This window comes from Lagopus muta, chromosome 4, assembly GCF_023343835.1.
Source record: "Lagopus muta isolate bLagMut1 chromosome 4, bLagMut1 primary, whole genome shotgun sequence".
In the NCBI taxonomy this organism is placed as follows: domain Eukaryota; kingdom Metazoa; phylum Chordata; class Aves; order Galliformes; family Phasianidae; genus Lagopus; species Lagopus muta.
Genome location: NC_064436.1, coordinates 12,252,936 through 13,300,000, shown reverse-complemented (window position 1 = coordinate 13,300,000; position 1,047,065 = coordinate 12,252,936). Strand labels below are relative to the sequence as shown.

Sequence of the window (1,047,065 nt, the reverse complement as noted above, 5' to 3'; positions counted from 1 at the left end):
TTTGGCCTGATTCAAGCCCAGAAAGGCAATTTGTCAAACAATGTATTCTCCTGCCTGGAAGTTTTTATTGGCAGCAAATTTGCATTTTTACGTAAATATTATAGACTTAGTTTGTTAATATATTTCGTGCAATACTACAGTTCTGTTGGAGCAGTTTCATCACCTTGTGTGCCTGAAAGGCAATGTACCTGATAAATCAAGAGAGGATACCATTTTTTTCTCTTTGCAATTGCTTTGTTAATCGCTATTCCAGTTGTCTTTTTCCTTAACAGCCTTTACTGCAGCCTATAGAGTTTCCCCCATTTTTGAGCACTTGATTATTCTTTCCAAGTTTAGTGCTTTGCACTTGTCTGTATTGAATTTTATCTTATTGATTCTGCTCTTTTCCCCAGTTTATCAAGATCATTTTGAGTTTCGGTGTTCTCCTGTGAAGTGCTCGTAATTGCTTCTAGTGTGGTGTCATCTACAAGCTTTATTAGTGTCTATTCTATTATCTTATTAGTTGTTAATGAAAATATTGAACAGAACCAAACTCAGGATAGACCTCTGAGATCTCACTTCATAATTAATCTCAGTTTTGACAGGTAAAAATTCAGCAATACTTTGAGTAGGGTATTTTGATCTTTAATAAGAAAAAGAATAAATTACCAGAAAATACGATATTAAAGATTAGGGAACTATTAGGAGGTTCAAAAATTCTTGCATGGAATAGTGGTATATGGAAGAGTAATTAATTGTTCATCATTTATTGCTAAAATTGCCTTTTACATGGTTTAAGCAAGTTTGTTCCCCCACGAAAACATGGGAAGATTTATCATAGCACTATCGTTGATCGAAAAGATATATATTAGATTTCAGATGTGCTTTGAACATTTTGCTGTCTGTTAGGAGAGGAGTCGTATAAACTGTCTTAACTATCACCCTTATTAAGATATAATATATTTATTATATAAATAGGTATTATAGTAATCATATTAGATTTTAGCATACGTATAGTAGAATTCATCTATAAATGTATGTGGATATGTATTATAGTATGCAGAATAAGCAAAAATAGATTTCTGTAGTGTATTTTGAAAAAGAGCAGAAGAGTTATATACAGTGAACAAGAATAATTTTTGGAGTAAATCTGAATAGTTGCTGCACCCTTCTCCAGTATCTTTTGACAAGGAAATGGATGTAATGAGTTCAAACTTCTCATTTAATAATTACGAAAGGAGAATAATCATAACATCCTGTTTAAGAATTAATATACAGAATGTGAGCTTCATTGTTTTTAGTTATTTTTATCCATACTATCAAAGCATAACAATTTTACTAACGCTTCTTTATTATATGTAAATCTACATCAGTACATTAGTTCAATTTCTTGGAGAAATAAAAGAGTTGATATTTTCTTATATAGGAAGAGTGATTTAAATTTGACCTGAATTGTTTAAAATTGTCTGAGAACAGATTCATGCTTCCATACTCGTCAAATAGTTGTATTTTCAAAGGAACATCTAATATTATTCCTTCATATAGAAACTCACGCACACTGGCTGTTAGGTCTAACCTGCAGGCACATGCGTAAAAATGCTGACCTCAGTATGATCCTTTTATGCTGTCATCTGCTTGCCATTTAATTTGTAATATTTTCTTCAATTTTTCTTTGTCTGTGAGACTAGCCTTTTTTTTCTGCCACTACATAGCTTATTTGAGTAACAACATTTTCTTATTAAAAATGCTCCATTTCATAGTCCTGTAAACCATTTTTGGCATTTACAACCATCTCAGGTTAGCTGGCATAATCCAGAGCAGTCATATCATTGAGATACCTATTCATTTATTTATTTTTCAAGAATAACTCTAGAAAACCACTCACTCTTCAAACTGAAGGCAAAAAAGAATTCTAAAGCTAAATGATTTTGTGTAGTATCATCCAATCAAACAACTTTGATGTCAAAAATTTATGTTGGTATGAGCCATTTCCATGAAGTTAGCGTCCATGTTAAACTTGTAAGTTTTTAAGAGTATACCCTTTTCAAATCTAGTTTTAAAATCACACATCTACAAAAATTGTAAGTAACAAGTTTTATATTTAGATAAATCCTGTTGCTAAAGGCATTCTGTGTTTAAATACTTATCAAGAGCTTTTCTTTATTTCCTATCAGTTCATAGTCTTTTGGCATTCTATTGTAATAACTCTCTATGATGTATTATTTTTCAGCCTAGAAGTTCAGTTTCAGTTCTTAGTTTCTTTTCACTAAATTATCTTCTGCATTCTGTTCAGTGGAAGAGTTAAATGCTTGTCTGTTTGTCATCTGTTACAGCTGCCTATCCAAAACTGACACAACATACTTTCTTTAACCATATGATTAGCTTAGATTTGCTTAACCGTGAGTTACCAATCTTCTACCAGCATATGATTTGTCTATTGATGTTTGTGTTTCTCCTAAAGGAAACAGATTTGGTTGTCAGTTTTAATGATAAGCAACTTTTACAACTCATTTGGCTTTCTGTGATCCCATTTTGATGTCATTTCTATTATTCTATCTGAATTTTAGTTTTAGTGTAGTCTTGCTAATGTTGTCTGTCACCCAGCAAGAAGTTATATTGTCTGCACTGGAGTCATCTGTCATTGTAGCCATCATCATTGCAAAAAAGCTGTAAAATATATTTTTTTTTCCTATGTTTGAAACCACATCTCTGGTGCTGAACACCTTAATGAACAGGTTGCTCTGAAAATAATGCCTTCTATTTATTTTCATGATAACTATGACACGTACGATGAACACTTTATGACAGTGAAAATTCTTAGGTACGAAACACATTTTTTTTTTTTTCTTCAACACAGTCACTACCAACAGTTATGCATTTTCACCAGAAATGAAGAAGAACCTACATGCTATGCTCATAAAAATCTGTACCAATGGGGGGGCCCGCTGTCACTGCTGCTGAAACACACCATACCATCAATGTCCAGTTTTTGATCTCCATAAACATTCAGCAAGCACCAGTGAATGTTAATGGATGCAATTTTTTCCTCCTGGAGGAATTCAGTGGTACATTCCACACACACTTGTATGTCAGAGGCCATTTTGCCAGACTGGTCCTCTACTGACATTTGTCACACAGCAACAAAAGGCAAAGGTCCAAAATGTCTCTCTACTATAATTCAAGACAACATCTATTAAACCTGTGGCATACTACCAAATACTTCGTGATACTCATTAACGGACTTCTTTTCTCTAGAAAAGGAAGTGAGTACTCTAAGGTAAAAAAGTGGATTTCTGCATTTCTCTCTTAATGTACACTTCAACTGAAACATAAGAATGAACAATTCTTTTCTCTAGGTTTTCTAGTTTCTTACCCAAGAGTGTGCAGTTAGCATGATATGCTGATTTAATATAGTAGTGGATAAAACATCTGTAGCTCTCTCTAAATATTTCAACTATTTTCTTTTAAATATACAAACAGGCCCTACCTGCTAGAATTTGATCTGGAGGTCAATGACATCAGTACTAATTCAAATTAAGCTTATCACTGAATAATTTGGCTTGGCTGTAGGTTCAGAGAAATATGGGTCTTCTCATTAAGTATTGGCATAATACTGTCACAGTGAGTTAAACATTTATGTGTGAGTAATTAAGAAAAACTTACGTCTGTTTTTAAAAAAAGTTCTCTATCAATCAGAGTAGATCTCTGTAAAGCTTAAGCTTGTGCTAGTAAAATAGATACAGTTGCCAAAGCTGCTTTTGTTGTTTTATATGTACTAAATATAACAAAAAATGGTTCAGGTTTAGAAAAAAGATTTAAGATTATTTTTTATGTTTTGGTGTGGGGGGAAAAAAAAGAGTGGCTTATTATGTAGTTTTGCTTTGTGTAAACTCCCCTTAAATTCTGTAGAAGAGAAATGCAGTGAATTCTCTGGAAAATGACATTTTGCATATATTTTACAGTTTCACTATTATTTCTAAGTCAAGAAAAAAGGTCCAGTATGTTGTGAAAAGGTACCTTGATAATTATTTTATTGGCAGTTTCAGAACTGCTTTCTTAGAAAGGATTAAGAAAAATCCTTTTGTAGAGGAAACAGTGAGAACAACTCTGTTGTCGTATGAATTTAACAGGCCTAACTGTGTCTTTTCTGTTAAGAAATCTTAACATTTGAAATGTTACCATCCAAATTCAGATTTCCATGTCCAAATGGAACATCTGTATACAGAAGAACTGGGATTTTCAAAAGCTCATAGATACATGTTTAGATTTTGTTTTGATACTCTTCGAAACTGTAGACAGGGTTGACTGGGGCTCTGCCTTTTATGAAACCAGTAGGAACAAAAATTCTTGTTACAGTACGTCTTTCTTTTGCTTGAATATGGAATAGTTCAAGCAGGATTTTGTGAGTAGTAAATGCAATTGCACATTTTCTGTTATTAAATACATTGTCAGTGATATCTTAATATAACAACTTATGACACATAATGGCCACAAATATAGAAATAACAAGGAAAGGGGAAGATCTAGAAAATGGAGATACCTGCCATAACTGGCTGAATATGAATATAAATCAACTTTTTGGTGCAAAAATTACAAAATTCAATTTGGAACAGTAAGAAATTATTCTTCTGAGTTCAGCTAGTACATAAGAAAAATTTCACAAGAAATACCACCCAAATGACATTTTGTGCAAGTAGTGAAAAACTTTATGCAGTAGCATATCAACTGCCATCTTTACAGATAGAGATTTCATTAAGTTTTCGAGGATCACCATTTGTAATCTTGCGCCTGCCAAATTCAGGCAGCTTCCTCACTCATGTTCACTCTTCATCCATGACCTAAAAAAAGCATTTTATTGTTTGACCTAAGTCTACAGATAGTAGTTATACATATACCCCAACTAGGAGATATTGAAACACACAATGGCTTTACTTTTTTTCGCTGGTGTAAATCTTCCATCCTTTTTGATGAATATACTGTTCAGGTGGATCTTATCTTAAATGTCCAGAAGAAGTAATGTGGCATGGTGTTTTGTTGACAACCTGAGATGGAATAACCTGTATAACAGGTTTCTCTTTGTTGCCTTTGGAAATGTATCTCATTTGTATTTTCCATTTAACCCTTCCTAATGCATGCCATGTCCTGAAAAGAATAAATTTTAGCTTGCACGTTTTTAAAAATGGTGTATAAAATATGTAGAATTGGCTCAATTACTGAAAAAAATTTCAGGCTATCAAAATGCCTTTTTTAGAGTATGATGAGTTTCGGATGCTTTTACAGAATGTGAAATAAAGAAACATATTTTAAAATATGAGACACAACCAAAAGCACTGGCAAAGATATCATTAATGGCCAAATTAAACTGTTAGATCGTTACAAAGAAGGATCAAAATAAACATCTGTGTGACTTCTGTGTTCCCCATCATCAAGATGTCCTCAGTGAATTTTTATCAACATGTGAGAATAGGTTAACTTACATGAGGTAACAGCTGAAACTTTGTGCTATCTTTTGTTGGTTTGTGTCACAGCCTGAGTGTTATTTAAATACCTTTTTCATTTTTTTCCCCCTCCGTGTTTAATACTGGATAATACTCCAGAGGCCTCTTTAAAACAGCTAATGTTCCCTTTGGCACTGAAATCCACTTACCTTAACTGACTTCTGTTATACTTCAACCTGACTCTCAGAGTCACAATGGTAATATTCATTTTAATGTCCCGATAGGCTCTTAGTATTCATCAAATATTTGATTTACATTTTCTAATAAGCTTTATGGAATGCAGAAACATGAAACCCATACTCTGCCATGATTCTAACTACCGTGTCTTTCATTAACACTGAACTATTTCTCCAAAATAATTAAAATCTGTAATTGAATATACTAGAATAATTTTGGAAAATTAGTTTAATTATTCCATTGCTTCTATTTGGAAAGATCATATCATTTAGAATAACATAAGCAAATATGAATTTACCCTCCTGGTGTCCTTTTGTTTATAACCATCTTTTGAGAAAGCATATATACTTGAAATGCATATATTTGTTAAGCACTAGTGTTACTATGTAGATTCTTTCTTCTATAGAATTTACTGAAAAAAAGAAATCATGTTTTCATCTCAAAATTATTTCAACAATTACTGTGTTTTGCCCTTCAGGGATCGGTGGCATTGTCTTTTTCTGTATGCTTACTGTAGGATAGAAAGTGTTCTCTAATTGAGCTACCTGTTGTATATTCAGTGACAGTAAGACTGAGTACACAAACGATGAGTGTATGCTATACAAGAGACTACTTACACACCAGGAATCCCTACCTTAGGGGTGTACAATCCCCAGAAGTACAACCAAAATAATCACAAGCTGAATTGAAAAGGTTAAAAATTTAAAGCCTCTCCACTGTTCTGGAAGTATACTACTGCAGTGTAGGCAAGTATAGTGGTTTGTCACTGGTTTCCTGTGCAAGAAACTAAAGAGGTTTGTGATTAATCAGAGGCATGTTTCAGAGGTCTGAAAACTGTCCATGAATCTCTGAACAGCACTTAGCAGCTGCTACTGGAACATATTGGGCTGTACGGCTGTGACACTGTGACCATTACAAATGTGGGTGTATTGTGTATTGAAGAGAGCAGAAAAAAGAAAGCTAAAAGAAAATCTGAACTGGATAACTTGTAGGAAAGAGAACTGGAGTGACAGAGAATGAAGGGGAGATCAGTACAAGAAGGTAAAGATAGAAACTTTTGAAACTTGGAAAAATAGAAAGAAATAACTCTTAAAAGTGTGGGCCTTCAACTGTCTCAAGGATCCCAATCAGTTCTTTGGCATACCATCAGAGGGTATCTGCTGATGGGGCTTGCTCTTCATGTGAATTATTGGGCTGATTTGGCACAGGTAAGCACAGGATACACTCAGTTATACCAATGCATTGCTCCTCTGTCTAATTCTAGTTGCATAGACGGTTTGTGGGTGAATGCTTTCCAGGTGGGCAATACTGCTGTGCTTAGAAACCAAAGCATCATAAACTGGTTCCTTATGGTGGTGATCCTTGCATGGCACGTTTCTCTTGTGACGTATCCAGCACCTCTCATTCACAACATGCACTTTTTTGTAATTTTTTTTAGAACAGTTTGTAGTGTTAATTGGAACCTGTAAGATTTTAAATGGCTAGTCTTTGTGTTACTTCAGGTGCAGCTTCTGCCCTGTGATGAGGACATAGGACTGCCTGTGCTAGCTCTTGATCCAAGACAGTATCACCATGTCAGTGCATGTGTAGATCCCAATTAGCCTTGCTGAGAGACGTGACTAATTAGTCCAGATATAGCACAGCTCTCACCGTACTTCTGGGAGCAGAGCTGGAATTGCTGCCTGGTACTTTGTCAGCAATCTCATATATGGGGGCCACTGAGTAGACTGGGTCATCAACTACAGCCCAACCTGCTCCTGCTTTGTGATCTTATGGCACAAGAGGCACTTGTGTTCTCATCAGGCTTAACCTCAGGGTATCATGTTAGACACCTTTGCCTGTTTCTTTATTCTAAAGTTTGTTTCTGTACTTAGCCTTGTTAACCTTTTATGTTCTTCAGTTCATGTCAGAGGCTTGCTTGTTCGCTTCAGCTTTCCATTCTTTTCATTCTCACTGGCCCCAACAGATGGATCTGCAATGGGAGAATCACCTTTCCAGTCCTGACAGGAGTACAGGCCCTGTGCAGGGATGTTATTCATCAGGGTTCCTGGCTTTCATGATTTGGCTTAGATGTCATGAAATGAGGGATGAGACACTGAGCAGAGCAGAGGGGCAACTGCTCATCAAGGGCCTTCCAGAGGATGTCCTTTGCAATGTTCTCCCCAGTATCAATAAAAGTGGGATTAGATTTTTTACTTTTTTAATTTTTTGTTTAAAACAATTATTTTCTGTGGTAGTTATGTGAGAGGAGATGGGCAGAATCTCTTTGACCCTTCCTTGTTTCAGTCCAGTTCAAATCACTGGTTGATATTTTATCACCTAACCTTGAATGGATTCATATCTGGCTGCAGCAGAGTATATGAAAATATTGCAGACTGCAGCACAGGGAGGACAAATAACAACTGTGTGGGGAGAATGCAGGGTATATAGTAGACTATTTCTCTGTGTTGTTTCCTCCAGGCTAACAATGTTAAATGGATGAATTGATTAGTGAATATTATTCTTTCCTTCTGACCTTATTCCATACAACTCAACAGAGTGAATAATGATTATTTTTAAGAAGTGAGATTTTAATAGATCTTATAAAAATAACGTTCCGTGCAAAGATTGCTGATTTAGTCCAAAAGGCTATTACAACAGCTGCATAAAACCACTTTTTTTTTTCCCCGAAAGAAGTACTAGAGTTCAGCTGGGATAGGCGTGTGTGCACGATGGGTCTTCTATTGTTGTCCTGTTATTTCAAGAGAGAAGACTATTGAGTAACCTAAGAATTCTTAGGAGTTGTTTTGCGCTTCCCTTGTTCGTGCCAGAGACAATCACACATTAACTGCTCACAAGCAGAATGCAACTTTATGGGTTTACTTGAATATTTTCCCTGAGATAATTTCCTTTACTACTGAAATCTTTGGCAGAACACCTCCTGTTGGTCTTAATGAGGAAGGATCAGACCTTTAATAAGCATCACAGTCACGTAAGCTTGGGGTTTAGTTTTTTAGCATCGTGCTTTTTAAGTGATTTTAGTTACTGCCTGCAGTGTATACAGCTGTGAACTTGGATAATAAATAAGGATTATTTCTATGAAGAAACCTTTGGCAGCAATTTTTACTTTGCTGAGGTAAGCTGTTAGTCATCTGCCACCAAAGGGTAATCAGCTAGATTTTAAATATTGCTGTGTCTTTCTACTTTTACTGTATTTTTGATTAGTCAATAAATACATGTTCAGTCTATTTCCAAAGCACAGCAATCAGTACAGAGGCAAGATGCATTGCTGAAAAGAAACAAACTAGCAGCAGCTAATTGTAAAGCCTTTGGTTGTTTTAAGAAAAGGTTGGCCTCTCATGGAAATTAGAGGAAGTTGGTAAAGCTTCATTATAAAAAAAAAAAAAAAATCACAGCCAAAATATGGTGTTGACAGGTGGTAAAGTGCATTCTTAAGACTGAGTAAACTTATTCCCTGGCGGTATAAAGGATGCCAGAGAAACTGTGCTCCCTGATATGAAGGGTGCATTTGAGCTTGAGAAACTGCAGGTAAATGCAGTTCAGATTCAAGAGCCTAAGTTTAGTCTACTAAATTGATATTTAGGAATCTGCCTGATTTTCCTATGTGCTTTATGCCCTGTCAAGGAGAGTGATTTGTGTAACTGTATAAATACAGAGATGAGAGAGGAAAAATAGTTCCCCGTTCTTGGTTGTTAATAAATAATTCAGAGCCAAAAATATTTACCATCCAACTCTCCCTTCTAAATCACACCTCAAAAAAGTGTTGATAAATGCTAGGTAATAACTAAATATATTGTATGAATGGAAATGTTTGATATGTTGAGGGAAAATAATGGAAATGGCCTGACTTGATTAAACACCAGTAGATAAATCCTAGCTTACAGGTTGAAAGTACAGAAATTAGCTGTTTAGTTTCTTACTCAGCCGAAAAGAGAGTTATAGATTGCATTGCAATAAAACCGAGCATGCCCTGTAATCAGTCGCTGGATGTGCCTCAACATGAAATTGAAATAAATGGTTTAAGCATATGTAAAGAAATCATTCTGATTGGTAAGGATCACAGTTGATCATCAAGTATTGTTCTGAAACCTGTGGTATTTTTTGTCTGTGAAATGGATGCAGACAAGGAAAACTGAGTAGCAACTTCAAGTATCCACTAATGTGAGTAACTCTGACACACAGCAGTAGTCTGAGGAAAACCTGAAGGACTTCCCAGTGCCATAAATTTACCATCTGTGATCTGATGTTACTACATCATAGTTGATCAGGTTTTTGGTTGTAATTCCCCTGCACAGTAGACCATTGTGTGATTGTACAATGCCTGGCACAACAAGGCTGAAATCTCCATGGGGGATTGAAGGTATAACTGTAATGTAAGTATCAATATTTTAATCATATGGCTTATTTCATCTGTAATCTCACAATTGTTTAGAGTAATTTGGTCATTTGTTTCTTGTGCACGTTTAAAATGATCCCATGGAGACTTCACTAGATTGAGCTTTAGGGATTATGAGGACCTGATTATTCAAATTCCCTGCATCTGTGGGGGTTTCTTTTGATACTGCATGTTTCAAACTGAATGTTCACTAAATACAATGAATTTAAAATATGGAAAAAATGGATTAAATGAAAACATTAGATCTGCATCTAAGTTTATAATCAGTATGATATGGGGGATGGAAATGAATGTGGAACCCAGCTGAAAAGTGTTTTGGCATAAGAACTCTTGACTTACAGCTGTTCCTTTGTTCTTTTTTGTTAGTTTTACAGCTTTTTTTTTTTTTTTTTTTTCAGAAAACCTTACTTTGCATGAACGACAAATTTGTGTAAGAAAATTGTTTAGCTTTGTGCATCATAATTTAAGCAGAGTGAATTGAAATCTGTTTAAGTTGCATAGTATTCTGATGGAGTGGGCAGTTCAGCCAAATAGGTCATTTCTGTGCAAGATTGATAAGTAATCTTTTACTAAAACAAACAAAAAAGCTCAAAACCTTGGAAAATACTCTTACGCTTTAGTAAGGCTAATGTGTCTTTAATACCAGGATTGCAGACGTAAAATAATAGAATAAAAATCTTTTATGACTATACATGGACATCACCTGTAAATGGTTTCTCAGCACAGTATGAAATAATCAGACTGATGGGTAAGGTTGAAAGACTCTGTTTGATAAGCATTCACAGTCTACTGCAAGATGGTGTCCTCATAAGGCGTTGCTTCAATTGCTGAATTTTCCAGAGTAGCTGATGAAGAAGGCTACTACCCCCTTTTCCTGTGGTTACACAGAATAATTCAAGTTGGAATGTACCTCAGGAGATCTCTGATTCCACCTTCTGCTGAAAGAAGGCTAAACTGTGAAATCAAAATTGGTTGCTCAGGATTAATTGAGTATAATCAACAAAATCTGAAAGAATGGAATCTACACAACCTTCTTGGGCAGGCTGTTCCTCTCTTTGACTGTCCTTCTGGTAAATATTTATTGAGTCAATATGCTTTTTTTTTTTTTTTCTTTTTTCTGATTATTTGAAGTTCTATTATTTTATCTAGCCTGAAAAAATTCAAATCCATGTTTCCGGTCTCAGATAAATCTTGGTTACTGTGATGTATGCTGGTTGAGTGGGTTGGACTGGACTGTATTACATGTTTAAATTGTTCTGATGGTCAGAAAGGGATCTACAAGTTGCTAGAAAAAAGATAGAGATCCAGGATGTACAGGAGTCCTATTTTGAGCTAAAGGAGTCAGGCTCTGGGAGGAAGAAGCATTTGGTTTCTGATCCATACTCTAATAATTGTTACCTTTTATTTTGCATTAAATAGTCATGGGGTAATGTACATAAACAGAATCAGAGCCCACGTTTCTTGCCACTCAGAAGGATATCCTATTTACTGCTTTAGAAAGTCATAGAATGGATCTGTGATTTTTTTGTTTGTTTGTTTTTTGTTTCTTTTTCTACAATTTTATCTTGTAGCTTGAATGTCGTTTATTAAAGTAGTCCGGATTAAACAGGAAAATTATCGTATCCTGTATAGCTAGGTGGTGAGAGATCTATTTAAACAGATGAACTTTAAGCCTCCTCCCCCTAGAGTGGCTTAGCCAGAGCTTTAGCATCAGTGCTTTCATCATTTACCTGTTATAGAACAGCAATCACGTTCACAAATTCCTCTTTAGGACATCTTAAGGGAAAGTGGCCATATTCACCACTCAGTGTTTAGCTCTTGCTGTAGATACCTGTCAGTCCACGTTCCCAGGACACTCACTGGTTCACTCCATCGTAGGGCGTGGTTGTTCCCTGCCAGGCTTGAGAATTTGGGCTAGGTTTCAACAAATGACAGCCTTCATTAGATTCAATGACAGTGGTGTTATATGAACAGTAGAAGTGTTTTTCCAACATCTTCCTCCAGGTTCTCCAATTTATAATGAAATTTGAAATCACAATAATAGAAAAATCCTTAATTTCTCAGATTCTAATCTCTTTTTTTTCTTCCCATCTCAGTAATGTGATTACATATTAATTTGTTGCAGAAATGGAAGTGTGCAAGGTATGAAACTAGAAGAGTGAAAGGGACTGTCTTATGGTTCAGGTGGCTGAATGCCACTGTGGGGATTAAATTCTTCTAATTTCAGCATCATTTTCAACTGGGATCCTCAGCAGATCTCTTCAGTGAGAGTTTTCGCAGACTTTTAAAAGATTAATATGTCCATAAACAAGAAATTAGTTCATAAGTAAACTACCTATAAACAGATGCACAAACAATGGCTTTCCACCACCTTGAATACTTAGTCATATCAAATCAGGCACATTTGTTAGTGAGTATTTAGCGATGTGGCCTTCATTTCCCTCTGCTTCAATTATATGATTTCTTAGAGGTGTTTTGAGGATAGATTAATTATAATGAGAGCTGAGAGCTCCACAAAAAAGCTGAGAAAACCAACAAAAAGCCCATGAAGAAATTAGTAATTTTGTATGCAGTGCAGGGTTTTGATGATGTGTGCTAAATAAGGCCTGGAATCAAACACAGAAGGATGAAGATGAAAAGAAAAACTGAATAGCTCTCCATTCAGTCAGTGTCCATTTTATACACTGAATAAGTTCCTGTAAGGGGAAAAAATACAACATTAGTTCTCATATTTTATAACTTTTGAGTTCTTTGAATCTCTGAATTTAATATTTGTGCAGCGTGAGATGAAAGAAATGAACAGCAGAAATGGCACAAAAGAGTGCTCTTCCATGAGGACATCCCATAGATTTCATTTAAGCAAGATATAAGAGTTTGTGTGAATTTTTGTGTACAAAGAGCTTTTGTTATTGTTGTTTTTAGTGCCGGAAATGAAGCTGCTTGTTATCAGTAAACTTCTCAGCAGCTGCCTAGCCAGCAGGCTGCCACGCTTCCTTGTACAGCTACACAGTGCTGTGCATGGTAGGCAAGTCTGGAAGTACAAATATGCTTGGAAGAGATCTAACATTCCTGACCAGATCTGATGAGCCTGCCTTTTTTGTGAAAAGGAATTGTAGTGTAGTGTTCAGATGCATGAGAGTGTAATTTTTAAGCTTTATGAGTAGAGGTACAGAATTTCACCGCCTTCACCAGTACTCTAATTCTCTTGTGTGAATCACAGTCCTCTCTGGAATCAAATGGCAAAGGAAGCTTCAGTTTTTAATTTCTGCCTGTCAGTCACTGGAGCTGAATTGATAACCCATCCACAGGGATTACGTAAACTACGCATTTCACAGGTAAAGGAAAACTCCCTTTTTGTTTGGTAGCTTCATGGCTGTAATTAACATTTCTGTTTAGGTCTAATTATGCTTTTTGTATCTTAGCCATTATGCTAATGGTGTTGTTCAGTAGTATGTGAGATTGCATTCATTATCACTGGTGAATTAAACCTTTATTAAAGAAAAATTCCCCCAGGCCTCATTGTGAAGTTAAGTAATTATTCATTTGGTTTTATCCTGGCAATTAGCTTATATACTGTAGCACTCACGATTGAGTTTCTATACCTCCCTAGATGAGATTAACCCACCATGGTAAATAAATGCCTAACAGCTCCCAGCATATTGTTTTAAGCACATTATCATATAGAGGGAAAAAATAAGACCCATCCAGTAAAAGAGATTTCTAGTTGCTAGCAGGCGATACAGTCAGAAAGAAATTGTGCTGGACATTCGGGGCTCTGTGCAGCAAAAGTAATAACAAACAAGTTTATGAAGCTCTGCAACATAGCAGTTAATTCTTCTTTCAACTGCAATGGTTTCCTAGGACAATATGCTTCCTAACGGATATACGCTTTGTACTCGGCTCACATAGTGAATCAAGCCTTCTGTGAGCTTTCACACATAAATAAATTGCCTGGAGTTGATAGCCTAGCTCCCCATCATGAGTGGGAAAAAATATTGAGGAAGTTCTTATTGGCCCACCTACATATTCATTGTTGTAGTCTCACACAATTGAATTCTACTATACTTTTATGCCTATTCTACTACTAGAACATGAAGAAGTTAGGTGATTTACTAACATTCATACGAGAAGTCATTAATAGCAACAAACTCTAAATATAGTTCTGTTGTGGATTAATCAGACATTTTACTTGTGTTAACAGTTTTTTTTTTTTCTTAATTTTCTTTCTAGCATAAGCTCAGTTTAGGAATCCCTTACAAAATAGAGGAAGTAAACCAAATTTTGTTATGATCCTCCATTAGTAGGCAGCCACTGGTCCTGTCTTTAATTACAGCTACAGCTACAGTTTTTAGAAATATTTTAACATGGAAGCACTGTAAAGACATTAAACAAATCAGCCAAGCGTCTCTGACCCCGTATAAGCCTTCAGTGATGGCTCATATATAATCATTGCGTAATATGAAATCTAACATACTACCACAGTCAGAACATTAATCAACTATCTGGGAGTCTTTCCTCTGTAAGTAATTTAGGATTTGACCTTGAATTTGAGTAGCTAGTACATGTGAAATGCAGACATTGCATTCTCTGTCTCTTTGCACAGACAGGTAGAATTAGCAAACGTTTATTTCTGATAAGCATCGTTTAATCAACTGCGTATTCTGGCACTATCTACTGTACACCCACAGGATCTAGGGACCACCTTAAACATCTCCACTTTCAATTCTAAATGCAAACTGCCTGTCACTAACCTTGTCTCAATATCAAACTTATGAAGCGCAGCAGACATAAATAAATGAAAAATAATTTTTAAATTGTCACATAATTTTTCCACTGGAGAAAAAGGAAGAGAATAAGAGGAACGGGAGTCACAGTGACATTCCTGTTTTTTAATACATTTCATGAAATCATTTCACTTCAGATTGTCAAATCATTTCTGCTTCACCTCATGGAGTTGTTTGTATTTGAGTATCCAGGCTTAAGCTCTCTGCAGCTGAAGTTAGGATAAGAGTTCAAATGGAATTGAAGGTCATTAGTAATTCCTATTAAATTATTAAATATAGGTTTAGTTACAGATTGCATAACAAACCAACATAATGTTATTTACAGTAGGCATTATTCTACTTCTTGGGAGACTTTTTAGTTGCATAGTAAATATTCATGAAGTGCTTAAAAATAGTAGTGATAAAGAAGTGCCATATATTTTTGTACTATACTAGACATTATTAGATAATGGATTGCAGTTATGTACTATAAGGTTTTCACACAAAGTCGTTTTCCAAATTGCGTTCTTCCAAATGTGGAGAGGGTGCAGAGGAGAGCCATGAAGATGATTAGGGGACTGGAGCACTTCCCCTACAAAGACACGCTGCGGGAGCAGGTCTTGTTCAGCCTGGAGAAAAGAAGACTGCGGGGTGACCTCATTGCAGCCTTTCAATACATAAAGGGAGCCTACAAACAGGAGGGGAGTCAACTCTCGGAAAGGGCAAATAACTGCAGGAAAAGGGGAAATGGGTTTAAGTTGAGGGAAGGAAGATTTAGGTTGGATGTCGGGGGAAATTCTTTACCATGAGAGTGGTGAAGTGCTGAAACAGGCTGCCCGGAGAGGTTGCGGATGCCCCATCCCTGGAGGTGTTCAAGGTCAGGTTGGATGGGGCCCTGGGAAGCCTGGACTAGTACTGAATGTGGAGGTTGGTGGCCCTGCCTGTGGCTGGGGGCTTGGAGATTCATGATCCTTGAGGTCTCTTCCAACCCTGGTCATTCTGTGATTCAGTAATGTGCTTTACCTTTTAGGTTCAGTGGCAGTGTAGCACAATGACTAGGAAGGTCCAATTTCTAGGCTTTGTTCTTAATAATTTGCTTTATGGAGTAGCAAACACATCTCCATGGAAAGAAAGCTTTCGGAGAGAAAAAGGTAGTGCATATGTGACCTATTGATCAATCCAAGATGAGTGTTAACTGCTGTCCAGGGGGAATGAAGGAGAAAATGTATTTCAGCTGAAAAATTATTTTGTCAAACTGCATTAAGAAAGCTTCTGTATTTAACAGTGTGTGACTTGTTTTGCAGTAAATCTCTTCATTTTAGGAAATCTATTTTTGATTTCCAAAGCTACAAAGGAAATGAGACTTGTCTTTTATCCTGCATTATTAGAAATTATGTTCTCATTGTAAGGAAAATCCTAAAGACCAAATTCTTCACTAGTATTTATTGAAGTGAAGTGCTGCCTGTGCCTTGACCATCCACTGTTGGGATAATAGTATGCAATGGTATGCCTTAGGGCATCTATTAGATTTATGCAATAAAAAGTAGGTTCCATCCATGTTAAAATTGACATGATTATTGCTTTTTCATTCATGGCTGCTAAGAGTTTTCCTAAAATGAAAGATAATGATTGCATAAGGAAAACTAAAATTCCAGAATTTTGCTAAAATTGGCTTTTGTTGAATCTTATTGTGGAATACGTTCATTTTTTTGAAACTGTACTTAAACAGGAAACGTTTGCATTTCAAATCAGACTATCATATAAAAGTAGATGATATTTTCGTAAGAGAATTTTTGAGAGATGTCAGTTTGAATACTCTACCCCTTTCATAATGGTACAGTGGAGAAGATGCTAGAAAGTTTTCAAGGTATTTGAAATCATTTTCATTATTGAGGAAGTATAAAAAATGCTGTTTTAAAGCCATAACAAATTGGAGAAGAAAGGATTTGTAAGGATGATCAAAGTGAACTGATTTATTTGATCAGCAAGCAGCAAATTTGTCTCCAAGCAGGTCACGTGTGCTCAAATGCTCAAATTTATCAGAATTACATTAGAATGGTATCTAAAGACTGTGAAAGAAGTGCAAGTCTAGGTTGATTGCGGCTTTGCATCATCATCTTCAGTGCTGATCATAGCAACAAACACATCACAATCACGAAAATAGTCTTTAAATTAGTGGAAACATTTTCTTGCTAAATGAATATATTGTTCATTTTCTTATGGTCCACAAATGCCTGAAGCTACTGCACAAATTGCACCATGATCGTATAGAGGCTGATTAGAAAAACACATCTTGCCTTGTATGGACAGTGCACAATGGTTGCCAATGCTGTTTTCTTAAGGAAATCTGGTCATCTTGGTGAAAGATTTCAAGTATTCCATAAAAATATGCAAAAATATATATTCATGATTGACTACTGGGGTTTCGTATTTCGTATGCCGTTGCCTCATTCATGTCTGAATCATGCTGATTCTCTGAAATGTTCAGAAAGGAACTGCTAGTCCATTTGCTATTTTCACACTTATATTTTCAAAATATGGAATTCCTAAAATTATGTATTGGTTGTTTCTTTGTTTGGCTACACTTTAGCTTTAATACATAGAAAAATTTTGAAGATAACTTAGAAAAAATTGTCCATTTCCAAGAAGAAGTATTCCAGGATACCAGGTATAAGCATCAGAACATTTTGTGCACATGAGCAGAAGGGAATTTTTTTTTTTTTTGGCTAATACCTGTTCTTTTCCAGATTCCCTTAAAAGGAACTGAAATGGGGTAGAAATAATACCATTTTTGAATCTTAACTGAAGCACTCTTAAATTCTACTGTAATAATGACCAAATTAAGCTTTCTCTATCTTCAAACTGGAAATGGAATTCCTGAAGGAACAGTTGAAATAGCTGGGAATTAGGAAAATCTTTTGTTTACCTTTTACATGTTCAGGTGAAATGAGACTTTAGAATATTCGGAATTAGGAATAGAGAAAACACGAATAGATTGGCCACCAGCAAATGATTAATAATGTTAAAATATTTTAAAAATATTTTTATTACACTGCTATAGTAGGTTGTAGGTCAAAATTAGAACATTCAATAGGTCAGAATATCAAAGCATATTTTTGAAATTACTTTTGACATATAAATGTTTTTACTGCACGCAGCACAGTCGTGGCTTGCTGCCAGTCAGACACATTTTCCTTGCTTTATTTACACATTGAGGTCAATGAGATTCCAAGGCAGGATTACTCATTTTTACCTAACAAATTTAGATTTGCCAATGAAATGACCTATGTTATGAGCAGGGTTGTCTTAAACCAAAGATCCTGAGTCTGTGCTATGTGAGTTGAAGGGATTACTAGTACGAATGGTGATAATAACATCTTTGGTGGACCTGTGCTCTTTAGTTTGTTTAAGAAGTACCAGTTAAATATTGCTAACAGGATGTAATGTTGTTGGCATTTTAATGATCTCTTTTCCATTTTTGGAACCCGGTCTCATGGTTATCAGTGGTCAAGCATCTTGCATTGCCTGCTTGCTGCCAAGCTGCAAGCTTGGAGTGGCTTTGCTGTTACTTGTTTGTTTGTCTTGTCCACATGGGCAATTTTTGTTCCAAGATTAGTCAACACACAATAGGAAATAGAAATTTTAGATTATACTTGTAATTCCCAGTCCCAGGGCTACTTCTTAAGAATTTGAAGTCCACAAGAACATGCATTTCATGCCTGTATAGCCTAAATGTTATATTTCTAAATGTTTTTATTATGTACTCACAGGATGTATATTGCTTCCCTTTCAATGCTGCGATGAAGTAAAATGTCTGTTAGCCTAGAAGGGAGTAATTATTTAATATAATTTAGTAGCTATGGTCTTTGTCATGTTCAGAGGTTTGTTATTTACTCATCCCAATTGTACAATCAATTGTTCCCATAATCCTCAGCATTAAAGAATAAGGTTTCCATGGTAATCTTAGATTTTGTAAATGCTTACCATTTCTCTAAATGGGTACTTGAAATAAATAAGTGATCAGCTATCTTGTAGCCAGAGTATACTTTATTGGTATAAAAAGCAGAAATATACCTCTGTTATAAAAATAGATTAGTTTCTTCAGACATAATAAGTTCACAATCTGCAGAATCATGACCCTACTGATAGTGTTAACAAAAGCTTGCTCCTTAATTATCTGCATTGCATTCAGCTGCTGTTTCCCTCCTAAACTCAATTATAATTCTAATAGCAGCTGTGCTACCATTGTTTGTTGCAATTCATTTTAAAGAAGTTTGATTGGATGTCATTGGTCTTTTTGACTAAATGTTCAAGGTTCAGAGTATCCACTGCTGCTAATAGCCCTCATCTCATCTCAAGATTATACTAATTATTTACGTAATTATACATTACACATTATAGAGCTATTATGTATTATTTCTAAATGATAGTTCACCATCAAAGATGTTGAACAAAAGAATATATATAGTTTCATTGTCCTTACACATATTTCAGTATTGGTGAAGATATACTTATTATGCTCTGTTTCTGTGTTAGCCAACAACTGAAGTATCCTTCCAGTACACTGGAAATTTATTAGAGCATTCAAGAGTCTGTATTACTTTCGACAATGACTCTTCTTTTTTTTTTTTTTTTTTTTTTTGTACATTTATGTCTGCAATGGGCGTGATAAGCAGATAGGAAGAAAAATGTCCTTTTATGTCCTTCAAGTTTTGTATAGCCCTTCTATGTGACAAATCTTAGTTTGATGATTTAATGTAGTAGAGCTACATTAGCTAGTAGAAATATACTTAATTACTATCACTTATAGAATTGTAGAAAACCAGCTAGCTCATGTCTGAGGTAATACAAGAATTTATATGATAGTTAGGGTGATCTTTTCTGGAGTAGACAAAAATAGACAATGGACTGAGTGTAAATATTGTATGTTAGATTGGGTTCCAGGTATGGAGGTAGTTCTATTGACTTTATATCACTACCACAAATATGACTTCATTTCAGAATAACTCATACATGCTGGAGAAAAGAAAGCAGAAAAAGAAATAAATAGATAATCATTGATTATCTTAAGAAGGCATTATCTGTTTAGAGAGAAAGTTGAATTTTGTTATTGTTTATGGGCAGTTTTATCCTTAAGACTGTGGGAGCCTTAAAATTGATTATGTCTGTCAAAAAGGTAAGGCCATGAATTCTAGCTTCTTGTAGCAATAATGATAATGGCCAGTTGCAAATTTTTGGGTTTTTTTCCCCCTCTCTTCTGTTTGTGCTCTCTAATATCTTAAATGTTATATATCTATTAGAAATTTTTTTTAAAAAAAAAAGCAACATAAAAAATAACTCCTCAAAACATTAGAAGAATCCTGTTGGAGTTGCAAAGACAAGTAATCTCTAACATGCATATCAGGTGCACTGCATTTGCAAATTGGCCTCTAGGTATATACATAATGTCTTTCTATTGCACTATCATGTACAAACTTGCACGAAATTGCTGCCCCATTCAATACACAAGAGATTCACAGTTGATGGTGAAGAAGGTCACTGTTAATACTCCTCCGTTTTTTTGCACAAGCTACAAAGTGTGTGGTTACATAGTTAAGGCATTCGAATTTAGCCCACAGCAGCTTCACGAGAGTTTCATTTTGCTGATGGTTCATTTATGTAAAAGTGTTTGCAGAGGTATTTGGTATTTTTGGTTGCCTGACTTGGGATCTTGATGACTGATTTGCAAAAATGCTGAGGATTCAGAACTTAGATTTCTGCTGCAGCTTAAAGCTTGTGTTTAAAACAAACAGAATGCAAAACGCTCTGAAAATGGGGTACGACATGTCTACTGTTAGAAGCCTGCAATTTGTGGATACTCTTCTCTATATTATGTTTTGGTCAGATTTTAAAATGTATTTGCATGGCTAGTGATGAGGATAGTCTTGTAAAAGAAATTTCAAAAGAGCTTCCCTGCTTGGAAATGTGGTGTTTTAGCATGTTAGGGAAAATGATTAGGCTTCTTCATGCATTTTTGGGTACCTACTTAGCTGATCCTATGTGTCTTAGCCTCTAAATAGTAAAAAGATCATGAATAAAACCTGTTCCTCCCTTGGTTTCTTACAAAAGTAGATTTGTTAGCATCTATGAACATTTGATTACTCTTGTGATGAGTCTCGTGGAAAAGCTCACAATGAAACCACTTACTCTATCTTTGGTTCAGAATGTGAGTACCGTATGGTAGTGAAGTCCTGGAATAATGCAGTGAAAAAGGTGAACACTGTGATCCTGATGCAGTGAAGCCAACAGGACTCATGTGGATCATGAAATTAAGGACCATATCATAGAACACGTGCAAAAGGGACCATAATGCTTAGCTACTTGACTTTGCAACCTTACTAATCACGTCTGAATGCAGTTGTTACATATATAATATTCTATAAAATTTTGAGAGTCATTTGAGAAAATACATATATCAAACTTACAAGTTTGCCACCTATTTTTAATATAGCAATCCTAAAATGAAGGCAATACAAGCTTTATTGGACCTCAGACTGTCATATATCTATATTAATGAGTAATGAATGCATTTCCTCTATTTTGAGAATTAGCTAGCCTCTGGAAAACAAATATGAATCTGGATAATGAGACAAGTCTGCAGTGTTGATGAAAATAAATGTAGAGTTTATTCTAACACAGTTTCGAAAGCACAATCCATTTAGAGTCATTTTGTATATCTGTTCCAACTATCTCATTGTATGGTATATGAAAATGTATTTTAGAGTTCTGCATGGCATTTCACATTGAATGAAAACTTAATCATTGTTTGAGATTTAAAGACTGAAAGCGTAATTTTGTAAGGAAAGAAGTCCACATTTTGAGCGTGAAGTCTAATACCTCCCACACCCCCCCTCTCTTTTCTTAAAAACATAAATTATTACAATTTGGTGCTGGACTACATGAATTCTGTGGATTCCTTGGATTTATGTTCCAGTCCAATCAAGAAACTGTTGGGTTTGGGCCCTTCATTCTGTGACTACTTCTAAAAACAAACAAACAAACAAACAAAACTGCTCCACAAGTAATGCCTCCAATTTTATTACGTTGTTGTGCCAAGACGTCAGAGGTGGGTGTTGGTGGTATGGAAGTAGAGGCTGAACCATCTCAGCAATATACCACGCCATTTTCCTGCTGTTGACAAATAGCAGTAGAGGAGCAGCCTGACAAAAGGGCGGCTGATGTGATGTGCGGTGTGAGGTACCAGGTACGGATTACATTCTTACCTCTGAAACCAACATCATGTAGAATAACTGCAGTTATTAGTGAAAAATAGCAATACCCTATATTGAATTGCAATCATAGTTCAAAAGATACAGGTGAATATTCAGAAATAAACCTAATTGTGTTAGGAAAAGAAAAAAGGATCACATTTCCTAGTATCAAAGATATAACATACTAAGCAAAACTAAAATATAAAGTGATAAAACTATGAAAGTAAAAGAAGCACATAACAATAGGTACAAATAATTCATTGCATTTTTCAAAAGGCATGCAGCCATAATGGTAGACAAACCAAGCATGTGTTCTTTTCTTTATTGTTTTTTTGGTCATTCTAATCAGCTTTAAACATTGTAGATTTTTATTTTCTCTCATGTTAAAAAGAATTATTATTATTATTCTCTAATATTAAAAGTAAGTCATAAGCATAAATGATCCCTACACTTTTCAGCTATTTTCCTTGAGTACCCAAGAGCTAACAAGTGATGTTTTCAAAATGAATCTTAACAACTTGGAAATTTCTGAATAGCAGTAAGGAAACATGTAAATAAAACATGCTGAATTGTGACTTTATAGGCATATTATACAAACCTGATTCCAGCAGTGAACATTGTTTTTGTTGCATAGAATTACAGTGAATGCTTTAGTTCTTACAAAGAGAATGCTCACTCACTCTTTGTAGTATGGACTAAAAGATGTCCAGTTAGCATCAGTGTAACGCTGTCTAATTGAATTTGCATTGATCAATAACTTACCTGTATCTGTGTTCCTTCTGGTTTGTGACCTTGCTCGTGCCTTGGTTGCTTTTAAGAAGTGCAGAAATGTTTCATCCTGCACTATGCAAAATTATATACTATATGCTTTCCCCATACTTTAGGTAATGTGTGTTTTTTTTGGTTGTTGTTTTTTTTTTTTCTGGAACCTAATGACGCATTCCCAAAAAGACTAACTCGTTTATTTATCAAAGTACTTCAGGGCTACATTGAGAAGGAAAATATTTTGTGTGTATCTTTCTTAATAACCTGGCCTGTTCTAGGAGTTTCTTAGTTTTTTGGTTTATAGTTTCTATGTCCTCTGGGGAAAAAAGAGGAATCTATTATTATCATGTGATTTTCAACATGAGAAACTTTCAGTAACTGGGAGGGAAATGATCTAAAACACTGCAAATCGAAACCTGGCAGTTGTTTCTTAAAATGTTTTTATAACTGATGAGTTTGTAGACTCAAATGTGATAGGCCTATGTTCCATCTCGTTATATGTTGTCTTTTTTAGTGTGCTTTGTATGTAATTTAAAGCTTACTATTTGACAAATTCAGTCTAATATTGAAAAATGAATGGTATGAAGGGGCATTGTAAAAATGAAGTTTTTCTGCCCAAGTATTGGGAAACAGTGAGAGGGTACAGGATTATTCGTATTGAAGTCTGATAAAATTTGACTATTGTTAATTGTTGGCACAAATGGAAGTGTCTATGGCAGAGTGGTACTACAATGGGGTTGAATGGTAGCATGGAACTAAGCAGGAGGCCTGTGTTCAACAATATTTATATTGTAGGTGTACATCTTTTCCAGTTCTTAATTATACTATTTATTACCCACGTTTCAGTATGCTTTTGCAACTATTTGGAATTTGGCCAACTGACTGGCTAACTAGGCAACCTGAATTTGAATTCGCTGTTTGGTAGTTCCCCATTAGGCTGGTGGGATTTTTTTTATCCCGTAAAGACAGGTAGTATGGTTTGTCATTTCCCACCTCTGGAACATTGGCTGTTCTCCATTAGTTCTGAAGAATAACAACCAGTGGATCCAATACTATTTCTGCAAGTTCCATTAGCTCGCTGGGATGAATTCCGTCTGATTTCTGTGAATTTTCTTTCATTGCAGTGACAGTGTTGCTCATTAAAAAGTCAGTTACCGTGTTGCTTAAGGAAGCCCTGATAAATCTATTCTATCAGATGTTTTAGACAGAAGGCTGAGAATGTGTGTATTGGCATCTGGATGGCAAGTGAGAGCCAGATTTATGATGGACAGCCGAACTGCTGTAGTGGTTCTAGGGGATAGAAATGTAAAACATCACAATACCAACAGGTGAATTGATGAGTTCATCTGACACGGATGAATTATCTTCATACATAAGAAACAAATAGTCTTACTTAAAACCGGAATAGTAACAGAAAATCTAGTTTTAGGATGCTGTTGTTTAAAAGGAAAGGTCTACTGGATTATAAACCTGAGCCTTCCCTAGTATATCTGCTTGATTAGTCCTGCAGCTTATGTTCAAGTAAAATTTTAATGAACTTTACTATCCTTTCTCCTTGTCTTGAGTTCTGGATGTTTAATTATGACACCATAGATCAATGATCCTTGCATTTATTTTTGTACACTGTATCACTCAATGACATAAGTCTGAAAAGCTTTTTTAGCAGTTTTGCCCTTCAACTGTAAACTGTGATTCTGTACTTCTTCATTAATGATCTTGGAGTGCTTACATAACTCCTTAAGAGAAAATATTAAATGTAAAATAGTTCCATTAATTTAAGAACAGGGACATTCTATTTAGAATCCCCTTTTCCTTGCTCAAGGAGTACAGCGTTTTTCATTTTGATAAATGATTTGCCTTGTTATAACTTTTTAAACTAATGGATATAGAAAAAAGGTGTTAAATAAAAATGGTATGACAAAAAAAATGTGACATTCACTTTATTTTACATGGAAACGAATGTAACACAACGTGATTTTATTGAACTGTAACAGGAAAACATGGAAAGTTCAGTGCTGAGTGGGCCTTGAAATTTATTGTAATATAGACCCCTTCACGTACAGATGGAGTTTCAGATGTGACCCAAATGGTTAATAACCAGGACTGTTAACAATACCATACTATAAGACTTTTGGCTTATTGCACTTTTCTGAAGGATATGAAAGGTACTCTAACTGTGAGTGTCAGTATCTGCATCCTGGAAAAAAGTTGCATTTGGTGTTAACCAGAAGGAAAAGTAACTTCTCCTCCATAGTCAAACAAGCTTCTAAAGAGACTATTCTAATTGCTGCTACAAAAACAAAAACAAAAAAAAAAAAATCAGAAATCTGCATTGTTTTAGCTGCTCCTGCAGCCAGGAACCAAGCTACAGTTTCCAAGAAAGTGAGCCCTCCATACATGAGCTCCTTTATCTCATGAGAACTCATATCTCCTGAATGCTTCTGAATGCAGTGTTCAGTATATGCACAAGACACTCTTGTAGAATTGAACCTTTTCAAGTCAGAATTGTTCCACTTTTTCAAATGTATGATGTTCAGCTGTTGTTGAGGATTCATGTCAAAAAAGAGATAAGAATCTCTGAAATCTTACTTCTTTCTGTTTTTTACTAGGGTACTGTTAGTAAGTATTGCTTTTTGCCATATAATTTTCTGGTCTAACTTAAGGTGTGCTACAGTTTGTGATTAATAAACATCTTCCATTAAGCTTTACATGCCTGTGAGAATTTTTGTTATGCTTATCACTGGGCTCTACTCAGAGCCATATTATTTAGTTAGTGTCATAGAATATATATCTGTGTATTAAACTAGTTGATGTATTAGAACAATAGTTAATTGTATTTTTCCAAACTGGCATCTTTTTCCTGGCTTGTAATCATATCCTGTAGCCAATAAATCTGTGTACATCTCAATCTTTTCGTCTTACGAAAGTCCACAGTTTCATGGTGGTATGTTCAAGGTAATAAAAAGAAATCTATTTATAGATGCTATTGTTGTGGGTGCTAATTGCATATAAGTATCAGGGAAAATATGTTGATCATTATCCTTTTTTCTGTTCTGCAGCTTCTGCTACTGCTGTAAGAAACATCAAAAAGCATCAGGCAGTTGAAATGGCTTTCACAATGTTTCCTCCTCTTGGTGCAAAAGTGAAGAATGTAATTACAGTGCCACTTCCATGGCTGCATCCTCTCATGGATGGAAGAGGTGGATCCAAGAAATCAGGTAAAAATTTCAGCCTCTCAGAAGGTTGTGAACGCAATGAAAGGCACAACAGTGTTGTATCTTCTGCATCACCAAGTAAAATCTCTGATTTTCAAGAGTTTGCAACACAAAATCTGCGAAGTAAGCAACTGGGCATAAGAATTTGTAACGTTTTTTCTGTGTATTAATGTTATAAAGAGAATGTTCTCTTGTTATGTTTTTGAAGGTTTAAATTCAGGCCAAAACTGATTTTCTGCTACTTGCCTTTGAAAGCAAACAAGGCAGGCAGACATTCACTAGAAAATGAATCTAGATGCACAGAAAGAATTTACGACACCTATGTAAATGATGGGAGATGAAAATATTAGAGTGTATCTCTTTGGGTGTGCTAGTGGTAAGGCTACAGTGCACTGAAAAGTCTAAAGAGATATACTTAGAGTGCCTCAGAGCATGATGCCACTGAGAAAGAAAGGGCCAATGAGGACAGCAAAAGTGGAAAAAAAAAAAAAAAAAAAACATACCTCACATTTAAAACCCCCACAGAACTAAGAGTTATATAGCAGGCTGTTTGGTTTTGGTTCTTTAATCTTGGAGTAAGGAGAGTTTGCTTCAAAACAAGCTTGGAGTCAGAGAAATCATCAGACTAAAGTTCCAAGTAGTAAATATACATGTTTCACACTTCTTCTGGCCTTTCCCCTTAGTTTTATTCGTAATAGAAGCCAAACTGTATGTTAGAAACTGAAGGCCTGGATCTTGTTGGTTCTTCCCGTGCATTCATGGGAATTTCCCATGGTATATTTAGATTCTGAACCCATTCCTAGACCCAAAGACAGCACTCTGTATGTTGCACAGATAAGTGGAATTTAAGAGCTCTGCAAGCACAGTTTATTTTCAAAATGTGTATGTAAATCAGAAGATGGATTGAGAGAAGAAATAAGTGCAGTAGGAGAAGAATGTGAGCCACCCCTTGCCCAAAGTTCTGTGTTCTTGCACTGGAAAAGGAGCAGTGGTTTGGAATTAAAGCAGTTATCCTTGATGTTTTAACAAGACAGTGTCTTTCTCCTGTCATTTATCATAAGGTTCTCTATGACAACTCTGTGAAACTGCTGTGAAAAAACTGTTATTCAGTACAAAGCAAACAAATTAAAAAAAACTTTTAGATTTTCAAACCTCAAGTGGTAGGACCAACTAAACTAACTGATTTTCTATCTGTATTTCTGTTTGTGTTTTCATAAGTAATAATTCATGATTCTAATAGCTGCAAGGCTTTGATTGAGAATGAAATACAGGAGGATTTTTTTTTTAATCTTTACAAGTATTTTTTAAGGCAAACCTACAAAAGCTTTTTCCCATTTCTGTTGTTTCATTAACACTTGAACTGGCATTGAAAAATGCTAATTATACTTTCTTCGAGCCCTATCCCTGTCTGCTATAAATGGTCATAAATTCATTGATTTTAATACAGAAAAGCAGGTTTAAACTTGGAGACAGATGCCGTTTGTGTGAGAGTTTCAAAGTCTGTCATGACCTGAAGTATTTAAATGTTCTCCTGTTAGTCAATATTCTAGATAATGGCTTCTCTTTTCAAGTGCTCATTGAGTTCCTTGGTAGCATATTGCTTTTTCAGATTTTGATTATAATGCAGATGAGAATAGTAGCAGAGGCAAAAATAGATCTTTGAATGAGATTATGATCTATATGGTAAGATCTACCTCTGCAGGGCTTTTTTACTCCATGACCAGAGTATTGCATCTTCTTGAGTTACCACAGTTATTAAACTAGTTGGCAAGAGAGATGCAGTAGTTGCCTTGAGAAGAGATTAGTTTATTGAGGGAAGACTTTCTGCATCTCAAAGACTCCTCTACCAATGAGTGCTTTAGTTCTGGATAGCACTGCAAATTTATTGGGTTTTACCATTAATGCTTATAAACACTGTAAGATTCATACACCCCTTTTAGTTACTGGGTCTGTTTCTGTGTCCTGAGATATGTCAAGCTCTTGGCAGGATACTGAGAAGCACTTCACCCACTTCCCAACTTATCTGTACGCAGGGCTTTTGCTCTCTGGATAAAATCTAATCTGAGAGAAATAATCCCTGAACTGTGATTGTATTAAATTCAAATAGAGAAGTTCCCATAGGCATATATTTATGCTATGTATGTAAATTGCAGATTCTAGTGCAGTGTACTGTGAACTTCTAATCTAAGTATAAAAATTCTACATATGCTTAAATAAGCAGAAATTAAGCTTTTTTAAACACTTTTTGAAATGCAATAGTTTTGTTCATGTCATTGACATAAAAGGCATGTTTTTGTAACACTTCTGCACTTATATCAACTACTATTGCTCCTACATTTCCAGTAAGTAGTGTGCTAACATCTCTTTTAAGGATGAGTAATCTTTACTGTATTTTTTTAAGTGGAAAATGGAAGATAATACTCATTTCCCCTTGGAAAAATAACTGTATAAAAATGCATCTTCCCACTCAATTTATTTGCCAGCTTTTGTATTCAGATTGCTTCACTGATTAAAAAGTCACGGCATCAAGGTTTAATTCAAATTCAATTTTATCACTGCAGTAAGTTTTTCAAGCATTTCAGCTTTCCATATATCCCAATTGCAATGTATGAGAATAGGGTAATATTTCAAACTCACTTTTCTGAATTGCTTTTAGGTGGAAAGAGGCTCCTTATTTAAATAACGGTATGGATGATTGAGCATTACTTTCATTTTGCTTTGTGAACAATTTGAACTAAATACTAAGCAGTGTAATACTGTTAATGGTGACTTAGCTTTTTTCCTTGAGGCCTCTGGTACATTTCCTTGAAAGGAAGGACCGTTTTTGTTTTTTTTTTTTTTACTTTATCTGTTACGGAAGTCTTATTCCTCTATGACACAAAGATGTCATGGTGTTTTTTGTTGTCGTTGCAATGTTTTTGTTTGTATGTTTGCTTGGTTGTTTATTTTTAGTGAAGTAAAATTTTTTTTCAATGTTTTATTGCAGTAAGGAAACAATACCATAAAAAATTAACACTACTGTTTTTTCCTGAATATAACTTCAAAATATCAACATTGATAGCATAACAGTGGGCTTAGTGTGGATGATTTCAGTGGCTCAGTAAGATTGTAAAGCGTTTTTGAAGAAAGCCTTTTCCTTGAAAAACTAATTTAGAAGCTTAGCGTTTACCACCACAGCCTCAAGGAGTCAATGGGACCCTTCAGTGGTAGTTCAGATCAGTCCATTCTATACCACATTCTGATGTATGCCCAGAGCATCTTGTTTAGTCATCACTAGCATCCTTACAAGTGTAAGGAATCTCTGCTAGAGCTGCTTTCCTGGCAATGCTCAGATTTGCCAATTCCTTTCACTGCTAGACAAAAATGTGATAAGAAAGACCTGAAAGTACCATATCCTAACAATTGGAAGCGCTATAATATTGTCTTCAGACTTATCCTGTAGTTCAGAAGAAGCTTTGCAAACTTGGACTCAGCAGTTCCATGGGACAGAAAGAAATGGGGAGGAAGGAAGGCAAAATGGAAGGCTGAAGCACTCAAGCTACACAGGGTAGAATGATTATTTTACTACCTGAGCAAGGGAGGATATGGCAGGTGTTTAAATGTCTGTATGTAGTGCATATTGGCTCTTTCTTTTAGCTTTGATGTGATTTTCCTAGTTTAATTTACATGGCATAGCTTCGAAAATAAAGAGAGATGATACTGCAAAGCTATCATGGCAGGCTTTCATATGGTGTCAGTTTGGGGTAAAGGAACAAAAAGTTCTATTAATATCTTTCTAGCATTAATCTCTGCAAGATGTCATGAAGAACAGAATTAGAGCAATATGTGGTCTTTGCCATCTTTGACTGTTGTGATTCAAAGACACTTTTGATCACTTTAAAAGAAAATTCAACATCTAAAAAGCACATGAACAAGTAGAATTTCCACAACAATCCAGTTCCTCATTTACATCCCAACAGGGTCAATTTTCAATACATTTCACATAAGAATGAATACACTGTTCTCACGATTGTTTGTGAGTATAGTTCCCCATATCCCATGCTGTAAACATTCCCCACAGTGTTAGATCCATGCTGTGACCAACAATATATGCCCAGTGGGCTAGGCTAGCAACGTCTACTATATGTTTATATTTCTTGCTTGCATTTCTGCAAAGCTTCTTCTTCCACTGCCTTAGTCTGGTGGTATGTGTGTTGCTATAGTTTGGGGGATTGTAAAGCTGTCTGTAAAAGCAATGTGGGAATTCAGCCCTTGGCCTTACAAAGGAAAGATCAAGCACTATACTGCAAGGCCTTTATTTTGCAAATACTTATAGGGTATGCATCAGGACAGGAAAGCTACTCATCAACATAACGGTTTGTAGAAGCTTTACATAATATGATTGTTTCTTATGTCTCATTCAAGGTGATAACTGTAGCTTTTTTGCTGCTTGGCATTTCACATTATAGCAGATTTTCTTTAGCTCTGTTAGTTATCAAAATAATCTGAAGTAGAATTCAGCCTAAAAAATCTTTAAAAATCCTGAAAATAACAGCTTGACTCCTCAGAAAAGAAAAATTTTATTTTATGACATGAAAAAAATAGATTATGTGAAATTTCTTTAGAAGAAGGTAAAAGAGAGATATCAGATCCTTTCCAGCCCATTCTATATATGAATCCATATTTTTCATGTGGCATTTGGGTTGTTGAATGTTTAATAATGATATACATCTAGTAACTTTAAAAAAGCTGACTCGAGTGTAGTTTTGTTTTTAAGAGGCTCTAGGAGTGGTTTCAGTTTTCAAAAGTGTAATCTATTGCATTTCAGAGTTTAGATTCTGTTTGACCTGTAGGCATGTTTGTGACTAACCAATTAAATCTCAAGGTTCTATTTCTGTTTCCTAATGTGATTAAGTAGACCCCCTGAAACACAAACAACAGCGTGTGACAACTACATATTGACTTTCAAATAGGCTTTGCATTATGGCCATCTGAAAGTCTGCTTAAAAGATACAGAGAGAAGCCCGAGATAGAATTACAGAAAAATGCCACGGAGTACTCAAATTATTCACAAAGTCAAGCTTGAACCATTTTGAAGTATGGTAGGATTATTCAGTATCCATGAAATGCAGATACAGGATAATTTCTAAACTGTTCTGCATCTACTGCATTAAACTGATATTTCACAAATGTAAGGCACAATTCACAGTAGATTCTAAGGACTAATTTTAGTACAGCACTTCTCTTTCAGGTTTTGAATACAAGTGCAATATAATGTGTTTGTTAAAAACAAGTATTACAAGTAATTTTATTATGTGAAGTAGAATTGAATACGTACACATATAAGCAAATACCATTGTAGACATATAACTATTAATGTTTATTTTATTGCACTGAACAATAGACAAAGAGCAGAAATGGATTTGGGAAACATTTTTATTTTAGTCATCCTTTCTTTCTGCATCTTCTGAGTGAAAGATTGTCAGTATTTTTCAGTGATTCTTGTTAGTCTCAAATTTCTTTCAATGTATTTGAAATATAAATTTCAAACCTTTCAAAATAGAAGAGAAAAAAATTTAATCACCCTGTCACTTTCATTGTGTATCAACATAAATTTTGAAAATATCTAAGACAGCAGCCAAAAATATTTGGTCTTATATTAAATACAATTCATTACTGGATTGTCATTAGCTGCTAATCATGACACAAGATATAATCCTTCCTAAGGAATTAAAATGAGGATAGTATCATAAAGAAATATTTCTTTGCAGTTATAGTATTACGTGGAGTTTGTCTTACTCATGTGTCCTAGTAGACTAAGAACATGAGTCTTAATTGCAATATAGAATCAAGTTACCCTTTGTTAGAGAATTTATAAACCCAAAGATGTCTTAAATAGCTGCAAGGATCTTATAAAGAGATCATAAATAATTCCAGTGTGAACCTAACCGGAATTCTACTCTTAAATTAGGAATTCAAATGTCTCGGAAAAATTGCTGATGATTTTGTGGCAGAACAATAAATTTAACTCTGCAAATGCTCTGGAGACATTTTGTGTCCCAACAGTTAGATGCAGAAATCTGTCCTATAAAAAATAAGAGAAAATAATTTTTGCTTGCAAGAAAAACAGGGTAGGTAGTTTCAGTTTCAGAAATATAGCATTAAGTTCATTTCTTGAACAGGATGGACGTCCCAATGCATTAGAAATACTTGAAAAATATGTATATTTTTTCATATATCTTACCTACACTTTGAGAGTCCGCTTGAATGAGGGTTTCATTACTCATATGAAATAATAGAATGAATGCAGTTCCTCATGAAGAATGAGTAGAATAGGAGATCATCTTATACTTTAGTCTCTGTGCTAAGAGAATACATGTGAAAGGAAATTTTAAGTCCAAATTTTGGTGTTTAATGGCATATGTATACAATTAATGATTTAACTGATTTGCTAACGTTTTTCCCTGCCCAAGGTAGATAGCAGAAGAAATTGTAAAAGGCATTTAGATTTGACTTCAGTGGTTGCAATAAAACTGTGACTTCAGAAGACCAAAATTGCCTCAAAGAGACAAGTGAACTGCATTACATGTACAGCAAATATACACAGACTTACAATTTCAGTAACTTAAAAGCTTTAGAATTCCACAGCAAAAAGCAAACAAACAAAAAAAACCCTGTAGTTCACATTCTTTTGGGAATTATGTAAGAACATAAAATCAAATCCATTTGAAAACAAAACTGTAATGTTATAGATGAAGACCACGATGTTTGGAATGGTGAATCTGAATAACAGATTTTTTTTTTTTAATTTGCAATTACTGTTTCCCATTTCCATATATATATAGGGAGATACCTTGTTGTTTTCCTGCAATTCTAACAAAGCGAATCTTGTATGATGTACCTGAGAGGCTTTTTGTTTTTTAAAACAGTCTTTTAATTAATTGATCACAAATACAGCTTTATGTATAAAGTCAAAGAAATTCAGTAGTCAAATCTGTGATTCATGCTTGCGGTCTTTAGAATGTGAAAACCATTGGCAGGATTTCTAACATCCTATAAGTCAGTTATATTTCATGAAACTAGAAATTCTTTAAATCTGACTTTCTTGGCTCTTGAAATACATTTACTGTTTATTATTACACATGTATATTCTTTTTGCCTGCTCTGTTTATTGTACCACTTTTCATAAATGTTTGTTGTTTTACTGTAATGTTTGATAATTGAGTTGTTTAAAGATATACAAAATATTCAGTTAATAACTTATATATGAAATAAGCGAAGACTACACACTGTAATCCTGCTAAAATATCCTGTTGTTTGCTTTTAAATCCTATAGGCAAAGCATTTCTTTTGTCTGTTTTACTTTATGCCAATGAAGATTTTGAACACAAAAGGAATTAGCTTGGTGAATATCTTCTACATCCCAGTTTCTAGCGTTTGTAGTTATTATCAGGCTTTCAATCACAAAAAGAAATGCTGAAGCTGTTGCTTAGCAAACTCCTTACTTAATTAACAGGAAGGACATTACAGAGGGTTTTATTCAAAACATGAATCTTGAACCAGTGATCTTAGTGTTGTGATTGGTGAGTTCCTGATGATCTCTCAGTAATATCTGGTGCATGTGACAAATTGTCCATAGAAAGATGGAAAGCTGCACACTTGTGGTTATTTTCATTGCTACATCGCCTAAGGCCAGGCCCTGGGATTAATAGGCGTATGGGTTAATAAGACACTGTCCATAGTATAAGAAAGTGCTAATCATTAGCAAGTTTCTAGTCAAAATATTAAGAAAATAGGATTTCATTTGTTTGAGGAATTTTTTCCCCTGGAGTCATTGCTGCGGGACTTATTCGTGTACTGCATTTGTTCCCTTGAATAGTCTCTAGCAAGTACCATATTTAATAAAAATATTAACTGGCTTGATTAACATGCTACAGTTAGTAATGTAGTGGCAAAGTTTTAATACTCACTAGGCTGTTTTCTTTTGGTTATTGTGAAAATGATGTCTGTAAGCGCTATTGGAAGCTCCAAGAACTATAGTGAACAGGTGAGGCGTTATCTTTCCAGGAAATACCAGCTTGATATCTGAAAGCAGTTATGGTTTTCCCCAACTCAGTTGGGTCCATCTTTTAACTTAACAGGACCTGTAAGTTGCCAACAGGTGGTGACGTAGCTGGAAAGCTCAAAGTGCATGTCAGCACTGCTGGCTAGTAAACAGGAAACTCTCTCTTCTGCATTGGTGGTCTTACAATGCTAACCTTTTAGAGCAAGAAAAAGCGTTAAAAGTTTCTGATTAGAAAATTAAATCATTCATCTTCATAGAAGTTTGCATACAGTTATGTGTACTGAAACACTGTTATGAAACAACTGATGTATTTGCTATCTGGTATTTGGAATGCTTCTCAGGGAAGAGATTATTTAAATCTCAATGTCATGTGCATCTTAAATGGAGAATACGTAAGTCTGCATGTATTTTGACCTTTGATGTTAGGTCCAGAGCAGGGATTGAGCCTTAATTGACGTATAATTATTTCCTTCCAGAGAATGATTTTTTTCACTCCTCACTCAAGCATGACTCCATGAATGCAGGATTTCAAGGGCTAAGAACTTTTTCTCCAGCTCTTGATACTCTTTCAGTTACTTTCACAGTGATATAAGTTATTTCAAACTTTCATTACTTAGTTCCTTGGAGAGAGGAGGAGGGGAAGGAAAAGGAGAAAAGGGAAGGAGTGTTCAGATATTAATTTTTTTTGCTTGCTCTAAGTCTTACTGTCTCCCTTCAGTCTTCCCTGATCTGAGAATGTACCATCTGTTCCTCTCACCTTCCAATTTTTCCAAGCAGTTGGTCCAGCTTTTATAAAGCAATAATTTTATTTTCAATATGATGATGTTTCCTCTGAAACTTGCATGGCTAAGGATTCTCAGCTAACACCCGAATTTCATTGTTGTTCTAGACAGTTTTTTTTTTTTTGTGTATGTTATTGCAAACTCTATACCATACAGCAAGTATTTTTTGTCATGCTGACTCCAGGTAACGTGCAACTCCTGTTTGGATTACATAACTTAGAAAGTAGAAAATAGCTTTTGTATTTACCATTACAGTGCATGGAAGAGAAAGAGTTTTAAATCCAAGGCAGCTGTTCTAGCACCATTAGTATGTAGGAGCAACAATAGAGTGATCAGATTTGTAAAAGTAAAAAGATCTTTGCTTTCCAATCACATGAAAGGCAGATGGGATGTTTGGGTTAGCTTAACTAAATCCTGTGGGAGTGTGGGAAGCTGAGCTATATTGTAGATGTGCTCATGTCTTTTGGGGGAATTAATCAGACATCTGCAATCACAGAGGATCCCCTGTCTTTGAGGCCAGTGCAATTCTAACTTGAAAAGAGGAGAATAGCATATTTAGGACTGTGGAGAGGGTGCACAGACCTGGTACAGTAAAAAGTTTGTTTTCTGTGGCTGCTTGCAAGAGCTTCCTCAAAAGAAAGATGATCTGTGAGAGATATTACTTGGGTCCTGCACTTCCTCCTGAAATGCTATGGTTTTCACTCAGCAAAAACGAGGAGACCAGTTTAACATAGACTTCCTTGGTCAAACATGTCAATCTCAACATAAAGATTTAGACCTCTGTACATATATCTTTAAGTTAAAAAAAAAAAAAAAAAAAAGTCCTCTGTCCTCTTAGCTCACGGCAACTTTGTTATATCTACCTATTCTGTGTGAGATCTTGTCCTGGAGATTTAGTACATGCAAAAAGCCACAAGCAGTCAGCAGCCACTATTTGAACCTTAGTCCTGCAAACCTGCAAATATTCAATGAGGTTATTTGTCGTAAGAACACTAAGTGAGTTTGACTAGATAAATTATTTGCCAAGCTCCCCACTTTTTTAAAAAGCAGTCATTTTGAGCTGTATGAAGTAATACTCTGGTATATCTCACTGAATTGATTATTATGCCAATCAGCAATATGTGCAGCCAGGAGTGTGGAAAGTGTGTGTAGATAACAGACAGATTGACTGATTGACTGACCATCCAGCCAATCAACTTTATTTGCCTCTGATTCAAGGAAGAAAAATTACTGGCAAGTTAAAAACTCCTGGATAACAAGGTTTAAAATAAAAAGGATGATACAACTTCCAACAATAGCATTGTGAATGGAGACACTGTCATTCTGAATGGAGATCTGCTTGACTCAAATTGAGTAACAACGCTGTTTTTCTTCATTAAGACCATTAAAATCTGTAAGGCTATGGGACCTGGATAGACATAAAGGTTTTAAAAAGCAATGAGGAGAGACTAATGCTCATTGCTGCATACTTACTTGAAGAGCCCAATTAAGTAAAAGTTTGTGCTAATTTGAGCTCTCCAAAAAATCTGAGCAGAACAGCTTCGTCTTTGCTGTTGCATTGGTTCAGAAAACAAAACCACATTTTTTTTTCTTAGTATCATCATATAAATATTAATTCTGTCTAGAGAGCAAAAATGATTTTTACTATTGTAGCTGGAGATAAATGTTACTTGTACATAACATCAGAGGATAAAAATTCACCAAGGTTCATTCTCTGTGCCTCACTGTGCTGTTTCAATGGAGCGTCTCTGGGAATATTGCAGTTTCCTATTGTTTTTTGGAAGTACTAATATTAGCATGAAATGTGGTAAGAATTATTTAAGAACCTAATTGCATGCTCTCTATCTGGCATTTGAATTTTGCATCTTCAGAATTAATCTTTTCAGAGTGCTTTATTTAGTTTCTGTTAATACCCTGTAATTTAATAATTGTAGTGGCAGGCTGAGAAGAATATGGAATAAGGAAAGATTTGCATATTTCTTTGATTCATTTGGTTGCTATAGGCTCTGACCTTTTTTTTTTTTTCCGGTTTGTTCTTAAATAGCAGTTTTGCTAAGGCTGGGGTGAACACCTCAGTGCATGGAGGGATTGGATAGGGACACTGGTCATCCTTTATTCCACTGATTTGTCATATGACTAAAGGAAGTCTGAATCAGTCAACCAAAGCTCCACAAAGCAGTAGTAACTACGTCTTTCTTGATTAAATTTTACTTTCAATGTAAAAATCAGCTTGAGAGAAAGAAAATTTAAACTAAGTCTTACCATGAAAGCAGAAAAGATGGCTTTTTCTGTTGCCCTATGACTACAGTGAAAACACATCTGAAAAAAATTGTGGCTGTGACTTCATGTTTGAGCTTTGCCTATTAAAACATATTCCTGCAGGCCTCTGTTTTTTGCCCTTGTAACCTAACTAAAAAAATGGCATACTAGAAAGAAATCTTCTGGAAAGATTGGCTAATGGCTATGTAAACAGCAAATGCTTGCTGCATATGGGCATTAGGAGGTTTTATTGCAAAGATTCAGTGACTACTGTGAGCAGGGTAGAGCTCTGAAATATGGCAGCAAGACAGCTCTTTTGGATGAGGCCTTGAAGTAGTTGGTCAAAGTCTTTGGGACTGTTGACTCAGGGCTTAAGCAGAGAAAGAGCTGCAACAGCTAAGAGACATAGCTGTGCTCCTTCAGTCTTCTGCAGGCATTTGATGTGATGTGAATGAGGGGAACCCCAAATTTGCCTGTAAGGAAGGGAGTGTCTACAAGGCACATTATGGAGACATAACACTTGGTGGAATTAGGTCAGAGAATGCTTAAGCAAACTGGACGTAAATCAGTTTGTGGTCTTGATGGAATCCATATTGACAGAAAATGGAAATGTTGTTTTTCCAGTATCCGTGCATTGATAAAGTAATAAGTCATTCCAGGACAAAAGATGTTTCTGTGGCTTGCAATATACTGGCTTTTGTCTGATGATAAATTTTGTACTCCTGGATATAAAAAAAATTATATCTAATTGAAAAATAATTGAAAAATAGGTGTTGGCAAAATGGAAAAAAATGCAAAGGGATTTATTTGAGTGGTATGCATTATTTCTAAAATTCTTGATTTATTGTCTTTATTTCAGCATTTCTGTTTCATCACCTGATTCCTCATCCACTTTCTCTGAAAGCAAATATTGATTTTTGAGATCATTATAAGCTTTGTTGAATGACTGGAGTTTGACTAAAGATTGAATAAGGATTATTTGCAGGATAGGGATATTAACATTAAGAACTTCCCAGATATGTAGGTATGTTTGCATGTTTCAGGTGTATTTTATAAGGATGTGATCTAATATTCTGTTGTCTAATTTTGTCGGTTTCTCATTCTTCAAGAAATGCCTGCTTCAACTGCTGCAGCAGAAAGAAATTGGTCTGCAGCAAAAATACTTGGACAGATTGCAGAAGTCTGTTAAATATTAATTCAATTAAGGCTGAATATTCAACTAAGATGAATAGCAATGTTATATAAAAATACTTTCATGAATTTATTTAAAATCAGATGTAATTGAATCTATCAAAACTTATAACTAATGTTTTAGATAATAAGTGAAGCTTAATTGTTTATTTGAGGATAATGTAGGTACAAACATGAAAAGATTATACATATGTTTGTATATATGTATGTGTGTGTATATATATGCAGATGTTTGCATATGTAGATATATATTAAAAAATATATATGCATATATATATATATATATCAAGATGACTGGGGAATTGGAAAATAAAGCAGAGAATAAACTGTTCTTGGGCAGCCAGCCTACAGTTTGTACTTGTCCATATGACTGGACTCCTGAATTCTTACATCCATGTGAACCAACTTGTTCACACCTCCATTCCCTGTTATGAGGGTTTTCATGGCACAGAATTATGACTGGGCATGTGCTGATACAGATAGATGCCTTATCTGGACAAGCTGGGAAGCTTGGTCCTGGAACATGGTGTAGCATGATAAATTAGCAAGGTGGTACAGGAGCAGCGGCTGTGTTCTTAACAAATATGATAGGAGAGGTAAAGAATTTAGAATATTAGGAAAGAATTGTGGTGTACTCTGTTTGCTGCCCTTTTTTTTTTTTTTTTTGGAAATCTTCTAAATTTATTTTTTTTCTCACTCAGTATTTCTCTCTATTTTTTATCATGTAGCCTATTGGCAATGTGTTTATTTTGCAGAAAGCGTAAAGACAGATATATGACTAGGAAGGGAGAAGGAACTCAGTATAACTAATTTTTCCTTTCATGCATGTCTTTTCTAGTGGTATATTTCCCTGCAAGAACATTCACACAGGGTGAAATCAACACAAGGGCAGCTGAAAATACGTAACAACGTACTGAATTATTCTTCTTCTCGTTAATGCAAAGCGGATAGCATTTGAATGTAAAATATCCCTCAATACCACCACAGAAAAATGGAAATACAAGATGAGCTATGCAGTATTTGTTTTGGTGATCTTGGAATGAGGTCCAGTGCACCACAAGGAGCTGTGGCTTAAGTGTTCGTAAGTCTCCTGTGTGACAGAGAGTTCAATAGGAAGGTCTGTGGGATGATGGCTTTTCCTAACTGGATAGGTGTGCAGTATATACCAGAAGGACACTCTAATCTCTGGTCGGAGACTTTTGCAACTGTAAACTCAGTGTGCATGTCCAGTTGGGATCAAAGTTTGGTAGGAGGTTAATAGGAATATGGATGCTCACCTGTCAGAGCATTTGTGAATGGAAGCCTTATTCATTTTACAGGCATTTGCCCTGTCCATGCAGTTTAAGACATCAGCAAGTGCATTCTGCTCTGCTGAGAGGCTGCCATGATCTACGTTGAGAGACAGCACCAAAATAGTTACTGGGTTCATACCCAATCCTCTCTCTGGTGCAGTTTGTGTTGGCATGCTGCTGTGCTGACAGGCAACAGGTCCTCACTGACAAGCTTCTATGAGCCTGGTTCTGTGGTTTTAAATGCTGAGGAAAGGCTCCACTATGTTCGGTGAGCTTATTAAAAACATCTGCTCTATTTCATGCTGGATTAGGTGTTTGTTATTTTTTTTCAAATAAAGGTTTGGGTGCCTTTATTCAGTCTAATCTCAGATGCTTTATTAAAGATTGGCTTTTTTTCCTGTTCTTCCTGTTCTTTTGTTGGGGAGGTCAGTTGCTATGAACAGAATTAATCAGCATTTCAAGACTCCCGATACACGTATGTAAAGACAAATCACTTTCTGGCCCATTTCTGTTGTTAAAATTATGTGATGGAAAGGAAAATGCACCCAAATGCCATTGCAAATGAACCGTTTACCCACCTAGCAAGAAAGGATCCAGGCTTAGATTCACAGGATGTAACTTGGCTTCGAGTCTATGTATGAGAAAGCTTACTGTAAGACCAAAAATTGAATTATCTCTATGTTCAGAAGTTAGTTACCCTTAAGTTCATCTCTCCAATGTCTAATTTCATTTTCAGATTTTTACGTAGTTTATCTTACATAATGAAGAATGTTGCCACAGCAGATTATGCTTCTCAGAGAGCAAATCATCTTTACTGGCTTTAAAATGGCTTTCTTCAGAATAGTTCTGGGCAGAATGACATGAGTAGAATAACAAAACAGAGTTTTAGCTTTAAGACCAAATTAGAAAGCTTTATGCTAGTATGAGTGTATCAGGATTACATTGTCAGAGAAGGGTAAAATGCTAACAGCATGAGAAAGACTTCAATTTCTGAATATTTAATTCATAATAAAAGATAGGCAGAATAAATAAAGAAGTCATTATTTTTCATCACTTTAGACTGCAAATTGTCAGTACGTCCAACCGCATTACAATATGGTTTACTCTTTAAGTATGAGCTACTTTGTATTGCAGCACAATTTCAGTGGCTTTGTTTCGGGCTTCTGCTTCAGGATAACCACATTAGGAATAACTACACCTTTCCATCACCTAGGTTCCCTAAATATGTCCAACATGCCAACTGGAATCCGCAAAGGTGGAGGTTTCTTCTAAATGGTGGTCATCCTCAGCAGGTATAAGTGCTTGCTACAGATGCTGTGCTTGATTCCACAAAACTTCAAAGCAGATAGAGTTCTGTAGTTGCACTTGTGGGAGCCAAAATGTTTTCCAGATTCTGCTGTCACTTCTTCCACTTGGGAGAAGCGGTTGCAAATGCCTCTCCTCCTTAGCACAGAGCGAGGGCCCAAAACGTTAGGGTCCCTCTGATTTTCTGTGCAGCCCACACTGTGATGCTCCTACCTTGAAGTGATCATCTTTGAAACTCAGGAACCTCCTAGCTGCCTCCTATTGAAATATTGGCTCTTCAGCAGTCTTGCGTTTTGGAACTTTACACTGAATGAATTTCTTCTTGGAGAAGGACCACTGAATTCAGAAATGCATACTCAGAGCTCACTCAGCATTCCCAGATGAGGTCAGCTATCTCTGACATACTAACTAGATGATTTAGAGGCAACAGAACAAATAATTTTATGCTGGAAACCATAGAGATGGATGATCTTCAGAGAAAAATCTGAGGAGTTTTACTTCAGTTTGTTTTCGAGGAATGGCTTGTTCAAGGAGAATATGTATTTGTATTCATTAAATTGCATATATCTTATATTACAAGGAATGTATTCCAATAGTAATGTATGTATGTAATTATGCATACACATATACAGCATTATACGGCAGAAAATGTGAGCAGTAGCACTTTCAGGATTCATAAGAAAAGCAAAGATTATGCCTGTCAATCCTTCTACCAACGTCCCACAGCAGTAAGACCACCCATTATTGGCAAGTGAAGCTATCTCACTTGGCATCTGAGAAGATTAAATACTAACCACTGCATTTTCTTCTCCCCTTAATATGCGGAGGATTACCCTTGTGAAGGACTACATAAATAGAAAACGTGATGGCTTTAGCTGCGCTAAGCTTGTCTTTTTTTCCTGGCACAGTATTAAGCATTACTGTTGCATCCATGTTATGTGTGAATTCCCTTGTGTAAATCCCATTAAGGTTAATAGAATTTTAGTTTTACTACTTAATAAATTTCAAAGGGGATTAACTTTTGAGAAATATTTAACCAACCGTAATGCACAGAACACAATCCCTTACCAGCATGAATATATGGTACCTAAAACAGAGAAGCTCTTATGGAGACATGATGCAGCAGTTTTTTGTTTTATATGTAGAGAAAAGTTTGTACCCTGGCTATATTTCAAAAACATTTGTGTCTTCTGCTGTTTGTTTCTTTTGTCGCTTCTACTCCTTTAGAAATGGCATTCTTTTGTCCTTCTAGATTTAAAATAATAACAAATGATTTGAGACACCAGCAGTTCCATGTTGCTGAATCATAATGCAATCTTGTTGTAAAGGAACCATTAGGCCCATTCAGGGAATTAGACAGTAAGAGAACTGCTATGCAACTGCATGTGTTTTAACAGGATCTTGTGATGTTACTTTAAACATTATACTGTCTGTATGTAGATCGTGAACTTTATAAGCCGCACTTTTCCTCTGGTTAACAAATTTAAATACTTACATTTTGTAAATTTCAAATGGGCTTATACTATTAAGTATAGATTTCCTTTAAAATGAGTTTGTCTGTCTCTCAAGAGCTTTCAGGGACTCAGTTACCTTCAGTTTCCTTTCTCCCAATGCTGTTACATTGCATTTTCCAATTTTAAAAGACGTGCTCAGATAGATAAACCTGTTTTGTTAGAGACAGGCACATTCCTGAACCTTTTGTCTTTGGTGCTGCCCTGAAGGCAAGGCAAGGATGCTTAACCATGGGCCAGCAGCCCTTCCTCTGACCTTTTGTAGAGAAATGGCATTCCTGGTGAGTGAGAGACAGCCTACTCTTCCCAGCCCTTCCTATAAAACTGCAAATATAGCCACCAAATGTAGAAAGAATGTCCAAGAAAGATGTAAAAAAAAAAAAAACAAAAAAAAAAAAACCAAAAAAAGCCTATTGTTTTTGTTATCGAAATAGTTATAGACTTAAGTCCATAGAGAGGTTGAAAAATTAAATACCATGTCTTCACAGCTCTTTTTAATTGCTATAACTTCTAATAACTCTCAACAGTAAACTGATGCAGTAGCATCCATCTGAACAGACAAGGTGACTTATGCATCTCTATCGTAATATCTTAAAACTGAAAAGTAATTTAGATATAGTTCATTCAAACTAAAAATAGTTTCCTAGGGCTAACAGGAGAGATGTCACTCTAGATTTCAGCCTGTAGCCTTATTTTCAAAGAAGGATGGAAACTGGCTCTTTTTCCTTTACTTTTCAGTGCACCAGGTCATGCTTGATTTTACCTTCAATTAGTTTTAGTAAGTTAATTTTAGTAGGTTTTAATGGCTGGCTTTACAAAATCTGAATATCTGTATTTGTGATATTACCTAAGTATGCTCTTTCTTCAGCATCATTTGATAGAAAAAACTTAAAAACTTAACCAAGGTAAGTTTACTAACGTATTTGCTAAGTGTGTTTGAAACATTTGTGAAAAGCAATGAACAGTTGCAGAGATGAACAAATCAAAAGCTCTTCAGCTAAATGATCTGTTTCAGGCTGGCCCACAGGAGCCAGTATCTCATCACAACATGTCATTAAGATGTTGTAAAGTGGCTTCTTTTGCTTTATAATATACTTGTACAGCAAGTTAGTTTTTGAATAGCATCAGATAACTACGGAGATGTGGGTTATGGCAGAGTTTCACTTCTCTGCTCTATAGGTATCTTGAAATGTCTTGAGGAGTAATTATATAATACTTTATATATATATGTATATATAATATATTATATAATATTTTCTATGGTCAGATTTTGTTGTAAACAAATTTAGCGCTCTGGTTTTGGGTTGTTTATTTTCTGGGATACTCCTAGTTTTATTTCATGTACTTCCACTACCCAGTCTCACTTCTGGTATTATCTCAACGCCGAGATTTTAAGAAACCCCATGTACTCTACCCAACAAGGAGAGTTTAGGTGAGACAGTCTTCTTCATATGAAAAAGATCAAAAGACCAATTGTATCACATGCAGATGAAGAGAAGTTTCAAAAACAATTTGGATTGACTCTTCCTATTTGGACTGTTCTCTGAGCAGTCAAATGTCCTTTTTTTTTCTTCACTTGAGCAGAGAAGCAAAGCTTAAATATGTGTATTATATAAATCTTTATTTGGTAATGGATTATTTTATACAATTACTCTATGGATATGGTCTATTTTCCACAGATCCTGCCAAGAGAGTTTCCATTCTGGGGCTTTCTGCTTATTTCTTCCAGCTGCTTCTCTTTTTTATCCCTTCTGTTGTTATTCTCCTCTTGTCTCCCTGTTTTCACTACTGATGGAGGAGAGGCTTGCTTAGACTTTGAAATCATAATATGTTCTTGGCAATTGTTGCTTTCTATACTCTTTGTAATTATTCTCCAGCAATTCCAATTGCATTTTCCAATTGAGGACTTGCATTGTTCAGTCTGAGTGCTGAAGGTACAAATAACCTTTTAACAGGGTTCATAAGGAACATGCTGGAGGTAGAGGCACAGCATGAGTAACATGCTGGCCAAAAACAGTGTTGGCTATTTTGACTGTAGCAATGCAGGAAAGAATCCTTTTTAAACAGATCTTCCTTTCCCACCTAGTCCATAGCCTACTTCACAATATATATCTCTTGATAATCACACCCTGCAAGATCACTGTCAGCAAAAGCGTGATTTGTGGGGCTGTCTTGTTGACATAATTTTTTACAGTCGTGTGGTTCTAGATAATGCACAAAAGTGGGGTATGTATCCATGCTTGTCTGCATGCATATTTTCAACCATCTGTGGTATTAATAATATATAGTTTTAAAAGAAAATAAATCGTTTTATGTCTGTGGAAGTCATTTGCCTACCTGTTACTGAGATGGCATTCACCCTAGTCTTGTCAGAAGTGAATTGGTCCTCCTCCCTGCAAAAATAACAGTGGGCATCAAGGCAGCAAAGTGCCGTTTCTTCACATGTGAAACTATTTGCAGAACAAAGTCCTTTGTTTGTTTGTTTGCCTGCATGTTTGTGTTTGTTTTCTCTACTTTTGGAACATATTAGAAAGCATCCTGCTCTTGTTATTTCTTTTGAATAGTCTATTTTCTGTAGAAAGTAATAGCCACATGGTAAACTCTCCTATTCATCAAAACTGTGCCAAATATGTGCCATTTTAAAGCTAAATATATGCTATTTCATTTTACTTTAAAGCAAGCCAAAACACATACCAAGAACACAGCTCTCAGGGTGCTGGTCCTATTTTCAAGTGAGTATTTACTGTGAAAGGCATTTCTCTGCAACAAGCAAAGTTGGTAAGGGTATGTTATACAAATGCAGTACAGATAACAGTATTTGTCCTCTCCTTATGATGAACTTACCTTTTAGTTGGAAAAACACGTGTTTTGCTATCACTGGCACGTCCTCTTTTGGGTAATGCAATCATTCCTGATTCTCTAGTGCTCCCTTTGATCTTGCATTTTAGGAGAATATCTCCAGGTTATATGAAAATGATCATAGAGTGTCTTGTTCTGAGGAATTAATGTGTCAGTACTTATGACTTTTTGTGTGAACTGTCCTTCTGTAGGTATCATTGTCTGGTGCGTTTTTGGTCCCATTTTTCTTTATGGATGGGTGCCAGGAACTCTAATTTTATTGTGTGCTGGTGATGTTTTTCTTTCTTGATCTGATCAGGATGAGGAACGCAGGTTGTCTGGGGCACTGAGCAACCTAATCTGGCGCCTGATTTAGTGTTTGACAACCCTGCTGTGGCAAGGGAGTTGGATCTAGATAATCATTGAGGTCCCTTCCAATGATGCTATGATGTCTTAAGCTATCACTCACAGTCCTCTTCTTCACAGCAAAACATGGCCCATTTCAGGGCATAAAAAATAATAGAGGAAGATTCCTGGAGTTATAGGATCATGCGGTAATTATCTTCCTTTTCCAGTATTTTCCTTCATAATATTTTCAACGTGGTTCTTTACCTTTTTGTGAGGTTTGCGTTTTAAATATCTGACACGACTTCTTGTTCAAAAAATGTAAAATGTTACTGAGAAACTGTGTTAGCAAATTTTGAAACTAGTTTAAAAACTTGTGTATTACACCAAGGCCAAATTAAGGACATGATATCGTGTTTGAATAAGAAAGATCCAGTAAGGAATTGAGAGTAATCTAAAACAGCAGTTACTTTAATCACATGGAAAACGGTTCTATATTGCCTGCAAACTTATTGTCTGAGGAGTTCCAGTGACTGAAAAATGAAAGTAGGAATAAATATAGTAATATTGTGTCTTTCTTGGACACTTGAACATTGAGTTTTGCTTGCAAATATGGCCTGAATCTATGAACAGGGGGAAGTCAAGTCACTTCAGCTAAATATTTGTTTATTTAGAATATGAGTTTGAACTCCGTGAAACAAGATGAAAACCTATTCTATCAAACTTCTAAGGGCTTTCTGTTGTTGTTTGTTTTTAATTGCAGTATTTTCTCATCGAAAGCCAAAAAAGCCTGATTTTCAAGTGTCAGCTGCATTAGTGACTTCTTCAATGAGAGGGCAGAAAGAAGCGTGCCTCTCTGATCAAAATCGATAGTGCCTCTGCTTGAAAAACTGGTGAAGTCTAAAGAAATCAAGTTCCAGAGTTGTCACATTTTCTCATAGGGAAAGAATATTGCATCTGGGCGCAAGCAGAACACCAAACTCCTTCATGTTGAAGACATCTTCAACTAGAACATAATAAATGTGAAAATCCATCATGTTACATCATTTTTGACCAAACAGTTTGCACTTGATAGGGTGAATCAGTGTGCAGTGTACACAGTGAATTCAAAGATTAAAACATCGTGACTTAGGCAACTGAAAAGTGTAAAATTGTACCAATCTTCACAGAGCAACGGATAAGCCAACATTGTTGCTTTTTTAATAGCATATTTGTCTTTCAAATTTGTAAGGGACAGGGCTTTATACTATCCATCTTTCAGTAAATGGAGAGGCAATTCATTCGCTAAAAAGTCAGTAAGTATTTCAGAATTTGGGGCCTAAAAAAAACAATTGCACTTCTGATTTTTCTCAGTGCATGCAGTATGACACCTGTTCTCATCACTGTCATAAATCTGTTGTTTAATGTGGAGAGAGGAATCGAGGAGAAAAGGTACTGCTTGTTTCTTTTGCACTGTAAGCACAGCCAACAACAGGTGCAATAAACTCATTGTTATTTTCACAGAGGTTTTTTTTTCCATTGCCTCACAGGCACACCAGCAGCTCGTTCAACATGCAGCCCACCTGGAGGTGAGAGGCATCGGGGATCCTCTAAAATAGATGTGCTGTACCAGGAGAAGTGTTTACCCGCTCTCAGCTGACTCTGTTTAGGAGTTTAGCTGTCCATCAGCAACTGTTTCTGCCCCTTCAGCCCAAACAAGGTGCTGAAACATCTGGCAGAAGGGAAGTAATCAATGATCATTTCTGGAATAGAAATGACCAACTAGGTTATCAGATAACTGTCCTCCTTTATGTAGTCTTAAGGCGTGGGCATGTTGCATATGCACAACTCTTGCTATAGCTTTGAGGGCAGTGAAAAACCTGGATGAGAGGAAATTCAGCACTTACTGATGCTGGTGTATGGATTCTGCCTGCTTTCTCTGAGTGGAAATAGTGCGGTTACTGGAAAGATTCCTTTTTTCTGCCTTTTTAGGTCTTAAACATAAATGTACAAGATAATATTTTGAGTAGATGCTACTGCAGGACATGCACTCTGGCTCTATCCACCTTCTATAAGGAAGGTACCTTTGTCTGCTTCTGGCTTTGAAAATATACATATATATATGTATATTTGCTTTTCTATTGTTTCTAGTTTTAGTTTCTATTATTAAATAGATTTTTCTATTATTTATATTATATTTCTATTATTTTCTCAAAATTTCTGTGCTTTGTTCTTGACTTTGTGGATAACTTTCCAATACTGAACACAGAAAGTAAAGTAACTGGTATTACCTGAGTGGTAATGTGCATCCTCTCTGAGCAGAGGATCCAAAATCTGTTACTATTGCTAAGTATATGGACGAGGGTCACCAATGGTTCCTCCATTCTTTCAATAACCCATATCACCCAAACATAATGTTGTATCAATAACTAAACTCCCTTTTGCATTTGCCTGAGCCAGCTGCATCCCACAGCAGCCCAATCACCTCTCTCTGCTGTGCCAATGTGTGTTTGTATCTGCTGTGATTACATCAGCATTTGGTACTAGGGTGACATCTGGGTTATGCTTGAATGCACTGCGTTCCTGCTCCTTCTCCCCTGGGGCTTTTAGCTTGACAGTGCAACTATTCATTCAGCAGCTTGAGAGAGCAGCAGTCCCATACCTCCAAGTGGCCCTGTGGCACCATGAGGTTCATGCCCCCTGGGAACTCGCATCTTACCCCACTGATTGTTTTGCAGAACAGTAACTCATACTACCAACGCGTATGAGAGGGTGTTTTTGCTATTAAACAACTTTCATAGTTGTTTTGCTATTTCTTAGTATTGACTTGCTTTATGTTTCTTTTTAGGGGAATGAACTTGTTCCAATATGTCTGCAAAAGACAGTGTAAGGTCAATGAGAAGAAGCCTTCACTTTCCGATAGTCAGTTTCTATATATAAATTGGCACTTGATGCTCATCAAAGAACAAGAAATATTGGATATGCTCTAAATGTCCATTGTACTTTTGAGCCAACTACCTGATGGAAGTCATCACTTATATGTAAATGAACTGTCAATGACTTGCCTCCGTTGGCAACCGCTGGACTGTGAAGGGTATGTCTTAATAAGAACCAAAGCTCTTCGCAGACTTTGATTTACTGGAAATAAAATAGAAAAGTCCTCTGAGACTGCAAAGGACACTTGTTTCAGATAAAATGTCTAGACAGTAGCAATATATTTGGGGCTTTTATTATAGCAAACCTGCAAATTAGAATAGAGTGCTGAGAAAGTTCCTATGACCCAGCTGAGTTCAAAAACACTGCTTCAGACTGATCCTTGAAACACACTCAAATTAAGTTCATGAGGCTTCAAAAAGGGAAAGAAAGGATGTGCAAGGTCAATGTTCAGGTCTGCTAGAACTCCAAAACTGACCAAACTTTACATTTTTTCTGACAAGGAGGGATTTGCAATGGAACTGTGATTAGAATCATTTAAAGAAAACAAAGATCATGTATTGTGTTTTGCAGCACTAGGTAACATTCTGCTTCACAGTACAGCTCTGGGTGATGGCTTCCTTTCTTTGATTACTGAAAATAAAATAAAAGTAAAAAGATTAATTCTGTGAATTGATACATTATAGGAAAGAAACAATCAAAATGAATCTGACAGCATGTTTTGGTAAAGATGACTGTTTTTAAGTATGGCAAGTTATAGAGTATTTCTGATAAAGATGTGTGAATTTCAGAAGATCGAGTTTTTTTGAAAATTAGTTTTAATTTTTATTATTGTCATAATTGGCAACATTTTACCATGCAGAATTTTTGGAAGATTATGGCTTACAAAACTGAAAAACTGATGGGGAGAAATGAATGACTTCTGTCACGATCTGTGTAACCTGGGTTGGTGTTCTTGTTCAAGAGAATTTACATATACACCAAATGCAAATATAGGATGTGAGAGCTTAGATATTTAAATTACGACTCTGGTCTGCTATTGGAGTATTCTCAATTCAATGCAATGAAGCATCAATTTTCAACTTTGAGCAGCTCTGAATCACCTTCAGTATGATTTATTCCAGCTTTCCAGGAATCATCCAGTACTCCTTGAGAACACTTCATTTTTCAGCTATGCAGAGATAGCATGAAGGCACATGTGTTACACAGTTTGTCCCCAGATGCCATCCTTTCTATTTGAATCTCTGGCTTTGTTATGAAATACTGAAGTTGCTAATTTTTAGATAATGCATTTGTTGCTGAGTTTTCACATAAATGAAACAATAAGTCTAGGAAGCGGTAAATGCCTGGGAACGTCTGGAAGACATTGCATCAGATTTTTATGAAGTCAACTTTGTTAGCTGTCAGTTTTTTTGTAGTTCAGGTTTAGGATCCTTGCAGGTGTATAACTCCTCTTTGGCCCTCTTGGGTCCCAAGGTAGGGACTTGGATGATGTTCTCACTCTCATGTGCTGGTCTTTCACTGGAAGAGTAAGGTTGTATTCAGACAGAAGACTGAATAGCTCCTGTTGACCTGAATGAGTTAATCTATTATCCACTTCCATCTGAATAGAAAATGAGAAATACTTCAGGAGGATTAGACTGAGTCTGCAAGCATTCTGAAATGTTGTCTCTGGCAGGTACAGAAGGCTCCTTCCAGTTCCACTGGCTGCTAAACCTGAAAGTTGAACAGTCTCAGCTGGGGTCCTTTTAAGTGCAGAGAAATCTAGATTCAATTTTATGCTTGTGTACCTAGGTAGTATACTAAATGACTGCAGTCTATGTTTTTAGTTCGGTGAAATTAATATTAGTCCTAAGGTTAAATGGTATACATTGCCAGTGTAGTGACTACATTAGCTGTAGTTGTAACAAAAATAAAATTGATTTGATAGTAACCCAAGCCCAAGAGATGAGTCATCAGATAATGTCCACAGAGATAAATTTTGTTTATACTTTCAGAAGATAAAAGTTTACCGTTTTCTGAGTTTAAATGTAACCATAATAAAAGATTAAATTAAATCTAAGAAATGTATCTGGATAATCAGAATATCTTCTGAGGATTCTTCCTGATTCAATATTTGATACCCTGATCCTAGCCATGACATACCATATTATCTTTTATCTTGTTCTGTGACTGTTAAATACCAATATAAATGCAGAATTAATAGACATAAGTATGCAGGTATAACTTGATACTGTTTAGATTGTTTATAGACTTCTCAAGATTTTGTACCCCTTCTATCCTGGCATGCCATCCTTTGAATATTTGACGTGTCTCTTTTGTGAGAGAATATAAAGCATGAGAAAATGACATTCAGTATTAGAAAACTGAGTCTAAAATGCATGAAGAAATCAGATGTTGAACATTGTCATTAAGTGAGCAAAGGGCAATATTCCTACCTATATTCCTATGTTCATTTCGATGAATGTGATTAAAATGTTGCCTGCCATTGCAGAAATTGTCAAAAGGGCTGTTGTCCCTGATGCTTTGACATTATACCTATGAGCAGTACGGTGTTGTAGTAGTTTCAGTGCCTGAAGTATTATCTGGAACATCTATTTTGTGTTCAAGTAAGTGCTATATTTAGATCTCCTTTTATTCTGCCTAAAGTATACAGTACACTAGACCTTAATGTAACCTCTAAGTGTACAGATGCAGCACTGAGGATGGGGGCTAAAAGTAGTTATTACTCTAGAAGCAATAATTTGTTTGAAAGCTGTTGCCTGAATTCCCAAGCAGTAGTGAGAGACTGGGACATGCATTCTTTCCCTGCTGGAGAGAAACCTCCTCAGCAGATCCCTTTCTACAGTTGGCAAATTTGAAATTTGTACAAAAGCAGTAACAGAAAAAAGTCAGGAAAATTTCAGCATGCCATTACCTCCTGCAGGAGCATGAAGTACTATTTGTGAAGTCCTCTCAGCAACAGTTACTTTTCAGTGCTTTATTTTCTCCATTGGGAATAAGGTTTCAGTATTATTATCACTATTATCAGTAGGAGTAGCAGTGAAGAGGAAAAATAAAATTGTTTATTATTGGGCCAATCAAGCCCAGCTAGATGAAGGCCAAATTATTTTTTGCTTGTCTGAGTTTGATTTTTAGTCAGTCTGGATGTGTTTTTTGTTTAGCAGAGAACTTCAGTGAGGAGTATGTTGTTTTATGACTGAGGCCAATAGAAAGTCATTGGCATAATAAAACTGCAGATTTTACAATTCAACGCAGCTGCTCTGTGACTTTTAAGCAACTGTGAAATCACATTGTTTAAACTGTGTTTGTAAGGACTGCTGTCTGGATCCATCTCTTCTCTTTCTCTCTCTTTTTTTTTTTTTTGGGGGGGGGGGGGGGGGGGCAGGGGGGTGGAGGAATTCACCAGAAATCCCTCAGATCAATGATTGGTATTGCAACCATCCATCTTAGTAGGTTTTCATAAACCTCCATTTAGAAGTAGTCACTTAATCACCCTATGTTACTTTCACTTATGAAAATGAAAAGGATGTTACCGTCATCACTGGTATCATCAGTATCGTCTATAAGCTTGCTAATACTACTTCACCTGTGAAAATCCATTTGTTTAATTACAAATATGTGTTTGGATGACATATTGATTAAGTACAATGCCCTGAACAAACTGGCATTTGGATTGCTTATATAACTCTTTTACAACTTCTTCGATTGCAGCACTTGGTAATATGTGGATATGTTTTCATATGGTGTTATACAAAGTACAGGCAACTCACTTATAAGCAATACTGTTTGCTGCTCATGGATCTAATTCTTTGCAGTGATGAGCTAGATTTTGGACATCCACTGCAGCCAGGGGTAATGCCTTACTCCCACGAACGAACACCTATGAAGGTGAGTATTAACCTAAGTAGTATCTAAGTTTTCCTGATGTCAAAAACCTTCATTAAACTTACTTTTTATTAAATTGGGCCTTAGGTTAGATTTTAGGTCTAAAACGAAAACTTCGTGTGACAAAGCTGAATCTTTTTTTCCCCACCCTTACTGGCTAATACAATAGGTGTCTGCGTGTGGCATCTTTCGATGGTGAGTCCTGGGGATTTGGACAGCTATGGTCAGCTGGACACGAGTGCAGGTGGTTTAAGTTGTGTATTTGGGATAAAAGGGGAGCTAGTGATGTGGTGAGGAGCAGCATGAAGTCAGCAGGTTTTGTGTGCTTGACAAGAGTAGTGACAAAGAGTAGCTTGCCTATAGTATCAACCTACAGGGTAGGAGCTAGTCCTTGTGGTGACTGACCCTTAAGATTGAGAAGACCAATAGGTCAAGAGTCCTGTAAAAACTGGAAATCTAGTTCAGAGGATTCTGTGTATTCTGTTTGGCTTTTGAACATTGTTGAGAGCCTCAAAAGATGAGTCCAACAGCTGCTGCCCTGAAAAAAAAATGAGATGAAGAGGAGTCTCTGGAGAGACAGGAAAAATGTGACAGAGCATTTGAATTGGAGGCAGCAAGGTTGTGATGTGTTCTGAAAAGGGCACAGACTTCAGAAAAACCTACAAAGTAGACCAAATACACCTTTATGGGTATTTTCTGGGATAAAAGAACTGAGAATACCATCAGGACGATATACACAGAGCATATGATCAGCACAGAGGGTGAAACTGGAAACTATGAGAGCTCAAATGGAAGGGATTGTATAACAATTGTTAAACTGTTTCTTATTACTTAAAAAGTAGTACAAAGGAAGAAGATTATCCTTTTATCTTTGGTAGATTAACTCTGTTTATTGTGTCTGATTCCAGGGGTCAAATCTTTTTATTTACATAAGTTCTAATCAAGAACAGCTTGTGGGTCTCAGTAGAGTTATTCTAACTCTAACTGTGGAAAGAAAAAGAAAAGTTTACCTCCAATACTTTTTTTCTTTTTTCTTTTTTTTTTTTTTTTGCCGCATGTTACAACCAATGGGTCATGAGACAGAAGTACAGTTCGATCTTAGGCAGGCAAGTAGCTACACCAAAATAAATGTGTGTTCCACAACCATCTCTCGGAGATACACCTACCCTAAAGCTGCCAAATCCAAAAGGTTTTTACATGCTTACCAGCCTCTTGCATGTAGGGGTCATACATAGCACTTGGTAGCCTAAAGCGCATGAGACAGATAGAACGGATGTACATTCCCACGTCATTATTACTTTGAAATGTAGGGTATTTCCAGAGCGTGGGTGCAAGAAAGCTTTTGGTACTCTAGAACAGTCCTTGACTTTTATTAACAAGAATTCCTCTCTGTGTAATTAATATGTTAATCAACAGCGGTTGTTTATTCCTGTACTTGGATTTGAACTATGTCTCTTGCACATTAAGGAGGAAAAAGAGAAACTTACTCTTTCCCCATGCTCCTTCACAACAAAGGAGACATCATATAGCCTGCAGTGCATAAAATGAGGGGGTTAATGCACAAAAATGTACTGCTGAGATAAAGCCTTGACTCAAGTCTGATATATTTTTTAATATGCTTACACAAACAATAACTCAGAGGTTCAGTTTCTATTTTCTTTTTGCATTGCACAAAGGAAACCAAAGTGCTATTAGTCTTTCTCACTCGTTTCTTCGCTTTCTCAAATTAAGATAAATTGTTTATTCTTGTCCCTTAAACAGTAATACTGCTCAGATATATAACTGGAATCTCCTTCTGACAAGTTTTAATTACAGAATGAGTCAAGCTGGCATTTACCTAGAAAGTTCACACATGCAAATACTCTAGCATCAGACTCCGTCTCTGCTGCATTAAAAAAAAAGAAAAACAGCAAGGTGAATTTAACAAAGGCATTAAAGATAAAATGGCTTTTAGACTGAATTTAGAACTCTAAGCACCAGTGAAAACCTTCCATATAAGCATATAAGGTTGCACTGCAAGGAAGGTGGGGGGGAAGACTGGATGTAACTGGTGCGTCGGGAGTGATTACCTGTGTCCATATGTAAGGGCAGGACAGGAGTGGAAAGACATGGGGAGGAGAAACCTGGTATATTCACAAGCTGGTAAATGCAAAGGACCCCACTATGCTCTCAGAAGAGAAGGTCTGTTTGAAGTGAGGGTTTTCCCAAAAGTTCCAACAGAATTGGGGAATCAGTTTACATATGTATGGTCCTAAGAACATGACTGCAGCTAACACTTAGCATGTTCCTGATTTGCAGGAGTGTATTGTTTCATAGCCCTGGAATGAACAGGTTGAACTTGATCCTGAGTATTTTCTGCTGAGGACAGAATTCACTTCTATTTGCTAATACATTCTTGTACGCAGCACAAAATAATAGTTAAAAAAAAAAAAAAAGATGCAATAAATCCAGCAAATCAAGGCTGCTGCTTTGCTCACAGCATAGTCATCAGGCAGCTTGAAAGGCAACTCCAGAGCTGGGATCTAGACAAAAGTGCAGAGGAGCTATGACGTACCCATCATATGTACTTGGAACGAGAGAAGAAGGAGCAGAGTAATGTATGAACTTTCTGGCCGTAATGAAAGACCTGTGTTTCTCTGATCTTCCTGCAGTTTCCAATGTCTTGTATGCCTAACATGATACTTGACCTGCTACTTATTTGTAAGCCTAAGAGCTTTGATACTGTGGTATTAATAACTGCAAGCAGTAATGGAGAGCTCTTGCAAAATTACAGGGGTACTGTTAGAGTTCACCCACTTAATGCTGTCCTGGCATACAGCCCAAATGGGTTTATCCCTTCTGTTCACATCAAGCCTACTGGCTGCAAGCGTACCCCAGATAAAACACCTTCAAATTGTAGTAGGTTCTTGTGAAGGTAGCAAAATCGGTTTTTAATTTTGAATTGGTGCCATGGAATGTAAAAATTCTTACAGTATTATTGTATTATGTAACTGACTGCACAGCATACAAAAAAACAAATGTTGAGTTCACGATGTTTGAGGAAATTATATTTTAGAGACCCAGAAAAATATGACCACAGTGAGTTAGAATGGGGCTGCACAGCCGGAACTCACTTCTAAATGATACAAGCACCTTTAGACCTAGCCACTAAAATGAGAATGGATTCATATTTCTTATCTTCCTGCTCTGCAGAAACAGAAAGAAATCAGTAAATAAAAATTCCTGAGATTACAAGGTTATAACCCGTCAGAGCTCTAACACTTCAGGAGTGAGGATACGGCAGCATTTGCAAGGCCTGCTCTGAAAGTTATGCCTCTCATTTTACTATATTGGCCCATGATGTTGGTGGTATGACTGTAGAGGCTGAACTTTGCCACCAGTATTCCATTACGTTTTGTTGGCATGAGGCAGATGGCAGTAGAGGAGCAGTCTGACAGAAAGGTGTCTGACTTGGAAGCCTGTATAAAACAAAGGTATGACACAGAATTCCTCTATGCAGAAAACATTGCATCCACTGATGTTTATCAACACCTGCTGAATGTTTATGGAGATCAAACAGTGGATGAGAGTGCAGTGAGGTGGTGGGTGTTGCGTTTCAGCAGTGGTGACAGCAACAGTGAGTCTCCTCTGGTGCAGATGTTTACGAGCTCAGTATGCAGGCTCTTGTTCGTGGCTGATGAAGATGCATAGCTCATGGTGTGACTAGGCTGAAGAATAGTGTTTTGTAGCTGAGAATGTAATCTATCAAACAGTGTTTTTGTGTTCTTATATCTGTTCTAATTTCCATGGACATAAATAGGAAGCATTACTTTTGGAACAACATATACTTTGCTTTGGTTTGCTGAATATGAAATGCATGCTGTTTTTCAGAAAAGTAAAGATAAGATGGTGTTTTATTAATGGGAATTGGTCTGCTTTTGCTTCTTTCCGTGTTCTCCATATGCTTTATTCTTTTTCAGAAACCTGTTGAGAAAACTGGAAGGAAGAACTTAAGGGATGTAACTACAAAATATACATTTCAGAAAACAAAGGTAAACATATACTAAAAAGGAGGGGAATGCTTGATAGCCTACAAATTCATAATTGCAAGAATTACTATTTCGTTCACTCAAAATTGTTCTAATTCCAAGACAAAATTTCTCTTGGATTCCAGGAACTAATAAATCCATCAATCGTCAACCAAGGGATAAATACAGCCAGAACTACCAATAGGAAATGAAAGATAATAGCAAAAGGCCTCTGCTGAAAGCAAATGTTTGTCAAATGTGAAAAGGTAAAATCAGCAGAGTCCAAAATCTCTCTTCTTTTGAGATTTGTCTATAAACAGTCACAGTATACCATTTAACAATGGATTTCTATGTTCTGATTGTTTTATGTAACAATCCCTTTAATGAAGTTGCAATGAGTCCATTTAAAAATAGCCAACAACAACAGTTTGGCTGAACTTTAATACTTGAACTAAAATTGATCTGATCTGATTTTGCAGCAGAATTATCTTTGAGTGGGTACAGTGCAGCTCTTTCATTGATATCACATCAGCCTTTGGAGCTGATCCAGGCATGATGGAAGTTTACATGCAAACCTGACTCACTGAGGGTCTTCCATTCACATCTGATCTGCTTCCAGATCTGATGTCAATGGAGGCAGTATACATCCTACGCTGCTGCTCTCCAGTTTGGCCTTCCTCCAGAAACTTAATGTTTTTCTTCAGTTGCATCCGTGCCTCTGAGGAAAAAGAGAATGACATCCGTATGTTTAAAATTAAAGCAGAGTCAACATTTTGAGTGAAAAAAACACACGTGTTTGTAGACTTACAGTAATACGGTGAAAGGGTAAATTTCTTGAAATAACAGTTCTGATCTCCAAGCTGCTGAGGCTATTGAGTTGGTTATATTCAGTTGAAAGAGATCAGCAGAAAGATGTATGTAGATTGCTAAGGTTTTCCTTTGGTAGCTAAATTTTGGTCCATATTCTTTACTGTATTTTTATTTTTTTTTAATCAAAGACGAGAATTTGGCGTGAGGTCAGTAAATTCATATTCAATATATGTGAAAAAGCAGTTAACCTGGAAAGCTAGTGAAGGCAATTCGAGACAGGAGACCAGGATTCTACCATCACCCTTTTTGTTGCGCTTGAACATAGCTCTAATGTGTTTTCTGAGGAGAAATTTGGATTATTGCAGTTGCATAATGGAACAAATGCAAATAAATTCCAAACAAAATTATTCCCTTGCATGCAGAATGAAGCCAGACTGAAGGAAATCGTTTATTGCAGAATCCTTCTAAGTCCAGAACAAAACTTCTCTAGTTTTGTTTAGCCCAGGAAAGAGGAAGCTGAGGGCAAGTCTCGTGGTAGCTTACAGCTCCTCACAAAGGGAGCAGAGGGGCAGTGATGAGCTCTCCTCTCTGGTGACACAGAAATTTTGTAATGAGAGCAAGATGAAATGTTTGGTCCTTACCATGTATCTTTATTTATTAAAGATTATTTTTGAAGCTCTTTTGGTATAATAACAAGTAAAGTGAGCTAAAATCTTGGATCTCTATGATATTAATACGATTTTGGATCAACTACTGTTGGTAGTAATACTTCACAAACAGATCTGAATGCCACCTAGTTAGATATACGTGGCCCTGGCCCTGACCTCTTGTCGACTGACATGTGTCATTTTACCATTTTACTAAATACAGTGGTTAGAAGTGCTTATTATTTTCCCTCAGTTAAGTGTGGGTGTGCTGACTTGTGCACCACAATGCCTGACAAAAAAGGGTTGAGAGTATGAAGAAAATGACAACCGTATCTGTATCTGCCTCTTCTTCTCTTTAGCAGAAAAGGAGAGAGCTGTGTTTCACTGAGCTGGAAAAGCGTGACAAAATGGCAGCTGCCACCAATGCTACAAGGCATTCCAGCCCCCCAGCCTGGCTGCAGGCATTTTCGAGTGCACTGCACTGATATTTTCATAGATTTTGAGAGCATTCATTCTCTTACGCCGCTGTGTAGAAAAGCCACACATGAGAAATCTTTTTCTTATTAAATCTAAACATAAAAAGAAAATTTCACAAATCTGTTGGTCTGGCTGTTTCCCAGTCATATGTCATCTGAATTACATTACCACAATATTCCAGACATTAAATTAAAGACAGTAGGAACAAGTATAGTTGACATCTGTGCAACATTTAAAACTAAGGAACTTCCAGTGGTTTCTTTAATCCCAGCCAAATTACGGCTTTTACCACACTCTTCCTTCTATAATGCCAATTTTTTTTTTTCCTCTCTTGCAAATGCATTCACAAGATCACAACTGTGCAGCTGCAGGGCGCCCGTTGCTGTTGCTGTGTGGGCTGGCCCTGCCCGCAGTCATACTGAGGAGAGGAGGGGATGTTGTCCTGCCTTCCCCATTTTGGAAGGTCTTAGCAGGGATCACTGGGAATGCGCAGTGCCAGGAAATGGCAAGTCCTGGTGCTCCAAGCAGAGTGGTCACCCCTTCTTTTGCTCAGTGTAGAGAAGAAATCAGTTAAGGGTCGACTGTCCTCACAAGTAGCATGTGTGACACTGGAACGTGGCAGCCAGAGAGACTGTGGAACCTACGTCCTTGGTAGTTTTCAAGACTCAGTGCTGCCAGCGGTGAGCTGGGCCATGGTGCCAACAATCCACTTATAAGAAAGGATAGAAGAAGATCACCTCCAGGGTTTCCTTCAGCTAAAGTTTAAACACTTGCTCCTGTGTTATGAGGGAAATATGGCAATAGCCTTCACAATAGCATTGGAGCAGTGGTTGCTTAATCCTAACTGTGACTTCTGATGATCTACCTGCAATGAGGTGAAGGTCTTTTTGTTTCTCTCCACTTCTTATGGTGAAAAACCTTAAAAGCATCTGGTTAACAGGCAAGTGCCTATCGAGCAGTCCATCGGTGCCCACTGTCGTCCCAGGGGCTCCTCACTGCAGCCCACCCACTGTGGCTGGCCTGCATGGGAGCGATGAGGGATGCCTTGCAACGCCCTACATCCCCTTGTTTTCCTCTGTGTTTGTTCAGCTGTGAGTATATTTGGAAATGCACTGGTGGTGGATGGGTTGTTTTGGCACAGCGGAAGGAAGACTGTGGTAGAAGCACTATGTTTTCCAGAGCAATTATCTGATTGATATCATTCTTCTTTCCTCTTAATAGAAACAATCCTCTATGGTTTTGAAATGAACTTAACCACACAGGCCAGAAAAATTATATTTTGGCTTAGTTTACTTGAACATAAATAGTATTTTCTGTGGAGTCAATCAGGCAAAGGTAAATATAATATTGTGAGATGTTACAAGAGAAACATTTCCTCTACCTTAATATTTCCATCACTAACTATTCTGGTGTGGAAAAGCCGTGATATCTACATGTTCATTTCCCAAGGGAAAGAAGAGTAAAATAACTTGATAAAGCATGGATGCTTTCTGTGACAATGAAATGCTTTGCATAGAAAAATATGTGAATGCTAGCAGAAATGAACTTTTCACTTTTTTGCTCTAAGTATCTGTTCAATATACTTTTTTCTTTGTTAAATTTGGAGATTGAGGCACAGAAAGGAAAGCTGGGAGTATACTTTTCTGTTTTTAAAATTTCCAGCCACATTCTGATATGTGGACTTTAGCAGATTGCTTACAAAGACTGCATGTTGTGATGAGAGCAAGAGGGAACCTGTCTTAATTTCATTTTACAGAGCACCAATGGTGCTTTGATGTATCCCTCTGTGTTGTCCCACTGAGCTCTATGTCGTTAAGGCTATGCAATCTGTTAAGCAGTGGATATCAGAGGGCAAGTGGGATCTTCTCATGTTTCTGGGCAGATTTGTTTTCTGTGGATTTTTTACCCTGAAAGAAGAAGCTTGAGAAGTGTGATTTTCATTGGGAGCACTCCTTCTCAAACTGCAAGGGGTAGATATTTGGGTACAGTCCCTGGGGTAGAGACACCCACATGTGGAAGTCAAGCAGACTGTGAGGAAGACCCTGGCATAGTGACTAAAGCACCACACTAGATTATTTTCCCTTAGGGCCCACGGGTTTTTGAGTGAAATAGGGAAGGGATGTTGGTACTCTGGCTACTGCCCACATTAGAGAGTGGTGTATTGCACTTCTATTTGCTAAATTATACCAGTCAACCCTCGCTCTTAGTTTGGGAAGGAAGGCATGAGACCTCCCCAGTTCTCTGAGATTCAGGTAACAAATGGAAATGAAAGAATGAATTTCCCTCTGCCGCCTCTTTTATTTTTCTTTCTTCCTTGTTTTTTTTTTTTTTTTTTTTTTTTTTTTTAAGTTCTGGTAGCCTGCTTATGACACTGACAGACAACTATTTAAAGCCATCCCTTATAACATCTTTTTCCTTATGTCCAGACCTAAACTTGAATATCTGCAACAAGTAAGCAAGCTTCAGTTTAGTATGTACACACTCCTAAAAGTAAGTATGTGCATGTTGTTCCCTCTGAGGGATCAGAGAGAAAGGAATGCTATTTGACATTTTATTTCTATTTTGTTGCTCTCTTTCATTTGCTTACTATTCAGTTATGATTTTTAAACAGCTACAAACAATGAGATTCAAATACAAAGTCCAACTGTTTTAACATCAGCCAGATATCTGATATCTTCCAGGAGATCTAGGGTCCAGAAATCAATGAATAAATTGCCATCATCCAGTGAATAAAACAGTCATCCAGTCATCTGAGTAAGTACAGCACAGATGTGCCCTTTCACTTCACTAACATATACTGTATGCAGAATACCTTAAACATGATGCAATTTCATGTTTCATACTATGTCCTTTTTTAAAACATCTTCATTTGCAAAAGGCACTGCTACAAATGCGATCGCTATTATTGTCTGTTGCAGTTGACTAGTCATTCTAGAAACTTTTTTTTCCCCAGCTGATAAAAGAGAACATTTTAATATAAATCAACTCAGTAAAAATATTTATTAAAACAACAGTCAATAATCTGCTTCTCCTACTATGCATCTTGTATTGTATTAGAGCAAGAGCACATATTATCATCTTACTATAAAGAAAACTACATTTCAAAAAAATTTATAAAACAGTAACAGTAAACAATCTGCTCAATTAGGCTTCTTAATTACTTAGGTGTGTAATTATAGAAGTGACATAATGTTTATGTGAGCATCTGAAGAATAACAATAAGTTGCAATGTGTTTTCTAGCAAGGAAGATTTATTTAAATGAACCAGCTCTGAGTCCAGCAGGGCTACTCACATGACAACAGAAGAGTGAACAGGGAGAGGCATTCCCTAAGGCACAGTCAAAAGGGCACAGAAGCAAGGCTGTGGAATATGAGATTTGATCAGTGTCTGAAAGGTTAGTGCTCGGTCTCATTTTTCTTCTGCTCTATTTCAAGTATTTGTGCAGAAGTGGTGGGCAGCATAAACAGAACTTAGATCGATGGTGCTCCCAGCTGTGCCAGGTGAGCAAGGAGTTGTAAAGCTGGGGAGATGCTTTCTTCCTTTTAGAGCTCATGTGTCTTGCACTGTCTCCTACTTTTTGTATCTCGTTTGCTCATTTGGTTAAAAAAGAAAACAAAACATCTAGTCTCTATGTCTTATTTCTAGACATCTCTCCTAATCACTCAGCTTACAGAGCAAATTCATTCTCATTACATCAAATTTTGCTCCGTATAGCCCTCTTTCATCTCTAATCTTCCCATTATGACAGGAAAACATGCCCTGCAGCCATGCCTTATGATGTCAGATTGAGGGGCTTCTGGCTGGATGAGCAAAAGACTATTTAACAGGGAATTTTAAATGTGTATGTTCTGACTGCATAGTCATCACTGGTTGCAAAAAAGAAAGGAAATGCCTCTGCTTAGCTTGACCTGTAGTTTCCTTTCTGCAGCAGTATAAGATAATTTCAAGTAGAAAATACAGCTGAGGGTTGGCCTTCTGCGTCCATCTGGTACAAGTGTTCCTGATAGCAGAGTGTCAAGGCCTAGAGTGTGGGGCCATTTGTGACCAGCCAGAGTGCTTGTTCTGTGGCATTTCAACAGACCTGAACCTGGCCACCTGCTTTAATATCGTAGTCAAAATAATTCATTTTTATTTTTGAGTCGTATTGGTAGCCTACTCCCGGTAGGCTGCCTGAAGTGTTGTCTGTAGTGTTTTCATAGCAGAAAAATGACTTTCAAGATAATGCCCCTCAGGGTGTACTGGAATTAGCACATCCTTCCCCTGCTTTGGCTGCAACTCATTCATGAATAACTCTCCTTATTGGTAGATAACACATCCATAGGGTGGCCTAAGACCTTGAGGAAGTGCTAGCAAACTGGATGTTGTTGCATCACAAGTGTGCAATGCTTTGAACCACTTTTTACATGAGCGTTAAAAAAAAGTGCAAGAAGTGGCTTATGGTCAGTGATTTGAAGTGAAAGTACTGAAGACCTCGGTTCAGTACAGCTTTTATGATACTACAATATGAACAATGAGCAACAGAAATTGCTGCTCTGAAGAATGAGATTTCTCTTCCTATGTTGCTACTTCATCCCTCTCAGATACTTCCCATGCCTTGTCCATGGTGTCCAGCTGTCTACACCCATACTGAAGTTTCATGGACAGGATTTTGCTTGTTCTTTTTCATCACATGATATGTGTTATATTAGATTAGGAGATACATAGGGATATTTATTGTAATGTCCTGAAGAATTTCCTGGCTGTAGTAGATCCTCTTACCCCTAAGGAACCTGGAAAGTAACTCTAGTTCAGAGAATGAGGATGGGAAGATTATTGGTGTTTAATACAGATTGTGAAAATTGAGATTGTCTTCGTGCTCACCCATGATAGTTAACCTTACATTGCTGCCTTTTCTCCTTAAGTAAATAAAGTACTGTTCACAGTTTTTGTAGCATTCCATACATTTCCCTAGAATTTCCAAAGGAGTTACTTAGTGTTTGCTTTAAGTTAAGCAAGGAAGTTAACGTGCTTTGAAGTTACTCAGACCTGATCACAGCTGCCAAGAATGACTGAAAATATTTTGAAGCCTTAGCAGATCAGGGTCACTGGTCTTCTTGGTGGGAACAGCCACACACTCTGCACACTGAACTTAGGAGGGAAAGGTGACTCCAAACCTGTATCAAGCAAAACGCGACTAGCACCATCTGCAAGTACAAGTCCACGTTGTGAGGAGCAACCAGCTAAGGGTGGCCACTGTTACAGTGATTTAACCAGTAAGGAATCCAGGCATTCCTATGTAGGGACAGAGTTTGATGTGCATCAAAAATTAACAAGATCTAGCAAATTAACAGCTTCTTTGAAACTCAGATAAACTTCCTCTGCTACCAAAGGTATTTCAGAGCATGTATCACACATAGAGATTTTTGGTTTGGGGACTGTGCATGTCACATCCTGATTGTACTGTTGTACTCTCTTCTATAGGCAGCTTGCTGTGATGCAATGGCTTTTTCCAAAGCAGGTTTTATTTGGATTGTTGTTCCCCAGGCTTTGACTAGTGGAGAAAAAAGCAGGCACTGGAGATGAGTGATACAGAGATCTGCATGAATCAAGCTGGGGCTGTCAGTGAGGCTTCCTGTGGTGTGACTCTGCAGTTCTAGCATGGCCATTTGGTGCCAGCTGTGAGCACCCATCCTGTGATGGTCAGGGAGCTCCCTGATCCTTGCCCTGCATGCAGACAAGTTGTGATTCCTTCTTCCCCAGTAAACTGTGGAAAAGTTAAATGGCTTTTGGGGCACTTAAGAAGACTATGGAAAAATGCTGGAGGGACATCAGCACTTCCATGATTTAGCCTAAAAACTCCTCTGAGCAGAGTGAATGTTCACAGTCAGAGGGGAAATCTCACCTGTAGCTGTGTACAAGCCAACTAACTTAGTCTGAAAGGACTAAATTAACCTTAGATAAGAAGTTTTTGTGCATGGTTGGTTAGTATATTAGAGATGTCTATATGAAAGCCCAAGCAAAGTGAAGAGAAGGAGGAGGCCTGGCCAGTCATCTGCCCAGCCTGGTCTGATCTCTTCCCACCCCCTGCATCAACCCTGGACCTGGCTTCCCTGTCTTGCCTGCCAGGGCTGCTGGCACTCAGCATGAAGTGCTGTCCCATGCTTTAACATTGGTTTACTGAGAGCTGTTAACTTGAGGTTTTTCCGGTTTTGTTTTTGATTTTCTTTTTCTTTTTTCTTTTTTTTTTTTTTAGAACCACCCACCTTCACTTGCCAAACAAATAGAGGGGACCCCCTGCTACTCCCTGGCTGCATTTAAAGAGGGATTTCAAGTTGAAGGAAAGGGATACTTAGTGTGGCAAGTGGATCTCACAGACAATGGTAAGTGCAGTGCAATCACTCTGTTGTGCTTTGTTTCAAATGTCATTGTATTTCAGAAAGTGACTACTATACATTACTTTTGGTAGTCAGAAAAACGTAATCCTTAATTGGATCTTTGTTTGACAGTCACTTATCCCATACTCAGGAATTGGCTGTCCACTTGACATGACAAAATCATTCTTCATCAAGCTGAGTATGAGCTTCATCTTGTTCAAAGCATCGATGCATCCCTCAGGCCCCAGCTCCAGCAGGAATGGCAATTCACATGCTTAAAGCATAGTAACCCTTTTGGGCATCACCTGCCTGCAGTGAGAAGTAGAACTAGTGTGGGTTGTCTATGGCCTGGGTTATACATTCCAGATTTACTGTGCTTGCTATGTGAAGAATGAAGTTGGCACTTGACAGATGGTGGCATTCTCAGAATGTATGGTGGCTGCTGCATCTCAGTTCTGTGCTGACGCAGGGTCAGGGGCTGCCTGGCAGGTTGAGATAAGACCATGCTTTGTCAAGAGGTTTCTAGGCTACAGAGGCTACAAAACCAAGAGCTGTCTAGAAACACATCACTGTTATCCTTTGGAAATCACCACACGCACAAAAAGGACAACAGCAGCATGCATATTAAGAGCAGGAGTTACATGCAAGACAACTGCTTTAAACCCTCCTTAAGACCCTAAAATAACCTTGAAGCTCCTCTGAACCCTGTCTTTCAGGATTCCTTGTGTGCACCTACAGAAAAGAGTCTGTATCTGAGTTGCTGTTCTACTACGCTCCCTCCTGAGGTGCTGGAATGGTCTCTTTGCAGTCAGTTGTACAGTAAAAGTCTCAAAATCCCTTTAAGTCGAAAATTGGGTCTAGCCTGCTGTGTAATGAGCAAAGATCAGGGAATCACAAAGATGTGTATGACCATTTTTTGATTCTCTGAATTAGACTGGAGACTAAATGGATTAGACCAGGATCTCCAGCCTGCCCTCATTATTATACTAAAAATATTTTACCGTAACTTTGCAGATGGCAAGCTTGATAAAATATATGAAGTTTGAGATTTAAGCTATGCAGTTGGTGAAACTGCCATACTGTAGAGCTAAAACAATACAAATATATTTATAGCAATTATTTTGATCTTACATATCAGGCAGCAGCATGAAGGGAATACAAATATATGTATGTATTTATGCTCCTTAACCAAAAGCTGGAGTTAATAATAACTGATGTTTGGAGTTAATTATAATTGAAGCTTGGGGTCTTCATTTGTATATGCAGGACAGTCCCCCAGAGGTGTCTGTGACCAGGTTTATAGCTAGAGACAAGAAATTTGCTCACCATTGGAAACATGCATACTCCTGTTGAGTCATTTTGGGAGGGAAAATTACTGTATTGAGGCAACATGTTCAGGTAAAGCCAAAGGTAGGATTAGGTTAGTCATGGAAGGTCTCATCTCCTGACCTCTAAATATTTGGAGGGAAAGAGCAAGTAACAGAAGTTGATGCAGTGTTGTTGCTTTCAAATATCTGTCCAGAGTCAGAGCTATCATCAGATGAACTTACTCATGGGAACTGGAATTGCACTAGCCTGGGCTTGAACTGGCTTGGAAACAGTTTTTCCATCCTGCAAAATGTAAGCTTTGTCTTCTTTGTCCTTTCTCAATCTGACATACATTTTTTCAGGAAAAAGGCAGTTCATTCCTAGTAGGTATGTAGTCAGAGAATCTTCCCAGTCTCAGGGAGCCTGGGCTGAAGGTGCTGTGCTGTCATTTTCTGCATTTCTGGTGGGAGAAGCTCCTATAGGGGGGCCTTTCTTCTCTTCTTTTGGCAGAAATTCTGCTCTGGACATGAGAAAGTGTTCAGTTCACTGGAAAATATTATTGCAGAGCATTTTGATTTTGATGAAAAAGCGTTTTCTTTTCCTTCGTGAATGGAAAATATGACCCTCACTCTGTATTAGCTGTGTTTTGCATGCAGGCAAACACAATTCTTCCCACAACAGTTCCATTTTACATGCAAGTATAAACACATTTCTCTTTGTTATTGGTTCTGGAGTACTTCGAATAGGAAATCATTCCCAGTACTGATAGTAAGTGCAGCTTACAGGCAGCTTGTTGGCCTCATACCTTACATGCCCCACTAGTCCATGGAATGCTTTGTTCTGCTGGGAAAAAGCGCCTCTTGGTTTCTTGCATGTTTTGTAGTTTCTTGTTGTGTGCAATAAGGACTGTGCACTATGTTCAGATTTGCATTTTAGACGGGCGTGGTCTCAGCTATCCCCTGTGATAAGAACAATTATTCTGACCTCTATCTATCTAGATCCTTGCCTCTTTAGCTGCCACACTTTTGGCATTTTGTTTCTTAGATAAAGGCTAAAAGCCAAGCATCGAAACTGAAATTATTACATTAATGTGTGTGAACACACAAATATCCTTCTGTAGCTCAGAAGCTCTTCGTTTCATTATTTCCCCTGCCAGAGATTTCTTGCGAGGAAAGATTGCACCGGAAGGAGAGACAAAGGTAGGTGAGTGGTAGGGTAGATAGGTAGGTAAGTAGACGCCTAAAGAAAGGGCAGAAGAGGCCAATGTGGAAAGCCTTTGTTTGAACTGCACTGAACATTGTTTCCTGGAGCCTTTCACAATAGCTGAAGGACTTTGTGTCTGGCAGGTAATTGTAGTCTGCCAAGGTTTGATGATGGAGAAGCAAACAAAACAAATTCATAAAACATGTCTGCAGTACATGCGCTACAATCAGCTGGGTCGGCTGGCTCTGTAGGAAGAGCCAGCATACAAGACCTGGGAAGTCCCAGCAGCTGTGCTCTAACCCCGAATGCTGTGTATTATTTATTCACTTCGTTCTGCCTAAGCTGGGACATGAGGACAGACATAAATGTGACTTGCCTTTTAGAGTACATTTGAACAGATGTAACAGGTGTCTGTCAGTGCATTTACCTTGTGTGAGGAATGCTTGCTGTAATTAACAAGGGGATGTGTGTCAGGGCAGGGCTTACAGTGTTTGCTAAATTCAGAGCCGTCCAAAGCTTGAGCTCACATGAAAGGGTGTGTAATTCAGGGTCCTACAGAGCACGGGGCCTATTGCAGCTGTGCTGTTCTTGCTTGCCTACAGCCATCCCTGAGGGTAAGTCCCCTGAAGCCAGGCTTGCTTGCTGTAATGCTGCCAGGAGGTAAACTTAAACACGAAACAGAATAACCTACATTAGTAATAGGATTTTCTTTCCCTGTTGACTCTCTGTAGTAAGATTTCCATCTTCATAAGGGTGTATTTTTTTCTTTTTCGTGCAGCCAGCCAATACTGTTTTTTCACAGGAAATCATGATTTCTTTCTGTCTGTTCTGCAAGTGACACGATGTGAGCCTGCTCTAAAGAAGAAAGCATGTAGCTGCAGTTAGCCTGGGAATAAATGTGCTTTGCAGTGTAATAGTCTGGGCTCTGCACCGACCACAGCAACATGGCTGCTGTTTTGGAGCTCTCTCACACCTGTCCAAAGAGAAACATAGGCAGCTACAGTTTGCTTCTGGAAAATAGCGTGGATACATACCCACACACATGCTGGCCAATCCTATAAGCACAGACAAATCCTATGAGAAATGAAAGGCAATGCACATCATCCTAGCTTTACCGTACTATGAAATTTAGGATTTAACTCTGCTATCTTGCTCAGGAATGGGAAGTCAGTGGTGAAAGATGGATATTAATGGTGCATTCAGAGTTGATTTCTCCTGTGTTGGTCAAACTGTTTAAAGAAGGAAAGAAATTCTAGTTGTAGTTGTGCATAGCTTTGTCTCAAAATAGACAGTCTTGGGTTGGATTCACAGGCTTTGAATAGAGTCACTTTTAGCTTATTGACACTTTTTTACTGAAAAAAATTACTTTGAAACCACTGACAGACTCACCAGTTGTATGGTAGACAGGTGACCCACGGAGTCTAAGGACACCTCCTGACAGTATGCAGCTTAACCAGCCATGCAAGGTATGTCTTCATAGCCACAATTAGCAGCAAAGCCTGGCACTGCTGAGGATCGATGACATAGTGACAGTTTCAGTGCAAGCTGTCTGACCCAATAGTCTGGCCTTTGCATCAGCCAAGAAGAACTTGTTTCATGATTCTTGCCTCAGCCTTACTTTCTTCTATTTGTGCTTGTTTCCATCTCTCTGTTGTTATGTGAGCTGTGGAAACAGAGACCATAGTCTGCAAGGGAGATTCTGCAAATATTTCAGCCTAAGTTACTGCCATTTTTATTGCTAAACTTCATTTTTTGTGCACATTTAACTCTATGTTGCTTTCCCCAATTAAGTAAATGATGATACTGAGCAATGTCTTTTCAATTTTGTCTGTGTATAAATGAATTCTAATTTTCTTTCTCAGTATGATGCTGACCCTGCATCTAGTTTTCTTATGATTTATATTTCATTCAGAGATATGAGCCTTCCTGAAGCCTATTGCCTAACAATTAATTAAGCTCATTTTAAGTCATTAATCTATTGTTCTGCATGATTTTTCCAGAACACATTTAAGATGTCTGATGCAATTTTTATTCTGAGTCCTTTTAATGCAAGTCTTTTCCATAACTGCCTGCCTTTATTTTCCATTTGCATCACCTGCAAGTGATTATCAATACAAGCCTAATGGATTTACAGTAACCCTTGAAAAATTAGATACTTGAGGTGAAGTCATTTCACTTTTATTTATTTTTTTTTATTTTTATTTTTTAACAAGTCTAGTATTCTTCTCAGCCACCACAGCAGTATGTTCAGAAAGCCATGTGATCTAAATGTTCCAGCATTAAGATAACCTAAACCCATTTGCTGTGGTATTGAAGACTAACACAGATGACCCAGGGTTTCAGTATTTGGAAATGACTTATAATTATTCTGTATTTTCCAACCCTAATGTGCACATCTCCCAACTCTTTGGTGGAGACTCTTTTGAGCTGTCTTTAACATTTATCAGGGGAAATTCTGAGATCTCTGTTGGAGCTCTCCAATTTGCAGCAGAGCAGCTGACCCATTTCTGTTTAGGGCAATGTGTCTTTGGTTATAAAATCATCATTCTTTATAAGGTTCTAGCAAGGGGACAAATGGATGTATTTTTTTTTACTCTGGGTGACATCTTTAAGCTGATAGACACTATTTGCCCAGTATTTTTTAATCTCCATTTCATGAAAAATGAAGGTCTTTGGCTTAGAATTTTAATTTGATTTATATTCACAATTTCTCTCAACAAGTTTCAGCCTACCTGATATCAAAACAAGAACATTAGCTTTGGTCAAAGGTTACCATGTGATTTAATAGTGAGAAAGGATGTTGATTTTTCTCATCATTTTTTAATTTCTCAGAAAATGAATTAAAAACTCACTAAGTTTAATCCCAAATCAGTTACGTTTAAAACTTGTGGGAAATGAGACTTTGAAAGACTTTTGACAATCCAAAAATGCTGCTTTGTACAAATGTTATAAGTTTGACCCCTTGAGGGGAGGTGGTCTTGTCCACCACAACAGCACATAATCTAGGGAGGCTCTTTGATACCTTTCAGACCCCATGGTGGCTGAATTTAAATTATCAAGGGCCTTAATGCTGAACATACATCTTACTAAAAAAACAATAATCCCCAAACATTTTACAGGTCATCAAGGCTGTACGTATCCTACTGCCAGCCTGAGGAATGTACTGGCAAAAGACCAGCCAAACCTAACCTCAGCTTCAAATTTTGCTCATGTTACAGAGACTACATTCTTATCTCGCCACCAGGACAATGTTTTCTCCAATAGTTTTTCCAATTTGATCAATGTAAACAGTCAAATATGCTTACTTTCAGGACAGAACTGGGAGCTCCAATTCCAACTCAGGATGCAGTGAGCTGAACTATCATCCAGTTTTCCACATTTTTACATCTGTTGTGTACAAGATTGATATTTGTTTCCCTCCAGCTTGTTCCCAGAGCAAGGTAAATGCAATATTTTCAGTATGCAGTTTTTACTTTACCCTTCAAGTTAATTTAATCCCTCTTATTCCTTATGTTTTGTGCCTTTAAGCATAGGTAACATGTATTGAGAGAGTTCTTTTCAACATATGACTTCTGCTGTTCGGGGAAATGGGACAGGGTTCAGTGTATAACACAAGAACATAAATTAATAATAATAAATCAGTTCATAGAAAGTGGGAATTAAGGAATATTGCAGGAGGAGATGTGTAAAAAAGAAAACCTATAAAGTAATTATGAGGCACAGACTCCATTTATTACTGCCAGCTTGCAAAGGAAATTTTTCTTCTTGGTAAATATCTGTGCATGCAGAGTTCCCTTTCTATCTATTCCCACAAAACCTTTTCAAGTGTATCTGTAGCTGCTTTATCAAAGTTAAGGAGTCCTAACTAGCAGTATGCATGTGTGGGAAATCTTTTGCTACTCTTTGAGCAGCCATAGTCTTTACCTGCTAAAAAACCTCCAGACAACTTCTGTGATTTCAATAAATACATTCAGTTTCAGAGCCACTGTTGGATAGGATGCAATGTAATGTTTGCTTGTGAACTGGCTATACACACGTATAATTTCATCAGTCAATCACTTTTAATCCCATCATATTGCTCAGCATTTCATAACCTGAAGATTTAGTTCTTAGTAAACAGGTCACGTGAGTCATGCAGTTCAGCTCAGCTGCTGGAAGGAGTTGTAAAGTTGTGTTAAAACTATGTTTATCACTACAGGGCAGATTTGTGGAGTCAATGAATTTGTATTACCCTGGTTACTGCTTTGACTTTTCAAATAGCTGATAATTTTCTCTTGCCTTGGTCACTACTTTCTGAATAAGCTGTGGAAATTCAATGGAGCTGTAGCAGTCATACCAGTCAAGGATGCCTCCTTGTATTTGCTCTTATAGTTCCTGAAGTACGTGTGATTCATATCCCATTGGGATTGCTTTTTCATCTTAGTAGTTGAAAATGTCCGTATTTTTAATTCCGGTTTGCTCAAAGCAGCATAAGAGCTGCAAGCTAATGTGTGCTGCAAAAATATATTTCAAAAAAAGTAGATTGTAACCATTCATTTGAATAACTTTGATTTGTTTCAGCTACAGTTCCAACATCTTTAATTGCATTTTCTAGTAATGTTCAAAGGAGCTTGTTTGCAAAGAAGTATGCTGGTATTGCAAACTGTCTTGTAAAATATTATTTTTTTTTTTTGCATATTCTTTCCCCCCCAAAAAAACAAACTTAAATGTTTTGAAGCAATAGCTATGGGACAGATGCAGCAGTATGTTAAGTCACACAGCAAAAATAATAAATTGTCATGGTGAACAGTCCCGCACAAATACAGCCTGAAATAAGATTGCTCTGAAAATCCTCTCCATCAGAAAGTGAACAAATCCATGAAAATATAGCTTGCAATCAGTTAAAGGTGAGGGTTTATATCTTTAAAAGACTCATTTGCTGTAATACAGAGGCAGCTGGAGTAGAGACACTTAATGGAGTAGAGCTCTGTTAAAATACCTTGTCTCCAAGTGGTTACAGAGCACCACATGGCACCAAGAACAAAAATAGTCTGAGTGGAGGAATAGAGAACTTAAAATCTCTGCCTGAGCCAAGACTATGGAAATGTGGAAGACAACAGGAGGAATTTCAGCAGGTACTTTGCTCTGTGTTTGTAAGAAAGCAATGCCAATAGAGAGTAAGACCTTCAGAAGGTAGCCTTATTATTGATAGTGGCTTGTTAAAAAAGCTTGTTATAGTTAATAGTTTTTTGTTAGGCAGAGTGGAGGCTGACTGTGAAGTGGTAGTACAGAAATGTGAGGAACCCTTAATTCCATGTAAAAATGAAGTGTATGTGTGAGATTGGCTCAGAGTGAGCAGAGTCTTGCAATTTCAGGGGACTGGGTTCCAGTGGGAGCTGTGAGGAAAATTCAGAGGAACTACTGGAAAACCCAGAATGAAGCTGAACAAAGCTGCTGGAAGGTGCTTGTTATGAATGTAAGTGCAGAAGAAAGTCACTCAGGACATCCTGCAGAGTGAAATCTACAGTTTTTGTGGGTTTTTTTTTGTGGCAGCAGGGCTCTTTTAGTACACAAAAATTTGCAAACAAAATCCATCAGCACCTGTACAGAGGGATGAAAAGCTTATGCTTGGAACAAACCAAGAACAACACTGCAACCTACATACTTTGGACAACCACCACCTAAAAGTGTGATAGCCAGAAAAAGAAATACAGATCAGATCTCAAAAGGCAGTGAGTTGCACCGTTTTCTAATTGATTGTGGAGGTCCCCAGAGTGCAACCGGTTCGGGCAAAGATGACAATTCTGCCTCTTGCCCAGATGAACTCCACATAGCAGCAACAAATACTCTGCCAAAATATGAAGACTGTTGACCTGCGAGTGAATATGATAGCAATTATTGCAAAGCTGCACACTGATTCATAAACCACTGTTCCCAGAAATTCTATTAAAAGATCTTAGAATAAGTCACAAAAACAGAATATAAACAGATAAAGAGCATTATTTAGTACAGTACAAAGTACTAGTACAGTACTCTAGTACACAGCTGAAAGACACACACACATTAAGAGTCAGCCCCAACATGGAAAACATGTTGTTCCTGCCTACAGCATGCTAATCGAGTATATGAAGGGAAAGTCTAAAATACCAGCATTTTGGGTGGAAAATAAGTGGTTTATTCTGTACCCTGTGGAGATACTTTCCATCCATTCAGTTTCATATCCTGAAACCTGAAAGCAGGCAGCTTGTACTCAAGAGATGAAGGGAAGCTCTTGTGTCTATGTGAAGATTACAGACAGTATAAGATCAGAGACAGCATCTCTTCATGTGTAATTGCCCTGTAGTCCAGGATTGACACAGGTGAGCAAAGAGCCATCTGCAAGCAGGCATGCACTGCTTCCCCAGAGAAGTGCTCAAACCACCAGTTTAAGTGCGGTAGACCAAACATGAACGTTTCATGGAGTCAAAGGGAATACCCTGCTGCCATCTCAGTACCTGAAGCTGGAAACTCCTGCGCTTCTCCCCTCCTTCTTCTTTAATTTTGATGAATCTTAAGATACTCAATACTGAGCAGACTGGCTTTGTATGGGTGCAGTGTCCCACCAAAATGAGCTTCTCTAAGATTAGCTGTGGTGCTTTTGCAAGGAGATGGTGTTGGGGCTTTGGTTTTTTCAGGCCATGGAGGGAGATACATCCTTTGCTCCTTCTGTGAACTCTGTAGACATCAATGGTCAGTGTGTCAGAGAAAGGCAGAAAAGCCATGCAGTTTTGACTGTTTTGGTGGTAGGTCCAACGTGGATGCTCTTTTCCACAGTAGAAAATTTGTCAGATGACATGGGGCAGAAAGGTTTAACTGTGAGTCTTTGCTGGGGCTTGAACCAGAGGAAGGAACTGTGGCAACAGTAGCATGTTCAAACAGAATGCTTGAGGAACCTTGAGCACATTTAAGCCAGAAGCCCAGGTTAGGGATTCACAGCATTAGATAGCAGCTGAGTAAGAATGTTCAGGACCCTGATTTTCAATTGCTGTTGGAATATACCCATGTCCCTTCCTTGTTTCAGGTCTTAATCTCGATTACTCAGTTTTGCCATCTGTTGGAGTGGAATAATAGTTCTTTCATATATAGGCTTTATATGAAGAGATTTATGGAAGTTAATTTGTAATCTTTGTGCTTCCTTTAATTGTTCAGAAGGAATTATATATACACAATATATGTTATTTCACATGTAAAATTAACAGTAGATGTTTCATTACAAACAAAGTAGTTACAAATATGTTGTCCTTCTTTTCATCAGTCAACATTTCCATTAATGCCAACCAACCAAACAAACAAAATCCCACCCTGTGTTTTTGAGTACACAAAATTCTGGATTCATAAAATATCTCCCGTGTTTATGGTTGAGTAGCTTTTTCTTTTCTGATTTTAAGATTTTTAACTAAAATAGTGTGGACTCGTTCTACAGAAATTTATATATACAAATAACTTTATGCACAGGTAATCTTCTTGAGCTGAAACAGAACTAGTATATTCATAATGGTTCCCTAGTGCATATTCAGGAGGAGTATATTTTCAGTTGTATATGGAACATTTGTTGTCCTTTCTTAAGAGAAAAAACGTGTACATATACAATTATGAAAAAAAAAAAGATAAGAAAAGGAAAAATATGCAAGCTGAAAAATCCCTGTTTGCCCTTCAGTTTACTAATATAATAATGTTTATTTAATACATGTTAAATGAAAAAAAACAAGCCATATTGCCTTACAGTTGGCTATTTTCCTAGCAAGCCTCACTTTGTCCAACTCTGCTTTTACTTGTTTGACAATCTGAAGAAGTGATCTTCAAAATTAGAATATATAATTTCAATGAGATAAATATTTTCTTTGTGTATTAAAGGAAAAAAATGCCTCCTATACAGAAGGCGTGATAAAAAGGACTGCTGGTAATTCTTTTCTTGGCTGCAGTCCCAGTAAATGAGTCACATTTAATCAAGATTTTGCCCTGTTATATACCTGGGGTCAGTATCCTGGAGATTCAGTAGTTACTAATGGTTACTCAGTCAGGGAAATGAAGAAGTAGGGGAGAAAAAAGTATACTTTTAAGATGGTTTTTTCGGAGTCCTTCTGTGAGAGTGAGAGCTGAAGACACTCCCTTCTCCTCTACCCCAAACATGCATTTTGGTGGGCTGCAAAATGGACTCCTGTTATGATCTCAAAAAGGAAAGTGATAGTAACCCCCTTTTGAGTAACCTGAAAACCTTTTAAAAAACCTATAACAACAACAACAACAACAAATCTTGGTTAGATCACCTTCTGTGAAACAATGGGCTGGGGAGAATTTACTGTAGGTTCTCCACACCTCAGTTCCTCGAAAATGGATGTACAACTTATGCTGAAAAAGAGGGCATTAGAGGATGTAGCTAATATGAAGATATGATGGCTGCTCTGAAAGTAATGTATCCTATTTTATTATGTTGGTCCATGAGCGTGGATAGTGATAGGACAAGGGGGAATGGTCTTAGACTGAGACAGGGGAGGTTTAGATTAGATATTAGGAGGAAGTTTTTCACACAGAGGGTGGTGACACACTGGAACAGGTTACCCAAGGAGGTTGCGGATGCCCCATCCTTGGATGCATTCAAGACCAGGCTGGATGTGGCTCTGGGCAGCCTGGTCTGCTGGTTGGTAACCCTGCACATAGCAGGGGGATTGAAACTAGATGATCATTGAGGTCCTTTTCAACCCTGGCCATTCTATGATTCTACGATTCTGTGATGTCAGAGGCAAATGTTGGCAGTACAGGGTGGAGACTGAACCTTCAAACAAATATTCCATTACATTTTGTTGCCACGTGACAGATAGAGCAGAGAGGTAGTTTAACAATACGGCATCTGACATGGAAGTGCATGTATGAAGCAAAGAGTTTTCACTGAATCCTTTTATGTGGAAGAAATGTCACCGATGGCTGAATGTTTATGGAAACCGAACAGTGGATTTGAGCCCAGTAAGACAATAGGTAGTGCATTTCAGCAGTGGTGACAACAACTATGGGTTGCCTCCTCTATTACAGATGATTATGAGCACAGCATTCAGACTCTTCTTCGTGGCTGGTGAAAATGCATAGCTCATGGTGTGACTGGGCTGAAGAACAGTGTTTTGTAGCTGAGAATGTAATCTATTGAATAATGTTATCATGCTCTTTTACCTGTTCTAGTTTCCATAAAAGTAAATGAGGCATTACTTTTGGAGCAATCTATGTAGATTTTAGATCTAGCTATATTCAACAATTATCCTAATCATATAAGATTAATGTTTTTTGTCATTCATGTAATTGCCTCTTTTCCAAAAGTCTGCTCGTGCATCTGTCTGGAATTGTTATCATATTGTCGTTTTGTCTCAATCTCATTTGATCTAATATCCGTAAGTTTTATTCACAGTTAAAGGCCTAAGTGAAATGGCCACTTAACCAAATGCCTACATTTCAGTAGCGTCATCAAATGACTGCTCTGACAGATTGACTCTGATGAGAATTAGAGTTAGCGCAACTCCCTTATTAATCACTGCTTGCTGGCTTTTAACAACAGCAGTATTGGAGTGAAGTTCAGGTGTGCAGGGGATTTGTGTGTCATGAGAGCTCAGAATGAAGTGGAGAGAAAGGAGGGAGAAGTGGAGAAGGTTATTCTTTGTTCTAGGAACATTTTCTCCTTTCAAGTCAATCACATACACCGTCATGCCGAAAGTATATGAAGCACATCACTGAGTCTTCAAGGATGGTATGCAACTAAATGCTGGGTCTTGCTATAAAAAGGACATGAATTGCCTCGACAAGGGCACTGAAATGAATAATTCCTGTTACTTAAAGAAAGTTGTGTGGGTGTAAACTAGTCCTTGGGTCTGCAATTCAGTTACCAGCTTAGCACTCTTCTGCATGGTTCTGTGGCTGATCAGGGCATACGCACACAAACAAAAGGGATTCCAGCTGCTCCATGCTTTCCCCAGGGAGAGATTTTATTGACTGCTTTTGCATATATATGCAGCAGCACCTCTTTCAAGCCATGTATGCAGCAGCTAGGCAGGTTATTTGTGGGTCTGTTTTGTTGGTGGGTTTCTGTTTTGTTTGAGGTTTTTGTTTGTGTATTTGTTTTTTCCTTTGTGTCCCAGAGGAAACAGCTGGGGAAAAGACTTTGGAGTAGGTCTGCAGGCCTCTTATGCTGGATTATTTGAGCTGTTTGTTATGTTTGATTTAATTTGTCCTGTGTTTAAAAAACATGAACTCCTAAGAATGTAGATGTGCATGAGAAACATCCAAAATAAATAAATATTCCAATAATACCACCCAAATTGTCCAAATGTTATAGCATAAAATAAATCAGTGTGGGTATTTTCAGTGTGATGAACTAACACTTGAGAACGTATTCCTAAAAGGAGCTAATTCAGCATTGCCTGTGACCAACTTTGTAACTTGAATACATTTGTCGGTAAGATACAATATAGTGTTCAGCACTGGAAGTTGAACCCACAGCACGGACAAAAACTCTGCACTGGTTGTGTTTAAGGTTGTATTTGCTGGGGGAAATAAGGAAATTTATGTATGTCTAACAATGTTAACAAAATGGCACAGTTTTTTGGGTTTTTTTTTTTTTTTCATTTTTGTTTTTGTTTTCTTTTTAAATAAGGAAAAGACCTTGAAAACAATTGTGTAAAATGTTTATTTTTAATATGGTTTTCATTTGTTTAATAGCTTCTTTCCCCATTGCAGTGTTGGAATTTGAGGTTTCAAAAATGTGCAAGAAGCACTTATTTTTCACACAATTAACAGACAAAAGCAGAAGACAGGCAAACTGACATCTTCTGTTCCTTTAGTATTCTTTAAATAATTACTCCATTTAATGTTAATATAAAATAGATTTCCTCAATTGTGTTACAGGAACATGATACATTCATGAAACCCAAACCTAAATATAGCTTTAAAAAAAAAAAAAAAAAAAAAAAAAAATCAAACCACTTTTTTGCTTGTTGTAGCTCATTAAAGCATTTCTTTACTCAATACCAATGAACTATCATCAAGAATTGTCACCTTTTTATTCTGGAAGTTATATTTCTCTATATTAATCCTTTGTTTCTCATCAACAGCAGGGGCATATTCTCAACTTGCATGAGATCATCGTGAACAAAACTGTCTGAGTGCTGAAAATCCAGACCTGCATTTTCAAGGCCTTATAAATGAGGTATTTTAAGATATAAATATAATTTACAGATTGTGCTTTAATTTTATTGTTAATTCTGCCACTGTAACTGCTGCTATCTTAATTACTCCCCCATACATACCTACTTACCGATTTTTAAAATTTGTTTTAATTTTTTCTTTTTTTCCCTTGGCTTGATCTTACTTTTTTATTGTATGCCAAAGCTTGGATTTAGAAGATTATCATGGACAAACTTCAAAACAGATTTTGCAAATAGTTCTTGTAAATCTTGTGACCAAAAGACTGTATTTATGCATTTCTTAGCAGGAGGAACTTTGCTTACTCTGTGCAAAGAATGGATCCTTTGCAAACATCAGGTGCCATTTATCTGAAGGCATTCCTAATAGACAGAAGCTGAGCCTTCATTTAAGTTTTTGTCATGGTTTCACTTACAGGTAGACTAAGATTCATTCACCTCAAATTCATTATGCCTGAAAAACCACTGCATGCTTTGCATGCATTGGGTCTGTTTATGTGTTTATATTAAGCATAACTTCAATGTTGATATAAGATATAGTGTTTGGTCTGTAGAGGAGACTGTGAAACCAAGAAAGGAACACAGAACAAAAGTTACTGCATGCTGTCAAGAGAGAATGTGCTCCTGGGTGAAGTGTGAGATGTGGGTATGCAAGAGGACATGCTTCCCCTCAGATGCCTTAGGTAAACTTCTCTAGCTTGTCACCTAGATACAGAGGAGTAGAGAGCAATCTTTTAAATTTAACCTTTGTGTAAATCCAACTTTATTTCATTTTTGTTCTCTGCTTTTTTTTTTAATCTGTACCATTGTAATTTGGTATTTTTTTTCTGAATCAGAGGAGGTTTAGATTAGACATAAGGAAGAACTATTTCTCTCAGAGAGTGGTCAGGCACTGGAATGGCCTGCCCAGAGAGGTGGTGGAGTCTCTGTCCCTGGCAGTGTTTAACAGGCATCTGGACGACGTGCTGTGTGACAGGTTTTGTAGCTTGTGGTGGCAATGGTGATGAGGAGACAGTTGGACTAGATGATCTTATACGTCATTTCCAACCTTGTGATTCTATGATTCTATGAATTTTGTAAGAGTAAGTAATCTGCTTTCAACTTCAACCCAACTTCACTGAAGCGTTATTTCCCAGTCATTATGTAGCACCAAAATGCACTGTGGCTGTCTTAGCCATCCTTACGTGTGCAGTATTGTACTTTTCTCCCTAACATGAGAAGGCCAGATGCCATGATTGAGGGTTAATAACACAGTGATTTAATGAGAAAAAAGAAAGTATTTCTGTTTCCCCCCAAAATGCTAGCATATGACAATGGAGAGCATGGCTGTACTTGCAGGATCCCAGAATATCTGGTAGCCACATTAAGCATGCATCAATGATACATCAATATTTTACATAGATCAGCAGCTTCAGAAGGCAAGCCTGTATACCTGCTAGTATCAGAACAGGCTGGAAATAAATACATGTGGAGAATCAGTAAAGTACTTTTCCTAATCATGGTTGCATCGCATAAATATGATAAGCCTTAGAAACAAAACCAGACTACAAAATCTAATGCTGTTGTTTTCTTCCCATTTCCCTTTCAATCCAGTCAGTTTCTTTTCTGGCAGGTGAGCACTTCGAAATGATCCTCCCACATAAGAAACTATGGGAGCTATGAAATATTACTGCAGTCCAGTTATCTCTGAAATGCTGACCTGCCTAGCTAACATGGAGACAAAATGCAGTTATTCCCTTTGACATGAAGTCACTTGTGAATTTACCAGATGAACTTCCCTCACAAATGGTTATCACCCACTCAATCCATCACTTCAGGGAGGCTGGGCTGCCCCATTCCTTTTCTTTACTGTGCTTTTAACTTTTGTTCTGCTTCTCAAAAATATTTAGGGGTAAAACTCAATCCAATATTTAAAAGTATGTGATTTAGGGCACCAAGTAACAAAGAGGTCTTTAAAAATTGCATATTATACAGCAATCATGTACTTAGAAATGCCTCCTTTTTAATATAGAAAATCAGCTAGAATTCTTCATTAATATTTTAATTGGTGTAAATGTTGAGTTCCCAACTATCCACATGGTAATTTACACTTATACTGTGGCTGGTGGGAGTTGGTTAATTTTCCTTTGTGCTATTCCAAGGATCTCACTTCTTGTGACAGAAAAGCTGCAGATGACAGTTGTACTGTATGCATAAAAGTAAAAAAAAAGGAAAGGTAAAATATGTATGAGAGGATTATTCTGAAACCCAGAAGAAAAAAATGTTAGCAAATTTACATAGTTGAAAAACTCCACTCTACCATAGCAAGTAGACTAAAGTAGGAAATAGCTATTTTGTGGATACACAGCTCTTAGTCTTGTTTTGTCTAGGCAGCAGATGATCTTCTCTGAAGAAATTCAAGACCCTCCATGATACTTTCCCGCTCAACTTAATGTAGGAAATATGCTTTAGTGTGGGGGTTGTCCCTCCCTACTCTGCTCTTGTGAGGCCCCACCTGGAGTACTGTGTCCAGGTCTGGAAACCCCAGTACAGGAAAGTATAGAGAGCTGTTGGAGAGGGTCCAGAGAAGGGCCACAAAGATGATAGGAGGCTCGATCACCTCCCCTATGAGGACAGGCAGAGGGAGCTGGGCTTGTTCAGCCTGGAGAAAAGAAAGCAGCGGGGTGACCTCATTGCAGCTTTTCGGTACCTAAAGGGAGCCTACAAAGAGGAGGGGAATCAACTCTTTGAAAGGGTAGATAACAGCAGGACAAGGGGAAATGGTTTTAAGTTGACAGAGGGAAGATTTAGGCTGGATGTAAGGGAGAAGTTCTTAACAGAGTGGTGAGGTGCTGGAACAGGCTGCCCAGAGAGGTTGTGGATGCCCCGTACCTGGAGGTGTTCAAGGCCAGCTTGGATGGGGCCCTGGGCAGCCTGGTCTGGTATTAAGTTTGGAGGTTGGTGGCCCTGCCTGTGGCAGGCAGGTTGGAGATTCTTAATCCTTGAAGTCCCTTCCAAACCTGGCCATTCTGTGATTCTTTGTGGTTGGACTTGATGATCTCCAGAGTGCCAAGCCCTATGATTCTATGCTTCCTATGACCTATGATTTTATGATTTCTTGATTCTGTGGAAAGCTACATATTGAGAAGACTAATAAGTATTTTTTTCTATTTAGAGTCAACTCTGAGAACCAGGAGGGAATGCTCAACAGAATGTCTTGGAATATTAGGTGGGAAAGTATTGCAAAACCCATGTAGCATGTGAAAGTAGCATGAACTACTTTCAGTGAACTCCAGGGGTATTAAAAGTAGAATCATAGAATCACCAAGGTTAGAAAAGACCCACAAGATCACCCAGTCCAACATTTCATGACAGCCATTATCCCCATGTCTTCTCCTGCTCGGCAGTGATACAGCGTAGAGTTGTGGATGAAGCAGGGGAGAAAAGAGGCTGCTACAGGGAAACCTGGTCTAGCAAAAGTCTTTTCTTTGTGGGCTTTGGTGCAAGGGAAAACATGGGTGTTTCCCCTTGCACTGATACACAGTCAGCTGAACATGAGCCAACAGTGTGACCAAGAAGGCTGATGACATCCCGGCTGGTATCAGAGATGATGTGGTGAGCAGGACTAGGGAAATAATCCTGCCCCTGTACTCAGCACTGGTGAGGTCCCACCTCAAGTACTGTGTTTGGCTTTGGGCACCTCAATACAGAAAGGACATTGAGGTGCTAGAGGTGCTAGAACAGATCTAAAGAGGGGCAACAAGGCTTGTGAAGGGCTTGGAGAACATGCCCTGAAGGAACTGAGGATGTTTAATTTAGGGAAGAGGAGGCTGAGAGGAGACCTTATTGCTCTCTTGAAATACCTGAAAGGTGCTTACAGCAAGAGTGGGGTTGGTCTCTTGTCACAGGTGACAGGACAAGGGGAAATGCCTTTAAGTTGTGCCCAGGGAAGGGGATTAGGTTGGATATCAAGAAAGAGCTCTTTAGAGAAAGGGTTGTTAAGCACTGGAATAGGCTACCCAGGGAGGTGGTTGAGTCACTATCCCTGGGTGTGTTTAAAAACCACTTGGATGTGGTGCTAGGGGACATGATTTAGTGGTGGGTTGTTAGAGTTTGGGTAGTATGGTTAGGTTGCGGTTGGACTTGATGAACTTTAAGTTCTTTTCTAACCTGAGCAATTCAATGATTCTATGATTCTGTGATTGTCTTCAGTATTGCTCAGTGGATGTTGGTATTCAGGTTTCAAAGACAAAGCTACATCTGATGTGAGCCTGGAAAGGAGCTACCACAGGAGGGGTGGGCTGCCAAAGTCCTTCTCTAAAGCACAATGCTGCCTGAAGCCTAGGCCTGACCAATTGCACTGGGCTGCTTTCACAGTTCCCCCTCCGTTGTTCTTCCTGGACACCCTTCAGCTTGTTGTGATAAAGGGGACGGAGGAGGTACTGCCCTTCACGTGGCTTTCGCTCTATTTCCTCAAATATTGTGGGGCCTGCTTTAGAAAGTGTGCTGTTTTTCTCATTGTGCTGTTTTGCTGATTTTGTCATTGCTGTTGTGTTCGTTTCTTAAGGGAATGAAACTAATAGGAGTGTAGGGCTTGACTGGATATCTGTGTCTGTTACTAAGTTTTGAGCCCAGTGGCAGGTTTCAGACAAATGTGACAGAAGGCTAAAGCTCTCTCAGATAATAAAGTAACAAACATCATGAAAAGGAGACAAATGGGTAGAGGAGACAGATGCTGTAAATGCCCTTATTGTGGGAAAAACTGCAGAGAGGTATCTCACGTCATCAGGCACTAGAACAGCCACATGGGAAAAAGACCCCCTATAAATGCTCCAAACATGGAGCAAGCTTCAGCTGGATTTGTCTTTCATGTGTGCCAGACTCAAGCACTCATAAGAATACGCTCAACAGAAAGTGGGCTTAAATTTCTTCTGAGTTCAAATAGCTGGTTTTCTGACTGGCAGCCCCCCAAAGTGTTCTTTTCGTTCAACTATTTATATTTTTGAGAAAGGTATTATCTGTCTGTAAGCAGGTAGATTGAATTGCATATGATCTAAACAGAAAGCAATGCCAGCTCCCTTATTGTGCTCAGAACCACTTTACCCGCAGTAAGTTCTGCACTTTGGTAACTTGGAAAAATGGTCACAGTGAAGAATACTTTGTGTGATGCCAAGTAATCCATAGCTATCAGGAGAATTGAGTCAACAGTGTCGCCATGATTGCATATGTTGTTGTGAGCAGAATTCAGGAATAAAGAGCAAAGCCCAGCTGAGAGAAATTAGGAGCACTGGCTCATACCATGCTATTAGCAGTGTCTTAGACATAACAGAGATGCAGCAGTTCCCACAGACAAAATGGATGAAGCTCACAAGGTCGAAAGCTCCACACACTGCTAGTTAACCATGTTGCTAAATATTTGGCTGTCATGGCATCCTGGAATAACGCTGGCAGAGATATAACGGGGACAAATCAGACAGGCAAGTCCTGCCATGGCTGAACATTCCAGCTGAGTGTGGCTGCATCTGGGGCACAGCTGGATACCAGAGACAGTCAGTCCTGGTCAGTTTCAGGAATACAGTAAATAGTTTTGGAAAAATTAGCTGAAAATTTAGAAAATGCCAGGAAGATCATTTGCAAATGATTTGTGAGTGTCCAATGCTAATCACCTACGTTTCTGCTACACTAAAAACTCCTCCTGGAGGTTTTAAAACACCTTGTGCACTGTCAAGAAAAAAGGTTAGAAAACAGACACCTCTTGGCTTTGTAGCCCATAATTTGGAGGGTGATTTAGATCTGTGGCTCAGCTCAAAGTTCAAGGGAGGGAGTAGAGTAAAACTTCCTTCTGTAGCCCAGCTCTATTTAAAGATACTTTTTAAAACAAAAGTGTTTTCTGGATAGCCTCTGCAGAATTTGTTACTAAACAGATGCTCAGATATCTTTATAGTATTGACCACATCTTTAATATTCTGTGCTATTTCTGATTATTCTGCCACCATCAAATGAGAGAGAAAAAGAAGAATTTTTCCTTTTAATTCTCTGTCTTAGTGCAGCACTGGTTTTTCCTCCACTGGGTGATTTCAGGTTACCTGCCATCTGTGGCATGACATGGAAACTGACTATGGGTAAAGCACCATAGTATTTTAGCACATGTTCAGTAGCAACAAGCCAGCATAAGTGAGTGAAGAAAACAGAAGTCTAATCATTACTCCATGTTCCTAGTGCATGAAGAGAGATACTGTCCACCCACACAGTCTGATCGATGCCAACTTTTCAGCAAACTTAGGGCTTTAGTTCAGCTTCTCTGATTTGCGCTCATACGATCTCTCAGCTCCCACCTCAGTGGTGAGCTGACTGGAAGTGACTCTGCCACGATGTACAAGAAGGGTCTGCTGGGAATGTATGCTGCTGAGGAAGGAAAGGTTAAAAACAAAGCCTCCTAGTGCCTTTGAGGGCTTAATGAGATAACACATTGACTTAGGCTTGACAGGATTTCACCAGACTCATTCACACAGAGCTGCCCACATAGCTCCTTGTTGCCTCTGTTCCCCTGATTTGCCCACCCTGCCCATGTTATAAAAGCAGCTGTCCTCTCTACATGGGTGCTCTGTAATCTCCTGAGCAGGGAATGGTGTATTTGGAACAAGCTCTGAAATACAACAATGGTGATGTCATTTAAAAAGGTGCCAATATGGAATGCTCAGGAAATTTGAGATCATTTATCTACTGTCCTTGTTAAAAATAGATGGCTCGCAATATTATATTGAGTTGTAATCAGGAGTGGACATTGCTTAGCTATGAGCAGAGGGTGGAGAAGTTTCTGAGAAAGATAATTCACCCACAGTAGACATATTGATTAAGGAAATGCCTTTCAGTTTACAAAAAGAGAAGAAATACAAAGCACTGTTGGGTGGAGGAAATATTAACAGGACAATTTTGAATCATAACACACATAAATTTTTAGAGAAATACTGCAGAGAAAGTCAGTGTAGATCAGTGTGTGTGAAGTGATACACCTAACATTTCTGGATTCCACCACTGCCCTCTCTCACAATTCTTACAGTTTTGGTTAAATTATAAACTATAGGATGGTACACTCCCTCAGAAGCTCAAAATGAGTAGAGAACTCATGTTTCAGTGAGAACTGGCTATGGAAGACAAAGATTCCATGCCAGACTCATCTTTTGGTACAACAGCTATTGATTTTACAGTGCTCAAACTAGAAAGTAGGAAGTTTGTAAAGAAGCAGTTATTAGTAAGACATTTTCCCATTTGCTTTTTTTTTTTTTCTGTTAAAAAAAAAAAAAAAAAAAAGAAGAAGAAGAAGAGGTTTTTGCTCTGGACATTAGAATCGAGAAAGAAAATGATAATTTAGAACGGCCTTACTGAAGGTTAACCTCTAGTGTGTTAGAGGACTAAAGAAGCCAGTCTGCTTCCTTATGAATATACACCAGCAATCAACATCATCAACAGGGACAAAGGGGATTCTTGGGTCAATATCCATTACTCACAGTTCAACTACCTTCCACAGTGTTTTGAGTGTGTGTATACAGGTGTGCATTTGATAAAACCTCAGTGCAATTTCAAAGTTTAATACGTGACACAATATTGTTTCTTAGAAAATAAGCACTATCAGCCATACAGAATTTTTATTTTTTTATTTTTTTCTCCTTTCTCCCTCTTAAGTTTCCTTCAAGGGGGAATATTTTCATTTTTCTACTAGACAAAGTCATATTTCTGTCTAAACACTGTGGGCCTTTATTGGTGCCAGGGTAAGTTTTGCCACTGATCTCACTGAAGACAGGAATAAGCTGAGAGAAAGAAAAAAGAAAGAGCCAGAGGGATGCAAGATAGTTATCTAAAAATATATTAAAAAAATAATAAAAAAGAGCTTGCTGAAATACTATTTATTACTATTTAAGTAATATGCATTGTTATTTTATAGACACTAAAAGAGATTATGAGGTCATGCTACAAATTGGAAAGCTCTGAGGTGACAAGTTTGGGCTGATGATAAAACAACAATCCATTACACTATTAATCACATTTAATGAGTATTCTGAATACCTGCTTTATTGCAGGGCTTGATCATCCTATGCACTGCAAAATACAGAGTCTTTTGTATTCAAACAAAGTAGGTGAATGCAGAAGCAGGAAAGTTATAACTCTGCTTATTGCTTAGCATCTTGGTAAAGAAGAAACTTAGGACTGTGCATTTCACAAGACTGTAAGAATTGTTTTGATGAACTAAATATAAAAATTTAATTTTCTCATTAATATTGCAGAAAGCATCCTTTTAAAATTGTCTGCATTGTTACATTAAATTAACTGCATTTTATAAGATTCTTAACACAGATTTTCTAAAAAATATATTAATATATGTATTTTAGCTTTTTAAAATCTATCCTGTACAGATTGCTTTTGACTGCTATAAATTCTTTAACATGATGTAATTTGTATTTAAGGTGTATCAATTATCTCTAGGCTCAGCACAGCTAAGTGGAAACAGCATGATGTAGCTCTCAAGGCTATGCTGGATAGCAATACTTTTCTGTAACCAAAACTCAAATTGGAGCAGGAGCCAGAGCTTCTCTCCACAAGAATGTATAAATGAACAAGAGTAATAGTCTGGTGATATTTCATCAGTCATTTCTTATCACTAGAGGTTAAACTCAAGACTAACATGGGGTCTGATCTGCAGACACTTACTGCAGCAGGGCTGCCTCCAGGAGTGGAGAAAATGTTCTGTAGTAAGTGCTGTGGAGAGATGTTGAGTTTACAGTGAGTAGCAAATATCAAAGTGCAAATTTACAAATAATTGCTTTCTATAATTAGTCCTATCTGCACACTCACTGTACTCTAAACAGGAAGGATGCCACCTGGGAGATTCTTATACTTTACTTTGGGACCTCTCTGTGCCATGGGAGCATTGCAAGAGTGTCTCCTCACTCATGAGTGTCTCTTCAGCATGAGGAAGTGCCACCAGAGGGTGATGTGAAGCCAAGCGAGCTCACCCTGAGCTCTCTCTCTGTCCCTGTCCTGGGAGACATCTGGAGGGACCCCAAGTGCACAGAGGTCAGCTCCTGGTGTGCAGATGGTTGGTGGTGCTGCACAGACCTGGCAGACCTTCACTCCCCCACTATTTAGCTACACAATTTGCAACCTTGAGTATTTTAAGACTGCTGTAAACTGTGCCAGAGCTTGTTCTGGCCAAAGGCCAGGCAAAAGCCAGAGTAATATGAGTGGGAAAATGCTTCCTACCAACATTTCCCTCAGCTGCCCTCAGCTGCTCCAGGCAAGGCCATGGAACAGCTGCAAGCCTGGTGAGATGATGGCCATGTGAAAAAAAAGAAAACATGCTGGGCTGCTTTGAGATGGTGATTTCATTTAAAAAAAAAAAAAAAAAGTATATGTATTTCAGTCAGGAATTTATGACTGAGGTTTAATTCCATGAGTGGAAAATTGTTTTTCACCTTGTTTGGTCATTTCTACACTGATGACTGGGTGTGAAGCTTTAGCACTTCCGTAAGTCTGATTTGTCAGCACTTTGTGCCAGCAAAGCTCAGAGAAGACAGGGGACCCATAGGGATTGAGAAATATGAAAACTGAGCCACTGCAGCCTCTTTTCTACAATGCAGACTCCAGAGACACTAAAAATCCTGCAGGGCTCTTGATTGGAGAAAGTGTTCTCTCCTAACAGCGGGAGCCAACAGGGCATTCAAAAGGTTGTTCAGGTCAAGTCAGCTGGAGCCTGAGATGCAATTGCCTTGAGTTAGTATTAACAAGAAAAGTCATTCATCGTAACATTGAATTGTCCAAACTGAGGTTGTGGGATTGTAGATATTTTTATTTTTATTGAGTGATAATGTTAATAACAGGGCAACTCGGATGGTGGGTATTTCACATAATGCATACTTTCAGTAATCGTGCTAGTTATTACAGAACATGAGGCTAGAAATAAGCCAAGCTGGGCCCTATTATGTAATATAAAGAGGGAAACTACTGAAGGAAGTAGTAGTGCTAGCACATTTAATTCTTTAGAAGACAAGCAATCTCCAGAACTGACTTCTAGTACCACTAGAGAACACAGTATTTTTCAGTGTTACTACCTCCCTCGATCACCTGTGAAGATGCCCAGCAATAGCAACACAGAAGTAGTGGAAGGAAAGTCAGAGAAATTCGAAAACCAGAGGAATAGCAGTGGGCAGAAAAAAATTTCATTTACTTTGGCTTTCCTACTCTGAGTCACAGGATCTAACAGAGAGTGCAAAAGTTTGCTGTAAACTGAACCAAGGCAATCATTATGGTCTGATATGCGAAATGGCTGCTCATGGAAGTTGAACTTGTAAAGTACCCAACATGATTTTAGAAACAGACTCTGCAAAGTATATCTTTTGCTGGTTTTTTTTTTTTTTTTTTTTTTTCCTGAGTTTAAAAGGATAGAGCAGGCTTAAATGTAAAAGTCTGGTTACTAAAATATAATTTTTACCAGAGAAATACAATGAAATAGAAGAATCTTGGACTGAATTCTTCACCTTCTGGAGTTACTGAAATAGGTTTATTCATTATGAAGAATGCCTTCTCCTACTGCTCCAAGGAGCCTGAGTCCAGAATGTACTCCCTTGATCCTGTTATTTGGCTAGCATGAAGAAGATGTAAATCTTTAAGTACCATTAAAGCGAAGATTTCAAAATCATAGGATAAGTCTAAGCCATATATAAGAGGCAAGAGATCGATTTTGAGCCTTCTTAAATCTCTAAGTCGTGTGACCAAGGAACCAGTGGACCAGCTGTGGGTGACAGAGTGCCAAGTGAGACTTCTGGACAGGATGGCGAGCAAAGAGAGCACTGATCTTCTCACCCAAGGAATTGCTGTAAACAGTGTTGAGTGGATGTGAAGATGAAAGTCCTAGCAGGAGACATGCCTTTTGTGCTCTTTTGGCTAAGCTTCTAACAGTGAGCCGTGAAGTTGTCATTCGGCCCTTGTCATTCGCAATATGTGAGCCACATGCAAGGCAGTTCCATACAGCTGAAAGGAGTGCTGCTAGATAGCAGAATTGGATTCATAGCCTGCCATCAGGACAGCCAAACGTGCACTACTGAGGTGTGAATTATGAAAGTTAGTTTCCAAATGGCCAAGGGGCAATAAACATAAATATAAACTACACATGGGCCCATGCCAAATAATCCCAACTCTCAGGGTGTTTGAATTGCAAGCATTTGATCAGGATCCAAGCTTTGCAGCTGGCCTTATCTCAGTAGTGGCCAAGCCAAAACCCCTGGGTTCACAGCCACATGGCACATTCTGTGATCCAAGGATGCAGTGTCTGATTACCTGCTCCTTTGCCACCTCCAGCAAATAGCCCATTTTATCTACAGTCCCTTGTGCTTTTTGTCTTGCTCTGGTATTCTTTCCCTGTCTTAGCATTTTTTATCTGTTATATTTGCCATGGAAGTTCTCTAAACAAGGGACGTGCTTAAAATCTGTTTTGAGCAATTTGGGCTGAATTATGCAGTATTGGGGAAAATCATCAACAGGAAGGAGGGACATGAGCATGAATTTTGCGCATTCCATGCAAGGCTGACAAAGGGCACTAAACTGCTGTGCTTGTGAAAGAGGGGAGAGTGGGCAACACATTTAATAAAAATACCAAATTCAGCTCGGAAGACCTTCTGATATTTTAAAAGATGTACTAGAACTGGTTAGCAGTAGGTAACTATAAAATCTAAGCCAGACATCTCCAGCCATTCCTAGGGTCAAAGACTGGACTCTAACCATCTGTGTTTATTCTTTCCACCTCAAATCCCTTTGACTAAGTGTTAAATGAAGATTGGCAGTCTGGAGATTGCAAGTGTTTTCATTCCCCAGGATGTAATGCAGAGAGAGCAGAATCACTTGGGTTTGCCAAAACACACTCCTCATTTCACCTCCAGCAGCAGCAGCTATGGAAAGAGTTGGGTGATCATCCTGTTCCCAGTGGACTCTTTTTCTTGCTGGACCTTGGTAAGAAGGGGCTGACCTGCAGGTTCTTTCAGAATTTCAATGAATTGAACAAAAATGCATGGCACAAAAAGTGCTTTTAGGGGAAAAAATATTTTCAGTCCCAGTTTCTAATAATTGCCTTTACCCTACATCAGCAGCATGCAAACAATTCACATTTAATAGTTCAGAAAAGTACCTAGGAACTCTTAATTCTTTACTTGGATGGAAAGCCATACAGATTTTAGTGGGACTGACCATGCCCCATTACACAGAGTGTATGAGCAGGTGCATCAAAAGAAAAGAGAGCTTCTCAAAAGTCTGGCACATTACAAGCTACAAGCTACAAGCTGAAAGATGTAATATAGAGGAAGAAAATGCCTTCCCTAATCTTTAAAGCCAGACCCGCATTGAAATTCTACAACTGCTGTCTTTGGTAACAGGAGTAACTAGATATGACATAAATATTGAAGAATGCTGATCTTTCATGATTTCTAAGAGGTTAATTAGCATGTAATTATCAGTAATTAATATATGCACATACAGACATGAGCAATTGAGACTTTTTTTTGTAGAAAATTTGTCTACTAGCTACACTTCACACTCATCAAATACAATGTTCCCAGAGCAGTAAGACTATTGATCTGCATTATGGATTCTGCTTGGGTAGTTACAATGTATGCTTAATATCCTCATCTTAAAACAGAGTTAGGGGGTGCTGAGCTGGCATCTGGAATTGTCTCCATTTCCTCTTCTGACTTAGTGACTAAAAAACATGAAATTTTATGATCTTTTCAATCCCTTGTTATAATTGTCTCCATTTTTAGTTGAACAAGTTTCCTGAGGCTACATTTCTGCCTACTGTAATTATATTCTTGACTCATGGTTGCACAAGGAAAAACTTTGTAGACTCCACGCTGATAAAAGATCTCCAGAGATCTCATCTGAACTTCTACGAAATCAAAGGTTAGTAGTACCACCTGAGATGGGTGGGTGAAATCTTTGGTTTCTGACATTTTGAGAAATAGTTCACTTCACTGATATTTAAACATAGTGCTGAGGCAAGTCTTCATGGATTTATGTCTGATCATTGTCTATCTTTTTCTTTGGTTATTCACCGTCTCCATTGATATAGGCACCATTCTGGATCAAGTTTTCAACACAGACTTTTTCATACAGAACTCCTGAATTGGGAATATGTCTTTCTTTAGCTGAAGGTTTTTATTAGCTAATAACAATTTTGAAACAGTGTAGGTCAGAGACTTCTAGAAAGTAGACGAAAATCTGTTCTGTTCAAAGCCTCCTACAGGAGCCTGCTAACATCGTCAAAACGCACTTCTTTAAAGTGCAGGTGTAGTTTTGAAAGTTACTCCACAAATACTAATGATCCTTTTCTCCACACAGAATATGTCTGGCAGTATCTTCATTTCTTTGGGCACAAATGCTTTGTTTTCTGCTTGGCTGGGGGGTTGGAATCTGTTATTTTTTCACTTCACCTTTTCAAATCCACCGATATCTTGTCATCATCTTTACCTAAGTTGCTTCAGGAACTAGATAATCTCCAGAGTTCCCTTCCAACCCATACAATTCTGTATAATTTGTTGAACCCTGGTTCTATTGCCTTTTCTTAAAGCTGTCTGCTTAGAGCTGACTATTTTTTTTTTAAAGTTAGTTAATTTATTTTTTGCTGGAGCAAGATTCAGATGTGATGGGCTTTGCAAGAGCTGCCCTGGCACACATGGTCCCTGATAATTTCACTGAGACTACTGGGGACAGAGGGAGATAGGAAGAAGGCAAATTTTGGTGCAAATCTGCTGTAATGCAGTTTCAAACAGGAACAGGCAGCTCCATGCTTTGCAGTGTCACCTACTGAGACCCCAGGAAAGGCTGGAAGGTCAAACTGTGAGCTATTTCACTTTCATCTATTTGTGAAGGCCACAAAATTCTTTGTAGACATTTTAACAAATAACATTTCAGAAATATATTTTCCCCTAATATCCTGTTCCTTTTTACTTCCCAAGTGTAAAAGCCAACAACAACTCAGCACGCATGTTTTAAGTTGAATAAAAAGATCTGGTAAGAATGCATGTTTCACCCTTCCAGAGGGGTCATTATAAAAGAAGCGAGGTTAAAAATAATGTTAAAATGATCTGTGAAAAAATGAACTCTTCATTTTTCTGCATCTTTTAAGACATTCTGAAATGTCTCTCCACGAACCCTTGTCTCATGTTCTTTCTTCTCCCTTTGCCCCCACATCCAGCCTCTCCACCTCAGAAAAGCAAAGTTTTTGGTGCCTCTGGCTGGAAATAAATGAAGGCATCCTCAGTGCTCTACCATCTTTCCCCCCAGGATGAAGTCAAAGTGTGCAATTCCTCTTCTCACTTTTCCCTTTTACCTCTGCCATGATGGTTACTGTGGTACAGGAAAGAAGAAAACATCCATTTGTAATGGTTCCAAGAATGTTACAGGAAGCACCTCTCTGCTGCTCTAATCTTCATGAACCAATATTAATGCAGATCCCCAGTGAACACCAGAGAATTTGCAGTATATTTCAAATGATGTTGCTGGTGCTCTACCGAAAAAGTTACGGAGTTTTTAAAGACATCCTTTTAGCAAAGCGTTAACAGCCATTCAAGATGATCCAGCATAAGACATCCTGAAATACTTGTAAATGTGTTCATCTTGTCCTTCTACTGTTGCTGTCATCTAATGGGCTGAGTTGTACAAAGTTCAAGATACGCTGAATATAGAGCTGCCTTCTTGTAGGAGGATGCTCAACATCACCTTAAAAAAAATTAATATCTCTTCAGGTATCTCAGACAAAGAGCAAGAAGTACAGTTCTTCGCAGTTGCTACTTCAGCAACCGCTTTGAAAACCTAGAAGTCTCTTAGTTTCATATTTTTAATTGCTGAATCCTAAATGCCTATAGAACTTGAGATTCAGAATTCCCCACCCTGAAATTTCAATGTGCAGTACAAATCACAGAATCATAGAATCACAGAATTGCAGGGGTTGGTAGGGACCTCAAGAAATCATCAAGTCCAACCCTGCTGCTAAAGCAGGCACCCTGCAATACGTTGCACAGGTAGGCATCCAGATGGGTCTTGAATATCTCTTGCAGAAGGAGACTCTCCAACCTCTCTGGGCAACCTGTTCCATTTTCTGTCACTTGTACTGTAAAGAAGTTCTTCTGCATGTTTACCAACAGAGTCAAGTTCTCTGGATTTAGAAACAGAAGCTCATACTTTGTGATGAACTGTTACCTGCTGGCCCTGATTGTGAGCAGAGATACATCAGTAGTTTAGTAGCAATCTCCTGGACAGTAAAGGTATGTCAGAGCTTTAGACACTAGAGAAATTGACTTGCGAATGAACTTATGGGTGTAGTTATTAACAGAATAGTAATAAGCTTACCATCACAATGATTAAGATAGTTATTAACATAGTAAATAATTTAATTAACAATGATACTTTTTAACATTTATTGGTGCAGTTACAAATTCTTTTATGTATTCTGTGAGGAGGTGTGCTCTGGTACTCATGGTGTCTTCTTGCTTTGTTCTTCCAGACTTTCTCGGTTCTTTTCTGCTTTGTTCTCCCATGCAGTCTTTCCCTCCACATGTTGAATCTTTATTGTCTGTTGCCCCAGAAGTCACTCTTTTTTCTGACTTTTCCCATTCCACAGCGAGTTACTGGTCTCCTGTTCTATAGGATTTGTCCCAGCTACACAGAATGCATATCATGAAAGTTGAAAATGTGCAGACGGTAGTGGATCCACTGCACATGTGGCACAATCGCCTTCACCCCAGGAACTGGGGTAGGAATCTCAGTTCTGGGACAGATTCATGTTCACTCTTAATCTCTTTTGCTAGAAGTCTGTGCAGAACAACATAAGTAAGAATGAAAGTGGAATAGTACTATCAAATGCAATTAAACAATATAACAAGTGTAATTTTATAACTGTTAATATTGAGAAAATAATTGTTCTGAAATTTAGGGTCTTTTCTGAAGAAAAAAAGTCACGTTCAAAGTGGTTATTGCCTTGCATACATTTTTGGCCATGCTGTGCATTAGCTGGACTTTGAAACTACTAATGGGATTTGCATTGGCTTCAAAGTATATTACAGCAGCTCATAAAGCTCCATGTGAGAGGAACAAGGTGCCTGCTCTTTTTAGTGCTTGCTGTTTCCGTTCTGTGATGGACTGCATATGTGGTAGAGGGGTATGGCATCTTCAAGCAGACTGAGACACATCCCTTTCCTTCTGCCACCCTCCGTCTGAATAGTAAGAAACTTTTATCTGCATAAAGAGTGGATACTGAGGCAGGGAATTCTGAGAGCACTTTTACCACTGGTTCAAAAGCGGCTGATAAATTACAAGCACAAATTACAGATTTCTGCAGAACTAAAACTACCCTTTGAAAATCAGACATCTTGTTTCCAAAGGGGCATACTTCTACATGCAGTTATTTCAGTTTATTACTGCTTCTAGCCCATCATGTTCAGGCTCAGATCTAACAGAGCAGCAATGTTTGGCACAGATACCTCAATCACCATTCACACTACGTGGTGTCATGTATGTGGGCTGACTAATGTAACTGCAGAGGACAGCTAGTAGTTCAGACATAGAGAAAGCAATGCACCTGATCCCAAGGTTACATCTCCCTTCTTTATGCACCTTTAATGCAGTCTTGTCAATAGACCAAAATGTATCAGGAAAGCTTTTCAAAATTATGTATATTTTTATAAATGCATATAAACTTATATGTGCATGTATCTTCACCTGGATACACAATGGCGAATATTTAAGTACAAAAACATGGCCTCATAAAATATGACCCTTAATATGCCACTGGATATTGGCTAAGTTAATTAAATTAGTGGTATATAAACAACTTTTTTTTTAGTTATTGAGTTTTGTTCTTATGCATGGTTAGAAGAAAAAAAAACATACAACAAACTCTAAAGCTGGCTTACAGCAGTGCCATCACCAATACTTTTGTATCTCTTATATGTTTAGAAATGAGGGGTCCTGTCAAGCCTGGCTGGTGTGTGAATAATCACAAAGAAGGGATGTGTAAACTCCACCTTCCCAGTCCTCACTTTTGCAGAGGATGCTGCTCTGACCATAACTGAGTCCTACCATCACTGAAAAGGGCAGGGAGGAAACATGTATCAGTGGGGCCTGGCTTCAGCAACTGTAGAAACTTGCCGTGCATTCGGTGCATCATTTTTTATAGCCCTGATCATGACATATGATAGAAGCCAGAAAATAGTCTCTTATCATCATTCTGCAGACAAGAGTCTCTCTTATAGTATGTGCCCTGGGCATAGTCCTGCCAATTTCACTGGCACAGATATGAAAAGCTGTGTTTGCTCTTTTCTGCAACCTATTTACAGGGATTTCTTCTGAATCCCCAGAATTTCCCCTGGAGTGGGGCAACCCTATGCTGTTCTCAGTTAGTGCTATACTATTTTCCAGCAAAAAAAAAACAACAAAACAAAACAGAAAAAAACAGTTATGTTAAGCCTGAAAGATTTCTGTCACAAAATATTTGCCAAATGCAGCGCAGGATTTTATTTGGGGAGTTTTGAGGCAGCTTGCTTCTGAGCTGGGGTGCTTGGGAATCCAAGGTTCTCCTTCTACTACAGGCTCAGTCTAATTAGGTAAATTCTTGGCTTATTAGGCAAAGAGATGTCCAAATAAAACAAATAGCTACGCTACTAGTCTCCCTTACGTCATGGGAGAAGTTGACAGCTTCACTAGTGTTATTGTAATTAGGATTTGAAAGCAGTATAATAAATAAATGTCATTGCTTTGTCAAAGAGATGTAAGACTTTTATATTAGCTGTATATTTGCCCTTTGGACTGCTGGAAAACAGTGGAAAGAAAGATGGCAAAAATAGAAACACTTAAAAAATAAGATGGAAGAGTAGGCAAATAACCAACATTGTTTTTACTTATAGCTAAGTATTTAAATTTCCATTTACCCTATCCAGTCATGAAATACTAGGGTAAACTTTGCAGTAGTTTTTATAAACACGATGGAAGAACCTCACTATTTCTCAGTCCCATACCTCTCAGATAGATGCAGTGTCATGTAATGCCCTCTTCATGTTACAAATGTTCTTATGGATCACAAGGACAGGAGCCACCAAAAAGGTTTACTTTGATGTGGGAAGTTCAGGATACAGTGCTGTCACCTGAAATGCTCAGCTGTTGCCATTGAGAAACAGGTGTATGAAGTGTTTCTGAGCATTAGAAAGCTGTAGCCTTTCCAAGGTTTCTCCTCCGTACAGTTTTAAATAACAAGAACATGAACCGTCTTCCTCTACAAAAAAACCAGGCTTATCTAGCTGTGAGAAAGGAAACAAGTTGCCCGTCTTCCAGAGAGCTGTCAGACTAAACTATTGCAAGTGGAGTGGAAACAAAGAATTTGTCTTGAGTGAAGATTTTTGTTCTAAATAAGACATACCCCATCTGCAGGTGCATTTCCATTTTCATGGAAATTGAATCCCAGAGTGGGGAAAAGCACAATGACCTAATGCAAAGGTAATTACAAAAAAAAAAAAAGACAATTTATGTGGGAATATGGGACCTAATGTCTTTCTCTGCATACAGCATTTTACTTAAATGCCAGTTTTCATGTTTTACTTTGCAGAACGTAGATGAGCAGATCAATTGCATAAGATGTGTGCTTCCTCCTTTTCCCAATTTCTAATAAATTTGGCTTGGATGAATTCCTTCAGAAATGAGCTTAACGGGGCACATGGTCAGGTGAGTTTCCTGATGGCACTCAGTAGTCCGACCAGTCAACTGGCTACTACAGTTGGCCCATAGTGGTAAACTAACTCCCACTTAGAGCTAGTGTCTTTTAATGGTTACAGAAATCCATCAGTCTCTAAAGAAAAATTTGATAGAATGACAGCCGTCAGGCTGGGCAGGCCAGTTACTCTGTTATGCAAGAAACTCGGCCTTCTCTGCACTGTCAAATTTTGCTTGCAATGTGTTTGGGCAAAGATCAACCATAAACTGAGACTGTGCACTCTTCAGATTTTGTCTGACCTGCCTGCGGTTTTCTCTGTTAAGTAGCTGCCTAATCTGGTCCACAGCTACATTTTCTTGCATTCTAGATTTTATCAATCTTTTATGTTTTACTTCCAGCATCTCTGTGAGAAAAAGACTTAAGTTTTTTTAAGAAGTGGACCTAGCAAAACAGGAGAAAGGTACTAAAACACGTAGCGTGAAATAATTGCTGAAAATGAAATTCATTGTGTGAATATTGATTTTGACTGGTAAGGAAAATGGAAGAAGGCTGTGAAAACATATCCTATCTGCCTTACTCAGAACTGTGACTGGTGAGATGAGCTTTGGTTGTGGCTGACACGTGCCATGGGAAAGCACTCAGGCCCATAAAGCTTTCAAGTTACAAGTGCAAAGATCTGAACCCTAGCCAAGGGGGAAGTCCCTTTAGTTAAGAGATGAATATGAACCATGCTGCTGAGTGCTCATCACTGCTTTACACTAAAAATTTGGCATATGGGCTTCGATAAATAGCTGAACACGTACCCCAAAGACTTCATCAGTTTAAAAATCCTGCTTTTTTCTCCGAACACATTGTGCATTTTATTACTGTAGTGAGCAACTTCCAGTGGAAAAAAAGAATAGAAGTATTGGTGCAGTGGCTAAAGAGATCCTCCTGTTTTTTCCCCTGTAAATCTGATTGTAGTATGTGAAGAGTCAATTCTTTATTTTGCTTACAGATTCCAGATATCTAGTCCTTGATTTGCATGGTTTTGATACACAATTAGAGAAAACAGAAACGAAAACAAAAACACATTTTTAAAACCAAACAAAAAGTAATCTTTTTGTCCCCCAAAATGGCTTTGGGGAGTTAGGATATAATCTACTATGATCATAGATCACTCTTTGAACTAGGGTGGATAGGGTGATCCTGTATCTTTAAAAAACAGATTAACAAAATTTTGCATAGCAACAATCTTTTCACTTTTCATCCCCAAATCATGAAAATTGTCTTCTTCCATGATGCTCTTAATAATGAGCAAATCAACATGTTTACCTTCCAAATGGCACGTGTAACTATGGAGAAATCCAACTGCCTTAAGTGCAGAAGATACAAAGTTCTTTGAAATCATAAAGTTAAATCCATCTTCAAACAAAATCACAGTGCACTGACCTTGGTCTGACTTCAGCCTCAGTTCTGCATATTTTGGGAAATACATCTTGGGCTAAAAAAGAGAGCGCTTACCTTACAAATGGTCCTCAGAAGGCCTTTTCCTCACCTCAGTCTTACTGAAATCTGGCATGTAAGTGGGACAGCCTTTGTGAATCAGCCCTGTGCCTGTCTTATGCATGGAGGTGAGTGTTATTCTGAAAGATGGGAGAAAAAAATGTGATTCAGACTGAGCTTTGCTAGACTTAAATACAGGTTTTAAATGTTCATAAGTCAGAATTCAACTGATTAAATTTGCAGCTGTCTAGTTGAAAGCAAGTGATTAGTTGACCTTAGTAGAAGATTTGGGACCAGAATCACCCATATGGGTATAGTCATTCTGACGTTAGAAAACATCTGTAAAACTACTTCCTTGACCAGAAAAAAAAAGTAGGCTCTATTGTTACTTTGTTTTTCCAACCATTTGATGAATGCAGTCCTTTGTCTCCAGAAGCATCTGAAAACCTAGATACTTATCTGCATTTCTCAGCTAAGTAAATTACGATGGGGATCTTGTGGTGATAGCCCATCACAAGCTTTTCAGCTTTTTGATGCTGAATAATTGGTTAGAGAACATTTGAATGGAAATGTGCCAAGAGGAGGTTTCATCTTTTATGAAGTCTCTTTATCAAAAAAAAAGGTCCTGCCATGGGAAAGTCACAGCCTAGGTAAAAACTGTCGAAGAATAGTTAGTAATCAGTTTAAACAGACAAAATAAGAAAAGTAACATGAGAAAAAAAAACTCTAAAGAGGAAGAATGACTGAGCACTTGCATTTGGTTCATTTTCATGTGTTAGTAGAGCTGCAGGGGGCTGTTTGTTTTTTATCTGCGCTACATTGATGGACTCAGTGGGAGGACTGGGGTTTAGAGATGTTATGAGACAAGTATTTTGAGAAGAGACTTAATAGAATAAGGGGTGGAGGCATGAAGGATTGGGTCAGGAAGGGAATTTCAGGCAGGGGGGCTCAATTGAAGAAGGCACCAGAGAAAGCTGGCAAAGCTGATGTATGCAACTTAAGCAAAGTAAAGTAGACAAGGGTGAAAGGATGAGAGCAGAGCTCTTCCAGCAGACTTCCTATGCTTCTCCTCCTATCATTTCAAGCCTAAAATGCATGGAAAGGGAGAATGGGGAGGTGTTGCTAGAGAAAGATTGTTGTGGCAGAAACTAGCTCAATCTCCCCAGCCTTCAAAAAAGATGTATTTACTGTTCCAAACTGAGAGCTTAGACACTGACAGGTACAGCATTTTAAAACTCTTTTTGTAGATTCCTTTGCAAGAAATCTGCTGTTTTCTTATTTTTTGAGACCATTTGCCCAGGTGTCATGCAGAGACTCTGGAAACTAGGAATGAAAGAGGTGTTTCATTGTTTGCTCCCTGACTCAGACTCTCTTTACTCTCTCATATGTCTCTGAAGGATATATTTCCAAATGTGCACTTTCTCAATCTTGTCTGAATGTTCTTTAGATTAAAGGTCAAAAATGCAATTCTTGCCATTGCGTAGATACCAAAGAGAATGGTAAAAATGGAGCAGTATCAGTTCTGTGGACTACATTTAAAATACCTGAAAGCAACAACTTTAGGACTAATTTTTAAAGCCATGCATATGTGTAAAATCTGGCAGCCCTGAGACACAATTTAACATTTTGGGCCATAATACATACTTTATAAAGATCAGTTAAAGTTGGCAGGAGATAAATCAACTTTTCCAATTATTTCAAAAGTATGTAAGCTAGGCATACCACAACTTTTGATTACAAGTACTTATGGAATTGCATATTCACCAAGTACAACTGTCAAGGTCATGCATGGATGTAGATCATAATGGCTCTCAGTTCGATCACGGTCTGAGAGATCTCTGTCCTTCCACTGACAGCAGTAAAACAAGTACAGTGATGGAGGAAACTGGTGGCTTTGGGGCCAGCAGGGCTTTGCATCCATTTTAAATAATTTTGTATCAATGAAATGGCAACACAATGACAAAAGAGACAAAATGAGTATCTGAAGGGCTTCGTAAGCCTGTTTCTCTATGACTTACCCAAAGAGGATCATTATAAAATTTAATCAGGTTGAAGTAAAATACTAGCTAATAAATGGAATACAGAAGGTAAAAAGCAATACACTATCATAAGAAAAGCCCAAGTGATAAATGTCAAGTGCAGTGTACAGTTCATAGGTTGCTATTGCTGCTATCTGCTTTGGAAGTATAGAGTACATATCTACTGGAGCAAAAAAACATCAGCTATTCATTTTGAGCAATGTAATAGCCAATGACATGGTGGCAGTAAAGTGAAAACTTTTGTGTCTTATTAAAAGTATTGCATATACCTTCATATAGAATACCATATTCTCCAGCTGATGAGAGCTAATATAAAATCAACATGCTTTGATAAATAGAGATACTTCTGGAAGGGTTATTCAGTGCTTAAGAGAGCACTTGTCACTTGCATAATTTTAATAGAATTAGCAGACAGTTTGATGGGATTGCTTCTTCTCATGATAATCCATCTTCTCTGTAATACTGGGAATTTCTAGTGACAAATGTGGCCACTAGCTTATATAGATTTTTTTTAAAACCTCATTTTTAATGTCAGTGTCATTGAGCATTGTTATTCTTAGATATGGACACTTGCCAAAACCCAGAGCTGTGCAGTCTCAGATCAGGAGTAATTTGGATTCATTATTTCTATTTTGAATCTACCGTTTCTTAACTATAATTAATTTTTTCTTTGTTGTTGTTGTGGTTTTTTTATTATTATTATTATTAATTATATGCAATTCAATCAAGAAGTATACAGAATCAAAGTACCCTGAAAAGTTTGTGAAATAGAGATGACATTAGAAGCACAGATGGAAATGTGGGCCAGGAGAAAGCAGGTAAACTTAATAGTAAACTGGAACAATAGAATGAACGCTGCTGGTAACATTTTTTGCCTTGTAGTGCAGTAAGATGCTTGACCAACTAGAATATACTTGAAGGCTCTTCCTAGATGTCTTATGGGTGGGATGTAAGAATGCAACTGGTAGGGAACAGAAAGAACCAGTGTGGATTGCTTTCTAGAATCTTTTGGAGGCTTAATTTCTCTATGCAACCAGATGATGGGGAAACGGCTCTTTTGCTAACCTTGGAAAAATAGCCACCATAGAGATTAGAACCAATTAAAATTCTGTTATGATTTATCATCTGCTGCTTATTTCAAGTCTGAAGTAGGAAGGGGAATGCAAGCATCCTTCACTGCCTGACTCTTTTCCAACTGCTATTTTTGCCCAGAGGAGTTCTTGTAAGCAGGCACAGAGCAGCTTCCAGTGTTACATGATGCACAGCTGAGCTAGAATAGGGAAGGACAAATGTGACCCTCACACTGTGCAGTCAAGGCTGAGACACTGATAAGCTATCTGGGAGGATGGAGTGTAACAATTGTACAGAAACAGTCTTAAAGGAGTATGAAAGTTATACATAAGGGATGAAATGGCCGCAGTAGTGTCGGTGGGGAGATAACAGAGCCTTTTGGTACTCAGAACTAATGCTTCCACAGCTACCTCCCTGTAGGAATCCAGTGTAGTCTTCTGCCAGAGCCAGTATCACTGTGAAGCTGGAGGGCACAAAGTAGTAAAGTTTCTTTTGGGGTCTTTCGTAACCCTAGCTTATTGGACAGTCCTCATTTGTAAGTCCTTTGAGTTTTGCATGCGATTTTCCCTCCCAGCTCAGATCATTTAGATCTCTCAGGGGACTCATTTCATCTGGAATAAAAAATGAATATCGGCCTTGGGTCTCCGGGCTGGTCTGAGGCAGAGGCAGTATTTAGCATTGAAGAGGGAGATCTCTTTAAACAATCTCAACATACAAACATACAAACCTTTCCAAAGTATTTGTGATTTACTGGAAATAGTTTCAAACACACATTTGATATTTCAAATATAAAAGCTCTGGCTTTGGTGAAAGCTGAATATGTTATGGAATGTCATATTCGTTCAAAATCTATATCAACTTGTATGTGTGCATACATAAATTATATTGTTTCTAGACCTGGGGGTAATATAAATAGTATAAGAAAGAGTAATTAAGAAAAAATGGTTTGAAAATACATAAGTAGCAATTAGCTCTCAGAATAGAGAAATCTCAGTTTTTGCAGCATGATTCTTGAAAAGTGTAGCCACAAAGTAAAAATACGTCCTTCATCACAGAAATATAATGTCTTATAATCTTATATATTCATTAGTATGATCTTTTTTTTTTTTTTTCTGTAGACAATCCAAATGTGCAAAGAGAAAAAGAAAGGATAAATTGAATGCTGAAGATGATTGCAGGTGAGATTCTGTGGAAAGTGTAAAGGCAAATGAAAGCAGCTGAAGGATTCCAGTTTTCATTATCATAGTTGGACTAGTGCACATTTCAGTTGCGTGTAGTGCACAGCATATAAATGAGCTATACATTGGTTGCACCAAAAGTAATGCCTCCTATTTGTTTCCACACAAATGGCAAAGAGCACGATATTGTTTGATAGAGCATATTCTCAGCTACAAGACTAATTTTCAACACACCGCCACTAGCTATGCATTTTCATCAGTGATGAACAGGATCCTACAAGCCACGCCTATAATGGAATGTAATAAAATAATGATGGGAAGGTTCAGCTCCTACAGTCTTACCACCAAAGCCTTCTGACCTTCTGCCTTCTGACATTCTGGATCAGTGTAATAAAATAGGAGACATTACTTTAGGAGCAGCCCTTATATTTGCTGTAGAACATAATGTAAGAAAAGCAAGAAAGCTCTTCTAACAAAGAAAAAGTGGGACTGTCTTATCTGTTTGGTATAAGCATGGCAGTTTTTCTAAAAGAAAAAAATCTGTACTATTAGAAATGAATTTGGATAAGCTGAAAAAAAGACTCCCAGGGATTTCTGCTTGAAATGTGGGTAGTTTTAAGGTCTATATAGCACTTAGAAATTTTTGTACAGGACTTTTCTGTGGATTCTCTGGAGTGTAACATCCTGGGTCCCTAAAAGATACTGCACTGGCAGATCCAGGGGTCTAAATCAGATTCAGCAGCAATTCCTGGTTCCATCAAAATCAGAAAAACCTCCTTTCAGACTTACTCTTGAAGTAGTTCTACTCAAAGGCCTGTGGTCAAGGTTCTGTGAAGTCCTACGCAGAGTGACTGGAGTAGTTTTGAAACCAGCAATATCCAGAATGAAAAAGGAAAAAAAAAAAAAGAAAAAAGGAGGAATAGAGTTATAAATGATTCCATGTAAATATAATGCAGTAAAGAGGAAGTCATTCAATGAATTGGAATAGGACAGGACTTGTTTGATGAGTTTATGTGGACATCATAGAAAATATGTACAATGGTGTGTGTCTTTTTGTATTTCTTATTGTATCTGAATATGCACAGACCACCATTAGGCTATTTCCTGGTTTACTCATAGCAAAAAGGGAGCCTGAAATGAGAGTTAAGTAGCTGCAGAAAATCATGCCAATATGCTTCCTAAGAGCATCTGGTGTTTGGCATCCTGACCCCGTAGACAGGAGGAGAGCTTCTGTGTGTCATATCTGCAAGATGAAGGGTACTTTTTTCTGAAATGTTGATTCTTAAAACTAGGAATAAATTATATCATTTAAATGAAATAACTTTGCTTTTCTGTATTTCTGAGTCAAAGGAAGTGCCCGTGGATGAGGGTCATAATGTTCTCCTGTCTGCTTACTTGTTATAATTATTTCATTTATTTGCAGTTTTTTCTTTTAATTTCGGAAGGAGTGCTAATTGTATGGCTTTCTAGAAGATTTGAGTTCTTGATGTGTTTGGTTCACAATGTAATATTTTTGTTGCCTTGCTGGAGGACTGCCTCCTCCAGGGCTTGACTCTTCCTTCTCTATTCAATGGTGAGAAAGAAGAGTCTATAAGGCTATCAGATTCTAAGACATGTTAGTTTTTCCTTCAGCTGTTTTGGAAACTTAATTTTCCTTTCAAATTGATTGTCTTTTCAATCGTTGTATGTTGTTGTGGACAGAACAACAAATATCAGTGAACATCACAACTCTTCAACAGGTGGTCAAGGCTCTGAAGAAAAGTGTTACTGTTTATGTTCATTCTCGTAACTTTTGAAAATTCTTTCTTATTTGAATTTGCATTTGCTTTAATTTGATATTGATAAGATCCAAATATTTAATTATAATTTTTTATTCGAGATATGTAGCTCTCTCTTATTCAGCTAGCTATTAGGTTGCAAAAAGTGGCAGTGAACAGTTCTTTTCCTTAGTTTGCAACATTTAATACGAGTGATATTTCAACATACATGCATAAGAGATTAAATGAATGTATGAACAATCCTTCCTGTGGCTAAATTTTTGTGTGGTAAATGTATCCTCATGTTAAGGACTTGATAGAATACATAAGGCACAGAACATGGTATGTATTACTTGAGCTTGGGTGGTCTAGTAGATGATTTCCACAGCTCGAAGCCTCTCGCCATTTAGTGAATATACAATACAGTATTCTTCCGTGACTATTTACATTCTCCGTTTTTTTTTGTAGTAACTTCAAAGGGATACATTAGGCATTTCTATCCCTTTGCCTCTTTTTTTTTTTTTTTTAATCTTCTTGAAGATGAATTTTACTACGGTGTCAAAATATAATACAGTCCACTTATTTGTTAGACACAGAGCTTATTTACAGAAGTATCATTATTTGTAATGAGAAAGAGCATAATCCTGAAGAACAGTCATGGAAGAAAAATCAAAAAACAAGACTAGGAAGCTCTAAGAAAAATAAAGCACTGCTTCTTTTATCCCATCAAAGCCTTTGTACAGTAGGAGAAATGATTAAGAAGGCACTGCAGAACAGAAAATCTGAGAAAAATTCATTTTTATTATTTTAGAGGTTTCTGAGCAGGCAAGTTCTGCAGTCCTCTTGAAGCTCAATTATAATTCAGTAGGAAAAGGCAAAGGAGAAAGATTTTAAATGCAAGTTAAAGAGGGACTGAATGTAAAGTGAAGATAATGAGATCTTTCTGTCCCAAATATAGGCAGGAATATATGCTACATGTAATTCTTAAATGACTACTCAGTTATACCATATTTTACAAAAAGTCCCCCAGATTTCTTATTTGTAAAACCACTCCAAATTTTCAAGGGGCAAATAAAAAATTGCTTGTTAAAAACGAAATTAAAGAAACCTAAGAAACTGTGACCATCATCGCAGTGAAACCTGTATGCTTCCATCCATAGAGACTTCCCTTTGAGGTGAGGATCTCAGAAAACTGCAGATGTGAATCAAACTTCACGATGACAATGGAAAATATTTTAGTTTTTTTCTAGAATAATCAGACCTATTTGAAGTCAGAAAATATTGTTTTGTCAAAATCAGAACAATGTATTTATTTGCTGGGCTTTGTAAAAGTTTGTCTTGATAACATCGACTGTGTTAGGCGCATGTTTTGACTATTCTAACTGTTATGTTCCCATACAGGACATTTAAGAATGATGGAAGTCCAACAGAGGGTCAGAAAAATTGTTTTGTCCCTACTAAGTGGAGATCTTTCATTTTTATAAATTTATTTTGACTTTTTGATAATGAAAATTCTCAGAAATTTTATTGTGTAGGAACTTAATGTTGTTGACCTTCTGTTAGAGTTCAGGATGAAAGAGTGATTTTTTGTAACTTTCCAGAGACTGAAAGATTTGAGATTTTCATGAGGATAATTCTATCAGATTTTCAGAGCTTTAAGCCTTGCTCTGTAAGCAGTACTGCATATGTTAAAATTTAAACAAAAAGTACCTAATCTAAAGTCTACACACTCATGATTTAACTGTGTATTTATCTACAGACCAAAAATTTTACAGAAATTTGAAAAACAGCAACCACTAAAATAATCAAATACAAATAAAAAAAGAAAAAAAAGCATCTCCATCTGAAATGGCATCAGTGTTTTTTGGCATGATATAACCATATACTCAACACGTTAACCCCTGTCCCTAAGCTTAGCACACAGAAACCTGAAAATAGACAAAGGACAAAGCAGATAAGATGGATATAAGTACTTTATTCATCATTAAAACTGGCTATTTCAGATAGGCTGAACTGAATTAAAATATTCGGGGAAATAATATGCAATTACTGAATACTGGCCAGTATTAATAATAGTAGTTTTTTTTAATACAAAGCATTGCTGTACCAAAAAATGTCCAATTTAAAATCTCACTCAAAATAAAACCAAATGAACTTTATATTTATGAATAATACATACAATTTCCGAACTATCCTGTGAACTAGCAATATTAGCAACATGCACCGTATACATTTTTGCATACACATCAGAAAGCAACAGGATATGCTCTTTTACTTCAAAGGCCGCCCCTGTATATATAAGATTAAACAAAAGTGTCTCTTATTGCTTACTCAAGGTTTTGAAACAGATGGGGCAGCAAGTAAATCTTGGAAATAATGAAGATGGATTCATGTAAAGCAGGAAACAACTCTGATCAGATATTTGAGAATGAAGGTATTAGAAAGAGATGTTTGTGGGTAAGGGAAGAAGAAAAGGCAGGCAGAGGAAAAAAAGAAAAGGGAACCATCATCACAATTTACTTTTACTTCAAGGCATATTGGTAGACAACATTAAATGAAAAAATCACTAATCTCCAAGATCAGCAAGTACACTGAAAAGAGTAAGTTATTTGCACTGAGGCAAAATTGGCTTAAACACTGAAGGTAGAGGGTCTTCTTCGATGAATTTCATAAAAAGGAATGCAACTAATGGCCCTCCACATGGGTAATCATTAAGGATGATTCTGCTCATTTTTTATACCTGTGACCTAGAAGAGGTAATGCAGCTCTCTGACAGAGAAGAAGCTGGATTGAAAGACCAGTTATCAAGTGAAAAGAAGTGTTTGAATTGAGTTAGACTAGAAATGATGTGATGTAGAGCAGAGATGAGACTGCTAGTGCCAAGCAGATGTGCAATAGAAAACTCTAATAAAGAGAAGGATCTCAATGATGTTCTCTAGAATGAAATTTTGTTTATTAGATTCTGAAGTTAAACAACTGAGAAAATTACCATAAATATAAGTTAAAATAATGTTTGCCTGAAGACAAATATTACTGAATATTCAAACAAATCTTTGAATGCATGTTACAGATAATGTATTTATGTAAATATATCCACACTAGAAAAACACTCTGATTATAAAGGTAACTATCAGCCGACCCAAAGCCTAAAAGAAAGATGAGCTTCTTTCATTCCCTTGTCAATAACTTAGCGATTGAATATGGTGTCGAGTACTTTCATGGTAGAAGCAAAGACTTAAAGAAAGGAAATGTCAGGGTTTTTTTTGTACTGGAACATCATCAACATGAACAAAACTTTTTTTTTTTTTTTTTTTTTTTTTGCTATTATGCATCAATATTTTCTTTCTGTTTCACATTTGGTGAAGCAGTTATAAATGCAAGTAAGGGACATATTTTCAAAAATTGAAGTTTTTTGAGCCATGCTTATACTGTATAGATATGTGTAAAAATAACATATTTTGATGCTGATCAGAGTCCATCTTAAGGCATTAATATGATGTCTCATTAATCTGGACTTATATAAACAAATGCAACATGTATAATTCACATTACATAATTACAGCATAAGAGAATATAAATTCTCTTATCCTGGAAGCTTCTAAATTATGATAGAATTTTCTGTACTGTAAACTGCTCCTGGCTAAAATCTTTTCCTTTCAAATACATAAGCTGAAAATTGTTTCACTCACTGACCTGTGAGCCAAGTTCCCCAAAGCCTGATGCAAATTAAAATGGCTGAGTTATAAATATCTCTGAAAGTAGGTTTATAATGGAAACACAACCAGATCTTTCACTACAGCAGTACTCTTGGGGGCTGTTAGGACAGTTTATAGAGCTATCAGCGCCAAACTATAAGTTAATGAGGAGGAGCAATCGGCTGTAATAAAGCACCCCTAAACAAGAAGAGAGCATTAAAAAATGCAGGCACTAAAAATTCCTGTTGGGCTTCCCATTAGCTATGTCCCTGTATAAAATTGCTTCTTTCATCATTCTGGAATATGTTGCCGTGACTTCTTACATTTTCATGTGCTGAATTCAGTAAGTACACTTTTATAGGCCTGGGGAAGAGGTGTATGTGAAACTTAAAAGTTAGAAGGCAGTTGTCAAAAAGCAATTTACTATTCTCCTCTCTTCTCAGCCTTACCTCTGTTCTCTATATTATTACGTGACTGGGAATGCACCATAGGATGACAGCAAGATAAAATTAGATATGGCTCCATTTGACTTTTGCACCTTTTCACATCAATCTGTTCTCGCAAGTTTTATTGTTAACATTTGAACGTAGCAGAGAGTACAGGTGTCTATGGCAGGCAATCAGTGCTTGAGAAAGCTGCACATAAAGACAAGGCTTAGTTAATGCTAGGCTATAGGGGGAACGTACATGAGGGAGACAATTGCTGTTATTCTAGGCATAAGAACACATCACTAAGTAAATGTAATGTATGTTATGACAGTCATTATAAAGACAGCATTCACTGCAGAAGAGATAACAGAAATATTCTTCTCATTTCAGGGATGACTGGTGATAATGTTGAGTGATCAGATTTTTTCTCGTTTCCAGCCAGAAGTCATTGTACTTGAAAAGGTACTTAAAAAATTGAGACTGATTATCAGTAACTAATACTGCTGAAGGTGGGCATGTACAGCTTTCAACTCACCTTGATTTTTTTTTTGCACTGGGACATATAAACTTCAGGAAACATTAAATAAATCCTTTGTGTTGGACTGAGATGTATCCATTAAGAACAAAACAAACGATGAACTAATCCCCCCAGTACATTTGTTTATTTTTCCTTCCTGTTGGCTACATGCAGTGTGAACTGAATGCATACACTTCTTAACGAGAGTAATAAAGAGATAATTTGGACAATATGTATACTATATAAAAAGACACATAGTATTCCTGTGCCTGGCTTAAATTAGTGAGTGGCTTAAGAATATAAAAGAATTCATTGTGTATAAATTCAACTCCCCCCAAAAACTGTTATTTAAAATGTAATAGCGTAATGAACCCTTTTAAACTTATGGTAAGCTGGAAGGTGAAGGGTAAAGCTAATGGAAGGGATGGCTATGATTTTTGGAGCTTTGCTCTATAATGAAACAGAACCCCAAATCTTCAGAGTGCAAGAACTGACATCCCCTTTGACAAAATGGAGTTGTGCTGAAATCCAGTTTCTCCAGTCTAGACCAAGACAGTTCACTGTGGCCTCCTTTCCTATGCATAGTGAATGGAAAGTGAAAATACAGAAATTAAGCAATCTCCGGTTCTCAGTTTTGTTTAATAGGATGCCGCCTTGTTCCTAAGAATGCGACCACAGCTTTTAATCTTAAGACCACAAACAGGAGAGCTTCAGAGGGCCTTGCCAAGCTATGTAGTACTCTATGTCTGCATTTATGGGAAACCCATTAACTTGGTCTTTCATCAGTGTGACTGCTCTCATTCTGCACTGCGCTGGAGAACTTCCTGACACAGCCAGAGATTGCTCTGCACCCATATGGCTGCAAAAGTGGAACACTGGTTTCTCTGGGAACAGGTATACCTTGCTCATGCTGCCTTCAATGCAACATGCCTGAGGTCCATCTTCCTCACCTTCATATGCATCTTTGTGGTGAGGGACCACAGCTGGCTAAGGGCTTAAAGCATTATTTTGGAAGAGCACAAAGGGCTGGAGGGAGGGGGCCTTGGGATGAAGGAGGACTCCTCCAGCATGCCCTGCTTCACCACTGTAGTTAAACAGGGATACTCATGCAGCAAGGCACTAGGGTCCTTGCAGTCTTGATGTGAGGTTGAGACTGTGCATGTTATAGCTCCAGTGGCCAAGCTGGTCATGTGCTACTGATACGTAGAGTGTTATGCTGGATGCAGCATGCAAATTCCCTAATACAAGGAGTTTGACTTAATTCAAGTACCATTTTTATCCTGTTGTGTCTATAGTAAGTCTAGCAGAGCAAGGCAGAATGCTTTTAAAATTTAATAGAGATTCTTTTGATTTTTAATCCTACAATTATTTGTATAATGGTGAAAAATAATCCTTCAGTATGTCTACTAGGCTCTTCAGGCACAGTGTGTTCATAGACTTGCTATATATACTTCATATCCTGCACAATTTCAGTGGAGGAAAAAAAGAAAAATTGCACATTCAAACTAAATTGAATTTAAAACCTCTAATATGTCAGGTCACAGAAGGCATGTACACATTTGAATAGGACTGCTGCTTTGGAAACCGAGCAGCTCTGAAGTACATCTACATGTTGGTTCCTGACTTCATGCAGCTCCATTAGGTAATGTTTTAAATATAAAGCCACTTAATGATGAATGTTCATAAATGAAAAATGCATATTACCCATAAAACGTTTATCAAACAGCAGTGCCCACATATTTTTAGCACACATAAAAAAAATCACATTAATCCATATTGTTGTGAAACTCCTGATCTGCCCTTGAGAGTCTGTTCTAGGATTTTAAATTATCGGTCTTAGAAGGGAACCTTCTTGCTTCATAAGTAAGTTCCTAATTTTTTTAATAGGCAGCGAACAAAGCAGAGGAGGAACTAATGTGGAATAGCTTAGGTTGGGGGTACTTTAATATCACCATAAAATTTCTTCATTTAGAGCTGTATGACTAACTGCTAAGAGTTCTTATTTTCTTTAAAGAAATTATGTGTTGAATCGACAGACATGCTGATTACAGAGCCAAAATTTCCACAGTGGCAGACCAGGCAGAAGGTATTCTCAGTGAGGGACCACTGTTATTAAATACACTGTCACAGAAAATTAGGCCAAAAGCAGATCACACTTAAAGAGCCTGCACAGCAAGGCACACCCTTTCAAATTAGTCTCTCCTTCTGCAATCCACAGAGTTTGTTCTGTGCTGGAGTTTAATTTAATTCAATGCAAATCTTGCTGTAGTCAACCTTTTGGCTTCCACCATCTTTTCTCCCATGTTTTGCATGTTATGAAGACTATTTTTAAAGTTAATTAGCTTATCCAAAATAAAGCAGAGAAAGATGCAAATTCCAAACTAATGTTTAAAGGTACTATAATATAAAAATTAACTATACAATCGTAGCTGTTAATTTTCTTCCATAGCAACTGCTTTTCTAAGAAAGAGAAAGAAAGGCATTCTCAAGAAAAATTATTTTGAATACATAAACCCCTTATAACTAATTTATTTGTCTCTTAAAATGAAGTAGTAAATATTGAAATTAAATATTAGACAATGGGAAAGGAAGCAGCTTGGATAGTGGAAACACCAGCACTGAGCAGAATGATTCTATAAAGAACAAATCTTGACCAACATCTGCCATCAGGATTGCAAGTGGTCCCCACCCTGTAGGCTTCCTGTTCCACATGGACAACCTTTGTGTTCACTAAACATAACGAAAATCTAGACAAGACAGGATTGCATGAGAAACATCTTCAGGAATGATATTGAATCCACGATGCACAATCCACTTAATAGGAGCTGGCAAAACATGAGGAAATGCACAATACTGTTAATGATCGTTGTTTCATTGTGCAAATAGAACCTACACATCTCAGCCAGAGTGGTGAACTCTGTGATGGGCACTGCATGACCACCCTGAAGTAGTCAGATGTGTCTTATCTCCACAGACATATGGTCTCATCATGCCAAATTGAACTAGGCCAGGACCCCTAATGCCATGATGAACATTCATTTTTTATTTTATTATCTGAGACCTTCTAGAGCTGATGTATGTGAGCAAGGGAAACATATGATAAAATTCTCCTTAAAAAAGCAGGAAATGAATGCTCTGGTTGAAGCTTCTGTGAAACAAAGGTGCCAATTTGAAAACTTCAGTCAACAAGCTGTTGTCCATGGTTTGTCATGAAATATATCAAGTCTTGTTCTGTGTAGATCTGTTCCTGCTTCTACTACTGAAGTCAGTTTTCATTTCCTGTTTGTATAACAAAATGCATTATTAAAGTTTCAGACAACATGAAAGAGAGTAAAAACGTTGCAGTATAGTAATAGGAATTAAAAAGTTCTTGTCAAATTATGTAAATGGTCTAAAATACAATACAAAGCATTTCAGTAAAGATGAGTGATAAGTATTTCACTTACATAGGCATAATCAACCCCAGACAATTACAGGGAGTAATGATGCGGTAGGCAGCAACTCTGAACGGATTGCAAACTCAGCTTAAGTAAAATAACCAATAGTTATATTTGAATAAAAACATTTTTCATGCTGAAACATGAAACCAGGTGTGCCACAGATAGAATGCCCTGAGTGCTTCCATCTTCTGCAGGGTGAAGTATCTTGCATGTCATTTTTGACCCTGTAAATGATGCTCTCCCCTGATACTTAATATTTAGCAGTTTGTTTTTTGTGTCACTTAACTGGTCTTTGAACTGGTCTTTGGAAGTCATAGTGGGCTAAATCTCTATCTGCTATATTGATTCACTCTATGCAACTAATGCACCCAAATCTTACCACTTACCAATAGTTCTGTATATTGTACAATGCTGGATTCTGTTGAGTTGCTTTATATCATCCGTTTTTATCCTGAGACTATTTTTGGAAGCTCAAAAAATATCAAGGGAAGATTGTTCACTTGCATTCAGGGGCAGGCTGTGTGTTAATCACATTAAAAACCATAAAAGTGACAACAACAAAACGCTTCTATATCTTACTAACTTCACCTGCCGTTTGCAGAGAAAAACCCAGATGTCCTAGAAAAAATCTGGCCAAGTGACAACCTACTACATCTTATACAACAGGATATATACACATTTCTTTAACTGTGTGCAATTTTCCATGGATTTCCTGGTGAATATTTGTACTATCCTCATTTCAAAACACCAAATGGCTCGCACCAGACAAAGAATAATGAGGTAAAAATGTTTTTCTTCTTGGGAAATATATCTTTTCAATCAAAAATTGGACTAGAAAAGAAACAAAAATGGAGATGCAATGTCCTTTTGTACTTTCTGTAAATCAAAATTTCATTATTTTTTATTTGCTTTTTTTTTAAAATATATTTAGTTTTAAGTAGAACACACACTTAGCAACTAAATTTAAGATACTGGGGACCTGACTTCTCAAAATGTTTAAACTTTTTTTTTAGGTAATTATATTCATATGATTAAGAAGATTAATTAACATCTGTCCTGTGGTTTTATGGAATAAACTGATAATTCAAAAAAATGAAAGTGAAGTTGTGATGTCAAGTAAACAGGAGTTCAATTTCATCATTGCACACTGGCGCAGCTGCTCTGTAGACAATAAAGGTAAGATCCATCTCCCTTAAATTTTCAACTTTTCAGATTTTTAAAAACCATCAGGTAAATATTCCATTTACTCAGTATCTGCTAACACAGAAATAACTGCCTGTAGCTGCAGTAAGTTGAGGAGTAACAGTAGATAATTCAATGTGCTACGCAAATATACGTGTTCTTCTATTATTCATACCATGACATTTGTTGGTTGTCTCAGGAATAATAAGTGAGGCTCCTATTGGTTCATGAACTGCTTGAATTATGCATGGTTATGGGTAGGCATTCACCATGTACAAACTGGTTTTGAATCATGCATTTCCTGGGGGCAATATTTCTCAAGGTAACTAGCAAACTTTTAAGGTATTTTAGCCAGCTGAATATTAGTAATTACTACCGTGGCAGTGATCCCAGCATGCATGCTTTCTTGTAAACGTGGGAGATAATGAATGTATTAATGTTGGGAGGTTGGAATCATCATTGTATTTATTCACACTCAAAGAGGTTTTCTACTTCAGCTGGAATATAAATTATGACATCAAACTGCTAAGCATCTATCTGCAGTTCAGTTATCACTATAAATAGCTGTCCACAAGAGGGAGGTGGCAGTAGATCATATGTTGTAAGTCCAGAACTGTACAATTGTATCCTAACTAACAGTCCTGCTACATTCTCGTTTTTAGGCTTTTGTATCTAAGTACCTCTTTAGTGTGTTTTTAGTTACTAATTTGTATGGACGATTCTGGCTATCTATAAGGGCATGAAAACCCATTAGTACACCATTCATTGCGTAAATACAGCACATCGGTTTTACCAAAGGACAAGTCCTTTCAGAAAAGGACAATATTTTCTTGTTAACAAATACTTTTTTACTCAAGAATTCATTTTTACTCAAGTAAAAGCCAAAAGGCGGCTCAAACATTGCAAATTTTCTTGTATTGCATGGAAAATTTCAGATCACTGAGCTACATAATCTCTATTTTTTAAATAAATCATATTTTAATTAATGTGTTTCTAAGATTGTGACACAGATAGCTTGTTTGATCCTTACTGTAGGAAATAGAGGACCTGCTTTGCCCTGCATTGGGCAGCAAAATAGCCACAACAGAGAATATTCTGTTTTCTTAGCTATAAAATTGCAAGCGTCCTCACATTAAGCACTAACTTGCCACTCAGGTCTAGAAGTTTCATCTGGAGCTCACTGAGCTGCCATTAAATGCCATTTTTTCCCACCGCCAAAAACATACTGAGATTAAACATGCTGAGAATTTAGGAATCAGTAAAATGCTGCAGATCTGTCTCCTTTTTAACCTTTGAAGAGAAATTTACTTATTACATCATATTTTCTACTGTTTTGTCCAAACCTAGTTTTGAAGCAGCAATACTTCTGCCTTCTGCCTTGGAAAATGAGCAGGATAAACATTGTGGTCAGAATATATCTCTTGAATTTTGGGTTAAATTTATCTTGTTTTTCATTTCATTACTTTTAACAACACAAAATTGATATCTGAAGCACTCGTGTGCTGCTTTAACCTTGGCTTTCCTAAGTGACAATGGCTGCTGCTGCAAAAGGGTTGGAATCCTGCTAGGAAAAAGACATTGTAAGGAGTTTTTTTTTTTTATCATATTGTTTCTTAAGACATAGAACTCCTTTAGAAACCTTTTTCCTTTTTTTTTTTTTTTTTTTTTTTTTTAATGCCTATAATGATACAGGAACATACCACAGCTCGTTGGCAGTAAGTATAGCAACTTGCTTTATTTGATAGGCACTGGGAAACCAATATCTGTTATAAAAATATTTTTCTAATCTATGTAAAATTAAATATCTTCTAAGACCACCTCAGAAAAAAAAAAGAAAAAAATAAGTCATATAGAAGCACAGCTCATAGACTTTCTGCACATTTTACTTGCAGGCTGTAAATTTTTATGGCCATAAACTCCGAAAGCATTTGGTATTTGTCCTTCCTATTTGTAGTTTGAACAGTTACACTCTGCGAGTCTTTCTTTACTTTTGTCCTACCCACAAAAAGTGGCTCATGCAGCTCAACAGGCCAAGCAGTGCTCCAGAGAGTGGCTCCTAATGACTCCAGTGCCCTGTTGTCCTCCATCCTAGCTGTTCCAATTTTGATTGCCAACTCTATATGCCCAATTGAGCCTTGCAACAGACCAAAACCAGAGCCTGAGAGTGCAGCTCAGGGCAGCAGAGCTTTAACAAAAACATGAGTATTGGAAGAAGGAACAGCGTGCAGGAGGTAACCCAGAGAAGTTGTGGATGCCCCGTTCCTAAAGGTGTTCGAGGTCAGGATGTATGGGGTCCTGGCAGCCTGATCTAGCAAGTGGCAACTCCACCCGAGGAGAGGGGTTGGAACAAAATGATCTTTGATGTCCCTTTCAACCCAAGCCATTCTGTGATTCTATGATTCTATGATTCCACGTGCCTGTGACTTCTTCCGCTCAAAATGGGCCCCTGCTCTGCACCTACTCCTTTCCCTGCAGTATCTGCCTTTAAATGTGCAATGACCTTTTGTCTAATTACAGTGCTAGGTACTAGGTGTTCTGAGTAAGCCCTGAACTGGTAGGCAGGGGACTGATTTTCAATATGCTACACCTCTACATCTCTTTGAAAACTTCTGGCTTTTTTTCATAGCTTAATCTGTGACTATGTGATACAGAAAGAAATTGTGATGTCTTCTGTTTGGATACTATTTTGGAAGTAAAGGAGTACATGACTAACACATGCCTAACTAGTTGTCAGCTTCGGTAGTGTTTGTAGTGAACAGGTTACAGTTGTAAACCTCATGGTTAATTTTATTCATCTTGAATACATCAGTGAATGCTTGTTAATCCTAAGCACTTAAGATGTTCTCCTGACTTTTTATGGTACTCATCTATGTAGTTTACAAAGGTGTTTCTTTGAGTGTATTTCACTGAGCTCTGTACTCAGTACTGTAACAGAAACATTCAGTGGCAAATGATAGAAACAATTGTGTAGTTTACTGGGGCTGCATCTGCTGTCTGGTTGCTATGGATATTTTGTATTGTGTTTATTTGTTATTTTTAACTTCAGGATTATATCTCATAATTATTTTTCTTTTTGGTTTTTATAACTTTAATAACATAGAGAGAAATCATTAGCACTACTTGTAATTCACCGGTGAAACTTTTTCAAATTCACTATGGACAAACACAAATTTTGTTACAGAATATTTTTCAAATTATGAAAGGGAAAAAAATTGTAGACAAGATGCATGCATGTGTTTGAGCAGGACTTTGAAAAAGAAAGGCCTAAGAGCAAGTGAAAATCAAACAGCTTCACTCCCAAAAAGACCTTACAGAACTGACTGTCACTTTCATGCTTCCCATCTGCAAGTTGGAAGTACTTTGTACGGGAAAATAAGGAAGATGTCTTCCAAAAGTAAAATCTGAATGCTTCTCTGTTATCATTAGCAGAAAATCACATTAATTTCTCTACTATTCATTGTGATAATGATATTAATCAAACTGCTCCCTGGATACTCATGTAGATGTAGTATATAATTCTATGGAAGCTCCATTATAATTTAGCTTGAATTAACATTCATTTGTTGCAAAGTGTTATGGGAAAAATATATTTGTGGACTTCATGGAGGATCCTATTCTTCTACTGTGAAAGAGGCCAAGCAGATAAAGCATGAGCCTGAATAGATGTTGGGTGAAATGAGTAGATGCAGTTGCATGTAGAGTGCACTTAACAATCTCACAGCTTAAAAATGCAAGGCACTCAGAGCTGTTATATTTTCAATGGCATCAAGAAAGTGTTGAGAGACTCTGATATTGTGGTTAGGATTAATGGAATCCCTCAGTATCCTCATTAAATTTAATAAACTTGTGTGATAGGAATAATAACACTTCACATCTATATTGCATTGCTCCTTTTGTCAAAGATCTCCAAGCACGTTATGAGCACTCCGGAGTGGAACATCGTCATCCACCTTGATAGAGATGCTCTCCTCTTCCTGTTGCTGATGACACCCCCTCCTGGGAGATATCTCAACACAGGGTCCTGCAGGAGCTCTGGGTGGGCAGGCTATACCCTTTCGTTTTTGTACCTTGAGGCATTTACTCTTATGAGGAGCAGCTGATGGAATTGGCATTGTTCAGCCTGGAGAAGAGAACGCTCAGGGTAGATTTTATTGCTCTCTACAACAACCTGAAAGGATGTTGTAGGGAGGTGGGAGTCAGCCTTGTCTCCCAGGTAACAGCTATAGGACTTCAGCTACACCAGGGGAGGTTCAGGTTGGATGCCAGGAAAAATGTATTCTCCAAAAGAATGGTTGGGCTCTGGAAAAGGCTGCCCTGGAAGGTGGTTGAGTCACTGCCCTTGGAGGTGTTCAAGAAATGTGGAGATGTAACACTGAGGTACATGGTCTAGTGGTATTGGTGGTATGGTGGTGATGAGTTGGTGGGTGGTCTAGATGATCTTAGTGGTCTTTCCACAAACCTAACAACTTTATGAATCTGTGACTATAGTTAGCAGTTGCCTAAGGTCTAGTGCTGTGTGTTAGGACTGTTTTTTGTTATTCCACTTTTATTTTTAAAAATTAATTACATGTATCTACTGCTTTCAGGTTTTTAGTACTTTTATCCTGATTCTTATTCCATGTTCTTAACTGTGTTTATACTGCTCGAATTCCACTTTGCTTCACTGGGACTGTTTGTTTCACATGCCATGCAACCTGTAGTCCTCAAATTTAGAAAAATGCTTCGTTGCATATTTTTAGTGGATCTTCAGTGGTCAAAGACCCCAGAGGGCTGTGGCCCATCTTGTCAGATCAGCTAATGATCAAATGCTTGGGATTTCTCAAAGTTTCTTCAGCTCTACTGCAGCAATAGTGAATTCTCCTTCTACGTAAAACCTAAGACATCCACAGCTCTAGGATTGTTTCACCTAGTGAAAACTGTTCACTAATTTTTAAAATATTCCTCAATTCCTACCTCTCTTTTTAAGAGTCCAGCTCTCTTCTGTTTGATCCATTTTTGCCTGAGATGTGAATGACGTTAAGCTGCTCAATTTTCTGCTCACTTAGGCTAGGAGAATGACCAGGTGCTTCTTTGCACCAGGAGACTGTGCTTAGCTGGAGTAAGACAGATCTGCTGGGGGATAAGTAATCTGTGTATCTGGTCTTTTGGCTGTTGCTGAAAAACTTCTGAAAAATGAATGGAAAGGAGGGGACTTAAGGATGTTTTTTCTTTCTCCTTGAACCTGTAGATTTCTGCCTTGCATTGGCTGATAAAGATCAATTAGAGTTGCATCCCCACCCTTATTCAGAAGGAAGAAAGGCTGACAATGTTTACTATTAGAGGGGACAGAACTTCTGAGCAGCTGCATACAAAGGATATCACACTCTCCAGCTTGAGGTGAAGCACTGTCCATGCTGCCTAATTTTTCGTAGGTGCTTTTAGCAGCATGGAAATTTTGTTCTGTTCCTTTTTTGCCTTGCTCATCTGATTCTTCCAGATTGCCACTTAAATGCACATGCTCCTGCTCTTTCTACCTCACACAAACAAGTTCTACTATTAATTATACTTGCCTTCCAGCCCCACTATTCACAATCCAGTAAACAGAGATATATCTAACGAAGAAGACAGGAAAGGGTGGGAAGCTGGGAGATCCATCTCCAAGTTTTGCTCCCAGGTCATATCTCTTTCCTTGCTTAATTATGCTCTGTAAAGTTTAAAAGAGCTGTGCTAGTATATGGTGTAGTTAATTATATTGCATTTGTAATCAGGCCATAAAAGAGAAACCCTTGAACCACAGCTATATTGTTCCAGGCACCGCAGTCTGTAGACTTCTCCCTTTGAATTTTGTTCCATGTGAGCCAGCGGTAATAGGTTCTTGCAGTTTCCAAAACTCCTGCAGTCTTTTTCAGTCTGCCTTGGCCAGCAGCCCATCAGCTGTTCCACAAACAAACATACATTTCTTTCTCTATTTGTTTCTTCTTTTTTATTCCACTGTACAAGCAATTAGCTATTGAATCCATAATAACCCAATCCAGTCCAACCCACATGATTATTTTGCTTCTCATCAATTTATTCAGCTCACGTAGAGGGTTTTATCATATTTACAATATCACAGCTATTTGTGTGGGAGTTATAAAAGGTAAGGAGTAATTTTAGGGAAAGAAAATCCAGTTGTAGGCTTTGGCTGTTTTTGTTGAGCTCCAGAATGCGGGGGTTCATTCCTCCGCTTGGGAGGGGAAATTCTGGATTCAGTCAGCAGAGTTCAGATCCACTGAGGGAAGAAAAGAAATGCGTAATTAAACAAACAGAAAATCACTTGGAAAAAAAAGGTTTTGCAAACTTCAGCTTTTGCAAACTCTCTTTTGCAGAATTATTTTCTTAAGTATTAACACACATCTCTAAACCTCGGAGATGGACTTCACCCTCATCTGTTATTACTTTAAAGTGAATTTGTTATCATCAGGGAGGGAAAAATGAATGGCCCGGTGACTCTGGTTAGAGAGGCTGGATATTTGTGCGAGGTGACTTTTAAACATTGCTGCTGCTGTAGCCCTGTGTCCCCACAAGGTGTGCACATGGTTTGGCCTCCACATTTCTAGGCCCCATGTTCCTCACTGTGTGCTTGGTGAATGCTTTTGGATCCAGGCAACCATCCAGCTCTACTTGAGATCTGACTGCAAATCAAACTAATAACTTCCTTGGCCTGCAGCAAAAAGAAAAGGATAATAATGCCTTCCCAACTGCTTCATTTTTTGCTATTATTAGGATTTATTGACATAACAGTTGTATTGGGAGGCCCAGCTGAGGCTCCCAGAATGAACTCCCTCAGTCCCCACCCTTCTCCCTGATACTTCTGCTTCATATACAATATGATTCTGACTTGAGCATGCAGTGCATTGTTATCCCCTTACATGGTGGCACTGTTCTCATTCTGCCATAAAAATAAAGCTTTTGCAGAAACAGCATGAAGACTACGTTTTCTATATGAATGGCAGTTCATGAAGTGATTCATTTCAGGTTGACTCATGAGAAACTTATGGGCTCCTTAGTCTCGTTAAGATGCTTGGTTTCATTTCAGATTGAAAAATTCTCCTTCTAGAGATAGGAGAGGAAAATACTTTCTCATAGTCACTTTTCTAATTCAAGCCTTCTTCCTCCAGAGATACACATGTACTTCAAGTTTCCAGAAGGATTGTCTACACTAATGCCAATGTTAAAACACTCATGGAAATTTTTGGTTGCTTTATAAACTTCAGTATATTTTGTTCTTCATCTAGATACTGGATACTCCAGAAGAGTAGAATGGATCAGTTCCAGCAAACAGCACAGATGAAAGCTATCTGCATGGGTTTAAATCAAATTCAAGTACAATCACTGTAGATTAAATCCAACTTTGAAAATGCAAAATTTATGGAATTTGCATTTTTTCAGGGTGGACTGTGTAAAATTGCATTATCTATTACTATAGCATTACGTACTTCTGCCAAAATAGTAGCATTGGACAACGCTTATTGTTCTCATTTCAGCATTGAAGCTCATTCAGTGCCATTAAGTGCCTTTCTTCTGGTATGGAGAATGAAATGCCATCTGTGTAGCACAACTTGACCATGGCTTTTAATGGGGTGATTCTTCCCAGCACTGCATTGCCCAGATCGAGCTTCTGAACAGTGGCCAGACTCCTCCCAGGGCTAATGTTGCTCTTAATCTTTCTCAGGGGCACATGGGAAGAAGATCCAAAACAATGGCCATCCATCTGTTTTTGCATTTCCTGACTGCTTGAATTTGCAATAGCCTAGCTAGTCAGTGCTGTCTCTCCTAAGGCACATTCTCTTGTAATTGAGTACCGTGCCATCTCAGCAGGCTTGTGAGCTCAATTTTTTGACGGAGTCAAGTTCAAGGGGAGGTCTAAGAGAGAGGCCAATACATGGCATCTATTTCTTTGTATCTGTGTATCTCCTCTGATAGAGATTAACACAAAATCTGCCATATGATCAAGTTTCCTTCCAATTTTTTACATGCTGTTCCTCATGCAGTTTCAATATATGTCTTTATTAATTAACAAGAGCTTATGAAAAGCAGAAAGAAAATCCAAGAACAGAGGAGATGAATGTGAAACTAAGGTACAGAGGCTTGAGAACTGCTAGAAGCAAAGAAAACAGCAAGGAAAGAAGAAAAGCAAGCTCTCAGTAGTGTTAAAGTGGGGGAGAAAGAAATAAGGTTTAGGGAGGACACCACTTCCAGCAAGCCAAGTTTTCTTGGCTGAAGAGGAGCTGTTCTTCATCTTCAGCTAAGCCCAGCTTGTATTTAACAACCTAATTATTCTTGCTTAACAACCACAGCTCTCCATCTCAGCCCTCAGACTTGTGTTGAATGCAGTCTGGTGCTCACTCTACAACACGTTTGCTGCAGCCTGAGGCTCTGCATTTTGACAACACTCCAATGAGACCTTTTGACCTTCCCAGCATCATTGCAGATGCTCAGACAATGGCTGTGCTGCACAAAAGAGAGCTGAGATGTAGGTAGGAAAGAGGTATACACGCTGGGGATTCTCTGCAAAGCTCTTGTTAAATTCAGCCCCATGGGGTGCAAGTACTTACCACTATGAGGCCAAGTCATCAGTAGAGTTTCTGAATTCTATAGTTAACCTGAAGAGAGGAGCCTATAAAAAATAAATTATAAGTCTTAATGAATGGCTGCTTTGAGTATGGATTATACACTGCTAGCAATATGCCAGTGTTTACAGCACATCATTAGCCTGTAAGAGCTGCAGCAATTGAACTTTTGTATTTGTTTCAAAAGTGCCACGGTACAACATTTTAGTCGTTCTGTTGCAGTAACCACTGGTTGTTACAAATCCCTTCATGAATGCATTATGGAAAACTGGGGCAGAGTTCTTCACTAGCTAGCCAAGTGCATGCCTGCTGGGGCTTTGTACTAGGAAACAGTGAATAATGCTTTTAAAGCCAAAGTACAGTAGAAGCCCATTTTACACATATAAGCATATTACACAAAACTAATTTTCATTGAAGTACCCTGCTGGTATGTGAAATTTATATTGTTCTACAATGCAGAATTTATTTTTCAGGTTTTCCTTCAAGTGGGCTCATTCTTGTATTGCATTTCACCTGTTAATGTCCTCAGAATAACTTACTTCACTAAGTCTATTATTTTGTTGAGTATTCATGTAAAAATGTCTCATTGTTCTTTTCGCTACGGTCTGGTGCACTGAAAATTTATTCTCAAAGGTTATACAGTACATATTTAATTCTACCCTGCTTTACCTATTGATATTATTACAGGGAGAAAAATCATCCTGTTTGACATCCTAAAATAAGGCTACTAGATGCAACACTACACAACATGTCACTGATGTTGCAACTTATCTAAGGCGATTAAGATCTCTGCTTTCAGATGGAGCTGGTATTTTAGAGAATAGTTATCCAAGACTTGCTGATCCACATGATTCATGTAAGATCTAATCCACATGAATATCCTAAATATTTATCTGTGTTTTAAATCAAGAGGAAACAATCTTGTGATGAACCTAACTGAGGTCACCGTGACATTAATTACAGTGCACAAAATAACTTCATGCTTTATTTATTTAGAGAAAGACAACTAGATATTAAAGCTTTTATTTCTAGATCTGGAGATGAAAGTTACGTTTCAACATTTACCACAAGTAATGTGTGCGCATATATATATATGTACATATATACACACACACACACACACACAAACACATAAACAACAAATAAGTAAACAAAAGATAATATATAACTAAACTTCCAGACAAAATATAACTAAACTTTCAGACAACCTAACACCACCTCTTCCCACTAATCACATTGAAAATGGTCATTTCCTGTCTAGGCAATGCTTTACTTTGAATTTTCTGTTTCAGCTTCTGACAGTAAGGTTCCTCCCTGGGATTCCTATCAAGTAAATTGCCTACAGGTGCTTGACTCTTTCTCTCTCCTTACCTTGTCTCAATGGAGAAGGGAGGGGGGCAGGGGAGTACAAGGGGCTCAGATTCAGGAGATTGGCATGGCACTCAACCAGGGGTATCTTGTACTGCGCCAGGATACGATGATACGTGACAGGCATGGATCATCTTGGAAATTCAAGTTACCTCAGCTGTGTTTTTATTGCAAGGCTTAATTACAGGTGAGGATGAAACATGCTGGACATTTCAATCAAGATAAAGATATAGATCTATGAGGGCTGCTCTTATTTTATTATGTTGGCCCACAGTATCAGGGGTGGATGTTGGTGGTAGGGCAGTTAAAGTTGAATCTTTCTACCAATATTCCATTACATTTTGTTGCTGTGTAACAGATGGCAGTAGAGGGGCAGTCTGACAAAATAGCGTTTGACATGGAAGTGTGGATGAAGCAGAGGTGTGCGACTGAATTCTTAATGTGGGACAGATTGCACCCATTCACTGACTCTTTATGAATCTTTATAGAGACCAAACGGTGAATGTGAGAACAGTGAGGTGGTGGGTGGTGCATTTCAGCAGTAATGGCAGTGACAGTGGATTACTTCCACTGGTGCAGGTTTTGATGCATGCAGCATGCAGGCTCTTGTTCATCACTGGCAAAAATGCATAGCTAATGGTGGTGACTTTGTTGAAAAATAGTTTTTTTTGTAGCTGAGAATGTGCTGTATCAAATAGTGTTATTGTGATCTTTGTATCTGTTTTCATTTCCATGGAAATAAATAGAATACATTACTTTTAGAGCAACATAAGTAGATGATATGGACATATTATAAGGGATATGTCAGATGCTCTTTATGGCCTTAAGCTCACATGCAGATGCACCCTGAGTTTTGTCCGCCTCCTTCTTACATTTTCTTAACCAGCTCTGGAGTAGTTAAAATCACTGCTGAAGCCAAGCAACTGATTTTGCAATATCCTCATTACTTTTCCAGCTCAGGAATCATGGATACATAAATACCATTTTTTACAATTAAAGATGCAGATGTTTGCTTCTGGTATTTCAATATTTTCTTTACAATTATGACACAAGAAATGAGGAGAAATTGGAAAAAAAAAATTAACGTGGAAGGAGAGGAATAAAGAAATTGAGAATTATCTTCATGTTGACAGGTAAGGACCATTTGGAAAATTTACGTGTAGGTGTAAAAATCTGGAACCCTAAATATCGTGTAATACAACACTTGACCTGAGACACTTCAAATGCTTGAATGAGCTGAAAAACAAATTCATTCATTCAGTGGTATACAGTTCTCTGCTAAGTTATTTTGAAATCTGTGCTATGCAGGTGCTGTAAGACATGTTAGTATCACAGGAGTGATACATGTCAATAACTTCTGCATTTTCCTCAAAGCCCCACATCTTTGCCACTGACCATAAGTGAGCATGTGGGACTCCTTTTCTAGCACTCCTGCTAAAGGCAGATTAGATTCAAGAGCAGAGAAGGAAGATGGTTGCAATGATTAAACTGTTTGGCCTGCCACCTAAGAGACTTGTAATATAAAATATTGCTTGAGCTTTTAAAACAAATAACTATAATTTTAATTTAATTGATTTTTGACCTTGCACTGCAATTATTCAATGGTAATTTACCTGAGCATAGAAGAGCAGCAGCTGCATATAAACTGTGAAGAAAAATGCTGTAAAAAAGATATGTGTAGCAGAGAAAGAATGCATTTATTACAGGTTAGTTTGCATTTGTGCAGTAGCCAGCTGAAGACCTTTTCCTTTTCCTGCAATGTAATTATCAGAGGCAACATAATTCACAAGGAAAACTTTGAGAAACGTATGGAAGTCTGAGCTATGTAAACAGTAAAAATGCTTGCTTGAAAACAGTTCTATTGCTTTCTTTTTAGGACTGTTTTTATTATTTATTACAAGACCCAGGAGTGTGCTTGGGATTTCAGAGAACAAAGAGGAATAGCAGGTCTCCATCCTGAGCAACGCATAGCCCAGGAGAATTAAGAAAACATTAATGCATAGGAGGCCAAATTTTGTTCTTTGTCCAAAATAGCCATGGTTTAAGAATGAGGTGATTCAAATTCTTTACTCAATATTTGATCTATGATTTTGGAACTAAGAAAAATTTCCTATTAACTGTTCATGTTTATCTCCATTTCTTGATGATCTGTATGTATCTTTTTAAGTTGAACACAGAGTATAATAGTAAGAACTACTGTTGCTCTTGATAATATCATAGAATTATAGAATTCTTTGAGTTGGAGAGGACTCATACAGGCCATCTGGTCCCACTCCTCCCAGTGAACAGGGGGTCCAACTCCTCCCAGGGACACCTACAGCTAGATCAGGTTGCTCAGAGCCCCCTCCAGTCTGTCCTTGAATGTCTGCAAGGATGGGGTACTCATCATCTCTTTGGGCAACCTGTTCCAGTGTCTCACTACCCTCACTGTAAGAATACTTATTCCTTATATCCAACCTAAACCTTTCTTCTTTTAGTTTGAGATCATTTCCCCTTGTCCTATCTCAACCGACCCCACTAAAGAGTCTGTCCCCTTCTATCTACAGTCACAGTAATCTCTATTGCAATGTTTCCCAAGGTTTCACACAAGTGAGGGTAGTTTTTAACTGTTATACTCGTACTGTTGTAAAACATGGAGAATTGCTCTTCACTAAGATGTAAAGGGAGATTGGCTTTTGCAGAATAAACGGGAGTAGAAGGAAGGAAAACCTGTGCAGTTCTAGCTTTGAGTTTCTGCTCTTCCAGGCACGGAACAGCAGTCAGTGCTAGTTAAGGAAAACATTATTTTCCTATCAGATAAATTGTAAATTGGCCCTCCAGGTCTTAAGCCATTCTGACTTCATTCTTACACTTTAGTCACTTTAGGAATATCCTAACATATCTTCACTGGAAATTGGAAAAAGAATTAAACACTTTACTGCGAAAGAGTAAAAAAAATCTTAAATTCAACTACATAAATCATGACCCTGACTTGAATGAACCTCTTGAAATTATCTGATAAAGGATTCAGTGATACTCTTGAAAGCAGCTGTCTGTTAAAAGCCCACAGTTTCTGTAGAGTGGAATAGAATTTGGAGGATGGGAATCGCAGGAGCAATTGATAATTGACCTTGATGCTTAGGCATTACCAATGTCCCATTTTCAGATGTGCTACCAACATGACAAGTATTGTCGTGTGTGTACTGGTGAGAAGAACTGTATGCAAGGTCTTTCATTCAACCTCACCTTTTCCCCTTCCCTCAGGAGATGAGCTGCACAAAAATTACCCATGGTTTATATTCCCATTACAAGTGGTGGCAGGATGTCTGAGGAGTCCTTGTGATTTGTGTCCTGTACTTATTCAAGGGGCCAAATGTGCCAATAACGCGCTGTTTAACTGCAGCTTCTCTGTATGGATACTGGACAACATTCCTTGCCGTCCTCATAGCATTCACATTTGAAGCATCTTGGTTAGAAGTTAGAAAGTTAGTTCCTGGCCACATGTCAGATATGAATTGTCCTAGCAATGACAGCAAAAGAAGGCAAGAGCAGACAAGATGGCACAAGAAAAATGAGCATGTGAGAAATATTAATTCCTCCTGCTTGGTTACATCCTGCCTCAAAAAAGCTTTCCATAAGCATGGCAGTGGTTGAGTATTCAACATTTGCAACTCCCACTATGTTTATACCAGAAGAGATAAAGCTGAGGAGTTCTGAGTTTGTGGTAAGGAAACTGATGAAATAAAATTGAAGAGTGAAGTCTGAGCACAAAGCAAAAAAAGAGAATATAGATAGATGTTGTTAGAAATGCTGATTTCTGAGAAGAGAGAAATTCCTGCAAAACCAGGGTTTACCCTGGCTCTTTAAAGAGCATAGGTCCCAAGAGAAGGGGAATCAGAGAACAGGACCAGATTGTAGTGTCTCTGCAACTTTCTCTTCAAGAATTCAAAAAATGCGTCCTGCTAACAATGATGTATAGAGCAGAAATAAAAGGTCTCTATGAAACATACATGTATATATATATATATATTTAGCACAGAGAAATACATAAGGTGTTAAAATTTTCGGGGCAAGTCAGGAAGATCAATAAATGGTCTTACAGCAAACATCCATCTAGGAAATTATTCATCAGTGATACACGGAGAATAATTACAACTAAGTTGGACAGCTAGCTCAAAAACAGAGCATAGAATGGACAAAATTAAGTCACAGAATACCAGTTGCCGATATACATGAGAAATGAATGTTGCCAAGAAATGGCAAATGGATGTGATCACAGAATCTTCCCAGACAAGACAGACGAGCAAAGTACAAGGCAGAGAAAAATGGTAGGTGCTCTCTTACTCCATCAGTCACTTGGTATCAGCAGCTGCTACTACTAATATGATGTTATCTGTGTTATATACAATCAAATTTTTATGTTTTCAGTTGGTTTTCAGCATAAGACAGAGCTTCTGTTTAAAAGAGAAATGTGCACTCATTAGGGTTGCTGGGACTGCGCTGTGGCAGAGCATTGTGCAGAGGTTGCTTCTGTGCTGCTGCCGTTGGAGCAGAGCATGGAATTGGTGAATTAATTCATGTTTTGAAAATATTCTCCACGGGATCACTCATAAAACATGGACCTTGTTTGCACAAAGAACAGAAATAGGCAGCAGTTGTCAGCTCTGGATCTCCATACTCTTCAGAAAACGAGGCAGATGCTGTTCTCTCTGCACTGTTGTTTGCTGTACGAGTAGTCAGAGTTTGTTGGTATAAACCCACATATGATTAATGAGAAATTTATGAGGAAAAGCACAGGAAGAAGTGTCAACTTGAGGGAATTCCAAATGGCCTTCAGTGGTTCAGAAAGTATTGGGTTTTTTTTTTCTCAGTTATACCAGTTAGTGAAATCAAGTACATTGCCTCTAAATAAATTACAGCTATTTTGCTTATCTTTGAGAAATAAAGGAAAAGAACAGGACTTCATATTTGGGCACTATTAATTATTTATGTGTACATAAGAATTTTTACACACATATGGAATCATAGTATATCTCACCTGCAAAGCTGCAATCAGATGGGTCCCAGCTGTACACTCTAGAAAGCTAATACAGAACTAGATATAGCCACTAAAAGAAAAATCCTGCAATCTCAATGGGAACATTAATGTGCCCAATTTACAAGCACATGAAGCATCCAGAACACATGTTCCCTTTGTTTCCTGCAAAGAGATAAAAATAAAACTACCTGTAGTTTATGAATGTCTGTAAAAGAGTTTCATGAAGTAATTCTGTGAATTCACATTCTTCTGAGCTGCTGCTTCTTCTGCTTAAAGGTTGTCAGTAATGAACGAGTGCAAGCGAACAGGTCAGGAAATATAGCTGTGAGGAAGTCTGGAGGTAAATATGCCTCGCTGCCCACCTGGATGTGATGTGAGGTGACTGAGTGACTGATTCAGTATGCCTGAGCATGAGTAAAAGAACATCCTGATTCAATATGATTGCAAAGATAAAAGATCATGTGTGTAAATGATTATCTCACTGGCTGTACAAGTAGAAGATGAGGTGAAAAGACAGGAGTAAATGAAGAAAAATGGGAAAAAATGAAATGCAAAATAAATGGTGGAGAAGAATGGTCTCAGATGGCCCATTTCTGATAATCAGTGGGAAATCTATATTAGCAATTAGCTTCTAAGTAGGAAGAACACCATTGCATTAATTTAATGTTACCTGCACGTAACTTATCCCCAGTTTCTCAAATCATAGAATCATAGAATCTTTCAGGTTGGAAGAGGCCAGCAAGGTCTGGTCCAACCTTCAACCCATTCCCACTATGCCCATTAACCATGTCCCTCAGTGACACATCTCCATGGTTCTTGAACACCTGCAGGGGCGGTGACTCCATCACCTCCCTGGGAATCCTGTGACAGTGACTCCTCACTCTTTTAGAAAAGATATATTTTTTCTAATGTGGAGAGTTTCCTGACTCTTCTAAATTGACTTTGCAAATAGGCATGCAGGACACTTGCAAAGGGGCTGGCTCTTCCAGAAATCTTTGCAATATGTCTTGTAAGTTTTGACAGGAACAAATTGAAGGAGAATGAGGGAAATATCGAAGGCAAGACACCTCCTTCTGCCAGGGAATTGCTAGATGTACAAGCTCATTGATTTAATAATATATATTCAATTTCAAGTTATCTACTTATTGTAAATTAGTATATTCTTTGCTGCATTTAGAACATCTGCTTGTGGGTGGAGGGCATTAAATAGAGTTATAAAATTCCACTTAATTCACCAGCCATTTTGCTTTCTGTTGTCATGAGGGAAATTGCAACACAAGGCAAAGCAGCAGCAAATAAAACACTCTGATACAGCTGATACATCTACCTAAGGGAAGTGTAAAGATAGTTCACAAGACAACTCATCTACCTGACAAATTTAACAGGAATAGAATAGCTGAAGTATCACAACATGTAGCAGGCAGTTACTCTGGATTAAACTAGAGCCCTGCTCCATATGTGAATGCATTGGCAGAGTTACCTTCAAATTGTTTCACCCTCCTTCTGTGGGATTTACGTGACTACAACAACAACAAAATGCATAGGTGTGTGTGTGTGTGTGTGTGTGTTTGTGTGTGTTTGTGCTTGTTCACCCCTCTATCTCAATGTAACAGAAAACAGATTTCATAAGTAAATAACTAAGATATTCCTGCTTGATTATTTGTTTTAATGCACTGAAAGAGACACTATCTTCAGCAGCTTCTTTGACATTCAGTTTGATGGGAATTAGATACTTTTCTTTGAAGCTATAACAAAGTTAAGTAAGATTATACTTATTTTCATCTAGATGTTTTTTTTTACCACACCAATTTTTAATATTCTGTAGAATACTATTTTTTTTTCAGGGTATTAAAATCTGTAATAATAATCTTTTCCTGGTTCAGAAAGGCTAAAAACCAGTCTTCTTTTAGATGCCATTAGATGTTCCAAAATTATGGAAATACTTTCATGGATACACATATAGTAGAACATCTAGTTTTCTCCCGTTGCCAGCTGAATGCGTGAGTGGATTGAGCTATATACAGGATGTGATTAGTACTTTAGATTATTGTTTTATAGAGCTGAACTAGAAGAAGAAAATCCTGCCTGACTCAGGGCATCGGCATGCTCTCTCAGTGAAAGATAGCAAGAGCAAGAGCAGTTGACGTTACATACAATAAACCTTCCTGTTACTGTCACAATTGACAGTCATGTTTTTTGGAGTGGGAACATTATCCTTATCTCTTGGGTAGAAATACTGTGTTTTTACTGATGATGTGCTTATGAAATTTGAAAAGATAAGCGATCATAAATTTAATATTGAAAGACTGTGTGTGAAATTAAATAAGAGGCAGCTGCTCCCTAAGTAGCTTCCAAAGTTACAAGTAGCAATGTCAGTAATATTCAGGAATAAATCCTGAAGTCACTGTATCATCTTCTTCTTTCCTAACTAACATTTGCATCATATATCTACTCAAGAAAATAATGCAAACAAACAAACAAAACCCCCCCTACTCTTCTCACTTATGAATAGTAGTAAAATTGGAAACAAGTATTTCATAGAATTATAGAATGGCTTGGTTTGGAAGGGATCTTAAGGAACATCAAGTTCCAATCCCCCCTGCCACAGGCAGGGCCACCAACCTCTGGATCTGGTTTAGACCAGACTGCCCATGGCCCCATACAACCTGGCACTGAACACCTCCAGGGATGGGGCATCTGCAGCCTCTTTGGGCAGCCTGTTCCAGCACCTCACCACTCTTTCTGTAAAGAACTTCCCCCTGACATGCAATCTAAACCTTCCCTCCTTGAGCTTGAAGTATTTTCAGTGTTTTTTCAATGGCACTGGTGTTCCTCTGGAAGGAAACATTCTGATGTGGCCCATTCCTTCTTCTGAGTAGGAAAGATGAGGTCTGAGCATTAGCCAAAGTGAACTTTGGAGAAGCAGAGAGCAGAAAGCGTAGATCCCCTCTGGCTGCTGTATGCTGCTTTGCACAGCCTCAGTAAAGGCCATGAGGATTGCTTACTTCATAGAACCGTGTTTTTCACTTTCTTTTGAGCCCAGGCACTCTTCAAAGGATACTTTGTAAAGCTTTGTGTTGGTGACATAATGACTCCTCTCCCTTCTGTCTCTTCTCTGTCACATCACAAAAATGAAATCAACAGGCAGTTAATGATCATCTGCTTAAAAATGCCTTCAGATATCTCTGAAAACTACCCAGAAAAGTGGATTAGAAGGAGTGGTTCAGGAATCAAACATTTTAGTTAACTTTTTTCTCATACTTGCTGAACGTCTCCTACTAATTCGTTCTGAAGGGGGGTGCAGATGGAATTATTCTGTTGTCACATTTGTCAGTCAGTGAAAGAGAAAGCAATGTAGGAACAATAAAATGTAAAGGGCCATGTGATTTCATAATTGGGTTTTTCCTTATAATTCTGGTTATCTGATGTTTAATGGCCAGGTTTCCTTTCCACTCAAGTTCACAGGGCTTTTCTGCTGATTTTGGTGTTACAGATTCTTGACTTGTTCTTTTCTTATATGATGATTTTGGATTTTAAATGTCTGTCAATTGGTGCTTCAGCAAATTCTTGGTGATCCATCAAAAAGGCCAATAGGCTTTTACCATCTTGTCAGCTGTTTTTTTAGCTTCCTTTATTTTAGAGTATTGAAGTTCACAGATAATAATTTTTCCTCTTCCTTTGTTGATAGTGGGAACTCTTGCACTAAGTTTTAAATCATGCCTGAGACTATGCGGCTCTATTAAAGCTCAATCTGCAGAGAAAGCAATTATGTCACCTTAAGTGGGACTTTTCCCTCTGTCTCTTGCACTCTCTGATGATCTTACAGAGAAAATAATTTATGAGACTTTAAAAGTCAAAACAAGCCCTCAGAGATGCAAAGGAGAACTGGGACTTGCAATTAGACATTACATTATGTGTGTGTAACTAATCACAGAGGTAGCTTTCCTCACTGGCAGTAAGACATGACCAGAATTGTTGAGGCTGTGGGTGTGCAGAGTAGGAAAGTCAGACACCTTGTGTGTCATTTGAAGTACCCATTGCTAAATTCCAGATTGAGAAGACAGAGAGGAATAGAGATGTTTTTCCAATTCTTAAGTAACAAGTCATAGACAGACAGACAGGAAGATGCAGGAGGCGCGGAGATGGTATTCCTGTGCCTGTGTTTAACAGCTTCTCATCTATCACCTTACATCCTGATCGGATCAGTTCTGACTAACAGTACAAGCCTTATGAATCGTTGGTGGTCTGCCTGAGAACTGCTGATTTAAGAGGCAGCAGTCCTTTGTCCCACCATGTTTCTTTTATGGATGTTAGCATCATCAGCCAAGAGGCTACGAAACCAGCTTTTGAACTTCCCCTTTACTATATTTAAGAGGACAGCAGGAGCAATTTCATACCGGCAAGCACTCTCTGTTTATGCCATAAGAAAACACTCTGACATTTTAGATTACATTTCATAAAAGTCGCTCCGCGCAAATGATATTGAAATACCATTTGGTTTCCTCTCTGCTGTGACTCAATGTTGCTTTGTCAGAAATAAACCCATTTTGAGAGCTTCTTATTCTTTGTGAATGTCCTGTGGCAGAGATGACAGTGGTGTTTTTCTGAAAAGCATACTTAGGGCTCCTTGTTTGTTTTTTAATAGCTATTTCTAGATTGTGAAGTCAGGAGACATCCAGTGAGGACCAAATCAAAGCCTAAGCCCACTAAGTCCGTTCATGAAGAGGCTTAGCAGAATAAGTACAGAACTGGAGACTTCTGTCCAAAGTACTTTCCCACTAATTGATGGGATGATGTTAAATAGCTTGCTGGAATGTTTTCCTCTTTTCCGTACTGGGATGGGAATACAAATTTTTATTTCCATTTGTTAATGTGATCGGAAATCGAAGTAGAGAAAAGACACGTTATAAGCAGTCAGTGCTTAAACAAAATGTAGTAGCAGTTGCAGAATTAGTGTCTATGAAACTACATGCTATGCAGACTGGATTTTTTGCAGCAAAGACACACATTCCTCCCAAAAGCCGATGTTGGAGGGCTCTGGTGGAGGCTGCTAGGGAGCAGACACCTCTCAGAATTCCAGACACAAAGCCAGCCTGGGCTCCTCTACTCCTTTCACTCTTTATTGAACAGTGGGAGCCACATCTAGGAGGCATGGCATGTAGATTAGTGTGGGTTTTCTCAAATTCTTTGAAGCTGTAAAGCATAACTTGCAATTTGAAGTGCATTTTGAGTGCTAATAAATATTTTTCCGTGCCGTTTTTGAAGTGGATTATCAAAACTTTTCTCCAGGCCTTTGGGATCTTTAAGAGCAGTCACTTAGAAATGGAAAAGATTGATGATACCTGTAGCAGTACTTCACTGAGGGAATAATTAGTAACATCCAGCTTGAAAAAATGGCATTCACCACTTCTTCCTTTGCCAGGAGCTAGAAGGTCATCCAGAGAAATCACCTCTGAGTGAGAGCACTGCTCAGGAGCAGAAAGCTTCATCCAAGGGGAGGGTGTCTCTCAGGAGCATCTGAGTCTTGCAGTACTCCAGTTTTCTCAGGGTGACCTTCCAGAGTTTGTAGACCATGGGGAAATCTCACCAATGGTGAAAGATTTATTCCAGCATTTTTCAGGGGGCTCTAAGGAGCATCCCCAGCAAGGAGGAACAGACCTGTGCCTGCTGTCCTTGCCTGGCACGCAGTGCCTGAGCTCTTCAACAAAACAGGAAAAGCACAGATAATTGCATGACAATGAGGGCAGCCTCTGGGCTCTGATGCTTCTGTAGTACCGATGGGGTTTTTTGAATGTACATCTGGAGCATGAGCTTCCCTGCATTGTTTTCCTGGCATAGGACCTGGTACTTGCCAAGGGGAAGAATTCCAAATGCCTCGGAGGCGTCAGCACAGGGCAGCAAAGCCTGACAGGACAGGTGTGACAGGGATGGGGAAGGTGTCTCCTCTTGTGCCATGCTATCACTGTGACAAAGCATAATGCAGGCTGACACCGTTCTGCAAAGGTTAAAAGAGGTCGTGGCTCTCCATGCAGATGCTGCTCAAACGTCTTTCCAATCGGCAACTTTTCTAAACAAAAACAAACGCTCACTATTTCATCTACTGCCAATGTGCATAGTATTTAATAAGGCACTTAATTAGGTGTATGTAAATGCATCCCCTATGAGTTAATCTTGGCTAACATATTTTACCTTAAATAGAGGAGTCATAAAGATTACACTTGCCTAGAACACAGCCCTAAGAGGGGCTGCACTTTGGGCAGGAGCACACTATTTGCCTGCATTCTGTGAGGTTTATGGAATCACACAGCAGGACCTGCCTCGCACCTCTCTGCTCCAGTCAGCGGCACGGCCCCAGTGTTTGGTGGCACTAAGGATGAGAGCAGTTTCCAAACCTACAATAAGCAAATCTGACTGCAAATCTGAAACTAAGTCATACGTAGCTTATCTCCCTAGGGATGTTTGCTATGCACAAACAACAATGCTTCCAGCTGAGAAAGCCATTCCCAGCATGCCTCTTTAATAGAAGGAAGTTAGCACTAAATACTTCAGAGTGTGCACCCATGTTCTGCTTAGCAAAGCTCCATTTTCCTGTTTTAAATTCAGAGCTTCAGCTCCCTTGATCCAGAAGGTTAAATACTTCAAATCACATCAGTGCCCTGAGATGGTGAAGGGCCAGCTCAACAATGATGACTGCAAGTTGAAACATTAAGAATGCAAATTATCAGCCAAGTGACAACTGTTAAGCTGTATTATAGAGCGTGCTGCTTCTTCTTAGCAGGAATGCAGATAGAAATGATGCTCCTGTGAATTATTTTTTAAGGCTGGGGGGGGAGGGAGGGGGAATGGCATAATTTAAAGTACAGGGAAAGCATTTGTTCTCTTGTCCATTCATTTGCTGTTTTGAAAACAAGCAAGAGTATCACCTCAGGAAATCTGCAGCGGAGATCCATCACTAGGCAATGTCCTTACTAATAAATACAGAATGATGAGGAGTAAAGAAAAATTAATAAAAAAGCTTTCGTTCAATAATCAATATGTTGTATAATATCATAATCAGTATGTTGCATAATATCATTTCTCCTTGTTAGACAGTCTAGTATTTTCTGTGAGTTGTAGATAGCATATTGTAGGATTTAAAGGTAATGGCCTATGGCTACTGACTGCTGATGTATCATAAATACACCATGCTGGTAGAGCTTGTTCAAGTACTTTTGTATGTGACATTGATTTCATCTCTTTCTTCTGCCAAGAAAATAACTTTCTAGAAATTCTGTGTTAGATGTCAGATGCAAAAGAGATTTTATATGAAGTCAACAGCCAGCATGGAAGTACCTCACATATGTCCCTTTACTTGTTTTTAAGTTCTGCATTTAAGCCTCCTGCCACAAATGTAGAAATCTGATGATGACCTCAAATCAAAATATAAAAACCAAAACACAATTGCTAGAATAAAATAATAACACCTCTCTCTCCTCCAAAAAAAACCCCACTAACTGAATGATTTTATATGACATATTACACAGATCACAGAGTAAATTATTCTTCATTACATGACACTTCACCACTGACTCCAACAAGAGTAAGATCAAACCTTGTCTTCTTCTAAATAATTAGGGTAGTCTTCTATATCTGCCAGTGTTTGTCATGCACTTGATGATCCAGTCTGCTAGGGCGAATCCCATGATCATGCTGCATTGGTATGTTTTTTGTAATTGTTGAGAAATGCATCATTTTTACAAAAGCTGACAAAGGTGTTACTGCCCGCCAGTGTGATTGCATTGTGTTACTGAAACCCATGGAGTTACTCTCACCATATAACGTCCAACACTTTTGTGACCTATATGTGTCTTATTCACTTATGAATACAACAGCTGCAGACAGCCTGCAAGCAGAAACTCAACTGAATGTAAATACAGGAACCATTTATAGAAAAATCATTGCTTTAAAATTCACAGATCCAAGTACCCACCTTGCACAACTCAGTCAGAGCCAATCAGGTTTTGTTAATGTCCTGAACTAATAATCATTGTCTCCAAACACAACAAGAGAGTATTTGTGCACTTGTATGGAAATTGGTGATACAGAACTACTTCTGATATCACACTACAACATCTGTATATTGCAACTTACCTTGCTGTTATTTTCCTCAAGTAAAAAATACGCATTCCTAATAGAATGATTCTCTGGTGAATTTTTTTCTAATGTGCTAACTATCTTGTAAAGTATGATGCTTTTTCTCTTGCTATAAGCAGTGCTGGTTTTTTGGGTTTTTTTTTTGTTTTGTTTTGTTGTTTTTTTTTGTTTGTTTGTTTGTTTTGTATAAAAACAATGTGAGGTTCTGGCATAGTCCATTATTTTTTGAGACATTTACTTTGGAGATGCCCCTGTAGACTGCCCTAACTAACAAATGTCTTTATTTGCTTTGCTTTTAGTACTTGAAAGTCATTTTTTCCTTGGCATTTTGAATAACAAGTTCTGTGAGATAAAACACAGTGAAGATCTTTTGGAGAAGCGTCTGGAATTCATCTGTGTAAAGAGTAAGTATAGACATGTAGAAGATAGTGCTTCTAAAATGATTACTCACCTTCTTGATTTAATAAAGTTTTATAGAATTCCAGATTCAAGTTAATGTGGCTCTGAAACAAGCAGTTGTATTTATAATATGAAGTAGCAACTAATCACAATTGCTCATTTACTGTACCTCAAAGTACTTTACAAAGGAGGTAAATATCATTGTGCTTAATTTATGAATGGCCCAACTGGCAAACAGAGAAGTATGACCAAGTACCTTCCAACTTTTTCATCAAGCTATTATAGACTTTCCAAAACTGAGATCACACATACCAGCCAAGAAATTTACATCAAACACAGTTCAATAGGAGGATGACAGATAACTATAATATGCAAACATCTCATACTTCAAAAGGAGTTAATAAGGTACAATATGTGACATAGGTTTGCTGTTCTGCATTACTCTTGGGGTTAGTCATCAGAAAGAGAGAGACCTCTGCTATTGTGGAAAATAGTTTCTAATTCTTGTCCAGAGTTGGACCACATGAAATAGATTTGAAGTAAGTTACAGCTGCTTAATGCTGTGGGAGTGCAGAAATGCTCATGCCTAAGGAGGCTGAAGGGACCCTTCTGAAATTTTAAGTAGCTTGTTCTGACAATAACAAATGTGTTACTGGAAGTTCCTTTAAGGAGTGATCATCTTCCTTCTTTGTGAATTGAATCTCCCCCTAGAAGCTTGAGTGTTTATTGGAACACCACCTTACACAATTCCTGACAATTCAGGTAACGCGACTTTGACTGTATAGACCATAGTGGTAATTTGGAGGAAGTCTGATAGGATTAAGGAAGTGTCTTTTCTGTCCCTAGCCCATGAGTTAGCACTGAAACAATGTGATAACTATATTTCCTGAAACAAATTAATAGAGATATTGGAATGATATCACCACCGTTTCCTACTGCAAAAACATTATGATTGTTTCACGTGTCCTAATGAAATCTTAATGTCAAGTACCGTTTATCAAACAATATTTTTAAATAATAAACTAAAAATGAAGTTTGAATTAATACAGAATTCTTCAGCATTGCTATACAACACTTTAAATTTCTGAGCATGATCGACTATTTTTATCAAGTCCTCCAGGTATACAGGGTGCGACAAGCTTTTTGAATTTCCCAAAACAATTTTGCCAGTGCACCTTCACCCTGATTTGTAACTTCCTTATTATTCTAGTCTCAGGCTTTTCTTGATGAGAAATGGCATGTTGTGCCAAATTGCACAGCAGTCTCTGCATTGGTAAGAGCACTGTAAAAATTAAGCACCTGTCATTTTCCAGTTGCAACAAATAATATAATTTCCCACAAAATCAAGGCTGAGATTCATTCACTGAAGGTAGTTCAGCATGGTCACAGCACAGCAAGAGAGCTGCCAGGTTGAGCCAGTGTTTGAACCTAAATTCTTCCAATACAGTTATGAATAGAAGAGCAGCCCTGGATTAGAAAAGGAGGCCTGAAAAACATACATATGAAGGAGTAATTGTTGTTTTTGTTGTGAAGAGCATAGGCCTGGAAACTGCATCCTGCGTCATTGTGTCCAGTCCCCTGCTGTCTTAGGCAACCACAACATACAATCCTTTTCATAAATTTATCAAGTTCCATCTTGAACCCAGTTAGGTTTCTTGCCCCCAATGGGAAGGCTGTTCCCAAGCCTCACTGTGCTGAGGGTTAGAAGTATTCTTCTAATTTCCAGCTCACATTTATTCATGGCCAATTCAGACCCATTTGTTCTTGTGCCAACATTGTTCTGTAGCTTAAATAGCTTTTCTCCCTCTCTTGTGTTTACCACCCCCGATGAACTTATAGAGAGCAGGCTGTCCCTTTGGCCTCTCACTGTCGTGCCATCCTGTTTGTACACGAGCTGCAATCCCCCTGAACAATGGATGAGCCATTGTTTTAGGGAAGCTCGCTGCAAATAAAAACAGTGCTGTCTTGCTGTCCGGGGATGGGCAACATCTATCATTGGGTGTCAAGCCCTCTGGAGCTCAAACACAGCTCAAAACAGAAGTGTAATGTCATGAACCAGTCACAACAGAGTGAACATAATGGGGATGCTTCAACACATTTCCCCAGTTAGCCCTTGCTACTTCTGAGCATGGAAGAGCAAAAATTGTCAATTAAGAGACAAAACTACTGGTCCACAATGGCTAGGAAGAGAAAATTACCATCAGTAACTGAGCTAAACAAATATTTCCAACAATGTAATTCTGTCTGTTGAAGGAGGAAAACATATGCGTGCTTTAAGACATAGTGGGAATAACTAGCTAGAGAGCCTAGCGTATGTGAGCTTTCTCTTATGAAGGTTCCTCTGTGTGTGCCTAGCTTTGCTTGGTTGCAGCTGTTAACATCCAGGAGGCAGTTTATAGAATTTTCTCGAGACCCCCCACAGTTTTGATACTGAAAGACTAATATCGTATTCCCTGACACACACTAGAGCAATTTAAAAAGGTTCTGCCCCCTTGTGTATCTTGTTTATGTGTTTTTCCCGTGCTTCCATAATTAGGAAATCTCAGTGTGTCGTAACATAAATATCATTTTCTCAGTGAGCAAGATTCAAAAGGCAGCATGTCTTATAAAGGGTGCAGGCCTATTCAGAGTTCTCTCCCCATGTTTTTATGTATTCTACCATGTATGTGCAGTGTAATATAAATATTATATCATATACTGTATAACATTACATTAGATCATATTATATGATGTGGTGTTTGCGGTAGGAGAATTAGGAATAGTGGAATCTTCTGGCAAGGCCTCATAGCCTGGAGACCAATGACCTTGTAATTCAGTCTTGCTATGACTACAGATGCTGTTTTATTCATAGGCATCTCGCTCTCTTTGAGCTTTACTAAAATATCAGTTTTTTAGTCATACCACAATATTCAGAGGGCTCTTTACTTTCCAATATACTCATAATGGTCAGAAAATCCATCCATATTTTATTTTCAAACCAAGAAATAGATTCTTGTGTGCTGCTCAGGAAAAAAAAAAAAGTTGGACTCCAAAAAATTCTGCATACTCTGAGCTGAACCCAAGAAAAAGTGGAAAGGGTAGATAAAGTTAAAAAAAAAAAGTGCCATAAATTAATTGAAACTAAGTGAATTCCAGCTGCAGTAATTCCTGCAGCTTCCATTCCTGCTCTAGTACTTTAAAAATGCTTTGTCCTGTCCTTAATAGCTTTTCCTTGGTTTCACATGCAAAGGTGAAGGGCTTCTGGCTTGTAATTTCCAGGAAGCTCTAGTTTGTAAATCACACATGTGATAGAGATTCTAGAGACAAAACAGAGAAATGGTCTTTCTGTGATAAAAGCTATCACAATGCTGTCTTTCTATGCAGAATGCTGGTGCATACTTTTGAGGAGATGATGTAGTGCACTGTTCTGAAGCGCCGCTTCAGCATCATTCTGGAAAGCATGCATCCGCAAGCATGTGCACGTGCTCACAGAGTCTACTTCCACAGCATTTGATGCCAGCACAGCCCCTAATGACAGAGCTGGAAAAACAGAGTTGTTCTCAACTTGTAGCCATCACCTCCTCATGTTTTGGAGGCAGACTGACGTGTACAGCTCCTTTTTCTCAATTTCTCTGCCATTTTGGTGAAGACATTAAGTCTGCCACAGAATCTAATACTGAAATAAAGGACCTGCTTTTGGTGTGAGTGCAGTGAAAGAGGGAAGATGGGCCTAACTCTACTCCCAGCCAATACTTCCTGATATTTCATGGCTTTGGCTGAAACAGATTTTCTGTTGTCCTTGACACATGATCAGACTCAACTTCAGCTCATGTATATCTCAGCAAGACAGATTTGGCAGTGGGAGTTGGTGTTGGTATTTGCAATAAAATTAAGCATTCTGGGTGCAATTGATGAGACTATTCCCTTGAATCATCTCACTGTGAATCTGACTTCCTTTCACTGTGAGTTGGATAGAGGCCAGTGGTTCATCAGGGTGCCTTGGGCCAGGAAGAACATTAGAAGAGAAAGAGATAGGAGATTTATCCACTCTGTTGGAAACTAGTCCCTTGGTGATCAATGCTGATTTGCTTCTTCTCTGGACATTCTTTCCTGTCTTCATGGATTAGATGCTGGTAGTATGGAGAATAGCAATAAAATTTTTCACTTGCTGCATCTGGTGCAGGGAAACTTTCCAGAGATTATTACTTTAAGCATTATAGAGAAACATAATAAAAGGGAGATCATTATTATAACGTGTGTGTTTTAGGGGATCCATTACTTCAGTGTCTTGGCATTATTACATAATTTAAAATAATAAAAACAATTATCCTTTGGAATAAAGAGGACTTTGAACACGCTGAGGTATATGTCACTGCTTATGAATTTGTTAGGCAGAGAGCATCTTGGCAAAGCCTTTAGAAATTAAATAAAATGTAAGCTCAAGTGATAAATTTTTGACAGGAAAAGGAAAGCCACAAGAGTTGGGTTCAGCGTTATCCACAAGAATATCAACTTCCTCATCTCCAAGCTTGGCATTAACATAGTTCAGATTCAGCTTGTTCTTCCCTTTGTGATTTTTGCCTCCCTTTATGACGCACAAAAATAAAGAGAAGGGGTGATTTTCATCCACAATGGATGTCATTTTTTCCCCTGGACATCCCATTAAGGATAAATCTTTGGATGTATTGGGATACAGAAATCAAATGGAAATCCCCAATATCGTTACCATGTCCCTAATTTTCAAGCTGGAAAAGATCTTCCACAAGTTACTCAAATGCTTTAGGACTTGATGTTTGTGATACCCGTAGCAGTTTTGAAATGGCAGCAGGAAAGCCCAAATGGAAATAAGTGGGATCTGTAAGCTATCTTGCTCTTGAAATATAATTATTTTGACACATGGCAATTGCCTGATGGATATGTGAGTGACTTGGATCTGGGCATGAGGGCTTTTTCCCTCACAGCTTTTCCTTCTGCATCATTGACTTGGTGAATGACTTGTATAATACCGGAGGTATTCAAAACTGCAAGGACTCAGAGATTTTGAATGTGAGACTGTTGTGTTTTGAGACTTCAGCACAGGTTCCGTTGTCTCACTTTAACCCTCCAACTTTGAAAATGACAGCTTTCATTTACTTGACTCAAAAAAGACTTGGGAAACCCAGTAAATTCAAATCAGTAATATGCCTACCAGACACTGCATAAAATGTGCTACTTAGATGCAAATTATTAGTGATTATGTATTATTTTGTCAGTATTAAAATACATCAACACTGAACATATTGTCATAGATGCTGGAGGATATGGTGGGGCTACACAGGCGATTTTTCTTTATAAAATACCATGTGTTTGGCATGAAAGTTAATTGAGGCAAATGTTCCGTTTCAATAGATGTCATACAGCCACCAGAGTATGGGGGGGATGACCCTCTCCCACATTAGCACAGCACTGAAGGACTGGCATTATGGAAAGTATCCTGGTTTCAAAATGCTGAACTGCTTTCATCTCGCTTGCTCACTGCAAATTCCTCTTGAAGTCAGTGGGTGGCTGGTCCTAAAAGAAATGCTGGACTGAGTGCTGTGTTTTTCTTAGATAAAAGTTACGCAGAGTTATTGCTCTCTCTGTCCCTTTCTCTGCTTTCCCCAAGAATCCACATCAGCAATTATTTGTATTGGCCACACCATTATGTTAAACAGAAGGGGCTGACTTACATACAGCCCACACATAATCACAATCACCACGTAGCACAAAGCTGATGTCACCTTTTGCTGCTAATCACATAATGGATTTTGTTTTCGGTCTGTGCACCAGTACAAAATTTACTAGGCTAAATAATTCCAAACGAAAGAAATTACTAAGTCCTTCAGACCTTCAGACCACCAAAATTCAGAGTGAAAAGAAAAATACAATGGCATCATATGAATGTTCTGATTTCTGATTTCCATGATCCATTTTTCTTTTCAATCTGTGGAACAACACCCTCCCAGGCTGAAATGTTGATGAATTCCAACCTTCTTTTCATTTTCCCCAAAACAATCACTTTATCACCAAGACACATATGAAAAATTTATTCCTGTCTCTGCTTGGCATCACTGCCACCTCATGGATTAATGAATTCCGTGTCCTCTAATTCCCCCACATTATGCACCTCTGTGTTATGTGAGTAGCCAAATGTATCAAGATTAATTTTAATGAATGTGAGTCACTACCCATATTCAGAAGGCAAGACTGTTGTGTTGTAAGTTAGCACACCATTAGCTGTGCTAAAAATAAACAAGCATTACCTGTATGAAAACCTACGTAGTCAAAGCACACACTGGGAAGTACCTAAAAAATGACAAAAAAACCCTAAAACAAAACAAAACAAAAACAACACATGAAGAAAAACATAGGCCAGGAATGGTGTTTATGCTGCATGCAAAGGGAATAGAATAGATTGTGAATGCTATCTACCCTGCTTTTAGATACACTGGAGTAAACATAGTGTAGGACCTGAAGATTGCTTTACCAGGAAATTCAAATTCAAGACATTCAGTGTCATTGTAGGTTTTATCAATTCTCTGCTGGGTTTAATTTAATTTAATTGCTAGTGTTGAAAGAAAGAAAAATAAATGAATGATTCTTTGTAATACCAATTTTCCTCTATGTTTTGGTTGGTGTAGAGCAACTATTTCTTCTGTGGCTAGCTGGAGATTTTAGAGTTTGAAGATCTAAACATTTCAAGGTCAGCCTGAATTTGCTTGAGCAGAAGGCATGCATGGCTTGGTGGTGTGGTATTTCTGTTCCACTATTTTCATGACTCTTAGTGTGGTGCAATGGGAAAATCTTTGGTTGAGTCTCAGAAACCAAGCCCGTAAATCAGTAAGTCAATCAACAAGTCTGGGGAACAATATGTTCTTCTATTTTAATTTCTTTGTGGGAAATGTGTAAATAGATACTGGCAATGAAACTGGAATATAATGGGTACTTATAAATTAAGGCATCCGATGATTTATTCTCTCTACGTGCAATGTGAAAAGAGGTTACGCTTTCTGATCTGTTAAAACCCTATTTTTAAAATAATAAGATTTCTTTAGTTTTCAAGGATGACAATTGCTGTCTTCTGACCAGTTTCCAAAAATGTGGGAAGTTAGCACGCTGAGAAGAAAATTTAGGGACTCTCAGCAGAACATTTCGACGTGTCCATGTTGGCACATTATCAGAGACCTACCCGTGGCACTTCACACACCACACAGCAGCAGGGCAGACCATCCCAGGCAGGGATGGCACTTGTCACTACAGACTCAATCCGTCCTTGTACTTCACCCAGCGCAAGACGTGTCTTCACCTAGGTGTTTCCCTCTGTAAAACTGTATGACAACACTGGGCTTACCTGTTTCACAGCAGTCTCTGGAGACTGATTAGTTAATATTTGCACAGAACTGATAAATGTAGCCATAAACTATACAATGTAAAGCATTTGCCAGAAGAAGGAGAAAAGGTTTGAATTGTTTTGTCCCTATCCCTTTGCAGATGAAGTGACACAAGCATTTGAACGATTGAGGAGTTGTCTGTACAACTGATCTAAAGCAGCTAATTTAAGCCCCACTTACTGAAATCCTTTCAAACAAAGCAAACAAAATGTATTATATGATGAGATTTCATTATGGAAAGCAACAGAAGTCATTAATAAAGTTACATCATCCATTCCAGGAAAATAATGCAGACGTTGTGATTTAGGAAGACCAATCCCGTATGAAAGAGTCTACTAAGTATTTACTACAAACAGCTGACGAATGGAATTTATAGCTCAAAAAATGTCTACAAAATCTCTTGCCAACCTATTTTAAATAATTCTGTTGCTTTTTTGTTGTTGTAAAATAAGGCTATATTTCTGGATGACTTATAAATGGGAGGGAAAAAAAATTACATTTGGGAAACCAATTGTTTGCAAATAGTAGTCTATCCTGCCCTAAGGACCTGACTTTTAAGGTGTATGTGGGCAGGCAGACCATAAATGGAATTTTCAAATGCTTCTAAACATCTAAATGAGGTTCCTATGAATTTTTAAAATCACATTTCTGCCTATCCAAATCTTGGCATGCATAAATGCCTTTAAAAGCTGATCCCATGTTTTTGCAACATGAAAGGCATTATCTGAAGGTCCATTTCCACCGCAAGAGGCAACTGCTATTACTGTATCACTGCAATGTCCCTCGGATGAGGTGAACCAGAGTAAGTCAACACAACTAAGGAGTACAGCAACAGAGAGGGTGTTGTGCTAATTCAGGCTATCTTCTACCTTATCACTAGAAGACCATTAGGTTGAGTGTTTTCCCATCTTCAACCTCTTCTTTTAAACTGTAAGCCAGCATAAACTTAAACACAGCCTCAGCTGTGCAGGAGAAAAGATCTGGAGAAGGATGACAAGGAGTGAAAAAGTTTCAATTGACACATATTAACAGCCACACTTCAAGGCATGATTTAGTACTTGAGTTTCAATTTAAGACACGGAGCTCATCCATCTACTTCTGTAAGGATATATGGTATTTCTAAAAATATAATTCCCGATGAAGCTAGCTGGAGAGTATGTCCTGAGTTCAGCCACAGATGTAAAGACTTAATATTGTTTTTTGAACATGACAGACGCCTTTTCTTTTTCAAAAATATGGTAACCAGATGTGGCAATAATCACTCCAAATCCAGTCATAGAAGTGCATAATTCAATCCTAATTTGAAGTCCAGCAAATTTATCTAAAAAACAAGCTATGAATCAATAAGTATACCAGTGGATTACAAGCTGTTTATTTGTATCTGTAAATTAAGTTACAGCTATAATAATTGGAGATGGATCCAAGAACTGGGCTAGAACCACTGGTGAAAGAAATGTTCTCTAGAAAACAAGACACTGTTCAGCTTCCCTTGGGAACAGTGATTAATTGAAATTCACAATAAAGGGATGTGAAAAAAGCTAACAACATATAAGCAAAAACCACCATAAACACCACCCTGTAAAGAAATCTGGCTAGCTCCAAACCCTGCTGCTGATAATTCAAAAAAAAATGTAGCCATTAATTTAAAACAAGTATCTTTGATGAGTTTTCTGAATTTTTCTTGTCAGTTTTCTAAATATTATTCTTAAAAATGCCTACTATTTAAAACATCATTAGGTTTAGAACAATCTTAATATATACATTTGTATTTTCATATGAAGAGCTTCAGAATTAAAAAACATAGAGAATCACGTTAGGAGGGTTCATATGGGGAGGGTAGCATTCATATCATCTAAACAGGTTGTTTTCCTTCTCAAAGTGGCCCATTCTGTTTATTGCAATGACTTAAAAACTCAGAATAAAGTCCCAGCAAAAAAAATCACTGCACTTAAATTTAAAATGATCTTTTTACCTAAAATTTAGTACTCCAGCAAAAGATTCTTTCACTTAATTCAGTTGATGAAATATTTCTATAATACAAACACAGACAGATGCCAAATCAGTTCATGCAGATTATGTTAAAAACATAACTGAATTATTAATATCACAGCATTTGATCAGCTACTTCATCACATTTTTCAGAGCAACAAAGTCTGCCCTTACACCTGCAGAAACAGGCAGCTGCACAAGGTGTCTCCTTGCACTGAAATTACTTTCCAGCTGCTTTGTCAACAAAGTGGCTCCCCCTAGGCAAGTCTTTCTTGCCCTTGAATAAGTTGAAAGATTTGTTCTGCTCCATAAATATGATCGATGTGTAGTGCGACAGATTTGCTGCATCTCAATCTTTTTCTAATCTCTTCCCACAGTATCATCAATACCCTCTGTTGCAAGAAATTTCTAGAACAATTGTATGAAACTGGGAACACTAAGGACTGCGCCTTTGCTCTCCAGCAACCTAGGGGATGCTCCTTGGCATCTTCAAGGAAGCTGTCTGGGGAATAAGCGCAGCAGGTGTCAGTGACTAGCCTAGGGATCTCTGCACAAGCTGCTCAGGAAGAGGCAACAACAGATGCCAACTTTATCAAGGCCTTCAGACAACACAGCAATAAGGACAGCTATGTAATTGTCAGGCACTGGGGGAGGACCTGGAAGGCAGAAAAAATCACAGAATTCCCACTGCCTTTCCTAGTCCTGTGCTTCCTGGATTAACTGAGCTTCCTCCATTGAAACCAGTGTTTGTCAGTGAATTCATTGCTTCTCATTCACAGCAGGAGCTGTTGCACTGTCTGGAATCAATCAGCATAAAAATGCTCTTTTTCCTATTGTGGATTCCTTGTTATAGTTACTGTTGTGATTGATACCTTTTGAAGGTCAACCAAAGCATATAAATGTGAGGGTATATTGGGTGCAGTTGAAATGCTCTAAGAAGCCTTTTAATTACTGCCATTAGAGTAGGACAGACAGTGAAAAATATCTAGTGTGAAACAGAGTTTTGAAGAGAATCTGAGGAGGATGTTGAAAACCAAATTATCCAACAGAAATCCAGCTACCTCAATACAATCAAACCTCAAAGATTTCCACATTGTGAATTATGTTGGAAGATATCATGCTGGATTGAACTACAGAACTTCATAGACAAATCCTTTTCTACTTCTTTCTTTTCTTTTCTTTTCTTTTCTTTTCTTTTCTTTTCTTTTCTTTTCTTTTCTTTTCTTTTCTTTTCTTTTCTTTTCTTTTCTTTTCTTTTCTTTTCTTTTCTTTTCTTTTCTTTTCTTTTCTTTTCTTTTCTTTTCTTTTCTTTTCTTTTCTTTTCTTATTTATTTATTTAAATTTCTTGGACCATTCCAAAGGATCTTCAGGTTCCAAAAGAAACAAATTTAAATTGCTACTTACTAACAAAACCAAGTAACTTTCAAAGGCACTTTTCAGAGAGTTTTTCTTCATACTCATCTTCGTGCAGGTGTTCTCTGTTGAGAAGGACATGTAACTGCTTGGCTAGAAATCAAAACAAGAACTCTGACACTGAAAGACATCCCTTTTGAATATTCTCTGTGTTCTATGCTCTACTGCAAGCAAACTAAACAATATCAAAATGTGTGTGTTCTTTTTAATATAACAGCCTGATCTATGTCAACTATGTCTAATTTTTAAGAAGGCCATGCTAATATAAGCATTGAAGTCAGAGAGGAGCTCTTAAAAGAAAAAGAAAATAAAAAGAAAGAAAAGGCTGGCACCTTTTCTGAACAGAGGTCATAAAATAATTATAGACTTCAAATGAAACCATTCATTTTTCAGTAGTAAATCAAAACAGATAGGTAGATATTTTCCCAGACAATTGTACAACAAGACTAATGAAGTCTGACAGGATGAATGGTAACCACGGCTCTATGTTTGGCAGTGCGGTGTTTGAGTTTACCCAGTCAGAAGCTGAGACAGGAGCAGTTCTGAAAAGGGACAGCCAGAATTCCAGACATATAAAACCTGACAGATCTAAGTTTCTAAATTAAAATGGAAGGGCAAGAGATTGTTTAATTTCCTTCAGCAGGCTGTGTCATATCTGTACTGAAGTAATGTGCAATACAAATTTCTGATTCTTTTTTTAGCTTATGTACGTAATGTCATTTACTAATAGATTATAATAGATTAATAACATATGGAAGAAAATCTTCTGGAAGAAACTTTGAAGGCCAACCTTCAGCTGTCAGCTGTTGTGCATGTTTTTCAGTCCTTAGATCTTGTTGGAAAGGAAACCTCTTCAATTTATTTCAAACTATGTCCCAAAAACAATAGCCACATCTCAGGAAGTGCCAAGCTCTTTGCTGGTGACCCTACACTGTTTTTTTATTCTCGTATACATTTCATTTTGACTGACAGACAAAGAGGAAAACCAGAGTATCTGTATGTAGTTCAGAAAGGAGAAACAAGTCTCCCATATGTTTGGATTTATGTGATCATAAACTGTCACTTTAGTTTGTTAGCTCTGAACACCAATTTTAGGTATTATTAGCAATGAGTTGACCAGCCTGATGATAATGACTTCTTCATTAAGTAGTGTGTCTTAGTACTGGTAATAATAATTATAACAACAATCATAGTAATGCAATTGTCAGAAAAATGGGTAATTTGTGAATTAATATCTTGGTAAACCTTGCTCTTTTGATTCTCCATTAGATGACAACTAATGGCCTTGAACTTATAATTGTACATTTGTTCTGAATCATTAACACCTGATCTCACTAGTCATAATGATTTTATTGACAGTATCCAAATCACAAAATCGATTTTGCTTCTATTAGGTAAAGAGTTCATTTAATTAAAGTCAGCATTTAATAAGAGGGAAACATTAACATATTATGTGTTAACACATAATGTGTTATCTGTTTTACAATTACAGCATACATTCATCTGTACTCTTTCCTGTGGCTTAAAAAAAAAATTACACGACCAGCACTGCAAGGTTTATATTTGTGCTTGCTTCACTTTGTCATTTGGATATTTGTATATATTAATAGAAAATAGCATTTGCGTGAGGAACAACTATAGATATAAATCACAAAGAGAATGCACCTCTGAGAACATAACAGAGTGATGAGGATTCAGCAAAGCATAGTTGTCTAATTGCTTCATTTACATAGACACAGATGTTCACAACGGAGCATCAATTGTACTGGAAACTCTAACTTCTCTGTGAATTCAGTTAGAGTTAGATGGAGGTGGGCTAAAAGTGTACTCTGGAAGCAGCTACCAAATGCAAATGAGCTACAAAGCAGTTTCTATATTGTCTCATGTACCTAAAAAAAAAAAGAGTAGCCCAACTAAGAAAAAGAGAGGACGGAGTCTGAATAAAACATGCTCTACAAGATTCTCATTAGAAATAAAATATCACTGAAGATGATTAAAATTCTGTTCAGTGAAAGAGCAGCTGCAGTTCCACCTAAAGCTGACAGCAATGCCCATGTCTGGTATCAGCCACTGGTTTCCCCACTGATTATAGCAATATCCCCTTGTAATGCTCCCTGGACTCATGCCACTCCCAGCTGCCACGTTTCTGGCCACGTGCCCCTCATCCCAGTAGCAGCTTCATCTGAAGCCTGGCATGTCATGGAGGTGTCCAGTGACTGCACTTCACTAAAGAAAAACAAGCCAGGAAATTAGAAGCTATAGATGGTATAGACAGTGGGGAAAAATGTATAGTAAAAGCAGTGATTTCCAGGGAAGTGCAGGAGGCTAAAAAGCAGCAGTCTGGGTGTATCTCCTCACCTGTTGCTGGGAGACGTAGGTCATGACCTGCTACAGAAACTTTTAAAAATGCTTCGGTTTATACATTTGTATTTTATCCCACTTAGAAACAGTAAACTGTCATGTAGCTTCTCCTCTACACTGTTTCTAAGGAGAGAGCAAATCAGACACTACACATGACAGGATTTGCAAGACACAATATATAAGAGATTTAGAGTCCCTGGAAAATGATAGGCATCTGGTGTTAAATCATCTGTCATTTTCCTCTCCACCTAGCCAAATGGCCTTCTTCAGAACAAGAGTAATCCCACCTATTACCCATCTTCTTCTGATGTGACCTGCGCCTCCGCATGCTGCCCAGTGATGCACTTGATGGCTCACTATGATGAGAATGAGTAGAAACTCCAATATGGTAAGTTCCGAGGATGAAAAACTCTTGCACGGTTGTCAGATCCTTAAAAAAGAAAAAGCAAAAAGTCTTGTTAATAGTTAAACTTGACTCACTCATATCTTGCCAATATCTTTAAATCCACTGCAATGACATGGTAATTCTGTTGTGATCCAGAAAAAAAAAAAAAAAAAAAAAAAAAAAAAAAATTGTAATGATCAGAGATTTCAGTTAAAGAAAATGGTATTTCAGAAAACAGTCCACTTCCACTTTGGTATCTGCATATAATGGCTGATATCCCTACTAAGTGATGTGAGATATGGGTAGAAAAATAACAGAGACAGTTATCTTAGATACCTGAGCTCCAGTAAGAGCACTGACCAGCCAGTATGGGGCTGCTCTTGATTGTGCATCAGATAGCACTGCCTAAATTTGTTATGGGTCTGACTGGCTCACTACTGATCTATGCAGACAACTTGCATAGATTTCTTTGTTCAGCTTTGGGTAGAAGGTACAGGTGCCACTATGCATTAATTGCCCACAGACTTCAAAACAAAAAGTTTTAAGATATGCTAACGTAGATTCTTAGTTCCTGCAAATGCAGCTCATGGGGGCTTTCAGCTGACAGGCAATACTTGTTCTACTGTTTTTTAATAAAACTGCAAGTGTGAAAGACACAATGTGCAAAAGGCTGTGCTAGGTCCAACACCCACCTACATTCTTCTGCTTTATCATATTGATCTTTGCCACTGTTTGTGGGAGTCAGCAGCGTCCATGCATCTTGTGCCTGGTTCTATGGGATAGAAATCGTCCCAGAGAACTTTTGCAAGACAGGAGCATGTGGGTACTGAATATGGCTAAATTACTTCCATACCACTGATCTTTCTAATAGTATCTTGAGCAAGAACTCTGGACTTCCTTGTCTGTTGGTAGACCAGACTGCAGTGTTAAATAAAAACCAAATTCTACTAAGCATCTGATCTCTTTTTAATTCCAGATTTGCAGTTCTAGGAATGGTCATCAAGAGAAAAACAAAACAAACAACAACAACAACAACAACAAAACCACAGGACTAAATAAGGAAAGAAAGCAAGAGGCAGAGGGTTAATATATCACGTATAAATAATGCAGAAGTAAATGTTGCATAATGATGGATTAAGATTGAATAGTGGCTATCTCTAAGTAAGAATAACATAGGTGCATCTAAGAAACACGTTTAATATAGTATGTTACTTACATACTATGCCATGAATGGGATACATACAATTCTTTTTTTGCAACCCTTGGCTTAATAATAGTAGTAGACAGGGATTTTGTGCATAGCATTTTACAATGAGATGTCATATAACTTAAAAGTAATGTGATTCCTTCTGAATTTTGTGCAATGAGCCTTGCTGTGAGAACAGTTGGGAAAACTGTTTCAGCACACAATGTTCACCATATATTATCCACAGCCTATGAAGTCAACTTGCACTTTTGCACACATCCTCTTAGCGTCATCTTAGACTGACCACCATAAAAAGTAAGTTTTTAAGGTGATAATCTCTCAGGCCTCAACAGACAACAGAACCTTTGTAGAGAGCTTTAGGCACCAGCCCCAGAACTGCAGTTAACTCAGAAAAACTGCAAGAAAAGAAAGGAAGACAAAGGCACGACAAGGAAATAAGCTGTGGATGTTGAATTCTACATCTGAATTGCAAAGTGAGTATAGATTCCACCAGATTACAACAAGAGTCTGGAGCACTTTGTTTTCCTTGAAATCTTCTGTAATATTCCGTCTAAGTATGTTATGATCCTTGCCAGCTGAAAACAAATGCACACAGTTCCCTCCAATTGCAGTTGTGTCACATGTAGGAGAATAAGGGAGACATAATGTATTCTATTACCTCAAAGACTATGACAGTTCCATTTAAAACAAATTGAAAGGCTCTCAGTGACTTCAGTCTTGACCAGCCTGATTCCAGAGTTCTTTCTCCTTTTGGTGCTGCATCTAGTGTCTCTCACTTGTGATTTCTACCACACCTCAACTAGGGGTGAGCAAGGGTGCATTTACCACTGTTTTTTCAATCACAGATTGGAAAGCAGCACAGCCTGTGAAATGCACACTCTGGAAAGCACAGAAAAAAATGTGACTGTTTACAGTGTATTTATCATTCCTTGTGGCCTAATGATAGCTTCACGTGTGCTCGACAAGCAGCAATGGAAGGGATGCCTAAAATGGTTTAGTGAGGAAAGTTTACTGAAGAAATATCCCTGTTACTCATCATCCACAAAAAAGGGACGCAGGTTGTATTTGATCCCTATTATTTGGTCTTAACAATATGAGATAGGTAAGTAAGAAACAAAACTTGGTCTGTCACAATGAGGTGTACTCTTTAAATACCAGTTGGCACATAGCATACGTCTGAATCGTTTCATAAGTGCACCATTCCAAATAGCCCAGATCTCAATGCATCCCTAGCCAAACTGTCATGACTTCCATCTGCTCTATGTGGCTGTTTTCCTTCCCCCCAAGAAATGAGGAACTGAGGAAGGGAGAAGTGTATGTATACAGATCTGACCCCCAAAATGATGGTGGCATTGGGCTACACAACTCAATCTGTGATCTTGGAAGTACTTCCAGGTGCTGCTTATTAAACATACCAAAGAGTACTCTGGCAGAAAGCCTAGATTTCATGGTATGGAAAAACTGTAATAAGCTGTTGACGATGCATATATGGAGATTGGATATACAAAATATTCTAAAACTTCTTTAACTCAGCTTCTTCCAGTGCATTGGACATCCCATGCATTTTTTCTTAATTGTTCCCTCAAAACAAATAATTGTCAAATCCATACATATTTTGCATGCATCCTCACAGGGGAGGAGTAGAACAAGCCCATACACAGCATTTTCAGGTTGAAAGGATCCGACAAGCATCAACTAATTATGCTACTTAGAATAAAAAGAAGAGAGACTCATCTGCATAGCTATAGAAGAGCTAGTCTCCCCTTTCAATTGAATGGCATATAGGCAATACAGACGAGAGTCTAGAGCACTATTCATCTCATCTCAAAGCAGCCACCTAAAGTAAATGAGATGCATGTAACCAAAAAAACACCATCTTCTCCCTGTTGGCTGCAAAGACAGTTTATTCTGTCTGCCTTAACCAAAGGAGAATACGGATAACCAAACCTGACTGGGCTAAACTACCTTCAGTAACATCACTGTATTCAGTTATATCAGTTCAATTATATCCAGCAATTAAAGCAATGGTTTCAAGATTTGAAGAAGGAATAGGAAAGAAGAAGGAATTTTCCTATGTAAGATAGGACACTTTAGTATTTGTAAGCTATATCCTTCTGTAGTTTTCCACAAATGGACTGAATATTTGCTGTTCCTAGTTTCTAGAAAAGATTGCTAGTTTCTAGAAAAAGAAAACCTATTTATTTAATTCTGCAAGGTTTCTAGTTCATGTTACAAATTTTAGCCCTAATCTCTTCAGACTGAAATGCTAGTAACACCAACTATTTTAACTGTCTGTAAAAGACAATCTATAAGACAGCATATAGAGTAAATACTAAGTCACAGCTTGAAACAGTGATGGAGCGCCTGGTGGGAAGGCAGGGCCAACCTAGGGAAGCTCAGGTGCACGCAATGTACCTAAGTGAGCAAAAGGGTGGAGCGAGGATCCATCATTCCAGATCTCAGTTATATTTGGCAGGGATATTTTGCTGGAGGTCCGTCCCTACTTGAGGTTTTCTAAAGGTAAGCAAATTTTCTTCCTTTGTTTTTATATCTATGGTTGCTGTATTTGGGTTTGTTCTTATTTGCTGCAGCCTAGAACTTTGTTGACCTGCTATTATTGCTGTACTTCTTATCACATTACAGCATTACACAGCAATATGATAGTTAAAACTGATTGTCCTTATATCCTTTCAAATTATGTTGTCTTAATTATTGTATTTTGTGCAATATCCTGCATGTTCACTTCTACAAACGATCATTTATTTGTTACAAAAAAAACCTACTTAAAGAGTCATGAAGAAAAAGCTAATGTATAAATTAGTCATACTTCCTTGTGGCCTGTCTCCTGACGACTACATGGCCAATTTGCTCATAAAAGTCACAGATGCATTTTTAATGCACTAGGCTTGTAGTTAAACTTTTGGTCTGTCTTTTCCATTCTTCTACGTAACAAATACAGTAGTCATGTTCAGCCAGAGCAGAATCAGATGTTTTTTTTTAATGGTGATAATGTGTAGGAAACAAAATTTCTAAGGATCACTGAAGAAATCTGTTATTTTTTTACTGTTACTTTTTAAGAGATAGTGTGTCCTAAGAAGATGAAGTAGCCCTATCTGCTTAGGAGCTCTGTACATGATGTACCATGGCTTCTTTCACGTTCTTCTTGATCTTCTTGATTCTTCTTTACTCTTCTAGTAACTTTATCTAGAAAGTTACAAGAAACAGAAAAATAAATAATTGCATATATTTGCCAGGTGTAGAAGATAGATGCATACAGTACATACATTGGGCTACTACTTCATCATGTTATGTTATGATGGAGAACTCCAATCACAATGATCAAAGTGCAGAAAGCATAACAGGAGAGTGAAAATGGAGAGGGGTACAGCAACAACAAAAGCCCTAAACAAACCGGAAAAAAAAGCCACAGCCAAGAGAAAGCCAATGCTCCATAACAATTCAGTTGCTGATGAGTCAGTGAAGGCTGTTTGAGCTAAGGTTGTAGTCAGTGACACAACAAGCAGCAGCATTAGCCATCTGGGAGCCTGAGGCTTGGCAAGATGGTTGCAAGTACAAACCCACCCCCTCATATGAGGGAAAAGGGCAGCAAAGCATCTCAGTTTCAAATCTCACCCAGTTCTGAAGACTATATTGATTTTTGTTCAGCCTTTGAGTTCTAGGGCAAATATTCACACAGTGAGACCTCTCCTCCCCAGGAGGATGGAAGAAAGAATGACTCATGAGTCAGGATGACAGTGCTTTGACTGTGGTAGAGGATCTCACAGCAAAGCACAGAGCTTTTCTATGGTCCTTTGATACAATTTAGGGCAACCACCAGCTGTCTTCAATTACATCAAGAAGGCATATGAAGTTGCAGTAAGTTAATCATGCTCTCTATACTGGAAATGTGAGGAGTTGTAAGTTTTCTTATTGTAAGCTATTACAAAATCCCTTCATTGAGATGATTAGCTGGGCTTAGCTTTCTGTTCTGTTATTGCATACGTATAGCCAAATGTAGATAGATTAACAGTATGGCAAATATTTTCTGTCATAAAGTATCTTTGTCGTTGCATGATAACTAGTTTTCGTGGCTTTTTCTAATACAGTTAAAATTGAAAAGAGAAAAAATAAGGGTGATTCTTTTCTTTCCCTTTTTCTGAGGTCTTATCTGAAAGCTTTGTTATGCCCAAAGCATTGTCTCATCCATGACACTTGTCAGTATCTGCCCTTACCTTGAAGCACAGCAAACCTTTTTAACTTAAATACTGGAAAGTAGAAAAGAGTTATGCTGGGGATAGGAGAGGAGGCTATATGTCAGGGCTACTATGGAAGTAATGCCTTCCATGTTGTTAAATTGACCCACAGTGTCAGCAGGCTGATGTTGTGGTATGATAGAGGCTGAACCTTCCCACCAATATTTCATTACATTTTGTTAGTGTGCAACAGTTGGCAGCAGTGGGGCAGTTTGACAAAATGACATCTGACAGAGAAGTGTGTATAGAATGAAGGTGCATCGCTGAATTCCTCCCTGCAAAAGAAATCACACCCGTTCACATTCACTGATGCTTGCTCTACACTGATGTAGACCAAACAGCAGAAGTGAGCAGTGTAGTTTCCATGGAAATAAATAGGAGGCACTACTTTTGGAGCAACCTATGTTGTATGTATATAGAAGAATAAGTTGAGGAAAATTCATAATAAATCTGTTCAATTTTGCAGAGAGGGGAAAAAAAGGAAAGAAAAAGAGAGAACACCTTTGTTTTCAATTCTGAATCTGACAAGCTCCAGTTAAAACAGCACCTCATTCCTTCCTGCCCATTATCACCTTTACCAAGGACCCAAAGTGTTAGATTATTTTTTTTCAGTTGTTTTTGAGCAGCTGTTTTCTTCAGAGTACACCCTCAGCAGACTCTGAACATTCCAGTTGCCATTTGTTGGTATGCACAGATGTGGTCAGCTGTCCTTTTGAGTGATAAGTATAGGGAGTTATCCTCAAGGTAGTGAACTGGGAGGAGTAGGGTGCAGCTCAGCCTCTTGGTCTGTGTTGCTCTTCAGGGTTGGTAAGTTTAAAGGTTAATAAAAATTCTTTTTAGCACCAATGGCAGCAGATGTAACTTTGAATGCAGATATAGCAGAAAAACTGGGGACAAAAGTGTCATTTTACTTTGTGACTTTTCAAAGCAGAGCTTTACCTTTCAAAGTCCCTTGTTTCCTATGCATGTGAATAGGTTTCTGCCTTCTCACTGTCCTGTTCTGCATAATAAATCCAGACTTCCTACTGTGGATTGTAAGTAAAAGGCAGCTTCCACAGAGACGAGTGATAAGAAAATTTTAGAAAACGGGCAGTGTTTCTAGGAAGTATTCTGAAAACTTAGTTTCAAAAAAAAATCTAGCATGCTATGCATCATTTTTCTTCCACTAGTTCTTGTGCTTACTATGCTTTGTTACCGTAATTAACGCTGCTTACTTTGCATTTCAGTGAGGTAAATGCAATGACATTTTCAAGTGGTTGGAATAAAATGGAAACTGCTATCTCTGTGATTAGAAGTCATCCTTATTTCAAAAATAAGGATGAACCTAGTTCAAAATCCAATCCTGTGGCTACCCATGCATATGAGATACGTGACAGAATATTTGGAAATGTTTTGAAGTAACTGACTGTTTTGTAAAGAAAAAGGATTTTATTAGCCACAAAGTACCACAGCACAAATGTATGTAAATAATACGAAAATCGTAAATGTGATTACTTACACAGCTATTTTACTTGTCCCATTGAGTTTAAAGAATCACATGACTCCCATGATCATTCACACAGAACAAATAAAAATCAGAACAATCATACCATGGTCAACAAGTGCACATTGACTTCTTGGTGAAAAATAACTATATTCGTAGAGAAGAGAATAACTCTAGCAGTGAAAAAAGGAAATGTATTTCATACTCTGAGCTATGGAATGAGTATCTACATGAGTTCAAATGTCAGGAGAAAATATGAAAAGAGAGAACGTGAGAGAGACCCAGATTCAGCCTTCAGGAATCATGTATGGAACGCCTATCACTAAATGCAGTCAGCTCAACTGGAGAAAATTTCATGTGATCTAATAATCACAAACAAGAATTTGTATCCATATCTGAAAGAGAACAACTTCCAAGATAGCAACATAACCTCATTTTGTTACTTATTCTGACAGCAGAAATTAATTAACAAAATGCAGATTTAAAGGTGGTAAAATACACATAGAGAGAGATCTGTTGATATATGAAAGGCACTCAGAAAAGAAAATACATTCATGCAGTACACCTAACCACTAGCAATAAAAGTCTCTTAGGAGGTGTGTGTAAATCTCCTTATTACTGGAAGTCTAAAATAAGAGGAAAGAGGGGGAGTGAATTACCTTGTTTTTTTCTCACACCCTTTCCCAGAACACCTGGCAATGCCCGTAGAGACTCAGAGATGAAAAGGCAGGTGGTCCAGAAGGTGAGAAACCCACGCGAATTTCAGCCTCAACTCTCAGTGGTGTCACGCAGCACTGTGGAAAATAACTGCTCCAAATCCCAGGGCAACAGTGCATAGAAAGGTCCAAGTATTTGCTAGAAAATTGACTGGGTCCCAGAGGATTGATTCTTGAATGTCTGTCTAATTGATAAATCCCTTATAGACCATAATCTCCCTGTACCTGCACAGCACAGCTAATATGCATGAAATTCAGTGTGCTTTAGGGGAGTAGTTCTCAGTGCGTGGCAAGCTAGTTTGTGTTTATAGGTGAAACTAGTCTTAGGGTCACAAATTCTCTTTTGGTTTCATTTCCAGTGACTGCTTTGGTCCTCCAGTGAACAGCATGCAAGCACTGCCTTTCTCGGGTAGATTGTTGGAGATGGACTTAATAATAAAATTCTTTCAATGTACATCAGCTTATCCCAAAAAGAAATTAGGAGATACTCTTTACTTTTAGTATAAAAGTGAGCATCACCCGTGCACAAGAAAGGTGAAAAGGATTGACTCAAATGTGTTTTACTGTACCCTGTAGTCAACAGAAGCACAAAACCACAGAATTGTAGTGACTCTCATCGCTGGATTTCAGCAGAAGTGTGGCACATCCCAGGATAAATTCCACCTCGGTGAAAGCACAGCCCTCAGGATTCCCTAAGGTTACTCTTGAACATGTGGAGATCAGGCTCCAGCTCTTCCTGTTAGGTAAGGTATTCTTAGCATTGAGCATTTGTTCATTTCTTGCTTGCACTTTCTTGATTCCAGATGCTTGTCCTTAAGAATCTATATGAGCCAGCGGTTACACATGCAGTATTCTTTGATCTTATGGTATGAGCTTCCTACGCAGCAGGAAACGGCTATTTTTTTCATGTCAAAATCGTGCCATATCTCAGAAGGAAACAAAAATAAGCTTTTTCTTCTGTGCCCCAGTTTTCATCACAAAACCTTTGGCCCCTGTTGCAAAAAGATCTTTGCTCGCTGTCTGCCACACGAACTGTGGGAAATCTTTCCCAAGTGCATTTAAGCCCTTCCCATCAATCCGTTCCAAAAGTTGCTTTACGTTCAATTCAAACACTCCCTTCTGCTCCTGTGGGTTTTAGCTCAGAAATATTAATATCACCTGAATTGCCTGGCCTTGAGAGGTCATCTTCAAAAGTGTTGTAACACTCTTCTTGACCATTACTCTGTGTTGGCAGAAGGGAAAGAAAATGAAACTGCAGACAGCTTTGTACCTGATTTCCTTACTTTTAAAAGAATTTCTTTATCGTTTCAATTTCTTGAAAATATTCAAAGAAACTTTATGACTTAGGTCACGGATAATATTAAGACATTGTATTAGTAAAGGTGTGAAAGGGTACAATAACTGTAGGGTTCCTTATGTGCTATATATTTTCAATTGTTGCATACTCCACCTGTAATAAGATTTCACTGCTCTGCTCTTCAAAGTTATAGACCTACTGCTTTGATACAGGACTGCCTTTTAGTTTGTGGATCATAAAGTCAGTCACAGTATATGCAAAGGAAGTTTTGAGGGATGAGAGTAAAAATGGGTATTGGGAAGGGAGTTCAGGCTTATTTCAGGAACTTTGCAGCTTGTGGCTGAACCAAAATTTGTGCAGGCATTGCTGGAAAAATGTGCCAAGCAGGCTGTTAAAGAAGCATAAATGCTTCTGTGATTGACTTACGGATGGTTACCTGAGGGGTCAGCGCTACACGACGCTTTATTATAGTCATTTTAATGCTTTACTCTGTCCGTTTATGCATTTGGTCCCATTCCCAGAATGACTGAGTCACCTTTATAAACTTATGGCAAAGAAACACAGTGACTGGGAAGGGAGCAGGACAATAATATCTGCTTAAAGTACATCCCCACCATTCCCAGAAATGCTGGAGAAAACTGTCTGATCTCTTTTATTTAGCACTGCCAGACACCCAGCAAATAGATCCATGCACAACCCTCCTGAACATAAATTCAGAATCTCTAAACTCTCCAAGGCCCCATGTTTCAGCTGCAGAAGATGTTTTGAATATGTGTGTAGGAATAAGCAAACAGCAGCATGACAGGCAGCACTCATGACTCAACCTTGATAATAGGCAAACCAAATAGTCAAATAATTCACTGTAATTCAGCCTAGCAATTTAAAATATCACACGGTTCTGATTCTCTGGCAAGCTACCTCAAGTAGGGTATGATATATTTTTTCAGCAGTTTCAAACTGCCAAAAATGTGGTATTATTTCTCAAACAGGAAACAAATTAATGAAGGATATGAGAGGTAAATGAAAACATGTCACAGAATGAAAACATAGTTCAGAAGCTCTTAATAAATTAAAAGTTACAAAAAGCAATTTACAGAGTGTTTTATGTATGTCACTACGATGAGGTTTTATTGGTGTGATATCATAATTTGGCCGTCTCTGGTCCCTTTCTCTTGGCAGCTCTAGCTCTAAAGACATTATGCGCTTGACATGCCAGCTCAGGAAGCTGAATGCCAGAGGTCTGCTTTTTTTGGGCAGTAATCAACAGGACTTGTAGGTTTACCTAAGGACTTCTACATCAATTCTCCACGTATTGCATCTTGGGGTCTTTCTTGTTTGACTTTAGTAATTGCTTTTTTGTGCAAAGAAACTGACTAAAGTCATCAGGATTCACTGTGGAAATTGCATGGTTTTCAGTTGTTTTCCAAATTTCCCACAGAATTATCTGTGTTTACAAATGTATCCAGATTTTACTTTGAACTTTATTCCTTTCTCCTGCCCTTAAAGATAAATGAATTCCTAAACATGTTTGTACGTGCAAATTCATAGATTTATACGCTTCATGCCACTTTAATCCCTATTAAACTAATCTGGAGTCATGTCAGGCCAACTATCCACAGTAAAATGGATTAGACAAGCCAGTTGATCAGAGATAGAAATGATTCTGGATTTTTTTTTCTATCTAGCCTCTGTGCCTTTAAAGAACTATTTTCATACAAATAATTTTGTTCTCTTAAATTCCTTTGTGATTAAGCTAATTCAAAAATAACATTGGTTCTTAGAGAATCATTAGTGTGAAGCAGAGCAGACAATGCTTTTAATTAGGGCTTTTTGTACCTCCTCTATCCATTTAGAAATAAAATTACTTCTGTATTAATTGATTAGCTATTTTAATTTACACAGCGATAAGTGCTTACATGCAGTGGCCACGGCTCAGCTTTGTTAAATAATTTTCCGAGTACAGCTGATATTTTTTTCCTGGAGAAGTGAAAGATGTTTTGTTTAAAAGCTTTGTGATGCATGTACTGTAGCTTCTGACAGTTCTTCTCAGCAGAGTGTAATAGACCTCTCACTGAATTTTAAGGAAGTTAATATGTACTATTTCAGCTTTATTTTTATTTCTAACAGAGACTCTTGTATTGCTAAAGGAATATGTAGGTTCAAATTACGTAAAAGACCTCTCTCTGTATAAAGGGAGTCTTAGGCTTGGAAAGAATGGTTATCTACTGAATTCTAAGAGGAGAACTGTGTTTTTTATTGTATTTATAATTCTTTTAATATTTGAAACAAAGAAACAAATTAACACGCTTTAGCTTATGAAAGGGAATAGTCATTAAAGCTGGTTGTTGGGAACCAAATTCTTCACAAATTTTTAAAAATGGAAGAAATTGCTGTTTTTAATAATGGATTAACATAATTAGATCACACACAATCTCTATTCAATTAGCCACATTAACAGAAATATATGATAAGAATATTTCTATAGTGCTGCTTTCCATGTTTTGTTTTGAGAACAATAGCTTGACTTCTCAGCTATTCTAAATTCTTCATACTGGAAGATGGAAATGCAATGAGGCTGTATGTTACTTAATTATAAATTACCTCACTCAAATGACCTTATACTGGTTGGTTGTCTTCACAAAATATCTGTGCAGATATTAATCATAACTGCTTTCTCTGCCTTTCTTCCACAGAAGGAAATTTCCTGGCCACCTCAACACATGCACATCACATTGCAGCACGGCAGCTGGCTGACCCATTCCTACCTACCCTCACCCATCCTATCCATTCTCAAACTCTTACTCCCCACTTAAGAATGAGACTTCCACTGTCATCCCACTCCCTCCATATTGTCGTGCCATGGTTGGAACAACAGCAGACAATGCTTTATCATTCTCCTCATCCGTTGAAAGGATTTGCGCATGGTATGGATGTACATAAAATTCTCTGATCCTTATATATGTGAGAACAGTGGAAAAGGAAAGAATTCAAGAGGTTTTTTTATACAATTGTTGGTATGCTCTTCAATGCAGTTTTTTCAGGCCATGACTCAGATAAAGAAGGGAACAGCTAAATGAAAGGGAAAATGAAAATGAACTCTCCTAATAGAAGTTTGAAGTGAAGCGTCTGATATCCAGAAAAGACCAATTTTGAGCACAGAGCTGCAGCTCATACTAAGCAGTTTTGCTGCACTTGCTCATTCCTGTTTAAATCAGCTGTCTTTTCTGAATCTTACAGCAACGCGCTCATAGAAGCAGCTAAGAAAAAGCAAGGGTTAGTAAAATAATCTCTAGTGATATCCTCCATTCTGCTCTGAAGCATGGGGGAAGGGGAGAATAGTGTTCAGAGGAAAGAATGATATTTACTATCAAACAACTTTTTTCTCTCCCTTACCTATGGTTGAAGCTTCAATCATTTAGAAACCTCTAAATGCAAATATATGTTTCTAGTTGAATTCATTCACTGTATTTGTTTATCAGGAAGAAGACAGAAGAAAAAGAAAATTTCCTTTACCCTATATTAAAAAAAAAAAATCACTGAGTATTGAGGCAATCATTTTAGTGTGTTCCAGCACTTTGCTGCAAAAAAATCATCAAATTGATGCATTCTGCTGATTGAATGAGGACCAAATCCTTTGGGAAGAAATAGGGAAAACAAAACAGGTAATCCTGTGGTCAGATACTGCATATTTGGGGTGTTTTGCAGTTCTAGAATATTTGACTTTTTTGTCAGGATTTATCAGTCTTTAAGATAGTTTTTACATGCTGTATTTATAACTCTGGCTTGTGCATGTTCTTTGTTTCTCCTACCTTGTGTCTGTCTTAGATGTTGCTTTACATCTACATTAAGACTGAAAGCTCTCAGGATATGAAAATTATCTTCCTTTAAGTATGAAAAGCAACTAGCATTTGACAATATCATAACTGTTGTAATAACAATAACCTGAGTTACCATTTTAAGTCACAAAAGGTCACTGCTTAAGGAGACAGGAGACATAAGAAGGTATGTTCTTAAGGAAAACTCTTTTGGTATTAAACATCTCAGCATTTATAAGGGTGTAAAACATTTTTCCCTGGATGTGTTTAAAAGCTGTTTGGATGTGGTACTCAGGGATATGATTTTGATGTGGGTTGTTAGAGTATGGCTAAGTTGCAATTGGACTTGCTGTTCTTCAAGGTTGTTTCCAACCTGAGCAGTTCTATGATTTCAAGAAGCTGATCTTACAGCTGAGTAATTGCTAGCTATTTTACAGATTGTCTGTATTTGGCAAGAGAAAATGTAGGAAATAAGTTCCTTCCACTTCGCTGGCTATTGCTGGTGTAACTTGTCCTACAGGAGTAGGCATGGTGACAGAAAGAAACTCAAAGGGAAGAATCTGATCAAACTTCTCTGGAGTATGTAAGTATTTCAAATCTATTGCATCTGAAAATACTGTGTTAGGCAGGCATCAAGCAATAAAACATCTGACAAAAGCTTTCTAATTACTGTAAAGGTGAGCTTCCCACTGAGCTTTCATCAAAGTTTTAACCCAAACAATGATAATCAACAGAGATGGTGACAAATGGAAAGGAAGTGAGGAAGAATAGTGACATTTGGTGCTGAACCATATGTGCGTGGTTTGAAAGACATGACTGAATTGTTTTTGGTGCTCTATTATTCTGACATTTAGAATGAGGCAAGTTTCCATTTCCATTAATGTACTGCCAACTCAAAGGGGAACTGTCGCAAATTTGAGACTAAAGAAAGCTGTTCCTCAAACTTCTCTTGAGCATAATCAGTGCCCTTGCTAGGCAACAGTGTAGTATCACAATGTATAATCTAAATGATTCTTACAGCTTCTGCTTCTTAAATACAAGAATGTGTTTTATACCCCACGATGATATGGCATCACTTTGATAAAAGATGGTGGGTTTATCTATGAATGAAGAGCAACCAGTGCAAAGGATCTCTGTTCATCAAGATTTTTTAGTACTAACCTCTCAAGTAAAGCCACTGAGGAAAGTGACCCGGGTAGAGGACATTCAGAGGAAAGAACCTGGAAGCTTGACATCTTCTTAAATTGTAACAAAACCCCCAAATTATGTGATAGAATAGTGGGACAAAAAAAAAAAAAAAAAAAAAAAAAAAAAAAAAAAAAAAAAAAAAAAAAGGAGAAAGAGAAGAGGTAGTGGGAGGAAGCAGAAGGTAGCATAAGGTGATTTGGCAATCAGGATCCTGCAAAGAAGCGCTGGACTCCGTCCTTCTCTGAAACAACTTCTGGATGCTAAAATCTCCATTAGCTGTTCAGCATCTTTACAAACAACTTGAATTTAAAGGATTCTTCTGACATAGTGCAACAATAGATGAGCAGTTGTGGGGATGACATTGAGTGAAAAAAGCTGAAGGGATGATTATTCAAAATCCAAGTCATCAGTGTGTGCTTTCTTAACTAATTAACATTTTCCCCATGTGACTGCTTCTCTCTAAAGGTTTGGTCATTGGCTCAACTTAGTTCTCCCAGCAAGCAGTGATTGTTTTTTAGTAACGGAAGAAATCATCCATACTGCATGATTTTGTTCTTTGTGCGTGTGTGTGGCTGGCAACAGTTTAAGAAAACTTTCAGGTAATAAACTCCATTTTTTTTGTTTTTTACTTAATTCCTTTTCCATAGCAGACTTGGAGCCCAAATTCCACCATTTCAACCTTGCTCGGTGGAAGAACAAACTCACCTAGTCTTCAGAATAGTTACGTGCTCCAAATCAGAGCTCTGAGCTGGTCCTGCTTTCCAGCTCTTCCTGATGCTCATTCCTGGAGCACTATAAAGACAGCTGGAAGTTTATTTCCTTGCACGATTCACAAAATCCTTTGAGACCAATACAGGACTTTGATGCCATCAGGCGCTTTTTTTTATTATTATTATTGTTTCTAGCAACTTCCTCATCCTTCATCAATGTGACTTTTGCACCCCTTTTTGTGGTGGTTGTCCATTCTGCTAGCAGAATGCATTGAGCAAATATGTACATGTCAGTGTACTACAGTTATAACTTGACTTCGTAGAAATGAATTTATTGCTAGAAAAGTTGGAAAGAATGGCAGTCGTGGCTTCAGAATCCCCTCATGGAGAAAGTGATACAAAGATTAAATATCCTGGAATAATGAAGTATATGCTACTTCAAAACATCCTTCCATTTGATCTCGAAAGTTGGACCTTTAGTGAGAATGCAAGCCATGAAATGAATGAAGGCAAAGAATAACCAGGAGAAATATCCAGGGAGAAAGGCACAATTTCAGTATAAATCAGAAGTTAGCTTGGAAAAGATGCAGGCACAATTCCTAGAAGTAGTGCAGAATTGTGGACTGAACATTGAATTCACCTTCCTTTTAACTCTGGGTGAATTGGGATTATGAGTAACACAGTGTCATGTGAGATGGGGAAATAAATGAAACCTGGAAAGCAGCCAAATGGGGAAGAAAAAAAAAAAATCTACTGCTCTGTTTGCAATAGCTGTGGACAAAAAAAACTGTGTTGGATAGTTACACCTTCAAAGGAAATAGTCATGACTCCTTGCTTCGATGCATGATGAGTGACTTCTTGGTTCTGTCTCTATTTGCTACAGACAGCTTCAGAAATATCCAGGATGTGAATTAGTACTTTTTGGTAGAATTGCTACAGCATCTTACGTTCAAAGTAACTGCCTTGGTGGGAAGGGACGGACAGCTTGGGTTATTCAGGCAAGACAGGACTGAGAGTAAATAGATTGGGGTGAGAAGGCTCAGCAATAACACAGGTAATCTATGTTCAATCCATTCCACACTATGGTGAAAATTTTTACCCTGTAGATGCTTGCTATCCTGGATTTACTTTATGTGTTTTTTTCATGTATTTGAGCTTATGAAGCACAGGAGAGTTGTACAAGATTAAGTTTATTTCAGCTCACAGCACAAAATTTGACTCTCTGACTCTGTAAAGTTTTATCAACACTGTAAGAAGAGACAGTTTTTTCTGTATGAAGGTCACAGTATCCAGTACTTCTATTATTAGCGCATCCCTGTAACAGTTTTCTTGTATCTGAATGGCAGTTATCATTATATTTGGTCCCTTTCTAGCAAGAGCATGTTGTTGTTGAATTCAGAGATACAAGATCAGAAGCACCACCAGAAAAAATGAAAAAACCTGTGTTTTTATTGCCATCATTCTTAGTTGCTAAAAGTTTCTTTATCAGATTCTAGTGGAGATATAAACATATATATTGTTTTAAAGAAAGATTTTTCTACCTGGGTTATCATCTGAGATAGTTTGAAGACCATGCTAACTTCAGTGTAGTTTGAGTGAATTCATGGCACTGAATATTCATACAGCGTATGATACAGACACTGAACCCAATTTAGTAAATGAATACTTGTAATTTCACCAAAGCCCCTCGGAGAGATTATTATGCAGATTTATGAAGGAATATTGCTGAAGCAATTCTTGGCTGTGTTTTCAGTCACAGAGGACTTTGAAGTATGTAAACCTAAAATAATTTCAGACTTATTTACTGTCACTACTTTCATCTTCTGAACTTTTCTGACATCATTTTTCTTACTGTTCTGTATCCAGCACCCCCTCCCTGTCCTTGCCCTTGATCAAAGAGCCAGCGTCACAACACCTACAAGTGTTGCCAAGCTACTCCCAACAATATCCTTGCTGCCATAATGCCAGCAATCTGTTCTAATCCTGCTACTGCAAAATTGCATTACAAGCACGGGAATGTGTGGACACAGGCCTGTGGGTATTATCACTCACCTGGAAATGCAGAGATTGACACACATCCAGATTTGAGCAGACTCTCACATCTCCTCTCTGTGATGAAGATTACCTCACTGTTTTGGGAGCGTCAGCCTCCTAAAAGAAGGAATTTTCAGGCAGAGGAACGAAGGAGATACCTGACAGTATATTGCTGTCATTTAAAATTCATCAGATGTGCTTTATGTTGTTTGCTGCATAAGTGATTTTATAGGCAGTGTATTTTTGAAAGTGTGACAGACCCACATGTTTTTGTAGCAATCTCCTGTATTCACTGCATCACCTTCAACTTCATCCCTCTGGATGGCCGAAAGAAAACTCGTTGACAATTGCTAAATGTCTCTTAAAATAACAGCCTATTCTCTGATATTGCTACCAATAAGATTAAGTTAAAAAATAGATAACTATCCCTCACTCCACTCAATTTTACTTCTTCTGCCCTGCTCATTAAGGAAATTAGTCACTGTTGGCCATTTCAGCTTGAAGGTGGGCACTAGACCAGAACCTGAATCTGAATTCATACTGTGCCATTCATTCTTCAGCAACAATAGTCTTACCTTGTGTCAGATGAAGTGGGCAGTCTTCATGGATGTGTCCCACAGGCTTTTGAGGGCCACAGCAATAGTTAAATTTTAGCATACTGTAAATACCAAGGTTCTTCTTGGTTACATTTCTTGGTGTACCGTGTTGCAACATATGCTACATGGAAGTGAATCTTAAAGGCCAACTTCTGCTCTTGGATCCAGATCTCCTTGACTTCAGTGAGAGTGCAGAGCAAGGGAGCCTGCTGACACCTGCAAGCAGTAAGTAACCATGGCAAAGTCTCCACGGGGGAGCTGCGGGAGAGATCAGCAGACATTTCCTGAAGGTCTCCTGTGCTTCATGTAAACTGTCACACTGCAGCTTGTTTTAACCATGCTTTGCACGGTGAGCATGCGCATATGCATCTTGAACTCCTTTTACAAATTTTTATTCAATAGAAAGGGGCAACTGAAGCCTATGGGTCAGGAAGCTGATCATCTGCAAGTCAGGGAGGCGTAGCAGTAGAAGAGATGGAGATTGACTACAATGGGGGGGAAAAAAAAGTTGGTAGAAAACAGCTCTTTCTTTTTTTATTATCCTTCTTTCCCCCTTCCTTCCCCTCTTTCCTTTCCCTTCCTCTCTTTCTTTGTGAACAATATTGTATTATCTCCTTTTTCCAGAAGTATTTGTTTCATCCTTCCCTTCATTTTCATTTCTTTCTTTCTTTCTTTTTTTCCTGGATTCCTTTTCTGTCTGCATACCCTGATCCTTCATTTTGTTCTCCCTTGTTACTTTACTCTTGATTGACTGTCAAGTTAGAGATGGGAAAAAGGAACTATCTTCGCAAATGTCAAAGAGTAGCTGCAAAAAGATACATATTTGCACAGTTTATGGGAAACATTTTCAACTCAACACAGAATCCAAGACACTGAGGTACAGAAAAGTAATTTAAGAAATCTTCCTCCTTTCCATTCTGCAATCACTGAACTATCACTTGCTCAAGTACAGCACAAGGAGATGACTGAAACTTAAGGATGGGTCCAACTGCTTGGCTCTGTGTGAGTGCAAATAATGAAAGCCAAGTTGCATATTTTGGAAGGTGAGTCATGGCTATAATTGACTCGACTAGACCAATAAATTGCACTTGGTCTAAGGAAGCTTTTCTCATTGTCAGGAAATTCCCCTTTACTTGTGGCACCCCTTCAGTAGGACCGCTAAGACTTGCAATGATTGGAGGGTTTGAGCTGGGTGTGTATCATCTTTCAGTCTGAATCAAGCAAAATATCATGAACTGCAGGTAAGAAGTACTATGGTTAGTATTTTGGTGCCAGGAAGTGACGGTATTGTTCCACGGATCATTACCCCACTCTTCTCTCAAGAGCTCTTTTTAACACCCATCTCAGATAAAAATACAAGGCTTGCAACATCCAAAGGTAGAACTGTTTGTGCCTGACTTGCAACCAGCTTGGCTTGAGGATCATTATTTTTGGGTGCTTTTAAGGAGAAGGTGGTTGTTCTTTCAGGTAGTCTGTTGCCAGGACTCCTCCAAGTCTGTAGGGACCAGGAACAGTTTCACAGCATTTGGAAATCGAGCATGGTAGGCAGCAACTATGAAGGCACTAACTTCTAGGAGGAGTTGTACACTCCATCTATGGTGATTCACTAAGGAATAAAGTGGAAAAAATGTTATGTTCTGAAAGTGAAAGGTGCATTTTTTGCTTGAGTATGTACACAATAGGAAGCAGTGAAGGAGGAAATTCCGGATACAGTACAATAAGCACAAAACAGCTGTGCCCCCAGCAATTCAATCAGCCCTCTGTAGCAAACCCCTTCAAGCTGTCACACAGAGGAAGTACCAAAATTAGAGCAAAAGAAAATGTAGGAGCATCCAGCATCTACTTTCCTTCTGACATTTGTTTCTGTGCAGTGATCATTTTATGATCTCCTTAATTCTAGAGTTCATTTATCCAGCAAAGCAGAACAAATCACTTGCTCTTCAGTCAAGGTCAGTCTTTTTACTTTGTAAATAAAGCTCTGCTCTGTTGTCTGACATAAAGTATTCTATCAGATAGACTGTACTTGAACTGTGTATTCTTTCAGCAAGGCAAACCCCAGAATATTAGCTGTAATTTTAATTTGAAGTACATATTCTGTAATAAGGGCAGGAGCACTTTTGTGCCTAACAAGTAGGTAGTTAAAAAAAGGAAGAAAGTAAACGTTCTCTGAGATTTAAAAACCTGGTCCAAGGCATCAAACAGACAAAAAATGTTACTATAAATTTCTTGGCAGAATCTGTAATATAAATTTAATTTTCCTTTTGTCCTAATGACAAAAAATGATTGTGTACAAGAATACTTGTAGATTCAGGATTCAGAGTCTTGTTTGGGTCATAAAATACCCACTGAAATCTGCTGTGATTGCTAACCAAGGTTCTTCAGAAACTTTTTCCTTCTCTTTGTACAAACTGTTTCTTGCACAAGTAGTATGCTTTCTAGTGGAAACTCATAAGGCTCTAGAGTTTGCAGGCTTAATGCTTGCTCCTATCCATGAAATCTTGAATATAAAAAAATCAGTTGCTCAAGAATTTATGAAAAATGGAAGAAGTGATGCAAGTACAGCTGCAGGAAATTCGTTTTATAATTTGAATGGCTGCTCGAGGAGATTTTTTAATAATAACCACCTAGTTTTCATGGGGACATTTTCATCGTTCTCATTCCTCATTCTGTATTTCTGAACATCCATCTGATACTCTGTTACAAGCACTTGCTATATCATTTAAATGAAGCAGAACCATTCATATTCCTTATTTCCACCTTAAGATTTGCCTATTTTGATTCTGAAAAGCTCATACACTTCTGCTAGTCGATCTTTTCAAAGCGTTGTGTGAAGATGTTCAGTAAATCCCAAATACGCCTTACTACTCTGCTAACACCATCCATCATCGTTTTCCCTCTGATATAAATCTTCTCTTGTCTCTGTTTGCACTTGGTACCAGAAGGAGCTTTGAGAAGGTGACCCGCGTGACTCTTATCTTAACTTATCTGCTGTGGTCCCAGAAGTGATTCATGATCATATCAAATCCATCTCCCTGGTGTTGTTTTGTCCTTAAGGCTTCGGCAATTGCAGAGATTGGCTAGAGACTCCAATCAACCATCTGGTGTCTGCCAACTGTACTGTCTAGCCAGGTTACACTGAACGCAGAGAGAAATGTGCTTTGTATTTGGATCCTTAATATGCATATTGTTTCCCATGGAACAAATAGAATATTAACGGGTTGCAACTCCACAGAACTGGAGTGGCAATAGAAGAAAACGCCTGATGTAAAGAGAATATATCAAGTCGGCTCTAAAACTTGTCTGAATGGAAATGCTAGTATAATATATGCTGCAGCTCTGTACTGGCAAGGGTTGGATTTAGTGAGTGATGTGAGTTTTTTCATCAGTTCTTCTTGCAATTTTAAGAGATGGTTTTAATTGTAATTTGCCTCTTATAAGCGATTAGAATGTTGTAAAGGCAGATTATTTTTTTTCTCTAAATTCTACTTGTCCTCTAAATAAAAAAAAAGGAAATATTAGGAGCATTGTATATATTTTGCCAACTATCTTTTTCTGAACAGACTGCATCAGTCAGTGCTTTGCTATAGATTGCTTTATTCTGTGTGTTCTGAGGTTAATCTTTTCTCCTAGATCTCTCTCCTTTTTTCCCTTCTCCTCTCCCAAGGATACCACCCAACTGGAAATACAGATACTTTTGCCATGTTTGGTTTTACCACTTCACTGCCATGTGAAAAGTCCTCTAAGTGATAAACCTTTAATAACAAGCTTCTTACTTGGCTGGTTTCTTTCTACCGTGGCAAGTTTTATCACAGGCTTACACGATCATAACAGCCAAGTACCTTAAGTGGATGTGTGGGAAATTTATTTTCATAGGTGGCAGCACTACCTGCCTCAGTCTGAAGTGCCTCTAGGCAGAGGGCACTACAAGCAGATCACCTCCAGCATGTCGGCACCTCAGTTTCCCATCACTGAACACCAGCAGCAGTCAGTGCATTCTTGAAACAATTTTAATGTTACTGCTTGCTCATGAGTGAACAGCACCAGCTATTCATGTTCAGATTTAATGGCTGACGTTGCACAGGGGCTTGAAAGCCAGTAAAATGGTGTGGAAATTTTGACATTGTCACTGACTGTAATGAAAGCAAAATCTTCCATTGTATGTACTCTTTCACTCTTATAACCTAGAGCAGCCAATCTGGGACAACCATCTTGCAGGAGACAAGAAGCTCTCCTACCTGTTTGTCTTAAGCCAAGTAAGAAAGCCAGACTGGTGCTGGTCAGGCTGTGCAAGTTGGTTTCAGGGGTACATCATCACCCTGTCCCCTGTCTTCTCCTTCTCCTGAGGATATCAGAATGGCTGGCTCTGGGGGATTTTCCAGCATAGCCACCCAAGTTCTGCACCCCTTGGGAAGCCAAAATAGCAAAAAAGGAGCAAGATTAAACAATTTCTCATGTAAGTATGGTGGGAAACTCAGAAACGTTTGCTTTTTCATTTGATATCATGCAACATTCCCTTTAGGATGTACAGACACAGACTGACACGGAAGTTTTGTATTGATTCTTGTTTTGCTTACTCAGTTTTCTTGCCTGTTTTAAGGAAAAATGCCTGCAGTGAAACCTAGCTAGAAAGCAAAAGTGAACTAAGATTTTTAACTGAGTACACAACACCTTAAGAAATCAAAATCTTAGCTCCTGAGTGCAGGATCCTAAACATCAAACTGTTGGGATTGCTTATCAGACCTTATCATTTACTACCTTTAAACAGGGCTGTCCATGTACCTTGTGCTTCCAGGGCACAAATTTGTTCAAAAGTAAAACCCTGAACAACCACAGCAGCAATGCTGCTAGGTCCTGGGGAGGCAGCTCAGGCTATATTTACTACACACCATCTGCACAGAGCCCTGGGAGACATCATGTTCCACGCTGCCTGCCTGTACTACAGACAGCTTTTCTGATATGTAAACCATCACTTATCTTGTCTTTGATTCCCTCCGTGTGACCTTTTGTGGATCATGGCAATATAACATCCTTGCTGTGGCAAGCTCCGAGACTGTCTGAGGACAGGCCTCATAAAGCCTGCCTTTAACATTAATCGATCACTTTATTATGGAAGTAAATCAAAGCACTTAAACTCAGGTCTTCTGGGAGTTGAAGGTCAAACCAGGAAAAACAAACTTTATTCTGGGATGGAAGCAGAAAACTCCTTTCTGACCTTTCCATCTGTTCCTTGCCTTAGGGACGTGCCAAAAACTCGTGCTATACTTACCTTTGGGGGAACAAGGGTGACATGGGTGTGCAAGAAGAGGCCATCCGAGCTGCTGCTCCTCAGCCTGCTCAGCCCCAGGAGATGCTGATGCTCAGGTGTGCCCCTTCCCCAGGTACTCTGTGTCCACAGGAAAAAAAACCTCTACTAGGCAGGCACGTGGGAAATTGCAAAGACGTGTCCCTTCCCCAGCTGGAAATGGGATGGGAGAGCAGGAATGGTGCACAGGAGAGATACTCCCTCAGCGAGCCAAGGGCACATGGAGCAGATTCTGAGTTATGTGCCTCAGTTTTTCCTAGCCAGAATAAGGAATACCACTTTTCCACTTTTTGAAATACTGCATTTTTTTCATGTTTTGTTTGCACTGCTTGCTTTAAAGAACAGAATCCTCAGCCCCAGCTTGCTTTTGGCCTTGCACCCATCAAGACCTACCGTTTGAGACTGAAGTGTCTCCTTGAACTGTTTTGCTTTACCTTGCCTTGGATTTTTCAGTGCTTCACAAACACAGAGGCACACCCACATGACATAGGAGGGTGTTGGTCAGTAATGAGCTTTCTAGTCAGGGGAACCTGCCAGTTTAATTTGTTTCTTTCTAAGTCAGCCATTTTTTAAACAGAAACTTGCTGACATAGTAAGTAACACGAGTGTAGGAGCTGCTTAACAACTATTTATAGTCTTTAGCATGCCAGTCGCTTTGTGGAGCACATGAAGATATTGTCCCTGTCATGAACTGTCTGAAATTTAAACTTAAACCTGAACTGACGTGAAGGAGTATTGCTGGGAGCAGGCAGGGTGAGGAGAGGCAAAGGTTACCAAGTAAGATGATGCCACTGATCAGCTATGGAATGTTCTTATCTTAGCATCTCAATTAAAAACAAAGTAACTAAGCTTGTTTTAATGGGATTAGTGCAATGGTTGACTCACAGAACCACTCAAGGAAAAGGTGTTCAAGAAGGAAGTGATTCCCAGCTCTGGGAAGCAAGAAACTGGAATTTATATAAAAAATGAGAAATAGGCTGCTGCACCCAAAACTGTGAATGGAGTGAGAAACATGGGGAAATTTATGATAGAGAAATGAGACAGAAAATCCGGCAGAGAAGAATAATACAGAATATATGTATCTATTGCATCTATTAATGGAAGACCGAGGAAGGAAAAAGAGCACTGTCAGCTTGAAATATAATCCATTTTGTGGAGTTATGTTTTCCTATTTTTAAGTGATTTCATCTCTTTTTCTTTTATGCAATGAATCATCTGAAAAGAGCAGAGAAAGCTGACTGCACTATTAATTAGAAAGAAATTGAATTATAAAGTGCTATCAAGTACACAGCACTAAACCCTAGAATAAGTATACATATTTCCACATCTCTGTCAATTACAGCAGTATTAACAGCATTACCAGTAGCTAACAAAAATCAGAAAAAAAGCATTTTCAGTATCGCAGTGACCCTGGGAAAGGGAGTTGACTCAAATGTGGCATGATGCAACCAGACAACACGAGAAAGGTCGTTTTTCTGAAGAACTCTCTGAAATGTTGCCAGATTGATTGAATAAGCATGCTGTGGGTTGCCAGGTTCAAGAGCAAGACTACATGAGTGTTCCCAGAGTGATAACTATCACTGCAGCTATGGGCACAAAAGAAAACTGTGGCTGTCCAATAAAGTACAAGTCCTTAGTTGGGGTTGCCACCAATGGAGCCATTCACAGCAGCAGAGATGGACTCCTATCCGACAGCTCAGCATAGGAAATGTGGAGTCCACTGAAAATAAAGCAGGGATCCAGCTCTGAGACAAGCACAGCAGAATGTTTTGGCTTCATTTTTCCCCTCAGTTATGGCAGGAGCATTAAACTGAACCCGCATGATGTGATTGGGCCCCATATCTCTTAAAAAGATTTCTGGTTTGGCTTGGACAGGCAGCATCCAGATCCTGAAAGATCTCAAACTCTGGAAACACACAATTAAATGGGAAATATTTATAGCAATATTTCCTGGTGCTTTCTAATACTTTATGGGTCAAGGAAAATGTGTGCTGAATATTTTAGTATTGCCATCCAACAAGCAACCACAAAGTCCAGGGTCCAAGTAAAAGACAAAAATTATGAAAGATTTTCCCTAAACTGTCTGAAGACTCAGCAAAAGGTCCTGATGAGTTTTGCATGTTTCGATCATTTTGAATGAAAACTTGACTTCTTGTTTCATCCCAGCAGATTTGTAGCAGTCAGTCAGTGTTGGATTGCTTCCCTGCATATTTGCATGTGTATGTAAATAATTCCAATAATTTCCCTGGACACTAATTCCAACTAATAGTTTATTTCTAACTATAATGTATCTCTCTCTGAACATCCCATACATGCTATTTCAGCATGTAAAATACGTATATTTTTTAATCTTCTCACAGACAGAATAAGAAGACATTTCAGTCAGGATTCCCATCTGGAACAATGCTCTCTACCTCCAGGATATAAATACATCTCTCTACCTGGCTGATCTGAAGCCTCACTCAGCATTCAATGCATGATTTGCTCCTAATGTGTCAGCTGTGCAAGATGCAGAGTACTTCTACCTTACCACTCATAGTCCCCAGATCTCGATTTCCCCCAAAGTACTTGAGACTAAAACCTGAATTTCCCAGTAAGTCTGCTGAAAGATCTTTTCCCCTGTGTTTGCATCAAAGTGTTCAACTGGGCTTGAGGCCAGCACTCCCAAGAATATTTACAAACTTTACAAAGCTGACCTGTGGCAAAAAATCCCTTCCAGGTGCTGAAGAATTCACTGACACACCTTTGCTTCATGCACACATTCATGTCAGACACCATATTGTCAGAATGCCCCTCTGCTGCCATCCATCACATGGCAACAACTTGTAGTGGAATATTGGTGGGAAGGTTCAAACCCTACTGCCGTACCACCAACACCTACCTCTGACACTGTGGGCCAACATAATGAAATAGGAGGCAGTACTTTCAAAACCGCTTCAATGCTAGCACTTTAAATTGGAAAAACTAAGCTTAAAGGTTGGCTTTCATATTGGCAGTGTGTAATGACGATGCTTGCAAATGGACCTGCTCGTACACCTATGTACTGTAGCTCCATTGGAATAAAATATAGCCAGGAGGGCTATTTTCATGATATACTGCATTCATAATCAATTTTTATATAATCTGTTTCTCTTCTTAAGAAAAAGAACCTTTCAGAAAACTTAAAATGCCATTGTTTAATGAAAAATATAGAATAACTAACTTGGCAAATGTTGTATGTAAAATTTCAACAGAAACCATAAATTATATTAAATGCCCAATAAAAATGTTCAATCAAAAGCTCATTTTAAGATACATTGTTAATGAACTGCATGAAATGATGCTTAATCAAAACCCGACACCTTGTAGAGGAGAAGGATTCCACAGGACCTCCGGAGCACTATTGTTCTGAACGAAAGATAATGAGAGAACACTGTAATTAATAATCTGTACTCCCCTGGCAATCTCCGGGGAATTCCAATTTCTAAATGAACTGCGCTGTTTTTCAAGAAAGCAGAAATTATGCTGCCTGATACCATTAATGCCTTGAATTTGATCAAACATTAAGACATCATTTGTCAGGCAGATTCTCTTTTCTCTGAAATTTCAATGGTTCCTCTGTTCAGTCACTGTGTGAAAAAGAGATTTTCCCTGTAAAAGTTGATTTTGCAAAAGCAACATGACATCTTATAGTTCTGTAATTCTCAAATTAGATAAAATAAGTTAAAGAAAACATCTGTGAAGAGTTCTTCACCATACCAGTATCTGTGAGAGGAATAGTGTGGGAATATTGGTTTCTTAGTTGGTCCCCTTTCAATTGTGCATATAATAGTCACCATATATAAATTTCTAAATTTTCATAGACCAAGATATGTCGTGTTGTGGTTGATGCCCTGTCCCTGGAGACTTCCAAGGCAAGGCTGGATAAGGCCTTGGGCAACATGATCTAGCTGTGGTGTCCCTGTTCATTGCAGGGGATTTGGACTAAATGGCCTTCAGAGGTCTCTTCCAACTCTAAGGATTCTATGATTCTGTGATTCTAAGATAGAAAACGTACTCTACCTAGAAGAGTAGGAGCCAGGGGAAAGTACTACTCTAAGATTCAACATGAGCCAGCAATGTGCGCTTGCAGCCCAGAAGGCCAACTGTATCCTGAGTTGAATCAAGAGAAGTGTGACCAGCAGGTCAAGGAAGGTGGTTCTGCCCATCTACTTTGCTCTTGTGAGTTCTGGGACTGGAGGAGGGTAGATTTATACTAGATACTAGGAAGAAATTATTTGCAGTCAGTGTAGTGAGACTCTGGAACAGGTTGCTCAGTGGATGCCTCCTCCCTGGAAGCATTCAAGGCCAGGATGGATGGGGCTGTGAGCAACCTGGTTTAGAGGAGGGCTTCCCTACCTATAGCAGAGGAGTTGTAACTAGATAATCTTACAGGTCCCATCCAACCCAAATCATTCTATGACTCTATGATTCTATGACTACAAGGTCAGTGTACAAAATTGCTTGAAAATTCCTGATTACAGTCAGCACTGATAGTTGTAAATACATAGTTTCAAATTCAGTTCTGAGTATATTATTTTCCCCTTAAATCTTCCTTCTTCTGAGAAACTTGGAAACATTCATTTTCTAGCATTGCAATTTTTCAAAACAGTCAAAAGCTGCTATTTTTATTAATCATGATATTCATTTTAGCATAAAGATGGGTTTACTGAATGGTAGAGGAAGATGTAGTCTCCTTCCTTTATCTTCAGTACTGCTCCCATCCCAAGCTGTACTCCCATTCACTCAGCCCAAGACACTTAGACTTAAAAGAATGCAAGCACCCCATCGCTAACAAGCATTTCCTAATAGGAAAATCAAGTTTTTACTTTTCGCTTGTGATGTCCTAAGAGCCATGAACTCCAGAAATAAGCTGGGGTTAGGTTTAGCAGCATGTTGGTGCTTTGGGTACCTCGCAGAAGCCTTTTGCTTTAGGGTCCTGGCATGTCCATGGTCACGTCCATGCTCCTGCTCCTTTATTACTGGCAGCACTCGATCCCCTCAGGCACATTGGAGGAGCAGTTCCACGTTCATGCCAGCTGATGGGGTGCGAGGTGGGAGAGCCCCATGGAACAGACATGCTGGAGACTTCCACGTCTGCCAGCATTATGAAAACGTGTGCAAAAAAAAAAAAAAAAAAAAAAAAAAAAAGATTTATATTAAAGACAGTTAGATGTGAAATGTTCCTACTATGAAAAGCTGCTTTTAATACAGTTTCTACTGGACTGGAGACAGATGTACTGAAATGAGCAAAACAGGCCGAGCAGAGAGGCTGCTCAGGGTATTGTATGGCTGCACAGGGCAGCCCTCTGCATGCAGGAGGATCTGTGCCTTGGTGTGGAGAAATAGTTTGGATTATAAAGGTTAGAGAAGGACAGTGGGATGTAGCTTTTGCTGACAGAGGCATTACTATGCCAACAATATGCAACATCTCATTCTCCTTGTTTCCAGTGGCAGGAACAGCACACAGGGCCCTGTTCCTGAGGATACCAGTATGGGGCTGATGCAGATGGAGGAGCTGCTTTCTCCTCTATTGCTGAAGCAATATGGGGCCAAGCCCAGCTCTCAGCCCCACAGGAAAATGTTGCTGGTTCCTCCGTGCTCCTGCCAGGGAATCATTCCTTCAGGTAACGGAGCACTTGTTTCACAGCGGAATGGGGGCTTGAGAAGTAAACACATGTGGAAATTCAGGAAATAGAGAAAAAGTCAAAGAATCAGCACACAGCTGATCTTTTTTGTTTTATGATAATGTGTTTTTTGTTTTTTGTTTCGCTTTGTTTATGTTGCTTATAAATGAGTATGTCCACACTGAGAAATGTGAAGAATTTAGACATGTATCCTACACGAGACACCAAAATATGCCTGTTGCTGGGAAGGAGAACACTAGATTGAATTATAGAATCATAGAATCCTTAAGGTTGGATAGACTACTAAGATCACCTAGTCCAACCATCAGCCTATGCATGTGACCATTCTAGACCAAGTATGTCCCCAGAGCCACATTTACGCTTTACTTGAACACCTCCAGCAATGACGATTCCACCATTCTCTCATACCTCAGAACTGTTCTTTGGCAAGAAGGCCAACTTTCTGCTCTGTTCAGCTGTGAGATTTTCAGGTCTTTCCTTCAGTTTCCCATATAGTAAATTGGTCCCATTGTTATCTTTATTCCTTAAATATCCAATATAATTACTCTTTATAGGCAAACAGTGTTCTTCCCAACTAATCATTTAAATGGATTTTCAATTTTTTATCCTTTACAGTAATGCACATCACTATACTTCTTTTTCAGTTTCAGATATGATCTGTGTTTCTCTTCTATTTTTAACATTTATTTGTGATTTTTTTTCCATACCTTGCAGCATCTTATAAAATATAAAATAAAAATTGTAATGAAACTTTCAGAGGTTTCTTTTCCTTGAGGATTTTAGGAGATGCAGCACTGTGCTGAACTTCCAGTCTGCATTTTATTTCTTCCAAGAAGGTGCAAAGAATAACAATAAGCAGCTGCCTGCCTTTGTAGGCTGGCAAATGTAACATGCTCAAAGGTCCTCTCACCTCAGTTTTGAGTCACAACTTGATTTCTCTGGGGCAGAGGTGTGGACATCATGGTATTTTGTCATTCTTCTTTGAATATGAACATTCTCTAAAAATTTATGTAAATACACGCTGCTCGTACAGACTGATCATTTAAGTGAACCAAAAGATCTTGCATTTTGACTGCAATGATTTGTTGTTGCCAACATAGCCCCACATTGCTGTGCTGTGTTTTTTTTTTTAGGAAAAATGTACTGCATTTTGGTGTTTGCGGTTGTCTGGGCCTCTGCAGTGATTTCATGACATGCTTTCTCATCTGTCTTTTTCCACTCCCTTTTTCCTGCCCATCAAGATCTTCATTACAACATTCTTTCTCTTAGTCATGTTCATTTCTTTTAGGTGACATGAGCTACTTACACCAACCAGGAAGCTTAACAAGATATGATCAGAAAATTCTGGTTCTAAGCAGTTCTGTGCCTCTTCCTCGATTGCACAGTATGGCTGCTTAGGGTTAACTGCTCCTTACAGGTACCAGCACAAACAAAGCAAAACCTAGCAGTGAGCACAGCTGTACAATCACCTGGCAGCATGTAGGGTACTGTCCTCCATGGAAGGAATGGCTCTACAAGTGAAGGATTTATGTCTTTCACTTGTCAAGTGAGTGGAATCAAGGGTAAAAAGGGAAATAGTACTGTCTGATCTCGGGTGAAGTACAGGAGGATATTTGGAAGCATATATTAGTTGAAGAGAAAAAATAGCTGATTACAGATTATTAATAGGTTGTTTTATTCTGGTATTACTATTAATAGACCTACTATTCTTGTCATCCCAAAGATAATCTTAGTTTTCAAAAGCAAACCAGTCTTTAAGAGTGTAACATCTGAATGTACTTACACAATGGTTTGGAAAAGAACTGATATTACTAGGTGAGCTTTGTGCTTTTACTGATACATGTGAAATGCTGGGCATGGGGGACACATTCCATGAAAGTTTATGAGTCAGTCATGTAAAAATTCCATTTGAATTTAATCGAGGTTCAAATGAAGTAGATTTAAATAAACCAGTTAAAACACACAGAATGGCACACAACTCCACTCCAAATATATGTCTAAACAGAAGAAAACACTTCACTGAGTCTTCATGTAGATTACAAAAAAAAAAAAATTTAATGCCAAAAGCTAACAGACAATGAAGCTGGGAGCAAAAGGAAGAAGCGCTAGAAAGTATGTGAAATGACAAAACACAGATGAATGCCTAAAAAGTCTGAGAAGATGTAAATCTGCAGATTTCGGAGAGTCAACATGATGGGCTCAGGGTCACAGTACAGAAGGAATGATGCAGTGGATGTATGATGCTGCATGAATAGAAATATTATTAGGTTCAGCTAAAATGCACACTGTGTTTACAAAAGTTACTAGGGAGAAATGACACTGGGATAAGTATTAGTTGATATTTAGTGCACATATTATTTTAATATCCATAAAAATATTTGTACAGGTGAAGCTATTCAAGCTTATCACAGTCATTGTCTGAAAGCTGGCCTCCTTTTGCAGCTTAGTCATGAATGTGCAAGATGTGCATGTGCATTAAAGAAGATAAAATATTTACAATTCTAAATTGCAGATACAAAGTTCCACTGCAGCTTGCTTTCAAACCATGCCTGAGTCTTAAATTGATCGTGTAGATATTAAGACCGGGAACCATCTGACTTCCAGAGCTACCAGCATGCATTAAGCCAGAAGATATAATGGAAGCATACAGATTCATTTCATAAAGCCCAGCAGTTTCCTGGGGGATATAAGATTAAAGTGAATCCTCCACTATGATCACTATGAAATACTCCTCTTGCACTAAGACAGATTGACTAGCTATACTGCTTGAGACTAAAAAACAGACAAAAGCTCCATGCTAAATATAGAAAAAGGAATGCACAAGAGAGCTGTAGCTACGTGTAAGTTCATGATATCTGAAAATGGTCCTTGAGCAAAAATATTATATGGCTGTATCAGATTGTATATACATTCATATATGCAGTGTAAGTTCTACTAAATATTGAAGTTGAAGCATCTAAGTATAGCTCTATTTTGATACTCAGTGTATTAAATTCTTAAATGTTATTGTTGGTCTACATTCTATTTTTTCTTTGCCTGAACTTTCCCAAGGACACCATGTCTTAGAGACATTCATGGCAATGCTGCCACTTATGCCAGACCCCAACACCATTGCTCTAGCTAGCTCACATTCCTTCATCAGGTGATAGCACCATTCAGTACTCCTATTTTTCCACAGATCCATACTTGTACACATTCACTGTTTTCCTTTATGATATTCTAATCAGACTGAGCTTTTAGATCTATCATATTATTTACAAGGCCAAGCTGAGCCCTATCGTACAGTACTAGTCATCATCACCTCCGTGAAGCTCCTGCAGAAGGATCATGCCTGTAAGTAAGTGAAATCCCGGACCAAAAGTACATGTTTATAAAAATACAGATTAATAGAGAATTCATTTACATAAGGGGAATGGACGGGACTCTAAGCAATCTGATCTAGCTGTAGGTGTCCCTGTTCATTGCAGGAGAGTTGGACTAGGTGACCTTTAAGGGTCCCTTCCAACTCAAATGATTCTGTGATTCTACAAAATGGGTCCAAGAGGGCAGTCAGCAATTGATATAAACAGACTTCTAATTCTCGTGAAAGCATGCTGTACGATAGAAGTATGCCAGGATATTTCTGCTGTCCTTTCATCAGTAAATTATGCCTGGATTTTAAATAAAATTTCATTAAATTTGGCAGAGTAATGTCCGGTCTCCTGAGAATGATGATATGTTTATGGAAATAGTGCAATGGAGATAACAGCAATGGAGAGAATCAAAGATTCAGGGACAGATATGCCAGCTGCTGGCACCTGAAACAGACTATGGAAGAGCATAATAATACAGAAGAAGCACTTGAGGTAGGCACTGAATTTAGTATAATAAAAGGTTATATTACATAATATAACTAAGGGTTTAATCTAAACCAGATCACGAGTTGTGACTTTCTAGATATTTTCTTCAGGTATGAATTAAAAAATTGTTTGTGTACATTGCATTTTCACATGGGACTGTTGTCTCAAATCTGTGCTGGTCCTAAACAGAGGAAGGATGGATAACAAATTTATCTGCACAGATGAAAGATTGGTTGGTTCTATGTTCACTTAACGATCATGGACGAGTACAAATCAGATTTAAATTACAAGTTCATTTGAATCCACCTGCTTCAGATTGTCTTTCACGAATCTTTGTCTTCAGATTAAAGAAGATTTGACTCAAAATTTTTTGTTTTCAATCCACAAGAGAAATGAAAAAGCAGAGGAAAGCTCTGTTATCACTTTGTGTTGCTTGTACTCTAAAGCCACCTGAAGGCTTGAATATATGAATATTTGCTCTGAAATTGACATTAGATGTTCCTGTTGAAAGGTAAAGTGTAGTATGGTGATATATTAACAGAGCACTGTCTAAAACCTGTCTTAACTGTAAATTCAAGAGGATCTGCTCTCTGAAGCCGACCCCGAGCTCCTGAAGCTGTGATAATTTGGACCCTCTGTTGGAAGTGGGGAGAAGAGAGGTCACAGGTAGGGGGAAGGTGCAGTGAAATCGCTACCAATGTTGTTACTGGCACCAGTGTAGCTCTGTCAGTTGCGCTTAGCTGAGTGTGAGCTGAGAAGCAGCTCCCTGCTGTGGGAGTTTTCCTTTTAGAAGTGTGCTGCTCCTTCCTTGTTTCTGCTAGTCAGACGGGCTGTCCTTCTGGACTGCTATGGAGAATGGAAATTGGGGAATGCAACGTATCGATTTTTTTATAAGACAGTGTTTATGGTGTTGATTTCAATAATAACAAATATCACATCAGAACACCACCATTTGCTTTTCATTCCTTTTATAAGACACAGAATCTTCTGTACCCTTTGCGACAAAGGCAGTGATTAGTCTTTCTACTTCTGCTGCGGCGTAACTGTGTGATGTTTGTATTATTCAGTCAAGAATTCCTTCCTTTACCAAACAGAGTACAAAAAATGTGCTATCAGGAAACAAGGTTTCTACCTCTGCATTACAAATACACTACACACTTTTTTTTAATGATTCTTGTTTTCCTATTCTTTAATGTTGTCCCAAAAGGTGTCTCCTTCACTGTTACCACGGAAATGCATGTGCTGCTCTTGAACTTCTCATTATGACCTTTCATACAAAGACCTTCAAGATTTTAAGAGAAAAGAATATAGAAGTCTGTTATTCAAAATAATCTCATTTCAGTGGGTCTTCTTCCTGTAGCCAGTCTGGGTGCAGTGAGTGTGTTTTGCAGGTGCATTCTTGCTGACCTTGAATATAGCAAATTGGTATAAATGACAGTCAGACCCTTCTGCTGCTGTCATTATGGGTTCTTTGTTATACTGCAGGAGTCACATTAGCATTACACTGAAGAGTACAGTATTGCAGGTGAAAGAGAAAACTGAACCTCATGGATATTACAGTGTAACAGCTTTGGCTGAGACTCCTGAGGCACTGAGCCAAGTGATAACAAAATGTATGTTAAATTAAATACACACACACACAAAAAAGAATCCTCCTACATTAGCATTAAGGACTTGACTTACACTCCTAAAGAAAAAATGTTCTTTAGGTATGTCTGCAGCTATCTGAGTTTGGAATTAAAGCAACACAGTGTACCTGATCTTTAAAAGAAATGACAGTGGCTTTGCTTTGTTTGGTGGTATTCAGTGGTTTTGTTTGGTTGGTTTTGTTTTTTCATTATTTTGGTTTTAATTTAGAAAGTTTGCAAACTTTCATACAGTAGATATGGTTTTAAACCATTTCAACATACAGTAGATTTTGGTTTTAAAGTTTCATTTTTTTTCGATTATAAGATCTTTTTTTCTTTTAGACAGGAAATATTAAGGGGCCAACTTATGATGATTGTTGTAACCCAATTCAGCAGATCTTGTAGCTGGTCCCATCAATCCAGGAACCTTAAGGAAGCTCAGTTTTTCCAGATACTTCCAAGGAGGACATGCTAGAAGACAACTTCCATAAAACCTTCTCACAGAGCTGTACAAGCTGCACTAATTTCCAGCACTGTACATATTCACTTCAGACTTTATTTTTACAGTAAGTACGACCATTTTCCAATTAATAGTGTCTTTCTTAGTCATATGATTAATCATTAAACCTTAACAATGAGTTTATGTTTTAAAAGTCACAGAGGTCAAGTTGTTAAGTGTAAACTAGTCCCCTAAAAAAAAAAAAAGACAGGACTTACATGAGCAAACCCCACAGGATCCAGGCTTCTTGCCACAAAACGGAATTGTTTATTAGGTCTTTTTTCCTTTTTAACCAGGCACATGTATACAGCATGAGTAATCTAGATAACAAGGTTTGACTTGCAGTTTAATAAAGGCTGCTGTGGATTTCTTCCTCTCCTACAAAAGGCAGAATGATGAAAATACTGAATGAATTGATATCAATTCATACTGCAGGTGATGGTGAAGGAGAGGGACTTTAAGTCATTTTTTACCCACAGGAATAGCAAAGAAAAAGCAAATGGAGTATGATCAAATTCTAAACATGATTTAAAAAATATATATATTCTTAACTTCTTTTTTATTAATTACCAGATCCTGTGAACCATTACATATGCCACAGAAACGAGTCAGGCAAGATGTTTGCTTGTAATTAAAATGATAAAGAAACATTGAAATAAAGACCTAGTTCAATAAAATGCATAAAAGTGAGAATGCAATACACATGTACAGACAGGAAAAAATGTGAACATGTTTGAAAGACATGAGGCATGAGTCAAAGGGGACACTAAGAAACCTGAATTCTGTTGATGACCTGGATGATGTGCGTGTACAAAAATGCTTACCTATTGACCTCGCTTACTGAAATTGTGCACTAACCTTATGGAAAATGATCCTAGCTATAACTGAAATTGTTACATACCCTGGGAGACATAGGTGCTCATGAGGCTTCCTTTGTTTATTTCTTATTAATTGAGTTCTAAGAAGAAATGTATACTACTACTAATAATAATAATAAACAAAGCAGCAAACAGATAGGAAGTAACATGAAGACAGATGAATTAAAAAAAAATAATCAAGTTATTGCCAATACTGATTCATAGATACAAAAAGAAAACCTCTCTCTCAGTATTTTCACTGTTTAACTTGCTTTTCATGATTGTTGCAAACTCTCAAAGGTGAAAGAAAGAAGTTCTTCCTAGCCAACAGTCTGTTTCTACAATTGATCTTTGCTCTCTTTCTTTTTTTTTTTAATTGGGAACAACCAGTAGACAATAAAATAAAAGTCAATAAACAGGTCAGCTTCTATCCACTCATGTGGACAATCCTGCTCTTGTTAAAAAAAAGTAAAAAAAAAAAAAAAAAAAAAAAAAAGACCTAAACCTCCAATAACAATAATAGAGCAAATTTTCTGTCCAACTAAAAAGTAATGATGACATGCTATAGAAAAAGTATGAAAAAGTGGCTAGAGAGCTTGAAAAATACTCTTTCCCCTTGAAATAGAAAATTTTAGATGGGCCATTCAGAAATGAAAAGGCAACAGGTCTTTTGCTTGCACCATGCACAGTGTGAAGCAGACCCAAGTGCCTGAACTGAAATCTGTTCTGGTGCTGTCTTGTACTCATCCTTGGCTAAAATCCCCATGCAAGGGAGAATCCGTGGTCAATCCACTGGGCTTGATCTGTCATTTATAAATGCCAGCCTTTTAACCTTCTGAGTGGATCAGAAGATCACTCTGGCATGATTACTCCAGCAGCATTTGGCCCAAATATATGCTGAAGGTAAAGCTGCATTGACATTTCATAATAATCAACGAAAGCTTCTTTATCCAGTGAACCGATTACGAGCCTGGGGGAGCTCATGTTTCTCAGCCTAACTAAAGATCTTTTGACATGTCCTGGGCCATGTTTCAGATGCCTTGCTGTGTTTGCTGTCCCTGTGTCATGGTGGCTGCTCTCCTTGTTCCTGCTGATCGGTGTGTGGAACAGCCCCATCTGCTCACTGAGAACTGAGTTACTGCATAAATCTGAGATTTTCTGCCTCTTGTCTTCTCCCAGTAAGGAGGCTGAAAATGCACTCCGTATCCTCGAAATTGGGATCTAAGACCTGAACAGGATGCCATGCAGCGCATACTCTTAGTACCGCAACACATGAGTCTGATGAGCATACATATCAGCCATTGTATGGGGGCTGCACTACAGAGCTCCGGGTAGAAGTATGCATCTTTGCACAGTCTAAAGTCTCTCCTTCCTCTTCCAGATGCATCTCCCAACAAATACATTCTAACTTTTCACATCTTACCATAGTTTTTTCTGAAGCCATTGCAAAAGCAATGAGTCCAGTCAAGTGCACGATGGGTCTGATGAATTAAAGAGTTAGTAACTAAGGCAACTAGGTACACTAGCATATTAATTTGGTATTCCATTTGTGTGTATTTCAATCAGTGCATCAGGAATTCAGCTCAATAACTTACTTTTAAGTTACATTTATATGTTATGGATCATTTAAAGTTGATGTAGAAGAACAGAGTATGAACCGTCTCTGTTCAAAGAGACAAAGACAATGGGGTTATGGCAGACGATCTAGATCTGCCATGTAAGTGGTCATAGCCTCACTGGAACATGCTAAAACAAAGGCAGCTTTAAAAATCCTGGACAAAGAGCCACAGACAGCGTTAGGTTTCATCCTCCAAACAATGAGACACTGTCATCCTCTCCTCACATCAGAAGAAGAGAGGAAAGAGGGGCTCTGGCTGCAGAGCAGCACTTATGTTTTCTTAGATACTCTTTGAACTGAGGTGAGAAAGTAGGTTTTTATATATTAATACTTTAATTTCTTCACCTTTCAAGAGGTGCTGCAAGTAGGAATGCCCCTATAGTAGTTTGTATGATTCTGCCTCAGCCCTAGCATCAACTCTTCTAAGCTGTCTAAGCAGCAAATATAACTGGGAACAAAAGCTAGCAGATATAGCTACTTAGGAAAATAAGTACCTTTAAAGGGATGGTGCAAGCCAGTTGTGTAGGCTGAGCCTGGTAAAGCATTAATAGTATTTATCTAGAATAGTCGTGGCTAATATCTGAATAACTATACCAGCCATAGACAATTTTAGCAAGCCAAGTCAAGCAGTACATCTGACCTGTGGCTTGAAAACAGAACAATAAAACTAATTGCAATGGCTACTGTGTGAAGTTACTTGTGGACCAAGTCTGTCTGTCTTTTAAGCTGTGCAATGGAAATCACTCATATGTAGAAGGTGCTTCCTCCCTGTCAGGATGGATTTAACACTGTATATCTGCAGAGGAACCAAGGGCTTATTTGCAGAGGAGGCCAGAGAAGACCTGTGATTTTTAACCCAAATGCAGAAAAACAGATCTTCAGTGTAGCCTAAAATGGACATAATGGGCTTCCTGCAAGACACAGTACCCCACTTGCACTGCTGTGGCCATCCACTCAGCTGGTCAACAGCCATTCTGTGTAAAGCATGCTGGAGCACACAAGCATACTTCTCCTTCAGTCTTACAGCTTGGTGTGCTGCTACATCTTATTGCATGGCTGACAACACCACAGATATTTTTCAACATCTGTTAGCTGTGCACGACTTCTCTGAGCTCCACAGTCATGTGTGGTGGGACCAACCAGCTGGGGAGCAGCCCACAGGATGATCATAGATTCATAGAATCATTTGAGTTGGAAAAAACCCTTACAGATCATCCTGCAATGAACAGAGACATCTTCAGCTAGATGTGCAGTGTCCAGTGTGGGAGGAGAAATGTCAGTTCTGCAGAACGGTCTAATAATACAACATCACTTATTTTCAGCACAGGTGGAGTTTGGGATGATGGCCTGACTGATTTGCTTTCCAAAAACCTCCTGCCCTTTTTTAGACCTGATGAGTGTTAAGCTGGTAGTTCAGCAAAGGTGAAGCTCACCCATGTGCAAGAGGATTGCACAAGGCTGTGCCTTACATGCCAAAATGCAGTTTCAGTGAGACTATGCGGTACGCTGGCCTTTTCCAAGCACTCTGCCTAGGCAGGAATTCCTCTCAAAATGAAGACAGTTCTTCAGTAAATAAAACCTTCCATTTTATGATGGATTTATCATGTGGTACATCATGTACTGTATTTGCCCCCTGGGTAAACTGCCTGAACAAAGACATACTTCTTTCCTCAAGATCTTTTGCCTCCTTGTATGGCTTGTATCACTTGTTCTTCAGCAATGCCCTCTGTGCTGGAGAGATACCGTGAAGCCTTGCTAAATTGTGCAACATCCTCAGGGTGATTTATGGTACAATATTTTGTTTTGGAAGGCTGCTCCTCCCATTTCTGCTTTAGCAAATAATTTACTCCAGCCAAGGTCATGTAAATTTCAGAAGTGAGGATACCTGACTGACAGTCTCCTGCAACGTCCCTCACAAGTGCATTGCCACTGTGTAAGAATACATGACAACAGTGTACTAAAACCATATTCAGCTTGCAGTTTTTTTATTCCAGGTTTGGCTGGGTTTGCATGCTATACAGACAAAACTTTGGTAGTTGCTTCAGGAAAAAAAAAAAAGAAAGAAGATAATTCAGAATAGAAGTATGAATCCGTATCAATCATTCACACAGGTTTATATACGCATAGCTGTGTGGGAAAACTGAAAGAACTCAGTCAAAACTGATGTGGAGAAGAAATGACTGGCTATATTGACAGCAAGGAATCATCACTATAGAGATACATGCCAGCAAGACTAATAAAAAAGATCCTCAGAACTAGTGACATAATTTGAATGAGAAATGTCTCAGGAAAACTTAAATGTCATTGCCATTCAGGTTGTCAGCCATAATTCTGTCATTTAAGTAAATGCTCCGTTACATACTTACTAGCCTTTAATAACTGCTCTTGCATTCAAAATATATTTCGTTCCCTGAAGCTGAACGGTAAAGTGACCCACTATTTATTAAGGGCACAGTGGCAGCACAATAGCATGCTAGCCCAAGAAAAAAAGTCTTAGTTATGGAGATATTTGTACTGAGGCAAGTTCATGTAGATAGCTCGGACTGCAGTGCACAACACTTCATTAACTGATCAGGTCTGGTGTTTGGTTCATTTTTCTATGCCTACCACACCTTTGAAGAAGTACGAATTGCAGCCTTACTTCATACGTACCGAGAAGATTTCTAAAGAATTTCTAAAGAATGTGAAGAACTGACAAAAAACAAACAAACAAACAAACGTCAACATGCAAGATGGACTCATAACAGGCTTCTAATAGACGTCCGAAAGATAGATTTTACGGAGGGGCAATAACACACTTTCCAAAAAGAGGCTTCATACCTTGAAAAGAGCACCTTAAAGAAAGATAACATCAGGTAGCTTTTAAGTCCTGGCTTCTGTAAGGAATTCGTGAGCCTATTTCACAGTTGACAGCTGAAATGTGAACTTTGTTTTTAGCACAGTGTGTGAGTCTATGCTCCCAAACTCCAAGACAATGTGGTGGACAAAAACTGGAAAAGGCAGTTATACCTCAGTCCCATCACCTGACTTGTCTGTTCTTGACCCCAGGTTCACATTCAACCTAACTAAAAAAAATGAAAGAGATACATAACAAGAGAAATGGGAGTGGGGATGAGGAACAATAATGGCCACATGCTGCATATAGGGAAGAACTGGAGCAAGGTAGTAAAGCACGAAAATCTCAATTCAAACTAGGAGTGAATGAAATGGACTGCAAAAACCACAGTATATCCAAGGTGTTTTCTGTGTGCTGGAGGAAAAGACGCCACCAAGCATTTGCAAGAGAGACAGGTATCACCGTTTACAAAAAAAGTTTCTATCAAACAAATAGCAAATATCACCCTCTGATTTAAATTTCTTACTCTGCAGTTTTTTTCCTGACCTGCTGTAATTTTGCAACGTACTCTGCAACTTTGTGGTTGGTCTGTTGCTTGAAACAAACTGACTCATCAAGTGGTGCACTTTTACTGCTCTGTTTACACTACTGTAACAGTCTTATTTACAGTACAATAGTTCACTTTAATGACTGAATATTAAAAAAAAAAAAAAAAAGGCTAGAAGCGTATTCTCACCTTAGGTGCCCACAGCTGAATTTGAATAGTGTACTAAGTCCTGGTGTACATTTTCCATCCAAAATGCTAAGTATCTCATCCTTGTTGGATTTACATATATGCACAGTTGTATGCGTTTCTGCCCTCAGGAAGCCTCAGTATGAAAAGCAAGATTTGAAGTGAAAAATGGAAGGATGTCAGGGAGGAAAGGATCTGAATTTGATCATAAAAGTTGCAAATACACAGAGGAAGAGGTAAAGCAGTAAGAGGAACTGTATAGAACATATAGAAACCACTGACATAAGGGTTGACTTAAAGAACTCGTTTAATGCTGTCCCCACATTTCATCCCCACCCATTAGATTGCCTTTTTCCCTCACCTTCAACAAGGTTCTTCATGCATCATAAATGCTTCCAACTTCTCTTATTTTGTTGCTTTAGAAAGGAAGAGGTTAACACCGCTAACAGGAACCAAGGAGTAGTTGTGGGTAAGTTTGTGCAAGCTTTTAAGTACACAGCTCTCCTACAGAACCTCTGCCTTACCAATAATAAAGCTCCTGCTAGTTTATGAGGTTGAAACTGTAAGTCAAGTAGAAGGAAGTAAAACCACAAGATGCTTTTGTGATGCAAAGAGATTTTCCTTGGAGATCCTGTTTCAGTCACAGCCAAAAGGTACCTAAGACTCTTTGAGCATAATTCCTGAGTGTTGTTCTGCCTTATGTATTTCAGGCTGTTTTCTTCAGTGTTCGGTACCAGGCAGTCACTTCAAATGGCCATGAGCAAGCATAGGAACAGGATTAAGTAGTTAATGGGAAGCACTTCTTGTTTCCTAATTGCATCAGATATATCAGTATTCAAGAAAGCAAATTATAAATATAACTGACAGTCATGAAAGTGTTCAAGGTTGAACACAGTCCTGAAGTCAAAGATTAAATAGCCTTTGCCAACCATGATTCATCGTTATGAACCTGCTGCTGTAATAACAGCCGAGGAGTTTTTAGCCAAGGAGAGAATTCATAATGTGTGATAACTCAGTGGATTTCTAGTTATTTTAAAAGTCTTTTTCTTTAAGTATAGATCATCTATATGAGTATCTACTCGTTGTTCCATAAGGGTCAATTATCAGTCTTTTGCAATTATTCTTCCAGCTTCTGGGGAACACAGTTCATAAGTATTAAAATACATAGAAACTGTAATGAATAACTGCATGAATTAATTTTGCATCCAGAGTTGACATAGGCTGCATGAAGAAAGCAAGCTTAAATACGCAGGGTTTTCACTTTGTGATAACAACATTCTACATAAATAGGACAGAGTATTACTTTTAATTTGACTATTAGGCTTTCATAGAAAATCAAAATCATTATTGATGTAAACATCAGGCTCAAATCCATTTATTCTTCAGAGAAATAAATGATTCATTGAGGTCACTGGCTCCTGAAAGCAATACTATAGTTGCTTGATTGCAAAACTCCTAAAAGGTAGCCATGAGTAACTATGCTACTACTTTCTCTAACTTGTTTATGGCAAATCAGCATGAAGCATTTTCAAAGCCAGCTATTTCTTAAAGCATGTTGCAGATACAGAACTTCTCTTAAAATAGCAAGATACTTAAGAAGAGAAAGAGAAATTACACTGGAGTAAAAAAAGAAACCAGACTTCATATAGAAAATGTCAAAAGTAAAACCTAGCAGAGTTTACACAAAGAATATAATATATTGCGTATTATTAGTAAGTCATTTTCATTATCACAAAGGAAAACCTAGTGCTGTTGGGCTGACATCACTAAAATCTGTAGAAAAGGATTAAAAAGAAAATATGCTGCAGTAAGTTATACTGGCATGAGAATTGAAACACCCAAACAGTGCTGAAGATACAAAAATATTATTACAATCTTTAGACTAAGTTCACTAATTTGTAGTTTCACCTTATGTTAAATATATGTTACTTGCATGAAAAATGATCATTTAAAAAAAAAGAATGCAAACTGTCAAGCCTATAGGGTTACTGCTATGTTGCAGTGGAACAAGACACTTTTATTAGTCCCTTTAAGCAGCGATAAGAGCACAAAACTTAGCGTAACTACCACAAATAACATGATGTAGCTGAGGCCAATTTCCTTCTCTTTTTCCAAATCAAAGAGATGATGACATGGACATGTTTTAAGTACCACTCAGTCTATCAGATGCTATGCCTGGGGCAACAAAGACTGAGCAAAGATGCCTCTAAGTCATTGGCAAAAAAATGTTATGGGGAAAAGGGAAGGGAAACAGGCTAGAGTCTTTTGCTTTGCAGCTCTCTGTCACCATCTAACACAACCCATGGGCTCAGCTTTCAGAAACAGCATGGGCATGAAATTATTCTCAGATGTACATACTGACTTTTGGAGGGACTGTTGTCTCCCTCTCTTCATATGACAGACTGAAAATATTGGCCTATACAGAACAAGTGGGCAATTATATAGTGTATTAAACAAATCCAGTACTGTTCTGGTAGACTTGCTTATTACATACTTGTGTGTTGTTATGCCATAAGTTCCCGGCACCCCAGGCAGTGTCTCCATTTATGCACTAAGTCACTTCAAAGAAAACTACTGTGTAAAAGCCTAATGAAAGCAGTAAAACTCATTTTGATGCTCTTGATGTGCTGTGGGCTCTGACTTAAGTTCTCACAATCATTCTTGCTTAAAGAAAAAAATCAGTCCCACATCTACTGTTTTGTTGCATACTAAAATTGAACAACCAAAAATATAATCAAAAACAGGAGCAATGATTGATTCTACTATGCTTCTCTGATGCTGATAGAAGAAGAGAGGCTACAGCTAGATATAACTAGTTACACCTGGAAAGGTGGAAAAAAAGTACAGAAATGTTCTTCTTGGTCATTCAGAGAGAATATCTTCTATAATATTCTAAAAAATAAGATAGGTAAGTGCCACTGCACAGACTGGAAAAATATCCACTTGATGCTTGCAGTGAATTCCATATAAACATCATGTTAAGTTTGTCATGATAAACAAAAGTATCAAAGTCCTGAGAAAGTAAAAATAAGTTCTCTTGCACTTTAAATTTATGAATTTTACTAAATCGTGTTAAAATATTCAACTTCAGTCCTTTTTCAAGTCAACAAACAAGACGGTGGCAGAAATTCCCTCTGACAGACATTTGTCCTCTAATACAAAATTAATTTTCATTTACCTTAATTTGTTCTGTTTGCTTAGAATGGCTGGATCTATTAAAGCTCAGGCTTGAATCTTAGGATCAAATTACTTTCACGTGAATTTACGTGAATCTCACATACACAAAGCTGCTCCTTGTAGCAGTGTCTCTAACTCCTGAAGCGGCAAACCGTATGTATTCTCTGTAAACAGATGTTATTTCTCTGTAGCACAGTTCATATAACCTTGCTGGCAGCTGGACCTCTCCAAGACTTTGAATAGGAAACAGATTATTTCTTTGTAAATTTTTTTAATTCATACACTAAAGAGGATATTTTTCTCTTTGGACTCCTTGGCAATGACAGACATTTGAAGAAGAGTTTTTAGTGTTTCCTGTCAGTTGGCCATTTCCAGGTCCTTCAGCAGAGGTGTGGTCAGCATTTATCTCCCCACCCTCCAGTTCTTTTGCATTTCTCCAGTTACATGTGAATTGATAAACATACACATGTGCCACACACAGTCCTGAACGTTTGAGGAATAACTGCTGAGAATTAAGTGAGCAGTAATAGATGAGGTGCAGGTCGTGTTTCTCAATTCGTTGATGCCCAAAAAAAAATGTAACATCTCACAACGGCTCAGAAGAAATGAAAAAAGTCCCAAGGATATATAGAGAGCTGCAGTATTGTTTCTTTTAAGGTAATTCACTTACATACGTTCTGCTTCTCATTTATACATAACAAACAATATTAGAAACATTTTTCAAAAGCAATAAAATGCATGGTTTTTCCTGAGACAGGAATTTTAGACATCCTGAAATGAGAGAGATTTGAGAGTTGTGTAAACAAAGAGTGGCTGCTAATAACCTTAGCCATTTTGTTTGCCTTAAATCATGTTTGGATGAACCTTTTACCATCACAGATGAAATACATTCCCTGCACAGGCTAAGAAAGCTGACAGAGCTGGTCAAAGACTCTGAATTAGGTAAGGTCACTTCTGCCATCAGACCAGGACATAGAAGCTCATGATGTATCCCCCTTTCAGCATAAAACAAGAAGGGAAACCCTAAACAGATTTTACACGCAAAAGACAGACTATTAGATAATCACTGGGGTAAAAAGCCCCACAGAGAAACACCAACTAATTCATAGGATCCTTATCAGTAACATCAAAAACAAGTCCCCTTAACGATATACGCATCAACATCAAACCACTCACACAAGATAACAGAAAAGTGAGGTTAAGCTCCTGAATTCCCAGACAGTAGAATCAAGAGAACATGATAAAACCAAGAAAGCACAAATCTGATCTCAAAATGAACATGAATAAAACTAGCATTACAAACAACTAGTATGTCAAATCAAAAGATTTTATTATTGCACTATGCCACTGGAGAAAACAGATGACTTTGCAATAGCTATGGGAACAGATAAGCATTAATGACAGCATGAGAAAGATGAAAGAGATTAACTGGCTATTCAGGCAATGTGTCCTTCCTGCCTTGACCTACAGTGCAATGTGATACAACTTATTTTTTACATAAAATACTTAACATGTCTCATAAAATACTTTATAGGGAGAGTCAAGAAGGGTAGAGGAAGACTACAAAGAAATACAACCCCCAGAAAAAGTCGTAAGTAGTTGTGTTAAAAGTCTGTACAATTTCCTTGTTCTCCCTTCTCTGTCCACACCTCTTGTAAAATCTGCAGATTTTTCTCCGTTTTCTGCATTTCCTATGCCTGCTTTTATATTTTAATTTCACAAAGCAATGTTAGATGCCTAACATTTATTGCTGCAATTTAATTATTTCACATAGCTTATTCTTCTGGATGCTGCAGAGTAGATTGTCTAGAAGAGAGGAAGTCACACCTGGCAATTTCGTACTTTTTATGTGATGACTCTGATTAATCCAATATTTAAAGATTCTTAAAAAAAAAGCAAGATATATCCACTACTCTGAAAACGTAAGCATTACAATTATTTTTCCTCTCTTCTTAGACTAAGCAAATAGATGTACCTCACCACTTTCAAGAAGCATTACCTATGAGTTTCCTATAAACCAGCTAGCACTGAAATACTCAAATCTACATTTCAAATACATAAAGTTGGGACCAGAGTCTGAAATTTTATTCCTTCTAGATGACGGCAACAGTTGTAGCATTTTGTTTCATTCTTCTTGCGAATACAAAATTAACAGATAAACATATTGGGCATATTTTCAGTTAGAAAAACAACTTACTTTTACCAGAGATAGACGTACATATGTAATGCAAAATTAAAACAACAACAAAAAAATATCTCTGCCACCACTTGAATACCTAGAATTTCTATTTCTGCTGACTCTTAATACTGAGCAGAGGAGAGAAGAAATTCGGGGGAGAGTGGAAGGAGGAAGAGTTCAGAGTCATTTCTTGCTGAAGGGAAAGTAGGTGAGATAAATAATACAGCACAGCTCAAACTGCCTCATCTTTTTGAGTCCTGGTGCTGAGACCATAGAGGATGGGAACAAATATGGTCCCATGATGAGAGCAGAAAACACCAAGAGAAATGGAAATCTTTAGCTAGAGTGGCAGTGGAGCCTGGTAGAAAACACTGAAGGAAATTCTCATGTTTCTTGAAACCAAGAAGACTTTTACATTTTGGATTTTGAGACCATGATGGTGGGTGAAACTGATAAAGGCAGTAATGAAGTCATCGGTTTGCACTGATACCTGCAATGCATCCGTGGTGCCAAGTCCATCCTGTTATTAGTGGCTCTGACTGATGTCAGTTGCATTGTGCTTGCAGATGCCTAGACTGAGTTGGGCCCACTTACACTTATCAAACATGCCAAGCTGCATCAGGTAAAATGGAAAAAAAAAAAAAAAAAGGAGGAAGCAATGACAGGAATTGCAATGAGCTACCATAAAATAAATAGCTGAGCAAGGAGTAATAGTTACAAATCAAGCAGTGTATTGAAACGAATAAGAGGGTAATGGGCCAGGGCAGGGCATGCGTCTACTCTTTGCTCATGGCAGTTGGATCTATTCACTGACTACACATATATCCTTAAAGAACAAAGTAATGGAATGCCTAAGATAGCATTACTGGCTGCTTCTTCTTCTTCTTCTTTTTTTCAAAAGAGATTTGGATACATCACAGATCTAGGTAATGACAGCAATGACATCATAAAATATAGCATAAAAATTAATGATAAACTGGTGATTTCTTTGTATTGATGGCTGGCAGAAGCACCATCTGACAGCAACTCAACAGTCAAACATGGACGGCAAAAGCACCACAATTTAAAGTTTTTGTTCGTATAACACCACAGATTGTGCTTTATTTTTTCATGAAAGAAACTCATACTGCTTGAGTTACGGAGGAGCTGAAAGTGCCATACCATCCTCTGAAACTTGGACACGCTGGTGCTAGAGGACTCTCTGTTTCTCAGCACAGATTAGACTACTGATAATGAATGATATCCCCTCTAGCTCAGCTCTGGCACTGCTCCCAAGACCTCTGGAATTAAAAAATAAGATATGCAATTACTTAAGCTGAATGTTTGAAATAAACCTCTAAATTTCTGTCCGTGAGATCCTGAAGAAAGGTCAGGATGGTGTTAGTCAGCATTCATAATTTTTTCTTGTAGAGTAAATGTCACCTCTGGTGGCTGACAGCAGGCAACCCAATACTGGCTGTGGGCTTCCATCAGTTCACCGCCCTGTACATCCTCAGTATGGCACCTTCCCCCTGCTCACAGTTATCTCTAAGAGATAGGCAAGCTTCCAGCAGATGGTGGGAAGTTTCACCAGGGCACAGAAAGTGTGCTGAAAGAGACTCTTATGATGTGTTTACATCCATGTTTATTAGCACTTAAACAAATCTTGATACTATGTTAAACAGTATATACTCAGGTATTTCTCAAGCAATTTGGATTTTGATATCACAAAGAAATAAATCTGATGTCAGCTAATGAGAGAGCTAATGATGTTGTCACAGATTGGTGACATGGTGGCAGAATGCAAGGAAGTAGTACACGCAGGTGGCATGTCTATTATCTCAAGACTGGGTAAAGCATAGCTCCTGGTGAAGTCTCCACCAGATCGTTACTGTAACTGGCACTGACATTTGTTTTCTTGTTAGAGTCTGTTGAATAACCCTTCAGTAGCCCTGGAATGTCAGATGTGTGCCTTTGTAAGGGCTACTCTACCCTTCAGAAGAGTCAAAGCGGATAGGCATCATCCTGACGTTGCTATTTGCCTTCACTTTTTCAAACAAATGCTGTTTTATTCTCTCCATTTCCTCACATCAAGGAGTTTTCTTAAAAGAAAGAAAAAAAGGAAGTGAATGTGGACATAATTTCACTTACATATATAACAAAGATTACCCAGGACCCCCCATTTTAGAGGTGGTAGCAACAAAGCCACTTCTCATTGTTTCCAGAGCTGTTCATGACTTTAATCTCATGAAAATGAATGGTCCTCACTACATTATCAGGCATGGTAAAATGAGGTGAGCTCTCATTATGTAATTAGTTGTGCACTCTTCTGAGGTAGTCAATGAACTTTTGATTATTCTAACATCCTGTCTAGGATTTCTTGAAGCAAACTTAACTTTCACTAAGAAAATTTTTTGATTTATTTTAGCAAAGAACTTGATTCCACTTACAACTGAAGGGAGATCCAGTTATTTTGACACAAATTCTGCTTCTGTAGGATTAAGTCCTCAATTTTCATTTAAGGCTCAGAACATTATCTAAGACAATAGAAATAACCTTTAACATCTATTCTCTCAAAGCTGTCACCAAAGTTCTATACCAAGTGAAATTCATGCAATATAAAATTATCATAAAATTCTTACCAAAAAAATGCTTATTACACTCACATGAATGCCAGTGTGGTTAATAATGATTACATTTTTGTGATGAAGAATGAAAACCTATTTATGATTTTCCATTAAGGCTGGAATGCTGTCATCTGGAGCTGACACATATATGACTAATAGAAAGAGAGGAGTGGCCATGCATAGCTGACAATAGGAGCAATGACAAGCACATGAGGAAGCTGTTACATCATGAGAAACTGAAAGCATTTTCTCCATTTTCTTCTATTGTGTTTTACACATTTTCTCAGACTATTTCAGTGATAAAGTTTTTGCAAAGTTTTTAAAGTACAGAAAAATGCTCATAAGGACTGCTCACAGGTTTTTGTTTTCTTTTGGTTTGGTTTGATTTCCAGGGGAGCATCATTCAGTTGTTCAGTTGGCAAGAAAGAAAATTTGAGCAGAAAAATATTTCCCTATCCTGCATGGGTCATGTCAGATGGATTCCCAGGTCATCCATTTTAAAACTGAATGCAGCTAGGAGATCATGTTCCATGTTTTGAACAGGTTTTCTCTTCTAGTTCCAGGTGATGGAAAATTTGTTTCCTAAAAGTACTCTGACCACTTTACCCATTAATTGTTGAGCTTTCCTCCATTCTTCATTTATTGGAATGGACATGCCAGCAGTGTCCTCCCTATGCTTCCTTATCCAGCTAATAATCTTTTGTGGTCCATTTCTGAAACTCACAAAAAAATAGCATTTCCAATTACTGAAAACTGGGCTCTTTCCTGATGTGTCTAAGTGGGAATTCTGAGCCCGAGATTTTTAAAATCCAAATTTAGGCTTAAAAATCTTCAACGCAGTATTATAATGTTTTAAACTGTAGTGCCTCTGAGTTACGGTGGCACTTTAAACAAATTTATGTTTCATCATGTCGATTATGAATGTAAATACTTAGTGAAAGACAGAATTCTGGATAGCTTGAATATACTTTGCAGGAACTTTGCAGTAGTTGCGGAAGCAAAAAGGCAGAAACCTTATAAATTAAGTCAATAGAGGCCAGAATAAATCCCTAAATAATCTAAATTGGTTTTGTTTCAACTCTTTCTTCCCCTCAGGATGTAAATTGTACTTTCTGGCACATTTCTGTGTTAAGTTTGAAGCTCACTTTTCGGTAGGAATTGTTTAAACCTACTGTGGTCAAGTGTTCAGTTCTGTGGACTCTTCGGGCAGCTGAGTGGCTCCCCATAACCATGACAGGTAGACAGTGCTGTAAACCTTATGTTTGCTGTGCCTGAAGATGTGGCAGAGAAGAGGAAGAATAAAGACAAATGCATACATGATACGTATGTTAAATTCCTCATCTAAGGAAGGGGAGGAAGCTTTCCATAGATCTTCATAGGTCTGTATATTGAAATTCATATTTCACATTAGCTTCTATTTTGGGGGACAAATGAGGTGCCATGATGTGCAGGTCTCTTGAATTAGTTTCAATCTGAGCCAAAGATACTCCTATAATTCAGAGCTGCATATTTTGCTGATCCAATCTACTCACTTTGCTCACAATGGGTGAGGCAGAGTAGCCTTCTGGGTGGGACAGGTTTTGTCCAAGAATTATAAACCTTGGCTAGTTGTTTAATTAGTCAGGGCATCAGTCATCCAATAGCTTTGACTTGAGGAAACTGACTCACAGCAGAACTTCCATGCTGCATGGCGGATCACTGGTTATTATCCTGTAAACAAGAATGGAGAACTACGTGAGTGATGAGTATCAGAGTATTAAATGCATTCCTCCACTTATGGCTCAGAGTTCTTTCAAGGATAGATTTCTGGAAAAGTTAAAAAAAAAAAAAAAAAAGGCAATATCTACTAGAGATAAGAACACTACATAATTTTGAGATTTCATGACTTCTGGGTCGTTTTATTGGAAAATAAAGCCTTTCTTCAGCCACTAATGAGAATAAAGTATTTATATTTAATAGAGTTTAAGTGGTAGGGGAGAAAAGCTGTATCTTAAAATGAGACTTCAGCTCCTAATTGGTCTTCTCAAACAGTATGAGAATGTTTATATGCTAAAGAAAGTCGTTGCAGTACCTAGCCATCTGTATAACCCTCCATCTCTATTTTGTTTGTGTGAATTATAATGGAGATTTACAGGAATTTGTGGTCTGCAGAATATCTTTGTTTAAAATATAATTGCTGTGTATCAGCAGGAGTTCTCTTCTGAAGAGGCCTGAACAGACGGTACAGATACATATTCTGGATGCCACTCTCTTTTCCACCTGGCAGGTTATCATCCTGCTTGGGTGCATGAAGCAGGACAGAGCAGGGCAGCCTGTGAGATTTTTGTGTAACAGCAGAAATTGGCTACCCAGTTTAGTTCTCTCATGTGTTAATTCTTTTGTGATTTATCTTTTTGGTGACAAGATATATGAGACAAGGAGAAATGGTTTCAAACTAAAAGAGGAAGCTTTAGATTGGATATAAGGAAGGGGTTTTTTACAGTAAGGACATTGAGGCACTGGAACAGGTTGCCCCAAGAGGTGGTGGATACCTCATCCCTGGAGTCATCCAAGGTCAGCCTGGACAGGGCTCTGAGCAACCTGATCTACGTGTAGGCATCCCTGTTCATTGCAGGGAAATTGGACTAGATGGCCTTCAAGGGTTCTTCCCAACTCAAACAATACTATGATTCTACAGTATATGTAAAGTGAGCTTTACACAAGGGTGCAGTTGTACAGTTTTGTAAGACCGATGGGAAACGACACAGAAAGGAAAGATGAAAAAAGGAGGTTTGATACAGGTGACATATTGCAGCAGTTGCATGTATTTCTCACTTCTTGTAGCATTTGAAAACTCGCTTAACCAATAAGATTTTGCAATCTGATTACTTTATTTCATCCTTTTTACTACTGGAATACAAATAGATAGTGCTCCTGCAAGTGCCTGAGAAGGAAAAAGTTTTTAAATGGCACATTTTCTCGTTAATATTCTGAATTCTCATACATTAATTTTTTCCTTTTTCCATGCAACTATCAGTTCTAGTACAGTGCTTTGGATAACCTTCTATTTAATAAGCATTCATCTTTTAACATAGGCCTGTTTAAAGCATCTAATTTTACTAATAAATTGCTTAATGGATGGAAGGTTGCACTGTGTTTCTTTATTACTTTTAGTCACGGGATATTTTACCGCAGCAACAAAGTAAAGTCAACTTGTATGAGAACTGCTGAGTCACGGCCTGAACCTCTGATTGACCACCTGAGGCAAGCAATGTGTTAGCCAGAGGAGCACAGGTGAAGGCAATTCACCTGGGCTGCCGGAAGAGGCTGCACCTCTCCTAGACCTACTTAAGAGCTGACTGCAACTGTGGAAGGTTCTTTTCTGGAGTTTTACTCTGCTGGAGTTTTGTAAGTGAGCCCAGGATACAGGTAAGCTTTCTATCTATTCTCTTTTTGTTGTCGTAATCTGTTTTGCCAAACTCTCTTGTTTATTTTGTAATTGTAGTATCTTAATATTCATTGATTATATGGAACTGAATCAAATGTGTAGTTTTAATTTTAGGGAGGGAATTTTTTTTTTTTTTTCAGGTTTACTATGCTGACTATCAGAGTTTTCACATCAACATTTTTGCAATGGCATCTGATCCTAGAGTTTAAAGACTTGTATCTTATAGCCCTGCTGTGCAAGAGACATATTCAACTTGAGCATTAAAATGCACTGGAGTCTGCTGATGAATAGATTGATATAGAGTTCCAAAGTAGCCTTCATAAACTCCTGCAAACCAGGAAGACTGTAGGACTTTAAAGCCTCCACTAAATCATACACAAATACAAGATGTTGAACACATTTTAGGGGTTAAATCATCATATTTGACACCCTTGAACAGAGTGTTTCAGCACCTTTAATAAAAGTTTGTAGTCAAGGTGTGACTCAGAAATTTAAAGTATTCCCTCTGTGATTTGGGGTGAAGCGTTGCAGTTGTGCCAAAAAAAATGTTAAGGCAGATCTACAACAAAGGGATGCTTATTATTGTTATGCTTACATGTCTTTAGTTTTGTGGCCATTTTTATGCTTTTGTCAGAGATAGCTAACATTCTGTCATCCTGATGATTAAGGATGCTAACTATTTGCTCTAAATGAGCATTATCTCTTTTACAAAAACTGATCTCAGAGAGCTAAAACATGGACCTGGGGTGGAAGGTAAATGCCCAAGTACATTTGTTTAGAGCTATTTGGAAATGTCCAGCAAGGTAATTTATGGAATGGGCCACCCTTGGGTCTTTTATGATGTCTGCCAGCTTTTAATAGATACTTCAAACACAGAATGTGTTGGAAATGACGGAAGATGATATTTCTAGGCTCCTGAGCAATTCTCCAGGTCACCTGAAAGGTCATTTCCCCTTTTTCTTTTTCTTTCTAAAGTGCGTATACGTGAATTTCCCTGTAAGAAATGTGGCAGAACTAATGAATGGTCTAGAATTAAGCAATAATTGTGAGGCTTGGGCACTAAAAAATTTAATGCATAGTAAGCTTCTCCCTCTTCAATATAGGAAATAAGATGATGATGTAATTTGGGTGAAAATTACCACACTTTTTCACATGGATAAATTATTAACTGAAATAACTTTGTGGAAGCAAAAATCTGGCTAAACAAATTGGGTGTATAAGCAATCCCACCATAGACAAATAGGACTTGTGCGTTCCAAGACAAGCATTCTTGAGTGCTACGTTAAGCTGAAGCCAAAGAAAATACATATAGAACAGAGACAAAAATACAAAAAACATTGAGATTGAGAGGGGAAATCAGAAGGTAAAAGTAAAGAAATTGGGCCAGTCTGTGGCAGTTAGACTGGCAAGTGAAAGAACCTGGAAATATTTGCTGGGAAAGAAAAATTGAAGTCTCTTTGGTTATTTGTCAGTGTTTACTGTTCTATGTGAGTTTTCCAGTGATGATAGTTATAAGAAAATTTGAAGACAGCGTTTGCTGAACACTAACTGTTTTAAATATTGTCAGGTTTTCTTTGAGGTGTCTTGTTGTATGTACTTCAACCAGTATGGTGCAATACCATGGGATATGTGGAGTCCAAAAAAACCCAAGATATTTCGAACTAGCTAAATAACCACTTTACCATAGAAATTTATATAGATTTATTAAGCAACATTTACCAACAAAGACTTTCTTCAGTTTATAGCTATTGCTACTGATACAGTTTCTCATGGGTTCTGCAGTAGAATTGGTATGCTCCTCTGAGTCAGAAGCAACAGTAAAAATTGCTGTCCCAGCCCCTTCATCATGCCATGTTGGGATGTACTCACATGAGCTTTAGTGGTAAAGTTACATTCAGAAATTCCTGGCTCTTCTTTGCGCTCATTTTCTCTCCATTCCTGACATTACCCACCTTTCTGTTATTGCAGGAAAGCTCCCTGTAAGGCTGCTTTCTAAACCAGACACACTACTTGGTACCATTAGCATCCACATGGTGCCTTTAGCATTCACAGAATAGCTAGAGGATGGGTAGCAAAGCAGGAGAGAAAGTACTGTGTGGAAAAGGAAATTCAGATGAAAATGCACCAGATAGTCATGGTATATCATTCTACCAGCTGGGCTAAATGTCAAAGTGACTGACACTTAACTCATGCAAAACTCCCACAGATTGGAATAGGAGTGTTGCATAAATAGTGACTTCAGGATCAAGTCTGTTCCCAGGAGGTGCTGAACACTCTTCATTTCTAGCCGTCCTGGAACAAAATAGGCAGCATCCAAGAATCTGCCCGAATCTTAGCTGTCTTCTGAACAGCACCAAAGACTGCAAAACATCTATTTTATTGTTTCATTGTTCTATAAAATGTATTTATAATTTATTGGTTTTAAGTGTAAGTTAGCCAATATAAGAGAACAGATACAAATCCCTTATGGCTTTCTGTAACTCAGGAAGAAAATACGCCATTTTTCTGGTCACCAAAAAGCTGAAATACTGTTGGCAAGAGATTGATTGCACTGCATGTAGACCTTCAATATCCCTAAATCTGCTTCTCTTCTGACTGATAAATGGAGTAAACAATAGAAGATGAGACTCTATAGGTTTTCATCCCTGACTACTCTCACCATATTTAGATCAGAATTGAAGTCTTCAGGACTGAGAAAAAGCCTCACATGAAAAACAAACAACAACAACAAAAAAAACCCAAACCATAATTAAAATGAACAAGCATTATTATTGTATTTAGAGCTTGCATCTTCTTTCGTTTTCAGGATAGATGGCAACAAATCTCAGCTCCTTCTGAGGTTGATTCTGTCACCTGCAGTACGAGTCATGTTGTGCCATGAAAAGTGAGGAAATACAGAAATGTAAGAGGAAGACTTTTTCTTCCTCTTTTCACCATTGCTCGCTCTGACATACACTTCTGCTATTTCATTGAGTAGGGGTCTGTGCTGACCCCAGAATAAACTGAATTACTGCGTACAAGTTAGAACAGAAGGTAATGGTTTCAGTTAAAGTCTTTCTCCTTAGCTTCTGTGAATGATAGATAAAGAAAAATTTCTCTTGTAAACCAAAGAATTACGCAGTTTCAGTATCGTGCCAATGCAACAGCATGTTCATCACTGCTGGCTTCAGTGAAGCACACAGCCTCAGTAGAGCAAAGCGTGGGACTCTGTTTAACAGGTAGCTATAATTCTCTGGTCCACTGCTTCAACAAATGAAGGCATGTTCATCGGTAGAAAAATAATCTGGATTTGTCAGAAATATCTATAGTCTGCCTTCTGTAAAACCTGCACCGTTATCACACAGCCCAGAGCTTTTCTCATTTAATAGATTCATCATTTTCTGTAACGTTTTTGAATATGACTTCCCTGCATGCATAGTGTCATCCAACTGCACATTTCTTCTTAGTATCTCAAAGTATAAGCAAACACTTTGGTTTGCTTATGAACCTGAATTATTTCTAAGGGGTGCAGTTCAAAAACTAGCTTCTCCTGTCCTTCGCAGCAGCTCATTATCTTGAGGCTCTTCATAAACACTTTGACAGTAAATCTCACTTCACACCCAGGCATTTCATGAGCAGCAACCTGCCAGCTCTCTTCTTCTTCAGTGGAATAAAAAAGTTACAGCTGGCTTTCCTGTCTCACGTAGAATTGCCCAAAAGTAGGTCCAACAGCCTTTGGATTTTGCCCCAGCTTGCACTGCTTCAATGTTATTTCTCCACTGATGCCCATTGCGGTTGCATCCCCAAACTCCATCCATGGCTCTGCTATGCCTGTAGCATTCAGTTAGATAGGAGCCCTTGTTTGTTGTGAATAATGACTAACTCAAAGAGACAATAAACTAGCATTTAGGAATGTTTACTGAAACCAGAAAAAAAAAGATACTACTTTCAGTGTTAGCATCTGTTTTCTTCAAAAACAAAGAATTGGAACTTCATGTAAAGAAGAAAATATTTTGTTTTAATTTGAATAAATATTTTCTTCTAACTATCTTCTTTTAAAAAAAAAATCATGGCTGTAATCAACATTTTCAGCTGTCAGTTCACTTTATGAAGATTTGGTGAACATGTGCAGAGATATTTGATCTACATACTGCAAGATCCAGAGATCAAGTAACTGCTTAGCATAGTGCAACACTTTCTCTGTTAGCTCTTGCAGCGTTCTCATTGCTCATTGCATTAATTGAGAGGAAATAAAAACAGGCGTTGTGGTTGAGACACAGAAATCTAGGCACAGAATTCAAGTACCTCAGACCTATTCTTGGCCCCACTGCATACTTCCTGTACAGTCTGAGGCAAATGATATCTCCTGTTTCCTCCTCTGTAAAGGTTGTACAGTAGTATAAATCATTACAGCTGGGGACAACCTGCTTGAGGCACCAAGCAATCAAATGTTCAGCTGCTTTGAGTTCAAAATGCCCTTTTAATTTTGGCAGAGACATGTGAGGAGTCATAGCGTAAACTGCTCTGCTCACCTCCTGTCAAACAAAAAAACTGGTAGCTTGATCAGCAGCTCAACCTCTTTGTCTGCTGTGCAGAGGATATGTAATTCCACCAAGCTGATGGCAGAAACTTGCATGTCAGAAAGCTGAGAATAATCAGTTTTTCACAATTGAGTCTTCTCTCAAAGATGAAAATGTGAAGCCTTGGAAATGTTACTGACATCCGAATGTGATGAACTGAATCAATTTATGACTTGCTATTAAAACATATCTACATAAGTATGAATGCATCATTTTATAGTGAAAGTATTTTCTCAGTATGAACTCGAACAGCTGAAAAACAGAGATGTTACATGCAGTACAAGGGAACTCAAGATGTGAAATTCTAAACTATGCATCACAAGTTGTTGAAAACTGAGAAAACACCCATTTCCTACCTTCTGAATTTAAAGAAAAAAATGTGCAGACCTAAATATTAAAATACAGTACTGAGAAAATTTGATTTCAAAAACAGAACAGAATATTGCAGGGTTATCCTTTTCTAATTTATTATTTCTTTACTAGGTTGATTTTCCAACTGAAGGAACTTTGGTAACGCACATAGCCATTAAGCAAAAACCCCAAGTTTTGGATGCTATGGCTGAGTTAATCTCAGTGTTGATCTGTGTTGGGTATTGTTACTTCCCAGGCACTTGCTTATCCTGAAGTGACCTGGAAAAGCGGCATCACAAAAATACATTGTAGATTTTATGAGGTCAGTTTCAATTATATCCAGTCTGTTACTTGTAACACACTTTCCTCTGAGCGCTGTATCTAGTATTTGAAAATGTTACTTTACTTCTGCTGTGATATCCTCCTGATTTTTAATAAAATTCCTTTGAAAATGCCTATTTATCAGAAACAGACACAAACCTGCTTTTGCCTTGGGAAATAGCAAACTTCCTGGAAGAATTACTTTATGTAGCTAGAAAGATTAAAAACATAATTTACTCTTCTACAAACATAAAGTATGACTTAAAAAAAAAAATACTTTTCTAGATGTATGGTTTGTTCTCTTGTCAAAATTAAAACAAAGAATGAAAATACTTAGCTAAAAGGTATACTTTTCATCTCCTAGTTGCTCTTTATAGCAAAAATTCACTTATCTTGGCTTTCTATATAAGATATTTTACATCATTTAAAATTATGGCCGGGTGTGTATAAAGGTTGTGTCAGCATTTCCATTATAAAACCATATTTTAGGGGGTTTATAACTCAACCATAAAAACTCACTCTATGCTGAAACTTGGCACATGAAATCCCAACCTGGAACAGATTTTTATCACCAACAGTTTAAAAAAAAAGTTTGGCTGTTTTTCAATTTTCTGAATGACTTATAAAATGGGAACAATTTTCGGTTGGAGCGAGGAGGAGAAGCTGTCTTCTGAAGATGCTGCTTGCTGGCACTAGAGGGATGGAGAATGGCAGAACCTCAGCACAAGCACTGGGCCTTGTCATTTAGGGATGCTCATGTCATGCAGGGATTAGCCTTACGTGCCACCACACCAGGTTGGCAATGCTCTCTATGTGTTTAAACTGCTCAAAGCAGGGAGATGAGCTCTGTTTCTCCAGAACCAAAGCTGCACATAAGGACAGGAGGCTGAGCAGAATCCATCTTCACAAAAGCCACCCATCTGATAGTAGGGGTGGCCATTCCAGGCTGCAGCTAAAATATGGGTACCGTTTTGTACCTAGCTAAGGAAAGATCCCCAGTATCCACACAACTCTCAGGCACAATATGTGTGTTTGGAGATGTTTGTCTGATCTCTTAGCGCAGAAGCAGCCTCTCCTGATTTAGGTCTTGAACAGTGCTCAGAGCCATGCTGAAGGTGAAGTGCCAAGATACACTCCAGTATCTGCAATGACCGCACTGAGTTCAAATTCAGCATTGTCACAGGAAGTGAGAAACACTCCCCAATCCAGTATCTCAGTATTACATACAGTAGTGAAAGTAGGTAGAAAGCGAAAGGAGCAGTGAAAAAAAGAGTGAAATGCCTGCAATCAGGAGATGTGCTTAACGATGGCACAGGATCTGTGTCTGCTGTCAACGTGACCACCTGCATGAAGGCTCGAAGTGAGTTTAGGAGGCAGAGGAAAGACGTAGGGAAAATGATTTCAGAAGCGACAAATCATGTCCAAAAAAGGAGAGGCACATAAATTCTGACAAGTTAAATGTTAAACCTCAGGAAGACATGTCAATTTATTGAGGAGCAACTTATTAAAGGAACTCATTAAAGGAATAAAAGTTAATAATAAAACCTTTCTCAAATGTTTCAGGAGTTGGAAGCCTGTCAGAAAGTCAGAGGGGTGAATCCCAGATCTGTGAGAAGCAAAGTTCTTGGTAACAATAAAATGGTAAAACAGTCTTGCAGATTACTGCTCCCTTTGTACTACTGACCCTCATAGCCTGAGGAACGTGGTCATTGCACTAAGAGTGAGGTTGCTGGGAAAGTGAATGTCACATCAAAATCAACCGGTGAGGAGGCAACTGCTTGCACAGTGATGCTTTTGGTTGAGAAGAGTCTGGATCCAAGATGGTCAGTGAGAAAAGGGATAATTCCATTAGTTAACATCCTTAATCCTTTTAAAGCAAATTCACCTCTGAAGTTGCCTGAGATCACCCAAGGCTGTGCTTCAAGCACTGTGAGTGCTTCCAAAGAAAGCTACCAGTATTGGAAGCAGCATTTATCCCACCTGCCCCAAATGCCTCCAGGTGCAGGAGCACCACAGCCTCCTGAGCTGCTCTGTCAGCCCCCAGTGCTTCTCCTGCCCTTCCACCACTTATTCCTCCTAGCAGAAATTCTTAGAAAGGCAGCTAACCACAGAACCGAACAGTTCAAAGTCCCAGTGCTAGGTGACTAGTTAGAAAAAGATCTTTTTTTAAAAAAAAAAGAAAAAAAAAACAACCAACCCGAGTGCTACAGTGATCTTTGACCTTGTTATTTAGCTTTCCTCAGCGTTGCTTTCAATTTCTACAGGCAACAGTTAGAGCGGTGGGAGCATCCTCCCACACAGCATTACAATGCAGCGTCACCTGTAGCGCCCTGCCCGCTAATTGCAGTCATTGTCACAGTCAGTCTGCTGGGAGCTCACGCAAGGCTCTGCTGCTTCTGCCACGTCCTGCAGAGGCAAGCAAACCTTGCCTGTTTTCTAATAGCGTTCCAGATTAGTATAAGTTCCAAAGTAATTTATGGTGAGCTTTGGTATTAGCGATGAATGTTATTGATGTTGTTTCTTAGTTACGCATCTGCTAAAACTTACTTCTATAGAGGGAACATGTGGGGAGCTCATGTATGGAGGCTGTATCTCAGCACTGGGCTGCATACCACTAATGCTAAAATTTAGGAGTCTTTTTTTTTTTTTTTTCCTCTTCTCTTCCCCCGTTCTTCCTTTGTGAAAGAGTTCATGTACCCCAGCAGTACAGAATTACTTTCCCAGATTTGTCTGATTGTTATCCCAACTACTTGGTAGTTGGTAGTGGTAGTATCGGTTGTACATTCAAGCATGAGAAAATACATACTTCATGTTGAAAGGAGAGAAACTGTTTGTTTCTCTATTACTCAATTCAGCTCTGAGGATAGCTGTGTGATATATTTCAGGCCAGATCAGTAAGAATCAACCACATATGTGAGAGGGCAGACAAGGAGTTAAAAACAGGTCTGAAATGCTGCACACATCTGAAAGCTTTAGTGGTGCATTTGATGTCTCAAAATACTATGTTTAATATTGTTAGTTTAGTGCTATCTGTCTTCTCTTGGCCTTCAAAGTGTGCTATGAGGACAGTGTTAGAACAGCATTTAAGTAAATACTGACACTGCAGAGATATCACTGGGGTTGTCTCCACCCTGTGCTTACCCCATTGCTGATGCTGCTTTCTTAGCAGTATCATAGTGAATTGGTGCTCAGATGTGCTGACAAACTCAAGGTACTTTTTCATTGCCTGTTATGGATGCTGCCATAGGAAAGCTTTATCCCTCCTTTCTCTGATAGTCCTAAAGCACTCAGTATGGGTTATGGCTTTGGGTAGGTTTTCATTCCAGGGGAGTTGGACTAGGTGACCTTTAATGATCCCTTCCAATTCAAACAATTCTATGATTCTATGTTGGTTTTGTTTTTTCTTTGTTTTTCTTGTTGTTTTTTTCCCAGTCACCATGCAGGCACAAATAACAACTCCTGTCCGTAATTATGCAGTGACCCCGTTATTGCTCAGCTGAGAGCCACTGAAGCTTGAGAGCTTTATGTAGAAATTCTGCCACTCCTGGGCCTCCTTTTAACCTTGGAGTGAGATGCTCCACCTCATTGCTGCTGTCTGGAGTCTTACTAGGTCTCAAGTCATCCCCTGCGCAGATCCTTAAAGAATTGTGCACCTAGATGACAAAGATGAAGGAATGACAAAGGTATTTGTGGTTGCCCTGGAAACAGAAACCAGTCCAGACTGCATTAGGAAATGAGCTGGACGTGGAGAGGTGAAGACTCAAGATCTGTGCAGGACACAGTTCAAGGGGCCTGGCCTGCAGAGACAGCTCCTCTGCAGCAGAACTCTGCAAAGGCAAACCTCTTCAAAGGGTTTTGTACTTAAGAAGTTCTCTCTTGGTACCTCTTTTGGTGAGGTGCTGGAGCGGACTGCCCAGGGAGGTGATGGAGTCATCCCTGGAGATACTCCAGAAATGTGCAGATGTGGCATTGAGGGACATGCGTTAGTGGGCAGGATGGGGACAGGCTGTTGGTTAGACCAGATGATCTTAGGGGTCTCTTCCAAACAAAATGACTGTTCTTACAGATGGTCTCTACTCAAGTGAACCTTCTCTTGGCTTATACTATTTAAATTGTAGTTCCCACAGTAGCACAGGGAGTACACACATTCCACTGTTTCATGATATTCAGTACTGAAATGTATAAATGGAATCCCCTTTATTTCAAAGAAGGAAAGAATTAACCAACATTGAAAGTCCTGTTGATTTTTCTGAATAGTGGATTTGTTTTCAGGGCTAGCATCCCATCGTGCAGCACCATTTTGAGCATAACATCAAAAGAAAATCAGTCTGGCCTTTTTTAATCTCAGTTTGTTGTTTTCTATATTTTGGCAGTGAACAAACTGCACAGCTTTCAGATCATAAAGCAGTTTCTTTCAACAAAAGAAAAAAAAATGATGCTTATAGTGTTGAGCAGTTTTAAGTCATAGATGATATTTGGGAAGAAAGAAAAAAACAATCTGAAATAAGGATTAGTTCAATTAGCTATTCACTTCATTATTTTTTTTTCCAGTCTGTCACAACAACTACTTGTTAACTTCTCATCTGGTTTCTTTTCTCTCCCAAGGCCAAGTCTAGGTGCTTATGACCATATGATACAAGATCAATATTTCTTGAAGTAGCAAAACTTTATCTTCCTGCCCACCCTGAACAAGGTAATCGCTTGTAGCTGAAATGCAGATTCTCTGTGACAAATACAATTGTGGTAGGGCTTTTACAGACACACGTATGTCAGTCAGTCACTCCTGTTACTATTACATGGAGTAAAACATCGGTAGTGTAGGCCTGGTTACATTTTTCCTTGTCAGTAGTTTCTTCACTACCAATCACAACAGTGTTAAGTAGGAAGGTCTTACAAAACTGGGTGAAAGGAAGCCAGAGAGGTACACTAACTTAAGGAAGACTCGGTCCTACTATGAGGTGATAGAAATACAGAATATTACTGGCCATAAGCAAGAATATTGATGCACATGTTAAACTGCAGCTCCAAATGTGCATCAAAAAAGGATTTCCATAGACAGAGAGAAGCTCCCCCCCCCCCCCAAGTGCTGTCAGTCTTAATTATACAAGGGGACTCAGCTGTATAAATCCAAATCAGATAGCAGTACTCCTGTCAGATAGGAACATGGGCAGCAATTAATTGATTAATTTCTATTCCAGCTCCTCCTTCCCTTCGAACATGTAGCAAAAGATTAAATAGTGTGATCTGCACAGTGAGGGAACAGTAAGTATTCTGTTTTTTTGTGATTAATGCATTTTCCATTTCGCTATCTCAGACATTTTCCACTACATCCCCTTCATACTATCAAATCAAGAAAGTGATTTTAATTATTGCTTCTGCTGTCTGGAGAGTATTAGCAATGTCATTAATGATCAGAACAGGAAATATAAAAGTCACACTGATTAGATTTGAACATTTATATAAATTTGTTTAACAAGATCAATAACTAAGTTTTTCACTAGGTTTCGACTTTTCCTGAAGGCGATTGTCTTTCTTGTAAAATATGTGGTGACATTAATTAAAAATGAAAGCTAAAGTAAAAAATTAATCAAAAAATGATTTATGTGCAAGAATGATTGTCCAAAGTCTGAATTAGATAACAATAGCAGATGTTTGCCAATGGAAACCAGTACAGCCTGACTGTAACACTGAATGCCAATCAACTCACATACCGAATACTGCAGTATGTTAAAAGAATACCTGTATTTTTATCACTATTATACACCTCAATTTATCTCATTTTAACTATGACCATTCTGCATTGTATCATTATGAGTATGTGCATATGTAAATTACATTCAGTCAAAAAAAAAAAGGAGGGCTAAAAGAAAAGAAAATTAGGATGAAGTTAAGGGAACATGATGGGCATATCATGGATTGCCAGAAAAACAACAAGGAAGAACAACATTGCTAGTGGACTCCCCTGCCTGGCCCCAAGCATTTTGGAAACTTTTACTTCTCAAAATACAAGCTTTGAGGTGTTGGAAAAAAGAATATGGAGGTTGCTAGCAGCAGCGAGATTGATCATAGAAAGCATCTTCTTTCTCTATCCTAAAACAAAGACATCCTGACAGTGGAACTCACCACTGATGGAAATGCAAGATTTAGGTGTACTTAAAAGGGATATAGGTTGCCTTGGTTTTAACTATAGTCCTTACCTTGCCTTTTAGTAACCAACTTTTTTCATTCTCAAGGAAAATCTTTAAATCACTGCTGTAAAAATTCCCAGGAAAAGAGGCTAACAAAAGTCGTATCTCATTTGACTTATGATGTTGGTTCTCTTGATAAACCAGGGATGGCAAATTTCTTCAGCTGTGAAGCTATGAGTTCAGATCAGAAATAGGTGTAAAAGGTTTCATCTATAATTTGATGTGTTCAGGATTGCTGAAAAAATTTAAAATGTATTGGCTCCTACTTATGACAGTTGAACTGGAAGAAGTTGTAGGTCTTCACTACGTAACCAGGATACTATTTCTACATAAATTTCATGTGTGCATTTGTAATGGAAATGCTAACTCACAGCCTGAACTAAAACAGTGATTGAAAACCTGGTGGGAAGGCAGGGCCACCCCCAGGGGTATTCAGGTGCATGCAATTTACCTGAGAGACAGGAAGGGGTGAAGCCAGAGTCCACCCCTTCCCAGACCTCATTTAAGGGTTGGCAGTAGTTACAAGTGTTTCTTGTTGGAGATCCCTACTTATTTACTGGATTTCTTCCAAAGGTAAGCAGATTTTTTTTCTTTGTCGTTTTGGTGCTACGTTTGGGTTTGTTTTCAGTTGCTGCATCTGGGATTGTGCTACCCCACTACTATAACTGTGCTTTCCTTCACGTTACAGCATTACAACATCAAAGTATATATAGGTGTTGTGCTCAGAAAATTGTTCTGGTTTATTTCAGCAGGTAGCTAAGCACTGCATAGTTCTCTCTTATTGGGCCTTATGTCAGGCAACTAAATGTAAATTATTTGAGTGACTAATAAAAATGCAGTCTTCTTGGTCAGCATTTCCATGTAAGTAATACATCGAATATGAAGTCTATTTCATAAGGATGTGGCTGACTTCAGCAGCAGTGGGATGTTGTATGCAGTCCTTGTGGCTCTGAAAAGGCTGTGTGGGGTCCTGCCCCAGGAGCAGTTCCAGCAGCCTGCTCTGCAGCCAAGGAGAATACAGGGATGCGTGCACGCCAGGTTAACCATGTCCAGCCAACCTTAAAACATTCTGCAAATGATAATTAGCTTTAAAAATAATATGCAAGAAACTAAAACCTAATCACTCTAAGATATGGAAACAAGACACAGGCTGCTCTTAACTCTCAGGCGATGCTCGTGACTCAGACAACTGCTACTGCCCATCTAACTTTAATTTTATCCCCCCAGATTTGCAGAAGTACATATAAAGGTCAAAGTAAACAACCAGGAGATATAAAATCCCATTTCCTTTTCAGTTGAACTGTCTCCAAAGTATTAAAACATGAACATATGCTGCAGTATTACTCACTACATAAAAATACATATGTTAGTAGATATACAGTATAGTTAAAACACAAGATTATACTATCTACATATACTTGTATAAACCTGCAACAACATAATCTATCAACACAACCAATCAAATCCTATATATAAAAATATTTTCTTATTTTTTACCCGACACCAGACAAAAAGATACAGAACTTTCAGCTACATCCTTCTTGAAAATTTCATTACATTCATAAATAGAAGGCTTTTTCAAATCGAAGTCTATGGTGTTGCCAACTCCCAGGATTTCATTGAGGTCTCTCAATTTGCTGTTTTCTGAAGTTTCTACTCCTGAAATTCCAACTTCAGCTTTTTAAAAATAGGAGGAATTTGTCCTCGTATTACAGAGGAAGAGTTGGTATCAGTATTAACACCTAAGAATTCAGTTACCAGAGACAAATAAAAAGAACTTCACTCAGTGTTTAGAAAATATTATTTATTTCTCTAGCAAGAGAGGTTATCATTAATCCACCCAAATCTGCTAATACATTGTTAGGCACATTGTCTTCCAAATTACTGCGGTTTGAAATAAAATCTGAAAAACATCAGGGTATTTTGGCTGATTTTAAATTATTTATTAGAAAAGAAAGTCAGTTTTCTAAACCTACCTTTTCCTAGCTGAAAGTTCCTTTAATTTTTAAAAAGCAGAGGAGACTTGATGGCTCAAGCTTGGTATATTTATTGATTTTTTTTTAAACCCTGAAAATAAAATGGAAAAAAAAAAAAGTGTTTTGTTATTGCTCCAACCACAGGTGAAATACTTTATTTTATCTGCAAATCATGCACCTTCTTCAGTGACAGTGAGGTCAGAGATCACAGTACAAGCAAAATGCTTGCAAAAGACTGCCATCTTTTATGCAGTGTGTTAAGAAGATATCACAGTTAATAATGATGGACGCTCATGCCCCTTCAAATCTTAACAGTGTCCAACCTAAAAATGGTTTCTTGCAAGCCCTTTGATATTCCTTATCCCTCTACTAACTGTTGGCTTTAATTACTTTCATTTATTCAGAATACGGAGACTGAGTATAGTGGTCACTGGCAATCAAAGTGAGCTGTATGACACTGACATGGCAACAGATTTTTTAGTTGTGCTTTGTCAAAATATTTTTTCCTGTTTCACCAGCTAGGAACTTTCCATCATGCTATATGTGCAGTTCTCCCTGCGAGAAGTAATGTCAAAAACAGTGCCTGTGTGCAAAAATCGGCTCTTAAACTCCATACTAAAATCAGAGAGATAAATTTTCAAAAAGGTTTTAAAAGTCTGTAAAAAGTTAGATTTGCTGTCAGGCAGTGGAACAAAACCAATACTCTGTGCGTGTTTTTGAGCTGACCCTGTACCAAGAAATTAATTTCAGACAAAGTTGTGTGAATAGATCTTGGCAGCTGCTTGCAAAGTAGCTCAGACTCTGATCCTAAGGGATACAGAATGCGGGTGAAACCTTTAAAAAGGAGCATATGCAAGTTCTTTTGTATTTTTGGTGATCTATCTGAGGTTTTGCAAACACAGGCTGGTTACTTAATCAGTATCAAAGTGTAACACTGATTATGATTTCTGAAATAAAGACTTAGTGTGATCACACAGGATCACAAAATCAGTAATTCAAGTTTCAAGAGAGCCTCTGACTTTGAAAAGGATTCAAAGAATCAAAAAAAAATTTTTACTTCTCCCGGTTAAATTTGCATTTAATACCTGCTTTCTTTAGCTAAGGAATTTGATTGAAAACTAAATAAATAAATAAACTAAAAACTCACCATGTCCATGCGTCTAAGATTACAGACCCTAATTCATGGCTGATGGGTAAGTTGTCTGAGCACTCTCACATCTCATTTGTGTTGCACTGAGCAATGTTTGGCACTTCTCTGAAATAGGACACTTCTATTTTTGTGTCCAAATATTACTGCAGAAACCCAAATGAGGCAGTCAGTTTGTAAATACTGCCAGTTCTATCTTTCAGGCTCTTCATTCATTTATTATTTTGTTGCCACTGACGTTCTTGGACAGTTATTAGATACTTGACAGATTTTTCTACAGTCTTTACAGAGAAACTTCAGAAAACTGTAATTCTGTTTCTAGGCCTTTTGAAATAAATAAACCTTCAGAGCTATTAAAATAAATAAGAAAAAAAAATAAGAAGGGGAATATATAGAATGCCTTTTTTCCAATGTCTGTAGCATTTTTTTCTTTCTTTTTATTAGCTTAGGCAGGATTATTACTTAGTTAATTCTTGATTACTTTTTTTTTTTTTTTTTTTTTTTTTTTTTTTTTTACAGTGGAGCAGGATTTAATAAGTAAACACTCACCTTTTCCTGACCCTCTAAAGCCTGCAGTTTACTATTCATAATGATGAGAAATAGCTTGGGTATTCGTTGCTGCACAGATCTATATCTTCTTGGACACCACAAACAATGTGGATCTTTTCCATTTATAAGCCTGATCATTTTTCCAATGTACTGAAGTGTTTGAATTTCCAAGGTCAGAAAATGATTAATCTTATTAAATGTTTGACACAATAAACTAAGCAAAACATCTTTTGATATTACAAAGAGAAGATAAAAGAACGAATTCTTATCTTTGTAATGCTTTAGCTGCATGACTTCAGGTTCTTAGGCTATCATAATATAACGCTTATTAAAAGCCAAAACAAGGATCTCTTTCTTAAAGAAATATCAGAATGTAATACAGAGAGCAATCTGATAGATACACCCTATTTAAATAAAAAGTACTGTGCTTGCAAAATGCTAGTAATGCTACACAGAAAGAAGTATACAAACATTTAAATGAGGAATTCCTTTCTGGGCAAGACACAAGCACACTAACAAAACAGATTTTTCACTGGAATGTATAACAAATCTGGGAGACTTTTATTGAAAAATGGCAATGGGCAGCCATACTTCGGTTTTGGCTAAGCCTCAATCATCATGTTTTGATTTAGAAGGAGAAAACCCAAACCACCTGTGGTTTTCATTTTTAATTCATGGCCCATAGGAATAGAGACTTAACACTTTGCAATTTTTCCTACCCATATGTAGACTCTTAATCAGAAAAAAAATAATATTTTAAAGCTATTCCTACCCATGTGTAGAATTTAAAAGAGAATGAACGGAAAATATACAAAAGCCATCATGAGCATTGTCCATGAGCACAAAGGAATAATCTTGAAAAATCCAAATCCCCAACATGGGTATCGCTGATTGCCCTTTCAAGAGCACATCTGCTGCAGTTCCAGCACTGTCCAACTGAAGTTTATATGTTGCTTACTTAACGAACAACAATGGAGATGGGCGGAATAGTAGGTATAATGCAGCTAGGAGATAGAAAATTAGCATTATCTTTAAGGACACCCAGTGGTCTTGGAAATATGAGGGAGAACAAACACCCTTACTCACTGAGAATCTAGATAGTAAGAGGCAGGGTACAGGATGCTGCCCTGGAAAAGGAAGAGCACAACAAAGGAAAGATTGTTGGCAGATGGAGATTGTGCTTGAAACAAGACTGAGTAGTCTGAAACGTGGTAGCTCTGATGAGGTTCTGTCAATTCACAGTTGTGCCTTCTATGAATACACTTACAAAGAGAGACAGAACCAGGAAGATCAAATCCCATTTGAAGGGAAAAGTACTTTTTCTGTGATAATCTACCACAGCAGACTTTCAAAGCCTCTATCCTTTGTCATACAATGAAATGCTGACATGCATTTCTTTTGTCTTAACCCACATCTAACTGGATCTCCAGCTGGCAGATGTTACTGGCAGCTCTCTTTGAGAAAATACACCGGGTGATATCCAGATCCCTTTGAAGACAGTGGGAGCCTTTCCATGGCCTTCAGTAGGGCAGTAATTTATGCACTTCCATTTGATAAGGGTAGCAAATTATTAACAATAACTGTTATTTAAAGTCTCTGTCAAAATGAAGGTGTTTTCTTTCTTAACTAGAGCTAGCTTTGACTTTCTTTGCTATTTCACTCCTTTTGCAGGCAACTAGCTTTCTATTATTTCAATGTATTTATAAACAGACATGTATGTAAATATAAAATATGCAAAAATAATGTGTGTGCTAAATATATTTCACATCTTAACTACATTTAACAGAAATCTAGGCATGTGGGCATAGCCTTTCCATTTATGGTTGAACTATTTTTTTTTTTTTTATAAAAGGGATTTTTTTTTTTCCCACAGCAGTTAAGGATAAATTAGTTAAAAAGTGAGGACGTGTATTTTTTACAATGTTTGTACATAAATAGTAGTGGGAATTCCTGATGTCTCTGACTTTCTCTAACATATAAACATAAGTATGTGTATGATAGTAAAATAGAAAAAAAAAAAAATCACTGAGTACCGCAACTTCTTTGGAGAAGTTCTAATGAAGCAAGGAGAGACCACAATGGCAATCGATAGCTTTAGGAACTGTTCTGTGGTCACAGGCTCATACATACAAACCAGTCATGACAAAAATTATAGCTTAAGGCCCTGGTAAAAGCACCATAAATTCCAGAGAGACTCATCACGTTAGTGAAATGAGTAATATTCATGTTTGTAGGTGGAGATCTTTTGTTATAATGAATTACCATAGCCTTCTGCAAAGCCTTCATGACCTACCTTTCAATGATATTTTTTGACCATGTTCCCAGAAGCAAATGAGAGAAGCAACCCTTTATTTAATCTGTAGGTTGCTCCAGAATTGATGTCTCCCATTTATCTCCGTGGAAGTTACACAGACACAAAGAACACAATAACGCTAATTTGATAGAGCCAATTTTTCACTATGAAACACTATTTTTCCACATAGTCACCATCATTAGCTATGCATTTTCCCCAGCAATGGACAAGAGCCTGCATGCCATACCACTAACATCCACCTTTGATGTTGTGGGCCAAAATAATGAAAAGGAGGCATTACTTTCAGAGCAGCTCTTGTGTTTAGCTGTTTTGCTACTTTTACTGTATTACTCCTTTGATCTTTAAACAGGCATATGTTTACTTGATTTTAATAGGGATTTTTGCATCAGGATGGGGTCTCTTGTAGTTACTGTTTTATTTATGCCTTAGCGATTTGCCATTTTCAAGACGCTGCATAATGTGTTCAACTGACAAAGAAACATAGCAAATCTTTTCACAGAAGTGACTGAGAAATATTAGATGACTGAGCCCAGCGATTTTATGAAAAGGATAAATATTATCCAAGTCCTGTAAATGAGGAAGCTGAGGAAAGAAATGCTTGACAAGTGAAGTACTTGACAAGAATACCCAACAATGTCATGATAGAACTGGAACTAGGTCTAACTTCTCAATCTTTCAAGGAGGAAATGGCATAGCATACAAGTTCGTCTCTGGTTTTACTGAATCTGAAGCATCATAGTTATTCTATTAGCTGCCCATATACACCATTCAGCTGCTCACCCAGTTCATGCAAAAGCAAACGTTCTGGTTGAAGAGTGTGTTGAAACGCTGTGTCAGATCCCTTTCCATAGTAAAACAGATCTACTAGAAGCTCAGTTTCACACATGTAAGCTTTCTACTTTTTATTTGCATCTGTAGAAAAGTAAAAAGAAAAATTGAAAGTCAAATCAATTATGGGGCAACGAAAAGCCCAAGTTCTACGTTAATAGTACTCTCCTTTGCTGATGCTGCCAGAAAGGTATGGGGTGCAGAAGAATCAGGAGAGAAGTTTTGAATCTGTTTTGGTGCAATACCAGAAAATAATATGGTAAAGCTATTTTGTACACACAAGTAAAAAGCAACACATAAAGATAAATTAAAAAAAGAAAAAGAAAAAAATTTCAAGTATTCCTATGCAATGTAATTGAAATTCTTCATCATTTTTATCATGCTGACTTGCTTACATTCATGTGGTTTTAGTCTCACAGATGTTCTGGAGGGTAGGACATGTAATATGGCTCCATAGTTTTCTAACCACAGAATATCCAAAATATATAACCAGGAAATCACTTGCAGTCTGTGTGGGGTTTGGCAGATGGTATTTCTAAAAATGCAAATATCCAATATGGAGGTAGTAGAGAAGATGGATTTCACAAGGGAACAGTGCAACTCTTTATATGGAGTGTAAACTTTACACAGTGTTCCAATATAGAACTGGTGAGCACTGTTAAAAAAGTTTCCAATGAATATTCATTTCAGTTTATAAACATATTCTCTTCAACTGTTTCAATGCCCTCTTTGTGATTGCTTACTGTGCATGTTCTAGCTTTTGCATTTTCTGGCAAGAATGTTTGTAGAAACAGCAAATTTTAAGCAAGTATTAGAGAATGTATGTGGGAAATGAATTTTTAATTTGGAAATATGGGTGCTGGCTCCAGAAATTTATTCCAAACAGGTATCCTCATCCATTCAAGAGAGGAATGAATGTGATCTGCAAGATCAAAACTAGCTTAAATTGAATTTCTGTTGCTGAATGCTTAAAAGCACATGTACTAGCAGCGCATCATTTTAAATTTTGGTCAGATGAGACAAAATGAGAAAGTAGTGCTTTTTCCTGCTAGATAACTTCCATGCAGCAGAGGGAAATCAGCCAGGAAATAAGAATGTATAGGTTATTGTCTGAACTGCATCCTGGATTCTGTTGAGATGATGGTCAGGCTGATACAGAGAAAGGCTGCCTCAGGTAATGGGCAGTAGGCTCTGGTAAGCTACAAGCAAAGTTTTTCAGCAATGAGAGCTGCACTGAGCATCTGTCCCTTTGCTCTGGAGAACAGACTCTAGACATAGGAGAAAGGAAGCCCCATTCTCACTGTTGAGAGAAGATACTGTGCCACTGATGGAGCAATGCTATCCACTGCTAGCAGTGCAAAGGATCTGCTCCTCCTTTTCTGCAGTTGGTTGGAAAATCCTGAGATAAGCATCAAGTTTCCTAGTTCTGTGTAGCTGAAGCAATCTCTAGCATCAGTTTTCTTTGCCTGACAAGCTAGCCCCATGAAACTATGTAGTTTCAGGTTCTCATGGCTTTCAAAGTAAAACCGTAAATACAAATATATGAAATATATGAAATATATGAAAAATTAGGACCAAGAATTGCTCATGTAGTACCTGAATGACATAAAATCCTCGGTAATGCCAGTTTTGGATAACAGCAAGCACAGAAAAGAGCAGGCAGATTTTATATGATGGAAGATTGCGCTTAAGTGGAAGAGTTGCACAGCTGCATTCACCATCTTAATATACCATAAAATACATAAATCTGAGTTCCTAACTTGTGTAAGCAATTACTGTTCCATCAAGTGGATTTACTGTGGAACTGAAACACACCATCCATGTGGCAGTTCTACTAGAAACAGACTAGATTCTCTGCCTGTATAGACTAATAGTATTATTACTCATAAACATATTTAGTGGGGAAAAAAATAGGACAGAGAGCAGGCAGAAATGCATGTCCTCATTCTGTTTACAACAGAAAATTGTTGTAAACTTTAAGAAAAATATATTTTTTTAATGCAAGTTTTTCTTTTTTATGCAGTCACTGCACAACTTTATGTATACACATCTTAAGCATAGTACTCTATAGAACGTTTTAACCTTCTGATAGCAGGATTTGAAAGATGGGCCTTATGTTCAATTTCTTCTCTTTTATTTTTTTCGTTAGCTTTAACTTTTGCATGGCTTCCCAATTCCTATTTTGTCAAAGGAAAATCATAGAACAGAGAAAAAAAAAAAATTATCTCTCTCTGAATTGCTGACTTTAGTAATGGGTCAGTTTCTTTCCAAGCCACATCAAGCTCAGACAGCTTTCTGGCAATTTCAGTTCAGCTGCAAACAGCCAAGATCATGTGAGATGATCCAAAAGATTCCTAAAATATTAGATATGCCTATATATATATATTTCAGACTAAATATTTTCGTGAATGTAATCACATGAAAGAAAAAGCCTAACTCATGTGAAAACCTGGCTTTATATACGTTAGACTCTAGTTATAAACTAATAAGTTGTATAAATTGGATTGCCTGTTTCTTGGTGACCTACACAGACTTTCTCAAATGCAGTGAAATCCGGCTACGATGAGGTTACATCTCATACTCTGTATCGATAATTTTTTGCCACTCTGAAGAGATTGCGTGATCTGTTACAATGAGAATCCATTTTCCCTGGTGAGAGAGTCTGATCCACAGCCGTTGAGGTTTCTGAAGTAGAGGTCATTATGCTAACTGCGTTGTAATTTGTACAGAAATTGTTGTCTCTTCAGAAGCAAATATTAGTACAAATTTCTGTGGATCTACAAATAACTTCTTTTAAAAAATCTTGCAAAAAAAAAAAAAAAACCCCAAACCTAACCCTTTCCTTTATTTTTCATCCTAGTATTTGTAATTAGTATGAAGACCTAACCCACATTTTTGTGTATGAGTAGGATGTTTTCAGCGCAAAATATCGTCTCTTTTTCATTCACTTTGAATGAACACAGTGAACGGTGTTGTAAATCAGTAGGTATTTGTACTCACACACAGAAAATCTTGAATCCATGATTCCAAGTTACCGCATTCCAAAGCATTAACTTCCAGTGGCATGCTACTCGGTTTTGGAGCAGCAAACCCCTGAAGAACTCCTGAACTCAGGGTGCCCTGTGCCCCAGGTTCAGGGCTTCTCATTCACACCCTGATGCTGGCCCCAGTTAAGTCAGTAATATTAGTTCTTCCATGGTGATGGTCCTCTCTCTCAGTGTTGTAACAGCTCCTGGTTCCTGAGAACTCTCCATTCTGTACTGCCATCACAGTATAAGCTACTTGACTGAGACATGGAGCAGACCTGAAGCATGTGGGAGTGTGACATTTCTTGATTTTGAAATGCATTTGTAAAGGAAGAGAAGCTACAAAGAAAAATAATTTGAGGTCGTGGAGTGCTTTCTGTGAAGAAGAATAAATTAGCATTAGCTTTTCAGCCTGAGATACAAATATCTGTGACAATGAGCACAGTCTAAAATTTTCAGCTGCTCTTATATCACAGTATTGGAATTAAGGCTATGGTTTTAGTACATTTTTCCAAGAAATTTTAAAATAAGAAGGACTGATCAATGCAAGAAGTGGAATAATCAGTACGAATATGACTCGTGTTGCTACTGGAGTAAACAAAGATGGTAAACAGACTCCATAAGACTTGATTTTCTTATTACTTAGTGCAATTTTTCTCTGAAATAACACAGCTGGACTTCTCTGAAATTTCTCTGTTTATATGGCATTTGATAGGGGAATTCAAATATAGATTTGCATATCTTTTCACTGTTGTTCACACTATTACAATAGAAAGCAAAATTACAGTAGATATTTACTTTTCAGTGTCTTGAAGGCAAAATAAGTTTTCTTCCATAATATTGGAGAAAAAAAAAAACAGGTTTTTGCATCCACAAAGTGCAAAAAGCCGAAGTGGTTTTCATTTTAAAATGGATGAAGATAAACCATTTGGGCAACTCCTGTTCCTCCTACAGTCCATGGCAAAGCATCTTCTAGATGTACAGTCGTGTACCAGAGAAAGGGTGCCTGATGTTTTTCCCCCCAAGCAATCAGTAGAGGTCTGGGTACGAGAGACTGCAAAACTGCAGAAATACGTGAAGTGCTGAATGATGTAACCATTGCCGAGGACCAGAATACATGCTTTTTCAGATAGTAGAACATACCATATTCTTTTTTTTCTTCCTGTGGGAGGTCAGTGTTTATACTACAGTTGTGCCTGCCAGGGAGAACATTTTTCACTTGCTCTTCTTCCAGTTGCTAATCTGCACGTTCTTTTGCCTTCACTTGAGGAATGGCTTGTCTGAACCTTTCCAGCATTACTGGTGTTGCACTCAGACATTTCCACATATTCATACTGCTTCCCTGTCACCTCTCTGCAGCAGGCACAGGATGGAAAGTTTATCTTTCCCTCGATTTGCCTAGCCTGCAGTACCATGATGTGACTGCGCTCAATTTTGGACCACTCACTACAAGGAAGACATTGAAATACTGGAGTGTGTTCAGAGAATAGCAATGAAGATGAGAAGAATCTGGAGTACACATCTTATGGAGAGTGGCTGTTTGCTCCCTCTGGAATAGAGGAAGCTCGGGGGAGCCCTTATTGTTCTCTACAACTACCTGAAGGGAGGGTGTGGTGGGAATCAGCCTCTTCTCCCAGGTAAAAGTGATAGGATGAGAGGTAATGACCTCAAGTTGCACCAGTAGGGGTTCAGGTTGGATATTAGAAAAAATTTCTTCTCAGAAACAGTGATGAAGCATTGAAACAGGCTGCCCAGGGAGCTGGTGGAATTGCTGTCCCTGGAGGTGTTCGGTAACCATGTACATGTGGCACTGAGTGACGTGGTCTGGAGCATTCATAGGTATGAGTGAGATGACTGGGCTAGGTGATCTTATTGGTCTTTCCAACCTTAATGATTCTATGACTTCGTTGGATCCTGAACCAGCCATAGGACTGGCTTTTGTAGACAAGATCTGAAATCACTCCAACAGCAGCAGCTCACCAGGAGATTGAGAGCTTTATTCTCCCTCGGTCCTCACTGTTGACCTACTTGGTGACCTGGCAAAGGCCCCTGGCCTCCCCCTCTGTCCCCAGCTGGGCTCTGTAGGATAGCATGAATGTGCCCAAAGCTGTTCTTAATGTTCTTGGATTGTCATGTTTTTACCTTTGGCTTGTGTCAAGAAAAAGCAGGCAAGTAGCTGAACAGCAGAACATCCTTTTGAAGATACTTCCAGGTCATCTCCTGATGGTGTTTGATATACATTTGTCCATTTGTTGTCTATTACCCTATCATTAGTCAGGCTGCAGAAGGAAAGGAAACATCAAGACAGTTTCTCCTATGAACTTCACACAAGCTTGAAACAAATGCAAACAGATCAAGACCTCAGGAATGGGACTTTTCCACCCGAACACCCTTGGGCTTTCACCTGCCAGAATAGAGCTAATGATTGCTGGATGCAAAACCATTGCTAAACAGTTTGTTCAGGTCTTTTTCCTTGGTGCTATCACCATAAAAAGCAATGCGTTAACTTCTTGGTTAGGCTGTGCCCCATTCCTGCCCTGTTCGCTACTGGCTGCAGTCAGTGCATGGCCTACGCCAGCTTTTAGCTCCACTGACAGAAGGTCACTGCCCGTGCTATCTCTCCCCAGGGATCCCACAGCTCACTGAACGTATATCAGAACATGTCTGCAGCTAGGAGGGGAAACCAACCTGAGCAGCACCCGCTCTCAGTCACCCTGTGGTTTTGTGGGGAGATCTTAACTGAGCGCTTCCTGGTTTTCTAATGTTTGCTTGGTTGTTTTTTTTTTTTCTCCCACATCCCAGGAGCTGAAGGAGGTATTGTGAGAGACTGCAGCCAAAACTCCATCTTGATAACATTTTTATGGGGGTGAAACTACAAAGAGTAACTCAGCAGTTGCCAGCAAGGCTGTGTTAGCAGGAGAGTATAGCCAGAAGCAGGCAAGTAACATTCATGCTGAAAATATGATTGATTGATTCTTTTTTCTTTCTTTCCTGCAGCTCTGCTGCAAATTCAGCCTTGGTGAGGTGGGACTTGAACTGGGGCTCAGCTCAGTCTGCAAAGGCAGTTGCACTGGCTTCCCTCAACCATAGATCCATGTAGGAAGCCCAGAGCAGACCTGCAGGCTTGCAGGGAACATGCTGCCTGGTTCTTCACATACAAATGACAGGAATAGGCATTGGTCTTTTTGAGATTTCATCCAATGGAAGAGTCAGCACATTCATGCATGTGTCAGACAGCTGAGAGAGCTAATAGATCACTTTCTGCTTAGGAAATGCAGTGGCCATTAACAAAGGTCACTTTGCCTTTCTTTTGAGAAGAGCAAAGGGATTTTCCAGATAGGTACAGAGCTGAGCTACTGCTCACCTTCACATAGATGGACTCACTGTGCACTTGTCTCACATCTAGAGAAAACATGATGTCCAGCACCCAAGTTACAAGCACTGCAATGGCATGCAACCATAGTAAGCCATTTCTGTTTCCCTTTTGTTGTCGTACTGATTTGTTCTTTGTGCAGGTACTGTATTTAAGTTGAATGAAAGTATATTTATGCAATTTACTTAAGTTTAACATCTGATTTGCATATTCAAATATCTACCAAAGAGTTTTCCTCCGGGTAGGGCTTTAGACAAAAAAAATTAGTACAGAATTTGGAAAATATATTAAGACCTTTTTCTTAATTTTTTAAGTTCCCTGCTGTCTACAGGAATTAAGTATGGAAACAACATCTGTGTAATATTGTGAAGGATTTCAAAAGGGCTTCTCAAAAAGGGCTGACACAGTCTTACTCCTTGTAGAAGAGGATATGAAATGAATTGCTTACTTTGGCTATTGCACGCACTCCCTTTCCCCAGTAGCAGAACCAAGAGGTAGTGTGGCATATCTGAAATTTTTGTATAGGGAGTCCTTCAAATATTTTTCACTGTTTTCAATAGGACCTAAGAGAGGTCCCCTCCCATAAACATAACAAAAGAAGTTGTTACACTAAAGCTTCACTTAAGTGAATGAATAATAGACTAATAGAATCTTATGATTAATTATTTACATCATGTCTTTGCATATGACCCTAATTGCTGACAGTGGTAAATAAGTGAAACACATATAAGGACTTTTAAAAAATCATAGAGACTTTTAAAATCTTAATTACAAAAAAAAAAGATATTGTTATCCAATCCTACTAGTATTAGACCTATAGAAACTAATCAGAGAATTATCAGCAAGTTTAAAGACATGTAAAATGTCATTTGACTGTAGGCAACACCTTCATCAATGAAAACACCAAAGGATGCTGCCCTCTTCCTGCTGTTGCATAGTTAGCAAAGTGTTATTAGCCAGGACTGTTCACTCATCCAAAGTCTTGTAACTCTGTCCTCCAACGGACAGTCATATAAAGCTGAATTTGAGGTCAGATGGGCTTTAAGCATCCTCTTAATTATACTTTCAGAATTTATCCTAATTAAATTTATTTTATATAGACCCAGAGGCTACTGCTGTGTGAATAAGCATTACATTTTTCTTCTGTTTTTCAGAAATATTCCTACTAGTTGTACATCTGGAATTTGGCTAAAAAGTTATGGTTTTCATCTGAAAGGACACAGACTGATTTGAGATGAAGCTAAATGTTACATAAAGCTAGCTCCTCTTAGGGAAGCTAATAATGAAGTTCTTGTCAAATGGTAGAAAGAATAGCAGTGAAAATAGCTGCATTATGAGAAACAGTCATTGTAAACACTATGTCTCAGGCTCACTAAACAAGACTATATAATGCATGTCTCCCTTACTTCAGGCATGCCCATCTTCTTGACTAGCTGCTCTCAGCTCCTTTGTCTCACAACTAGACCTTGCTGCATCAAAGCTGCAGTGAACTGCCATCACCTACCACTAATATAAATGGATATTTTGGGACACAGAGCCTGGGTAAGGGGATACCATCATCCTGTGTATTCAGAGATATGAGCAGCTTCTGTGATCTGTGGTATAGGATATCACTTTGTCAGGGAGATAGTTACAAACATACATTCTGCTTACCAGAAAATTGTTGTGATGGCAGTTCCACTCGGACGCTGTTGCATTTGGAGTAAAATCAAGCTGTCAGATATAGTTCTTTATCTAAAAGTTAGTTTTAATCCAAATGGGGACAGATAACCACAGTTATGTTGTAAAAACACAGATTCAAAATTTTTAGGCACCTTGACCAGCTGTATTTGAAATAGTGCAAATGTGAAACATTGCCCTATTTGCTTTTGCAGACTTGCATCCCAGCTGAGGACAGCTCTTGTCTGCACTCTGCAGAAGTTTTTGGCACAAATCCCTTGAAGACAGGGAAGGAAAGCAGCAAGGCAGGGTAACAAAGAGCATCTTTTCCAGGTGCACATAATCAGAGGTCTCATAGCTCCACACCTCTGCTCCTCTGCACAGACCATCCCTGACCTGTACCCAGGGTCTGCTTGGCTTAGGCAGGAGGAGCTGTGGCCACAGATGTCCCCACGCCAGGTGACACGAGCATGCTGTGGCCTTGTTTTCTCTGTACCTCCTTCATACCTGGTGCTGCAGTTTGACTCACCCTCCACTAGGCAGTTTGGCAGCAGCAGTGGAGTTCACTGAAGAGATGATTTGTACCAGGAATATTTCCATGTGCCACGCCAGAATCCAACAAAGCGCTTTCAAAATAATGCTGTCTAGTAAAATCAGCCAGCTGAAAGGCGTTTTGCACAGTATCAAAAATGTAAATAGAATGGACAGTTGGCTGTTTGTTATGCATTTGTATGGATATGTAGTCATTGGGCAAATCCAAAACACATATGTACTTCAGAAAATAAAACAGATGAATGTAAAAATTATTTACAGTGAAATAGCTGTTCCATACACGTGTGGTCCTATAATTTTACAGGAACTGATCAGGAAATAAAAGATGCCTGTATCTCACAATGGTGTATTAAAACTCTATGCTTTCTCACACATTTCATATGCGTAGGAATTATCCCCAGTGAAGCTAGCAAGATTCAGTTCTCCAGGATCAAGCCCTCAATTTGTACGTTAACAGAGTACTTCAGACTCCAGTGTGTTTAATCTTCTGTAACTAAAATTTTCCCAATAGTATCACAAATACTTTATTAAAAATAAATATTTAGACAAGATAATGTATATTAATGTAGAATCTATTTAACATTGATTCTTTCTTTCCATTACAGCTCATCTAATGCCACAGGCTGATTGGATCAACTTGTATACACATCAGCAAGGCTTGCAGCCATCAGATTTATCCCTAGGCTACTAACTTCTAGAACTGTAACTTTTGGGAATTATTAAATTTAAATAAAATTCTTTCTATTCTTCATTCATCATTCAGACTTCCATTTCAAAAGATAAAATTAGCTTGAATCACAAAAATAAAAATGGTTTTAACAACAAAAATATTAGAAGAGCTCTAGCAGTCTGATCAGAGAACATTTTCCTCACTTGCACTATGGACAGTAGAAGTAGCCTGAACAGGCAGAGAAACAGCAGTGCCTTTTATCCACCTATGCATCCTTGTCATCTGAGAGCCATGGATGCCCAAGGCTTTGCCAGAACTCCCTGACCCATGAATACCACGTGGGCAGTCCCAGGGGCAGCAGACTGGAGGTGTCTGACCCAGCCCTTTCCTCAGTGCAGCTCCTGCTGGGCTCACAGAGCAAGCTGGCAGCACTCCCCTGGAATTGGGATGCCTTTTGCTGCAAAGAACAGGAAGCCAAGGGTCATATAACGTGGAAAACCCTCATCCAGGGCCCTGAGGCTAAATGTCTTGGAGCCAGAAGCCTGGATAAAAAAGCCAAAGAAGCCTTTGAGCCCAGAAAAGGATTAAATGGATTTACTGGGTCCAGAGAAAAGCCAAGCAGAACAAGGAAAAAACCCACTTTCTTGTTCTCTTCAGCTCACTGCTATTTAACAGAGAAGAAATATGAGTTACAATGAACCGAGAAAGGTTTCTCGTCTGTGTGTGTGGAAGGAAAAAAATATATTTGTGCTTATTTTATGTTGTTCAATAATCCATCTTGGGAAAGGGATAGTCAATGGATTCCTATATGAGGAGCTAGAAAACGGAAACTGCTTAAGCTAGCAGTCACATGCTAGTTGGTGATAGAGAAATAGTTATTTCAGATTACATTGTTAGTGGCCGCTTTCTGACATGCTGCATTTGGGTAAAGGCTGTCTGTACTGCAGCCATGTTATTCAGGAATGACAGAACTTCCTACATCCTGATGATGGCTGCAGTGTCCTTTGTGCAAGTGGATACAACACGAATAGCTCTTCTGTTTCTCTTGCAATCTGTGTGCTTCTTAAACATCAATAGAATGCCCTTGATCCACAACACTTCTAAAAAGATTCACCTTGTATGCAGTTACAGTCTTCATTTATATTTGTATTTAGCTTGCAATCTTTTAATATTCTGTCTGCTTATCTGTAGGAGACACTTTAATAATCTAATGTGAATAATATTGATATCTAAGGATGTGCGGAAATTCATGTGCATTTCTGCTGGTACAAACATTTATTTGTTCAAAGAGCAATACACTGTAGGCCTCCATTTCTGTTTAAGTATCAGCTGAAGATAGAAAATGATTAATAAAGACTGACGTGCCCCTAATTGATCAGATACTGTCCTAAGGAGAGCTTTGAAACACAGCAGAAGTTGCTGTGTGGCTCTCAGTATCAGTCTCCTGCTTTTCCTGAAATTTCCATCCGTTCCTAAAGAATCCTTTTTGTTTTCCTCTATCATATGTATGGCCTCGTCATTTCTGCTGTGCTTCTCCATCAGCCAGAAGATTTTACCAGTGTTAAAAGCTGTTTGTGAGTCTTTGGATATCTCTTCCTTGCCCTCTGGGGGCTGTTTCCTTTTTGAAGCACAAGCAGAGACCTGTTTTGGAAGACATGCACGTCCACACATCTTTGTATATTCAAGGCCACGTTTGTTTGTGTCTATTTGCTGCCATGGTCACATGCTTATTTCTTCATTTCCAATTGCATTTAATGCACTTCTATAAGAATGAATATCTGGACCATGAACCCTCCTTTATCAAAGCATATATTTGTAGGCTCTGATATCTCTGAGTACACAGATACCTGATTATGTAACATGTTTGCATTTAGGCTATTTGTGTAGCTGTTGAGCAGCAAGAGGTACTGAAGCACCTTAACAGAGTGTCAAATTTGCTGAAGTCTGAGAACCATTTACGGCTTCAGATAGATATGCTTTGCTTCTCACTTGTGCACAGAGCAGATAAATAAGTTATTGTGGTGTTCTCTGTCACCAGTCAAACAGAAATTATTCTGCCATTACACAGTTTTAGCAATAGCACATACTCACCATTGCAGGCTTACTAACACAAATGAGAAGGACGAATGTGAAATACTATGAGTCTGCTTCTCTCTCCTCTGCTTATCCTCTAGTCTGTGCACTTAGACTTAAGAAAAATGGATATAAAATTGTTCTTGCCCACTTCACATAAGATACACAATGTTGTGTGCGTAGCAGGGAGAAGGTATGGAAGTATGTCTGTCTTCAACCATGTGATTGACACAAAAAAAAGGCTGCCTTTGAAAAGCTTCAGTCACTTTGTTTTCAGCTTAAAAACATTTCTTAAATACTAAAAGATCTTGAAATTTATAAATAGCTTTTGCTTTCTTCAGTGAGGAAAAGATTTCTCTTAACTTTCGATTATGTTTGACCATGGAGAATCAACAATGCAGGAAAAATTTCAACAAAGGTATTTTGTCTCATGCCATGCTCCTCACGGACTTTCCCTATTCCTACTCACTCAACCACAAAGGAATAATTAGTTGCTAAAAAATGTGTTTCATTTTGGCTGGGAGAAGACAGAGCATGTTTTTAATTAAGGAAGTGCTTTTAAAATAAACTTTTCTAGGAAAATGTGCACAGGGTAATATATAACATAATTAGAAAAATACATTTTTTAAAAAAATGTTAGACTGAAAAGTTGTCAGCCAACTCCGGTATCATTTGTATCTTTCCTTGCAAGTGTTCTCTTTTTGTTCTCATTTTCCTCTCAGGTGTACTCCTTTTTTGGCACTTTCTTTTCCTCAAAGAAAGTAGTGCCTGAGCTCTCGTTCTATTTTAATTGTCTCCAAGTCTACATTCAGAGCAAGCACAGATATTTTTCTTGTGATCAATACGTGTCTGCCCGCATGGAGTCTTGCCTCCAACTCTTTGCTGGTCGCGTGATTTTTGTGCTTCATCATTCTATCGCTACTCTCTTAGTCTGCTGCATCTTTTCCTACTGCATTGAACCTCCAAGGTTTTGCTGAGATGGGAGACCTCCTTCACATGTTTACCAGCAACAGATTTTCAGCCTGGTTTCTCTGTACTGATCTGCACTGTACTTTGTACTGATGGCTTTCTTCATGGCTTTTGCTTCATGCCAATTTGTTCTCTGAATTGCTCATCAATAACAAGAGGCTGACATTTATAGAAACGTTATAATTCATGAAAAACTTGTGTTAGCACAAGATTTGCTTGTGTTAGGGAAACCTTTTAAGCATCCAGCAACCTTTGTGTTTCCTCCTGTAAAATGCACTTGAATTGTAACTCTTTTATCTTATACTGTCTCATTAAGATCATAATATTTCTTCAGCCTCTGCACCTGTGTTGGTCAAGTCCCTCCATAAAACCCTATCAAATGGCATTAGTTTTTCACAGTATTTTCTGACAGCCTGTCATCTTAGCTGACCAAGTCATGTTATTTTGACTACGCAGTAAATGCCGCTCAAGTAGAAATGTCAGGCAAGTGGCAGGTCATGTATGACAAAACCAAAACAGGGATGTTAGGGTTTCCTTCCACAAAAGAAAAATGCCCTAGGTTCTTTTTACTGCACGTAATGTACTTGGGAGGCTTTGGTTTCTGAAGCAGCCGCATGCTGATTGCATAACTAATACCAGGCTTTGCTTGTTTATTAACAATAGCCATCAAGGAATAATATTACCACTTCAGAGAAAGCAGTGCAAATATGAATATTAGCTTTCAGCTATTTGGACCTGTGATAACTTGAAATTAATGAGCTCTTTGCTGTTAACACATTTTGAAGACTGTCTACAAATTCCTTTTTCTTTTGTACTCCCTCATGCAGAGCTTCATTTCATTATTGTCTTCCATTGTCTTCTGCTGTACTACACAAATATATTGTTATTTTAACTTATTTTCTTCCATTGAAAGCTGAAGAAACACACAGAAAAACTTGTTTCTAAGAAGTTCTAGCCCATTCACAACTCAGCTGGAAATATACTGAGGTGCGCAAAAGTAAGCTAGGATTTCAGGCTCAAGTCAGGGAGGAGATATGGTGAAGACTTCATTTAAAACAGGGAAACAGCTTCTGGAGCAAGGACTGGCACCTTGCCTACATCAGGGCAATAGCCATCAATAATGGAGCTGGCAACAATCTGGGTTATCATCTCTCACAAATGCTCTCTGGACACCCATTTGCAGGAGATGTTGATGCCATGGCTCAGTGCCCTACTGAAGGCAATGGGGCTTCACACCAGTGCTGAGGGAAAATTTGGGCACCTGGCTGGTTATCAGATGTAGGTAAATACATGTGAATGCAAGAAACAAATTTATACTGATGGGAATTTTGCTGTTGGTTTGAACATAAACTATGAAAGAAGCATTAAAATAAATGAAATTGCACATTTGAAGAAGTTAATACACTGACTGAGTAGGGCAATAACAAACATATAGAACTGGCATATGTTCACATTTTGTTTTTGTTTTATAGCTAGGCAGAAGCAAGTCATCCATCATTTACTCTCAAGTGTGGTTAAAAGTGATTGTAAAAATGGCATTAGTGTTCTAATGTTTATATTTCAATGACTTCCAGATATAATATGCTTTTGAATTTATAAATAAAAAGCCGCTATTTATGAACCGTCAGCTCAGAACCCAGCAGCTGGCCTCTGAGAATTGGACGTCTCCATGTCTGACCTGGCCAGTAATGGAAGTTGTTCCATATGTCCCTATCCCCTGCTGTGATGGAACTCGCACACCGTTTTTGGATAAAGTTGTGCATTTAACAAGTGAATTGTTTATGCAAATTTTGTTTTTTTTGCATCATCAACTAAACAAATAAACACGTTGTTTGCAAATCTTCTTCACACAGCCGAAAGCATTCGGGTTTGTCAGTGCTTTATAGACCATTCCAAAAAAGGCAGCCCTGCCTGTGGTTTCTATCAGATATCTCAGGAAGGTGATGTGATGACTTTCCTCATTTGTTGCCAACACAGGGCCCAGATTGCCTCTAGGATATAAAGCCCATACAGAGAAATGCACAGGGAGGAGTTTCCAGGAATCAGCTTATTCTCTTTGCTGCCTGATATTCTGCTTGCTGACACATGTGGGGATGGGAGAGATCCACAAAAACCTCATCAGGGAGGAGTAAATGAGGTTAATCTCTCCTACTCCTTCTGCAGTCACTCCTCCTCAGCACCAAGCAAGAATCAGTCTCTTTCCATGAGAGCCTGAGGAAGCTGGGAATGTCCCTGGTGGGCCTTGGCACAGCTCTGCCACTGATCCCCACGGGGTGGGGATTTGGCATGGAGGGAGTAGGGACGATATCAAGACATCCCATATGGCCTTCTCATCTCCACATGCCTTATCAGCAAACCAGAGAGTGCCCAGCAATATCCCCTTGTTGGTTTGCAGAAGTCCATGGGGAAGATGGAAGCCTTAATGTCTGACCTGGGTTTGCCTTTGGAAATGCATCCATTGCGCCTGAAGAAAATACATTCTCAAAGTTGCTTGAAAGAGTCAAGACAAATTAGAATATGTAAGTGGTAAAATTGTACATAAATAATAGTCTGATTACCATTTCAGTGACAGATGTTCCAACACAGAACCAGATTTTCAAAGGAGATCCGGGTTAAATTTTCAAGCATTCAGCCCCACATCTGGAGTTGAGCTTTCAGATGAGCTCACCTCTTGTTTCAATACTCTGCGGGCAATTCTCTGCAGAGCCCTCAACATGTAGTTCCAGTTATGATTTTTGTTAGGTCCTCATTTTTCAAAAGAAATGCAAGGTCATTTGAAAAACTGGCCTTGCTGATGCTGAACAGTTCTGGAAATCCACTTCTTTGCATGCATCTAAGTACAGTTTCCTGAGAGGTTTCCAGGGACAGCAGAGTGGACCCCCTTGTCCTAAAAAAGGATTGCCTTCAGCCTATTGTACTCCATGCTATGCAGTAATCTCCCTAAGATATAATTCTCTCTAGGGAATGTCAAAGAAAAAGATAAAACAGTAAAAGCCACACTGTAACCAGGAGCAGATTTCCAAGCCTTAGCACAGTAGATGTTAGGAGCTGAACTTAGTCACAGCAATTCAGTGCTGGAATTGCTGCCAAAGTCATAGGGAAGCCTATATGCATATACATACTGTCCAAAATGTGACAGAATGTCCTAGACAATCTCCACCTGCCTCTTTACAAAGTTTCAAGACAAAGAAGGAACTAGTAATGACAGCTAACTTCAGGAGGAGCATAACCGTCCCACTTGCACTGTGTGCAGCATTTATTCTTAAGGCACTGTATTCTGCTGAAGTTGCTACTGTTGAAAAGTGGGCAAATGGCATTCCTTAGCCATGCTGCTGCTGTGTACCATTATAAAGAAGGCTGTACTACCAAACTGCACTGCTTGAAGCTCTGGCAGCTTAAACAGATCTAATAACTAATGCTGTCACCATGCTGTTGCATCAGAGATGCCCCAGGGAAGGGCACAAGGAAGCCAAGGCAAAGTTGCCAGTGGCTGCAGCCCCTGTGAGGCCACTGGGCACGGCCACCTGCAGCCTGGAAGTGCCAGCTATGTTAAAAGAACTTACACGCCTTTCTGCTAATAAAAATAGGCTTCTTTTATCAATGTACGTAAAATGCTTTAAGAGGGGGAAACATGCTCAAGTATGATGACTCATTTCCACATTCATATCTAAGAGTATAGCACTAATATTGAAAGTACAGAAGCCGTTTTCATGCATTTGGTTTATTACATGTTCAGATTTTGGAGCGCATGAAACCCTTTCACAATCATTTACTGCCTCTTTAGAGTTTCCCTGTTGTTGGAAGGCAAAACTTGCCTGCTCCACTTGCTCACTGACTTCTCTTAAGCTGTTGACCTTCACACTTCACACATAATAATGTTAAATTAGTATTCCGGGGGCAGGGAACTCCTCTATCCTTCAGCTGCTAAGGCTTTTTTTTTTTCAATTTGTAATTTAAGCATCTCCCAGCAACTCAGTTTTTCAAAACCTGTGATTTTTTTTTACAAACTATCATTTATTTCAAAGTGATATCATCAATGGGAAAAAATTTGGCAGGCACTCCCTCAGAGCTCTCCATGTTTTGTCACCACCAGTCACTACTGGCTGCCTCAATTTTATAATGGGGTATGCATGTTTTCTGCAAGAAAATCAACAAATTTTATAACTGCAGGATCACGACCTTCCTTGCTCAACATCTGTGGAAGGTTTTTTCATCTCAAATTCCATGAATTTCTAGTGCCCAAGATTGTCTATCACAAAGTTTCATGTTGAGGGACGTCATCTCGAAAGTCTGTACTTATAACCCTTTAGTATTCTCTGATAATCACTCTTTTCTGTTGAGAAGTGAGTTTCTTGCTCTGAGTCCAGCTGCTGAGGAACATGTCTGTGATATTCACAGACATCCTATTTTGATTGAAAGTTTCAGTACCTTAGTGCATTTCCCAGTGTTGTGACAGAAGCAGCGGGGAAAAAAAACAAACGTTTCGGTTATATACACTCCTAAAGGAGAGTGTGACTTGATTTCAGCAGCTTCAGATTTTAGCTTTAGGAATCATTGATGTTGTGATGACTGCAGACTAATTTTTTTGTCCTAATTAACAGTACTATTTTTCTATGGTTCTTCCTACCCAGACTCACAGAAGTTATTCAGTTTTATTTAGTCATCCATCAGTAAGCACAGACAAATGTTGCTGTTACATTTTATAATTGTTTCTGAAGATTAAACAGTCAAATATCCAAAATGTATGCTGTTTCTTAAGCAGAAATCTCCATACCTCAGCTACAAAGACTGCTGGGAGTGCGGCTAGAATCAATCACGTATGATTCCATTCAGCAAGGACTCAGCATGGCTAACAAGTCACTATAAAATGTGCCTTTTGGCACCGAGGCGGCTGGCCAATTGTACAATGCTTTTTGCTTTGTCCAACCCTGAGAGAAGTTTGATTTCTCTGCGTTGGATAGCATCAGTCTCATTCATAGGAAACACACGCGGATCAACAGTAATCCAAGGAGGTTCTGTTTGATCAAAAGGATGCCTTCTTCAAAATACGTGGTTAGGTGGAGAGAGTTGGACAGATGTCATGATGTAACCCATTGCTTCACAGTGGGTACATGACATAAAAGGGAGGCTCTGCCTCAGCAGCTGGGCCATTGCTGCTTGCAGGCACTCAACACAAATGTGCAAAAGCTGATCTCACCAGAAATCATGCCTTCTCTTACCCATGAGAAAAACATGAAGTTGCTACATGTGGGATCCTCAGCTATCAGCATCTGCTTGCGCTTTCCTCAACCATTCGTATCATACTTCACAGAGTTCTGGAAATGAGATTCATCTACTGGGAATGTGAGAACAAGGGGGAAAAGGCTGGCGTCCCACTGTAAGATGTTTCAGTCAGTTTTTGCAATATCAGAAGAGTGAATTTTCCCATTACCACATAAAGACACCAGGACAGCACAGCACGCACACTATACCCAGTGGTGTAAGTGTCCCCCAGCTCCCCAGCTTCTCCCTACCATGTGGGCTGAAACACACAGCCACAGCAAGCAGGGAATGGTAGATAGCCCATCTACCCTTACTGCTGATGGAAATGACACTGGGAGTCACACCAAGAGGTCCTTTTCTCTATTCCCACTTGTATCTTATCTCTTCTGAAGCAACAAAAGACAGATAGCAGAGGGTAGTCCTGTGCAGATATGAATGGTGTGGCAGAAATGCTAAGTCATGGCCTGAAGCAGTGATTGAGCACCTGGTGGGAATGCAGGGCCAACCCAGGGGAGCTCAGGTGCATGCAATGGATGCAACAGGATCCACCTGTTCCCAGACCTCATTTAAGGGTCGGCAGTGGAGGCAAAAGTATTTTGCAAGAGATTCCTGTGTATCTGAGATTTACTAAAGGTAAGCTGCTTTTTTCTCCCAATGCTCTTACGTTTGTACTTATCCTCATTTGCCATAGCTGTAGACTTTGCCACCCTCCTATTATTGTTGTATTTTTTATCATGTTATAGCACTACAAATGGCAAGCAATAAGGCGGGAGCCAATTTCTTCTCTTCCTCAGTCCCAGCTCTGACCCTGAAGTGTCGTGCTGCATATCTCCCGCTCCTATTTATGTTCATCTACCATAAAACGTGGATAGTGCTTATTTAGCTCCTCTTAGTCATGTTGTGAGTACTGTTTATGAGAGCGTTACGCTGTCTTGAAAACTATATTCTCTGCATTACTGTTCTAATGTTGTGCTAGAGATCAATGACATTGATAAACTGTTTTACCTTACCATGAAGTTGTGTGTTGGACTGGCACATGGCTCAGCATGCCACTTGGAGAGCTCCAAGTTCTCCTCTTTTTTTGTGACGTGGCCAGAGCGAGAGTTCTTACTCTGTTTGTTGAATTGTCTGCTGGAAATGTGCAATCAATGTATTTGCTCTAGACACTATTTCCAGTGAAAATAACTGCTCATGAGGCCACACCTCACACTTCGTAGTGAGATAAGTGGTTAACCATTGTCTTAACTAAAGTTCAGTATAAAACTGATAAAGCCACTAAGTTAACTGATTGATAACTTAATTAACTCTTTATGTGCCAATCGTCCTGGAATACTTACAAGTGAACAACATCCTATGTCCACCTCAAATACACACCTTTCCAGCTGTTTTTGAATGGTTATTGAGTAAAATTCTTGCCAGCGTTATGCACACTGTATCAGCCTTAAAGCCCTACATTTGCCTGTCCTTGTGAGCTGTGCAGGCATATGCAACCTAATCCTCCCCATAACTTTGTCAATTCAGGCACTGTTGGTGCTTGGCCTTTTGAAGAAGCCTTGCAGTCAGCTTTGTGTGAATGTATTATTGTCTTGCGCTTCTTGGTTTCTTTTCTTTCAAGTAAGAAAAACATATATCAGTCATGATATGAACTGAGTGCTGAGGGAGGAAAGACATGGATATCCCTGCCCAGCTGAGTCCTGCAAGTTCTGAAGATTGCTCCTTCTGTGCACAAAAAGGAAAATGTGGGGCTTTTGCTTTCTTTTCTAATATAGTGTAATCTTGGATCTGTAGTAAGTCCCACAACCTTAAGGCATTCACTGCAAAGTGAAGTTATTTGATAAATTTGTCTTGTTGAGTAATCAACATCTTGCCCCTGGGCTACATAGTATTTACCTTTACAAAATGCACACTGCACAGGTGATCCTGAGTCCTTGCATTTGCTATCAATATATGGCTTTTATCTTCTACAAGGCTGAAATCTGACTGAATCTTTCAAACTCCAAGTGTGATGGCAAATTTCATTGTAAGGAGTTCCCAGACAGTGTAGTTATGGTTTATTGTTTCAGTTAGTGAATGTTTAAAAAAGCAGCTGTCTCTTAAAAACATATCATAAAATGTGACATATGCGCATGAACTGTAAATAGATAGAAATAATACTTGTACTAGTAGATCCAGTCCTAGGCAAGTATCAGTTCCTTGTTTAGTTGCAGACTTTCTGTCTGCATGTGAGCGAATGAATTAATCTTCTCTGTAGCTCATTTCTCTTTAAGAACAATCAGCAGAACCAAATGCCCCTTTTCAGAGTATGAGCTGAGTAGCTCTGAAATCCCTGGCATAGTAACCCCTGCTCCAAGGAGGACTTGAGCAGGACCAAAGTAAATAGCCAGCAGTGATTTCACAGGTTGCCAGCCTAGTGTGACTCATGCGATCTTTAACGAAAGAGAGGATTTCCAGCCAACCTATGATTGAACTGTTACCCATTTACACCAGAGAGCCCAGAGGCTCAAGTTGAGGCATGCCTTGGTTAGCAGCATTTCATTTCACAGAATCATAGAGTCATTGAGGTTGGAAAAGACGTCTAAGATCACCTAGTCCAACTGTCCACCTAAGACCAATATTGCCCACTAACTGATTTTCCTTGGTGCTGCATCTACACGTTTCTTGAATGTTTCCAGGGAAAGTGACATCATCAGCTCCCTGGGCAGCACGTTTCAATGCCACACTGCTCTTTAAGGTAACATTTTTCCTAATGTCCTAACTGAACCTCCTCTGGCATGGCTTAAGGCCATTTCCTCTCATCTTTCCTAGTTAGGTAACTCACTGTCCTTTAAAGCCATCACTGTCCAAACGGCCAAATGAGAACCTCAAAGCTGGGATTTGCTTGAGGGCCACAGACTGAAGCTGCTTTTGTTGCTCTTCAAGTTTCTAGCTATCTTTTTTTTCATGGTCTAGCAGTTAATACTGATAATCATGCATTGCTAGCAGTTAGATGCAGCTCTTGTTTGTCACTCACTGGTGTTATATCTTATAATTCAAATGCAGGGACTCTTTCCCTCATTTCCCCACCCACATCTAGGAAGCATCTGAAAACCTTCATGTTTCTGTGAGGAGATGCAGTAAAGCCTTGTGCTTTTCTGCGGACTTCTTCTTGCTGATCTGGTCATCTTGTCATCAGTATAGGGAAAAAAAAGGCTCATTTTCAAGGAGAGTGAAAAATGGATATTTGCATTTATGAAGGACTCATCTCTCTGTGAGTTACTGGTACCTTAACTATCATGACAGTGGCTACCTAGCAACCATTCCTTTCCACTCAAGCCAACTTCACTTACAGATAGTTGTGTTTCTGATAGTGTGGGGAAAAGGAGGCCTTAACAATATTAATTCACTCAGACACTACAAGCTAAAGCATCTTCTTTTGGAGAATTTGAAACAATATTTCATTAGCCAAGTGAAGAAACACCAGTGACGTGGTCATGTGTCGTGGAAGGTTTAAGCTCACCATGTAGAACTACTTTTTCCCAGGTTATAGTGTGCAAGAAATACTACATATTAGTAAAAGTAAAATAAAAACAAGTAAACAAACACAAACTGAAAAAAGAAAGACCTTTACACTTCTTAAGGAAGAAAGTCCTCTTCCTAGTAACGCACAGTAGAAAATAACCCCCACCAGTGAGTGACTTGTGGGTTTACCTTGACATAAGCTTTAAATTTATGTACCTAATGCCAGTTACTTTTCGCCCAGAAGACAGGGTGGAGTTTTACTGTGCTTGAGATTTGTAGACAGAAGCAATCCAAGGCAATAAGTAAGTTGGTTTTTTTCTCCCTCCTGTCTGAAGGCATTTAGCTTAACCTTGTAAAGCTATGTAATTGTTCTGATTGTTTGTCTTTTAGATCATTTCTCTTCCTCATCCCATTCATGATCAGCAAAATTAAGCAGAAGCTATAATTCACTGTGTGGAGCTATCTAACCCATCCCTTCTGCAGATGATAAAGTGCAAAACCTAGCAAATGCATTTTCCACTCATATTCACATGGCAACACTGTTGCTTATTCATGAGGGATAAAATATCCTTCCAAAAATGTTTAAATACTGCTCTGTATTTCTCCCTGATCACAGGGTCACATAGCTCTTCTCCCTGGCTTTGTCCCAGCATTCAGACTATTGTACTAGGTTTTCAGTTCTTTCAGTCTCATCAGTGTTGTCCCACTAGCTTGTAGATTCTCAGACCACTTGCTGATTGACCTTCACAAAATTTCTCTGAAGTAACAAACTGTTCCTACTTCAATTTAACTTGTGAGAAACAAGGCACTACATTATTAGAGTATTATGGAGAATTGAGTGAATTTCCAGATTCTGCCAGTATTGCATACTGATTAAAATGACTTGGAATGGTCAGATGGGATTTGGCCAACTATTAGCAAGACTGAAATACAGGCAGTCAGTAGGCAAATAAAAGGAAGGAAGGGGAAGCTCTTACCATAAAGGTAGATATAACAACAAACAAAGACATGCAGCTGAATAAGAGACGATACAGAGAATTACTGAGTGAAGTTGAGTACCTAGTATTTCTGAATATCAGACAACTTATTCAGGGTATTAGAGATATGAGTTCCACTTCCGGCTCCTACAGAAATCTGAAGATTTATGTCCATAGTTTAATAAGTACGTAGTAAAAGAAGGGTCCATGTGTAATGTAGCCCCACATTAATTGAGCAGATTCTTAATGTGCTCTGAGCAGGATTCAGAGTCTTGGGGAGAGGCCAGCCCTTAAGAACACGAGCTAGCTGAGGAGGACCACTCACTTTTGAAGTCTCGGTCATTGCAAGAGGAGACTTGCCAGCGAGTTATCCAGAATCTCCCATGTTTTTGTCTGCTGGAGGCAGACTGAGGGATTCCCACTGAAGGGCACTAAATTCACCGCTTTTCATAGTTGATTGACTAATTAAGGAGGCTAGAGAGAGCACTAGCAGCTACTGCTTTGGGGTTTTTGTTTTGCCTTATGGGATTTTTGGTTGTATTATGTTGGTTTGACTTTTTTGTTTGTTTTGGTTTTTATTTGTGAGGTGCCTGTTGCTTCAGTGTTTGAGGCACGCCCTTAGAAAATGTCAAATAAATGCCACTCCCTGATACTGACTGCTCTTGGACACGACATAGGCAGAAGCTGCTCAGACCAAGTCCACTGTGGGTTTGCAGGAGGAGTAAATGCAGGTATCTTGGCTGTCTTAACAATAGAAAACCACGTGTACATAAAGCCTTAAGTTGGTTCCACTTTCAGGTGAACACTAAAAATAAAAGACGGTTTTGGATAGTAATGTTTACAGTTAGAATTAATCCTGCTGCGAGCACTAAGGTCTTGGTCAAGACATAGATTTCACAACTGATCCTATAGAGCCAAATGTGTCACTGCCGTAAGCCTGCAAACATCAGTCAAGCTTCATCAGAAACTATGGCTCTATTTCTGTACCGTGTTCTGCAAAAAGGACCAATACCTCACATTTGCCACCCCTATTGCTTTCATTGGATCTGGAATTAAATGCTTCAGGTAAAAGAAAAAAAAAAAAACGAGGAGAAGAGCAGGTTAAAGACTAATGTGGCTTGCACTTAACGTGTAAAAGTGGGATAATACCATTTCGTAACTCATGGGAGAGCTGACGTTTGCGAAGCATTTTGCAGATGTCGGAAGAATTATAATGGTCATTAATTAGAAAATCACAATTCAGCTTATGCTTTGATTCTAGGCAGATTTCATCCTCTACCCTTTCTACTAAAACTGATGAAGTGCAATTTCATTTATCTTCGTTGTCTGCAGTTTTGAAGTAATGGGAAAAGTTCACAGCGTAAGCTTTGAGGTGTCTTCCTGTTATCAAGGGTTCCTATGAAGTATATTAAATTGATTCAGGCGTATTAGTTTATCAAAAGAGCGTAATCCTATTATTTAGCTTTCAAGGGGAAGTAGCAACTATCTCAGTAATTAGTGTTTCCTTGCTGGTACCCCCAGAACAAGCAAGTTTTCCATGGTCCAAAATAATTGGTAATGGCTGGATAAAAGCCTGTAGATATCAGTGCTACCAACTAATAAATTTAATAGAAAAAACAAGAAAAAGTATGGAGTGAAAAACTTCCCATTTCTTGGTGAAAGAATATGAATTTACCAGCTTACAAGAACACATATACATGTTCTACATAGTACAAATGTAGAAATAAAAAGTAACAGGTTTCAGAAGATTTCTAAAATATACAGACATAACATCTGAATCAACAAATTAATGCATCGAAGTAAGACAAAACCAGTTTTGACAAGTTGGCCATCTTCCCCATGTAATGTATTAAAAAGGGTATAAATACCTCTGCGTGGGGATGCAGGAGAGGTTTAGCTGCCTGAGGATCCCTCATACCCTTGCAATATGCAGCTTCTTGGCCATTCTTCAGGCACAATTGCTAGTAGTGACAGCAAATGGGCAGAAGGTGTTTAGAGGGAGAGTTTGGCCAGGCCATGCTGCTCTATGGGCATATGTAGGTATAGAGGAGGAAGGTGGAGGTGTCTGCTCTTTGATGTATGATGTCTTGATGTGCTTCATTCCCAGTGGATGAAGGGAACGCAGTCCAATGTGGGAAAGGTGAGCAGGACTAATGGAGCAGGCACAGCTAGTCCAAGTCAGCTGTGCACAGGGAGAGGCTGGTGACACAAGGGGGAAAGACATCTGGTGACTCCCATGGGTTTTTATCCATACTGGGAAGTGCAGTGAGGCAGAAAGATTTTAGAAGTTTGTTTCATTAACTTTGCGTAGATTCTTGAGACATTTCTAGTACAGTAGTCCTGTCAACTTCAGTGAATCTTTGATTTATGCCACCTAGGGATTTATGCTGTTGCTGGAGGTGTTTCTAAAGTGCCTATATTTTTGTTACACTAGCAAGTTAGAGTTATTCTGATACTCACACTATTGGTTATTACAGACTGTCATCAGCCCTTCAGTCAGCTGGCTGCGATTCATGAAAGAAAATCACGGCTAATTAAACATTCATCTAATTATTCTTGCCAGAAACAAGTGAAATATGCAACCAATATGTTCCACAACAGTTTCATAAGAGTACCAGTAGGATTTGTGGAGACAGATTACTGAATGCACAGGGAAGCTTTTCAGCATGTTACATGAGAAAAGGATCCATCCCCACCTTTTAACTGCCTGTCGAACATTTCAAGCAGTATTTAGTGTCAAACTAGATTTTGGAGCAAGGCACATTAATGACTACAGTAATTGCTCTTTGGGAGAACAGATTTGAGTGACAACACTTTCTCTAACCTCCAGGGTCTTACTTTCCCATGAACAGCTTAACGTTTAAACAAACTGATTTCTCAATAATTTATGAGGGGGGGGGGGGGGGGGAAAATCCCTGCAGAGGCTCACGTAACTATTTTTCAGTATGTAATTAAAAAAGAGATCTAGCGTAACATTTTTCTGCGGTGTGTCACTGCATTGCTCGTCTGCTCCATGCATGCATATGCATCTAAATAGTAGGATGTTGACCCCTACAGATTGACTTCAAAATGCCTACAGCTTATCGTTCTCCCCATGTCTGAGAGTATAAATCTAATTACCACGTGCCTGGAATATTTGTGTAAGTCCCGTGTATTTCCTTCTTGCCCTAAATTACCTCAGCTTACTAAGTCTTGAATAAGTAGTAGCTAGGGATTTTCTTCCCAATGCATGGAGATGTGAGATGCAAATTGCTTATAGATGCATTTGATTGAGAACAGTTGAACTTCTCCGGAATTAAAAACTGGTTTTGCTGAACAGAGAAACAGAAATGAGTTTTAGCAACGTTTGCCTCATTGAAAGCACAAGTATTTAAGGATGAATACATGTTTCTGTACTTTAAATTCATCCCCGAAAATCTGGCCTTTAAATATTTTGTTTAATGTGTAACCTAGAGCCACTAATAGATGAGTTACAAGAAGATGCATAGCTTCTTCATAAGAAAGAATGCCATTAATATGTTTACAATAGTAGTAAATATTTCTGTTAATAAACCTTCTCAATCTGAGAAAAATGTGGCATGAATTCTAAGAAAGAAAGTAGCACATTGTGATTATTTCTAGGCTGTTCAAATATGTGGTGAATGCCTGGAGATTCAGCAGGATACTTCTGATACCATCACATCTGCAGGTTATTGGGTTCTGGCATGCTACTTCTCTGTAATTATTTATTAAAAGACCAAAAATGAATGTTTCAAAAGGATTTTTCAGGAAGGTTGAAGTTTTGCTTTGTTTCCCAACTCTGCCAAAGCTTTCATGTGCAGGAAATTTAGAACCATGCTGGTTAAAGCAGGAAGGTGTTGATCTCCCTTTGAAATCAAGACTTTCAGATGTTTCTTATGAAATCAGTGGGAAGTACACATCTAAAAAACTTCAAAAATCTAGCCTCTATGCTCTCTAGAATATCCTTTTGTTTGAAGCAAACAGTGTAGTACCAGATATAGCTTGGCAGTTCAGTGTAAATTGATTATTTCTTGGGGATTTCTTCAAGCCATATTGATTTTTTTTCGTAGATGCTTCAAGCTCTACTTTCAGGAAATGTGAAATATTCCAATTCTTCACCAAAAATACTTATTTTTCTAACGCAGAGAACTGACTCTTTAATACCAAACAGAATGTGTTTCCTATTTACCAGAAAGTGGTAATTCAGTGATTGTAGCTGAGAAAAAATTTTGGACTCAAGGAAATGTTGAGTAGCTATGGATGCTGCCGTTGTTTTGCACGTAGTAAATATATGTTTTCTTTCATTCATGGCAGTTGTGCTAAGATGTGAGACTCAGGTACTTCCTTCTTTGATCACAGTATGGCCAGAACGTTATTAATATATTTCTGTGCTGTATTTCGTGATTCCTGAATGCCACCAGCAAAGTACCCGCTTTCTCATTCTGAAAAAAATATGGTCAATTTAGTTTTGTTTTCAGTTATCATAAACAAAGATTACCTCTGACCTTAAACCACAAATCATGCTCGTCTTCCCACAGTGATCAGATTAGTCATATCACATCTGTAGTCATCTTTCTCTCTTGATTTCTTTATTATCATTTTATTGGCTTTAAGATCCTGCGAAACCACGCAGGCTTCCTTTCCAAACCTGCCTACTAGTGCTCCCATAAGCTGGGGGAATGTTTTAGCAAGCTCTGACCACAGGAGAATGGAAACTTAGAAACTGCTGCTGTGGCCACGTGCTTCCGTGGTTGCAGCAAAGCACCACAGCATCACGCCCAGCACCCATATATGTGAAATACAGAACACTAATTTTACAGCCAAGCCCTATATTTAGCGTTTTAGCTTGCTATCTCAAGACACATCTCTCTGCTCGGCTACATGTAAGGTGGTTTTGAGGTTTTTTTTTTTTTTTTACAAGCTCTTTTGATGTGCCTATGTGCTGCCTGAATAGGCCAGGAACTTCAGATTTTTGCTTCTATTTTGGGGACCAGTTGGCTGAATACTCACTTTGCAGCATCTAAACATATGGGCATCTACATTCTTTATCAGATGTAACCGAGAGTACCACGGACCATTAAGGCTATTAGTTTGTGCTAACTGTTCATTTTACATTATTTTTAATACTGCAAAATAGGGTTTAAAATTTGTTTGCATACTGAAAGCAAACTATTGTTATGTTGTGCTGCCAGAGTAAAATTTGCCTGCATGCACTTTTCCTCTTCTTTTCAAAGAAGCTGTCTAAAAACAAATGCCTTGTCTCTGCGTACCATCCAGTGACTATAACTAAACATGTATGTAGCACTGTCTAAAATGTTCTGCAAAGCCTGGAGATGGAATTTCACATGCACAACTTACGTCAGCAATCTTATTTTTCTCTCACAGTGGAGATCTTAAAATGCTTTAGCCCAAGCTTCCCCCCCCAAAAAACACCTTTGATGGAATTTGAAATCAAAACTCCTTTTCCTCATTCCTTCTTTTCTGGAAATTGGTCCAAATTTTCAGCTCGGTTTACTTAAGTCTGCAGTCACATCATCCAATTTGTAGTTCCCTGGCTCCTGTTTGCTTGGAAAAGGAGGAAGTGGTGAGTTAGGGCCACATCCTGAGTTGTTGTAGGGCTGGCAGAGTAGCAGAAGGTTGATCCTGAGCACGTCCCAGGTGCCTGACCTCACAGGAAGTCCGTCTACTCCTAAGATATACTGATGATCTGTTTGTAAATATAGCACACATACTGGGCCACAGTGACACCTACAAATCGAACTCAAATCAAGTGTATCTGGGGGCCTATAGTCAGGATCAAAGAAGATCAATATATGCTGAACCTTTTGCCACCTCTGAAGGATTTCAAGAAATGATGTAGATGTAAATGTAAACATTTAAAATGTTTATTGCTCATTGCTTGGGGCATCTGTTTAGAGATGGGAAGCTTACCTTTGAATGCCCGGAGACTGAGAACAGATTAAAGTATGTTTGAGCTAAGTGAAAGCCACCTGCTAACACCTCTACATGAAATGACTTTCTGCAGGCGGCAGTCCTCTACAACATGGTCCAATGAGCACTGAGGTCAGTTGGTCAAATGTGAGCCAAGGCTAAATGGGGCCGGTCTGATCTGACCCAGCTGCGTGGACTGCCCCCACAGCTTCTGAAAATGTAAGGATTAAAGGCAAAGATGTACATCCAAGGAAAAATTTCCTGCTGCACTGGGTAACCAGAAAAAATCTTCACTGCTTCAGCATACTACTGACATAAATTACATTTTCGGGGAACAGCTGCACTGGGTGTGAATTAAAACAGGGTTTTTTTTCACTTACACCTGTTACTTTGAAATGACAATGACTGTCAATCCTTGCACTTTAGGGCAAAAAATGAAGTCAGAAAAAAAAATTCCCTGAGGATGGAAGATTTGAAAAGGCACCAAAGAGTAATTTTGCCTTCTGCTGAAAGACCTGTAATGTCAAGGTAAGAGATTTGACCAGTCGCTGTTGTGTTGGATAAAGATTCCTACAGAAATAATGACTACAGAATTAATGAGAGATGATGGGTGCACACCAATGAGAATGAGAACATGTGGGTAGGTTATAATATGCAATATATAATTGCTGTCACACGAGAACAGAAATTTGATGGTTATTACAGTTTTTTCATATTTATTACAATTATTTGATATTTGATGGTTATTACAATTTTTAGATAATGTTTGAGAGCAAGGTATTTCTTCTCATTATGAATTGCTTGTGTTTTTGTACCTGGGTCAAGAGCTCTGCAGTCTCTTACGTGCTAATTAAGCATGTTTTCATCCAGAAATATGCCATGCAAAAATTCTTCTGTGAGTCCACCAACCTGAGTAACTGTGATAATTTGACAAAAGTAAGAATTGATGTAACAGATCCTGACATGCAGTAAGTTGCTCCAGCAGAGGGATAGGGTATAGCAGGATACTCCATCAGCTCTATCAAAATGGTCACCAGTTGCCTCACGCACCTGTGGCTTCCAAAGCAGTAACAGTTGAGCACAGAAGGAAATCAATAATACAATAAGCGTTAGAGGATAGTTTGGAACCGGAATCTCTGGTATGTCAACATGCAACAACTTAATTAGATTTCATTCACAAGTAAGTACCTCAGAGCTCTGTAGTTGGGCAAAATGCCTACAAAAGCTAAGAGGAAAGCATCAAACTCTTTAGCGTAAGGTGGCAAATGCAGTTTGTTTGTTTGTTTGTTTTTTAATAAGCCCATAAATACCCCTGCCAAGCTCAGAAAAAATGCAGAGGAGGTTATTCCCTTCTTCCTACAAATTCATTCTTCAGTTGAATTATACGCTTCCTACTTAAAAGTAGCCACTGCTCCCAGAAATATGGAGCTATATCTGACTGATAACCTTTTCATTCTGCGATTAAGAAAAGGGAGGAAGTTTGCCTTGGACCAGATGCAGCAACCTTAAATTCCTTTTACTTTATTCATCGTGCCGTATACTGTGATATAGAAAGGGTGTTATGAAGCTTTTCCAAGTGATCGTTATAGATGCACCAGAGACACTTAAAATGTAACTTTAACTTTTTTTTAACTTTATAGCAGATGAAGATGCACCCTGCAGTGTGTGCTCCTGTGTGGGGATGGGAGAAGGACAGTGCATGTGCAAGCACAGATTTCTGGTTTTATCCACTTGTTTATTTGTAGAGATTTCTTATTCCAACCCATGTGAAGTGAAAGCTCTTTCAAAGCTCTCTTTAAAAGTTTAAACTTTTGGAGAGACACTCGAAAGGTTTGCAAATAACCTTTAAGATGTCTATGCCCCATAAAAGAGATTTGACTAATTCCGAAGTAACCCATAGTCTAATAAAACGTAAACCAACTTGGAGACCAACTCAGAAATTATTCTAGCGGCAGCTCTTGAAAATCAGGAATGTTCTAGGATGAGGAAAAGTAGCAGTTTGATAATAGTAGTGCATGTCTTTTGACCCATTGACCCATGTATTAAAGCCTTTGTATTATTTAGTCCTTATTACTAAGGCTGCTTTCACTCAGTTCAAGGTGTCTCATAACCCATAAATCCCACCCTTAGACTTAAAAAACTGAATTAGCTTTCAGCTTACAAAGTAAAGGTCTAGTGAAACACCTTTTTGATGATGTAATAAATGAAAGTGATATTTCATCTGGTGGTTTAATACTTAGAAGTACTTTTAACTTGCAAAATGGAGGAAAAAAAAACAGTAGAACAAATTCTTAAGTTTAAGACAGAAAATAAACTGTAGAGTTTCTGAATGGATTAATCTCTTTTCATTTCACGTGGAAAGAGTTCCAGATGAGTATAAAATTGCACATTTCTCACAGCATGAATTGTTTTTACCTAACTAACTAGAAGTCTTCTAAGAGTTCTCAAGGAAAATGTATTTATCCTTAGGCAGTACACATGATTATGAAGGTCAAGCTTGTTCCTAATCTGAGTGAAATATATGTACCCTATTTAGCAGATGCGAGTACAAGTATACCCATACAAGAAGAGTGAGTGAGAAAAGCAATTATAATTGCTGTTCCCCAAATATATATCATGAATTCTCAGATTTTCATATTATACTTCTACATTTCAAGAACAAACCTTCATAGGACGTAGGGGGGGGGGGGGGGGGGGGGAAGAAAGTTTCTGCTTCCAACAGGACATTTTGCTTGTTTAAATGTTAAAGTACTTTAGAACTTCCTTATTGAATTGCAGTTAGCTTGTGATCTTTCCGAAATGTATAGTAATTCAAAAAAGCAAATTTTATTCTAAGCGAAGTTGGACAGCAAAATTTTGCTCTTGACGGAACACTTTGGATGCCGGTGTATAGCATAAATCTGTCAATGGAAGTTGAATCTGATGACAGATATTTGTATTTTCATCTTCCATTTACAGATCTACAAGCAACATATCTAAATAGTCCGATACAGAGTGAATAGTCTGATCTTTGAACATTAGGGAGCTTTTGTATTCAAACATTATTAAGAAAGATAGCTTCATAGAAGGGTATTACAGTGAGTTATACATACTAAGGAGACAATTGATTTCCTCTGATCACTAGTTCAAATGTTATTGAAGCAAAGCCTGTGTTTAGGTGTTTATTTAACTTCTACTTCATAGACGAACTAGATCCTTTACCATGTACGCATACAAACAAAGTAACTATCACCAATTTACTTTTTGAGGATAATGTACATGCTTTGTGCCTTCCTTGCTTGTTTTGCCCATTGTTTTTAGATGTGGCAAAGCTAGACAGAAAGTTACTGTTAATCAGAATTGCTACCCTCTATTTATAAATTAACCGTTACACATCTTGAAAAAGCAAGAAAGAAATTTTATGCATGTACTAGTGTGGCACAGCTGTCAAGGTCTGATCTGCCTTTTTTTTTTTAATTCTATTGTAGCACAGAATGAGTACAAAAATTCAATAGAAAAGAATTAAAATAAAATCATTACATTTTATACAGCAGATGATGACCGATTGTGTGGTGTCATTGAGGAGCATGAAGTGCAGTAAAGTCTAAAAGCTGTAAGAGCCCCATTAATCATTCTTACTGAAGTTATAAGAGGGTTTCTTGTAAACTCAAAATTTGTCATGCAGCTGTTAAAGCATGCCTTTCAAGATTTCAAACAGTTGCTTCATTACTGACCTTCAGAACAAGGAATTATTTCTGTGTTTATAGGGTTCGCAGCATTTATAGATGCTTACAGTGCTGTGTTAAGGAGCAGAAATAGAACGTGAGGACTTGATCTCTTTGGCTACTAGCAAAAAATTAAAGCCAGTGTTCAAAGTATAAACACCTGGAGATTGAGAAAATAATTGTTTTCCCTTTCTATTTAAAACACTGCCATTTAAAGGATTTTCTGTATTTGCCTTTGAAAGTATTATATTTCTAAGCCAAAAACACTCAGCCTAATTGAAGGGTTTCTTCAAAATGCAGGACATCAACAATACTTTCAGGCTTGTTGACGTCTTTCACTTTAGACAACAATGGCAAAGGAAACAGTTACCAAACCTGCCTTCATGGCTACTGATTGGTCATTGCTTGAGAAGAGGTTGGAAGGCATTAACACTTACCATAATCCTCAATTTTGAATGTGGAGGCTGCCAGTAGCATCTTGCCCATGCAAGAAGCATGTAAGATGTTATCCCTGACTGCTGAACTATCTGATCATCTGAAACCTTCGGAGGCTGTACAGCAGTGGTTTACAGAAGTTCTTGTCCCAAGCACCTTTTCCTCAACTAAGTCCTATTTTGAACAGTGCTCATCAAACTAGCCCTCATCCACCCACACTCTTGCTCCTGTGCTAGGGATATATGGAATATATTTGCATAGGTAGCTTAAGCTGCTAGAAACACCAGCTAATTTTCTTTCAAAATAAAACCAGTGTTGCATGTATACACTTTTTTAGAGATTATAAGACATTGCACTGTGGAGAATATCCCACTTTTTTCTGTTTGCACATGGTTACAAATGTTTTTAAAAAAGGGTCCCAGCTGAGTGCTGGGGCCAGGAATAACGATGGGATTTTTGCATTCTTTCAGTTATGTGGGATGCAGTTTTTGCCTTCTCCCATGTTATGTGCAGAAAGAAAACTTGCTCTGCAAAAACTTGTGCCTCCACTGTGCTATGGTTGCACATGCACACAAATGCACACGACACGTACTTATTTTTGTCTTATAGTTCGAACTGCTCTCCAGACAGGAATGTAGTTCACACTTCGACTTATGACTACTTAATGCTGTTCTAGTTTCATACTGAGGTAGCACATGAACATAGGCATTTTAGAACACTTTCTCAACACCTGACAGTTCTTTTACTTTTTATTGTGCATGCCCTCTTAGAAGAGTTTTTAAGGACTTTTTTGGCAAATGTTTGTTGTATGATTACTTACTGCTCCACCCCCATTAACATCAGCATTTAGGATATTTGAATTGTCCATCTCAAGACGGTTTCACAATAGAAAACATCACCAACAGAAACTTGCCTTATACCACAGTGGGTGTCGTGTCCACAGGACAGCAGACTATCTCTTTCCAATGACAAGGCATGCCATGCTCTGGCTTCTTATCCCAGGTCGCATGGCTTGGTTCTGTGTTGCTCATACTAAGTTAATAGAATCATGGAATAGTTGGAATTTGAAGGGACATCAAAGATCATCTAGTTCCAGCCTATGTGCCCTGGGCCAGGCTGCAACCCAGCTGAACAGGCTGACCTGATCAGAGCCCTGTCCAACTTGGCCTTAAGCACCTCCAGGGATGGGGCACCCACAGCCTTTCCGGGCAACCTCTTCCTTTACCTCATTACCCTCTTAGTAAAAAAAACCTCCCTGATGTCTAAGCTAAATTGACGCTCTTTTAGTTTAAAATCATTCCCCACTGTTCTATCATTATCTACCTGTGTAAATATTTCATTTGATAATTACGAAGACTGTTCTTGAGCATCAGCTTCTGTATATCCCAAACTATAATGTTTTGTTTTTTGATTTTTTTTTTTTTTTTTATTTTCTTCCTCTTCATAATAGATAATTAATAGGCATTGCAGCAAACGTATGGTAAAATGCCCATGACAGAGAACCACACTTCTTGGGAAGCAAACTCACAGCTTCAGTACCAAGCAGCAGCAGCAGCCTGTGCCCATGCTGTATTTCACAATCTGTAATTTCAGCTACATATCTATTTATTCCAATGCCGCAGCATTCCATTTCTGAATGAGTTCCCACATCATGGTGACACATGCCTAGCATTATTGCATTTTAGACAGCCATCTGTACTGATATATTCAGCCAATAATTTGCCACCAGGAAATTGGTTCCTGGGAATACATTTTTTATGCGGAGTGCATGCATGCCTGTCTGTAATTTCTAAAATCCATATATCCTTGACGTATTTTGTAGGAAGGGGAAATCCTTTTTCATCCTGAACTGGACGTAGAATATAATTCTTGATATTAATTAATGAGCAAGGGAATTTATGCCACAGTTCATCGGCAAAACATTAGCACTAGCGTAACAATTTCTGAAATAAAAAGTCGTAGCATAGAGATGCCAGTTATCTAAATATGGCAAATGGCGGGGAGGAATGTAATAGGTCTAAAGGGACATGGATCCTCTAACTGATGAAAGATATGGGCTAAAAATACACTTAAGTGCAGCTAAATATAGAATAATTACTGCAAGAAAAATAATCCAAACGTGGGTTGTAGCATCACTTGAGTGATCATACAGTACCCTGAGAAAGAAGAAAGCCAGGTAGTTATTAACAAAAAGTTGCTCAGTATGTTAATAGACCAGGTTATAAAGCCCAAAATGTAGTGAAAAATGGCCACCTAACTTTAGATCATTAAGCCCATTTCCTGTGACACTAGAACATAGCCCACCAGATGGGAGGCACATGAAATATTAAAAAGATACTAAATGTGTACTTAAACTTTGAGCAGAAAGCCAAGGGTAACCAGAGCACAGGCAGGCAGCATGCTGGGGCTGAGGAAATAAGAGTTCCTCCATTGAATAGCACGGTTCAAATTGTATGAAATGCAATGTTTATGTCTGTTAAAACAAATTTTTTTTCTTCTTCTTCTTCTGCCACGGGAGTGGTGGGAGAGTGAGAGAGAACTGAAAAGGGAAAGCCTTAAAGAACAGCTCAGTGTGCTAGGAGAGATTCTATTGCTTTAAGCTAAGAGAGATAAAGTTTTTTTTTTTTAATTATCAGAGATTTTTCTGTCTTTGCGTAGACACCAGGCTGCTAATCAGAGGCTTTCACAGCAGTTAATTCCACTTTGAGTAGGATTAGCTTTCATATTTAAATAAATAATCTCCCTGGCTTTGCAGTTTTTGTGCGACAGGAATCTTTGGAGGAGAAAATTGAAAGTACTGGGGAAAAAAGGAAGCCTCCATCCTCCACCTGCTCTGGAAGCTAAGCAGCAAAACTGGGAGAACATCTGAAAGTTCTTCCATCACCCTAGAGGAAATTGCAAAGGAAATGGTCACCCAGTCATCATAAATACAGGTTCGGTTTGTTCCTGCAGGAGATAAGGCATTCATAAGTATCTCCAATCTACTACGTCTTTCCAGACAAAACACTCCTTCGTAGTGAGGAGAGAATTTCCAAATTATCTATGAAGTGGTATACAATTATTGTTTATACTTGCTTAGAAAGAAAAAACCCTCTTTGCTAGGCTTACTTTCTTTTTCAAATTTACACAGTACTGCAAAAATGAAACAGTACATAGTGAATGTCAACCACTTATGGCACTTCAACAAATTATTTATTGTCAAGTTAAATATTTTTATGAAAAATGAACTTAAAAATTGATTTTATTTTTCTTTTCTTTCCTTCCAGTATAGACTTTTTCCTCCTGTATATTTTGAACTTCTGCAAAACACTATGACAATGTTATCAGTCCGCAGCAGTCAGAAAGTAGAAGAATTGCTGCACAATTGTTGCCTCTTAGACCATACTGATATTTTTTGTGCTATCCTTTTTTAAACCCATGAGAAGGATTTTTAAACTGGTTTGGCATTAGAAAGGATAACCTATTTCCTTGATTAATTGCAGCCTACATATAACAACAGGCTTTGAGAAGGAAATAACTTATGGTACCAATTTAAAAGGATGGCAAGATTTTGCAATAGCATTCATATCTTTGAGATATTTTTTAGAATAGCCCTGTGAAGTTAAAATAAAACACAAGCTATTGCAAGAGAACAAAACAAATTGTTAGATCAAGAGAAGTAACGAAAGCATATACATTCTCAGGAGTCATTCATCATTAACCGTAAGAGAGGGGACTGTGAACCCTTCAAACCAGCGCTTCTGTCCATGTCCCAGCTCTTGCTTCCCAGGCTCTGCTCCAGGCAAGCATTCATTTCAGATTAACCCCTCAAAAACCATCTCCCATTGCACGGTCCTGCACATCAGTGGGCATGTTAAGTAAGGGGCATTCAAGGGGGGAAAATCAGCCCTGATTCTTTCAACAGCTTTGCTGAATTTGACCAGGTTACCCAGCTTGCAGAGCTGGGACCTAATATGCATTCTTACAAAGGGTAAGATTTTCGATTTTTGTCAGCCTACTTAAGCAGACATACAAAGCTCTCCCAGCTTTTCAGCTCTCTTGGGCTGCATATGCTAAGAGAATCACACCATAGAGAAAAATTCTTTCTTACTGAAGTTCCCTTGCAAATGCTCTGGGTAAGGAACCACAGACCTGATGTCAGCTACATTTAGATTGGCTCTAAGGCCTTTTGGCATTGCTAGATTGGAAAGAAAAAAAAAAAAAAAAAAAAAGCAGACACCCATGAGCTGACTTCTAGGTTGAAATTTGTTGCATATGTTCAAGAAATACTAGTGCCATTTGCTCCCATGTACTGCAGGCAGCAGCAACAGAAATTTGACATGTCAGATAGAGGGCATGCCACTGATCTATTCAGCTTGAGATCTGAAACACGGAGTGTTACAAAGACCTGGAAAAAAAAAGAAAAAAAAAAGAAACACTAAATATGTGTGAAATGCTAGGGAAAAAAAGTGTAAGTTCTGTTTTTCTGCCCCCAGCGTCACCATTCTTTCTTTCTGATGTGAATAGCTTCCAAGAGAAAGATTTTGGACTGCAAATTTGTATGAAATGTTGGCAATTCAAAAAATAAGCCGTTGAGAGGAATGGCATAGTTTGTTTGCTTCAAAACTTCTGAAGCTTTTCTTTTGCTAGGAAGCATCAGGAGAAATTTCGTAACAGGTCAGAATTAAACCTCTGTGAAATGTTAAAGATTGTCATTTTGGCAACCCATTAACAGGTCAATATGAGGCAAAACTATACAAAAAAAATATTGCACCAAACAAAATATTTGGAACAATAATTCAAAGAGTTAACCGCTGCAAATGCACTTACTGCATTTCATTATAAAGTTAGAGTAAATGGAGCATTTAAAAAGAAATAACAGATGCCATCATCTTGGATGGATAATTAACAGCAGATTCTTTGACACTTATATTTAAATGGGACAGAAACATTTCAAAAAGATTTTTTTTCTTTCTGTTTCAAAACATTTCTGTGTTTAAAAAAAAAAAAAAAAAAAAAAAAAAAAACTATTCTCCTCCAATACCTTCCTTAGGGATAAGAACTTCGGAATAAAAATGCGTGAACACTCCAGCAGTGCAGGTTTCCACATATCCTGAGAGGAACGTGGGCAGGGTGTTGAGTGCCTCCATATCAAAAACATTGCAGGTGATATCTAACACTTTCCCATTCCTCTGGGGCAAGGAGCTTACCTTCTCTGACTTTGCAGACCCTTGGTGACCAGCTCCCTGCCTCTGGTGGGCTTCCTAAGGCAGCTTTTGTTTGCCTGCATCAAATTGGGTGCCAATACAAAGACAGGGCTGCAGCATCCTCTTTTGCATCATTAATTCTGGTATAGCTGCACTGGAGTGCCATCCATTAGCAGAGAACCAATAATAACTTTTTTCCACACTTTTTTCCACATACATTTTTCCTCCACCTTCACTTGAGAAACAATGTTTTGCTTCCACCTCTCTGATTTTGTTGAGATGCACAATGCCAAGGTTTGCCCAAGCCTATTCATCACAAAACTACACCTATTTTGTCATCATTTGGCACCTTTTTTGGCTCCAATAGTAGAAAAACTGGCTCACATCGACAGAGAGATTGGAAGCCTCCTCTGTTTTTCTAGAGGTGAATCTCAAAGGTAAGGATTAACATGTTGTTCAGACTGTCTGCAGGAACAAAGCTGTTTTTGCCTTTCTCCATGCCATTTTGTGGCATTGGATAACACCTTTCACTTTATTTTTAAGAGCAAAACCTTTCGACAGACTCTATAGTCCTAAGCTGCCAGCTTGCAAAACTCACTCAGCATTACCTGGTCTGCCTGTTAAGGTCCAGGAGCATTCTGTGGTTGTCCCTGATGGTGCGTGACTGGATAGGTACAGACTTTGCAGGGTGGAAGGCCATCCAGAGTTTCTCATTTTGGCCCAATTCAGTACATGTAACAGATCAATCCATCTCTGCCCCAAAACATCATTTCAGCCTCAGAGCGTGTGTTGCTTATACAACACAGTCTTTCAGATAAACAGGGCTTTCTCAATTTCCTTTTCTGTTTACCAGGCTGAATGTGTATAGATTATCTTCCGAACCGAGACACACAGATGCTCTCCTTATTAATGTGAGAAAATAATAGTGCCAAAGGGCATTACAGATCTTTTCATTCAGCAGGGGAAAAAACTTGCACAATATGATGAAGTCAGACAAATATCACAAAATGAAGGACAACTCCTCTCAACCACTTGCATGTCAAGCAGATTTCAAGTCTGAATATCCAGTCTGCACATGTAGTCTCCATACTAGCAGGTGCAAATTAATAATTGAGCCTTTTGACAATCCCAGCGTTAGAAACATAACATGCAATAACTAAGTGTATAGAGCATTTCTTGTTTGGTAAAAGTAAAGCTGGGACTCCAAGCGGTAGGAAAAGACAGCTGTTAGCTCCTGACCAGGAACAATTGTGTTCGCCTGTGCCTCCATAGAAAGCAAACCTCCATGTCGGAGCGTACAGAAGGTAACTGATTAATATGAACATTCAAGAACGATTATGACAGGAAGTTTACATAATGGTAACAGTATCTGTCATACTTTGCCATTCTCCCACATGTGATATCTGATGTCTGACAGTGACTCACAGGCCGCAGATCTCATGTGGCTGCTCAGTTAGGTATGACTGAAAGACAAATCCAGGATCACTTAGATGGCGCGTGCGTGTGTCCCAATGCTGACAAAGGAGTGGGTGTTTATTGGTGCTGGTGGCAGACACCTGTGTGCATCACCAATCAGGGAAAGCACATGGACACAGCATTACATCTTTATAAAACCGTGATTCTGAGATGTCTGGAAAGAGAAGTGATGCTTCGTCGTCCCCCCTCCTCGTAAGTTGATAACTTAGCATTTCAGTCTCATCTCAATTTTCCCAAACTTCTATGTGTATGAAATTGCTATAGGCAACTGCCCAATGCCTTTGCATCTGCTAGAGCTGTTAAGTAGTTGATGAGGTCTTTTTCACAAGATCTGGCTTTTTTTTTCCTTTTTTTTTTTTTTAACAATTTCTGAAGATATAGAATCTGTTCCAGCAATATGGTGAGTGCAAATGCTCCTATTGGAGACCTGCTGATATCCAAGAAGATGTCTTAGTCCTTCTCTTAAAACTATCTTCTGAGCATAAAGGTGTAAATAAAAATGTGTAGGAAGGGATGTTAAGACAGATTAAATTTATAGTACCTCAGATTTGGCTATAGCTCCCATGAGAGACATTTAATTTAACACAAATTGCTAAAGGACAGTCAAGCTTTTAATGTTATGAGTATTGAACATCAATATCTTCAATCACACATGAAGAAGGTAATGGGCTATATTCAGTCCTTATTGCATGGTAGAATTATCACTCAAATTGGAATCTTTGGGCTACGTAAAGCTATGATTATACACTTCAGTTACTCTGAAAAATCAGGGCAAAACTACTTTTTTCTTTAGTTAGTTGTGTTGTTTAGGACTTTCGCAGTCTAATGTCTGAATGGCTTCTCATGAATCCTATGAATTGTCAGTTTATAGATGTTTCACATGTATTTTCTTCCATGAGTTTGAGTTTCCTGAAATGTAACTTGGTTTCACAGGTTCCTTCCTTGTAAAGTTATTTGCGAAAGGAGGATCTCTGGGCCATGATGGCTGTCTGCTAAAGGATGAAAGTGAGGCAAAGGACTGTAAAACAAATAAAAGAGGGAGAGGCAAGATCAAAGTACCTCATTAAGAGTAGTACGTTACAGCCTCGTCCAACCTCTGCTGCAGAGATTGTATAAGTGTCTGCTTCCAGTTAGCTGATTGCTCGTTCCTGCAGGGTGGGGTGAGAGGAGGGGAAGCTGAGGGTGGCAGGGACACGGTCACTGGAATAACCTGGGCTTCCCCACGTGAGCTGCAGTCTGAGCTGTTCTCATGGTGGTTCATTTGGTTTTTGAGGAAGTTTTAGGGAAATACATAGTGTTTCAGTTAAATTCTCCAGTGGTTGAGCTGTGCTTTCACTTGAGTGCTCCTAAAAACAAACATACAGCAATATTTCATATTTATTGTATTTGGCTGCAAAAGAGCACCTTATCACACCTCTTCTGATAACTGTACATGAAGAAAAGACCTTGGAGGAGAGGCTTTTATATCTATGCCATTATCCACCCAGTTCTGTGATTGTGCAAGAGTGGCTGAGTTCTTCCTCTGTCCTACCATTGGTCACCTCTTGCTAGCCAGTCTGTCACCCAGCAGAGATTGTAGTCACATTGCAAACAGTCTGTGATGATGACCGCCTCACCTGGCTAGGAAGGCATAGCCTGCTTCTGCCTCTTCACCTAGCTGAACCCAGAAGGACTTTGCACCCATCCTTCCCATCTGACAACTGTTTTTCAGATCTGCACAGGAACTATGAGCTTTCCTATGCTGACAGCTTCTCCAGGGTCACTTTCACAGCGATTCTGCTTGTGCTCCAACAAGCTGTCACGTGCCAGGTGGAGCCCTTAGGAAGAAAGACACATCCCTGGAATTCAGACTGAATTTCCAGCAGTGTGCCAGGACTAGTCTAAGGAGTTGCAGGTGGCAGAGGCAAGTTGTGATTTGCCCCTCCATTGAAAAGCAGTAGTCGGGAGTGAGCACAGTAAATTTCCCATTCAGTTGTGTGAGCCAGTTTCTCTCCTGCCTCCCGCCAGGCTGCTCTGCTGCCTGGCTAGAAGGCACACCAGTTGCTTAATGGAAAGTCCAACAGCAAACAGCCCTCACCTTGACCTGCTTTCAGTGGGCACTATGTGATGCTCCAAGGTACCTCAGGATACTTTGGCTTCTGCTTTGGATCACACAGTACTGCCTGAGTGGAAACACTCCTTACAGCCTGCAAAGTGTTTTCAATGACAAGTGACACGTTGTAGCTTGATGTTATTGGCAGTTACCATTACCATGAGATTTGTTAATCTCTTGTCTTCTCATTGTCAGCTTGGACATAATTAATCTCGTCTGAAGCACTGAAGTCCAGCCAGACATTGTTCCCAAACAAGGTATCAAGGCACTGGTTGCATTTCAACCATTTTCAGTCTGTTTGCAAACTCCCCTGCTTGCAGAAAAGAGGGCACCATCCTGAGCTCAAAGGGAATGCACAAGCATATTAATCCCCTTCTCCTGCTTACCTAGAGGGTGAGTGTGCTTGTGCACCTTTGTCCTAACAGAAAGTCTTCACCCAGGACATGCTACTTGGCCAGCACCGGATCCCCACTTCACCATCACTCTTCAGACATGTTGCAGGCTTTCACCACAGACACACACCACCACCACCAACAGCCTGGTCCAGGGGAGCATCCTCCAACACAGTGCAGAAAGGGGGAAAAAAAGAGTAAAGCTGGAAGGAAGAACAGCTGGGAGCTTCCAGCAGCTTACCAAAATACAGGTTTCCTGCCACCAGCCTATCCTGTTCTAGTCATTGTGCAATGTCTGCCTGCCCCCACCTCTCCTTAGCCAATCCATCTCAGAAGGGCAAGTCTGTCCAGCAGCTCTTGACCAAGAACAATCCTAAGTGTTACATCCATGCCAAGGACAAAGGAGTCATGGAAACTTCATGAAGAAAAGTCTTGGAGAAAAGACAGGGCAGTCCTGCCAAACAGTTCCAGGTTTAGAACATGCTAAGTCCCTTGCAGTAGAGGTAGTTCTTTAGAACCTTATCTGTTCCTGTCATATCTCTAGGGAAATGTGCTCATTGATCTACTCCAGAGGTCAGGTAGGCAGCCTGTGGCAGCGTTTGTTCTCACAGCACATGAGCATCGGCTCATGCAGCTATAGCTCTGGCTGCCTGCCGGCTCATGGGTCTGGTTTGTTGCTTCCCGTACAGCCAGTAGGCCTGAACGTGCCTCATTCTCCCTGAAGCAACACAAAACACACGTGATCATGCGAGCAAGAAAAAGAAAGGCAATTGTACCCCACTGCAGCTTCTCACTGCTCCTGCCACATTCCACAGGGACACCCGGGGAGCCTCATCCCAGAGGTGTGCAGCTGGATTTGTCCCAGACCTCACACGTGTAAGTACGAGTGGATTGTGACCAAGGAATAAAGGCTGTGAAACAGGAGATGGATTGCCTTAGGACCTGGCTGCTGTGTAGATGATGAAGCAGCCATAGCTGTTTGGCACACACATAAGAGAGGCAGCTAGGCTCTCTGTGTGTTTGAACACCAGGGTGCTACTCTCCTGCAGATGTAAGCTCAGTGTCTATCTAGACATCTAGCCTAGGGCACGTGGGGTGTGCGGAAGTGAGAGAAGCCATGAAGATTCCTGCCAAATACATGTATGATTAAGCAGCCTTGACGACTAATTTTGATAAGGTTAATCATATCCTTGGTGCTTCCTAGGGATGCTGGTTGCATCTGCCTGTGGCACCTGATCACAGATGCAGCAGGTAATGCCCTTCAGAAATGTGGGCAGTGGGCAGCAGCAGTCTTTAAATGCTGCCTGAAACATCTGTAACCAAATCACCGGTGGTTGCTTGCAGACTATTGCTGTATAAAGAACTACTAATAATGATAGTTCAAATATTTATCAAGCTATTAAAGTCTCATCACCACACTCCTGAGAGTATGGTCTGATTCCACTGGAGTGAGACCTGGCTTTTCAACTATCAACAAGCCCAGCAGGCTTGCTCTGCCAGGGTACTTGTTCGTCTTACCTGCCTGCACAATGAAGAACATTCTATCTTTGCATTATGGACTTAAGTCCCTGATCAATCAAATTCTTTTTTTTTTTTTTTTTTTAACTTACCATGTGCTAGTAGTCTTCATTGGTTCTGCTTCAAAGAGACAGGTCAGTTTGTAAAGTAACTTACAAGAATTAGGCCTTCCATCAAGAATGGGAAATACAGAAAGCAGCTCAATTGTGGTTTCCATAGCAAAGGATTCACAAAGAGATTGAACTCTGCTTTTAGGTTACAAGCCTATATTGAGGATGCTTGTGAGTGCATTCTTTCTTCCTCGCTCTCTCCTTTTTTTTCCCTGAATTCCTCATCACTTTGATTCCTACCTGCAAGCAAGGACAGGTCAGAGGTCATCTCCCCATCCCACTGGAAACTGTAGCACAAGGTAGCACTGGAGCATTAATTCACCTTCTGGGTGACCGCTGGTTTCATTCTATTAAACTAGAATTTTTTCCATCGGGAATACAAACAAATTAGTGTACCATATAAATAATTACCTTTATGTAAATGCATGTGATAAGATAAATGGAATCTGAAATGATTAACTAACCTTCCATTTAACAACATTTCTGACATTTGATGCAAGGAATGAAGTTCAACCAGCTTTACCATGCCTTCTCCTGTGGAATAGCAAGGACGTGTAGTGTTCATTAAATTGACTTGGACTAGCTTTGATCATCTTCCTCTTAAAGACTGAAACTGTAAAAAATCCGAGTGGAAAGAAAAAAAAATGAGGCAACAAAACAGTCATCCAAACTTTGATGTCCAGTCAGAGTCAGCTACCACTAGATACTTCATCAATCTCATCTGAGCTGTACTTTAAGTTAGACATGGGTTCAGATATCACCCAAGTAGCGCAGCATCACATTGCAGCCAGCTGGAAAGCTAATGGTCCATCAACATTTGCCCACGGTTGGATAGAGGCTTACTGAAGATGCCTGTCAGTAACTTCATGCAAACACAGTTGTTCCAGCTCAACGTTTGGAGCTAGCTCATTCACTCCTCTGGGGATTTCTGCACCACGCCTTCATTCCCAGTGTAGACATGTCCCAGGTCTATCATAATTTTCATCTGCCAAGCATTCAGACAAAATAATTAACTTTGCTTTGCTGGCACACATTCTTTAAATTATTTGTATCAAAGAGCACTATTCCAACAAAATCTTTATATTCAAATTGTGAAAAATAAACATGAGAATTCTTAACAGTAATACTGATTAAAAATGCAGAAAGATCTGACTATTCTGGCATGGGAAGATAATTGAGAGGAATTTTAAGGGTTTTCTCTGTAACAGGTAGAGATTTAGCAGTATTCTGCGTTAATCACCTTGAGATACAGTACCGCTGCATACTGCAAAATAAATGACCAGAAGGCTTAATGTTTTCTGTGTTCTTTTTAAAGTGATTTCATATTGCATACTCACGCCAAAAGGTTTGTCTGTTTCTGAGTTTCTGTCTCTGTGGTCTGTTATCCATGCTGTGAATGTACAACTCTGTTTGTCCACTCAAGTGCCTTTGAACAGTTTGCAGATGCCATTCAAGTTTCTCTGTTTTTTGGTCCCAAAAAATGCTTTTGACAGCTACTGATCGGTCCATTTTAGCTGCCTACAGTTCCGTATCTGCTGTGATTATTACTGAGATTAATGAAAAACTGTCTCTTATCAGACTGGGAGTGTCTTTTGCATGAGAGTGTACCTGCTGTAGGACTGTTATGAAACACCACTTGTGATCAGTGGAGGAGTAATACTGGTCTCTTCCTTACACTCTGAATGAAATCTTAACCTGTAAGCTCTTTCAAATCCTAGGTCATTTGGTTTTGTTTCTTTGTCTGCTATACTGTTGTTTTTTTTTTGACAACACCTTTGTTATTTTACCCAGCTTCTGCTTATCTAGCCAGAGTTCCATCCAGTTTTTCACTTCTGGACATCATTCCCTCACCAGGACTTCTCGTTTGCCTCTTCAGGTGCAAAGTCCCCGAAGGGCAACCTGGGACACCATTGGGTAAGACCCACAAGCTGACATTAGCTGCAGCCATCCTGGATAAATTCAGGTGATGTCTCAGGCTATTACAGCTATAACGTCTTCTACATGCATGCAAAGTGTTTGCTGAGACTTCTGGGACCCAGAGAGTCCAGAGAAATGAATGTATCATAATATCAACAAATTGCACCACTCCGCTGCTTTCATTTCTCTGAAAGCGCCAAGAACCTGTAGCTCACCCTTCTGCTTTGGAGAGCAGCAAGAAAGAGGCCACTGAAAGATTTAGGGTGCTGAGAATGGAGACGATCTGTGAATTACAGGTTTATTATTTTAGGTGCTGTGGCTTGATGCCCTGCTTTTGTGCCAGCTTTCCATAAACAAACTTTGGGAATCCTTGTGCTAATAGTATCTTTCCATCTTCTTAATGGTTATGTTTTTCACTCCATATGGCCACTTCATCTGCATTAAGCCTCCCCACTTGTAAGAAAAAATCCTTCTGTCGTTTCTGTGTTTAGCCAGGTCTGTTGCTCAGATGGTGCAACCATGGAATGGTTAAGCTGAGTCTGTGTAAAATGTTGTTTCTCTAGCTATAGGCAAGGGCAGAAATAAATATATTTGGTACTATAACTATTTAACTGAAAAAAATCTGAACTAGACCTCCAAATCTGTGCGCTTTGTCACATATGTTAGAAACAGATCTTCTGCAAATTGATTTGTAATAGCCATTCCTATCACCACCTCCTCCTACCCAGGAGCCTGACTGCTCTTGATTATGTCCTGATTGTCTCCAAGGAAAATTGTCTGGATTGAGTGAGGCTGAGTGAGAAAATTAATGTTGTTTTAACACCATAACACTTTGGCTGTGCTGGTCCAAAGGTCTCTTGTCTCCAATAGTAGCTGACAAAGATTGCCTGGAAAACAGATAAGAGCAGAATGAGACCACAGTGTTTTTTTTCCCATGAAATCTCCTCTGTTTCTGAGATTTCTGCCCATCCTGAGCCAAATATAATATTCCTGTACATGATAGGTCTTTTCCTTCACGAATTTATCAGATCATTTCTTGAGCACATTGAAACATTTAGCATCAGCAGCATCCTATGACAAGCATATTTCAGCTACATTTTACATGACAAAGTACTTCCTCTTGTTTCTTTTGAACTTGCTGGATAATAATCCTATCTGGCCTACTCTAATTCTTATCAAATGCAGAACAATGACTAGTTGTTCCCAATTCACTTTCTCCATTGCCATGCATAATTACACAGATCTCTACCATACTTTTCTCCAGATCTTTGCCCAATGAAATATATCTTACAGAGCGGGTCCCATTCTTTTGATCGCTGTTGTTATCCTTCTCTGTTTCTTTTCTAGTTCTGCTTTATGCTTTCTAAAAGAAGGATGATAGCTGTACACAATAATAAGATCATGAATTTAGTGACAGAAAAATGTTTTTCTTCTTTTTTTTGTTTCCCTTCTAATAACTTCAGGATAACCGTGATCATTAAAGACCTCACCCAAAGCACCCTGTGGTCAATAAAAAGATTCCCCTTGACTTTGGATTGAAACAAGCGCTCTTTCCCACTGCCTGAAAACTGAACAAGAGGAGAGATGAAGGACTTTCTTGCAGTGATCTACTTGGTCATAAGTGATACCACACTCACTGTTTTTCTGTTTAAAGGTCAATGTTAACACCAAACCAATCCATAAATACAGCAAGCCCCCAAATCTGGTTTCGATGTGTTAAAAAAGGACTGTTCAGTAGGGACTGGAGTACTCTAGATCTTCATTCTTCAAGGCTGAGAGACCTAGGACTGTTGAGCCTGGAGGAGAGGAGACTGAGAGGGGATCTTATCAATGCTTATACATATTTAAAGGGTGGGAGTCAAGTGGGTGGGGCCAGGCTCTTTTCACTGGTGCCCAGTGGCAGAAGGGGCCATGGGCACATACATAACATGACCTTGGCAGAATGCCTCAACTAGGCTGGTCATTTTGTGGCTAAACTTGAAGAATTCTGTTAGGTAAGAGGAGAGGTTATTTCCTTTGAAGTGATCTCAACAGACTGTTCCTAGCACATAATCTTCCTCTTGGGCTTTCAAAATATTATCTTACATCTTCTTTCCATCCAGCTGTCTTTTTCCCAAACTCATGCTTACCGGCCTGCGTGTCTGCAGATGATCTCCACAATCTCTGTTATAAAAGGAAACTGGTTTTAATTAAGACTGGAAAACTTTGGCAGTAGCTTGGTTATTTCATGCTCAGAATTCTTTCACTTTCTGGTGGCACGTTATTTTTTAATTTCCCTATGTATACTCTCTTTTGAGAATTGTATCTCCATTAATTTGTACTTTCAAAACTGAAAATACATTTCCAGTAGTTCCCACAGCAAGTTGCTGCTGTAAGGAATGATGTCCTTACTTTATGACAAAGTGTTCCTTGCAAAGTTTGACTCTTCTTTTCAGCCTTGCTCCCCTCATGTCGAGAAGGAAGATTTTTAAATCAGAATATCTGGGCAGCCAGTTCAAATGTAGGCTAATTCCTCAGCAGCACTATAAATACACCTGTCATGCTCTGCTCCTCCAGTTCAAGTAGCTCAGGTCTCCTGATACCATAAAAGTGTCTGTCACCAGAACCTTTGCTCTCTGACTGCACATTTTTGGGCAATAGGGCATGTAAGACACCTTTGAATCCTCATATGCCAAGATGCAGAAAATCAATTTTAATGTCCCTATATAAAAGAACTAGTGAAGCAAAAGGCTATTAATATTGCCAGGCACCATCCTGCACTGGAGGTAGGGAGATAAATGCTACAAAAATAAAGGAGGCTTGGTGCTGTTTTCAGTCTGATGCTGTTGTGACAGTAATTAGCTATGTAACAGTACAGGGAAATGGAAATGGAAAAGGAAATTGGAAATGGAAATGGAAATGGAAATGGAAATGGAAATGGAAATGGAAATGGAAATGGAAATGGAAGCATCTTCTTCACAATTGTCTCAAGAAATGTTGTTTCAGTAAAAGAAAAAAATTGAAAGGTTATGCCTTCTTTTCCTGCCCATAAGTAGATCTTATTCTGTTCATATCAGCTCTAGATCAAGAAATCAAATGAGAAAATCTAAAGTCAGCATCTAGAAATCTAAAATACCTGAAGAGAAAGTGTTGAGAAAAAATTCTAGAGTCAGAAGTTATTAAATAGTAAAGCAATGGTTCTATAAAGAGCTCCTTGTAGTTTTAATTAAAATCCTTGCTTTGTGTCCATCAGAAGTAATGGGCTTTCTCACATCTGAGGCATAAGCTACCCATATCTAGATTATTTGAGCTCTCAGACAGCTTCAAAAGTTATAATGGTTGAACTCCACAGATGAGAAAATAGAAAGTGAAAAGAGAAGAGAGAACAAGTCAAAACAATCAATTCAAAGCAAGCTGCTTTTGAAAAGATCAACATTAAATGTCTTCAGAAGACTTCATCTCAAAGTTTTGACACAGGCAAATCCTAAAATCCTGGAATATACTGCATAAAAGAAGTCAGCAACTCTTGTCAACAAGCAGCACATAAATGGGAATTATTTCAGTGGCATCAGAACTTTAACCTTCGTGACTGTGCCTTTCTAGGGATAATATGAGTTGCGCATGGACCGGCACTCTTTTGTGTGCTCATGCAAGGCCTCTTGTTCTTCTAGTTTCCCTCACCATGTCGGCTGCCAGCAACCTTTCTGATTGTATCCTGAAGGATTTCTCAATGCACCCTGAGTGTTCCACATGGCTTTCTATTGCTTTTTATTTAGCAATAGAGAAGAGTTGTGTTGCACAAGACTTCTCTATTGATGTGTAAACATTGATAGCCGCAGAAAAAACATCACCTGGTCTGGCACAGGGAAAGTCCTTTCAGTCTGGCTATATATCACAAATAAGAGGATGTTCACTGGGCAGATTTAGCCAATGTTTTATTTTCCTCTAAATATCCTCCTAATAACAGCACCTTTTAAGCAACTTCAGAAAGAAATAATGCTGAGTATAAAGAGCCAAGGATAATAAAACTGTGAGAATCATGTTTGTACAGCACAATGAAATCTCTGCTGGATTACAAACTAAGTGATTCCCTAGAAACACCTACAATAAACAACAATGGGCGTGAGTAGCTCTTTCTATAATGCCCAGCAGTCTGCAGAATTAAGAAGGTATCACTGTGTAGCCCATATTTCAGTGTACATATATGGAGTGAGAAAGTTTACAAAAGAATTGAGCAATTTTAAGAGGGAAAAAAGCATTTAAGCTTTAAAAAATGATTGCAAACTCAGAAGACAGAGACCTACAGACACTTAAAACACGATATACTACAGAGTAACCAATGCACTGCCATGATGTCAGGAAAAGAAGTTAGACATTTTGAGTTTAGCATATATATAATAGAAAAGGAGAAAAATGGGTATTTGATACATAGAGCAAAAAAAAAAAGTTCAGAACAATGTACTTCATGCTGCATTTCTCTGCAAGATAGCAGCTACTTCAATGAAGCTTTCAAAAAATGTTGAAACAGACACAGCTTTTACTGCACTATTTAATGCTGAAAGAATCATTTGTGGCTGTGGCATGTAAACTGGAATATTTGTGCCACTGAAACATGGTCAGTGTTCTGCTACTGAAAACAGTTATATTTTATTAGAAACTCACTGGTAATAGAATGATCACCGAGCTGTGAACGCGTGTGTAAATAATGAACTCAGAATGCACAGCACTTCCAATTTCAGGAAATAAATCATATTCTGAGTTATTTAATTAAATGAAAGTATGTACGTTCCCTCTGTCTGTAAAGTAATTTCATTTGGTGCTTGAGAAAGTTTTCACAACAACAATTACTTTAGATATGCAGAATACGTACTCTGAGAAATTTGGGATTATTTGGTGAAGAAAATCACCACAGAAAATCGCATATTTTGAAGACTGTACTTCTTAAAAAAATAACATAATAAAATCTGAAAAAGTAACTCTGGGAATGTAGGGCCATTTTAAATGAGGGGAGCAGGCATCAGCTCTGCCCCCAGGGCAGACAGCACCTGCCATCCCTGAGTGGTGGCATCCACCCGCTGAATCTCAGCCTGGAGCCCAGCAAGGGCAGAGCCTGTCAGCTTCCCCAAACATCTCTGTTTTGAGAAACACGCATTCTTTCCGGTGGAAAGATGTTTTCTTGTAAAATTCCCAACCGGCTGTAATCAGGAGCTACGCCTATTTCCTTCCAGAGGTTGTTTTCTACAACAAAGCAGCACAGGTTGCAGCACTGTGACAAAGACGTCTTTAATGCAGAGAATGTCAGGCAACTGCTTCCCATCCCCATATGCCCAGCCAGGCTGGATCCAGTTGTTCATGCTTCTTATGCCACGCAGTAAAAGCAAACGGGTAAGCTATTACTGTAAAACACAACCCTTCCAGAAAATAATGAAGTAACAATAAGAATGTGTTGCTACCTCTCACATGGTGTATTCTATCACTGTTAGGTTTTGTTCATCAGTGAAACCACACTAGTTTCTGGTCTAAACCCACAGACTTCCATGTTATTACTCATTAAGTAACAATTAATTTCACGGAATTTAACTGTTAAAAATAAATGTACATTTTTTTGCTCTTTTCTGTAGACTGAATTTGCTGTAGAGGATACCAAATAGGAAAACACCGTGATATAAATCTAGATATACCTGTAGACAAATTTATTCATTATGTGTTTTAAGAGCTCAAAGCTCAAATATGACTGTATGGGAACTGCTGAATCACGGCCTGAACCTCTGATTGATCACCTGAGACGAGCACTGAGTCAGCCACGGGAGCACAGGTGAAGGCAATTCACCTGTGCTGCTGGAAGGGGTGGAGCCTGGCTGCACCTTTCCTAGAGCCATTTAAGAGCTGACTGCCAAGAGGGAAGGGTGTTTTTCTGGAGGTTCCTCTTTTTGGAGTTTTCTGGCAAGTTCATGACAAGGGTAAATTCTGTATCTGGTGGTGGTGGTGTTGTTGTTGTTTTTTTTTTTTTTGTGCAATAACTTGTTTAGCCAAGTTTTCTTCTGCATTTCTTAATTGTAATACCTGTATAATCAATGAATATAGATGTGATACAGCTCAGTAACTTTCTTTTAACCAGTTCTGAGGGAAATAGTGGCAGCTTACTATTAACAATTCCAAGTATGTTTGCAAGACTTGTTCATCTATTGCAAGAGCCAGTTTGTAAATCTAAGGTTTTTGCTAGCCTCTAACTCAGTATCTGTTGGATGTTTCCAGAAGCCTAACTGAAGTTGGAACAGGTTGAAAACTTCAGCGTTTAACAACAACAACAACAGGGTGTTGTCCTTTCATTTCTGTATTGTTCCCTCTTGTGGATATTATAATACGCCATTAACAAGAAACAGTGCCCAAGACACTGGCATAAATGAGCAAAGGAGGAGATTGGAAGAAGTGCCTAGAGGAAATCTGGAGGGTGCAGAAGACCCATGAGCACCATCCCAACCGGTGCAACCTGTGTAGGTATGTAAGGAAGGCAATGGCTGGATATGGTCTCAGTCTCAGCTCATCTTCTTTCCCACTGGCTTTCTTTTCAATTGAAGAATCAAGGAAGAGGTCACGGAGCTTTATTTAAAGACCTTCAAGTCACTGATTGGCTGTTTCATTGTCAGGATCCTCAATGCTCTGGATGAGAGCATGTAGAGGAGATGAGTGAAAGCAGCCACAATCCTCCTGTTTCCTTTAAAACCTCTACTTGGGACCCTTCCTGATCAGAAAGGAATGAGTCCTTGTAAGTATTCTGAGCCACAACACTGCATTCAAACAGCTTCTTTCAAAGCTGCAGCATCTTTTTATACAGCAAGAGACTTTTCTTTATTTAGAATAAACTTATTTGGCTCCAGAAAGCAATAACAAGCACACATGCCATGGCGCTTCCTCAGCAGAATTTCTAAAGCTGGGGCCATTTCAGATCCACAGCCACCACTGAGCCTGCAGGACCTGGAGTGCCTGGAGAGGACTGAGTAAGTCCAGGGGAAGCCAGTTCAGTGCACGACAGCTACAAAACCTCTTCTGTCCAGCATTCTGTCCTTCGCTTTATGATATTAGAATGATATCTGCCCAGATATGCTCTTATTTACAGAGTTTGCTCTTTCACTCCAGTTTGCTGCCTCATCCCCTTCCCAGCCACTCACCCTCCCTGTACCAAGTCCTGGGGGCTGTGCATGAGTGAACGGCTGCAAAAGATTCTTAGGCTAGCTGGTATACTGGGAAGTTTTGTTTATCCTAAGGAAAATATTTATTGTTGTTATTATTCAGGTAAGACTTCCTTAATGTTGTTGTGCTTCTGTTTGCCACTTCACAAACAGCAAACTGAATTAAACTCTCACAATGGCCGTCAGTGAGAGAGAGGAAGAGCAAACACTGACTTGTAAGTACATATTTCATAAGGACCTGTCTCTTTGTTGATAAGAACAATCTTCTGTTATTCAGTCTTCGTAACTTGATGATTTGATCTAAAGTCTCTGAGCATTGCACTGCTCCTTCTTCTCTACCAGGGATGTGGGGAGGGCAGAAAGCCTTCCAGACAGCCCAGGAGCTTCTCTAACTCAAGCGTTCGAGGGGGGAAGCCCAAAAACTATGATGGGAGACTTTTCTAGGCAGTCTTCATAGGGTCAGTGAGGTGTGAGAGAACTAGCTCTTCAGCAGAGGACACTGTGAATCACAGAGGCACCAAGAACCCTGAGGGGACACCATCTTGAAGGTACAGGACTGCAACAGTCACTCATGAAGGACACAGTCTAGCCCCTGAGAAGGCACTGGGCTTGCCCCAATGTTCCTGTGCCACTGTCACAGATGACTTTGTGTAAGAGGACCTTAAGCGTTTCCTAGACAGGGTCTTTTCCACCTACACAGCTGCACTGTACTGGGTGCCTCCTCCTCCCATAGGCAGGAAGATGGCTGTCCACAGCTGTTGGGTTTTGCATCAGAAGCTGAAACATTTCCTGAAATGCTGTCAAAACTTGTCATTGTTAAATAGGTCAGACTGGCTGGAGCACTGTGTAGGCTCATTCTGAAGCCTTGCTGATGTGTCTTAACCAGCAGCACTTTATCCCTGTCCTTTTTTCACTGTGTCCAGACCCAAGCTGCATGGACAAAAAAGAAGTTAACTCTGAAACTTGCCCTAACTTTTGTCCTAGCATGGCTTGGAGCCAAAGGCAAAGAGTCAGTTCTTTAATCCACTTCAGCATCTATCCCTCTGGGGGTTCATAACTCAGCCATGAATGTTTGTTTTGAGCAGAAACCTGCAGTGCAGGTTCTTTGCTGAGGAGCAGCAGAAGGATTGCAGGCAGGCGCCAAATGTGGGCCTGTGAGAGCACTGGGTCAGGCAGTGGAGGGGAATGTGCAGGTCAGGAAGGACAGGGAGGTGGGAAACACAGCAGGGCACAGTGGAGAAGGGGAGAGAGGGAAAAACTGCCAAGTAAATGTGATAAAACCCTTATAGTTGTTGGCATAGTCTTACTCTGCTATGGCATGTCTGTCTCTTGATTTCCTATTCTCAAGCTTCTTCCATAGAGTCTAGGGTCTTCTGACAAGGCTATGCTGGTGTCAGGATAATGCTCTGAACCATTATAATAGCAATTGTAGTATTGTTGCTGTGACTAGTTCATATTTCTAACATGAATTTTTTGTGTTTGTCAGCATACATATCTACATCTTGCCAGTTTTATGCAGATTTTTTTAATGCAGAATTAGTTTTGAGTGAACAATAAATTTTATCTGCAATCCTACAATTGTGCTGCCTGAATATCTCTGGCTTCTATTTTATAATGCCATAATGAAGAGTGGAAATCTTATCTCCATTTTACAGAAGAAGAACTGAGGTACAGAGAAGCTAAATGACTTCCCTGAGGCCATACAGGATGTCTCAAGCAATGCAAAGAATGAAATTGTTTCATAGCAAGAAGATCACGGGAGTCCTGTGGTGGATCCTCCAGCACAGGAATACTGAGATGTACACTACAACATTTACTGGCTAAAAAATAAGATCAGGCGTCCTCTTGTCAGAGCCCAAAGTACTCTGTATATCCGCTGTGTTTACAGAGAGCATCTCTTCGTTTCAATTTCTGGAGTTACACTTTTAATCTCTGCAAAGCAAAAGCTGTGGGAATTTTATTAATAATGGATCTAGTGCAATATTTTCCAAAATAATATTTTCCAAAATAAAATCCTTCTTCTGTGCAGCCTTGGAAAACACCTTACGAAGAGGTAGTAGGTATTTAGGTAGCTATTCCTTTCTTTAGAAATCTTTCCCTGGGTAGAAGTTAATTTAAACAAAATTTGAAACTCCAAAAGGTATATTCACTCATCATATTTCATCTCTGTATGCATACCACTGTGCCCAATTGAAGGTACACTAGCAGAAGACTGTTGAGACTGTAAATGCATTCAGTAACTTTTTGCATCATTCTGATTTCCAGCCTTCCCTATCAACTGTGTTGGGGAATGTCAGGGTGAAGAAACAAGGATACAGCTGCTCTCCAGTCATACAGTTGGTCCTATATGTGCTTGCTAATGCAGCAACGATTGTCTGCTGGGTACTTGCTCTCTGCTCAAGATCCAGGACACAGACTTCTCCCCAAACATGGGCAGTCTCTCACATCATGCATTCTATGACGGTGTTGTGATTGACTTCAAGCTGTTTGATTTGCAGCAGGGACTAAGATCCAGCACAAAAATACATGGGAAAAGCCAAATTCTTCATCAACTTCTCACAAGTCAGGGTAAAGATAAGCATGATTAAGCAAGTGCATGAGCACGAAAAGATGAGAAGTTGAGGTGTTCTTGGAAATGCAGCTCTCACTGCACAGTGTTGCACAAAGATCTGCCTACTTAATTCTGTCTGAGAGAGCATTAAACGATCAATCAGCAGCTCACCCACAGAGCCGTTTACCTTCAGTAGAAAAAGGGACAGACCTTGCATGGGAAGAAGAGGCAGTCACAGAAGCTGGAGAGTTGAAGACTGAAATGTTCAAATGAGCAAAATGCATCCCAGTTACCTGTGGTATCTCAGGGTAGACTACAAGAAGTTACATCAAACAGGACAATTGGCACAGTCCATGTTTCTTTGTTTTGTACAGGAAAATGGTCACAAAAAGGTGTCACGTGAGTACAGCGGCCATGGTCAGACATCTGCATGAGCTCTTGCAACATGATATAATCATCAGAGTGGCAGTCCCCTCTGTTGTAAGTCCACATCATGCTTCCATCAGCATGCAAATAATAGCACTTCATATGTGGTCACACTAATGAGGCATGACTGTGTGACCATCCAGACACATCCTTGACTTCCTGTCATCAGTAAGCCCACTCTGGCCAAATATGTTGTACAACAATGGCTGTTGCCAGATGCCATTTTGCAGATCAAGAAGACAATAGGTGGTCACTCCCAGTTTGTGAGTTGCTGAGTCATTAAGAGGAAAAATAGAGTATGATTCACCATATATGAACAGGATACGGGCATTCTTGTTGCAGTGCTGTCTCTTAATTAGATATCGTGTCAAAGAGAAAACTCAATGCATGCTATCCAAACAGTATTTCACTGTATACTACTAATATATCCTAGAAAGCTGATAAGATACCACCATTGCTGGCTATGAATGACCTGCAAGACTGAGATTTGTAATGTACTGATACTTTCTACTATAGGCACACACACCAGTACACCCCTGATAAATGGAGATGTGCAAAGGAGAAATGTAGATGGGTCGTCTTAGCTAAGTTAACCTAGACTTCTCAGGAAGACATGCTCATGTGTTTCCAGCACATATCTGTAAACACACAAAGGATTCATCCTGTACATCTTGAACTTCTTAACCTGTCCCATTCAAGTTACTACAAAGAGTGGCTGAGCTTCACTTCCTACTGCGTACTATTTGACAGTCACCAGCCCAAGTGAGAAACAGAGCCCATAGGCGGGCAGAATAAGATGTTACTGATGATACCCTTTGAGAAATTAAAATGAGCAGCCATCAAAACTAGTAATAATATGTAGCATCAGAAGATTCTTTATTAGAGGTCATGCATTCCACCTACTTGTCTTCTCACTTCAAAAACCAAATTAACACACACATTCTTTGAAGTGCTGGTGTTTACTCAGGAACTGCTAGATCATCATTGAGTATGGGTAAAGATATAATTACTAAGCAAAAGTATTTTGCACCTTCTATCTTTGCATGCTGCTTTGCACAAGTACATCACTAAATGTGCTCTAGACTGCTAATGCCCAGCTGCACCAAATGGTTTGTGGCCCACTGAAGGAAAGACAACTGTGGAAAGCCTTCAGGCCTCAAGACCATACACTGGCAATGAACTACCTGTCAGGATAGGCAACATCTCACCTACTCTTTCTCTCACTTGTGTTTACCTGGTAGTCAGTCTGCTTCTTATTAAATGACATGAATGGGACAGGTGTTGATCTCCTGGCACCCAATTCCTCCAGTCAGCTGACTAGTCCTTCCCTATTCGTGGGTTATCATAAAAGAAGCAGATATCAACCTCTTCCAAACAAAGGAAGGGAAAAAAAATGAGAGAAACAGATAGGAAACCACTCCTGGTAAAACACCAAAGCTCTTTTACTCATGGGAACTGGTGTTTACTGTTCCAAATGGCTTTCTATGAACATGGCAGGATTTGTTGACAGAGAAGGACATCGTGCTCTGGCTTTTTCATTGTTTTTCTCTTTCCCATTGCTGATTATTAAATGTGTTCTCTTCTCCTCAGATACTTGTCTCTTTGCTCTAGAAATAGCACAGAAATAATATTTCAGCTGAATGAGAACATGCTGACTTCTGATGTTTTCAACAATAGATGGGTTGATGTGAATATGAAAGATAATGTACTTGATTTGCTTCATTTTTACCAGCCTCTAGAGAGTTTAATCTATCCAGAAAAGAAGTGTCTGTCTGATTTTTTTTTTCCTGTGTGACTGTCATGTCATCATCTTGTAAGACAGAGTTATTCTGAAAACAAAAAAGTAGAATTCATAAAGCATTTTGATCATGGGCCAGATCCTATCACTTTTACTTATCCTATTTGTATGTCAAACTTATCTATGAGAGTATGCTGAGATATCAGCCCACTATCATCAAAATGGCGACACCCAGATTCGGTGTCCAAACTTTGAAAGAAGGGATTTTTCTGAATGCTTATCAATATTTACTTGAATTGAAACTGTCAGATCCAGCTTTACATAAGTGGCCTAAAGTAGCATATGTTTACTTTAAAATGTAAGCTTGTTTTGTGTATACCCTAATATCTGTTTTCATTCATTTTAGAAAAAAAAAAATTATTCAAACCTTGTACAACAAGAGGAAGATTTCTCAGTCTTTGTTTTCTTATTTTTATAATGGCTTTTTTGAATCCTCCCATTAGGAAAGCTATACACTGCATATTATTTACAAGGATGTTTCTGATTCACTGATCTGTCTGGATAACTATGACAAGAAGAGAAAAAAAATTGTAAGATGATGCAGAACAAGAGATAGGTTGTTAAATAATCACCAGCAGCCAGCCCCCAAAAGGTCGCTGCACCTCCTTACATTTGGGGCCCCATCCTTCAACTGTGAGCAAACCAGTTGCAACTATTCTGCTTCAGTTTTTCCATCTGCCAAAAGAAAGTAGATTGCAGATTTACAAATTTACATCTCTAGCTCAACTTCTGTTAAATATAGCCTTTCCCTCCATTTAATTAAGAATTTAAGAATTATTTAAGGAGATTAATAATTTTAGACATTTATTAGCTATAAAATCATAAGAAGTTCTGTGTTTTCATTTCCATTACAGCCTGCATTTTTCCACTGACTTTGGTGTTTACCAAATCAGTCTAATAACCACTTTGAGAGTCTTCTTGGCAAAATTCACAATGAAACAAATAAGATCTCCTGTCAGCTCAACATTTTTCAAAGAAAAACTGAATATAACTTAGGTAAGTAGTCCAGATTCATTTGTTACTTGCAATGTTTTGCCATGCTTTTTTATAGATGCATTCAGCCATGTATAATTGCAACATTTCAAGAGGGACTTTTTATAAGGGCATGTAGTGACAGGACTAGGGGAGATGGCTTCAAACTGGAAGAGGGTAGATTTACACTACATACTAGGAAGGAATTATTTACTGTGAAGGTGGTGAGACACTGGAGCAGGTTTCCCAGAGATGTTGTGGATGTCTCCTCTGTGGAGGCATTCAAGGCCAGGCTGGATGGGACTTTGAGAAACCTGTTTTAGTGGGAGGTGTCCCTGCCTATAGCAGAAGGATGGAACTAGGTGATCTTAAGGTCCCTTCCAACCCAGACCACTCTATGATTCTATGATTATGGAAGTAAGTTGGAGATCACTTACAAATTTGTCCAATTCAGCTCTCCAAGACCTGGAATGATAAAAATTGAGGGTGATTTACAGTTACACAATTGTCTTCCATTTCAAGTTTTATTTATAACAGAAGGAGCTACCTCAAAGACTGCGTGCATTTAGATAACCAGTGGGGAAGGTGCATCAACAGGTGTAGCCAATATCTGCAATTGCAGCACCAGAGTTGTTGCCCAGGAGTTCTCTTCAGAGTAGAGTATACGAAGTACCAGAACATAATTTAATTTTGTGGCTGAAACTGTACAATGCAGCCTGAGGAAGAAGAGGACAAGACTATGTTGCATACCTGAACGAGCTATTGTATTTATAAAAATGTGGGCTTTAAAAGAGTTTTTGCAGGTGAGACCAAAGGTTCATCTCACCCAACATCCTACCTCTAACTGCTGCTCTTGGAAAAACCCAGGGAAGAACAAGATAAGCAACAGCTCAAGTGTATAGATGAGCTACTTCATTTTACACGACCAGCTGCTAAATTTCTATACTTCAAAGTATTGGAGCAGCATGTTTGAGGACACTTCTTCCCTCAGAAATATTCATGAGAAGTAGATATACAGGCAGAAATGCCATTTTCAATGCTGTAATCCACATAATTTAAAATGAGTACAGCTGTATCAGTGGTTGAAGAGGACACATGATTATTAAAAGAAATCATACAGCTTTGCTATACCATTTCTCTTATTTTCTTCACTTCCAGAGGATAAGATCATGATAGCATATAATCATAGAATCACTTGAGTTGAAAGGCATCCTTAAAGGTCAGCTAGTCCAACTCCCCTGCAATGAATAGGGACACCTACAGCTAGATTAGGCTGCTCAGAGCTCCGTGCAGCCTAATCTTGAGTGTTTCAAAGAACGGGGCTTCCACCACCTCTCTGAGCAACCTGTGCTGATGCCTCACCACCCTCACTGTAAAACTTCTTCCTTATGTCCAATCTAAATCTCCTTTCTTTTAGTTTAAAAGCCATTTCCCCTTGTCTCTCGTGTGAGAGATGGGCAACTGCAGTTCTCTCCACCAGTCTATTTGGAAAATGAGAGAAAACCGGTGTTGTTACCCGCAGTGGTGGTGATGGATGCAATGACACAAGGCACACAAAAAAACCCACAGTCTTAGAGGTATTTGCACATCCAACACTGTTGTCCTACTGGTCTCGTGTACTCTGTGCTGCCCAAATACCACCTCCTGCAAAAACCTTGAATGGTTATAAATACCTTCTCCTTATAAGGGACAGATGATTTAGTCCAATCAGCTTCGTGTAATTGTAATTGATATTTTCACTTCATGGGGATCCAGCTCAGCACCGGAAGGTTGAAGTACCAAAACAAAATGCGTGTTGTAGGCCAGAGCACTTGGTCAAGATAAACACCTGAAAGTAAGGATTTCCATGTCAATTCAAGTTCTGTATATTTTGAGGTTTATATCTCAACATTTATAGCTCCATGGGGCATGGTCTTGTAGCCCTTAATCAGATGAATAATCCCACTGTAGACAGCTTTATCGCCCATCAGCAACTGCTCTTGCAGCGGCTGTGGTGCAGATGTCATTGTAACCCACAGCCCAAAACTGACCTCAGCTTACAGTGGCACATCATGGGTAAAGCCACCACAGTCACTGGCATTACTGCAGGAGTAAAACAGCTGTGAGCTAAGTGGGATCAGGATCAGATCATCTGCTTACGGCCTCATATGTTTCCAAAACATCCTCTGATGAGGCTGAAATTTTCCATGATTGATCTCTGGCCAAAGGCAACTCATCTTTTTTCCTTTTTTTCTTTTCTTTTAAGTATAAGTAAGCTCTCAGTTTTTGAAAGCAGAACAGATTTTGGAAAGAGGTCAGAACAGCATTGTGAGGAGCAATTCTATAACCCACAGCCTTACTGTTCAAGGCTTTACATCCCTGTAGTGCAAAACATGATTTATTGCTGTAAGATAGTTAATTGCTAAAAGAGGCCAGAAGAGTTCTATTGTACAAAAATTCTGGCTTTGTCCTGCTCCTTATTCAAACAACTCCTTTTTCCTCCAATGCTATGTATTGTATGACGGTGAAAATCAGAAAGATACTGCTATGCAGTTGTTTACAAAATGGGAACAGATAAACATGACAACAAAGCAAACCAATCTTGCTCTGTATGGTTTCAAGAGTGTAAAAGAAACCCTTGTTTTCACAGAGCCTATGTAGGGACTTAGCTGGCTGGTCCCATGCCCATAAGGAAGACCAAGCTCAAAGCTAATCATAAGAATAGAACAAGGAAGAAGGACAACACATTTGCAAGTGAGTAGTTTATACAAACACATTGAAAAGCACAGATCCATTTAAAATATATATATATATATATCACTTTTTAAAATAAAAAATAAAAGTGTGAATGAGTCTTCTAGCATTTGCCACAGACTTCTGGACAAAGCCCCTTTACTAGTATGGAGCAGGGATGGAGAGCCTACTTTAGCTCCTCCAGGTTTTTGTTTCTGGCTCAGTGGTTTCTGCCTGAGCATAGCCCAGATTCTCTGTGAGGTCATTCAGCCTAGCTCCTGCTCCTGAGGACCAGCCAAGGCTCATTATGTTTCTGTGCAAACATCCTCCTGAATTCGCAGCTCCACTGAAAAAGCTTTGCACAGCAGAAAACAACAGGGTAAATCACACTGAGCTAGGAGTCACCACTTTAGAGTTTTTAGCCCTTATAGCAAAGTATGTAATAGCATTACAGCACAAAGTCTTGAAACAGGACAAAAGCAGGCAGCACCCATCGAGCACGCGTGTTGTTCTAAGGAGTACTCATGCAAGGGGTCATTTTGATAAGATTGTCACACATTTAATAATTTTCAAACACACTCAGTCTGACCCCAGCCAAAACCCAGCCTTGGCTCAACAGCAGTGACTTGTTCTTCAAAGAGGCTATTCTACAGAGGAGATATAGGAAAGACAGAGAAAAGCCTTACTCAACAATGGAAAGATAAGAAACTGCTGGAAGGAGAGGGGTCTCGTTTCACAGCAGTCATGATACATGCTGCCCTGCCTCAGGCTGCTCTGGCAACCCAGTTACATACATTTCACAATATAAAAGTTCTCTGCAGAGAGAGAATGAGCGTTTGCTTCCCACCTAAGTATGCCAACAAACACAAGCCTTCAGAAGCGACCTCACAGATGTTGGAAATCTTTGGTTTTGCACACCCTTGCTTTGGCAAATGCCATGGGAAATACAGCCTCCACTGGATCCTACTGGCCAGGCAACATTGGGGACTCTGGTCCCCATAGAACATGGGATGCTCTGAGCCCAAGCCTTCCTCAACAAGTGTTCTGACCACTGAAGGGCCACCCAAAGAGGGAGAGAAGGGGTGCTGCTCCTGTGGTGTGAGCTGCTGCCAGAGTCCCGAAAGCACGCCCAACCCTCGCAGCTGCAGTGACGACGGGCGGTTCTGACTTGCATGATTAATGCCAGAGAATGGTTTATGATCCTGGATTTCATCAGAAGTCCAACCTCAGGTCCAAAATTAAGCCTCTGCCATCTGTTGGCAAGCTGGAGAGAGCTGCCTTCCCTGCCACAGGGACTGTACGCATGGAGCGGGTTAATGCAGTGAGGCACAAAAGTAGTGTGGTGATGGATGACCACAGAAGCACCATAGTTAGACATGGTTTATTTAGTGCCAGAAGTATGCAAGTAACTTTGCCAGACAAGAATCCTCCTCCCAGAGAGGCTCCCAAAGAGCCTATCATCAGTTTTTTTAAGTGTTTGCAGTTTGCTGGCTGAAGTGTTCAACTGGAGTTGTTGGTCTTGCCTAGGGGCTGTACACTTGCAGGGTTGGAAAACACTGTGCTGATGTATTCTTGCCAAATCCAGCTTGTTCCTTGGATTGTTTCCTTTCTCTAATCACTGTTTATCTTTACACGGGCCAGATTGGCCCATTTCTTCCTCTCTTTCACTAGTCTCTACAACAGATATATGATCTCCGAAATTCTTGCTTGGCTGACCACAATTCATTCATCAGAGAATAAATTTATCCTTTCCTGGGCACTCAGTAAGCACTCAGTGAATTTCCAGGGGCTTTTCTAAGGCCTCATCCACCTTGGATGTCCTAAAGTCAGATGAGCATCACCCAATGTGCACCCATACTTTCCTCCTTTAGCAAAAATACTCCCCCTCCACAGCCCATGGAATTGCTACACCTCTGGCTCTTGAAACAGAGTGAACTCCACCCCCCTACCTCCATTTTAGGAGGAAAGGGAAATAAAAAAAATAGAAGCAGCACCCGAATCCTGCCCTCAGCCACGTTTCTTCAGCCATGTTTCTAAGTAGGGATTTTCACTGAGCCAGCAGTGGTTGTGATTTCTTTGTCATTATATTTGTTTTGATTCCATCTAACCACTTCTGTAGCTTCTATAATCCCAGGCCCATTTGCTTAATGTTCTGTTATCACTACTTAGATTTCAGTATACTGAAATACTATGAATAGGTAAGATAGATGAAAGAAAAGAGATCATCCCTTTTCACAGAGAGGCAAGAGAGAGAGTGGAAAAATTGGGTTATTCCCCCAAAGTCTGTAGCACAGTTGGAAGCAGAGCTCAGGTCCAAGTTCAGCACCACCACTGGAATCCTCCAAATCTACATCTGAAGGTCCTAAAGCTATTACTGATTGTGAAGGGCCGGATGGACACACTTCAGCAGTACCTCTAGCTGACCAGGACAGGATCAGCAGTGCTTTCACAATGAAGAGTGAGGAAGTCATCGGCCTGTTAAGCACTGAAAGGCAGCTTCAGCCTTACATAAGTGAAAGCAACTCTGTTTTGCCAAGTCTGAAATTGCCTGCGTATCCATAGCACCGCATTTTTGGAGTTCTTCTGGGCAGAATGAAGGGAGCTTTGGTAACCCAAAGAAACCATAAAGCCCAGTTCCACACTGGCTGTAGCTCAGCCGGATGTCATCTCTGACAGCTGGAGATAGTTGGGCTGTAGACACGGTGCCAGCATGCAGATCCAACACCCACTGCCCCCTGCAGGGACATAAGGACCATCGCCAGACTATTCCCATCTTGCAGCCAGAACTGTGGGGCTGAGGCAGCTCTGCTGCCATCTCATGCTGTGCTGCTTCTGCTTGCCTCCGTTAAGAGCCTGCTCTCCAGCTCCAGGAGCGGAAACTGGGGCTGAGCTCAGCAGTGATGCACAGGGCCCTGCCTGCTTCTCCATGGGGGTTTTCACACGTTAGCCTCTGCACAACTCCCACGCATGAATTAAAATCTTAAGATTGGGGCAGAAAAAAAGTATTCACCAACACATCTTAATTGGATGGCTTTGTGTTCGGTTTCCCAGTGGCTGCACTTCTATATTCAATTTCTAACTTTTCTCCTCTCAGACATTTGGTTGTGTAGATCTTTATGGAAGAAAAGGACTGTGATTTTATAAAAATCTTGTAAGTAGTGCGAGTGTCAGGCAGAACATGGAGTAGTGATGTCTGGGCAGCTGCTGTTACTGGGCAGGTCAACACCATTGTCAATGCCATCACTGCCAGCAATGAGCAATGCTTCATACAGAATTGTGACATCAACTTGCAGGAAGGGAAGACAAGAAAGTTCACTTGAGATTTCCGATTGAGCTGTATTCAAATCCATCAGAGACACTGTATTACTTTGAGTTGTGTTCCTCTCCATGTAAATAAAAACACAAAATCTACTTATTTTTACTAATCTTTTTGCCCATTTAAAATAATTAATAAAAAAGTAGCTGAAAGAAATTTCATATTGCCCCTTTCCACAATGAAGCCTAAATACAACACATACAAATACTATAGCCCTTCCAGAATTCAGAGCTTCATCAAATACAGTAGTCTACTTTGACTTTCCAAAGCAATTGGGAGAAATACAAATAGGAGTGCTTGGGTCCTGGCATGCTGAAGCAACAAAACCTCTCTGCTGGCCACGAGTGAGAAGCTTTTCCCTTCCTCTGCCCTACATCACCATCAGCCCCAGCCAACAATACCACAGATGGCAACATACGCCCTGGCCACAGCTCATAACCCAAAGACTACACCCTTTTGTGGTCATGATTTCACTGGGCAACATGATATCTCAATTTAGGCTCTTGTGAAAATCAAGCACTGATGTTGCATGCGGGAGGAGGGTTCTTGTGGCCCATTTCCTTACTAAGACACCTGCACTATGGAGAACTTCATCAAAGACCGCCATTTTATTAAAAAAAAAAATAACCCAGCAAACATTTTCAAGAAATGGTTTAATCACATTCAGTTCTTTCAGTGCTTGCTGGAATAATCATGAACTCTGTCAGTGCTAATGGGGGTGTTATAAGTATCTGTGTAGGACTGCCTCTGTAATTCAGCATTAATTAGCTGAATCATTATTTTAGAGTGTTACTGAATTATCTTATAATTACCACCTATCTTGGTGCTTGTAAATGCTGCAACAGAAGGAAACGACAATTCTTTTAAATGTACTTAAAGTTAAGAAGGCATAATAAACACTCCATTCTGTCTTTTTTAGAAGCTTTTTTATCTTCTGCGAGATGTAAGGCTAGTACAACTGCTTTCATCTATGCCTTGTAGATTTATTACAATCATTATAACAAATGGAAATGAATATTATTCAGGTTTATTACCCTATAGTATATCTTTATGAGCACACAGGAAACCATGTTGCTTCTTTATCCACTGCTTATAAAGAGAATGAAAGATGCTACTCTGGAAAACAGAGTATTGTGATTTAAAAAAGATCATTTGACTCTCCTAATTTGACTGTTTTGCTAATAACTTATCTGCTCTGATTCCCAACAAAATCAGGCCTAATTGTTGCACACTAAGAAGCCTCATTACTGCTTAACTGAGGAAGTAGTTAGGAAATACCATGTATGTTTTGCTGCTGATGATTCTGCTCTGTAAGTGCTAACACTGTGGTGCAAAGTCTGCTGCACCTTACCCCCCACTCAAAGCACACAGAAGCAGTGGGAAAGGAAAGGAGTATTCTTGTCACTGGGCTAATCAGGAAAGCTTGTATCACCTGGCTGGCTCAGGTTTGGGCTCTTGTGATCAGCTCCGAATGCTGATCACAAGACACTTTGCTCAGGCCGTCATGTGCTCCCGAGAGACTACCTGGTGCAGGATCTCCAAATACAAGTTTATAAAAGCATAGAGAATCATGCTAAATGAATCTCTTCTTATGCTCAGGGTTTACTGCGAGGTGCTTTTTGTAACTTCTTCACTTTGACTAAGAGAGATTGTCCAGGTCAACAGATCTGAGATCTGCTAGACCAAAGGGGAGTCAATGTTGTGCAACCAGTTGTACTGGCAACCAGACATTTCTTGCGTGCTTTAGTTTCTCAGGGTGTATTCAGAGATTTGCAGGAGACAGTTACAGTCTGCATTCTCTTACTTTTACCACATACTCCTCCAGTGGGAGTCACAACATACCCACAGCCTCCATTTTACTCCTGTTCTGCAGGCAAAGCTGGGACGTGTTAGCACTTGACTTCTCCAGCTAAGTGATTCCAAACATGAAACAAAAATCAATATGCATGTATGAAGAATGGGGATATTTGAAAAATCTCTGCTCTGAACAGATTTTCAGCCTTAGCGTTCTCAAATGCATTGCTCCCTCAGCTCTAAATATTATGTGCAGTTTGAAATAAAGTAATGGTTTACTGCCAATGATTGCTGCTAGGGTGTTACTGATACACCTAGGATATGAAACACTAAATCAAACTTCACATTCATTTCTATGAAAAAGATGATTTTCATATCCTGACATGTTTTGCTCTGAGACTAAGCTTGTTATTTATTAGGGTTCGCTCTGTAGTTCTTAGAAACAGCACAATGTTGCTATTGTGATTGCTCTTCTCACTAGAATCATGATGGCATTTGCTCGTCATACAGAGCAGTTGAAATCACAGAAAGAATTCACAATGCAGTTAAACAACTTGGTAGCAAACGTAGCCCACAAATAATCATAGCTTACTTGCATTTAAGCTTTACAGATGTACTTCTTTACTCCAGTTTCTCTATCTTCTATGCCAAAGACAACAGATTAAAAATTTGTGTCATATTTAGTCTTCAAAAGCAGTATTTTCAATAGGCAGTAATGGTTCATTATTTGAAAATATGACCATAATGAAAACTAGAGTATAAAATACTTGGAAGTTCATATGATAAAAATGAACTATGGAAAAAAATGGGTTGGAAGGAATCTTGGGAGCTGATCTTGTCCAACATCCTTCTCAAAGCAGAATCAACTTCAAAGCTGGACGAGGCATCTCAGGACCTCTATGATCAAACTGAGCTTACTCACTAAACTTTCTGAAGCTTCAAATGATAAAATGCAGCTTGCATCTACAACACCCCCTCAATATGGATGCATTTAGATTTATAATTCCTACCCACACTGTTAGTATCAGCACAAGCAGTAGTTTTTATTTATTGCTAACCACTTTGCAGATCCTAATTCCAATTGCTCATAACATGTAGAGAAACTATAAAATATTTCCACACCAAGTGGTTTCTTCACTTTTGTTTTAAAATACTAACTTGAGCTGAATTAGCTCAGATGTTTCTAAAAGCAAACACAGGAACAGTCTTTCTGGTGAAAATCCTAGCATCCTTCCAGAACTTTGCTGTCAGAACAAGAAGCTGTGTCAAAGAACCCTGTCCAGTTTCTGTGCAGGACCACTAATGTTTTTTTAGAAGGTGAACTTCATAAAAACTGTTATTGAACGTGCTCGGCATAGACTTGCTATCCCTTAACAGATCCCATCTATAAGTATACCAGCCCAACAAAAATGAACTTTTTGATAAAAATAAGCTGCCCTCACAAGGACCTGGAGCTACTAACTACTGTGCATACTCCATCAGGGTGTCCACTGAGAACAAGCTCCAGCTGTGTGCTAAATCAGGACCTGAGCCTGGGTGCCTAGCCCTGGTAATGAGTGGAAGAAGGAATAAGTACAGGGAGCAACTGAGAAGTTGCTGTCTGCATGGGAACTGCTGAATCACTGCCTAAACCTCTGACTGATCGCCTGAGGCAACCAGAGTCAGCCCTGGGAGCACAGGTGAAGGCAATTCACCTGTGCTGCCGGAAGGGTTGAAGCCTGGCTCCACCTCTCCTAGACCCATTTAAGAGCTGACTACGAGTGGGGAAGGATCTTTTCTGGAGATTACTCCTCTGGAGTTTTGCAGGGATCCCAGGGGCATAGGTAGGCTTTCTCTCTGGTCTCTTTCTGTTATTATAATCTGCTTAGCCAAATTCTTTTGTTTGTTTTGTGGTTATAACTTTGTTATATTCACTGACTATGCTGTTAGATGGCAGGTCACGGACACATAAAGGGAGACGATGCCATGAGCTGGGGATTAGTATATGGCTGTGGAAAGAAAGGGAGGAGTCTAGGGCAGGAGTCCAGGGACTGTTGCTGTTGGGATTAGAAATGAGTAAACCACACATTGGGAAGCTGGAGAGGGTGGAAAAGATGAAATGAGTGAGGAGTCGTGGCCTGGCCAACTAGGGAGATCATGAGGAGAGCAAGCACGAAGAGAGAAACAAACTAGGAAAAGATAAAGAAGGCGAAGTTATCTGCTCGGCAGCTTCTCTACAGTGCTCATCATCATAGTTTAAGTGACTGGGAAGTTATTGGTGACTTCATTTACACGACTCTGTGTTGATGCTAACAACACTTAAACATGGCAGTATAAATAAAGGAGAAACAAAGGTCCAGAGTTTCTACTATTTTACGTATTTGAATCATGCTTTTGATTTGCTTAGAGTGTTAACAACTACATATCGTGTTATGCATTCGAAGTTCATTGGGGATGTGTCTGCTTGTATGTCTGCAGACCATGGTCAAGTGTTTTTAAAATGAGGAACACCAAACTACAAAGAATGTGTGGGAAAAAAAAAAAGTGGTTTAATCAACCAGCCAGTGTCCTGTCAGAGCTCACTTAGCTGAGGCTTGCAGCACCCAACACTTTTTACTGCACATTCCCTTCCAGTTGGATATCCTAGAAAAATCTTCCAGGAGGTGGTTTAGAAGAAATTTCTCAAGAAAGAAGAGTAATTTAGAAAGGTGTGAGAAGGATGAGACAGCAGGAAATGCTATTAGTATGTTGCTGAGTGTCCTCAGCTTCCCCCACTGCTATGGTATCTCACCATTTCAGCTCATTGGCATTTCTAACTTCCTCCAGGACAGGCGGGACCCAAGAGCTCTTAACTGCATCTGCCCTGCTCCCCCCAGCACAGACACTGAGCTGTCCAGAATAAATCTCCCAAGAGATGTTTTCTTCTCTAGCCCACAATTAAATGACTTCTTCTTTGCCGTTTCTTCCTGTTTATGCGTTCCTCCTCCCCTGTGAATGGGCTCACTGGCTGAAGTGTCACGCACTGCTGCCTGGGATGGCACCCCTCCTTCCCTCCCTCTTTACAGTTACTGCCTTAACATTTCCCCTGTGTATCCTAATGAGCATGTTGCCAGCTTTTGGCTTCAGGTCACTTTCTCCAGCTTAAACCCTCCTTAAAACAGTTATGTAACTTTGTACATGGTAGAGTATAAAAGCATTTAATGTTGAAAGCTGTTTTTAAGGTTTATTTTGTTAAGCTTGATGAGATTTTTTTTGTACTCCACTGAGTGAAGTTTCAGTAGACAAATGCAACACAAGGGTTTAGAATGAGATAGTTCAGACTACACAGTCAGCATCTTAGGTTGTTAGGTGAGGCAAACTACCTTGCACCTGCTCTGTGTGTAGGTTAACTCCAGTGTTCAGGCATTAGCTTGAATGCAAACAAAATGTGTTTGCTCAGTTTGGTTTGAACATGTCCAGCGTCAATCGCCTGATAGCCTACATGATACCATGACATTTATAATTTTGTTGATTCTTACTGCTAAGATAAATCTTAATATCCTCCCTTTCAGGTGGAGCAAATGTGTACAAATGCAGAGGGGGGAGGTGGAGAAAACAGATGCAAAAGCAGTATTTCTTTGTATTCTCGTATGTTCATTTTGAGCTCAGTTAAAATGATTTTATTTACTCTTGGGCTTCTTATTAAGAATTTGCTTTCAGGAAACATTTTGTTAATTTCTCACTCTTTAAGGCACAAAACTATTTGCCTGAACAATGGTACCAAGACCACAAAATCCATCACTTTTGACAAACATTTTGCTGGGATCAAGTGTCAGCAGCCATTGTCCATTGCCGGTAGGGTCAGTCCCTTGCAGACCACCCAGAGCTGTCCCCAGTGCTCACTGTACCCACAGAGCACAACTCCAATGTCAGTTCCTGTAAAAAGTTTGCATGACAGCTCACAGATTCGGATACGTCACTTCTTGGCGTGTATCTGTCAAATTATTTGGCAGTTCTCTCCATATGAATTGTAGAAGTTTAGCTGCAAAAATTTCCAGATCAAAGCTGTCAATCACTAGGCAATTCCCACAAGGACATGCAGAAGGACCTGGCTGGGAAATTATCTGAAGCTGCAATAATCTATAAGGCTTGCTAAAGGAAAAAAAAAGCAATACTTCCCAAATTATGTGGTTCAAAGTTCAATTACTGTTTTTCTCTGTACAATTTAAGACAGTGAGCTACCATAGTCCCATGATCTGGAAGCAAAGTCAGAAAGTGAAATGCAGTTCATCTATTTCCTTGGCATTCCCTCCCTTTTCAATTAAATATGCTTTTCTTTTCTGTTCCATTATTCTGTGGAGGCAGTAAACCTCAGTCTAAATGAGCATTTACATGAAAATCAGGGCTCTCCAAGGCATCCACTGAAACTCCTTTAATACAATGTTCACTTTAATTTGATTTTCTGTCTTGCCTATGGGAGAGTCTCAATCACATTTTGTATGATTTATGACAGTACTCACCCCCATCCTGCAGGGGTCATTCCCTTTCCTAAAACCACCTCATTTTGACCATTTGATTTGAAGCAAGAATTCCTTTTACCAGTAAACAGATCAGTAACCAACGTTGTCCACAGATGACGGTAAGCACAATCCAGTTTTTATTAGGGTCTCTCAAATGTCAAAAAGCTCACTTTAATCTCCAAGAAATTTAATCTGTTCACATCGCTTGCAACCTCTTGGTTGTCTCCTTCATAAAGGTTGTTTCCTTGGGCTCAAGGAGTAATTTCTTCCACCATATCTTGTGAGGATGCCAGCTCCATCATACTTACTTCAAGCAAACTTTCCCTTTCCAAACCCAAGTGAATCTGGGAATCGTGTTCTGTGACTCTCATTATCTGATTTTGCCACTTCAAAACTGAAAATTACACAAAGGGTAGGATACAAGCACCTTCTTAAAGGTATTTAATCTTGCTCTCATTATATCTACTTATGTTTACTTTATTAAAATAATCTGTCACATACTTCCGAAACCATCTCTCAAAGCAACACGTTTCAAAGAGGATTCACTGAGTAAATATACTGCTGAAACTATTGTAACAGCAAAGCAGCTAGAGTTATGTATGTGCAGATTTACTAAGCTTTTATCCATCACAGAATGATGGGCAACAAAGTAAAAACTGAAGTTAGTAGCAGAAGAGTGCAATTCAATTCATTTTTTTTTCTATCGTTAATATATCCTATGCCAAAGCGCTACCACAACTGATGTCCTCTTTGACCCAAAGTAAAATGTTTTCTTCATCTCTGGTCTGATCTTCTGTCCATGCATATATCCTCATCTGTGCACTGTATTACATAAAAACGTATAGAATTTGTACATATGTTCAGTAAACAGCTGGCCGTGTTTGGATGTTTATTTTCCGCTTGGTTATGAATATGTGGTTGTGCGCTTGCTGATCAGCTATATATTTGATAGAAAAATGGTTGTCTATTGGTCAGTTTATATCTCCAGGATCTTGGGTTTCGAATTTTATGAAATTCTTCTTTCTTGCAATCTGAAGCTTTCAGCAAGCCTTTATTTATCTCCTCAGCCAACTTATTTCCTTTATTCACTTATTTCAGCCTGGAGTCTTAAAGTCGTGGGAAAGCCCAAACGATTTGTTTGCCTCCTTCTGAGGAAATTCTTGAGCTTCATTTTAGAATGCAATTGACAGAAGTTCAACTCAATTTTCTTCTCTTCTTGCTCCTGAAAGAGTATCTTTACAAGAAAGATAACACACTTTGCAAGCAGTGCAGAGGCAGCTGATCTATCTCCAGAAACCAGGTAAGGGACCAAAAATATGGTACCTCTTGAGTTAAATTATCATGTAAATTAAATTAATGGACATATCTGTGATCTAGGTACTGCGACTTGTTTTACTTGCTTTTAGAGTGGCTATAGTCCAGTTGCGCACAAAGAATTTGTATTTGCACATGGCTTCCAAGGGCTGTGCAGCTTCAGTCAACCATATTTTTAAAGATAACACAGAAAGCCACAAGGAAAGCCCGCCAGGCTCTGGGACAGAGTAGGCTTTGTGGCCACACGGGCTTGAGCAGCTCGCTTCAGGGGGCATTCCCATAGAAGATGCACGCACACTGTCAGCTTGAGAGTTTCATCAGCAGAAATCTCCTGCAATAGGCAGGAAATCCTGCTCATCTGCTGCACAGGGCCCAGAGATGCTGGCAACCTGTCGGATGAGCCATGCATCAGAGATGCTGTCCTACCACCTGTGAGAGACAAAGCATGCTGACTCCTCCTTCCCAGGGCTTTTGGCTGCTTCCCTCTGGATGGTGGAGCTCAGCAGACATGCTGCTGGCCACTGACTCACTTGTCAGACTCTGCAGGTAAACAGTGAGAGACCTTGAGGTATGTCAAGCCCAAATTGCAGTCAAATACTAGTGATACAGCCATCTGTACCACTACCGTCACTCAGAGAAATGAATGCTCACATGTGACAGTGCCAGCTGACTTAGGCTAATACTAAGAGGAAAACTCAGAGAAGTGGTATCTCCCAGTTCTCTGGATCTCTCATTTTTCTGGTCACTGTCCAACACACTGCAAAATCTAATCCACCAGAGCTGTAGGATTTACCCAATACTTTGATAAACTTTCAAGCCTAACTGGAAGACTTTCAGCCTGCTGTTTCACGCTCTTAAAATGTTTTTTGTTTTTTTTTTTTTGTTTTTTTTTTTTTAACTTTTTACCATCCTAATGAAGTGAAGCTTCTTGTCTCCAGATGCGTCTGCAGCCCTGATAGCACAAGGCACCCTAATGGGATCCGTGCCCAAACTTAGGTGCTCTGTGACCCTGCGCTGTTGCCTTACAGTGACTTTCACTGTGTCTTCCATTGCTTTTATCAAAAGCGTTTCTGGTATTAAGCTTTTCTTGTGATGTGCAATGCTTTGAACGGTATCTATTTCATGTTATAGTTATAGGACAGATCTCTTATTTTTTTTTTCTCATGGAAAACCCACAGTCTCTGAAAAGAAGATACTCATTCACCTGAACCTGAAGATAATGTCAAAATATTATTAAATTTAAATCCAACAAGTAAAAATAGCAGGGATGCACAGCAATAAGTGGAATCAGATTTAATATTATGTTCTTGCAAGCCCTGAAGCAACATAATTATGTGGCCACTGCTGCATCAAACAAGGAATAACCACTGAACACACTTGAAGCCATACACTGTCATTTACAGATGATCTTTGGCAAAGATTTACGATGTGCACCTGTAGCCTTCCTCTTCTTTTTCAGTTTTACAGAAGTGCAAAGAGCTGGAGAAAGAGGCAAAGGAGGATAGAGGAGATACATTGCTCTGGTTTTGACTGACTGTTTTACGTTTCACCTCAAACTAAGGTTTCTTTGAACAGCTCTTTGGATTGGTCTACAATAAGAGTGTCATGTCTTATTCCTTACCAAGGTCACCGGGACACAGTTTGGAAGAGCTTCCAATCTTCTATCCTATTTTGACGACTGCTGTTCTCAACCCTCTTGTATCCCTGGAGGTTTGGTCCTAGCTCACACCCCATAAAAACTTCACCCACCCCAGATAAAAAGCTTTGTCTCACAGCTGACTCTGTAGGTGCTGTACATGAGGAGGCCTCACAGGGAGAGGGACAAGCTGGAAACCAAATATATTCCTGCCCTCTTGGCCAGGATGCTGAGTCCTTTCACGTCAGTGTAGAGAGGTGAGACACCAGCACAGGCTGCCCAGAGAAGCTGTGGAGGCTTCATCCCTGGAGGGGCTGGGACCTCCTTATATTGTCTTTGCCAGCATGGAAACCATCCTGCCAAGTTTCATGCACTCTATAAAGGTGCATACTGTTTTATACTATTGCTACTTCAACTCTCAATTGCTTATATATTTTCTGTATTTTATATACACATTTTCTGGATTATGTAGCAACAAATCAATTTTCATTAACCCTCAAACATAGATGCCCTCTTCGTATTGCTGTGTTCCTATCAATTTGAATTACCTGTAATCCCTTCTTCCTCATTTTCATTTTACAGAGTATGAAACCAGACTGGGTAAACTTGAACTCAGTACCTTTTTTGTATATACAACAGGAGGTCACATAACCTCTTTGATGAAGTATTCCAGTAATTTATGGATTCAGATATGTCTTGCCTATCTCACTTAATCTCTTGGATCTGTCTTCTTTATTTTAATCAGAACTTGCATGGGAAAGTACCTTAGCATGTTTTGACCTATTACGTCTTCAGTCCTGCAAATCTTTCTGGCACATTTGATTAAAATGGATCAATTAAAGAGGACACTTTGCCATTCCGTGACATAAACTCCTCACTTTTGGTCCCATTACTTATTCAACTTCCCAAGAGTCGTGGCACCATTAGAGGGTTTTTTTTCTGTAATCAAACTGTGATGATCTTTTTCACAATGGTGCAATTATCTACTCCTTTCTGGTTTCACCTCGACAAGCTCAGTGAGTCATAGACCTTTACATCGACTGCATCTACGCCCACTGATGATCAACAAGGAGTGACAATCTCTGGGACTCATTTACTCTCCACACTAGGTTTGCAAGGAAGCTTAGAACTAGACACCCTTCAGCACAGGCTCTGCAGTAAAAATGTTTGCTTTATTTATTCACTTTCTCTGACTGTCAGCAAAGAAGATCTATTCCCTTCTGTCCTAACAGTGTAAACCATATTACAATCACCATTGCTGCAATAATATTGAAGTAGTGTAAACGCTACAAATGCTACTCAGTATGACTAAACATGTGAGTATATTTTTACGTGTTTCTTTTCATTTATACGTCTTATACATTCTTCTTACAGGAAAGAGCAATGCTCAGGGCCTGAAAAGTGAAGCTCATCTGCAGGACTCATATCACAATAGCAGCTGTCCTTTGCCAAGAAGAGAACTAAAGAAACTTGATGAAAAAAAAATCAGTACCTCATCTTATATTAGAAAGTAGTGATGTCTTCACTACACAAAAAAAATTCAGATAGGCTTCCTTTTTCAATTTTAAGTCATGCGTAGAAGACAAAACTGAAACATGCTGGTTGGCTAAACTCTTTGTCATTCCTGCCATGGACCAACTTTGATTCTTAAATAAACAAGATTTCCTCTGAGTCTTGGCTGATCTTCTTTTAGAAGTCTTGAGTGGGGTGCATAATTTTGACTCTATCACAGTCTAGCCAGAGCTATGAGTGCGATGCAAAATAAAGAAAAACATTTAAAACTACTTTCATTTGGCTCTGTTCCTGCCTCTTCTGTGCTTGCTTTCCGTGTGTATATGAAGGTCTGAATTTTGTTGTTGGAATTACTCACAAAAAGCAGAGTTCAAAGTGGCAATCTCAAGAACAGCATGCGCAGAAGCCAAAATGTAAATGTGCATGTACAAGAATTCATGCCAAAAATTCTTGCACATTCGTGGAATGCGCTTCTTCTGACCAGGCTTGAGCAGGCAAGGTAACGTCAGATTTTGGTGACTGCTGCTAATCTGTAAGGCAGAAAGCCCTAACAACGTGAGTTTTCTACATTCATTTCAATACTGAATGCATTCAAACAGATCCTGGTGTGTTTCTCTTGCCCAGACAACAACCAAATGTGTTTTTTATCCATATGTCATTTGTGCTCATGTAACCAGCTTGGGAAGGCAATGGCTGAAGAGGAAACCTGCTCCTGTGACAAAAGGCAGTGGGCTGGGATTTGGGAAATACCTAGTATGGCTTTGCCGTAGCCTCCTGAGGTGATCTCAGACAGATCCTTCATTACTCCACTCCTGCCTATTAAATTAGCTCTCCTGAGCTCAGAATATATCTGCATGGCTGCTGCAGAAGCCAGCATTGTATAAGCACAGATGCATTGGCAGCATTGCTTCTTGAAACCAACCTGGGCAACTGTCAGGCTCACAAAAGAGATTAAGCCATAGCCATGCAGCTGTATTGGTAAGGGTGCTTCTTCTCACAGGAGAGTCACTTAGTTTATTTGCTAATGCTAGGGACTGGTAGAGGCTAACCTGCTGAACATGTCAAAATTTGTGCCATGCTGGAACCCTCTCTGACTTGTGGGTCAAGTATCAGAGAGGACAATGAGAAAACTCTGCAGTGCATCACCCTGGATTACCAGAATACTAGTCTAGGCCCAAAGAATCATAGAATCATAGAATTGCTCAAGTTGGAAAAAACATTAAAGATCATAGAGTCCAACCGCAACCTAACCATGCTACCCTAACTCTAACAACCCACCATTAAATTATGTCTCTGAGCACCACATCTGAACAGCTTTTGAACACATACAGGGATGGTGACTCAACTACCTCCCTGGGGAACTTATTCCAGTTCTTAGCCACCCTTTCTGTAAAGAAGTGTTTCCTGATATCCAACCTAAACTTCCCCTGGCACAACTTGGGGCCATTTCTCCTCGTCCTGTTACCTGTCACCAGTAAGAAGAGATCAACACCGCTCTTGCTGCAAGCACCTTTCAGGTATTTGAAGAGAGCAATAAGGTCTTCTCTCAGCCTCCTTTTCCCTAGACTCAACAGTCCCAGTTCCTTCAATTTCTCCTTGTAGGCATATTCTTCAAGCCCTTCACAAGCCTTGCTGCTCCTCTTTGTACCTGCTCCAGCACTGCAATCTCCTTTCTGTACTAAGGTGCCCAAAGATGAACACAGTACTCAAGGTGAGGCCTCACCAATGCCGAACAAAGGGGCAGGATTATTTCTCTAGTCCTGCTCACTACATCATTCCTGACACAAGCCAAGAATCGTGGCAGGACCTTCATCTTCAAAGGCATAGTACTTTCTTAGAACATCAAATTACAGATCCTCGGGGAAAATGTATTCGTTTTCAGTCCAACCTGTATGCAACCAACATGCATCCAACACAGAACAATCCTCCCTGCCATGTGAGATCAGCTGCCCAGCTTGGGCCCAAAGATATTTGGTGGCACACTGAATGAGATCCTCTAGCTGGAGCACAGCCTGCATGAGAAGAGCAGGAAATTTCAGGATTATGGAAGAATTGGGAAAACTGCAGAAGAATTCACCTTTTGCTGTTGGAGATTTAAATCTGCACTTTCATTTAATCAGAAATGTAATTTCCTCAGTGCAGCAAGCTTCAAATTCTACTTATGGCCTTGGTGCCATGACAGTTTTGGTAGTAACTTGTTCTTTGTACATATTTCTACTAGAACCGTGAATAATCATCAAAATTAACTAGCCTATAGAGTGATTAAATAATTTCCTTCAATTTGCATTTGATATGTTTATTAAGTGCTGGAGGGTGTTCTTCACTCTCTTCTTTTTTCTGCTGTTAAAGACTATGTCTGGATCTTTGGCATAGGTACAGTGCTATTATGGTTACTTCAAAATTTTAATCAGATTACAGTATGAGTTACCATTTGATATTGTAAAAATGCCAGTAGGAAGTAGATAAATATTAAGATACAATTAGCCACCACTGCCTTTTATTGCTGGGAATTCATTAATATTGAGATAAGTCTGAGTTCTGTGGTAGTGACAATTTTTGTAGCGTGGTGCTTTTATCAGGTTACATTTTCTCACAAGTAATAGCACAAGTAATAAACAAGCTGGAGGATGAATATAAACAACACAGGTAGAAACAGCAATATTAAAGCTACAAAATATACGGAGTACTGCCTGCACGTTATTACTTGTGCTTCATTTACCCTACCCTTGTCAACAAGACCTGTAATTCAAAACATGCAATTCCTTGTGAGACATTTTCATTTTGAACCAGATGAAACTATCAGCGCTGATCATCAATAAAAAACGTGATTTAAAACATATTGGAAACTCGTGCTTTCAAATGCACGTCTTGGCCCTTCACACAAGCAAGTAGTCTCTAATGCCAATATGCATTAGAAATGCAATTGTACTATACTTAGATGTGGTTCAACCGCAGTTATAACATGGGCCATTAAGAAGCATTAAAAAAAAAAAAAAAAAAAAAAGGAAAAAAAAGGAAAGAAATAAGCAGGTTAAAAGGGAACATGTTCTGTTGCTCAGCTAAAAGACTTAGCCATAATTAGAAAATAAAATTGCTAAAAACTGGACGAAACAGATAAAATATTGATATCCAGGAGCGCAAGAGCGTGCCAAGCAGAAACATGTTTACCTACAGTTTTCCAGGGTTTGTGTCAGGTTTGTAAGGCTTTCAGTGTGCCTGGGAAGCCAGGTGTTCAGTGCAGTGAGCTGGGGAGCAGGCAGGCTGCGGGGTGCTCTCGGGACACCGACACCACTGGTACTGGGAAAGCAACCTCCACTCTACCGCATCCTCCCAAAGTTGGCTGCAGTCCTTCTGAAAAGCGATCCCCAGCCAGCTACACATCTCCTGCACTCACGGGTAAGGTGAGCAGCGTCAAAGTTAACTCTGAGCTGAAGGACTTGTCCATCACAGCATGTGACTGCCTGCCTCGCTGGAGCCGGGAGCAGTGGGAAATGCCCAGCTGCCTCACTTGGACATGGCTCAAAACTTCATCCGCTTTGGTTCAGTTCTCAAAATAGGGCACATGACCTCTAAGCAAGGCAGTACAGTAGGCTGCTTTCACAGTGCAAAGTCGCTGGCTTTGCGAGCAGGGGAGGAGGTAATGCTTGGCGCTCGCCGAGTTATCTTGTTCAGCATCACATTATCCAGGGCAAATTTGCCACTATCTTTGGAGCAGGGATGACATCTGCCACAGTGTGGCTTACCCCATTGTGCCCGCTGCTCCATGCTATGTGTCTGACATAGGCTGACCTCCATCCAGAGCCAGGGTAGGGAGCTCTCCTGCAAGAGTTCGCTGCTCCCCGGACCACCTGGAGAACAGTGCCCCTCCCCAAGCTGTGACACAACAGCAGGAGTGGCCACAGGGCCACTCCAAGTAGAAATTGCAAGCACTGTTTATACGTTTGTATGTGTATCTACAGAACAGCAGTATTTCCCAGTCTGGTAGACCCTAGTCATTATTTTATCAAGCCCACCGTAGGAACTTTTTTTATGGGATTGGCATAATGGGAACAGATAGCCTTTTCTCTTTACAGATAAAGATCTAAATTTCATTTTATAATCTGGCAATTATGTCGTTTGATTTTTATTTTTTATTTTTTTTTTAAATAAAACAGATAATCTCCCTTCCCCGCTCAAGATGAGATCTTGGTTGTTAGTGACAGCTGTTAAAATGCCGCTAAAAATAGCTGCCGTGTCAACCACTAAAAAGCGGAGTGCTCCTGCGAACTGCGGGCAGAAAACAAATGAGGTTTGCACTGAATCTGCACGAAGTCTGCAAGCATCCTGCGCGCACCAGGCAGGCACTCTGCCCCTCCAGCTGCCATCTCTCTGCTAGGATGGGGAAAAAAGGGGAAAAAAAAAAAAACAACCAACAACCATTTGGTACCAAGGCATTAGGAACGTTACCTCAACTCTATTTGCTCAACAGTAATAATCATAGTTATACACCACGAAGGTTGAGACTACCTCCAAGCATTCCAGCTGCTGTTTGTATTTACACCTTTGCCCTGAATAATAAAAATAAACCCCACAAGAATGGCAGGAAGAGTGAGACAAAGCAGCGCGACCCTCGGCCCAGCACTACGCTGCTGTGCGCGGCACGAAGCGGGCCGGCTCTGCCGGGGGTCCTTGCGGGCAGGCGCTGCCCTCTGTCCCGGAGAGCACCGGCGACGGGTTGGGAGCGACCCGAGCTCCCTAGCAGCTGCGTGGCACTGAGCGAGGTACGGGAGAGGGAATTGTTCGCGTTCTGCGCGATAATACATCTCGCTAGGTTCCTCCTTTTTAGCGACATTCTGGCTAAAAATAGCACGCTGGTGTAGGCACAGTGAAATATGATTTGCTTCCAATAATACGGCAAACTAATTGTGAAATTAAGCTCCCGAGCGCGCTGATATCTTGCAGCCCAGCTCCGGCAGCACCGCGTGCCGCCCCGTTCCGCATCGATCAAGTTCCCGCAAAGTTTGACGGCTGCGGACGGCAGCGGATGGAGCGCCGCCGGCCCAGGCCCTGTGCCGCAGGTAGGGGCGAGCAGCCCTCCGCCCGGGAGCACAGTGCGGCCGCCTCCCTCCCTCCCTCCGCCGCTTCCTTTTATTTTTTTTAGGATGTTTAAAGGAAGAAACGTGCAACGCCCCGAACTTCCCAATAATCCGCGTGGAAACATCTCAGCCACGACGGAAATATGAATGCAAAGCCCGCAGCGATGTGACCGCTGAGCCCCGCGCCCGCTCGACTCCGCGGTGCGGCGCGGTGCTGTGTGCGGTGCCGTCTCCCGCACTTCCCGGCCCCGCGGAGCGCTGCGCCCGCAACCCGCAGCCCGCCTGGGGGCTCCGTGCCGCCGCCAGGGCCGGGAGAGCCGCTCCGCCGGGGGAAGGGCGCGGAGACACTCCTCCCCCGGTGCCGCCCGCTCTGCCTCCCGCCCTCCTTCCCTTCCTCCGGCGGCTCCGCGAACCAGGAACCGCGGCGGCGGCGGCTCCGTGCGTGAGGAACCCCGCGGCGCCGCGCCGCCGGGTGCCGCCGGGAGCGCCGGGGCGGCGCGGGAGGAGGCGGCGCGGCCGCGGGGCGCTGCGAGGGGCCGGGCGGCACCGGGGGGAGGAAAAAGTTTACACCCTCAGCGCTCCCCTCCCTCCCGCTCCTTGGTGGCGCAGATGGGAGTTTTACCTGGAATGACATAAGTTTGTTGCATTTATTTTTTTCAATTATTATTATTATTATTATTCCCGTGGCTTTTTTTTTTTTTTTTTTGAGGGTGTCTCCCTTTTTCCCCCTCCTCCCCCCCGCTTTCTCCCTCTTCACCTCCTCCCCGCTCCTGGATCCACCCCCCGCTCCCCTCCGCCGCCGGCCGAGGGTGTGACCCGCGGGAACACCCACCCACCTCAGGCGTCCATGGTGGGAGCTGTCCGCCCGCCGCGCCGCAGCCCCTCCGCGCCCGCTCCGCCGCGCATTCCCCAAATCCCCTCTGTTTTTTTTTTCCTCCCCTCCCGGAGCCGGTGCGCGCTCGCTGTCGGATGGTTCGCTGGCAGCAGCCGGGGGCCGCGCCTCCTCCTGCCGCCACCACCACCACCACCACCATGTCGTAGAGAGGTGAGTGCAGCGCGGACCCCGCGCGGTATCCAGGTCACGGCCGCAGCCTGAAAACTTCGCGGGGAGGAGGGACGCAGCCGTGTGACGGCGGCGGCTCCGGGCAGCGCGTGCGGATGGGCGCAGCGCGGAGGACACGGCTGCGGGCGGGAGGTGCGCGGCGCCCCGACGGCCTCTCCCGGGTGGGACGCGGGGCGGGGGGCGGCGAGCGCTGGGGAAGGACGGGTGGGGGACGTCGGACGCGGGGCGGGGGGCAGCGCGGGGCTCAAACTTTGCTCTCCTCGCGTCTCCCTGGGAAAAAGCAGCGCCGGGCGGGATGCGCGCGGCAGCGGCGAGCAGAGGACGAGTCCTTGAGGCTCGGCGCGCTCTGCCGCCACCGCCGTTTTTTTTTTATTTTTTATTTTTTTTTCCCCTCTTCCCCGTTTTTTATTTATTTATCATTTTATTCTGTTTTTTTTTAACCCATCCTTGCACCGGCGCCGCTCGGATCCACGCGCCGCCGAAACGCGGAAAACCGGGGCTGGCGCGGGGGTGACGCTCGGCCTCGCCGCCCCGCCGCTGTACCCGAGCCCCGGGCGAACGCACCTCCCGTCTCCCCCCATTCCCCGAACCGCCCTCCGCGGCCCGGCCCGGCCCCGCGCCGTCCCGGGGCGCGGCGCCCTGCGGCTTTAAGGAGCTGCGGCTGCCGCCTGTGTCGCAGCAACTTTGTATCAGTCATGTCGCCCGGCGGCTGAGTGACGGCGCCGCTCGGCCAATGGGGCGCCGGCCTGGCCCCCGCCGCGCGCCTCTCGGCCAATGGGAGCACGCGGCGCCGGGACGTAAACTTGAACTTGCGGGCATGTGACATGTTTTTAAAGGACTTGGCACCTTTTCCCGTCCCCTCCCGGGTGCCGCGCCGTGACACCGGGCGGCGCGGCGCGCCTCGGGCGGGCGGGCAGGGGCCGGGGGGCCGCCCCGCGCCACTCCGCCCGCCCTCCCTTCCTCCTTTTCCCTCCTCCTCCTCCTTTTCCCTCCCTCGGCGGCAACAGGTACCGCGGGCGGGGGCGCGGCCCCGGGGCCCCCGGGAGGAGCGGGCGTGGGGGGGATGCGGGGATGCTCCGCCGGGCGGGCGGCGGCGAAACGAGCGCCGTGAAAGGCGACGGCTGCGGGGGGCCGGGTGCGAAACTTAGTGCGGGTCCCGCTTGGGGCTGGGTGACCCTCGAGGGGAGCGGGACCTCCATGCGGCGGCTTTCGGTTCTTTGATTGGTGAGAAGGTCCTTCTGTTTCGCAGTTGCCGCGAGCTCCGTTTCACGCCGGCGGGTCGCGGTGCGGGGGGGGGGGGGGGGGGGGGTTCGCAAATGGCCGCGCACGGGCCGGCGAGAAGAGGCCGGCGCTGAGGGAGAGGGGCCGCGCCGCGAGGTGGTCCCGCCGCCAACACCGCGCCGCCTGCCGCCTCCCCCGCCGCGATCCGCCGTGCTGCTTGGAGCCCGGCGCCCTGCTGCTCCCCGAGCCGCTCAGGATCTCTCCTCTCCCTCCGGTAGCGCAGGACCGGGGAGGGGGGGGGGAGGGGGTGAAATTTTATTTATTTATTTATTTATTTTTCCCCCGTGGAGTGACCCAGATTTCTATCCGTTAAAGTTCTGAAGCACGCTCGCCTATTGATTCTGTACGAAGTTTTGAGGTTTGCTGCTGCGAAGGTTCGCTTGAGCCAGCGCCACAGCGCTCCCGCAGCTCCGGGCCTGTGTCGGAGCGGCCCCGCACCGTGCCGCTGCCTGCGGGGGCTGCGGGGCTCTGCCATCCCGGTGCTGACCCTCCCTAAGCCCCCGGAGTTGCGAAGTAGCGGTCACTGGCGGCCGCCATTGATTTCTGTCGGAATTAGGCTTGCCCAGCACTTAACGTGAGGGCTAAGTGATGATCTAGAAGTGACTTTGTGTGAAAGCGGGCTCTTCTGGATGGAGATTTTCGACTGTAGGAGTGGGATTGGGTCCACAGGATGATATTCTCACAGCGTTTGTGCCTGACAGGAATGCAGGCGTAAGGCCGTAGCCCTAAGGAAGGGCAAAGTAGTATTCGAGCCTTTCCCTTGAAGGTTTTTTGCTTTTTTGTTTTACTCTTTTTTTTACGGTGTTGCTTAAAAAAAATGATAGTTCTTAAGCAGTGCTAAATGAGGCAGTTAAGCACGGTGTTAAACATTGCAAAACTAGTGCATTTTGAAAGGGGAAAGAAAATCTTTATGTAATACTGATATTACAAGTATTGGCACTCGACTTTCTACAGCTCTGACAAGATGATGAGCCTGTTCTTCAGAATGTTGCTGCTACCTATACGTGATTTTCAGAATAACAGAATTCTTCCAGAATAATGTATGTGTGACCACTCAGAAAGCAACCATGCTTAGGGAGAGTGCCACGCTGGGTGAAAGGCTTTGTAGGGCCACTTCTTAGAAGGAGGTTCACTTTCCTTTATGCATTCCTCTTGCTGCGTACCGTGGAGGTTGGTGGGGTTGCAGACCCTACAGCCTTTCATCATCTCCTCCATCTGCGCAGGAACTTCTGTGGGGCTTCTCTCCTCGTTCAGCTTGTCCTCCCATATCCTGCAGTGGGGCTCTGAAAGGTTGGCTCCCAGCCCCATAGAACTGCAGCTTTCCTTCAAAGCATCGCTTACAGCACTGGAAAAATCAAGGGAAACCTTTGCAGAGCACCAGCCCCTGCTGCTTTGTTGTCCCTATAGCACGGTAGCATGAGGTCTTTGTTGGTGCTGCAGGGTTGGGCTGGCACTGTCCAGCATAAGCTTTCAGGCAAGAATTTGGGTGTTTTTTGATGACCGGTCATCTCTGTCTGAGAGTCTGTCAGACTGTCTTATCTGTGAGACCTTTTCCCGTGGCATGGTTGAGAAGAGACTGATGGGGTGGGAAGTGAGGCTGGCAAGCGGACAGACAGGGATAGACAGAGTGAGCGGATATGCCTTGTTTCCCTAGGAAATTAGGAAATTTCCTTAGTAAATTGCACTGTCCTGCCGCTTATTAATTTCACTTCTTTGTGTGTATGTCTTTACTAGTTATGGAGACAAAAGGATACCACAGCTACCCTGAAGGCATAGATATGGAGAGACGGTGGAGTCAAGTTCCTCAGTCTGTGGAGTATTCTTCCCTAGGTCCTGGAGAGCAGGCTGATGCCAGTAACTATATGGAGATTGTGAATGTGAGCTGTGCTGCCGGCACCTTTGCGAACAGCAGCGCTCCAGTAAACAAGGAAAAACCTGAGCTTCTCTCCTGCCTGCAGCAGGACAGCAGCCATCCCACTGTTCTGCCCTCTGACATCAAAACTGAAACAGAGTCGAAAGAACTGTCAGCGACAGTGGCCGAGTCCATGGGTTTGTATATGGATTCGATCCGAGACGCCGACTACCCGTATGACCAGCAGAACCAGGGGAGCCCGGGTAAGGTCTACCAGAACGTGGAGCAGCTGGTGAAGCTCTACAAGGAGAACGGCCACTGTTCCTCTCCCCTGCACAGCCCCAGCAGGCCCCTGCGGTCCCTGATGGCGGACTCGGGAAGCGCCATGAATGGCGGTGCCATGCATGCTGTTGTCAAAAGCCCCATCGTGTGTCAAGAGAAAAGTCCCTCAGGCTGCAGTCCTCAGAACATGGCTTCCTCGGTGTGTAGTCCTGCTGGTGTTAACTCAGTGTCCTCAACTACTGCTAACTTTGGGAACTTTGCTATGCACAGCCCCATCGGGCAGGGAACTCCCTTGTCACGATCACCCAACGTTGAGAGCCGGGGGTCCATGTTGCACAGCCCCGCTCACATTAGCAACGTAGGGTCTCCACTTTCTAGCCCTATAAGTAGCATGAAATCACCAATTTCTAGTCCTCCCAGTCACTGCAGCGTGAAATCTCCCGTCTCCAGTCCTAACAATATCACTATGCGGTCTTCTGTCTCCAGCCCTGCAAACCTGAACTCAAGAAGCTCTATTGCCAGCCCTTCCAATGCCAACAACAGGTCCACTCGCTCCAGCCCAGCGGTTAGCACTGTGGGGGGATCTTCGATCTGTAGCCCCGTCAACAGCTCGCTAGGATTCCCTGCTTCCAGCACGCCGGCTGGACCTAGCAGAAGCCAAGATACTGTTCCCAGTCCAGAAACGAAAGACAAGGGTGCTCAAGAAATCCCATTTCCCAAAATGGAGGAAATGGAGAATGCCATCTCAAACAACAGCCAGATGAACCTCGTTCAGTTCATAAAGCCCGAACCAGACGGTTCATTTGGTAGTGCGTGCATTGGTGAAAACAGTAAAATAAGTTCTGATTGCCCCTTTTCGGTACCGGTGAAGCAAGAGTCAGCTAAACATCCTTGTTCCGGTGCCTCTTTTAAAGGGAATCAAACAGTAAATCCTTTTCCATTTACAGATGGCTCATACTTTTCTTTCATGGATGACAAAGACTACTACTCTCTTTCTGGGATTTTAGGACCACCTGTTTCTTCCTTTGATAGCAGTTGTGAAGGTAGCGGTTTTCCAAATCCAGGCCTCCCTGTGGGGATTAAGCAGGAGCCTGATGATGGCAGCTATTACCAGGACAGTAGCATACCATCCTCTGCCATTGTTGGTGTAAATTCAGGTGGACAGTCATTTCACTACAGGATCGGTGCCCAGGGCACGATATCTCTGTCACGGCCTGTTGCTAGAGAGCAAGCATTTCAGCACTTGAGCTCCTTCCCTCCCGTCAGCACGCTAGTGGAGACCTGGAAATCGCATTCGGAGCTGGCGTCCAGAAGAAGTGATGGGTATCCAGTTCTAGAGTACATTCCAGAAAACGTGTCCAGGTAAGCGAGCGAACTGCTACTTGTTTTCCCCTCCCTTTTCCACAAGATGTGGATTAAAATGAGGTCTGGGGTGGTATTTCTCAAGTTGATGTGTAATTCTGTGCTTGCATTTCAGTTCTTGCTGCTAGACTTGCTGGTTGTTTGCTGTAGTTTGCTATGGATTTAATAAAACCAAGTGCTCACTTTAATATTTAAAAAGAGCGTATTATGTTCTATCGGTATTAGATTTGGAAGTGTCGCTTTGTTATGTTCGTGAGCTCTTAATACTACAAACGTTGTCTTTCCCATAATGAAAGGTTAGTAAAATTGCTGTTGTGTGTCTGATAAAGGGTATTGTTCCTTAGCTGGTGCTCAAATGTGTTGTAACTCGGGTGAAATGTTGAGATGAGGGTAAGACGGTAATGTTAGGAATCCATTTCTGTAGAGATGCATGGCTCTAATTTTGCACTGGGCTACAACTGGTTAAGTTTGAAAACTAAACCTTACAAGCCTGTGGCAACATATTATTTCTGTATTGTAACTGTAGGAACATTTGGTTTGTATATATAGAAAAATGCCTCCAGAAGGAGGAGGGCTGTTAAAACTTGACGCATTTGAAAGGGAAAAATGGATGAACTGATCTCCTAACTTTTGGTGAGAGAAATATGCAACTGTCCTAAGCATTTGTACTGGCCAATCCATGGAAGTGCGTACTTCTTCCACAAACAGGTGTTCGTGTGTTTTGTGAAGGACGCTTACTTACATAAGCTGTCTACTTGCATAGTCAGTTTTACAAATTATTAAATGCATCTGGCAATGTGACTGAGTTAGAGTAGCTACAGAGCCTCCTCATCTGTCAAACTGGCTGACCCCAGGTTTGTGCTATCAGCAAAATAGCTGATAACAGAATTTGCATTTACAAGTCTAAAGCTGTGCTTCTCCTCATCAAAAGATGCACAGCTTCTACCGTATCCTTTGATTGGAGTGAAGAGAATGTGTACTTTTCTCAATACTTGTATGACTCAAAATATTTCTGGAAAACAATGATCTTCCAATGAAGGACATAGTGGCTAAACTAACTGTGCTTTTGGGAAGGGAAGACAATCTGTGGACCTAGAGTTTGGGGTGGGCAAGGGGGCAGGGGGAGGAAACACTCGAAATATTTGCATTTTATTCTCAGACCTGTCCAGTACCTCTGTGGTCTACTTGAATAGTTCAGACTCCATACTTGACTTTTTCTTTGTCTAATTCAAATATTGTTTGTAGAGAGCACACTTTTTTTAATACATCTTGCTCAAATTGAAAAGTCTGTACCCCACCTTCTTGCTGAACTTTGCACATAGCTGTATGTTTGTCATCATCTGTGCTTGGATCAAATGTACTTCCTGGATCAAAGGAGATGAAGTTACTGTCTCCTAGTTATTTTGCCAGATAAATGTTCATAAAATGCATTATTTACACATTGGGAAAAGTTCACCAGAAGAGTGATAGGCTGTCTGCAAACAAAGACCCAATGCTTACTTGCCTTTGTGTTTGAGCGCTGTTACTTGGGAGCTGGTCCGTGAGACTTCTTGTGTGAGGAAGTGCTGCTCACGTTGATCCAAGGTTGTCATCTGCTGCAGGATGTCATCCACTGAGCAGTAAACAGGGAAATGCTGTTCAAGAGTGTGGTCATCCATAGTTATGTTTTTATGACAGTTTTGCTTAAGGCTTTTGAAGGACTATCTTCTGATCTGACGTTATTCCATGGTAGCTCTTCTCACCTGTGCCTCTAGACCCATAAACGAATCATCTGTCATCAGGGGAGATGTGACTGTGCTTTCCTTTGTTTTCTGAGCTGATATCTTAGTAAGGTATGCATCTGAGTGTAGCTGTGGCTTTATGTGATTGAAATTCTGACGTTTTTACCTCTCAGAGCAATTATGCACATGCGAAATTCTGTTTAGGTGGTAGTGATCTGCAAGGTTGCAACATTTCAGACATCCTGATCTGTGTTTCAGATTAGGATACATGTCATCATTTCAAATCTCTATCTCGGCCTCATTATTTAACTAAATGTTACTGTTAATCTGTCTGGCAATGACTTTGTGCTAACAGATGCAGCTGGGGACCTGTGCGAAGGCCTTTCAGGTTTCAAAATAAATTAATGTAGAGGTTATCTTAGCAGTACAAGTTTGAATGCATAGGTGCCCATACAGATATTTGTCTGCTGACGAAACAAATCAAAGACTTGCTAAAGCTCACTCTTCCTAATGAGCCTCAAATCCATCTTCACCTTTATCCTCAATAGCCACATTCCAGCTAAAGCAGAGGAAATCATGATTAAGTTTGTTCATCCCCCAAAGCACTGTAATAAAACATATTTTAAAGCTGTGTCCCAAAGGGCATTTCATCTTTCCTATGTCAAGAGGGTATTGGAATGACAAAATCTCTCTTCGTTCACGTTGTTTAAACATGTGATTAATCCTTCGTAGCTTGCAGTACCAAGTTCCTGATGTTTTAAGTCTTCCATATCGTCTTTATTTTTTCTGAAGTATATTTATTTTGCATTATAAGTGCCATAAGAAAAGACTAAAATGAAGGTAAAAGGAGGCTACATGATTCTTTGAAGTCGGTAGATGATCTGCATAGAGTAGATGTTGTTTTGACAGCATTATGATCTGAACTTCAATAGTGTGTCCTCTTTGATATGCAGCTTACATTGTGGAAAGGACTGGGTGACCAGGAATGAAGAAGGCTTTTCGCGTTGGGAATGTTTAGAATGTTCTTAAAAATGATTTTCCTTTCCTATTCAAATATCACCTTTTATTAAATTGGTTCTTTCTTGAGTCAGTTACAGTTGCTGACAGTATCAAATAAGCACAGCCTAGGCATGTGAAATACTTTGCTGTCTTATTGACCAAGTGCTCACTGTCAACTGCAACATTCTCTTTTGTTTTTTTAGTTATTTTTGTTTGATAAAGGATGGTTATGGTTATCTTTAAGGTGGATGGTGGGAACTTTGTTTACAAGATTACAATCTGCAGGATGTGGGGAAGGAGAGCTTAAGTGAAGAAACAAAGGCCTGTTGCCTTTGAAATGCTGTTTCTGTTAATATGCATGCAGAACATACCTTTGAAAGATTGAGCATGCATTATTTTTAATAGAGGGTGAATCGTGTGTGTAGACCCCTCCCCCCCCCGCCCCCTTCAATGAATGACATTACTAAGAAATAGCGGATTTTAAACAAATAATAGCAAAGTGGGCTTAGAAAATAAGGTATGTGAGGTGGAGTGATGTCATTGACGGAAATCTGCTTTAAGGTGATTGCTCATCTGAATCAGGGTATGAGCCTAAGACTTATGATCATGCCAATTATGTAATTTCCAAAATGGCCTAGGAAAATGTCAGGGTTGCTTGAAACAACAGTAAAAATTGAGGAGGATGACCTTTCTGCTGTGTTAGCTCTTACCTAAAGCTTTTTCTGCAAATGTGCCTTTTCCCTCTAATTTCCATGTTAACTCTTGTATATACATGTGCATACTCGCTGTTCTCAGCAGTTGTGGTAGAAACAAAGGGCTGATGTGCCTACTGTGCATTCTTCCAAACAGTTGCAATTGGATAGTTTTCAGATTTGGCTAAAAGTCAGACTGTTTGGTTCCATTACCTGGTAACACCTCCTTGCGTTGCCTTGCCAAGTGTTTCCCCCAAAGCTGCTTTCTTCCCAGGCTGAAAACAGGTGCAAAGTTGCTCCCAAAGGGAGAGAAGACCCCTGAGGATGGCACATTTCCATGCCATAGAGCTCTGGGGTAAAGATCCACGTGCAGAGTTTTTCCCTGTGTGGATGATGATGAATAGGCGCAGGTGTTGCTTGCTGTGACAGGTGACGGGGGAAAAAAAGGACTCAGATGCAGTTTTAGTTTCCCATGATTCGGGAGCAGTTTTGCTCCAAACTTTTTCAAACTTTCAGGTTGTGGGGTTTTTTTTGTTTTGTTTTGTTTTTCCCAGTGACTGTAAGGAGTGTCGTACCAACTGCTGAGCTGGTGCATGGTTTGCTTGTGCATTTATTTTCAATGTTAAAAAAAATCTCCTTTTCCCCTTGATTTTGGTTTAGAAACTAAACAGTACCCTCAAACCTGTTTTTCTGTGATGATGATGCGTAGCTGCATGTCTTAGATTGTAAACACATCAAAGAGTTGGATTGAATGTACAAATTTAAGCATGTGAATATCTGTTCTTTCGGAGCGTGGGTAGCCTTAAAGGAATTTAAGGTACAAAATGATACAGGTTCCTGAAGTTCTTTCTGTGTGCTAGCCTGTGTATGGAGGTGAGTTGTGAAGCAGTATTGTTTCAGCAAAGTTTCCCTGGCTGCGTGGGATGAATTCACAAAGTTACAATGTGTTGCTATCATTAAATAAGTTCACTACTTCAACAAGAGTTATTTCTACCTACTAGAAATTACATTTTAATTGTTTACCAGCTGGGGAAATTTCAAAACATTTCGTCATCAGGTTTTAGAGCCTAATGTAGGTATGCTAAAATTGCCTGAAAGGCTGTCATTCACTTCTTAGGATTTATGATCAAGTCAACAGTGTTTAGGGACTTTTTATACCTGACTGTTCCCAAGCAATTTGCATAAGTCAGGACAGTGCTCTGATGAGCAGCCCAGAACCTGATCTGGGTGGTCTATCTCAGCTTCCCAGAGTACCGGGTGCATGCAGGATGTCCCTGTCCATCCTTCTGACCCAGCTCATTGCAGTCCCCCCCTCCAAAAAATGCTGATAATAACAACAACATGGGCTTCATCTATGGGTAACCCTCCCTGAAGTGAATAGGTGATCTGGTTTAAATCTGATTTCAGGCTATTGGCAATTATTTTCTGTCAATAACGTTGTGTTAAAAATTATCTAGAATAGTCAGTTATCTGAATGATACCTGCCAGGGAGATAAAGGTCTGGTAAATATTATTTTTAGAATTTATGATTGACCTTCACCTCTGTTTGTTTTTTTATGGACTTCATATGAAGAAGGCCAACTTGTTCAAAATAGTCTCCGTGCTTTGGTGGGATTGTTTTCCCCATTAGTTTCCCATAAGCTCACTGTTGAAAAGGCTGGACAGCAATTCTCCTATGTTGTACGCTATAGCCTTAAATTTGTACTTTTTTTCTTCTCAATTTGGAAATTAATATGTGAAATTACACATGGAACTACAAAAAACAAATGTACTTCTTAATATTTCTGGATATAATCTTGATATGTAACAGGATCCTCAACATGTGTCTTTATTTCTCACTTTGAAGTTTATCAGGCTGCATTAATGCACGGAGCTAGAAGGTCCCAAGGTTCTCCTTGGCATACCAGCATTCATTTCACAGCCTTGTACTTGCTAGTTTTGCTTAATATTATTTTGTTGAGGGTGCTCTGTTTTGTTCTGCTAATTTGATTGGGGCATTGAAAATCTCTATTAAGTATCTTTTTATAAAGAAAAAGCCTTTTAAGGCTCCTAGGGATGGTTAATTTTTTCCCTTTAAATTACATGTGAAAATTGACTCCTGTGAGAGGGAGAAGTCCTCCTTGCTGGAAAACGCATTCCATGAATAAGTGGAGCTTTGAAATCTGTGGAAATAAGCGCCCCTTTCTCAATCCCTGTACCTGTATCTGGGGATTGTTTTTTTCTTTGTGTAGAAGGGTAAATTGTGTTGTGTGGCACTGAAGGACTTATGTGGGCAGTTGTATTGTTAAACTGTATGAAACTTGGCTGTTACAAATTGGCTTGCCATAGTTTATTTTGATAATAGCCAGTAACTGTTTTCTAGCTTTCGTATCATGTGGTGATACAGAATCTCACTGTGATACCTTTGTCTGACTGTTCTCTGGAATAGGGAAGTCAGGCTCATCTTAGTGCACGGATTTTAAAATAAGCAAGCAGAAGAAATTTTGATTATCCATATTTTGACAGTATGGATTCATCCCCCTTAATGAGGACAGGAAGAGACTGGTGTCTGAAATAGGTGCTGTACAGAAATGTTCCCATTCTATTTTATGGGATGTGCGTGGCAGTTATGCAAGTGAGCGTCCATATGGATTGTTGCAGGGGTATCAGTAATCATGCAGTACTCCTGTTATCTGCACAGGGAGTAAATTGTTAAGTTCTGATTTGATAACTTGTCCTTATTCAACAAGCACTTAGCATTAATGGAACCTAAGCGTGCTCTCAAGTGCTCTGCCCGGTTGACTCAGATTGTATTGGTGCTTTATTGAGCTGCAGCTTGTGTAGAGATTGCTGTTGGATGCCGTCTGCAGTTGACCAATATATTGTTTTCAGTGATGAAACGTGCTGTTGGGCAATGCCCTTGAGTCTGGTTTGACACTGTTTCTGCCTTTGGTTTGGGTGTGTTGTAGGTGTTACATGCGAGAGCCAGATCGGCTTCCTGATCCAGTTCACTCTGAAGGTCTTTTCAGTTTTTAACTGTCCACCAGTGCTACTGTGTGAGCACTGTGGGCACGAGAGCAAACTGAAGAGATGGAGAGGTAAAAGTGCCTCTGAAATATCACAGGTGTGTGTTGCTGCTCAATGTATCATCAAGCCGTAGTCTCAGCAGCTGTATTTTCAGGGTATACTTTCCAAAGACAGCTTCTATTTTCTAACTGTAGGTGTCTGTATGTATTAACATGTTTGAACATAGTTGTGGAAGCTGCAGTTAATAATGGACTGATCTCAATCAAAATCCCTCAGGGAACAGTGGAGTGCTATGATTTCAGATTTAAGCTGTAAGAGGTCAGAAAATACTGTGGTTTATGATGAACATAAGACCTTGACTTGTTCTCTGACAAATACCTTTGACAACATGGTCTGTATAAGAGTGATAAAAGGGTGTGTGAAAAGCAAGTAATAAGTATGTCTAAGTTTAGTAATTTTATCCCTGCACTCACATGCAGCCAGTTGCTAATCAGTGCTTGGTGCTCAGCATATGAATTAATTTACTTCAGCTGCAGTCTCTTCCAGGTGAAAGAGATCTGTGGAGAAAAAATGAGAACTACTTCAATTGTGTGCAGCTGCCCATGTGGCTGCAGCAGTTGCTGGGCATGTTTGAGTGCTTAAACAGCCCCTTGCATGCCTTAGTAGTGCATGGTGCCTGGAGTCACTGCTCACTGGAGCTGCATTATAGTTTCCTTCTTCCTTTTCCTCCTGGAGATGCCTTGCTTTTGCTGCTGGAGGAGACACGCTGACCTTGATGGAAGGTGTATTTTTTTTTGTTGTTGTTATTTATTTATGCCACAGGGAGATCGTGCATAGGCCAGGAAGTCCCTGCTTATCCCTGCTAGCATATCCCAGCATGGTCTGCTCCAGTACTACTACAGTCACAAGCAACTGCAACACCTCTTGTCTTTGTGTTGGGCTCTGCATGTGCTTAGGAGTTGTTTGAGGGTTTCTTGTAATGCTTTGAAGCAGTGTGTGCACACCAGTAATAATATGCATAGTTCTGTTCAGGAACGCCTGAGTTTTTAGAAAATTTTAAAAGTTAATTTACTTTCTTGGTGAGGATTTTGAGTAGCTTGTCTTTTTAAATTAAAAAGAGCTTCTACTTTATTTATTTTTACTTGTTCATTTATTTTTGTACCTGAAGTTTATTAACAAAAACTAACATGTTTTCTGAAAGGACGTGATCTCTGTATTCTCCCTCTGGCTTTATTGAAATGGTTGTTCCAGGATGTCAAATAAGATAAATGATTCTGGATTCTTAAAAGGATATGTAACATCGGTTCTATCTACTCAGTACATGAACATTTTGCAGGCAGTGTTTTTTCAGTGAATTGTGCTGTGACAGAAGTTCCTAAACTGTAGTTAGGTCACAAGAGAATGACTTGAATTTTGTTTCTTGGTCTTAAACTGTGAATTAAGCTTCTGCAATTATGTTAGAACGTGTTGTTAGCTGCTTGCTACATTGAATCTTTATAAATCTGCTGTTTGTAAGCAGAGTGCTGTGAATTATTTCAGTGGAAAAAAAAGTAGATTGAATTTTATAATTTGAAGAGGGGTGACTCGGCTGATATAGAAAGATACTTCCTAAAAAAAAAAAAAAGTATACTCAGTTGGAACATCTGAACAGAAACTGAATCCATTGTCTGTAAAATGCCTTATAGGACTTTGTATGCTCTCTGAGGATGAATGGGAACCCTACTGATTGTGGTTAGTGATAATTAATAATATATCAAAGATTTTTAGGCCTGAGGTTGAAAAGTAAATTTCAGACTAATTGCTGAATGTTTCTGATGATTCTTATATCGTTTCACTCAATTACATCCTCCCTGCTAAACAGTGCTTTTTATTTGCATCTGGAGGTGTAATGAGTTATTTGAATGGACTTTCAGACTCAAATTGATCTATTCTATTCTGTTCTTCTTTTTGCTGTTTTGCTGCTATCCCTAGTTTGGAAAAAGTGATGGCTATATAAATCACTTCCCCCACTAGCTGTGTGGAGCTGTAGGGCTGCCATGAGGCCCCCTCCCCCCCAGAGTCCTCTCTGGGCTGAGCAAACCAAGGGACCTCAGCTGTTCTTCTACAGCTTGTCCTCCAGACCCTTCAGCGTCTTTGCAGCCCTGCTTAGGCTGCTCTCCTACAGCTTTATGTCCTTCTTACGTTGTGGTGCTCAGAATTGCACGTGACACTCAAGGTGAAGCCGCAGTCCCCTGATGAGTGTGAGCAGGCAGAGCATTGCCCTGCTGATAACCTTTAGGCTGTGCCTTGCTCCCTGGTGGCAGGTTAAGCGCTGCCCCGCCTCAGCAGGCGGCTGCATATTCCGGTGCATCCCCTAGCGCTTGTGCAATCTGGCCGTGTCCGTGTACCTGCATGACTGCGTCACCCTGCTGTCTGTCCTTACCCAGACCTGTGCTCCCAGAGCCGTTGGGGAGCTCAGGTTTCACAACCTGTGTGTCCCGGTTTACTCTGGCAGCGTCTGGTTGAGGAAAATCGATTGTTCGCGTACGTGGCTCTCTGCTGGTATGGCTGCTGGTCAAGGAGTGGGGAAGGGGCTCTTGGCTTAGCTATGCTCTTTCTGTCAGAGTGGCCTCTTGTCCGGAGAAGGAAGGTCTCAAGGAAGTCCTCAAACTACTGCCCTTAAATCAAATGTTCCTTCTGGAAGCATTGTTTAGGGGGTGGCCCATTGGGATGAGGGGTGTGGGTTCAGGCAGTTGCTCCAAAAGACCAAAGGTGCCGCATTCAGCACTGCCGAGGGCTGGTCTCCGGGAAACTGTCATGCACTTCTGTTCAGGAGTTCTGAAGCCTGTATTCCAAGGACTTTGCTTATGAAGGCTGGGGGGAAACTTGGAATGCTTCCAGTAAGGCTGTTTGACTTGTCTGCTTTGGTACAGTATTTTTAAGTAAATGCAATTTGTGTACCGTAGACGAGATCGGTCAGAAAGCTGCTTGTCCGGTGATATGTTCAGATCCTCTTCACTGGCTCTGACTTCGTTACTTTCCAAAGTTGTTTGGAGAAATTGTTTAAAAAAAAAACAAAAAACAAAAAAAAAACCACACCACAAAACAGAACAAATCCTGAAGTATGAAGGCTTACTCAGCTGTTCATCCTAGGATGTGTGAAAACTTTCAGGAAAATAAGTCCCATTTGAAGACAACAAATATAACCTTATGTTTGCCATGCTTAAAGATCAAGGTCTTTTTTTTTTTTTTTTTTTTTTTTTTTTTTTTTTTTTTTTTTATTTCAAATAAAAAATAAACACACGTCACCAGTCCTGGCCCATTGGGCTGGGAATGCGTGCTTCTGGGTCAGTGCAGATGTTTCTTTAACTGGCAGAAGACAGTGTCCCAGAGCTGGGCATGGCCCTATGTTACGTGTGAGAAAGTTTTGGCAGCTTATCTGCCCTCTGAAGCTGCCTGTATAGATGCATGGGTACCAGAGCACATGGAGGGGTGCCCCTGGTTCTATGACGATCATCCTTTGGTTGTTGAGGACTGCTCCTTTGTTGCTTGCCTGTCTGCTTGGCTTTAGGGTGGAGGAAGCTTTGTGGCATGTTTTGCTTTTCTGCTTTTGCTTTAAGTTTGTTTATCTTTAGGCACTAAGTCTTTCTTAAGTTAATATTTAAAAGCAAATATTGTCCAATAAGCGTTCCTTAAGGGTTGTATGAAGTTACTAAACGTTACTAGCTTGTCAAAATTCAGCACCAAACCTTTATAATAGCCCATCCTTTGTAAAACTCACCTAGTAGAACAGCATTTCTGCAGGATGAGCTCTGCAAGCCGTATAGAAGTTACCATACTCTTACTTCTGATTCACAGTAGGGAAACTGATTCATCTAAGTGGACTCAATTAGAATTTTTAAGTTCTTATTTTAATCTGAATTTGTGTAAACTACTGGAGGATGAATAAAGTAGAGGTTAGATGTGTCAACTTCAACTCAGTGTATGGAAGTAAATATTGGAAAAGATCCAGAGCTTTATGGCTGCTGCCAACTAATGACATAAGATAATGTTGCAATGAAACAATGTACTTGATTTAAATTTGTTTCCCAACTATCCTTTATGTTTCTTGAGACTTTGGAATTCAGGTTTTTTAAGATTTTACAGTAAGAAGTAGATAAGGTATTGAATTTTTTGACTGATCTGTGGTAATGACAACTTCAAACTGAACAAGCAGATCATAAGATAAAAGACTGTTACTCATTTCACATTAAACCCACGGGGGGAAGAAGCAAGAGGGTCGAGTGCTTTGGATGGATGTACAATTCTAAAAAGAGGGAAGAAATTGAAGGGGGCTGAATTATACTTAAGTATGAAGTGAAAAGACTGAATTGCTCATTTATTGTGGTTTTTTCTTGCTTTCTGAGACCAAAACTGCAGCCATTGTAGGTCTGCAAACGGTCCTGTGTTTTCTTCCTGACGTAAAGAAGAGTTAATTGTGTGCTGAAGGCTGCTAACTTCTTTGCTAAGTTTGTGTTAGCATTTCTGCTTGCATCAGTAATGTGCTTTTGGAGTGAGTCTTTCCGCTGCCTCTGTTTACTGTGGGGTGCCTGTGGAGTGAAAAAGGAGATGCTTCTTAGAAAGCAGAGCATGACAGAAGTGCTTTAGGAGTACCTGCAGTCCTCCAGTCTCTAATGGTTTTGGTCCATGGGAGCTCTTCAGAGCTGCCCTCAGGCCCAGTCCTAGGGACACGAGTAGTGTGGGTGGACAGTCCCCAGCCATCTCTCTCTTTACATCTCTGCACTGCACTGTACTGCCTGCTAATGCCAGTGCTGGCAGTGTGTTTATTGTAGTTTTCAGCTGTTAGCTCTAACGTTTGTAATTGAAAAAAGGGGAAGAAAAAAAAAAAAGGAATTACAGGCAGAAGAAATGATTCCTGAGAAGAACTGGAGGCACGACTTTGTGCACATGTATTTGTGTTTTTAAGCTATATCCAGAATTACCAGAGTACCTACTTAATCTTCCTTCACAGCACTCCAGAATTCTTGAAAACAAATGAGAGAAACCCTGGAAGCAGGATATGAGACTGAAGTGACAAATAGGCTGTATCCTGTTTTTTTTTTTTTTTTTTTGTTGTTGTTGTTGTTAATGAACTTAACTTCTTTTAAACTAGTTGGAAAATCTAGATAATGTTTGCCAATATTCTCATTTACAATAATACTGATCTGCAAAGAGAAACTGGATTGTTCTTTATTGCAGGCAGCTTAAAGAAGTGTTTCCAAACAGCTGTACCTTTTGTGAACTGATTTAATGACTTACAATTACGGTGTCAGATAAAAATACATCAAAACTACGTTTTTGTAAAGCAAACCTGTTGCTTTGCAGCTAATTATATGTTGCATATACCTGATGCATTTATTTTAATGTGATGCTAACCGAGTCAGATAGGTGATGTATTAATGGCTTGTAAATGGCCTACAGCCATTAACTCTATTTATGAAGACAGACATAAGAAAATGTGTTTTAAGCCTTCATCTGTGTTTTTTAATGACCGAGTACCATAACTTCAGGACCTAGATGAGTTCTGAGCTAGTTCACTGACTACTAAGTGGATCTTCCTCCTGTGTGTTTTTTTTTTTTTTTTTCTTCATACTTTTTACTGTGACGAATTCCTTGATGTCCTTCAGTGCTGATCCCTGTCTTCCATCCTCTGGTCTTAGCCCTTCCCTTGATCTAAAGATATTTCAGGTTCTAATTGCTTCAGCACATACACCTGCTGTTATGCTTATTAAGAGAAACTCCTAATAAGGCCACTCAGGTGGTGAGATGGGGTTGGTGGGTGTTCCTGGAGACTTCTCCCCACCAGCCCTATCAGTCTCTGTTGCGTGTCAGGCTTCCTGCTGACCGGGACAGGTATTAGCTTTTTTACATCACACGAGTACCCCAGGCTCTCAGGTGACACCAGGTTTAGTGTGGCTTAAATCAGTAAGTCAGTAGAAATGAATGCATTTTTCATGCTGAGCAGAAGGTATTTGGGACAGAACAGGAATGAACTTGAGATCACGAATGCGGGATTGTAAGAAATACGATTTAATGAAAGAGTGAGATTATAGCAGCTAGGAAAAGAGCAGGCATTGGTATTGGATGATGTAAGCTTAATGCAGTGCACCAGATCCTGGTAGAGGTTGTGGTTTTGTCCACCAGCACTAAAAATGGAGAATATTCAACATGTCTCTGCTTCAGCCTAAATGAATTAATTTGATCAATTTTACAGATGTATTTCATGTAACTAAGTTGAAGAACAGTAGTAAATACAGAAATATCGCACATTGAGAAGCATCTAGCCTTTGTCTGACGTTTTACATGGACTGGTTGAGTGCCCCTGCACTAGATATGAGGGTTGATGATGGAATACATTAAAATACCCAGTGTTCAAAGGACAGAAATGTAACAGTCTTCTGTTATTTGTAGGAAACTTCATATTAATGTTTGTGGGTTTTTTTTTTTTTTTTTTCCCCCCATTAAGTATGCACAACAATGAACAGCAGAGCAGAACTTTTTGTTTTTCTCTGATTCCTTGTCTGTACTGCATGGAACATCTCCAAAATACAGGTTCTGCAAATGCAAGGTAACTACATATCCTCATCTTAATTATGTACTATATTGTGTTAGGGCTGTGGATTAGGTAAGTGAGATGGCAAGAGTAAATTTAGGTTGGGAATTCTCCGCCAAGTCCTCAGTGCTTCCACCGGTAGCAGTATGAATTGAGGTAAATATTGAATGGAGTTTCCTAGCAACAATTGTAAGGTTAAGTAAAAATCAAATTTGCCAGGTATTGCTTCTAGAGCTCTCTTCTGAATTTTGTTTCAGAATTTATACTTTTAATACCTTACCTGCAATATGAAGTGCTCAACAAAATCTGAAAACATTGTGAAGAATTTCACAGAGACATAAGTAATTAGAAGTATTGTTATTAATTTGGGACATAGATTTTCTTTTGTTGTCTATTTGTACTGTTCCCTAACTAATAGGGATTAAACTGACATGAATTCTGCAAGTATTAGCTGTGTATATGCGTGTATAAATAAAATAGTATAAATAAATGCCACTTGCACTGCTCAAGTCTACTGAAAAAAGTCATTTGTCGTGGGCTTTGTCAAAGTAAACACACAATGTACAGGCCCAAACTGGAGTTAAAATGACAAGAGAGAAGGTCGGCATGAATGCTTCCTCATGTGACGTCGTAGTGGAGGATTCACATTCTTTCAGCCTGTTCAGTAAATTGCATGCAAGGATCTCTAGAGGTGCTCTCAGTTTTTAAGATGTGTACTCACCTAAGGTAGACCTATTCTGGATAGAATAATTTCCCCTGGAGATGCATGCAGGCCTGGAATTTAGGTTAGCCCAGGACAGATAGATAGATAGCAGAGGGGAGCAAGGAATGGAAAAATTTGGTTGGCTGCTTCCAGTCCTAAGTTTTTGAGTCTATAAATAGAGTCTATCAGAATATTTCTAGTTAGTTCTGGGGAAAGTCAGCTGCTGTGCTGGGGATTGGCTGTGCTCCCAGAATAAGGAGGGGAAAAAAAAAGTATGATAGGAGGCCTATTGAAAATCTACCAACTGACAGCAGTGAAATCAAGAAATTGAAAGACTCCCACATTTAGGCTTCAGGCTTTTTTTTGTTTGTTTGTTTTTTTGGCCAGGGTCAGCCTGTTTGTAACCAGCTCACCTCCTTGCCCATAGCCACTGGCCAAGGGAATGCAGAGGGTCTGCACCACATGCGGCCAAGTGGGGTCTGGGGTGCAGGAGCTGAGATCTCAGTAGTAGGTGGTATGTTAGACTTGGCCCTTGTGCTGTGCTGGTTGACCTGGGAAGTCCTGTCTCTGTGTTAGGTGTGTTCACAGAATCGTAGAACAGCCTGGGTTGAAAGGCAGCACAATGTGGTTTCAACCTCCTGCTATGTGTAGGGTCACCAGCCATGAGACCAGGCTGCCCAGAGCCACATCCAGCCTGGCCTTGAATGCCCCCAGGGATGGGGCATCCACAATCTCCTTGGGCAACCTGTTCTGCGCGTCACCATATTCAGTGTGAAAAACTTCCTCTTAATATTGAATCTAAATTTCCCGTCTCAGTTTAAGATTGTTCCCCCTTGTCCTATCATTATCCACCCATGTGAACAGCCATTCCCCCTCCTGTTTATACACTTCCTTCAAGTACTGGAAGGCCACAATGAGGTCTCCCCAGAGCCTTCTGTTCTCCAAGCCCAACGAGGCCAATTAAAGTCCAGTGTTGCATCAAGGGAAACAGTGAAATGCAAGCAAAAGTTGAATTTTAAGTTAATAAGGTTATAATGTCAGTTGTGATTTTTTTTTTTTTTAATAAAAGAGAAATGTCTTGCTGATGATTTTATGTGCAAACTAATTAAATACATTATGATACCAGAAATAGGTGTTTAAGGGAGTCATGATGAGCTTTTCAAACACTTAAGGCGTTTTCTAGGAAACATAAATTATATACTTGAAAAATACTGTGAATTGAGGTTAAATTGTATGACTAGAGATTAAATAACTAGTAAGTTTTGTATTTTAGAAAGATCTTGCTTTTACAGGAAAAAAAAAAGACTTTTCAGCAGAACTTTTTCTTTTTTCCCCACCCAATAACTACAGAAGGATGATTCTTCATACTGTAAGTAGTCAAATGAATAGCTTTGTGCATGTGAATTGAACCAGAGTACTCAGATGAGCATCTATTCATGTCAGAGTTCATGGGAGCTGAAATTGTGTTAAGTGAGCTTTTTTAGTACTGACCTAACACCAGAAGAAAATAACTTGGAAGTAAATGCATTTATGACAACTTTTAGGCTTTCCTGGCAACTCAGATTTAGTTTATCATTTTTCAGATACTGTAAAAAGTGGTTCTATTGAATGTTGATGTCAAGAGAAGAAGGGATAGAATATTGTCAGCACTTGTTAGGCTTTCCAGCTGTCTGTAGACATGGCATACCAGAGAGTTGCTTAATTGCTTCTATGAGATTTCCATAAATATTTGATTAAAAAAAAAATCAAACTAGTGTTAACGTTTTGTTTGTTTGTTTTAAGAGTAGGATCTTGCTGTAACTGATGTCCTCAGCTGTCCAATTTTTTTATTGATTAAATATTAATAACAGTAGAATAATTTCAGACATTCGTGAGTGAGTTAAATGAGTAAGCAACAGGTAGAACTTTTTTCAGACACAACAAAAGAAGCATTTTGTTTTTAAGCAAATACTAAAAAATATCTTGTTATTAACAGTCTTTGAAGACAACTGGGTGAAATGTTGGAGAATCATAGGCTGATAGAATGGTTTGTGTTGGAAAGGACCTTTAAGATCACCTAGTTACAACCTCCTGCTGTGGACAGGGTTGCCCCTCATCAGATCAGGCTGCCCAGGACCCCATCCAACCTGGCTTTGATCTCCTCTAGGGATGGGAAATTCACAGCCTCTCTGAGCAGTCTGTTCCATCATCTCACCACCCTCTGAGTAAAGAATTCTTTCCTAATGCCTGATTTTAATATCACCTCCTTTAGTTTGAAAACCATTTCCCGTTGTCCTATCACTGTCTTTCTGTGAAAAAAGCCATCTATTTTATCTCATTAACATGTGGGAAAACATCTTCCCTCCACTCCCCCCCCCACCCCCTCCCACCCCCCCCCCCAAAAAAAAAAAAACCCAAAAAAAACACCAACAAGAAGAAAACAAAAAAGAACCATTTGAATTAAAAAGGAGAAAAATTTGTCGTAGGGTTGAAATTCACCTCCATTAGAGTTGATGACCATTCTCCACTTGCTTTCCATGGGCCATCATTTCACTAGGCATTTCACCAGAGGATGGCTGTGAGATCTAAAACTGTAATTCATTCTGGCTGTGTATGTTGCCTTGGAGAAATGGTGAGGATCAGCTCATCTGTAGCAGGAAGAGGGGAAAATAAACTTATCTACAGCCTAGGTAGATTTAACTTGGAACAATGCACCAAGTTTGGGGGAGGAAAAAAAAAAATACAAAAAACAAACAAACAAAAAAAAAACAAAACAAACAAACAAAAAAACAAAAACAAACAAACAAAAAAAACAGTAAAAAAGGCTTCAAAACAGTATCAACTATGTGTGTCAGTAAGGCTTCAGGAATATTTCAACAAATCCATTTGTCGAAACACAAAGTATTGGAAAAGGAAGATAACTAACTTGTTAGTTTTTTATTACTTTTTCAGATCATTTTATATTTCAGATCATTACTGAAATATTGGTTTTGTTTGCGGACGCAGCTAAAAATTCATGTTAAATGTTCACTGTGCCACTTTGACTTAGATTATGCAAAGCCATTTGTTAATTGGGTCTTGAGTGAGCTCAGAACAGAATTCTAAAGTGGTTCTAAATTCATGATTGTAACTAAGTTCCATGGCAATGGATGTTTTGCTTCTTTTCAAAGTAGTACATACAAAATATGTCGTATACCACTACCTGCCCTAGCCTTCTCAAAAGCACTGGCTCTGAATTGAACAGCTTTATAATCCATAATCTGAAGTAGCATCTGCTCAAAGTTTCAGAATTGTACCTTTAGTCTGAGGATTTCATCTTCCATCAGTCGGAGCCCTGTTGGCTTTTTGATAGCGGTCCTGTTAGGGTCAGTGGGACTGACGATATAGAAATGTTTTGCTTAAACCTCTGCAGGTTGGAAGTTTTCAATTTTTCTAATGTGCATCAACCTCAGCTGTTTTATATTACATTCTCTTTCCTGTCTTGTTCTGACACTTTGATTCGTGTCATGCAGAGCATGCATCTTTTCACACTTCCAAATGCTGACTGTGATGGCTTGAATCCTTCGTTATTATGTGATTAATTGTAGAGATGCAAACATTATCAAATCAAAATCCCCGAAAGGCCTCTTTTAAAGTATCTGCCTAGCTTTTGATTTAGCTGCCCCACAAATTACTTATCTGGTGGCTGTGTGGTTTTTAACATCCTCCTAAATTTGGAACAAATCCATGAAATACTTTCTGCACTGTCTGGGGAATAGAAAGCTTGATAAGTTATTTTGTCCGTTGCTCGGGTCAAACATTTCAAGAGGCAGCAGCTCTGTGTGTTGAATCCATTAAGTACAAATCAGTGGGTGTGCAGGATCATAGCTTGTATTGTCTGTTATTATATTAGGGTGTTCCATACGGGTTTTCTATTGCTGGAAGTCCAATTTTTGTCTTTGAGATGCATGTAAATTCATAAACTACAAGTGTTGCTATATAGGAGAAAATTGTGATTCAGGGGAGAAATAGCATAGCAAGGAAAGCACTTTGCATTAGCTGTTTTATGCGTAGCTACGTGCAGTGTTGTTTTTTTTTTTTAAACAGATTTTGTCCCTTGGGATGTAATAAAAGGCTAGCAACTTAAAAACCAAATAAGTCTGTGCGGTATATTATTTAGGTATCCAGAGAAAAAAGGTCAGAGAAGTCTCCTGTGTTGTCAATTCCTCAATGGGAGACTATATTAAAAACTAGAAAATATAATACTGTATAATTTGGAAACATAATATATAATGTAGGTTGAGAGACAATTACTGTATTTTATGTCTCTATATTTTCCATTTTACTGAATGCATTTCAGCAACAATTGAGTTTTGGCTGTAATGCTATTTGTAGCAGTTTCCTGAAGCTGCGCAGCAAATTACTGTGGTGTACCAGATCAAATCAGCTCTTTACTTCACTTGTGAAAGCTACATTATGAAAAACTCCTACTACTGGCTTCTGTGGGTAACAGTATTTTTGTCCGTATTTATATGATTTTGTGAATGTTAACAGAAAGTTTTAAAGCAGTTTTAAGATGCCGTAGCTTATATAGCTTGTTTGTTGTTTTTCAGCATTTGTTCATTTAAAACTGTTGCAGCAGTTAGGTGGGTATGCAGAAAGATTTCATTTCTCACGAAGTCCTGCCGCCTGTAATGCAGATATTGAAGGTCTCGTGTATCTACCTCTTCAGCAGCTAAGCCTGACAAGAAATTAAAAGCCTGGTGGTTAGTGATTAACAACAAAAATAAGTGTACTGTCAGTGGTATTTTTAGCATCGGCATTAGCCCTGTACCTAATTCAGTAAATATTTTCCTGCTTTCAGTGACCTATTCTGGAGTGTTAAATGGCTTTAAACACCAACATACATGTAAGGCAAGTTTGGTAGACTGCAAAAAAGCAAGTTCTGTATGGCTGTCAGTTTTCAGTTTATCTTGGGAGCTTGGAGAGCCGTCACTGCTTGTACAAGTCCTGAAGATCCAGCTTAGCAGTTACGTGAGGTTTGCCACAAAGTCAGTTGCAGAGAGGAAGCTAAAAGATAAGGTGTGAATAATTGAAGTTTGCTTCAAAGAAGTAAAAGTCTTCCTTTTGGGGAAATGAGGAAGAGGTGTTAAAATTGCACTGTGATGGAAGTCTGTTTCCTGGTTCCATTTTCAAATGCCTACCACTTAGCAGTCCTGCAGGAAATTTAGAAGTAGATGGTGCGTTCTCACTAGCAAGTTCATAATCTATACCCTGGAAATCTACTTTTTATTCCTGTCTCTTTGTGTGGGTTTCACTCTTCCTCCCCTGTATTAAAAGCAATTGTGACTTGACTGCCATTTGATTTTTGACACTGCTGTATAGTTCCTGTGCCCAGGTATTCTTGCATTCTTCAACCCGGGGGGATCAGAATTTCAGAAATTGGGCAGCCATTGAGTGCCAACTCTGCTGCCATTTTGTGCGGTTTGGGCAAGGAGCCATTCACTGCCTCTGTATTTGGAAGAAGAGCATTTGCTGGAGGGACTCTATATGGGCTCTATCAGGCATCTTGAATGAGAAGCGCACCTGAAATAAGCCAGCAGGAACTACTTTAAAAATTATTTCTAATATAGGGGAGCTGGTCTCTTTCAGAACAGTAGAGGAAAGGAGAAGAAGAGGGCTGTTTGGAGCAGAATTTTAATTGTGATGAGAATTGCTCTCAGGAGGAGCCTGCGTCTTCTACTGTGTGAAGGAGGAATGCAAAGGGACTCTTGATCAAGTGCAATCTTTGTGAATGCTGTCCCCGTGTTGTCATCTCCAGTTAAGATTGTATGTGTTCCTGCATGCGTTTCTTCAAGTTTTACTGTTGGATTAACATCCTGATGGCCTTTTAATAAAACCAACAAAGAACAGGTCTGTCCGGATTTTCTGGTCTCATCAGGAAGGCTTTGAAATACTTTCTCTGCAGCAAAGCTTCTGTACATTTAATTGTTTTAGCAGCAGCATGGGCAGAGCACACCAATTCACCAAAAAGTCTATGTGATCTCCTTGGGGCATTTGCTGGATTTTGTGTCCTCAGTGTTCTCAGTGTCCCATCTACTGTCACCCTTTAGAAAGGAGGATGAAATGCTATTGAATAGTTTTGGCATGATCAAACTACAGCTGATTTCTGCACGCTTCTGCAGTGTGTTTCAGACCTAGCATGTTCTCTGGTGGTAAAGCAAACTAAGTGTACAGAAGTCTCCCACCAGCCTTAAATCTGAAGTTTCTCCAAGCCTTTATAGTCAACAAGAGGTTCTGTATGCAAAAATGTGATTATTTAGCAAGAGGTTCCACTCTGAAATGTGTGTATGTCTTTGAGAGACATTCCTATCTATCTTCTTGGCAGGGTTGGTCTGGGAGTTCATCCCCTTTCTGCAGAGGAGCTCCGGGGTTAGCACTCCATTTCTGTCCCTGTCAGCCTGGCGTTCTCCCAGACGTGGCAAATGGAAGTTTTAAGGTGGTAACAACAACCTCAGTGTCCAAATAAGGAGACTTAGATCACAAAAACCAAAATTTGTTTAATCCTAAGACTTAGTTGCAACTTAGAATTGGATAAATTTGTTTTCACGTTCAGCTTTATTTATATGAAGTTAGTCTAGTAATATTTGCAAATAATTTTTTCCATTATATAAACAGTTCTACTTGGGCCTTTCCTGGCAATAGTGAAAGTGTCGCAAAATGAAGCTGAAGTGATAGTAGAAAGTTTTTTGCATTATAATTGTGATCTTTTCCTTGGTGGTCAAAGTGTGTTTTCTCTCCTATCAAGGTCTGTTAGAGAGCTGTGTTGTCTTTTAGGAGTTGCTAGATTTGATTTAGCCAAATCATAACTACTGAAAGTAAAAGAGTTTGACTATTCGTGATACGAAAATGCATGTTCATTTTGATTATTTTTTTTCCAAATTGCTTAGTATTGTGAACTCAAAGTACATGAAAATTAACATGCATTTTCAATACATAGTCTATTCCTCCTTGTCTCATTGCTGCCATAAAGTCTTCTGTTTTTTTCTATTTTTTGTCTAAGTCTTGGCATTGTGGGTAACGCACTGTTATTGATAACTAGAGTGTGTTTTTGAAAGATGGAGGACAAAGGTGGAAAGATAGTTAACTTCAATTTCCATGACATTTTCCATTTTTACTCTTCCAAAATGGCTTTATATAGAGCAAAAATTAGATCTTTTTAGATCTGTTGTTCTGTGTTATTCCTTTTCTTTTCCACCATTTCAATACGGTTCACATACGTACTTCCACTAGGGAAATTTTAAATGTGGAATCTATCTCAAGTTGTTGACCGAAGATAATAAAGGAGCCTAAATGAATTATGCTAGGTAACTTCTCTTGTGTTTGCTGCAAGTACACAGCAAGACATAAATGTACGTGATCCTATAGAAGGATAAATTAAGAACTGTAGATAATACCAATCTAAGCTTGTCTTTATGACTCCATGCTTCTCCGTTAAACCTCAGGAATGATTTTATTTACTTGTTAGGGATTCAGGAAGTGTAATTAAATGCCAGTTACAGCATAGAAGTTATTTCATGGTGCTATCTCCTTAATTGAACCCTGTGAGTTTATTTAAGGAAATACTCTGCTAGAGTGAATCGCTACTGCAAATGAGGTGGGAATAAAAATTGCTCTGGTTGGCTAAGAAGGGGATGCAGTGGGTCAAAATCTTGTGTGTGCTGGAGCAGATGAATGTAGATAGAGATGATGGGTGGCGTCCCAGGATAAAGATGGCATGAACAGAATTGAAAATAATATGTATGACAGAGCCATTAGTTCATGAACATAATTTGTATTTTGGAAAACACAAACAGAAGTCCAAGTTTAGATGAGATTTGTCCTTGAGTTGATAATAGCATTCAAATGGAAATCCTAACAATGTGAGTTGGCTGTATGGAGCATAAGAGAGCTCCAATGAATAATTTAACAAGTGATGTCTAATAAAATATACAGCACATTGCTTCAAACTTAGAAATTGTAACTCTGCCTAAGGGATGAATGTTTTTCATTACTTTTTAATTGTTGCCAGTGTTGACCTTCAAGGTCTTTTTCTGGCACATAATTTGTTATGGTAAGGATGAGATCATTAAGCATTTTAGCACAAGCCACATGATGCAAATAGTTTCCTAATATTATAGAATGCTGATGTAGTAAGAGTTTGTTTTCTTAGGAGTTTGTTCTCTGTATTTAGTGATTATTATTATTTTTAGATTGTATCTTTAAAGAGCAATTCTGTAATCTTGCAGACAGTGCCATAGGTAGTACAGTAGCAAATGTCAGCTGTTTTTTCTGTGAGATGTTTGTGGCAGGTTTTGATTTGTAATTAAAAAAAAGAGTATTACTGTGAAGTCTTGGTATGGTTTTTTTGGCTCATGGTAATATTTGTATATACCAAGAACAAACAACGGCTTTTCTCGTTGACTCGGTTCATGAAAACATCCACGTAGGAGCCTGTAGGCTTCCCCCCTGCTGAAGGGAACCTCTGTGGTGTGTGAGGCTCTGGGACCTCTATTTGAGGCAATAAGTGTTACTAAATTTTGGTGGTTTTATATTGTAACTCTGTTGTAATATTTTAGTGTTTGCATAGGAAGGCACTAAAAATACGTATTGGGCAAATAGCAAATACGGTTAGGATTTAAGTTTGGAAGTCTTAGTTGATATTTTCTCCAGGTGGATGTATTATTATTCAGCTCTTTGTCAGACAGTAGATACGCCTGCTCAGATTTGAATGGTGGTGCAGAGGAGCAAGCCAGAGTACTGCTTCTTTCCCTTGAGCTTACTTGCCATTGTTATTTGTCTGGTTTAAGATGCATGTGATCAGTTGTTTGTACAAATTGCTGATAGAAATGTTTATTGCTCACATGGTTGCTTACGGCAGATGAGCAAAGCTATTGTCTTGTGCTAATCTGTGCTATAGGCAGTCACTCACAGGAAGTCTATAAATAATTCTTAGGGTAAATTCTACCTTGCACTGCTTACAATCCAAAGAGAAAAGCCTGCAGATGCGTGGATGCAGAGTAGAGGCTCCGAGATGCAGCTCACCTCTCTGCTAGCAGTCTGCAAAGTGACTCCCGGATCTGGCCAGCAAGTTCCTAAGGAAAGGGTGGAAGGAGATGAGGAAGGGCCATGAGCAGAGCGTGTACTCTGATGGACAGATAAGAGGGATGAGAGCCAGAAGCTAGCAGAGGAGGGAGAGAGAGGGCTGCAGGATGGGGAGGCAGCTGCAGAAGATGCATCGTGGACTCTGTGCAATGTTTCCCTTGGTGGGCCTTCACCAGGCACGTGCTTGTGTTTGGGCTACTGCACCTCAGGGAAGAGCCCTGGTAGGAGCAGAGTGTGCTGGCCTAGCTGATCCAATTTGTTAGGGTCTGGTGTGTCCTCTTATTGAGCTGCATGGACAGCTCTAGTTTGTGGAACTGATATTAAAAAAAAAAAGTCATTTCTTTTGAATTACATTCATTTGTCCTTGATTAATCTGTAGATCCAATAATTTTCACTAAAAAATATTTTTCCTTTACTCTTCTATGATTGAAAATCCAGCCTGTCATTTTCTGCTTCCTTGCAAAGAGATACCAGCATCAAATCTGTCACTCATGCTTGTGAGTGAGTGCTGCATTCTGTGGGGAGCTCCCTGTTCCCAAGTCGATATATGACAGAGCAGTAGATAATATAAGAAAGCATCCATGTGGTTTTTTAGTATCTCCAGACAAAGAAATTCCATAACCTCGCTGGGCAGCTTGTTCCAGTGTGATGTAACTCTCACAGTAAAATACTTTTTTTTCTGTCCGTATGTCACTTTCTGTGTTCTAGCTTATTTCCATTGCCCTTTGTTCTGTCACTGAATATTGTTGAAAAGTGTCTGGCAACATTCACTTGACTCCTGTCCTTTAGATATTTGTAAGTGTTGATAAAAGATCCCTTTTCAGCCATCTTTTCTTCAGGCTGAGCAATTCCAGGTCTCTCCCTTTCCTTGCAAGGGATGCTCCAGGCCCCTAATCATCTTTGTCACCCTCTGCTGGATTCCTTATAGTACTCTTCCCTGTCTTTTTTTGACTGAGGAGCCCAGAACTGGACGCGGTATTCTAAATGTGCCCTGCCCAGGGCACAGTACAGGTGGAGGATCCTCCCTCTACCTTATGGCTACACTCTTTTTAATGCATCCCAGAATACAATTGGCCTTATTTGCCATGAGGGCACATTGCTGACTCAACCTGTAATCCACCAGAACACCCTTGTTTTCACAGAGTTCTTTTCCAGCAGGTCATTCCCTAACCTGTACTGAGGTATGCAGTTATTCCTCCCTAGTGTAAGACTATGCTTGCACTCCATTAACCTTATAATGTTCTTTTCTGCCCAGCTCTGCAGCTTGCCCTGGTCTGAGTGAAAGAAAAGTTATAACTTTTTCCCTCAAATATTACTTCAGACCAATCCAAAAGCCTTGTGATGGTACCCATCACATATGTTTTAACATTAGTTTGTTATCTTCGGAATAATATTGAAAGCCTCTGAGGTGACTGAGGGAACAATGCAGCTTGGTGGCGTGGTGTTTTTCAGGGGGACCTAGAGTGGTCTGTCATTGTGGCTGTTGCTCCACAGATGTGTATTCAGCAGCATGAACATGGAGAAAATAAACACTCAAGCTTGCCAGTGATTCCCTTGGCAGTGGTGGGCCTCTCTGCTTACCCAAAGATGGAGTAGCTACTCCTGCCCTGTCCCTTTTTAAATCTTGTTGGAGCAAGCAGTGTTCGAGTGAGTGTATGGGGCATGGGCCACAGGTGAGAATCGGAGCTGGAGTTTTCCAGTGTAGCAGTAAAAGAAATTGATCTGAACATGTACATTTTATTAAGCTGCCTTTTGTTTAGTTATTTCTCACTTAGGTGTATGTCAGAAAGGTTAAATAGACATTTTGAACTTTTTTCTGTCCAGAAGGAAAACTAGAATGCTTTGGACAATCAAAATTATTGACAGGATTTGAAGAGGAAATAATACTTATCAAAATGAGCGCAGTTAATTGAAGGGGTCTTTGACAAAGGAGGGATTAACACTGGCGATGCTATCGATATGCTCTATCTGCTATTGGTTGTTATGCTCAAACAAGGATGTCGGAGTCCATCAAAAATGCTCTTTTGAGAGCATTTACATTAAAAGAAGCCAAATGCTGACTTTGATGAAACTTGTGACTTTGAACACCAATTAATCATATGTTTGAATAATGTATTCTGGAAACGTACTTTCTCAAATCAAGTGAGAAAGATACTGCATTGCACAGCATCCATAACAATGATGAACTGAAGGAATCATCAGTAATGTGGTTTCAGAGTGTGGGTAAAATTAGGCATTGTCTTACCATGTTATATTCCCTGCAAAACAGTAGATTAGAACTAATGATAATAATTATCGAAACTATCGTTGGATTAAAAATAGTATTAACTCCTTAAGAGGAAGTGCTGTTAATCAAGTTGTACTAGAACAGGGAATACACTGCCAGATACTTTATTACTTGCAGGAAATATATTACTGAAATAATCCAGCAGCATAAAGATAATAATTCATTATGAGTTCTTATGTAGTAGAGAACTTGGATGGCTCTAATTGTTGCTTAACTTCAAGCTCACTTTATAGCTATGAAATTCCATGTTGCTGAATTTATTCAGAGGCAAAAGTAAAATGATTATTAAAAAAAAAAAAAAAAAAAAAAAACCTTAAAAAATTAAGCCCAAAGTACAATAAATGAGATCTGAGACAAATTCAGGAAGTAGTTAACAATTGCAAATATGTCCTACTGACATGTACAGTATGCCCTTTACATGTGAAATTGTTCACGGTTATTGCATTGACATTCTCTTCTGTTTTGCATTTATTTCTCAAGCGCTGCAAAAAATATTGCTAAATTAGAACTGTGATTTAGCTCAGTACAATTAATTTGCATTAAAGTATTCATATAAAGAGGAGAAATTTGTCAGTTGGGCCTGTTACACACTATCTGGTTTACTAAATGTAATTTAGAAAATGTTCTCTGCCAGTGGCATTGTAGGACAGTTGTCCCTTATATTTGTCTTGAAAGCTTTGCGCTTCCTTACCACCCACCCTTGGAGCTCTGTCCCCACGTTCCCTTAATGAGGAATTAGCTTAATTTGTGGCTGCAATCTAACAAGGGAATAGAAATTTAGGGAGGATGTAGCCATAATCCCCTTTTACTGGTTTTTGCAAACAGTTTATTTCTTGTGCTTGTTAAGTGGAATTAACTATCTCAGTGTTTACTTAAATACATACGTGCAGACATGTGTATATGTATATATATATATATCCAGTGTCTGTGTGTGTCTATGAACTGTAGCATTTTAAACTTTTTTCAGTATGTATTTGTTCCTTGTTTGTGTAATCCAATAGTGCTTTCTTCTAATAAAGACAAAATGCAGCATGACAAGGGAAGGAACCTCTGCTTCTCTGGAGCGCAGAGCGCGTACTTGAATTTCTCCAGTGTGCAAGTAGCCTGCACAGCAAATTCTTCATGAAATTGCCGATGCCGATTCCCCATTCCTTGCATTCCCTTTTTTTTTTTTTTTTTTTTTTTTTTTTTTTTTTTGAACCTAGGGTGTTTGCACAAGGTGAATGATTGAATGATTTTTTTTTATTATTTTTTTTTTTCCCCTGCCTTGCTTGTAGTGGTGAAGTGTTCATAGGTACAGCAAATGCCCTAAGTATCAGGAATTGAAATGGGATGTCTGAAGGCTGGCTTGATGCCAAGATGAAATACATCTCGCTTGGCAGCAGGGGTGCTTGAGAGAGCCCTGTGATATGGGATAGCTTATTTTTTTTAATCGGTTGGGCTCATTCCTACCTTGACTGACCTCCTTTAGCTGGGCAGTGGTCAGGCCTGCATCCCACGCTTTAGCCACAGGTCCCCGAGCATCTTCACCACCATCGCAGAAGAGACGTGCAGGGGGATGGCACTGTCTCTGCCTTAAGAAGCATTTGCCTCCCATGGCTGGAATAATGCCCACATGCTCCAGGAGAAGCCGGCCTGGTGAGGAGACCACACAGAGCTTCCTGTAGTCAGAAGTTGCTCCTGCTGGAAATGGCGCCTGCTGGCTTTGAGATGCCGACTCTGGTTGGCGTCCTGTGGGGTCCCCCAGTTCTGCAGTCTCCCACACTGCTGAGCCCCGTGCCCAGCCAGCTGGGTGTCCTGGTGTCAGCGCCTCGACCTCTCCTCAGGATGGAAGTACGTTCCGCTCGATTGGCAACGCGTTTCCAACATGTTTCGCTTTCCGTGCCAGAGACGATCAGTGAGAAATATGGTTGGGGTCAGTATTTTCTTAGGGGCCTTTCCAGACAGAGAAATGCAGCACATGGCTGCTGGCCCAGAAGAGCTTCACAGTCTGTGTGAGCTTTGCAGATGTGGGGAGCAGTGTCAGGTCCAGGAGGATACTCCTTGGAAAGGGGATAGTGAGGAGGAGACGAGTTGCAAGGATCTCTGAGAATAAATGGCTGCAAGAGATATTTGAATTGTTTTGTTTTTTTTTTTTTCATAGCAGTGGAGCAAGGTCCAGGTGAGAGCAGGAGCTCTCTCCTTTCCCACGGGGAGATGGGTGGCTTTGGGCAGGCTTGCTTTTCTCCACAGACCTGGCTGGAGGTTGACCTCCATTTGGCAAGGGCAGTTTGCTTTTGTGTCTTCAGTGACGAGAACATGTGGCAACTATTGGATTATCAACATTTTAATTCACCGATTTTTATTTATATATATATATATATATATATATATATATATATATATATATATGTATATATATGTATATATATGTATATGTATATATATATATTTTTTTTTTTTAAAGAGTTTTTAAATAACAGAAATACTTCAAGTAGTTGCTGCAGATACTGTGCAACATGTTCACGGACTTAAATTAGATTGAGAACCTGGTGAGTATGTTTAACTAAAAATGTGTAAACTCTTCAAAAGGGCTGACGACAGCAGGACTAGGGGAAATGGTTTTAAGTTGAAGGAGGGAAGATTTAGGTTGGATGTTAGGGGGAAGTTCTTTACTAGGAGAGTGGTTAGGCCCTGGAACGGGCTGCCCAGGGAGGTTGTGGATGCCCCGTCCTTGAACGTGTTTAAGGCCAGGTTGGACGGGGTCCTGGGCAACCTGATCTGAATGTGTATGTTTGGTGGCCCTGCTAGGCAGGGGGGTTGGAACTACATGATCCTTGGGGTCCCTTCCAACCCGGGTGATTCTGTGATTCTGTGATTCTGTGATTACCTAAAATGAAATAAATGGCATTTCAAAGATTTCCTAATGAATGGAAATATTTGGTGATGTAGTAAAAGATACAGTGTTTCAAGGAATGTATTTTTGTTGTTTAAAAGTTGTCTGTAGAATAATTCAGCTGCTCTATGGTAGCAACTGTGCTGTGCAATAACAGTTTTGTGATAGTGTGCAAATTTTGTAGGTTTTACAGATCCTATTTTTGAAATGAATTCAAACATTTCTTTTTGGAATGCTGTGAACAAAGATTATCAGGTTAGAGGAACTTTCTTAAAAACCAGCTTTTGTAACACAGGTTGTTTGTTTTTTTTATGTTTCAAAGTATAGACGGAAAGCTTAAGAAATTGAAGTCTGCTTTCATAGAGAATAGAGTGCTGGTAGAACAAAAATCTTCAGGTGCTTTGTCTGTTAAAATAATGTTTTACTTTCACTTAATTGGCAAAAGACTTTGGCAAAAAGAGAGGTGCTTAACCTGTTGCACGTTAATGAAAATTGCAGGTTTTCAAGATTAGGCATGCGTTTTATAGGTCATTTGTTGGTTTAAACAATAATGTGTTACTCCAGCTGGTGGCACTTTAAAGAATCTTGTCCTTGAGAAGACTAGCAAGAGTGAAAATAAAAACTAAAAAAAATCCCAGTTCCATGTGTTTCCATGAATTAGTGCACAGTTCTCAAGGCTACGCAGGGCAGCTTTCTGACAGCCTGGTCAGAAGTGCACTGAAGCTAACTTGAAGTAGATTGTTAACTTCTGCTGTGTATTGAATCAGAGCTCCAGTGAATTCCTTTCTTTGTTGAAGATGCTGAAGTGCTGTGTGAGAGTAATTAATTTTTAAAAAGAAGTCTCTGCAAGATTTATTTTATTTTTCATTTCAGCAGTGAAGGAAATTTGTAATTGGATACGATAATCAAAATATGTAAAAATTCTGCCTAGAAATATGTTCCAATTTCCTGTAATTGCTTTATAATTGTTAGGGAGGAGAATCAGATTAGGAAAGATAAATATTTCCAATGCTGAAGTTAACACTTTTTTTGCAAATGGTAGCCATGTATCTGCATTCCTTCAAGCTGGTGGGTGCTTGAGAGTTTTGCAGTTGGAGCTAGCTGTTGCAAACTCTTAATGTGTGTGCTTTTTATTTTTGATGTTTTCACTTTTTTTAGGAATAATCAGAGCTTCTAATCAGAGCTTCCGTTATGTTTAGAATTTAAGTACTAAGTGTAACTTTTACTTTTGATTTTTCTTTCTCTCCTACGCTCCATTATCTCATTTAAAAAGTAAATACAGGAGTGCTTCTGCTGAGCTTAACAATTTGTTAATTCTCTTCATAGGTTGACAATTTTTTTCCCTCTCATATCTTGTGAAAGCAACCATGGCTTGCTGTGTTTTGTACCTGAAGTTAAAATATTTGTGGGACCTTAGGAAAACATGAGACAGATTTAGGGAGTAGTGCTTTTTAAAGTAATTACTACATCTTGATTTTTATTTTCAATAAACTTATTATCATAGTGTCGAAAACTTTGTTTTGAAGAGAAATTCTCCCAAGAGTGTGTGAGCGAGCCCAAATTTGTGCTGTAAGCTATGGAATAGATGACGATCAGAAAGGCGATAACTGACTTCCTCTGAAAGCTGTGCTTGTAAATTGGTATGGGACATCTGAAAAATGTACCTCAGGTATTTTGTTTACATGATACTTCCAGGAAGGAAGCGATATTGTTTTTTCCCGTTTAGTGAACACAGACATGGAGACGGGAATGGTTTTGCTGGGCTGAGCTGCAGACTAGAGGCAGAAATGAACCCGCAGCTCATGCGCACCCGCGTCTGATCTCACTGTATCTGCCCCAGGACAATGCAGAGCCAGGCGGGTCTGGTTCTCCACTCAGAAATCCTTTTGGGGAAAGCGGTGCTTGGACTTCACCCTTGCCAGGGATTGTTTGTTCTGGAATATTTCTGAATTATTGTCTGCCTGTGCGGTCCGGGAGGGAATTGGGCATATGATATGCTCCGTATTAAAGCAGTTTTCCTGTTAGTTTCCTAATTTATTTTTTTGTGTGAAAAGGAAGTGTGCTAGATTTGCCAAAGTGAAGTACTTTGTAAAGCAAGATGCATGTCAGTGATCTTAGAATCTTGTTGAGTCTAGTCAAGCTGCGTGTATAAGCACAGCCTTCACTGGTTTCACTCAAAGCTGAGATCCAGCATGAAAAGTTCAGACAGATGCGAAGGTCATTTAAACATGGCTGTTACTGACTTGTGGTAGTTACTCTGGACAATTTTACTTACTTAAGGGAGGGAAAATTGATGTTTCAAGTACTTCCAGGACTGGAAGCAAAAGCTGCCTGTTTAGTGGAAAGATACAGATCCCACTGTTGTCTTCCATGTAAGTTGAAAATACAGTTTTAGACTCGAGTGGCTGCTGTGTATCAAAGTCTGACTGCTTGAATGCTGTCAAATATAAAACTGAAAGTGTTGTATTTTTGGAAATTGGATGTAAAGTATAAGAAGTCCAAGAGCACAGTAGTTTGGGGGAAAAAAAAAATAAAAAGAAAAGCTTTTTCTGAAAGAATAATTATTTGAGAAGGTCTTCTGAAGCCTCTGCAGTTAATAGCTAGCTTGCAACGTAACCTAGGCAGGGTAGAAACAGTCAAAAGTCCACAGTATGTTGCGTGACCACATAATAAAATGAAAGCACAGCATCTGGATGTTTGTTTTATGTTGATATGTTGGCATTCCTTTTATTTTTGTTTTTATTTTAGTGTTGCTTTTATTTATTTTCATTTTGTTTTCTATCAATTATGGAAGAATCACTCAGGCAGAACTTAGTTGCTGATCCCTGACTCTTCTCCATATTCTCTATTTAAATATGCGTGCTATTTTCTTTGTCCTTTAACAACTTGTTTCCTCTTCATTCATGCTTTCTTTCACTTCCTTTTGGCTCTATGTTAACTCCAGCTTATTCTGTTTCTCTCTTGTTGCTTTCTTTTACTCTGCCCTTCCTTTTCTCCCTAGTGCTTAATTCCCCCCTCCTCCTGCTCCTCCTTCCTTCCTGCCTCCTACTGCTGGGTTAGATGGCTTTGAGCGATGAAGGTGTGGGAATTTTGCACAACACCCATCTGTAGTGTGCAGTGCAGAAATGCACAAAGAAACGTAGCCTTAGTCAGTATAGATTTCAGATTTTCTCATTGCAACTTGCTGACATAGCACTGCCTCCATATAGTATTAAGCCTTAAAATGAGCCCCCGGAAGACATGGGGCGAGGAGTACAAATCCCCATGCTCTTGTTGAAGGCTTCCTGTATAAGTGGGTGCTAGCTTCCCTACAGCTCTAACCAGTGAGAAACAGGGTGTGTGCAGTCGTGTCATGAGCAAATAGAAATATGAACTGAAGTACTTAACCTAATACCTTATATTTCTGCCGGAGCAACTTGATTTAATAAGTTAAAATGTTAACGCTGTGACTCTAACACGTCCATTTCCCCTTTGTGCCTTCTTTCTGAACACGCTCGAGGGCTTTTAAAAACATCCACGGAAAGAAACCATGAGAAATACCGTCTTAATTGCACGCAGTTTAATATTCCTGTGCTCTGTTTTGAAGGGTACGCTTGACACAGAGAAAAGCAGCAGCCCCACACTGAATCCTTTGTCCTTCCTGCCGGGTGAAACAGTAGATAGCTTACTGTAAATATGGCCGGCTGCCAAGCCGCGGCGCAGATTCTTTTTTTAATACTGTAAACTGGCAAGAAATCAAGAATTGCTGTTCTTCCCTTTATTTACTTTCCCTTCTGTGCTAAAGAGTTCAGTAAATAAGAGAAAGTTAAATGTTGAGTGAAGGTTTCATATTGATTAATCGTTGAATAACAAAGAGTTATCAGCTTGTTTTTCTTTTGCCTCCTTTTCCCATTTCTTTTTGGTGGAACTAGAAATATTAGTTGCTTCATCTGGAACAGATTATAGCAGTGAAAAGTCTGTGCAGAGTTTGAAATGAGGACAGAGCAGAATGCATCCATCATGCGCAGTTTAAAATAATCCACAGGGCTGCTGCTGATTTGATCCTTAGATGTACTTCCTCCCCATTTCTTCCAAACTCCTGTTAATAATGAGTACTTTGTCTCTAGAAAATACTTTTTTGTAAAGTGCACCCCAGCCTCTGCTTGTAAGTATTTTCTTATTCGTATAACTAAGCTTCTTGAAGTAGCTGCTGAGTTTTTTGTTTTGCTCTTATGTGTAAAAGTGGTAGAGGAGTGTGGAGTTCCTTCTGCTGCTTTTCAAATGCAAGATGTGACTTAAAAGCTGCTTTGCTTTCATGTTGGAAAGAGAATTAACGTTATTGCTTTTCTGACAGTCGCGTTGCTAAATTATTGGCAAAGTTACCCTTGCTTAAGATTAGTTATGGAGATGTATAGATTGTGCACATTTTAATGACTTATATGGGGAAAAATACTCTTCTACAAAGATACACAGGTCAAATGAAACTTATAAGTGGCTGTTGTTGTTAAATACAGATTAAATATGAAAATGCAGCCTGCCGTGGATTGTTTTAAACCCCCAAATGTACAGTGGTTCATTCAAAAGTCTGTCTGTCTTCCTTAAAATCTATCAAACATTTGGTAATATCAACATATATCTGTTTCTGACTTGATGAAGTCTAGAGCGTACCATCTAGGTCATGTATGCACAGCTCTGCTCGACGCATTTTTGGAAAGAAAACATGGATTTATGTTCTTTACCTTCTATAGTTTATGGCTAATTGGAAGTTAAGGCTTCTGGAAATTAAAAGGAATATTTTTGTTTTTCAAGTGAAGGATTGTGACTGGAAAAATCCGGATTTGGTTTCGAGATCTGCCAGGTTTCTTGAAATAATTTGCTTAAGTTGTTATTTTTATTTTCCTGAGTTCCTCATCCATAAAATGGAGATAAGCTCGTTCCCTTAAAAGATGGCAGTATGGTAAGGATAAATTTGTGAATGTTTGAGAGACAGTGTAGTGATCCTTAATGGTTTTGGTACAATTATTCACATTAACGATTCATGTGAAAGAAAGATTGAAAAACTAAAAATTAACTTGAATGTTTGGAACGTGTTCTGGTGGAAGCAGAACACATCTGAGGCTTAATTCCCAGTTAGCAATGCCCAAATGAGGGATACAGAAAGTATTTATGCAGGAAATTTAGTAGTTTACAAAGTTTCCTTCCTTTAGTTCCTTCCTTTCTTTAGTTATGATTGTTTTTCTCAGACTCTGTGGGACAAGTCTTGATTCCTGAAGTAAGTTCTTTACAAATACAAAAGCAATGACACATTTTTATAGGTATTTGCAAAGGTAACTTGTAAATAAAAAAAAAATGAATCATGGAACTGTTCTAAGATTACTAAATTTGAGAGATGATCCAAATAGTAGAGGCATTTTTTTTTTCTCAGCAATTCAGTATTATTTGTACGTACAATAATGTAAAAGGCTCCCTTGCGAAAGCATGGGTCAGAAAATAGCCCCCTATCTCAGTGTTAGCTACCAGAGATCTTCCCCTCATGCTGACTTTTTATTTTAGTCTTTAACTACAGTCTTAGAACTGTGAAACTATCACAAATTTGCTGCCATTTGAAGATTGCTGGATGAGACGCACAATTATCCAGAGTACTGCTTTGGATTTGCTGCCCTTTCAGTGGAGCGTCCTGCATGGAAAACTATTGAAAGAATTCATCCTTTGAGCATCTCTGACATTAGAAGGAGAACAACTTTCTGATGATTTTGTTTTCACTCATGTTTTACAAGCTGATTTTGTCTTTGGTAAATGTGATTGTTTATTTTAAGTGGAAGTGACAATAATTTCATTCTTTTTTGGGAGAAAATAAAGAAATATCTCTATAGAGTTTGAGTTGCAGTGTGGCTGTGTCACCTAAGAACATTTTCTTCTTCGATACTTTGAGCAGATTATCTTAATTAGTTAGCGAGTTTCAGTATGCATTTTTAAACCCAGGAATAAGTGCTTGATATAAATATTACAGTGACTTGCTTAACAAAGAACAGTGTGTTGCACTCTTAGCACATGCAGGGATTTCTTACGGGGATCTGAAAAGCTAGATTTCTTAGTTGCTTTAAATACATATTTGGAAGAAGCAGAGGATGGCTTTATCAGTTGCTTCTTACTGACAGTCTCAGTCCTTCCAGTAACAACTTTCCTTTGCTCTTGCAGTGTGTGCCAGGAGCTTGCAGGTTCTGTGCCTGAATGCAGCCCTAGTGCCTCAGAGTCTGCCCTTTATCCAATATGCCAGTAAGGCAATTATCATGAGTCAGATGAACCCTCTACCCGAGGATCCTCGTTATGGGTCAGACCAGAGCAGGACCTTTTCTGATCAGGGAGCCAGTCTGTGAATTAATGTCAGTGAGAATTACTAGTAAAATCCCCAGCAATGGCTTGTGTCCAGATTGGTAGCAAGACTGACCATTTAAGTGTCTGCCTCTTGTGAAAAGAAAAAGCACTGCTGGTATCTTGCTCTTTCTCTCATCCTAGCAAGGATTATTTCTGATTTATAAAACCAAGTTATGTTGAAGGAAGAGTGGAGAAAAAAGGTGCTTCTTCGTTCCCTTCAGTGAACGCATTTGTCCTTCCCAGCAGGTCTTCCCCCTTTGTTCCGCAGCTCCTTGGCCTGACAAGGCATGTCCTTTTCTTTCTTTCTCCCCACTGGTCACAGCATAAGCTGCTGCCTGCTTTATCCCCCTGGCAAGGCCGTGTAGCATTGCATTCACTCTTTTGCTTCTTTTGCCAGGTCACATCCCCTTTTCTCCTTTGTAACAGGACTCAGAACAGCCACAGTTCTAGATGGCTCCTTCTTCCCTTTCCTGAGCTTGGCTCTGCCTTGGGCAGAGATGAGCTGAGGACCTCTTCAGCTCCTTCACTTCTCTCTCCTTGGCCCTGCCACCACACCTGTGGCGTAACGGTGGCTAAGGGATTTTCTTTATTGCATTAAGGTTTAGTAGGTGTGCTGCAGTGCTGTTAGCCTCTGATGACCTAGTGTCTTAACAAATCCTTCCCTGGCTATGAAGAATTTGGTTTGGGTTGAGTTATTTTGAACTACTAGAGCCATCCCAGGGAGACTTTTCAGTACACTAAGTGCTATTCTGTGCTTAATTCTGAGTGGGGAAACCTGCTAGTTTCTGCATCATTTTGCCAGGATTAGGAAACATCCCATCTGACAATTGGTATCAAATACCATTAACTAAGTTTATTTAAATCATATAAGGGTAAACATTTTTCTGACATTTCTCTTTTGCATAGAAACAGAAATGTGTTGTTGCTTGTAATGTCGTTCGTAAAAAATGCTTCAGTGTTTTTAGTGCCAAGTAATATTACTACTTTTGGAGGATAATCACAAAATTTATTTAATAAAATGGTGCCAGATACATTGACTAAAGAAGTCTATCAAAGCTCAGTGATGTTTGCTTGTGATGCAAACAACAATTTTTTTTCCTTGCAAAAAGGAGCAGCATGTATGGTTGCAACGGCTGGAAGTCTTTGAATAATTTAGGAGTTCTTTTCTTCAATGTGATGTTCACTTTCTGACACTTAAGTGGCAAAGATATTAGTTGATTATTATGTTTATTATAGGTGTGGCTATGTTTAAATATGTGTAAAACCCTCTTTTTTGTAGTATACTAACGCTGTTCAAGTGTATGCATCAAGCACAGGTACTGGTTGTGCATGAGCTGCCTTCAGAGCAGGTGAGCTCATAATAAATGTCAGGGAGTCTTTGCTGTCCCTTATGTCCTAGCTCTGAAACTGTGTATAAATGTCATGGAAAAAGAGTGAAGACTGCAAGCCTAGGTGGAAAACATATAAACAGAATGGGAGTTTCATGTGGAACGCAGGTAGGACTTGAGGGCAGAAGGATAAAAATGACATCTAAAATGATGGGTTAGTTTCCTGGCAGATTCTAGATGACACAATACGCAGAGGTAGTTCTGTTTTCTGGGCTTTTGTTGTCATTGTGTAAATCCATGTTCCTTCTGTCTGCTAATGGTTATTTTTCGTTTTTGTTTTTCTGAGAGTTGCTTGTGTCCAATTATTGTGTTCGTTGGGTTGGATTCCTCACAAACATGCAGGAGTGGTTGGATGTCAATATGTTACTTATCTGCAATATGGTAAGAACTGTTGCAGAGTAATTGGGACCCAAGGTCCAGTTATACAGTCAAGCTTTTGCTTTACAGTATTCAAACATGTTTTCATAGGTGAGTGTCCAGAGTCAATACTAAAGCAAGTGTACACTCAGAACACTTTATATGAATCCTTTTGGACCTGGTCAACTTTTGTTTATCTCCGGCAAAGACGGAGCTCACTCCATCCGTGCTGTGAGGAAGGTGACTCACGAATTCCAGTTCCTGTTCTAAAGACCATTCATATATTTGACAGGCATTAGCTGTTGGATAAAACGTGGACCCTAAGTGGAAGGATGTACTGTCAAGATGAGCTTTATTGCCAGATACAGGAAAGACAAGATCGATTCTCAGCGTTTTTCTATTGGCAAACATAAAACTCTTTCCACTTAGCTTGGTAAACTTGGGGTGGATCTTACAGTGAAGTTTTCATTTTCCTTCTGTTGTTTTGGAAGACTATACACATGACTTTGCACTATGGATGATTGTTGATGGAATGTAATGCTTTTTAATTACAGTAATCAAAAAGTCAACTAATAATGAATTAGTATTTATTGTTTCATCTTCAGTAAATATAGTCAACAGGGTTGAAGAATGGTGATTATTACATTTCTTTTACTGTCTGACACTGACGAAATTACCTGTTCTTTCTCTAGCATGATGAAAAATGGATGAATAAATAGGATCTATGTGTTTTCTTTACAAGGCTTTTCTGTGGGGCAGTTGATTTTATTTTAGTCTGTACAAGACAGACCAAGATGAGGAAAAATTTTCTTTCTTTCCCAGATCCAGTTTAAATGAAGCAAGACTGATCTGTATTTACAGGTCTTTTTTAAAGTACCTTAACAGTTGTTTGGTTTTCTGAAGGGAAAATTTTGGTCCTGTATTGTTAGTTTCTGACACAGGGGAAAAAAAAAAAAAAGAACAGTTCTCCTGCCATTGGGTCCTGTTATGCAGAACTTTACTTAATACATCGTAATAAGCACCCTGTTTTTTGGGATGGGAGTCCCTCTTTTGAATTAGGTTGCAGGTATTCAGCTCTTTTATGTTAATCTTTTGGAAGCTTCTGTAGTGACTTTTGCTTTCAATTTTGCATTCTCTGTCAAGGTCAAAAGTGCCACTGAACTTCAAAAACAAACTCATAACCTTTCATTTAAGGAAATAGTGGTCTACTTTGGGTGGTGGAATTACGAATTCACGGTAAATCAAAAGGCTTTTCATACATGTGAAGACATTTCATTCTATGCTCTGTTGAGGTTTTCCACGTTACATAATTCGACATGGAAAATTAAGTAACAAAAGTCAGGATCAGCTGCATTTTGATGGCTCTTGGTGGCTTTTTTTACTTGTTTGTTTGCTTAGTGTGTTCATTCCAGGAGAATATGCTTTGAGCAGGTATCAAGCCTGCAAAATCAGTTTATCATCTTATTTATAAGGTGCCTTTATATTAGAGTATGCTGTCAAGGAAGTAGCATTTGCCATGAAGAAAATATGCTATGTTAATACTACTATTTAACTATAATACTGACTAAGTATGTTCTAAAAAATCATGCTGTTGTGATGGGAGAATTTCAGTGAAGTTTCTAATATACCTCTGCTGCAGCAGGCCTGCTCATTGCCGCAGCTTCCTGCTGATGTGCATGCCTTGCAGAGTGAACTCTCAGTGCAGAAACAGACTGCTTCTGGGGTGATGCTACAACAAAAGATGTTTTCACCTTGGTAATACCCATACTGGCTTGAACTGAAGGTGAAAATATCTCAGCGAAATGTGGATTCTGGGCCGGCCCTCAAGACCTTGTGTTTTTCCCTCAGCATTGACTCCTAGAGCACCGTGCTGCTGTTGTCCCAGCCCATCCAATCTCTGCCAGTAACCAGCAGCGTATGTCTAGGGAAATATGTAAAAAGCATGCACTTGGTAGTGCTTTCCCAGTATATTTTCCCAGCTTTCAGCAGTCTGCATTTCACAAACTTCCGGAAACAGAGATGGTATCTTGGGTTTTATAGCCTTTGATAGATTTTTTTTTCTTCCATTAGTTTGTCTGATTGCTTTAAAATCCATATGCGCTTTTGTCGTTCACTATCATTCAATATCCTGTGCAGCAAGATCTGCAGCAGAACAATGTATGTGTTAGAAGTGCTTGCTTTTGTTTTGAACTTGCTACCTGATAATTTCATTTGATGCTTCTTTGTTCTTGTATGAGACAAATGATTCCTTATCCACTGCTGTTACACTGTTCTGTTTATCACAGATTGCTTTGGTACAACCTTGATCACTTGTCTTCCAGGTTTGAAATATCCATGTCTACTTAGTTCGTCGTGCAGGAGCCGTTTCATGCCTTTGATCATCCTTGCTCCTCTCTGCCATTCCTAGTTCTGTAATATCTTAGTTTGAGTCCAGAGTACTACATGCAAAATAAATAATGTAGCATACAATGTCTGTTGGTTACATGCTATCACTGCACTGTGTTTTGTGTTGTTCTGTGGTCCTGATGATTTTAAACAGTTTTTGATATTTCCACTTCTGTTGAAACGCTGATGTTTTCACAAATATGGCCCTTTAAAGCGCATACAGTTCTCTAGTGGTGAAAGCTCATCCACAGCCTGTATTGTAAACAGAGCATTAGGGTTGTTTTCCTTCCCACCCATCCTGACCACCACTCCCTGCAGTTCTGTTACCTGTCAACACTGATTTGTCTTCTACTTTTACTATCTAGTCCCTTCTTATCTGAGATTGTTCACGGTTATCTCCATCAGCTTTTGTTTATATTACTCTGAGTAACTTTAGTATCAGCAGCAGAATTTTTCTGTCCAGCATTCTTCCATCATTTCCAATTTATTCAACTGTGTGCCATCAAAACTCCTGCGGAACACCAACGTTGACCAACTTTAAGAAACTTGAATGCATGATACTGTCTTTTATTTCCGCTCTGTTATTTGCTTGTTTGATGACCAGACTTGTTTATTGATCATGCTTGTCCTCACATACATTGATTAGCCAGCTATGCTGATAGATTTATGAGGCAATTCTACAAATGCCGCTTTGACTCCGGCTCATATAACATCTTGCTCATTGTTTAAAGAATTCAGTTCTTCTTAGCTATCAATTCCTATCAATTTGCTCAACATGTACACCAAATTAATTGTTGTGTAGTTCTCTGGATCCCCCTGGGAGACTTATTAAGAAATTGATATTGTTTGCTATCTCTCATTTTTCCTGCTGCAGAGATTGGTTTAAATAGGATTAACATGAACTGTAATAGCTCATCTATGTGTACGTGAGTTCCTGCAGAGCTTGAGGGAACATCATCGCATACTTGCAATTACCTTTCATTTTGCCTGTTTATCTCCTGTGACCTCTGTCACTGATGTTTCCAGCCAGAGGATCACCTACCTAACCTTTTCTATGGCGAGTACATAAGCAAAAATATACGTGTAGGTAGGAATTGATTTATTTATTGTCGTTATTGATATGTTTTTTTGTTTTGTTTGTGGTGGTTCCCCCCCCCCCCTTTTTTTTTTTTTTTTTTTTAATTCTTTTTTATTTTTTACTACTTATTCCCTGCAACAACTTTTCTGCTCTCCACAAATTCTGGGCCAGAATTCTCTGCCATATTTTCTTTTCAAACAGAAGAGATTGGTTTATTCCAGGAAAACCTGGATAGACTTGGATACTTCAGGTCGTTTGATCAACTTTCTGTGCTATTGAACCCCAGGTAGCAAGAAGGATCAAGACGGACCTCAGGGAAGTCTGCGAGTGAACCTCCTTTCAGAAGTCACTGATGAGTTGAAGGAACATGCAAAACCTGAATTGCATGTTCTGGTCATTATTGTTTTTATTGCTGTAGCTATTTTGTGTGTGTGTGTGTGTGTTGTTTTGTAGTCTCCTTAATATTTCCTTTAAAGACAACTAGGAAACTAAACATGGTAGTTATCTTACTGTAACATTAGCATTTCATAATTATAGTCACAATGGCAGGAAGTGCAGAAGTATAGGCTTCAGTAGCAATATTAGCTACATATGGACTGTTTTCACTTCCTGCTTTTCATAATCAATTCTTATTTACGTATTTTGTGACCTACATTAATATCTGAGTGACCTGGCCAAAAAAGTGATTTTTTTTTTTTTTTTTTAAATTATCATATGTATTCCTTGGAAATGGAGAAAAAAAAAACTAGGCTTTGTAGGCTAAGAATTGTGGTGCAAGAAGTTGCAGTAACTTGTTCCATTTTGTGTATGAAGCTTACCATGTTTGGAAATGAACTCGGGCTGTCTTAGTCCTATTTCCAGTGTTAACACTTCTCTTATTTTCTATAATATTGGTAATGTGCCCTTTGCTGAGAGGCTTGGTAATAGACCTCCCTGTAAGCAGTGGTGAATTAAGAGGAGAGTAAGGGTGTTTGGATTGTGAATGTCCATCCAAGGAAGAGTCCTAGAAGTTGCAGGAAGAGGGGGATATTGTGAACTCGTGAACTCCTCTGTCTGAAGGTGAAGTGGTGAAGGTCGTGGTTGAAGGATAAGGTTGTGTTGTCTGTAAGGAGACAGCAGCTGATTTATAGATATCTGCAAGTGTTGTTTCTCAAAGGGATGAGGTAAAATGAGTTGTCATGTACCATAATTGCACACACTGCTGCTAAGTTAGTGACCATAAACTGCAGGAAAGCAGGATGCAGTCAAAGTCCTTGGCTCTGAGTCATCTCCAACTAACAGGTACCAGCAGAAAGGCAAGGAGGAATGTCTTATGGGAGCCTGGGGCAAGCCCTTGCAGAACTGCAGTCCTAATATGTCCTTTATGTTAAAGCAATGGATGTGGACAGAAAGGTAGGGAAAATAAATGATTTTGAAGCGCTTATTAGTTCAGGTAGAGGAGGCTACTGAGGAAACTGTGAGCTGAAAAAGAGGGAGGTTTGTGACCAACCTAGATCAGAAGAGTGTAGCAGAAGTTTTCTAAATTGAAATCTCAGTGAAAGGACTAGGCAAGACATAGAGTGAACTTCAGCAAAGCCACTAGAATTTGTCAGGCAACGCCATCTGTTCCCAATCAGTGTGCGTGGAGATAGGCACTGCGTGGAGCTGCCATGAGTCACAGGGAATTAGATGTCTCAATAAAAGAGCAGGGAGCTTACAGAAACAGTGGTTCTCCATTGTATCTGATAAACTCCATAAACGTGGCATTTAGAGTGAAAGAGAAGAGCTGTTAAGGTTTTAGAATTTTCAAGCGCCCTGAGTGGAAGAGGATGGTAAGTGCATCATTATCTGTAAAATTATTAATGGGAATAGTGAAAAGGAGTTGACACTGTTCCTGGTATGATCTTCCTGATGAATAAAGGAGCAGTGGAGAAGTTCTTTGACATGAAGGGCAGTTGGGGGAACAATAGGCACCCAACCTAGTCACCTGGGAAAGGATGAGGACTGGACTCAAGATACAACTGTTCCAGAAACTGAAGTTATCTGTTACACTGCTGGGGTCATTTGGCATAGGACAGCACATTACTCATCAGTGGATCTAAGGGAGAGTATTTGTGTGCTGCACATGAATGAACATATTTACCAGCCTTCACAAGAGTAGTGCTGGTCTTTAAGGAGATGCTTGCAGGTCTGCACAGCTATTTGAAGTCTCAGAGACTAATTGAATGTTTTATATTTTGTTTAGTTAGTAGGTACTTGTAATTTCTGTACTGTATCGATGTTAACGGTTAATTACTTGTATGTTCCATTAGAAAGGCAAAATGAGACTGTGGCCATGGTGTGATCTGTTTGGCGCTGGCTGTTGTGCTGTGTAGAATTTACTGTTAGTCATGGAAAAAAATCAGACATGAAATGAAGCCAAAGCATGCAAGACTGCAGCACTTTGAATGATTCTAAACTGTTCCATGCTACCTTCAGTCTTAATATTTTGTTAATTCTGTATGTGATATTTTTGGTGGCTGGGGTACTTAAATTGTGATGGGATTATTACTATTTTTTTTTTTAAATTGTCTCATATTCATAACTCAGCAGTGAGCAAATGGTCCATAGATCCATTCTTTTTCTGTCTTCTGTCATTTTCAAGTAATCTCAAGTGCAGCTCCTTTATATTACGAATGGTATATATTTCCAGTTGGGACTTAATGGTTTGAATAGTGGCAAAGGTAATGAGCTGAGGAACTGAAGTTGATGATCTCATCTTTCAGCCCAGCAGCCTGTTTGAAACTCTTAGGTAATCGCTGCTTACAGATGAATACTCACCTAGAATGTTTCTTGGTACAGCAAAATTTTTAGTATCAAACACAGGGTGAATTTGATAATTAACCAAATGAGACCTTCGTTTATTTGAAAAAATTTGCTTTTTCTAAGGGAATTGAATTTTTAAATTTCACTGTGATTATACGTTCATTGTTCATTTCCTAACTTCAGACATTCTCTGAGCAGCGAAGCTCAGGCACAGCATTTAATCAAAGGGGGAAAAAAAGTTTATGTGAGTGATGTTAGATGTTCTGCATAATCAGATACAAACGGTGCACTGTAACTGTTGTATGTATATTTCATGAAAGTAGCATTCTAGTAAAAGAGCATCTTGCATGACACTGTTTTCCATCACTGCTGAGATACAGTATTACTTGTTTGAGTCTGAGCTTAGCAAAAAGTGAATCACAACGTACGGATTTGTGGATTGAATGTTGACAGACTCAGACGAATTTTCAGGTACCCATGAGCTTTTTGTTTGGGGCGGGAGGGATTTGCTTGGTCTTGTCCCCGTACCAGAATGGTGCAGAATGGACAGAGATTGGTTTAACCCTGTGTATAACACATATATGTTCATGTTGATATGTTGAAGGTTAGTGTTTGTTGCACCGATGGGGTTTTGAACTGAAGGCATGCTAGTTAGCAGTCAGTTGTTGCTGACTCTATCTGTAACACACAGAAGTAGAGAGGTGCTGCCAGAGGGTACTTTGCTGGTGCCTCCATTTCTCTTTTCAGTGCAGGCATTATCAAGAGCAAATCCCTTCTCTTTCTTTTTAGTTTCTAAGTACCATAATCTCCTCAGCAACGGGGCTTGGCATCCTACCTCCAGAGAGGTTTGTTCAGTCACTGCCTGGTCTGTGTAGGATGTGGTTCTCATCCTGTTGTTTTTCCTTAGCGCTTTAATGGTGTGACTGTCGGGTTGGCATCTTGCTCTGTTTTGTATCTGCAACCAGCACAGCTTCACTTGTGCATCCTTGTCATGTACTAATGAACTGAGTTTGGAGTTCTGCTGCTGCTCCTTGGAAACTAAGCGCCAAATTTGTTTCCACACAGAGCTTCTTCACTCAAGATGTGAAGTAGATTCAGATGTGCTAGTATACAGTTTGTACAGACTATATTTTGCTGCTCTTAGGCAACTGATGTAAAGATTTGATTGTGATCCATTTTCTTACTGTCCAGTCTTCCTCCACACAGTTTATAAGACCAGTAGGATTTCTCTTCAGAAAGATGCCAATGCATTGGCAGATGGCAATATAAGGTGAGATGTCTCTCCCAGTTGCTTTGTTGGCAATGTACTCTACTAACCTGACTATATGAAACTGGTAATATGACTACTGTAATTTTGCCGCTCTTTCTGAAAATGAGTAGTGTTTTTCAGTGTTCTTTTTGTAACGTGTTTTACAAGAGTCTGTAAGTAATGCTCTCCTTATGCTGCCTGTTATGTATTGTAGCAGTCTCAGTACCCAGGTTTCTATCTGACTACATTTCTGTAATTAAAATTTGATCAAAGGAAGCAGCAAGAGGGGGCCGTTCTCAGGTGATGCAGTTTGACAACTGAGCAGTGGAGCCTGTCATACGATAAACTACAAAGCTGTTGGGCAGAAGTCTGCAGTTTCTCATATGACTTCTTAAGGTTGATGGTAAGGGTGGGAAGGGCTGTTGTGTAATGGAAGAGCAAAAGTTTGTCAGTTGTCTTGTAACTGTTGAGGCTTTAATGTAGCCTCTTGGTAGGCAAGGAGGCAGAAGACTTTATGCTTTTGAAGGTAGAGTTTGATCTGGTTTTATAGAAGGACGGACAGGTCAGGGTTGATAACCTGAAAGGTCCCATCTGGTCTTATTGTTCCTAGCTAGGGGAGAAAGGTAGCCCACCTTTGTGAAGCAAGTTTGTGTTGTCAGTAGCAAGTGTTATAACTGGGGAAAGGACATCAGAAAGGTTTTGATTTGGAAAGGAAAATAGCAGAGTTTTGGGACTATTGCCTATCTGCCACCCTGTTGGTGTACACTTGGCATTAATGAAAGAATTTTCATGACTTGATTGGAAAAATGATATTTTCAAATATGTAGGAAGGCCGTTTTCCATCTGTTTGTCCAAATATTCTGCCCACGTTAGTTTGAAACTCACTGTCCCAGTAAATATCCGATGAAGACTTGCCAGTGAGAGAAGGGTGACTTAAAAGATTAAAAAAGAGATTTAAATTAGATAACAGCCAGTAGAAACAAAGCTTAATTGCACCTTACATTACACAGTAAGAGGTTTGTAACTTTTAAAATATGGTTTTCTATTCTACTCATTTTCCAGGAATGTGTATTTGTTCCTATATTTTATTCTTTGACGGGTCAGTGAAAGACAAGATGCACAGAACTCTGAAAGTTTGTTGGATGTGTTTCTGTTAGGTATGCTGTACTTAAAGATGTAAATTTCAAAGACAAAAATGAATCTTCTGCTATAAAAGTGGTACTTCCCATAAATACAAGTTTTGTTTTTTACCTTAGGGACTTTGATTTTTATCTTCATGCATTCATTTTTCATTTCATTTATGGAGAGCAGTGAGGAGCTGTGGTTTGCCTCGAAGTTTTCAAAAACAAAAACAGAAACAAAAAAACAAAAAAACTATTTTAAATGCTATAGGTGGGAGGTTTTTTATGCTGTTCTTAAACTTTTTTTTTAGTGTGATTCATATTCTATATATTCATACATATTTTTGTTGCAATTTTGATAATTTCTGCAATAAGGCATAATGCACATTTTAAATGATGTAAGCATGGAATCATAGGGTGGCTTGAGTTGGAAGGGACATTAAGGATAATCACGTTCCAGCCCCCCTGCTGCAGTTGGACTTGCCAGCCACTAAGTCGTACTACACTGAGTTGCCCAGGGGCCCATGCGAACTTGAATGCTTCTAGGGACAGCATCCACAGTATTTCAGAGCAGCCTGTTCCAACACTTCACCACTCTCTCAGTGAAAACTTTTTTTGTCATCTAATCTAAATTTTCCTTTTTTCAGTTTAGAACTACTCCCCCTTGTCCTGTTGTTATCTACCCACATAAAAAGTTGGTTTCCTCCTGTTGATAATCTCACTTAAAATAATTTAAGGCAGTAATCAGGTCTTTCCTCAGCCTGTTCTACAGATTGAACAAGCACAGTTCTTCCTGTCTTCACAGGAGCAGTGCTCCAGCCCTCTGAGCATCTTTGTGGTCCTTTTCTGGAACCCCATCCAAAAGTTCAACATCTTTCCTCTATTGAAAGGCTCCAGATCTGGACACAATATTCCAGGTGGGATCTCACGAGGGGAGAGTAAAGAGGGACGATCACCTCCCTTGCTCTGTTGGCCACCTCTCTTATATTGCAGCCAGGATACTTTGGCCTTCCAGGCTGCAGAAGCACACTGCTGGCTTGTGTTAAGTTTTTCATCTTCTGGGAGCCCTAAGTCGTTTTCAACAAGGCTTCTCTCAAGGACTTCTCCCAGTTTGTGTGCATACCTGGGATTTCCCTGACTCAAGTACAAAATCTTGCACTTTGCTTTGTTGAACCTCGTTAGGCTCACCTTTTGAGTTTATCAAGTCCCACTGGATGTCATCCCTTCCTTCTGCTGCATCAACTGCACCACTCACCTTGATGTTATCCGCAAACTTGCTGAGAGTGTATTCAATCTCATCTTCTATGCACCTGATTAGGATGTTAAAGAGTTCCAGTCCCAAGACGGACTCTTGTGGGACACCAGTCATCATCAGCCTGCACCTGGACACAGAGCCATGAACTGCAGTGGCTTTGACTGTGACCTTTCAAGCAATTCCTTATCTACTGAGTAGTGTATCCTTCAAATCCATCTTTCTACAATTTGGAGATAAGGATGTGGTGGAGAGCATATCGAAGGCCTTGGCAGAAGTCCAGGTAGATGACATCATTTGCCTTCCCTTTGTCATTGATACTGTCACTCCATCATAGAAGGCCACCAGATTGGTCAGGCCTGACCCTTGGTGATCTTGCTGTTTGTCTTGGATCACTTGCTCATCCCTCATGTCTTTCAAGAAGATCTGGTCTGCAATCTTCCCACGTGCAGAGGTTAAGGCTCACTGTCCCTGGGCTCTCTCCCCTCCCTTTCTTGTAAATGGGAGTGCTGTTTCTCTTTTCCATTCCCCAGGGACTTTGACAGCCATGACTTTTCAAATATGATGGAGAGCAGCTCAACAATCATGTTAGCCATCTCCCTAGGGACCTTGCGTTGTATATTGTTCGGCCCAACACTTTTGTATACGTTCAGACTCTTGAGGCGGTCTGAAACTTGCTCTGCAGTTAGAGCGAGGGGGAGTTTGCTCCCCTAGTTCTCACCAGGAGGTTCAAGGATGTGAGAAATAGGAGAATCCTGGCTGCCAGCGAAGAGTAAAGCAAAGAAGCAAAGTACTCATTGAACTCATTGAGTACCTTAGCCCTCTCCAGAACTGTTGTAGCCAGTTCTCCTTTCTCATTTAGCAGAGGAGGTGCACTCTCTTTGGCCTGTCTCTTCCAACTCAGGTACCTATGAATCCTTTCTTGTTTTTAGCATCCCTTGCAGAGTTCAGTCTCATCTGTGCCTTTGCTTTCCTAATCCCATCCCTGTGTGTCTGGACAGTAATGCATTTCACAGTAAAGAATAAACAATCTAGGTTCATCAAATATATGATGTAATACTGCCATGCACAAAAAATAGGTATCTTAAAACTTTTAAGCAACATTGGCACAATTTTTTGTTTCAGTGGAATCAGAATTAAGTTTTAAAAGTCCATAATATTGACAAAAATGTTGATCTGAATAATGAATTCATTTTGCATTAGCTTATCGTATTCGTTCTTTATCCTGTTAAACATTAAAATTACAAAATAAAAATGCATAAAAATGGTGCACAGTCAAAATTATCAGAAATACTGCTGTTTTGAGTAACATAAGAAAGTATTTGTGTTCTTCAGTTGTGAACTATCACCTTTTTACAACAAAATATTGAAAACTATTATTTTAGCTGTTGTATTTTAGTTGCCAAATTAACAAATTTTCAACTAAAATGACAATAAGAACTGTGAATGTAAGAACTGTTAAAGTTTTTATTGAGAAAAAGAACAGCAAGTAATGATTAGTGAAGTTATTGAATTCAGTCGTTAATTCTTTTGTGCTTGAAGATATAACATGTTGGTTCATGGGTTGTTTTTACATTATATGATCTCAGATATCCTTTGAGAATGACAAAAAAATAATGAAAAGAGCCAGTCTTGAACTTAATATGAAGAAAAATGCAGCTTTACTCTTTCTGACTTCAGTAGAAGCCTTTTCAATAGAATCTGACCTTTTTTTTTTTCTTCTTCTCCCTATAGCAGAGGGTATATAAGATTTACTTGGAGACTGATCTTTTCATGGCAGAAGCTTATGTTGAAAAAATGTTTTGACAAATAAAGGACCAACCACCATTTTTAGGTTTCATATGAGTTATTTCAGCGTACGTCCGCTTATTTGTAGTTGAGGTTTTGCTATAGTTGAGGCTTCACCTCTTCTAAATCATATTCAGTGGTACTTAGTAGCTGTGATGAAAGCCATAAAAGTTCAATATACCTTCGCAGGAGAAGGTGCTGGCAAAGTAATAATGCTCTTTGGCTAAAGCTGAGTTCCAGCTGTTAAGTTCTATGCAAACTCATAGTAGGGAGAAATTTTGATGTCAGTCTTCAAAATCTGAAACAACAGCCCCCAAAAACAAAACCAACATGTGTTAGCTTAGTTTTTAGCTGTTTTATTTTAATCTTTTCAAAGGAGGCATGCATTTTGGAAGGGTGAGCTTAAGATATGCTCTTCATGTGTATTTATCAATAGAAATGTGTAGAAAGAAAGACAATGCGTTTTGGTTTATGCTGTGTTAAATACTTAATTCAAAAATATGATCATGGAGATAAAGTACAGAATAGTATGGCATTTGATAGGCATATGGATAGTTCTACTCTGAATACTCTTGCTAATTTGTTTTTTAAAATGTGATTCAAATACTCCTGAAGTATTTTCATTTTTTGTGCTGTTTCCTCTGCCTAATCCCTTGAGATGTGATGTAGAATTGCTAGTAAAGTTTGTTTGTTCTTCAAGGCTTGATGGGAGGCAGGTGGGGGCATCCACATTTTCTTAGACACTGTTAACCATGTATTTAAATATTGAAAATGGGCCAAGAAATTCCAACTCATAATTAAGGTTAGCGGCAGAATATAATACCACCGCCTTCAACAGCGAGTATGTGAGAATGCACACGCCAAAAATTATAGTAAATCTATTTGTAAAGCACATACCTCACCAATAAAGACTTGTGTTTGAATATGAAGATCACAATCCTGAATTTATTTTCATGGCTTAAGTAGATAATGGAACAAATTGTTGATTAATAAATTAATTGTATGAAAGATTTTTTTTTTAATACCATAAATCAGAATTACAAAGCAATCTATTAATAATAACGAGAAAGAGGACTTGTTATAGTAGGTCAAGTTGCTGACTTTGAGAGTAGTTCTTTTATATTTAGATAAAAATTTGCATTTATAAGAGTAACAGAACATGCATATTCATAGCAGTGTTCCTGAAACTCCGCTACTAACATTCTATATTGAAACAAGGATTCTTTTCTCTTCAATATCTTCACAGTATATTCCATTACAAGCCTCTAGTACAGCAGATGTAGGGAACACAAAATGGCAAGTCACCATGAGAAGGTGTTTTCCTTCATTTGAAGTATGCCACTGCCATGATGCATTTAGTAGGAGCCTCTTAACTTTGAAATTAAGGACTGCAGTTTTGGGCTCATGGCAGCCTTCAGGAAGGTGCTGTACGCAGGCTCCCAGAAAACACTGTGATCTGCCTCACGTTGGTCATAATTCTTCCTTTGCTTTTTCTGGGGCCAGAAAAAGTGATAGCTACGTTGCAAAATACAGAGAGTTAGACAAACCAATAAATGAGATAATCTGCTATTACATGGTGGTTGCACAATTCAAGCAGTAATGGATGGGGCAGCTCCTCTGTGCCAGGATGAGGGAATAAGTAGCTGCTCTATTCCTGGTTGTATATACCCAAACCAGAGGAAAGCGACTTACAGGCATGTAGAGTGGTTTTGTCCTGGTGTGTTCTTGGACCACGAGGAAGACACAGTGCTAGTTTCAGTGTGAGCCAAGTGTCATAGAGCAAAAGATGAGTCACATTCGCAGACTGTCCTGGGAGTGTCTGATGAGTTAATCACAGGTAGGACAGTTCCCTCTGCTGCACCACATATTAGAAAGTATCAATTAAGAACTTTTAAAGCACTAGCTGTGAAATATGTTTTGATGTGGGCATGCTAACTATTTTTGTTAATGTGATTGAGCAAATTTTTTTCACATGAGAAGGAAAAAGTTAAGACAATAACAATTTTTTTTTTGGAGTGTGTTGCTCAGTATGTGCCCAATTCAGGCAGCTGAACTTCTTCACTTTGCCATTCCATGTTGCTTCTGCAGCCATCTTCATGACCACAGGATGAAACCACAGCATGTAGATTTTCAAGGTCAGCACCTGCAGATCACAGTAATCTCCTGGTGAAACTTTTTATAACTACATATGCAGAGTAGATGGGCTTATTAATAACTAGGCATCTGATCTGCTTAAAAGTTCTTATTAATCTAGCTAATGCTATATATAACATAAAGGCTGAAAATACAGCCTAAGAGGCCTTGCATTGTAGGACCATGTTAAAGCGTCTAACCAATATGTACTCGATTATGCATTTCCCATGAGGAGCTGCATCAGTCTGTGTGCCTGTGGCTTTGTTTACAACGATGGCTAGATAAATCTCTGTATGAAATAGGTATTTTCATATCAACATTAGTTTAGTTGGGAAACCATGAGTTGCTGTTGAATTTGAAGCATAGTTTACCTCAGTCTGAACTTAATTCGATATGTAATTAAACACATTTGTTAACTTTAAGCATGTGAATAATTCTTATTCAATTAATGGGGTCTAAGTGCAGTTGCCTGTCTGAAATGAACTGTAGGGACTTTAACGTAAAGATTATGCTTCACAGAATGCCCAACTTCATCTGTGTCCTTATTGGAAGCGTTAACCATTGGTAACATTTTAGAATTAGTTAATATTGATGTTTTAGAAACAGATAAATACCAGCTTGTTTTAGTTTTGGAGGACTTTTACCTATTTGTTTTTATAAACATTTAGGAAAACAGCTCTGATGAGTCATAACGCATGTATTTTTGTGGTTTCAAGTCTGCCACATCAGTGTTTCCAAGTGAATTTGGTTTGCAGTAGACGCTGAATGCTGTAAACCTTTTCTGAGGCAATATTTAAATGCATTTCTCTGGCAGCATAGAAATATAAATAAACATTCAGTGTTAACTTCAACTATTATTAATCTTAGTGAACTTCAGAAGTAGCTTAAAAAATCTGTGGAGTTATTTTCGGTGGATTTCAAAGTAGATCTGCTGTACAGATAGCAGTGTTTTATCAATCACACAATGAAAATAAAAGTAGAAAGTATGTTTGCTAAAAGCCTCATAGGTTTTTATGCTGATGTGCTAATCCATTCAAATTTTATTGTTAACATCTGTACTGAGTGATTGGAAGGCTGATTACATTAGGAACCCTTGAGACAAATAATATTTGCGTTTGTGTAAATAAATTTGGTAAATACAGATTAGAATGTAGAGAATTAGGCAGTTAAGCTATTGATAAAAGTAAAATAACTTTGTGATATATTAGTGTTCATTAATATTATGACAATATTTCAGATAAATATCATGTTGCTTAGTTAGAGCTTCTCCATTTATTCAATGGCAATCTGTAAAGAGAAAGTAAGAGTTCAAGATAAATGAATGAGCTTATTATGACCTTCATCTTTCCTCCATTTCAACCAGCTGCGTAAATTTGAGATTGACATCTATAAACACTGCTTTCACTGCTGATAAAATCTTGCTTGAGTGTCAATGAGTTTATGGCAAACTAATTTAATGGAATTTCCCTACATATTATGGCAGTGTGCAAGATTTCATCAAACAAAAACAATATTTTCTCTATTTTCTGTTTGTTTGATACATCACAGTAGGAAGAAGCAACAGTAAGGTGGCTGTTATTGGTATTATATTTGCAGCATCCAAATATAACTCTTTGGTCACAGTTAATAGGATTTTGTTGTTGGGATGCTTTTTGTTAGTGATGTTGTCTGACCAAATACGTTAGAGTAAAGGTGATCAGTTTGGTAAATACTTCAAGTGTGTGCTGTGTTTGTTTTTCTTTCTTTCTTTCTTGTTTTCTTTTTTTGTGACAACTGTATAAAATCCTCGAGTCTCTATAGCAGTTGCATAGTACTGACAATCACACATTTGGTGGAATTTAGAATTTCAGCTTTACTGTTTTGCAGATAGGTCACTGAGTTGACAATATTTGCAGAGATATATATTTTTAAAGGGCTAAACTGAATTAAATTCATTTCAAAAGCTGTAAAAATTACTCTTTCTACTGAGACCAAATATCTTCATGTCTTTGCCCACTACTTTTGACTGAGAGCTACTGTATTTTTACCAACATTTCTAAAATAAAGCCTAAGTCTCCAACTAGAAGTATCCAGCTGGTGGAAAAATGGAAATTTATGCTTCATTTGTATAAAAGAGTGTGTCTCTTCAAAAGATTACCTTTTACCAAATGTTTCTGGATCGTGATGTCTGTGTCCTGTGACAGGGCAAGAGGGATGGTAGGGGTGTGTGACCAGCTTCAGGGCTAGGGTCACACTGCTGCTTGCAGTGCTAGAGCAGGGAGGGAGCTGTGCACCCATCAGTCCCATGCCAGCAAATCAGAGCCTGAACTGCAGTAAGCACCTGTAACACCACAGAACCTGAATGGATTTCATTAGCAGCTCTAACACTTACAGTGGTGTTTTTGTGTTTTATATCGATTACGAGAAGTCTATTTATGGAACAGTTGATGCATACTTTAAAAAATAAAATCTATTAAGAGAAAATGACCTTGGCACAATTAAACCACCAGGCTTGTACTGTGAGAGAAGCTCAGCCTTCTGATTTTATCTAACTCCTCTCTTTAACAGATGTATTCCAACAACAGCCATGCAGCCAAGAATTGTTGCTGTTCTTGTGGTATGACTGTTGTTTTGCTTTTCTTTGATAGTTTTATACAGAAATGAATGTATTTGTGCGTATATCTATGTAAAGGTGAGCACCTATATGTGCCTTTTTGCAGAAGTCTTTGTTGTGACGGTGTGAGAGGGCTGTCGGCATCATGCTACTATACAGAAATACATTTTAACAGTTGATTCTTGGTCTCAGTGTCAGCAGGGAGACTCAGTTTTGCTGCCTACAACATATTTCTTGTTGTCTGTTCTTTTGGTCTCTGTCGCGTTGTTTGGAAGTACCAATTGCTTTCATATACTAATATGGAAAAAAGTTGTATTTGAACGAAATGCTTCTTTGTTATTTACTTTTGAAAATGCATGATTCTACAGTTCCCGAGGAAGTTTGAGATATGTTCCTAGATGTTTTGGTTTTCCTCCTTTTCTGCACCATCGATTCCCTCAGTAACTTCCTGCTTGCACACCTTCCTTTTTATAGTGCTGAGGATCCTTTCTTGTTCCACTCTCAGTTGTGCTTCCCGTTCTCTGAAGAACATCCCAACATTGGGAACCCACAGAGCGGTATCAGCAAAGAGCCTTGAAAGCGTTAACAAGGACTTCCACATGGAGCCATTACTGGAGGGTATTTGGAATTGGGAGCCTTTCTTCTCAGAAGCTTAGAGCATATGTGTCCATCTACTTTGAGGCAGAAGCTGGACAGAAGAGGAGCCCCAGTTTGTAGAGGAATACAAGGGAGCGTGGCTTTTTTCCCTTTCCTCAGAAGATTGAGAACTGCATTCTCATTAAGGTTGAGGAGAAGAGCTATGTAGCTTGCTTTCTTGAAAGTACATTATTTTCCTTTGTACTTCTCTTAGTTCAGTTAACCAAATTATAGCTATCGTAGGTATCTTCTTAAAGACTGAGCCTCTTGAAAGTAGGACTTAGTGTCTTCTGAACAGAACCCTTCCTGTATGTTAAGGATCATTGCAACTAAATCATGCTCTAAGCTTAGTACTGAGAATTACTGGAACAGCCAGTACTGACTGAGTTATTGTGTGTCTTTGAGTTGCAGGAGTTCATCAGGCTACTGTTCTTGGCTACTAGTAGCCTTTAAATCATTAGCCCTAAGATCTTTATCATATTGCAGAAAATTATTCTGTCATCATTTGGTTCCTTTGTTTGTTCACAGGGATTGCATAAGTTTTCCGTGGTTGGTCAAACATAAATAACATAAGAGATACTTAGCTGCCTAAAATCTTACAGAGGGTTTAATAAACTACCAAAAATTGAACAGCAGGATGGATAACTGGAAACATTACACTTCTGTTCATCTGCTTTAGCTGAGCATAAGCTGCTGTTTTGAAGAGTGCATCAGTAACTTAAATGCAATATATAAAACGGTCTTCTATTGAAACTGTACATGCTCCCAAATTGTGCATGTTACACCAGAACCTTGAATAAGTCATAATTCACAGTTATCCTTAATAACTGCGTCACAAGAAGTCATAGAAGGTATCCTACAAAAGTTAAATTTGGCAAGCAGAAGTAGCTCAGCTAGATTGTTTTGCTTTTAAGTTGTTATTAAAATGCATGTATATTTCTGTGTGTTTGAGGCATATGCTGTAGTTCAACTGTGTTTTTAATAGCTGCGTAACTGTTTTTCTTTATACTTTGCCAGATGAATTCTTTTCAGTTTGAAAACTGTTATTCTTGCATTCATCCCAAGAAATAATTATTTGGGGAAGGTTGAAAAAAATGTGTTTAAGCATTCTGTAAATAAGTAATCGATTTTATTTTCTAACAATGTTAGTGAAAACTTCAAGGGAAAAGCTGGGATGGAGATGGAGCACGGTAGTGGTGTTTCGTTATACACTATGGAGTCTCTCTGGAAGCTGTTTTAGGAAAAACGATCATCCCATCCCATTTCCAGTCTTTAGAACAGGCCAGGATTGGATATAGCATTTTGCCTAGCGTGGATTTAAAATGAACTTAGCCTGCCTTGTTTGGCCTGAGTGTAATGAGGGAAGACCATTCACTATGAGCATTTCTTTTTTTGTGTGCTGCCATGAGAGAATGCAGGAAAACTTAAAGGAACCTAAAGGAAAGCAAGTAATTTATTGGACACGAATATGCATATTTTGTTGTTTTGCTTTTTGTGTTTTGTTGTTGTTTGTTAATGAGTTTGTGTGAACCAGCTTTAGGTTTTAGGACTTGGTTTTAAGACCCTCTGTGATCAAGAAGAGTGCCATTAATTTCCATGGGACTTAGTCTCTTTGGAAAACAGATGTTTTTGATAGTTCCCCAGGCCTAGCCACACCACATCAGTGCCCCGAGTAATGGACAGAATATGAATAGAATCATGGAACCGTCTATGCTGGAAAAGACCTTCAAGGTCATCAGTGCAACCATCAGCCTGACCTACTAAATCCCTTCAGTAAGCCATGTCACTTAGTGCTGCATCCACGCATCTCAGAAACACCTGTGGGTACAGTGACTCCACTCTTTCCCCAGACAGCCGGGAGCGCATGTTTTGGGGTTAATTAGGCTAACGGAAAGGAAGTTGAGGATACACACAGTGATGAAAGGACTTGTTGTTACATCTGATGGCTTTAGCTCAGGTCTGATGTCAGGCTATTTTTATTTGATGCTGTCAGTGTACTTAGAAAAGGAGAGGGAAAAAAAGCGTGGCTAACTGAAAATAGACCGCACAGGGGAGGCACTGTATTGCAGGAGTGATTGCTTTCTAAATAAAGAATTTCTGTATCTCTTGAGAAAAATTAGGAAAAGAACCATGAAGTTTCTGTTGGCCAACAGTGGAGAACCATCTGCTGGGGCTGCAAACAATTGGCTACGTTTAACAACCAGTGGTTGATGGTTTCTGTTCCAACAGGAGGAATTAGTTTACTCAGTGCAGGTGATTGAAACTGGAAAAAAAAGCACACTATTGTTAAAGGAAGAGGCAAAAGAAAAGTGGGAAAAAAACTGTTTAAAAAATGAAGTTTTGGTTCCATCATGGCAGTATTTTTCTATTTCAAGTTTTTATCGTAAATTTTTCAAACTAATAAAATGCAAATACATGCCATATAATGATGTTGGTGATTCATTAGCTTCATTGGTAGAGAAAAATACAACTTTTTGGCACTTCCTTTTCTTTTTCCTTTCTTTCTTTTTGTGGTTTTCCATTTCTCTTCTGCAAACAGTTAAGATGAACTAAAGCATTCTCTGTTTTCCATTAGGTCTCATTTGCTACAGCTTTCTGCCTTTAAATTACTTCTGAACCACAGAATCTGGCAGGACTCATTGGAAGTCATTTGAGGACAACTACTTGATCTGGAGTACAGCCATGTACGGTACTTGAAGGCATAGAACAAAGCAGTATAAATTGAGATTATTTTACTAAATGTTTATGGCTCTTCCAGGGCAGCCAATAGAAATAAAGAAAAAAAAATCTTAATTAGGGTGTAGTATGTAAATACTCACTTTTTATTGCATCAAGGAATGCTTTTACCTTTTCTGTCTGAAAACAAAGACCTTTTTAATGGCTTTTACTTCATAGTGTCCCTAATCTAACATTCCTTATCTAATTGCTGGGGATTAGGTACATGTAAGAAACAAAAAAAAAGAAAAACCAACCCAAAAAACCTGCTAACATCAGATAAATTGAAGAAGCAATTTAAGGAGGACTGACTAGGTTAATAGAGTAATCAAGCTTATGCAACTTTTTGGCTCAGGTTAAGCTCCGTACCAGAAAAAATGCAAATGGTAATTTTAATGATATCTCACAGGCACAAGTTAAACATTTTGGATCAATTCTGTCCTTGCATATATTCTTGCAACCTCGTTAGGTCCTGTAAACTACTGTTACGGATGCAAGCACAAAGCAAATTCTTCCAGTCCACTTTAATGTATCTGAAAATGAGGTAGGTTAGTAAAAGGAATGATGATGTAAGTAGTCTACCAATATAATAATTATCATCAGGATATTTTACAGTGTACAATAAAAGAATGCTGTCATTGGAGAAACGGAGACAGCGTGAAGAAAGAAAGTAAGGTAATAAAAGTTCCAAGGAAGTCTGGGGTCAGGAGATGTGAGTTGTGCTCCCAGTTCTTGTCTGCTCCTCTAGATTCCTCTAGGCTATGCCATCCTTCCCCAGCATTTGACAGTCCTGGAGGCACTGTGTTCAATGTAATATTGGAAGTGTGGCTCAGACAGGGAGAAAGAGCACAGTAAGTAGCTTAGTGTAATGTAGAATAACGTTCCTGATAACTCATTTAGCTGTTACACAGTAAGTGTAAGAGGAGTTCAAGCCATGTAAACTGTATTGCAAGGTGTTAGGTCGCAGTTTTTTTCTGTTACCCATTACAGTTTATACTCTTTGCAGCAGTCTCTTTGTCCGTTCGAGAACCTGAAGTGTTTTCAAAACTTCACCAGTTACTTGAATTGAAATTAGGGTGAACAAAACTTTCCTGCAGTCTTCCATTGGAAAAAGAGAGCGTCTGTGCAAATTGAATAAAAGGGTTATTTCTACTTGAGTTCTCATTTCCTTATATGTTATAAGTTAGAAATCGTGTGTACAAATGGACGGTAGCTTGGACTCGTTGGAGAACTTTGATAAATAGGCAGTGATGAATTTTCTGTATGCAACTAGTATTTCTTTTAATACAAGGAGCAAATTCAAAGTTAAGGATATTTAAGGTAGATGAAACATTTTGATTTTTAGTATGAAGATGCATGTATAGGTGGAAGCAGTGTGTTTACATTTAAAGCATGCAGTGATTTTAGGACTTAGCAAACAGTGCAGTTATTTAGGATTTCAAATTCATAGTACTTATTCTGTAGTTTTGTGGCTTCCTTAACTTTGGTAATAATGCAGTAATGAAAGATAGGTAGTGTTTGAAAGATTAAAGTTCCTGGTTTGATGAAAATACAGCAATAACACCCTTAGGACAGATGCCAGCCATGTATTTTCCCTGCCTTTTTGTCAAGTTTACCATGCTCCAGCTAAGGAGATGCTTGGGAGATGTCATCGGTATCTGGTCATCCCCATCCTTCTAGGCTCAATGTGCCATACAGGCTGGTGTGTTTGTACATTTGTCCCAAGTTGCAACAGAGGCCTTTCGTAGCACACGAATCCCTTCGCTTAGTCTGATTTTTAGTGCAGACATAGCAGTGCACAGGAAATAATGTAAGCATTTGATAGACTCTGAGAGGGGGTCCCAGATTGTAAGAGGGTAGTTTGAAGAATTCTGTCAGCGAAACCATAATGATACTTTTCATATATCCCTATAGTCATGTGTAATTTGTGGAAGACCCTTAATGAATATTTTTTGTTTTCTTTACATTATGAGGGCATACAGAAGGCAAATGATATATTGATTAAAATAAACAGAACAAAACACTAATGAGCAAGTATGAAGAAATATTGCTGATTTTATTACACAGCCATGCTCTCTGACTTTAGTGTTTGCATGTCATGTAACTGTTTCTCTTACACATCTTATAAATTAAGATAATATTCCATGGAGAAGTAAGTTTTATTTATCTGGTAGCTATCTAAGGCTTAATTTGCCTAAGGAAAGTTACTGTTGTGTGAAGTATAGCAAGGGGTCACAGCAAAGGGAATCTGTTTTTGTCTATTACTTCAATAGTATATAGAATGCTGTTTTCCTTCCTCTCCTAGTACATGTTCAAATCTTGCCTCCCTTACTTCATTGGGCTGAAGGTGGGATTTATTTAGATCTCAATCAGGTACAATAGTAACGTTCGCTTTAGCTGTATGAAATTTCCCTGACCACTTTAAGCGATGCCAATTAAGCTCACAGCTACAGGAGTCACTTCAAATAAAAAGAGAGGAAAATGACCAAAAAAGCACAGAGTGTGCTGAAGGTTTAGGAGTTATAGAAGAAATGAATTCAACATTTTTCATTTTATTCACTAATGTGCCTATTCAATATGCACTAATGAAAAGCAGCAGCTTGATTTTTGAAAGGTTATTCAGTCTTGTAAAGACAAATACCAAAATTCATTATGTTCTAACAGTAATAAAAAGAGGACACTAAGTTGCTTCAATCTTGGTTTCATGAAACAGAAGGAGCAATAGCTAAAGGAATGGTTCTTTCTTTTGAGTGTAGAGTTCAATGAGGTATATGTGAAAAGAATTCATAATAAGCATATAAGAAGCCAGGGAAGGTTCATCTCCTGTCACAAGCACTCTATAGAAAACTGTAAACATTAAATTCTAAGTAAGTTGTGTAGTGAAGAAAATTCAAGCAAAGAACAGCTTCCTTTCTCTTCCAGTCAGAGATTCACCTTGTATGCCTCTGAGAGTGACTGCAGGCTTTTCTTTGTTCTGCTTTGTATCTAGCTGCCCTTGTCTGCTTACTATGGAGTTGCAGTGTTTTGCAGAATGTAGTAGTTCTTGGGGGGGGGGGGAAAAAAAGTCTGAAAGTGGTTTTGGCAAATCCTTTAGGTTGGGTTGGTGGGGTTTTTTTTCTTCTTCTTCTTCTTTTTTTTTTTTTTTTTTTGTAAAAGTAGAGAGCTAAGTAGCAAGGACAATTTAGCAGCATTCAGTACTCTTCTCATTTGGGCTCAGCAGCAGAAGAATTAGAGTGAGAATGGAGCAATACAGTGGTATTATTAATAGCATCATTGTCCTACCATTGTTGTATGATATCAGAGTGTCTGATTCAGTGTTAGGGGAATATGTTTGAAATTACTGAATTTGATATGGTATACAGTCTTGCAAAATGTGGACATCAGGTTAATGTAAGTATAATATAGAGAGATGTACAAAAACTACCTTGGAGGCAAAAATAAATAAATAAATAAACCAGCATAAAGGGATAAAGGAAAATAGAAATGAAAAGCAAAAGTGAAAAAGTTCATTGTAGTCAGTGATAATTTCATTATGTGCGCGATAGAAACCAATAGATAATAAAACTAGTGGATAATGGAAAAAGAAAAGGTCCGTGGAATTTAAGGGTGACTGTAAACTCACACATAGAAGTAAGAATTGAAAAGAGAAGCAGGCTGGAGAAAGGGAATTCCAGACAGATGAGGCAGCACAGGCTGAAGGGCAACCCCAGCTGCGTGATCATGAGGATGGGATGGTGAGGAATGCATGAGTGGGCAGTAATTGGATGATGGACACGAGATTAGAGTCAGGGTGGAGTGGGGCCAAGAGCAGTTTTTGAAAAAACAGGATGCTAAATATAAATGGGATTCAGACATTTACTGTGTCAAAGTGACATAATTATGGTAGTTACATTGTATTATTCTCTGGAAGGATGAAAGCTCAGTCCTTAAGGTTTTAAGTCACTGGGGTTGAGGGACAAACTGAAAGAAATAAATTGTATGAATGGAGGCAGGAAATAAAAATCTCAGTGCTGATGAAGGCAGAGAGAAAGTAAATACAGCTGTACTTATTTAGTTTTAAACTTAGAATAATTTGGAAACATTCCAAAATAAATTTTTACTTTCCTATTTTTTCTTGTAAATAAAGCTGAAGACATTTTTTTTTTTATTATTTTTTTTTTAAGATCATCATAGTCACTAACTCATTTTCAACCTATCTGCTAACTTAACTGGGTTATCTCAACGTTTATTAATTCATTTTTAAAAACTGTCGTTCATATTCTCTGATGTGAGTGTATTTTATATCCCCAGACAGCTTTATGATGAGAAATTGTATTTCAGTGGTTGGACAACTTCAGGGTTAATGTGCTTCAATCTTTGTATTGATTAAGTGGAAAAGAAAAAAAGAAAAGGTCTCAAAATAACAGATGACTGCTGGTTGAAAAATGTGATGTCTAATGATCAGGTGGTAAATACATACTCATAATTAGAAATTAAGCCTAATTTAGGCTTTTAATTACTGTCTTTTTCCATTTATATGCAACATTGTGCAACTAATGAAACCGCTTAACTGTAATATTTTGTGATTTTAGCCTACATCTAGTCTCCATCAGATAACTTTTTCCTCGACCATGTTCATGGGTATCCTTCAGTTCTCCACACTGGGCTTTTCCTTCAACCTGAAGGCACTGCAGGCACATCCTCAATGCAATCCTGCAGTGCCTGTGTGCCCTGGGGGGGATGGGCTGACACTGCATGATTGCCCACTGCAGCTGGGAGGAGGATGGCCATGAGGTCTGTTAATTGAGCTCCTGAGGAAGGAGCAGCATTCCCAGGGCCTTGGAGTGAAACAGGTATCTGTGGAGTTGCAGAGTGATGGAGAGCTGGGAATCAGGTTAGTGGCTTGATTTCTGAAAGAAAACGTTGAGATGATTTGGGATTTTTAGTCAGAGTTTGGCATGCTGAGCACAGTTGTTGAAGCACCTGGTCTGTGTGGAGGGAGAATAACAGCAAGCCCACCGTCGCTGAGGTGGCTGTTGTTTCCCTGAGGTGGCAGGTAGTGTGGTCTCCTTTCGGAAGGAAACTTCCAGCATTACATTGCCTTTATGTTATTTTTTGGTTTTCAGCACTTTAAGAAATGAGTACATTCATGCACTGATCAATCCAGTGAATGCTATGGGGAAGCTAAGCAAAAGTGCCCCTGGGTCTGCAGTGCTAGTGTGAGGCTTGCTCCCTGCCTGCTGAACTGCTTTGTACTTCTGTACTTTCTTTTATGCTAGGATTTTATTTTGGTTGGGAGTTCAAGATACAGAGTGGTAAGAGAACTTTTTTTTTATAAATAAGCTCTTAGATAGAAAATCAAAATCAAATGTGGCATAATATAGCATTGAATTCACTTGGGGGCCTCAGGCTGTACTGTATTACAAATAGCACTTGAAAGCCAGTGTATTCTGGTAACTTGACAGAAAAAAAAAAAAACAAAAACCTTTATTATTCTCTACCAGCTTTTTCAATAACTAAATTTTTAACTTGTATTTTTTGAATTAGAGATACCTTATGATTTTCTGTTAAAATCTGTTGAAAGTTTGAACTGATGAGACATAAGCATACTTAATTGTTAGCATGAACACTTCATGTAGCAAAAAAACTTTCATCTATCTGTGTAAAAATTTTCCAAATCACTTCAGGTTTTTCAAGCTGTGATTAAATAGTGGAAACAGCTGCAGCTATTGCGTTCTGTCTGTGCTGCTGTGCTCTTTCCTCCATTTTGTGTCGTTCCCGCCATTACATCAGCCCCAGGCTGCCTGAGGGCAGTGGGTTTGGGCTAAGAACAGTCCTGGTCCTCCTGGTTCACTCACAGGTGTACCGGGAGAAGTTCTTGGTTACTGATGTTTCAGAAGAAAAGATGCTTGAATTGTGATGTTGAGGCCTCTGTGACACCTCTATGATGGTGTCTTTTTTTTCCCAGCTTTCATACCATGTGTGTGTGCTTCTGCCTCCCTTTAATTTTCAATCCTTTGCAGCTGTGTATGACCACTAACGAGATGCATCTGCCATCCCCCACACCTGTCAGTCTTTGTATTTCATAGAATGGTTTGAGTTGGAAGACACCTTTAAGGTTGTCTCATTAGCCCCACTGCTACAGGCAGAGACACCTCCCACTGGACCAAGTTGTTCAAAGTCTGTCCTTGAATGCTTCCAGGGAGGGAGCATCTGCAACCTATTCCAATATCTCACCACCTTCACAGTAAAGAATTTCTTCCTAGCACCGAGTGTAAATCTACCTTCTTCCAGTTTAAAGACATTTCCCTTTGTCCTATCACTATGTGCTCTTACATAAAGTCCCTCCCCAGCTTTCCTCCCTTCAGGATCTGGAAGGCTACTAAAAGGTACTCCTAGAGCTTTCTTTGCTCCAGACTGAAGAGCCTTGACTTTTCAGCCTGTCTCTATAGGGGAGGTGCTCCATCCTTCTGATCATTTTTGTAGCCCTTTCTGGACTGGCTCCAACAGCTCCATGTCCTCCTTGTATTGGGGGCTCCAGAACTGATCACAGTACTCCAGGTAGGGTCTCATGAGGGCAGAGTAGAGGGGCAGAATCACCTCCCTCAGTCTGCTGGCCACACTTCACTTGCTGAAAACCAGGATACGGTTGGTCTTCCAGGCTGCAAGTGCACAGTGCTGGCTCACGTTGAGTCTTTCAATGATCGATATCCTCATGTCCTTCTCCTCATGCCTGTGGTCAAGCCATTTTCCTCCTAGCCTGTACTTGTGCTTGAGATTGCCCTGACCCGGGTGCAGTATCTTGCACTTGGCCTTGATGAACTTCATGAGGTTGGCATGGGCCCACCTCTCAAGCCTGTCTAGGTCCATCTGGACGGCATCCCTTCTCTCTAACATGTCATCTGTGCCACTCAGCTTGGTGAATTTTGATTTGTTACATCCCCAGTGCTAAAATGTTAAACACTGCTCATCATCTGCATCTTAAATTTTCCTTCTCAATTTCTTCCTTTTACCTGTTTTGCATGCTGGTGGGGAGCAGCTCAGTAATCATATGTGCCTTGCTGGCAAGAGCCATTCTGTAGCTGGATCTACTGCAGTGAGCTGATACTGGGCAAGAAATGTGGGTCTGGCTTGGTTTAGAGCAGGTCACTGCAAGCTGAGCTGCCTGGGGAGTGCAGGTGGCCTCAGGGCAGTACCAGCAGAGAGTGCAAATTCTTTTTCAAGCCAGTATTTTCGTTGAAGCTACTATTGCTTTGTGATCTGCACAGAGTAACCTTGAATCTTCTTTCCTCTTTCTGTTGGTGATGACAGTTTGGAGGTGCCATTTGATATCTTGTTGGTTTTTTGGTTTTTTTTTTTAAAAAAAATTTTTTTTTTTTTTATTCACGTGTTCCTTGCATGCGTCCTTACACAAAGAATGTGTGAATCAAAAAGCATGATCTTTATGCAAGGAAATTAATCTCACACTGCTCAGGCTGCTCACATCTGTGTGTAGCATCCCTCCTACAGTACCACTGCTTCAGTGGTTGAGGCAGCTGTGAATTTAGTGTTTGTTGATTTTTTTTTTTTTTTTTTTTTTTTTAACTGTATCCTGGCATGTTGAAAAAAGGGAGATTGAAAACATAGGAAAAGCTACTAATGTGGAGATGAATGCGAATATCTGCTCTGTATGTCCAGCACTTAAAACGGAAATAAAGAGAAATATGCTCTTTGGAATGTTATCTGTCTCTTTGAATTTCTTACTGAGAGCTGAGACACTTAATGACATACTTTAAAAAACACAAATATGTTAAGTATCTGTAAATCATTACGGTGTGACATGTGAGACTACTCCCATCTTTCAGTTTGTAAATATGATTTATACTATGTTGCAAGAGATAGAAAAAGTTCTCCCTAAGCCAAAAGTGAGGAACCTGTTGGCATCTGCAGGTTTTTTGACTCATCAAAGCAGTTAATAATCCTCATCATTTGCAATATTACATTGAAAGCAGCACGCTAGCTTAAGAGATTTTTACACCAGGAATTTAGTTGATAGTTGCTTTTCTTCGTTGTTTGAAGGATGGTGTTGCTTCTCATGGGTTTAAATTGATAACTATTTGTTATCAATTCAGTTCAATAAATTGTGTCTGGGTTGTGAGTCAACCCATCCAGTTGTTGTCCGTGAGTCCATCCTGCGACAGCTGATGTGTCGTTGCAGCTATTGCAGAGCATCTCAGTAGACAGTCTAGATAGAACTGGAGTCATGAAGTAACATTTGCCTCTTGACGCAGTTTATAATAAAGGGCTTAAAAAGTGCGTGACACCTATTTAGGGCTTTAAATCACTGTGAAAACTTCCAAAGGCAACTTGGCTAGAACTGGTGGTGTTGCATGTGATATGTCTTACGTCTGGGTGAATGTTTAGTCCTGTCCTCCTGGTTAGAGGTCAGTTCTTAAAATGGCAAAAGATTTTTTTTCTCATTGCAGTATTTTTAGATTTAATAGTGGAAAAAATCATGTGTAAATGTACAGGAACACTTTGGGGTCTGTTAGTGTATATAACGTGTAGTATCTTCCATCTCTAATCTATTTTTCCTGGATTTGTGGTCCTAGCCTTGCTTCCCATAGTGGCATAGAGCTAACGGGTAAGTGTCTAACCTTGTAGTGGGAATCCTGCCTTGACTTTGTTGAAACAAAACTTGGTGTGCTCTGGAAAGCTGCCAGCCAGCCAGAAACTGGTATGAAAGCAGAAGGAGGAATGTTCGTAAGTGTAATTAGATGAGAAAGCCTGGTTGCTAATACAAGAGCATGGGACTTCCAGGAGCTTTTAGTCTTGTAGCCTAACCAGGAGGAACAAATGTATTTCTTTTAAGGGTCTGCAGGAGCTTGTACCATGAGGATACAGTGCGCTTTTCAGAAGCATGCTCCTCATTCTGACAAATCGATTATGATGAGGGCATTTGGGGGCTGCTTGGCTCATGAGATTCAGCTGCAGCTGCTGTCGCTTCATGGTAGTGCTTGTGGACTTCTCTGGCTGATGGAGCACGTGGAAGTAATATAGGTCACAGGACCTTATCACTGCTGTCCAAGAGTGGGGGGAAACAGGCGAGTATTACTAGGGTTGAAAAAGTAATTAAAGTGCCTGAGCATGTAATTCCACATATGATAGGATTTCCAGAAACACCCACTGTTTCAGATGCACAAACAAGTTACAGTTCATCAGCTATTTGTGGTAATTGTATGTGCGTTATTAGCCCCTGGCAAAAGCAGGGTCACTTAAGTTAAAGAGTTTGCATGTACAATTACCGTGTTTGTCAGTTGACTCATAGTATCTTAAGTAATTTTCTTTTTTTTTTTTTTTTTTTTTTTTCTACTTTTCTTTCTTAATTTTCAGCAGAGGCAATGGTATGTTAAAATTATGAGCTCGGTGTCTTTGGACAGTTGTAATCCTTAGGAAACCTGGCTCTACACAGGTGCTGAACTGGGGTTCGGGCTAGGAGTTGTAGTCTCATCTGCTGCCTACATCCTGCAAAATGATTTTGAGCAGAAAAGTCCATAATGCTGCAGAATGAGCATGGCTAAAAAAGATCTGATCACTGTATCTATTTTTGGGCTACTGGAAGCTAATCAAATATTGCTCGCTCCTTATGTTAACCTGCAGGGGTGGGTCTATATCTGCTGGAGATGTGAGAGCATCCAGGATGAGACCAGCTTTCTTGGATGTATTTCTGGATTACAACCACTTTTTATCATTTTTCTGCTCAAAGTTTGGAAAAATGTCTTTCATGTTCGTGTCTGGCTAACTGTGTCTGAATGGTTTGAGATGTCTGGTGCAGAGCTCCTGGGCTTCTTGATTACTTTTTGTTTTATACCTGGCATTTTAAATCCAATAGGACTTCAAATCCAATAGGAGAAACTGCAGGTGAAAGTAAGTTAAACTTTCATTTGGAGCTCTAAGGCTTTCTAAAAATTTAGATTTGAGTCGTTGCTTTAAGTGGATGTTGTAATGCCAAAGCCAGGGCCTAAGGTTTTTGCTGCTGCTCCTAAGTGGGAGCAGTGGAGCTCTGTTGGACAAGCCAGGTCTGCTGTGTCAGCATGGGGGTTGAAGGCTGCCAGAATGTCATTGGTGCACTCCTGTTGTGGGACACAGTGGTGGCATGGATTCAGTGTGGGTGCACGGGAAGAGCAGAGCTGGGATGCCGTGGTGCTGCCTCCTGGGCAGACTTGTTTGGTGCTGCTGCCAGTGTGTGCAAAGCCAGGCAGATGTGCTTGCATCTGGAGGCACTGAGCCTCCTGTTTCCCATATCTTGACTACCCTGTGGGGACTGTCCTGCTCTTGAGAGCTGTCAGGATATTGTGAGCCTACACTGCTTTGCTGTTCTGCTTCACAGACAGTGACCTTGGCAGGGCTTGCCAACAAGCAGCATTAATTTTTTGCTTCTTTCTCTGGCTTACCAGCACCACAACTCCCTTGGTGTGGGGTGGCTGAAATTTCTGAAGGACCCCGCCTTTCTGCTGAGGGAAGTTCATCTCGCTGCTGAGTCATTGAATTCAAAAAGGTTAAGTGAAAGCTGGAGTAACACATAAAGTCTTTGTCTGTGTTTTTACCATCCTTAGGGGATTCCAGTAGCAGTATCAGCAAAAAAAAAAAAAATAAAAAAAAAAATAAAAAAAAAAAAAAAAAAAAATAAAAGCCCAACACCACGTACAACAGCCTGGCATGAGAAGTGAAATTTTGTTATTACAATTGTGTAATAGGAGTGCATTATTATGCATGCAGGGTGTAGAAACGTGTTGCATAGGGATGTTTATACAGTGCTGAGGACCAGAGTTAAGCATTAAACTTTTGGATATTGCAGGAAGGTCATCTCTAAAGATGATGAATCAAAGCATAGTGTCACTACTTCCCCATGCTTCTGCAGTTCCTTGCAGTGTTTCAGTCCCCTCGGGACCTCCTGCTGCATCCCCTGCTGCTGCCTGGGCTCAGTGGAACCACAGGTGGGACCTGGCTGGGTTCAACCCATGTTTCCACCTATGGCTCCTTGTGCTTTGTACTGCCAGCTGCAAGGTGTAATTATGGTTGGGAGGCCAAGTGGGATAGCAATTAGAAGTGATACTTTTGTCCCTGCAGAGAGTGTATCTCCATGGCTTTCTGACTATGAGAGGTAGGATAACTGAGGTGGTAATTCAGTACTAATAAGGCTTATCACTTAATACTGGCTGAAGTTGGAAAGTGTTTGCATTTGTTCCATGTTGCAAAGGAAGTTTTGAAGAAAAAAAAGCATGAATTTTTGAGTAATGAATTCAGGACTGACTTTTTAAATTTACTTAATAAGCCAGCAGCAGTGCAGCAGTCTTCATCAAAGCCAAAACAAAGAGGAGGGATAAAAATGAAAACAAAACCTGTAATTCCTTTTATTGCCACATTGGAAGTTACTTTTGTTGTGACATCTCTGAAGTCACAGATACTTTATTCAAGCTTTTGTTTCATGTGACGGAAAGTCTGTGTTCCTTAGCATCACACAATCACCAAGGTTGGAAAAGACCTATGAGATCATCCAGTCATATCACCAGTAGTTCTCACTAAACCGTGCCTCTCAACACAACATCTAAAGGTTCCTTGAACACCTCCAGGGTTTGGTGGCTGCACTACCTCCCTTGGCAGCCCATTCTGGTGCCTGACCACTCTTTTGGATTCCTAACAGCCAGTCTCAATCTCCCCTGTTGCCTTATTGATACCAAAAAAAGGGGGGGAGGTTGCCTTCGCAAACAATTATTCTACAGCTTATCTCCAGTTTGTGCTTGGCGTTTTATTATTAATTTAAATAATTATTTATTAATTACTGTCAGCTTTTGTATCTTCAGAAAGTTTCTGCTTTCTGTGCTTGTTACCCCTGTATTTATTCTCTTATAATTACCAGTGCTGGAATTCTACTTTCTATAAGTTAGATTCTGTTTCCAAGGGCTGACCTTTGTATGTCCAGCTCCATTTAGCTTCTTTGCAAATTAATGGAAGGTATAAATAAGAGGATCTTAAATGGCGTAGTAACACGCGGAAGAACATAGCTTGTGAGATCTTGAAAAAAGGCAGTAACTTGGGGTAGCCATTGATGATTTGCTACTCTCATTTAACTTTTCAGCTTGCTCTCCTTCAAAAATAATTGCCTGTGCAAAAAACAAGTGCTTGTTGAAGTGGTAATGTCAATATGTTTCTATAGCACCTGTAGGTTTAGTCTAAGGATGTGAAGTTATAATTATTTTTGGCATTATGATTTAGTTTCACTTCCGCCCTGAAATAAAAGTGTGAGAAGGTTGAGTGGGCTTTACTGTATGCTATTCACTGTGCAGGAAAGAAAGAAATCTTTTATATTTCTACTTCCTGCAGTAGTTCACAAGATGACTTAAGAGTACTTAGACGTCTTTTTCCAAGGTTTCGTTTTGTGGTGGAAAAGTGTTATACACGGGATTGCTGTAAGTGTCATGAGCATACCTATGATGCATGGTTTTTTTAATGTATTGAAACCACTTCTGTTGTTATTTGAGATTTTTAACTTCAATAATATGCATAATGAGGAGGAATAATAAAGCAAAGTCTAAGGAGGTTGTGTGTTAGTGGGGGCTCTATTATACTGCTTAGAAACCCTGACAGTGTATTATTTGCTACTACTTGTGTTGGTATTTAGTTACTCTTTTGGTACTCAAAAAATGCAGAAAGACAAACATACACTTATGTACAAGGTAGTGGGCTTAGAGTTACAAAACCAGAGGGACTCATGTACTTTGTTTTAACCTCCATATATTAATTTAAATACAGGTTCCTTGATCTTCTTTTGAATCTTTGCCGTGTAATTTGTGCCTTAGTTCTGACCACTTCTTCTTTTCAGTTTCTGTTAGTTTTGCTTCAGTGTTTAATCTTCTTGGCTTATCGTCACCATCTTGCTGCTTGAAAATCACGAGTTAGGTAGACTGTGAAAGTCCATTTTTGGCTTTGTTTTTAGGTCTAGCTCCCCTATCCTCCAAGTTGTTCCGTTTGGGCTTTGATTTTACTTATTGAGGAAAAGGGCAGAGAAGAGATGGAAGCTTTACAACTGAAGAAATAGTATTTCTATTTCAAATGCTTGCTGAGGGAGAGAGGCCTTAAAATCATTGCAAGAGCAAGGTTGTAGGATGGTACTTTTTGCCATACTGGATACTAAACTGTAAGCAACTTTTATCCATTAGGAAAATTACTTCTCAGGCAGGGAGATGTGAAAGTCAAGATAAAATGAACAGGAAGTAGAATTTTCTTTAAGGTATCTTTCTGATGATCCAGTTGGGTACTTAATATTAAATTCAGGCAGTGCTTTCTTTTGAGGTATGCTGGGAGGATATTATGAAAACGAGAATAGCAGTTGCATGAGGTTGCAGAAGCAAAGAAGAATTTTCTTGTCTTTGGTTTTATATTTAGCTTTTTTTGTAAATTCAGTTTTTTAGGCAAAACTTGAGCATTGCAGTCAAGAATATGGAGAACAACAACAAAAAACCTGCAGAGAAAAGGCTCTGGTAGCTATGCTCTACTTGGTTACGATGATACGAGCATACAAGAGGCATCTTGTCACAAGCATTTTGAAAGAAAGCAAGAATTGGTTTAATTATTCTCTGCATCATTTCTCACTTTCAAGACGCTGATTTTTGCTTCGCATGTAAAAGCAGAAAACCTATGTAATCAAAGTTTGCCTCCTCTCATGGGTACATGGGGAAAGACAAAGCTACTCTGGTGCTGAGACAGACTGAGCACTGGGTGAAGAGCCTCATCCCTGTTATTCATTGTGCTTGTGGCCTCTTTCCGAATTACAGTTCTTTCCTTGGTAATGACTTGTTCAACCGTAAATACCATACCAAGGCTAGGTATTTAGGCTGTGATTCCAGTTGTTCTAGTTCTCAGGGCAAGTGAGAGTTCTCTGCTGTCTCATACTGTTGTTTCCTTTGTCCTGGTCTTCTGGTTTCTCTCTTTTCCTATTCCTTAAGTTGTACATTGCATTATATCCAAATGGAAAGCTCCAAGAAATGCCTGGATCTGTCTGAATAAAAGTTTCAGGTCACATGTACTGATTCAGTCTCTTAACAGGTAATGCCTCCCATTTCCTTGCTTAACTACTAGCTTAGGAATTAATTGTTTTTTTTTTTTATTCCTCTTTTGATTTCTTGCTTTAAGATTAGGCCAATGACCAGTTCTATAGCCCCTAGAAATAGGCCCACTCAAAGCTGGCCTCTTTGGCAGGCTCAGGCTCACCCATCACCTTTCGGTCTGCTTCCCACCCTGCTCTGTTTGTTAATGTTTCTTTCTAGTTTCTTAATCAAGATACTGTGCAGAACTGAGTCAAACTCTGTGCAGAAGTAGCAGATCTCATCAATGCTTATCTTAGCAGCTAAAAACAAATAAAAAAACAAAGCTCTGTCAAAAAAGCTAATTAGTTTGACAGACTTACTTTCCATGAAGCTTGTTTGATATTAATTGCTTTAAATTATTTGATGCTTATTAATTGAAGTCTGTATTAATAAAATTCTAAAACCTACTTCTCATTAGTTGTATGGGCTCAGTATCTAGGTGACAGGCTATCATAAAGTTAATCTCCCCAATTACTCATTTTATGTATTGCCACATCCCAGTTCTATTTCCAGGATTTTGGAGCTTCCTACAGGACTTAGGGAAAAGGAATTTTATTAACTTAATTAAAGCTCTTCAGTGTTTTTTGTTACTTTCAGTGGAAGTGATTTGGACCTAGCAATCTTAAGTAGTCAAATGTTAGTAAGTGTTATCTGACTTTTCATATACGAAACACAAATTTCTTCAGTGTTTCTCAGTTTTTTTTTTTTTTTTTTTTTTTCATTATTAGCAGCAATTTCACTATTTTAATGTTAATTGGTACTTTTTTTCTTGTTCCAATACAATTTAACATACCTTTTCGTTACTTTGTTTATAGCGATGATGATCAGTACTTTGCCTTTCTTATCTTTTACCACTTCTAATTAATCAAACTTTATTTCCTTCAATTTTTCCCATAGATTTGCCAGGGCAGATGGGCTTGAGGCATGTAATTTGGAGCTGCTTTTCTTGTTACGCTGAGTTAATATTTTTTCTTTTTTACCCAAGTTATCATCTGCATCTTTGTTTATTTTTTCAATTGGTTTGTCTCAGAAGGATTCTAAGATTTACAGAACTGGAACTGGAAAGGTATAATTGTGCACTTCTTTAGAATACCTAAGAATTAGGACATCCTGGTTAGTAGACTTGACAACCTGGTTAGTAAAGAATTTTGGTTGTGTGTGTGTGTATGTATATTCTGGTGCTTTTATTTTTTTCATGGGTTCATAGGTCGTTTTCTTTAAGTGTAGAAAGCAGTAAATCCCTGGATAATATTTTTTTACAGATATTGTTGTCTATCTGTATGTGGAAATAGATGTTGTAAATGATCCTTAACAGCTCTCAAACTTGTGAATTTTTATACTACTAAAAACAAAACTTTGAAGTAGGTTAGAAATTGATTGACTCCCTCATTTGATGCCTTTTAATTAGGTTTAAAAATGAAGAATTCCTAATTCCAAATGGAGAACCTAATGGAGAATTCCAGTGAGTTACAGACATAGCTGTTGTGTGTCTGTTGGGTGCCATTCGTAGTGGTGCAGTCACTCGCAATCCAGCTTCTGAGAAACCCTTGTAAGCTGCTGCAATTCTGCCACTAAACTACAGCAAAAATCCAAGAGGGTGCCACAAAGCAAAGGCTGACATTGTGCAATGTCTTGTTTCGTCATCCATTATTTGCAAGGTCTCTGTTCTGAAATCTGGGCAAGATTTTCTATATAAACTACCTGCTTCAGGTGAAAGGCAGTAGTGGGACCTGTACCATTGGGGTTGAAGGGCTGTGCAAGGAGTAGGTGCTCTGGGGAAAGGTTGAAGTGCTGGGGAAAGCTGATTGAGAAATGCTGTAAGACTGGGGAAGTGTCTTTTGCAATCTTGGTTAATGCTAATGTTAAGTATACTGAAGGAGTAGATAATATATTAATTATCTTAGTTAAGTGAGGATTTGTTTCCCATATCTGGCTGGCATAAGAGCTGTGTAACCACCCTGCTAAGCAGGCCATTTCTGCAAGCAGGCGGGCAGCTGCAACCTCTGAAGTTTTAGGGTGGTGCTTTGGGACGTGTCTGCTTCTGCTAACCGTGCATCTCTGGAGCATATTTGCTGGCACAGCTGAAACTTAGACTTGTTTTACTTAGAAGATTTTTATGGCTCTGAGGAGAGCGTCACTGGTGTCCTGAGCTTTCTCAGCTTCCCAAGGTGCTGTGTCAATATATCTCATGTGTACAGTGCTTAGGCAGAATACCAATCAATTGCATTTCTCATAAATAACAAAATGTATACCTACAGTAAATGTTTGAGACTGCTCATATTGTGCAATAAGGGATAACTTACGCTTGAAGCAGTATAAAGTTTAGTCCAGATCTCAAGAGGAGGATTTGAATGTAAATTATTTACAGTATATTTCAAAATAATAATTCTCTCATTTAATGATTGATCTCCTTAAATGCCTCTGTACTTTTGAGAGACATTTTCATCGTCTGATCTTTCCTACAGTAAGTTCTCCTTAAGCCATTAAGACATACCTAAGTGACATATTTCTCCTTTCCCAGACTCACTGGATGAAGATGACAAATGAAAAAGCACAACTAGTAACTTTTCAAAAAACTTTTTAAATTTGAAACAGTGGGAATGCTTACTGTATAAAAGACCACCTTCAAATAAAGTGTCCAAACTGAAACCATTTTGTGAAGGTTTATGCGTTTTCCTCTAAAATAACAAACAAAGACTCATACACAAAAAAAGAAACAGGCCTGTCTTCTTTTTCTGTTGCTGCTGTTACCTGAGATGACCTGTCAGCATCATGACTCGGAGCTCAGTGGTGATGTAACTCGCAGATTATTGAGCAAAGATGTAATTTAAGGTGAAGACCAGGGATTCTCACTGTTTCAAACCAGAATTTTTAGCATTTTAAACTCATGGGGACATTGTCCTCTGCACTGCACAAGATCAGAACAGAGGCCATTGCCCTGCTCAGCCCTCAATGGCACGGCTGGCTGCAAGTTCGTGGCCTGAGCCTCCCACCCTATGCCTTTTCTGCTGCAGTGCCAACTGTAGATCATGCTTTGTGCTCTCCAGCAGCTTTGTTGTTATGTCTTAGGCTACCTTTAACACCTAAGGGTCGTGGGGGTTTTTTTTTTTGGTTTTTTTTTTTCTGTTGTTGTTGTTGTTTTTGTTTTTAAGTCTTACTCTGATTTCATAAAATCCAGTGCAATCCATCTTCTGAAATGACCAGAAAAACTACACAATGTTTGTTGTTTCTTTCATTTTGCTTCCACTGACTTAAGCTAGTTGGTTGGTTTTTTTAAATTATTTTCCCCTATTTCATTTTTTCACTTGCTGTGATCTGATTTGGAGGTCAGAAAGTCAGGTTTCCTTCCTGCCATTTGTGCTGCTTCATTGGAAATGCAGGTTCTGGAGATGAACCTTGTCTGGAACCACGTCTGTGTAGCCCTCTGCTCTTTTGTCATACTGACCAAGCCCAGGTGTGCTTCCCTGCTACTTGATTTCTTTGCATTTCACCAGTAGCTGGGACAAGATGAACAAATTTCTTTGTGTGAAAGTCTTTCAGTGTCCTGGACTGGCATTGGTCAACCAGGAGACAAGGTAAGGTGTATCTGGGGGTGTTATTTTTCTCAATCTAGTAGTGCAGGCGTGTCTAACTTGCAGGCTGCATGTGGTCCAGCACAGCTCGTAACGTGGTCCCACACATCGTGGTGGCAGCTCAGCTCTGCCAAGCAGGCTGGCCCAGCTCAAGGTGCACACCCATCAGTCAGCAACAACCAAATGTCAGTGTACCAGTAAAGCTGTCTGTGGGACATGGGGTAAGTGCAGTGCCATGCCAAAAGAAGTAGTGACAATGAATTGTATGCATTTTGACACACTGGCTAAATGCAGTCATGAAGAGTGAAAAATAAGCATCCAGGCTTTCTGTTTTGATAAGGGAGTTTGAGAAGAGTTTTCAAGATTGCAAATAAAATCATCAGTGTTTTTTTTTTTGTATATTTGCGACTCCATTTTCAGTCAAATAAAATAAGTTACCTGTGAATTTTCAATGGAATGTGTATCAATCAGATATTCAACTCAGAATTTGGTTGTGTCTCTTAATGAGACTTTTATAAAACCTTTCTTACCTGAGAAAGATATGCCTTCACTTTTTGGCAGTGCGTATGTTTGTGAACAAGCATTTTTAAGGGTGAAGTACAGGAATAGAGAAGCTTCATGAAAAATCTCTGATGATCACCTTGAGAACTCACTAAGAATTGCAACTTGCTGTCAAACCAGACTGATGCATTGGTTTCACAAAAACAAAGTCAAATATCTCACTACTCTCACTGAATTCCTTCATGTGGGGAAAAAAAGCTCCCATTAACATTCATTGAGACTTTCAGAATGTTTATGGAGACCAAACTGAATGTGTGCACGGTGAGGTGGTGGCTGGTGCGTTTCCTTAGTGGTGACAGTGGTTACCTCCACTTGTGCACATTTTTACCTGCAGGGCATGAGGCTCTTGTTCATCAGTAGTAAAAATGCATAGCTAATGGTGGTGACTATGTTCAAAAGTAGTGTCTCATAGCTGAGGATTTACTAGATTATATAGAGTTATTATGCTCTTTGTGGTGGCTGTATTTTCCATGACAATAGCAGGAGGCATTTCTTTTGGAGCAACCTACATGTATGCAGCTCAAGCAATTCCTCTTTAGTCCTTGCAGCTGAGTCAAGTCAAAAGGCTTGTACACCTATGTAGAGTTGAGTGATGTCATTTGTGCTGCAATCAGGAAACTGAGTTCAAAGTGTTTTTTTCCTTAAGTGAAACTTTTGAGACTGTATTTCTTTTGAATGCATATGAATGTGCTTTATTTTGAGAAAGTGTTAGTTTTAAAATGAAGGTTAACAGTTGTATATTCCATCTACAGCAACAGCTATGCACTGGCTGCAAGTACCTTACTGATTCGCTAACATGAGCAGATCTCAAGCAGGCAGTGAAGGATATTAACCCACTGCATTTTGCAGCAGCTATTGACACGCTATGGAGGAAAGGAAAAGCTGTTGTGAAAAGCTTGGGGACTCCTGCTTAACGATCTATCCCTAATGGGATAATATTTGTCTATTGGTTGCCTTTTCTGTAAGGTGCTTACAAAGTGGGGATCTGCATGTGGATATGAGTGCTGACAGGCATGACTGCAAGCTGGTGACTGTTCTGAGCACAACTGCATGAAATGCCTGTTGTTCAGCAAGAAGAGCTGTTGCACGTATACCAAACATTTTTCAATGAAACAACTGCTTCAGCAGTTGCTGTAAAGCATAGTTGTGACAGTTTGGGGAATCAAGAAAAAATCATGAGGAGACAGTAGTACGGTGTGAACTTTTAAAGATATCCATTGCCACAGTGCTATAAGCCTATCAGAATTCAACTTTCTGAAGCAAGATGGTGAACTTCAAGTTGCCAGTAGAAGGCATTTGGAAGCAGGACAGTAGGTCTTAACTGAACTCAGTGCTGCGTGTTTGTGTGAAACGTAACTTCCTTATCTGAGGTATCTTCCGTGTGTGTATTGAAGGTTAGTTTGCTTTCAGTCACTTCATAACACAGTACTGAAAATGAATTCATTTAGGGTCATCTTGGTCTATGTTACTCCTGCAGTTTGTGGTGTGCTCTCATTGATCTGCACGTGTGCTTCATCCCAACGTAGCCACTCTGGAAAAAAACAGTAATAGCACTGCAGGAGAGATTGTGCCATGGGCTTGAAATCTCTTCCAGGTAGGCTTCAAAAGGCACTTAGTTTTTTTAAAAGGTGTTTGTTGAATGGGCTTACCAGTCCAAAGCACTGCCATACTAATGCTCAACCCTTTGCCAGTCTTGAAATTCATTGCTAATGAGGTCTTCAGGAGAGTATTAGTGATTTGAAAGTAAATACAGTATTTCAGGCATGGAGTTGACTGGTGCAGAGCCAGATGCAACACCACTTCCTCACCTGCAGCATCTTGCTGAGATGGCAGACTCTTTGTAGTCTGTTTTCTAGTGGTTTATATACATGTAGTCTGACTTAATATCTTCAAGAATAAGAGAAAAAAATGAACAGAAATTTTACCTCCATGTTGCACATGACCTTTTGTCAGTGCAGCTCAGCCTGTGTTGGTAATGGTTTGTGTGTATTTTGAGGCTAGTCTTCCCAACAGTCTGAAAGGGTTTCAATACATTTATTTGCTTTTAATGGCTTTTTCCAGAACTTCTGGCCTGAAGAACATAGTTTTTAAAGATCTCTCATTCAGTCAAATTCCTGAAAATGAGCTTGTTACAGCCTACTCAGACTTGCTAATCTAAATGTGCATATCCCTAATAGATGTAAATTAGAAGGATGTTTAAACAACCAATCGGCTGGAAATTATTAATCACCCTCCCATGAAGCAAGCCTCTCATTTTGAATCTAAGTAATCTGCTGCTTTTTGTTGAGCATTTCTTCTGTGCGAGGCTGTTAATAAAGTTATTGAGCAGATAACTTTGGTTCCCTGCTTTCAAGATTTTCTTGGGCTTAATCTTGTTGCCTGTATTGGTCGTAAACCATATCATGTGGGAAAATTGGCCAGCGTCTTTATTTTTCCTAATGAATTTCCAATTCATTATCCTGGATATCCTTCATTTTTCTGCGTGGCCTGTTGTTTATTTCCAGATGATGATGGGCTTTTACCCAAAGTCTAGCAGCTTTATTTTGCAGAGCAGAGATGTGGGTTGGAGTCCCTGTGTAGCTAATTTCAAGCTGGTTCTTCATCTCTCGCTTGAGCCCTGGCACTGCTGCCATGAGCATGGTGCTTGCTGGAGCAAGCCTCACAAGTTCTGGAGGATTTTCCTAGGCTACGCATTATAGCTACATTAAAGGGGGAAATGTGTTTTAGGAGAAGATTGTGTATGCATGTGTAGCTGCAGAACTACAAGTACTGAAGGGATGTTATCACCAGTGAGCTTTTTGGCAGCCTCTCCCCAACTTACCTCTCCCTGTAGTATCTTTATATGGGAGGCTACCAAGTTGTCAGTCAGATGAGTGTAATTTCACTCTCAGTACCCCCTCTTTGCTGCATGAAGTTAGTTAGCAGGCTGATCTGTATAAGTGTGAAATCAAGCAATTGACTCATTCACATCTGTTAAACAGAAATTCAAGTTTCACATCAAATATTGCACGAATCTCATGATCTGTTCAGGAAAGATAGAACCAGCAGCTTCACAAGTTCTTTGAGCATGTGAGTTGTCCCACTGTGTGTCAGTAATGTTGTTTGTATCAAAACTTCTCTAAAGCAAGGATTTTCATTTGGTTTTGTCTTTTAGTCACGTTCTTGCATATGGTGTGTAAATGATTTGGGAAGGTATGGGAAAGGGTGAGTTCTGACACTTCCTGCAGTGTTGGTTTGTGTGTCACATGCATTGGTGGTACCACAGTTGTTGTCTTCAGGATGTTGTCCTTCCAGCTAGGCAACTTACTGTGTACTTGAGAGACTTAGTGATATTGGAGGTGCATGCAGGAAATGCATGTTGTACTTCAACATGAACTGTTTGGCCATGGATTTCAGTTAAAAAAAGGCAGTAGACCTCTCTCCTTCTCTTAATCGATGAGCTATAAGTAAGCATTTGTACTGCTTTTTTCCATGCCTACACTTAAAGTTATTTGATATCCTCTGTTGCAGTTTTCATTTGTAATTTTTAAAAAAGAAACATGTTAATCACTTCCATGCGTGTGCAAACTTGAAAGGGTAAAATTATTGCATCAGCATTTTATAGCAGTTGGCAGAGATACTATTCTTACTAATTTTATCCCAAATCACACCGACTTAAAGCACTTCCCATGCAATCTTGGTTTTCAATACATTTTTCTTACACTTAAGACACAATTTATGTGCTCTCTGTAAAGATTCAGAAGTCTAAATGACATTGTCCCTGTTTGGATGACCTTCATTTTATCTGGTACAGATTTTCAAATGGTAATATTGTGTCTGTTATGATAGAGTAGTCCCCAAAGTGATGGCCTCTCATCACTATCAAGGTGGTAGTGGTGGATGATAGAAAGAAGGAGATGATTATAATATTTTATACTAAAAAATGCCAAACCATCCTGTTACAAATCTGGTCATAAAAACTAGTTGAAGAAGGGAAGAGGAATGAGCCTCTTCAGGAACTGTAGTTTATTTATTAATTCAGTTTTGGTTATTACTTTTTTTTTTTTTTTTTTTTTTCCAGATTATTGCAGAGACTTTCCCAAAGAAGCATAAATACTTGCTTTTAATAGTTTAGGAAATAGCTTTTGACTTTTACAAAGCAGGGTATAATATTGCTTGTCTGAATCTAGCAGATATCCTGACACTTCCAAGATACAGAGGTCACATGTATATAATTAGTCTGCTGTATGAGCTGTTTGCCTTGAAATGTATTATTGGCTATGGTCCTTTGCCTTGTTCAGAAAGGAACTTCCTTGCTGCTCTTCTCTTAAAACCTACTGCAAAGATGAAGCAGCTTGCATCCCATGCTGTTTGGGCTGCTCATTGACCAGGCAGACCTGGCTGGTTCACATCCATGCAGCTGGTGATGGATGTCCATGGTGGAAGTTCATTAACTTTGCTAAGCAAGGAGACTTGCTTTCTCTCAAATTTATTCTTGCTTTCATTGCTTCTGAATGAGGTAATGCAGCTTTTTATACACACCAGATCTATGGGCTTTCTTAGTTTTGATGGAGAATTGAATTATTTTGGCGAGGCTTTTGCAGTATGTTACTGCTTCCACATTTTTTTTCTTCGTATCTTGTGTTCCTGTTCATTTCTTACAATTGTTTTATCCAATTGCAAGTTTATTTTTAACATAAACATAACTTGAAGAATAAAAGTATCTGCCAAATAGGAAGTGAGAGTACTTATGTTTGAAGCAAAGAGGTGTTTCTGCTGCTGAGAGTTCCATCCTGTGTGGAAAACTAAAAATTCAGATAGTGCTGCTCATATACTGGCATTGTTAATTTTCAATTGTTAATAATGTTTGAGTGCTTGTAAACAAATCTCAGACATGAGTTAATTTAGTCAGTCAAGTGATAGGATTTTTTACTGCATCTTTTCCTGAGCATAATGTATAATGCTGCATATCTCTTAAGACATATGAGCACAGTTATTTGTATGAGCTAGAAAACCATCTGTTCAGAATTCACTGTCTGAAAACTTGTTTCCTGCAATGGTTTTTCATTCTGATTTCAAATCCTGGTATGTTATATATTTGCATCTGGCGGGGGGAGGCAGGAGGAAAAAAAATGCATCTAGCTGTGGAAGTAATTCCTGTGTGATTCACAGATATGTTTTTTTTATTCAGTGGAGAAGGGAATCAAAAAAATCCTTGCTTGGGTCAGTAACAGTTAAGAGTGAAACAGTTGCAAATGTATGCTTTTAGGTAATCTCCAAAAAAAAAAAAGAAAAGTCTTTTCTGCTAAGCTTATTTGGAAGCAGAAGTTCTAGGGGATGGAACTTTAATTTGAAGAAGTAACAAAATATTAACTGTGGTAATTCGTAGGACTGTTCTTTCATTACTGACAAAGCTTGAGGAGTTGTGGCTGGCCTTTGTGCCAAAATCTGTATGTGGTTCTTTGATTCAGTCCCAGAGTGAGGACAGAGCCTTCATGTTTCTTTGGAGGCTTATTTCACTTACAAATATAGGTAACCTTTACTGGGAAATATTAAAACCTGAGAAATAGTACATTTTGAGAATCATGTTTGTCAGAAAAGAAGGGAAATGCGAAGCAACTAAAATAAAATGTTTGCCTTTAAACTCTACCAGACTAAGGTTAAATTTCAGAGAAGCCACTGGTAGAATGGCAAGCAGAAAATACGATGCTGAAGTAGAGAGGAAAAAACAAGTAAAGGTGTTGAATTAGCACTGTCTCAAGGGGGACACAAATCAGTTGTGCTAGAGGATGCTTTTTAGCAGTTATGACTGCCCAAGCTTAAGGCAACAGCTAAAAGTCAAGAACATCTAAATGCATGATCTTATTTATCTGACAGCACAGTTAGGCATCGTCCCACTTCTGTAATTAGATATCTAGTGCCTACGCACGATTCTGAGCCTTTTGTATGGAGAGGATAATCCTCTACGCTGTACTAAAGAAGCATGTTTTAGAGGGTTATTACTATCTTAATGAAGATGTGAAAAACAAAGACTTGGGATGCTGTTACACCATACAAATACACCATTGTGAAAGCAGGGTTCCTCAGTGTAGACGGGGGGTTGCTGTATAAGCCAGAAGACCAATCAAACCGTGGAGTCTCATCCAGTCTTACAGCCAGGACTGCTGAGCGTGAAAGAACTTCAGTGCTGTCCCAAAAAGGCGGTCACTATTTCCTTTAGTTATGATACAAAAAAGGGAAAAGATGAAGCTCAGACTTCTCATTGAATCTCTTACTTCTCAGTGAGAGATATAGCTGCTTTGTTTATTAAAAACAAAAAACAAAAAAAAACTTCAGAGATACCTATTTTAAGACTGTTTGGACAATTCAGTTAATTGTAAAAAAAAAAAAACAAAAAAAAAACAAACAACAAAACAACAGAGTTTGTGTCCTATTATGTTTAAATGCAACTTGGAGACTATAGAACAAAGCATTTCACATGGCCATACTGGACAGCCTTACAGCCATCCCCCCCAAAAAGACGTTAGAGTTTTCAAGTGAACCAGTGCTTCAGACTTCTTTTCCTGGATTGCTGCGATGACCTAGCATAGATAGAGGAAAAAATGATGGATTCTTTTCATACATTTTACTTCTATTTGCTGTAGCAATAAATTCTGTGGTTTTGGCTGAGTGCAGGAACATGCAGAATTGTATTTCTGGGTAGATTATCAACTTATTTTTTCCAGTAGCAACTTGAATTATAAAGAGGAAACTTCTAAAGATATTTGAGGAGTAAGGTTGAATGTGTAGTATATGAGTCCTATTTTTCTGCAGTGCAGTTGAAGGGCTATACAGAGAGAGAATGTAGAAAACCTTTGGCAGAATTTTCAGAGCAGAGCACTCGTGTTGAATAAAAACTAAGCAGTCAAGGAGAAAAAAAAAAAAAAGGAGATCAAGAGAAGAAAAAAAAAATTACCTTCCAAATAGAGTCTGGAAAGCTAATGAGCGTATGACATCATTTAACTAGTTATAAAAAGATTACAGCTCCTCTGATCCAAGAAACAGACCCTCAAGATTTCTGCTGTGCCATAGATGAACGAAGTCCAGCTTTGTGCTGCTGGAGGCTGGCCTTTCTAGTTCTAGGCAGAGTGCTCAGGCTCTTGTGTGACCTGGCAGAGTTGGGTCTTATGGTGGCTGAGTTGGGCATGAAGCAGCATGGTGCCCCCTGTCGTTTGGAGCTGCACCATTTCCCAGGTGGTCCGCCAGCAGCCTGAACAAGCCATAAAGTGCCTTCTGCACATGGGCTGCCACCAGCTGTCATCAGCCACTGGCAGTTAGTGAGATGATGCCTTCCTTGGAGGGCAACTGGAAGAAACCTGACTGCTGGATTGGCATCGTCACCTTCTTGCACTTTATCTGGGGCCGTGTGCGCTGCTCACGCCAACCCAGGGAGGCTAAAACCTCCCACGGGGTGACTTCTATCCTAGCAGGATTTCATGTAGAGGTCAGAGTACTGGTTTGTATGTTTGTTGGCTCTTCTTGGTGGTACACTGCTGCTTGTGTTCCCTTCCTGCTTCCCAAGAGCAGCTTTCTTGTGAGAGCCTCCATGTTTCATAGAGCCATGGAAACATCACTTCAATTTTTCAGTCTTAATAATTATATTTCAAGCTAAGGATGTATTTTTAGGAGGAAAAAAACTTATGTAACTCTTGATTTATGGCACTGGCTTAAAGAGCTAGCAAACCTGGGATTTTCCTCTCCTGTAGCTTCACTCCAAGCATTTCCCTTTATGGCAGCAGGGAGGCCAGCATATGACTCTGTTCTTGAGAGCAATTCAAACCTTTTATAAATCTGCTGAATGTATTCTGCTTTACCGCGTTTAGATTGTGTAGTACAGAACAGCAGAAGTGAACCGTGGAGTGGAGACATACTTGACGTTAAGTGAGAATCGTGAAAGATGGGGAAAAACATGTCAGTCCTCTGTCTAGGGGGTGGAGGTGGTTTCAAGACAAGTGGGTAGGTTTGTTCTGAATTAAAGACTTTTGAAATTAGTTACATTGGAACGGGGCACTTCTCTGCAGTGCACGTGTGCATATGGAGATCATTAGTAGTGACTCTGCAGAGGAATCCTAAAGCTGGAAAACGTGGTGGAGCCAAGACCAAGAGAAGTGAACTATGATAATGCAGAATCAAAACTACAGGTTGAAGAGTGTGTGTCTGTGACTTGTTGGGAGTTATTTATGTAATAAAAACAAATTGAGAAAAGCAGCAGAGCAGCTAACATGCATTTTGCTCACATCATCTGAGATTTGCTTTTATTTTTGTCCAGCAACTACAAACGAAAGAGAAAACTTTCAGTGTTCAGATATGGGACGTGATGGGGGGGAGACTACAAAAGACAAATAAGTACTGGATATGATTCAGAAAAGGCACGCAATCAAACTGAACAGATTGCTCAGGAAAAGATATATTCTGTTGCTGAAATCCAAGAAAATGGGGGAAAAACAGGAAATAGTGAAATCTGTTATCAACCATCTGCTAAGCCTAGGAACTTGAGAATCATTCCCATGACAAAAATACTAGATTGTGAACTTAATTTTATATTTCATAATACTTAAGGTACAGATCCAGAGGTCCAGTGGAGAATCTTTTAAGTATTTAAAAGATTTTTAAAATTCTATATGTATAAAGTCTTGGCATTAACGCATAAGAGTCTTTTTTACAAGATCTGTATTGATGGATTTAACAGATAGAAGAGGCCGCCTTGTCCTTACAAAGCACTAAGTGTGCTTTTGAACTTTCAAGAGGATAGGGGAAATGAACAAGCTGAATTTTCTTTGGAAGGCAGTAGCAGTCTTTCTCCTCCCACTTCCATCGCCCTTCTGTATTTCTTTGTAGGGAATGTTGCCACATTTGTGGAAATGAACAACCACCTTGTAAGTGTGCCTGTTTGAGGGCAGATCGTATGGATGCAGAGTTTGTGCGCTGTGATGTTCAGGGGCCTAGCTCTGCCTCCATGGTAGGCAGCATATTTATTTTGGCCTGCTCTGTTTTTGCCCCTCCTTTAACATATGAGTAAGAACTAAAGAAACTGCAGCCCAGGATAATTTCAACCACGTGGGGTGTTGCGAGTAAGCTGTAAATCCTTTTAAACTCCACGTATTTTGAGAAAGCTTTGGCAAAAGTGTGGGTTTTTATGAAAAAAAAAATCTGATATATGGCTTGCAATAGGTTAAATTCAGTTCTACATACACTACTTTTTCAACTCAAATCAGTGTTTTTCTATCCAAACTAAGTGGCTCTGTTCAGGTTCCTGAAGTGAGGAAGGCATGGTCCCCTCCATAATTACGAATGTGTCAGTTGTAGAATAGACTTGAATTTGCTATTCCTCTTTTGCTGCTGCAGTTGGACTCGATGATCTTTTAAGTCCCCTCCAACTGTAATGGTTCTATTCCAATATTTTGCTCCTCCTGCGCAGGAGGCAGAGTTGTAGTAAAGAAAGATGCACACAGTTACAAAATATATACAAGTCACAAATGCTTCTGGGATCTCTTAAAAGGGTAGTAGAAATAAATTCCATTTCACAGAGCAGTGTTGACATGCATGTAGCTTGTTGAACCTTAGCAAAAGGAGCAAGGTCTATTTTTAAATGACTCACTGTAGAAATAAGTTTGAAGCAGTAAAGCACAAGAAGACATGCACTCTGTCCTGGAGTCCACCTCTGTGTCGAATTCCGTATTTGGGTCTAGGTAACCCTGTACTTTCTCCCACATTGCTGCAGCCCTTCTGTCTGGCCTTTGCCTCAGTTGGCATATTCTCACCTTGTCCTTGCAGCACTACTTTTGAGTAGCACTCCTTGCATCCTGATCCCTTTGTGTTTGGGTTGGGACCTGCCCTTCCTTTCTATTACTTGCAGCAGCGACACATGTTCTCGGTCTATAATCAGGTGCAAAAGTTCACAACAGAAGAATGAGCAACTGTACAGAGGGAGGAAGGGATAAGTATGAACTTTGTTCAACTCCCATCTACAGTTTGAACAGTGTAGATAAAATGTGAAGAAGAATGCTGCTGTGAATACCACAAACCTCTAGTGAGGGCACGCAAACAGTAGTGCTAGGGAGTTGGTTAGATGGATTTTCCCCAGGCTGAAGAAGCACCACCTTTGGCTCGAAGGCCAGTGGTATTCTGCAGTTGCAGCAGTATCCATCCTGAACACATACCAGATGTTAGTTTTCCTGGAGGTTGTTTCTTTCCCTTTGCAACCTTTTCAGTTGACTGCGGTGTATCGTACATTGGCCGCAGGAGGGCAGTCAGCTGCACAGGGCAACTGCTTATTCTGCAGGGGTGACTAATGCAATCTGTGTTGTTCCAAAATAGCATTACCTAATTCACAGGCAGTAGGGCTTCCTTGGTGAGTTGTTGGTGGCATCTGAGCACCTATTGCCTTTGCCTTTCAGTGATAGCAGCCTTTATGTTCAGTGACTATTTATTTGGTGATGCATCTCTGTGTGGATACATACATAGGTATAAAAACATACAACTGTTTACATGCAGTTCATGTCCAAACTTTGTCGTGCTGCAAGTGCTTGCTTTGCCACTGTCCTCTAATGCAAGCTGCCATGCCTTTGAGGGGTATGGAATAGATGGCGTAAAACATCCTCTGGCCTTTATTCGTTCACTGCCTAGATGTACAGTTATTACCACTCTTTGTACTTAAGTTCTTATCACAGCTTAACTATTCTCTAGCTTCAAGTTGCGTTGAATTTTGTGCTTTGGAGAAACTTATATCCTGAAGCTGATTCAGGCTTGATTTGGTGTTTTTTTTTTCTTTTTTTCATTTTCATTCTCCAAGTCTAGAACAGAAAAAAAGATCGCATGGAAGAGGGAGTGTAACTGAAATTTCAATTAAAACAAACCAAAGCAAGAAAAAACCCTAACCACATCATATTAATCTTTTCTTGTCTTCCCTTTATCTTGACAGCTTTGCATAGTTCACTAACATTTAATGTTTTGAAGCTTAATTTGTTGGGTTCTTTTTTATTGCAAAAACTTTGTTTTGTGTGGACACCCTGCAGTTGAGATTGTGCAAAGGGGTGGAGAAGCAGCCCTGTATTTGGTGGAGATGGCTTTCCTAGATAGCCAGAAGGTGTAGGGGAAGCTCCGTGCTTGGGTCACATAGAAAACTTCTGTCTGTAGTTCACGTACCTCCTAACTGCTTGACTGAACACCTGCTGAGGCTCGTTCTCTGGCTTTGCAGCTAAATGTTCTGTGAGTTGCCTTATATTATAGGATTCTTTGTAACTCGGGTCAGTAGCTGGTCTGGCTTACTAGAGGAATTTGAAGTGAATTTCCAGCCCATGTTAAAATCAATAGAAACTTTATAATTGATCTCAATGAGACTCAGATCTTACTTAAGACTATCAGAGCAAGATCTTAATGCTCACTGCTTGCCAAATTCAATGAAACTGATTTTTCATATTCCTGTTGTACTTTTTCTTCTTGTATCAAAAGTTTTTTGTATAAATTGTTAGCTTTTCATCATCTGCTTGCTTTCCTCTTGTAATAATCAGGCTTTGGGCTTGCTTGTGCCAATGGTTCCACAAATGTGAGATCTTCAGTGTTTTATGCTGTATGAAATATTCAGCTTAGTTGTAACCAAACTTTTATTGAATTATCTTTTATGAATTATTACAAGTAGCAAATGTTAGTGGGTACATATCAGATTGCCTTATCTGTCATCTCCTTTAGCTTCTGCTTAGAAATAAGAGTCCTTGTAAATAATTTCTAGCATGGTTATAGAATAAATGACTTGGGATTCTCTTTCTCTTCTTAATGACTTTTCTGACCAATGACTTCTCACATCTCAAAGGCAAGAATGATGCCTGTTTTGACACAGAAGAGCGTATTTCCTTCAGAATTCACAAGTACTTAATGAGGCAGAACCATTCTCCAACCTGCAATTGCTTTGGTTTTTCTGGTTTTACTTTCTGTCTGTCCAGGAACTTGTCAGGGAGGGGCCAAATGAGGTGGCTTTCTTTCAGCATCTGGGCTGTATGTGTTCTTTGTTTCAGGTTTTTCAAGAAATACGTTGACTGGGGCAGAATAATAGGTGGTAGAGAGTAAGTGTATGCTTTCTGTCTTTTTTTCTACTTTTTTTGAATGCGTTGGTCCTGAGAGTTGAGGGCTGACCCTGTGGGATCTCCTCTTGAATAGGAAATCTTCTTTGACTCCTGCAACATTCTTCCTTGTTGATTCCTCTCTTAATGCCATCATCTTTGAAACAGCCAATGCGAGACCCTATTGATTTTTTTACCAAATATTATTTTTTTTATTCTTCTTGTTTTAATATCTGGTGAGGTACTCCACCTCCCTGTCATGTGTCTTGGGAAGATTAATTCTTCTGGGCATAGTTGTTTCCATGCAAATAGATGTCTCCTGTCATGAAGTAACATTTTGGTGCTATCTCTGTGTTTGATGTCATGGCATTCCAGCTCAAGATGGAGGCTTAAGAAATAGAGGAAGGAAACAGATGTATATTTTATAGCCAATTAATGTGATGATTTTTTTTATATTATTCTGAAAGAGAATAATTAAATTTATAAATAGAGTAGAATTATGTTCTTGTTGATTGAGTCTGCTATCTGTCTCCAAGGAAATGAGTACTAGAAAGGAAACATTGCTGTGTCCCAACTGTCTCCATAAGTCCTTTTTTTGTAATATATTTTTCTAACTCAAAACCTAGGAATAAAACAGTGCTGTACAGTTACATATCTTTTCTGTACATATGTATTTATTGTGTTAATAATCATAATGGTATTTATTTCAATCATGCATTTTTAAGTCTGAGCATCATTCTTCAGCTTATGACCAGAGTACCCAGGGTAGCCCAGTCACTAGAACCATTTCACAACCCATGTGGCTGATAATACAAAGCCATCCTGGTGCCTCCTTGCAGCCTGGGCTCCTGTACTTCTGGGACAGTGTTATAAATTGCTGTATTTCACAGCAGGCTTGAGATTACTTCAATTTGTGATGAGAGATTACGTTAAAACTTACTTGTCTTCCTCATTACATATGAAAGGCACTTGGAAAATTTGTGTAACAATTCTCCAGAATGTTCAGTCTTTGCTGCAATGTGTGGTAATTATTCTAAGTGCTCTGTAGCCAATAAGCTGTATTTTAGTATGATGAAAACAAGGTTGTCGTGGTGACATCAGAACTCATTTATCTAGCTTTCTGAATCTGAGTACTGTTTTTTGGTATACGAGTGTGCAAAATTCTGACCTTGATTTGTGTCAAAAAACTGAGCTGTCATCCTTCATTCCCAAATAAAACAATGGCTGACTATCCAAGCTGCTCTTTTGAGGCATGCATACGTCAGCACATTTGCTTTTAACATTGAAAGATGTGAGTGGAGAAGAACTGACACTGTGTTGAATATTGTGTATTCACAGAAATACTGCTGCCTGATTTCATGACAAACAGTGCCCACCGTGGTGAGCAGATGAGTCTTTGGGGTACTCTGTTAGGAATTTAAAAAGATATGTATTTAGAAAAAGGAAAAAATAGTAGAGGGCAGGAGTTCATTCTCACTTTTCAGAAAACTGGTGTCGTAACTTTTCTGTGCCTATCTTTTATCTTTAACTTTTTGTTAGTCTGCCTCGAGAATCTTTTTTTTCTTTTCTTTTTAGTTGGAATCTTTTTTTTTTTTTTCTTTTTAATTGAAAACAAAAGTATTGGCATAATTGACTGAAACCAGTTTGAGTTCCATCAGTGTAGCACTTTGCAAGTACAAGACACTTCTGCCAGCTCTAGCTGTGAAGAGTTCTTTTTACTTAAGTATCAAGTTATTAACAGTAGCTCAACAGGTGCTAGTTCTGAATTATGGATGATTACACTGTCACTTTAGTTAGAATAAAGGTCCAGGATGAAATACTTCATGTTATTTTTTGGGTACCACATATACCCAAGACATTTTTTTTTGTTTTATTTTTTTCACTTTGGTGCAAGCATTGTGTGTATGATTTCTGACTGATGGGAAGAATTGGTGCCAGGTTACCTGTTGCGCATATTACACTAGGAAGAATTCTAGATTAAATCTGTGGAATTCTTCAGAAAAGAATGTGTGAGAATGTAGGATATTCAGACTTCTAGATGACTCACTATAGCAAAGCATTTTTTTTAATCCATTGAATCAATTAAAACAGTAGTTTTAATTTCACCCTATCTGACATGATCACATTGCCATTGCTAATGGAGGGGAAGAAAACTTGAAGGTGAGTCTCCACTACAAATCTTACATTTATCTTTGGAATAGACTAATGTGCCAATTCTGGTCTTAAAGGAAAAATAGTTTGCATACCTGACATCTGAGCAGTTTGAATCCGAAGGATGTGTTTAGCATGCAGAAAAGTGGGAGAAAAACCTCTGAATCTTAAGATAAAAGCTTGAGGAAATAAGGAAGGGAATACAAACTAAGGCAGTCACAAGGGAAAACTTCTTGAAGTAAAAGCTTAGAAGTAAAAACTGTGTGCAGTTCTTCTACTCTCTTTAACATAGTGAAGTAGAAAACTTGCATTATGGTACAACACTGCAGAAGGGACAGCTCAATATAAAGTAATTAATGAATGTTGACTGAAAAGTACAGACAGAAGATGCTTAAGACTTGGTGTATTCATTCTTAGCTACGAAGACAGGGAGAAGGAAAGAGAGCAAAAGATAATATGCAGTCTGAATTCTGCTCAAATGGCCTAAAAATTAGTTATAAAACTAGTAAAACTCCAGTAAAGAGAATGGCTTTTTTATGTCTTCCAATTCGTACACAGATTTACAATAAAATTTGCAAGCAGCAAATGAACTGCTTCTCAACTTTTGTGTGGGACATTTGGTCCCTTTCTCAGCTGAGCAGAGACGTTCAGGTTTTAGCACTTGCAGAAACACTGTGTGTGTCAGGGTAGCACCGTTGCTGATCTGTACACAGGGGTCTCAGTAGGGCACCAGTGGTCTCTCCCACTTCCTGTAGGCTATGAAGCCAACAGCCCCATCTGTGCACTTCCAACATGCATTTGGAATTGCACCAAATAAATTTAGTCCAAACTCAATAGGAGTTTTGCCATAAACTGTTATGAACTTTTACAGATTCAGTATTTAGCATCCTTGCAGATCTGTGAATCTCACTGTTAAGGAGGAAAAGAAAAAAAAAAGAAAAAGAGAGACCGTACAAATTTTGTGAAGTACTCATTGTATAAAGGATAAATGAGTATAAGCATATGTTACCTTTCCATGAACAGACTTGCATATGCACAAAACTTTCATTAGAAGTTGCCTTGGAAGCATGTAGAGCTTCCAGTATAGCATTCAGACCGCTAAATTAGACTTTCTCTTTTTCCCTTTCCCCTCCATGTTTTTGTGAAGTGACAAGCTGGGAGTAAATATGTTCCTGTCTTTCCCTTTCTACTGTTCCCCTTTCTCAAGAGTTTGGAGGGAGTCATTGTTACACAGTGATGCTCATTCTGCCTTTGTGGCAGATTGAAGGCAATTGCCTTCATCTGAAAGGCAAAAAGTTAGAAGGGGAGAAGTTATTGGAAAATAAAGGGAGAGAATAGCAATATAAATAAACCATCTGGTAACATGTTAGGGAGTTTATGGCACATCTTAGCACTAGTTTTGTTGTATTGAGAAAACCGTAAGAGAGTGAATTTTCTTTTAGTAGAAGTCTCTATTTCATTGTTCCTGTATTTCTTGGGCACTCCTCCTGAATTAGTGTGATTTGTGATGGGAGATGGAGGGGGCTTTTCCTTCTTTACACAGCTCAGCTGTCCTCTCATCAGTTACCTTGCCTTCGCAGGTTGGCAGCAGCCTTTCATGAAACCTCAGAGCTGTGTTTCTGCATCTAATCAGAGATAGGTTTGAAGCAGGTGACATTGGCCCCAACAGGACAGGAATGAGCAACAGGCATCAGCTAAAAATGTTATACATTTGTTCTTATACCAGGCAGAATCTTTGTGATTGTTGCATATTGATTCAGTTTTAGGTGGCGTTCTATGTGAAGGCATTGAGAAAATGAGGCAGGTAAAGAGAGAAAGAAGGGCTGCAGGACTGCCTGAATACGTGGAAGACAGGAGAAGAATTGGATCTTTATAGTCATATTCAAAGAGGTGGACATGTGAGTGGGAAAATGTAAAGGTCAAGTGTGACGGATAAACACGAATATCTGACTATTAGTGATTTTATAATAAGGTTTTGTGCTTATAAGGTTCTTGGTTAATCAATCCTCATGTAGATCATAATTAATCACGTGCTCTGTTGTAAAGAAAAGTTGTTCTGATGAAAACCCAGCAGGGGAGAACGCTGCGGAGTGAAGTGAGGGCTTGAGACAGGTAAGCATGCCAGACGGTGTTTCAGATGGGCTCCGTTGCGCTGTCTTCCAGGAACAAGTGTGTGGGATGCAGTAGTATTTTAAGCAACAGGCTCATTTGGACTAACAGAACTGTATGCATCTGAAACAAGAATTTAGAAGGTGAGGTTCAGTGACCATTTGACAGGTAGTGCTTTGTTGTTGCTCATCAATCTGATAAGTTTGTTATGAAATGTTTTTACGCTGTGTCCAAAACGTCGCCATCAGATAAGATAGTTTCTTAGGTGCTTCTCATAAAGAACACGTGCAAAACTGCTTCAAGGAAAAGTGATTGTTTAACTCACAGATGGAAATTTATTGAAATATTTGAGGGCTGCAAGTAATAGAAAATTAGTCTCTGTAATTTTTATACCATCAGTAAATAGCCAAGAACATCAGAGCGCTGACTCGCTAATAAAGATGGTTTAGTCTAGGCTTGCAACCTGCCCTCGTCACCCCCCTCCCCTCCCCCCCCCCCTCACTTAGCAATCTGCTTGGTGTAATCAGTGAAAAATCATTTTGTCTTAAATAATGTGATTTTTCCTTCATTCGGGAAAAGGGGGAAAAAAGGAAGAGGGGAGGTGGAATTCAAATTTGAAGTTCCAAGTTATTCCCCACAGTGTTACGGATGTAAAGGAGAGTTTTGGCAGATGTTCTGGCCCCTTGATGTGCAGTATCCAGTCGTGTTTTTCTCCCAGCCTGCGGATTGCACCCCATTACTGTAGGAAAATCAAGTGGAAAGGATATGCACGTGTTGGGTGCTTAATCACAGCAATAAGAGATTGAAAAGATCTACAGGACTGTTCTAGCTTCATTTCTGTCAATAAGGTTTTGTTTCCTATAATACAGTCTTAAATACTTTCTTCGTTAAAAATTTAGAACGCTCAACTCCAGAGTGAAACGCTTCTGTTCATTTTCTGCTTAAAAAATAATGTCTATCTACTGAAATTGCACTGTTAAATTTAAAAATACCGTAACGGGCTGGTTTCTAATGAGCAGTTCTTCTCTGATAGCAGTGTACTTTTCCTGTAGCAGTGGAACAATTCATAAATAGTTAACGAGGATAACCATACTTGTACACTTGAGTAACAGTCTTCATGGAGAGCTTCTCAATCGTGCCCACAGGTGCGTGGCAGCTTTATTAGGAACAACATGTCAGATTTGGAAGAAGGATGGGAGTTACCTACAGGCTTTCCAATCTTACTCTGATTAAGTATAAATCTAAGGATAATTTGCTTAAAACAGAAGTATCCAAAGTAATCCAGATTTCTGTAGGACGTGATAACGATTAAAATAAATGTTGTTTTAAATTACTGTGTTAAAGCGTTTGATTTGTATGTTTCTTTTGCCTTGTTTGTATTTCAGCTGTTCAGTTTATAGTTTATCCTGGTCATCTCTTCCGCAGCATTGGAACCGAAATACATTTATTGTGTTCTGTCAATTATGTGGTAGTGAATTGAATTACTCTGTTTTTAATTAAGACTCTTCAGGTTTAGTAAAGAAATAATGTGAACTACAATAGCCTGATCCTTAATATTTTCTTGATCACAAGTCAAGCCTTCTATATAATTTATTCAAGTAGCGTAATGTCCTTACATTTGAGGTTAATATTTTGCAGGCCTTGCAGAGATTTTTATGCATAAGGGAAAGATGAAACTTGAAAAATATTAATTCAGCAATTTCGTAATTTTGAATTGTGACCTCATGCTCTAAGAATAGCTATGGCACATCACCACCAGCAGTTTATCAATATTCATTCATAAACTTCTTAGGCTCTTTTCATATCATGATTTATTTTTTTTCATGCAATCATAGTAACTTAAAGTGCCTTAAGTAACTTAAGGCCTAACTAAAGTAACTTAAGTGCCTTAAGAAGGAACAGCCTGTCCAGAGAGATTGTGGATGCCTCATCCCTGGAGGTGTTCAAGGCCTGACTGGATAGGGCCCTGGGCAGCCTGGTCTAGTATTCAATGGGAAGGTTGGTGACCCTGAATGTGGCAGGGGAGTTGGAGATTCATGATCCTTGAGGTCCCTTCCAACCTGGGCCATTCTGTGGTTCTGTGAAAAGCTGAGCCTTAGCCAGTGGCATTATTTATTTGGGGAGATACTAACTAGTATCTACAGTATTTGTGATAGCCCTTTTTATACGATAGTTTTCCTGCATTTTTATTTAGCTGTTACACCCCCTGCTGCCACTTGGGACCGGTGGTTCTGGGAATTGTCCCAGTGGCTACGGGCAGCCCTTTGGGCTGATGTTTGTGGCTGCGTGGTAGGAGCTCGTCAGTTGTGCTTTGGCTGTGGCCACAATGAGTGTGCTGTGACTGCAAGACCAGTTCAGGCAGAAATGTGGGGAATGTGCCATCGGTTTAAACTGTCACTGATGGCAGAAAAGGCACAAGAACTTATTCAGGCTTCTGTGACAGCTTAGTACCAGTCTGTTGCTTTAAATTCTATGGTGGTGTTGCAGGGATCCACAGTCAAGATGGTGAAACATTGAGAGCCAACCACATCGAAATCCTAAATCATTAGCTTACACATCTCTCCAGTTTATTAAAATGCCCATCTGGCATCTCTGCCCAAGCATTAAATGAAGTTCTACAGCTGCCTGTACAAGAGCATCTGGCATGAAAACTTGTGTCTGTGCTGTAACTACCACAGAGAGGGGCAGTAGGCACTTGTGGTGCTTGTGCTGGCAGAGAACACTACCTGGCCTTACAAAGGCACAGCTGCTTATGGACATCAAGAAATTGAAGGATTCACACTTTCAACTCTACAGGAAGGTTGCAGCTCACACTTCGGAAGCTCATGCTTTGGAAGTCATCTGTTGCTTTTTGTAGGGGAAAAGGAATTCTTCTATCTTTGGACACAGGGCCAGAAGACCCAGTGGGTTGTTTTGTTTAAGGAACAGTTAATGCAATCTTATGGCGAAGGAAATCTGAATGAAGGCCTGTGTATCATTTTTGTTAAGTAAGCCAAAGCCTGTAATACATAATATTAAGGCTTTCTTTAAGCTTAAAAAAAAAAAATAAAAAAATTGAGCTGTTTGAGTTGTTTTCAGTTGAGGGAGAACATCAGCTTTCGGTGGTCAGAAGGCCACAGAGCAGGGCTTCATCTCCACCTTGATCAGCCTTGGTATCATGTAGCCAGAGTTGCTTCCTGGCATGTCTAGAGTCTGTGACAGGGGAAACTGCCTGTGATGTTGTGAGATTGGTGAAACTTTCATCTTTCAGCAGTTTTTGCATCAAATCCAAGGTCCAATAACCTGCAACTTGCTCTCTCCCAGGGCCTGTGTGTTGATTCCCCATTGCCTGAGAGCCAAGAGGGGATCCACTCCCCTCATCGTTCTGCTAAGCGGCTTGACATGAACACTTCTGTAAGGAAAACTGAGGCTCTACTTCAGCCTCTTCGAGGAAAACGTGAATGTGAGCAGCACGAGCTTGCTGTTTGTAGATCGTTTCTGCTACTTCTGCATGAAGTTGTCTAAATGCTGTGCTTGACAAGTCAGTCATGAAAAGGGATAACGAAAGGCAAAGCAGTGTTTCTGAGATTAAAGCAGTTTGTGGAATGAAAAAAAAAAAGCTGAACTTCAAACAAATGCTTGGTGTGCATTTACTTCTATTAACATTCTTCTGTGTGACTATGAAATTTGGGTGACAGCTTTGTTTCTTCCAAACATTACTCAGTTCCTCTTCTGCAGCCTTAGAGTGTTCTCTTGCTAGTATAAAAGGCCTGGAAAAGGTTTTGGGTTTATGGGATTCTTACAGGTGAAAAAAATACTCAGGTTAGAAATGTAGTTTCTGTAGGTGCAGAATCACTGATGCAGACTTTCACAGGGTGGACAATGTGATGCCTAATGCCACTTTGCATGGATTCATTTCCTGATGCAAGCTCAGGAGACGCTGCAAATGTGTCCTTAGTGACCATCCACATGTGGAGTCTAAAACCACCCGAAAGAAGACAGCTGTAGGAGGATATGCCGTTCACTGTGGTGAAGTTTTGCAGATTCAATAGTCAGACTTCTATAGATATACGCAAAACCAAAATGAATTACCCAGGGAAAACAACCAAATAAAAAATAAGTGAAATCAGATGGGCTATCTGTAACTGTTAATGTGCTGCAAAAATGGGATTAACATCTTGCCAACTGAAGTCATAAAATGCTAACTCTTCCTACACTGAATAATATGACTTAATTTGTCATTGAAATGGGAACTCCTCTTGCCAGAGGTATGCAAAAGACTTTCTAAGATGTGTAGAAGTAATTGATAGTGCCACTTCTAATGTACAGTGTGACTGGCCTGCTCTCTTGTGGATGCCCATTTTAGAGGAAATAGCTAGTTTGCTTCAGCTATTTTAATTTGAAATATATATTTGAAACTAAGCAGTGTTTGGCTTTGTACCTCATCCATTTGGACCACAGTCTTCTGCTGGCTTTGAAGAGAGGAGCACCAGTGCCTGCATGGGCAGCTCTAAAGGATGAGAGGCTTGAGGGACTTAAGGCTTTGGGTCTCTGCCTGTTATGGATGTGTGGAGGGCAGATGCTATGGGGCTGTGTACTTAAATGGCAGAGATAACACTTTTTGAATAAACAAGTATGTGTGAGGGACCAAAGCTTAAAAGGGATTATAGCTTTTTTGGCACTTTTTTCTTCCAGGAGTTGTTGGTCACATTAGTGCGTCCAGCAGAACCTGAGGCAGAGGTTAGCTTCCTAAGGAAATCCAGTTTTATGTAACTGGGCTGTCTACACATTCACCACCTAAAAAGCTTGGGCTGCCATCCAAGTTAATCCAAATTTGACAGTGGATAGCTACTACCTGTTCCAAGTTTGGGTGGTTGTCTTTTATATCTTCCATTGCAGTAAGTGTCCAGTTAAAAAATAAAAAGAAAAATGTATTACGTGCATTTTTCTCCTACTAAGCATTATAGATACTATGTGTGAAGAAGAAAGTTTTAGGAAACTGTTTCGCTACTCACTGATTTCACAAATAACAGCTAATCTTTTGTTAAAAACACATAGTATAACCTTTTTTGTACACTTCGTAGCTTAGTGCTGGCTGTCTTTCATGTCTGGTAATTGGGAATATGGAAAGCAGATATGTAAGCAAGGAAGCATTTTAAGTCTTGTAATGCTTTGCGAGCACTGCAGAGCTGTGGGCTCTTGCACCAGGAACTGTGTGGATGGGAAGGGGGTGCAGAGGGGTTGCAGTAGGGGATTTTGGGCTCCTTCAGCAGTGTTACGAAGTTCTCCTGTATTGTGATTGCTGCTGCGTTTGAAACTGTGAAGCTCTTTGTTGACTCGTCTTCTTTCTTTCCTATGTGCTTATTCTGCACGTTGTACACCTGTTCATAGCAGAAATTATTTCAGTGGCTGCAGGGGAAGGAGGAAAAGAAAAAAATATGATTGTTTGAGAACAGGCAAAAAATGCTTGATGAAGCAAAGAATGTGTGTTGTCAGGTTCTTTCTGTTTGGTTTTAATTGCACTCTGTGTGGAACCTGTTGTGTCTGTGTGATGCTGTAGTTTAGCAATGAATTTAATACTGCAGTCCTTGCTTAAGAAAATGGAAAGCCTGTGTCACAGGTAGGCTCTGTGAGTAGGATCTGAGGGGAGATGGCTTAGCGAGTAACACTGCTCCATCTGCTTTACACCTCGATTACTATGTAAATTTTGTAAATTCATGCATAAACACGTGATTACATGCACTCAACTGTCAGTTTGCCTCTACAGTAATGTGCCTCTGTACATAAATAGTTAAACATAGTTTTCTTGAGAAGGGAGGACTGGTGGTATTTTTAATTATTGTAGAAGCTATAATTCCCACTGAAGTTAAATGTAAGCTGCCTTCTAAAATCAAGACCTACTATGTACTAGTAGAGAGCTTTGGCAATATACAGCAGAGGATTTAAGAAACAAACTGCGGTTGTGTTTGTTGCAGAGCATAACTTCCTTAGTCTCTGTTTTGTTTAACACTCCCATTTTCTTTTAATCTTTGCTGTATGAGTTTCAGCTTTTCAGCCAGAGAGGTAGGTGGGTACAGTGTTGCGTATCGTTAGTATGGGAGCAGTGGAATGAATTTCAGTTGAATAAAAATGAATTCTTTGACTTGCAATTGGGAACATTTCTAGTTTGCCTTGACAATCCTGTCAAGACAAATTTGAACTTTGTCAGCATTTGCGATTGCTTGTGGGAGAATTACCAAGAGTCTTTGCTTTAGGTATCAGTCAGTGATTGCAACCCTCATCTGCTATTTGACCAAAATTTTCCATGGCACTCAGCAGGCTATTACTTGTCACTTTGACATATAATGGAGGGATATTTTAATTGATTTAAAAGTAAAAACTACAGTTATTTAATACAGTCTAACTGTATTACATGTCAGCAGTTACACTTGCTGTGAAAATGGGGAATTGAAAGCACTTCTACTGGGGAATATTTTAAAACTACGCTTGGAATTGATTATTTTTTTTTTCTGCTGCCTCTACTATCAATAGAATTCTTACTCGGTTTAATGGGAGCAGAGATTTCCTGTTGTGTAATTATTGAGGATATTAAAAGGATTCTTGAAAGTTAGCTGTGTACTTAGTAACTGTAACCTGTATCTTCCAATATCGAGTAGTACTTCTGCTCAAAAGTCGGAGCCCTGATGTCGTTTCTTGACCTGAGCCATTCCTGTGTCTAAAAAAGGTACAAGTCCATGTGAATCCGAGGTATGTAAAGTTAAACCTGAATCACTTTAAGGCTGTACAGCACGAGCACAGTTTGTGCATTTGCAGGCAGGTTACAAGCATGCTGGAATATGATGTCAGGTGCTTTAGCTTACTGTCCTCCTGGATGCCTTTCCAGCTGGTGATGGTGATAAGTTTAAAACATCTTTTTCTGTACATCCATTTCAAAACAAGCTCCTGAGCACAGTGAAGAGTGGATGGTTGTAGAAAGATGAGTGGCTCACAGCTTCTCTTTCTCTTGAAGTTGTTCAACTTACCTTTCGAGTTGGGAAGAAGAAAGAAGCTGACAGGTGTGAGTCCCCTACATGCCTGCCTTGTACTGCCTATGACGCAGGCATGTTCTTCTCCCCATCATGATTGTACTTTCCTCCAAATTCCTCGCACTGTGAAAAGGTAGCGAAAGCCTGCAGAAGTGTCAAGGGGGGCATAGTAGAGGAGGCAGAAGACGAAATCACCCTGGCTTTTCCACCTTTACATAGCAAGAGAAGATGCTTTATTGGGGTTATGGGACTAGGAAGGTAGAAACTACCCCTACAGCTGTGTCATTTCCTAACTGCAAGCCATTGTATTTCTTTTATCAAATAAGAATTATATGCATTCAAGCGTTGAAAAGCTTGAATTTCTTAAAATAGAAAAATAATTTGATAAAATGAAGCCTTCATTATTTCAAACAGTGTTTTTAGATACGGCAGAATCTATTTCAAAATAATATGACTTAAAGTACCTGTTAATCAGAGACAGTGGTAAAGTTGGAGTTCTGCTTTTTACTCTAGTGCCTGAAGCAGGTGCCATGCTGACTGCTTCCAGTAAAACATAAAGCATCGAGCTGAACCTTATTGAGAATTATTACCTTTCAATTAGTAAGATCGTCTTCAGAGGGCTTTATCTTTTCCCAGCCTTCCTTTGGCAAATCCACATAGGGCACCTGAAGGCTGGTCATCTCAGGAAGTCCTCTGGTACGGTTTTGGGCTTCGGTCCTTTTACTTGGTTCAGTGTGTTAATTCATAATAAACATTGCTGTGAGCTGTCTGGTGCTTTTCATTTCCCCCAGGTCATGTTATAAAATTTAGATTACCGTGTAGGATTTCTTACCTCTGTTTTCTGTTCCTGTGTGGAATTACACTATAACACAGGCACTGAATGCCAATACACCTTTGACATACGTACTAATTTTGTCTTGTTGGATGTGGGGGCAAAAGGGAGTTGAAAGGGCAAAATCCTCCCACCCCCCGTTAACGTCTTTCAGCTCCTGTAATAATTATACATGTTGCCTTTAGAAGCCTGCGGAATTGCTCTTATGAGTAAAGGTCTGCCATACTGGGGCTTTTATTTGACAAGTTGGAAAATAGCCTTTGTTCCCATGGTAACCCTTTTTGTGCTTTGGTGCATTTTTTCCCTATGGCTTCATGGTTGCTCTGGAGGTTTTTCTCTTGTGGTATTTTAATCCCTATTAGTCTGGGATGGCAGTTCAGTTTACTTTTTGCTATTCTGAAGTATTTTAATTTTTCTTTTTTATTTCAATATGAAACTCTTATAAACTTTATTTTTATTGTCTGGCTAGGGCATTAATGCTGTGGTGGCTCTCTTGGTAAATGTAGCTTGCACTTAGAAGGTAAAGCACATAGTTTCTAATAGGAAAGTTGGTCTGATTGGACCAAGCTGTTTTTGTTTTAGACTAATTTTTCTGATAAAATTTTTTAGGACTTGTGTTCTTTTAGGACTTACGATGCCAAGCCCTTGGCAGGCACATCAGTCAGATTTCTGGCTTGGTGACAGAATGACATTTCTTTAAGTTGAAAATGGTCAGTACTGTGCTCTTTGATGCCATTTCAGATTGCTTTAATAAGGATTTCATTTAATAAGGTTTCCAGGCCAAGGACAGCGTTTGTGGGAATTGCTTGGTTAGACTCTGAAGGAAGAATGTGCAAAAAAAGAAGTGAGCTTCATTTTGTAAATGGGAGACTTCACAAAGAGGGAGATGTTCTTGTTACTGGTAGCATCTCCCTGCATTTGACTCATAGGAGTACTCTACATTCTTTGTCTTAGAGTCCTCAGCAGCAGAGCTTAACTGTCATGTCTTACCTGTAATGCCTTACAGCAATGTTCTTCCAGTGGTGTGACCAAGAGCAGGAGGAACTCCCTCAAATCATTGCATTTTGTGCAGTTCACAAACTGTTGAGCCAAGAAGGCAGCAGTGCCTCACCAAGTAAACACTACTGTGCTCTCCTACAGGAGTGATCAGGATGCATAATGAACTTGAACATTTTTTTTCAGTGGTGCTAGGAAAAATGGGCTTCTCAAAGCTGCCCTTTTCTCTTCAGTCACAACAGGTGAGCTGGTGGAGGAAAAGAGAGAGTTAAATATCCCCTACATGCTCCCTCCTCCACCCTTCTCCCCCTAGATTTGCAATAATTAACTAGATTATGTTCCAGATAAAGTATTTCTCCCTTATCTTTCCATACAGCACATTGCAAGTTATTATCAACAGAAAAATAACCAACATTGCATGCATTTAAACTGCACTAATTCTGTAAGTGGGCCTAATATGGTAAGTTAAAGCAAATGTGTTGCTAAGCTTACTGTAGTAGTAAACTTCCTACATACATCAACCATTCATTTTCAGCTGATAACTATGCTTATATGATAAAAAAACCTGCAGAACTAGTGAATCTAAATTCTCTTTGGGACATAAGATTTTGTTACATTGCAGCAGTAGTTGTGGAGAAGTGCCTTTCAGAAGGCTACATGCAGGGCATGATGCTTCTCTGGGTCAGTGGGCTGGAAGCCCATTTATTCCCCTAGGAGATAAAGGCTACCAGTTTCAGGCCATCATAACACACCTTTGTTTATGCTTAAGTTTTTTTTATTTTTCTGTAGACAATGGATAACTTTAAGGTAAAAATGTGACAGCAGATTGTAGCCACTACCAAAAGATTCTGGTGGAGAAGGTCAAGGAAAAGTCAAGGCTTACAGCTGGATTCAGAAAAGTGCTGGATTCTGCTATCAACTTCCACTAAGGGAATGGAAGTTGAAGGAGCTTGGTACACTTGCTTCATTCTGTAAAATCAACACATGCCTCAAGGTTAAAATAAATGCAGGAACCTATTCACTGGTGGCTACTGCATAGAGAGCCCATCAGCTTCTATCTTCAGAATAAATACTGCAATTTAAATGTTTCTTTTTAAATAATAACTAACTTTTCTTAGACTTGGGGAGCTTGAGGGTGGAGCCTTTTCTTCTGTCACTGTACATCAGAACTCACTTCTTAGTGTAATTAATATCCAGGTATGAAAGTGCTGTGTATGACCCTTAATCATTACTAAATAAAGTAACTTGATGTGAAAGCTGGAGCTGCTGAGGAAAGAAACCACATGATCTCATACATCTTTCTTAACAGTATGTGCTTTCCTCTTTGTTTTCCTCTACGTGTTTCATCATAGTAAGTGAATGGGGAATAAAATTATAAATACTGGCTTAATTTTTTTTAAATCTATACTTTGGTGTTCGTGCTGCAGCATTTGAATTTCAAGCAGTTGAAAATTGAAGTAGTGGAGAGAAAGGAGATGGAAAATAACTATTAAATTAGATGTAGCATAACAACTACTGCATTTATCTGCTGAAGGTATTTTTAAAAATGTTTCTTAAAAAGACATCTTCCGGTCCATAAGTGACAAAATTAATTTATTTTGGTAAGATACTGATTACTTTTTTTGTTTTTATTTATTGCTAACAGCAAACAGCTGCCCAGGGAGGTTGTGGAGTCTCCTTCTCTGGAGATGTTCAAGACCTGCCTGGATGCCTACCTGTGCGACCTGGTGTAGGGATCCTGCTTTGGCAGGGGGGTTGGACTCAGTGATCTCTGGAAGTCCCTTCCAACCCCTACAGTTCTGTGATTCTTTGAAGGATAGCATGAGTTCTTTATCATTAACTAAACCAAAACAAATGTGAATAAATGATAATCCATACAAGAGCTCAAGATTCTGAATTCTGGGATTCAAAATTCAACAGATTTATGGGACTAGAAGGTACTAGATTACAGGTTGTTTTTTTGTTGTTGTTGTTGTTGTTGTTTTTTTTTTCATTAATTGCATTTCCTGAATACTTCACTGGAGTGGAGAAATATTTCTGTTATGTTCTGTTATTCTAGTAAAGAGAAAACATTTAAAGAAAAGTCTTTCCCTAATTGCTCACATTAATTATGGACTGGTAGGGTACTTCACATGGCAGAAAAAGCATAGACTGGCTCAGATATTGACTTGGTGCCTCTGTCATCCCTAAAATACACTGAAGTACAGTTAGCTTTCCTGAAATTTCTAGATCTCTGGCTCTCAAAGGATGTTTGTTTTTGTTTTAAAATCTAAGGCTTTAAGCTTAATTTTAAGCCTTTAGGTGTTGGGGTTGGTAGAGGTCATAGTGCAGGTCCGAGTGTTTTAGTCGAGGAAACATAATGGCTTCAGCGTTATCTGTCTTCATCTTTGCAGGAGTGGGATAAAGCCCCAGGAAACTCACTGGATAGAATGTGCTGCTAGGTTATTTGGCAATTCGTGTGCCCCTGTGCCACGTGTTAGAGGGTAAATGTTCCTCTGAGTTTTGTTTCTGAGGCTTTTTTTTGTTTCAGCATTGCTTCTTTAACTCTGCATTCAGGAGTCTCATGTGACAGCCTTCCCCTCCTAAAATCCAATCACTTCATCTCTCTACCTTTTCATATCTCTATGCCTTCTTGGTCTGCTGACAAGAAGATTGGTTTATGTAGACTGACATTTAAGAAATACCATTTTCCAGTCTGCTAATCTGCTTTATGCGTGTAGTTGGAGCAGAGAACCAGAGTGCATTCCTGCAGTGAAACTTTTTAAGAAAGTCAGGCTGCACAAGGCAGAGCTTACATGAGTAAGACCTCAGCATTGACAATAAAACTAGCGGTGTGGAGCGAGATCAGGGAAATGGTGCCTGCCACTGCTGGAGGTCATGACAGTTTGTGCATCTTGTGGCAGCTCCTGGTTATTCTTCCTCCCACTTTTTTACCAAACCAAATAGACCCTGTTGCCAATCTCAACTTTTTGCCTTTGTTTTCTCATAACATATTTATTGAGGAAACCAGACTCCTTCTGATCATTTTACTATGGGGAAACTTCTGCATGGAAAAGTCAATTATGTGGAATTTAAAGAGGACTCATCCAGCTCTCATATTAATGAAAGTATTTAGAACGAACGACTTTAGGATTCCTACTGTGCCTTGTGCTTCCTTGAAGTGTGTTGTTGTATCATCAGAAAGGTGCTCCTGTATGACATCTGGTTTGAGAAGCATAATAACCTATGTAATCAGCTTTTAAAATGCTGGATTATCTGTGGGTTTATTGACTCTTCTTTACAAAATCTGTTATTTCTAATTAATTCTCTGTATAACTATTACTAAAACCAACTTGTGGAAGCACAAATGAATTTGATGGCAGCGGCTGGTCAAGGTCAGTATTTAACTGCCAACATTTGCACTATTGAGGTTAATAAATCAGGCTTATTCCTTGTCATGTACCCTACAATGTGACAAATGTGAGTGGAGCCATCTAAGTGACCATTTTACGAATCATTTAGAAGATACATTTGACATTGTTAAATTGCTCCATGCTGTCCCTGGCTGTGATGTTGCTGTGATAAAATATGTGTGCTGTGTTAGATCATTTCTCTTTGCATCCTGTAGTATGGATGTTTTCCTGTTTATTTATTTTTCTTTACGTTGGGAAATGTGACAGAGGCATGAAAATGATAACCCTTAGTAAGACTGGAAACCACTGGCTTATAAAAGCAACCATGAGTAGCCAATCTCTGTGGCATCTCATGCTGTCTTTCTTGTACTTTCAGTTAAGAGGTTGTATTAAAAGCAAATTGCTGTCCACAAAAAAATTCCAGATCAGCAGTAACCACTGTAATACACTGTGTATAACAGAGCAGTACTTGTTGCTCTAGTTTGGACTTGTGCAAATGTGTAAAAGCAGTGTTTTCACTTGTGCTAAGCATTTTAAGACTCTGTCCTGCTGCTGTGGCCTACGGATATTGTTAGGCTTAGGGTGTCTTTGAAATAGATGTTTGGCACTGGGCAATTGGCTGTCTAGGGAGTGAGGTTTAACGAGGTCCACTGAATTTATAGCATCTTTTCTTATTGGGACCAACTGTTGTAATGTTTAAACAACAGAATAATATACTACCGGAGTGATCGTATTGTTGTAACTAAGCTTTTCATATGGTGCTGCGAATCAGACTGAGCACACTAAAAAAAAAATTAGAAATGAGTTAATTTGTGTATTTGTTACAATCGAAACGTAGATTTTATTGTTATTCCCAGTAACAGTATTTTTCCCAAATACCAATTCAGGTTAGGATTATTTAATAAAAATTTATGGGATGTTTCAGTGGCAAAAATAATGAATAGGGAAATGTTCATCTGAGAACAGCACGCATGAAAGAAGCATTTTCGAAGAGGGGGGTATTTTTACTGTGGTGTGTCCTCCTGTACATATAGGTTATGTAGTTATACTAATGAAGTAAGTAGTTGGTTTACTGCAAGTAGTGAAGAGATCAAGTGTGTTTGTGTCATACAAGCCGGATATTTGGCCTTGAATTGAGGACAGAGAAGAAGTTTGTTCATCAGACAGGCCTTGATGCAAATCTTACCACGGTCAAGTTTCTAAGAAAGGAATAGTGGTGTGAATGTAAATAAGATTTATGAAGAAAAGATGTAACCATCCATTCATCCCTTGTTGAGAGCAGAATAGCTTCAATGGAGGGAATGGCTTAATTTGAAGCTTAGCAATATGATTTGAGCATATTTTTGGAACTTGGCATTTTATTATTTGCAGGTGTGGACGAGAACCACTATAACTCCTGTATGAAGTAATGTAACAGCGTTTTAAATTAGAAAGTACTTTGGTGTAGTGTAGGTGAAAGAGAACATAGGTAATCTTAAAGCCAAACAAGCAAAACATTAAAAGGCAATCACAGCTTAAACTGACACATATTGGAGGAGATTTAAGTACCAACAGCTAATATCAGCGTTTCTTTGGAGTAGAGTATTTGAGAATTGTACCCTGTTGGATACTGCTATTAAAAATGAAAATATCTCATTTGTGTTTTAACCTGTTCCGCTTTTAATCTGATTAAAAGGATGTATGGGAATTAATTAAATTTTATTCTGGCATGTTACGCTTCCACCTGTGCTGCTGTGGCTGAAAAGCTGAATACATGCTTTGCATTCAAGCTCTACTTTTGCCATTTAGCTCTGTTCAAGCCCTTTATCTCGATAAGCACTGTATAAAATATGCTAAAGATAATGGTTTAGGTGGGCATTTAATAATAGTTATGGATCAAACAGTGTCTCTATGTGTCGTTACTGGCTTTTTTTTAACCCACTAATTCATGTAAGTGGAATTTTAAGGGGTAGTTAATACCTAAAAAAGGCTCTCCTACCTTCTGCAAATGCTGCATGACAATTTATTTTCAACTAAAAAGAGCATATCTCTGTGTATATACACAGCCGTGTCTGTATGCACACACTGCTGTGAGATCCTCTATTTCAGCACAGTAAGAGTTCTCTACCAGAATTACCTTTTTAGATATTAAAAAAGTGCACTGACCTTTTTCGGGGTAGAAAGATTGCAGTAGTTGTACAGTAGGAGAATTTCTGTGTCTTATGAAGAAATGGGGACATGCGGCACCGAAATTACAAATGCCCTGAGACATTTTTGGTGGTGTGTCAGAACTGAAATGTTTCCTTTTTCAGACAAAATACTGCAGTTTGCAGTGAGAAAGCAAAACATGAATTTTCAACTAGGTAGTTTTTCAGGTTGCTGACATTTTCTCTAGAAAGCAGACACCTTCTGAAGAAATTTGTTTAATGAGAAGCTTGATTTTATTTTTTAATTTTTTTTCACACGGTATGCAGTGTGCTGCAGGGAAAAAAGGGGTTTTTACCCTACTTGCATTCATTTCCTGAACATATCGAAATGCGGAGCTGAAATGCAGTGCTGAATAGCAGCATAATCTTGGTAAATCCCAAAGTAGCTGCCTTACAGCTCTGCTCACCCAGTGTGCATAACCGTGCCAGTGACTTGAGGAAATCAAACTTTCTTACTGTAGGTCTGGAGAGGCTTTCCTTTGTCTCACTGGCAGATGAGCTAATGCCATCACCCAGCAATTATCAAGTGGTGTTATGTTATGTAATGAAAGTATAAATAGCACAGGGAATAAAACTATTAAATCGAACAGACTAGCAAGTAGACAAGAACAGGAATATTATCAGGAACATTTTTGGTTAACTTCTGAATGTTGCCATTTAAAAAGATGTTTAGTTTGAATGTTGCAGCGAACCTGCAGGCAAGGGGACTCGTGGTCCTTGATCTGGAGTGACATTCCTGCCGTGCCCCTGGATAAATCATTTGGCCTCTGTGTATCTCTTTAAAGGAAGATACAGAATGAAAAAGGCAAAGAGTGCATCCCTGGAATTTCTTAATCAGCTGCTTATCTTGCATTTGAATTAAGCCTACCTGTGAACTTTGTTGCCCAATACCTGGCTGACAAATAGCTTCTGATTTGCAGTTTGAACTATCAGATTGTTTCACCACCAGTGTAAAATTTTCCAGAGTTGTTTTTGTAGTTGCTTGACAGGATTCAGAGAGATAAGGTGTGAAGATATGCAAGAGGTCATGTTTACCTGGAGAAGGGAGACAGTATCATGGGGAAGATCCTCCCCAGTCCTTTGCAGGTGTGGGTGGGATCCAAAGCTCTCTTCTCCTTTGGTATCTGACGCATTTCACTGAATGTGCCAATTAAAGGGAGGCATTTCCAGTTCCTTCCCCGGGGAAGAAGGGAGGGAGGAGACTCACTGTGTTATGAAATGGGGTTGGTTTTTGAAGAGCACTGTCTTTTAAAGCTGTCAATAGAAAATACTAATTAAAGAGATCTCCTGAAAGTCACAGTTCAAAGAAAAACAACCCAAAACAACAACAACTACAAAACAGCAACATAAAATACCCCATGTTTTAAGTTGAGGTTGAGTTTGCAAGATGCATCAGTCTGCAGAACTTCAGAATGGAACGTTTTCTGAAATATTAGGGCTGTTCTCCTGGCACTTAGTGTAATAAAGAAGAATATTCTACACTTGCTGTATGCAAAAAGGCTTCCAATTCACTATTCTTGGAAGCAAGCTGTTCAATTACAGAAATATAACTTATAAACTCAAGGGCCATTGTAGTGATAGGCAGGCCCATGAATAAGGGAAGAGAAGTTACCACTGTGTTGTACGGTTTCGTGAAATGGTCTTAGCAGCTTTATTACAGATGTGCTTTGCCTGTAAGGGCTTGAGACAAAAATAAAAAATTTTAAAAAAATCAGAAAAACCCAGAAAATTTATAGTTTTCTGGACACTGCCAGAGTGGTTTGTTTGTTTATTTTCAATTTTAGTCATCTGCTACCAATAAATTCCACTGCCCCTGTGGTAATTTCTCACATTAACATTGATATATTATGAGTGTTTTAAAGAAGACAATAAAATATTTCTTCTAGTAATTAAAGCAACGCATGTGTTGAACAAGGCACTGCCAGAAAGAGTTGTGGTTTCCTAATTGTGAGGTGCCTTGAGCAATATACCTGTTATAAATTCTTAATTGAACTTTGTGTTGTGGCCAGTGTGATTTGAAATATTCATAACTTTCCTTTTGCTTTGTTCTTCTCTAGCTCTTCATTGAGAAGTGTATCATCTGGTTCTTCGAGGCCTTCCAAAGTCTGTTTGGTATGTGGAGATGAGGCATCTGGATGTCATTACGGGGTAGTTACATGCGGCAGCTGTAAAGTTTTCTTCAAGAGAGCAGTAGAAGGTAAGAATACAACACAAAACAAAACAAAAAAATCAGCAAAAAAGACAAGGTGGAATTTGTGCATTTTTTTTAAATGCAGTAATAGGTACATGCACACATGTTTTTCATCTGTTTTCTTCTGTTGGTAAAGTTCTGTGTTAATCTGGAAAAAAAGTGAGAACACCTTTGTTGAATGGCTTCCAATTACGCATTGTAAAATTCAAGTAGAATATGCCAGGTTGTAATTCTTTTTTGAACTTTTTTAAAGAACGCATTGCTGTACCTTATGCTACTACTGAATTAGACTTGAGCTCCTCCAGCCCTCCAAGTTGCTGTCAGTAATTTCAATTGGATGTGAATACAGTTGGTGTAAGCATAGCTCTGCTTCTCCTGTACTGGAGGTTGAGTAAGGTTGTCTCATCATTTTGACATCTTATATGACAGTACAACTCACTTAGGTCAGTTGTCTGCTTGCGGCTACCTTCAGGTCTTTGGGCACAGTAGTGCGTCATCTGTGTTTTAGCAAAAGAAAAAGGCTTTACAGTTCTGTGAAAGATTGATGAGGGTGCATAAATTGATCACTGTGCATTTCTTTGGTATTGCAATGCTCTTTTTTTTCATTAAGGACTAGCATTTTCATGCGGTCTGTGTTTTGATAGTTTTGCCATCGTAGGAGTGTTTAGCCGACATTTCCTTATTTTGTACTGTTTATGGTATAGCTCATCTTTCCTGTATATCTTGTTAGAAAGAAGTTAGTACCATTCAGATTGCTGCAGGATCTTTGGTAGGTGCCGCGTCTCAGTGTCTTGTGTAGTTAGGGTATGTTTGATCTTTAAAGGCTTAGTAAGCAGCTGCCTCAAGCGATGTGAATTAAGTTTTTACTACCTGATTCATGGCATGCAAAAGAAATCATTACCAGTGAGGTGTTCTTATAACCCCTGATGAAACAAGCTGCATTTATTTTGGTAAAGAAAAACTTGAAAGAAAATAATCCCTTAATTTGGCATCCAGTTTGTACCCTGAGCAGAGAGGCGGTGTGTTATGTGATTAATATCTCCTGTGGCCACCCTGTCTGCTACTGGTAGCTGTAAAGATACAGCTTCTCAAGTTGACCTTGAGAGCTTGTGCGTCATTGAGGTCAATATCTCATGTAATATCTCTCTATCAATCTATTTATCTATCTATCATTAAAAACTGCCAATTTAATTGAATTAAGCTTCCCAAAGCTGTAACCTGGAAAAGATATCCTCACTTCTGCAAAAATTTTCTCTTATTGTTGTGCAGTAGTTGTCTTCATTCCCTGACTTTGAGGTTTCAGTTCCTTTATGTAGCACTTAAGCACACCCCCCCCTGTACTTACACATGACATCATGCATAGACGTTTGTACATCCATGTCTGAGCTGTCCTTGTTGGTGAAATCTAAACAGTGAGGGCTTTTTGTTGTTGTTATTGTTGAGGTGGTGGTGGCTTTTTTTAGCATGTGCACACATCTACTGTGTGAACCGGTAGCACCTTTTATTATCTTCCTTCTCCTTCCCTGCCTTCCGAGGAAACTTCTTTCCCAGTCTTAAGTCATTGTAATTTATAGGTACTGTGTATCTGCATTTAGCATACCTTCACTTTTGATGTCTTTCCTGTCATAATTAGATCCTGTTTCACAGAAATTTATGAAAAATTATGGAGGATTTCCTTTAGGAGTCAACAAAGCAGCGAGCTTTTCATCTTCAAGACGAAAAAGCCAAGATTATTAGGAAATAATTGATCTGGAAACGGGCGTAAAACATATTTTAAAAATGTAGTTACCAGTAATAACTGAAAGTTTGCCAGTTAGCAAAAAGAGCTTAAAAACCAAAGACAACAGGGTTGTTCTGAACAGTAAAGATGGTGGTTTTTGAATAAGCATGAGATCTATTTTCAAAGTGATTACATTAACATACGGGTTCTTACATGTGGTGTCGGAACATTGTCTAGGCTCCTGCTTGATATGCACATGATTGTGAGCTCTTACTGCTACTAGTAATGTTATGCAAACAGTGAAAGTTTGGCTTGTACTTTATTTGTTTATATAAAAGTACATAGTACAGTAATAGCCAGAGTAGGTCACAGCAAAAAACACAGTATGTATTTTGGCTGTAAACATCCTGAAACTATCAGTGTGAATACAAATTTGTGTGGGTAGGTTCATAGCAAAGCAAATGGTTGCTAGTCATCCTAAATTCTTTGGTTGAGTGCACAACCGATGAAATCACTCATCTTGAGAGTTCTTAGTGCAATTGAAGTATTTATGATAATTCCTGTGTTGCATCAGATGTTTAAAACAGTATTAATTCAGTGCACAATATAATTCAAGGTGGGAACGCTACCTGAAGAGTACATCTTGGGCATACCTATCTCAGCTCTGGGCTACAAGTATATTCTTTACTGAAGTGTCTGTATCCTTGCCTTAATGACAAAGAAAACAGTAATGCTCCCATTCTGAACGTAGAAACAGTTTTGGGGGCAGATTTATGAATACAGTGGCTAATTTACTTGAGTAAAAATGAATTGTTCCTTCTCTAAGAGATTTAACGGAAGAGATCCCTCAAGTTTCATTCGTCATTTCCCTAAAATCATATTAAAACTTTTGAGTACTTTTCTACAGATTTTACATTCAAATGTGTGTACAAAAAGGCACTTTTTTTTTTCTAATTATCTAGATTTGATCTAAAAGTTGCATTCAAATGATATAATGGGTTGGAAATCATGGTGGTGACCAACTGGAGTTGAAGTGGAAGAGTAAGTTGGGAGACAAAAAGTGTCAAAAAAAAAAAAAGTATGGAAACAGAGAGAAGGAGGCTTTGGAGAAAGCGGTTGTGGAAAACCATCCAGTTCTTCTGGTTTCAGCTGGAATTGCTAGAGTGTTTTGAGCTTGCCTTGAACAGCTTTTGAGTAGCAATTGCTTTGTGCTCTGTGGAAATACTATGAAAGCGAGGGGTTGTGACAGAAAAAAAGGAAAAACAAAACAAAAACAACTGCCTTGAAATATAAAACAAAGAAGTCCACAGCAACAAAAAGACCAGAGCTCACATTTCCAGTTGTAAGTCTGGTAGTCATATTCCCAGAGGATCTTATTTGGAAAGATGTGGAGAAAATGCTCAATCAATATAAGAGAAGAAACTCTGTAGACAAAAAAAAAAAGAAAAAAGAAAAAAAGGACTGTTGGTTAAGATTCCAAAGTAATTTCAGATGGAATTAATTAGGGGGACGTAAATTGTGGAAGAACAAACTTTTGGTATCACTTAAGCATGGATTTTTTTTGCTGACTGACTTGATGAACAGGAGTCTGGTGTGAAGAAATGTGACTGTCACTAACATAAATTTGATCTGCTTTACAAATAGTAAAACCCCTTAAATGTAATAAAAACACTGACAATTTTTGTTGCTGTGGAAGTTGAGACTTTTGTACTTACAGTACATTTTTATATATGGGGTAACTATATTGTATGATTTTCTACATTAAATTATGGGCTATCATAGTTATTTAAGCTTGAATTTATATTCATTATTGGAGTTATTTGCTGAATATACACTCTACTGTGAGGGAACCTAAAGCACCTGGCTAGTCTTCTCTTCTAATTTTTTCCTGAACCAGCTTTCTCTAAGGAGTGTAAAAGGCTTGATGTCAGAAATCATAGCTGCTCACGCAGTTTTCAGTCTTCATTTGTTCAAGTTCCAGACAAGTATGAGGTAATCTGTCCTAAATCAAAATTATATTGCTTCCTAAGTTGCTAAGGTTAATCTTTCATTCTTCTTTTGGCTTGGGTATAAGAAAAAAGGAAGGCATTTTTCAACTCCTAATAGTGATGAAGGCTACAACAAAGGACTGCTTTCTTCCAGTTTCTTTGCATATTTGCTGTGAGACTTTTGGCTATTTAAAATAAAGTGGAAAAATTAACAAATTAAATCATATTAATTATTATATCAACTGGGGAAGCTTGTCTTATTTTTAAATACAGTGATACAATCCTGAGTCATCTTCAGATTTTCTTGTCCAGTGTGTTTGCCTTGGAGCTAGTTCGGCTATTCTAGGTCAGAAAAGTAGATCTCTTCCCACCTCTGAGGGAGAAACATGATCACGGCAACAGAATTTTCTAGGATTCCATTTGCATTTCACTTGATCACTTATCATTTGTCTATTTAAAGGAGAGAGAAAATTGGCTGAAGGCATTTTTTTCAAGTCTAATCTGGTACTATCTTACTTGAATGCCAGCTGACTACAGTGAGCACTGTGCACCTCAGCAAGTGGTGTAGCAACTCCGGAGACCTTCCTTCAACCTGTGTTTGAACAGCAAGTTAGGCAAGACTTTGCTTCCACAGGGGGAGGGATGAAATTTTGTATGCAGCAATCTGTAAAAACTCTGCACAGCTGTGGAAACTGACATAGCCTCAAAGCTAGAGTTACAGAAAAGGAAGTGGCATTCATCTCCCTTCCTGCCAAGCTGCTTTGGAAATCCAAGAACAAAACAACAGGGGCCACAGGATCCAGGGTGCAGCCCGGTGGTTCCCTGAGGTAGCTTGTAGTGCTGTACCATTCACTGAGTCTGGTCTTTTCTTCCACAATCACGGTGATCCAACAGCTTATACAGACTCATCTTAGCTGTTACCAGCCTAAAGATTCAGTGGTGGATCATTTTTGTTCTTTGGCAAGCAAAGGGACTGTGAGGCCATTTAGCAGTGGGCCAGATGTGTAATATCCCAAGTATTTATATATATATATATATATATACTATATATATATATAGTATGTTTGTTTGTTTGGGGAATACTCTGTAGTTTCTGTTTCCAGAAGGCCACACAAGAAAGAAAGAGATAGGTTATGCTTAATATGTTTTTTACAAAAACGGGTAGTCTTCCTTTGTTTCTTCCATTCACTGTGCATGAAAGAACTTCACAAAGCTCTGTGTTTCCAAGTAGAAGACCCTGGAACACACTCTGTGCATCTCCTAAAATTTCTGATTTGAATCAAGGTGGAGAAAATGTCAAGCTATGAGAATGCATAGATCTCCAATAACTTGCTCAATTAGCAGAACTTAAAGATTTATGTAATATTTCTGGTGAATAGGAAAGGGTTTCCTATTGATCATATGAAGAAGAACATTTTTATTCTGTAGAGGCTGAATTTGATACATTGTAAAAAGATATTTTCCCCAATATTTTACAGCGCTCTCATGAATTTTGTAGGTTTGTGTCACTAGAATTAATTATACATACTGTTCTTTACTCTCCACTCTTCTGTTCATTCACTGTAATGAAGTCAGTGTTTTTCCATCACAGCCTGCAATTTTCCTTTTTATCCACTTTCATAAGGTCAATGACCTCTCTAAATTCAACATCACTCAGTATAGATGTCCATATGTTTTCATAGTAATTTCTAAGTGGGATTTGAAGTTGACTCTGTTCCTGACCTGTTGCAAGAATCTGTTTTACAACCTATCAAACAGAACTATTAGGTGAAGAGCAAGCTGATGGGTGATCTGCTGAGGGCAAGTGAGCTGGTCAGATTCATGTAGCAGCTACTTCTCTACTTGATATACTATGCTTAATAGGTATAAAACAAAATTTAAGTAATTGTTGTAGGTTTGAAGCTGCCAATAACCTTCCATCCTTTTGTAGGTATCTCAAGGACTCTTACTGTTTTTCACTCTGGCAGGCAGTATTGCTCAGTGAAGTGGAATCTGATTTTCTGCTCCTTTGGTTGGCTTTAGTAACTAAAAACTTAGAGTTAAGAATGTTGTTGGAAGGAAAGAAGTAGAAATTTTAGCATTGGGACCCCAAAAAGGGGCAAAAAGCAAGTAGCGGGAAGTGAGACCAGAAAAAAAAAAGAAAAAAAAAAAAAGGGAAAGATTAATTAAGGATGGAGCATGTGTAATAATGGAATATTTGAAAATCAGGGAGAGGCAGAATGGGAAGAAAAGCTTTCCTTTTGGTTCTCAGAATTTGCAGGCTGTGTGACAGACTGAAAAATTGAGTTTGGAACTGAAAAATAAGTGCAGGAGATATGTTGAATGGGGAGCATTATGCCAAGAGAGCAAGCATATTCCAGTAGCATTTCGGGAAGATAAGAGGTTTGGGATCCATCTAGGTGATACAGCGTCCTGATTTTAAAACAATGAGGTTAACAGGTGTAGTGCCACAAAGAACTGCAAGATGGTTAATGGCTTCTTAAATGTTTTGAAAAAATATTTTACAACAAGGAATGCTAAAAAATCTGCACTGAATTCTTTTCCAAAAATTCTTTTTTGCTGTAGAGAAGGAGAAACAAGGAGAAGGATGAAAATTTTAAATATCAGCTGCTGTCTAGCATTGAAAAATGCTTGCACAATGCAAGGAAATCTGCTTGCAACTTTTCTACCCCTCCACTATTTCATTTGTCTTGTATTCTTTGTTTTATGAATACTGATCTCTAGCCTGTTTCATTTAAAGGTAACATTCAGGAGGTTATGACAAGCCTCCGTGGGCAGAATCTTCAGTATACAGAAAACATTTGGCATGGCAAGACTGATTTATCTTAGGTAATGGCCTTCTGTCACAAACACAAACATCAGGAAGTCTTTCAAACACTTAATTTCTGTATTTTCATAGGAGAGAGGGGATTTTTGCATTCTTACCATGTAATAAGGAACTGCGTTACAGTATTAATTATTTATTGTTTATTTTAACATATCAGAAGGTAACATTCTCACAGAGCAGAGTCTTCCCTAAGAGTGAGGTGGGACAGTTCTGTGAAGGCATGTTGACTTAAGTTAACCAGAAATATTTTGACTAACAAAAGATCAAATGTCATAGCCATTAGCCTGAATACTTCAATGCATTTTTTGCCTTCTTGAATACTTCAGCTTCCTTTTCTTAAAAATTTAAAATGTTGATTTCTATGTGTATCATATCGGGAAGGTAGACAGAGTTCTGCTTGGAAATAGTCACTCAGATAGTAGTCTCAAGATGGCTGAGCCATTTCTGTAGCACATCTTTTCAAAATCTGTATTTTGTAATATTCACGTCATCATGGTATGAATGATGGAGCACTGTGTATTCTTCTGGTCAGCAGCACATGAAACAGTTTGCTTCAGAGTCAGTTAAAACACATCAGGAGAGCTTCTAAAATGATCTGGAGAATAAAAATTTATCTTATGTCAGGTGGCTAAATGCTTCTAGCTTATTTTAGCTTACCCAAGAAGAGTCTGAGTTGGGACATGATTGCTGTCTATAAATATTTCACAGTGGAGGAATAGACAAGTCAGAGGGAGAAGAATTTATTTTGAACTAAGATCTGTACTGAAATAACAGCAAATGGGTAAAATTGACATTGTCTGGTTTGGTATTTAGTGAAGGCTGCAAACCATCAAGAAGAGGGACATTTAGGGATATTATCCTGAAAGGAGATGGTGGGACTGAATTTAAAACGTTATGTAAGATAAGTAACTCTGATAGTATAATATGATCTTTGGTAGTCTGGGTAAGCCAAAGATAAGCCAAAGACCTACAAGCCTCTTCTAGTTTCTGTTGTGTCCCGATAAGGCTAGAGTTCATCCAACTTAAGGAAATGGGAATAGTAAAGGAAAGGTTGAGCCAATTAATATATTTTAGGATATTCTACTTGTAATGACAATGGATACCCACATTCTAACTGGCATACAGGACTCCAGTTTATAAGAACTGGCATGAGTTGCTCAGATCCTGCATGAGACAGTTGGTTTCTAGTTGTAGCAGCAGATGAACATATGTCTCCTGAGATGGCATTTCTCATTTTTGGTTTACAAACAAGCTCACAAGTCCTTCTGAAATAGCTGTGCTATCCACATTGACTGCTGCAGGTACCTGTGGACCTCATCAAGTGCCCTTGTGCTGGATGATATTTGCTCATAATTCCCTCCTATGAGAATCTGACTCTTGGGAAATCTGTCATTGAACTATGATTGGTCTGACTTCAATATTGTACTGCTGGTTCTTGCAACCTCAAGTACAATACAACTGTGAATGGATAACAAACCAGTCAAATTGGAATTTGCAATGGGATGTAAATAAGCATATAGGATTCTCTGTGTCAAACACCATAAAGCATATAAAATGTCATAAATCAGATGCGTTAGCTCCTTACAGCTTCAGTAGTGCTTCTTAAGGGATACCTGTCAGGCCATCAAAGCAGTGTTAAAATTTGCACTTTCAGTAGCAAGTAGTACTTTTGTTCTGCAACCCTCAAGGTTCAGAAATTTTTTTGAGCGAGAAGGAAGTCTACCAGGATCACTTTTAGTAGATAAGAGTCAAAAGGAGGGATAATTCTGCAAAGTGTACCTTCAGCAAAACAATCTTAGAAATAAGGAATTTGGCAGTGTTGTGGCTAGAAGAAATTCTAAACAAATAAAACCACAAAATAGATTTATATATGTATATAGCGAGAGAAAGTATCTCTTTGTATGTCCTGATCTCATTCTAAGTAAGAGGGTGAGGAAACAATTTCCAGACCAAAAATGAAATAAAATGTACGTACAGATCTGTCTGATATAGACAGAGGGAACAAGGCATCTGCTAGCATCTTGGATATAAATAGAGTGGGAAAAGGTAATGGCAAGTCTCCCACTGCCTTAAAAGAAGCCAGCATTTCAGCCTTTTTTTTTTTTTTTTTTTTTTTTTTTTTACAGCACAGTTTTAGTCTGTTGAAGATCAGGAGTGCTTCTCCTGAGTTTGAAGTGTGGACTTAGTCTGAGGCAGTTTTGTCAGATTTTTAGCAACTATAATGGCTTGTGGTCGGCTTTGAAGTCCATAGCTGTTTATCGTTTGAGACAGAATTCTGTAAGACAGAATTATTAGCTGGCTTTAACCTGTGCAATTGTTTGGTACTGTCTTTCATGACTGAGTTGCCAAACCCAGCACTCTAGAAAGAGAATGTGGGGCAGATGCTTCCACCTAGGAAAGGTGGGATCCAGGGGGAGATCACGATGTGAGGCTTTTGCATCACCTTGTTCCCTGCTAGAAGAGCAGGCATAAGTAAGCAGGTTTGCATTCAGTCTTCTTGAGAAGGAATGCCAAGAGCTGCCTGCTTTGTAATAGGAAGCTCTGAACTTGCTGCAGTTGCAGAGCTTTGCGCAACCTTTGAAGTAGCTGGTGTGTGACCTAGCGTATGCATCACCTGCTATTATGCTTGTGTCTGCAGAGTAGGTGTAGTTAAAGCCTAAAGTCCATGTTACAAAGAAAGAAAATAAGTATAACTTTGAAATTCTGGACCAGTAGTTCCTGTGTATTCTCTTTCAGTTGTGACGTGTGTGTTAATAAACGTGGTGCATGAGCTGAGTTACTGAAGGTGTTTTGTATACACATGATTTGATAGGAGTTCCCCTGTCTCTGCTGTTCTTTAGTTGCTGATTGAATGAGGCTGGGAGCTAAGGGCAGACCCTTTCTCCTCCTGTGTCAGGTTTAGGCATGCCAGAGTTTAAGGAGGTTGCTCTGTCCTCTACCACCCCTTCTGTGTGGGTTTTTGTATGAAGTCTAATGGTGGATTTCTGCATTTTGAGCTACTTCATTTTTTTTAATAGTCTTTTAAAAAATGTGTTGGGAGAAAAAAAAAAAAAAAAGCAATAACCAACGTTACAAAATTGCAACTAAATGTGAGAATAATGAATACTGGTAGCATGCGTGGTCTTTGTTCGTCTTTGTTCGTCTGCACCATATGTAATGCTTTCTAAGTCAGCCTTAATGACATGATCACATACAGCATTTTCAACGAGACCTGTGCTTTGCTTATTGAACAGATTGGATAGCATTCAATTAATGAGCAGCTTTTCAATATTTTGTATTCTTCTCATTGCTCAATGTATAGTCTTGTGCCTTCACTGCTGATTGGTATTCGTCCCTCGCTGAGAAGACTTAATTACTCATTTCTTACAGAGCTTTTCTCCGGTGCTCATCACCATAGAAAGTGCTTCCATATCCAGGTGCTTCACAAACATTGTTTAATTTGTCCTTGCAATGCTAGATAAGATATGTGGTTATTACTCCTGTTTCACAGTCAAGGAGTTGAGATACAGATTAAGCCCATACGTAACCGCTGATCTGGCGTTCCTGATTTATGATATCTAGGACCGCAGGGAGCAGAGGTACTTGGCATTTTATAGCACTTAATATGTCCAAAGTGCAATTCCCATTGATTTTATTTGCAGCTATGATTGCTTTAACTATTGCAAATCAGACTCTGGAACTCAAGTTGGATATTCAGGAAACAAGGATGATATAATTAATGGTTTTCTTGCTTATTATTATAAAATCTATGGCATAAAAGGAGGTGCAATGCAGTTCTCCAGGGCACCATTCAACTGCCTGAAGTATCGACTTTGTCTCGTCTCTCTCTTGTAATCGTGTATGTACTTTGTTTTCCATTTTGTAGCAAATGAACATGTAGTCTAAGTGCAGCAGGCCTTTTTAACTTAGTGGTTCATAGTCATCCTAAATCTTCATTCACATTGTCCACAGGATAAGCTGGAGGTCTTACAAGGGAGGGGGACTTAATGATGTTAACATAAGGTATAATATACTTAGAAGCTTCTATTAATTTATTCTGGCAATTGAAATTCATGTTCTGCAGAGTTCAGAAGCCTGGAATTTCTTGCACTTGCCTTTTAGCACTATGGCCTGAGTGAGGTTCTTATATGGCAGTCTTGTGCAAGTAGGGTCAGTGATGGTGGTTCTTTCTGAGGAAAGCTGTGTGTAGCTTAATAGTGGCAAGTTGCCTCAGGCTTTTAGGAACTGTGCAAAACTGCTTGAAGGAAGTGATTTTGGGAAGATATAATCCAGGTTCTCTGGTACATACTGAAACTTTCATTAGAGGGAGTTTGTTAGGGTTCCTCAAGATTAATCCTTCCTTATCTTCGCTCATACAGTATATCCTATCATGCTTAGTATTTTAGTTCAAACCTTGACATTGCATAAGCTGCTTGCACAGATTACTGAAACATGGTAGTATGATGTGGTCAGTGTATGATCTTTTCTGAATATGTTGCAGATGCTTCACAGAATCATTTTTCCTTTTAGAAGCTGTACGGGTATCCTCTTGTTCTGGTGTAAGTTATCCTTAAATGCTGGGTGTCGTGTTTATTTGATATAGAAGGTGGTCCTCGATTGCTTCATGCTGTTGGAACTATCACAGTCTGTGCTGCGGTTTATGAAATGAGCAGTGTTTTGTGTGGATTAACATTTTACAGATTAGAGAGCACTGTTAAATAATCATGGAATTGCTAAGTTTGGACAGTACCACTGGAGACTCTTGGGTCCAAATCTGCTGCTCAGGGCAGGTTGCTCTGCTTTGTGTCTAGTTGGGTCTTGTGCGTCTCTCGGGATTAAGACTCCATAATCCTTCTGGACAACCTGTATACTCTTTGATCACTCTCACCATAAAAAAAAGAGCTGTAGAAGACAAAAACGATATTTGTACCCTTCCCTTGGGAGCATCATTTGGTTGCCATCATCAGTCAAATTTAATCCAGAATCACCTCTTAATGATATCAGCAAATTTTCTTGACAGTTGTGCGTGCAGCCTGTGATGTCTGAATTGTTAAAATGTTCCTTAGGATGATTATAGTCCTTGCAGAGTAAGCCTACCTTGTTCTAGACTTTCCCTCTGCTGTTGCTTTTCAAAGTGAAAGAATCTGCTTTGGAATTAGTCGATTCTCGTCTAGAAAATATCCCAGACTCTGAAGGTTTTCTGCGGTGCCGAATTGTTTTTCTTTTTGGTTGTTGGGCATTGCATTCTAGTAGTGGAAAAGTAAGTAATCTCAACCCAGAAGAAAAGAGTGCATGAGAGCAGTGTTACCCTGGATAACTGTAATAGGAGCTGAGACTTCTGGATGGACCGGATGAACTGGTTCATGCTGCTGATTATTAAGCACATGGAAAAGGGAGAAAATAACCAATGGCTTTATCAAGTTTGAGTGATATTCTGAGTCTCAAGAGTAACTTATGTCTCCTAACAGATTATCTTTTTCTGATTTAAAAAAAATAAAAAAATAAAAAATCCATATACAGATTTTCTTCAATGGTGTGCCAGCTGATGAGTAATAAGTGCAGAAAAGTATAATGAAATTACTGATTTAGGCGGTAGGTTTTTATGTTTATTGAAGCTGTTCAATAACTCTGGCCTGTAGAAGAGTATCTAAAGTAATTGAGTACTAAATAAATGCCTTAGAAAATAAACGTGGGAAGGTTATATTCTGGAAATTTATTTTGCAAGTAGAATGTAGGCTGATTTTAAAGTCACAGGGGGAGAAAAAACACCAAAATGGAAATAACCTCTGCAATATGAAGGCAGATGCATTGGTTTAAAACATAGCCCCATGTCCACAAAGCTGAAAAAGAGTATAAAATTGGATTAGAGGAAAAATTACCATTCTTTGAAACATTTGGTACTGTTCTTCCAACAAGAGTAGTTGTTTGTGAATTTATGGCTGCTTTTAGAAACGGAATATTGTGGATTCTTATAATGTAAGAATAATATTCTTATAATAATTCTTATAATGTAATCATACCTATATATATGTGTGTGTGTGTATATATATATAAAATCAGCATTAATGCACTTGAATCATATTTCTATGTTTTCATTTGCCTGCAGTTCTTTCTGATTCTTCCTGAAATCCATACCCACTCATTTCCAATCATTTGCAGTCAGTCTATTACCAGGCACAAGAACAAGAGTGTAGTTTTCTCATTTGTATCTAGCTATTCGTTTCAGTTCATCTCAGAATTGATTTATGTTGCACTTTTTGTACAAAAAAGAACTGGACTTGATGTTTTGTATTTATGTGTTGCAAAACCCACTCCCTTATTTCTTTACATGTAACAAATAAATAATGCAACTCATGTATTGGGATGGAAAGCTGTGCTAGAAGTAGACATATGGCAAACAGCTCTTGCAACATCAGAACAGCACTGCTTATTACAGAGCAGGGTGATGGATGATATTAAAAACGATAATGTTGCTGTATGATATGGTGTGGGGGAACAGATCAGAGGAACAGAGCTGTAACTTCTTCTAACAGGAACAATTTAAACAGCAGTTTGAAGGTTTACAGACCTTTTGTATGCTCTGCTAAGTGCTCAGCTAAGCTTTTTCTTCATTGAGCTGGGACAACCGTTGTAATTTAAAGCTGATGACTATCAGGAAGAATTGCAATGGTCCTGTCCTTTCAAAACTCAGGCTTTTATGAAAGTTTTCTATAAATGTTTTAGGAACCTAACTGTATTATTCCATTTCAGAAAGGGGATTTTTTTTTTGTCTACGGTGTTTAGCTGTAGATGAGTATTACTATATTCATTTTCACAGACTTGTGCTCCATTTTCTTTTTCCTACAAGTAATTATATATTTGGTGCTGAGCATCCAATTATTTATTCATCCATTTTATCACATGAACGTAGGAAATGGACTTAAGTTAGCCTATACACCATATCATGCATGCAAATTCCATCCTTAACAATACTGATTGAAATTATGTGATAGGTGCTAATTTTCTCTGATACAACAGAATGATAATGATATGAATAAGTGCTCCTTATGTTGTGTGCGTTAGCTTGCTTATCTATTTATAAAACTTTAAAAAGATACTACCCTATTTTAAGATATTTTTTTTTATTACAGTTTTCCAGGTAACAGTAAGACATTATCCCTGCCATGATGGCATCATATTCCTGAATGAAACTATCCAACACTGCAGATTGATTTGTCTGTGTACAAGGTACATACTGTCAGGTAGCTGAATTCCAGATATTCAAGTGTTTTATAGAGCCTTGGGAACTGGAAATGGTATTTAATATTCTCCTACTTCTGCAGTGTCATCATGCAGAGGTACTCTGTGCTGAATGTAGGGCAGCAGGCAATCTGTCAAATATGGTAGATATGTGTGGCACATACAATTCTGAAAATATTTTCATGCAGCAGCATTGCATACAGCTTTATAATATAAACAAGGACGTTGGAAGATACTGATAATTCTGAGCTGCATCTCTCCTTCTTGCACTTCTATTTTGCACCAAAAAAAAAAAAAAAAAATCCACTCCCATGGAAGAAGTCTAGAAAGAATGCCCACTGATTATTCCATGTTAATAATTCATTCACAGCCAGATGAGGAAATATGGCAAGGAGATCTCTGACTCTGTAATAATAAAATATCATTCATGGAAAGGGTAAGAAAAAGTGAAGGACGTAAAAGCACAAGCAAAATCTATGTACTAGTGTATGCACAAATAGTTTTGTGATAAGACAGAAGACGGTTTTTGAACAGTTTTAGGAGATGCTTACTTCAGCATCCTCTTTTCCATGGAGTTAGAAAATGTAGAAATAGAGAACCAAAGGGTAACAGCACGGTTATGGTTTGACTTTTATTTCAGCTCTTGCTATTGCTTTTCTCTCACTTATTATGTTTTTAATTGCCCATTCTACTGAGAATTGATGGTAATATTTGTTACTGCCACCATTCTTTCCATACTTGAAGTCTTCGGTAAAATATTCATCATGCAAGAACAGTAAGCCACCAAGAAAGAAGATGCTGTGTGTTTTTACAAGGAAAAGTGCCTGCTTAGAATTCAGCAGGTAAAGACAGAGCTGAAGTATTGTTTTACAGTGCAGTAGAAATCTTAAATCCATAATCTAAAATCATTACATATGTGAATACCAGGGAGGCACCACTTAAAATTAAGGTTTGTTTGTCAACTGAAGAAGTGAGGGCTATACTTAATATTGAGCAATTTCCACCCAGATGTGGGACAAACTAAGATGTCAACTAAAGCTAGAGAGAGGAGATGGGCCTCTTGTAATCCAGAAAGGGGGCTCAGAGCATGCTGCAGGAAAATGTTTCTCCAGTTTCCTATGTTTCTCCTGGAGATAGAGGTGGCTTCTTAAAGTGTGCCTTGATGAGGCCAATAAAGGAAGATTAGGTTTAAAGTAAGTGGAGAATTCCTGTTCAGAAAAGCTCCTTGTGTTTGAACCCATCACAGAAGGTGCTGGCATTGTGTGTTTTGCTTGTGTTTTTCTCTTATGCTTTTTACCATTTTCTCTGCACGTTTCCTCAGCTTTCTGGCTTGAAGGGTCTAGTAGGAGAAAGGTTTACAAATAGCAAACCCATCTGAGAATGTGAGGAATATGTGTGATAAGCCAGGCACTGCCAAAATTCAGTCTGAGGGACATAGGGAGCCATGTGGCTGGATCTGCGAAGGGGTAAAAATAGCAAACCTGTCTCTAAAAGAGGTCAGTCAAAAAGAATTTGGGGGATAGTGTCATCTGCAGCAGCGCAACAGCTATTTTGTGGTATGTTTTAGTAGACTGCTCATAAACTTGGTGATGACTGAAGTCAATCTGTTGTTTCCCTTTCTTTAAGATATGAACTTTTTCTTTCTTAATATATGCACTGCAGATACTGTGTTTATTCACTGGTCAGATTTATTATTTTCTTTTTCCTTTCCCTTTTTTTTTTAATGGCATGTAAGCAATATTGTACCTTCTGTTTGCTGGGAACCCTTCGCCCTCAGCAGAACTATGGTTTCTCAGTGCTTGATTAGCTGGGTTAATTTCATTTTGCACAACTGAAACTAATGGCCACTTACAAGTGCCAGAAGCCTGCTGCTGTGGTTTTCTCTTCGTGCCTGACTGTATTTGTGAGCAGTGCATTAATCCCAGCTCTCTGTCATGCTTTATGGCTCAATTATAGGGTGAACTGACCACTTCCTACTAGCAAGGAGAGGCAGAGGTCAGCAATTCCAGGTCAAGCAGTGAGAACCTCTCTTGCAGCTTGTCTGAAACCCACCACTGGTTCAGAAGCATGTCTGTCTGCCCCCAGTTCTTGGGCAGCAACGTAAGTCCTTTCTACCATAGAGCATGAATGCTTATCTTAACGTTCATCTGCGTAGATCAGTGTGTGTCACAGGTGTACCCAGCCGAAACAGCCAAAACCACTGAGCCAGTTAGCTAATTAAGTCAATCTAATTGAATGTGTGGGAGGGCATTGTTGGGTTTAGCACAGTCTGTTTTAGGAGCATGTAGTTACAGACATAAGGGAGCTGTGATGTATGGCTGCCTTACTGGAGCATCCCAGACAAAACATTTCTGTAATGATTCAGGAGTCCCTGTCCTTTCTGAGAATTGTGAGCTCCACAGGAGGAAATCATGCTAGCAGCCAGCATGGTGGCCTGGCTGGCCACTGGGCACCCATGCTGTAGAAGCTGCGCCTTGCACAAGCAGGCCAGGCATTTCTGGGTTTCTCTTTAACAGTGTAGAGAGGAGAGATACGCTTGACTTTCTGCCCCCAAGTAATTTTCTTCTCCCCTGCGTCTCCTTGTCTGGTTACCAACCATCTGTGTTCCCTGCCCCTTTGGTTTCTGGCCAGCACATGCCACTGTACCTTTCCCTGGCCATTCTCCGCTGTCCCACTGCCTACGCCTCCTTCCATCCCTCTGCTGGCCACAGTTTTTGAGGAGCCTCTCTCCTCCTAAGTCTACTAACTCGCTGAACTCTTGTCCTCATTGCTCTTCAAGCTCCTGGTGACTCTTTGCTTTTCCAACCTATGCCTTGTTCCCCTTCCCTCTAGCTTTGTTTGCCATGTACCCGGGAGCGTGACGGAGGTTTTCTGTGCGGAGACCCCATGCCAAGGCATTGCCTAGTAGAGAGAGCTGAAGCACAAGCTCTGCTCAGACCTTCTGCCCTGATCGTGCTCTTTGCAGAAGGAAACTTTGGAGGTTTGGCAGACTGTCTTCGCCAGAACCTTTGAGAATCATATCACATACAAACTGCAACTTTTCAGTGCTTTATACTGTGATCCGTTTTAATTTTAAGTGATAATGTATGAGATGGCAAAAGGCACATCTGTGGTATCAGAGCAGTGATGCTTCAAAGGGCCTGTCTCAAAGTGTGAAGGCTCTTGAGCTTCTTAAATATGCCTTTGACAAATGTAACACTGGGGAAAAACCAACATGTTTCTCTCTACCCTTATTCACGAACTTAGTTTGCACTAAGCTTGGTACTTCTAGCTGATACTTTCTTACACTCACAAAATAAAATTCAGCCCGAGGCAGACATCCAGCATTGAAAATCTCAGCCCTAACTGTTACTGTGTGGTAAAGTTACAAGCAACAGAAAATGAGGTCTTAAAATGAAAAGTGTCAGGCAACCTTAACTATATGTAGTCCTACAAGACCCACTGATGATAATCTGTTTTTTTGGCAGATTTCATCCAATTTGCAGATTCATTTTGACATATACTATACAAAGAAAAGGAGAAAAAAGAAGTCCCTGGAGTAGAGCTCTCAGGCTCATGGATACCACCTTACAAGTGGTGAAAGCAATGTTCAACCATGCAGTCATTTTACCTTCTGCCAAACCTTTAAAACTGTACTGCAGAAAGTCCATAAAAATAGTAATATAAAATGAAGGCACTGAGGCTGAGAGCTGTTGACTTTGTGCCAGTTCTTATCTCATTCTCATAAATCTAAATGTAGGTTCCAGGTAAATGTTGAATTACAAAAATATTGCAGAAATTGTAACAAAGCTTGCATCAACAAAAGCCTCGGACAGCATTCCATTTGGATTTGCATATCTAATAATTTTAGTAATAAATGTAGACTTCCCAGTAAACAGTGTAGACTTCTGTCTTGTTCCAGGTCTCCCTCTTCCATCGTTTTTCTCCCAGCTATGAGGTAAAATCTGTTAGGAGTATTTGTCTGAACTGGAACCTTGGCATTTGATTATTTGAGGCACCAGCAAGAAATGATGTTAAGCACAATCAGGGTGAAGAGGACTGGATTTGGGATGGCACATGGTTCTCTTGAGATCCCACTTGTGGGAGGTTGAGCCTGTAAATCCAGGGGCTGGGGAATCCTATGTGCCCAGGCATTCCTGTTGACCTAGCGTGTTGTTTGGGGATTAGATAGCAAGCTGCATCTAATAGAGCTTGTTTTCAGGCTTCCTGCAGCTGGGGCATGGAGTGTTTTTGTTGAGATAGCATGCAAAACCTGTGTGGATGGTAATCACCATTCCCTCGATCAGCCTCTGACAGTGTCTACATGACTTTTAAAGTGTCTTTTAGTAGAGCCCTGCTGACAGCTCTACAGTTATATAAAATGTTGCCTTTCTAAAAATCACTTCCCAGCAATGTCAGTGTGTGAAGAACTAGGAGAATCCAGTTACTTTCCTGCTGGGATATCATTCTTCATTTTCCGGAACCATTCCAAGTCATTTACATGGTGTGGGGAAAAAGGATTTGCTTACTTGTTATGTCCTTTACCTTGATCCTTGACAGGATGACTTGACACTACCTATACACTGGGGACAAAGGCTGCTAAGACATACGTGAATAACTCTGTTCATTTGGCAAAGTCTTGTCGTCTCACAGAAAAATAAACTTTGTACAAGTCTTTCCATTATTAGCAGTAAAACATAAAATCAAAAGTAATACAACCTCCTTCTTTTATGCTAGTTGCTAGGCATCATTCATTCTTGAGAGGATGTAACCGCGTTTTTTTTTCTTCTTTTTTTCTTTTCTGTTGCTTAATCTTATTCTCTACAAGAGGTCAAAATCCTCACGTGCTCTTTATTCTTAAAACTAGGCACATGCTTGAGCGCCGAAGGCATAGTGTGTAAGGCATGTGACTGAAAACTTGAACTAGGCCGTTATCATTTCCTGACTTTAATTATCAGAAAAGTTACAGATGGGTAAAGGACTACTTTAGATTTTCTCGGTAAATCACTCCCTCCAGCTTCTAATCATTTCCGTTCCACTTCTCTGGACTTCCTCCAGTTTGTTTATATCTTCCAGTAAAGAAGTGCCTGAACTGCATACAAGATTCCAGGTGTGGCTGCTGAAGAAATACATAAAGGCAGCTCTGCTGTGCCAACCTACCCTGTTGTGTAATGCTCATACAGAGGGAACTACAGACGTTACTGGTGTTTAGATCCTCCTCTGCTACGTTACTTCTTACATCTCAATTGTCCTGTTGTCAAGACATCTCTTGACATTACTGCTTTCCAAATTCTGCTTTATTGTTTACTGTTTATTTTAAATTATTCCCTGTGTATGTGCAGTAACATTTTTCTAACTGCAATTTTATTGCTTATTTCCTGTCTTTGCTTCTAATTTCTCTATATCCTTTTGTATTATTTCTCTATCCATGCTTACATTGATAATTCCTCCTCCTTTCGTCCTTCTTGCAGTGAAGAGATCAAAATAAGCACTAGTCCCTCTGATACTCCACAGAATATCTTGTCAGCATGATAAACTATTAGCATTTGGTGGTGTCTTATCCTCAGGAGGAACTGGCGGCAGAAATTTCTAATGGCAGACCTGATATAGAGTCTTCACATCAAGTAAATCTTGCCAAGTAATAACAATTAACTGGATTTTCAATTTCTTGCTTAATATATAAATTTTTTTTTCAGGTGAGGAATTAGGGTATAGTGGATGAGAAATGCAGGGCATAAAATGAACGGGGCGTTGTTCATTGGTGAATAAATAAAATACATTTTTTGCACAACTGTTTGCATCGCCAACAGTATTTCCATATCTGTGTATATCACCCTCTAAAGTAAGCATTCCTGATCTGCTGGCTCGCTCAACATCTTCGGGGACTATTACCTTGGAAGGAACGGGGTGCCAGTGCTTCTAGGAGCAGAAAGAAGGTGCTGTGTGCAGAGGGAACTGCCAACCAGCACTGTTTTTTTTCTGCAGAGAAACAGCAGATTTTTTTACACTTGTGGCCCTATCTCCACTTTTTCTTTGTGCAGACAGTTAGACTTGAGCAAATTAGAGATTAAGTGCTGTCATTCCTATCCTTCAGAGCCTTAAGCTTGTATTTTACTTTTACAAATGATTTTGTGTTCTTGGGATAATTTCAGCTCTGCATTACCAAAAGCTCTTAACATGGAAGAAAGCATGGACCTTCAAGCAGTCTAAGAAAGCCATGGGGCTGATGGTGCACCTCTTTCTGTGGCTGGAGAACTGCAGTGGAGGCATCAGCTAGTTACGGGCTCTCCTAAACATTGCCAACATGCTCCACTGTATAGGAGCATACACTTTCCTGTGTCTTCCTTGAACTCATGCTTCCCATGCTTCTAAGACAATACCAGTTTTATTCTCTCACCATGGTTGTTGAGTTATGTACCTTGTGAGATAGAAACAAGACCAAGGCGTAGATGCTTTCTGGAAAAATGAGTGTTCCCTGGAAACATTTGGTGAAGAGAAGTTTTCTCTACCAACTTCTCCAGACTTAGAAGGGTAGTCATGGCAGGTAGTCATCCTCAAGTTATCTTTTTTTTGGAATCTATTCCGTTTCAAAAACTAGTTCACTTCTGTACTTGATCTTTTATTAGAACTGCTTTAACTCAGGTCTTCTGAGTTAAAAGTCAGGCCAAAAGTCAGTTTTCCTCTTGGGAAACCCCAAAACCTGACAGTGACCAATCTCTCAATGTAATTCCTTAATTATTTCTGCCTGTGACTTTTGTCTGTGCTCCAAATTTGAAATCATTGCGCTGCTTTGGAGTGAAAATAAACAAGGCAGGATAAATACGTTGTATGAAACATGGTGCCATACTTCATTATTATCACTTATCAAAGTGGAAAAACCTTTTAGTATATAAAGTGCATCTGCTTATAATTTTTTATTTCCATCTTTGTGTGTTTTCAGACGCAAGCATACCTCCTCATTTCAGGAAGACTGCCTACCATGCTTTTTGTCAGTTTCACAGTTACTTCCAAAGATGGCAAAATGGAGCTAGGAAACTCAGGATGTGCTAGAAAAAGCAGAGGACTGGACTGTGCTCTTGAAACTAGAAATTGGGGTGGACTACATTACACTGAAATCTCACATGAGTAGAAAGTAGATCAGATTTTTGATGATAGTGACCTTTTCAAAACTTCCAATTTTGTTTTAAATTCAAATTTTATCACCTTTGCTTTTAATGCATGCTCTGGACAAGTGGAGTTCTGCCTTCAGTTATTATCATTTTTCAAAGATTCAACAACTGCTTTTGATGCCAGTAGTGAAATCTACCACTTAGTACATATAAAAATACATTGTCAGAAAAGTGAAACTGAGAAAAGCCTGCACACAGGCTTTGTATTAGGTGACCACCACCCTATATCATCCATTTGCTCTGTTGGCCTCACTTATGGGCTTGATAATACGGTTATTGCTGAAAAGAGATTTGATTTTAGCAAAATCGAACCTTTATCTCATTGTAATAAGAAAATTGCTGTATTTCATTAAGATTAACCCAGAGGATGTTCATGCCATTCATACTCTTCTGTAAGCAATGACATTTTGGTTCACGTGAGTTTTTATTAAATATCTGCTTACAAGAAACTAAAATTAATTCAATCTGCTCAGTACTCCCAGAATTTTAATTATGGAAATTGAATTAGGACTGAAGAAGTCTGCGTTTAAACATGTTCTGTGTGAGGTTAAATGTGAACATACTGAGGAGTTTTTTATGTTATTTTTCTTGAATATGAATGCAAGGAATGAGAATATATACTACGAAGGAGCAGCTACCCATATTCAGGGGTGAATTCTTGGATATAAATTAAATCATAATTGGTCTTCAGTTTTTACTAAGCAAAACAAATTTTGCAACAGTAATTATGTCAATTAGGCAGAATGATCTTTGAAAGTAGAATGAAATAATTCAGTTTATGCCTTGGTGATGCTGTAATTATGCCCTGGGATGACTCTTCCCTGGTTATTCTAGGTCTCTTTTGTCAGTTTTGTTTTCAGTGGCCACTGTCTTCCAGGCTGAAATGCTGTACTTGTTTTTAGCTAAATATCAATTTTCTTACAGTGTGAGAAAGGCATGATCCCTTTTTAAGTCCTGTGCTAAGAGGTATGCAATTTGTCTGAAAAATTTGGTATGCTTTAATAGATGACTTTTTTCATTAACACCCAACGATGACTTTGTAGGCACTGAAAATGACACAGCATGAGAATTGAGCTATCTGTGGTGTGAGCTGTTTAAGTCCTGGGATGATTCCTGAGTGAAATGTTTCTGGTTGCCCTGGCTGAGGGGCTCAAATCCAGCATGCCTGGCTGAATGAGGCTGAGAACATCACCAGCAAGATGAAGGCAGCTGTGCTGAAGTTTGGGATAACTGCAAAGCAAAGCTTTGTCTGTTTGTTTGCTGATGAATTATTCTTGCTCAGCCTCTTGCATTGGGATGAATAAGCAGAGGGTGAAGCAGCAGTTTCCAGGGGCATGGAGGATTGCCATGCTCCATTCAGAAGCTGCTTTTCAGGAGTTGTGAATGATGACTATAGACAAGGCTGCTCGGCAAGCTTGACCTAAATTCAGGGGAAGGAGGCATTGGACTCATGGCTGTCCAGTACAGTACCACAGAAATCCTGCAGTGTTTTCAGGAGGGGCTTGCAGAGACCTAGTCATGTATGTTGAGATTAAAACAGGTATTGTGATCAGTGTAATATCCTTTTAACCTACTTTATTACAGTATTTTAACAGCCAGTGTGTTTGGGAATCTTATTAAAATGGAGAGATCTTGTGATGTTCCCTCATTTTCTTCTTTCCGATTGTTTGTTCAGATTTACCTGGGAGAACACTGAGCTGAGGTTCCTGGTTGTAATAAATACACGCATAAATAAATGAAGAACCTATACAGATACACATTTACTTATTTCAGAAGTGAAAAATGGACTGAGTTCACTTCAGCAGGGTCTTGAGATTCTGCTAAAAGCTTCTGTTGTGATTGTATTTTTTGCATCCTTCAAAAAAAAAGTTACTAGTGACCAGAATTCCAGAGGAAAATATGTCAACATATGTGCCAACCGTATTTTTAAATTGATGCTATTATTCCTAATAATATTCAGTTTTGTGGGTTTAGCATATTTTCAATCTGAGCTGTAGTAAACTGTAAGAGAGAAATGAAAAAGGGAAGAGGAAAATATGCTTTGAAGATAACGTGTCATTCACACAGAATAAAATTTATAATCTGCTAAATGTGCAAGAACATACAGGCTTGAAGTTCAAATTATTTGGAAAAAAAACAAAAAACGAGAAATAAATAAAAAGTTACCAGTAATTTTGTTGACATTAAGAGTTGGACAAAAGTTCTATTGTGCAAAACAAGATATCTGTTTTTCTGTACCTTATAAAAACACCGTGAATCATACTGAGTGTCTGCCTAGCACTGGAAATTACAAAATGGAATTGACAAACTCAGTATTAACATTGTACCTTGATTTCCCCTCCTTCCTGCAGGAATACAATTTCTTTCTTAGTTTGCCTGTTTGAAATGATAACTATGACCATGGTTGGACACATGCCTGAGTGTATCAGCTGGATGGCAGGGCAGGCTAAGTAGTTTGAAGTAGACTCTCCATTTGTCTAACAAGCTTCTGCCATATATATGCTTATATCACAAATATTTTCAACTAAGCATAACACAACAAGTATTTGCAGTCCTTTTGGAACATGTCTTGTATATTGAAATTTTCCAGTAAAGTGCTTTACATTTTGTACTATGTTAAGAATGCCTTATCAGATTTTTAGCATGGGAAAGCAGAAGTAAGCATCATGCATGCAACATGATCTCTTGTAAATCTATTGTGCATACTGCTCTGTAGATAACAGAACTCACTTCAAAATTGGTCTGCATTTAAAATTTAAACCAAAAAGAAAAATTTGGAAGTTGCTGCAGAAGAAAATGCTGTAAAACATTAGATATCACAGTATCATTCAGAGCTCTAATTCTGACTCTCAGTCTTACTGTGTTCAATGTAAGCTAAAATCATAAACAATTGAACAGAAAACTGACTTCAAAACAGAAAAAATCATTTAGCTCTCTAACAGATTATTTAGGTGTTTGTAGATGTTTTTCTTTGGTTTTCATCCTAACCATATTTCCAATTCAGTGTGATTTCACTGAATCTGAAATGCTTTGCAAAAATCAGATCCTTGTCCCCTGAAATGTATTTTCTCCTCTTCCTTTTCTGTGCAATTTAGTATGATTCAACATTCCTTTGACTACATGAGAACTACCACATAGTCAAGGCTAGATTTAAACTTCCAGCATACTGAACCAAGAGCTTTGTTAGCTGCTCCAAGCTTCAGGAGGCCCCAGCTGCCCTCCCTGACCAACTGTTTGCTTGGTGCAAGTTCTGCCTCTTGTGGAGATGAAAGTGGGACACTGCAGCTGAAGCACCAGGGATGGTTCCAGCTTGGGGTGTATCTTGTACTGGTGGTTCAGTGCCCTGGGTGATAGGACAGCTAGATCCCCCAGGAAGTCTTTGAGAAGCTTTTTCAGAATTGTGCAGCATGTTTGGAGCATGATGGGAAAAAAAGGCACATGTCTCAAATATTAAATATTTATGTATATTTTCTTGCTTCCTTGTCTCACTGTTCTTAATTGGTTTCATCCCTGCTGGATGGTTTCTACTGTAGAGCACAGTGGCCTCTTTTAGGCTACATCCCGTGCTCCCTTGCCAAATTTCCTCTCTCCTTGATCCCTCTCATTGGTGCCCTTTCACTCTGCTTAAAATAGTGAGTGAGAACAATTTTTTTATCTTCTCATATCCTTTGCCAGGATCACCAGACTGCACCAGTTGTTTTTGTTAACCTGGTCTCAGCCCATGTTGAAAGCAGGTTTCCAGCATCAGGCTGTGGCTATACTGAAGTGGGTAGATGACTGCAATCTGCGCTCTTTGATGTGTACACTGAGAGCAGTCATATGGCAGTGTGAAAACTTCCATGTATTGTATTTCCTGAGCTGTTGCATTAGCTATTCGCTGATGGCTAATCCTGAGCAAAGAGATTTAAAGTAGGCATTTGTATGTAGTTATTAACGGTAGGCAAATGTGGTGCTGTATAAGAGCTAGAGGGGACACAGCACTCCCTGCTCCGCTTTCAGAAAGAGAGGGAATTGGCTTTAAATGCGCAGTCACCAGTGGTGGAGGCACTGGTACTTCATCTCTACATTCAAACTTCAGTTTTTGGGAGGAAATGTAGTAGTTCATGCACACAGAGTGTTCGATCGTAATGCAATCCCCATCTAAGAACAAACTGTAGCTCTTTCTCTGGGATATCTGGGAAGAATTACTAGCATGTATTTCAGTTGGTAGCACATATGATGCGTTAATGAGAAATAACAGTTAAATACAAAGTCTAATGCTTGTGGAAATTTTGGAAAAATACTGTGTTGTGGAAGTTCATAGGGTGTCCTCACTATTAGAGCATCACACAAGCGGTGTGCCTGTGCTGTTAAGAACCCTAGCTGGGCTCTGTAGACCTTACAGAGAACAATACTGTTGAGGCTGTGCTTTTATCCACATCCCAGCTGGTGTTATAGTGCTTTGTTTGGGTGTACAGAATGAGTTGCAACCTTGGAAAGAGGTATAAAAGTGCCTGATGAAATTAGATGAGTTGATCCATTAATGTAAAATACAAAAGAAATCAAACGATGCCTTGGGATCTGGAACTAGCTGGAGGTGTTCAAGGATGAGAAGCAAGCCAGAAATACCCTAAATATGGAGAATAGTTTTCCAAACATTAGAACAAACTAAGTCTTTAATGGAAGAAAGCCTAGAAATTCTTGCTTCTGAGAAAGATTAGGCTATATCTATGTAATAGGCGCTCTCTGTAATAATTATAATACTAGATGAATATTGTCTTGAGTGCTTGGCAGATAGGACCTTTACCTGCAGCTGGAAATCCTGTGGTCTGGGATTGGTAGGGCCAGGTGAGTAGGGCTGTGGAGTGGCAGAGGAGATGATGTGAAAGTGGGACCACGTTTTTCAAACCCTTAGATTGATTATCTAAAATACAAACTGAGTGTTTGCTGTATAAAATGAAGAGGCAATATTCATATCTAAGCTCTGCACCTCATTTGTGGCATTTGTAAGCTGATTCCACATTACTCATAAAGGATAATGACCCAGCCTTGTTAGTTTATGATGGTTGGGGTGGGCTGGTTAATGGGCAGCGTGTCCCTGCACTGCAGACCAGCTAGCACCAGGGCAGTGCCATGGCTGCAGTGGGGAGGGGGCTGCATTTGCTCCAGGCCTGCAGCTCAGGAGCGACGGCCCTGATATCTGCTTCCCAGGTTGTTTGAACCAGTTCAAGAGCAGTAAAACAAGGTTATGTAATTGACATGTGATGCAGCCTAAAATAGTGACTGCAAACATAGGCTGCTGTTGCTGGGCAGTTGTCAACTGCTAAAAAAAAAAAAAAAGAAACAAAAAAAAAAAAACCAACCCCTCAACTGTGTAACAAATGGACCTTTTAAATGAGAATGCAGTTCTGATTTCTGTTGACTAGCAAGTGTTTGGCTTTTTTTTTTTTTTAATTGCAAGGAATAGAGGCTCCGTGAAAACTGAGATTTTGAAAGAGATTCATCTTCTCTTGCTGAACACGCTGATTTGAGAGTTTGTATGTCAGATTGTGAAATAAAATCCTTAGATATTACATACAGTTTGTTTCCTGAAGGTGCAACATAACTTCTGTGAAATAGAAAATCATTTTTTTGCATGTGGGAAACGATTGTTTTAGCAATAGTTCTATTTATATTCTGGTCTATAAAAAGATAGAAAATGTTTATTTGTATTAATTAATTATTTGTATTAACTAACATTAATTAATGTTAATTTGTATTAATACAAATTAATTAATTTGTATTAATATGAGGCTTATGGTGGTAACATCAGTTTCATAAAATATGTGAGGGTCCCAGAACTGGGTGAAAGGAGCCTGTCATGTACCTCAGGAAGTACAGAAGGGTGAGCAGAATGTGTTATAGCAGGCAGCCGCCTTCATTAGGGCTACAGCAGCAAGAAGAAGTCCCAGCCCAGAGTTCTGTGTACTGTGGACAACTCTGGCTGAGGTGAGAGGCATCTCTTCCTCCTTCTGATCTTCTGCAGCAGGTTTTACTTGTGTCTCCTGCAGTAGGGGAAAACTGCAGCCCCTGGCAGTGGCTGCAGTGGCCCATTCTTGTGCCATCAGGGAGCTGGTGGGTGGAGGGGAGGGTCAGAACTGAACAAGAAGTAGGTCCCCTGATTCTATAAAGGTTGTGGTGTAGAGCCATAAAACCCAAATTATTTTTTCTTCTCCCTTCCCTTGTGCTAAGGAGGACAGGTAACAACATCCCTGCACCTACTCAGCAGGTGCTGGTCAGCACTCAGCCATGGGACTTTGATGTGCATCACTGTTGTCGTGGTGATGCACTTCTCACGTGGGGAATGTGGGGAGAAGCAGGCCCTGCTGCTCGCCTAGGGACTCTGAAGGGGTCAGAGCACTGGCATGCAGCTCCAGCCAGCAGGGCTGCGGGTGAATGCTGGCCCCTCCAGCATCCAAGGAGGCTCGGCTGGGTTATTGTCTGTAGGAGCAGGCAGCTCCTCCCACAGTTTGATGAGTTCACGTATTAATTCTCTTTTTGCAGAGGGAAGGAAAGTTTGTGAATTTCACATGCATTTTGATATGCTCCAGTGAGATGCTATTTTAAAAGTTGAGGGTTTTTTTAAAGCTTGTTCTGCTTTATTTGCTCCTTAGCTGCAGCTCTTGTTTTCTCACTTTCCTCTCCTTTTGCGAGGCTTTCTCAATCACGTCTTTGTTTTGGACCCTAGAGCTCACTGCTGGCTCAGAGGCTGTGCCGGTGAGACTTTGCGGACTTTTCCCTCACCTTGCCCAAGGGGATGCTTGCATGGCTGTATGGCCCCATTCGGGGATGGGGAGTGCCAGCTCCAGCTCCAGAAGCACACAGTGGGGCTGCAGGAAAGCACAGAGCAGAGCACCACAAGCATGAGTCAACAATGCCAGGCAATTGCCAGAAGACAGATTGGGTGCAGGATTGTGTTAGCAGAGTGCTGTGTGCAAGGTGCGGGAAGTAACCATTTCATTGTGCTTAGCAGCGGTGGAACTCAGCAAGAAAAATGTGTCCTGTTTTGGGTGCTGCATGTACGAAAGAAAGCAGGGAAGAATAAGAGAAATGGTGACAGATTTAGGAAACATGACCTGTGAGGGAAGATTGAGAGAACTGAATTTGTTTAGTCTAGCAAAGAGATGTGGAACATGCATTTTTCGATAAGCATAAGATTGTTGTAAGGAAGGTGGCAGACTATTACACCGTGTATCTTGTGGGGAGTGCTAAAATCTCTTTCTGTTGCAAAATATTCCTCATCGTGTAAAATGTGAAGGGAAAAAAATTACACCCTAAAGTGTAGCCAGGCACTGGCCTGATCAAGTGCTGCGTAGGGAAGCTGCAGGAAACCTTTCCTCAGAAGGTTTGTTGGCAAGTTTAGATGGATGGAAAAAAAATCTGCCTGAACTATAAAGCTAGCCTTATCTTGCTTCCATGAATGGCCCTGAATTAAACAGGCTTTGGATCCTCTTCCAGCACTGTTTTCTTTCATCTTTCTTTCCTCTTCTTTTCTTTCTTTTTTTTTTTTTTTTTTTTTTTTACAATGTTTGACACTTGATCATAGTAATCGCTTCTTCAACAAGCGAGCTCCTGACTTAGACTTTACAAAAAAAATTTAAAAAATAAAATACAATGGAGAGAGAATGTGGAATATTTCACAGAGTTCTGTAATTTTCTACTTTTGCCTTAGGCAGTAGCAGAAATATAACTGGCAAGAAGTATCTAGACTCCTTCCTACTGCAGACTTGAGTGCCTTGACTTGACAAGGCCCATGGACACGAGCATGGCTGAGCGTGTCAGGCTCTGGGGCTGGTCGGGCAGTCGTGCTGGAGTTTTGGAATGGGGAATGGCACAACTGATGCTGCAGATTTCTGCTGCAACCTTATTTGGGCAGTAATTCATTGGCCAGATAAGAAATGCTTTTTTTCCTTCCCACTTTTCCTGCTGAACTTTGCTTGCTCAAGAAAATAAGAAGAAAGATTTTATGAGTGCATCCGTTTTGTTTTATTTCATAATCTCATAAAGTTAGAGGATTAAAGAGTTTTTAACCGCTTTTCAGTTCTCTCCCTTATTAAGTATTTCTGTGCATGCTTTAGTTTGTGTCATTTTGTGATGCATGAAAAGTACAAACTCAAATATTCTTTTAGCTCAGCCATAGCTATGACAGAGTTTTATAGCCTCTTAGTATGTAGCATTGTAGTATGTATTAATTATTTATTTTGAGCAGAAAACTTTCCCGGCATCCTTTGTTATTCTGTATTATAGATGGAACAGGAATTACCTTGTATAAATGCACTGTATAAGGGCATATATAAAAATTACTTTCATCTTAATGCATTAGCACATATGAGATGAGTATCTGATATCCACTCTGTCATTTTCCAGCCCACTTGCAGGTGATTAAACTGGATAAAAACTGGGTTAAGCTAAGCACAGATACTCTTCTTGAAAATGTTAGAGGTCTAGCCACTGCAGGCCTCCTTGCAGGGTGATCTCCATCACCTCATTGAGATCTGAAGAGCCCCAGAGGTGCTGAGAGTCACATCAGTTTCAGATGTATAGGTTTTTGGGTTGATTTTGAATTTTTTCAGGGGCATGAGTGAGGATCATGCTACACTAATGGAAGAGTCTGATTCATTATGGGAGTCTTTGCATTACTAACTTATTCTACAAAATCAATTTTATTTCAAATGTGTCATTTGTCTCATAATAGATGATACAGCAGATTTGCAACTGAACATTTCTTCTTTGATAGCTACAGTGTATATAGAAAATCTACCCAAGTGCTGATTTCTTCTGTTGTTTAAGTCTTACAGTTATTTTAATTAATGTAAGTTTTAAGATGGCCATGGTTATTTGATTTATTTATTTATTTATTCATTTTAAGAACGAAAAACTTGACAGTCTCTCTGATTTACAGAAGACATTTGCTAAATGGAAAACTTCTCCCTTGCTTACTGGAACTGCTTACAGATTTTGTACCATATGTTAGTATTCGGAGATGCATGATTGAAAAAATGATGAACCTTTACTAAGTTATGCTTTCCGAAACTATTTGATTGTTCTTTACTTCTTTACAGAAAGGGTTGTTAAGCACTGGAATAGGCTTCCCAGGGAGGTGGTTGAATCACCATCCCTGGATGTGTTTAAAAACTGTTTGGATGCGGTGCTTAGGGATGTGATCTAGTGAAGAGTTGTTAGAGTTAGGGTAGTATGGTTAGGTTGTGGTTGGACTCAATGATCTTTAAAGTCTTTTCTAACCTGAGCAGTTCTGTGATTCTATGGTAGGCTATAAAGTAATAATTTCAAGCTACCTAAACCATTTGAGGGGTGACATGGAAGTACTCTGCTGCAGTAGAAGAACTTCTTATGGAGTCACTGTTTGACAGTGATTAAATAAAAAAAAAGTTTCTACATTATTTACAAACGTGGCCCAAGTAATTATTCTGGAGTACATAAATGTTAGCCTCTTTCTATTGAAGTCATTTGCTTCTGAAAGCGGTACTGAAAAATATTGACTTAACACGTGTACAGTTTTATAGAACAAACTGCTTTCAGGGATATTCCGCAATGGGGTTCATTTCACAGCATTAAAGCTGACTTTTATTAATAGCCTGCACCCGCCTGTGAAAGACTAAAAATGGTATTGCAGTACTGTGATGTACAAAGGACATTGTATGAGCACTGAACAATCGTACTTGGATTCACTGCAGAAAATACCAATTCTTCCCTTCTCTCCACAAAAAAGGCATAAAAGTCCAGATACCAATGTTTGTAAAGGCATATAAACCATCTCCAGTCAGTACGTCATTATTTAAACACTGCTGTTTTCCACTTCAATTTCACTTTTATGCTGCTGTTTCTTTAGATTGTTCAATACAGAGTAAAAATGCAAAAAGGAATTAAGTACATGCACAAGAGATGAATCTGGTTTTTGTACAGATCACTCTATACATTTAACATTATGTGATAAATTATGTGATTTCATTCTGTGATTAGCTGAGAATTTAATCTTCTTATTGTTTTTAGAAGGCCTTATTAAAGATCACGTTGTTGTCACGATGATATTGTTCATCTTGACCTTGTCTGGCATAACTTTATGAACTTCACAAATTCTCTTGCTCAACTTCTGTTCTTACTCTGCAGGGTCACGATGGTATGTAAAATCCCTCAATAAAAACTGTCATTTGCCACTCTGCTTAGTGATTAGACCTCCACAGCAATAACTAGATGACAGTATCTTTGTGATGTAGCAGTAACACGCTGCTTACTCAAATAGGATCTAAGCAATCATGCGACATGCTCAGTGCAGATGCAAGAAACAGCCCAAACTTCAGTTCTACGTCTGAATGGATAACATTGGCTGAGGGTGAAAGAAAGTCAGATATGAAGATACAGAATGACTTATCTAAAGATTTAAGGCAAACTTCTGGAAGAGCTCAAAATAGAAGCCAGGTCTCCTGTGTCTCATGAATATTCTCTTTGACTTTTCCTGAGGAGGCATTTGTGCGTTGTGAAAAATATCTTGGCATAATATCTTAGACCTCTTGTTCTGCTGCAGCTCTGTCCCCTTCTTGAGCCTGTACCTTTGCTCCCATTGCACTTTCCAGCTGCCTAAACATCAAATCATGGCTCCGCTTTTGGGCCTTGCCAGGTGTTTCTTACCCTCCCAGCTTCTATCGCTTGCACCAGTTTTTGGTATCAACACTAATGTTGGTTGTCCAGTTATTGGTTTTCTTTGTGTCTCATCTCCTTCATTGGCAGTCAGCTCAGGAGTCTCTCTGCTTAGCTGTCAGTTGGTGTTACTGCAGTTGCAGTCCTAATTTTTTTTTTTTTTTTTCCTTTCTCTTTTGTTTCAGACAGCATTGTAACTTGCATTTAGTTTACAGAGTACCGAGTTTCTTGCTTTCTTCTTAAGTGCCTCTCCCTGAGGCTTGGTAGTTCTTACAGTGCCATCTATGTAAAGCTGCAGCACACTGTTGTATTTTACACTGCACCATTTTCTCAAATTTTGGATGCTGGCAAACCCTGTGGCATTGTGCTTCTGTGAGCTGTGTCCTTTCCTTTTGTCCTTCCTTTGGAAATCCTTTGTATGGCTTTTTGCCCTATCTCCTTCAAGCTGGTTGTGGCCACTCTAGATCCTGGCAGCCACTCCTGGATTCAGGCAGCTCAAGAAATCTTTTCCATTCTCTGTCATGCTGAACTAACCCTTGAGGCTTCCTTTCTCCCACACCCAGTTCAAGCACCTTATTTGAGAAGTCCACATGGTAGGGCCCTCGTCTGACAAGCCGCATCCAATGGCTCTACCTACATTCTTCCCACAAAGAAAAACTTGAATCTTCAAGTGTATTAAATGCCAGCCTATTTTCCTTCTTGCCCATGTATTTCCTTTCTTCTAAATGTTGTGTGTTGTATACCTGCTGTCTCTTTATGAGTGCTTCTGGGGGCTTTACAGAATTGAAGTAACCTGCTAGGATTTAAGCTTGCTTTGATAAACCTTCAGAATTCTGCAGTATGAAAGGTATTAAATCAGAAATCAACTACTCATTGAGCTGTTTAAAGAAAATGGAATATGTTTAGAAACTTTACCTCTACTTTTCATTCCTGCGTTAGGTTATGAGCTTCTTTAGCATTGAGACTATAGCCCTTGGTTTTGTACCAAAACTAAGAGTTGTTTGGCTGATTTGTGATACCTGTGCATGTAAGGATATTTGAAAAAAATCTCATATCAATCATTTGTGGCCTGGACAAAAAGAAGGGGGAAAAAAAAGCCCAACAAAAGCAGGTGAAGTCCTGTTTTCCTAAATTAAAAAGAAGAAAAGCTCCGAGTAAGGCCTGTTAGGCAAGGCAAATTACCAAGGTTATTGGGAAGGTTGAAGAATGGGATTGGGAATTTTTGCATTAATAAAAACCCAAAATGACTGCAAAATGAGAGGAAAAGAAATTGGAATTATTTAAATACATAGTCTAATAATGCATTTTGGTTTTGGTTCATTCAGGACAGCATAATTATCTGTGTGCGGGAAGGAATGACTGCATAATTGATAAGATTCGGAGGAAGAACTGCCCAGCCTGTCGATTACAGAAATGTCTGCAAGCTGGAATGAATCTAGGAGGTAAGTAGAATATTAATAGTTTGGTCTCTTAATTTGATTAGGCAAAAATATTGGAAATGTGCAGCCTTTTTATAGTTCTGGCAGCTGCACAATCTCAAAAGTTTAAGGTGGAATTATCCTGAAGAAGCGCTTAATAGCTAATAAACTCTATTGTCATTCTAAATCAGCTTTTGGAGATATGTATTTTATGGCTCAGAAAAAAGAAAAGTGGGTGTTTTATGATGACAGTAATTTTCCTGGATTCTCATATAGGTAAAAGTGTTAAGGCTTCAAAGCTTGCATAATTTTTTTGTGATAAGCATTCTGTAGACTACTGAAAAATGTTTCTATGCCATGATGAAAAGCAAATGTACACACAGTGAAATCTCTTAGCTTTTTTGTTGTTGCTTATTTAACAATTATATTGATTTATTTCTGCAACTGTACGAATATGCAATTATTTTGATGATGATACTCTGTTATATACTCATAACAAAAAGGCAAAAACTTTTCTTAATAATTATCAAAATATTTTAAAAACTGTATTTTAACACAACTTTAATAGCTTTTTCATTGTTTTAATTCTTCAATTACAACATCTACATAATTCTGGCTGTGCTTCAGTAAGTATCATGTTACGAGTCATCTCCCTGAGCAAATTGTATTATAAATCACTTCTTCCCCCCAGCTCTCAGGTTTATCATAGTGTCTACCACTGGGGCTTTTGTTACTGCTACAGGTCCTTTCCCTGATGCAGGGAGTGACTCTTTCCTTACAATGTTTTCACTGTTCCATAAAATGGTAACATGGTCACATGCTTCCTACAAATTATTTCCTCTATCTCAATTTGTTTTTTTATCTACTTGGACTCCTTCTCCTGGTAGTTTAGTTCTATGGACACATTTAGCTGCTTGTCGTTAATAAGATCTGTGCAAACTCCAGGCTCCTGTCTGCTGCCTGGTACATTTTCTATCTCCCCATCCTTTTCTGCCCAACCACCTGGCAGAATGCTCAAGAAAAACATTCCTCACTTTTCTGGGAGAGTGACCTCACTTTTTTTCCTGCATTAGGACCTTTTTCACATCTTGCAATTTGACAGGCTGCATTAACTCCTACGCTCCTTGTTTCTCTTTCCCTGAAGAAAACAGGAACAAATCATGGTGTACTGGGAGCTGGCATCTCCCCTGATTTTGGTCTACTCTGTTGAATCTAGCAAGGGAAGCAGACCATCAGCTTTGTTTGATGAATCAGGGGCTCACTGGTAGCAGCAGCTTCTTTTCTTCAAAGAAAGGAGCTCCTGGAGTCTGAAAATGTATGTGGAGCAGGTAGCCTACATTTCTGGATTGCTAAAAATTTTGCTGCAGTACTCATGCAGTTCATAGGCTTTTCTATTGCTTCATCCTGCGCAGTGCACAGCTTCTGCAAGCATGCCTTCTTTGACAAGCATATGTGCGTCGTATTCTAGCAAAGTATAGAACTACCATCCTTCTTGGTAATCTTCTGTAGGAACTTGTGATTTGTGTCTAGTTCATCTCTGACTTTTCCTGATGTGCTTCAAACTGTGTTCACACAAAGTCATCTGCAAAAAAAACCCAACAAGATTGGGAGTAAGCTTAGCTAGGATTCCTGTTTCCACTCAGCAGAGTACTGTACTTACGGAATGCACTGAAAAGTCTTCTTCTGTGTTACATTTGGGTAATCTACTGGAATTTTCTTGCAAATAGTGATCTTTGTTTAATGACCTAGAAGGCAGAGCCTACATCTGCAATACAGTTGCAGAGGCATGCAGTTGAGCTGTTCTGGTGATTTTCCTCTCTTAGAAAAAGTAAGATCGCAGAATGGCTTGTGTTGAAACATCATGAGCAGAAATGCCAACCACTAGATCAGGCTGATCAGGAACCTCTTAAGCCTGGCATGAAACACCTACAGGGATGGGGCATCGACAGCTTCTCTGGGCAGCCTCTTCCAGTGCTTCACCACCCTCTGAGTGAAGAATTCATTCTTAACATATAACCTAAGCCTCCCTTCTTTCTGGTTATGTCCATTCACCTTAGTCCTATCACTGTCTACCTTTATAAGAAGTCAGCCCCCCTCCTGCTTGTAAGCTCCTTTCAAGAATGGGAAAATCACAGTGAGGTCTCCCTGGAACCTTCACTTATCCAAGCTAAACAGTCCCAACTCCCTCAACATTTCATCAGTAGGTGAGGTGCTCCTGACCTTTGATAATCTTTGTGGCTCTCTTCTAAACGTGTTCCAACAGCTTTATGTCCTTCTTGCACTGAGGCCCCAGGCCTGGATGCAGCACTCCAGGTGGTGCCTCACAAGGGCAGAGAAGAGGGGTACAATCACCTACTACTTTTCCCTGCTACCCAGCCTTTTTTTGATGCAGCCCAAGATACCACTGGCCTTTCAGGCTGCATGAGGTGGCTCGTGTCCAGTTTTTTGTTCATCGGGACCCGTAAGTCCTTCTTGATGAAATTCTTGTTCCTGATTCAATTCCTTTATGCCACACAAAGAAACTGAAAGATATAAAACAGTCTTTCCATCACTGCAGCATATAGTATGGAAACAGCTGTGGATGTGCATACGGTATAGTGCCTTGTGCATCATCCAGTAGAGAAAGGCCAGTTTGGAGACAGTGGGGAAGACTAACAGAGATAATTAAGGTGCCTGCAGCCTGGAGACTGTATTTACCATTCTGAAGATCCCAATGGCTGCCAAACTATACTAAGAGAGCTTTCAGTCTTTGAGATGTCCCAAGTCTTGCAGGAAATCATAGCAGCCTCAGCAGCTAATGGCTTTAAGCTTTCCCAGTAGCAAACTTTGCATTGGGCATCTTCAGAAGAGCAGTGTAGTGTCTCAAACTTAATTTTGGGAACTTCTGTGTCCTGTTACAGGGATTTCTGAGATGATGGAGTTCATTGTGAAAAAGGAAAATGGAAATATATATACTTTTAGACTTCTACCTTTTTCTACCTTGGAATTACAAGCAAAATGCTCAAGTGTTTTCTTAGGCATTGTGAGCAGTAAAGAGCTGGAGGAAAATTAATTTATAAATGCATTTTACTTTAAATCCCACTTGCAGCGTAATACTCTTCATAGCTGAGTCACACTGCACGGTTCTGTGCTCTTCATGCTGTAGATGTAATTTAAGCTTTCACCCTCCACATGGAAGCAAAGATAAACACAAAAACCAAATTGCATTGAAGTTGCTTATGTGTTTAGTTCAAGGGAAAGATAGCAAGATATGCAGACGGGCTCAGGGCTGAAGACTGGGCAAGTTGCTGAAGGTATGGATGTTTCTTTTCTACTTGATCTTAATTATAACAACTTATCCACTCACTTGAAAAGAACAAGAAAGAAAGCACAACAGTTGATGTGGAAGAGATGTTGCTGTAAATAACAAGATTCTGTCTCCCATGGGGCTGGAAAAGAAGTTGACTTTTTTTTTTTTTTTTTAATCCCTCCCTTTCCATGAGGAGGCTGCACCTCTGGACCTCACATTTGTAATGTGAACATTTCTGATTGTCTTTGTACTGCTACTGTGAAGATACTGATTTCTGTAGTGGAAATGGGAGATCAGAAAGATATTTCCATGCTTCCCACAACACGTTTTTGCTCAGTCCATGATTAATCTACTGTTCTTTGTGTTTTGGGTTTGGTTTTTTTTTTTATTATATTCTTTTTCATATATTTTTTTTAAATGCTCTTTCTTCCATTGGCTGTGTCAAAGTACTCATTTTGTTTTGATCAGTTATCTTTAACTTCCCAGAATGCTGACAATTTTTTCTTGGGAAAAAAAAAAAATATTTTGATGTGTGGCAGCATGCCATGCTTTAAGCACCTTTTACAAAAATGCTTGTAATTCAGGAATACATCTACACTTTCTCATGAATGCTCAACAAAATTAATGTTGCAGTTTTATTGTTTACCTTCTTCTTTTGTTTGTTGAAAAATTGTAGAGTTCTCATTGCTCTCATCCTCTAACAGACTTCAGAGAATTATTCATCAAGCCAATAACTAATTTACCTAATTATGTTCTTTTCTCCATTTTTATTTTGATTTTACATGAAGCATCTGCAACCTGTAATTTCTGCAAAGCTCAAGTTGCCAAATATCAAATTAACTCATCCTCCTTGTTTCTACAAAGTATGCCTGTGCACTGCAGACAGACATAGCCCTTCAGCAAGCAGGACTCTACAACTTTTTTGGGAATCACAGTTTGTTTGTTGTGTTTAAAAGAAAGAAAAAAAAAAAAAAAAAAAAAAAAGAACAAAAAACTTCCAGTACCATATGCTAGACTTAATTATTGGAAGAGTTTCAGAGTGAGCAACTGCACTATGAAGGTATGCTGGCCCATTTTTGGTTTATGCTCTTTTGAAGATTCTTAATTAATTTTCAGTTAATTATGGACCAGAATGACTTCATGAGTTGTGAAGTTTCTTCCAGCATACGCTGCGATCAGATTTGTCGAGTCTCTCACTTCCGCACGAGACATTTTCATTCTCCTCCCACCTCATGCTGCTGTTCTTTTGTTGTACCCGTTGCATGGCAGTAGCAGGGGGGTCACACTTGATAGCCTTAGCCACACACAGGTGCTCAGTGGCTCCCCATACACCATCAGCTGCATGCAGCTAGGCAGCTGGAGGCTTGCAGCAGTGCCTCAGGGTGGCTCAGACCTTGCAAGTCTCACTCTTGCTGCATGCCGTGCTCTGTGCTGAATCCTAGATAAAGGACATGTTTGGTTTGGGGCGGCTTGAGGGGACTTCTGCCACTACGATATCTCACTGGCAGGTTAGTCGTTGCTCCTGTGACCAAGCATCTGCCTTGCTGCTGTGTGAGTACTGAAGTGAGTACTCTTATGCTATATGATGTGTCGTATGGGTGTAGGGTTGTGATCCTTTCCTGCTTCAGCTCCTGTATAGAGCAGTTCTGAGACTTATCAGCTGTTCTTTCCCACAACAGTAAGAAGCAGCTTGCTGAAGTACTCTTCAGATATTGTAGGGAAATAAAATAGATTTCACCTTGCAAATTGCATAGTTCATCGCTCAGAATGCAGAAGCTGCCTGTGAAATGCGAGTTTTGATTTTGCATACATTTACATATGTAAGACACTTCACGTAAAAGATGCTGTGTGTGCTTGCACATCTCCTTTTTTATACATTAAAGTATTTCAGTAATCTGAAAAATAGATTAAATGAATTGGTACTAAGAGACAGCACTTCACCTTTTTGCCCAGTTTTCCATTTTCTGTTTAATAACTCATACTAGTAATGATTTAAAATTGTGGTACTATTTTTGGTTACTTTAGCTTATGTGTACGTATTGTAATGTTTTGTATCTTCTCAAGAAAAAGAAAGAAATCAAAAAAAGGAAAATAACAGAAGTATTTAAAAAAAAAAACTGGAAACTAAGAAACTCCTAAAAATACAGCACCTCTTGGTGATGTAGAAAACAGAGGTTTTATTTAAAAATGTCTAGCAATTTACTACTAACCAAGATTTCAAAAATTTGAAAGGAAAACATAATGTGCATAAGAAACTGCAAAGCAGTTTTGGGTACATATATGGTTTACTTTTATATTTCATTTTAACCACTTTTAAATGCCAGTTAACTTCAACTACATTTTTATTTGTGTTTATTATGTAGCAATTTCCTTTTAGGGAAACATGGCAATTTTTTTGTGTGTGTCAGTTCTTCTTTGAAAGTTTCACCAATATACCATATACAGCAGTTTAATGAAGTTGTCTGTGGTTTTAGTAAAGCAAAACCTCCTGTCAGTTTTGCTTTGATTGTAGCTGGACAGCGTAGTTGCGGTACCTACTATTGTTTCAGATATCATTAGTGTTGCTTCAAAGAACATTCTTTTTTTTTAGGTGTTAGAATTTAAGGAAGCATTTGTGTGGGATACAAATCCATCGAGTTATGACGTGCCATTTACGCCTACTTTTATTTGCAGTGTACGGTGTATCGATGCCAAGTCAATAGCAGAACATGGGAGGAACCGTGCTTGCCTTGTGCTGTAATTTTGTTAGGTTTTGTAAATTTTTGCTGTACTCATGAGATGGATCAATAGGGAAAACCAACTTGCTGCAGGGAGTCCATGTTAGAGTCTCCTCAGAAGAGGAATCCTTCATTTTGACCAACTGCCAGTTCTGCTTAAGGCAGTGCCGGGGCCGCATCACCTCTCCACTCTGCGCTTGGTGAAGTTACTAAACAAAAATAAGAACAGAATAAATTCAGTTGTCTTCTTCCGGTTTCTCTAGGAACTAATTTGTTTGGGAATTAACTTTTCCTACTTCTGTGTCTGTTCTCATCCATGGTACAAAACAGTGCTCTTGCTGTGCTCCTGCTGTGACGCACTAACGTTTCATCTGAGCCATCCACAGGAATAGTTTAGATAACTGTCTGAACAGTCACTTGAAAAAGCTATTAAGAAAGTATTTGGGAATGATGAAGAAAGTGCAGAATTTTGAAGAGGACTAGTAATCTCCCGGGTATTGGTTAAAAACTGGTATTGAAATTCTGTCCTTGTACTTCACGTTTTGCTGACAATTTTGTTTCTAATATGACGTCAGCTCACAGCACCAAGAAGGCGCACTGCAGCAGTCCAAAAACACCGCGACTCATACGCAGTGATCCTCAATCAGATTCATAATTCAGGTTCTTTGTTTTTTCAAGTTTTGCTAGTTTCAGCTCTGCCTTCTGACTCGCGTCCAGCTGCCAGCTTCGTTTGTCTTTTCTCCAGGAACAGCCTTTCAGGCTTTTGGCAAGGACCAGCTGAACTCCAGACTTCCCCGTTTCATCTGCTGGATGTTCTATCCTTCCATTCATGGCACAACAGCTTGGGTTGCCAGCTTTGCAAAGGAGTTGCAACTTTTCAAATCTCCTGCTGGGATTACGTGCCCCAGCCTGCCCAGCATCATGTGGCGACACTGTGCATGCAGGCTCTTCAATGTTTTGTCTGGTTTCAGTAGCATGCAGCTCTTGCTGTCTGCACTCAGAGGGTGCTCTGTCCCTTGCTGACCATACTGTATGCTTTGGATTTGGTTATGAACTGCAAACTTGTGCTACGTAATGGCTGACTCTTTTATGTGGATCCTATCTGTAGTGCCCTTGAGCTCTTAAACTTTTCTATCTGTTGTTAGGGCTCCATCATTCACCTCTGGGACAATCCCAGAGTAGATGACTTACGTGGCCTCCCAACCCCAGGACTGAAGTTTACTCCCTTTTTATGTCTGTGCAGCATTTCTCTGCCTTGTGGGGCACATAAATTTAACAAGCAGCTCTCCCGAAGATCCTGAAGTGAGTTGCTGGGTTGTTGGTGGTTTTTTTACTCATGAAGATGCACAAAAACAAGCAGGCCCATTACACCTTTGTTCACTGCTTTCTCTCATCATGCCATAGCAGGCCAGAATCACTTAGTGTTTCCAAAGTTCTTTATGCTCAGCTTTTGACGTTTTGTTTTTTCCTGAATCACCAAATTACTGTGTTTCCTTCCACAGCGTTCTGAGTCCATTTCCTTTTCACTGTTCCCCACAGTGAAACAGTAGTCCAGGCTATGAAGTATGCCCATGTCTCCCCTTCCTCTTTCCAGAGCTGCTGGTTATCACCAGAGCCCTTCTGAAACCTCTCTCTGTGGTCTGTGGTGTTGTATTTCCGTTACTCACTTCCCCTTTAGTGCAGAAAGCTGTAGAAGCAAGAGGAACTTGTCCTTTTAGCTTTGGCTTAGCTATTGCTTCAGAGAGTTTCCACCTGAGTAACAGTATACAAAGGTTTGACTTGCCATTTCTGACACAACTTTGGACAAATTATAGTAGGCTTCCTGTGCTGATCAGCAGTTTTTGTTAAAACCCTCACTAGTTGCCTGCAGGAATGTTGTAGGCTGGTTTAGAAGAGCCTAGAGTAAAGCAATGAGAGTAGTTACCAGTCTTACAAACCTGACTGGAGACAGGTTGAATGTTGCTTGGTAATGCTTAGTTCAAAGAAAGACAGGAGGAAAAGCTGAAGGGAGTTCTGGAGGATAGAGGTATCTTCAAAAACGTGATGCATTTCTGAAGAGGAGGAGATTTGCTTTCTGTGTCTGTGAGCAGCAGTGCAAGAAGTGGTAAACAGCAAGAAAGACTGAAGTGAGGAAATTGAAACCTAGAATAGTTGATCTGGGGGAGATGTGAGGTCTATTACTGGGCATCTTAGAGATTAGTTGAGGTTAGCATTTGTCAGAAGTGATGTAGCTGCAGTTGGTTCTGGTCTGAGCAAGAAAATGGATGTACGTTTGTCCCCTCGTCTGTTTTCTTCCAGACTGTGTTTAATACTAGGTAAGGGCATATAAGTTAGCTAATTTGTCTACAAATCAAAGAAATATGAAAATGTTACTTCCACATGACAAAAAGACATTTAGGATTTTGATATCAGTGATCTTAACTGAATGAGCAATCCTGTATATCCTGTATCTCTCTCTTCTGTGTGACAGGACATTTTGAAGAAGCAGTGGTGCAACTCTGCATATCACGTGCTCTTTTCTTCTGATGTTGTGTTGGTTTTTTTTTTTTTTTTTGCTTGTCTGCTACTTTGGCACTTCACAGGTTTTAACTTGACTCTAGAGCTGTGTTTACTCCGGTAATGTCACAAGGAAAATTTATTCAGTTGCATATTGTGCCTTAGCACGTGAACTTGTTGTTCTTTCTCCTTGTTCTCACATGTGCACTTTGCTTCAGAACTACCTTAGTGGCCTGTATTTTGTTTTAAATCATATTGCCTTCTTTTTTTCCCAAGTGCGTGTCTTTCAGTTTTTAGTGTCTGTGTTTTGCTAAAGTAAGTGTGAAAAGTGACAAGGCTACCTGTCTCAAAAAGAGGACGTTGGAGTTAGTATTAATAGAAAGAACAATGCACAGCAGGTTTTGAAGGAACAATTGAGCAAATTTAAGACTTAGCAGTACACAGGTGGCAAGAAAGTGGAGTTTAACAAAGGAAAGCCAAGTAGCAGCATCAGCCAGTGTGTTTGTGAACCACCCAGTACCACCCAGCTTCCTGCAAACTGATGTGGGTGATTTGTGTGCTCATGGTGTAAGCTTTGGTAGCTCTTTGCTATCAGTTCTCCACCTTCTTCTAAAGCAATAATGTTTTAGTAATAAAGAGCTTCCCTGAATAACATCCCAGCAAGAGGTGCAAGAAAAGGAAGACATCCTGAGACACGAGTTCAGGAGAACAGTCCATCCTTGCTAAGGGGATCTATCAGTAGAAACAAGGAGATGCTGATTGTGATTCTTGTGCTTTCAAAGCCATGCCTTTGTCATACTGGAAGGAGAGCAATCTGAGGAAAATTCTTTTTGATTTCTGGGTCTGCAGGTGGACCAGGCACATTCAGGGAGGTCATTTACATATGTCCTCAGAGATACATGTATCATTTTTAGTTGTTATTGACATTTCATGCATGACTACTTCTGCTTCAGGGGAATTTAGAAACGCTGTCGGTGTTGAAGTGATATTCAGGTCTTGCAATCCAGATCGTATATATAGTTAATATTACAGAGTTGCATTTTCTCTGACAGATGGTTTATATCACAAAGTAGTACATATGGGATATTTTACTGATGGTCAGGTTGATTTATCAAAGCAGGAGATTAGCATGGTTATTATTACTATTATTACTTTTTTTTTTTTTTTTTTTAATTACTAATCATGAAATGGATGATGAAAAACTGCAGAAGATAAACAGCCAGCTTATATTTCAGAAATACTGTTGCTGTTCTGGTAAGCAGGGCAAATGATTTCTAGAGGATGAAGGACAGACTAACTGCAGTGGAATGTATTAGAAATAAAGTCATTTGAGAGAAACCAGAGGTGATGAAAACAAAGGATACAGAAATTAAGCAGATGAGGAGATGCATCTCAAAAGTTTTGTTACTTGGGAAAAATACTAGTGATGGTGCTGTTGTAGCAAAGTAATGAGCACAAAGGGAAGTGTGGCACTTAACAAATTGGATTCCAGTAATAATAGTGTAAGAACAGAAGTGAAGAATTCAAAATATGACTTGCTCTTGGGCAAGAAGTGAAGCATGAGCACTCAAATACAGCATGAAGAGGTACTGTGGAAGCATTTACTTATAGATGATTTTGAAAAACTGTAGATGTTGAATAGCTGTGTTTCCAGTGTAGATGCAGAGAAGGTATTTGACACACAGTAAATGTCTTTATGATTTTATCAGAGACAATCAAGATAGCTTAGTGTTACAATCAGAATGAAGAACACATGCATCACAGAACAGGCTTAGCATTGGGTATTAACCCAAGTAAAAAGCAGGAGAGAAGACTTAGACAAGGAACTCTTGCAGAAGGTTGGATGAGAGAGGGGTTGTCACTTGGCACAAGGCAGAAACCAGCATTCATAGCCAAGAGCATTCAGTCTGGTACAGTGGAAGGTTTCAAAATCTGTTCTTCAAAGTTTCCCTAACTTTCTTCTTAACCAAATTATTAGGAATGCCAGCAGCACATGCTGCTACTGTATTGTTGCTGCAGGTATTTTAGAGTTGGAGATGTCAAGTGCTGGAATTGTAGGTGACCTGCTCTTTGCATTCCTTGTTGATGTTCTGCTGCTAGTCTGTAAATACATTTGATGAGTTGTCAAAACTAGTGATGCATTTAGTAGACACTGCTTAGCTGAAAAATCATTGAATTTGCCTTCCATTTGAGAGTGAATAATAATAAAATATGAGTTATTGGAGCATTTGAAAAGGACTGATTAAGATTGGCTTTAATCAAAATTATAGTTTTCTTTTGTAAGCTTTTTTTAAGGCTTTGTTTATTGATTGATTTAAATACTTAGTATATACATTTCTTTTGAAATTAATGAAGAAGCACGAAAAGGAGTTTAATATACCAAAGCATTGGCTGTGTGACTGTATTATGTCAGTTTGGGATTTTATCTGAAATGTACGTGGGGGAAATTTTCATACTTCAGCCATTTCTCATTAAAAAGCTTTATCAAAACCAGCTTGATTTGATTTTAACAGGAAACCACTAATTGGCATTTGGTAAAAGTTGTTCCCACACGGGGAGGAGTACCCCCATGAAACTGTTATTTTTCAATTAATTATCACTTTGAGGATTGCTGCGAAACAAGCAAATGTGTTAGACATTTTCCCTGACAACCTAAATATTCCTGTAACATGCACTTTGGAACTCAGCTTTCTTTTGTCACTTTCCTCCATTATCTCTTCGTGAATGCATACCCTGTAGCTCAGCATGTCTTAAGAAGGGATTAATTCCTCTGTCTCTTCCTAAAGCTTCCCTTGTGCTTTCCCTTCTTGATGGCTGGGAGCAACGTCACTGTCCCGCTCATCAGACAAGTACATAATCTGAGCTTCATCATTAAGTCAAATCTTGAAACTTGGAAGATTTGATCTGGGCTTTCACTTTATTTTTTCTAAGAGGAACCTATGATAGCTTCTGTGCTGTCTTTGCAAAGCTGCTTCTTTCATCAGTGCTCCAAAGGCCAACCCTGTGAGTACTTCTCTGTGGCTGTGGATCCACAATCCTGAATCCAGCGTTCAGAAACCATTGAGCCACAGAGGAATGTGTCTCTCTTCCACAGGATGCATGCAAATGCTGTAACAAAGTGCCACCTCCTTGTAGATATTTGTATGTCACTGCTCAGTTTCTCTAGCTTGCATTTCTCTTCATTTTCTCCGCATTTCTAGAGGAAATGCAGAATTCTCATTAAAATTTGAGAAGAATTCTCATTTGTAGGCACATAATTATTTGAAATAGTGTTCTCTGAAAGCAACTGTGAATGATTTACTGTCATGCTGGAAGTGCATCTAAAGTAAGGTCTTATTGAGGGTCAGTTCTGGGTCTACGGTTTTCCTAATTATTTGGATAACAAAATACAAAGTAAACATGAAACAGCAGATTTGGAGTTTCTCCTCTGTAAATGGAGTCAGAATTTGAAAGTATTTTCAGTTCCACTGAAATCAACATGATATCATTTTCAGTAAAGTTCAGAGGGTTACACTGAGAATGGAAATCTCAGGTGTGTAGTTATCAAATACCTCAAAGCAGCTGTTTTGGGAACTGCTGAAAAGAAAGAGCTGTGGTTGCATGACATTAAATATGAGCCTATAAAGTTAAATTATTGCAAAAGTAGGCAAATCTAATTTGATACGAAGGTATTACTCCATTTTCATCAAACCTGGCAAGTGTGGGCTTGATAACTTTCAGTACTGCTGGTCAAGGTGGTGTTGGCTGGGACAGCTTCATGAATCACCGTCATTCCTGTTCCATTTGTTGGGATTAGTGGCACTTGTGTTCTTCCCGATGGGCATCTCATCTCTTTTTGAGATTTCCAGTTTGGGAGTCTCTTCTGTTTCCATTAATAGTCTGCTTGATATTTTTTATGAAGCTTTATATTTAAAAGGTTTCATTTCCATCAAAACTGAAGTTTAGAATCATACGATTACGTAGTATCAAGTGATGAAAGGGACTTAAAAGTATCATCGAGTCCAACTCCTGGCTCCACACGGGCCCACTCAATATTCAAACCCATGTCTCTAAGAGTATTGTGCAAATGCTCCTTGTACTTGGACAGCTTAAGGCTGGGGAGCCCATTCCATGCACACCACCCTCTGAAGAACTTTCTCCTAACTTTAACTGGACCCTCTCCTGACACAGCACGTTCCCTCCAGCTCCATCGCTGTCACCAGAGCAGAGCCCATCACTGGCTCTTTGCTCCCTCTGAGGAGCTTTAGGCTGCCATCAGGCCGCCTCTCAGCCTCTTCCTAGGGCTGAACAAACCAAGGGACCTCAGCTGTTCCTCATACAGTGTGCTCTCTAGACCCTTTACCTTACTCATAGTCTTCCTTTGGATGCTTTCTAATAGGTTTATGTCCTGATTTTGTGGTGCCCAGAACGGCACAGTGCTCGAGGCAAGGCTGCACAGGGCAGAATGTCTGGCCTGGTGCACTCCAGAGTGTGGGGTTGGCTTTTCTGGCTGTCATGGCACACTGTTGACTCACATTCAACTTGCTGTCAACCAGATCTTCCAGGTACCTTTCCATGTGTCTGCTCTCCAAGGTCTTGTTCCTCAATCTGTATGTATATCCCAATCCCAAATGCAGCGGGCAACACTTGCTAAATTTCTTGAGCTTGGTGATTGCCCAACTGTCTTGTCTGTCAAGATATTTCCACAGGGCTTCTGCATTCTCAGGGGAGTGAGCTGCTTCTCCTAAGCCAAGAAAGAACAAGGATAATAAGAAGCTTATGTGGGTCTGTAAGGAAGAGTTGAAAAAGCTCCATTTTTTTTAGAGTAGAAGACAGAAACATTTTAGAAAAGATGTGATACTGGTTTTGCAGTTCAGAAAAAATGGTATAAAAGGGAAGGCAGGAAAGATAAGTTGCTCTTTATGGCTACTGTGGGAACGATGAAGAGAAATCAACTTTGCTACAGAAAAGTATGATCCAAGAGTAATTAAATATTGGAGAAAGATGGAGGATACTGTGAAATTCCCACTGTTGGAGATTAATAGCACGGTGCATCAGCAAAGTGTAGTTGATGCTGCTCAAAGCAAGTAGCAAGTGGATGAAGTGCTTCACAAACTTTGTCTCTGTGCTCTGCAGTGCTGTACTGGAGCAAGCATTGCCCTGTAATGTATATTGGAATCTGTTCCATACAAAGCAAAATGCAAACATTTCTGAAATTGTCTTATAAGAGAGCAAGGTAAAAAGCAGTAAATACAAGAGCTTGTCCAAAAGCAATGACTCCTATTTTATTATATGGGCCCACAGCAACAGTGTGCATAGTGGTGGCATGGCAGTAGAAGTTGAATCTTCTAGCCACTATTCCACTACGTTTTACTGCTATAGCAGATGTCAGCAGTGGGGCAGTCTGCTTCAAATGCTCTTCAGATACCATTTTGTCAAAGATGTGTCAGTGCATTCCTTCATGTAGAAAAGAAAAAAATTGCACTCGTTGACAGTTGTTAACGCTTGCTGAACGTTTATGGAGATGAAAGAGTGGATGTGAGCACAGGGAGGTGGTGAGTGGCGCATTTCAGCAGTGGCGAGAGCAGTGTGAAAGACAAGCCATGTTCTGGATGGCCATGGACAACTGCAAAATGCAGAGATTGGCTCATCAGCAGATTATGAGCAGAGATCTCTGTAAGGAGCTGAATATCAGATTTAATGCACTATAAACTATGGTGACAGCATTGGAATATCACAAAGTTTGTGCCTGGTCCCACAAAAGCTCACACAGGAACAGAAAGAGTACTGCATGCGTTTGTCAGGTCGGATTGAATATGAGGCGGAAGGTGACAGTTTCCTGGATTACATTGTTATCAGTAACAAGACACAGTGTCACCACTATGAGCTGAAGTCAAAAGGGCAGTTCCTGGAGTGGCAACACGTGAATTTCCCATCAAAGAAAAAGTTCAAGATGCAGCCCTCAGTGAGTAAAGTGATGTGCAGTGTGATTTGGGATAGGAATGGAGTGATCCGTCTGCATTTCCTGGAACCCAGAGAAACCTCGACTCTGACTGCCACATCATAACATGGACTAAACTGAAGGCTAAGACTTCGAGAGTCAGATCAAACAAGACAACCTTTCTCTTGAAATATGGCTATACCAAATCCCATACCAGTTCGAAGACCAAGCATTTTGCCAGTCTTGGCTGAGCTGCCACACCCAGTGTATAGTCCTGATTTGGCACCATCTGATTTCCATCTGTTCAGGCCAATGAAAAATGGGCTGCATGGACAATGTTTTCCTAACAATGATACCATCATAGCAACTGTGAAACAGTGGGTCACTCTGCTGGTGCAGATTTTTACAAACACAGCATGCAGACTCTTGTTCAATGCCTAGCTAATGGTCCTGACTTGTGTTGGAAAATAGTATTTTGTAAGTTAGAATTTGCTCTATCAGTTAGTGTTATTGTGCTCTTTGTATTTATTGTAGCTTCCATGGCAGTAAATAGGAAGTATTACTTTTGGGGTGGCATACATTGTCACTAAGCTACAATCAGTTTTATTTGTAGTTTAGATCAAACTAGAATAAACACTAAGAATATGTTTAATGAACACAATTATAAAAGTGTGCATTTATGTAGATTAAAACATACTGTAGGAACTTCTTCTTTGTCCTGTGCTATGCTTTCCTTTGGGTGTATGAGAGCAAGACTGGCATTTGTGGATGTGCTTGGATGTTTGCCGGGTCTGGACAAAAGAAAAGAAAACATGACATGTCCATAGATCAGACTTCATGCGTGTTTATTCCTTGTCTTTAAGCTGTCCAATCCTGACAGATTTAAGTGTTACTTATTAATTAGTAAGCAGTTGCTAATGATGTTGGCAGTGCCAAACTATGTCACTATTTCCATTATGCTTACCACTTCATTCTGCTGAATTTAGTCATCGGCTGTGATCTTATTCTCTGCTAAAAGTTTGCTTTACTGATAGAGAGTAAAAAAAAAAAAAAAAAAAAAAAAAAAAAAAAAAAAGGGGGAAATTTTCATTGCTTTCTTAATTAAATTAAAATTTCTGCCTGTATACCTCAGGCTCACATCAAGTGATAAAATTTTGTATCACTTTCTGTCTCCCTGGGGACAGAGCTGACAGTAATAGTTTTTGAAAGGTAAAAGGTGGGATGATTATTTTCTTTCTCTCCAGCTGTGGTCTTTCTTTGTGTATTTAGATAAACTGTATGGTCTGTACAGTGCATCCCAAATGCCATTGCAGAAACCAGTCTTGGAGGGCCGCTGCTTTGCAAGTGTAATGTCCTTGTGGCACTGTCACACATGATAAATTTAAGTAATTTTGTGTTCTTTTAAGTTCCTGTAAAACTTGTCCCTTGCCAATGTTGTTGTTTTCCATTTACTTTCTCTTCTTGATCTGTCCAGTTGAACTGGTGATTCTGCTCAGGCATATGCATCTCAAAGATTTGTACTCAGGACTTCTGCTTATGTTTAGGACAACACCCTGGTTCATGTTTGGAGGTTCTTCATCTACCACAGGTCTAATTAGATAGTTGCAGTACACTTCCCAAAGTCGATAACGAGTTTAAGGGAGCATTAGGATCCTGTCTTTCCTGTCTCCTTCTGCACTTCCTGAAAAGTAAAAGATGCATGTCTGAAAGCACTTTGTAGGACTAATGCTGTAAGATCTCACTTGCTTTATTGCTTTTCACTTTATTCTGTGTGTGTATATATATGTAAAATGTCTATATTGTTATCTAGAAATTTTTCAGCAAAATCTTATTCCCATTGTGCTAGACACTTAAGTGAAAGAAGTGTCTGTACCAAGATAGCTCAAAATTTTCGTGTATGTCAAGAACAGACTGGGGGAAGGGATGCACTGTTTGTGGTAGCAGTAAAATAGCTAATGAGAACAGATGTCAGCTCACTGAAGCAAGTGAGATGGAGACACCAGGCAAACATGATGGAGAGATTCGAAGGAGAAAAAAGTGGCATTATGATGGAGCATTTATCTATGCAAAATTGGAAGCAAGTGAGAAAACGTATCTGATTGGTGAGGGCTTAGGAAGGTCTACCTAAAGGCTATTGTGGTTGCATCAAGGGGAGACTCAGCAGCTCAGTCCTTCAGTGGCTGGTACAGCAAAGTGCCCCAGGTCACATCTGTAGGCAGCAGGGGAGGAAAATGCAGGAAAGCTCTGGGGCTCTTTGTGGAGGATCTAAGGGGCAAAGCTAACAAGTTTTAAGGCTGGAAGGAGGCAGTGGTAGTTCAGGTGCAGAGCTTTAGCAAGTGAGGATGGGACCTGGGTGGAGGAGCTCAGGTGTTTGACATGCAGGTACTGCTGGCAAGGAATGCAGTGTAGGCTCAAAGGCCATCATAGATGAGCTTGAGTGGGGAGGAGGTTTTTGATGATATTCAAAGTGTGTTTGTATTGCAGCATCTCTTACATTGTTTGAATTGCATGTGGCTGCTTTTTTTTTTCCCAGTTGTCTTTTGAATCTATTTACTGAAATGGCTTTTTTTTCTTCTTTTCCTTTACCTACTGCCTTTTTTTTTTTTTTTTAAACCATAATCTTTTCTTGTGCTATGTTCTTTCATGTCCATTTGGTTTCTCATTTTCTTTTGCTAGTGTTCTCTGCTTTGTACCAGAGGTAGCATATGTTTGTATAATGTGCACTTGATATCACATACTCAAATATATTCTGTGGCATGGATGAAATTAAGATCTGTTGAATCAAGATCAGTTTGGTCCTGGCTCTGATAGACCTATGCGAATATAAATTATTGATTTTGGTAGGCAACAGGCAAGCTCTGAACATCATATTTTAAAGAAGAATTCTTATTTCTGGAGATTATCGATTGCAAGCGATTATCAATCGAATATCGATGGTGATTCACATATACCTACACAAAAGTTTAGATAATTTTATGAAGTTCCGATTTTCTTTGGAGCACTGAATGCCTGTTCGAATTAACTGCAGGATCTTTTTAGATTGTTTCTATGCTGAAGTTAAACATAAATACAATTCTGCAAATTAGATATTACTGTTACAAAATTGCTGAACTGAATCATAATATTTATGTGCTCTTTTGTCTACTATTGACAGCATTTTGTTCTTTGGCTTTTTGGACCCCATTTCTTTAACAATAATGCTGATGAAAATTACTGATTTTGAGCCTGTGAAAAATAGTTCCCAGTTTTGAGGCTGTGTTTACTTCGTGTTTACTCCTTGGGAACGGGTGGAATATAGATCAGTCCCCTCTAGATCCAGCTTGTGTAGCAGATCGCGTGAAAACTTGCAATCATAAAACCAGAGGGCTCCCAGTTGTGATTTTCTGCCACCAGTCTAACAGCTGAGGCATCAGTTTTGAGGAGCCTGTTGTGCAAATGTGAGTCCACCCTATTCTCCAGTCAGTAGCTGCTCTCTAGCTGTAAAGTCCAGTCTTCTTGCTGAGGGCTATGAGCAACTGTGCTTGTTTGTGAAGGTTGCTCTTGCTGAGATCTTCAAGCACGTGGAACGATACATAGTTTCATAGACTTGAAGGCTGTCCTTTGAACTTGTTGGGTAAACGTCTGCCCAGCTTTTGTCTGTCTCTTCCAGGGAAACAGTCTGCTATATTTAGTCAGACGTGTTGTTTATTTGTTTCTGTGTTGTATGATTTATTGCTAGAGCTTTGGTGGAGGTCTGTTGGGCATGCCTGTTCAAAGTGCAACTTTATAACTTTTCAGCTACTTCACCTTATTTCAATATTTGTTTTTATTGCAGTGAGCAAGACCTCCTAAAATAGTTAACAAAAATCATAGTAGATGTTTTAAGTGTTAACTTCAGGTATACCTGCAGTGCATCTTTCACTATTTGTTTTTCTTCAGTTCTTACCCAATCTTCAGTTATTTAAAAATACAGGGATTATAATATGATATCTTGGCTGCAATAGCACAGAGCAGGAGGGGCAAGAAACTCGTGATGGTGCTACCATCTTGGTGATGGTCCTATCCTAATCCTTAGTGCTTGTTAGGCTTCATCTGAGGCCTGAAAGCCTCATACGTGCCTTGCCCCCTGGTCTGTCTGCTGACCCTGTAGCTTTGCCAACATTTCCACATGGGTATTCTGATAAGTTCGGCTTGTTCTCACAGATTCGGAGGTGGTTTTGTGGTTGGTTTTCCAATTAGAGAGCAAATGTGCAAAACACTTCCAAAAGACAGGCTCCAAAGATGTACTTCTCTGCGTTGTATTTAATCGTTAGTTGTTGGTTTCTGTGGGAGTTAACAAACCAGTTGAGCTAGAGAGCTGGCATGAAGCCAAATGAAAAATACAGTTTTCTTCACTGTAAACATGACTGTCAAGCAGTAATGTTTTTCTCAGCTTCATTTTAAAGGCATTATAACGGAACAAAATGAAACTAAAACATATTTTTATGCCAGTATTATACGTGGAAGAATGCTATTTCTCTATTCTCTTCATGAGGATTTCAGTGAATAGAACGTGCAGAATTACGTTACAAAAATATGTGATCAGGTATCTCTATCACTGTGTACCTGATGGAGTTGTTAAACCAATAGATTTCTTATTCTGGTAGTGTTATGGTAAGAATGCATTTTTGGTCTCTGCAAACATGAAAGATATGTAAAGTTCTTTATTTTTAGTTCTATTTTGATAACAGAAAAAAACCAATGCCTGATAAAATTTAATGAGTAACAGCAGCAAGCATTAATCTCTATCCATTCCTCCAGGCTTATTTTCCAACTCTCTTTTCAGTGACTGATAGCTCTGGCAACTCATCATCCAATGTTCTGCTGAACTTGGCCGTTCTTGCTTTGCTTTGGGGATGTTTTTTCTTTTTTTTCTTTTTCTTTTTTTTTTTTCTTCTTTTTTTTTTTTTTTTGAAAAATGCGGAAGCTCAGCTTTGCCTTTCTGAGATAAATGTGAACTATATTTAATGCTCACAGTGATCTCACCAGTACGTCATCCTGTAGGTGCAACTGCTCCAAATAGGGAAAAACAGCATTTTCACTTACTTTTCAGAATTAAATTTAACAGTTGTCTGCACTGCCTTTCCGTAACGCCCTCCACTTTATTTTGCAGAGTAAGGAAAAAGCTTTTTTAACAAAATGTCTGATCAGCTGCAGCTTTGTAAAATGGCTTTTTGGATACTAAGAACAAAAATTGCATCTTGAAGAATGGGTGCCAGCATCTATGTAACTTGAGGCACCAGAGGATGAAAAATCCTTCAGTTGTGCTTCGTTGTGTGAATGAGCATTTTTGCTTAGTAATATAAAAGTAAGAAATAGTATCAGAAGGGAGGTTGAAGAGTCAGCTTATTTGTCTGCTCTCAGAACAGAATCCATTGCAGTGGATTCTCCTGACTAACATTTGTCTCACACCTTCTGTATCATCTCCAATTATGGCAACGTCAGTGTTTCTCTATGTAATCCATGCTAACACTTCAGGTAATTAGGAAGTTTTTGTACAGTATCTGTAGATACTGATACATAATTTCAAATTTTAGTTTATTAGTGCCAGCACTTTTTTTATTTGCCTATCTCATCCTTTTATTAAAAAATTCAACCTGCATCAGTCGGTCTGGATATTTGCAGGCACAGAGAAATGAGGTGATTGAAAACAGAAATTAGTGCTGCAAATTAATTAATGAAATGGTGTTTGACTCTCCAAAGAGGAAGTTAGAAGTGTTGCACAAAGATCTCTGACATTCTTTGCAGATCTCCTGGCAATGTCAGGAGAAGCTTTATTTTGTGGCTGATGGAAATGGCACCAATCTGATGCTCAGATTTTGCCCTTCCTGTGAGGTTCAATATGCTCTGTGATAGCAATGAATTATGAGTTTTTAAGACGATAGTCCAGGAGTGCCTATTTGACCTTTGAGATCTTGCATGTGAGTGGTACCACTGCTATTTTATGTCACAACCTCCTGGGATTTCCCTAACAAACAAGTTTGCTCCTGGAGCCAGCTTATCCCTAGATCCTTAGGGGTCAAGGTACTGTGCCGTAAGGAAGTGCTGGCAGCAGCAGGCTGTTGTTGCATTGGGACTCATGTTGTTCTGAGTGCTGGCAGCTGTATCCTGCCTTGCAGTGTGTCCACAGCCTGTGGGTCTGGGCAGGCAGCCCTATTTTCAAGGAAGCAGACAAGCACTACTTGGCCCCATCGCCAGCAGTAGTCTCAGGACAAAGGCAGCACATCTGTTCAGGAGATTTTTCTCAAGTTCTAGATTTTAAGAGTTTTTAAAAGAGTACTGAGGCAGTTCTGTGGATCTCTTGTACACTTACAGATGAAGTTACTGATGACAGAAAAAGGGATGTTATAACTGGAAGGAGACACGAGTCAAGACAGGAGTTTTAGATGTGTACAGACATATCAGAAAAGAATAGATTTGAGAGAAGCTGCTCTGAAAGAGCTGTGAATATTTATATTTAGTTTATTGTTTCTAAAGATTATTTTACTTTTTCCAGCCATTGCCTCATATTCAGTCCATCTGTATGTGTAGCAGAGTACAGGGGAAACTTTCAGCTAATTGGTGCTTTATGTAGAGTTTTAAATTTGAGACTGCTATTTTGCCTCCACTTTGCACTGTGTTTAGCGTGGAAATGATGTATCTGGCCCGTGCTTGATTTTAAGGCACATCACACAATCACAGGACCCTGGGCTGTGCTCCACACTGGCACCATCTCTGTTTTCTCCCAGTCGACATGGGAGCAGAGATAAAAGACTCCTGTTCCTCAGCGTGTAACTCCACTACCAGCTTTAGTTTCTCCACAGGTGAAGTCCGGGCATGCAAAACTAGCCTAAGTCAAAAAGGGACTTTGTTCCAGTGTAATGCAATGCCACTAAAGTGTGCTTAGACCCTGCAATTGACATGAATTGCAGATAGAAGGAGTAACTGGAACAGGGTAGATGACAGGAAACAAGACTGCACTGCCTCCTCTGGATATATTGTACACTGAACAGGAGAGGAACATTGTGTTGAAATACAACTTTACTTGTATGTTTAACCTTAGAAATTGAGTTTGGAACACAAAATGAATAAATAGTTTATTTCTCCATATTCAGGTATCAGTGGAAAACACTGCTTAGAGCTCAAAAATTGAGAATAGTAATGAGCTACTAGAAGAAGGGGGGGTGGGCTTGTTTTGTGCTCCTTGGTGTTTTGTGTGTTTGTTTGCTTAATCTTCTTGCTTTCTATTTCCCATTCTTTCAGCACACTGTAGGCTAATTTTGCTGGTGTGTGAGCAGGGCTTACTACCTACTTAAATATCCATCCTTCACATGGCAATGTTGGAAATGAATCCCACAGAGTACGGCTGGCTTCTCTGCGAGGAGTGAAAGCACTCTAGTGTTCTTGTCTTCCAAGAACATTTAGTAAAAGAAAGTAAGAAGGTTAGCATTAAAGCAAAAAATAAATAGAATAGAGGAAAGCTGATCACCAAGAGCTGATAGACGTGAGGGAGAAGTGTTATGTGAGGCTTAGTGTTTTTTGCCTAACTGGGTACCTATTCATAGTGTTTTTTCAGAACTCACTGAGAGAGGAGGAGGCTCTTAAGGAAGGATCAAAGCTGCAAACCCAAGGGGATTTGACTAGATTAGGCTGTTCAGAGTGGATTGATTGCCTTTCGAGTTGAGGCACAGTCAGGGTGTGTACAAGGGCTCCCAAGCTTAGGAAGGCTTCAGGTCTGCTAATTTTAGGCATTGCCAGGGAGGGCTGCTTCTGATTACAAAATGCAGTCAGAACATGAATTACAAACCCGTAGGTGATGTCCGCAGCCTGTGGACATCCATCTAAACTATAGTACAAATAAACTGAAATGCTTAGGGTACCTGCTGCTTTAACTAGGATGTTTTATGCAGGTCTATATAGAGACATAGAAATGCAAATTACTGGACACTGATGCTTGTAGATGCGTACTAAAGCAATAAAAATTGAACTTAAATGTTTCTTTTGTTCCTTTTCCCATTCTAACAGTGCTGCAGGCAAAGTATTTCTTAGGTCCTGGTGATTTCAGTGTTTGTTTCACTTTCAAAGTTTTACAGTGCTGCTTCTGCTTTGATTTTCTGTAAAGCCAAGCTTATGCCAGCATTTCACAGTTTTCTCTACTGACTTGGTTTTTGTGCTTTTTGTCTTCACAGCCCGGAAGTCCAAAAAACTGGGCAAATTGAAAGGGATGCATGAGGAACAGCCACAGCAGCGGCAGCAGCCACCACCCCAAAGCCCTGAGGAAGGGACGACGTACATTGCTCCAGTAACTGAGCCCCCTGTAAACACAGCACTTGTCCCCCACATGTCTGCCATCTCACCAGCACTTACTCCCTCTCCTGTTAAGATCCTTGAAAGCATTGAACCAGAGATCGTGTACGCAGGATACGACAGCTCAAAACCAGACACAGCCGAGTACCTGCTTTCCACCTTAAACCGCCTGGCCGGCAAGCAGATGATTCAGGTGGTAAAGTGGGCAAAGATACTTCCAGGTAGGATCATGGGGCATTTGGTGAAATTTCTGGTCAGCCTTCTAGATTTATCAACTATTTGCCTGATTAATTGCATCTTTTGACTATGGCCTGGGTTGAAAATCTTCATAAGGGGAGCAGCCTGATAGAAGATTGTTTTTTTAATTTGTGTCATGTTTGTTTCATATGTTTGTGATAGGTATTTAACAAGCTTTCATTTTGAATAATAGGCTCTGTAGAAGAAAACATGTTTTGTCACTAGAATGAAAAATTATGGTTTTGCTTCTTCAGAAATGTACTTTGTGGGAGTGTTGCTCTTGTTCTTGACTATAATACTAGAAAAATAATGGGTGATGTATTTGCCAGCCCTTGAAGGGCACAACATAGTTCATGTGCATTTTCTGTTTTGTTCTCTAGGATTTAGAAACTTGCCTCTCGAGGACCAAATTACTTTAATTCAGTATTCGTGGATGTGTCTGTCATCGTTTGCCTTGAGTTGGAGATCATACAAACATACAAACAGCCAGTTCCTCTACTTTGCTCCAGACTTGATTTTTGATGAGTAAGTATTCCTTAATGGTCCTTTTCAGTTCAAGCTGGAAGGATTACTCTGTCTTTATTTGGTTTTCAGTCTAAGAAAATTTCAGCTAATCTCAGTTTGAGAAGTGGCTAGAAACATTTTTCTGTGCCTCAGTTTTCAATTAGTGAAGCCTCGCTACTGCCATCCATTTCTCCTTGCATATGTGGATGTGTTCACAAACTGGGAACAAGCTGCTGGCTTGAAATATAACTGATACAAAACTGAGATTTATAAAGAAACATTTTTTTGTTATCTACTGGAGCTTAGCGAAGGATATGACTTCTAGGAAATGTGAACATTTAAATTGCCAGGTTTTTTTGTTGTTGTTGGTTTGGTTTTTTTCTTCAGAGCAGTCATATAATAGTGCTTTTGTTAAGAGTATACAGCTCTTCAATGAGTTTTCTTGACAGTCTTTAATTACCCTTCTTTGCAATCATGAAAAGCAAAAATGTTTTTTCAGTAATGAAACATAACTTTTTTTATGATGCGTTTAGAGAAAAAAAAGCATCAACCAAGGAACCATTCCTTCTGCATATGTATATTCCTTCATGTTTTAAATTTGTGTTGTAGTGCTTTGCTTTTGAGGAGTATAATTTGATTTCTATTCCATTTGCCTGGTGTTTATTCCAAGCCAGTAAAGTCAAAAGTTGAATACACATGCAAACTGTGGTCATGTCATGTACTTATCCCAGAAAGTATTTTTTTTCTCGAGGTAAAAATGAGAGGTAATCAGTAGGATATGGATGCTTCTGAAGGTGGAATAAAAACAGAGGGGGGAAAAAAAAAAACAAAAATGGAAGAATTAACAAAAAGTAACTTAGTACCCAATCTCTTGAAATCTTCTGAAATGCTTAAAAATTTTTTTCTTCGAAAAGATGGTTTTTCACTGTCATCTTAGTATTTTTAACTTGATTTAAGGATTCCTAAATAATGCATATGAGATCTGGTCCTAAAGCAGTGAGCAGTATCAAAGGAAGATCATTTGTGGGCTGTTTTTTTCTTCCCTCTGAGAGAAGAATCTGGTGATTCACTGCATGTGATTGAAAGTGAACTGTTGGCCATTTTCCTTGTTGAAAGTACCTCCACTATGACTTGGGACGTTAAAGAGTTATCACCAAAAAAGCATCTGTTGCTAAAGCTAACTGAAAATGTGAAATTTAATGAATATAATTCTCCTGCAGAAAATGCAGACCTATACGTTTGAACACAGAAGTAATTTTCCCTCATCTGAAGTAAGTCAGTCAAGGGGGTCAAAATCTATTGGACAAGGCAATCAGTCTTACTGACAGATGTAAGTATACATGAATTGCTAGCAGTCTTGATACTGCAGTTAGAAGCAGCTTCCAGAATTCAAGACTACTCGTGAATTTTGTGCTGCAAGTATGGAAGCCAGCGCATGCAGAAATTATTCTGAGGCTGAGGATCTAGTTGGAAAAGGACAGAAAGAAACAAATTTTGTAATGGAATGTTGAGATAGCAGAGCAGGTGCTCACAGACTCTGGAATCTCCAGTTCTGGAGATGTACAAACCTTGACTGGGCCCTGAGCAGTAAGCTCTAGCTTTGGTGTTAGCCCTGCTGTAACCTTTCGTGGAGACCTCCAAAGGTCTCAACACAAATTATTTTGTGATTCTTGTTTAATAAAAGCAACTCTTTCCCAATTTTGACGTAACATCTCAGAGGTGAATTACTCAAATTGTACAAGTCAACCAATACAATACAGCATAAAAAACGTTTTGGTAAGAACAAAACATAGTAAACAGTTGTGCAAGAGTGAAGATTCAGAACAAAAGTCTGATGTAGTATTAAACTATATATACTATATATATGTATGTTTGTGTATCGAAACCAAGGTCAGTTTGTCTGGTTAATATCTTAAGTGAAAAAAATTGAGATTGAATCAAGCAAACTGTAAAACACAATCAAATCTAAGAAGTTACTCAAACAAGCAGGACCAAAAGCATAAGCAGTTAATGATGTAATTCCACTACAGTTCTAGGGCAATAGATTTTTCAGTGCCCTTACTTCATTTAGTTTTGTTGCATCTTCAGTATCACTACATGAGAAAGCAGATTGCCTCATTTTTCTCATAGCATTTGCCTTGTGTGATTGTCTGTGATAGAGTTTAACCTTAATGCTTCATTTTACATCTATTCCTGTTTATGAAACTGTACTGGTTTGAAACTTTGCTCCAGAATCGCTGAATCCTGATTCTGCCTTTATTTTTAGAGTATTGCGAACTGGGAAATGGTGTACTTAAAAACACAGGCTTTCATTTCTGTGGGATGAGGTTTATCAAACTTCACAAAGGTTCATTCAATGTAGCTTTTAAAATTTTTTTGTTCCGTTTGGCACTTTAAGAGATAGATTAGTCCATATAGAATGAAAAGGAGATGCTTGAAAATGATTTTTCCTTTTGCTGGCTTGAAAAAGTCATGTACTATTAACACCAGGCCAAGATTTTCTTGATATTTCTTCATATTTTGTCTGGAGAGGTCGTTTCCTGTCCTTGGGCAAGAAGTAATTAGTAGGGGCCCTTGCCAGTATGCTGCCCAGAAGGTTCAACAATTTTCTTCAATGAGCCGTTAAGAAAGAGTGAAAGTAGAGGTTGGCATTAGCAGAATTATGCTGCTTTGTTTTGCATTAAATGAATTTTCCGTTTACTCTTAACTACTGTGAATAAGAGGAAGTGGTAATGTTTCTGGAAGGCCATGATATATAATATTGTTTTATTTCTTATTCTGAACGCCTGTAAACAAAATGAAATGAAAACCTGTGTGCTGCTCATAGGCATTAAAGCACCTCTGATTGTGTAAATATGGTGTAAAATGTCCCCTAGTAAATACATAGTTTGACTTTCTGCTGGGAGTATGCAAGGCTGGGAATACTTGGCCACTCACATTTATATTCTAATTAAGTGTACTCTTGGTCTTCATGGATCAAGCATGTGTTCCATTGCTTTAACTGAGCTTAATTATATGCCAAGATGTGAACTGAGGATAAGAAAATGGCCACACAACCACTCAGTCACTCTGCATGTTGCAGAAATGACAAAATATGTGTATGTTGTATGTGCGGAGAAGGACCTGGGTGTTCTTGTGGACAGCAGGGTGGCCGTGAGCCAGCAGTGTGCCTTTGTGGCCAAGAAAGCCAGTGGTACCATGGGGTGAATTAACAGGAGCGTGGCCAGCAGGTTGAGGGAGGTGATCATCCACCTCTGCCCTGCCTTGGTGAGGCCACATTTAGAGCACTGTAGCCAGTTCTACGCTCCCCAGTTCAAAAGAGAGGGATCTCCTAGAAGGAGTCCAGTGGAGGGCCAGAAAGATGATAAAGGGCCTGGAGCATCTCCCCTGTGAGGAAAGGCTGTATAACCTGGGTCTTTTCAGCTTGGGGAAAAGAAGACTGAGGGGGAATCTGACCAGTGTTTGTAAATATCTAAAGGGAAGTGGGAGGCAAATGGATGAGGCCAGGTTCTTCTCAGTGGAATGTAGGGATAGGAGAATGGAGAATGGCTTAAAACTGGAGCATAGGATGGTCCATACAAAGATGTGAAAGTACTTCTTTATGGTAAGGGTGATGGAGCACTGGAACAGGTTGCCCTGAAAGGTTGTGGTATCTCCAGTGGAAACATTCAAGACCTGTCTGGACTCCTACCTGTGCAACCTGTTGTAGGGTACCTGCAGGGGGGGTTGGACTCAATGACCTCTTGAGGTCCTTTCCAACCCCTGCAATTCTGTGATTCTGTGTAAGTTGCAGTATGTAGGCTTTTAACCCACTTCCTTCATAGCTCAGTAGTTGTAATCAAAAGACTACAGTAACACTGAAATACCATGAGGAAACAGTTTAGTACCTTGAAGTGCAGCATCAATATTTCTACAGTATTTTGCAAATGCACTGAATGAGTAATGTTGTGTGTTTTCTTCCTCCTTTGATTTTTCTTGGTTTCTCATTTGCAGCCCAGGAGTAACTCGCAAGCGCATAAGTGCGCAGGTTCTGAAGCCGTTTTACTTTGTTGTAACCATGATAAGATTTTTACAGCGATTTTTACATTTCTCAAGGACTTCAATCCTTTCCTAATTAAAAATAGTGCCAGGCGCTGCATGAAGTACCCAAAATTATTAAATTGAACTTGAAAAAATCAAATCTAAAAATTGAAGGCAGTTTTTATGAGCATTTAGATTAGCTCAGTCTTTCCCCCCAGTTCCTCTCTGAAATGATATGTTATTGAGACATGTCTCATTCCTTAATAAAAAAAATAAGATTAGTAGAGCCAGCAGCCAAGTGAATAATAATTAAAAATATTAGGAGCAAAGTACACTGGTTGATATATTGGCCAATGCTTGTAAAAAATAAGGAAAAATTTCATGTTATGGATTTTAAGCTGATAAATGACTGTCATTTCTTTTATTATTGCCATTTGGGGCAATTGTGTTACTAATGGCTACTTTAATTGTAAAATTAAAACATCAACTCCAGATGCTTTAAATAACCCGGTTTATGTAACCGAGAGCTGTGTATGTATTGCACTTCAACAAACTAACAAAGTCTTTTACAAAACAATATAAATCCTTCTTTTAACTCAGGAAATGTAACTTTCAATAAAATAAAAATGTGATATTGGAGGGCTCTTTCATGTCATGCCTTTGGTAATTCCCCCAACTGTGAAGTTTAAAAATTTAAAAGCAGAGAGAGGTTGACGCTAGCAGCAGAGGAAAAAATAGAGAATATATATTTCAAATGAGAGCATTGATGTATAGCAGATGAGGGAGAGAGGGGCAGAAAAACAGCTTTAGGATGTGGGGATTCTGTGAAGATCTGGCGCTGCTGTTGTCTTGGGATGTGGATGGACAGAGGATTTTGTAAGGTTGAGGGAAGTCGTAGACTTAAATTGGAAACGCAGATGTAGCTTGGCTGAATAGCTATTTCATTAGTAAATAGCGTGTTCATTGTCTTCTCATTAGATTCCTCTCATAATATACTTGTGGAAGCTGACCGCTAGGATTTGGTGTTGCGTAACGCAGAGCAAGGATACAGCTGTCTCTCTGTGACCTTTCAGGGCCAAAGCCCTTAAATCTTTCAGGTGTTTCGATTTCTGTAGTCACACCAGGAAGAGAAATCTAATAAAATAACCTGGATGTCTCAGAGCTACAGAGGTTTTTAAACCTACATACCTCCAGGGGGGTGATTCTTCAGGTCATCTGTGTATAGTGAGAGAGCCAATAACTTTTGTTATTATGTAAAAGATACATTTTCCCATTTTGCAGGATGATGGCTGTTAACTCTAATGGTACTGATTTTGGTCTTTTTTGCACTCCTGTTAATCCTGTCTAAATTTAGGTCAATTTTTGTAATCTTTTTGATCTAGCAGTCTCCAAATCCCTCATTTTTAATTAGTATTGCTGCAGCGATTGTTGGTATGAGTTGTCTGTGTTCGTTCTTTGCTGGTAAAGTAAGTGTGTGCTTGCAGGTCTTGTTAAAAGGTCAGCAAACACATCCATGATATTACTCATTGTATGTTTGTTGCTTACATTATATTATTTAGAACAAAAATGCTTCACTCATACAGTCTAATCTGTCAGGTGATTTTAAGGAGATCCGTGGGAATGAAAAAACAGTGAGAAAGAAGGTCCTTCTAGCAGTTTCTCATGTTTTTAACAGGCCAGTTGCAAAGAAGGTGTGGCATCAGGACAGGGCTAAAATATTTTTTCATTTGCCCATTCCAGCAGTTACTGGCTTAGGTACTTTCTGAATGAGAGACTGCATTCAGTTGTGCTTCATAAGCCTTCTGTATCTCCTGTGAATTTCTCTAATATCTTTCTGAATACATTTATAACTCCAGCACGTGAAGTGTTCTGTGACAATCACTTCTGCAATTTACTTATGCATATTTATTTGTTAGAGATGTTTTTAAAGCAGATACTTGATAATTTAATGGAGTACCACTTCATTCTTGTGTTTGTGGAAATATGGATATATTCTCTTTCATCCTGCATACGCCATTTATCATTTATAGATCTCTGTCAGGTCCTGTTGGTTACTCTACAAGTAGAAGAATCAGCTAGTCAGTGTAGTCTCCCTTTGTGTATCAGTTGCTTGCTACTCCTGGCCATACTCATCTTCCCCTGCGGTGCTTTTGCTTAGCACCTATGTTAATTTTGGGAACAGACCAGAATGACACACTGTATTGAGAATGCATTGGATTTATGTGGTGGCAAAATTATGATTTCTGTCTTGCTTTCAGTTCTTCTTCTCTCACCCACTGCTTTCATTTTGACCACTAATAAACACCAAGCAAGTATTTTCAAAGGACGGAAACTAAAAAAACCTGCTCCAAATTACACCTAGGTTTCTTTATTGTGTGATGCTTGTTAATTAGAGCCAATTATTATATGTATAGTGAGAGATGATTATACTGTCTGCATTGTCTTGGAATTAATGATTTTCACCTTCAATTTTGTCAGCCAGCCTCACAGTTTTGCAAGATTTTTCTGCAGTCTTTCATGGGCAGTTCCTGATTTCATTGTCTGGAGTCATCAGCAAACTCTGTCACTTGCACAGGTCTGATTTTTTTTCATATGCTGTATGAGTACAGTTCACAGCACAAGCTTCAGTGCAGAGCTCTGCAATACTTGCCTGGTAGCCTCCAGTACTTTTGAAAAACATCCATTTGTTATTATCTTCTGACTTCTATTTTTAAGCTGCCAATAATCCACGAAGAGCCGTCCTCCTTACCCCTAAGCCCTCTTTAAGAGCTTTCAGGAGATCTCTTTAATAGCTTTAAAATCCAGCTCTGCCCTGTCTGCATCCCAGTTACCTCCTGCTGCAGAGCATAATGTGCAGGAGGTCCTGGACCGGTCATTCCTTGCGCCAGCACGCTGGCACACAGTAGGTACTGAAGCTTGTGCCTAAGCTGCATGCCCCAGTTTCCTTTCTGTGGAAACCAGAGAAAAGGAGAGAAGGGAGGAGAGGGCTGGTTCATGCTTTGTTCTTATCCCATATGGATGTGGGATGCCGCTAGACCTGGTGCAAAGCGTTCCCATCAAGCAGGCGTTGCCTGCACCAAGCAGGGCACCTTTGTGCTGTTGTTGCTCATGCAGATGAGTACGACATGACCTCTCTTTATGAAAGCTGCACTGATGTGCTTCCACTATAGCATATTTATTTACTTGCTAATGTTCCTCCTTTGGTCATTTTGCTAGATACAGGAATAATACTTCTTAGCCTTCCCATTTCCAGCAGGGACAAGAGAGGTGATTGTTCCTCTCTACTCTGCCTTCCTGAGCCCCCATCTGGAGTACTGCATCCAGGCCTGGGGCTCTCAATATAAGAAAGACTGGGAGCTGTTGGAGAGGGTCCAGAGGAGAACCACAGAGATGATCAGAAGGCTGAAGAGCCCCCCCTATGAAGACATGCTGAGGGAGCTGGGCTTGTTTAGCCTGGAGAAGAGAAGGCGGTGGGGTGACCTCCCTCGTTGCAGCCTTCTAGTACTTTAAAGGGAGCCTACAAACAGGATGGGAGTCAACTCTTTACAAGGGTAGAAAATGGCAGGACAAGGGGAAATGGCTTTAAGTTGAAGGAGGGAAGATTTAGATTAGATAATGGGTAAGTTCTTCACAGAGAAAATGGTGAGATGCTGGAGCAGGCTGCCCAGGAAGGTTGTGGATGCCCCGTCCCTGAAGGTCTTCATAGTCAGGTTGGATGGGGCCCTGGGCAGCCTGGTCTGGTACTAGATGTGGAGGTTGGCAGCCCTGCCTGTGGCAGGGGGGTTGTAGCTTGATGTTCCTTGAGGTCCCTTCCAACCCAAGCCATTTTGTGATTCTGAGATTCTCGCCTCTGCTCTGTTGAGTGCTCTCTCTACTCCAAGGCCCATTTTAAAAAATCAGTCACATTTGTCACCTTGCAAGCTTTTTATAAGGGCAATTTAAGCAATAAGCTGTGCATCACAGTTAGTTTTACAGCGGTTCTCTATTAAAGTTACTTTACAACTTGTGGATGGATGCCATCTGGTCTTGATGATTTATTACTATTCATTTTACTGTATTTTTTTCCTAACCTTTGTTCTATGCACGCTTCAGTCTGAAACTAATTCTCTCACTTGCTGAAAAAGGAGGCAAGTGCAGAGCCTCCCTGGACTCCTTTATGGAGAGCACTGATGCAAAGGTTTTATTTAACTTTTCTGCTATGGCCTGATCTTTCTCAAATACTTCATTTTCATCTGATCATCTCATGGCCCAGTGGATGTTCTGGCCGGTTTCCAGCTTGTGATGCATATGAAAGGATTTGATTATTAGTTTTTATGACTTTAGCACAAAGATTTGCCCAATGATTTTGCATTTAACTTGGCATAATTATGCTCTCTCTCAGTCTTGTCTCTGCATGACTCCAGGACATCCAGAGGGCTTTTGGGAGGATGTCTTTTTCCACTTCCCTCGAGGTCCTTGGCACGAAGGGTTAGGATAGAGAGGAGGTTTGTCCCTTTCAAATTTATGTTTGTACGTGATGCTGCTTTAATCTTTCTGTGAGTTGGTGAGTTGTTCTGTGGTATCTCTAAATGCCTTTCACATTCATAGTACTTCCCTTCATCACTTTCCCAGTAGAGTTAAATATTTATCTTCCAGATGAAAGGGAAACTTCGGAAGTAGATTGTATAAACTGGTACGAGAGGAAGACATGACTTGGCTGACTTCTTCTGAGTGCTAGGCTTTGCATGACATCTTGAGCAAAGTCTTGATTTCTGAGGCGTTTTTGGTACGAGAGGAGAACTGTTGCAGCATGTGGAGTATAGTAGCAATTTTGCTGATGAACCGCTGCAAGTGACAACGATCCTTTGCATAATGTGTATAAAATGATACCCAATTAGTACGATTTCTGCCTAACGATAACTTTCTCTGATGAACTTTAAAAGAATATTTATTGTCGTGTACATTATCATCATTTATTATTGAATGAAGTATTTAAAAAGAATTTTGGTAAAGGCATAATTATGTATTTGCTCATTTAAGTTGTGATTTGCATCTTTCAGAATGCAGATGCAAACCAAAAGAGAGTATTTGGTATCAGCGTTCTATTAACTACATAATTAACTGTTAATTGCAGCAGATACTTGGGGCTTCTTTTGCTTGTTAATGTGCTTGGAATTGTATGGTGATTATTAGGTTAGATTTTCACATGAGTTTTCTGTTACTGTCTGGGGGTTGAAGCTCTTCCTTTGCAGTAATCGTTGCAAATGAAGCTGTTGACAGTTCCTTTGCAAGTTAGGCATATAGCAGGGGAAGGCTTAGCTGGAAACTTTGAAGCATCTGTAAATTTCTTAGTGTCAGTTACATGGGGTCTCATTCTCCAGGAATGTCAGGAAGGCATTCTTGGCAGAAAACTTTAGATCTGTTAAGTTCAATTTAAAAAATGGCAAGTTAAAGTGCCTGGCTAGCCCTGTCTTTAGAGCTGTTTTAACTCAAGGTAAGCTTCCTTGTCCACCAGTGTTCAGCATAATGGTTCTCCTCAGATACATGTAGCAGGAGCAGTGAGGGGGCATCTGCCTACCTCTGTGTGAAGAAATGTGTACATGGGCAAAAGCTGCACAAGGGCACTTCAGTGGTATCAGTCAAAGTACCTGGGAAGGTAGAGGAGCGTGCTGAAAACACAGGCTGTTGTCACTAGGGGCTGAGGTAATGGCACTTTCTGTTTTCCATTTTTTCCCACGGACCTGGCAGGAGATAGTGGTTTCCAGCAGCAAAACAGAGCCATCAGCCAGGGGCTGTGATGTTGTAACCTGGCCAGGATTCACCTCAGCTTGTGTAAGGCAGTAGGAAGGACGGTTGGCTGACTAAGTCACCTTTATGCTGCCTGTAGGCTAGCGCTTCCCTGGTTGAACCACCCAATTCCCAGCCTGCATTTATCCATAGCCAGTTTAGCCACCTGCAGGGGAATAGTTGAATTTCCCATCCCTTACTGTTTAGGTGAGAGTGACTTTCTCATGGTGGTGCCAAAGTTGGGGTGCTCATTGTTTGTGGGGTTGCTTTTTCTTTGTTTTGGTTACTGCCAAAATTAGAGGGAAAATGGGCATACCCCAAATTTCTCTGTGGTTAAAACTGATGGCAGAAATACCATTGATTTTGAGGGGGTTGGTGCCTGCATTTGCCATTGATGCAAGGTAACGTACTTTTTCCTTCCTGAAAGGAAAGCTCTAAAGCTTTAAGGGTTGAAGGCAGTATCTTGAAGGAAATGTGTTTTCCTCCCTTCCTGCTGGGGCTTGCAGAATGAGCAGAGGCTGGAAAATGCTGAATAAGTTCCGAATGAAAATTCATGATTGAATTTTGTCTGAATTCTGCATGTGTTTTGTCTTGGATTTTGATCAGTGCAATAACTTAATGATGCTGTTCCAGCACTGCTGACTTTGGTTGCATTTATAATGGGATGGGAAACAGGTGTCTGGGCACAGTCCATCGAGCACAGTGATGCACAGTTGTTGTTTTTTGTCAGTGTTACTGCACACAAAGTAGTGCAGTGATATCCCCTTTACATTGAAGAATAGGTTCAGGTTTTGCTATGTAGTGTCATGTTCTTCCACTATATCTCATGATGAAGTTGAAGTAAAATTGTCCGTCAAGAAAGAGTAAGTTGCTGTTATAATAATAATAAGCTTCTTTTCATCTTAACCCAAGAATCTCAAAACTTTTTCCAGAGAAGTGAACCCCTTCTAGAGCAGGTGAGATGATTCAGACCACAGGCATTTCTAATCAGATGTCTTGAGCAGCTGCACGAGCGACTCTGTGATATCATATCCCTGGTCTTTTTCCCTCTTATCTGCAGTTTGGCTGCCTTGCCAGAAGGATGTCTGATGATGTTTCACTCCTCTCTGCCAAACCCCTTCTGGCATAGTGGAAAGCATACCTTGCTTTCTGATGTTTCCAAACTTGTTTCGACTTCTAAGATTTGGCAGGTTTTCTTCTTGGATTTCTTTTGTTTGTTTGCTTGCTTTTTTTGTGTGAATCCATTTTGGGTGATGTACGACTTTGAAATGAGTAGATTTTAGGCTAGCAAGAAAAGCCTGTTGATTATAAAAATTGGAAACAGTTGTTACAGGGAATAAAAGTAAAATCAGGAAGTACAAAGTGTGTCTTTGACACAAAAGTGTTTCTTTGCTACAAGCATCACTAGGTCTTTTCCTAAGTCTTTTCTGAGCTGCAAAGGCCAAGGGACTAGCTCAGCTGCCTATGTGTTCTTTGAGGTGCTGTGGAAGAAGCTGTCTTTGTCCAGATTTTCTCAGCTTTATCAGCATGCCGCTTGAGTACTGATGGAACTTCAAAACGCACCACAGGTTCCCCTTTCTTCTTTCCCTGACTGGGAAGACATGCAGTGGCTTTGAATAGTATCGGTGAGAAAGTCTATAAAATATGGTTTGGTTTGGGGCTGTGTTTTGCCTTTGAGTGAATATTTTTTGATGTGCGGGTTTCTCTGTTTGGTTGCAGAGTTACAGTCTCTGTACCTAATGAGCTTTACAGTACTCAACTTTATGATTTCATAAATTAAAATGTATTTATTCATGACAAGTTCTGTCTGTACAGCATGCCAGTAGTTGCACAAGTCTTGCTGTGGCTGTTGGGTTTCTGTGAAGATCACATGAAGATATGTATGAGACGTGGCTAGTTTGGTATACAGGATGCCTTGAGTAAACCTGTGAGTTCCTCCAGTGTGACTGCTCAAAGCCTGTGTCTCTGCTGAAGCTGAGTGGCTCATCATGTGGTGATTTGGGACGCCTGTCCTGTTAGTGTGCCTAACTAACTGTTTGAGTCATTTACCTGCTCATTTCCCTCTGTGTGAAAGTGTAGCTGCTTGCAAGGAATAGGGGAACAGAAGGAGTGCTGGGTTGGTTTGCTACGTTCTCCTTCACATGTTCCACTCTCTCTGAATAGATGCTGAGGATGAAACAGGCTTACGTGTTGAGCTGGTACCGTGATGGCGTAGGCTTAAGACAGGATAGAGTGGAAAGATACTGAGGCAAGTACCTGGGACTTTTTTGATTAGGTACAAATACATTTGCTGTGGTTCACCGAGAGAAACCCAACAACAGCAACACCCTGCTCTTCTGCCAAGGCGCTTGCCATGCTGTTGGGATTTCAGCAGTTGGGGCATCTGCCCTGTCTTTCCTCCAGTGGAATGAAAGAGAAGGATGCTGCTCCCTGGTTCCAGCAGGGATGTGGCAAGTTACTTAGTGACCAGTTAGTGAAGGAGATTGATGGTGAAAGAAGCTCTACACAGGCAGATTGAAATTGCAGTAGATGAGGGGAATTGCTGTGGTTGTGCTTGGCCACTCTTGCTGCCCCCACTGCTGAGTTCTCAGGAGGGGTCAGGCAGGATGTGATCCCAGCATTACATTAAGCCTGTAAGGAGACACTCAGGGAACTTAAGATAGATTAACTTAAGGTGTAAAGTTTAAATCATGTTATTATGAAGGAGGATTAAGCTAAACTGAGCTAATGACACCACTTCTGAATAAGTAGCCACACAGCAGGTTCAGAGCTTCGGTTCCGTGCCTTTTATTACTTAAATGTACTTACCTTCTTAAATATCCCCATAAAGATACATGCCCTTATATTCCAGATCTTCACACTCTTCGTTTTCTATGTCAAGGAGTGAATATTCTGTGTAAGACATAGATCTGGTTTTCACATAGATCTGATTTTTTTTCTTAGATAAGTAAATGTGTGCATATAGATATATGTATATATGTATTTCAATATATGTATATATTAAAATCGGGCAGCATGGAACTCTACCTCACTTTTTCCCTATGGCTACAATGGCATTGGTGATGACATGATGGTCTTCATTCTTAGATAACGCATTCAGTAAGGAAGAAATAGCTTGGCTCATTTTATATCAGCAAGCCCTGAATTGAGTGTTACCTACCAATCTCAACAAATGAGCTGTTTCTATGGCTTCTGTTGTTATTTTCACTTTGTTAGGACACTTGATGTTAGCATCTGAATTTTCCAACAGCTCTGCGCTCTCTTATTTTTCACTGTGGGGATTAAAATCGAGTGCAAAGATGAATACTGTAAACTCGCACAAAGTGCTTATCTTACGTTAAGCTGTCATAAACTGGCATAATTTGTAGTTAGCAGTAACTTCTAAATAAATAATAAATCAACTGATTTTCAGGAAGGAAACTAATTTAAAATTACTGCTTTGTGGTACAATAAATCAGCCTGCTTTGTAATTAGTACTGTATATCATTTTGTATATATGATGACATCAAAATATAAAATATCATCAGGTATTTCAAGTAGATAAAGGAATAAATAGTTAAAATACAATCAAAACACTAACGTATAGGAAAATTCTTCTATTTAGCCTGTCATCATCCATGAGAGCAAAACGATCACACAGAAAAACTTCAGTGATCAAATGTAAAATGTCACGAAATCTACAGAGCAGGAGAAAAGAAGGTCTTGAGTCAGGAGACTTCTAGGTTAGCTTCCACAGAGTGTTTTGCCACACTGTTTAGTGAAAGCATATGAAACCTGAGACAAAACCTCAAAATGTTTCATTTTATTTGCTGTGTGGCTTGTGGTATCAGATGAAAGCTCTGGCACTTCCTGTGTCTGTGGAGGTCAAACGCAGGCAGTGGTGCTGAAAACTGAACGATGTTCTCAGCCTGAGGAGACTGTCTTTTGTACCCCAGGGAGGTAATAATGAGCATACTGCACTGGTCTTGCTTTGAGTCCTGCTATTTGATAGACTTCTGAGGTGTAAATTTTTATGTATGCATAAAATACAGTCCTCTAGTTTTTGCCTTTCAACTTCAGCATCAGTCAAGAGGCACAGCATCTCCATCCTAGAGCAGGATTTGGTTATTTTGAGCTGAGTGAGGGGAGAAGGAGGAGATAAATTATCCTCTGGGATCTCTCAGAGTCTCACCTGCTTTCAGAGCAAGCAGTGGTGTTAAGAGTGCAAGTATTGCCCGTGGAACAGGCAACCCATCGTGCCTCCAGTGCTCTGTGCAAGTAGCAGCAGTCACTGCTCTGCTGAAAGGCCCAAGCGAGTGGTATTTTAGTCAACATTCAAAGGTTATTTTCTTCTATTTGTTTATTTCCCTGCAGTCCATGATGGATAATAAAAATAAATAAACAAGGCATTTACTACTACTATTGCAGAAAAAAAAAATCTGGAAGTTCTTAGTCCCAAGACAAGGGTGGAGCAGGGGAAAAGTGTAGAGCCCATATAACAATGGGGAGTCCGTTTTATTGGTATGGAGGAGGAAAATAAAATCTGCTCTGGCAGTGGTGAAATAGAACACCAGGAAGATTACGTAAGTCTTTGTTTGCACACAGTATGATTCTTCTCATTCACCAGCCAATTTGTATATTTGAAAAGCCTGTTGCTTGGTTAAAATAATTAGCTGAACTTCATCCAGTTCCTCAGTTATGTGAAAAAGTGTTTGAAGAAATACAGACAATTGTTGTTGAGCATTTAAAATAATAATTAAAAAAAAAAGTAGTGGTCTCTGAGCAATTATAGCACCTCATCTAAATACCCACATATATATCTTACTTTCAGGATGAGACAGGCAATTCTCAGCGACTCTGCTTTAACTTCTGTGGTTTGGGATAGCATGTTTAAAAGAGCATCAAAAAAAAGCCCCACAAATTCTGCCTGCAACTTGTTCTGGATAGGTTAGCCTGGGGCTGCCTGTGAGAACAGAGAATCTGAAGCTAAATGTATTAAAATGTATGGAAAGAAAGACAAGTAAACTGAGAACAACTCATGCATTTTTAGGATTTTACAAGTGACATTCAAAAACCTGTATTAACGAACAATCTTATTATGCACTCCTTCACTGTGGGCTATCTCAGATGATTATTTTGGGAAAATCATACACAATTTTTAATACACTTTAGAGTTTGAACATGAAACCACAGCAATAATTTTGTCTAATAGTTCCCACTAGGAGGTCCAGTGTTGCACATTAACAAGATCTTCAGTGGCTGGAAAATCATTTTCCCTCGTTCTTCCTACGTGTCCTTAAAGCTAGACCTTGTGTATTTTCGGGAAAAGGTTCGGAGATTTGGAAATGGAGATTACTTGGGAAAGATTGTGTGAGTGCAGATACCCGATGTACTGTCTGTCCCCATTGATTTTTGACTTCAAACTCCTCAGTGCACGTGAAGGCAGTGACATGGAAGTCAAACACTGTGCTGTGTTTTTTGTTAAAGCACTTTGTCACTCTCCAGACCTGCCAGCTGTGTCTTTGCAGGGCTGCATTATTTGGGATGATGAGAGTCACGATGTTAGCTGCCATGGTAGAGCTGAATAAACACAGATGATTCAGACACCTTTTAGCCGCACGTGGTGGCTTTTCTGCCAGTGGAGAGCAGGGAGACAAGGCTGGGGCTGGTAGAATCCCGGCCACATCCCCAGCTCCCTCACCTGACCTGAGCTTGGCAACTGCAGTTTGTCTCACTGACCTCCATGCTTAATTTCCAGGTTGTGTCTCACTTTCCTACTGCTCAGACTGCCTTGTACCCTTTGTGTCCTCATGTGCTTATCCTCTGGTGTTGCTTTTTTTTTCTCGCTCCAGGGAACGGATGCGCCAGTCTGCAATGTTTGAACTGTGCCAGGGGATGCATCAGATCAGTCTGCAGTTCGTTCGCTTGCAGCTCAGCTTTGAGGAGTACACCATCATGAAAGTTCTGCTGCTGCTGAGTACAGGTAAGTTAAATTCATGGGGACGTGGAAAAAATTCTAAATTGCAAATAGGTGCAGTGATTTGAATTGGTAAAACAAAAGAGCCCAACTATTTCCAGTGGACCTGAAAAGCCTGTTTGTATGTTACAGGATTTTTCAGTAGGTCTCGCTTTCCATTACCATGGGAGTTGTCTTGATACTTCAGAGTAAGTGGTAGGGCAAGGGGCTTTGGTCCCTCTCTCAGTTTAGTAACGACTGGAGTCAGTCAGGCATGCCAAGAAAATGCAACTACTGCATTGTCTTGCACTCTGGGGATTTGAGATAAACCCTGACTCGATGCTCAAAGCCAGTGGTTTGGGTGACTTAACAGTACCTCCAAGATCAAAAGATGTACCGCACTGAGCACTATAAGCCCTTTTGCAGTACTCTGAAAGTTTAATAATTGACATTGCAAGCTTTATTTTTCTCTCGTGTCATCTTTGTGGTTTTTTTAAGATAGGAAACCTCGGTGTTCATTATAGCACTACGTACTAATTAGCAGATTTGATATTCTTCTGCTGAAACTTCTGAAAATTTTCCAGTCCCAGTACAATTGTATAAATGCAGAGGCAGTTTGTACTTTCCCATCAGTCTTGATGAAAAAGCCAAATACCTGTAAACAAGCTTTTCTGTGTATGTTCATGCTCTTTTTTGTGCGATTCACTCGGTGACCTCTCAATGAGATAATGAATCAGTCTGATTAATGAGCACTCGTGATGTCACTTCAGTGAACTCACCAGACAGGAATTCCCTGGCAGAAAGGGGTTGGATGTGGCCCTGACTGGGGAGAGAAGGAGCAGGAGATCCAAGGGGCTGCTCCTTGCTTTCAGTTGCAAGCAGCAGGAGGCCTGCCCCGGGGAGTGCTGTCAGGAGCTGGTTAGGACTCCCAGGAGTTTGCTGAATCCCTGGCAGTGGCACAGGCATGGTTGCTGCAGGCAAAGTAAGGTGCCTACAAAGGGATTTGCAGCATCCAGTTAAGGCCATTGGCAGCCCCTCCAGGTGCAGTGGTGGGATGGACACTTTCACACTGTCTGCGGTGCCTTTCCTTCTGACCTCACCACCCCGCCCAGCTGGTAGCACATTAATGTGCTTGCCTGTGATAGAAAACATGAAGCTGCAGTTCTCATCCCTGCTGGAAGGGATTTGGATCTGCTAACAGAAACTTCCCATGGCTGTAAGTTTTTGGGCTTGGCTGTCTCGCTTCCTCCTTCCCTTCTGCTGAAGCTGTCCAGCTCTCAGGAGTGGGGCAGTGCCTGCATGAGAGAGACAGGGTCTGGCCTCCAGCTCCGCTGAGGAGTTGAGGGGATGCTCTGCTGGGGAAAGTGGGACCGTGAGGACCTGACAGTCTTTCAGGAAGCAGCTAGTAGCATTTATGTGCTTGGAGGACTTAGCTCTCAGACTGTTCTTGAGGGCATGTCTTGATTGGCAAGGTGGTCCTCCTACATTTCATAAAGGGAGAATATTTAGAAAAAGAGCGTAAAGACATTCTAAAAATGTAGCATCCTTTCTTTAAGATAGGTATTTTTAATATTATGTGGGTATTATATCTCTGCTAGGTGAGATCAGCCTCACCAGTTAACTCCAGCTAGCTGGGTCCCTTTGAAATGCACACCATGGTCACTAGAACACCTACTAAAAATAATGTGTTTTGGGAGAATCAAGATACTTACGTTGAGGGAAAGAGAGAAGAAGAAAATGGAAATGAAGACAGTGATAAAACTCAGAAAGTGTCATTGGAAGAGCAGCAAACTTAGTTTCCAGTGACTGTACCTTGATACAACATTATGGCAGAAAACACCAGGTTCATTTTCATTTAAGTTCTTTATTGAACCCTGTAATGAGCGGAGTGCAAGTTATTTTGAAACTTTCATGATGACCACATCAAGGAAGTTTCACTCCATTTACATGTGGAAGAAACCACACATTACAACTCAATTGTTTTTTTGCTTTCCACAGACCATAGATTTTGGGAACTTGCCAAAAGCATTGCTGCATGTAATAAGTAGAATCAGAAACACTGGGCAAACCTCCAGAATTTCATGTTTTGCTTCAGTTCTTTTTATTTGTGGTCTCTCTTTCTGTCTTAATAATCTGGCTGGGCTGACGGTATAATAATTTTCAGACAGAACACTAAAATACATACTAGTACACAAAAAGAATGTGGCTTAAGCAGAGCTTAGGAAGACAGAACTGGGGTAAAGGAACTATAAAGCCTGTGCATTTTGCACAGGGGCCACAGTATGCTCTAATGGCTTTACTCATCTTGACTGATGTCTCTATATTCACTTGGCTTTAACTGAATTGGCACATCTGTTTCAGACAGTTTATTTTTTCTGTCAGCTGAGTGATGGAAATATTTGGCATCTACAATTTAAAATTTAAACAGAAAGGAGCAGTATTTACCAAGTGGTAGGCAAATTGGAGCTCTTACCTCCTAGTCTGCTTCCCAAGATTCCTCCTCGTGCCCCCTTGGAGCACTTGGTGGTCCCAAGTTCTTGCTGCTCGCATGGTGGCAGAACTCCTCCTTGTTTTCCATTATGAAATTGCTCTGGTTGATACAGGTGATAGAAGATAACAAGTGCTTTTTCTTAAGGCCTCTGCTTGAGCACTTTGGGTGGTTGTTATGTGCTTATTATGTGATTACACTGAGATAGAAGGCAGTTTACAGGATTTCAAAGAGAAGGGGATGGATGAACAAGACAATCTCTGTCAAGATGTTAAATCAGAATAAGCTAAATTGGAAGATCACCCTTTTTCTTTTTTAATAAGTAACTTCACATTCAGCTTACTGACATAGCTTTCCAACTTGCTTAGAAAATAAGCTCAATCCAGTACAGTGTAGTATTTTGTTTTTCTTCTGTAGACTAACATCTAGAGTATAGAAATATCTGACGGTTAAGCGATAGTCAATCAATCCAGGTATTAAAACATGAAAACATTTTGTGTGATGTTGTTAATAACCTCTTCAGGAGTTTCCCAGAGACCTGATCAATAAGTAATTCCTGTTCCTTTGCAGAGCCCACTAGAGTGCAGAAGTACTTACAGCCTGTAAAGAAACTTTGTATTTGCTTTTGTAATTAGCATTGCTGAAGTCAGCTGCAGCAGAACATGTCAAAACTCTACTTATAGCCCATTTGTGAAATGATTCCTTTGGCAGATGACAACTTTGATAGGACAGTAGAAACGCTTTCATTAAAGGCTGCAACTGTGCTTTGGTCAAACCCTGGTCAGGATGCCTATTTGGGAAAAAGTCTTGTTACACATGGAATAAAGACCCTCTGTTGTAGGTGTTATGCAGATGCTCACTGTCGTTCAAAGAAACGTTAGATGTTACTTGATGCCACTTTTTAGCATTTCTGCACATCACAGCTGTAATTCTATATGTCTTCCCCTCCTCTCTGAAGTGTGGGAAATCATTCAAGAATGATAAATCACATCTTCAGATTCTAAAGAAGTATTCATGATACATCTGCCTTTCTTGGTGTGTGTGTGTGTGTGGTTGGGTTTGTATTGAAAACAGTTTCAGCACGAGGGTAGTATGTGTCGTATTTGTGAGATGTTATTTTGTCCTCTGCCTCAGCCATGTGGTCTGCACTCATGGATCTGGAGAGGAAGAGAGCCCGCTGGAATCACTTGAAAATCTGTGTGCTGATTGATTCTATAGCAGTGTCTGTAAAATTGTGGATGTTACTTAATAGTTTTAATTCTTTCATCCATTGACTAAAAAGTGTAACTTTTTAAGTATGCACAGCAGAAGAATTAAGCAATGCAGTTAATATTAATGTAAGACTGTCTTTTTAATGACAGTTCCCAAGGATGGTCTCAAAAGCCAAGCTGCATTTGAAGAAATGAGGGCAAATTACATTAAAGAACTAAAGAAGATGGTAACTAAATGTCCAAGTAACTCTGGGCAAAGCTGGCAGAGATTCTACCAACTGACTAAACTTCTTGACTCCATGCATGATGTAAGTATAACTCCTCAAGGAGTGCAGACAAGTTGAGTAAAATTCTCTCCATTAAGGTAAACTTGTAGTTTTTAATTGTGCTAATTCACAGGGAGAAAAAAAATCACAGCACATTCTTAAAGAAATGTCTGGGAAAAGTTGTTAACAGACAAATTCAAGGTCAGTTGCCAAGTAAAATGTGAGAGCACAAGTCATTAAGGGCTGGGTTCTGCTGCCTTCTCCTCTTCTAAATGGTGGTGTGTTCTCCAGTGGTTCCTTTAAGATCGGAGGCTCTTCAACTGCAAAAATGATGTTAGCTGTGGTCCTCGGTTAGCTGCAGTGCACATACACCGTGCAGGACCTCTGCTGATAGATGATGAGTTGATTTGCTGATCTTTTACAGGTGGTTTTTTTTGGTGTTTTTTTTTGTTTTGTTTTTTTTTTGTTTTGTTTTGTTTTTTTTAATATTGTTGACTTTTTAAGACTTTGGAACCCATTTGGTTATTTGAAGCTTTAACTGGGTTTTTTCAAGTATAAAATTCACTGTGTTGTTAGGTTGTTCTTTCTGTCCTCTTTCACTCCAGTGCTAGGTGTTTGTTTTGCGTGCTTCAGGGGCGAGATGTCATGGATGACAGTAGGAAAGTAAAAGTTTAGTCCCAGAACACCCAGGCTGTGGGTGCCTCAACTCCTTACAACTCGGAAGGGTTGTGGTGAGTGCCTGGCGCACAGGAGCAGCTCCTGATTTCAGAGCAGGTGTCTGTAACATTGGGCTGGGAATAAATAAGCTGTTTCTGGCTGATGGAGTGATAAGCGCAGCAGTTTTGGCCCTCTGAGCAGCAGCAGGGCTGTACCCGTACGCCCTCTGTAGCAGAATCCCAAGGCAGGGATACAGCTCCATGGGCAAACTCATACCCTTCACTGCTGATCGCAGCTCTCACATTCCATGCTCTCTTTCAGGTGGGACCCCCTGTGAGGATACAGGTGGACCAGCCATGATGCTCTCCGCAGCCTGGGGTTTTCAGAGCACTGGGTCTTGCTGGCCTGGCACCCATTCTCTCTGAAGCTGTCATGGTTAGCAAATGAGTGAGGGCTCCTGAGGTCAAAGAATGATTTTAGCCAGGTTTGGGTGCTATGGAAGCGTCATCCCACAGGCAGGGCTGGAACCCTGTAACACTCAGGGATAACATCCCAGTAACAACTGGTAAACGAAGAGAAAAACTGTCCTATTTCACCCTAGGTGGGCAGAAAGGTAAACGTGCTACACAAAGAAACTATAACTCTTGCTTTCAGAGCCTGAATTTAAATGTACTTCTTTGTACTTGATTTACATTTCAGTTTTGTAGAGACAGTGCAGTACAGTGCACTTCAGGTCAAATCTGTATAAGAGCCCGAGGTCTGTTTACAGAATGTACATATGGAATTATTTTTCAAATATTGTTCTGTTGTTCATTAAAACATTGAAAATCTTAGTGGGAGGCAGGGAGAGTATTATTAGTACTGCAGTAACAGCTCATTCTTTGGAGATCAGGTTTCACTTGCTGCGTGCCAGCAAAGGAAGTTGTAGTGTTTTAGTGGAAAAAAAGGGGGTGGGCGATAAAATCATTCGCAAGATGTTCACTTCTGAACCTCAGGACAGCTCACAAACCCCTGTGTTTAGATGGTTTTGTGATCCTTTGGAGAACCAACGCTATCTCGGTGTTTAAGTGGATGTGTTTGCATGGTTCGACTGGCTGGGTGGCAGGATCACACTTGCTAGGAATGCCACAGTATCCTACAAACATTTTCCAAAACACAGAGCTAACCACTGGAAGCTGAGCTAACCAGAGGAGGAGCTCCCTCAGACTGCTCTTATGTTTCATTTCATTTTTAATGAAGCTGTTTTTATGTCACTTTTCATTTAATAGAGCCATTTATTACAAAAGGACTTCATAAAGAAAGTCATATTGCTGGCATTCCCCTCCACAAAGACCACTTGTACAGCACTTCCTTTCAGAGGTGTTATCTGAGGTGTTCAGCAAAGACACTTCACTTATTTTTCTGCTTTAAAATGGATTATTTTCGGTTCTCAGTTTTTGAAACCCATCGGAACAAATGCAGAACGGTGATAATATTAATGAAACATGAGAGCTGCTCCTCTACCCCCACTCTCAGGTAGTGCAGGATTTCTCTGCTCTATCCACGGAAATGCAAGTTTTCTGCTCAGTTCTTTCCTTGTGAGGAACACTTTTTCAGCTGCCACCTGTGTATTTTTAACTTACTCCATTATAATTTTAGAGGATCAGAATATATTTGGTGCTGAGCAGTCTAACTGGAGCTGAAGTTCCCTGTTTTGTATGCTGCCATAGCTACAGCAATGGCATTTACAGCACAAGCCCAAAGGGATTTGTGTACAGTTGATGATTATTCAGTCCCTGTGCTGCCTCCAGCTTTTGCATCAGAGCAGAGCAGCTCCTCGCCATTGTGGAGTTCGCTTTACCTGAGCATGGCAGCCAGGAATAAAGGAATACTGCTGCTTTGCACCTTCATGCTTCCTTTTATCGACCTGATTTTTAAGTAGGCTTTCTGAGGGCTACATGAAATAAACTGTGTGGGAATATCAGGTTACAGGCTGCTTGGCTTATATAACGTGAGGAAGGAAAAAAAAACAACAAAAAACAACAAAAACCAATATGCTTTTACATCACTGTGTGTTCTAAATCATTCAGCCACAGTGAACAGCATATGTGCAGGTAAGGAAGTGCCGAGATGGGGAAAAAGGAGAATTTTCAAGAAGGCCAGGTAGGCGCTGAAATATTTGGAAAAATCAGCAACTTTACTTAACAGTCCATAAAGCCTCTGAGCGCCAAAGCAAAACCCAGAAAGCTGAGATGGAAATCCACCCTTAGCAGACAAGGCAAACACGGGTCCGTGCCCATGCGTCACCGTGCGCTGCAGCAGCGCTCTGTGTCTGCATGGTGCTGCATGGAAGTGGTGGCTGCAGCAGCAGCAGGTGCTTGGAGGCTGTGTCAGCACGGTCACGTGGTGCACCCCTCCTCTGCCTCAGCGAGACGGTGGAGGTGAGCTGGTTGCCATGTCTTTGCATGGCAGCATGGGTAGCTTCTAGGAGCAATTCTGGGAAGCAATATGATCCACAGATTTCCCTTGGTATAGGGACAGTATTTTTTCTCTCAAATCTAGCCTGCTTTCCTCGTCTTACAACAGCATTACGTGCTGAGAGCCACCACATCACAGGGACAGCCCATGTGTGCCTGGGAGGGAAATGGTTCAGCCTCATGCCCAGAGATGGGCCTGGGCATGTCAGTGACAGGTACACGTGGTGCCTGGTCATAGGTGAACACTGCTGTGTGATCGGCGAACGGCACGCGGGAACATTAGAAACAGATGTACTGCACATGGTATCAAAAACTTCATTTGGAGCCTCCTCAGCATCTCCTGTTGGCTTTGGCAGGAAGCGCTGTATCTCGTATGGCAAGCCTCATTTCATATACAGAGCTTAGGGTATGGTTAGGCGCTTTGCACAACAAAAGCTGAGTTTGGTTTCAATCTGGCTGATACTAAACAGATTTTGAGTTAAGAGGGCTTTTGTTTTGATGCCATGACATTAAACCCTAATGTGAACCTTCCCCTTGTCTTGGCAAGGCAGTGCGCTGCTCTGTCATTTGCTTGTTGATATTTTCTGCCAAACAAAAATAAATTCTTTAAGGCTCATGCTGCTGAATAATTAATTTTTTATGGTTCCTGAAGGGAATACTTTATAGCTGAGGTGGATCTTTCCGTAGGCTGAGAGAGCCAGGATTACACTCGCTGAAAAAGCTGACAGTGGGAAGAAGGCACAACTCCTCCAGGGGCAGATCTGCAAGGCACACTGCAGTGGATGCAAATGTTCTTCTGCACTCGATTCTACAAATGCAGAGCAGCAGATGGGCCCCTCAGCTGTTGCCAGCACCTCTGGGTGCACTCACTGCTGATCTTGATGCGCCAAGGCTGTATCCCACTGCTGATGAGCTGTGTAGTCCCAGCGCCCGAATTCTGTGGGGAGGCGTTTCTGTGTGCACTGAGAGGCAATATTAACCCCTCCACCCTCTGCAGCCACTGCAGAAACTACAGCCATGTGCATGTTGTAGTAGCTAATGCGTGTCTGTGAAGTGAGAAAAGAGATCCCAGCTCCCTGATGCAGACAGTGGGCTGCTTTAAATCTCATCTTGCTCCCTTTGTGGTTGGGCATCCTCTGTTACGGTACAAGGTGTTTGTTGGAGGACAGCAGAGCTCTCCATTCCCAACAGAACAAGGCAGGCCTTGCCCAATGCTTACCCTGGCCAAGGGCTGAGGATGCTTCATTAGTGTGTGCCTCTGAGTTTGCATGCATCTTCTGAGTGTACAGAGTTCAGCTCTGGTTCCTCTGTGACACATCCAGCTGTCAAGATCTAGGCTACCTGCAGTGCTGTGGTTTCTGTGTGCCTATGTTTATGGAAGGAGGACTGGAATGAGCGCAGTTCCTAAGTGAGATAAATGCACCTGTCCAGGCAGAACTAGGTTCCCTATCTGCTCTGGTTATATACTTTTTGTGCCTAATCCATACGCTTTTTATCTGTCTTTCACTCCATGCTGCCATGAGGTAAATGCACAGCATGGCTGGATTCAGAAGCTTCTTTCCTTGCCTCTTTTCCCCTGTGTTCTGTGGGAAATGTCAGTATTTCAATTTACAGTCCCAGATTTCATAGGGAAGGAACAGAGCATCCAGGAGATAGCCACTAAGGCCACACGAACCTCTGAGAAAGTGCCTGAGCCATCCTGGAGTGCTGTGTTCAGCTGCTGAAGCCTCAGGGGAATTGCTGAGTTGCATCCCAGGAATTTCGTAGAACTGGAAGCGAAAGGGGCTATGGTTGTAATGGAATAGCTGAGACTTGGTTGGCGATTGTTTTTCTTGGTGGTTCTGAGGCAGAGTATGCACTGCGTGTAAGAGAGCTGCCTCCTGCCAATGCACACCGCTCCAGCTCCATAAGAAACAGGCACAGACTCATTCCATTAAGTTATACAAGAAAGTTTTTGGACTGTCATTGTGGTGTGAGAATGCTGAGGTTTTGTCGGTGATAGCTGCGACAGTACCAAAATGTTACTTGGTGTTGCATTGTTACCCTACTGCTAAGGAGGCTTCGTTACAGACTTGCTTCTGACAGGGCAGTGTCCGTGGACTTCCACACCACGCACACAGATCATGGAAGATTCCCCTGTGAGATAACCAGCTTGGCACAGGAGCATGCAGCCCTGCACGAGAGAGACTGCTCCAGGCACTTCTGGCAGCACCAGGCGTGCTGTGAGTGCCAAACTGAAAGCGATGCTTTTTGCTGTCAAAAAAATTATCAGTGCTCAGAGGTCATGGTAACTGTATTAGCTTCAGAAACTTCATTAAGAGATTTCATTTTTCTAATTATGAAGAGCAAAATGGGTGGAAAAAGTCCATTTAATGAAAAAACCCACCCTAATAACAGAAAATGAAGTTTGATTATTCGTCCTCTTTCCCAGAGGCATTTAATACAGCATACAGATGTAAAGATTGATTAAGACAAAATCTGAGGACTACTAGGAGGGCTGTAGCCTTGAGAATGTTTAAATGCAGTTCTGCAGGCAGTGATGAGAAAAGGACGAGCAGTTAGGGACTGATGCAGTGAAGGGTTCCAGACCACAGGTCATCCCTGCCTGCAGAATTCTATCCAGCAGTCTGTTTGGTGAAGAAAAATCATGAGGCAAACATGGAGGTGTGTTATCTTTCTCATTTAGAGATCACTTGTAGCCTGTGGTGTATCAGACACTGTCACCACAAGGACAGAGCTTGTATCTTCAAAAAGAAAGCAAGCTTTTAATTTCCTTACTGGAGAGGGAGTTTCTCTTCTAATGCAAAGGTCTAGCTAAATTACTTACCACTTATAAATCAAGTGAATCGGTGTGCTGTAATATCAGATGAATGCTGCTTGGGTTGCAGAAGCAGGCCTCATTTCAAAACTAACAGTGCCAATGGAGCCTGCATTTCTCATTCCTTTGTGCCAAGGCCGCTGGGCAGCATTTGAGCAGGAGTGAACCATGTGCAGAGAAGAGCACTGCTCACTGCTTAGTTCTCAGCCTTCCTTCTCCCTTCCGTCAGGTATTTCTGCAGCCTTTGCTAGCTGACCTTACCATATTGTTCTCATTTTAGAGCTTCTGATTCTCCTATGTCGTTTGTTAAAAAAATATATATATATATATATAATAAAAAATACTAATACTAGGGCCCCAAAGAATGCAGCTTTTAAAGCTAGTTATTTAATGATAGTGCAGTGGTCCTTGTTACACATGTGGTACATGCGTTTCAACTCTAAGCTCTGAATGCTGTTGCTGTATTACACTGACTGATTGTTGTTGAATATGTTGAAGTTGGTAACTTGGCTTAAGAAAGGAATAAGAGGGCCAAAGATTTGAGAGGACTGACTTGGTACAGGACATATTAAGGCTCCAAAACCAAGTAGTTTTAGAGTTCTGGATGATATTTTTTCACTTGCTGGGTAAACTTAACTTTTCTTCTCCCTTGGCATGAGTGGTGGCTCTCATGATGTGCTGTGTTGTGACAGCAGCCATGATCACCTCCTGTTTTTCTTACTGGACTGTTACCTCATTTATTGTATAGAACAGATTACGCTCTTTTCATGAATACTCGTATTTCTCAGTTCCCCTTTATTCTACATGTCCACATACTCATGTATACTTAATATGACTAACAGCTAGCTGTAAAGACAGAATTAATAATTTTAGTATATTTTTCTGGTTCACTGCATTTGTCATTACTTTAAAAAAAATAGCAAAGCAATAATACTGTAAGATTGTCATAATGAGGCAGGGATTAACTTAAATTTTGCAGCAGGTGAGCCACATGGTTGGTTGGGTGGCAAGGGCTGGCAGAGATGCCCCAACCCGCTCTTCAGCAGTGTGAGAGTACTTGTGTTCAGTGTCCAGACAGGGCTTGGTTTGTAAGGGTTGGTTTGCTGAGGTGCTGCTGTTTGATGGCAGGGGCAGTAGGATGGTGGCTGTGTGCCAAGAGCCAGCATAATGATATATTTTCTGCGTATGGTGTAGGCAGGAATAGTCTCCTCCTAATGGCCGAAGTTGAACTTTGGAACATCAGCATTTTTTCCTTGAAAACCAAATTCTGTCTACACTGCTTCTTTAGCATGCGTCTGTTTTAATTAATTAGCATGACCTCACGACATGCCAGATGATCAGGAATGAACTAAGCAATGGCAAAAAGACACTCGTAGTGCTCAACAGCAGCAAGTTACGTGTCTGAGTGATCCCAGCGTTTCCTCAATGTTCATAAACTGCTTGTATGTTTGCAAGAACAGCTGTGAAAATCCTGAAAATGTCTGGTATGGTATCGTGCTGCAGGAGGGCTGTCCAACATTGCCTGTATGAGGTTATTTTTCAGTCTTGCTAGAGTACACTTCTATTTCCTGCCTCTTTAACTGAACCTTACTGCAGAGTACAACTCTGTGTTGAGAACTGAAACAACAAACTTGTATTTGATAAAGGCACGAGGAGAAATGTATAAATCTTTTGTAAGGACAGAAGACACCAATGTTGAATGTGCGTAATTTTTGACTTTGTAAAACAGTCTGCAGTTTTGTGTGGAGACAGATAAAAAAAGCTATAATTCATGTAGTGTGGTCCATTTCCTATAAGGTATATAGCAAAATGAAGCTCTGCAGCTGACAAATGAGAAGAACAGAACTTGAGACAAGGTAGAATCCAGACTAAATTTATCGGTGTTTTTAAGACATGCACTGTTTTTTTCTCTACAAATCAGGAAGCTGATGGTATCTGTATGCCGTTTAGGATTTTAACTTGCAGCTCTTTCTCAGATGGGAGAACTGTGGTAGGATTTCATCGATGAAAACTTTTGCCAGCTAAAGGATTGCTGCTGCTGAGCATAAGGTGTGCATGGGATCTGTGGTGGTCCTATATTGAGCAACTCAGTACTTGAGGTATCATATAAGTTTCCTTTTCTGGGAACTCATGGGACTCCTTAGAAATTTTTATCTCATCTTTTACATTCTACACATCGTGCTCAGTGGGCTGTTACCAAAAATAGAGAACTTTATTTTTGAAAAGAAGTAATACTTAGCTAAATAGTGCTTCTGGAAGCTTAAAAAGAAGAAAACAAAAAGTGTGGCTGGTGTGTGCGTGTATCACAAAGGTATTGACACATGAATACAGATGTTTTATGTGCTCAACAGCTCCACATTCAGCTGGGATGTAAAGATACCGTAGGTTATGGCTGATCTTTTCTCTGGGGGCAGAAGCCTTTACTTTCATGGACATGTGGAGCACCAGCAGTTTTCATAGTGGCCAGTTAGCTCTTAGTGAAATGAAAAGTGTAATAGTGTTGAAAAATGAGTTTGGCGACGGTAATGTGGTTTCCCTTCATTAGCTGATTTTTGAACAGTGAAGAAGCACTTTGAGATTTGAGCACTTTTGTTTGCGTGTCGCTTCGTTGCTTGCAAATGGGCTATCCAAGTCAGAGTAAGATACCATTTTCTTAGTAATAATCTCTCATTGTCAACAAGCTCTTGTTTGAATACAAAATTCTCCGCTCTTTTTCCTAAAAAATGTTTCTTTCTGTGTTTCAGCTTGTTAGTGACTTGTTGGAATTCTGTTTCTACACCTTCCGAGAGTCTCAGGCACTGAAAGTAGAGTTTCCAGCCATGCTGGTGGAAATCATCAGTGACCAGCTACCAAAGGTGGAATCTGGGAATGCCAAGCCCCTGTACTTTCACAGGAAGTGATAGAAAATGTCTTAAACGGAAGAACTTTGCCTTAAGTTTCCCTGTGTTATTCCACACCCATGAAGGACCCAAGAAACCATATTTTAAACATGCTATTTACACTTGTTCTGCAGTCTCTGAATAGTCTAAAATCATATGAAGGGTTTGGGGAATGGAAAACAGTTGACTTGGATTTGGCAAGACCTAGATGTTTGGAAATTACCCCATAACCCTAAAACACTTAGAAAATGTTCCTGTTCCTCTGGATGAAAAGCCATATCTAGTCAATAACTCTTTGATTTTGATATTTTAACAGATGGAGTTTTAAATATGCCATGTAGTTTCTGGTATCGTTTGCTTGTTTTAAAAGGGTTCAAGAACTAATGAGAACTTTTTAAAGCTTACCCTTGGTTTGCACATAAAACGTAAAGTCAATATGGGGCATTAATATTCTTTTCTTGTAAAAAAAAAAATAAAAACAAACAAAAACTCTATATATACACATATATACACACACACAAAAAAAACAACCCTACTGTGTAAAGTAATAACAGAACATTTGGTGTGGAATACTCTGTTATCCCCACCTGTGGCATTTGTTATCCCATGTTATCCCGCCCTAGATGATATACACTGTGTTAAGTGTCCATTTACTATTTAATTAAGAAGGATAAGATGTGAAAACAAATGCCCTGGTATCAATTTATAGTATCTATTGTGCTGGCTTTACAAATAATTTTTTGCAGTCTTTTGCTGTACTGTACATTGCTGTATGTATAAATTGTGAAGGACCTGAAATAAGGTGTAAGGAACTTTTGTAAATGAGACAAACAAATCTTTAATGGTTAATAGGATGAATGGGAAAGTATTTTTGAAAGAACTCTATTTTGCTGGAGACTATTTAAGTACTATCTTTGTCTAAACAAACAAGGTAATTTTTTTGTAAAGTGAAATGTTCTGCATGCATAATGAACCGTTTACAGTGTATTTAAGAAAGGGAAAGCTGTGCCTTTTTTAGCATCATATCTAATTTACCATCCTATAGTATCTGTTGTAAATAACCACACTTAACCTTTTCAGTTGTATTTAAGCCTTTCTATTCTCCTCCATATTTTTCTCTCTTTTGTCTCGCTTGCAAGTGTACGTGATGAGCACATCTTGGAAATCCTGCTCCATGTTTCTGTAGGAAACGACACTTTTTTGTGTTTGCCACTTACGAAGGTTTCATTTAACAAGACAAATTACAGTCTCTCCAAAGCTTTTGCCAGCATAATGATAGCGTGAGTTCCTGCCCTCGACTCCCTTTGTCTCCCAGGAGAGGAGAGGCAGATAAGCCGTTGAATGATTTTGCTATTTTTAATTAATGTTTCCCAAATTGTGTTGGTTTTTTTTTTTGGTTTTTTTTTTTTTTCCTTCGAATACTGGATACATGGAACATCTTTGAAGGTCAGATTATTATTTCAGATTGAGGAGAACGATTTCTGATTATGAGGAAGGGAACATGCAGATCACGACAGTAAGAACCAGCAAGACGGATGGCAAGGTACCGATATGGGCAGATTAGCAGAGTAGAATTTTTAGTGGTAAACTCAAAGCGCGTTTCATTTTGTATGAATTTTTGTAATAATCAGAACACACGGAAAAGAAAACTGTTGACGCTACAAGTTCAGCTCGGTCTGATTTTGTCTCAAAACATTTTCTCTAGAACGAGACTGTGAACAAAACCTTTTTGAGGTGATTTACACTATATTTCACAATTTGTAAACGAATACAAATTTTGGTGTAGAATAGAGGACAGATGAACTTTTCTGAGGCTCAACTGTTGCTACCATATGCTAATTTAAATAGAATAGTTTTTTCTGAGTCCTAATCTGTAGTGTTTTTTCTGGGTGACACTGATGTTTTTGAGCTATGATTTGTCCCTTGACCAGTCAGAATGTAGCATTTCTTTGAAACAGTGGTCCAATAGGAGTTACGTACCCTTTCTGATTCCAAATTTTGAGGTGTGCTTTGGTGCACTGAAGACAGTCAGTGCTACTTGTCTTTTTAAATGACACCTGCCTTATGCAATGGGTAACCTGTAAAGACTGTATTCAGAGAGGTTTTTTATATATAAATATATACATACATATATTATTTGCATTTTGGAAGTCTAATTCATAGGCAGATCTTTAAATACTGACCTGCACAGCAATATGAAAGCCAAACTTCCAGCGTGAGATACACAGCATGCAGACTGGTTGTTTACAGTAAAGAAACAGTCATACATCCATCTTTTCACCTTTTTTTTTTTTTAATTAATTTTTTGAGTCTAAAATAGACAATTTCAAAGCCAGGTTCTGGGTGAATACAGTCTGCAGCAGCTTTTTATATTAACAAAGTTACTGCCTCCTTTTCTGTCTCAGAGTAACTTTGCTTGATTAAAATAGCAAAGCCATATTCTACACTTCACTGTTAAATGCCTGTCCCAGTCCAAATTGTTGTCTGTTTGCTCCTATTTTTGTACCTTATTACTTTTAATCTTGGTTTGGTACAATTCATAATTCACAGAAACTTCATATAATTAAACACACTAAATTAGTTTTAAAGAGCAATTTATATCTTTATGCAAAAACGTATGTCTGTCTTTGCAAACAACTGTAAGCAGATTATAATAAATCCTTTACTTTAATCACCTGTTGTTTATGAAACCATTCATTGATTATTATTTTTTGCTAGAGCTCATTGAAATTGGATATAGATGTTGTAAGAGGCAGTATTCTCTTATCAAGGACACAAGCAGAATAGCCATCACTTTTTTTTCTTACTAAACCTGCGTACAGCAGAAAACAAAACCTTTGGTTTTTAGCTACCACGAAGTTATGGTATTTTGAATTTGTTTAGAATGAAATAGGCATTTGTCTCCTGCAAAATACAAGACAAACGAAAACATCCTTTAAGAGTGGGCTTCTGTTCACTGAGCTAAATTATTTTGTTGTAAGAAAGGACGGGGATATACAGCAAGAGCATTGTATACCAGTTTAAAATGTAACATAGTGTCAATGTACTGCAGTGGGTATTTCAGGAATACTACGCGCCGTGCAACCGACAGGTTGCACAAAACAAAATAGACTAAAGTTTGCAGTAGCAAAATCTTATTAAAACGATACTTTACAATCAATAATGCAAAAAGCTAATTCACAGGGTGGTGTTTTTCACTGACTTGTTTAAGCATTTATGAGATTAAACAATTCTACAGTTAATGCACTTTTAATTGTTTATTAAAGATTTGACTTTCTTTTTTTAGAGCAATGTTTTCAGCTGGAGGTCAATGACTTGATAAGATAGACAGCAAGCAGTTCTGAGGCCAGGAAGCTCAGAGGAATGTTTAAGCACTCTTGGAGTTTAACTAGATTCCTGGATGGAAAAATACAAGCAGCCAGCAGTATGGTGTAAACAGTAACATCTATGCATAATGATGCATTTATAATTAGGGGTTTGCTTCTGTATGTTTAAAGCTTTTTAAATAAATAGAAAATATTGTTTGGTCTTTATGTTAATGTCTGCAAGTACCTATTTTTTTTTTATATACAAATTGTACAAATGTACATGAATTAAACTGGTTTGATTGCAAGTAATTCTTGCATTTTAATCTCAGATAGCTGCTGGTGCACTGATAACCTTAGAAAGAAGCTTCTGCGCATTTGGAAACAATATCCAACACCACAGTAACTAACAGTGCAACCTAACATCTGTCTTCATCCACGTAGCAATTTGCGTTTATCTAGCTCTATTTCAGCCAGACAGTGGCTGTGCTCAGGGTGTAATAAGAAATGCTCAACTTTGAGGAGTTTGCTTCCTTTAATTAATTGGGGTCTTCGTGTTTCTCAAGGAAGAAGTGGTGACACTGACACCAACCACATCCTGCTCAACAAAGCAGGCCCCGCAACCTTCCATAGCTGGGTGAGCCTGGCGTCCAGCTTGAGCTATCCTAAGGCTGCTGCCCCACAGACCAGTTGTTTTTTTCCTTTGTGGAAATAGGGAGTCACTGTTCTACACACATAAGCTTTCTCGAGTTAATAATCAGCCTTCTCAAGAGCTGAGCCTCTTCCAATTATGCTAAGAAATTCAGAAGGGGAAACACAGCTCTTGCTATGCTGGTTTGTTCTGTGCTCCCCTAAATATTTATTACAGAGTTCAGCACGAAGCTCGGGCTGCGATGCAAGACCACCATTTAACTGCACTTTGCTTGTTGTTTCTTTTAATAGTAACAAGTCGCACAAACTTTCCATTGCCAAAAATCCTTGCACCTGCCTTCTGTTTGCTGAATTGTCAGAAAAATTGCCCATCTGCTTGGAAGCAGATGTATCTGTCATATGCTGTTCTAGAAATAAGAAAATGCTATCGCTACTTAAAAACAAAACAAAACTTTTTCTCTGACCTCAAGCTGGGACACTGCTTTCTCTGAGGGATCTACAGGGAACAGGACTTCATGTTAAGTACAATAGTATTGCTAAGGTAGAAAGTAGTGAAAAATACCCTTTTATTTCAAAGATGTTTGATAGGTAAAACATGCCAGCCGGCAAAGTGTTAAAACTACATTTTAACTACAGATATCAATAGAATTAGATTTATTATTTAGCGCTTACCTGTGGTTACTGCAAGTGCAGATGAAGGCATGTGGATGAATTCTGCTGGAGAGAACTTTGCCTGAGGCATATTGAACCAACAAGATGCGACTCCAAGGAAGGCTTCCCAATTACCCTGTGTACGGCTTTGGTGCATTTACAGGCTGCACAAACCCTCTGTGAGCAGTGGATGGAATTTGCTCATTAAATTTAAAACCAGGTAAGAATTGTGAAATGGTTAAAAGAAAGAAATGAAGGAACAGAAGAATGAAATTGCAGATTTCTCCCCGAGACTTTTCTATGATGCAATTCATTACAAAGGCTCAGCTAGCAAAAGTTGTAAGCAATGTAGCACAACTGCTTGTTTTCATTACAGGGCAGATAAATCAGTCGTGAGATTTTTCTCTCAACGCAGTGAAGGACTGGGCACCAGCAGGAAACCTGCCGTGACCATCAGGGAGGACAATGGTTAACAACACTCAGCAGCCTGAAAGCCCCAGGGAGAACAGCAAAGTGAAAGTGCCGCTCAGCAAGGAGTAGAGCCGAATGCCGGCCAGTGAGTAATACATACTGCACATTCCTACTTAGCCCAAGTGGGCTGGAGGCTCAGCTTTTCCATCATTCCGCAAGCACATGTTAGGCTTCAGTCCCCGTGGAGGGGGTTCGATCTCTGTTCCCAAAGCAAGGGAAAACGTCACTCTGCATAAAAAGCGCACAACAGCTGATTCCTAAATCGCCCTCCCCCATTTGCAGCCTGCGTCAGGCGTTTGCTTCAGGGAGCCTCAGATTTTGAAAACAGAGTCATACATGCCACTGTGCATAGCGCATTGCAAGGGCAGGGAAACCCTGCCTGCGGATTAAGCTCTAACCGTACCCACAGCTGGGATGTGAGAACGGCTCCCTGGGAGAGGACTGAGCCCAGAAGTGCTGAGCAGCGCTGCTCCTGCTGCCAGGCTAGAGCCAGCCAGCCCTTCAGCTGGCTTTCCTCATAGCTGATTTCCTGTCTCCCATCTTGCGTCAAGTTAACACTACACTTCCCAAACCGTGGAAAAGAAAGATGGGAGACCTACACTGAGACCTCTCTTTGGGAAAGAAAACTTGATCCTCAAAGACTGAAAAAGGAGCCTGAGTTTCTTGGTAACGTTTTTATTCTTTAGCATCCTTTAATCTCTACTTCCAGACAGTCGCTGTGAGGGCATGACTTACAGAACTATTCAACAGTGAGAGTGAAGCACGAGAGGTGCCACAGCTACTCAGCTGCACCAATCCATACTCAACATTGGTATGACCAGACTGATGTGGAAAATCAAAATCTGGGGGGCAGCTACCACTGCTAAATTCCTAAGAGGCAGTGTGGTTAACCTGAAAGCCAGATCAGATCTGGCTCTACTCACACCACTGCTTTTGGACAAGGTCTGGGATTTGAGGAAGTTTGAATTAGCATTACTTCTGCTCAGTGCACCACTTCCCAGTGGCAAAGTTTTCATCTGTGGGTTCTGCATGGCCCCAACAATAGTAGGAATCTCAAAACACCTCACCTAAAGACAAATAGAGTCACAGGACTGGACTGAAAGGGCAGCATACTATCTTCTACTCTATGCATCCACCTTTTTTAACCATCTCAGTCAAAAGAAACAAGAAATGCAGAAAGAGCAGAGCTAGAGCTGGGAATTTTGGAAGAAAGCAACCAGAACAAGATCTAGCATGCACTGCACATTTAAAACAGCAACAAAACAACTGGAAGTGACTAAGAAAGCTTGTAAGCTTCAAGTTATCACAGCTTGGCTAACTGAGGATGCCTTGCAGCCACACCTCCTAGGTGAATAACAGGGATTTACATTCTTCCGGTTCTGTCCAAGATTCTCAGCTAGTAGCAATGGAATCTGAACTCGGCCACACAGACAACATCCTGCATTCAGAATGACTCTCGAAGGTCACAAATGAATCCCTACAGCTATGGTCCAGGTGACACAACATCCAGCCAGAACAGCACTTAGCCACGTGAACAGATCTGAGCAAGAAAACCTGCCACCTCTTGCTGTATTTATTGGTATGACTATTTCCTTAAAAGCGTATCAAGGAGCAAATCTGAGAACTGGATTTTTTTTACAGAAGTCCAGAAGTAATTTTCTGTGCTTGGGTCACTCAGCCGCTGTGCCAAGATAAGGACTGCCTATGGCAGAGTCACTGCTCACATACGAGGAGAATTCACCAAATGAAACTCCTCCAAGCTGTGAGGTTTAGTGCTGGAGAGCCATACTGACTTGGCCCACCACTGCTCCATCTGGAAATGATTTGGGCATACTCCAGTGGAGCCTCCACAGTCTAGGCAAAGGAACAAAAAAGCAGTATGGAGTTAAATCTGAAGGGGATAAGAAACACCTCAACCTGAAGGCAGCGTTAACCATTAACTCGTTTACTAATCACATTGGTTAGAAAAACCTGCAAGCAAAGTATGTCTGTAGTAAATTACTCTAAATCCATAGAGTCCAATTTAACAAATAAATGAGCCTGTGCTAACACGCCATCCTGTCAGATTTTCCTGCATCCTCTCCACTGCCTCCCAAAGGGTCTTTCTTGAAGGAGAGAAGAAATACAAAGATAAACGATAGACTGCATGTCACATTTTTATCACAAGGCACACATTTATACACCACAGGGTTTCTCGAAGCTTTTTCTGTGATCACAGATAACTCACTTTCTACACAAATAGTTCTGCAAATTCTGAGGCAGCTACTTGAGGACTGTGATACTATGAAGTATCGTTAAGACCTTACAATCTACAATTATGGGAGAGGAAGAAAGGGAAGCTCAAGAGCCAGCCAGCAGATAAAATAAAGATTTTTCCAGGATATACAAGAATCACAGAGATTTTCTTTTCCTTAGGCTTGAGTTTGCCAAGTTGCCTGTTTTGAGTTCCCCATCCATTTTAGAGTCTCTTTGTGACTGACTTAATAAAGCTGCCAATAATTATTTAATGTCATAACTTACACAACCAGACAAAATATTCTCCAGCTAAAGAAAGACTAAAGTCAAAAACCAAACATCATTTTATTTCATTTACAGTGATATTTTTGAGTAACAAAGGAACCACAGCAGATAGGAGCCTGTAATAAAAGCTCACGTGTCTTACCTTAATAAAATAAATGAAGTCACACACACAACATAAATGAGCATAATCTTTGAAGACATTTGAAAAATGTCATGTCTTGATACCTATAATTTTACTTACCAATATATCTGTTCCACATCATCTATTCCACTTTTTGAAATATAATTTAAGTGTCAGCATGATCGTTTTTTTTATCCAACAGCACTTTCCACACTCGAATAACAGTCTGTTAAAATGGCTGATATGGATGCGTAATCTTCTGGACGCTAATTTTAAAAAATCATCTTCAACTGAGAGCTGAGCCACAGATCAACCAAAGATTTGACTTCAAATGCTAGTTACTGTGCAAACAACCATATTGCTACAATTGAACAAACTATTAAAAAAATTAAACCTTCTCGCCATCCAACTGTTCTGTCCCCATCGATTCCAAACCTTGAAGAATCTTTCATTTCTAACTCGTATTTGGCAACACTTAATGTGCTTGAACATACTGGGATCTTCAACCCACAATCAGGCTGGCTCTTCGTTGATTAAGAACGGTCACGAAAGTGAAGAGAAGTGACTATAACAAAAATCCATGGATACCATGTACACCTTGGTGTTCAATGCATAAAGCTATAAAAACTGAACATAATTTTGTGGAATCAGTCCTCTCTTGCCATTTAATGTGCCTTCTAGCCATCCTGGTTCCCTGGAAAATTGCACTGCAAAAGAAAAGAAAAAATACATCGTCTTTTTATGCTCAAAATAGTCCTTTTAGATTTAGCACCATGGCACTGTGCAAAATATCCATGAAAATATGCAGTCTCTTGCAAACACCAAGTTGACTTGACAGTCTCACTAGGGAAAATGATGAGGATATTTAAGTAAATGCTTGCATGATATAAGTGCTTGAACTGTCTTCTGCTTTTGGTGCAGGAGATAACATGAAGGGAACAATTAGATAAAAGGACTTAGAAAGGACAGGTTCATAAAACAGAAAATTCAGAAGCTTTCTGGTGAGAAGTCAAAATTCCTGTCAAATAGTAGGAAACAATTTCAGTAGCTGAGGGCAAAGTATAACCGAACTCCTGACTTCTGCAGAGGCAATGAACCTGGAAGCTCAGGGCCACAGAAAAGAGTCCAGATCTCATTCCAGGTACCATCTGTTCACAGAGTAGAGCTTCTACTACAAGAGACCAATGGACAATATTTAAATTATCAAACACATCATGCTATTCACAAAACGCAAAGGAACAGCTTGGAAGGTAAACCTTGTTCCTTATCACCATCCTAAGTACTTGCCATTACTGATACTAAAGTTAATGCAAAAGTATCTGTAGATCTAAAATAAGAAAAAGTTCTGCTCAGACTCTAAATGCCCCCAAGTAATTCCGTGAGCAACAGAATAAATGAACTCTGGCTTCCTGTGTATTTTTTAACCACATTTGACAGAAGTTAATAAAAGAAGCATAAGCCTCATTCATTTGGAATACAGTAAAAAATGCTCAAAATCCCCCTACCAAATTTCTTAGGAGAACACAGTACTTGTAGCTACTTAACCTATTTAATTGTAAATCCCACGCTTCTAGTGACCTATGATGTTCTCCACCATGTTAATTTATCCTCTTAGTGCTTTTAAGATGGACGTTATTTAAAGAAATCATCAGAGAAATGCTGAGTTATGCTGCTGGCCATAACAATGCTTTATTCAAAACACATTAACTTATTGAGGAATGTGAAACTGATAGCTTTCACGAAATCAAGGAAGTAAAAGTTAAGTCTCGCTTTAAAAGCATGGTAAGGTTCTCAAAATGAGCACTTAAAATTTCCCCTACCCTTCTGCTTTGTGTCCTAACGCTGGCAGACCATAGCTAGAAGCTGTGCTCAGAAACCACGGCTTAAATAACAACTGTTTCTCCAAGACACTTAAGCATTTAGAAAACCAGACTGTTTCCAAATGATGCCGATAGTCCATATTCAGAACCAGTATGAGCACATAATTAAAATGAATGTGTGCAGTAGAAAGATTCCAAAGGAAAAAAAAACACAAAATTCTCTTTTAGAATCTCTGTACACACTGCAACTCACAGTAACTTACATTACTATTAGTAATTAACAGGCCCTCCTCTTTCTTTGTCATTTTTAAAACACGATTACAGTGTATACATGCATTTAGAACTGCAATGCTGAAACCAGCACAAGCCCACCTCCAGAAGCTCTGCTGCAACAGCTGCCATTGCACCCAATGAGACATCGTGCCAGCTCTAGAGTAGCTCACCCTCTGCCTGAAGTACCCATGTCAATGGGGCACAGCTATATTATGGGAAGGAAACTCCCCTAGAACAGTAGACAAGAAAGTAAAGCAACCAGAAGAGCTGCAAGTAAGAAATTTCTGCTTGTCCTCTGGAGCTAAACCCAAAAATACGTTTGGGTCAATTTATGTGACAGAGAAGACAGTGATTACTGGCATGTCAGTGTCAATAAGCCAAAAGCCTGTTAAAAACAAGGGCAGCCCTTGTCTGAGGTGATCACACTGGACAGGGCCCTAAAATTTACCCGTAGGAGGAAATGGTCAAACAGTATGGAATCCCTTGGCTTGACACAGCAGCAAATTTCAGAAGAAATGTTTTCCGAACAAGTTTGATCATAGAATAGTGAACTCTGAGTACTGCAGAATGTTCCGATACAACACACGAGGCTGAGCAGCAGGGCTGGAACTGGATGATCCTCAAGATCCCTCCAACCCAAGCCATTCTGTGATAATATGATTTTATCCCATTGTTACCTACAAGGCTGAGCTCTGCACTTGAGGAACTGAATACCACACTACACACAGCTCAGAACCTCACTATTTCCTTGGTACAATTTTCTTACAGACTCTGTGAGCACTGAAGAAAGGATAACCACTCAGACTAAAACTAAACTCACCATTTCTAGTGGGAAACCTTTTTAAAAAAAAACAACAACAACAACACATCAAGAATTTTTAGTATTCAACAGCAATGGCAACTCTCATCTTGAGTAAACAGATCTCCTCATGCATCAAGGTAGCCACATACATCACTGACTTCTGTGGGCAAATGATGTAAATGCAGAAGCTGCCCAAATGCAAAGTTGTTTGAAACCCCAGTAAGCCTGTTTTCATTGCTAACCAATTCCAAAGCATGGTGTACAACAGCATTCATTTTAAAAACCCTCACCACATAAAAGACATTCTGTTATCACACGTCTTCCCAAACCCAGGCCATAGAGATGCAGATCTGTTGAAGAGATGCTCTTTACTGTCCCCTTCCTGCCATTTATTCTCAATCAACAGACATCACAATTCTTAGCACTTTCTCAGGCCTGCCTCATTTAAAAATAATGCTGCAGAAACTACATATTTGGCCATAAAACAACAACTATTATTGGACCTCTAGGACTAAGTCTTATGCTAGCTAGGGAAAACACCTGTAGTGTGAAAGACAGGGAGCAGAGAACTGACAATTACATATGGCACAGAAAGATTTGATGAGGGTCTAGCAGCTGTGCAATCAAAACTGGCCATCAAAAGCCCTCCCACTCTGAGGACAGTGGAAATAGCAGCAATCTTCAGAGCCCTGATGGGATGGCAGCCTTCTCAACACCTCCTGCAGTGCCATTGGAGTAGTCTCACTCTAGTGAAGGCAAACTGTACACAGGGAGGATTTTTGACCATCAATATGGCTGTGAATGCTACACAATTACCCCAAACTCAGGTGGACAAACAAAATAAATAGATTTGCTATCTGTAATGAGATCTTCAAGTAACAGCTTTTCCAATTTCACTGAATCAAGAAACACAGTGAGGTTAGCTTGGTTGTTGCAGCAAGGAGGGAATATAGGAAATACCATTATTATTGCCCATGTTATGACTGTCTAACTGCGAACACATAAAAATTTGAAAGCATCTCTTCTATGAGACACCAAGTCCTGATGTACTCTCCTATAGCAGACATCATGCTTGTTTCAGCAAATCAAAAGTTACAGGGATTCGCACTACAAATGAGATCAAGATTCATTTCCACAGTGGTATTATTTCACTGCCTAGGTGCCACTAGCTGCAGAAGGACTGAATCAGGCAAAACCCTTGTGGAAACTAGCTGTTTTGGGAGGAAATCTGACATGCGTGGTGCCTGACCAGATGGCCTCTGTTTCTACCAAGCAAAAGTAATGGACCAAAAGCTACACTCTGTGGGCAACAGAAAGCTCACTACAACACCAAAACACACTTCCATAGAAATCACTGCCAATCATGAATCATAGAAATCATGGCCAATTCTTCATCAGGAAGTTAAATTAAAGTACCCAGATGTGCTTCCAAGTCCTATGTCCTAAGTGCAGACATTGAGACTTGGAGTCTCAGTCCTGAGCTGAATTCATCCCATCCACCAGCTGAGCATCCATGACAGTGCTGCATGCACAACAAGAGGTAATACACATCTGTTCAAACACATCTATGTAAACATCTTCCACTTCTTAGCTTCCCATTAACTCTTTTTTTTTGGAGTTGACTGTTTCCACAACACCGTTGGCAAGATAATGTCTTCCCTATTCTGTATGCAGCAAAGTCAGGCCGGTTAAAATCAAGCTACCTTCTGTGGCTTTTTAAGACTTCTAGCAAAGTAGGCAGAAATTATGAGCGCATATTTAGAACTTTTTACTGGTGAAGGTGTGACAGCAACTTTCAGCAGCAGTTTGAGGTAACTTATCCTTAATGGTATAGAGGGATCTGAAAAGAAGAATATCTGCCCACTGCCTGTACACTCAGTTTCTCTGGGGGTAACACTGAGACAGTTAACATACATGAACGCTTTGAAAACCACAGATGAAAGGAACACAAAGAAGTCACTTTGTTCTCATTTTCAGCTCAACAAAATAATTATTTGCACGTACAATGTAATATAGCATTTTGGAAGTACTACTTTTCTTTGATGTAAATCATTCATTTATCAATACCATAAAGAAACTCACTCCAGAAATCTCAACACGAATAACAGGGAAGAGAATGCCTCGGGGGCAAAACGAGGCCAATAACTGAAAATGGCACTCAGTTATTCTGGGAAAAGTGGAGGGGGATGACCATGGCTCTTTGAATGGCTTTTTGTGTTCTTGCTGTGCTTGATAGTGTATGGGAACTGCTGAATCACAGCCTGAACCTCTGATTGATCACCTGAGGCAAGCAATGAATCAGCCCTGGGAGCACAGGTGAAGGCAATTCAGCTGTGCTGCCGGAAGGAGTGGAGCCTGGCTGCACCTCTCCTAGAGCCATTTAAGAGATGACCGGCAGGGGGAAAAGATTTCTTCTGGAGATCCTTCCTTTGGAGTTTTGCAGTGATCCCAGGATGCAGGTAAGTGTTTTCTTTCTTTCTTTATTTTTTGTTTTTTTAATCTGCTGTGCCAAACTATCTGGTTTATTTTGTAATTATAGCATCTTTATATGCATTGGTTATACAGGTAGGGCCAATGGCTACTACACTTTTGCTAAGGAAAATCCCTGTGTTAAAAAGCTTCCTCAGTTTTCTCCTAAATTGTTACTTTGAAAATTGTGGAAAGTTTTGTTGAGAGCCATTTTGACAAAATTTTGGGCAACTTCATTGTAGAGCAGATAAGAATAATGACAAGGAATTTTGTTGTGCACAACATTTACCTTACCCAAACACTTCTCTCCAGTGTAATTCCCATTTTCTCACTTCAAAGGAGTTTCTTTGAAGAAGCAGTAGATCAAGGCAAGGCTGGCAAGATTTCAGTGCCAGGCAGTGTGATTATGCCTTTCATGATTATTTGGAATAACTGCTGTGGCCAAAAATACCCAATATGACCAGCGGATGTCTCTCATGATTTCAGGTTATACTTGGTTTCTTCCCGCATATGCCTTTACCCAGCTGTGGAGTCTTTATGCTTTGTCTCTAATTACCTGAATTATAGTGATATGTGCTGTCAATAATACAGCCTGTAGCAACTGGGAAAGAAAAGCACCGGCACAGCCTAAGGTAAATTGAATTGAAGATGAAAAAAAATGTATTTAAAAAAAAAAAAAGTGGATATTGTTCAGGTTATATTATTCATTTTCTTAGACAATTCATTTAAATTGAAATGTTTGCTTTTGATTTTTAACTTACTAGTTGGTGCTTTAATATTTCTGTTCTGTGGCACTTTAATAAAAAAGACTAGGACTTGGGAGAGCATACAAAAATGAAAACACCTGAATATGCGAATGCTCAGATTCTATACGTTCTATCATGTGATGTAAAGCTTAATTTAAAATATTAGTAAATCTAACTTCGTCATCCTGAGAAACCTCTCCTTTTCCCCATTTAGATTAAGGAACTGGAGAGAGCAGTAATGGTTAAACTTTTACCTGCTTGCGCAATATTACATTTAGCAGCTATGACAGGTGCAAAACTGTACCTCACTAAATGCCATTATTCTGTCTCAGAGTAGAGCAGCCAGAAAGATTTTTAGAGGATAATAACAGACAAGAGAGAGCTACTGCAATCACCATCTACAGACCAAGAGAGATAAAGCAGAACAGGGAAGGGAAGTGAAAAAGTGAAGGAAACATGGCAGAAGAACAGACCAAAGAGAAAGGAGAAAACTCAGCATGCAAACAGTGAGATGAGTGAGACAGGATTAGAAATTGAGACAGGCAGGGTGGAGAAAGGAGAGACGGATAAAACCCTCGCTAATGGAAGCAGTACTCCTTAGTAGACATTAATTTAACAGTTACTTTAATGGTTGATACTAGCTGTATGTCAACTTGATTGATGCGTTGTCACTTTGATAGTTAAGGTTATTGGTAGAGCTGCAGAAATGATGTATTATTACTTTAATTCTTCATTTGGGGGCTTTATTAGGGCATATGGGAATTTAAATTGAGTAACTGAAGAACCTGAATTGATTCACTGGAATCTGACTCTAGCTTAGGCACAGGGTGCCTAATGCAAAAAGAGAAGGCCTGTGTGAAGGCATTTCAGTGATTTCAAACATGAGGACTAGTCTGAAGGGTGAGTGAGAATAGCTTTCCACATTGATAGAGCCTACCTATGACATATCCTACTACAAAAGTTGTTATGGAATGGCTGTTAAGTTGTTAATTATATCCAGTTACTGTCTTAATACTTGCACGGTCTCCTCCTTTTTGAGACTAGTCCACATCCTCCCCTAGGCTGAAAGTACTATGAGATGAAGAATAACATCTACCAAATAAGCAAGATACAGTAGAATAAATGAAAACAAATGTACTTAAGGAGATGTAGATCTCCGATGGAGAGATCACAATTAGGTTTTTAAAATGCAGGGATTTTCAATGATGTTTTCCAAGCTTCCAAATATACTGGAGATGTTGATTATGGAAAAAAAAATATTCCTATAGTTGAAATGACTCTCCATGTGCTGCTGAAGAATAAAATTCATACTCGTTCTTGTTCTTGGACAGTCCAGCTGTCTAGATGAAAAAGTATTGAGGCTGTAATGCACCAAAAGCATGGTAGCTTTGCTGCAACAACTAGTGACCTCTTCACAAAGGAGAAGAATCTCAACACTGCTGTCACGCAAACACACTATACAGAAGAAACTAACTCATGTAAGGCGGACTTCCCCAGTGGCAACACAACAGGTGTGCAAGCTGTGGTACTGTGCGTTAGAAATGCCTGTCTCTTATGCACCAGATCTTCCATGTACCAGATTTTTTTCCCATACACAAATTCTACATCTGTGGAAGATTCCTATCAGTCATATTTTAAAAAACTTCAATTAAAATAACTGCAGTGAGAGATTTTAAAAAGAGCAATCATTTACCTAATCCATCTTTAAAAGATTTCCCATTTAACTTGATTCAGACGTGAATTGCCTGCAAGGCACTTATCTAATAGGAAACACCAAGTATGATTTTGTAAAGTGGGTGCTAGGGGGAAGAAGACTGTGGGGACCTCAAACCAGATTACACTTAAAAAAAAAAAAAAAAAAAACTAAAACAACAAGAAAAAAATCAACATAACTGAATTCTGGACTAGGCCTACTCTTTATTTATTTGGGAGGAGAGAGTACAGCAATTTCCTTAAAATCTGCTGCTTAAAATTAGGCTTCACAAAGACGGGGAAGTATATGTTTATGTCTGTGCTATTTTGTTGTTATGACTGAGAAAAAAGAGAAAGGAGAAAAAGGATTCTGCTGCTCCCCCAATTTGTTTCAGCTTTATGTGAACAACTTTCACATGTGTACTTTATGATCCAGTACTAACAGAGTTAACAGGGTGCGTTTTGGGAAATGCAATGCACAGTTAGAGAACCTTTCAACACATGCAGGTTGATTTTTTTATTTTTTTTATTTTTTTTTATTTTCCTCCAGTGGTTTCAGACTGTACTTTTTTTCTTGCTGGATGTAAACAGGTAATTTGGAATACTTCTCCTTTATTGGATATCCAAACTAAGATTCTCACATGTAGTATCTGTGTGACTGGGCAGTGTATATCTGAAGTGTATTTAGTCATTCAGAATTAAATAGTACTTTACCTCTGGGAAGTACTTATCAGTCTTCTGGTCAAGTAGCAAGATAGCAATGGATAAGAAAAAACAGGCATCACTGCAGAGTTCCTGGTTTCTTTAGGAGCCCATGTGCCCCTTACTACTCACCTGCCTCTAGGCAGATCAAAAGGATAAAGTACTGATCCCAATTTCACCAAGAATCTTGAGAACCTAATTCACAAATCACTTTGAATCCCTCAATCTGCACAACGCTTGGATGAGGATTTGGCTGAAAGTCTTGTTTTTGATAACAAATGCAATTTATCAAGGCCTTGTAAGAAACAGTCTTAAACCGCTCCTGCTATGAATTAATTTGTCCTTAACAGTTGTTATTAAACTGCACTCAAGTAACAAGATTTGCTGAATTTGTCCAGGCCCTGTTGATCCATAGCATACCATCCCTTTCTGCAACAGTATGAATAAACTGAGCTCTGATATCTTCTGTATTTTCAGACTTTGTATTACAGTTGTTAGTGGTGTAAGATTTTAGAAGTAAAGACATTCTTGTCAATTCAAAACCCCTGTACAGATGCTGAAGAGTAGAGTCATACAATTATACTGAGGAGCTTCAGCATTCTTGAGCACAGAATCACGTTCTGGGTGTTCATATGCAATATTACATTTAGACAGAAATTTTTAAACATAGGCTTTCATCCTGTGACTATGCCTCTTTCTACATGTACAAATGCACATTAAGCTTGGTCAGAAGACTAAACGCTTCTCTCTACAATAACAATCTAATTCACCTAGAACTCTGCTTGAAAATCCTTAAGTGGATTTATTTTAAGTGAGTCTCTCAGATATTTTACAAATATAGTCTTTATTAAAAAACAGTTTCATAGGCCTTTCTCTATTGCTGAACTTTGTTTTTACTGTGACGTGTGTTTCAACGCTGCTGAAATGATAAAAGCAACAAGAATCTGCTCACCCAAAGCAAAAGCATTACCTCATAATGCTTTCATTTATGCTAATGCAGTTTCTATGTACCGGAAGTCTTCTACGTCACTGACTGCCACAAGTGATGTTGACAGAATAGCAGTTATGCTTGTATTTTTATCCGAAGCCATTTGAACAGTTTTGTCAGTTTGTTTTTCATTGCTTTACATTCACTCAATAAGTACTTACCATCTTCAAAAATTGCTCCTGTCTGAAATGATAATTCAGAGCTATGTTCTGCTTCACATGGATAAACTGCTCTTGCTTTTCGGTGGGCAATGCTGAAAAAATGAAATTATGAGATGCAGTTACTTTCGACTGCTGAAGAAAATACTCTTTTTCTCAACCATTCTCTCTCCATTCTCACTGGGAGGTGGCTAAAACTTTCTATGCAGTCTCATATGCATTATCACAGGCTTCTAATTCATATGCACAAATGCCAAAGCTGAAGCTTCACAGCTTACTGTTGGCACTTATGAATATCATACTCCTGTTTTTGTGCACACTTATTTCTATGCCAGTGAAATGCAGCTTCAACCACTGCTATAATGTTGCCAAGTTCTAATCAGCAGTAAAATCAGTAATAAGCGAAGCGTACCTTATCTTGTTTATAGACTAGTCATTTTATCTTCCAAAATGTTCCCTCATGAACCTTGCAATACAGCTTTTCACTAACACTGCAGAGAATGCTTTTCTGAATTTTTTTTTTTTTTTTTTTTACTATATGACATTGGTAGACCAATGAACATGCTATTTTGTCCTATATGCAATAAGGTTCATAGAACTTCTGGCAGTCTTTTGGAGGTGCTCTCAGGATGTTCAATAATAATTCTGGCTCAGTCTATATGTATCTTCTGTGGGGAAGGTATTTAAAGGGAAAATTAGACAAAGTGTCTGAAATTTTGTTCTGTGAAACTTGCAAAGGTTGCGTTTCTTGGTATGAGAAAACCACTTATTTACAGCAGAAGACATGAATTAGTCGTTAAAAGATGCAGACTAAAGGGAGCAAATAAATAACCAGCAAAAGTCTAAGAGTACATCATACCTCTCCACTGCTCTGTCACTTCCAGTGGAAGGATTAGGGAAGGAGAAAGCAGATGGTGCGGTGTTGGTAGCAACTGGGTTGGTGCACGGGGTGTTCATCCACGAAACCATCGATGAGCGGCTTTGACCGGAACTAAGGGAAGTATTTTCAAGGCAGAATTAACAAGATGAATACAAAAAACGTTTGTATCTTCACAGCTAGACTAACTAGTTACTTTCTCTAAACTGAAAGTCAATAACAGAGTCAAACTAATTTTCCAGATATCCTGTTTTTGCCATTTCTTCCTGGAAAGCGTTTCTCCTACATGCCCTATATCCTAAGCCAGGATGAATTACCTAAGATGTGTGACATAGCCAATAACAAGAAAAAATTCCACGTTCCTTATCTAATAAAGACAGATACAATGAAACTGCATACAGCAGGTTATTATTTGAGCTGCCACTTCGCCTTTACAAGTTTTGATGAATCTATTTAAAAATCTTCTCAGCACTGAACTGAGGCATGATGTATGATGGGAAGATTTCAAAAGGCTACAGCTATGACAGCAGCGGATCACGATGCTGCCTCTGGATTGAGATCTCTTTCGTGTAACTGCGCAGATACTGCTTCAGTGGCTGCCCTCATGAGCACACTGTTCAAGTACATTTTAAATTAATGGCTGAAAACATAGTTGCTACAAGAACAACGGACGAAGCTGAAACACTGAAAAACATATACGAAGTCATTCTGGACATAAATTTGCTCTACAGTTAGAGGAACTGAAGTGTTCCAACACTGGAAGCTTTTCTTCATGGGCAGAGCAACCAAAAATCCAAACATTTCATGTCATCGTGTCTTTGGAACAAAGAACTGAACTGCAAGCTGCTTCCAAGCAGAAACAGAATTTAAATGGTTCACACACATCTTTCACACAGGAAACATCACTTGGAAGTAATGCAGCTGGGTCTGGGATGCCTGAGGGCTAGTCTTAGCATTGAAGAGGGAAGCAAAGAAGGCATTCAGAATCTCCATTTTCTCAGCAGCACCTGTTAGTAGGGCACCCACATCATTTAGTAGGGGACCCACTGTTTCCCTACTCTTCATTTTATTGTTGACGTAGTTAAAAAACCTTTCTGGTTATGCTTTATGTCCTTTACAAAGATTCAGAGTTTAATTCCAGGAGTGCTTTAGCCTTCCTCATTGCATCTCTACAGGCCCTGACAACATTCATACATTCTTCCCAGGTGGATGGGCCCTTTTTCCACTTTTCATGGATCATCATCTTTCCTTTTAGTTTATCCATGAGTTCTTGCTCATTCACACAGGCCTCCTGCTATCTTTGCCGGATTTCTTATTCTTAGGGGTGCACAGATATTGAGCTTGGAAGAAGTGGTGTTTAAGTGTTAACCTGCTCTCATTTATCAGTTAAACTTTTTCTGGTACTAACCTTTTAGATGCTAAATATCCACAAAGCACCATCAAAATCTCTGAATCTAGTCAAGAAGGATTATCTGGATGTGTGAATTTCCACCTAAGCAAGGAGGATTGACCAATAGCAAAATCCACAGACCCTTCACTTAATTGCAAATAAATAAAAGGATGCAGGAAACCTAACTTATTAATTTGATTTCCATCTTCTTGTTCAAGGGGATATTTAATTTCTAGAATAAATAATCACTATTCTGTTGTGTTGATAACAATGCTTACAAACAAGTACAACTTTTACAGACTAATTGTGCCAGCTGATATATTGCGTTTTCATTCCAGCAATTAAATACTTATATAGACATTTATTTTGACTATTAACTTATTAAATTTACTGTGTTATAAAATGGTGAGTGGCCCATTCTTCAGTCATTAAGACAATTTTAAATTTTGATTTGTCAGACTGCATTTGGATGAGAATGGGAATTCTAAGTGTACAAAACCAGTATTTTGTAGTTAATTCCACTAATAAAAATGAAACTTAAATGTGCTGGCATCATAGTGAGAAGAGTTCATCAAAACATGTTCTGCTTTTAAAATTATCAGATTTACCAAAGAAAGGTAGAAATTGCATGTAGTAAACTGAATAAAAGCTGATCAGAAACATATCACTCCATGCTTTGGGAATAGGGCATCTAGTCTGCTTAGCCATTTCTGAATCTACCTCTAGATAGTAATTTACATTTCCTGTAATTACATACTTCTGAAGATCAGCACCTAATAATGTTGTGGCTTACTTTCACTTGAACTTGTTCTCTTCTTACCGTTCTTATGTGTTGTTTTAAAAGTTTCCCTAATTTTTGGCTGTGAATCCATTTAAAGATAATGCAAATACCAATGTTCACTTTTTGTGTTTTACTTGTTTCTAATACTGAGGATAGAAAATTGCTTAATAATACTGGAAAGTTTATAAAGCTTGCTAGAACACAGACCATCTGTCCATTGCTCTGCACACAAGGTATATGTGTAAAATTAATTTTAACTCAATAGCATAGATGGGCCTATGACAAAAAATGATTTTCAGAAACACAAAAAAAAAAATTATCATAATTGAATGACTGAAGTATTAGAGTTAAAGCAATCCTGGTACTCAAAAAATCGTTTCCCTTTGGCTTTCAATTATTTATCTCAACTCCAAAATTAAGACTAGGTAAAGCTCATTTCTTAAGCCTGTAAACTACAGAAAATTGAGAAGTAACATTCCAAGTAAACAGCCAGAATATGAAAGTGTTGCTTGTTCAAACTAATCCCAAGTGAAGAATATCTTTCTGCCAAAATAGTCTTCTCTACTGCATATCTCAATGTTTGGCATTGTTTGCTTCACAACAAGTGAGTACTTAAAGCTTCCATTTGCTTGATATTTCTTTGAAATATGCATCTTATTTATCTGTGCAACTTGCACGATCAGTTCTAGGACAACACACACTCCCCTTAGTTCAAGACATGAGATTAATGATCTCAAAATGATGCTCAGAACAAACCCTCTGACACAGGAAAGGAGCAGTAATTCATAAGAATACTTAGAATATTGCAGCTGGTTTCTCTTTGAGACTTGACAGAGGAGATTTAATAAATAAATCAAGACATCAACAACAGAGTAGGTGTGCAAAGAAAGGAACAGAGGATGAAGTCATGCGTTCAGTCCCTCTTAGGGCACATTTGTTTCTCCAGTAACACATTCAACAAGAACAGTAATCAATCAACTAGTAAGATTACACTGTCCTTTATCAGGTAGCATTAGGTGAAAGTATGTAAAGATGAACAGATTTTCTACAAATTCTGAGCAACTCCAGCTGAGGAAAAACCATCCAGAAGTGAGGGTATGTGGCGCCCTGGTCTGCTCCCTCCTCCCCTTTTGATGAATTCACTTAATACATTTCAGCTATAGCTAAAGCGCTGCAGTACAGCTCCTCAATTTGCTTGTCACTTTCAGTTCATGGTTACAGATCAACAGATCATTGTCTAGGATCCAGCATGCAAAAAAAAAAAAGTTTTTCACAGCAATAGTTTTACCATAATGAGAAAAAAAAAAAAAAAAAAAAAAACCCCACAACTTGAATGGCTTTAAATATTAAGCACATTCTAGATTCTAGAATTTCAGCTCTTTTTTTATTTACTGTACTTGGCTATCTCAGGGATCACTTAATTTTATTATTAAAGCAGAAGCTTTTGCTCAACAGGAAAAATCTTTTCCAATGTTGTGCTGTGCAAGCAATACACAACAACTTATTTTTTCCTTCAACAGATTCTGGAGATAGCAAAGCTACTTTGCTATGAAGGTTTGCAAGCCTTGTTTATGAAGATTATGCTTAATTAGAAAGTACCCTGTTGTCTTACAGTACCTCAACTTTGAGAAGGTATGTTGAAGAAATGCAGTCTTGTAAGGGCTAAAATGAAAGCAATGCATTTCTTGTCGAGAAAGGAAAAAAATCCTGACATAACCATTTCACTCTGAGAAAAAAAAAAAAGGTGGGAAAAGGAAGGAGCAAGAAAATGGTCTTACTGAAAACAAGCTAGAGATTTTGTACTGATATTCAGAAACAAACTCCTGAAAACAAGATTTTATTGGGTGTTTATCTGTCTGGTTCCTAAGGTAACACTACTAAAGAGCAGCCTCTTATCTTGAGAGTTAGGAAGATACTGTGAAAAGAATCTGCCCTGCAACTCTTAAGAAAAAAGGGGGTGTTTCATAGAAGGGCTTGGCAGCCCCACGGCTGTGGTATCACAGTGTCTGGCTGACGTAAACTCAGTGGAAGTGTTCTTAAAAGGTTTCGTTATAAGATGACACAGTATATCAGAAGGTATCAGCTGTTTCTGACTCCATATGCAATTCAATACTCTCCATCATCAGACAACAATCTTCCTGCATGTAAAAACTCTATGCCTTGGTGAGAGCCAGGAGCAGAAAAATATACGGATGAAATTGTAGAAATTGTCATAGCGGCAGCAAAGCTGGAGACAGAACAAAAGGACAGAATTTCCTGATCCGTGTCCACTGAAAAGAAACTCCACCCCCAAATATAAAGTCTGTAATTCGCACTCAGCATTCCAGATTCCTCGTTTATACACATCAGCCAATGCTGAAATAGATGCTTTGTGAAAGTTGGATTGTGAAGCCTCAGTGAAGCAGCCAATGTATTAGTGAAATGGTATTTCACGCCGGTCTGGTAAATCTGAAGTTTATGTCTCTATAGCAGCCGTCCTAGGCTGCAGCATTTTTAAATGATAATTCAGACCAAGCAAAACTTAAGTATGTACATATGTACGATTATAGCAGACTGCTATTCCTTTTAGGAAATAAATGTGGGGGCTGTGTTTCCTGGAATCATGCAAAGAAAAGAAAAAGAGAAGGGGGAAAAACAAGGGACTTGAGCTCAAAATGGTTGTACAGCTCACCTGGCACTCACCCAGCGGTGCTGCTGTCTAAATGAGCTGTCACTGGAAGACAGGGACATGGCAAAACCTATTTTGTAAGACCCACATGATGAAGTTATATTTTGATTGTTTCAACGAAGCTGCAAAACGAGAGCTACTGTTCTGCTTGCATAACACAGGAATACAAAAAGAAGTGCCTGCTTCATTTAAATCTGTCCTCAAACTGCTGAGTCACTGAAGAGGTGGCAGCTGAACCAAGACCAAACTGCAAAATAAGCACAGTGAGAATCACTGCTGCATACCTGGATTGGGCCTTCTACAGCTGTTTAAGCATCTTCCCTTACTAAAAAGAGATGATTACATCAGATATAGAAAGTTTTCAGGACACCAAAACTGATGTCACTCATCATCTATCTAAATTGCAAATATACACTGCTGCCAGAAAATACAGAAATAAACTATTTCAATTTGAAGGAGACCAGATATGCAATCTACAGGTGTAGATATAACAAGGCTAATGGGAATTCATTCAGCAGTGAGCCAAAAAAAAAACTGTCTCCAAGACTTTTGTTATGTTCAGAACACCACTTTTTCTGCCCTCCCTTGCTATCCAATGGTTCTTTCAACATAGGTTTGCTCACCAGGAATTTGAGCAAGCCTGAGATTTCGCGAAGAATGCACAGATCAGCTTCTTTCTTGGTCACAAAGGCCCTGGAAGCACAGAAGATGCTGCACAGCACAGCTCTCATCACTGTTCGGAAAGCCGCCGTGGACAGTGAAGACGTAAACGATGCCCAAAGCACATCGCTGGGCTTCGTAAGAGAATATTAAAATGTCACGATAATATTGTTAGGGTTATAACACATGAAATGAAAAGGCTGGATTATTCTTCTGCCACTGGAATTACTGCAGTTACACTGGGTTTCTGAATTAAGGCAAGTCAATATTCTCAAGACCAATATTAGTCACAATCTTCCTTCCTTCTGAGCTATTAGGAAGTAGCTGCTTTATGAGCTTTCCTTCGAGGATTAGAGGATGCAGGCTCTCCAGTTGTAGAAAAGGAAACTTGTATCAAAGCAGCACCTCAGAAAATGAATCAGTAGTGATATGAGCACACAAGATTGTAGAGGATCAAACTGTCAGAAGAGTCAGAAGAATCACAGGAGATGCAGAAAGTGGAAGGAATAGATGAAAGTGGGGCATACCCAAGCCTTACACAAATTCGGATGACCGAAAAAGCAATTCTGCATGTTAGCTCACTTTATTTCCTGGATTTCCATCACAGTGTTTTTCTCTATTCAGCACTCCTTCTGAACAGTCTATGTCTTCACCTCACCTATTGTTAGTAGATCTCTGGTTCCTCTTGTGCCATCTATATACGAATATCTTTTCCTACCAACACTGTCAACTGACTTCCTGATCACCGCCTGCTGCAGCAGTCTGCAGGGAGTGGCAATCTGCAGCAGCTACCAGAAAAAGAGAACAGAAAGAACACTACTAGGAAGGGAGGAAAAGGAAGAAAACAAACTTGCCAAGAGAGATGAGCCATAACTCATCCTCTGATCAACCAGCAATTGAAGCAACTCTGAAAGAAGGAGCGAAAGGTGGATTTTCAGGTCTAAACTTCCCAGATAATTTGCATTTGTAGAGTAGACAACAATTTGGGGAAAACTGATGGCTATGGATAAAAGATGTTTGGTGATTTGTTTTGTTAGAGTTTTTTTGTTTATATCCAGGTCAGAATAATACTATGCATAACTCACAAAATGCATCTATTCTGCATTGAGGGAATAAAAGATTACAATACATCACCTATTTGTTAAACTTAAGGTACAACATAGTACCTATCACTGTATTTGCACATTCTACTTTACTTTTTCTTTTAAGTATATTGACACACTCTTGAAGAGGGGAATATTGTTTGTTTTACAGTGTCTACAATAACTGAAGGAACAGATCAAAGAAAGCTATTAAAGAATGCCTCTGTGGATAGCCACATTTCATTAGAGGATGCTGTTTACCTTTGGAACACCTGCCTAAGCCGGCCATCTGAATCAGAAGGAATGTGCAAGGAACTGCATGCATCTGAACATGGAAACTCCATTGTTGCTGTTTTGCCTCAGAGCCAACTGTGGTTCTGAGGAAAAACATGAACATCTTGAGAATATTCTGCTGGTGATACTGTATCAACACCAGTCTCAAAATTATCTGTCAAAAAATTCCTGAAATATGCTTTGCTTGCAAAAGCAGTAACCATCTTGAGTTCTGTCAGAGCAACATGAACTCTGACGTGGTACTGGTGATTGACCTGAAGAAGACAGATAGCTGTACAATGTTAATTCTTTAGCTAAAGTGCGAGTGTATGTGGCCGCTTAATGAAAACACAGAGAAAAAAGGAAGGAATGCACTCTCCTAGAGGAAGGAATGTCCCCTCCTAGAGAAAGCCAAGAGGTGGAGGATGTATTCACTTTCATTTGCTGCTGCTTTCACCATGCCAGAAGCTGTAGCTGCTTTCATTTTTAAAGACAGGACAAGAAAAGTGCATGCATTAAAAAAAAAGATCATTCAGTGGAAGAAGAAAAAAATCTTTTTCCTCGAAAAGAAATACCACAAATCATGTGTTACTACTTAGAGCAAGTTACTGATATAAACTAACCTTTGAATATCTGACATATCTTGACCCACAGTCCCTCCCCCAGGAAACAGAGCATGCAACTTTTCTACTGCTAAGAAGTCACCACCACCTTGTTGACTACATAACTCCATAGTGACTGATCTCTTACAAGTAACACCCATGTGTTATAAATATCACTAGAAACTTCAGAAAACAGATCCTGTTATATTTCCATCTTCCTTAGATTCAGTAAAGGTATTTACTGTAACTCAGTGAAGATCTGTAATACCATTTTACAGAGGACACTGAGACTTTGAGAATTGCTTTTGTTCCAATTTGGCACAAAACGCTAAACATTTTGAAATCCTGCTAAAATAGAAAGAGGTGGACTGTTCTCCAGCTAATTCTGGAATAGTACAATTTATGAGAATAACCTAAGTACAACCACAGCATTCAACAGCCAATGAATGCCTCCTTTTGTGGACTTGTGAGAGGTACCACAGCTACACCATGCCAAGTCAACCACTACCTTTGCCTGTCCACAGGACTCCATGATGCAAACTGACTGCCAAAGTCCACAAAGTATATTTGCCAATCTGACAACTACCTCTGCCATTAATACAGTGGAATTGTTTTGGTTCTCTTTTGTTCTTTTGTTAAGGCAAGGCCCTCTGTGTCATCAGAACTAAAAGGGGAAGATAAGCCCAACTCAGTGTGAGAAAGCAGAGGAATGAAAGCATGTGCACTGCCTACTATGCCTACTATGCACTGCCTAATCTGTCACTGTCCAGGCTTGTCACTGAAGTAGTTTTTAAGCAAATTTCTCTTACAGGTCAGTGGAAGGAACTCTTTTTGACAAATCAGCTAGATGCCTGTAACAAGTTACTTTTCTTTCCTTCCAAACAGAACTGTTTCCAAAAAAAAAAAAAAAAAAAAAAACCCTCAAGCTGTGAAACAAAGTTTCCAAAACAGCAGTACAGTATAATTTTTCATGAAAAAAAAAAAAAAAAAATCAAACAAAAAACACTAAGTTTCATCAACATCTGAAGATCCTGAATCTCTGTATTGAAACAACGCTTCCTTCTTTTGTTCTGTGATATTATCAATGCTCTTGTAAGCGTATGTTACCTATTCAGCTATGCCTTCTTTCTCTGACATATCAGTTATATGTAACCCACAACACTCGTTTTCCATACACACATCTCATTTCATCAACTACTTACTGCTTACAGCTTACTGTCAGTCCTACATGTTACTACTGGAGTGTACAAGAGGAGAAGGAAAAGTGTCCTTCAGTACTCTGAATAAGCAATGCATATGCAAAGTATCTAGAAGTATCTAGAAGTATCTGAACGTCTTTCAATTTGGATGAGAAAAGATTGTTATAACTAATAAGTACCCTAATAAGGAGTTACTTATTTGTTTCTAGCTGTAGAAATATAAACCCAGTGTATGGCTGTCCACATATTCTCATGCGTTATGTACATCTACACATATATTTTACACTCTCGCTTCATCTGCAGAACAGGCTACACAAAATGCCATTATGGAAAATATCTGTAACAAATCTTTTCTCCCGACATGCTTCTTCCAGCTTTTTGGCACTAAGCTAGAAAACTGTATTGATATGATAAAGTTTGTATAAATAGCCAAACAGAATTCAAGTTCAACTTCTAATTTAAAAAAAAGGCATGTGTAGCTCTGTGTATCACACTCAAGCATGTACTACAGAGGTGGTACTAAAACCATAATATCCTTTTTTGCTGAACCAACATCTTACTCAAAACTGAACATGTACAGTGTCCACTGAAAGTGATATACTGCACTTTAGTTGTAAAGCAGGCAGTTAACTTGTTAGCAACATGGGATTAACGACAATAATATTCATAGACAACAACACTCATGAGTGTGCATTTAAGTACATTTATCCAAAACCAAAATTTGGTCTTAAATCTTTACGGCCCTGCATTTAAGTGTAGCTTAACACTGCCCTGACATAAAACCAGTGTAATACATCATATAAAAAACAGCTTACATATTTATTGCCTAAATAAAAATCATTTAAAATTTTATAATGGGTTATAGTGAAACACACTAGATTTCAGAAGGGAAAAAACTGCCACATTCAGTCAGCCTTTAAGCTGCACTACAGTGTGTAAGCATATACTGTTTTATAACAAAAAAAATGAAAACTATATGCAATTTAAAAAGTGATTCATCTTCTACCAAGCTGAAGATAAATGTGTTTCATATGCATGATTGTGCTAGTGGAAAGCTATTATCCAATATTCAGTATACTTACAGATTTGTTGTCCAGTCTGAAAGATCTCCGCTGTCCGTTATAAGGTGATTTCTATCCAATAGCCCAGGGGGGCTACTGGACAACACAGGAGTAGGAGACTGGGAAGAAAGAGAATCCATGCTGCCAGTTGGAGTGTCTTCTTTTGGAGAGCTGTGACTGTCAGCTAGAAAAAAAAAAAAAAACAAAAAACAAAAAAAAAAAACACAGCATGAATCAAAATTATACTAAAAAGAGCCAAATAAACTGCTTCGGTCACTGCGTCCTGAAATACATACAAGGAAAAATCTTGGGATCCTATTTTCACAGAGTATTTTGGAGGACACACAATTCACCAGCACCTCTCCCAAGTTACCATAGCACCATTTCCCCCATCATTATCATGACACTATCTTCTCAAAACAATGTATTCCCAGTCTTCTTTATAACAAGTATTTTCTGTAGATGAAATGATTGGGTGGGGGGAGGGGGGTAGGAGGGAGGGATGTGGTTGCTTTTTAGACAAATGAATCATATCAGAAAAAATAATTACGTTTTATAATCTGCAGATTTGTAGATCTCCCTAAAAACATAGTCTCTAAATACAAAACACATTTGAGTAAATGATTGCTCTCAAGAGCCACACGTAAAATCTTATAAAATATGGAACAACAAAATTTAGAAAGGACCAAATAAGCAGATCTCTAACAGCAGGCCATTAACTAACACGTGATACCTAAGAATGTTACTTTCGTTACTCCTTTTTAGGGTGGTCACTTTTAAGAGAGCTCATACTTTGGTCTACTATTTGTTTATACAGGTTATTTTTACAACATCGCTCAAGAGACGACATTCAGAAATGACTGCTTAGGAAAAAGTTAGAAGAACATCACTCCTATCTCACAAACAGTAAGGAAAAGCTGCAGTACTCACTGGAGACCATGCTGATACATCTAGCCACGCTTTTCACTGAAAAGCTAACATCCACCAACACCTTCCCTTTTTACTCTTTTAATTAAACATCAATTGAACATTTTATAAGTTCTAGAGGAGTCTTAGGAAATTAGGACAATTGCAAACATTACATTGTCCAGCACAGCCAAGCCCACAGTTTCAAACAGGGCCTGTAGCTGTTTTCAGAATATTAATACTTAACAGTAACAAGGGTCATTTCCAGCCATCCTTTACATGGCTGCCTTCATTCTTTCCTTCCCTCCTCTGCTTTCTGCTCCCACTCAAACATGTGACATAGCTCTGATAAATAATATCACACATGTTCTTTCAGAATTAATTCTATACTAGTGATCTCATAACCACAGAAAAAAGTTCTGCTTCTTCAGGATCAGAACAATTGGAGAAAAAATGAACAACCAAAGCCTAACATGCCACTACAGTTGCTGGATGAAAAGCTTTTAAAGTATTGAACCAGTCTGAAAATCAGTATGTAAGCAGCACTATTTAAGACTTAGTTCTATGTAATATTACTGTCTAATTCTAAATGTTCTCTACACAGAGAACAACTAAGTTCAATTCAAATCCCTCAAGCTGAGCAGCACTATTGCAATCATAGAATCACAGAAAGGTTTGGGTTGGAAGGGACGACTCAGATCATCTAGTTCAAACCTCCTGCTATAGGCAGGGACACCTGTGTCTAGACCAGGTTGCTCTATGCCCGATCCAGCCTGGCCAGGAAGGGAAGCAAAAGCTTCAGTGCGTGCAGTGATCTTGAGCACAGCCCTTGGGGTGCCATCATTTCACATTTCTGTCCATTCCTACAGTTCCTCTTCAGGAGATGGAGGGTGCTGTACACCTTCCCTGTCTCTTCTTGCCCTCTGGCCTTCTCCCTGCCACGGCACACTGTTTCACCAGGGGCAATGATTATTTTTCTTCTTGAATAAATTAAAGAAAAGGCAATGAGAATTAAATGTGAACAATGCGAGGCACTTTCCCTGGATAAAATCACCCTCACAGTTTCGTTACTGCTTCAACCAGTCTGATCCTTTCTGTCTAAAACACAGAAAGTTAGCAAGTGCTCAGCTGCTTCCCCAGCCACCTCATCTGCCCCCGCTCTCTGAGAACAACTTCCCTAGACAGTCAAATGAGATGCGACTAAAAACATTCTTTTGATAAAAGTGATTATCTAAAATTTGTCCTTAAAGTAGCTGCTAATTCAAGGCTCTAAATTAGCCTGCTGTAACAAAGTACAATATGAGGAGGAGAAGTTAACCTCACAGATGAGTCACTCCTGCTCTCCTGCCCCATCCCTCTGTGAGCAAGTCTGTGTGCAGCATGATGTGACATGAGAGGTGCAGGACTCAAAGATAAAAAGTAATCTATTACATCTCATTTGCAGATGTGCGTGACACAGTGATAAACAGCTGAGAGATTAGACACTAATACTGCAGCTTTACTTTATTAAGAAACCAAATTCCTTTGAACTAAACAGATCTAAGACCCTTTACCTGATCAAAATTGATTTTCAAAATATTACTATTAATGCACATCAGATTATAAAACTACACGCGCCATATTACACAGCCATGTTTACCTAAACTATTCACTTCACTAAAACACGAGTGCTACCCTATTCTGCACTGTGTATGAGCAGGTCATCATCCCCTACAGAAAAAGGAGGTTTCTCGGTTGAATCATTTCTTAGAGCACGCAGAGAAACAAGAAATGCTACATGCTTCAATCCCTGCCCACAGTAGTCTCTACATTAAAAGACTGAAACATGCAAGCAATAGCATTTGACCTAACCATAAATAAAACTGAATGTTACATCTTTCTTCAAACTTCTTCCTTTCTTTGCTTTCCTAAGTCAGCATTTTGGCATGGTCAACACTGCATTGCATTCTCGAGAGTAAGAACTTAGTTTGAAGAAACAAAAAAAGGAAAGGTACTTAAACAGAAAAGTACCTTCTAAATTCAGTGGGATTAAGCAAACAACTTCTAAAAACATGTTAAATGATATTTTAAATTACAAAAGCAGATAACTCTGCTTTTTACATCAGGAAAGTAAAACAATAACTTTATTCATTTAAAAGCTAGTTTGTGTAACTGCAAAAACTAACAATCATCTAGCATACTTTAATGATTAAAACCAATATATGCACAAACATTAAGTCTTCACAGCATCACTGCTTTGATTTCAATAGTACAAAGATGGGCATGAAGCACAGTGTCCCACTCTGATCTGTGCTGCTGCTGCTTCACCTCCAGCACTGTGTGCAGTTTCGGGCACCACAATATAAAGAGGACATAAAACTATTAAGTGTCGAGAGTTGGTTTACAAAGATGGTGCATGGTCTAGATGGCAAGATGTATGAGGAGCAGTTGAAGCTCCTCAGTTCGTTCAGCCTAGAGCACAGGCTGAGAGAAGGACTACTGGCAGCTGCAGTTCCTCACAGGGAGCACAAAGGCAGTGCTGAGCTCTGGAGCTCTGCTCTCCATGACAGCGACAGGGCCCGAGGGAACAGACTCACCAATTAATGCATGTACTTTCAATTTGTTAGGCTTTAATTTCCGGGCATGACCCATGTTACACATGACACGATTATTAGTTTCATTCACATCAGACTTTTGCTCTTTATGAAGAAGAAACAATCATTTTTTAAGTTTAACTAAACTTCTTACTAAATGGGATTTTGCAGTTTGATGATCGAGCACCTGCTGTATGAACCTATTCCAACAATCCAGAGTTCTTTCTAAACACTGTACACCAGATCAGAATTCCATATGTTTTCTTCTCATCCCACAAGTCCCACAATGAGCATTAAATTCCATCACTTATCCATCTCCTGTTCATACGTGTGAGGTCTGCATTTTTTTGCCACAGGATGATATTAGTAGTTTATAATGAGTTGATTGCCAATTATGAGTAAGAGACTCAGGAGAGTCTCTTTTTTCACTTCAGAATTTTCCATTCTGTAGCTGTGGATTACATCTTCCTTCTAAGATCTGCAGATTTATTTCCTCAGTGCAATCAACCTTATTTTGTCTGAACAAGGGCAGCGTAGCACATGGCAAAAATTCCAAAGTAGCCACCACTGTCATTATTGTAACTACGTGTAAATGTAGTATCAAGGATCTGTATTTACCATTCTAAATATTGCTAGTATGTTTGCATTTTCTCTGTGTCTTTGAACTTCTTCTTCGGCATGTTACAAGATGTTTGAAACCACATGACCTTTGAGGTCTCCTCCAACCTAAGCCATTCCATGTTTTAAAAGCTCACACTGCCAAACCATACAACCCAATTACTAGACATTTTATTGATTTATTTATTTTTAGGACAAGTTAGATGGTTTAGCAGTATTCAAAGTATCTGCTTTGCAACAGGCCTATTTGCAAAGATTTCTGCTTGACCCTTCTGATTGTAAATTCCACACTGATTTTCTTAGTTTTATTTAACAGTTCTTCAAAACTTATAATGTACATTGGTATTTCCTCTTTTCTTTTTTCTCTACTCTTTTATTGTATGCTGCTCTGTGGAGACATTAAGGATCCTAATTAGCTGGAGATTTAAAAATATCTTTAAAGTCTTGCCATAGCTGTTTTGTCTAGTGCATGCTAAAATACATGGCTGGAATTGAATCAGGTCTATGGTTTTACTTTATTTCTGAATTCATGGGCTTCCTAATATTAACAGTCTAATATTTTTCACTGTTTCTCTCCTCTGAATCTTCTTTATCTCCAACTTTGTTCTACAAGGAGCAGCACTGTCAGATTTCCAGTTTCTATTAAAAGATTGACTGCCACATCAGACTGACAGGTCCTTTCGAAAAGAAGAACTTGAACTTTCCCATTTTTCTTTCCTAACACTTGAATTCTATTGAGTTCTTACATCACAAAAAAGCAAAGACAGGATTTTTTTTTAAAGCTTATTTACATTGTTCTTTGAACACATTTTGGTGTGTTTATCATCTCTTCTCCCTAGAAATTTCAATTCCCCTCTCTATTCTCTCCTGTTAGACCTTTATTTTCAGGTACCAGAGTGCCAGACCAGATGAAGGACATTAGGCTTCTCAGTATAAAATCAATAGTCTGTGTGATATACAAAATTTTTGTCAATACTCCAGACATGAACTCTTCATATTCCATACACTTGTGGGAAGCTTCTGACTTCCTTCAGCCTTGAGCTTGGCCATCCCTAGAGTTCCCACCCAACTGCGCTGACAAGCTCTCATCGTATGCAAAATAGGTATAGGATCCAACTGCATTCTCAGCAGTTATTCACAACCTGTATGGGAGCTTCTGAATCACAGCCTGAACCTCTCATTGACCACCTGAGGTGAGCACTGAGTTAGCCCTGAGAGCACAGGTGAAGGCAACTCGCCTGTGAGGCTGAAAGGGGTGGAGCCTGGCTGCACCTCTCCTAGACCCATTTAAGAGCTGTCTACCAGTAGGAAAGGTTCTTTTCTGAATATTGCTTCTTTTTGAGTCTTTCTAGTGAGCCCAAGACAAAGGTAAGCTTTCCAGTCATTCTTTTTTGGTGTGGTAACTTGTTTAGCCTTACTTTCCTGTATATTTCTTAATTATGGCATCTATATATTCATTGATTATACACAATCCTATCACTTTTTGCATATAGGCAAATTCTTTTGGCTGCTCATATTCTTTTAAACTGTTGTCTACATTATCTTACTGTTTTACTGTTCTAATCACAACCCTTATCTAGCTTTAGAGCTTTCACTGCACCTCTGCAGCATATACCTGTGTTTTCAACTGCTCTTAATTAAAGGTGTTATGATGTGGAAAACAAAATAGTTTTATGTTGGTCCTCACCCCTAACTGTGTTTAACTGGTGCTACTCGCCACTTGAGTTTCTAACCCAAAAAGCTTTTTTTAACTTACTATGTTTCACCCTTTCTCATGATGAAAAATCTGCATCAGATAAGAAAATTCTTATATGGACTAAGACCTTATTCAGCTTCTTTGCAATAGATAAGTAACAACTTTTCTTTTGACTGGATGAGGCTCAGTTAATACAGGCTTTCAGACCCTTCGTATCAAAAATGTGAACTCATCTTCCCCCTAACTCAATGTGACATACCTCCCAGTTGCCTTCTTTTGACTTTTTCCATCTGGCTAGTCTAAGAATATATTTTTTGTTGGCATCTAAAGTTAAGGGTAACTGAAATACTTTGGCAGTGTCAAAAATCAGATCTTATTTTGTTCCAAGAATTCTAAATAAGAAAAAGCATGTAATAAAAACTAAAAAAAATAAAAATAAAAAAAAGTCAACTAACACTAGTAGTTACTTGTTTGAATGACAGTTTTCTTCTAATCTTAGCCTAAGTAAACTGAAGAATTACTTACTTTACTATTAAAAGAAAGACTAATCTTTAACATTAACATGACAACCAATGTCTATAGCTTAAGAGCAGCCAGAGAAAGAAAGCGGTTTATGAAACTAAATGTTTCTGAAATAGAAGAGGAATTTACCACAGTTAAACACAGTTTAACTGTTAAAACAGTTTCTGTTAAGATACATAGAGAGCGAGCTGAACAGTTCTGTTAAGAACTGTGTATGCTGTAAATGTTTATCAGATGTACAAATTGTGACATGACTTATTCTACTTTGATAAAGTCACATAGATCTAATCATAGACAAGAGGAAATGGGAAGAATTGACAGAAGTAAATTACAGATGCTGCAAAGTCCCTATTACTGCCTTCAGCTCTGATATTTTCTGCATCATGAGACAGGGAAGCAGCAGCTGCATTGCTGTGCAGCCACCCATTCTTCCCATGAGCATCACAGCTGCATCCAGCTAAGTGATAACAGACACTCACCATAAACAGCTGACTTTCCACAATCATACAGTAGCTTTGCTCTTTCATTCATTTGAGGATATGTATTCTGTTTTCATTTCATAGGAATCTCACATTAGGGATAGAAAAAAGTATGAGTATCATAAGTACTTCCTATCAAGTAAGTATTTTGTTCTATGTGTTAGAACTTCAACATAACAGAAAAGAGGTATGAAGAAGTTCAGATTAGTTGCTTTACAAATAGTGCAAACCCAAAGTGAATCCCTAATAAAAAATAACAGTCACATACAGAAAGTCAAAAGCAGCTGATCAGCATTACATTACACATACAGAGTTACATTTGCACTCTACAACCTCCTGAAGGGAGGTTGTGATGATGAGGGATTTGGCCTCTTCTCCCAGGCAACGAGCAGGACACGGGGCAATGGCCGCAAGTTGTATCTGAGGAGGTTTAGATTAGACATAAGGAAGAACTTCTTCTCTCAGAGAGTGGTCAGGCACTGGAATGGCCTGCCCAGAGAGGTGGTGGAGTTGCTGTCCTTGGCAGTGTTCAAGAGGCGTCTGGATGACGTGCTGCGTGATATGGTTTAGTGCTAGTGGTGGCAATGGTGATAAGGAGACAGTTGGACTGGATGATCTTCTAGGTCATTTCCAACCTTGTGATTCTATGATTCTATGATTATGACGTAAGTAGCTGTCTTCAGAATGTGCTCCGAGAATTCCTTCAGTATGTATGTTACTATCAGAAAGAATTCAGTTAGGTTGTAGTATCAACAGAACTCATAACAAATTACTTGGTACTAGCAACCAGAACATTCACATCGGAATCATAACAGAAATCAAAAGGGATTTCATTCTGAAGCAGAGTGTCTAAAGCTAAAAGTATGCAATTAACCTACTTGATCAGCAAAACCCATACAAAACGTGCCATGAGTTCATGCTAACCAAGCATTTGCACCTTGCTGTGCAGTAACATGAGTATCCTTACTCTAGAAAGCCAGAAGCAACTCTACTGGAAAAAAATCTTCGTGATACTGATAAGAGGACTTTGCAGTCAAAGTACTAACAAAGCTACATTTGCAAAAAAAACCTCTCTCTAGATGCAGAGTTGCGTTACTTTGCTCATCACTCTCAACACAAATTATTCTGTGTTAATCATGCCAAGCACCCAGTCAACTTAGACATGATTTAACTCCTTCCCATTTTTTTTAATTAAGTCATCTATTTCTGAGTAAAGTAAGAAGTTGTGCATTTTTGCCGAACATATTACTTAAACAGATCAACAGAATCACTGGATCACAGGATCAACAGTTAATCACTCGCCTTCAGACATTAGAAACTACTATTTAAACATACATTAAATGTTAAAAATTAAAATCAAACGAAAATGTGCTAATAATGACCTATTATTTGGTTAAAATATCAAAGCAAACACTAAAACTAAAATAGAGAATTGCTGAGATTTTTCTGAATAATGAGCGTTTCAGATGTCAGACTCCTTAAAACACTCAGGAAAATGGACGTATTTCACCACTAAAAACTATTCATTGTCCTCACTGTAAGCAAATACTACACATTGCAGTACTGCCCCAGTATGCAGTTGCAATATAAGAAAAATGTCACGAGCTCCTACGGAAGTTTAGACATCAGTAGACTTATACACTCTAGAATTGACATAGCTTTCATTGACAAAACAGAGAGGACACAATCAGCATATCCAGCAGTTTCATGCTTTCATGCTGTAAGAACAAGATCTCTATGCAAGCTGTTTTTCCTCTCAGACAAAATAATTAAGACAATCATTAAAGTTGAGTACTTTTTTTCCCTAAAGACCAACTTTGATAAATTTTTCAACTGCGTGTGTGTACAAGCACGTGCATCTTATGTACAAATTGAATTTCCCACAGAAGGATTGTTTTTTCCCTACTCCATCATGATTCAGAAATGTTAGAACAAGGAGGAAGCTGCACTAGACAGAATTTGCCTCCAGACAGGCTGATGCAACTGAAGAATTACAGCCAGAAAGTGGGTGTTTGAGTTGGGTCTAGTGAAGAGATAGAAATGTACTCATCTGCAAGTTTCTTATGGATCAGGGAATTTTGAAGCTATTCCTCTGCCCTATTCCTTTCTGGTATTATCTTATTTCTTTAAATACAAGGTTCAACTATAAACAGGTATACTTCTAGACATACACTGAACTTGTAATAGCAAGCGGTTATTTCAATAAAGATTAATTTCATTTCAGCTCATCTCCTGAAATTCTTGAGAAGCGTTGCTTATGGTTACTACTTTACTCCAAGAAAACCCTGAAGAATTGCAGGTAAGCCTTTTGTTGAACAAGCTAAAACTAAATTAAGTATTTGAAGTTACTCCTCAAGCTGTAGTGAAAACATTGAAGACATAATCATGTATACAAGGCTAGGGGTGCTAATTTGTATCAAATAATGCAAATTCAAAACACAACAGCAATCAGACACAAGTATGCGGAGGGGCTCCTCTTTTGATTTGGTTATATTGTGATTACAAGAGCAATACTGAACTCAAAGATTACTCACTTTTTACTAGAGCTTGCTTGGCAGGAAACCACACAGGACCTCTAGCTCTACTAAGCTGGCCAAATGCCACACATTAATTTCATGCTTGTAAAACACAGTCATGAGCTGCAACTACTTCCTGTAAACTCAGGTAAAACATAAACTAAGTGGATTGTTCTAAAGCTTTCATGGTATCATCAAATGTCTTGACTTTCCTCAAGTTCAGGCAACATACACCTATGGCCCAGATCTATTTCAAAGGCTATCAACAGAACATCTGTAGTGCAACCAATGACAATGAGAGCTTTAAACAAAAGCAGATCGAAAAAGGTTGCCTAATATCGTAACTAATACTGAAAGTTCTTTCATGCAGCAGTATGTCTTAAAAGGCATCACAAAATCTAAAGTTCATGAAAATACTCTTCCATCATTACTTTTCTTTCTCTTCTCTGTCTTTGCAATTCAGCTACTGACTAGCTGGAAGATGTCACTATAAAGATATGTCTGCTGCCAAAAGGCAATGTTTTCAAAAACAGTAGATCTAACCAGATCCAATTGAGGCAAGCATTTAGATCAACCTTTTCTTTCATGCCTGGATTCTTCCGCCATTGCTCATGCCTCTGATTCTGTTAGCATTAGTTAAATGCAAATGCAATACTTTTTTGCGCATTTGGAGAGGCTGCACTGTAGAAGGGACAGGGTGGAGAGGGACCAAGGAAGCTGTGCAGCGCAGAGGTAAAAGCAAACACTGGTAATAGCTGAAACAGAAGTGAACGTATTCATCATCAGTGAATTTTTATCTGTTACAGCACACTAGCTCTGGGAGATAATCAAACTTGCCAGGCATGAAGCTTGTAGATTCCAGCTACCATAGTCTCTGAGACTCTTTTCCTTGGTTTCAGTCAAGTCTCTTAGATAAGTCAGCAATTCTTGCTGTCCCTATTATTAGTACTTTGCTATTATACACCCATAAGAAAAGGGAAAGAGAAGACGAAATAGGGCAAAGACATCCAAAAGCTAATAGAACAAGAATACAACTGGTGGGTTTTTTCACAGAGTAGTTAAGACTGGCACAGACTGTGAGCAAATTAGAAAGAGGAGGAATATTCTCTAATTCGTGTGTCAGTTTTTCAGAAAGTTTCTTCTCTCCAAGATCTTATCCCCTATCCTTGTCATCAGTGAAGGGAAGCAAGAGTAAAACCATGTGAGGGAACACCTTGTTCAGGAAATGCACACTCATCCATAGGAAACTGACTGAAGAGCTGAATAGCATCAAGTCTTTCTTCTGCCTTCATTCTTATGTACTGACTGAGAGCATTTAGCTTCAGTCAGCAGAGGTTGGATGGGGCACAGCTGGCTTGCAGCAAAGACATATCAGTGACTTCCATGTCTGGCATTAATGGCTTTTAGTATGTCAAATTGGCCCCCTTACAATGTGCCCCTGCGTGACTGTGCACAGAAGGTAGAGAATTGAAGAAATAAACTATTATTATAGGAGATCACATATGTTCATTAATGTCCAGTGTCAAGCCTCTATTGTAAATTCCCCACTCCTCCTTTAAACTCAGTTTTTATTTCTAGTTTATTTATATTTTCCTTCACTACAGTTCTGATCCTGTATAAAAAGAACGGGCTAAAATTATTCCATGCTTCTAAGAAAATAGGTACCTTCTACTGACCCAAAGCTTTCTGGGAAGAAGCTGTTTATCCAATAGGGAAAGGGAGCCCTATACATATCTGTTATTACCTAGGGAAAAGCTTTGTCTTCACTGGCAAATGCTATACAAAGTAAAAAATTTTCTGCTCTCATCCTATTCAGAGCCATCAGGTAGAAAAAGCTGTGATAGATGCTGTTGAATTGCAAGAACTATTCTTGCAGCAAGGTGAAATATGAACTATCTTAAGTTCTACATGGCAAACAGCAATCATCCTGATCTTCCCCTTGCAACTGATATTGGTGTACCTATTTTAGAACAGCATAACTGTGTGTTCTGCTCAGCTGTTAACAATAGCTTTGTAAGCAAGCGTTGCAAGCCCTTACGGCTTTTTTATATGCCTATGTAGCTGCTTTTCTTTCCATTTCCCCTACCATGTGCCAGGTTACAGAAACACTTCCAAGCAGCAGATTCAGAAATAGAAAGAGTTCAAGGCCAGGTTTCACACCTGCAACCTTGCAGCTCTGGGCTGTTCCAGCCCTGAAGACCAATCTCATTATTATAAATTCAAAGCTTCCTCTAACATCCCAGTTTTATGCTCAGTAATTCCAAATAAAGTCTACATTTTTTTTACTTGCTTGTTTGGGGCAGGAAGGCATAGAGGAGGAGGGAGAAAAAATAATGCTTGTGATGCGTAATTGTTATACAGCTTCCATTTTACTTCAGTTAAGTAGTTCAAAAAATGCCACAGTAGTTCATGCGAACTAACTTATCACTCAATTTAAGACACTGTATCACTCCAGTTCCCTCAAGAAGGGCCATTTCTGCTTGACACTTAACATAGCAGTCATACTTAACCTTCCCTAGATCATTCAGAAAATAATACTGATTAGCATCAAGTTTTAAAGGGTTAAACATCAACACTCATTTTTATTAATTTGAGAATTCTACATGAGAACCTGTTTTCTAAAGTAAAATAAATAAATTTTTTAGCTTTCAGCAGCAGCAGAAAGCTGTTCCAAACACTCAATATGTCTCCAAGTTCCTGAGTTGAGAGTGGGAGACAAACACCTTAAAAACAAAACAAACAAGCCCCACCATATGACACACATGTGTTATCTGCCTATGACGAATTCTGATACAGAGTATTCAAAGAGAATAAGGAATCAGCAGGCACTGTGGCTTAAGACTTCTATCTATACTATGGTTTGTTTGGAAAGCAAGGTGGACTGTAATTGGGTGAATTGCCATACAAAGCCAATCTCTTGACTGCAAGTGTGGATTATGCAACCCACATTAACTGTCTGGTCATCAAGATGGCCTGAATTACACTTCTTTACACAGAGCATGTCTTGCTGTATTGCTCATCTGACTGCAAAGCAGTTCAATACTATAATGCTACAAAATAAAATTAAATAAAACTAAAATAAAACCATGAGGGGACAAAACCGTGACTTTGCTTTACTCTTCAGAAGATACATAAGTAGAGCTCTCTTCTGATAAGTACTGATTGTGCAAGTGGAAAATACAGACCTAACGACGTTTTTAGAAGAACAGCATAAACATCTTCCTGTTTTAGCTAGGTCTTTCTCCCCACAGAGAAAAAGAGAGAATGCAAAGTTGTTCACATTTGTACATAGCTGGGACTATAACTCAAGGGAGTTTCTGCAACACTACTTAATTCACTTTAAAATTCATTCAGATATTAAAAGTAGGGGGAAAAAAAAAACGACAAGAAAGAACACCCAAACCAAAGCATCTTCATCTTAGAAGGGTAGAAACTCTGGAAATTATCCCAGTGTGAATCTCAGACAGATCTGTATTTTGCTTAAACAAGAACTCTGGGAGTAGGCCATGTATGAAAGTAGCTCAACGTTCTCCATTAAGAGCAGTTCACCTTTGGATGCTGAAAACCATCAGAATGAGAATTTAATAACTGGCTTACCACTGAGAAAAGAGGTCAAAAGGAAAGTGGACAGTATAGTCTCTGACGTAAATTTGACTGCAGAAATGAAGATCCTTCAGGTAGTACATGAAGTACTCGAATTGTTTGCAAATACAGCATCTAATTGCCAAGTACAAGGAAAATCAATGCCCTGTCAGAAGCCAGCACGGCTAATTACAAGAGGACAAAATAATGATTTTTATCAAACTTAGCGTGTGTTCCTCCACTAATGTATCTATCAGTGTTTATGTTACTTACAGCACTTTCTGTGTGGTTGCTAGATACGGTTTATGTGCAGTCAAGGCTGAAAAAGTGCTTTTAAAAAGAAAAGTTGGCCTGAACCCTGCATTTCCAATTCAAGCAGTGGATTCTGAAGCCTGTTAACTCTCTGGAGCAGCCTATAGTTAAAGACTTGTTTCCGCTTTTCTAACAATTTCCTGGTTTGCATAACAATCCTAAGAGAAACACACTCAAGAAGTTTTCCAGTACAGAGATTTTGTCTCTAATATACTTTTAGTTTCAAGGCACAGAAAATGTTTGTATATAATTACAATGATTTTAGAGGTATATTTCTTTACAAATATATTTGCAGACAAATGTGTATTCGTTACTTGGTTTAAAACAAGATTATGATAATTTTGTCATATCCAGGAAATACAAAACACTGGCTTATGCCTGGTGCTTAACTCATGCCATTGTGAATAAAGAGGGAAGGGGTTTAATGTTTAATTTCCTGTTAAAAACACACACAGGATAAAATCTTCCAAAGAGCAGTTATAAAACATGCATTTGTTAGCCAAGAAACAAGGTAAATATGGAACAAAGCCCAGGCTTACTTTTCTTCCTTTCCCCCCTATCCTAAGAACAAAGTAACTGAAGGCCATGGCACATATTTGGAGGCACTGAGCAGCTATATATTAAACAGCCTAGGTGATTTCTATACCATATAGCCAATCCACTGGGGCAGTTTCTCAGGTAATGCAAAGATGCAATTGGGCTCAAGGTACTGCATGCGATGAGTACTGCACACCTGTCAAACACCAGTTGTACCAACTCCCAACTACCTTCCTGACAGAGCTACCTGTCTGCATTAGCAGGTAATCTGGACTGTCTATAGCCGATTTCTAGCTACAACATATTGACAACACTGCTACACTTGGTGGTAGCTGAAGACATCACAGAGAATATTTTTTAGAATTCAAAAGCAGAAAAATTTTCAGGAACTCAGTGCTGCATGTCCTGGTACTGTGATTTCAGCTGCAGCAATTCAGCCTTCATCATAGTTCTAGCATGAGTAATGGCTTATTAGGTTGTTCTGCAGCTCACCACAGTTAACAGACAAGCACTGAATTTCTCTGCAACAACTGCAGTCTCTCAAAAATCCCAGCTCTTCTCTTTGTTCGGATGCCTGAACTAGGAAAAAAAAAAAAATGACTGTATTTAGGAGAAACTGAATGCTTAGGATATAGTTTTAAATAGTAATGCTGCATTTTTGGATCTTACAATAAAAATAAACCATCGAATAGTTTCTGTCTACCATGTTAGGATCAAGTCAGGTTCTCAGTGCACGTTTTGAGGTACTGATTTAGAGAAGTATTGTAGTACTTGTGATACACAGGGTTTCACATTCAAATTTAGATGTAAACAACTGTGAGTGCATTCAATTTTGGTTTTGTTTTGCTTTCTTTTCAGTAAGAATAATGTCACTGTTGCAGATATAGCTGAAGAGCTTTCTTAACTTTGGTAGCATACTATTCAAACTAACACAGCTTAAGCTTTCTCAGCAGATGCACTTTAAATATTTCTCAGTCAATACATTTAGTTTCGTATTTGATGTAAAGAAACGTACAGGAATTACACATCTCTAGTGAATTTAATCCGAGGACAGGCATGCTGAATTTCTTGCAAACTCTTTAAAAATCTGGTTTTGAGACTGTAAGTAGACCTGACTTTATTTCTAAAACTTGCATTTACAGCTGCTGTAGGTACGTGCCGTTGCTCCTTCACAAATTAATTACTGTTGATCACTGATTTCAAGACAGTTTACCGGTGAATCTCATACTACTGTATGACAACTAGCCTTTATGCCCTGATCTTGTGATTCTCCATGTGAGAAGATAGTTGACTAACAACATTAGTAGAGGGAAAGGGAATAGGATGGAGACAATCTGTAACATAAAATGAGTACTGACTTGCCTTCTTGGTACTGTATGTACCCCCAGGCAACAAAATTTCAGGAAAATGATTACTTTTCTGGCCAACAGTCAGAATTTAGTTGTATACTCTCTACATGCTGCTGTCACAAACTGCATGCAGAAACAAGACTGTTTTTTTTCTTTGGCTTTTCAACAGTCAGATAAGTTTGTGAGTATTTAATGCTAGTAACACCACGGTATTCCAGATTCAAGTGAACTAGCAGAATTCTCTAGTGCAGTGGTGACCTGAGACTTTACTCCACTTGAATTTACAGTACAGTGCATTAGTTGTTCTCACAAAAGATTTGCTTTAATTTTAGTTCTCTCTCCCTTCGTCTTATGGCTGTGTAATCTTCAGTAGAGAGGCCAAAGAGATTTCCCTCAAAGAAACTTGCCTCTTCTTCAGAATCAAAAAGTATATTTAGGACAGTTCATCCTACTTTTAACCACGTGTCGCAAGACACTTGTCTATGCTTTCCTTTCTCTGTACACTACTTCTTTACATGTTCCAAAGCAATTAAATAAGCATGTATGTGCATGCATGCAAGTATACAAATGAAACAGGAAATGAAAAATCTAATGAAGTCAGAATGCACACTAACATCAATCTGCTGCAAAGACTGAAAGTATTATTAACATCTTACCATCATCCAGCTCAAGACAAAGATTGTACACAGCCAGAGGCCTCTTAATACGTTGCCCTTGTCTTCTGGATTGCCTTGGTGGGGCATTTGGAGGAGATACTGACATAGAGATTGACTCAGGAAAAGTGACATCAGGCAGGGTTTTAAAAATCTGCAATCAAGAACACAAAGGGTGTTAATTATTTATCATGAAAAGCAACCTGCCTAATGCCACTGTAAGCCATTAACAAACAACCTTTGTTTTGGACTTCATTCAAAGCAGGCAGAAGCAAAAAATCCATTCCTTCAAGTCTGAGAGTATGCCACAGATCGTTAATGAGCATTTTTAAAATAAATATATAAATAGATATAAAATGGAAACATGCAAGAGCACTGCCTACACTTTAACCAAGCTACAAATCAATTAATCCAAAGGTAATACGTGTGTGAATATGCTTGCCAGCTAGGATAGAAAGGAAAGGGAAAGAGGGAGATGAACCAGCCTCCAAAAAGTTTTCAAGTTTCAGCTAGGGCCTATAACGTTGCCAGAACACCCATTTTAATTTTCAAAACTTATGATGTCACTATAATATCTGCCAGATTAAATATATATCGTATTCTAAGACAGCAAAGCAAAGGGAAAATTCTGAGGGGAGGGATTTTTAGTGAGAGATACCATAGTAACATACCATGTGAGGGTTTTTTCAGTCAACTATTATACATTGAGTTGCATTTATATTAAATGATGATATGCACAAAGACGTATACAAAAAGGACTGCAATTCTGATCACCATTTCATCCTTTGAGTTATGGCTATTAGCATAACACCACTTCATAGAAAATATCATGCCACTTCTCTCTGGGTTAACCAGCAAGACAAACTTGCTCGAACTGATAGTATCTTAACTGACACGTATAAGGCACAGTCTAATGATGTCGATTTACTTCTAGAAAATTACCAGTATGTCAGTGTACAATATAACAGCAGCCTTTTACAACTGATTGTGGCAGATTTTCATGAAATTAGGTCAATTTTTTTTTTTTATCAAATGGAAACCAGCTGATAAAGAAAAGCACAAACAACAGCTGAACAAAAATACCCTGTGTGTAGGGCACCTTACACCAACACAACACAATATATAACAAGATGCAATGTAACAATACGTGGTGTTCTTTTACCCTGCAGTTTTTAGAAGTCAGGTATCCGTACAGGACATATTATGAAGAGTAGGCGTGTACTGAATCTGCAAAGAAACAGCTTTTTATGAAGCAGAAATCCATACAGATATGGCAGATAACACATTTTTGTATTATTGCAGCACCTCTCAGATCCAGTACGAAGCTAAAAGCTGACCAAGCTATTCTATGCATAAGAAAAATGCCATAATCATCTCGTGGTAAGGCAGTCAAGACATCATGTCAAAATTATAAGAAATTCCATATGCTAGATTTGTTAATCCCAAATACTACACATGTAGGAAGGAAGTGAGCCAGGAACACATATACACACTGCCTTATAACCACTTAATGATCACTCTCACAATGACAAAATGATGATGGTACAAAATCATCAGAAACACCATTCTGAAAAGTGTGGAAGAAGGATCGGATAACCAAAACTAGGCAGCAGCAAGCAGGAAGCTCCAGTGGAAATATTACCTCCCAGCGGGGGAATGTTCTGGAGGGGAAGACAAAATGCTAACATTTGAACCCCAAACCAGCTCTAAGAAAACTGGTCCCACTTCTTCACATGCCTATGAACGGCAAATATGAGAGAGAACGAAAATAACGCAACAACATACCTATAAACAAAATATTTATGAAGAAGAAAGGATACCAGCCCAACCTGGTTCTCCCCTGCACAGACAGCATGGCTCTCAGACAGTGACGAAGCTCTAATTGCGTTTAGAGTGTTAAAGCCATTTTTAAGCCGTGATTCAATTTATAATAATGAAATCTAGCGTGTACCTACATGGCACGTGGCTAGTGGTACCACACTGCCCCCTTATGTGGAAACATGAGACTAGACTGAGCCATGTCAAGAATAAATATCTCCTTCTGAAAAATTCAGAAGCACCAAAAACTTTAAATGCCATCTTTTCCATGGACTAGATGTTGAGTCTGGACCCTCAGGCAAATAGCCTACTGCCAAGAGGTTGCAGCACGTTGTTTACTATGTTACGTTTCCCAGCTGTGTTTATTTGTACTGCCTTAACTATATATCTCTACTGAAACTAATGATGGTGAGAAGAACAAGCATTCCCCACAAGTGCTGCATAAGAGATGAGCTTTCTTATATGCATTTAGGTGACGTACATAGTTTGCAGTTAATTTCTTAAGCAACTCACAAGTATTTGCTTCAAATAAAATTAATAGTAAGAGTCAAAAAAAGCAAAACACAATCAAGACAGCTGTAAAGCTGATCCTTACTTAATGAGTAAGGCAATATGGCATTGAGGTGGAGGCAGAAAATGAATCCGAGCAGATTCCTAACAGTAAGTAGCTCTGTGATGTGAAAAAATAGTTAGTGGTTTGTTGTGTTTTATAGGGAAAAAAACCTCACAAAACGAACAGGAGAAATAACAAGACAGCCACAAAGTCCCATTTCAAACAGCAGTACGCCATTTGGCACATGCTAGCTACTAACTTGGCAACAGTGCTCGTGCCAGGTATCAGCAGCTCCTCAGAATACTTACCCCTCCTCTACTAACATAAAATTTAATGACACTGAGTCTTCTCCTTTACTGCCAGGAGTTTCTCAGAAGATTGTTCTACCTCTTCTGAGAAAGCCTTCCGATTCCCAGATCCTTCCTGAAATGGTCACAGCTAAAACTTGGGTGATGTGAAAGAGCACCATCAGTATATCACCTTTACTGTTAATATTTTGGACTTGTCAACAGCAGTTGTGCATCGGTGTTCCCAACAGCAATGCTCATTGAAACCCAGAGCTATACAGAATAAGGCAGGCTGAGTTCCCTTCCATATACAGACACCCAAGTGGGCACCAGTCCTTAGTCCTCTCTCAACTTCTTAGCATGATGGAGTGCTAGGGAAGTTTCATCTCTGGGCTAAATTCAGCAAGTGAGGTACTGTTTTCCAGGGAGCAAGGACTACCTCCAGATTGCTCCAGGACAACACAAGGCCACCTGCACTCTCGCACTCAGTGAGACCAGGGCAAGCATACACAAAATCCATCCTTTTCCTCACGCATTCCTCTGATGCAATGCTGTTAGCTCCAGCACTTCTTTGCTTCTGCTTCTTCACTACCTGTCTCCATGGAGAAGAAAGGGACTCCTCAAAGCAGCATTTAGGTATAAAATAGGTAATGTAGCCTCTTGACTACCAGCAAAGCTAACTGAAATCTCCAAGTATCATGAGTTGCATGATTCTACAACAAGCAAACAAATACCCCTACCACCACCATTAGAAAGATCATTACTTTTTTTTTATTATTATTGTTTGCTTGTATGTTTTTATATGAAAGAATTAGCAAATATGCTAACATTTTGCATTAAAGTTTGGGGATCATTATTGCCCTTTGAAGTTGCCCATTGTTTGAACTCATACCTAATCTCTTATTTCCTATCTGCTTTTTCAGTAGGAAAAGAAAATCCAATACAGCTCATCCATAACTCGAGCTGCATGTTCAGCAGCCAACATTTCTTTCTGCTGCAGACCCAAAGCTACACACTGTAACACAGTTTTGCAAAGGTAAGCATCTGAAAAGCAGGTAAAAGGTCCACCCTTGCCATAAAATATGCACATACACCATTCAGCTTCTCTTTCTTGCTTTAAATTCACTTAAATAGACAAGTGCCTTAATGGACATTTTCTACTGCTCAGACAGAAGTTGCAATGTCTCACTGATAACAGGGAGATGGAAGCATGCTTTAGTTCAGTTGTGGGGAGAAAAGTTAGGATTTTGTTTGTTTTAATTCTAATTTGCTCCTAGTCTTATTACTTATTTAAATAATATTTCAGCATAAATGTTTCACAGCTAATAAAAGATGCCTACTGTGAGGAATTGTTACTAGAAGAATGCTGCCTATGCACAGAAGACAAAATTCAAAATCACATACAATCAATGTATTATCAACATACACAAAAATGCTACTAACATTTCAGCATTTTGATCCACTTGCACAACAGTATGTGAACACATCTGACTAAATATCTTTTTGCACTGCAAACCGTGGCTATCGGAAGCATCATAAGGAAACTGCACATATCCAATAGGGTAGAATTCCTCCCATTGGAGGAACAGGCCTGGAACAAATTATTTAATGGAAGATACGTTTGCCACTTCAGATAAAGCCTTCTTTCAAGTGAAAAAATAAAAATAAAAAAATCAGACCTGCCATCATCAGGTATTTGGATTGCAGAAGTTACCATAGCTTACACAAAGACAAGAATAAAATTTGGTCTTTGCATTACCTCATTCAAGAAGCAATAAAAACATACTAAACCAGACTCAAAGGTTAAGGACTTTCAGTCACATCCAGTGTTACATAGTTTTTGTGACAGGGGTCAAACAGCACTAGATTTATAGAAAATGATTTATCTGCAATTTAGTTGTTAAACTCATCTTTGTCTTCAACTACCTGACTGTGAACCTGGAAGTTGAATAAAACAATTTATATATGGAAGAACACTACATGTAGCACTCAAAGCGCACAGGAAGAAAAAAAGTTTACCCAAAAACAAATCTGACTGTTAATCACTCCTATCCTAATTAACTCATTATTTTAAATGGCTATTTAGGTTTGATCTTATATGAAAAGCAGAATTTAAAGATGCACACTGAGTTAAGCGGTAGATCAGTCTTCAAGCCTGCAGTGTAGAAGTTACAAAAAAAAAAAGATGAGACTCTTGTTGAGCTACTTAAAACAGTGGCATGTTTGACCTATTTTGCTCTATGCAATAGTACAAAATGAATACTTCACAGGGCTAAACAAACCACAAACCGTCTTGGATATGTCCCGCTAATAACAGCCCTCTCTACAGCAGTGAGCCCAAGGCCATCCCTGCACACAACCATTCCGGTTCCTAAAACTGTCCCACAAAGTCTGTGGAAGCATTTCTTGAAAGCAATGAGCCAAATTCAACATACTATCACACTCTATTCCACCAGCAGATCCATGTGGCAGCAGCCCAAGGAATTGTGCCAGATTCCTCTTAATCTGCAACAACAGTGTTGGCCTCTAGATCCTAAGCTCTTGCTAGAGCTGATTTTAGAAATACAAAAAACCCATGGTTAGGAATATCTAACTAGGCCTATTCCACAAGTTTCTGACCATGTGTATAGTTGTACATAGAAATGTAGATTAGATTCTGCTGCTGTAAGAGAATACTGATCTGTTCTTTCAGGTCTTAAGCATGAATTTCAGTACATTTGCCAGGAATCACTTTAGGAAAAGACCCAGACATCAGGTCATCTCTGTCTGCTTTGTATCGCTGGGGTAATTAAAATTACCTCTAAAAATCAGTGGGAGGCAAACAGCAAAGACAGAGTGAGATGAAAAAGAGGGGAGAAAAAAAAATGGAAGCATAGTAATAGAGCTAATGAGGATAAACTTACAAAAATCATTAACAGCTTAAAGTTGCACCATAATTTTCCCGCAAGACAAATCCCCTGTTCACTCTCATAACACCTGCTATACAGAACATGCATCTATTTTCTCTGAATACATGGAAAACAATCAGAATCAGCTACAGGAGAGGGCAAGATAAACTTATCACCACCATGCTCTTTTCTAGACCTAGCTTCTTTTCAATGTAATGTGAACCCAATTCAGGTTCATATTTTGAACAGTAAAATCCATATTCAGTAAAATGTACAGTTCTACAGGTTCTTTTTGTTTTGTTGTTGTTGTTTTTTTTTAATTTGAAGAGATTACAGAAGGTAATTGGAGCTACTAAAATTAAGTTTATTCATAATAGACTTCTGGAAATACATGATTGTATCTAAACTGACTGCATCAATTCTAACAGTTTAATAAAATTTCTAAATTGAGACATTATTGGAAATATAAACATGTTTAAATAAAGTGGGTTTTTTGCATATTTAAATGCAAAAAAAAGAGTGTAAATGCAAAATGCAAAAAAAGAGTGTAAATTTAAATGCAAAAAAAGAGTATAAAGAGTGTTAGATCAATCTGTTTCATTTTTGGTATTGGTCAACTTGATCTTTTTCTTCTGGTTCTCAAAAAAGTCAACAAATATAAAAATATATGCACTAGAAATTATTGATGTTTACATGGGATCTTTGTTCAGTATATATAAAATGAAGCTCATTATTTCTCAAAATCACATTAAATATCTTTGAAAAATAAAATTCAATTTAAAAAAATGATGACTTGATTAGAATCTTTAAGTAACTTACCTTCCCAAGGTTATCACTGAGTCGACTTCAATATGCCTGCCTTGAAGTAAATATTCCAACTTTCGTGCTTTATCATCAATACACTATACAACATGATTTACTGTACACTGTCTTCTATGAGGCCACAAAGGATGCAGATTTTCTGAAGTTTGGATTTTGAGGGTGGAATGTCACTACCAACCACAAGACACCTTTATATAGTATTCACTGTCATCGTATTTGGAAAAAAAATAAACTCAGATCAAGAGTTGAGAGATGCCTGAAGTTAAACATCTAGAGGGCCACTTCGCAGAAAGCGTCAATTAATGCTCCTGAAGTTTCCTAGTGCACTCCAGTTACAGTGCAACAGAGTATGCAGCTTGAAAAGAACAGGAGTAAATATCAAAAAGTAAAAAACAGGAAACATCCTTGGTTGGGAGACAAGAGACAGCCCACTAAGCTCCAAAATAAACAACAACAACAAGAAACTTTTCCTTCACTGCAAAGATATCATTTGCTGAGACAATCCGTATAGCAGCTTGGTTACCTATAACCAGATGAAACACTTATTTTAGGGATCTGTGGGCACCATGAGTCTCAACCTTGTACTAAAACTGGAGTATCTGCTGTCTGCAGATAGGATCTAGGATCCAATAGGATCTAGTGCTCCAGACAAATTGCAAACTATTAGAGTGACAGAAGAACTGATGGAAGTTTGGGGTAGATCAGATGTATAGACATGTAGATTCCAACAGCCACTCATTTGGCCTGACTGTTTTGAACCCTGTAGTTCAAGTTGGACCGTTAGTGAAGAAACTAAATATAGCCTACAAAACATGACATTGCAGTCTGGAGGACAGATGTGAAAGGATGAAAGAAAAGAAACATACCAAGGTTAGAAACATGTGTCCTTTGGTCGCTTGTAAATTATGAATTTGTTGACTCAGCCTTTCTAAAAGTAGTGTTACTGATACAACAACTGCAGCATCCCCTGTATCACATCTCTCCACCTTTTAACAATTCATGAGAAGGATGCTCCTGATAGCAGCCCATTCACTGCTGTTATTTTATTCATTGAAGGTCTGAAGGAAATGATAGAGTTAACAATACTCCAAGCTTGATACAGCTACTCATTTGTCCATTGCAATGGCAGAAACAGCATATGCACCTTCTCTTCTACACTCACCTACTGTTACTTACATCAAGGAGAGTATTTTAAATAAGGTTATCCTTGTCTATTACAGCTGCACACACTAGCTTTGTGTATATCTTATTTAGCTACAGGAAATACCAGAAAGAACAACAACAAGCAAATAAGCAAAAAAACAAAAGCCTTTAAAGGAAAAGATTAATACTCAATCCACTGATCTAGCTTTCTAAAATATGACATACTCTTACGTAGTTACTAAATGAAAAGTAACGTAGAATGTGAATATTTGCAAATATTTGCCCTTGCAAAGAGCATAAGATATCTTGAGAAGTTAAATGTGGCACTTAGAAACCTAAGTTAAGAGTTAGCAAAAGCAATAACCACAGCCAAACACAAACATGATCTCTTCTTTCTTTATAATAAATAAATACAAATGCAAATAAATATTTCTGGTGAAATATAGTTTTCTCCAAATTTTATACACAATAATACTAATGATTACACATCAACAATAAAAACTTGCATTTGACAGTCTACTACAATGTCATCGAAATGTCAAGCTATCTGGAAATGACACAGTTCCAACCGTACTACACAACCCTGTCATTATTTGTCAGATAATTAACCTGTTGCCACTACAAGGATTTATATCTTCTCTATACTGTTCAGTTTTTGTCTGGTCTTTGCTCCTATTAAAAAGCATTTTTTTAATCTCACATTATGCCTGAAGGCTCTTAAACATTTACCTGTAACAGAACCACTTTAAACATGCAAAGGTTGCACTGCGGAGACACACGGACACACTTCAGTGCTGCTTCCTGCTCTCAGATGAACATCTGACTTCACTTGCTTTTATTTCTCCCACCTGATGAACACTGAAAGTATTATGTACTGTGTTTCAAGAATTTTCCAAATACTACTGAATGAAGTTGATGTTGGCTTAAGAGCTCAGTAGCATTTCTTCCATTTAGTTTAAAAAGAAAATTATAAATGGGCTTACTTAAACTTAAGCAAAACACAACACTGTAATAAAGACATATTTTGTCCAATGTATGTAAAATTTCTGCCATTTCTATGGAGATGAATACAGTAAGCAATATTTGTGCTGGAAGTATAGAGTTTTTCAAAACTAAAATCTTTCAGCTATCTTACTTTTAAGTTGCTAGAATTAAAAAAATAAAAAATAAAAAACCAACAAAAAAAAAAGTTACGATTTGCTGAGCCTATTCCCTTTCAGAAGACAGGTTTTCCAATCTCACTTAACAGACTTATGTCAAGCTCACCTCTTTTCTTTTTTCTAATTTACTTCCCCTGTAATTTTCATCTTCTTCCTGTTTTTTCAATCTTGGTATTTGTACTCACTATTCTTTCCTCCCCCATACACCAGTTTACATATTCCAGTCCCACTGAGATTTTTTTATTCCAACCTCCTCCCTCATCTTCTTTCATTTCTTAGCCTTTTTCTTTTTTTTTTAAATAATATTCAGGGATCTGAGAAACCAAAATGGCTCATATTACCACTGAGGCATTTCTCAATGGCAAATAAACAACTCCTCTGAATACTAACTGGCATTCATTCCAATGAGATCCCAAAATATTACAATGAACAGCAAGAACACATGCATGCTATTCAGGCAATTGTGAAGCGTACTGCTATTCTTCCTCAGTGCAAGTCAGAAAGCAAAACTGCAAGACCTGAGAAAACCAAGATTTCCAGTCTGTGAAACCGTTGGTGAGAAAAACTAATTCATACCCATGAAATTGATTTAGGAGAAGAGAGAAAAAGCAAGCAAAAAATGTTTCGGTTCAAATTGCCTATCACGATTCATTGCAGGATTACCTAAAGACCAAGCAAGGATTGTTCCAGGCACTGTACAAACACAGCTGCAGTAAGCCTGAGTTCATTAACTCAGAAAGTGAAAATCAAGGGAAAGTTTAGCTTCAAAGTAAAATGACCATGATGATGAGACACAAACATGAATTTCTGGATGCTTTTTTAGCTAAGGAAAGGACATGGGTCACAGACATCAAAAAAAGGCCAGACAAATACAGCTAAGGAGAAGAGGACAAGACAGCCGAATATGAAATTACACTGCCATTAAGTACCTGCAAAGCAAAGGCAATTAAGAGTGTGTACGACCAGTCAGCAAAAAACATCACAATTCCAAGCAAAACAACAGTCCATTCAATATCAAAGCCGAACAACTTTCTATTTGGTCTGGCATATCTGGCAGACCTCCCCCTAGAGCTATATGGCAGATGCAAGCAAGACAATTTGTAAGTCTTACTGTCTTCGGTACCAGCCTCTTTTCCACAACTAGTGATTCTGAGCATCCTGGATAAAATTTCAGCTTGGAACTATATTTTGCTTTTTCCTTCGCAGTAGAAATGTCTTTCTGAAGCTCATCTTCTGCCTGGAGACTGAGAAATACTCTGCCAAGAAGAGATTTATCCACAGCTGACAAGAACAAAAGCTAAACAATTATTTCCATAATGCTCTTCTGTTCTCCTTGTAGTCTTAATGACTGTGCAATTCTAGTGCCCCTCAAGTGATACATCTGCCGTACAACCTAGTGTCCAGTATTCAAATCTCAGCACTCTTTGACTTTGCAAAACATCCTGTCCTCAATCTACTATAATGGGCTCATAGGCGAGGTTTGGATGTATGTATGCAGACTTTAAACAAAGTGAAAATTGCATTTGTTGGTTTCTAAGTAGCAGGAAAAGAGCTAAAAAATAAAAACAGCTTATGCACTAAGCAAGATATTCTTATCTCAGAGCGAATCTCCATATCCAGGTTCCCATATATAAACTGCATTGAAATTCTCTGATTAGGATTCAAAGAGTGACAACAGTGCAATGACTGCACAGGATTTCAAAGCCAATAGCACAATCATGTCTCCTACCAGAAAAGAATTGTAGAGTTCCTTCAGTAAAGCCGTACACAGAGCAAGACCAAATGAGTTGACTAAATGTTTGAGAAATCACAACCATTTTTATCGCTTGGCATACCAAGTTACTGTTTTAAATGGTAAATAACAATGGCTATTGCTTCTACATTTTGGAATTTTATTAACCATTTCATTTGCTACATGGGAAAAGAGATGCTGTCTGCAGTTTGCCTGAGATATATATTATACAGACATGAAGCTTGAGGTGTTGCTTTAAGTTTCTGTCAGTGTGCCTCCATCTTGACTCCATCACATTTCTATAGTTCCAGACTTGGCTTATATTAGTAGATGCTCCTAGAAATGCCCTCACAACCCCGAAAGCCAACCAAATCTTAGACTGCATCAAAAGAAGAATGGTCAGCATGTGGTAGGAGGTGATCCTGCCCTCTATTCTACACTGGCAAGACTTCTCCTGGATGGAATACTGCATACATATGATACAGTCCTCAGTACAGGAGAATCCTTGGCACAGTAGAGACATGGATCTGTTGGAGTGCATCCAGAGGAGAGCCACAAAAATGATCCAAGGGATGGAATACCGGTCCTATGAGGAAGGGAGGAGGAGTGGAAACGGGTACCTGCTCGGCGGAGGGGGCATCCCCCATCCCGACCATCCCCAGCTCCCCAGGTGCCTCTGCGTAACAGGTTTGAGGCCCTGGAAGTTGAGGGGGGGACGAGTGAGAGTGCGGAGACAGGTTCACCCGTGAGGTTGCCTCAGGCGAAGCGGTCGCCCCCAACCCTCAAGACTGCTAAGTTCTTTACTAGGAGAGTGGTTAGGCCCTGGAACGGGCTGCCCAGGGAGGTTGTGGATGCCCCGTCCTTGGACGTGTTTAAGGCCAGGTTGGACGGGGTCCTGGGCAACCTGATCTGAATGTGTATGTTTGGTGGCCCTGCTAGGCAGGGGGGTTGGAACTACATGATCCTTGGGGTCCCTTCCAACCCGGGTGATTCTGTGATTCTGTGATTCTGTGATTCTGTGAGTTGGGGATATTCAGTGTAGAGAAGTTTCTGGGAGCAGCCTTTCACTATCTAACAGGGGTTATAAGAAAGAAGCAGACAGAGACTTTTGTGACAGGACAAGGAGAAACGGTTTCAAACTAAAAGAGGGGAGATTTAGATTGGATATAAGAAGAATTTACACTGAGGGTGGTGGGATACTGGAGCAGGTTGCGCAGAGATATGGTGGATACCTCATAGGTGGAGGCTGTCAAGTTCAGGGGCTGGATGCGGTTCTGAACAACCTGTTATAGCTGTAGGCATCCCCGTTCATTGCAGGGGAGCTGGATTAAGATTACTTTTCCACCGCATATCTCATTAGGTTCTAAAATATAACACTCCTACCTTTGCAATAAAATATAAATACCTGAAGTATAAATACACAGAGGTCACATAGGCCTCCTTCCCTTATGGAAGCAGATCTAGTGTGGGAGAGAAGTTGCTGCAGGTAGACCACTGATGGCAAGTGCGCTGTTAGAAATAATGGTGAACAGAAACATTCTCAAAAAGTTATATCCTTCCAGTTCTAAAGAAGACACCAAGACAATGAGTTACGGAAAATGATACAGTATCATTTTGATGTATTTTCAGTTCTTTGCTTCTCCACATTTTCAGAAGAGCCAGAAATGCCAGCACAACTAGTGCTTCAAATGTGAAATTGTATGGGAAATGCTGAATCACGGCCTGAACCTCTGATTGATCACCTGAGGCAAGCACTGAGTCAGCCACGGGAGCACAGGTAAAGGCAACTCACCTGTGCTGTTGGAAGGGGTGGAGCCTGGCTGCACCTCTCCTAGAGCCATTTAAGAGCTGGCTACAGAATGCAGAAGGATCTCTTCTAGAGATCCCTCTTTGGGAGTTTTGTATTAAGCCTAGGGTGCAGGTAAGCTTTCTATTTTTTCTCTTCTTGTTGTTATAATCTGCTTTGCCAAACTCTCTTGTTTATTTTGTAATTATAGTGTCTTTACATTTATTGACTATACAGAAGTTCATCTCTGTTTCTGAAAGGCATGTGACTGGGTAGGCATACTAATAAGCTGCTGCTGATCTGTTGTGATCTAGTGTTTTTAAAAGACAGAACTAAACCAGTTTCTATATGCCATTAAAAGAATTTTGATGTACTTTCTCTCTCTTCATTTTTTCTTGATTTGTGTAGTCACTGTAGTAACTACAAAATCATGAGCTTACTTAGCTTCATTTATAAGGTTGGAAAGGGTTTACGTCTTTTTGGATGTTTCTCTCTTAGGACTTAAGCCACATCTGCTGCTGAATCACTTCCCAATAGAAAAGAAGTGTATCTGCTCAAGGTGTATGTGTGGGCAGCATCATATCTTAAGTCAAATAAGCCAACAAAACGCACCATATAGATAAAGCTATGCCAAAGTAAGTTTTGCCAAGCCTGTACCATGAAGAGAGGCAGCACAACTGTATTGTAAGAAAAACTTACGGCAGATAAGACTTGACTTAGACAGCCAACTTCAACACTGCTAACCTTTAAAACAAATAATGATTTCACTGCTCAGAGTGCTTAAGACAGAAAGAATAGAAGGTGATAGAATTTTTCCATAGCGCTTTATTATGTATTTATTTTTTTTTCTTTCCAATAAGAATGAAGGAAATACTGCGTATTTTGCTAGCTCAGAGTATCTCAAGTCTTAAACACCCAGTTGGAGAAATCAGTTAAGTCATGGAAGGACTCCTGAAGGATCACCCAAACAAGGAGGCACTAGTAAAAGATGTATTTATTTACTCTAAATTCCAGGGCTGAGATTGCATACAAATATTCTAGACCATATCTTGTATAGATGAGTCATCTAAGTAACTGGCAGCTACCACAGCAGCAACAATTCCTATGTTCAGTATTACCTCAAACACAAAGACTTAAAGTAACACATATTCAGCTGAAAACAAAAGAACTTTTAATATCTGGCTCCCTCATAATGCTTTTTACCCCAAAAACTCTCAGTACAGTGAAGTCATCTTTTACTGTGTGAACACTGGGAGAAATTAAGACACAGAACAATTAATTCGGTGAAACCTTAGTCAAAGTACTTGACGTAAGAGTTAAAAGATGAGCCTCAGCTCATTTTCTTCTTTTCCAGTCTTTTATCACTTCTGCTCACAAAAGAAACATACACAAATATGGTAATGAAAATCTATTTGCATAATACACACGCAGAAGCACAGCTCCTGTCAGAAAATATGCTTTCCGAAAAGTCATTTCACCTATGAAACAGGATATTTATATACTTCATGAGTGTAAATTTCCAAAAGCTTACAGTATCCAGGGGATATTCTTCAGAGTTCATTTGTAACATTGATTTTTAACTCCGTGCTAAACGTTAAGCCAAACAGATAATTTTAAACACTGTTTATAAATACGGAGGTATATCAAAACTTACCTTCTCATGGTTTTCTATAAGGATCTCAACAACAATATTCTGAAACTTCAGGTCCATGATAGCTGCTACGGTTTCTTCTTGAGGCCTCATTAAGGTTGGTCCAAATACCACCCCCAGATTTGCTACAGTCATTAGATTCCTCTTGGCGTGCTTTGAAACACTTTCAGAAAAGAATTGAAGGAAAAAACAGGAAATAGATTATGATAAATTTCCATTACTGTTGGAAAATGCAGTCTACTTTACAAATGAAAACATTACGTTTCCTTAATCCGTTTTTTTTTAGTAGTTTGTTTTCTGCAAAATTTCTTCAAATAAAGTCATACTGAATACTGGAAAACAGAAAAGCCGTTCTTCTACTGGCAATTTAAAAACAAAAGCAGCCTCTTTCTGAACCTAACTATATAAAATGCTCTTAGCCTTGGACCAGGGCAAGTGTGAAACCAACTTAAATTTGCTAACAGATCTCCACTATTCACTTTGCCAGAATTTGCAAAGAGAAAGTATAATGTTCGCCTTCTCACTTCAATCAAACCCTCAACTGCTGGCGGGACTGCTAAAGTAAATACTTACATGGCTTCATTAATGGATTAGATTTCTGCCTTACCCTCCAAAATATACACAGTATGAGTCAAACGTCTTGTCTGCTTTTGCACGTTTGGTTCTCGGTATTGTGTACGACAGCACTGAGATGGGCTTCAGCTCCAGCTGCACTAACTAGGCTCTGTGCAGTTAAAGAAAGATAAGGACAAGGGTTCTGCCAAGGCAGGAAGGAGGTCATAACACTTACTTAGCTAAATGTTTCACCAAAATGTCCAGCATCTCTTTGTTCTTTTCTGGGAGTTTATGGACCAAGAAGTGAACTGCATTAACACGAGATTCAGGACTCCCACTTTCTACAGGGCATAGAAACAAATAAACAGCTCAAAACAAACACGAAAACAAACAGAAAAACAAAGCTACTTCCACTCCTGCATGGAAATATACTGCACACACTTAGCTTCAACTTACATATTCCGCTTAACGTTTTGGCATTACTGACTGATTGCCCTCATCACAAGCATTCAATTTCACTGGTACTATTTTGCTGGCCTTTTATTTTCTTGTTCTGTATAATTAAGTGACTTTTGCTTCTATGGGTTTCCACTAGTACACAGGTGAAAATAAGAGTTTATAGTAAGAGGAAACAGACCACATATCCATTCAACAAGGTCGTATTAAATCAGAAAATTATGCCTAAAGAGTGGCTTGTGAGAAGGATGTAAGTATTTCTGTTGCGTACAATATACTTAGCAAAAGGTGTATAAACAGAAAAATTGAGCTCCTATTGAGAAGGCAAGGAGTTTTGATTGCTCATCAGGTCCCATTTTAATCTAAGGCAGTGCTATTTGCTAAGTGTATTACATATATAAAATAGCCAATGTATTTTTTCAGTGCATATTGATGAAGATTTTTTGCCATTATTCTTTGTGCGCTGCTATGCATTTTAAGGATGCTTTTCTATTCTTTTGCAGTGAACATCCCTGTGTACATTTCCAGATCAAAGGTTACCAAAACACAAAATGTTTAGTTCTTGGTCAGCTAATCAAAGTTTAGACAGCCATAAAAACTTAAGCTTTCTTTAAAACAATAATGCTTTCTATACATAAGGAAATGCAAGCCTTAATTAAGGGATAGCTGTGCAACTTAATCACAAGATTCAGTCAAATCTTATATAATTACAATATATCGTGATGCATAATAAAGAAAGGAAAACTGAAAGAACCTTATTATTTTGGCTTTTTTTAAAATATATTACTATATTAATAATATTATACTATACTATATTACTATATTAATAATATAATACTATAAATACTAATACTATATTAATAATATAGTATTAATATATTATTATATTTATATGACTATATATATCAAATAGTTTCAGAGAAAAGGATATTCCTTTCTATTCCTGTGGATTCTTTGTTGTTTTTTTTTATAGCCAACATAGGAAACAACACTGAATGCCTATTTTTAACTGCACTTTAACACAGATCTGCAATGTTGATTAGATTTACCTCCCCACTACATGTACTCAGCCTCTGAAGAAAACTTTAGTATTTAAGAGCATAATACTGTTTAGAACATGTTACTTTGTATGATTTCCTCAATGAAGGTGACTACAAAATAGAGAAGGGAAAATACAGTGAGAAACTGCTGGCAAAACTTCATAGATCAAGAAATTACTTACTTAATCCTTTCTAATCCTACTGGGCAGACTTGCCATTTAGGTAATACAATCTTGAGTTTTGTTTAAGCACTTGGCTTCTGAGATGTGTTTTGGCAATTAATTGCATGGGCTAATTCTTATTATGAATTAAGGACTACAAACAAACACATTCTGCAGTCTTTAAAAGTCATTAAAGCAAACCGAGGAAGATAAAAACAATTGTCTCAAAGTTTATTTTAATTTTGCTTTTTATGGTTTGCCAGAAGTGCTATGGGCTGGAAAGAAATTCATCTAGATATGTTTGATACTTTGCCAAAAATTTCTTATATGGTTTCTGTCAGTCCTCTTCCAAAAAAGTCCATGTATATTAGATATCACACAGATGAACTACAAGAGCAGTTCTGTCTTTTCCAAGACTGTGTTTGAACTGCTAATAGTGTGATCTGTCCTGTTCATTCCTTTCTTTCCCTAATAGATGAGGAACATTCGAGGCAGCCTGGATACAGACCTAACAAGGCACTAAAAGCAAGGGTCAGGCAGCCGTGCATTGAAGATTTAAATAAGCCTCAGTTAGTGTCCTTTCTTTAACTAAGCATCATAAAATGGAAGGAAAAAAATATCCCAGTCCAAGTAGATGTTCATCACTATGTAATTAAGGTAATTAGAATAATTTTAATGCATGACTGAAAAAACTTTTATTTAAAAGTGAAAAACTATGGTTACATCTGTCACAAATGTTTGTTACTACATATATCATATGTGACGCACAGTAGATCTGAACACATTAAAGTTTTTGTTTTGTTAAAAATTCTTTTATTTCTTATTCCTCTATTTTTACTAGGTTGAAGAATTTTTTTCTGAAATTGATTTTGCACATGATCCGAAGTCTACAACAGTACTATAAGAAAAGATTTCTATTTGAACTACTGTTAATACTTACTGGCAGGAATGATGAATTCTCCATGCAGCTCATACGTCATCAGTGGCTCTGGAAGGCTTCTGTAAAACAAGGGTAGCATGAAAGATGTATTTACATTCCATTCTACCTGTATTTATTCTAAGCAGGAAATATTTTGAAATTTTCAGTAGTACAGTCATTGCACTGGAAGAGACATTGTTATGGTGGCTCATGTTTTCAATTCCTAGTACACACAGGAAACACAAAAACCAGGAAGGGATGAAGAACTTAAGACTAAATATATGCACTCATATTTCATGAGCTGAAGTGAAGCCTCCCATCTATTGTAAGCACACCTCCAAAGTACAATATTGAGACCATTTTGCTGAGTTACATATGTAATATGGTGAAGATGCCATCCCTGGCAGTGTTCAAGAGGTGCCTCGATGAGGAGCTGGCAGATATGGTTTAGTAGCTTGTGGTAGTAATGGTGGTGGGATCATTGGACTAGATGACCTTGTAGGTCCTTTCCAACCTTGTGATTCTGATTCAACTTGAGTTAGGATTTTTAAAATAGAAAGAATCACAAGTCATTGCTTTGTTATAAGTGAATTAAAACAGTTAAGTTTGCTGACCAGCAGCAAATAACGCTAAAGCTTTTGCAAATGGAAAAACTAAAGTTGAAAACTTTAGTCATCAATTCAAAATGTACTGAATAATGCATTTCAAAGTTCAAACATGAGAGTTAAAACCTTGATTCCTTTAGTTAACTTCAATGATGCTTATGAAATATTGGAATAAACACTCCAGCAGGAAGTACTGTAGGCAGAAAACACTTCATCAAATGCACACTTTCCTGATTCTTTCTTACATTTCCAAAAGCCCTTATCTTCAAAATATTTCTTCAGCGTTCTTTGATAGTGGTTTTGGTATTAAAACCAAAAAACTAAAAATACTACATTTTTGACACTTAGAAAAATTACAATAAAGCTCTTGGGCAATTTAGTAAAATATCTTGATCAAGAATCAGCCAAGCCATTTGAACAGAGAACAACTAAAATTCTTACTTTTAATACTTAGAATATTGTTAACATTTCATCTAGAATACAGGAGCAAGGTTGAGGGGGGAAAAAAAAAGAGAAATACTCAAAATTTCTTAACCATTCCCCTTTTTAATTACATTCAAATGAAAAAAGGCAGAAAATACTTGCAATAACCTCAGCTTTCAGCAAGTTTACTAACAATTCAGATCTCTGAACCACCACTGAAGTTCCATCTAACATAACATTTCCCGTTAACATAAATATTAGTTTTGCTAATTATTCTGTTTGCCCCAAAACAAGCAGCAAACATGATATTTGCAGAAAATGCACCTCTGTTCATTAAAGAAAAAAGAACATATGCTACATTACTTGCTTTTCTTAACACACAGCATATGAGAATTGAAATAAAAAACTGATGGTATGAAAAAAAGCAAAGAAGAGAGGCTCACCGCAGATACTGCTTCATAGCACTAGTAATTGTTTTCACTTCCCAGTCTACAGAGTTTTCCAGGTCAACTTCATTGCAGGTTTTTGCATCTAGAAAATATTCAGAAATTGAAGAAAGATGTGAAAAAACTGATGCTAAATCAATATGTTCTAAAAGAATAGGAACATTTTAAACTTGTATATTTGCTCAAGTACTTTTTTTGCTATAATTAATACAACGTGACAATGTCCAAACTTCCTTACGAATTTTATTTGTGTTCTGTTTTAAAAAGCACTTTACTGCTGCTTTGTTATTTAATGAAGGATTAAAAATCCCTTTCATGTGGAGAGATCTATGTAGCAATTGCAATTTTCACACATTTACCAAAACAGAAAGGTGTACATAAGAAGTTTACAAAAAGATAAACTACAATTTATCTTCTCATTATATAAAATACAAATAGATTGAGACTTCTTTAGAAGCAAAAATATGTAAAGCATTAGAAACAGTTATTTTGAACTGATGATGAGAATAGCCAACCAACTGCAATATGATGATCTTTACTGCATGAAAATCTCTAAGAGATATTCCAAAATAAAAAGGGAGCAAGTTTCCTCTATAAGATGGCTTGAGCGTTGCCCTAACTTGAACAGTTCTAACAAATGTCAACTTGTCCATTTCTCCTGTTTTTTATAAGTCCAGTTGGTAGAGTCTCATAACAAGACTGATCAAACTGAACTGACATATGTCTGAATAATCACAGAAACTTAGGGGTTGGAAAGGACCTCTGGAGGTTATCTATCACAACCCCCCTACTGAAGCAGGTTCTCTAGAGCAGGTTATGCAAGAAAGCTTCCCTTTGGGTTTTGAACATCTCCAGAGAAGGAAACTCCGGGAACCTGTCTGGGCAGTCTATTCCAGTGCTCTGTAAACTGCACAGTGAAGTTTTTCCTCATGTTTGTATGCAACTTCCTATGCTCCAGTTTGTGCCCGCTGTTCCTTGCTCTGCTGCTGATCACCACTGGAAAGAGCCTGGCCCCATTCTCTTCCTTCCTACCCCTTAGACATTTATTAAAATTGATATAATCTCCTTCCAGTCTTCTCTTGAGTCAACATTCCCAGTTCTCTCGGCTTTTTCCTCATACAGGAGATGCTCTGGGCCCCTAATTATCTTTGCAGCTCTCAAGTGGCCTCTCCCTTGTCTGTCTTTTGCTAGGAAGTCCAGAACTGGAATCGATCAGCTGAAGATTTTTTGAGGCATTGTTATGTTTTTTTGCAATGTTTTGCCATTTTAAACAAACAAAAAAACTGTAAGTCTCAAAACAGGAAATAATAGTTATTTGACAGTCAAGACCTCAGGTATGTAGCCAAATTAGCCCAATATGTTTTGTAATTTCAAGTCCTCAAGCATTTTTATTATTACATGTTCCTGTCAGTTGTTACAGTAAGCTACAGCAAGAGCGAATGACATAGATTATGTGTTGAACCATTCATACAACTCAGAATTCATTTGTTACTTGGCTTGCCAGACAAATGGCAGACACATTTAAAAAAAAAAAATCACATTAGGAGTCTTGATTAAAGGGGTAGTCCTTTTACTGGACTAAATAATTCCATTTTGAAAGCTGTGCCAACCAATTATTTCTGTAACTGAATATTCTCCCTCATTATATCAATTATTTAAATCCCATATAAAATACAAATCAGACTACATTTCCAACCAATACTGTTACTAGTCTGCTAGCCACCACCCAAAATCCTCACAACTGTCTTAGGAAAACATTTATTTTTTCTTTTTCACATGCTAGCTTCTCCTGATTTCTAATTCTATTTTTGGAGAAGAAAATCTTTCTACCAAACTCCTTAAATAAAAACTGCCATAACATCAGAAACTAGAAAAATCTACAGTGATTTTATTAATAAACCACTATGCAATATCCTACCCAGTGTTTTTAAATAACTGTTTCATAATCATCAGCTCTCCTTTCCAGTCAAAGGAAATTTTCAATTACATACAACTTGGCGGTGATGATACTGAGGATGGGAAAAAAAAGAAAAAAACCCACCTCAAGTGCTTCACTTCCAAAACAAACATACTAAAAAAATATAAGGTATTGCTGAAGTACTTCATTGTCTCTTGGGCAATAAAATCTAATTTGGCTATGCTACTAACTCCAAACAAACCTTAGTTTCATTGCAGAAACTGATCAAAACTCATTAAAGACTTTCTTTTGATACTTTTAGTTTGACTACAAACTCTACAAACCCTACAAAGCTCCCTACCCACTACCCCATATATGTACAATATATAATCTGACTGCTTCTACAAAATAATAAGGAATTCAGTGTAATTGTTTTGAAAGAGCAGAGGAACTATAAGGTTTTCTTCTATGAAGTGCAACGTCCAGCATTTTCCACACAAGGCAGTATCAGAAATCAAAACTGAACTTATCAATAGAAATTTCAAATTCTTAGTCACCTCACTATGAGCAAGGGTCCGTATGAAAACCAATCTACCTTAGCAGTCTGTACAAAACACATGTAGACATTTTGTGTGAAATTAACACCATCAGATCCATCACATAGATCACAGGTGAAACAGGATTTGTCCACAGTGCTTTTCAAAAACAGAGCTTCTCCATGGTTCTGTAACTTTGTAGTAACTCTGTATCCCTGTTTCCAAGAAGGCATCAGATGAAAGTATCTTTTACCTGGAAATGTACTGAGTGCTTTATTTATCAGATGTCTTAGTCATTCAAATTTACACAAGATTATTGTGGCAAAAAATGCATGGTGCTCTGAAAGTAGTGCCTGGTGTTTGTTTCCATGGAAACTATAACAGAGACAAAGAGCACAACAGCACTAGTTGAGCAAATTCTCCAGTACAAAGCACTAATTTTCAACGTAGTAACCACCATTAGCTAAGCATTTTCACCAGCAATAAACAAAAGCCGGAATCTTGTGCTTATAAAAATCTTCACCAGTGCAGGTGACCCACTGTTTCACAGCTGCTATGATGGTAGCATTGGTAGGTAATTTTTGCCCATGCAATCCACCTTTCCTCAGCATGGAAGACAGAAGATGCCAAATCTGGACTATACACTGTATGTGGTAGGACAGTTCCAGCCAAGATTGGCAATGTGCTCCACAGTCTTCAAATTGCTACAGAGTGTAGAAGTTTAAACCTCCAGCTTAGTCAGCATTGTGATGTAGCAGTCAGAACTGATCGAGGTGCTCTTCATTTCAGTGTGACAGCTGTGCATGGCCATCCAGAACATGGCTTGTCTATCATGCCACTGTCATCACTGCTGAAATACACTACCCACTGTGTCACTGTGCTCACATCTACTGTTCGGTCTCTATAAACTCTCCGTAGTTGTTGATGAAGGTGAGTGGGTGCCATTTTTTCTTCATGGGGGAATTCAGTGACACAGTAAAATCAATCCCACCCCAGCTGAAACTAAGACAGCTTCATACACACTTCCATGTCAGACATCATTTTGTCAGCCTGCCTCTCTGCCCCTCTATCACACAGCAACAAAATGCTACAGAATATTGGCAGGAAGGTTCAGCCTCTACTTCTGTATCACCAACATCTGCCTCTGATGTCGTGAGTCAACATAATGAAATAGGAGGCACTACTTTTAGAGCAGCCTTTATAGAATAACACAGCACAATGCTGTTTACATGCAACTTCAAAGACTAAGTTAACTGCAAAATCAAGTCTTTGTGGATGCTTTTCATTGTTTGGTTGGTTTGGTTTTTTGGGTTTTTTTTGTTTGTTTTAAAGCATAATTGTATTTTTAATTGCTGAACCTCATTGAGCCTCATTAAAATGAGGCTCACACAGGACACTGTTGCACTAAATTACACACTGAAAATGAAAATCTGTGCATTCACAGAACTAGAACAGCAGATCTCTAAACATACTGGTTGACTTTGTACTCACTTGAATTTCAGTGTACTTTACCAAATTATATAGAAAATAGAGAAAGAGACAGAACCTACATGCTATTAATGCCCTTGGTTACCACTAGGAAGACTTTTTAGCACTTCAGGTCTTTCAGACTGTGAAACTCATGGTCACTGACAGGTATCTTAAAATACTTTGAAATATTATCAAATATTTTAAAATACAAAAAGTTAATATGAGGTTTTTATGATTCTGAACAGAGCTTTCATATAAAAGGGTGTCTAAGAGTATACCCAGAGACAAAGGATTAAAGATTAATCACTCATTTTAAATTCTCTGTACTACTGTATATCAAAAAGAAACCCTCTTTATTCTTCCGTGAGGACAGTCAGATAAAGAGCACAGATAGGATCGCTTTCAACAAATCATCAGAAAAAGAGCACCTGCTTGCACCCTAACTTTTTTTCTGTTCAGTATTTTGTCTTGTCTTGATACCGCTGTATTCTTCCCACTTCAAATAACTATAGGAAACTTGGGAATGAGAAAAAAATGTTTCTAATTTAAAAAATAACTAAAAACAGATGCTGGAATCCCCACTAAACTCTTCCAGCTGCTACTGAACCACTGGCAACCTAAGTCTATTTAATTTGGATGCAACTAATGGCAGAGAGGAAAAACTGTCTGCCAGACCTGCACGCCCAAAGAAAGCCAGTAAGTGCAAAAATGAAAAACATGTCATGATATTAAATGCATCTTACTGATACTCTTTGAATGACAGCTAGTCTTTTTTCCTATGGTCAATGGACAAAAATGGTTACTGTTTATTGAGCTTAACTCGAACACAGATAAACAACTGCGAGAATCTGCTATATATCAGTCATTATTACTAATCAGTTTGTATTTTTTGTAAAACAATGTTATGCTGAATACTGTGAAGATTTGGGCAGGTTTGTGTGTACAAATGAAGAACTTTTGGGTGCTGTTAATATTGATTAAAGTAAGATACGAAAAATTAATATTTAGCAAGGTCATTATGACAGATTGATATAATATACAGGCCCTCCAGCCTGATGTCTTATCATTTCTGAAGAGACAGCCTGTTTGAGGAAAAAAAAAAGGAAAAGAGAAAGTCTTACAGGTGGCACTGAACTGACAGCAGCATATAATATAAAAGCGCTTTGTCATTCACATAATGTCTGGGGTAATGAAATGAATTCACTTTCTGGCTTCCTCCAGTTTGCAGTGCCAAAGAACACTGTGTTATCAGCACAGATGGAGCATGCATGGTTCTGGAGAAGAGCCTGGTGCAAACTGCAAACAAGCTTCTTTGCATACCAATGAATTCCTGAGAATCAGACCTTTGCTGTCAAGTGACAGGTTTGGAAGCTCTATAAAAATGAACTAATCCCAGTAGTCTTGTCTAACTGCATGTACTGTCAGTGCTCAGGACAAGAAATTGGGAAACACTGCACATCTTGCAGTCATGGCTACTACTCTGGTGAGAGATACCAGGCAGATGAGGGATTTCATGCAGATGCCAACACTATTTCTTTCCCCCCTTAGGGACAGCAGAGTAGCAAAAGAACTGCAGTCACTGGGACTAACGATGCATCAAAATTTCCAGAAGGAAAAAAGTTTTGAGAATAACTTTATGAATCAAAAACATTAAAAGCTAACCACAGCAAGTAGATATAATACAGTCTAAGATGTTGTATGGGAACTGCTGAATCACAGCCTGAACCTCTGATTGATCACCTGAGGCAAGCACTGAGTCAGCCACAGGAGCACAGGTGAAGGCAACTCACCTGTGCTGCGGAAGGGGTGGAGCCTGGCTGCACCTCTCCTAGACCCATTTAAGAGCTGGCTACCAAAAGGGAAGGGTCTCTTCTGGAGTTCCCTCCTCTGGAGTTTTGTAATGAGCCCAGGATACAGGTAAGCATTCTATCTATTTTCTTTTTGTTGTTATAATCTGCTTTGCCAAGTTCTCTTTTTTATTTTTTAATTATAGCATCTTGATATTCATTGATTATACAGACGTTAGTCACAAGTAAGAGTTACACTACTAAACTTTTTTAAAGCAAATCCTTTCTCCATCTGCCTTCCATCTTGGCACAGATATAATTATTATTAATATGTATACTATATTCCTGCTCTTCAACCAAACAGCTTCTCATCAGCAGGCTTAACCTAAATGCTTTATTTTGCGCAATAATCAACTAAAGGCACACATGAGCAACCATCTGCACATCTTAGACAAGGGAGAGGGTTGAAAACATCAAACAAGGAAGTAATAAGCTTCAAATATTCCTAAACTTGGTATTTTGAGTTATTTGATGAAGCCATTAAACTCAGGCAGGGTTAAATCAGTTTTATGGAATCATAGAACGGTGGGGTTGGAAAGGACCTTCTGAAATAATTTACTGCAAGCCCTGCACCATCAGGGGCACCTAGAGCAGGCTGCTCAGGGCCATAGCCAGGTGGCTCCTGAAGATCTCCAAGGAAGAGTCTCCACATTCTCTGGGAAACCTGTGCCAGTGCTCAGTCACCTGCACAGTAAAGAAGTGCATCCTGACTTGTAAAAAGCCCGTGATTTGTCCTACTTATTCCTTACTAGTTCTCTTAGTGTATGCCTACCAACTAATCTTGCACTCTGCACTCAACCAGGGGTGACCTTACAGTGCTATAAGGATAATTTTAACTGAGTAAAGCAAACTAGAGTTGGCCCATGTAAAGAACAGTTACAGGAAGATGCTTTCAATTTTAAACACAGACAGTAAAACAAACATGAAATAAAATATGAAAAAAAAATCATAAAGTAGAGGCATACCCATCAACAGACTGAGAAGTCTCTGGACCTTTGAACTCACCCCCACAACTCTGTACAATCCTTGGTCATTTATACCTATTATGTAAAAAGAGAGGAAAAAAAAAAAGCAGATCAAATAGCAATAACAGTCAAATCTAGCATTTTTTTTTCTCCCCAGGCAACAAACACTAAAAAGTAAGAAAGACTAAACACTATTCATGCAGTTGTGAGAATAACTTTATAAACTAAGCCCTGCAAGAATCCTTTCACTCTTCTGTGCTTTTGAGGTGCACTCGCAGAGTTTTTTTGAAAAGATTCTACTTCCTATACTAGGAATGGCAGCAAACAAGAGCTAATCTTTCCTTGAAAAATCAATGGTTGTTCTAAGATTTATAAATGGCACTTCGGATGCATCAATGTCCACATTCTAATAACGCAAGAACTAGCCCATCAAATGATAAATTAAGTTTTATTTAATAAGGATCATTTTGCTCTTTTCCTGAAACACCTGCATGACAAAGAGTTGGAATAAAATAGACTTGAGGCTATTATAGACTGGCTGTTATCAGTCCCCAAAACCAAGGCTTTTCAAGTTTGTAGAAGCTTTTGATTTAAGATTTGAGATCTCATTCCAATCCCCTGGGGTTAAGATAGAGTCAAGTTCAGAAGCACCACCTCAGGTTACTGAGATGAGTACCTCTGGTTTTGTTAGGGATGAATATAATAGCCGTAAGCAGTACTATGTTTTCAGTCCTTTGCTATCATTCTATGTAAACAATGGATCACCTCCCTTTCATTTCTTTCTTTCCTATTAAATACATTCCCTTCTCTATCATATGTCTTCTACTTTTCCTTTTCTTCATCATGCTTGGTTTTATCCCAGGGAAATAAAAAAATCAGATATAAATTGAAGACATACAAGAGGATTAGAAGAGGAAGAGAATGAAAATGGCACAATACCATATCTTTCTATCTGTTGTGTATTTTCAGAACTTGTATATTGGAAGGTAAAACATAATGTTCTGAAGCTGACAAGATGTTTATGAGGCCACATAACAAGCAGCAATCTACAATTACCACCATACTGTACTTCTATATTCAGATTGGCCTAGAAGAGTAGAAATGACACAAAATCCCTGTACTTCTACTGCAAGGAAATCTTTTCAAATAACAGTTTACATGCCATTCTTATTCAAAATATATTTCAACAAAGGAAGGCTTGCAGAGAATTCCCACTTGAAACACCAAACTTCTTCAACCTAGACAAGGAAAATTAAATCCAGACATTTGAGGAAAAAATTTCTTCCTGAATAAGTATTAGATGAAGTAAAAAATCACTAGTTCTTTAATAAGCTATTATCAGACACAACCATAATACAAAGCAAAATTATGGTGTCAAGAAATCTGTGTCCTTCTCCTGCCTAGTCTTGATATGTTTTTTCTCTCTTCTCCCTCTTGCTCCTCTTCCTCACACATCCTTCATCTTCCCAAACCATGTCACATCTCTGAGATCCTGATGGGCTCCTCACGTTTAGCACTGCACAAATCTCTGTCCCAGATGACAGAGGTTACCTGATGTGCTATGACAGTAGCTCCTACTTCTCACAGTTGTTCCACCTGGGCAAATCAGCCTTTTAATTTCTCCAGGATGCCAGCACTGTTGTAATGCTGAACCTTTGGCTAGATCTCAGAGCTGGTTCAAATTAACCAGGTGAGTCAGATCTTCAGCATTTCATCTTTGGTCATCAAAACTATAGCTCTAGAGTATGCTCATTGTTTAACTGTGTACAAAGAAAGAACCACAAAAAACAGTGGTGGCCATAATACTACTCTTCTCAGAATATTAAGTTATCTATTCAGACAAGTAAGTTTTCCATCGATCTCCAGAATAACTCTGTGATGGGATCCTATACAAGTCTAGCACGCTGCCAACACAAAGGGAAAATGAACACAGATTGCTCCATTTCGAACAAGGATGCAGTAGGTATCCGTTCTGAGAACAGCAAGTATGTCCAGGAAAGTTCTGGTTTTAAAAAAAAAAAAAGTAACAGTAAGCCTTTTAATTATTTGAAAAAAATGCATCACACTTTTATTAATGATGCCCACCATCACTTTCCTCGAAACACACCTTCTGCATCATATGCAAGAAATTAAAAAGCTGGAGATAGTGTCTTAGTCAAATACACCTCTGCTGTAACTTAATTCAGAAGCTGTTTCATCATTTCCTGTGTTACTAACATTAAAAGAACCAAACTCTGTTGACCACGAACATCCACAACATACATTTATTGGCTTAAAAATAGTTAAGATCAAACCACAGAAACTACTGTTCAATACTAAAACAGACATGATATGCATAAGTCTCTGAAATTACGGCAGATTGAAATGTAGACAATCCTCCAGCAATAAGCATGAATCTGTGGTAATCATTATCAGCTAACTGATCAGTTTCAAGTTCATCAACCTGAAGAAGCACAGCTAATTGCTAACTGACATCAAGAAGTGCAAAGATAAATTAATATTTCAACATAGTCTTAAATGATATCTTTAAACATACCATTAAACGATGTTTTATTTAAAATACTAACAAGAAAGTACTATTGAAACAGTACTATTTCCAATTTTATCTGTACATTTTAGATATTCAGCATGCCGAAGATTGATAATGCTTGGCATTTACAGAACACAATTGACAAGGTGACTCATTGCAAGGAACAGCTTACCACTGATTAAAATGCTGATGCTCTGTCCGCTGGCTCAACTTGTCACTATTAGCAGTTCTGATCAGTAAAGCCCTGCAGTGCACTTTTCTTCATATTTACACAATATAAACATGCTTGGCTCTCTGTTACCAGAATTCAGTTTAGGTGCATGATTCATGAAACACGCTTAGAAAATTAAGATATTTTAAGTAAAAAAAGTATTTTCACTATTCTAAGGAGAATATGTCTGCAGGCATGTTTACTGGATGGCTGTGTATGTCATTTGTGCCTGACACAGGCTGTTAACAGAGGTGCAAATTTAACTGTTTATTATCAGATTCCGCAGTGCAGAAACAGTCTTACACGTGACACTCTCAACTTCAGGTAATATCAGATTTCTCTGTTTACTTGCAAAAGGCTTTCTACTTCCTCCTGACCATCTTCTTTCTTACTCATGAAGAAAAAACAAAGATAGCTCAATGCTGCCATCTGTCTCCACTGTTCAGATTGGCAGCTCTTGTAGGGTTAAAATCGAGGCAAAAGGTACTACTCTCACACTTACCTAGCATATGCTCACAAAATGCACAACCAACTACTTGTGCACAAAAATATGTGCAGTCTTTAATACAAATAGCTTTTCTGTGCTTCTCTAAAATTTTACTGCTGCTTGATTATTCTAACTTCAGAATTATACACAAAATGGAATAATCAAAACAGAATCCCAACATCAGACTCACAACATGCATTCACATCCATCCAGAACTGTGCTCTGTATGTGACAGACAAGCTCAGCGTAACACTGCCTTGATAGCTCAGCACCTTCTATTAGGTAAGGCACAGCCAGTGTTATTACCCAGTGAAGCAAAAAAAAAAAAAAAAACTCTCAGTCAAAAGCAAATACATATTTTAATCAAGACACTATCTTTGATTTTTCTCTTCATTCAAAGGCAATCATTTTGTTCCTGGCTTTATAAAAGTGAATGTAACTGAAAAAAAATTAACCAGCCATTGACAAGTTTATGTTCAATATCGCTGTTATGCTCTTCTTTCTCTGAATACCAGACTTTCTGCTATGACATGACAAGACTATTCTCAGTTTCCTCCCACACTAGACTGTCCTCTCTTTCCACCCACACCAACCTCACACCCATTCTGATTAAAAGAGATAAAAACATGGCACACAAGTACAATCTCTGAAAAGGCATCTGTCCTGCTTTCTTCTGTCGAACATAACTTGCCTTTGATGTGCTATCATTAAAGTAACATAGTCAAGTAAAAATTGTTTTTAAAACAAACAGAGTACAAAATCTGCAGATCTGAAAGACAGTCTTTCTTTACCGCTGTTCAGTTGAACTCTTTGGAGGTAAATGACAGTGTTCTCCTGACCTTCTTTGTGTTTAGCTCAGCAAATATCCAGAAAAGGTCCTGAAGAAACCATAAACTGGTCCTCTGAGCTTGCTTCATTTGGTCACATGTACAAGGGCTGCTCTGAAAGTAATACCTCCTATTTTACTTTGTTGGCCCACAATGTTGGAGGCAGACGCTGGTGGCATGGCAATAGAGGTTGAACTTTGCCACCAATATTGTTACATTTTGCTGCTGTGCAGCAGATGGGAGCAGTAGGGCAGCCTAATAGGGAAGGGGGTATGAAACTAAGGTGTGGAAATGAATTCCTCTATGAGACAAGAAATGGCACCACTGACATTCATTGACACTTACTGAATATTCATGGGGAACAAACAGCAGATGTGTGCACAGTGAGGTAGTTTGTAGTGCAGTTTAGCAGTGGCAACAGAGACAGTGGCTCACCTCCACTAGGGCAGATTTTTACAAGTATGGCATGCAAGCTCCTGTTAATCAACGGCAAAAATGCTTAACTACTTTTGCTGACTATGTTGAGAAATAGTGTTTTGCATCTGAGAATTTGCTCTATCAACTAGTATTATTCTGTTCTTGCATTTGTCGTACTTTCCATGGAAATAAATAGGAGGCTTTACTTTCAGAGCAATCTGCATATGACGTCAATATTTTGTTTGCTGAGTTTTGTTTTGTTTGTTTGCTTTTAAATGTAGTTGATGTTACGTTTAGAATCTATAAACTCAGAATCTTTGATAGCCCTTGAAATTCTATAGATGAATCAGCTTCATTCAAGCAAAGACGCATGGACTGCTGAATCCTTGCAAGATAGCAGTAGTTCACCTAAATCCATTCTTGGAACCCTGGGAACTGAAATACTTATTGAATACTGACTTCCTTTTCCTTAAATATTCTCCACAGTTCAATACTTTTTGAATACTGTCTGCACTTAGATCTATTTTCTTTGTCTCCAATTTTGAAGTGCACGTAACAGTAAGCCTAACGGCATCCTTGCCTCTGGTGTAAGATTCTAACTCCAGGAAAAGTACTTTAATACTTTTGTTCTTCACTTGTCTCCTGAGCTTTTATCCTTCTTTCTTCAGTGTTCGAATAGATAAGCTTTAATTCAAAGTCAACAAGCAGAATACTTAAATTAATTTGTCTATTCCAGTAACGAAGAAAAGAAAGGTACATGAATTCCCTTCAAGATTTAGGGTATTTTCTTAGTTGTACACCAATATTGTTAATGGAATGTTACTGATAGTATCCATTTGGATCACTTCTTGAAAACCCATTTATTGAGGGGGAATCATACTTAAAAGGCTAGAACAGCACAGAAGAGAGTTCCTGCACTAGTCACTGTGATCTCTCCCATGCAGTCCTTCACAGAAACTTGCAAGGAAAGTATATCACACAGTCTAAAAGCAGACCAACTGTTCCACTACTTCCCTGAACAAAAACATTTGGTTGGGTTTATCATTACCTCGTGTTTCAACAGCACTGATGCACTTTTTGATGACTGTGAACCCTATCTTATCCAACTGTGCGCCTAAAAGAAAAAGAGTTTGAAAAGTTTTAAAATGCCATTATAAATATGTCTTTCGCTGAAAAGTAAGACAGAACTTAATGACTAGTACTTCTCAGGCAAAACTGTAAATATTCTTAAACAGAACTACCTCACTCCTTTTTCTTGAGAAATACTCTTTTAATACCCCTTTTTCTCTCACACTCCCAGCTAGCCCAAATAAAAGCATGTCTTGGTGGTAGTGGCTACATTGAATCTATACAAAGTAGCAGCCTTTAAAAAAAGAGATCTCTAATTAGGTACATCTGTTGGCACATGCAAAAAGATGGAACTTAACAATAGTTACTGCAACACTGACAACATCTGAGAGAGTTAACCAAATGGGACAAGGAAGCACTTAGGATAAAAAAAACATAATCAACAGCACATTTTTTCAGAGGCCTATCCAAAGCCAAAGGAATTCCCACTCTAAAGATACAAGACACATGTATATCATTTCACAGCAGTTCTGGATCTGACTACATAGAAGCAGCTGCATTAACAGAACAGCTGAGATCCAGCATTACTTTGTTGTTTCTATCTTATATGTTTTGTTCACATAAAAACTTCATTTAAAAGCTTATATTGCAATGCAGCCCTTCCTGCAAACATCTGGCCTTCTTGTTTCTGGTAACCTGGTCTTGCACTACTATAATGAAAATCTGGGGAAAAACTTGTATTAATAAATACCAGAACACAGCTTTATCCAACAATAATAATTAAACAAAAGCATAAATACTCTGATAATGCAAAAAGGATAGTTATTTTCACTTATTTACTTTGCTAACTGAAGAAAGTTAATATTATTTAAAGAAAGCTCTCTCTTCTACTTCCACATTACATAGTTTGCAGTTTAAATACATGCATTCAGTACTTTTTAAGCCAATCTTTATTTTCAGCTCCAATTTCTTTTAAAGTCATATTTATGCATTCAAACATGTGTATATACAATCCGGACAAAGAAAATGTGATAAACTCACAAATTAACCCATTTTTAACCCATTTAACACAAATTAACCCATCTAACCCATTCACACAATGAACTTAAATTGGCACAGACTGTTTAGCTTATGTCCAATCTCCCAATTCCTACATATGTACTAAACCGTGTTACTGAGAAAGCTCATTAACTACAAAATCTAAAAAGAATATTCAGTACTTGAGATTAAAAATACAATATTTAACTAAGTTAGAATGACAGATGAATTTTACCTTTGCACACACTTCTCAGTAATCAGTTATACCAAAAGATCACTAAGTAGTAATTCAAATACTTACTTCCCTCTTGCTTTGCATTTGCTTTATTCAAATTGATGAAGAGCTAACAAAGAAAGAGTAGAAAGACAAATCAGAGAATTTTATTAAACCAGAAACAAAACAATCCCTATGTTAATGCCCAGTAGGCACAGCTATAGCTGTTTATAGCTAAGAAATATCACCAAGCTGTAGGACAAAGCCCCCTATTGCCTCAGAAATTAGAGACCTGGAGTTTTTAATGAACTAAGTTTTTCAAAAATTCTCGCAGAATCACAGAATGGTCTGGGTTGAAAAGGACCGCAGTTCCTTAGTGATTCAAGTCTAGTTGGTAGTTAGTAAAATGAGCTGTGATTTGAGTGCTCCAGATTCCTATGTTTCTCTGCAGATTAATTTCTCAGAGTTCAATGAATTCTCTTGCTGATTCCTGGGAGTTATGTCCCGCTTCAGCTTTTTCAGAAGTTGTAAGTTTACTGGACAGCTTACAGACAATATATGATGGCAGTAGATACCTTAAAAAAGATCTCTGCAACAACATGAATGAAATGTACTGTTAAAATCCTGAGGAGCCAACTAATGTGACAGCGATACGTCTGTATCATTGACTGGAAAGCCTCATTATTTTTGTCCCTACAATGTCAATGTAACATTTACAACTAAGAAAAATCTGTTGCTGTGTTTCAGTTCTGCTCCTCACACTCATTTCTTGGTGTGAACAAGATATTAAGCAAATTTGAGCAATCTAATCATCAAGGATGCAGGTTTTATTTTTCTCATCTAGTTTTTTTTTTTAATAATACCACAACTAACTAGTGCAAGTCTTGCCACTAGAATACAGTACAACATTGAATGTGCTTACATTAGATGTTTTATACAATACCAATATCACCACTGTTTAGTGAAATCACTCATAATAATAGCATTGTTATAAAGAAAAATACACTTCATATCAGCGTTAGTGTACATTGACACTGAGCTTTAGCAACTTACTCATTTCACCTTTTATTTCAATTTATTCTTTCTTTGCTGAATTCATCATTTTGTAAACTACGTGAATCCAGTTTATTCAAGTACAAATGCGGCTGGAAGGGGAGGAGAGATTTCTCCATTACAGTACAAATGAACATTTCAAAATGCCACTTACAGCTTCTTTTCCATCCAAGGCTTCCATCCACAACTTCCTGTCCTCCTCAGAAAAGGCTTGCATGGTCACAGGAGCTCCAGGCCTGCAACCACACAGAGTAACATTGGCAACTAAAATATGGCTTTGTCAAACTCTACTTCCACGTATAGTCAAAAGCCCACTGTCTTAAAGGGGTTTTGCTAAATTACTGAACACTGCTGCTGTTTGAAACAGAGGGAATAGAAATTATGTACACAGTAGGAACCAGGATGGAATGGAGAAATGAAAGTGCATGTAATCTCCAAGCTATTTAATTATAACAGTCAATTGTTGATATCATATTGATTGCAATTCTTGCTGAGTTACTGCGCCTTCTGAATTCTAAACAGACTTGGTCTTGTGTTAGTGTGCTATTACACAGGGGAAAAAAAGTAATAAACTCAACCTTAAAGCAGTGACATAAATGATCATAGTTATCTCATAAGTATTTTATAAAAATAATCAAGTATTAATGCAGTATGTCATCACAGAACTCCGCTATTTATAACGTTCCTAACAAGTGAAGATGAACAACCATGGAACAAAGGCCTTGATGATCAGAGATTAACGTAAATCCATGTATTCATGTAGTAGGAAAAAGAAAAAGAACAACTGTATAGTTCAGCATAGCACACAAAATAAGGAAAATTCACAGCACAATACATTGTTTGGATAAATATTAATTTTATCCAATTAATTAATTTATCCAATTAATATTTATCCAAACAATGTATTGTGCCAATGAAAAAAAACCTTGATTCACCCCCTCGCTAAGTTTGGCAAATATGCAGATTTCACTATAGGTGGACAGACACACAGAAATAAATAATTAATAGCATTCTCTCGGTTTCCTCTCTGTTTTTCCACTTATAATCTCTTCAAGTAGTAAAATGGCTGTAGGGAAAAATGTTTTCTATTAACTGTAACGCTGATAAAATACTTTCTACTTTTACTTCAGAACTGTAACCGTTTGCAGAGTTTAAATTTGCACACCTGGAGACATTTCTAATTTGATTTTACCTTACAAAAAAAAAATTATCAAACTGATGTCAAGTTACATTTGCGCAAGGCAGACTTTTCAACCAAATTTTAACTGTCAAGCTATTAAACTTTTTCACCTTGAGGCAATAGTTAAAATCAGCATATGCTGAATAGAATATTATTTATTAGACAATCAAACTAAAGTTGAAAGAGACAAAGCCTTCTCTCTTCCTTTTCTTTTATTAGTCTCATGATCTGTGTCTGTAGGAAAGCTTTTTCCTACACCAGGAGACTTCTGCTGTCTCTTTTATAAAATACAAAGTTTTCTACATTTGCTTCTTTAGAGGAAAAAAAAAAATAACTCTGGCATTCTTTTAGAAATAAATCTGTAAACATTCAGCTAGGAGATTCAAACAAACTGTACTCAGGTCACTTACAAGGCCAAACATCTGCTACAGAAAAGCCCTTCCTAAAACTCTGTGGTTTTCTCTCCTTCCAAAGTACAGGAATAAAGAACATCCCATGGCCAGTCACCAGTTTGTTCATTATTTTATAAGTGGGACAAGTTGAAGGATAAGTGTGTCCTGAACTGATACCAAAGGAAATGAGTTAATGGCCTGCAGCATAGAACTAATCTCCATGGGAACATCTCAGTACTACACACATATATTATTAAAAGAAAAATGTGTGATATCAAGGTCACATTGGACCAGTTGTGCCTATTATACCTAGACAGAAAGACAGATTGTATTTTTTCCCACTTCTGTGAGAATGAAAAATTGTTCTGCAGGATCAAGCAAATACTGCTATCCATCCATTTCTGTTTAGCTCCAGATAACAGAACTCAAGACACACCGAGGGGTTTCAACTGCCATGTCTCGTGGTACTTTTTCAGTTGGGAATCTGGTTTTTGTACTGATCAATACTCTGATCCGAGAAGAGTTGCTTTCAAGAGCTTAAATGTTTACTGTAATAATCATCATCATGGCAGTGTTGTAACAGTTACACCACATCTCTATCAAATCTAAAATGCAAGTTCAGACCCCTGCTGTAGATTTATGAGAAAAGCCACCTGTGCTGTAAATAGTATCTGCCACATGAGCTCACACACCACAGAACAGAATACAACTAATCGGTAGAACAAATGAGCTCAAAAGATGTGAATGAGAAAACTCAGTAACATTTTATGAATTTCTACTTAGCATTTAATGCACCAGAAGAACATGGTGTTACCACACCCTTACTTTACTGCAATACCTTATTAGGTTGGATTTTGTCATCTTCATAAACAAAGGAAGTCAAAAGTGCTGATGAAAAGCACTATTCATTATATTTAAAGATCCTTTAAGCAAAACATATAAATAAGCAATTCTTCTTTTTTGAAATAAAGCAGTAGAATGGTAGCATTCTGAAAAGGCAGCGGCAACAATGTTCAAAACATATAACATTATTGTATTGTATTACACTTGTCATATCCCACCAGCAAGAGGAGGGAAGAGGTGAGCCAGAAAAATTGCAAGATTTATTTCTAGTCTGAAAATATAACATAATCCAACAGCAACGTGACGTTTCCAGAAAGCAGGCTTGTGATACAAAATGGCCATGATTGTATGAATTATCCAATTTTTTCATGATAGCTACACATACTTTTATTTAAACCACAATACTTTACCCGCAATAACAGCAATTCATAACAGTTTCCTTATTTTCATCTGCACTTTTATGTGATACCCCAGACAATGTCTACATTTCAATTTAGATCTTCAGCAGTTCTGCTACACAAAACTGAGGTAAAATACAGTAAACTATGACAGTGCTTGCAAGCTGCTCCAATGACTATTTCCATTGGCAGCTTGAATGAGCACTGAAAGAAGAGAAGAACAGTAATACAGCAGCAATATTTACTACTGGTTAGAAACAGTCTTTTCTAGTATTTCGTAAGCTTACCTGTCTGAAGATTCTAAGTCAAAACAGAATCGCCTGTCGATAGTATCTACGTTTCTTTTGGTGCAATATGTAAGGATGAAGAGTTCCCCATCACCCTGTGAAAATAGAGTTTTTATATGTTTGACTCAGTAACTCAAAGCTTCATTCTTCTATTTTATACCAGACACAGCAATCTCCATATTTAAGGCTACTGCTAACTAACTTGAACACTTCTTTACGCTCTGGAATCTGTCTTACAGAGCCAGTCCTTTCTTTAAGACCAACCAACACTAGATCATGTTTTTCCCTTAACAATTGAGAAATACACAAATTTATCTGTGAATACCACATGACTTGTAACAGTTTCAATCAGAATTAATTGTACATTTGAATTATTTTTGTCTTATTCAACATCTCCAGAGGCAGATTTATGAAAGAAAAATCGCACTGAACGTTTCAAGACAAGTGATCTTCTAACGTAGCAAAACTGGCTTCATAAATATTTTAGAATGCCAAATACTTACACATATACTTTATTAACTGAAATGGCTTATTACAGTTAGAACAAATCAGTAGAAAAAAAAAAATCACGAAAGTATTAAAATGATTAAGGAAGCCAATCTTCTAGAGCTTTTGAAATACTATTCCCAATTCAACATATTTGTAAATATACACAGCCCTCTAATTACGAGTGTCATCTTCCACAAACGGGACGTATTTCTCAGAAAAAAATTCCAATGTGATTTCTAACCAAATTTGAAGACAGAGCAGTGCTGCATTTACAGGAAGACTGACTTGAGTGTTATTTTCCATTTTTGGGTATTTTTGTTCCTTGCAACAGGATGCTTTTCATACATTCATTTACTGTTTCATCTCTGAAGGTGCCAAGCACCTTCAACTCCCAAGTATTTCAACAGGAATAAAAGCAATTCAAAGATAACAGGGTCTTGAGTACTTCAGATTCCATGACAGACATATGAAATTATATTCAGTTGTTCATACAATTTGTGTATCTACTAATATCCTCTTTTCTAGTTCTTCTTTTAGTACTTACAACTATGAAAAACAAATCTGGCTGGAGTGCATAAGAAAGAAATTTTTCAAACTATCACATTTTCCCCATTTATATTTCAACAATCCACACACCTCACGAGTAAACTAGATTCTACCTAAATGGCACAACAGTGCACAGTAACTTTCTCTTTTTCTCTGGACTCCTGAAAACAAGCAACTGGAAAATTTGCAGAAGGCTTTTTTATTAATTCATTGAATTGCCTTAGGCTAATTTTCCAAAATGGCAGATTGAACTGCATGTAGAAAGAAAACAAAAGGGCAGAGAGGTGGAGATAAAAAAGACTTCACACATCTTAACTGATACTACCTTGCATCTTCATAGAGGGCAACAATGAGAGCAGAATACAAGAATATACTTACAGCTTTCCCTCCTGATCTATGTTCAAATGGAATCATGGTGAACTTCTTTGTCTCCTTCCTATATGTGCAATAGTGTTTCACCCAACTGGAACCAAAAGGAGCAGGCCCTACATAAAATGGAAGCATTGACTAGTTTGTATTGTTTCAAACTTGTGTATTTCCCTCTACTGCTTTCTGAAATGACACTTGGAAGTCCTACCTGATTTCTAAGAATGTAGTTTAAAAAAAAAATGTTTTGCAAAGTCAAACAAATTCTAAACAATGCTTGGTATTCTTAAAAAAAAAAACAAAAAGGTATGCTTCATTTCATGCTCACTGCCAAGTTGAAAGAATTATTAATCAATATTTATCTCACTACTACAGACAAAACCATTTTTCCCCTATGAAGTACATATTCATCCCTCAAAAATTTGACTTTGAACATTTATTCAGATGACTTTGTTTAATAACCTGTAAATTCTTATTGTCTTCACGCTGCTTGTATAAATAACCTTTGACTACCTGCATATTATGGGCACTATAGGAATACAAAAATATATCTTACTTTTTTCCTGTACATAGAGATAGCCTTCCATTGTGTTGTGATTTGCTCTTTTATGTTCCTGAGGATTTCTTCTGATCTTGTTCATGAGTTCCTCTACCTCTGATCTTGTTCCTTCAAAACGATTTCGTGTCTAAAACAGGATAGCTAAATAACATCAGTAAAGGGAGTGGAAAAAAGACTTACTCCTCCTGGCAGCTATTAAAACAATTATTTATAAAATGTGAGGACAGTTAAAGACCATTTTAGGAATATTAGTGCAAGTTTTCTGACATTCAAAATGAAAGCATTTTCCAAAATAATATGATGATTTGTTCAGAGAGAATTGAAATACTGACTTTTAAAATGACCTTGGATTTAAAAATTTAAGTTTCCTAAGAAAAGTACTACTAAAATGTTGGCCTTGCACATGAGATCCTTGTTATTTTATCAGGAAGAGAGGACTCTCTGTGGTTACTGGAAAAATATGTCAGGAAGCTCACCAATAATTAAACATTAATTATATAATATATTATATAATTAAACAATATATATAAATATATATATATATAATACAATATATGTACAATATTTAAATGGACAAACCATTCACGTGCCAAATGTTTTGGTTACATGAAAGCTGAATCAAATACACATATATTTAAAGGAAATAAAAAAGAAATAAAAGTCCAGTTTGTTATTATTCCTGGGTGCCACCTATTTAATATTTGCAAGCAGTAGCAAAAGAAATATTTATTAGAATATTAGTAAAAATAATCAGAAAGTAACCATAGTAGTCATTACCTATACAATAATAATAAACAAAACAAAAGAGAAGCTTACACCTGATGCAAGAAACTCTTCAGTTTCATTTGAAAAATACTGACAGTTGGCAATACACAAATAATATGATAATATCTAGTTTTCTCCATATAGCCACTCACTCAAATTGCACAAATTGAAAACATATACTTAAATTCCAAACTGGTATTTTGCCCAGTTGGTGCGTGCATTTTGAGGAGAGCACCTATTTCCAGATGCAAGCTTATATGCCATGCTGCTTTTTGAAAGCACTTTTATTTCCCTGAAAATGGATCAGCTTCTGAACACGATGCCTTACCTCGATTTGCAGGAAAAGTGTGCAGTTGTATGCACAAACAAATGCCTCATACATATAAACAAGTATCCATCCTGTCCCTAGACAGCCAACAGCATGTGCCTGACTGGCAATCTGTACATGCATACTTTAGATTTATGCTGAGAAGGATTTTATTCACGGGCACAAAGAGAATCCATGCAAGCTGGTCAGAGCAGCCACCCATACCCATGCGTTTTAGAGAGGAAAGCTAAATATACTGTTTAGATGATGACTAAAAACAACTGCCTTGTCACCTTTATGTAAAGCAACTGCTCTGAACCCATCCCACATCCATCGTCTGACTCTCAGATAATGTCTGCTCACAAATTAGGAGTCAGAAGCCACAAGAACTCATTTCCAAGACTCCAAACAATTTCTGAAGTTCTTTTTCACAATTACCTGGAAGAACTGTATTAAAAACTATACTCTGTATCCAAGGCAATGACAGAAATAGTGATAAAGGTCTCATATGCACATCATCCTTTCAGAGCACTGATTGCTTCTAGATGTTTTAAATGATTCTGCCAGGACCCTGTACGAGTTGTGATCACAAATCCAAGCCCACAAGATATGTCCTAGGAATGGCAGGAAGGAATGTAACAGGTTCTCAAAACTTTAAAAAAAAAAAAAAAACCACGAAAGAGAAAAAAAAAAAAAAACACCAAAACTCCCAGCTGGTGCTTCCCTTTACCTTTTCCCTTTGTCCTATTTCTTCTTCACTATCTCTCTTTCACAGTTACCTCCTGACCAAAAGTTTTACATTGAGTGCTCTGAACGCACCTACTAGCACTGAATGTCAGAAGCATAGAATTGTTGTAGTGTAAAAGGGACCTTTGAGTTCATCTAATCTCATCCTCCTTTAATCAGCAGACATGTGCAGCTAGATCAGAATTTCAGTGGTGAATGTTCTAGTAGAAACGAAGAATCAGTATCCTTATCAGCATCCTCAGATTTGAGTGAAATTCTTCCTCTTTCATCTGTGATCACTCCTCTGAATTACTACAACTTTGCTGACAAGCCTCAAATCATTCTCCGTGAACAGCTAGGCTTTCTGTACTCAATCTTGTGCCCTTCTAACATGTGACTTCCTCTGGCAGCTCAGCAATACTACAGTCCTAGCTCATTCTTCTTTTGGGATGTTTCACTCATCTTCAACACTGCAGAACACGTGTTACATCCTCACGATCTTTTTAGATTTATCCTTCTATTTCCCTCTTAGCTAAGAGAGCTGTTAAGCCCTGCTTCCTTTTTCTCTGCAGCAATTTGAAATCCAGTTTGTTCTATTTTTTCACAAAAATTCATCTGACTTCTGCTTATGAAAGTACTGGCATTGAGTGCCCCTACTCAGCTAAAAAAAAAGAAACAAAAAAACATCTCTAGAGAATAAAACTCAGGCATATGGAAATAGAGTTAAAAGAAAGGTATCCTGAGATATTAAATCATGTCACTGTGTATTACAATAACCCTAATCTTCTCTTCTGCTTTATTGCCTCCCTACTGCTATCTGCACATTAAGGCATTCCTAAAAATAAACTGCAGCCTCCTGGAAGTACTTTATGTGTGTTAATTCCAGGTGCCCTTACAGATTAACAAAACAGATGCACTATAATACATTGTTTGCAGCAGTGTAAATGGTCTGTTTGCTAACAAAAGTCCTGAGGCACATCTAAGTTAATTTCAAATCAGTTTTATTTTTTAATAAACTTCAAGAAGGAGAACAGATCACCTGACTAGTGACTCTGCCCATTGCACTGCTTCAACCTGTCTTCTTGCATTCTCAAACCCAAGCTGATCATACTGGACAGTTTGGTGCGAGGGTACAGTAACTAGTGCAAGTCTCAGGTTGCAAACCAGCAGGGATGAGTTGGTTATTAGGACTGTTTTTTTGTTTTGTTTGTTTGTTTTTTGTTGTTGTTGTTTTAAGAGGAGAATAAGAATCCACTGGAGTCAGCAATGATTTGCTGAGCGATGTGCTTTGTTAGCCAGAAGATGGCAATACAACTCTAGAGTTCAGAAGCAGCGTACTAACCACGAGGAAAGCCTTGGCAATACAAATTCTTTTTGACAAAAAATTTAAGAGGCATAAATATCAATCACAACTTACATTTTGTATATTTATCTGCAGGGCCATTTTGTAATGACTGAAGTCTTTAGCGAGTTCATATCCCTGATGATAGAAAGTGAACAAACCCTGAAAAAATGATAGCACCTGAAACGCAAACAAGAGATTTGTCAGAAAGTGAAATTTAATTTGTCCAAATATGATTGCTGCATGTAATCTTTTCCATACAGATCAAAGATGACAATATGATTATTTTTTAAACAAATTTCTAGTAATGCCATAGTAAACTTCTGAGCACCTACTTGCATCCAAGTTGTCAGCTACAAACATTTCGGGGTGGTTCTGTCCCTGGAATTTCATGGTTGAGCTTTATTTTAAATCTGATCATAAACAGTGTATATTGCCTATCTCCAAAACTTCTCTATGCGATGTTTTCCACCACCTGCTTTGATACCAGTGATGTTTGGAATAAATGTGGACATGAGGATATAACAAACTTTTTAGTCACCATTTCCCTAGTCATTTCCCCGCCTTCTAATGATGATGTTTCATCATACAGTTCACTGGTTTGATTGAAAGCAGACACTCTCCCTCCAGCAGCTTTACTTTTAACAGCCTTTTGAATGGGGATATGACTCTCTCTCAGAGCTATAAAATTACCTGTATTGCATTTTGTGACTTCAGTGTTTTGAATAAAAAAAGAATGATTTGATCACATCGCAAGCTGGGTGAGGCTGCAGTAGCGCCTGCTTCTAATGTTTAGCTCAGTTGGTTGGAAAGAAGTGACACAGGAAAGAACAACTGTCTTTATTAAACAGAACAAATCAAAGAGTATATTTGATGAAGTTTTAAGATGCATACAAAAATACATTTTCAAAAATGCACCTCCGTTGTGCATATTTTTAAGCATTAAATGCTTAAAACAGTGGAAACAGGAAAACAGTGATAAGAATCTGGTATTAAACAATTTCAGTTTACTAGTGAAAATTTCAAATACAAATCAAGCAAAAATGTTTAGCTTGTTCAAAAAAAGAGAAAGGGACATGTTTTGAAAATACCATTTGAACATATTCAATTCCACCTCAAACGAAACATTTAAAACCACCTGACACTGAGTTTTAGCTAGAAGCATGCTTTTAGCATATGAGTGTAGATACAAGTTAACTAATAGACTTCTAAGTGTCACCTTCTAATTGAAAAATAACTCCTCACATTAGACAAGGATAGCATTTCACTGGTTAAAAGATGTTTTTCAAAAGGTAAAAAAGGCTGACCTTATCATCTTTTATTGGAATCCTCAATTCTAACTCACACCACAGATCAAGGTTGTTTCCTTTTTGCAGTACAGCACAAAATTTCACATATTTTCTGAAAATCGGCATCAGCAGATCTAATTCTAATTATTAAAATAAGCTTTGAGCTGCTTGGCTGAGTTTGTCTGGATTAAGAACTTACACAGAGAAACTGCGTTAAGCTCTGTTAAGTCACACAATTGCATGCATCTTCACAAAAAACAGAGCTCCGTGGCTTTTTCCAATTGCATTCCTTCTCAGTCCTTTATGAGTGATGGGGTAGAGTGTATTAATTCACTGGTACTTACAGGTTCTACGCACTCAAATTTCTTCCGTTCCTGAATCTCTTGCAACTTGCACACATATTCAAGGGAGAGTTCATAGAAGTGTTTTCTATTCTGCTCTACCTGGTTGTCCGCCTAAACACGAAATATAGCTTATGAAGTTTCAAAAATATTTTTCAGACAGCTTCAAACTGACACGTGTATAGCATACAAGTTGCAAGCAACAAGATAATTTGGTCCAGACCAAGACTCATTTACAACAGAGCTCGTTCTTTTACTTTCAAAGGGAAACAGCTATTCCCTTTTATTAGATAACATATCATGCTTTGATTTATGAAGCTACATTTTTAGAAATGTTTTGATAACACTTCTTCCAGCTGCTTTTTGATGGAACCTAACCAAATAAATCAGTGCAAGTACTTGAGCACTGATGTACTAATGCTGAAAAGCTGCATGCCTGAACAGAGAGGGAGGGCTGAAAGTGTCAGAAACAGGGGAGATCATCTCTAGTCAGAATAAGCTAGAAAAAATTGCTGAAAACACATTGCTAGTACTGGAAAGAACTGCTGTTCACAGCCAGGATGCTATCAGATCCACCTCACACCCATGCTGACTCTGATTGACAGTAAAGTAAGAAAAAAATAACATTCAATTACTGTCACACATTTCACAACTTTATTTAGATCATTAAATATTTAAAAATGCAGCCTTACTCGCTGCAGCTGATTTTTCTCTCCACTTTGGTAAAATGCCAACATCATATTGATCAGCTGTATTTCAGCTGCAGTTCATTCCCACATAAATATTTAACTGCATAGGATATATGATTTCTTTCTTTACGTTATTATTTACACTGTAAGTATTTTCATTCAACTATGAAACTTTAAAAACTGACTAATGGGATCTTTATTAAAATACATTAAAGAAAGGGCAGAAAGATACTTTGAGTGATTAACTTTTGCATATGCGATAGCAGCAAACGCTGTTGTAAGGTCCATTAAAGCTTCTGCACAAAACTACAGAAGGAAATAGGGAAAAGTCTAGACGAAAGGGTCACATTTACCTTCATACACTTTGTCTTAAATACTAAGGTTATATCCTTCAAGCGCTGACTACTATTCTTTAAGAGGATAAGTCCAATAAGCTGAGACAGTTTTGCCTTAAGATGTGCTTTGGTAGTCTGCTACAAATCTGTCAGTGGCTAAAGAGGTATAACAGCAAACACCATTAAAGAAAGAAAGCAATTATCCGCATATCATTAAGTAAAAGTGTTTCAAAAAGCAAAGCCATTTTGATGAATTCTCTAAATGATGCAACATAGGAATTGCTTGAGTGCTCTGAGTCGTCTGCAAAGCTTACAGTGATATGCAAAAGTATAGACAGACTACACAGCTGGTCTACTAGGACACTTGGCTAATCAGGGGTAAGACTGCTCTAAATACACCAAAGCCACTACAAAGCCTGTTTGTTGTTTTTTTTCCCCATTTCTTTTGTTGTTTTTATTGTTTTGGGTGTCTGCCCCCTCCCAGTTCCCCAAGAACATAATACCAAATACAGCTACTTTATTATTACGCTGCCAAAGAAATACAGAACTATCACAAAGACCACACTTCAGTGAATTTTCAAGAATATCTCTCTACTAACAGAGTCAAAGACACACTCCATTGTAATATTATTTCCATTAAATTTTTGGAAAATTTATATGCAAAACTACAGGCTCTTACACACAAGTAATGCCTCAACTCCACAACAGAAACTTGTTTATCCATACAAGGGCTGATGCTGCAAGTGCATTATGGAGACATAGCCTACTAATGAAACTTGAGCAGTTTTGAAATGAAACAAAATCTGAGCTTTCATGTTCCTGGGTAATTTATCAGTTACATGAACCCCTTTTTATTTGTGAAAGACTGCATATGTGTGTATATTTTATACGTATAAAATGAGGTAGGGAAGCAGTCAAGAAGAGGAAAATCTCTCAGCTCTTTTCTCACATACTATTTGCTGTTGCTCCAGAAAGAAAATAAAAGCTATTACAAATAAAGATGATTATGATAATGAACCGACAGGAACAGAAGGAATATCAGGGAAAATAGATATATTTTGTAGTTAAAAATGATCTGTAGCATTACAATGTAGCATTATTGGGGGGAGAAAAATGGATCTGCAAAGCATGAGAAGAAAAAAAGCAGTACAAAGCCACCACTTTCAGGATCATCAGTGTTGCTGCACTCTGCATGAAGTATCAACACAGAATGCTTAGTCAATACATTACATGTAACGGAAGTTACATATATGGTAAAGTCATCAAAGAAACATGGAGTTTTTGACAATATTCTTGCATTTTGCTATTCTCATAACTATGTTTCATATATGTTTCAGGTGAAGCAGTTGAAACAGAAAGCAATTGGAAAACTGTATGGTTACATCATCAAGTTGAGCAAATACTGATTTTGTCAGCTACCTTTCAGTTTGACAGAATTTTTTATTTTATCTCTATGAATGCTGCTTTTGCATTTGTATAAAATCCATTTATCTATTCAAAAGACAGTAAATTGAAGGAACAAGAGCAGCAACAATACCTCTTGTAACTGTACCTCCTTCTTCTTAGCTGATAAATTTAAATGCTTTTCTAGCAAACTGTAGTTCTTCTCAGTCTCTTTATCAAACTTCTTCTTTTCCTCCTAGACAAAGGAACAAAGTAACATTCATTTACAAATAAAAACTTCAGTACAACCTCCTTCGTTATCTTTCAAAATAGTACTTAATCAGAAACAAAGAAAAACAATCTACCACCATTCCATTAAACAAGGAAAAGTATTTCTAACTCGTTCTTTAAAAAAAAATTGAAGGCTAACTTGAAATAAAATCCCATTACTTCATTATGGTGAAGTTTATCAAACAAATGAATGCTTACATATATGTCTAATTAAAAACAAAAACAAAACAAAAACCTATGTATTGATCCCTGAAAATCAGGAAAAATAAAGTGTCACCTACATCTTCCTGGTTTTGAATAGAGCACTTAAACAAAACATCAGTTTCACTAAAAAAAATAACTTTCCATAACTGATAGGAGTAAAGAGTAAAAAGATCATTTGTGTAAGTTCCAATAGGTTTGCAGTCCTGATACTGAAGTGATTTCAGTTCATTAAGATTTCTTGATTTTAAAAGCATCCTAAGAACTCTATGCTGAATTCCAGCTTCTACCAGATTGTTGCTGCACTCATAAAACAAAAAAAACATTAAAAGAAACAAAAATCTCCAAGGAAAATAAAATCATGCTAGCAAAAGTGAAGCCCTCACTCTTTCTGGGAGTTCCTTGTCTTTTTTGAGCTGGAGAGTCCAGAATTCAGCACAGAATTCTAAGTGTGGCCACATCAAGGCAGAGTAGAAGGGGAGGATCAACTCCCTTGACCTGCTGGCCACACTCTTTTTAATGCAGCCCAGGACACCATTGTCTTTCTTGGCCACAAAGGCACACTGCTGGCACACAGACAACTTGTTGTCCACTAACAGGACTCCTTGGTCCTTCACTGAAGAGCTCCTCTGCAGCAGGTCATCTCCTAACCTGTAATGCGCGCAGTTATCTCTCTTCAGGTCTACCTACAGATTTTGTTGAACAGAATCAGGTTCTTCCCCATCCAACTCTTCAGACAGTACAGGTCTCACTGAGTGGCATTACAGCCTGCTGGTGTGTCAGCCACTCCTCCCACCTTTGTATCATGAGCAAACTTTCTGAGAATGGACTCCATCCCGTCATCCAGGTTATTAACAAGAATGCTGAACAAGACTGGACCTAGTACCAATCTCTGGAGAACACTGCTAGTTACAGGTCTGCAACTAGACACTACGCCACCAATTACAACTCTTTGAGCTCTTCCAGTCAGCCAGTTCTCAACCTACCTCACTGTCCACTCATCTGTCCTGCACTTTGTAAGCTTCATTGCAAGGATGCTATGGGAGACTGTGTCAAACACCTTGCTGAAGTCAAGTTAACATTCACTGCTCTCCCAGCATCTACACAACATAGAAGTCTACCGTTTTGGTGAAGTATGATTTTCCCTTGATGAATCCATGTTGACTACTACTGATAACCTTCTTCTCCTCCAATTCCTCGGCATCCAGAACAAGTTGATTCATCACCTTTCCAGGCATGAGGGTGAGGCTGACTAGCCTATAGTTTCCTGAACCATCCTCCCTGACCTTTCTGAAGACTGGAGTGACGCTGGCTATCCTCCAGTACTCAGGCATCTCTTCCATTGGACAAAACCTTTTGAAGATGGTGAGACGATGAGACCAGTTCAGCAATCACCTCTGATGGCTCCCTCAGCACACATGGGTGCATTCTGTACGGGCTCATGGATTTTTGCATACTGATTTTGGCTAGGTGGTCTCTAACCATATCCTAATCGACCAAACGGAAGTCTTCCATTGCCCAGACTCTCTATCTCCAGGTCTGGGATTCCCAAGAGGTAATCATTGTAGTAATGACAGAAGCAAAGAAAGTGTTCAGTATCTCCACCTTCTCACTATCCTCTGTTACCAGGGCACCCATCTCATTTAGTGGGGAACCCTCAGTTTCCCTAGTATTCCTTTTACTGCTGACTTGAAAAAAGAATAAACTTTATTATCATTCTTTATTATTATTCTTTATCTCCTTTGCCAGATTAAATTCCAAGTGGGCCTTAGCCTTCCTTACTGCATCCCTACAGGCCCTGAGAACATTCATATATTCTTCCCAAGTAGACAGGAATTTTTAATACATTACATATGTTTTTGTTTCATTATCAATTGAGGAACAATATGATATGCATATGGGACTAACAGGATTAGTCATAATGTGATAGCATGTGAGAAATCTGGAATAAACATTAAATATTTGTATGGATTTTTTTCTTTATGTGTTCTACAATTAAGCAAGACTGCTCTATTTAAAGTAACTGAGAGTTCTGTCCAGAAAATGTCTAAATCACATTTAAGAGCTTCAACTTCACAGAAACAGTATGCAGGTGTATGGGAACTGCTGAATCATGGCTTGAACCTCTGATTGATCACCTGAGGCGAGCACCGAGTCAACCATGGGAGCACAGGTGAAGGCAATTCACCTGTGTGATCAGAAGGGGTGGAGCCTGGCTGCACCTCTCCTAGACCCCATTTAGGGGCTGACTGTCACTGAGGAAGGATCTTTTTCTGGAGATTGTGCCTCGTGGAGTTTTTTGTAAGTCTACACCACCAGTGAGTACTTTTCATTTATCTCTGATTGTCTTTTCCAATCTCATAATCTTACTAGCCTAATTTTTCTGTATATTTGTTAATCACACAATACTTTTACAACATCTGTATACTTCTTGATCTTACAATAGGAAGTTAAGGGAAGAGTTGTGTATCCGAACAAAATGTGCAATGTAGGCTGTGAGCATGTAACATCTCATGTTAAAAACATCAAAGACAAAATTCTAGGTAACTATGAAGTAACAGAAGAACACGAGATAATTTAAAAATAAGTAATGCCCCCAAAATGGCAACATCCTTTCACGCAAAAAGAACTCAGTCAAAACAATCCACTAACACAACTGTTTCTATGAAAATAGGTTACATTCAGAAAAAAATAACTTTCCTTTGGTGACTCTCCATATTAAAAACCAAGGGTTTTGTTGTTGGGTGAGTTGTTGGTCCAGATCTCTGAAACACTTCTCAAACAACCACAAAATTGTAAAAGCCACTGCACCACTAAAATGCAATGACTTAGGCAGAGCATTTTGCATGCATGAACACTGGACTTGAGTTGGGAATATATTAATAATTCCTGCTAACATGAAGTATAACTCTCCTGTAATTAAAAGGTCATCTTAGCTCTTAGGTATCATTGCTGTTGATGTCATTGAATTATAAAACCAAACAGCTGCAGACTGGTAGGTCAAAAAAATGTAATAGTTGACTTCTAGAAGAGAAAACAATGTTAAATACCTGTATTTCCCCCCCACCCCTCTCTCAAGTAATCATTTAAATCTGTTCTCACAGGTACAGTGGGGTAAATATTTTCCTTAGTATGAAAAATGAGTCTGTATTTAACTTATTAAATTTACTTTGTTTTATAAACACAATGTAGTGGCAACCTTAAAAAAAAAAAAAAAAAAAAAACTGATATTTCTATCAAAACCAAGTTTCTTTAAATGAAATCTTGTCTTCAACCTCTTCCCCACTCATACTGAGCTATTAGTGATGTATTTAAAACTGAAAGTAAAACAAAAACTGTTTTCACTTTATGGGCTGGAAAAAGAATAAAAAGATTACAAGCACATGGGTAAGCTACTTTGGGTAGTTAATAAGTTTCAGCTATTGATTGTGCAACTGCAAACATAAAGCAGAAAAGGGTTACCCATTAGGAAGGAGAAAAGGCTGCAAGCAGTATTTCTGCTATTCTAGGCAGAGAAGACGAGGTGGGGGAGGAAAGAAGGAAGCAGAAGGACACGTTCTTGTCTTCTTGAGGCATACTTTCCATTGGTTTCTGAAGCAAGTTCTCCAAGTAGAAAAATGTGTGAATACATGAAATATAAACAACAGTTTCCCTCTGCCAAATACATGTTATTGCTGCACTGCAATCCAAGTAAAGAAATTAAACAAGCTTATCATAAAAGCAAATGAGGGGCAAACCTTTACAGCTCCTAGCTGCTCTTTCCTAAATCGTTCCAAAGGTTTGATCAGAGTTTCAGTAACACTGAGTGCCTAAAGAAAAAAGAGCATGGGTTAAGTTTCTGTTGCCAGACAAGTCACTTTTAGATCTTTTTAGAAAACAAATAATAAAAAAAAAAAAAAAAAAAACCAAAAAAAAACCCACGAATTAAGCTAGGTTACTGAGTTATAACTGAAAAAGCAAAAAACCTCTGAGTTGTTTTAAGATCTTGGAATTTGTCATCACTTTTAATTTTAGTTTCAGGAAAGTTCAAGTAAATCTGAAGTAAATGAACAAATGCAGAAACCTCAGAAGTTTAGAGGCTGCATCTAAACAGCAATTGATTTACTTGATCAGGTCAACAGCTTCAACAACTGAACACTGGAATGTGACACAGGATAAGTAACTGTTTTCACTGGGGAGCACACGCATTCCTGCAACAATGCAAAACTCTGTAAACAGCTGTAGAACGGACAACAAAGAGTAAATGATAAGCTTTCAACATGCAGTTAAAGTGGTTAGGCATTGAAATATATATTTTCAAGTATTTACATTTGGTTACATTAAGAAAGCATTAAGTTAACCTAAGTAACAAAATTGAGAGGTATGGTGGTAATAAATGAGAAAGTTAGTTGATGGAGTATAAGTTTAATCCATCTCTTTTGGAGCATTCATCAGTGCTCTCTTGATAAATGGCCTCACTGCCTCATTAAAAGGGGACGAAAAAAAAAAAGCCACTGTAAGACTGAAAAGTAGCTTATTTAGTCCTGGCCAGCAAACAGGGTTTCTATTTCATACGGAGCTTTACAGGATATGAAGTGGCGTTGGGATTGGTCTTGGTGGAAACAAGATTTAGAATCTTAAGAACACTTGAAATTTCAGCAAAGCTGGAATTTCTTGAACGCAACAGCAGAATTGAAAGAGTGACAAGATGGGTAGTGTGGCAAAGCAGATTCCTTGCAGTCTTAGTTCTGAGGCAGAGCCACAGGGTAACTCCGTTCCAAGACAGCGGCCAGCACAGGCCACGGCTGAGCTTCCAAGAGTCAAGGAGAAGCAAACACTGCAGGCTTAACCTGGCCTTCTGAAAAGCTCTTATCGTAAAACGTGAGGGATACATTAGAGATCTGGCACAGCATGAATCTAAATAGCACTGTCTACTCCCACCCAGCCCTGGGGCCATGTAGGGGATTTACTGTGGGAGTCAGCCTGCCAATTCATGGTAACCACAGCAACTCTGATTTTTCAACAGCACTCTAATCTAAATATCTAACTAGAAACCAAATATCTGGCAAGTCTGGGCCAAACCAAGTGTTGTACAGTCATCCTCAGAGCAGACATTTCCTAACTTCAGAGCTGTTGATCTTGTGGCCCAAACTCTTTGGACATTCACTTCCCAATTTTGTCAGAAACACTTCAGCACACTCTCAAGGGGGGAAGGAAGGAAGGAGGACTGACAATCTGATAAGTCTGCGTTTCAGAAGGGTGCAGGGGCGCTGGAGTAACTATGACACAGGAGAGCCTTGGTGCAGAGCTGGGGAGGGGGACAGGCAACAGAGCAACTCCTGCTGTGTGTCAGACCCAACCTAGGTTTTTACTGCAGTGCTTATCACAATACTTTGAATGCTCTGACACATGGATAACCGTTAGTTCCCCATGCTGCTTCAGCTCCTGTCAAAAGACAGCTAGAGAAATCAGCTGTCTCAGGCAGGAGCTGAGCAACGTGCAAGGGTTTACTTAGCCCTTTTGGCACTCTAGGCACATATATCCTAACTAGTCAAGCAGTCAGCAGGAGTCTCCAAGGACAGTTTTAGGTTGTGAATATCCCAGAACTTTCCTGGAAACTCTAGGGCTGGAAGGCAAGGGCAATGTGTATTTCTAACAGAATCAACCCCAAGCAGCAGTTTCCTGGGACACTGCAGCAGCATCTGAGGACTGAGAAATCTCTTTTCTAGACAAAAGGATTCACCCAAATCTGAGTGAAGAACTGCTTGCAGAATGACAGAATAATCCTTCTATTTAATGTTAAGAGGTTTGGTTTTGTTGTTTTTGACAGTTTCCTCTTTACTGACATTGTGAGGGAGAAAGCTGTGAGGCTTCCTCACAGAAGAGCTCGAGTGGATGAGGACAGACAAAGCCAGCAGAGGCCAGAGCCCAACTGGTAAGAGCACCTCACAGTGCAGAACTACAAATTGCTTATCTTTTTTAACTTATACGCAACAAAAAGTGAAACGTAAGATCAATAGGTAATGAATATATGCTAACATCAAGTCCAAGCCAAAGAAAAACACAGCAATTTGGTGCAGTGGAAAACAGAGCAAAACAAAAACCAGAAACAACACAGACAGCAAAGGCTCTGGTTTATACACCAGAGGGATGGCTACAAATCAATTCCTCTGCTATACTGCTGGGTAGCATTAACCATGGGAAATACTAACAGTATTTGTCTGAAACAGGAAATAGGACAAATCACTAAATCAAAATGGGATGTTCCCTCCAAGACAGCCTACAAATAAAGATTGCAGTACTGGCAGTGGTATGATATGCCAGTAATTCTTTCACTAAAGAAAAACAAGTCTTGTCTCCTCCCAGAGGAGACAATTCTCATTTTGCATAACCAAAACCAAACTTTTATAACAGATGGCTTTGAAGCACAATTTTTCCTGCCCTTCAGGTGTTTATGATTTGTCACCCCCTGTGCTTTCTCTATACGCATTAAACAACGGTGCTATTGGGTATTGATCAAGTGGGATTTTGTGGATCCCTGGTTAATTCATGGAGCTTCACACCAGGCCTACAGATAAAAAAACCAGGATGAACACTTCTGAAAATAAGTGCGCAGGAGTTTTTATGTACAGAAACCATCAGGAAGATGTGACTGCTAAATTTAATAGTGAATTACAGAGCTGTTCTTCTGACTCAGAGAAATGAAAACAATGTTCATAATTACAATATGCACATTATTACAAGGAGGAATTCCAAGTGTTTTCCAGTACTATATCATAAAAAAAAAACTACAAAAAATTGTGTTCTCACTAGTGGAACAAAAATATTATTTACGCTATAGTCAGAGTATTATGTTAGTCAGAGTACAATGTTATGATGAATGCCTACTATTTAAAGGGTACAGGGAAATTCTTCTCTTGATATCCCTAAGCCATCCAAACCTACCTTGAAGGGATTATATACTCTCTTTTGAAACCCAGCAAACCAACTACAGTAAGCATAAACCATAAGAGAATCAATATGAAGAGGTCACGTCTTCTGCAATGATATCTTAGCTTGTTTTTTTGAATCTCAATATCTCAGGAATGCTTTTTTAAAAGAAAAAATTCTAGTGCCATATGCACACATGCTTCAGTCTGTATATTTGAAACTGCTTATGCCACTTCTGTTATGTTTGCTTCATCTATTGAAATGATGAAGAATTAGTTTTAACATAACCCTCAGAACAACAGGGAAAAAAAAAAACAAAGACTCACTGTTAACATCACTTAAGGAATTCAGTGTATCCAGCATTTTCAAGAGTATCTTACAGAAGCTTTTGGTATCTCCTAATTTTAGATGCCCTTAGAAAACTTCACCGACTCAGACAGAAACGTTTTACAGAAGGGAGATTATTCTGACTTTCACAGTTGCTCATTATGTCAGAAGTAATAAATTACGGGCTTTAAGATTAAGAGGCCCAAGCTAACATTTTCTACAAAGAGACCACAAAGGCACAGATTAAATCCATTAGCAAGTACGTTTACATTTCCAGCAACTTGCCTATTAGTCAGCTGAGTCAACAGGATCCAACAGGTAACCTACCAGTCAGTGCCAGTTCACAACAACTCCATTTAGCCTGTAATTTTTTTCTCTTCTTGGAGAAGTGGGAGAATGGCTGTTGAGGGAGAAACTGCTTTCCCCAAAGACCTCCTCCTGAGCATTGGAACCCAGCAGACAGCGCCATCCTCCAGCCCTCCAAGCTCCTCATGCTTCCTTGTTCTCCTTCAGCAGACAGGAGCGCTCTGACTACGAAATGCAGCACCAATCAGTTCCTGCAGACATAAGCAGGCTGTATTGCAGGAGAGGAAGGTTATTCGTGTGGGCTGTGAGGAAATATCAACCCACACACGTTTTCCAGAACTTCAGTCTGGCCTCTGTGGCTACAAAAGGTAGGCAAAAGTTTATCAAAATTTGGTTTACTAATTAGACAAACGCAACAGTGGGCCCCCAGCATTAATACTAAAAGTATCCTTAGATTCCAGTCTTTACTGGAGGAACAGGAACAGCACTTACATGTTGCTGGTAAATAAATCCTGGTGTGAGGAAAAACATGCACTGACTGCTCTACTCCAAACCTAAGCTCCCTCACATACAAGAGAGGTTTACTGGAAATGAATATATATATATATATTCATATATAACATACATATGTATTAGAAGGTCATGTTTCATATATATATATCTTACATATATATACATATATATATATATATATATATATATATCTTACTATGGACTGCCCAGTGACACAAGGGTGCTGAGTTTCAAATCCTCATCATAGGCAGTGGAATGCAGACCGTATGCCAAACAGCAAGACAGGGCCGTTTAAAGTTTCCCAGTGCACTGACTGGGAAGATTTATTTGTAGACGGGGCAGGGTTGTCTTTCTTGACAAAGCAAAGGAGGCCAAAGCCAGCAGGGCAGAGCTCATGAAGCTGAGCAGGTGTCAATGAAACTAGAGCTGGGAAGGAAGTACTGCTCTTCTCAGCTTAACAGAATGCAGGAAGGATAATGTAGCTAACAGTGATTCAATAACAAATTCAGTAACACTGCTGCTAAATAAAGAAATTTACTTTCTAATAAACAAATTTACTACTTACAATTTCACTTCTGCTTACAGCAAACATAGCTCTTTTATGTTTTTCCTAAAGAACAGGAGAATTCAGCCTAACACAAAAGGTCATTTTCTGATAACCCCAGTATTTGGGGAGTATGGAAGAAAAGTAAAAATTAAAAAAAAAGCCTTTTCTTCCAAGAAACTCTTGTGCTACGTATCTCAACTTGGTAGTGAAATGTCTTGAAACATGAAGATCTTTTCCTGAAAGTCAGCACCGTGTAACTTTGCAGTAGACAATTCCAGTTTCAAGGACTTTGTATTTTACTTGCAATTGATTTCTTTCAGTAGAGTTTAGTATTTTTCATTCTCCACGGGAGTAATTTTCTCTTACAACAGCATGCTCCCAGTGAACTGCATTCGCCAACTCCACTGCCCTCCTAATATAGCAGTACATCTCTCTACTCTTCAGTACTAGTTTTGTATTTAAATGGAGCACTGACAATCACACAGCCAACACCCCAAAGTTCTTGAAAACCACCAATGTGGTTTAGGATCACAACCTTGTAAATCACAGAATTCCATATGCTAAGCCCTGCCCCCAAGCCATGGTACAGGCAGACTCCTATTCTCAGCACTTTCTGGTTTTCTTAAATGCAGCAGTCTTGGCTTACAGATGATGCAGCAGCAGGACTCCTGTGTCTCTTCTTGTAGACAAAGCTTATTTTCCATTGAGTGGAAGATTATGAATGATCTAAAGGAAAAACAGTTTAAAATGCCTCCTTTTATCTGTATGCTGTGCTCTACTCTGAAAGAATGTTTGCACTGATGTGCTTGCTATGAGACAGATGGCCTGGAAAAGTTAAATTGGTATAATAAACAGACAATACAAAATGAAAAAAAAAAATCCCTTATCAAAAGAAGAATAAAGAAAGAAAGGGAGAAGGAAAAAAGGAAAGGAAGAAAGGGAGAAGGAAAGAAAGACGGGAAGAAAAAAATAAGGAAAGGAAAGGAAGGAAGGGAGAGGGAGAGAAAGAGAGAAGGAAAGAAGGAAAGGAAGAAAGAAAAGAAACAAATCAAGTTTAAGCAAAAGCTGCTTAGAAAAAAATTAACACTATATGTTCCTGAGTTTTGAATAAATTTATTCTTAAGTAGATTCCACTAGAAGGAGAACTACTACGAAACAATAAATGTAACAAATTGGAAGAGAAACAGACAGACAGCTTCACATTAGCAACAGATCATTTTTTCTCCATCCGAAGCACAGGCAAGCTATGGATAGCCCTTCCAAAGAAAGAGCCTCTCCTAAACTGAATATGCAAGAGCTGCATTCACAGAAGAACAGAGAACCACTCCCTGTCCACACTTCAGACTTATAAAGACTTTGACAAAGAAGAATGGCTACTCTGGAAAGGAAATAGCATAATACTCGTTTGCTTTGTTCATGGCTAAGCTCATAATTGAACAAAAAGACATCACTGAAAGGCAAGGAATCTAGCAGTGAACAACAGCATCAGTGTTTAGTCAAGAATGAACTGCCCAATTATTGTGAGGGGAGTCCTCCACAAGAAACAGTGGTGTTATTAACAACCAGCAAAATCCAAACTGTTGGAAGGTTTTCAATGCAAATTCCAAACATTTCCTGTTGATGAAATAACAGAATGAAAATTCTCCACTGAGTTGTATGTTGATGCATGTAAGACCACAATTATCTAAAAGAGGAAGCTGGGGATAATGCAGCTTTTAAGTCATATTCACTCAGAGGCTGAGGAAATACATCCCAAATTGGTTTTGCCCTTTTTTATCCCCTCATACAAACAACACTGATTTCTAGATGAACTGCATGAGTTCACACTCAACTCAGGTAACTATTTCAGAAGATTGTTCTTAATATTCAAAAACTGATAATTCAAACAGCCAATGTCAGGCATCACCAAAACATAAAAGATTTGCCTGAATAGTTTTCATCAGCATACGTTCGCCTATTCCAATAATTCTATGATTTCCATCTGGTTTCATGCCATGCAGAGGATAAATGAAGGTTAGGTTATGAGGTACAGCTGCAATTGTTTTGCATGTTCCTAAAAGTGGAAATAGATTTTGATCAAATTGAACAGTTCACAGGAAGGTGAAGAAATACGGTCTAGGTCCTGAGAAACCAAGCTTTTATCTAGGCTTTTATCTCTGTATCTGAGATGTTCAGTGTGCTGTCAGCAACCTAATTTTTCAGGAGTGATCACTGACAAATGTCTTGGCAGTTATATTTAGCAGTCTGTATTGCCACTGCATCTAACACAATCAGGATAACATATAATGCCATCAACTCTTATTGCACAGATCTTAGATATCTTACATTGGACCATCCAAAACTACTGGATAATTTTAACCTAGATCAGTAGGTAAAATGATTGTTCCTTCATATAGATTTCTTCAGATAAATGAGAAAATTGGTTAAGATTTGTGAACCATTAAATATCTGCAAGCTGAGGAACAAGGAAAAGCTCAGAAAAAATAATACCTTTAGGAAGTAGGAGTAGGAAGAGTGTAAACTAAATATGTTTAAACTATATTAAAGTATATTAAACTATGCTTAAAAAATAATAGTAAGCTATCCACGAACATTAAATGTTAAGTGAGCACTTAAGCTGTGAAATAAACTCATGTATTTAAGTACTTCAATCATAAGAGGTAAGTATAAATGCATGTAAGTACACACAGATGATTTCGATTTTACCTTTAACTTTCTGAGTGTAAATGTTTGAACCTTAAGAACATCTTTTAACTTGGAAACCCCTCTGCTTCCACTTTTTTTTTTCTTAAGCCAATGAAGGGTGAAAAAGACAAAAAGAAGAGACTTAGCTGTTATTCTCTTTAAAATTCCACACAGAATCAGTTTCTCTTGTTTCTGACAGACACTGAGAACAATGAATTAGAGAAGAATTCTGAACTTGATTCTGACAAACTGGTGAAACATTAAAAACATAAAATGATTCTTGAGAGGCAGGACTGCAAGCAGTTTTAAGAAACATAAAAGAGTCCTATGGAATAAGAACAACAGACTAAAAGAAAGACGTTATGCTCAAAATCTTAGAATTTACCATCTTTCCTAGGGAGGTATCAAAAGGATTAAAAGCGTGCTAAAACTGTCGCAGAAATAGAAGAGACCATAACAAAGTAAAGCAATGAGTTCATATTGCCTTGGAGAAATTGACAAGAAACAAAGCGAGGTGAATTTAACTGCATCAGAAATCTTACAGAAAATGAAATACGAGGAAGTAAAAAAGGAAATACTCAAGTACTTGGGATACAGTTAGAAGGACTGAGACAAAAACGTTCTCTATTTGGCAGGGGGCAAAGAAGAACATACAGAAATGAGTCTTTTTAATAGGTACTTCAGAATGCAGAGAAGCTATCTATCCATTATTTAACTGGGAAAAAAACGTTTAAAGAAAGGGAAAACAAAACAGTAGCCTCTAAGAACTGCAGATTTTAATTTTCAAAAGAAAATTATCTGAATTAAGAACTGAGTGGGATTAAGAACAATTTTGATATAAAAGAGAGATGTTCTAAACACTGCAACTAAATTGAATCAGGAAAAACACAGAAGTAAAACACCGCTTTGAAAGGATAGCGGTCTTCCAGCCTTTGAAAGCATAACAGTGAAAATTCTTCTGTGATGGAAAAGGGATGTGTTTTACTCCATGACCACTGCAGAAGAGGTAAAATAAGTAAATAAATTCTGTTAAAGTTGAAGTAAAGGGAGACTTAGATGGATATCAGAAAAAAAGAAAAAAGAAAAAAGAAAAAAGAAAATAAAAAAAGAAAAAGGAAAAAGAATAACAACTAGATGTTGGAGTAAAACTAGAGAGATTCCTAGCCCTGAATTTTTTTCTAAAGAATGGTTAGCAAAGCAGTCATCAGGGATGGCCCAGGTACACAAGACCCTGCTACAAATCACACCTCTGGTAGGGCTGCAGACAAAACCCATCCAACTAACTCAGGTCTTGCATAGAAAAAAGGTAACCAGACAGGACAGGAGAAACTACCGGACAGACCTGAGATATTGCTGGACGCTGCACATAACAGTGAGAGAAGCTGACTGAAGTTATAGATGTGCCTTGAGGGCTTGCTGGATTTAATCAATGTGGTTAAGGGGACTTTGGGGAGAAACAGCTGAACTCGAGGCAGCTCTATGGGAGCACTATAGTTCTCTGAGGGAGTGGAAACATGCAAACCCAGCACATCAGAATGTGAGCAGATGACAGCACCAGAAGTACCATACACTGCTGAGGTGACTGAGGGAATGTTAAGAGCAGTATCACACTTGGGCATCAGTTAGTAACGTTAGAAACAATATGGAAAACTGGTTGGGACAGGTTGTTCATTTGGAAGAACAGGATAGAGAAAGGGAAGTATAAAGGTGTTAAAAAGGGAGCTCAAAAGAAAGGAAAGGGGACAATAATCTCAAGCAAGTGATGTGATACATTATGTCAGTGGTGGACCTACCAGGCAGTCCTGTACATCTCATCAGCTTAAATCAGGGCAGCAAACAAAACCTGTTTTCTTGCCACATCACAAGAATCAAACTGAATTCTGCAGTTGGGAAAACTGGGGTGGGAGGAAGGTTTGGTGCTCTCTTTTGTGAGCAGGAATAACTGGATGCAGGGAATGCACATCTTAGCATCACCATACTGGTGCTTGTTTGTCCCCAACTTTTTCCTAATAACCTTGTGAAGTTTGCTTCCATCCCTGCACTTGCATGACAATTTGGTACTGTCAAAAGGGCAGAATATAAGTCCTAGGACTCATTCCTAACACATAACAAGCACTTCCAGGACATCCTTGGGGACAAAATGACCTGTTTCTTATCTGCCTTGGAGAATGACACTGAGCTACAGTACTATGAAAAAGCGTAAGTTGTTTTTATCTTGTCTACTCCACAATAGTTCAGTGGAATGTTTGGATTAACAATGACTTCTCCTTCCACCATCCACTAAATCCTTTGACAGCTGGGATATGGCTTGGCAGTCTTTGAAGGGGAAAGTGGAGGGAAAAAAAACACCAAACACGGGACTTAGACATCTGAATTAAATTATTAAATATCCACCATGTGAATATTCACCTAATGATTATCAAACAAGTGAATTTGTGGTAAACAAAAAGGGAAAAAATTACGTTCTTGATCCACCATATACAATACTCCTACAGAAAACCGTAAGAAGTATAGGTGATGAGCATCTCACTTCAGCTCAGGATGTATTTTAAACAGGAATTCGTTAAATATACTGTATGGTTAGGAACAATTTAGCCTTCTTCTCAAATGCACAAGCATTAATTGCACAGCAATTTACAAACTGCCTTAAGTTCTATAATTAATAATGCATTTCATTAAGCTTATTTTAGATGACTGAAATTTCTTCTGTGCAACATTCAGCACTGAAATAATCAAATCTTGACCTTCAAAATGATGAAAGGTAAAATGCTCAATTAGTTGTTAACGTGAGTGTATGGGAACTGCTGCATCACGGCCTGAACCTCTGATTGATCACCTGAGGTGAGCACTGAGTCAGCCAGAGGAGCACAGGTGAAGGCAACTCACCTGTGCTGCTGGAAGGGGTGGAGCCTGGCTGCACCTCTCCTAGAGCCATTTAAGAGCTGACTGCCAGTGGGGAAGGTTCTCTGCTGGAGTTCCCTCCTCTGAAGTTTTACAGTGAGCCCAAGACAAAGGTAAGTATTCAATTTATTCTCTTTTTGGTATAATAACCTGCTTAGCCAAATACTCTTGTTTATTTCATTTTCAAATTATAATATCTGTAAATTCATTGATTATACACACGAGGATGAGTGGATGCTCTTGAAAATAATACTGCTGTAACATCACATCTTAATGGAAACTCTGTGAATCTCTGACCTGATTCCAAACATCTGAGTGCAGTAACCCCACATTCTCAGTGCGGACAACAGCTTGTACCACTGTTAAAGCACAGTCTGAGAATTCAGAGCAGCAGCTGTTGAAAACTATCATTACCAAGCACCACACAACTATTTTCTCAGAGATTTATGCCCACTGTTACATTAGCTCACTCTAAAAATGATACATAACATTTGGAGGACTACAGGTGCAGTGATATGGTCATCTGTTAACTCAGAGAGTATCCCCTTTCCAGCTGGAGTAAAATATTTGCCCCACAGTATACTCCACAGTTGTGACTGGTCTAAAATGATAGAGCTTTTCATGCTTTTCTCACCGAGAAACTGATATGAATTAGTTTTGGGTAATCAATGTAATCATGAACAGCCTACCAAAAAATTAAGTAGCACTCTTTTATAGCATTCAGTCTGAGAAACAGAAGTGTTTCACTGTACAGAACATTGGTTTCTGCACAGCCTACCACACAGGCAATCTGTCACTGTTGAAGATCTATTGACACAGTCAGTGGAACATGCTGTATAACTCTGAAAGTCTCCCAAATGGAGTGGAAAACAGAATGAGAGGCTATGAAGTACTTTTCATTGTGAAAAATCTACCAAAGAATTTCACTACACAGATGTATTCAACTTCACTAAAATAAAATACAGCAATGGCTGGCAGGAATAAAGTAAATGCCACTTAAGAATTACAAAACAAACAAAAGCATTATTACACAGTGGAGCAAATCCTATAATTTGGCAAAGTAACACTTCATTCAGTAATTTGCAAGGAGCTTCACAGATCTTTAAGCTAACTCGGGTGTCATATCAGAACAAGGACATAATAGCACACTGAAGGAATTGTGACCATTGTTGGATTTAGGACTGCCAGACAGAAAAGTGTATGAAAATTATTCATGATTATTCTTGCTTGTGTACATATCCTACAATGTAGGTGAAGTTTCCATTAGGAAATCAAGACTGCAAATGCATACAGTAGAGCTCTCAGCTCATGATCTGTGAACAGCCAACCTGATCCAGATTATACCAAAACCTTAAGCAACCACAGGTATTTGAACGAAGAGCCCTCCCCATCTATACAATTAATTAACTAAATGTTTGCCTATGCTATCATACCCCAGATCGCTCACCCACAAAGAAAAAGTTTGTAAGTCTGTTACTGTATCCAGCTAACAGACTGCATCCCAAACCCACATAAACCCTGAAGCTGATGCCATAAAGAACCTGGATCCAAATGTGGCTGACTTCCCAATGCCATGTGTCCTGCAGAATTATGTCTGTCATCTTGCTTTTCACTCTAATGGGCAAAAAAATGTTAAGGTGGTTTTTACTCCTCATTCTAGCCATAAGCTATCGGGACACTACCAAGCCAACTTCTACCTCTGCATCTTTATCACAACAGCTTTCTTCTTTAATGAGAAGTAGCTATTGTCTAACTCTAGACTCCAAATTCAAAGACTGTACAACGAGAGCTTTCACTGTTAAGCAACCAATAATACCCTAGAGGTTAAAAAAGCAGCCAGCAACTTTAACTTTGATCTTATCTTTGGCATATGTACAGCTTTTTAAAATTTGTATTGGAACTCACCAAAATTTCTCTTTGCTCTTCCAAATTTTTTAAGAAGTTTGAAAACTCATGAAGAGAGGCATCTACAATTAAAAATAAATAAATAAATAAAAATAAAAAACAGAAAAAATTGTCACCATGTTGCAGGATGGCACAGCAAAAGACATAGTCATTTATAATCACTTCTTACCTACCTATGTATCTTTCATCATCTGTCTCTGCATCACCAATGAATTCAAATTTAAAGTCTCTTAGAGAATGGGCAAATTTTCTCTGGGCTGCTGAAAGGTCTGCAAAGAAAAAAAGCAAGGATGGAAGGTTAGAGAATCATTGTAAGAAGGCTGTAAAATCCTCCTACCCCTGATCAACTTTTACAATAAACCCTTAACACAGGTCTGCCTAAAGACATTACAAGATAACAAATGTTGTCTAAGCTTCTTCTGCTCTCATCTGGGAATCCGTCGCACAGATTGCTTCATATGAGGCTATGCAGTACAAAGCAAGTGCAATCATCTGTACAGTATCAGACCTATTCTTACACTTCACCATATGGTCACAAGCCATACGAACATATTTGTAACTACAGAAGTTTAAGCCACAACACTCTGATTAAGCTGTGACAGCAAAAGGGTTTTCTGCTAACCTAAACTCACTAGTGTATTTGCTAGTGCAAACGCATTTTAGCATTTCCTGTACATGTTTTGTAGATATGTGTAAATATTTGACTAGGAGACATAAGCCAAACTGAAAAGAATTGTTGCATTGGAACTAGCAATTCTAAGGATTTAAAACCAGGCTAAAAGCTAAGTTCACAGTATTAATTTTTATATTATTACTTTTTTATATATTACTAACCTATTTTTCTACAGAAAGTTTTAATCTATTAGTGCTTGACAATTTGGGGTCAGAAGTCTACACGCTATATCCCTCAGGAAGTAATTAGATTCTATACTCAGCAGCAAAGCCCTTACTAGGATTTATAACACCAGAAATACACAGTGTACACACGCTTTCCTGTTGTGCTGACGTGTGCATATTTGGTAATGTCACGGGTCCTGGAGGGAAGGAATTGCTCAATGGAGGAAATTAAAAAAAGGATGTGCATCTTGGTACACTCTTAGTAGTAGAGGTTGTATTTAAATTTTTGGTGTCAGCCAAGGCTAAGGACGGTGTGATATGTTTGGTTAATCTGTAACTTTTTTCATATCACGTGCAGTTCTGAAAGGGCTAAGAACAAACCTTTAGCACATTGGCTAAGCGTTTCATTTTTAAATACTGAACAGGAACTAAAGGAACCCAAATCTCTTAAATAACATACAAAAAGCTTTAAAAAAAAAAAAACACAAAAAACACTAAAACTATGTTAGGTCCTACATGCAATACATTCTGTGTTGTCAAGTACAATTTTGGCATACAAAGCTGCACTGAAAGTTCAACCACATCAAAGGTTAAGTCACAAATACTCTACCAACAGCAAGACAACAACAAAATGCTTTCTGATCACAGAAAGCTGTGTTTTCTGTGTTTTCAACACAGTAACGCAGACTGAAAGCTACTGAGCTGGTAAAAGTCGATTGTTGAAAGCTGGTGCTGGTGGTCTAAAGGAACAGGGCATCCAAGATTAAACAGTGTTTAAATATCAACCAAACACTGAATAAACTGTAACTCCTAGCAAATCTATAAGGCAGATTCACTTCAAAATACTCACGTTCTTAAGAGAACATGAATTAATTTTCCCTCTGTTACTGTCCCAGCCAGTGCACTTTTCTTTTCATGCTTAAATGCAGCTACTTAGAAACACACGATCAGGAACAAGAAGCTCCTCTCTCCCTTGCCCTTCTTTGGAGCACTTCCACACCAGGCACCTGTGCTCAGCCCAGCATCCTGCACCAAATGCGCTGCTGGCGCCCCCACATGAATACTTTCCATTTAGGTTTGGTGAAAAATATTTTTGTTTCTTATCTGAGTCAAGCCACTACAACGACATGAGGAGCCAGGCACGGCCAGCCCTCTTCAACATCAGTTCTCTGCTTGCTCGGAGGTCAAAAGTGAGTGCTTCAGTGCTACTCATCTCATCTAGAATTCTTGCACAAAGCAAGACAGTACTAGGGCTATGCTAGATCCCTTTTGCATGGCAGGAGAATTAGTTACTTGCAACAGTCCTTTTATTAATGTTTTCTAAAGTAAAATGCAATTTCTACCTCAAGCTTCACTTCTACAGTATCAAAACATTTATCTAAGAAGAGCTGCATTGCTTCTCCATTCCTCATCACTAACTGTAGTCTTCTTTATTCTAACAGACATCCTCCAGGAACAACAGACTGACAGCAGCTTTGTTTAACATGGGTTCAAATTGCTCTCCTTCAACAACTAAGGTTAGCAGACAGCTACCAAACTCATCTTCAGTATGAAGCACCAACATTAGCCTTCTCACCAGTCACCCTACTGCTTCCTTCTTCACAAATTTTGCTACTACCTTCACTTAATATTGTCATGTTACCAATGAGTTTGTGAAAGCTTAGCAAATCCAAGTGTGAGGATTAAAAATGAAGTGTCATTAATGACTGACTTGTCAAGTAGCTTTTTTTTTTTCCAGCACAATACAGCGTTGGCTTTTTTGGAATATCCCACACCCTTAAAACAAATGAGAAAAACCAGAACAACATTTCATTGTAATTCAATTAGCAATACCGTTCTGCTACTGGCCCAACAAAACCACGTTTTCCATTCACAACCCCAAGCACTCAGCAGCCGATGCTTCACAACCTCTGCGTTTACGCGCTCAGGTTAGAGATAAGTCCATCAGCACCACCCAATTAAAAGTTTCCTTCTGCTGACATCTTCCCCATTTCAGTGGGCAGCCCTCAGCACTCCTGTTGGGATCACACCAATGCCCCCACATTGCAGCCCCTGCCTTGCTGCAGCCTCCTCTGACTTCACCGTCTCATTCCACCAGCAGTACCTAGTGCACAAAAAAAAGCTATGGATGATTAAAAAAACCAATATGGTTTACTGTGAGCAGCAAGTTTTCAGGACAAAAACCAAATACTTTCCCACTGGCCTCCAAAGAATACAAAAAATAATTACATCAAAGTTACCAAGTGTTTATTATTTACTAAATAAGAGAAATAGAGAAAAATGAATAATGGAGACATTAATATTCATCAGAATATTGCCTCTGTCAGGAACCAATCAGTCTTCAGTCCTTCTTCCAGAGGACTTGTCATTGCTGATGAACATTTCAGTCCATCCTGGGATCACTAACTGTGGCTCAAATATGCCACAAAGAAACAGGGGCTGATAAGGTGAATGGCTTCCCTGACTGAACACTTCTCATGTCAAAGCAAGCCACAACTGAGCACTGTGACAGCCTCATTCTAACCTCCTTCCCATTTCTAAAGGGAGAGAACTACACAGTCTTTGTTAGATCTCAATTTGTTAGGTTACTATTTTAAGGTTTTCCTTCTGTGAAATGCATAATCCAATATTACAATTGCCACCATTCTTCACATTAATTAAAACAGAATAGTTAAAGACTTTAGATTTGAGTAGATATCTATGTTCACAGATATGCAGAATGCATACCAAAAAAATCCAGAATCTCAATCCATTATTTTCTCCTACAGAAAGCGTACAGCATACTAAAATAAAACATGCATTATCTTTTCTACCTTCTTTCACTGTCCTATGTTCAACCATGGAAACATTTAACTCATGTCTCTTCTTTCTGTTCTCGCAAGTACAGGGGTACAAACTTCACATTCCTCAGCATCAAGGAACCAGCAATTAAGTTGCTAATTACCATGTGTGCAATATCACGAAGTAGCATCTTGTGTGGCTGTAGGGAAGCTGCCAAGTCCTATCTTAGTGTCACCCAGCTGCACCACACCTTCCTGGGCTCTGGTTGTTTGCTTTTTTAATCTGGATCTCTGAAATCAGAAAGGCAGCCCTACTCCACCCTGCCAAGGCCATTTTGCATCACGGGCATTTGGTAAATGAGCACCTTCAAAGGCTCAGGGGAGACAAGTGCTCTCCCAGAGCATCTACACCAGCTCTCACAAAAAAAGTGCACCCCTGTGACTTCTCAGGCACTGATGTGATCTTTTGGTTCAGATTTTCAGGAGCACAGCCTGAAATACCACTCACGAAGGGAAAAAAAAAAAGATAAGCTCTGTCCCTGGCTCTACAACCCTGCCCATGAAGCCACTTCTTCAGCACCCTGACGTAAAGCCTGCACCCTAAAAGACTCCGCTGAAGGGTCTGTCAACTATGATGGAAATCATCTTTGTTATTCCACAATAATCTGTTTCCAAGGGAATCATAACCACCTTCCTCCCCACTCTCAAAACCTCCATTTCTCTGACATCAAAACAGACAAAAAGAAGAAATGACTGGAAACCAAGGACTAAGAAAAACTAATTTGCAATGCAGGGAACTATGAGATTATTCAACCAAATTTCAACAGTACTCAGGGAAATACCAGCATTTCAGAAACTTTTGGACAAGTTCCCCTGCATCACAGCGCACAAAGTAGTAGCAGGATGGACATCAGTGTGCAGATCTGCAAACTGTCTTCCAAGAGTGACAGAGTTGGAAAACGTGAAAAAGCGTTTGTTTGCATAGGAAGTTCTGCACAAATGTGCACAAGAACTTCTTTACAGTGAGGTGACGGAGCACTGGAACAGGCTGCCCAGGGAGGTGGTGGAGTCTCCTTCTCTGGAGATGTTCAAGACCTGCCTGGATGCCTACCTGTGTGACCTGGTGTAGGGAACCTGCTTTGGCAGGGGGGTTGGACTCGATGATCTCTGGAGGTCCCTTCCAACCCCTACAATTCTGTGATTCTGTGATTCTGTTTTCAAAGGTCGAGATTTTATTATTGTTCATTTAAAGATGCACGAACTCAGGAGGTGAGATTGGATTTCTATTTGCGAATTTTCTAGCAGACTTCGTCTTTTAAAAGTCAACTTCAGCTGTTATGTGGAAGAGGAATTTAAGTACTCTGTATTCTTCCATGTGACCTTTTGTCAGATACCATAAATTTCAAGGTCCTTTTGCATTTACTCATAGCTTCTTTTACTCTTATTTGTTCTGTCGGATGGCTATGCTCCCATTTCTCAAACTATTTATGTTCCACTGAAGCTGTAAGTGCCACAAGTACAATTTGCAAATAAGGATGTTCATTAAGAAGAAAATGAGATCATACAGTTAAACTTTTAATGACAAGGAGCTATGCCAGTTAGCTGAGAACACATTCCTCAACTGCAAAAGTCTGTCAAAGAAATAAAGTAGTGAAGGGAAAAAATGTGTTTATTATGCAGATACTTATCCAACATCAGCATCAGGAGTGTTCTGACCCTAGAGAATAGCTTTCTTTCCCAGAACTATTTCCCAAACAATAACTGTAATGTTTACATAGAAGAAAATATTTTGTTGAAATATTATTTTGATTACAAAAGAAATAATTTACTGTTAGGTGGACACTCAATTTTGACACTGTATGCTCTAACTTACAAAAGTTTTGTTGATGTGGAGTATTCTCACATTAATCAAGCCTACACATAGAATAGAGAATCTCTCACAAATATGAAATGAAACAGCCTCTGAATTCAGAGCATTTACTTTCAAAAATTCTAATAACCAGCAGGGCACATCTACTTAATTCCTTAGCTCACCAAACTTCACTCATGGCAGCTGAGTTTTACACGAACACAGCAGCAAGACATGACCCATCAGTGGAGCTAAGACCTCCCTCCATCCCAAGAAACAGTGCTGACTTCATTATTTGACAACAGAATTCTCATCCTAGAAAGCATGGAAGCAGACCGAAACCTGATTGATGTAGCTGGGGAAGTTGTGGAGGGAACACAGCACAGCCTGAGGCAGGAAGATCACATCACAGCAGGCATGCCAGCAATTACTTACCAATTAGCAGGACTTTACAACACTCAAAAAGAAAGTCACATTTTCACCAGTTCCTCTGCTCAAATTGGCCATGAAAACAACATAGAATTCTTGTAGTAAGCTGAGAAAGACTTCATCTTACCAAGTACATTGAAACTCTAAGTGGATGAAGATGGAGGAAAACACAGTAAGGAATCAGACAAAGGAGCAGATATGATCTATTATTCAAGAAGTGGTGGGCAAGTGCCCAACCTTCAGACTATTTATTTATTAAAAGGTGAAGAAAGAGCATGCTTTGGAAAAATATTTGACAATTCAGTGCATTTCTACACTGAAAACTTAAAAGCTAAATTCAAAAGGCAGAGGCTAAGAATTCTGGCAAGATTTGTATCACACTCCCTTTATTTTTCTTCCAGCCTGGGAAAGCCCAGGGGGAACTATCAACATCAAGGAAGTTGGGATGGTCTCAGCAGACTCCCACAGAGGAAAAAGTTCAGAAATAATCTCTGTATCTAGAAACAAGGGAAATGAATCTAAATTTTGACAGAGAAACAGCAGGCAGCACTGTGGTGCAGAGAACAGACTGTACTTATGTTATAGAGAGCTTTCAGAAGAAGCATAGCATCAGGCAGCTAAACAAGATGCCCAAGTGAAAAAGGATTTTGCTGAGTTCATTTCCAAAACTGTGATATACAGATCTTAAGCACAAAGTATCCTAACACTTTTGTGTCAAAAGAATTTTGTTTTAATCCCATAGATATATCTGATAGCAGTTGTATCTGGCTGAACCACGAAACTGAAGCTTCTAATTGGTCAGACCAAGGCCATACACATATACCACAAAGTATCCCAACTTCTGTATACTGAATACAGGATTCCATTAAAGCAGGAACAACAACTGAAAGCACCAGAACACATGAAATGTGGAAGTGCTCTTAATGGCCTTCTTTCTTAAACAGCCACTAGAGGAGGATCCTGATGTTCCAGCATCATTTCAGCTGGAAGTTTCTCTTATTATTCCAGTTTATTTGCCTGGAGAGCAGAATAAGGTTATTGCTCATTATATGAATGTATAGTAACCAACTCGCCAGGAAGTATTTATTTAAATATTGAACTACGTTGTATGATGTACACCAAAAGAAGAACATGACTCAACTCTGGTGTCTATAGCTGTACAATATGTGAACTGTAAATGCACAGGAACTTCTTAATCCTTCTGTCAGTTTTGGATTACAAACTTCACATGAACCCGATGAACCAGTCATACAATATCACTATGTAATTTTGCACACAGCTCCAACTAGGAGAAAAATATTTGACTTTAAATTTATTGGCACACAAGCAAGTGAAAGCCTCGCTTTGGGATTTTTCCAAAATGACTTTCCAATCACAGCATCAGTGGCATCTGGTTCCCAAATCAAAGATTACTAAATGAACACTAGAAAAAATAAACAAAAGCAATTTAGAATAGCAATAACTACATCGCCATGAGAAGCACGAAGTATTAAAAACTTGTAATTCTACATAGCCACAGCAACACATCCTACAAGCGAGAAAGTGAGCCATTTATTCAGTCTTCTAATGAAACTTTCATTCTTCATGCTATTTCCAAACAAAAAGACTTGCAACATATCATGCAGTAAGGTACTTTTTAAAGATTTCTTATATCCATTATGCTTTAACAAAAATTGGTTGGTTTACTATCATACATGCTACTTTTGTTCCTAAATGAGCACAGCATGTATAATTTAAGAGTGAAAGGACATAACTTTTGTTTATTTTCCTCTAGCTGCTTCAGCTGCACTGCTGTGCACCATTCTGACACAAGGTGTTCTCAAGACACAGAAAATAATGCAGTTTCTCTTATCAGCTGAGTGATGGTGTGAAAGGCAATGCACAGAGCTATAGAAGTCAGCTGCTGTTGTTGTCTTTGCATTTCACTGATGGCAACTAATGAAAACAAAAATAAGCCGGCATTTTTGGAAGAGGAAGAAAAGGTGATTTGTTGGTGTTGGTTTTTTTAATATATAAAATGTTTAGATTTATTTCTATTACCATTTCTGGGGCAAGTGCATGAGTATGTTCTAGACAACTGGTTTATAAAACAAGAACTTTTGATTTTTGCTTTGGACCCAGCACCAACAGTTTATATTCAAGCACTGTCCCCGCTTAGCACACTTCTCAGCAGCCTACAGACTCACAGCTTACTTTTGCTTTGCCTGTCTGGACATATTCAACGTACTCAAAGAGCTTTAACCACATATGCCAGAGGAAATAAGTGGTTAAAAATAAATAAATAAATAAATAAATAAAAAGGAGGAACTGACCTATGGCTATTCATAAATGATTAATTTAAAAAAAAACATGCATGAATTCTCTCTTCTAAAACACAATAACACAAGAATAAATGCATTCTTAGTCCAGTAGCTAAAAGAAGGAACTGTTTGACAGTATGTATGGGAACTGCTGAATCACTGCCTGAACCTCTGATTGATCACCTGAGGTGAGCACTGAGACAGCCAGAGGAGCACAGGTGAAGGCAATTCAGCTGTGCTGCAGGAAGGGGTGGAGCCAGGCTGCATCTCTCCTAGAGCCATTTAAGGGCTGACTGCCAGTTGGGAAGGAGCTCTTTTGGACATCTGCTCCCCCGGAGTTGCTTAAGCAAGCCCATGATACAGGTGAGTGTCCTTGTCTTTTCTGTTTTGGTGTTACAAATGTGTAGCTAACTGCTCTGCTATACTGTAGTATCTGTATATTCATTGACAGTGCATGTTAAATATACACTGCTCAGACTAGGACACCAGATTTCAAGGATGTTGGCTCAAACTACTAAATGTGAAAATAAATAACAGCGTCAAATAAATGTTTCACCTTTCACCAGGGAATAAATATGCAGAATCTATCTCACACAGGAAGACAGCTATGCACAGTATGCATTTGTACACATGTAATTGTTTGATGAAGTTATCTTTTAAAAGACAATGGTTGCTCCATGTGACAGAGCTAGCAGTATATGCTACACTACATCAAATACAGCATTTATTTTTGTTATCAACTAAACAGTGAAATAACCAACCAACAAGGCTCTTAAAGTACTATCTGTCTAGGAGGTCTAGCAATGGAAAAATGGAAGAATTCACAATTATTACATCTTAGGAGAATGTATGCAATTGTTTTCTGAGCACAGTTGGATAACACTAGAGTGAAGGGGTTGGTCACTTAACTGCAGGACAGCCACTGGAATTCATCAGCATCGCACACTAATTGCTTAACTTAAGACTGTAGGATAAACACTGCATATCTATCGTTCTGCACTTCAGCTGTACTGGCCTTATAGCTCAAGCTTTAGCACTCACTGGCACAAAGTGTACTGGCTGCTTACAACACTAGAAATATGCTTGCCTTTTAAACCAGGTTATTCATACCCCAGTGGAGCGCTAGAGTATTAGAGGCAAGTGTAAAACAAGCAAGATGATGGAAAAAGGGAATTGAATAACTGACATGACCTGATACTAAGTGAAGAATGAACAATCTTTATTAAAAAAAAAAAAAGCACCAAACATGAACCATAACGGAGACTGTAGGTTATAACTGCCTAAGTCTGAGTTTAGCTAATGCAAATGATTAAGTTGTCATCTGCCATCTGCTCATTGTATATCACAAAAAAAATTATAAACTATTAGCATTTGAAATCAGTTAACTCATACAAATGGCATGTGGTTTACCTCACTTAATGCATTTGGACAGTAAAAGCTACAGGAAAGAACATTTTTGGCAGGTAGTTCAGTAAAAATGGCGCTTTTGTGAGCTGACAAAAATAATAAAAAGATTTTAGCAATTAGTTTTCTGTAGGCTCAACTAAAAACGTGGTGCTTATACACTCCAGAATGTATGGCTTGAGGCAAATGCGTGGAGTTTCAGCCTTAAGTGACCAGCTACTGTTTGGAAACAAGAACATAGGTGACCAAGACTGCTAGAAAAGAACTACTGATTTATGCTCAGGTAGTTCAGAAGGGGAAAAAAAGCACTCACAAAGGTTGTTGGTTTCTTTTCTAAAACTCCTTCCCAGTGTATCACAGACTTTAAGAGCAATAAGCACTTCATTTTTGAAAGTGAACTTAAGTCACTGAATCTGAAATCTCTAGAGGAAAAGGCTTGGCAGAATAAATTGACTATACAAGCAACCTACAATACAGAAATCACAGTGTAACAGCAGGAGGACCCTGGAGTGCAAAAGAGAAACAGATAACCCTAACCCAGTAAAGCCACATCTAAGACATACTTCAGTGAGCTCAATGACAACACCCATGCTGTAACAGACATTACTGTATGAGTCTGTAACAATTTACGGCCTTTTTATTTTAAGGAGACACAATCTGTTCTTCTGTCTTTACTGATTTCTTTCAAGAAGTATGAAGTGAGATGCGGGAACACAATTTAAAATCAACCATAAGTTAGACTGGAAAGGACAAAAAAAACTGTTTTTGGAGTGGTTTAAAAAGGGAAAACTGAGATAAGAAGTCATCTCTACTTTTTCAATTTTGTTATTTAAATGAAAACAAAGCAGTAATTTTGTGGCACTTCTCAATTTGTCAAAGACTTTGTTATGTAGATACAACTGTAAAAGCAAAACCATTATCAAATACTTATCCAAGTTCCTTATCAAAACACAGAAATTAAGAGTAATTTCAGCATGGAAGAAAAGCCTCAAATTAACCTGGTTAATAAAGCCAGCCACAACGTTTCAACAGAGATGGGAGTGGCAGCGTTGTTTGACAATGTAAGATAGATAGTCCGGTTTTCCTAATTGAAGTCTTTCAGTCTGGCTCCTCCGGAAACCTGTTCTGTCTCACACTCAAGAAAGAAGAAAAACCCACAACTCAAACCGACATGAAGGATCCGCTTCCTTCAGACTTTCCATGTAATCAAAGTCATAAGCTGAAAGCCACAGAGCAGAAGACTGACTGCTATGAAGTAATTACTCACTGGCTCAAGTCACAAGACGGTGTAAGTTCTTGTGCGGCAGTGTTTGCCCCCTTCATTTAGTGATTAACACAGGATTAAAGAAGATGCAATATCAAAAACTACTTTTCTTTTTGAAAAATGCATTTCTTGTCCTACGTAATAAAACAACAGTATTCTACTCTCCTCTGTCAGAAAGATAAGACAGCAGAAAGCACTACTAGAACCACACGAACTGAAGTTCTGCAGTGAGAGAAACAGCAACTGTGACGCCAGCGTAGAAGCATTCCCCTCCCAGCTTGGCCTTTTGCCTGACCACCAGCCAAACCCAATGTACTCAGCAGCTGTCACAGTGACCCTCTGGGACACAGAACACAATCTAGGGGTTAATCCCAACTTGCTCTTATAACCGTCTCTATGGTGTTTGTAATTTAACCACCTGAGTGTTAAATACATGCATGCAAAAGGTGCAGTTAATCTAGCTGGACATCATGCTATGCTTTTTGCTTTGAAAAATAAAAGAGAAAGTTTTTGAACATCACCAGATAGAATTCAGCAAATGTTTCACACCAATGATCAGCATCGACAAACATTGTTGAAATGTCTCTTCTTTTCCCTGAAGAATAGCCGTGAACAAATGCAGTATCCTTGATCCAGCCGATCCATTCAGCCTTTATTTTCCAACTGAAAAGTGTGTTCATGACATTCTGCTGTTACTTCTCACATGCAATTGTAGACCACTAAGTGGAGAGCGTATGGAAAGCATTTTTCAGCTTTGAGCCCCACTTTTCCCAGCCAGCTTACAGGCTGGGACAGAATAGGCGGATGTTGCTCTGTCAAGCCCAGTCCTCCAACAACAGCACAGCACTCAGGAGCAGCTCTGCACACCACTCTTCACAGGCACACATTGAAACCAAAACCAACCGTAATAAATAGAGTTCTGCTTTATTTAACCTGCCATATACGTTGAAAATGGCAACAGAACAAGTAAAAACCCGAAGTCTTCAGTGATGCATTTGATAATGATAGCTGGAAAGGATATGTCTCTATTTCTGCAGGAAGCTGGAGTGCTAGAGATGCCATTAGAAAATGGCACCAGCTGCTCTGTGAGCTCCTGGAACAGTGCAAGGACATAAAGCACTCCCTCCATGCTGACTCCTCAGAACCACACAGGACTTCCTACTGTACTGCACAAGCAACAGTCCTGCTCAGTCACAGCATTTCAAGTAAAACATATTTTTACTTTAGGATAAGTGAAAGAGAGATGGTCGCAAATGTCAAATGTGCTCAGCTCCCCTGAAAAAAAATCATACCATTTGTTGTGTCCCAGAATCATAGAACCATAGAATCAAAGAAACATAGAATCATTAAATCACACAATGGCCTGGGTTGAAAAGGACCACAATGATCACTTAGTTTCAACTCCCCTGCTATGTGCAGGGTCGCCAACCACTGGACCAGGCTGCCCAGAGCCACATCCAGCCTGGCCTTGAATGCCTCCAGGGATGGGGCATCCACAGCCTCCTTCTTCCAGTACTTCACCACTCTCTGTGGGAAAAACTTCCTCCTAATATCTAGCCTAAACCTCCCGTGTCTCAGTTTAAGACCATTCCCCCCTGTCCTATCGCTACCAACCCTCGTAAACAGCTGTTGCCTGACCTGTTCATATGCTCCCTTCATGTATTGTAATGTTGTTGAACAGCAGCAAACCCAACTTTGCTCGGATTCATCTCTTCCATTGCCTTCCTAAGCCAGGTCTTTCCTCTCCTTTCACAAATATTGCTGCTCCTGGAACACACAAGACTCTCCTATATTTGAACCTTCTAGTTCCCCATCAGATACAATGGAAATTCAGCGAGTACAGAACTTATTACAAGGCGCACAGAGAGACAGCATAATCATGTATGGAAGTACAGCTTAAGGAACCAGGTTAAATAAATGTGACACATCCCTTTAATGGCAACATTAAAGATGCTACCAGCAAGCAACTTAAGTGTTCACATAACAAGTAACTACTATTCTTCAGAATATGATGAAATACTGTATTTTAGGAAGAAAGTATTTATGCTAATAGAACTTGAAAGCATAAGCAGCATGTATCCAAGTTAAATCTCAGAAGGATTTCTCATCATCTTCCTTGTCATTCTTTTTCAAACAAAATAAGGTAAACATTGAAGAGTTGTTGCATGGAAACTCTATCTTGCAATTCTTTAGAGAAGAGCAATCCAATATTATCAATGATTGTAAAGGAATTATCAATTTTACAATCCTGCAACATTTACCTATATTAGTCTGCTGACTTCAGTGGGACCATCTAAGGATTAAAATTGCACCACAAGTTTCTAAAACATGGAATGGATGCTCTCCTGAACCACCACTAAGCACTATCCACACTTTCCACTTCTTATTTTCAAGCAGTTTGGAAACACTAAAGATGGCTGACATTCAAGATCTTTCATTTGTTTCTTAATTCATTTACTAGTCATTTTCATCAGGTGGGTAAGTTGTGAAAGAACAAGATCTAGCTCTGAAATAAAAACTGAAGACAAGAAGACAGTTATGGCTTTTTGCTTTTCCTTCTGCTCTTCCCAACCAAAAACTCTTCATGAATGTTGCATCTTACACCACAGTTGCTGTACAATGTCGTTTTCTAGAACCAATAAGCACTGGAAAATTAAGGATCAAATATATATATAAAAAATATTTTTAACAGTAATTTTCTCAATCCATTCCTTCCTTCATTTACTAATGTTTCTTGAGATGAGATTACATACCAAAAATACTCCTGGAGAAATGTCATGTTAACATATCAGCTGTGAGATCCTAAAACAAACAGGATTCTTAATCAGCACTGGGCTTTGCACTCTTCAGTCAAACTCGCAGATTTTCTCCTTGGCCCATTTGAGTTGGCATTTATCCATGACTTACAAGAGTAAGATATTCACACATCTTCAAACACAACTCAAGGAAAAGCCCCGCTTTCAGGTTTAAGTTGTTCCAACCAGTTCCATCACAGTTCTGAACATCTCCAGCGTTAAGATAGAGCCTCCCAGAACACAGCCCCTTGCCTGCCTCACAGAGCTTCCACAAGCAACACCTTGGCTTGTCTTAGAAGTTTTGCAGGCAAGCAAAAGAGGACCTTCTCTATCTGGCCAGGAGAAAGAAGACTGGAGAAGGCAGCAAAAGGTGGAGGAAGCAGCTCAGTCGAGCCCAGCAGCACAAGACAGGCTACCACATGAGGTTTGTTCCAGCCTTTACTAATATCACAACAATTTTGGGTTATCTGCATTAAAAAAAAATAACTGCTACATCATGGGAGTATGGTTTCTCACTGTCCTGCACAGATGAAGGCCATGTTTGCTTGAGTATCTCAAGCATGATCACAGTCAGAAGGTACATAACAAAGAATAGTAAGCCTCTAATGATGATTAGCTTCAGCATCTGGGGCTGCTTTACTTTTGAAGTGGTGCTTTAGGTCAGGATTCACCCTGCAGAAAAGCTTTGGAGCTCTTTGCAAACCTTAGGCTACTGATTCCCCAACTGCAGTCCACTAGACCTCTAAGATCTGTTAGATGTGGCTCATTGAGATTGCACTAAATCATAACCGTCTCTGCTTTTCAAGCCAAAAGACCAAGGTCCGTGAGAAATTTTGAGGGCTGACACTAGCCAAAACAAATGTGAGTTGTTTTTTTGGTTTTTTGGGGTTTTTTTTTGAGTGGTTGCTTATGGTACAAAGTCCATAGGGAAAAAAATGTATGCACAGACCTGTAACTGCCACTTAGCTCATCTTGTGACCAGGGTTTCGCAATGTCACTTTAAGTGCAGGGTTGCAAACTAAAAGAAACGCGACAACCCAGGTTGTACAGAGACTTGCTGACTCTTATTTACCTTTGCTCTCACTTGTGTATTTTCTCATCCTGCTCTCAGTCAACACATGACTGCTGGAGAACGGGCAACAAGGATCTCTGCTGGTTGATAATAAAACTCTCCAAACAAGCACTGCAATTCCCCTGAAGCAAGGGAAAACTATAATTACCTTTTTTTTTTCCCTTCAATTTCATCCCACTAAAGACAATACCTACAGTTATATACTACAAATAGTCAGAGGGGTAGTTAAAACACATCTGTTTTATTATGTACTCTGGAGCACCAGCATGAGTTACAATTTATGTTAACATCACACCACAATATTTTAGTCACAAACACGTGGTCCAAACAAGAACTGAAATTTTTTCTTTTTTTACATTTTATTTTCATGATTATTCCAAGATAAGAATTACTGGCATATGGCATTTTGAGGGGAACGGCACACAGTGCCTTGCTGAACAGGATGTCAGTTGTCTTATGCAATATAAGTGTTCTTACTGCAGTGACAAGTCCCAGTGGCTCTCCCCCAAACACTTCCCTCATCAATTCATTCATTTTTTGCTACCATATTATGAAGTAATACAAAATGTTGCCTCTAGAGCACAGCTAGTTTCCACTTCAAAAGGGAAACACAGGCAATTTATGCTTTCGTTAACTGCTATCTTCTTCTTCCCAGAGCACTTAACACATACACACTCAAGATGATAATCCCTGCAGGCATAAATACTGTACAGTATCCAAATCATGGAAAGGCCCACATGCACACAGGAGGAAAGCCTCACTGTTCAAGTTCACCAAATGTCTCCAAAGGCAGATCAAAAATAAATTAGAAGATAGTACAATAAAGAAAAAAAGTTTCAAACATAGAATTCATACCTTAAAGGACATATAACTACAACAAGTAAATGCAGAAAAGCTGGCATTTGGGTAGTGCCTAAACACAGCAACTCTAAAGTCTGGCTTTAACTAAATGTTACTGATAGCGGGGATAACTTTAACTAAAAGAGGGAAGATTTAGGTTAGATGTTAGGAAGAAATTTTTTACTCAGACACTAATGAGGCACTGGAATAGGCTGTGCAGAGGGGGTGTGTATACCCCAACTCTGAAGGTGTTCAAGGCCAGGTTGGATGGGATCCTGAGCAGCTTGATCTAGTAGTGGTTGGCAACCCTGTCTGTGGCAAGGGGTTGGAACAAGATGACCTTCAAGGTTCCCTCTCATCTAAGCCATTTTATGATTCTGTGATTCTATGAATGCAGATTATCAAAAAATACATTTTTCAGAAAAAGAAAAAAAAAAAAGACACCATTGACTGAACTGAGACACTATTTTGTGTATTATTACATACACATTTTTATACAGTATTACATACACTATTGGTGTATGACACCAACAGCATTTATTTTTCAAGAAAGCCTGCTTATTAGAAACAGTGAGCTGGTAATTTGACAATAATAGCACAGTTAAACACAGGACCAAGATGTGAACAGTCACTTCAGGGCTGTGTGAAATCTGCAACCATGGGAGAATATTGTTCAGGAAACCCACCACCCAAAGAGGAAGCAACTCATCATGTACATTCTTTTAAAAGTCACGAAAGCAAAACAATGCAGCAGTAATGCAAGAAAAACAGGATTCAAATATGAAGCATGTCTAACCAGCTGTTCAAGACATGTCTTGAACCCACTGTGAGAAACACACAAAGGAGTATGCCAATATCATAATTCATAGCAGCTCAGAAGTTGGCAAAAGCCAGGCATGTCAGTGTCCTGCATGCACACAGCAGGGCTGAGCGTCCTGCTTGGACGTGGTCTCATCACAGCCCTGTGCTACATGTAATCCCCACGTCTAACTGGTACTCAAACCTTACACATGACAAGGGCCTCAGCATACACCTAGATGCAAGCTAGCTCTCCAGCTTCCATCTGCCTGGCACTGTGAGCATCAAGTGCTTAAGACAGCTGTGGCTATGCATGAGCTTGGAAGAAGCAGGGAATAGTAATTTCATGCTAAGGTAAGGATCTGAGAAAAAAACACAGACAGTAACTATATTTCTACCAGTACTCAAGTACTGTGGCATATGTAGTATTTAAAAGTAGAAATACATGCAATTAGGAAAGCTGACTTGTACACAGAATGAAAGTGCAAGACTTGAGACTTCTTTACATTTCAGCCCAGGCACACACTTGGATAAGCTGCTCGCCCTGTGCCCCAGGCCCCAGTCCTTACAAGGGCAGGCGCCTCCACCTTGAGAGAGTCAGCAGCAGCAAAGGCATCACTGGACAAGAGGCTCAGCTGTTCACCTAAGTCTCACTCCCAACACATTTGTTACAGATAGATACCTGTCACCTTAAACACCCGGTTCTTGCAACAATGGGTAGAGCTTCCAATGCTTATATTTTACATGGAGTAACAGCAGATCTTTCAGAAGAAGAAAAAAAGATAAAGAAAAAGAAAAAAAAACACACAAAACCGTAACTAAATCTTTGAAAATGATCTATATTAAAAAAACAGAACTTTCAGGACTGAGGGATCTATCTTTTCAGGCAATCAGTTTACAGGCACTGGCATGATCACAAAAGCAACCTGGACACAGAACCGTAGCAAGTATTTAAACAGATCTTCCATTGTAAGAATTAGATAACCACTATAAATCTTAACCATGATGATTCAAAAAAGCAAGCTTAAAGAAGCAGCATCTTCAGCTACATATAAAAGAATTAGTACCCTCATCACTACTCATCTTTTCTCTCATTTTAAATGGCAAGTGGTCAAGTGAGCCAAACATAATATAACCACATATTAATGCAAGCGTCTTAATGCGTAATTTCATTTTCCTTCCTGGCTGACTTCCACACTGATATTTTTCCAGATTTGTCTTAGAATGTTCTTTTCAATACTGCAACAGAAGGAAAATGGATAATGATAAAACTACCACCATTTCTACATAGTGTTAGACAAATGCACTAAGTTGTATGATACTGGAAACAGTCTGGGGGATTATTTATTACCCAGATCACCACATTTATCTGACCTAGATCGTGAGCAACTAAGCAGATGCTTAGTCCTCCAGCTGCCACATTCTTTGTCATGCTGTGAAGGCATCAAGTAACACTCACATTGTGCAAGTATGTGAGACAGGATTTACTACAAACTTCTAGGAGGGGGAAGCACTTAAGGGAACAATTTCTGTAATGTCAGACTCAAAAAAAAACCTGGAAATGGCTTAATTTATTCATAACTGCACTTAAATTTCCTCTAGCATTTTGTAAGTAATAGCCTTTAAGTAGAAAAGAAGCCATTGACAAAGTTTGTATTCTTGCAGTCAATACTGTGCCACTGGTACACTACAACCACTTTGACAGTAAACCACACGTGAATCTTGTACAAACGATGGTTATTCCCTTTTACAGTGTTGATATGAGTCAACTAACTGGAAGGAGAGAAATGCCACAAGGCATCAGGCAGCACGCTTCCCTACCCATTCTGCTCATCCTCCTCACAGCACACAGATTAACTGGCAAAAACAGATGGCATTATAACACTGTCCAGGATATCTAGGAAGCAACCTTGGGGAAAATAGGCATGTGATGCTTCTAAAAATAATATTCTAATGCTTTTATATAATGGTCTCTCAAGAATCGTTTCTTCAAATTTGCACCTAGTATTTATGCATTAATGAGAAACTGCCTTTCCCTGAGAAATCAGATTTAGATTTGGGGGGAAAGGAGAAAAAAGAAAGGCAAACTACCACAAAAATCAGGATGAAACAAAGAAAAAAGATAAAAGGAGAAAACAAAAGAATTAGCAATGCACCAGGGAAAAAATAAACAAAATCATAGTTCCCATTACTGTGATGGAGCTAAATACTATGCTGTGATGCAGCCAAACAGACCAAATGGAATAAGATGCAAACATTAGTTCCAGTTTATCTTCTATTTATTTGAAACAGCAATGGGTGTGATGACTCAATCAACATTTCTCAACTAACCCACTACAGGCTGGACCAAAGGAACTTCTGACTGCTCATAGCACAGCCCTGCACCAAAGCAGTCTGGCAGTAGATTTGTATAACAAAGATTCAGGTATATGAGATCCAGGTTAACTGTTAAAAGCTGCTTTAGAGAGCTGCAAACCAAGCTTTCGTTTTGGCATTTTTTGTGCTTTCAAAGAGGTTTCAGTTGCAGACATTTCAGTTCTCCTTATGTCCAAGGCAGAAAAGAGTTTAAGAAAATCGGAAATGCAAAAGAGAAGAAGGAAGCTGCACGTAACACAAGTCACAAGATCACCACATCTTTTTCTAATTTGTGTTTTCTCTTTCTGAGGTTTTATTTGAGTTCAGTACTTTCATAATCCATTCCCTAACGCCAAGCAAAACTCTTGCAAGCAGAATTGTTTTCTCAACTTGTGTGATTCCTGCTAGCCAGTGGAATGTGTAATTCAGAAAAATGCCAAAGGGGGTTCCTTTCCCCTCTTGCTTTGAATCGTAAACTTCTTGTTTTGAGCTAAAAGCAAAAAGAATCCACGGCCACACAGATTAAGAAGTGAGGAGTCATACAGACAACTGAGCAAATGGCTCAGCTTGAGAGCAAGCACAGCTTTTTCTGACCGTATCCATTTACACTTTTTTGCAATAATGCACGAACAGTTTTCCTCTATTAGTGAGTAATTAAAACAAAGGAAGTTTTACAACTAGAAAGCAAGAAACAAACCCGTGCTAGGATCTTTTAAAGGAAAGGAGAAAGACCATTTTCTCCAGACTGCATCACATACTTAACGTCCCAACATCTCTCTCAGGAATTTGTTTATAAGATGAATAATGACCATTTGAATGTCCTTAAAGCAGCTGTCTTTCATTTATTAACAAGCTGAGTGCACTGTTCTTTCTTACTATCAATAAGAAAACTTTGATATACAGTGACACAGGAAGGCAATCAGGGAATAGAAAATACCGCTTGCATTTTTTCTTAAACTTAAAAGCCAACATTTATACATTCCATATTCCTTCTGCAGAAATGACACCAGTGAAAATCTCAGGTAGACAGAGGATTTGTTTTCTGCTGCAACAGGAAATTATTTTGGTCACAATATCTGCAGTTTCACCTATCGAGCACATGAGTATTTCTGCACACATATGCTTTAGTTGCAAAAGCAGCACCTAATATACTGCATCTAAATGTCCCTTCCACCACTATAATCCATTAAGAAGTGGTGGGGGAAACACCGAAGGCCACTGTTGAAATGGAGATACACAGTTTGGTCTTGCTGTGCCTGATAATGATTGACAATACAGACACCTCCTATGGTTCTTAGATTCTCAACATCAGCCTGCTTGGTAGATGGGCAGACAGTCAAATTACAGTGCTCTCTCATTTTCAGATGAGGAACGCACACAACAGGTGACTGTATAAATATATAAATACCATAATCTTTTACTTCAGCATAGAAAAATACAAGTAAGTACAAAACATTTTAACACGTTTGTTATGCAATACCCCTTTCCCTAAAACAACCCAGTTGACCCAACACAAACATATTCACTGCTGACAATCCATGAGTTGGCCACATGACCATCCTGCCCGTATTTCAGGTATTAGCTATGTCAGAACTAATTAGCAAAGACCACTTGACGCAGTCTTTTACATTATCCAAAACACACAGAGCACACACTGAATAACAAATCTCACCCAACTCATTGTGGTTTTGCTGACAGTTTTTCCTCCATAAATTAGTCTACATAATCTGCGGCCAGCAAGCTGCTCAGAGAACCATCAGGAAACCACTGCACCATGAGGTGCAACAAATACCGCCTATGACATTTACCATCAAATGGATGACATTCTCTTCTTAACTGGCAATAGCTACAAAAGTGACACTTGTACCAATCATGAAGGCCCTTGTTAGTTTGAGAAAGTGTGTTTCAGGCTATCCTATCATCAACTTAAAGTCCTCTAACTCAATTAATAACCCTGCTTAGGAAAGGACGCCGTACCAAAGAAGTTTTTCTGATTAGTAAATTTTAGTTCCCTTCATTCCTCATCACAGATGAGCAGTACACAGACGTGACTATACAAAATATAAGCTCATACACAAATACCGCTGGGAGACCATAGAATCACAACATCAACATTACTCATACTACCCTGCTTTTCAAACACCCATCCAAAATGTTTACAAACATCCATCCAAAATGCTTAAACCTTTAGGCAATGTTTCGAGCATTAGTATCTAACTTAAAGTGCAGGAAAAGTGATTCAAAGGGAGGCATATTAGCATGCCTGACTAAGCAGGCATCCTACACAGTGAATATACGATGTAGCCTCATACGTGCAAGACAGAAAAGCACAACATACTTTTCCCAGAGATCTCTAAATAAAAGGTCTGCTATAAATTATACTCCATTTTTTTCTCACTTCAGCAAGCAGAAAGTAGAGATTATATATAAACAGTTGTTTGAATAGAAATGACAACTACATCTCCTGGAAGATGCAGAGCAGACAGGCAAAGCAAACATTCTCATAGGACACAGGAGCACAGACACTGAGAAGTGCAGCTCCGGAATCTGCAGTGATGTACAGTGTTGCATCCCAAGCTTAAGAGTGCAACCAATTTGGGACAGCTGATGTACCAGTAGCATGGAAATATTAAAATTCAAACGTATACAGCATGAAAGTTCTAGTTTATTCCTTTGTATAAAACTTTAAACAAAGTGCAATCTGGACAGAGTAAGACAAACTACTCACACACCATTGGCTATGGAAAGGAAAAGCATTCAGGTGTTTTATTTCTCAGATCAGGTTGCAGGAAACCTACTACCTGAGAAAACACACCCCCTAGCAAGCTTAGTTCAGAGACCAAATTCCAAAGCGGGCGTCTGCAAACAGTAATCACTGCATAAGCAGTTCTTGGTCTGAAGCCAGCTCAGAGCACAATCATCTTCTCTGTATTAAAAAAAATAAGGCAACTAATATTACAAATACCGAATTACTTAAAAATACAAAGCAATGTGCCTATTGGTAGCTCGCAATGCAGCTGATGGCTGACTGTTGTCCACGAAAACCCCAACACATTTCTGATTTTCATCTTCTTTCCCAGTGGCATAAACAGAAGCCACAAGGGTTTTACACACGATTTATAACCTTTACTCTTAGTAAACTAAGTTTCAGGCTACTTTAATTTAAGACACCTGTCCATAATTACTCAATGTAAACCAACACAGACAGAGACTTAGATTTCAGCTCAGTGGGAGCCGCTTATTTCACGTTAAAGCAAGACAGATCAGGATTCACTTGCAGGATTTTCAGATGGTTTTTGTTATTAGTTACCACTGTCAAGACACAAAAAGAGAAGAATCCAAAAGTTCAGCCAATTACTTCTAGGGCTGAGTAGCAGCCAGCAGAAATAGTTGTTGCCGGGTTCAGCGAAGGTTTGCCAAATGATGTTAGCATGAGCAGGGAAAACTGCCTTTCTTGGCTTCTATCTGCTGAAGGTTGCAGTCACCGAATTGGGACTAAGGATGGATCCAGAAGGAACAATCGGGGGCTAAATTTAGGACTCCTCCTACCAGCAACCATCTGCTAGGACAGAGGCTGAGTTGGTACGGTTACCAAGATAGGAAAAAAGAGGAAAGCAAGCTCCAACTGGCACTGAACATGAAAGCATGTAGCTGGCTACCTCTGCTGCATCACAGATACAAGCAAGGTGCAGCAGTGCGGCAGGCCCACCTCAGTGAACTGCAGCCAGTATTAACATGCGTGCAGGGAAGAACAGCAACCTGGGACAGAAAAGACCATAAGGCACAAGACCAGGTTTGGATAAGTCAAAATTAACATGCTGAGACTTAACCAGCATCTGAAAATTAATGCCAGTTTAGAGTTAGTTCAGGAACTGAGCAGTAGATTCCGGATACATCTCAAGCCAGAACAAATGCAAACACTGCTGATTCTGACAGTCACCAAGCTAAACACAATCTCCAGTTTTTGCTTGCTGTTCCAGAAAGCACAAAGAACCAAGTAGAGGTGATCACCACCTTGCCCGAATGTTTAATGTGACCGTGTGCTAAAACCAAGCATTTACAGTTCGGCATCCCTTCTTCTAATCTGTGAGTGCCTGTACCAAAACACTTCTGATCATCATGTGGGAACTGAATCGGTAGCCTGAAATTGCAGACACAGTGACTGTGCTGTGATGGAATGGCAATCTATTTTAGTAAACAGAATTTTTATTCAAATGCCCTGCTTAGAAGGTTAAATGCCTGGGCCTCCTAATTACTAACTCCAACTCCAATAAAGACTTGATGTGCAGTCTTATCTAACAACTTGGTCTCTCATCTCACTCATCCAGCCCAACATACTTTGCAGGATGTTGAAATAGCAGCATCTAAAACGCTGTACACACTTCAGACGTTTTCAAAACACTTTGTAGGCTAAGAGATTTGTTTGTTTATTTAAGGTTAATCCCATACTTGCTCATTTTGAACTGTACATATTTTACATGACAAAAGAAACAATGTTACAAATAAACACAGGAAAACACTAGCAAGAATTTCAAACAGGTTATGCTTAGGCTGATCCTAAGCAGACAATGATTTTCCCGATGACATTTCCTACGCACAGCTCCTTCCACTGTTTTGTTTTGTGTTGTTTATCATTTTGTTTTTGTGGATATCCTATGTAAGAACATTTGCTGACACCACCAAGTTTTCAACTCCCTATCGCATAAAGTACAACAGGAGTGTTCCTGTATGCCTTAATCCAAAGAGGAGCAATAGTCCAGAAGTTATCAACATTTGTGAAGTGACTGACAGAAAACAAGACCAACAGATTTAAGCAAAGAATGTGTGAGGGAAACAACACAACACTGAAATTCGCCCAGTAGCACTCACTAAATGAGAACTATCACATCAGTGTGGTAACATTCTATAAAACGTCCATGGGAACAGATGAGAGTTATCCAAGAGTGCTGAGGGAACTGGTGGAGGCGATAGCCAAGCCGCTTTCCATTATCTATCAGTGTTCCTGGTCAGCAAGAGAGGTCCCAGAAGACTGGAGAATTGCCAACGGGACTCCCATCTACAAGAAGGGTCATAAAGAGGATCTGGGGAACTACAGCCTGACCTTGGTGCCAGGGAAGGTTATGGAGCAGATAGTCTCAGGAGAAATCACACAGCACGTGTGGGACAAGTGGGGGATCAGGTCTAGTCAGCATGGGTTCGCAAAGGGCAGGTCCTGCATGACCAACCTGATCTCCTTGGATGATCTAGTGACCTGTCTGGTGGATGAGGGAAAAGCTTTTGATGTAGTCTGCCTAGACTTCAGCAAAGCCTTCAACACTGTCTCCTACAGTATTCTCCTGCAGAATCTGGCAGCTCGTGGCTCGGACAGGAACACTCCTTTCTGGGTAAAGAACTGGCTGGAGAGATGGGATCAGAGAGTGGTGGTGAATTGAGCTAAATCCAGTAACAAAAGGCGTTATCCAGAGATTGGAACTGGAGCCTGTCCTCTTCAATGTCTTTATTGATGACCTGAATGAGGGCTTTGAGTGCCCCCTCAGTAAGTCTGCAGATGACACCACGCTGGCTGGAAGTGTCAACCTGCCTGGGGGCAGCAAGGCCCTACAGAGGGATCTGGACAGGCTGCATTACTGGGCTCAAGCCAAGGGGATGAGGTTCAACAAGACCAAGTGCCAGGTCCTGCACTTTGGCCACAGAAATCCCAGGTAACGTTACAGGGTTGGGGTGGAGTGGCTGAAAGACTGTGTAGAGGAAACAGACCTGGGAATATTAGTCAAAGCTTCGCTGAACATGAGCCAGCAGAATGCCCAAGGGGCCAAGAAGGTCGATGGCATCCTGGCTTGTATCAGAAATAGTGCTGCTAGCAGAAGCAGGGAACTCAGCACTGTTGAGGCCACAGCTCAGGTACTGTGTTCGATTTTGGGACCTTCACTGCAAGACATACATCGAAGCCTTGGTGCATGTCCAGAGAGCACGAATGGTGTTGGTTGACACAGACACGTTTTGTAATGAACTTTGGCCAGGGGACAGAGGAGTGCTTGCAGATTCTTTTTAGCATTACATTCTTCTACTTCCAATATTAGTACTAAAAGAAGCTATGAAAGAGACAGGTTGTTTAATGTCTTTTGTCAAAAGTGCAGAATGTGTTATAACACTGCAACAGCTAGTCAAGAAGTGACACAGAAATTTAAAACTACTCTAAGTATAGAGATTTAAAAGAAAATAAGACATAACAGAAGAACAGTAATATCATCATATCTAGCAGAAATGCTAAGTCACAGCCTGAACCACTGATTGAGCACCTGGTGGGAAGGCAGAGCCAACCCTGGGGAGCACAGGTGCATGTAATGTTCCTGAGTGAGCAGAAGGGGTGGAACCAGGATCCACTCCTTCCCAGACATCATTTAAGGGTTGGCAGTGAAGGTAAGGCTGGCTTGCTGGAGATCTCTTTGTCTTTGTAGACTTCCAAAGGTAAGCAGCTGTTTTCCTTAATTTCTGTATCTCTAGCTGTTTCATTTGGGCTTGTCCTCATTTGCTGTAGCCAAAGATTTTGCCACCCTGCTATTATTGTAGCACTTTTCATCATGTTACAGAGTTACACCACACAGCAAAAACTTTTAAAGAGCAAGTTGAAGATAAGTGTTTTGTTTTGTTACAGAAAAGCTTCCTTACAGGAAAAAAGACAACCAAGCAGTTGAACTGACAAAGCTTTAGGAAAGTAACTGAGCTTGTTAATTATAATAGGTCTCTTCTACAGAGAGCATACAACCTGGTATTTTAACAGGAAAGCAACACTGACAACACAAAATTATTCTACCTTGTTCTCAAAGCACTGATGTGTTCCAAACTTGTATTTCAACAAGTTTTTTCTCTAGTCCCTGGTGACCTGGCAAGCTGTTCCCTACTCCTGTTTGCAAGCTGATGCTTTTTCTTTATTGATTTTAAAAGTATTTCTTTTTTCCATTGTACCTGTATTCCATTATTTTTAATGTTTTTAAAGCATGCAAGCTATTACATCAGCTGGCAAAGCTACAGGTTACAACAAACAACAACAAGGTGATCTCTCTCTGCTTTGAGACTTGATGTATTACAGCTTTTTTTTTTTTTAAAAAAGGCTGAAATGCTACAGGCTTCAATCACTCCATGTGCTTATTTGCCACTTCTGAGCCCTAATTTAGCCTAATGGGGAAAGAGAGAAATTTCACTATTAAAAAGCTCTTAATAGCAACAGGCTGACTGAGGGTACCACACCACAAGCTCTACAACCTTCTCCAAGGCCAAGCTCTGATACACAGCTCTACTCAGTTTTGTCCTGGTTGCTTAAGCCTTCTTGCCAAGTTAAACAGAACATTCTTTTCCCTCTTCAAGGACACAGAGTCCCAAGCAACAGGTGAACATATAAAAGCTGAAGAGAATTAAGGGATACAGCAACAATCAGATGAGCTGAGACAGTAGAGTTAAAAACCCCTTGACCTACCTAATGACCTGATAACTTCTACCTGCCCAATCCTGTAAGCTAGAAAGACAGCTGCAAGGAACAACAATAAATTTAATCAAAGATGCAGGCAGTAGTAAAACCACATCAGTTTAAGAAGACTGATTTTTTTTTTTATTTTTTTTTTTTTTCCATCTGTGCAATGCTATTCTTCCCCGCCTTTGCTTCTTTCTAATAGATGACAACCTGAGGATTACGAACTTCCCACCTAGTCTTGGCTTGTTATGGTCACGCTGCTTTTGAGTGTCTGGCTATTTTCTCTCAATTTTTGCTCATGAAAGGTGAGCAAATACGCAGGAGGCAAAAGATGATGCAGGAGGAAACAAAAAACAGAGTAGAAGGCATTCACACAAGAACAGGACAGTGGTGGGAAACTCAGTCCATAGCTGCAAGTAGCTATGGGGGAAGTAAAAACATGCAGCATTCATTTTTGTCTGCCAGGAATTATGGAAAATATCTGTCTAGAAAAATAATTTGAGAACGGCATAAACCCAACCACACTTTATATTCAGTTTGAATATCCTCTTTGCTGGAGGGATGCTTTTCCAGGCACTTTGGCTATGTAGCATGGGGTGTTTCACTTGCAGCACCTGCAGCTGTTTTCTCATCCAGCACAGTCACAATTGCATGACCTTCATGGAGCTGCTGGGATAGAGTGCCTGTGCCAACCTTTGTTCTCACACGGCGAAGTATCGTGGTTTTGTTTTATGCTGTCAGAGAAGATGGGTTTGGTTTAGCAACAGGATAGATTTTTGGGTACCAATCAAAGCTGACCTATGTTAATGGTCTCTAAACAGTAGTTTTCAGCTCTTCTGTGCATAATGTGCCCGTGCCAGTCTGATTGGGTATTTTATATTCATTCAAGATTTCAGGAAAGCACTCAATTGCTCAAAATATCTGTATTCCTTGCCTCCGTACAAAGTTCACAAGAATGATCAACACAATGTGTGATAACATGTCTGTAACAGCTGTCATAAGGAAAAAAAAAGCATGTCAGACCTGCAAACTCAGAAGTAGCATTAGAGACTCTCTAAGCCTCAGATGTGAAGGGGAACTCCATCAAACATCCGGAAGTCATAAAAATCCCCCTGAATGTAAAACAGAGCACAGAAGTCAAACTGAGCAGAGTAGGTAATTAATGCAGTGTCAAAAACCAGCCAGGAAGGAGAGGAAAAGGGAAGCACTGAGATGTAGTTCTTGTATGACACTGCGAAACAGGTTTCCAAATGCTACTCTTAAGAGCGAGGGTGCAGCATCCAGCATGCCACTCCTGCTGCTGCAAGTCCCAAAGAAAGAGCACTACAAAGCAGGGCATCACCTCTCTCTGCCTCTGTATCAAACTTCAGCACGCATCACAAAAGGAGATCTGCCTCTCTGGAAGCTCTGAGGTTCATTTTAGACTGATTTGAGAGTCACAATTTTTGCTTATCAAACCACACAGTATATTTGCATTACAGAGCTAACAAGTACAATACCATTTCAGGAATGGAAAACAATGGCAGCCTTAGCAGATGTGCAGCCTTTGCAGTGAATCTGGTTTTTCACTATTTAATTGCAAGCAGGTGTTCTGACTTTACAAACTGTAGAACAGTGAAGTCTCCTTAAAATGAAAAAAAAAAATCCCTAAAATCCAGTATATTCAATTTCCAAAAGGTTTATCATTAAATTCAGTAAATGGAGTTGATCTACCAGACAGCTTTTGTAAGAATTCTAAACTGCTCCACTTCCTTCTTTGTGTCCTGAAGACTAGAAATTACAGTAGACACCAGTATTCTCTAATGACCACCCACAGTTTATCTAAAGCTGAAGACTGACGTTTCCACAAATTTTCACAAGATAGAATCACTTCAGTCAAGAACAACCTGTTGCATCTCTTATCATTGATAAAATTCCTGTATTTTATGAAATGTGCTTGTGTTGACTAGCACAGTGCTGTAGTTGGAATAGAGTGGAAAAAACAGTGGAACACGTGTGAGACAAAGAAAGTAAAGGAGTTAGTAATGCAAGCTGGAAAGATGATTCAAGATGACAAACTGGCATCCTCCACAGAATGAGCTTGACGCTTTTTATAGCTACTGACACAGTAATGAATGATTTACTTTGGGTGGAGCTCAATGCAATGTTCTACTTCGGGTTTTGTTGGGGGGGAGGAGTTCTTTTTTTTCTTTTTTAAGAAAGTCTTTCCCTGATCCTTCATACAAAACCGTTTTTAAAATCAGGAAAAAAAAAAGCCATCAGGTACTATGTTAGTTGCTCAGGCCCTGATGCTTTAGCAGTTCTACTAGGACCCTTTTGCAGTCTTCCCCCCTCTTCATCCTTGATAAAGGAATTCAGTTTTTGCTCAATCTTTGGCTGCTTAAAAATCTGTAATAAATGTCTGTTTCTTTGAAAGAAGCTATTAATGAGCCTTATATTAATGGTTTTTTACCTTACTTCTTTGAAGTGCACTGGAGTGCCAAAAGAACAATGTTACTGTCACAGAAAATTACTAAGATTTTGAGAGCTGGCATCCATAATGCACTCAGCTAAGTCATTTCATAAATGCAGATTATACTTTGGAAAGCTTTAAAATATGTATATATATTTAGTACTTGGAGAAAAAAAGCATTGTGATTCAAAGTAATCTGAGTAGCTGTCATGCTGTGTTATGATGCAGATTACAACAGCCTCTCCTGTAATGTAAATGATGTCCATTGTCAAACCAAAAATCTCTCCAAGACCAGCATCTGGAAGTTCAACCAAAACTACCTACTAAGAGAACATGTGAAAAGACAACAATGTTTGGTGAACACAGACATCAAATGGGGTCCAGGGTTTGGATTGGAAGTTTTTCTCCAGTCAACTTCGTCAAAAGATTTAGCCTATTCCAGTAAGTCAAGGGTGGGATTGAGAATGGCTTTATTCCCACTGCCAACAACATTTCCACTCTGCTTATCTTTTGTACAGCAAGCTTGTAAAAAAACTAGTGACTAATAACTGAGAATATCTCAGTGGAAAAAGAATCCCCTGGCTTTTTTCTTATGAAATATTCCCTAGAGCAAGCCAGCATTCTTCAGTAACAGCTGCTAGTAACTCTTTGTATTCCAAAAAACTCTTTCTACAGATAAATTTGTTTATTGTTTAGCATTCTGTCAAGAGTATAAGGAATAACCCTTCTTTAAAAAACATGAAGGAAAAAAAAAAAGAATAGTAATTAACAGTCACTAGAGTTCTGAGTAAGTTCAGCTGCCTGCAGAGACTAGCACTAAACTAGTAAGGATGACTGCTTTCTTTCTCTGTTGCACCAAATAGAGCAGCCAACAAGTCAGAAAATATCAAGGTACAGTAGGATCCATCCTGCTCTCTGTCGAAATAGATGCACAGAGAGATGAATGAGAACTGGGCAGTCAGGCAAGTTTCCCAGGCTGCTCTGGATTCTAGCGTGATTGATTGGAGTACTTGAACCCTGTGGTGCCCTTGTGGTAGCAGCTCTAGATGGTCCTGACCTTATAAAAGGCTTTATGAGACATTTCAGGTGAGACTGAGAGCTCACAGGTGGCCTCATCCCTACCCAATTTTGCCTGGGCTTCCCCTGAACGAGTATTGCCTAAGGACCATGACTTGAAAGGCTCCTGGGAACACGTCTCTATTTTCCCAGCTTCTCTCTTTTCCTCTTATTAGCCTTTCACAAAATTGATGCAGTTGAACCCATGCTGAGTTCTCCTCTGATTTGAGCTTACATCCAGGAAGAGTGAGGCCAGGCTTGCAGGCATGGGAAATAACTGTGGGCACACACAGGCATCTTTCCCAAAGCCCTCCTATGACTCATTCTACTCTAACCTGAGAGGGGAATTCCATAATACACGAAGAGGCAGCTCCTGATTTTGTACACTTACAGAAAAGAGCTTCAGAAGAATCTTCAAATTTCACGCTCATGTTAAGAGTTAGACAAGCCAAGAATGAGAAAGTAAGCATGTAGCATTTATCCAGCACATTCTGCAGCTTTCAATAATTTGCCTCACAGATCTTGAGAACTCAGAACCAATCCTCTCAAGTTCTTATTTATTTCAGAATAAGCGTTCTCTGATCAGGCACTTTTCAATACAGTTTCTTTCAACAGAAGAATTACTAACTCCATCCAGAAGTTGTTTTCAAATCATTGTGATCCTCACTTGTTTGACTGAACTGAAATCCCCTGAGATGTATTAGATTTTTATTCTGAAAGGCTTGTCTGTATACTGCTTGTGCTTACTGATCACTGGAAAAGTAGTTTACCTGTGCTCCCTTTAGATGATATCTAACTGTCATAAGAAATGAAAGAGACATCTATTGTTTACTCATTCTTCCAGTATTTAGTTTGAACTTGGCAATTCAAACCATGACACAGGAAATAAGACAGCTATGAGCCTGTTTTGTTTATCTTTCTATCAGATTCTTGAAAGATTTAATGCTGCAAAGATACACTTGATATGTGCCTCATACTGACGACTGGAAGCTCACCAAATGACACAGAAGATACCAACTTTTATTTTTCTACTAAAAGCAGTGTAGTCCTGTACTGACAAAATCAGTTATTTAAGTTTATGTGGAATAGATGCTTTCTTACAACCATGGAGACAAACAGGAAGGTCACAAAGAGGGGATGTGCAGTGCTGTTATTGTTGTCCCAGGAGGTACTGACAGCGCCTATGGTCAGAGGGAGCGGTGGCAGTATCTGCTTATCTTGCAAGATGTAACCCAGAGTGAGCAGCATCAAAGCCATTGGCAGTGCTGACTGTCAGACAGGAAATAAAATGTACTCAGTCACTGAAGTTACTCACACCTAAAGATCCTCACAACGTTTCTGGTAAGCTGCTGCTTTTCAAGAGAAATAGGGAAAGCGTGGTTCTGAATAAAACTAAGAGAAGGAAGTGCAGGTGTTCTCTATGCAGTCAGTTCATTTCACACAAACTTAAGAATGCTGGGTTCATACATTCTGTGTATTACAGCCCAATCAGATAAGTTTACTGTGTCTGCTTTTGGTAATTAGTATGCTTCAAAAGACTAAACTTTCCAAAATAAATCACACTTGACTGTTTCCTAAGATGCAGTCTTAAGCTCTTGAAATGCCCTACTTTATTTTCACATTCTCTACATCACAGCAAGCCAGACTTAGTTTAGAAAACATAGTTAATGTACAATGGGTGTATCCAGACCACTTCTTGAGCCCGTTTTTCAGAGAGAGTATCTCATTCAGTTTCCTGACAGTGAAAGAATCGGGTTCCTCAGCACAGTTAGATGCTGATCCTTCCTTCTGAAAGCACAAGGAGAACCACCATGCAAACCACCAGTGTTTTAATTGGTTGTTTGCCTTCAGTATCTACTGAACACCTGAGACTGCATTACCAGCAGGAGAGGAAGATGACTTAGTTTCAAACTGTCAAACAAGGCTTTCTAAGAGGGGAGACTTACTGAAATGCATAAGCAAGTTTAGCACACAAAGCTAAGTCCCTCCTGCACAGGATATTGCGCTGCTGTTATCAGTACAGAACTGTGCAAGAGTCAGGGGACTCAAAAGTTAGAGCTTTCCCTTGTGTATGTATGAAACTGAGGTTGTGGGGCAATTCCTAGAGTATCTGAGAAGTACAAGCAAAGGAGGATGATTCCACCCTACCTTTCTTGGTCAAGTTTAGACACTTTTCTTTTTTTTTACTTTGTACTGCATGTTAAGAAGCATGGGTTCTTACACATTTGAATCACGTTCAAATGGCAGGTTAAAAACCATCCTTAAGGAACACCTGATCTGCAAGAACTGAACATTAACTGGACAGCAAACAGGAGTTACAAAGTGAAACATGATAAAGCATTTTCAACCTTTTCTTTTTGCTGCAGCACATCAAACAGAGAAAGACAGAGAAGGAAATTCCTTTATTTGCATCTGACAGGTTACCTCAGTTTTGAGGACCCCCATTATATCCAGACAGCTGCACTGCCCCCACCACTGGCCTAATCCTTCACAGCTTACTTTAAGAAAACATCTTGGAAGTTGTGGTTCTCTGCTTTCAGATGTTTTCTGTGACGTTGGAGACGCAGAACACTTTTGAAAACGCAGTATCACACTGCTGTGTTAGTTGTTCACTTGAATAATGGCTACAGTCATCCCAGTAGATATTTAAAAGGAAACTACAGCGCTATATCTTAAATGGAAGAAATTACATTACTACTGGACTACAGTAACAAGATGCATTAACGTGGACACCAAACCACTGCACAGCTACTATTTATGCATAGTATATACAGATATATAAAATACATGAACACATTCAAGAAGGGCAAAAGGAAAAAAAATCGTCATGTTTCCAGAGGCCAAGCACAGAGCTGGTAGCAGCGCTGTCCCCACAGAACCGTAAGCCCTGTGATTCCAGAGCAAACTGAAAACTGTAACTAAAGCGTCGTTTCAGCAGCTTCCCCACCGACACCAGGCGCACACGTGACACCTTTCTTTATTTTCAGAGGCAATTCCCAAGCCGCTCGGCTCGGCAACGCACCGGTACAACGCCAATGCACTCCTCCCGGCAGATTAACACCTTAGTTCACTCCGGGCCCCGCTCCGACAAAGATATAAACCAGGGCCCGGCCAAGACAGCTCGGCGCCGGCGTTCCCCCGCCCTCCTCACTCACTTTTGGTGGCGGCGATCAGGTTTTTCCCATCCTTGAGCAAATCCTTGATAAACTTATTGGTCTTCTCCAGCTCGGCCTCGTGGGCTCGCACCCGCTCCCTGAACCAGGGGCTATCCAGGTAGCAGTCGCTGAACTCCAGAGGCTGCAGCCCCATGGCTGCGTTCCTCCTCGCGGCGACCTCCGCAGCGATCAGCGCGCGCCCCGCTGCACGGCGGCCACAAAGAGCTCAGGGCTGGGCAGGGGAGGCGGCCCGCTCCCGGCAGCCCCGCCGCCGAGCCCCGCCCGGCCGAACTGGCGGACCGCCTCTCAGCGCCGGGCGGCAGGGCCGCGCCAGGAGGGTGGTGAGGAAGAGCGAGCGGCGAGCTCCTCGCAGCAGCGCTTCGGGGTTATGCTTTAGAACGGAGGCTGTCGGCTGCAGGTGACTGGGCACGCAGTACGCTTCTTCGGGTTTTAGGGCAAGGAGGCTTGAAGGGGGACACAGGCTCTTAACCGAAACCTGCGGTTTTAGGGCGACCCGTTTTAGTGCCGACTGCGTCTGCTGTTAGAGCCAGCTAGTGCCCCTCACCTAGGGTCTGACCCTATCCTGCTCACGTACCTGAGTGTGAAATTAAATGGGGGAGGTAGCTAAGCCTCACCCTTATGTCTTCGTTTAGTAAACTCATACAAAATCTGTAGGAAGAGCAAGACTTTCGGGAAGACTGTTCTATGTACTTCAGTGCTGAGCTGAAGGCAGGCCAGGAGGTGCAGAGTACGCTCAACCCCTTCAGCCAGGCGTTCCGGCTGCTACGTCACAGCGTGTGCTCTGACTGCTTTCTGAAATCATTGAACTGCCAAGTCAGTATGCTACTAAAAACTGGGCTAAGATGGACACTAAAAATCAGCCTTAAATAACAAACAATCCTTATCTCTGTTTGAATTATTGGAGCAGTGTTTGAAGAGCAAATATTTCTATGAACAGATTGTTTACTTTGTCCTGTACTCATCTTCAGGAAGAAAATTAGAATAATATTTTTCATGGTTGTTTATAGTTACTGCAATTTTCCTACTATCGTTCCACTGTAATGCTGTAAAGCAATTATGGAGTTGCTTGAATTCAAATTCAGAAAAAGACAAAAGAATAATCTTTATGTTTACATAAAGCCAATTCACTGTTACACTGGTATTCTACACTGTTCACCCAGCATTGTTATCCTGACAACACCCTGTGTTCTTAGCGACTACTGGGAGAGATTGTATTTTGCAAAACCTAACCCACCGGTTCAAACGCAATCTCATCCTGAAATGGTCAAATTGTGGGGGTAGAAATAATAACTTATTAAATTAAACAGACAAAAATGACATGTTTGAGCAAGAAAAGTAGCTACACCTTCTTTGCTAATGAATCCTGTAAGTTTTTGTATCGGTGTTTTAGAAAATTCTCCTCTTTTCTGCCATTCTCTACTCGATGTCATCAAATTTTGCAGCTTTGTTGCAGGCTCATTTAAAAGACTAGTGTAGCTTGAGTATGTGAACCTTTAGCAACATCCTGTCTATATACCGTACCATCTTTGCTTTGGTTATTTTCTGTTGTTAACCATTGCAAGCATGGTTTCATACTTCAAGTTATTTTACACAACAGGCTTATGCTAGCAAGGTATCTGGTTTCAATTCACCTTATGTTCTTGCATATAGATACCTGTTGTTCGTAGATATCCTGATTTTCGTGTAATTCAGTGTTCTGATGTGTTTTCCTCCGACTAGTCATGCTTCTAATCTGCAATGGAAGGATGGATTACAGGTTAGTAAGCTTAACTCAGTCTTACTGGCATTTTATTTGCAGCTGTGCTTAGTTGTTGAAAACACTGAAGAAAACACTATTAGCAGCAACATCCTTCAAAGGTATTGTAGTTTTGTCTCCTGCCTATGTGCTTCTACCTGAGGAGAAAAATCTTTACATGGGTTAGAATTTAGTTTCATTTCAGCTCCACCCTTTTTTTTTTTATCTTAGCTTTATGCAAACATATTCTGTGACCATTTTTTTTTCCCTTAAAAAGTACAATATGGGTATGAACTTAGGAAAACCCTACCTAGCCTTTGAACTGAACTGACTTTTTCCCATTGCAAAGATTTTACACTGCCAGTTCTTGGTAATCTTCACCCATTAATGTAACTGCATGAAATATCAATTTATATTGGGTTAAATTAGCACACAGCAGTACTTAATTTACACTTAGAAATAAGTGCTGTAAAATATAGTGTCCATCTGGCATTTTCTCCGATCTAGAAATATGGTTTTAGATGATGATGGAGCTGCTAAGATACTGGCCCATTACAGCTTTTGGGAGAGTCCCACTCTTACAACACTTCATTGTCCATGGGTGATAATTAACAGTGCTTCCTGTTTTCTCTTTCCTGCCATGTTCTGCAGGTATTAATGATTTCCCTCTCGCACTAAGGTCATCTTACAACTGGGAAGCATAATTAAGCTAAATTAGAGAAGCTTGTTCTCCATCTGCAATTCATTTGAAGTTCATAGTTTTGTTGCTTTTTGTTCTTTTCCCTTCAGAATGGAAGGATGGGCTGAGTGCCTGTTTATACCAGTTGACTTAGATATTAGGTCCTGCTTTACAGCTCAGTTTAGATATATTTTATTATCCTCTGACGCTAATATTTGCACATCCTCTTGGAATTCATTTACCCTAAGCACTTTATCAGTTCTTGGAATTTGTTCACCCTAAGCAGTTTTTTTGCGGTTTTCTGGCATGTTTGTTCTCTGTGGGAAGCTGGTGGCAGTGTCATTCAGGTTACCTGTTCTCAGTGCTTTCCTTTGGGTCCCTTCACTCTGAAAGTTCGTTGACTCACCTCCTCCTCCCCTGTGATATTGCAGAACAGTATTATGTTTACTATGGATTATAGTTTTAACTGTTTCTGTGTTTCTTTCAGAGTAACTTTTTTCTCCATTTGTACTATTTTTCACCTTGTTCAAAATGCTGGCTTGGCATTTTTGTATGGTGATTATTTTTTTCTCCAAAATGAATGCATCTGCAGCAGCCACAGCTGTAAAACCCTGGGTGAGCTGCATTTGTGCTTTTCAGAAGCGAAGCAATAATGAACAGCTTCTAAACACTTTGTAATTACTGAACAATGGCATAGCCTGTTCTTGTCTCAAAAGTAGGACAAGACTGAATGAACGCTGCCTTTTTTTGGAAGAGAGCTGCACTCCAGGGTTAATCCCAGGAGGAGGCAGCCTGCCATGTTCTGTGGTGGAAGAAGATAAGCAGCGTCATTGGCATGGGAGGAGGCAAGGTGAGGCACTGAGGAGTGGGAACAAAGGTCTGGATTTTGCTGCTCGTGATCTGTGTTGATACAGAGCAGAGTCAAAGGCTGAGGCAACTCAAGTTTGTTTGTATCTTAAAGTGGTATGAATTTCCTCCTCAGATGTCATTGTCCAGGCTTATCAGCAATGTAATTCATATTAAATATTACAAACACCACAACTACAGTCCAGTTATAGACAGTGCCTGCGCAACATGCTGTTCTTATATCACATCCTGTATCATTTAAGGTGATGGGAGTTCTTAAACGTAGAGCAGGTCTGAGCAGCACTGAGCAGCTGGGGACTAGATTGGCAGTGGATTTAGGCCATTTTTAGCAAGCCCTGCGTTCTTATGCCCTGAATTACCAGTTTGAAACGTCGGAAGTGGGCGGCAAAGTAACTTGAGCAATTAGAAGCACCTTTATACTACATATACATGAGTGCATATATACTACTTGTGTATATATATATATATATATATATACGGCAGAGGGAGTGGGACGAGCAGTACAGGAGCAAGGGTGAAATTTTAAGAAGGTTTTCTAACCAAGGCAGCACGTTTCACCTTAACCCGAGGCAGGAGAAGAAGCTGCAGCCTCTGACGAGGCGGAGCACGGTTCCCGCCGCCATCTCAGGAGGCGGCACCGCTCTCGCGGCGCCTGTTGCTAGGCAACGGCGCGCGCCGGCCCACGGTCCGCGCCTGTCGCTTCGCGCATGCGCCGCCGAGTCGTTCTGGGTCCTAAGATGGCGGCGGCCTGTGGTGCCTGAGGTGGGTGTTCGGGGGCTTCGGCCCGCGCGGTGCAGGTGGTGATTCTGGGAGCTCCCGGGTCGCCCGCAGTGAACGGGCTCCCTGGTTAATCTCCTTCTTTTGTGCTTGCAGCGATCTTGAGCCTCGTTCTGCACTCTCTTTCTTGCTGGGCGGGTTGCGGCCTGTGGGGCCGTGTGGGGCTCCCCGCCTGCCTGCTTGGCGTCGCTGGCCCTAGTCCTCACACCGGTTCTTCAGGCGCCTGGGTGCTCTTGCATATTCCTGTGCATCTTATCGGTGTCTGCTTCATAGATGGCTGCTGCTTTCTTAAACAAATAGGCAAGCGGTTATTGTGATTTTGTGTTCCTTGCAGTCACTCCTTATGTAATGTTTGCTCTCTTCAGCTTTAGGATATACCTGAAAATCCCGGACGCACTGTTAGGCCCTTGTGTGCAGGTAAGCCTTAAAAATGTAAGTGGTAACTGATACGGGTACAAAAATATGCGTGCTGTCTCTCATAACAAATGTTTTCTTGAGGAGAGATAACCATGTTGTCTTTTGAGCTTGTTGTCTGTGCAGGAGACATGGCTTTATGGGGTTACTGCTGTTGAAGTGAAAGAAGGTTAGCCTCAAATTCTTCGGTTGACTGGAAACTCAGTGCATGAGCTTTTGGTGTGCAGAACTACTTGCCTAAAGACATGCTAAAATATGCAATACCAAAATTATTTTTTAAAAGCTCAGAAACCTAAGCTGTTTGCAGGACCTCATGTGACACAAAAGTGATGCATGCCCAGCTTTTGGATAGTGGAAGTTCGTTTTAAAGTTGATGGAATTATCAGTGGTATAAAGATAGGAATGTTTTTGAATGCTTAGGATTTAGGAGGAGGGTCTTCAATACTTATGAAAATTTTGATGTTGTTTAGTCTGTCTGCTCTGTGTAACCTTGTCCTACAGCTTGTGTTACTTGTTTCTTTTAGGAACAGCAGTGCTTACAGCCTTCAGAATGTCCAACTCGAATGCAACGTTCCGTCGTAGTCACCGAGGTGCTCAGGAAGCTGGCAGGCGGGAGCTCATTTCTAGATCTTTGCAGAGTGCTCAGCATTGCTTGGAGGACCAGGATTATGGAACTGCATATGCTCACTATCTCCTAGTACTAAATCTAGCTCCCGAGCTGAAAACCAGTGTGAAAGTAAGTGCCCTTCGATTTCTTCTTGAGTCTGTGTGATGTGGTCTGTGCCTTTGGTTCTTTGTCTGTGGCTGATCTTCCCATTAAGTCTTGAAAATAAAAGAAGAAAAGTAATTGAGATAGCAACCTGTTTAATGAATTGCATGTGTCTATAGAAGGAAACTGATATTCTTTTTTCTTCGTGCTGTATGTGTCTACTAAGTTTAATAAAAATGGGCCGTGTTAATATTGACTTGTTCCGTAGAATAATGTACAGTAGTACGTGGATAGGCCCTTAGTATCCATTTCTGGGTGATGATACTTTGTGTGGATATTTGAAAGTTTACTTCTGTTACTTCAGGTGAGCTAACAGATTTGGGACGATAATGAGCGCTGTTGCTCCTGAAGGGAAACTTGTGTGGCCAAATCTGATGTTTTCAAGTCTCAGTTCCCCACTTCTGGTAACTATTTTCAACCTCAGTGCTGTACGTTTTGTTTTCTAGGAAACATTCCAATTTACTCTCTTTAAATGGGCAGAAGAACTGGATTCTCTAGCACGAATTCAAGATCTATTTAACTGTTATGAACAGGCACTTGAGCTGTATCCAAATGATGAAGTGATATGTAACAGTATGGGAGAACATCTTTTCAGGTTTGTAGTAGTCTATACTCAGTTTTTATGAGGTTTGAGTTTTAATATTGTATGTTAAGAAACAGTAGTCAGTTGAGATTGTATTTATTTCTTTTAAGCATAGTTTATGCTTGATTTTATATAATGCTTGCGGTTGAATGCTGTGTGCTCGTCAGCTTAAAAAGTTGAGTAACAGTGCTAAAATGTGTTGATACAGCAAAAATTAAATTGTGTTTTAAAGAGCAATTCTGCTGAAGTAAAAGCTTTAAGTAAAAACACTGCATTTAAGTATTTTTAAACTCATTTATTAAGTAATTACTAAACAAAAACAAGACTGTAACTGTTCAAATTCATCATCATAAGTGTTGTCGTTAATATAGGATTTTTTTTTTTTCCCTTCTGAGATCTCTGAACACCACTGCTTTTGCACACTGTCTTTAAATTTTGGTTTTTCTTGAGATCACGTAGGATTGGACCTTTCAAATGAGGAAGCTAGTCATGTGTCTTCATAGGACTGATTTTTTTCTTAAACAGTTCAAGCTTCTGCAGTTATTTAATACCAAAAAAATCAATATTTTACAGCTTTCCCCAGAACTAGCAACATATGGTGCTTGCTATTCTTCTGAATTTTAAAGTCTTTCAAGACTGGACTTTAAAACATCAGTCATGGATCCGCGCAGTTTTGATTAGGATTGCCTTCTGTCTGTTTCATGTGCTTGCTCTAAGAATTACCCTTCTTGCATGGCAAGGGAGTTGTACCATTTAATATATTTCATAGCTTTTATTTTTCAGTGCAGTCTGCTATCAGAGAAGTTTGCTTCAGTTCTCCATTTGACTTGAAAGTTGTCTCTTAACGGAAGCACTGATAACTCAAATTTTCATTGCTCTGTAGTATATTTGAGTTAAATATGGTGAGATAGACTTGGATTTTGTAGCATTCCCTTGCAGTTTGAAAAATCTGTGAGACTGGAGGTTTGCTATCATCATACAGTTACAGCATGTTCTTGTAAAACCTATTCTAACCCTAGTTAGAATATGAATATAGAAAATGACCCTAGTTCATGAAAGGGTCCCATAGCAAATGAAGGCTGTACACACACGGTGGTGTTTTTTACTGCCTTTGCATTTTGAAGTGATTTGGTGTTCTAAGTAACGTGTATATTAATAAGCTAGTGTCAGTATTTTTATAGAGCATCTTTCTCACATAAAATATTTCTGTTGTCTTTTGTCTGATACCTGTAAATCCACAGTCTTACAATTGGCATCTGAACATATGCTTTCTATTTGTTGTTTTTACCATTAGAATGGGCTTTAGAGATGAAGCAGCTGGGTATTTTCACAAAGCAGTGAAGCTTAACCCAGATTTTGCTGATGCAAAGGAGAATTTCTACCGTGTTGCAAACTGGCTTGTGGAACGTTGGCACTTCATCATGCTTAATGATGCCAAGAGGAATCTTACTTACCTAAAAGCAATAGAGAATGCTGTGTGCTCAGGGTGCAAGTCTGTCCTTGATATCGGAACAGGAACAGGAATATTGAGGTGTGTGGTAAGCATATGTTTAACATTTAATTATTAGAAACATTTGTTGTCTAACAGAATGTCATTGCTACTTAAAAAATTGTTTTACGTTTGTACCTTGTTGGGGCAAAACTTAAGAAAGGAAACAAAGTTTTCTGTAGTCGATGAGTCTTGAGGTTAGTGCCCAATTCCAGTTGTGTTTGTGGGAGCAATTTTCTTTGTATTGCAGGTTTTCTTTCTGTGCCAAGAACTACTGTGTAGATTGGACAATGCATATTGCTGTTGGAGTCGTAATGTCAAATATTCCGTCCCAAGCTGTTGCGTAGTATTTAATAATCACTTCATTTATGTGGAAAAAGTTAGTAAATGAAGATGCTGTAAAGAGTGGGTTTAGTATAGCTGGGGGATCTCCTGCTGTCCATGTTGGACGTAGCGTATCAGCAGGATGTCAGTTTGTGTGGCATTAGTGTTCATGCAAGAAAGTTAATGGTTTATTCACTGGCAAATTTTAGGCAGTTTCTTAGAAATAAAAAGCAGATGCATAAACAGAACTTCAAAAGACTCAGTATCATGTTATGATGTGGAATACTAATAACCAAAAAGTCATAGAACTATGACACATACTTTACCTAAAATGATACAAATAGGAGGGAGAAAGCTCTGATTCTTGTATTTCAGTATGTTTGCAAAGAAGGCAGGAGCATCTTCCGTCTTTGCCTGTGAACTGTCAAAAACCATGTATGAACTTGCCTGTGATGTAGTGGCAGCAAATAACATGGACAGAGAAATCAAGCTTCTACATTTGAAGTCATTTGATATAGAAATTCCAAAGCACATACCGGAAAGGTGAGTTGTTGTATTCTATTGTGATAACGTTATAATTTTTCTTTTCATTTTAAGGTACGTTGTGACCTAAGCAGGAAATACCATAAATGTGGTTAATTACCACAGGGAAAGTTGCGAAGGTTTTTATGGAGCATTGCAGACATTGTTTTTGAGATCATGTTCTATGGTAAATCAGTGATGCTACAAATGAAGTATTTTAGTTCTTGGGTGGTACCTAAGAGGCATGTCCAATTATGTTGCATCAACAGGGAAGAAGTAGTAGGGTTACTACACTGTGTGTGCACACATAACAACTTTGGGCTCATTTCTGCAACTGGTGGATAGGATGGAAGCATACAATAGAACCTCCAAAAGAAGACTGGGTCTGAGATATATTATACTCCTGCGACTCTATGTGACGTTTTGTGTTTGGCCAGAGAGATTAGAAATGCGGTTGTTTACCTCTTACCAAGAAGAGAGATGAAGCTTCCTCTTCCCTCTTGTCACATCAGAGCCTCGTACTGTTTTCAGAGTGAAGAAGGAAGTGCCACATGCTGTGTGCAGGCCCCTCCTGTTTTCTTTGTGCCATGGATCCAAAGGGCGATGAGAGTAGCGATAGGTGCAGGAGTGAAATTCAATGGAAGAGTGTTGTAACGTTTCGTCCGAGAACAGATTTCAGTGTTGAGCATCGCCTAGGATGAACTCATATGGTACTTACACGTATTTGCCTTCTGTAGCAGGGATTCATGTGTTATGGAAAACTAAGTAGCGTATATTTTCAGTATTAAGTAATGGCTTTTAAAGCAAAATAAGAGCCACTCGGGCAAGTCAGCAACTGGGAATTCCTTTTGGCAAATAAGAATTGGATCCATTATTATAGCTTTCACTATGTGCAATTCAAAGTTTTTAGGCTACCTTAGTGTTTTTTGCTCTGTATCCCTTTCAGAAGGGGCTCTTCAGGAATATTTTTAGCAGGTATAGATCTAAGGGGATGATAGTTTGTTTTAGTATGCTCAAAGTGCTGGTTTACCACTTCAGATGAGAGGGAAATGTTTTATTACACATTACTAATGTGGGATAAAATATCTGTGCTGATGATGGTACAGACTCAATAATATGGAAAAGCAAAGCTGCCATGCTTAAGCACACCTGTCAAGCTTTGTCTGTGTCAGCTGGGCTGTACTAACTGAGCATGTGCATCCTCTCAGTCTCTGTCCTGAGTTACTGGGTTTCACTTGTCAGGAATAAATTGTTACTGTTCTGGAAACTCTAGTCTTCTGCTATATACTTGGTTTAAGAAGTTAAAAGGATTTAGGATTTCAGGATCCATTTGTCTACTTAGTAATTTTATTGTGCTTTGGTTAAAATGGAATATTGGAAAAATCTGTAACACGTGGGCACTTGCATGAGGTACAGATAAAATGCATGCTGTGTCTCAGGCTGAAATAACTTCCTATTTGGGTTAGATTCTTTCCCCACAACATATTTTTAGATACTGACCAATAAAATGTATGGTAAATTCCTGCTCAGTGTCACATCTTCTTTGTATCTTGAATAATTTGTTAGAAGAATTTAGTTGCCTATCAGTGTTGAAACTTCAGAAAGCTGGGAGAAGTTGTGCTTTGATCTCATGTTGGAATCGGCTTTCTTGTTAGTATTTCTCTTTAAAAGAATAACTTAACAGATAGGCCTGATATGAATTGCATTTCATGCTGTCTTGTTTTTTCCTTTATGTAGAGTTTCCTTAGTTGTCACAGAAACTGTTGATGCTGGTTTATTTGGTGAAGGGATCGTGGAGAGCTTGATACATGCTTGGGAACATCTTCTTTTACAGCCAAAGGTAGGTGATGTAGGTAAGTGTAAATGTGATTTCTGTTTGGGTTATTTTTATATATATATATATATATGTATACACAAATACATTTTCTGTGTTCTGCCTTGATTCCAAGTAATAAGGATTCAAATCAAGTCTTAACTGGCAGAAAATATATTTTGTCTAACTGGAACTGATGACCTCTGGTGTTAAGTACAGGAATTATGCCTATGGAAAAGGTCCTCAGTTGTTTCATCAAATATAGTGGGATACAATTTAAAGCATAGATTTAGAATTATGAAAGTAGTAAACTGAAAAAGTAAGAACTGATGTGCAGATATATTGACATACGCTGTCAGGAGAAAGTTTGATCTGCAGGAAAGACAAAGACTGGGAGATTTCTCCTGTATACTGTGAACTTTGTAATCCTAACTTAAAGTAGGCTTTGAAGTCATTATAGAAGTAGGTCTAAGTGAATGTTCCTGTTAATGTTACAGCCAAAAAATCAAGATGTCCATAGTAACGACTACGGGCAAGTTATTCCTGCAAGTGCTACAGTATTTGGAATGGCAGTGGAATGCAAAGAGATACGTAGACATCACAGGTATGTTTAAACTCTAGCATGGTTTGGACATGCATTTGTTACTTGAGAGAAGACTTTGTGACTTATTAATTAAAAGTTTTCAATTGTTATTATCTTTATATTTTGAAATGACTGCATATGTCTCACTAAGCAGATTACTGCTCCAATTCTTTCCACTCCTTTCTCAGGATGCTTTTTTTCATTTTCTTTCTTCTAAATCCCTTGATTTTCAGTAATGCCAAAATAATATTAGTGCATATTAAAGACATGTTATTCCTTAACAGTAAAATTACTTCCTAATTTCTGTATTGGAGATTCTTGGATTAGCAGTTGCCCTTTATCCTCATTTTACCTTCTTTATAATCTGCTTCATACCTCACTGTTAGATCCTACGCCTTTCAGATGCGGACAGGATTTTGTAAAGCCTAAATGTTAATAATCCCACTTTGCATTATCCTTCTCAATATGTGCCTTACCTCATTTTGAGCTAGCAGACTCTCAGGTTTCTTTGTTGATACCAGTTGTGACTGTATCAGTTACTTTCGTAGTCGCTTTCATTTTCATCTTCTAAGACAATATTATTGTATGGAGACTGTCTAAGAGGTTTAATCTTATTTTGTTTAGGATTAATTTTGTTGCAGATTAAAGAAAACACTGACTTACACAGATACTTTCATGTACTGGAACAGAAAAATACTTGTGCCATATCACTGACTTTTCTAATATGTTAGCCCCTAAGAGTAGTCAAAGAGACAGAAGTTCTCATAGTAATTGGTCACAGAAGAACTTTCCCTTTGGAAGAACTCTTTAGGAATAATCACGGCCTTGAAAGATGGCAATGAGTATTTCTTAAAGATTTTAAACAGGATGAAACTTAGATTTTGTAATTAACAGTCCATTCTAACAGTATAGTTTAAGGTCAAGTAATTAGCAGGGTTGAAAGAGTTTCCACCAGTTAATCATATGGTAAGAAAAAAGTCACTTGTAAGCTTTCTGTTTTCTACCTTGAGATCCTTTTTTTTCCCTCTAATGGGCATAGCTGTTGGAAGCTAATACTCATACCAAGGGCTGTAGCTTTTTGGAAAGCTTTGTCTGTTCTCAAGTTTGAGTTGTCCATGTCTCTTTGGATTCTTGTGACATATATTTCTGTGTTTCCCTGGGTGTTTTCATGATCTACATCAAAACTGATTTTTAAATGTTATTTTTGAGCAACTTGCTTGAAGATGCTTGGAATAGCAGTATAAAAATATCTTCTTTCTCATGCTTTTTATATTAACTAGTGCTATTTTTTTGTTTTGTTGTTGTACAGTTCATATGGCTTTTCAGCTTTTCCTCATCACTTCTTTGCCCAAATGGTTTTAAGTAGGTGAATAGCCCAGAAGTCTGTGAATACTGAAGGTTTTTCTTTTTTTTTTCCTGAAGTACACTTTAAGAGTATATTTCATCTAGCAGCAGACACTGAGCCTATATCTGGTAGGAAATCAGCTTTCATTCTTAAATGTTTACAGCCTTGCATCTTTGTCTGATGCTGATTGTTTGCTTTGTGTTCCATTGATCAGCAATGCTGTCATTCAGTGATTTATTTTTTAAATTTTATTGAAGTTAGGCTGTATTTCTTGTGCTCTGATATTTATTTTTGGGGGGAGGGGAAGGGAGTTGTTTGTTTTTTCCATTTTCTCCTAGGATGTACTGAAATGCGGGATAAACCCGTTTTCTTGTAATTCTGTTTCTGGTGTCCTTAAGTCAACCTAACAAAAAGTTTCATACTGGTTTACCTCTCTCTGTAGCTTTATTGCTTGATCTTCAAATGGTAATTTTGATATTAAGTATAGCAGATGTACTTAATACATCAAAGTGTATGTCTGCATTCATTGCTTATTTTCCAGAAGCACTCTAGGGCCTAACAATGGTTTTGTTTATTTTTTTCCAATATGCTGTCATTTTCTTTTGAAGTTGTTGCTCTTTCTTTAATGCAGTTGTTTCAAATCTAAGTGAGATACACTTACTTCAGAAGAACAGATGAACTGACAAATTTGTGAGAAGGCTGACCTTCTGCTAAAGATACATTTTGTTTGTCACAAAACCTTTAAGATACCAGAGTTTGCTACATGCTGTTTCTCAGTTTGAGTTAGGTAACTTGAAAGGGTCACGCCACATGACAGTAAGGCAGTATTCTGGAAGAACATAGGGTCTTCTAATTCTTGTGCACTGCATTTGAAAGGCTTAGCCAGTCTTGAAAGGATTATGAAGTTTATTTTCCTTCCTCTTCCTGTCCCCCCAGAGTGGGAGCACACGAAGTTGCTGGTGTACACTTGCCACATTCTGTGAAGTTCTTTAGTCCAATGTATGCCTTTGCTGGCTCAGAGGAAACTGTCGAACCTTACACCACTGAAAAGCTCAGTCGAATTCCTGGAGGTTATGTACCTTTGACAGAACCCTTTCAAGTAATGACAGTGGATTTCAACAATCTGCAGGTAAACATACATACTTTTTTTTTTTTTTTCTTCTTTACGTCCTTTAGAACTAATCTGTATATCAAAAGAGGCCCACGTCATGTTTGGCACATTCAGTTCCGCAACAGTTTGTGTGCGCAAGGTTGGCAGTGCTGCCTTAATCCTGTGCTGGTTTTCATACTTATCTGATTATGTAGTGATCTGATTCATCAGGTGACAGTCCTTGGGTTTTTGAAGGTAAAGGTTTTTTTTTTGTTGTTTGTTTGTTTGACGTCGTTTGGTTCCCCAGACAAGCTCACCATAGTACCAAACAACTGCTAGCATCAGTACAGGAAATGGAGGAAGAATGCAATAGATCCATCTCCAGTCGTTTATGCATCAAGGAGCTGACTAAGTTAATTCCTGTAAAGTTACAGGGAATCTTCAGAGAAGTTGTGGAGATAAGAGTGAGGGTATGTTTCACACTTGGCATAAAGGGTACATAAGTGTTTGGGGGCGTGTAAAAGAGAAGAGAGTAAAAATACCACATCCGATTCAAACAAGTTGATTCCACCCTTCAGCTCCTATGATATTTGTTGTTCAGCTTTCTAAAATACAGTAGGATTATTTTGTGCGTTTTGCACAGAATGTATTTGTATGCCTATATCAAATAGGCCTGGGCTGTGAGGCAAGAACATCACCTGCTCACAGCTGAGCATGCTGAAAAGATTCTGCATCTGGTCTCTGGTGAGTTGTTTCTTGTTCAGTGACCCATGGTGAGGAGTTAACATCAAAGTGGTGAGTCAGATCTTAAAATAGATTCTGTTATATAAATGAAATTATTCTTGGCTTCTGCTTGGCCAGGAATTGCAGTGTTCTGAATCAATAGCTTTTTCTAGTTGGCATGTCTGATGTCTTGAGGTTAAAGATGAGAAAAGACAAAGGGTCTCTGGAACATTGCTGGGAGCAATTTCTGTGACCTGACGTTGCTTCTGCTTCTAGCATAAACAAGCAACTGCTGCACCTGAAAGATGTCTACTTCTGAGTGTCTGACACTGACAGACATGGAAAGATTATCTTGAGTGAAGATCTCTAACTTTGAAGCTTTGTGTTAAGTACTCTGGTTATGAAAGGTGGAGATATCATGAGTAGAAGTGGAGGGAAGAAACACAATTAAATGATTTGGAATAGTTGGTTGCAAATTTACTGTTACTTTTGTTATAGGACTAGCATGTTGCTTTCAAAGTAAAGATCAGAAAAGTAATTATAGCCAGTCAAAATAATAATAATAAAAAAAGGCCTCTGACTTGTGCTGATTATTTTTACTGCTGTTATTACCAGCAGCAGTGCAGTTTCACCCCAGCAGGGGAATGGGATGTGGCTGTAATTGCAGGCTGTAGACATTTGTACCTACCCAGGTAACTACCTGTGTGCCTGTTTGCTGGCAGCACATTGGTGTCACTGGGAGTGGAAGTAACTGTTTACCTTCACAGCTGGTAATTACAGCTGATTACTCCCTTCAGGCCCTGAAGGAACTGAGCCATTGCCTACAGAGTTTTTTTTCATTATGAACTTTATTGACATCCTGTAATTTTGACGCATGCATTGTTCAGCTCAGTTGTGAGGTAGATCAGCTTCTGGAGAGCACAGGCCAAGAATAAAACGAGAAGAAAAAATGCAGCTTGAGAGAACTAGTTATGTTCTGGCAGGGAACTTTCTTTTGCCTTCTGCATTTTGTTAAGATTTAAATTTAGAGGGAACAGATGCTGACGTGAGCTCTTCTGTAAACAAATGAATTCTTAGGCAAGGCTGTTGCTAGTATAATTGATTGTAACTAAGAGAACCTTGGTCCCTTGTGATTGATATCCTCTTACTGGCCTGTGCTAGAGCTGTATAAAGACCTCAGAGCTGTGCCTTTCGTGTTTTTGAATGTTACTGCAGAAGGTAATTACTGGGCGAAGTGTGTGTGAAAAATGACTTCATTCTTATTACCTATTGAAGACTATTTAGGAAATATTCAGTAGTAAAATTTTACACAAAGTTGATAGTGTAGGTTGCAGAGAACATAGCCTCCAAGATGTTTGATTTGGTGTTTTTGTGATGATTGTGCTGAACTTTGGCTGTAGTGAACTCTGCTTGCATATAGTATTTGTAGAGGTGATTGAATTTGAACACAGGTTTTAAATGAAGCATGTGTCTGAGTGTTGGCTTGAGTTTGATACAAAAGAGTAACTTCTCATAAGGCATGCTTTGCCAGATGAACTCCTTTGTTACAGTTTCTAGTTTTTAAATACATACTTTTAGAGGTAGTTTTGTTTGCATAACTGTGCTTCAGTGAGGGAAGAGAGCCCTGTGCTGATGAGTGTAATGCTGATAGCTGGCACTGTAGCAGTTTGCTAACTCCAGGTTTCTGCCAGGTGCCCTCATGGAGTGGTACAGCAATGTGAGTGACTTGATGGTGAGTACTGTGAAACCATTTTGGATGTATAGAAAGGAGCTTTCTCACACTTGTTTTTTCTTTCCACTCTGCTCAGGAGCTGAAGAGCCTTGCGCACATAAAGCCCTGGAAGCTCAGCCAGCCAGTCACTAAAGGAGGAGTGCTAGATGCTATTGTGGTATGGTTTGTACTGCAGCTTGATGATGAGCACGCTCTATCTACGAGTCCCAGTGAAGAAACTTGCTGGGAACAGGCAGTCTATCCTGTGCAAGGCCTCCCTGGTGAGTACTGTGGATTTTCTTGGTGCACTACATAAACTGAGTAGCCCAAGAACAAAATGAAACTAAGTTAATCACAGAGACTAAGAGATGGCAGTAATTGGATTAGGAGAAGTTCAGTAACATGTAGCTGTGAGGTGGTTCCTGATCAAGTTTATGGACTGTACTGGAAAATTGGTGCAGCAAGTCCAAGTTTGTTGGACTCTGCTGTGAAACAGATAAGAACTTTGAGAACAATTTTTTTTTCCTATACTGAATCAAATACTTTTTGGAGTACTTCCAAAATGTGAGGCCACTGGCTCTGTGTAATCAGGATGTGACATTTGAAAGGGAGGTGAAGTGGTAGTTGCTGGCTGTTGCTGCCATAAAAACAAAACTAAAAGCTCTCACCTATCCCCTTGCATCCGTTTTGGATTACAACTTCATTGGCCACAGCTGTTCCTCAGTGCCAGTGTCATTTGCAGCAGCCTCTGCTCTGTTCACCTGTTTTCTATTCACTTGCCTGTCTAGATAGACAGCAGGGGCAGCTGTGCCACGGACCAGTTTAATTTAAAGCATAGGGCAGAGGGGAGATGCCTGTAGTTTACGTTGCCACTGAAAGAAGTGTTTGTCAGACTATAGCCATTTTGTTTCGGATTTTTGTCTGTATTGGTAGATGCAGGCCAACTTGAACTGTGTTTGTTTTAGATAAAACTGTAGCCATTGTTTTCTGTATAAATACAAATTCAGCTTTGTCTACAGGAAGTATTAAAATGTAAATATTAAATATGGAACATTTTAACTTGGTAGCAATTTCTTTGTAAGTATGTTTTTGTTCAGCTCTGCTGTTGACAGGACGCTTAGAGAAGTATGTATTTATTTTAAGCTTGTTTTGAGATTAAATGGATTTGCCTAGTGCAGGACGGATTAAGGCAAATGTGAACATGGTAGCAGATTTCAGTAGTGGGCTTGGAGCTTAGTACTGAAAATTGGAGGAGCCTCCTCTTGAAGGGGCTGTTCTGGTTCCAGCCTATTATGTGTTGTGTATCCAAGCCTCTTCATCTGTTCTGTCTTGTTCTCTCCTGTGGATTAAGAAACATGACTAGAACAAATCTTTCATACATAGTAAAAAAAAAACAAAAACAAAACTAATGAAGCAGTGAGATAATCTTTGCTTTTTTATTCTTATAGAGTACTGTACATATGCTGCAGTGGTAGTATTTGCTGTAATGGACATGATTTTGTGCTGTTTTTTCTAAGATTATTCTGTGAAGGCTGGAGATACTGTGATGATGGAAGTTTGCTGCCAAGACTGCTACCTGAAGATCCAGAAGATTTCTTTTTTAACTTCAGAGTGTGGGATGGACTGCAGTGACAGAGATGACACGCTGAGTTTGGGCAATGAGGCTGATTTATGTAATGCTCTGGCTAGTCTTCAGACAACTAGCAAACAGGATGAGAAAGGTCAAGTATGTGTGTTGGAATCCACAGAAATAGCCCTGCTGAACAATGTACCATACCACGAATGCTTCAGAGCTGCCATGGGTGAGGTTCTGTCATCATTAAATCCAAGTAAGGACTTGGAGTCCATGGATATTGACAGATATGGCAGTGGGGTGAACCTCCAAGAAAGCCAGAACAAGAGCTCTTTAGATGTGGTTCCTGATCCTTTGTACGTACTAGATGTATCTGAAGGCTTCTCCATCCTACCAATTATAGCTGGCAAACTTGGGCCAGTTAAAGCCTACAGCTCTATTGAGAAAGAACAGCATCAGGCAGTCCTTAATGTAATTTCAGAAGCTAATAATTTCCCTAAGGAAACTGTAGAATTTTGGCTCAGCCATTTAGAAGATGAAAATGTGGTGCTACAGAGACCCAAATCCGATAAATTATGGAGTATTATTATTTTGGATGTTATAGAGACATCTGGTTTAATCCAGCAGGAGGTGATGGAAAAGGCTGCAATATCCAGGTACAGTACAAATGGACAAAAGGAATTTGGGGTATCTGTAATTATCTGAAATTTTTGGAAAGCATTCCTTCTAGCAACACAACTAATGTCTCTTCTATAGAGCGTGGAAAAAGGTTGTTTTCTGAACAGGTTGAACTTGCACTTCACGAGTAAATTTCCCAGAGCATCTGGAATGTCTGATGTAACTAGAAGTGTCAAGATCTGACTTCCATAGGGTGCTTTATTTTTTTTGCGTGCAGTAATACAAGTGGAAGATGGTGCTGCTTGGTGTGCTAGGAAGTCCTAGAATAGCCACTATCTTGCTAATAACTGAGGTAGCAAAGTTATTTCATTTTTTTTTTTAAACAAAAAAAAAGCTCCATCATGTGTACGTGGAGCTATTGTTGGCATAAAGTGGTATTGCTAAGAGACAGATACAGGGGATTAGAACAGCCAGGGAGGCACCAAAAGAGCTACTAGATATTGGTGCTTTGAGTAAGTCCTGCTACCTTTGTCTTGAAATATCATTGTTTTCAATACTGACACGGAGAAAATGTTGCTTAGTACAGAATTACTGGAGGAATTCTGATTTCTGTACAATACAGCTGTCTGGTCAGATGGATCAAACTCAAATGCTTTTGAGCACTTGACTTCAGAGGAGGAACTAGTGTGTGTTTATTTATGTTTTAAATGTAGGTGTTCTTTCCTTACTGTTGAATAATAAGCTTTAGAGGTGAAATCTCTTTCATTTTACAGATGTTTACTTCAGAGCGGAGGGAAGATATTTCCACAGTATGTGTTGGTATATGGGATGCTTGTAGAATCGCAGTCTTTGTTACTGGAGAGTGCTGTTCAAGGCACAGAACCAACTCTTGGGTTTAATATAGCTCCTTTTATCAACCAGTTCAAGGTATGAAGTTGTTGGATGTCTTCCAAGTAGAGTTCCAAAGCATGCAGCTGTTTAATTGTTTAGCTTCAGTATAAAATGGAAGAAAACTAAAAAGCTGAAACTTGATTATGTTTTGATATCAAGAGAGATTTATGTGATCAGGAAGGAGCTTTGAGATGAAGCTACACAGAAAAGCTTTTGTGTTTTTTTTTTTTTTGTTTTTTTTTTTTTCTTCCTGGAAATAGAGTGAGAATTTGTCTGAGTAATGGGAGGTGTAATGGGAATGTACAGAAGAATGACTGCACTCCTAGGTGTTCTGTCTCCTTCGTCACCTTGTATTTCAACAGTGACATTTCAGAAGGGGTTAAAATGGTGCATTTAGCATTTTGGCTGTTTCTTACTGACATTACAATAGTTTTTAGAAACTTTTGCATTATAATTATCCCAAACTTACCGCTTTTGAGTGACTGTTGATGTCTAAAGGTATGGTCTGTACTCTTAGGTACCAGTTCGTGTTTATTTGGATCTCTCTACATTACCGTGTGTACCTCTGAGTAAGCCAGCAGAACTATTAAGGCTAGACCTCATGAATCCTCTGCTAAACAGTGCAAGCAGAGAGGTGAAGGTGAGTTGTGTGTATGTGTGTATATAATTACATACAATTTTAAGTGCACTTAGCTGTCATTCTCTAGAACTGCCCAGTTTTTGTTCACCTGGTCTGAAAATTTCACTGCAGAATTTACTTCTCTGCAAATGTCTCTGATTGAAATGAAGTTCAAACTAATCATGAATGAAGGTCAAACTAATATTTTAAATGTTTTTTAGGTACAAATTTGTAAGTCTGGCCAAGTCACTGCAATTCCCTTCTGGTATCACATACATCTAGATGAAGAGCATAGTTTGAATACATCTGATGAGTTCTCGCATTGGAAACAAGCTGCAGTTGTTCTTGATGAGCCTCTCCAAGTGCAGGTCGGAGATGAACTTGTGCTTGATGTTCAGCACCATAAAAGCAATATTAGTATTACGGTTAAACAGTGAAGAACGTCCAGTGTGAACTATACATACACCAACTGTTCGTAACATCACTGATAATAATTTATATTAAAGTCTAATTTTTATGTACTGATCAAAAAGGCTATTTTACTGTTTTAAGAGTTGGTAGTCTTGTCCATCCAATGGACAGACTAAAATGGGCACTGCAAGGGTATCTTACCAAGCAGTTTTGGTTAATTATTGCTGGGGCTGCATCTAAAAATCTCAGGGACAGATTTCTATTGGTGCCCCATCATCTGTAGTGAAAGAAAGGCATTTTAGATGCTTTATGTCAGAAGTAAATAGCTGTGACTGTGCAGTCCTTGTTTCACAAACTTTGGTTCTGCTTCTTGGTAGTCAAAGCATCCTACATAAGTGCATGGAGATGTTATCCTAGTAAAAAGGACTGTAATAGCATTCCAGCTGCAGCATCACGTGGTCATGTTGCATGTAATTACAAAAGGTTATAAATGAGTGTTGTAAACTAAGTCTAGCTATGTAGTACAAGGTAAAGCCAGTAAGCCTTTTGGAGTTTCTTACAGAGTCATATTTCTGGTAATATAAACTTTTTTCCTCTTAAGAAAGCTGATAAAATTAATTACAGCAGCCACCACAAGCATTTGTATACTGTTCTTCCATGCAGTTATAACAGCATTTCTTTATCTTTCTTAAATCTTCTATTCAGATGAAAGACTCACAAGTCATTTCTCAGCATTGATTCTATCCCTGTAGCTACAGGGAAGAGAGGAACAAGGTATTTCTGTAGTGAAGCATTAAGCTTCTTTTTAATATTGTTGCTGTCCATTCCATGTACAGCACACTTCTGCAATGTGTCCTTAACAAAAGCCTGTAGAAGAGGCATTCACAAACAATTTTTCTAGTCTCATTGTATGCAAAATCATTGTGTACTCTCCCTTAGGTGAATGTTTTAGGCAGGCTAGCTGGGATCACCTTGAGGGACTGAGTAGTTCTGTTGTGGCCACAGGTGTCTTAGCCTGCAGCTCTTGGATTGCTGTAATAAAGCTCCTTCTAGAACAGGGAAGGACAGGTCTCCAGTTTATTTTGAAAACAGTAGTGGTGATTAAGATCTCTTAAAATTAACCAGATACCATCCCATATTCAAAGGTTACAATGCATAAGAAAATCTAAGAGTAGGACAGAGGCTCTTCAGCGCTGTTTTTTCCCCTGTTTTTACCTGTGCACATGCTAGAGCAAACAGGAAGTCCCCACCCATTGCAAGCTCTTACAAGTAATTTTCTCTTTTTAAAACATGGCTGTTAACAAGGAAAAGATTGAGTCAAGCATAAATAAGTCTGATGCCTGATAAGCTTCTGGAAGATTTCTTTCATTATACTCAAAACACTGGAAGAAATTACAAGCACTTCTACTCGTTATGCACAAGATCCCTTCCTTCACAAAGAGAACAGTTGCCATCATCTGTCATTTACATTCTAAATGACAGTAGCAATAAATCAAATGGGAAAAAAAGCCCAACAGTTTAAATAAAATATTTAATTGCTTATTTACAACAAAGGCAATGACTTGGCAAAGTGGAAAGTACGATTTGCACTTTTCCCCCTAGCTTCAGATAGAGCAAATACAGTCAGCTATAAAATAGGCAGCCTAGTGAGTAAGGCGCAGTATTTACATCACACTAGTACTGCAAAATAAGCACTTAAGATGAATCCCACTGTGACAGACAGAAGTTAAACATTTATCCTGTAAACGCCAACAACGCTGGGAAAAAAAAACAATGATGCATCACTTAGTGTTCTCAATTTGTAAGACTGCAAACATGCAATAGTACTAAAAACCCAGTAATGGGATTTTTAAAAAAGCAGCTGCTTTTGTCAGTTTTGCAAACTGTTTTGATACAAATTTACTCTTCCTTGGTCTAAAATATAATGCTCGAGTAACTCCAGTATTAGACTAGCTACTTAATTTCACCTTAGCAAAGGTCTCTTCTCTGGGACACACGCACAAATGAATTATTACGTTTGAATAGGCTATACTAGAAGCATAATACAATAATCACAGATACAAATTTATGAATACAAACTACCACAGACATCTCGTTAAAGCACGATATGTTAACGGCTTAAAAATTTAGGTGTTAAAAGAATTTATTGCAGCCAAAACCAAAGAAGTCAGTTTTGTTTTCGGTGTAATTTTTGACATCCTTTATTCCCCTCTCCTTACTGTTATTCTAGGATAGGAAAAAAAGCCAAATACGAAGGTACTAATCCAAAGCTTACCTACCTGGCTGTACACTCTGAATGCAAAAGACTGATAAATTAAGAGGTACAAGAACAAGAGTTAGGCCAACTGTATTTTATGGTGAGAACCAACAGGGAATGCTTTTTCTTTTTTTTACTAGACTTTTTTTTTTTTAACTGATGCTTTGCAATAATTATCTTCATTGAAAGGATTTTATTTAACTATGCTAGCATGGGAAGAAGATGGCATGTGCACAGAAGTTATATGTCATCCACACACCATTCAAGCCTAGGGGTATGTAGTTAATATCATCATAAGAAAACCAAAACCAATATAAAGAGTTTTTTTCACTGCCCTCCTTAAATTACATTCTCAAAATTAACCCTTCCCACTGCTAGTAGTATTTACGTTTCGTGTTTTGAAGAGCACAGCATTTTTCAAGTGTTTCTCTTGCCTTAGTAGAAAGGAGTATGGTTTTACTGTACGTTCGTATAACAGATGTATAAACGTCCGGCAGTTCAAGGATGTGATTCCTGAATTTCTGCAGAAACTTTTACAGTGTGCGTTTTATATTCATTGGGTACTCAGGTACTCAGAACATTAAGATGTCAGTTACAGCCGTATCCTCCTCCTGCCTGCACAGTAGCTACTCCATGCTATCCAACTTCCAGGGCTAACAGTATATGCTAACTGAACGTATGTGGCGAGAATATAACAGGCTCCTTGACACGTTCAAAAAAGGTGAGTCTAACTTCTATCCAAAGCTTTCTCTGATGAATTGTGCATTAGTTCAGGCGATTCCGCAGTGTCCCGGGTAGCAGAAGTGTTATAAATACCATCAACTGCAGGGACTGTTGTTGGTGTTGTGAGAGGTGTCACAGTGTGTCCAAACCCCTGGTAATGACCCATAGGTGATGATGGCATTGAAGAAGCATCAGAAATTGGGTCTTGAGTAGAGGAGGATAGTAAACTTGTATGCTCGTTCTGCTCATGATCCTCAGCAAAAAACATTTTTCTTGGCTGGCCCAGAACCGTCCTTCCTGGAGTTATATCAAACAAAAATAACACCTTAATGCTTAGAACAGTACATCAAGGTCTTCAAACAGACACTAGCCTAGGCAAGTTGGAATTAGAAGCCTAGTCTTCAATTCAGAACAGTTCTATGTGGGTAGTGTTATCTTCAGTTAATGAAAGGGTATCTTTCCAGTAAGGGAAAGAAGGGGGCAGAAGTAAAAGACATTCCTCTCTATTTCAGCTAAACACCTGAATCCCTTGGATCTATTTGAAAGGAAAATTCAGAACTAGACTGTTAACTCACAGGATTACTGGGACAATGTAGTGCAAGATACCTGATGAAATGCTCTAAGGATTCAACTGCCACTAATTTGGTATGGGATGTTCTCAAGGAACTGTAGAGATGGCTAACAGTGCAAAATGAAGCTGGAAATACATAGACTGTTTTACAGATAATGTAGGTATGTCTGTTACTTACCAACATTTCGAACTTGTTCTGATATATCTGCCCTTATATCAGAAATATCCCACATTGCAAGAAAGGAGTCGAAGCATGACCCTTCTTCAGCTTCTTGAACATAAGGTTTATAGGAAAAACTGTAGTGATGTGCAATAGCAGCTAGAAACATTTCAACACAAATGATGAAATCCTGCAACAAGGAAAGAGGTATTAACTAAAACTTGATCACTCGTAACTGGAGAAAAGAGTTCTTCGTTGCATGACTGACAGTAATTGCACTGGGATGCTGGCATCAGCTACTCTTAAACCAGGGATAGGACATTCTTGGCAGACATCAGAGTGCAATCCATTTGATTTAAATGCAGGAACCAGTCCTTGCTGAACGGAGTGTCTTGGTTTAAGCTGTTCCTTCCAAATAACACAGGAAGGGATAACATGGATAGGGAAGTGCTGAGCACAAAACTCACTTGGGGTAACTGGCTGAGACGTAGTCCAACTTACCATAAATTCAGTAGTAATCGAGCCTATGCTAGGTAAGATATGTTAGTATTTCCTTGAAATCATAGGTCATCTTACATAGAGTGATTTCTCCTATAAAGTCATGGTCTTTGCTCCTACCTGTAGGCCTGTAGCCACAGCTTCCACGCTCTGCCATTCCCAGGTGTGTTTCTCAGAAATAACACCAACTTTCACCAGCAATGCAATAAGCACAGCTTGCCTATAAAAGTTATTAATTATTGTTATAATAGTGTTGCCTACAAACCTCCAAGCAAATCTGGTAAGCAAGGCCTACTTTGAAGTATACTTGTGTATGTATATACTAAGAGTCTTATTTAAAAAAAAACCTTGCTGTTTGTTTAGGTTTTAAATGAAGGGAAAGAGAACAGGCTAATGTTAAAATAATAGAATCACCAAAATGGGGATAAGACCTCCAGTCCAACCCTCCACCTACCACCAATATTTCCCATTAAACCACATCCATCATCACAACATCTAAACGCTTCTTGAACATCTCTAGGGTCAGTGATATCCCTGGGCAGCCCATTCTAGCACCTGACTACTCCTTTGGAGAGGAAAGGAAGTTTCTCCTCGTGTCCAACCTGAATCTTCCTGGCACAACCTGAAGCCATTCCCTCTAGTGCTACTGCTGCTTATGTGGGAGAAGAGGCCAACCCCTACCTCAGCACAGCCTCCTTTCAGACAGCTGTACAGAGTGGTAATGTCTCCTCCCTGAGCCTCTTCCAGTCTAAACAATCTCTGCTCCCTCAGCCACTCTTGGTAAGATCTATGCTCTGCATCCCTCACCAGTTTTACTGCCTTTCTCTGAACATGCTCCAGAGCCTCAATGTCTTTGTTCTAGTGAGGTGCTTAAAACTGAATGCAGTACAATATTTACTCAGCCCTAAAGACCCAAAGAGAAGACAACCTAAGAGCTTGTTTTTTCCAGTTCATTATTAGAACAACCTGCTTCTTTAACAGAGTGTTACTGCACCACTCTGAGAGCAGGAACTAACTAGTAAGTAATTAACTTACCAGAAAGAAACAAAAACTACCATCTTCACACACAGGAACTTTCCAACAGGTTGGATAGGGTTCAGTTCTTCACGTAGTACCTTATAAAACAGCACTAAACAATACATAGCAAACTAACAAGGAAATAAAAAAAAAAAAAAAAGCTTTTAAATATTTACTTGATTTGTTTACGACTTCTTCAGCAATAAAACACATCACAGTATGGAACAAAAGTTGTCTTTTGAAAAGAAGGTCTGTATTTAGGGAATGTGTCTTTACTGCATTAAAGCAGGCTTGTTTTTTCCTTTCTGAAATTTTGTTTTAGAATTATATCGTCAAAGACTGAGGTCATCTACCTACAAAAGCCATTTTAAATACAGAAGCTAAAAGAAAGTGTAGGAAGCTGCCATGTCTCTCCAAAACCAAGTGCAGCTCTACAGCAATTGCCATAAAAAGCAGGTGTTCTTTCAGACGTCTGTTAAGAACATCTGAGAGGTTGTCTCTATAAGAAAAGGTAAATGACTGCAGTCTTTGCTGCAGATTTCAACAATCTAGACTGCAAGCAACCAAGCTAACATATGGCCAAACTAAATTGATCTCTTTTCACTGATAATTCTCCCAGCCTATTACTGCTAAGTTTCCTTAAGCCATCATGTCAACCTGAACGTGCAGAAGTCAGTGCAGCTGCTGGGACTGTTGTTGCAGCAGAAAGCAGCTGCAGCTCATGAGTTAACCAACAGTCACCCAGCACACACAGCCACAGCACCAGGACGAAACCCTTTTCAGGTGGAATGTCGTGCTTTTTCTAAACCTGCTGCAGAAGTGAGTATCCTTTTCCCTTGAAAGGCTAATATTTGCCTATAGGGTCTCAAAAAAATCTTGTAATTTTGCTGTCTTTTTTTTCCTTTAAAGGATGCATGCTCTGTTTCCAGTTTTCAGAGGTTGTTCCCCCCACCTTTGTAACAGTATTTTTAACAAAGTCACTGCAGAATCTTTGTATGGGTGCTGGGAGGAAGCTAGGATGCGTGGGTCAGACAGTTCATCAAACAGTTTGGGGTAGAGAGGCAGGACACCTTACTGCTTCATGGAGTTTAGGAGTTTAAACATTTTGCACAAACGGTATTGAAAAAGATAATAAGAACAGAATTACAGTGAGATATTCCAGCTATAATAATGATTTGACATTCGTGCAATTACTCTCAATAGCTCACATAAGAAGAATCACATATTATTAATATGATGACTTAAACGAGTAGAAAGATGCACTTTTGATACTCACTAGCTGTGACATGTTGTTAAGTATAACCAGGTAAGTCCAAGCATTGTCAAAGCTGAAGTTTCCTTCATCATACACACCTACTAGCTCACAAATTCTGAAAGAGAATTTAGAATTAGTGACAAAGTAATACATTAACAGTTTCTTGAACTGTTAAGCTCCCATCACATTAATCAACTATTAGAACTGTTCTGGTTGTCAAACACAGACAGTGAAGGTCTGCACAATCATTTTTCAACAAATAAATTAAGTAGATACTGTATTTCCACAGAAGAAATTGTGTTTGCATACCATAATGCATATAGGTACATGAAATTTTGCTTTCTGGCACAGCAAATGAGAAGGGAAAATGCAAAGTTAGCATATCCCATTGCTGAATAGATCAAAAAAATAAACCTCACATTTTTAGCTGCTTTGCTTCTAACTGTTAGAACGCATCATTAATACAAATATTTACTGGATATTCTTTGTGAATAGCAGCTTTTTCTCAGACCTACAGAATTGACTGCACGGATCAACAATACCAAGTTTATGAATTTAAGCTTTCAACATCAGTTGGCTTAACTGCCTGCTCCTCCTTTACAACAACAGTTCTATGATATAAGGGCAGAAAGTCAGGCTTATCACATGTAAAGTTTAATACAACCTACAAAATTACATGAAACCTGACATTAGAAATACATGGTTGTTAAAACCAGGAAGGAAGGAGGAAGAAAACTCTAAAATCGAGAGAATTGTACTCTAAAATGTCCTTCTCACCTAAACAGTATTTTACATCCTTTTCCACTCCTTTCAGCTGTGGGCATTAAGTATTTATTATTTCAATTCTGCAAAAAGGCATTTGCTGTAGAGAAGCCATAAAGAAATCGGAGGCTGTTGCAAATTGCAAGGACCCATTTAGAACGCAACACAACTACTTTGCTTTCAAACTGCATTGATTCAATACAAAGGGCATGAAAATCATTTCCAGTGTAACTCAAAATTATGTCCCAAAGACCAATATACATTATTTATGGGTGTACTTACAAAGCAATAATAGTAGTAAACGGTCTGACAACAGTGTACTGCAAAACACCGAGTTTACACCTAAATAACAGAACTCTGCAAAACAAACGCAAAATTAATTGTACAAGAATTTAAAGACAGTTGACTCATGGAAAATTCCTTTTCTCAGTGGTTTCACTAAACTGAATTTTTATTTCACGGTGACTTGAACTTAGCTTATTTCCAGAACTTCAATTGTAAACGTATTTTGTGCAAACATGCAATCAAATAGACCTGGACTTTACAGATGCATAACATTAAATACCTGGTAATTCACTTCCAGCCACAAAAAGATTTTGACTGGGCTAAACAAAGAGAATGAAATTGTCCCTGCATTTGGGTATGTTTAGGAGTTGCGTTCATAGTTTAACATTTTTAAACAGCTTTACTGAAATCTCTTGAGAGGAGGAAAATTGACTCTGCTCATCTAAGTATACAGAAATGAGCAGCTCATGGGCATATGGCCTCTCTTTTCTCAGCTATGGAAATACAAACACTATGCTGTGTGGTGTCACTGAATCAAAATGAGGCTTTGGCAAACATTCTATGATAGCAAAGGAAGGAAACTCAGAGAAGCTTCAACATTTTTAAAAATAAGCAAGTGTTCCTCAGCAGCACTGGAGTCAACATTAGGAAGTAAGTGTGATTTCTAGCATCTTTTACTGCTAGATGGAAACACGCTCATCCCAGCTGCTTTCAGTCAGAGTTCATCTGACGAACAAGGTATGCAAACCATAAACAGACTATTGCCAAGCAGCAACAGTATACTACTAAATGCAGAAAGATCTGTATCTGACTACACAGCTTAACATCCAGTATGTCATCAAATACTCACTCTCCCATAGCCCACGATGGACAACAGCACAGGGGAGGCAGGTGTCTCTGCTGATCTTTCGCTTCTATTATTAATACGAGGTTTGGATATCGGTTGGTTAGGTAATTTGAAAGAAAAACCATAAAATTATAGATGACATAAGCTTCATAGCATTCTCGACATGTATCCACATATATTGCAATGTTGGGGTATTTCAAAGCTATCCACTGCAAGAAGAGAGGTACACAAGAAGTTACACACTAGAAAGGCAGAAGTGATTCCAATGACAACACTGGCAGGCTACTTCAATAAACAATGCTACAGTAGACAGGAAGCACTAATTAAACAGAAGTCAAAGTAATTTGTCTGGCAAGAGTGTGATGTTACTGACAGAAAATGACATTTTCTAAAAATACAAGTGGAACTTTAGATGGCATCTCTGCTTCTTCAAATGAAAGCAAGCTTATAGCACTGGACAAGGGGAGCTCTGCATCTCTCAACACAATTCAATCTTTTAAATTAAAGGTAACTAGGGAGATGGTTTCCTATAGCTGACCTACTCCTATTAAAAAGAGACAAGGTAGAGCAGCTTCCTCAAATTCGTATGTTCACAGTCAAAGTTTGTGGTGTTGGAACTAGATATCTTTAAGGTTCTTTGCAACCTAAGCCATTCTATGGATATTGATTTCAAAACTAACTTTTTAGTCCTTTGGTACAAAGTTCATGTCTAATGCGTAAATATTCTAGTGTGTTTGTAGCTGTAGCAGAAATGCTAAGTCATGGTATGTAGCAGTGATTGAGCACCTGGTGGGAAGGCAGGGCCAACCCAGGAGAGCTCAGGTGCATGTAATGTACCTGAGTGAGCAGAAGGGGTGGAGCCAGGATGCACCCCTTCGCAGAACTCATTTAAGGGCTGGCAGGGAAGGCAAGAGCATCTTTTGCAGCTCATTCCTGTGTACCTGAGGCCATTTGAAGGTAAGCAGCTTCTTTATTTATGTATTCATGGCTGCTGCATTTGAGCAAATTCTTACTCTCTGCAGCCTAGTATCTTGCTGCTCTGCTGTCATTGCTGCACTTCCCATTGCATTACAGCACAATACATGATGGCAGCTAATTAGCCTCTAAGTGGTAGTTGGTCATCACTCCAAGCTAGCATTTCTAACAGAAAAAAACTGAGGTTTTTTTGTTTTTGTTTTGCTTCCCAAACAGAAGGAAGTATTTTGAGTTTACGACGCTTCCAGAAGTGTAGCAGAGTGAATACTGTGCCTTTTAAACCGACCTTCTTATTAGAACTTCAGGAAGATGCTTAACATGCTCATTCTCATTATGAACTACTAGAACTAACAGCTCCTGCCATGTCTTTGTGAACAATATGCATCTAGTTGAATTTGATAACTGAGCTTTATATTCAGCTCTAAAATATCATACATACAGCAAAGGCTGTAAGATCCAAGAGCTTGGGGAAAGATTTTAATACCCGTCAGAAGCACTGGGGAATGCCTGGATAGAGCTCATGTAATTAGCATGCATTTTGCTTCTAAATGAAAATAACTGAAATATCAGTCTGAGGTACTTGATATCTCCTACAGGAAACAAATAATGCTGCTTCCTTTAAAAAAGTACATGAAGGTGACACTTCATGTAATCTGAGGACATGAGAGGGGGGAAAAGCTCAAAGGATAGTTTCCTGGAAACCTGTCTTCTATGGAGTCAATGTAAGTAACAACGAAGTCAAGAGGTGACAATAACATGTAAACACACACCCTGTACATACAATCCATGGAATTGTTGTGCTGCTTAGCTCTATCCAAAATCATCTATGCAAGCAGAAACAGATGACACATACACAAACAACTTGCAAGGCTACTTGTCATATAAAAATACTCAGAAGTGGCTTGTTGTGAAGCCTTGTTCTTTCTCCCCAAGAAGGAAGATTAGCACTAAACGTTTTTTGGTAAAGAATTTTAGTGCTAAGCCTAATGCAGGAAAGAAAGGTAAGGCTCTGAATTTTGAGAGTGCATTTGTATCAGGCTGGTCAACAGGTTTCCGTTTCAGCTGTTACTGAAAATGGAAGAACCAGAAGTAAGCACTTAACTCCATTTCCAAAGCACTGAAAGAATGTTCAAGGACTGAGAGGGTTAAGAAGAGGCTGCAAAAGCGATTTTACAGGATTCCCAACTAGCATGTAATACTGTTAGAACACTTCTGATGTACTCCATAACACATAAATAGAAGCTTCTAGGACTACAACTTTGTGTGCAGCACTGTTTCTGCTGTGACACCATTTTTCCTAGCTCCCATAGCAAACAGTTTTATTGAGCTGTTAGCAGTAAGAGAACACTTACACTGTCTAAACTGTAAATCGGCACCATCCACAGAATCCTGTTACAAGAACAAAAGAACACTTAATGTTACTAGAGATATCTTTCATTCAAATTAAATTCAATATTTGCAGCAGAGATAAAAGGTGAGATGTTACCTTATTATTGGTTTCTGCAATTCAGGTTGAGTATAATGGACTAAGTGTTGTAGTATTCCCCAGAGGGAGATGGGTATGGTCATCAGTAGAAATATCCCTGCAATAAACCATGCCTTGGTATGGATTCCAACCTTGCAAAGAGAAAGAAGAGTGCAAGATCTAAGTTCTGGGATCAATCCTTCAAAATAAAACAGGTAGAACAAGAGGTTGCTTTTGTTTTGTTTTTTTTTTTGTTTGTTTGTTTTTTGCCTGTGAATCATGTTTCAGGAAGGATGCTCAGCGTGTATTCCAACACTGAGTTTTCTGCTTTTGAAACGCATAGAACCACCAAGTCTCCGTCGCTATCTGTGGATCCGGCTCGCAGTGCATCCCGTGCTCGTTCCACCAGCTCGGCGTGGTACCTACTCTGCAGGTACTGAAAGAAGGGGAAGGAGGGAACGGCCGCCCGCTGTCCCGTTCCGCTCCTGCCTTGGCCGACAATGCATACACACACGCGGGCCGGCCCGGGGCGCAATCGAACCCCCGGGCCGCTCTGAGGCTCAGCGCCTCTGTTCTGCCGTGGAGGCCGCTTCCCCCCACCCCGAGCCTCTCACCTCCAGCTTCTGCAGCTCCCACACGCAGAGAGGCACGACCACCAGCAGCCCCACGATGTACAGCAGCACCACCAGCGGCCGGATCCACCGCCTCCAATTGCCGCAGGTGCACGGCATGGTCGCTCCGTTCCGCTCGGGCCCCGCGGCGCCTCAGCGGCTCGGCGCCGGGCCCGGCATCCCCCGCGGGGCGCGCATCACCCGCGCAGTCTGCCAGGCCTCATCCGCCGCCCCGCCCCGCGGCAGGCGACTCCACGCCGCCCCCGCCAAGCGACGCAGCGCGGACTCTGCTCACCGCCACCCCGCCCCCGCGGCACTTCCGCCGCGCGTCGCTTCCGGCTCCCCCACTTCCTCCTATTGGCTGCTCGTTCTGCCCGTCGCTGGCCCCTTCCCCCCCAACCGCACGTGGGCCGGCGCCCGATGTTTCTCCTCGAGACGCGGCACGCGCAGCGACCGTTATTTCAACGCGGTAACGGCTGTGCGCGTGCCCGCGGCGCTGCGCGGGCGGGTCGCCGCTGCTGGTGTTTGAGGGGGACCCTCTTTTTTTTTTTTTCTTTCTTTTTTTCTTTTTTTTTCTGTTTTTTCTTTCATTTTTCCTCAGAATGCTCCAGAAGAGCAATATGGATAATGCAAAATCTGTATTACGATTCAACAATCTGTGGAACGCGCGTTTCAGACTGAGTGGAAAATGCTGAAGCGCGGCTCCGCGGCTGTGCCTGGTGAAGCACAAGAGCTGAGGTGCCGGGCTGTGCTGGCACAGTCAGAGGCACTTTTCTGTGTGTTTGAGAAGCGTGTGCTGGAAGGAACCGTATGAGGTGCTAAAGAACGGTGACTTGGCTCTCCTCTCGGTAAATTCCAGACCGTTCAAACTCATCTCCGTTGTTTGCCCAGGCTTTCTGCTGTTACATTACCGAAGCTGCGAGGACTCAAATTGCACAGCTCTCTTTTGAAATGGGCTGCGTTGATGTAGCAGCTGATAGTGGTAGCCAGCAGCTCCCACAGGTGGTGACAATTCAGCCCACAAACCAGCAGTCAAATGATGTTGGCTTACCAAGAAGCTGAGACTGTGCTATCGGGCTGCTACATGTTCCTTCTCCATCCAACATCTGAGGAGGCAAAGCTAGAACTAGTAGGCAATACATTTTTCACTACTGTCTCTTAACAGAACTGAGGATGTTCTGTCTTTATTGTGCCAAGCTTCCACTGTCAAGAACCAATTCTACTCTGAAATAACTTCATAGACCAAAGTGACTTTGAAACACAAGTGAACAAGAATTAATAATACGGTCCTCTGTAGCATAAATGCCAAGTCACATCTTGATCCAGTGACCGAGCACCTGGTGGGAAAGCAGGGCCAACCCAGGGGAGCTCATGTGCATGCAGTGTACCTGAGCGAGCAGAGAGGGTGGAGCCAGGATCCACCCCTTCCTAGAGCTCGTGCAAAGGCAGCAGTGTGGAGGTGAGGGTGTTTTGCCTGAAATCCTTGTGTACCTGAGGTCTTCTGAAGGTAAGCAGATTTTGTTTTGTTTCTGTGTTTACGGCTGCTACATTTGAGCAAGTACTCACTTGTTGCAGCCTAGGACTTGGCTGCTCTGCTATCATTGTTGTGCATTACATTGTGTTACAGCTCTGAAAATGTGGTTTTAAGGTGAGGTGATAGTTGTCTCTTGGTTCTGACTCAGCAGTGCAGGAAATACAGGCTGATTGAATTCATATCGTTGCACATGAATATATGTTTTTTAAGCATTGTGCTGATGCATAAGAGATCCCTTTCCCAAACGTTGGATAGGTTTACTGTGAACTAGCACCCTTGTTTGAGAGTAGTGCCATCTCCAGAGTATCCACAGAGCCCCTTGTCTTCAGCAAGGCGATATGAGTGAGATACTACTCAGAGAAACAAACTGACAGAGTTCATCTTCACTAACTATTAAGACTTCTAGCACTAGAGAAATGAGCAACAAAGCTACACTCCAGAGCTTGAAGTTAACAGCTGTATTAGTACTATTCTCCGCTATCGAAGAGACTGAGGTGTATTACTGCTGATGTCAATCATGTGTACATTCTGCTCTCATGAATTTCAAATTTATTTAAAAGAGAGTTATGTTGGAACATAATAAACGAGGATTATTCTTTAGTATGGAAACCTATAAATAATTTGTTAAGTTAAAACAGAAAAGCAAATAGACTGTTTTATAATTAGAGCTGGAAAACTTTGAGGCATATTTTATTCATGAGTTAGATTTTTGTTTATATGCCAATAATTTCCTAGGTTTCCTCATTTTTCTTTACTTTGTTTTATACAAGTGTTTACCCTCAGTGAGAATTAGGCTGCCTGCTTGGTGTACTCAGGATTTCAGTGTTGGGTGGCCAGGATTAAATTCAAATTCTCGTGTAGTCAAGTTTGGATTTCCCTTCTTGTACCGTGGTAGCATTACTGCCGGCCTTTAAGAAGGCGTGCCTCCATTAGAGCGCTGCTGATTAGTTCAACCTTCACTCACAGCAGCAACATTACTAATGTATTTTTATTTCACTTTATTAAAACTTAATGAGAGTTAAAAACTCAGTGTAGTTTCTTGAGTGTTACCAGTACTAGGCTTTTTTCTTTTTGTAATCAAATGTCTGTCACACTTCTATCACAGAACTGTCATCAATTGTAAGAAATTGATATTCCTTGTGGAAGTGCTGCCATAGCATTCTGATTACTTCCTTGCCTCTTTTGTGGATGATCACTGAAGCTGTTGTTCAGCTCCAGAAGCATTTGTAGCCATCAGTTTGGGTGATGATTTATGATGTGGCTTCTTTGTTTTCGAGATCACATAGATTTTTATTTTTTTAATGTTAGCTACCTGGGGACTTGTTAGCCACTTAATATTGCTGGGCTGTTTGGCATTTTATAGCACGAGCTTCTGTTTCAGTGAGTAGAAGTGTATTTGCTTAGCCAAGTTCTGCTAGAGTTTTATTCATTTGTGTGAGATGTCTCAAAATATACTAAGCAATGTAACCAGCAGTGGCTTTGTAAAAGGAGGGGATGAACATGAAATGATCAAGTATAAATAACCCTCATAAACAAATCCTCAGAAGGGCGTATCTATCATTCCTGTGTTTTGTATAGAGGGAATGCATACCGAGCGTTTGAAAATTCAGCAAGATGATTACGAAGTCGTCTTGCCATTTGGTTCTCAAAAGAATAGCCTTCCAGCTCTGTCAAATTCAGTAACAAAAAAACCTTTTCAAACTGTTACCAGGTATGGTAACATATTACCATATAAACATATTACATTCAGAATTAAACAAATCCAGTAGATTAGTAGAGAGGCAGTCTCCAGTGTAGCTCAGGTAGTACTTGTCCTTACAGCCACATAATACCAATTCAGAACGTAAGTTTGTGACTTGTGATAAGAAGATTGTTATCTCTTGTTTCATAATTACAGCATTAAAGCACAATATATGCACCCATTTGCGATTGAGAACAGTTTCTATTTCTTGTACATCTCTCTTTGTTCATTGCTTTTATACGACAAAATATGTGGGACCTGCCTATGTTCCTCAGCAGTAGAGAGATGAGTGGACTTCCCTTTCCACCTAGTTTTTATCTCAACCGGACTGAGATGTTAGCGTTGCCAGGTTTATACCTTGAGCATGAGTCAAGCAGCAGAAGATCATGAAGCTGAAACTAGTGATCCTCTTAAGTAAGTTCTGATTTTTTGAGTCTTTGGAATAGGTATTGTCTGTCCTGACATCATGTTTGAAAAACGTATTCTCTTAAATCCGTGAGTAGTATTAGTAGAAAATATTTATTCCGTACTAATATGGCTTCAAGCACTTTGACCATGAGCAAAATACCAAAAATATATCGGCAATAAAATTTTTCTACACCAACTGGAAGTGATTCAGGAAGGGAAAAGAATAATATGAACTTAAATATGAGGAAGGAGTAAAATGGAAAGGTCATCTCCACCATCACCTACATCTGACCTTCACAATATCAGCTTCTGCTGTGAAACTCTGCTTTTATCTGATTCGTATTGGCCTGAGGGAGAACTGCTAAAGCAGGATGCAGGTGCTCAGCAAGCAAACAATAATTCAGCTGTTCAGGGATGTAGTACTGCATTTACAGTTCTGTTCCTTTAAGGGACAAACTTGATCTGGTATTTCCTACTGAGAAGACAGACATGATAAATATGATAATATCTCAGTGATCAGAGAGTGAGAAATATGCTCAATGACTTTGCAGCTGTACAAAACTGAATTCACCCAGGGAGGAGTATCTTCAAGATTTTCTCTATGCATGTCCATATGAAAATAATTACTCATAGACATCATTGTAAGAAGTCGCTTGAAACTCTCTAAATAGGGTTTTTATAGAATGCTATTTTAACACAAATAGTATCTTGTTTGTTTATCTTGTGTTTCTTTTATTTTGGTTGCCTGCTCCTTTGAGAGACAGCTGTCTCTTGATTGTAGTATATACTTGACTGGCAAAAAAACAACTTCAGAGCTTTGTCATGGGTTTGTTTTTGTTGCCTGCATTTTTAGCTTTTTTGACTAAGTACCAAGTAATTTGTATAGTCCTTTAGTCATGTTACCCAGGTGAAGTTTCTCAGACGAAGGTGAATACAGATTGTTATTTTCTGTTTGAAATGAAAATAAAAGGACAAGCTGCACCGCTCTTAATTGTATGTTCTAAGTATAGCTAAAATATACATATTGGGAAATACGTTCTTGCTTTATATATAGAAGCAATTTTAAAGTCTTCTATTTTCCTGAATTATCTCAGTTTCATTTTCTTCTAAAATCCCAACTTTGTTCTTTGTTGTTCCATAAAGCAAGAAGCGCGTGCGCTGAAGGATGCCTGATGGTTATTTGTGCAGATTCTAGTGAGGCAAACTGAGTATAAGAGGACGGAATGAATTACCACTAGGTTGTGCTGTTGGTCTAATATTGAGGCTCTTGTATTTAACAAACTGAATTTCAAAACTATCAGCTGTGATGTCAACGTTCTCACTTGGAGTTCTCAGAGTACAAGTACAAAATACATCATTTTGTAAGAAGAGGAATGCTGAGTTTGAATGATGGTGGGTGTTTTTTTTTCCTATCATCCTCTGTAGTCATATTTTTGACACTTAAACCTGGAAATTATTTCTTTTGCCAGGATTTTTCAGAATTTGTTACTTTGTAGCTAACATACTCCGTGTTTGTTTAGAAAGCAGTCTGGTAAGCCCTGCAACAGAACTTACAGGAAATTCTATGAGGGCTGCTCTGAAAATAACGTTCTGAAAGTTCTAATGTTTTGTCCTAATGTTTTGTAGTGTTGACCCATGAAGTCAGAAGCAGGTGTTGGTAGTTTGGCAGTAGAGATTCAGCTTTCCTGCCAGCTTTCCCTGTGCAACAGATGACAGCGGTGGGGCAGTCTGACAAAATGGTGCCTGACATGGATGAGCCTGTAAAGCAAAACTGTCATTGAACTCCTCCATGCAGAACTGACTGCACCCATTGACAATAGTTGATGCTTGCTGAAGGTTTTTAGAGATCGAATGTGAGCACAGCAAGGTGGTGGGTAGTACATTGCAGCAGTGGTGATGGCAATGTGAAAGACAAGCCTCTTTACAGATGGCCGTGCAAAGGTTTTACACCATGAAGTGGTGCACAAATTGGATAATGGTGGTAACAAAGTTGAAAAATAGCATTTCATAGCTGAGAATTTGCTCTATCAAATAGTGCTACTGTGGTCTTTGTATCTGTTGCCATTTTCATGGAAATAAGTAGGAGGCATTACTCTTAGAGCAGCGGAAGTATTATAGCAGTGAAAACCAAAAATATGCTCTGAAGGGGCTGGTAGTTGGCAGTCCTTTCAAACTACTAACTATTCTTACAGACATCCAGAATTACAGAATCCTTCAGCAATGAAGGGAGAAAAAATTCTATGTAAGTTTTTTCTTCTGGATTTTCCATTTTAAAAGTAAAGCTGGAGCATAAAATGTTACAGATTCCTAACATACCTTTATGTTCATGTGGTACAGACAGCACTTTTCACTACTAGTTGTGATTAAGTGATCTAGTAGGCCTCTTTTTAATTTCTGTGATTTTTCTAACTTCTGCATCATGCTTGCATAATATTAAATATAGTATTTCCAATCACTTCCTCTAAATCCATTCCAAAAATGAAGTTTACAAAAGATATGCTTGGGTCATGCCTTCTCAGTTATTTACTTACTGATCTTGCTAATGGTTTGCCAGAAGTGGAAGGCAACACAGCAGATGTTGATATTCTTTGGCAAACAAACAGACAACAGCAAAAAATCCATGAGATAAAGTGTTTTAAATGAGAAAATCTCAATCAAATTGAAACGTGTCAGCCTAACAACTGTTTCTTCTGAAGAGTATGTTTTCTCTCTTAACTTCTGAGAGGCATGAGCTGGTTTCTAATCTGGGAGCCAGAGATACTTAATTATTAACTACTTAATAATTATAAATCATTCTGAAATACAGTATTATGCAGATACCATAATTATTTCTGAGCAGTTGATTCTGTCCTAGGATGAGACCCAGAAAAAGACATGAACACTTAATGTTTAAGTCAGGTGGAATTTAGGGTCCTCTAAGTATTTACACATCTGCTCTGTAACACTTGTGGTACACTTGATTGGAGGCTTAAGCAGCTTTTGTTATGAGATGTGTAATAAAAAGAGTACTCCAGCAGTGCTATTTCAGTCTCTAAGGTATTTAAGCCCTTATAAGACTAAGCAGCCTGGTAATTAACTCAAGCTAATGTGCAATAGGTGTCCAGAAATGAAGCGTTCCTCTGTAAGTCTCCCTGGAGCAGTCTGTCCAGTAGGTGTGCTGTGAATATGCCTAGTGAGCCAGGACCCTGCAGCAAGAACTGGCCCCATAGTGGAAAAATCTGTTTCCTTTCAGACTGGAACTAAGCACTTAGAACTGACAGAAGTGTGGATGAGTTCCAGGTTCAATCCCTTTCTCTGTCTGAGAGATCTCAGCCCTTGCTTTGGATTAAGCCAATGGGCAGCAAACTCTTCAGAATGTAGAAAAGATTCTCCAATCTTCATTTCTCTTTCCAAAATACATATTCCTTGTTCAGGAATTTAAGTCTTGCAATTATGACACGTTGGTGAGAAAGAGTAGCTTGTCTTTTTGTTTGTTTTTTGTTTTTGTTTTACAGAAACTAGAAAAATAGTCAGTCCTGAATCAGTAGAAAGTAACTTTAAGTGTTGGGACTAGAATTCAAAATAGTGTTCTCTTCAGTTACTGCCTGCTTATGTTAGTTGCCTCCCCACAGAACATGATGGTTTTTCTTAATGCACTTTCCTGTATGCACTGTAAAATATTCTTAGTAGAGGATTCTGGGTTCAGATATGCAGGCCAGGAAGATGAAAATCAGATGCTGTGATACTTAGGAGTGCAGTGCTTTGTCATCTTCTGGATTTGCAGTAGATTCAGTAAGAGAGATCTGTAAGATAGGATAGAATGAACGCCATCTCTCTTCTCTCTTTCTTTCTCTCTATGCCTATGCCTGATCTTTTTCACCATAAGTCAAAGGTGAAAATTCTTACGATGGCAATGAAATCAGAATTGGGTTCTGAGTATTAATAGAAGAAGAAACATCTTAAGAAGCTTCCTGTACATAGTATCAATTGTACCTATTACCTATACATTTCTACTGGGATTTGTCCAAACTGTTTCTGCTGGTGCCTTTCTAAGCACTTGTATGGGAACTGCTGAGTCGCAGACAGAACCACTGATTGAGCACCTGGAACAAGATCTGATCAGCCCCGGAAGCACAGGTGAAGGCAATTCACTTGTGACTAAAATGGGTGGAGCCTGGCTGCACCCCTTTTAGATCTCATTTTGAGGCTGACTGCCACTGAGGAAGAATCTCTTGCTGGAGATCACTCCCTGGTGGAGTCTTCCTGCGAGTCTTGGTCTTTGGGTGTGAGTGAGCATCCTTTTTTGTAACGCTTCATTGCGCGTATCCCAGGTTGGTCCTGCTGCCGTTCCAGTACTCTAAAAAATTAAAATGAGCTTTACAGCAATTCAAATTCAAAAATTCTGAGGTGTGAGCTGTTAAGTGGCTAAAGGTACTGTTAAAATGAGGGTAAGAAAAGTAGGCTTTTTTCTCCCTTCCTTTGTATATGTTTGATTTTGCTTTTATCTTTGCATGTATTAGTTTGTAACAGCTTGTGCGGATGGATAATCAGTCATTACAGAATGAAATCATAAAGACTAAGTGTTCTGTTCTTGAAGAATGTTGGTACAGAGATGCGGGAAGAACCTTGAAGATGAAAATAGATTTTGATTCTTGTCAACATACAGATGTGGCTGGGGGTTAATCTTTGCATTAAAACCATTTCAAATAGATAGCTACTAGCTGTTAAAGGAGAGCAAAAATGTTTATTAATAGCTGTAAAAATGCCTAAAGCCAAAAGGTATTTTTCAAAAGCAATGGTGGAGTTTAAGTATTGTAGTATTAGAGGCTTTATGGGTGCCCATAATGAATTGCTTACTTTCCTACTGCAGCTTAGCTGGAACAGTCTGAAACCCCCTAACTGGGCCTCAATAAAAAAAAAAAAAAAAAGCTCTTCGATGTTTTAAAGTAGCTTTTCAGGCCTCCTGAGTGTTTCTGACACATCATTCTCAGACCCTTATGGACTGGGATGCTGCCAAACAGCTCTTTTCCCACAAACTTTAGTAATCTTTGAGTGCTGGATGGAAGAGCAGTACAGAATTTGAAAATACAGTATAGAAATTATTTTCTGAATCAAATCTGCAATATTTTTCTTCTGTTTTGTTACAAATATAGTAAGTTCATTTCTATGTCTTAAATTGTTTTAACACGTTGATTTTTTTTTTTTCCTATTTAAGAAATAGTTCTGTATTACCAGCACTATGATTCCTAGTATTGCTCTGTAAATTATTTGTGCTTTTCCTAATGTAAGGATGCTTTGATTTTGCCAGACATTGTACCATGGTTGCGTTTAATTACAACCACATCAAAATATTTTAGAGCTACAAAGTATTTAATCTCAGATTAAGCACAAGAAATATACTGAGGGAGCCATGCATGGGCCAAATTCAGATCTTAGTTACCATGGCTAGAAGAAGCAAATCCAAGCAAGTCTCAAGAGTTTTGTATTTATTTTTTGGCAGGATGGGTGGGGATTCTTATCCATTGCCAGACCTTACCAAGTTTTAGCATTCTCCAACTTCACTTAGAAACAAGAAGTATCAAATGTCTTTGAAAATGGTGCTTTTATATATAGTTTCTTTTGTTTTCCATCTCTTCCCTTACATCCTGTGCTTCCTTGAGTTTGACGTAATCTTATTTCGTGTTCCTGATAGTAATACTGCTTGTTCTCTATGTGCTTGAACTAGTTGATTGCTAACATAATTCTTCTGATGCGTTTTGAAGTCCTTAGAAGGTGGTGAAGAGAGCACTGTAGCAAAAAGTTTTCAATTAGCCATTCCAGAGTCCTAGTCAGTGTGCTACAACTGTTACTGCAACAGTCACAGAGCAGGAATAGTGAACTTGATTTTAGTTTAGTTTGTGGAGCTCTCATTGATCAACAGCACAGGGATCGCTGTCAGAACAGTCTGGGTCCTGTACTCCGAGCCAGCACTCTCAGGTGCATGTAATGCTGTCCAGTAGTTTTGACTGAGAGCTGTATTCACATAATTCAGAGCAGAATTTTGAGTCAAATTGTTCTTTCAGTTCTGAGCATGTAAAACACCAGGGAAGTTTATTTCCTTGTGAGTTTTGCTAGAACACGGAGTATATGGTTATCTTCCACCTTACAAACGCTCCTTGTCCTATTTTCATTTACTTGTGTGATTCTCTAATAACACCAATAACAAGCTGATTCCTTTTGGAACTTTTGTTCACCTCCTTTTACAGATACCATTACACGAAAAAAATAAATATATTCTACTTTAAAACCATACACTGTTATGGTTTTGCAGTATTCAGAAACAGACACCTTAACACATGTAAGAACACTTCATCGAGGAAGAATATCTTTGTCATTTTGGAGAAAGATGCAAATTATTTTACTGTGGGGTGATAGAACTGGAACAGGTTGTCCAGAGAGGTTGTGGAGTCTCCCTTGGAGATGTTCACAAGCCATCTGTTTATATAGCCCCTCCTCAGCAATAGGTTGGACAAGAGTCTCTCCATTTGTTCCCCTCCATCCTCAACCATTCTGTGATTCTCTAGAAGTGGACAGTAAAAATAGGAAGAACAATCCTACCAATGGTATTGTTAACTATTTCTGAGCTACTTGTTTCAAGACGTGCTTCTCTATATTGATGTGGCCTTAGCTGTTCTGGGTAGAAAATTATTAGTAGGGGCACTGTTATGGAAGGGTAGTCACTGTGTTCCATGCTTAGCCATGATGACCCTGAAGCATTTCCAGTAGAAACAAGTCTGTATAAATGCACTGATAATGAATTAGACAAGTCATACAGCTCTTACTCTTACTTTTCTCCCTCTTAACAACTTTCTATTGAGTTTGTTACTGTTTACGTGCCATAATGTGAAGTTCTATCTTAACAGGATTTCAAGTGAGCTCCGATCCTCTGTTACTTTGTTGTCATTTTACTGATGCTCTGAGACACAGAGATATTAACTTATGACTTAGACAAACTTAACAGTCGAGCCCCACTTAAGTGATGTTGGGAAGATCTTCTAGTATGATTTTAAACAATTACTCTATGTGCCGAAATTAAGGAAGAATGTCTTATAAATTATGTTCAGATCATCTTGCTAAGAACAGTTAACACTGACACGTAAGTTCAGTATTATGATCCTTCAGCATTTCTACCACCTTGATTCTGTGTCTCTTAAACTATGCAGCAGAATGTTTGTCTAAATACATTCCTTAGTGTCAAAGAGGAACACTTTGCTGGAGTCAAGAGAATCTGTGTAAGCTTAGTGGCAGAAACTGACCAGGGTCACTTTAATCTGATTTATATACCTATGAATGTTCTGATTAACTGGTTAGTGAGACCACTATTCCCATCAGGAAGTTTATCAAATAGTAATCAAAAAATACTGTATTCTTCTGCAGAGAGGTATTTCACCAGAGGAGACAGCAGATTCTCATTAAAAGAAGAAGCTAATTCAGCAATTGTTTGCTCAGGAATTCTAACAGTAATTGCTCTTAGAATTTTTCATGATTATGTCATTTTTCTATTTTGTTGTAATTTTGTTCTAATGTCTACCAAATATTTCTGAAAACACATGTTAGTAAAGTTTTGATGGTACAAATACAGTGTTAGATAACACAGAGAGATAAACAAGAAAATATTTAGATATTTTGCTGATGTGCCTGGGTCGTGTTGGTTTCTCCTTCATCTCTTCCATCTTGGAAATAATTTAGCAGAGCTCCGAAGAAAAGAGAAAAGGGCAAAAAGACCATCCAAGGTAGAGAACAGTTTTCATACAACATGAGTAAACAGGCTAGGAAGCATGTAAACTCATGAGCAGCGAGGTAAACAGTTTTTTACTGTTTCTTAGTACAAGTGCAATGGGATACTGAATGAAATTATCAAATGGAAAGTTCATAGCATATCCTCACAAAAATGTTAGTTAAAAAACTGATTCATTGCCTCAAGATGCTGTGGATATCAAAGAATTGAACGCAATCAGAAAGGGGAATGCAGAGAAATACTTCTAATGTATCCGAAATATACTGATTCTCCCCTCAAATTGGTGAAAACTTGAAGTGATCTATCAGGGAAGTTCCTCTGTGCTTATAATGCCCTTTTACCCTTCCCTAGGCATCTGCTTTTCATCATAACAGGTTGTAGGAAGGTCTGACTCAGTATAATTGCTTTTAGCTCTTTAGATTCTTACAATCTTTAATATATTAGTATTCTCACGCAAATAAAAAATGAAGTTGGCACTTATGTTGGTCAGGAGTGTGTTCATTTCTCATGGGGAGTTCTAAAATATTTGTATAGCACTAACTTATTCTTGCACCATTTTTTTAATTAGTAGTTTTACTTTTGAAGGGCATCTCAAGAAATTGGTTTATTCACTCCCTAAAAAATGTTATAAGTAATGATTGTATATTCTGAATGCAATAATTTCACTTGAAATCACACTACAGTCCCATATTAAATCCCTGTCCTGTGACACTTAATGTCTTTGTGTTTGCCCCAGACTGCATTTCTCTTTTTTTTTCCCTGCTATATTCCAATTGCAGACATATCACTTACTTGGTTATCGCTGTCACCTGGAGGTCTGTTTCCACAATTCTGTCTTCCCAGTAGGTAGTATCCTTTGATCATCTTTAGATGCATTCCTTTCTTTTTCTGCCAATTGATACAATTTATCTTCTGCCCATGCTTTTCTCGTTTTAGGGTGTCATTTATTCTATGATGTTATTATAAAATTAAATTGATTTACTTCCTTGCTTATAGTAAAACCTTCTAGATTCTTTTTCTTTTTCGAGTAATATTTGTGAATGTCAGGTTGTTCATCTTAAAATGCAAATTCTCTAGCTATTCTGAGATCACTAACAATATAGCAAAAGCTAGATCTCCCACACTGTAAAGTTGCACACATTGTTGTATTAATCAACTTTAAGTTTGAATTGAAGGGCTTTTTTTAGTCACTGTTTACATTGATGAAATGTCTAATGCAGCACTCCTACAACTCCACAAATAAAAGCAATTTTTTTTCATTTTTCTTGGGAAAATGCTCTTTTGGGACAAGGTGCTAGTTTATATTAGTTTCCTTTATAAAAGAAGTACTTTAATCTGAGTCTTGAAGAGATTTGCTCTTTCAGGCCTTTGTTTGCAGAGATTCATAATAAAAATCATGTCTTCCACAAGTGTATTTGACCTAGTTCTAAATGAATTCATTTGGATGCCAGTAACCATTAATTGCAGTAAAATGTCGTGTTGTATTTACTATGCTGCTGATGTGTTTGGTCTGTCTAATCTGAGCTTTTTGCCTCTTTACTTAGAGTACAAACACCAAATGTAGATTAAAATTATTTTATCTGTAGTTCATAACTCTGGAACTGTTTGCAGTGTGAATGTTAATCCATCACAAATGAAAATTCAGAATTGCCTATCTTTTTATAAGCATTACCAATTTTATTACTTTTAGTTTAGTATAAGGACTGTATAAATCATTTACTTTCACGATGTGAGGCAGACCCATTCATCATCTTATTCACTGTGAGTCTGAAGTGGCTTTGAGGAAAAAATTGATAGGAAGCCTTTCCTAGAGATAAAAGCTAATTTCAATACCAATGCTAAATTGCTTTTTCCCTTTAATTTTACTCTGTTTCCTATGTTCACTTACCCTAAAATTGTCTTATTTTATTTAGCTTTATTTTCAGTAACTACCCTAACAATATAAGGTATGTTTGCACTAGAATTTTTGGAACAGGATAGTAAAACCAAAGGCCAGCTTTAGGCCTGCGTAGTGTAAACTTTTGGAGTATTGGATGTAGTGAAGAGTTCAGTATAAGTTAATTCGTCCTACTTCTTGGCAGTGGTATGTCAAGAATTAGATCTCAGGGAAAAGGACAAGGTAACAGCAAAGAGATGCCAAGGGCAAACTCTAAGCACTGAGTAGGGGGACTCGGAATTTAGAATTCAATACGCAGCTTCTCATTTCTCTAACTGGTCTACAGACTACTGAGAGAAAGTTTCTGCCTTTTGAATCTGCGGAGTTCTAAGGATACTGCAGAGTTTGGATAATTAAAACAGGTAATGCTCAGAATTTCTTGTAGATCACTTAGTCATCATAAAATATTAGCATTAAATATTATTGGCTTTCATTTTTAATGCTTTTTATGGTTGCAGTGCAGGCTACATTGCCGTGGCTTGTGAAGTATAGTCTCGGAAAAATTTTTAGGGTATTTGTACAGCGTGTATTTAAATAGATTTTCAGCTCCCTGATGAGATTGGAATTGTTCCTGAGTTGCACTGTTTGTTTATTTGGGATAGTTAATCCTTTGCATTTTCTGTCCTGGCACCGACTGTAATAAATTGTTGTTAATACCTCTGGAATGGCCAGGTCACAGCCTAAACCAGTGGTTGAGCACCAGGTGAGAAGGCAGGGCTAACCCGGGAGCTCAGATGCAAGCTTGGCTCTTGAGTGACTGGTAAGTGTGGGGACTGGATTCTCTTCTCCTCACCCTCATGTAAGGGTTAGCAGCCAAGGGAGCAGTATCTCTCCAGATAGACCGCACTCCTTTTGAGTTGTCACTGTTTGTTGGAAGGGGTGGGCAAATATTTTTTCTTCTTTGTTACCTTCTATTACTTCATAGCACTTACATCCTAGTAGAAAGCGCTGTCACTGTTTTCCACTGCCATACATTAAAGTATGGTAATTTGGGGTACAAAGTAGTGCCATAGATGTAAAGTGTTCATTAAATTAATTATCTGTATTAACATAGAAACTCAACAGTGAAAGAGTTAGCAGGTTATCCTATAAATTAAGCATATCTTGTTACTCTTATCTTACATTCAAGGGAGAGAGTATTACATTTTACCTGCAGATTAACTAAAAAAAGTAATATACTGTTACTAAACAGAGCTTGATAATAATTATTTTCATCTTGGTTTAGCTATAGAAGTTCCTTTTCTTTTGACATTTAACTCTTTTCTTTGCACATCTGTTATAAGCTCTTCTTATTATTTCACTTGTTAACTTTATTTGCATACAAAACAAGCTTTAAGAATGCTTGTACTTGAGACAAAAACTTCTGAGTGGGAATGGAAGTATGTGATGTCTTCATGCAGCATTTAGTTGGAGTTAACTGTTTTCCCAAAGCCACAAAATACATCCTTAGAACAGCTAAGTGTAAAATCAGCTACAGAAGATAAAATTCTTCTGAAAGGCACATTCCAGAGGTCTGTGTAGCAGTAGAATAGCAAGGATTTTCACTCGAAGTCAGCAGGGCACACCCCCAAAGAGGTGTTTTGCTCTTGTATATGTCAATGCTCCAGAAATACAGCATGCTATGTACCTGCATTAGTAAATATTTATTCTGTGATTCCTCTGTATAACATTTCTGTATTTCTGAGGTATGTACCCCCATTGATTTCAGTGTGCAGTTGTTGCAGTAAAACTGGTCTGCGTAACTGCAGCAGGCATGTAAAGGACATGTAAAGTTAGGGTATGGATAGGCTTTTTGGGTAGTTACAAAGAAATCGCTCTGTAGACAGTGAATTTGGCTGTGTCAAGTTGGCAGTGGTCGGGGGCTGATGGGCTTTCCTGGGAAAGCCTAAAACCAAAGTTTCCTTCCGAACTCCTGCATTCTATTGTGACTCCCGCCTTGTTTGAGTGCTTGCTAGTGAATGGTTGGCAGAAAAGAGCCACAGTCCTGTATTGTTAAGGTTCCAAAAGAATTAAGAATTTAGCATTGTTTTTAAAAAGATGAAGAGGTAACAAAAGCAATGGTAGCCCATGATAGTGCAAAGCTGTGACTCCAGCAACAGTTCATTTCAGAAGCAGGTGTATATATATGTACAGGACAAAAAGTTGATTCTAGGTGGAATACTGGAGGTCTTTTCATATGCATTTGGAGAAAGTGAATGTGACCTACAGTTTTCTATTATCTTCTTTCTCCACATTTGGAGTGTGTTTCTTAGCTAAGACAAACCTGTTTTTTGTTCATTTGCTTTGTTGTTTGTTTTTTTTTTTTTTTTTTTTTTTTTTTTTTCCTATGCAACTTGGTGATTACTTCTGTTCTGTAAATATGTAATTATCTTCCCTTGTGGAAATGCTAAGTCGTGGCTTGAACCAGCGATTGAGCACCTAGTGGGAAGCAGAACAACTTAGGGGAGCTTATGTGCATCCATTACTAAGCCAAGCTTTGCACAACTGATAGTTGGAAAGAGATTTTGCCAGGCAGTGTTGCCATGCAGTTCAAGTGTGTTTCTTTTAACAAAAATGCTTACTTTGACTCAGGGACATTTGACAGAGATCTAAGTGTAGAAATGCATGGGATTTGTACCATCCTCCTTTCAAACTGAAACTCATAGTGCTTCTAAGAATCGTATGATATAGTAACAAGGTTGCGATAAATATGCGAATGATGAGAGGGAGAGCAAAATCAGTAATTCCACAAGCACTCAAACTTATGAATACTGGTTTCCAAGAGTGTTTGGTGGTTTTATTCTCAAATGCCTTACAAGTTGTAACTTATAATCAAAGTAACTTTTCAGCTGTCATGTTCTCAACGCTACTGTATTATGTGAACTCATGGAATGCATACGTATTCAATTTCAGCAATCTTTTTTGTAAAGCATGGGCTTTTCTTCTTCCATCCATCCATTTTCACAAAATCTGCTGTAACTTTGAAACTCTATCAGATTTGCTTTAAATTGTCTTTTAAGCCAGGGAGTCGTAATTGTTGTTGAGAGATGAAGGTATAGACAGGTAAAAACCTAAAACTGACTTCATTAAAAGCAAAATAAATGTATTCAAACGTGATGGCTGCATATACCTGCTTTCAGGAAACCCGAGTAACGGTTTTATCAAGTGAAATTTAGGACAAACTCTTACATAGGCAATTTAGCAAGGTCTAAAGCACAGTTTCATATGTAAATGAACACATGCAACTTAAATGTTAATAAACACATGTATGCTGTATCTGTGAAGTAAAGATAAGGTATACAAAGGGGAAATGTTTAGTGAGGTAGTTTCAAATAAAACATATTGTAAACAAGAGCAATTGGGTTCTAAATTTAAAGAAATGTCTGGGAAGTGCCTGATTTTTAACTAGTGAGATTGTACGTAGGAGAAAACAGTAAAATTTTATGCTGACAAGAATTGGCAATTTTGAAGTCCATTAAAAAAAATATGATGATGATAGTTAAATGGATTTTAATTATGATGTACAGATAATACAAAAAGTGAAAGAAATTAATCTGGACATGTGGAGAACAAGATGTAAAAATATTAATTTCAAGAATTGTACTGAAAACATGGTAATAACTTCTCCTGCCCAACAGAAAACAGTACTGAACCTTTAAATAGGAAGGAGACAACTTTAAGCAGGAGTAGGGGGAAGAAGTATGAATATGAAGGAGGTATTAAATGTAAACACTGCATGAAGTATGGATAGCAGGTAAAGATGAGCTGAGAGGTGAATCCTGTAAGATTCCAGAAAATAGAATTGCGGAATAGAGATTTCTGTATAGAAAAAGCTGGGCTTGGTTGAGCAAGAACTGCAAACTGGGGATGTAAACACATCTGTAAAATCAGATGAGTAAGGAAGGATACTTCTTGTGGAAGGTTATTAGGATGCAAAGAATAAAACAGCTTCTGTGCAACAGCAGAGCAAAACTAAACCTACAGTAGTTTTGGTGCACAAGAGTAAATGTTGGAGCACTTTTTTTGCTAAACAAGGGGATAGGGTTTAAAGTTGAAGGAGGGAAGATTTAGGTTGGATATCGGGGGAATTTCTTTTCAATGAGAGTGATGAGGTGCTGGAACAGGGTGCCCCAAGAGGCTGTGGGTGCCCCGTTCCTGGAGGTGTTCAAGGCCAAGTTGGATGGGGCCCTGGGCAGCCTGGTCTGGTATTAAGTGTGGAGGTTGGTAGCCCTGCATGTGGCAGGGGGGTTGGAGATTCATGATCCTTGAGATTCCTTCCAATACAAGCCATTCTATGAACTTGGCCAAAAAAAAAAAAAAAAAAAAACTTATTACTAAATGCAGTTGAATTTCTGGTTTGGCTCTTTTACAGAAAATGAAGTGCCAATTTATTTAAGGTCACTCCCTGTGTCTGTTTTCCTCTTTCATTTAATATCTGCTCAATACATTCAGCAATGAGGGTGTGAGGATATTAAAGACTCCGTGTAATTAGGCCTTCCATATTGAAAGCATTGTTACTAATTTGCTATGATTTTTGATACAGTTTGAGGATTAACAGTTTTGAGTGAAGTTGAGCCGAGTTGCATTCAGTAGAATTGCTACAGAGCGCTGTCAGCTGACCGTATTTATGCTAATAACATGACCATAGTTTTGTATGTATTTATAAACACATAGAGCATGGAGACAAAAGCAAACAAATAAGTTAAAAAGTTTTTTTTTAATATACTTGAGAAGATCTGTGTGAATGTAAACATTTGGGAAATTTGTGCAGCAGGCTTCACTGTAGGCACTAGCATTTTGACCTTGTAAATAATGGTAGAACCCTGCATATTTTTTACTTGAAAAGTAACACTTCCAAAAAATTGTGGAAATTCAGTTACTGTTTCTTAATATGGCGCAAAAGAGTTATAGATTTCCTGGCAGGTTTGTGCGCATTTCTGACATCGTGCTGTGTAATTCCTCTACTGAATAAGCCTACCATTAATTTTTTTACACCAAACAATGAATCTCTTGCCATGTAACCACAATAGGTGGAAATAAATAAGTAAAATACTGGTTTATATGTATGCAAGCAAATTTTTCTATATGTTATTAACAGCATTTTTTGGTTAACAATTCTGTCAAACCTCGTTAAAATCTTTGAACGTGGTGAGAGTAAGGCAAAAAAACCTCTGTAAGCAAATGGCACCAAATACCTGTGTGCATATCCAACTCTTATGGACTTCCACAGTTCTGCGTTGGCTATGACTGTAGTAGCTTCTTGTTCACCATGTGTAAGTAGTGTTATGCACAGTTGCTATGGAAGTAATCATATTCTCAGATCTCTTTGAACAGGTTTATTAATATTTCACTGTGTTCCAGTGACTCATTTTGACACAGATTTAAAGCAGCTATAGTCTAAGTAGATTAATATGTTAATATAGTTTACGAATTAACATGACAGGTTAATTGAAAACACATTGTAAGATGCCTGTCTGAGGACATCTTTTATTCATTTTTCTGATATAAACTGTTTATTTTGTACAAAGCTTTAAAATAAATAACACAGCGCAGTACTGCATTATTAGTACCTCTTTTTTGGTATTAATCTGTGCTTAAGTGCCAAATGTCGTTACTCTTTTGTATGGTTTCTTCCTATTTTTGGGTACTCAAGTGCTATAAGTGTGAGCTGCCCAGCTGATATCATGACTTATGTTACAATAAGTAAATAACATACTGATGTGGAACAAAACATTTTCCAAAATAAATCTGAGTAAAAATACTGATGACAATACGAAAAATGTAGTGGTGCATGGAATATATCCACCACAAAAACAGAAGTTGAAAGACAAATGGGCAGAGAGGAAATATACACAGGTTCCACTTAGATATTTTCAGAAGAATTCCGTAGTGAAAATTCTTAGTGACAATCAGGTAAGAAGACTGATGTACCAGTTAAACGCTGGATAGTTTCTGCTTGGTTCGGAAGAGCAAACCACCTGTATGGGTCGTGTCATTTTTTAGGTTTCATACTCGTCATAACTCTCAGAGACAGAATTACCATCCAGTAGATCTCAGTTCACAAAGCATCACAGCTATAGTCTGTCAACTCTAGAGATAGCTACGAGGATGTACACTTCTGAATTGATTAGCTCATTAGGCTTCTTGTAGAAACAACTTTGTTGTGATAGTTATTTTTCTGACTGATTCCGAAGTGGTGTCAGAGTCCTTAGTATTCAGTTTATGCTGTCTTTATGGCTGCTTCGATCTGTGTTGTGATTGTTTAATTCTTGGTTTTTCCACTGGATGCTTGTTCCATTCATGGGCAATGAAGTCGCTAAACTTTTGGACTGGGAGCAGCAACAACAAAGACATGACTGAAAATTTGGGAGAAAAAAAAAAAGTTATCACAAATCTGTCAGCTCTGTAAACACTGCCAACAATACGTTTTATTTTGAAATGAACAGAGGATTCTCACTGAGTGAGTGATAGGCGCATGTGAGCAAAATTTTTACCCTATGACTGCAAATGGTTTATAGGCACAAAGTTACACATAGGCCTGTCCTTTGCCTTTGACTTGAAAGCAGCTTTCATAGGAAACATTGTGGAAGTTGAGTGGTGGTTTTTCCCTCCGCAGTTCAAATAAAATGTAAGAGAGAAAAGAGACTTAGGTCTCTTCTCACATCTTAGAAGAAGACAAAATTGTTTAGGAAAAGGGATGGTGAGTATGTTGAGCTCTGTATCGTTTTTCACCTTTAAGAACAGAAAGTAAACAAAAAGAAGGTAATCCATGGCTGGGATGTCCCCTTTTCTCACCTGAAAGGATGAGGAATTACTCTTCAGCTTTTCTCCTGTCCTTTTGCAGAAACTAATGCTTAACTCTATGAAGATAGAAGCTTTGCTTTACGGGAAGAGAGTTAGATCCTCAGAGGAGCAGTGGCAGTAATAGCAGTAAATCCATAACTTCTCTGAGCAAAATTATCAGGAAGTGTTGGAGAAGGATGTGGCCAGTCGTATGATACATGTACTATCCATGTGTGGGTGGGGATGTAAAATATCAGCAGAGGAAGAATATTAAGCTTGAATATGAAATTGAGAGATTGGCTGAAATGATCATGTTGTACTAGAAAGGAAAAGGGAAGCTATAATATGAAGCTGGAAAGGATGAAATCATATCTGAAAATGACTCAGAATTGTTGGATGGAGTTTTCTTTTGGAAGAGCAAAGGGAAAAAAATGTAGTAATGATACGAAGAACATCCATGTTACTTTTACTTGATGTCAGGTCAACACATGTTATCTTCTCCACTGTTCCCAAATGAAGTACGAGACCATCAAAACCAAAGCTGATTTCATGTTAGCCATGTGGAAATACTCCCCTGACAAACAGGTATTCCCTACTTTGATCATTTATTACATTGTTTTCGATATTCTGTGTCGCCTATTTGAATTCGGAAAGTATTGTAGTACAGCTCTGTCTTTGTTTTTCTTTGCAGATTAACTATGTCTTCCTTTTCTCTCTCACCACCCTATAACACTATTTGCTCTCATTTTCCTTCTGTCATTATGGCCTTGCAGAGGCATGGTGTCACAGTTATTTTAGCCTTAAAATATGTTTTCCAGTGTAGGAACTGGAAGAATGCAGGCAGAAGCCGTAATGTTTATTTACTTACCAAGGTCAACTGAAGTGCCTGCTTTGATATAAAAGTCTGAAAACTTTAGTTGGGATTGTTTAACTGCTGTCAGATCTAGTGCCCTACATAAATGTATATATAATACCTTTTTGCTCGTCTAGAGCAGTGAATTAGGGTATCAACTGAATTCTATTTAATATACAGGTCACATTCTTATAAGCACCACTTACAAGAGCGTGTCTATCTTGCTGATTGTTTACATGTGAAGACTGTGTCAGACTTATTTACTGATCTAGCATTTCAGATAAAGTGGACAGTTTCCTCTTTGAGTTTTATATGTCTGCAGTATGACCTGCTAGCTGGTGACAACTTAGTCATTCATTTGCATGCCTCTCCTCCTAGGTGAGGAAGAAAGATAACAGCTGAGTGATTGAATACTGTTTATCAGCTGGACATAGTATCAGTAAGATCTTACCTGAAAACAGTTTTTAAACTTCTTGCTGACAAAATAGAGTGCTATTGGGTTTATGCAAGAGTTCATAGTTGCCAGGTTGATGCTGATATAATCCAATGGCAGCAAGAAACTAGATGACAAAAAAAAGAAATCAAAATTCGTTCTTCATATGCTGTGCAAGCATACATGTTTTCCTGTTTGCAATCTCTTTTGTCACAGAAACAAATTCTTTCTCACCTCTGTTATCTTTTACCATGAGATACCTATAGTGGGCAGTCTCACAGAAATTCAAGAGCCCCAGGAAAGAGATTACAATGGCAATATATATAGTATTTACTGTAATTATGCTATGCCGTAAGAACATCCACCTGAAAATGGGTGTAGTTGAAAAATCATAAAATGAAGTTGCATGTACAGTGACATTTCTCACATAATATTCAAATATATGACATGATGTATTTTTTGAGTATAAATAAGTTACTGATATGGAAAATGAAGTACCTGAGCAGTTCGCATCTGCCGGGATCTCTTTCATTGTATACCATTTTCTTCAAAATTCGGCTCAAATGGAGGGGGAACCAGCAAAGAGCAAATATCACTACTAAACAGAAAACTGTCTTTGCGACTTCTCGGCGCTAGAAAAATAAGATAACAATGATTTAGTGTCTAGTTCATACTGATAAGAGATTGTAGTGATGTTAGCAGTAAAGTTAAATTGTTTAGATAAGCATGCAAGGAAAGTGCAGCTTCCAGACCACCTGATGCCTCTGAACTTTTTTTTAATGAGTCTTGCTCTGTATTTAACTCTGGCAGTCCTCTACATTACCTTCTCATCTCTGAAACTGGCACAGCTGGAGCATACAGGGCATTGTCAGGACTTAGTAGTTGTTAGGCTAACAATATCCACTGCTGAGCATGCCAAAACCTGACAGCTTTTCCAGTCTTTCTTATTCCTCTCCAGTGGACTACTTTTCTGGCAGTTTATCAGATAAATCTCTTTCTTTAAAAACATACATACTGTCTAGGAAATTTTTTTCGTGTATGATGGAAACTGAGATAACTACTATTTGATAAAAACACTTTCAGGTAACTCTTAATGTGAAGTAATTTGTAAACTCAAGGCACCCAAATCAATTGGCAATAACAGTTCTGTTGTACAATGTATCTAGTCAGGATATCATTCTCCATGATATCTTATATTTGGTACACATCCTGTCGTATAGAAGGGTACTGCACAGTATTATAATTTTATTGTTATCCTTGCAATGTGATCTTGATGTTCTTACGGATTCTTTCTACAAGCAAAATTACAGAAATGTCTGTATTACAGCTTAATCTCAATGCTTAGGAAAAAAAATATATTTAATGGATATTTTACACAACTTTCAAGATTTACTGATGTGTTAGTGGATTTTGGGCGATGTCTACCAGTGTTCTTTGGCAGGTGTGGATTTGATAAAGAGGATTAAGTGGGGATAAGAATACCACTTCTAGAACTGTCTTTGTAATGTGACAGGAGTAAGCATTTTGAGGTTGTTATTAAGAATCTTGAATGTATGAGCAAGTCTCATTAGGTGCTATTAGTGTTTCTTCTTTCTTATAAAGCAGTTGTTATCAAAATAGAAGAAACGTAACTGGAAAATAATGTGGACAAGACTGAAGAAAGAAAGAAGGACAAAAAGCGACAAAGGGATGAGTACTGGTAAACAGAGGCATAAATTCATCCTCCAGGATCCAGTCCAACTAGTGTGCTGGCACTGCTTATCCAGTTGTGAAAGCTGGGGGGCAGATTCCCTTGAGCATACTGTTGTCTTTCTAATGGGTAGAGTAGTCTTGAGTGGCCCTCGAATGGGCTGAATTGTGAGTCCTAGGGTCTGATAAGGGGGAGAAGGTGGAAAATCTGAGAAAGGCAAAGATCCTTCTGATTTGCTCTGTTCTGAAATGTGGCAGCAGAGAAGGAATCTCTGAAAGATCTCGCTCAGCTAGAGAGAACTGCTCTAGGGATTCATACTTGTAAATGTGGAATTTGGAACAAAGTCGAATTTGAAGGGCTGAAATTAATATTATACCCTCTTGTCTGACTAACTGCAGAGAAAAAATTACAGGTTTTTTAAATTTCAGTTAGGAATGAAAAATCAGACAGTGCTGCAAAAACATCATAGTGAGAACTGACGGTTCTGTGAGTGACTTTGTGATCATTTGTTTGTCCTAGTCTTACTGCGCTTTTCAAAGCAGTGAAGCTACAGCAATAGTAACTGCCACAGTGCAGTAAGACTGAAAAAAATGTCTATTCTAAACTAAGTTATTCTAGAGCGGCTTTTCATATGAACCTAAAATTGCATATCAAAGTGCACCAAAGTAGGAAGGACTCATGTAGTAATAATGAGGCAAGAAAAAATTTATTTTAAAATCTTTGTAGTTACAAAGATTAACGAACGGGAGAACACGACCATCACACTTTCTTAAGAAAAGAAATACACCAATTACTTTCTTGAGCTGCCTTTAGTATCTCCTTATGTTACGATTTAGTCTTGTGTTCCAGGATGGACTGAATACCTTAACATCAGAAATAGTCAACACCCTCACGTCCTATTTCTGTAACTTATTCAAACATAGAAACATTTCTAAATTAACCCAAAGACAGAAGAATAGTATTTTCAAACATTGGTGGTCCTAATATTTACCTGCTTAAGGTGTTCACTGAGAGCAATTCTCAAGTTGCTATTCCTTCTGTTTAACATTTCACAAGTCATTAGCGTATAGAAGATGGCAGTACACGCCAGTGGCATGCAGAAATAGAAGCCAAACAGCCACCAATCCTTTGCATCTTTGTAAAACTAGATAAGGTAAAGAAAAGAGAAAGTATTTTTATATGATTCAATAGAAAGTACCACAAAGATACGGGAAATGGAAAGTTAGTATGCTTGTATGTGTCTATTTGCGAACGGCCCTAAATTATGTAAACTTTATCAGTTGGATATACTTCGGACCAACATCAACATGTGAATTGTGGCATTGTAAACATTTATTTTTACCTCAGTGACAATCTGCCTACACCCTTGTTGCAATCTGTCTTGTATGGGAAGAAATTAATTTTGATTGTGTTTTCTGAAGCTTTATACTTACTCAAGAAAAGGAGTTCAGCTCCAACTTCAGTATGATGTACAAGCAATGTAGACACTGAGTGTGAGATAACAAATATCTCTAAATTCCTGTCTCAGCAAATGCCATTTACCTCTGCAGCTTCTGCTCTTATTCCAAAAAAGGAAAATTCAAAGTGCTTTGTAACTTTAGCCACCTTTCCTTATCAGTGAAAGCGCTGGTAGTTGGTTGTTTATATGTAGGGCTGATAGAAGCCTCTCTGTAGGTGTTTGATATATGCAAAGCTTAGGACTGGTGTCTTCTATTGGTACAGTTACTTTTAACCCTTCACGTGCCTTGCACACCATTTGACTTTTGTGACAGGACCCTGAAGAAGGAACTGATAGAGTATCCATATTTGCCTGTGTAATTTAAATGCTAGTTGTGTTTTAAGTTAATAATTTATGCACTATGGGAAACAGCATATTTGAAACAATATTTAAAATTATTGTTTTCTGTAGGCTATTTTCAGGCTAAAAACATTATTGTATCTTAATTCTTAAACTTCATGCACAGCCAAAATTGTGCACTGACATACGACTCTAAAGACTTCCTGTCTCTACATTATTAGTCACTGAGATGACTGTGTAAAAGGGAACCTTCTTTCTCCTGATCTTTCCTCAAGCTTGTTTATTCCTAGCGGATGTGCTCTTGTAACATGATGGTTCCCACACCAAATGTCAAAATGCTAATAACTGAGGATTATACAGATCCTGTTTGAAGAAGTCAAACTTTGACATCTTGTTTACATTTAAAACTGAAAGGCACTAAACTTTGAAAGATGAAGGAAACAAATGCAATGCAATAATCTTTAGTATTTAGTAGTGTTCGTTTCTTAGTCTGCTGTAGTTGCATCAGAGACTTGATTTACTGAGGAAAAAGGAAATGGCTTTTATTTGTCTCCATATAAACCCAACAGTTGTCTGCTTACTAAGCTTGTTAATTTAGAGTATGCTGAGGTATCTAGGCCACAGCCCTGCTCTAGAGGCATCTTGAACTGTGCTCATTAGCTTCTTTCTTCCTCCTTATTGTAACCTCATCCCTGCATGAGGAGGGGCTGCAGTCTAATGCATAGTTACACACTCCTCTAGGGCTGCATTTTCCCAGCTGAGACCTGAGTTTCTGCCAGCAAAAAAGCAGAAAGCAAAATGCCTCGTATTTTAAGAGTTTGTACTGAGGGGAAATCTAATTACCACTCCTCCTGCAGAGAAAAGGATTACAAATACATGGAGCAATTGCCCGTTCTGTGGGAAATTCCTACGGGTTAGATTAGAAGCATATTAGTTGGGCAGTACAGTAAAATGCATACTGTGTGAATCCACACTATGTTTGAAAGGAATAAGTTTTGTCATTTGTTAACCAGCTTTCATGAGTATTGCATGTCAGCCAATGCATTCACAGTCCTGTTTCACAACCCTGACCAATACACAAATTCTGTACAAAAACCTGACTATGAAGTAACAAATCCTACACAGAAATGTCTGCAAATGGTTAATTATGGAATCTGACTTTGTCAAAGCTTACATCAAAGCACAAAACTGGGTTGATTTAAGAGAACTAGGCATTCTTTTGTTTGTCTTGAAAGCCCACATGGAACTAGTTTTCTACAGGAAATGTGCATTTTAAACAAGTTTCCTAGTGCACTCAGCCTCTAGGGAATCATGGTCTAGCATGAACCTTTATAGTCCTTCAAGAATAGTTTTAAAATTGAATAAATTAACCTATTAAAAAAAAAAGTTAATCATAAACCTTCCCCTAAGCTCAGTAATTGCTTATTTGATGTTTGTGTTAGTGAATATATTTAAGGTTAAAATATTTCCATTTTAATCTCTTGTTTCTACTTGCTTGGATTGCATTGAAACACAACACTTTTTTTGACTGATGCATCCAACATTTATTCTCAGCTTGAACCTAAATGCTGATTTATATCCTTAAAAAATCAAACTGGCATGGAGTGATTTAGATATTTGAATTATTCTGAGCAAATAAAAGATACTAATTCCTGCCAATATGCAAAACAAGCCAAGCCGTTCTACTAAGTCCATTAGGAACAGAAAAATAATCATTACTGTGCCTATGTGGGACCTGAACTACTGTGCTTTGGAGAAACGGGATGAGAAAAACATAAAACATTTTTCTCAGGGAGAGAGGAAGTACAGATTGTCCAACCACAACTGTGGAGAAAAGTTGCTATTAAAAATGCACAGACTTACACTCGCTGCAGTAAAGCATACTTTTAACTATCTGCAAGCCATGTTGTCTGTGCAGTTAAGAAATATAGTACAAGTTCTGAACAGTTTCACTTTCTCTTCACCTGTATTATTTCCACTAGAGATTTGCTTTTGTCTTCTCTTGCTTCTGACATCCCTGCAGCCTGTGGAACCCTGCCAAAGTTGATGATATTCTACTGACAAACACAATTCCTGCACCCTTTTTATTTATTGTTTATTTTATACATGTTATATGCTAATTATTTATTTTTATACATGTCCTCGTTTCATTTGCCTCACCCTTCTCAGTTCTAACCCAAGCCACGTGAGGTTACATTGGATCTAGCCCAAGATCCAGTAAAAGTACAAGTATGTGGCATTTGAAAACGGAAAACAGTTTTGTCATGAAATATTCTGGGTCAAGAAAACTGTGGAGTTTCCTTCAAGACCTTGCATTACCTGCAACGAAACATAACAAATCCTTTTTTTGCTACTTCTAAGAAAAATTAATTTGTGAATGAAGAATGGCCCTTCCTTGGGTTTACAGCGAAGAAGGTGTTTCTTTTCCTTTTTCTAAGGGTAAGACCAAGCAGAAACTCCCTATTCCTCCATGCAGTAGATGGGTTAACTCTGTAGTGACTGCTCCTGTGACGTGCTTTGAACAAGCTAATGTGGATATTTGCAACTGGAAAAGTGCAGTAGTACAGAGGCGGAGGGTTATGAAATTTGCCTAAGAATCCTGGTGTGTACTTGAGTATTTCTCTTGCTCTTGAGTAGCAGTGTTTGGGTGACAGCTAACAGTGCCACAGCTACCTAGGTTGGACATATGTCAATTTCATAACTGTAATTTATGATAAATGAAGGGATTATTCTCTGATTTTGGACAAGTGTTTTAGTAGGAAAAAATGAAGTTAGAGCTTTGTGTTATACCTGGAAACACAATGCCTCCTCGGGCTGTGACACTCTTGGTTGTTCTATAATTAGGCCCTAATTGCAGATTTCTTTATTAAGAATCCTTAGCAGTGAATGATGTTGTAAAGTCACATTTGATATTATCTGAATGAAAGCAGAGGGCTGATACCTGTAGACCAAAGACCCTCTTTGCACCAATACGTATCAGAATACATTTTGCACCTTAACAGATTAACAAAGTGCATGTTAAGTGTCTAATTTATAAAGAGAGGAAAAGATGTTACTTACCAACATAAATTTATTTGTAGGGTTGAGCATGCAGGTAACATAACTTTCATCTTTGTATCTGAAAGGTACCACAGCAAAACCAATGGCTTCTGGAATAGCCAGTATAAAAGACAGAAGCCAAATGGAGAAAATTTCAATAGCAGTGATCATAGGGATTCCAATTCCCTGAACGCGGCTCCAGGAGGCAACTGCTCTATACCTGCAAGAGACAGGCATTAATTTCTGATCTTTTTTTCTTCCTCAAATTCAAACATTTTGCATCAGTTTGATATATGAAGTAAAATCCCAAAGCTGGCATTGTAACTTTATATTGCTTGTTCTTCTTGCCTACTCCAAGAACTCTGCTGTCCAGCCATCCAGGATACCCAGTAGAGCACATCAGGGAGTGGATAGTAAAGAGTTGGATGCAATTGTTAGGCTAAGGCACATGATTGTATGGCATTCTACTGTACGGACTGTTCTTGTGGTTACTAATTAAAGTAGGCAAGGTCTGTGAGGGCAGATTGTATTTTATGCTAGCTCAGGTGATGTTACAGCAGAAAACAATTTCTAATGCAGTAGCTGTTATAAAAATGTAAGGCAACTATAATCTTTGGCTACCTCAACTTAACAGCAGTGCTGTCTAAAGTGGTCAGCTTGGCATCCAGTGAAATATTGTTAAAATACTGTTCATCATGTGAAAATGTATTTATTTACACAGTGCTAAAATACTGTTTTTATGAGGCACGTTCTATATTGGCCTTAGACTACAACAGAGTTATATCCTTCTGGCAGTAATCTCAGCCCCTGCATTACCTTTCTTATGAGAAAATGAAGAGTGTGGCTAAGAAGGGTGTTCATACCAAAAGTAGCAGTTTTCTCCACAACTTTATCCCCTAGGTTCTAAGTTTCTGTTTGTTTGTTTTTAAAAAAAAGTAAAACACAACGGCACAAAAAGTCTAGAATTACTGAAACCAGCTTTGCTGTATGAATGCAACAGCTTGTAACTCACATAAAAAGTAAAAATTCTAAAAAGTTTCAAATATAGCAAGTGCACTTGCAACATTCTCCCTTTTCCTCTTCCCCTTTTTCCCTTCCCTGTCCCTCACATGCTGGATTCTTGTTACAGGCTGCGGCTTTTCTCCCATTAAGGGAACTGAGCAGGTCTTTCACTTCTACTTTTCTGCCAGATTTCAAGGATCTTGTAGGAATTTATAAGCTTTGAAACTTCAACCTCTCTGTCAGCTTTGATCAAAAGGTTCAAAAATTATTGAGAGAAGACTGATAGGAATGTAGTAAAGTCTTTAATTTATGGACATATCAGTCCATAAATTAAATTTTCAGTAGCGGATTTGATTGTTATCTTCTCATAGCTGCAGCAAACAAGTTACTTAGCCTTTCCAGAAATTTAGCGAAGATAACCATCTAAAAGTCATGGAAAGAACAAACACCAGTTTTGTTTTTGTAATAATCTGAAAAGCGTTTTGGAGAGCCTTCTGTCATTGGCAATATCACAATTTCTAAACTGTGTTTATTTTCACGAAGTAATAGCACTTTCTCATTTTGAATTACAATGCTACATGGGCTTCTAGTAGAACTAGTCTTTAGCTGAGGAGAGAGAATTATGATTGCAGGAAGTCAAAGTGTTGATATGGGCTTAAGGATGGCAGGAGTTGAAGGAAAAGAGTAGCTGAGAACTCTGGGTTAAGGCGCTTTGTACTGAGAATGGCTGGAGTTTGAATTTCTGAAATGAAGCAGTGAAGACCTTCTGATGGGATAAAACTGGTGAAGGGTGTAGGGCATAGGCTATTGTTATTAACAGCAACCACACCTCTTCTCTAATCAAAATACTAGATTAACATTGTAGGTTCACATACACAGCATTTCTTCTGATTTCCTGTGTCACCACTCCCCTCTCCCCCTTTTATTTCTTTGTAATTGTGCTCATTATCAGGGTGAAACACATTAATTAAATCCCACGTATCCTTTACATTAGAAGGAAAAAGATGCAGAAATGCAAGATCAGGCCCTCGTAAAGTCTTCAGAAGGCATTATTACAGAACGTCACTGGAAAGTGTATGTTAAAATGGTTGCAGTAAGCAGATTTGAATCCTTGACTTTGAGAGTTATGGTAAGATCATACACAGCACAGTCACAGGTGCACTAGAAACAGATTCTTAGTGCGACATTTTAATTGAAGGGTATTTACAAAGATTTTGAACACACCAAAGCAAACTAATGTATTGTGGATTTGCAAATTAATACATTTAGAGGTTTTTGTTTTTATCTCCTAAAAGATCTCAGGAGGGAGACAATAATTTACTCACATAGAGGAAGTCTATGAGAATGGTATTATTCTGAGATTATTGAAACAAGCTATGCTAAAATAATTGAGAGAATAATTTTTATCATCAGATCTTCTCACATATTTATATTAAAACACAAATTAAATTTGGAATAATTAGTGATCTTTTTATATTTCACTTCATCAAATATCAAATTTTAACTTTAATTACTAAATGCAATATTCTATGGAGTATTCCCAAAAATACTCAGTATTTGTACTAAGCAAACTTTGAAAATAGAGCAGCAAATGCGCAGTTTATTCTTTGCTGACTGGCAACCTTGCAATCAGTTCAGTCAGCTGCAGTGCATGGTACTGTCCCATCATCCTTGAATGATATTCTTAAATACGAGACTGTGGACTACATTTTTTTCAAATAAGAAATAATTTTTTGTGCTGTGTTGCCTGTGCAGCTATGTAAATGAATACAAAGAAGTTGTAAGTCGTGAATCTAATTCTTTTCATTCTTGAATTTTTTTTGTACCTGTTCTGTTCAAGTTACGTCTGCTTTGAACAGGAGAAGATCAGCGTGCACAGCAGCAAGGGTTTGGATCATACATCTTGTCTTTTTTTTTTTTTAGTTCACGTTTCAAATAACCAGCAAATGGGAACTGCTGACTGAAAAATGTTATGAATGGTTTCAGCTAAAGGATAAGCAGCTTACTAATTAGATCAGAATTTCCTGAGTATGTACTAACCTGCAATTACTTGGTCACTGCTTATTGCTGTAACAGTGATTTCAAAAACTCTGGTAGTAAAATGTTTCAAGTGGGTGTTCGGTAGGTTTTATTATTTGCATAATCTTTGTATAGGCACAAAGATCCCATAATTAAGAATGGGAAAATACTGCTGGGTTTATTTCCCTCCCATTTAAAAAAAAAAATAATATAGGATGTCTGCCAGGGAACTGAAATAAATTTAATTCCTCAATCTAAAATTTACTTTATCTTATTTTATTTTTTTAGTTTGTTTCCTTTTTCTTTCCAACCTTGTCTAAAGTGTTCAGCTCTTTTCCATGTCATTTCCTTTTCCATGTTTAGTGCTGTGGCTTCTTTTTTTGTTTTGTTTTTTACTGCTCATGCATATGCTGTCAACTTGAGTATATTGTGCCCTTCAGTTGCTCCCTCCTCTCTGTTTCCTCTCTTTTCTTTTCTTCCATTCTGGTCTATTTATTCCAGCTTGCTTTTCATGGATCCTGCAGGCTATCCTGCTACTTGTATTCAAAGATGCACAGTATTTGAGGACAAGAGATTATTGCATCATGAAGTATCTACACTACATAAAACTGAATTCTTTGCACTCCTACCCAGCTATAACTTCTTTCAAGCGTGTGTTACAGATGGCATCTTGTCTTGACCTGAGAAAATTAAAAGCAACGCACCTTCACCTTTTCTTTGTGATTTCTTATAGTCAATTCACTCACGTGTAATTTATTTTCATTGGGTATGTCTGGCTGAAACTTTGATTAATAGGTTTACATTATATCTTTTTTTGCAGAGCTAAAGAGCTCAGGAATAACTGATGCATCATCTGTATTTCAGAACTTGGACATAATATTGAAGTGGCTTCTTCAGTATCATTTCTGAGATCTGTAAGGCCTCTGAATAATTTGGTTTTTTTGTTGGTTTTTTTTTTTTACACCCTCTCCATGATTTCACCATTCCTTGATAAAAAATAGTTCCTGAACTCTAATTAGCCTTTCAGTGTTAGCCTCATTAAAGCTGTAAGCTTATGTTTTCAGCTGTGACTTAGATTTGTTTCTGGAATATTTTGGAAGTTCTTTTTACCATAGTGGAATCTAATCACAATTGGAAAAGAGAATGTGCTGTGGGCCTTGTGAAATGAAATCAAGGAGCATATGAAAATTAAATCATGGCCTGTAAGTTTTCCGTAGCCAATCGTTTCTCAACTTGTTGTCTTTTGGAGAAAGTGACTTTGTTTCCTCATTTCTTTTGACTGCATTAAAATTAGATGATCTAATGACCCACTAGTACAATGTATATCGGTTCTGCAAGTCATACCAGGCCTTTATAAAAGGAGAAAAGCAGTAGAAAAGTCATTCAATATTTGATCAAGTACATGAGAAGTGGTTACTCTCGAGGTTAGCATTTTGTGCCTCTGCTGATACTGATCTATTCCTCTTTGCTCCTAGAGATAACAGCAGTTCCTCATTCTGAAGATAGCTCACTGTGTGTTGACTGCAATATAAGTTAATAATTAAAAAAAATTAAAATTACGAATTGTTAATATATTGATATTAATCTAATATCTCTTAATATAGTAAGGCTTATGTTGCTTTTCTTTGGTATTGCAATCTTGACTATCTACTACACTCACTGGAAGTTGGTCCAGATGAAAGCAACTAAGCTGAGTGTCCTATGAATTTTCTGTGCAGAAGAAGTGAGAGTGTCTATTTATGACGTGATATCCTTATCTTGACTCTTCTTAAAACCATCTTCTCATCAAAATTGTTATGTCTAAGATATAAGCAAAAGTTCAGGAAGGATAATATCCTTTCTCCTCATCGCAGTCAGGGACTGTTTAGAAATAAGTCAAACTATCATCATCCTCATGACCTGGAGTTTAAAAATGCCTGAGAGGCATCTGAAATAAATGTGAACTTTCTCTGAAAGATGATGACTCTTTTGGTGTTTTTTTGCCATCCTCTTGAGATCATGTGTAAGTGGACATTGTTTCCCTTGGGAATATACAGTTAATTTTACCACACTGTTAGAGCAAGCTGTTCTGTGTAAGGGGGAACTAATAGTGAGTAGAGTTTCAGTAGCATGCAGTTAACAAGGGGAGCAGTCCCTTTAGGAAAGAGCAAACGTTCTAAATCAAGGCTGTGGTCTACAAATGAGAGCTAGGGAGTCAACAATTATCAAAGCTATAAAGCTCTGAGTTAATTATAGCAACTGATTCCATCTATTTCTATACTGCGGAATGCAATCCCATACATAGGCACACAAACTAGCTGTAAATGATGTCATTTGCAGGAGCTTTTCTATGGCAAAAGAATAAAAACAACATGTAGAAGTAGCCCATAGACCAGGAACAGTCCTGCTGTAGCAGCTCACAAGTCTATATTTACTCATTTTCTTTATTAAAAGGTATGTAATAGCTGATGTAGAATTTTGTGTTGTGACTATGACTGATGCTCCGCTGCCTAATGTAATTTGCTTAAGGTGCTTTCAGATCCTACTTTAATGTCAATTTAACCCAGGTTCACTTTGTGTTAGCCACGACAAGACACTGGCTATGCATACCTGTTTTCTAACACATGTTCTTGTAGGTGTGTATTACAGTAGTATCAGCTGATAAAGAGTAAGTCCTTGGTGAAGTATGCAGTTTAGATGAAATAAAGCAGTCTAAGTCTGATCACATACAAGATTTTATACTCAAATAGAAATAGCACTTGATTCTTGTAAGGATTAGCAAAAGATTGCTTATAGAAATAGATTCGTATACAAAAAGACAGCTTCAGCTGAGTTCCAATTATTAAAAATGTGCATAGTCATAGGACTATAGCTAGTGAAATGTTGGTGAGCTGCACTGGTGAGAATTCTGTGAACAAACTTTAAGTTTCATATGTGTTTGATCTAGAGTAGTCTTTGGCGTTGTATTTTATACTGAGCAGACATTGTTTGAGAAGTAGAATTATTTTTACAATTTTCAGACTTATTAAAGAAACAGAGCGTTTACTTGAGGAGTTTGTTTCTACTGAGCTAATGAGCTCATTTAATGAGTTACTAATGTAATAAGGAATTTATTACATGTAATGTAATTTGTATTTATTTGTGTAAAATGTATTTTGGGTATAGATACTACTAAGTTCTCATTCATTGTAAAGCTTGTATATCGAATTTTCATATACAATCAAACTAATATTTTTCAATTATCTTTGCATCTCTGTGTTATTGTGCAGAGGGGATTTATCAGTGTTTCAGAATTGCTATAGACTAGAATTTCATCAAGTTAACTCAAGACCAGTAAAAATGAAGAGATTTAAGAGAAGTGAATTTTCATTCTACTATTGCTTAACATGTATACATAAAAAAGCATGAAGTAATAATGAGCTGTTTTCCTCCCATAATATTTATGTACCTTCTTAGACCCTTTTAAATGAAACATTAATTTTCAAACTACCAACATCAATATATCAGAGCAGATTTCTGGTATATTTTTCAATAAATTCAATTGGCTTTATGAGTTATAAAAATAAACGCTGTGATTGTAGTATAGTGCTAATGATTTGAAAAACTATTTTTAAGTCTAAAGCTTATGATCCTGTTCAAATATGAAACAGTGTCATATGAAAGCAAAAAAGATTGAATACTGACTGAAATCCCAATTACATTGTCTGTCCAAAGTGTGAAATATACCATACCTGTCCACACTAAGTGCACAGAGATTAAGGACTGTGATTCCCACTGATGCCTTCTGTATAAAGGGAAGGAATTTGCAAAGAAACTGCCCAAATTCAGAATCTCCAAAAGGCCACTTCTGAGCCAGGAGCTAAAGGAAAGATAAAAAATAATCAGAATATTTGAACAATACTTTAGCAAGTATGTAACAAGTATAATTCTTTCTTGTCTTAAACCTAATCATTGTAATCTTGAGTTTTTCATACCTCAGAGATATCTGTAGTGCTGAATGAGTCTGGGAAGTAACTGCTGCTGTAGAAAATGAAATGAATGCTGTGAAAATGTAAGCTGAAGTGTTGACCTTCTGTGCTTGTATTGATAAAAGATGTTTTGTTGATGTGCTTCATCCACTAGCATTTAATAGTGAAAACCTAACTCAACCCCATCGGAAGTGGTTGCAGTTAGCACATCCTAGAACCAAGCATTCAAAGCATAATTCATAGTTCGTAATAAAAGACCTCAGAGCCAAATTCTCATGTTTACATGCAAGTAGATTCTTGTCAATGTAAATGTACTTCTGCGTAAGTCACGTCAGTATTCACTGCCAGTTTCTTAACTGAGTGTGGAGGAAATAGCGTACATACACAATTAGTTCCATATTACGTTCTAAAGGACTAGCATCAGACATGGTAACAGAAAGGCATCTATTGGAAGGATGTGAATGGGTGACTAGAGTTTAGATCAGTATAGTTTTTTTCTTGCATACTGAGAACTCTCCTTTCTCAAGGAGAGCTGAGAATCTTATTTGGTATCAGTACCACTGCACACAGAATGGGACCATCTTTGCAGTGGTCTTCCAGTTTAGGCCAATCTTATTTAACAAAAGCAAATCCCCTTGTACCAGAGGATAGTTAATAGATCAGTAGAATTGAAGATTTCACTACTGTCAGTACCTTCAGTAATGAATGTAATGAGATTGTTTGCAAGCTGTTGAACTGTTCTTTTGGTTTTATCTGTACAAACTGAGTGAAACACATTGAAAGCTCCAGTAGAATTATCTTCTGGATGGATTGGCAACTATAGAACAAATGTTTTCAAAGCATATTTTTGCTTTTTGCCAGAAAATCTTGCATGAATCTATATTTAATGTCAGGGGCTGCAGAAAGACTGTTAGAGAAAGAAAGACCAATCTGAATCCAAAGTGGATTTCCACCAGTTTTAGTCACATGGAATTTCAGCTTCACTTTCTCAATAGTTAGTGATCATCTGGTATCTGGGTTTGGTTAAAATGTGTGTGGTTTTCAGGAACCATTGAATGAAAACTAAGTGTCACTGCCAAGGAAAGAGGTTCTAGCAGACTTTTATTGGTCTTTAACAGTTGTTATAAAGAGCCCCAAAACTGATTTATCATTATAAATCACACTTCAAGTGGCAACAGGAAAACAGCCCTGAATTTGTGTGCACTGACTGTGTAGCTTATCATCAGCAATAGAAATGAACAAGACTTTGTACTGACCATGAAACTGGTACTACAAAGCAAATATTATCTTCAAAAAAAGAAGTGTTGTACTTGAAAAAGGTTCACTTAGCTATTACTCCTCACTGGGAAGCTTTATGACAGTTTCAGCATGTACACATCTTCCCTGAACCCCAGGAAGCTCTCCTTTTTTAAGATGAAAAGTATTTTATTCCTTTTGTTTCTTACACTTTTCCAGTAATTGAAGTACCGCCAGTACCAAATCATTAGACATTCTTTTCAAGTTGATTTTAATCAAAATCACTAGGATCAGGATCAAGTTGCTTGACTTTTGAGATCATTTCCATACATATCCTGCATTATCATTCCACATCGGCTATGCATCTTCCCTTTGAATCAGGTGCCAGCTTTTTTCTTCTCTAGATATTTTTAGTCAGTGGTTTCCTAATTTTTGCATCAACACAAGTCCACTGCCCTCTCTTCTACTCTAGCAGAAAGTAGAAACTTCAGAGGGAAGTAGCATGTTCCTTTTGAACAAAAACTTAGACACAGAAATTTAACTGAATCAGTTCTGATTTACTAAGATACAGTACTGGGCCTGCTTGCTTTGCTCTTCCAGTGCTTTTGCATGTTTTAATATCCAAACAAAATGGAGGAAAAAATTCTAGCAGATTACATTTTCTCTTAAGCCATAAGGATAGGAGGAATCAGGCTGGTTATCCTAACTTGTATCCTAGTTCCCCATGAATTGGTCAAATGGATTCTGCTTTTGCAACCCCGCTCAAAAAATCTCAGAGTTTTCAAAATAAGACTTGAGGCAAAGGAAGTACACTTTTCCCCTTGTGTATTTGCAACCTAAGAGTATTTCATAAGGTTCAACTGTGGAGCAATTCCTGTACCAGAAAAGAATATAGTCCACAGCATATTTTTACACTGAAATCAGAACCAAAATTTCAAGGTTCAACAGTCTTAAAAAAAAAAAAGCCCTCAGTAAAGTGACCAGAAAGCTGCAGTTTCCCCTCTTTTCTGCTCCTTTATGTGGCCTCTCTGCCCCAATGCTGCAGCTCGAAACAAACAAGACAGCAGTGCTGAGAACATTCCTTTGCAGTGATTTTTAAATGTCACTCAGCTGATTTTATTCTACTGCTGCTGCTATTTTCTAACCGCTGTTAGCATGCTAGATGATATACAAAACACAGATAAAGTCCCACTGTGCATCCTTAGCAACTTATATATAGTCTGAAAGAGAGAATGTTATAATCTAACCACGTGAGCATTTATCAGCACATGCTCATATGCATCCAATGTTTATCTAATTCTAGGCTGATAATGTGTGTTTAAAGGCAGTTGGTGACCCTGAAACTCATCCCAAAATAGATGGACTGGGTTGGATGCTGGTTGTGAAATGACTCTCTAAAACCTGCTTTCGTTCAACAACTGTGTTTTAACATGTCCTCTTTCTCTTCTTCATGGCACTGAGGTTGAAAGCAAAAGTTTTAGTATATCCACCTCTTTCTGCTGTAATTACATACTAGTGCTCTAGCATCTTCCTTTTCTTCCTGCATCTGCTTGGCATCATTGCTGTGCAGATAGATGAGATCTGTTTCCCAGATCTTTTTCCTGTGTTGGATACTCTCCTGACTTTCATGAGCTGCAAGTGCTTGGTGATTCTGATGGCACAACTCTGGCAGTCAAGTTTCAGCTGTGTCTTCAGTAGGACAAATTGAAATACTCTTTTTTATTCCCTGATTTCTGTTCAGCTTGTGCAATGATGGGTACAGGGTCCAGAACAGCAAATTTCTGACTTTTAGTTGTATAAGCTGCCATCATCTTCTAACTGTGCAGTAGGAGTTATAAAATTAGTGTACTCTTGGGTGATGTCCTTTCCTTGCAACATAGCACAGAATGAAATATGAGTCATATCGCATGGGATTTTGTCATGTTTCCTGTAGGAAATGTTGAGCTGTGCAAATGCAGCTCTGTCTTAAATGGTCATCTACAGTTAGGTATGTCAGTTTCAAGGCATGGGCCAAATATTGTATCTGCTGTTTCAGCTGGAATTCAGGTGGAATCTGACTGCACATAGAAGCATCCAAGAGGATACTGACTTAATGACATTAAGTGACAAAAGATGTTAATTCTGACTGAAGTGTTCCGGTCTCCAATGTGTAAGACTCATTGATTCGAAAGAAGTGTTTCTGCTTGTAGTATTTTGGTTGCAATATTTTGATTTAATGACTCAGCCAGGACCCTTCATGTTCCTATGAAACTTCACAGCACAAAAATTCATCCTTTTAAGTCTTTCTCTTCCTTCTACAAACCCTGTGCCCTGAAGAGAATTGCACTGCAGGAGGACACTCATCCATTTCTACTTTAGGACTGCTTCACACTTCAGATATATGCCTCAGCTCTGTTCTACCACTTTGCACGTGAGGAGAGCTGTAAGGGTAAAGGAGAGAGAATACTGCCTCTAAGTATTCCCACTGTTTGCTCTTGACACTGCTGGGGTGAAAGTCCTCAACTTTGGAAGGGCATTGAGTATGGGAAAATTAGAGGAGAACAGGACACATTTTGGTAGTGCAGGACACAAGACTAACACTGAGAATATCGAGGTGACTCAATAGTTCAGGCTTCTACTGTCTTTGTTATCTATTAGCATTTTGCTTACACCTAAAAGCATGAAGACAAACTTTATCTCTTCTGCTGTTCTTTGCAGGAAATATATTCTTAGTTTTGGTAAAAATCAATAGCGGTCATCTTTCCAATTTCTAGGGGGTTTCAAGGTGGACTGTTTCTTCTGGAAGAAAGAAAGGTTTTGTGGGGATGCTGGAGTAACTTCCAAGACATTTTTTCCTCTATTGTTCTATTATAGCTTATTCTGCCACTTTACTCAGCTGAGTGAAAATGAGCAATCATTTTCTCTCACTTAGGCATCTGGGGAAAGTAATGTATAGTTTTTATACAGGGGAAAATAAATCATGCTTGAAGAGCCCCAGAAAAAAAAGCCTCGATTTTGAAGGAGAGTTTTCTGTCTCACTTAACAGGTGAAAACCATAAATTCTAGTTTTTGCATTCTCTTTAAGATTTTTATATTTATTACGAAAATCTACTTAGCAGCAAAGCATTCCAGAAAACTCTAGACATCTTCCCTGTGATGTTGTGCTGCTTACGGAGTAGAATTTGTTCTTTTTTTCTGGTTGTTTAGTGCTGATGGCTAACTTCCCATCCTTTTAATTAAGACTGTTTCTCAAGCTGTGCTCCTCTTCTTCAGAAATATGTACTGCAAGATGTGCTTATGTGCATAGTGATTTGCTATGGGCTTGTCCTTGCGCTACTTCAGCACAAAACTATAACTACTGTGGATGTCACTTGCTCAGTTAGTATACAGAATCCCTCCTGCTATCTTTGGTGTCAACGGTTTATGGGTTGGAATGGTTTATGATGTGGAATATCAGTAACCAAAAATCATAAAACCATAACACTTGGTTATCAGCATTGTTTGTGTATAATATTCTGTCAGTGAAAGCAGTCAGATAACCCAAATAACTTGTGATCTAGAGGAGATGATTCTAATGCTCCTGCATTTGCTCTGATGTTGAAAAGTGTTCATGACTAAGAATGCCTGAGCTAAGTCTTCCTTTATGGCTGAAAATATCTGCTTACTGACAGCTAACTTTTACATTTAACTTCATAGAGTTCTAGGTGAACCACTCAGATTTAGAAGCCATTGACGCTGTAGTGTAAACATAAACATGAATAAGAAAATGTAGTTTGTTAAAGAAAGCAATACTGTGATGAGCTGTTTGAAAAGTGGACGCTCATGCTTTTTTCTGGGTAGATGTCTTTTATGTTATACTGGTAAAATAATTAAGGAAAAGTATGTAAAAATCAAACAGGTTAAAAACTGGCTTATTTGTTTCATTTACTTTTCTATAATACGATGACTTAAAGAGTTAAGAATATTAAGATTTAAGATGATAAATTTAACATAAACCTGATGTAGTTTCCTTTTCAGTAAGTAGAATTCATTTAGAAAGTTTTGGTTTTTTGTTTGTTTGTTTTTTTGCTTTGGGGTTCTTGGTTGTTTTTTTTTTGTTTTTTTTTTTTTCTTCATAAAAATGAAAGTGGAGACTGCTCAAAGCTTCTCAGTAACTTCTTTAATGCTGAACTTTGACATTGTGAAGATGAGAACCTGGACCTAGAATGTTACTAGCTTCATGAGCTCAGGAAACTTTCTCTTTCAGAAGCAAGAGAGATTTTTCTATGGAGAGAAGCTAGCTAAACTAGCCAGTGATAGCAGCAGCTGTAAGGGCTTTCCAAAGGTCTAGTACAACCAGGATGGACATGGTCTGCTCTTCCTGCCTTAGTAATCTGGCTAGATTCTTCATAGAAGGTAGTCCCCTAAATAAACCATCATACATGAAGTCCAAACTTAACTTATTTCTGCAAGTGGCAGTGATGGGTAATGTGGGTGACGCAGCAGCTTTCAGGGTTGTGCTGTGTCACCTAATTATAGAAAAGGAAGTATGAAACTCTCTATTCTTCAGTGCCTTAACCTTGCCTCTATAGCACCACAAAGTATTATAGTTCCCAGTCTCCTTTTCGCTGAAAATAAGTAATTGCCACTGATTTGGAGGCTTCATGGTTTGATATCGTGAATATCTGAGATTTGTATGTTTTGCATTAAGAGAAAACTATTTGGGTCCGGTTTCTGTAAGTGTGATTGAAAATGAAATTGTGTTAGAATGAGTTGTTCAGTCCATTAGGTTGGATTTATAATTGGCATCCTTCTAGTAAAGCTCATTTGTTACAAATTTTAATATTGATTTGATCCTATAAGCGAATATACTAGAGGTAATTAAGCCTGATGGGACTTAAATATATTCAGAATATCTTCAAAGGAGGCTAGTGAATATTACTAACATCTCAGTCCATTTAACAAATTGCTAAGGGGAATCCACCATATAATTACAGTAATTGGAGAAAGTAAGTGGTAATTCTTGAGTCTACCGTATAGTACAGGGGATAAAAATGGCAAAAATCTGTGGCTGTATCTGACATCAATTATGTAATTTCTTTGTTTTTTTCTTTTTTTCTTTTTCCTGTTTTTTTGTTTTGTTTTGTTTTTTTAATTGTCACATCATTGTTAATTGCATAACAGAATCATGGACTCTTTCCTCCTGTCAATACTGTCTTCAGATGGTTGTACTTCTAGTCACCATCCTTTATGTTATCACTCAGCTAGGGGAACTAAATGGTGCCACAGATTTGAGGATCTCTTGAGGTATAAATAGGAATGACATCTAATGATAATCTAATGACATATTACTGAATGGGTAACTTGAAAATTGTCCTGTAACTAATAATTTCTTAGCAAAAGTGATAGCACTCACTATAAATGCTACATACACACCCATGTTTCAAAACACATGCAGCTAACTTTATACAACAAGGTGGCTGCATATGAGAATTTTTAAGTAAATAATTTTGGATGTTCTAGCACTCAGAAAACTATTAAAAGCTAGGTTTATGCTTGTCATCACGATTTTAATTCTGAGTTGTAGCATGTAAGAGTTGACATACATTGATGTCAGGGGTTTGCAGTTTCATTTGCAGCCTTTAATTATCAAATACTTCTCTGCAGTCCAGAAAGATATTTTGATATAGTCTATGGTTATGTTCAATAGCACAGTTCATCATACAAGTTATAGTGAGGCTAGTGAACTTTCAGAACACAGAGAGCATCAGAAGATAAACTGTAAAAATGTATTTCAAAATAATAAAAGGAGTTTAAAAATGTAGCTTGTTGCTTTTAACTAAACTCCTTAAGAATTTTCAGAAGACTATCAAAAGGCAGTTCTGAAAGGCAAAATTAATTTCATATTTCCAGTTCTCTTTCAATGCTTAGATACAGCACAGGTCTTGAAAGGTTAGAAAAGATTTTGTAGTAAGAATACCTATTCTTTCCCAAACTTAGCTTGGAAAAAAAAGTGCCGTATTTTCCTTCAATTTTCTTATCAAACATTCCAAAGAAATAAGAACAGTACCCTAGCAAATATCTATAAAGACAGCAATGCATTATGGGAGATGTAGTCCAGGCTATAAATCCAATTTAGTAATGAGAATGAAAATATGCAAAACCCTAATCTCATGTCTCATTAAGCATCCCATAGGTATGGAAGACAAAGGGTAATCTCAAGTCAGGCAAAGGCTAATCATATGCATTACCTTGAGAATATAAAATATTTTCTTCTGCTATCTTATCATTAAATTGAACATTGCATTTTCCAGATGGGATACAGGAAAGTGGAAAGGAGCATTTCCATTAAATCATGTTCATTATGATTAACAGCCTTTTTCCTGTTTTCAAATTCATACTATGTTTAAGCCAAGTTTAAAGATTTATCTGTAATATATACTACCATAAGATCAGAATCAGGTCATGCATGTTACTGTTGGTTATATTGCTCTATAGAAACTAAATGTATGCACATACACATATTTTTAATTCATTAATGATTTCAAGCTGTTATGATCTTGCTGTACCAACGCCTGCGTTATAATGCAGGCCAGGTCACTATGCAATAGATATAACATATTTCATATGTTATATATGTTTCATGTAACATATAACATATTTCTCACCGGATATTCAGCTCACCGGTGGGTTTTTTTTTTTAATTTAAAAATCCAACTGGAAACCATGGAACACTACTTAATCTAAATTTATGCATGAATTAATTTGCTTTGTTTAAAATTCATGTACCTAAAAGTTAAGTTTCTATGATCTCTAAAGGCCAAAATGTGAGGAATGGTCGATTCATTATGCTACTTAATGTTAAGTTTACTGTCAGAAATGCCTCAAGATTTTACTGATATCCCATCAGCTCTGGATTTGTATAATCCACAAGGATTACAAAATTATTTGAAGACTTTCTAAAACAAGTTAACATCACTGAGATACATATATTCAACAAGGACTTCATTCCATTCCTTCAAGCCTGTCCTGGAGTCATAGAATCATTAAGGTTGGGAAAGACCTCTAAGATCATCTAGTCCAACTGTCCACCTGCCACCAATATCACCCAGTAAACCCATGTTCCTTAGTACCACATCTACATGTTGAATACTTCCACGGACGGTGATTCCACCACCTCCGTGGGCAGCCTGTTCCAGTGCCTGACCACTCTTTGGGATGTTACGTTAGTAAACATATATTGCGTTAGAAAAAAAGCACCATTTTATGGCTTTGTTTGATTAAAATGAAAGATAAAATTTTAAAAGAGAAAGAACAAGTGGGACAGAAGTGCTGAAGACCCCTTTTATACGTTGAGAAAACCAGACGAAATTTGATTCTTCAAAAGTGTTCTGTGATATAATTAATAATTACTAGCCCTGAAATAACTTCGGAAATCTGGTTTTTTATGGGTGTTGAATTAAAACCTTAATTCACAGCGTAACTGACACAATGTCTCTCTGCAGTCATAACATGAATCTTGCTGATCACAGAGTATTTTCTGTAAAAACATAAAGTAAGGATAAAATATTCCAAAAATAGCAACTAGCCCTATACTATATATATACTGCCCATAAAGTGGGAGAACAACTTATAAAAAGTCTACTCTCACAATTTGTTTTGTTAGCAGTTAGGATAAATGAAAAGCTACTTGATATAGCACGAATGTAGGTTGGAGCTACATCTTTAAATGAAGAGGTTAGACCTGAGAGCAAGAACTTGTTATAGAATGAAAGCGAGTTGTGTTTTTTTCTTAAGTGAACTATTCATTGACAAAGAAGTACTACTTAGAGAAGTAACCAAAGAGAACTAGTGTACTTGTAAGGAAACTGCAGTTAAAAGGTTGTGTTGTCGCATCCTACCTTGTACACAATGATAGGAATATCAATGACAATATAGATAAGGTCTCCTAGTGCCAGACTGGCTATCAGTGCATTTGGGCCATTCCTCATACACTTGTTCTGGTAAATGATCCTCAGCAGAGTTGCATTCCCAACCATTCCAACGATGAAAATAGCACAAGATACCACTGTGTTAATGTATTTAAAAGTTTCAGCAATCTTAGTCTGCTGGGAGCATTTGACAGTTTGGTTGGATACCAGGGGCCGTCTAGTGGCGGGGAGTAGGCTGGATTCAATCCCTGAGGGAGTGGAAAGGTAGATTCCAACATCACTCCGATTGGTAGCGTATCTGTCAGAGCTGTCACAGAAGACAAATCCCAAAAGCAGCAGCAGCAAAGAAACTCGTAAATACAAGGCTTCCATCACAAAGTCCCAAATGGGCAAAGTCAGCGAGGCGGGTTTTTTCAGTATCTCAGTGAAATACTGAGCAGTTTTTCACCTGCAGAGAAAAACAATTAAAAAAAAGAAAAGAAAAAAGAAAAAAAAAAAGAAACGGAACATCAGTACACCAAGTAGGGTAACACATCCTATTTCTCATGTAGAAAGAAGGGTATCTGTGCACTTTCTGTAGTGCATGTATGTAAACACTTGTTTATGGGTGTTTTATATCGTGTTACTCTGAAATCTAGATTGCCCCCATTCATTAATTCACTAACAAGACACAAAGACAAATGAGATCCTGCAGGATCCTTTTAGTTGGAGACAGAATTTGTATGTGAAAGGACAAAATATGGTGGGTGAAGCTTTGTTTTAAAAAGTAGTCTTGCAAGAAAAGTATACCATTAAAGGGAGCCTTTGGAGACTGTTCTGTGGTATTTTAAACAAAATGAAAGGTTATTATTTTGGCTATTTAAAGGTAAGGTACCAATTCTGCATTAATAATTACAGGCACTATATTTGGTATTTTTTTTTTTTTTTAGTGTTTTTTATATTTTGCAATAATTAGTCTTTATGCTATTTTTTTTTAACTTTATAATTACCCAGATTTCAGAAGAAGTGTGAAAATACATGTATTTCAAATCAGAATTTGGACTGGATCCAAAGTCCAAAGATATTGGGGGGAAGACTTTCATAATCTCAGGACATTTGACCAGAAAAGTCCTTAAAACTGTTTGTGTCAATTTGCTGAGATAAAGATAAGTCTTTGGTTCTTGAATCATGTAATTGTAGCTCATGTTGCAGTCCTTATCCAGGCTTAAGTTAATTATGAAAAAAAATCACGCTTTTCCACAGATAAAAAAAAAAAAAAAATAAAACAACTTGGTTTAGTATTCTAAGTGATAACTCATGACATTTCTAGATAGGAAAGGAAGCATCATAGCACTCCGTCCTGGTATAGCTGCCTGTTTGTGTCTGCAGAGTTGCTGGCTCCTGCTGCAGGGGGCAGATAGCACCTTCTGTGAAACCTGCTGGAGGTGTAAGCCAAGGAAGATGCTCTAAAATCCGTTTCCTTCAAATCTTGGTGTAATTTAGGATGAAGTTTCTTTAGGTGGCTTGTGGCAGTGTTGCCAAAAGAAGAATAGAAAGTCAAGTATTTATAACTTCCTGATTTCTAGAGACTTGCATGAAGGGAGCCTTTAAATGAGTCCTTAGTTCATTCCCTATAGAGCTATTAATTCGGTTTATAACAAGAAAACAATTTACAACAGAAAAAAATGTGGCAGACAAGTTACTGATAGGAGCTCTGCACAGCCACACTATAAATATTTATTATGTGATCTGTAAAAGTGTGTGCATGGCTGTATGCAGCTTCTGTAAAGCTAATGGCTATTTCTGTCTATTATGCAGAGCGTATGCAGACCAGCGATCCAAACTGAGTCTTCTGTCGTGGTGCATCTGAGATGGCCAGCTGACCAAGTGTGAGTACCTGTGTGCTTTTAAAGTTTGATATGCTGAACAGCAAATCCTTCTTTGTTAAATGCCTGTTACAATGGATAGTCAGCAGCAGTCAGCAGGATGGAAGTGCTTTTGCTTTACGGTTCTAAATCACATCGGAAATAGCAGGCAACTTTTTTTTTTACCACAACTCTTTTCAGACAAATATTTATACTTATATCGTTTACAGTGACTACAGCTCCCACAGACTCTCTTAGTCACAATATAGTGTACTCCTTATTTAATGACGTTTTCCTGTGACAACTTAATATGCACGTGCCATATGGTATGGTAATCACACAGGCAGCAAGCGAAGCTGGGAACAGAGCAGTCGGTTGCCATCTCTTCCCTCTTTCAGCAGAAACTTTCCCATAAGAAGCAAAATTAAATTGTGTTTTTATAAAATAATTTTTAACGATCTTTTCCTGTGGATTCCTGACAAATCCACAGCGTCTGTATTATTACAGCATATGATAACGACCTGCGACCCTCCTCACGTAGGTAACTCGGCGGTACCCTTACTAACTTTCAGCAATAATGTACTCTAATTTTCTTCTTCCGCACGGTGTGAGGCGATGGGGCAGACCTGCAGGCCACGTGCATGTGCTGTCCCTGTGCTTACAGAGTGCGGGCTCGGGAACATCCCGTGCTGGGGTAGCAAGCCCAAAGCTCTACGCGCCTCGAATCGCAAGGAAAGCGTACTGTTGTAAGTGAAAGCGTTCCGAGCATTAGAGAGCAGCTAAAACGTGAACAACGCTTTATTTGCCCTAAAAGCGGCTGAGGTACAGATCAGAACAAGATCTGATTAAACCAGGGCTCGAAAGCTGTGGAAGAAGCAGCGCCGACAAAGTGAGTTTCTCTGGGCTGTCTCCCACCGCGGCACAGCGAGGGCTCCTCGCTGCCAGGATGACTGCCTCGCAGTTCTCCCGCTGACACAAAAGGCTCTCCCTCCACCCGCACCACTACCGGGGATCCACCCTCGCCCCCACCCGCCGGTCACGCCGTGCCTCGCCATTACCTGCGGGCTCCTGCCCCGCGGCCGGCTCCGCGCACTCAGCCCAGCCGTGCGGCCGGCCCCGGCTCCGCGCTCATGCTGCGGCTGCTGCCCCCGCTGCCGCGATTTCCTCCGAGAGCTTTTCCTGGGATGGTCTCGGCGGATCCTCCCGCCTGCCGCTGACTGGGTGGGATAGACAATCTCCACCTCCGCTGAATCAGTAACGGAAAGGCAGACTGAAGGAGAATGCTGAGCGTCCTCTCCGTTCTGCCCCCTCCCCCAATTAAAACAAGTCTGCAGCCCGAACCGAGCCCCTGCCAACGTTAAACACAAAGGCTGCCTCCCGGGCACGGGGGAACACTGAGAGCTCTTTAACTGTTTCCTCTCTGACATGGAGGTAAACTACTTGACTGGACTCATTTAAGCAACGGCCTTTGGGAATCCATCCATTCCTGTAGCTGCCTCCTAATAGCGCGTTGGGTTCACGCAAAGGTTGTGTGTCTGATTCAATCAGACGACTTACGAGCCGCAACCAGACTGGGGGAAAAAATATGATTAAATGCACAGCTTTTGTTTGCATTTTTCCCTGACTTGGTCAGGATTGTGTTTGCAAGGCAATCAGTAAAACTGGATGTGCAAAAGTTTCAAAAACTCAGGATCTGCAAAGTGCTCTTGGGTGAAATTTTCTGTGGTCCATCCAGGACGTACCTTGTTAATACCTTTTATTTTTGAAGGCCAAAACCACATCTACAAAGATAATAGAATCGTAGGATTTTCTGGCATTCATGCATTTCATAATACTGCTCTTCTGACAAGGTAGTGGCACAAAAGAACTTAAGCAGAAAGTTGGGAACCTCTCTTATAGTTAACAACCGTCTCTCAGTATGAAGAAAAAAAGAGAGAGTGCAGCTTGAAATTGAAACAGTTTCAAGTTCCCTTCATGCTAACAAGTTTAAGAAACTTCGAATCCCTTGTTGAATCATTCCAAGGTCCTAATTTCATGGCAAGTTTCCATCTGGCTTCAGCACAGAAATTATTTTCTTCTTTTGAGGCAGTCTTCCTAAATATAATATAAAACTGCGTGGTCCTAAAGAGATGAGAGCAATCTGAAAAGAACAACAAAAAAATGCAATGCCCAGTAACCTGCAGAGTTAAGATACCTGGTAGTAAATCATGTAAGAAGTTGCTTAAAACTTTATGAGTGCTACACAGTTAAAAGAATGTTTCTGTAGACACTCTTAAATCACCTGATAAAGCTTGAACAAAAAATCCTACAAAATCTGGGTGTCTGGATCAACTAGAACAGCAATGCTTCATTTCTTCTAGAGAGCCATCTGTATTAAATGTGTCAAAGTTCAAGATGGTTCAAGGAATGTAAGTTCCTTGGTTCAGGCTGAGAACCACAAGAAGCCTACTGCTTGCAAATCAGATATGAAAGCTTAATTCAAAATCTTGTGTTGCCTTGAAGCTGAAAAAAGGCTGCCTAGCCACCTCCCTGCCAAGGGAGGTGGTGGAGTCACCGAGCCTGGGGGTGTTCAAGGGAAGGCTGGATGCTGTGTTGAGGGACATGGTTTAGTGGGAGCTATTGGGAATAGGTGAACGGTTGGACTGGATGATCTTTTAGGTCTTTTCCAACCTTGGTGATTCTATGACTCTATGATTCTAAATTGTCCATATGATATTAGTAAAAATAATTTTTAAATTCTTTACAGTTTGATCAGAGATGCTTAGTATTAATGTTGTGCTTTGTCAAGAATCATCTGTATGATAACGTGCTGGAATACCTCTTGAAGTGCTAGGAAGTCTGTACTTAAAGTTCACACACGCATTATGGAGTGCTTTCCCTAATGCAATTATTGAATCTTTTATATGTTCTCTAGACATTCTTAACAACCTGATCCTTTGCTATTGTCCAAAAAACTAGAATTGCGTGATCAACTCGATGAAATTTTGATATCTGCTCTTATTCAAAAACACATTTTCCTTTCAATTAATAATTTCATTAATTTGGAGGGTTTATATCATATGTTCATACACTGACGTGCCTAACTACATTTTCTATTAAATGGAATGAATAGATCTGCTAATACCATTAAATTTTAAAATACAGAAGAAGGAGAGGTATTTATTACCATTTTGCTTTCTTCTGTTATTGCCAACCCACATAAGTAGTATTAATTATTAGAAATTACTGAGTTGCTCATAGCAATTCTGTGTTCTTCGTTTTGGTTTTTGTTTATTTGTTTGGATTATTATTATTATTATTAATATTATAATTATTATTATTGTACTATTAATTAATTGGGCCTTTTTTCTGTTTTTAATTTTCAATTCGCATCTTAAACTCAGAAGTTGTACTTAATCATTCCTGATTGTTTTTGGTGTTGGTTGTGGTTTTCTTTTTTTTTTTTTTTTTTTTTTTTTTTACTTTTTCAGGAAGTGTTTTAGAAAAGTAACCATGTATGAACTATTCTTAAATTGGATTTTCAAACGCAGTTGACCTCAGCTACTACGAAAAGTGACTACGTACAGTTTATCACACCAGTATCTTTTTAAGTACAGTAGAAGCTTTCACCGCTGTTGTAGGACTACTCTGTGCATGCGTTCTTTTATGGAAGAGCTCTTGACTAAGATCTCAGTATTTCAGAATCAGTGTAATGAAAGTGTTTCCTTTGACCTCAGCTTTTTGTCTTCAACAAATTACTTAGTTTGACTTGCATAACTGCAGAGATTCAGACTAAGGGTAACATATTCATCTTATGACACAGAATCTCATTTTGTTTAATTTCAAGGGTATCTGAATTTTGCAGCTAGAGTCATTCTTCAAGAAGACTCAACGTTTTTGAAAGCTGTTGGTTTTCCTGAAGAATGCAGGAATTACAAAAGTGTGCTTTGTTACAAGGTTATTAGATATATATACCTGAAGTGACTTTTATACAGGTTTTATATATAACAGAAAATACAAGAGGATCTTTAGCTACATTTGGATGAGCTAGTTTGGATTGAAATGCATCTCCTCTGAATTAGAGTGAAGTAGAAACTATGTTCATGAGTTCATGAAGTCTAATATCCCATTCATAGGACTCAAAAGGCCAAAATAGAAAATAGATATTGGTCTACCATTGGCATTTCATAGCGTTTCAGTTTGCCACATCTTTAATTTGTAGCATTTCCAGAAAGTCAAAAGAGTTATTTATGGCAAAGTATGTAAATATCTAGTTGTTTTGCTTTCTTCCACTTGATATGAATTCTTAACACAAAGTGAATTATAGTGAGTGTTCCTTTAATATTAGTTTATTATAGCGTTGGAAAAGTTAAATGTATGAGAACCGCTTAAATATTTCTGCATTTGGAAAGCTGTGGAAAAAAATAATAATAATAATAATTCATACCAGCGCTTCTTGAATCTGAGTCCTTCATCCTGTTCCTGTTAGTCATAATCTATATCTACTTAGATTTCATGCAGATGTGGAAAACTAAAATTATTAAATATGAAAAATAATTTTTGGAATTAATAAAATTTCTTGCTTTATTGAAAGAGCTTTTTCATGATCCATCTGTAGTGGGGCATCATTTGCCTCCCAGCCTTCCTGCCTCTGTTGACCATTAACTAGTTAAGTGTCAGAATAGCAATATTTTACGAAACTACTTACTCTCTTAGTCCCTTGTGAAAGATCCATGGCCAAAGGTGTCCCTGTGTTTAGAAACGTTGACACCTTAACAGATCCTGTGCTATTTAGACTCAAACCCAATCCATTGATACAATAGATCCATTTCTCCTTATTAGTAGTTGAAAGAAATTGTCTTAAGACCAGTGATTAAAGTACTTCCACCTTTACCTTACACTAATCACTAAAGATGATTTTCTTAATGTTTTCAAATATATCCTGAAGTGGAATGTCTATGAACAGAACGTATAAAAAGTGAGAGGAATGTTAATGTGCTAAGACCCTGAAATTAGCTACAAGCTAAGGGATTCAAGGAACCTGCTCAAAAAGGCTAGACTTTAATGATAATGGATAAGAGAATTTCACATGACATCCTAAATATGAAGTAAAAAAAAAAAAAAAAAAGAATAAATAAAGACCTGTGAAATACAAAATCATACAGGATGCCTGTTCTGTAGTTTTGCAATGAGTGAAACGATGGAATGAGTGACTGTGTCACTACTGAAAAAGAAAAATTAAAAGAAAAATTAGGAGTAAAGACAAATACAAAGCAAAGTTTGTTTTAAAGAACACTAAGATTAAGAGAATAGATCAGATTAGATTTTTTAATCTTTATTTCACATAAGCAAGCTCCAAACCACACACTTTCTGTGTTAGAGGAATGCTATTCTACTGCCAGATCCTTCTGTTATTATATTAATCACTTCTAAAATTATCTAGAGAAGATAGTGAGATATTAGAATGCCATGTTATCTTTATCTAAATAAGATTAGAGCTATTTCTTTTGACCACTCTGCAGTGAAGATGTTTTTTGTGGAAAACCCTGACTCATCTCACTTACTTCTAATGTTTCCAAGTTATCTAACTTTTTTATTAGCATAACTATTAATTAAAATAAGCAATGTGTTCATTTATTTTGATACAGCAAGTTACTCTTTTTGTATTATTCAGTGTGCAGTGGTTACCTTAACATAGAATTAGAGAATCACATAATTGCAGGGGCTGAAGGAGACCTCAAGAGATCATTGAGTCAAACCTGCTGCTGAAGCAGGCTCTCTGCAATAGGTTGCATAGGCAGGCATCCAGATGGGTCTCGAGTATCTCCATAGAAGGAGACTCCATAACCTCTCTGGGCAACCTGCTCTAGTGCTCCATCATCTTTACCGTAAAGAAGTTCTGCATGTTTGTATGGAACTTCGTATGTTGAAGTTTTAGGCTGTTGCTTCTTGTTCTATTGCTACACACTACCTGGCCTCATTCATTTGCCTTCCATTTCCTGTAGATATTTATAAACATTCATCAGATTGCTCCTTGTCTTTTCCCCAGGCTGAACAGATCCAGGTTACTCTCATACGGAAGATGCTCCAGGTCCTTTATCATCTTTATGGCCCTCCACTGAAAGGTTGGGAGGAAACTAACCTTGGCTCATTTCATTTCTCTTCCATCTGAACTTGTAAGAGCCTCATCTGTCTTCTTTTGCTATATTCTTTCTAAGAACTTATCTTCCAAGTATATTATATATGTATATATATATATATATTTAGACATGAAACCTTAACAACAGCACTCACCTGCTCTTTTTTCTACTGATTCTTGTCCTACCCAGTGTTGATGATCTACTGTAGTTTCTCGCACAGGTGCTAGTGTGCGTTATTTGTTCATACACTAAACATTTTCTAGCTTACCCTTAATCTTATAGTGCTGTAGTTTGGTGTGATAAGTAAAGATGGACAAGCAAGTTGAGGAAATGTTATGCTCACCTGTGATATCCTCCTTGGGTGCTGACTCCCCAGCCCTGTAGGAATGGCTGGCCTTTGCTGCTCCCAGAAAGAAGGCATGCTGGAATGAAAAACAAAGGAGTGAACTCCAGTGTCTCAGTCCAAGTATCCTAGACAAAAGATCTAACTCAGTTACAATGTCTTCAGACAGACACCTTCTATTTTTTTCCACTGGTAACTGCAACCATGTGTTTTCTAATCAGATTTCTCACTCTGAATATAATGTCTCAAACTTTATTTCTATGGAACCTACAGCAGATACAAAGAAAACAATAGCAATATTTAAAAGAGTAAATTCTCAGCTGCAGAACACTATTTTTCAACATAGTTACCACCATTAGCTATGCATTTCCACAAGAGATGAACAAGAGCCTGCATACCATGCTCATAAAAATCTGCATCAGGAGAAGTGACCTGCTGTTGCTGTCACCACTGCTGAAGTGCACTAGTCATCACCACCTCACCATGCTAACCATGCACTTCTTGGTCTTCATGAATGTTCAGCAAGTAGTGATAAATGTCAGTGGATGCAATTTTTTCAGCATGGGAGAATTCAGTGACACATCTTTGCTTCATATGTGCTTCTTTGTCAAATGCCTTTTTATCAGACTGCCCCTCTGCTGTCATCTGTTGTACAGCAACAAAACATTACGGAATATTGGTGGGAAGATTCAACTTCTACCACTAATGTCCGCCTTTGATTTTCTGGGCCAGTATAATAAAATAGGAGGCATTATGTTCAGAGCAGCCCTCGTATTATGTAGCTGAGCTGCTCTCTGTGTACCAAGCTACTGTTGTGGTTCTACCCAGTGTGATAAGAGAGAAATAATATACAGGAAAACTCCTGCAGCAAGGTATTTGTATCAACCTGTAACACAAGACTATTCCATCTGTATAGATTGAAAAATATAGAAGTTCAAGGCTATGCAATTTCCGGGCACAATAGTGTAGCTAATAACTTTCTGTGATAATTCTTATGAATATAGCAAAAGTACTATTTCTATTGCTAATACATATAATAATGTATTGTGGGTAACACCAACTAATACATTTTTAAAATGTTCAACTATTACTTTTCCTTGTCACAAACTTTCATCAACTCTTGTTGATTTAATATGCTATTCAATTTAAATATTTAGGAAGTAGGTTAAAAAATACCATCAACAAATATATGCAAATTTATTCATATGTATTCCTTGAGCCACAGAGTTTATAATTTGCATCATGCTTTCTAAAGGAAGAATATCTCGAAAACTGTCTACTTTTCAGTGCTTTAAAAACATCAAACTCGTATGTTCTAATCCATAAGCAAATATAATGCTAAATCTTAACTACTTCAGATCTAAGACAGTAGATATGCGAGGTTCTCTTTTATCAGAGGAAAGTTTTGTAGTTATTTAGAATAGAATATTATGAACATACTGAATAAACATGCAAATGTTCATGAAACAAAGATTGAAAACATGCACCACTATCATGATCAAATATCACCTATTTACTTCAGACCCATCTGGAGTACTGTGTCCAGGTCTAGGGCCCCCAATACAAGAAAGACAGGTCTGTTGGAGAGGGTACAGAGAAGAGCCACAAAGATGATCGGAGAGCTGGAGCACCTCTTCTACGAAGAGAGACTGAGAGAGCTGGGCTTGTTCAATCTGGAGAAAAGAAGGCTGCAGGGTGACCTCAATGCAGCCTTTCAGTTCCTGAAGGGAGCCTACAAACAGGAGGGGAGCCAAATCTTGGAAAGGGTAGGTCACGGCAGGACAAGGGGAACTGCTTCTATGTTGAAGGAGGGAAGATTTAAATTGGATATCAGGGGGAAGTTCTTTTCTATGGGAGTAGTGAAGTGCTGGAACAGGCTGCCCAGAGAGGTTGTGGATGCCCCATTCCTGGAGGTGTTCTAAGGCCAGGTCGGATGGGGCCCTGGGCAGCCTGGTTTAGTATTAAATGTGGAGGTTGGTAGCCCTGCATGTGGCAGGGGGTTGGAGATTCATGGTCCTTGAGGTTCCTTCCAACCCAGGCCATTCTGTGATTCTTTGAACCACTGAAATCAAAGATACTTGTGGGACTCTATTATAATATTGTTGTACCTGATTTTCAGCTGGCATGAGTGAGCCAGCTTACATTTAGTGAGCCAGTATATTTCTTGATGGACCTGGAAATACAACTATTTGTATCATCAGAGAATGATCATAAATTATGTAATTATTTCAGAGTCATTAATATACTCTGTAGGGAACCATGCTGTTATGTACATATATGTCAAAATATATCTAAAACAGGACAATGTTACTGCAATTTTTTACAAAGCTGTTCATACTTCCTCAGATTTTTAATTCTGCCATTTTCACATTTTCTAATATGTCCTGGTTATTTATATATTAGTTAACTAGTGGCTATAATAATTTTGACAGTACATTTTCAATAACTTTTGGAAGTTAGTTGAAAATCAAATTTAGATTTTGAAATAATCTGTATTCTGAAATATTTTTTTGAAAATATTTTCCCATTCCCAGGGAATGACAATATTTGAAGAAATCTGTTTCTAAACAGGCCTTAAACTGTAATAATACACTTAAGTATTGGGTCTGTGAATGAGCTCACTTCAAGTATAATTCATTTTCTTTCTATTTAATAATTGCAAGTAATGTGAACATTTGTACAAAATTATATTGTTCATGTGTAATTTATAATCAAAGATAAGGTTGTTTGAAACATCTGAACAATTAATTATACAGTTGTATGAAGATCAAACAAATGGATAAGGCTGGATTTTAAGTTAAATAGTTTAGGTATTTGACAAATATTCACAGAAAAATATCTGAATGAAAGCATCAGCAAGTGCCCGTAATTGATTTATAAGATCCAAGTAGCTATCTCCTGTTTTTTCAGTTGGTGCAATTCAAATCTCATCTGCACTATTCCTTTTGAAATAATGGCCAAGAACAACAAAAGCTTTAGAAAAACAGTAAGAATATGGGAAAAAATGAGGGTTTTTTTTTTTTTTTTTAATTTAAATATACCATACTGCAGTGGTCTGGCAAAACACAAGATGGACTAAAAGACTGCTTCCAGTTTAACTTGGAACCTGTACTTTATACCATTGGCTGAGCTTTATTTGACTCAGGATCTGTGTTTTGGCTTTCTCTTTTCAATTTTGTTAGTAAGTGAAAAAATTGGGAAGGCCATACCCAAAACAATTTTTTCCTGAAATTTAATAATGCTTTTTGTTTTGTTTTCTTCTTATTATTTTGCAGTATATTGAACTGAGGAGGAGGGTTGGTTTAGATGAGCTGCTACTGAGATATTTTGGTGTCTGCAACCTTTCTTAGTTCAAGTTATTGAGTGTTTATTAGCTCCTGTAGCTGCACCTTCCGATTAAATAAGTTTACTCACCTTTGCAGTTCTTTGAATACACATGCCTGTACACATATATCAGATACAGAACACTAAAAGATTTTGTTTGTTGTCAAAATGCATATATGCTAAAAAGTCTTTCAAGTTATGCAAAAGTAGGAAAAAAGTCTTTATGATTTTAGCTGCTAGCATTTGGCGAGACTAAAGGGAAATGAAACAAACAGATGTCCTATAAACTGTCAAGACCTAATAAGTCTGGTATTAATAGACATGTCTGGGCCAAGTACTCTCTAGAGATAGTAACAATAATTGTTGCCTCCAGATAGTCACAAACCTAGTTTGCAATTTTCTAAAGAGTTCAAATTTTCAATTGTTGTGTTTTTTAAAAATTTTAATTAATTATTACTCTCATTATAATACTGTCTGTAGATATAAGTACCCACCCTTACGGAGGTGTCTTAACATGAAACGAAGTTTTAGGGTTCTTTTTAAAGGTGAATAGGAGCTGATATTTTAATTCCTTTTGCCTTGAAGGGCTGGTATGACTTGGTATATTAAGAAATGCTAGTTTGAACAGATATGTTTGGCAACTTATACCAAAGTGTTGAGACTCAGATTCAGACAATTTTCTTGTATAAGTCTGTACATCTTATCCTCAATTGTCACCTTGTGGTTCTGTCAACTGCCACAGTACTTGATGAAGCATCTCAAGTGGCCAGGAGGGTGGTCAGGAAGGTGAATAAGTAATACTTCTAGAGACGACAGTTTACATTTAGGACATTGGATATGAAGTGATATTAACTAAGAAGTTTTCGACTTCTGGTAGAGGACACCACTTTTTGGTCTCTGATTTAACTACTGTCAGATCACTCAGATGGAAACCCATAGAGCTAGTGGAAGACTTATATTTCTTACAGAAATCACAACATTCCTTAATGAGAAGCAGGCCTGGAACAAACGCAATTACAAACATGCAGAGAAATTTAAACTATCAGTATTTTTTAAAAATATACTCTTTTGTATGTAACATTACTGTAGAGGCATATGAAATTCTCAGTGGCAGTGCTGTGGCTTTTTTCAATAAAGATTTTAGATTTTTTTTTTACTAAAATGGTTGACAAATGTTTGCAACCACTTAATGAAAACAATCTGGTACTAAGCTTTTAAAACAAGACTAAAAATGTCTGGCACTAGAAAAAAAAATCCATGCACAGAAACTGGAACATTTTTTGAATTTTGTGGTATTCTTTTGGGCGCTCATTTGGAGGGACTGGAATACAGAATCTGCTTTTTGATTACTTTGAAGTAAAATGGCACTTCTCTTAGTTCAAATAGGTGCTAAGCAGATCTTCTGAATTTAGTTGTCCTTATTTAAGATGCTGCTACCCTTCCATTGCTTGTCTACAATCAGAAGTAGGACATGTCACTTCCCCATAGCTCTGTTAGGAGCCTGTTCCTGCATATTAAACTAGGACAGCTGGGTTCCTGAAGCAAATAAAGAGCTGCTTGGGTAGGCCTCTTTTGAAGAGACAAGTTGGTAGTGACAAACAGCTGAGGGGTGGAGTAGTCTTCAGAGGCAGAGTTTCTTCCAAAGCAGGCATCAGTCTGTTGCTATGAGTGCTACAACCCTCAGAGAATTTATGAATGATCTTTACATCAAAACTACAGATTTGTGCTTCTGATTTGTTAAGTGACTGATAATACTAGTGAACCTGTGCAGGCATTTGCTATAATTTAAGCTGTATATAAAGGGGAAAACACTGAAACTACTTGATGCTTTAAATAAAAATTTCCAGGTTTCTGTTCTGAACGGTTTAACTTTTCCTCATACTTTCCTTCCTTATTCAATTATCACAATCATAGAACGGCTTGGGTTGGAAGGGACCTTAAAGATCATCTAATTCCAAATTCCCTGCTGCGAAATTATCTCATGTCCCGATTAGCCTTAGGTCTAAACAGCAACTACTTTTATCAAAGAGTATCTGAATGTGCTGCTATTTCTCAGCTTCACTAGTTGTATTGGAATCAGTTAGAAAAGTCCTTCAACTCTGAAAGACCGTATTCAAAACAGAAGGTAAAGCTTTAGCCTTTCTTTATGCTATTTTTTATTTATTTTTGTTTATTATGATGTTATGCTATTATGCTTTTTTTCTTGCGCTTTTCTCATCTTTTCATAATTGTTTCAGTATACTTTCTGAACAGACACTGAAACAGAATCACTGTTTCATTCCTAATTAGCCCTCAACTGATTTTCATCTGTTAACTCTGGCTGTAGAACAGCACATTCATTTCACGTCTGACTCTTTGATTAGAAGAAAGTTTAGTTCAAAGTGTTTCTTGAAAGGAACCTGCCACTTTGTAGACTAAAATCAATTAGAACAAGTCAACAAACAGGAAATAAATTACCCCAACCCCAAATCCCATAGTTCATAAAAACAGCCTCAGAAACTGCAGGCTTCAAATCAGTCTGGACTAAAATGTCTCGATGTTTTGAATAAGTACTGGGGAGCAAGGAAGTAATCTTCTACTCTTTACATGTGTATTTTACAAAGTATATCCTATTTTGAATCAGATTGGAAAGATTTTTCTCTTTCCATTGATCTGTGCCAGAATCCAATTATAGAACACATCCCAGTAATGGCAATAAATAATAGTTATAAAAGAAGAAAGAGGAATGGGAAGGCATGCTGCAATTTGTTGTTGCCAAATATGACCCATTAATATGAAGTCTGTTTATTCTCTTTAAAGTGACATTCCAAATGTTTTCTTCCCTATTTATGAGTGAAAAGTTGGTATACTTTTAGCATTTTTTTGCTTTAGATTTAAGTAAAGGAAGCATTTTTTTAAACTTTAAAGGCCTACTCCTCCTCTGAATAAAATACCTGAAGCATATAGGGAATGAAAACCTGACTGATGCTTTGAAGTGTCTTGGAAAATTGTCTCTCAGTGAACCTAGGATTTCACCTAGAGTGATTTAAATCTCACACTATTCCAAAATTGCTTTTTAGAGGAAGTCAGATTGGTATGTTACATTGTTATCCTGATTTACACTTAAGTTTAAATTCAAACCAGCATCTTGATTGAACCTGTTGAAGATGGATTATTCTTTCTAGCTTCTTTACCTAGTCACAAGGGGGCCTGAAAGCCAATACTAAGTTCTAAAATTTTCAGTCAAAAACAGCCATGTAAGAGTCTGTGATCCTGTGACTGTACCAGAATGCTGTATACAGAAGTAGTTCACCTGTGAAGAGGTACTAAAGTTGCTGTCTGCAGTAACAAAGAAACAGCAAGTCCAACAGTCATAACTTCTATAGTCATAGTGCCTATTTTTCTGACATTAAATCAGAACCATGAAGCTTTCTCTTTACTGGTTGCAGCCCTATTGCAGAGCGGGGATGAAGCACACTGAGAGCATTTCTTTGCGCACTTCCAGTGCTGATTAGATTGCCTCCATTCCTTTGCTATCAATTCAGTTTAATTAAAGAAATGTGCTTGTTTTCTGGTGATGACCATTCACAGCATTTAAGGTAAGTGGAAGATAACACCAGCTCTACAGGCATAATGAGCACCATTTTGAAAGGACTATCAAAGTTATGATTTCAGATACCCGTTGTCTCAAAAATATCTGGACTGTAGGAGTTTTTTTTTTTTATTCCACTTCTGAGTGCTTATTCAATTATTGTTATTGTAAGTTGCATTTAATTATTGATTTATTTTTATAGAGATGTTATGTGCACTGTACATTTTGGGCAAATATTCCATTTGTTGTTGTTGCTATTTATGAGACCAGCACAAAAGAATTTGGTCTAACTGCTCCATGCCCTCATAACAGGATAGTGTCTCACATCTCCACTGTGTTTTGAAATACTACCTTACTGTGTTATTGATAACATGTGTAATGTCTGTAACACTACATATATCTCACATGTGCAGTTTCCCTACCTAGATTCATATTTCACGTTAGTACACCTTGTGATGGCATTGACCTAGATGCAGAGAAAAGGTGATATTGTGAGACTTACTAAAAAATTTAAGAGTAATTATGACAAGTGGAATGCAAATTGAGTGACAGTACTTTATTCGAAGGATTTTTTTCAGTGATGTTTATAGAAATAGTTGTGCATGGTGCCATAAGGAGACTAAATCATCTGTAGTGAGTCTGAGGGAGATCCACAAAGGTAATTACAGAGGAATATGAATATCTCCATTTCAATATTTTATTTTCTTTTTAGCTGTCACCATTTTTTATCTGAGACTGCATCATTTTGATTAGGAATGAGGGAAAAGGGGTGGCTGAATATAATTTGCTCTCACTGAATGAAGCTTGCAGATATTCTTGTTCAGGCTGTTCTCCAGAACTCGAAAGCTTCATACAAAAGCCAGAATCTCATCAATGTATCGGTATATGCATTAATATGAATTATAAGTTATTTGCGCAATCAATAAATTAAATATCTGAAATTATGAAAAACAGAATGTAAAGTCATCCTAATGAAAATCTGTAAAGAATTGATGTTAATTGAAAATCTTAATTCTTTTCTGATTCAAAATTATAAAGATGATGTTATATGTTATAAGTGAAAATCTTTCAACATGAGAACAGATGTACAGAAAATGTAAACGTTGCATCCTTTGAAAGCATCAGTTTGCATGTTTGCCTATTTGCTCTTTGAGTTGGCATGCTTTACTGTTTCTAGCTCCTGTCTTGTATTGAGAACATCTTTATAAACATAGTGCGCACACACGTGTACATGTGTGCATGCTGTCATCCAGATTTATTTCTAAATTGTAGAGTTCATTAGCCTCACTGCAAATTTTCTAAAGAAAGTCTACCCAAGTCTGCACTTGAGAGCAGACAGTCTTGGGGCCAGTCTTCAGTCTGCAAGCCTCAAATCAGTCTTAAGAGTTTTCTGGCACTTATATGTTCTGTCTTTGATGGAAGTGCCACAGGGATGGCTATTCCTACAGCATTCTGGCATTACTAGGCTTAGCTTTGTCTAAAGCAGCTTCTTGGATTAAAAAATGTGTGGGTTATCAAGTTTTAAGAGTGAGCCAATGTTGACAGCCAGTGAAATTGGCTTAATTTGTATGGAGTTGTTTTCTATTCCCAGCAATACTATTTAAATATATTTTCCGGAGCACGGCATTGATGAATCCAGAGCATAGACTTTGTTGTGGCTGTAAATTAATAGGTTTTAGTAAATCCCTGATTTAGCTGCTGTGTGTAAATTTTTTTTCTACATGTCCAGTTTTTGTGGGGCTTTTTTGTTTGTTTGTTTTTTTGTTTTAGCAAATGCCAAATTCACTCATAAAGCTCAATAATCATGCTTTTCTCTGAAAATTACTGCTTATTCACCTTGGATATGTGGAACTTAACGCATCTTTTTCTATTCTTGTCCTTTAGGTTTTCTTATTAAAGCAATGATTTGTTACAATCATTGCCTGTTTATTTATTGCCTAAACATAATTAAAATAAAATAAATCTTTATTCTGTGCTTCGTGAATGAGTAATATCATAGCTTGTGATGGATTACTTGGGCCTCAACTTCAATTCCTGTAGTTCCGGTTGCCAGCAGAAATTGATTTTTGCTCCTAAGTTTTGTTGTGAATTTGTTGTTCTTATTAATGTGAGTTATATACTTTTTTCTCATTTACATAGCTTTTATTTATCTTAGGAGAGAATCCAGAATCTTCTCTTCATGACTACAGTCAGGCTTTGCTGTCACAAAAAAAAACCAACTATTTTTTGTTGCATTACAAGAATTTATGGCACTCCTTGAAAACAGGTTTCTTGCTCCTCATACTTCCTAATAAAAAAAATATTCCAAAACAAATTCTTACAATTTTTGGCCTAAATTTATTTAGGGTTTCATTGAACAAAATTACTCTTGTGCCAACATTTTATTTAATCTACGTCATTTTTCTTCTTCACTGTTGTTTAGAAAGGAAGGACCAAAAGAAAAGGAGGAAAAAAAGCAGTATTTAGTGAACATCAGACCAAGCCATCTGAGACAAATGAGACAAATGCAGTGTTGTGATGCAGCAGTGGATAGGCATATATCCAAAGGATACAGGGAAATTCTAATGTCTTTGCACAAAGCACTAGTGAGTGTCTGTGCTTGATTTCAAAATATATGTCCTTGCTGTTATTTCAATCAGTATCTAAAGATTAACTGTTCTCTTCATGAGATATTCTCTTCTTCATGGTGGCAGTTGTTAGATAACATCCTCATTTGTGTGACTGGGAAATGCATTTTCACAGCATTTAAATGTAGACAATGAGTAAATATAGATGTCAGAATTAATTTAATCTACTTGCTGCATCTAAGATGGAAGGGCCATCCATTTAGAATCTTATCCTGGGAAGAGATCTCATCATCTACAGTAAAGGCAAAACCAGTTTCCTAGCACAAGCACCAAGAGGTGATGATTTGAATACCCTCCTTTCTGCCTTCAGCCATCTTTATTAACATGTTCCTACTTTGTATAAGAATGTATTTGTTCAGTGTCCAACTTATTGTGAAAAAGCATTTTGCTAGGTGCGTCTACTAACTCATAAAAAGTCCTGATTCTAGCTCCATAACTTATAACCTTCAAGGAGTGGGAAAGAGGGATGCAAAATGACAAATGATATTGTCTACTTATAGGCACTGTCAGTTTTAAATCTACCTCGGTATTGCTATGGCTGAAATCTGGTCTTTAAAGTTCTTATGGTTGGGTAGATGAAATTAAATGCATGCAGCTATTAGCGAAGAAATATGCATAGATAAACGTTTGCCAGGCTTTAGCTTATGAGAATAATTGTTGCATACATACCATGTTACAACTGCGTCCTGATGTGAGAATGAGAGTTCTACAGAGAGAGAAGTCTCAGTATAGAGAAAATGGGTAGTGTGGTAAAACTAACTTATTTTGCCACGGTTTCTTGGAGAAGCATGTATCTATAAATATATGTATGAGAGATTTTATTAGCAATAATTTTCATCTCTCTGCACAAAAGCTGTAATTTTCACTTTACCTTTCCTCATGTACTGTTTAATTGACACATGATTTTCAAATGTCTATGATCTTGATGTATGTAAGTGATGGAGAAGTCTCTTCATTTCTTTAGTACTTGTACCATCAAAGAGGAATTTGTTGACAAGAGTTACATTTCCAGATACAATAGGTAGGTGGAAGTCCACTTCTGTGCACATAAATTCACAGAATGTCTGAGCTTGAAAGGGTCTCCTGGTAGTCATCCAGTCCAACACCTTACACCAGCAGGACCACCTAAAGCAGGGTGTCCAGACCTATGTCCAGATATGAACATAGGACAAAAACTGCTTATCAGGTGCATTTCTTTACAGTTAGTTGCATTTATATTTGAAAGTATATTTGTTGTTTGGAACTTTAAACAGTAATTTACCATTGTGAAAGCTTTCTATTCTGAATCTGTGTCTGTGACTGAAGCACACAACCATACTTGGGAATATTCAAGATCTTTTATTCTTACTTATTTCCTGGATTTTGATTTATAGGATCTAGAGCAAATCTTTTTGTAGTATTCCATTTTCAAACATGTTAGCTGAAAAAACAGCTGGATATACTTATTAAATAATCAATTCCATCTTTCTACCAGCATTAGTAATCATTTCTGTAAGATGCTGCCAGTGCAAGTTTAAACAACTGCTATGACTTGGATTTTACCACTTCCTTCAGAAATCAGACCACTGTCAGCTGGAAGCTATCCTGTGGAAATATTCCAGATCCAGGACATCCTTTTGAGGCCACAGCTCTGTTAACAAACATTTCACGTATTCTCTGAAAAAGGGATTGCATTCGAGTGTAATTACACTTACATGACAGTAGCAATAAGTTAGAAAGGGACATTGTGAACTTTTGTATGGGTTTTCTCTGTGACTTCTCTTTTTAGATAAATATATGAGTAAAACATGCACACAGGAAAAAAAGAAAAATGCTTTGTGAACTCAAATGGGCATCTGTTCCCAAAGTTGTGCTCTTTCTGATTTCATCAATTTTAAATTTGGCAACCTAAATGTAGTTAACAAGTGTGCTTATGTATAAGCCAGAGGGAAACCCAATGTCTGCTTGTCTGAAAAGTTTTGTTGCAACATAAACTGTATGGGAACTGTTGATCACTGCCTGAACCTCTGATGGACCACTTGAGGCAAGCAATGAGTCAGCTGCGGGAGCACAGGTGAAGGCAATTCAGCTGTGTGACCAGAAGGGATGGAGCCTGGCTCCACCTCTCCTAGATCCCATTTAAGGGCTGACTACCACTGAGGCAGGATTTCTTTTTGGAGATTGCTCTTTGTGGAGATTTTATTGTGAGCTTACGATACCGGTGAGCATTTTGATTTGTTTTAATTATCTTTCCATTGTGGTAATCTTATTAAGCCTCATCTCTGTGTACCTATTGATTGTGCACCTATTCTTATACGAGTCTGGGGAATGTGAAGTGAGGTAAAATAACTGTGAAATTCTTAGCTTCATCAATTTAAGTATCTGCACAAAAAAAGGAACAGCATATTAGCGTGGAATCAAGATAAGTTCATTAACTTCAAATACAATAGGGTTTCTGTAGCAGTTCCATCTGAGTCATGTTTTCTTTTGCTCATCTCTTTTTATTTTGCACTGTTGTTGCAGAATGTTGGCTTTTTTTTTTTCTTCTTCTTCCGTAGTAGAATGAGTAGAGCATCAAAGAATTGCTTGGGTTGGGAAGGAAATTAAAGATCGCTCAGTTCCATCCCCCTTGCTGTGAGTAGTGTTGTTACCCTCTAGATCAGGTTGCCCAGAGTTCTATCCAACCTGACCCCAAGCACCTTCAGGGATGGGGAATCTGCAGCTTTTCTGGGGAACTTGTCCCTGTGTCTCAACACCTTCTGAGTATAAAAAAATTCCTCCAAATGTCTTTCCTAAATCTCTCGTCTTTTAGTTTAAGACCTTCATCTTGTCACTGTCAGGCCATGTAAAACATAGTCTTTCTACTGTTTGTTACCTCCCTTTAAGTAGGGGAAAAAAGCTGTTAAGTTTTACAGTAATGGAATTGTGTACCTCAGCTGTTGTTAAGGCACTCCTTAGCTCCAAATTTTCTTGACTTTAAAAATGTGTATGTGGAAAATGTATTTATCTTCCCTAATTCATTATAAATTCATTATATAATCTAAAGAGGCTTGGAATGTGTAACACATAATTGGTCAGCTTAGATGTGTTACTAGCTTTGCTTTGCCTAGGTTTTTCTTAAACCTTTACCTCCTTCTTTCTCTTCTACGATATTCATTATTTTGCCGTAGTTTGTTAGACAGAGAGCATTCCTTGTTTTCGTTTGTACAGCAAAAATCCAATTTCTTAGATTACTTATGTGTATTGATAGCACTATCTGAAAGTTCTAATATTGAGACTGCAAAGGCAAACACTGTCTACATTGCGCATGCAGAGCTCCATAAATAATAAAATACAGTCTTATAACAAATGGCAACAGTTTATCTTACCCTGTAGAGGTTTTGTTTTGGTTTTGTATCTAGAATTGTTCTAACTTTTGTTTTCAGTCCCATCCTGCTCTGATTAGACTACATCAAAACTCACTGAGAAATACATGCATTTCTGTGACTGCTTCACTGTACCTTCAGTTACAGAGAAATAGGGCACTTGGGATCAAAAGATGTTAATGTTGAATCAGCCTTGGATAGATATCCAGATGTCTTTGTCCTGGAAATTGAGCAAGAACTTCTTATGAATTTTTATTACCTCTTCGTGTCAGCCAGATCAAAAGTACTATGAGAATAACCTCTCTCACGATCTTTCTGTCTCATATGCTTTTCTTCTCATGTTTCTTTCGCTTCATCTTTTGCATATTCCTCGAAGGGAAAGATTTAGAGAGAACAATATATTATGTAAAAACGTGTATAATGTATAAATTTGGTTTTCATTCTCATGGAGAGCTTGTAAACAGTAATTTTCCTGTTTATAAAATATTTTTTTTTCTGCTGTCCCAAGGTACGCTTGAGCCAAAATTGGGTAACTGATCTTTTATGTCATCCTTGAGAAGTCATATCTTGAGAAACTTACTGTTGCAGAAGGTTCTTTGGTCTGTTAAAGATGATGACAGATTCCTATTGTCATTTATGGAAACGTGTAGGTGTCTGAATTCCAGTAGATTGTAGGCATCTCGCCTGTTTTTCCTTTTTGAAAACTGAACTCAGTGTTTCCTTGCTGCAGCTCCTTTTTTTAATCAGCCTTAACTTCACAGTACTGTATTATTATGAACTGTAGTCAGAAACTATGATCAACTTGTGCTAGGTGGTATACGGAATAAGGAAAGCTTATTTAAGTTTGTAATATCAGTACACGTAAGAGGAAATCAGTCAATAAGGAGCCAAAGAAACTTACAAAACTGTATTTGCTACTGAGAGTGAAAGGAAGGCAAGAGAGCTTAATAATTTGCAGGTTTATTGTGGATAACATAGCAAAACATCTTTGGAAATGTTTGTGACATATCTTTGTGGAAATACCTTTGTGTCCATGTAGAGTTCTATCCACGTGTGACAGGGCGGTTTGAGAAGAAGCACACTGATGTTTTTAAGTGGAAGAGTTAGTTATCAGAATATAGACATGGCTGATTGAAAGTGGAAACTGACATTTGAAAAATGATGTGTAAGAGGTCACAGAAAGTAGAGCCACAAAAAATGAGGAATCTGAGGGTTAGTGAACGTTAAGGACTGTATCACCCTTAAGATTTTCCTAGATTTGGACAGAAAGAGTCCAAGAGTTTTAATGACTATGGATTCAATGATAAACTAGAGGCAATAGCACAGTGGTGAAATGGAGAAGGGATATACACACATGATTGGAAGGCAAGTGAGGATGTGGTCTTTTAAATTTGCTTTTAAAGTGTTTAGGTGTAAAGAACGTTTGTATTGTGAAAGATGGAGCTACAGAACAGCGTAGAATTAAAGAAAAGAGGAATTGTTTCCTTAAAACTACAAACTTGAAAAAAGTGAAGCTGAAAGAATGTTTACATGTTTGTTACTTTTTTAGGAAAAAAGTGTTCTTTCTGAAATCGGCTCTTTTGTGGCAAATATTTATTTCACACAGTTTACTGGAATGCATTAATGAGGAAATCAACCAGTAGAGAAGAAGGAAGTGACTCCAACCTGCCTCTTCTCATATTTTTGTCTTGTCATCTGAGTCTTCCCTTTCGTACATCTTAATGAAATCTGGAACACCCTTCAGTCTCACTGAATCATGGAATGATAGATTCGCCAAGGTTGGAGAACACCACCTAAATCATCAAGTCCAACCATCCACCTACTACCAGTATTTACCCATTAAGCCATGTCCTTTTGTACAACATCTAAATGTTTCTTGAACATCTCTGGGTTCAAATACCTCCTTGGGCAGCCCATTCCAGCACTGACCACTCAGTCTGAGAAGGAATTCTTCCTAATATCCAACCTAAACCTCTACTGGTGCAAGTTGAGGCCATTCCCTCAAGTTGTATAGTAGTGATATAGTCATATCATTAGCTACTTGCAAGAAGAGACTGATCACCACCCTACCATGACCTCCTTTCAGGTAGAAGAGAGGTACGTCATCTCCCCCCGAGCCTCTTCTTCTCCAGACTAAATAATGCCAGTTCCCCCAGCTGGTCTCCTTAAGTCTTGTGCTCCAGATCTTTCACTTGGATACGCTACAAGGCCTCAATGTCTTCCTTGTAGTGAGGGTCTGTACAATGAACACAATACTCAAGGTGCAGCCTCACCAGAGTTGAGTTCAGAGGAAGGACCACCACCCTGCTCCTGCTGATAGCACTGATTCTGATACAAGCCGTGGTGCCACTGGCTTTCTTGGCTATCTGGGCACACTGCTGGCTCGTATTCAGCCAAATGTCGATCAACACTCCCAGGTCTGTTTCTTCGGCAAGTCTTCCTGCCACTTTGCTCCAAACCTGCAGCATTGACTGGGCTTGTTGTGAGCCAGTGCGTAGGAGCAAGCACTTGGTCTTGTTGAACTTTGTCCTGCTGGCCTCAGTGTAGTGATCCAGCCTGTCCAGATCCCTTTGTGGGGCATTCCTACTTCCAGGCAGATTGAAACTTCCTCCCAACTTAGTGTCATCTGCAAAAGTACTGTGGGTGCACTCAATGCCCTCATCCAGCTCATCAATAAAGATACTCAACAAGGCAGGCCCCAATACCGATCCGTGTCCCTGGGAACACTACTTGTGACGTGTTGCCAGCTGGATTTAACTCTGTTCACCACCACTCACTTGGCCTGGCCATGCAGCCAGTTCTTTACCCAGTAAGGAGTGTACCTGTCCAAGCTTTGGGCTACCAGCTTCTCTTGGAGAATACTGTGGGAGACAGCATTGAAGGCTTTGCTGAAGGCTAAGTAGACTATGTCAGCAGGCTTTCCTTCATCCACCGGGTGGATCATTCACTTAATCATAGAAAGACATCAGGTTGGTCAAGCAGGGCCTGCCTTTCATGAACCCATGCTGGCTGGATCTGATCCCCCAGTTATCCTGCACATGCTGTGTTATCTCACTCAGGATGATCTGCTCCATAACCTTTACTGGCGTGGAGGTCAGGCTCACAGACCTGTAGTTCCTCAGATCTACCTTACAACTGTTCTTGCCATTGTGACTCCCATCTACAAGATTCCAGTTCTCTAGGACCTCTCCAGTTCACCAGAATGCATTTTCACCAGATGGTGGAAAGCAGTCTGGAAATCAGCTCCCTCAGCATTCTCTGATAGATCTCATCTGGCCCCATGGACTTGAGACAGTCCAGGTGGAGTAGCTGTCCACCTGAATCTTGGGGGATTTTTTCTGCTCCCAAGCTTTAACTTCCAGGTTAGGGGGTAGAGTACCCTGAAAATAACTGGTCTGATTTTTAAAGACAGATGTAAAAAAGACATTGACAACCTCAGACTTTTCATTATCTTCAGTGTCATGTTCCCTGCTGTACCCAGTAAAGGACAGAGAGTCTCCTTAGTCTTCCTCTTACTGTTAATATATTTGTAAAAAAGTTTTTTGTTCTGCTTAACTGCAGTGTCCATGCTGATTCCAAGCTGGGCTTCCTCTTTTCTAATTTCCTCCCTGCATATCCTAACAACTTTCTGGTCTCTTTGAATTGGCCCTTCTTCCGTGGGAGGTAGACTCTCTTCTTGTCCTGGAGCCTCAGAAAATGTTCCCTGTTCATCCATGCAGGTCTGCTTCCCTGCTGGTTCATCTTATGGCACAGGGGAACAGCCTTCTCTTGTGCTTCTAAGACTTCCTTCTTAAGGAGAGTCCAGCATTCCTGGACCTTCTTACCCTTCATGGCTGACTCCCAAGAAACCCTATCATTGTCCAGTATATTTCAAATTCTGCCTTCCAGAAGTCCAGCTTAGCAGTTTTGCTGACCCCCCCCCCCCCCCCCCCCCAACTTTAAGAATATAGAACTCCCACCGTTTTGTGGTTGTTGTGCCCAAGAAAACTCCTAACCTCCACACCTCCCACCAGTCACTCCTAGTGGTGGTACTTTCTTGTGTGGTTAGTGCTTGGTAGACTTTCACGCTGTGTGTCTGAGCCTGGAAGTACACAATGAAATGTTTTATTCTTCGTTGGTCCATGACCTGATAAATTTTTTTAAGCTATCCTGTCCAATGTCTGTTTTCTCCTTCAGATTTATCTCTTATTTGCTTCACTTTGAATTCAGATTCCAATAGGATTTTCAATAGATTCCTCATGGTTTTGTATCAGGAAGTTTTTAAAGTGTCTTGTAAGACTTACGTGAGTTATAGTTCATCTTTATACATCATGGGCACTTTTAGAAGAATCTGGCTTTTCAATTGTGTTTTAGAATTACCTTTTTCTTGCCTTTGGTGAAAACAAGGTAGCAAATTTAACTCTCCCAGAAAATCAGTCAGGTGTTACAAGCGCAACTGACTCTAGAATTCGACCTCAATTATGGAAAACCTCAGTGAAATTGTAAAGCTTTTTTTTTTTTTCTGACTTTCTCTGGTGTTTTCCCATTGATTGATTTTTCTTTCCTGGTTTCTGGGCTTCTCCTCATATAAACCCAAGTTATGTCACTTAACAAGTATACAGAAGTATAGACACAGTGTTGGATTTTGTGCTCTTAAAAGAATGAATGGGTTCAAACTACTTCCAGTTTACTTATTGGTACTAGCTGAGTTGCCTATGCTTATGTTTAATAAAGTCGTTCAAATGGATTATGATGTAGGTACTACGATTTTCAGTATGTTAAAAGATCAAAAGTAAGTTGATGCGTTTTTTTTATATCAACCAAGAAACTAAATACTAGGTTATATTCCTATAGTCATATGGAGGGGCATTACAAGTTGTGAATTTTCCCTGAGAAAGTCAGTATTATGGCTGAAATTAATGCTTTGCTCTCTGTTTTCACTTGAATTACTTGGCCAGTGCTGTACTTGATGTTATTAAACAGTTTCCATTTACATTCAAAGTTCATGTTAGCACAAATCACCAGAAGATTGGCTGAAAGGACGTGTACAGTGGTTGTGGGATTTGCAGGCTGCAGCCCACATACATTTCCTACTGATTTTTGAAATTCCTCTCTATCATGTTCTGGAAATGCAGAGGAGGTTCCAAAGAGAATCACATTCCCTGTTTCTAATACATATATAAGGGATAAGTGTTTTGTAACCATTTAATGCTGAATACATAAAAATTAAGCAGGCTTTGAAGTGCACACTAACCTTCAAATCTGTTGTTTTATCCTTTTATTTCACTCTAATATTTCTCCCCCCCTCCCCCCCTGTTTTTTTTCCCAAATTTTGCAACATTATGGCAGGAACAAATTTAGTACATTATCTAGAAAATAAATGAAAATGTGCATTAATGCATGCATCCAAAATCCTGGTAATTTAGATTCACTACAATATGTTTCAGTTTGGGAGTTTTGTGATTTGGTTTATTTAAGACATTAAAGACAACAAAAATTCAAGTTCCCATGCTGTTTTTATTTATTTTTTTCTTTCTTTCTTTTAAAGTTAGAACTGTATTTTCAGTCAACTGGTTCTTCCCTTCTCTGTTACGTACACTCTGATCAAATTACCATATGTATAAAATTCAGCTGTAAGATTTCTGACTTGCCCTGGGTCCTGGGAACATACCACCCTTATTTTGATCTCTCTGAATTAGCTTCCTGTACAATTTCCTGTCAAACATGAGTTTCATGAGATTTGTCCTTGAATGTGTGTGTGATCATCTCTTCTCACTGCAGTGAGATTTTGGCTGCCTAACTAGCTGGAATGTTATCGCCAAGCCTGCTTGCATGGGAGTAAATACTGATGAGGTTTCTTTTATTTTTTTACATACAAATTCTGGGAAGAGGATCAACAGAGATAATTCAGGTTAACTCTCGTGCAAAAATTTAAAGCAGGGTTTTATGATAAGCATGTTTGTGTGAAGAAATTCTTTGCCCTCACCCCCCAAAATAAGCTCTTCTTGCATTTTGTAAATTCATAGAGTCATAGAATCATAGAACGGTTTGGGTTGGAGGGGAACTCAAGGATCAAAGGACCCCCTGCTTTTCATGTTCTTCATTATGATCTTCCTATGTATAGGTAACATAAAATGAAATTGCAGGGAGAAAGTGCTAGTTAATGCTGCTGCAGGAATGGTTTTTATTGTGACTTGCTGTGTCACTAAGGAGTGCACCATGAATAATCGTTCTTAAGTAAGAATATTGTTTCCCAAGAGACAAGTCTTGAGGATTGTGTCTGGCTGACTGAATTTCTGCTGCAGCATACATGTATCTCATATGAAAATCAGATAATATGGCTTAATGTGAGTTGAAACTCAGTAGCTACTTTCAAAACTGATCATCAGATTTCTTCTTTACTACTGTCGTTTGGGTATGATGAGATTTAATTTATGCATGGAGCAAGACTAACATTGCAGCTATGCTCTTCTGAAAATTTTGCTCCTCACTTCACAAACTATTTCTGAAATGAATTATCTGAGGACTACATTCTCAAATTGAGGATCTGAAGGACAGAGAGCTAATTATAGGTCTATCAGTGGCATGGAATACTTTTTGTGACTGGCAGACATAATCTAAGAAACAAGTTCGAAGAGCTGTATCCAGGTAAACAAAGTACTCAAAAGGTATCATTTTTAATAGTTGGCTGAAAGTACTGATTAGGGAAAGTGTCAGATAAGTATGTTTTGCTTTCATGCAATATTATTTTTAGGATGATTTTCAATGCTCTCCTCTTGCCCCCCAGATGTTTAACACTGAAATTTTTATGAACTTTTCTAGCATTAAGAAATGGCGCACAGTGTTTTAAATATAAATGTTGCTCTAGCTTAATTTACTATGTTGCAAGGGGCAGGAATATCTTGCACCCACAAATGAGAAACCTCAGATCAAACATAAGCTAAAGGAACAGCTCCTTAGAGCAAAGCATTTCTTTTATTATCTGATTATTAAGGTTGCATCATTGCATACATAGACAGCAAGAAAGTATTCCCAATTTGTCACTCTTTTTCTTGGTCTACTGGATCAAAGCTTGAGTGTAGTGATACCATGTCATTGATTGAACCGATTTGATCTTATCCTTTGATCAGTTCATTCCATTGAGTTGAAAAAAATCTGTTTTTAGAGCTTCTTGCTGGTGACCATTCTTCTTAATTATCACTCCTCTCCTGACATCTCTTTTTAACCTAAAACATAATAAAAAGTCCAGAAAAACATGTTTTAAGTGTTAGGAATAAAAGCGTAAAAGAATTATTATGTCCCCTCTGGCTTTCTTTTTCTTTCTTCATTTTTTTTTTTTTTTTTTTTTTCACTTTATATACACTTTCTTTTTGCTTTTCAGGTCAGGAATATCTCTTTTCTGTGTAGAACAGAGGTGTTAATTTTGAAAACCTTAGTTTTAGAGATGGCAGTACTCATAACACTACAGTTCGGAGTAAAGTAAAAACTGCGTTTAGGTATCTAGCAGTTGATAATGTATGTAACTTCTCGGTTTGGATATAGATTGCTGAAAACAAAACATGCCTGACTATGCAGAGTAGAGATGGTAGACAAGACCTTGTCTCCTGGATTGATCTCAATACCAGAGATGATGTTCCTGGCAACTTAACAGAACCGTAACTGTAAAAGGAGCATTCTTCCAGTCCCTTGCAGAGAAATAGCAGAGAAATGAATGCAGAACCTGTGGAGGTCCTAGCCTATCTTTTTGATTTTACTACCCATTCCCTAATTATCTGACATAAGTACTCAGTCTAAGTCCAAACTAACATTCAGCCCTGTATTTCAGCTCTGTTTTCTCATTCTGGGAGTTTCTCCAGGCTGCTTGGCTTGGGGGACTTAACTGGGCTTTTTGGTGCATTGGCTCAAGAGAACAGAGTAGTATCTGGAAAATCAAAATGGGTAGCAGTCCAAGTAAATGGTTGATCTCACAGTGGATCAGATGAGAATGCTTTTGGCTAAGGCCTTGAAGTGCCGCCTGATGGGAAAAGCTTGATTTATGGCTATTTAGGAAAGGAATATAGATGCAAGTCAGTCATAGAACTGGGACTAAAGGACAGACATAGTAATAGGCAGTAGTTTATAGGGGCTAGAAAACAATCCAATTTACCTAAGGGTGAAGAAACAAATCTTCTTTACTGAAAATCTAACCTAGGCCTCTTGACCTTGCTATTGCTGCTGATGGAAATGTTGAATGCATGAGTTACGGCTGCGCAAACAGCCTCTCTTACACACAATCACACATCTGTATTCTCCCCTGTTTTCCATGAATAGAAATCCTTGAAATTTGAGATTTTTCTTACATCTTCTTCACTCTCTGTCCCTTTCTCCTCTCTGTGTCTCAGCAGCAAGCTGAAATTGACCTCTTTTACAGCAGAGCAGGAAAGGGGATCAGCCTGGGTGGAGAAAGAGGACTTCAGAAAGTATATCAAGAAAAAAAAAAAAAGATGGAAAAAGGAATGGAGAACAATTTGAATACAAAAATTTATTTCTACATGTAGTTAATTTTCTGGAAGAGAAGAGAGATACTGTGTTCAGTTAGAAAGTACATTTCTGAACATGGGTTTTGACAGAGAGCAGTTACAGCTTTACCATCTTATCTTTTTTCTCTGATGGATCATCCTTTTGTTTAACTCTATATTTAGCAGATGCAATTTGTCAAGTAGTAGAAAAGGAGCTGTTATTTATCACAGAAGTCTCTGACATGTGACCAAGTATCCAGAAGCGTATCACACAGATCTCTTCCCACTTATATCTGTCTACTCTTAGATGAGACAATTTTCCTCACAAAAGATTGCCATTCATTACTGATATCTGAGGTTTTTTTTAAAGAACATTGTGTGATAGTTCCACATTGTGCATAGGTTATCACTGCCTTACCTTGTAATGGACTATAGTGGAAATGCTAAGTCACAGCCTGAAGCAGTGATTAAGCATCAGGTAGGAAGGTAGGGCCAACCCAAGGGAGCTCAGTTGCATGCAATGCACCTAAGTGTTTGGAAGGGGTGGAGGCAGGATTCACCCTTTCCCAGGTCTCATTAAAGTGTTGGCAGATGAGGTGAGTATTTCTTTATGGAGATTCCTACCTACCTGAAGCCTTCCAAAAGTAAGCAGTTTTTCTCCCTTTGTTTTTGTGTCCTTGGCTGCTGCATTTTGTCTTATTCTTGTTTGATGCAGCCTAGGATTGTTTCACTCTGCTGTTATTACAGTGCTTTGCGTCACATTATGTTGTATATGGGCAAACTTTGATTGCCTCATGAATAATATTCCAGACTTTGCATCTGATAGACACATGCTTTTATGACTTAATTATTTTCTAATTTCTTTGCATTTAGCCCAAAGTTTGAATCAAACTTATCTCCACTTTACAAAGTGATGATTGACCAGGTGTAATGAACGAAATGCAGATTCAAAAGGTAAATTGTCACTTCTGAATTTTTTTTAAATCAATACTATTGCTGTAGTTCTTAATTCATGTCAGTTTTACACTTGTGTGCAGCCCTTACCATTGACTTTTATTCTTGATTTACACTTCTTTAAGGAGAATGATAATTCAATTCACAAACCTGTGAATGTGTTTGTGTTATGCGAGCTTTCCTTTCTTTGCTTCAACAATTAAGTAGCTTCCACAGTGATAAACAGTTGTAGGGATCAGAAGATACATCAAGCCATCATTAAGGACTATGGCATTTCTTATGTAAGTGGCTCCAGCTTGCTTCTCTTTTCACTGAGGACTGCTGAATTCTGAACATACCTACAAGATATCAGCTTTCAGAGACATTCGAAGTGCAAGTTCCTGCATCAGGGTAGGGGCAATCTCAAGCACCAGTACATGTTGGGCAGAGAATGTCTTGAGCCATGAGGAGAAGAATTTGGGAGTGTTGATGAAAGATTCAACACGAGCCAGCAGTGCGTATTTGCAGCCCAGAAGGCCAACTGTATCCTAGGATACATCAAGAGAAGTGTGACCAGCAGATTGAGGGAGGTGATTCTGCCCCTCTGCTCTGTTTTTGTGAGATCCTACTTGGAGTACTGTCCAGTTCTGGTGCCCCCAATGCAAGGAGACCTGTTGAACTGGTCCCAGAGAAGGACCACAAAGATGATCAGAGGGCTGGAGCACCTCCACTACAGGGATAGGCTGAGAGAGCTGGGGCTGGAGCTAGAGAAGAGAAGGCTCTGAGAGGACCATATAGTGGCCTTCCAGTACCTGAAGGAGGCCTCCAGGAAAGCTGAGGAGGGACTTTTCATAAGGGCAGAGAGTGACAGGACACGAGGAAATGGCTTTAAACTGAAAGAGATGTAGATGTAGAAGAGATGGAGATGAGAGGTAGATGTAAACTAGATATTAGGAAGAAATTCTTTACTGTGAGGATGGTGAGACACTGGAACAAGTTGCCCAGAGAGGCTGTGAATGCCCGGTCCTTGGGAGCATTCAAGGCCAGGCTGGATGGAGCTGTGAGCAAAATGGTTTAGTGGGAGGTATTCCTGCCTATAGCAGGGGCTTGGGACTAGGTGATCTTAAATGTCCCTTCAAGCCGAAACCATTCTATGGTTGTAAAGACTGCAGACTTGAACATCTTGGTGTCTGACAGAGCAAATTAAATATAAAAGCTATTCAAGATATTAGTAGCTATTAATATGTACCTAATAAGATTATCAGCAGAGCACAGGTGTTTAACAATGCTTAAATCTTTAAATGATAAGGCATGCTTTCTGTAGATCGACATCAAATTAGATGTCTAAATTCAGCAGTCTCTGAAGAGCAGTTTTAGCCATCTTCTCTTTGAATCTGTCAGTTAACCGTTTTTACTTCATCTTGTCAGTGAGAAGAGTCACTTTCTTTTTACAGGTTCATTAGTGTTTTTTTTAATAGTATAGTATAGTAAGACAAATACGTGGAAAGCTAATTATAAGGTCAATTACTCCATTTTGTGTGAGGACAGATGGGACTTCAGCATGAAGAATCTGGTCAAAAACTACGGAAGGTGTATGTGTGATACTGAAAATACTTCTTGCGTATATAATACTACCAAATTGTAACAAGAAAAATCGTATTTCTTTCAGCATGGTCAGTGCAAGTCTTCTCAGAAAACATTGTTTCTGGAGACTACTGTATCATTTAGCATAGGAAATGGGCTCAAACACACTGAAGTTTTTTATCAGACCAAACATTCCAGGAAACAATTAGCACTTAAGCAACACTTTCCCCAGTGACCTGCAGAAGAGAATCGCTTCCCAAGTTTGTCCCGCTCAGGAAGCAATATGATGTAGTTCAAATGATTTTGTTTCTTTTGAGTGAAAAAAGAATATGATTAAAAGCAAAGCTGATCAGTCTCGTGTGTTTAGAGCCATTCGTTTGGGCTTGTTTTTAGATCACAAGGAAGTGTGAATAGCAAGTACAGTGTGGTGGTTGTATCTGAAAAGCAGATGCAAATAGTAAGAAGGCAATGGCTTGTATTTACTATATGGATATCAGTATGTGTTATTTTAATTCTTTGTTTCTTTGTTTTTCTCCCTGTTACTCCCTCTACTTCAGAAATGTACTTAATGCAAACTTCAGTTGAAACAAAATGTTTCTCTTGAAATCCTAGGCTGGATAGTGTATAAAACAATGCAATTTTGCTCTGCTGTTGTAAATATACTGGCAATGTGCAGGGAAAGCAAAATGCTTTTCTGAGAACTGGAACATAAAATGCATATGAGTTCATGAAGGACAGACCTCTATTCTCAGGAGAAGCTCTGAACTTTACTGGGAACCCATGACAGCTTGTTGAAGGGTTGGCCAAACGCCCAGTAGGAAAACCAGCTTTGTAATTAGTATATGCTGTATTCATGTGCAAGCAGTCAAAAAACTTAGTTATAAATTTAGTCTAAGAGCATCTGCAGCAAGTACACCTGCAGGTGGAATCTTCATATTTTTATCTTATGTAACTGTAGGAAAAATCATGTTCAACTGTGCTTTTTCTTGAATATTGTAATTAGAATTGCCTTGAAAATAAAAATCGGAGGGGAGAGTTTTGTGGGAAAACACAGTTATCAGGAAATCCAGTTTAAACCCTGGAAATTCCTGAAAAAAATTAGACAGGAAAACCAGATACTTATATAAAACACTTACAGAAAGATATTGTTCATCTCTCTCAAGCATTTGCTTTTAAGTGGTCCATTCCAGCTTGAAAGCCATGGGTTTTAATTGGTGCCCAAGATAACACCTACACCTAATGGTTTGCGTCAGTGACCCTTCAGTAATCTGATCTGATTTGGGTTCAGATCAAAAAGCTTTATTGCTTCCAGAAGACTGAAAACCCTTTGCTCATTCAGAGGCAGCTATCCATGCACCTTTCAGCAAGCTCATCTGGCTTCTTTAGCCTCAGGTCTACCACTTTGGAGTCCCTGTTCCTTGATGTTTTGGCAGCATGTTGCTCTGGCCACCCTCCAGCTCCCTGCTTGGCTAGCTTTCACAGTAGCAGCTGCCTAGAGCGTACCATCTACCTGCTGGCCATCCCTCTTGATCCTTTTCTGCCCATGTTATCTCTTTCCTTTCTCTTTTTTCTTTTTTTTCTTTCAACCCTTCCATTAACGTTCCGTTAACTAACTCTAGCTTTATGATTGCAAAAGAACACTTAAGATCAGTCCTGTTATCCTTTTCTATGAGTATGTTTGTAGTTAAGCCTGGAGAAGATAATTTTCTGAAGCAACACTGTAGCAAATACAGAAGTGTTGTGCTCAGTAGGTTATCACTTGCTTAATTTTTGATGGCTTTTTTTATTACTGAGGCTATCTACCCCTCTGATTTGCCAGCATGTTCTGATAGAACTAAGGCTTTTTTTCTCCTCTCTTGATCTATAATATTTTCTTACAGTATAATGCAAAGCAGGATGGGTAAAAACCCTGGCATGGTTTTATTCTATATCATCATTCAGGGTACTGGAAGACTCAATCTCATGGCTGAATTTAAGTATGTCCCTCTCTGTAACTCCATAAGGAATGAAGTGATACTTGTCACTAAGTAAGTAATTTTAAAGCAATGAGCAGTTTATCTTTGGAAAAGAAGGAAGAAATGATAGGAAAATTTTCTGTTGGTTGGAAATGCCCTGCAAGGTGGAACAGACTTGCCTTTAACACAGCTTTTCCAAACCCAAGTCATGTTTTTTTTTATTCCACATTGTTCCCAACTCATTTTGGATTCTCATCAGAATTCAAATTTAGTCCTGCTCTCTAAACTCCCTTAATTCTTGAAATAATGGTGAAATTTTTACGGGAACCACTCTGGGCAATTCCACAGCAGCAGTAGCAGTACCACGCAGTCCAGTTTGTACCTGCTGCTCTATGCAGAAAGGCGCAATCACCTGCTCTGACAATTTTTAGAGGCAGCCCCTTAAAATTGTCTTTTCCATTATTCATTTATTTAGATGGTGACCAGTGGAAATAAACACTTGTTCTTATAGTTGTAATTTATGAAAACAGTGATGCCATTCCTTGACAAGCTTCTGAGATCAGTGGGGAAAAAGATTGCTGTTTACGGTTTTGCTTCTCTGGTACAGAAATAGAGTCTGGCTGCCAACACTGAGGCCTGGGCACATCTGTGAAATGATAGCAATCATTTTTTCAGAAGGGAAAATTTCCCCGTTTTCCAGTAAGTTAAGACTCCTCGTTGCTGTCTGCTGCTTTTAAGGAGTTTGTTTTCTTCTGGTGCATTTCACATTTCCAGGTGCTTCTAAAAACTGTTTCATCAGATTTCTATCTCCAGCATTTTAAGACACAAATGATCAAACAATAGATTTATTTCAGGTTTGAAAGTGGTTTTGAGTCATTGTCATAGCCTTATAAGTTTATAAGGTTGCAGTATTTTCTATCATATTTCTGTTTTCTGGCCAAATTCATAGGATGGACTGAGCTGTCCCTTTAACTAGTTTCAGTTAGGCATTCTTTGGCTTTAACATGGTTGTCTATAGTTATATTTGTCACTAGTTGCCTTTCCCCTTCTCAAAGCTGTTTTCATGTTATTAGGACCATAGTTACAGTCTGAATATCGGATATAACCCCTTGCAAGGTCACCTGATGTCCCTTTTTCTTCCATTTTTGATTGTCAGGCTCTTCTCCCTTCTGCTCATCCTGACCTCAGCATTAGTGCAAGGCCTTCAGTTTTTTTGGACACATTTGATTTATTCGCTCCAATTCTAATTATGCTGCATTATAGTGTGTTGTCTTGCACTGTCCTGTATGTTATTTAGTAAATTAGTTTGTTTCTCCTCAGATTGCTTGCTGCTGTTCTGTTTTGTGGCCCATCTCTCTACCATCTCTCTTTTTCCCTTATCCCTTTCTGAGGCACGGATTCATGGGTGCCTCTGCCCCACTAGTCATGAAACCAGGCCAAATCAGCCCATAAACCACTGACAGTGTGCAAGCTGAAGCCACATCTTTACCTCACAGCATGCACCATATCTTTCTGCTCACAGTTTGTGTAAAAGTGGTGTGAATGCTGAGGACTCTGTGGTACTATCAGGGCCACTTCCTACTGTAGTGCAAGAAAAGGACCGTACAATGAATTCTGAAGCTCACTGGCCATATAGTTATGTAGGAGAGTCCCTGGAAATGTTCCTGTTCAGTTAGGATTTAGTTTTATCTTGGCAGTAATATCAAGTATTTTGAGTCATTTAAGTATACATTGTGTTTTTTACTTAATTTTCTGTTTTCTAAATAAAAAATGGATAAATTCTCACTGAGCTTAATTTGCTGTGTTACTCCCCAAAGAGTCTGAAGCTTGTTTCTCTCCAACTTTACCAGTATCCAGCTTTCCTAGGTCTATATTAATCTCTGATTTACTCTGATATCGGGCAGCACTCAATAGTAAGGACTTCGTTGGTAAAATAGTGCAGGTTGGAGTCTGAACAGGATGGGTTCCTGCAAATAATTACATAAGAAGTCTGTAAAATCATATGTTGGTTTGTTTTTTTTTTTTTCCTCCCTAACCACGTAACTGTGCTCTCTGGCCATTATTTCGTTAGAACAAAGAGGCTAAAATTTAACCAAGACATTAAGAAACAATCTTCCATACTCACCTGCAAATAATTTACTACATACAAAATGCTTTGCTGAACTCTTCATGTGCTACCACACTATTACAGCATCATTCTCAGTGTTGTAACTTGTTTCTTGTAGTCCCTTTTGTAAAGACATTGCTGCTTTTACACAAATGAATTAAGTGAACTGCTAAGGATCTCAGTGTCTGTTTATCATTGTATGAAGACAAATCTTCCTTCTATTATTTTATTGACAGCGGAAAGCAAGATCTTTTTCATATGATAGAAAAAAACAAGACCTCGCACTTTGTGTTTCTATGGTTTGTTTGTTCTTTATCCATTGGTTTATTAATCAAGCCACTGCAATAAGAACTCAGTCTTAACTTCTGTTGGAGTTAGAGCTTTTAAATGGCAGCAGAAGCAGAATGTACATAACTCATCTATGGGAAGATATGATTGGAGAATCAGACTTTATATTTCTGATGTCTTTAGAAGGAGTGCAGAAGAAGCAAAATATTGCTCCAACATAGGTTTACCATTACAGAAATTTTGCTTTTAATTGCTTTTTAAATTTCCTTCTCAACTATACCCATTTCAGAATCCAGATCTACCAAAATACTTCAAAAACAAAGACTTAGTACAAAACAATTCTTGAGCATTCCATTTTCTGTGTTTTCCAAGAAGCAGAATAAAACCTTTATTTGTCAGCCATTCTAGACATGTCTTTCCTATTTTTCTCACATAAGGGTACCTTGCCTTTTTTGCCCTAACAAGCATTGATTTCAAGCTTGCTGTAAGTGATGCTGTGGAAGCTCAAAGTAAGAGAAAGTTCAGCAGGCAAAGCAATGAAAGATTATTTTGCTAAACATCCATGTAGCATATGCATTCAAGTTGCTCATGCGCATGCTTCTAAAATCTGTTCCCAGGACAGGGGAAAATACTCAGCTCAGTTCTGTTTTATCAGTGAGTTTGTTTTGCTTTTGTTTGTTGGTGATTTCTGGTAGTCATATAGCAACTATTCTTGTTTGTTTGTTTGTTTTCTTAGTATTTATGTTTCTCATCTACTTACAGCTCTGCATTTTGCAAAATTTAATTGCATTATTTGTTTCTGAATAGTAAGATAAATGTCAAACAGACTTTTGAAAATCTAAAGGTGAGCAAAACTATGCATGTGCACATGTAAAATGGATTCTGATTTTTTTTCTTAACCGTATCTGAGACAAATTCAGTTATGGTGATCCCTTCCATGTTGCTTTATGGTTATTTTTCTTTGATTTGTAATATATCATTTGGAAACAGCAATATATCACTATTTATATAAACTTGAGAAATTTAATTACTAAGGAAAAGAGTGCATTATTTCATATTTTTAAAATACAAACTGTCATTTGACTCTGTGATACACTTTGAAGTCTTCCTTTTAAGTGTTTAAATTTTTATTTCAGTTAAAATAACCATTTAGGCTGTCAGGCAGACTGAGCAGCACTGATATGATTTAAGTGTTACAATATTTAAAAATAATTTGTTTGCCTTAGCAGAATATTTCCTAAGTGCAGTAAGAGTGGCGTAAGAGCTTCAGTGAAACACAATCAGACCGAAGGTGTCATTGAATCACATAGCTGGTTCAATCAAAATTGAACTATTTATCCTTGCTATAGCCGCTTGTTTGTTCTTTGACTTACCCAAATTAGTACTATTAATCTCATTTTCAATATCCTAAGGAATACTGTCTTTAATTCTTTATGCCATGCCACTCTACATTTAGATGCCTTCAATCTTTTCCATAAGTTCTGAGGAAAGGTAGCATCGCAAATATATATTCCAGTAAGATTAAAAACAAGGAATACAGTTTTTTTTGAGCAAACACACAAAGTAGCATGACTAGCAGGACCATTGTGAATTCTCTGCTATAAATAGAACATATTTACCGAGCCTCAAACACCTACAGATTTAATTCCCTCCATATGATTGCTAGCCCCAGCTGATTCACTTTATTGGTGACAACTAGGATGTTTTCATTTCTGATTGTAGCCTGTCATTCTTGGATGCAATACATGTGAATCTCTGCTTTGTTCCATGGATGGTTCCATGGTTACAGTCCTGGTCAACGCATTTTTGCTTATTTAGGCTATTCCTTCTGTACAGCTGCATCCTGTTTGTTGCCCAAGTCGATTTCAAACTCTGGCTCAGATTTTTTTGTTTTATTTTCATTTCCACCTTTCTGTTAAGATTGCCTGAAACTGAGGGGCTGAGATTATCCCTCCACTAAATCTGAGCATGGTAGAGTTTCTCCTGAGAGAGATTGCTTTCCACTCAACCACTAGTAAAAGTCTTCAGCTAGATTTCCCGCTATCCACCTCACAAACACAACTTTGGATCACTTGCTGTAAAAGGAAAGGTTGTTCTTTTAATAATGTTGCATATAAATAGCTGGAGTCCAGGTGCTTCCTGCTTTCTGTTTCAGTTCTCCTATATTATAGAACATTTACTGTAGATGTTTGGGAGAAATAAAGCAGTGTAATAATGGAAAAAGTGCAAGCTGTACATAGCTAAATCTCCTGTTTTTCATGGAGCTGCTAAAGCACAACCGGCGAAAGCAGCTCCCAGGCGAACTTGAAGTAATGGTGTAAAAAAAGAACAAGTGCTTATTATGACTTGCTTAACATGGAATAAACAAGAGAAGAAAATACATCTGATGTCTGAACCCTAACTTTAAATCTTTTAGAAATTTTTCAGTGGTTCTGGAAGCTAAATATCTTCAGTGGGGGTATGTGTTAGTTCCATCTATGATGGTATGGATAAAACATCTTAATTCACTGAAACAATTAGAGAAACTGTGATCTACGTACGACAGCCAGGTTTAGCTGATGCAATAGGAATTTGTGTTGAATGTTTATATGTATGTGAACAAATAGGAAGCAACCATACGCTTTTTGAATGCTTTGTAGCTTTGTGACCACCAGCAGTGTCCTGTTTATCTAGATGGAGAGAATGTGGTTTTAAAAGTCTGGAATGGCAATGCCTACATTCATTTAAATGTGTTGTTCCAGGCTCTTTCACTACTAACAGCAAGAGTGTATTATTTTTTATGTAAACACGGATCATCTAATCTTCCTTTATCTGTGATTGTGAATGAGGTAATTTAGCTGCATTTCTTAGTTGAGGTTTTATTTGGTTTATTTATTCAGTACCTGGAAGCATCTTGCAAAAGCTTGAAGTATTAAACTATGTGGCGTTGCTTCAGAAAAGGCAGAAACATGATACAGCAATTCCTTCCTGGTGTTTAAACTATGAGCAGTCTTGTTGACACACTAAGAAGGTGTAAGTATTAGGTCTAAAGGAACTTTTTAGCTGGATAACAACTGGCTTTCAAAGGTTTTGCATTTGTTTTTTTGCATTAAGTGTGTATGGGAGAAGCCTACAAGGTCAAGAGAAAATAAGAACAAGTCAAAGACAGATTTTTAAGACAAATAGTAACATCTGGTAAATGACTTAGTTCTACATTTGTCAAGCTCTTGTTTACTGCAGTGGATGTGAAATGTTTTTCTTGGCAGCATTACTGGCTTTAAGTCCATCAGTCTGGGAAAAAGATTCATAGAGATTTATAATATAATGTATAGTAACAAAACGATACGTGTGGTTGCATTTAGAACCTATATGCAATAGGAAATCAAACAGTGTTGAATGATCGGGAATAACTTCTGTTCTTTTATAGTTTTTGAAACATTTTCAATATTTATATTGGTTTTTACTAGTATGTAAGCAATGTATGTACATCATGTGTCCCTCTCTACATTGATTATCGTCTAAATCTCTCAGTGCTCTTTAAAAGCCTGTATTTTCTGTCAGGAAAACAATGGAGGTTAAAAAAAAAAAAAAAAAAAAAAAGCAAGGTAGTTAAACACTGCCAGTAATCTAGGCTGAGGATCTCACACAAATGAAGTTCTGTGTATCCCTGATGACAGAGAACCCCTTAAGTTGGAAAATCTGCTTAGAAAGGTAACAAAAGGAGGGCTGATCTGGTTTTTGTGAATTTCTGTGGTCAGACTGAATTTCAGGCTTCCAGCTGATCCCAAACTGCTTCTGAGGGTATCTTCCCTCTGAGGAACCCATCTGAGATGGTTATGCGGTCAGAGCTTGCTTTCTGTGGGAACAACTACCCATTTTCCTTCTGGGGAGGAAAATAACGGAATAAAGACTGAGATGTTTGATAGCCTGGTTACAGCAAGTGAACAACAAGTTACCACTTTCTTCTCTTCCTGTCGTCCTTCCTTCCAGAACTAAAGTTATGCGGAAGTAAAAATAAACTGGGACAGCTGGGCAACTCAAAGAGCAGTTGGAACAGTTTATTCTGTTGTAGGAGCACTTCAGTGAGTTCATGGAATCATTTTATGTTTTATTCTCTGGTAATTAATGTCCTGTGGTATTTTGCCTTTGCCTTTGCTTGGACTTGGTTCAATTCTAAATAGTTTAACTGGAGCAAATACAGAGGTCAGAGTGCAATAGATTAGTCTCAAGTACACCACAGAAACTTCTTTGTAGCTTTTACTAGCTTTTTAGTGTTTTAGCGTGTTAACAACTAATTTCTGTAAGGCTAGGAAAATGAAAATTTCTTCATGCTTGCAGGAAACAGGAGTAAGAGTTGATTGTCTTGTTCATTGCCTGCAGATAATTTCCTAGTGGGTTTTCCTTCCGATATACCAGGTTGTCAGCTTTGACTTGAACAAAGTCTCACCTGATTTAAACTTTTTTGAAAGCAGTCCCCGAACATTTGCATTTATATTTATAATCAAGTCTGTTTACTTTCTGTGATAAAAGCAGGAGAACCCACTCTGCCTGAAACTCAGCATGAATTGATCAGCTGTCCTTATAATATAGGACTGTTGAATTTTGCTATCATCTTTGATTAGTGTGCTCTTCATCACTACATGACTTCTCTATAGATTTGACCAGCCACATGGCAGCCTGTGCAGGGGCTAATTTCTTGCTCTTTGTAAGTCACGCCAAGGGGAGGTCTTAAGAGCGTATAAACATAATGACCCATAAAAGTCTGAGAGCAATTATTTCTAGCTAATAAAACATAATGAACAGCAGGGAGCAAGGCTTATTTATGGAACAAATGTCTACTAAGAAATCTACAATTATTTTACCTAATACTTCCTAAAAACTTGAATAGAAAATGAGTGAACAAAAAGCCCTGTGCTATTTAAAAATAAGATCAGCTTAAAAATCAGTTAGAAGGGAGGGAAACTCATTTATTTAAAAGAAGCAAGCTGACTACTTGGTACCATCTTTTTATACATTAAAAAATTGGAAAGGTACTATGTTAAAGGTGACTGTTATGAAAACTATTATGAAAATGGAAAAGGGATGTTTCAAGGTATTAACTTTTTAAAATAAATTAAACATTAATGAAGTTTTAATGCGTAGTCTAAGGCATATTATTTAGAGCCTGGATTCAGGCTAGAGCAGTGCCATCTCAGCCCCTGGATAGCTCAAGGAAATTTTACCTTAAGTACAAAAGAACTCTCTGCATAGTAGCTGCCCAAAGCTGTGCCACTTAAGGGGATATAGAATATTAACCATTTGTGCAAGAGCTTGGTCCCTAAGTAGACTTTATATGGATTGTTGTTGGTGTTGCGTTCTGGCTCTACATCTGGTATCAGTTGTAATCAAAGTAGGCTATGTAAGTTGTCAGCAAAAAAGCTGAAGCCCAAGCTTGTATTACGAAGAGGAAAGCAATGCACATTTTGCCAGTAAAGTTATGTTTTTTCTATGTTTTTCTGCCTGATTTATTTGGTGCATAGTATTTATTGATTTGATTGGAAGGTGTTAGATCTATTAGAGTGGGTCCAAAGGAGGGCCACAATAATGATCCAAGGGATGGAACACCTTCCCTGTGAGGACAGATTGAGAGAGCTGGGGCTGTTCAGCCTGGAAAAGAGAAGATTCTGGGGAGACCTTGGAGTGGCTTTTCTGTATCTAAGCATGGACTGTAAGAAAGAAAGAAGGGTGTGGAGTCTTTTGTGGGTCTATTGTGGTAGGACAAAGGGAGATGGTTTCAAACTAGAAGAGGGGAGATTTAGGGTATAAGGAAAAAGTTTTTTACATTGAGGGTAGGGAAGCACTGGAACAGGCTGCTCAGAGATGACGGATGCCCAGACCCGGGAGACACTGCAGGTCAGGCTGGACGGGGTTCTGAGCAGCCTTATCTTGCTGTAAATATTGTGGTTCATTCAGGGGGATTGGACTAGATCACCTTTAAAGGTCACTTCCAACTCAAATGATTCTGGACAAGGGAGATGATGCTTTCCCTCAACTGAGCACTGGTGTGGATCCACCCAGATTGCTGTGTCCAGTCCTGAGCTCCCCAGTACAAAAGAGACATGGGCATTCCTACAGACAATCCAAAATAGGGGCAAGACGGCGAAGAGACTGGCACACCTATCCTATCTCCTATATCTACATCTCAGGGTAGAGCTTGGGAGAGTCTGGTCAGCCTGGAGAAGAGGAGGCTCAGGAGGTCTCTCATCAGTGTCTATAAATACTCAAAGGCTGATAAAAACAGATCCGGGCTCTTTTTTGGCCCAGTGACAGAACAAGAAGCAATGCACACAAACTGGAACAGAAGAGGTTCCCTCTAAGCATCAGGAAACTTTTTCCTGTGGGTTTGTTTGAGCGCTGGCAGAGGTTGCCCCTCTGGGAAGGAGGTTGTGGGAACTCCATCCTTGGAGATATTCAAAAGCTGACTGGACAAAGTCCTGAAAATCTGTCATGTTACCACTTATATGCACTAGACAAATTTAATTCATATTGATAAAGACTGAGCTCTGAAAACATTTGACAAAAACTTCAACCAATCAATTATAGTCTGAAATAAATACTGAAGAGGACTAGACTGTCTTAGCCAGCTATCAGACATATCTGGATCCACTGAAGCTTGTTCAAAAGTTCACTGCACATAATTGTGATTCTGACATATGAAAAATATCTGCCTAGATTATTAAAGAAAATAAAGTTGTATATTTATTCTCTTTGCTTATGCAGTTCCTGGAGATAAATGCTGTGAAGTACGGCATAGTGCCTCTTGCATTTTAAATTAATTACAGAAGACATACCAGTATTTATGATATAGGAGTTGCATAGAAAAGAAAAGAGGGAAATCATGCCTTTAGGTCAAAAAAGCTGACCAACTAAAAGGTTGTGCGTGAGCAACTGAAATGGCAATATAATAATGGCAAAATATATTAATACCGATCTACATTTTCAGAAAATCAATTATTATTTTCTAAATCAAAACTCTTTTTCCAGGTACCGCAAATGAATGGACAAATTGTGTTTTCTACATAATTAGGTGAGTTTTCTGTTATGCTTTATCTTTGTGGATTCATCTCTGATAATTACAATATGGACCTGGTATGCTGGGAAAGAAAGTAATGTTTTGATGTACCTTGGTGGCCCACTACATTCTGCACCCTCCTGTGTTAGATGAAAGTTTCCTGATCTGATGACAGCGAATGCTATGTGTTTATACCGAGTTGTATCCTGTGACCTTCTGGAAATGATTGGACTGAATCCTCAGAAAACACAAATGATTACAGTTATGTTGAATTTGGTCTATGAGAGTACTCTTTTACTCGTGTTTATAACTATGAAGAGTTAACAGTTTCAATTTAGTTTATTTACTTTAAACAGACCTTCCAGTAAAACTTTACTTCAACGCCTGTCTGTAGTAAGCTGCAAGGAAAATTCAGCCAATTTTTGTTCTGTCCCCTTTTCTTTTGAGGCTGGCTTAATTCTGTACAGTGCATCAAAGAATGTATCTGAAAAACTAATAGCATGCATAGTCCAAAGGAGTTATCCATGTCGCGTCACTTTTTCCAGATACATGTATTTAGGTATCTTAGCATTATCTAAGATTCAGAAAAGCCAATGTCTTCTTTGAAAACAGTTGAATAAGAAATTACAGTGATTGTGAAATAGCCTTTGCACTCTCCGGCCATGATGACTGCAACTTTTGCAGCTCTTGGAAACAGAATTGGGGAGTGTTTCAGTGATCTCTGCTTCATTTGCACAGGCATGTAGGGGTACGACTGAGTGTTGTCTCTTAGTTCCTTCGTTGTTAGCCATCAAAAAAGCAAATTGATGTTGCAACCCACTTTACCTTTTTTGAAAGAAAAAAAAAAGTTTGTTTAAAAGACTAAGACAAAGATCAAGAGTTCTGCAGACAATAAGAATTAACAACCCTTGTGTAAGTAGCACATCCCATGCCAAACAATCTGCTTCCCAGCTGAGGTGATGAGTATGGAGGCAAACTCTGAGAGTGAGTATGTCATGGGAATAGCAACTGTATGTTCTGACACCGGGAACAAGTGTTGGGAATGACTTCTTACAGGGAAAACAATAGACTAGAGATTCAAAAAAAGACCAGTGACAAAATGTCCACAGAAATGCAAGTTAACTGGTCTGACAAGTCTTGGATTTTAAAGACTTGTTGTATGTACATCTAGGCTCTAGTGGTACTGAATTTTTTTCTTACAGTCTTCTTGGCTTTCCTTTGTTCAGGTGAAAACAAAGATATCATCACATGAACTTCCCTTGACGTTTTCCTAATTATCTGTCTTTTAATCACGGTGAAGCATTCAGTCCTTTGGATATGATTCCCTATCACAGATGAGGATTAGCTAGGATGAGTGGAATTATCCTCTAAATGCTAGCCAAGACTGAGATTCCTTTAAAAGGATGTATTGAGTTCTTTGTCTTAACTTTTTTTGTATGTGCTATAAACCTTTAAGGAAAATAACACTGTCTCTTGGGTAGCCATTTTAAGTTAATATTCAGTCAGTGTCAAATTCAATTTAGCCTTGTTAGGAGCAATGGGAGTTACATCCAGTTGCAGCATGCAGACAGACTCTAAGAATGTGTGAACAGTGGTAGATGGAATTACCACAGAGGGAGAGTTATTAAGGCCTGTTTTGGTGTGTAAAACTGTTTTAAGCTGTGTTTAAGCACTTCATGGTCCATGCCAGAAATAATTAAAAACTCTTTTATTTTTGACTCTACAGAAGAGTAGGACCAGATCAAAATCCCATACCTGAATCCTTAACTATGGGATCTGTTGTATCAGGCCTTATAACAAAACTGTATGGGTCAGGCCAATCTAAGCCCTTGAATAAGAACAACTAGTGCTGCAGAATGTCTTTGCTAGCCAAGTAAAATATCTAGGAGTGAAATAACTCCCTACTTCCTCAGAGTAGTATGTAACTGTCAGGCTTGAGAGCACGGAGTTTATTTCTTTACAAGTTGCCTGATGTGAAACTGTTCAAGTTGTTACACTAAGCAGTCTGTTTTGCCTTTGATAGTCAGTCATCCTTTTGCTATGTTTTCTGCTTTCTGAGTAATTTAAGGGAAGAGAAAATTATTGTGAGCAGTTTATACATTACACTGAGTTCTCAGGGAAACTGCTTTCTCCTCCTGAAGCCTGTATGTTTTGCTGAGGTGTAGGATCTGACACTATGGGAGAAGATGAAATGGAGTGGGACTCTGTGTCCCAGTGACATTTCTTGTAATCTCTGCAGCAGAGTCCTTCTGTAGAGAACACAAATCGCTTTCCAACGCTTCCCAGTCATCTGAAATTCTCTCTGACGGGAGACTTGTGAAGAGAAGGAAAAGCTGCATACCTCTCTGCAGATACCTAAATCCTTTTGCACTTAATATTTTCTTTCAAATACTGCAGTAGTTGCATTATTGTGAGGCATAGTATTTTGTGTCAGCATCACAGAAGATTCCAGTGGTGTCACCCACTGCTATCACAATCATTATCACTCAGGCACTTACCAGCTTCCCAGCCAAACTTAGCTTGCTTTTCAGGACCTGGGGAGGAGGCAGGGAGAGCAGAGCTGGTGTTTGACAGCCTGCCCCTGGAAGTGTACATACACTCTTTAAGGCCTTATCACACAGTTATACCAGCCAAATACTTTCTTGTGTGTTGGGAAAAGGTGCAGTGACAGGAGCTGGCTGCCAGTATTTGGTGAGAGTGGATCAGGGAGAGAATCAGGTATTTGGTTGAAGCTGTGACGCTAAAAGATGCATACCCTGGAGTCTGATATTTAAGATGGCTGTGATGAAGAAATTATTGCCCTTTGTGATGCTGTTGTTTTATAAAGCCTAGATGGTAGAGTTTCTTATCATTAGAAAGATCTCTGGAAAGCAGCATTTGAAGAGGGAATATTATAGGAGCATACCTGCAAAATTTCTGTTATTTTTCTCTTCATTTCTTGAAGAGAACTTTTAAAGACTCAGAGTAGCAATCAATGCTGTCTTTAAAAAAAAAAAAAAAAAAAGAGTCCCCGGGTCTTTAATCTTTTTTTGTGCTCACTGGTGGCCAGGTCCTTTTGCTTTTGTCCAGCTTGACGTGGCATAAAACTGCCAGTGTTATGAGCTTCACAAACAAAAGTAGGCTTTGCTATAGCTTCAGTGTCAGAAAATAAACTCAGATACGCTTAAAATCCACTGAAAGTCAGGCAAAGTTTTTCTGGGGTTTTCAGTTCAATCACTACAGCCCTAGTCACTTAGGGAGCTTACAGAACAAGAACAGAGTAGAAGGAAGAGTCCTGCCTGCCTTTCATGTGGAAAAACCTGACTTCTTCATGTTTTTCAAGGCAACAGGACATGAAGTCGGGTTGTGTTGCCTAAGGCTGCTACATAGCAAAGGGATTTAAATGTAACCTCTGCATACAGAGAAAAGAAGTCCCTTAATTCATTCAATATTTTATTAGAAATCTCTTAATGCTGGTCTTATTCCTAAAGGGAAACATCTCAGAGGCTTTTGAAAGGCTGTATTTCATTATTTAATAATCTGTTTTCTGTAACAGAACTCCCTAGGTCTGCGCTGGTTCCACAGGCTGGAAATATCAACAGTCCAAGAACTGTTAAATAATTAACCTGTTGGTGCCTGTAAGTGTTAGGGTTTGAATCACTCATATTTTATTATCACAAACTGCTGGGGAAAGGTGTGAAAAAGATGATTTACTAGTTCTCTTTCAGGACAAAATGACTTCTATATAATGGCACAGTTTGAAACTCTATGATGTTTTGTTTAGAAAGTAACATTTGTAGAAGAATATTTGGGAGTGACTCTGTATATACCCAGCAGAAGAGTTTTACATGTTCTGGACTCACTATAATCCCTTCCTCAATTCAGAGGTCAAATGCAATTTTATAGAACTTTTGTATAACAAACTTTCTTAAGAGTTCCTGAGCATTAACGTTGATTGGAAAATATAGAGCAGTTTTTGGCTGTGGAACAGCACAACTCTGTACTAAGTATGTATGTGTAAGTGCTAATATTTGTGTTTGCACACGCCTGTGTGCGCACATACACAAACAGAATTTGCATGTGTCCTGTTTTCTAAATGGGGAAAATGTTTTTGAAGGTAACTGAAAACCAAATATTTTGGCCCACTAATCTTAACATGACTGTTAGACACTAAGGAGGAAGTAGACAATTTTGAACATACAGGAGCAGGCATAGACTGCTCTTAAATTCCAAGCAGATGGAGGCAGGCCTGACTGCTCAGGGGGTTTCTCATCCACAGATGACGCATGTCATGATTTTTCTTCTTCACAGAAAGAAAATAGAATTGGTTCTATCACAGTACCATGTAACTTGGAGGAGAACAAAGTCGTACAATCATGACTATTGTGCAAAATAACAGGAGTTCCAGAAAGAGTAAGAGGGCTTTTGTGAGCATTAATGACACGTCCTCCTAATTTAGCCCAGACCCAAAATAAGTACTGTAATTTAATACAAACCAGATTACTTTCTTTGTAGACAGTTTGAATTCTGTTGTTACATGCATTGAAATGGCAGGAAAATGTGCAAAATCAACGTAAAGCCAGACAGGAAATACTAGACTCTACTGAAGACTGTTCCTTATTCTGTTGTGTCTGACAGTAGGACAGTACTACCTTTCTGGATCCTTCAGCAAGCATCCTCAGTATTTATTAAGCTAAGATGTAGAAACAAGTGGCTAGAATTAATTTTTTTTTTTCTCCCCATTGGATCCATTTGTTTACTTTGGCTTTTTGAAATATTTTGGGACTCTTGTGGTCTGTAATGGGAAATCTGTCTGCATTCCCCTCAGCTTGTTTTTTTGCAGTGTTTACAAGCTTAGGCTGTATTGACATTGTTACTAGGGAGAAACAATCTTTTGGCAATGCTGAAGGCTTTAGCACTATTATGTATACGTGCAAAATTCAAACATACAAACAATACAGTAATTTTCAAAATCTTTGCTTTCTAACCAGTCACGAATTAAGAAATAGAACTAGAATTAGGCTCATCTCTGCCACTTCAGTTAGATCCATCTACATGTTGTATTTTAATTATTAAGTAGTTGCTAGTTTTGGCTACTAGCATGAAGATTTCAATAACTTAATGGGAAAAAATTACCTCTAATTTCTATTAAAAAAATTGCAAAAAGCTTCTTTTCAGATAATCAAGTATTTTAAAATAATTTTCCTCATGGCTTAGATTGACTAGACTTGCTGTTTTGATTTAAACATCTTGTTGACATATTGATGTGATTAGCTGTAGATGTTCATGGAGATATTCACAATGAGTCAATATCCTGTGAATTCAGCAGGCTGTGACTATTTTCTGCAATTGAGCAACGGTGAACAGCAAAATAAAACAAAGCTGTTAAGGAGAGCTGCAGGAGAGCTGCAAAGTAATCAAAAAGAGGCTCTTGCAATGAACACTCCTATTTTTTTTTTAGTATCTACAGTTCAATTATGAAGGATTATTTTTCTGAATTGCTAGGCATAATTGAAAGTATGAGTTTTGAAGCTAAAGAACTCGCTTACGTGATATCTTCTTGGTTCTTTTCTGAAAAACAAAGCCCTGCCTTGTGGTTTATTTTATAGTAGTTTAGTATTTTAACAAACTTCTGCTTTTCTATTTGCTTTTCTGAATGTGTTATAGCTTATTTAGTTGTACTTTTTCTATGCTGGAGGGAGAGAAATGAGACTTCTACAATGGAGCTTAAATCTCGAACTATCTTTCCTACACAAATAAAGTAAGAATCCTCTTCCATCACTTTTATTTTGCATCCCAAGGCTTTGCTTCTGGGTGTTGCTGTTTTTCATGGAAGAGACTTTTTTAGCTGTGCACTAGGTAGTGAGGAAATTACTGTAATCTATCTGCCCTCCCAGCTTCTTGCTGAAGTGGGCAGGCTTCCTTTTAACAGTTAGCAGTCTAAATATCAAAATCTCCTTTTTGTTAGCAAAAGCTTCTTATTGAAGACCATTCATTTGACTAACAAGACTCTCGGTGCTAAAATTTGCTGATTTGTCTTAGTGAGATAATTCAACATTGTAGCACCAGTAGAGGATAAAACCAACTACATGGCCTAGCAAGTGATTTCCAGTTCTGAAAGACCTGAGTTATGTTTATGTATTCCATTAACTTTAATCTGAGAGAATTCAATACACCATGTTGTATTATATTGAAGTATTAGGGTGCAGGAATTTTTTTTTTTTTTCTAAAGTGTTTCTAGTTTGATGTATTGACAGTATTTGCTTTAATTCTTGAGATGAATCAAAAGTGCATATTCTAAAACAGTAAGCAGACTAAGGACAGGATGAAAGCTTATGACATAGTGATTTCATTTGAGAGTACTGCTTCAATATTTTTCTCTTTAAGTAAGACAAACTTTTTCTGTTTGGTTTTTTTATAATTGTTAAAGAGTTCTGTCCCCAGCAACCTAACTAAAATAAATCAAAACAGTTACTTGCATGTGCTGTATTATAACCACAACAGATGACTTATTTTAATGGCATTTCTTCCTCTCTTTTGAGGAGAAATGGTACTGTGAGCAATGAAGGATCTTTTCAAATAGTAATAAGATAAATAATCAGTTCCAGGTAAGCAACTTCAATCCATCTGATGTTCAACAGAGAAAACATGCATACAGGTAGTTATCATAGGGTAGATAAGCTGTGGTAGCATATCAGATTTTCTGCCCTGTGCGCTTGCACTCTGTTGCGAATGTGATGCAACTTACCTTCCTTTCTGTCTTTATTCTGGGGATAAAAAGACATTAATAATGACTTTGTAAGAAGCTGCTGCCAGTTTTACATCAGTAGGTATATTCAATATTGTTTGAATTAATCTCTGAAAAGCAGACGGAAGAAATAAAGAGTTCACCATGAATAAGTATTCTTATAATAATAAACGTGTGAATATGAATGATGTAATGCATCTTATTCTTTAGAATTAACATTTCCATTTGGAGTTAACAGGCAGTTAAATGTGAAATTTGAGGCAGAAATTAAACCAACATGCTGCTAGAATACTTTTCTCTGTTGCAACAACTCCCATTTTCTTCTTAAAAATCCAGTTTATAAATTATTTTAGATGTCGCAAAAGGCTTTGGACAAATAGCTGTTAAATCCCTGCATTAATCTTCGTAATTTTCATGTTGTTAGCTTAGCGTCTCCCACAGAATTAATCTTAGCATCACTCTGCACCTTGCTTTAGAGAGTATATTTGCATTAAAAAGACTTAAAAATCCATCCATTACACCTGAAATTTAACTGTATCTCTAAATAAGTGGGCAAATCAAATGAACTACTTGATGCTTCTTAAATTCAATACGTATTGATATTTATTTATTTTGTTCCCTGTTTTAAAACACTTCTGAATGAATTCATTAATTTATAATTAACCTATTACATATTCTTTAACTGTTCAATTATTTAATTTAAACTATTATCTATAATTTAACCTATATATTTCAATTAGCTAATTATCAATTAATATTAATTTTCCTCATTAATAAAATTAATCAGCTTTTGATCATTGGTTTTCTACATACTATGAATTTCCAGCAACCGCTGTGCATTTTCACTGCGCATTTTTTAATACACTGCACTTCATCAGTAACAGATCCAGTGTTTCCTTCCATAATGATGTTATGTCATCCATAATGATGTCCATAATCCCCACCTGGGAATTTTTATTGCTTATTCATAACAAAGCTGTTTTCAACTATAGTTTCAGCAATTTTGCTCTCACTAACATAAACACTGCAATATTTTCTTTCCTCTGAAACAGGAATGAATGTCATAGTTATAAGAAAGGTTTACCCCATAAGGGTTTGCTCTACATAAATTTTTCTTGGGAAAGGACACTGAGCTATGAAATACTTCCTTTTTTCTTTTCAGATATCTTTTTAAGCATGTTGCTTTTGCATATTTAGTAAGGAGCAGGGTTTGTTTTGAGCTCAGTATTCCGAAGGCAGATTGTTGAAAGATTTGAAGAGATTTGAAGAGATTCTATTAAATTGTCCTTTAAAAAAATCTTTATGGAAAATTTGACCTTCACCAAATTCCGTTTTTAGATTTCAAATAGGGACAGAATGATTATTTCATCTATTTTCTAGTTCTTTCTAAAGTTGTCTAGTGCCTTGGCCAAATCAATTCCTTCCTTCTATTCATTTTTTCCTCTTTGTCCAGGATGACAGCTAAATTGCTAGAATGTACTAGGAAGCATAAATTTGGAAGATCAGTGAGGAAAAATTATGGGTTGAGATGAGTAGGTAACATAAACAGGAAAGAAAAATGAAGGGAGTTTATCACAAGACTGTGCAAAGCATATTGGCACTGTTGCAGGCATTGAGGATGTAGTCAGAAACTACTGGACAGCAAAGGGATACAAGTAGCCTACATTTTGTTCACAGTTCTGCTGACTCCCAGCTCTTTGAGGTGAGACTGCTGGCGAGACTCTCTTAAGTGGGTTTACACACAGTGCCTCTGTTGGAATGGCTCAGGCAGAACGTACAGAATGTCTGAAACTTTTGACCATCTTACTCTGCCTAATCTCATTATTTAAAACTCAATTAACATTAGTACTTGACTCGAGTGTTTAAGTTTAATTAGCACTTTCTCCTCTAAATATTATAGAGCTGTGAGGAGAGCAACCACTTCAGGCCAACACTCCACTTCAGGTAAAGCAGTAAAATATAGGTGGTAAGGAAGCAGCGAAAGCATATTATGTCTAAAACAAGGCACACAACTTGAAACTGAGTGCAAGTTTTTTGAAACTTCTGTTTACACTTTTTGGAGACTATCCTTATTAGGATTAGAATTCTTAATAGGATTATCATGCTAGAAGTGTGGCAATCGACTTTTTTTTAAATTGTTGAGTATTTTTAGTTCTCCGTGGCATATCTACTTCTGTTTGGCTGATGCTTTTGCATATTTTTGAAAAGAAACTAAATTATAAATGTCTGCAACATTCCCCCTTGCACTAATATGAATTCATCAAGCAGGTTACAGGTTATGTTTTCATTATTTTGGAGGGTGAGAAGATGCTCAAAAACCAACTGGCTTTTCTATTGTGTGAGGCACAGGGTTTCTGCAAATCCACATCACCGTAGGGAACATTTGAAGAATTCACCCATTCCTAGATGGTTCATTTCTGGATCAGACCAATGGTAGACAGGTAACAGGAACACAAATTACTTCCATTATACAATTTTAATAAATTCGATCCAAATACAACTGTTCCTGCAGTCTGTCCAGCAGAAAAAAAGAAATCCCAAGCCAAATGCTGAACAGAAATGCCAGTAGCTGTGATTAATTATAATTCATTTCAGATAAGAAACAAATATATGACCTAAAGGAAAATAAAGCTTCAGACTATGTCATTAGGATAAAAAAATAATCCCATTTGTATTATTAACTATAGATTGAGCAGGAAATTCCCAGGTGTAATAAATGAAGTTACAAGCCTGCAGTTGTTCAAAAAAAATTAGAATGGAATGATGTAGTAAGTCTTGCAAAATATATCCACTAAAAGACTATTTCTGTGATTCTAAATGCTTATCTAGAGAAAACTCAGAAAGTAGATTTTATTTTTTCACACACACAGAAAAGTACTAAGAACTGCCTTATCAATAGGAAAGTCAATTCACTGTTATGGTAACTCTCTTGCTTACAGTAGACTGCCAAACAAATTGCTGCTTTCCTATTGTTGAAGAATGTCTTCAGTTTGAGAGAAGTTAATTTTTGTTTCCAGGCTGAACTCCATGTTCAAAATTATTTGAATAGTTCTGCCCTTTCCTGTGTCTTATTTTCTCACTTCTATTCCTCTACTTTTATAATACAAACCCTCTTTTTGCTTGCTTTGCTTTTACCCTTCAAGTCTACATGAAATGATAATAAATATTCCCTTCTTGTCTGCTCTATGGGAGACCCATCTCTATGAGATGAAAATAAAACATCCTTCCTCAGTACCAAAATATATATTTTTATATATATATATATATATTTTTTTTTTTTTCTTCCCTGCTCAAGCCAAATGCTTTCTAAAGACTTAAGTCTCATTGTTTTAGCACCTGCAGTGCCATAAAAGGATTCATGTCTGCTGTTATTCTACTAACCACAGACTGTGGGATGTAAAATAGTAATAGATCCGTGAATGTCAGAGGTAACGATGCTATAAAAGTGAATTTGATCATCTTTTCTCTATTCCTAATCTCAGAAGATCCTTTCCTTAAATTATGTTGCCACTTCCTCTCTCCTTTTCCTCTCCTATTTATTTATTTAGTCACTTACTTATGAAATATAACATGAAATCATGTTATCCAACTGGTTTCTGGTAAAAGTAAAATTATTTGGTAGATTTAAAATAGTTCTGCCATCTACGAGCAGTGAGATCTATATCTATTGATGTGTACCATTTAAAACAGTAACAGAAACTACAGAGCTTAGTGTTGTGGTATCTGAACACATACGTGGTATCTCCCATGAATGTAGATTCTAATTTGGTATTTTTTGTTTTTTTACTGTAAATTTTTCATACAAAAGAATAAAGTTTTCTAAAATACAGAGAAAATAGGCAGTAGTGAACATACATTATTTGCTATTCTGAATGTTTTTGTTGTGTTTTCCATAACTGATGACTAAGAAAGGTTAAAAGTGCAGAGACTGGAAGTTTCAGAAGTTGTTATCAGTGAGTGAGAGCAGGTTGCAGTGCCGTGCCTAGATACATAGCAACGGAGAAATCATTTCAAACAACACACAGAATACTAGACACGAGTGAAAGCAGAGGAGGAGTGGCTTTTGCCATGCTGGTTGCCAAACCCCAGCTCCTGTGCACCCATGAAAGGAATGTACACCAGGGGAGTGTCCATTCTAAATAAGCCAGCTCCTCATGTTGCCTGGAAGGTTGTGCCAAGAGAAGAGAGGAAGAATGTATCATCTCCATTTTATACTTGCTCCTGGAGCCATTAAATGGAAAATTTTGATTAAGATCTGAGGTAATGTCCGAATTTGAACAATGCCTCTTGACATTAGCATGCACCAGAACTCATCTGCACCATTTAACAATCTTCTAGCTAAAGGGCCTTTTTAATTGTTAATCGCTAATTAGTAGGAGAAGCAGTATGAGTGTATGCATAACTGAATTTGAGCACGTAGACAACTCTGTCAATGCCAGCTTGACCCGAAGAATTCCATGTGGGCAGCCCACGAGTGACTCCCAGAGGTGTCCATTAAATGTTGTCCACCTGCTGCTAGTTCTGTGCTTTCCTTAGTGAAGTCTGTCCTTGTAAGCGTGGTGTGTGATACCAGACATCTGTGTCCCTGCTTTGATGAGGGTGCCAGGAGGATTACATTGCACTGTCATTGCTGGTGTCTTGCCCAAGAACCTAGTCTGAGGTGATTGTTGATGTCTGCTGAGTCTGCTACTCAGATTAACGAAGAAGAAAGAAGCGATATCTGAGTGACATCTGAAATTCCAGCTATCTAAGATTCCACACCTAGAGATTATTTGTTCTGATCTTGTAAAAATAAGAGGCTTATGTGGACTACTAGATTAAATATTAAGGGCCAGATCCTTCATTGCGCTACACTAGTATCAGTATTCTGACTACATGTTTGAGTAATAAATTTCTTCTGACAGCATAGAAGCTGATATGCAACCTCTGACACTGGGCTCCCATGCTGTTTCTTATGTCACAAATGATGACAATTTCCAGAAACAGTGACTAGCAGCAGCAAGAGACTCTGCAATATTCACTTAATTGCGTTCCGCGTTTTCAGATATAATTTACAGTTTGAAAATGTTGAATAATGAGTGTCCTGACATGAGCTCCCAGTATTCTGTAGCAAGGGAAACTACTGGGAACAGAAAAGTTTTTCTTTTAAGATTCAACAAAAACAGTCCCTTACTGTGTGACAGAAGCAAGCTGCACCTAACCTGCCAGTGATTCAGCATGTTTTTCTAAATTCAAACTGGGTTGCGGACTAAAGTTTGCAGTAGGGACTCAAACCCTGCAGGGAAACACCAGAGGCTCAAGATTTTCTCCCAGCATCCATCGTGGAGCCAGGTGGGGAGCCAAATGTGTAGCAAAACACTCTCTGTACTAAAATATCATAACAAATGGCTTCAGGGCACACAGAGAGAGGCCAATCCACAGTATTAATTAGCCTGAAAATAATTAGCAAAATATTGCTAAAAAATTGTAAGCGGCATGATTGAGAGCTGGATGAGTTTTTGAACTCGGCAATATGAAAACCCATGTGTAATAGCAGTGAATTTGATGCACGCTGTGAGGTTTCAGTGACTAGAAGACCAGTTTTGATTGGAAGAGATAAACGTAGTATAAAATATAATTTGCTGTAGAAATTAAAGGCTCTGGACATGATGTGTTTTTTTGTTTTTTTGTTTTTTTTTTTTTCTTCCCATCACTGAGACCTTACTCTTTAATAGAATTAGTCAAGTTAATTACAGTAAGCATTTCCCTGAATTCGGCTATTTTTGTAGGCAGAAGATGTTTTGGAGTGGATCATTAATTTTTCAAATGCATTCATTATAAAAAGTTTTGGACAAGTATTCTGGTCTAGGTGTTGGCACATGGATCATTCATGAATAGCCTGTTCTTAGATTTACTTCCTTTTGCTTTTGCTTCAGTGGAATTAATAAAATCAACTAAAACATCTTATGAAGCTGCCATCATCAGCTGCTTTTCCCAAATGGACTTACTGGTTATTTTGAAAAATTTCTAAATGTCAAATGTCCTTTCTGTTATTTCATTTACACTTATATTAGTATCATGTGTCATTTCAGTGTGATATTCTCTTGAGAAAGAGTTACTTGACTAAAAGTTTGTCCAAAGTGGGATGTGTTGCAATGAGTTTTTCAACATGTTAATTCAGTGTAAGTAGTTAATTAAACTCCTGTTACATCTGAGAAAATAATTCAACTTTTAACTTCTTCCTGAGAAATGCTTGGAAAGTTTTATTCTTCAAGGACCAGTGCAAAGTTTAGGTGACAGTTCTTGGCAAAATAAAATGTAACAGGATTTACTTTTTGTAATTCTTTAATCTTCTGTGATGGCACATAATGGTGAATGGTTTCAGCCAAATTTCACACTAATTTTTTGAATCATAAACCAAAATATGGCACAGTGACTGTATTTAGGAGTAGTCATGTATATTCTTTTGGGCAATGGAAGAGGTGTTGTTTATCTAATGTTTAATAGGTCTTTGTCTAGGGAACAGCAGAATTCTTCAAGGCCCAGCTGTTAGTTTTTCAGTTTAAGTCTAGAAAACTATGATGTACTCAAATGCTTTGACTTTGTCACATTATAAATGTTGAAACTATGGGATCTAAAACAATATTTTAATTGCAAAATATTGAGAAAGATGTTTAAATTAAAGAGGGTTTTTGTTTGTTTGTTTGTTTAAAGTTAGAGAGGGTCTGTTTTGACGGTTTGCATATACGGTTACATTTGTGTTGGATTACCTTTATTGTACACTGCAAATTTTCAGTTTGGACTGAACTCTCAAAACAAGTCAAATATTTTTCTATGCATATATGTTATTTATGTGAGATTTATCCATTCTCCTGTGGTAAAGAATGTTTGTTTGCTACTTGGTAATCTTGAGGCGGCATGATTTTTAAATACATGGTCAGTAACCACATGCATTTTTAAATGGATGCAAGCATTTTGTGGGGATATCTTTTTAAGAATAAAAGCCTAAAATATGACATTTGTGCTAACGTGCAAAACATGTATCTTATTTCTGTTGCCTGCCACCTGTGACCTAATAACATTTACTTAAAAATTATACAAGCAATGCAGAAGTAAACAAAATACTTGGCACGTAGAAAGCTTCTTTTATCCAAAGACTATAAAGCTGTTTACAAAAAAATGCTGAAAAATCTAGGTCTCAAAGCATCACTTGTTCATCTGCTAAATAAGGGGGTGCTTTTCCATTCAGAAAGTATTTTATGTTTGTGCAAAATTATTGAAAAAAGTGAGCAATGTTTCAATGCCTTTTGGCTCCACAAAGTTTTTGTGACCCTAAAGAAAATGCTTGCAGAGTGGCTACTATCTTATGAAGATGTTGCAGGTGTTCATATTCTGCGATATAACGTTGTCCCCTCAGTGCTGTGATGTCCTAATAACATAGAGAGTTGTTGTGTCTACAGCCAGATATGTTCACTGAAAAAGGCTTTAAGGTAGGAGTGAGAAAAACTTGCTTCCATTCCAGAATCTGTCACTGTCTTCTTTCTGGCCCAAAATTTCTTTCCATTCCTCTTTCACTTCACTCACAAAGCCCTTAGAGCTTCTCTTGCAGATAGTTTATACAGAATATAGTAGATTAAGATTGATTAAGACCTCAATTTGAACTCTCACAGAGCAGTATCCATGGCTAACAGTTTTTAATCTCTCCAGCTGCTTTGAGTTATGCTTCCCACTGTAGATGGTCTTGGCCTAGAATCAACTTTATGTGTATTCATTACAAGTAATGAACAGCATAACAACATAGCAGCAATTTGTATCTGGGCATGGAATCTTTAATGTGAGTTATTAACTCTGATAATAAACTTAGAGGACTCTAAGGGGTCCTGTAGCCCATCAGCATAGGCTACTGCGTCTGCATAGGCACATCCAGTTCTTCTTTGTTCTCTCAAGTGGCTTTCAATGCCGTATTGATGAACAAAGTATAAAGAGAGGCTGCTCACTTCACGCAGCATTCAGTGATCCGATCCCAGTAGTATTCAAGACCAAAGACATCTTTTAAAAGACCTGAGATGAAGATGAGTTGATGACTTTGGTCTTTCTACATGACTGTCTTCTTTTTTCTTTTCCTCTTTTTTTTTTTTTTTTTTTTTTTTTTAATGGTGTTTCTCTCTGCTCACTCTTGACATCTTGACTGTAAAAAATGTAACTTGTGATCATGAAACCTGTTGTCTTGGAACTACCTCAGGATCAGAGCAGCATAAAAGCAATCATTTAGGGAAAACCTGAAATGTGAAAAGTAGGAAAAATGGAATCAAACAATGCAATCCAAGCAAGAGTAAGGCTGTCTGGATTTTAGCTCATCATCCTACTGGCAATAGAGATAAACAAATCCCCCATTCCCATTATAAGATTATGCCCTTATCCTTCCATGGAAACCTACGTGTTAGACGCAGTACCAGGCCTGATTTTATGAGATGCGTGCCAGTATGCCTGGACGGAAAGCAGACATACAAACCATTGTACATAGGTCAGTGCTGTAACCTGCTCTGGGAAAGGATGTAAGGTTGTATGATGTGACATAGCCCTGCTGTAGACCGTACAGTTTCTGCTAGTAATGTAGGTAACTGCTTAATTGTGATTTCCCAAGCCATTCACAAAGTCAGCATTTAACCTGCTAAGGCTAACTTTCTGAATCACTGAGCAAAGTGAAAAGTGTCAAAGGCTTTGCTGAAGTCTGAGTATGTCAGCAGCCTTTCCTTTATCCACCAGGCCTGATTTTCTCATAGAAAGAGATCAGGTTCGTCAAGCAGGACCTGCCTTTCATGAACCCATGCTGGCTGGACCTGATCCTCCAGTTGTGCTGTGTGTGATGTGTGATCTCACTCAAAATGATCTGCTCCATAACTTTCCTGGCATTGAGATCAGGCTGACAGGCCTGTAGATCCCTGAATCCTCCTTTTGTGACTATTCTTGTAGATTACTATCAAATGCAGACTTTAGAGCAATTAGTTTAATTAAATGAATTTCAAAGCACTTTCACATCAGATTTTTACCTACATTTCATCAAATGCTCCACAGAATTTCCACAATATGCTAGTTTCTTAGCTGGCGTATGTTAATAATTTCATTGATTTCAATAGAACTGAGCTGTTTTTACAAAAGAGCAGCTATTTTATTTCATGACTGTTTAAGCTTAAGAAAAAGCTGGTAAGGGTATAGCAAGCTCTTCAGAGCTTTGAATGTAAATCTAATGAGCAAATACTGAATAATATCCTGACATATTATGAATGGTTATGTAGAATTTGTTGGAATTTCCTAAAACATCACATGAAGGTCATTTCACATAGTGGCTGAAGTAAATTTCAAGCAATCTGTGCGCATGTGGAAAGTATATATATCTATAGTTGTGCTCTGAAGAAGAAGAAGAAGAGTGATGCTGCCAAAAAAAAAAAAAAAATTGTTTTCAGAAGGACTTTTTTGGATGGAATTAGGGTTGGTTGAGAGACCAAATGTAGAACTGTAGATTAAGTGAGGATGTAAAGGGGCTGCCAAGGAAACCAGAAGTCTATACATAGAGTTCAGTTTGCATAGAGGTTGGTATAAGGACAGAATCTACAGCTGTGGTTGGATCAAGGCTACATGGGGGCTGTTAAAGGAAGGAGCAAACTGGAAAAAAAGTTCTCTTGCAAGAACTTCATATGGGACTTGACGTGAGTTTTACCATTCAACATTTAGTGTTCCGTTCCAACCTATATTATTCTATGATAATGTATTGACTCTGGGAAACAGTGTGGAAGGAAACACAGAAAATCTCCCTGGCTTCAGTTCAAGTTTAAAATACAAACTTAAGGATTATTTTCCCATGATCTTCTCAACATGAAAGACTGATGCAGCACTGCGTTGGCTACTATCCAGTCTAGATGGGAGGTAAATTATATTGCTCTTCCTGTAATACAGCTTTCATCACTGGTGTCACCAGACCATCTTCTCTTGAGAGCTGAAGTCAGCCAAGTGCAACCATAAACCCTGCAAGAAGCTGACATTCACAAACTAGTCTTCCCACTCTTTTCTGCCTCAACATTTCCCCCCTTGTTTTCTGAATTTCCTCCTTGTCCCAGACATCTCCAGGCTAGACGAGCCTTTGCTGTGGTGAACTAACTAACCCCTTTGGGCATGGAGAAGACAAAACAGTTGTCTGCTTCAGCTTGCAAACAGATGTATGATGAGTCTTTGCTGTACCAAAAATTGAACTATTGATTCTAAACACCTGGGACATAGTGCCTGGGAGCTGAGAATGCAATGTGCTGAATGGCTGAGCCACTTCTTCCTGAGAAGGCCCTCCGGGAGTCAGCTAACAGGTAATTTTGTGGCCCCATTCAGGAAGTCTGTCTGACGTGTCAGACCTACCAGTCACTGATTTGTCAGCCAAACTTATTGCTGTCATTCAGCAAGAATTGTATTAGCTCTTAGGAAATCTGTTCTCACCTATAAGTTTGTAGCTTTCTCTATAAATTGAGAATTTTTTAGAGGTAAGGGCATAGAATAAAATATTTCATGAAGTACTAAGTGCTAAATATTTTCATTTTGCCCATTTCAAGGCCAATTTAAACATGACAGAATTAAGTTGATCTGTTTTGCCTTCCTAATAAATACTGCTAGCTATAGCATAATAAATGGTAGGGCTGTAAGCCAAGCAAGGCGACTGGAGGAATGTTTTGTTTAGACTATTACAATAGCCAGTTCAGCATCATGGTAGGAATCTAGTAAGTTAGGAGAGAGCTGAACTGACAGCGCTACCATTCGAGTAAAGATTTTCTTAAATGATTGAGCCAAAGGCTGATTATTCTTGTCTCTATTTTACTCTTCTACATTTGATCTACTTGGGTATTTACTTCATTCTTTTTCTGGAGTTACTCCCAAGTGCTCTTTGAGAAGTCACTTCATTCTCTATGCTCTTTCTGTAAAAGAGTGACCATGGTTCCTACTTCTCTCTCTTGTGCCCCTAGCTTTCCAACGCTTCCAGAGAGCTTTCAATACATTTTGTTTTATTGACAGTAAGACCAGCAACTTTATAACTACACAGAGAACAAAGCACATTTAACTTATGAGCTTATTAACTTGCATCTAGTTCAGCAAGAAACGAACTACAAGAAGCATTTTGCTGCAGGTCTAAAGAGGCTTGTGATTGGGTAACTGTGGGGGAAGAATAAGTACCATCTTGCTGTGCAGAGCAGTGTGCCCTACTTCCAGAACATGGCCACCTTTTTATCATGTAAGAAGGTCAGTTTTTTATTCTTTTCAAGCTCTTAGTTTCTCCATTCAAATGACTAATGCACTGTTGACAAAACTGAATTTTGTTACTATTTCTGTATCCGGGAATTTGTTTTCCTAGCTTTCAGCTCCTCCTCAGTACACAAGAATATGGAAAACAAAACAAAACAAAAACCTCAGAATCATGGAAATTAGGTTAGATTTGTGGTAACTATGTATATTACAAAACTGTGTTCATAGCCTGTAAGTAATATCCTAGTTCATGTAATCTTTGTCAGAAAGGTTAGGATGAAGAACTTGTATCTGAAATGTTGAACCATTTTACTGGTGAAGATTTACCAAGAGAAGGAATGAGGAAAGACTTTACTCCCTCATATTTTACTATTGATTATTTATAAGTATAAGCTTCCCCTGCTATACGTCTTCATGCCTATATGCATTCATAAGAGTTTTCACCATTTTTTTTTTAACTATTAAAACATTTAGCTAAAATGAATATCAAAAGATTGCTAATATACACAGAACAGTTTTGATGACTGAAGTGGTTTGGATCTCATGCTTTAAAATCAGCATTTCTTTACTAGTATATTTCTGAGAATCTCATCCAAACCTAATTAGATTTTTCTAGGGGCGAATGTTAGAAAGAAGTACCTTAAAGTCTTAAGGACTAGCAATGAGACTGAGATTCTGAAAGAATTAAAGGCCAGATCTGTAAAGATATCTGGTATTTTCCATTAGTTCTTCTAACAATGTGGGCCAAGTTCATTTTTGAAAATGATGTTTAAAGAGTACAAAAAATTATATCCATTATATCTGAATCTATCTTTGAATATTTTTGAGATCATAGCAGTGCAATAGAAGACAAAAGTAGTGATTTTAGAAATCTGTTTCGAAAAATCCGTACTGTAATAAATATGAACTAATAATTTCTTATTCTTGCTGGTGATACCGCAGAAGACAACAGGACAGTCTTAATTTCATAGAATTTCTTGTAAAACTTTTTTAGTAATTGCTACTAACAGGTATTGTGGTTAGAGATTTGCTATAAAACTTAAAAAGTAGCTTTACAACTATTTGAGGCTCTTTGTAGGTATTTTTCACGTCCACTAATTCACCACTGGTTTCATCAATTCATGACTTTTCCATTTCAGATACTACACAGAAAAAACATTACATCTTAGTGGCTGATCTTACAGCACCTGTGAACAGCTTCATCCAGTGCTACTATGTAGTCCAGTAACTAAATTAGTCATGCTAGCAGCTGAAGTATAACATGTACTTGTAATGATTTCTCTTAGGATATGATTTCATGCCGTTTAGGTCCGTGCAGACAATAGAGGCATAAGGATTTTAGGCCTTAGCTAAAAGCTGGGAATTATGAAAGTACTCTTCAATGTGTCATTTTCTGTCTTTGTGAGGATACATGTATTGATGGATAGCTGAGAAGGTCATAGCAGCAAAATATAGGGTATGCATTTTTACAGTGCCTGAAACGTTTAAAAAAAACAAGTATATTTTTTATCAAGTTCTGAAGTATTGTTTACAAAACTGCTATGACGTCTTCATTGTGGTGAAGTTCTAAGATTTTGTTTTGTTTCCAGAAGGCTTTCTGTACTTCAGAAATTCTCATCCAACTTCCTAAAATGGTCCAGTGTTTTTCTTTTGGGCTCATGCACATATTTCTACCAATAGAGTTCTGACTTTCCAGTACAAAGCTAGACTAATGAGTAGCTGCAAGAGCTAACAATTTGAAACTGTGAATAATATCAGCTTTCTCTGGGCCCTTTGAAATGAACAAGTATTTCAGTATTTATTATAAATATTTGTCTTTTCTGAATTTTGGACTGCTTTAAGATGGATTTATTTGAAGTGCTTTTAAAACATATTTAGCTTGTTAAAGTTCTCACATTGAGTTTAGGCCTTATTGTGCTGCTGCTCAGGGAGTCACTGCATATAAGAGATCACAAGGTGGAATAAGATAATGAGAAAAAAAAAAAGAAGCGGTAATGTGGAAAGCAATTTGTTGAGTTTCCAGCAGACGCAATTGGGAATATCACTCTGGCCTGTAAGTGTTCTGATGTAAGCCCATGTGTTTCTGAGTAACAAGAATCTGTAATTAGGAAAGAATAACATGGTTTCGTGAAAGTAGTCTTGAATTATTTGCCTGAGATGACATTCAGCTCTATTTACAGTGATAGTTATCTATTCAATAAATATATGGATGCTTACATTCAGACTGTTTTTTTTTTGTTCAAGACTTTTTTTCCAACAGTGGAATCATAACACTATATGCAAAGCAATGCTGTTCTTCCTTTAGAGTTTATTTAAGTACCTAGCTCTTTATTTAGATTCACAACTGACAGATTAACTTGATTCCAACCTTGCCCTTGATCTCATTTTGGATACCTCATGAGATATACCTCATTTTTGAACTTCATATAAGACTCAGATAATGACCTTGTTTCTCTTTTTTTTTTTTTTTTTTTTTTTCTTGAGGTGTCATATGTAAATACAGAGTTTGATGTTTCTCCTGATTTTGAGGAGCAAACAGTTCAGTTGGTGGAGATTAATACTGCCTCAAGGCCTGAAGTCACAGTATGGTTTTCTATTCTATAATTATTGTCTATTATTTTCACAGTTTGGTACACAGTTAAAAACAGCATTTATTTCTGGAAATACTGAGAAGCATCCTCATTGAGTTGAGATTAGTATTTTGCCTGTTTCAGGGGCACTCCTGAAGACTAAATTTGCTTGCACATGTAGTACTTGTATATAATGCAAATAAAACACCGCAGCCCCATCTTTCTTACCTAATGGGTTCATATCCCTTCTGAAATCTTCATTCTAGAATAGTGTTCTGCCTACAGGCCACAGCTGAACTGAAATTGGCAGGGACTTCTTCCACTTGGAATGGCAACTTTTTCCCACAGAAGAATTTAAAACCCATGAGACAAGCTGCACCTTTCTAAGTGAGGGCTGGAGTCTGGGCCAAAGTATCACAGTATTCATAAAGCAGCTTCATACTTTGAAGGTCTCCACATTTTTACATGTCAGTATGCAACATTCATTCATGCCCTGCAAGCAAACACACTGATACGGACTCACAGGGGTTCAGCCATGTAGCAACCTCCAGTCTTACTTGGCAAGAATGGAAATATTTTGATTACAGGAAAAAAAAAAAAAAAGAAAACATTGTGCAAAATCTTTACACATTATGCACAATCCTGAATTTGCTGTCTAAGATAGGAACTCAATCCAGATAGCATAGCAAATTCTGATCCTGATGTTAATTAATCTTCTGTTAAATGAAAGTAGAATTGGGACAAGTCAAAGGCAAATACGAACTTCAGAACCCAGGAAATGGAAGAGAGAAGGTACTTGAAATAGTCCCAAACAATAGCAGGCCTGGCTTATGCAGAGGAAAAATACAGCTGTGTTTCCTGTATTTAGTTAATTATTTCTTAGGTAAAGAGTGTCTGTCTTACAGCTAAGACAGAAGATTTGGATATTTTTTGCTACTTGTGCCAGTTACTGAAGATAACTGTGATCTGCTCTAGACTGAACATTTAAGTTCTGGTAAACAGTATCTTTGTTCTCTTAAATCCACGCAGTTCATTCATTTCATACATCTTATTCCTTTATTTTTCTTTATCTTGTGTCTTTTCAATTTATCACTCATGACCTTCGAAATTCAACAATTTTATCCTGTGCTGCAGCTGCAGTTGGTTTTAAGCTGTGCCTATATACTTTTGGCTTACCCGAATATTTATGTATGACTAGCTGAATCACAGTTGTCACCACAGTCTTGCAGAAGGATAACATCTTTAACTCTCCTCAGTCGAATCATTAGTTTGGCTTAACGTCAGAAGGTATTTGTTTTATTGTTGTTTAACTTCTAGTTTTGAATTTCAGCTTGCTGAAATTAATTAGGAACTTTCATTGTAAACGAAAGTGGATATTCCCAGGTATACATTTTACTTCAGGAGCTGTGGTGTTTGTAGGGGAAATTTTTTAAATCTTGATAGAAACGTGAGAGTTGGCAGCTACTTACAGGAAAAAAGTGTATCTGAAAATCTCTCTGAAGAACCAAGTTTGGTTGGTTAGCTGTGTCTGCACTCCCTTCTCTTTTCATTTGCTTTTCCAAAATTGCCTAGACATTCAGTGGCAGGAATAGTCATGGAACAAATGAAAATTAAGTTCAGCAAATTATTGTGGAAAATGAATTTGAAATTCATTAGTAACAAGTATTTATGTAAGAAACCTGACTGTAAGAATCATTTCATAAGTAAATAATAACTCTACTGTGTGGTTTGCATCTAATCTAAGCAGTACAATGCAGGTCTAAATGCCACTTATTTAGCTATTGATAATTAATAAATCAAGATTTAGTAGACATCATTATGTGAATAATTGCTATAGAATGCAGAAAATCCATTATAGTTTAAGGTACTGATGGGACAAGAACCTGCACGAATGATTGATTTTACTGTATGACATTTGTTATTCTCTTTTATTAAAGTATTTCAAAAACAGATGTTTTATACAACAAAAACATGTATGTTCAATTGCCAAGTTTACTTTGTTACCATTAACAAAGCTAGATAGATGCAAAGCCAGAACATGCTTGTGTATTCGTCAGGAATTTTGCGCTTCCAAGTATTAATTGGATAATAGAATGCAGAGAAGTGTCCACTTTCATGATGGATGATTGTGCTTTATCTTCGATTCCTTTTAGACCTGTTTTGATTCATGTGAACCTTGGACACCCTGTACTTTTTGTTCTCATCCTACCTCCTGGTCCATACCCCTGCACTAACCTTTGTGATTCCTTTTCTGCCACCCTTTCATGCTGTTCTTCGGCAATGGTGGTTCTTTCTTTAGTCGTATGCATTTAGGTACTGACAGGAATTGATTCTTAACTGGTATCAAATAATCTTGCTCTTAAAACATGGTACCTTGATATGGGAGAACAAAGGTGTTGTATGGAACAATTCAGAAAGGATTGGGTATAAATACTGAAGGTTATGGATCTTCATGAATATCCAATCTAATCAAACACACTAAACTATACTTCGTGAAACTACCCGTTGTCGATTGAGAGAATGCAGTAAATTCTTAGAAAAAGCATCTGTTCTCTCATAAGATAATGGATCTTGCAGGTGTTTTCTAAAGGCTTCCATATTCCAATGAAATTTTCATCATTTTATGCTTGTGGCCTGTACTCAAATATTGATAAAATTATAAGAGATATTATTACAATCCTGTAATGCTGTAAATGTAAAAAATTCCAGTAGAGTTTGCTGACTGATTGACTCTTCCATCTTCCATCTAGCTTTATGTAAGCATTTAGATGTCTTACCAACAGGGTGTAGGACTTGGTGTCTCTATTAAATAGAACAGTTTCACCTGCTGCCTGTTGGAGAAAGCAGTCGCACAGCTGTTGGTGTTATGCAACATACATACAGATTTTGCACTGTGTGTGCTCTACAGTACAGAACAGTCAGTTTTTCCAAATATTTCAAGACTGAGTTAGTGAAGGCAAGATATGCCATCTGTTTTCACAGTAGGATCTCACCCTGTGATATAGCGTCCTCCAAAACAGAACTAGAGAGTTTGATGACTCCAGTGGACCTGCATGTATTTGCAGAAGTCAGCATTAGTCCACATTAGCAAACTGTATGAAAGGATCAGAGGTTTAATAATGCTATGTATTGTCAAGATTATGAAGATCCTGTATTCAGTCAGATTACATATATTGTGCCATCTGTATCCTTGCCTTGTTCCTTGGAGATTTTTTGCCTTTTCTGGAAAAAAAATGTGTAAGTTTCACTATAATCAGTCTGCAAGGATTTCAGTGCCCGAATATATTTTAGCCCATTTCATTTCAACATTGTTAATGGTTCACAGAATTTAAATGATGTATAAGGAATAGCCCAGTTGTATTGGTCCTTGGACATGGCACTTAGCTTTTGTTAAGATTTTATACATGCCAAAATGGTTTGCTATTGCTCTGATGAAAAAAGAGACAGGAGAAGCTGGTGTAACGTAAATACTTCCAGATGATGGAGTCGCGGTGTAAGAAATTGTATTCTCAGATAATATGTGATTTTTGCCTTTGAAATTTCCATTAAAATCTAGCTGCATTATCAGCTTGTCATGAACAGTGAAGTCTTTCTAACTTATTCTTTCCAAGTGATATATTTAGTCTCAAGTTTCTCAAATAAGTTTTTGCCTGACTCTGTATGGTCTCACCTACCATGTCCAATTTTCAGGAAATTTAAGCAAAATATGCTCAGCTGTTTTGAAGCTAGAGTGGAACAAAGCTATTATCTTCGTGTGGTTCAAGTGACATTTCTGTGCTTTCGCAATACACGCAGTTGATGTTAGAAATCTTGAGCTAGGATTGTTTCATTGTCCTCATATGGGAATGAAAAACAAGCTGAACTTCAGAAATGTGTGCCTATGATTTTGAAAGTTGACATTTGCAAATACACAATAGAATGTCTTTTTTTGTTTTTCTGGTTAACAGAACAATTTAACGTTTCACACAACAAATAGCATATTAACTAAAACCACCTGAAGTACACAGGAAAATTCAAGTACAGCTTTAAGTGTGCTTTGGTTTAGGGCATATTACTTGGAAATATTTTATTCAGAGGCCAGTTCATTTAAAAAATCAATTGCTTTATATTTTACAAATTTTTTAATAAAATGTCTTTCTTAAATGAAAGCTCAAGAAAATGAGATGAGATAAAGAGGATTAATGAAATGATGTCCAACTACAGTGTACACATTTTAATTTAGAATTAAAATAGCTTCATTCAGCTTATGGTAATTTATTAGGACAATTAATTAGGATCAGCATGTATTTGCAGAGAAGTTTAATGTGATACTACAGATTCATTTGAGAAGTTTATTGAGATTATTTTCCAGGGCATATATATTCAAAAATACCTTCATTTGAAAGAAATCAGATAACCACATAGAGCAATTAAGCTTTCTTGCACTTGCTTTGTTGTCCCTATGTGGTAACAAGGGAGGTTTAATTGATATCTCTGCTCTTGAGTATGCCTCTTCGGTTTTTCTTGGCAGTGCAAATCATCCCCTCATCAGCAGAGGAGAATATTCCTAAAATTAGAAAAATGAGAAAGGAACCCAAGTACATACTATACAAAGAAAGAAAAAGGGCCTTATGTTTTATTACAGGTAGGATTCACATTGCTTATGTGTGTTTAGGTTTTATTGCTCAGTTTAGCAAGACCTGGACATTTTGTGTGTTTTTTCTTTCTAAAGTCTAGAGATTATCATTTTTAGAACTACGGATTTTCCAAGATAGAACCAACAGATAATAACACTGAAATCTAAAACAATCTGAGCCTAGCTATTTTAGAGCATTAATAGTAAAGATATAGAATAGAATTTAAAAAGTATATATAAACATATATAGAATATATAAATATATATACATAAATATGGAAAAATAAAAACAGAATATGAGATGTGGTAATGTCTGTTTTCCTCCCGTCCATGAAATAGAGATAGTGCAGCATTCAGTATCCGTCTTGAGTCCACTTTTTGATACTTTGCTTGGCTTTAATGTTTTGTTAGGGGTACATTTAAAATATTGCATTTATTATTATAACAGGTTCTGTTGATGATCAGTACTTTAATTTGTTCCATCCGAGGTCACAGTAAAATGCAATGCAGTCTAGCAGCCTCAGTAATCTAGTACAATTAACACAGACAAAAGGAAGAAGAGTGGGGATAGTGTAATCTTCAGTTTGTGAATGGGAAATGGTCATAGAAGGATGATGTCCTGTATCTCCCTTCATGTCTCTTGACATTGTGAAAGGGATGTAGATTAACTAAATTTCAATTTAATGCTTTACAGAAAGCAGTTCTTCTCTTAAAAGTCCCTTGTTAAATGTTATTGTTGCGTAGACTTAAGCTGCTAGACCTAACCTAAAATCAAACAAAGTTGTTAATCAAATAGCTATTTAAAGACAAATCAAGTATTAAGGGAAATAAATTTGCTCCTTTATTTTAGCATCTGCTCTGTCCAGCATAATCCAATTAGGTAATCCCACTGGAAACAGTAAACAGCATGATATTATCTAGCTGGAATTCTCAGAGATGTTTACCATCAGCATGTAACATTAACTTAACTTAGCCGAAAGTTTCAATAAAATTATTTAACTGAAGCAAAGACCACTAATAGTGGCTCTCCAGACCTCTTCTAAAGTGGATTTCATTTTTGGATTGTTTTTCTTCTATAAAATTGTTTTACAGTCATTTTGCTTTCATATCTATGGTGGAACTCTGTAGTCATACTCATGAAACTGTCAGCCTTCTGCTGTGAAAGATTAAAACCTAAGATAGATAAGGTGTTCCATGAGAAGTTTGTTTTTCCTTTTAAATTGTTAATCACTGTCACTAGGAAAGACAATGTCATTATAAAAAGAGCTGCGGGGAAAGCTGACACCAAGATAACATTGACCACTGTCATGTGTTTGGGAATACTCTGTGTAAAAGGAGCTGATAGATGTCTTTCTAATGAGAAAGGAAGCAGTGAGACTGGCCAAAGCGGTATTTACAGTTGTCGTGAAAATGTTGGAGATATATTGAAAAACAGACAAGTCCAGAGCGTAACCATGCTCTGAGACTGGGTCAGACTGGGACCTTTGAGGGCTGGGAGCTGGGGCCTTCACTCAGCCGAGCTTTGGCTGAGTTCATCTGGTGTGCATGGTGCTTTGCTGCTGCGTCTGTACAACTTCTAATGACTCAAAACCACTTTGTCACTGGAGGAAGGAATACACTGGAGTTTGCCTTCGCTCAGCTTGACAAAGTGATGGGATATCGCCTTTACATGCCAGCACTTGTCAGTTGTGTCAGATTTGGTAAGACAAGCACCTATGCCACCCTGAGAACGTAACTCAGCTGACATTTAAAGTATGTGTGTATACCACTGCAACAGGACCTAATTTCATGTGCTGTATGCAAATATGCTCTATTTGGCCTTTTTCTATTTCTGCGGTGCTCTCTCAGAGCTGCATCTTCACTGATAAAAAGCAATGTGCAGTTTCTTATTAGTGCCCAGTTTAAATAATCAATGAAGGAGAGTTTTTTGCCTTGTTTTTGTATAAATTCTTCTAAGGCTTGCCTGTTAAAATGGATAACTGGAGAATTCTCTGATATGTTGTTCAGGTTACTTAAACTAACTAACCAAATAAGAGCCCTGAATGCTGTCAGCCAACTGTGTCTGTGATGTTTTTGGATTCGGCTTATATTCTCACAGTCAGCCTTGATTCAAATCATAATAATTAAATAACAATGGATTATCTGACTCTGTAAGCACATTGTAACAGCGGCATCCCTGGTGTCTGATTTTTCCTTGACAGTGTCTCACTAAGGATTTTGGTTTTTTTTTTCATGTTGAATATGATTCTTTCAAAAGGTACACAGTATGTGAAAGCTGAACTAACCAGTGCTAATAGCAGTACCCTTCACTGATGGAACTGGCCTTGAGCATGACTGATCTTTTACCAGTCTGTGCAGATAAATTCTATTGCTCTGCTGCCTAGAAGCATGGATGCAAAGTTTGCTTGCTTAATAAATAAAGAGGATGGATAAAATAGGTTCAGCTCAAAACTGAGCAGTTTCCTGCACAATGAATTTAAAATGCAATATTTGCTTTATCTTGCTAACTTTATTTAAAATACGTTACCAGTTTTATTACTTTCAATGTATTGACGTGTTAATTTATTTATCATCAAAATGTTCTGGGTTTGTTGTGTTTTTTTTGGTTTGACTTGGTTTGCTTTTTTGTTTGTTTGTTTGTTTGTTTGTTTTCCCCTTTTATCACCACATCTCCTTTTTATTTTGGTATTTTAACTCAAATGGGATGATCAGCTGTAGTCATTATTGAAAGATACTGCAGCTGGTACATGTCTGTTACCTGCCTGAGACCCCTCTCAATTTAGCAAGAAAGAGCTGAAGATCTACTGAAGTTCATGATTAAGGCTCCTGGAAGGAGAAGCATGGCTAAGGCATTGGTTTCACAGGGTCCAAACTTTTCTTTATATTTCCCTCTGACTCTTGCAGACTGAGCATATCTGTCAAATGCTGCTCTTGGTCACTTGTCTGAGAAACCTTCTGCTTCTGTTGTGCTTTCCTAAGAGAAAGCAACTGTTAGTGCTTGTGCTTTAGCAGCAGAATACTCTAATCATATTCTAACAGCTTGAAAATATGACTGACTAGAGATGTCCCTTGTCTTTGCCTGGCCTTCCTCCCTCTAGAAAGGTCTGATTATTTTTGAAGAGTACTGAAAGATACTCCTCCACACTTCAAAGCTCTGTATTTTGCTCAGTAGTGGAGAGTTACCCAAAGGCAATTTAAAGTATAGAAAATCACATTTTTAGGTGCTGTTGAGAAGTAAAAACTAAAAGAATTCTCATCTTCTTAAATACTACTGCATTAATTAGAATCTGAAGTGGTGCATAGTACAATATACTTGTACTATGCACTATATATACTATGCATATATGTATATACTATATGTATGTATGTACATATACATGTACATATACATGTACATATGTATATATGTATATACTATATATCTATATATGTATATACTATGTATATATGTATATATGTACTATACTATACTATATGTACTATGTACTATATATATATATATGTATATATATACAGCACAAATTACCCTGTCAGAATTTGCTGTCTGGAATTTGTATCCACTACTTACACAAATTAGATTACTACAACCATTCAGAGATAGGAAAATCTTAGTCAGTGGGAGAGAAACTACAGTGTATTTAGAATGTCTGTGACAATTCACATCCTTCCCTAGTAAATCTTAATTTGAAAGCCATCAACGTTGCCATTTACTTGCTGGGGTTTCACATCGTGCTGTTCTGACAGCAGAAGTCATTATAATAGGCAGCCAGTTGATTAGGTTTGTAGGTTTGTAGGGATTAGGTGTCTATTTAATAATGATGTTATGATAAAGTTCTGTGATAGAAAAGGCTGTTTTTGTCATTTAGAAAAAGATTCAAAAGCTACAGGCTGCACCAGGGATTGAAAGGTCTTTATTACTCAGCTGCTGTCTAGCCAAACTTAAAAGCAAGACATATTTGCTCACAAGACTGGATCTTATCATGCAGAAAGAGTAATTAAATTTGAATTGTGTCAGCCAACTACCTTAAAATGAAGAGAAGTCAATGTGTGTTGCTCTAAGGAGAAAGAAGGAAATGGTAGTTGTAATTCTACTAAGTGTCCAAGAGAAATGCTTCACTCTCCTTGAATCTGTTACAAAGAGAGAGAAAGAAACCTAAACAAAACATCTTCCATACTTTTCTCAATGGTTAAAATTTCTTGAGTTCCTAATTCCTTATGGAAATTGGATGGAAACAGATACTATTGCAGTATACCATCCTAAGGGCACTCAGGAGCTGCTGCAACCAACTAGGCTGAGTTAAAAATGCACTTAAAACAAACCTAGTGGTTTGATTTTAATTCAGATCAGAAAAGATTTGCGTTGAAATCTTGGATTGCAGTTAATCTAGAAGTGCCTGCATAAACTATTTGCAATTTCACGTAACACAAAACAAAACAAGATGGTCTTTATCTAAGAAAACAAAAGATAAGATTCTTATTATTGCTAAAAGTTGTTATGGGTGAAGCTGACAGAGCTGCCTGTCATTAAAGCTGCCTAATGCATTCCTTCACGAGACCTTTTTCGTAGTAGAATACAACTTGCAAAACTGCAAAATTTGGACCTGAATTCTTAATATCTAGCATCAGCCTTAGGCTGATTACTTTGGGATGGTTTCAGTATTCAAAGAACAAGGTTAAGGCAAAACATATTGTTTAGCCAATGGTTGGAAAAAATCTTATAGTCATCTGATTGAGAGCCTGGGGTCAGATAACTGTTTAAATTTGGCTGTATCACAATCCTCTGAGAATTTCCTATCACACAGTCTCTACGGGAGTTTGGCAGTAGTGGTCCCTGAAGGCTCAATCTGTGCCAGCCATACGCTGGAGCCCAGGGTGTCTGAGCTGAACAGGAGTTTTCCTGCTATTTGATCTCAGCATCTACCTGTGGCTACTTTTAGTTTGTTCTCCTTCCTTGTATCTTTGTGGCTCTATTTTAGTTGCGCTGTACCAAGCAATACTGTTGATAAGAGAGAGAGGCAAGAGGATTTTGTATCAATGAAACAGGATTAGCATGGTGGACATCAAGCTTTATAAACAAGTCTGGAGGATTTTGAAGGAGAAAACATCAGAATTTGGAAACATTCTGAATATAGGATTTGGTATAAAAAGGAAAGAAGAAGAAGGAACAAAACAAGCTCAGAAAATGCCCTGAGATCCTTCTGCTTGGAAGCTGCAAGATTATACTTGGCAAGGTATGCTCTTCATCTGAAATAGGATGGCCACTCAAATATTCTAAGATGTCACGGATGGTGTTTAAATTTTTAGAGCACAGGATAAGGTTCAGGAATTTTAATACAAGGGAAGAAGACCATTTTAGTTTCCAGAGCTGCACACAGCTCAGTTGGGATATTTAACAGAGATTTAAAGATCTTTCAGGGAGTCGTTTGCTGACTCTTATGTTGCCTTCCTGTTTGGTCTGTCTTCTCCCTGTTGAACACCTGGTTGGGTTACTTGGTTCTAGTAGCAGATATTCTTCCATATATATTTCCTTACATAGTGCTGTCTCAGTTCGTGCCCCAAATGATACTTTAACATTTTAACTCTATAAGGTAAGGTTTTCTTTATGAAAATTTAAGGCCAAGAACAGAAAATTTCTTATTGTTTAGAAATGATTAGTTGCAAATAAACGATGGAAAGGATTTCACAATTTGCAGATTTGTTTTCTGAAGAGTCTGTCGTAATTTGAAAACTTATGTTATATAGAAACAGGAATAGTTTAAGAAATAATTTGTATTTATTACACATTTCTGTATAGTATCTTACTTTTGAAGGAAATCCATACTTTCTCATGTTTCACTACTTGGAGTGGCAGAATGAGAAAGAGATCAACTGTAGGACAACACTAGAAGACTGTCTCTCCAGTTTGCTTTATTCTTTTAAGGAATATGGCAGGCTGACAAAGAACTGAGCTTGCAAGTAGGTTGCTCGAAAAGTAATACCTCCTATTTTTTCCATGGAAACTACAGCAAATACAAAGAGCAGAATAAAAATGATTGACAAAGCGAATTCTCAGTTACAAAATTGTTCAACAATTTTTCAACATAGACACTACCAGTAGCTATGAATTTTTGCCAGTGATACATGCCATGCTTGTAAAAATCTGCACCAGTGAAGGTGGCCCACTGTTTCATGGCTGCTATGACAGCATCCTTGTTAGGAAAACAAGTGAAGTGCACACACCTCATCTTTTCTCAGGCTAAGCAAAAGGAAATCAGAAGGTACCAAATCTGGACTATACAATGGATGTGGTGCGACAGTCCAGCCAAGATTGGCAGTGCTCTCCACAGTCTTCAAACTGGTATGGGGCCTGGCATTGTTGTGTACAATAAGAAGTATCTTCTTCTTTGGCCTGACTCTGGAAGTTCGAGCCTTCAGCTTAGTCAGTGTCATGATGTAGCAGTCTGAGTTGATGGTTTGTCTGGGTTTCAGGAAATCCAGAAAGATCATCCCTTCCTATCACAAAAGACAGTGTGCATCACTGTGCCTGCTGAGGGCTATGTCTTGAACTTTTTCTTTGATGGAGAAGTCATGTCACCGCTCCATGAACTACTTTTTTGACTCTGATTTGTAGTAGTAACACCACATCTTGTCACTGGTAACCATATGATTCAGGAAACTGTTACCTTAGCCTTCTATTGGTTCAAGTTTGCAATATTCCAATGCTGATGTTCAGTTCAGTACACGGTTCTCTGGTTGTAAACTGCTGATACACACGGATGAGCTGAGGGAGATGCTTTTAATTTCATGGTGTGACAGCTGTTTGTGGCCATCTGTAACATGGCTTAACTTTTATATTGGGGCCACCACTGCTGAAATATACCAACAACCTTACTGTGCTAACATTCACTGTTTGTTCTCCTGAAATGTTCAGCAATTGTTGATGAATGTCAATGGATGCCATTTTTTCCACATGGAGGAATTTAGTGACACACCTTTGCTTCACACGCACTTCCATGTCAAATACCATTTTGTCAGACTGTCCCTCTGCTGCCATTTCTTGCATGGCAACAAAAGGCAATGGGATATTGGTGGGAAGATTCAACCTCTACTGCCATAGCACCAACACACACCTCTGACATCAAGGACCAATATAACAAAATAGAAGCATACATTTCGGAGCAGCCCTCAGAGAAGATTGAAGGAAATCACAGAATCACAGAATTGTAGGGGTTGGAAGGGACCTCCAGAGATCATCCAACCCCCCTGCCAAAGCGGGTTCCCTACACCAGGTAAGGAGCCGTGGAAGCTAACATAAGAAATTTTATTTGGATCTTGGAAATTAGTCTATCTGAAGAGAAAAAAAATATTACAAATTACAAAATTATGATAGCCACCCTAGTTTTTAATCATTCAGTGTCTAGAAAAAACTGTACTTCTTATTAATTCCTTTATACAATTTGTAAAATTTAAAACGTTTACAGTCTTAACTTTCAGCTTAATTATTTGATTATATAGCTGCACTTTGAGGTGCTATTTGGTTTGAAATTAACATGAAAGGAGGACTTGAAAAGGACATTTTCAATTAGTGTTCATTCATTTTTCTGAACCAAAATTTGAAGGGATAGCCTGTGAAAATGCTTTCACCTGGTTTATTTTTTATGTATATCCATACGCCACTAAAGGTGTTTAAAAATACTCCACTTGACAAAGTCTAAATCTCTAAGCAAAGATTTTCCTAGAAGGCAGTCCCATGATCTTTACCCAGCCCAATTTTTCCTTTACAAAGACATTTCAGCAGACACTACTTTCCCTTGTAGTCTCCTACACTGCCCCTATCAGCTGATGGCTTTGCATCTGAGGTGCATTGCTCCCACCTGTGCTCAGAGTGCAGTGTAGGAGAAGCCCTTTCTTCCTTTTCCAGAGGAAGGGAAACAGCTTGGTGCAGCAAGGGTTCTACAGCCAGCAGATTTTTCTCAATGGTATGTAATGTATGGTTAGAAATATCTTGATAGTTTAATAAGTCTGTGTGGTATGAATAGTTATTTTGTGTGGATGATGCCCCTGCAATATTTTTCAATTTTTTTATTGTTGCTTTTACTACGTTCCTGCCTAATTTGGTCTTCTTAAATTATGTTTCCTTTGGTGTGTAATGCATTAGAAAAAAGAAAGCAGTGAAAATAAAAATGGTCTGTTCAAGTTTCACCATCTATTACTCTCCAGAAGGTAGGAATGTTTGGAGTTACTCTATTTTGGATAATGTTGTTGCTGATTTTTGAGTGCTTCTGAAATTAGGTACAAGGAAATCTTTCTGGATGTCAAACAGTAAAAAGATAATGTTCTGTACATTTGATGTTGGTATTATTCTGTTAAAGCGTAAGAGTTTAGAAGAATACATGATAAGAATAGATCTGATTCTCAGTGGCATCACTGTTAGGATTTGACATCCTCCCAGATTCTTGGTTTTTCAATTAAAAAGGAGAGAAAAAAAGGCCGTGTGGCCTAAGAGTAGTAGCTTTAGTTTGCTGAATTTGGAGTGGATTTTCTCTAAAGCCTTGGAAGGTATAGCTTACTTTCTCGTGTGTTAGAAGAAGAGGATCGTTTCTGTTGGTGGTGATTTGATGAGTTAATAGTGTCTGATTTGCCATCAGAAACATGTGTATGTGCTGTATAATTATACATATGCTGTAATAGTGCGTATGCTATAATGCATATGCTATATGCATAATAGTACAGGGGCGTTGGGAAAGAAATATCAATTAGCTATTGGAATGGTGCTTTCCATGTTTATTCAGTATGTTTCTTTTTGTGCAGGCAAATAGAAATACCCGTATGTTTTTCATTTGTCAGTTCTGGCCTTTATCATATTGCAAATATGTCTCAGAATGTTACTCAATTTCATGCAGTTCGAAAGAACTAAGCAAAAAGTAAAATAATTTCATGCTTTGTACAGTATAAACAAGCAAACAAACAAAAAAAAGCCCTAGAACTTTCCAGGCAGAGGAATAGAGTGTGTCAAATTAATCTATAAAAGTCAAACAAAAGAACTTTGCTTGGAAAATAAATGTAGAGTGGTTTTAATTAACATTGTGCTTCAGGTCATGCCATATGCTTTCAATTAGGTCTTTAGTGTAAGGAAGACTGTTTTTCAAAAACATCTTTACTCCTTTAAAGGGAAAGCTTTGGTAATTTACCAGAAGTGGGGAGGTGTCATATTTTGATTGGTCTTTAGGATAGAGGAGTATGAACTGTAATCCTCTCTCAAGTATGAATATAATTGAGAAAAGTCAGGATGAGGCAAATTAAGAACCATTTTTTTAATTATTCATTTTTCTTTCATTTCATCTCTCTTTGTTTTCTTCAGAATATAATAGCTGTTGCAAAAATGTGGCATGTTTTTCCTCTGTGTTTCAATCACTGCTTTGCTTTAAATTTTAGTATATGTATTTCATAGTTTTGCTTACATTATTTTGCTGGAATAGGAATAAGTTTCTGTGGATTAATGTATTTCATTGTGTGTCTTAAAGTGCTTGTAGCTTAGTTTTTAGAGTTTGCAGTTACCCTGTTCCTTTCTTATTATAATAACTTTCTCTAAAATAAAAAAAAAGGGATGATTTTTTCGTTCTGTGTGTGCTCACGTGCTCAACAATGTATTCCTTTGTCTCTGCTAGCTATGGATAAAGTGCTGCTTTTAGCAGGAAGAGGGTCACTGGGACCTCTCCATCAGCTCCATCACAGTTTACCCTTAGATCCATCCTATAGCCTATTTCTGCTACAAACAAAGCAGAACAAGCAAGAATAATGAACTAGCATATTTTCATATCTATACAAGATATAGAAATCTTAGTCATTGTTATTTCTCATGTCCTCCTCATGCAATTTTGCAAGAATTCTTAATAAAGATACCCCTTGCTGTCAGTCTGTAAGCATCACCATCCCTTTCTTTAAGTAATAAGTACTGTGGATTTGGGGAGAAAATGATAATTAAATCAGAGGAATGCTGCATGAATCTCCAAGTTGTTCCTGCAGAAAGCGTGGGTTCATTTATAGTTGTTCTTGCATACAGTAAAACAGAAAGGAAGATGTTCTAGTGTAATATCCCTAGATACAAATTCAATTGAGTTGATACAACTATTTGATTCTTGGAGGGCAAAGTGAACTAGAATTGGGGATGTGTATCATTTTGCAGAACTAGAAGTTTGAGTTCCAAGGTCATTATTTTTTAAATGACACTACTAGTTCTGCTGCTGGTGGTATATTTACTTGTTTGATCGTACTAATCCTCAATGACAAACAGCGCAACTATATCCAGAATTCTGTGAATAACATGAAAACTTTTTCAAGGGCTTTGCATTTTTGAAGTTTCTTTGAGAATTATTACCATTTTTATTGAAGTCCATTTTTGGAAAAAAAGCTGCACGCAACGTGTTAGATATAATGTAGAATTATAGAATAGCCTGGGTTGAAAAGGACCTCAATGTTTCAACCCCCTGCTATGTGCAGGGTCACCAACCACCACAGCAGGCTGCCAAGAATCATGTCCAGCCTGACCTTGAGTACCTCCAGGGACGCAGCATCCACAACATTTCTGGTCAACCTGTTCCGATGTGTCACCACCCTCTGAGTGAAAAACTTCCGCCTAACATCTAACCTAAATCTCAGCTTGAGACCGTTTCCCCTTGTCCTGTCACTATCCACCCTCGTAAATAGCCATTCCCCCTCCTGTTTCTAAGCCCTCTTCAAGTATTGGAATGCCACAATGAGGTCTCCCCAGAGCCTTCTCATCTCTAAGCTAAACAAGCCCAGTTCCCTCAACCTTTCTTCGTAAGAGAGGTGCTCCAGCCTTCTGATCATTTTAGTGGCCTTCCTCTGGACACGTTCCAAGAGCTCTGCATCTTTCTTGTCCTGGTGGCCCCAGGCCTGGATACAGTATTCCACATGGGGCCTCACAAGAGCTGAATAGAGGAAGACAATCGCCTCCCTCTCTCTGCTGGCCACCCCTGTTTTAATGCAGCCCAGTACACAGTTGGCCTTCTGAGCTGCAAGCATGCACTGCTGGCTTGTGTCCAGCTTCTCATCACCAGATCCCCCAAGTCCTTCTCTGCAGGGTTGCTCTCAAGGGGTTCTTTCCCCAGTCTGTGTAAATACTTGGGATTGCCCCAGCCCATGTGCAACACCTGTTGCTTTGCCTTGTTGAACCTCATTAGGTTCACAACAGATGTATAGAAAATAAGATATTTTAAGTATTAGATTCTGTGTGCAGCTTTGGTACAGTCATCCTGTGTGGCCTGGGATGAATCAATTTATTTGTCTCTAGTCCTGAGCTCCCAAATAGGAAGATATTAAACTATATGTTTAGCAGGTACTAGACATAAGATCTTATGACTGAGATCTCCGAATACATGTCAGTAGGCTTTGAGTATTATATTGTGTATGTACATAATGTTATGCTTTCTTTGGCATGGACTTTTTTGCCTTAATAAGCAGCAGTAATGTTAATGAAATTATATTACTGTGTAACTATAAAATAAACTATTTTCTGGCTTTTGACTTAACCTTGGAGCAGCAAAAATTATTTTAGCAATTGTCTGCAGGTAGAAAAGCTGTTAGGTTTTTTTTAAAGAGCAAAAAACAAGGCCCTCTATGTATGAACTGAAGTAGGTGTGTTAGGTATGCTAGATAAATAACCCTATCTAGCTGAGTTTTATTTCTGAGGGGGAAGCAGGCTTTACAGATCTTAGATTAAGTCTGTGGAGGTGGTCAGAAGTGGATTCCACTGCTCCAACATCTCCATGCTCTCTAGTATGGCATGCTTCAGCTGTAGTCCCAGCAGTCGTGCGGGTCCAGCTCCTTACCTTAATTAGGTCCAGCTTCTTCACCTGAGAAACTGCCAGGATCTTTCTGTGGAATGCATGTAGAAGGGGAAATTGTTGTTTGCAAAGAGACTTACAAGGGGCAAGTAGAAGACACCATTTTTGAAGATGAGTGATGTGCCTAAAAATTTCCAGTGTATAATGAAAATAACATTGGAGCTTCTCAGGCAAAGGTCAAGGGAAGCTTTTAAGCCTGGAAGACTTAGGGCTTGCTTATTTTCCAGAGTAAGAGGGGGAAAAAAATCATCTCAACAGTTTCAATAAAACAAAATCTAGTTTTGAATGTTTTAGTTTGAGCTTTAATGCTAGGTCTAAAAAGGAAAAGCAGACGTTTGGTTTTAGCAAAAAAATATATGTAAGAACAGAAATAATGTTAGCTCTTCCAGCCTGATAAATCCAATTGTCAGAGCTTCATGTATACTAATAAATATCATAATATTTAGTGCAGTAAAATTTACAGACCAACATAGTTATGTCAAAGTAGTGTATTGTTTGAAACTGTTGTCTAAGGGTGTGCACATTAATCACAACACTGAGCAGGAGATAATGGTGTCTACATACTAAAGTTTATTGCCTTGTGGATTTTCATCAGCCAGGTTTATTGTAATTAGACAGCAATGGATGGAATGACAGTATCTGTTGCTTTATAAGCACTCAGCAGTTTTAAGACATTTGCTATTTAGCTTGGATCCTCTTTATTTTTTGCCAGCCACATATAGAATACTGCACTTCATTGCAGATGAGACTAGAATCAAATCAATTCACAGATAATATTTTATATATGGCTGTTAGAAAATGTAGTCAATTTTTGGTGTCATGTCTTGGCTCCTAGATGAAGTGTTCGGAATTAATTCCAAGAATGAAGATTGCTAACACTGCACAGTCATGATTTTGAATCTCATGTATTTTTTGCTTCTACACCATACGCCCCTCCCAATCCATTTTATGCCTATGAGTTAGCTGATTTGTCTGTGCTGTATAAAATAATTAAGTATGCAGAGCTTTGATGGATTAAATAGTCTTCTTTAAACAGGCTTGATATCTTTAAGTCAATGCATCTATTAACAATGAAGAGTTAGGTTCCCTTTAGCTTCCTTATTGAGCTCTTGAATGGTGACAGTTGTATTTGGATATTCTGTTTTTAAAGTGTCTGACAGACAGGAGGTGGGAGGCAGAAGGACGAGGTGAACCATGGAATATTACATATGTGCTCAAATTGCAGAGCCCCCTCATAAGTCAGAAAAAGGGCTGCCAAGGGGATGCATTTCTGCTGTATTGCAGTAGCCTCAGGGTCCACTGTTAAAGGGACGTAGGCTGCAGAGCCTAACTCACTGCAAAGAGATCAGATCAGGCTCATCACTGAGAGCAGTACTCGAGAAAGAGCCAAAGGGTGTAATGGCAAGCACAGCGTGACCCAAGCAAGCTTCAGTCCCACCAGTGGGAGCGCCTTGGCCTGCAGGGAAGCTAATCCCTGGAGATGCTGGCATTGTGTAAAAGACTTGGAACCAAACTCAGTACAGAGACTCTGCATGGCTCTAATTGAAACAGCCTTTTGTTGTAATGAAAAGAGAAGAACAGAAGGGATGGCTAATGATGAACCCTTTCTTTTCATTTGGAGCCCACTATTGAGTTGCTAATTTTGCACAAAGAACATTCTGCACTCAGATGGACTGTGGTCCATCTGAATTTTAGTCAAACATTGCAGTAAATGGTGTAACTCATTGCTAGGAGCCTCTCCAGACCTCTACTATTTCATTTGTTTATTAGTAAGGCATGCAACTTTTTTTTTCCTGTTCGGTTTCTACATTTGATTTTCTCAAATGCTCTTGACAATCTTTTGTGTAGAGCAATTGTAATCAAATGTGTGGTTTACTTAATATCCTCAAATCATGGATTTGGATATTTTTGATATGTAGTAATTTCCCCCATTTGTTAAAACCACAGCTTTTCAGCTTTCATAATTGCTTCCAGGCTCCTCAGAAATAAATATATGGTGGACTCTTCCATTTGATGCATTACTATATCCTTTATCATGAGTTGTAATCCACAGTTTTCTTTCTTGGCTCTTGCTTCTATCATTCTACATAGTGTTTGATCTCAAGTTTTATGTCACAGTGAATTAATTAGAGTATACAACTGAACTTTGACCTTATGAAGGCATTCAGAATCAGATCGGTTTACAAAGACACTTAGGGTAATTTGTGGGTTTTGAGAGCAATTAGGGAATGATGTAATTTTTTTCTCCTTTAAGTTGCATGTAAACATTTGTGTGCATCTGTTCACTTCTGTGTGTTTAAGAAATAACCGTTCCTGTTTTATCAGAGAAAACATTAGATGCATTAGAAACACTTAAGAAAATCTGTTCCAAACTTCTCTTTTGATGCCGCAATAGCATTTAGTATTCTTGCATAACAAAAGCCAGAAGTGTAGCTAACTGGGATGGGGGACAGGCTGAACTGCTGCTTCTGTTTCAGTGTGTTCAGTTTAACCAAAAGGACTGTGGACTCAAAAATGAACACACTACGAGTTAGTTGCCTTTTCAAAAGATCTTTTGCTCTTAATAATAATAAAAGTAGATGCTCTAGCTCTATTCTATCCTGTGTGAATATAAAAAGTATTCAGTCCTTAAGTCACTTCTGGTCATGCTTGGTTTATGTACAAGCTGATTGCTGCAGGCAAACGTGCATAAATAAATCACTTCAAGAACCCTGTGTCTGTTTTACCCAGGCTCCTTCTTCAGTGATTTTCCAGAGTTTTTCTAACTATTTTCAGCCTCTCTGTATCTCCTGAAGATACCAAACTAAGATCACAGGGCAGCAGCAATAAAATGTGGAGATAAGAAGTCAAATTTGACGAGGAGCTTCAACTGGGGCAAGCCAGGCATGCCTGAGGCAGTTTCAGTCCTAAAAAAAAAACACACAGGGTAGGAATGGGACAAGCACAGGTGGAGAGATTAGAATCTTTCTAATGCCCCAACCTCACCTGCTGAAGCAAGGTACCATGCTGTTTTATTTCCTAGAGGCACTGAATGAAACTGCTTGGGAGTATATGCAACTTCATACCAAGTTTTTGTTCTGCAAGAATATTGAAAACTTTCGTGGTTTTTTTTCCTATAGGTGAGTTATTTAAAAACCTGATAGTTTTGTTGCTCAAATCCATTCCTAGAGACAGTCAATCTTTGTGTGATAATAGTGATATGTGCATCCAAAGCAATATAGGGATTATTAGGATTCAGGGAATCCTAATTCAGGGAATTCATTATAGGGAATATTAGGATTCAGATACCTGCTGAATTTTTTGTTTTTGATTCAACAAGGCTGCCAGCTGCAAGCTGCCCTTATGCTGATGTCATGCATTTAAAACATATTTCATGTACTTAACAAGTGTGACCTGAAGCAACAGACTTGTCTTATGATTTTATCTTAGTGTTTTTTTCTGTTTTGGTTTGACTGTTGAGGGAGAAAGGAGAGTGAGATAGGGTAGGTTATTTTCTTGACAATTACTTCAATATCAGTACGAATGTCACTAAAGAAAGGTAATTTTCCACATAACAATTCATCAATATACTAAAAAACATAAATTGTGAGAAATAATTCAAATTCAGAAATTATGCTGTGAACAAGTAGGAATACAAAATTATTCCTAACTCACTTATTTCATGTTTCACTCTCAATTTTCAAATATCATGTATCCTGTATGACTGAGTCTAGTTTCAAACATTTTTTAGCAGAACTTTGGAAAATTTCTCAGGACAAGTTTTCACTTCATAAAGATTACAGAACTGCAAATTAACTTCTAACTGAGATGTCAAAACAGAATTCATGTGGAATTATCTCTTGCAGATGTTGCAGTTGATTGCTCTCTCGTTATTTGTTCCAGCAAAGTGAAAAGTCTATGCTCTGACTCTTGAAATTTTTAGTTAGGAACGTATCAGCTTAAATTTTTTACCACTTTTTGAGTGCAGAAACTTTCTCTTCTTGCATTATTTTTCTAGCTAGCTTTTATGGCTTATTTTGGACCCGTGTCAAACCTGTACTATGCAAAGATAAATGATTTGAAACAGCCTTGGACAGAACAAAAGAATCTGTTCTTGTCTCTTAATGAGAACAAAAAAAAACCAACCACACTGTATAATTGTTGCATGGTACCATTGCACTTACACTGCTTTTGGGATAATATAGTTTCATGTATGAAACTTGCACCTCAAACTCTATATACCATTCATATATCCTGAAATTAAGCCCTCAAACAATCTGTATTGACGAGAATAAAAAACAAGGAGAAGGGTTGTAGTAAATTTCTTCCTGTCTTAGTATGCGTGTAGATTAAGCAGTGCAGCTGCTCAATACAATTTCCTGAAGCTTTCTTATCTACAGTTAAGGCTTATATTGTGAAGAGTGTGGTAATTTTGCCATGTATTCAAGAATGTAAGGTGTTGGTATCATTGTGGGTCCTCTTCACTGCAACAGAAGGTACTCAATTGTATGCTTTCTCTTCCAAGCTTCCTCGATTCAGAGATTCTCATGATAGCTGCAGGTTTGTGGATTTTTTGTTCTTTTTTTTTTTTTTTTTTTTTATTAGGTGTATCTTTATGTCAGCTTCCCACTCGAGTTTGGGTTTTAATATCCAAGACGCAGACTGTCATGAAAACAGGTTAAGCAGTCGTTGCCCAGAAATGGCATGGGTGTAACCCATCTTGCCTCATGGCATAGGGACAGCCCAGGTGACTTCTGGAGGCCCTTTTTAGTCCCATGATTCTTCTGAGGAAGGACTTTGTGAAATGATAGGTATTTTTCCAGCATGACACAAATTGAACATGGGTCTCATTTATTTGCACATCTGGTGCAGTTTGGGACATGGAGTCTTTCAGGAAAATGCAGATCCGTGCTGACTGGTAACTGCTATTTCCTTCTTCCTGGCTTGCAAGAGAAAAGCTGCAGATGAGCTGGAGCAGGAGGGTCCCTGCCTGTGCAGACCTAAAACTCCAGGCATCCAAGCAGGAGGAAGTCTGAGCACTCTGTTCAGGTACTCTAGATGTCTAAATACATTTCAGAGGGTGCAAACTCTTCTGTTGGAAGGAGCGGTTAGTAAATCATCAGTTTAGTTCTTGCCCAGTTAATACATGCCTCATTTAGCTTATCTGAAGTCTTTTTACAGAACGCTGCTTCTCTCTCAGCTTTTTTTTGATATTGTTGTTTCTTTTTCTCCCAAATAAGGAAGCTTTAACCACAGCATGTGCTGCCAAACTTCAGGTTTGCAGAGCTGCAAGTATGAGACAGAATGATATCTGTTTTTACGAGGTCTTTCCGTTATTTCTGTAATCCTCAGCCAGCCAAGAACCCTTCATTTATCCTCCTGCTGTGTAAACAAAAGGCAGACGTGACCTTTATTCCAACTCAGCTAGAAGTTGAAAAATCTTAACGTATAATCTCAATACGTAAATAGACCAATTTTCTAGGTATTTATTTTAAAAAAGAAAAGTAATAGCATCCTCAACTTTTTGGAACACCTGAAGAAATACTGTTTTCAGATATATTTTCATTTTGCTTTAGAAACAAAAGGCCTTAGAGTTAAGCAGTGCCTGTGCTGAAGAATTTACTTCACTTTTACTTTAAAAGCAGACTGAAAGTTGTCTGAGAAGCATGAGGGATACTAGTAGAAAGAATATGATTTGTATTAATGGTCATGAGTATTTATTGGTAATTGTAAAAGCCGTGTTCATAAAAGCTGTAAGATTTGGGGAAGGGGAACACATAGGAAAAGATTTGCTACTATTAGCTTTCTGATTTTTGTTGTGGTCTACGCTAAGAGGCATCCCTGCATTAATTCTTGCTGAGTGACTGGGCACAAAGGCAGGTGTACCTAGGAGGCAATATTTTTGGAGCAACCTATTTATTACTTTGGAAACTAAAAATAAGAGCACTGTGACTCTAGTTGATGCAGCAAATTCTCAGCTACAAAACGCTATTTTTCAGCATAGCCACCACCATTAACTATGTATTTTTGTCAGTGATGAACAAGAGCCTGCATGCTGTGGTAGTAAAAATCCACACCAGTGGAGGTGACCCACAGTTTCACAGCTGGTATGATGGTGTGGTTGCTTGGAATTTTACCCACATTGTATTTAATTGGCCTGAACAGATGGACGTCAGAAGGTGTCAAATCCAAAGTATTCAGTGGTTGTGGTATGATAATTGAGCCAAGATCAGCAGTGTGCTCCACGTTGTTCAGGCAGGTGTGGGACGTGGCATTATCACCTTAGCAAGATAAGAGATTTGGGGAAAACAAACAAACAAAAAAAACCTAAACAACTTGTCTAGAGAAAAGTTGCTTCCATTCAGAACCTATTTGGTAATTTGCAGATCTTGCCTTTAATATGTGAACCTACCTGACTGGAACTATTTTTCTAAATACAAACACACACAAAGAAACAGAAGAATTAGGAAAGAGTCTGGGTGGATAAGGCTGATGGCTAAGCCATTAGTGAAAAAAAAAACAACAACTTGACTTTTAAGAGCTGGACTAATTGCATCCATTCCTCAAACAAAAGGGAACCTGACTGTGAAAATGTGGAGATTGACACAAATTGGAACAAAATGAATCCAAAATATCAATAAACCTATTAAGAGACATGTGAGAAACCAATCAATAGGGCAGTCAGCAGGGCACAGCTGCTGAACAGTCCACTTAAAACCATCAGTTGCCCATAGGGAAAACTCAGCTTCTTGGTTTGGGGGCATGGAAGAAACAGATTGAGGAAAGAAAAAAAACAATGAAACAAAGCAAAGTCTAGATCTTTTGTTTTCAGAGGAAGAACATAGTAGTTGCAAGAACTTAGTCTTATTTCTAATTTAAGGGCAAAATCTAGTGCTGATTAAAGAAGGAGATTGATCGCTTACACTGATATTAAGGAGATGATGGCAATTGGTATGGTAGCCTGTTCAGAAGCCAAATAGCGAAGCAGTCCTATTCCATTTGATTGGCCAAAAATCAAAAAACTTCAGTTAAAGAAGAAACAGATCAGCACTCTATAGTTGTCATGCAGCCACATTGATGGGTTTTTTTTGTTGGTTTGTTTGTTTTGGTTTTTTTTGCTAAGGCACTCAGCAGATTCCAAAGGGTCGGAATGCAGAGCTGTGGATTTATTTTAAAGCCTTTGCAGAAATATTTGTGTAGAAAAACACACTGGTTAGAGGAAGAGGGAAGTTGTCAAATAGCATTAAAGTTGGTAAAATTGGATTTTATAGACACAGTGTCCATATGCTTCGAATGCATGTCTCTCTATCCTTAGAGCATCTAAAAGTGATAAAAACTTTGGTCCAAAAATTTGATGGGATGGGATAGGGTGCACCTTCAGCGAGTTTGCTGATGACAGAAACCTTGGAGGGGTGGCTGATGCATCAAAAGGATGTGCTGCCCTTCAGTGAGACCTGGGCGGGCAGGGGAGTTGAGTGGAGGGGAATATTGTGAGGTTGAACAGGAGTAAGTGTAGAGTCCTGCACTTGGAAAAGAATAAATGCCTCAGGTTAGGGGCTGCCCTGATGGAAAAGAGATCTGTGGAGAAGGACCTGGGTGTCCAGGTGGAGAATAGATTGGCCACAAGCCAGCAGTGTGCCCTTGTGACCAAGATGACCAACAGTATCCTGGGCTGAATCAAAAAGAGTGCAGCCAGCAGGCTGAGGGAGTGATGCTCCTACTCTACTCTGCCCTGGTGAGGCCACATCTGGAGCATTGTATCCAGTTCTGGGCTTCTCAGTTCATGAAAGATAGGAAACTTCTAGAGATTCCAGTAGAGGGCAACAAAGATGGCTCTAGGGGCCCTATATTTCATCTTACGAGGAAAGGCTGTGAGATCTGGGACTGCCGTATATAATAAGAAGGTAAACCATCTAAGTGAAAGAGCATGACTTAACTATAGTGTGTTTCCCATGGCTTGTCTGGGTTGCATTTAATGAAAAGAAATTGTCTTAGGCCACGTATACTTCTATAGGCCACATATAGGTTGCTCCAAAAGTAATGCCTCCTGTTTATTTTCATGGAAACAGTGACAGATACAAAGAACACAGTAACAGTTCTTGATAGAGAAAATTCTCAGCCACGTAACAATAGTATTCAACTTAATGATTGCTGCTAGGCTCATAACAATCTGCACCAGCGAAGGTGACCTGGTGCCACCAGTGCTGAAACACAGCACCCATTGCTTCACTGTGCTTGCATCCACTGTTTGGTCTCCAGAAACTTTCAGTAAGCATCAGTGAATGTCAGTGGGTGCTATTTTCTGTGATGTGCCTTTGCTTCATATGCACATCCATGTCAGAAGCCATTTTTTGTCAGACTGCTCTTCTGCTGCCATCTGTCACACAGCAACAGCATGAAAAGGGATATTGGCAGGAAGGTTCAGCCTCTACTGCCATAACACCAATATCCACCTGTGATCTTACGGAACCTAAAAAAACAAGAGTCATTATTTTCTGAGCTTGCAAAATATACAATATAGTCAATATATAAAATCAATCCTATCCTGGGCTGCATCAAAAGAAGTGTGGCCTGGAAGTCCAGGGAGGTGATCCTGCCCATCAACGCTGTACTGGTGAGACCTCACCTGGAGTACTGCATGCAGATGTTGAGTTCTTAGTACAGGAGAGATGTGGACCTGTTGGAGTATGTCTAGAGGAGGCCCACAAAAATGATCCAAAGGATGGAACACCATCCTCTCCAAAGATAGGCTGAGAGCTGGGGCTGTTCAGCCTAGAGAAGAGAAGGATCCAGGGAGACCTGAGAGTGGCCTTTTGGTACCTACAGAGGGATAAGAAAGAAAGAGACAGACTTTTGAGCAGAGTCTATGATGGTAGGACAAGGGGAAATGGTTTCAATCATATAACTTCAGTTATAACACTTCATTTGGCTCTGAACAGCTCTATTTAATTTACTGTGTGTTTTACTTTTAGTGCTTACATTTTGAATTTGTATGCAAGTAGCAATCGGCACAATCTGGCACCATGTTTAATGTTTTGTAGTCGTTGCTTTGTTTTTTTAAGTACAGCAGGGAATATTACATTGTGCATTTTTGTTGTCCCTCTGATTATTGTTCCTTATCATTTCTCTAAGGAGAAATTCTCAAGTTCATAGGCCCCTCTCTTATTTCCCCATGCTTATAAGTTACTGACCACAAATTACAATTGGCAAGAGTTCTTTTTTCTTAAACAAAAAGAAAAAAACAATGAAACAAAACAAAAACAAACAAACAAACAAAACACCCAGCACTTTGCAGTTTTGCTTTAATGCCTGAATTGTGATGGAGGTAGGGTTTTCTAATGTGCTGGAACCAGAATCTGGAGAAAGAAGGATTTGGGCCACTTGATGCTCTTAAATGTTTGCCAAAGAACATTTTATTTTAATAAACGTAAAATAGGGTTCATTTCAAAAATAGACAACCTGTGCTCTGTGAATATCAAAATAAGGCACTGTAAAAATCCATTTTGATCATCAAAAATAGATTTTCATTTGAATTGATTAATTTCTTTGGAAAGCTTTACTTGATTCAGGCAGAAAATACTAAGCAGAGTTACTAATTCTTTTAAAATTTTCTGGTATCTCTTTACGTCTAACCAACAGGGGAGAACTGCAGCAAATTGTTTTATCTTATATCTTCGTTCGTATTGCTGTAGTTGATTTAGGGGCGGAGGGTGTGGGCAGGTTGTTTTGTTTTGAGGTATTGACCTTGGTAATAAGATGTCAATAGCTGACAATTCCAGAGGAATGAACACTTCAGACTGCAAATCACATTCAGATCATATTCAGATCTTACCACCCGCCCCCCCCCCCCCCCCCCCCCCCCCACTATGCCTTTAAGCTACAGTTAGCAGCTTTAAAGAAAATGTTTCATCAAACATCTCAGGGTGCTTTTGTTTCAAATAACTTCTTTGCAATTCTTTGGGTAACAGTGCAGAATTTTCTGGTTTTTTTCTAGGACAGCTTTTCTGTAGAGAAAACTAGTGTCTGTCTTGTTTTGTCTTTTAAACTTGGTTTCCAAGGCTCCCTGTTCTGGTAAACTTCATTTTCCACAACTTGGAAACTATAAATCCCACAGGATTCTTTAACAACATCAGTAAAAGCGTGGACTCTGTTTCTCATTTTTAAAGTACTACAGTGAGATCCGTGTGTGAGCTTCTTCAATCCAATTCATCATTTAATTTACAGTATTTTATTTCTCTTTAACCTCCTATCACACCATTTCCCAGAAATTATCTCTATTCACTTGTGGCTCTAACATTAATGGTACATTTAAGGCCAATTAAACACATTTTGTGCTGACAGGACACTCGATACATCAAATAGCAGCTTTGGTTGCTCACAGCCTGCTGGCAAAAGCTACTAAACACAGGCAGGCTTATCACAATACCAGCAAAGGGAAGTATGACATTCCTGTGACAGAAAGCCAGCACCATGCACTGCAGATATGCCATTCATCACTCTCATTTACAGGGATTGAGCTGACGTTTTTGTTTATCAAATATAACCTATTCTCAAAAATGATCTGCCATGCAAAGTCCTTGTAATTGTTTGCCCAGTCGCTGCTGAATTTATCATGTCCTGATCAGTTAGATTATGACACTGCAGAGAAAGAGGCAAATCGGGGAGAGAATAAGGCAGACAATTCATAGAACTGTTTGTGTGAAGTTGGCTGCCTCTAACGCTGCATGTCACTGTGACCTGTGTTTGCTTGGTGAAGTCAAAAGTAACCTTGAAATGAAAGATCTTGCCACACAAAAAAACAACAGCAAACCTGGAGAGAGGCAAAGGCCTTGAAATATGGTTGTCTCAATTTTCTACTTAAGTCAAAAAAGTCTTTCAAGCTAACTACCACAACAGTCAGCATCTTCCTGTGCTTGGTATGGAGTTAGAATGTCTAACAAAAACCCTCACTAAAATATTAGTGCATGCTTTTCTAGCATTGGCAATTTTGGACACAATCAACTTCTGAATCTTTGTTGCAATTCGTTGTAGGGAGTAATGGTCACTGTTGCCTGGAACATGTACCGAGGCCCCGCCAGGGCCAGTACAACACAGCAGGAAAGATTCAGATGTAAATAACTGCCGTAAAGAATGCTGAGCAACTTGGTGTAGGGCAGTGTTATATAACTTTGTAGGGCAGCGGAGTAAATGCAGGATTATGACAGCAATTTCACAGATGGATTTGAACACAAGCTGCACAAGTCAGGCCAGACCACTTTCAATTTTAATCTTGGATCTTAATGTGAAAGGAAAATTTGGCCATGTGATTGATTGTGTTGGGTGCTTTAATCTTCCTGGGGTTGTAAACAGTGCAAGGGCAGCATAGCTGAAAAGCAGAAACATAAGTTTTCAAACATACAATTAATGAAACTAATGCAGGTATTTGCTGCAAGATATGCAAAAAACTAATTGATAGGCATTACCTGTTGTGGCTTTTCTGGTACGTCTCTGCTGCAACTTAGGCACTTAAATTTGAGTTTTTAACTCACATTGCTGTTCAATTTATTTAGTCTGAGAAACAGAAATTTTTATGGGATTGTTCTAGATGTTGTTTGTACTTCAGGGATAAAAATGTGGAGAAAGAACCATTTTGTCCTCTGAAGAAATTGACGCTTCACAGAAAGAGGCCATAGGTTTCCCCAGAAGAAAAGAGAAAAAACAGAGGATCAATCAATATCTAAATTTAACTTGGTTCAGCATCTCAGTGGAGAGGACTGCTGCTGGGTGGGGAGGTGAATATTCTCCCTTGGGAAGGAGACTTGGCTGCCTCTTGCAAAGAAGCTGGCTCCTCTCTAGCCACAGGAGTGGTTCTGGTGCCAGCTACAGAGGTCACTGCTCATTTGCCCTCTGGCTTGAAATGGAAAAAAGAAAACATAGCCAGAGAAGAAAAATAAAGAAGTACTCAAAGGAGAGGAGGCAGTGTAAGGCCAAAGGCAAAAATGGGTTGTTATGGGAATACTGGAGAGGAAATGGCTAGAAATTGAGAAATCTGACAGATGGGGAAATGGAGTACACATCCTGGGGCAAGATCAATGGTCCAGGCAAGCAGGATGTTGACAAGCCATCTTCAAATGAGAGTTCAGAGAGGGCAAAGGGTGGGAAAAAGAAGCAATAGAAGGACAACTATCCATCTGTTGTATTGCAATGTGAACACCATTGTCAAGGAGGGAATAAAACCGTTTCTAGGTCTCTCAGTAGAGTATGAAGTCCTTAGTTATTCTAGACCAGACCATAAATGCGAATCTGAAACTAAGTTGCAGAGACTGTTGTTTTTCGGTTAGGATAGGAGAGAGAAAGAAACAAAAGCCTATATGTACGTTTAGTATTTAATGAATTTTTATATGCTTTTGTTGAGAGAGTAAGATCATGGAATGCTGTGTGCTCTTAAAAAGCCATTGGTACCAAGTTTTGAGAGTGGATGAAAAATGTATTGTAGGGGAGCAAATAATCCAGAAGAAATCAGAAAGGAGAGATGAGAGTGAGTGCAGCAAGGTAGACAGATTAATTTTTGTATGCTTGTAGGATTCCAGAGATCTTGATAGTGGTACTTGCTCATCTAAGATCAGGTGATTGCCACTTGCGCTCTGAATATGGAGAATAGCAGCCTAGCTTCATGTTCTTGTCTGACCATGTCCACCCCTTAAAGTCATCAGTGTGGGCCCATTCTATAAATGCAAACTCTATGAGCAAAGTGTATTAGTATGGGGTGGATATCTCCTATGGGATGAAATGAGCTGTATGTTAGCTGTGCCTGTTTCATTAGTTCACTCCAAAGGAAATCAAGATGACTAGTTCAAGAGTGAAATTGGCCCGTTGATATTTCTGGAATGGCTCAAATGACCCAAGTCCCATGCAAAGCATACCTAACATTCTGGCCTGCAGCCACATCACCACATATGGTTAGCAATATCCATAGGTACCCAGTGTGAATATATGTATATAACCTGCTGTGACTAGAGAAAAAGGGTGCGTTTGGGGAGTAATGTGCATGTTTTTCAGTCAGCCATTACTGACAGCTGATAAGGTGCCTCCCCGTGTTATAAAACATGGAGAAAAGTAAACATCTTCTAGTTGGCATTTAGAGGATGACTTTGCACTGCAAGTAAAGCTCTAGAGAGACTTTATGTTTGGATGAGGTGCTTTTGAGGAATTTATTATGTGGTTGTTTTGTTGTAGGGTATCTGTGTGTTTGTAATCATTGATTTTTTTATTATTATTATTTTGGTGCCTTTTTTCTCTATGTGAGGAAAGACTTGTAGATAAAGGTAGCAAATTGTTTTGCTTCCTGCCATTTGGCAGGACTGAGCAACTAGAAAAAGAGAGGTTTTTTTGGATATGCCATTTGGAACTGGAAATAATGAAATTTAAGGGAAATTCTAGGGGAGGTGGGAGGGAAAATAATTCTACCAGTTCTGCCACTATGGCTGCAGTGTGAACCATGTCAGAGAACAGAACTCGTTTTAGAGTTACGTATATGGGGAATGGGATGGATGAAATGATATGTATGGTTCTTCAAGCCAGACTACCTCTCCAACCTGGTTTATAAAATGGCCTCCCAAATAGTGGTGTGACGGTGATAAGTGGTTTGGAGGAGAACACTAGGAAAAGGACCAAGTGGGATAGACAGGAAAAGAGCCTCTTGAGCTGATGTTGCTGGCAAGAAAATCTCACAAACCTCAAACTCAGCTCAAATATTTTTCTTTACTTACAAGAGTAGCTTAACAAGCATTTGCCCGTTCTAGTCCCAGGTATCATTCCTACCCCCAGACCATCCCTGTCATTCCACCAACAATAGGTGGTTTTGTAGATACACTCTGAACAGATGGAACTGATTGAAAAAAGAACAGAACCATTCAGTAAAAATTAAATTATTTCTACACACTGGAAAAAGATAGGAACATCTCTGTGACACAGCTCGTATACATCTACCCTTATGACACCTAACATTTAAAAAACTGACTTCTACCTGATAGGTCTTGCTCAACCAGGAGGGCCATGTGTGCACTATGAATGTATCTAGAGAGATGGAGAAAGAATTACAGGGAAAAAAATAGCATAAATTGAGGTTTTCCATCTCACTGAAGTCTCCCCAGTTAGATCAGTCAATTCTTGTTATGCCGGTATCATAAAGATTATCACAGAGGGAGCCCTGAAGAGGAAGAAGTATGAAGTGAAATCTGTGGTATAGATGAGAGCCAGTGGCAGTGTGGACTACAGCTGCTAAGATGACTCAAGAACATGCTTTCTGTATCAGTTTATTACTGCATCAGATGTTGGAAAAAAGACTTCATGAGATTAACATGCAGATTTGACTTAACTGTTTTGAATAGTATATGAATGTGCCTTCAAAAATTAAATACTGCTTAAACTAATAAAAGAATGAGAGATAATTCTCATCTCTACTCCCTTGTGCTGATTTATACTAATAAATATAAAAGATCTGAAATATAATCAGATCTATGAAAAAAGGATTGTCTCTAGACAGAACAGAAAAAGCAAAAAATCTCTGAAGCATGAAATTTATACAATTCTCCAAGCCTATGGCTGCTGATTTATCTGAATGTCAGCTACGATGTATTGTTTACCTAGCACTTCTTATTGGTAACCAACCAAAATTAAAAAAAAAAAAAAAAAAAGCAAACCAACATAAAAAAAAGAAACCCACCACCTCCATAAGGACTTAGGCCAGTATCAGTCCAGCAAAAGGACCAATAACCCTGATGTGAATGGTGGGAATGATTCTCCTGTGACAGGCTGGCTGGTGATAGTGGAGCCTTGATGTTCTCTTCCTGCGGGGTAAAGAAGGAAAGGAAGTTACTCTTTCTAACTAGGAAACAAGAACTGTAAAATAATGTAGTTTGCCATTTTTTTTGTCCCTAAGACTCACTTTGATCTCAGGATTCAAGAGAATTTTTTTTATCCTTTCTCAGTTTGTTTCTGCCTTGTGAGGAAATCTATTGGTTCATTGTAATTACCAAAACTGTTGTTTTTTCCATTCATTTGTCAAGGTTTAGAAGACTCTGAAAATGAGCGAGCGCAGTAAATATTTCTATGGAGGGGCCCCAAACCATAAGAATGCTCTGAGTATGAATAAGAATGCTTCATGAGTAGATAGCTGAAATACAGAACTTAAAACATGTTTTGTCTGCTAGCCGGATTAGAGTTATTTGCCTTGGGTATTCCCAGTTTTCTATACCTGTATAAGCCCAGACTGAACTTCATCTTCGCATTTTCAATTAAGATAAAGTAAGAACGTGGGTTTGAGGTGCTGTTTCTTAAACAGGCCTCTACCGAATTTAAACTCTTCAAATACTGAGCTGGGGCGTAATGCTCACTGGTGCAGGGGAAGAAGCTCTGTCTTTTGAGCTAAGCAAAAATGATGTGGGTGAAGTTAGCGTGTTGTTGAGGCCTGACAAATAAATCCAAGGGTGGAGTAAAATTACTTGAGCTGGAAGCAAGTTTGTGTCTGTCTGGAAAATACATTGTTTCCAGAGATGTGAGCTGGAAGTAAACACGCAAGGTCTTTCTTCTGAAATATGGTTGTGAACTTTAGAAGTAAAACATTGTGGTTTTTTATTTAAAGGTAGCTGTCCTGACTTGAATGATATCTGTTTGCTAGCAGCTAAACCTAGATTTTACTGACTGTTCAGGCTGACTGGCATGTTTAATGCCAAATTAGTTCTTTTCATGAAGTATACTTTTAATATCCAAAACTATAAATTGAGTTCAAGAGTCCACAAGAAATCCTCAGTGAGGATTCTCTATTACCATCTTTCCTTTAAGCGTACCCTGGCATTCATTTGACATCATCACAAAGATAAATTAGAGAAGGTTTAAATTAGAGAAGTTGATTTGGCTGGTTGGAAGGTTGGTTTTGTGTGATTTTGTGACCATACATCATCCCTTCCATAGATGTCCTAGATTAAAAGTTGATAGAAGTGCAAGGAAAGAAGACTGAATGTTCTGTTTCTCACTTTTCTACTTTATTCTATTTTTATGTGTCAGCAGTATTTCCTTAGAGTCCCTGCAGTGCTCTTGTTTGGGGGTGTTTGCTTGCCTATTACCATAAGTGAAGAGATACCTGACAAGACATATAGTGCTTTGTGGAGAAAATGCTGCAAGGAAGTTTTGTAAAGGCTTTCTGGATGTTTGAAGACTCACGCAGTTACTTTTAGTCTATAATTGCCTTAGTTTTGCTAGATTTATGTGTAAACTCATGTATTTGAGACTGTAGTTTAAACAGTGTGGGGTTTTGTGTGTGTGTGTATACACACACACACACATATATATATATATATTTTTTTTTCCCTCTCTTTTTTTTTCTTGGATTATTTATTTTCATACTAAGGCACTCCTTTAGGAGGAACTGGAAAGAGAGTGACATGCATGTCTTAGAGAAAACCTGACTAAACAATAAATGCTAAAATTGTTGTGCATGCTTCAGTACTTAAAATACTCCAAACAGCAAGTTAGCAAGGTGTGTGAGAACACATTTCTCAAATGAAACTGAAAGATCATATGTACTCTAACAGATCATGTTCTGATGTAATACTTCAGTAGATGACCTGAGCGCTAGTTGGAAGGGGCATCTTTCCAAATGAAAGGGCTGTTTTAATGTGTCTGTTCATTATTACAGGAGAGTTTGAAATCCTCATTAAGAGTTCATACTTGAGTTGAAGTTAAGCAGTGTTTGAGTATGAATTAGTTTAGCTGGAAGACAGAGCAAGGCTTTGAAGTGAAAGGGGTGTAATAAGTCATCTTGATGTAGTTGTGTGCATTTCTATGGCTTTCAGTATTGGAAATGTTAGCATTCAACCAGAATGCAGATACAGCAAAGCAAATGCTGTGGTTTCCCCCCACCTTGGGAGGCTGTAGATATTTGAGTGTCATATCATAAATTACAGGTGATCTTTGTAGGCATAAGGTTTGAATTCCAGTGACGGGTAAAGAAAAAAAAGCCTGAATATTAGACCTTCCAACCATTAGTTCTAGTCTTTGCTGCTTGAATTTAGTTGATTTGGTTGATGACAGCTGATCTGGAGTTCAGCTGGAGGAGGTTACATACATTGGCAAAAATTTATGCAAGTGATTGCTTGAAAGCAGTAGCTCAATGGATATCAAGCTCTTGGGTCTCAGCCATGACTCTGCAAGAAAAACATAAATTAAAGATAAGGAACGAAATGATCAAAGAGTGTTGAGAAGCAGTGCAAGTGGAAAGGTGGAATTTGATCTAGAGACCTAGATAAAAGTGAGAGAACTTCGACAAAATCACGTAGTCAAGATCAATATTTATATGAACAAGTTTGAGATTTCTCTTGTATTATAGTAAGAATGACACTGTGCTATTACTACCTCTGTTGAATTTTATAAAAATCAATAGAAATTAAAGCAATCAAGAGAATCTGTTTTGAAAGCATAACATCTTAAAAATCTGAAAAAGGGTAGGGAAGGAGAGCTGTTTAGATAGCCTTGTTCATGCCAGAAACTGTAATAACCTTTATAGACATAGTGTGAAGTTCTCTATTGTTGATTTTGGCTACAGGTTTTTTTAATTATTATTTTTGAAATACTTAATGTTCATTAAAAAATGTAAAATTGAAAATAGAGTTTGGTCTTGGTTGTGGAGAATTGTGCTGTGTAGATCCATAGTAAGGTTTGGCAAAAGATAAGCAATAATTCTGTGATTTGTGGAGACTATTTTGTTGCTGCTTCCAGTCAGTAAAGTTTAATCTTCAGCACTCTTCCAGCATTTCTGCATCAGAAAAGCAATGAGTATATACAGATGGGATTGTTATATTTTACTCTAGCTTACTTAGAAATACACAAGTGTTTTGGATTAATGTGTCATGTATTGAAGATTGAGTGAATTCTGTAGTTCTTAAAAATATTTTTTCTGGCAAAGGTGTCAAAATTCTTAGATAACACCAACTTACATTAGAGGATGCTTCCTGTATGTCTCTCCTGTTGCTACCTTGTATAGTAATAACTGTCTGAAGTAATAGCTGTGATGGGAACAAGATTCTGAAACTTTCCCTTATATTTCAGTGAATATATTTACACGCATTAAAGTACACATTTGCATATGCTGTTGCTTTATGCTGATTGAGTCTCATTTCCACAGAAGACTCTTTTAAAATTAGAAAGAAAAAAAAAAAAAGACTATTATTTGAGTCCAATGAAGTTTACTTGGAACTTAGACAAAGAAGTGCAGGTCTTGAAGTCTTAATGGAACACTTGAAATGTTTGCCTGTCTCAAACATTTGAGCTAAATCTTTTTCCTTTACAAGGACACTCCCTTACTTAGGTCAAGCACTGGACTTTAAGTATTCTTGCTGGGTTATATCTCTAGTAAAACATATTCCAGCTGTTGTCTCTTATTATGGGTGTGTATAACTCAATAACATTCTTTTTCCTGTAGCAGAATACTTTTGAGAGCCAAATGAACTGCTTTTAAATCCTGCTTATTAAAGAAGGCTTTAAAGAGTCTGTGATTTTTGAGATAAGGTAGCATCATCTCTTATCTGACCTGGCTAGACATGAACATCAAAGCTCTGTCAAGGTAAGGAATGTAATACTGAAATAATACTAAGAGAATGCTTACGATAAACCAAGTTAATGAGTGCAGTCACTTCATCAAATTGATATAATCTATGTCTGTGGGCAAATCCAATGCACTGCATAACAGCTTACTGGTTCTCATATACTATGGTATATACTTCTATTACTGTTGTATGATAACCAGTCAAAATTTCTATCCTTCTTAATTAACCAAAAAAAGAACACCCCAAACCAAGTTAGTTGTATCAGCTGTAATTTTTAAGCTCTGTATTTTTGTTTCTCTTTTGAATATGTTACGATGAAGCCTTTATATTTCTAGAAGAAACATCTTGTTCTTAGAATATAGGGACAAGGAAGGATCTTGCTGTCTTCAGCTATCTAATGGGAGAGGATAGCGAAGGCAGAGCAAGGCTCTTGATGATCACAGGGAAAGACCAAGTGTAATGAACATAAGTTGCATCAGGAGAAATTCTGATTAACAACTCAATGAATACTTTTACAGAGAAAGTGGCCAAATACTGAAAAGCTTGCCAGAGAGGTTGTAGAGTCTGCATCCTTGGAGGTATTCTGAGTTTACCACATTATAACTTTTGGCAACTTACTCTAACTTTGAAGTGGATCCTGCTCTGAGATGCTTGGAGCCAATCAGCCAATTGCTAAATTTCTCTCCAAGTCTAAATTACCAAGGGGTTCTATTTCCTCATATGTTTGTAATGGAGTTCTGATTCTTGGCCTGGACCATTTCAGGTGATTGATAAAGACACCAATAGCCAGGTTTATATTTATTGTGCTTCTTAATCCTTCCCTGAAGAAACGCATTTGTGGCATTGCTCAATTCTTCTCTCTTCTATAGCTGGAATGTTTGGATTTTTAATCTGATGGCATAAAATGAATTCAGAATCTCATGTGAATTAAATCACTTTCATTCTGCCTGAAAGACAAGTGACTAGTTCCTTGATAACTTTGTGGATGACAGAGAGAAGCCATCCAAGGACAGTGCAGTTGTAGGAAGTGCACACTGCTGAAGACAAAGTAGTCTTACAGGTCACTAGCCACTAAAAGAATTGCACAGCAGGAACAAGATTTTGAGGGCTCTGGATGAACTATAAGAATTTGAAATTATTGGTCTTGTTATTCTCTGTAGATAATTTTGAATTTCTTTTCCAATCCCATGCATCCGCATCATCCAGTCGTTCATCTGGAAGTGGTTTAACGTAAATCTTTTGTTCTGTGTAGTGATATCACAGTCCTTACTGTCAAATAAGTCCTGTGGCCATTCCTATTCCAGAAAGCCTTGTCAAGTTGCCCTGTAATTGTATAGTTTGTAGTGTAGAAGTTGTAAATCCATGTTTGAACACCTCAGTTTATTGTTTTATATCAGAAAGTAACATCAAATTCTTTGTCTTAATCTAAGCTGAACACTTTGACCTGTTAGCTGAGGCAGGGAAACATGTCTAAAGAAAACCATACAGTTAAATACTGAATGTCCTGTGCATGACTGATTAATTTTCAAGTTGTTTTCATCAGTCAAAAAACTGTTGTTCTGTCATGGCGTTAAGGAATAGAAGGAAAACGGATCAAATTCAAAAGATGAGGAAGTTTTTGCATGGTTGGTGTCCGGACTGTTGATTTGACTGTGAACATAAACATTTTTTTTTGTTTGCAGTTCAGTGCTCTAAGGGTAATGTATCTGTTTTAAGTGGAAACTGTGTGTATGAGATTACAGAGACAGCTTCTCATCTGACAGACTGATTTGTAGGTACGTGATGTAGTCTGACGTCAAACCAGAAGTTGCATGCATATATACTGCGGGGGTGAGGTGAAGTTAGTTTATTTTGTTTTTCATGGGCATGAGAAAGCAGCTTGTGTTGCTGCTTTCTGTACAGAACCAGGTGTTTGTGGAACATGAAAGCTCTTCTTGCCTTTCTACCTATATGCTAATACCTGGAAAAACCTTGACCTGCTCTTTGCCTGATACTAGCAGTAGGCATTGGTGTGGTTCACTGGTGTCAAGAAAACTAGAGCTGTCAGTCTTAGCTCATTGCTCTGAAAATAAATACATGGAGTTGCTTACCTGGTGTTACACTGATTACTAAGCTGTACGCAGGCACTAAGCAGTGCAAGTAGATCTGAAACGTGCTTGGAAATGGATTTCAGTAAGTGCCTTATATTTATAGCAATAACAGTTCTTCTAAAGGTGAATCGGAATAGTTGAATGAGTTGGTGACTCACAGATCCAGGCGCTGTTGCTTCTGAGGAAGGATCACCAAAGCCTTCCTTCATGTAACAGACAAGATATGAGGGGGGGATGGTTATTCTTCCTTGTGCTTTGAGGACATTAGGCAGTTCTGACTTATAGTCTAAGTAAAACCTTGAAGTATTTGTTTTCACTGGCTTTTAACTAATTTTGTCTGCCAGCTATGGAAAGTTGATTGACTTCCCTGCAAATTTTGTAGCCAGCTACTTGTAAAGAAAACGGTTTTAAAGCCTTAACAATACTGATGGGGATTCACTCCTCAGCTCCGAGAAAACAAAAGCAGTGACTAATGGCATTGACTTGGAGCTTCAGTTTTCTCAGGCAGAATTCCTAGTAAGGTTATAGCTTGAAGTCTTAAAAAAACTAAAGAGGACAACTAGTAGTGCTTTACTTCACCAGTGCAATTTTATCATTTTATTCTGCTTTCTGTAATAGCATAAGTTGAGAGACAGATTTCCAACCTTGGAAGTTTGTACAAATGTGTGTGCAATGTTATCCCAAGTTTGTACTGGTAGACAGTGTGGAAATATCAGGTTACTAAAGGACATATAAATACCTGACTGTTAACCTGGAAAACCCAAAGTAAAACTCCCCCAGAATAATTGCATGTGTTAGTATTTTTAGCGCAAGTTTTGAACGTTTGAAGGCTTTTAGTAGCCATCTGTAAAGGGCTGGTTACCTTTGTATAATAGTTGGTAAAAATTCCAAAATCTCAGAAAAAATGTAGTTAATTGTTCATTAAAAATAAAATTATCTTTGCAATTATTAATAGTCTGCAGCATTCAGGATAATTTTCAAGAAAATATTAGCATTTTTAATTAAAAAAAAAAAAAGTAGATTATTTTACTCAGAAATAGATCTCAGAGGTTTAAAAGACCACTGAGACCTCCACTGGATAGACTGATTTCCTTTTCTTAGTAAAAAGTATTGTCAGAGGAATGATTAGATGGAAATGATACATTAACACTGAGAGAGCTGTGACTTATAGGAACACTTCTTTCAGCAGTGTTCACTGCCCTCGTGGGCTGTTTATGTTGTGATAAGGCCTAGAGACAACTCATATTAGACACATGAAAGTATGTTCCTGCCCTTAGGATAAGGAAGGAATGAGACATAGCAGATGTCCAAGACAAATATGTGTGTCAGAATGCAGAACAGCCACATAGAAATAAGAAAAATACTGTGATATACAGCATCTGATTGTGTCAGGACAAAACACCTCAGCTTACCAGTTGCTGTGTAATAGTTCCAGTTAATTGTCCCCTTAACAGAAACAATGAAATGCTTTTGAAGGAGAAGACTCAGCAATTCTGCAGAGTCCAGAAAGAAGTGCCATGAGAGAAGACACACTTCATGGATGAATACTGAATGCTGCAATCTGGTGATGAGCCTCTGGTGTCACAAAACAATTTGCTGGCTGGCTCTTGAAGAATGTTTGCCTTGTATAGGTCTAGACTGTCTGAAGAAATGGATATTCACATAGAATAAGCCAAAATAGCTTTTAAATAAATGTTTTAGCAGTAATTTTTTTGTAATCACTCCAACATGATGTCCCTTGCATACAGATAATCTTCAAGTTTAGTTCCGAACAGATATAGAGAGAAAACAGGCTGTAAGATTATGATCTCTTCTTCTGCTTTCTGCGAAAGAGTACAAAAATGCATTAAGAATTACCTCTAGTGCAAGATGAATGAAAAGTGATGGAGTTTTCATGCGTTTTCTTTGTGGGTCGTGGGTTGTTTGGTTGGTTTCGTTTGGGGGTTGTTTGTTTGTCTGTTTGTTTGTTTTTTGTGTATGTGATCTTTTTCTTTCATTTTTCTTCTGGGGGTGAGGAACAGTGGGAGAAGGAGGTTCTTCTTATTGGAGTTAGCAAACCTTTTCTTAAATTATGCTAGCCATCAAGAAACGTTATTTCCAAAGAAGACTCTTAACATTTAAATTCAAGTTTTTTTCCATCTATATAGAAGTGTTTCAGTAACCTTTTCTCCTTCTAATATATCCATTCACATGATTGAATATAAGATAAACATTCTATGTCTACATCACTAAGAGGAGTGTCAAACAAAAAGAAAGCTGAAAAGATAAGAAAATCCTAGTCTCCAAAGCTTCCTCTTCAGTGGAACCAGGATAGGTGAACTACCAAAGTGATGAGGCAGGCTGTATGTCCTGCATGATAAACTGCATAATGATATACAGAATATACGTGCTTGGGATTTTCTGCTTTGTTTGATCTGTTTGTTGTGTGTTGCTTATTCCTTTCATGAGGTTTAATTTAATTTTATTTTTTTACTTTGAAACACTATGTGGATAAACATCTCTGTACAATTTATGGTGTTTGGTTGCTTTCTCTATTCAAAAAGACTTGATGCTGCTTTTCCTTCTGCCATTATGTTAAAATTAGGATACACAGTACCATGAGAAAATTAGGAACTTGAAAACTGCGGTAGAATCCTTATATATTTAACACAGTGATCGTTCCCTGGGGGCTTTCTGGTCAGGATAAGTGACCTAATAGCTTTGGTGTGACTGCACAGTCTGAATGAAAGGCATATTTAACTGCGTGTCAAAAGACTTCATTCTATTTGGGCTCATCCTCTAAAATAATAACAACAACAAAAAAAGATAAGGTGTGATGATAACTTAGTTTTTTACTCATTTCTGTGGTTAGGTTTCTTTTCAATAAAAGTCTATGACTTGTCAAAATAAAAATATTTGATAGCGGACAAGGTGAGAGGTAAAATAAACGAGCTGGACTGGATTTAGGATGGACAGGGAAAATAGAGCTGATGGATTCCCTTTACTCATCAGGTTAACGTCATGGTTACACACAGTATGGGATAATGCTTCCCTGACATCCGTGCCAGCAAGAGCACAAGACTGTAGGTGAGCTGCACAACTCATAAACTTTGAGAGTCCTCTTCAACTCTATGTCTGGGATGTAGGAGGTCTGTATTTGTGCCCCCTGAGACGAAGGGCAGCTCTGGTTCTGCATTCTCAACTTCTTGAGTGAGTTTTCTCACTGTTATTCTGTTCTGTATGTGACAATCACCCTAATTTTGTGAAGGACCAGATCATGCTGATTTATAATTTAGACTTTTTTTTTTTTTTTTTTTTTTGCATAAGAAATGGTAGAGGCTCTGCCTAGTCTCTGCACCTGAGCACGTGCACAGAGCATCTGCATGGCACCCCAGGAGCAATTGAGTTAGTGAGAACACTGCCTAGCAAGCACAGGACACACCTCAGCAGGAAACTTCAGTCTGGTGTCCAGCATTTGCCCGAGTTCTGCATCCCTGTGGTATCTGCTGATCTTTATTAGCAGTGATATTGAGAAAGACTTTATTTGCTGCACCTAAATGTTGTCTGTTATGTGTACTTAACTTTTTTTTGTTGGACATCACTGGAATCATACATATGCAAGTCAGAATAGAATTTGCTTATGGCAAACTCTTCTAGTGAAAATAAGCAGTGTTCTCCTATTTTATGCTGCTGCAATTTTTGCTGCTTTAGTGGAGGCATCAGGAATGTACAAACATTTGCCATGCCTTAATTAAGGTTAATTGCTTATGTATGTTGTATGAATTTCTTAGCTTATTCAATGGTATTAACTGGCTATAACACAGTTTGTTAGATTTTAGCGTCTAGTAACTGTCTAATGACTGGTTTTCATTAGCGTGAACACTCAGCTTTTTACATTTGCGTCAGAGAATCTCCAGCTGCTTTGAGACAACTAATATGGTAGTTCAGCCTTTCTCATAAATGACTCATTCCTTTTTCCACCTCTCCAAAATACTTTTAAAGCAGTTGCATTAAGATGTTTGTTCTGATTTCCTCATCAGTGGCTTTAATTTTTGAAATGCCACAATTATAGGCATTTTTGCGTTGATAAAACTGAAGAAGTGAGCCTCAAGGAAATGGGAACATCAGAATTTTCTGTATAGTCCAAAGCTATATTAAGATCAAATGTGCCAATGTTTATTAAAAATAAAAGGGATGGAGTGAGGGAGCACTGCACAGTTTTATTGTTCATTTCATATTATATTTTATATAGCTACTATATAGCTCTGTTGCTATAAATGATATATTTGTTTTGTATAATTGTTTTCAGGGTCTGACCTGTAATTAGTTCCTCAGTTATTAGGAATAGCTCATCTCCAGGGTATTTAAATATTTTTCATGGAGTTTTAGGAATTGGCCTGAGGAAGACACAAGCATCTTTTGTGACGTGTAATTGAGTAACCTACTCTGCAGAGGCTGCCAGTGAGGACATTGCACTGATCCATGCCTTTGTATTGAATATTAGTGTTGAAACTGGAACACAAAACAGCTACTCCACTATACTGTACATGATGAACGAAAGACTGGCACTTTCAGAGACATTGTAGCCAGAGATAAATTGAGAGTGAATGAAAAGAAATGTGGTGTTAGAAATAATACTGTAGAAGGAGATACATGAAGTAGGGAATATCGCTCAGCTCCATTAAAGCTAGAGGCTGTTACACCACTAAATGACTTACTTAATAGAAATATTTTTGCCTCTAACTTCCACTGCCCAGAGCTAACAGTTCATAGTAAATGTTCTGCATACAATCATGTGTCCTCTTACTGATATAAATGAAAATATTCCCTTCGAGCCAAAGCACCAAAACATGCCCTTGCTTACTGAATATTTATGGAAAGGTGAAATTGAGAAATGAAGAAATAAAAACACTTCTGGAGGAATTTTCAGCACTGTGGTTTGAAATTTGGCATCGGTTTGAAAAACATACCATATGGGACTTCAGAGGGGCTGCACACAGGGGTAAAAATACTAATATGCTGACTGGGCTCTCAGCCCAGAAAAGAACATATTACATTTTACTGAGAGCTGCCAGCAGGGGAAAGTGAAAAGATGTAAGATTGAGGAAGTGGGAAGCGCACAAAGCATGGCCAGCAGATTTGAACATGTTGGTTAAAGGCAGGTTGAGCTGCAGCTTCACTAGCATGCAGAATCACTGAATTGTAGGGGTCAGAAGGGACCTCTGGAGATCAACTAGTCCAACCCTCCTTCTGTAGCAGGTTCCCTACTCTAGAGTTGCCAATGAGTCTGTGAATATGAGCATCCTCCAACCACCCACTTCTGTCCCACAAACTCCCTGGCAAGAAAGCATGCATCTGTTCTTTCACATAGTGTTTTTCTGGCAGCAGAACCCAGTAGGTCATTCTCATCCATCCTAACTTATGCTAGAAATGATGATGGTTCAATCTGCATAATCTTGGTGCTGCATTTATTCTTATTCTTTAAAAAACATATAAAAATGAATTTCTACTAATGCAACCATTCCTAGCTCTGCTGCAGGCTGCTTGTAAGCCTGGAAGATTAGAAAGAAACAAACCCTTCCAAATGTGAAGAGGTGAAAAAATTGTGTTCCTGGCCTTACATTTTGATTCTTTCTTTACTTTGACAGAACACATCGAATGTTCCCTTTCTCTGTATGCGTTTTCAAAGCAAGAACTTGCATATTTGATTTTTTTCACTGATGAGTACATAATTTTCTCATTCAAAATATCAACATAAGTATATGTAGGAATTTGGTAGCTGAACTTTTTAGAACTTAAAGGGACCATATAGATTAATGTTTGGATAATTCAGGAATTCTATGTCTTGAAGAAGTGCAGTCAACTGTTCATGTCTCCTAAGAAAGTATCCTTAACCAAGGGAACTAGCAAAAGGCCTCTTAGTAGAAATGCCTTTTTTCCACTACAAAACACACCAGACCACATATATGAGAGCATATTAAAGTGTAATCATAAATAAAATAACACTGGTCAAAACAAATCAACATTATTACATGTTACTCTGCCTTTTTTCCTCATGTGTCTGCTCACTTTCGGACTGCTTAGCAAAATTCCTGTGAATCGCAATAGGACTTAAAGTCACTATGTCCACCTAGAGGGTTCACTGAAGGAAGATTTCATTTGGAGTGCTTCAGAAAGATGTTACTGGTTTTTTTTTTTTCTTTAAAATCAATGGGACAATATAGCCCAGGGCTTTCAAACAATAATTTTCATTAGTTTGCTTTTTTTTTTTTTCTTTCTCTAGGTTCTTAAGTGGTGGACTTTAGCTTTCACAAAGCTTTTTTGTGTTTTTAAAAAAAAAAAAGTAAATTTGAGCATATTTGAATGCTTATCTGGAAATATGCTTGTACCATATGATATGTGCATTAGTACTTTTTGGAAACAATTCATCCTCCGTACAAGTAGAATCTGCAAATCCTGCCCCTCAGCATGAGCAGCCCACTTCCTGCTCTTCAGTTCTCAGAGGGCATAAAGCTGATCTTAGACTTCTTTTAGTGGGCCATACCAAAAAAAAAAAATAATTGACACCATATGTTATTAAGACACTTCAACATGTGTTAAATATACTTATTTCTTTTAAGCAGAGAAAGATTGAAGTTAGCATTTGTTTCAGATTTCAAGCAAAATCATTACTGAAATGGCTGGAAATTGTTCCATCCATCCCATTATGAAGTTAGTTCTTTTCTTGACAGAGCCCTTTAAGTGCAAGACAGGCTGGGGGAAGGGAGAAACAAAACTGTGTGAAATGCTTAACCTTCTGCCACAGTTCAACAAAGCTAAAAATTTTTGGCACATTGCCCAGATTTTTTAAGGCTACTTATGCTTTGTAAGCCCCCAAAGATCACAGTGTTTATGGCTCAAGACAGAAATCGCAGAACGAGCCAAAGCTGAAGAAAATTTTCAACTGTGTTGAGTAAACAGCTCCAGAAACAACAGTTGGCTGTGGAGCTCTGCATTGTTCTGTATGAGTTGGCTGCCATGGATCAGACAAAGATGAGCAATGATCATACACACTTAGACTACAGAATGCTTGCAGGAATCAAGGTGAAGGTCGATGGTAGCTGAAACAGGTCTGTTATTTCTGTTGGAAAAATGTGTCAGAAAACAGGAGTAAAATTTACTGACTTTACAACAGGAGCTGAATTTACCAACTGCATGAAAACTCAGTTACATACAACACTGTGAGAAAACCGAAGCAAAACCTTCTCCCTGTAACAGAGTTTCTGATTCTAATAACATAGAGTTCATACTTAACATTATAGAAGAAGTCGTGGCTCAAAGAAAAATTCTTCATTCTGAGCAATAGTGATTTGGGAGCAGTGATTTGGGACGGCTAGTGAATTTCGCACAAACATGTAAAATCAGTGTGGTTCAAATCAGTGGTGATTTTTAGTGTTTTTGTTTGTTTGTTTTTTTACCTGCGTAACAAAGTTATCAGCCTTTCTCCACTAGTGGCCAGGTTGTGGCTTCTTAATGTAATTTCCAGAAAAGCTGAGGCAAGGTTTTTGTGTACAAATCTTGGTAATTGCAACAACTGCTACGGTTAGGAAAAAGCTGTTATTGGACAATGGGCTTCAGTGCCCAAAACTTTGAATACTTTTCTCCCCAACTGTATTGATTGCCCTTAGGTTGAAAATGCTCTCATTCCCTTTGCTGTGATGCATCTTCAAGCCATCACGGCTGTAACGGTGCTGTATATTAGCAGAATCGGTTTTATTAAAAATAAAATTATATTATTAAAATACTTAAAATGTAAAGGCGTACAATAATTGGAGTTTGAGAGCAACCAGGGATAATGAAAACAGTTCAATATTGCATCATCTGATGAATGTTTTGACATTTGTGCAATGAATTTGCATAGTATACTTCCAGATGCCAAGAAACGGATAGTAAATGATTTTATGAGCTGTAGTGACGCACCTCAGAATCACATATGCAGTAGCATATGTAGCTGCAAGTATTACAACTCTCTGCTATTGTTCCTAGTGAGGAAAAGATTGACTCCTCACAAGAACGAGAGTTGGTAGCTTCTCATTTTTAAAGAAACCTGAAATTAATGCAGCATACTTAAATCTCTAGCCCTGTATTTTACCTCGTAGTATTTGATGTGACTTGGATTCAACCCAGTCTTTTAGGGAGCTGGAATAAGATGGTTCCATTCCTTTATGTCTTATAACAAGGTCATACAGTCATAACACTGAGACAAATAGCAATGAAAAACGAGAAAAGGAGTGAGAGTGTCCTGACATGAAATAAAAGAGTTTGCTTAAATATTTTCATTGCCATGCTGACTTCTTTTTGATTTTATTGTGAGCTTAGATTTCTTGATAGATTTTCTGTAGCTGGGAGTAAAGTTTTCAGACTTTTTGCCTGTAGCACCATTGTAAGCTATCTTGTTATATTGCCATGCACTTCTAAAAGTAATGTGACCAGTTTAGATTCAAACAGCCAATACACTTTAGAGACAAACAATATGAATGTTAAAGGGATTGTTCCATCAGTTACACTTGAATGAATAGAGAGATTAAATGAACATTAAGAAGGTTACAAAACTGCTGAGTTTTAATCATTGTGTCATCACATATATTGATTCTATATATGATATAGAACTATGATATTGGATAGCAGAAGTATTTGGTCTTCAGACTCAGTCAGCAGAATGCTCGTGAACCCCACAATAGCACTGTAACACCTTGTCATATACTGTTACTTAAAATATGTGTCACAGGACAAATGTTTGTTATTAGCAGAAGTTTCACAGATGAGTTTTACCATCCATTCTCTGGTCCATTCCAATTTAGCAATTTCATATTTTGCCCGCAGGCAAGAAAGCCAAGTTTCTGTCAAAGATATTTCTGTTCCAACTGTCATAGTCCAAAATGAGCATTTTATTTTAAAAAGAACCTGAGAAAAATTAATGTGAAAGGGAAAGTGTAATTTACTTAACATTTTTTAAAGTAACTCCATTAAAGATTTGTTCAATCTGTAAGCATAATGTAGTACTCAATTTCATAACACATAGTTGAAGATGAACTTGAAAAAAGGCATTGTTTTTCCAGTAAGCTATTTTGGTGATCAACTCAACCTCAAAGATCTTTGCTAGAATTTGATTTCACCACAGACTGGAGTCCACACTTATTTTCCTGGATGACTTCTCTATCTGCTGTGATTCCAGAGAATAATTTGAATTTTTCTTTGAACCATGGCTTCTTCTATAATGTTGAGTATGAACTTGTATTCTATGTTATTAGAATCAGAAACTTTGCTATAAGGAGGAGGTTTTGCTTTGGTTTTCTCACAGCGTTTTATGTAACTGAGTTTTAAGGAGCAATACTATGCAGTTGTTAAATTCAGCTTTCTACTCCTGTTTTCTGACACATTTTTTCCAATGGAAGTATCAAAAAACCTGTTTCACCTTCCACTGACCTTCAGCATGATTTCTGGAAGCATTCTGTAGTCCAAGTATGCTCATTTTTGTCTGAGAATTGGTAGCCAGCTCATACAGAGCAATTCAGTCCTGACTTCACAAATAGTGACAAAACTGTGCGACATTTTTAATTGTCATAGATTAAAACCAGTCGTATTTCTTTAAAAGACAGGTACAGGTCACTAGTGTATATGTTCTTAAAGCCCAGGGCAGGTATAGTAATTAATCTGTGGATGTTAACATAGCTGATGCACGCAAGAAGGCCTTTTAAACTCACCCTGTCTTCTTTCCCACAACGATCTCTGACACTTCTTGAGATTTCCTCTATTTGCGTTAAAGCTTCTCATGTTTCCTTTGAACTCGGTTTGATTTTTTGATGGAGTATACGGAGCAAAGGGGAATGTAAAGGATTTAGCATGTTTACGTTCCTCCCACACACACCCTCTTTTTATGCATGTGTATGAGGAATTAAGGAAAAGCTGTAATTATCTTTATTTGCTACAGTTTTCATTTCCTTTCCCAGTATGTGGAGGCAGAGACTGCAATAAGGAGGGGGGAAAAAAGTTAAAACAGCATTGTTTGCTAGGATTTTGTGTTAGTTTCAGGGTTGGATTTTTCCCCTCAGAAAATATATTGTGAAATATACTGCCTTTGTAGGAATTACATGCCTAAACTGATCCTTCCTTACTTGTCAAGTTCTTGTGCAAGAATGTGTGTCTGACACTCAGAAGACACTTAAACATTTTGGTGATATTTACTGAATTGCAGATTGGAAGAATTTTGATACAAAGCTCACTGTAGGTTAGGTCAGGCAGCCAGCCAATCTTATTTTCTTAAGGCTTCTCACTCATCTAAAGATATGGTAAATACTCCATCAGTTCTTCTGAAAATAGTTTAGGAGCAGACCTCATGAAATCACAGTCAAGGCTCTCTGCTGTGCCTACATTGTTTCTGACAACTCTTTTGTTGTCTATTCTGATGTCAGAAACTCTGTTTTACGTCAGTGTAAGCCTACTATATTTCTTGTCCTTTCTGCCATCGGCACAGCAAACAAATTAATCTCATTTGCTGCAGCTTTTCTGTGTTGTGGAAAATTATCTTGTCTTTTCTCAGCTCTCTTTTCCGTGTTTTACAGGGTGCTTTTTTCCAGAGTTACATTTACTAAATTGTTTTCTTTTTTAATCATTGATTATCATCTGAAATGTCACCAGCTGGTACGTGCGCCCAGAAATGAGGCCTCAACTATGCTGAGAGAGCAGAAATAGTTTTGTTTTGCAAGTTTCACTTGTATTGCTCATATATCCTAATGGGAAGTACAAATCCTTGTAGTTCATTATTTACTGAACACCCTTTTAACTAAAGTGCCCTTTAGTCAGGTTAGTTTCATCCAGCACATTCTGTGGCTATTAATTTAGTCCCTGTGGCATTTCTGATAAATTCCATACCACTTACAAAACATTTTCCCAGTTTCTCACGATCATTAAAAAAATATAATCATTCTTACCTTATAAGGCACAGGTAGTTCCACTGACTTTATAGCATTCTCAGGTTCAACACATAAATTCTGGCCAGATAAGTGACAACCAGAATGCACTTATTCTAAACAAAGAACAGTGCTCCATTCTGAAAGATTTTTCCAGGCATTATATTCAGTGTTTTCTGGTTTTAGGATCTCTTCTTCCATCTTCAGTTCTTTTTTCAGGAAGGATGATGGCTTTCTTCCAAGTAAGTAAATGCAGGAAATAGATCAAAACAAGCTTTCAACCACAGAGTAGAGCAATCTAAAAAGATACCTGCCATCCAAAAAGTTATGTGTGTCAGCTAGCAGCCAGATATGCCAGGGAATTAATGCCAGGGCCTCACTCTAGGATTAGTTGCTAGAAAAGCACTAAGAAGGCCTTAGAGAGCAAAAATAAAATCTAGATAGACAATGTCAGTTAAATAGAATTGTACTTATGGAAGATTTAGCAATTGTAGCTGCTTATTTTAGAAAAATAAAGTTAAAAAAAAAAGTAAAACGTGAAGTATGTTGTGTTTTATTTCCCTGTGTAGTAGAGTCATAAAATCATTTGGGTTGGAAGGGACCATAAAGACTGTTTAGTTCCAAGCCTTCTGCCATGTACAGGAACAACTCCCACTAGATTGCTGAAAGCCTCATCCAGCCTCGCCCTGGAATCCCTGATCCCATGGATGGGGCAACCACAGCTTCACTAGGTAACTTATTTGAGTGTCTCACCATCCTCATCATGAAGAATTTCTTCCTTATTTCTATTCTGTAACTACCCCATTTTTAGTTTTAAATGGTTCCCATTTCTCTTGTCAGATAGGATAGTAGTAGAGAATTAAAAATGTACAAATTAATAGAGCACCTTGAAATCTCTGGCAAAGCCCTGTAAGCAGCTAAAGAGATGTACATGTAAACATGCAGTGGCAAAAACCACTAATTCCAGTTGACTTTATATGAATTCTTAGACTTGAGTTCTTTGGAATGGTAAGCCTTCTCTTGTTTATCTGGCAAGATACTGAAGCAATTAATTCCAATCTTGTGACCAGTCAAAGTAAAGTTAATACAACAGGCTGTGTGCTTTAAAGAAATCCACTGCAAGTGTAGTTGGTTTCTGTGGAATTGTATCGTAAGAATTCATACGGGATCAAGCCAACAGTATGGTTCTTGGCACTTCAGTGTACTTGGAAATTAACTGAATTTGGAGGTTCATTAGAATTATAGAATTATGGAATCACCAAGGTTGGACAAGACCTTCAAGATCATCCAATCCAACTGTCCACCAATCACCAATATTTCCCACTAAACCATGGCTCTCAGCACAACATCTAAACATTTCTTGAATGCCTCTGGGGACAGTAACTCCACCACCTTCCTGGGCAGCCCATTCCAGCACCTAACTTCCTAATGTCCAACCTGAATCTCTCTTGACTCAGCTTGAGGCTATTCCCTCTAGTTCTATTACTTGTTACATGGGAGAAAATTTGATCTGACATATAAAGGCATGTTTTTAAATATGCGGGTCTGGATAACTTGCATCTCAGACAGTGACCTAGGTGCTAGAAATGGTTTCTATGCTCTGGAAGGGGGCGAACAGGCTGGAAGAGGACGGGTTTTGTCCGTACATATGGCCCTTGAGTTGTTGTTTGATCTTGCTTTTTTGTCTTGCCTTCATGGTTCTTTTGAAGAATTGAAAAATACTCACAGAAAATTCTTAGCTTTTACTCTCTTGCCCACATTTTTCATGTGAAGAACACATCGTGATTTTGTCCTTTCATTATCTCCCCAAGCTGTCTCCTTAAAGAGGTTAGGGCTTTTTGTATCAGTTCATCATTGTTTTAATTGTCAGAAACTTTTTAAAATTTCCAGCTTTACATCTCTCTTTCAATAGTTTGTTCTTGTGCCACCTTTGCCTTTTTGCACATGCAGTTCTTTCCTGTTCCTACAACTTCTAGAAATTGTGTTCTGTTATCCTGGATAAACAAATTTATTTTCTTCACTGTGCTCGTGTTGGTAGTATGGGTGAAATAGGATTATTAGGCCAGTGACCAAACGAATACAGTAACATCCAGAGCGCTCGCTGGCAAACAATGAATAAGTCTGGCCAGCAACTTGATACTAGGGGGCAAATCCTTGAATGTCGTAAACTTGTACAAAATGCTTTCGTGATCCTATCTTGATTTAAGCTCTCTGAAACTTTATTGGAAAGGGATTAAGCATTTGTTGAAAACAAACAAAACCACTGGCCTTGGAAAGGGGCATTTTTTAGTAAATGGTGTACAGCTGCTGTTGCTAAGAATTTCCTTCTAATGTGAGGGGAATAGTGGAAGAAGTGATGTTTTCCTGTAGAATGCTTCTACTTTCTCCTAAGATTTTCATGCTCATATGGAAAATTAATCTTTTCATTTCCTGGAATCCTTGATTTAGGCTTCCTTCTTATATTATTGCCTGATCTTATTTCAGCAGAACTGCAGTAGCAGTCCAATTAAATTATTTTAATGCTTACGTAAAGTTTGATCTGGAAAATAAATTACATGAGGGTTCATTCTGAGCAGACATCAGGTAGAAGGAATTGTTTCCGTAAAAAAAATATTAGACAAAACTTAAGTAAAAATAAATTAATAGAAGCATTGCAGTAGTAAACATTAAATCCACTTCGCTTCACTTGCAAGTGAGTCCAAGTGGAAACTGATTCCTTACAATTGGCCACATATTAATCTGTGAAGTTACTGTTAACCATTGTCTTCTCATATGTTACCCTTTCCTAGTTATATCCACGTTCACTGTCTGTCTGTCAGTGTCTGTGTATTTTAAGACTTGCAAGTTTATAAGCAACTGCAACAGTCTGGGGACTTCTTAAACAAGGGGGTGAAATCCTGACGTAAATTGGGATGTGGAAGAAGGAAAACATAGCTGACTAAAAGTGCACTATTTCTGTAATTTAAAATAAATATGTCTTAAGCCCTTCTTTTTTTCATCGGGATGTACACGCAGCCTCTTAAAGCATGTGAGACAAAGTTTAGGTGCAATCACCAAGCTCCATTACAATCTGTAGAAACTACGCTGATTTACTCTAGCTGAGGAACTGGCCCTTTATTTGTAATAAATAAAAATAAAAATGTTCAAAAATATAAATAACATCAACTCATGACTTGCCTGTTTTTACTGGAGATTCTTTTGGATGATTGGAAAAAGTTGTTCTGAGTTTAAAAAAAAAAAAAAGGAGGACAGATATCCCAAGTGTTCTCTGGGCCAGTTCAGAGAAAAATATGACGCCATGACCCACTTATAAATTCTGGTGACACTGACAGTTATCGTTTTGTTAACATTTTGATAAACAGAAAAGTATCAACAGTAACAATGACGTTTAAAATGTTTGTTTAGTCACGATGATTAACTGGGGGCAATCATAAATTGATAAGTAAAAAGAAGAAATCTGTGAAAGACAAATCTTTTCAAACCAGCTAAAGGAAAATCAGAGTGTTTCTCTTGATACCTGAAAAGCCATTAATGAATTAGTGCTAACACCAGAAAGTAAGGGTTAAAAGATAAGCAGCAACTTAATTCTGGCGATATAGGCATATACCCCTAGTCAGGAATGCAGAGATACCAACAGACTAGCTTGGGAATTCCCAGTCAACCACCCCCACGAGCTTCTCTCCTGTCTTCTTTGGAAAAGCCTGAAGTTCAACAGCCTCTAACATGCAGATAAGTACAGTACTGATCCTCCAGCAAAGCATCAGCTATCCTGAATCCCACCGCTGTGTGCTGAAAGATTATATCGTTCTAAAACTTTTCCTGCCCTTAGTCTTTCCATGTTCATTTGAACCTTGTTCTTCTACTTTCTTGTGAACAGTTCTTTGAAGGTGTGGGCAGAATTAAAGCTGAAGTAGAGAGCTGAATATTTTCTGACTGAACTTTTAGCTGTATGGATAGGCATTCACTGTGATTGCGCCTAGTAGATAAAATCCAAGTGTCATCCAAGATCAAGGCCTTCCATGGTTTTGGTCATGTTCCACCTTTCAGAGTTACAGTCCTTATTCCAAAATAAAGATTATCAAATTAATCTGGGGGAAAAAAATGTTGCAGGCAAGAGGTTGCTTAAAGTGATCTACATTTGATAGCTTTGAATAACAGTGCAAGAAAACAGCAGAACCCAAACAAACAGCACTGAATAACTGGTGAAATAAAAGCTGCAGCAAATCCAAAGGAGCTTCAAGTTCTTAGCCTGAAAAATCTTGAATGTCCTGCTGGGTGGTCTCATGTAGCCTAAACACTTTGCATGCAGAAACCATTGGTACTGTCTTTGGAGCTGCCTATGCTGAGTTTAGCAGAAGTTTTTTTTCTAGTTTTCCTAAGAAAAATGGTTCTTTGAAAACATCATCTTCAAACTGAGGCAAAATACTTTCCATACTAGTAGTGACTGTTACAATGTGAACTCCCCAGATAAATGTCTTCCACTGAAGACAGGGAAATATATGCTCTGCTTTAGACAAAAGACAAATGAAGACTTGTTAACTTCTGCAATTTACAATATAGGGTGTAGTTACTACTCTCGTTCTTTAATTTGGCACACCTTATAGCAATGACTGTAAGAACCTGCTATCTCTAATGATAGTCTGCTCTTTCTAAGCAGTAGCCTCCTTTGTCATGAGATGCAGGCCTCTGCAAAGCATTTCACTTATTGCTACTATTTGAATAGCAGTTGCCTCTGACAGCCAGCTCCGAATGCAGTAGATAACTCATACTGAGATGTTTCAGGAGGGAATACCACACGGGAATAACTACACTTGTGTCATTGCTGTGACATAGCCCTTAAGAAGCCACAGTAGGAGTTTCCTGCTGACCTTGCAGTTTAATGTAACTTTTCCGTTGGGTGAGATGTGAATGCCCAGAAGCATTCTCTGTCATGGGAATGACGTGAATCTCCTTTGACTTGCTTAAACTCCAGGAAAAGCACCTTGTAAGTGATTGTGTGACCTGACAGTAACATTTTAAAAGGACGAGAGTACTTATAGCTGTGTATTTTTACTCTCTCTCTGAGGTTCAGCACAGAGTGTATGGTCTTTACGCTGAAGTGTATAAATAGATTTCAGTTATCAGTGGGCATGACAAACACTCCAGTCGTATCAGCACTGGTGCAGCTTACTGTTAAGTATGTTAGCTCAAGTTGTTCTTATTATTAGAAATTGTCTACAACCATTTCACTAGCAGCGTTGCGCAGCTCTCTTTCAAGAGACCTTCTACGCATTTTCATAGAAGTTTTACTCACAGCTCATGGTAAATAAAGCTGTTCCCAAACTTAGAAATACTGAGAGCCAAAAAACACAGTTTATCAAATTTCCAAAATAAATAATACATGCTTGAAAGTAGATGATCTACTGGCAAGGCGATGCCATGTACGTTAGTTGATAAGGGAATATGTGGACTTTGAGACATGTTGACTGATACAGCACTCAAGGGAATGGAGAAGAGAAAGTTGTGGAAGATACAAAAATCTGTCAGCTGATATCCGTGCAGGGTTATTATTATTTTAGTTCTGTGAAGATATCTTCCTGATGGATTGCAGGGAGGAAAACGCTCCAGCTTGCAATTAAATTTTCTTTATGAATTTATCCTAACAGTTCTGAGAACTTCCTATGTGATAGCGGGCATCTTGTGAGTGAGCTTATTGTAGAATACCTACTACATTTGTTGCCTTGGCTTTGATTTTTTGTAGCTACAAATAGTTTTCACTTTGAAAAGTCTACCCTTTTTATCTCAATTAGAGTATCCAAGAGCTGATGCAACAGAATTGATAGATGCTTTTGATCTTTACCTTGCTCTTCACTCCAATAATTCTCTGTAATTGAGGATAATCGCATTCAAAACAGATTTAGTCTTTTTTGTTGTTGTTGTTGTTTTGCACTCTTGTAGGCATCTCAAGACTTCACTTTTTCTTTTTTCTAGTTCCTCTGTAAGAAATGTATTTCTTATTCTCAGAGGATATGTCATCTACTCATTCTGTTGCTAGTAAATCAAGGAACATTTCCAGTAAGAGGCCATGTGTCATGATGCACTAGCACTGCTATCCCACCATTAAAAATAGATTCTTGCATGGACCTCAGAAGGGTGAGCAGACATTCAAGATTACTGCAGTCACACAGGAGAAGAATAACAACTCTCAATGCTAATGCCAGGACAAAGTGTTCAGTTATCCAAAGGGCTGTTTTTTCTCTCGGAAGGCTTGGCTTGTGCGATTTTCCTCTGGCATGTGGACAAACTGCTGCTACTCAACACGTGCTTTAGTATTGCTATTAGTTTTTAGGAGGAGAAGGAAAAGTTTTACTGTTATGGTATCTTCTGGTTTTCGTGTTGCTGTGTTTTTTTCCACAGTTCCGTCACCAGGTATGCACAGCTCTGTGTGTGTGAGCGCTTACTGTAATCTGTGTTTAAGAAATCTGCTAGTTGTGTCATATAAGCAACTCAGCAATATTTGAAAATGTTACACTTGGGCCCTCTTGAGTGCTTTTAAGAAAAACAGGTGTGTAGTCAGCAAATGATAGTACTTGCAAAGTAGGTGTTAAACCTGATCAATTTGAGGTGGTTATAGAGAGGCCTTGTAATAGAATTTGCAGTGTTTGTTTTCCAAGCACATTATGCAATTTTCTTAAACCCCTTCCTCTCTCTCTGCCATCTGCTAGAATAGAGCAATCATGTGGGTGTCTGTAAGAATCTCACTGAACTTCTCTGACATGGGGCTTTGAGAGGCAACTCCCAGTAAATGCTGATGCGGTTCTTGGCCCTGTCCTCAGGCTCCAGTCATCTGTGCTGCTTCTCTGTGGGAGGTTTCCACCTCCAAAGCTGCAGGAAGGAAGTGCTTGGGTCTCAGTTGCTGCAGTTGGAAGCCCAGCGTTTTAGCTTCAAGCACTGATGGTATAAAGTGTATCCACTTCACAAAAGTCAGATTTGGGAACAATAGGTTTGGCAAGATGCAAAGCAGGGCTAGTAGCTGTGTGTGGTTATGACTTGAACCACCACAGCCACATTTGCCTTTTACTGATTCATGTGACAGCATAAATGTCAGGAAAATAAAAGCAAGAGAAGCTTTACTGGCTTTGTGGATGTCAAATAAACATAAGTGTCTTTTGCTCACAAAGTAGAAGTTTGGTTGCAGCTAAAGAAATTTTGTATGTAGTATTTCCTGAGGACTTGATCTCACGTACTAATGGGGTCAGTGAATTCTCAGAAGGTTCTTGGCATGCACTTAAAATTTCCTTTATTTAAAGGTGTTTCAAGTAGGACTTAGCTTTAGGAAAATATTATTTTTCTTGAAACTTCAGATTGAATGGGTATAATAAAACATTTGGGCTGCAAAGCAGAGCATTTTTGTTTTTGATCTCCTTGTATAGCTTATGTAAGTTCTGGAGAGCTACAGTAAAGAAGAGGCAGCATGATCTGTGCGTGTTTGCTCAGCACTCTCACTTGCAATGCACTTTTTTCTACTCATAAATACTTGCCAGGTTCAAACTGTTTGGCCTTGGCACTTTTGTGGCAGGGTTCCCTGGCTGAATGAAACTTCCCAGAAACACTGAAAATGATGTTCAAAGGTAAATTTAGGTTGGATATCAAGAAAAACTTCTTTACTGAAAGGGTTGTTAAGCACTGGAATAGGCTCCCCAGGGAGGTGGTTGAGTCACCATCCCTGGACGTGTTTAAAAACCGTTTGGATGTGGTGCTCAGGGACAGGATTTGCTGGAGGGTTGTTAGAGTTAGTATGGTTAGGTTGTGGTTGGACTTGATGAGCTTTAAGATCTTTTCCAACCTGAGCAATTCTGTAATTCTATACATAAGTATGCTGATTGGAGAACTGTTAGTATGCCGCCTTAAATCGGCGTCCATGGCCAAAATTGAGGATGCTTTAAAATCGGCTCTGTATCCGTCTCCTAAAGCACACCGGACCGGTCGTTATCTTGATCTGATCGGGCTGTGAGAGCAAGCAGTGCGCCAGCAGGACGCTTTCCCCGGCGGAACGAACGTCTCGCTCCGCTCCGTCGCCCGCTAGATGGCACCGCGGCTCCGTGTCACCGCTGCTCTGTGCCTCCCTGCCCGGGAGTCCAGCCCCGATCCTTGGCAGAGCTTCACGCTGCAGCTGGCTGTAAAGCAACATCGGGTTCTATCTTTTTCCAAACTGTTATGTGAATGGTGACACAGCGTTGTTTGGTTTGGGCTCTTCGCTATGCATTCGTGGAAAATATATGTGATATTTTCTATTGCGTGTTGCACTCAAAAATCTGGGCTAACAAAGCTTTATTAAGGCCACAAAGTCAAGCACACATTATGTTTAACATCATCTGTACATGTTGTGTTTTTTCCTTTCTACAGGCATAGAAAGGCATAGCGTTTATGTATTCAAACACATGCTACTTATTTCTACTGTGGCTTTCATCCTCAGCTGCAGTGGTCTTTACTTAATCAGAGATATTGTGTCCCTGTATTGTTTGTATTCTCTTATGATGACTGAGTTGGTAATCTTTCTGGACACTTTTGCAATACTTTACAGTACCCATAAAAAATCAAGCAATGTTACTGTGAAACAAAGGAAGTGTTGTAATACAAAGGCCCGAACGCGGCCCTAATTTTGGTGGTCACACTGAGATGTCTTGAAAATGCATCTCAAAGCATTTTTATACCATATTAGGTTTTCAGAAAAACGTTATAATACATTGAACTTTGGCTGCAACTGTGAGCACTCAGTAAACTTGGCCAGACATTTCAAATGGGACGTGTAAAATGTGAGAGATTTGGTCATCATCCCATTAGCAAAGGTTTCTGTTCGGAGTCCAGCCTTGCATTATGCACAGAAGCAGACAGAGGACCTCATTCTTCAGGCAGCATTCAACGGCCTTGGCCCTAGGAATATCTATTTTTCCTCCCTACAGTGCTCTCATTAATCTGCCACCTGTCTTATGAGTTATTAAAAAAAAAAAAAAAGAGACAGATTGTAAGGGCAGTAGTTCTTTTGGCTGTACAGCTGAGATCACTGTAATGTACATCACAGGGACTAAGCACAGCAGAGAGCATGTTAAGACAGGACAGGCATTTATAATTGTGATACTTTTTATCTTATTATGTTTGCAATAAAGACATTAATTTTTTAATATTTTGTGCAATTTCCTAGGTTTTTAGAAAAACAAACTAAAAACACACTAAACTACGTGTTTTATGGAATCATAAGACCCACAGGGGTCATCAGCAAGACAGCAATTTCTGGAATCACCCAACATCTGCTACTTGAGCTGTGTAATTGACAGTGCTAGCACAAACTTACTTTTTTATGCTGGTTGTCAGTAGAAAGGAAGAATGGATGTGAATTCCCTGGATTGCATAACTTGTTGGAAATAGAGAAACTTTCCCAGCTCCCAGGGAGAGGAGTCTTGGCTGATTGATCAGATCACCAAAGACCCAGCCTTTCTGTCCTTTTTTTTCCTCCTCATTTCCCTTCTTCAGTATTCTGTCTTAACCTCTTTTCTGCCACTGTTCCACCCCATCCAACATCCTTTGAATCTCTCATTTTTTCTGCCTTCATTGTTTGTAGCTGCCTTCTCTCCCTGTCCAATCTCTCAGCTCATTCTTGGTTCAATTTTGCTTAATTTGCTGTCCTGTGAAACCAGTGCTCTCCAGAGTGAGTTTACATGAGCTGATACCAATTAAAAACCTGCAAGTTTCCTGTTAACCTCCTGATTATTTCTGATGTCAGGCTCCTAGTTTGGGTAATGGCATGCTGTTCCTCTGCTCCCACTCTTGATTTCTTCCACTTCCAGTACCAGTTTCCTTCCTCTCAGCCTGTGTTAACAGGGTCTTTTCTAGTCTTGCAGCCTTTAATTGTGGGGTATTTTCCAGAATGTAATCTTCCCCCAGGCAGAGTTATTTTCCTGTCTGTATTTATATTAGGTAGGTCTTATTTTCAGATCAGATGATCTTTACCTGCTTTTATTAGTATACTTGAAAGAAGTTTTCAGTTCCTGCAAGTTCTTGGAGAAGATAGACTGCTGTTGAATGAGAAGGGAGTGTTCAAGTCTGTGTTGAATTTTGTGGCCGAATCAGCGTGGCTGAATTACTTTGAGACAAAAAGTGGACAGCATATCTTCTAGCTCATTCACCTCAGTACTAGATGTAATAGAATCGTGGATTTGAACTCCAGAGGCGTTGATCAAATCATCTTGTTTGAACACTTACATGCTGCAAGCCCTTATGTTTCATTCCTTTCATATATATTGGATTTGATAAATTGAATTTTGACACTGAGATGGTCATAGCTTCTAAACAAGGGTTGGAAAGCCTGAGGAAATGCACGCACACACACACACACACACACACACACACACACTTGGGTGAGAAACGATGTGAATCACTGCATTTTTCAATATCACAGTGTTTTTCTGAGAGCTGTTATGATGACCATGGGTAATGCAATTACAAACTGAATAAAGAGCTGATGTCAGAGTATTTATATTTATATGCATTTCTTGCTGCACTGTTTTCTTTTGCACTATTTTCTTCTACTCCAAGACATAAGATGTGAAAATTTTGCTACTACTTAGGGTTGAGCAGTTTTCTTTTTCTTATGAGCAGAAATTAGGAGTAAAGTTAATTCCCATTAAGCTGAATTTTATCCTCTCCTCCTTATATCGAGTGCCATTTAAATATGCAATTATAAACCTACAGAATGCAAAAATAGTACCTGAGGAGAGAAAGGGCATGGAAGTCGAGGACTGATTTGGTCAAGCTTGAGTTCCTCATTGTTTCTTCGCTTACAACAACAGTGAAATTATTTGTACTTTACTTGGATAAGTTCTACACTATTTCGACATTGATAAGTGGGGTAAGCTATTCTAAGGAAGCCTGATTTATGTGTTTTTATGCTTCATGACCAGACAGTCTAATTGATTTTCTGAATTAGTTTTCTCTTAAAGCTGTGTCATGCTTAATTTAGAAATAATTTCACTAAAAATATGTGCACTAAAACATACCAGTAGCAGATTAGGAGCTGAGGTGTCCAAGTGTGATTTGTCTTTGAAATGTCCTAATGATTTTGAGATCTTTCAGTAACTTACTCGTTTTAAAAAGCAATTTTATGAATCAACTTTCAAAATTAGGGAGAAACACAGAAATCTGCTAGCTTTACTAAAGTAAGAGTGAATTACTTAAATTCTAAATGGTCCAGTGTTTTGGCCATGTAGAGGAAGGCGGACTGTGTCTGATTGAGCTAACATTGTCATTTCTCTTCGGTTGGAAAAGCACCTGGAAACCCCAATTGTCCCCATCGTGTGTTGTCACTGCACATAATAGCCTCTGGTATGCAGGAGGTCGTACGAGAAGGTGTTCTGATCCTGTCTAGCCTAGGTCTCTGAATAATAGTAGACATCTGCTGCCCAGTGTTTACAATGAAAATAGATATGGCAGATGGTAAGGAAACATGGGAGCACTCTTAATTCCCACTTTATGGCTGAATGATTGAGGAACTGATGTGCAACTTGCCGAGGGTCACAAAGAGGTTGAGTTAGCCCAGGAGTTAGACTGAGCCCCACATGAACGATTTGGTCAGAAATTGCCTATGTTCTGTATTCCCTTGTTGTTAACAGGCTGCTGGGTGCAGAGGCAGGATACCATGGCCAGTTGCTCTTCAGCTGCTTTGGAGTAAGTAATCCTGCTGTGCTGAAGGTGCTGCACTTGCCCAGTTTCTGTGCGTGTGCCCCGGGCATTTAAAGCTCTGTATCCGACTAAGATCTGAACTGCTTTAAGTGAAACATCAAAGGGAAGATGCATCTCAAAAGTCGTAACATGGGAGTTTTCCATGCCTGTCCCAAGTTCTGTGCTCCTTCTTGTGCCATCCTTAGGCTCTGCAAAGTAAGTGAGTGAGGAATACGAGTGCTGCTGTCTGTTCAGCTGTCTGGTGATTAGAGTATTTGTCCAGTGTGCTTGAATGGATTTAGATCTGTGGATCAGAAGAGTGCCCTGGCCCTTAAGCTGTAGTGCTCTGAGCTGGGGCCATGCTTGCTTCCCTTTATTTGATATAAAATGCTCATTATGCTGGGCTTTTCTGAATTTCATTCCCAAGCATTTCTTCATTTGCTTCCATAAGGAATGTAGCAGCATGAGCAGGCTGATCAGATGAAGCAGTACCTACAGTTGCAGTGACTTGCTCACAGTCACCGTGCTCATATTGGTAGTTTAATCTGCCTGAACTCAGAGCTGTTTAAGTCAAAACAAGTGACTGCACTTACGCAGATTTTTTCTGAAATTTCTTCCTGAGCAGTGAAGGCAAGAGCTCTTAAAGACTTTCAAAGCATCAGAGAGAGCACAAAGGGGAGTTCTGATTTCCCACTGGTTTGTGCAGAAGATTTACCGTGCCTCAGGTTCCAAATTGTTAACTGGAAACAATGCACCCTCACACAAGGGAAGGTGAAAAAGAAGAATATTTGTTATTCTTCTACACATGTGCAAATGTAGAAAAATTAACTGGAGGTATGAGTGCTGTTAAAACAGCTGTGATGGCCCCAAATGTTTTTAGGTTTTTCATGTTCTATTTCTTTTGCAGAGGAAGAGCGCTGCTCCTTTTTCTCATTTCAAGTCCTAATGTTACACCTTACAGCTAAGATTTTGATGTAGCACGAAGTGAAAATGACAGTGGAATGTTCTAATGTTTCCTTATTTGATTCCTTTGGACCAAAGTGCATTTGTTACTGCCTGGTTTGTATGCAGTCTGCTGTCTCTCCAGCTGTTTTTCCTGTTCTTGTGATTCTTTTAAAGTTCTTAAATCCCTGGAAATCCTGAAACAGGGATGAATGTTGAGGTGCAGATAGCAAGACCCTAACCTCTTTCATAGTATGTCTTTAAATGTGTGTTCTTGCACATTTAAACTACATAAAAAAAGCCTTATCAACGCTGTAGCAATAGAGCCACAGTCAGAAGTTCAAATGAAAATCCTCAAATTAGAGTTTTAAGTTATAAATTATCTGGCTATGAATTTTTTTTTTTTCTGATTTGCTCTCAGTGGAAGGCTGGGCTTATTTCCAAAGCTGAGGTGAAAACAGAGCATTTTTTCTATTAAAAAAAAATGTAAAGGGTTATTTTGTGTTTAAAAAAAAGGCTTTATTTTCATATCCTATGCATTCAACAGATGTTAATCTTAATGAAGAATGTATCTGGAGATTTATTTTTAGTAATATATATATAGAAATACTGAAAAAAATTAAAAGCCAAGTGGAAGTCCTCTTTCATGTTTTTCATTTATATCAAAGGTGAATAAGCATTTCACTAAGCTGTTTGTCATTTGTCAGTGTGTGTTTTCCCATTCGCTTCACTGGAGAAAAGGTGCTTAGAGTTTGCTTTCTGCTGCTGTTATGGGGGTTTGTATATATAATGATACTTGAGGATTTAGACAAAACCGAGACTAGTTTGAAGTTTGCTCACAAAGATATAAATGATATAGTCTGTACAGATTTACTTCATATTGTTTGTTTGACACATTAATTCCTGCCTAATACCGAGGTGAGTTGGCCACTGTGAAGCTGGCAGTAGTTCACGTAGTTGTGTGTAGTTGAACTGACTGTTAAGTAGTCTGTGCATCACTTATCCACATGCCTGTATGTCAAAGAAAGGTGGGAAGTAGATGAGCATGCAATTAATATTAGAAATCTTTCTTTCTTACTTTACTTTGTATTCGAATTATTCGTTCAACTAACATCTACCTTACTTTGACTACCTATTTATGTCTTCTAAAAACTGCAGTGCAACTGAGCGTCCATTTGAGGGGTATTAACAGCTTTCAAAACTGTCTGGTTGTTCTTAGACTATTAAAATAATAATAATAAAAAGGCACAGAAACATTCTTGAGCTTGTATTCTGTTTCCAGAAGGGGGGTGGGAGGAAGAGGAAATCTATTATTTAAGACAGAAATACAGCCAGTGTGATAAAAGTGCCTTCCCACGTCTTCTGGTCAGGTTCTACGTGCATATAAATGTTTCACGTTAAGCTTTAAGATCAAGGACAAGTCTGTAGGGAACCTTGTTTCCTGGGGATCTGCTTGCAAGACTAGCTCCCAAGTACTGACTTCCCATTTTTTATTTGGTTATTAAGGATGAAAGGCTACATCATTTTCTGGAATAGCAGTTCCTTGCATGCCATTATCTTTGTCCACAGCTATGAAACATGCATTTCCATAGGTTCATGTGGATACTTAGCTTAATTCAGCTCAGCTACTATGACTGCTGCTTTATACATGTTTAATTTAAAGGATCACCTTTATATCGTGTTGTAGAGTGAACAAAAGATATGTGGTTCAATAGTTGAGAAACTGTCTCTTTATAATGGGTCTCCAGCCTGTGTACCTCAGAGCTCTCTCTGTTGTGAAGAGAAAACACTGGACGTCTAATTTTCTCAAATAACTCATTCTTGTCAATGTGTTTATGTATATGCAGCCTTGCAAGTGGAAATTACCAGTATGAAGTTTTGCATACTACCACATGTGTACAGAAACAGTGGAAAAAAATGCAAGTGAAACTTATTTGTACTAGATTACATAAGCAAATCATCCATAGTTTTAGACTTATTTTTCACAGCTTACCTGCATGAATATTGCTTCAACAAAAGACGAAGTCTTTAAAAAATAAAATAAATAAGACAGACATGATTAGCGTGAATGTTTAAAATACTCATATAACAAGCTTAGTAGATGAATCTTTGGCTTGGAAAAAAATTTCCTTTTAGTTACTCTATTTTGTTACTTGGCTATTTTTTATACTTCTCTTTAAACGCTATCAACATGAATGCCTCCAAAGCTGGAATAAAACATTTGCATTTATTCTTCTTAAAATATCAGTAAACAATTCAAGCTGAAAAGCTCTTGCAAAATACTGAGCTATTACCAATATAAATAACACTAGCTGTGCTCAATCAGATGTAACATCACTGTAAGATGGTAAATGGCAATTACTTTCATATAAGGAGTATCAAAGATAGCACACTAGATTAGATGCAAATGGTTAAAATGGAACAAACCTTGCAAAACAATGTGAGACCTGGTAATTTACCAAGAATGTGAGTAAGCGTAGGTTTTCTTTCTTTTGCATAATGCTGAAATATCCAACCTGTAGATCTTTCTCTTCCCTTGACCTACCTGTGTTTGAAGGTATTTCTTATCCATCAGGATGCCTGAAAGCAGTTGTTGTGGAGATGCTTGGGAAGCAGATGATGCCAATCTGTTGTCTGGAAAATATGTACTTCTGCAAATTGTCTAACATGCCACTCATATCAAACATAAACTTAGCAAAGAATGATCTATATTCTGCACTCCTCACGCATTGCTCCTCATCTCTTTCCTGCAGCCTCTAGGGGAGAGCAATCGTGTTGCTCAAAACCAGACACAGGGTATTGTGTGGAAAAGGGAAAGTGTTTGAGCCTGTACCCTAATTTTGATTGCAGGACCCAAATGCCCATACACTTAAGTGTATATGTATGAGTACACCTTTATATAAAACTCTAGCTTCAAACTCTTCTGACATAGATGTACAGACATATGCATTTTGGCATCCTTCTCCTGAAATATATGAACTGATTTCTGGTGTGATGTTCCTTTTTGAAAAGTGAGAACTTCTAAAGGAAAGAAAGGAACATTTATTTGAAAGTAAACATAGCAGAACTAATAATCCCAAGCATCTGCAATTTTTACATTAAATTCACTTGGAATTTAATGTAAATTGAAGCTTCTCTTGTTTGGTGTTTCCAAACCTACCTGTGACTTTTTTCTTTCTTTCTTTCTTTGTTTATCAGGAACTTTATATAGAATTCCTAAAAATTGAAGGTAACTTATTGGTCTGTATAAATGTGATTAAAAGGAATTTTCCATGCAAACATATGAAAGTAATAGGAAGAAAAGGGAGTAAGTGCAACTATTCACAGTGAAAATGAGACAAAACCACAAGGATTTGATAAGTTGTTATCTGGTAATTGCGTACATCATTTTGAAAAGCTCTTGTGAGATATTGCATAAAAAGCTGCTTAGATCAGATAAGAATTTATTTTCAGAGCTTGCTCTTGCTTTGCCTTTTATATAATGCACTGCCCATGGAGAGCATTATTGACTTTTGTTTACCTTGCTAATTAAAAAAGTAACATCTGGAAAAGTTTTGTTTTGACTCCTTGTTTCTGCACTGGAAAATCTGAGGCTTAGCCAGCTAAACTGAGCTAACTATATCTAGCTTTACCAAAGTTATTCTATTTCTCCATCTGCTCTTACTTACAGCACTTTTATATAAAATACAATGAATTTCATTAGAATGTTTTCTTAAGATGGAAACTAACTGAAGGACTTTCAAGTAGCAAAAGATAAAAATGTGATTTAAATTCATCTAGTTGAGCGGACAAGCACAGATAAAAGCACAGTAAACAGGAGATTAATAGCCTTGGCGCAGGAAGCAGATCAGCTTGGTCTGCTGCCCTGGCAGCCCTTCTCCTAGGTCTTTGCAATGAGTAACTTGAGTTCAGATACTGTTAGAATGTTTCAGGTGAGGAGAGTTACTGGAAACAGTCAAAGGCTAAGATTTCAAAGAATCATGGCCTCTGATCAGAAAAATCTTAGAGTTGTGGATAAATGTCCATTAACAAAAATGAACTGTTACACTTTTACTCCCTATTTAGCAAAGCATTTGCTTGTTTTTCTAGATTGAAGAATGTGTTTAAATGCTGCACTAGGGAAAACATATAATCTGATGATAGCACTTTTCTTGCTTTGCTTGTGGCATCAGGATACACCTCCGTAGACTTTCTGAGAATTTCAACTCAGAAAATCTATTTTTGTGGGGACCTGAAATACTGTTCCACTTTGCTCTGTACTTCTAACAGTTTGTTTTGTGGTGGGGAATGTTTTGCTTACTTCAGCGTACTTTTAAGTGCTTTGTGGCCTGATGTAAACTGAGTATTTAGAAGGCAGTTCGGAGCTTTCATGATTACACAGTGGTTGAATTGCTATCCAGTGTGAAAGTTCATGTCTTTATGTTGTTTAATGTTTGTCTCTATATTTGTCCCCCCCCCTTTCACATGTATTCTCTTTTTGATTTTCTGTATTTCATCTTTTTCTTTTTTTCTCCTTTAGGAAGCTTTTCTAATTACAGTGAATATTCAACGTTTTTTTTTTCTCTGGCTTCTGGTAATCCTAACAAATGCATCAAAATACTTTTACTTCCAGTACTCTCTTATTACTAAAATCCTCTTCTCTTTCTCTTGTTTCTATGCTCTTGAATTTTGATTCCGTTGTCTTTTCTCTGTCCCCTATTTTATCATTTGATCTTTATTTTCCTCCACTTTTTGTCTTTCTGAATTTCCTTTTAATTGTTCCCACAGATGATTTTGTCTTCTTTCTCTGAAGTATTTCTGTTTGATTTCCCTTTTTCTGATTCATTGAAGCCTGAAAAAGATTTGTTTTTCTTTTTTTCTTCTTAGGTTCAGTAATCCTTCTCCCCTCTCAGAACTGTGGAGGAGCAAGGTGGAGCCTTGTACTTCTGAGAAAGGATATAAAGCTGCTGGCGTTTGCCCATCACAAGGAACAAGGACCTGCTCACAGGAAAAAAAAAAAAAAAAAGAAAAAAAAAGCAAAATGAAGAATCTCAGAGGAGCTGAAAACTGACTTTCTCTGAGGTGGAAAAAAAAATAGTAGTTTACACCATTTCAACAGATCCCAATTGCTCCAAGGTAAGCCTTGTTTACTGATAATGTAAGTGGCTTGGTGTGTCTACAACTGTGAAATTTAGAGCTGTTTACCAGGAGAAAGTGAAGTTTTAAAAGTAACATGCCTGCCTAGAAAGTGTACTGTGACATGCAGGGAGCTTGACTCCAGTCTGATACATTTTCATGCTTTCCCTGCAAATCGAAGCGCGTGGTCATTAACGCAGTAAATCACGGTAATGTGTTATGATCTGATCTGGCATTTATAAAGAAATAGAGTGTCTAGCCCTGGCTGCCTCTCCTACAGGTCATTTGTCCTAGTGGTAAAGAGAGTGGTTGTTCCCAAGAGAAGGGAAAGCTGCCCATTATGTCAGCTCACACCCTGGAAAAGGCTACTGATTTCAGTGCATCTGTTTGTGATGTGCCCTCTAAACGGGGTCAGTGTTATAACGGGTAGGAGAGAGCAGTTTCAGCCATGAGTGAGCACTCAGATAAATGGTGTAACTAACTCTTCAGAGATGAATATAAAACGTACACAAGATGGCTTCTTTTGTATTCGCTTTAAAAAAAAAAAGAAAACAATCGTATATAATGATTTTTTTTCAATCATTGATTTATATGCCACACAGATGAAAAGCAATATTCCTATGATGCCTTTATCAGTATTCTGACAAGGACTGCTTTCAAGTTAAAGACTGATAAAGAATGCCAACTTTTGACATTATTAGAACAGCCCTATCAGCTTTAATTCTCTTTTGTTTTCCTGTTGCCAAGGAAAGGCCGTTAGAGAGGAAATTATGATCTCAAATCGGTTAATCGAGTGACATGCACTTTTTTCCATAAATTGCCATGGCTGATCTTTAAAGCAGTATACAATCTCATTGCCAAGCAGGCTACAGAATATAGTAGAATTTGCAAATATCATATGTCATCAGTCTTTAGGCCAGTAATTCTCAAAGCAAGGTGAGCTGTCCACAATGTCACATTGCGGAATTAAATGCACAAACTCGTTTGTCTTGTTTGCCTGTACTTTCGTATGCAGTTTTCTGAGCATGCTAGAGACCGCTAGAGTGTGCTCAATTATAAGCCTGGTAGGAAGCGCACACAGTGGAGCATGGGGAGTGCTCAGGGTTGCTGGAAGTTTATTCTTTCCAGTAAATTAGGGAGCTTGTGCTCTTGTCATTGTAGATCAAAGTTAATTGACCTCATACCATTAGCATCAGCATACTTAAGGCACGGAGTTTACGCAAAGAGCCAGAGAATTTAAAACCGTAAAGTTTCATTTTTACTAGTCTGTCTGTGCACATAAATTTTGGCTTTGGGTGAGTAGTGTTTGTGCAGGCTCAGAAGATTTTATGTGAAAGTTAGTCGTGCACAGGCTCCAGTATATTCTGTTTCAAAGCAGTGTTTGCTTTTCTTCCTCTTTCTTCCATTTTTCTGATTTTCTTCTTTCTACGAATTTACTAGTAGGATGAATGATCACCCACAGCATTTTCTATAAAACATAATTGACAGCTAATAATACTCTGCACCTCTTTAGCCTGGCATAGTTGATGTTTTCAAAGCCTTTACAAACATTAGCTGAATCAAGTGTCACCCAATCAAGTAGGCTGGTATTATTCATGTATTTTGGCAGTTAAACTAGAAAACAAAATCAGTTTCCTTACGACCACAAGATGTTTGTGTGAAAGCTAAGAAGAGAACATGCATCTTCTGACATCTATTGCTATGCTCAACCATAGAAAGATTTTTTTTTTCCATATACGAATATGATTATCATTGTGATTGAAGGATTGTGATTAACATTCTTTTGGGAATAGCTAATATGACTTCTTTATTTCTATACCAGAAGCTTTCAAGTATAATATATCATCCTGAGTACGTTATAATAGGACTGACACAAACAGAGAGTACGCTAAAAAATTCTTCTCTGAAGCTCAGCTGGATGTTAGCACAAATGTATAAGGAAATATGTGAACTGAAAGAGAGAAACAAAGAATGGTAGAGAAAGGTGAGGAGATGCTGACAGAACCAGCATAAAATACAGAGAATGATAGGAAAAAATAGGAAGAAAGAGGAGACAGATTGGATTTATGCATATCCAGGATTAAGATGTGCAGAGGTACTATGCACAATGTAATAATTAGACAATATTTAGTAAAATAAATGTACAGTATCTGGAATCACAAAAGTTTGGAGTAAAAATACAGAAGGTGTTTCCTGTCGCAGTATGCATGGACTCTGTTCTCACTTCTGCCTATTTTAAAATCATAATGGTAAGAGAATTGAAATATTCTGAATGTTCCACTGTTGTGATATGATAGTGCCATGTACTGGTGCTTATTAAATCACATCAAATCCTGTATCTGCGTGTTACTGGTGAATAGAAAAATATTCGGAGAGAAATTCTTAATTTACTGGTGAATACTAGCATTTCTGTAGAAGGACAGAGATCCAGAAAAAAAAAAATACCATTCAGAGAGTTATTGTAAACATAATCACCTTTTTCTTTTTCTTTTTCTTTTTCTTTTTCTTTTTCTTTTTCTTTTTCTTTTTCTTTTTCTTTTTCTTTTTCTTTTTCTTTTTCTTTTTCTTTTTCTTTTTCTTTTTCTTTTTCTTTTTCTTTTTCAAATCATAGCATATATTTGCAGTTTCCTCTTCCAAGGCTTTGGTATTACAGAATAACTGCTGGTGTTTAGTCACTTTCTGCACCAGTGATTCCATCTGCTGGGATTCAATTGATTTTTCACATCTCAGCATAAGAAGGCCCGGGCTTTGCCCTCTTGCCTGTAAGTGTGTGTGGTGGCAACTGCAGTAGGGGATGTCAAAGCAAGGGCTTTTAGGACAAGAGGAACAAGGGTGGAAAATGCCACAAAGAGCTTCTAGGTTTTGCAAAAACTGCAGGTATTTTCTTGTTTCAGAAGCTCAAAATGTGGATTTCACACGTTAAGAGGATTTTTTCTTCTTACTAATGCTTAAAAAAAATGCATTAGTGTTCCTTAGATTGAAGAAAAATTTCTTCCCTTGTACAGTTGGATTATATCCTCAAGACTTTAAGCATTACATCAATTGATATTATTTTCTTATCTTATTGAAATATACTCCTGGGAAGACCAGAAGTTTAGTCATTTAGTCATGGATGTGGGAGCAAAGGGGTTGATGCTATGTTGACTGAGATTTGTCTTTCTTAATGCATAGTGCCATCAGGCACTATTGGTATTAACTGCATTTAATTGCTGTCAGAAATGTTAAAATTTTCGAATAGGCTGTGAAGAATAATAATTGGTTCTTCCTGGGTGCTGTTGCTCTCTTTTGCACTTCTCTGATTTTATGGTTTCCCTATACATATGTCTGTGTGTGTGTGTGTGCTTTTTAACCAAAAAAACAGAGAACCAGCAAAAGATGATTTATGTGTAGATTCACTGAGCAGGAAGATCTAAAGGGGCTGGACATAAAAACAGCAACAACAGCCTGGTACTAGTAGGCTAACAAATTTGAATACGGAGGAGGCATGTAGTAACTTGGAATCCAAGTTGTATCAACAAGCAACATGGCACTGGTAGGGATGAATGTAAATCTCCTAAGAAGGAGAGACATCATCAAGTGTACGTTGAAAGAGAGAGTGTAGTCCATAGGGAATAGGTTAGAAGGAAGAAGTATGCTGTGGAAATAGAGAACTGAAGAAAGAGTGGCCGAAAGCTGTGCTAAACTTGATTTTTCCGTTTGCTTGTATACAGAGTTTTTTAGCTTCACAAACAGAAATTGGACGGGGGCGGCAAAGTTCTGCTCAGTCTTTTCTGAGGAGCGCATACACATTAAGCAGAGGGAGGTGTGATGGCATTGCAAAGCAGCTGAACAGGCAAACCCACCCCATAAGTACTGAGAAGTGCTCCAATAGGAGGTGTAATGCCAGTACTTCCTTGCGCTTTCTCCCTACTCCAAAATCTAAGCTGACGGATAGTAATTAACCCCTGAGGGGGCTTGTTTAATTTGCTAGTGGAATTTCAAAAAAAACGCTGACCCATAAGCTCTCTGGCTCATCATTTAGAGATTCCTCTGCAGTATGGCTTTCGTTTGTTCTCATCCCTGAGAGCAGTAACCTGCTTGAAACTAAGCTAATTTTGTTTGAGCAGGATGCTTATTTGCACTTGCAACTGGGAGGAGCCTAAATAGTTTGGCTGCTAGCAACAGATGTGGAATAAATTGGACTTTGTGTGGACTGGACTCTCAGCCATAGCCAAGAAGAACACTGTTCAGGAAAAAGGGGCAAGAATTGTGTATGTAGAACTTCTACCTCTCTTACTGTCTCATTTGGAAGATATTTCACAATATTAGGAGAAAGTTACAGAATGACAAAAAGAAAAAGCATAGAAGAGATAGTAAATGGTCTCAGAGTTAACCAAGGTGAATTTACTGCCACAGGATTTATTTCAGTCTCAGTGTTGCTCAGAAAATTAGTGGTCATCTGACTTCAATCTGTCTAACTCTTAGTTGTCTATGAAGGAAGAATAATAATAATGTTGTTTCAGCTGGTGGAGGCTTTGTATGTGAAAATACATACAATCTCACTGTAAAACACTGCAGACCTGAAGACATAAAAATCAGTAATTTTACTCCCAGTTCAGGAATGGAGAGCATGTGAATATAAGGTTTGGAATGATCCATTCAGTGAATAGCATTTAATATGTAAACATTTGCTAAATGAGGCAATGATTTTATGGGGAAAAGAGAGATTATCACAACATTTAGGATTGTAGCAAACTGCCATTTCATGGAGAAAATGAAGTTTTCTCCATGAAGTTGTGTTTCCTTTGTCTTACTGCGGATTTGTGACTGAATGGTTTAGCAATTTTTTTGTACTTCAAGATTTAGTATTGCATATATATATTTAATTACATATTATGCACACAGAGAGAAAGAGATGGGAAGTTTTACTATATATATATGTATGTACACATTTTTATGACATATTTTGCACGTTTTATGTGCATATGTGTAGTGCTCAGTGTGGAGTGTCAGCATGCGACAGCACTGTTGCACCCACCAAGAAGCAGATAGCAGGATTCACTCAAGCTGTAGTCAGGCTTTGCTCAAAGTTTCCCTGGGCTCGATGCAGAATTGTTTGAGCGATGCCTGGGGGTGCCAGATGGTGCACTTCTGGTGCCGGGTGCTATGGATGCCCACAGGGGCTTTTCGAGTATGGCCATGGATGTGGCCAGAGGTAACTGCTATTGCAATTACTCTAAGAAGCAAGCTTTATAAATGCCAGTAAAAGGATTCATTTAAAATTTCAGTCTGTGTCTCTTATGCTATGGTTATTCAAGTTAGCATACTGTAATTCTATTTGAGGGAGTGCATTGAAGTTAATAGGCTGCAGGCTCTGATATAAATTGAACATGGATTTTTTTCACTGATAATATAAAACATTACTTCTTACAACTTATACAACAATATGTTTGTGTTTGCTTCATGTACTGCTGGGCGTGTACCTCATGCTGGCTGCATGGCTCTAAGTTCAATTGAAGATGTGACTCTTCAGCAGTTCAGTGGCTTGCTTCTGTGATATCAGGGCTTCTGCTTTGTTTCTTCTCTCTGCAGTATAGTGTAGCTTCTGCGGCTCATCTAGAAGGAACAGTGGATTGAAGGGAACTAAAGCTGTAAAATGTGCACTGTAAATGCTGTTACTCGCAGTGCTTCTCATAATGTTAATGTTTTTCTTTAGCTTTTTTACACCAAGAGCGAGCTTTTGACATGAGCGTGCAAATATAGTTATTCCGGTACATCTGCAGTTCATCCTTTTCTTAGCTCCCGCTTCTCTGAGGTTTATATAAAATTTGTCTGTTTCTTCCCTTTTATTTGTCTGACTTCAGTCAGAAAAAAATAACAATCCAATTTTCTTCCTTTAAATACTGTAAATCAAACAGTCAACACATCCAAAACATATCAGTTCTTTGAATCTTTCTGGAAGACTCCCTGCTGTGCTCTCTGAATTTTTAAGCTTTTCAGCATTGTGTATGACAGCAATTTTTCTTGCAATGGACACACGAAACACAGTCTGTCAGCTTCTCTCAACTCCATCTCTCAGAGAGGACCTGAGCATTGCTGTGTCAATGGATGTTTGATAGCTGCAAGCATTCAGGTCTTACTCAACGAGTCCTTTACGCACGCTTCTTGCAAAAGAAGAATAAGCACACGTTCCAGTGTTCCCCTGGTTAATTTTTGCCATGCTCAACTTTGTTTGCAGGCTGGAGCCACCGGAGCGGTGTGGCGCTGTGTGCCACTATTGCTCCGTGTGCTCCCTCTAGCGATCCAAGCGTTTAAAACCTTCTTTCTGAGAGGAGAGAGCTGGAATTTCCCAGATGGCTCACAAGGCGTTTAATGAAGTGTGTAGTACAACCATTTCATTACAACATATTGTGTGCCTTTGCCTTTAATAACTGCATTCTTCATCTGAGAAGTCTCTGTAGCTTTCAGAAATGAATTACAGTACTATTATTTTTCTCAAAATATATTTTTCCACGACAAGAATAGCACTTTGCTAAACTATTGTATTTATTAGCAACCTGTTACCCTCTGACACTACTGTCATTTTCATCAGCCTTGATAAAGTGAGTATCATTTAAAATCTCCTTAAAAATTATTAAACCATCTTTATTTTATTGGTTTCTTTTCTTTCGTTTTCTTCTTTTATATTTATACATATAAACTGTGCATGAAACAAGAAAGTAAGAAACTGTGAAAGATTAGCGCTTCGATTCTGATTTGGTGGCAGACAGAAAAATCCAAGTAATCACCTGGGGGTGAAATAATTTCCTGTGGTTGGACAGTAATTGTGTTGTCCTAATGAAAACCAGACTCATTTTGAAGATGTTCTCCATCTTCAAGCTCAAGTATGAAGATCGGCGCTATTCCCATGCGGCTGCTGCAGCAGAGTTGTCCTTTTTTCCTGACAGTTTGAAGGCATTGATTTTGTGAAAATAGAAGCCCATACATGATTTCTTGCTTTTTGCCTCTTCTTAGCTTCTACATGTGCTTACTTTCTTTGTCATGGGTGTTCAATCCGTCTCCTCTAGTTTGTGTTGCTATGAAAAGCATCCGTTGTGGAATGCAAATGAGCTAGAAGGGTTGTAAGTGAAATAATTTCATTTCTCATGGATTTTTTTTCATAAATCTATTGAAGAAAATATGGTTTGTAAAAACTGTTATGTTATTTCCCATTTCAGAATTTTGTCCATGGAGCATCACTGAACTGTTTTTCATGTTCAGTTTTTGACAGATAAGTGAGAGAGGAACCTCTTTTGCAAGTACAGATGCAGCTGAGCTTCCCCTGTTTGTAGTGTGAAAGTTACCCTATTCATTAAAGCCTAATTCTGCCTTCTTTGGGCAAACACTAGTTTCCCACAGACTTGATCTAATGCCGAGCCTGACTGCAGCAGCCTCCAGTTGAGAGCCAGTGTCAACACTTCAGTAAGTGACTGTTTGGACACACAGTACAGTGTCAAATAACATCCAGTTCTGGTGCCAGTTGGGCATTTCTCACATTGCTACGTGTAGGACTTGGTCCTAAATTTTCAGCATCCCAGACAATTAAAGAAAGTATACCAGGGGCAACTGAGAGCTGCTTATGCTCAGTTCTGCTCTGTGTGCGCAGTAACTCTGTTAGGTTCAAGGAATATTCAGTCCAATCTGTGTGTGTGAGATTAGTACACCACAAGTTTAGTAGCCTGTGGTACTAATAGGAATGGGAGGGTGGTTGGACTAGATGATCTTGCAGGTCGTTTCCAACCTTGCGATTCTGTGATTCTGTAATTAATCTCTGCATGCACAGTGAATCTTACTGACCCAGAAACACAAAGTGATTTGCAATTATTTTATTAGCAACCAGCAATTCTACACTGAAACCAACCTGTAGTGTAAACGGTCTGCAATTAACCTGACAACAAACTTTGTCCATTGCCTTTCTATATCAATATCTCCATGCTTTCTGCTAAACTCTGATTTATTTTGTTACTGTCGTTGAGGGGGGGGGAATAAATTATAGAACTTACTATTGTGAAGAACAAAGGAATTAGGACAAGCAAAAGACAGTCAGTGACAAGGCTCCTTATCTTCCTAATCTCAGAGCCATTAATTAGCAAATGCCCAACTCTAAGAAAATTAGGTAGATTGGCTTCCCTGTTCCGGCTGGAGACTGGGGACAATGGAGGACTGAAACCAGGAAGGATTCCAGGTCTCCAGATGAGCCTGCTGAGTGGATTGCTCGCAGCAGGTAGATATGAGTATCTCAAAAGGAATATGCAGAAATTGCGTCAATGTTCCCTTCTCATGGCAGTGATAGGAGCAACAAAGCTGAAAGCAACTTCAGTAAACTTTTAAGAAGGGTGACAGTGTAGATGAGATCTGAATACCATAAGCTTTTCTAACACTTGGCTGCTTCATTTAAAAATAAAAATTAAAATTTAAAAAAAAAAAAAAAAAAAGGGAAGGGGAAAGGGAAAGGGAAAGGGAAAGGAATAAAATTGGCCCAGCAAACACGAAAACTGTCCTCCAGAAACCCGTGTGAAGTTTGTGGAACTCATTTCTAAGGTGGTGCAGGGCAACCCTGATTTAAAGGAAGGAAGAGCCAGAAGGGATTTAAGCATCTCTTTTATTTTAATCGCAGCACAGGTATTTAAACCTGCTCAACCACCCACACACCAGTGGGATTTTACCTTTGTTTTTCTTGCCTCTACATTAAACTGACAAATAGCTACTTTGTCCACCCTGCTGTTTGATCAGAGCTTGATATCTTTCACTTTGTTCTTAGTATCATGACTGCTTTGATAAAAGTGGTTAGCACTCCCCAACAAATTTTAAAGTAACTCATGCTGAACCTGCTCTCATATGTAAGCCAAGTCCAGAAAAGTGCTTCTGGAAGCTGGATTTGTTGAGAATGTAAACCCAGAACTTCCACAAATTTAAAGCAGTTTTTGTACAAATGTAATCTTGCCTCCTCTAGGACTCAGAAATCAACAAGAACTAATGCAACTCAAGTATTGATCTTAAGAATTTCATCAGTCAAGTGATGCTCCAAAGCAAAGGAGCAGCTCAAATACGATTTTAGCACCTCTGCCTTTCAGAACTCAGTTGGATGTAATGTCTACATCAAGGAGCTGGCAGAATGAAGCTAACTGGTGAGAAAAGAAACCACTCCTTCTGGAGAAGCTTCTAAATACCAGTTGTCTAAATCTATTGATAAGCATGGATGCATTATTAATGAGGCCTGCAGCCTGCCTAGTGCAGCTCAGATGGTTCAAGCGTTTAGTAGGAAGTATTTCTGTGAAGTGCTGCATGGAATAATGACAGTGTTTGTCTTAAATCGAACAAATGACTGTAGCAAGCTCTGGGGAGCCTCAGAGCAAGCAGATGTTTTCCAAGTGAAAGGCAGTGGGGTACCACCTGGTGTAGGCAGGCAGGAACAGTCCACTAAATATTGACTTGTTAATTATTCAAGACAGCAGGAACCCCTAGTTCTTCAAGCATGGCACTGTCCCTTCATCACGGGGCTTTTCATCACCCGAATGAGGTACTTGAAGAATCAGACACTAGAATGTCTTGCAGACATTCCCCAAAAACTAGGACTGAAGCTGCTTTAATTTTACTAAGTAGTACACAAAATCAAGAAAATTTGAAAAAGCCAGGATCAGTGTATTAGCTGAATGTTGCTCTTTGTGACACATTGCTGTGGAGTGACTTTGTGGTCTGTACAGTTAGTGGGGTGGAATGCATGTCTTTTATAACATATCTCTTGCTAAAAGTAGTTGACATTCCAGTCTATTACAGACATGTTAATAGATTTTCTCTTTTTATTTTTATTTTACAAAAAGAAAAAGAGTTCTGTGAAAGTCTGCAAGAGATTACCTCACTAATAAAAATCTTAGTTTGGAGAATAGTGTGTACCTGGGACATCTCCTCTTCCCCAATCTCCACCTTCATCATGAAGTCAGCATTTCAGAATGAATTCTCTTCCACTGAAGCAATTAAAATTGAATAACCAATGCAAAGCCCTTCAGAAGTCAGCAAAACTATGCAGACTTTATTGACTCCCAACAGAAGCAGTTTGCCTTGCTTGGACACTACAGATTTATGATCAAATGCAGGAGCTGCTGTATTAGCCGTGTCTATCGTAATGATTCTTGCTGTTACTTCTCTTTCAAGATGTGACTGTATGGCAACTTTTCCACTTGTTTCAAATTTTTTTTTCTTTATTTTTCTTCCTCAAACACATAATTTCTCATTTGTTTTCAAATGGTTAAGTAATGTTCTGTTTAGGTGCTTTTTTTGGTTTGGTTGTTTTTTTTGCATGATTTTCCCAGCTGTCTGTTGAGATAAAAATCATACCTGAATTATTTGCAAACTTCTTAGCGTGTTTTGTTGCCCCTAATCAAGCTGACAAGGACATCACTTTGTGAGCAGTTTTAATAACTCCAAGTGTAGCTTAATAGACTTCTTGTAAAACAAGTGATTCTCTGAAATGAGGATCACAATCATTATACACCCACAGGCCAGGGGACTCTTGTGGTTGTGACATAAAAGTCAAGGAGAGAGGGGGAGTTCATTAGTGCTGCTTTGAAGAGGGTGCTACTTCAGTGCTGCGGTGTGTGAAAGCATCTGTGACTTGCCAGTACTGACCACCACACTTTATTTTTGGAGCTGTGTGTGACTGCCTGCTGCACTGTTGCTTCTGCTTACGACCTCCCAAGTTTTTTTTTTCACTTTAACAACCTCAAGCATGCGGTTCATGAGACATCTTCTGCATGCCCTAGCAGACGTGGTCTGACATATTTCTTGCAAATTTTGACACACTGTGAAAGTAAAAGCTGACTTAGATCTGGCACAGCTGGGTCATTTCTATTCATTGGCAGTGTTTAGATTTGTAAGGGCTTAAAAAGCGAACTGAGCTGTCTTCTCCCAGGTGTTGTGTATTATTTCTTGAGGAAGCCAATAGGATAGGAATTTTCTTCTAATTTTTCTTCAGAATGGAGTCTGTGGGATTTATTTGAAGTGGAATTAAGGTTAAGAAAACAGCTCTGACACTCAGGCAAATATTACACTTTTGGCTCCCTCATCCTTTCAAAAGAAGGTGTGTTTTTTCAAGTTTGATTTCTTAGGTGGCAACTGCTGCTTATAATTGCTAATGTTAAAATTGTTCTTGGGGAGACAAAGGAGTTAAAAGCCAGGATCAGGACTTAGACTACAGCAAAATGTAAATAGCTAGCAGTAGGTCATAGACCAGTGTAAGAAAGAAAGCTGGGTCTGGCTGGTTGCTTTCCCACTAGCTCATTTCCTTGGAGGGAAAAGCTGCTTTCATGTGCTTGCTGTTCTTCAAACTCAAGCCAACAGGTAGGAATTACAGCAAAACAGTAGGATGTAGTGTAATGTTTTTTTCTCCTATTCCTTTTCTCTTTTTCAAGCAAGAGGAGAATTTGTATTTCTCTTACAACAAGGATTATGTAATCATGTAGATTTTGCAGACAAATTGCATCATTAGTCATGTTCAGTAACTTTTTATGTGAAAAAGAGGGAGAAAATAGTTTATATGACATAAATTATGTTAAATAAAAAGGGGAAGAGTGAGACAAAGATTGTCTGCCTGAGATAGTCTGGTAGTGACAGAAAAGGCCCCACAGAGGACACTGACACAAAAACAGCCAATCATTATGTCCTTGGGCCAGCTCTGTTGCAGTAAGAGACAGCATATTGGATAAGTTATACAATTATGCCACTGATTTATTTTTTTAAATTAATTTTTTACTTCATTCTACATCTGAAATAGAAGTTTTTCTTCAGAATGCCAAATGTCTTGTTCTACCCTGCATTTATTCCTGATCAGCTTTTCCAAGAATTGTGGCTGGGTAACAGAACAATCCTGTAGTCCTTAGGACTTAGTCTCATAACTCTTCCATGATTTGGTTAGGAAGGATAAATTGTTTCTCGCTTTCGTTGTATTAAAAATACGGTCTCTATTGGAAGTACAGAGAATGCACTTCAGCAATTTCAGCCTGTTTCAGGATGTTAAAAACTCCTCCACTTATTTTGATCCTGTTATTAGATGCAGAAATAAATCCATGTAAATCCCACTTGTTGCATAAGTATAAAATGTAAGTTAAGATCCACTGACATCTATGGCAGAAATCCCATTGATCTCAGCTAAACCAAATTTCAGCACAAATGTGTTTAACCTGTGGTACGTAGTAAGTAGAAAAGGGTATTTAGTTGAGAGTAATTTAAGAATGTTACAGCAAGTGCATACTTTGAAGTGTGATAAATCAACTGGCTAAATATTTTGGAGTATGTTTTTGAAAACTGAACTTCATAGAGCATAAGTCTGATCCGGTGCAGACTGACTGGAAAGCTTTTGAATGATAGGGACTGTATGTATATAGTCGGCTTTCCTATTAATACGTAAATGTCTTTATTGCAAATAGCAAGGTTCTTACCAGTGTTCAAAGGAGAGGTCTTGTTGAGAACAAACTGTGGAACAGAACTGAGTTATGCTGATAAGATTTTTTTGAAACATTTCTGCTTTTGCTGTATTTCTGCGTTTGCTTGTGCCTATGATATGAAGGACATGAGGATGCAGAGAAACTTGCTCTTGATTCTTGCGTTTCTAAGTCTCTGCTAATTTACTTAAGCCTCCCCAAATAAAACAATAAAATAAAAAAAATAAAGTAGTTAGAACACAGTATGGATAAAGCCTAGGGGAAGCTGTATGGTTTACCACAGACTCATCACTAATAGCATTAATTTTTGACAAAACTTAGTATGTGAGCAGTGTGAATGTACAACTGGTTTCTATAATGTATAATGTGAATCAACTGGCACCTATAAATAGCTGAGTACAGCCTTTCTTAACAGGCAGGACAGCAAGAAAAACTGAATTAGCAAATGTTATCAAAGGCTGAAAGTATTGTCCCCAGATTTATTTTCAGATAGGTACTCCTTTCAAGGTGTGTGAAGTCTAAGTGTCAACATGTGTTTTTCCAGCTTACAGAAGTATTACTAAACACTGATAATTTTCTGCTAAGTTAGATGATGGAATAAACAGCAGTTGGTTTTTCTAAAAATATTGCTGTGCATTGTCAGATCTTTAGATGTGCGTCAACAGAACATGACAGTGTTGAGGAGTTAAATGCATGCAGTTTGCATGTTTCAATATGCTTCACTAGAGGAAGTAAGAAATTGCTGAATTCCTCACCAACATTTCCAAGTAGACAGGATTTAAGGAGGAGAACATAATAGTGTTATTCAGGAGTGCCTTTGATCATGGGAAGCTTAAGCTTTTGAAATATCTTGCAACTGGCTAGCTTAGAATGAAATTTTTAAAGGCTGCAAGGATCTTAAAGCCTTCAAAGGTGTGCCTTCTGTCAGAAATCACAGTGGTTACTCTGCTGTGTGAGGGAAGCTTTGCTAACGGAGAGAATACATGCCTTGTGTGTCGACATCAGCACCTTAGACTGCCAGAGGTAGCGTCAGTAAATTAGTTTTTAAAGCTTATTGATCTCTGTAGCCACTGGCCCAGTAGAACTGCTACGGCCCCAACAGGTCAGCTACCAGGTGAGCGTGTTGAGGTGGGATGATCCCTGCAAGGGTCTGGGTAATATGACTGTCAGTGAGGACTTCCCCACCTCTGGATATCTGCCCCGGGTCAGAAATTGCGCCACCAGAAGTAGCAGGGACATAATCAAGTTTAACAAAGCGGTTCACTGTGGTTTTAACTGAGCAGAAAACGCAGCGCTCATCTGCGAATGATTTCAATGTGATCATGGATAACACTCCAGAAATGTCCTCTCCATCAAAACATCAGAGGAATCCATGTATATTCTTTCCAGTGCTTAAAGGGGATGGAATAAAGTATGTCTTTGTATTAATTCTTTTTTTTTTTTTCTGTAATTAAATATGTAAGTAGTTTTCTGATGTAAAATCAGTTTTGATGCCACTTGGTGCTTCACGTGCAGTTATTCACAAGTGCTCCTCTGACAAAGGAGAAGAAAAGTGGGGGATTTCTGCACTGTGGTAGTGCAGTGGATTGCATCTCCTGCAACACACACTTGCTGCTCTACTGCAGGCTACATCCCTTGCTCTATTTTTTTGTCCCTCCTTATGTCTCACCTGTTTGTTTTTCTCCTCTGAAGAGGGAATAGTGCTATACAGTGCAACAGATTAGGAATGCTTACAGTCAGTACCACCTCTCAAGATGATCCCCATTTTCTTTAATTATATATATCCCAACCTTCTTACTACAAAAACTGAAATATCCTCAAAACTTAAGCAGTTAGATATGCAAATACTTGCACTGATTTTGAAAGTAGGTTACTCACATTTATTTGTTTTTCTAAATGGAAGAAGAGCCTGCTATTCTCTTGGGACACCTGGAATTCCAGCCCACCCTGTTGTTATCTCTTTCTCGTCCTACTGGTGACTTGTTCTATGACACTGGACATATTCCTTTCTCAGATTTCCAGGTGAATAGCGTCATTTAGGTTATTTCATGAAATCAGTTACATTACCTTAAATTCACACTAAGTTAAGAATCTCACTGACTGTGAAGAAACTGCTCAGTAAGTTGTATTACAAAAGGCTGCTGTAAGAATTCATTAGGAGCATTGTTTTGAATATAGAATGTGCTAGAGGTGCCAAATGTTTTCATATCATGGTCAGGACTTTTTAATACATTGTAGACAAAAATGCATTGCCATACCAGTCACAGCCAGTTTTAAACATAATGCTTTTCTTTCTTCTATTAAATATACTTTTCATTTTGCATGTGGGAATTATTTGTAAAATGTGAATTTTCTAATCACAATCAAAGAACAAAGAAACAATCTTGTTTAGCACTGCAGTCCTGTAATGGAAGGGTACAGCCTCCTTTGGAGTAGGTTTGGAGAATGACAGTGATGTCATTCAGCATTCAGAAGAGTCATCCCATCTTCAGGGACATTGTTTTAACAACTGCCCGTTCCTATTCCTTCTCTTCTCTTAGGACAAGATCGTGTCTTTTTGTTGCAAGTTTTATCAGTATACTTTTTTTTTTTTTTTTTTTTTTTTTTTTCCCAGTAAGAGCTTAGCAAATTAGCAGATAAAACATCTGATTTTTTTTTTTTTTAATTATAATGCCATGATTTTTGCTCCATGTGTCCTTTGTTAGGTTTCTTCTTGTTGTTTTTTTTTTCTTAACATTAGAGATTTAAACTTTGTTCCAATTATTTGAACCATCCAATCTATCTAATTATCATGGGCCAGAAAAATATCATACAGAACTTGTGATTAACACAGATAAAACTAGATTGCAAGGCACTACCGAGCCCACAAAAAGATGAATCTTCAGAATGTATATATATACATAGGCTAGAAAAGGCAGATGTGGATGTGAACTATGATGAGAGCTACCAGCTAGTTCTCCACATCTGTATGTTAAGGGAGTAAGAGCAGATCTATTTCCCAGTCCAGCATGGGCTGGAGCTCTGCAAGCTGCTGGTTAGTGGGGATGGTTCTTTTCAGTGTTGCCACCTTGGATATATTGAAGAGGGGGAAAGTGAGAATGTACAGGGGCAGGGACTTCTGTAAAAATGGAAAAATGAAGCTCTGTACTTGGAAAGATGTCATCAGCTGCGTTGTTTGCTTTATTGAAAGTTTGTTGGTTTTTTTTCAGTGGGGAAAAAAGTCATAGGAAATGTTTCTATGTTTCTTTGCAGTGACAGTGTAGTTTAGTAGAGTTGATTGGGCATTCTGTCACCTTAATGTAATATTTGGGATTGGGAAATGCTGTTTCCCATTAAAAAATTTCTTTTTTGCTCAGCTTTTGTTTGAGTCACTTTGTTGCAAATTTCCCCGGCGGCTGGATGCTTCTCTCATCAAACTGTCCATTGCAAATGGACTACTTTCACTAGCAGTTTTAAGTATTTGATGCTATCTTTCATTAATGGTATGTTGAGAAAAAGGGTTTTAACAGTAAATGTGATTGGTCAGCAAGAACACAGCCATGGCTATTTAACCTGGCTCTGTTCTATTACCAAGTAGTTTTTACCAGAAAAAAATACTCTTGTCCTTTCTTTTCCCACCTTCATTTTTAAAAACTAGTACATTTTAAAGTATATCTTAAATAAGTTTGTAATTTTGGCATCTTAAGGTGCCAGAGCAAAGAAATGAACCATAAATGAGAAACATCAAAAGTAACTTAGAGAGAATTTTTTTTTAATATTAAAGCGATGAATCACAGGCCAAATTAACAAGTAAGGGAATCTGCCTATAATGAAATCTTTTTTTCTAACATAACACTTCATTATAAAGGGAGTTTTTCTATAATAGTAGCAAGTGTAATTACATTTTTATATATAATTAGGACATTATTATCATTTCACCATATCAAAGTTCATTATAAGACATCTCCAATGCATTTTTCATAGAGCAAAAATAAAAAGAGAACAGGGGTCCTTCAATTAGACTGGTATAAGGACATCCACAGAGACTGAGGAAAGCTGATCAAACAGCTTAGCCCAAAAGGGACCAGGTAGGATCTCATCACTTCTCTGGCACGGGGAAGTGGTGTTTTTTCACATCCTACTTGGTATTAATTATACTTTTCACTCTTCTCATATTCCATTCCATTGTTTCCAAGACAAAAATGTTTTTTATAGTAGTAATCTACTAGAAGTGAACATGGAAGATAGTAAAACCTTGATATCTGTATGTGTAAGCAGAGAACTCTATTGCCATCCTTAGCACATTGCTGTGATGTCCAGGAAAATATATATTGTCATCAGGAAGATGTGCAGATGGAAGACAGCATGGTCTCTTTCCATTTTCTACATTCATTGAAGAGTGTTTGAGTTCTTTTGTGTTTGTTTGTTTTTCTAGTTTGAAAGTGATTCAATCCTTTCCTCTCTCAGAAATCCCTTTCTCCCTGGGTATCGTGATGATTAGGAAACTATTGAGAAGGGGCGAAAGTGCAATGACAAGTCATGTTGACTGTAATTTTGTACTGAATAATGAAAAAACTGTGTGCTTTGATTATGCTCTTTTTTTTTTTTTTCCTCTTCATGAGTTAATTGTCTCAGGCAACTATACGTGTAAATGCTTTCATGCTTTTCTGCTTGATAGAAAAGATCAGTCCTCTTATCAAATGTAAGTACAAGTTCTCTGTTAGAGCCATAGGATGGACCGTGTTTAATTCAGAATTAATGTTAGGCTGTGTTCTGTATTCCATTTATCAGTTGATCTGGAAGCAGGTTAAATCACAGAGTAGGAAATGAAGTATTTCCAGTGCCATTAAAAAGTAAAAATAAAAACAGAACTGAAGTCATTTGAGAAGCTGGGAATGAATTGTAATGAAATTCTAAAAAGGTGCCTTTGGACATGGCAACTGTGTATGTATTCTGGGATTTGGAAAGGGAACAATCGCATGGTGTTGGACTGTGGTATACAGTACTTGTCAATGTAGACATGTTCCTTCGCTAAGTTTGCACTGGTGCACGTAAAATGCTTGCTAGAATGTGAGAGCAGCTGGACAACTAGGGGACTAATATAGACCTGTGAAACAAACTATGAAAACAGAATTGATTTAAACGATGATGGATAGAACATTCAATTCATCAGAGAGGTGCCTAACTCTGCTGCTTACAAATTTTCCAAGCTGAAAGCACCTCACCTTGGTGATTAAGGTCAGGCAGTTCACAACCATGCAAACAGTGCTTCCTACAGAAGGAATGCACAACAAATAAAGTAGGCTTCCACATACATTCTTCCAGGTTGCTTCTAAGCTAAGAAAAAATTAAGCCTATATTGAAAGCATACTCTAAGTGAGGATGCTTTGTCTGTGGAAAAACCAAACAAAACCATAAAAGCAATCAAAATACACCCCCTCTTAGTTTTAACACTTTTCTCCTGGCTGATACAAGCAGAACTAGAAGAGATTTTGGCTACACAAATGGCTTGTGCTGCCAACTCACTGTTTGCTGTAATCAAAGCTTGCACTCACCACGTTCTCCCTGACACACCTGTGCTGGCAGAAGGCTGCAGTGCAGATGGGTTCAGTGATGATGCAAGAGGGAAAATGTGTAGCAGCCCTTCCTCTCTGAAACCACAGCTTGCTATGAGATTGTTCTAGAGGTGGTCATGGTATTTCTAACAAAAACAAGATGGTACATGAGGTTTCTTTCTGCAAATGAGCTCTAGACAATATCTAACTTCATAAGAATTGTGGTGACCCCAAATCTTACTGGCTTCACAAAATTTAGCAATTGCCAGAATGTAAACAACCACCAGTCTGCCTGCCCAAATGAGAGCTGCAGAGAGTTGATAGTTGGCGTTTCATTTTGCTCATCTCAAATGACTGGTTGTGAAACAATACTTTTAATTCCTGTACTTTTGGAGATCCCTCCCTTCTCTGCTCAGATCTGCAGGTGGTCACGATGCCTTGATGTGCTCTGGATCATGAGGCCTTGGCATGTTTTGCTGACAAATAGTAAAATAAGGCATCATTCTCTGTTCTTCACTGCAGCGTGGAGTACTTTTGACAATTAGTTATTTGTTCCTGAAGTAAGGGTCACTTCCAGATACATGTGCAAATTTGTTCTGACCACTGGTGTTCTCCGAGTGTGAAACAACACCCAAGAGCTAGAGGCCAGACCAGGGCCAGTTTCATTGCAGTGCACAGCTTGCCTGTGGGATGCTGTCATGCCAGCAACCCGGCTCCCTGTGGCCGCTCTGCTACCTCCTGCCAGCTGTCAGACAAGTACATCAGTCCCTTGGAACTTGAAACCAGCTCCTGCCTTTTTAGGACAAGAGTATAACCCAGGTATAACATGCTTAAATCACATTGCTTTTCTTATGTTTCACTTGTCTGTTTTTTCACTTTTCCCTGTGTTTTCCACCTGCCTGTCTTCTGTGAGTTATTTGCATCTAGCTTGGGATTATCTTCTATTTGCTTGTATTCCTTTCTTCTTTCCTCGTTTCCACTGCAATTCAAAGTCTTCTATATAACCATCTCTGATGATCTTTGTTTTCATCTCTGACTGCTGGATATCACCAGGACAGTTGTCCTGTGAGGACAGAAATCATGCTATAGTTGTTACAAAATAGGAGTACTATTTGCTAGGGATCTGCTAGTTCTCTACTAGTCACAAGTGCTGCTGAAAGATATAAACAGAAAACTACATCTGGAGTTATAAACTGTAATCTCAATTTCATTACAACTACCACAGCCACAGGAGCTTTGTTGCAAACAATTGTGTTTATCTTAATAGCATCTCCATTAGTGAAGTGAGAGAGCAGCAGCAGTCAGGGGGTTTAACTGATGTCTTATTCTTTCCCAGAGGACGATTTCTTTGCTCTAGAGAAAAACATACAAAATCACTGGGCCCAGATAGAATAGTTGGGCTTCTCCTCAGCTTCACTGGGTGAGACAAGAAATAAGAGAAGGGAAGAAAGACATATATGGCAAGGTGGGAAAAAAAACACCAGGACCACCCTTGAGCAGACATAGAGAACTGATAAATGCAGCTGCAGCACTCCACTAATCTCACAGCCATCTTTGTAAGCTTTCTGTAAATGTTAGAGCGCAGCTGACTTCTAAAGCAAGTCCAAAAGGAAGCAGGTGTAGAAAACTCAGTTTCAAGTTACATTGCGTGCTTTGCTCTGGTGTAGGGGCTTCCTAATGCCACCGTTGAGCTTTTAAATTCTTTAAATTCTACCATTTCAAAAATGTGGAAAGACTCCTTCCCTTACTTAGCAAATCAGCCAAGACAAAACTCTGAAAGCATGATGTGCTGCGCAGTGCCAATGAATAGCACCTGACTGACTTAGGAAATAAAACCTGTTAATTGAACATACTGGATTTACGGAGGGACAGTTTTTAACTGCTTTAAAAAGGGAAAATATGCCATTCCTTTTTTGTAGTACAAAACAGGGAAAGCACCATTTTTAATCCATCATTGTGTACACCAAGTAAGAAGTTACACAGATTTCATGTTTTATTAATTATAAGAATCTCAATTATTTTGCTACACTCACAGCTGGGAAAAAATGGTGACGTGAAAAAGTCCCAGGCTTCCTAAACTCCTGCTGCGCTTTTTTCACCTTGCAGAGTGGCTTCATTCTTCAAAAAATAAAATAAAATATTCATTTTTAAAAAGATGAACAGAAAATAAAAATGATTCGGTGCAGACAAAAATGTGCGAAACACACAACGAGAGGAGGAAGATAGACTTCTGTAGCGTTATATTTCTGAGTTTCTGAGGGAGCACTGCAACAGCTGCTGTTTAGAATATGTCTGTGAAGCCTTTGCAACAGGATGAGAAGGTCTGCCTGCGGTCTAGATCAGCTGAAGCCAAATAAAAGCATTAGTGTAATGGTGATCCACACTGCAGGCTTGCTGCCTCTAGGTTCATCACAGCACCAGCCATTGCTGCAGGATTTCAACATGCAGTAATCCATGCCTGATCGGCTCACAGAGTGAGCAAAGCAGACTCTTATCTGTCTGAAAGACTGTAGATGTCCCCATAGCCATTTATCACTTCAGAGACTGGCTTTCAAAGCATTTATGCAGTGACTGTTTGCCCTTTGGCCTTTCCTGTAGAAGATTTTTTGCACTCACATAGATGCACTGTGGCAGTGCTGTGAATTCGTGGTGCAGGAGTGCTGAGCTAGAGGAAATCAAAACTCAGTGACCTGGTTAAGGTGCTTAGAGTCCAGTTTCTTGTACTAGAATCTTTAACGCTTGGACTTCTACCTGAAATAATTTGAATTCAATTTTCTGTGACACTGCGCGTTGTCACAGTTCAATCTGAGCTGTAGCTGTAGCATCTTTTGGATGAAGCACAGCAGGATAAAATAGAAACCTGGCCATCCAGAATGCAAGGGACCTGCGCTGGGGGCCACATTCAAATGTTTAGTCAAAATTTCTGTCTTGACTTTGCCTCTTTGTAAAGTTAAGGATGTTAATAGTTACATCCCTCAAAAAAATGGATGTGGGAAATTTCAGTATTTGTTGGAGCCCTAAGAAATACTCACTCTTCTGCTTAATACAGTTCTTGGGAAGCAGGCCCTGACCACGTGGTCCTGTGTTTGCACATGCTTGGGGTGAAGATAACCACAGTTTCTGGAGCAGATGCCTGCAATTTCCATTTCCTAAAGAGCAGCATTGTTTCCAGGAGTAAAGAACAATAATCTGGGTTCTCTTTCCTTCTGAGAGCAGTTCTGTTTTCTCCTGCTGGGATGGGGTTTGCCTGCTGCTTGAAACAATAGATGAATTAACCCACTTTTCTCTCAAACAAGTATTAACATGGTTCTCTGCAAACTCGGGCAAGTATCAGTGATTTTATTTAATGTATATCATATGGGGAAAGTTTTCTTGATGGCCAAAAGCATTAGAATTTTATTTCAACAAAAGCAGTGATTGTGCGGAAGTCATAGGCTTCAGGAACCTTGAGTGGCATATTCAGGCCTATTATTTCATACACAGACATGAAACATGGTGTACCTCTGTGCAGAGATATATAGGATTCTCCAGAACTCTCCATTAGCAACCTTCTTTCGTAGGTGCCCAGGAGCAGTTTCAGGATGAAATGATTGCTTTGATGGCTACGATAGTGTGCTTCTAGCATACATTTTTGGGGAAAAAATAGAAAGAATCTCTTCTTCCATAACTGTCCTGGACAGCCAATCTGCAGGTGCCAAACTAATGAAGCATTTCTCAGAAAATTCCCAAGTATACTACAAATGCATTGGCAATCGTGATACTGTGTGAATCCTCACCCAATTTTTGACCAGCTAAAATACTGCTCAACTAATTTATTGTAATAGGACAAACTATCTAGGACAAAGTAAACAGAAGAAATAAAGTCAAAGTGCAAAATATGGATCTTAGAACAAAGCTATTAAGAGATTAGAGCGATTTAAGAACTGTAGTATCTGTCAGTACTGAAACTAGATAAAATGATTCAACAGATGCATAAAATGCCTCTAGTATAAGCAAGTGAGAGAAGATAGTTAAGAAACATCTCTTCAGCTGGGTAAGCAATATGATAGCTGGTGATTAAGTGACTAAGTGCATTTGCATAGAGCAGTTCATTCATACAGGATGCTACTGAAATGAGCTCAGTAACATGTTCCTGCAATTGAGGAAATAATATTCAAGTTGGCAAAAGTACAGGTTGTCTCACAACCCTGCAGTTTGTATTAAGCAAGCAATTACTTACCCTACTCTTCACAGCATAGATAAGAAATGGATAGGTGAGGCAGACAATTTGGGTTAAATTTACTGGAAAAGAGTATTAATGCTATCAGCCAAATATACTAAGAGGACTCCATCGGATAAATACCTGAGTGATCTGCATGTTTAGGTATGTCAATTTGAGGTTAGCAGAAAACTGAGGAAGATTATGTCTACAAAATTCTTCTACTTCAGGGAGAAAGCAGAAGTATAAATAAAGGGAAGAACAAAAGGAGTGAGGACTGGCAACCTTGAAATATGGTGATCAGTTGTTGTCTGTTGTGAATATAGGCTTTACCTGGAAAACATAAGGCAATGCAGCAGCTGTCCAAACCCCAAGTATGTCATCTTCCTATCGAGTAAAGACTAAGAAATGACAAATATCTGTAGATTATCTGAATCAAATTGTCTCGAAGCATTCAAGCTGTCAGTTGAACAGAGGTGCAATGCAGATATGAGTGCTTCATCTCAATGTGACCAGTATGTAAATCTTGGAGCAAGTGACCAGCTGTTAAATGTGCAAATGCTGGATTCTGAAAGTAGGCATGAACAAATAACTCAGTGTCAGTGAGAAAGTGTCTAGGCTCTTGCTTCTACAGAAAATGCACCAGATATTCTATACCAAACCTGCTGGAATTAAGTTAAGGAAATCATTTCTAAACCAGAATTCAACCAATTAAATATTACACTTCTAAGATTGAGAATCAATTTAAAAACCAAAGAATCATAGAATCACCACGGTTGGAAAAGACTTCCAAGATCATTCATTCCAACTGTCCACCTACCATGAATATAATGCCACTACACCTCGTCTACACTTTTCTTGTACACCTGCAGGGATGGTGACTCAACCATCTTTCTTGGCAGCCCATTCCAACACACAACCGTCTGTCAGAGAAGAATTTTTTCCAAATATCCAACCTGAATGAGAATGATATTTTTAAGAAAAGACAAAACTTTTCTTAAAGCTAATAGAAATGGCTTCAAAATACTTTCAGTGCATGCAACGAAAATGAATGTTACATTTATGCCACTAATATGCCCTAATTTGGATTAATCCAACAGCAGAAGCATTACAGTATATATCCAACACTGAGAGCTGTACAATTATAACATTGTTATAGAATATGTGAACTTTTCAGCCTGCAAAGAATATAAAAATGCTTAAAGTTCTCAGAATCAGTTAAGCAGAAAAATTCTGATATGGTTTTAATAGAGACAAAAAAAAGTCTAAAGATGTATACCACAAGAAACAACTGAATGTTTGTTATCTTGTCAGTCAGGGAGAGGACCCCATGTGATAAGTTTGTGGAAGAAGGACCTCTAGCCATTAGTAGTTGGAGTGCCTGGTTCACTGAAAAACTGAGCTCTGAAGAGCATGAGCAACTCCCAGCTGCAAGCCTGGTTGCTTGGAAGAGGCAGAGTTAGCACACAGTGGCCAAGCATCACTCAGACTAGCAGCAGTTGCCTGAGAATGAGGGAGCTTTCCCATTAAAACTGAAGTTGTCAATTCCACATTTCTTTATAGTATTTGGAGCAATAGAAAAATATGAGCTCAGGAAAAAAATTGCATGAGGTGGTAGGTCAGAAACGGAGGTCTGGACATGTTAGTCAATGGCATCTATGCAGCTTTGACTTCAGTAGGAAATGTTTGGTTCTCAACTGCAGAGCTGTTTTGTATACTTTATATTGAAACTTTAGATTTCTAATTATCATCAACCACGAAACTGAGCTGACAATTCCTAATTACTCTTTTTCCAGTTAGCTGAACAAGTGTGGCAGTGCTGTTTAGATTAGGTTTGTTCTGTTTCACCAGCATATTTTAGAACAATGTGATTATGCATGGTTGCACCTCACTACTGCTATCATGACAAGTACAGAAGTTAAATTATGAAGCAAACGTAAGCTTTGAAGAAATTTTTATTTAATCTGTATTCCCCTGTTTCATCTGCTCATCCATCCAGCACAATCTGCATCATTATTAACCACACCATATTTCTAAAAAAAGAGTATAAAAAGTAAGACATCTGTGTTATAACATTAATATATTCAAAGGTTTTTACTTTCATCTTCCAGGCATTAACACTGTGTAAGTGCAATGTAGGCGCAACTTACAGCATCGATGAGATACCACAAGAAAAACGTACTAAGTGGCAAAAAAGAAGTAAAAAAAAAAAAGATGAGTAGACTGAGTATTATGTAAAAAGAGGACTTTTATTCATAAATAGAACGCTTTCGCCTATTGCTCCTATATACCTTTATTTCTAATTGCTACCACAATTTTTAAGGCACTGAGGCAAGCCTCCAGCAGTGTGCTGAAGGTGTGTTTGTGCTGTTATGCCCTCTGGCTTTGCTGCCAGCCTATTCCCTTAGATCAGAGCCAGAAGGCAGACTGTTTTCGAATACCGATCACCTCACCCGGACCTAATCCTTTGAGTTCTCTTTGGCATCTATTCCTTCTGCCAGTTTCCTCTTCTGTTCCTCTCTTTTCTTCTGAAGTTGACAACAAAGACATCCTCAGGGCCCTCCTTGATGTAAGACCACTCTTGATGTTGTTACAGTGTGGTTTTTTTTTTGTACCCTAAAGTTGTGCTACTTTTATATTCAGCTAGCACAATATTTGCACACCAGAAGATAAAGAAAATGAGAATATGTTACACAGAATGATAGTTTCTTTTTTATTTGTACACCTTGGTCCTTTCAGTGGAAACCTTTTTTCTTTTTCTGTCATTCATCTACATACCTGATCAAGAACCTAAAGGTATCTTTTTACTGGCTGTGCTGCTTATATACCTTAAATTGGCCTGACCTGCCACTTTTAATTTTAAAAAGATGGCTGTATGGGATGTGGATGAATATGGAATTTCTATGAAGCACAAAACTTTTGAACGGTTCCTGTCCTCTGTGATAGTGAGTTTTAAAAGGGAAATCTCCAAAGAGCTAATTAGTAGACAAGTAGAGCTCAGGCTGAACAAAGCTGAAAAGATAGCAGATAACTAAAAGGACCTGGCCATAGCTGACAAAAATCAAAGCACTGACAGAGAGCTGGCAGTAACCTTGGGCTGCTAACTGACAGGGACAATAAAAAAAGCCTCTGAGTGTGGCAAAGAGTGACAGCCACAACCACAGGCTCTCTGAAGAGCCTGAAACCTCCACCAAAAAGAAGATATAATCTTCTGCCTGGCAGCACCATGCACAATTCCTTCCCACTCCAAACTGGGAAAAACTCGCTTGTCTAAATGATTCTTCTGTGTGGACATGAACCCAGAATGCAAACATCTAAAGCTGGCACGTAAAGTTTAGTGGTAAATGTGTGGTCCAGTGGGACCACATGCCTGCAAAAATCCAAATTTAGTTAGAGGGACAATGTAAATTTTCTTTACCTACCCTGACACATTTGCAGGAGCAGCCACATAACTGCTTGGCTCTTACTCTGTAAATCTTTGTGAGATAAACATATTGTGTGCTGTGAAAGACATTATGTGTTCCCTGAAATGTAATATAAAGTGAAAACAAAATTAACTTGTCTTCAAGTGGTGGGGCAGGGAAGCTGCTTAGTGCTGCATCGTGTTCATAGTAGAATGAGCGTAATGCGATTCTGTGCTTCACTTAATACATGGTGGCAATTCTTGTAATCTTTGTGCCCTCAATGATTGTAAACAGCATTTACAAACTGTGTTCAACAATCTGTGAAACTCCTTTCAGTGAGTAATCATTCACAAACTGAGATATTGATGGAATATACATACATAACAGGTAACATATTAGGCCAGCAAGCATGCAAATGAGTTATGCAGAAAAGCCTTGGAGATTGTTTCATGAAACAGTAGGGATGGTAACTGCAGAGAAATGAAGGCTGCAGAGAACATTTCTGAAGTGGTATCGTGATTCCTGAAATCACACTGACAGGAATTTGGGTGTCATTGTTGAGTTTCTTCATGTTAAAACAAAGATTCTAAGAATTTACTTTCACATCTCAGTGTTCTAGCTGCAGTCAATTTATTTTCTTTCACATAGTGAAACAGGGCCTGACCTTTTCACAGGGGGCCAGTTTCTCATATCCTACAAGCCATAGTGAGCTCATTATATATTAGTAGACCCCATGAATTAGGGCATGAGTCATAGGAAGTTGTAACATAATTCCTTGGGAAATCTTTCCTTTTGTGGAAGGGATGATTTTAAGGTTAAAGAAGAGATTAAATTTTCTTCACAGTCTTTAGAAAATCATAATGACAATCAGTAGTCCTAAATTTGTCAGGAGGCTGCACAGTTGTGGATATGTGTATTAACCTGATCTTTAAGCTAGAAGGTCAGTTCTGAAACATTATGCATGTATTTAAAGCATTAAATAAGGCTCAGAAGTAATATTTGCCCAAGGCAGAAAAAATCAGGTATCTCAGTACTATTATTACAAGTCACTTAAAAATATATATCTATATAAGTCCTATTTTTCAAAATTAAGACTTCTCTTCAACAGTTTCCATCTATTTGCAAGCCAGAAAAAACCCGAAATCTCAATGACTGTGAACGTGATTTGAGCTTATCTAAATGCCAACAGCACTGAGAGAAATTGGCCTGCCACTTTTAAATCTTACAAAAAAGAGAACCTTTTGCTTCATTTATATCTCTAATTTCACTTAACAACCTCAAGACTGGGAAATTCTTTTAGGTAGAAATTTCATTTCTAAACCAGATCACACAGAATCTTCTTAAGGGAGCCTCTGTGTGATAGGGCAATTACATGTAACTTGGCATCCTGCAGGCAGCCCATAGTTCACACTTGCTTTTAGAACCATGTTCTACATAAGAATCTTGATTAAAAAACAATCATGGGAACCTTTGAATGTTCATATTTTTTAACATTTGCCACCTTTTTACATTCAACTGAAGAACAACCTTTGGCTACGCTTCATTTCTCCTTCTCAATCGTGTCCTTCACTCTCGGTCCTTGGTCTGTCCTGTCCCCTAAGAGTTCTCTTTTCCCTTTCATGCTACATATCTTACTGTCTCTTTTTAAGCCTTTGAGTTCTTCTTCATGACTCCCACTTTCTTCTCTGCAGGTGTTCCTCATTCCTTGCCTATATAAATTTCCCCTGCATGGGATATATTTCCCAGTCATTTTCTTCAGTAAGTAAGTTTACTTTCCCAAACATGTGTTCTTTATTCAGTTTATGACACAAGTCTGTAAACAGATATGACCAGAATGTCTTATAAAAGTCAGCAAGCAGGCCACTGCGGGCCATTTTTTGCTTGGTCTTCTTCAATAAAATTCGCTTTGACCATTTTCTCTCTCCTTTCCTCAAACTGCAGCATCCTTCTCCATTTTACTGCATTGTATTAGAAGCTGCCCTCACTTAAAGATTTATCTAAAGACCTTTATCCTGTGTTCTTACACTGATAGATCTGAAGAGAAAAGCTTTTAAAATGTGCTTTTGTTAATCTTAATGGTATAATTCCTCACTAGCTAAAGGGCTGGTGGAAGTTAAAACAGTAACATTTGTGTATATTAAAACCACCTTAAATTGGTTTTGGAAGGTAACTGCATTATATTCAATGCATTCAAAATGAGTAGACTTTGTATGGGTGACATTCATTTCTGGTAGCAACTGGAACAAAATTAGACCAGTTTAACTGAGATTGACATTAATATATCACTGAGCAGTTAGTTATATCACATGAATTAGATATTACAAATTCAAGAGCCATTTGTTATGCTTTGAGTACAAATTTTCCTGACAAAAGTGTGATAGAGATAAATAGCCAGTCACAAAGATGTCATTTGGTCTCTTGGGGTTATATTGATGATTCTTCCTAAGGAACTCTAGAAGCAGTTTACCATGCAAAGAATTGGGGAACATCTACCATTTCTGTAGAAGTCTTTTTGATCAATTCTTCTCTTTTTAATTTTATGGTTTTTAATTTAGATATTGTGTATGCATGTGTATGTTGGCAGAAGAAATTCCAGTGAGAATCTTTGGAGTCTCCTTAAATGACAAGGGGAAAGATCAGTTCTGCTTTGTTACTACTTCCAGGGTAGCAAAGTACTGGAGCAGTACTGGAGACCAGAGAAATGGTGAATGCCCCTTTCCTGGAGACATTCAAGGTCAAGCTGGATAGGGTTCTGAGCATCCTGATCTGTCTGTAAATGTCCCTGTTCATTGCAGGGGGGTTCGGCCACCTGGGCTTTAAGTGTCTTTTCCAGTTCAAAACAGTTATATGATTCTATGAGAACAGCTGTGAGTAACAAGGCGTCATTTTGAATGTTAATCTGATCTATCCCTGCTTTCCTTTTCCAAGACTCCCTTGCAGAGCCCTTCTGGGTGTCACTGTATTCACACTTCCAGGGACTATCTTCAAATTGTTGATACTTAAAAATAAAAATCTCTTAAATTTGTTACTTGCATTGTTATGCTGTGCACAAGCAGCAGCTGTAGGCCAAGATCACTTCATGCTAGCCCTTGCACAAAGAGCTCCTAGGATAACAGATTACAGAAACAAAGAGAAGATAGACGTTTGGGGTTTGTTTTTTTTTTTACTGTGAACACTACAAAGGCCAGCATACAGTAACAGAAAACTTCAGCAAACTTCTTTTGGAAAAGATAACGAAAGACATATGAAGTATTTTGTAGGAACGTATTATTTATTTTTTCCAATGAAAACAAATTAAACCAAGTTATTCTTTCAGCGTATGTATAGAAATTTTAGTAACTTTAAGTATCATGTTTCATTTAAAATTTCAATATTCTATTTTTGCAGGCTGTTTTTATATTGTTTTGTTATATTATGTTTAATTGTTCAAAATCTTTTCTCCCCTAGGCTTGGGGGAATTTGGTAGTAGAACTGAAATGGTATCTTGTCATTCTAGCTTAAGGCACATAAGTTCTCGTATGTCAGAATTTTCTCTTGGGCAAATATTCTATCTTCTAATTCATCCAAATGTTTAGATTAACCTATGCTCAGGTTATATATTCTTTTCAAGTACGTTTTTGTGACTCTGGAATCTTGTGGACAGTGCCTGTGTTTGGTAAACATTTCTGATAGTTGCAGACAGGAGGCAGGATCTGTAGCAGTATGGCAATCAGCAATTGCTTTCGCGATGTCTGTCTTGAAACACACGTATTCACAAAAGATGCTGGATGAAAATACTTAGAAATATTTGAATGAAGATTTACGTTATAATTTGGCTCTTTTTATTGTACCATTGGCTGACCCTATATAGGTCGTCTTGTTTAGCTGTCTTTTACGTGGGTAAAAGATAGAATATGATGGAAGCATATCCTTTCTTTGTATGCAGGACCTTTTAATGCTGATGAATAAGTGAATGTGAGCCTGCAAGGAATCAGGCTTCATGATTCTCATCTTCATCATCAGAAACTAGTTGTACATTCCAGTGATGTAAGTGAAGGCACTGCTCCTACAGCAGTAAGAAGCTAGAGCAGCTCTGTGCTTGAAGTGCATTTCTTTTAAAGTGCACATTCCTCGAATGCTATCTGAAATGTCTAACAGCAGAATGTAAATGTAAAAAAAGAATGCTGAAGCTCTTTCTGCCAACACAGCCCCTAATCATCTTTTGTAGCAGGACTGAATATTTACTAAAGAAGCAGAATGACAAAATTAAGTTAATGTGAACACTACTCACAAAGAAAATGCAGAAAAATATAAAAATCTCTTTTTTCCTATTCATAGTGCACTGCATATCTTTCCGTAGTTTTCCTTCCTTTTCAGTATAATAAGGTTATTGTACACTGTATGCAGACTTTGGTAGTATACAGAGAATCCTTGGAGCTAGAGGTATCATCAACTGACAGCAACAAAGGGTTGTTGTCTATGTATCAGTTCTATAAGAAATGTGCCTGAAAATTGAATAGATTTGAATAGAAGTGAGCAATTCTCATTATTGTGATTATGAAGTACCTTATGTTGCCTTAGTTGAATGGTATCTCTTTTTCAAACTTATAAGTAGCAGAAATTGCTTTCTTCTTCATAAAAATCTTCACTGAAAACTAATTGAAACTTTTATTTAAGTGACAATCATTAAATACTGTGTTGAAACAATTACTGCTATGAAGTGCAGTTTAGAGAGCCAACAACCGTTCTAATGGTTGCCGGAGTTTTTCTCTTAACTACAGGGAAAGGATTCCTGATAAACTGTACATGATGAAAAGTACTTTTTTTCTTTTTTTTTTCTTTTTTTTTTCTGGAAATGTGTGAAAACTATAATTTTTAGTGGACAGACAGTAATATGAGGATCCAGTGGTGTTTTCCTCAGACATGTATTTGGAAAGAAAGGTATATATTTTCCTTTTGGAGATCTATCTCCACCCTGTAATGCACTCAAGCCGAGCTAAATTTGGCGTCTCTTCAGGTAATACAGAATGTAGTTGCTTGCTTGTTCACAAGAAGGCTTGCAATGACTCTCAGATTGTTTCCAAATACATGAGTTTCATGGTTTGAGTTACTGATTAAAGGTCACTTCTCTATTTGTATTCTACTTTGACGCTTCAGATGAGATGAAATTCTTGAATTTTAAAGCTATTTAGGCAGCTATGAATTGCAGTGAGCAATGGGAGCTCAGAGTTCAGCTCCCTGCTGACCAAAAAAGCCCCAGATTGTTCCCCGAGAAGCTTCAGGGTTGATCTTTTTGAAGAGACTTTGTTGAGCCCATAAACGGAATTTTTTGAGAATTCTTATAATTGACATTGGCTCAGTTTGTCTAATGTATTTTAATACCATACATGTTTTTGGTCTCATAAGCATATTTTATAAATCAAAAGGCAGATGTGCTATTGTATATGATATAGTCAAAGAGAATATTAACAGTATTTAAAAGAACAAAACATAGAACATATGGCAATAAGTATGAAATAAAAATGTGATTGCACAGTAACCTCTTCACATTAAAAATGTTATTCAAATGAAAAAGTGTTAATTGCATTGAGGTGTAAACTACAGTTAATCATCAACATTCACCCATATTTGTTCACTGCCTAGTCAACCCCATGCCATGGGCAGGGTCATCAACCACTAGACCAGGCTGCCCAGAGCCACATCCAGCCTGGCCTTGAATGCTTCCAGGGATGGGGCATCCACAGCCTCTGTGGATATCAAATCACTTATTTTAAATCCATTTGGTGTGTTTTCATTAAAAAGTTACAGTCACGTTGTTAAATACAGTTCCAGCACAAATTCTTATAATATATTTTATAGTTGTACATTTTGTGTGAGAACCTCCTCACTGCAATGGGTCATCACAAAGGTGTTTTCTAGAATTGTAGTCGATGCATTGGTTACTAACATGATTAATCACTAGTATGTCTGCAGATTGGCTCAACTGAAGTTCCGGTTGTTGCCTCCTGCTTTACTAAAATTCTACAAAGAAAAGGAAGAAAAATTCTCAGACAATAATTCATGTGATTGGTACAGTGACAAAAATCTATTCTGAAGAGTCTAACTCTAAAGTTGTTTGCTATTACGGCTTTCACGTACAGAAGCCAGAAGGGCCGACTTGGTGTTGCTGTCTAACAGTAAAACATTAAATACTGATTATGCATAGAAAATTTCCAGTGCGCTTAGTTTCATGGCAACGAGAACCAGTGAAATCTTTTAAATACTTCAGAAGAGATACAGAAAAGGGAAACAGTTAAAGCACCATAGCTGTCTGGTATTGCATGCAGCTTTTAGCAGTTACTGTTTCCTTCTAACTGTAAAGTGTATGTTAAGGATAATGTATATTTTCACTGTAGTTACCTAATGCTAAAGATAACTGCTCCATTTCAGTGAGAAAGAAATAAAACTTGCTGCAGCTTTTTAATAATCTCACAAAGACCAGAAAAAGAAGAAAAAAGAAAGAGAAAGAAAAAAAAAAGCATTTAGATCGGGAAGAAAGCAATAGAGAAGAGGTGCAGCTTACATTTTTCTCTAATTTTAATTAGCATTTGTCATAAAGGTGATATTTATGTTTTCTGACTTTTTGTGTTCTTCAATTGTGCTTTCAGTAGGTTCAGGCCTACAGATGTGTAGAATGACACAGGTACCAGGATGCTCTCTGCACATTTGCAAAATATCCTATTTCACTTGGGGCAACTCAAGACCACTTCTCAGTCTTTAGGAGAATATGAATGATGATACCCTTCAGCTACCCTTCAGCTCATCATTTCATAGGAGCTATTGCCATCGTAGATTCAGTTGCTAATTGCCAACCTTGGTAGAAGATAGCAAGACCAACAACATTAAAGAATCTGTTGTTGTCAGTGACTGTTCTCAACTACTCTCATAAACTGTACTCGTGATAAGAACCGTAATCAGAAAGACACAAAAGAGCTGAACTCAGATACCAAAAATACTTTAGGTGAGATATTTCTAAGAATCAGACAGAAGATCTGTCTCAAGTGACCCTGGATAAAAATCACAGCATCTCATGATAGCACAGCCTAAAATCCGTACCACCGAAAGATGATGGGTTGGCCTTGATCAGAAGTGTGTTACAGTGCTCATCTGCCTGTTGGTAGTGACACAAGAGAATTTAGCATAAGAGGCTTCACAGAATATTGAGTTGTGTCCTTTCCTCCACGTAGATAATAATAGTGATGTTCCATTAATCTGCCAGTGCCTTAAATAAATGTACTGGTGAGCTACAAGATCCTCCCTGTTTCTGCAGGACATCATGCATGCACAAATGCTGTATATACTCACCAGTGCTGACCATATCAAAACTCCCAAGGATGTTTAAGATAACATCTAGCCCCAACAAACCTATCAGCTTTGCTTAATTACAGAATCATGTAATTGGGTTGAAAGGGATCTTAAAAGTCATTCAGCTCCAGCCCCCTTAGTGGCGGAGCTTAAAAGCTCTTTCAGCTTTCCTCCCTTCTTTAGGTTTCACTTTTACGTACTTCTTTCTGCTCAGACAGTTGAAGTATTCCAATTTTTGAAATTGAAGAATTTTCCAAGAAGTCAGTTTGTATTTAGCAGAGACAATGCATATGATCAGAAGTTTCATAGTCAGTACTAAAACTCTGGATTGTAACTTGAAGATTTAGGTCCCAAGCACGATACTTTTAGAGTCTGAAGAGTTGCCTGAGAGAGCAACCAAACCAATGAACTAGTAAAATAAATTTACAAATGTGTGGGTCTTATTGCATGCTGTAATGAATATGGCAACGTGGTAATTCCCTATTGTAATAACTTTGCAGTTAGGTTATGTTTTATTTATAGACTCACCAATTGTTTTGAAAAATGAATGTTTCTTATTTTAATTAGTCCAGAATCCAATGAAGGGCACTAGCAATACTTGGCAGGAGAAAACATTTTCTACTCACAAGTAATGCAACAGAAGGAGGTTTGCAACTGTCAACGCTACCTCTCCAGCTCTGTTCTTCTGATAGATCTTACAGAAGTTTAGTGAGAGTTGCAAGCAGACTGTGCAAAGCAGAGACACATTGACACCTGCCATTGCTAAAACTGAGTGGCATCTTTCCATTCAAAAAATTGCCTGTCCTCTAGAAAATCAACCTCAATACTATCAGACGCCCCAAAATCTATACCATTTAAGAGAGACTTTTATAGACAAGTAAAATAAGAAGTATAATGTAAAAGTAAGACAAATTGTTCTTTTCCATATCGAGTAATGAAAGAAAAGAGGCATTACTAACTCTATATACCTTCAGTTAGCAAATGTGTCTGACATATGGTTAAAGTTTTGTAGCAAGACCAGGGAATTCAGGCTCTGTCCTAGTTCTATCATAACCTGTCTGTAGGAGCCGGAGTAAATAATTTTCTTGTTCTTCAGTTCCTGTTGATAAATCTGGATATATGGGGCATTTTTGCTTAAAAGAGACAGATGTTGAACCTGATATTCACAGGCTCAAAACATGTGTTTTAAAGTAGTTTCCGTTCTTTGCTAGTGTTGATCATTCTGAGGAACAGGTAACACATGGTTTCTTGATAGTAGTGGGGTAGTAATATTTTTGTTGTTTCTGAGGGAGGAGCTGTAGAAAAATGTAAATTGAGGGTTGGCAGGAAGGAGTTTTAAGCTCCAGACAAGACTTAGGAAAATATTAATTTTGAAAAAGTGAATGGTAAATATAGCTGTGTGCAGGAAAACTGACACCAACTGCTTTCCGAGAGTTAATGTGTGCTCTTCAAATGCACACTGGTCTGTGAGTAGCTTATGCTAGCATACCAGAATTCAGGTTAGCTTAGATATAAAAAGTTTCAGTTACCAGAAGAATGTTGTAATTAAACCTACCATGAATGAGCGATTTCTTCCTGATATAATGGCAAGCAACACTTGCTAGGGAAACAAAAAAAAAGTGATGTTTGTTCCTTGCAGTTCTTTTATGAGAAATCATCTCTTCTTAATCGGCAAAGAAAATAAATGCTATCTTCTAGAGCCAGGTATACTGAATATTAGGCATCACATATTCAGCTGGCAGAACCACTGAAGGAGAGTTTTAAAGACACAACTGCTTTTTTAAGAACCAAAGAAATGTTGCTAGAAGTAAAACTGCACAAATTAGTAAGTGCTATTGTAGTCTAAATAATGCAACTGAGGATAATTTGGGACACAATTGCAGTGGATCTTGGGGCTACGTTAGCAATTAATGGGAATACATACAGCAATAAATGAGAAAGAGAAAATAACAGGCTGTTGGAAGAACATCAGCTCAGTAAAACAGACATGAATCTAATGGAAATGTCAGAGATGCCAGAATTATTTTCAAAAAGAAAGGCTATTAAAAAGTTTTTTTTTCACTAGTAAAATCAGGAATATCCCCATTTGTGAACCTGACAGATTATTTGTACATGTACCAAGGGTACAGTGGGATAAGTCAAACACAATGAGGTTTGAACGTTTCTTGTCTTCAGCATTACAGTAGTATTTGTGTGTTATTCAAAAAATATTATGTTCAACATTGTTACTTTAGGTGATCAAGCCTAGATTTATCAATCCACAAATTAATGATTTCATCCACTAGTGAACTTAAGTATTGTATTTAGCCTGATGTCCTTGTTCATACAGTGAAAGATCTTGCCCAGACTTAAACACTCTGGGTTTCAAGCATAATTGATTCCATTAGAAATCACATCTATTTCTGTAAATATTCTTATTTATTTACAAATAAATTGAAAGATATTACCCAAGACCAACAGATAAGAAAACTAAGACACCAAGTGTTATGTATCTAGAACTGTCCTGCAAGCTGGTGACAGTGTCAGGAAAGTAGACAAAGCTTGACGTTGCTATCCCTCATAGCTTGACGTTGCTATCCCTTATTCTCTAAGTAAGGACTGCCTTTGTAAGATAAATCGAATACCATATTTTTTTAACATGTGGTATTAGCTGCATATCAGAAATACTGAATTATGTTCTGGATATGCAGAAAATAAAAAAAATGCTGTGAAAGACCTAAGGTCAAAGACCTTATACGCTACACCCAAATGCAGAACAGGATGTATATATTTATATATATATATTTATATATATGTATATATTTAGAAGGAATTTGTCACTGCAACTTTTTCATTGATCAGCTTAATATGTTCTAGCAGTACAGACTGAAATGGTCCTGAAACTGCAAGGGAACATAAAGAACTAACTAAAGGTAATTCAGTAGACAGTTACAGAATGATTTGTGTTGGAAGGTATATTCAAGATCTTCTGGTCCAATAACAACACATATATAGTTTCGAATACATTGTTCGATTTCAGCAAAATTGTTCCCTGTCTCAAGTGGGTCAGGATCAAGACTTTTCATAACAAATATCATGTGTGTCATGCATTAAAACAAACTATCCAGAATATTAAATAACAGAAATTGCTATGGGGATAGATTTGGTAGGTTATCTATTGCCTCCTGCCCAGTCATGATCCTTTACTACAAGGGAGGATTCTTACTTGTTGCTGGCATGTCCAAAAGGCTTTGTCTTCACTTCCTTAGATGACTTCCTTTCTTATTTTCCATTTCAGCTGTAATTCCAATCTTGAACCTTCTGTCTATACCCCTCATATATTTCTCCTTGCACCAGGTTCACAGTTCTGACCACCACAGAATGAAAGGAAAAATGATTTTGGTCCTTGAATCTCCTTGCCCAAAATAATTAACAATAGCACAGTGGCACCGTTGGGGAAGAAAATGGGTGGCACAGAGCCTAATCCAGCTTTCAGCATTTTCTCTCCATTTACCCATTCCACATCAACCCATCAGCTCTGCTTCTGTATGTGTGGATGTTGGAAACACAGGCAGCTGCTGGCTGCTGGATCCATACTCTTAAGTGTTCATATTTAATAGATCAGTGAAGACCTACACCGATCACTTCACACCTCATTATTGCCTTCTTACAGATTCTATTAAGATAGGAAAATGGAAATTGAAGTGTTTCCACAAGTGTTGTTTTGGTAAAAAATCAACAAATGTTTGAAGTACTTTTCCAGTTCCTTCTCTATAATTATTGAGTTCATGTCCGGTGATGCATGCCTCAGATCTGATGGAAAAAAAAAGAAATTTTAAAGCTGAAAGAGATGTACGCCTGTGTAGGGACTCCCCTGAGCTCAGCAGCTGTTACATGCATGGTGCTAAGCCTGCATGCTGGATGGAACCACCAATCTGAGAACAGTATGGGCAGCCCTGTGCGTTTAGACACACGTTGTATTTGAATGTACTGAACTGTTCTATTAACTGTGCTTTCTACTGGAAGATTTGTACAAACACCTTTCCAGAAAAAGCTCTTCTAAAATTTAGCTCGTGTGCAGTATGTATCTCATAGTACCTTTCTTTGCTGATTTCACAATAACATACCACACCTCATACTGAAGCAAAAATATTTCATATCTCCTTTTTAACTTACTACTGCTATTCACTTCTACTACTTACTACTGCTATAGTTCACTTCTACTCACTTTTTCCTATCAATTAACCAATAGGAAGCAGGATACAAGTGCTACAAAATGATTCTGGAACAAGATATGTTAAGTAAATCCTCAGGTAGTGGCTAATTAAGACAGCTGTGCCTCCACTCAAATAAAACAATTTTATCAATGGTAAAAGAAGAATCGTAATAAGTAGAAATCATGCCCAGACCTTTTGATTCCACATAATTTTAGACTGAATGTCTACCAAAGAATACCTCTTAATACATGCTGATTTATAATGATAGCAGAAGCTATGAGGAAACAGAAATAAAACACCAACTGAATGACAGCAAAATAAAATAATAACGTTCATTTCAGGCTAGTGAAAGACAATGATGTGTGGTGAAGGTCCAACCGTGACTGTGGTATGTCTATGAAACATGAGGATGAAGAGCTGAGGCTCTTCAGCCTTGAGAAGAAAAGGCTTTGAACTGATCTGATAGTGGTCTTTTAATATCTAAAGGGGAGCTACAGGCAAGAAAGGGACAAACTGATGAGCAGGGTCTGTGGTGACTGAACAAGGGGAAATGGTTTTAAGTTCAAAGAGGGTAGATTCAGATGTAAGGAAAAGATCTTTTACTGAGGGTGGTGAGGCACCGGGAGAGGTTTTCCAATGGTGTGACTGATGCCCCATCCCTGGAAACTTTTAAGGCCAGGCTGGATCAGGCCCTGGACAACATGATCTAGCTGCAGGTTACCTTGTTCATTGCAGGGGAATTGGATTAAATGGTCTTCTGAGGTCCCACCCAACTCTAAGGATTCTACGATTCTATGATATGTTACTATAATGACAAAAGCAGGGGAGCAAAATATGTCTGGAATATCATTTCCTTTATTCTTCTGCCCATGATCTAGGAGAAGATGGAGAAATTACACTGACCAAGAACTAAGGGCCCTTAGTGTTGAGGCTCCAGTAATAGGAGAAGTATCCTCTAACAGAACAAATTGAGAGCAAGTTGCAAAATCTGCTAAAATCTTTTCAGAGTACTACTGACAGAAGCAACAGACTCATCTATTGCGTATTTACTGCTGTACATTTCTTTTTGTAGTAAAATTATGATACTGTCTATGGTCTATCTGTAGACTGGGAACACAGTGCCTGGAAGTTTCACAGTTGTATTCACTTAACTCTTGTGCTCTGTTCACAAAAAGTAAAGGAATTTTAAAGGGACCAGTAGCATGCGCAGACACTTCTACATCCATTCATGCCTGTTCTGCCTGTTTTTTTGTCTAATTTGCAGTATCTTGAGACAGGAATTATTAACTTTCTTACCTAAACATTTGTATGCCAAATAACTTTTACAGTCATTCTAGTCCTGCACAGACTGTTAAAATATTTTACTGTTCTTCAGTAGAAAATGAGTGAGATTATATGCTTGCAATTTCCACACTGGCTGGGAATAATTTGAAGCCACATTTCTAGTGTAAATCCTAACATTTAGGAGTCTGCTACCTCTGTGAACGTGCCTGCCACAATTGTGAAATTGAAGATAGTGGGACCACCATTTTAAAAGTCAGGTTTTCTTTTTTTTTCTTCCCAAGGATAAATGTATTTTCAAGGTTTGACGTGGTTATTTCTTTAACTAATTGGATAATGCATTCTACAAACTGGGAGAAAACCAATGTGCCATCTGAACATTTTCCTCTAGAGATTAGATCTGTGATGGGATTACTTGGTACATCTTTAACATCTAATGGAGCCGAAACTATGTATGTGATTTCATTCCACTACATCCAAACTCTTATGTGTGTTCTAACCCAAACTACGGTCCTGAGCAAGGTCAGACCAATGAAAATATTACCAAGTAACTGTAGATCGTGAACCACCAATTAAATAACATTATATTAATGTTTTCATGTGATAATCATGTGATTATCACATGAAAAACAGGCTAGAGGTGTACTAAAGAAACTTTCCTGAGGACAAAGAGCTAAAGGAATACAGCAGCACGCTGGACAAAAATGGAAATTTCTCTAAGATTTTCACTGTTTTCAAAAATAACTAAGCTATTCAAATGTAGAAGTGCAACTATTTATTTGCTGTCTGCAAGTTCATGTAAAATGATCCCTTTTTTGCCCTCCCTTTTTACAACAGAACACTGCAGAGGGAACAAAAAACACTTGCATAATGGGCTATGTGTTTTTATTCATGCATATTCAGAAATAATGGAAGCAGCACCTCAAACTTTCAAAACCAAATTTTCATCCAGCAGAGACATAAGCAAAGAAAATTTTACCTGGCAGCCAGAAGTTTTCAGAAAGTTGAGAGCTGTTGAAACTGGGGGTAGCATGGAAAACGTCACACAACCTCAACAGCAGTAGTCATTTTCTCTCCTACTGTAATATGTTACAGTATAATTTATTCATGTTCCAAAGAATATTAGGTAAAAGTAATGATTTTTTAGTGCAGGAGGAGTTAACTTGAATCCTGAAATAGTCAATACATTTGCTCATATGTAAGATTAAACTAGGCCTTTTGTCTCAAATAACTGATTTCCAGTTCCACTAAATGAGCAAGATTCCATTTGGGATGGAAATACAAAGTGCTTGTCAAAATGCCATTTCCTACTGAATTTCAGTTTCCTGCCCTGGGAAAACAATCCTTAACAGCTCCTGCCAGCTCTCCCCCACCCTCATTGACTCCCTCCACATGTTCCCTGTTTTTTGATTAATTATAACAATTTCTAAGCATAGAAATGCTTGCTAAGTATATTGCTTTTAAATTAGTCTTTAGCTAAGCAAAATTAAAAAAAAAAATAGCATTTACCATGTGATAGACATTGTGCTACAGTGCCTTCTCCTGCCCCTTTGTGATCTCTTTTCCTACTGCAGTGAGTTGCTGTTCTTGTTCAGTTCATAGAATACAGCAGCTTGATTTTCATTTTCTTGTTTTTACACAGAAATCAGATATTTTCACCTATGTAAGGGTCTGTATAAACTGAACTTGAGTATCAGACTCAAGGCAGAGTATTTAATTACAAAAAAAAAAAATTCTTGAAACATTTCTGGGTAAAGACAAAGTTTACTTTGCTGTTAATTTCCTAATGTCTTTAAATCAATTTTAGTTAATAGTCACCATTCTCTGCAAAGTTTGGTTTTATGGTACCTTTTTTTCTCTCAAAACCATCAGAAATTTCTGTTTTACAGTAAAGATTGCAGTCTGTTCTAAGCAGGCCAGGACTTCCAAAGCATTATTTAAATGCCTCAGCTGAATACCAGCATTCTTTCATCCCATTGCATACACTGAAGTACCAAAAGGGTAAATAACTTGCAATATCATTTTTGACTGACTTGGCTTTGAAAAAGGCACAACCTACATAAACAACTGAACAGTTGTTAGGCGCTTAACTGGATCTCTAAATGATCCTGTACAATAATCTGCTAATGCTGGTAGTGATTGTAAACACCTCCGTTCATCGTACTAATGAGTTATAGCCAATAGAAAAGGACAAAATCTATAACTTTTCCACAAACTTAGTTAAATGTCAAGGTTTTTAAAGGCCTAGTTAGCAAGTATATTAGATGAGATATGTCAGTTTCCCAATTTACGACTCTGACTTGTCTCTTGTGATTCCTTATAGCCTCTAGCCATTCTCCTCTTACCTGAGGCATTCTCTGGCAAAAACCTGATGCTTCCAGTCATTCTGCATTCTTGTGTTCCTTCAAAAATAATTGGACAGGCAGCTCTCCATAAACAATCATCATTAGTCACATAAGGTACACAGATAAGAATACCATACAAATAAGTTTCAATAGAATGTCTCGAGCCAAATAATAATAATTTGGCCAGCATGCTAAAAATGTGATTGACAGGGAGTTAATGCACTTAACACTTTTCCAGCAGGCTGTTAAAATTAGTTCCTTGATGCTCAAAAAGTCCTGCTCCCAGAAAAGTGACACCGACATTGACCAGTGAGTTTGTTGCTGTTCAGTAACCTGCTCCATTTCCAGACTATATGATTAAAGTCATTATGGGAACTGTCAGTAGGAGGGAAAAAAATGGAAACTGTCATAAGAAGCAACTGTTGGAAATCTTAGGTTATTTTATAATGCTAAACTATTTAAAAATATTGTCTCTAATTTTAATATCATGATACATAGCCATAAAATAATGTATGCATGTAATAAATGGAAACCTTTCAGGTTATATGATAAGTGGTATATACATCCTTCCTTATTAAGTATATAATAGAAAGTAAATTTTATATATATATATATATATATATATATTACTTCAAGGAAGAGTGAATTAGCATACAAAAAAATCCAATTTTAAAATGTTAACATCATATCTAAACCCTCTCAACTGAATAAAATAAAACCAGAGACTAATGGGAGAAAAAAAAAAAACAAGAATTCACAATTGCAAAAATTTTGTTAAAAGAAGAATGTTAACAGCATATTACTTTCTAATATCATTCCTTCAGAGCCAATGAGTTGCTTCATGGGAACATATTAAATTAGAAGAATAAATATGTCTTAATTTCAATTTAAAACTTTTCTAAATTTATTCTAATACGTGATGCAGTTACGTAGGAAAAGTTTTAACTGACCCACTGAGAGCAAAAGCAAAGTAAATTGTTTGTTATAGAAAGCTCACAAGATTTTTGTGATGCTCAAATAGGCTTATAATACAAATAACTTATAGTATTTGTCTCATTTTTATATTTGATAGGATTTACTGCCTTTAAATTTTTTTTTTAAATAATATTAAGCTGTTTAAAAATCAACATAAAGATCAACATAAAGACCCTTCCCTTCTTGCACTTAAAATGCTTTATAGATCAAGAGGGTACTTAAGAAGATAGCTTCTTTATCTAACACAATAATACCAACACTATAATTTTCTTATATTTATTTTTCTTTTTTCACCTGCTATGCCTAGGTTTTGACATTAAGAATATTGTGTTTGATATTTTCAGCATTAAAAACCACTTTAGGCTTTGGTTCCATTTTACTCCCAGTCAGAAAGATCAGAAAAAGCTCAAGTCACACAGTGAGAAACTTTATCCACTGAATGAGACATTATCCATTCCACCAGACTACAAATCAAAGAGTATCTCTTAGGCTGCTTAAAAATTCATTTTAAAATCTGATCCTGATTGTACTTTTATGGTAATTTCATACCATCAATCATCCTTTTACCTTTAGTCTCTAGGTCCACTGCTTTCCCCATAGATCTCATTCACTCTACCTCATTATAATTCTTTAGGTGAGAAAACAGGGTAAGAAACCTTAACAGAAAATGAGAGAAAGATGTAAATTTCTTGAGAAAAGTCAGGTTCAGTAAGAAGCATAGCTAATGATATGTTCTGATCTATGTTTTTTTAAAAAAATTAAAAGATATGGGGATAGGATAGAGTGAAAAACACATTTTTCATGCAAATAACGTGTTTGCAATCTGTATTCTAACTCAACAGTATCATTTATACAACTAAGCTGTCAAAATATCTTCTTAGATGGAGTCCCTTAAAAAAAGAACAAAAGAAAGATTTTTGGAGCTCCACAGAACTTTTCCTAATTACCACGCTGAACTTCCTACGATTCTGCGCTTTCCATTATGATAAGGCTGACCTGACCCATCCTTGCAAATACTTTGGATTATGCAAATTGTAATAATTAGGATAGCAAGCTAACTGTGGAGTGCTGGAAACATACTGATCAAAACTGCTTTCTTACACCTAAATTTGCACTGCGCAGTTATATAAAATGAAATCTGTCCCCTTGTTTATTGTTGCAGTAGCACTGATTCCTTCACTAAGAAACAGTTATTCGCTGCAAGAGAAAGTGTATTTCTCCACCAGCCGGTTCTCAATGGCAGCTAAAATTCTTTGAAATGGTTAAAATCTAGTTTCTACAATAAGCACACTTTCCCAGAAATCAGTGTTATATTTTCACTCTTTTCATTTGAATCCTGACCGTAAATGAAAAGCCTATTTTACAGCATAGAGAGATATGACAAGTAATGAATCCACTGTGCACACTCAAGACATCTTTCTTGACTGGGAAAAAAAACTGTTGTTAATCACAAGGGAAAAGAATGATTTTTCCAATACTGTGGGCCTATCCGTGTAACAGTTCCTAATGTCTTTAACAAAATGTAGCCATAAACCACTGAATACTGGTAATAGCAATAATCCCTCCAAAATGGTTTGTTACCAGCAGTTACTGACCAGTTTCTTAGTTAATGGCCTGAGGGGAAAGGCTTTAAGAAAGCTGTATTCACTGTTTCCTCCCAGGCAATTTAACTGGCTGCATTAAACTGTATTTTCATTGAGTTTCCTAACATTTGTACTCTGATAAAATTCTAGTCAGGAAGGGAATGAGGCGGAGGAAGGATATGTCATCCTATACTTTGTAACAGAAGCATTCAAAAAAATTACTGAGAATCTTATTACTCCAAATGAGGTTAGAATTTGGGAGCGAGTGTAAAAAATAGATTTAAAACTCTTTAGATATCAAGTTAAATTAAAAGTAATCCACAACTTCATCAGAAGAAAGCTGAAAGAATCTTCAGTTTCATGGTGCAATGCAATACCCTTGAAACAATGGGGAAGTACCAGAAAAAAACATTATGTGCTTCCATTAAAAAAACAAACTGCCAATCTGCAATGCTCATTTATTTTCATAAACTAACCAAAAACAGTACCTTATTTGGAAGAGTATTACATGCTAGCATGATACACAGTAATATTAAAAAGTTAATAAAACATGAGTACAGGAGAGCATAGAGAATTAATATACAGTTTTCATTTGTATTTTACGAAGTTAAAATATGATTTCATAAAGTGCTTCTCATTGTGTCATTGACACACATGCCTATGCACATGGATTTTTTTTTAATTTTAAATATACCTGCTTTATCCATACTTGTAATATTATTTTCAGTAAATGCTGTACAAAAACTAAGGAGTAAAGCAAGAATATTCCTACACTGTCTCTTACGTGTTAATCTATACATGTAACACATTAATGATATATTCTCTTCCAACCCCTACAATTCTGTGATTCTGTGATTCTTTCCTCTGCCTGCCTCTTCAACACGCTGGGTTTAAATGCCATCTCTTTAGTTTTTGCTCACATGGGTGAAAAGTCTCATTAATCAGAAACTTTTTTTCCCCCAAGTATGGCAGTAAAGTCACAGGAATGATTGGCATTACACAAAACACTCTAACATACACACAGGAATTTATGTTCTCATTAGGCACAGCATATTAAAAAAATACAACCACCAAACATTCTACATCTTTGCTTGCACTATATAGGAGTAAGAAATGAGAAAGAAAAGAACCATGCATAATGTTCAGGGAAGTGGGGAAAGCTGAAAAGGATTTGAGGTTTCTGGAGTCCCTGCACAAACAGAAGGAATCATTCTGGGGAACTCTGACAACCTGCTTTCAAGCTGTGCTGAAAGGTCGTAGATGGCACAATCCCAAGTTAAGTTATCTGCATGCGAGGCTGATGGGAGGGTTTATTGGGACAGAATTATTCAGTCCACACATGGCCTCTGGGAGACTGTCAGTCAGTTGGTGCCACTGCCCAGCTGCATTATATGTAGTAAGACTTAGTGAAACTGGCTTTTGCATGAACCTTGCTTTTATTTAAGTGCTGAAGGAGAGCTTCTATTTGCTGTTACATTCCAGTTTAAGTCTTTCTGCAACCCAATGTAGGGATCTTGACAAATCTGGATCTATCACAACTTCCATATGCAGTAGTCTTATTTTACAGAAATACAGAGAAGTACATTATTTTGCTGAAACGGGCTGTTCATTCATTATGTGACTATAAAGTTACGGTGAGTACAGTGGACTGTATAACATAAAAAAGCCTAAAAATAAATAGAAATAGAAATAATGTTACTTTGAAACACTCGTTATGCAAACGAGTCAGTCACAGGATGTCTTCAGTAAATAAATAGTGGTAGTAAGTGGCATTTAAAATGACTGAAATGGAACAATCAGGTAGCAATATGGGAACTTAGATGTAATTAGATGGAAATGTGAAGGAAACAAAGAAAACTGACAAGAAGGAGAGAGAGAAGGGCATTGAGAGGTGATGAGAGAAGGTGCTTGAAGATTAGAGACATAGTTTTAAGGGGGGGGCAGTGGTCCTTGAGAAAGGTCCTTGAGAAAAGACCTATCACACTGATCTGATGTGGGCTTTTTTTCTAGTCCAAGGAACTGTTTTAAACAGAGAAGTATATGTTCCATTTGCATAGACCAATATATAGTTGCAACAAGATGAAACAATTTTCTTTAGTAAGAGGAATAGCACTTGCACTTCTTTTCCCTTGGTGTGTAGTACATATGAGAAGTTTGAAAACCTTTTGTATTTATGGTTTTGCTAGCTGGCCTAATCTTCCAAATATTAGATGTTAATTCTGGTTTTGTTGGAGGATATCTTTGTGAATGTACCTCCTGTACCTTGATTGAATTGCTTATAGAGAGAAGGTACTGAATATTTAATAATGAATAACTCTTTCAAAAAATCATTGAAACAAAAGAATGAAACTTTAGTAGAATTACTGTCTAGTAAACTATCCAGAGAAAGTGCTAAGCATAAAGGGCCTTATCATCCAGGTGACTGTATAGGTTAAGCACTCTGTTTGGATAGAGAAGGACAGGAGGAAACATGGTCTCCACCGGACATTGTTTCATCTCTAACCCTCAGTGGTGTCCAAGCTATTGGATCTGTTTGGCTGAGATCTGGGAAGGTTTTGAAACATCAAACTGAAGGCTAGTTCCTTTGAGACGAGAGATTTCTGAGATTAAAAGCACAGCCTGGGAAGCAAGAGACGGAGAAAAGAGAGAAGAAAGGTATTTTCCTGGCAACAAAGCCGACTCAGTCATGTCTTATTTGGATATTTTGAAAGTAGGGTTACTTGTACACAATTTGGATCATCTCTGTTCAAAGTAAAATAATTCACATTCACTTTGAATATTGGTCATTTACACTAGGAAGATGCTCAGAAGTTGTTTTTTTTCTGGCTGTAGAAATCTTAATTGCTGTAAAATCTTAATTCTGCTGTAATGCAGGAATGTTTGTATTTCATGCTAAGCTGAAAAATTCTCTCAAATTCACCACAAAATGAATCAGATTTAGGGATAGTTCTTGTCTCAGATAGTTTCCATCAGAAGAGATAGATGGGTGATATCGACTTAATTCCTGGGCAGTTTTCTTCCACTGATGATAGTACAGCAGCTGATGACTAAGGAGAGGATTTGAAGAGATTGCAGTTGGTGGATTTTGTGCTTAACAGACTTGTGGCAAAACAGTGAGATATATAAACTGGCAGATATAAAACTAAGCTTTTTTAAAAATCACTTCTTAAGAACATTTTGCTGTAGTGATGATTATACCATCTACCAGTTGCTTTGCTGTGCACAGGAAGACTGGCAGGCAAGTGCCCTGCTGGGCCCAAAGCAGTAATTCTTTGCTTACTTTGTTTGTTACTCAAATAATCCAAAGAACTCTCGACTTGTTTCACTTCCCAGCCTTTTATTTAAATCTCAGTGAGATGATGGAGCATTGGAAAAGTCCTAAAATTTCATAGCTGGTCCTCCTTTCAAGCCTCCAGGCTCAAACGGAATTGCTTACTATTAGATGACCTTTTGCACTGATCGTTCTGTCAAAGCTCTGACCACATACTGCCAAAGCGGTCAGTAATGAAGTGGTTTCTACTGTCACTTGTGCAATATTAGCAATAGTGTAAGAAATGTAGCTCCTCCATTTAAAAAAGAAAACAGAAAAAATACACGACTTGGGTTTGTTTAATTATTTTTTTTTTACTTTACTCCTCCTCCTAATACATATGTGACAAATATTATTTTCCCAGATGACACTTGTACAGTGGGTCTATAGGAAATGTCAGCCAGCAAAAAAAATCCTGCATTAATGTGCATACTGAAAGCCTTCTCATTATTTCTCATGCCAACTAGGAGCTTACTAAATAACAAAATAGAATGCAAATAATAAAATAAAGCAATTAAGCTTGTATAAAGTTGGGCCGCTCCAGAAATAGCAGAGATAAACTGCATACACTACTTCACACATATATATGTTTTCCTTAAGAAAGGTGGGGTACTGATCTTATGCACACTCTACATTCTTATCAGTAAAAAAAACAACATAGAAATAAATAAATTAAGGTGGTACTGTGCTATGAAACAGCATACGGTGATGACAATATTAGAATATGCCAGAGGTCATCTTTATTAATCCTTTCAAAATGAATTTCTGTCTGGGAACTGCAGTAGGGTCAAAAGCATGAATGTTGCAGAAAATATCCTCCAATTTATGAGATTTTTAAAAGAATTAAGTTTATTTCTTAATCTTTTTAAACAATGATAAACTTTGTACACTAAACTACCCTCAGTCAGTTTTTTAGAAATTTGTTTTGTTTGTTTTTAGTATTTCCATCTTTCATAAATAACACTGAGACTTGAATACACGAGCTAATGCATTAAGGAAAATTTATTGTAAGGTGTGCATTGTGAAAAACATCACAAATGCAATTTGTTTGTTTGGGCCCAAAGACTATGAAAAACAAAGAAGATTACATTAATGCTTGTAAGAAATTCTTCTTTCCCATTTTTGCCTTGAAAGAGAAAATGAGCAATCCTTACTTGGGCAGTTTTTTATGCTAAAAATGGTCACAGTGGCCTCCAACTTTTCTTCTTTTAGTCCACTCTTTTGAGCTTATTAACCCTTTCTGTTCCAGAAGCTGTTCCCTGCCCTTGGCTAATGAGATAATTATGCACAGATCCAAGGATAGATTTGCAGGGGGAATGCCAGAGACAACCGGAGGACTACATACACAGCACTAGTGCCCTGACAAATCCTGACTGCCCAGTATGTATGTCCAGTCCATCATGCTCTCAGTAATATAAAACCATAAGGCGTGCTGGTCTAGAAATTCAAACATAGTGTGACACATTACGGAGTCTTTGAGTGATTTTCATCAGCAAGACAGATTGCTGTAATATATTAAACAGATTTTTTTTTCAGATATTATTTTAACAAGAAAGGTTCAGAATGTAGGTAGCATTCTTTTTAACTGTCCTAAGCATAATCTCATTTAAACTGAGAGCAGAGAACAGAGTCAAAGATACAGTTCAAAGATTATGCCCCTTCACTCAGGCAAAAAAAAAAGATGTATGACCTGAACAGTCACTTAGAGGTAAGAGTTGTTACAGTTTTAAAACTAGAAAAAAAATAAATAGATGCAAGTGTTGACAAAACGTTACCAGGAGGTTTTTTGTAAGTCACTTAATATGAATTAGACCATGCCTGTGTGTGGCCAAGAGGCATTTACCTAAACATTGGAGGCTGTCATATCCTGAAGCAGAACGGAGCTTCATGTGAATGGCAGCAGCTATTAAGGAAATCTTTTAATAATCTCGTCAATAACTGTTACCCTTAAAATTATGGGACTCAAAAAAAAAAAAAAAAAAAAAGAATTGAAGACGCATAGATACACACGTTATAAAATTAATGAGTACAAGCAACACTAAAAATGAGCCTCACTGGATCCAGTAATATTGTTGTCTCTTCTGTCTGTCTGATCTTCCTTTAGAAGTCCCTTTCTGTTAAAAGCACAATAACAGAAATCCAAGCAGTAATTATTATTAGATATATTATTATTATGTATACAAAAATATTAATATGCACACAATGTACAGCCTCTTGCTATTTGTTTTTGTTTCTTTAGCAAGTTGTCAATAAAATTTTCAAGAGTGAGGTGATTTTTTTTTTTTAAACATGGAGGCCTTTTCTTAATTAAAGTTGTTCCTAAATTCACAGAGTTCATAAAATGCTAAAAAAGAAGCGTTGGCAAAAAAAATAATAATAATAAAATAAAAATAAAAAAATAAAAAAATTATATAGCCCAGAATTTTAAATTACCTTGCTAAAGTTGATTAAATTAATAAAATATATAAACTACAGATCATCGTGCATTTAATCCTTAGTACCTGAGAAAAATAGACATAAATAAGGCTCTCAATACAATTACAGGAGTTAGTAACAAATTCAGCACTCTAGAGCATCTGTAAAGAATAAAAAGCAAGCGCTCTAACATGCTATAAATAATGAACTACAGTTTCAATTTTAAAAATTTGAAGGATTTTAAATGCTATGGTTGGGAAGAGTTAAATAACAAGACTTTCTCATCCATCTTCTGGAAGGTCCCTTCTTTATCCGTGTTTCTTCTGTGTTTGTCAGGTTTGACTGTAGCATTGTGAGGACATAGCATTTATTTTAAAGTGGGTTTGTATTTTCAAGTCACTTCTCAACATCTTTCTTGAGTGTCATGGTTCTATGTTTTTTGTTTTTGTTTTTGTTTTTGGGTTTCAGTATTCCACATCAAAACATCATGCAGTGTACAGGGCATTAAAGTGTCACTGCCCCAATTCCAAGTACCTATCCCTGTACATTACAGAAGTCACGGGATCTGGCCCTTCCGGGTGGGGGGGGCGCTCTCTTGCTGCCTGGCAGTGGGTGCTGGAGGGTGCTTTCCTGGCCGTTCCAAGCTTTTCAGGTTTGAATCGGTCCCGGGAGCTCTCTCTCTCTCATCTTGTCTGATTTATTAATCTCAATTGCAATTAAATTGTATCTATTGTGTTATCTTGTATTCCAATATTATAGTAAAATAAGTTTTCCTCTATAGATTGTTGCCGCTGCTCTTTTCCTCCCTTCCTTCCTTCCCATTTTTGTGGGACTGGGGTGGGGGGGGGGGGAGGGCAGAGGCCTGTCGCCCCTGTCACGGACATAGATTGATCTGGTCAAATCCGTGACATTGAGCATCTTAGGAGTGCTTTTATTCTAGCTCGACACTAAGGACTTTAGAGAGGTCATTGTATAAGTAATATTAAATTGTTACTCATTTCTTTTTATTTTAGTTTGTTGGTGTGCTGAAAGTACGTTGGAAATGACTTGCAGGTATTTATAAAATTAATCACTTTTGTTTTAAAAAAAGTACGAATTGGAATGAAAACTTCTCATGAACAAAACCATGGGCAACATGCCCAGATCTTTTTAGACAGCTCATAAAAGCAGTCCAAATGTCTGTGTTCTACAGAGACTGTCAGTCTGACATAAAGAGTTATCTCTGATGAAAACAGCAGCACAAGTGCTTTGTTGTAATTGTGAGGGGAGACTTTACTCATAAAAACAAATAAAGCAGAAGATACCACGAGCTGCTTGCATATATTTATCCAAAGTCCAAATGCTTGTGGTGCACACTCACTGTAGCTCCTTTACTCCAGCATAATGTCAGTGAGTAGCAGATAGCCAGTCCCAGTGTCTGAGACTGTGCACAAGAGAATGCTATGAAGTCTTCACTTGCAGTGCCCTGGGAGAGGCTGACAGCATTCTAGTGATGGCAACATCACTATCAAAAAGCATTCTTGGATCTAAATTTTGCTTCCTGTTGTTGAAATGATGTCTGAAACCAAAAGAATATAACTGTGTTTCCTTTAGACAGTACCTACAGTGTTGAAATGATTGTGGCTGGTAAACTGAGGAAACAAAACGTGGAAGTTATACTGAAAACATCCACAGAAAGTACGTTTTAGATAGGAAATTTTTGAAGGAGTACATCTTGTAACACGAGAAATGTAACATGCTTTTCCATCAAGTTTTATTTGGAGTTTTTAAGTCTTCTGCACGTATTTTTGGGGGTGAACTTAAAATTCATGTCTAATTTGGAAAATGTAACCAGCCCAAATATGTGATAGGATATCTCCTCCCCACCTCTATCTTTCTGACATTTTGTCTGTTTCTCCTGTTGACAAATACTCAGCTATTTTCATCTGGATGCTTCTCTAGTGTCTCAAATATGACCTCGATCACCTCATTTTCTATAAGTGTTCAGAGCAATCTTGGTACTGACAACAATACTTTTCCAGAATAATACTAAACAGATTGAGAATTTATTCATTCCTCAGCTCTATCTTTCTCTGCTCCTTCTGATCAATCTGTCTTGAGTGCTGCTTTACCCTGGTGTATTGTTTTCTTTCCTGCCCATATTTTTGAAAGAGTCTATTTAGATAGTCTGTTTTATCAGTTCTGACATCAAACTCTATCATTACCTGTTTTGCTTTAAAATAAATAAACTTCCTGGAATCCCATATCATGCTAACTTCAGAGCAGCTGTCTATGCAGTATAATAAAGACATAACTTCATCACTACGTGCCAGCATCCCTGGTTAGCTAAACCCAGCTAGCAGTGGGAAGAATAGCTCAGAAGGGAGGGTGCAGCACAGGCTTCACAAGGCAGGAATCCACATGGTTCTTTTCCTGGGATCTTTGGAGCAATTGTATTTTCGTTGTCTACAGTGAGCACATTTCTTTATCCTACCACATACAAGAGAGGAGCTCTTTTGTGACAGTCTCATTCAGTATTCTGAAGGAGTTCTAAGTATGGTCGAATAATTTGTTCATAATTATTTTTAACCCAAAATACTGAATTGTAATATCAAAATTCTTGACTGAAACATTTTCCGCACAGTTTGTGTAATATCACTTATTTAGCCTCACACAAATGTCACAACCACTGCCAAATCAGGCAGAAACTGCTATCTTCTCTTTGTGGTAACTTGTCTCTGACCTCTAAAAGAGCAGATGACATCTCAAAGTGCAGAATTATGAGTCTCACTCATCGGAGATTTCTTTCACACACTTCCAGTTACGGTGAGCTTATGCACCAAAGCACTTATGTGAAGTCTTGCCCCTGTCCAAAGTAAAATACATGTCTGTGATTGAATATTAAGCCATTTGTGGGTTTTTTTTCTATTTGTTTTTCCCAAATAAAAATGTTTATTCTTTTAAAAAATTCTATTAAAATCTACAATGCAGAATGGTGATAAGCTGCTAGACTTATTACATCCATGTAAAACATGCATATATCTATGCTGATCTGTTTAGAACACCTCTTTCTTAAGTATTGTATTATTAATTATGATCTCAACAATTACAAAATTGAATTACAAAGCAATGAACTCTGAACTATTCTGAAATTAAAATCTTGTATTTTCTAAAATTGTTTTGTAATACTCTAAACTCAGAAACATTTCTTTTCCTCATTTACTTTATTTAGTGATTAAATCTAAAAATCTCATTAACTTAAAATGTTTATATTTTTACCAAATCATGAAATAAATAAAAGGAGGTCGTAGGCCATGTTTTCAGCTGGCAAAAAAAAATAAAATGGCATAGCTAACAAAGCAATGCTAGCTGAGAATCCAGCCCCCATTTCCGAACATTACTAATTTGCTATTTTTAAAAGTATTTTTAGTTTAAAGGTTATGAGCCACTGGAATTTGGAATACATATACAGAAAGCTGTGAAGCATACTGCCTGTAATTACAGAAATGTGTGTCAGGTTAATGCCTAATATTTGTCTTTGGTAAGATGACCAATGTTCTTTCTAGACAAATGAAATGCTAATGATTTCCTATCTGCACTTCGGTACCCAGCCAAATGTAGTGCTACATGGTGTAGCTTATTGCAAAGTGCAAAGGGAATTCACTGAAAGTGAATGATGGGGATATACTGTACTGAAGGAGAAATAGCTAAGCTACAAAGAGGCTGTATGTAATGTTCGTAATATAGTGATGAGAGAAGAAACAATATTTAAGATACTCAGAAATGGTCTTTTCTATTAGGAATAAATGATTCAGAGCAAAGATTAAGGTTTAAGTACAGAGAAGGATCTCAGTGTCCTAAAGGAGAAGACGAAGGCTGGACTGATTTCAGTGGCATGAAATTTAAAAGTACAGAATACCAACTAACACTTTTATGGACTAAATGAGGAGAATGTTTATGCAATGTGGACTTAATTCCTGCGTGGGTTCAATTTTTGAAACTGTAGTGATGTAAACATTTTAAACCTGGGGAAAGAAGTTGCAGTAGAGCAACAGTGACAGCTTTGGAGGCATAAAGTCTGGGGTGATATGGTGCCAGAGAACAAGTTTCTTCCACCTGGAGCAGGATTCTGTGTGGAATCTCATTTGCAACCTTGGGCAAAGCGGGATCTATCTGTGCCACCTTACCAAGTCACCTGCAGCTCAGCCTATCCCATCTCTTGCAGGAACAAATAGGCTACATCTGCATTTGCTGGATTTCTGCTGATCATCATGCTAAGACATGAGATTTATAGGGCCTCCTTTGAATTCTCTTTAACCCTGTCGAAACAGGTTTGAAGACCTGGGCTGAGCTGCCACTGCTTAGAAGCTACTAATCTGGCTATTGGGTTTGACAACTTGCTGGGATGCTCCTTATCAATAACACCATTTATTTTTTTCTGCTTAATGCTATGCTAAATAGGCTTTACTGATCGTAGTCTACAGCAAGTGACCTACAAGAAACATACAATGTCGTGAGTTTTCTTACAAAAATATTTATCACACCAGTATCTTACACAGGGACTCAAACAGAAATCCTCAGTTCATCTCTTAAGTCTGTCTACCTGCTGGAATTTCCTTCTCCGATGGAATTTCTTCTTCCAGCATCTGCCACTCCTTCATCTGAGCTCTCACAATGCAGTATGGGAAACTTCAGCTCCAAGTCATACAGCCCTGGGGCCTTCTCTTCACCTAGTATTGTATCTCTTTTCTCACCTCTGCTGGATGCAGTATTGTAAGTTTCTCTTTTTGAGGCAGCTTGGGAAGAGCTCTCTTCTCCATTTCAGTCTGCTTCCCCTTCCTCAAGTTTAATCTAGACAAGGATGAAACAGAAACATCAGTGGGTTTTTCTAATAGGGCACAATTTCTCCAGTACCAAATTCACAAACCACAGTCATTGCTATTAATGTATTTTGCAGCTGAGAAGACACAGTAATAGGATACTTTAGGTTCTCATAAGAGAAATGTCAGAATAAATTGTTACTCTTTCTAAATGTTGTGTGACTGAGAATCTCTTCAGCATGTGGAATAGATACAGCAGTAAGAAGACATTCCCTTCATCAGGATACTCCCACCTTGTAACTCAAACTTATCCTACTGAAACTAGCTGAGAGTGAAAAGTCTGTTTACATGTCAGATCTGTGCTAAATATCTCACCATTTCTTCAAAACTGCCAGATGCTATCCTTGCCAACACTGGTATCAGTCCACCAGATATTCAGTTGTATTTACCTGCACTTTAATTCTTTTTTTTTTTCTTTTTTTTTTTTTTCTCAGCCAATACCTGACCTGACAATGTTTTCGATCTGTATTCTCGTTCATGAGTTTACTCAACGGTTTTCAATCACTTTGTTCCACTGTTGTTGGTTATGCCTTCTTTTCTTCACATTATATTATCTTCTTTTTTTTTTAAAACTTTCCTCATTTCCTAATTCCCAATCTCTTTTTTGTAATATATTTCTCTGAGTTACATGTTTTATACCTCTCCTATTTCAATCTTTCCCTCCCTCTCCTTTTTTTTTCCTGAAAAATTTTCCTCAGCTTCCACACACTTCTTCTAAAGATTTTATAATCATGTTTCTAATCAATAGTGTTATATTCCACTCTTCTGAGGATGCCAGTCTTACACATTAGTCCCAACAACTTCATAAATTGCTAAGGGATGGGACATAGTGGCTGCAAAGGTGCACAAAGTAAAAGGACCTGAGGGTGTTAGTTAACAGCTAGCTGATGATGAGCCAGCAGTGTGCTCAGGGGACCAAGAAGGCCAATGGCATCCTGGCTAGTATTAGAAATAGTGTAACCAGCAGGACTAGGAAGGTGATCCCTCTCTTGGTACTAATTTAATGGCTATGGTGGTGACAGGCTGAAGGTTGGACAAGATCTCAGGGGTATTTTTTCAATCTTAGTGATTTCTGGAGATCACTTTTAGTTATTCAGCTCTTACTGTCTGCCTCCATTTTGCCCAGCCTGCATAACTCCCTAGTAAGGTATTTGTGGTGGCTGTTAGTTGCTGAGGGCAAACATGCATATGTGTTGATATGACATCAAAGGCACAGTAAGGACCCAGACACGCTGCATCCACTCATAGGCATTTTAACACTTGCTAAAGCTGAAGTGTAACTGGCATAAGCCAAGGTTCAAATTCTGTGGTTGCAAAAGTAGGCTCAGGCAGAGCTAGAGTACTGCACTGAAAGTGCCCACAGTCCATTACAACAGAGCCTGCGAGTGTTTGAAGTCTCTTGTTTAAAAGTTTCTTTACTACATCTAAGTAAGACATAATGGAGAATTTTAGTGTGAACTGATAACATCACACGTAAAGGCAAATGATAAAGTATGCCAGGTGACAAGGAGTGAAACCAACTGTCCAAGCAGTGTGAAACACACTGTAAATCTACCAGTTCTTTGAGAGGGATTTGAGCTCCACAGGAAATAGCAATGGCTCCTATAATTACACTGCTCAGCCCAATGTTTTTTTACAAAAAGCCTACTCTCTACTAACATCTCTGGCAGGTTCTTGCTTGTTGTATGGAAACTGTTGATTATAGCCTGAACCTTTGACCACCTGAGGCAAGCAATGAGTCTGCTGCAGTAGCACGGGTGAAGGCAATTCACCTGTGCTACCTGAATGGGTGGAGCCTGGCTCCCCCTCTCCTAGACTCCATGTAAGTGCTGACTACCATAGAGGAAAGATTTTTTTTGTGGAGATTGCTGTTTGTCGGGTTTACTGTGTGCCTATGATACTGGTGAGTATTTCCATTTGTTTTGATTATCTTTTCATCGTAATTATCTTACTAAGCCTAACCTTTGTGCACCTATTGATTGTATGCTTGTATAATTAAAGAGTAGTAGAAACACTTAATTTTAAAAAGCTGTTGTTTATTTGACTAGCCTTAATTATATGTTATTGGTAATTAATGTTACATTAGGTGAAGTTTTTTTGTGTTGTTTTATCACGATAAAATTCAGTGTTGAAATAACTACTGAATATGTGTCAACACAGGCGTGACCGTATTGTAGAAGAAGGAGATCTCCACCACAATTAATAATTTATCTGTGAAACATGGAAGTGATAAAATCTAAGAACAATAAATAAATATAATCTACATCAGAAAAGTGGTCAGTATTGAGTGGGGACTACTCACTTGAGTCCAAATATAGTGGAAACAGTTTGGCTCTGGACACCCTGCTGAAAATGCTAGGACTGTTATTTGCTGTGTTAATGTAATTAAAGCTATGATCCTGATCTCTTCAATTCAAGTGTAGAGAAAACACTGCAGTAGAAAAGCAGTTGTCAGTTGTTTCTAAACCAGCTGATGAAAATAAGCAGAACACATTGGTAATCCAAGCTGATGACAAGAGTGTGGAAAGTTAAGAGACCTTTACGCCAAAAAGATCTTCAGTGGCTGGAGGCAGAGAATGTAGGAAATTTACTGTGGGCTATAATAATTGCTGTCTGCCCTGGGAAATGGCATCAAGGCCAGCGTAGTCATGGCTCCATGCAAGCACATCCTCTAATTATTGAAAAACCTGTGTAGAGTCTCAATGTTAATCAGTCTCTCAGAGACTTCAGCTTTATGTGGTTAGTGCGGATTTATGGCATTTTTCTTTTCTTGTTATTAAAACTGATATTTCACAAGGAAGAAAGTATCTCCAGATAACTGTTAAAATGCAAAGTTTCGGTCATAAAAGAGAACTGCAGGATTATTCTAAGACTATTCCACAGAGATCCCAAACAAGAAGGGTAAGAAACAAAACATCAAAGACGCGAGGAAAAGTGGAAAAAGATGAGACTTTAAAATATTAACTAAAGATGCAACAGTTGGCCTGTAGATTCAAGAGGTTATAGTGTAATTAATCAAGTGCTTGTTACAATTAGGGAAATAAACAGTACGTGTACTAATACAACATGAGTAATACATAACTGTGGAAAAAAAGTAAAACAAACTGAGAGGTTTGCATGTCCACGTTACTAGAGTTATTTGCATGGCTGTATTAATGTTGTCACTAGAAAATAAACACAGAACTTTGACTTTTTATTACATGGTCATTCTTTGCTTCCTTTTACTAATGCTGCAGCAACAGTATAACATACAACTTCTGATTATTCCACTGGGGCAATTACAAATGGCATTTCAGTCCATAATTCTGAAACTGCTTTGAAATGTTAAACTCGGTGGTCTTTACGAAATAATATATCGAATCAAATCTCAGATTATCTACTAGTTGTGCCTGCAAATTTTTGGCTAACAAAGTAGAGAAAGTTGTGTGTATAACGATCTTTTTTTCTTACTGTTACATTTTACATCAACCCCAACCTTCCTGAGGTATTTTCCATTTCATAAATAGCAGAACCCTGGGAAAGTTCACAGAAATGAAACCATAAAAATTGCAAACTTGAATGTCACTGACAGGATTTGAGAAGTGTTTGTGATGGGCTGGGTGGGGGCTGACGTGTTAGTCACACATCATTTAGTTGTTAGTTGTCACCGTTCTGAAAAATATGCCATAATAGATCTGATACGTTTACAGGTTTTAATTTACTAGTGATGGCTGACTGCTCTTAAGTGGCCTAAATTAATATCAAAATAATCTTTCTGGAAAGACACGCATAAATACTGCATAAGGTCTGACTGTAGACTGTACTTACAACCCGGGAGCAGCACATTTACTCCATATAGAAAAAGACAGAGCAAGGTATCCAATTATTTATACAGCAGCAGGAAGTTCAAAAGATGTAACTGGAATAAGCAGTGGGAATGCCTGAATCAGAGCACAAGGCTGGAATCAAAAAAGGATATGCAAACTGACACCTGATGTCAGCTCTTTGTACCTCTTAAGATGCCTGAAAGAAAATACTGACCAAACACCATGGATGTGTGCAGGAAAGATGCAGAACTATTTAAGGTACAAAACTTATGTTGGAAAGCAAGTGATGTGCATAAAAAAGTAATTTGAGACAAATGGACCTTAAGTACATCTTATCCAGAATGGAAAAAAGTCATCCCTAGTTAATTATTTTAGTGATTATTACTTCCAAAACCAAAGCAAAAGTCAGGTGTTCATAGCAGCACCACACAAGTGTTGATCTCGCACTTCCCTATGCGCATGGCTGTGACATAAAGCAGTAAAATGTGCTGTGTACTAAATTTCCAAAGTCTCTGTGTGTCCCTGCAATCCTCCTGGTTTTCTCCCTCTCTCTGTGGATACAGAATTTTGCCCCTGTTCAAAAGATGATGTAAAGTTACTGAGAAAAATCTACTAAGATAAAGAAGGAATGAAAATAGGGAAAAAAAAAGGGGGGTGGGGGGGAGGGAAAGGGAGACCTGCTCCTATAGGAAAAAGGCTCACTGAGCTATGAGTCAGAATTACAGAATTGTAGGGGTTGGAAGGGACCTCCAGAGATCATCGAGTCCAACCCCCCTGCCAAAGCAGGTTCCCTACAGCAGGTCGCACAGGTAGGCATCCAGGCAGGTCTTGAACGTCTCCAGAGAAGGAGACTCCACCACCTCCCTGGGCAGCCTGTTCCAGTGCTCCGTCACCTCACTGTAAAGAAGTTCTTGAGCACAATTGTGCAGAACTTCCTATGTTGCAGTTTCCAGCCGTTTCCCCTTGTCCTGTCTCCACTCACCACTGAAAAGAGTCCAGCCTCGCCATTCTGCCCCCCACACCTTAGATATTTATAGACCTGGATCAGGTCCCCTCTCAGTCTTCTTTTCTCAAGGCTGAACAGACCCAGTTCACTCAGCCTTTCTTCATAAGAGAGACGCTCCAGGCCCTTCACCATCTTTGTGGCCCTCCGCTGGACTCTTTCCAAGAGATCCCTGTCTGATGAATAACAACAAATTAGCTGTAAAGGAGCTGGTATTTAGAAACGTATCTGCTTGAAAACAATCCAGTTATCTGAGTGTCACTTTTTTTGTTTAGCTCTTCATGGTGTTAAAATTAGGAATTGTCAGTTTTAGGATGTGTGGTGTCTTTCACATTCTTTAGTCATCAAGTTTCTCTGCTGCCATATTTTAAGAACCTATGCCAATTAATCTACTGGAAATTAAGAAAAGATGTACTAATACCCTGAAAGCTCAAACAAGCACCCAAACCCATCAGACTGAGCACCTCTGGCAGTGAGACATGCCTTATTTTGGGATGTTGTCCTGTGGCTTTCTCAGCTGCTTCATCAATCAGAGGCACAGGTACATTCTGGCTGAATGCTGGGTTGTGGAGACCAGAAGTGCCTCTTAACAATTTCAAAATCAAAAGCATGTAGATGCTGACATTACAGCACATCATCCAGCAGGAGATAATGTTGAATTTTATTGCAGGTTAATCTTGCTTGTAGTAAACTCAAATTATCTTGGAAACTGCCTCAATCCTCCTCCCAGCTGAGCGCTAGCACTGAACTGGAATTTTAGTTTACCTTGTTACCAGACAGAGATGCAGTGTATTTAGCTGAAACTGTTAAATAACATTGTTGAAACAAAGACTCATTAATTGTGAATATCTAGCAACATCTAGGATGAAGTTGAAGAGTAACAATGTTATGACATAACTGTAGCAAAGATTAGGATGGCCCGAGAGAGGAGCTATTAGCATTGTCCTGTCTTCTTTCTGGGGTTGAGGCACATAAAATTCAGAAAGCCTGTATATTTGAAGGCAATTGATTTTCTAGATATAGCAAGGAATAGAGTATACCCAATCTGTTCAAATCTGAGGAAATTCTGGTGTGAAAATGCTGTATGTGTGTAAGAAGAATCCATGCCAAGAAAACTTTTTCTCAATAAACATCTCTCCCAGAGCCTAAATCATAACAAATTGTCTCATACAAACTCCTGTTTTGCGTTCAGAAAAGATCTTATTGGTTTTGGCTACGAGATCACTACAAAACAAAGGCGTTAAAGCCTGCTGCAACTACACACATATCCAAGTTCATGTGTTTAAACATCAGTATGTCTTTTCTAGGGCTTATACTCCTAAACTGTCTCTGCCAGCCACTGTCTTCAATTTCTTACTCCAAAAGGTGTTATTTGATTAGATAAGCTCTCAGAAAAACAGCAGGGTTTGGCCAAATCTGAATGGTTGCTGTTTTTTTGTTTTGTTGTTTTTAGGCAGATCCATAGCAGGTGAGTGAAATTATTCTTCCAAGAAATGCTGCAACCTGATTTGCCTGAGAAGCTCTGTATGTTGGCAGGGTCTCACTGCATTTGCAGGCTCCAGTAGTTCTGTTAATATTTTTATATTATCTGGTAATTTGGACACAGTCATAGGATCTTCAGCTTGTATTAGATATTCTCTATAATCCCTAGGGTTTTGTATCTTTTTTATACTTCTTCCCTTGTTTTTATCAGTTGTCACCTATTGTGCATCACTATTTTACTCTTGGGTGCTTTAATTATATATGAATGTGGTATGCTTCACAGCAGCTAGTTTCCATTTGCCATCTAAATATCTTTGTACATGAACAGAGTAACCTACATTTAACTTCACAGACATACAGGCAGTTTGCAAATCTACTGTATTTCAGATTTTTATTTATTTTTTTTTTTGTCTGCCTACTTTTATTTGATAATTGATTTTCTAGCTGGTGTTTCCTCTGCTTTCTCAACCTGAAATAAAACTCTTTTCCAGAAACAAAACAGAACACTTGAAGACTAGGAGGCTGGCTTGGGATAGTGGAGGGCCTCGTATTGGCTTCCTTGGTGGACTTCATTTTCTTAAGCTGGGCAATTTCTTTCAAGAACATCTGTTACAGGAGTGAGTATTTTGTTTTAATGCCTAATAGTACTAATTTATTAAATAATTTAAATTTCTGAAAATCAACTGATTTTCTGATCAACTGACAAAAATAATTCAAATCAGAATTCTTCAATGTATGGCTGCATTGCACTGTATTTCTTCTGTTTTTTTACTTTTAACCATCCCGTGAACACCTATTTGTACTTTTTAGAGTGTTCTGAAGTTATTTAGAAAGTAAATAATGTGGTTGGACTTCTCTAATCAATAGTTAATCCACAACTTGAGTGACAGTCTCGCTAATCAGGAAAGCAGCACGAACAAGTGGTAAGTAAATACAAATCAGAAAGCATCAAGAAATAAATGTCTGGAAAAAAAACAGCAATGCACTAGGGGATTTTCTGGTTTTAAATCTGCACAAACACAGATTGAGCTTAAGATGTGTAGTTATTGGTTAAACAATTTTTAATGAAATATAAAGACCTATGTGCTCTTAAATAGATAATTTATGTGCAATGTTATTGTCTCCCAAGGTTTAATTAAATGTTTGCCTTGTGGCTAATCAGCTACAATTAATAAATGAAGCCTATATTCATGTCACTTAGAGGGAATGTTAAAATTCCATTAGAATTTCAGTATCACTTTTGTGGCTGGTTGATAACCATCTAGTACATGAGAAACTTACACAAAACAAATTTGGTACAGACATTAATATGAAATTACATTTATATCATGCAATGCTTTTATCACATTTATCACTTCAATTTCCATTTGAAGGTAAGTACCCATAAGTACCTGGAGTGGAAGTATATGTTTTCATTGCGCTTTTCATCTCTGAAGCAGTTCCCAAATTTCAGCTTCAAGTTCTGCTTTGCCTACAGAGCAACACCTCTTAGCCTTACAGATACAAAGGAATTTACAGGGGAGGAAAACATCCATTAATCCACAGACCTCCTGCCCCCAAGGATTTCAACTATCTCTAGCATGATACACTTAAAGTCTTAGGACTATGTAACAACACCACCAGATTTTTATCCTGGATGCTAACTTGACATGTCTTTTTTGCTTCAGCTACTCTAACGTTATGAATCTCGGTAGGCGAGCACTGAAAATGTAGGTAAGCCTCCACGGGGTGCTTTCCCACCTGAACACGTTACATAAATAACCGGTCAAGAGGGAGGAGGCCAAAGACAATGCTGGCTGTCACTGACGGCATTCCTGAATCACAGAGTCCAACCCCCCTGCCAAAGCAGGTTCCCTACAGCAGGTCGCACAGGTAGGCATCCAGGCAGGTCTTGAACATCTCCAGAGAAGGAGACTCCACCACCTCCCTGGGCAGCCTGTTCCAGTGCTCCGTCACCTCACTGTAAAGAAGTTCTTGCGCATGTTTGTGCAGAACTTCCTATGCTGCAGTTTCCAGCCGTTTCCCCTTGTCCTGTCTCCACTCACCACTGAAAAGAATCCGGCCTCGCCATTCTGCCCCCCACACCTTAGATATTTATAGACCTGGATCAGGTCCCCTCTCAGTCTCCTTTTCTCAAGGCTGAACAGACCCAGTTCACTCAGCCTTTCTTCATAGGGGAGATGCTCCAGGCCCTTCACCATCTTTGTGGCCCTCTGCTGGACTCTTTCCAAGAGATCCCTGTCTTTTTTATACTGGGGAGCTCAGAACTGGACGCAGTACTCCAGATGAGGCCTCACCAGGGCAGAGTGGAGGGGGAGGATCTCCTTCCTCGACCTGCTGGCCTCGCTCTTTTTAATGCACCCCAGGATGCCATTGGCCCTCTTGGCCACAAGGGCACACTGCTGAAATCAGCTAAAAGGAGAATTTCAGATCTGCAAAGACATTTGTTGTATGCAGCTAACGTATTGTTATTTATCATTTCCACTACAGTAGTGCCCAAAGGTCTCCGGGCTAGGCTGGATTATAAAGCATTATCTATAAATAATATGCTATTACTTGTCTGTGTCACTGCTTACAATCTAGTTTAAGATGAGAGATGATTAGTGGTTGCGATCAGAACTAGAAAACAATAATGGAAGGAGCTCAGTAGCAATACAAATAAATGCAAAACTTCAGATATGCAACTTATTGGGAAATATATGTGTATATATATTCTTCAGCACAATGAAGGTGATGTCAAATAATTTTTTTCCACCAATTTTAGTGTGATCTATCAGAAGGAAAGTAACTGCAGGATGTTTCTATTGTCGTCACTTAAGTCATTCTTTTTGACTGCTTCTCCTTCGATTTGGTTAGGCCCCGGCTCAGCAACCAGTCATACCATGGTGCAATCAAGAAATGCACTCAGAGGAAGCTGAAAGACTGTAAATAATACTCCCTTTTATTAGTATAAAAAGGGTGTTTTTTATTAGCTGTAATACATTAAGGATATTGTCTGTATATTTTGTCTTAAGGAATGAAAACATTTAATAATAACTTATTTCTCTTGGGGTTGCAAAGATATCTTCATCTGTAAGTCACTCTCCTTTTGCGGAGGCTTTCATTTACTACAGACTGAAGACTGCACAAATTAAATGGGAATAACAGTATCAAGCAGAGCTGTTTAGCTCTGTTCCATGAAAAAAACCAATGTTCCATGCTGCAGGATTTTTTTTTTTTTTTGCTGCTCCAAAAAAACCTATGTTCCATGAAAAAAAACCAACATATGCTAGATTAAATAGATGATGACACACTGAATGCAATAAATGCAGTAGAGTTTCATAATAAGGTGGCTGTTTCTGTCGGTTGTTAATATCAAAAGTTCTACACATACAACATTTTTTAAAATGCTCTACAGAATAAATAGTCTTGAAGTAAATTCTGATTACTATTTTCTATTCAGTCATGAAGGAGACCTTCAAACTCGCTTGCCTGAGGCACTGAGAAGCTCCAGGTCTTTGACGTTCATGAAAGAAAGATAACAATCACTCTTCAGGGGAGAGATCTTATTATATGTACCCTGTGGGGTTTTTTTTTATCCTTTATCAAACTGCACCTTTGTGGGCCTTTAATTTCTTAATGGGTTGTTTATCCTTTTCCCCCATAATTCGTGATGATAAGCTGCATGTCACATAGATACTGTTATGCTGATGAAAAAAGTTGTACTTTTGAGACAAGTTGGTGATGTGGTTTGATCAACTTCTCACATAGATATTTCTAGATTGGTGAAGCAAATTCAATTGGTAATCCTACAAATGTTTAAGTAGGTAAAAGTCCATCTGAGGCTTACCTAAAAGGGTATGAATAAGAATATCTGAAATAGGTAAACACAATTGCAGAACCAGGATCAGATGTTAATGGGATATCTTACAGGTACACAAAGTGTTGGAGGGGGTGAATGGGAGGGGGGAAGAGAGAACAGAACAGCACGCTGAAACAGTTTTCACTCTATCACATGTAGAACATAGGACCAACAATGGCATGGCATGGAAGACTTAACAGCATGAGTTTTAGAAAACAGTGATACCTGCAGTTCCACCATTTGTGAATAAGTATATTGAATGATCTCAAACAAATGACAAAATCTTTGTATAGTGCCAACTCTGATTTTCCTACATGTGTCTCAGGTTAAGGAAATACTGGTTTAGATACTTCAGAAATTTATCAGGCTGCTGTGAATTCTATCCTCATTTGTAACAGTCATAGAACTGAAGGGCAGTATCTCTGGTACTTCCATGAATACAAATAAATGTTACTACCCACTTTGGAATCATGGAAAACGCACACTTCTAGACATGCAGAATAACAACACCTTAAGAGAAACTTTTGCCCATTCTAGTCTTCAAGGCTGAGGAAATGCTACTTGTATATATATGAAGTGTGTATATATCTGCTCAGTTTTTGATGTGCATCTGCACTCCTAATTCCCACCCAGATACATTCCATACTTTCATAAGTATTTACGCAGGATTGTTCCTGAAATAACCATTGCTTGTTAGCAAAACATAATCATATTCTTATTTATCTTCCTCTTAACTATATCAGTCCTCAGACCTGTTTCTTTAGAGCTAACCTTTGGAGGGTTGCTACTTATGTTTGCAAGTTGTTAGCAATATGAATGCTTTTCTTTGAAGTGAATAAAACAACATATAAATAAATGGTCACCAATGTGTTAGAGCAGTGTTAATACAGTTCTATTTTTTTTATTTTTTTTTTTAGTTTTCCACTGTAGTATTTAAATTATATAAACAGAGAGAAATTGAAAGCCTGATAAAGAAATGGCTTATGATATCTAATCCTTTAGCTCTAATATTAGTTTGGAAGACTTCTATTTAAGGACCAGCTACAAGCTACAGTGAGATGAAACATGACAAGGAATGTGAAACAAAGATTTTGGAGATGTGCATTTTCTTAGAAATATTTGGATCTTTCCTAAGCCTATTGTGCCAGCAGTGGAACTTGGCAGTGATCTAGTATATTGATGCATAAAGTGTATATAATGAACAGCAAGTCTAGTGATCCTTACAATAACTTTTACACTGTAAGTTTGTTTGATCTTTATCATTACTGCTGTCTCCATCTCATCACTCAAATAGAAAGCTGAAAAAAGGAGATATGTGATGTAGAGACATCACTGAGGCTGCTTAAACTGTATGTATGCTGTAACTGTGTGCTCTGTTAAGAACACTGGAAATCTCTAGTCAGTGTGATTCTACTTATTCAGATCTAAATGTGTATTTACCATGAAGAGAAAAATCAGAGGTAGATCATGCAGACTAGCCACACAAGACAACTCCAAAATTAAAATTGATGGCTCTAATGGGAAACATAACTTTTATATTCAAAAGTCATTCGTTGCTGTCAAAGAAAGCAACTGGGTCTTGTCTGGGACAGCCTTCCTTGCAATGAAAGGCAAGACTTGTGTAAAGGAGCTTATTAGGGCCCCTATTTATGATGTGGTTACCCTGCTTGTGTATTCAAGTGCTAGCTTTATGCTAGCATCTAACTATCAAGTGTTGCGGCAGCACTATTGCCTGCTGACCAGGAAGCTGATCAACACACAGCAGAACTGGGCTCCATGCTAGCGATTTGGTCCAAAAGTTCCTCATGCTCATCTCTAAAGAAACAAGAAGGGTATCACTTACAGAGTGAGTAAAACATATAAAGAGTCTTGAAGAATCTACTATGAAAGAAAAACCTTATAACGTACTTCAGGAAATGGCTCCTTTTGTGTGCAAGAGAAAACCATTTCTGGTTTGGGCCTATGATTGCTACCTACAAGTAGTACTACATATGTAGTACTACTTCTCTTTCTCTTGCACATGATTATCAGAAAGGTAGAAATGCCGTTTACATCTCATGTGTAAGGAAAAGATGCATAGGAAGTATTTATTTTTGGAAAGATTATCTGTTTTGAGAGGCAGTAGGTTTCTGGTTATTTGGTTTTGAGAGAGCTCACACACAAAAAATAAAATTTTGTCTAGAAATATTGATTGTAAAACCTTACAGGATTTGTCTGCAGAAATCCTCTGTTTTTTTGAAGATTTTGTGTATTTTATTTGGTATGAAAAATAACACTGGTCCCACAGCTAACTTTTGTTTAAAGATCATTCCAATCAGTACCTAGCTCAATATGCCATGCAAGGTCTCACAGAGTTGAAGAATCTCCCTGTTGACCTCTTTTATCCCAAGAGAAGGGATAAAAAGAGGAATGGGAGTAAGAGGAATATTGATGGAAGAAAACCTGGATATTTTAGAGATTATCCCTGTTCCATCATCCTCAGGTCAGATCTCCACCTGCAGCCCACAGCTGTTTTGTACTTTTTGTGTACTTTGCACTTCTTTGTACACTGATTGGTGCCTGGTAGCATGCTCAGGGCTGCCACCCTCACATTCCTCATTCCTGTGTTTTAACTTCCCAAGTCTGTCGTGGTTAAAGTCGACATCTTCATCACTTCATAGGGATGTTTCATCATTTAGACCGTTTTCTATCTTCTACACCTGAGAAAAGAAAAAAAAGAAGAAAAAAAAACACAAAAGAAAACCCTCAGATTTTCTTCAGTTTAATTGTTGTATATTTATTTATTTATTCCTTTTAAACCTTTTACAACTCAGTCATTTTCTACAATTTCTAACTTACAATGTACATCTGTTATACTAGATAGCTCCTGTTTTGAGATGTTTTCTTTGTAATCTAACCCTATCTGTTTGGCAAATGTATTCCTTCATCACAGGACGATGACTTTAGGAGTATCTTGGCTAACATCCTTACACAGTTTCCAATTAATATTCTCCCATCTCAGGTTCCGTTCTTTCTCCCAAAGACTTATCTTACAGTGGTCTTCACCTTTATAAAATTATGCCGTCCAACACATGAAGCATGTATATTATTGGTTTGGACTTAATTCTGTTTGCATGTAACAAATGTGATCAAATAATTATCAGTTATATCTAAGCTATGACTAATTTCTAGCTCTGTGCTCAATTCCTTTTTATGTGTCTAGATGAGGTCTAATATAGAATTTCCTTCTGGTGAGTGCAACACTTCTTAAGTTAGGAAATGACTCTTAAAATATTTTGAAATTCCAAGTACTTTTTAACACCAGCAGTATGAGATGTCTAGCATGTGAAATTCATCATGGTACAGGAATGTTTTCCCTATATGTTGTAGACAGGTAAGGCATAGTTCCTGCTGTTCTCTAGTGTGATTTGATGGCTAAGTACCCTGTCAATTTCTGGCTTATCCATTAGAACACTGACCCATAAACATTCAAGATCAGGTGCTTCCGATTGACATCAACTCAGAAACAGGTAATGCCATCTCTGAAGCGCTTTTTATCCACTCGATCCTTCCAAAGAAGATTATAACAATTGATTTTGACATGCCAGTTTTCCAAACAGTTTTAGCAATAAAAACTGGGTCAAATCTGTGCTACTAAATGACCTCTTCCACTGGTGATAAGTGACTGAAAAATCTCTGCTCTTTGTATTCTTTGGTGTCCTGATTATGGTTTTTCTTTTTCATCCACATTTACCAAACCTTCATTGGTTCCTTCTTGCTAGCTCTATTTCCTGTAAGCTGTCAGACTCCTTAGCTGATCAGTAGAAGAGTTCTTCTGTTACAGACAGCAGGCTCTCACCATAGACAGTGACAGGGTTTTCCACAAACCCAAAATCTTTATGCCACTCGCTTAGATTAAATCTGGGCTTATATGCTTTTTGTTTCCTATTACTCGATAGACCTGAAGGACCGTCTGAAAAGGTCCTGTAACAAAATACAAGTCATTCACAGCTGTGAACCTCTAGTCCGAGACGAGTTAATGTTAAAAACCGTCAGCTGCGCTGGGTTCTCACATCTTCCGGAGCTCATAAGGTTTAACTCAGGGTTAGTCGCTTTCTCGGTAGTCTCTCACCGCTCGCTTCCACCCTCGGCACCGCCCGCCCCCGTTGCCATGGCTGGGCCGGGAGCGTCGGCACCATAAGGCTGCAGGGCCGCCGCGCTCTGCTCGGGATGGAGGCTCCGCGCCGCTGCTTTTCAGGTTCGACGCGAGGGGACGCGCCGTCCGCGACCCCTTCTCCTCCCCCTCCGTCCTCGCGGGGCGGTCCGCTATTTCGCCGGGGGGTCGGGGCTAAACGGCCGCTATCGGCCGTGCTGCGGTGGACGTTCGTGTCTTTAGAAAGTTCTGGCTTTTTTTTTTTTTCGGAGGGGCTGAAGCAGCGTTGCAGGAAAACGCTTTGGGTCTGCAGGTGGTTAATGAGCTAAGGAGAAAGATGAACGCACCTGTCTCGTAGCCAGTCAAGCCAGCCGGTAGTCTGTGGGGGTGCAGCCGCTCCTGGCTCGGTGCTTCTGAGCCCCCTGCCTGCCCTGTCCCACCGCTGCCTGCAGTCAGCCCTCCTGCTTGCCAGACTGTGCTGCTGCGATTGAGACGTGCTCCAAAAGTAAGGGGCTTGCAGCAGGCTTTGCCTTTTCTCTGGGCTACGGTGTTGGTATAAAGTTTACTAGCCGTTCCTCAATGAATAGCACTTTCCTTAGCTGAGATCTCCCTTTCTGTGTTGTGTGTGGATGCAAATCTGCACTTTCTGTAACAAGTGTAATTTTCTACAGTGATGAGATACCAGTGCTTTCTGTAGACTTTGTTGTAATTATTTTTTTTCCCCAATGACACACTTTTGTAAAATGATGCTGCCTCCAATTGTAAGTTGTTTAATGTTTTTTGGTTTTTTTTTTTTTCTGTAACAAATTTAGGACTACAAGCCCTAAAAGTGCGACTCAGAGGAATTAACTATATTCTGACATCTTTTTCAACCCATAGTTTATTGCTATTCCATTCTAAGTAACAACTTAAAAAATTAAAAGGAAAAAAAAGCGTCATAATGAATGTAGCAAAATATTTCATCAGTGAAATGGCTTTCATTCACAGAAAGGCTGATAAATAAAATATTCTTCTACTCTGATAGCGATCATCAAGTTGACTTATATCTATCATTCCATTCCTACAAAAGGAATTTTCTTCCTCTAAATGCAGCAAATAGTTAACTTCTTCCTCTTCTTTCCTCTCCTCCTCCCCCCCCTTATATTCTATTTTCCAGTCCCTATTAAAAGTTTCTGCCTTGGGGCCTACCAGCAGGGCATGCAATACCTACATTAAACCAAATTTAAAAGTGAGGGTGCTCCTGCTGCTAACGTCCTCAGATCACAGACATGCAAAATGAAGGAACTGGCAGCTGAAACTTTAATGGTAGGAAGTGGAGGCTGAATACTTGGGGAAAAAGCACAGTAGCTCTCTATGACAAAGAAGTCCTATTAGCATTTATGTACTTCAAAATGACAAGCTAGACAATTCTACATAACTGGGGCTTTCTGCTTTTGTTTTAAGTAAAATCCTATGTTGCGTGTATAGAATTACTTGGATTTTTCTACTCACATGCTTGTTACTGGGACAATTATGTATTATTTTGAACATTAATTCACTGCCTTTTGTTGCATTGCACGTTGCATGTTCAGTCATTTCTTCACCTTATGTACCAGCATAGCTTATTAACATGTGGGCATACCTAGCTTGAGGAAGCACAGGGAATTACATGCAAGATGCCTGCACTGGTTGTTTCTATGTAGATTAAAAGCACTCCAATGAAGGAAAGAAAACTACTGACCTTAAGGTTATATCTATTCTTAAGCATTGCGTCCTCATGAAGCCATGCTGAGGCCCAAACAGATTGGCGTGGAACCGGAGGGCAGTATTATATGTGATGCAGTGAAAATAAAAGATTTAATTGAAAAGTGGTAAAAAGGAAACTAGATCATTGTGAAAATATTATTTCAAATAATTGGGGTTTTGTTTACTTGTTTTAGTTGAAATGAAAGTGTTGCCTCAAGAAATCATTCAAAGCCCACCATGGCATCCCAGGTTTGAAGAACAAATGATTTGTCCGCCATTAGGTTTTGCCAGGTATGTGCCTTTTTTTCTTTCAGAGTATGATTATTTTTACTGTGAATAGCTTCAATCTGATGTGCAAATTTGATGAATTCTTTTCAATTTGTTGCAGTGTTTAAAAATGCAAAAGTAAGAAAGAATTGAATTTTATCCTAGGAAAGGTTGTTGTTAAAAGGAAGAAAAAATGGAAATGCATTCTGTTTAAGGTAGATGTTTCATCCTGTTTTTTCAAAGCATCTTCAGAAACTGTAGGAAGTTATTTCTGAATAGTAGGTATTGTCTTGCATTGATAAAATGGAAGTTAATGAAAATGTACCTATTTGGATTTTTTAAAATGGTCTTTTTTTTTCATTCAAACAAAAAACAGTTTGGCATCTCTCAAAATATAATGAATGAATATCTAATATAAAATATAATGCCTGAAAACAACAATATTATCTTGTAGTTAGTGCCTGTGTAAAATACAGTACCATAATCCTTTCAAGCTATATTCCTACATGTGCTTTCATGACTTTACAGTCAGTTTCCTTTTCTCTTCCCAGTTATTAGTTGTCTATGCTTTTTTGTCTCCTTCAGTGAATACTCCTAGTTGCTATCCAGCCCCATAATTTTATAGAACAAGTCTGTTTAATAGTTGCTCATTACTAATTGTAGTCCTAGAAACTTAAGTTATTTTTCCACAATTCCATTTGTTTGAGATAGAATTTTGACTACTTCAATCAGGCTTTCTGGGGGGGGGGGGCATACCAGCAGACTGATAGAATAAGAAGATGCAGTGATCTGTGCCTTAAAATATTTTTAAAAATCAAATTAAATTGATACAGCTGGAGCAATGTTCTGTAAACACCAATTTTTCCATTAATTATGAGGGCTGCTCTGCCTTCAGTTTTGCCTTCAGTTTTGCCTTCAGTTTTGCCTTCAGTTTTGCCTTCAGTTTTGCCTTCAGTTTTGCCTTCAGTTTTGCCTTCAGTTTTGCCTTCAGTTTTGCCTTCAGTTTTGCCTTCAGTTTTGCCTTCAGTTTTGCCTTCAGTTTTGCCTTCAGTTTTGCCTTCAGTTTTGCCTTCAGTTTTGCCTTCAGTTTTGCCTTCAGTTTTATTGAGTTGGCCCATGACGTCAGAGACAGATGGTGGTGGAGGCTGAACCTTCCCACCAGTATCCCATTCTGTGTTGTTGCCGTGTGAGAATGGCAGCAGAGAGCAGTCTGACATAATGGCATCTGACATGGAAGAAGTGTGTGTGAAGCAAAGGTGTGTCACTGAATTCCTCTCTGTGGCAACCCACTGACATTTATTGATGCTTGCTGAATGTTTATGGAGACCAAACAGTGTTGGGTGGTGCACTTGAGCAATGGTGACAGCAGCAGTTGGTCATCTCTGCAGGTACAGATTTTTATGAGCACAGCATGCAGGCTCTTGTTCATCACTGGCATAACTAATGGTGGTGACTGTGTTGAAAAACAGTGGCTTGTGGCTGAGAAGTTGGTCCATCACGTAGTGCTATTATGCTCTTTTTAATTGTTGTAGTTTCCGTGGAAATAAATAGGAGGCATTACTTTTGGAGCAACATTTGGTCCATTGTGGGAGAACTTAATCAAGATAGGATTGCTTCTCTCCTTTATTTGGGGAGTGCCACATTCTAAAAGGGCATCCTCCTTCACTCCTGTATGATGTTGTGTCTGTCTGCAAAGAAGAAATGTGTGATTCTGTGATGGTGTGGATGATGCTGCGGGTTCGTAGTGATTAAAGCAAGACAAGCTCTGCCATTTTCTTTGATAGAAAATGCTGAAAAAACTGAACAGAATATGCAGTGAGGATAGAGAGTTATGTGAGTACCTGTTTGGTCCTTCATGCTTTATGCGACTTTGTACTGCTCTTTGATTAAAAAGCCAGTTGTATTTATCTTGAAGTCTGTTTCTGATCAAAATCTGTAGCTATTTTGCTGTGTGAACTGGTAACAAAAATATTAGGAATAAATGATACAAAAAGCCAACTGTGGGGTAACTGTCAGTCGAATTAAAATATATTTGCTTTTAATAAGGGAGTGATTTAAAATTAAATAGGATTCAATTTATAGAGGAAGAACACCTCATATAAACTATTTATGGAGTATCGTGAGTCATCATTGAAACACTGGAAAAATAAGGCTACAACTGTTTGGAAAAAGCAAGCGACAACTTCTGGAAGAATAAAAATGATGCTTCTTAGCCAGTACCATCCTTAGCTTACTTCTCTGTTAGAAATAACATCCATTCTTAGTCACGGTGTCAGTTGTTATCAATTATATTTCTTTTTAATCTCCATTGCACGTAACACATGTAACAATGTTTTAAGTAATGATTGTTTGAGATAATGGAAATTTCTGCTTTTTTTTGTTCCTATGTATATTGTCTGCTTGTCTTGTCTGTGTTGTTCCTGTATTAATATCATTGACAATAGCAGCCAAAATGAGCTAATTATTTGTTATTTTCAGAACCTTACATTTCTTCCAGTGTAATTCCATCAGTTCAATACTCCGGATACTTTGGGGCTTCTGTAAACTAATTGGTTTGCAAGTTGTTGCTTCTGTTCATTTTTTCCCTTGGCTGCAGGTGTTTGTTTTCTCCTGTTCTCTTTTTGTTTGTTTGGTAAGTGTGAAAGTTATTCCCTGTCAGAATTCAGAACTTTATATATTGACTCCATGGCAGGTGATAGTTTAAATTGTGTATGATTTTGTGGGGCTTTTTTCCCAATTTTTCTGTATGTAGATATTGTTTATTAATTTGAGAAGACAGTAGGAAGGCATCAGACTTTCCTTTATTCCAGTTTGAACTTGTTTTTAACTGCAGTGTAGATTATATTGCAGAGAGGTGACAGTGATGCCTAGAAATTTGTATCTTGTAGATGAATGTTTCAGTCTGGGGGTCTGGACCTTTAGTTTTTTTCCCATCTATATCTGCTGTTTTCTTTGTATGCTTATGAGGCAAAGAAGACTCATTTTTGCAGCCTTAAGGTACAAAGATCTGCCTTTCGTGTGGGTGTGTTTTCTGAATCTCTCACATTTCATGATCCAAAGATACTGCTTTTTAAATATATTTTCTTAAATGATATAAACATATTCTGTCTTGAAATACAGTTTACATTAGTTTAAAATCTAAAATTTATCTTATCTTCTTTTTCTTATCTTCTTTTTCCTAACAACACTACTCATCTTCCTAAATTGTGACTGTTTTTCTGTGAAAATTTTGATACTGATGAAACACTGGCATTAATTTTCACTGTATTTTTATGGTAATATCCATAAGGTGTATATCTTTGGTGGTCAGCAGCAACTCTGTTACATGCTGTGGGAAAGCACAAGCTTCTGTCGGTGTATATCAGTAACAGTAAACTCGGGAACAAATTTAAATGCCCTGTTCGTGCCACAGGTTTTCACTATTTCATTGTTTGAAATTCAGACACGTCAAAATATCTCTAGATTGCTTAGCTATTTTGTTTTCATTTAAATGAATTTCAGAAAGTGTCTGTGGTATTCTCAGAGCAGTGAAGGGTACATTGCTTGTATTAGCTAACAGTATGAAAAGAATTGACTCTCATACCTGTAACGAAAGTCAGCACTATCATACAGGCAGAGAAAAAGTTACAGATTTATGTGGAACACTGATGTTGAATTTCTTTTATCTTTGAGTGATAACCAGACAATCTTTATGGTTTTTTAAAGAAAAAAAAATCACATTATTTTTATGAAGATAACGTCGTCTGTGGCTGGGTTATAAGAATCTGTTTGAGTAGACTTTATGGTCAGGAAAAGCATATTATCCTTTAAAATTCAAGACATCTCTTGTGTCTCAGAGTAGCAATGCTGGCTTAAATAAAATGTGAAGTATGGTTCGAATTTCAAAATCAGATTTTTGCACTAATAAATGTATAGGAATATTCCCATTTCTTTCAGTGCCTTGTGCCACTTTGTTGGACCTCTTTTTGTAACGTGCTGCTCAAATTGTGGGCAGCAGAGAAAAGCATTAAACATGTGCATTGCACTAAGGAAAGTAAATATGTTTGAGCTGGGTTTGGGATTACTTGTTTTATTTTATTTTTTAGAAATTTTAGATGCACAATTGCTTAAACCACGTTGGTCCATGGCAATAATGCAAAAAATGTAATGATTTAGAAAGCAGTTCAAATATTGGTGGCTTTATCCATTATTACTTATTCAGCTTATATACAGCATCAGTTATTACTTATTCAGCTAATATACAACTTCTTCTGGTTTAGACAGAAATACCGTGTAACTCAGTGCTTGAAAGCTAAACCAATTCTAATTTCTTGCAGAAATAAGGATTTGAAATGGCTGCAGACCAAAAAATTAAAAAGATATTTGTATGTTTTTATAGAAAACATTACTTTGTCAATATTTCAGTATTTAGCTCTACTTGGCAATGCTAATATATTATACATGCCACGGAAGTCTGTGTTAGCAGCTCACAGTGTTTCTTTTAATTTTTTTCATTTAAATTTAGGATTCACTTGATCAAAGACAAAGATGGCATAGATGATTATTTGGCGAAGAATATCAAAGGGTTGTCAAAACAAGAAGCTGCGGCGTAAGTTGGCTTTTTCAAGGCATTTTAACATCCATAAGTTTATTGTTTCCTTTGTTTCTAGTCGTCATAATCATATAAATTTAAAGTTCCCTAGGCCCTACCCTTTTTAGTGAAACTTGGCATTTAAAAATTGAAGCTGATATTAAATAGTGATGGATCGTTTCTCCTGATCTTAAACGTATCAAAGCATTTAACTCCTTGGCTTTATTAATTTGTGTATTTACCAAGGTATTACATCATGTTTGCAACATTATAGTTAAGATTGTGTCAGTAATTATATTTGAAATTTTGCTCTTTCACTCTCCCCCCCTTTATTTTTTTCTTGAACCTGTGTGAAATATTTCCTCTGGGGTGCAAGCTTAGTATATATACGTATATGTTCTTGTAATTTTGAATTATTATTTAGTCACGCTCAACTGCTGACTTCTACGGTGTAGCATTTGAAACACCATTAGATATTTAAAAACCCAGTGAATGAAAAATATCTCGATAACTTTTGATTTCTTACAGCTGAGGTATTTATATTTAGACATTACGAGAGACTACTCACTGAATTATTTTTCTGGAGACTTAGAACATATCTAGGGTTCAGCACCATCAAAATTAATGAAAGAATTCTTACAAATCTGAATTGCTAGTTGCTTAAGTGAGATGATTTATTTATTTCAATATTTAAATAATAAAAAGATGCATATATAAGGGCTCTAGGCACCTTAACAATTAATATTGCAAGATCACGCTAGCAGCATGGAAAAAAAAAACATTCTATTAACCAGATTGGAATTTGACCAACCAGGCAAATTGTTTCTCTTTTTTCTAGCCTACGAATGAACATGCAAAACTTCTGTAAGACACTTTCAAATGAAAATCTAGAAAATTACCAGGTTTAAGTTTAGGGGCAATAACTTTAGCGGCATCCTAAACCCCTATCGTGTAATACTCAGCCAGTGGACTTGCTTTCTTTTTCTACAACACCCCTGGGTCACCTTCATTTTTTTATGATAACATAATCCAGCTAGTAAGTATTCTGACTGACAGTGTAAAAAATGCCATTTATCTGGTCAGGTGATGTAGGAGAACAATCTTTTTAAAGCAAACTCAAGCCTCACTTCTTTTATTTGCATTAGGATCAGGTTGAAAGATGATAAACATGAAGTTGGTTCAGTGATGGGTCTGTGCAGGACCTTATTAGCAGGTCATCATCTGAAAGACTGCAAAGTTGAGATTTTTCCTTCCTCTCTCTTAAAGAGATGCTGTCACAGTCTGTGAGATCCAGCAGTGTGGCAGTGACAGGAAAATTATTTAGAAGCATATTTATGGAGAAAAGGACCATGTTAGTGCTCTGAGTGCTTGTGGCTGATATGGAACAGTTACTGATGCTTTAGGAAGGAAGTCCTTTGGGCTTCAAAGTGCATGTTACAGCGCTGATTTGATCACATCAGCCTTTTACTGGTGCTAAAATTACAACTTTAAAAACCTATTATATTTGTCTTTTCACACACAAACTCTGAAGGAGTTTGTAGAAAAGGGAAACAGCAATGAGAATTTTAACATCTGTTCTGCATTACCTAGGCAAAGAGGTCTGCCTTTATAAGTTTCCTCAGCATTTTATAATGTGCTGTTTTTCAATGTTAGAAAAGCCTCTCAAAGATTAAAGCTGAAATATCATATGTATTCTGCTTTATTCATAGGCAGATTTTATAGGTGTACCTTTTTTGAAAATATTTGTATTCATACTCTATATTTTTAGCTAATCTGAGAATTTCAGGTTTTTAAACTGTAGTTACAAAATTTCTGTGGTATATAATTCTTGAGTAATGTCCATAAACACAGTACAATCAGGTAAGTTAACAACCTAGCAGCTATACAGTTACATTACTACTGGGATAATGTAACTGTAAGAACAGCAAGTGCATCAAACTTAATTTTAAGCAAATTTGAAAGAAAAGCCATGCCATATCTATAAGTGATGTTACTGAAATCAATGCTAGGCTTTGTATGCCTCAGCAGACAAGACATTTTTTATTTTAAAAGTGTGAGAAATGGCTTATAGTATGTTGTGTGATATCAAAATGTTTCTTTCATTCCAAAAGTAAAGCACCAATTCTGTAAGGACAGGATAGCTTTCTCTTACTGGCTGAATATCCATGTATTTGTTGAGATACTTAAAATCTATTTCCTAAATAAATCTTGTTTAAATTTTGAATTATGAATAACAAAGATGGTTTTCTTATTTCTGTTTGGTTTTTTTGGCTTAGTTTGTTTTCTCCAGAAGAATTAACACTGGAAGTGTTTCAAAATCAGAGCAGAAAGCCCCCAGTTTTAGCCAGTGCAATGGTGTCATGTAATTGGATCAACAAAATACCAAGATTTTAAAATGAAATTTACTTTTTTTGAACTAAAACAAATATTTTTACAATGATTTGCAGCTGTGCTAGCAGCAGTTATGCACATGTAGATACTGATACTGTGTTTTTAAATATGTATTCATTCGTGCAGGCTGATCAATGGATTCTCAAATCACACATTTTGAGTCTGGCATTCTCTCTACTGACAATTACTAGGGTACAAGGATGGGAATCATCTTTGCAATTTGTAGCTGATAGCAATCAGCCAGTGTACTACTAATAACACTCCTACCAAGATTACTTTCTTTACTGTAGCTTTTCAGAGGATGATATTTACAGGTAATCTGTTGTTCCTATGTAATTTAATTATTGTTTACTAATGATTAATTAAATTAGCCTCCATATTGCTAGTTATTATTTGACAAAACATTATTTCAGTGACTATCCTGCTTAATATTAAACATCCTTTTTTTTTTTTTCACTGACTATTAGATGAAATTTATCACCTCTTAAATACACGAGTTTAAGGATAGTGTCACATTTATGAGAAGCAATATTCTTCAAAATTATTTCCTAAAATTGTATCCTACACATTATTCTTTTAAAATAAGACAACCTGCTTTCTATGTAGCTGAAGAGAAAAAAAAGGGTGCAGTCTTTTTTCTGTTGTACATTTTTCTGTATACTCTGCTCCACAGTTGGCAAGTAAGAAAAATTCCTGAAATCTGCTATTGTTATAATTTACTTTTTTTTTTTTTTTGTAAAAATGCAGAGATTTTTATAAATAATTTTTAGTCCCACAGTGATGTGATAGACAGTGCTAAAGGAAAGCAGTTCTTTATTTATATCCAAACACAATATAGATTTTTTTTTCCTTAATTTTGTTTTGTTTCCTTCTCTAAGACAGTAACCTGAAATCATAGCATGGTGTGAGAAGACAGAAATAGAAGGGAAGGAGCAAGGGGGAGAGAAGGAAGGTTCCCATTAAAGCAGAATGTGACTGATTTCTTGCCACAGGATTTTTGTGAGATTACGAGGTTGGCTGACCACTGGCCTTTATGGTGCTTCCCCTGATACTTTTCCTTGTCTCAAATCACCAAATCATTAATGGCTCAAAATTAGATTGCAGTAAAAATTAAAATTTGTCCTTATGACTGAAAAGTTCATAACGAACTATGAAGTAAGTCATTTTCCATCACAAGATTGATTCCAGGACTGAATGTTCAAATGAAGTTGGAGCCTAGAATGGTCCAGAATTTGATAACGTCATTGCTGTTTCCTAATCTTTTTTGTCAGGGCCAGAAAGATCAAGTAACAGCTCTCTCCTTTTCATACAAATGAAACCATCCGGAGAAAACTGTTTTAACAAAAAAAAAAAAAAAGAGTTGAAGACTAGAAAGAGATACTCTTAAATCTTTCTGATGAGAGAAATAGCTTTGCTTAGTAGTAACAAAAAATGTCACATTACTGATTTCACTAGGTATATTTCTGTGAATCAGCTGATGGGATTAGACTTCTCATGTCCTCACTTGAGACTCACTGGTAGTTAGAAGACAGCTAAATTATACAGAGAAGGTACTGAGTAGCTTAATTGAGCAAAAATTGTAGTATTTATTTTCTGTCTTGTGAGTGGTTGAGCTTACCGTGATAAATCTTCAGTGAAGACGTGCTCTGATATGACTTACTCAGAGGGGAGATAGGATTATCATGTATACATTGGGTCAGGTGTTTTTGAGATATAGTGAATTGTTAAGCTAGGAATTCACCAAAGACTGGCCCGTTTAAAGATGAACTGGAACAACGGAAGGAAAAGGCATTCATTTTCTGATAAGCTGTTGCCAGCGCAATTGCGAGCCAGCCAATTCAGTAGTTGGGAAGAGCACTGCAGATTGTATACAGATGAATATCTCATTCCTCATAGATTTCTGCAAGATTTTCCCTATGAAAGTGAGAGCATTTTCATATTCGGCACCTTTTGTATCAAGAGCAGGACACTCAGAATCCTCCAAGTTCATGGATTTCTTCCTAAGAAGCAGAGATTCACAGAGTTAAAAGTAAAAGACAGTACTTTGCTTCTCTTTTTCTAATGAGATGTGACAGTGGAATTTTCCACAAGGCTGTATGGGTCCTTAAAACTTTGGAATTATTCCTCAGCAATTTCATATTTTATCAGAAAGATCTGTGATAATTTCAAAGGAGAAGAGTAGTAAACATTCCTCTTAAATTATGGGATTTGTTATTTTTCCAATCAGATGATTTCTATCTCCTGCATTGGGCTTCAAGGAGTGAGGTACTATTAGTCAGACTTTTTTACTGTTTTTTTTTTTTGGTTGGTTGGTTGGTTTTTTTACTTCTTACAGCCACTATCGCGAAGTGGTGTTTCTTGAGGAGGACAGCTTCTCAGTTTAAGAAACCTGAAATATATATTTATATATATACTTTTTTTTTCCTGTAGGAATGATGAATAGTGAATATAGTAACTCTTTTCTTCTACAAACCTTTGTCCTCCTCTGCAAAGAAGTGCAAAGGGGATCTCACATAAATTTAATTCAACTGACTAGGTTAATCACCCCATATAATCAGTGGAAATAAGTAAGAATAAATCATTTACTTAGTTGAACCCCATCTTTGAGTCTTCAGACAACTGCTCTAGAATAAAGTGAATTCTACTTTTGAAGTATCCGTTTCTCTCCACTGCCTATATAGTGAGCTCTGGCTGACCAGCTCAGTTGCAGATGCATACATTTTATCAACTGAACCCCACACTAAAGGATGATTGCATTTTGAAAACTGTAAAATAGATCAGAAAGAAGAAGACTTGGGAATGTGCATTCATTAATTTCTGAGGCAGTGATTCGACAAGAAGTTGACAAGTTCTAAACAAAAGTGACCTGGCATCCATCTTAAAACTTAAATTAGTGCCACATAGTGTAACATTATTCTATTTTTCATTGAGGGAATTAGAAGGGAAAAAATATTAACTATCCTTTCCCTGTCCCAAGTTCCTGCTGTTGTCAGTATCAGTCTCAGCTAGGCTGAGTGAAGAAAGATGTGATTATTTTCAAGTGTTCAAAGTAAATATGAGGAAATAAAAGATTTCTTTCCTATGTCCCTACCAGTTGGTCTGTGGATATTTAGCCCCATCTATCCACAATACTAAAGAGGATGGAACTTTATCACCTGATTAGAGGCCAGAATGATTCAGAGTCTGCTAAGAGAGGAGTTGCTGTGGGCTGTTGGGGACGAGAAGGCCTAGTTTGAAGATTATTTTGTTATTTTCATCATAATCTACTCAGCTCCTCTGTCAGACTGGGCTTGTCCTGATCTTGACCGCTGTACTGAATTTTAGCTTTGCATCTGTATTTGTCTTTATTCCATTTTGTGTACGTGTTAATGAACCAGTTCTTTAAGGAAAATTAATACGCATAACTGATTGGGTCTTCACTTAATCCAAATTTTTTTAGTTGCTGTCACTTTCATGAAAGTCATTGTAGTTCACCCATTTTATCTTTTCCTAAACAAATAGATTTGGGACTCTTTTTCATCTTGTTGTATTGTGATGTTCTTTTTTTAATATTAAAAAAAAACAAAACCAACCTGAGATATTTACAGGGGCTTCCAGACAGGGGCACACATAATTTAGGTTTGGCAATTTTGTTATGGATCCCCCTGAAAAACACGATGAGGAATAAAGATCTCAGTGGATAGGGACAATGCTAAGAATAAGGGCTAGTGAAAATATTTTGTTAGTGGGAGGCTAAGCCAAGGAGGGAGGAGAGGCACATTTTATTACTAAAAAGCCTGCAAAGGGAGATTTTATACACAGATCAGCTAACATAGCCTCAGATTCTGCTTTCTCCTTTTATTTCAGTCCTAAGTTGTACAATATTTGGCTATCGTGATGCACACATTGGATTCTTTCTGTGTACAATGCTATGAATATGGAGGGAGAGCTCCAAGCAGCTAAAAAAGCAGCAAAAAGCACCTTTCATATTCAGAACCTAGGAAGTTTTCACTGTTCTCGCTGGTATCAATCTTTGGATGGACCCCACCTTTTGAACTTCTTTGGTCATATTAGTCAGGATGAGAACTGATCAAATGTTGTGTCAACTCATTTACATTTTACAAGAGTAATTCTTCACTTTTAAACACTTAAAAACTGTGGGAAAATATAAATCAAAACCACAGACGTAGCTTTTCACAGTAAAAGAAATTTTAAATTAAGGCTCTCTGCCCCAAACTCCCTGCTGAAATGCTGCTTGTGGAAAGGGAGATGGCACAAGTTACTTACTGAGCTAGATGATAAATTTTAAATTTCTTTGCCATTGCTTTCACAATATTATTTAAATATGTATTTTTTTTTCTATCTGAATAATTTCTAACAATCTTACTTGTCATGACCAGGATTCAGTGTTTATTGAACAACTTTCAAAAAGAGATTTTAGTACTTAGAGACACATTCTTTTGGTCAGATGAATGATCTCTCTGAATTTCAGGCCTGATAAACATGATTTAGTGTAATTAGGTACCGATCTACAGAACAGTGTGGAAAGTGAATGGTTTGCCTTTCGTAAAGAAACTTCTTTGTACATTTGTGTAATGTGAAAGATTTTTCTTGAAAAGGTTAAAAAAAAGTTCTAATCAACTTCTGTACATTATGTAGAACTTCATTTTCTAAACTCTGCAAAAGAAAGTTTCATATTTAATGGGAAATCATGAATTATTCCATTTATTATCTACTTCCTCCTTTCAAAGACATGATCTGGATAAAAGGCGGGGTGAATAATTTCAAAAAATACAATACATTTTTAATGGGAAGGTGCAAACTACAGATTCTCATGACTATTAGCAAGTATAGAGGAAACAGAATTTTACTTGCAAAAACTCATCAAACTCTTGCAAAGATAAAATACATGACATACTTTAATAAAGAAGAACACAGTGAGCTGAAGTATTTCTTTTTTATGTAACTTGTTGTTTTTACTAAGTTTGGTCTCACGGTTTTCTGGTGCTTTCATTTCTCCATAGTTCAACAATATTTAGTAGTGAAGGTAGTGTACAAACTATACACAACTGATGTCTATTTTTAAAGCATTCCACAAAGGTGGAAAGGCATCTCTAACATACAAAGAATTTGAAATAATGAAAGTCAGTCTCATTTGCCTTGGTGCAGAGATGACTTCCTAATAATTCTCTCAGTGAATCGTTCTGAATTTCTAAAATCCTTCATTTTCTTTCCCTCTTTCTTCATCTTTATTTATTTGTCTTTAGATTACCAAGTATGTTCTGATGGATGCTTGAGTGGGTTATCGTAAGCAAATGCAAAAATGCTCTGGGAATTGTTGATAGCAGTAGTATGATAATAAATGAGTAGCCTTGTATACCACTTTATGATAATTCAGTGCATCCGCTCTAGCAAGAAAATAGTTATCATTATCTCTTTCTAAGGTAATTTTACACACTACGAAAGAAATCTGCAGAAGTTCCTGGCTTTCTGTCCCTTAGATCATCTCTGGAATAAAAGGGAAAGTTAAGAAATACTTCACTTTGATAAATAACAGTCCATAAAATATGGTTGGAATTACTTTTTGTTAACAAACATAATTAATTTAGAAAGATAAGCAGAGAGATTAATGAGTATAATGTGCTTTTTTTTAATTACGTTTTAAATGAAAGCTAATGATTACAGGTGTGTATGCTGTTGTATGAAAAATATTTTGATGAGGGTGATGCTTTATTTCTTTTAGTTGCTTTCACTGCATTTATGTTTAGGAACACGATGTCCCAAAATTTCAGGGCTAAATTTGTATTTCCATTTTCTGTGCTAATTAGAATTCTTAATTATTACAGTACTTACATTCATTTTAAAATACTTCTTCTGTGTCATCCTTTGATGTTTATAATTGATTAATTTTTCATTTTGTGTAGTATTAAAGTGGCAGCGTAGCTTTGAACAAAAGGAAGCGAGTCCAATCTGTGTTCTTTGCAGGATCTTACTGACAGGTTATGCATCCACTTTTGATTGCATGACTTAGTTTAAAGTGTAGTTTGACAGCAGTCAGACTGTGAGCCAACAGATGAAAAATACTGCACTACATGTGCTGAAAGTTATTACGCTTATATGTATATAAGGTACAGAGTGGCTATGTACTTTATTTTTTTTATACACTTCATTTTCTGCTTTCCATTAACAGTTGTGAATACATACCTCCATAAACCTTATCCTGTTGAAAAAACATTTATATACTGGAATTTTTGCATAAGTCAGTTCCAAGAAAATAGTCTCTATCCTGGTATGCATAATTTGTCATGGTATGTTTCTTATTTACTCATCAGAGTAGGGACCTCTGCTTATAACACTTGTTTAATTTGTTGCTTTTAATTGTAGGACATCAGCTATTTTGTCTTCATAGTTTGGGAATTAAAAACGTGCACCTGACCCCAATATCATGTATTTCTCAGATTTAATAATCAAAAATGCTCATGTTACTCTCTATTACTACTTAACAGCATTTATCGTACTTTCATATTTTTCTTAAATGAGATTACCATATTTCATTAAAAGTATTTAAGCAGGCAGTCCTTAAACTAGGATTAAAGAGGATTGTGCCCTGTTTCAGTTAAACAGCTCTGTATCGTTAGCAGTGTGTGGGGAAAGTTTGTTAAGCACTGAGGGCTTGGCTCACAAAAAAAAAAAACAAGTTAATGAAATGTCTTTGAATACAGTTTCTAAACGTTACAATCATTGGTGTAGTAATTATTTGAAACTGTTAATGCTTTTCAGTTTTACATACTCTCATTGTTTAATCTATCCCATTTTCTGCTTTAGAAAATGAAATTGTTACAGTATACTTGTACTGTACTCAGCATCTGACATGAACCTACAGTACTTGTTAAATCCTAGCAAATTTAAAGAAACAAACCTTGTTTAAAAAAAAGTAGACTCATAGAATTGCTCAGGTTGGAAAAGACCTTAAAGATTATCAAGACCAATCACAACCTGACCGTGCTACCCTAACTCTAACAACCCTCCGCTATGTCATGTCCCTGAGCACCACATCCAAACAGTTTTTAAACACATCCAGGGATGGTGACCCAACCGTAGCCTTCTGTATCCATTTTGCATGTCTCCCATTGACCACTCCAGGCGGGAGGCCTGGAGATGTAAGCTCATGGTAACAAATTCTGTTGTGACATGACATGTTGAGTGTTCTGATTATTACCAGCACCTGTCTCGTGGCCTCTTAATTTCTGTCTCCTTTTCTCTCTGTGAAGGGCAGAATGCCATAGGACTAGCAGTTAAGGGATGGCACTCCCAGTCTCCAAGCATTACTTAAGAGTCCTGTAACAGTACGGTACCAGCAGATGCCTGAGATTGCAGCAGCAGTGTTGTTTCATCAGCTCCAGTGAACATGGGCGTTTCTGATTTTTGCATAAGCAAGTACAGATTAAAGTAAGGCTTCTGTGCTCAAATCAGTTTCCTCAGGGTGGCTTCAGATAGTTTTAGAATAGCAACAACAAAAATAAAAGAAGTCCATAAAAGAAAATTATCTAAGTAGCTATAAAATACTGCATCACAGTAACTGCACGTATGCCAAATGTAAAGTACCCAACCAGATCGCTAAGCGGACCTCACGTCACTGTGTGACCCGACCTGCATAAATAAACATCTGATAGCACCAACGGAGACCAGCGTGTGGGCAGGTGAGCAGTGGGTTCCCAGCATCGTCTGTGTGTTAAGTATCATCTGTCGATCGAAATGGATTCAGGAAAAAAAGAAATGTGTGTGATTTAGATGAGAAACAGAACCATTGCTCTCAGCTTTAAACATAAAGTCGCTGCTCCGGCTGCTCGCGGGGCGGCTCTTCCCTTTGTTCTGCGGCCGTGCCTCGTCGCTTTGACAGCGGCGTGATTAACGCGTCGTGACTGCAGTTTTCCACATTTCCAGTAGATGCCCCCAGAGACCATTAAACCTCTTGAACGTCTCCGCTTCAGCCAAATAAAAGGGCAGTCGTCTTTCATTTTCCTTCTCCGAGTAACATAATTGTTCGAAAGAAGCCTAAAATCGGGTGGGTGCGATAAAGTAAACTTCTCTATTTCTTAATATATCGTAATTAGTGTAAAAAATAGAAAACCAAAAGGTTTAGCGTAACCTGGTTTATTAATGCAGAGCAAACGTAAAGCTAACAGCTGGACTTTATAAAATAAATCATGGACATCTAATTAGGTATCTTTTTTATATTGATATCAAGAATAAAGTTATCTGCAGCAATGTATCTCACTTCACGTGCTGTGTGATATTATAGGGAAAGATATGAAAAGCATGTTGATTATTGACAATGCAGGGTTTATTTCAAGGTACCACGAAAAGTTCTTCTTGACCTTTGCTTCTGTCACCTGCACCACTCTGGCTAAAAGCGCTGCTTTCTGGAGAGGATTTTTGTCTGGAATCACTGAGAGAACTGAAACAAATTCAGAATTGGTTACTGTGCCAAACTCTCATTTAGGAGGTTTCACCCGTAACATTCATCCCCATATCATTCATTTCTGCCCTTTCTCTATACTTTCTGTATTATCAGTCACATCTTATGTCCTAAACTTCTTAAAGGAAACAAATCTAGTATTTTGCTTTTTGGATATCAGGAAACACTCCTTTACTGAAAGGGTTGTTAAGCACCGGAATGGGCTCCCCAGGGAGGTGGTTGAGTCACCATCCCTGGATGTGTTTAAAAACTGTTTGGATGTGGTGCTCAGGGACAAGATTTAGTGCTGGGTTATTAGAGGTGGCATGGTCAGGTTGTTATTGGACTTGATAATCTTTAAGGTCTTTTCCAACCTGAGCAATTCTATGATTCTGTAACTTTGGGAGACAGCTTACATCGTTGTGCCTCCAAAATCTGGGTGGTTATAAAGTAGTAGATAGTCTCATTGCTTGTATGTTGCTAATCCAGTCCTCATTATCTAAGAATAAATGCATTCCATACATTTGGCATCTTAACTACTATCTGAATCTCTTTATTAATTGGCACGGGCTTGTATTCAAAGAATAGTAAAACTAATTTTTAGGACAGACTTATATTCCAGCATTTTTGTTTGTTTGTTTTCTTCTATTCATTTGATGATAACACTGTCTTTTACAGAAAATGTGCTTTGATATCAGGTAAAATGCACAGATTTTCTGTTGATTCAAAATATTGGTACTGGGTATTAAGAGCTAAAAATGAGCAGACCAATATTTTATTTATTATTTATATGTATGTTTTTAATATATGAATGCATATTAATACATTAATATATTTATTTTATATATATGAATAATAATTTATTAATATGTTTAAGCAGCTAATTACTTCTTTACTTCTAGCACATACAATCATCTAAGACATGTACACATATGTAATGTACAGACCACAGTAGGTAGATAAATACAGATGTGCAGGTCTGTATACGGTCTTTATTCCATTGTTGTGAAATCCTATTACTGGAAGATTCGGTTCTCATCCTTTGAAAGGTGGTGGAAATTTTTTGCTTAAAAGTCGTCTTCATTTCTATAAATGGTTAAATAGAAATTTAAAAAAGAATAAATCTTATATATAAAAAGTAAAAAATAAATTGCACCATATGAATATAACAACTACACAGTATTTTGAGGCTGCATACTGTGAACATGGGATGTACCAGAAATATTTTGGTCCACAGAAGTATAAATGTTTAGATATTTCTCTTCTCAGTTTTTGAAGATAAATGTTGCAAATGTTGTCTGGTAAGGAACAGTTATGTGTTTTCTTTTATATGTATGAATAGTATGTGTTTTCAATCTTAACAAAACATACACACAAACAAATTCAGAACTGAGAACTGTAGTTTAAGTCCTCACGTATCTTTTAGAGTTGTGTAATGTTTTTGTTTTGAGTTCTGCTACAGGAGTGTAAGAAATACATATGCTGGATTAATGTGAATCTACATAGTAATTAATAGATTTCTTTTAATGGTACTGAACATGAAATAATGCATAGTATTTACTTATCATGCCTCATGTTACTGTTTCCTTTATTGATATCTAGTTAAGACATTTTTATATGAATTCCATTTTTAAAAGCTACAGTAGCTCTTTGTAGGCTAGGACAATTGGTCTCATTGGGGTATTGTTCAGTGTGAGATCATCTGAATTTCTTGCATACTGTGTAAATCTCAGTTTTCAAAATTCCATATTTATTTTATAGCCGCTGAGAATTTGTACTTAAATAGAATCTCATCTAAAAAGACAATTTTGGAAACATATTGAAAACTTGAATGGAATCTGCAAAATAAAATTACCATATCTAGGCCCCTGTCATTTCACTGGGACAAGGATTTGTTTTCTCAAACTGGAGACCTACTTCTGCAGACATTTAGATCTGTACTTCAGTGATGCAGGTGGTCCCATTGGACTCATAGCTTTCTCCAGGATGGGACACAATAATTGTTTCATGCCACATAAAAGAAATGTTTGGATTATTTCCATAAATAATACCTAAAAGGACGTATTACCTCTTGAGACTATTTCATTATGCAATTTTTTGATATGTATATTTTATCAGAATTTATGAATGGGATAACTTGGATATAAATTCATCATTGCATCCTTTGATTTTAAAATTAGGGAGTAAACCAGTCCCAGCCGATATTCTATGCTAAAAAGAAAAATAATATCTAATGATTATGTTTCTGGCATAGCATTTGTTTGACATTTTAAACCAAGGCATTATATCCTACAGCAAAACTATTTAACATACACTTTTTTTTTTTCTTTTTAACGTGTGGAATCTGCTACATTTTTCCCTGTGCGCTGTTTCAAAGCAAACTAAGAGTTTATTGTGTTTTCATAAACTAATGAAAACATGTATTTTTCCCATCAGTCAGCATTTTTTTAATTTTTTTTTTTTAATTTTTTTTTTTTACCAGTACCAGCTGAAGGATACCAGTACATTTTGAGCATGTTTGCAAAGTATATTTGGGTATTTATTTAATACCAAGTTCACTTCCCGAGAGGGGGATATTTGTAATTGTGTTTTGGCAGAATGCTTTTTGACAAGAGGAAAGAAAAAAACGTTCCCTGCTGGTGATCTGCAGAGGTCTGGTCTTGAAAGCTGTATCTGTACTTATTTGGTAAGGTGGAGAAGAGAATATGGGTTTAAAGGCTTAAAATCCGTCTTTCTTATTCCCAGTAACAGGAATTCATACAAGGAGAACATCTGCATAGACATGCTGCGACAGGGTTATCACAAGTCCTTCTCCGAGCTCTTCACTCTGATACAGAAGTGGAATGCCTTGAGGGAGGCTGCAGGGCCTGGGTCAGCCATATGGCAGCGGCAGTCCCTGGAGGAGCAGCCTGATAAGCTGGATCAGCTTTACCACTTCCTGACCAGGGCTGAGGCAGCCCAGCGAGCAGGTAAATGGGGGGATTGTGGGTAGCAGAGCAGCGGGAGCCGCAGCCGCGAATGCCTGGGGGAAGCTTCCAAATTGTTTCATGTATGAATTTGAAACGTTACTGCATCTTAGCACATTTCAGCCTTAGTCGACTAAGCTGTATTTATAGAATAAATGATTAGGAGCTGCAGATATCGGGAGAGGGGGGGGAAAAAAAAGCGACAACGTGTGGAGTGCATTATAATATCATTAGAAATGTTTTGTGTATTTATAGCTTTGATAACATCTCAAACATTTTCTCGTAACTTCATTATTTATTGTTTTTCTTTCTGTGTTGATTTGACTAGCCGGTTTTGTATTAGAAAAAAAATTAATAGGTGAAACGCTGCTCCTCACAGTAATAGTTGTATAAATTTGATTTTATTAAATAATCTGTCTGCTAACTGTTTGGATTTGTGACTGACCTTAAAAAGACTGTGAACGTGTCAAATAAAATACATCACGTAGCTGTAACATGTCACCTGTGAATTACTAGATATTAGTGAAGACGTAACTCCAAATTACTGTATTTTCTCTATTGCCTACTGTTTACTAAGCACTCTTCTTTATCATTTTGTTTGACTGTAAATAGTGATATAACTTACTTTGTCTTTCTCCTTTGGAATAATTGTAGGGAAGGAAGCAGGTGAAACTACAATCCTGTCTCACAGCAGAGCTGATTTCATCATATATTGCTTGTTTCAAGTAGTGTTTTCATCATTACAGAGAGAAAAATCTAAAATAAAGCTTGAGCGTTTGAGACTCAAGCTTTCTTACTGAAACTTTGAACGCTTCGTTTTAAAAGGGAACAGCAGTAACAAAAACTTTCAGCACTAAAAAACAAACAAACAAACAAAAAAACCCTGTTCATTTAAAATGTTTATGTTTACTTTAAAGCCAAAATATGTATTTATTTAATTGGCTGTAATCCTAGGCACGAAATCTAACCAGTCCATAATGGAAAAGTATCTTCAGATTTTTCTGAGTATGATTAAAGCCTGAACAGGCACCTCTGTAGTTTGTAGGAGTATGAAAGAGACATTTTACACTGAGACTAGCTTGATACACATAAGCATTCTGCCTTTGTGCTAGTGTTCAAAAGTAGTCGGTATGGAATATCTGGATGAGCATGCTTCCTGAAGCTGCTTGAGGGGAGAATACTTTGCTTTCCTTCTGTGCAAGATTTTCTCTAGTGTTGCTAACTGGTACATGCCAATAGATTTGGCAAGTATCCTCCCAGAGAAGTAAATTCAGGTTCTGCCCAGTGAAAGGCAGAGGCCTTTCTCTCAGTGAACTTGGCATTCATTGCGTGCTGGGTTCCATGAGAGACGGGATGCTGCCAATTGACTGACTGATGGAGTCTTGCCTCTAGAAGGGAGTATCTCCAAATTTTACCTGTTGGAGTTGGTTAAAATGAAGGCTAAGTAATGAGAATCTGCCAGCGGACCCGACAAATGTTTAAGCAGCAAATCATTAATGAATTATTTGATTGTGGAATGGTGAGAGTTCTGATTTTTTTCAGTATATACCTTGGCACAAATCTGCATTTCATGTGAGGCCAGAGCTATGGCACATGAGGGGATGGATGTTGATTCATACTGCAGATGTTACAGCTAATAGTGCTGCAAATATAACGTATGAATTACACAGCTCATCAAATACTAATTCCGGAGTTCCACTAATCCAGTTTCTCTCTGATTCTAATCAAATTGCTCGGAGCTCTGGCTTATGATCTTATGACAACTTCAGCTGAAAACATTTTAAAACTGTACCACAGTTCAGTTCATCCTTCAGCTGGAATTTACTGCAGTGTAGCAGTTGCACCAGCAGCTGACCTGTGTTTGCTCCTCAGCCACCACAATTCAAGCCAAATATGGCTTAAAATGCTTTAAGTAATATTTGTGGCAGTGAGGTGTGAGACTTCCGCAGTAACATTATGCTGAAAATTTACCTGTCTCAGATACAGCATCCCAAGCTACAGTTGTGGTGAAAAAGAACAGCAAGTATGACAAAAAACTTTGTGACTTGTTATTTTTTGATTAATTTAAACCTCACGGGAGGATTGTTTTTGAAGTGGAAGTGGCAAAACAAAAATGAAACATAGCTTATCTTAGTTAAAAGTTTTCCCATTTGTTCTTTAGTTTTTTCACCTGATATTTTGGTGCCTCAGAGTGTAGCTGTCTCAGTGTGAATTTCAATTAGATCTGCTGCCCCCAAGTTCAGCATTTTAGAGCTCTTAGCAAAGTGCAGACAGAAAGTTAGGCGTTCATTCATCCACTTTACATACTTATTGGTGGAATATGTTTATGTTTTCTTTTCCTGACTGATTGCAATTATTGATGCTACGATGTTGCAAGTAAATTGTTTGCTTGGAAGAATTAATCAAAGCAGCCCATTATGATGTGGAGGCTAATATCAAAGAGCAATTAATTTAATTACTTCTACATTTGAAAATCGCGATTGTTTACCAGTGTTTTTTTATACAAACTATTTACCTTCAAATATACCATTGAGCATTCTCTCAGTTCTTGTTTCTAATGGAACATTTCAATGGAACTTCGAATCATACAGCAGTCCTTTCTTTTAGGCTGGTATTATACTGCTTGCAAAATTTGTTTTTCTAACTTTATCTCATTGCCATTGCATTTGAATACTTTCCAAGTATTTAAAAATAAAAACCTAACAGTAATCCCTGCATCTTCTCAAAAAAAAAAAAAAAAAAAAAAAAAAAGTCAAAAAGCTGATGGTTATTCTGCCTTAAGTACAGCATTATTTTAAAAAAGAAAAAAAAAAGGAAAATATTTGGCAGAAATATTGGTGATACTTGTTGACTGCATTCTTCTTTGGTCTTCCTTGATGCAAGCAATGTAAATGTTTTGGACATCAGAATACAGTTGTTTCCAATTATTCTTTGAACTTCCTTCATTATCATGCACTAGTCTTTCTTTCTAGTAGTTTTCATATCAGTAGCTTAAAAATTAAAAAATGATATACCTGTTTAAATAAGTGTAAATAAGTATACTTTTAGGATGTTTTAAAGAACTCAGGATATATGCCAAAGTAGTCTACATAGCTTGGCATTAGTTGTATAATATGATAATGTTGTATACCTTGATAAATGTTGCCTTTTTCAATAAGAAAAATATATATCTTGAGGCTGTTGAATTGAGTGCCCTGTTGCCAGACTAATTTCACCGAAAGGTATAATTGTCCTTGGTATTGATGTTGCAATCCCTTTGAAGAGACAGAGCTCCCTAGCACCCATTCAGTACTGCTCTGTGTGTTAGCAAGAGGAAGTGTTGGAAACCACAGTCCCATTCCAGACTGACAGTGAGGACTGCCGACTGAAAATCTTTGGCTGCTGACATCCTTAGAACAAACGATGTCCATACCCTGCATAGGCACAGCTAAATAGGGTTAATTTTGCGTCCATTTGGTTTGTCTAAGACCCCAGATAAAATTTGGCTCTTTATCTGTGTGCATTTGGGTGGGTCATAGGGAAAAGTAGTAACAAAGGAAAAATACCCAAGTCCTTTGCTTACCTTTTGGAATTTTTTAACACCCAGATTAATGTATGCCTGGGAGAACAGCTTATTATAATGATGGATGTTGCTGTTCCTCAGACAAAAATACTTACAATAGCTTTTATGTGTTCTTTGCATGCATTTTACCATGAGAGTATAACTGATTCTTTAAATTGTTACCTGGTTGCTACAGTCTGCCTTGTTGTTTTAAAATGCATTGCTAATTTGGTTTTTGGATCTATATGCTCATTGGGTGAAGCCAGTTCTTTGAATTATCTCCTCAAATTATTGTATAGCTCTAGTTTTGTAAGTTGGTTAGCACTGAGCCTACAAGAAGAACAGCAGTACCAGCAGATTGTACCATAAAGCATCAATCAATCTGGTATTTCAGAGGGAGGTCAGTTCCTTGGATTACATCTGAATTGCCTATTGAATGGAGATGTGAACCCAAACTGAATCCTTACCTGTGCTGTAATGTAAACCACAAAGACCCTGTGATCAGTGCTTGCTAGAGTGGTTGGTTACCTGTGTTGCATTCTCCTTCCAGACAACGCAAGTCAAGGTACAACTCAAGAATTCTTTAAGGAAAATACCTCTCAGCCACTGACTTTACTTTGCTGGAGCAGGGGAGCCAAACCAGGGGAAGTCACGCTGTTCAGTAGCTGCAGTGAGTCAGTCAGTAGCAGGTGACTCTGTTCCCTGTGTCAGAGCCAGTGCATTGAGCTAATATTCAGTGAACATGCTTTCCAAGGGGCAAGACACAGCTTGTTAGCTGATCACTGGGGCAGCTGGTGGAGAGTTGGCATTATGACCCAGGAGCTGTTGCTTTTCTTAGACCCTGTGCAACCTTTGTGATATGCCAAATGCTAAATCTGTGCAAGTGCTACAGGCTGCTGACCCTTGTTCTAGAGAATATCAGAGACAAAGAATTAGAAGGAAGTGCTAACTTAGCTTTTTTTTCTTCACTTCAGTACAGAGCAAACTTTTGTCAGCGTGAATTAGTATTTGTTCTCATTGCAAAAGGTACTTTATAAACTACATGAAGAAGCATGAATCACATTCGGTGAGAACATTTGGTGCGTTAACACTAGAAAATCTTTCTGTGTTTGAGGTACTGAAGGTCGAAAAATGAATTTAGCATTTTACAGGGAAAAACTTTTCTATAAGATTTCACTTATGCCTTAGGCTGGACTAGAAAAAAATGTGATAACCTTATTGCCCATGTTATGTTGTGGGGGACAGAAAAAAAGAAAGAAGGAAAGGTAAACATACCAAAAGTTCATTCAATATTTTCTAGGAGGAGCTAATTTTTGTTTGGTTTTGAGGGAACAGGCAAAGGAATGCTTTTGTTTTCTGAAGCAGGCTTGTTCTTCTCTACTTTATGCTGTTCACAGGAAAAAAAAAGATGTAGTAGTTGCTAGAGAACAATGGAGTGACTAGCTATAATTTATTATTATTAACTTTTAGAAGTGAAAGGATTCTTCCCTGGAATGATGCCAAGACTTCTCAAAATGTAGGCAGCTGGCTTCAACGGAAGTTGCATTTCTGTGTTTTAAATTGTGCCTCATTGCCTCTAACTGAAGTAGTATGTTCTTAATTTGTTGGCTTGGAGTCCTCCATTGGTGTCACAAGTGGCCAGTTGAATTGCCTTGTGTTACTGTTACTAGAGAAGTTTATCCATATATGGCAAATGTATATCCAGGTAATTTCTTAGCACCTTTGCATAGATTGTACTTTGAATATATTCTGTTTGTGTACTTAGTGATGGAGGGAAGGTGTTCACCCTGTTTGCCCTGCTACCTAATAATTTGATTGTGTCCGTGCTACTCCATATTGCACTTTCTTACTGTGTCCAGTTTTGGGCCCCTCACTGCAAAAAAGATATTGAGGCCCTGGAACGTGTTCAAAGGAGGGCAACAAAGCTGGTGAGGGGTCTGGAACACAGGCCATATGAGGAGAGGCTGAAGGAGCTGGGAATGTTCAGCCTGGAGAAGAGGAGGCTCAGGGGAGACCTTATTGCTCTCTATAACTTCCTGAAGGGAGGTTGTAGTGAGCTGGGGGTCGGCCTCTTCTCTCGTGTCATTAGTGACAGGACCAGAGGGAATGGCTTCAAGCTACGGCAGGGGAGATTCAGGCTGGACATTAGGAAGTATTACTTTTCAGAAAGGGTGGTCAGGCACTGGAATGGACTGCCCAGGGAGGTGGTGGAATCACCGACCCTGGGGGTGTTCAAGGAAAGACTGAATGTTGTGTTGAGGGACATGGTTTAGTGGGAGCTATTGGGAATAGGTGAACGGTTGGACTGGGTGATCTTTTAGGTCTTTTCCAACCTTAGTGATTCTATGATTCTATGATTCTATGATTCTTCATTTGCATTTGTGTATATCAGCTCAGTGAGTGCAGCTTATGGCTAAGCTTTTTGGGAAAAGGTTCCTAGCTGCAAGTGGTTGTCCTTAGCAAGCAGATGGGACTGATTCTTTGCTGTGTATGAATTGAGGTAGAAATAAACTGACTGCAGCATCATTCTTTTCCTGTTGATGCTCCTTATTGGCTCAACAGCCTTCATCCTGTATGTTTCTGAATGTGAACTCTTCATGACATCAGCTGTCTTCTTGCTACTGAGTCCCCGGTATTGATCTCTCAGGCAAGAGAAAAATGAAACTTCCGGTACTAATGGTATCTCATTCTGATATAAAAAATGACTCCTAGTGACTCCAGTGATCTTAAGGCACTCCTTGATATGTCTTCAAGGATGAGTGGTCAGCTATAATTCAGCCATACTCACTAAAAACAAGTAACTGAACTGGAAGATGAGTGTTACCAGCTGTTGAAAAGTTTCTGCATGGCCTTTGCCTGGCAGGAACAAAGGACTGACTGGTAATCCCTTCAGTAGAAAATATTTGGACAGAGATAGATGTTGAAAAATTTCTTTCTGATACCTGTATTTTAAAGGTGAAGTTCTGAAGTGCAAGTTTTGTTTTCTGTTAACAAGAACAGTGTTTTTTCTTCACGGAAAATACCAAGCCAGGATCTCTTCAGGATGTTGTTTTCATCTCCTCTCTAATACTTGCTCTGGTACTTCTTTTGCTTTCTTTTACTACATTCCGTCAAAAAGCAGATGATACAGCCGTGGCAGCGGTAGTACTTAACTCCTAAATCAGTTGGGATTGGCATACCCAGCCTCCGCCTCTCTGTCCCTGAGCTTTGCACTATTCAGTTGATGAATAGCTGAACACCAGTGTGCAGGCCACAAACCTGAATTACCCTCTGCTCCATGCATGCCTTTGCTTACCAGATGTTCCTGATGACAGTCCAAGTACAAACCAATGTTTTACTCAGTGGACTGATCCAAGGCCTATGGCTTTAGCATAACATGGAGAGAGTCTGTGTGACTGTTGAGATGCACATGAAGAGATTCTGATGCAGAGCAGGAAACCCTATATGTGCGTAACATATGGGGTGTTATGCTTAAACTCAAATGGAAGGGATTTTCTTAAATCTGTTTAGCAGAAAGACCTCAGTAAAACTTGATAGAAATACTTTCCTTAAGTACATACCATTTTTCCACTGTACAGGATGATGAAAGTAAAATATTTTGAAAAGTCCAGATCAAATAAAACAAAATAAGCCAATTTTCTGTATTTTATGTTTTGTTGCAAAAACATTTTTGAAAGTGCAAAATAAGTACTATAATATAACATAGCAATTCTTGTTTATTAAAAACTAAGAAAAAAAAGCACAAACAAATGCTTAAGTGAACAGAATTCATATGAAATATTACTGCCTTAAATTTGGTAATTTGACATTGAAAAAAAACGCACGTTATATTGGATAATTGCACATAAGATGTGTTCCCTGTCCCATTTCAACCACAGAGTATCAAGCTTCACTGTCATCTGCTCCATCGAGTTCTGTTTGTTCTGCTTAGCTGCCATTTTGGGTAGCCATTATGCTCATCTTTGCAGCATTATTTTAATCCTGTATCCTAAATATTCTGGGAAATCTGAATTCAGCTTCCATTGGTTTTGGAGTAAAAGTACTTTTTGAAATATTACTAGGAACAGCATTTGAACTTCTATCTCTATGCTTTCTTTTATTTTTCTCATTTTAAAACAAGAATTTCTCTTGTAGGAGCTGCTTCACAGTTGTGTACATCTCAGACCTTTCTATTCATTTGGTATTGTATTCCAGTGGTGTCATTCTCTCTGTGATAGGTGGTATTTTATATATATGTGTGTATATAATTTTTTAATGTATCATTGGAAGATACTTAAAGATTTCTCCACATGTATTCTATTAACAGATGCAGAGAATTTACTGTAAAAAATCAGAGAGGTCAAAACTTTATTGACAGAAATACCTATGGGAGACTTTATAGAAGATTGTGTTTATCTATTCTAATATTTTTCTTCTCCGGAGGAGATGAAAGTTCACTTTCACTGAGTCTGACATGCTGGCTATACCTCTGTCAGAATAATATCAATGGATTTCTTGATTTGTAAGTCAGAGAGACTTTGAATCCCAAAGAGAATATGACTTTTAAACATCCATCTTTGGGGTTTGTTTTATTGTGACTCCAGCGTACCTGGTCAGCCACTGTCCAGGACTATTACGGAGAAATGGTTGTCTCTGTGCACCTCTCATTGTTATTCACCAGCAGGATAGTCATCGGAGGGTCACCTTACAGTTCATTCAATCAAGCCGTGGCTGTAGCAATAGCCCGCCTCAGGTCGGTACCATCTCTTGAGATTTGTAGGGCACTACCAGAAGTGATCTGCATAATGTCCTGTAGCATTAGTGCCTTGATACTTTGTAGCAAATATTTCAAAGGCAACAAATCTGTGGTTAGCTTCTTTCCCAATGACAATCCCATTCTCTTTCCTCTTACTGCCCTGTTGCAATTATTTGCGTATACCTGCTAACTTCTAAGTTCATGTTCGCTCAGCTGTAAACAACACCTAATGTGTATTATTACCTTAGATTCAGTTATTGAACAAATTTAGTTTTCATATTTCTGTTTTTGAGTGGTTATTTGATTCATTGCTTGTAATCGTGGTGGGAACCTCTGCTTTCTACATTTGAGATAATCTTCAAAAGTGTTCTTTTATGCTGCAACAGATGTTTAAGTTGGGCTGAAATAAATCATAGCCAAGCATATCTGCTTGATACTGCCTAGATAAACAGTGGCTATATCTGAATTGGTTGTATTGGGCAGACTAATGAGGGATTTATATTACTTTCCCTAAGAATATGTATAATTCAAAATTTTGAGATAGAACACACTGGAGCGGAGATGTGTGGTTTAGAGATGCAAGCAAAGTACTTTTTTGAGTAATTGCTGCTTTTTATTCTAAACAATGCTAGTGACTCATAAATGACATAATTTATAGAGAGAAATTAGTCCTGTTTGGAAGTTGGATTTTCCCCAAATCTTCTCAGAGATTAAAAAAGAAAGAAAGAAAGAAGGGAAGAAAGGAAGGAAATTTAATGGCATCCTTTTATCGAAGTGTTTTGATACAGTATCACAGTTATAAAATACTTAGAAAAGATCTGAGCTTCGAGTGAGAGCTGTGTTGAAATTAGGTGCCTTTTTCTGTGTTGATTTCTATGTTGTTCCATATCATGTGCAAGAGAGCTTTTTTCCTTTCTTTTCTCTTTTTCCTCTTTTGTTGAGCAAAGCTTAGAAATTGCAGAACTGCTGAAAGCAGAGCTGCTCTGTTCACACATCTGGCTTATCCAAACATTCTTTTACCTGCTGCAGCACTTCAGTTCTTAACTCCTTCTTTACCCAACTATATGAAAATTGTTTTAAGAGCATGCTATTTGGCTTATTCTCATTTCACAGCCACAAACAAAGTAGGAAATCATAATTATTTGTATTCTCAACTAACATAAGCAGAGTTTGGAAATAAAATTAATTTAGTTTTGCCAGTGGTAAATTTACCTCCGAAATCTATAGATTCTTGGTGCACTTTTTTATCTCGTAGGTTCTTCATCATCGTGTAGGGAATATATTTTTCAAACACCCCTAGAGAGAAGCAATATGACAAGTAGTTAGGTGAGTTTTAGATCTCTAATCCAAATTAATAGGGTTTTTGAATAACCTCCTGTGTTTTTGTGCATGTTCTTTTTTTAATGTGCTCTTGTGACAGAGGCAATTTATATAGACAATCTTATTCAGTAATTTTGAATTGTGAATAATGCATTTCGTAATGCTACTTAGAATTGGGATTTGCAGTGTTTCTATAAATATTAGGGATGGTGTGTATTCATTTAGCTAGCTGATGAGACGTACAAAGTGCCAACTGAATATGTTTTTTCTTCAGATCCTAAAGGAGATCTAAGACTTTAAGCCCCCCTGCTTCCCAGGTTTGTTCTGAGCTCAGTACCTTGGTGGGCTTTTTATGCCGAAAGTTAAAATTTCAGTTGATCCTTAATATGTAAGAGTGTTAAGGTATTAAAAAACAATAATGTAGATGGAAAACTGAAAGCATTTCTTACTAGCGTTACTTTAAATGTTTTCAATGATGTAAAATTAATGGTGGTGCTTGCAGGGTGTTCTCTTTGGTTCTTTGTCTCCATCATAAGTTGCTACCTTAGATCTGTTTTGGAAGCTCCCAGTGTCTTTGAGGTCTCACTGGTTCAAATACTTCTCCAGTAGAGACTGAATGTGTAAGGTTTTTTGCTCGCTCTGCTTCTGTCTTTCAACCTGTTGATGTCTTATAGAGGCTCTTTGTGTTTTATTGATTGAAGTTTTGGTTTTGTACACAAAAATAATAGCGAATTGTTGTAGTTTATATAGATCAAGTTTTCATTTATGCCTGATTTTGTAGGTTATCATTTTCTCCTTACATTTCCTTGAATATGTAGGAGAACTTGATAGTGTTTGGCTTCTGGGTAAATTAATAGCCCTTCATTTTCATTATATGGCTATTGCTGTAAGATTTGTGAAAGCTGATGAAAATTAGCATTTTCACTATTATTTGTTTTTAAAGGGAACTCTGAGGAAGTTTATGATAACCAGCTTAACGTGGCCTACTGCTTCGATGACTCTGAGGAGAAACAGTTAAGGAATTACTTTTATGAACAATGCTTTAACACTGCTCAACTAATAAAAACTGATGGTGGGAAAAGACAAGCGCAAGCACATGCATATATGGGCCTTATCAATGAGGAACAAGGTGAGTCACTGTGGTCATAATGCTACATTGCATCAGCATTGAGACGGTCATATTTTGTAACCAATATTTTGTTACAGGGCACTTAATCTCAGTGTAAATTTGTTTGGAGCCGTAATTTATAAGAAGTTTCAAAGCTTTTGCAATTGTAGTTTCTGGAGCAGCAAATACAAAGATAATAAAGTCTATGATTATTCATAGACCTGTTTCCTTTGGTAACTTTCCATCTACAGCCAGTAGAAAAGCAAAATGTAACTTTAAAGGAAGCATTCTTTTTCCACAAAGGTTCTTTTTGTTCAACCTTGTTGCTTTTTGCTAGCTTTTGTCAGGAGACCGATAATGCTGCTTCAAACCACAAATCATTGCCATAGTGTTGTTTGGTTCCCCTTAAACTCCATTTCCCCATGTGTCTCTGTCCTATAAATAGTGTGTGTATATATAATATTAGATATTAATTGATGTAACTGTTTGCCTTATTTTACATGCTTTTTTAAAAATAGATTACCTTTCGTGGCAGACAGCTTTGGTTGTGTACAGCAGGATATACATGAGAAAGATTTTCCTACATTTCTATCAAATCTTCTCATTTTGTGGGAGTAAAATAAGTGAGTGAGCCCCAAGTAGCTGAATAAAATGTTCCAGTTCTAGTTCCTCAGTGTACTGAACTGCTGACCACTTATTCAAATATGTGAGTTACATGGCCATTATGTTCTTGTTTATAAGTTTTACCTTTTGTGGTTGGCTTCTCAGCTAGAATGGCTTTTCTCAGGGAAAAAAACATAGATTAAGAGAAACTGAAATGTTGTGTGAAAATAAGGCGATTCTATTAACTTGATAGAAAAATAAAAATAAAAATAAAAATAAAAATAAAACCTGACAAAATGGCTACATTTTGAACAATAGCCTCATTTTCCAGCAAAAGCCTGGACATGAAGCATGAACTGCAACCTCTTTGTTGTTGTTGGAAAGCCTTTGACATGACTTGTTCCCCCCATTTTCCCTTAAAGCTAAAAAATCCCACCTTACTCAGTATTTCCTTGTGTCATTCGCACTGTTTTCTTTTGAACCTGTAATATTTTTTTTGCCTGCCACAACCAGAGCTCAACTGAGTTTTAAAATTTGAATTCATGCTCCAGTAACAGATAAAATAGCATTTCTTTTCTTACAAATATTATTACTATTGTATGAATATTTGTGTTTCCGAGTATGATGTTTTATTCTGACACTTAACTAGTGATAACTCATGTTTACATAGGACTTCCCAACCAATCTGTCCTAACATAACAGTAATTACAGGTGAACTGTGCTTCCTTAATGTTTTACAAGCAAGTTATGGCAGTGAGAAAAACTTCACTAACTTAAATATAAGTTTGCTCTGTTGACATTCACTCTTCATGTATTGGTTTTAGTTATTGTACATTTTCATGGTGGTTTTTTTTTCCTAAAATTTTGGGAATACTCTGTTTGATTATTCATTCCAGCTTTATTCCAGGAATCTGGCATCCCAGCAGATAACACTTGCTTAAAACCCAGCCAGTCATGACCAAGTCATTTTCATTTTGAGTGAAAAATGCTTAATTAGGTTATCTGATCCTCAATAGAATAAAACGATTGAAGTTGCTGGATTTATTGGTTACCTTATCATCCCGTCCTTCAGTTACTGAAAAACAAAATGTTTAGAAGAAACATAAAAGCAAACATTCCCATCTATCTTTAAAGAATCATAGTGATTGTGACTGGCACACACTGCCAACATTTTTTTCACTACTTCCTACTTTTATTATGTGTTAAGCAAAAGTTGTTGAATACTTAAATATCTTTAAGCCTTCAGTTCCATTGCAAAAGCATAATAAGTAAAGTTATGCAGTATGCTTTGAGATGTTCAGTGGAGGAGAAATTTCATTTTCCTGCTGTAAAATATTAGAAACTTCTGGAAGAGAGGCTTCGTATTAACAGTGGTAAGGAGGAAGAAAACGAGTTGCATTCTTCTCTGGGTGGGGTAAAGCTCCAGTGAATCTGTAGGGTCTGTCCTTTGCAAATATTTTATTTCCTTAGAGACAGGTGAAAAAAAAATGAAGAAGCATGGAGTAGGCATAGAATCTGCTTTGAGGAATCCCAGAGAAAAAGACAGCAGATGTTTTCCTTGCACTTCATATTTTTGAAGAGTGAAAAATTAAATCTTAAGTTTGGACTGCTGAAAAAGTGTAAGAGCAGATGCTGAGTTGGGGTTTGTACAGGATTGAATAAAATTACATGAGTATTAATGGTTTAGAAGTAAAATTCTGAACGTGTTGCTTTTTGTATTAAAACGAATAGATATTGCTTGTAAATTATATGACTTTTTTTTCTTCAGTTATTTATAGTGGTGTAATCTGATTTGACTGTGAACTGAGTGAGATGCCTGCTATCTATGTGGATATATACAAGAACAGATACATACGTGTAGAGGTGTATGTGCACATGAATATATGTATACAGGAATGTCTATGTATACATATATAGATGTGGCTTCTGTACTTTAGATATTTGTAAGTATTGAAAGTCTATGAGAATGCTTGTTTGTGTGTATATCTGTGTGAATGATTCCTAATATTTGCACAATATTTTCAACTGATTTAATTCATCATATCTATTTTAACTGTATTTATTAATACTGCAGTTGTGAAAATAGGAAAATTTTAAAAGAATGAGATGTTAGTCTGGCCCAGTTGGGTAAGGGAACTGGTACAGGATATTTATATCTAGAAGCATGAACACATGAATGTCTGCTTTTATTACTTGTGAAAGGAAGCTATGCATATATGCTTAAAAATATAAAAACAGTAATACCTGAGTAATCTGCTACAGAGATACAAATGGAAAACTGTCTTTGGAGCACATTTGATTTCAGTGGTTGTTCTTTGCAGAATGAGATTTTTAGTTCTTGAAAAAACTGCATTTGTAGAGTAAGTTCTCTCTGTTTATGAGCTACCAAAATGAGAGACTGCTGTAGAAGAGTTCGCATTATGATACTGTTCAATCAGCTGTACTCACCCCGCAGTTTGTCTTTCCTCAGGGAGCTGATATTTCATTGTTTTATTACTTTGGTTAGTAGTCATTTTCTCATATAGCAATTAAACATCATGATGTCACTTCATACACATTGAAGAGGCAATTCATATTCGTACGTTTTGTCTCATTAAATCCAGCATTATTTGTCATTCAAATAGGCACTGTAGCAGAATCTCAGGCAAAATAAATTTTATGTATATATATATATATTCCTCTGTTTTGAATGTGTTTTTAGAAGTAATAAGCAGAATCATTGTAACTGTTTCTTTTTTTCCACATAACAGAGAATGAGATTATTATAGTCTGAGGACCCAACTGTGATAGTTCTGCCATATTAGTGTAAATTCTGCTAAGTTAATTACAAACTGCATTTACTACAGTTTTTCACTGTTGTGTCTTACAGAAGAAACACAGAGTAAGTGTATTGATAAATATCATGGCTAATTCACATGCATCTTGTATTACCAGTACTCATCATTACAATATTTGAGTGTTCTCTGTTTTGTATTAAATGATTACTCTATCATGTATGAAATGATGCAGAACTTCAATACGTGCTTTCAAAAGTTTCGGATAATTTACATGAGTGACAAATGCAAGCCAAAGGAAACAAGGTATTTGTACTTGTGGGAGCTATTCAAATAGTTTGTAACGAAATTGGAATGTGTCTATATTTAAAAAAGTAATGAAAACAGACATCTGAACGAGTGCTTGTTTTAAAAGCAGCCATCAAGGCCACTGCAAGTGTTTGTGTATTTCAGTGTACATAGATGCATACCAATGTGTATACGTATATGTACATACTTTGTGAGACAAGCTTGAAGAAAACTAATGAGCATATCTGATGGTGTTTTTCTAATACAGATGCATAAGCGCTCTTTCTTAAAGAGCACCTTTGCAAAGAGGTTAATTAGGGGTATACACTCTGTGAGAAAGTGGAGTAGGAAGAATCCAGAATTTTGGAGGAAACAAAGAAAAATTTCTTCTATATTCTTATTATGAATATCTATCCTCCCACCCTCAAATTGTGCATGGGTTTCAACATTTGCTTTTCAGACTTCACCAGTGAAAGTAGTCTTTCAGAGGTCACGGGTCATTTCCTGTATTAGTAAATCAAACAGTGTCCAGAGGTGTCTATGGGCACAGGAGCACAGGATACTGCTGAAGTGGTCCTGCACATGCTTTTAGCTCATTCCATTTTGAACTTCCCTCCCCTGCAATTATTCATAGGCACAGCTGGGCAGTTAGGAGTGTTGCAAGGGTTTCCTAACAGGCAGCTTTCGCTCAGCCATGCTGATTTCAAGAGTAAGACCATTTACTAGAATAGACTCACCTTCCCATACCCGTTCTTTGAAGTATGAGGAGATATTTCTGAATACATTTGATCACTAGTTTTAAGGGAGCGTGGTAAGTTTCACAGTGGAGTCCAATGAATAGAACTGCTCCAGCAAATTCCAAGTGTAAATCAGTGCCATGCCAGAAACTGCCTATCCCCTGGTACAAGAACTGTGAGATGTGTGAAAATTGTGCTTTTAATCTTGGTGCACTGGTGACTGAATTAATCATCAGATTTATGTTCTGCTACCACGTAAGGATCAACGAAAGTGGAGGTAGAACTTTTTCTGAAATACTGAAAGATCAGGAAGACTAAAGATGGACAGAACTACTGAAAGAAAGGCACAGCATGCAAAGCTGTTAGATGATATCTCAGTGCTGATTCCTATAGCATTCAGCTAATCCATAAACCTTACTTTTTCTTTATGTTTTAGATTGCAAATCTTAAAGAATTCCTGATCAAGGTCTCCTTGGTCCTTTCTAAAATAAGTTTGGACATTTAAAATATCTACCATATTCTACAAATTAATGAAGGGGCTTTTTTAAGTGTTCAGTCTTGATCTAGTTCTGCCTTGATTATAAGCTATGCTAAGCCCCTGCTGCTTTCCAGTCAGGGCAGTGTTTTGCTGGAGTTGAATACTTCTCATCTCCTGCTACACCCACCTCCCCATAAAATATTAAATTGTATCAAATTTATGAGACAGGTATAATTTTTCTACATGTAATCAAGGATAAAATGCAGCCTGTTTTGAATATTGGAACTTAACATAGACTTTTCTGATTGAAAGGCCTACTTAACACAGGAGAATTGATAAAGAAATGTAATTAATTTGTTGTAAGGGGAACAAACGACATTCTTGTGGACTGTCACATTCTAGACGAAAACCAAGGAGTAAGATTCTACCTATCATTTCACCACACTATTGAAAATAAAAGGTTTAATCAAGACATTGTAAAAGTTGTGGGAAACTTCTATTGAGCTTAAATGACATTAAATGACATAAACTTCTCAAGTTTAAGCATTAATTACTGGGTATATTTGGGTAATAGTGTATTGAATTCCTGGCATCTTTTTCTTTGGAACACGGAATGTCTAATCTGATTTTCTTGTTCGTAGTAGGTCATACTTAATCCATTGCTAAGTAATTGTTTATTTTGTGTTTTGAATTGTTTATGGCAAATGTTTTTCAATTAAAAAACGTAGTGTGTAAATAATTGATAGAAATTCGGCATACATTCATGAGTATCTACTCAGAGGAAATATACAAGTTTAAGCAAAATTTCCTCAATTGGTTTTTCCTTAGGCAGAAATGATTTATATTCAGATTTAAAAATATATAAAAAGAATATTAATATTGCTAAGTGAAGCACTAAAAAAGTTAACTGAAGGCAAAACTAAAAAGAAATCTTATGATATGTCTTATGATTTTTTTGAGCCCATTTTGTGACATTAATTATACTATGATGTAGTGTCTCTGGCTAGTATATTCCTAAGAATATCCAGAATAAAATTCAACTATGGGATGGGTAATATACATGCTTCTTCTACATTAATAAGACTGCATACCTTTATCTGTGTTGAAGTCTGTCTGTGTTGAATGTCGGTCAAAAAAGGACAGTGGACAAAATAATGGCCGGCCTAGAAATGTAGACTATATATCCTTTGAGTTAGAAATCACCACTTTGATCTATGTTTATACAGGGTAGTCTACTCTAGACTTGCTTTTTGCTTCTAAAGCATCTGCCCTTGGTAAAATCCACTGTGCATTGTGATAAAATTAAAAGATATATGTCACCATACTGTTGCTTGGCCAGTGCTTGGCTGCCAACTGGCCAAAAAGTAGGCTTCCCTCTGGAACATATACAGCAGATTTCTGCCTGTCTTTTGTCAGTTTAGTTTGAATTAATCTCTGGTCTCAAACTAATCATTTTCCAAAATCTGGAAAGAATTCAGTGTACATTTTTTTACCAAATTAAGGTCAAGTTTACCCCAAATCTACTGGGGGGGCTAAAAGATCACGTAGGTGTGTTTGTAGACTAACCTAAAAATGTCTTTTGGAGTGTTCATTGTTCATAGAAATCGCATAGGATGTTTCAGCTGATTATTTTAATTTCTCTTTATGTAAGAAGCCATATCAAATAGTAGTCGAATACCATTGATCTATCATGATCCCCCCGCTCTGTTTGCACTTCCCAAATTGCTAAGTTGCATGGTTTATTTCTGGTTGCGATTGTTTATTCCAATAGCTTTTTCTCAACAGGAATTCAGAAATACTTCAGTTCTGAAAACTTATGCATATCTCCAAATCCTATATCTTTGGTTTTGTATACCCATTGCCAACTTTTATATTGAAGTTCATGTAGAAACATAAATGTTAAAAGAATATCTACATCAGGGAAAATGAGAGACAGAAAGAAATGTTTCCTTGATGGAAATAGAATTCTGCATATCCAATTTGATTGTATTCATTTGATTAAACGATCAAATTTGACTGACTTTAATCATATCCATTTTAATAATTTCCATCATCTATTTTTCATCAAATGAACTGAACAAAACTTTTGTTATTCTGCATTTACAGTATTTCACAAAGTTATTTTATTGTGTGATTGCTTAAGAATTGAACACATGAGTTAGCCAGGAAAAAGTTGATTGTAGAGCATAATTTAAAAGGTTGAAGTAGTGAATTGCTAGGAGATAAAGCCTTCAGATAAGACACTTTTCTCTGTCAGTCGGTGGTAGAGAGAAGCAGCCATAAATCCAGATAGATTCCTGGGAAGTGCAGATTTAAAAGCTTTGTTAAATAATAGAGCTCATCCTCATGCAAGTGCAGATGGAGTTCCCATATGAATAATATTTTAGTATGAGATCATTGCTAGTATTTAACTGGCATGTACTGTATTGTATGACTGTTATAGAAATTACATATGTCTTCAGTTCAAATTGGTATACTATTAAGAAAGTCTGAAAGAAGCTTCTGAAGATGCAACTGGAAAGCAAAAAAAGAGACCTGTTGAATTGATAAAAAAAAATATTCCTTGTATACTTAATTTTTTTCCTTTTTTAAAGAAGTGTTGTCAGGCAATGAAGATGTTTTAAATAAGAAAACTCAGGGTAAGTTCTGTAGGGCTCTTATTTTCACTTCAGAAAAAAGCCTACTGTGAAAATTTCTTCATCCTATTCCTTCAGTTGATTTAAATCAAGGCTTATTATTAAACACTAGGAAGAAGTAATATTCTTTACCTTAGGAAAAAAATGAGCACATTTGTTAAAAACCTCCTTAACTCTTTCAGCAGCACTACAACTTCCCCTTGCAAATTCTTTGAGTGAGGAATTTTATTTTTCATATAACACCTAGGGACAAATCTGTATTCTTTCTTTCTAATGAGAAGCTCTTCAGAATATTCACTGCACTGCTATACTGCAAATTCTAATCTCTGTAACTTGTGCTTACCACAGAAGATTTGTGACATATAGCAAAAAATAAATAAAAAATGTTGTTCATTTCTGTTCGAAGGTATTTGGTGATTGTAAAGTTCAATTTCAAATGATTCTTATAATTACTCAAGTGTTGCTGTTGTTTATCTTGAACGCGGTTCAAGATAAACATTTTAAAGTGCACTTGAATATGATGTGTAACTCATAATCCGTGTATGTACACACATCTATTAGAATCACACTCTTTATTTATGTTTTTTTGTGTGTGTGTCAAATGTTGCTATTTGCTTTATGTGCATACCCAGATGATTATGGCCTTTAATGAAGAGATCATTTTAAAGTATTGATAGCCATGAGTAATTTATACTATGTTTGATCTGTGTTAAAGATTCAAAGTCTAGGGTCTTTGAATAGAACTTAGAATAAAAATGTAATTAGGTTACTTCCCTAAAGTCTGATATATCTTTAAACAAGACTGCAAATGAAACTTTATTAAAACTTCAAATGAATTATTTCTTTGCTTTTTTAAATTCTTTTTCCCTCTCTTCCCTTTCATGTCTATTACTGACATTGCTGCTTGTATTTTACCTGTCTTTTCCAGAGTATTTTAATTATTTACTGCTTAATGAGTAGTACTGAGATGAAGGTTCATTCAAAGCTGCCCACTCACTAACAGAATTTTTTTACTTTAAAGCTTTGCAAGGTCTTGGATTACTGCAGCTGAAACCAGCAATTGCCATCATATTAGATAAACTTTCCTGGAGGCAGTGTTACCTTTTAATAATCGTTAGAGGAAATGGTTAGAGGAAACGTCCCTTCTCTGGGATAAAAAGCTTCTGAGAGTAAAGCTGTTGTCAATGGGACTGCATTTCCACAGCCATTACATTAATATGTAGAATTCATGTGTAAAACAAACATTCAAAACTATTAATAAACAAATACCTTGCACTCCAGAGCATGATAACCTTCAAGTTTGAGGAGACTGTAGGACTGTAGGAGGTCATTAGTCCAACCAACTCAGAGCATCATTTTGATGTAGAAATCTCCACAATAGAGAACTGAACATTGCACCCGATATTATTATTGGAAGCTGTGGAAAATAAAAGGGTAGAATCTGAACAAAAGCTAATCACTAAAAAAATTATTTAAACTGAGAAAAGCATTTGAGTGCATGGAAGAAATCTTATGATTGACGCCAAATTTTCTTTTTAGAGTTACTCTGAGCTGTGGCAATAGATCCAGAGAGAAGCCATGTATCTCAGAGAAAATCTGAGAGAGGTTTTATGTAGAGCCAGAGGCAACTTAAGAAGGCCTGGAGCCAACTGAGAATTTTGAGGGTACAGTGGCTGATGTACGAGTTGAAAGAAAGTCAAGAAGATACTCGTTCCTGGCACCTCTACAACAGTACCTGTTCCTCTTGTACTTCTTATGCTTTCCTTTGAGAACAAGAAGTTTTTTCAGAACAGCTCTTCTTCTGGTAATGTAGCCTTCCGTTAATTCCAGGCTTTTATCTCTCTGGTCCACAGTAAACTATCCCCAAAGCAGCTGTCATTTCAGTTGCCTGGGGAAGACCTTTCCTTCTTAGCAGCTTTTGTAGCAGCAGCAGGGGAAGGGATTAGGGGGCAAACATACAAGCAACCACAGATACTAGTGTTGTCCCTAGCTTGTGAGGTGTCTCAGCCCTTTAAGCAACAAGTTTTTAAAGTATTTTTTATATCGTAATATAATAATGTGCTATAATATTATACAGTAAAAGTATAGCTAGCATCTCTGGGGAGGTGACTTTCCACTTCTATTCCACTACTCTAAGACCCTGTTAGCAGTACTGAATTCAGTTTTGGGATCCCCAGCGTAAGAAAGATGTGGACCTCTTAGAGGTGTTCCAGAGAAGGGCCATAAGGATGATCAGAGGGCTGGAGCACCACTCCTTTGAAGACAGGCTGAGAGAGTTGTGGTTGTTCAGTGTGAAGAAGAGAAGGCTCATGGGAGATGTTATTGTGGCCATCCATCACCTAAAGGGGACCTTCAGGAAAGCTGGGGAGGTTCTCTTTATCAGGAAATGTAGAGGTAGGACAAGGGGTAACAATCTTAATCTAAGATAGTGTAGATTTAGGTAATATGTTAGAATTCTTTTACTATGAGGGTGGTGAGGCACTAGAACTAGAACAGACTGACCGGAGGAGCTGTAAATGCCCCATCCCTGCAAGTGTTCAAGGCCAGATAATATGGAGACCTGGGCAGCTTGGTTTAGTGGAACATATCTCTTCCTCATGACTGGAGGGCTGGAACTCACTGGTCTTTAAAAAGGTTCCTTTCAACTCAAACCATTCTTCAGTTTATGATATTGTGGCCAGCTTTAGTGTGAATATGATAGTATGCACTGCCTTCTACTTCGTATAGGTATAGATATATGACCTTTAAAGTCAAGTGATTTAGAGCTTTGGGGGACTAGAGTGTATATACACTGTAGATACAGTAATCTAGATCTCATTGAATTTCTGTGATTTTATTTTTCTTTTTGGACAACAGATACTCACTTAGCTAATATAGGAGAAGCAATATATCATTCTTTCAATTGCAATACCAATGCCTTGTAGTTTTTAGTGAAGGCAAGGCAGCATAAAATACTGTTTTTGCATTGCAGTACACCAAGGCTGTATCGAGGCTATGTGATGCTTAACTTTCCTTACATCTCCTTACTTCCAAGCTTCAATTGTTATACAGCTCTGGCAGCCTTTCAGTTATCTTGAGCTTCTTATACTCTTGGGAGAGATCTTCTGGTGTATTTTCAAACTGGAAAAGTGGTCAGAACACACCTTGATGAGCCAACGTGTCTATAACAATATTCTTTTGAATTGCTCAAATTTCCTGTGCCTTCTTTCCGACAAATGTTATAAAGCTCCTGTGGATGTAAATAGCTGTAGATGCAAACAACTGTTTACCTTAAAAGTGCTTGCCCTGTATCTGATGATCAGATGTGTTTTAGAGAGACCTTGTACAAGTGTTGAAGAGCAAAATCATCTTAAATCTTCATATATTTTTGTCTCGCTTTTGCAGACTACTCTGTAAGCTTGGGTTCCCAGTGACTTCTGTACAATTTATTTTACCTCAGATGTACAGGGTGATTCAACTATTTACTAAGTGTTTTTTTCTAATAATTCATGTGAGCTTTTTCTTCCGCCTCCCAGTTTATTTCTGTCGAAGGCTTATAAGTTGTGTACATTGTGGCTCAATTGGAATCATATCAATAGGTTGCAAAGGACAATGATCATTTAGTTTCATGCAGGGTCACCAACCACTAGACCGGCTACCCAGAGCCACATCCAGCCTGGCCTCGAATGCCTCCAGGGATGGGGCATCCACAACTTCCTTGGGCAACCTGTTCCAGTGCGTCATCACCCTCTGTGTGAGAAACTTCCTCCTAGTATCGAAGCTAAACCTCTCTTGTCTCAGTTCTGCCCTGTCCTATCACTATCCACTCGTGTAAATAATTGTTCCCCCTCCTGTTTATACACTCCCTTCAAGTGCTGGAAGGCCACAATGCAAGATTTTTAACTACTTCAGCCTGAATAGTGCATAATTATCGTAACTGAATGTAGGTAATAAAAATAATACAAATAGTTCAGGCAGTTAAAGTGAAATGTAGACCTATATCTTTAAAATGGTAATGACTTTTTTTCCTTTTTGCTATCATTAATTGTTACTGGTAGTAGATTGTAAGTCCACATGATATGGTGAAATATGTCCTAATTTTAGACTAAAGCATGCCAGAATTTTATTGTGAACTTTATTGTTCTTTTCAGTTCTTGTTTAAAGGTGAAGTGGACTATTTTCTAAAGTCTTCAACAAATGTTTACAATTTAGGATAAATGTGCTGTCTGAATGTATACTAGTGCACCTAACAGCCCCGTGACTTTTTTGGCAACAGTTTCCATGGCATGATTTTCATCAGTTAATGTACAAGAAGGTAGGTAGAAAGGAGATCATTAGGTGATCTCTGAGTACTGCTGAGGCATGGTGCTAGAACAGGTCAGCCAGTGCATTTACCAGATTGTGGCATTTTAAATTACCTGTACACTACTGGAAGCAATCTGACCTAATTAACATCTCACCTAATTAATGTCAACATTGTATGTAAGGAATTCCAGATGGTTTTGTACTGTGTTCATTTATTAAATACAATATTATTCAAATCTGCTATCTTTAATTTCTGTGTTGAGAACTTCATGTTTGTATGCTGTTTTCTTAAGTGAGAGTAACTTCTCTTTTTTTCCTTTCTCTCTCAAGTAATCAATGCACTGCTGAATGAGTTCATTTTAATGCACTCAATCATGCCTCTAATGTTTGTAGCTTACGGGCGCAAGCATCAGTAATGCAGGAATGTTATATGGCTTTAGTTTGGGCCATTTCATAAAATATTCATGGAATCAAAAATGTGCATCAAAATAGCGGCTGGGAGAATTACATTTATGTGCCTGCTTTTATGGCAGCTTCACATTTAAACCCATTTGTGTTAATATCTAGTCAGTCTTTCTGCTCAAAAAATAAAAAAATGAAAAATAAAAAATCCCAACATGTAAAGTAGTAGTCAACGTTTTGGTTGAAATTTGTCCAAAATATCTATTTTGACATAACAAATGTATGCTTCTTGAGCGGGTATTAGAAAAGGGAATTATAGAGGAAATTTTAGATAACATGAAAACATTTCCCTTCAGAATTTACAAAATTACATCGAGTTATTTTGCTTGAATGAAGAGATCTATTTTTTTATTACTTCTAAGTAACTCAGTTCAGTAAAAATTCTAGCGCAAATCTTTGTTCAAACATGCGTAGTTGTTGCATTATTTCCAAAATTTGATAGTGGCAGAGTAATGTCTTTTTTACTCATATAATTGTTTAAAACTGATTCTTTACTAGCCATATTGTAATGTGGCAAAATAAAACGATTAGACTATTGCTGATAGTTACTTTTTGTTATGTCCTAAGTTCCACTGAACTGTAAGACTTGAGCAGCAATAGTAGATATGTTGTAGGAATTTCATCTCTGATTTTTTATTCCTTTTACAAAAGAGGAAGAGTTATCAGAGATTTTTTATATCCATTTAGTCCATACTGTATGGCACTGGGAAGAAGAAATATGTAATTGCTGTTAACGTTGTTAACTGAAAATAGGTACACTCCTTTTGTGTAACATTTTGCAAGTAGATTTTTCAACTGTGATTGTATTAGAAACACCTTCTAGAAGTTCTCTTTGAACTTTTCATAGAAGAAGTGAAGAGAGAGATAAAGAAGTTCTCTTGGAGATATAAATTAAATACCTTTACAAACTATTTGAAATTATTTCCCTACTCCTTTTTTTTCTGATTTTGCTCTTTTTTTTCATTTAGCAACAAAAACCATTTAAAACTCTGCCTTTCCACTAAAATATTCTTAAATAGTCAGCAATAGTCAGCAATGATCTGTAATTGTCTTATTCTCCCAGTGTTTTTCAAGATTTTTAAATAGCATCTACTTCTTTGTTTGTCTAAAAATTACAGTAATTATGTGTTTAAAAATCAGAATTCACTGTTGAATGCAATTCCAACTCATCGGAGTGAATGAACCCACCATCCTCCTGAAGACAATATTTTCCCACAAGCCTTTGAAGTTTGCATGAAAATTACAGATTAAAGAAATAGTCTGATATGTCATTTTCTAGTAAATAGGAGGGATTTCAGGTAATTTTGATGGAGGAACACATTTCAAAATCTAGAATTTTTAAAAGTTTTACCTTCCATAAATTTGAGAAGTCTGTGGGTTGAAAATTAGTAGTATTGCTTGAAAGAGTCTTCAGTTAGGAATTTTCCAGCCATGTAAGGGCTTTCAGGCTCCATCCCTCTCTTGCTTAGGGAGTTTTGGCAGCTATTTTTAAAATTATTTGTGTTGTGGTTTTGTTTTGCTTTCCCTCAGCATCTTCTTTTCGGCGTTTCTGTAACCAAATTGAGTTACTTTTTTCTTTACAGTCTCTCTGGTTAGTTCAGTGAAACTAAATGTGTTTTATTGTTGTTCCATTTGCATACTAACATAAAAGAAAATACTGCTTTTTTGAAGCTTGACATAGATGGATTTTTCTCTAAAGAGGTTTTGCTTAGATCTGGCAAAAAGAATGCCAGGTCAAAGCTCTTATGGTTAGATCAGCTCTTAAGAACTGTGGGATATATGGAATATATGAGTCCAATTTCCAATCTGACAGAAACTTTCTCAAGGGGATGCAAGTGGGGGAGCATGGGAAGAAATTAACTTATCTTATAGTTCTCATAATCTAAATAATAGTTCTGAGGGATGTCCAAGGAATATGTGTATAGTTAACAATAATGTTGCATCTATCTAAGAAGATTATATTTAAGAGTCTTACAAGAATGCTACTGTGTTCAGTTTCAGATTACAGGCCAAGGTGTCTTCTCTTCATCATGAGTTTTCTGCTTCCCATTCCTATTAGAAGTTTTTGAGTTATACGTGAATCAAACTCTCTTATTCTAGAGAATCAATTACACATGTAGAGAAACTGGAGCACAAATGCATGGCATTATCCTTTAAAAAGGACAATCCATTTGTGTGTAGACTTGGAAGAGTTCCAATGAGAACTCTGTTCTTGTGAATATCCAGGTGGATAAAATGCCAGATCTAGCTATTAAAATTAAACTTAAGTCCATCTTTCCATGCTTTGTTAAAAGAACAACACTCGCTTTTACAATTGGTATCTAAAATCTGTGTTTAGCAACTTGGATAACTCCAATTCTATTGATTTCTGAGTTTTATTTGCCTGAAGAAGTTAGCTGGATAGGCAGAAACCCAAACAAAATTTGGAAATCTCTTTAAAATGGAAAAGTGTTTTGATTTGGGTTTAGTAAGTCTGCATGTCTATTTCCTGCTACATTTACTGTCATTGAATCCTTTAAGTTTTTGATTATGATGATTTCACTTTGCATTTCTGTTTGTGCAGTCTTATGTCAAGCATTTGTTATTTTGTTAAGAATATGTACGTGTTTTCCTATCTGCTCAAGGGGTCTTCTAGCTACTGTGGCAATAAAAGACACCCATGTTTTGGGCCATCTCTCCAATAGCTGTCCTCAGCAATGGTGGAATCAAATAATGCCTGCTGTAGGATGTCCACGTTTTCATTTGCATTTCAGTCTTCAGTGTTTTTCTTGTGTCCTCTGCGACTCTTACATGCATCATAAGTTGCAGAGTCTTAAAATGGTTTTTCGATGACAGTTATGTTAAATTGAATTAAAGTTGCTTTTATGAAAGTCAACTTTCTTGTGCTCATCAATCTTAGTTGAGTTCACTTCAATCAACAGAAAAGCTTAATATGAAAATAAGTTTAATTTTATTAAAGCTAAAGGTTATGTTTTATATTACAAAATCGAAAGCATTGTTATAAAAGGGTAGCATATGCAAAGAGAAATCTAAATTAAGCTTAATAAGAGGAATCTATCATAACTGTTATACTACCTTTGGTTGGCTGTGGTTCCAGGAAGTTAGCTTCCATTTTGCCTTACAGTGCTTAAGGCAGGCCATTCTCTAACCTTCTCTCTTTTCCTTCCTTATCAATGGAAAATAACTTTCTCCTTCCTTTCTTCTTAATTCTTTCTAGTTCTTTTAGTAATCTGAATGCAGCACTTTAAAAAGTCTGTCAAACAGTATTTGTTTCTTAGAGATCACGTTCCAGAAGCGGTGTTAAGTGCAAACACGTGTAACTTCATCATTCATTGCAGTTTTTAATACAAGTAATAATTGATATGTTAATGATCTGTAGGACAGAACTCCTCTATCACAAACATACAAACTGGTTAAATAAATGTCACCTCTGCGTTTCTACTTTGCTGTAGAATATTCTTTGCAAAAACAATGTACTGGGTACAGGATATGTTTCATATATTGAGTCTTAGCTTACCTGCTTCCTAGTAATTTTTCTGTAACTCACTATGTATACAGAAAATTTTTCAGTTCTTTTATGGGGCTTTGAATTTCAGTTGTCCAGAAAGCTTAGATGTACTACATGTAAAAAGCTAGCTGAAGCTAGGGGGTGAAGGAGAAACTACTTGCATCTTCAAGTGAATTTTTCACTGAAAGATGTTCTAGTAGCTTAGGTTTGAAAATCAGGCTCAATACTCAATGTAGTAGTGGTTCTTGCTCTTCCAGTAATCTCACCACATCTACTCTCCAGAGCTGACCTAGTAATAATTCTTGAATTATTTATTTCCATAACGATTCTTTTCATCAATTCTTTTATTTGAGTAACAACTTTTTTCTGTAGTTTTGATACATTTATTCTCCATTCTACTCTCCAACTATCTTGGCATTTTCATTATGGAAAAAAAAAAAAAAAAAAGATGAACAATGTAAACTGTGATTGTTTATCCATGCATGCCCATTTTTTTGATTGGTTGATTAGTTGTTTTTTTAATATAAGATCCATAGAGGTCATTTTAATGAACCTACAACAGGTTATTTTCTAGAAAATTTTAAGGTAGTATCTTTTAGATCATATGACCCCAACACTGAATCCACAAAGAAAGCTAAGATGCAAAAAGTTGAACATGCAGTATTTCTGGTAATTTTTCCTATGATTTCTAAGTTACATACTGAAGATTGTTTAAAAATCTGTGAATGGATTGAGATGCAATTGGCTTTCTAGTAAGAAAATGACACACTAATAACTTATCAAAATGTTGTTGATTACACTGGTTGCAGTTATGAATGAAATTTTTCAGGTCATGTCATGAAGGCTGCTGAGCATTATGAAGCATTTTACCAGCTAACAGAAGGTTCAACGTGGAAGGATGAGACAGGCCACACTTACTATTCACTGGCATGTGAGCATCTTTGGAGAATTTATATATTACAAGCAGACAAAATGCTAGAAAACAAAGAACGACAGCAGGCCATCAGAACATTAATAAAAGCTATCAGAATGGCAAAAAACGGTACGTATAAAATAACATTTTCATGTACTTTTATTTTATGGGCATACTATGATTTTCTGAAGAGTAAAGTAGAAATTGTGAAGTGTTAAACTGAGTGATTATTTTCTATGGTCAAAAGAATCGCTATTCGTACACTTCCAGACCTCACTAAATCAGTAAGGCCTTCTTCCTGACAAAAAGAATCTTAGATTTCTGAAAGCTTCATCTCCAAAAACAAAACACCCTACTGGAAGTAGTGGTATAGAACCGGAAACCCGTAATCAGCAAGTGAGATTTTGGTTAGCAAGTGATTGTTGATTTGGCAATTTTTGAACGATACTGTCTGCTGGATGACTGATTTTCATTTTACGTACTTACTTTGCACTTGCAAAAAACAATTTTCTATCATAAGCAAGTAAGATTTCATCTTTATATCTTAGTTTGTATAAATATTTTGAAACCTGAAGGAAGAAAATTACAGAATTGCTGAACAGTTGAGGTAGAGACCCCTAGAGATCAAGTCCCATCCCTTTCACAATCAGCTAGAGCAGGTTGTCTAGGACAGCATCCAGTCAAGTTTTGACCAGCTCTGCAGGTGGAGACACCACAACCACCCCAAGTTTTCCACTGTTTGACCACCCTCTCAGTAGGAAAGTATTGTTGCGTTCAGATGGAATTACAGCCTGTGCCAACTGCCCCTTGTCCTGTCACTGACAACCTCTTAGAAGAGCCTGACTCCACCTTCTTTGTGCATTTCTGTTAGACTTCTTAACACATTAATGAGATCCTTTGCCTGAACTTTCTCTTCCATCAGCTGAAATGTCCCAGATCTCTCAGCGTGGCCCACTGACAGTTATCTCTCGATGTCCAAATATGCAGGTCAATATAGGTTGTTTTTTATTTTGTAGAGACAAAGAAAGGGTGCTTGTATGTTCTAATGTGAGAACAGAGTTCTATTAAACAATTCATGACAGAGAACATTACAGCACATTAAGGTGATTGTTCTGCATTACTTACTGTAAGACATTTTCTCTGACTATGTGGAACATTCTTGTTGAACTTTGTTTAAACCCCTAGCCTCTAAGTTTAATTACCTATTTAAGTAGAAGCAGATCTTTTTTGGAAAAAAAGATAAATGAAAAGGTAAGGGAAAGGAAAAACTTACAGCAGTATATAAGCATCTACATGTTGTTTAATAACCTGCAAGGTTTGTCTCTGCTTATGTCATTTTGTTAAGACTACACTGGTAACTGTAGCTGTAATCCTTTCTGTAGGAGGTGATAAGAAGATGGAAGGAGAAGCTGCATATTGCTTAAGTTTAGTGTATCATTTTGCTGGAGAAGAGAAGACAGCATTATCAGTAAGTTTATTTTAACATTGCTTTAGCTTTCTCAGAGCCTTTCTCTTTATGTGCACATAAAACAACTTTGCCTAGTTTTATTTAGGTTTTATTTGGTTATGATTTTTTATTTTTTTAAAAAAAGCAAACTATTTTTGGAATTTGTTGGATTACAGTGTATTTGTGAGCAACAATTAAACTGTCAGTCCAAATGTTAAGCTTTTCAGAATACGTGGAAGAAATATGAATTGCTTTTGATGTGAAAAGCTGTAGTGCTTTTTACTTGTAATCTCTTCTGATGATGCATGAGTTCAGGCTCCACTTTTCATGTTTCCCTTGCGCCTCCCCCACGTGATCATTCAAAGACAGTGCAAATTCTACGTGTGACAAGTGGGGAAGGAGTGTTTCTCCACTTCTTCATAGGTCAGCGGAAAAAGAAAGATAAGGAACAGCTTGATTTATCTGTCATCAGAGAGGTCACAGTCTTCAGTGACCCTCTAAAAATGTGGGAAAAACGTATTTGTTTTGTCTATGATTATTGCTGTTACTCACTTGGAAAATTACTGTTTCTGTTTTAGTTTCTTCCTTTATCTGTGGAGTTACTCAGAATTTTATTAATGACCAAATGTTATAGAGAGCATTCTGTGTGGTTTTGGTTGTGGTAGTTCATCTTTCTCAGAAAGGCCAATAGAAGTCATGGAATGAACTGATTATGAATTTTCCCATTGTTTGCTTTGCTCCTGTGGTTTAGGATGTGTTCTAGATTTTTTTTGAAATATGCTTTCATATGTTTTCAGTGATTCATGACACGACTTTTCCAAAAGCTTTGGACCACCTTTATATATAATCCTTCAATGCTGATTGGCTTTTCTTCTGTCTAAATCAAACTCATTCTGGAAAGTAGGATGTGTATGTTGTAGACAGTGCACTTCTAGTCAGAAGCCAAAAAGCCTGCTCTTACTCAGCTGTATTCTGCAGCTGAACATGATGATGTTCAGTACAACAGATTAGGCTATAGTTGTTTTGTGCTGATGTTTCATCTGCGTTGGTTTCTTGACCAAGTATGAAGACATTTTTACCTGAGCAACTTTTCTTGTTAAGTTTCTGAGAGTCAGAATAAGTTGTGTGGATGATGAAGAGCACTAAGACAAATAAATCAGCTAAACAAAGCCTGCATGTTCCTTTGATCTCTCCATCACAGTAAAAACTTACTAATGAACAAGACTATATAGTCTCTGTATTATAGAAAGGATCGAACTACCCTTGAAAGCATCAGAAATATTAGATATTCTGGCATTGTTTCCTCAGGGTCCATTTTGCTTAAATTTTATAGTGACTTGTTTCCCAGTATTGCTCCCCCATGTCTCCTGCCAAAAAGTTACAGAAATCATTTGCAAGTTTCATTTCTTTTTGTTACGTGCAGTTGGGTTTTTTTTTTTTGTTTTGCTTTGTTTTGTATTTGAGGAAGGTTCTAGTACCTTCAATTTTGTAGTGTACTACTATTAATTTAAAATGTGTACATGGGATGTTCTGCCTTTAATTTACAAAAACACCTGACAGGTATGGAAAGCAGTATATATTTTAATTAAAGGGGAAATAAATACTCTGTAATATAAAACATAAATGGATAAATTCTTTTAGAGCATAAGATGGTATTTTATTAATATTAATACTTTACAGAATAAATAAAGATACCTAAAATAATGACATCTCTAATGAGATTGCATAACAAACCTATGAAGAACTTTCATTCTGAAAATATATTGTGCATTATGGAACTGAGAAAAAGTGGTAACATTTTAGTTCCTTTTTTCCTTTTGTCCTTAGTAATCATCAGTACAGAGAGCAGTAAAATATCAGTGGTTTTCAGTGGTGTTGAACACAAGTTGTCTTCACTCTCCAATTAGAAATCATTGCCTAAAATTTACCCTTCTGTTCTCAGTTTAATGGTCTCTGTATCCAAGGGGAGCTCAGATGCTTACAGAGATGAAATCATTGCATCCCATTCCCAGAGGACCACTGGTTATCATTACACATAACATGCAGACAATACTGCTAGGAGCCAGTTTGCCTCATGGTAATATGTAGTTCATCACCAGCTTCTGTAGCATGCTAAAGAGGTCTTGCCACACAGCTTGGGACTACTCGGGTGTAGGCTCAGGGGTCTCAGCAGTTATTTTCCTGCTTTGCATCAGTTTTCATCTTCTTTATCCTTTTGTGCTGTGGTTCACCTCAGGCAGTCTCCTTCTAGGGGAATCTGAAAGGAGCAGCTGTTACAGATACCATTTCCTCCAATTGTTGCCACTTGGTTCCTTTTGCTGCTGAGCGTGCTACTCCCTCCCCCAACAGACACACAGTAGCATGCATATAAACTTGTTTCTCTTTCATTCATGTCTTCTAGAGTGGAGAAGCATATGTTCAAAATATTCATTATCTGATGCAGTAATTAAAGGTTGAAATGATTGAGCTGCAGCCTATTAGATCAAAAATGTGCAGTCACTTTGTATTGAATGGGCTGTGTTTGTTGGAGAAGGATTTTTTGTTTGCTAGGCACTTGGTGAATAATCTAACAGAATTTCATCTGGCGCATAATCTGTATAAGTTGATTTAATTTTATTTGATACCTTTGATGGATTTCACTGAACCTACTTAGGTGTAAAAACATAAAGATGTGCAAGTTTAAAAGCCTGAAAACTAATTATGTTAAGCGTCAGCATAGTAGGTTCATAATATTTTTCATATCATCCAGATTATAACCAAGATTATTAAATTTCCCCCAGATATGACAGGAAATATTAATAGTTCCTAATACACACATTTTATCTCAAGCATTATAGATTTTTTTTCAGAGAAATTTCTCCATCTAAACTAATTTTGAAGTGAAAGTTGCTGCTTGTTTTTTCTTAAGACTTACATAACAGGCGAAATATTAACTGATACAGCTGTATGTCATTCAAAATCTTACATAGGGCATTGCAACCTAATTCGCAATGTGGGGTTTTTTAATGTACTGGACTTTTAAGAATACTTCAAATCTTGGACATCAGGGGCTTTTTCTCTTTCAATTACTTGCATTCCAGGTTATCAGAAAAATTTCAGCTCCTATACCTTTCTGAGCATTTGTTTCTTTCAGATGTTCCTTTATTTTGGATATCTGTGCCTCAGTTACGTTACACATTTAAATAATAGGAGCAGGGTTCTTGAGCTGCAACTCATGCCAAAATAAATGTGGTAATTTATGACATAATGCCATGTGCATCAATTGTCAGAATTATGGTATACAAGCCACAGGCATAAAATTATCAAGAAAATTTATGAACTTATAAAGGCATCTTCACATTCAAAATGACCCTATTAAAGTAATCAGAGGTGATTTATGACCATAATTTTAATTTCTGAAAAAATCTGTATCTAAAAAACCTGAAAATTTTAACTCATGCAAGTAGAGAAAATGTAAGTAAATGTACTTGGAAGGCAGATATGCTAAAATTAGTGTACACTGTATATTTTATCTAATTGTATCTATTGTTCTTAATTATATAAATAATGGCCATATTTCTATGTGAGTTTACAACTCAAGGAGGATCCTAACTAGTAAGAAAGTTAAAAAAGTAGACTACATTATACTCTTTTTGTCCCATGTGTTGTAAAAGATGATTTAGAAGAGTGAGCATAATTTCTCTGAGGTTTGTTTACTAACCTATTGCATTAGTGGGAGACTGAACTTCAAGACATGCTTCTGCAAGCAGCGTCAGGATAGAAATCCAAGTTGAGATTTAAGCTTTCACTGTTTTCACTGCAGAAACGCTTAAGTGGGGCTCACAAAACACATCAAAAGATAGTATTGAATGGAAATGATTTCAAACTTCCTTGTTTTTTCATCAAGCTTATTCATTTGTAATTGATATTTAGCCATTTTGATGGTGCATAACTTTCTCAGCATAGAAAATAGGGTCATGTACAAGTTTAAGAAATGCTAGAATAGGAAACTCATAATTCCTAGAGGCTTCACTTTTATTGGAGCAGGTTTTAAATTTTTATTAAAACTGTGCTCAAATAGAAAATCTGTATTTTTCTTAGTTAAGGAATAGAAGACCAGACAAAAACCTGAGTCAACCTTGACTGTAAGCACTTCTGACTGATCTTGACTCTGACAACAGATTATATGCTGAAAAAGGTTTTCTTATGGAAGGTCTGGGGTTAGTGAGCCAATTTTGCAACTGAATTAATTTATTGTTTCTGGGAGGTCCCACTGCTGCCAGACATTGGTGGGATGAACATCCCTGCCCTGGTGAGGACACATTTAGAGTACTGTGTCCAGGTTCTAGGCTCCCCAGTTGAAAAAAGACAGGGATCTCCTAGAAGGGGGCCACTAAGATGATACAGGGCTGAATAACCTGGGTCTGTTCAGCCTGGGGAAAAGAAGACTGAGAGGGGGTCTGATCAATGTTTATACATATCTAAGGGAGGTGGGAGGCAAATGAATGAGGCCACGCTCTTCTCAGTGGTGTGTAGCAATAGGACAAGGAGCAATGGGCCAAAACTTTAACTTAGGAAGCTCTGTGCTAACACAAGGAAGAACTTGTTTATGGTAAGGGTGATGGAGCACCAGATCAGGCTGCCCAGAGAGGCTACGGAATCTCCTTCTATGGAGATGTTCATGACCTGTCTGGACGTCTACCTGTGCAACCTATTGCAAGGAGCCTGCTTTAGCCACAGGTTGAATTCAGTGATCTCTAGAGTTCCATTCCAACCCCTGCAATTATGTGTGTGATTCTCTGACAAACACAATTCTATGAGAACAGTTAGTACTGGTACTAAAAGTTACCCTGACAAAATACTTTGCCTCAAATGCTTATAGAAGTAAGAAATAACAATCTGAGCTGAGAATACTAAAGGAGATGTGAAACTTCAGGGATGTCTGATCGTTCAATTAATTCTTTGCTGTTAATTCCGCGCTTAATTTTTAACAAGGACGAAAGCCTAACATTATTTTGGATATGAAAGTTAGTCTCTTAGTCAAGGAAGGATTTCTTCCATTGGTTTATCCTAGATAATCATTTTCCTATCTGAGCCAGTTTCTTGAAAACTTGAATAAAAAATATACCCAATAGTTCTGAGATGTAATAACATTGTTTTCCTTCAGTACCTTTCTGTATACCACGCAAATTGGCACCTTGGTTATATGATGTCCACCATAATTGCCTTGGAACATGGTATTATTTTCCTTCTGAGCCTGTTCTTCAAATTACATTTTGGTTGGTTAGTGGCATCAGAATAGCTCCCCTCAGTAAACTGGATTTCTGTCAAGATAGATGTGCAGTAAGAATACACTTTGTGAGAAAGCAATCTTAAATGCAGTGCTGCTGCGGAATTACAACAGTCGAGTTACACAGCAATCATAGAGCATAAGGAACAAGAAAAAATGAAATGTGTTTTAAAAAGACAAAGAAAAAAGAAACAAACAAAAAAATCTGTTACCTCATGCATTACAAGCCAATCAGAAGATTTTCAGATTATTTCCATGTTTTCCAAGTTTTCCATAGCAACAGTGAATGCAATAATGAGTTATTGATGTTAACCTGATTCTTCAGAAGTCTCACATTCTCTAAGACTGACTAACAAAATGCCATAAAAGTGTGGATTTTTGTCAGCTGATATGATTTCAAATGTAATCATGCATACACCCCAAAAGAGCAAGAAGACAGTGAGCTGAAGATTTGACTGCACATTCCATTGAATAAATCTGTAAGACATTTTCCAAATTTTAAGACTGTGTTTCCTCCGCTGCTCTCAGGAATCTGAATATGAGTTTAAAACTCTAATTTTGGGAGCTATATGTGGAGGACATCAATTTTTGGGTTTGTTTTCAATTCCAAAATGGTATGAAAGTTGCTGAATTTATGTGTATTTATAAGGTTTGTGTAGCCTTATCCAAAATATGCATATTAAAAATCCTGAATTTAAAAATCATAGCATTTACCAAACTTACAACTCTATTTTTTGTAAGATCTTGCAACAGGATATCCATTATGAAATGGCTAATTTTATTACTGTGTTCTACACACATGCACCTATGTACATGCATGCACACACCAAACACCACGTGAGTTTGCAGAAGAACTGGAAGGAGCTAGAGTGCGGCATCAGTAAGACTTGACATGCTGAAGCATGTAAATAATAATAATAGATATTGCCATAATATCAAGAGAAGTATTCATAAGACTCCAAATGTCTTCAAAAACTTATAGCTAGTAACTGTGTAACTAGCTATAGTTACTAGTAAACTAGTAACTCAAAAGTAGCAAAATTCACTTACTGGGGGTTCGCTTGGCTCTGACAATGGTGAGCACGTTCAAATGTTGAGGACAAAACTATAAAAACTCCTTGAATTTCTCTGCAGATGAATGTCTTTGCATCCATTTTTAACCAAGACATTGAGAGCAGAGCAGTTGGTAGTTATGGGGAACAAGTGGAGGCTTTGCTCTGACTGTACTACTTTGGGATAGCTGTGCTGGATATCGCCTGTGGAGATGGCTTATCCTTTTGATTTCCCAGGCAAGGTACAAGCCAGATATGAGATATAAGGCTACAAATCATAGAATCATAGAATGGCTTAGTTCGGAGAGGATCTCAGAGAACATCCAGTTCCAACCTGGGCAGGGTTGCCACCAACCAGATCAGGCTGAATCCATCCTATCTGACCTTGAATGCCTCCTGAGATGGGGCATCCACAACCTCTCTGGAAACTTGTTCCAGCACCTCAATATCCCCTAAGTAAAAAATTTCTTCCCAGTTGGTCTTCTGGGCTGCAAGAGCATACTGCTGGCTCATGTCCAGCTTTTCATCCAGCAGGACCCTCAAGTCCTTCTCTACAGGGCTGCTCTCAATAAGTTCATCTCCCAGATTGTATTCTTATCTGGGATTGCATTGACCCAAGGGCAACGCCTTGGTGAACCTCATGGGGCTCTCATGCACCCACTTTTTGAGCCTGTCCACGTCCCTCTGGATGGCAGCCTTCCTTTCTATTGTGTGAACTGCACAACTCAGCTTGGCGCAGACTTACTGAGGGTACATTCAATCCCTCTGATAAAAGTGTTGGAGAGGACCAGTTTGAACCCTGGGGAATGACCACTTGTGATTGGCCTCCACGTGGACATAGAACCATTAAAAACTAGACCATTTGCCCTGGCTGAGGTTTTTCTAAAAATCTAACTGCTTGTCTACTGTAACTTAAAAGATGGGATTTATGCAGGCATTTTCTATTTACTATGTTGAAACTTTTTTCTAGGTTAGCTAAAAAAAAAAAAAAAAAATTATATAACTGTTGATATACACATTTTCATCTGTTTATTCCCAGAGAATAGGAACAAAAAAGACAAAGCACTAAAATTCTATGTTAAAAAGATGTTACAGAGGTTCTTTACTTCATCTATTTTAGACTATATTGAATTTCTGGGTGTGCTAAACTTAGGAACCTGAAAACTATTATAATCAAGGGATAATTGCATCACATCTAAGTTTGTAGCTTATAATGTCTGAGAAACAAGAACTTTTCAGTAGTGTGTCTGTTGGTGTATTTACATATATTTACAGCCAGGGCTGCAGCAAATGGGTGAAAAAAATCTATAAGAAATTTTTAATTCTATTAGATAATAGACTTACAGAAGTCAGGCTTCTTGTATGTTTTGAGAAACGAAACACTTGTACCCACGTTGTACAAACTTGGGAATTTCAATACGTAAATGCAAATATATTCATAATGTACAAGGCTTTGTTTTCCTTCGTATGGTTTAGCTGAAATGAACAGGCTTTAAAAAATTCTATAAAGTAAGGCTGTTAAAATTAAATTGGTTTTTCATGTTGGTATAGTTCAAGTAACAGCAATTTGCTTAATAAATACATGTTTAAATTTCAATGTGATTATTCCCATTGACTTCAGACTCAAATATTCAGGTGTAGCAAATGCTTAACAACTTTGCATGATCAGAACCATCAAATTGAGGTCTTGATTCAGTCACCTTACAGAAATTAAAACTTACTCTTTGATAGATAAATAACCCAAGAAGTTAAAACACCGAAATTTCCCTGTGTGAAACCTAGAGCTTGCTGCTTCATTATTAGAAGCAATTTGTTTGTTGTTTTTCTTTCAGCTTATGTATTATTGCAGAACTGATCAAAAGAATTGGTAGCAAAGTGTGAAATAAATTGTACTTCTAAATAAATCGATTTAACATTCCTTTGTGCTTTAAGTGATTTTAGTAATATTAATATTTAAAATATTTCTGCCTGAAATCTTTTTATGACTACATATAGCAATAATGGCCACCATTTCATTCTGCCGTTTTTCATATTAGAATATTGCATAGTAAAAATTGTAAAAATACTATCTTTTAGCACTGAAATGGATGCAAAAGATTTCAAGTGAATGTCTGCATGTAAATGATTCAAATTTTATTCAGTCAATAAAAGCAGTCCATTAATCCTTTTACTACATTTCTCACATGGGTTAAAATTCAAAAAAAAAAAAAAATCAGGTTTTCATCTGATTGAGAACTTTTCCCTTACTTCCACGTATTTATACAGAAAAATAAGTCTTTAACTGACAGACATTTTTTAATACCTTCTTGTTTATCACTGCAATTTTTTCCATTGTGTTATGCAAATCTAAGGATTTGTATGTTTGCTTTTGGCTAGGAGAACTTTTGTAGTTAAAAATATCCTTTAATGAGTAGATTAAATATATTATGGAGCATGAAGGAGAACATTTATAGATCCTCTGTCTAAAAAGTAATGAGCATCGAAGCGTGCCCATGCATACAGTATGGTTAGTAAGGTCTTAGGAGGCTACAGCAATCTGACAGCGTGGTACATTCATGTAGACACAACAGTGTGATAAAAGCAATCCAGACATCTGGATCACAGTGATACTATACAAAAACATTTCTGAACAATTCACATAGTTGCACTTACCCAAATTTCCAATCTTGTCCTCCCCTTTCTCCTTGATTCTTTCTCTGCCTCTGCCTTTGTCTTTTATGTTGTTGCAGAATCTCATTTTTCCTTTATGAGTCAACTCCATCTGCTTATGTGTCAGAGTGGCCCTCATACCACACATCGTATTGAGGAATTCTCAAGATGAAGGGCTGTGTTCACATCACTACTTCTGTCTCAGCACTGTTTCATGCTTGTCACTGCTCGGCACTCAGCGCCACACTGGCTTGTTTTGTCAATAACCATTTATTTGTTGCTGGAATAGTAGCAACCATTACATCTGACCTCCCTGTTTCATCAATTATGGATAGATTATTGGATGTGAACATCTGCAAAAGCTTGCTGTTGAACTTACCTCCTGGCTGGGATTAGATCAAGTATTAAACTGTTGTTTATTGTCAAGCCAAAACTCTACTGGGAAGCCAGGGAATTCCAAGACTAGCAGACTCCCATCAGCAAGCACCAAAAATTGTTTAGTATTGCCACCGTTTCCCATAAGATCGTGGCCATTTATTATTTACACTTATTACTAGTTGTTATAACATACTTGATAAAAGCTCTTGGCAGGCGTAGTGTTTCCAGCTATTGTCACATCTGTCAGGATGGAAAGGGTACATAAACTGTATTTTCCTCTTTTATTGCTGTTAAAGGGTAACAGATGAAGCTTCTTCACTCCAGACTGTTAAGCCATGCTTTACTTTAAAAAAATATGCCAAAAATGGCTGGTTTGGAAAAACATTACGTTCCTGTACTAAACGAAGATTACAACAACCTTTACTAGGGTAATGTCTTTTGCAGTAAAGATTTTGAATTGTACAATAATTAGAAATTTAAATACCTGGCTTTGACATTTGCATAGGTTTTTGCTCTGAACTGGCTTATTTTTTTAATTGTTGTTATTATTTTAATTTTAACAAAATCCTTTTGAGGTGTGCTAAATAACAGAATGATGACTGCATTTCTACAGAAGTTGTAATAACAGAGAATGAGAATTTCACTGTTAGTGGTGCAGAAGGCCAGAATTAACAGCAGTAATACAGAAGCTAATAACAAAGAAATAGGAATAAGGACAGAAGTTAGCATTTATTCAATCATTTCTGCATTTCCTGGTTTTGAAGTTTACTATGCAGAAAAACCAAGCTTTGAGAGTAAACTCCTGACCTCATGAAATCCAATAGAAAGTAGAAATTTTTCTATGGAAATGAAGTTTTTTAATGAGTTGTTTTTATTTGCATATCTTCCATTCAGGATTGAAGCAAAGCACCTATGTTCTGAATGCTATATAAAGTACACGAGAAACGCTTTAGACCAGAAAAGAATCTAGATTCTGTCCTGATAGACTCTTAAGAAATAAGTGAAACATTAATCTATCTCCCCAGGGCTTTAGTGCTTCAAACAAATATAGACAGGAATAACTTGAAGTTAGCATTGCTGTGCAAGTTCATAGAGCATCGAGGTAAATATTACGCTTGCTTGCCAGGTATAACAGGAGAGGAGTGGAAGGGGCGACTACTTTTCCAGCAGTGTCATCCAAGTAGCATCTTAATAATAGCCACCTCTTATCACAAGCCTGTGCTCTAGGGAGAGCAATCCTAGCAGTTCAGGGACTACTCCCTCATTCCTCAGCTTGGCACCCAGTGTTAGTATGTCTTAACTGTGAGTATACGACCTGAATATTATACTACTTCTAGATGCTCGTTATGCCCAAGTACAGTCAGCACTTAACAAGGCAAGGCCTGCCATTCAGTTGATGTTTGTGTATTGTTTTCCTGGGATCAATAAGCTCTGCTATAATCAATACATTAAATGAGCAATATAATTTTCTTTCTGCTGTTCAAACTCTTGCACACAGTGTTTTGTCCAAACTAAGAATACATCCAAATTTGCAGGGTGGAAATCTTCTTTGTTCTTACTCAGAATTGCCACAGGCATGTACCCACTTGAATTATGGTAATAAGGGCTGCACCGGTATTGAAATGTTATCAAAATGTAATCTAATTCAGTATGTTACTGGTTAAGGGGTAAACACTGATCTAGAAAAAAAGCCAAAAAACAAACAAACAAAAACCAGAAAATTGGGGAAAACGATTCTTTTAAATTAGATTGTTATTCTTTTATTAAAATGTTGTCCACCTCATGTACAGTAGATGGCACTTGTATAGGAAAAATGGCAGTTTCAAGAGGAAATTTGCATTCTCAACCTCAAAAACATGAATAAAGTAAAACTACTCTAATTTTCCTGTAGAATACCTGTGTGTCTATGCATTCTCCTCGTAAGTGAGGTTAGTGAAAGCAGTTGCAGTGGAATGGATGCATAGGTTCCTTTCTGTTGTGCACACTTTAAGCTCCAAAAGCTTTGCAGTTTGGCCCCTGTGGTGAATTCAGCATAATACAGAAGATGGGAAAGGTAAATCCGTGACAGAACCTCTAATGGATTTTTCTCATGATCTACAGCAAATGAATTATCAGAGTTACAGCATGAGCTACTAAAAAGTATCCGTTTTATTTTTAAATATGCATTTATTGGGGAGCTGTGGGACAGAGTTCACTGAACTGGAAAATGCCTGTGCGTATGACAGTATTGTTTTTTTATTTTCACTGAATGGAATGGAAAAGATTATTTGGTGACTGTTAGCGTAGTGTGTTTTCTTTCTGAAAATATATGGGGTACTAAGTGGTACAAGGCCTGCATTGCTTGATTGCATTTTCTGTCTTCCACATCTATTGTTGGCTCTAGAAAAAAATATTGTCAGATGCTGCTACCCAGGCTGGGCCCTGGCCTGCTACTGCAGTGCCTGTCAGAAATTATTAGCTAGTGTTCTCTTTGACTAATGTTGCGGCTGATTGTCTGATTCATGTTCAGGATCTGTAAATGAGGCAGAAGCATCTTTACTGTTCACAGCTGTGAAATGGCTAAACACTGTTAGATTTTCAGAAATCAAAATAAATGTGTTTCCAATAAAGTTTGACAATAATATCAAGTGCCAAAGCTGAGAGCAGAACTGTGGTTTTGTGTTTTTTAAAGTTACAGTATTATAAATCAGTATTATCCCATCATGTTTTTGTCAGAGTAATGTTTTTTACCAAAATGATAAAGTACTGCCAGTAACATTAATCTTATGTTGACTTGGGTAGGCATTCTTTATTCAACATAAATTCATACCTTCAATTGTTACTCTTTCATCCATTATCCCCAGATGTACATATTGAGGTTTAGCGAAGACTATGTCCTATTTTGTTAATATACAGAGTGTAGCAATGTGTAATGTGTCTCTGTATATACAAAAGGAATGCAGGTGTGAAATCAGCAACAACAAAATTTTAAAAGGTGAGATTTTGGGGAGAGTGGATGGTGTTAGTGGCATAACCTCAGGAGGGTCACATGGCAAAATGCTGAAATAACGGAAAAGCAGATCTAGGTCTGAGATCTGACAGATGTTTTTCTTGGCTAAGGAGGCAAACGTGTAATTCATCACTATATACAGAATTAGTGCTAGAGCTATGCCACAAATAGGATCTACTTTGGGAATTTGCCCTTGTTATTTTGCTTTATTTCTGTGCTGTAAAAATTGTAGCCACGGTAGACTTGCAAAGAAACAGGAATTGCTGTTTCTGTAATCAAACTGCTGTTTCCACAGTAGCTATCCTCCTTCCAGATGCACCCATATGCAGCTGGTATGAAAAAAGAAAACAAAACAATCATACAACGCTACTTCAGATATTTTGATTTCCATTCGGGAGTGATAAAAAATAATTTTTCACCCCTTTTTTTTCCCCAATATACAACAAGATAATAGCAGATGGTGCTTTGAACAGTGATCTGTAATGTGGAAGATAAAGTTGAAGTCTTCACTGTACCACTTCTCCGAACCCTAGAGAACAAGTTACTGAAACTCAGTCTTCATTTCTGTATTGGATTTTGATTTTCACTTTATTTTTTTAAGAGGCAGTTTTTATTTTTTGAAACAGTCCTTGTGCATGCTCACAGAGGGCCAAAAACCTAATTTGTGAACATTATCATTGGAGCTTTAATAGTCTTTGTTTTGTTAGTCTTACCTTATTTTTTCTTTCTAAGTCAAACCATACATTATTTTAATTGGTTCAAGTTCATATGCCATGAAACTTTCCCATGTGTTGGTTGGAATATGAAGTACTCCTTGAAACAACACAGGAATTTTACAACGATGCTTGAACCTAGCATCATCAGGATAAAACTGTTGCAAGAGCGTCTTTTCTCAAAACTCTTGGTACATAGAAAATTAAATAAGTAACTATGTATTGCTCCTTCGGTAACTCTAAATCTCTGCAAACTCTGATGTTTTGAAAAGGCAAATCAGCTAGATTTGTATAATGCCCAAGCCCACTATTTTAAACGTATATTAATAATACAGATTCTTGTGTAGTCCCATTCAGTATTTCTTTACACAATTTTTATTTGCATTTCCTTACCAGGAGAAAAATTACCAAGATGAAATTTTAATGTACAGTATTTACCATTAAATACTGGAGCAGAAGTGTGTTCCCTTAACAAGCAGATATTTGTTCTGCAGTCTAAATCAATTTCTCCTTCCTTTGTGTAATGGTAGTTGTATTCCATAAGATCACAAACACAACAAAACTGCACATTCATTATGCATATTTATGTTTCCAGCACTAGTTATTGACATCTTCCACCTCTTCCTTGAACGATGCTGTCTTCTGCACAGGTAGGCCAAAATGAAAGACCTGTTTCTGACCTACACGTGTGTTTAAACAGAGAACAACATTCAAGGGAGCATGTAAATTCCATGCAGTCTGGATGGTCAGTCTTCCCAATATTTATCCACTTATGAGAGTACTAGCAGGTGAATGGCCCAGCCATGCCCACTCAGTCTGAGCTCTTACCACGAGCATGTCTTTTCTTATATGGTATTCATAGGAATACACATAGATTAACTGGTTGTTAATACCCCTTGAAAATAAACCTGGACATTTTACTGTCGACTTAGTGTTTTCAGGCCGTTTACAAATTCTGGTAGCAATCACTATGTCAATTCCGTTTGATTCATCATCATCAATGATCTGTAATTTTCTTCATTTCAAACGATAATTAAAATTGTACTATAATTACAAGAGTCTCTGAGTGAAACCCTCTAATGTTAACGTATTAATCCAGTGTTTTATTCTGCTTTTCCTTTCCTGTGAATGTTGAAAATGAAGCACAAATCGTAGGTGAGGAGGCCCTTTTTTACATAACCCACATAAATGGATCCTGGCATAGAGGGGAATAGCTTCTTACCATCATAAATGTGTCCCTTTCTGTGTCCCCACCAAGTACCTGAAGCTGGAGGAGTTATTTGAAATGCAGACATAGAGTATTTTTTTCATATATTTTCTATCATAATCTGTAAATATTTCTTTCCCCAAGATTAATTTTTTTAATTAATTAATTTTATTTCATCTCTGTTTAGAAGGAAACATACGATTTTTGAAGATCTTGGATTTTAAATGAATGTTCCTCCTTAAAAAAAAAAAAAAAAAAGACTTCATTTATTTACTTACTTGCCTCTTTTTAGCAGATGTTGCAGAGATGTAGTGAACTGACCTTTTATTTGAGCTGCTCTGGCTGTGGCTTTTTCTTGCTTTTCATCTGTACTTTTTAGGTTTTGTGATATTTTTGAAAAAACAGCATAGCAGCCTAAGCCTTGGGCACGTAAGTAACCTTTCAGTGCTAGATAGGAACCACTGGAGGCCCTGTGTCCTAGTTTAATAATACAGAGGTTAGTTTGAAGTGGTGGTGATTTTCAGTCCAGTACATAAAGTTTTAGAAACCTGATGCTATCATGGCAGTCTTATTGACATGGGCATTGTTACTTCAACAAATGTTGCAGGTCCTCTGAGCTAAATGTAGAACCAAGAATTCTTTCTTGGGCACCTGCACATTACTATTCCCAGCCTGGATTATCAGAAAGACAGACTGCAGGCCTTCACAGCTATGCTTATGCATCCGGTTTAGGGTGAGTTCTGAACTGATGTGACAAGTTCGTAACAGTAGTGCCTTCACTTTTTTTGTCATATCATATGCATCAGTAACTCAATTGAGAATGACCTTCACGTATAGGATGCAGTGCTGATGTACAACATCAGAACACAACTTTGATAAGTACGTGAGGAAAGATAAGGAGCATGTTGTACATTAGTAAGCCGCACATTTGGTACACACAGAGCTTCAGTAACTGAGATATAGGAGCCTTATCTAGCAATACATCTATGTGTAGCAAAGATTCTTCAAGAGCCAGGAAAGCTGTGCAGTAGAAACAACAGTAGAAATGTTGACCATCCATAGGGTTAGCACACACAAGTTGTATTCTTTTGAAGCACAGGCTTTGCCAGTGACAGGGGATGCATCTTAATAGGGAGTGCCCTATCTTTTACTTTACCATAAATAGGCATCTTGGGGCACGCAGGCTACTGTCACATGTCCCTGTGCATCTCCCATCCCCCTTCAAAGCTAGTAAATGACATTCACTACTCCTTTCTTGGAAATGTGCAAAAAGGATTTCCATAGATAGTCTTTGGAGATTTCCTGTGTTCTCATGTGTGTAATAGGTTGGGTCAAGCAACAGAGAGGGAAGAAGGAAAGAACAGGATTTAATTTCATATGCATTCTCCCTTCGCCACCGTTGGAAATAAAAAGGTTGAAAAGAGAAATTACGCAATACAGGTGATGTCAGTGTTAAATTAAATTAAGATCATATGTTTTTGTGTAGTGGCTGTAAGCCCTCAGCTGTGGGAGAGGTCACGATGAAAGAGTATATCCCAATATTAACAGGTTGCTAGCGTGCATGAATAATTAGTCATAAATGTAACAAAATTACCTACGGTATTTTAAGTCAATCCTTGCTTAAACATGTAAGCTGTAGTTTATTCAGCTCTTATGCACTTGAATTGTACTAAAAAAGTTCTCATAGTGATATTTTGAAGAAAGAAAAATAAATAAATTGTATTTGAATGTATTTTCTAAAACTGTATGAATACAAAGGGCACTGTCTTACTGTATTGATTCATAGAAATTCATGAAAGCACAGCTTTTTGAAATATTTTAAATTATGAATAAGGAAATTTAAATTGTGAATCTGGAACATCTCTTCATTTTTTGCAAAACTGCAAAGCGGAGACATTTAAATACAAGTTTGATCTTTTTAGTTTGCAGTTATTATGTAGTATCAAACAACTATGAGTGATGATCAAAAACTTGTTTCTATTGCAACTAATTAAAAAAGAAATGCAAATATGGGAAAACTTTAATTTTGCGTTTTATATGAGCACAAGAATTGCATGCACACGCACACACACACCCCAAAAAAAAAAGAAAGAAAGAAACCCATAGCATTGTATTTATTGGGTTTTATTTGTCTGTTTCACAGATTTTGAACACCTCTATAAAAATCTTCACAGCACTGTGTGATTCTGCAGGCCTAAGAAGAGCATATGAAGCTATAGACAAGATCCTGGTAAGGTAGGTTAGCACATCCTTGTCTGGCTGTCAGTGCACATTCATTCAACTGTGAAAGACTTAAATTGTTAGAGGTCTGTCGCTTCCCATTACTGACTGCTTAAATTTTAAGCAGCACCCTTCTTGCAGTAAGTGACCCTTTCATTGAAAGTTATTTTAGACTCTTACAATTTTTTTTTTAATGTATGATCCAAAGCTTTTCTGTACCTATAAACAGAATTTATGCTTCCCCCCATCCCTCCCACCCCCATAACTTGAAGGCTTTTTTCTTCTTTTTTTTTCTTTCTTTTTTTTTTTTTTTTTTTTTCCACAAAACTGGGAAAGGTCTTGCTGAAGAACTGAAATCCAGGCATATTAAGAATATAGTATGGTTCATCACTTTGATACAGTTTGTTGTTCATATTCTGAACATTCTGAAGGAGCGCACAGGATAAGACATTCAAAAAGCCAAGAAATAGGCTTAAAAGATCAGGTCCCATTTGCAAAATTTGTGTAAGCTTAACTGCAAAAGATGTTGCTGGTACGCTAGCTATTGCTATGACTGACTTTTACATACTTGGCTACCATGACACAGTGAGACAGTAGAAGTGAGGTGTCTGAGCTCTCAAGAGCATTCATGAGTTCCTTGAATTTACAAAAAGCAGTAGTCTGGGTAAAAAGTGGCCTATGACAGCCAACAGGGCATACCTAGAAAATACATATTGAATTTCCTTTCTCTGTTTTAGATACTCTGGAATAAAACCACCTACATGTATTTAGTATGAAGCCCAGTGGGAGGCCAGTCACAAGCAGTAGACCCAGTACTGATTAGTACCTTTGTTAACAACCTGGATGATGTGACCAAGTTCACCATCAGCATATTTGTGATTAATGTAAAACTGAGGAGAGGTATATGATATACCACATGGTTGTGTTACCATTCAAATGGATCTAGCCTCTCTGCAGAAAAGGGCTAATGGGAGTCTTGTGAAGCTCAGGAAAGGAAAAAGCCAAGTCCTGTACCCTAAAGGAATATCCCCAGGCACCACCAATACAGGCTGTGGACTGACTGGAGGGAAAGGAGCTTGGCAGAGAAGAGCCTGGGTTTTCTAGTGAACAAGAGATCATGAGCCAAGTATCCCAACTAGCCAGCAATGTCAAGTCATGGCAAAAGAAACCTGCATTACTGAGAGCATTGCCAGTAGGTCAAGGGACATGATCCTGCACCTCTACTCAGCACTGGTGAGGTCGCCTCAGGAGCACTGTATATGCTCCACCTCTCAGTGCAAGAGAGACTTGAGCACAGTGGGCCAAGACCAGTGAAGGGCTGTAAAGATGATAGACTGGAGCATCTATCAGCCCGTGGAAGAGAAGGCTCAGAGGGGATCTAATCAGTATCTCTCAAACAGCAGTAAAGAAGACAGAGCCAGGCTCTTCTCAGTGGTACTCGCTGACAGGACAGAAGGCAATGATCACAAATTGAAATACATGAGAGTCCACTTAAATACACACACAAAAAAATTATTGTGAGGGTGAATGCTGAAACAGGTAGTCTAGAAAGGTTGTTGGATCAAAACAACCTTCAAAAATTATTCAAAACCCCCAGGACGCAGTCTTCTTCTATTTGATCCTGTTCTGAGCCAGGCAGATGGACTTGACATCCATCTCTTCCAACCCCTTAACTATTCTGCGTCTCTGTGATCTTTGTCTTAAGCAAGTCCTTCTGTTTAAATGCATTTTTGCTGTGTGTTGCTCCCTAATAGAAAACATTCTGTAAACCAGGATGACAGATGATATTTCAGACAAACTTACTTTTCAAAACTCAGCAGCAGTACTTTTCAATGAAAAAGTTTAGACTGCTCCAGTTCTGCTTGTTCTTCCTTGGTACTTGGAGGAAAAGGCATGAAATAACAGTGCAATGTTATGTAGAAAAAGCTAATGTAAAGAGAGGCTATTAAATTTTTAATTTAGAAAAAATACAAGTTTCTGTTTACTTTCGTACTATACTTTTGGATATTTGCTTGATATAGCAAAGTAGTCAATGTCTGGTAAATTTAGAAAATATTGGATGGTTGCATGAATAATTACTGTTGGTAGCAGTCTCGAGACTCAGCTTGATCACTATCTATTTTGTGGGTTTTTTTTAGCCTTACCTAGACTAGACTTGTGCAAGTCATTTTAAACTTGATGGATAATGCCTTAAAAAAAAAAAAAAAAAAAAAAAAGAGATGATTGTATTTCTCTAGCTTCTGAAATAGTGCATTATAATCTTAATGTCTGTGGGAGTCTGTACTGAAAGCCTTGTGACATATTGGAGAAAGTGGCAGAGCCCTCCCTTATGGCTCAGAAATTGTCTATAGCTTTGGAAATTTTTTTGAAATCTTTGCTACAGATGTTTCCACAGACCACAGGAAACAGAAAATCTTTATCATCTGCATTTAGGCATGTCATTTTCCAGGGAAATATCTGACATAATAGCATCATGTTCTTGACTTATTCTGCCAGTGTCCACCATGGTAATGACTTCTTGTGGACGCATGATTTATACATCCAATTCAATCACATGAGCAATCCTATAAAAGGTGCATATTTTCATAAAAGTCTAATAGGAGTAAAAATCTCATAGGGCATTTTAGCATGAAACTGGAAAATGAGTTGCTGTAGATGTGTAATCTCTTCTGCTGAAGTCATCATAACTGTTCTGTGGGATCATGAATGACTATATCTTTAGGAAATTGCATTTTATGCATTTAGGAAGGTGATGTCTAAGGAGAGAGAAAGTATATGGCTGTGAAAAATAACATGTCGATGTTTGAAGGAACTATAAAGTATTGGATCTTTGAGCAAGAAAGACTGTTTATCATGTTATCAGGTCATGTGCAGGATGAAGTGTTTCAGTAAATCCTTCTACCATACTTTGTATACCTCAAGCTGTAGCGCTTTTAAAAGTACTTACTTGAAAAAATTGTTGACTGTACCAACTGGCTGCTAGTTGGCAAGTAAAGTCCTAACACTGAGAACCATCTTTCTAGTATGTGTCAAATTGTTTTCTGCTTGCTTGCAAGATATTATATGCCCTAACAATTTTTATATTTTCTGTGCACGGAACATAGATTTTTATATGAAATATAAAAAATGACCAAAAATACATCAAAACATTTCTATCAATTCATGAAATTAAGAAACCCTTTTTACATTTTCTCCTGTCACTGATTCCATTTGCTTTATTACTTTCAGCCTCTAGCCCACAAACTTGGTGGCACAATCAACAAACCCCTCAGTGGCTGTTTCATCCCTGCTCTATTTGATTTCTCCACTCTGAGTAAATGATTAAGTTTTCATGCATTGGTTCAACCAAAATCTATGTTCACTCAACCACATCCTTTATTGATTACTTCTACTGCAAACAGTAGGCCAAGTGTGATATACATAATTGGACAGTTGTCAGGGGATGTGGGTGTTAACAGTCCTGTTTTCCCAATTGGAAACTGGAATCACCTTGATACACAAATATTCTGCACTGTTTCATTCTCATTCCTTGGACCGAGGAGTCCTTTTCCTCAGAATATATGTTTTTAACTCTCAAAGGTCTGGTTGAATGGATTTAATGATTGTATCATATAATATGCTCTTCAAGTTGCACCTGTGCACTGCATATAGAAAACTAGAAAAACTGGAATTAATATTTGTCTAACATTTTAACCTTGTCCTTTAACTTATATAAATCATATGCTGGATTTCTGTTGGGATACGCTCAATTTTCTCTTCTTTGGAAAAAAACATAGGTTAAAAAAGAGGTTTCTAAGCTAAAATTTAGTAATCTTTTGACATTTGGCATATGTTTTTAGTGCGTTTAATACGCTCATTAAAATACTTAAATTAGGAAATTGTATTAAATGCAGCCCTGCTGACTGACAACTAAGCCTTACTTTGAAGTATATACATGAACATTTCAAACACGTTAGTTTCTATTGTTTTAGCATCCTTTTATAGAAGTCTGGCCCTTTTCAGTCACATAGAGATCACTGAAAAATTGTAAATTTGCTGTGATGCTTTACTGTGTTCCCTCTCCAGTGGAAGACTCTACCCTATTATAATTACTTCATTTTATAAGGCAGAAAATTGCAGACTCATGCTGGCTTTTGAAAGCACAGATCACTAATGTGGTTTGCAGTAAAAGCCAAAATATAGATGAAACCTAGTCAGTCACTTATGGCAGGAATATAACTTGAAGGTGTTTTAAAATAGAAAATAAATCATAGTTCTTTATCACGTACAGAAATTTCTGTTTCTGTGAGTTTCTTAATTAAGAGACGGCATTTTCTTTCTTGCTTGGTAGCTTGACATTTAACATGCTGTACTCCTAGATTAGTGGCTCAAGTTCATGGCTCATATTGAGGTCAGCTGCAGTAACACTTCAGCCTTAAAGGGAAAAAGAGCATAATGCCTTACTCACAAGAAAACCTAGATGTCTATTATATCTTGTAACCATATGGTAGAGATCTGACGTTGTTAATAAGACCGGCTATATTAAAAAAAAAAAAAAAAAAAAAAAAAAAAACAGAAACATAGAAATCTGCAACTGTTATTGCCAATCTACATTAGCCAGTTTTCAACTTAGATTCAGCTGTGACCTCAGGTTGCTCTGATCTCACTGGGATTTGGAGGTGACACCTGCAATTCACAGTTTATAGGTTTGCCTGTGTGTCTCCGGCAACCTTTGATCCACCCAGCCAAAGTGCAGTGTTGTGCTCACGAAAAGTCATCCCTAGCATTAAGAGACAGCACCGTTATAGAGCTGCTGCTGTATTGCCAGGGTTGCGTAGCAAAAAGCGGTGAGGAAAAGCCAAGCTAGGCAAGCTAGCATTCCTGCTTTCTCCTCTTGTCAGGATGTGAGGTCCAATTGTTTTGAAAATATTATCAGCTGCTCAGATGGAAAAAAAAAATAGAGATTTAATAAATGGAAATTCTGAAAACCCTGCAAAATTGTCACCAGCATTTTAACTACTGTCCTTAAAATAGGGCACAGTTTTCTAAAGAAGTTTAGGGTTTTTTCAATTTCACTCAAGAAAATCTGATTCTGCCTTCAGATGTTCTGTGTGGACTGGTCTGGGTACAGGAAGCTTCGAAGCAACCATCTACAGTCTAAGTTTTACCCCAAAGCAGATGAGTCATCGTAACATAAACTCAAAGAGGAACAAGGGCATAGATCCTCAGCATTTGGAGGCACCATCTGGGTAAATGTTTAATTCTGTGCCTTGTCCTTTGCTTCAGTCAGGGAAAGGTGGCTGAAAGTCTTGCGCGCTTGGAAGAGTTTAAGAAGGTTGCTGAGAATGCTCATCTAAGCCAAAGTGTGGTGGATGCATGTGTGTTGATCGGGAACATTTACAATGAAAGAGTAAGTAAAATATGCCTTAAGTTTTGGGTAAGATGAACCTTTCACACCTTACTTAATACATGGGGTATTGTTCTACAATAGGTAAATGGAAAGTCCAAATTCAGATCAGAAGAACCTTTCAGTGTTGTGAAAATTACAGATCCAAATCACAGCTGAGGCCATGCATGCTCTTAAAGAGCCATCAGTTAACTCAATTGAAATTTTATTATACATTAAAAGTCGTGCTTTTAAAATATGAATATATATTATATTGCATATTAATATGCAGTTTTTAATCTTAGCTTGACTTCTTTACATTCTCTCAGCCAAATTTATGAAATGGGTGCAGCAAAGATTTTGTCAAAGGTTAGTATCGATAGTACAAGGGCTTTCAATACTTTATGTTCCATCTAACCTGATGACTCCAATTTGGTCTGTTTAAATCAGAGGATGGGCACTGACAGACAGTGCTAAGCTAAGGGCAACAACGAATTCCCTTTACTAGGGTCACTAAGGTCTTTTAAGGTGCCTTATTTCTGAGCCATGTGCCAGTCTCTGAATTTGCTTAGCAGGCTGGGCAATGCAGAAATAAGGAAACAGTTATACTAAATATAGGAATACCCTTTCTAAATCATGCTGGATATTTCTGAACTGCACCTTACATGTTACTGGTGAAATGCTGAAGTTTTCAGCTTGTATATATGTAGGTACACAGGCATATGCAGTAAACCTCGTGCTTTCTAGCTCTTACGTGTTTCTGTTGCCAAACTTTTGGCAGAAATTCTTTAAACAGGTTGATTGTTCTTTATTCATTACTGAGTGCTGATATGCCTAATTTTGCTGTCCTGTTGTATTTAGGCAGGAATTTATTTTCCTTCTTCCCTTTCTTTTTTTTAACATTTCAGACAGCCTTTAGCAGTCATACAAATTTTGATCTGCAAAAGCAGTTAATCAAGATCAACAAATGTGAAAGTAGGCTGTACTTCTGGTCTCCACAATGCAGAAGGGAATTCCAATCTTACTATGACAAGTAGAGAGTGACAGGATCAGACATCTCTGAACATGGTTTCAGTCAGGTCAGTTTGTAGCATCAGGGCAGCAGAATTCTTCACTAACTGGAGAGCTGGGAGGCACCTTCCAGCCCAGCTATAATTAATTTGAATAATGGACATAATTTATCTATCTGGCAACAGCCACAACTAGTTTTTTCAATATCAGCTAAGAGATGAACATAATGATTTGCTCGCAAGATTTTTTTTCCCTTGACTTGCTTGTTGACTTCTTTTTTGGTTTGTTTTGCTCAGAAAAACATCAAACTTTCTTCTTTGTAGGCCTGGGGTCAGGATTTCCACCACAAGAGATCCATTGAGGGGAGAGAGCTATCAGTAGAAATAACTTATGTTTTTCTATATAATTACATTCATTTGCTATTTTCTTCATTCCTGCTTGGTCAGGAAGTTCAGTTGTCTTCCTGAACTTTATATTTAAAAAAGTAGCTTTTATGCTTTTCTAACTCTTCTTAAGGTACGTAGGTCATTCTGAAAGTAATGCCTCCTGTTTATTTCTACGGAAACGGCAACAGATATGAAGAGCAAAATGGCTCTACTGGATAGAGCAAATTTTCAGCTACAAAACACTATTTTTCAAAATAGTCAAAATGGTGTTTTCACCAGTGAACAAGGAGCCTGCATCCCACTCTCACCAAAATATGTATGGCCATCTTTCAAATCTGTCAGCTCTGTTGAAACACATCACCCACCACTTCACTGTGCAAACCTCTGCTGTTTGGTCTCTAACAATGTTGAGCAAATGTAGATGAATGTTAGTGGGTGCCATATATTTCCACATGCAGGTATTCAGTGACATACCTTTGCTTCATAAGCATTTCCGTGTCAGACACCATTTTGTTAGACTGCCCCTCTGCTGCCATCTGTCCCACGGCAACAACGTTGTCAAATATTGGTAGGAAGTAGCCTCTACTACCATCCCACCACAGCTGCCTCTGATGTTGTGAGCCAACATAATGAAATAGGAGGCATTATTTTTGGAGCAGCCCTTGTGTTATCTGCTATAGTTTATAATCTTTTTTACTGGATTAATGAATTTTGGGTTTCTGTACGGTTCAGATAAATAGATGAAATCTTTGGATTTTCTCTGTTTAGGAATGGCTGACGTATTTTTCCTTCCTACTATTTCTCTTTTTGTTTAATTAGGAGTAATGTCTTTGAGCATACAAACTTTTCCTCCCATAAATCTGTAGGCTTTCATTTCTGTTCTTTGCCTTGTTTTGTGTTCACCACTTCATTAGCCTCGGGTTTTTTTTTTTGTTTTTATGTTTTCTCCATTTGAAATATTTCTTTTCTAAAATTTATTATCCCAGTGGTAAATTAGGACTTTTCCTCCTGCAGGTATGACAGTGAAACAATGGTGATAATTCCTAATTGGCCTGGCTGAAATTGGTATTAATACTTCACACTCGAACGGTGATTTGCATGTTCAAAATACTATCCAGGCAACTGAAAATGATCCAGTTCCTGATAAAGAAATGAGCATTCTTTTCTGTATTTTAAAAATCAAGCTGCAAGGGAGAGTGCTTTTCTTAATACTGTGCCATGAGTCATTCTATGAGTTGGACTCTGAGCTGCAAAATCTCCCAGGTGCAAGAGGAGCAGGTTCTAATAACAAGGTAATGTACAGGTGACTGTAAGTGGTTTTTACAATTGTTTTTATTCTTTTTTTTTTTTTTTTTTTTCTTCTCTAGGGGAATTACGACAAAGCTCTTGAATATTTCACTCAGGCTTTCGAGGCAGCAAACACTTTAAATAATTTGTCCTTAGCTAATGAAACAAGGACTTACTGTGGCATTGCAAAGGCTCATAAACTGATGGTGGCATTTAACAGCCATATAGAAGCAGAAGATCCCATCAGCCTCAAGTACTTGCTGGCATGGAAGGAGAACAGAAGCGACATGTGCACTGACCCTCTCACAGTCGGTAAGGCATTGGTTATGAAGCACATTAGTGCTGTATTGTCCTCAGTGGTTAAGTCATTTTTCTTGTAGAGTTTTATTAAATTATTTCTTGTGTTTAACCCTATTGGATTACCCTTGTGTTGAATGAAGGTTAGATTTTCTCCTTCGTGTGCTTATTTTAAAGACAGAATTAAATAGGTTTAAAGACAATATAGCAGAGAAAAACAGATAGCAGTAGTTGCTACGGAAGATAACTTTTTCTGTGCTGTTTTTTCCAAAGCATCACAGTAAGCTTTGGGTAAGCTGGTCTCTAAGTCTAGTCAAATGCCATGGTTTTAAACTTAAGAAGAAAAAAATCTTAATTTGCAGTCAATTCTTTAGGTACAACCAAAAATAATTTTCCCGTTATTCTAAGTAAGGAGTGTGTTCTGCTTAGCGTCATTCACGTTGTAATGAATTCAGAAAAGCTTTCTGTTTTATTTTTGTTATCCTAATATGTAAGCAACATTGTGGAGAGGAGGAAAAACTCTGTGATTTGTCCACCTTGTTTCATTGTCTCAGATACAGAAGGGGGAGGAACTTGGTGTGGAGTAGACTTCTTTCTTCACTGGGAAAATTTTCATTGTCTTTTTTTTTCCCCCTGTAGTATATGTAAATACAAGACAAAATGAATTATCCATTATCAGTGTAGTGATACAAGTAAACTGTATTGCAGTGAGGAAGAAATACAGAAATCTACTCATTTGAAATTTTCTTCTCTGTATACTTGTGACTCTTGAGGAAAGTGGAAAGAGAGATCTGCCAGGGCAAATTTGTAGTACTCGCAGTGAAAGTTTGGAGATCCAGAGTTACTGTTTATAGGTACTGCGTCCAGAATTCCCCCCATTCTCATATTCTCAAAAACAAAGAACTGCTTCTCTATCTTTTTTCTCTGTCTTTCTTCTGTAATTTTTTTCTTTCATAAAATAGGAAATGTTAAGAATAGCTTTGGTAATTAATTGCGTATAGAGAATAAATAGTAGCCTGGTAATTCGTGGTTTCAGATGTGTCAGGACATCAGATGCTGGAGATAAGGGAGAGCTATGAGACAAGGACATTCATCAGCATGTGGAGGAGTTAAGAACTGTTTAGTTTTCTAGTGATGCTAATAAGGCAGTTTCTCTTTAATGAGAATGCATTTCTTTGTCAATGTCCATTTATGTATATTTATGATTTTCTTTCCTCGGTAAGTGAATATCCAGCATCGTTATCAGAAACTAATTTTGTTAGCTGGCAGAGTTAGCTTGTTCATGTCTCCTCCAAAGAGGTGAATTTTTAGACCTTCTGTGCAGAATGTAGTGAAGATGACAAGAATGTCAGCAGAGATGGTAAAAGAACTCAATGTCAAGCAACTTTGCATGTGTTTCATATGAAAATCATTAGTTGTATTTGGAGTAAAGAGAGAGAGACCGCCAACAGAAGTCAGCAATGTCAACAGCAAAAAATCAAACACGGAGACACGAAGAAATAGAATAATCTTCGTATCTTCAGTATGTGCTTTACTTCTTGCCCTTACATGGTTTTCCATTCAGCTTTTACAGTTTTCTCTAGCCAGTTGTGATGTTAATTTGTATCGTGAAATGTGTGTGTTCCTTTAAGCTCAAGTTTCTTGCTTCTCTTTAATAAGACTTCAGGGATAAAAAGAGAGTTATTAGTGAAGCTCTTTATGTCCTGGCAAGCATGGTAGCAGAAACAAGCTTTGCCTGCTGAGATTCTTTACCTTCAGCATTTCTACCTAGTTTACAGTGTTATTGATGGCATTACAATTTTCATTTTAGTTCCAGTAAACTCTAGGAACCCTGTGGCTACTGCATATTTAACAGCTCTTCCAGTTCAATATCATTTTTCTCATTAGTGCTCCAAGCTTACTCTCAAGATACCCAGATTACATCCAGGAAAACATAGTGTCACACTGTCAGCACAATCTGTAACACTCTTCATGCTTTGAGTGCCAAATCTCTAGTTAGAGCTGGCATTACACTGTTAATATTTTTCTCTGGCAAAACACGAGCTGGCACCTTTTCAGCATTAGGATTCACCAGCTTTGAGTTCCAGGTACAGCCTTTATTCTATCATCCAGCAGAATGTCTGTGCATCCTGTGATGAACTTACCGCTTTGGAAATTCCTGCTGCGATAACAGAGCAGTATTTCTTGCTCTTTCAAACAGATCAGCATTGATAATCCGCTAGATTTTTCTCAGTCTTTTTGAGGATAAAACTGCTCAAGACAAGACACAGTAGTAGCTCTTAATCCACAAGGGAATTTAATGAAAGGAAGAAGGAAGGTAATAAGTTTTCATTTGTAACTGATCTGACTGGATATATTTTCCTATGACAAAAAAAAAAAAAAAAAAATAGTTTCTGTAGTCTTAGCAAAGAAAATAATTAAGCTGGTGGAGGAACGATAACATTTAAATCCAAGTACTGCCAGATACGATACTTTATGTCTTTCAGCAAAGATATATTTTCTGAATCAATTTGTTTGTTTCAATAGCCAAGCAGGAAGAAACCGTAACAAAGGTTGAGGTAAATTGAGTATTTTAATAAAATGGATGTTTTGATCAAAGCTGTCGTGGAAAAAAGGGACACGATTGTCAGAAAACCATGTTCATAAATGCAAAGGTAAATGTGTTTCTATCTGCTGTATTTGATTCCATCAGCTGACCTCACTTGTAAGAGTTTATGCCATTGTGGGATGCCACTGCAAGAACAAATGTGGGGTTTTTTTAGTCTTTGTTTTGTCAAAAGTATGCAAAATAACTATCAGCAGAATCAGGAGGTAAAAATTCTCCATGTTAAAGCCTAAAAAAGGAAACCACGGTATTGTCTGAGGAGAAAGTGTTTCTCAGGCCTCTTGATAACTAATCTCCTGACTTGTTGCCTTCTGAAAGGGAGTTCAATACCTAAAGAATTTGAAGGCAGGAAAATTTTGGATCAAATTTTGGATATTGATTGCATGTAATGCTGCTCAGGAATTGTGTTTTCTGTGAGTATGACAACACCTGATCCAGGTCATTGTATCTGGCAGGGCTATACTTGAGCAAGAGACTTTCGAAGCCCAAAATCACATAGGCATTTTTAAGAGTAGGGTTAAAGGTCAGATATTTTATTTACCTCCTACTAGAAATTCTTCTGCTGTTTCCTTGAGAAACATTATGTGCTTTCAACCAAAATTTGTATTTACATGTATTGATTTTTAGAAAATGCAGCTTCACAAAGTTAACGTTTTACTGTAGGATTTTCTGTGTGTTTTTTTTCTTTGTTTGTTTTATAATAGCACATGCACAGCACAAAAGATTGTCTCACCACCACCATCAGTTGTGAAGTCTTGTGATCAATAGAGATATCTTGTCCCATTAGCGCTTCCATTTTTCAACATGATTTGAACTATTTCTAGCATTCCACACCTGAGCAGCCTTCACTGTATTTTAAAATGCATGCACAGCTTAAACTATAGCTTAGAAAATGCAGTGAAATGAGCTTTCTTCCGTAGTCCCAAATAGGTAGTCCCTTAATATTCTTTCTCCCGCTTTCACAGATGTAAGAAATACACATTCTATAATAAGCACAGGTCCTTTTTTTGTCATGTAGAAAGTCAAGTTGTCATCCCATCTATTCACGTTCTTAAAAGATGTGGCTGAAATAAAATTAACATGGTGAAGAATGGAGACCTTGCCAGATTAATTTCAGATTGCGCTTATCTGTGACTTCAACCGTCATTAATAAAAGATTATCCCTAAAGGGTCGTAAAATCAGAAGTGAGATGTAAGATGAAAGATTGTACTAAACAAATTCTGTTAAAATTTCTCTATTGTAACTTATACCACGTCTGTGTAATTTATGGGCCATTGTGGTAATACTGTCCAGCAGTAGAAAAGTCTGCTACATCATGTAAAAAACTGCTTTTTTTTTTTTTTTTTTTTTTTTTTACTGTCTCTTATTTCTAAAGTACACTAAATCCAGGAATACCTCCAACATTGCAAATCCTGGCTTCCCTCCATCAGTAAATGATGTTAGTTAATACTTGTATTTCCTAATGAAAAATGATTTTGATTTCCTAAATTAGCGTGCATAATAAATTGTACTTTATCTAGTGCGTGTTCGTTAGTGGCAGCAGGTTTGTTGATATGAGGACACTTAAGAGAAAGGGAATTCTACCCTGTCTTTTCTAAACTTCAAAAGTAACAAGTCTTCATACCTTACACAGGCATGCATCCTGTAAACTGTTCTTATATGATGCCAATGAAAGGGTAGAGGCTTGTGATAGGAGATTCCTCTCACTGCGTATTCCAAATCTGAAGCTCTGTCATGGACTATGGTATATCCTGGTACAGCACTAGGACTCACAGAATTGTGCAGGTGCCTGCACTCCCTCAGTATCACTTTTCCTTTGTTTTTTGTCACTTGGCTCATTTATTGCTACCTATATAAGCACTTATATGTGCAGTTCTGTAGTTTGCATTTGCAGAAGACAGATATATAAGCTTGTGCACTGACTGAATTAACCTGCACATTTAATGAGTTCTTATAGAGCGTTCAGTGTTTCCACTTGGTAGTATGTTAGTGGGTTTTGTAGGTAACTTGTTGAGTAAAGGTAATTAAATATACACGCTGTCAGTGAAGAAGCTGGACTGAGTTTGGGCAGATCAAACCACAATTTTGTGCTTATTCACTGCCATAAACAAGGCAGAATTGATTCAGATCCTCTTTTTTTGAACATGGTGAAGATGCTTGTGTCTTTTGATGACTTTCTGGGTCCCTGTGTCCTCTCAGTCATGCACTTGAGGTGCAAGACCCTGGAACTAGAATCCCTAGTGGGCTCTGCTTCGTGGCCCATGTGCTTATGATTTATGTCAATACAGAGTTGCAGAAATAGAGTTTATTTGGTTGTTCAGCACATACTGTTAGCATGACCAAAAATAGAGAAAAACAGGATTTTAGGGACAGGTTTTGATATTTCCTCAGAAACTACTTCTGAATGTGAATGAAGGGAGTTACACTTGTTCACATTTTTAAATTAGAACTGTGATTTTTAAATAATGGAAAGGAAGTGTGTGACCAAGCACAGGCTCCAAAACTGTCCTTGTGCAAGAGACACAAAGGCTCAGATTGTAGTAAGTGTGGGGAATTCAGGGAGGAATTCATAGGAATTCAGAAGATTCCTTCTGCATGCTTTTGTGCAAGGTACCAACTAAAATAATTTACTCACTTCTGGAAAAATACTGCAGTTAGAAATGCAGAGTAACACTGCAAGTCAGTGTTGTTGTGTTTCATACTTAGGCAGCGTATGGTTTTTGTCCTGTGATTTCTTTATAAACAATAACTGGTAATTTCCACAGAGGATTGGCCCTAGGCCAGGTCTGTGAATGAGCAGTACCAGATTTCAGAAGAGGATTTGCAGAATATGTTTGTGTTTGGAGAAATGTCTTCATGGTCTTTGCTGAGAGTTGGCAGTTCTTGCACATCTGAGTGGTGTTATAACTTGAAAAATTCACTGTCATTCTGTCTGATGTGACTCTGCATGTCCTTGTCGTCTATGCTTACATAAGAGCGTCTCAACCAGAGCAGAAGTTGGATGTCTCTTCTGAATTTTTCTGCCTTCTGATACTTTCTATGGAAGCATCTAAATCTTACCATGCATTTAGGTTAGAGGCATCCTTGTGTTAAATGTTTTTGGCATCCAGCTGTGTTTTCTAAGGCGAGCTCTCTAGATCCGCAGAAAATGGTTCTCTAAATAAGGTGGATTGTTATTTCCTATGGAAAAAAAATACTGAAAGTGGTATTGAAACTAGTGTATATTGTCAGGCCCTTTAGAGTAGATTTATGCACTGAACTAGGGCAGCTGCACAGTACTCCTATCAAAAATTTAATTCCTTACCAGTTTAAAAAGTGAAAATCCTCAGGGCAGGAGCTCAGTTCCTTTTTGATCCTGTGGAACACTTCAGCGGTGCAAAAGAAGTGGCAGCTCTTACCCAGCCACACAAAATCACTTCTGGAGATATCCTTTTTTTTCGATATACCTAGAACTTTTAGATTTGCTTGCAGTCCAGAAAGTAAGAAATGTACCTACAAAGAGAAGAATCTTGAAGCAGAATAGATGGCAGCTGCAGTGCTCTAGCAGTTCCCAGCTAGCTGCAGGACCAAGAAGGAATAACTGATTGGCATACTTTGATGTGGCCCTGGGGCTTCTGCTTCTCCACATGGGCTGTCACTGGCCCCAGTCCTTTATAGTACTTGTGAACAGAGATGTCTCTGCTGACTTCATGTTCTTGTTCTCAAAAGGGAAAATTGATCCTCAGAAAAAACCAAAGAGCAGACTTTCACATTTTTTGTTTATTACTGAGAAGATAGTTGTCATTTAGGCTTCATTAAGAACCTTTTATTGGTGCTATCTGCAAACACACCAACTGAGAGAGACTGACCTGAGGCCAACATGAGAAAGGTTCTCTGCTGCAAACCCATCCTTATCAAAAACTGCCAACAATCTCTGGACACAGAATCAAAGCCAAGACAAAGAAACTACTCAGTGCAGATTTTCTGCAACAGAAACCTTAGGTCATCTCAGGTGTCACAGTTAGTGTATCAAATACCTTCTTTCTCCTTGGTCTCTAAAGACAGCTTTCTTTTCTTTTCTGCATCTATTTATTTATGTTTTGTTTTGGTGGGTTTTTTTTGTATGTTTAGTTGTTTGTTAAGATGGCTTTTCCTGCTTAGGCATATCCTCTCATGTTCATCATATATTTAAGTAACAAACTGCTTTTTTCAGTCAGACTGTGATCTGAAGATAGGATTGAAAATTATTTGCTTTTAGAATAAGCCTATCTATTCAATAAAGCAAAACACTGTACTTCCACAATTAATGGATTTATGAAGCTGTACATCTTTTTGCCTACAAATCCACCTCTACTTTTTCTTTTCTGTAATCATCAGGAGTGTTTTGTGAATATATATATATATATTTTTGGTGAATAGTTTCTGAAGCAGTTCTTTCATCTGTCCTCCTTCCCTGTCAGTTCTGTGACATATTTCTGCTTTATTTTCTCTCCTGTTCTCTACTTCTGTATTGTAAATCTTTCTCCCTTTTTGGCTCCTCACCTTCATTCTGAACCCCAATTTTGTGTGTGTTTGCAGTCAATGTTTAAGGAACATGAGTCAGTTAGCTCTATACTCAGTAGCCAGCATCTCATTCTGTACCTTATAAGGTATCTCTCTTGAGCTTCCTGCAGAATCAATAGATTTGTTCAAGAGTGGTATGTCAGTTTTCCCATACTTACTGTTTTGGCACTGTTCTTCATGCTTTGCATTTTTATTACTGTATGATCTGAGAATGCTCTGGAAATGGTCACACTTCGTATTGAGCATCTTGATAAGTTGGTTAATAGAAAACAGCAAAGTATCAAAATAGCCCATAAAGAGATCTTAATCTCCTGTGCAAATGGATTGGCAACATTTAAGTGTACAACTAAGTGATTAATTAGCTTAAAGATCCAAATAAATGCTGAAGTAGATGACCGTTCCCCCAGGCCCATCCTCCTGTTTCTGTTCACTCAGTTAAGCATTCAATAATATCTGTAACACAGAATATTCCCATTTAAGGGTTCATGTCAGTCTCACAACAGAGTAAAGTAAATGTACCGTATTTTCTGTAGTATGTCACTGAAGTACATCACTTAGGACACAATAGTTGTCTACTATTTTATAATACTGATATGACTAAGTATGGGAGTAATAGATTACGGTAAGCCGATGCGAAATGGTTTTGAATCAACCTTTTTTTTTTTTTTTTTCCATATTTTTGCATGGTTGCTACAATGTTTTAATACAATTCATTTTTCCTAAAAATTCTAGCATAATTTAGAAGTGTAGTTGCTATGGATGTTAGTCCAACATAACATAACCAGTATCACCTCATATGGGGAATTAATCTTCTGCAATAGGTTTTGAAGTGACCAGCACCTGTCTTCCAAACCTTGTGCTTATTTATATGCTAAATGTAGTATCTATGAAGGGAGGTATGTAGTATCTATGAAGGGAGGTACTCCAACCATCTCTTTATCTTTTTTTTTTTTTTTTTTTTTTTTTTTTTTTTTTTTTTTTTAAGGTGCAATTTATGCTGCCTGCTATTTACTTAGACATATGGCCATCTATGTCTACACATCTCACTGGAGCTTCTAAGTAACAGTACTATGCATTCAACCCATCACTGATATAAAATGGAACCTGAAAAATGTTGAAGTAATATTTTGTATAGTAGTTTTGCTGTGATACTTTTGTATACCCAAGGAGTCTGAGGCACAGAAGCTCCCCAGTAGTTACTGCCAATGAAAATTGAAGTTTTAGTTGATGAAAACCAAGGGGGAAGAGGAATGCCTACTGCACAGTGTTGGTAGTTGTGCACTATCCATTGATTTCTTATGCTGAGTGCAGCACTTGCAATCTTCTCTTTTCCTTGTGTCTTTGGAAAATGTCACTTTAGGATCATGTGGAGCCTTGTTCTTTGACTCCAGAGTGTTTCAGTGTGGAGATTTGTCATTCCCCAGAAGTGATCTTACCCTCACTGGTAGTCTTAGTTTTGAGAGAAGAATAAAGACAACCATATTTTATGTTGTTGCTATCCATTCAAATATGTATGATTATGGTGAAGCCAGAAAAGAATTCAGATGAAACACTGATTATTTTGAGCATTAGGAAATCAACTGAAATATTAGAAAAGAATTCATTGTATGTTCTTATAATCTCTTTCACGCTTTGAAAGGGTTCAGCGTTTACATGGGAAAAGCAATGTTTTGGCTGCTATATTCAAATTGCTAGTAACGACTGGAACAAGTTAGCCAAAATCACAGAGAAAGATTGTTCAGGCTAATAACTTTGGAAATTCATTTACATAATTTTATTTGGTTTTGATCCAAAACAAAATAGTTCTGTTGTGTACTTTTCTTTTAATGATTATGTTGCAATTCCATTATGTCTTTGGAAGGTGAATGTGTATGTGTGCATATGTATGTCCGTGAAGAGAGAATCTAGATGGCAAAGAGAAGGAAATACTATCGATACAGTAAAACTTATTACCTCCAAAAAATCTTGGTGACTTTTTGGAATTTACACAATATAACTATCAGATATAACTGAGAGAGGAATCTGTCCCTTTCATCTGATACATTATCAACACTTTTAGGTAAGCAGGGGTTGAAATAATTGGGAGAGTTGCTGGGTATGACATGAATACTGGGGGTCATAACTCGATTTGGGTAAGAAGGAGGTTCAGATTAAAAGTCTTCTAATTAGTGGCATTTAGTTTATTACATTTTGTGATTCTTAAGAGTGATCCTTGAGCATTTTTGTTGAGAAGCACAGAAAATTAAATTACTTGCTGGTCATGCTTGTATCACATTTAAGGAATGATCTTGGACTTCAAAATCAGGAAGCTGTACAGAGTAGGAAAATACGGGGTTAAAGTGGACTACATTTTAAGCAGTGTTCAGTTGACTTGCTGTGTGGGGAGAGACTGAGCAGTCCTGGCTAATGACTTGTAGGTACTGAATCCTCAGGTCTCTCAGGTGGTTTCACTCGACCAGTTTCAGCAGAATGATGAAAAGGTTGAGATAAAATAAACTGACAGTTGCTACTCATCGCAGGCAGCAAGCTGTACCCTGGCAGATGAGACCCTGGGAGCCCTCTTTTTTAAACAAAGGCTTTCACTGCAGTGTGCAATGAACTCCACACAAAAAGGGAAAAGGAGAGGGAGATTGGCAGCTGGTGACCGACAGGAGGAGGGAAAGGAGGGAAACTGGGAAACACGGCAATTGTTGGCTAATTAGAAGCCGTTCCCACCTACTTAATACCAGCCATTAAGCAGAAAACACTTTTCATCTTACTCTCCCTGCTACACATGACATTATACTCCAATCAATACCCTCCCACTGGCTGCCCCAGTGCCCGCAAATGAATACATTGCAGTTCAAGAATGCAGTAATTGAGTTGGGGCAGTGAAACTGCAGCTCTCACAGTCACGATCTCTCTCTGAAGATCCTAATGTAGTGTTTGTGATGCTTGGATAAAGAAATCAAATCCCTGTATTGACAGCTGTCAACAATTGGCAAGTGGACGAAGTCAGCGATGAATGCCTTTTAGCCTTTGATTGAAGAGAGAATAAGTGTTATTCTCAGGTTATTTTCCCCCGTTTAAGTAAGAAATCTGCTGTGTGTACATACACGCGTGTGTGTATGTATGTATATGTTCTGTGGATGTATAGATAGATAGGTGTACATCGTTGTGGACTGCAACAAAATGTGCCAGCATCAGTTCCTCTCACCGGGTTCTGTTTTCTGGGAGGTTCTGAGGCAGCCCTAAGCTTTGATCAGCGTTTAAAAGGTTTTTTGTTGTTGTTTGATCGGTTGGTTTGTTTTGTGTGATGTTTTTGGTTGTTGTTGTTGGGTTTTTTTTTTACTAGTGAGTGGGATTTTTTTGGTTTTTATTTTATTTTATTTTGTAGGCTACATGTCCTAAGGCTATACGTATACATATTTTTTAATTTTCTAATGATTTTATTTTAAAACACGCAGTTTGCACTGACTCAGTAGGTCCATGGTAGTACATAGTATGGCCTTAGCCTTCTGTTTGGAGCTCTTACCTTCTAACTGTTTATCTGTAGCCGAGTAAGGACAGCTAAAGCTGAGTTCAGGTGGTAAGGCTGATGCAGAAGCAAATATGTTGCTTCCATTGGAATTGTAAGCCAAGAAAGGAGTCTGTGACTTTGTTGTCTGATTCCAGCTGTGTTATATTTTCATTTATGCTTATTAATATAATTACCATTAATTTTCACTCAATGTATTTGTTATCATATATTATAAACCACCTTCCAACTACCTCTTTGTGTATGCTCTCTACCTTTCTTTTAGTGCACATTAATGACAATTTTAGCAAAACATTTGTCCTCAGTAGGATCCATACAGTGGAAAAAATAATCTTTGGATGGAGAAAGCTATAATCTAAACCTCATGTGGAGATGCAAATACCCAGAACATAAGGGTTGAACATGATGAAGTGATGGGACAATGGTTTTTAGTTACTCTAGATGTATTTGGATAGGACAATCAAAGCTGCACTCAGTTTCTACGTAATCTTCATTATATTATCTGGTTCTAACATAATGATGGGACTTTGATTCATTTAAATACAGAGATTTACAAGTTCAGTCTTACTTTGACAGGATGCCAATTGGTAGGATCAAGAGGCAGGCTAGGGAAAATGCAAAGAGCAGTTGGCTGTCTTTCCATTTCTCAGTGCCAAAGCCTGTGGGGTTAATTTGAGGCTACCCAAATCACCTTGGCAGTATCACTTCTAGTCACTTCCAGAACTGTGGAATTTAATGAGCCAGAACAATGAACACAGGATCATAGAAAACAGTAATGGAAGGGATGTTAAGCAGTCATCTACTCCAGCCCCAAGGCAGGAGGAACTATATTTTTCATATCCAAGAGAAGTTTGTCTTGCCTTAGAAAATATCTGGTGATGAACTTTCCAAAGCATTTGTGAGCAGTCAGTTATAAAGGGTAAAATTATACAGGAAAAGGAAAAAAAGTAGGATGCTTCTGCACATCTATATTTTTTTTTCTATGTTTCAAACTCAGTATCTGTTCTATTCAGTAAGAACATTAAATTTATTCCCTCTAGTTTTGCAGTTACCTTGAAAAAAGGAGTTTTCTGATGTGCTGAGGATTAGAAAAGAAAAAGCGGTGATTTCTGAAAAGTCTATTAGGGTTACATACTCAAGATGTTTGATTAGATGTGAAAGAACGCAGTTCCTTTTTACAAGTGTGGCTTCTGGGGGAAGGCAGATGCGAGGATCCTGTTTTGTTTTTATGTATTTTCCAGTCGTATTACCCAACAGGACTAGTCCATACCAGTCATCTGAGCACAGTAATCAGTAGACAGCTGTCCATTCCAAAAGAATGGGAAGAAGAGGGGTTTCACCAGCAAGAAATAAACGGATGCAGAGGGAATGGATCCTGCTTATTCTCAAATGGTCTCACTAAGTGCTGGGAAACTTGGTTATTCAACGTCTCTTACATAATTCAGGACTCTTTCTTTTAAAGAAGTTCCTAAAGCAGAAAAGCGGCCAAATTTCTGAATTCATCTTGTTGAGTTAATCCACTCATATTTCATCTCTTGCCAGGGATGTAACTGAACTAAAAAGAAATGCTTTAGATACTTTCTTATGATTGAAGACGTCTCTTCTAAAGCCCCGGATGTGAGATCTGAACAGTCTTTTCTTTATCCTAGCCTGTGTTTAGATACCTCAGAATCATGCTACTGATTTTGTCCAGGTTCAGAGTTCAGTAATTAAATCCATATCCTTAATTAAATAAAATTACAGTGCTGTGGTGTGCCTTCACAGCTCTTGGCTCTTTTAAGACTTTACTGCGTCCCAATTTTCTCTTTTGTAAAGAGAAAACAAAACATATTTGCAAGCTAAATGGGTTGTCTTTTGAGCCTTTATCACATGCTTTTACTTCCTTCTCATCAACCTGTGTTGTTTTTTTTTTTCTTCTTATGGCAATTTAGAGGTTTTTGGCTTTTTTTCTGGCCTTGGAGCCCTTCTAGTAGTCTCTTCTACAACAGTTCCCTAGCTGCAGGTTATCAAGTCAAATTCTTTTCTAAAAGTCGATTCCATTTTCTATGCTGAGATTTAACCATGAATGTCTCCCCTAGTAAACTACTGCATCCTACAGAGAAGTAGCTCTTTGGAAAGTAGTTCTTTGGGAAGAAGCTGGCAAGGCTACTATTTGCATAAAGCTCTTCTGTGAATAATTTCTCAGGTTATCCATATTTGTGTCCTCTGAAGAAGTTCTAACTAAGGGATGACGTTAGAGTGTAAAAAGCATCGGGCTTCAGATAGATGAAATTGTTAATAAAACCCACTCAAACTGCATCCAGCAAGCATTCCTTTCGAGGAGACACTACTTTAGGAAAATGGCTTCATCACAGTTGAGCAGAAGGAATATTCTGTGGAAGTAACTGCAGCCAGGCAGTTAGTTGATCTTTAACATGTTCTTTCACTCCACATGAGATAGATGTCTGCTTGATTTTCTTCAGCCAATCTCAGTCACCTCACTCTGCTCCAGACTGATGGATGGTCTCTCTCTTGAGAAAATGATGGGTTGTTTTCCCCTCCCTTATACATACACCAGGAACTGCAGAGATGCGCACTGTTGCACTGATTATTTTTACTGTGAGATGCTACTGTGTGTGTTTGGAGAAGGATGTTCCTGATGAAAAGAAAACTGTTTATAAACTTTGCCAATTGTCACTCTATAATGGACAATGTGTGTACTCTGATTTCTGAAAACCTGACCTTTGTGGTTAAGTTCTCATAAACATTATGGCTAGAGAGGCTCTGAACACTCACGCATTTTCAAATGATTGTATCCAAGGATCAAGGTATGGGATCTGCTAAATATCAGACATAAACACTTGCATTTAGTTAAAGGGAAAATGTTGTGGTTTTTTTTCCTGACCTTGTAACTACGGTGTACTCAAAACTTCATGGTCTGATCAAGAAGAGCTTTACCCTTTACTTAAACTAAGCAGAGGTTTCCTATACACCTGAGAGTCAGTCTCTGAGTAAGATGAGAGTTTAGGAGCGTCTGAAGTGATCATTGTTTAGCAGACTGAAGGACTGTGCTCTGCAGTTTTGTGGTTTAAAATAAATAAATAAATGAAAATAGTTTCCTTCCAGCAGTGATGTTGTAATTGTGATTCTACCACATTGAGGAGTTGAAACATCTGCTGCAAGAATTAGGTGAAACTTGGGTTTTAATACCATGTACTAAATTACAGGTCACGTTTTCAGAATGGATAACTGATGGTTGAGGGTAATCAGGGTCTTGGTTGGCTGGGGTTTTTTTATGTTGTTGGTTTTTTTTTTTCTTTTCCACAGACTTCATTCTCTGGATTCTTTCTGGCTCTTCATAGCTCTTTCCTTATTCCAAGGCTGCCTTTATTGACCGATTTCAGTGCAGTTATTCAGGCTGCACATACACACACAAAAAAAGCATATATGTGCCAGTTGCCCAGTTCTAATATCTACTTGAGACCCATCAGGTTCTTTCATGTTTGCTTTGCTATACACTGTATTGTTAAGGTCTCAGACTAGAAAAATGCTTTTATATGCTTTTATATGCTGAAAGTGCGATTGTCAAATCATTGTTAGCAAATAAAAATCACGTATAACGTTGGCCCAAAGAACAGTCCACAGTGGTTGCCACTGTCTCGTTCATTACAGCTGCCTCAAAGGGTTGGGTTGGCTCTAATGGTAGTTTTTTACATGTTGCATGTCACCGCAGCACCAGTGGGACTGTTTCTGAACTTTCAACAGCAATCCTCCTGTAAATGAGATTCTTTTTCATTTAACCTTAAGGTAATTCAGAATTTCCCAGTTTTGCTATGTTCCCTGGTGGAGTAATTGCTGCTATCATTTAATTGTTTTTACACACAAATTCCTGCTGTGTACTCAGCCTTGGTTACACCAAGCACAGTTTTTTATGTGAATAGCAATTGCAGACTTGAGCATGAAAATGAGATCTGCCTTGAGAACCAGATAAACTCATGAAGGAGCTTAGGCGTACAGTTATGACCACTGCTTAGTACCCTTTTTAAAATCACCAGCTTTATTAATCATCAGGAATAATAAGATCTTTAATAGAGAAATATTCCTTAATTAGCAGAGTACTTTATTGGAGAGCCAAGTGTAAGAGAATTAACTCGTGACAGTATTGTTCTGTGAGTAATTTTGGTACTTCTAAGTCAACTCTTCATGCAATTTTTGCAGACGAAAAATAGCCTATTAGTATTCTTGCCCTCAAATTAAACGAGGATTCTTTGTCGGATGTTTTAGCAGCAGGACATAAAATATAAGAAGGGAGCATTCCTTGCTGGTGTTCCACCATCGAGACCCCAGTGCAAAACTGGTGTTTTCAACACGTCTCGTGACTGTCGCTCGACATTTTGTTTGCTAGAGGTGGTCTGGGGCCCCGTGCAGCCCGGGGTGGGAGGCCGAGGTGCTGGTGACTTGCAGCCGTGCCCGGGGTTTCCTTCAGCCTCTAGAGGGTGCGCTTTGCTCCCTCTTGATCGCACAGCAATTCGCTCTGACAAAAGCAGGGGAGCAGGAGTATATAGCTACTTTGGCGTGAGCAGGAGCATCGCACAACAGCAGACTGCTGAGGCAATTTTACGCCCTAAACCGGTTCAGCTCGTGTTCTCTGCAGAGACGCAGCCTCTTTTCTCTCTGAATCGGACGTTAGGCATTCACTCAGCATGCAGGTGTGTCTCTTGGATGCTCGTGAGAGAGGATGTTTTTCCCCCTGTGCTTGCAGTCGTGATGTTAGCATGTAGTTTTTATAGTTTTGAAGTTATTTTCTTAAAATATTAACGCAAACATCGTGCCACACAGACTGAAATTTGAAGAGTCGGAGATGTGTAACATAAGGTTTTATTTTATTCTTTGGCTTTCTTAAAAACCCCTTGAATTTTTTATTTTTTGTTTTTCTGTATTGTGAAAGGAGTCTTTGGGAGCACAGTTTATCATTTCACTGTGATAGATGTGTGCCTTAAAATCTGGTCCAATGTTGCTCAGTGGAAATCGCATTCAGGGTTTAGGAATACAGTTGCATTCAAGACAGAATAGAATGCTTGTATTACTACATCTGATTCAGAGCAATGGCTTAATTGGCCAGGAAAATGTAGTTATCAGATGATAAAGATATGAAGTCAAAGGCAAGATATGCCTGAAAACAAGCATTTTGCTGCCTAAAATTAGGCAAAGTTAATAGGTTAAATTTTGTTTATTGAATAAGAGAACCCAAAGTTGATTGATATAGTAATTTCACTGTTTGCTATGGCAAATATTTAGCTCATTATCAGTTTTAATAGCATTTTGCAGAACAAGCCTTTTCTTGACATGCAGAAAATACTATTAAATTTCCCTGCATAGATACATTGTTATGACATGCAATAACTACTTGAATATAAAGGGGATTAATAATTTAAAAGGTGTTAACAAATTAGGGCCATCATTAAAAATAGACTTTGAACCATTTTGTAGAAAAATCAGATTGAGGTAATGCTCTGCTCTTATGATAAAGAATTACAGCATTAATTCTGCAAAGTGAACTTATTGCTCCTATTCGTCTCCAAAACCCTGGAGCATTAAAAGACAGAAAGAATGAAATGATCACTGCGTTTTTTCAGGCACAACAGCTCTAATATTTCCATCACGGTTTCCCAGCTCAGCTTGCATGGCTGTGCTGGAGGAAAAAGCCCACAAACGTCACGCTTCCCTTTGTTTTGTTTTTTTGCTGGGCTTATAAAATCATGTTGAATATTTTCAGACAGTTTATATTAATATACTCAGAATTTTGCTTGAACAGCATCTACGCAGAGTATAAAACAAACATTACTCCTATACAGAAGCTGTTCTCTTCTTGATTGTAAAATGTAACCCCTGGTTTTCTCTTTGCGTTTTCTTTTTCCTTTCTTGCGACAATTGATGACCAGAGGCATTTCAAGGTTGCTTTCTGGCTGGTTTGCAAATTATTAATTTGTTTTCTTTCCAACTTGAGATAAACAGAAATAATCTCTTTTGAAACCTTTTCTTCATCATTTCATATTACATCCATGAAAAGTGCAGAAAAATTGATCCCGTTTATTTTGATATGGGCATAAATAGGAAACGCATTTGCAATTTTTGCCCCTGACCATTGGAATAGTTTCACTCTGGTAAGGATTAGTAGTAAACTCCAATACCAGAAGCAGCCCAGCTGAAAGATTTAAATAAGCTTTATAGGGCTACAGCCTATTGTTTTGTAGTTGCTGGGTTGTGATGGGGTTTTTTTGTGTTTTTCTTTTTCTTTCTTTCTTTTTTTTTTTTTTTCTGCTTCATTCCTGCTTATTGACTTCTTTCACACACATTTTGGAGAAGAAAAAAAATAATTTCTGGGTCTTAAGTAATAAATTTCACATTGGAAGGACGGAGGTATACCAGGAGCTCTGTCAGGCCCTGCAGGTAGCAAAATATTTGTCGTCCTCTCCCTCTCTCTTATTCTCACTTGCCATGGCAGTCATCTCCTTTCATAACATTTCCCTCTTATCCCCCTTCCTGAGTCTTCCCTCCCCTTTCTCCCTTGTGCTTTCTGAAACCACAGAGCCCAGACAGTGCCCTCACTGTTGCCAGGCCCTGGGGGAACTGTTTCAGTTACACCCACCTCTCAATAGCTCCACTAAGAAACACACCAAAAGCCCAGTGCTGACATATTCAATTTTGATAATGTTTTCTTTCCAGTTGATTTGCTTCTTAACACCTATTTTCATCCCTAAACTCAAGTCTACAAAATCAGCAGCGTTGCAACGTCTAATATAAATAAAACAGCGATATTCAGGAGTTCTAGTCATCTGGTTGTGATTTTTGCAGAGTCAGATAATGTTAAAGCACCAATCAATAAATGATTAAAGCATTGTTTATATGATACCTCTGTTTCTGCTAATACTGAAAAATTGATAATGGTATGACATTTTTCATGCAGAAGTGCATATGTTATTGCAGCTAAGAGGAAAATCTCCTTTCATGTACCAGAATACCCGTGTTGGGCTTTCTTTAAAATCACATGGACTGCAGCATGATGGAAAAAGTAAGACATGTAGCAGAGAATAAAAGACTTGTGTTCTGAGATGCGGTTAGCAAGGGACATCAAGGATAGCAAACTGTTCAAGCATTATTAGCCAGAGGAAGATCGGGAAGAGTATTAGTTTGCTTTACAGCAGAGGGAGAAACTCTTAATAGGTGACCTAGAGGAGTTCAACATGCTTTAATGCTTTTTTTTTTTTTTTTTTTTTTGCTTTAATCTTCTCTGAAAGGGTCAGCTGGGATCATGTCGCAACCAGAGTTTATCTCAGCCACAAAAGAGAGATCTGGGGCTTGAACAGGAGAAAGTAGGCTGGGGAGTACCTGGAGGAGCTGAATCATCAAATCAGATGGCCCTGAGAAACTTCGTCCTACACTTAAATAGCTGGCAGGAACATTCTTAAGGCCATTTTTCCATTTTTGAAAACTCACGGAGGTTAAGTCAGGTTCCAGAGTAATGGAAAAAGACCAAAGTGAAGTGTGTTTTCTGCAAGGGAAAAAGGAGGAGCAAAGGCATTTTGGACAGGTCAACTTTAAGTCCTGCCTTGGAAAAACACTGGAGCATACAATCCAGTGTCTTACAGATAGCTAAGAGAATACAAGGAAAGTTGTGGCAACCAAAATGGATTTCTCAAAAACAAATCTTGTCAATCCAGAACAATTAACAAGGCTTCTGGGCAAAGAAGTTAAAAAGCAGACGTATATATAAAGCCACTGCCTGTCTGAAATTTTTCACCTAAAATAAGCCATGCCCATAAATAAGTAAGAAAATGTGGGCTACGTGAATACTATCAAGTGGGTGAATAATATCTATATTTTTTTTTCACAAGCAAACAGACTATAAAAATCTCTCAGTAAATGTTAAAATATAAGTCTGTTTAGCATGTGCTTTCACAGGGATCCAAGTCTGTGCTATACAGAATTTTCATTCCTTATCTGGAGACCGGAATTGAGAGTATGCTTATTACCTTTGCGAATCACACAAATCAGGGAAGGAACACAAGCGTTCACGTTCATGGATTGCAGTTCAAAAGGATCTTGACAAACTGAGAGACAAGTTGTAATGTTCTTAACGTGTGTGTCTGTATATAAACAAGAAAAATCTAGCGCATAGTTAGAAGAAGGGAGTGAGAGGCAATTTTGATGTGGAGGAAAGAAACAAACAACAGAAATAGTCTTGCACTAAATCCCAAGCTGAACCAGAACCAAATGTCAGTTTGTTTTAACAACTGCAAACCTCTTACGAGAGTATGAAAGGTCTCAACTTATTATTGCAGCATTTCTGGTTGTCGTGCTCTATAAAGTATGCAGACAAGCTGTATGAAGAATTCAGTAAGATTGAACAAAAACTGAAAGTTATGAATGACTAAAAGATAAATGGTAGATTTCAGGCTTCTGTATCTACAGAAGACACCAAGGGAAGACCCAACAGCATATTTCAGAAATGCAGAATTTAAAGAAGGGGAGAAAATAAATCATCATCCTTACTCTTTTTCCATGGCAGGTTGAAGTAAAAGTAGTGGGCCAGAAAAAAAGTGCAATCAACTAGAAGAAAGATTCTGATTAACCAGGGGGAAGCAGTTTGTAATCGTTTGGGGAATTGACTGTGTGATGTCTGCCTAAGCCACATTTCAATTTCTTATGGGTTGCCATTAAGATGATGTGTGATTGTTTTATTCTTTCTAATTTTTATTCATTCATGCCTTAACTTAAGGAGAATGAGTGTTACTAAGGGATGGATATTCCTCTCCCACCTCCTTTCATTTCCTATCCTTTCCACCTTGGAGACTCCCCAGTTCTTGCTTCTCATCCCTCTTCTTGTCCACTGCAGAAACCATTCTGAAGCTACCAAAATACTGAATTTTGTCATCTGGCAGATTCTTAGAGCAGAAATATTCAGTTTGGCCTTTTGTTGAAGAGCCTGGAATCAACTTCACATTCAGGTTTAATGTGAAAGAAGGCTACAAAGGCCTAAAGAGTGAAATCCGCTTTCACCTTCTGGGATTACAGTTCAGAGCTGCAGTTTATACTCTTTCCTCCTACCACTGCCCATGCCTTCTCTCTGACTAGAACAGCAAACCCACCTTGTCAGCCTGCTTGAACTGCCGTACATCCTTTGCTCACTTTCCTGCCCAACCCTTTTTCTCTTTTTGCTGTATCAGGCTTTGGGTTGCTGGGACTACAGGGAGTAAATATAGTCATGTTGAGCTTCTGTCTGTGTTTTCTTCCAAAGCAGCAGCTCCTTGGGGCTTAAGCCATATACATGACCTCATGTTCTCTTGCTATTAATGGCACTTTCGTGAACATACTGACTAGGCAAGTTTTGGGGGTTTGACTTGTTGTTTTGCTTTTCTTCTTTTTTACCCACGGGTACATTTTCCAATGCAAATCCTCAAGGGAACTTATGTATTCTAAATAGGCAACTTCCCTTTTTGCTGTTCCTTGGGACACGTATAAAAAGTGAAAAGCCTGTCTTAAGGGACCGGCAGAACACAGTGTCTTCAACATCATTTTTGTATAGAATCTAAAGGATAGTATGGACAGCTTTGGCCAGAAAGGGTGGGAGGTAGAGTGTCTGGTAGCGAATCAGTATATTCCTCAGGGTTTTTCCATGAGAGGTTTCATTACAAGCAAAATTTAAGCAACAGATAGTTGTGTGTATGTGTGCATACATTGGTGAATGTGTTTGGTTTTTTTCTGCAAATGGTAGGAAAAAAAAAACCTTTATGAGAGAGGTGCAACTACTGAATGCTTTCTACAACATCTTTCTGCCCTGTCCTGGTGTTGTGAGGAGCACTAAAACTGCTAACTCTTTTGTAGAAGTTATTTCTGAAGATCTGAATGCGGCATCCCCCATTTATCACAAATCCTACTTAAAATGTGTCTAAATGAACTTCCAGTAGTGATGTGATTATCGTGAATAGCTTAGAAGTAAGAATTTGGGCTGGATGTTATTTCCCACTTTCTTGTTCTTAGTATATTTCAGGAAAATCGATCTCAGTTTGCTATGTTTTCTAAATAATGTGCTGTATGATTATGGTTTTAATATTACTCTGAGGTGAAATATCCTTTTTTTGAGTCCTAAAGCCACTGGTAATTAGCAACCAAAGATGAGCACATGCTGTAATTGAAATGCTTGTGTCAATTGGTTGATATAAACCAAGCAATGTATTTTCTTGTTAAACGTTTTCTACGCAAGAAAATGTTCTTATGACTTTTGATATCATATTATTCTCATTTAAAATGTTTCTATTTTACTATAACCCATTTTTGATCTTCAGTCGTGGGTAATAAGATGAATTTAACAGAAATTCTTTTGGTCTGCAATCTCTTTGCTCAGCAACATGACTTAGCAGAGGGTTGTTAGAGGTAGTATGGTTTGGTTGTGGTTGGACTTGATGAACTTTAAGATTTTTTCCAACCTGAGCATTGCTATAATTCTACGATTCTATCTTTTCTCCCTTTGCTGGCTATTAGAGGGTCTATGAGCAAAGAAACTTATGTAAACTTGAAGGTAAAGTAAGCAAGTATAAATTGTAATTTATGTTTCGTAATATTGTTTTAAAAATCTTGAGCATCTTTTGGTCTGAAGAAATCTTTATAGATTTGAAATTCAGAGCAGTATTTGAAAAATGCATTGAGAGTGCACTCCTTTATGGTTAAAATGTATTTGTAGTTTTACCATTTTCCTACAAGCATTTTATCTATGTGTGCACGCTTACATTCTGGGGGAAGAACAGAGGAGGAAAAGGGCTATAGAAAGATCAAAGTTGGTTCAGAGGTTGACTTAATAAATGCAACAATCAAATATGAAGGCTTTTTGTAAACAAAGATAAGTGACGCCAGCCCAAGGCTGAACTTAAAGTCAAAGAAGGTGTTCCTGCACAGTACAACAGTGTATCTAGCAAACTAGAGAAATACTATCTTTGGAGGAAAAATTCCCCAAAGATTTTTATGCCACTTTTAACAGACAACAACAAGCTAGCTGTACCTCAGGACATGATCCGTCCTTTTGAACTGAATTTGTTCAGTGCTTTTTTGTTCTTCAGCGCTGCCTGCAAGCATTCCATGTCATGAGGCTCAGAGTTTGGCAGTTCTATTTCTTTGTTATATTTTCATCACGTGAGATTAAAAAGTCACGAATGTAATGAGAACAAATGTTACCTGTGTCTGAACAGGAGGGAAAAAAGCCCTCAGCTGTACTGAATCCATGTTCTTATTTATCTTTACGTTGTTTGAAATGTTTTGAAGTGATAGTTTTTAATTCGTTGCTTAGTCAGAGTGCCTCCACCAGAAGTGGACTTCAGAAGCCACCTTAGGAATAACACTTCTCAGGATAGCTGAGGTTGAGGCTGTAGTGGATGCGATATGTTCAGACACAGTAGGAGAGGATGAAGATTGCATTGCTCTCGAGTAGCCCCTGGAGGTTAGCTTGGAGCAGCAGTGCGACTTTGGAGGAAGCTGTCAGCCCTCTGGGCTACAAGAATGTGCTGTTTTTAATAAGTACATTGCACAAGACGGTAGCTATGAGTCCGTGTGCTTTCTCTCAAGAAAGTATTTTTGACAATAATTTATATGTCCAGAGCTGTGTTGTTAATTTCTGAAGTGTAGTCTGTGTTCAAAACACCAAACTGTTATAGATGTTTTAAATGTGAATAGAGCCTAAATAAAACATATCCTACAGCAGATCGGTTTGGTTCATCCCATACTCGGGGATTTTAATTCTAGCTCTATTTAGTTTTAGTGGTTGCAGTGGAGTTAGAGATATGGGGATAATTTCATCCCATTCTACAGTAGATTTTCAGCAAAATATTTAACCTAATAAATCAAAATATTCGTTTTTGTGGGGTAGGATCTGAGAGAAGGATAAAATGATTGGGACTATAAATAAGAATTTTCTGTATCTCACAATGCCACATATGTTGCAGTAATGTGTTCAGAATGTGTAAGGCTGCAAACTTTGAGGTTATTGTGTGCAACTTGTACTTTCGTTTCCTGCTTTTGTTCTTAGTGATGGTGGTCAAAATACGGGTACATCATCTATCTTGTATTTTCCAAAGTTTAGCTGCTGCTAAACTTTGGCTGCTTTTGTCAATTGGCTGCTGAAAAGTTAGACCTTTTTATCAGACAGTAAAACTGAGCATGATGTTGTCATATGTAGCAAAATCCAGATGTCCACCGCTAGCAATTGAGTGGAATAAATTATGCAGTGCTTTATGTATGACATAATGTGACAAAGAATACTTTGTATTTTATGTAGGTTACTCCACAAGTAACGCCTCCTATTTATTTACTTGGAAACCGTGGCGTATGCAAGCAGCACAATAACTCTATCTAGTAGAGCAAGTTCTCTGCTACAAATTACTGTTTTTCAACATAGTAACCACCACTAGCTGTGCATTTTCACCAGTGCTGAGCAAAAGCCTGCATGCTGCTCTGGACAAAATCAGCACAGCTGTCTGAAACCCGGTTTGTCTTTCACACTGCTGTTGCCACTGCTGAAATGCACCACCCAATGCCTCTCTTTTTACATCCACTATTCAGTCGCCATAAACATTTAGGGAATGTCAGTAGGTGCTACTTTCTCCATATGGAGGAATACAATTCTTCTCCTTTGCTTCATACCCACTTGCATGTCAGCCAGCATTTTGCCAGACTGCCACCTGCTACACAGCAACAGTGTGGAATGGGATATTGGTGGAAAGGTTCAACCTCTACTGCCATACCACCAATAGTCGCCTCTGACGCTGTGGGCCAACATAATAAAGTAGGAGGCGTTATTTTTGAAGCAGCCCTTGTATTTTACAAGTGCTTCTTGGTTACAAAATCTTGTAGATGAAGTGTTGACAGGCATGATTAACTGATATTGTCATTGAATTTGTACGGTCGTAGTGCAAGTCCTGCAGAGCATCGTTGATGAACTGGTCTAAAAGGAGACCACGGAGTTGCTTAGCTTTTGGTTTTCAAAGAAATGCAGTCCTTCCAGAAATGAAGAACGAGGTCTGGTTTGTCCTATAGCTTTTGTGAATGGGAGGTTATACAGTTGTATATAATAGCTATGAGCAGCCATCAGAGAGACCAGACCACCAAGGGGAAGAGAAAAGGGTTGGTTTTTTTTTTTTTTTTTTTTTTTGAAGGTTTTGAAAGGGTAAATAACAAAATTATCTGTCAAAAATGATACTTGTACAGGCAATTCTAATCAAAGGTTCCAAGACTGTTGTTTTTTGGTTTTTGGTGGTTTTTTTTTTTTGTTTGTTTGTTTGTTTTAATGATCTTATGATTCCTGGGTTTTGGTCAAAGGTGTGGCATTAAATGCCCAAATGTAGTACTCCATTTCTACAGATACTATAAATTATAACTCTTAAATACTTTTTTTCAAAGGAAATTAACTGTGGCTTTATTCAATGAGGCTTGTTTACAGTTTCTTTCATATCATCATAAGTTGTAAGGCTTTGTTGGAAGGGTTTGTGTAAAGAAGAAATTGTAAGAGTATGTTTACATTGGGTCACACACAGAGTGCAAATTGATAGAACTTCTCATCCGTGAGTTGCATTGGAAACAAGTGCTTCAGTTTGGTGAATTATTTTATTCTGTTAAATTTTCACCTGCAAATATGTGCTGGAAGCTGACATGTCTGTCACCAGGCTTTCCTTACTTCCTAGAGAATGTAGAACATTCATTCTCATTTTTGGCACCTGACAATGGTTGAGGAAAAAACCACCTTCGCCCCAAATGTTATAAAACAATAATCATATGAACAGAGTGTAATAACTTTGTTTTCTGGCCTTCAGAATAGGCCCTGTAGTATTATCCTATTAAATTCATAGCTAAAGAATAAATTTGTTAATAACTTTCCTCTAGGATTATGTGTTTAACAAATGTCTACTGTATACCTTATCGAGGGAGTTAATTCTTTGTTTAGTACAAGTAGCACTGGGATCACAGTAAAAGAGAAGAGTAGCCTCCTTTACTGTCTGCAGAGTAAATTGCCATAAGAGACATTGAGACCAGTAGAGAAAAAGAAATTGCACTGATGCAATAGATGTACTGCTGAGAGGTTTCTATTATATTCTTACTTTAGACATCATTCCACCATTAAATTCACACTTTCAGGCCCTGGGAATCAGGCCAGCATGACAGCGAAGTTTGGCTAAAATGAATCTGCTATATTAGTTTTTGTGAAAATGATTAAGTTCTGCAGGTTCAAGATCAGTGCTATTTTTCAAACAGTCATTGTTTCAGAGCTAGGCAAATAAACCTTAATATAAAAGAGAATATTGCAAGGAGGAAGACACAGATAAAATTGAATAGCATAGTTAACAAACTACCTAAATATGTGCTCTCAAGTAAGAAACGGCACCAAAACGTTTATTTGGCATAGTTAAAAATCAGTTAAAGTATTTTAAGTAGACTGCCCATCAAATAAGCATAATTATAATCAGAATTCTTACAACGTTCACAAAATTCCTGAAGGCAATCAGCTCCACTTGAATTAGTAACTTGGATAAATCACCATTAATTAGCTAATATAAGCCAGCAAGTGGTTTTGAGCCCAGAGAGATTCCCTGGCTATTTAAATTATGTATACTACACTACGCCATAGGTAGAGTAAGTGAAAGGGGAACAACAGACACAGATCTGTTTATTAAAAAAAAAAAAAACAAAAAAAAACTGTTTAGGGTTGATGCTAAGCTAAAGTCTTCTCCAAATCTCATAACCTACCCAAAGGAATACAAGGCGGCTTCGACCCCCAGCTTGAATAATATAATCCAGGAATATTCTATGTAGCTGCCATTTCAACAGTGAATTATACGCGGGGAACAAAATCAGCATTGGAAGCTTGCTTAAATAGAGTTGTTCTAGAAATGTTCATTACTAGAGAATGAGCAGAGCCTGTTTGAGAGGAATGTATCCATCGAAGCCACAATGAATAGAGATAGCCTTGTCAGCATACACTTTATGCGTGGGAATAGGTGGGAACTCTTTTCTGGGGAGCATAAGGTAGGCAGTTTCCTCAAATAAGTAATTTAAAAATCACATCCTTATGGGAGACTCATGTCCAGTCCTTCTCACACAATTCTGTCATGCTCAGTTGTGGACAATAGCTGTAGGGAAGTAATCTGAGCACCTGTCCCTGTAGTCCAGCAAAAAAAACTTTCCAGAATTTTTTTTTTAAATACTGACATTGATAACTTCATGAGATATGGAGATTCTTTGAGAACTCTGGCCCAAGTCTGCATGCAAATGCATTGGTTATCAATGATCTCTATTTTACACGGAGGGTTATACAAATCCAAGAGATTGCCGTAGAATTTTGTTGTAAATTGCTTCTTCTAAACCTGCATTTAATGATGTGCAAAATCAAGGTCCAATTATATTTTGTTGTATTTACTTTAAGCTAATGTAATTATGTGGAAGGAAACCAGATCTATAAAGGTGGGTGTATTTATCACCAGGATAGCATCTCTGAAGGTCTGGGCTGTGATGCAGTAACAGTACTTTAAAAGATCCTGCCAGATTTTACCAAAAAATGTGTGGGTCTGGTAGTACCAGACCAGACCAGTTTTTGCTCGTGGATCATCCGTGCTTTTCACATTAATCAACTCAGTGTAGTTGTCTTTTTGTTTTGCAATTTTGATATGCAATTTTGTACTAAAATTGCATATCAAATTGTTTTACTGCTTGTTTTTTGGACTCGTTGCTGGCATATCCTTCACACTGGATGACGTTTTTGACAAGCTTGCTTTTATACTTTTCTGCATTTCTACATTTCATGTTTCTAGTGTATCAGTATTTTTTTTCCAACCCAAGAGATACTTAGCACTTAATTCAAACACCAATTTCAATACATTGTTTGATAGTAGAGAGAATACCAGGGAAAAAAGACTTTTCAATGCCTTATTACAACCCAAATCTTGAAGTCTTTAGCATTTTGCAAGACTAGAGAAAACATGAAAGCTATACCTACGTAATTCTTCCCCACTTCTGCAGTGAACGCTTAGGGATCAGGCTTAAACCACAAAAATGGGAAATGGCATGGTGATTCCCAAGTCATTTAAACAGTGCTAGCATTGCTTAGCTTCAAACTAATAGCAAACTACTGCACAATCTTCAGTGTATTGTAATTAAAAATTTTTCCTGTGCACCATTTCTCATGGCCTCATAGACCAGTGCTTCCTTAATGGATCCAAGTCCCTCACAAAATAGGACTGCAGTTAGATATATAGAGCTTGAAATCACAAAGATGTACATCACCAACTTTCCAGCCAGTCTAGAGCTTAATTTGTTTTCCTGTGGACTTCTTTCTGCCTATTGCTATTCTCCATGGTCCTTCCACAGTTGCTTCAGGTCCCTACCAGGAGCTTGAGCTAGAGCCTTTGTGTGCACTGAGTCTTGCACACAGGAGTTTGCCAAATTTGAGCCACTTTTCCTCATTTTTAAAAGCATTTCTCAGCCTTTCCCCTAGCCTTTCACCGTCCCAATGGGGAAGTGAGTTAGAGCCTAAGCAATGATTTCAGAATGCATCTCCAGTCAAAAAATATGTAAAAACAGGAACAATTGTAGTTAATTTGGTGGACAATATTTCATGTATGCACAAAATAACATCACTGGTTTTTAAAAATGTGTCCTGCACTGTATTCTAAACTACCTTAAAAATTCTTTTTTTCTGGGCATACCACAGAAGTGTACAACTGTTTGGGGGAAACACAAGCTTGTTGCTCAACTCATGCAACAGTGCCCTTTGATATCTTTTTTTGGACTTGGTAATAGTACTGTGTCTACCGCTGTTCACAAATATTTTATTTATGAAAGCTATCCTCCCACAGGGCTGCTGCAGATGATCTGCAAGCTGAAGACTAGCCTGCAAACTTTGCTTGCTCTAAGAAATGGTACTCCTGGCTTTGAACATCAGTGCTTGGGTTGGGACTTCTTGGTAACAAGTTACTGAGTTCCCAATTTCAGTGTATGTAGCAAGGGATCTTCTCTGAAAGAAAATGTTCTCTGTCTCTTTACATTAGCATAGCAGAAAGAATTAGAGTTATTTTTGCAAGTTAAAAGAGTCATTGATATCTTGGAAAGATCAGCAGTTGTGTGCCATCATTTGTTATTAGCTTTTAAATGAAAGCCAAAGAGACATTAATGCTCAGAAAATGTAAATATTAATATAATGAGTTTTAATGGCTAAAAATACCATGTTTAGAGAGTAAGGAAAACCTTGGGATCATGTACAGCAAGGGTAAATTAAGTCTGGCTTCAAACGGTGAACAATTGGAAGGACCCTGTTTAGGTCTTCTTATGTTTTCTTATGTTAACCCTTCCCTAGTCTCCACGAATGATCCTGCTTTACCAGTAAAGCTGGAAGAAATAATACAGTAGTAAGGTAAATCAAAGCTCCATCTAGTCTGGCATCTGTCTAACAGTGGGTAACAGATGAGGAAAAGGGAGGAAAAGACATTTTTGACCACGTGCAGGTTAGGGACTTCCTGACACAGAGCTTGAATTTAGATACCACTGTTTAATAGGCGTTATTGTATTGTCCATGAATTTCTCCTGTGTATTTTGAACTCCTGCATAACTTTGGCAGCTAAGGCATCTCATTGCAATGAATTTCAAGGCCCAACTCTACCATTTGATGTTAGTAAGAAAAAAAAGCTTTCTTGAGTCGCTTCTAAGCCCATTGTTACGCAGTTTCAGTTCTTGCTACTTTTTTGTTCCACGAGAAACAGCGAGTTACAATTTCCCCTTTCTTCATGTGAAAACGTAGGAGAACATGTGCATCTCTTTATATCCTGTTAGTCATCTTTCTGTCAAGCTAACGCTTGCTGTCTCCCTGTGCATAAAAGACTGTTTTCCACGTGTGCATTAATTTGCATTTATCAACACCAAATTTTATGTGGTGCATTATTGCCCAGTTCTGAAATCTTTTTGAAGTTCTTTGTGATTGTTATTTCCCCGTGTAATCATTTATCAGCAGTAGATTCTGTCACTTGGCTGTTTGCTATAGATCACTCTAGAATTTGCTACTGATTTGTCTTCAGAGTGAAATATCAGTCCATCTATTCTTACCTTTATTTACTACTTTTAACCAGTTATTAACCCAGAGTAAATATCTGATGCATTTTGGGAGTCTAATTGGCCAGATAATATTCAGCCAAATCATCATTCGTTCCTCAGAAGAAAAATAACCTCATGAGACCTTTACAAAACTAATCTTGATGTCTTATAACATTTTAAATCACCTATCTATCCTTAAAATCACCTATCTATCCTTAAATACGTTACTATAGATGAAGCTAGTATGTCTCGTATGGGTTTTTGATTTTTACTGGTCCCTCCTCCCACAGAATATTCTTGATTTTCATTGACATTTAGTTCAGCACTTTGTATTATGCTGGTATAGAGGCTAATATAAGTAATACCTATGTTTGTGTCCTTTAAACCTTTTAAGCAAATGCCATTTTATTTCCAGATTAATCTCTCAGTTTGCTCTCACACACTTCCACTGAGATGTCAGTCTGAAACTGTTTCTCTCATGCTTATCTAGAAAACAGAGATGCTGATAGAGATCTCTGCTGGAGATCTTTCTTAATAAATACAATCCTAAGAATGCATTTAGCCTTTCTGCTGTTATCTTTCATTATTTAAGTACTCCTTCTGTCTTTTTTTTTTTTTTTTTTTACCAGAAAAAATATTTAAAAGAAGCATGCAGATATACTTATTCCACCCATTGCATTGTAAGAACACAAATAGCAATGGGAATAAATGCAGGCTGTGGAGATGTGATGCCTGAAATCTGCTCTTTTTTGTCTTCATAAAATGAGGCAATGGATCAAGTCATTATGTCAACATCCTGATATCGTTCAGCTTTTATATTTTGGAAAATTGTCTCCAGTATCTGGGTAATGTGAAAGTTAACATTAAAGTTAAGGTTAGAACAGGGTAGTCACTGGGTATTTGTAGGCACAGTGATAGTGTCACACTGATGTTCTTAAACTGTAACAGGGAACAGGCTTCTGTATCAGTGGCAAATGAGGATAGAGAGCAATTGCTCAACAGCCGTGTTTGTCTGTGCTATCCAAGGGGATTTCTGACAAGCAAGTGAGAATACAGAGGCTCCATTTCTGCTTTCAATTAAGAGCTGTATGTTGGAGACTTCTGTGGCTTCTTAAGCGTTGGAAGTCCAGGGGAAGCCTTCACAGTAATAAGTGGCGGAGTACATCCTTACGTGGTAACTAAAATATGTTGTGACTTATTGTTTCTTCATTATTTGGCCTTATTCATTTCTTGTTTGGAAGAAAAAAATGCTCTGTTCTTCATTACCATTTCCACACTTTCTTCCTTCATTCTTTTGTTCACATTTTTGCTGTCTTCAGGGTTTTCTTCCATCGTTTTTCTGCATTTCTTTCCTCAGAGGGACTTGAGTCTTCATTCCCTGTCCTTTTCTCACAGCTGCAGCTAAATAATCAGAGTCAAAGTTAGTCCTGATAACAAAATGTTGTTCTTTGGATACAGAGATAACGTCCTAATCAAATTAGGATAGGAAGAAGCAGGTTGCTCTTCAAGAAACGTTGCTTTATGTTGTCTGCCAACTTAGGCAAGTACTATTGCATTAGTTATTGATTAGCCAGTGGAGGAAAAATTTGAACCTCTTTGAGAAAACGAATAGAGAAAATTGTTCAGAAGCGCTATCCTCGAAGAGGAGTGTAGTGTAGTGAAACCATGGAAACCATCAGTGATCAAAGAAGGAAAGATTTGAGTCTTCTCCTTGGTCACCCAAAAAGAGGCAAGGAAGATTTTGAAAGAAATTACAAATTCAGTTTGTGATCCTTCAGTCACTTTTTTTGGTTAGTTATATGATCTGCTGTTTGTAAAGGAGTCCCAGAATACCCCTGGTGTTTTTTGAAAACTTCAGAAGATGTGTCACATCCTCTGCGGCATGTTGAGACGTAACCTTGGATGATATTACATAACCTTTCGTGTTGGTTAAGGCTGGGTCTGAAGCTATAAGGTATCTTTGCTCTCAAGTTGGTAAAGTAGCACTATAATACAATAATTATAAATATAAAAATAAAGAAGTGAACCAACCAGAGCGACATCCCTTTAAGCTTGCTGCTGTAAGTTCTGCACGCGAAGAAATATAGTGTCCCTTCCAAATCACACCGTGATTAGCAGAAATCATTGTGTGTATTCACGTGTGATTGTGATCTCCTCCAGACACACTAATGAATAAAGGCCAAGTTAGAAGGCCTTTTCAAATTAATGGATTATGATGATGTGAATAGATGTTTGTGAGCGGGTCACTGGTAGATGTAGGCCAGGTAGTAACATCTTAAAGAAACTTCTGAAATAAAACATTAAATAAACTTTTGCTAAGATAGGACTTTAATACTTGGATACAAATTTAAGTTCACAAACTTTAAAATAATATCTCAAGCATTTCTTGATGCCTAATTCAGTTTTGGGAGATAAGCTTATTACTCCCTTCATCACTCCCCTTTATTCAAGATACTGAGTTCTTCTCTCTTGACAGCATTGTCGTCATTAACCTTCTGGGGTAAGGTCTTTTCATATGACACTGGTCTTTCACATTGGATGGAATTCTTGCTTCAAATATCCCCAAACCGTATAGATAGTATACAGTAGTCGTGTTTTTTCAAAAGATTTCTCACATTATTCTCACTGTGAAATAAGATGACGCTTCATCTTTGAAGAAATTGCAATGGAAGTTCTACCATCTTTGCACTCTATAGTCTGTTTTAAGCCAACTGAGGTTCTTGGTGTGTTTTTTTTTTCTTCTTCCTTGTTTGTTAGTTTGTTTTTTAAATAACATCCTTAGGAGTGAAGTTTAGCTGTAATATTAGTATAGATGGGGGGAGACAGAACCCTTAGTGGTGAATGCATTGTAAAAATCTTGACCCAAATTTTCATAGAGACTATCCAGATGTAGAGACAACATTTTGTTGAATTTACTGTGTCAGAGATACCATTAATAGGCCATCCAGCGATTAATGAAGTAACTTGCAAAATTCTGCAGTCAAGATTGAGCCCACATCTCAATGACTATTTGGCAGTGATGTGGCACACACTAATTTGTTTGTTTCTTTGATTTGGTTGGATAGGTATTTCCTTAGAAAACATATTACTTCTAAAATAATTAATTAGTATTGTCTTAATTGTGTGATTGACCATAAACAGATTCTGATCGATAAATATAAATCTCCCATATCTCATAATTCAAGCTTGTCTATTAATGTTATTTTTGAAATGCCAGTACCTGCAGTCCACATTTGTAAATCTTTTCTTTGTTTTTGGAATTAAACTTCAGAGTAAGTTATAATAAAATACTCTGTTTTGTTACAGCATTACTTAAAAACTCCCAGGGAACTGAGCTTTAAATATTGTTCTCTGTAACATGTTTTCCCTGTGAGACAGGAAAATCAATTTCATACAAAACCTTTCCATATAATAACTAATAGTGAAGTTGTTCTTTATTGGGTTGGTTTTGTTTTGTTTTGTTTTTGTTTTGGTTTGGTTTGGTTTTTTTGCCATTGCTAACAGTAATGTGAATGTAAATATATATAAAAAGATGTGCATGAGAAGTCTATCCTTATTAAAAAGCTGAATTTAGTTAGTGTTCTTTAAGCTGTCATTGTCCTGGAAGAAAGCAGAAATCTTCTCCTTTCTGAATTTCCCATAGGTATCTCGAATAATGAATAGTAAGAAAGACTGCCCAAAATTCAGAAGTGTTGTAGCTGATGTGAAGATGTTGTCTCAATGGGTGTAGTTGTTCTGGCCTGAATCAGGTAACATTACCAATAACGTTATAAATAATGCATCAAAAGAAGGCCTTTAGAATGCCTCAGAGTCTCTTGGTCAGTGCGAGTCACTCGCATATTGCCGGTATTTGATACTATCTAATCTGACCCTTCTTTGTGGCCGCACCCAGATGTTACGGAAGAGTAAAAGCAGAATTAATCCCTGAGGAACATTGCAAATAACAGGGCTGTTGTCAGGATGGTGCTTTTGGGAAAGATTCAGATTGTTCAAGTTTTACTGTTGGCTTACATGTTACTGTGAACTTCATCCATCTTGTTGAGGTGAGACCATACTGTTGGACAGTGTCAAATGGTGAGGAGTAGTCTAACGAGCAACTTTTCTGCCTGTCTTCTGTGCGCTGGTCAAAGGAAATTGAACCTTGCTGCCTCAAAAGCCATTTGGATTCTGTGCTTTGCATTTAAACTGTTCTACTTTTCTAAGAGTAACTCTGACTAGAAATCCCTTCCGGTAAGCATTTGACTATGCCATCTTATGCAAATTTAAGAAGAGGCTTGGTGGAGATTAGAGGTTGGGTTGAAAAGTATACATACATACATACATACCTATATATACGTATGATGGGCATCTTTAGTATCAGTCAAAAAATACAAGAGAGCATTCTTTTTTGTTTTTTGTTTTTTTTAAAGAATATTTCTTATTTCCTTTGCCCTCAGGAGGGCTTAATGCCATGCAGAATAAATACCAGTAATAATGGTAAAATTGGCATACATACCACTCAGATGCACAGATGTATATGCAGGTTTGGATTTTTATTAGGCAACTGATTATTGTAAAATATATTAGTTGTGTTTCAAACAATTATTAATGAAGAATACTCCTGTTAAAACAAATACATAGTTAGAGATCTTAACTGGAACTACAACACTCGAAAAACAGTATTGACTTTGTTTTCTGCTTTTTCGATTGCACAAACTTGTGAGTTGGTTCAAAAATGTTTAATTTAATTACTATTGAAATATAAGTCAGTGACTAAAAAGGACACCTTGTGTAAAAGTGTACTGCAGCTTCCCCTAAAGAAAGAAATATTGGGCTGATGAAAGCAACCTATAGAGAATGTGAAATAACAGCCAAGTGCTGGCATTTTAGGAATGTCTGTTCATAGATGTGCAAGTTTTATTTCACATTGTCCTCGCCCTTCTCAATAATAATGACTGATAGCCTCACTTTGTGATTTCCCAGCTTTTAAGAGTATATTTTTATTTATTTTTTATGACCAACCTTACACTTGTTAAATGTAATTTTTGCTTTATGTAACATAAAAAAAGAGCACATCTGCAGTATGCTGTCCCATGAATTAACAAGAATGACTGGACATAAGACAGGAAATCCTTTAAAATCATATGTTCACATTAAATATCTGGGCTATCTCAGTAAAGGAGGTCTTATGGGGTCATTTTTGATGCAGTGCAAGTAAACCGTTTTTGCTCTCGTGAAATAGTTTCTTTCAGCTTTATATTGAGCTTGTATAAAGGCACATTACATAAATAAGGGCTTAGTTTGTACATTAGTCTTTTACATCTTGGATTCTTACTAAATCCTTGTTTTCACCATCTTGATGCTTAAGAGAGATTGATTTCTGCTACATATGTTTATAGTGTTTGTTTTGGTATGTCTGGGATTGAAAACAAAATTAACACGCATAATCAATTTTGTTAGAATTAAAAAGGATGCTTGTATACCTTTTCTTACATTCTTGTGAGGGGAAAAAAAAAAAAAGAAAAAAAAAAAAAAGAGAGATGTGATAATAAAGAAATTGATTTGTTCAATCACAGGGTATAAAAACATTAGCCCTGGGAAAGAGCCTTCCTCTAAGAGCTTTAGCTGCCCAGTCTCACTTGTGTGGCACAAAATAATTTGCATTTTTAGAGAAATTTCATGTCTTTTGTGAGCTCTAGTGAAACATGAATAAATTGCTTTCTTTCCTCTTTTCTGATCTTATAAAGCTGAATCCATTAGGGGCTGAGTCAAACACTAATGAAAGAAAGGCAACAACTGAGATGATGGAAACCCTGGATTAGGTTTCTTAGTAGTCCAAGCCCAGCTGTCATGGCCCACGTGTCAAGTTAGTGCTCTTTGGGGAGGCCCAACAGTACACACAGATGTTTTTTTAGCTGCTTTGTTACAACAGGCCTTCCAAGCAGCTAGGAATTAAACAGAGAAGCAAAGATTAAGAATTAAGTAGAGCCACGGCAAGCACCTTGCCAGAGAGCTTTGCAGTCAGGCAAGGAAACTTCTCCAAAGCTGCCAACCCACTGCTGCCTGCTTTGCAGCCTTGTTGTGACCTCCTCGCTCTTCTGTGCATGCTGAAGTGGTGATCTCTGGAGGTGCCTCACTCTGCCCCAGGAAGGGTACGATGGCACGGGCAGGGGGTTCCCAGAACTATAGTAGGTTGGGATCATCTCAAGTACCACGTTCACTTTATTTAGTGTTGCAGAAATGATCTATAATGCAATTTCATTTCATTGTGAGAACAGTTACCAGGAGAAATAAATAAATAAATGAGAAAAAATTCCATGAGAGTCCATCTCAGATCTGTTCCATGGGGAAAAATTCCTTTCTTAAACCTGAGCTGGTGGCTATGTATGACTTGTATGACACACTCTAGGAAGGCACTTCAAACTGGCAGGAATGGCAAATGAAGTGGTGTCTGCCACTATTTCCACCAATGCCTTTGAGAGCAATCGGGCTGTCAATGAAACCTTTCTCTAAACAGTCTGACTATGGCAGCAAAAGAGAAATAACTGATTCCTCTTCTCCCTTTGCACTGTGATTTTGGGGGAAAGGTCTGGATGAAATTTGTTTGTCTGTCTCTGTTCTCCCTCCACCCATTTTTCCCCACAGCATCTCTAAGTCTCTGCCATGCAGCCAGCGTCACTCAGTGCTTCTCATCCTGTTCTCACCACTTGCCAGTGGAAGATTGGAGGGGCAGGGTGATATCTTTTACTTTAGGAGGACTTGAGTTTGTCTGGTGGCTGTTTCTAAGCTCTGCACTGACATAATTCAGAGTGAATTTGAAGTTACTGAAGTAAAATATTTTTTAAAAAAGGATCTGTTTTGAAACAATCTGGCATTGCTGGCCTAACTGTGCTGACTTCAGGGGTTGTTTGACTTGAGTATCAGGCCCAGAGTAGCCAGAGCATTTATTTTTAACTTCTAGCTTCTACTTACACGTTCTTAAAAATCTCTGTGGTTGTATAACTTTCCAGAGTAGCTCACAAGTCTTATACTGACTGCTAATAAAGCAGAAAAATCCATTTCCATTTTTCAGCATAATCTTTTTTTCATGTGAATCTATTTCTCATCAAAAGAACCAGATGACTGGTCTGAAGGCTGAAGATCTCTACTTGTCTGTAAGCAGATAAGAAGACAAGCCTTTCAAGTTGTCCCGTGCTATCTGGAAGAACATGGCCATAAATCCAAAAACTAAGAGAGAGAAACCAAACACCACTCAACATTGCTTTGACCAACAATTTGTTGGTCCAGCTGTTCCCAACACCTGGGAAAGAGAATTAGACCTGATCTCACTCTGCTGGTAAGATCAGCAAAGAAAGCTGATGGGGAAAGTTTTTTGTCCACGGGACACTTTGTGCAACCAGACGTGAGAGATATCTCGCATACGTTATATCCATGTTGCCATATATAAATGCAAGGACTCGGCATAAATCTAGACCTTAACTTCTTTAAGTTATAGAGCAGCTTCATTATTTCTTATCTGTAGTACTGTACAGTGGTACTGTAGACATGGATACCAGTTGGACTTCATTTGAGCTGGATATTCTGCAGTGATGCTGCAAACAAAGGGGAGCATGAAACTATGACAATGCTCAGCTGCAGAAAAAGCTGTTGCCTTGATGACAGCTGTGTGATTAACATTAAAAAATATCTATGTTGTAGGAGCCTTTTGCAAAAGAGCATATGAGGGTAATGTGGTAGTTTGATGGATGTTTATGGGCAGCATGGGAGGCAGTCTGAAGAATGCCTCCAGAAAAATTCAGAAAGTGGGCAAAGTAGTGGGCTGGAGTAGAAGGAAGGGAGAGGGGCCTTGTCTTCTCAGTAGCTTCCTAGCAGCACATTTCTGCCTGGGCAGTAGCCAAGGCTTCCACAACGAGTAGCTGTTGTACACCTTTCTGAGGGCATCCTCAGAATAATGGAGAATTAGTGGAAAAGCAATTCAATTATTTCTACCCTTGTATGCATTGATCTCCACCAAGAACATTGTACGCTTAGTGGTTGCCTTCACCTACGTGGGGGTTTCTGCTTACATGACGGTAGAGAGACACTTTTTTAAGAGAGAAGTAGGAGCACTTTGTGTCAGTCTTAGAGGAGGACTTAAGCTGTTGCAGGGGATGATGTTATCTCCAGAAAACCCCAGTAACAAGAAAATGGATACTTCCATAAGGGAATTTGTATCTTCTTTTAAAAAACATACCCATCCGGATGCTTCCCCTACTTTTCCTCAGCCTGAGAGGATGTGCTCGTGCCTAAGATGAGTTAGTGTATGTAAAGCTGAAACCAAATAGGGAGGAAAAAAGTGTCCCTGGCATCCTCACTTTTTCTGTAGCAGATGCATTGCTAGATTTTCTCTGCTTCACTGGCTTCATGTTTCTGTACCCAAAAGATATCTTTGGTTAAGCTCTTGGAGGACAGTTTCTCATGGAGATAGAGAGGGGAAAAAAAAAAAAACGTGTTTTATTGAGGCCTCAAATGGTAAAGAGTTCGTGAGCCACTAGGCAGAGCAGTCACTGGTGTGCTGAAATGAACTCTCAACCATTAAAAAGTACTCTTACATATAGTTGTAGAAGAGTAGGTAATCCTTCAGAGGCAGCACCAAACTAGAATGTAAAGAAAGAGATCTGCAGAACAAGAGATCCTCAGCAAGATTACATGCAGCACTCATGTCAAAATACAGAGGTAAGGGGAAAAAGAACTAAAATCTTAGATAGCTCTAATCAGAGACATTCAGAACTGTATTTGAACTTCAGTATGCTAATGACAAATAATTAAGCAGGAGGAAGTGTTTAAGTAATCTTTTGCCTCCCTTTGGGAGCCTGAATTTCAGAGAAAGGGGTGCTAGGTGCTCTCTGATAGCCAGATCCTTTGAAGATGCATCAGGCTGCATATTCAGAAATAAATATCACACACTACCAGTGATTTAAACACTGAGCCTGTTTAGCTCAGTGGATAGAAGATGGTATTTACAAAATGCACAGCCATGAGCTGTCCTGCTACCTTGTCTTGCAGTTTTAACTGGCCTTTGAAACAAGTGTGTGGGGGAAGGCAGCGAGAATTTCTCAGTGTACTGAGGTTGGGTGACTTCATCTTAGAGTCATTGCTGTGTCTGAAATCTATGTTGAATTGTATTTTACTCATTTAAGGAGTACCTGTTGAACGTTGCTTTTCTTCAAAATGAACTTCGCAGTGGTAATTCTGCATAAATACTGAACACAAGTAGACTTCCTTTGTTATAACTGTTGCATTGTCTAAAACATCAGTCCGCTAACCTTTTCTTTGCCTTTTGCAGTGAGATTAGATTTAATTCATAACTCTGAAGATGTGTGTTACAATGTCTGTGTGTATATCATTAAGATGTGTGCATTTTTGTAAAAAGGAATATCTTCCAAAAAAAAAAAAAAAAAAAAACTGGTAGAAATTCTACAAGAATGTAAAATACCGCTTCTGCAAGCAAGAAAAGGATTAAGTTTCATAAAGAGTTCTGAGTGGCTTTTGGACTCTCGCTTTGGTGGTGGCTCACTATTCTCAGCAGAGATCGAAGTAGTGGCAGTGTTTTTATGCTACCTTTATGTTCTTCCCTTGCCAGCTCCTCAGCACAGGCAGGGCTCGGTTGGCATCTACCACAAGACCGAGGGCCTTCACTTTGCTCAGAGCTTTGTTGTCTCAGGGAGTTCTCCCAGGGCTTATCCTGTCTTTAGGAGAGAGCAAGTGGGTTCCAGCTGTGATGTTGATTCTACTTCTGGGTGAGAGGTGAAAGAAAAGAAGTCCTTCTCTTGGTCTTCCAGAAAATCTCCTTGGCACTGTGGAAACTTTGTTTAACCAGCTGGACAGACTTTCACCCTGCTTTGAAAACTTTGCCTTGGACTGAGAAGGCTTAAACATTGTAAATCTGAAACAGCTTCCTTAATTTCTCCCAAATTTGGTCTGGAATGTAGCCAGAGGCAAGATGCTGTATTGAAATTTAAGCTCGTAGTTTGGATATCATATAAAATTCAAAAATTTGGTAAAGACTACTAACAAGAGATTGGCTGCTATTTTTCTGAGAGTTCTTCATTTCACATGATCATCTCGCTGGCACTTTTCCAAAGATGATTTTTCTCTGTCATCCTAATTTCTACTTACCTCTAACATCCATATAGGAAAAATATGCTGTCTTATTTTGGCTTTAAGAAAATACATTTCTGATGGCCTACAAGTAAAAAATATGACATGCTGGAGTGGTTATTTAAAGTTTATACTCAACAAATGGTTTGTGAAGAAGATGCCGCTGTGTTGTATTTCCGCATAAGAGAAAGCGTAACCTGTCTGAGGATGACTGAATATAAGGAAATAAACGACAGAATGTATTAGGTGGGGAAAAAAAATCACATTCCCACTTAAATTTCTTATCCAAACCATAAAAATCCCTCCCTTAGGTTGCCATAGTCTAAGTAGACTCTTTAAAATAGCCTACAATAAATTCTGCTTCTCATTCTTAAACTACCCATCTAAAAACCTTTTTTTTTTCCAGAAAAACCCACCTGTTCAATATGCTTCCTGTAGTTCATTCAAAGCTCTCATTTGTACTCATAAAGATTCATTCGTTGCTGTAAATAATGCATATGGTATACTAAAAGAGGACCAACTCTAGCTTTTACAATCTCAATTAAACAACTTTGTCTGATAAAAGAAGCGGTCTCATTCCTAGCTGGGTCATAAGCCCTAAGGGTCTTGTTTGCATACCTTTATTTATCTTTGCCAAGCTGTCCTGCAAGGATCTGAAAGCTAAGTGAACCAAGCTGACTACATTTTTTCTCTCTATGTGCCTACTCGCAAAGGCTGATGCTAGCACAGGCACAATTGTACTGAAGCAAAAGCCCATCCCTGAACTTAATCTAAAATGCAATTGGATGATCTGTCCTTTTCCCAGTCCCAACTTCTAACCTTTCTAATCCAGAGAGCTCGTCTCTCTTACACGTGGCTCTTACAAATGCCTGTGATTAATAACGACTGTGATTCATTAGCCTGTGCTGTTTGCGTTGTTTCCCCGGTGGGAGCATTTACTGTCTAGGGATAGCCCATGATTACTCTGCCTTGTGGAACAGTAAGATGCTTTCAATCTAATGCGCTGTCCATGTTTTAGCATAAAATAATATTAAGGCATCCACATAATGGAACTGTCTGAAGATTCATTTTATTAAGCAGTGAAAGAGAATGTGTGTGTGTGTGTTTGTATGTGCAAGGGAAACATCATCAGCAAATCTCTTTCAACAGAAATGTAATTTCAGTAGATGTTTCACTTAAAGACACAGCTATATGGAGGTGAAGTTCTTTGGATCTGAGGCTGAAAAATGCTTTATAGCCAACATCTAATTTGGCACAATTAGCTTACTCGAATCACACACGGCCTATTCAAACTAGGGAAAAAAAAAAAAAAGGAAACAGAGGTAGAATTATTGTATGTATTCCATTTTGCACATTTTTATTTTAAATGCAATCTACTTTCAAGTACAAAGCTGCAGTGCTCTTAAAAGATTACTATTTCAAGTTGCTTCACATACCTTAACAGAGCATGTAACCTTTTTGCATTATATGATCAACTTTTTGACAGTGCAGGGCCAGCACAGCTAATGGAATAATAGCCTGCAGGGTCCAGCTAAATGATATACGAATATAATCAACCTTTGTGATGACTATTCAAAAGTAATCCCTTTAGCTTTCAACTGCAACATATAATTCAACCAGGCGAGGCCATATGAAGAAAATCTCTGCAGACTCCACTGATACAATATGGCCTTCATATCCCCACAGTGTGTTTGCTGCTCACAGTGAGTTTTAAATTTAAGGTAATGGCTACTGTATATTCATGTGAGCATAGAACAATACCTTTGATTTGTTGGAGAAATGTAGCATTAGCTACCAAGGGCCCTATTCAGTAAACTTTGACACAACCCTTATATATGGTTTACTGCTTATGCTAAATGGAATATGCCTGATAAATATGCTTTGCATGCCCAAATTGTACAAATTCATTAATCTTTATATTCATAAAACCGCCGAGAACAACTGCCTTCCTTTCAAGTGAACCTAGTCAGCATGAGTGGCTAAACATGTGGGCCCAGACAGCTCTTAAAACAACCATTGCATCACTCTCGGCTTATCGAGACAGAAAAAATAGGAAAACCTTCCACAAGGCTGGGACATGCCTATGTTGTTGGCTGTCATATTATTTGCTCCTGCAGCTTTATTCCTACCTCATTACATCATACTACAGATTATATAACTGAAAACAGCTGCATGACCTTTAAAAATGCAAGTAATTTTTTAATGACAATAATGGATCGTTGCTCATCACTTGCATTATGCTGGCATGATAATGTACCATACCCATCAAATCACAACTAAGGTATAAAGGGTATGGTGAAATTTTCTTTCTCTCTCTCCCTTCTGGGACAAAAATACAGGGTTAGGTAATAGTGACCCTGAATACGTGGCATCCACTGTATCAAAGCAAAAGAGGTGTAACAAAAACACTGTATTGCTTCAAATGACTTCTCTTGCTTATACAAAATAGTAAAGGTTCGCTCACATCAACAGCAAATGTTTTGTTGCATGCATACCTACCTAAATATATATGTAAAAAACACGTTGCTGAGTTTTGAGGCATTGTATTTTAATATTTTACGTTACTTGAGCTACAGGGGATAAGCAGGGCAGGACATAGACTTTCTCCTGTTTGTATGCAATGTCACTTGCACTCACAGCCATTAGGAACCCTTGGCACACTGCAGCAAGGAGTTCCATCAATGTGTCGACCATGCACAAGGAACTCTTACTCTGTCTCCAAGCCCACCAGCTGCTGTTTTTGTCATATCTTACTTCATTCTTTTTTTGGAAGAGGTGATGAAAAATGGTTTCCGCATCACCTTCTGCATGTTACTCTCATTCTTGCTTTTCTTGTCGTCTCCTCAGAATGTTGCCTTTCTCTTTTTTCAAAGAATTTTCAGCTCACATCATCAGTTTGTGGAGCTTTTCAGTAGAGTTCTGGTTTTGAGTATTTTCTCATCTCATGAGCAACACAGGTGTTGTCCATTTTCTTTATAATCTTTTGAGATTACGTTGCCTATAATGTCCTGTCCTCTAAGTCGTTGATCATTGTAGCTTAAGTCTTTGTAGCTGTGGCTTTTATTATTTTCTGTGACTTCTCACTAATCATATTCTGAAAAGGACTTAAGGTTCTGCTTAGCTGTTCTCCTAGGAACGTAATGAAATAACAAGGGTTTCAGAAGTATAGCAGTCTCTACATGGACACATGTAAACAGCAAAAACAACAGAGATGCCAATTCTGGCTGCACTAAAGATTTGGCCAGACAATTTTAATTCTGTTTTATCAACAGCACTGATAGTGTGTCAAGAATATCCCATTATGATAAATTATATCTACGTACTATTAATACATATTAATGTTTATCTCTGCATTTTTCTCAGCACAAAGAGATAGAAGGAGAATGCTTGATGGTGTGATCTGTGGTGGTATACATGTATTACCATTATGAATATGGGATGTTTTATTGTCCCCAAATAACAGAAAACTGCCAAGAAAACATTTATGTCTCAGTATTCCGTCAGTTATCCTTGATATGCTTTGTATTTGCTGAGAGGGTAGAACTGTTAATCAGGCAATAACAGTTTGGGGTCCAAGCGCAAAGGCAAAAGGCCAAAGGGTGAGTGAGAATAGCAATTTATGCTATAATTCCCCATCTATCACGTGCACCCCTCCACTGTTTGTATGTGTCCATTTATGGAAGGTGCATCACTGTTAGAGACGCACTTTCATGTGTATTTCATTATGAATACGTCTATCCTGTACACATGTAATCACATTTTTGGTTTAAGTTACCCACCACTCTTGCACCAGTCTTTCATGGTTGAGATACAGAGATCCTTGAATTCAGTTAGAGTTGGTTGGTTGATGAATTCGATGCAGTTGGATTGCATTTTGGTGTTTTGTTGGATTTTGTTTTCCACATATTACGCTGGCAAAAGTATTTCCACTGATGTACTTCAGGAGTGGTTTCAGAAAATGTTACCTAAATAACTATGTGGTTAAATACTGAGTGAACCTCTAAGGTAGTGCCCTGGTACAAAATGAGATTTCGTTTGATAACTTATGCTAATTCTCAGATGTTCTTCATACATGTATTTATCCCATTCTTATTTGCATACAAGTACGGGTGAAGTTCGAGTTAAAAATTATGCATAATAAAAGCCCATGATATGATGAAATAGAAACTTTGTTGAGTTTTGAGGCATAGTTTACATCTGTTCCAAACTTTGCATTGAACGTTGCTTTTTATCTCCACTGCGACAGTGTAAGTATTTTGGAAATGAATTAATTTAGGCTGCTGTGTAGGAACCACTGGCTGTTAAGGCAGAGTCCAGTTTTAGACACCACACTGCAGAAAGGTAGTGACAAATACAAAGGATCCAGCTAAGGATAGTACAGAGGTTAGAAGGCAAATATTCAGGAGACTGCGTTTGCTTATCCCTTAAAAAGAAAAAAAATATATTGTTATTATTATTAGAGGAAGGAAAATAGTCCTTAAATCAATAATGAGGTGTTGTGAAAGAGAACAGCGTTTCTTTTTCCTTCACGTCTATCAAAAGTAGAACAAGAAGAGAGATCAGCTTTATTTGCAATAAATATTTCTCGTCAGTATTAGGGAAGAAACTGAGCTATAACACTGTGAAGCACTGAAACAGAGAGATTCAAAACATTGTGAAAGGGCCCTCATCCGTAGGCTTTCTCGAACAAATTCGATGAATACGTGTCAGTTATGGACTAGATATACGTGCACTGTCTTTGTTTCAGGATGTGAACCCATCAGTAGTTTCCCAAACAGGAACCAGGCCCCCTGGGATGGCGTGGCTGTAACTAAGCAGAGGGAGGCGTGTTGCTAGGGGTCTCTGGGAACAAGGCAGAAAGCTCAGCCCAGAGGTGGGAGTTCGGTGCAGAAATGGAGCAAGGGCTGAGGATCACAGGCCGTGGGATCAAGGGAAGCATCTGGCTGGCAGTAATGTTGGAGTCAAGCAGTTGCCTTGCAGCCAGCTGCTGTTTTGACCATGTCCCATTAAGAGTACACTGCTTAGATATGGCAGCCTTTCTTATCCAAACTCCTCACCCTCTTCTGCCTTCTGCACTGTTCTCTTTTGCCCAAGACAGTCCTCTGGCTGCCATGCTGCCTTTCAGTGCTGTCCTTGATGTTACCCCCCAGATACATCTTGGTTGTTGGCTCTCCAGGTGTTCCCACCTGGACGTGTTCCACAAAACCAGCCCTTCTCTGAAAGCCAATGCTCTGGAGTGCCGGAAGAAAAGAAGTTCCCATCAGTTATGTGATTCAAAGTCTGTATTTTACGTGGCTCTCCCCACTTGCTGTCTAGGATTACCCTCTCCTGTGACTTTGTACTCGGTTACATATTTTTGAAATAAACTTTCTAAGCAACTACTGTTAATAGGAATGTTGTGAGCCTGAAACACTAACATACTTTTGTTTCTTTGTTTTTAATAACAGAGCTCGATACAGAAACAAGCCCATGTGAGCCTCCTCCAGAAACTAGCCCCGGTGAATCTCTTCCAGAGACACAAATTCCAGATCATTCCTGGTACAGTATTTGCTCTTAATCCATGTTCTTTTTGACAATATCGTGATTTTCCACAAAATGTCATTGGTATCAACATTTAACTGGATTTTGGCAGTAACTGCACATCAACTGTTGTACTGTGACTAAGTAACAATATTTTTCCTGCTTGTAAGTAAACAAATTTGTGTTTCCTTCACTTTGTTTTTCTTATTTTTTACTGTTTTCCCCGGTTTTAGAATTCAATTGCTTTTGATCATGTAGTTGCTTTTAATTTGCAGAAATAACTCTTTGAGACAGAAGAAAATCTGTTAACTAGATGCTGAAGTCAGATATAAAATAGGTAGGTATCGAGAAGCATGCATAAACTTACAACACTTTCTCTTTGTTATTTCTTGTTTTTCATTGTAGAGAACACCTGCTTACTTACAGCAAAGCTGATAGATGAACGTCGTGAGTTCAGGAAGATCTCTGGAAACTCGGGCAACAAAGTAAGAACATTGGTGGAAGTTTTGTTGTTTAAGTAAGAACACGTTGTATAAATACATGTTAGCTCTAAGTCCCTAAACGACCGATTATGACAGTCATATGTGTGGCTCCGTGTCTATATAAAAAGTAGCTACTGTCACTGAAATAAATGCGAAAGGAAAGAGTAAGGTAGAGCAGTGTGCTTATTGTTTGTGTCACTTACTGTCTTTCAGAGTGTTAAGATACCAGGCATCCTATATGCCTGAGAACCCAAGGTTCTCAGTATGCCGGAAGATCACTTTCTAGATGTCTGGATATCTTCTTTTAATCACAAATTATTGTTCCATTCAGATGAAATAGACTCGAACCTTGATGCCTTATCAATGGAGCTTCCTATAATTTTTAGCATCTGTGCTTAACGATTGTGGCTCAACCATGTCCTGAATAGAATAGGCAACAGGTTCCACTAGTGACCCACAGAAGTCTGACTCCCATGGTCTTCACAAGTGTCAGAGGTATTTCTCAGCTGCTGTCACTGTTAGCCACAAGAGCAGTGAAGGGACAGAAGGTGGTGGCTATTGCCTCGCAAAGTTCATGGCAAAGCAGACTTAGGAACTTGCAGATTTTATTTAGGAAAACTGGTTCAAGCTTTTGTAATTTCACATATTAGAAAACCTGTTCTTTGAAACTTCATAAATATGAATAATTGACCTCTCCTATCTTTAAACAGAGGTTTTCAGAGTCAGAGTTTGAAGCAAGCTCCATTGGATCTGTAGTCATTTTCTGTGATGGTCTTTAAGTAAGCAATAGCTTTTGCCATAGTAATAACTCAATTCATTGGTTTTCTTCAGCGTTGCAATCTGAGTAACTGGTTGACATGTGACAAAAGGGTTTTGCCTCTAAAGGAGTGGGGAAAAATATACCATTATCTAGCTCACATTTGACCATTTTTGATCGATGTAAGCATAAATACCTAATTATAATTTTATTCTTTTACTTAGAGGTCTTCATTGCCTAAATACCAGGCTTATTACAAGTTTTCATTTAGAATTTTTTCAGAAGGCTGAGAATTTGTATAGGAATTTTCCTACATACCTACACACATGTATAAACATACAGATATGCTTAGTCAGTGTTTAAAAAAATGAAACAGTTGAGGCAAGGAAGGAAAACAGGACCATGAAATAAACATAAACAGTAGCAGTATACAGTTTAGCCATTATATTTTAATCCTATTGATACAAAAAAAAAAAAACCAAAAAAACAAAAAAAATAAACCCCACATAGAGACTGGAAATAACATCTGAGAGTCACATTAATCTGTAAACTTTTCTAGTCATAAAAGGGCTGCTTTAAGAGGCTACTAATTTTAGAAATTAGTAATTTCTTTAATGAGAAAGTTGCTAGAAAAAAATGAGGTATGTGAATTTATCATTAATAGTGGAAAAAATATACATATAAATTCTCTTAAGAAAAGTTGACATTCTAGAAAAGCTGCTTATCAGTTTTTCAAGGACAAGTTTCTAAATTCTTATGTTTCAGACCTCATGTACATTTTTACAAGTGAACGTTGTTTGTACATGTCCCAGACACTTGTTATGCAGCTCTATTAAACAGCATCTAATCGTCACTGAACTTCTCTAATCTCAATTCACTGCTCAGTGATAACTTGTATACACTTGTGAGGAAATGGTCACAGAATTCATCCTCTAAATTCTAAAGCATTAGCTCTCCCATACTTCATAAGAAGTCCTGTTAGTCATAAAGCTTTTAATTAAAGTAAGGGGACATCTACCATCCTGTAGTGATGCAACAGCAAGCTTGTTCTCCTGAGCCAAGATGCTCCAGCAGAAATGTTTACTGAGCTGTATAACCCTGCTTAGGAACCCTTCCCAGGAACTTTGTCTGACAAGTGGCTGTCTGGGCAGCATGTGGCCATTCTGCTCCTTGCAGACTGAATCAAAACAAAGACTTGCCAAACCTATTGTAGCAGATCAGTCACTGAACTGTTTTGAAGCGGTAATGTTGATGCGTTTAAAATCCGTGTAATGAGGTATGGTTTCTGAGACCTGGAAATGAAGGCTGCTTTTGGATTTGGATTTTGGTAGGTTTCACTGTGCGTGTATCTGATGGCATTGGCTAGTGATTCCTAGCAGAGGGAAAGGTTGTCCTCAGGAAGGATTGTGTTAATAATTATGAAAAGCGTGTTTTCTAACCATTAATAAGGTATATCTTGAAGTATTCTTTTTCCAAAACAGTGTCTTGTTTGATAGTGTATCTCTATAATACCTCTATGTTTTTCACACTTATGTCCCTGGGTGAACAGAATTTATGTGCTGCTTCTTGAAGGCAAATAAAACATGTTAATGAATGTTTCCATGTCTGAGTCCTCTTTTGACACAGATGTGTCAGACAGCCCTGAGACTAGAGCAGTTTCCAGGCACGGCTGATCCGGGTGAGACCTAAGCACAGCAAGTCCCTACCTGAAGACTCTGGTAGGTGGTGTGAGTGTGCAGCCCTGGAAGAATCGCTCCATTCTTTGTAGTCAGACAGAGGGGAAAATGTCTGAAGTTCTAGCAGCCATCCAGTCTCCATGACAGCTCTGTAGCCGGGCCATCTGCAGTACGGGGAGACAGAAAGACAGCAAAAAACAGATCTTCAGCAGCATGTGGAAGACCCAGGATCTGGCCTGGGGACTTGCCGCTCTTCGGAGGGGAGCAATAACAGCTCCTGGCTCCCGCTCAGCTTTGAATTGAGAGGTAGGCCTTGTCCCTGGGAGGTAGCTTCTTGAAATACCAGCCTTCATGACTGAACAATCTCATATGGAGAGGTACAGCATCTCTGAAAGGCTGCTACCCCCAGCACTGACCTATTCTGTCGCAGAGCACTGCAGCTCCGTCTTCCTGAGGGACCTGAGAACGCATTGCTCCATCTGGCCACCGGATCTCTGTTGGCAATTGGATTACTTGAATCTGGACTTAGCTATGTTTCTGAAAACATCCTGCAGGAGCTCTCCCCAAAGCACAGTGTCTGCTGTTATTTTCTCCCGTTCTCTTTCCTAAGAGCTCTCTGCCTCCCGGCTCCCCAGCAGGGCTGAATCAGGAAATCAGCTGCTCTCTTTCCACACGACATCACTGTGTGCTCTCTGGGCAGGTCAGCTGGTGCCGTGCTCACAGTGCAGATGAAAAGTGTTTGTGATAAGGGAAGTTCAGGATCACCTGACTTCTGACTCCTGCTCTATCACAGCAGCCCCTTCAACTTTAACGTTCTGAACTGCAGAGAGCTTTTACATCCACCAAGCCACCATGCTCTCAGTGGAGCTCTGTATTAGATATTTGATGAATTAGAGCTTTTGCATTTACATCGCCCCTTCCAGCCTCTGTTGTGGCAGAGCACTGTCACCAGAGCATTTGCATTTTGCAGTGCGTTTGGCAGAAACGGTTGAACAACTGCCTGAGATGGGGACAGTCGTGCAGAAAGATGCCAGGATTTATGGCACCTTGAATCCTTCCTGTCTTTCTGAAATGCAGCACTAACAGCAGCATCCGGCTGCTGCTGCTGCTGTAGGTGCTGCTGGTTGTAGCCACTCGCCTGATTCAGTTCATAGGTTTTTTCCTCTTTCTTCCTGTGCTTAGAATCACAGGACTGTGGAACCTGCCTAGAGAATTGCTTTCCGAATCCATCTCTGCCAAAGGAGATAAAAACTAAGCTGAGAGTGTGTCTGAAATAAAAGAATAGAAAGCTAAACAAACATATTTGCAAAAAGCATGCTTTCTTTAGTCACCGCCTGTGTTCTTCCCAAGTCCTTCATCCTGCTGTAGGGAGCTGCTGTGTTTCCATCAGTGAGATGATGCGTTTCCCCCGAAAGCTGCTGGGTTTAATCTCACCATCAGATGATGTGATTCATTTCTGCAGTCCCTGTTGCACATTCCTTAATATCAGACAGGAGTGAAATATCTTCAGGACTGGGAGTGGGAGCTGAGTTGACTCTTTTTTTTCGAAGTAAAAAGATGCTGGAAATATGTCGTGCTCTTCATCAGCTGGGGGAGCAGTGAAAGCAAGGGCAGGCTCCTGAGCTGCATGCAGTGAGCCTGTCAGGACTGAAGTGGGCTTCCACCCCCAAGTGACAGCCGTGGCAGGGTGGAAGGGGCCTGGACTCACTGTATGCCATGTTCCCCGTCACAAATTCAGCCTCCCCGTCACAGACCAGATGTTTGTATTCAGGGATTCTGAATTTCTCCCTCTCAGTTATATTCGACACCTACAGCATACAAGTATTCATAAGCGTTCTCTGAGCCAAGTAAGTTTGTTTTCAGTTTAAAGTGGTTCTGCCATCTCTGGCTCTCCTTTTGCATCCCTGCATAGCGATCACCTATTTCTGGACCAAGTCCCTCCCACACTTTTTTTCTGTTTTGTCATGGCTGGTCAGGAGCCCAATCCTCTCTTCACACTTACTCACATCTGCTACTGCTGCATTTAAAAAAAGACATTTGGGCTGTTGTGTTGCTAGGAAAGGTGAAACTGTTCCATACTTCTGAGAAGGGACACAACTCACTGGCTGCATGCATATGAGAGGTGAACCTGCTCTGTTTAGCTGTGCTGATTTTCCTAGCTGTTTGCCCACTGGCTTTCATTTGTAGAAAGCCTTTGGGGATGAATTTGCTCTGCATTAAGTGGGATTTTGGTCTACCTGCATTTCTCTGTATCCTTCCTTTGCTGTAATCTCGCATGGTGCCAAATGAAGACTTGGTATAGTTGAGAAGATCATCTGTGCTCGGCTACTTGTAATTAAGCTTTGCTGCAGGCAACTGATTAGTACAAGTTACATTATGCCCTCAGAAAAATGAAGGCACAGAGCCCAGGATGCCATCGATCCCTGTATAGCAGAGTGCAGCTGAACGCCTGCAGGTTCTGCCCTTCAGAAACCAGGACCTTCACCACCAGGTCTGCTTAAGGGGCACGCTCACAGAGCTGAATATCAGCCATAAACCAGTGATGCTCTCATCCAAGATCATGCACAACTGCCTCCCCATTAACTGGAGGGCACCCTGATGTCTCTTTAATAGGGGTTAGCGTTATTTATAGCAATTTACAGGTGCACTGCTGAAAGACCAAAACGTAAATCACCTCAAATGCTGTTCTGTGATGAAGTGCTTCTACATTATTGAGCAAATTGTCCCAACATGACTGAATGATGCACAACAGAAAAACTCACCACACAGATGCGATATGGAAAAGGCCACTATCCCATGTATATTTAGATGGGTAATTGCAGCTGATGTGGTCTTTGAGTGATGTGAGGAAAGACGGAGCAGCATCTTCTTCGTGGTAGCTGGAGTTGGCAACAAACCACTCAAATCGTTGTATTGCTCCTTCTTCTTGTCCTTGCAGGTGGGTTTCCTCCTTCAGTGCAGCACACCGTTATGTGCTAAAGGGCTTCCTTCTTTCTTTACCCAACCTGGGACACTACAAGAAAGATATTGAGGCCCTGGAGCTTATCCAGGGGAGGGCAATGAAGTTGTGAAGCATCTTAAGCACAAGCCTTATGAGCAGTGACTGAGGGAGCTGGGATTATTCAGTCTGGAGAAAAGGGGAGGCCTTATCACTCTTTAAAACTGCCTGAAAGGAGGTTGTGGTGAAGTGGGGGTCGGCCTCTTCTCCCAGGGTACGGCAATAGGATGAGAGGCAACGGTTTCGTGCTGCACGAGGGGAGGATCCAGCTGGATATTAGGAAACATTTACTCACAGAAAAAGTGGGAAAGCATTGGAACAGGCTGCCCAGGGAGGTGGTGGAGTCACTGTCCCCAGAGAGGCTTAAGAAACATGTGGATGTGGTACTGAGGGACATGGTCATCGCATGATGGGGATGGGTTGGTGGTTGGACTAGGTGGTCATAGTGGTCTTTTCCAACCTTGATGATTTTTTTTAGATTCTTTGGCAGTTTAAGGACCGGCCAGCACAAAGCACAGAGTCAGTGCCTTTTCCTCTGGTCAGGCTACTTCCCAGCAGGCCCAGCAGCTGACACCAGCAGCTAGGTCTTGTGGGCAAAGGCAGAGCCCACAGGCAAAGGGGGGCTATATGGAAGGTGAGGAAGGGAGAAGGGAGGCTGGGGACAGGATGGAGCGGTCAGTGTTAGTGCTTCTTGCTCGGGGCCTTGCGATGGGCCCGGGAGTCACACTGAGGGCTGTCGCCATGCATCTCTGTGCCTCCCCAGCATGCATTTGAAACCCAGCTCCATGAAACCAATGAAGCAGAGCGGGAAAGGGCTTAAACAGGAGCACATCCCCATAGATCGTGTGCAGCAAGGCAGCTGACAGAGGGGCAGACTCCATGTGCATCCCACACAAGGGACAAGGCAGAAAATCACATGCACACCTGCCCCAGGCAAGAGGTTTTATTAATGCTCCATCCTCAGGAAAAGCATCAGTCAGACTTTGTGCCTGATTTGACACCACAGAACCCAGCTAAAAGCCATGAACCCACCGCTGCTCAGCCTTCCTGCTGCAGCCACCTGGGCAGGACGTGCTATGGCTGGGAGAACTGCCCTTCCTTGGGGCAGGTTGGGACGAGGCGGTGTGTGCTGAGCATATCCAACTGCCTGTGTCCTGGGAGGAAGATTCAAGCACACCACGAGGCTCAGCTTTCTGCAGGTGCTGATGGCAGAGTGGACCCCTGCTCCAGTTGCTCTGCTGGTGCTTCGCTTCAGCTCCTCATCCAACCCCAGCAGCAGCAATTCAATTGCTGGAAGGTGGCCAGCAGCGTGGGCCAGCCTCTTGGCTGCTTTGTGTGCAGCCACACCAAGTGGCACTCTGGTACCACTGAGAGCCCTTGGCACACTGTATCAAACACACACACACGCTTCAACAAATCAGTCCCTTTCCCATGCGTTGCCCCTGCTCTTGGAGCCTGCAACTCGAGGGCCCATTGCTGCACACAGCACGTTTTCTTTCCCAGAACCTCATAATGACTGTGTTTTGCAAAAATAAAGAAATAAAGGAGCGAAGGAAAATGTCGGACACTTAAATATGCCACAACAAGTTGAGATCAAAGCACTCGAGACTAAACGTCTCTGAAACAGGGAGGCAAGGATCGGATTTTACACCTCCAGCCGTCGAACTGAGCATAACACAGACCTGCGTATTCCATGAGAACATCCGAACAGTTGTCTCCGGGTGAATGCCAATCCCCACATCCCAGTGAGCGCAGCGGGCGCCGGCCCGGGCCCCGCAGTGTCCGCCCGGGGCCGCTCCGCGGGTCGGCGGTGTGACCGTCTGCAGCACGGGGTCACTGCGGGGAGGAAGGGGCCGGAGCCGGGTGCCCCCGCCCCGCGGCAGCACGCTGGGATCGGCACCCGGTGGCCGCGGGTGGCTTCCCGCCGCCTCCCCGTTAATGACGCCCGCCCCTGGCGCTCTCATTACCGCTGTACGGTTCCCGCCCGAGGGCGACGGCGCGGGGCGGGGGGGAGGATCGCGACCGTGCCCATCCGTACCGGAGAGAGGTCGCCGCGCCCGGGCCGGGAGAGCCCCCGCTCCGCCCCGCGCCGTGAGGGGCGCAGCCGCGGGGGGGGGGTGGGGGGGGCCCTGCTGCTGCCGCTCCCCCAGGTTGTCCGCGGCGCTGCTCCTCCGAACTCATCTAAATTACATCAATAACAGAGCGCACTCTTTAATGAGCTCTCGACTTTAAAGACTTGAAGGATATTAACAAGCCGCTTGACAAATGGTGCTTAGAAGCACATTAAAGACGCTGCTAATGGAGCGCATAATGACGGCTAATTTTCGATCAGATATAAATTAGAGCCCCAACAGTTATTTGCCTTAAGGACTTTATGTAAATGATCCCGCTCTGCACAAACGGGGAGGCGAGGCGGTGCCGAACGCCGAGGCCGCCGGACGGAGCGCGCAGACTGCGCGTGTCCCGCGCCCCGCGCCCGCTTCCTTCCCGAGCGCGCCCGGCGTCACAGCGGGGCTGCGGGACGAGGAAGAGGAGGAGGAGGAGGGAGGCAGCAGCCGGGCCGGGCACAGCTGCGAGCTAGGATATGCTCAGGGCAGGAGCTGCGGGATGGAGCCGTGCAGCCCTCCCAGCGCCTTTTCGGAGCGCGCCGCTTTCCGCCCGGAGCTGGGATTGAGTTGGGAATGGGATCCTTTTTTTTTTTTCTTCTTTTTTCTTTTTTTTCTTTTTTCATTATTTGGGTTGTGGGTTTTTTGTTTTTTTGTTTTTTTTTGCAACCAGTGACGGCGGGGCTCGACTCCAGCCCACACCCGCCCGGGAGGGGGACCCGACCACAAGCACGCGGGGGTTCCTCGGGGATCCCCCCCCCAGCCCGGCCTCCCGAGCAGCGTTACCTGTGCGGGGCGCGCCGAGACAGGGCCGGCTCCCTCCTGCGCTGCGCTGCGAGCACCGCGGGGGGTCACCTGGCAGAACAACAGCGACAACAAAAGGGGGGCGTCGCACCTCCACCCCGTCTCCCGCACCCGCCGGGGCGGGGATTTAGAGAGCAAAACCTTCGCGCACACACGCAGCCCCGTCCCACAGCCCCGCTCCCCGGCCTCCTCCGCACCGCCCCGCTCCGCGCTCAGCCCCGACGGGGTCGGTACTCACCCGGGCGGCCCCAGGGCCGCGCCTCCGCCTCCTCCCGCCGCGCCGCGCCGTGCTCCATCGATTTGTTCCTGGGAAAACGCGGCGCGTTCTTATAGCAGCTCCGAGCAATTAATATTGCATTAACCCTATTAAAAAAAAAAAAAAAAGGAAAAAGAAAAAATCCCCGAGCCCCGCAATCCCGCACCCTATCGCAGCCATCCGATATTGACAGCGGTGTAACTGGAGCCCCGAGAGGCGCGTGGAGTGCGAGCGGTGCAGGGCAGGGAGGGGGGGGGGGAGGTGGAGTGGGAGGGGGCCGCTATTTAATTTCGGGTCCGTGGTTTTCTAATTCGAGATTAAAAGCGGTCACGTCTTTGAAGACAGACACTCGGTGTGAGCGTACAGTTTAAATATTCCGTGCCGCCGTCCCCAGCCTGAGCCCCGCTACTCCCCGGCGTCATTAATGTTTAATCACCATCCCGGGCTGGGGCGAGGGGACCGGGGAGGCTGCCCGCCTCCGCGCGGCGGATAAAGGCGGAGGAGCGCGGTTCTCTCCCACCTCGCGCACGCAGAGGCCCCGCAGGGGGCAGCCCCAGCCGCCACCAAAGCTGCACCCGGAGGAAACGGGGGCAGAGGAGGGAGGAGGGGGCGGCCGCGGAGAGAGCTGGTGGAAGCCCGGAGGGAGGGCAGGGGCTCGTCGGGGGCATTGTCTCCCAAAACAAAGCGCCCGCGGCCCTCAGCATCTCTGCCCTCCTCCTCCCCTCCTCCCACATCTCCCCAGCCTGCGCGGGACGGAGCCCCGCGCCCCGGTTTTCACGTGGGAGAGCGCAGAGCTCATCCCCGGGCAGCGAAAGGTAAAACCCAAACCCACCGCGGCCGCTCTCCGAGCGGTGCCCCGCCAGCGCACCGCCGCCTTACGGCGTTTCCCTTCTCTCCGAGTCGGGGAGCAGGAACTGCGGGAGCTGTGCCCGCAGCCGGGCTGTCACGCAGGGACGCGCTGCGCAGAGTTAATTTCAATTCCCGAGGAGGATTTCACACTCCCGCTCGCTCTGACCCACAGTAATTAGCTGAGATAACTAATGATTACTTACTTATTCCTTGTAATTATCTGGATTTAATAATTCGCTGTGTAATTTATTAATTCGCTCCTAATAGCCTTTAAGTGAATGGCTCATTTAGGAGGGCGAGGCGGATGTTCGGGGGCTGCGCGGTCCGCGCCGTGCGGACGCTTTGCGAACGATTTTGGGGACAATTTGGAGACAATCCGAGGGCTTTCTGCCGACTCCTACGGCGCGGTTCCGGTCACCCCACCCCAGGCCCTCCGGGGCTCGTCGTCCGGCGGGGGCAGCCCCAGGCCCTCCGCCTCCGCCCCCCCGACCCCGGGAACCCTCGGGGCGGGCGGGCACTGGGGGGAGCGGGGCGGGGGCTCGGGGCCCCCTGGCAGTGCCCGTGGCCGTGCAGCAGGAGCCGGCGGGGAGCGGAGAGATGAATATTTCATGGCGGTTTGTGCCTGATCTCCCGGCTCTTGTGAGCACCGCGGGGCGAAACCACTTTGTTTCTTTTTCTTTCTTTTTTCTTTCCTTTCTGTTTCTCTCCATTTTCTTTTCTTTTCTTTTCTTTTCTTTTTTTTTTTTTTGTTTCCTTTCTTTTCCGTTCCATTTTCTTTTTTTTTCTTTTTTCCTTTTTTTTTTTTTTTTTTTAATCATTTTGTTGTTTTGGTTTTTTTCTGTCTCTCTTACTGAGCCGCCAGAAAGCGCTCCCTCTCCCCGCTCTCCCCCTCGGTGCGGAGCTGTCCGCGGTGCTGCCGGGCCGAACGGTGACGGGGGAAGAAGCCGAGCAGCGCCCGCTTCGCTTCAAGGAACAAAACGCGAGCATCTTTTTTTTTTTTTTTTTTTTTTTTTTTTTTTTTTTTTTTTAATGAAAGACGATCCAACACCATTGAAAAATAACTCGGTACATTACTAGAATAAATAAACCTCCTATTAACAAATAAATAAATAAATCAATCAAAATAAACAGCCAACGAAAGCGGGGAGTGTACACAACGCGGGGCTCCGAGCGGCCCCGATCCACGGGCGCTCCCCGCAGGCGGTGCGGGGCCGGGGCAGGGTGAGAGGGCGCTTGCTCGCTGCCCTCCGTGCCAACGGAACCGCGGCTTTGCTCCAAAGAGACCTCCGGAAAAAAAGGGGGCTTTCCTCCGTGTAAAAGCATTGCGATGAAAGGCGATAGGTAAATAAACAAATACCGAACCGACCGGCGGAGCAAAGAAATAGGGAAATCGATACGTGGGAGCGAGCCGGGCGAGCACCGCCGCGATGCAATGCGATGCGCGGAGCAGAGCTCCGCGGGTACTCGGACGGGACCGAGCCCGCACGGCACTGCGGGGACGGCCGCCCGCGGAGAACCAAAGCGGAACCTCGGGTGGGAATTTACAGAGGGGAGGGCGGGGGAGGAAAGCTCACGTTCATCGATGCTACCAACACAAAATGTTTGATTCTCACTAAGCAAATTTTTTTTTCCTTTTTTTTTTTTTTTTTTTTTTTTTTCCCACTGTTCTCAAGACTTAGATGGAGGAGGTGTAATTAATTGGAATGAGGACGGAATGAAGTTGCCAGCGAGAGAAATCAATAATTTACAGGGGTTGTCGGGCGGCAATCTACCGGCGGCTCCGAGGAGCAGCGGAGCGGCTCTTCTCTCAGCGTCACAACTTCGGGGCAGGCGGGGGCAGGAACCACAGTAAAAATATATATATATATTTATAATTCGCAGTGTAAACGCAGAAAAGCCTGCCTTTGTGTTTTTTTTTTTATCATTATTATTCTTATCTAAATGAAAATACTTTAGAGACGTCTCTCGTGGCTCCCGCCGGCAGTCCCCGTCCCGAGGCCCCGGGCGCGGCGGGGCGAACCCGCGGTACCTCCGGCTGCGGCCCGGCGGCCGCCTCCCCCTCTCCTCCTCTCCTCGTCCCGCGGAGCCGCAGAGCAGGGGCGCGCTCAGATGCCCGCGGAGTACTTCATGCGCTTCTGCTTCTGGCGCTGGTTGCAGAACCAGACGCGCACCACGTTCTTCTTGAGGTCGAGCTTCTCGGCGATGGCGGCGATCTTCTCGGAGGAGGGTCGCGGCTGCAGCGCGAAATAGGCCTCGAGCGAGCGCTTCTCGGGGGCGGCGATGGAGGTCCGCTTGCGCTTCTTCTCGGCGCCGCTGAAGAGCTCGGGCTTGGCCAGCTTCTCGCGGTGCGACTTCTCGGCCTCCTCCAGCCAGGCCTGCAGGATGGGCTTGAGGGCGATCATGTTGTTGTGCGACAGCGTCAGCGACTCGAAGCGGCAGATGGTGCTCTGGCTGAGCGAGCCCACGCCCGGGATCTTCAGGTTGGCCAGCGCCGAGCCTACGTCGGCCTGGGTGACCCCCAGCTTGATGCGGCGCTGCTTGAAGCGCTCGGCGAACGCCTCCAGGTCGCGCGGGTCGGCGTCCACGTCGCTCACGCAGCCCATGTGGGCCGGCAGCCCGTGCGCGTGGGCCATGCCCAGCGCCGCGGGGTGCATGGGTGCCATCCCCGCCATGTGCGGAGCGTGGCCCGGCGCCGAGGAGACGACGGCGCCGTCGGGGGCCGCCATGGCGCCCAGCGCCAGCCCCGGCGTCAGGTGCTCCAAGAGTTCCCCCTCCAGCGCCTGGTGCGGCTGCGGGTGGTGGTGGTGGTGGTGGTGATGGTGGTGGTGGTGGGCGCCCGCCAGCGCGGACGGGTGCGAGATGGGCACCGACGAGGAGGAGGCGGCCGACGTGCAGGGGATGGCGTTCATGGTGTGGTACGTGGCGTCCGGCTTGAAGGGGCTGTGGTGCGGCGGGTGCGGGTGGTGGCTCTTGCCGGGAGAGACGATGTCCACGGCTGCCAGGGCTTCGGCGCGGGCCAGCAGGCTCTCGTCCAGACCGCCGAATATATTGCTCTGCAATTGCAAATAGAAGGCGCACATAACGCTCAGCGGGGAATTCGCCTCCCCGCGCGCTCCGCCGCGCCGCTACGACCTTCCCCGCATGTTAAGAGAGAAATCCCGCCGAAAAAAAAAAAAAAAAAAAAAAAGGACAGAGAGAGAGAGGGAGAGAGCAAAGGGGGGAGAGGAACGCGAGGAGCTTGCACACGGACGCGCGGCAGCGCCCGGCCACGCCGCACCCGGGTCATCAAAATTCATACGGGCGGCGGGAGCCGCGCACGCACCGCTCGGGCCGGGCGATTCGCTGCGCGGCCATGAAAAAATCATCAGCGGGCGCGGGGCCGCCGGGGGTTCCCTTAAAGCGGGCGGCGGGCACCTACCGGAGGGGCGGGCAGACAGCCCCGCCGCATCGCCTCCGCGCCGCCGCCGCCGCCGGAGCCGGAGCCCGAACCCGAGCCTCCGCCGCCGGGGCCGGGGCCGGAGCCGGAGCCGGAGCCGGAGCCGCGTCCGGCGGTGCCGCCGGTGCCGGTGCCGCCGGGGGAGCTGGCGGCGGGGGCGGCGGCCGAGGGGCAGGGCGAGGCGCTGTGCAGGGCCGAGTACTTGGTTTCGTGGAGGCCGCCGCCGCCACCGCCGCCGCCGCCGCCGCCGCCGCCGCCGTGGGGGAGGCCGAAGGGCTGCTTGCTGCTCAGGGACATCATCGCGCCGCCCGCGGGAGGAGGGCGGCGGCGCGGGGCCGGGGGGCCCGGACCCCCCGGAACAGCCGCGGGAGCCCCCCCGCCTTCCCGCCCCCCCCTCCCCCGGCGGAAGGAAAAATGCGAAAAGCCCCGCTCGGCCCCCGGCCTCCCGCTCGAGCCCCGCCGGGCAGCACGCGGCCGGGATCGGCGGCTCCGGGAAGCCGGCGGCGCGCGGGAGTTGCGCCGGGGTTGCGCGGGGGTTGTGCGGGTGCCTCCCGCCCTCCGCCCGCGCGCTCGCCGCCGTCCGCCGCCGTCTCCTCTCCGGCGCCGGCCCTCGCCGCTCGCCGAGTGCCCTCCCCGCCGCCGCGCCGCTGGGTTTTACTCTCTCCCCTCCGTCCCTCCCCTCCCGCCTGTCACTACGGCCCGGCTCCGCCAAGGGCCCTACGCGCCCGCCCGCTCGCCCCGGCCCCCTCCTCCGCCGCTCCCCGCCCGCCCCCCGCAGCCCCCGCGCCCACCCCCACGCCGCGCCCCGCCGCCTCCCTCCGAGAGGAGGGAGGGAAAAAAAACGAAAACCGAGCGGGAAAAAAAAAAAAAAAAAAAAAAAAAAAAAGGAAAAGCGCTCCCCCCTCGCCCCAAATCAGACCTAAACTAACTAAATACATAAATAAAGGAAAAAAAGAAAGGAAAAGGAAAAAATAAAAGGAAACGGAAGGAAAAGTGCCGTCCGGGCTCCAAACGAGTCCGCGGGCCCGAAGCCGCCCGGCCGGGCTCTGCTCACGAGGGCTCAGGGGGAGGCGCGGGGCGGCGGCCGGGTCTGGCCCGGGGCCGAATGGGGTCCCACAGGACTCCGTGTCCGAAAGCGAAAGAGGGAGGGAAAGGAGCGAGGAGGTCCGCGAGGCGGCCGGGTCTGCTTCCATGAATTTTACTTTGCAGAGGGAAGGTTAACATAAGTGCTTAGGTGTTTAATTTCTCACCTAAACAGCAGAGTTGGTAATTTTAAGGGAAATAGAAAAAAATTGCATTGTATCAGCTCTCACTGTCGCCGGCTCGGAGAAATGAAATAAATCAAAGTTAAAAGCTTGAGTATCATTTAATTATGGTGCGAATAGCGCTTGGAAAGAAGTAGAACAACATCTCTAAACAAATTACGGCCGGGCCAGGAAGGAATTATTAGATTGAAATTTCATTTAGGCTCGGGAGACACCGCGCTTCAATATGTAATCTGTTATGCCTCATCTGATTTGTATGCTTAATTCAGCTTGACGAATTTATTAGTTTTCATAATAGTAAAAAAATCGAGCGGCACTATGGGCTAACGCATTGTGTGTACTATAAATTGTGTGTCACCGTTGAAAGGCTGAAGTCTATAGAAATCTTTTATTAATGACAACACAGGAAAGAGGATTTTCTTGGGAGCCTTCGAGGAGCTCACGCCGCAGCCCCGCGTCTCAGCAGGCCATTAACACGCCGCCATGCTAATTAGGCGACTTCGTGAGTGATATCATTTCAAACTTTAAATTATGTTCTAATTAACGAGGGTTGTCCAATTTGCTTAATCTTCAGAAGCCTTTCTGCTCGGCTCATCAGCCCAAACCGCCGAGCCGTTCCGACGCCCGACAAAACTCCACCGAGAATCGTTCGGGCTCCGCGGGGCTCCGGGCGCTGCTACCCAGGGCCCGCGCAGAGCCGCGCAGAGCCGCGCAGGAGCCCCGGCCTCAGCCCGGCCCTTGCCGTGCCCCGAGCTCCGCGGCGAGGACCCCCCGCTCGCCGGGAAGAAGCAAAGAAAGAGGCAGAAGTACCTCGCTCCGCCGGGCGGTCCGGGGGAAGGCGGCCTCGAGGAAAGGGCTCTCTGCGCGTCTCGCGCTCCGGCTCAACATTGACGAGGAGTTCCATCGCAATAAAATCTCCCCACGACGTATCTTTAACCCCTCCCGCATTGAGTTTAATTACTTGCAATAGTTGTTCTAATGTATGCCGTCACATGGGAGCGCGGAGGATGCATATCGTTAATATGAATTAATCTGGATAGTAATCACATCTGACAGCTCTCCGCAAACCGCCGCGCACCGCCGCCGCCCCACGCGGTCGGGACGGGGTCGGACGGGCTCGGGGCGCACGGAGCGGCTCTCCCCGCGCCCCCCACCCCTCTGCCTGCCACCGCAGCGCGGAGAGCCCGCACGGCCCCCGTGGGGGTACCGCCCCGCTCCATCCCCTCCCCGCCCGCGTCCCGGTCACAGCGCGCGGTCCCCGCCCGCCGCTCAGCGCGGGTCTCTCTCTGCCCGCGGCACCGCGGTCGCATTTTTGGAACGATTGTTTTTGTGGCTTTCAACTGTGATTTTTCTTTTTATCCTTTTTTTTTTTTTTTTTTTTTTTTTTTTTTTTTTTTTTTTTTTTCCTTTCAGGGAGAGACGCACAGCGGTGCCCGCTGCCCCCCCCCCGCCCAGAGGCAGGACGGAGCCAGGGGGTGGAAGCAGGAGCCGGCCGGCAAGACCCCGGAGCCGAGGGCTCTAAAGGAAGGGAGATCCTCCCCCAGCCCACGCCCCCAGCCTGACCCGCGCGGACACCTGAAGAAAAATCCCTGTCGCCTCTCACGTATCCGCGTTCTGATTTACGATTAAAATTTAAAGCCGCGCATTCATATTTTACCGAACCTAATGCGCCCCATCAATTTTTCATTCGTTCGGATGCGGGCTCCGCTCGCAGCGCGCCCCATCTCGGTGCGGGGCAGCGCCCGGCCCGGCCGGCCCCGCGGGGCTCCGCCGTGCGGACAGCCCCGGCCCCGCCGCCGCCGCCCCTCCCTACCCGCTGCCCTCACACCCGGCGGGGGTCCCCGCGGCCTCCCCGCCCCGCTCCGGGTCTGGTCACGAAATCAAACTTCCAGCCCGGAACGATCAATGGAGACTTTTCGCCATCCGCGGCGGCCCGTGCTTCCTGGCACTGAAATAAACGCAAGAAATCGAAACTTAATTACTTGAAAGAAATCCTGAAATCCCTCTGCATAATTTATCCCGGCAGTTTTAGCGGCGTTTGTGTTGAACGAGCGCGTTTAGCTCCGCACGGGCAGGGGGCGGGACGGGCGGGGGGCTCCGGGTTAGCTCGCCCCTCGCCTTTAGGGGCAGCCCCGGGGCCGCCGAGGTCCTCGTCGCGCCGAGGGGTGGCACCCGGCAGCCACGAGGGAATCCGCCGCTTTGCCTTATCGCCCCCCGAGGAACGGCCGCCCGACGGGGCTCTCTCCCAGATGCTGAGGACGGGAGGCTGCCGGCTCGGGAGCCGACTTGGTCACAGACACCTCATCGAGTGCTTGAAGTAATGTTATGAAAGAATGAAAAATACATTTGGGAGCTGCCTGGAAACTGAAGTACATTTTGATTTAACTTACATTAACAGAAACCTAATGTAAAAGTGACGGGATCTAACAAAACCATTAATTATTTAAAAATAATTACAGATAGTCTATCCTTACTATTCATAACCACTCAACACTTTAGACAAAGGAAGCTGGGTATTCTCCGCGTGAGCGGATGTGAGCAGACTGCTGAGCAGGGCCCAGCCGAGACCGCCCAGCAGGAAACCAGGAATGTCCCCCCCTCCAACCCCCGGGCTCTTCCAGCACTCCTGCAGGGCCCCTTCGAGGCCTTTTCCACCCCTGACCCAACCCGACAGCACCACTGCCCTCTCACCCCAGCCACCCCGTGCTGTTCGGTGGCAGCTCGTGCCAGCGTCACCCATCACCGTTCGGCTTCCCACATGGCTGCACACCAGTCCTCTTTACACATCCACTGTGATTCTGCCTTCCATTGCATGCTTCGTAGCTCAAGGTCCTCGACACATTGCAATCCCATGGCTTCGTCTGCCTTTCAGTTTGAGGTTTTTGAGACACGTCGGCTTCCCAAGCGCTGTGTGAAATCAGAGCCACCAAACCTGGGGCAAACTTCCCTGCTTCTCCTCTTGGATAAAGGCAAAACCGTAGAGAAGAGAATCCACAGACTTAAAGTAGCTTCCAGAGGGAAATGAAGTATTGGGCTATGAAAACAGAAAAGAAACTCAAATTCAAGTCTCTCAGGGAACCTACTTACCTTACAAATAGCCATTTCAGCCTCCTCCCAAGTCGCTCCTTGTACTGAAAACGCTAACATCTCATGGATCATGAAAAGCAAATTCCATAATTCAGGGCAGATAGATGTCAGGACTCTATTTTTGCAGATCTACACAAAACCACGGTACCTTAGAATACCTGTCGTCAATTACTTCTGTTCTTTTCACTTGATGCAGATGAGTTATCACAAATCATATTCCAAACACATCCATTTAGAGAAGCACAAAAGTCCTCCCTGTCTCTGTGTATGCAATGTTTTCGGTGCAGCCAGAGATGCTTCTTGCACTGCAGCTCTCTTTCAGGACTAGTAATAGTTCAAAAAAATCTTCCTTTTTTTTGTATTGTATTGTATTGTATTGTATTTTTATTTATTTGTTGGTTTGTTTGTTTGTTTGGCCATTAAACATTGACGTGTCCTCAGCTGACAGACTCATGCCTTCCAATTTCTAAATGTCCTCCGTCTTCCTCTGCCCTGTTTTCAAAGTGAATTTGAATTCCTCTTCTCTCCTTTCCACTGTGCTGGGTGTTGGCTCAGCTGTTCAGACTACCCTGGTTTGTTTTGGTAGCAGTGGTTGTTTTGGTTTGGTTTTTTTTTGGTTTGCTAGTGATTTTTTGTTGTTTTTGGGGGGGGTGAAACTTGTTCTCTCAAACCTTGCTTGGCTATGCTTGCTCCCCTAGACCTTTTCTGTGGCTGAGACGTTCTGTGTGACACCACTGTAGTTCTCCCCAAGGTCTCCCATTGGAATCACCAGGTAGGAGACGGCTACATCTCTCCCACAGTGCTGAGACAGCACCATGATTCCAGCACTCAGTTTCTTGCGGAGAGCAACCAGGCAGCTCCACGAGAGCTGTTGTACTCTGTTATACTCTGTTTTTACCGGTAACACTGGCCACAATGAAATGGCTCCATGTAAATATACATGGAGGCACTCGTCCAGAAAAGCCCATATACACACAAGCACCTTCAAATGTTTCACTGAAGTGGGACAAGCTAAATTAGTGCCGAACTGCTTCACTGCCTGTTTTGGCCAGAAACAGTACAAAGACTGTGTAGTTCTTAAGATTACATCATTCACCTGCGTATATCTGTGTGTGTTTATAAATAAGTATATAGCAAATGCAGCATCAAATTACAGATTGTCATCTCAACAGCACTTGCCTGAACAAAATGTCTGTTTTTCTGGTGCAGTCCAGCACATTTTTCAGAACTGTGCCTATTTGTTACTGCACGTCACTAGCAGTGCTCTCCAAAATATGCCAGTACTT

The 1,047,065-nt window shown here is 38.7% G+C and overlaps 8 protein-coding genes and 6 long non-coding RNA genes across 37 annotated transcripts in view; 8 read left to right on the top strand and 6 right to left on the bottom strand.

Moving 5' to 3' along the window:
* The window catches only part of IQCM (IQ motif containing M), a 172,686-nt gene extending 121,754 nt beyond the window's left edge, over positions 1 to 50,932 (top strand). Inside the window, exons 12-13 of the mRNA XM_048942656.1 lie at positions 25,888 to 26,046; positions 48,438 to 50,932. Of these exons, the coding sequence (XP_048798613.1) occupies positions 25,888 to 26,046; positions 48,438 to 48,445 (167 nt within the window). The 3' untranslated portion in view covers positions 48,446 to 50,932. The remainder of the gene's footprint in view (positions 1 to 25,887; positions 26,047 to 48,437) is intronic.
* Positions 50,933 to 154,641: 103,709 nt separating this feature from the next.
* LOC125692320 (uncharacterized) lies at positions 154,642 to 164,949 on the top strand. The gene is made up of 4 exons (XR_007376589.1): positions 154,642 to 154,699; positions 159,208 to 159,374; positions 162,622 to 162,852; positions 163,408 to 164,949. It is a non-coding gene; the product is annotated as an uncharacterized LOC125692320 (long non-coding RNA).
* Positions 164,950 to 239,060: 74,111 nt separating this feature from the next.
* Positions 239,061 to 257,162, top strand: LOC125692319 (uncharacterized). The gene is made up of 3 exons (XR_007376588.1): positions 239,061 to 239,088; positions 249,288 to 249,389; positions 255,756 to 257,162. It is a non-coding gene; the product is annotated as an uncharacterized LOC125692319 (long non-coding RNA).
* A 6,658-nt stretch (positions 257,163 to 263,820) lies between these two features.
* On the bottom strand, positions 263,821 to 278,228 carry LOC125692321 (uncharacterized). Its single transcript, XR_007376590.1, has 3 exons — positions 278,003 to 278,228; positions 265,112 to 266,578; positions 263,821 to 264,759 (listed from the first exon to the last, which is right to left on the bottom strand). It is a non-coding gene; the product is annotated as an uncharacterized LOC125692321 (long non-coding RNA).
* A 13-nt stretch (positions 278,229 to 278,241) lies between these two features.
* LOC125692324 (uncharacterized) lies at positions 278,242 to 298,832 on the bottom strand. The gene is made up of 3 exons (XR_007376593.1): positions 298,542 to 298,832; positions 280,281 to 280,435; positions 278,242 to 278,310 (listed from the first exon to the last, which is right to left on the bottom strand). It is a non-coding gene; the product is annotated as an uncharacterized LOC125692324 (long non-coding RNA).
* On the top strand, positions 288,197 to 295,621 carry LOC125692317 (uncharacterized). Its single transcript, XR_007376586.1, has 3 exons — positions 288,197 to 288,252; positions 292,006 to 292,207; positions 295,232 to 295,621. It is a non-coding gene; the product is annotated as an uncharacterized LOC125692317 (long non-coding RNA).
* A 2,358-nt stretch (positions 298,833 to 301,190) lies between the features above and the next one.
* On the top strand, positions 301,191 to 500,873 carry NR3C2 (nuclear receptor subfamily 3 group C member 2). Of its 4 annotated transcripts, none has more exons than XM_048942623.1 (9): positions 301,191 to 301,489; positions 304,523 to 306,284; positions 413,113 to 413,252; positions 446,147 to 446,263; positions 468,848 to 469,186; positions 469,583 to 469,727; positions 485,324 to 485,454; positions 489,277 to 489,434; positions 498,068 to 500,873. In XM_048942623.1, the coding sequence occupies exons 2-9, from the start codon at positions 304,525 to 304,527 to the stop codon at positions 498,221 to 498,223; spliced, it is 2,946 nt and encodes a 981-aa protein (XP_048798580.1). In that variant the 5' UTR covers positions 301,191 to 301,489; positions 304,523 to 304,524; the 3' UTR covers positions 498,224 to 500,873. The 4 variants fall into 4 exon arrangements, with proteins under 4 accessions (XP_048798580.1, XP_048798581.1, XP_048798579.1 ...); XM_048942624.1 differs by lacking the exon at positions 301,191 to 301,489 and adding an exon at positions 302,406 to 302,514; XM_048942622.1 differs by lacking the exon at positions 301,191 to 301,489 and having other exon boundaries at positions 304,510 to 306,284.
* A 4,968-nt stretch (positions 500,874 to 505,841) lies between these two features.
* Positions 505,842 to 636,828, bottom strand: ARHGAP10 (Rho GTPase activating protein 10). Its single transcript, XM_048942635.1, has 23 exons — positions 636,589 to 636,828; positions 603,908 to 604,003; positions 603,735 to 603,796; positions 591,379 to 591,450; positions 587,304 to 587,405; positions 584,746 to 584,856; positions 583,188 to 583,292; positions 579,970 to 580,099; positions 579,426 to 579,532; positions 578,013 to 578,107; positions 575,067 to 575,148; positions 573,947 to 573,989; positions 572,588 to 572,653; positions 567,068 to 567,142; positions 560,350 to 560,437; positions 558,900 to 558,958; positions 556,538 to 556,643; positions 555,751 to 555,910; positions 541,911 to 542,061; positions 526,186 to 526,348; positions 516,431 to 516,562; positions 515,575 to 515,666; positions 505,842 to 506,628 (listed from the first exon to the last, which is right to left on the bottom strand). Exons 1-23 carry the CDS (start codon positions 636,740 to 636,742, stop codon positions 506,540 to 506,542), a joined length of 2,340 nt encoding a protein of 779 aa, XP_048798592.1. The 5' UTR covers positions 636,743 to 636,828; the 3' UTR covers positions 505,842 to 506,539.
* On the top strand, positions 613,176 to 615,012 carry LOC125692323 (uncharacterized). Its single transcript, XR_007376592.1, has 2 exons — positions 613,176 to 614,621; positions 614,772 to 615,012. It is a non-coding gene; the product is annotated as an uncharacterized LOC125692323 (long non-coding RNA).
* Positions 636,829 to 636,915: 87 nt separating the features above from the next.
* On the top strand, positions 636,916 to 658,556 carry PRMT9 (protein arginine methyltransferase 9). Of its 8 annotated transcripts, none has more exons than XM_048942631.1 (14): positions 636,916 to 637,006; positions 641,033 to 641,084; positions 641,606 to 641,817; positions 642,297 to 642,445; positions 643,728 to 643,964; positions 644,622 to 644,789; positions 646,506 to 646,608; positions 647,079 to 647,185; positions 649,446 to 649,638; positions 652,131 to 652,314; positions 653,551 to 654,262; positions 654,998 to 655,151; positions 655,633 to 655,755; positions 655,956 to 658,556. In XM_048942631.1, exons 3-14 carry the CDS (start codon positions 641,632 to 641,634, stop codon positions 656,169 to 656,171), a joined length of 2,532 nt encoding a protein of 843 aa, XP_048798588.1. In that variant the 5' UTR covers positions 636,916 to 637,006; positions 641,033 to 641,084; positions 641,606 to 641,631; the 3' UTR covers positions 656,172 to 658,556. The 8 variants fall into 8 exon arrangements, with proteins under 8 accessions (XP_048798588.1, XP_048798585.1, XP_048798586.1 ...); XM_048942628.1 differs by lacking the exon at positions 636,916 to 637,006 and adding an exon at positions 638,072 to 638,365; XM_048942629.1 differs by lacking the exon at positions 636,916 to 637,006 and adding an exon at positions 638,561 to 639,873.
* Positions 657,209 to 667,823, bottom strand: TMEM184C (transmembrane protein 184C). The gene is made up of 10 exons (XM_048942654.1): positions 667,575 to 667,823; positions 666,982 to 667,112; positions 666,848 to 666,884; positions 664,524 to 664,729; positions 663,671 to 663,745; positions 662,648 to 662,741; positions 661,390 to 661,502; positions 660,475 to 660,574; positions 659,875 to 660,046; positions 657,209 to 659,422 (listed from the first exon to the last, which is right to left on the bottom strand). The coding sequence occupies exons 1-10, from the start codon at positions 667,689 to 667,691 to the stop codon at positions 659,130 to 659,132; spliced, it is 1,338 nt and encodes a 445-aa protein (XP_048798611.1). The 5' UTR covers positions 667,692 to 667,823; the 3' UTR covers positions 657,209 to 659,129.
* TTC29 (tetratricopeptide repeat domain 29) lies at positions 664,736 to 1,029,789 on the top strand. 14 transcript variants are annotated; one of them, XM_048942642.1, is made up of 19 exons: positions 664,736 to 665,477; positions 666,092 to 666,217; positions 667,304 to 667,393; positions 668,173 to 669,078; positions 713,412 to 713,482; positions 755,133 to 755,175; positions 841,258 to 841,506; positions 902,167 to 902,292; positions 911,568 to 911,664; positions 916,145 to 916,228; positions 929,784 to 930,007; positions 940,544 to 940,729; positions 957,308 to 957,520; positions 958,774 to 958,859; positions 975,239 to 975,330; positions 980,581 to 980,704; positions 983,445 to 983,676; positions 1,027,992 to 1,028,082; positions 1,028,470 to 1,029,788. In XM_048942642.1, coding segments are annotated over exons 9-19 (1,425 nt in total). In that variant the 5' UTR covers positions 664,736 to 665,477; positions 666,092 to 666,217; positions 667,304 to 667,393; positions 668,173 to 669,078; positions 713,412 to 713,482; positions 755,133 to 755,175; positions 841,258 to 841,506; positions 902,167 to 902,292; positions 911,568 to 911,572; the 3' UTR covers positions 1,028,471 to 1,029,788. The 14 variants fall into 14 exon arrangements, with proteins under 14 accessions (XP_048798599.1, XP_048798598.1, XP_048798597.1 ...); XM_048942641.1 differs by having other exon boundaries at positions 664,736 to 666,217; positions 667,253 to 667,393; XM_048942640.1 differs by having other exon boundaries at positions 664,736 to 666,217; positions 667,249 to 667,393.
* EDNRA (endothelin receptor type A) lies at positions 686,247 to 714,786 on the bottom strand. Its single transcript, XM_048942657.1, has 8 exons — positions 714,517 to 714,786; positions 711,585 to 712,062; positions 702,253 to 702,380; positions 695,543 to 695,741; positions 691,676 to 691,828; positions 689,493 to 689,626; positions 689,013 to 689,121; positions 686,247 to 687,281 (listed from the first exon to the last, which is right to left on the bottom strand). Exons 2-8 carry the CDS (start codon positions 711,984 to 711,986, stop codon positions 687,141 to 687,143), a joined length of 1,266 nt encoding a protein of 421 aa, XP_048798614.1. The 5' UTR covers positions 711,987 to 712,062; positions 714,517 to 714,786; the 3' UTR covers positions 686,247 to 687,140.
* A 10,307-nt stretch (positions 1,029,790 to 1,040,096) lies between the features above and the next one.
* POU4F2 (POU class 4 homeobox 2) lies at positions 1,040,097 to 1,041,724 on the bottom strand. The gene is made up of 2 exons (XM_048941978.1): positions 1,041,410 to 1,041,724; positions 1,040,097 to 1,041,044 (listed from the first exon to the last, which is right to left on the bottom strand). Exons 1-2 carry the CDS (start codon positions 1,041,722 to 1,041,724, stop codon positions 1,040,097 to 1,040,099), a joined length of 1,263 nt encoding a protein of 420 aa, XP_048797935.1.
* Between the last annotated feature and the right edge of the window lie 5,341 nt (positions 1,041,725 to 1,047,065).

Excerpts from the sequence above, each read along its gene's own strand:
- NR3C2 (XM_048942622.1), top strand. The coding sequence starts at position 304,510 with ATGTCTTTACTAGTTATGGAGACAAAAGGATACCACAGCTACCCTGAA. Across the intron at positions 446,264-468,847 it reads AGCTGGAATGAATCTAGGAG|CCCGGAAGTCCAAAAAACTG; the intron begins GTAAGTAGAATA and ends TTGTCTTCACAG. Across the intron at positions 485,455-489,276 it reads TCTGCTGCTGCTGAGTACAG|TTCCCAAGGATGGTCTCAAA; the intron begins GTAAGTTAAATT and ends TTTTAATGACAG.
- ARHGAP10 (XM_048942635.1), bottom strand. The coding sequence starts at position 636,742 with ATGGGGCTGCAGCCTCTGGAGTTCAGCGACTGCTACCTGGATAGCCCC. Across the intron at positions 556,644-558,899 it reads AGAATTCATCATTCCTGCCA|AAAGTGGGAGTCCTGAATCT; the intron begins GTAAGTATTAAC and ends TATGCCCTGTAG. Across the intron at positions 542,062-555,750 it reads TTATAGAAAACCATGAGAAG|ATTTTTAAAACCCTGCCTGA; the intron begins GTAAGTTTTGAT and ends TCTTGATTGCAG.
- PRMT9 (XM_048942631.1), top strand. The coding sequence starts at position 641,632 with ATGTCCAACTCGAATGCAACGTTCCGTCGTAGTCACCGAGGTGCTCAG. Across the intron at positions 649,639-652,130 it reads TGGATTTCAACAATCTGCAG|GAGCTGAAGAGCCTTGCGCA; the intron begins GTAAACATACAT and ends CACTCTGCTCAG. Across the intron at positions 655,152-655,632 it reads CTTTTATCAACCAGTTCAAG|GTACCAGTTCGTGTTTATTT; the intron begins GTATGAAGTTGT and ends CTGTACTCTTAG.
- TMEM184C (XM_048942654.1), bottom strand. The coding sequence starts at position 667,691 with ATGCCGTGCACCTGCGGCAATTGGAGGCGGTGGATCCGGCCGCTGGTG. Across the intron at positions 666,885-666,981 it reads TTGCAGAAACCAATAATAAG|GATTCTGTGGATGGTGCCGA; the intron begins GTAACATCTCAC and ends TTCTTGTAACAG. Across the intron at positions 661,503-662,647 it reads TTAACAACATGTCACAGCTA|TTTGCTATGTATTGTTTAGT; the intron begins GTGAGTATCAAA and ends TTTCCTTGTTAG.
- EDNRA (XM_048942657.1), bottom strand. The coding sequence starts at position 711,986 with ATGGAAGCCTTGTATTTACGAGTTTCTTTGCTGCTGCTGCTTTTGGGA. Across the intron at positions 695,742-702,252 it reads TGTGCACTTAGTGTGGACAG|GTATAGAGCAGTTGCCTCCT; the intron begins GTATGGTATATT and ends TGTCTCTTGCAG. Across the intron at positions 689,627-691,675 it reads TCAGTGAACACCTTAAGCAG|CGCCGAGAAGTCGCAAAGAC; the intron begins GTAAATATTAGG and ends TTATTTTTCTAG.
- TTC29 (XM_048942639.1), top strand. The coding sequence starts at position 909,726 with ATGGAGGCTCCGCGCCGCTGCTTTTCAG. Across the intron at positions 940,730-957,307 it reads CCTTATCAATGAGGAACAAG|GTCATGTCATGAAGGCTGCT; the intron begins GTGAGTCACTGT and ends GAAATTTTTCAG. Across the intron at positions 958,860-975,238 it reads AAGAGAAGACAGCATTATCA|ATTTTGAACACCTCTATAAA; the intron begins GTAAGTTTATTT and ends TCTGTTTCACAG.
- POU4F2 (XM_048941978.1), bottom strand. The coding sequence starts at position 1,041,724 with ATGTCCCTGAGCAGCAAGCAGCCCTTCGGCCTCCCCCACGGCGGCGGC. Across the intron at positions 1,041,045-1,041,409 it reads GCTGTCTGCCCGCCCCTCCG|AGCAATATATTCGGCGGTCT; the intron begins GTAGGTGCCCGC and ends TTGCAATTGCAG.